This window comes from Ambystoma mexicanum, chromosome 12, assembly GCF_040938575.1.
Source record: "Ambystoma mexicanum isolate Mex_15411 chromosome 12, UKY_AmexF1_1, whole genome shotgun sequence".
Lineage (NCBI taxonomy): Eukaryota > Metazoa > Chordata > Amphibia > Caudata > Ambystomatidae > Ambystoma > Ambystoma mexicanum.
The window spans coordinates 619,768,898-620,922,330 of record NC_090936.1 but is presented as its reverse complement, the minus strand read 5'-3'; the positions used below and the strand labels follow the sequence as shown (position 1 = coordinate 620,922,330).

At 45.7% G+C, this 1,153,433-nt stretch overlaps 3 protein-coding genes across 11 annotated transcripts; 2 read left to right on the top strand and 1 right to left on the bottom strand.

The window, feature by feature from the left end:
* The first annotated feature begins 180,227 nt into the window (after positions 1-180,227).
* On the top strand, positions 180,228-667,605 carry LOC138513915 (protein FAM118A-like). 5 transcript variants are annotated; one of them, XM_069629061.1, is made up of 18 exons: positions 180,264-180,546; positions 184,219-184,357; positions 326,944-327,005; positions 367,125-367,162; positions 403,880-404,132; positions 430,591-430,812; positions 438,836-438,967; positions 493,369-493,654; positions 496,555-496,632; positions 503,941-504,018; positions 506,168-506,230; positions 570,689-570,766; positions 594,370-594,416; positions 606,916-606,975; positions 624,174-624,255; positions 648,736-648,804; positions 653,647-653,715; positions 667,552-667,605. In XM_069629061.1, the coding sequence occupies exons 4-14, from the start codon at positions 367,134-367,136 to the stop codon at positions 606,934-606,936; spliced, it is 1,287 nt and encodes a 428-aa protein (XP_069485162.1). In that variant the 5' UTR covers positions 180,264-180,546; positions 184,219-184,357; positions 326,944-327,005; positions 367,125-367,133; the 3' UTR covers positions 606,937-606,975; positions 624,174-624,255; positions 648,736-648,804; positions 653,647-653,715; positions 667,552-667,605. The 5 variants fall into 5 exon arrangements, with proteins under 5 accessions (XP_069485161.1, XP_069485164.1, XP_069485163.1 ...); XM_069629062.1 differs by lacking the exon at positions 326,944-327,005 and having other exon boundaries at positions 180,261-180,546; XM_069629059.1 differs by lacking the exon at positions 594,370-594,416.
* A 216,747-nt stretch (positions 667,606-884,352) lies between these two features.
* Positions 884,353-971,091, bottom strand: LOC138513914 (zinc finger protein 776-like). Of its 2 annotated transcripts, none has more exons than XM_069629057.1 (6): positions 970,913-971,091; positions 954,894-955,020; positions 908,797-908,907; positions 901,359-901,469; positions 900,457-900,546; positions 884,353-885,238 (listed from the first exon to the last, which is right to left on the bottom strand). In XM_069629057.1, exons 1-6 carry the CDS (start codon positions 970,952-970,954, stop codon positions 884,499-884,501), a joined length of 1,221 nt encoding a protein of 406 aa, XP_069485158.1. In that variant the 5' UTR covers positions 970,955-971,091; the 3' UTR covers positions 884,353-884,498. The 2 variants fall into 2 exon arrangements, with proteins under 2 accessions (XP_069485158.1, XP_069485159.1); XM_069629058.1 differs by having other exon boundaries at positions 884,353-885,235.
* Positions 971,092-971,657: 566 nt separating this feature from the next.
* LOC138513913 (zinc finger protein 699-like) lies at positions 971,658-1,144,132 on the top strand. 4 transcript variants are annotated; one of them, XM_069629054.1, is made up of 8 exons: positions 971,658-971,921; positions 994,021-994,141; positions 1,005,450-1,005,560; positions 1,041,140-1,041,253; positions 1,041,982-1,042,041; positions 1,046,544-1,046,639; positions 1,085,668-1,085,790; positions 1,135,680-1,144,132. In XM_069629054.1, exons 1-8 carry the CDS (start codon positions 971,730-971,732, stop codon positions 1,136,387-1,136,389), a joined length of 1,527 nt encoding a protein of 508 aa, XP_069485155.1. In that variant the 5' UTR covers positions 971,658-971,729; the 3' UTR covers positions 1,136,390-1,144,132. The 4 variants fall into 4 exon arrangements, with proteins under 4 accessions (XP_069485155.1, XP_069485154.1, XP_069485157.1 ...); XM_069629053.1 differs by having other exon boundaries at positions 1,041,979-1,042,041; XM_069629056.1 differs by lacking the exon at positions 1,135,680-1,144,132 and adding an exon at positions 1,092,895-1,093,093 and having other exon boundaries at positions 1,041,979-1,042,041.
* Positions 1,144,133-1,153,433: the final 9,301 nt, after the last annotated feature.

Sequence of the window (1,153,433 nt, the reverse complement as noted above, 5' to 3'; positions counted from 1 at the left end):
TGTATGTTAATATCAACTGGTGATCTGCATTTCACAACACATGCGTAGCAAGTCTTACAACTCTTGGGTTTCACAATATTTCCCTTTTGCCTTAAACAATGTTTGTGGTATTGATATTGCTGTTTTCTTAAATACTTTTGGTTTGGGTATTAATTGTAGGCTTTGGTGTTTAACAAAGCTTTCCCATAGGGCTTTTGGATTTCCCATAAACTCATATGCTGGCTTGCATAGTCATTTTGATGCAACAAATGTAACTTCTGTTGATTTTTGGATAGTTCGGTATTAAGAAACATATAACTACTTCTTTCACTCACACGCAAGTGAATATGCCTGCTGTGAACACACAGACAGCGCTGGAGCGCTCCAGTCACTCGCAAGCTGTGCACTCACTGGGTAAGTCCCTCGCTCCCGCTCTGCCTGGTGTTTGCAGGTCTTCTGTGATTGTAGCTTTCCACGATTGTGCAGACAGCCTCCTCTGGCCTCCCTCTGCTTGCGCCACTTAGAATTGGAGCTCCTTCTGCTCCAATGAGGTTCAGATGCAACCCAGCCACTTGAAACCTCTAGAAAGGGCATATTTCCCTCGCTGCTTCTGCTTCCCGCCGCACAACCTCTGCACAACAAGCCTTTAATGGGGAAGTACCCTTTTCTTACACTTCCTGCTGTACGACCTCTGCAGCAGGGACAACTTGAGGCAAGGACCCTCTCAGGACTCGTCACCGCAGTTAGCTTCTCAGGGGTCCTGGCGTCTTCTCTCGCTTCCAGCTTCACCTTCCGCTGCACACATGGCCCGCACTGCTTTCTCCTCTTCTGCTGCTCTAATGCCTTCACCTGAGGGGGCTTTTTAAGCCTCTTAGTCTCCCTCGGGTGTAGGTTATTTACACCAGTTAGCTGACCATCTTTTCTACTTTGCTGATTTGATTCCCGCTCTCTCCAATATTTCTTGAAGGAGTATAACACAAATTATTTATCAATTTTGTTTGGAAAGAGGAATACGGCTTTCTAGACTTTAGGCGGTCATTACTCACAAACTTCCTTTTATTTCCCCTTTTTAAATTAGGGAAATCTCTAACTCTATGGGTTTGAGTAAGGGGTTTATTCCTTTTTATACCATAGTTCTGGCTGATGTGACCCCCCTTCACGTGATCAATATGCGGAACAACTAAGTTAGGCAAAGGCAATACCGTCTCTCTGTTCTCACCAAGAAGAGAGCCCTTATCCAAGCCCGCATCTCTGCGGCATCTAACAACTCGGCTGAACTCTTTAAAATCTGCAAGGAGCTTGCCAACCCTGCTGCAGTCTCTACCTCTCCTGTCCCCTCCCAAGCCCTCCGCACTGCACTGGCTTCCCACTTCATCTCTAAAACTCAGGACATCCTGTCCTCACTCTCCTCCTATCACCTCCCCCCCTCTCTTCCCTGCTCTTCCTCTGGCCCTTCTGCAGCCACCCCTCCTCTCTTTCTCTGCCTTTCCCCTTTTTTCTGCTGACGAGGTTTCCAGACAAGTCCGATCTATGAAAGTCTTGTCTAAACAGATTCACCCCTGTTCCTCCAAAACTATCAAGGACCACATCGACTCCCTGGCTCCTGCCCTGGCTGACTTTTGCAACCACTCCTTCGCCTCTGGAGTCTTCCCATCCCCCTTCAAGCACTCCCTTGTGCACCCTCTCCTTAAGAAACTCTCTGCCGACCCCTCCTGTCCGGCTAACTATCGCCCAATCTCCATCACTCCCTTCCTGGGCAAGCTCCAGGAGAAACTGGCCATCTCCCAGCTTAACCTCCATGCTGAAGCTGTTGATAGTCTTCATGACCATCAATCTGGCTTCAGAGCGGCCAGAAGCACGGGAACTGCTCTCCTGAACATCCGTGAGGACCTGCTCTTGAACCTCGACTCCAACACTCCGTGTGTTCTCATTCTGCTCGATCTCTCTTCTGCCTTTGACACTGTCAACCATGCCATCCTGCTCAACCGTCTCCGTGATAACCTGGGTATCACTGGTCAGGCTCTGGCGTGGCTGACCTCTTTACTTTCCAATCGACCCTCCCAGGTCCAACTTGGGTCCTTCCTCTCTGACATCTTTTTCTCCACCTGTGGCGTTCCCCAGGGATCTAATCTCTCTCCCTGGCTGTTCAACCAGTATCTGGCACTCCTTGCCCACCGCATCGCCGCCCTCTGCCCCAACTTTCAGTGCTATGCGGACGATACCTAGCTCATTTTCAGGCTACCCTCAGCCTCCTCCTCTCCCTCCCTCATCTCTGACTGTCTGCTATCCAGGAATGGTGTGCTGCCAATGACCTCTGCCTTAATGCTAGTAAGACTGAGATCCTACTCATCGGCACACCCACTCCCTCCTTCCCTGCAGCTCTCTGGCCGGCCTCTCTTGGCCCTCTTCCTGCTCCTACCTGCAAGGCAAAAAACCTTGGGGTCATCTTCGACTCCACACTCTCCTTCTCTCCTCATATATCTGACGTCTCTAAGAAGTCACATTACCAGCTGCACCTCCTCAGAGGTATTCTTCCCTTCCTCTCCTTCCCCCAGAAGCTCACTGTCTCCCGAGCCCTGGTTCTCTCGAAGCTGGACTACTGTAACAGCCTCTATCTTAATCTGCCTGCCTCCACTCTCCGCCCTCTGCAACTCATCCAGAACAGAACTGCAAGACTTGTCCTTGGCCTCAAGCCCAGGGACCGTATCTCTCCAGGACTGAAATCTCTACACTGGCTCCCAGTGGCTGCGAGGATTAAGTTCAAAACCCTCTGCATTGTCGACAAGGCCTTCTGGGGCCTGGGGCCTAAATACCTTCAACTCTCTCTTCCTAAATATCTTCCTTCCCGAGCCCTACGCTCATCCGTCTCCAACTCCCTCAGGGTCAGCCGCTTCTCGAAGCAACGAGCTGGGGGTAGATCTCTCTCCGCGGCAGGGGCCTCCCTCTGGAACAGCCTTCCTGCCTCCCTGAAACTTGAGGAGAACCATCTCCGGTTCCGGAAGCACCTCAAAACCTTCCTCTTCACTTCTGCTTTCTCTCTCCCTCTCCCCTGCTAAATTCTTCACCAAAACTGCACTGATTCTGCATCTGGGCCACTCTCACCGACCTCGGTCCTGGGCCCAGTCACTCTTCACTTGTACTGCCTCCCTGGCAACCCCTGCACTGCGGGACTGTCTCTGTATCACTACAGCCCCCCCCCAGCACTTGTCTGCACTTACCTTGCACTTGCCACCAGCTGGCCCTATTTATTTATTATTTTATTTCTATTCTACTTATTTGTACTGCACTCCCCCTCCCCCTTCCCCTTGCACTTTTTCCCTTCCCCCTACCCCTGCACTTGCGCGGTCTGAATGACACCTGACCTAATAGGATCGTTGTCGGTCTTCCCCTTGTTCCCCCCTCCCTGCCTCGTCGTGCCTTGAAACACTTGTGTATAGGCGCGTTACAAATGCCATATCATATCATATCATATATCGTAACAAGCGATTATATACTTTGCAATGTGTGATATGTCTTCCCTAGAGGAAGTCAAATAATAGGGGAAGGCAGACACTTCTTGATGCTGACCGTAGGGGTGGTTTTCTGTGGGAGGATAAACCTTGGAGCAGACAGGGCCCAGAGTGGTGAGGAGATCCCGTGGGATGAGACACAGTATTTGTCCTTTGAAAGAAGACACCTTTCTGGGTTGCCAAAACAGTTAATGGCATATTGCCATCATAGTATCCCTGACTCTCATGTAACACCTGTGACCCAGAATATAAACTCAGTTAAATCAAAGCAAATCTTAAGAACAGAACAATCTTTCAAAGTATCCCGAACTGAACACCCTTCTTACTCCCAAGTGTATATTGGAAAGGTGTATGGAAATGTTGTCTTAAATAAATTGCCTTCCTCTGTAACAACAAGTTCTAACAGTCTGTCAGGGACATTAGGAATCTTGTGGATAGAGCGAGGGGTGCTGGGTGTACTTCCACGCTGGTGGGAAATGATTTTTGGAACAAAAGAAAAGGTTTGTTTAGTTTCCTTAATCTCTTTCTTCAGAGATCTTCTGAGCACAGTGCTCAAAATGGAGGATTGGGCTTGAACCCGGGCCAAAATGGAGATTCTGAGCAGCTGGGTTCTATTTCAGATTGTTTATCTTTGCTGCCCATTCTCAACTGCCTTTCATCACTTTATCTTAGTAAGAGCAGATTAGTGTCTTTAGTCCTCCTAAGGCCCATAACTTCATTGAAATAATTCAAGTTTGAAGAAACAGGAAGAGTCTGGAGAGAACTTCAACTAATCTGGTGGGAGCGCTTCGATTTGATAAGCTAAACAGTCTGGAAAAGATTAGTCGAGATTTTAATGGTTTTTAGGTTTAAGTAGCTGCACAGCGTTAAAAGACTTCAGAGAGAAAAGACAATCAGTTTTTTTAATCTGCATGACTTAATACTGGGAAATTGAATGGTTTAGCACCGTGCAGAGATTTGTAATTGTTCTCACGTTTAGTGCAAGAACCCTTCTGACCTTGTGTGAGGATCGTTGAGCTTGGTGAAACATAGCACAGTTTTGAAGTGAATATTGGGCTGTGTGTTCATGTAAACTCTAGGTAGACTTTGGTTTTCCAAAAGGCGTTTGTTTACAATGAAAATGTACTCCCATCGCGGACATTGCTTGTTCGCGAGTGCAAGGGAGGAAAGGAGCGAAGGCCATGCTACGCAGTTCCAAACTCGACTACAAGCAACGGCGGTGGTGGGTGAAAGCCTAAAACTGTTCTTAACAGTCTTCTGACAAGGAATTACTGAGCACTCACCTCCGCTTGTAATCACAGAAGGCTCGCACTGAGCGGGTGAAAGTCAATGCGGATTTAAAGTGGCAGCAGAGATTTTCCTTTTCTCTGCAGAATATACGCGCATGCGCAAAACAGTGCAAGCTTGCTGGGTATGGTAGTTAAATGTTATTTTTAGGTGTTTTTTTAGGTATTTAGGTTAGATAGGTTTTAAAGAGAACCTAAAAAACTCTGCAGGAAAATAAATGTCAAGGTGTAAGTGCTATCAAGCAATTGAAAGTGACGCAGAGAAACAGTGACAAGACTGAGGCATTGTTTTGAGTGTAAAGTGAACAGTGAAAGTGAAACTTGGAAATTGAGTAATTTGAACAGCATTTGATTTAGTACAGTGGTGCAGGGTTATTTTCAAACTGAAAAAGAAATGTGAAGGTTCTTAAAAGAAAAGCTACATTGCCAATTGCTACTGGCTGGAAGACAATTGTATAGCTTGGAAACTTTTCCTCCAGGTGAATTGCGGAGGATGCACAGGTACACAGTGTTGATTTGAAGTATAGTTCTCTTTGAACTTACAATGTATGTATAGTGTACTAACCTTTTAACTCCTATGCAGGGAGCAAGCAAAGAAACAAGAAGAGCTCCAGTGACGTTTGTTATTTTTGTCCCCTTTCCCCCTCTAGCTGGACTGATCTCCACTGTGTATAAGTAGTTGGGGCCCTGAACAGCTAGTGAGGGACTGTGGGGCCTAGCAGCTTCTACAGAAGGACTTGAAGACATGACGTTATGAAATGCCCAAGGTGATTTTCTGTCCGAGCTGCTATGGGCCCCACAGGTCTCTCACTAAGCGCGTTAGGGGAGGTATTGTCTGAAATTAGACAGGAGTTAAAGGCAGTCAGGAATGAAAATAAGTTTTTAAATTTGAAGGTGGAAGGTTTGGTGGAGAAATTCAGTGAGTTGCAAGCTCAGGGAACTCCACTACTGGAGGATTTGGTTGAGGATATTTGTCCACCAGTTCTTTCGCATAGAGATGCAGTGGAGGATAGAAGTAGTAAGGAGAAGTTTGGTGGATTCAGGGAATGTCATCAGTTTCCCATACCGTTAGCGGCTCCTGAGTGTTGTGGTGGGGACTCTAAACGGTTTTCGGCATTTGTGACTCAGTGTCAACTACATTTATTATGTCATCCTGAAGTTTTTACCACAGATACTTCAAAGGTTGCATTTATTTTGTCTTCTCTTTCTGGTGATGCAGCAGCCTGGTCAGTCTTACTGGTGAATCAACAGAGTCCATTTTTGGAGGATTTTAAGGGATTCATGAGAGAATTCCGGGGAATTTTTGATAGGTGTTCAGTGTCATAGGAGGTGGACTCTGAGTTATTGGAGCTACGGCAGGGTAGTAAGGATTTGGTTAGCTATATTACTCAGTTGCAATCTTTGGTTTTAGATTCCAACTGGCCGGAAGAGAAGATATCAACTTTGTTCTATCAAGGGTTATGGGATGACCTCAAAGATGTGTTGTCAACCATTGTTGAGAGACCTGCGAACTGGAAACAGTTAATATCTTTGGTTTTGCAGTTGGAGTTCAGGATGAATGAGCGTAAGGGGGAACGAAGAATACGTTTTACTGAAGTTAAGCCAATATCTAGGTTACAGAGACCAAAAGGAGGATTTGGGAGCAGAGAGTTCAGACCTTCTTTGGGCAGTAAAGGGAGTTATTCTAAACCCAGAAGCCCTTTGACTAAAGAGGAGAGGGAAAAGAGAATCAAGGAGGGGTTGTGCATGTACTGTGGAAGGTCAGGACATTTATTAAAGGATTGCCCCAGGATTTCTCGAAGGATTCCAGTATCTTCAGCTAACCCGCAATTTGTAGCCAATTCTGTGCAGTCGGCGGTCCCTCATCTCACCTTGAATGTATCCTTATTTTTGACGGGAAAGGTGAAAGGGAGGAGGTCAGCAATGTTAGACTCTGGGGCAACAGGAAATTGTATGGATTGGGGGTTGGCTAAATCCTTGGGAATTCCAGTCAGTGTGAAGGATAGTCCAGAACAAGTTAGGGCACTGAGGGGACGTAGCTCTCTTCAGGACCAATTACCCATGAGACAGTTCTTTTGTGGCTCGAAATCGAGGGAGGCCATGGAGAAGAATTAGCTTTTGAATTAATCGATGATCCACAACTGTTGTTGATTCTAGGAATGCCTTGGCTCACGTGACATAAACCGACAGTAGATTGGGAGAAGCGGTCAGTCAGTTTAGTTTCCAATTTCTGTTTATCACATTGCTTTGATAGAGGTAATAAGTCTAGAGAGAATATGCTTGAAGACAAGGAGGTGGAAGAAAATAAGGCCTTTTGGCTTGCTGAAAGAGGAGCTGGGCAGACAATAGTTGGGGCAGTGGTTGGGCAGTTGCCAGAGAGCTATGAAGCATTTTGGAGTGTTTTTGATGAGGTGGTGGCAGGGGAATTACCGCTTCATCCTCCATATGACTGTAAAATTGACTTGGAGGCTGGGGCACCCATACCTTGTAGTCGGGTATATGCACTAACAGAAAAGGAAAATTAACATCTCAAATCCAATCTTGATGAATATCTGGCCAAGGGGTTCATCATTAGACCATCTGTCTCCTGCAACTTCACCACTCTTTTTTTTGTCCCTAAGAAGGATAAAACCATGAGAACTTGCATTCACTACCGAGCCCTTAATCGAATTACAATCAAGAATCGATACCCTCTTCCCCTAATTTCTGTCATGCGTGATCAGATTCAAGGAGCTAAAAATTTTCACCAAATTAAATCTTCGGTGGGAGTATCATCTCATTAGGGTGCATGAAGGTGACAAATTGGAAACCGATTTTAAGACAAAATTTGGCTTGTTTGAGTATCTTGTCATACCCTTTGGCTTGTGCAACACCCCAGCGGCGTTTCAATTTTTTATCAATGAGGTCCTCCGGGAATCTTTGGACATCTTTGTTATTGTTTACATCGATGACATCTTAATCTTCTCACAGGATGAAGTTTTGCACCAAGAGCACGTTAAGAGAGTACTTTGGAAATTGCGTGACAACCACCTTTTTGCTAAATTGGAGAAGTCTCAATTTCACAGGAAGGAAGTTGAATTTTTAGGATTTGTGATTAGTCCTCAAGGTTTGGAAATGGATGAACGTAAGGTTCAAGCTGTTTCCAATTGGTCGTCTCCAACTTGTTTGAAAGAGGTGGAAAGCTTTTTGGGGTTTGCAAACTTTTATTGTCATTTCATAAAAGATTTTTCTTTGAAGGTGTCACAAATCACTAAATTATTTTGAAAAGGAGTGACATTCGAAAGATCCGAAATGGCGTTTCGAGATTTAAAGAAGACTTTTACAGCGGCTCCGATTTTGCTTCATCCAGACCCGACTCGACCATTTTATTTGGAAGCAGATGCTTCAACTGTTGCAGTGGGGGCAGTTTTGTCCCAAAGACATCAGGTGTCTCGACAGCTACATCCAGTGGCTTATTTTTCAAACAAATTGTCTACTGTGGAAATTAATTACACGATTACAGACCACAAACTTTTAGCCATTAAAAAGGCTTTTCAGGAATGGAGACATTGGGCCTCATTCCGACCCTGGTCCTCCTGTAATGAAGGGTGCCGGTACAGTACCGGCACCGTTCATTACGGGACCCCCTATTATGAGGTTCCCTTGCGGGACCCGCTCAGAACGTATGGTCAGACCAGACATCCTTAGCGGGTCCCGCAAGGGGACCAGGGAGCTAATAACGGCCCGTTATTAGCTCCCTCCCCATTCCCATTGAGCCCTATGGGGGCTCAAATGGGAATGGGGATGGGTTTTTTCAATGAGGAATTACCGGGTCCTACAAGGTTGGAATGACCCGGTAATTCCTCATTGAAGGAACCCGGTATGGAGGCAGCCATGCCCTTTTTAAGGGCATGGCTGCCTCCATACTTGTATTGAGGCCCATTATCTTTTGGGAGTTCGAGACACTGCGACTTTTTTGAAGTCAGCAAAGACTCTTACTCCACGCCAACTCAGATGGTCTTTATTTTTCTCAGAGTTTGATTTCGTCATTACTTTTAAACCAGGTCGACAAAATGGAAAGGCAGATGCACTCTCGTGACAGTTTCCTGGAAGTCTTAAAGGGATAGTCCAGTAAAAAAATGTATTTTAAAAATAGATAGGCATCATTAAAAAAATAATACTAGCACTTTTTTAAAAAAAACTTCCTATGTAAAATTTTGAGCTATTCAAGCTCAAAATTCGCAAAAGAAAGCACATGGGCGCATCCATTTTGTGAAATGGATGCCCGCCTGTGCTGGCTTTTGCTTTTGCAGCACTAATGAAGGCAAAGCCAGCCAGCTGTAGTAAACAAAAGCTACCGCTGGGTGTCTTTTCCTTCATTGGTGCTGTACGCGGAGGACGGGGACCGGAGACCAGAGCAGGAAAGCTGCAGCTGAATCTCGGTAAGTGCTATTTATTTTTTTTTAAAAATAAGCACTAGCTAAAACTTAGAAAAAAAAACGCAGCTAGTGCTTATTTTTAAAAAAAAAATAAATAGCACTTACCGAGATTCAGCTGCAGCTTTCCTGCTCTGGTCTCTGGTCCCCGTCCTCCGCGTACAGCACCAATGAAGGAAAAGAAACCCAGCGGTAGCTTTTGTTTACTACAGCTGGCTGGCTTTGCCTTCATTAGAGCCGCAAAAGCAAAAGCCAGCACAGGTGGGCATCCATTTCACAAAATGGATGCGCACATGTGCTTGCTTTTGCGTATTTTGAGCTTGAATAGCTCAAAATTTTACATAGGAAGTTTTTTAAAAAAAAGTGCTAGTATTATTTTTTAATGTTGCCTATCTATTTTTAAAATAACATTTTTTACTGGACTATCCCTTTAAGGAGAAGGAAGACTTGACGGCACCAGTTTTGGAAGCTGGGAACTTTGCTGTGATTTCGACAACTCTGAAATTGGATTTCGGAGAGTTGATTAGACAACAGATGTCAGAAGATCAAATGCTAGAATGGGTTCAAAAAGACCCCGATAGGAGAGTTCAAGAGGGTCTACCCAAGGTCGATCGACTTTATTTACCGAGTTCTGATTTTCGAGAGGTTGCCTTAAGAGAGTGCCATGAGATGAAATTAGCTCATCATCCAGGGTATTGGAAGACTCTTGAGCTTGTTCGACAACATTTTTGGTGGGAAGGAATGAGGACACATGAATTGAATTTTGTAAGAACCTGCGAGGTGTATGCACAGGCCAAAGGTGAGCATAGGAAGTCTGTTGGTTATTTGAATCCTCTACCAGTTCCTCGCTCCCCTGGCATACCATTTCCCTAGACTTTATTGCTGATTTGCCTGAAGATCAAGGATGTCGGTCCATTTTGATAGTGGTGAATCATTTGACTGAAGCTGGGCATTTCATTCCTTTGAAGGGAGCGGTCACTGCAGCCAGTTTGGCAAATGTCTTTTTACAGAATGTGGTAAAGTTGCATGGTTTGCCTGTTCAGATAATCTCTGATGGAGGAGGTCAGTTTGTTTCAAAATTCTGGAAAGCTTTTTGTAAAGAGTTAGGAATGGTAATAAATCTATCCTCTGCTTATCTTCCCTAAGCCAATGGTCTCCAGGAAAGAGTAAATCAGGAGCTTGAGAAATATTTAAGGAGTTTTTTTACGTTCAAATCAAGGTTGGGTTGATTTTGTTTGGTTGGCTGAATTTAGCTACAATAATGTGTCCAAAGATTCCACTAAGATGACTCCCTTTTACTGTAATCAAGGTTATCATCCCTGATTTTTGAGGGCGGAGGCATCTGTTGATGTTTCTTGTCCTGAGGTGGGAGAGAGAATTCAGGTCATGAGGAAGAATTTGGAACAAGCACAACGTGCTTTGGTAGCTAGCAAAAGAAATATGAAGAGATTTGCTGATCGACACAGAAGAGATGGCCCTAAATATCAAATTGGTGGTCTAGTTTGGTTAGCCACTAAACATCAGAGGTTGAAGGGAAGAAATAAGTTCAGCCCTAGGTTTATTGGTCCGTTTGCTATTGAAAGAATTCTAAATCCTGTAGCAGTTAAATTAGTTACCACGACAATTAAAGATTCATAATTCGTTTCATGTTAGTTTACTGAAACCAGCGATTGATCGAACCTGTCTTTCACCACGACCCTTGCCAGATGCAGTGGAATCTGAGGGAGAAGAGTATGAAGTTAAAGCAATTTTAGATTCACGTAAATCCAGGGGTAAATTGCAATACCTGATTGATTGGAAAGGTTTTGTTCCTGAAGAGAGGTCTTGGGAGGCAGATGAAGATGTCCATGCCCCATTACTAGTTTGTAAATTTAATTGCAGATTCCCTTCTAAGGTTGGCTCTCGGACAGGTCCTTGCAGAGGGGGTACTGTCAGGGACATTAGGAATCTTGTGGGTAGAGCTAGGGGTGCTGGGTGTACTTCAAAGCTGGTGGGAAATTATTTTTGGAACAAAGGGAAAGGTTTGTTTATTTACCTTAATCTCTTTCTTCAGAGATCTTCTGAGCACAGTGCTCAAAATGGAGGATTGGACTTGAGCCCATGCCAAATTTGAGATTCTGAGCAGCTGGGTTCTATTTAAGAATGTTCAGGGCTGATTGTCTTTGATGATGCCCATTATCAACTGCCTTTAATCACTTTGTCTTAGTAAGAGCAATTAAGTTTCTTTAGTTCCCCTAAGGCCCATAACTTCATTGAAAGAATTCAAGTTTGAAGAAACAGGAAGTCTGGAGAGAACTTCAATCAACTAATCTGGTGGGAGCGCTTCAATTTGATAAGCTAAACAAAGTCTCGAAAAGATTAGCCAAGATTTTAATGTTTTTTAGGTTTAAGTAGCTGTGCAGCGATAAAAAACTTCAGAGAGAAAAGTCAACGCGGATTTAAAGTGGCAGCAGAATTTTCTCAGTAGAATCTACGCGAATGCGCGAAACAATGCAAGCTTGCTGGGTATGGTAGCTCAATGTTATTTTTAGCCATTTTTTAGGTATTTAGGTTAGGTAGGTTTTAAAGAGACACTAAAGAATTCTGCAGGCAAAAAAATGTCAAGATGTTGTTAAGTGCTAACAACCAATTGAAAGTGATGCAGAGAAACAGTGACAAGACTGAGGCATTGTTTTGACTGTAAAGTGAACAGTGAAAGTGAAACTTGGGAATAGAGTAATTTGAACAGCACTTGATTTACCACAGTGGTTCAGGGTTATTTTCAAGCTGAAAAAGAAAGGTGAAGGTTCTTAAAAGAAAAGCTACATTGCAAATTGCTACTGGCTGGAAGACAATTGTAGTATAGCTTGGAAACTTTTCCATAGGGGAATTGTGGAGGATGCACTTGTACAGTGTTGATTTGAAGTATAATTCTCTTTGAACTTACAATGTATGTATAGTGTACTTACCTTTTAACACCTATGCAGGGAGCAAGCAAAGAAACAAGAGGAGCTCCAGTGTCGTTTGTTATTTTGTCCCATTTCCTCCCCCCCCCCTCTAGCTGGACTGACCTCCACTGTTTATAAGTAGGTGGGGCCCTGAACAGCTAGTGAGGGACTGTGGGGCTTAGCAGCTTCTACAGAAGGACTTGAAGAAGACATGACACAGTCCATCTTTTAATGGGTTCAGGGAAAATAAATCACCCTTAAAATGAACCAAAATGCTAAAAGAAACAACTTTGTAGAAGGGGACTACAGGTCCCAGAATCCCAGAAGTACTGGGACAAGGAAGAGGGAGGGCTGAAGGGGAATGCAGTTGCATGAGTCAGGCAATTGAGCCTAACAGCCCACACCTGAAGGAACCCGGGAGGCATAAAAGGCCCCCTCAGGTGCAGGCAATTGGAAGAAGAAGTGGTGCTGGAACTGTGACTGGAATGCGAGTAGTGGCAGAAGGAAGAAGGCACAAGGCTGGCAAACCAAGCAGAAGTGGGAGAACAAGAGGGACGCTGGAACGTGGAAACAGCAGATTTCACCTGCAGATTCTGAGAGTCCTCTTCCCCCAAAACCTGAAGTGCATAGGCTGCGCAGCAGAAGGCATGCAGGAGAGCTATCTTTCACCATGTGAGCCTGATTGCTGTGGTTGCAGAGCAGTGGACATGCAGGAGCCAGAGGCTAGAAGCAGTAGGCAAGCTGTGCATCTCAACGTGTGGCTGGAACGAAGACACTTTATAGGAGAAGTGTGTGGGTCCTTAGCAAGTAGAAGTTGTGGCAGAAGGCATTGGAGCAGTATGTCCCACAGAGCAAGTCTCAGAGAAGGCGGTAAGTGAAGCAGAGCATTCTAAAACCTTGCACAAGCATTGCCGGCAACAATATCCAGTTTCCTTTTCACTGGCGTAAGAATTAAAGCGAGTAAAAGTTATTTGTTGCAACCGAGATACCCAAACAATCCAAAGGTTGCACTCGCGTATAACGTCAAAGGCATTTTACTTGCGTGAGAAGTTGTCCTGTCAAAACTCATTGTTGAATTGTTAAGACTGTTATTACTTGAAGGAGGGGTCGTGTATCCCTAATTAAGGTGTGGAAACGCTTCTAAGACCATTACCAAGTACTTAACCCTGACAGTACAAGTGTTATAATCTCTAACTTGTGAAGACTACTTAAAGAATGGCCATGTGTGCCTAATTGTGATTCCCAGAGGAGAACTGAACTCTATCCTTCACTTTCACATACAAATTTCAATACAATTTCATACCAATTTCAATACATTTTCATACCAATCTTTAAACCTTAAAAACTACATCAGGAAGTGGTTGCATGGGCCTAAATAGGATTTCTAAAAAAAAGATGTTAAAGTGTATAATTGTTGAAGAAGAGAACAAGCATTGCATAAGCCAAGAGACTCCCCATATTAACAGTGAACCCCACCTTTCTCAGAGTTAAGAAACAATCTACTTCTACTGTTATGTTAATAACAGTGCAGCAGCCTAAGAAGCAAGTGTGCAAGTATTACCTGAAGCTAGGAGAGTGGCACCAAGGCTTCTGGGTAATTACTTGGGCTGCTAACGGCAGAGAGGTAAGGTGAAGCTGGGGAAGGGGAACTGGCTGCTTGTAAAGACTAATATTGAAGTAGACACAATCTGTAGTGCCTAAGACTGTGGAAGCCAGAGAGAAATTAGTCTTACAGGTAAACCCAGGTTGTCATTGTGGCAGACAGACGAGAGGTAAAGGGGCTGCCCATTTTGAAGAAAGCGTTTCAGAGGGAGAGTGCCTTGCCTACCTGAAGAGGTTGAAGTGCTGAAAAGTATATCTTGTCAAAGCCTGTCTAAAAGTCATTAAGTATTGGAAGTTGTGGTGGTATATCTGGTTGTCAGTATTTGCAACATTACAGTAATCTAAACCAAGTTGAATACTGTGAGACAAAGGTGACTGTTCTCGTGGTGACTGAAGTATAAGTGTGGTTGTTTAAGTGGAAGCAGCAGCTCTGAACAAACATCCTGACAAATATACCATTGTGAATGCTAACGCTAAGAACATTCTAACTGTTGCCCAAGAACAATGTATTACTCAGTGTGGATGCTGCATTTCCTTTTAAACTGTGGCAAATCTTCTTAAAGAGGTGACAAAGCATTGTGACCAGGATTACCATTGGCGCTATTATATTTCCTTTTGAACTTTGGCAAATCTTCTGAAACAAGGTGACAGAGCATTGTGGCCGGGATTACCATTTGTGTTATTGTATTTCCTTTTGAACTGCGGCAAATCTTCTGAAACAATGTGATAAAGCACCGTGGCCAGGATTACCTTTGCTTCTTTCTTTCTGGAAGTAGAAAGTGGATCTTTCCCACAGGAGAAGAGGTTTCTTGTCAGTGGAACTTTTGTTAGTGAACTTTTACTTTCACTTTGAAACTTTAAGAACTGATTCAAGATCTTTCTTTGGTTAAACCTTTGGAGAAGTGACTTTGAACCCTGGGGAAGGGAAATTACCCAGGACATTAGTAGGTCATTCAGGAACTGTGAATGTAGTTCATGTCATGTTGAATTGCCATATGTTTTCTTTGTGCATTTGTTGATTAGTGTGAGGGCCAGTTATCCTGTGATAGAGTGTGTTAGTTAGGCAGAGAATTCAACAGCCGAGTAGGGACAGTTTGACATTTTTGAACATTATTTTAAGGAAAAAATGGTTCTGATAAATCATCAAACAGTTGTCCGCCTAACATTACTGTCCCCTCACACCTTCTAACACCATTCACCATTGTGTCTTCCTGACATTGGTACTAAGAATGTTCGGCAAGGGTTGAAGAATGGAAACCCTGTTAGGAGATTGTCCGTCTGCAACCATCACTGCAATATACATTTTACTCCTGGAATTAAACGGCGTGTCCTGCAAATCCTCCCCAGTTCCTTTGGAGATGCGATTATAAGGACCTCATGTGTAGACGTGCCCATGAAACTAGAAAGATGCATTAGGCCATATGACCAAGGACCTGCAGAAACGTCCTTGCTGCCCTCTGGGCTATGGACAGAGGATCTTCAAGGACTGCCTGCAACCTGACTGCTGTGTCTTACAGAAGCATCATTGTTCCACCGGCTGCCCAGAATCCTGCGTTGATGAATTGGAGATCCTGGGAGGGAAAGAACTGTGATTTTGGTCTGCTGATTATGAACCCCACCAATTCCAGGGTCCTGCATGTTACCCCAACATGCTGAACCAGCAGGTTCAGGGATGATGCCTTCAGCAACCAGTTGTCAAGATAAGGAACACTTGTAGCTCCTTTTTTCCTGATGACTCCGAGCTGACTTCAGCCTGAAATAAAGAGCTTTGAATTGAAAATGGCTCCTACCAACAGCAAACTTCAGGACCTCTTGATGCCCCTTCCAAATCAGTATGTAGAAATGGTATCCTGCCGGTCTAATGTCAGCTCTCGGGCATGTATATCTGTTTTGAAAACCTTGTGTACTATTCGCAAGGCATGGTATCAAAAATTAAGACATACACAAGTGAACACAGTTAAAGGGTTTTTATTGAACTTCAATTGGGTTTCAAAAATGCCTATCTAATCCTAAATCTAAAGATGGGAGCAAACTACAACCATCAAATATAATAATGCAGTCCTAGTGGTGTTTTGTCAAAATAAAAGGGCCTATACTAATAAACATATTGCCAATCCTTACCTCTAAATCCAAATGGTGTGGGAAGCAATGTTATGCAAAAGAAGTGTCCAAGAAATGATATCTCGCCTTGGAAGCAAGACGACACGGAGGACCACAGGTTTGATCCCCAGGTCCGCGCTTAGAAACCTCTGGGTATTAAGCACGTTATAAATAACCTATCATATGATATGTCGGGATATTCAAGCTGTTGGCTTCTCTTCCCCACGTTTTCAGCACGGGACAAGGCGGCACACTCGAGCTTAGCATAGTCTCTGGCTTCTCTAGCACAAGGGTACAGTTCAAAACTTCAACATAATGACCTTCTGTGCCAAAGTCTCTTTGCCATTCAAAGTCTCTTTTATAGAGGGCCTGATGCAACACGATAAACATCAAAGTTCCCTCTTAGGATTTCACATATACCCATTCTCTGGTGATTTTCTGTTCGCCCCTGGTCCCCTTCTGCCGGGCTCAGACCCACTTTAACACAAAACCTTCTCGGGTGATTTTCGCTTCACCGGGTTCCCCTCCGCCAGGCTCAGTCCCAGTTTGACCCAAAACTGTCACTTGATCTCCCTCTGCTAGGCTCAGACCAACTTTATCTATTTTGCCACAAACTTTCTTTACTGTATCAACATCGAAGACTTTCGACGGTGCGCAGGATTTTGCTTGAGCCGTCCCAGGACCACTTCGATTCACAATTCTTTAAAGCTCATGATACCTTACAGAGACCTTCGATTGAGCACACACGTGGTGCCGGACCACTCTGTCAAAGGTATCATATCTTGGTTTCAAAGTTCAGTCATTCATCAGCAGTTCAACTTTACTTGCATCTTTTTATCAAACGTATTTCACAAAATGTTCGTTCCAGCGCTCGCCATACAATGTCGCCGCTTGCAACCTTGGCTTCAACAAAGACCAGTCTTGTATCAGTCTCCCCAAATCACCGACTGTGTTGATTTCACTGATGCTGCTTTGTTCTTGGAGCCAAGGACAGTACCACAGCGGCTCATGATGCTCCCGCTTTTATTATTGACGCAGGAGGGCATTGGGTATTTCTGACACACAATGCAGGATTCTTCAGCCTGTTTTCCTGGTTTTACGCTTTCACAAGGGCTGATGAAAGCAACGGTTCCTTGTGGAAAAGGTCGAGGAAACTTCCCTCCTTGCAATCCCCTTCTGTTTAGCCGTCTATCTCCTGTCATTAAACTGCCAACTTGGAACTGATGTTTCCTCGTGTGCTTTGCCTTGCTTAGAGTGTGTTCTTGTGCTCCGACTTATCTATTTGAGGAAGCTTAATAGAAGTCAGGTGTGTGATGTTCAGTAATTGCCTGACCATTGTATTGGGACACATCAAGTATACGGCTGGGGTGTTAGTCCGTTTTCTCTCATAGCGGACTGTCTGTGAGTAAGTGTTCATGTTGTAAGGGGGGGGGGAGTTCCTAAATATCCTACTTGATGGGATGGTGTAAATGTGTTACAGGGTTACAGGGAAGGAGATACCGTGTATCACCATCCGTTGTTCCACTCCCCGAAGACCCCTCACCCACGGGATCCTCCCGCACTGGTCCACTCCCAGGAACTGGATACAAAAACGATGGCCATGTCCTGACCACATGTATGACGGATCCCTGTGGGTAAGATACCTTCTAGTTTCTCATATACCCTTTCCCTATGCAAGGTGGATATACTTGGTATTTGTCTAGGTTCTGCGATTTGAAGTCCTTGGATAGAACAAGAACAAGATATATCCAAGGACTCTCGCATATTCCACCTGTTTCTTTTCCTCTGTGCTGGCAGAGGCGAGGTGTTTCTATTTGTCTCTCGAATGTATCTCATAAACTAACATCAAGGGGGTGACCCTGGTTTTATGTGCTCCTTATGTCTTGTGGAAGGTACATTGGAGAGATTTGGGAATAACAGAGTGCCAGTAGTCTTGAGGAATACAGTCCCTATTGGGAGTTGAAGATTCCTGCAAAACAGTGGAGAATGCAGGGAAATCCCTTCCCACAATGATTTCTTTGGGAAGCCCAGGAATGATGGCCGATGATATCAGATATGACTCGCCCGTGATGTTATTGTACACGAGTATCTTGGGGTATATTTCGTTATCCCTGTGTACAATTGTAACTCTAACTAGGGTGGCATTCTCCAGGTCTGTTATAACCAAATCGGCCATTATGGCTATTTGTTTGCTACCTGAGTCAATTAATGCCTTTACTTGTTTCCCATTTATCAAGTCTCTTTCATATGTGAAGTCAGTGGAGGACTGATATACACATATGCTAAAGGTTTCCAGATCTTATTCGGGTTCGCCCCACTTTTCCCCTTTTAGACAGCCTATTTCCATGGGTTCTTCCTTTAAATTTTCTGGCCAGTTTCTGGCCAAATGGCCAGTTTCTCTACATGAAAAGCAGATAGGAGGAGATGGTTTGCATCCCTTAGGTTCTTCTTTTACTTTCCTCTCTTCCTCTAGAGTCAGGTTTTTTAACTTCCATTCTGTCTTTCGGTATCCATTCCTTGGTTTTATAGGATCCTTTGCCCCAATATAATACCTGGGTTTGAGGCTGGTGAGTACATTTGTGATCTTTCTGCTCCTCACTTCGGTGTATCGAGTGGAAGTCTTTGGCTGCATCCGAGTGGTTTTGGGCAGGCTCAATAGCCATGGCTAGGGTAGGTCGATTTTGTTGTAGTACTGCCTTTTACAAAAAGGTGGTTCAAGAATTGGTGAATTGCTCTAAAGTAATCATTTCTACCAATTCTTCCATTGTTTTGTTGTTAATCCAAACAGCGTTTTTGTTTTTAATTCATTCTCCCAATTCAAGGGGGTTTCCTCAGGGTTTAGTCTAATGGCCCTTAATTTTTGCTGATAGAATCTACACGTTTGGCCTACTCTTTTTAAAAACCCTTCTTTCATGGATATAAAGGTAGCTCACTGGGCAAGATTAAGTAACTGGTAGGCGGTCTGTAGCTCACCTTTCAGCAGAGGTCTAGATAACATTTTTTTAGATTTTCTTCCCATCTTAATTGTTCGGCTAATCGCTTGAAATTCAGAAAGAAATTCCCTAGATCTTCTCCCTCTTGGTATGGCTGAAGTATCCCTTGAGGTAGCAGGGGTCTTGCCTGTAACTCTACAAATTTTGTTAAATTCTCTTGAAGCCTAGCTTCGGCCTGAATTTGATGGTTGGCCAGCTCGGCCACGATGGCTGCCAGGTCGCCCATTTCTGCTGGCGGGGTAAGGGTTCCTTCTGTAGTTCTTTCAGTGTCGGAAAAGAAACAGGTCTTGACTCCCTCTGATAGAGTTTCGAAGTCATCTGACTCCTCCAAGTCTGATTCCACTAAAGGGGGAGATCTAGATAGATCAAATATTAATAACGCAGTCCTAGCGATGTCTTGTCAAAATAAAAAGGTCTATACTAATAAACCTATTGCCAATCCTTACCTCCAAATACAAATGGTGTGGGAAACAATGTTATGCAAAAGAAAAGTGTTCAAGAAATGATATGTCAGGATATTAAAGCCATTGGCTTCCATTCCACACGTTTTCAGCACGGGAGAAGGCGGCACACTCGAGCTTAGCACAGTCTCTGGCTTCTCTAGCCTGAGGATACAGTTCAAATCTTCAACCTCATGGCCTTCTGTGCCAAAGTCTCTTTGCCATTCAAAGTCTCTTTTTCAGAGGGCCTGATGCAACACGACAAACACCAAAGTTCCTTTCTTCTTAGGATTATACATATACAAATTCTCAGGTGATTTTCTGTTCACCCCAGGTCCCCCTCTGCCGGGCTCAGACCCACTTTAACACAAAGCTTTCACTTGATCTCCTTCTGCTGGGCTTGGACTAACTTTATCTACTTTGCCACAAACTTTCTTTACTGTATCAACATTGTAGACTTTCGACTGTGTGTGGGATTTTGCTTGACCCGTCCCAGGATCACTTGTATTCACAATTCTCTACAACTCTTTGGGCCTCATCACGAGTCGGGCGGTATTCCAGAGGATTTCCTGCTGAGCGCTATTTGCGCTAACTCCAAGTTCCCTGGCGGAAAGCCCGCCAGATCACGAGTTGGCGTGCACGCGCACAGGGACATGGTGTTAACGCAAGTAGCGCCTGGTGTAGAAATTGGCCAGGAACCCGTAAATCCAGCACACTGTGCGCTTCTGCTGAGCCGCGGCGCTATTAGCGCGTGGGAAACGTATCACTGGCGGAACGGGAAATAAAGCGGCGGCCATTTTGGAAATCACAATCCGCCGAATATCACAGCCCCCTGCAAGCCATCCACACCCGTGAAGAGTGAAAAATGTCAGAGGAGCGCACAAGGGGCAAGGGGCAAGTCAGCCCTGGATAGGCCAAATTCAGTGACCAGGAGCTGGCCGTACTTGTGGAGGGAAAAAAGGACAAGGTCTTCAGTATCAAACTGAAGACATGGCAAAGGCACACTTACCACTGATCTCACATCAGTCAAAAGTATACATTGAATCAATAATTGATTTAAGAAAATATTATATATTTCAGAATACAAATGTTTGCTATGATTCTTCTCATTCCACAAAACAGTCAAAAAATATCCACATTAATCATGTTTTTCAATGATATCTCAAATTCATATTACATAAATTCACATTTTTAATTACAAACCATAAACCAAAGAGAATATATTATATCATTATTGATTTAAAAAAAATCCATGTAACAAAGTCATATTAAACAACATTCCATTTAGTGTTCATCAATTTAGTAGGTGTCGATATCTTATTTTACACGTTATACTCAAAACATGAGTGTCTAGTTTTCCACTACGCGTTTCGGGCCAGTGTCAGCCCTTCTTCAGATGGAGATATCCATACTTTTCCTAATTATTCCTAAAGAAGGAGAATTAGAATGCTATTAGACCCATTCTTACTTTTGCCTGCACAATTGTTTGTTTCAATCATAGCACTCTCGCTATACTAACCTTTCTAGAATTGATAATATGCTTAAATGGCGCTCAAATATATTAGAACTTGATCAGGATGTTCGCCTCTTGCTGTAATTCTACTTTCACTCTTCATAATGGTCCTGTCTGTAAAGATGGAAGACTAATTTCAGAAATGTCTTCCCGATACTACAGAATAACAGTTTCATGATTGCGAACGGGACCTGTTGCTAAAAAAGTGCTGGGTTCCACTCCGCGATCACCTAGTTCAAGGATACTTAAATTGTGCTTTACATTATCTTACCAGACTGTCTCCAGTCTTCCTGTCTACTCTTCAGTGTTCACAACACTGATATTAGAAGCTCTCGATTCTGTAAGAGAGTCATGGGTAAATGTTTATTCGTTAGTACGTGACGTTCCCTTTCTTGGGTTTCAAGGATTAAATGTATCTTTTGAGGGGACTTGTTACAAATAGTCGTACCTGTTTTGGCTCCTCTTTTAGGATGATTTCCTTGATCACAGTATGTGCCGAGTTGGTAACCGGCACATGAATATATACATCAATCCATTCACAAGTGTGGTGTGTGGCTGTTACATATATTTCTCACGCGACTCTGTATCTGTGGGAGCACATATATACGTTTTACCCCCTTTGTTTGTTCTGCAATGTGACATAAAATTCACATAACCCATTTCAAGCCCGTTTATACTTCTTTTACCTCTTTTTCTGTGGCGTCTGCATTCTCTTCCGTAACCTCACCAACCCCGTATCTCTATTCTGACCGCCATTTTTGGTGTGTGCTTACTCGCTCATGTATTTTTTCTTGCAGTTAAGGCATAATTACCTATATATTACATTTCAAAAGCTCTACGTTTAAACGATGTGAGTTCGATACAAAAAAGGGTTTCGCAGAGTATAATCAGTTGACATACAATTACAGTGCTTCAATTGGAGTAATTTCGGATACAACATTTTGTTTCATACAGAGTTATCTCAGTTTTCAATCTTCCAACTGTCGTACGAATAACGAATTATTAATCAAGATTTAAGTCTCTTCATTCGATATAAATGTCATACTTTCCCCAGGGCATGTATTCACGGTGTTTGGATAGTAACATTTACTCCTAACCAGTTGTATTATCTCAATACATCAATGTGTAAGCTATCATGTAGAACAAGGCTAATGCATGTGTTATTCCGTACCTTTGATGTGTGATGCCCTTGTCACCTATTTAGTTTTTTCATAAAAAGCAACTCAAATCCCATGCCATATTCATCCCACGGGGATGCATACTGTCCAGTTTCTCAATCCAATAAATTTCTCTCTGTTGGAGTTTTTTTTTGTCAAGTTCCCCCCCCCCTCTTCTTGGTAGGGTCACATGTTCCAGAATCACAAATTGAATTTGTGCAATTGTGTGTTTTTGTTCTTTAAAGTGTTGGGCAACCGGCGATTTTACTGACTGTTGTCTTATGTTTGATGTATGTTGACACCATCTTGTTTTAGCCTTTCGTCCCATCAGTCCAACGTAATATATGCCACATGGACATTTAATTCCATATATGACATTTGCAGTGTCACAAGTAGACGTATGAAGTAGCGATATTTTGTTCCCTCTTCGTGGATGGTTAATGAAGTTGGCTTTTATTACATTATTGCAACAATTGCAATTGTTGCATGGAAGAGTTCCCTTAAATGTCGTTTTGCCTTTCTTATTCTCATGACCCAAGTCAGATTTCATTAGGTGATCTCGAATGGATTGACTCTTTCCATAAGCGAATAATGGTGGTTTAGGGAATAAACCTGTTAGGGTGGGATCCACTTCTAGTAGTTTCCAGTTTTTTAAAATAATATTTCTTATACTGTTGCTCTACTGGAGTAGGTGGTAACATATACCAATTCTGATTCAGTTTTTTTTATCTTGGGCTTCATAGTATCAGTTCTTGATGTTTCCTTTACTTTCACTGAGTGCCTAGACACAGATTCTTCGCTGTAACTTCTTTCCAGGATTTTTTTTGTCAATTCAAGGGCCTTCTTATCATAATCTTCTTCTTTTGATATGATCCTTCTATACCTCAGAAATTGACTAAGGGGAATGCTCTTCATTGTGGTTTTGGGATGAAAACTTGACGCCAGAAGTAAACTGTTCCTGTCTGTTGTTTTCGTGAAGACAGTTGTCTCTAATTTCTCAGATTCACAATAAATCAGTACATCTAGGAACTCTATTGAAGTTCTACTATATTTATGGGTACATTTTATTCTGGGTGTCATTGAATCCATAAATACAAAAAATTATTTTAATTCCTCTTCTGTTTCACTCCATACGCCAAATAACTCATATATGAATCTTGCTAAGCATTTGAGTTTGTTCTTCCACTTCTGGTTCTGTAAAACATGAGTCTCCTCCAGGTATGTCATGTAGGTATTGGCGTAACTCGGGGCCATTGCGGCACCCATAGAGGTCCCAGATATTTGCACAAAGTAACGCTTTTCAAACATGAAATAATTGTTCAATACTATTGTCAGCAACTTCAATATAAATAGTCGTTCACTTTTCACTACTTCTTGTGTTTGAAGTAGAAGCCATTCCATTGCTTTGAGACCTGCCTGATGATTGATGTTAGTATAAAGGCTTGCAACGTCTATTGTGGACCTGATTTCTTTATCTTCTTCAAACTTAATTGATTCTAATTTCCTTAGAAAGTGGTTTGTATCTTTGATATACGTAGTTGCTTTCTACGTCATTGGTTGGATCACCTTATCAACGTACTGAGCTAATGGTTCCAAGAAGATGTTCTTTGCTGCGATGATCGGACGACCTGGCGGATTTTTTAAGTCTTTGTGAATCTTTGGTAAGATATGGATCACCAGCATTATTGGGTGTTTATTCAAAAGGAACTTGTGGAGGAGGGAGTGACCCAGCATGAAGAACTATATGGTGCACATCAGCACAAGATAAGCGGGCAGTGTCAGGCGCAGATCTGGCATGAAATCAGCCAGAGGGTGTCTGCAGTGGGGCGCGTGCCCCGGGTTGGGGAGGACTGTATCAAGCACCTAAATGACTTGCGTGTCAGAGTACGTGGCATACTATCCAAGCACAGGAGTGCAAGCATGGGGACTGGAGGAGGGCCACCACCACCACCACCACCACCACAACCCAAGCTCACACCCTGGGAGGAGAAGATAACACTCATCGACATGGGCACCATAGAGGGAGTCGGAGGAGTAGAGGCTGGCACCGGTATTCTGCGGGCTGCAGGTGAGCCACCCCCAAATGCATGAACCTGTAAGGGCCGCACATGCAGACCCTGAGTGAATGAATGTGCATGCAATGTTCGTGAGACACTGTATACACCCATAACTGACCCCATGTACCACCGTACCGTAGCACCCCCTAGACATCCATGGCCATGGCACAGCTACGTGATGTGTGAGTGTGCATGAAAAACCCCCCAACAACATGGGCACCGTGCATCCCCAGCAGGTATGTGATGATGACACAGAAACATGTCTGTGCAGTGTCCCTCCACAGTGACACATTCCTCCAATCACAACATGGGGAGTGAACACAATGCAAGTGCAATGCATGATTGCTACTGTCTACAATTTCACTTAAAGGCATGATATGCATGATACTTATCTAGGCTGCCCAGAACTCATACCACACCCTATGTAACCCACAGGGCAACGATGACGGTGAGGAGGCCACCACATCACGGCGCCTGAGGCAGCGTGCCTTGTCCAGCACCACCACCCTGCAAAGGGGCCGCCCGGCAGCAACCCGACGCCAGACTCATCCCACGTTACCACACAGGAGCCCACCTAGATGGTTGCAGCACCCACATGGCCAAAGGGGGTCAGCGCCTCTTTCACCCCAACCCATCATGCAGACACTGGATGAAGAGGGAGCCACCAGTGGGTCTGAGCCCGATGATGGACAGATAGCAACAGCTGTACCACTAACAGTACTGTCGAGGTCACCCAGACGCAGTGACACTGAAGGAATGACCACACCTTAGGGAAGCCCAGACCCAGTTGCACAGGAAGCACACACCCCACGTGTGCGTTGTGTCCGCACACCATAGCTTGACGTTGACACACCATCATATGGTATCCCAGAGGACAGGCACTCGGACCGCAGCAGCTCCATCCAAGCTGCCAACATGTCCCCATACAGCCCGCCTCTCAGGCAGCGCACAGCCGACAGCCCGGTCCCTGTCACACCTGAGGTACCTTTATCACGGGAGCTGCCGTGATGTCACGTCTGGACGTAATTGAGGCCAAACAGGCAAAAATAGAGTCCATGGCCAAAGTGCACAGCCGCCACATCAAGGCCATCAGCGGAGCCATAAGAGATGACACCAAGTACATGGCCCGAGACAACGCACGCGCCCGGAAAGTGTTGGATGGATGCACCGCTGCCTTGACAGGTTTCAGGCAAAGGGTACGGGAGTTGTGCGAGGGACACTCTGCACATGCAGAGCAGACAAGAGAATCCAACAACCTTCTCCGCCAGCAGCTGCAGGTCACCAGGGACATCCCATCGACCTCTACTACGCCCACGGAGGGGTCCCTGGAGCCGTCACCCTGGCGCCATTCAATGCACCACCTGAGAGCCCACTCACCAGAGGGGCCAGGACATGGAAAGTGCCCACGGCCATCATAAATGGACATGGCACAGTTCTTGGATGCCCTGGGAACATGCACCTACCTGCACTGTTTTGGGGAGTCCACTGGGGGAAGGGGGATTGTGTGCTGGGTGTTCACTGGGGGGAGGGGGGATTGTGTGCTGGGTGTTCACTGGGGGAGGGGGATTGTGTGCTGGATGTTCACTGGGGGGAGGGGGGATTGTCTAACATTTAATTAAATTACGTTTGAAAATCATACGAAGCATGGACATTCATGATTGTGATCATGTGCTCTTTAATGTTCATATGATGTGTTACATGTACCCATCAACCGTATCTGAGTCACTTGTCATTCAAGCCCTGTCTAGCCAACCTCCCCTCCCCTAGCCCATCCCTGTGTACACGTGCACCAGCTTCGGGCACATCATCATCTTGACTTCCAGCCACAGATGGCTGCACATCGGCATCGGGGGGCAGTGGCACATTCCTGCAACAGCAGATGTTGTGCAGCATGGCACATGTTAGGACTTGTTTGCAGATGTTTCAAGGTGCATATGTCAATGCCCCTCTCGTACGGTATAGGCACCAATAGCGTGCCATCAACAGTCCAAATGCCCTCTCAACGCATTTATGTGTATGTCCCTACGCAATGTTGTATGCAAGCTCAGCTTGAGTGTGTGTATGACGCACATGGGTCATGATCCATGTGTGCTGGCGACCTCATGATTCACCTGCAGGTGTGGTAATGCAGGTAAGAGGACAAGTTTGGTTCAGTGGGTGCACATGGCTCAGTGATCAGTGTTGGAAGCAGTAACACGTTGGCGTTGATGAGGTCCTGCTATCACATTGCTTTATTGCCATGCACAGTGCGTCTTGCAGGACATGCATCATCTGAGGTCGACATGCAGCTGTGTTACGATGTATGTGTGAGTCTTCATGTATATCGCACTTGTGGTACAAGTGCACTACTTGTCATTTGGTCAATTCCATTGTGGTGTGCCAGGGGCAGCATTGGATCGATGGACTACTTGCTGTAAGCACCAGACCTGTGTCTAGTTGTATCAGGTCCGTCCCTTGTCACTGGATGAGGGGACACTTGCATCTGCGTGTGCATGCAACATTTTGTTAGGCCATCTGTCATTGGCATTCTCTTTGGGTGGTGTTGCGTTTGCCAATTTGCACTGCTATGTACACTAATCCTGGCATGTTCTTGGCCGATCAGGACTCATTGTTTCAGAGATGTACATTGTCGTGGATCAAGCAACTCGTGTGTTGTGTTGTTGTGGATGTGCCTACTTTCGTGCACCATTGCAATGACTGTCGGGTGGCCAGGGTGGGATGTCTAAGGTGTGTCAGGGTGGGGAGCAACAGTGCGTCACACACAGTATGCATTGTGGTAGTTGGCCTTCCATATCTGGCTGTGATCCCACGTGTCTTTGCCGTACGGACTGGCTGTGTTCTGATGTGTTCCACGTGTCCATGGGTTCTCGTGTAAGGGACATGCATGGGTAAGTTGCTGTGCTGGTGCTGCCTATGTGTTCTGCTGGCATACATGGATTTCACTGTGAGTTTCCACTCCCCATCAGATGTCATTTGACATGCATATCAGACTTCATTTGTACTCACCCAGCATCCATGTGTTGAGGGCTCGGTGCCTTTTCATGTACAATGGCAGGGTACTATTGCGCTGGTTCATGGAGTCGTGGGTGTATCCTGGATAGCGGGCACTGTAGTGCTGATAGTCATACGGCTGCCTATGTCTGCCTGGATTGTGTCCAGCAACTGTGTGATGGCTGTCTGCCTTGCTGGTGTTACTCTCCTCCTCCTTCTCCTCGTCCCCACCACCCCCTGTGCTCCCAGGGCCCTAACCTGGTTGGCTGGCCTCTGTGGCTCTAGGTGCAGCAGGTAGTTGCCCACATCAGGGCTCCCGACTCCAAATGGCAGCATGGTGTATGGAAGTGTTTGTTATGCATTGGTGGGTCCTTTGTAGGCCTCTGATTGGCATTGGTTTCACCTGGGCACTTTTTGCTGTCTCCTGTGGTCTTTTACCTCCAGCATTTGGCTGGGGGTATTTTCAGCGGATTATCCGGCGGTTTTCAGGCGCTAATAGCGCCTACACCGGAATCGTGATGGCTCTTTAATTGCGCGATTGGGTTCGGGCGCTTTTACAGCCGGCAGTACTTCCGCCGGCTGTAATGGCACTGGCGGTATTTGTACTTGTGACCCAGCGGACCCTTAAATGCGGCGTTAATAGCGTTACTGCCGCATTTAGGGGATACCGCCAAACTCGTGATGAGGCCCTTTCAATCTTCAGTTGAATACCTTACAGAGATCTTCGATTGAGCACACACATGGTGCCGGACCACTCTGTCAAAGGTATCCTATCTTGGCTTTAAAGTTCAATCACTCATCAGCAGTTCAACTTTAGTTGCGTCTTTTGATCAAACGTATTTCAAACAATGTTCGTTCCATTGCTTGCCATGCAGTGTTGCTGCTTGCAACCTTGTCTTCAGCACCGACCAGTCTTGTATCAGTCTCCCCAACTCACCGGCTGTGTTGATTTCACTGACGCTGCTTTGTTCTTTGAGCCAAGGACAGTACCACGGCGGCTCGTGATGCTCCCCGCCTTGATTATTGGCGCAGGAGGCCCACGGGTATTTCCGACACACAATGAGGGTTCTTCAGCCTGTTGTCTTGGTCTTACACTTTCCAATCTCGAGCGCTCATGAAAGCAATGGTTCCTTGCCAAAAAGGTCAAGGGAACTTCCCTCCTTGCAATCCCGTTCTGTTTAGCCGTCTTTCTCCTCATTAAACTGCCATCTTGGAACTGCTGTTTCCGCATGTACTTTGCTTCGCTCAGAGTGTGCTCTCATGCTCCGCCTTCTATTCATGTGGGGAAGGGTAATGGAAATCAGGTGTGTGATGGTTAGTAATTGCCTGACCATTGTATTGGGACACGTCAGGTATATGGCTCGGTGTTAGTCTGTTTTCTCTCATAGCGGGCTGCCCATGAGAAAGTGTTTGTGTTGTAAGGGGGGAGAGTTGAGTTCTTAAATATCCTACTTGGTAGGATGGGTTAAAGGTGTTACAGGGAAGGGGATACTGCGTCTCACTATTAGGTCTCCCACTCCCTGAAGACCCCTCACCCAGGTGATCCTCCTGCACTGGTCCACCGCAGGAACTGGATCCAAAAGCGATGCCTGTGTCCTGACAACCTTGGGACTAGTGGGTGAGACACCTTATGGTTTTTCACAGTACCTTGACCTCCAAGGTATCACCAAACAGCATTTGCCCTTCAAAGGGAATCTTCAGGGCCATGGCCTTCTGGTGTGAGTCTGAGTGCCAGTCTCAGCTATGCAACTGGCAGAATATTGCAACTGTGGATACAAAAGCAATTGCCAAAGTCTTCACCCCATCACAGGCTAAGTCGGGCATGAACTCTTTCTGGGTCTTGTCATCTTGTAAAACAGAAGCAGACCTGTGCCATCATTTAGACAATCTGCCCACCAGACTAGGCAGAAGTGTCCACCTGCATGGACTGGAGAAACGTCTTCTTCTCCCCTTTTAAGGGATACGGTTTGGCCAGGAATCTTGGGACAGCCGTTTTCTCTGATTCGCCTCATTCTCTTAAAATCTCATCTTTTGTGTCTGGGAGCAGCGGTAGACCCTCCTTTAAGGTGTGAATATAGTCAGGTGGAGGTGCCCTCGTTGTTTCTTGTAATTTGCTACTTGAACTTACACTAAACCCAGGGATTCCTTGTCCGGATATTTCCCCTTATGTTCCTCCGCCAAGGAAGATATTGAATTCGAGGATGATTCAGAGGAAGACCAAGATGATGACTCTGAGGATGAAGATAAGTGAGATATTGTGTGCTTCTTCTTTCTAACCTCCTCTTCTTTAATGGCTTTTTTAAAATAATCCCAGCAGTCTTTTTCAGAGATCCCAGATTTCCCCTATGCCTCTTCCTGGATCTCTCTGGGGACGAGGAATTGGAGGACTCCTCTGTCTCCAAATGCCACTGTTTTCTGAGTGCTTCTCCATGGTGACCCCCTTTATAGTTCTCCGGTTCTTTCCCATGCTCTTACTGGGGACAAAATTAACAGGGAACCATGTTCCAGCATTTAATAAATATCTCCCTGAATGCATGCATAGCCATAAACCAAATGGCCACCACATGGACATACATGAAATATCTACTGTCAGACATAGGGAACAACTAAGAATTACGTAATCCCCCTGTGACTCCTTACCAACACTCCAGGTCAGGATCATCACCCAGGTCTGTATCTGCAGACTTGTGCTCTACCCTGTTCCTTGCAGACCACTCCACCTGCCGGAAAATATCACCAAGGCCTTTGCAGTGGCATGTTTTAGTGGAAGGTTCAACCGGCAGTCCCTTGCCCAGCAGAGATCCTGAGAATGTATTTCCCCTCAACAAGTCTCTCTAAAAGTCATGGCCAGGGCGTTCTCCAAGCCCCACAGGCAGAGGATTTTGCTATATAGAAAACGGGCCAGCTGCTGTCCGGGATCTCTGCCTTGGGACAGGAAAATGTTTACTGTGGCATGCTAGGTCACTGAGGGCATATACCCTTGATGTTAAAGATTGGACATGGATGAAAAAGACAGAAAAAAGGTAGGGTTCCTGGAATGCAGGCAGGCAGGTAGGTAGCGCAAAGTAAGCACTGGTACAAGAACGAAAGATGCAAAGGTAATGCCGCCTGACTTTGTAATGCCTGAAAGGCATGTAAACCCGGAACTGCCTGTATTCCTGTGCCCCAAATGCACTACTTTGGAAACAATCAAAATGGCCATTAACATGGCTACAGTCTTATACTGACAATTTATGGTCAATGTGAAATTACCATCAAAGTCTCTGAAGGTGGCCCCATACCTGTCATTTGGGTCTAGTGGTGCCCCTGGATGGGAATTCTTGTCCACATGAGCTCAGTTGTTGTATTATGTTAGCATCTGCACAAGCAGGCAAACTGGATCAATGCTATCATTGAAATATTTGTGCTTATGTGCTTGGGCGTATCAGTGAGCAAATGTAGGTTGAAAGGGCTGCGTGTGTATTAGCACACTTGGACTCTGACAGCTAGTGATGGGCACAGTATGGGCAAAATTCTCAAATCTTATTTTGGCACAGGAGTGAAGCTGCACTAGCGCATCTCCTCACTTGCGCCAAAATAAAGAAGCAGCCCAATCCTCAAAGGGCATCTGAATGACGCCCTAATTTAGATGTCCCCGTCCTTTGTGAATTTGAGCAAAGAAGGGGGTGTTTCGCATCCTGAATTCACAAATGGGATGTCCTTTTAAATGTCCAGGAAGGAGGGTCCACCCTCAGTGCCTTTTGGAACAGGCACAGGGGGAGGTGCAAATCGTGACAGGGTCTTGATTTGGTTTTGGAAGTGTGACAGGCTAGCATTTACCCCCAAACAGAGACGGAAGTGCTTTTTTCAGTCATTTCACAGAGATGGGCCCTCTAACTGGCCATCTCGCTGGAATGCAGTTATGAGAATGTGCCTTCTGTATGTTGAGGAGGTTTCTCAATCATTTTTCAGATTTCAGTATGTTTGCTAAACATCTCATGCTGTGGGAAGCAAGAATGTGTTTTTTTTTTTACCTGAACAGCTTCATATTCAGCTATTCCTAGACTCTATCTTCCTGAATGCCGTATTGTGCGATGAACCTCAGGTTGCAATGACCAATAACTGTCCAACAACGTTGATTTTTCAGGCCTTTACATCTGCAGTGGCATGAAATGGGGGATAACTCCCACTTCTTTCTTCCACTTCAACTGTTTCTAGGTATTGGGAAGGGAAAAGGAAGGCAAGCCTCAGATGGGCAGGCACCTGCCACAGCGGGGCTTAAAAGGAGGAAAATTGAATGACTGCAACTAACATGCAAGGATCTGCACTCTGCCAGTGCAATTAGATTTCCTTCTGTAATGGATCCTGAAATTATGAAAAAACATATTTAATACGTCCTTTCTTTAGCTTGCTACCAGAGATAAGGTAGTGGTTTAATTTTTGTTCCTAAATATTTGTCTTAGTTGCTCTCAAGTTTCTCGTGGCCATGCCTGAGAAGGCCATGCAGTCTAGTTTTTGACTTGGAATTGTGGGAGTTGTAGTTTCCATATCTTTCAAATTAGGGGGGGGACTACATGTCCCAGAATTCAAAAGGAACAACCCAGGACCGAATGGATTTCCGAATGTCGGAAACATTGAGAGCTCTGGTTTGTGAGTGTTTTATCTCATAGTCAGTAGAATGTATATTTATAATTAACTCTTCGAAATTCTTGAATTGTTCTATATATATATATATATATATATATATATATATATATATATAATGTTTTTCTTTTGTTATATCACATTTGTTGAGTTGGATCTCTTTGCTGCACTGAAAGTGCCATTTGCTGAACTGTTGCAACATTTTTGTAGAAACAGTTAACTTTTCAGCATTTCTTTAAGTGGCAAACAAAATTGAGTAGGGTCCCCCTGGAAATGGGACATGGCCAAAGTGTGCTGGCCGTGGTTTACAGGCGGGACAGGTGGTTTAGGCAAGGGATGCCTCGCTAAACAATAATATACCTGTCAACCTTTAGAGATGAAAATACGAGCAAAACGATAATACTTTAATTTAGCGAGTGTGCTCTCCATTGACACCTATTGGCCAGCAAGGGAATTGGTAGGTGAGGTAACTGACTGTAAATGTGGGTGATTTGACAAGCATGCAATGAAGCTCTGCAAACATGCATTTTAAGTCACTCAGCATTGTCTCAGGTGGGCCTGTCTGCATACTCTAAATAAAGCTTTTGGTTCAGTTTCCCAATAATTTGCTGTCTGTAAATAAATCAGATTCACTCCCTGTATACAAGCTGTTTAATCTGTGAGTAGATCACCTTCATTCTGTGAATAAATGGCACGGGATCAGTGCGCTTCACAGCTTTTATTGAGTGCTCATTTAAGTTTTCAGCTCCTTTGCTGGTTGCCTGTTCTTTGGTGATCTGCAGCTATTGACCCCCTGCTTCCATTGCTTTAGGATTATGCCACAAGCAGCAAGGAAGGCTGATGGCATGCACATTGTCTTAAATTGGCCCCAGTTTTCTCAAATCAAAGGCTGTGTCACTTTAAATGTTGCTTTTCTAGCCAAAGACTGGCCTCTAACAGGTGTTACCTCATCACTGACATGTTTAACCATGCTTTCAGCTCTTTTGTGTGAGGTAGGACATATGCTTGGGGACTGCTTAAGTTAAAGGAGGATGTTATGCACCCTTTGTGATAAACCCAGGGAAATCACCCGTGGAGTTTGCATTAGGAAACTTCGCCATTATAATCACAGCTGACTCAGAAGGGGGATTAAGGAGTCCCCCCCAGACATCATTTTTGAAATGTGCAGTAACTGAGCCCCCATGTCGGCCCTGAACTCACCCATGAGAAAGGGGAGGAGGACAAATAGAACCAATGTAAGCTACTTGCTGCTTTGCATAGGATCAACACACATGTTTCTACATGACATATCTGTGAAAGTGATTCATGTCTGTAACCCGTCTGGGTACATGAAGCATATTTGTCGACCTGCTTATTGCATTTATGGCACTGCCAAAACAGTAACATGGCTGGAAACCTTGAGTTATATATACTAATTTGATCAGCCTCTGCCTTTGGAAGTCAGGTTTTGGCAGTGCCTATTTTGGGTTTCCCTGCACACATTTCTTTCACAGCATGTTAATCACATGATCTGCCCCTAGCATGAGTCACTGTAACGCTCACCTGGTATCCACGGTGACGTCACTCAGCCTGTTCTGACCTCTTACGACCTCGAACCCTTCCCTGGAGTCTACTCGACTGGAGACTGGGCCTTGTTTTCTTGGAAAGTGTGTTCTCCGTCCTGCTTTCAGTGCAGGGGCCCGTTGATTGATGCGGGCTCGTTGCTGCCTAGTTACTTCACTGGCAAGAGTCCGACAGGTAAGTATAATTAGTCTTTTGAACAGTTCTCTAACTTCGTTCCTTTCCTTCATTAGATGATGGCCGGCGTCCGGGGATGGCGACGTGCTGCTGAGATGAGTAGCACTGAAGGTGAATGAGAGCGCGATGCGACCCTTTCGTATTTGTATTGAACTGAGTTATTTTTCGGTGTCTTTTAGGCGCCGCAACGTTTTCAGCGTGGATGCCGGTTATGAAGAAGAAATGCAGTGAGTAAGCGCGGTATGCACCGCCTCTAGATGTTCCCACGCTAACCTGGAGTGTCTTTTCCCTCTTGCAGATGGATAAGAAGTTCCGGAGACTGAGTTCCCTCAGAGCGGCTGGGATTCAGGTAAGCGTTTGAAGCTCGTACAGTCTTGAAAAATAAGCAATGATTTGCTGAATGATGCCTTTTTTCTGTTCTTTTCCCTTTTCCTTAGGAAGCGGCGTGCCGGGATGGGAATGACCCTGCCGAAGATGCCCGCAGAACAGAAGAAGCGATGAATGATGGGCAGAAGCGCCGCAAGGTAAGGCTGTTCCTAACGGTGTTCTTGTTCTTGCAGGAACTGAGCGCAGAACAAAGATGCAGGCCTACTGGAGACCGATCCAAACACGGTGAGTGTTACGCTGCAGGTGCAGAAAACACAAAGCATGTTTCTCAGCCTGGGAGTAGCTTAAATAGTCTCTGGGTATCCCAGGTGTCTCTGGGTTGAACCATACCCAAAAGACTAGACTGCACATGCAGTTCTGGGAACCAAAATATGTGGGGGCATCCATCTTGTCCCCATCAATGCACTACAAGTCCAATCCCCAATGTTATCCTATGGGAGTGAGTGAGTCTGGTGCCACAAGCGCCAAGTCTGACTCCGAGTGGGTGTTTGGAGGGATGGAGAGGCCCTGGAGGGCCATGTAGGTGATCGTGGCCTGGCTCCAGCCTGACATGAGGGGCAGGAATCATGACAGCGACATGTGTGTTCACTTAAAATTTCAGAGGGTGCTTACAAATGAGGAAGCCCAGGCTAGACCCAACACACTAAAGATTCAGTTCTTAAATACAAAGACTTAGTTCTCTAGTTTCCCCCAGCTGCACAGGAAGGTCACCAAGTCCGGTTTATTTTCCTTTTAATTATGGGAATTATTTCCCGTTTTAAATGTAAAAAAACGACATGATTTCGAGGAAAAAAAGGACTAGATGGCCTTATCCATGGAAAGGTGAAACATGTGCGATCTGCAAACACTATGAAATGCATTAAGCCATTGATGCCAAGGTCTAGACCTGATTATGATGCCAGAGTGACCCCATTGACTATTGGGCTCATTATGAGTTCCTTGGTATCCCTCCGTTAATTCTGTCTGGATACCGGGGAACTACTGCACTGTCTCTGCCACCCGATTTCCCGGTATTACCAGGATATTACAGGCCGCAGAGACGCTGGTAACTCCCCATTAGGACTCCATGGGATGGGGTTGGCAGAATAACTGGCACCGTTCGTAATGTTGCCAGTGATTCAGGCATTTATCTGCCAATAGGGGCCTGCTGTACCAGCAGGTCAGGCGTGCTGGTAGATTAGAGCCCTTATACTTGTAGTTGGCCGGTCTGGAAAGGTGCCGGTATACGTTGTTACCAGCACCTTGTTTTTGGACTGGCTAACTTGTAATGAGGCTGTATGTGCCTAAACCACCCAGCCTAAAAAGAAAGGGTTATTTTGGGTACTTCTGTAATTACTTCAATCTTTATGATGTATCTCAACTTCTATTTTAGGTTCCTTTACAGAGAAATGTTGTTGACACCCCCAACCACAATAATCCAACACCAAAATCTGTCAGAAGAAATAGGCTGTTTTTAATCTGAATATTCAGTTTTATTTAAAGTAACAAGTCAAGAAATTAAAGGTGGTCCTCTACCTTTAAATGCTGGTGCAGTCACCCACAATATTCCACATAAATACAGGCACATAAATACAGGCAGCTTTCCTACAAAAAAGAAACACAACGTGCTTGCTAGGATCTCGCTAATGTTTGCATTCACAATTCACACAAAACACATTAGTTTAAAAGTAAATCTGAATAACTACCCTAGGACTAATCTGCAATCTTCTCCCATGTAAATATATAAACGTATACATTGTCTTCTATGATAGCATTGAGAAAACACAAAATCATTCTTAGAATAAATGTTACACAATAAAATGTACATATTTTCCTCTGACACCATTGAGAAGTGAAGGCATCAGAGAAAAATGTTGTGTTCACATATGACTTTCTTTTCCTAGGACTGATTTAACTCTAAAATGATTAATACTATTGTTTTTGAGCTTGGACATACCTACAAGAATGTCACCCTTGCAGCATTATTTTGATTGGACAGGACCTGTAATAGGGTCCCTTCCCACACTCGCACACACCAGAGTCCTTCGATTTACTTCAATTAGCCCAATGTATTTTGCCATTTTAGAAGTGGATGTATTTCACTCCTCCCCCTCAGGAATTATGACTACATTTGACTGAAACCTGTCTTTACATTACAATTTGTTGTATGGCCCTGTGCCATTAATGAGGCCTATATATTCAGAATTCCAAGAACATTATGAATTCAAATACATCCTTCATGTTCTTGTAGCTGTTGGTATGAGAGAGTTATTCAATTATGTGAATGTATTCATTATTCATACATATAAATATATTATATGTATAGACATAAGTCATGACCACAGGTCCAACTATGCAGAAACCACGCCATCTGGTGATGGGGACAAGGGGTAACATATCTCCTTCTTGTTCCTTTGGGACGTTTAGACACAGGGGGCCCAGCTGGACTATCTCCTGGCACCATTGGCGCCAGGCTCATGAATGAATACAAGCTGAAACGTTTCTTTAATGCAGGTGTGCTTTATTTATATTCACTGGAATTCTCCACTTGCACACTGTTCGGGCGTGTCTATTTACACACTGGAAGGCATGTGCAGAATCCAAGAGAGGCAGGGAATGGAGACTGAAAAGCAAGTGTAGTATCTAGGTGGGGCAGGGTGTGGCAGGCAGGCCAGAACCAATGGTTGTGGCCAAGAACTAGACTATATAAACCCACCAATCCCTTAGACAAGCGCTTCGCATTAGTTTGCACCTCCGTGCAACGTGACGCTCACCGCCGCCTGACCCAGCTAAACTTACCTTGCGGAAACCTGCAACGGCTGCAACCTTACCTGCACTCTGGTTCTCATCAGCCTGGCAGCATCCCATCATCTTCTTGGCGGATTCTGTATCCAAAGCCGCAGCATCCGCACTCCTGCTCCCGAAACCGAAGAGCTGAAACGAGACAGAAGATAAGACAAAGTTAGAATAATTAAGAGCACCAGACCCAGGGTCGCGGCTCGCTTAAAATCATACACGCACCCATAAAGATTGCTTACCAGCTTCCAGACCTTCGCTGCTCTGCTCCTCCGTAACGCTGGTCCATTTCGATCACCGCAGCTACCGCCTGAACCGCTACAACACCTGCAAAGGAAGAGAGAGCAGAGAAAGAGACATTAATTGCAGAACGGACTTTAAGTTGAGAACAAACTTTACCAATTCATTTGTGAAAGTCGGAAAACCAGCAGGCAAGTGGAAACAAGGGAAACACCAGCTAGAGACGTGGATGAGTCGCAGCTGGCCTGGACCACCCACAGCTCGGGACCAGTGAAGGAACTCTGTCTCCTTCGGATAGCGCCCCTGCCAGAAGCAGCAGGATGGAGAGCTCATCATTATCATTCAGCTGGTGAGCCTTCCAGAATAGCACAACGCCAAGGGAGCCACATCAAGGGAGAAGAGGTCGGGAGAAGGGATTTGAACCACAGCCTGTATATCCTCACAATCCCACTTTATATTCACGCAGGAACCGCGCTGCTCATCATCACAGTTCCCAGTTAGGCGCAGAGGAGAAATTTCATCCCTGGGAGGGCTGCAACCGTGCCCCAGTGCCTCCACAGAGACCAGGTGAGCGTAACAGAACGCAAAGCCTCCTCGGAATCTTTGCCTGGGCGTTATGGACACTCCAGAAACAGACCAGTTGGCCCAGTTACTGGGAGAGTTACGGGCTGAAGTTCATGCCTCAAGACAGGAAACCAACACTTTAAGGAGGGACCTCATTGTGAACTGAGAACGCACAGAGGATTTAGCAAGACAAATGCTCCAAGCACAGGATGGCCAGATCTCGTTGCCGGGGTTGTCCCAACCAATACCACCACCATCAACGCCAACGCCAGTACATGTGGTTCTTCGAGGGGCGGTTCCCTAAGCCCCGCCCGAACGCTTAACTGGGGATCCTAACAAGTACACAATATTCATGAATCAATGTCGCCTTCATTTCCTGTGCAGACCTGGGGCCTTCCCCAATGATCAATCCAGAGTGGCCTTTGTACTTTCATATTTGGGATGAAGTGTGGCGGACTGCTCTATACCCTTGGTAAATCAAGACAATCCCTTGCTTCGGGACTTTGGGTGTTTTCAACGCGAAATGGAGAAACTATTTGCACGACATGCCCAAAGACAGGCTCTGGACAACAAACTATTGTCACTCCAACAGGGTAACCAAGATTTGTTAACCTACATCACTTCTTTCAACTGTCTTGTAGCCCAAACTAATTGGCCCGAGGAAAAAAAGGACTATGTTCTTTTACAGTGGATTGCCCGGAGAACTGGAGGATGTGCTAGCTCAAGTAGTAAAACCCGGAGGGGTGTGCCGAATACATTCACCTGACAGTACAACTTGATCATAGGCTGCAGAATCGGAAGATGGATCGAGCCAGAGCAGAGGGGTGATCAGTTTACGTGCGCCCCCGTGCGATTCAGACCAAACCCCATGACCAGTCAGAACCAATGCAGATTGGGGGCTTGCAGAGCCCTCTCAATAAGGCTGAAAGAAAAAAAAGGAGACAGCAGCAATTCTGCTTATATTGTGGCAAAGCTGGACACTTTCTCCGAGAATGTCCGGTGAAACCACCCAGAAAAACAGTTGGAGCAACTAACAAGAGTGAAGATGAAGAACCGGTCTCGGAAAACTCCTACGCCCGGAAAGCGTAGGGGTCCACTTGTCGAGTGGTGAAAAGGAACCAATACAGACCTCACACCTAGTCATCCCGTTGCTCTTGGTAAACCACACAAATGTCCATCGAAAATGCATGCTTTGGAAGCATATATTGACAGTGGAGCTGGGGGGAATTACATAGACCAAGATTTGGCTATCCGGATAGGCCTTCCTCTTCGACAGAAGCAAATATCGGAAAACATCACAGCGGTTGATAGATCTCAGTTATCATCTGGCCCGGTGACGCATTATACCGAAAAGGTCAAGCTTCTGTGTCAGGACGGTCATCAAGAGGACATCACCTTCGATCTCATAGGTGCTCCCCAGTTCCAGATGAAATTGGGGATGTCCTGGCTGGAAACCCATAACCCTAGGATTGACTGGCGTAGAAGAGTTCTGACTTTTCCCCAAGATTGCAACGACACCTGTTACAACAAAGAATACTTATGAAAGGATCATACTAACTCAAGTTTGGAGAGAGAAATCATGCTAGGCCTTACCAGTTCATTACCTTCTGAATACCTGGATTACCAAGATGTGTTTCGGAAAGAGCAAGCGAATAACTTACCTTCGCACAGAACATACGACTACCAAATTGATCTTGTACCCGGAGCCCGGATTCCGTGCAGTCGGATTTACGCATTAACGGAGCAAGAGAACCACCATTTAAAGACCTATTTGGATCAGTATTTAGCCAACAGCTTCATTCGCCTATCCAAGTCCCCGGCTTCCTCTCCCTCTTCTTTGTGTCTAAAAAGGAGGGAGACTTGAGGACTTGCATTGACTATAGAGCCCTCAATTAGATCACGATTAAAAATCGGTACCCGGTGCCACTCATTCCCGAACTTCTGGATCAGGTAAAACATGTGCAAATCTGTACCAAATTGGATTAACGAGGGGCCTACCATTTGGTAAAAGTCAAAAAGGGGGACGAGTGGAAAACAGCATTTCGGTTATGGTTACAGGTTATGCCCTTCGGGCTATGTAATGCGGCGTTCCAATACTCTCTGTGAACTATTGGACGTGTGCGTGCTCGTCTCCCGAAACCGAAGACCTGAAACAAGAAAGAAGATAAGATAAGGTTAGAATAATTAAGAGCACCAGACCCAGGGTCGGGCCTCGCTTAATATAATACACGCACCCATAAAGATTGCTTATCAGCTGCCGGACCTTCGCTGCTCCGCTGCTACGTACCGCTGGCTCCATTTCGATCACTGCAGCTATCGCCTGAACTGCTACAACACCTGCAAAGGAAGAGAGAGCAGAGAAAGAGACATTACATGCAGAACGGACTTTAAGTTAAGAACAAACTTTACCAATTCAATTGTGAAAGTCGGAAGACCAGCAGGTAAGTGGAAACAAGGGAAACACTTACCAGCTAGAGAAGTGGATGAGTCGCAGCTGGCCTGGACTTCCAAAGCACGGGACCAGTGAAGGAACTCGGTCCCATTCGGCAAGCACCCCTGCCAGAAGCAGCAGGATGGAGAGCTCATCCTTATCATTCAGTAGGTGAGCCTTCCTGAATAGCGCAACCCCAGGGGAGACACATCAAGGGAGAAGGGATTAGAACCACAGCCTGCATATCCTCATGACCCCACTTTGTATTCACGCAGGAACCGCGCTGCTCATCACTGCAGTTCCCATTTAGGCACAGAGGAGAAGTTTCATCCCTAGGAGGGCTGCAACCGTGCCCCAACGCCAGGTGAGCGAAACAACATATGATGGGGGCCACTTCGCTGAATTCAAATCTAGTCTTGGTTTTTAAATCAAGCAAAGGGTTCAAAGGTTAGAGCCGTTAATGTGTTTTTAGTGCCCTTAAATGGACAAATATACTTTGTTTTCAAAGCTTCCTTACATGTTTTGCTGGTGTTTTGAATTAACAGAAATTTTGTGATGGCAAAGGATTCTCTTAATAGGTTGATTTTCATGAAGCAGACACATAATGGATGATGCCTTATTGCTCTGCTGAGGTTAAAGTTCAGGGTTTTATGTGGAAATCTGTTCTTTTGAGGTGACCAATTACTGAATAAACAGACCTCTGAACTCTGACCTGTCTTCCTTTTTAAGATGAATTTGTAATGCAATAAGCATATTTTCCTTGTATTTTTTAACAACTTTATTTAAATCGGTTGCACACAAGGAGCGACAAAATCAACACATCATTTTCTTTCTTATATCAATACATAATTTGGATTAATCCCCCCCATCACCCCAGTGGTTTCTGACCCTCCTCTGGCTTCCCCACATCGTCCATCTGGAAAGTCAAGAAAACTATCTGTAGAAATCAAGACTTGGACCAGGTTGGGTTGTTTTGCTGAAATAAGGCTTTATTCAAATAATGTGTAACCAAAAGAAATTAGTCCATTAACTCCTTGAAAGTTACTTCACTCTCAGGTAGCCTTCCAGGGATGTAACTTAGCACTCCTAAGTTTCCTTTGTGTCCGGATAGGCCCACCAGTCGTTCCTTCTCTCCTCGTCCTCTCCGTATGACTAGAAAAAGCAACAACAAACTGTAGATCAGTTCCCAGGCTTTTATTTGATGTGATTGACTTAGTCCCCCCCCCCAATGGACACCTCCCCTGACTATTGGGCTTCCCATTGGTTGGTTCAGCCATGTCCCGCCTCCATTAAAGGCTGCCGTTGGCTTCCTTAACACCTGGTCGCTCCGCGAGGCCCCCCCTTTTGGAAGACCCCAGCCACTCTCCTCCCTCCCTCCACATGGGCCAACACATTCCGGCTCCTGTAGAGCGGGCCGCCTCGCCGAGCCAGCCGTCTCTCCCTCTGCCTTTCACCTGACGGCGAGAGGAGCTCGGCCGGCCGCGCGGGTCTGTGCTCCGCGGCTGTCCGCGTCTCCCGCAGGCTCGGCCCGGACCCCATGCCACAGTCCTCGACGGCGGAGCCGGCGAAGCCAGGTAAGGATACGCAGAATGGAGATGCCCTTTCCGTCTCGCGGCCGACTTCCACGAGGCCGCGAAGTCCCGCTACCCCCTCCACATCGGGTTCCGCTTCACACTATCCCATAGTCCCCCATGGGCTCACATGAACAGCCCTGGCAGCCAAGGTTTATAAGTTTGTGCTGGAAAGTCTCGATCATATTGCAGGACTGGAACCCAAATATCTGTAAACTGGTGTAGTAGGCCTTCCTTTTCTGCAGTTACCTTCTCCGCAACCAAGATATCCCAGATCTTAACCCACCATAAAGGCAGCAGTGGGCCTTTGGGAGACTTCCAATTAAGGGCAATCATGATTTTAGCTTTATGGAGAAGCTTGGTCAGTAATTTAGCCCTCGCCCCAGTCATTTTGGGAAACCCCACGAACCGGGGAGCCCAGTAGGATCACTTCAGGGCTCCTAGGAAGTCCAACGATGTTGATGGCTTCAATCGAGGTGAGCACCCTCTTCCAAAAAGCCTGAACAAGGGGGGAGTTCCACCACACATGCAGATATATCCCAAGTACTCCGCAACCCTGCCAACACCCAGGGTCCAACAAGGGCTGGAAATGATGTAGCCGCACAGGGGATTAGTACCAGCGAAAATGCAGCTTAAGGGCACACTCTTTGTTTGTCACACATCTCTGGAAGGATAAATTCCACATCCAAATGTTCACCCGAGATAGATCGATCAAGGGAGGCACAGATCCTTCTCCCATTTTGACATGTAGTGAGGATGGCCAGCCAGCATGTCATCCCTTAGAAGCCTGTATATCCTAGAAATATTCCCCTTTTGTGAGCCCTCCTGTAGTTTGAGTTCAATAGGCCCAAGATCCCGGATGGCCCCTTGTCTAACTAGAGGGTAAGTAATCCAGTGACAGAGTTGGGCATAGGAAAATCTGTCACTCTCAAAGGCAGAATATTTCCTTTCAGTTCTCAAAAGTGCATGTCTGAACATTCTCAAATAGTTGCAATAGGGTGGTCAACCCGCCTCGAGTCCAGTTCCTAAAGTTCAAGGGGGAACAGGCCCAGGGTGAAGACAGGATTATGGAAAACCGGGCTGGGGATCCCTTTTGTTTTTAAGGCCCAGTTCCTAATTTTCACTGTGGTTTTGGTGGAGGAGAGAGATCCGGCCCAGAGTTTCCGTGCTGATTGGGGAATATATGGTAGGGAGAGGAAGTTGGAGTCTGGACTGCTCAATGTCGACACATTTCAGGAGGTCCATGGAAGATAACCACAGTTGAAGGCGAGATATTTGCCCTGCCACATAATATTTAAGCAAATGGGGAACCCCCAACCCGCCCAGATGGGCATCGCCCATTGTTATTTTCTTAGGGATCCTAGCTTTTCACCCCCACCATATGAACCGAAACAGTTTCTGTCGCAACCAGAGGAGGGGTTTCAATGGGACCTCCACTGGGGGAGATGCGCAAGCATAAAGGAACTGGGGGAGCAGTTCCATCTTGAAGGCCGTAATGCACCCTATCAATGAAATCTCCTGGGTAGACAATCTATCCAAATCGGCCTCTTGTTCTCTAAAGAGTGATGGTAAGCTTGCTGCGCATAACTCTTCTGGACATGCAGAGATATGGACCCCCATGTATTGTATTGTTTTCCTATCCCACTTAATGGGGCAGCCAGGATGAAGTGAGCAAATTCTTTCCGCAGTTAATCCCACTCATAGGGCTACGGATTTGCCATAGTTAATGTCAAACCCTGCCACCTGACCAAAGGAATTCCGCTCTAGGATCGCTTGTCACAAGGCAGACTGGATTTTTTTTTATTTAGGGTAAGCATTACGTCATCAGCTTAAAGGGAAAGCTTATGTTGTTTTTGGCCTACCTTGACCCCTTTGATGATGGGATTGAGGCGAATCCTCTGGGTGAGGGGCTCCATAATCGGAGCAAACAGTGGGGGGATAGGGGACATCCCTGTCTTGTTCCACATTTAAGAGCTATTGCGGCTGAACTTAGGTTAACCCGTACAGAGGTCTTAGGTGCTGCATAGTTGGCTAGAACCATTCTTTGAAAGAGCAGTCCAAATCGAAATGCCTCAAGTGAAAATTGCAGGAATGCCCAGTCTACCCTGTCGGATGCCTTAGTTGCGTCCAACACCGAAAGTGCAAGTTTACAGCATTCCATGGCTGATATTTCCACCAAATTTAGTGCCCAGCGATTATTATCCCCTGTCCATTTGCCAAGGACAAAGCCTGTTTGGTCTGAGTCAATTATCGTGGGCAAGACACTAGCCAGTCCATTGGCCAGCACTTTTGAATAAATATTTGCGTCTATATTCCGCAAAGAGATCGGCCTGTAGGAGGCAGAGTCTCTTGGCTCTTTCCCTGGTTTTAACAGCAGGATGGTTGATGAGGCCTGCATAGATGGTGTGGTGCAGCCAGAGGGCCGGAAGGAGTTAAAGAGAGCTATGAGACGGGACAAGAGTTGGGCTCAAAAGAGCTTATAGAATCGGACCGAAAAGCCATTTATATACTGAGTCTATTTCCTCAGTTGTAATTGGCGATTCCAAGGCTTCACCATCTGCGTTAGAATGATGCAGAATGACAGCCCCTTCTATGTACCGCTTCTCTTCAGATGGGACAGCGGGGTGAGCTGTCAGTTTCAACATGCTGTGAGGTCGCTAATTGCAGTTTAGCTTCATATTGGACAGTATCCCACATATCCCGAAGGTCCACAATGGCATTCTTGTGTTTAGTCTTAAACACTTCTTTTGTTCTGATTACACACATCTGTGTCTGTTCATCTCTACTACAGGTTGGTAACTAGGGACCGGCAATACTTATTGTCTAACAAATGACTGGCTGGACATGATGGCCTAAGGGCAACGGCCTTTCTCTCTCTCGCTCCCTTTTGGAACAATGTAGGTGAATCATAACCTAAAACCCACAAAAGAATGAGTACAAGAAAAGGTGCCTTCCAGACACTCGGATCCCACTTAGTCCCTTCCTTGGAAATTCTTGTACTCCTCACACTCATGTTTTTTGCTTCCTCTGCTTTCCTACTACTCTCCTACTCACTTTCTTTTCTTCCTCCCACTCCCCTTCATCTTTCGCGCTCTCATTCTTCCCCTCTGCCCCTCCAATGTTGCATTTCTTACTTCTACTCTCTTCTGGTCTCTACTCCAATTCTCCCCTCTCCATACTACTGCTCTCCCCTCTCTGGACTAATGTTCTTGCCTCTCCATACTGCTACTCTCCCCTCTCCACAATACTACTCCCATCATTCTAACCTGCACTCTCCACATTACTACTCTCCCTTCTCCACACTACTACTGCTACTACACTACACCTTCTCCTACAGGCACCTGTCAGAATTCTGCTGTGTTCATGGTCACTTTGGCAATGCTGGCAGAGGGCTTGGTTTCAATGCATCGCTACACTCAGGTGAACTCTAGATGCTGCCCTGACTCCTGGTTATGTTCGGACCAGTTCCTACCTGCTGTTTGTCTTTCTCTGTTGTCCCTTCTCCTTCCGTCTCCTGACTGCCCGATCGCACTGCAGTTCCCTCTATTCTTGAACTTCCAAGTCCATACTGCTGTGCTCTTCCTACAGTTCTTTCTGTTCTTGGAATTCCCAGCCACCTGGAAAGAGGATTCTGCCATTGGATCCATTTCTCTCGAGGGTGTTCTTCCCCACAAGGGTTTCCCTTGGGATCTCATTTTAGGAGTACTGGTTGCCTGTACAAGCCTCCAGGCTGTAGAATCCCCATTGGGAGGTTCCTCCAGTTATTTCAGCCCATGGTTTTTTTCATCTCCACGCCTTCTGAACTGAAGACCGAAGACCTTCAGCCCACTACTACTTCAAGGTTAGTGCCTGTCCTAACAGCACCCTCCTTTCACTCTCCCAATCACCTCCTACTCTCTTTCTGATAGCCCCTCACACACACCTTGCATGCGCGCTCAAGTACCACCTTCTCCCAACGAATACGTCACCTTGCATATGCTTTCAGTAATCCTCCCCCACACACCTCTGCACCATCCTTCATGCGCTCGGTCTCTGGACCTTCCTTCTCCTCCCTTGAACTCACCTGAACAACCCACACCTTCTTGTTTCCTGTGCTCATTTTTATACTCCCCCATTCCCCTCCATTGGTTCTCTCCCTCAGCTGGTTCTCCGTGCCAACAACTGGCTTTCTTCACCCCACAGGCTGGGTTACAGTTAAGCAAACACATCTAATGGGATTGAAGCCCCACCCCATTTACGTACCTGGGTCCGTCCATATTTGGGAATGCCCGCAAGCTCAGACTACAATCAATCTCACAGTTGGTATCAAAACTGAACGGACTGAAGTGCCAGTTTGATATGGGTACCAGTCCGCAGTCAGCTGAATGTAGGAATACTGCTGCACTTTGTGTCGCGCAGAGCGTTGGGGGAGCTGGCTTAATATGCGAACCACTCTGTGGTCCTGCTGGGGGAAAGATAACTGTCACATCTGTGTTGCTTAGAGCATTGGGATTTCTGGTTGGCTGTGTGTATTGCTCGGCAGTCCCACAGAGCCTCTCTGCCTGTCTATCGGTTATGTTGCTTTCCCTCTCCTCCACTGACAGGCCTCCCAGGGGATGCTGTCATACGGGACAAATAGACAGAAACTCTCCAACATTGTGCAATTCAAGTATGGGGCAAGACAAAGTGGTACTCAGTTTGTTCATCCAGACACATGTAGGGACAGAGACTTGGGCCCTTCTAATTCGCACACTGGTAAAACCACTGGTAGGCCTGGCATCCAAGGTTGATAAAGGTCCACGTCCCCTTTTAACAGGATTAGATCCCCGACCCTGTCACTCAGGTACGCTGAAACACCTTAGACAGTTACTTGAAATAATTAGATTTTTCGCCTCAGTCACAAGGCCACTCTAACATGCTTACAAATTGACACCAAAGATAATTTGCTGGAAAATAAATGTCTACAGGTTTATCTATGTAGGTTACAGTTGACTAAATTCCCTTACAGTTGCAGGTTGTCTCCCATGCATGGCTGACTTGCAGTTTTATTCCAGCTTCCAAGCCAGTGCCCTCCAGATGCTCAGTGCCTCCAACTGGTCTCATGGGTGGGAGGTGCCCACGCTGGGACCCCAGGGCGATTTGATGATTGTGTAAGTAGCCCCTGGAGTACTTCTTTAGCTTTTCACTTTTCCCAGGTTATGCCCTTGGTCCACCATTTTAGAATCTGTGTTGCCCCGCAATGTCATAATCCAGAGTTTTAAATGGGATCAAATGCAAGTATGCCACCCTGTATGCTTTAATTCCTGTGACACTTGATACAAATTAATTTCCCGCCTACTTTCCTATTTATATGCCCTCTTACTTCTCAATAGCCTCTCCCGATGATGGCCTAAATCCAACATTTTAGAATCCCAATTTCCCACACGCCCCACAGTTTTATTTGAAATGAGTCGGGCTCAGACTCTGATAAATGTCCCTTCTCTGCTGTTGTTCGCCTCCAACTGTAGTTTGGGCCTGTGCACCTCCTCCTCGCTGGGGTTGGGCTGATCTCCCTGCTGCTCATCATGTGGTGGTTGAGGCTGTTACTCCCATAGTAGGGGGCTATTCCCTTTTACTACTCGAACACTTTTTGACAAAGTCCCTTGTTTGGTGCAGGTGACTGCTAGGGTGGTGGTTCTAGGCTTAGAAGACCCTCTGTGTGCTTCAGTATGGTGCCCCAGGTGATCTCCTAGGGCACTGCACTCTGGCCCCACCGCAGAGAAGGGGCCAATCAGAGGAAAAATACAACTCTCATAATCCCTATGAGCTTTGGATAGGAGACAGAACCACTTCTTTCCCTAGCAATGTTTCCCTCTAGCGCATACTCCCATAAGGACCACCCTAAGGTGACCAGGGTACCTGGTGGGGGGGCCAAACCACACCTTATGCCAAAAGAGGAGCAGGCACCTTTAAGGAACTGTCTGGCTACACCATGAGCATCCATACAGGAGCATTAAAGTGCCAGCTAGTGGTCCACACATCTACAATTGAGTTTTGTAGGACCCGCAGATTTCTGTCTGGTTACGGGACCCAGAAATGAAAAGCCTCCATTTTTAAAATGTTGTGGGTTCCGCGGATGCACTGCCAATACAAAAAATGGCAAAAACATTAGAATAGACTTAACAAACACCCCCACTGCCTCTACAAGCCATAGGGACAGGATGTAGTGCTGAGGAAAACGAGAAAGTCAAATTAGAGAAGTAAACGTACTTTATTTCTGTGAAAGTGGTAATTACAGACAACAGGCAGACAGTGGGAGGCAGGGCACACCAGTGAAACCCACCCACTTCTTATACCCTCTCGCAGTAATCTCAACCACCAGAGTGTCACAAGAAGGAATTGACACCAGCCAATCACAATGGAACTCTGCCCTGCAGTCTGTAATGCTTATCTGGCACCTCTCATAGGAACAGCTCCAAGGACATTATTTCACCAAAATGCCAGGGGTAGCGTAAGTGACATCACACAGCCCTTGACCTCTGATGACATCACAGCAACTGATGTCATTTGACCCCACCTCAAAGTGACATCTCGGGAAGCGATGGAACACGACCTTTCACCCCTTGACAAAACAGTAAGTGGCATCACATAGCATTGTTTCTAAGTACACTCCGAAAAATATGGTTACGATATCACTGTAAAGTGATATACATTTATAAAAGAATGGATCACCATATGTATAATTAATATCCGCGTGTATGGGCTCCTTTTACCAAATTACTTTGAATGCAAGCAGACGTCCAAGGCCAAACGATAATGATGCGTTATTATATAGCATTTACTTTAAGCGCTTCATATACAACAAATATAAATACAATGTTACCCAACCTTTGTTGGTACTCATTTATCAATCTCAGCAGGATGAAAGGCTGAGTTGACCTGGCCGGGAGTAAAACCTGCAGATCTCACACACATTGCAGCAGCGAGCGATCAACCCACTGAGCTATCTTAACGGCTATAGCTATCAGAAAACCAGCCACTCCAGGAACAAAGAGCCACATTCTACTGGCCACATCCCAGGACCCTCAATTTAATACAAAACACAAGTTGTTTTTTTACATTTTGTTTTGGGTTAGCAAGGGACCCCTAAATGATGTCGCTGAACATCTCAGAGCTCCTCAGTTCCAGGCTGAGGTTCTCACTTTCTGTGAAATATGAAAACAGAATAGAGATATCTTTTTGGAGGAAAGGGATTGTTGACAATGTGTTTCAATGAGCGAGGCTGATATCTGTTGCCTGGTACGTGAGGTACCCCAAGGAGTGTGGTGTGGCCTGAAATTAAATAAAGATTCTCCTAATATAGCACTTTCCTTGTGCAGACCCTCTGGTTCTTGGCTCACTTCTCCTGGTGCCAAGGTACATGTATTGGGTTGAGATGTAGACGTAGAGGGTTTTCGCTAGCAGTTACTTCTCTAATTGGGGGTGTAGTCCATCCTGGCAGGCACAGGGGGTGCTAGACCCAATCCTTCAATGTGAGCTCCTTAAGTCTTCAAACCCCATCCAAGGGAAGATGTGAATTCACATATTGTCTGTAAAAAAGTTCTATAAATCTAATAACTGCTCTTAACTATTGAAGCAATTTTCACTTTTCTTTAACAGCACGATCACTATGACTGTTTCCCTTTGGGGCTTAAAATAGGATTCCCGTGGTGATCACTCACTTTGGCTTTTCTTTCTCCTTTTTTTACAGGTGTAGCAAAGTGTACAATTATCCAGTGTTCAGGTGGCTAGAAGCAAGAAGAATACAGGTTGGAGCAGTAAAGAACAAGAAGGCAGGACCTATGGAGTCCCAGATCAGGTAAGCGTTGGAGGTGTGAAGCCCTTTCTTCTTTTTGGGACCACTCACCACCCCACTTCAGACAGACCAGCTCCAAGCTGAGGGCCACCAGGCAACCTGCAGAATTAAGATGTTAAACCCTCACTGCAAGTGGCGTGGGCTACCCCTGAGATCCTTCCTTACTGTTGACCCGGTTACTGGTCGTGCGCGTACCAGTAGCAGATTGGGTCTCTTCCATGCAGATTCAGGTGACACAGGTATCCATCCCCATATATAGATTGAAACTTATTGGGCACGTATTACACAAGGACAATAAATTCAGTCCATTATTGACCAACACTGCGCGCACATATATTGAAGGACATTACAGCATAAAAGGATTAGTATGCCTTGCAGAACAGAGATCAGTACGTATTGCGTGACGTATATGCAGGAGAGACTTTTGCAATTCATCCATTCTGGATGATTATTGGGCATCATATACAAAGAGGATCAAGAGAATTCTTTCTCACATCAAGGACTTGGATCCTGGACAACATTTTGCCTTGAAAGGAACCGATAGGTCGAAACACGTGTCGGCTGATTTAATAAAGTGGGTTTGATTCAAATTAGACCAATTTCGAGCAACAACTATTTGAACTTTGGAAGTGAATCAAATACTAACTTTGAGTCCTTGCGCGGCTATACAACACAACACACATTCTTTTTTGTTACATTTTCCTAAGTGGTAGGGCCAGTTAGCTGTTAGGATTTGAACTAAGGACATTTAGTTTTGGACTCTGACGAGCACCCTTACTTTTCAGTTGCTTTGGCAGGGAACTTTCTGTAAAGGCTGGAGGGGGGTATCTGTACTCCTGGCTTCTATATGGCAGAGTAGAAGCACAGAGCACCCCAGCCAATATTCTCTATATGGTAATATGGACGAGCAACCAAGGCTTAAACTCTCAGGAGGTGATGCAGGCTGGTTCTTAAGTACAGTGTAGTCGCCAAGCCCCCCACAAAGTAATGTCCATACACTATGTTATATGCTAACGCAGTTGTTTATATAAAAATTAGGTTCAAAATATATACACAATTAATAACACACTTTGTACTTTGGCTAATCTAATATGGCAAATATATACAATGTCTATGTGGTACCACACTTAACTATTGACTCCTTTAAAATGCACCAACTGCTGACAGTTCTAATGGCATACAAATCAAACAGTAATGTGTATTAGCAGAGGACATAGGAAGGTAGACAAAAGTTTAACCAATGGCAGAATAGTACTTTAGCTACTAAGACACAGTTCTGTGTGAGTATCGTCTCACCTGGGCAACCTGTAATAAAGTGCATTAACAAGTCCGGTCCATTAATGTTAACATAGTCTTGTTTCCAGATTAAAATGTTCCACTACCCCGATGTACCCGAGTTTAGAAAAGTTTCTTCGATAGTTCGTTGATGGATTTCTTGAGGGTGGACTCCCTTTAAAGCAGGAGCCACAGGTGTCGAGATTCCTCGAAGAAAATGTGAAAACTGTCGTCGAAACAGCACCTTCGACCTTCACGTTACTCATCGACGATCAGTGGGGGACGTCCTGTGAAGCCGAGGTGTGCAGTGCAGCTCGATGTAAAGAGTTTGGTGCCAGAAAGAGGACTCAGTGAAGAACATAGGCCCGGCAGTGGGTGTCGGGTGTCGGCATCGACGATTGGAACTCAACCATGGCTGGCTTTTGGATCTTCACTCGTCTGTGTCTTTGTGGACTTCAGGTGGCGGGAAACCCACCGGCGGACTTTCTTTGGTCGTTGACGACCTCGACTTTCTCCGGCGGGCCAAAGCAGTCGACGGTGATGGCAAGGGATCCCTTCGTTAAAATGTTCTTAGGCAAAGGTGGAGCGTTGCAGCTTCGGTCGTCGAGCAGCCACGCGTCAAGCTGTCCCCGCTTCTGGGCAACACAACTCAACGGGATTCTAGCGGTCATGGAAATCCTCTGAATGCTGGTCGACGACGATGGACGTCGACGGCCTCTATGTCCTGGTACTTTACTTCAAGATTTCTCGGCGGACCCCATCTCTGGTCGACAGCCTTTCGGGACTGGCTTCCAGGGTGCCTTTATGAAGATCCGCTTTTGCACAATGTTCCCTCGTAGCTCAGGCAAAGGTCTCCTAGCAGGTCCTCTCTTGGATCAGTCCTTGACCGACTCAACAGCTTTCAGATTTCGTCGACGGAAAGCAGCAGCAAACCATCTTCTTCCAGCTAGGCTTCAAGGATAAGCAGCTTCAAGTTTCAACTTCAGCTTCTGAACAAATTGGTACATGAGAGATCCCCCAGATATACACATTGGTCCCTCATTCACACTGCTGAGCCCAGCTTAGTCAGCCAATCAGTCAGAAGGCTATACCGTTCCACCCAGACCCATAACAAGGAATGTGGATTGGGGCAAGCACCCAACCTTTCAGCACACCACACTGCTCCTTTCAGCTTCTTGCCCCCTTACTCTGGAACTCCCTACCTCTCTCTGTCTGCTCCTCCCCCACCTATTCCTCTTTCCGCTCCTCACTAAAAGAACTTCTTCACTCCCCTCCCTGATACCTTCCCCGTCTCTCTATCCCCTCTCTCCTTCTATTGTCCTCTCTCTGTTCTTACCTTTATCTGTCCCCGTCTCTCCTATGATCTCCTCTCTTTTGTTGCTCACTTCACTCATTACTCTCTCCCTCTCGATCCTTCTCTACCCCCCTCCTCTAATCTCCCATCTTACTTGCAAACTGTTCTAAATACCGATTTTATGGTTTGATTCATATTTACTGTTTTGCTTCTACTGTTCTATGTTTTATGTGTTACTTGTTAACTGTAAAGCGCCTTGGATTAAGGCGCTATTTAAAACCATAAAAAATACAAATACAAATGTCAGTTTTGGGCAGGCCTGTCTCATTCATTGTGTCACACACACAGAAACCCGACACTCATAACATAGAATGCATATTGGTCACACACTCCATTCACCCAGGTCCTACCCCAAGGGTGTCCCCACTACATACAGTCAGAGGGAAGGCTCTGGCCAGTCTGGCCTGGACTTCCCAACAATATCATATATGGTTCTTCCACCCAACAGCCAGTCAGGGGAAGGGACAGTCGGGGCTTCCCAGGACTTTGGGAAAACAAGGTAACAGGTAATAGAAACCAAGAGTCCACAGGGACATCTTGCCTTCTATCAGGAATCCACTGATTCCTATGTCGGGGCCTGGGTATCTCAAAACGGAGGATACTCACACCAACTGTCAAATTCAGCATCAAGCTGCCATCAGCCCATACCCTGCCCCGTGGGCCACACACAGGTGCCCAAAAACATACACTAGGGGTACAGGGTTGTACCCCCACCCATGGGTGCCATAAGGGTATCGCAAGGGTCTCTGTTCACCACAACCAAAAAGAGGAAGAACTGTACTTCCAACTGGACTCCTGTGCAGAAAACAACACAGAACACACATAAGAGAGTACAGGACAAGGACATGGAGGCCCTGTCCCTCCAATGTATTTCACGCATCACACTTTCCTCTTAGCAGTAGGGCTAGATAGGCGTTTTTTAAATTTAACAAATATCAATTAACATGGCATCTGTTTGTCCAAGTCCTTCTTCTGGTTTTCCATAAGTGGTGTCAGAGTGGGATGTCGGCCAGATGGAGACCCCTGTTATTTAAAAAATTAACCAAGAAGGACAAAGCCCCTAACTCCCCAGCCCATTGGGTTTGATGTATATGCTGTAGAGAATATTTCCATCCCGCCCCATTAAAGACACTTAATACCAATAGGTCTAAGTTATTTTATGTTATCAGTATCCACCCGGAGACATCTTGGCACTAAAACCCAACAGAGGCAACAGGCCAGACAGACGAAACCGCCCAAAACACATAGGGCCTCATTACGAGTCCGGCGGAAACCGAGGCGGTAAAACCGCCTGGTTACCACCGGACTCGTATTACCATTCCGCCTCTGTGATTCCCGGAATTACCGGGGCATTACAACCCCGGTTTTCCGGGAATCACGGAGGCGGAATGGTGTTAATCCCCGTTCCCATTGAGTCCTATAGGACTCAATGGGAACGGGGATCATGGAAACACTGGCAGCACCAGGTCAAACCTGGCGGGAACATCACCTCCCGCTGCAGGAGTCGGGATCAGGCGGTCCGGAAACAACGGTGGCGGCGGGTTTACCGCCACCGTTATTTCCGGACCGCCTGATTTGTAATGAGGCCCATAGATTTCCAGAGAGCATCTGAAAAAAAGATGATTCTCAGTGGCCCTAGGTAGGGGAGGTAATGTATTCCGCAGCTTGGCAGCATCCTCTGAGAAAGTTTGGCCTCCAATCCTTGAAATTTGAAAACGTGGAACTGGAATAAGAAAAGCTTCCTGAGTGCAAAGTGCGCACCCAGGAATATATAGCCAAAACTTAGATTGCAAATGTTCAGTGCCGTGTCCAAAGAAGGCTATACACAGAGATTTTAATTCAATATGCTTTGAAACAGGAAGACAATGCACAGAATGAAGAAAAGGGGAGATATGTGATTCAAAGGGGGAGCCAGTGGCAACTCTAGCTGCAAGAGTTTGGAGAAGTATTAAGCAGCAAGTGAGATACAGAGGATTAGCTAGAGAGAGTTGCAATAATCAATAGTGATTAGAACAAGATAATCAACAATAGGAGCTGTGATGAACCGATGGTGTTATAACTTCTTTCTCGTCTGTGACCTCTTCCCATGTGGCCACGGGACAGTAGCCGCTACCTGGTCCTGACCCTGTGGGTGGCTATATAAGGGAGGATCACATGGGGAGGCAACCCTCAAGGGAGTGACAGGACAACATCAGCGGCTGAAACACCGTATTCCTGCAAATCAATGGACCCTTAATCCCCTTCTTACAACTTTAAGAACTGTCCCTTCCCTAATGAATTCATGGGTTGTACTTCTCCTACCATTCCCCTCAAAAGTCCTGGGATGAGGAAGATTAGGAGTATCCTGAATGAAGATCCCTTTCCCGATACTATGACGAGAAATATCCCCAATGACTAACCAGAGCTATAAGATCAGTACTGTGACGAGGGAGAAGTATGGAGGAGCGATAATCGCTCCTAATGAGAACCATTGTCAGTGGTCCAGTCTTTCCCCAAAAACGGAGATAAGAAAGAGACAAGGAACATTGATGATCACTCCTAAATAGAACCACTGTTAGCAGTCTAGTCTTTCCCCAAATCCTATTGGCCAGAGCCAGTATAAAAGCAAGGAAAGCCTGAGGAATTGTGAGAGAGGCCCTTCCCGGAGGAGCTGGCTGAGGAATCTTTTGGTGTAGAAGAAAGGGCCTTGAACTGCTATCCCTGAGAAGTGAAGACAGAACCCTTGTACCCCAACAGCTGATGGATAAATAGGGACTGCTGGGGGAACCCTGGGAACTGCATGGGCCCCCAAAAAGGGGGTAAACCCCTGGGCACCAGCAGTGTGCCAGAGGGAAGCTGGAGGCAGGCTCCCTTACTGTGGAAGTACAGCTGAAAGCAGGAGGAGTTCTCCAGCTCCTGGCAGAGCAAGGTACTGGCGGCAGCGCAGGAGTCCAGACAGCTACCTGGTGCGAGAGGACAACTGGGTGAGCAATGTGTTTTGGAGAGGCTTGATTATAGCAGAGCGAAGCACGAGGAAGCAAGTCGTGCTTCCTGAAGGCGGCAGAGGCTGGGACACCGTCCAGAGTACAGACGTGCACTGAAGACGCTGAGAAGCCATTAAGAAAAAGACGGTGAGCCCAGGGAAAGGGTTTGGACACCAAAGCACTGTCAGAACCCACAGTACTAGTTTGGGGAAGCAAAGCCCAAGAGAGTTCAAGGGGAGAGAAGGAGAAAACCTTACCTTGTGAACTTTGCAAAAACACAATAGTAACAAGTCTGGGACTCGCATCCAAGGGAAGCAAAGCCCGAGAGCGGTCAAGGGGAGAGAAGGTTATCCCTCACCTCGTGAACTTTGTGAAGCTGTTTCAAGTGTGCAAACAGCCCTGGCATGAGAGTATACCAGGCAAAGGTCAAGTGTGTGTGAAAAGCTGCATAAGAGAATCCCAAGGAAAACCCATGCCCCTGAGAATTTGACTTGCATGGCATTAAGAGAGAGATCGCTTTATAAAGTCCTGGCAAGAGAGTATACCAGGTGAAGCGCAGATCTGGGGTTCACACCCATAAGGAGTGGTACAAGAAAACCTGGCAGGGGTGCATGCCAGGTGTTTTGTGAGTTTGGGACTCATGCTCAAATGGTGCTGATATGAAAAGAAAATTCTAAAGAAGATAAATCCTCTTGAGAATCAAACTGTATTGAATGTGAGATCCTGGGGAATGGAGTTATATCCCCTGGAGTGAGTTGCAGTATAGAAGGAGAGAGCTATCCTCTTGATCAGCAGAATTTGGTTAGTTTTGAACTTTTGCTTTGGATGGAAAGACTCCTGGGGAAGGAAGTCACCCCCACTGACATTGTGAACATTGACCATTTGGACGTTTTGTTTTGGAGTTTTAACTTTTGTGTTGGATTTGAACATGTGTGCACTTTAAGAAGCAGAGACCATTCCGGGGAGGGGTGGCATTCGAGAGCTCAAGGAAGATGGCTGCTAGGTGATGGAACCCGGGGCAGACTGATGCTGACAGCTAGCTGAATAGGTTGGGAGTGGCAAGGCCAGAGATGGGCTCATGTGGCATCGGCATGCTCAAGGTCACTGGGTGAGTGGAAACCCTGATGGCCTGCTGGAGCAGCCTGTCTTACCGCCGTCATGTGGCCATTGCTGAAGTGGGGCAGCGACCATAGAAGAGATTCGCGTGGAGCGGGGAAATGCCTGCGTGCAGTCAGGCGTTGAAAGTGCAGCATCCTGCTGCAACCTACTAAGGTAAACACCAGAGAGAATAACTCCCTACCGCAGTCAAGAGGAGGAGGTGAGAGGCCCAGGCGTGTGAGAACCTGTGGCAAGGCTCACAGCTGAAGATCACATACACAGAGTGGCCAGGCCCTGTGGCAGGACATTTTCAGGGACATACACTATCGCAGGGATCGGTGGTGCTGCATACCGAGACTGCCATGCACACAGTGGTGAGCCTTTGCTGACACAGCCTTCTAAAGCCCAGAAGGCTCGTTGGTGTCCTGGTTGACACCCGATCTTGGCTGGGGAAGGGCCGTGCAAATGCCAGGGATGCCTACACATCCATTATTACAGATTGAGGCCGCTGGCAAACACAACATTCTTTGGGGCATTGCAAAGCCAATTTAAATGCAGCGCAACTCGACAGGAAGCCTGAGATAGTAGGCATTTAACAGCTAACACTTTGCTGTTGTGCAGCTAGGCGATCAGAGTCACTGCATCACCTTGGGTGAGGCCACTGCTCACCCCCAGCTCCCGCACAGCCGGAGGTCAGTGCTTCCTTCAAAAACACTGATTTATGAGCTTGGAGTGCACCTACAGCCACTGACCACCAGAGCTTTCTGCTGCTTAACAGCATTCTGCCACGTACTACTAGGGCCCTGCATTGAATCCAGAGGCTTTTGCGACTTCCTCAAGCATGTGCTGGGCATGCCACGGCCCTCAGTAGTCTTAAAATCAGACATTATGGTAGACAGCCCTCCCAGTGACACACTGTTGGACCCGTCATTCAAGCATCCGCCCCATGAAGGACAATCAAGCGCAACTTCAAACTATACTGACTGTGATGAAATTCATAGGTCAACGGACACAAGAAACAAATGCAACCGTCCAGGAAATCAAAAGGGACCTACAAGATGTGCACACCGCCTTGCCGCCCAAGCTGAGCTCACCACTGAGAATGAACCATGCATCAGCGCGCTCAAGGATAGCCACGAAATGACTGCCACAGACCTCCACGGAGTAAATAAGAAAGTGTTGCGTCTGGGGCAAAAATGGAAGACCAGGAAAACAGGTCTATGCACAACAATCTTCGTCTAGTGAGTCTACCAGAGGGTGCAGAGGGCGCTGATTTTGGAAGCCTACATATATACCTTTCTGCGAGACGAGCTGCATATGGACAATTCACAGAGCTATATAATCGAGAGAGTGCCCCTATCCCTAAACTGGCTGTAGGGGATTGTTCATGCATCATTATTATGCACCTATTACATTTCCAGCACAAGCTAGCGATCTTGAAGGAGTACCGAGCAGTGGGGGTGGTGAGAGTTGACAACGCTGACATACGCATCTTCAATGACTACTCCCTCGAGGTCTCCCGGAGAAAAAAGTGATTCAATCCACTATTTGAAGCATTGAAGGGTACAGACTATAAATATGACCTTAAGTTTCTGGCTGTATGGTGCATTCAGATCGACCAACAGTGGCACTTCTTTGAAGACTCTGGGCCTCATTACAAGTGAGGCGGAATGGGTTAACCAGCTCCGCTAATGGTGGCGGGCCCGTTAACACCATTCCGCCTCATTACAAGGTCCCCTCGCGGGACCCGGTAAGGACGACTGGTAAAACCAGGCGTCGTTACTGGGTACCGCGAGGGGGGGAAGAGGGAGCTAACAACGGACCGGTTGTAATCAGCCTGTTGTTGGCTCCCTCGCCCATTCCCATTGAGCCCTATGGGGGCTCAGATGGGAATGGGGAAGGTCTGGGCCCGGGTTCCCAGAGGGAGGAATTACTGGGGCCTCCGAACTCGGAGTGGCCCGGTAATTCCCCATTCTGGGAACCCGGTAAAGGAGCCCGGTTTGGCAGCAGCCATGGAGCTAATAGCTCCATGGCTGCCGCCAAACTCGTAATGAGGCCCTCTGAAACGGCCTGGTGATTCCTCAAACAATGGGACCTGGTCACCAGGGAATGTCATCAGACAGACGGTGGAGTGGAGCAGATGGGACATGCCCCATCGCAACCACAACATCAGTCCAGGGTGAGGGCAAGATGGCAAAAAGTGGATAAGCGGCCCAGGGCCCCGGTCGCAGACAAGAGGGAGCAGTGAGATGACAAGGCCGGAAGCATGAATCACCCTCCAGGTCACCAGGACTAAATTATGTGACCCCTGACCCTGAAATATTTCTGATTCACACTCCCCTACGGAACACGTTTTTGTCCTACAACGTTGTTGATCGAACACCCATTGCATGACCTCTTCTCAGAGGCAGTGGTGTTTAACTGCTGCACCAATAGACTGCTTTCACTGCCTGCACCTACAGGGTTGGATCGCAATACACCTGCTTGTTACCTGCGGCCTCCTGTGCCTTCTCTGACACTGAATGTTTTGTTTCACTTCTTAAGACTGGTATGTTTTCCAATGTTCCCTCGACGGTGACGTTGGCATGTGTGGAGAAGGGTGACGGTTGTCAGACCTCCCCTAGCCAATTCCACACATGGGCTCTAACAATGGTATACCAACTATGGTATTGAGCTACAGTTCTTCAATCCCAATGTTTTTCGAGCTCTTATTGTTCTGGGGGTTTGTTGTTGGGTACAGCTCCAATTACATGCGCACTCTTTCACTGTTGATGTAGCTGCAATCATGGCATTCTGCCTGCTAATTGCATATTATGTCAGTTGGTTGGGGGTGGTTCATGCATGCATGCATGACTGCTACAATATAGGGAATGTGATTGGTGGTACGGGAGCTTATCTCTTTGGTGTGTAAGTCTTAGATCCCTCCATTAGGCTGAAATGGCTTCCCCTACATTGGTGACATTGAACGTACAGGGTCTGGGCCACCCCATCAAACGGAATGAATGCTCAACTGTTACGCTCACCTGGCTCCCACGGGGGCGTCAATCGGAACTGGGCCGCTGTTGTTTCCACCAGCGTGACGCGTAGCGCCGAGATGACTGACTGGACTGGCCCACTCAGCCTAGTTTGTCTGGCTCGCAGGAATATCCTTCTGCAAAGGAGAAAGGGGATTAACCACCCGTGGAATTGAGCGTTAACCCACCTTCCCCACCCCCCGTTGTCTTCCCACAGATCACTCTTGATATCTCCTCTTTAGTCTGACCTGATGGTTTGGAAGGATGAGCTCTCCATCCTGCATCGAACGCAGGGGCGCGTAGATGACCAGTTACTTCACTGGTGTGGAGGAATTGGCGAGTTCCAGAGCGGTATTGACTCTAAGAATCCAGGCAAGGCGCCGTGAGACGGTAGGTAGAAAGAGTTCAAAATGTCTGATCTTCACTCTGTCCGATTCCTTGCAGGTTGCCGGTTTGCCGTCACGAAGAGTTCCACGTGGCAACCGGTAAGATTTAGGTAAGTCTATTGTGGAGATAGGTTTTCCCCTATAGTCCTTTGTTTTCCCCTTAGGGGCCGGGGTACGGCGAAGATGCTGTGTAAGCTGCGCCGACCCGAGATGAGCTAAGCACCCCCCTGTGGTAAATCAGGTAAGTCTTGGGGGAGTAGCTTGCTTACTTGTCCTTTTGTTTTCCCTTAGCTCACCTTGTTGTTCTTGTCTCCTTAGGTGTCGGCGAGCGGCCGGGAGATGCTGAAGATCGCGATTGAATGCGGAGATGCAGGGAAGGCCGGTGAGTTCAGCGCGGCGCCGCGAGATGCGAGGCGACGCACGTGTGACTTCTTGCTTCCAGCTCGAGTGCGTGATGGATCAAGGATTCAGGTATGGATTACTGTGATGCTAACCTCTTCTCCTTCTTTCTTCTTATTTCTAGGAGCTCCGGGCTTGAAGCGGGCGTGGCAGAAGACTGGAAGCTGCTGCAGGCCCGGTGAGCGTTACGCTGCTGGATGCAGAATAACGCGAAGCGTGTGCTGCTGTTCGAGCGTGGTTTAAATAGCCTTGGAAGAAGTCCCAGGTAAGTATCCTTCCATAGCCCCACCCAAGTAAAAAGTAGTCCCTCGGGTAAATTAGTCCCTCCTAAGCCTAATTTGGCTTGAGGCCTTTTGCAGCATGGTCTGCACCAGAAGTATGCAGCATGGTCTGCATCAGGTAAGTATGCAGCATGGTCTGCATCAGGTGGGTTTTTCTACTATGAGCCTGGCGCCCATGGCGCCAGGACTGACTCTGTTTATGAGCCTGGCGCCATAGGCGCCAGGACTGCACCCAAACAGCCCCTAGCTGGGGTCTTTGGGCGCGCTCAAAATGGCATGATGCCTGCTTTCGGGGTTGCTGGGCCTGATCTGGTTTCCCGGGGGCAGGCATCATGACAGCCCTCCCCCTCAAGGCCCCTCCTTAAGTCATTCTTCCCCTTGGCTTTGGTTTGTTTGGAAATTCTTGGTGGAATTTCTTCACCAATTGCGGTGCATGCACATGGTCACTAGGTTCCCAAGACCTTTCCTGTGGTCTGTAACCTTTCCAGTCGATTAGATAAAAGAGTTTTGATCTCACTCTTTTTGAGTCCAAGATGTTTTTAACCTCAAATTCGGGCTCTCCGTCTATGAGGACGGGATCTGGTGGTTTGGTTAGTCTTGTTCCTGGTTGTACTAGCTTCAAAAGAGACACGTGAAAGACGGGATGAATCCGCATATGAGCAGGTAGGTCCAACTTGATAGCCACAGGGTTAATGATGGCCTTGATGGACTAAGGTCCTAAATAGTTCCCGAGTGTACGGAATTATTGTACGCATACTCGGCAATCAAAAGAATGTCTTTCCAAGTACCCTCAGACTGATGTAGCATACAACGCAAGTACTGCTCAAGAGTCTGGTTGGTCCTCTCTGTTGACCATCGGTCTGAGGGTGGTGACTGGTGGAAAGCCTAACATCCATCTGCGCCAGTTGGCAACATTTTCTCCAAAAATGCGAAATGAATTGACTACCCCGGTCCGAAATCAACACGGATGGAAAGCCGTGTAGGCGAACAATGTTTTCAAGGAACTCTTTGGCCAGGACTAAAGCTGAAGGTATCCCTTTTAAAGGAATAAAGTGGGCCATTTTGGAAAAAAGGTCCACAATAACTAAAATGATGTTAAAGCCATTGCACGGAGGTAGATCCGTGATAAAGTCTAATGACAAGGTATGCCAAGGAGTTGGTGGGATGTCCAAAGGTTGAAATAGTCCAGCGGGTCTTTTCTTTTGACTTTTATTTTGGGCGCAAATGCCACAAGACATGACAAACAATTTAATGTCTTTTCGCCAGGTGGGCCACCAGAATTGTTTCTTAATTTTAGCTTCAGTTTTTGCAATACCAGGATGACCTTCCAGTAAGGTATCATGGTAACGGGAAATGACTAGTTCTTGTAGTTCCTTTTGTGGCAGAAAAAGCCGGCCTTGGTAATAAGGTAAATCATTGGTGATAGAGTACTCCGGGCCTTTCTTTGCCCAGTCCTGTAAGGTACTTGGATCAAAGAGTTGCTGGATCTCCTCTTGAATGTCCTCCAGTGTCTGTACTGTTGTCAGGCCGAGAACCCTCTGTGCAGGTATTATGGGTATGGGTTCTTGGGTTGTGTCCGTTTCTCCCATTCCAATTCGGGACAAGGTGGCTGCTTTTCCGTTCTTACAACCTGGTCGATAGGTTATCACAAAATCGAACTCTGCGAAAAACAATGCCCAACGGAGTTGGCGCGAAGATTGGGCCTTAGCTGTCTTCAGATATTGCAAGTTTCGGTGATGACCGTAATGGTATGTCTGGCACCCAGTAGGTAATGCCACCAAGCCTTGAAGGCGGACTTGATGGCTAGCAGCTCCTTGTCCGTAATGGCATAGTTTAATTCGGGAGCCGAAAACTTTCTAAACCAGAATGCCACTGGGTGAAGCTGGTTAGTTTCGGGATCCTTTTGAGAGAGGACAGCTCCCATGGCTAGACTAGATGCATCTCTTTCCACTATGTATGGAAGTTCTGGACGTGGGTGTCTTAAAATAGGGGCAGATGTGAATTTTGCTTTTAACTCCTGGAAGGCGTTTTCGGCTTCTTTTGTCCACACAAAGCGTTTGTTTTTTCACAGAAGCGTTGTGATAGGTTGTACAACGTGAGAGAAGTCCGGGATAAACCTGCGGTAGAAATTGGCAAAGCCAAGCATACTTTGTACTCCTTTGACTTAGCTTGGTGATGGCCATTTAAGAATAGCGTCCACCTTACGCGTATCCATCCTGATTCCTTTTGGGGTCAGAATAAACCCTAGGAATTCCACTTCGGTAGTGTGAAAGGTGCACTTTTCCAGTTTAGCATATAGTTTGTGCTGGAGTAATTTTTCCAGAACTGCTCGGACATGTTTTACATGATCAGATTCTGACAAGGAGTATGCTAGGATATCATCGATGTAAACGACAACACAAACGTCGATAAGTTCTCGGAGGACATCATTCATGAAGAATTGGAAGGCTGCTGGTGCATTACAGAGTCCGAAAGGCATCACTTGATACTCAAATAACCCATACTTGGTGCGAAAAGCAGTCTTCCAATCATCGCCCTCTTTGACACGTACCAGATGATATGCCCCCCGAAGGTCTAGTTTAGTGTATATGCAAGCATCCTTTACCTGGTCTAGTAGTTCAGGGATCAAAGGCAATGGGTATCGATTCTTAATGGTTATCAGGTTCAGAGCGCGGTAATCTATGCATGTTCTGAGGTCACCTTCCTTTTTGGGCACGAAGAACAAAGCTGAAGATGCAGGGGACTTGGACGGCCGAATGAAGCCATTAGCAAGGTATTGGTCCAAGTATTGGCGCAGGTGAAGGTTTGCAGGCTCCGTAAGGGCATAGATCCTGCTGCAAGGAGGTTGTGCGCCGGGTATGAGATCTATTTGACAATCATACGATCTGTGAGGGAGTAAAGTCTTTGCCTGTTCCTTTTGAAAGACGTCCTGAAAATCTTGGTATTCAGCAGGTAGTTGCACGGCGGATGGAGTTACTGGGGCCAGGACTGCGTTTAAAGTTTTCTTTGGATAACTGGTGTGCGCACATTCTGGGAAGGATATCCTCTTCTCTCGCCAATCAATACAGGGATTATGTTTTTCCAACCAAGGTATCCCCAGTATTACTTGAAACTGTGGGGCCTTGATTAAATCAAACACCATAGCCTCTCGGTGCCCATCCTGACCCAGCAATGTCATCTCAGTGGTGGAATGAGTTACGGGCCCAGAGGCAATTTCCGTTCCATCTACTGTGGTGATGACATCAGAGGTGGTCCTTCGGGTGAGAGGTAGATTCATCCTGGAAGCCAATTCATAGTCCATATAGTTTCCTATGGCTCCGCTATCAACGTATGCTTTTACCCCGTGCATGCGTGATGGCTGCTCTGGATCTACAAGGACCATGAGTATGGTGAAATGCGAGGTCTGAGTGTCCTTCTTTAAGCTCGGCAAGCGGACCTCTACGCTTGTCGGGCGTGGTCGTTTCCCGAGTCAGTCTCCAAATGATTTTCATCTGCTGCTCCTATAGTTTTCTTGGGTGGTTTTACTGGGCAGTTCCGTAGAAAATGACCGGTTGTTCCGCAGTATAGACCTAATTGCATTTGCCGTCTTCTTTCTCTTTCCTTTTGGGTTAAGGGTCCTCTAATCCCCTTGATTTGCATGGGTTCTGAGGCATCTGCTCCCTTGGGACTAGCGTGGGTTTTAACCAACACCCTATTTTCAAATTTGGCTCGATCAGCCTTTCTGTTTTGAAGTCTGTGATCTAACTGGACCACTAAGTCTATGTATTCTGCACAGTCTTGGGGTGGGTTCACGATTTGGGCTAAGACATGTTTGAGTTCTCCCCGAAGCCCTCGATGGAATAATGTGATTCACTTTACTTCAGGCCACCCAGTTTCCACTATTAATCTGTTAAAGGTTGCAATATAAGATAAAAGGTCCTGATTCCCCTGCCGCAAGGATAAAAGTTCGTTATCAAGGGCCTGTCCTTGGGAGTGTCGGGCGAATAATCTTTCCATGCTTGTTTGAAAACCCTGGAAATCCCGAAGAATTGGGTCATCCTGATTGACTAGTGGAATAGACCAATCCGCCGCACTGCCGCTGAGATATGACAGTACAAAGGCTACCTTGGCTTGATCGTTTGGGAAGGCTCAAGGTCTGCATAAAAAGTGCAAGCGGCATTGATTCATAAATACGGCGAACCTTTTAGGGTCTCCGGCAAAACGTTCGGGCGGAGCCAATGGAACGGTTCCAGGTAGGTTTATGTGCACTGGGTTACTCGAGGGTACAGGAGCTGGGCTTGCCCCAAGTCCTGGTAGAGGTGTTTGCCCAGCCTGGGCTTGCAATAGTTGTCTGGCCAAATCATCTGTTCTTTTGAGACAATCAATTCTCTTCTGAGGGCATTAGTTTCTTGGCGGGCGGAGTGCACTTCGGCCCTTAATTCCCCTAATAATTGGGCCAACTGATCAGTTTCAGAAGTCTCCATGACGCCCAGGTGGGTGTTTGTGGGTAGGCTTCGCGTTCTGTTACGCTCACCTGGCTCCCACGGGGGCGTCGATCGGAACTGGGCCGCTGTTGTTTCCACCAGCGTGACGCGTAGCACCGAGATGACTGACTGGACTGGCCCACTCAGCCTAGTTTGTCTGGCTCGCAGGAATATCCTTCTGCAAAGGAGAAAGGGGATTAACCACCCGTGGAATTGAGCGTTAACCCACCTTCCCCACCCCCCGTTGTCTTCCCACAGATCACTCTTGATATCTCCTCTTTAGTCTCACCTGATGGTTTGGAAGGATGAGCTCTCCATCCTGCATCGAACGCAGGGGCGCGTAGATGACCAGTTACTTCACTGGTGTGGAGGAATTGGCGAGTTCCAGAGTGGTATTGACTCTAAGAATCCAGGCAAGGCGCCGTGAGACGGTAGGTAGAAAGAGTTCAAAATGTCTGATCTTCACTCTGTCCGATTCCTTGCAGGTTGCCGGTTTGCCGTCACAAAGAGTTCCACGTGGCAACCGGTAAGATTTAGGTAAGTCTATTGTGGAGATAGGTTTTCCCCTATAGTCCTTTGTTTTACCCTTAGGGGCCGGGGTACGGTGAAGATGCAGTGTAAGCTGCGCCGACCCGAGATGAGCTAATTACCCCCTGTGGTTAATCAGGTAAGTCTTGGGGGAGTAGCTTGCCTTATTGTCCTTTTGTTTCCCCTTAGGGGCCGGGGTACGGCGAATATGCTGTGTAAGCTGCGCCGACCCGAGATGAGCTAAGCACCCCCCTGTGGTAATCAGGTAAGTCTTTGGGGGGTAGCTTTCTTACTTGTCCTTTTGTTTTCCCTTAGCTCACCTTGTTGTTGTTGTCTCCCTAGGTGTCGGCGAGCGGCCGGGAGATGCTGAAGATCGCGATGGAATGCGGAGATGCAGCGAAGGCCGGTGAGTTCAGCGCGGTGCCGCGAGATGCGAGGCGACGCACGTGTGACTTCTTGCTTCCAGCTCGAGTGCGTGATGGATCAAGGATTCAGGTAAGGATTACTGTGATGCTCCTGTTCTAACCTCTTCTCCTTCTTTCTTCTTATTTCTAGGAGCTCCGGGCTTGAAGCGGGCGTGGCAGAAGACTGGAAGCTGCTGCAGGCACGGTGAGCGTTACGCTGCTGGATGCAGAATACCGCGAAGCGTGTGCTGCTGTTCGGGCGTGGTTTAAATAGCCTTGGAAGAAGTCCCAGGTAAGTGTCCTTCCATAGCCCCACCCGAGTAAAAAGTAGTCCCTCAGGTAAAATAGTCCCTCCTAAGCCTCATTTGGCTTGAGGCCTTTTGCAGCATGGTCTGCACCAGGTAAGTATGCAGCATGGTCTGCATCAGGTAAGTATGCAGCATGGTCTGCATCAGGTGGGTTTTTCTACTATGAGCCTGGCGCCCATGGCGCCAGGACTGACTCTATGTTTATGAGCCTGGCGCCATAGGCGCCAGGACTGCACCCAAACAGCCCCTAGCTGGGGTCTTTGGGCGCGCTCAAAATGGCATGATGCCTGCTTTCAGGGTTGCTGGGCCTGATCTAGTTTCCCGGGGGCAGGCATCATGACATCAACTACATGTGAGATTTCCAGGGAGACATTTTCTTGCAAGAGATGCCCCTCACTGCTGCAGAATCTGCAAAATTAGGTCACTGTCTGTCAGGGTCACAAAGCACTCCCCTTGCCAGGGTAAAAGCGGGTTCTCTACATTGATTCATAAGCCTATCTCCTTCCAAATTCTTAACAAGCTGGCTGATAAAGAGGAGCGATACGTCCTGGTGCAGGGCCGGATTCAGCAACAGCCTATCACCCTATTCAATCTCAACGCGCTCACGATCGATGCCCCAACCTTTTTCACACACACCTTCATTGAGTGCACACGCTTCATGGGGAACCTAACAGTGGTGGGGGGAGACTTAAATGTTGCTCTTCATCCACTGATTGACTGGCAGAGAGCAAGCCCGGCCCTAGGAAATGTCCCCCACAAACAGGCTACCCTTATGGAGGACCTTGGGCTGCAGGACGTCTGGTGGTTTAAACATCAGGGCCAGAGGGACTATACCTTCTGTTCCAGTTGCCATCACAACTACTCCAGAATTGACTACTGGTTTCCACCATCTAACGCCACTCACCTAGTTCAGAAATGTGATATATTACCCAATACCCTGTCGGATCACGTACCTGTTACTTTGCGAATGGCACTGCCAGTTATCCTTTGTAGGGTACCATCATGGAGACTGAATTTAAGTGCCTTAAGATATCCAGACTTTCTCGCTCACTTAGAAGGCAACATAGAGTTCTTCTGGCAGACTAACCTGTCTCCGGGCTACACTGCCCAAGATTGTTGGGACGCCTTTAAGGCCTACGTGCGTGGCCAATGCATCTCACGATGGCCCCACAAGCTAAAAGCCTGGGGAAATTGGGAGGCGCAATTACGGGCCGACATCCTGGTGCTGGAGAAACAACATGAACACACACATGAATCTCAAATCCACGTCCACCTTCTTAAACTCCATGCAGAATTAAAACAAGTATCCTCCACCCATGCTAAAGAATCCTTCATGAGTTGGTCGCAGACATTCTTTCGAGTGGGTGGTAGGCCACTTCATATGATAGGTCTCACGCTGAGGAATAGGCAAATGTCCCAGGTTATTGATTCCATTTGGGAACGTGATGGGACCCTCCGATCGGGGGATGAACATATCAATGCTCGATTTATTATAGTGAACTGTATGCTAAACCAAAAGCGCAGGGGGCGCAACACATGAGCGGCTTCTTCGCTTCTGTCGTGCTGCCCACTGTGAGGGGTAAGAAATGCGAGACAGGCACAAAAGTATAGTTTTCTCACAAAACATAAGTTCATACACCAAGGAAAATGTTCTATTCAAGATATGAAGCAATTATTAGCATATCACACTTTTTCTTCCAACTGAATACTTTTGTCAGGATAGAAAACAATTTCTTCTTTCAAAAGAAGTTTGTCAAAAAGATAATAGTGGTAACATTTTTTTTTTCTATCACACCTTTTGTACACATTGTTTCAAAACATCTTCTTTCCTGGTCCACTCGCCTGCCAGGACTAAATACTATTGGTCCCTTTCCTGGTTTACTTTCCTGGTTTACTCGCCTGCCAGGATAAAAAAAAACTCCTACAACTACAATTGTTCTTAGTGGCAATATTTGTTCCAAGATTTCCACCCCAGTATCCCATGTGAGAAGGGCTGAACAATGGCTGCCTCTTTTTATAGTCTCTTGACTCTTGCAATATAGGGTACAGGTTTCCCCCAATTGGTATCCCACAAAAGAGGAATTGCGCCATCTTTGCTTCTGAGCGGTTTTGTTACTGCCTCTTGGCTGTTGGCAATGCAGGTTATAGGGTTCCCCAAATTGGTGTCCCTTGAAAGAGGAATTACGCCCTTGTCACTTCTGTGCTGTTCTTTACAGGCTCTTGGCTGTTGGCAATGCAGGTTATAAGTTTCCCCTAATTGGTGTCCCATAAAAGAGGATTTACGCCCTTGTTTCTTCTGTGCTGTTTCTTTACAGACTCTTGGATGTTGGCAATGCGGGCTATAGGTTTCGCCCAATTGGTGTCCCATGAAGCGTGAATTATGCCCTGGTCGCCGCTTATTCGGTATTCAAAATTGTCATTGGTTATCAAATGGCCTTCTCGGAGCACCCGGGGTTACCCCTGGTTTTAGGCCAACTCACTGTTCTTGTTTGAGGTCTCTGCTTCTTGGTTAGCTGATGCAGCAGACCTTCCGTGTCCTGCCCGCTCTGCTGACAGTTTCAGCTAAACATCTGTGGATTGCTTCTTCTTTCTCCGAAGTTCCACCAGCTCAGGGGATTCTCTGCTTCTCCTTGCACACTGCAGCCTCGCTCGCCTGAATGGGAGCATTCCTCCCCTTCAGCTGGCTCTCCCTCTCTGATGCGGCATCCCGCTGCGTACACTGTACTGTCACACGGTTTCCCTTTTTGCATCGGCACCATCTGGCTTACTGTTGCTTTTACAGACAGCAACCTCAGCACTCTGGTCTGCTTCAGTTTTACTGTCCACACCTTCTTCCAGCTGCAATTCATTTCTCCATTTAAATGTCCAGCTCAGGTGTTTGCCTTTACAACAACTATACCGCTCATTCTGGTCAATAGCACTTTGGACCCTTACTAACTCTGAGCCCCTCTTCTTCATCCCAGTACCACAGGAATTATGGATCTTGAAGTCAATAGTGGTTCTGGTCCTTTGATATTTAGTTAGTTTAGATTGTTTTGTAAACTGAGAGTTGTCAGAGTTAGACAATGTTGGAAAAAAGGTTTGTGTTCCAAGATTGGAGTTAGGACCTCTATTTAAAACCGTATAATGACAACTACAGGATGTTCTAGTTAAAGAGGTATTTCGGTCAGAAATATTATTGGCCCGATCGTTCGGGCATGTATTTTAGAGCTTACATCGCACGCCCCTTTTCACAACCCCAATGCATTTCTCATGTTAACGTCCTTTGTGCGCAAATGTCTCCCTTTCTGATGACACAACATTGGAGTTTCTTTTTCCTTTGTGTCAGTGTATTTCATTTTGAGCTTCCCTGATTTGTTTCTGCTCTGTTCAGCTACCTGCCACGTATGACACACTGAGAACCGGTACTTATACTGCCTAAAATGAATTAACTCAGTAGTTGCTTTTCCTTTCTTATATAATGGGCAAATGTCTTTACCAAACCATATTTCAAAATGTGTCCTTGCGAACTTTTAAAGCTTGAACCTAAAATTCTTGTCTTTTCACAATGTGTTTTTATAACATTGCTGTTTCTGCGCTTGTCTTTCTTTACCATTCAATGTTAATGAGAAACCTCTTTTCTTTACTGTATACAAACATGTTTTTATTTACCTCACTGTTGATTCTGTGCTTCTTTACTATTCAGGAAATATGACAACAATTCAGCCCTACCTGTATGAGCCCAAATATTCAGAAGAGGAAATCTGTGAAAGAGAGAAAACTCGAGACAATGTGAAATCAGATGAAAGTCATAAGGATCAATCACCGGAGCCTGAACCCAGTCGCATGGAACACATTTCCACCTGGTGTACCTGCAATTGTTGTGAGCTTAGGCCTGATAATGAGATTGACATTTTGTGTCTCACAGAGACATGGCTACAAGACAGCAGAGTCCCCAGTATCGATTTAGCTACCCCATCAGGATAAAAGATGATAAACAAAAATCACTTACATGGAAAAGGGGGCAGAGTTGCCATAATCAGTAGGAAAGAAATTGGCATTTTTGAATCCCAAATTGAATGCACAGGATGCAAAGCTCTCTGTGCTATAGTAACCCTGACCAGCAACACTTGCATAAACATTTGCCTTCTTTATAGACCACCTACCGATATGCCCTTATTTAATAAAGATTTGAGTCACTTACTCAACCCCTCAAACCGCTCAAACTCCTCTATTATACTCTTAGGAGACTTGAACCGGTGACAAGGAGATGCCAAGGTCAAAGAAGCACTTGAGCTAGAAAAACTTCTTACCAATGCAGGTTTAACAATACATAATGACAAACCGACACACACTGGAGGCCACATCCTGGATTGGGTGGCAACCTGCAATATAGCCACATGCGATTTTAATACCAACCCCTGCATTTGGTCAGACCATTGCATGGTTGAATGCAAAATGTATCTGCCCACATACAGGCAATGGGCCTCATTAGGAGGTGGGCGGTAAGGGATTACTGGCACCGGTAAGGGCCCTGGTGAATGGGGAATTAACAGTCCCGCCGACCTTGGAATGGACCGGTAATTGCTCCATTCACCAGGGCGGAGTCGGAAGGGTTTTGGAGGCAGCCATGGCGCTAATAGCGCCATGGCTGCCTCCAACCTCGTAATGAGGCCCAATGACTTTGTGAGCCACTAAAGAAAATTCTTAACAGGAATTACAACAAACTTAAGACAGGAGATCTAGAAATGTGCATGCAAGATGTTTTGAAAATAACTTTGAAACTAGCTACTCCAGACAGACTTTCAGAAATTTACAAATCTCAAGTCTCGCAATTACTAAATAATATTGCGCCGATAAAAACAAAGACCTTCAGATATCGCCTCAATCAACAAGACTGAATCACCCCCGAGTTAAAAAATGTAAATCAGGAAAAAAAGACATGCAGATCGCTTATGGGTAAAAAAATCCAAATATTGAGAACATAAATAAATGGAAAACTATTGAACGAAAATACAAGACAAACATTCTCGAACCCAAAAAGCTCTACTGTGATGCTCAAATTGAACAGGCTGGACACATTAAAAAACTTTTTGAGCTATACAGATCCTGGGAAAAACCCACTGCACTCACCCAAAGCATAAACCCAAATAAGGAAGATTGTGAACTAGTGCAAAGGGCCTTTCAAAACAAGGTCCTACTAGCTCAGAATATAATCCAAAGCTCACATAAAGACCTCCCTAGAACAAGAGATGGAAACCTAGACTGAGAACACTAATGCTATTCCCTATTTTGACTTTTCAAACCATGACAATCGCTACTACCCAAATGCTAGCTAACATTAAGCCCACGTCCTGTATCGGGGATCTCTTACCATCTAAGATCATACTTAAACAGACCAGCACTTTTTCACCTTTCTTAACAAGATTCATAAATGCTTCGTTCCTACACAAGACAGTTCATACTTCTATTAAAGAAGTAGCAGTTACACCTATTGCTAAGAAGCCAGGATTTAGCGCTAAGGACCCACCAAATGTACTGCCTATAACAAATGCTCCTTTCTTATGAAAAATACTTAGCGGGGAGATCCCCATTGGACACCCCCACCTCCTTTGGTCAGCACAATAACACACTGAAATGAATACACAGACAACTTTTTTAAAGTTCTTTGGAAAAACACAAGGTCACAGTTTATTAGGAGCAAGACAACTTGGGACGGTCCCAGCCACATCACAAACAGTCAGATACGGGTGAACTATGTCACCTCTTTAGCCACTGGCCAAACTGACAAAAAACTGCTGGTTACTCCAGCTACACTGGTACTACCAGCGGGACACTCAGGGGCACTGACCAGGAGATTGTTGGCCTAAAGCCGTAAGGAAGGGAGTCAGTGCCCGTCGAGGGATCGGCTCGAGCCCGGCCAATCCCGAGCCGCTGCAGCTGCAGCGTGAAGTCCGTCATTGGCTAGGACCGCCCCGATACTCCGCCTGTAACAAAAGAAGAGAAATTAGGAACAAATCATACAACACACCAAACTTATCTTATCAATACTTCTACTATGTGCACCCTACTAATTCTATTGATGATGCGAAAGCCTCACCCTCACCCTGATCCTACTCTTACAACCGGTCTGCACGTATTAACTCCAACTCAAATTCTTACCGACCTTCAACTTTTTTTTCCCCATGATTTTATTATCAGGCGTGGGTGGGTGGGGATTCAAACGAGGCGGGAGCTGCTGGGGCGAAGAGACTGATGGCCAGCAGCTCCCGCCTTTATAAGTGTCCCCGGGGAGACCAGACCGGAAGCCAGGTCCCCGGGGACGCCTCTTCCGCCTCGCCGAGGTGGGGGGGGGTAGAGGAAAGGCATGACCAGCAACCGGAAGGGGGTGGCCAGAGAGGACAGCCCGCTATGTAGGCTGTCCCTCTAGCGCCCCCTGCGGGGGCCAGTCAGCCTCTTTGCCCCAGCAGCTCCCGCCTCGTTTGAATCTCTTTGCGTCCATCGGTGCCCAGCAGTTCGGTCGGCAGCCGCGGAGGACTTGGTAAGTATGGGGGGGACGGGAGAGGGGTCTGCTCGCTGGCCGCTGTGTCAGCTCAAGCGGACCCGATTTAGGGAAGGAGGGAACAGATTGCGCCTTCCCTTTTTTCTTTTGTGTACTGCTTGCGTTATGACTTCTCGAGCGTATTTTATCCGTTTCATACGCTTTTATATTAATGTTTTTCCCCATTTCTTCGCAGTATTTTGCGTCCGATGGCCACCGCGCCACGCTGTTGGGGGGTATTTAAATGCGTATTATATTTTCATACGCTTTATATGTAATGTGTTCCATTACTTTGCTGTATTTTGCGTTACATGGCCGCGGATTCTGGACAAGGTGACTACCATCCAACTGCAGGCTCACTTTGAATCTGCGGCCGTCTTTCACCACAAATAATCTGGCTTCCGCAGAAAGTGCATTGTTGGACCTGCAGACACAAATGCTAAAAAGCTTAGATGATGTTAAAACGGGCATGCTGATTTTATTAGATCTCTCGGCGGCATTCAACCTTCTAGACCACGCCAGACTACTGGAAACACTGGCCGTCATTGGTAAATGCTCAAGCCGCACTGTAGAATGATCTACTCCTTTTTGAGTGAAAGAACATCTGTTGGGGTACGGCTTCCTCAGACCCAGTTTTCATCAAATACAGAGTACTACAAGGGGCCTGTATCTCCCCAATTCTTTTAAACATATATATAAGGCATGTGACAGACTAGAAAGCAGGGGCTTTCATTTCACCAACTACGCAGACGACTTCCAGCTTATTATGGATCTTGCTGGTGACCATGCTGAAGATACAAAAACCCTCAACCATGTATATTCAATCATCCAGAAATGAATGATTGAAAACTGGATGTGCCTCAACCGCTCTAAGACAGAGCTATGGTTTTTGGAAACAGCCAGGCTAGAATGAAGCTAAATCCAGCGTACAAAAAATTTAGTTTAGACTCCTGCACCATCAAGGTGGCTGAAAAAGTAAAAGCTCTGGGCACAATATTTGAGGCATCTCTCAATGCAGATGCGCATGTGAACTATGTGACCAAACATGCACAGTACCACCTAAAAATCCTGAGAAAGATAAACCCTCTGGTATCACGCAAAAACTGAAACCCTGGTTCAAGCCATAATCGTGCCCGGCTGGACTACTGCAACGCCTTATTATGCGGAGCGAGTAAATAGAATATCCATAATGTTACTAGGAAGGAACACATCTCACACTACAGGAAGAAGCTTTACTGGCTGCCTGTGGAGAAATGAATACTGTTTAAGACACTGGCTCTGGCCCATAGATGCGTATAGATGCGTATATGGAGAAGCTCCAGTCTATCTAAAACAAACTCTAAGAAAATACTCCCTAAGCTGGACTCAATTGCCACTCACCTTTTGGTTATCCCACATGTTAAGAGCTTTTGAAAAAGGTAGATCCTTCCCTACTAAAGCGGCAACAAATTGGAATAAACTTCCTATATCCCTGTGATCAGAGGAAAGTTACTTTACTTTCTGAAATGTCTTTAAAACCACTCTGTTTGAATAAACTAATCCTCTCAGCTACTTAACGTTTCCCATCTAGTATTTGTTATTTGTTTTGCGCCTTAATGCCTGCGGGCTATGGCGCGGTAGAGATAAATAAATAAATAAATAAAAAGAAATACTCTGGTGGAGAACTGCTGTTACAGAGAAAACACTGGTTGCTTGGCCTACAATGCCGAAGAAGACACACCACCGCTATGTGTTACCGAGCTGCATGATTTCAGGGCCGCCTGCCTTACAAGATACGTATTGCGGATGATTATGGTCCTTATGCATGACCTTCGAGCTACAGTTTGCTGTCGTAATCCAAGTTATGAGTATGTTCATGCTGTATATGTGATGTTTGACGACCGAGACTATATAATTTTGATCGATCACTGACGAAAGACATTTTCTGTAAATTGATTAAATTACTCAAATTACTAACCAAAGTGTTCACCTTTTAGATGTATCATCCGAACAATTACGTTTCTTTCAATTGGAAGTATCTCCCAAACTGTTTTTGCTGGAATGTGCGTTCAAATTTCTAATTGATCCCTACTTGAAATCACAAGTAGTGTCAGTACTTTGCACAACAAGATACCTTTTAAAGCATAACAATGCCTTGCGTTTTACAAGGTAGTGCACACAAAGAAAATGCAATTATTAGATTAATTCAAGTAAACTATTTCTGTATCTCTTACACAGGTGGTACAGACTTGTGGCATATCGTGCCTTTACATGGTGGATACACAGAAGCCTGGGATTTAGTGTTCGACGAGTAATAACTGCCAGTGTGGTTCGACCCATTTGTGATGAATTCCGCAGTGACCACAGACAATACCGTGGATTTATAAAGACAGCACCACGATCGCAGCAGTAAAATTTGTATTGTAATTGACATCCGCTGTACCAAAATTAAAAAATGAACAATAATGAGTTAATCTGAACAGTTGTTAGAAATATTTTGTAAGTCCACAACGCGTCCAAACATCTAAGAGTATTGTAAAAGATTGGTGTGCTTTAACAGGTTTACTGGCCTATTGCGCTCACCTCATCCATCCCCCTCTGGTTTCAATGGCTTTTCCTACCTGTGAACATGTGCTTGCAAGGGAACTGGGAGGATGGGAACGCTCAAGGTGACCATGTACACCGTAAAGGGTTCTTTCACATTGGCAACCATATCCACATGACCACCCCAGACCTGCTGTCTCCAGACTCCCCTTAGAAGACCCTGGTCCTGGAATCAACATATGTCTGCCTCCTTCGACTGTGTTCTGGGCCTATTGCGCTCGCCTCATCCACACCCATCCCCCTCCGCTATCAATGACAGTTCGCACCTGTGGGCGTGTGCTTGTAAGCATGCTGGGAGGATGGGAACGCTCAACATGCCGAATACCATGTACACCACAAAGGGTTCTTCCACATGGGGACCCTTATCCACATGGCCACCCTAGACCCGGTGTCTTCAGACTCCCCTTTGAAGACCCCGTCCCTGCAATCAACATATGTCTGTGTCCTTTGACTGTGTTCCGGGTCTATCGCGCTCAGTTCATCCACATCCATCCCTGTCTGATATCAACGGCAGTTCACACCTGTGGGCGTTGATCGCAAGGGGGCTGCATTGGTGGGATTGAGGAGGTCAAACATTGTCATAGATGCCCGGTGGGTGTGAGCAAACACATCAGACATTAACATGCACACCCACTTCTATGATCATTTATAAACATTGTGGGAGTTAACAAGAAAACTTATGTGGGATCGACAACGCATATTTCTAGCTCTCCACTTTTAAGTTACTTGCTTGCTGAGTCGGCTCATCTGTACTTCTAAGTAACGGTTAGTCAACTTTTAGTATTGACTTCTGTAGTGTCAATGTTCTCTGCTAGGCCACTTTCTATTGCTTTATATTCAATGTACATCCTATTCTCATTTTATTGTATTCAAAAAATCTACACCATTATCAACCGTCCTATGCATTTTTATATCTGTAATTAGTATATAACATTCAAGTATTGTTTCCAAATGTAATCTTTCATAGTGCATGTTTTCAATGCATGTTTGCTTTAGGTGTCATTTTTTATAAATTACATTTCTTTAATTTTTCAAAGGAATATGATGTTTGATTTACTCACTGTGATATTTTTTTAATAGTAACTTTTTAAAATATATTTTTAACGGATCATAGGGACAATCCAACAAGGCCTTCTTGAATCGTTTTAGGTTGCACAGCCATGATAAAAGTTAGGGTTTAGTCATTTAATAAGAAAATGGGCCTCATTACAAGTTTCGCGGTAGCCTTGCCGGTAAAACCGGCAGGCTGCCGGCAAACTTGAATTTTTTTTCGGCCCCTGGCAATGGGGAAATACAGGGCCATTACAACCCTGGTGGACCCTGTATTTCCCCATTGCCAGGGGCCGGAAACTTTTACTCCACATTCCCATTTGAGCCCCGTTGGGCTCAATGGGAATGGGGAGGTCGAATGCACCGGCACCATTCAGAATGGTGCTGGTGCATCCGACATGCTCTGCTCGCGGGTGTCGTTCCGCCCGCCAGATCTGACCTGGCGGGTATTAAAGCCACCCGCGAGCAGAACTCCTAGTTTGCCGGTCTGGTAACTACGGTACCGGCAAGCTTACCAGTACCGTAGTTACCGGACCGGCAAACTTGTAATGAGGCCCAGGTCTCTCCAGTGTCCGATATTGAAAGCAGAGCCAAGGATGTCTTGGATGACGTGAGGGGCAACCGATTCCACTTCTACAGCATGCATTTCTCAGAAGATATGCGCGAACAATTACATTAAAAAGCGGTGCCCCAGACTCCTTTGCAAATTACTTTCCAATGCAGTTCCAACTGAATTTCAGCACACGCTTACCCAGGTGAGTAGTGGACACTGAATTCGTAAATGTATTTTAATATTTTAAAAATGTGCCTGTATAATATGTCTTATAAATGACCACTCAATATATTGAAATAGTGTGTGAACAGGTAACAAAATGAACGGTTTTCAGTTTTGGGTGAATAGTTCCATTGATACTGTATTACACAGGTTTCCTTCGTGACACAATGTATTGTGATTTGTACATTTTGAACATTAGATTACTTTGTGTATTGTAGGGAAGGCAGGGTATCGCAAGTATTGACACTGACACAATGGATACAATTTGTAAATGTTGGGGTTGGATAAACTCCTATTCTGCCCTATGACTAAAATGGGACTAGTCTCAACCATCCAACGATAAACAGAACAGTCCTAATGGAGTGTTTCTAATGAAAATGGCCTATACTGACAAAAACCTAGTGCCTGCCCCATCTCTTGTACAAAAAGTGTAAAAAGGAAAAAACGTATGGAAAAGGAAATGTTAGTTAGTGTTCAAAATGTAAAGTGTCTGAACCAGCTATCCTCCCCACGTTAGGCCTCACAAGGCATCTAATAATTTCCATAGCGAAAGAACGCTGTCACGGTGAGCAGCACTCCCATGAGAATTCCTTGAAAGATAAGGGCCAGAAGTCCAAATGCGTTTGTTTAAAATATTACAAACTTTATTGGAAGCAATTAATTCCAAAATCTTCATCATTCCAACAGAAAATGTATGTATATATGATTCTTTAAGTAGAAGAGCAAATTTCAAGGTTTATACAATTTCAAAATGCTGTTTTTCAGCTTGGTCTGGTGGCCAGCAAATACAATTTGACTGTTTCAAGGAAAATTTGAAAAAAAAATGTTATCAGTTGATATTACATTTTCATGTTGTACTTCATATATTCTGTATGTGTGCTATAAATTGAGCATTTGTTTTCTTTGATTAGAGGCCTAGAAAGAAGAGGAGCGTAAAGACTCAGACAACTACACAAACTAATGATGTTGCTTGCCAAACCATTGTCACTTGGGAGCAGCTACATTTTGAGGTCCAGCAAGGTCCTCGCAAGATTCAGTGTCATGATGCAGATGTCCAGTGGCCGAAATTTGAGTTAAATGTCAGCAGTGATCCACGGAAAGTAACCCTGGATCCTTGTTACGGCACACATCACCCCTAAGAAATAGACAACACAGAAAATGTTTCTGAATTGCTTGCAGAACCGCTCACACAATCCACACCCTCTAAAAAAATGATATTTTAGGAAACATGTTCCCTGTTTCCCCAATATATGTGGACACATTGGAAACATCACACACAGAAATAACGAAGCATCTTCACTACTGATTGACGATTGTGCTCATGATGTGGACTTCACTCTCTCTAGTGTTGAGGACTTAGCCACCACCTTGGAATCGCAAACCAGTATACTTCTAGACGATTGGCTATTAAAGGAACCAAAATACATTGTATTCAACTGATGCCTGATGGAGATTATGAAAAGGATGAATGTGATCATAAATTACGTAGGAGAATTTGTTGGGGGCCATTGGTGAAGTTTACTCGTGTAGTCAAAAGCATAAACCTAAAGACCAAGGGTAGCTGTGTACCCCACCATAACTTATTTTCATGGTTTGCTCAACCTATACTTGGAAAAGTGCCTGCTGGAAATGTATTTTGTTCATCTGCTTTGTTGTTTAGCGGATCAACGTACAGTACAATTTAAAGTTTTTATTTGTGGAGTCGAGTTCCTTTCAAAAACCTAGTACTATAAATATCAGAAAGATTTTGTTTTCCCTGCTATTAGCCAGGCATGGACACCAGAACAGATGTCAATGGACAATGCTCTCGCTGGCAAAAGCCTCTTGCTTGCTGGTGATGGACAGTGTGACAGTCCAGGTTTTTCTGCTAAATACTTCACGTATCACTTCCAAGACATGGAAACCAAAACAATAGTGAGTTCAGTCATCGTGCAAGTATCTGAATGTATATCTTCGAGGGGATTGGGTCCTCCCGACGTATTCCATATCTATGACTGTAATCACAGCTGTGCTGCTACTGAAAATCTTTCGGCGTCTGTGTCCTGCATCGATGACATCGATACGCCGTCCTCGAGGACCTCCTCCGACGGCCGACGTCACCAGATGTTATAAGTAGGATGCACGACGCCTGTAGCCTCAGTTCTGTTTTTTCCGCAAACGTGTTTGCTTCGGAGATCTCAGTGCACCTCGACTCTTTGGAGTTGCTGTTCTTTCGGTTCTTCGAGCCGGTTAGTTTTGTGTAAAGTATTATTGGGATGTCTTCCTCTTCTTCCACCCTGCGTCTGGGTTTCAAGAAGTGTGTGGACTGCGGGTCCAAGATGTCAGTGACGGACTCGCACAATGCCTGTCTCTGGTGCCTCGGGGAGGCCCACGGCACGGATGATTGTGTCGACTGCCAGTCGCTTACGTCCAAGGCCTTGCAGGAACGTAAGAAGAAGCTGTCGGTCGGTAAGGTGTCCAAGCCCCGGAAGGTGAGGTCCACTGGGCTTTCGACGGACGATTCGAGGGGCGACTCTCCGCATCGTAGTCGTAAGTCTAGGGGGTCTTGATCCCGGAGTGGGTCCCGCCACTCCTCTGTCTCTTCGAGGCACTCCTGGAAGTGCCGTCATCGGTCGCCTTCCCTGTCCTCATCCGAGGACTCCGCCCGTCGGCGGGTTTCTTATCCCACCAAGCGTTCCTCTCCAGAGGAGTGGGCTTCCTTCGGGAAGAAAATGTTGGCGATTCTTGAATCACAGAGCTGCGGTCTGTCTGTGCCTCTGAGAGAGGTCAGTCGTGACCGTACTGGAGACACCGCTCGTACGCCTTCGGGCTCGGGTGGTCGGCACGATTCGCAGGAGAGTTCCCACTCAGACAAGGGTAATTGTTCCAGTCATGCCTGTTCCAGGTCCCGGTCCTCGCCGGTGGCGCCGAGGTCGTCGACGGACTCTCTTGAGGTTCCGCCTCCCAGGAAGTCGTCGGCGCCCAGGATGTCGAAGGACACGCTCGGGGCTCCGCCCTCGAGGCGTGTGTCGAAGCTGTCGATGTTGTCGGTGCCGCGCTCGACATCGAGGCCGTTTCGCTACACGCCCTCGACGCCTTTCGAGGCTGTGGTGTCGGAGGTACCCCGTGGCACGGGGGAACTCCCTAGAAAGGCTCTGGCCACGGCAAAACATGTCTTTCTCCCCTATTCAATGCCCACTTTCCAGCCTATGGATTATATTTCCAAGGTGGAAGAGGGCTCTGAAGATGGGTTGGTTCCGGACACGGTGCCAGATGAGATTCTTTCTGGTCATAATCAGATTGAGGACTTGCATCAGTCACTGCATGACGCCAGTGGTCTGGACACCTCTCCGGAGGTGGAGTTCTGTAGGCCTGAGCCTGGCACCCATGCCGAGTCATCTTACCGGCGCCTTATGTCGAGGGTCACAGACTACTTGGGGTGGTCGGCGCCCCCATTTGATTTTGTGCAGGCTGACCTTAAGGATATCCTCGATCAAGGTCCACCCACTGACCCGGTACTGCCATTCCATATAGCTCTGCAAAGAAGGGTGGCAGCGGCTTGGACTGCTTCGGAGAGTCTCCTGGCTGTGGGCAAGTCTTTGCCGTGAAAATACCACCCAGCCAGTAGTGACCCCTGCTACTTGACCACGCACCCCACTCCGGAGAGTTTGGTGGTGCAGGCGGCTACGGCCCTAGCTAAGCGGGCGTCGTATCCTACCATCCCTCCTGATGGGGACGACAAGTGTTTTGATGGCTGGGCAAAGAAACTGTTTTCTTCAGGGGGTATGGCGCTTCAGGCAGCCAACTCTGTATGTGCCTTGTCTCGTTTCACGCACACTCTTTGGAACTGTATTGCCTAGCGGCTGAACATATTCCCGAAGGTGACAAATAGGATGGTTTTCTTGCTTTTATTCAGGATGCCAAGGATGCCATGTGTGAGTCTGTTCAGTTGGGTTTGGACATGGCAGACTGTGTCAGCAGGTCCATGGTGGCGAGCACCGTGATAAGCAGGTTTGCGTGTTTGAGGAAGTCAGGATTTGCTCCTGAAGTGCAAGCCATGCTCCTTAACATGCCCTTTGATGGTGAACATCTTTTTGGCAGCAAGGCTGACGAGAGCCTTGAGAGGTTGCAGACCTCCAAAGCTGCAGCAAAGTCGTTGGGCGCTGCAGTCCGCCAACCTCCGCCTTTTCGTCCTAGGGGACAGCAATGGAGGGGGGGGTTCTTTCGTTATTACTCATCCTTTAGTAAAGCAAGAGGAGCTGCAAGTCAAAGGGGCCACCGTACGAGTGCCAGAGGTGGAAAACAAGGTACTCGAGGTGCCAAGGCCGCTCGGGCTGTTGCCTCTTTGCCCTCGGGAAACGCCGCAGCCGCTTCAGCTCAGTCATGAGGCCATGTCCCATGGTTCACCGGTTGGGGGAAGGCTGGCGCAGCATCTTGCAGAGTGGCGCGCCTTTACTTCAGATGTGTGGGTTCTGGAGATCATAACCCACGGCTGCTGTCTTCCTTTCCGGCAGAGGCCTCAAGACAATCCACCGGGGAATCTCTCTTTGACGAGTCTGGATCCGCTCTTTGCACAGGAAATTCAATCCCTGCTGGAGAAAGGCGCCATAGAACTGGTGCCTGTAGCAGAGAGGAACAAGGGATGGTATTCCCCTTATTTTTTGATTTCAAAGAAAGGTGGGGGTTTGAGACCCATCATGGACTTGCGCGGTTTGAACAAACTCCTCAGGAAGGACAGGTTCAAGATGGTTACTCCCTCAAGTCCTCCAGGCCCTTCAACTTCAGGACTGGCTGGTGTCTCTCGACCTCAAGGACGCTTATTTTCATGTGCCGATACATCCAAAGCACAAGAAGTACCTGAGGTTCGCGGTTGGCGACTCGCACTTTCAGTTTCGGGTCCTGCCGTTTGGATTGACCTACGCCCGAGGGTCTTCACCAAGCTCATGGTAGTGGTGGCAGCGCACCTCAGGAAAGGGGGGATTCACGTCTACCCCTACCTGGACGATTGGTTGATCAGGGCGCACTCTCCCGAGCAAGTCCTGGATCATATGTCAGTCACCTGCCACTCCCTCCACAAGCTGGGCTTCTCCCTCAACTTAAAGAAGTCCCATTTGACATGAACTCAGAGGCTCCAGTACATCGGAGCTGTGCTCGACACGTCTCTGGGGCAGTGTTTTCCTCCCCAGGTGAGGGCTCGTCACATTCAGAAGATGGTGCACAAGTTTCAGCTTGCCCAGAGTCTCCTAGTGTTCGAGTTCTTGAGATTGCTCGGCCTCATGGCATCCTGCATTCTTCTGGTGCCAGAGGCCAGGTTGAGGATGAGATCTTTGCAATGGGCACTGAAGCTCCAGTGGTCGCAGTCCTCCGGCAGGTTGTCGGACCCTGTTCAGGTGCCGTCCACGGTCGCCCAGGACCTTCTTTGGTGGGCCGTCGAAGACAATCTGATGAAGGGGGCTCCATTTTGACTACCCTGGCCGGAGGTGACGATCGTGACGGACGCATCCCTCACGGGATGGGGAGCTCATGCCAACGAGTTGGCGGTCGTTGGTCTCCGTCGGAGTCCAGAATCCATATCAATCTGTTGGAGGTGAGGGCCGTCAGGCTAGCCCTGAAGGCTTTCTGCCGACTGTACGAGGGAAGAATGTCCTGATCCTGACGGACAACACAGTGGCCATGCACTACCTCAACAAAAATGGGGGAGGCAGGGTCACTTCCTCTGTGCAGGGAGGCGATGCAGCTCTGGTTCTGGGCATCCAGCATGAAGTTTCGATCTCGGCAGTTCATCTGGCCGGAAACGAAAACGAGACGGCGGATGCTCTGAGCAGGCAGAGCGCCATCTCTCACTAGTGGGAGTTGGCTCAGGAGATTCTCCTGGAGATCTTTGCCCTTTGGGGGACCCGTCAAGTGGATCTCTTCACCTCCAGGGTCAACCAGAAGTGTGAAAAGTTCTGCTCGCGGGAATTTCCTCCAAAAGGAGCGTTAGGAGACGCGTTCATGGTGGAGTGGTCATTCCCACTGCTGTACGCGTTTCCTCCAGTCCCCGTCATCCCGCAAGTACTGCGGAGGTTACGGATGTTCGGTTCCCGGATGATTCTCATTGCTCCGGCGTGGGCCCGGAGGATGTAGTACCCGGACCTTCTCGACTTGTCCATCTGCCCTCCACGTCGTCTTCCCCATCGAGACGATCTGCTCTCACGGGAGGGGGGTCAGATTCTCCATCCAGAGGTCAGATCCCTCAACCTTCGCGCTTGGTTTCTGAAAGGTTGGGGTTTAAGGATTGGGACCTCCCTGAAGACGTGATGGAGGTGTTGCTCTCGGCCAGACGGCCCGCAACAAAGTCCCTGTACCGTTGCCGTAAGTTCTGCGACTGGTGCAGGGTTAAGAATGTGGATCCTTTTGCATGTGAAATTCCCATGGTTCTGTCTTGTTTGCTTTCTTTGGCCCACAGGGGCTTGCAAGTCGGTACCTTCAAAGGTTGCCTGGCGGCACTATCCATATTTAAGCGCTCGTCTGAAGAGTGTTCCTATTTTAAAATTCCTTTAATTTCTCAGTTTCTGAAAGGGCTCACTAATGTGTTCCTGTCACGACCCTCAGCCCTGACCACCACTGTCAAGCCCACAAGCCAGGTGGGATCAGGGCTCTGATCTTTAATAAGGCCAGACTTCAACTTTTCAAGCCCTCTTGGGGCCAGTCCTTGCGCCTTTGGCACCAGGCTCATCAGTTGGGAGAGGCATCTGCTTAAGGGACTATATTATTAAGGCTTTCAGCCAACATGGAGGCATCCACATAGCTAGGTTCCTAGAACCAAGCTATGCGGTTTAGTGTTTTGGGTGTGGTGGCCTAGGGACTACTTTATCTGGACTACTTTACAGTGGCTATTTAAACCGCACCCGAACAAGAACACACGCTTCGCGTTACTTTGCTTCTAGCAACGGGACACTCACTGTGTCCAGCTTCTGCGCTGGGTGCTCTCCGCGACCTACAAAAGGGACAAAAACAGGTCAGTGAGAACAAGGCATCGCTGCGCTACGCAAAGCGCCTCCTTACCGCATCATAGCGCTATAGCGCACCATCACCTCCCAGTGAGAACCAGCACATCCCATTATCCGAGTGGACACTCCACGCCCCTAGAGGAGATAAAAGAGACATTAGAACAGACAAAAGGCATGCAAGAAATATGACACCATTAATTGCAATAAGACACTACAAGGGCTGCAGTCAGTGAAGTAACTGGACCGCGAGCGCCCACAAAAGCCAACGCGCCCCTGCCCAGAGAGCAGGACAGAGAGCCCACCGATTCCAGCAACCAGGTGAGAAGGGAACCTGGAGGGGTTGGAAATATAAGGAGGTGGGGGATTAAACTGCTTACCTCGGTCGACCAGTCCTGACATAGTCTTCATTTTCCAAGCAGAATTCCCTCGACACCGAGGCCACAGGGGAACCATCAGGAAGGGCATCAGCGACCAGCTGGCTGGGTGGCGTCCCCGTGGATACCAGGTGAGCGTAACAGTTTCCTCCGTCACCTTTCCAGGTGCCCGGTTGGGATTTGAACCTTGTTCTCAAGTTTCTGATGGGTGCTCCATTTGAGCCTTTGCATTCATGCCCTTTGAGGCTGTTAACTCTTAAAACTGTATTTTTGGTTGCGGTCACTTCCGCTCACAGAGTGAGTGAGTTACAGGCACTTTCAGTTAAGCCACCCTTCACTGTGTTTCATAAGGACAGGGTTGTCCTTAGAGTTCGTCCTTCCTTTCTTCCAGTTCGTCCTTCCTTTCTTCCGAAGGTGGTGTCAGAATTTCATTTAGGCCAGAAGGTTCTTCCGGCGTTTTATCCTGCTCCACATCCTGGTAAGGAAGAGGAGAGGCTCCATAGGCTTGATCCTAGGAGAGTGTAAAGCTTTTATATTTCACGCATGTCCCGGGTCCGAGTGGACGATCACCTCTTCATTGTTTACGCTGGAAAGCGTTTGGGACAAGCTGTGACGAAACAGACTTTGTCTCGCTGGATTATTTTGGCTATCTCTGAGTGTTACCGCTTGGTGGGTAAGGACCCACCGGTCGGCATGCGGGCCCATTCTACCAGGGGTATGGCTGCCTCTACTGCCCTACAGAGGGGTGTTCCTATTCGTAACATCTGTGATGCAGCCACCTGGGCTTCGGTACATACTTTTGTACGTCACTACTCCCTCGATTCCATCCGTGGGCAGGATCTGGCCTTTGGCAAGGCGGTCCTTTGCTCCGCAATTTGATTGGGCATTCTAAATTTCTTTTGCTAAATTCTTTTCCCACCTCCTTACGTTGGTACTGCTTTGGGAGTCTGTCATAGATATGGAATACGTCGGAGGACCCAATCCCCTCGAAGAACAAGTTACCCTCTTACCTGGTAACGTTCTTTCGATGGGATGGTCCGACGACATATTCCATATCGCTGCCTTCCCCGCTACAGAATTTCTTATGCGATTGCAGCTTACGTTTCCGCAAGGCTTTCTGTGGTCATACTGGCAGACGATTGCTGCCACACGTTCTGGGAAAAAACTACAACTTAGGCTACGGGCGTCGTGCATCCTACTTATAACATCTGTTGACGTCAGTCGTCGGAGGAGGTCCTCGAGGATGGGGTATCGACGTCATCGACGCAGTGCGCAGACGCCGAAAGATTTTCCGAAGCAGCACTGCTGTGGTGATTACTGTCATAGATCTGGAATACGTCATCGGACCATCCCATCGAAAGAACGGTACCAGGTAAGAGAGTAACTTGTTCTTCTGTTGCCATGGAAAAATATGGTTTCATTAAATCCATTCATCTTCTGCAATACAGAGGAATGTAAATAGACCTGATAGCCACTGACAGGCATGTTTCAATAGCCAAGGCCACGCAAGACCTGTTCCCAGCCGTAAAGCAGCAATATGATGTATGGCACGTCGCAAAATCATTTTAGAAAAAAATTACAGCTGCTGAAAAAAAAGGCTAGAGAAAACATTTTAAATCAGTCTATCAGCCGATGGAGCTCAAAAACTTGTGATGGATCCGTAGATATTCTGCTTGAATAATGGCGTACATTGATGCACCATTGTTCTAACATACACTCTTGGATAGAATGTGCACATAGACCATTGAGCAAGGAGCAGGAGCGTAAGAAAAGGTGGTTGGTTATAGGCTCCCTTCCTAACACAGCGCTTGAGAATACTGTGTATGACAAAACGCTTTCAAGAGACATGAGGGAAGTCTCTGATGTCCACCACACTGTAGATTTGGTGGTGTTGCATGCTATGTGCCTAAAGTACAGGCCTAGAAGGTTGCATTTTGGCATAGACGGTCTGGAGGCCAGACCAAAACTGTCTGTATTTGCACACAACGAGAACATAGGAAGGGAACAAGCAAATACTGCAGGAATTTTCAGGATGCCTCATTACAACATGGAGTTTAACAAAAGAAGCACACAGTGGGTGGTCAAGCCAATCTTCCAGCAGACGGATTTTGAATTTGTGAAAGATCTGCCATTCAATGTGCTGGACATGCAAACGCATGGAACTGATCCAGATATTGTTTCCAGGGCCCAGTCTATGCCACAGAACATTTCAATAGATGTTTGCCCTTCCAAACTTGAACTTGTTGAAAGGTTGACTTCAAGATTCAAATGATGTGTAGCTCTCTTCTCAATGTTTAACCACGCAAGTTTCAAGCTTTTCCACAGTGTTTGGAAACTGTTTTCATTGTACAATAAATTTGAATATTAAGTGACTTGAGATGTAATTGTTAAATAATGTATTTGTAATGAATTACTGTTTGTGAAGTAATGTGACTAGATTGGCCTTAAATTTTCAATTTCTCTTTGTTTTTTGTATTACCATCAATACAATTGATTTATATTAAAACAATACATGTCAGCCTGATTATTGCAAGTTTGTGACTCAATTCAAATGTAGAAGAGACATGGTGAGCTTTGCACATTTATATCTTACTGTGGAGGCCCACAAGTGGACAGCAACCAGGCGCGCATGCATCAATGCAGAAATCAATACGATTGCTGAACTCATTTGAGGCATGCTCGAATTTTAGTGATGTAAACTTTCTTTTTTCTTTTTATTATTGTTCATTATTGTTCATTGAGCGTGTTGCCCTGGCTGCACCAGTCCACTTAGTCTTAGTCTACCAATCACACCAACTGGTTTAAACTGGATATGGAACTGACCAGCTTTTTTCGTAATATCAGAAGAGAAGTCTATTTCCTCGACAAAGACATCCCGCAGGGACCCGAGGATACCGGCTTGAGACCAAAATCAGATTTCCAGCCAAGAGACTCGGAGACCCCTTCTTCCACCCTCTCGTTCGAGAAATGCATCCGACAAGAGATTAGGAAACTGCAGTCCACCACGGAACAACACAGACAGAACCTAACCTCAGGGGAAAGAAAAGCCCCAGCCACTCTAGGTGCCAACAATACTCTTGTGATCAAACCAGCCGACAAGGGTGGAGGCATCGTTATACAAAGTAACACCCAGTACAATGCCATGGTGATGTCACTCCTCGAAGAGGAAGGTAACTACAAGAAGCTGAAAAAAGACCCCACATCAGAAATAAAAAACAAGATCCGGGAAATAACAGGCTATGCACTGGAACCTAATTGGATCACCGACAAGGAAGAGACCTTTCTCAATACATCAGAAGGCAGAACACCTGTTCTCTATGCCCTTCCCAAAATCCACAAGAATAGTCACACACCCCCCCGGTAGACCCATCGTATCGGGGTGTGGTTTTATTCTTGAACCCATCGGAATATTCATCGATTACTTTCTCAAACCACTGAGCCAGCAGACCCCCACATACCTGAGGGACACTATGGATACTATTACTAAATTCAAAAACCAACCATTCCACTCCTCAGAAGATCTCCTGCTATCCTTAGACATCAAAAGCCTTTACACGTCCATTCCACAACAAGAAGCATTGGAATGTATTAGACATTACTTGACACAACACATGACACAGAGACGGGTTCCCATCAACTTGATCATTGAACTCCTTGAATTAGCACTTACTAACAACTTTTTCGAGTTCAACAATACCTTCTACCTACAAACCTGTGGGACAGCCATGGGCGCAGTGTTTGCCCCTAGCATGGCCATCATTTTCATGTCTGAATTTGAACTGACACATGTCCTCAACATGACCAACCCGTATCTTGACTCAGTCACCCTTTGGTCTCGATACATTGACGATATTCTCTTTCTCTGGAAAGGAGAAGATAGTATCCTGATGGAATTCTTCCAATGGCTGAACTCACGCACTACTGCCATTCAATTCACCATAAACAGGAGCAACCAACAAATGAACTTCTTGGACCTTACCATAACACCCAAAAACAATAAACTTGAATGCTCCATCTTTAAAAAAAACCACAGACCGCAATACGGTCCTACATTACAACAGCCACCACCCCAAGAGCCTACGAGACAACCTTCCTTATGGACAGTTCTTGAGGATTCGTCGCAATTGCATGCAAATGGATGATTTTCAGAAGCATTCAAGCAACCTTCAGAAAAAATTGGTGTCTAGAGGTTACCCCAAAAAACACCCAGAAGAGAGCAAGATACACACCGAGAGAGGCCCTTCTGACACCAAAAGACCAAAATGCTATTTCTGAGAACATCCTGACTTGTGTCACCACCTTTAGTCCAACTACTTCCAAACTCAAATCCCTCATCGGAAAATTCTGGCCTCTTGTTCAACTCAATCTTCCAGATGAACCTAAACCTCGTATGGCTCTCAAGAGGTCCAGAAACTTGAAGGAATTCCTTACTAGTTCTAAACCTAAAAAAAAAACCAGCCCGCTCCACCTTATGGAACATGAGAGAGATTACTGGACACCACCCATGCGGCCAATGCACGGTGTGTAAACAAACCAAGAAACTCAACTCCTTTATGATTGAGGGAAAAGAGTGGAAAATTAGACCCTTCTCTAATTGTAAATCCACCAATGTTATATATGTAATTCAATGTTCTTGTGCACTCAGGTACGTGGGCCAAACCTCAAGACCCGTTCACAAACGCATTTGTGAACACAGGTCAAGGATACGCTGCAAATCCCTTACAGCACCTCTGGTCCACCATTTTGTTGAATTTCATCATGATTGTGACTCCTTCTCCTGGTGGGTGGTGGATAAAGTCCAGAACAAAACCAATGTCGCCAATACCCTCAATTTCAAAGAGGCCTGGTGGATACATAAACTCAAATCCACTACCATTGGCCTCAATGAGGCCCAACCAGGACCATTCAGCATCTGAAATTCCCTTTCCAGATTCTACACACTTGAGCCCTTCCTCTGCTCTGTTCTTTGCCATACCCGTTGTACTTACAAGCAATAGAGACTATTTCCCACCATGTTTCTAGACGTTGTTACACGTCCTTATGTGCCTGTACATATGCGCATACTCATGATGTCATTCACCATTAGTGTCCTCTCATGAGGCGTTACTTGTAGCACAACACTGCACTTTACATGATGTATTCTTGTGTCACATGTATGACCCACTATTATTACTTTGTACTGTGTATGATGTACCTCTCTGCTCCTGTACATATGCGCATACTCATGGTGTCATCCACCACCAGTGTCCTCTCATGAGGCGTTACCTGAAGCACAACACTGCACTTTACATGATGTATTCTTGTGTCACATGTATCACCTTCTGTTATTACCTTGTACTGTGTATGATGTACCTCTCTGCTCCAACCATCTTATGCACATCTTTGTGCATGCATATAAAAGACCCCTCTTTTTGAACTGATTTGCTATTCACAAACATGTTTATATTCTCTGATATTTTCAGACCCATGTCTCCATATGTATCTTTTTATGACTGGAAGTCCCCACTCCAGCTCCATCCCTGGAGCCACGGGTTCTTCTCCCTCCCCCGCCATACAAGACGTGCATACCCTGTTACCAGCATTGGTCTCTCACCCAGCTCGGCCACTGCCTTGTCACATTAGCACTTCTTACCTCCCAAGGTGCGTCCACTTTCGTACACACCAGCCGTAATTTCCATTTTTCAGCCGCTTGGCTAACGACATGCCGTGGCCCATTCCTCCCCCCCCCTCCACACCCCTTCCCATCCGCACCTACCCCTGTGCTCAGAGCACATACCTGGCGCTCTTCGCCCCCCCGTGCCTCCCGCACAGACCAGCTGATCCAGGGGATGCTCTCCCCCGACACCACGGGCGAGGCCCTCGCACCTTCCCGCATTCCTGCTGCAATAGGGTTTCCAGCAGGAGACAGTACCCGCGGGACACTGCCCAACCATGGTAACGTGCTGTCGAGACATTAATCTCGCGCGCATGCGCAGCACCTCCCTGCCTGATCGTGCATATACACAGCTCTCTCGTTCAGAGCTAGCACAGGCGCCATTTCGAGATGCCAGTCCTAGTCCCGATCGCCTTGACTTACTGCAGGTCCGTCCACCTAGACCTATATACGGCTAGGCCGCCAGACACCTCATCCTCCCGTTGAGAGCGCTGCCTCTTTTTTGGCCTGACCGGCCCCTACACGGATCCTCATCCTAACCACATTTCTTCTTTACATTCACCCCACAGGCCACTCCGACGCTCCCTCGCCTCCGAGCCCTCCAGCCCTGACGAGTTTGCTCCTGGACTGCTCGTGACACGGGCCCCAGCTCCAACCCAGTGGGACACCACCTATCTGCTTCAGGTACTATTTGCCTCCCTTTTTCCACACCATAATGCATTTTCTTGCATTTTCCTGTTTGTTCTCTCTGCGCTCACACAGGCATCCAATGGCCTATGCATTACACTCCCCCCTCCTTCCACCCTTCCCCTCCCTTCTTTCTACTCATGTTTTTCAGGTCCTAACAGTGCGGACCAGCTACCGACCCCGTTGGCCACCCTGTGGGTCCGGCATTGCTCACCGCCTGCCCGCATCCCGGTCAACTACTCTACTTATGCCCACTCATGCCACTTTCGCCCCTCTCACTGCCCCATGATGAAACCTCCTGCGTTCATCCGCTCCAACTGGACGCACGACTAGTGGTGAGTGGAATTTGTTTCTGGAACTCCTTTTAGGACTTGTTTTTAGCATTTAATGCTCCACACTGACCCTTATTAGTAACATGTAGCTGTTTTAACCGTACTCGCAGACATATTTTCTCTACCTTCTCTGTTTTCCTAACGCAGAGTCTTCTGACTTTCTTTGGCCCCAGATGAAGGCTTCCATCCATTTCTGCCGAAACGTCAACAGCACAAACAAACCCCCCCAAATACCATCGGGTTGTCATCCTGTGCTGTATTTTCATTTCCTAACATCATATCCAGACGTAGACCAAATATGAGGTCAGACTTCAGCCGGGCATAGGAGACCAATTCCTAACGTCTCCTCCATTTACACTTTCATTCTGTGTTTTCAATATTCATTGGCATGGAACATTTTTTCTTACAAACAAAATTGCTAGTCAAAATGTACAAATGAATGCTTGAATTACCATGCCTTTGGTCATTGCACTTTTGTCATAGTGAATGTTTAACTATGTTTGTTTATTCCACAATGGACATTATAAATTGTCAGATACAAACATTTACTAAAATGTTTTGCACAAAGAAAATAAGCATCAGCTAACTAATTAAAAATTGTAATTTTGTGCAAAAGAAATTGAAATTTTGTACATTCATTCTGTATGAGAGATATCTGTTTGACAGCAGCAAGTATGCTGTTCCTTTCAACGGTTGCCCAAATTACATTTGCACCCGTGAGGGTCTAAAATCACTGAATCTTCCCTGCGCACCCCCAAGATCCATAGAGGGTAGGACAACCCCCCTTGTTACAACTTTGTCTGACGGGCAGTCGGCTCTGCCCCCTTCCCGATCCGTCTGTGCCATCTCTATAAATTAACCCACCTCTTTTGTGTTCAAATTCTGTTTATTTCACAAAAGAATTGTCTCACTTTGGACAAAAAACTGCCAAGCACTATTCATTTTTTTTTTCTTTTCGGGCATTGCCCTATTGAAGTATAGAGAAATTCGAGCCTGCCTGCACTGTGCCTAGGGTCATCTTTGAAAGAATACATAAATGTTGTGGGACCAGGCACATTGATGCCTTTTAAAATGGAAGTAAATATTTTCATATGTGGAATACTTAAAATATTTCCTTATTTTTCACTGCACAGTTTGCCATTAATATTGTTCAATTTTGTGGCATGTGTTCCCAAAACAAAACTCTCTCTGACACGCTGTGAACCCGGAAGAAGGGTTGCATTATTTGTCCTTGAACCCACCACACTAACAATTAGAAGTAAAACATATATTGAATATCCGCAAACAAGTGATAAGATTTACTATATTGAAAGTTTAAGTAAGTCTGTTTCTATCACTGAAATTGGTCTTTCGAAAGTGGTTGGTCAGCCATCACATAGGGAGAATGGAAACACAAGACACAATGGGCCTCATTACGAGTTTGCCGGTCCGGATACAATGGTACCGGTAAGCTTGCCGGTACTGTTGTATCCGGACTGGCACACTCCGAGTTGTGCTCGTGGGTGCCTTTCATTCCGCCAGGTCTGACCTGGTGGAATGAAAGGCACCCGCGAGCACAGCATGCCTGTAGCACAGGCACCATTATGAACTGTGCAGGTGCTACAGGCATCCCTCCCCATTCCCATGGGGATCACCCGATTCTGGCACCCGTGAAAGGGCAATTACCGGGTCCAGCGGGGCCGGAATACCCCGGTAATTGCCCATTCACGGGTGCCGGACATTCTTGCAAGTTTGGAGGTTGCCTTACCTCCAACCCTTGTAATGAGGCCCAATGTAAGCAAAGTTTTAAATAATATTTATGCAAGTGAGGATGGTAAGTGTGCTGTATGCTCATGATTAATGTTGTGATGGATGAATGTTCAATTTGACACTAAAAATACACACTGTACATGTTAATTGTAACTTAAATGGTTAACATAAATATGTATTTGACATATAAACCACTAATTTCTTCTTTGTAATGGAACACTGTGTGAGTCGATCAGAAATCAGTGATTAATCAATCAATGAACGGACTCCGCATTATAAGATCACTGGTCACATTTAAATAAAAAATTAGAGCAATGCGATGTTCGCTAGTTATAACCTCTTTTGGAAAAAGTTACATGTTTTCGTGGACTTAATTACCTCTTTTCAGCGTTAAGTCAAAATTAAAAGTACTTGTTAAGCTCCTGACTATTGCTGTTTTTATCGTTTTGCGTTTTGCATCTGTTGTGGATGTGTGTGTTTATGTCTGTGTTTATGTTCCTGGTTCTGCGTTAGATTCTGTTATGATGTTGGTGATGACAATACGTTTGGCTACGCTGCCCAATAACGTCATTAAAATAGGTGGAGCTCATTGTGAGCATCTAGTGATGTCAGCCTTGCGGGCGGGTGCTCTGAATTAGTGCCGCGAGCGCACTTGAACTTAGGGTGATGAATCAACGGATAAGATTAGCACAAGATGGCAGTACCCAACCCATCTTTTTCACATGTGTTAAAGTGATAAAATGGGAATTATAGGATTCTCATCCTCAGCAAAGGATGAATACTGTGTCTCTCCTAAAGGAAGCACCACTTTCCCTTGACAGCCATCTCCTCCCATGTGATCCACCCTCCTGATACCACCCCAGGTTTAGGATCAGCTAGCAGCTGCTTTCCCCTGGCCACATGGGAGGAGTTCTTAGGCTGGGGATCAGTGATGATTCTGCAGGATTCATCACACCACTCCCACAGCGTCCCAGACTGACAACCTTGATACCCCTATCATGTCGTCAGAGATAATTAGGGCCATCCATTCACTAACAGGGAGCAAAGCATCTCGCTCAGACGTGCTGCCTATTGACCTTTACAAGGCGCTGGCTGATAGGATAGCGCCAATACTCAAAGCTGTATTCTCCAAAGCCAGCAAACGCGTCAGTCTACCGCATTTAATGCTAGCTGCTAACAATGTAACATTTCACAAAAAATGGCGGGACCCGGTGGACTGCAGTTACTACCGACCCATCTCCTTGATTAGCTCAGCTGCAAAAACGTTGGCAAAGTGCCTGGCGCCACGGATTGAGGGGATCCTTCCACTCCTGATCCAAAGGTACCAAACTGGCTTCATTCATAACAGACACTCATCCAACCGCTACTTCATATAGTAGCGGGAGAGGCAGATCCAGAGGATGTGATCCTCACCCTAGACGCTGAAAAGACATTTGACAAGGTACAGTGGGACTTTATGTTTATGGTCTTGAATAAATTATTTTCCCACCTTCATTTACAAATTTGATCAAATGACTCTACACTGACCCCGAAGCTTCTGTGGTCACGAATGGCACCACTTCGGCCTGTTTGAGTGTACACTTGCCAACACGCCAGGGGTGCCCCCTACCCCCACTTCTTTATGCACTTACCATTGAACCCTTTGCGATTAAGCTCTGACACAACCCAGGGTGTGTGGGTATCTCAAGGGGAGCTGACGAACTGCTCATTTATGTCAGTAAATGTAGTGCCTCACGCCCACAGATCCAATGGCTCCTTCAGGAATTTGGTCCCATGGTGGGGTGATGTTCAAGACTTTTGGACATTCTTATTTCCAAATTCACATGGTGGGGTAAGAAGGGGAACGACTTCCATTGAAAATCTTACATGCCTCGAAAGCCAATGGTGGACTGGCTCTCCCATCATGAAAGGGGTATTACCAGGCGGCACAGGTTTTTTTGGCCAAGCGCTGACTAAATGAAGACGTGTGGAGCTGGAGGATGATCAAGCTTTCCTTACTTGCCCTGTACTCCCCACAGGAGGTTCTGGCCATTCTGCCTACCAATCAAGCTCCCCAGATCAAGACACACCCTATCATAGGCCCGCCTCTTACCCAGTGGAACAAGATGATGGGTCCACTTGGCTCAGTCACTCAAAAGGCAACAGCCTTGATCAGTATCAGAGCACTATTGTCATACGGGCTCGACCTCAAACTGCACACATGCCAGGACACTACATTGAAAAACGTTAGGGTAATGGACCTATACGTGGGGGTCGATCCTCTATTGTTTCAGTCTTGAGCAATCCCGCTGGGCTGTACCATCTACATTTGAGCCGGAGATGGAACACAACACGACAACCTTCCCACGCCTTTGCACATTTGACAATATTTCCATCCCAAACAATGCAGGCAAAAATATGACACTGGCGCACATGTGGTCTAGTGACCTAGAGCTCACGTTAGACCCTGGAAACATATATGAATTGTTTGCTGGAATTCCCGTGGTGTCCATTAACATTAAGAACAGGGAAATTCAGTTCAAAATAATCCAGATAATGTATTACACCCCTAGCAATCTCTACGAGATGGGTCTCACAATCACCATTTTGCTGGTGACACTGTGGGGGGATTCGGTTTTTGGGACACATTCTCTGGTCATGCCAGCGGTCCAAACCATTCTGGGACATGGGCCATTGCAGGGTCTCATGCATAGGGGATGTCAGGCAACTACATGCCCCATGCTGCTGGGAGCGAACAGTGACGAATGGCACGCTGAACCCCTGAAGCGCAAACTCATCCATGTGATGCTCTTCGCAGCTTGCAAACTTCTAATTCTTAACTGGATATCTGATACCTGACCCACAAGCCACATGGACTAATCTGCTCGATAAATTGTGAGCTCTCGATGGCAGCGCGTATAGGCATCTGTCCGGCTCTGTGCAACCGGACCTCTTCTGGGAGGTGGTTGATCCTTATATTTTTGGAAAATGTTTAAAATGTTATGCAGTCGAACAAATTAACTTTTAAAATATCGTAACCAACATAACAATACATTACATCCCGTCATGTAAGTGTAGAAATAAAAGCCCATATCAAGTCATTCACAAAATTCATCAAGGATAAGAGCAATCTTTCTCCAAAACATTGACAAATGGTGAATATGGGGCTCCAGATTGCCACACATAAACAGTTGCCATAATTTTATGTCTGGCCGCTCCCATCGGGCTATCGCATCAAGGGACCCTTCCTTAAATTGCACCAGTGCTTCGCAAGTCAATAAAAGATATTTAGCAGTCTCAACACTGTCCCCTCCACATAGACGGCAGAGGCGACGATCTCTAGGTATGTTGTCCCATACCCCAACTGTTTTGTGTGTCTTGATGGTGTTAAACTTTCCCTTTAGGTAATCCCATAAAGAGGAGTTTCCAAGGAAGGCAGAGATGTAATTCGGCACCTTTACTCTATTTAGATTGTATGCAATTAATGTAGCCACATGGCTATTTGAAGCAAGGTCTATCATTAGCTGCTCCTTACACTGAGTGAGAGCAATTGCCTTCATAGATTTTTTTGTATTTCAGAAAGGGCCAGTCCAATGCATCGTTTGGTGCAAGAACTAGCCATCTTCTGGCTACAAACCAGATTTTGACCAGGCAGCTGCTGGGCATGAAATTAAGTCTGGGTGTTAACGCTTCATACACTATACCCAGCATTGAGTCTACCCCAGCATTATGTATCTTCCATACCAGGTACAGACAGCTCAGTTGTAGCTTCACGTGTATGGGTATCACGTCAAACTCTAAATAGGGCATTTCAATAGATGACTGTAAGGGCAGTCTAAGTAATCTCTTGATTACCAAGGCTTCCAGATTGCTGGTTTCCCTAACCAGCCCCAGAGCCCATATTTCTGCCCCATATGATATGACGGAGGCGATCTGAGCCTGGTACAGATGTAAAATTGCACCTATAGAAATGCCACCACCCTTAGAGGCAAATGCACTTGTGGTGCCCGCCATTGTCACAGACTTGAATTTGGTGTGCTTAAATCCCCTTAGCCCTTCATCCAAATGGATGCCCAGGTATTTGAAAACCAGGACGACTTCCACTGTGGCGCCGGCAAGTGCCCATTTAAGGCCTGTCGCCTTAGCTGCCTTTGTGCGAAACACCATGATTTTGGTTTTGCCGTATTTATTAGCAGAGAGTTAGATTTAGCAAAGTCTGCTAATTTATTCAAGGATGCCTGCAGGCCCACAGGAGTAGTGTCCAGTAAAACCAGCTCATCAGCATAACCCAACCACGACACAGCTCTGTCACCTAGTCATGGTGGGTTAGCAGAATAGCTAGGTAATGTTCCCACGTTGGCTAGGTAGAGGTTAAATAACATTGGTGCCAATGTGCACCCTTGGTGGTAGTAATCTAGCCATTTGTCCCTCCGGCTTGGTCCATACGGACATTTACTCCAGTCTGATCATGAAGGTGAATTATCATCTTCAGAAGTCTCTACGGTATACCACCTACAAGCAATTTGTTTGAAAGCGTCACCCGCAAATAAGCCATGCCTGCTGAATAGCAGTATACAGGGCTGTAAGGAAGGCACGGTATCAAACAGTAAGACAGACAGAAGTGATCACAGTTCAAGGGTGTTTATTGAACTTCAATTGGGTTTGAAAAAAGCCTATCTAATCCTAAATCTAAAGATGGGAGCAAGCTACGACCATCAAATAATAACGCAGTCCTAGTTGAGTCTCAAAATAAAAGGGCCTATATTAATAAACTTATTGCCAATCCTTACTTCTAAATACAAATAGTGTAGGAAACAATGTTGTGCAAAAGAAAAGTGTTCAAGAAATGCTTCAAGACGTTGGCTTCCCTTCCCCATGTTTTCAGCATGGGACAAGGCAGCACACTCAAATTTAGCACACTCTCAAAGCCTCTCTAGCACGAGGATGCAGTTCAAACTTCAACATCGGGGCCTTCTGTGCCAAAGTCTCTTTTCCATTCAAAGTCTCTTATTTCTGAGGCCCTGATGCAACACCACAAACATTAAAGTTCCTTTCTTCTTAGGATTTCACATACACAACTTCTCAGGTGATTTACTGTTAACCTCAGGGGTGCCCCTCCGCCGGGCTCAAACCCTATTTTGACAGAGAAGCCCTCATTACATGTTTGCTGATCCAGAAACAATGGTGCCTGTAACCCTACCGGCACTGTTGTTTCCAGACTGGTAAACTACTGGTTAGACTTAGTGGGCGTAACAGCACCCACATGCAGACTTTCACAGAAGCCCCGGTACCGTTATTAATGGTGCCGGTGCCTCCGTGGTCCCCACTCCCATGGAATTCTATAGGACTCTATGGGAATGGGGATCAACATTTAACCGCTGCTTGACTTACCAGACCGCTGGGGTTGTAATGCCCCAGTGTTTCTGGCAAGTCAGGTGGCGGTAAATCATGACGGGTCCGGCGGCTACCTACATATACAGCTTCTCGGGTGATTTACTGTTCACCCGAGGTACCCCTCTGCCGGGCTACGACCCACTTTAACACAAAACCTTCAATTGGTCCCAGTCCACTGGCGCGGACCACATTTCTCTACTTCATCAAAATCAAAGACTTTCGACTAGCGCAGGATTTTGCTTCACCCGTCGCAGGACCACTTCGATTCACAATTACCCGTTCTCTTCATGATGTAACCCTTTTCCTCACTTTCACTTTGCCACTTCTCAGCTGGCTACCTTGCAGAGACGTTCGATTGAGCACCCACGTGGTGCCGGACCACTCTGTCAAAGGTATTGCATCTTGCTTTTAAAGTTGAATCACTCATCAACAGTTCAACTTTACTTGCGTCTCTTATCACTCATGTTTTAACCGTGTTTGTTCCAGCGCCCACCATACAATGTTGCTGCTTGCAACCTTGGCTTCAACACACACCAGTCTTGTTTCGGTCTCCTCAACTCACCGGCTGTGTTGATTTTACTGACACTCCTTTGTTCTTGGAGCCAAGGACGGTACCACAGCGGCTAGTGATTCTCCCCACCTTGATTATTGACGCACAATGCAGGATTCTTCAGCCTGGTTTCCTGGTCTTGTGCTTTCTATTCTCAAGGTTTCTGGAAAGCAACAGTTCCTTGTCGAAAAGGTCAAGGGAACTTCCCTCCTTGCAATCCCCTTCTGTTTTGCCGTCTTTCCTCTCGTTCAGCTGCTGTCTCGAAACTGCCGTTTCCTTGTGTGCTTTGCCTCACTCAGAGTGTGCTCTCATGCTCCGCTTTTTATCTTTATGGGGAAGCTTAATGGAAGTCAGGTGTGTGTGATGGTCAGTAAATGTCTGACCTTGGCTGACCACTGTATTGGGACACGTCAGGTATACTGCTCGGGTGTTAGTTGTTTTCTTTCATAGCGGGCAATCCGTTAGAAAGTGTTTCTGTTGTAAAAGGGGATGAGGTAGAGTTCCTAAATATCCTACCTGATAGAATGGGGTAAAGGTATTATAGGGAAGGGGATACTGCGTCTCACCATCTTGTGTCCCATTCCCTGAAGACCCCTCACCCAGGTGATGCTCTCGCACTTCTCCACCTGGATGGGGGGTCCTTGGGGAGTGGAAGTGGGACACCAATGTGTGAGACGCAGTATCCCCCTTCTTATAATACCTTTTCCCCAGCCTACCACGTAGGATACTCAAACACTCGACCCCCCCCCTTTTCCGACACAAACACTTATTTACACCACAAAAGACAACGGACTGACACTAAAGCCATTTACCTGACATGGCCCAACACAAGGGTCAGGCAGAGTGAGGCAACTGACCAAAACCACACACAGCTGACAGCTCTTTCCCTTCCCCACATGGATAAAAGGTGGAGCTTGCGAGCATAAGAAGAGCTATGCAGACCGCATGACGAGACAACTATCCAAGCACGGCAGTTCAAGAAGAGGAGAAAGGTGGCGAGAATTGATAGGGTGTCAAGGGGAAAAGCAACCAATCCAACCCTGCTGAGCTTCCCTGAAAGGAACTGTAAGACAGTGAACAATAGCCAGCGTGTGTTGCAGCAGATGCCAACGGTACACGGAGCATGCCTACTCTGATAAGCAGGACCGAAAGAGACACCTGTTACCATGGTACTGTCCTTGACTCCAGATACAAGAAAAGCCAAGCGGTTCATCACAGCCGGTGAGTCAAGGGGAGAACCGGTAAGACACCAAACTGTGTTGAACGAAAGTCACAAAGTGGCAAGTTGAGAGAAGTTCAAAGAACTGTAAACTGTTAATGGAACTATATGTAAAAATGGTGTACATTTAGAACATAAGTGTGAAGTTACTGGTAGGGGGGGGTCTGGACTTCCGCTCTCTATATGGTAGAGGAGAGGCACAGAGGACGCCATCCAAGATTCTCTATTATTGGTAACGTAGTCGAGCAATCAAGGCCTAGCTTCTGAGGAGGTGATGCAGGCTGGTTCTTAAGTACAGTGTAGTCCCTGAGCCCCCACAAAGGAATGTCCACACACTGTATTACTGAAAACAGTCTTTATATAAATAATATTCAAAGGTATGTACACGATCACAATAACGCACTTTGTACTCGGAAATCAACAATGATAAATATATACAATTCTAAAGTGGTACCACCAATGTTATCAAATTTCATTAAGAGGCATCAACTGTACAGTTAAAATGTCACACAGATCAATAACGAGGAAACCAGCAATAGAGATAGGAAGGAACGTAAGATGGTTGAAACAATAGGCAGAATACCAGCCTCTACCGATCAACACAGTTCTGTGTGGAGATCCCCACACCTGGGCAACCTGTAAAATAAAGATATATAGCACAATCCCAGTCCATATATTGTTCAATAGCCTTATTTCCTCCTATTAAGGTTTTACCCCCCCCAATGTACCTGGTGGAGTAGAGTTCTTCGAAGACGCATCGAAGGATCCTTCTTGAGTGACTCCCTTTAAAGCAGGAGTTATGGATCGCCGAGAGGCGTCGAAGATGGTGAACTTGTCGTCGACGGCGGCGATGAGAAGTTCAAGGGTGCCGAGACCTCGGCGATGGATTGTTCAGGACCGCAAAGAGTTTCAGAACAGCTGTGGCCCAACAAGGGCGTTGAGTCGTCAAAGTCTTTGGGGACTTTAGGTGGCGGGAAACCCACCGGCGGATTCTCCTCGGCGCGTTGGTCGTCCTCGACTTTCTCCAGCGGGACAAAGCGGTCGACGCTTGCGGATAAGGAAGTCCTTAGATTCAAATGTTCTTAGGCAAAGGAGCGGGCGGCTCCGGTCGTCGGCGGCACGGTGTCAAGTGGTCCCCACGGCTGGGCAACACAACTTCGACGGGCCTCCAGCGGTTACACAAACCTGCGAACCCTGGTCGACGGCAATAGACTTCGACAGTGGCGAAGTCCGGGTGCTTTGCTTCGTTCTCCTCAGCGGTCCCGTCTCGGGTCGCCAGCCTTTCAAGGGTCTGACTTCCAGGGAGTTTCGGCGAAGGTTAGCGGTGCTCGATGGTCCCTCGGAGCACGGGAAGAGGGTGCCTTACCAGGTCCTCTCTCGGATCAGTCCTTGACGAGTTCGGCAGCTTTCAGATCAGGTCGAAACAAATGCAACAGCAAGTCTTCGTCTTCCAGCTGGGCGTTGAGGATCAGCAGTTCCAGTTACTTTTCAAGTGTAGACACCGCTTCTGAATTCTTCTGAACAATTTCCAGTGGTGAGAGGTCCCCATATATACTATATTGTCTCTCAAGTACTCAGCCATTCAACACTACACACTGCATTCAGGCCAGTTTTGGGCAGGGCTGTCTCAGTCTTTGTCTCTCATACCAGAAACCAGACAGCCACAACAAGAAGTGCATATTCGTCACACACTCCATTCACCCAGGTCCCACCCACAGGGAGTACCCACAACATACAGTCACTGGGAAGGCTCCAGTCAGTCTGGACTGGACTTCACAACAACACCATATATGGAACTTCCACTCAACAGCCAGTCAGGGGGGACAGAGTCAGGGCTTCCCAGGACTTTGGGAAAGCAAGGTAATAGGTAATAGAAAGCAAGAGGCCTCAGGGGCCATCTTGTTTTCCATCAGGAATCAAATGATTCCAATGGCAGGGCCTGGGGATCCCCAAAATGGAGGATACTCAGCGCACCTGTCAAAGTCAGCATGGAGCTGCCACCAGCCCATACCCTGCTCTGCGGGCCACCCACAGGTGCCCAGAAATCTACACTAGGGGCACAGGGTTGTACCCCCACCCACAGGTGCCATAAGGGTATCCCACGGGTCTGTTCACCAAACCAAAAGAGAGAGAGCTGCACCGCCAGGAGTCCCACATGAACTCCTGGGCAGAAAATATGACGGAACACACGATAAAAAGGCAGTAAAGGCCAAGGATACGGAGGCCCTGTCCCTGCATTTCCAGCATCACAATAAGACCCCTCGAAAAAATGTCTATTGCCAAACCTAACTATTCTCTACTGTCTAGGGTCACCAGGACAGCTATCTTGCAATATATAAAGAGAACAGAACTCATTAAACATTGAACCAAAGGCACAGGACAAAGAGGTTAACATGGTGTTGCCATCTCAAAGAATCAAGTATACAGGATTAATTAGTCACAAAGTTCATATTTTATTTGAAACATAACCATATAATGTTAAAAACGTATAAAAGAATTAGACACACCTAAAACCAGGTAAAACAGGACATAATACGCAAAACATACAGATATTGAATTCAAAGAAATATACATATACATATAAGACTAAACTAATAACAAAACAACAAATATTCAATTTAAAAAATCAAATACAAATTGATTTGTTGCAATTCAAACAACGACCCAACATGTTTCTGTCCAATGACTCATAGATGTCTGACATTCATCAGGGGTAATGTATTCTCTCACTCCAGAGTGTTAGAGTCCATGTTGGTCCTGGTCAGGATGAATTTTAGTAGAAATTTATAAAAAAAACATTCACACTATTAATACCACAAACATACTAGGCAACATCCATCTCCAATATTGGAATTAACCATCCAAAGCCCAAAACAGGTCAATATAGCATCAAAGGAGTATTTTCAAAACGTAAAATATACTTATTGTAAGTCCCAAAAGTTGACCCAGTAGCTCATACAATCTAGCTACTCATTACCTTGTGTTGCACAAGTCTCACTATTCCAATGATGGAACAAATCATCAATCCCTTCAATTCAGATCGTGTATAAGTGGAAAAGCTCCCTTTACTGGGTACAAGGTAGGTATACTGCATGGAAACAGAAATACAAAAGCACACACCCAAACAGGCATTTAGTCCCTGTGGAGGGTGTATCATGTGTAGATACACTTCACCGGTCAAAGAAGTGGATGTTGGTTTGGATCACATCTGGAAGATCACTGATTTTTATAACTGTAACAGCATGAATGTGGTCTATTTAATCATTTGCCCATGTGGCCTGAAGTATGTTGGCAAGACAAACCGCAAATGTAAGACTCGTATGATTGAACATAGGAGCTCCATAAAGGCCAAAGTTATACAAGCCCCTATGGTTAAACATTATTTGGAAAAGGGGCATACATATGAAGACGTTGGGTAATCCTTAAAAGTGTTTATGGCACCAATAAGGAAGCCACTGATAGAAAATTTGTGACATTGGTACAAAAAATTATTTTCAAAATTAGGAGCCATGAAATTGGTTTAAATGAAGGAATTGAATGGCACAATGTACATGTATAAGAAATGTTTTTCTATATTTTGGCAAACCAGGAGGGAATATAGAACATCAACCATTCAACGATTTTATGTGCAGCTCCTGTGTGAAAATGGTTTCGAGACAGTATTTTTCCAACAATTGTACAAAGGTTGTTTTGACATTTCCTTGAAATTTGACCAGTTTGGACCAGTTGATGTTTTCATCAAGAAAGGGGTCCTGTTTTATTAAATCTGTATATGCATTTGTACGCTATAAAAATCAATGCTGTATAAATTTGATTTTTGTATTACACAAAGTATATGTGGTTTACAAAAGTGGTATATCCTTTTTGATCTATGTTCTACTGTTCACAAACACTGTGTGGACTGTTTCCTCACATCTCTACATTTGTCGAATTGTTTTGCCCCGTGCCTTTAATCTTTGATATGTATGGTAATGACTGTTGTGAAGGATGGCATTTTTGAAGTGCTTTTGGAATGTGTCTGAATGTATTTGTGAATTGGTTTGACTTGTTTTCTGGTGTTACGTTTGCCTATCAGAGTTGTCCTTTTTCTATGCCTGTTGCACTCGGACGGCTGTTGGAATTTCTTGACATAGTTTCTGTAGATGCATAGTCCTGTTTCTATCTTTAAGGCTCTCAGGAGGTAAGCTCTGTCTACTGACCGAACCCAGCACCTTAAATCCTCTCATCTACTCCTCCCCTTCATGTTTGTCCGTATTGAATTGCCCATTATTCACAAAGCTTTTGAAGCCCCACAATGCCGTGCTTTAGCACCATATGAAAAGACACCTGCAATGTCACTTGCGGCACTACATGCCCGCCTCAACTCTACAGCATATCTAGGTCTGTCCGGTCACAGCACTGCATTTTGAAGCCGAAACATAACGCACTTGCTGACGGCACTGGCCTAAAAACTGCCCGCGCCTTTCAGGTCACACCTTGATTTCGCATTTTACGACTATCCACTGCCACTGTGCATGCCTGTGTGCTTACACATGCCTGAAAGACTATTGACACATTTAAATGCCATTAAGAACGTCTCTTGCTGGCCCTGCCCACGTCGAATGTGCCTGGTGCAGGCCCTCACAGCACTGCGCATTCAACCATGTCTATTGAATTATATGTTTCACACATGCGCACACTACTGAGTTCATTAAACACTTCTCTTTCGTTGAGCCTCCCGAGGCGATTTGCACTGCTTGCTTGATAATATACTGGTGAACTAATACGTAACTATTTCTGCTTGTTGCCATCCGCATTGCTTGAACCAACTGAACTACAATTGTCTGCTGTCTCTCTAAAGTGCTACCATTTATTATCTGGTCAATATTGCTCTGTAGCGCCAGATTCACATGATCTGACCTTGTATTTCACTGTCTTGACAACGCTTTGGTAAACTAGCATAGAACTGTTTCCGTTTGTTGATATGCGTATTGATTGAATTAATTGAAACTCTCTACCTGCTGCTATTCTGAAGTGCTGCCATTAATTGCTTGTAACTTACTGACCTCGCTCTTCACCGCACTGAGGAGAGTCTGTCTATACCTGCCAGCGCTGCCCCATCCACATGTTCTGAGCCCACATATAGGCTTCAATCGACGCGAAATGTCAAACCTAAGCGCCCTGTGATGCATGCATTTTAGTCGTTGATGGGAACTGTCATATCTAGGTGCCCTCAGATGTATGCATTTTTGTAGCTGCTGAGACTGCCAAGTCCAGGTACACTCTGCTGTATGCATCTTAGTCATTGCCGGGATTGTTAAACACAGATCTGCTGATCTGTTCTGTGCAATTTGAAACTAGCCTATTTTGTGTTTACAGCACATACACTGCTGTACACATGACTCATGCTGATAGATAAAGCCCCCACTAGCCCATCTCTGCTCCCACCATCTTTTGTCATTGTACTTACTGCTCCACTTCTAGGCCTAGCATGTACCCTAGCTATTAACGCATGGCATTTATCCGCAGAGTGCATTTTCAAATCTAGGTACTGTCCCATTGTAACGTAGTCCTAGTGAGCACCAGACTTGCATTGCGTAGCTGCGCGCCCAGACCATGATCACCTGGTTCACTCTCACTCTCACCATGTTCCCTTTCTGCATCATGCCGGACATTGTACACTGTACCGGCAACACCTTCATAACCGTCAACAACGGTTTAGCCAAGCTAGGCTGCCCTAGGCACAACCCGATCCCCTGCCCCACGCCCTTCAAACCCTCCCAGCCGCCTTTTCCACCCAACCACCACTCCCACCCTACTTCCTCCATAGACAACAGCTCCCCTGCCAATGTGACCTCTAACAAGTCTCCCAATCATAGCACACTTAGTGCTCTTTGTCGCACGGGGCCCCCCACATTGAAATCTCCAGAACCCCTACGTTCTACCAACCCCAACCTCACCATCCGCAACATCAGACTAGGCACCAGGCTGCCCCTTACAAACAGCATCCACCTGACCAAACTCAACACCAAAACTAAGAAGAAATCAAAGACCCCTAATGCGCCTGACCCACTCCCCCTAAAAGGAGCCTTACTCAATGCCAGATCCCTGGCCGCCCACCCCACAGAAATTGCTGACACTATTCTAACATATGATCTTGACTTCCTTGCCCTAACGGAAACATGGCTACATGAGGCCTCAGGACCACACTTATTGTTAGCCATTCCAGCCAACTACTCCATCCTTAGAGCCGACAGACCTAATGGTAAGGGAGGAGGCGTAGCTATCATCTCCAGATCTACACTAGGATGCAGACTAGTCTCCACCCTATCTCCTAAATCCTGTGAGTTACTCACAATCAAGGTACAAACCTCCCCCACAAGTACGATTACACTACACCTTATATATAGACCTCCAGGCCCTCCGGGAACCTTCGAGGAAGACATTACAGCGCTCATTACGGAAAATTCCAAGCCACTAGCACAAACCATTATCCTCGGCGACTTCAACCTAGGCTACAATGACCCCAAGGACGCACCAGCCGCATCCTTAGCAAACGCCCTAACTGATCACGGATTCGCTCAACTTAGCATTTCACCAACTCACCAGAAAGGCAGAATTCTCGACTGGGTAGCAACTCCTAACTGCAACACCACCTGCAAGGACCCCCAACCTCTTACATGGACAGATCACGACCTTATCCTACTCGAAATTCATACCAACCGGGCCACGCCCAAGAAACGCCCCCTGGTACCAGCCTGCCCAACCAGAAACAAGCGCAACATCACAGCCGAAGCCCTACTACCTCTGGTCCTACCCACCCTCAACGCTCTACCGGACAATGCTGACCTTAACCTACTAGTCGACACCTTCAACAACTCCATGGCTACCGCCATTGATACCATTGCCCCTTTGAAATTACATAAAAGTAAACCAATAAACCACCTCAATTTGTGGTACACTCCAGAACTCAAACTACTCAGGAAAAAGAAAGCCAAACTAGAACTTTTATGGAAAACTTACCCATCTCCTGAAAACAAATCCAATCTTAAAAACATCTCCGCGCTATACAAAAGTGAGATAATTCGCACCAAAAAAGATACCTATAACGCCAGGATTGACCAGGCAGGTTCTTCCACCAAATAATTATTCAAAATTCTAAAGGAGCTAGAAAACCCCAATCCCCCTCCAGACAACTTCTCAAAAGATAAACCCTGGTGCACCAGCATCCAGAATGCCCTCAACAATAAAATCACAGGACTCCAGACCAAAATCGAGAACAAACGTCAACATCTCCCCAGCAACAAAACCGCCAACCCTAGCTCAAGCCCACCAACACCCAACAAAGCCAATTTAGGCTTCACCTTTAAGAAAGTGACCATCCTAGAAGTCGAAAAAATCATCACTTCCCTAAAACCCTCTAATTGCAAAGGCGACAGCTGCCCTGCCCAAATAATAAAAGACGCTGCCAGAGACCTCTCCCCATTTATCACTAAGTTAATTAACCTCTCATTTGCCAACAATTCTGTCCCCAACAACTTAAAACAATCCTGGGTGCTCCCTCTCCTAAAAAAACAATCCCTGGACCCAGCCATAGCAACAAATTATAGACCCATCACTACTGTCCCTTTTCTGTTAAAAATCAGGAGTACCTGGAATCTAACCAACTGCTAGGTATTCGTCAATCTGGCTTCAGACCTCAACACGGAACTGAAACTGGCCTGGTTGACCTCAAAAGCCAGATTGATGAAATCAAAGACCAAGGAAATGCAGCCATCTTACTTCTCTTAGACCTCTCAGCGGCCTTCGCCTTAGTCGACCACGAAATCTTATGCAACCACCTCTCCATCGCAGCCCACTTCTCCTCCTCTGCCTCCGCATGGATACAATCCTTCCTGGCGAATAGAACCATGCGAGTCTTTTCCACTACAGCTGCTGCTGACCCCATCCCCATCACCTGCGGAGTCCCACAAGGCTCCTGTGTATCCCCCTCCTTGTATAATATATTTACGAAGCCCCTATTCGACAAATTGGACCGTCTGGGTGTCACCTACACTAACTATGCAGATGACACCCAGATTCTCCTCACCATCTCAGGCAACTACAATGCGGACGTCACCCGGATCAACGAAATCTACTCAATCATTCATGCATGCATGGCCACCCACGGCCTCTGCCTGAATGATAAGAAGACGGAGCTTCTGCTGGTCGGCTCTCCTAACAACCTGTCTAAACTCCCAAGCTACAAGAACATTATCATAGACGGTAACCCCATCCCTATCGCTAAAAGCGTGAAAACCTTAGGTTTCCACCTTGATGCCAACTCCAACCTCTCCAAACAACTCAATTCAACCGCCTCAGCCACTGCCTATACGGGTAAGCTAATCAGGGCAAGCAGACCCTTCCTATCCCCCGACAGCTGCCTCACTCTGGCCAGAGCACTCATTCAATCCAAACTAGACTATTGCAACAGCCTGTACCTAGGAGCCAACCAATCTGTAACTAACAAACTCCAGGTTCTCCAGAACAATGCTCTACGTGCAGCACTCAACATCCCAAGGCGCGAGCACATTTCCACAACCAGGAAAGCGTGCACATGGCTCTCCATACAGCAAAGAATTGACCTCAAAACTATCTGCCTCACCTACAAGGCCTTAAACAACCTAGCCCCACCGTACCTCTCCAACAAATTCACTCTAAAATCCACATCCAGAACCACTAGATCATCCAACGCCCTATCCCTTCTAGTGCCCAGATATGCCTTAAAAAGAGCAAGAGGCGTGAGTTTCACTGTACTAGCCTCCCAACTTTGGAACACCATACCACTCAAAATTAAAACCACTGAGTCCTTCCCGATCTTTAGGAAACTTGTTATTGGCTGGTTACTGAACAAAGAGTAGCATCCACCATCATCCCGAATATCTAACAGCCGCAACCATACCTGCACTATATGTAAATTGTTGTACTATGTAAATTTCTTGTAAATTGATGTACTTGTAAATGTAAATGCATATCTTTTGCCTGTAACCGTGTTCTTAAGCGCCCTTGAACCACGGGTCCGGAGCGCTCTACAAATAAACTAAACAAACAAACAAACAAAATAAATCGGGTTTTCAAGGAAATAGAGTGCTGCAATACCGTGCATCTTTAGCTGCGTACGAGGACGTGGTCTTGCTACATTTTTGAACAGATAACCTTAGACACGAAGGATGGGAACCAAGGGTGCTGATTTTGTTTTGGCAAACTATCTTGATCTCATTACCCAGTTTGAATGGAAGCGAACACACTTTAAAATGGAGGATAAATGAGGTTACTGCTGGCAACTGTTGTAAAAACTCCAACTCGGTTATATGTCAGTTTGGCTATATTTGGGTTTATTGGGCTACACCCATAAGGGAGTGAAAGAGCAGTATGGTTTCATATTACATACACTTTTGGTGATCAGTAATGGTGTATCGAACGTACTCTGTGTGAGGCGGTTTTTACATCTTCCACATGTTTACGTCTTATCCATAGATGGTCTTTTGCCGTGATATAAAGAGTGGCAACGTCTGTTTCCGCCTATGTTGGAATTAGGAGGACGACTGTAATGATGTCGCTTTTACCTTCCACCATTGATTTACACTCTGGGATCTAAAACAAGAAGGTATGTGTAATGTCTGGTTTACATGTCTGTTTCTCAATGTTTGTATAGAACGTTGGTTTGTTACTGTCTCGACTAAATGCCTTTTTGGGTGTGTGCTTTTGTGTTTCTGTTTCCATGCAGTATACCTACCTTGTACCCAGTAAAGGGAGCTTTTCCACTTATACACAATCCGAATTGAAGGGATTGATGATTTGTTCCATCATTGGAATAGTGAGACTTGTGCAACACAAGGTAATGAGTAGCTAGATTGTATGAGCTACTGAGTCAACTTTTGGGACTTACTATAAGGATATTTTACGTTTTGAAAATAATCCTTTGATGCTATATTGATGTTTTGGGCTTTGGATGGTTAATTCTAATACTGGGGAAGGATGTTGCCTAGAATGTTTGTGGTATTAATAGTGCAAATGTTTTTTTTATAAATTTCTACTCAAATTCATCCTGACCAGGACCAACATGGACTCTTACGCTCTGAAGTGAGAGAATACATTACCCATGATGAATGTCATACATCTATCAATCATTGGACAGAAACATGTTGGGTCTTTTTTTGAATTGCAACAAATCAATTTGTATTTGATTTTTTATATCAAATATATGTTGTTTTGTTATTAGGTCAGTCTTATATGTAAGTTTGTTTGAATTCAATATGTGCATGTTTTGCGTATTATGTCCTGTTTTACCTGGTTTTAGGTGTGTCTAATTCTTTTTAGACTTTTATTTTAACATTATATGGTTATGTTTCAAATAAAATGTGAACTTTGTGACTAATCCTGTTTAATTGATTCTTTGAGATGGCAACACCATGTTAACCCCTTTGTCCCGTGCTTTCGGTTCAATGTTTAATGAGTTCTTTTCTCTTTATATATTGCAAAAAAACTGTTAAGGGAACGCCAGCTGCAGAGGGGTCCGGTACCACATGGGTGCTCACTGGAGAGACTCTGATTGATCCAACGTGGAATGAAACTACTGATACCAGAGGGCCGTAGGAAAACTAAAAAGAGATGGTCTCAGTGTTCATACAGGGGTCTAACATAACCCCCTATACACTCAAAAGTCTTTGACCTTCACGTAATTGCGAAGCTGAGGGAAATGAATTCCACATAGTGAGTTCAAGAGAAAGACTGTATGATTGGCAAGAGTAAACCCTACAGAGGGATGCCGATGGAAAGGGGTGAAGTCTAAAGTCACGATGAACAGTGTGTTGACAGGAGGGAACCCGACAGAGCGATGTCTACATTGAACTGTTTTAAAAGACATTAAGGCTTGTGAATGCCCAAGGTGAAACTGCTTTGAGAAAAGGCTGTAGTGAACCTGACGGAGGGAGACCGATATTCGAAAGGGGTCTGAGCCCAGAAGAGGGGGACCCAGTGGTGAAAAGTCCTCCCCAAACGTTCATTTGGAAAATAACTTTTTGTTTGTTATTTTGACCACATCAGGTCCTCGGAGGCAAGAGACTTTTGTAGAACAGAGATGTAACCACCAAAGTTCCTGATAGCTGAAGCTGGAACTGTCGTCTTGTGCTGAGAAAGCTTGAGCGTGTGCTGTGCTCCGGAGTCCTGCCTTGTCCCATGCTCAAAACATGGGCAAGGGAGACCCCCGGCTACCACATCCTGACTTTTCATTTGTGAACACCTCTTTCTTGTGATCCCTATATCACACTCTTTGTTGTTCAGTTGTAAGGATTGGCAATTGTTTCTTTAGTATAGGCCCTTTTATTTTAACAAGACGCCACCAGGACTGCCTTATTATTATTTGATGGTCGTAGCTTGCTCCCATCTTAGATTTAGGTTTAGATTAGGCATTTTTCCAACCTACCTCTACAGTTTAATAAACACTCTTGAACTGTGATCACGTGTGTCTGTCTATTCTCGATACTATGCCTTCCTTACATATAGTGTTAGGAGTGGGATTTGAATCAATTGAAACTAATTGGGGAACCCCAGCATTTCAAAAACTTAGTCAGAGAGCATCTAACCTGGAAGTTCAGGATAGACATTTTAGCAGACGTTATTGATCCTGATCCGGGGAGATATCAAGGTTCTCTTACAGAATAATGGAGAGATACCCTTTGAGGTATGTCGTGGTGATCAAATTGCCCAGGAAATCTTGGAAAGAGCTCCATTTCCTCTGTTTAAAGAAAGTGAACCAGATAAAACAGAAAGAGGTAATTTAGGCTTTGGGGAAGCTGATAAATCTCTTAACATCGAAGAAAGAAAGGGAGAAGAGCCCACCATCTATCCCAACCTAGCCTTCGGCCAGAGAAATGATCCATCTCTCACTGAAGCTTTTCTACAAGTAGTTCCCGAAAGCTTAGCGAAGGGAAGCCCCTTTTTCTTCTTAAAACAAGGTTTGCTTTATAGAAGAGAAACATCTACGGAAGGTTTAGTAAAAACACAATTGGTATTACCCAAGAGCCACCGAATGGTTGTGCTGGAGATTGCGCATTCCCATCTTACATTTAGGACAATCTAAAACATAGGCACATATTAGTGGGAAGTTTTACTGGCCTGGTATCCCCTCTGTTATAAAGACCTGCATACAAACGTGCGAAATATGTCAAAAGACCAGCATGCACGTCCCATTACCTGTCCATCTGAACCTGTTGCCGATGTAAGTCCCCTTTTGAAGAATTGATATGGACATAATTGGACCTCTAGAAACAGCCAGACTAGGCAATAAATGTGTCCTGGTGATTGTAGATTATGCGACCCGATATCCCGAGGCATTTTCAATGCAAAACAACACCACACAGCAGATCATTAAGCACCTTCTACCGTATTTCTTCAGGGTTGGTTTTCTCAAGGAAATACTAAGCGGCCAGGGTACACATTTATGAGTAAGCTTATGGCCAAAGTTAAAGAGCTAATCCACATTTCCACCATGCAAACTTCTGTGTATAATCCCCAACCTGATGGCTTGGTAGAAAGATTAAAGAAACCCTGAAGCTAATTTCTAAGAAAACTGGTATATAAAGATGGGAAATACTGGGACCGAATGATGCTGTGGGCACTATTTGCCCTAAGGAAAACCCCTCAGGCTTCCAAAGGTTCCTCCTTTGAACTACCCTATGGCAGAGAGCCCGGAGATGTCCTGGACATGCTCTGGGAAACATGGGAAGAACGAGAGGAGACCTCCATTCCCATCTCGCAGACCACAACCAGAATGCAAGAACATATGAAATTGGTTCAAGACTTTGTTTTTATTCATACGGAAAAGGTCCAGAGCCAACACAAATCCACTTATGACAAGAAAGTGAATTTAAGATAATTCTCCATAGGACAAAAGTACTAGTCCTCTTACCCACCTCTGAAAAAACAAACTTGTCTCTAAGTGCCACAGCCCTTATGAGATAGTAGAACAAACGGGAACCTGTACTTATAAAGTGGCCCAACCGGACAGAAAATCCACTTATATCACATAAATGTCTTGAAGGAGTGGAAGGAGAACCCATGCCAAAGTACTAGCCTGCCTTGTCCCTGAAGAGATAGATAACTTTGATTTAATTCCTCCCAAGCTATCTATCCAACAATAAGAAGATCTAAAGGATGTACTGGACTCATTTCCTTATGTATTCTCAGAAATGCCAGGAAGAGTGAAAGGCACATACCACTATATTAGAACACCTATAGGTAAAGTGGTTAATTTAAAACCCTATCGACTTCCAGAAGCTCGTAAAGAGATAGTGATCAATGGAAGTCAACAAAATGTTGAAAGCCAATATTATCGAGCCTTCTTCAAGTCCATACTCCTCTCCTATCGTGTTGGTAACTAAACCTGACCGTTCCTGGAGATTCTGCATAGACTTCCGTCAAGTTAATGCTATTTCGGACTTCGATGCCTATCCCATGCCACGCATCGATGACCTAATTGATAAACTCGGAGCAGCCACCTTTCTATCTACCCTAGATTTAACTCAAGCGTATTGGCAAGTTCCTGTGTATGTGCCAGATAAGGAAATGACCGCGTTTTCAACGCCTTTTGGCTTGTTCCAATTTAAAGTCCTTCCTTTTGGCTTGCACAGTGCACCAGCCACTTTCCAGTACGTCATGGATCAAATCCTACAACCCTATTCCGATTTCTGTGGAGCCTATATTGACAATATCGTAATTTATAGTAGAACTTGGGAAGGACATTGCTTCCATCTTAATACCATCATGAAAGCCCTCAGAAACACTGGCAGCTAAGTGCAGATTGGCCCAGTCAGCCATAAAGTACCTAGGTTTCTTCGTAGGGAATGGGAACGCACAGTCCCAACACGAGAAGGTAAAAGCTGCCCTAGCTACGCCAACCCCCGAGACCAGAAGAGATCTTAGAGCTTTTCTCAGGTTAATAGGTTAATAGGATATTACTGTAGGTTTATCCCTCTTGGACAAAACAGCCTGCTGACAGATAAACTTAAAAATGCCGAACCTCAGAAACTTCATTTGAATGAATAGGATGAAATTTGTTATAACATCCTAAAACAGACTCTGTGCCAGAACCCAATCTTGAAGATAGTTGACTTCTCTGAAGAGTTTGTGTTACAGATGGATGCCTCCCTTACAGGGTTAGGAGCCATCTTGTCCCAGGTTTGCGATGGATTAGAACACCCCATATTACTCACATGTTGCAAACTAGTTCCAACAGGCCCGTCCCATCAAATGGGCCATCATTCACCTTAGATACTGCCTATTAGGATGAAAATTCACACTTGTTACAGATCACTCACCCCTAGTTTGGATTAGCCAACAGAAAGACTCCAACCCTCGGGTCATGCAATGGTTTATAGACCTACAACCCTATTGTTTCACTGTGGAACACCAAAAAGGAAAAGGTCAGGGAAATGTCGATTTTCTTTCCCGGTTCCCCTGTGAATTAAATGTGGCTACATTGCATGGAGGAAGGGTATGAGAGAAAGCTAAAGGTGTCTCCCGGAGTAGTCCCCAGGGATCTGTCATCCAGGTGGCCAAGACACAGCCATCGCTACTGGACCCAGTTCCTGAGTGTGGACCAGTGAAAGAGGATCAACTGGATGGGGGGTCCTCGGGAGTGGAAGTGTGGAACACCGATGGGTGAGACGCAATATCCCCCTTCTTATAATACCTTTTCCCCAGCCTACAACACTCTATCCCCATTTTCCGACACAAACACTTCCTTATACCACGAAAGATAACGGACTAACACTAAAGCCGTTTACCTGACGTGTCCCAACACAAGGGTCAGGCAGAGTCAGGCAATTGACCAAAACCACACACACCTGACGGCCCTTTCCTTTCTCCACAGGGTTAAAAGGTGGAGCACAAGCAGGGGATTCTGTCCCCCCCCAACTTCTGTCGCATGCCTTTTTGTCCCCCCAACTTTTGGAGTGAGGGCAGGGGGGCTGCAATCATCAATTATGTAATTGGACATTGCAACCCCGGCTGGGGTGCCCAGAAAGGCTTGCTCTGTCTCATTACATAATGCTGAGATGCCTGGCAGCCGCGCTGCAACACATTCAAGGCCAGGATGCCCTGCATGGCTCAGTCCCTCACCCTGGCTGGCCTGACTCAAAGTCAGCAGCAAGGGTGCTGAACTGGGTGTTGCAGGGACTGGCGCCTGTGCTGCCACACTAGCAGCAGCACTTCCAGGGGCCGCAGCACAGAGAATCGATTTCCAGCTTTGTGTTTGTGTGACACACAGACAGGAACTGTGAAGCTCATTCAGCTTGCTGGTTTCTTTCTGGAGGTGCGTGAGTGCGAAGAGGTTAGGTCAGTGTAACATTTTAATCATTTTTTATTGTCTTTGTGTATGTTTGTTGGGGGCTGGGATGCAGGCTGACCCTAGTGAGGGCGCATGTCACATTTGGACATTGTGAGCAGAGCTCACAGTACACATTAAGGCCCCAGGTATGAAGACACACAAACAATAAATAGTGCATTCTATTTGGCAAGCCACAGCTCTGCAACGCCTCTAAAATTAGTCTTGCCACTTTTCAGATGCTACTAAAGCACCACCATCCTAATTTCAAAATGAAGTTGGCGGAAGGTGCACCTTCCCCAAGTATAGTGGAAAGAGTCAAGCTGAGAAAACCTGTGACCCAAAACTGTTGTACTCTTAAAATTATGTGAAATGAATTGGAGTACTATACGCCTTCCAAACAGGATGAACTTTTGTTAAGCAGTTGTTGCTGTAGGTGTGCAGAAGGAACCATATGGGATTTTGTGTTAAAAGCAAACTTTTAGGAGCCCTGTAAAACTTTTCCCCCTGCCGCCAAAAATAATCTTCACCAAACTGGCAAAAAGTATTCTGAGTTTTGCACACACTTTTTCAGGACGGTTTGGTGCAGATTATTAAATGGGTGTCGTCTCAATGGCGCCCCCAAACCACCCACACCTGCCCCAATCTACCTTTTTGGTAACATTAGGGGAAGATGGCATTTTAACACACAATAACAACAATACAACTGCAGGATCATTCCAGATGCAGGAAACTCATCTATTAGAGCTCTGTCCAAGCCCTCTGAGGCAAAATACATGCAGACTTCCTAATTATTATACGGATTGCACCAACAGAAGTGACTTCACAGAAAAGGAAATTGCAATGCGTATCATCAGTCCTTGATACTAGGAGGCACCATGGAAGTGACTTTAGAATAAGTTGCCATAAAAAAGCCAAGTGACAAATAACTTTGTGATGCAAAATACCGAAATTGCACTTTTGTTATATGTGGAGCAACTCTATAGTCATCAGGCTTTTCCATTATAATACCATGATACATTAACATAAGCTTTGAAGTGAATCAGAGTCACTTGCAGAGCTGCAGATAAGGCACAATGTGATTAAATGATTTGCTCAGGATCACACATTTGGTTAAATGGTGAAACTGAGATGTGGACAATTTAAGCGACCGCGCACATCTTTCCAGGTTTAATTGATATAGATATTTATTAAGGTTTTGCTTTACATTTCATGTGCTTACATAATTATTTATAGCAATGCCTTGGAAGCAAACCACATGATATGATATATCATATCATCATATCATATCAATGCCTTGGAAGCAAACCACATTACATTATAACTTTCATAGTAAACTAACCATACACTATATACATTGTCATAGAAATATGTTGAGCAATGGGAGTATGGCTTTAGTATTATTCTCCCCATTCTGCATGCAAAGTCACAATCGCATCATGTAGATTAATGTAGCCTAACAAATCCCCCTTGGGTTTTAAAGCCATAGTCATTATTTCATTAAACATGCAAAATTATGCACCCTTCTCACTTCTGATCACTCCATCCCATTCACATTTCTAAAGGGACAAAAAAAGTCCCTGCTAATAGTACCCCAGCTCCCTCCCCTCAGTGCCTAATCGCTCACATTGTAATTCTCATTTGATACAGAGCAACGTGAGGACCCTCTGGGACATTGTCCTGGCAGCGGGACACCTCTACCATTCGGAACCGGTAAGGTGTCCTGCTGTCAGGACAATGAGCGTGCTGAGCAGGAATTGCTCAGCACACATTGTCCTGCCAGCGGGACACCTTTGCCGTTGGACGCCCTCTTTGATGTGCCAAACGGGAGAGGTGTCCAATTGACAAATGTCCCGGGCGCGCTCTTAAAAGAGCCACAGGGGGGCAGCATGCCACCCCTGCCTCTCCCACTTAGTACTCCACTGCTTGGAGCCATTTGAACACAGGAAAACACACCTTAATTTTACTCAGTCTGAATCTTGTAGAAAAATCTATCAGCACGTACACATATAAGGTGCTGTGCAGAACCCAAGATTGGAGATATATGGCATTTAAAAATTGATACCAAGTATACTTGGTCTCCCACTGCACTGCATTAACCAACGGCAGACCTTTGAATGAATGATAAAAGGGAATTGGTGACATTCCAGTGAATCTGTTCCTTTCGGCCATGGCTTTATAGTTCAGCTAGGTAAAGTCAACTTAGCCCAAAATTTCAAGGGGTCTGGTCTGCTCAATGAACATTTTGCAACTGTTTCCATGTGTTATTGTATATGTACATATAAATGTCTACACACAGTGTATGTCAATGGAGGTGCTGGGTGCATTTGTGTGTGAGTGAGTGTGTATGCAAGCATATGTGTGTTGACTTTTGTGTCTGAATGAATGATAAATAATGCATTGTTTGTATGTTCTATTTGAATCAAGTTTGTGAATGTTATGTTGTGTCAGTGGGTGCATGGCAGGCCGGCTGGAGATGTGAGGGAGCCCAACTGAATTTTAACGATAGGCCACCAGTCTTATGAAAGTTATAACAGAGCGTCAGCAATGGAAGCTTATGGTGTAGTAGTCGAGTGTTATCCCTCAGGGATTTAGGATGTTTGACTGAGGTACAAAATCATGGTGAAATTTAATGTAGTCATTTTTGCTGCAAATACGTTTTTACCTCAGTACAAAAAAACCAAACCATGTCCCCCCAAACCGCCAGTACACCCATAAACCCCTCCCGCTTACCTTTTCTCCATCCGCCGCCTCTCCTGTACCCTGCAGCATCTGATCCATCCATCTAACGCGGGTCGGATCTGATGCTACAGGGTCCCTTTTTCTTTTTTTTTGTTGGGTGCGGGGGACAACCCCGCAACCGCTGAAGTCAAAAATACCGAACATGGGGAGCGGGGACACCCCCGCAACCCCAGCTCTTCATGTTCGGTATCTTTGGCTTCAAACTAATGGTGGTGACTGAATTCAGTCAAATCTACCATTCAACCAAATTTGATTGAACAATTTGGCCGAAGCGATCCCTAAGAGCCACCACTCAACCTCCCTCCAACCCACCCAACAAGAGGAGCAAGGCAGACCGCACAACGAAACAGCTATCCAAGCACGGCAGTTCGAGAGGAGGAGAAAGGCGGCGAGAATCGAGAGGGTAACAAGGAGAAAAGCAATATTGCCCTTTCCAACCCAGCCCCGCAAAGCCTTCCTGAAAGGAAACGTAAGACCACAAACAATAGCCAGCATGTGTTGCAGCTAATGCCAACAGTACACAGAGCATGCCTACGCTGATAAACAGGACCAAGAGAGACACTTGCTACCGTGGTACCGTCCTTGACCCCAGATATAAGAAAAACCAAGGTGTTCATCACAGCCGGTGAGTCGAGGGGAGAACGATAAGAAACCGAAATGTGTTGAACGAAAGTCGCAAAGGGGCAAGTTGAGAGAAGTTCAAAGAACTGTAAACTGTTATGGGAATGCCAGCTGCAGCGGGGTCTGGCACCACGTGGGTGCTCACTCGAGAGACTCTGGTTGTTCCCGCGTTGAATGAAACTACTGATACCAGAAGGCCCTATTATTATTTGATGGTCGTAGCTTGCTCCCATCTTAGATTTAGGTTTATATTAGGCGTTTTTCCAACCTACCTATAGAGTTTAATAAACACCCTTGAACTGTGATCACTTGTGTCTGTCCATTCTATGCCTATGATACTATGCCTTCCTTACAGTAAGTAGTCTCCTCCATGTTATTAATACCTTGAGTTTTATTCATCTGTTTACGGGCAGTTTTGCTACCCAAGGTGAACACCTTATTCACTTGCTGGACCGTTTGCTTTTCTCTTTTGTAGCATCACCCTTGGTTATTTTTTCGCAGTCTAGAGGGTTCAGCAGTATCTTCCATAGTGCAGGCTTCTGGTAAACATTCAATAGTAGATGCAATGGTCACCATAAAATTAGTTTGTCTTGGACATGACACAGAAGCTTGTTGTCCCACATGTCCCCCTTTAGTGGGGAATCCTATATAATCATAGTTCCCTGCTTAGTTGGAACTGGAGGGGGCTGGGGAAGGTAAACGCAATTTCTATTTTTTCGTTGACAGATCTTCATACATTATGGCCTGTTTATGTGCTTTCTTCTTTTTGCGTAGGTACCATGCTGTAGTATTCAAGTCCAGTGTATGTTTACCGGGATTTTGGAATGTAAGATCTGACTTTCATAGCATAATGAAGTGTTTTTTTAGACAGAGATTCCAGCTCACATAATCTTGCATTGGTTGTATCCTGCAACTTGGCAATGGTGCTGGTCACGTTGACTAATTTGAGGACGGTGACCATAATTTTATCCGACTGTCCCCGAACGTTTGCCAAAAGGCCGGACAGATCGTCACATTTCCATTTGAGTTGCTCCAATAATGTTTCCAAGACATTCAACATCGCCTTGGAGGAGGTACTCATGTTACTCTCCCCCGCCACCTCCAGCTGGGCGTATTGAAATTGGGTGGCCTGTAGGACTTCATCTCTGGACTGCCCCACCCCCCCACCAAGGGCTCTGAGTCAACATCCAGAGCCTCCCACAAGCAGGAAGGTGAGGGCGCGTTGCTCGGATGGCTTTGCCTGTTTTCGCTTAGCATGATGTTTGGAGCAGTGATGTCTGTAGGAGTTGCAAAATCAAGTGACACCGTTTCCAATAGTAGAATCCTTTCATAGAGCCTCTCAACCTCAGTACTAGGATTGGCAATTCTCACTACTGGGCTTAGGAACAAGGGGCCAAGAGGAGGAGTACTGTGTAAAGGTGAGCTCGCAGAGGCAATGGAGGCATGGTCGTCCAGATCAGTGCTCGGAGTAATCAATGCTGTTACAACCGCCTCAATCATTTTGGATCCAATACTGGGTATAGAGGCCAGCAGTTTCTGGGCTAAGTTTGTACTGAAGGCTTTATCACTAGGGACACTATGAGCCTCATTACAACCCTGTCTTTGGACCATGGTGCTATGAGCACCATGGTCCATGCCGGATTCCGCCATGGTGGATGGCGGATTTACCGCCCCATTCCAAGGTTGGCGGGGCGGTAAATCCCCATTCACCATGGCCCTTCCCCATTCCCATTTTTGGCCCATAGGGCTCAATGGGAATGGGGAAGGCGCTAATTACGGCACCGTAAATTACGGTGCCGTAATTAGCACCAAGGTCCCTTAGCGGGATGGAATTTAACGCCTGCAAAAAGCAGGCATTAAAGTGGGAATCTGGCGTTAAGGGTTTAACAGCGGCGCAGCCTTTTACGGCGCTGTTAACCCCTTAGCGCCAGGGTTGTAATGAGGACCTATAGGCTTTAGGAACCCTGCTGGAGTTGCCACAGACCACAGCCCTATTGTTGACGCAAATTAGACGATGCTCAATAGCTGTCATGGTCACCTGCCCTAGGACACAGACAGCACACCATCAGGTAATGGGGCAATGGGTTACATGACCCATTCTCACCCCTTTGGGACGTATCAACAAAGGGGGCCCGGCTGGACTCAGTCCTGCCACCTTTGGCGCCAGGCTCATGTAAGAAAATGAATGGGAATGCTTTATTACGGTGCCAGAGCACTTTATTATACAAGACTTTCCATGTGCTTTAACTTCAGGAGCAGTTCCACGTGCATACTATTTGGGCGTGACTCCCAGGGCACGTGCTGGGCTGTACGTGCTGAATTCTAGGAGTGGCAGGGTGTGGCAGGCAAGCCAGGACTAGTGGGCGAGACCCCAGGAACTCAGCTTTAATTTGCACTCGCATGCAACATAATGCTCACCGCCACCTGAGTTAGCAGACTTACCTCTTGGATCCAGCATCTTACCTGAATGGGCACCTCTTGGAGACCGGTGTCCATCCTACCATCCACAGACTCATTCTCTCCGCGATCCTGATCGTGATACCACTGCACATTGCACTCTTCGTCCACGAAGCCATTCCTGTGAAAGAAATGAAAGACAAGGTTAGAACATTATTCAACATTCCATTTAGGGTCGCACCTCAGTCAATCCTCGTGCACATCCCTAAAGGACCACTTACTTGTCACCAGACCATCTTAGAGCTATCTTTGTTCCCTCCGGAACCGCCTTGTGCTTCTTAGCTGTTGCTGGGTCCGCAACGTCGCCTATATGGAGAGAAAGCAAAAGAGAGAGATTACTTACGGAGCAAGCAACAATACTGGAACGAACAATACAAACACTATTAAAGCAGGCTGAAAGCAGACAGGCGATAAAAGACAAAGAGAGAACCGAAACAACACTCACCTGAAGTGAAGTGGACTAGACGCAGCTGGACTGGGCTACCACATGCAAGGGACCAGTGAATGAACTCAGCCCAGCGTTTCTACGCAACACATTTGATCTTCCGGAAACAGCTGAAGACCCTTCTGTTTTCATAAAGCTCTGATCCAGCTACCTGGCTGTTCTTGATAGGGCTCTATCGTTCTTCTTCATGATGCCTGGATGCCTTTGGGCTTTGGCGCCTTACAAATAAAATAACGTAACATAAGCGCCCCTGCCAGAAGCAGCAGGACGGAGAGCTCGCCATTAACAATCATCAGATGAGCCTTTCAGGAACAATGCATTCTCATGAGAACCATGGCTTGGGAGGAAGGGCCTGGAGGGGGTAAGGGTCGCAGACTGGAATACTCGCTTCCCCTTATGTCCACGCAGGAGCAGCGCCACCAATTGTAACAGTCCACAGCATAATCACAGAGGGAGAAGCCGGACAAGGGTAACCGCAGTCAGGGCTGCAACCGTGCCCCAACGCCCCCGCAGAGACCAGGTGACCGTAACAGAACGCAAAGCCTCTACGGATCTCTGCCTGGGATTTATGGAAACTTCTGAGACAGACCAGTTGGCCCCATTATTGTGAATGTTACGGGCTGAAGTTCATGCCTCAAGACAGGAAACCAATGCTCTAAGGAGGGATCTCATTGTGAATCGAGAACAAACTGATGACTTAGCAAGGCACAAGCTGGCCAGGTCCAATTACCGGGGTTTGCCCACCCTACGCCACCTCGGCAATCAATGCCAGTACAGGTGGTTCTTCCAGGGGCAGTTCCTCTGGCCTTGCCCAAACGTTTTACAGGCGACCCAAACAAATACGCTATTTTCATGAATCAATGCCGACTCCATTTCTTGTGCAGACCTGGAGCATTCCCCAATGATCAAGCCAGAGTGGCATTTGTACTCTCATACTTGGGAGGTAGTGAAGCGGACAGGTCAATACCCTTGGTAAATCAAGATGATCCTTTGCTTCAGGACTTTAGGGGTTTTCAGCACAAAATGGAAAAACTGTTTGCAAAGCCTACTCAAGGACAGGCTCTAGATAATGCATTGTTGTCACTTAGACAGGGTAATCAAGATTTACTAACCTACATCGCCTCCTTCAACCATCTTATTGCTCAGACAAACTGGCCGGAAGGGAAGAGAACTACACTCTTCTACCGGGGGCTACGTGGGGAATTTAAGGATGTCCTAGCCCAAGTGGATGTGCAGAATACATCAACCTGACAGTGCAGCTTGATCACCTTTTGCAGGATGGAAAAATGGATCGATCGAAGACTGAAGGGCGGTCAGTCTACGTGCGACCCCGTGAGAATCAAACCAAAACACACAAACCATCAGAACCAATGCAAATCGGGGGGATACGAAGCCCACTCACCAAGGCAGAACGGGAGAAAAGGAGACCGTAACAGCTCTGTTTATACTGTGGTAAAGCAGGCCACTTCCTTCGAGAATGTCTGGTGAAACCACCCAGGAGAACAGTTGGGGCAACTGACAAAGGTGAAGAAAAAGAAGAACAGGACTCGGGAAACTCCAACGCCCGGCAAGCTTAGGGGTCCACTTGTCGAGCAGTGAAAAGGAACCTGTACAGACCTTACATCTAGTCATCCCTGTGCTCTTGGTAAACCACAAACAGCCGTCAAAAATACATGCCTTGGAGGCATACATTGACAGTGGAGCTGTGGGAAATGACATTGACCACGATCTGGCTACCCGTATAGGCCTTCCTCTTTGACAGAAGTAGATATCAGAGAATGTCACAGCAGTGGATGCATCTCAGCTATCATCCGGCCCAGTGACGCATTACACCGAGACGGTTACGCTTCTGTGTCAGGACGGTCACGAAGAGGACATCACCTTCGATCTCATCGGCGCTCCTCAGTTCCAGATGATATTAGGAATGCCCTGGCTAGAGACCCACAACCCCAAGATCGACTGACGTAAATGAGTTCTGACCTTTCCCCGAGAATGTGCGGATACCTGTTATTACAAAGGAATCCCATTGAAAGGCTCCATCAACCCGAAAACAAAGAAAAGAACCACACTGGGCCACCGGAATGCCTGCATTACCAAGATGTCTTTCAGGAGCAAGCGAACATCTTACCCCCGCACAGGCCGTATGACTGCCAAATCGATCTCGTACCCAGAGCCCAAATTCCCTGCAGTCGAATTTACGCCCTAACAGGAAAACCCGCTTCTAAAAACCTACTTAGATCAATGTTTGGCAAACGGCTTCATCTGTCCGTCCAAGTCCCCTGCTTCCTCACCCCTCTTTTTTGTGCCTAAAAAGGAGGGTGACCTGAGAACTTGTATTGACTACAGGGCACTTAACCAGATCACGGTAAAAAAACGGTATCCATTGCCGCTTATCCCCGAACTCTTGGACCAAGTAAAAAACGTGCAGATTTATACAAAATTGGATTTACGGGGGGCCTACCACCTTGTGAGAGTAAAAAAAAGGGGACGAGTGGAAGACGGCCTTCCGCACAAAATATGGCCTTTACAAGTACCAGATTATGCCCTTTGGGCTATGTAATGCCCCTGCGGCATTCCAATTTTTTATGAATGACGTTCTCCGTGAACTATTGGACGTCTGCGCACTTGTCTATATTGATGACATTCTCATTTATTCAACCACCAAGGAGGATCACGTCAATCATGTCCGTGCAGTCTTAGAAAAACTTCGGAAACATCAGCTATATGCCAAACTGGAGAAGTGTTTTTTTTCATGTGACAGAGGTAGAATTCCTTGGTTTTATCCTCACACTACAGGGTGTACGCATGGATAAACGCAAAGTAGACGCTATCCTCCATTGGCCCTCACCAACATCCACAAAAGGGGTACAAAGCGTGCTCGGGTTTGCCAACTTTTATCGTCGATTTATTCCCGGGTTCTCCCAAATAGTCCACCCAATTACCTCCTTGCTACGAAAAAACAAACAATTCCATTGGTCTACAGAGGCAGAGGAAGCCTTCCAGACACTAAAACAAGCATTTACCACAGCACCAGTTTTACGACACCCTCGAAAAAACTGCTAAATCAAATCATAACAAACTACCATGACTCATTAGTAGAAGGACATCCGGGAATAGCTAAAACGCAGGTAAAAATAAAGAAAAGCTACTGGTGGCCAACTTGGAGGAAGGACATTGCCCAGTTCATCACAACCTGTGGTGTCTGCACACATCATAAGTCCCAAAAACAAAGTCCTGCAGGGCTTCTACGTCTTGGCACATGCTGTCAATAGACTTCATTACAGATCTTCCTCCCTACAACGGATACAACACCATCCTGGTAATTGTGGATCTGTTCTCCAAAATGGCCCACTTCATTCCTCTGAGAGGTATCCCAACTGCTTCTGCTCTGGCTACCGTATTTTTAGAACAGATTGCCCGGCTACATGGGTTTCCATCAGTACTAATCTCGGACCGCGGAACTCAATTTGTTTCTGCATTCTGGAGAAGATGTTGCAAAATCGCCAAAATCGACCTTCGACTATCCACGAGTCATCATCCCCAAACAGATGGACAGACCGAACGGACTAACCAGACCCTAGAGCAATATTTAAGATGTATGTTGCAACAATCCAAGGACACATGGAAGGACATACTCTGGTTAGCAGAGTAAGCCTACAACAATTCCATCCACACCAGCACAGGGCAAAGTCCATTCTACACGGTGCACAGAAGACATCCACGGACATCCATTTTTGATCCTCTCGAGGCGTTGGGGATGCCAGCAGTAGCGACCTTACACAAAACCATCATGCAGGTTCGCAAGGAAGCAGCAGAACACCTGGCCAGAGCTAAAGAAAGACAGAAGCAGTTTGCAGATCAACACCGAAGGAAGGCTCCAAACTACCAGGTCGGAGACAAAGTTTGGTTAGCGTCCAAACGCATTCATCTGAAAGCACCAATGGCCTTCCGCCCCAGATACTTGGGACTCTACACTATCAAGGGTGTAATCAACCCTGCAGCCATGAAATTAGAACTACCCTCCCACATGCAATCCACCCGATATTTCACGTCTCTCTCCTGAAACCAATGAAACCAGGTACGCGGATCAATACTCCACCAGATCCCGAGATAGTAGAGGGAGAGCCGGAATATGAAGTCAAAACTATCTTTCGGTCCAAGTTGTATTATCTTATAGACTGGAAAGGTTATGGGCCCAAGACCGAACCTGGTAACCTAGTGAGCATGTCCACGCTCCCCGATTGATCAAGCAGTTCCATCGCAACAACCCCACCAAACCAATACAAAGAGGAGGACCACCCTTGAGAGGCGCCTTGAGGGGGAGTGCTGTTATCGTCACCTGCCCTAGGACACAGACACCACACCACCAGGTAATGGGGGCAATGGGTCACATAACCCATTCTCACCCCTTTGGGACACATTAACACTGGGGGCCTGGCTGGACAAGTGTTGGGGTGCTTTGTCTTAATACATGCCTAACTCCGTGAGGCTTAGGATCGTTCACAACCTACTTAGGTTGCTGTAAGACCTGTCAGGACTACAAGTCCCAGAAGCACCAGCACCCTTTATCTCGATACGTCAGGCGTTTCACCACCGGCGCTTCGAGAGATAAGCCGGTCTTGCGCTGGTCCTCGCCATCCCTCGGCCTTGGCCCAGACCCCTGTGTCATGGGTATCAGGCAGGTAGTTGGGGCAAGCTGGGTGGAGGCTTGGCAGGCCTGGCATAGGCACACAAAGAACCCATAACAAATCCTTCCCCTCATTCCTTCCTAGTGTTTGTACTTCCTGTTTACCACTTCCTGTTGCCAAACAGGAAGTGCATGATAACTCATGAGCTCTCTAGTGTTCGGGTGTGGCTGGCTATATAAGCCACACCCAAGATTCTTCCAGTGCTTACTGTGAGCTGTATCAGCAACACACTTGCCGTGCTCTGGATCAGCCAGCATCTGCTTACCTGCTCCGGATCATCCTGTTTCTGCTTACTTGCTCCGGATCATCCTGCTTCTGCTTACCTGCTCCGGATCATACTACTTCTGCTTACCCACTCCGGATCATTCAGCTTTAGCTTACCTGGCAGCTATCTCCAATCAAGAGGGGACTTCTACACCGGCATCTGTAAGAACAAAGAAGTACAGCGTTAACACGCGCACATCAGTAACGCTGCGCAAACTCACCGAATCTTCCCGCAATGCTGGAATTCAGGTTAGTTGCACAAGCGCACACACCCCTGTAAGAAAGAAGAGACATTATTCATTGCGCTCGCTCTAATAACGCGGACACTTATTTCACTACGCTCTCTCTCTTTACGCGGTGCATACCTACCAAAAGCCTCCGTGCAAACGTACCTAACCACCAAGTCTCCAGTAGCGCTGAACCCAGACTCGAGGCGCTAATACCACATCATTTCTCCTGCAAGGGAAAAGGAGAGACATTACCGGGCGCGCTCGAATTGAAGGCGCTGCGCAAACCTACCAGCAGCTAGCTTCTACACGCAGCGCTACTCACCCACAAAAATACCGGCAAACAAAGACAATACGGACAATTTTGGACACTCAACATTCTCCGCACAACGTTCACTTGTGGGAAGGACTTTCTAGCCAGTGAAGAAACTGGCGCCTTGAACTATCGGCATCGCTGTGAAGGCATACAACAGCATTTGGCATCTGAACTCAGCCTACAGACATTGGCACCAATCACATGAGTGAATTGCGCCCCTGCAAATGCAGGATGGAGTGCACACCCTATTAAACATCAAGGTAAGGCCATAGGGGGGCATCACAGCACACAGTAAAGTGAAGGGAAGGGCCCAGGGGAATCGGGTGAATTCAGGTCTGAGTGTACACCTTGTATTTGACAGGTATTCCTCTGGGTGAAACAGGTGAAGACTCTTGGTCAAGGGAGGCTCGTCCATCACTCCTGCAGAGACACAGGTGAGTGTGACACCCTGCTTCATTCTCTATTCGCCCCAACCTCCACAACACGGAGAGCATGGGTATTGAAGAAATGGGGAACTTACTGGTTGAACTTCACGACCTGCAGCGTCTGGAAGTAATTCAACAGCATTCGCTGCAGGTCATGGAAAGGGGAAGGTTACAATCACAGGGCGTTTTACACTGCTCGCTTCTGAGTCCTGAACCTCTCATGAAACAGGGACGTTCACACAGTAAAACAAACAACCACAACTCAAAACCAGCCATACAGACTCCGAACTCCAATCTAAAGATATGTCTGCTAAATACACGCTTGCTAAATCAACATGCCCTAGGCATACATGATTTCATACAGAAGGAAGATGACATCATGTGAAACATGGTTGCAGGACCCTATAGGCCCAACCTGTGATTTAGCGGTACCAGCAGGCTACACCATTCACTACACTAATAGAGACTCCGGTAAAGGGGTTGAGGTGGCTATGTTAATCCCAGACTCTTACCCTATGTTTCCAACCACCTAATCTTGCCAAGGTTGTGAAATACTACACTTGAAATACTGTCCCACCAACAGCAATTGCTTGAACATAATCCTCGGTTGCATACCTCCTTCTCTTACATCTGAGTTCAATGATGAACTCACTGAATTACTAAACCTACTCAAAAGCTCAAACTCATCAACCTTGGGTTTAGGCGACTTTAACTGTTGGCGAGGGGACTCTAAAGATAAACTGGCAATAAGCATAGAAAAGGCCTTAAATGACCTAAACTTCCAGGTCATGAATTCTAATCCAACCATGGACAACGGCCATCAGTTGGACTGGGTTATAACAAATAACTTGGTGACAAGTAATTTCGTGACCACTCCATGCATATGATCCGATCATTTCAGTGTATTGTTCACTTTGGCCCTGCCCATACCAGCAAAGAAAAGTGCAAACGAACCAAACAAAGTACCATGTAGGAACTTGAAGAAAATCGAAAGATCTCATCTAACACACTGCACAAGTAAAATCCTGGCAGACATTAATGAGGAAGACACATGTGAAGTTATCATATCCAAATATGATCAACATATCACATCTCTCATAGACCAGATAGCTCCCCTCCGGTCAAAACTAGTCAGAGCAAACAACAACCATCAGAATTGGTTTACACCTGACCTAGCTATGCTAAAAAAAGTAAAAAGACAACGAGAAACTCAATGGGTGAAGAAACCAACACCCTCTAACAAAAACAGCTGGAAGGAAATAGAGAGGTCCTACAAGAGAAACATTGTGGAAACTAAGAAAAACTACTTTAACTCCCAAATTCAGCAGGCATCAAACTCCATGGGCAAACTCTTTGAGATTCTTAAATCTAGCGATAAGCCTGTCTCTCTGACCCCTACTTTGGTTCCATCCCAAGCTGAATGTGAAGAAACCCACGCTGCTTTCACCAACAAAATCACTAAAGCAAGAGAACTATTGACTGGTGCCCAAAGCAACATAACTGAACAGTACCAAACACCTTTTAGCAAGCCAACGGAATATGCAGACAAATTCCACTTCCATGAGATCACAACGGAGGACATGCTAACCACATTAGCATCTATCAAACCATCCTCTTGCGCAGAGAACAAACTACCACCTAAAATAATTCTCGAGAATGCAGACATTTCCGCACCAATACTCACGAGAATGGTCAATACTTCCTTTCAAGACAAAACAGTCCCCAAGAACATTAAAAGGGTGACCATTACCCCTCTGGTAAAAAAAAAAACAATCTAGACCAATGATAACCAGCAAATAAGACCTATCACCAATAGTAACTTTATCCTGAAAGTAACAGACAAGATTGCCACAGCCCAACTACAAGCATATGCTGAGACTAATGAGATCCTGCATTACTAACAATCAGGCTTCTGTACCACACACAGTACTGAAACAGCTATGCTTGATTTGCAAACTAAAATTCTGGGCTTTATTGACAAAGGCAAGACAGGTATGCTAATCCTACTTGACCTCAGTGCAGCCTTTGACCTGCTAGACCATCAGCTACTGCAGCAGGCCCTGGAGAAATTTGCTAACTTCTCCAAAGAGGCAATCGGCTGGTCAACGTCTTTCCTTGCTGATAGAATATCTAGAGTACACTGGGGTGACACATTTTCACACGAGTCTAACATCTTCTGTGGTGTCCCGCAGGGAGCTAGCCTCTCACCACTCCTTTTTAATCTTTATCTATGCCTCCTCTGCGAAGCCCTGGACAACATAAACGCTTTCTTCACCAACTATGCTGACGATACTCAGCAGGTGGTGGAATTAAGCGGGGATTATGTAAAAGACAACAAAACCATTAAGGACCTTTATAACATCATTGAATTGTGGGTGAATCAAAACTGGATGGGGGTCATTACGACCTGGGCGCAAAGGGATACCGGGCACCGGTAATGACACCGGTGCAGGAAATCCCTTTGCGCCCGATTCCGAGGTCCCTTTGCGGGTCCTTCCTTAACGCCTGGTTTTAGCAGGTGTTAAGGACGGGACCCACAAAGGGATACCAGGGTCAATAATGGACCTGCAATTTGCAGTACCGTTATTGCCGCCCTTCCCCTTCCCATTGAGCCCCATGGGGGCTCAAATGGGAATGGCATTTCAAATGGGGACTTACTGGTCCCGCAAAGGGCAGAATGGACCGGTAAGTCCACATACCACCACATCGTTGGCGGTACCGGTATTGGTGCTAGTCATGGCGCTAATAGCACCATGACTAGCACCAACCTCGGAATGAGGGCCGATGTGTTTGAACGGATCAAAGACCGAGTTGATGGTCTTCGGCTCCAACCAAGCTAGGGCGAAATGACCATCCGACTATAACTCATTCCTGTTAAAAGACTCTTTTATCAAAGTAGTGGGCAGGGTCAAAACCTTAGGCATGACCTTAGAAGCATCCCTGTGCTCAGACGCTCAAGCCTCTTTTGTCAGTAAAAACTGTTCATATTATTTGAGTCTGTTGAAAGCGATTAGACCCCTACTCAACAAAACCAACTGTGCCACTATAGCCAGAGCTACCATACTTTCCCGCCTGGATTATGGTAATGCACTATTATTGGGTGCAAGCAAACAATGCCTAACAAAATACCAACGTATCCAAAACCATGCGGTACAGATAATCAAGCAAAAAGCGAGGACAGATCACATCAGGGAAGCCAGAAGAGAGCTACACTGGCTTAGGGTTGAAGACTGTCATGTTTAAGTCCTTGACACTCACCCATAAGTGTATGTACTGTAAGGCTCCAGTTTACCCGAAGTCCAAAATTGTTGGCTACACACCGACCCGTTCATTAAGGTCTGAGGCTCAAGGTCTCATTGTAGTGAATTCCCATAAAAAAAGAACAGCTTAGGCAACGCCTTTCCCAACCGGTATGCCGTCAGTTGGAATAAATTACTGCTGAGTCTGAGACTAGAACCCAATCATCTCAAATTTAGAAAGACACTGAAAACCTTCCTGTTTAAATGAAAACAGAGCATTAGTGTAGTAACTGTCCTCTCTGTCTTGGCATGCCAGGTGTCCCATCCTGTACGTAAGCTGTTTATTCCCAGCCTTTGTCTGTGTCTTTCTGTTTGCGCACTGATGCCTGCGGGCTTACGGTGCATTACAAATAAATAAAACAAAGTATGTGCTGCCTCTTGCTGGAGCTCTCATGGCTCCACACGCGTTTCAGGGCCATGCTTGCACCACAGTGCTTAATAGGACACAGAGAGTGAGTCTCTTCTTCAGGACAGCTGGGCCACCACCGCTTCCTGCTGCGTGTCCTCTGCACCTCCAGTCTTTTCTGACAAACCCACTTCTGGCAACATGGCAGCACTGACCTCAACTTCCTTTTGCTGCTTCAGAAACTCCTGCTGCTCCTGCTGCCACAGCGTTCTCTTGACCTGCACCTGACAGTCCTTTAAATATTCAAAGTTCCTGCTCAGGTGTGGGTCTTTAGTACAACTAGACCGCTCATGCTGGTCTAGTACTTCTGTGCCCCTCTTCTTCATCACAGTACTAGGAGTATTATGGGACTTGCAGTCCAAAATGTTTGTGCTTCCTTTAATAGCTCTTTTTAATCCACTTTGTTTAGGAATTGCATCTGATATCTGTGGTGAATCCTACAGAGTCCTCATGAAAACCCTACCTAAAGTCTCCTCTCAGGTAGCCAGTGAAAGGCAGACACTTCCTGATCCTGGCCCTGGGGGTGTTGTAAGCCAGGAGGGTCACCTGCGAGGAGAAGGGCCCCAGGGAAACAGGAGGACTTTGTGGGATGAGACGCAGTATTTGTCTCCCTTAAGGAAGGGAATATTATTAATGCCGGCACATGTAACGGCATGTTGTCAAAGAGAATGGTTATTCCCTAAAGTTAATTATCACAGTGTGAGTGAAGACAATCATAACTGGTCATGTATTAGGAGTGAGAAATACTCTTGTAAAATGTATAATACTCCCAGAAATAGGAAACCCTATGAGTTCCAGGAAAAGCATGCAGAGAAGTCTTTTAAAGCTGGCAATTTAAATCTTGAAAAACCTAATTCCTCTGTAAAACCAAATATATCCTTTAATCCTTATGACACTCCTTTGGGGAATATGCATAAGGAGCGAAAATAACTTTGTGATGAAAATACCATGAAAAAAATGATTTTAGTGTTACGGATTTTGAGTCCCAAAATGCCCAGACTACTGGGACCAAGAAGAGGGCTGCAGAAGCACAAGTTTGCAAAGTGCAGCCCATTACGGTTGATGACCCACACCACAGGCTGGCTGAAAGACATAAAAGGCCCCCTCAGGTGCAGGCGATTAGACCGAGGTGGAAGAAGGCGAAGCAGCAGCAGCATGAGGGCAGTAGTAGTGTGGAGGAGTTCTGACCCCACCATCAAGCAGCAGAGGAAGAAATTGCAGAAGAGCCAGGACGCCGGGAGGAGAGTGGCAAGAGAAATTGATGCCAGTCCTGAGAAAGTCAGATGGGCTCGAGGTTTCAGCCGCAGAGGTTGTGCAGCGGAAAGCGCACCCTTTTGTAACTCTCCCCACTGTAAAACGTTCAGCGATGGTGGGTGCGCAGCGGATCATAGCAGACAGGGGCTGTGGGAAGCCATGCAGGAGAGGTTGCCAGGCCGTGCGGGAGAAATGAAGTAGATAAACCGGAGGCAGTAAGGCAAACTGACACGCATCCCAGACCAGGTGAGTTCACTGTTATACTGTGACCCTGTGTCAGGGAGAATTCTCATTTATGGCTAATTTCCCTCACCTAGTGTGTCTCCCAGCAGCTTTGCTGGACTTCTGGAGTTTATTTTTTTCCACTTGCTAAGAGTGAGAGCTTTTCCCCCACTCTTACCTGGGTTTTGCTATGTGTTTCCATCTGTTTTTCTGATTGTGGACTCTGAAGTACACCACTTCAGTAGCCCCCTTCTTTTTGTGTGTCACACAGCACCTTCAGTGCCGTGGCACAGGGTTGTCTTTGAGACTTCCCTCGACTCCATTTCTGATGCGACTACTGTCCCCCAGAAAAGGGTAAAGTTACCATTAACTTTACTTAGTTAATCTACCACAGATCCAGTACACCCCATCTTCCATGGAGTACTGGAAAGGGTTAACCCGTATCCCTTTTTATCTGTACCTCCTAGAGCATTGTTTTGCTCTTTTAACATTTAGACTTGGCTGGTGGCAGTAGTATCTACCCTAACTTTTCTACCACGATTATATTAGATAACCGTGGTACTGTTCTTGGCTATTATATTAGCCTCGAACATAAACCCGCTTGACCAAATCATCTTTCTCTTGGCTCCGGTTGGGTTTATTTGCCATTTCTTTTTGTTAAAGTCCTTCTTGTGTTTTACTTTGCGCAGCAAACTAGGTTTGCCTTCTTTGTTCACTGTCTTTTGGCGGGCTTCTGCCCAGAAGCCCTCCTCAAGGCACCTGGGTGTCTAGGTGGGCTGAATGTGAGGGAGGGGTGTAGTCACCCCCTGCACAGGGTATCTTAGGAAACCCAAGTCGCACTTTGTCATGATTGGCCAGGGTAGTTGTCCAGGCTGGACAACCCCCCTGCTGGGTGATTGACAGCCAGGCTGCGTGAATGGGGGTTTTTCGCATAAAAGGCAGGTCTCTTGGGCTAGAAGTCAGAGAGTCGCCACTGGAACTACAAGGAACCGAAGAGAAGCAGAGAGAACGACGGCTGCTGCAACTACCCCGTCCCGGTGAAGCCCTGCTGCAGTCCTGAGCTATCTGCCCTTCAACGACTCAGAGAAGATCCAGTCCAGAGTCTTCTTCCCTTGAGCTTGGTGGGGATAACCAGCTCATCTTCTACAGCCAGAGGATCCTCGTCCGTGGTCGAAATCGCTGCACACTGCTGTAGTGGTCCGGATAGCCACCTGGAGAGCCTCTCCTGTTTTTAAGGAGCGCACTTTTTATTCTGTGTCGCTGCTGCCGGCCTCATTCCTGTGTGGTGCAGACCCCCTTCAGACGTCCTCCTTCTCGACGAAGCTCCAGGAATCGTGGATCTGCGGGAAACCAACGGGAACAACTGCCAGGGCACCAGCTGCACCATTGGAACACGGTACTGTGTTCTGTTGAGGAAACTGGGTGAATCCCTTTCTTCTTCATTTCCAAGGCTTGCCCTTGTCTTCCCTCTTTCTTAAAACTTTTGCTTCCGAACATTGACAATATCGAAGTACTTTTGGCTCCATTGAATCATGAACTGTTAGACCGTGTGATCTTCGGCAACTGGCCCCGGTGTCTTTCGACCCTGGCTCCGGCCCTTTGACTTTTGAACTCCTGTCTCTGAGTGTTTCTTGATTCTGCCTGCCTAACCAAAATATTGCCTGTGATTTTTGCCTCCAACTCCCTCTGGGTATCTCAGGTGCTAAGTGTGTTTTTGCCCCGGTAGCATTTCATGTCACGGATACGAATTTGTTTAGTAGACCGAACTGTCAAAAAGTGATCGCAATCGTATCCGCGGTAACGTATTTTTGTGCCTAACCGGTTCATTCCAACACAGGGTACTTACCTTGAGACTTACTGTACAAAGTGAATTGGTTAGTTGTAGTATATTTAACATGTGGTTTTTTATTGAAGTTTAATAGAAGTGTTGTGTTTATAACGAATGGTTTAAAAATAAATGTACTTATATTTTTTTAACTGAAACCTTGAGGCAGTGTTTGCTTGAGTCACAGTAATTGTGGTCCCTTTGTGTAATCTCTGCTACTGCTCATATACTTTTGAGATATGCCTGGCTGCTCCGCCACTGCTACCACTATGACATAGTAGTACAGGCTTGTACCAAAGGTAAAACTTGTATCACCACCTGTAGTCTTAATTGTGTGTAGTGGTCCCTAAGGGCACTGCATAGGATTCTGCTTAACACCCTGGAGCACTCTGTGACTTTCTGCTGACCGAATCCAGACCCCTTTTTGAATACCGAACTGATGTAAAACAAGTTAATGCATATGAGGCATACCAAGCTGATTCAAACCAAAGCAGTTGGCATAAGAACTTAAAGATCCTGAAGACTGTGACTTTTATATATATTGGGTAACAATAAAAGTCAACCACACGAAGGGGCAAAACTTCGAGAAAGGAACACAAACCACTATTGCCAAAGCCAAAAGCGACTTATACTAAAGCAAATGACAAACAAGCAGTGTTGCATAAGCCAAAAGAAGATAAATGAGCATAACAGTGTGTGTGAAGAATATTGCCGAGGTGTAGAGAATGTCTGAAACCCACATTGAGAAAGCCAAAGAAGTGTTAAGGAGAGAAAGAGTTATTATCAGCATTTGGTTAATAATACAGAGGTGGAACAAGACTGGCAGGAGGGTTTCCCTTCTGATAAAAGACGTTCAGGAGGAAGGAAGCATTGCCTGTCTTGCGTATTGCACACTCCGGTGTAGTAAATAGCACCAGTGTGACTCTTGTTTGCCTTGAAGAAATTCTTAAACCTATTGTGAAAACGTTTGAAGTTGACCCTTACCACAGAAATACTTGGAGTTAGTAGTTTGGCCTGGCAAGAGAGCATACCAAGTCATAGGACTTTCTACCAATTGCTTCTGTTCAGGCAGGAAAGTACACCCGAACAGAGAACTCCAGTAGTTTGTTTTGGCTAGCAGGAGAGTATAGCAGTCCAAGAACGTTTGTAATAATTGGTTCTGTTCTGGCAGGAGTACACCAGAGCAGCGTGTTGTCGTAGTAGTAAACCTGGCATGGGAGTACACCAGGTGGAAGTTCATGTTGTACTATGGTGTTGTAAAGTTTTTGAAGAAGCAGTTAAAGAATCACTGAAGTGTTTTAGTAAAGTAGTACTGAAACGAAAAGTGGGGCCAAAGTATCCTGACAAATGCATTTGTTTTGAAACTAATGAAGCACTGAAATATTCTTTGTTGATGACCAGAAACTGTTTCAAGATCTTTGCTGAAATATCATTTGTTGATGACAACGAACTGGTTTCACAATCTATTGAAATATACATTGTTCATGACAAGAAGCTCTCTCAAGACCTTGGCTATAAGTGGCAAGAGGAAAGCTTTGTTAAACAATTGTGAATCAACCCTGGAATCCAAGTTGGAACTTTGTCTTGTCAAGTTGGTTTAAAAAGAGAACTGAAGTGGGACTTTTTGTTATGACACAGGATTTCCTTTTTATTTATTTACTTATTTTATGTGTTTTTATATTTATAGCAGCACACAAAACCCTGAGGCATCTAGGCGCTAGCTACAGTACAAGTGCGGTAGCACAGTTCACTGTGTGCACGACCAAGTAAAAAGTTACAACATAAAGGTAGATAGAGAGAGCACATTCCGGTAAAGTCTCATCTCATGGTGCATTGGGCAACATTGGGTGTGCAAGTAGGCATAAATAAGAAACAATCGTATATAAAGCCTCACCTCATGGTGCGGGGGCTACATCGGGTGTGCATGTAGGCATAAATAAGAAACAATCATATGAGTGCACAATCTGGTAAAGCATCACCTCATGGTGCAGTGGGCTACATCGGCTGTGCAAGCAGGCATAAGTAAGAAACAATCATATGAATTTGCACCATCTGGTAACACCTCACTTTGTGGTGTGGGAGGTCACATCAGTTGTGCAAGTAGGCACAAATAAGAAGCAATTGTATGAATTTGCACCATCCGGTACATCCTCACCTCATGGTGTGGGGGGCTACATCTGGTGTGCAATTAGGCATAAATAAGAAACAATCGTGTGAGTGCACAATCCAGTAAGACTGCCAAATTTAGTAAACACTATATACATTTGAAGAAACAGTCCTGTGCAGTAGTGGGACAGGACCCCCATTTGTTGGAGTCGCATAAATGGACAGTCAACGTGTGCGATCACTACAGGCAAGCATGGGGATCGATCAGGCGATGGTAGAGGCTCTGGTAAAAGAGGTATAATAAGGAGAGTCATGACTGCGCATACCGACAAAGCCACACCCTGAAAAGAAGCAGGGAGCTACCTAAGTTATGTGTGATTTTTGCGGAAGAGTCTTCCAGTTCACTGAGACTGTGGACCGTTATTGCTGGTTCTGCTGCAAGCGGCGTTGGGCATACGGGCAAGGCCTCTGTCATTGTTACGGACAGCCACATCTCAGTGGCAACTTTTAAGCAGTGGATGTAGTGTGAAGCAAATTTGGTTAAAAACAGCATTGAATCTGGAATCAGAAGCACAGAATTGCAATGCAGAGTGCCAGGGCTCCAGTGCGAGTCTGATTTTGACAGAGACACAGTTAGTGCTGGGAGAATGCGCCCAAGGTTGGACGGCATAGTGGTTGGACCAGATAAGTCAGCTAGAGTGGGGTGGCATGTGCTTGAGGCACTAGTAGCCAAGGAATCGGTTTGTGAAGTTTTTGAACAGTTAAACAAAATCCTGCTTGAATCTGGGAAGGGGAGTTCACCCAGGTTATCAGAAGAAGCAGGTATTTTGGTGTGAGTTATACTGTTATATTTGTTGTTGTTGAACTGCCATACATTTCCTAATTGATTGGATGTGTATACAAGTGTTAGGGGACAGACACCAAACATTTGAGAAGGTTAACACTAATAAAGTTAGTAACCTCAATACCTTGACTTTGATATATATCAACTTCATGTTTAGAAAGAAGGGGTTTACACTGAGTACTTTGGATACGTTTGGGAGGGGAGGTCCTAAGGTGCAATATGTCCTTAAACATTCAGGAATCAATTAACCTTATTTCATAGAAGAGAATGAATACTGTGTCTTTCCTGATGGAGTCACCACCTTCCCTTCACAGCCTTCTCCTCCCATGTGATCCTCCCCCCTGGTACCACCCGGGGGTTAGGATCAGGTAGCATCTGCCTACCCCTGGCCACATGGGAGGAGACTTTTGACTGGGTATCTGTGATGATTCTGCAGGATTCATCACATTCCATAATACCATAATGGTTTCATAAATACCCTTGTCGGCCGCTTTAGACATAGGGTAGTGTCGCAAACCTGGCAAAATTTCACCAGGTTTCAAATGTATCTGCACTGCTCCTATGCTTTTCAATAACCCCACATCATGAGGATTGCTAGTCCACAAATGACTCCTCACCTTTTCTAAATATTCCTTCCAATATGGTGACTAGGTTCTAACGACAGACATAGTTTGAGGTACTAAGCTATATTATATTGTTATCTGGCAAGGCACTCCAATCTCAAAAATCATCTCCCCTGTGTCGTCGGCATCCTTGAACAATTGCTCGTCAGCCACTGCCCTGAGTGATAAGGTCGGGTCAATGCACAGAACTGTGTCCATTCTTCACCTTCCTCATCGAAGCCTGAGAGAACCACTGTGTCTTTTTTGATAATTATAGAAACAATGATACCTGGTGTTATCTCTTGTGAATTTTCAGGCTGAAACAATTCAAGTGGTATTCGCCAAGTCTTGTCTCCAATCCAAGGGACCCATATTAGCACAACCGTGACCCACATAAAAGAACAGAGCCGCATTAACAGACACCCCCATTATCATGCTATCACTGCAACGTGCATGCAGAAGCTCTGTTGTTCTTACTGGGTACAACCCTGTAGTTGAGCTTACACTACCTTCCTTTGTGAATGCAATGGTCATATTTAGTTTGCTGAGAATACCTCTACCCAAAAGATTCACTGGTATATCCGTAACAAGGGAGCCGATATATTTTGATTACCCACCTTGATACGCAGATCCTCTGTGTATGGAACTTAAAGGACTGCCCCAGAAAATCCCCCTGTGTCCATTGTTTTACCTGAGAAGGGAAATTCACCTTCCTTGAAACCAGATTTTGTAGCCACTGTGTCTATCATAAACAAAAATGTTTGATCTCCTATTGTTACACATACCTGGGGTTCCTCTTCCATATCAGCAGTAACAGACAGGTCTGGAGATGCTAGAGATTTCTGTGGGCTTTCCTAATATGTATACACACTGGCACACAGGAGCAGGAAAGGATTCCCTCCCAAAACATTCACTCCAGAGTAATGCGCCATTGCTCCTGGAGGTAAATAATGTGCTAGCATGACCGACTGAGGTATATAGGTCTGCAACTACAGTCACTGGGTTCTGACCAACCAGAACCTGCTGTGGTTGCACAGATCCTAGGGCATATGGGAGGGCTGGGGGTTGAATCTGTTGTGAAGTACTGTATGGAAACCTACTGGCAAGTCCGCCCTGGATTAGCACGTAAATCATAAAATATAGATGTCTACTCCGACAATCTCATGAAACATGCCCCATTTTCCCGCAAGACCATCATAGCACTGTTCGCTCTTGTGCATTCTTTGTCATCGAATCCTTCTTCCTAGGCAGGGGTTGTTCCATCTTCGGCACGGTGCGACTCCCTTTAGCAGTTTTCATACAAAAAAATCAACCATTTTTGGAATAATATATCATTCTCTTGTCTAAGAACAGGAAAGTATATTCCAATGACTCTGTAATATACTCCTAGTCACTCATGGTCCTCCTGTCCCTGGTTTTCTGAAGCTGATATTATAGCTGCCACTATGAGCCTAAAGTCTGCCTCTCCTCTCGATCCTATTACATTGCGCATTCTTAAAGATATTATGCCTGATATTGCTTCCTGGGTTCTCCAGGCAGTGAATCACCCCTGTACGTCTGGCTTCATTCCTGTAGAGCTAAAACAGGCACTAGTGATTCCCATTCTGAAAAACCCTCTTTAGATTCTACTATACGAACCAAATTTTCGTCCCATCTCTCTCTTGTGATGAAAATTCTTGAAACACTGATCTCTCCTTTACTTTGTTCATTTCTTGAAGACCCCCCTTTTTAAAAAATCCTTTTCTGTTGGGTTTTTGACTGGGCCATGGCCCCTCCACCAGGAACCTACATCAGACTATCAACTAAGTCTGGACTTGTCTGGTGACAAGCGTTAGAGGTTGCATCGGGTGTGGTAGAGCCCAACTATAGAGGAGAATTGAAAGTGATCCTCCATAATCATGGGACAACTTATTTCGTTAAGGAGGGGGAGGCCGTAGCACAAGGTATCCTTGAAAAAGCCCTCACTCTAGTACACCAAGAGGTGGATACCTTAGTAGAAACAGAAAGAGGGTTGATGTGATATGGAGAAGCCAACCTTGTTCGAGAGGAGCCAGCTGTAAGGGAGATCAAGGCCATCGCCCCATTACCTGATCTTGCCTTTGCCCAAAGGAATCATCTAGCCCTAACAGAGGCTTCTGGCAGGGTAAGCTCGGAAAAAGAAAGGCGTAGCAAAGCTGGTCCCTTCATCTTCATAAACAAGGGTCCACTTTAAAAAAAAAAAAACGTTTTTATTTGTTTTATATACATACAAACAAACCCAACTCTAGACAGACTTCCTTTCTGGAGTGCAATCATATATGTATACAAATCTTTGTATTAAGCTTCCCGCTGGCTGTTACCCCTCCCCTGACCTTTCCTGCTCCTTGTACTGTCTTCCTGTTGCAACCATGTCCATAGTCCATCGAGTATTCATGCCATCTGCCGCTCTTCCATCCTTCCCTGCCTCCCTCTCCCCCTCCTTGAGTAAATGCTTTAATCCACCACCTCTGTGTCCTGGGAAAACATAGTCTGTGTTAATAGTTTGTGTTAATGCATTCCAGGCTTCTACCCCTTCGCTCCTTTCATGTATTCCTCCTTGTAGTGCCCTGTACCACACTGCAGTCTCTGCTAACAACCACCTCTTCAGGTCTGCCCACCATGCCTCTATTTGGGGACCCTCAGTTGATTCCCATGCCATTGCTATTCTTCGTTTTGCTAGTAGGCAGATCAAACTTTAATTTTGGCATGGTGAGCGACATGTCTTCTGCCCCTTGGAAATAAGCCTGGCAGATAGGGCTCTGGGTTTTCTGTCACCAGTTGTATACCCAACTTTGTCACCTTTTCTGCCACCTCCTGCCAGAATTTCCCAATCACTGGATATGCCCAAAACGTGTGCATCATATCCGCCCCGCCCTGTGCACACCTCGGGCAGGTGTGAATGTCGCCCCCCCATTACATAGGTCAATCTGCGCTGGGTTAGGAATGCCCTGTGCACTACATACAGTTGGATTAGTCTGAATCTGGCATTTCTCGAGACTTATTTGGTGTACTGCAGCACTCTCTTCCATTCCTCATCTGTGAAAACCCTTCCCATATCTAGTTTCCACTTTCCTCTCACACACAGCTCTTCTGCAGTAATACTTTACAGGAATAGGTCATACAACCTAGAGACCACGTCTTCCCCCCCACCTACATCGTATATGGTTTCTAGCACCTCATTGTAGTCCACCGTCCCCTGTGTGCCTACCCATCTCTTTTTAATTTGTTGAACCATGCCTAGGCATAGTAAAAACTGGCCCCTGTGAATGCTGTAATCTCCGACCAAGGTTTTGAAGTCTATAGTCTTGCCTTCTTGTACTAGGTCTCCCACCGTAGCTACTCCTCTACACTTCCACTCTCTCCTCAGTTGTCCCATGACTCCCTGCCTCTCTCCCACAACTCCCACCAAGGGGACACACATGGAGAACGGGTCTGAAGTTCCCAGGAGCTTGCAGGCCCTCCTCCAGACTTCCCTGCCATGTTTTATCAATCCTGAGGTTCTTTCCAAAGACAGTTTTTTCACACATAAGACTTCTTTAAGAAATTGCCTGCCCAGCATCGGCTGCAGCAACCAGGTGTCTTGTGTTGCTTCATCCACCAACCAGTTTACCACAAACTGCATCTGTCCTGCTAGGTAGTAGCACACACAAAATTGGGTACTTCATATCACCCTCCATGTAATCCCTCTGATCACTCTGCTTCGTCCCCTCTCCCACAGGAAATCCTGGACATCGTGTTTAGTTGCTGAAAGAAGCCCCCATTGTAAGGTATATTAGTGAAGCAGTAGAGGAAAATAAAGGTCTACTTTATTGAGGAGACGTGGGGAAAGATGACCTTTACAGAACACAACTGGTGATCCCTCATAGCCATTGCAGGAGAGTGTTGGAGCTGGCCCATTCCCATTAGGGATAGGGAAAACCCAGATCCAGGCAAATCCCTCTTTCTAATGGCCTGGAGTGTTCACAGATGTAAAGAACTATCTGCCTGATTCATGGAATAAATTGCGCGTACAAAGGGGGACTTGGAATAAATTGCGAGTAAAAAGGGGGACTTGTGCACGAAAACACGCGCAAGTGCCCATTTGCCGATTCATGGAACACAATGCGCGGGGCTTACCGGACACTTGCGAGGAATCCACGTGGATCCAACACGCCACTGCGACACTACAAACGCCTTGCGCGAGACTTCCAGCAAAGGGGCGTACCGTCTTGCACAGTCACCTAAAAAGGGGGCGGAACACGTGGAATGGGGAACAACAAGCATAAATGTGGGTGTTGCGTGGGAAGTACCACAGTAAAATACTTGCAACGCCCATATGCGCGCTAACAACACGTATTCATGGAATCAAACAGGGCTCATCAGCACGCGGGAAAAGACACGCTAATCCAGAAACACGTCCGCCAAGCGAAAGCTGGCGTAAGCGTCACAATGCACAAGTACAATGCATAAATAGACACGCAAAACATAAACGCGCATATACAGCGACAATGAATGTGCCATTTATTGCAGCAGTGATCGTGGGACACAGCAGGAGAAGGAGGATAGCCAGGGCATGCATTTCTTTACCCAGGACCAGCCTTTTTGGGATGCTTGATGACCAGGTCTAGGGAAGGTATAGGTTTCCACTTCATATCATCCTAGACCTGGTCAGGGAGTGGGAAGATGACCTCACATCACCCACCCTGTGCTCCCAAGCACTGAGCCCCTTGGAAAAGGAGCTCAATGTACTGCATTTTTTGGCCACAGGGTAATTTCAGCGGACAACTGCCATAGTTGGGGGCGTTTCACAGGCCACGCAGTCACGCTGCCTACACCAGGTGTTGGCAATCATGACTGCATGCCCCTCAGTCCGTCCGCAGGCACATATCCGTGCCCAGAACACCCGCAGAAAGGCAGGCCATAGTCCAGACTTTTACGGGGTGACACACTTCCCTAAAGTGCTTGGTGCCATTGATTGCACACATGTGGCCCTACGTCCACCTAGGGCCACTGATCACATCTATCGGAATCGCAAGCACTGGCCTTCCAACAACGTGCAAGTTGTATGTGATGCCAAGGGAATCATTACCTCTGCATATGATAACTATCCAGGGTTCACCCATGACAGTTTCATATACAGAATGTCATCCCTACACCGGGCCCTGGAAGCTGGGAGGCATGGCTCATTGGTAAGTATAAATGGCTCTGAAAATGCATGCATGCCTCACACAGACTAAACAAAACAAACCATCTCACCTCCAGAGGGGACAGTGCTTACCCACTGAGCACCTACATGATGACGCCAATACTGAACTCCACCACACCACCCCTGGTAAGATACAACGCAACACATATTGCAACTAGGGGCATAGTGGAGCGTACATTCAGGGTGTTAAAGTCACGCTTCCGCTTCCTTGATCAGTCTGGTGGAGTGCTCCTATACGCACCACCAGTAGTCTGCAGGATCATTGTGGCAGCATGTGTCCTGCACAATGCTGCAACACAGCGGGGCGTAACAGTGGTCATGGTGGTGCCCCCACATCCCCAATCACATGCATGGCCGCTGCGCATGGGAGAGGAAAGGGCACATGGCGAGGATGCCCGTACCCAGCTTGTGGCACAATTCTTCACCTAAAATCCACCCCCTGTGGAGTGCACACAGGCCTGGCACATTCCTGGTGACAATCGATGATGACAAAGGGACAATCATCTGTCCCAACCTTACCACCCTGAGAATCTGTCCTTGGAAGTGCTACATTGTGTGCATCCCTTAGAACTTAAACTAACTCAATCGGGTGTGCACAAAAAGCACACATGCAAGATGCAGTATGCCACCAAGTCCATGAAAAAATACACATCCAAATGCTGGTATGTCTCCTAAAGCCTCCCAAAATCAATGTCACCCGGTTGCCACAACATGCCATGCTAAGCAACGTCAAAAGTGACACATTAATGGCCAACACACAACAGTACTGTCAGAAAGCGCTCAAGGAAAAATGGAACTAGTACTGAAATAACTCACTCTCACACATCATAACAATCATATACACAGGAACATGAATTGGCCAGTATTACTTAACAGAAACACCAGACCCAACAGTGTATATGTCTGATAGTCACCAATCAGAACACCAGAAGTGCCTCAATGTGCTCTAACAACCCCATTGCACCCTTCTATTGGTAGTGTATCCCTGCCAACTAAAGGGGGCAGGGAAGTGCATACAGCAGGAAGGCCAACAACAATGGAGACCGGTAAGCTAAGACATCAATATGTAGCATGAAAAAATTATGGATCCCAATGTCAGAAAAAGGGATGGGAACTATGCACTGTACAAACGATCATGAATCCCACTAGCGGTGTTTACACAGGTTGGACTTGAGACTGCCTACAGATAGATCAGAACCTCAATGCCTCTTTGTAAGTTACTTTCACACGCTGCACTCCTTGCAAGCCCATGGAAAGGGGAAGCAGGAATAACATATGGGTCTGGACTCTAAGGCACAAACAAGGAGTGTACCAACATGGGGCAAGCCTATATGGGCCCAGCTGGAACCTGCAGTGGATGCCCTCGGATGCCACACAAAGCAACACACTGTCACATAAATGCACAATAGACAAAAAAAATTTAAAAAAATTCAAAATGCCCATGGTAGACCGGGGGTGGGGTCCACCCAGGAGGGCGGATGGACAGGGTGCACCTCAACACCCACATGTGTTGATGTTGAGAAAAAAAAACAGAAAAAAGAAAACCCTCCATGGGTTTGTGGTCCACACGGCTATCAGGTATCGGAATAGCTGTTGCTGCTGTCGCCACCCTCTGGTGTAGCAATAGAAGGTGTCAGTGGTAATGCAGGTAGACCACGTATAGCCCTGGTCTGGTCCTCCATGGCAGCGGCCATGCGGGACTGAGATGTTTGCATCTGCAACATGATGGCATGGATGTCTGCATGCAACACCTCATGGGATGCATGCATTTCCACTTGCACCATGTCACGGGATGCACGCAGTTCTGCTTGCAACACCTCACGGTTGGCCCGCTGTTCCACAGATATGGTGTGTGTCAACTGTCACATATGCTCTTCTGAGCGTCTACTCCGTGCTGCCTCGAGTGCAGTCACTGTAAGTCGCAGTGACCTAGCCTCTTCCTTCAGGGCAGCCCTGTTGGCCGACCCTCTGCAGCCATGGCTTTGTGCAGAGACCACAGTTCTGCCTGTCGGCACCTGCCTGCTGCTGGAGCTCAATCTGTCTTTCTGGGGGGAGAATGGAATTGGCCACCCTATCCATTGCCTGAGTCAACATTTCATATGAGGCCCCCTGTTGCTGTGCAACTGAATACATGGATTACCCCCACACATCATCACCTGTTGGCATACAGCCACCACGTTGGTGGGCCCCACACCTGCTGGGCCCAAGGAAACCTGGCCCTTGATGTGCTGGCACAGTCTGTGGCTGCAGGACTGCATCCCTTCCTTGAACAGCTGTCCCAGGAACAGGAGCCAACACTGTTGAGCGTGGCCTTGCACCCGTAACCACCACAGAACAATGTTTAAACACTGACTGGCCCTTTGAGGGGTCTTCCCCCACTACAGATGTTTGGGATAGGTGTCATGATTCCTGCCTCTCATGTCCCCAGCCCTCCAAGATGTCAGGCTGGAGCCAGGCCACGATCACCTACATGGCCCTCAAGGGCCTCTCCATCCCTCCAAACACCCACTTGGAGTCAGACTTGGCGCTTGTGGCACCAGACTCACTCACTCCCATAGGATAACATTGGGGATTGGGCTTGTAGTGCTTTGATGGAGACAAGATGGATGCCCCCACATATTTCGGTTCCCAGAACTGCATATGCAGTCTAGTCTTGTGGGTGTGGTTCAGCCCAGACACCAGGGATACCCGGAGACTATTTAAGCCACGCCCAGGCTGAGAAACATGCTTCGTGTTTTCTGCACCTGCAGCGTGACACTCACCGTGTTCGGATCGGTCTCCAGTAGGCCTGCATCTTTCTTCTGCGCTCAGCTCCTGCAAGAACAAGAACACCGTTAGGAACAGCCTTACCTTGTGGCGCTTCTGCCCATCATTCATTGCTTCTTCTGTTCTGCGGGCATCTTTGGCGTGTCATTCCCATCCCGGCACGCCGCTTCCTAAGGAAAAGGGAAAAGAACAGAAAAAAGGCATTAGTAAGCATTCAGCAAATCTTCGCTTATTTTTAAAGACTGTACGAGCTTCAAACACTTACCTGAATCCCAGCCGCTCTGGGGGAACTCTGCCTCTGGAATATCTCATCCATCTGCAAGAGGGAAAAGACACTCCAGGTTAGCGTGGAAACATCTAGAGGTGCCGCATACCGCGCTTACTCACCGCATTTCTTCTTCATAACCGGCATCCACGCTGAAAACGTTGCGGCACCTAAACGACACAGAAAAAGAACTCCGTTCAATACAAATACGAAAGGGTCGCATCACGCATCGCACTCTCACTCACCTTCAGTGCTACTCATCTCAGCAGCACGTCGCCATCCCCGGACGCCGACCATCATCTAAGGAAGGAAAGGAACGAAGTTAGAGAACTGTTCAAAGACTCATTATAGTTACCTGTCGGACTCTTGCCAGTGAAGTAACTAGGCAGCAACAAGCCTGCATCAATCAACGCACCCCTGCGCTGAAAGCAGGACGGAGAGCACACTTTCCAAGAAAACAAGGCGAGCTGTGGATCAAAGGGAAGGGTTGGACCCCGGGGAAGAAGGGGTTCAAGCACACAGAGACAATAGGGAGTTAAACTCTAGCAATCCTGTGTTTCAGGCCCAGTCTCCAGTCGAGTAGACTCCAGGGAATGGTTCGAGGTCGTAAGAGGTCAGAACAGGCTGAGTGATGTCCCCATGGATACCAGGTGAGCGTTACAATAGGCCAGCACCCACAGTTGATTCACTCACCTGCGACTGTTCCAAGGAATCTATGTCCGATTCACCACCAGAGCCATAGGCTTCCTCAGAGGCAGAGTCAGAGTGAGTCATGGCCAGCATGGACTGTAGCAGCAGTGGATCCTCATGGGCTACCACACCATGTCCTCCACTGGTGCCTGGTTGAAGCCCACTCTCCTACACGTCCTCCACCCCGTCCTCTGCATCCAGTGCCTCATCACCTGCACATGGACAGAAAAATACATGAACACACTTGTAAATAGCATAGCCCACACACATAGGTATCACAATGTAGTCATGTAACACATCAACCTGCCATGTCAGTGAGGTCACAAACTCTGCCACGTTCGCATTGTGAATGGAAGTCAAGGGTAACATGAAAGCAGACATGGATGTGTGTCAAAGGGCACGACACCATATGTAGTGCATGGTGTATAGCACCTGCTTCACACACAAGCACCAGACAGGCATAGTTGAGTTACCAGCATCACTGATGCAAATACACAGATGCCAGTAGCATGTCCATGCCTGAACTGTCAAACAGCATGAGATGTAAGTTGATGCCTACTGTCCCTGATCCATGTACAAAGCTTGTGACATGACATGGAAATAACAATTACCAAAAACACACAAGTGTCACACAGTGCTACGATGCTAGGGTGGTGGAACAGAGTGAAGGCAGGCACACCAATTCCATGAGTCCAGGTCACATTGACATAACGCAAGTGAATAGGCATGTAGAAGTGGAGACCTGGGTTTGGAAGTGGGAGGGGGCATTGCAGTACATGGGAACATGCTCAACGTACAATAGAACTACATAACCTGGAAATGCAAAGTTGCGGGCTGACGGCAGTGTAAGGGCAAGTGTATGAATCAGGTGTAAAGTTTTTTCAGTGGGTTGGAGGGATATGGTAAATACCCCCCAAGTGCAGGTGGTGCCTGGGAGCCAGTGCCATCATCACAGTCCTAGGGAGATACCTGGCCCCAAAACAAAAGGACCTTTCACACAGTCCAGTCCTGGGTGAGTTGCAGAGAAGAGAGTAGAAGCACAGACATTTCTGTATAGTGTGTTGCTGTAGGCCAGCATAGGAATGACCAGTCCCCTGGAGACAGTGTGCTGTTGGGGGAAGGAGCTGAAAGGGAGAATGCCTCTGAGAAGGTACATCTGGCAGGGTGACCTGTAATGGACGTCAAGAGATGTGATAAGAGTGTGCATAGGAAGATCATCAGAGGCAATACGTCATAACAGGTTGTTGCTGGAAGAGGGCCAAGAGAGGCTGGATAGAGAGTGACATGGAATGGGTGAGCAGGAGTGGTGATGAGGTTTGGCTCGGTGTGCAGCACATCGTTCGTATGAAGTCTGCATGACAACAAGCCCATGCCAGTCCACCATATCATGGTCAACCCATGGCAGTCAGGTAAATGTAGGCATAACTGCAAAACAATCATGACACTTCATCCAAGCATCATACACATGTCCCCAACACACACGCATCACCACTCACTGGACATATCATCATAAATTGGCAGGTCTCCCACGCCTTGGATCTACTCCACATCAATGAGATCACTGACAATATCCTCATGTGGAGTGAGTTCCTCGATCTCTGGCTGTGTCCCATCTCCAGTCACCAGGGTAGAGGAGTAGGCGGCACCCAGCTTATCCTTGGCTCTGTGTCGGGGGTCATTCCACCGCTTGACTACCTCCCGATCTGTGCGCCTCTCATGGCCCATGGTGTTAATACAATCTGTGATGCGCTGCCAGTGGCTCATATGCTGAGGAGGCGTATGTGTGCTCCCTGACTGCACAAGCATGTCATGTTCGTGGTCCAACGCATAGTCCATAAGGATGTTGAGTTCCTCATTACAGAAGCTCTTCTTCCTCGACGTGTGGGGCTCCTGTGCCGTGCCTGGGATTGGAGTCTGTCCCGCTAATGCACACTTTTGTTTCTTGCAAGGTCGTGCAGACCCGGAGTGGCTGGGACCACTTGGGTCAGTAGGGGCTGGAGTACTGGTGGAGTGGGCCATGGCATCAGCCACTGATGGGATGACAGTAGGCTGGCTTGCAGGTATCCGTACCAGGGTGCTGGTGCCCGTACCTTGCACCGCACGTCTCTTGCCCTTACGGACAAGGACATCTGCCCCTGAGTCACTCTGGGCCTGGCCCAGGACCACTACAGTCCTGGCTGGGTGACCCTGAGCCCGGGGGGTGATAGCCACAGCTGCCCCTGCAGCTTCCACACCCTGACTCCTCCGGACAGCAGATGACATCCCTGGTCTGTGAACCCGGGTGCTGGTGCCAGTAGCCTGCACCGCACATCCTTTGGCCTTAGGGAGATTGAATTCAGCTACAGAGTCACTCTGGGCCTGGGCCGGGGCCACTACAGTCCTGGCTGGGTGACCCTGAGCCTGGGGGGTGGTAGCCACAGCTGCCCCTGCAGCTTCCACACCCTCGCTGCTCCGGACAGCAGATGACACTGCTGGTCCGGTACCCCAGGTGCTAGGGACGTCAGCATCAGCTGCATCTCCCTGACCCTGTTGGGTGGGGGGCATAGCTCTACCTGCACAGGCCTGGACACCTCGTACCCCTTGGACACCTCGGCCACCTTGGCCTCCCAGCCATGGCACTGATAGATAAGTGCAATGGGAGGTGCAGCTATCAATTGTCCTGGGCAATTTGAGTGAGGGGGCAGGGTACGTGATGTAAAACGTACCACTGTGCACCAGCAAGGCTCAATGTAACCCCTTGGAAAAAAATAACCCCAAAAACAAAAATAAATGTGTACGCGACCCCTCGGTAGCCCACGTGTGATGTAAACATATTACGCAGTACGCTGTGGCACCCAGCAACACAAAAATGCATACGTGACAAACACATAGGATACTATGACCTCGAAAATGGGGGTATGCCACACACCGGGACAACCACAGTATGGAAATTGCATACGCGACGCACTGTTTGCCTCGTACAAAACAAAAAAAGAAAAAAATCACATGCGCCTGTGCACGGAGGCAACTCCCCCACCAAAACAAGAGGTACGCACTGTCAAAGTAGTGAAAAAATTGCGCAGGACCACAAAATAATACGAAATCCACGTGTCCGTCCGCCACGAATTGCACGTACATTGTAATGTTGTCCTACACACACCTTTAACCCGATACTGAACGACAACGCCCAACGTTCAGCACATGTCACGTAACCTATGCACTTAGGGACTTTCCTCTGATTCCACGCTAACATGCTGATTCGGCACGTGCGTAGTGTGTTTTCGGCTGGCCACGCGAGCAACACAGAAGACCCACACTCCTGCCTACCAGCCAATTTACCTGCCTCCAACTGCCTGAGCTGCCTCCTACGAGCCATCTGCTGCTGCCTGCCCACTCTGTGTGCCTGCTGCCCACGTGCCCTGCATTTTTGTGCCTGCTTATCAGCCATTGCCAGTGATCCTGTCATTCTGACCACCTGTGCTGATCCTGAAGACTCCTGACTGCCATACGACCGCTCCACAGCCCAGCCCCAGGACCACCTTGCCCACCCACACCTGCCTCGGGGGTTGCCATGTCTGACACAGCACCATCTGAGGCAAGTGGCAACACCCCAGCAGAGAGGCATAGGGCTGTCAGCTTCTCACCCAGGGAAGTTGGCATCCTGGTGGAGCAAGTCCTGGGTCATTAGGATGACCTCTTCCCCGGAGCATCGCAAGTCGGCAATGAAGGACGGACGAAGATTTGGGCGGACATCGTGGGTGCCATCAACGCGGAGGGGGTCGCACCCCGCGACTACCAACATGTCCAGAAGCGCTGGGAAGACTTCAAGTCCTGGACCCTCAACAAGGCCCGGTGCCTCATCAGGGCTGGTGATAACCGAAGGGGGTGCCAGGGCCGGTTGAACACCGACGAGATTCGGGTCCTGGAGCGCTTCAACCCAGCACTGCACGCCCAGGTCTTGGAGTTGGTGCTCTGTCTGGAGTCGACTGTTGAGTGTCCATGTGTTCTTGTCCACCATAGTGCATGTGCATGTTGACGTGTGGTTGGAGTGTGCACCTTGGCCTTATGTCTGGCATGTCTCCTGTACATGTCTGTGTGCATGTCCCAGTCACAGCTGCATGTGAGTCCATTGAAGCGTGTGCCACATCAATGATGTCTGTGTTGAAATGCGTGATGCGCGCCAGCATGTAACGACGTGCACATGTTCACATGTTGCATCCCTGAATCTGGACTGGGGCATGCCAGAGGTGTGACACATGGGTGCTTTGGGCGACATCATGGACATGCATAGTGTACATGTGCATGGTTCTAGTAGTGAGTGCTTGACTGGACAACACTCCGTGATATATGTTACTTGCGCTATTGATTGTGTGATTGCCTCATGCTGCCAATTTGACCTCGAGTGCACTCTGACGTCATAGCTCCATGGCCTCCCTCATGACTGTCAGGTGATGTGTGTGAATGAGATGTGTATTTCCCATGATGCCTGTGAGCTGAATGCACAATTCTGATTAGCTGGCAGTGCCTTGTCGAAGGATGTGAATGTCTGTTGTGAATGACAGACATGATTATGCATGTGTGTGAATGGCACTTCCCTGTGTGTAGTGGACGGTGATGATGGTTGTGACCTTTGACAGTGCCACTGATGTACATTTGCATTGTGACAAACACACATATGTTCAGTACCCTGATGTATGTGTTCTATGTTTCCCTATCCACAGCGACAATGGAAGAAGAGGGCAGAGAAGGCGCTGTGGAGCACGGCAGCAGGGATGCCTCCACCAGGCGTAGACGCAAGGCCCACTGTGCCCCCCAGGTTCTGTCATCTTCCGGGAGCGAGGAGACTGGTGCCACGTCCGAGTCATCGGCCACAGCTGCTGAGGGTACGTCCAAGAGGGTTAAGGTGGTGGAGGACTCCTCAGCAGTTGGAGGGACAGGTGAGCCCGCACAGGGGCAAGACACTGTGGCAGAAAGTGGGGAGGCATCCAGGTTGGTGGGGGAGGGAGAGGAGGAGGAGGCCACATCAGCACAGCCCATGCGGCCAGGTGGGGGTAATGATGTAGGTGTGACTCGTGCGGTCCAAGGTCAGGGGCTGGAGGCAGTGCAGGCCGCCATGGAGGTGCCTGTGCCTAATCCTGCCCTTGGCACTGCGACAGCACCAATATCCACCTGCAGGCATGCCCCATGCGGAACCCATCCACAGGCGGCGGATGTTTCCACCCAGACGGACACACCAATGCCTGCGGATGTTGCCATTCGGTACAGGATGGAACCTGTGCTAGCCGGTATCATGAGGCGGTCAGACTCCATTCATGATGATGTGCAGGCTTCCAATATGGGGCTTGCACGTCATCACAAGGAGGTCTGCCGTCTCATTAACTGGCTAGCACAGTTCCTAGTATCGCAATGGGGGCGTGGGATGGCCACTTATGTGGCCCCCTCCTCGTCTGCCTCCTCTGTGTGCCAGTGGTCTTCCAGCCGTCTTCCGGCCCAGATACCACCAGGGGCCCCTGTGCACCTTTCGGAACCCCGGCTGCCAGCCTGGTGGAGACCACATCCCTACCAGAGTCGGGAGTCGAAGGAGGATCAGCAGAGGTGGTCACCATGGAGATCCAGCCGGCGACAGGACATGTGGCAATGGTGGAAGAGCAGGCACCAAGCAGCAGGGAACATGCATGACAGTCCCAGGGGTTGTCATCATCCCAGAGGCTGTCCCGGAGGCGCAGGCAGCGGGCTATTCGGCAGCAGCAGGCTCAGCATAGTAGGCGACAGGACTCGGGGCTTCCAATGGAGGAGAGGCAGGTAAGGCCATCGGGCAGGAGGCCTACGTGGACCTTCAACAAGGATGTCTTCTATTTTGGGACGATTTGGGCAGCAGATCGGAGCAGAGCGGCAGCGAGCACGGGGGGCACGACTCACCATGGCTAGGGCGGAGAATACCCAGCGTCAGGCAGAGAGGCGGGCTGAGTTCCTCAAGGAGTCTTACAGGGAGTTTGAGATGAGCACTTGTCCCTGCAAGACCTCGAGGGAAGAGCACAGGCACGCCTATTGGAAATCGACGCAGAGTTCGATGATGCCCTGGCCGAGACCTTGGGGGCAAATGGTGAGTCAAAGGACTAGCCGCGCTGCCATTGTACATAGTACTTTAGGTGTAAGTTTCCTTTTGTTTTTTCTTCTTTGGAGTTTTTGGACTTTATTCCACGTTATGTATATAGTTCTTTGCTGTTTTTATTCGTCATGATTTTTGGTCATGGTTTGGGACAATGGACCCTTGTTTTTTGTACATAGTTCTCTTTTTCAAGGATCATCGTTAATTCACCATGGAGTAATGGTTTTCTTTTTATTTGTGTTTTAATTTTGAAGTACTTTGTGAACATGGACCACATGTTGGCTTTCATCTTAATTTGTTTGACTTACAATTTTTTTTCTTTTGGATGATATTTGATTTATTGGATCATTTGATGCTGATTTCATTTATTTGTTTTATGAGTATGACTTCAATACAGTTTTTAAAATATATATTTTGATTGAAAATCAAAGTGGTGTCTGGTCTCGATGGTTTAAGCCAAAATTCACTCTTGCTTACTCTGTTCTATGCCCATGATGTTGGCCTATGTTGTTCATGTTTGTGCACACATGCATGCATGTGTCATGTTTGACTTCCAATGGCATGTGGCATGTTGTGGTGTGCATGACCAATGGATGTGTGTTAAGGTGCACTTTGAGTGTGCTGCATTTATGTCTATCAGTCCACAGTGTGTTGGGGTTTTTGGGTGCGGACATGTGGCGGGGCCTGCCTGCAGGTCGCCATCATAGGTGGGGGGGGACAATATGCGGTGGGGCCTGCCTGCAGGTTGTTGTCACAGGTGGGGGGGGTACAAAATGAGGCAGGGCCTGCCTGCAGGTTGCCATCACAGGTGGTGGGGGGGTCAAGTGGTGTGGGCTGCCTCCGGGGTATGGACACGGATGATAGGGGGGTCCCATGTGGTGTGGGCTGCCTGCGGGTATGGTCACGGGTGATGAGGGCACCATGTGGTGTGGGCTGCCTGCGGGGTATGGTCATAGGTGTTGGGGGGGGCATGTTGTGTTAGCTGCCTGCGGGGTATGGTCACGGGTGATGGGGGGACTCCCATGTGGTGTGGGCTGCCTGTGGGGTATGGTCACAGGTGATGGGGGGGGCCATGTGGTGTGGGCTGCCTGTGGGGTATGGACAAGGGTGATGGCGGGGTCCCATGTGGTGTGGGCTGCCTGCGGGCTATGGTCACGGGTGATGGGGGGGCCATGTGGTGCAGGCTGCCTGCGGGGTATGGACACGGGTGATGGGGGTCCCATGTGGTGTGGGCTGCCTGCGGGGTATGGTCACGGGTGATGGGGGGCCATGTGGTGCGGGCTGCCTGCGGGGTATGGACACGGGTGATGGAGGTCCCATGTGGTGTGAGCTGCCTGCGTGGTATGGTCACGGGTGTTGGGGGGCCATGTGGTGTGGGCTGCCTGCGGTGTATGGTCACGGGTGATGGGAAGGCCATGTGGTGTTGGCTGCCTGTGGGGTATGGACACAGGTGATGGGGAGGTCCCGTGTGGTGTGGGCTGCCTGCACGGTATGGTCACGGGTGATGGGGGCCATATGGTGTGGGCTGCCTGCGGGGTATGGTTATGGGTGATGGGGGGTCCCATATGGTGTGGGCTGCCTGCAGGGTATGGTCACGGGTGATGGGGGGGCCATGTGGTGCGGGCTGCCTGCGGGGTATGGACACGGGTGATGGGGGTCCCATGTGGTGTGAGCTGCCTGCGTGGTATGGTCATGGGTGTTAGGGGGGCCATGTGGTGTGGGCTGCCTGCGGGGTATGGTCACAGGTGATGGGGGGTCCCATGTGGTGTGGGCTGCCTGCGGGGTATGGTCACAGGTGATGGGGGTTCCCATGTGGTGTGGGCTGCCTGCAGGGTATGTTCACAGGTGATGGGGGGGCCATGTGGTGTGGGCTGTGTGCAGGGTATGGACACGGTTGATGGGGGGGGCCCATGTTGTGTGAGCTGCCTGTGGGGTATGGTCATGGGTGATGGGGGTCCCATGTGGTGTTGGCTGCCTGCAGGGTATGGTCACGGGTGATGGAGGGCCATGTGGTATGGGCTGCCTGTCTGGTATGGACACAGGTGATAGGGGTGTCCCATGTGGTGTGGGCTGCTGGGGTCTGGCTCTCCCGTGAGGAGGCATCTACTTCCAGGGGAGTTATGCATGTATCGCAGGGTATGCGCGGGCCTTTACACGTGATTTGGCTGGTGCAAGCGGGATACACAATTACGCTGGGGGGCGGCTGGGGTACGTGCAGGCCTTTCCACGCAATTTGGCTGGTGCGATTGGGGTATGCAATTACGCTGGGGTGTGGATGGGGTACGCACAGGCCTTTCCACGCGATTTGGCTGGTGCGACCGGGGTTCGCTCTGATTTTTCAAGCGATTACGATGTGGGGCAGTGTGCTGGCCCACGGATGGTGCAGGGCCTTGTGCCATATTGGGCATTTCACTGGATTTTTCTTGCGCACAGGGGCGTGTTGGGGGTGTTTCTGGCGCTCCTTGGCGCTCCTTGGTGTTCATTGCACCACGGCTACTGATGCCTCGGAAAATCCATGAATACGCATGGTGCGCAATTGCCGGTTTGCGCCATGGCTGGCGCATGCGTGGCGCACGCCCATTATCGTCACGCAGCCCTTGCGCTACTTCTGCGCTGCATTCTATGAATTGCACCTTATGTCTCTACCTGCAAGGTTTGCCAAAAGACAGCCGCCACTCCAGTTTCCCGAGGCCCTGTTACAACCCCTTCCAATCATCAAAGTCCCCTTTTCTGTATAGGGATGGACATAGCGGGGCCGCTAGAATCATCGAAGCTGGGAAATAAGTTCATACTTGTGATTGTTGATTATGCTATTTGGTATCCAAAAGCATGTTCCTTAACATCAATCTTAAGATAAAGGAGGAACCCCGGGTGTGCACTCATTAAACAAATATCTGAGTGCTGCTTCTATCTAATCCCAGGTGGGGGTAAATTATGGAACAGAAAGGAGATAGAGGCAAGTCTGATTGGTTAGGAAAACTGAATGAGGGACAGCTTTCAGTAGTTAAAAACCAATTTAATCATTACAAACTTAAACGTTCGTACTTTGATTTAAAAAAAATTAAATAACCCTAGATTCATTGCTCAATGGTTAAACACATTTCCAAAATGCCACATCCGTGGCCAGAGTATCATAGCAACCGTGGATTGTATACTCTGTTATCTCCCAGTTTTCAAACACTCTAAGAAAACATAGAATTTGTGCATAAAACTCTGTGATCATTTGCATCAATGTATCACTGCATTCTCATTATACAGTATATTCTCTTAACATGTTTCAGTTCACAATGGCACTATATCCGGAACATTCATCAGGAGTAAAACCCTGGTTTTTGTACAAGCGTTTAGACTGTGCTTGTGGAGGGATCAACGTGGAGTTTCTTTTCTTCCTTCCCCTATCAGACGAAACAAAAACAAAGGACTAGAATGAGCTACTATTTCTCAATGTTCCAGTCAGACTCATAAAATGAGTGCTACACCTCCCCCTTTCTGTCCCCCTTTCAGTTTTCCTAACCAATCAGACTTGCCTCTATCTCCTTTTTGACCCTTAACATCAATATCAGTCAACACAAACTGAAACGTCTGCTTCCATGTGTGTCACAAGTCAGATTCTCAAAGGAAACCCTCACAGATCAAAGTTCAACTTTTATGTCTAAAATCATGCAGGATGAAAAAGAAATACTACCTATTAAAACCCTACATACCTCTGTGTATTACCCACATACAGATGACCTTGTGGGAAGATTTAACCAAACCTTAAAAAGAATACTCCACAAGCTGGTAGAGGTCGCTGGCAGAAATGTAGATGTTATGATTCCCTGGACTCTCTTTGTGGTTAGGAAAATAACTAGGTGTGTCTAGGGTGTTCCCCTTTTGAATTATTATACAGGCGAGAACCTTGAGACGTTCTGGATATGTTAAGAGAGATCCATTTCCCAGACAGCTCAGAATCTAAACTCTCCTTAAGCTGCTTTTAGGGAAATAGTAAAACAGCAGATAGGTAAGGCCCAACAACATCAAAGACCCTACATGAGAGACAAGCGGTAGTCCGATCTTTCTCTATTGGAGAATCTGTCCTAGTGTTCTTTCCCACATCTGAGAACAAAATGATCTCTAAATGGTACGATCCCTATAACATTCTTGAGAGAAATTGTCCCTTGAATTATGCTATGGCCCAACCAGATAGATAGCAAACTTTGGGGGGACTTTTTTTGACCTCACTCTTCAACCTCCGCGACTAATAATAAGATACCAGCTTTTCTGTGTCGCAATGATGTGTGTAGAAAATGAAGACACAGAGTTCCCCTACTTCCTTTGTCAAAGCTGAGAGAAAAGGGAATTCTGCACACATCTATTACTGCGCCACACATAGATTTTGCTTTTTTCCCATATTTTATTAGTGGCCCATAGTCATAACACATGTTTCGGAACCCTTAACATGCCTTTTTCAAATCTGGGCAATAAAGTACAAGTTACTGTATTTATGCAAAATTATACACAACATATTGTAAAAGTAAAATATAATCATATTGGTCATCATATGTATTAATTTTGTTTCCCCATATAGAACATAAAATAAATCATTTACCAACATTTGGGGCAATCAAAGACACACAATAAAATGGAATAAAGTATCAAGGCATTCACGTAATGTAAAATGTTAACACATACCATCATGGCGGCCAGTTTTAAAGGTTGGAAACAAATCTTACACCAAGAACTTGTTTTAAAAATGCCTGATTTCAACTGGGATTTAATCCTACAGACCAATGCCTCCAATGTCAGGTTGGGATCCGTGTCATCAGAAGAACACGACGGCTTGGATCACCCCGTTGTGTACACGAGTTGGAAGTTGTTCCCTCAAGAGCAATCTTATGCCACCATTGAACTGGGAGCCCAGGCCATCAATCCTAAACCTGCGGTACTATCTGACAGGAAGAGGATTCTGTCTCATTATCGATCACTCCCCTCTGACCTGGATGAGTCTAAGGAAAGATTCCAATGCCCGATTCATGAGATGGTTTTTAGACCTTCCACCTTTTGTTTCTCGCTGGAACATCGAAAAGGAAAAGAACAAGGCAATGTGGACTTTTTGAGTCATTTCTTGCTTCCCAATCAAGGGAGAGTCTCTCATTTAACGATCGGGATGTGACAAATCTGAACAATTCATCCATTCTCCCCACAGGAGAGTCACCCCATTTCAGGCTGGGGAGGTGAGCCCGGTCAGAAAGTCCCTCCCTCTGGCTCTGGGCAATTGAGATCTCACTGGGAGTGACTCTCCTCTTGGGGACAGGGACTCCCATTTCTGCGAGGAACTCCTGGTCCAGAACACATTATACGCCTACATGGGATTTGGAAAGACGGTTGTTAACTCTGGCTTTGACTCACGGAATAGTAACATTTCTTCAATCTTTGGCTTCAGGCAATGCTGGATGTGTCCTGTATGTCGCAGTCAAAGAAGAAGGACACACCCCTTTTGTTTGTGATGACGTACATAAAACCGCAAGGAACTTTGAATTGAGGAGAGAGACTCCTGTGCAGAGGCGAGCCTCTGAGAAGAAGTCCTGGAGGGGCAAAGCCAAGCATGACCGCATAACTGGCGGTGCCGTGGAGAGCGAGCAAACTAGCTGGAACTAGCTGGATGCCATAAGGCTGGTGTCCTCATCGACCAACCGAGAAGCCAAGGTCGGGAAAAGACAGAAAAGCAAACGTCTCGCCTGGTGGGGCAAGGACCTGGTGCCCGGTAACCGATGTCAAAACCAGATTGCAGAGGAGAGCATGGATCCGTGAGCTCCGCACGAGAAGTGCATTTGCTAATGAGACAAGCAGCAGAAGGGAAGCAAACGCTTCAGAGGAGTTAACATCATTGAGAGGTATGAACAGTGATAATAAATGCTGGCAAAGCCACCAAGGTTACAAGAGCCTGATATACCCGAGCATGGAGACACCCCATTTAAATCAAGTTGAAACAAGACTATTAGAGGGCCAGAGGTCTTTGGAGAACCCTGAGAAACCGAGAGTCTTAAACAATCGAGGCTGGGGAAGCCACAAGAGGGTACGGGAACCACGAAAACCCGAACGTGCAGATGCCCCACGGAGACCGAGATAAATTAAGCCTGCCAGAAGGCCAGGGGACTTTGGGAAGTCCAAGAACTATGCACTTAAATAAAGAGAGCTGCAGATAAATTGAACCTGGAGGGTTCCAGTGCTTAGTTATAAAACAGGAACATTGTCCAGAACCAAACTGAAATTGGGGAAATTGTATTAAGAAAACCTTGTTCTTCCTGGGAAAAAGGAAACTGATGGAAGGTATTAAAATTGAACAAACATAACCTGCAGAGAGGTTGTGAACTCTGTTGTTGGACATTGACAAACTTTTAAACTTATGGAAAAGAGATACAAGTGATTGGGCGAGGCAGAAGCCGAAGACAGAGGTTATTGCTCTGGTCTCCTTCTTTTTGCCTACGTTTTCCTAAGTGGTAGGGCCAGTTACCTGTTAGGATCTGGACTAAGGACATTTAGTTTTGGACTTTGATGAACACCCTTACTTTCTAGTTGGTTAGGCAGGGGTCTTCCCCAATAGCAGTAGGGCTAGATAGGTGTTTTTATTTTATTTAAATAAAAATACCAACACACATGGTATCTCAAGGTCTGAATCTTTATTCTGATTCGACATATTTCCTAAACAAATACTTAAATAACTGTAATTATAAACATATTCATACATGCAGAAATGCATAATTAAACACATTATAACTGATGCACTGGTAAGCAGGTTTTCACATTATTTACATGGGTGTGCACTAATAAGAAAGTATTCACATTATTTACATGGATGTGGCTGCTGCAGTCAGCTGCACACAGAGCCCTTCACAGTACCTTTTTCCCGTCATTGTTTGATGTAATGGGCGGTGGGACCTGTCCCTACTTCTCACCCCCCAGTACTGTTCCTTCCCATGTCTCCCATTTTCAGCGACGCAGGTGGATAAACATTGCTATAACTATATGGCGCAGGATTACGTCTGCCATCACTTTCTCAGAAGAATATGCCTACCATTGTTCTTGGGGAGTGAAGGATACAGGGCTCACAGGCTACGTGTGAGTTACCAGTTCAATGAGCTGTAAAACGTGCTCTCATGCACCTAAGGCTCTTTAGGGAGATTTAGGGAATGGTGCCGGCCCACAGTCTATGGATTGTAGCAGGCTAGGTGGTTGCACATGTGTTCACACATCACTGCCTGAGTCCCGTTATGTGGTTAATGCAAATGCTTTTTAAAGAAGCATAGACAGCATTTTTGCATATCTAATTAGTGCCAGGGCTCATGCAATTCAAAGACATTTGCTCTTGTGCAAGAGCAATTGCACATGCACAAATGCTATGTGGGCATATGGATACAGATTTGGACTATTGTTGCATCCAGTGCAAAAAACGTTTGGAAAGGTCTCTGATTTGATTCATTCTACAATCTATGCTGATTGCTTTACTGTTGAGGAAGAACATTAGAAACAATGACTGCAGAATATTCTCCCTCCAATCCCCTGAAGTCGTTTTATATTGTCTGGTACCCAATGCTTGAAAAAACGTAATTTTCCAATAGGTTAAAACAGAAGGTGGTTGCATCGTATTCACATTCTGTAATTGCTGAACTATCTACCATTCCTATCCCTTGCTCTCTACGGGGGTGTTACTCATCTCGGCCCCCGTTGATCCCCCCCGCTCGCCACCCACCTGCGCCCCCATGGGGCATTATCACCTTTTTGCTCTAAGTACCTCTCATTTTTAAATTAACTTCAAAGTGTGAATTATAGGTTGTGTAAATAAGAAACCATCTTCTGCATCTAAAGGAGAAGCTGGCGAATAAGAACCAATTTCAGGCTTTTTATTGATATCTCAGTCTATTCCTGGAACACCCTCTGCTATTTCTACCCTCACTCTCTATATAGGTAATTTTTAGATCTGGCTAGAGAAAAATGTAGCTCTCTGCCAGGACTTTTGTAGCAATATATAAGAGGGACTCCGGTGTCAATTTGCTACACTGTGATGTAGAAAGAGTGCATCAAGTTCAACGCCCTGTTCAAGTGCGAGTCATTTTGTAAAAGCTAGTACAATTCTGTAAATTGGGGTAGAGAGATGGTGAATGCTGCTTTTAAAAGCTTTTTTTTAATTTCCATGCTACTTGTGGCAGTGATGTTTTTTACAATGTTATGATGCATTACAGTGTGGTTAAAGAATATAATAAAGTTTTCAATCCATTAGAAGCAGCACTCTGCGATGCACAAGGCCTATCATTAGGTCATAGATTTTTTGTTTTGGGTGAGTAGTATCAGTCTGTGCGCTCTACTCGTGGTTTAGTTTAGTTTATTAAGTATTGTTCGTAACTGACCTGTCCACATTTAGTACGGGGTGAGTGGCTGCATGGCTCAGTAGGGACCGATATTCACCAGTCGGTATGATTGTTACGAAAGATGAGGTATTTTTCCTAATTGAGCCTTTGTACTTGTAACCTTTCTTTGCACGTGCTGCTGTTTCACCCTTTCTTGGGCTTTGTGAAAGCACATTCTTTACTTAGTGTTGTGTGTTAGTTTCATATTTACACTTCACATTTCAGTGCATACATTTCAAGTTAGTGACACACGTCAATGCTACATAGGCTTGTAGATATATACATCAGATTATTTCATTTTTTCTTTTTTCCTTTATTTGCGAGAGAAAACGTCAGTGGGTCTGAGGATTCAAGAGTGGGAGAGGTTTGGTTAGTCTGGGCTGCTAGCATGCAGGAGGAAGCACCACGCAGTCATATCGTGGTTACTCATTGATGAAATGTTAGGGACTTGTAGGTAGCTCAGCTTACCTCAAGTACCAGGTAATTCCACTGGTGTGTTGTTGGGGTTCTGCGTTTGCTTTGTTTGTATCATCCGGTCTCTCAGTTCAGTATTCTTATCTCGTTGCTTATATGCAAGCACTATGGTTTGGGATAAATAATGGGGCCTTGGTTTGTATGGTGCTTGGGCTTATTGCCTCCTAGTCCTTTTTATTTGTAACGTTCCCCTGGTGTACCTCGTGAGGTTTGTGCTCGGTAGTTGCGCAGTGATATTGTGACTGTGCTTCCATGGTTTATACATGCACATTCAGTGGTTCTAAGTATTTCAAACCCGGTAGGCGGTGAAATCAATTTGTGATTTGTGGCTGGAAATGGCGGATCCTTTGCATTTGTAACATTTTGGTGCAAAGTGATATGCTAGTTCATAGCTTCATCTATATTCCTAGTTGTTTGAGGTTTCAGTGGAATATATCTTTTCAACTCTGTGCATTCAGGTAATGCAGCATAGTTGATAAAGTTTTTTGGAGTTTGGATATACCATTCGTGTGCACGTTTGTCTGCAATGGTTTTGCAATATTATAATTAATTTATAAGAAATCTCTATTATGGCATTTCGAGGTAACTTCTGGTGCATCTGGGTGAGTTCAGATGCTGGATCTGGTGTGTTCAGGTGCATGTGCAACGTTGTGCATTGTGTGGGGTCATTAAGGTGGTGCATTACAGTGCTTTGTAAGCCATTGATTCCCTTCTCCTGTTCCTTTTATTTGTGAAACATTACCACGGACTATATTTTTCCAGATCCTGGTCAATTGTCTGCCTGTGAATTGTGCTCTCATGCGTTCCCTATTAGTCGTGGTTTAGTACAGTGGTCGGTGTCATTGTGATAATATATTCGGTTCTTTCAATAGTCCTTGTTCTATACGGCAATGCGATTTGCTAACCCTCTTGTTCGTTATTATCACCTTTTTGCTCTAAGTACCTCTCATTTTTAAATTAACTTCAAAGTGTGAATTATAGGTTGTGTAAATAAGAAACCATCTTCTGCATCTAAAGGAGAAGCTGGCGAATAAGAACCAATTTCAGGCTTTTTATTGATATCTCAGTCTATTCCTGGAACACCCTCTGCTATTTCTACCCTCACTCTCTATATAGGTAATTTTTAGATCTGGCTAGAGAAAAATGTAGCTCTCTGCCAGGACTTTTGTAGCAATATATAAGAGGGACTCCGGTGTCAATTTGCTACACTGTGATGTAGAAAGAGTGCATCAAGTTCAACGCCCTGTTCAAGTGCGAGTCATTTTGTAAAAGCTAGTACAATTCTGTAAATTGGGGTAGAGAGATGGTGAATGCTGCTTTTAAAAGCTTTTTTTTAATTTCCATGCTACTTGTGGCAGTGATGTTTTTTACAATGTTATGATGCATTACAGTGTGGTTAAAGAATATAATAAAGTTTTCAATCCATTAGAAGCAGCACTCTGCGATGCACAAGGCCTATCATTAGGTCATAGATTTTTTGTTTTGGGTGAGTAGTATCAGTCTGTGCGCTCTACTCGTGGTTTAGTTTAGTTTATTAAGTATTGTTCGTAACTGACCTGTCCACATTTAGTACGGGGTGAGTGGCTGCATGGCTCAGTAGGGACCGATATTCACCAGTCGGTATGATTGTTACGAAAGATGAGGTATTTTTCCTAATTGAGCCTTTGTACTTGTAACCTTTCTTTGCACGTGCTGCTGTTTCACCCTTTCTTGGGCTTTGTGAAAGCACATTCTTTACTTAGTGTTGTGTGTTAGTTTCATATTTACACTTCACATTTCAGTGCATACATTTCAAGTTAGTGACACACGTCAATGCTACATAGGCTTGTAGATATATACATCAGATTATTTCATTTTTTCTTTTTTCCTTTATTTGCGAGAGAAAACGTCAGTGGGTCTGAGGATTCAAGAGTGGGAGAGGTTTGGTTAGTCTGGGCTGCTAGCATGCAGGAGGAAGCACCACGCAGTCATATCGTGGTTACTCATTGATGAAATGTTAGGGACTTGTAGGTAGCTCAGCTTACCTCAAGTACCAGGTAATTCCACTGGTGTGTTGTTGGGGTTCTGCGTTTGCTTTGTTTGTATCATCCGGTCTCTCAGTTCAGTATTCTTATCTCGTTGCTTATATGCAAGCACTATGGTTTGGGATAAATAATGGGGCCTTGGTTTGTATGGTGCTTGGGCTTATTGCCTCCTAGTCCTTTTTATTTGTAACGTTCCCCTGGTGTACCTCGTGAGGTTTGTGCTCGGTAGTTGCGCAGTGATATTGTGACTGTGCTTCCATGGTTTATACATGCACATTCAGTGGTTCTAAGTATTTCAAACCCGGTAGGCGGTGAAATCAATTTGTGATTTGTGGCTGGAAATGGCGGATCCTTTGCATTTGTAACATTTTGGTGCAAAGTGATATGCTAGTTCATAGCTTCATCTATATTCCTAGTTGTTTGAGGTTTCAGTGGAATATATCTTTTCAACTCTGTGCATTCAGGTAATGCAGCATAGTTGATAAAGTTTTTTGGAGTTTGGATATACCATTCGTGTGCACGTTTGTCTGCAATGGTTTTGCAATATTATAATTAATTTATAAGAAATCTCTATTATGGCATTTCGAGGTAACTTCTGGTGCATCTGGGTGAGTTCAGATGCTGGATCTGGTGTGTTCAGGTGCATGTGCAACGTTGTGCATTGTGTGGGGTCATTAAGGTGGTGCATTACAGTGCTTTGTAAGCCATTGATTCCCTTCTCCTGTTCCTTTTATTTGTGAAACATTACCACGGACTATATTTTTCCAGATCCTGGTCAATTGTCTGCCTGTGAATTGTGCTCTCATGCGTTCCCTATTAGTCGTGGTTTAGTACAGTGGTCGGTGTCATTGTGATAATATATTCGGTTCTTTCAATAGTCCTTGTTCTATACGGCAATGCGATTTGCTAACCCTCTTGTTCGTTATTAGCTTATGTAACATATCTCTCCTGTTTGGCCTCCCTGCCTCACATGTAGCCCCCCTCAAATTCCTCTACCATTCCGCCATTCGCTCTCCTCTTCACTCTCCTCACTAGGCTGGCTCTCTTTTCACTCTCAACTCAAAATCAACTTACTCTGCCTCGTCTTCAAATCTCTTTATGATCTCGGCCCTCCCTACCGCTCCTCCCTCCTCTCATTCTACTCTCCATTTCGCCCACTCTGTTCTGCTGACCACTTCCTTCTCATTGTCCCTCCTGCACCATGCACATCATCCTGCTTCCGCTCTTTCCAGCTCCTTGCCCCCTCAAGAGCTGCCCGCCTACGGCAACCGGTACCCCTTAGACGTGAGTACGCAACAGGACGAGAGGGTTAATGGGTCCCGGCTTTGCAAATACCCACCGTACCGCTCGCCAGAGCCGGGTGCGGCGGTGCCTTGACAGACCGGGTCCGGAGGGTATCAAGTGCGAGCGACATTAAAAGACATTAGGGGGAGAGAAACAGTAGTACAGGGAGTCAAATAAAAGGACATTTGGGGTTAAACGGAGGGAACATAGAGGGGAGAAGGTTCACAGAATATAGGGGGTTCTTGTTTAAATCTATTCTTTTCTTTTTGCATATGGCCATTAGGTCAGGCAAAGGAGATTATGAGGTGAAAAGTGGTACGGAACCTAGCTCCGTGAGGGGGTAGAAGGCGGCGCCACGTAGTACTATCTCGACTAGTACAGGGTATAAAGAGGAAAATAAGTGGAAACAGTAGGAGTCCTATATAAGGAAAGGACTCAGAATAGTAGTTAGGAACGCTTCTTCTTCTTTTTCTTCTTTCTTTAGTAAAGTGACACTCATAGACAGGAGGGGCGATCCATAAGGGACTAGGATAGGTGAACGGGCTGGGGTATGCATTCGAGAAAAATACTGTAGGGGTCCCCTTGCGATCGGCGATAACAAAAGCCTGCTAGTGTCTGCGGTAGGTGACCAGGCTAACAAGTTGTGGGCAAAGGCAGGATTCCCTGGAATGACACTAGATTGTGATCACCATGATGGGGCATCATTCAACACAGTAAGAGGCAGGGTATGGGATGCTTTGAGAGAAACGTTACCCGGCACACCTGACCTGCAATCAGTGATTCAATGCACAATGGGGGAGGAGGAAGATGCAATGGATTACATTCTCCGGTGCAAGAGATGTGGAGAGCGGAGACAGGCACGGCTTGGGACCAATCCACCTCGCTGTTTTATTTTATAATTAAAAAAGGGCTCCCGAAGGAGGTGCAGAAGTCCCTAGATAAAATAGCTGGGATAGAAGACAAGGGTTGGCCCAAAAAACAGAGCATCATAGTACACCATTGTAAAAGGATCAAAGAGAGAGAAATGGAGGTAGCCCAGAAAAGGTTGGCAGACGAAGCAAAGTTAATACAAACGAAACTGGTGAAGCTTGCAGCTGCAGTAGCAGCCTTCCCCCAGGATAGAGGAGAAGGAGAGGAGGGACAGATAGCTGCACAGGCAAGGATGGCAGCGAATTGGGCAGCAAATGGACAGGAGCAATCGAACGGTGAGTAGCAATATGGAGGGCCACAATGGCAGGGAAGGAACACCCGTGGAGGAAGAGGTGGGTATAGAGGGTCCAGAGGGGGAGGGTACGGGTATGGAGGACAGGGCCCCACGGGAGGAGGACGAGGGACATGTTGGAATTGCGGGAGGTGGGCACATTTTTCGAGAGAGTGTTGAAGCCCTCCCATGGGCCCTTATCAAAATGAACAACAATATGGCCACCCCACTGAGGCAGCCCATATGGATTGCTTATGAGTGGTTTCAGGAGAGAAGAGCAACCCAATCCAAGGTACACAGATGAACACAGGGCACACCCACAAAGCGTACAATACCACCCACAATTGTGGGAACACTTGCCGCCGGCCTGCGGAAATCCCTTTGTTACTACAGCAAACGGTAACTAGCACCTTTCAGAGGAACAGCAGTGGTAGGAGGTAATGTTTTTGACAATGGTGAGAACACAAGATACTCAGCATAGGACAGCCCACAGAAAGCACTTGCGTGTCCAGTACTATCAACGACCCTCAATGCAGCCGAGGAACCACGGGGATAGGGAACAAACAATTTATTTTCATGGTGGATTCGGTAGCGGAAAAATCATGCCTAAGAGAAGGCCGGTTTCCATTGTCAAATCATAAAATGGAGACGCTGGGGTTTTCTGGGGCGGTGGTTGAGGTTCCGTACACAGAAGAATTGGATTTAACAGTAGGAGGGAAAACAGTACGAGCACCCCTATTGTACTATGAAGACTCGCCAATAAACCTGTTAGGGAGGGACCTCCTTAGCAAGTTGAATATGACTATATCTTTCACAGAGAGAGTAATAGCGTGCTCAACACAAGGAATACGTGCCATGCTAACGACAGACACACAGGCCACGGCACAACAAGTGTATGGGGTACCAGTTGATCCAGATATGTTCATACAGGGACTAAAAGTGTTGGCGCGTGTTGTGCCCGAACTCACCCGCGACGATTGGCGAGTGCCATCCGAATTTGTGTTCCGTCCCGTAGCACCCCCAGAAATAGTAGCAGGATCAGTAATGTCTATAGACTTACAAGGAGTACAGGTGTCAACTCAAAGAATTACAATGATTGGCATGGATAAACAAGGATGTTAGTGGCGAACAGTGTTATGTATAAATGCTGATATAGCATTTTGCGATGTTTCTGATGAAGACTTGTTTACAGATGCAGACACTGACGGGGAAATAATGATGGAAATAGCAATCCCCTGTGAGATAATGATCCAACACAGACAGGTACCTATCCCCCTCATGGCCATAATCAGCGCCCCACCAATATTTTTGCGAAGTCATGCACCAGGTGCCACCAATATTGTGGACTACAGGCCCGCATGATGTAGGGCTGTTGTGAGAAGTGACCCCTGAAAAAATAAAACTCAAACCAAGAGCATTACTGCCCAGAGTGAAACAATGGCCCCTGTCAAGGGAAGCAGAGGAGGGAATAAAAGAAACGATACACACTTGTCCCAAATCCTGCGTCAATTTTGTGCAGCATCCCAAAAACAGCAACACACTTCACATTGGTGGATTTGAAAATGCCTTTTTCTCAGTACCACTGGCCCCGAATCACAATACCTGACAACATTTACCCTGGGCGTGAAAAGGTACGAACATTGTAGGCTGCCCCAGGGGTGTTGTGAAAGCCCGAGCATTTTTAACAGGATATTACATGATGATCTTGGGAATGTTGATACAGAGAGCACCATTATTCAGTATGTAGATGATTTGTTGGTCTGTGGTGTGAATGAAGAAGCATGCAGAAAAGACTCGATAGCACTACTCACTTTGTTAGCACACAAGGGATACAAGGTGGACAAGCAGAAATTGCAGTACTGTCTAACAGAAGTACTATATCTGGGTCAACTGATATCGAAAGATGGTAAACGAATAATACCCGACAGGGCAGCAGCAGTACGGGCAGTAAATGAACCCAACACAGTGAAGGAAATGCAAAAATTCCTTAGCATGTGCAATTACTGCCGCGCCTGGATATTAGACTATGCCTCATACACAAAACCCTTACTCCATGCACTCAAGGAGGCACAGAGAGAAAATAGTTTTAATATGGACACAAGAAATGCATAATGTCTTTGAAATGTTAAAAGAACTGAATCCACAGCACCCGTCCTAGCGACACCAGACTATCATTGCGAATTCTACTTGTTTTCACACTGCAATGGAACATTAATGACTGCAGTGCTAATGCAAAATCGCTAGGCCACAAACCTTTGGCATATTACAGCGGCATCATTGATGCAGTTATGCAAGGACACTTCGCCTGCGAACAAGCCCTCGCAGCCGGAGTGCTCGCCATTGAAAAAAGTGCCACGATCGTGACCCTGTTCGTGGAGCACTCCCTGTTTGCAATACTTGAGAGATCAAAAAGTATACTAACAACACATAGAGCTACTGTATGCAAAATTATTTTGTCTAGTGCAAACATACACATAGTACAATACAAGACAGTAAACCCAGCCACGTTTTTCACAGAAGCATGCACGGTGGAAGACATACAGAATCATGATTTCACAACATACAAGGGGGAGGATGAAGACACACTCACAGCATGTGAAAATGTTCTCTCAGCGGGAGAGGTATACTTCGTAGATGAGTCAGCATCGATAAACTGTGAGACAGGTAAAAGGCATGAAGGGGCAGCAGTGGTGCAACTAGAGGAGGGGAATTACAAGGTGATTGTACAAAAAAGACTGCCTGCACATTTCTCAGCTCAAGCAGCCGAAATGGTCGCCCTGATTGAAGCTCTACATACAGCCCGGGGGTGCGCAGTAACAATATATACCAACCCTGCGTACATGACAACCACAGTGCATGGGGGGCTAGCACGATGGGGGAGAAGAAGATTTAGGAGAGCAGATGGGTCCCCAGTACAGCATGCCGAACTACTGATGGAAATGATTGAGGCCCTAAAAGAACCGACAGTGGTAGCCCTGGTTAAGTGACAAGCCCACACGAACAATAGTGACATTGTCTCGCTAGGAAACACAGCAGCAGAAGCTGCTGCAAAAGAGGCGGCCTATCTCAAAAAAGAAATGACAGAAGAATTTGTTCTACAAAAACATGTGGAAGAAGGGCAAGGTGAGGGATATAACTCAATACCAATAAATAAAATAATTGAGCTGCAGCAAGAAGCACTGCCTGAAGAGAAGGAGTTGTGGGGAAAAAGGGGATCTAGCGAGTCATCGACAGACCACCTATGGAGACAGAATAACACGGGTAAAGTAGTGATGCCAGTAAAACTGCTAGAAATAGCATTCTAGCAGCTCCACTTCCCAGCCCACAATGCAAAACTGTAACGCTCACCTGATTCTCGCAGAGGCGCCGGTCTTGACTGGGCGACTACCGTATCTTCAAAGGTGATGTGTAGCACCCGGTTGGCTCTTTGGGCTGGACCTCTGTGCACTGTATGCCTGACGTGTAGAGTAAGATGTCTGCAGATAGAAAATATGGGGTTAATGAACTGGGGTTATTGGGGTGTCCCTATCTCTTTCCTCTTCTCCTCTCCTGTAGACCCCCAAAGGTTAACGCTCTCACCTTAGGTAAGTGAATGCCGAGCTCTCCATCTGCCTCGGGGCAGGGTGCTGTAACCAGTTTCTTCACTGGATAGGTAGCGCAGGCCTCTTGACTTCAGAGGACTGCTGTCCGTCGTTTACTGCACGAACGGTAAGTTTCGAGTCATTCAAATGTCTTTAAAGTCTTTAGTAATGATGTCTCTTGTTTTGCAGGGTTCCGGCGATGGCGGATGACGGGCTGAAGTGAGTTGAAGATGGAGCCCGTGTGATGAATAGAAGCGCCTGGAAGCACGTAAGTAAGCGCTTGTTGCCTGCTTCACTATGCGCTCTAACTGTCTTTTTTATTTTGCAGGTACGAGTTCGGAGCGGCTGCAGGGTGCCGGAATACCCACTGGATTAGATGTGGAAAGGAGTAATGGCACGTGAGTATTAAAGTTCCCCAATGTCTTTAAACGCACCTTGTTTTGTCTTTCAGATGCGGGATGCAGCGCCGAAGGCCTCCGGAGCGTGCGAAGAGTTGGTAAACTTTTGTCTTTCAGATGCCGGAATGCTAACCTGTGCTTTCTTGTCTTTATAGGTGTTGCTGAAGACTGGATTCAGGATGGTAAGCCTTTGCCTTTCAGATGCCGGAATGCTAACCTGTTCTTTCTTGTCTTTATAGGTGTTGCTGAAGACTGGATTCAGGATGGTAAGCCTTTTTCCTTAGGCCCAGGACCGGATGCAGAAGACACGATGAGCGTTCTGCTGCAGAGGTTGCAGAATAACGCAAAGCAAGATTCATCCACCGGGTGTGGTTTAAATAGCCTCCTGTAGTGCTTAGGTGTCTCCTTCCACAGCCACGCCTAAGTAAGAAAAGAGTTCCTGATAAGAAAAGAGTTCCTGCCTTCCAGAAGAGTTCCAGTGTTCTGAATCTAGGGAGTGGCTCCAGCCCCACCCAACAGGAAAAGTAGTTCCAAACAGAAGAGGATCAGAGGCTCAACTGGCAAGCAAGTAAGCAGCATGGTCTGCTGAAGGTAAGTCCACCCAAGCATTATGAGCCCGGCGCTTCCAGCGCTGGGACTGGGCATATTTATGAGCCTGGTGCCACTGGCGCCAGGACTGGGTCCAAAAGGTCCCAATTGGGACTGGTTGGCACTCGGAACCTGGGTTATGGATCTGCTTCCAAGGGAGTTGGGAAAACCCTGACCTTTTGGAAGCAGAGATCATGACAAAAACAGCACAAAGCGCAGAGATGCAAGAAAATTGTGTGCCAGGATTACACAAGCATGTGTCTAAAATGGTAATAGAGTGTACAACATGTCAAACGTATAATTCAGGGATGACATTAAGAACACTGAGAGGAACACTGCCCCGCCCCATTGGGCCATTCCGTGAACTGCACATTGACTACACAGACATGAGAGAGAGGTACAATGGAGCATGATACTTGATAGTGGTGGTCTGCCCATTTTCATGTTGTGTGGAAGCAGTACCCTGCGCACATCTAGATGCGAAATGCGCTGCAAGATTTCTAGTAAGAGAAGTGTTCCCCCGCTGGGGGATATGTGTTGTCATTCATTCTGACAATGGAACGCACTTCATCAACGACTTATTCAAAGCAGTCACAACAATGCTGGGCCTCACGCACAAATTGTGCTCGATTTATCACCTGCAAGCAAATGGTATCGTAGAAAAATCAACGGCCTCTTAAAGAGCAGATTGTCTAAATTATGCCACACCCTAAAGAAGAACTGGGTGTACTGCTTGCCGTTGGCACTATTTGAATTAAGGAACCAGCCAAGCAAGGACCACACTTGTCCTCGCATGAAATAGTGACAGGCAGACATATACACATAGAAGTTTCTCCCGTGAGAAGACAGCCAGATGCACACAGAAGTGCCACAGTGCTGGGGGAAGAATTTCAGGATTATCTGAGAAAACTGACCAATGCAGCAAGGATGATAGCGAAACAGTTAGCAGCCCCCTTCACACAAAAAAATGAAAGTGACACAATGACCCCGGCCACAGACAGCCCAAACTGCCGATTGATGCCAGGGGAGATGATATACATACGTAGCTTTGTGCGCCGGTGGAATGCGCCCAGGTTCCATGGCCCTTATGAAGTAGTATATTGCACCCCCACTGCAGTGAAGGTGAAGGGCCTGAGGTGCTGGATCAATTTGTCCAATGTGCGCAAAGCCTATGACAGTGTGACACCAGAAGAGGAACACAGAAACTCAGAGAGAACAACACAAACATAAAAGAAGAAAGGCACACTGTAATAAAGAAGAAGTACTATTAAGTGAATTGAAAGACAGTGGGCCTCATTCCGAGTTCGGAGGTAACCACGCCACTATTTGCGGCATGGCTGCCTCCGAACTCGTCCAAACTCCGGCCTGGTGAATGGAGTAATTCACAAGGGCCATTCCCCATTCCCATTTGAGCCCCCATAGGGCTCAATGGGAAGGGGAAAGGTGGCAATAACGGTACCGTAAATTACGGTACCGTTATTGACCCCGGAGTTCCTTTGCAGGTCCCGTCCTTAACGCCTGCTAAAAGCAGGCGTTAAGGATGGACCCGCAAAGGGAACTCATAGTAGACCGGTAAGGGTTTAGCGGCACCGGTCTCGTTACCGGTGACCGTTAACCCTTACCGCCCTACTCGGAATGAGGCCCAGTATGTAAATATTAGTAAAATGAGCAACGTTCTAAATAATGACATCATGAGAAACGAAGTGGAAAATGCAAAGATATGTTGTTAAAGGTTTCTTTTTCTCTCTCTATATATCTCTCTCTCCTTCTGTCACTCTGTACTTTCGGTGAAAAAGAATAGAAATATATAGTTTTTTGTGTATTTAACAGCTGCAATAGAAGTAAGATGTGCAAACAATATAATGGAAAATAACAAGTAATAAATGAAGGTAGAACGCTGAAAGAAAAATGTATATGAATGTGTACTTAACCCCCTTTCATATTTTAATCTGTAGGACCTTCCATGGCAACGATGGGGGCCCCCAATGTCAACGATAGTAGTATAGGATAGGAACAGAGAAAATACTTTCTTTCAAGCACACACGGTTCCATTTGAAATGCTCCAAAATGAGAAGACATGCTACAGCAAACCGCAAGGGGTGATCTGCCTGAAAGAGCCTTTTCTCGTAATCAAAGGAACATTATTTTTGGACAATAAATGGCAAGAAGAGCAAATAACATGCAAGGCAGAAGCACTGCGAGGACTGTTAGAAGAAAAATTGCAGTGGATCAAGAGAACATGCGCCCCGATATGTACGCAACATATTGCAAAACTCACATGGGTCACAGCCCTTGAAAAACCATTCAAGCTACAGAGAGAAATTGCATATGAGTTGTGCTTCGATGGAGAAGGAAGAACCCATCTGGGCACAAATAAGAACTGTAGTAAAACTCTCATCATCCCAGACATGAAAAAAGGCACAGCTGCATTAATGGACACTTAGTGGGTTTGTGGCAAACAGGCGTACTTGCACCTTCCACAGTCCTGGAGAGGCATGTGCGCTCTGGCAACACTGTATTCCGCCCTGATGGTGATACCGGAAAGTCATATCCAAGGGGGGAAGGGGCTGCTGACAACCAAGTATCCAGAGCCCCTGCCAACAACTGAAGAACCCCCCCGTATACTTCCTCTCCGAAGAGCAGCTGCAAAGCACAGTGTTGCGAAAATGAAGATCATCCAACTACATCTCTGAAGCATCCTTTGAACTTCTGGCACAAATCCCTGATCGATTTCGTCAGTTTACATCCGCAGAAACATTCTTCGCGTCCCTCGACCCGAGGATCCAGGCACGGGCCAATGCAAAATGGCTCCAGATTACTCGTTGGGGGCTGATCCAACTGGCCAAGACACAGAAGAGGGGTTCAACGTGATAAAGGTGGAACTAAGAGCCCTGCGGCTGATGATGATGCAGAACAGGTATGTCCTGGACCTGTTGACAGCAATGGATGGAGGTGTTTGCCGAAAAATCGGGAGAGCATGTTGCACGTTCGTACCTTCTGCAGATGCGGACAATGGAACATTATTTCACGTTATAGCAACCGTGCACAACCTTGGCGAGCATATGAAAGAAGAAGGAGGGGTGCAGCCCAGCACTTGCTTCGACAACATGTTTTCGTGGGTTACTGTCCTGGCTTGGAATGACTGTCAATTTATTGATACCCACCATCGTTTTTCTTCTTTAAATTATTTGTGTGTGCCAATTAGGCCTTAGGTGCTGCTCAAATGCGGTACTTAACAGTGCAATGATGATGGTGACAATGGGCCGTGCAAAAGGAGTGATACAGATGACACACGAGGCTCAAGCACAAACGGGGGACGACTCAGAGTGAAAATACAGAATGACCGCTTGTAAACTGTGGCCACTGTAGATTTATCAATAAGTACACGGACACTGGAAATATGTTGTATAACTGTTTCAGTAATACCTTTTATTAACATTAACTTTCTTCTCTCTCTCTCTTAGGAAAAAGGATACGTTTTGTTTCTGGTATACTGCTCTTGACTTGAGAGATCTCTTCAATCTATTCTTAACAAGAGACTCTTCCGGTAAGTATCTCATCCAATTGGTTTCAGCTTCTCTTTCACAAGTATTTTGTTTATATGTATCAGTCACTGTTATAAATCAGTTCAACTCTTAAAAGAAGTTCTTTTGGCTTGTTATTATTAACCTCTCTTAGAAACGAATCAAATAACAGTCTTTACTTTCTCTTTTCCCTTCCTTTTACTGTACTCTCTGTCTTGACTTTCTCCCTCGAATATTATTTTCCACACGTGACCTTTTATTCTCTTGTTGCTAACTTCTCTTTATGTAGATCTTTTGCTGTTTGTTAATTGCTAACGTCTTTTGCAACTCTCTTCCCTTTTCTTATAACTGTCTTTACATTTTACACAGTCTATTTTTAACTTTCCTCCGACAACGTCGTTTCTGGTTTCATTGCAGTTCTTTATCACACATTACTCTATTCTCCTTTATCCGTTTCTCACCTCGCTCTTGTCTCTCTCATACTTTCGCATACCTTCTTCTGTAATAGAGACGTTGCCTTCATCCTTGTAGACCTGCAGTGAACCGCCGTGTCGCGGTTTACCAGATCAGCTGTTCTCTCAGGAGCAACGATTCCTCTCCTCTGCCTCGCAGCGGGTCGATGCACAGCAGCTGTTCGATTCAAGCTCCGCCCCTCCGGTACATGCTTCGTACCCGACGTGATCTTAGATACACATCGCTTCTCCGTCTCACCTTCATGCTAAGCAACATGGTGTTTGGGCTTTTTAAAAAAAAAGTCATAAACATGGAGTCCTCTCACTCAGGGGCTCCGTGTACATGCGCCGACTATGCGTCCTCTTAATACGTTGGTTTTCTCCCCTTCAATCCGCAAACGTGAACCCTACGGCTTCAGGGTTTCAGTCTTCAAACTATGTGGCGATTATAACATTCACTCGCCGCACTAACAGGATTTCAGCGCAACGGCGCAACTGTATTTATCTTCAGTCAACATAACACGTACAGATCCTCAGTAAGCCCATTCGTAACTGTCGGACTTCAAAACCTCCGGCTCTGTTTCCTGGCAACACAGCACAGAGAGAGAAAACAATATCAGCTGACCTCTGATTGTGCACTTGCTAGTCCATTATTCGCTCCTTTTGACAGCCTGATGACCCCTTCATATGGACTTTCTGCCTGATATTGTCAGAGCCTGCACCAGCTGGTATCTTACTTGTGCATGTTATCTCATTTTCCTCACACTGCTATATACAACACCGGGTATATCGCAGACACATTGTATCACACAACTATCAAGGAGCCCCGTGAATTGCAATGGTATGGGGTGGTTTGGGTGGAGCTGGAAGGGGATGGGGGTTGCATCTACATGACCTGCACCCCTGATGAGTATGCCCGGGCAGGGGGAAGCCTGAGGGCAGTATGCAGGGCCTGGATGCCACGAAAGGGAACACCCGCATGGGATGAAGCAATAGCAGAAGAGAATGAGTGCAAAAGGTTAGGAGAACTACAATATTTGTTACTAAAGTAACAAAAGGTGGGAATGTGTGGGAGGAAAGGTCATCTAGGCCCCCCTTCCCTCCATTCCCATCCTCGCACGCACACTATGCTCGTTCCACGGCTGGCCATGCACCTCTGGCCAAAGGTGCCGGACAGCCTCGTGACGACCTATACAAGTGCAACATCTACAAGAGGGCTGATTACTGACTCCATTTTGTATGAACACCGACTCCATTTTGTATCAGCTCTAGTAGGCCTCACAGAAATGCCAGCTTGCAGGCTTGCACCTCTCCTCTGGGTCCGCGCACAGTTAGCCAACTACTCCCCCCTCAAACTCCTCTCTGGTGTCTCTGCGACTGTCCTGTTCTCATGGAAAGCTGGTCGCGAAAGGCTACAAACAGAACTCTGTATCTCTCGCCTTCCTCCTTACATCACTGCCCTGTGAATGACTGGGCCAAGACCTGGCCCTGGAAAAAATACATCCATCTCCACAAACATCCATCTCGCAGACCCCACTCAGAGGATATACTACTCACAAAACCTCTAACCTCACCTCTTATTTGATGTAACAGATGCCTGTCCCACGACAGTGTGCCACTCAGATTCACCCCTATCACTAATCCTGCGTGTGACCATATATCCTATCCTGTACTAACTTATGATAAAGCTGCTTTCACGAGATCTAAAAGGATGTTTTATGAATGTGTTAGCTAACTGATTACAGCAGATAAGATATTCGGGCCCACGTACCCTTGTCTCACGAAGCAGGTCAACTACCTTCACATAATATATATATGCATGCAAGATGTTAGATGTTAGAAGAATTATGTGTCATGATGTAATATGTATGACCCACAAGGCAGATGTAACCAGAACAATTTTGTTATAGACTGAACATTATTAGACCTCTGTAACTATATACATATACTAATTTACAGTCCTAGTCATAACCAACAACTCCCCCAAGTATCCTGTACAGAGGAGGCCATGCGAAACTTGTTCAAACGCCATTCTGTGTATCTTTAACTCCATTATCTGAATTAGGCCACCCTATGGTAATTGCAGGGCCTTCTCTCCCCCCGGCAGCGCCACGCACGGCGAGCACACGGGCCCCTACCTTTTTCCTCCCCATGACTGGGCTGCCATAGGCCCATTTCTCACGGACGTCTCAGTGCAACAAATGTAGCCTTTCATCCTTCCACTGGCTCTGCACTGAACGCTCGCCCCAATTCCCCCAGACAGAGATGACTCCCACCTGACCAGTGACTAACGTATAAAATACAACATGTGAAATGTATGGTCCTTTCCCCAGCTGTCGAAATACAACTGATTGTCAATTATTGTATACTTTGAAGTAGTGTTTAGATTAGAGAGCTAGCATTAATCATCCAGAACCACATGACCTTCACCTTGCACTTACCAGCTCAGCTGATGCACGTGTTGTCCGCCTTCCAACCAAACAGCCATCCAATCGCATGGAAGCGGCCCATAAGGAGATATACTGGACCTGCGGCTTCACCAATGGCAATGTAACTTTTGTACTGTATATGTTTCGTCACTAATGACGCTGTAACCCTTCTTAATGCAATGACAGTGTAATGTTTGGCAGAGCGCTCTCGGAGTATGCAGACTCCTCTGCGTGCCCTATTTGATTCTGATAAACTTCATCTCTTAACTTCACCCGCAGTTGGTCCTGGTCTCATTCCCTACCTGTGTGTGTCCGTTATTGACTCTCATTGGGGAGTTTGTATTGTATTATGGGGACTGCTCACTTTCAATATCTACAAGCCTATGTAGCATTGACGTGTGTCACTAACTTGAAATTTCTGCACTGAAATGTAAAGTGTAAATACGAAACTGATACACAACACTAAGTAAAGAATGTGCCTTGACAAAGCCCAAGAAAGGGCGAAACAGCAGCACGTGCAAAGAAATGTTACAAAAACAAAGGCTCAATTAGGAAAAATACTTCATCTACCATTAGGTCATAGGGCCTCATTACAAGTGAGGCGGAATGGGTTCACGGGCTCTGCTAATGGTGGCGGGCCTGTTAACACCATTCCGCCTCATTACGAGGTCCCCTCGCAGCACCCGGTAAGGACGCCTGGTAAAACCAGTCGTCATTACCGGGTCCCGCGAGAGGAAGAGGGAGCTAACAACGGGCCGGTCGTAATCGGCCTGTTGTTAGCTCCCTCTCCCATTCCCATTGAGCCCTATGGGGGCTCAGATGGGAATGGGGAAGGTCCAGCCCCGGGTTCCCAGAGGGAAGAATTACCGGGCCCTCTGAACTTGGAATGGCCCGGTAATTCCCCATTCTGGGAACCCGGTAAAGAAGCCCAGTTTGGCGGCAGCCATGGAGCTAATAGCTCCATGGCTGCCGCCAAACTAGTAATGAGGCCCATAGCATCTTAACAAACACATTCATTTCAAGGGGCCTCATTCCGAGATTGATGGTAGTCATGGCGCTATTTGCACCATGACTGCCACCAATAACTGGTCCGGCACCGGTGTAGTTCAATGGGGCTTACCGGTGTAGTCCGACCCTGGCGGGACCGGTAAATCCCCATTGAACATGCCATTCCCCATTCCCATTTGAGCCCCCATAGGGCTCAATGGGAATGGGGAGGGCGCTAATAATGGGCTCGTGACTTGCAAGCCCGTTGTTAGCGCCCTGGTCCCTTAGCGGGACGTGTGGTTAGACCTCACTTCCCTTACGGTTCCCGCTAAGGGCTCGGAATTGGGTGGTAGGGGATTACCGGCACCGGTCTCCTTACCGGTGCCGGTAATCCCTTACCGCCCACCTTGTAATGACCCCCAAGGTCACCTTTGTGAATTGTAGGGTATGTTTGACAATGCACTCAAATGCCTATCTGTATAAACCCCATGATGTGTGTATTAATTCTGCGGTATCTCTCTGTGTGATTTTGGGCTGCAGCATTTAAAAATAATTGCAGAGAACAAATCACTGCATTATGTGATAGGTATAAGGGAGCTTGTTGCTATGTGCTTTGAGCTGCAGCATGTAAAATGATTAGTGTAAGTGCTTCCATAAAGGTACAAACCAACTAGAGAGTGTGATTGTGGTGTGCACCACTCTTGTTAAAGGAACTTGCAATGCTACAACAAAGATTTGGGCAAGCCAGGCAAAGCTGCACCTTAGGATAAAGTATGTATGATGTATTATTTTCCTATATGAGGGTACATCATTCAAAAGGAAACACAAAATCAGCAAACATAGAGAAAAGGGAAGAGACAAGAGATAAACAAAATCTTAAAGAGAACATGTGAAAACATAAATTGTCTGAACAATCGTTATAATATTAACATTGGTTAATCCTGCACCAGAGGTGATTCTCTTCAACGCGCCTGAACAGTGCATTGCCTGCACGCATATGTCAAAACATACATCAATAAGTGTTCACTCTCATACCGTGATTAATACGCCTTGAGTGCCAATCAGCTCTCGTATCCACATTGAATCAAGTGCCCTCAGTGCACTGATAATCGTGCATTCATGTAATGACTCTGATACCCTCTAATTTCACCAGATTACCTCCGTTACTACTCGCTTCGCTTGGGGCCTTAACTTGTTCAGCGGGCCGTTACTGACATGCTCGGCCCGCCGCTGGGGGTAATATCGCCTCAGTTTTACTCTCCACTTTGGTAAATATAAAACACTGCCTGCAAATACCTTTTGCAGGCAGCGTGTCATAGCGGCTTCCAATGGAATCCACCCGTTCTACACCAGGTGTAAAAGCAGTGCATATTCCATCGGAATCTTTGGTTTTACACTCTCCTGAGATGGAAAACTCCATCTTGCTGCCCGCCTACGCCTGAAGACTGCTGTAAATGAGCTGTAGTGTAACCTAGGAAAGTGTTGAAGCATTGCACACTTCTCAATTATGCTCCAGCCCATTAGGAGATGACCCCCTAAGCTTCAAATGAGGGTTCACATTTTGGATGACAGATCTCGCATTCTTAAAGGGATTACAGTAAATGTTTCTATTTGTTGTGAGGCTTCTACTTTGGAATCAGAGTCCACATTTGGATGTACTTTTAATCAATAATGATAGTTGTAGTTTAGCACGAGAGCATAATCTGCATTCAGTTTCACGTGTGACATCATAAGACACATGGGGCTGATGTAGACATCAGGCACCACTCTTTGCACAGAATACTTCAGAGAGTCGCAGTTAGTGGGTTTATCACTTGCAGCAATCTCCTTTGGTCACATATACTATATTACTGTAGCTCATGCTCATTCACATGCTCCCAATGCACCGAGGGGAAGTGCCTTCCCCAGCCAATTGTGGCATTTTTTCATATTGAACATTTACAGAGCAAGAACCCTCGAACAAGCAATGGCCCAACTAAAGCAGCCTAACATTTATAGAGCAAGAACTTTCAAACAAGCTTTGGGTCAACTAAAGCAGACATACTATATAGGAGAACTATAGAAGTCCAATGTTTTATAGAAAGAAGGGTGGATAGAAATTCGTGTAGATAGATGTAAGGTTTGGGTGAAATTGAGGGGCATGTGTGTATCATTTCAGAAAGAGGCAGTTTTCTGTGAACATGAACTAGGTCTCTAAAGAGTTGCAAATAACTGTTTCTCAACTGTGCATTTTGATCCTTACATTTCAATTAAATGTGGTCCATTCTAAATGTTTGGCATCTGAGACCCCTGACATGTCCTTGCACTAGGGCCCAGCCCAGTGTCATCACGATGTAGTCATTGTTGTCCTCTGTCTAGACAACCAATGTGACATCACAGGCTTCACTGAGAGAGTTTCAGGCCTTCAAGGGAAGGCTGCCTTTTCCTATTAAAGCAGGGCTGCTAATAACATCACGGGGCAGCTGTGGGGGGTGATGATGAAAAATGAAAGGAAGCTATTTAACAACACTTGCTTAGAAACACCTAGAAATAATCTTTCATATAAGCAGAGCAATAAGCAGCACACTCACAACTAGTCATCTCAAACCACTGAATGGATTCACAGCCTTCTGGAAACCCCCTACATGGATGCCTGTTGCTCCATGCAAGATCTTCAGACTCCCAGGAGATATTCTGCCACTAGGATACACCAGAGAAACACAGGTAAAGAGAAGCTGCTTTCAGGTTCTAAGCAAAACAACGTATGTGTTTTATGTAATGCGCTAGTCACAAGATGGCCAACCTGGCTCTGCTTTGAACCTTGGCCAGTACTGCATCAATGACCCACTGCCTTCTTTAAGTGCAATCCCTCAAAGCAATAACAGTAGTCTTTGTATGAACCTCTTGTTTCTTGCTTTAGGTGCCAACAGAATGCCTCACAAAAATGTTATACCATGCCACTATCATTTACCGGATTGACTGTAGTGTATCCCTGATCTCATATTTGAGTTGGATTCCCAATAACTAGCAAGTCACGCCTATCCGCGGTTCCACAGCAGTTCCCATTGAATAGAGACTGACCCACATGTCTGATGTTGAAGTAGAGGGTCTTCCATGTCAGACATTTAATGTTACCTGTGGTTCATGGTCCCGAAAGAGGAGAATATTATTTCTGGAAATGATAACCACACTTGCAATAACATGAGAGTTGGCTTACTCCTCTCTGCTGTTTAAGTGAGATTGTTCTGTCTGCCCTCTTTGCTATTCCATTGCATTATTTTCCTCACTGGTGCCTTAAATATGAATTAGCTAGAAGTAAGAACTTCAAGATTGGTGTATTTTTCTGTTTGCACTGCCAAGTTAAATTAGTGCATTTTTTATCCCAGAAGAAATATTCTGTACAAAATAGATTAATGCACAGGTTGTGTGCAATATAAATATGTACATTTAAGTGCTGCTTGTTGCCTTTCTGGAAATGTCTATTCACCTTTCCTAATTCATTTTTGGCACCAGAGTCCCATTTCTTTCCTCTAGTCATCCCCTCTGTGGCCTTGGGCAAAAGGAAAAAGATGTGGTAGCTCACCTTATTTGCCTGTCCTGCAATCCCTGAGAAGATTGCATCCTTGTAGGAGGCCTGTTTTAGAGTAAATCAGTTCGGGCGCATATTGTGCTTATGTCCAATCTACATGTGAACTGCGGTATTAATCTCCCTGTGGGACCTCTATCGTGGGCTCCTATGACTGTAATAGTGGAATTCTGACAACCTTTTTGAACAGAGACAACAGTTGCAATACTTGCACCTACAAGGTAGTCACACCACTGTACCTGGCCGAGAGACTCACCATCTTCGGAGGCAAATGCACCACTAGAAGCCAGCCACAACATCAGCAGACTGGAAATAGCGACCTTCAAGAGGGTATACAACTGGAAACAGGCCTGTTTCTGCCATGTGCCCTCTCTCTGGAACAGCCAAAGCAGGCCAGGTTGCACCCCTTCATCCTACACTTCACCAAAGAGCCGAAGACCCTTCTCTTTAGACAATGGGGGTCATTCCGAACCTGGCATTAGGGGGTTAACGGCACCGGTAAGAATGCTGGTGCCGTTAACCCCCTACCGCCCTATTACGAGGTCCCCTAGCGGATCCCACCAGGACCGGCTGGTTTTACCAGCCTGTCTTAGCGGGACCTGTTAAGGGACCATGGAGCTAATAACGCTCAAATGGGAATGGGGAATGGTTTTCTGAATGGGGACTTACCGGGTCCTTCAAAGTTGGAATGACCCGGTAAGTCCCCATTCACTGAACCCGGACACGGGTTTGGAGGCAGCCATGGTGCTGTTTGCACCATGGCTACCTCCAAACTCGTAATGACCCCCAATATCTTCCTAATAGCTGATTGCTCCACTACAGCGTAATTCTCCCTTTTCATAGCTCACCTTCTCCCCTGCTACCCATACGCATTCAGACTACCTCTGTTACCCCTGCATCCAACATGTAATCTGCATGTTGCGTCCCCTATGCACAGCAGTCTGTTGCTTCCCAGCTAGGATTGCGCTTTATAAATCATATGCATGCATACAAATTCACAAGCAGTGTTCCCACTCACAGCAAGTCTTCATTACAGCAGCTTGCGAAGCACAACCTGTAACACAGAAACTAGCACACATACACTGCCCGGGCAAAGAAGCTTAAGCCACCTCAATGTGGCCTGATTGCAAACAACAGCAGTATGAATTAAAGATGGCGGCCATTCATGTTAAAGCCTAGGTCCGGGGACCTGTGCTAACATGTGCATCTCAAGTACATGCAGCTTGGGGTTTGATAGTTCCTCAGTGAGCTGCCCAATTGCAGAGCTCACTAATGACAAACCTGAAGTTACATGGTCTGGCCTGCACAAATATAAAAAGGGGCAATGGAGAAATGTGGGCGTTGCAGGCTGAAGGCAAGTAAGGAAATCAATGAACATTAGGCTGCCTCGGTATGTCCTGTTCCTGGTCCTATGATGCAACCATGGGAAATCAGCATAGGCAAGGTATTTTCAGACATGGTGGATACATTTATCCTGTTGGGTGATTACGGCCTATCCATCAAATGAAAAACTAATGAAAATACAGGAGATTATATCTGTGACCCAAGCCTTGATACTTACACCGCCTACAGTAGCTATGGAGTTTACAAAAGCACCTCCATACTCTCATCCACGTACTAGCACCAATAGAAAATATTGTACTACTGGGAACCTTTGTGTCCTCAAATCTCATATGCCTGTTATTTTGGATCAGACTGTGAGAAGATTTGTTATAGATAAGAGAAATGTTATAATTACTGATGTACAAAAGCCGGCAGGGCTGGAACCTAAGGATGCACTCAGAAACAAAGTATTGGCATGGTTACGCTAAAAGACTCGGCCTGGGGTGGTCAGATCCTGCAACATTAAGGTTCTTTGGCAAATTGAGATCGACACATGGTGCTCTCAGAAAAACAGGGACTGTGTACTTGTGGGTTGCAGCGATAGCAACCTTTCTTGAGCATCTGCAAAGATTTCCCCTCTGGCCCGACTAATCTGAAATTGGTAGTTGATCGTATGCAGGACTAGTAATATGAACTGTGGCCTTTTTATTTATGATTTTTTATTTTAACATGATAAAATATCATTTTAATATGGAACAGCCTCCCCCTTTCCCTCCGTCTTGAGCCGGATCTCCTCAAGTTCTGCAAGCACCTCAAGACTTTCTTCTTCTGCTTTTCTTTCCCTCTCCCCCTCCCGTGCTAAACCCTGCAGTCCCTTATGTGTCCTTCTGAGTCCTGCCCTTCTGTCCAATCGCCCGCAGAATCCAACGTCCCACTGCACTTGCACTTGCCTTCGGGCACCACTGGCCTGAGATGTCTCACAGGCCTGCAGTTATTGTATTGCCTGGTGACCCCTCTTCCACCAAGTGGTCACTGGCTGGTACATACCTGTTACCTTCGCAACTGGCTCTCTGGCACTTCCCCCCTTTGTGGAACCTCTAGCACTTAACCCCTTCCCTTCTCTCTCTCTCTGCACTTGCACACTCCCAATGTTCACAAGGCCTAGTAGGACCGTGTTTGTATTTTGCTCATCACTGTTATCATATTCCATTGTCTTGCTGTTTTTCACTTGTTCCCTTCCCTTTGCCCTGTGGGTACTTTGAAACGCAAATTATTGATGTATAAGTTCCTTACACATGCCCAATATATGCAAATACAAATACAAATGATATGGCACAGACAGTTCGGAATGTAAATTTGCCTGCTGTGAAGCTTGGTCCTGATTTTAGTTTGATCTGACTTTTTTAGGACTTCTTGTCATACTTTTGTTTTTATGTATCTTCAGTTTTACTTGGTCATGTTTTTATTATTGTTGTCTTTTTGTCTAGCGCTTTGAGGCCTATGGGCAAGTTTTAAAAATAAATCAAATCGTATCAAGTGGAGAGAGAAGGTGCATGCCCAAGCAGCAAAGAGGAATGTAGCAGGCCATTTGGGGGAGCACGAGAGAGGATCGGTGGACGGAAGGCGGTAAGTTCTTTCTAGGAACGAGGGGGTGGAGGAGGATTGCACGGGATCAGGGAAGGGGTAGTGTGAACATTGGAACAAGGAGGAGAAAAGGAGGTAATAAAGGAGAAGATGAGTGAGGACAGGGTGGTGAGAACACTGCAGAGAGAAGGGTATGAGGTGATAGAGGAGGAAATAAGGGGAGGAAGTCAGAAGATATAGAGGAGGAGGTAACAGGATCAGAGGAGTGGAGGTGATGCATACATTAGAGATGCAATAAGGTGGTGATGAGGTCAGAGAGAGGAGAGGAAGAGGCAAAAGAGTCACTGGAGTAGAAAAGAAGTGGTAAGGAAAGTATCAGAAAAAAGGGAAGAAGGTGACAATTGGGACACAGAAGAACAGATGGAGAATAGTCGGAGAGTAGAAGAAAGATGCAAGGGGAAGAGCAGTCAGAAAGGCCATGGACAGTGCCTAATGAGATCATAGCAAAACATTAAGGAGAAAAGGTGAGGCGAGACAGTCAGAGAGAAGAGAGAATGAGAGAAACAATCAGTACATAGGAGGAAAGGAGGAGTGTTAAGGAAGTAGAAAAGAGAGAGGGTTAGCTGTCATGGAGTTTTCGAAGAAGAATCCTGAGTTGGTAGAGGAGGCTGGGCCAAGATAATTTCTGGCAGCCAGAGAAGAGCGCACAGCACAAAAAACCCTTTTTACCCAATGATGTTTTTTTTAGCACCAAAAAGGATCTGATGACTTCTCTCGTACTGGCAATGCAAGGCCTGGGTGGGGGTGTCAAAAGTGTCATGGCTGAGAAGTAGGTGAGTAAAAAAGACATTTAGCCAAGAAAGACGTTTAGGGCATTTAACACCCCAGAGACTGTGGGCTACTTTGTTCAACACCAGGGAGTGTAGCCGAAGGAAAAGAGCAAAGGACTAAGGACCATGTTCCTAGAAAGAAGTTTTATTTGTTTTGTTTTGCACCAATTGATCTCACTCAAACCTAATGCTTTATTTTTCTGTTGTTAGATTAAAGACTTGAAATCTGGCTTTGAGCCATCCGTTGATCCCTCAGACTGTGACACTACTCACTGTTGACATTATGGCTTCCCCATCACATAATCGTAAAAATATTTGTACCTCCACACTTATAAGTAGAACACACACCTCCTTTGAATAACTGACATCAAGAAAGCTAGTCATGACCTCATGTCTGTGTAATACTTTAATCACAATTTACATTATACATTGCAATGTGTGGCAACAGGGAATAAAGAGACTGACCAGGTGGTGCCGTGCTGATTGCTAAACTCTTTTAACAGAAAATTAGACCTATCAATCCTTTACTTTAATGGGGTTTCCCTGCCTAAACTAAAGAAACTCAGGTGTTTGTCAGGAAGTACATGAGTCCAAATCACAAGGCACCACACCAGACAAAAAAGCTCAGTATCGCTGTGACTACAATAAATCATAAAGTTCTGGCTCTGTTCTTAAACCAGGAGAATGACTCCCTTCTCCTGGATGTAAAGTGTCACAAAGACTCTCAGGTTGTTGAAAGCAAATGTTCCATGACGTTCTGGCTTTTAGCAGCAAATAAAACAGTTGTAAAGGATTCTTGTTGGGGCTTGGGGAATGACTCCTTTCTAGCTGGTTCATCAGTGTCTCCTATAGTTCTCAGTAAAACTTGTAATTCCTTTACAGAGGTTCTCTCAGACTCCACTTTCATTGTATTCTTTATTCTGTCCCCACTGGGACGACAAAGATGTTCCCTAAGTCCCTCTCGTCTCTCCAGCACCACACTCTTGTAGAACTGCTCAGGGATTTGTGGTTCAAAGTGATTCACTACCTTTGAGATTTCTTCAGATTTTACAATCTCCAGTCTTCTTGGTTTATCTGAAGCTAGCAGGTTAAATGGAGAGGGGTCTGATTCTCAGCTTTTCAAAAGAGAGGACAAAGACAATGGTTTTCTTCTTATTTCAAAAAGGGAGAGTTAACCCAGTGGTTTGAAACGACTGGAATCTTGGCAGGATCTGGTGCTGACCAATCATAGGTTTGGAATAGCCTTTTGACAGAGGGTGATTGGTTTTTGCTCAGAAGACCAGCCCTAGATGATTCTGGGGTGTGCGCAGGAGGGCTTCTATTCCTCACTTGTTTTGGGATGTTATGTCTTTGTCAACGAGTGTCCTCGAAAGTCCACTTAAGAACCCTGTTCTTGCCAATGATGCTCCAGAATACCCCTGGAAGCGTTTCTGTTCTTTTGATGGGGTTCGAAAAGATAACCCCTTGAATAACATTTTGGGGGAGTTGGGGTTGGAGTTTTAAAGACAGACTTAATTCACACCCGCTGAGGTGCGTGTTAGCTCTCTGTTAGTTAATCGTTCTTTATACTTGTTTGTTGTTGCCTGTTTTCCAAGGTTCTCTTAACATTCCCTCAGCTCTCTCCCAGACTTTTAACTGGGATGTTGTGATGATAAATAGGTTCTTCTCTCGTTGGGCACTCAGTTTCTGGGCCCAGTACGGCGGGTTGTTCTGATGTTGGTAATAGACTTGACCGTCACTTCCGTACGGCTCGTTGAACCACCACCACTCTGGATCCTTCTCAAGCCTGCTGATGTAACTTTGTGAAAGGCCAGGATTAGCGATCTCAGTGCAGTTGTCAGACTCCACAGTCCACCCACTACAGGTCATGCCACCACAGCCCAATCTCCGTCCTGCAATTGGACCAGTTTCTGGCTTTCCAGGCATCTCACAAACAACATATGTTTGCTTTGCCGTGGCGTTATGTCGATTCTCCTCTTTCTCAACCTTACTCTCGCCCACCAGCCACCAGGTTTCACTTCTATAACGTTTGGTGTTCTGCCTCTGTGCAGGACGCCTTCTCCACTGTCTACGTCTGCTTCCACTACTGTCAGCACCTCGTCGGGCTGCGAGATGTTCTCGTGCATTCTCTTGAACATCACCCTCCACGTCTCTAACTCGCACCTCTGGAGTCTTCCTTCGGCTTCTACCTTCACCTTCACCTTGTTCTCACTTTCCAACTCAATCTTCCTATCTGTCTCTATCTCCGTCTCGGTCTCTCTTCTGCCGTTGTTTGTTACTGCTGTCTTGGCGTAGGGTCAGTTCCATTGACAACAGCTGGTCAAGCATTTTTCCCACTTGACTGTAGCATTCTCGAGTTTTCCCTCTTCTATGTACTTGTCACATTAAGATTGTCTGACCCAGTACAATAACACATATATTCTGACATAAGTCTAGGGAAAAGGGGTTTGGGTAATGCTACTTCCTTATGGGTTTGGGGTTAAAAGGGCTGTGTCCCTGATTCACATCCTTATCTCCATGAGGTCCTCCCGCATATTACCACCCCTAAGGGGACTATTGGTTAGTGGCTGCTCTTCTCTAGCCTCATGGATAGGGTCTCCCCCGTGAGAAAAGTGACGCTATCTGAAGGATCGTCACAACTGATAATCATAAATCATGACATTAAAGGGATGGTCTAGTAAAAATTTCTATTTAAAAAATAGATAGGCCACATAAAAAAAATACTAGCATTCTCTGTTTTAAAACTTCCTATGTAAAATTTTGAGCTATTCAAGCTCAAAATTCGAAAAAGCAAGCACAGGGGCGCAGCCATTTTGTGAAATGGAGGCCCTCCTGTGCTGGCTTTTGCTTTTGCGGCACTAATGAAGGAAAAGCCAGCCAGCTGTAGTAAACAAAGGCTACCGCTGGGTGGCTTTCCCTTCATTAGTGCTGTAGGCGGAGGACGGGGACCGGAGACCAGAGCAGGAAAGCTGCAGCTGAATCTCGGTAAGTGCTATTTATTTTTTTTACAAAAAATAAGCACTAGCTGCAGTTTTTTTTCTAAGTTTTCTGGGCTGGAGGAGCCCGGAAAACTTAGAAATAAAACTGCAGCTTTAAAAACGTTGTATTTATGTTTGCGGTCGCTTTTGAAGCGACCGCAAACATAAATACAACGTTATTGTGTTGGAAAACGCTGCGGTTTTTCTTTCCAAGTTTCTCAGGCTCCTCCGGCTCGGAGGACCTCATCAGTAGGGTGGAGCTGTGCCTCTCTAAGAATAGTGAGCAAGGGGTCCATGTCTGGATTCCCCTAGTAACTTAGGAGTGAGAAGGGAAGTAAACTGAAATTGTGAAACGTATTCTAGTGTTGTGGGATTGTTGTGATGGGTTTCTCTCGCGCCAGCTTGCCTTATATTTTCTGAGATTATTTCCTGTTACACACTGTTGCACTGCATGTGGCCAAACGGTTCCCGCTGCCTCTCTTTACACACAATTTACAAATGACACACCACAATTTGCGCCAGTGTCAGCCTGAGTCTATTGTTACTGTAAGTAGTGTCCGTTGGCGACACGTGTTTCGGCCATTGGCCTTTTTCTCAGCCGGACATATATTACAAGTTGGTGATTACTGTTCGTCTCTCTCCATATTTCTTAAGTTAATCAATCAATGGGGGCATTCCCCGAACCTCGTCATTAGAGTTCCGTTCTCACTAATGAATTCACTCCCTCCTTTTTGTTAGCGTCCTCTTCTCTGGAGTGCAAATATTCTGCCATGTTTAGTTCCGGCTGTACTGGAACCCTCTCATAGAATATGTATTCTAGTGTCGTGGCATTGCTGTAAGGGGTTTCACGCGCGCCAGATTGCCTTATATTTGTTGAAAATATTTCCTCTTAAACATTGTCGCACTGCGTGTGGCCAAAGGTTCCCACGGCCTCTATTTACACACAGTTTATAAATGACACACCACAATTTGCGCCAATGTAAGCCTGAGTTTATTGTTAGTGTAAGTAGTATCCGTTGGCGACACGTGTTTCGGCCGTTGGCCTTTTTCTCAGCCGGACATATATTACAAGTTGGTGATTACTGTTCGTCTCTCTGCAAATTTCTTAAGTTAATCAATCAATGGGTGCATTCCCCGAACCTCGCCAGTAGAGTTCTGTTCTGACTAATGAATTCAGTCCTCCTACTTCTGCCCCATTGGTCTATGTACACCCGGTTGGTGGCGGGCCGTCTTGGCAGCCTTCCTCTCTATGTTTGTGGGGGTATGCCCTTCATGAGTGGCCTCTGCCCTCTCCAGTGCCTAAAGTCTCGGCAGAGCATGCCTTTTTTGGGAAGTTTCACAGTCTTATGAACTCTGATGCCATGAGGGAGTACTTTAAAGGTCTTTTTAGGCAGATCTGCCCTCCGGTGCTGCATCCTGCCCCAACAGTTTCAGTCACGGCACCTGTCGCCCCGGCAGCGGTACCGCCTCTACCTCCCGGCCCGCCTCCACTTCTCCCGCCTCTGCCTCCTTTGTCTCCGGTTGACAAGACCCCAGCAGAGCAAGACGTCAATTTGACACTGGTCGCATCGCAACCGGCCGATCCTGATGTTTTGGACGACCCTCAGGCAGATCAGGGTAGTGAGGACCAGCCCCGCTCTGTCAGAGCCTTCCATGACCGGGTCCTGGACATGATGTCACTCCTTGACATACCAGTACCTGAGGCACCCGCTCTGCAGGAAGGGGTGCTTTCGGGGGCGCTCACCTTGTCTCCGCAGGAGCGCACCAGCCTCTTCCTTCAGAGGGACGTTCTGGCCCTGGCCCGCAAAGTCTGGGATAAACCCCACACTGGGCTACATATCAATAAGAGAATTGACGCCCGTTACAGGCTTCACACCTCAGAGGAAGTAGCCTTGGCGTCATGTCCGCTCCCTTCCTCAACGGTGGTAGCGGCCGCCACTCTGCAATCCAAGCCGGCCTCTATGACCTCTGCTGCTGCGGCTCAAGTTCTGGCCAACGAAGACAAGTTGCTCGATTCCTTGGCCAAGAAAGTTTTTACCAACTCGGCGCTGCAATGGCGCCAGGCTAACGCAGAGCTCATTTTGGCGGCAGTGAATATGAAACTGCGGAGGGAGTTGGCAGACTTCCAGGAGTTCATTCATGGGGACAGGCTGGTAGACTTTAAAGGCGGTTTGTCAGACGCCAGTGTATTGGCGCAGGGTATGCTGGAGGCTGCTGTGCACCAGGTTGATACCTCAGCTCGAGGCCTCATGTTGGGGGTGGACATCTCTCGTCAAGCTTGGCTTCATTCAACAAAGTTTTTGAACAAGGTCCAAGATAAAGTTCTGGACCTGCCTTTTTATGGCAAAGAGTTGTTTCATTCCTCAACGGATGACGAGCTTACAAAGACTAAGGCGAGCATGCAAACTGCCAAGTCTCTGTCGATGCTCGTGAAGCCCCTAGTCAAAGCTCAGAGATCTGGATCCCAGTTTCGGTCCTACTCAGGCTTCGGAGGGTTCCAGGACCGCAGGTCACGCAGAGCTGATCCACTGACAAGTAGCTCCTGTCGGAGACAGCCACGGGGTCAATCTTTCTCTCGGTCTTTAGCCTCTGCTTCAGGGACAGGTAGTCTCTCAGCCGAAAAGTTTGCAAAATAATATTTTTTGGCGCTCGCACGAGACTCCGGTGGGAGGAGGAATCCCGTCTCAACTAGAGGCGTGGCAAACCATCACCGAAGACCGGTGGGTTTTGTCCATTGCTCAGGTGGGCATCCGCTTGTCCCTGCCCGTACCCCATCCAGCAAACCTCCCTTTCAGCAGTCAGGGACTTCCTCCCTCAGAGCCGAGGTCCAGAAGCTTCTAGATCTCAAGGCGGTGGAACCCGTTCCCCTAGTGGAACGAGGGGAGGGTTTTGCTTGCGTCTGTTCACGGTGCCCAAACTCAACCAGGCTGGCCTGCGCACCATCCTAGACCTTTCCAAGTTCAACCTTTCTCTTCCCCAAGAGAAATTCAAGATGATCACGCCCTGCCATATAAAGTCATCTCTTCAAAAGGGCGACTGACTCAGCATTGTGGACCTTCAGGACGCGTATATGCATATCCTGATCTGGAGCCTGCATCAGAAATATCTGTGGTTCTCCCTGGGAGAGGAGCACTTCCAATTCCGAGTGCTCCCTTTTGGTCTCAGCTCAGCGCTGCATGTCTTCACGAAGATGATGTCGGTCATCGCGGCTTTTCTTCGGCTACAGGGTATTCATGTGTATCCATATTTGGACAACTGGCTTCTGCGCAGTCCTCGTCCAGTGAAAGCCTCGAGCAACCTTCAGTCAGCTCCTGTTCTGCCTTGATGATGATCTCTCAGGACCTGATATTCCTGTGTTTCTGTTGGAACACGATCGACTGCAGAGTGTACCTGACGGTGGACAGGATGGCAGATCTGTTGACCACATGTCAGGTTTTCATTCAATCAGAGAACATGCCAGCCTGTTGGTTCCAGAGGCTTCTAGGCCTCATGGCCTCGTGCGTGCTTGCTCTTCCCCTTGCTCATCTCAAGATGCGACTCACGCAGATGGCTCTTTGGAGCTCTTGACTTCAGGCAGTGGACCCGGACCCCAAAATGATTCCAGTTCCACCCTGCATGATGACAGATCTCCTATGGTGGTCATCTTCCAGTAATCTGTCGGTGGGTGCTCCTTTTCAGGAGCCCTCCCCTCAAACGACCATTACGACAGACAATTTCACATAAACTATCTGGATCTTCTGGCAATTTTCCTTGTGCTCAAGCTTTCAATCCAGTGATTGTGAACAAAGTGGCCCGCATTGGCACAGACAAAGCGGTATCCATGTTTTACATCAACAAGCAGGGGGGTGCCAGGTCACCTCCCCTTGTAGATCTAGCCATGCAGATTTGGGAATGGGCCTTTCAGCACAGTGTTTGGCTGCTGGCAGTGCACATTCAGGCCCAACTGAATGTGACTGCAGACTCTCTCAGCTGACGAGCGGTGGTCAGCTACGAGTGGGAACTGAACACAGAGATTCTCTCTGACATTTTTGGCCATTGGGGCACTCCGGAAGTGGACCTCTTTGCGACATCATCAAACAGGAAACTTCCTCTTTATGCTTCCAGGACTCAGAGCTTGTTCCCTGGGGGATGCTGTCGAGATGCCGTGGCACAACATGAGAGCCTACGCCTTCCCACCTCTTCCTCTGATTCACCGGGCGCTATGCGAGCTCAGGAACACAACAAATTGCACTCTCCTGTTCAAAGCCCCTTGGTGGCCAGCCAGATTCTGGTTTTCAGAGCTTCAGCATCTGTCAGTGTGCTCACCGATCAGGCTTCCGCTGATTCCCAACCTGCTTCACCAGAGCGATCAGCAGATGTGGCACCCCTCCCCACAATCATTCAGCTTGGTGGTCTGGTGCCTGAGTTAAATCCTTAGAAAGTTTCAACTTGTCCGCGGATAATATGCGTATCATCCAGGCGGCTAGAAAACCTTTGACAATGTCTCAGTATAGGAGCAAGTGGCTCTGGTTCTGTCACTAGTGTTTACCTAAGCAGCTGGACCCCAGAGATGCTACCATCGACACGGTCCTGTCTTTCGTTTCTCATCTGGCAACTTCAGGCATACATGTCTTGTCTTGTAGGACTTATTTGTCGGCTATCGCCGCTTACATGTCCACGGACACTTGCTCTTTTTCATTGACAAACCCTGTCATTAAAAGACACTTTGCAGGTCTATTGCATCTTTATCCACCTGTGTGCAACCCGCATCCTAAGTGGAAATTTAATGTGGTCCTCACTGCCTTATGCCATAAATCTTTTGAGCCCATGGCTACGGTGGACTTGAAGTTCCTTTCGTGAAAAATGGCTTTTCTGATTGCAGTGACTTCGGCAAGGTGTGTAAGCGAGCTTCAGGCCTTGTCTGTAGAACATCCATTACTCACCTTTTCATAAGGATAAGGTTGCCCTCCGGACTTATCCTTCTTTCCTTCCAAAGGTGGTATCTGATTTTCATCTGAACCAGTCTATTTCTTTACCAGTCTATTTCTTTACCCGTCTTCTTTCCAGACCCGGCTTCAGATGCTGAGAGGGCATTGCACAATTTGGATGTCAGATGAGCTCTTAAATTTTATTTGGATAGAACATCCCAATTTAGGAGCTCTTCCCAGCTTTTTGTGACCGGAAGATCCGGAAGGAAAGCCGGCCTCGAAAGCAACTATCTCCCGATGCATTGCTTCCTGTACAGGGGTGTTGCTAGGCCTGGAAAAGATCAGGGGCTAAGCTAATGTCGGGACTGGCGGGATTCAGGGCTAGCTATATCCTTTTGGTTGTAGCCCCTGAGCTTCTATCCGGGGCTACAACCAAAAGACCCGGGGCTATAGCCCCCTTAGCGACCCCCCCCCACTCCCCAGAAACCCCTCTGTTCCTGTATATCAGAGGCGTACACCGTTCAGGGCCTTCAGCCTCCAAAAGGAATTCATGCCCATCTTGTGCGGGGCAAGGCGGCTGCCGTTGCCTTCCAGAAATATGTTCCCTTGGAATCCATTGCCAGAGCAGCTACGTGTGTTTCCCTATAAGCTTTTTGTAAGCATTCCTGCTTAGACCTGAGCTCCAGAGCCGATGCTCAATTCGGTCAGGCTGTTCTTAAGAACCTCTTTCAGTAAGGTAGTCCCATCCACCCATTTTTCCTGTGAGGAGTGCTTGGTAATCTCCCAAAAGTATGGAGGAAAGGGGACGGGACGTAGGAGTATAACAAAGTTACTCACTGTAGTGACTACCTTACTCCTAATCCATAGTCCCCTTTACTCCATACGCCCGCCCGCCGTCCCCTCTAATAAGTATCCTCTATTTTTGCTTAAAGGTCTCAGACCTGGCGATAGAAAAGGACTGAAGGGCGATGTGCAGGGTGGAGCTAAGGAGGGCAGGGTTACAGCCGTGTGCGGTACCCCGTGTAAAAAGAGAAGAAGGACACATTTTTCAATTTGATGCCTTTTTACAAAAGTGCTCTGCTCCTGTCCCACTGGACGGAATGTCCCAAAAGTATGGAGGAAAGGGGACTATGAACTAGGAGTAAGGTAGTCACTTCGGTGAGTAACTTTGTTAATTTTCCTTACAAACTGTGGAAGTATAAAAAGGTGGAGAAACCAAAGGGAGAGGTCGTTCCCCATTAACCGAAAACTAAAATATTGGAACAAAAGCAAAACGCATGGGAAGAGCACCCCTCCCCATTTATCTGAGCAGTGGAACATTGTTGTTCTTTATCCGGAGGTTCCAGATAGACAGTGAAAGACCAGAAGGAAACATGGGAGAAGGGAGGATCCCTTTCTCTAGTAGAACTTTATTCTTTTCTTTTCTGCACCTTAAAACTTTATATTTTGGAACTTTGTAAGAAAGAGATAAGTGTATAGCCTACATAAATCACTGTATACACATTATATTGAGTTTAGAGTGTAAGGGTCAGTTTAGGGTTTTTGGACAGAGGACACTCTTTTGTTTAACATCCTGACACTGATGATCCTTAGTTTTGTTCAGGCAGGGAAACCCCTCTTAGGGTTAAGGATAGATAGGATTTCCCCCAATCCTCTTAATATTTGGAAAATAAAAGTCCTATTTCATAATAAAACTGATTATGGTGTCAAGAGTCTTAGTCTTGATCCCTTACAATACCATATATATTTATATATTCAACAATATCTCTTATCTTCATAAAGAAATAAATTACTCTTCTAGAGGCTAGTTTTTGCTATTTTGCACTTGCCTATTATTGGCACCAACGTCTTTCCATTTTCAAGCAGTGTCTGCATTAAACAAAAAATACATTTTAAACCAATTTCACTATTTCACTATCCCAAAGATTACCCTGCCACATAGCAACCTTACCTACACTTGATTAAATACTGTGATTATTAGCCCATGCCACGCTTAAATAGCGCTGTGACATTTGTGAAAGTATTTGAATTGCATTGTGAAACCTAGGCCTTTCGCCCACTTTACAGGACTCTCAGACCTAGGTGTGCTGTCTCCAGAGTTAAACTAAATTGTGCAAGTAGTGCTGTCTTTGGTTCTTGCCTTATTGCAAAGCGTTCACCAAGCAAACTGGTCTACTATTGTCTGAGCCCTTTTCATTTTGTTCAATTGTCTATTGTCTCGTCTGCTTGCACTCCTCCCTGTGTACTTCCCTAGTGTTCTCCCCCCACCACCTCTTCCTCTTCTCTCCTCTCCCTACCTACTTTATGGTGCTCTCTGTCTCTCATAACTTTTCTAACTGCTTCTCCATCGACTATCCTGCTCTCCTCACTAAATCTGGTAGGAAGAAGTTTAAAAAGGACATCCTGGTCTCCAACCCACGCCTCCCTATCGCTGACACCTATACCAGTGCTTCCTCTAGGCAAACCCTCCCCGACATCCTCTTTGTCATCCCCTCGCCAGACTTATTGACTCTTCATATGGTCTCTGTGCTTTCTCCTCTTCCTTCTTCTCCCATTAATGGTGGCACCTGGTGGGAGGCCCTCTTGGCCTCCTGTGATTCCTTCAAGGTCAACATTAATGTTTACCTGAATGGCACCGTCTTGGTCCAAGGCCCTCAGGCCATTCTTCTCTTTGATAGACGCGTGCCTTCCCGCACCTCATCAATTTCCCTCCTTCTCCTGCTGTCCCCTCTCTTCCCTCCACAGCTTCCTTGCCTCCCCCTGCTGTCTCCTCCTTAGCTACCTTGCCCTCTCCTCCTTCCTCTTCTGCCCCCCCTCGGGCTACTACTACACCTCCGCAGGGCATACCTCTGATTTGCACACCTCCCCGGAAGTCTTTCAAGATGGCAACCTTATGCATATTGCCACTCAACTCTCTCTCATCTGTCGCCTCCTTGAGGAACTTGACCTTGATGTCCTCGGTCTCACCGAGACATGGTTCACGGCCAGCTCTGTCAGGAGCATTGACACTCTCCTCCCTGACGGCTACAAGATCCTCTCCGCGCCCAGGTCCAACCGTTCCGGAGGGGGTGTAGCCCTGATCTTCCCCGAGTGGATTCCTTCCTCTGTGATTCCTACACATGCCTACTCTTCTTTTGAATGCCTCGTCTGCAGGCTCTCTCTCTCTCCAGGCCATTCTATTACTGTGGCTACCATCTATCGGCCACCTGGTCAGATCTCCTCCATCCTCTCTGAGTGGGCGGACCTCTACTCTTCCCTCCTGGTCTCGACCATTCAACTCCTCCTTGTAGGAGACTAACATCCACCTGGATGCTTCCTGTCCTTCCTCTGGACTCTTCTGTGACCTCTGCGACTCCCTCTCACTCTCTATCCTCCCCTCTGGCCCGACTCACTCTGCAGGGCACACCCTGGATGTTATGATCTCTATAGACCTTCCCCTTTCTACCCCTCTAACCACTCTCCTAGAGTGATCACTTTCTCCTTTCCTCCCAGCTCACTCTCAGCACCCCACAGGCTAAGCCAACACAGCACTGCCACCTACCTTCTCGGTTATCCGACCCATGGAGCGTGTGTCAGTTGAGGCTTTTCCCGCCACTTTCTCACCCCTTCTCCCCCTTTGGCTGACTCACACCCTGACACATCCCTCTCTATGCTCCACTCTGCTATCTCTGATACTCTTGATGGTCTTCTCCCTGACATGAGGATCCGCATGAAGCCCAAAGCCAAGTGCAACTCCTGGTATGACTTAGACCTTGCCACCCTTAAATGCAATTGCAGGGCGGCTGACAGGAAATGGCATGCTCCTGGTACATCCTCTGACAAACTGGCCTGCCGCCTGCTCCAAATGCAATACCGGCTCTCTGTCCGCACCAAGCAGAGAGCCCACATTTAAGTCTGCATCTCTGCGGCATCTAACAACTCGGCCAAACTCTTTAAAATCTGCAAGGAGCTGGCCAATCCTAGTGCAGTCTCTACCTCTCCTGTCCCCTCCCAGGCCCTCTGCACAGCCCTGGCCTCTCATTTCATCTTTAAAACTTAGGACATCCTGTCCTCTCTCTCTTCCTCTCCCCCTGCCCCCTCTTCTCCCTGCTCCTCCTCTGGCCCTTCTTCAGCCACCTCTCCTCCCTCCTTCTCTGCCTTTCCCCTGTTCTCCCCAGATGAGGTTTCTAGACAAGTCCGATCTATGAAAGCCTCATCAAAACAGGCTCACCCTGTTCCTCTAAAACCATCAAGGACCATATTGACACCTTGGCCCCTGCTCTGGCTGACTTCTGCAACCACTCCTCTGCCACCAGGATCTCCCCCTCCCCCTGAAGCACTCCCTTGTGCATTCTCTTCTTAAAAAACCCTCTGCCTGCCCATCCTACCTGGCTAACTATCATTCAATCTCCATCTCTCCTTCCTCGGCAAACCCCTGGAGAAGATGCCCATCTCCCAGCTTAATCTTCACACTGAATCTGTTGGTTGTCTCCAAAAACACATTGTCCACAAGGCTGGGGCCCGCATTACATCCAACACCCTCTTCCTTCTCGAGAATGGGGGGTAGATCTTGCTCTTCTGCAGGTGCCTCCTTCTGGAATGGCCTCTCTGCCCCTCTCATACTTGAGCCAGACCACCTGAAGTTCTGAAAGCAGCTCAACACTTTCCTCCTCTCCTCTGCTTTCTCTCTCTCCCTCCCCTGCTGTCCTAACTGACCTACTTGTCTACTGTACCAACTAGTTGCTTCGCTACCCTCAGAGTCTCACTGGGTACCAGGCTCTTTCTTGATCAGTCACCCTTGCACTGCCTCCAGGCCTACCACGTTCTTAGGGGCTGTAACTGTAACCCGGCAGTCCCTTGCTCTCTTTGCACTACCCAGAGCCGCGCTGCCCTGTCTGCACTTACTCAGAGCATTGCTGCCCTGTTTTCCGCTCCCCTCCCCCTTGCACTTCCCATCTCCATTTCCCCTTGCACTTCTCATTTTCGCACTTGCACGATCTGAATGACACAAGGCCTAGTAATATCTTTTGTCTTGTCCTCCCTCTGTCTTCCCTCCCTTGTCTTGTCGTGCCTAGAAACACTTGTGTACAGGCGTGTTATAAGTGACTTATCATATCATATCATATCATGCTTTGAAATTGAATTGGGCGTTTTGGTACCTTTTGGATCCCTGATATACCTTTCTTTGGTCTTTTCCTCCCTTCCGGCTTGTTTTGTCACAGGCCTTGTTGAATTGTTCCTCATGGCGCGGGGTACCATAGAGCGGTCCCCTGCTCAGCTTCGAACATTTGTGCAACTTGTTTCGCTTGTGTGGTAAGCACACATTATAGTATTCATATAGGCTACCAATAAGTGTTTTTGAGTCAGGGCTGGATTGCTACAACTTTCTCAGTCCTCCTCTCTTGTTTTTAAATCTCTTTCTGTCTAGTTTTAGTATGGTCGACTGGCTGATTCATTTTGGGCTTCCATTTTTGTTGTGTTTTTGTTTTTGTTTGGTTTCTGTGTTATGCAGTGCTTTATCCCTCACCTGTGCCACCTTACCAACGGCAGGCCACCTCCAGCACATTCCATTGCTATTGCGAGAACATGTTTCCAGACACCAGCTTTGTGTTGCATGGATGACTGCGTAAGCCCATTGGCTACGCACCTGGTGGATTCCTTTGCAGATTCTAAGAGGTATTGGCTCAGTGTAGTTATTATGTGGCCCTTCTCTTTTTCTTTCATTTAACTTTACTTACAATTCAGTGTGAGCACAGAATGTTAGGGCTTTTCATATATTCAATTTCAGATGTTCATGTTGTAACATTGGTGAATGTTGGGCATTTGAGAGCACGCATGAGGTGTGCTAATTAGGGTGTACCCTTGGTGGTGGGTCTATGTTTCATTTCACACACAGCGCATGGAGTTGGCTGTGTGCATGGTGGTGTTGGGAGTAAAGGGACATCGCAGCTCTCCCATTTGTCGTGGTAAGAGGTGTCCCTACAGATGCTTTACACCAAGTTAATTACCCTGTTTTCCATGCAGGTGTCCATCATTTTGTTCGGTCTGCAGATGTATAGGCCTTTTTGAAGTGTATGGCCTTGAAATTGTAAGTATACATTGAATCAGTTTTGCAACACCTGGCACATTTGATGGTCAAATGTGATTTTTAAGTATTGTCAATAGGTTTTGTAGGCTTTTTTGTTTTTGCTCCCCTGATGAAGACATTAAGAATAATGCATTAACGTCGAAACCGGTCTGTGATGTTTTAAAGTAGCCAGAAGATAACGATACCTTTGTGATTTACTTGGTCTCCAATTGGCTACACATTTGTTTACATTTTGTTAATTGCTGAATTTGGGATTATTGTGTGTATGTAATCCACACTTTCCCTTTTTTGTTTAGTCATTTGAGTTAGTTGATACACACATTATGCTGTGGATGTGATGTTTGTGTATATGATGTGATTTAGTCAGATGGATGTGGTTAGTTTCTAGGTTTTAATGATTTAATTGTTGCTGTTGGATGCACTGATGACGTATTTTTGTGTTCATGAATTGTAAATTAAATTTCATACAAAATTTTTTTGATTGAGTAGCCTCATCCATTGTTCCAGATTTGTTTTTTCAGTTTTGACAAAACCTATGCTTGCCCTCCCATCTGTTTGTATACATTATGTAGGGATGTCAGCGTCAAAATGAGAAGTGTTCAAATACAAGTTCAGAGCTTCTTCCAGCTCTTGGTTTGTAAAAGGTTTCCCTTCCCCCAGGTTCAAGATAGTTCACAATGCAAAGGGGTTCCCTTCACCAAGCTTTCAAGGCTTTCAACTTTTCCAGAACACAGTTCTTTGTAATACTTTCCAGCTCTTCTGGTTTGGTTACCTTTCACCAATTTCACAAAGTACAGTATTTTAGTTTCAGTTCACCCCAAATTTCCTTTATATTTAATCACAAGCTTCTTTGCATGTATTTTAAGTGGGGTTTTCATAAGTAGGTCTCCTCGGTCTAGGCGCAGTTGTCGGACCACACGGTGCACCCATTAAAGGTCACACAACAGACACAGCTGTCTTGTCTCTTCTTCTTTGTATGTACGTTGCCACTGGTACAGCTCTACAGTGGTGCTTAGTGTATTCTCATTTCACATTGCATGATGCTTTACCATTGCTTGATTTGCCACTATGCACTTGTTGTACTTTCATATATTCCTATGGCTCTTGCCAATGCTTATTCTCTCAAGTTACTTTCAGTCAGGTCAGTATTAAACAGTACTTGCTTTTTATTCGAATCAGTACTCAAAAGTGCTTGCTTTCATTCAAATTGGTATTAAAAAAATGCTTGTTTTCCTTTGGTTCGGCATTCATTTAAAGTTCTCACAAGTTTGCCATGCTCGCCTGCCGCCCTGGTGACCTCCTTCCTAGGTTGACTCTCTGGTTGGTGCTTACGGCGCTCCAGCAAGGATTTCGGCTGCCACAGGCTCAATCTCTTTCTCATGCAGCTCCTCGCTCTGTCTTCACAGCGGTTCTTCGGGGCTTGGCTTCTGCCACTGATGCGTCTCTCGCAGCTCGGGCCTCACTCAGAAGCTTTGCCTGGTTACGCTGGTTCCCTTTCTGTAGTTTGCCGCAGGCCTCCAGCTTCTTTCAGTCTTGCTTCCCGCTTCACACAATCTGCATCATACCTGAGCTCTTGCGCACCCTCCATCTGCCACGCCGCCTCCAGGAGAGGTCTGTGCTCCTATAGCAGTCCATAGACCTGCTTCCACAGTTGATTCCATTTTCACCGTTCTTGCTGCTTTTAAACTTCTCTCCAGGTTGATTGGTCCTAAAAGAAATAGACTGCTCATTGCTGACTTGGGAGTTCTGCATTGCTCTTGCTTGCCTCCTCTTGGTCCCAGTACTTAACTGGTGTGTCTGTGTGTCAATAAAGAAGGCATGCATTTGTCTAGTTGGTCTCTTCCTCGTCCCAGTACCTAACTAGTGTCTATTGGGGAATTATTTATGGGAAAAATAGGGAAGGGATTGACAATAGCCTTTAAAGGCCTGGGGGATGATGGACTCATTGTGAAAGGGAAATGGTGGATACTGTGTCTAACGCAAGGGTGCCTCATTCCCACTCCCCAAGTCTCCTCCACCCAGGTAGTCCTGCCTCGCATATCCACCCCCAGGGTCCGGATCCGATAGTGATGGTCTTTTCCTGGCCACCTGGGAGGAGGATATTTTGGTGAAAGAAGTGAGAGCACACTCAGATTCCTCACAGCCACCAGTGAATTGATTGATGTCTGGAGGGACCGGCTTAGACCTGTGAGATGCTATATGTACAGGTCAGCATTACATCACTCATCATCCAGGCTAGACTCTATACTTGTTTTGCAGAGGGTTGCTGGTTAATTGATGGAGTGCACTATTTTGGCAAACACACTGTCGGATCATGCGCCTGTGGTTGCTGCTTTGGATATTCCTGGTAAGCAACAAGCGGGTAAGGACTGGTTTTTCAAGAACAAGAACTTTTCTGATGTGGTGTTTTGGTAGGCCATCCGGGGAAGTATTCCTTCCGAGAAAATGAGGGGTCGGTTGCCTCTCATTCTACACTTTGGGAAGCCTTCAAATTTGTTATTCATGGGGAATGCATTGCCAAGGGCTCGGGTGTACTTAAGACTATCAGGGCTGAGTTGGCCAGTAGTGAATCCTTCAACATATGGCAGCAGATGCCACTTTCCTTGTAGAGCCTGCTTTACAGGAATAAGGAACTCAGGACGTTCAGAGAGGCTGCCGACAGGGAGGTGACTTTCTTTGCCCAGGCAAATATCTGTCCATCTGTAACGCTCACCTGATTCCCGTAGAGGCGCCGGTCTTGACTGGGCGTATACCGTATCTTCAAAGGTGTGATGTGTACCACACGGCTGGCTCTTTGGGCTGGACCTCTGTGCACTGTATGTCTGACTCGAAGGGTAAGATGTCTTAGGTAAGTGAACACCGTGCTCTCCATCTGCCTCGGGGCAGGGTGCTGTAACCAGTTTCTTCACTGGATAAGGGGAGCAGGCCTCTTGACTTCAGAGGACTGCTGTCCGTCGTTTACTGCACGAACGGTAAGTTTCGAGTACTTCTGATGTCTTTAAAGTCTTTAGTAATGATGTCTCTTGTTTTGCAGGGTTCCAGCGATGGTGGATGACGGGCTGAAGTGAGTTGAAGATGGAGCCCGTGTGATGAATAGAAGCGCCTGGAAGCACGTAAGTAAGCGCTTGTTGCCTGCTTCACGATGCGCTCTAACTGTCTTTTTATTTTGCAGGTACAAGTTCGGAGCGGCTGCAGGGTGCCGGAATACCCACTGGGTTAGATGTGGAAAGGAGTAATGGCACGTGAGTATTAAAGTTCCCCAATGTCTTTAAACGCACCTTGTTTTGTCTTTCAGATGCGGGATGCAGCGCCGAAGGCCTCCGGAGCGTGCGAAGAGTTGGTAAGCTTTTGTCTTTCAGATGCCGGAATGCAGTGTGAAGACCTTCGGAGCGCACGAAGAGTAGGTAAGCCTTTGTCTTGCAGATGTCGGAATGCAGCGCGAGGCGTTGGTGACAGCCGATGGACCAGGTTAGTGAAGAGCTGTCACTGAAGACCGTAATGCTAACCTGTTCTTTCTTGTCTTTATAGGTGTTGCTGAAGACTGGATTCAGGATGGTAAGCCTTTTTCCTTAGGCCCAGGATCAGATGCAGAAGACACGATGAGCGTTCTGCTGCAGAGGATGCAGAATAACGCAAAGCAAGATTCATCCATCGGGTGTGGTTTAAATAGCCTCCTGTAGTGCTTAGGTGTCTCCTTCCACAGCCACGCCTAGGTAAGAAAAGAGTTCCTGCTTTCCAGAAGAGTTCCAGTGTTCTGAACCTAGGGAGTGGCTCCTGCCCCACCCAACAGGAAAAGTAGTTCCAAACAGAAGAGGATCAGAGGCTCAACTGGCAGGCAAGTAAGCAGCATGGTCTGCTGCAGGTAAGTCCACCCAAGCATTATGAGCCCGGCGCTTCCAGCGCTGGGACTGGGCATATTTATGAGCCTGGTGCCACTGGCGCCAGGACTGGGTCCAAAAGGTCCCAATTGGGACTGGTTGGCACCCGGAACCTGGGTTATGGATCTGCTTCCAAGGGAGTTGGGAAAACCCTGACCTTTTGGAAGCAGAGATCATGACAGTACCCCCCCTCAAGGCCCCTCCCAAACCGGGCTTCTCCGGGGGTTTTGGCTTGTCAGGAAATGTTCAGTGAAATCTTTTGATTAGGCGAAGGAGCGTGGACATATTCAGCAGGTTCCCAGGATCTCTCTTGGGGGCCGTAGCCTTTCCAGTCAATTAGGTAAAATAGTTTAGATTTGGAGATCTTGGAGTCCAGAATGCTTTTGACTTCAAACTCGAGTTCTCCATCAACTAGGATAGGTTTTGGAGATTTAGTTAGTCGGGTTTGAGGTTGCACAGGTTTTAATAGAGAGACGTGGAAGACCGGATGTATCTTCATGTGCGGGGGCAAGTCCAACTTGACCGCTACTGGGTTTACTATGGTAGTGATGGAATAGGGACCAAGGTATCTTGGGTTGAATGTGCGTGGCCCTTTTAGAGGTAGATATTTGGTGGATAACCAGACTTGATCCCCTACTTGATATTGAGGGGCTTCCTTCCGATGTTGATCTGCTCCTTTCTTGTATTGTTCTTTAGCCCTTTGAAGGTGAGAAACAGCTTCCTTAAAGGCTTGGGTGATTGTAGAATGCAGGTAGTCTACTGCTGGTGTTTCAAGATCTTGGAGAGGATCCAACTCCGAGGTTCGAGGGTGACTGCCGTACAAAAGAAAAAACGGGGTTTTCCCAGTTCCCGAATGGACAGAGTTATTGTAGGCATATTCGGCTATCCAAAGGATGTCTTTCCAAGTTTTTTCAGTTTGTTGCAGCATGCAGCGTAAATACTGTTCCAGAGTTTGATTGGTCCTCTCGGTTTGTCCGTCGGTCTGAGGGTGGTGACTGGTCGATAGTCTCACATCAATTTGAGCTGACCGACAGCAACTTCGCCAAAAATGAGAAATAAATTGACTACCTCGATCCGAAATTAGAACCGAAGGAAAACCGTGCAGTCGGACGATGTTTTCGAGAAACTCTCGGGCCAGAGTTGCTGCTGTTGGCAAGCCTTTGAGCGGAATGAAATGCGCCATCTTGGAGAATAAGTCCACGATTACTAGAATCGTATTGTATCCGGAGCATGGAGGTAGATCGGTGATGAAGTCCATAGAAAGCATATGCCAAGGGCAAGGTGGGATGTCAATAGGGCGTAAGAGGCCTGCTGGTCTTTCCTTTTGACTCTTGTTTTGGGCGCATACTCCACAGGACATTATAAAGTCTCTGATATCTTTTTTCCAAGACGGCCACCAGAAGTAGCGCTTCATCTTTTCTGAGGTCTTGGCTATACCGGGATGTCCTTCCATTAAAGAATCGTGATAACAAGAGATTACTTTTTTCTGTAAATCTGTGCTGGGTAGGTATAATCGTTCTTGGAAATACAATAAGTTGTCCTTTACTGCAAAGTCCTTTCCCTGCAGATGCCAATTCTGTATGTCTGCTGGAGTTACAAGTTGCCTGGCTTTATCCTTAACTTCCTCTATGGATTGTGTGGCGATTACACCCAGAATTCTTTGTTCGGGAATGATTGGTACAGGTTTAGGGTTGATCAAGTGTTCTTCCACTCCCATCCGAGAAAGGGCATCAGCTTTACCGTTTTTTGTACCAGGTCGATAGGTAATTATGAAGTCAAACTTGGCAAAGAATAATGCCCAACGGAGTTGTCTAGAGGATTGGGCTTTTGCGGTTTTCAAATATTGCAGGTTTCGGTGATCCGTAATCACAGTCACGGTGTGTCGGGCCCCCAGCAGATAATGCCGCCAAGCCTTAAATGCAGACTTGATAGCCAGAAGTTCCTTGTCAGTAATCGTGTAATTGATTTCAGGAGGCGAGAATTTGCGGGACCAAAATGCCACGGGATGCAACTGATTGGTTATCGGGTCCTTTTGTGATAGAACTGCCCCCATGGCAAGGCTTGAAGCATCAGTTTCCACGATGTAGGGGAGTTCAGGGCGAGGGTGTTTTAAGATTGGTGCAGAGATAAATTTAGTCTTTAAATCCTGGAAAGCTTGTTCCGCCTCGGTAGACCATTCAAAACGTTTGTTTTTCTTTAACAAGGCAGTGATGGGCTGGACTATTCGAGAGAATTCAGGGATAAACCTGCGGTAAAAGTTAGCGAAGCCTAACATGCTTTGCACACCTTTTACGGAGGATGGTGATGGCCATTTGAGAACTGCATCGACCTTCTTTGAATCCATACGCACTCCGCCAGGTGATAATATGAATCCCAAGAATTCAACTTCAGTCACGTTGAAAACACATTTTTCCAACTTAGCGAAAAGTTTGTGTTGACGCAATCTTTCGAGGACCATTTTCACGTGTTTCCGATGTTCAGATTCCGATGAAGAATAAACGAGGATGTCGTCAATGTAAACAACAACACACACATCTATGAGCTCTCTGAGGACATTGTTCATAAAATATTGAAAGGCGGCCGGGGCATTGCAAAGTCCGAAGGGCATGACCTGATATTCAAATAGCCCATACTTGGTGCGGAAGGCCGTCTTCCATTTATCGCCCTCTTTTACTCGTACCAAGTGGTAAGCTCCTCTAAGATCCAGCTTTTATATATGCATGCTTTTCTGACTTGGTCCAGGAGTTCAGGGATCAAAGGTAACGGATATCTATTCTTAACGGTGATCTGGTTCAGGGAGCGATAATCTATACAAGTTCTAAGGTCTCCTTTCTTTTTTGGAACGAAGAACAAAGCTGAAGAAGCAGGGGACTTGGAAGGACGAATAAACCCATTTGCCAGGTATTGATCCAGGTATTGTCGAAGGTGAAGGTTCTCAGGCTCGGTGAGGGCATAAATTCTACTACAAGGAGGAGTAGATCCAGGTATCAGGTCTATCTGGCAGTCATAAGACCTATGAGGAGGTAGAGAGTTAGCCTGATCCTTCCGGAAAACATCTTGGTATTCTAGGTATTCGGGAGGTAACTGGGGAGTCTCTGAAGAAATTGCTGCCAGTGCTACACCAGGTGGAGGGTGACAATTAGAGACACATTCTGGAAACTGGACCGTTCTTGCTCGCCAATCGATCAGAGGATTGTGTTTCTCTAACCAAGGTATTCCTAGAATAATCTGAAACTGAGGGGCCTTGATCACATCGAACACGATCTTCTCATGGTGTCCATCTTGACTTACTAGCGTCACTTCTTGAGTGGTATGCGTTACTGGCCCGGAGGCTATCTCCGTACCATCCACCGTAGTAATGACGTCCTTTACAGCCTTGGGACAAAGAGTTAGATTCATCCTCAAAACCATTTCATGATCCACATAATTGCCGATGGCACCGCTGTCGACGTAAGCTTCAATTGCATGTAATCAATCCGGATTATCAGGGCTAATGAGGACCATAGGTATCACGAAATGCGAGGTCACGGAACTGGTTTTCAAGCTCGGCAAGAGGACCTCTATTCTTGTCGGGCGAGGTCGTTTCCCTGCTCAGAGTTTGTAACTTTGGTAACTGCAGCTCCTACTGCCTTCTTGGCAGGTTTCACCGGACAGTCTCGAAGAAAGTGCCCTGAGTTTCCGCAATAGAGGCATAATTGCAACTGTTTTCTCCTTTCCCGCTCCTTTTGTGTTAGAGGACCTTTCAGACCCCCTATTTGCATGGGTTCCCTGGAGTCTACTCCTTTGGAAGGAGTTGGCGGTTTGGAAAATACTCGAGCATCAAACTTGGAACGATCGGCCTTCCTGTTCTGCAGTCTGTGATCTATTTGAACGACTAAGTCTATATAGTCCGAACAATCTTGTGGGGGATTCACTACTTGGGCTAACACATCTTTGAGCTCTCCACGTAGACCTCTATAAAACAGCGTAATCCTTTTGTCCTCAGGCCATTGAGTTTCCACTATCAGTCTGTTGAAAGACGCAATATAAGCCAAAAGGTCTTGATTACCTTGTCGCAACGAAAGAAGCTCATTGTCCAAGGCCTGCCCCTGTGAATGTCTTGCGAACAGTTTTTCCATACTGAGCTGAAAAGCTTGAAAATCATGGAGGACCGGATCATCTTGATTTACTAAAGGGATCGACCAGTCTGCCGCATTGGCACTAAGGTACGAAAGCACGAAAGCTACTTTAGCTTGATCAGTTGGAAAGGCTGCTGGCCGGCATAAGAAATGCAACCGGCACGGATTGATAAATACTGCAAACCTCTTTGGGTCACCAGAAAATCGTTCGGGCGGAGCCAGAGGTACATTCCCAGGTAGGTTGATCTGCACTGGATTCATAGAGGATGTAGAAGGAAGATTTCCCCCAGATGCGGGTAACGGGGTCTGTCCGGCTTGTGACTGTAGCAATTGTCTAGCGAGATCCTCTGTTCGCTCCTTGGAAATAATCAGTTCCCTTCTTAGAGCGTTCGTTTCCTGACGGGCTGCATGCACTTCTGCCCTTAGTTCCCCAAGTAACTGGGCTAGTTGGTCGGTATCCGAGGTTTCCATAGCGCCTGGACGGGAGTTTTGTGGTAGGCTTTGCGTTCTGTAACGCTCACCTGATTCCCGTAGAGGCGCCGGTCTTGACTGGGCGTATACCGTATCTTCAAAGGTGATGTGTACCACACGGCTGGCTCTTTGGGCTGGACCTCTGTGCACTGTATGTCTGACTCGAAGGGTAAGATGTCTTAGGTAAGTGAACGCCGTGCTCTCCATCTGCCTCGGGGCAGGGTGCTGTAACCAGTTTCTTCACTGGATAAGGGGAGCAGGCCTCTTGACTTCAGAGGACTGCTGTCCGTCGTTCACTGCACGAACGGTAAGTTTCGAGTACTTCTAATGTCTTTAAAGTCTTTAGTAATTATGTCTCTTGTTTTGCAGGGTTCCGGCGATGGTGGATGACGGGCTGAAGTGAGTTGAAGATGGAGCCCGTGTGATGAATAGAAGCGCCTGGAAGCACGTAAGTAAGCGCTTGTTGCCTGCTTCACGATGCGCTCTAACTGTCTTTTTATTTTGCAGGTACAAGTTCGGAGCGGCTGCAGGGTGCCGGAATACCCACTGGGTTAGATGTGGAAAGGAGTAATGGCACGTGAGTATTAAAGTTCCCCAATGTCTTTAAACGCACCTTGTTTTGTCTTTCAGATGCGGGATGCAGCGCCGAAGGCCTCCGGAGCGTGCAAAGAGTTGGTAAGCTTTTGTCTTTCAGATGCCGGAATGCAGTGTGAAGACCTTCGGAGCGCACGAAGAGTAGGTAAGCCTTTGTCTTGCAGATGTCGGAATGCAGCGCGAGGCGTTGGTGACAGCCGATGGACCAGGTTAGTGAAGAGCTGTCACTGAAGACCGTAATGCTAACCTGTTCTTTCTTGTCTTTATAGGTGTTGCTGAAGACTGGATTCAGGATGGTAAGCCTTTTTCCTTAGGCCCAGGATCAGATGCAGAAGACACGATGAGCGTTCTGCTGCAGAGGATGCAGAATAACGCAAAGCAAGATTCATCCATCGGGTGTGGTTTAAATAGCCTCCTGTAGTGCTTAGGTGTCTCCTTCCACAGCCACGCCTAGGTAAGAAAAGAGTTCCTGCTTTCCAGAAGAGTTCCAGTGTTCTGAACCTAGGGAGTGGCTCCTGCCCCACCCAACAGGAAAAGTAGTTCCAAACAGAAGAGGATCAGAGGCTCAACTGGCAGGCAAGTAAGCAGCATGGTCTGCTGCAGGTAAGTCCACCCAAGCATTATGAGCCCGGTGCTTCCAGCGCTGGGACTGGGCATATTTATGAGCCTGGTGCCACTGGCACCAGGACTGGGTCCAAAAGGTCCCAATTGGGACTGGTTGGCACCCGGAACCTGGGTTATGGATCTGCTTCCAAGGGAGTTGGGAAAACCCTGACCTTTTGGAAGCAGAGATCATGACACCATCAATATGGAGAGAGCCAGCACCCTGGTAGATTGTTTGCTCGAGCAGTTAGGATTGAGACTCCCAGATCCCATGTTATGGCTATAGGAATTTGTGCAGGGGGCCTACAGCATATAGATGATGAAATCACTAGGACTTTTGTAGAGTTCTATAGTAATTCAGATTCCTCCAAGGCCACGGCACATCAATCGTTGATAGACAAGTACAAGATCAGTTAGCGCTGTATTGGTTTTCTCAGGGTGAGAGGGAATGGTTGGGTAGCCCTATCTCTGCTGAAGAGGTCCATAATGCCATTAGGGCTTTGCCTTGTGGGAAAGCCCTGGGTTCAGATGGCTATACAGCTGTAGTCTATAATTCTTTCACTACGATTTTGGTGCCACACCTTTTGAATTTTTTTTTTTTTTTTATTTGTTTTTTTTAATCTAAAAGATTTTTTAACAAACGGCAGCAAGAACTGCCCGTCAAATTTGGCGATCAGGTTGGTGGAGCGTTTCCTGAAGCCTGTCGTGGGAGCAGCACGTTGAAGATGTGGGTCATGATGTTTATTGTTGCGAGCTGCCATGACTGTTTGTCGCCGTCTATCAGTTTGTTCCAGCACGATTCTTCGTCTTGTAAGGTAAAGTTTGTGAAAATGTCTTTCAAATAGGTGCGTCGAATGTCTGTCGTTGACGGACAGGTCAGAAGAAGATGACGTATGGATTCCTTTGCCGAAGTTGATTTGCAAAGCCGGCAACTGCTGGTAGTAGATAGGTGTCTGATCGATAGAATTTCATTAGTTTCCAAAAGATTTAGTCTTATTCTTAGGTAGTAGTTTCGCGCAAATCTGTTCGGAAATAGTTTCAAGTATGGTTGGACACTATCAAGTTTCTTGCAAAAGACTGGTAGATGGTTGGTGAGTTTGTATCGCATAGCCATATCGGTGGTGAGAATCCAATCCAGTTCTTTGTTTTTTTTGGTGACTCTGACTGGATTGTTGATAAGGTCCTCCGTGCTACAAGCCACTGAGTCTAGGATGGATAAGATTTTTGTTTCCCAGTGAGTGAGCATTCGACAAGTTCCAAGACGAAGTTCTTCACTTATCAACTTGTAGGCGTATGGGGCGTCGTTCTGGATACACTTCCGATAGAGCAGGACGCTATTACAGTCGATGGTTGCTTTCAATGATGAAAGCGTGAGTTCACGTCTAATCAGTGTTATTGGCGTGGATTTAGGGAGACCTAAGACTGTTCTCCAGAAGGATGCTTCCAAGTTCTGCCACAGGTCTTGGGGGAGGGTCGGCATTGCGTCGACACCATATGTCAAGGATGGTATGACTTTTTTTTTGTAGAAGTCTCGTACAGGTATGATTGAAAATCGGCCGAATTTAATATCAATGGCTTTTCCTTGTGTCGCTAGTTTTGTGGTTTTTCCACGAAGTGCCTCTTTCATCGCGTTGTCTCTTTGAGTGCTGTCTAGAATGACTCCGAGGTATTTAAAACTATAGACTTTCTCGATAGTTGTTTCGCCTAGTCTTAGCGGTAGGGTGGATTTCTTTTTTGCGGATTTCTCAATGACCATCATTTTCGTTTTTGATTGGTTAATTTCCAGATTGTTTGTCGTCATGTATTGTTGTAGGTTTGTTAGTTGACGTTGTAGTCCTATCGGGGTGTTATCCAGAAGGATTAAGTCGTCTGCGTATAAGAGCCGACTGATCTGATCTCCTCCGAGTTTGGGGGGGAACGCTCGAATCTCTTTTTCTGTATCTTGGAAATCGCCTAGATAGGACCAAAACAGGGCGGGGGCCAGGGGGCAGCCCTGTTTGACTCCTCTGGCTGTTGTTATCTCTTCGGTTAACAGTCCTTGTTGGTTCAGGCGTACCCGCATAGAAGTGTTGGTATATAGGGCTTTGATGGGGTTAAGTATGTCTGGGGGACATTTCCATAGAGCCAGTTTCTTCCATAGTCTTTCCCGGTCCATCTTGTCGAAAGCCTGTGTCAAGTCGACAAAGGCGATGAATAGGCGTGGACGACCCTCCATGATTTTGCTTTTCAGGGCACTCAGTATTAATATGTTTGCATTTGTCCCCAGATTTTTTTTGAAGCCAGTTTGTAGTTTGTCGTGGCAGGGAGCTTCATTGGCCCAGGCAGTGAAATGGTTTAGCAAAAGTGACCCAAACAACTTTCCTATTGGGTCAAGGAGAGCGATCGGACGATAGCTAGTAGGGTCTGACCTATTGCCCTTCTTAAAGATAGGTACCACGTTAGCACATTTCCACGTTGGTGGAATGGTTTTTGTGGCGGAACATCGTCTGAAGATTTGACTCAACAAGGGCGCCCAGGTTTCCGGGTGTGCTTTTAAATCAAAGTTTGTGATGCCGTCAGGGCCGGGAGCACGAGATGGTTTCAGTTTTTTGATTAACGTTATGATGTCTTCGATGTTGTCTAAGCACCTCCAAGGGGTGTCGTTATTTGTCGTCCTAGAGGTTACTGTCAAGGTACGCTTAAACAGGGTGCTGAAGTACTTTTCCCAGGCCAACTGGCCAATACCGTTCAACTGACTTGGGCGCGCACCTGGCGTTGTTGAATGTAAGAGGGACCAGAAGTCTCTTGCGTGGTTTCCTGTTATAGCTTTCAGGATGTCTTCTGCATCTTGTTGGTAGAGCTTGTGCCGGTGGCCCTTTAACCAAGTTTTGTATTTTGTAGCTGCTTCTTTCATGATGGTCGTGGCCTGTGGGGGGGCAAGTTTTCGTGCTAGTCTTTTTGTCTTCCTTAGCTCTCTTTTTCGTTCGGCGACCAATTTGTCGTACATATGTTTTTGGTCGACTGCCATTGGCTTTTTGGTCTTGAGTGGGACTCTACAGACGGTCAACAAAGGTGTGTAGTCAACCGCCAACGTGTGTAGATGTTTGGCTCGGTCGTTATAGAGCTTTGAAATGGTTGTTATTGCCTTTTCCGTGATCCTGAGTCTTGTCCCTTGAGCGTTAAGATCGAGTTCTGCACACATTGTGTGGTTTTTCGGCGGATTAGTTAACCAGGTAGTCTCCAGCAGATTGTGGTCACTTTCCCTTGTTTTAATCACTTTGAAGGAATTGATGTGTAGTAATAGAGGACGTGATACCAGAATGTAGTCGATTGTGGAGTTTGAATTCGCTCCTTCCCATGTAGGGAGTCTGTTTGGGTCAGCAAAGACTTGATCCAGGTTGTCGAAAGATCTCGTTTTCATAAGGTTTTGCCATTTGATGGATCTCTGGTCAGTTGGACGTTTTTTACATTTGGATGCCTTTGACTTTTCGCTCTGCTGGCTATGGATGTTTAGGTCTCCGCATAGGACTACGTAGTCTGGGTGGTGTGTGACTTGCGCCCAGTCCAGTTCTTGTTCTATTGTTTTGATAAATTTCCCACACTCGACAGTTGCCGGGTTCCAATAGATGGTAACAATTATGATTTTCTTCGTTGTTAGTTTATTTGATTTTTCATCTGTTGTTTTCCAGTTTAGTTTGACCATCATCATGAAGTGATTTTCTTTTATTTTATATGAGTCCGTTAGGCCTCGACCACCGCGGATTGCGATGAGCAGCCCCGCTGTAGGGCGGCCTAAGAGGCCCTTCTTGGCCACCACTGTGTGGGTCTCGTAGCCATCGAGAATTGGGGGTAGAAGAAGCCATGTCTCCTGAAGACAGATAATGTCGTAGACTGTTAAGTTCGTGGATCCTGGGGTTGTTAGGTGAAGAAAACCTCGGGTGTTCCACGAATACATTTTTATTTGGTCTTGGGCTTTGGGGATCTGATGGATGTAGGTGTTACTGAGAGATCTTCTCTTGGGTGGCTATTTTTGTAAGTTTTGTTTGAGGGCTTTCGGCAGCCAGGACCAAAATGAATGGGGAGGTGAGGGTTGAGATGTGCTTACAGCCCCCTGGTATGTCTCATTTTGGACTGTCCTTTGGAGCTTTAGAAGTTCTTTCGAGTATTTGGTTATTGCAGTTATCGTAGGTTTTTCAATTTTCTTGAGCGCTGGAGTCGAGTTTTCCAAGCTTTTAGCGGGTCTAGTATGATTTTGCTTTTGGTTCGCTTTGCTCATAGCTGGTTTTTGGACCCGCACGGGGGTGTTTGCTGGTTTTTTTCTGGACGGGGGCCGGGCTTGGTATGACGATTGATAGTATTCAGTTTTTCTTTTGGGCTCTTGAGCGTATTTGTTTTCTCGACAATCACGTGGATTAATTTCTCTTGATGATCTCGTAAGGTCATATCCCATAATTAAGAGTTCTTCAAGGGCAGACTTGAAAGCGTTGTTTATTGTTTGTGACGCTATGTATAAATGAGAAATCGCTTTGGGACCCTTGTGGCTAGGGTCGACAATCTGGAGGTCGGCTGATTTGACTGAACTGAGTGTCGAGATATAACTAAACAGGTCCATCACTCCTCTTCTGTTTAGTATCACTTTGTCAGTGTTGCCCGGTATCTGCTCAAGTTTCCATATCCATCTTGTTTGAGTTTTTGAATGATATTTATCAGATTTTGATTTGTAGGTTGTCCTCGTAGGTTCCTTTACATGGTTTCTGGTTTGTGATTTCTGCGGCTGAGCTTTGAGTCTGCAAGAAGGGGGGCTACTGCTCGATCTTCGGGTAAACCTTATTGGTTGCCGACAAGGTTGTGCTTCGCGTTTATCGCTTTCTGGCTTGTAGGGTTTAGAGTTCAGTTCGGCCCTCGTCTTTCCCAGTAAGCGGTCTTTTGAGATGCGATTAGTCATGGTCGACCGCTGTTTTCGTTCTTTGTCGGTGAAAAAAGGTCGTTCCATGGTCGCTCGTTTTGTGTCGAGGTTTTCATCCGGGGTTGTACTTGTTGTTAGTAAGGTTGTTGTTCCTTGCACCTCTTGGGATTGGGTTATGGATTGGTCTGTAAAATGTTGAGTGATGTTCAGGAGGTCTTCGTCGTTCAGAGAAGTTTCAACTTCTTTTTCGTGGTTGATCTTGTTTACTTCACGGTGTAGTTTGGCTGTTCCTTTCTCTTTTGACTGGGTTGTTGCACGTATATGGGTAGCTAACACTGCTGAATTAGCAGGGACCTGTTGTTGGAAGATTGGTTCGAGTGCCATGGTTCCGTTTCTTTTAGGGTTTACTTATTTCCCTCCTTTTGGTGACGTGGAGTTCTCTTTCGTGGTGATTGGAGGTACAGTTAAATCTATGAATGAATGGGTTTGCGTGCCTTTGGAAGTTTTTTGTGTCATCTCTTGTGAGGAGGGGCACTTGATTTGAGGCTGTTTTTGGAGTGAGAGTATGGAAGGTTCTTGAATTTGTTTTTTCTCTGACGACTGGATCTTTGCTTCTAAGGCCAAGATGTAGCCTTCAGAAAGTTAATTTATTTAGCATTGTCGTTTGAATCGATGTGTGGTCTTTCATCGTGTCTCCGATTGTTTCATACAATTTGACGAATGGATTTAGCGCTATTGATAGAGCTGACATCAGAGTGCAAGTGTCCAGTTTTTTGGGCTGAGAGTCGTTTAAGGGTATGTGACTTTGTGAAGACGGTCTGCTTTTGGAGGGTGATGGGAGTCGTATGCCAGGTGTCATGGCAGTTGTTGATCTTCTGGATGGAAGGTCAAAAGAGTGTCTTCTTTGGTTGTTGTAATTGTCCAAGTTTGAGTAGAAAGAGTCTAAAGTTTTCTCAAACTGGAGACTATTTTTTGATCTGACAAGGTGATTTCTTTCAGGGTCTCTTTCCTGGAGTTGGTTTGTGGGCTTGGACGCCTCTCCTAGGGGTGGTGGCACAGGCTCTGTAGGTTGTTCTTTATGGGCGTTTTTGTCGCTTTGCCGAGGATTTAGGGCCTTTTCAAGTATCAAGACTTGTGGTACTGGTGGAGTGATGCTCGTCGAAGTGAGGTCTGATGGATCCAATGGCGTCAAACTATATCGAAGGGGTGTGGACCTCTCCTCTTCCCGTATCTCTTGATTTGGAGGGTGCGGTAGAGTCTGGATTTCTTGGACTGTGTTAATATGGCTATGTAGGAGAGGCTGAGTAAAAGCTGACGTTAAGGCCGTTGTGTTGCTAACTGGAGGAACAACTAGTGTAGATATGGGAATTGGTGGTGGGGATGAAGTTTGCGCGTTCGTCTCGTTCTCGTTTTCAGAGGTTATTTGTGGAATTGTTGGTGTTACTTGTCCAGAAAAGTGACTTTTTATCGGGTCCCTAGCGGGTGCAGCTCTATTGTCTTTGTTTGAAGGAAGGTAGGGTAGTTTTCGGTTTGCTTGTATCAGCCTGCAATGTTTTCGAGGGGGAGTAATTGCGTCTGCTGCCTCGAGGATTTCAGCATCTGTCAGTTCTTTACATTTTTGTTGAATGGCTTTAGAATGCTTGTGAAAGAAGTCTGATAAGAGCTTCAAGGGGCGTTGAGGTTTTTTGAGGCCCTTTCTTGGTATTTTGGGAGTCGTCCGTGATGTTTTGGTGGAGCTCACTTGTTTTGATAAGGGCTCGGTTTTTTTGTTGAGGTCGTCAATCAACCGAGGTCTCTTTTTTATTGTGTTATCAGAGGGTGTAACCCTCGTTTTACTGGGTGGTAGAGGGTCTAAGACGATCCTCTCAGTTTTGTCAGCGTTAGCCTGGGCTAGTGTGGAATTTGGGGCTTCATCGTCGTGGATTGGTGTGACTGACTGGGCTCCCGCCAGAGGAGGCGCTGTTGTAGATTCACTCCTGCTTGCCAGCGTCGGAAGCGCACCTTCCGCTCCTGGTCTCCTCTGGCCCGACGGCTTTCGATCCTCAAGTCGGCGCCCCCCAGACAGGACGGGTGCCGCCGCCCTCGTATGGTCAGTGGCTTTCAATGCTGAAAGTTTCCATACTAATATTTCTAAGGGGGAAGCACTAGAAATAATGTTCCTGAAATTATAAGGGAGACCAGTCCCGCTATGATATTACAAGCAAATGCCTTTCAAGGTGATAGTCTGAGCTACATAAGGATCTATACAATACCATACTATACCAAATTCACCTTGGAACTTGCAAAGCTGGCAATGACTTGAAACGATTTGTTATATATATTTTTTTTACTCAGTTGCTTTAATACAGGAACACAAGACAGTAGTGCAATAGAGGCAGACAGTAACCTCTCAAATCAACAGTTTACTCATAAACAGCAACAATTACACAGAATCATCAGGAGAGTTCACAGAGTCAATTGGGTCCTATTGTGCTTGTGCCAATGAATAGGACATGTACGGTTCCCATATACAGCCGATTTCTGTACATTTATCTTCAGTCCCAGAGTGTCCATAAATTGTGAGTAATCATAACAAGGCATTGTAAGGACTTTGAGGTACGAGCTAAAAGGACTGTGTCATCTGCGTAGGAAAGAATGGGTACATGCCTATTGCCCAGCCTAGGAACATGTGAGATAGGCATGGTATCAAGAGAGACACAGACTCAACAGTGTTCGTTTTACAACCTTTATTTACTAAGGTTCCTGGGTTGGTGAAATGCCTGACTGTCCTAACTCTAAAGGGACGGTTCCCTTAACTGATGTTTCTAAAGGCTGTCGATGTCTAATAATCCAAAATAAAAGTCTGTCTGTGTCTAAACCTGTGCTTGCTCGCACTATTTACAAAAATGTAATAGAAAGTCTTTAAAATAGGAAAATTGGAAACCAAAGTTGGTTTCGTGTGGTCTTCTCACCAGGTGTAGTTTGAGCAATGTCACAAAAATGAGTAAAATCAAAAAGGGCTGTTCATACGACCTTCTCCACGGAGCCCTTGCAGTGGTTTCAAATACCTTCAGTGTATTTGAGTTCCTTGGGGTTCCCTTCCCCAAGCTTCAACTTGTTCAAGTTCCAAACACCACAAAAGAAATATAACACAGTTGCTTTTGAAGCTTCTCAGGATTCCCTTCCCCAAGCTTCAATCCTTTCAACACTACAAAAACAATGAGTATCCAACTTGGTTGGGTCTCTCAGGGTTCCCTTCCCCAAGCTTAGGCCCCTTTCAGTTTGCAACAAAAATTCTGTTTCGTCAGGATGCACTTTGCTTTCTTCGTTAGACCTCTCAGGGATCCCTTCCCCAAGCTTAGGCCACTTTTTGGTTCAAATATAAATTCAACTTGTCAGGATGTACCTTTCCTTTTAAACATAGTTCTCTCATACAGACGTCACTTGTGGGGCACAATCAGAGACTTTCAAAACCGCCTGGTTCTTTCTTCCTCCTAGGCGCGGCCACTCTGATCTGTAACCTCACTCTTCATTCCTTGTTCTTCCTTCTTAAGCCTTTCACCTTTAGGTGTTCTCCTTTGGGTCTTTTACTTTCTTTCTTGTGCAAACTTGCACCTTTCTTACTTTCTTGTACACACTTGTACCCTTCTTGCTTTCTCATGCACACTTGCACTGCCTCTCGCTTGCTTTCACCTTTTCCGAGCCCCTGTCACCTTCCTTTTCCTTCTTGTGCCTTTTCACACTGCTGCTCTTGTCCTTTCGGTGCTCAATTGCACCCTCCTTTTTGTTGCGGGTTCCTTGCACCCTTTTCCACACCTTTCTATCCTCCTGGTGCTCATTTGCACTTTTCCTATTCTTTCTGCTCTCTCAGCCCTTCTTCATACACTTTCCGCCTTCACTTTTGTGTCTTTCTCACTCTTTTCCAATTACTTTCAGTTTCGAAACCTTTTTACCTTCTGTCGATTGCTTTTCTCTCTGTGCCGCTTTATATTCTGTGCCTTTCTCCCACTCTGCTATAGTCACACGCACGCTGTCGAGTTTCTTTCTCACTGCATTCACAAATCTCACCGGGCAGCGTTGTATGACCAGCCTTCCCTTCAGGATACACAGAGTTAAGGTCAGGGTCTCACCACCTACCCTCAGGCACCCTTGGTCCCAAGGCGAACAGGTCCTAAAGGAACAAGCAATTTTCTGGAGGCCGCCAGCCAGATTCAGGCAGCCTCACTCCCACTCCTTGGAGACATGGGTCCCTCTCCACACTACAGCCCCTCCCAGACACCAGGCCAGCGTATCAGCACGCCATTCTCTTCCAGCCCTCAGCTCCTGTCAGACTCTGCTCCTTGGCTCCTCTGGTCCAGACAGCATCCCCAGCATGCTCATTCTTTGGAAAAAGACCACACCTTTTATAGTTGTGAAAAAAAGTGGAGTCAGGTGTGATTGACAATTAGTAAATGCCTGACTCTCCCTGATTCTATCAGTGGGACAGTTTAAGTTCTTTCTGTAGTCAGTTTCCCTTACTTTCCCCATGTTGTTTCTATGTGTAATCTTTACTGCTCTTAGTTGCCTCCTCCTCGTCTCAGTATTTGCTGGAAATGGGCAGGCAGAGATGGGGTGAGATTAAAATAGCCCATGAAGGCTGAGGGAGAGCAGGTTGGGGCATTAATGGGGTTGGGGGAATGCCATGTCTTGCCTTTGGGTATCCTCCCCTATCCCTCATGACTGTGATGTCACGTGTCATGGGAGACCGGGTCACGTGCTGGGGGGCGGGAACCAGAAATAAAGGAATCCGCGGAACTGGCAGTTGGGCGCCAGTGTAGGGTTTATGCTTCCTACGGAGCGGTTGCGTGTTTATTTTCTCTGTGCTACACCTAAGGCCTGCGCAGGCTTGCGCACCCACTGGAGCCTCTGTGCCTCTAGAGTCTCCCAAGTCACACTGGCGACGAGGACGACACATTCCCCACATGCATCCATCATCATCAAACAATTATCAACCCATCGGACAGCTGCTTGGCAGCTGCTTGGCACCGTACCAGAGACCAATATCACAGTAGGACATCCCAGTAAGAGTGGCCAACACAGAATGTGACAGCAAGTAAAATAAAGACTTTCAAGTCGCCATCATACGCAGAACGTTGTGCTCCCATGAACGTTCCAGTCTCACGCGAGCCTCGCTTTCAGACCCTCAAAATTCTACTGCATTAATCAACAGCTTCCTGTCTCAAGCAAGTATCCTTTTCAGACCCCCAACGTTCTACTGCATAAATCAATGGTCTGTTTTCATTGCACGCTCGCATGAACCCTTCATTCTCATGCGGAAGCATGCAAGCCTCAGTTTCAGGCCCCCAACGTTCCAGTGGAAACAGCCCTATTTCATTGCGTGCATACAATGCCTTCATATAACAATGTTCCGCACGCTCCGTAAATGTTTCTTCACCTCGTGCACACCCACGTGCAGGGCAATCAGCCTCCCCGACGTGCTGGTCACATGTCCACACCTGACCAGGGCAATGGACACAGGGAAACAATTAGCTGAAGAACGTATCCAGCTGTATCCAGGTGAGAGGAGCCTACTCTCCCACAGAATTACCCACGCCAACTTTCTTACCACGTAGAAGGGGACCATGCAGCACGTGCTCCCACGTATGTTGGGGGTAAGACCAGTCTTTTCCCGTGCACAGCAATACACCAACCAGGCAGCACCACTGCCCAACCATGTCCAGCACCAACACGAGCCCCTCAAGAGCAAATGCAAGCCCTTCAGATAGAAGAAGCATCAACCCCAACCCAGACCGCCTGGCCCTCTCCACCCTCATGGCGCCATTCAACCCATTTGCCACAGGGGAGGCAATTCGCTGGGGCATCTGGTTGCAACAATTTGAGCTGCATCCCCAAGCCAGGGAGATCACCACAGACAGAAGTAAGCACACATTCCTTCTGCTCAACATTGGAGCGGCAGCAGTATGCCTTTTCAACACCCTCCCCAACAATGGTGAAGCAGATGACTACGACACAGCTAAAGCTGCGCTCACAAGCAAGTTCAAACCCGACCTCAATCGCGACTACGAGCGGTTCCATTTTTGCATGGCTAGACAATGCGAGAATGAGACAGTGGACAATTTCCATGCCCGTCTACAGGAGATGGCTGTAGGCTGCACATTTCCTAACGAAGAATTCGCCATCCGGCTCCAAATCATCAATGGGATCTCATCAGAAAAACTGAGGAGAGCCATCCTATCAGAAAAGAACATAGCGCTATCCAGAATTCTCGCGATGAGGCGTCTTCACGAATGCATGGACGACCAGGTGGCAGTAATCGAGGCTGCGATCCAGCGCCTACCACTGGATAACCCGAAGAAAAGCAAGGAAATTGGTTCCATCGAGAGACACCAGAGCAACCGAGAACAAGGAGCCAGAGGCTCGGACCCCTCCCGATCACACCTACCTCAGGGACGAGAGAACTCCTGCAAATGGTGTGGTCTCCCGGGGAGATGTGGTTAGACCTGCGGGAAGTGCAACCACCTAATCACTACGCATCAGTCTGCCTACACCCGCCAGGCGGCGGAGACGGAGAACAGACACCACAACGACCACAGGAACACCAAAGAAAGTTTGCCCAGCGGGAGACCACACGCCAGCCGAGCAAGAAAGGAAGAGCAAGAGCCGTGGACCAAGCACAAAGATCATCGTACAGTAGTGAAAGCGAAGAAAGCGATGATAGCACCTTACCCAACAGACGGGACAAGGAAAGGCGAAAGAAATCAAGCAAGAGAGTACACTGCGTACATCTCATCTCTGCAGTGGAACCTCGCAGGTCCAAACAACGCAATCGACCTTCCTGCACAGGCATCTCCGACGGCATACCAATAAAAGTGGTCATCGACACAGGGGCAACTGTCAACGTGATGCCAGCAACCGCTTTCGACAAGCTTACCCCAAGGCCGGTGCTCCAGGATAGAAAGGTACGACTTTTCGCCTATGGTTGCAAGAAACCACTACCAGTGCAGGGATCCTTCAGATCGGACCTATCGCACAACAACACTGCCTGCCGAACAAGGATCTATGTAGTCGATGCTGGTTGTGAAACTCTCCTAAGTTGCAGAACAGCTGAGAAACTGCGACTAATCCATTTTGCGTTCAGCATCCAAAATGCAGAGATCAACATACCTACTTGAGAAACACCACCAAGTGTTCCACGGCATCGGCTGCTTGAAAGGCAGGTCCATCAAGTTACACATTGACCCCACCATTGAACCCAAGGCAGTTCGGCATCACTGGATAGTTTTCCACCTGAGGGAGGCTGTGGAGAGAGAACTCGAGAAACTAGAAAAGGCAGGCATCATAGAGAAAACCTCAGGGCCAACCCCGTGGGTGTCTCCCATGGTAGTGGTGCAGAAACCCAAACAACCCAATGCAGAGTGAATCTGCATCGATATGAGGCTCCCGAACGCAGCCATGGGGAGGGAGCGACACAACACGTCAATCATTGATGAACTCATCGTCGCCCTGATAGGTGCCACAATATTCAGTAAACTAGACCTCAGATCGGGATACCACCAACTCAAGCTAGCAAGAGAGTCGAGGTATATCACCACCTTCTCCTCCCACCTTGGATTGAGGAGGCACAAACGCCTGAACTTCGGGATATCATCGGCCTCTGAAGTGTTTCAGCATGAAATCCGAAAGGTTCTGAATGGCCTAGAAGGGACAACAAACATCAGTGACGATATAATTGTGTATGGAACAAACGACAAAGAACAACACAAACGCCAGGTGGCAGTATTGCAGCGACTTGAAGATGCAGGACTAACATTGAACGCAGAGAAATGTGAGTTCGGCAAAGAAGAACTCTGTTTCTTTGGCTACATTTTCAACTCCAATGGGGTGTCACCTGATCCAGCAAAGGTGAATGACAACAAAAATACCAAAGCTCCTCAATCCGCCACGGAAGTAAGTAAGTAAGGAGTTTTATGGGCATGGCTACGTACTGCGCAAGATTTATCCCAGACCTAGCCACGCCAGCATGCCCCCTCTGCGAACTCACAAAGAAAAGTGGGAATTCTCGCACGTCCACCAGCAGCCGTTCCAACAGATCAAGGACTTGCTATCCGCATTCACGACAATGGCATGCTTTGATATCGAGAGGAACACAGAGCTCCTTGTTGACGCAAGCCCGGTGGACCTAGGAGCTGTACTCACTCAAACCGACAAAGAAGGCAACGTGCACCCCATCGCGTTTGCCATTCGCTCCTTGACCAAACCCGAAAAAAAAATATGCGCATATTGAAAAGGAGGCCCTGGGAATCCTCTGGGGGTGTAGATACTTCAAAGTACATCTACTGGGCAAACAAGCGAGGGTATTCTCCGACCACAAACCCCTCATCCCCATCTTCAAGGGCTCTGCACCACACCCCCTGGCACGCATTGAAAAGTGGATGCTGCAACTTCAGCCATACAATATCGAGGTTGAATATCGAGCCGGAGTGGATAACCCAGCCGACTACCTATTCCGCCACCCGTAACCTGCCACAGACTAAGAACAGCAACACGCCACTGAAACAGATGAGCATGTGTGTCACATGATCGCATGTGCCCGACCACGGCCCTCACTCTACAAGAGGTGGCTGAAGAAACCAAGTCAGATACCATCCTGACCCAAACCACACAGGCCATTCAGTCAGGGAACTGGAAGAACTTTCTAGCCACGACGGCCCAGCGCACAAAATCAGCCCAGGAGAAACTGCAAGCCATCTTTGGGATCCGCCACAAACTCACCGTAGCCCCCGAAGGGGTGATACTAAAAGGACACTGAATCGTATTACCAACAGCGCTAGAAAAGAGAGCGCTCAAGCTAGCCCACAGCGGGCACCAAGAAATCGTAAAAACTACCTCATACCTGAAATCCTGCATGTGGATGCCTCACATGCAACAGCAAGTCATGGACCTCGTAGAATCCGGTGCGGCCTGCCAATCCACCAAGCGGGTCAGAACCCCAGAGCCCATAATTAGTGCCCCAAAGAGCAACAAAAGATGGGAGTCCGTCAGTATAGACTCCTGCACCATCTCAGGAGAGGGATACTTGCTAGTCTTGGTGTACGAATCGAGCCGATAGCCTGCAGTCAAACATGTGGTGTCCACCAACGCAGAAACCATGATCCTAGCGCTTGAGAAAATATTTGCGACACGGCATCCCGAATAAAATGAAGAGTGACAATGGCCCTCCATTCACCAGTCAAGAACTTCGGCAATTCTTCCAAGATCTCAACATACGGCAAAAGAAGATCACCTCATGCTGGCCACAAGCCAACGGTGATGCCGAGCGATTCATGGGGTCGCTCAATAAAGTGATCAGCATTGCAAAAGAACGAAACTATTCATGGTTAACTGCTGTGTACTGATTTCTGAGGACTCACCGCCAGACCCCACACTCATCCAAAGGGATCAGCCCCACAGCCCTCGTGTTTGGGGTGCCGATCCAAGCGTAACTCCCAGTACACCCAAACTGGGTAGCACCAGATCCAGACATCCCTGCCATAGAAGCAAGACCAAGTCAAATGGCATGAACAGGAGAGCCACACTCGCCGCATCAGCCACCGAGTGTAGCAGCCAGGAGACTCAGTGCTAGTAAAAAGCCGAGCCCCGCCCAAGAAGATGTCACTAAATTTCGAATTCAGACCATGGACAGTACGCACCACAAACCACAGCATGATCACAGCCACCAGAGGGAGTGAAACGGTGACTAGGAACATATCCCATTTCCGGAAGGTGCCCACAGCAATGTGGGAAGAGGAACCAGAGATCCCGAGAGAAGAGCCAAGATCACCAGATCGACCAGAGGTCCCAGGACCATCAGAGAAACACGACACGCCCCAAGAATCTCAAGAACTGTCACCACGTGGAGGTGATACCCGGTCAGAGACCCCTCCGGAGGAAGAGACTGAGAGGACTCACCCCCGCTACAATTTGGGAGAGAGGCCACAACCCCCCACTCAGGTGATCCTCCCTTGCTTTTTCACCCCCAGGGTCGAGATCCAAAAATGATGGCCCTTCCCTGGCCATCTGAATGGAAGATCCTGAGGGAGTAGGTGGGAGAATAGCATCAGATTTCTCATAAACCCTTCCCCTATGCGGTTTGGACTCAATTGCTTCATAGGGGAACCTCAAAAAGAAATGTACGTTTCCTTGTTCTCTGCCCTTTTGATGTTCCACTGAGAAGCAATAGGGTTGCAAGTCCAAGAACCACTGTATAACCCTAGGGTTGGGCTCTTTCCTTTAACTGATCCATATTAGGGGGCAGTAGTCCGTGATTAATCAAAATTTCCGGCCCAACAAGTGATACTTGAGATGTATGATGGCCCACTTGATTGCTACAGCTTCTACTTTGATCACTGAATAGTTATTTTCCCTGAGGAGCAGTTTTCGGCTAGTATATAGAATGGGATGTTCTAGCCCGTCATGGATCTGGATAATACTGCACCTAAACCAGTCAAAGAAGCGTCAGTTTGTAATATGAAGTACATAGAAAGTCTGCTACCTTGAGAATAGGGCTTTGTCATAGTGTTTGTTTGAGGGCCCGACAACATACTTCGTCCTCCTTATCCCATTTAAGTTTCTGGGATTCTGCGTTTCATAGTTTGTCAGTCAATTTAGCTGTTTTATCAGAAAAGTTAGCTATGAACCTTCGATAGTATCCAATTAATCCTAGGAAACATCTGAAATCCTTTTCAGTCTTGGGTATAGGGGACTCTATGACAGCTCTAACTTTTTCCTCTTGAGGTTGAATACTGCCATTTCCGACAAAGAACCCAAAGTATTTTATGGCAGGTTGAGCTAACTTGCATTTTCTTGGGTTGGCTGTTAACTCGGCTTTTGGTAAGGCTCTTATTACAGTGTATAGATGGTATAAATACCATCTAGGTCTTTTACTTTCTTTCTTGTCCACACTTGCACCTTCCTTACTTTCTTTTACACACTTGTACCCTTCCTGCTTTCTTATGCACATTTGCACTGCCTCTCGCTTGCTTTCACCTTTTCCGCACCCCTGGCACCTTCCTTTTCCTTCTTGTGCCTTTTGCATGCTGCTTCTCTTGTCCTTTCGGTGCTCACTCGCACCCTCCTTTTTGTTGTGGATTACTTGCACTCTTTTTCCACACCTTTCTATCCTGCCGGTGCTCATTTGCACTTTTCCTTTTCTTTCCGCTCTCTCAGCCCTTCTTTATACACTTGCTGCCTTCACTATTGTGTCTTTCGCACTCTTTTCTAATTACTTTCAGTTTCAAAACCTTTTTACCTTCTGTCACTTGCTTTTCTCTCTGTGCCGCTTTATATTCTGTGCCTTTCTCCCACTCTGCTATAGTCACACGCACGCTCTTGAGTTTCTTTCTCACTGTATTCACAAAACTGACCTGGCAGTGTCGTGTTTGACCGGCATTCCCTTCAGAATACACAGAGTTGAGGTCAGGGTCTCACCACCTGCTCCTCAAGCCCCCTTGGGGCCGGCACAGGTCCCATGGGAACCAGCACTTTCCTGGATGCCGCCAGTTGGATGCAGGCAGCCTCACTCCTGGTCTTTCTAGGTTGGATTGTGGACTACAATGTCGTCGACATATGCCCCGCAAAATCCAGAATAAGGTTGGAGATTCTTATGCATTAACCTTTGGAAAGTTGTTGCCGCACCATGCAACCCAAAGGGTAAGACTTTAAACTGATATAGATCTATCAGGATGGCAAAAGTGGTCTTTTCTTTATCTGTCCGTGTAGGGGGACTTGCAGGTACCCTTTTGTTAAGTCGATGGTGGACAAATAGACAGCACTACCCAATTTGTCGATAAGATCATCAATACAAGGCATTGGGTAGGCATCAAAGACTGAGATGTTATTCACTTTTCAGAAGTCTATACAGATTCTCCAATTTTCGTCTGGCATTTCCACTAACACAATGGGGGAGGACCAGGGACTGGTAGATGGCTCAATTATGTTAGTCTAAAGCATTTTCTCTGCTCCTTTTATGACAATATTTCTACGGACCTCAGGTAGCCGATACGGTTTAAGATGTAATACTTTGCCTGCAGGGGCACGGATGTGATGGTATATTCCTTTCAACCTGCCAGGCTCTTCATAGAACACATCAGCGAATTGTTCTAACAATTCAAGATCTCTTTGTTATGTCTCAGTGATATCAGAGTAAAATGAGAGTATTATTGTTCACGTCTTCTGGTATCAGACAAGATAACACTGTGGCATTAGATTCATAACACAGTGGTATTAAATTCAGAGGTTCTCTCCTTCCAGTCTTTTAATAAATGTATATGGTAGATTTGCATCTTCTGACGACAGTGTGGTTGGATGATCTCATAATTACAGGGTCCTGTCTTGTTCAATACCTCATATGGCCCATTTCATTTAAAAATAAGCTTTTTATCGGAGGTAGGGCGAAGTACAATGACACCTTGCCCGATAGAAAAAAAACCTAAGCGATATTTTCTAATCATAAGACGCTTTTTGTTGACTTTGAGCTTTACCAAGGTAATCTTGTACCAGGGATCGAACAGCTGTCATATGTTCTTTTAACTGAGAAACTGTCTAGGACAATGGTATTGGAGCATCTTTCCTTTCCTCACATGTTTCTCAATGCATATCTAAAACATCTCTGGTTTCTCACCCATAGAATAGTTCAAAGGGTGAGAAACCAGTGGAGGCTTGAGGTGTTTTTCTTATGGCAAACAGAGCCCACGGAATGATCTGATCCCAATTGGTTCCTGCCTTGTCAACCATCTTCTTAAGAAGGGTCTTAAGGGTCTTAATAAACCGTTCAAGTAATCTGCCCGTTTGCTGATGGTAAATGGACGTCCTCAAAGTGGTTATATGAAGTTGCTCTTTTACTTGCCCCATGAGCTTACTCATAAAGGTGGTAGGTACCCTGGTCCATTAAAATTTCCTTAGGGAAGCCCTCTTGAGAGAAGAAGGGAAGTAAATGCTTGAGTATTTTCTGCATGGTATTATTAGACAGGGGAAATGCCTCTGGGTATCGGGTGGCATAGTCAAGTATTGCTAACACGTATTTGTTCCCTAGCTTAGATTATTTAGAAGGGGCCAATGATGTCCATTCCAATCCTCGAAAATGGCACTGTGATGATGGGTAATGGATTTAAGGGGGCTTGTGGTGGTAAATGAGTACTAGCAGTACTCACTGACATATTTAACAAGTTTGGATGAAATTTTTCATGCCAACATATATTCATGGCCAATAGAACTTGTTGGCCAGTTGAGCCTGAGTTTTAGCTTGACCTAAATGTCCTACTGTACAATGTGAGTGTGCGACCTCAAGCACTATCTGTTTGTGACTTTGGGGAACCACTAGCTTTATTCTTGGTATCCCTTCAGAAGTAACATCCCTCTATACAGGAGTCCTTTCTTTAAAAAGAAAAATGGCCCTCCTCCCTTATGACCCTAAGACTCAGGTATAACCTGTAGGAAGGCTTTGGGCATCATCTTCCCCAAAACCTAAAGCCCCTCTTTCAGTGACATCTTTCTCAGACTCTTCTCTAAGGATAGGCAATATCACTCTTTCAAGTATTCCCTTGGCTATTTGGTCTCCTGCCTGGATCTGAAAGGTTTATTCCCCATGGTTATGGAGTAATACCTTTACATCCCCTCTAAAATCAGGGTCGATCACCCCGTCCAGGACATCAATGTCAAACACAAGTCCTGACTTGGGTGCCAACCTGACGTATATTCCGGGAGGTGGAATAAGAACAAGATCAGTAGGGATAAGACGTCTTTCTTTTGGTCGGATGGTTTCTGTCTGGCTGCTATAAAGCTCAAACCCAACAGACTCTTTAGTGGCCACTGTGGGGTTGGTTCAAGGCTCTATCACTTAACTTCTCATACTTCAGGGCTCCCCAACTTGTTTCAGTTGAGTTGTATCCCACTCTGACACCTTATGTGAGACAAGCATGGTATCAAGAGAGACACAGACTCAAAGGAATTCATTTTAAAACCTTTATTTACTAAGGTTCCTGGGTTGGTATAATGCCTGACTGGCCTTAACTCTAAAGGGATGGATCCCTTAACTGATGTTTCTAAAGGCCGTTGATGTCCAATAGTTCAAAATAAAAGTCAGCCTGAGTATAAACCCATGCTTTCCCTCACACTTTACAAAAATGTGATAGGAAGTCTTTAAAAAGGAGGGGAAAAAGTGGTTCAACAGAAAATCGGAAACCAAAGTTGGTTTCAGGTGGTCTTCTCACCAGGTGTAGTTTGATCAATGTCTCAAAAATGAGTTCAATCTAAAAGGGTTGTTCACAAGACCTTCTCCACAGAGCCCTTGCAGTGATTTCAAATACCTTCAGTATCTTTGGGTTCCTTGGGGGTCCCTTCTGCAAGCTTCAACGGGTTCAAGTTCCAAACACCACAAAAGAAATATAACACAGCTCCTTTTGAAGCTCCTCAGGATTCCCTTCCCCAAGCTTCAATCCTTTCAACACTACAAAAATACGCCTCCAACTTGATTTGGCCTCTGAGGGTTCCCTTCTGCAAGCTCAGGCCCCCCTTTTGTTTCCAACACAAATTCAGTGTTGTCAGGATGCACTTTGCTTTCTTTGTTAGACCTCTCAGGGTTCCCTTCCTCAAGCGTAGGCCCCTTTTCGGTTTCAAATACAAGCTCCAATTGTCAGGATGTACCTTTCCTTTTAAACACAGTTGTTTCATACACACTTCACTTGTGCGGCACAATCAAAGACTTTCAAAACCGCCTGGTTCCTTGCTCCTCCTAGGCATGACCACTCCGATCTGTAACCCCACTCTTTATTCCTTGTTCTTCCTTCTTAAGCCTTTCACATTTAGGTGCTTCCTGAACCCCTTCTTGTTCTCCATTGGGTCATTTGCTTGCTTTCTTGTGCACACTTGCACCTTCCTTACTTTCTTGTACACACTTGTCCTCTTCTTGCTTTCTCATTCACACTTGCACTGCCTCTCGCTTGCTTTCACCTTTTCTGTGCCCCGGCACCTTCCTTTCCCTTCCCATGCATTTGCATGCTTCTCTTGTCCTTTCGGTGCTCACTTGCACCCTCCTTTTCGTTGGGGGTTACTTTCCCCCTTTTTCCACACCTTTCTGTCCTCCTTGTGCTCATTTGCACCTTTTCTTTCTGCTCCTTCAGCGCTTCTTTATACACTTTCTGCTTTCCACTTTCACTTTTGTGTCTTTCACACTCTTTCCCAATCGCTATCAGCTTCAAAACCTTTTTAGCTTCTGTCGCTTGCTTTTTGCTCCGTGACGTTTTATATTCTGTGCCTTTCTCCTGCTCTGCTACAGTCACACGCACGCATGCTCCTGAGTTTCTTTCTCACTGCTTTCACGAAACTCACCAGGCAGCGTCGTGTTGACCGGCGGTCCCTTCAGGATACACATGGTTGAGGTCAGGGTCTCACCACCTGCCCCTCAGACACTATTAGGGCTGGCACAAGACCCAAGGGACCAAACACTTTCCTAGACGCCACCAGCAGGATGCAGACAGCCTCACTCCGGCTCCCTTGAGACATGGCTCCCTCGCCATGCTGCAGCCCCTCCCAGACACCGCGCCAGCATATCGGCACACCATTCTCCTCCAGCCCTCAGCTCTGGTTAGTCTCTGCTCCTTGGCTCCTCTGGTCCAAACAGCATCCTCAGCTCGCTCATTCTTTGGAAAAAGACCACACCTTTTTATAGTTGTGAAAACAAGTGGTCAGGTGTGAGATATATAATTAGTAAATGCCTGACTCTGCCTGATTCTATCAGTTTAAGTACTTTCTATAGTCGTTTTCCCTTACTTTCCCCATGTTGCTTCTATGGGTAATCTTTACTGCTCTTAGTTGCCTGCCCCTCGTCTCAGTATTTGGGGGAGATGGGGTCAGATTGAAAATACCCCATGAAGGCTGAGGGAGAGTAGATTGGGGTATTATTGGGACTGGGGGAATACCATGTCTCGCGCTTGGGTATCCTCCACCCAATACCTCGTGACCCTCCACTCAGTTGATCCTCCCCCACTTGTCCACCCCCAGGGTCAGAATCCAAAAGCAATAGCCCTTCCCGTGCCACCTGAATGGAAGATCCTGAGGGAGTAGGTGGGCAAATACCATCAGGTTTCTCACAAAAATCAGAGGTGGATTTAAGTAAATGGTCATATAGGCCGTTGATATAAAGAGCAAAGGGGCCAAAACCTTGCACTGGCACACCACCCCACAGTCCACCTGAATAAGAGGGGCACAATGTCCAGCGACTACGCTCCTCACTTGAGCCACCTTTAAAAGGTGTAATCTCTCAAAGAGATTTACCAGAGCACCAGAGCAATTCATGGATCTGAGCACACTCCAAAACCTAAGACAACTGACCTTGTCAAACGCAGTGCTAAGATCCATGAAGGCCAGAAAAATTGCCTTCTCCTTGATGAATAATGAGTGCGCCACCACCCAATAAAGATTCAAAACCTGCTCTGCGGTTCCCAGACCTGGTCTAAAACCTAGCTGAATAGGGGAGAAAATGTTTATACTGTCCACCCAGGATTCCAGTCTCCCTAAAATGTCCCTCCCGAAGATCTTAAATACTGAATCTAAAAGGGGGATAGGTCTGTAAGATGCTGGAATCACCCTTAACACATTTTATAAATGGGATAAATCCCGGCGTGAGACCAGGAGGCAGGATGAATGCCTCCAGCACAAACAGCATTGAACCCCAGAGTCAGAATAGGGGCTCACAAGTCCGGCTCTGCCAAAAACAAGTCTGCCGGAACATTATCTGGGTCAGGGGCCTTATTCATAGTTTGGCTCTTAATAGCTGACAAAATGTCCCCAACTGTAAAACCTATTTTGTCTTCAGTAGCAAACGATAACTGTTTAGAGCTTATGGCAAGTGAACTTCCTCTCCCGGTTTCCCTGTGAAGCACCTAGGTCCAACCCGCATTGGGAAGGGTATGTGAGAAACCTGAGGGCATTCTCCCTCCTAAACCGCTTAGATCCTCTGCGCAGGGAAAGGCCAGTGCTATTAGATCCTGGCCCTGGGGGCTGTTATAAGCCAGATCCCCTTGTTTTCCCACACATGACAATTGACAGTACTCCGACGAAGAAGAGGCAACTAAGAGCAATGAAGACTATGCTCTTTTACCCCTCTGGAATTAGGACAAGGAATATGGCTTCTAGGAGCTTTGAGGGTCAGGCATGTCCCGTCGATTGTGGTCAGGCAAGGGTTAATTGAACTTCCACACCTGCAGCCTGTCAAGGGGTTAGAGGTGTATAAAAGGAGATCAGCCCAACAGCAGAGAGAGCTATCGGGGGAGCCACTGGGAGTGCAACTGGGAGAGCATCTGGGAAACAAAATTGTGCAAAACCAGCAGGAGAAGCAGCGGAACGACTGATGCAAGCACCAGGGAAGCATAGGAACTGAGGCTTTGTGGAGCAGACTGGACATTGCGAACGGAGCCCTGTGGAGAGGTTGCCCTTTTCCTGTGGGTTCAAGATGCTCATTCTGCTGTGTCCTGAGGTTGACACAGGAGTGCCTGAGGGGCAGGAGTTGGACTCCTGGCTCGAAAAGCAGAAGGCCCTGTGTCCTGAGCTGCTGGGAAATCTGCAAACGCAACCAGTGAGTTTCCAATGAGTGAAAAAGCTGGTGCACAAACGTTTCAACTTTTCTAAAGGAATACTTTGCATCCGAGTGGTCGCCTGTTTGATGGAAGATGCTTTCGAAGGTCTCCAAAGCAAGCCCTTGGCAACTATTGAACTTTCTGCAATACTTAGGGCCTAATTCACAGACTCCCATTGGAAAACGCTCTGTGAATCAGGGCCTTAGTATTGGAGTGGTCGTGTGTTGAGGAAAAGCATGTTTTCAAACAGTCTCTGAGTGCTGGGTATTTAGTTTGAAGCAAACTAAAAGAATATTAAGGAGCAGGTTGAGTTAAAAGTGTTTTGCAAATACAAGCCATGCCTATTGTATACCGAACTGAATGAAAACTTTACAAATAAGTAGAACTGCTACGCATTGAGTTTAAAAAGGAATTGAACCATTATATTATATTATGAATTCTAAAATGGAACTTTAACAATGAACTTTAAATCCCAGCCAAAACCATTGTATGCTGAACTCTAAAGTGAATAGAACTTTAACATGGAATCAAAGAGATGCATATTGAATACCAAATTGTGTGAAAACTACCCAAAACAGAAATATACTTTGAAAGCTGAACTAACACGAAACCCTGAAGTTTAATCTAACACATTCAAGGTATTCACATGAAAACCAACCATAAAAAGAGGGCGCAAGTGTGGCAAAGTGTCCAGAGCAATGCCAGTGGTTAAGATTCATTCTAAACCTTCCAGCCATCACCTCTTTGTTTTTACTTTGTCACCAGAGTGGGACGGGTATGCTCAGATGTGGGTCCCGTGCGTGCTGGGCCTAGAGACCCAAGCTACTCCTCACTGATGAGGCTCAACAAGGCCTAAACATGTTTGGGGATGGTTGTGGTCTCTTGCAGAAGGGATGTGACCTAGCAGTTTGGGTTGGACTGCACCTTTTGCGGTGGGACCAAGCCTGATTTTCATAAGGTCTTTCCCCTTCTGTAATGGCTTGGAAAGTGAAGAACAATGGTCTGGAGGGTTGCCCAGAGCAATGCCAGTGGTTAAGATTCATTCTAAACCTTCTAGCCATCACCTCTTTGTTTTTGCTTTGTCACCCCGAGTGGGACTGGTATGCCCAGAAGTGGGTCCCGTGCCTGCTGAGCCTGGAGACCCAAGCTACTCCTCACTGATGAGGCCCATCAAGTCCTAAACATGTTTGGGGATGTGTGTGGTCTCATGCAGAAGGGATGTAACCTAGCAGTTCAGGCTGGACTGCCCCTTTTGGGGTGGGACCAAGCCTGATTTGCATATGGTCTTTCCCCTTCTGTAATGGCTTGGCAGGCGGAGTACGATGGTCTGGGGCATTGCCCAGAGAAATGCCAGTGGTTAAGATTCATTCTGAACCTTTCAGCCTTCACCTCTTTGTTTTTGCTTTGTCACCCCGAGTGGGACGGGTATGCCCAGACGTGGGTCCCGTGCCTGATGGGCCTTGAGACCCAAGCTACTCCTCATTGATGAGGCCCAACAAGGCCGAAACATGTTTGGGGATGCTTGTGGTCTCGTGCAGAAGAGGTGTAACCTAGCAGTTCGCGTTGGACTGCCCCTTTTGCAGTGGGACCAAGCCTGATTTTCATAAGGTCTTTCCCCTTCTGTAATGGCTTGGCATGTGAAGAACTATGGTCTGGAGGGTTGCCCAGAGCAATGCCAGTGGTTAAGGTTCATTCTAAACCTTCCAGCCATCACCTCTTTGTTTTTGTTTTGAAAACTACCAATAACAGAAGTATACTTTGAAAGCCAAATTAACGCGAAACCCTGAAGTTTAATCTAACAGATTCAAGGTATTTACATGAAAACCAACCATAAAAAGAGGGTGCAAGTGTGGCAAAGTGCCCTAAGAAGACAAAGGATATTTTGGGATATTTAAACTAAATCTTAGGAAATGGAACCCAGAGACTTGAAACATTTACTGCCTTGAGAACAGAGTCTCAAGGTGCTTTTATATTTTGAACTGTGTTACTTGGACTTTGGGAAAGGTTAACCTGAGACTTAAAACATTTACTACCTGGAGGGCGGAGTATAAAGGCGATTTTTTTTTTGGACTGTGGTGCTTGGAACTTGGGGAAGGAAACACAGAGTATTGGTTAAAACTGTATTATCCTGAACTTAAAGGTAACATTGAGACTTTTTGTTGGGACTGTTTTATACTTGGGAAAGGGAGCTGAAACGAAGATGTGAGCTGGAAGAAGCTCAGACCTTTATGTTGGACACTGTCTCTTTTGGTTGCTGACATCCCTACACATAATGGACCTCATTACAAGCCTGGCGGTCCGGAAATGGGTGCCGGTAGCAACTTACGGACACCCTTTCCGGACCGCCAGACTACAAGTATGCCTGCAGGGGCCATGTCTCTAAGCAGGTCTGACCTGCCGGAGGTACTGGCCCCTGCAGGCATGGTTTTCACAGAAGCATCAGCACCATTAGCAACTGTGCCAGTGCTTCTGTGTCCCCATTCCTGTGGCATGGGGACTTACACTTTCTGCCACCTGACGTCCCGGGTCGCCAGGACTTGTACTGTCCCGGTGGCACTAGGATATGAGGCGGTGGAACAGTGTTACGAGTTCAGCGGCCACCCACCAGTAACTCCGACGGGTTTCTGCCGTATCTGTAAAGAGGCCCATTGTATAGATTACTTATGCGTGCAAGCATAGGTTTTGGACACAGACAGATTCTTAAGTTGAACTCTTTGACTCAGACTTTCCTTAGTTTCATTTCGGTAGGGAAATCCCACCTGAGCATAGGGCAAGTTAGGCCCTTTATCCATCTTGACATTTAAGTCTTTAAAGTATTTTATTTTAATTTGGAATCTGTTGTCTGTGTCTTGCTTCATGATGCCTTCACAGTACAAAAAGAGAATGTATTGTTCCAGCTCAACACACGTAGAACGATTTATTTGAAATGCTACGCCACATGTGATAGTAGTAACATAATCATAGCATTAAATGCCCATGTGGGAGATATGTCGGACATTCAACCAGAAAGGCAAAACTTCAGTGGAACGAACACCGTTCTAATGTACGTACAGGAAATATAAAATCTCCAGTGACCCGATAATGTCAGGAAGCGAAACACCAAGTATCTCAAATGATTTTCCAGGCACTAGAAACAGTTGAAAAAAGACAAGAGGGGTGTAATATGACCAAACCTTTAGATCAATGAAAAAACTACTGGCTAGAGCAACTCTTTGTACCCCAGTGGGATGAATGAAGAATGTAATTCTGCATTTTTTATTTAAAAGTAGAACATATTGAGAAGGATGAGAAACATACGAAATCACAATGTGAGAATATGTTAATACATTTGTGATGTGGAAACACAATGACAAGTACCTGAAATTGGAAGCATAACAATGTACATTCCACACTACTTGTATCATTGTATAAGATGTCAGCAGATAATACTGTACCAAGTCAGACTAAACTGGATCTTACATTGAGAGTCATAGCAAGTACTAAAACGTTTTATGCAAAACTGGCTGATAAACAGCCAGAAAACATAATAATTTAAGGAAATTATGCCATCTGCAAAGTCTCATGAAAATCACATACATAATGCACCAGTGTATAACTTAATACCAAGCACCTGCAAACATATAGTTTGCAATGTTTACAAATGACATTCTGTTGTAAAATGTAAACGATGCAAGTATCAATGTTGTTCTGAACCAGATGGGAACATGTATATAAGAGCGTATTGAATACGGTCAAATTACCCACTTGTGGATATGCGGTGCAAAAAGAGATGTATGTATTTTTCTTACTGATGTGAATATCGATATGAGATTGTATTATGGCTGTATCAAATATATTTAGAATGCACGACCCATCAACCAACTACTTTTCACCAACATTTTAATTCCATTTGTTTAGATTGTTGATGACACAAAATTTAGATTCAATCTAATATGCACAAATGTGTATACCATGATCATATACAGTGTTTGAATTTGTCATGGTAATTAGAGCAACAAAAGTGAAGTGTTGCAACATTACAACATGGCCACAATGTCACATAAAAATATGAAGCCCCACGTGGGCAAAAAGAAACAAAACAAAGAAAATTGCGGCCGGCACGCAATGTCATTACCATGATGTCATCACATTTACGTCTGCCTGTGCCATTTGTAAAAATAAATGCTGCGCTGGGCACAGGGATCTGCTTCCACAGCAGTCCTTCTGTGCCGGTCAGCATTCAAAACACAGAAATAAGTAAGAACCTGCATACTTCAGAAACAACCCCCCTAAAATCATACTTTAGCAGGAATCTAGCTAATGTTAACAAATGTCCGTTTATAGGACATAAGAAAAGACGATACTTACCCTATACCTTACAAGGTATGTTTTTTATCACTAATTATAACACATACCTAAACGAATAGATAATTAAAAATGTGCATACAGAAACAAATAGATAATGATATATCTTGTGCCCTAGGTCTTGCATAAGAATCTGAGGTCTAGGAAACAGACCATAGGAAATCAAGCCAATCAATAGCTTGATAGAAATGAACAGATGAAGTACTAATAGCAACAAAGACACCACAGGCAGGTAAATAAAGTTTTAATATATGACGGCAAAAAATGATATGAAACAAATATCTCAGTTACATTTCATTTACAAGATGCATTTTATTATTTTTTGTAGAAATTGCTCCCTGAAGATGGTTCTTTGGACCTAACTGCATTGGACATTATAAGAGAGCCTACGTCTTTGGAATAAATTCCACTTTTATGTATAACCCATTGATGATTCTGAGAAGTTTGTACAAGGAAATACAGAATCCAACACGAAATTACATGCATAATGTTTATGTAATAGAATTGTCTACTGAATGTATGAACTATATGTGATGTAATCACGCAAGGTCCTTCCAGACGCCTGGGTCATCCCAACCCAGACATTATCAACAGATATTTTACATACCTGACAGTGCAATTGAGGGTATTCTGGCAACAGGACCACAAAAAATATATTTAAGAATATAGAATAATTGAAATATATTCGAAAGATTTTAAAACTAGCGCTGCCCACTCATCCAGAATTCTTCACTCACCTATACATTGTGGTGATGATTACATAATGTTTGGCCCGTGTATCATAAAGCATGTTCTCAACTCCTGCATCTCCGCTTCCTTCCCCACAAGGCCAGTAACTCCATTTTCAATTAGGTATATCTCCTTTTCAGTGTCGTCCAGTGACCTTCTCAGGGACGACCTCACCCCATGCGTGGATGACATACATAGACCTCTTATAACCACTTTAAAGTTATCGCATTCAACTCCTGTACCCCCAACTGATCTCTCATTCACTTTAAAGTAGTTAGCATTTGCATACCCAGTTAATCTTCGTAGGTAGTGCCTCTCAGTCCTTCCACACACATACTCCAAGTCAGGATACCATCCCTACACTCTCAGAGGCGAAGCCACATCTCCAGAGGACAATGGTCTGACAATGCTTTCCCAAATATTTATCTACTTACACATATGTGAATGTTCCCCACTCATGAAGCGGGGTCAACCCTTGTATATACCCTGTGATGGTTTGAATCAAAGGTATAGCCTAGTGTATCAGGGTGTTCAGCTCTGCACAGCCAAACCAAATGCCAATTAGCTAGTCGTTCCTGCAGAGAGCGGGACACCATGGATTTGGGCAATGTACTCACATACCTGTCCAGGACAGGGTCAATAGTGCAGTTGGAGTCACTACCCCATATCCAAATAGCATGTCTATACCTTGTACATGTATTCTATAGCTTTGGGAAGAAGTCCTCACTGTCAATGTTAAGCGCAATAAGGCACACTTCCTTGCCCTCCAGACCATTACTATCACATACCTCCCATCAGTGAAACAGTGTGACTTGCAAGGTAACCTCTTCTGCCACCCTAAACAAAACTCTTCTGGCATAGGTGGAGTACAAGGAGTCATATCCCATTCCAACCCCATTTCTCTGTCAGAGAGCAAGTGTATTTCTTGAATAAACACTATGCCCACCAGCTTTTCCTCAGATAGGTTCTCACCCTGCATCTCTTGGCAAAATTATTCAAATCCCATACATTCCATAAAAGGCATTTTAATGGTGTCGACATTGTAGTGCATCAGCTAAGAAACTTTCCTTCCTCCAAGAAAGTTCATGTCCGGCCAAGTGGGAAACAGGTGTTGCATGTAGAGAGACCATTCCCCAATTGTATATGTCACCCAACAACCTGGGCCAAACCCATTATCAGCCCTTCCAGCCGCTATGGTCCCACCCCACAGAATTAGTATGTGTATTATAAACCCCAAACAAAGTAACGGAACCATTACTACAAAAAGAGTTTTCAATGGCAAATGGCCATTCAAGAGTCCCAACGCTGTATTGCTTATGCTTTTCTTTAAACTTTTTTTATTTGATTTGATGAAAATCTGATCTTCCAAATATATCGATAATACATTCATTTTACAGATCTACAAAATAGCCATTAAAATATTCATGCTACACAATACAAATATGACAATTCATCATTTCCTAGAATTTCTTAATAAAACAAAAGATCTAAAAATCACTGGACAAGTTCACATTCATTGTACATCAAGTTAATTAAAAAAGAGAAAAGAAAGAAGAAGGAAACAGCAGAGCATTTCTTAGATCTTACTTTCAGGGCACTTCAAGAAGCCTAACATTTCTAACATTCTTTTTATCTCTGTTGTTAAAAATACCTCCTTCCCAGCAATCATTCTGCACCAAATACCATCCAAGGAGGCATACACATTTATATTAAAAAACATCCCAATTATTTGGTTTGAATCTCCTTCAATTCCAGACAATCAACTAATATGTGTCTCAATGTCCGAACTATGCCCACAGATTTACAATAACCACAGCAACCCAGTTTAGGATCCACTGTGGAGGCACAGGCCATGATAATTTCCCCAGTTGGTAATAGGTTCAGGTAGAGTCTTAGAAAGTAACTACGATATCGAGGATTAGGAAATAATTCAAGGTATTGTGGTAAAAGGCCATAAGGTTTATCCACCTTCAATAAGGTGGAATGAAGGCAATACTTTCTTGTTCGGTCAATAGTATCAATCCAGTCCATCTCTTTGATGCACTTCTTAACCCTTAGAGGATTTGTGTTATAGTCCTGTATACTTCTACCACTCCTAGTTAGAATGTTTGCGATTCACCCATTAGTTCCTGATACAAAGCTTCATACAGAGTCCACATAAAGAAAATACCCTCCAATTGAACCATGCTTGGAGTGACTGGAGACCCAATTCAAAGCATAAGGAAGGCATTGGGGTTGCTAGGGGAAGATTTAATACTTGGTTCCAAATCCTTCCTTCCAATGTCTCCCATTTCAGGTCATAACACACTGATTCAACTTAACTTCCATATAGTAAAGTTGAAACCACCTTGCCAATATAAAATGTAATAAGTGGTTTTAAAGAGAATTTACAGTATGATCTCAAAATCTTCCTCATCTTATATCATATATCATGGAGTTAGCATTGTCCTCCAATCTATCAATGATTGTCTGCTTTTTAGGATTGACCAGCACGAGAAAACCCAGATACTTTACTTCCTTCATCAGACTTATATGGGCAACATCGATCGACCATTTAAATTCACATTTCTTAGTTAGATTCTTGGTGAGGTGAAGGACATTTGACTTACTCTGGTTTATTATCAGATAATTTTGCTTAGCATACCCCCCAAAGAAGCAAATAATCTTTGTGTACCAACGGGAGTGCAGTCGAATCAGATGATATCGTCCACTTAGGCCATCCAAAAAACATTTTTATTACCCAATTTGGGGCTGACAAATGCAGATTTTTCCAGTGCTATTCCTATGTCCGCCATATAAAGATTATAGAGGCAGGGGGCCAAAATGCATCCCTTTCTCAGCCCTCTAGTAACTCTTATCTATCAGATGTCCTTCCTCATCCAGACGTACTTGAACACTATTATCTTCATGGATGAATCTCAACATAGCTAGTAAGGTAGATGGAATTCACCACAATCTTAGTTTAGCCTAACATTTTTCGTAATTAACAGTGTCAAACGCCTTAGAAAAATCGAGCAATGCTACGTAAAGTGAATCATTCTTTGACGCCCAAAACTTGTCCCTCAATGTCATCAAAACTATACCATTCAGAGAAGCATTTGTGCTTCTTCTGAACCCCATTTGGGCCTGGTCCAATATATGATTTTCCCTTATCCATGCCTCCAACTATTGCAGGATCAAAGCAGAAAAAATCTTTACATCCGCATCAAGAAGGGCAATCGGGCGGTAATTCACCAGATCCGACTGATCGCCCTTCTTTAAAATAGGGACAAATATCGACTGCTTCCATGTCCCTGGCAACACTTTAGTAATAAGTATGTTTCTGAATAGCATGAACAATAACAAAGACCATATTTCTGTATTTGATTTTTAAAATCCTATTTGATAGACCATTTGGACCCACTGCGCCAGAATTAGAGGCTTTAACAATCAAGCGATCAATATCGGCCCTTTCGAAATTAATATTCCAGGGCACAGCATTAACTGAGGTTTCTAAAGCATTGTGTCGTGACTGGTAACTTCTGGGGTACTCTCCCGTGACCCCTGCTCACCTTTATCATCAGATGAAGTGCTTCTAGTCTCCGAGGATTCTATTCTCCGGTTCTTCTTTTCCCTAGACTTCTTCTTGATCTTGACCCTCTTGTCGTGCAGATAAGGACGGGCTCCACTGGAGGCCACCTTGGCAGGATTAAACTTCCTGACCAGAGGCAACCCCAGAAAGCCCGCCTCAAACACAGGGAAAAAGTTTCTTAGCACCAAAAAACCCTGTTTTGGTCCGATGATAGGCAGCACAAAATGGTGACTCAGACCTTGTAGCTTTGAGTATTCTTCGAGGAAAACTGGGGGTAGGCACGCCTTTCAGCAGTGTTGTTTGAAAAACGAGATGAGATCTAAGGAGAGAGTATGAACATAGGTACACAGAGAAACAGTAAGAAGTAAGGATACCGAAATGTCAGTGAATGTAGAATGGAATGCCAGAGAGGCGCCAGGATGTGCAGCGGCACAGAACAGAGGAGAACATCACAGGGAACCCGGAAGTGTCCCGTGAGCAGCGTTGCGGTCTAAGAGGTACTGAGCACCGCAACACATAGAATTAAAGTGAAAGAGAGAGAGAGTGACTGTACCTCAGGGAAAAGCGGAGGAAATCCAAGGTACGGAGTGCAGCAGAAGGTAAGGCGGGAGAGCAGTCCTGGGACGGGAGCTGACAAGGGCAGAGGAGAAAGAATCTTGAACACAGAATGAAGGCAAAGAGCAAGGAAGCTGAACGCCGAGCGGGGTACCAGGTAGAAAGATACACCGCGCTGAATGGAGGATTGGGAGCGTTGTTCTAGTAAAGCCTGAAAACAGGCAGCCATCTTGGTAGAAGACTAGACCGCATCTAGTGCTTCTATGTGACAATAGTAAACCATGGTTACCTACGATGCGCTGAAACCCATCGATGCCAAACCTTGCAAGCCCGCAGCATAATACATTGTTAATGGGATTCATATCATTCCAATGCAAACGCCATTTATCTTCAGAGACTGCATTAAGCTATAATTGGCTCTGGGGACGATTTAAAGCATTGATCATTAACCAGATATTTCGCATATTTTTTGTTATTAGTGTATTTAACATTTTTCCCCATCAGCCTGTAATTGGGCAGATCGATGCGAGCAAGACCAGTTTGTATAGGCCCTCATTGTAAGGTTTTAATTATTTTTATACTTCTTGTCTGTTTTAGTGAGTCTCAGATCACATACTTGCTTTCTGTGCAGCCTTTTCCTAACAAGAGCTTCCGCATCAAATTTGTGACTGCTATCATATTGTTTAACAGCCATAGGTTTAGGGGTATCTTTACTCCAAATAAAACTTATAAAGCCCTCACTAGTACATACCTTTTCAAGGACCTGTATATAACTCTCTTGGACAGTTCTAGAGAGAGCCCATATAAGATTTGAACCTCCCCCTTTAAATTGCTTATTCTATTACCAGCGTTGTTTACTAACAGGTCTGAGTGGTCACACACATGTTTCATTATTTGATTTAGGGAGAATTTGGCTATCCTTTTATTATGATCGCTTGCAGTTGATTCATAAATGTTCATAGACAGACATATGGTACACATTGATCGTGAAAGATGTATATAGTGTATAATTGTAGATTTAGTGCCACATGTTCAGGTAGCTTTTGGTTCTAAATCACCATATACGTTACCATTTGCCCTCAACAGATCCCATTGTTTTGCCCATGCATTCCACTTTTCTCCATTTCTTTTACTTAATTGATTTATTTGAATATCATTGCAAAAATCAATTTGAGTTTAAATCGCCAGCAATACTCATGTTAGGGTTGTGATTGATCAACCAATTGCCCAGAATTTTAGAGACTTCCCCAATAAACTCAGAAACCGTGCATAAGGCCACATTCCAATAAAGATTCAGAACTAATATAAATTTTCAGAGCACATGCATACCTCTAATTCAACCCCCAAGATTTCTGGCAGTGAATCAGAAATCATAGTTATTCTCCTCACTGACGAATTCCTTACCGCAATTAATAGGCCACCTGATGGTCTTCCACCAGTGTGAACATTGGTCAGTTGTTGTCTTATCTTGAACCCATCAACCCATATCTGTCGACATAACCAAGTCTCTTGAAGCAGCACTATATCATTATCCCCAAAAATTTAATTTTGGCAATTGACTTGCAAAAAAACGATTAAACCTTCTCGAATTCCAGACTAACATTTGTATCTCAGTACTGATCAGAGGGGCAGAGGTATAGAGAAGGATTTAGTGACCTCTACTTTCAAAAATTTGATCAGCCAACCCAAACAATTAGTTTCACTCTCCTCGGGCTCTTGGCCATATCCCATAGGCTTACTTTATTAAGTTTAGGATTGACATCTGTTTCTATTGTGGCTTGCCTAACAAGAATGCCATATTTACCTATTTTCTCATATTCAGCCACTATTGATTTTGCAATAAATCTAGAGCAGAAAACAACCTCCACGACATTGATACAAACAGTGTCTGCAAAATGAATATAATCAATGTTGTGAGAGGTAATGCTCTCTGCCTCTAATACTTCATGAAGTAGCTTTAAAATACCCCTACGTTTCAAAAGGACTTCAGAGTTTAGGTCATGTTTAGAGGCAAATAATACACATCTTTCAACAATTCCTGGAAAACTCTTATGATCTACAATGTTCTGTTTACTTTTAGTCTGTTTATTCTGGGACGTTACATGGCCCGAGGAAAAGGAAACCTTTTTTGAGTAACAATTTCTAGAAAGTTCCCTGAGGTTGGTGAGCGGTCCCAATAGGTGACGGAGACGTTCCTACTCCCCCATTGCTATGGAGTCATCTAGGATTCTTATAGAGCAGTGTGGTATTTGAGCACCATCTCTTTGGTTGTCTTGATTAGTAAACGGTGGATTCAAACATTTACTAGCAGTTCCTACGTTCAAACTGAGTTCAGTTAAGCAATTTTCTATATTTTTTCCAGTTACAGGTTTCCTTTTCCTCACGTCAAATATCGGAGCCTATCAAACCACCTTAGCTTTGGAGAGACCATCAGCATCTCCAGCCACTTGGGATGTTACTGTAGTCACTTCTGCTTCAAGTCCCAAGCACGGATTGACGGAATAAGTTTCTGATCGATATGTAAAATCAGTCTTAGGCTCCCCATTATCAGTGGACCGCTTTAGATCTTCACAACTACCACAAAAAAGGTTTGTCTGAATATACCTATTAACCATTTTCTCCACAACAGGGACACTATTCTCCTGAAAACCAGGAGGAGCAGCATCTTTTTTATTCGGTGAACATGCTACATCTACCCTGTTTATTAATAAAGGTTCAGAGCCCAGGGCAGCGGTAGCCTGGTTTGTTGTCAGATCAACAATTTCAGAGTCAGAGGTCACAACAATTGGAGCATTACAAAATGGAGGTTCTACCACTGTCTTTTTATATTGATTCAAGCTCTTACTAGAATACAAGGGACTCTACCACAGTATCTAAGCAGACTTCTAATAAGATTGGACCCTGAACTTCCTCAGATTGGAAGCATACATTTCTCAGGAATTTTCTGGATCCATGTTTTTAGTTTTTTTCTTCCTTTGTTTAAGGCATAGCTCCACTGACAACTGAATACCAGTTGAAGTTCTGTAGTATTGGAGAGAGAAATTTGATGAGGCATTCTGCATGCATCTTGCCATGAATCATGGCACGGAACTGATTGACTACGCAGCTTTTTCAGGCAAGGTCTGCGCAACATGATTTCAATGAGCAAAATGCAGCCGTACTAACACGCAAATTAATTCAAATCCAATCGTTCGAGCAGTAGGCTACACACGTCAAGTATAGAGATTGGAGGGAGGGGGAGCAGAATGTTCCTTATGTTGGAGGTACTTACTACTGCAGAAGTAATAGCACCTGCTCTGCCTCCAGTGTCTTCTCAATGTCTTCAAGGCTCCCCAGGCATCAAGCATCTCCTCCACTCACAGGGTTTTTCACATGCCGCTCCTGCGACCAACTGCTCTGCACCGACTATGCTGCGCTCCACACAGTGCCAGTGTATTTTAATTAAATACACTTAGGTGTATTTCTCTTAGGTGGCGAAATACACTTTCGCCACCTAAGAGAAGAAAAAAAACAATGAAGACAGACTCCAATGAGGTCCTGTAGCGTGTCCTGCTGCTAACTGCACTGTCTCTCCACCGACTCTTCTGCGCTTCGCGCAGGGTCAGTGTATTTGAATAAAACTCCTCCTTTCGCCACACAAGAAAAAATAACATCAAATGCAAACTCCAACAAGGTCCTGCAACGTGTCCTGCTGCTGACTGCACTGACTCTGCACTGACTCGATTGCTTATGCGCACTGCAAACATCATATGGGGAACCCTTCAAAGCAAGTACAGCTTCCTCTAGCTAAGCATGTGCAAGTGATCATAAATAATATGATACCAAGAACTATTTCCCAACTGATGAAACTTTTAGAGATCAGTTCATCAATCTATCTACATATTACTCTAAAAGTTTGATTTTTTAAATATTAACCGAGGGAGATACAACCCCAAGAGGGAGTCTACAACCTGAGACCCCAGAGTGTGGTGATAACCAAAGGAGCCGACAGTAGGCTTAAAGTCCTTTGTCCCTAGAAGGGTGTGTGAATCCTGAGACCCCAGGATGGAGAACGAAAGGGGTTGCCGAAAGGGGCAAGGAGGAGGCTATGACTATCAAAACAGCACCTTTTTGTAACAGACTCTCCTTAACAACCAGAAACCTTTATTTGACTACTTTTGTTCGAACTGAGCATCGGCCGAGAAGCCCAGAGACATTTGCTGGTTACCTGATCTGAACTGTACCTTGGACAAGAGGGTCTCTGTACTATAAGTTTCAGAAACCAGCCACCACTGTCATTTGGAGTAGAAGACCTGTATGATAGATTTCTGTTAGATTCTTGTTTCCTTTTTCGTGGTAGGTCTAGAGTAAAGGAAAAGATAGGTTTTGGATGACAGACTGACTCTTTTGGATGACTTCCTGGCGAGAGCCCTTTTCAACCCTTTCTTTTCATTTAGTTTAGGGACTTGAGCTGTAGGCATTAGATGGTGTTTGGGCACTTCAGTAAATTGATTGTTGAGAAAACAAAATGAGTTGTCCACCCCCTGATTCTGACTTACCACAATACGTTTTCAAATGTTGCTTTTCTTGAGCGATATAGCTTCTTATATGGTAAGTGGTTCATTTGTCACTCTGACTATATATATTTCGATACATTATAGAAGCAGTTTTTTTGGCATTAAACCCCATTTATGGTTTTGCATATTTGCTAATGTATATGTTTGAAAGAAGCCTTTTAAAGAATCCCAAATATGTTTAGGAGGTACATCATGGGACGTTATATTGCAATGATTTTCCCACTTTTAGTGCTAGATGTGGCTCATGGTCTAATATTTTCATTTTAAGTTTTTATCATCACTGCTGATTCACCCATCCAAAGTTGATATGGATGTTTGTCAGAGAATAATGATTGTTTCAACATCATATGTGTATTAACATTCTTCGGTTGCTTAGGGAATTATATAGGCATTCAGTGCTCTGTAAAAGTATTTACTTGTCAAAGTTGACCTGGTTGAACAGTGCATTTTTCTTTGAGTTTCCATTGTGTTTTTCAGAGTTGTTAGTTTGGTTTAGAGTAAACTCCTCGTATTTTATAGATTCAGGTGATGTTTGATAAAACCCTAGTTGCTTAAACATATATGCTTGCCTTTTTCATGGCTTCCAGCAGCTAAAACATTTTTCTAGTTTATATTTGTCCTTAAATTGTGCAGCTCTCTGCATGTCATATCTGTAGTGACTAGACTGTAATTGACTTTTATCAATAATCAATAAACCTATCTCTGATCAGTTTTCATATCTATATATATATCACCGGGCCTGCGGTAGCGGTCCTGTAGTTAGGGTTAAGTTGCTCAACCCATAGGAAGAGCATTTTTTAGGTGGCTTATAAATTCTCCCCCCTGGATGTATCATCTCGAGACTTTGCAAGAAACGTATATGGCCCCACCAGATTGACTCTGCAAAGTTTGGTGAGGTTTTGTGCAGGTGGGGCCAAGTTATCGGGAGAGTCCCAAAATGTGTTGTTTTTCCCATAGATGCAATGGAAAAAACAATTTGCTCATGCCTACAGCCCAAACCGCTGGATGGATTTTCACAAAATTTGCACCAGGAGTGGCGGCTTAGTCCTGAAAGCATGCTTTTGTAGATTTGCTGTAAATCCGTTCAGCAGGTTTTTTTTTAAACGGCCAAAAAGTAGGTAAACAAAATGTGTGATATCTGGGTTTGGTCAGCAGACTCACTTCCCTGTTTGGTCCGCGGACCGGCCTCCGATTGTTCCAGAGGGCGGTGTGTTGTCTGGACATCGGATGCACCCGATGATTGGATGGTGAAAAGCATGAGTTGTGTCATAATCTTTGTAAAGCCTGCCATGTTTGATTCACAGACAGCGCCCGTTGTCCGCGAACTTCGCGGTATAAACATATTAAAAAACACAACACTGCACTTGTCAAACTAGTGAAGCAATCTCTGGTGAGGTGAGGGGTGAGGGGTGATGGGGATGGGTTGGGATATGGCCATAAAAAGCCCTGAAAAAAATTGCGGTTTTCCACCCTCCAAGTTTGCGAACAGTCCAGATGTTCGGGGCAGCCCTGTTATGTTCGCATCCATACATATTTTTGCATTACAGGGTTGGTGAAAAGCAGATTTTTGATGGCTTATAACTTTGGCGCCACTCAATGAAACGACATGAAATGTTGCAATAAAATTCTAGATCTGACCCGGAATGGTTCTGCAAATGTCAGTGTTGTTTTTCCAAGAGGGGGCAAAGGTATAGGGGGGGTCCCTAAATATTTGAAAGGCTTATACATTTGGTGCCATTTGACGAATCTGCACAAAAGCTTGCAAAGTGATTTTAGACCCAGGATTGAATGGATTTGCAAAGGTTGGTGGGATTTTGTCATGAGGAGTCAAAATTAGAGGGGGGGTCTCAACATTTTTAGATGGCTTATAACTTTGTTGCTATTTGATGAATGTGCAGAAAGGTTTGCAGAAAGATTATAGACCAAACCCTGAATGGATTTTGTCAAGTGGCGGCTAAGTTATATGAATATCTTATGTACATACATTTTGACACTTTTCAAAAAATAAAACATGGACGGATTTGCAGCAAACCCGTGCAAGGAGCATTGGCAAGGACCTTAAAGCATGGTTTTGCAAATGTGTCTGTGTTTTATTTTTTGAAAAGTGTCATAATGTAGGTACAAAAAATTGTGATATACCTTTGGTGACTGAGATATATCGTGTTGCCATGGGCAGTGCACAGATTGTCCAGGTCACGACCCGGACAATCTGGCTACTGGCCATGACAACAAAGGACCGCAATGGGGTTAAAGTGGGCATGGCCACCAGGGACCGGCTACGTGGTAATGTTTTTCGAAATCGGTATAGGTTTGAATTGGAAAAATAAATCTGCTCGTGGCTACATCCCGAAGTGCTGAACAGGATTACAGCAAACATTCGCGAAGAGCATCTGTAATGATCTGAAAGCACACTTTTGCAAATCTGTCCTGTGTTTTACTTTTTTGTAAGTGTCAAAAAGTAAGTACAAAAAATAGTGATATAACTTTGTTGCCTGGGCAGTGGGCCTGGCTCTCGGCAAGGACGAATGTATTCTCTGATTTGCCTATTGGGGAATGCGGCATGGCCGAAGCCCATGCCCCATTTATTGTGGAAACTGGCCATGGCTGCAAGCCATGAGCACTGGCCATTGGTCACATTATGAGGGTATATTGAACACTAAACTAGGATGCAGGGTAGGTGCAGTGGATAACAGGGGTTGTTTGGTGGGGCTGGGGTCATGATCGAGCCTCATTCCCAAAACAATTCACCCATGACTTGCATCCCCAGCATGCGCTGCTGATAACGACACATATCAATATGCGTTGCAAAAATTATGTTTGTTAAAGGTTTACATTTGTTTCAAATAAGTTAAAAGAGGAATTATTAAGAACTTATATACAGTGATGTAACATCATGAAACATGTTTACTGATAAAAACCTATGAAATTCACTGAAAAAACATTGTCAAAGGAACGTTATGGTTAAGATGCACTAACAAAAACCATGACATTCACTGAAAAAACTTTGTTAAAGAGACATTATGGTTACAAATAAAACCTTGAAATTCGCCAGTTATGGTAAGCTAAGCAACCATAACTCGTGCCACCTCTGTGCACTGCTAAGACTAATACCCAGGACATCAAAGATGACATCACAAATGTCATTGATGACATCACCGATAACATAACTGGTGAATTTCAATGGTTTTTATGGTTTTACTTGTAACCATAACATCACTTTACCAACGTTTCTTCATTGAATTTCATGGGTTTTTGTTAGTACAACTTAACCATAACGTCCCTTTAACTAAATTTTTTCAGTATATATATATATATATATATATATATATATATATATATATATATATATATATATATATATATATATATATATATAATATTTATTGGGAATAATATCAACACATACACGAGGGAAGAGACAGCAACGTGTTTCGCACCTACATAGGGTACTTGTTCACACATGAACATAAAAGACATCCCAAATGTTCATAGACACATGGGTCAACTCAATGGTGTTTCCTCTCTGCACAAAACGTGCAAAACATGTGCAAAAAGTGACGGCCATCTTTCAACATTGTCCTTCAATTTGCAACACTGAAAAACACCCAGTGTACGTTCATAAAGTGCACAGCGCAAATAAATGGACACATACATCACTAAATCTATAAATCTGAATGCATACATATTAATTTTCATGTTAATAAAAAAACAAGTGCAATTATAAAATAAAACACCAAAGCCACTTTAAAACCCAAAAGTGATAAATCTAAAGCCACCATAGGACTGTTTAAAATTGATGCACATCCATAGATCTGATTCATAACTATCAAGGGACATGGAGCACTCCTCAAGTAAAGCTGCGCATTTAAAACCAGAATATAATGTGCAAATGGAACAGCGAGAGCTTTTACATCAAGCACTGAGTCAGAGATGCAAAATAAGAAACCAAGGGGTGCAGGTGGGTGAATGAGGTGCAAAGTGCCAGCATAAAAAAACACCAATCCAATCTGTAGTAAAGTGGGTCCGCACATCTTGTCCAGTCCTGAATACCTCTTAGGACCACACGGGATGGTAGGGAAGACACAGAGACATGTATAGAAGAAGGAAAGACACCAGGATCCCCACACCCATCCAGCTCTCTCTCTCAGCTCTAACTAGCAACGGTTCCTCTAGAACCCCAGGCCCTCAAACACACATGCCACTGTCCACTAGGACATCACTACACCTAAGCAGACCACTGCACAATCCACCTATCTCGAAATGAGAAAATCAAGGGAGGAATGAAGAAAGTGCATGATGCTCAAACGCCAATGGTATAAAAACGACCCAATGAGGGCACCATTCACCAGCTCCTGCATCACAATGGCAGAGCAAATCGTAAAGTGCACAGTGCAATGCGCCTAAAACCCATGGGACATGATGAAAAATCCCAATTGTTGTAGAACAAAGACTATAATGCCACATAAGCCTGACTAAGAAAAAATAGATGCACAAAGCTCATGCCATACTTGCCAAATATTAAATGGCACGAAAAAATATTAAACAATATTACAATAATAACTACTAGACACAGAGGAAATAACATGATGATACTGACCATGGAGAACTGACACAATAGCCATGTTATTTGAGCAGTAATTGCAGAATAAAACATCCACTGGCCAATAAACAATTAAGGAAAAATACATATAAACATGAGGGACAACCATAATACAAGGAACAATTGAAAACAGTATTGGTTACAAAAAGGAAGAAAAACAGACTAAACATTCTAATTAATAATCACTGTTAGATTTCATATGTGCAAAAACAAAACTAAATGAGATGGCCACCGATTGAATCAAACAAAATCAAGAAGTTATGTACCAACAAAAGTGTAAAGCTCTTCACCAGTGTTGTGTCCTGATGGAGACTTAGTTTGAAAATCTACAATCATCTTATAGTCTCCAGCTGTCTAAGTGTCAATGTCCTATCACCAACATGAGGATGTTTTTTAATGTGTGCAATTCTAGAGAACGAAAAAAAAACATCCATCCGTCAATTATGATACTCATGAAAATGTTTGGCGATAGAATACGAAAAATTTGCGTTCTTAATCGCCCGGATATGTTGTAATATCCTGAGTTTCAACTTGCATGTTGTGCTCCCGACATACCACTTGGAACAGGAACAGCTGAGGACATAAACAACAAAATCTGTATTGCAGTTGATATTGCAGCGGATGGAAAACGTAGTCCCAATTACAGGGTGTTTAAAGAAGACAAGCAAGTTGCATAATCGCACACCTTACATCTTGTGCATTTAACACATTCAATGGTGTTAAGGACATGCCAATACTTGGAAATGATGTCACAGATCCGACTTGAGTCAGAACCATAGGTAAGTAAAAGTTGAATATCTTGGTCAGTCTCCCTGGTGCTGGTACTAGATGTGGTCAGGAGAGAATATTGATTGAGGCTACGTGCATTCCAAAAAGCTTGTTCAATATTTTTTGGGATAACTCTAGAGGCAAAACGAGATGCAGTAGATGCACTCTGGGTATCAAAATAAGACAAATCCGAGCAGTTGTAACTGAACTGCACAAATTCCCCATAGGGAATACTATTAAAGCAGATCCTTGGGTGATTACTCGCAGCTGACAAGGGCTGATTAGAACTAGTGGGCTTGCGAAACACAGTAGTGGCCAAACCATTAGCCCCTTTGGTTACCTTAACATCCAGAAAGACCAAATCTGTTTCACTATGGGATTCCGTGAAATGTAGATTCAGTTCATTACCATTCAGGATTTTTACCTCGTTGCTCTTTCAAATTATAAACAAATCATCAATATAACGAAGCCAGCAAAACACTTTGGCAGTATAAAAATCATTGGCAGAACTCCACACCAAATTATGTTCCCACCACCCCATGGTGAGGTTGGCATACAAGGGGGAAAAATAGCGGGGGGCGTAGCAACAGAGCCATGAGATAGGACCAGTGGTCGAAGTGTACGAAAAGAAGTAGTGGAACTATGTTCCCTGCTGGCCTGCCCCCGCTCCACACAAGCCCCATTGCTGCACCCCCTCCCACACTCAATCCAAACTCCTAAACAAACACACCTGCTATTTAAGGGAATTTTCAGTGCAGTGCACTGAACTACAAGCTTCAACTTCTTCCTACACTTGTATTTTAAAACGAAAACATTCCAGAACGGTTTCTTTTTCAAGTAAAGGTATAGGAACAGTGAAACTTAAAAATAAAAAGTATAGGAGCACTGCTCCCGACCGCTCCCGCCCACTTCGACCTCTGCATAGGACGGGATTCTGAAGTGCACCTGGCGATCCTTCATGATCCTGATAAGAATATACGATCTGAACCGGCTACAACACTTAATTTTGGAACTATGAATGTATGAATAAATAAGGAACACTGATCACAATTCTGTTGTGGACCGCAAGACAGTTCAGGAATTGTGAGCCCGAGACGTGAGGCAGAGTCCCGTCGGCAAAGAAACAAGATGGAGGCTGAACAAGAACAAAAGATTGAGCCGACGGGCTTTGACAATGAAAGCAGAGTGGCCATGAGACAGAGAAAGCTGGATTACACTCCGACCGGCTGGAAAGGCTGGAGCTGAAAGGGGCAAAAAGCAAATAAGCAGATCTGTGCTGCGCTGAGGAGCACAGAAGCCCCTTCCGAGACGGGAACGCAGACTGGAGGCTTGTAACGAGGAAGAAGAGCATACGCGGAGGGTACGGAGGGGCAGGACCCTCGCACCGGAGCTCCTGCCACCGCAAGATCTACGTGAAACAACACGTAGAAATAATATAAGGGGCCCAGTGGTTGCGTTGTGCCCCTCGAGCAGAGAAGACAAATGTGAGAACATATGCATGGCCGCTGGCGCACCAGCAGATTTTGCAAACCTGGATTACAGTGTAACTAGAGAGGATACTGGAAGTATTAGAGTGAGAAAAACTTGAACTCAGAGACAGCATGGGGCTAAGCGGCAGAACCTTTAATGAAAGGTTGGAATAATTACATTGGATACTTGGTGTGGGTTACTGTAACAGGCATGGAAGAGGCGCGCGGACCAGGCCTTCCGAAAAAAAGGAACCTGACTAACAAAGATTATACTTTCCTGGTGCAAAAAAAAGAGGATGAACTATGTGGCAGTCAAGAGAAGGTTACGCGCAGCTAACCTCAAATACATGTATCCAGCGAAGATGAAGGTCCTATATAAAGATTGTGCTGTTTTTTTCGAGACTCCTGAAGATGTGAACAAGTGAATAAACATGCCGACAAAGAAAGAAGACCAGGCGGAAGGCCGGAGTGATAAGTGAATCTGAGTTTGTTAAATAATGTACCATTATTTAACAAACTCACAGGCCGATTCATGGAATAATTAGCGCGGCGCAAGTGGCCAAAAACGTGCGATTCGCAGTGGAATAGCTAAAATCGCAGTGGAATAGCGAAAATCGCACGAAAAGCAGCGCACATCGATTCATGGAAGGCCGTGCGCGAGAAAACCATCGGACGTGCGATAAGAAAGTGCGCGGCGCACGTTGGCGCACAGGCCATCTAACGGCATGCGCCAGGTCACAGCGAAAATCGCACAGTCCACAGCGAAAATCGCACATAGCGCGGCGCACGCAACAAAAGTAGGCGGAACACGGGGCGTAACACTCGGAATGGGGAACAACTTGCCAAAATGTGGGCGTCACGGGGGAAGCACAGGGTAAAAGTGCGCAGAACGCCCACACGCTCGCCTACAACACGTATTCATGGAATAGAATAGGTCAAAAAAGCGCACGCTCAAACCAGCGCACAGGCACAAACACGACCGCCACAAGAAAGCAGGCGGTAGCGTCTCAGCGGCTGTAAGAAATGTGCGCCAAAAGGAGCGCCAACAAATAGCACCCATATACTGCCATGATGAATGTCCTATACTGTGGCCCTCCAGGACAAATGAGGTGCAAAGGGGTACCCACAAACACGGACACGCTGACAAAAAATACGTGTGCGCGGGAAGTCTCACACGCGATTTGGCCGGGTACGTGGATTTCAGGGGTGCGCGGGAAGGTCCACACGCGATTACAGCAGGGTACGTGCATTTCAGGGGTGCGCGGGAATTTCCACACGCGAATAGCCTGGCCGCGTGTATTTCAGGGGTGCGCGGGAAGTTCCACACGCGATTACAGCAGGGTACGTGTATTTCAGGGGTGCGTGGGAATTTCCACACGCGAATAGCCTGGCCGCGTGTATTTCAGGGGTGCGCGGGAAGTCCCACACGCGATTACAGCAGGGTACGTGTATTTCAGGGGTGCGCGGGAAGTTCCACACGCGAATAGCCTGGCCGTGTGTATTTCAGGGGTGCGCGGGAAGTCCCACACGCGATTACAGCAGGGTACGTGTATTTCAGGGGTGCGCGGGAAGTTCCACACGCGAATAGCCTGGCCGCGTGTATTTCAGGGGTGCGCAGGAAGTTCCACACGCGAATAGCCTGGGCGCGTGTATTTCAGGGGTGCGCGGGAATTTCCACACGCGAATAGGCTGGGCGCGTGTATTACAGGGGTGCGCGGGAAGTCCCACACGCGATTACAGCAGGGTACGTGTATTTGAGGGGTGCGCGGGAAGTTCCACACGCGAATAGCCTGGCCGCGTGTATTTCAGGGGTGCGCGGGAAGTCCCACACGCGATTACAGCAGGGTACGTGTATTTCAGGGGTGCGCGGGAAGTTCCACACGCGAATAGCCTGGCCGCGTGTATTTCAGGGGTGCGCGGGAAGTTCCACACGCGAATAGCCTGGGCGCGTGTATTACAGGGGTGCGCGGGAAGTCCCACACGCGATTACAGCAGGGTACGTGTATTTCAGGGGTGCGCGGGAATTTCCACACGCGAATAGCCTGGGCGCGTGTATTTCAGGGGTGCGCGGGAATTATCACACGCGATTTGGCTTGGTACGTGTATTACAGGGGTGCGTGCGAAGTTACACACGCGATTAGGCTGGGTGGGTCCTGTCACCCTCGACGGCCCCTGCAGGCAGCCCACAAAACAGGGGACTACCCTGCACACCTGCTCATGTCTCCCACCACCCCCACCCCCCACCATCCAGGGGCAGCCTCCACCAGGCCCCCACCCATGTCCCCTATCACCCCCACCCCCCAGCAGTGCAGGGGCAGCCTCCACCAGGCCCCCACTCATGTCTCCCACCACCCCCAGCCCCCACCATCCAGGGGCACCCTCCACCAGGCCCCCACTCATGTCCCCTATCACCCCCACCCCCCCGCCACCAGGGGCACCCTCCACCAGGCCCCCACTCATGTCACCCACCACCCCCACCCCCCCAGTCACCAGGGGCAGCCTCCATCAGGCCCCCACTCATGTCTCCCACCACCCCCACCCCCCACCATCCAGGGGCACCCTCCACCAGGCCCCCACTCATGTCACCCACCACCCCCACCCCCCCGCCACCAGGGGCACCCTCCACCAGGCCCCCACTCATGTCACCCACCACCCCCACCCCCCAGTCACCAGGGGCAGCCTCCACCAGGCCCCCACCCATGCCTCCCACCACCCCCACCCCCCAGCACTGTGGGGAACCTGCCAGCAGGCCCCCACACATGTCCCCCTGGCCCCAGGTCCTGACGATACACAATCATGGCAGTAATGGCCAGCATACCCAGCACAAACACCCAGGCAAGGATTGCATCCACCCACATAGTGAATGCAATCACATGACACAACCCCAATGCCAAGTATGCAAAAGAACACATGTCCGTCACACACACATACACAATGGGTGCAAGTGAATGTCAAAACCCATATCATGACATGTAACAAACCAATGAGAAAATAACACAAGTGTAAGAAAATATAAAAAATGTATTAAATACCAAAAATAAGTGAACTTTTCAAACATACAACGATGTGGCTAAGTAAATAAATGGTCCATGTCCGAGAACAAAAGTGATAAACAAAAAAACAAAGGAATAAAAAATTAAAATGAATTTGTCCAAAGCAATATCATGTCATAGGAAATTAATGAAAAACCATTACGTCATGGTGAAAACAATAAGAAATCAAAAAAATGTATCTCCCAAAAAAACAAACTATATACAGGAATGTTCCAGGGTCCATGAGCCCAACACCAAAAATGAAACCTACCACTAACTAATGAAAAATATATGTACAAAAAAGTGGCCATTGTCCGAGCGGTCCAAAATAATAAAAATAAATAAAGGAAACCTAGCACTAACTAACTAAATAACTATATACAAAGGCAGCGGGCAAGTCCTGCGGCTCACTTGGTGATGTTGCTGGCCAGGGCATCATCGAACTCCATGTTGATGTCCTGGAGGCGGGACTCTGTCCTGGCCCCGAGGTCTCGCAGGGACAACCCCATGTCCACCTCAAACTCCCTGCGAGCTTCCTCGAGGCACTCAGCCCGCCTCAATGCCCGACGCATGGAGAACTCCGCCCTGACCATGGCGAGCCGCTCCTCTTCCGCCCGCTGCCGCTCCGCACCTATTCGCTGGCCAAACTCCTCCCACACGGAACACACCACCATCCCAGGGTTGCCCTGCCCTCCGGCCGATGCCTGCCCCTCTGATCTTGATGGCCCCGAGCCATGATGCCTCCCACGTCGAGCCCGCTGCTGCCTCCGACGCCACTGCCTCTGCCAGCACGACGGCATCCAGGCTGATGGAAACCACCAACGCCGTCGTGCACGTGCCCTGCCCGATGATGCCGTCACATCTTCCATCTGCTGGGGTCCACTTGCTGTGTTGTCCACCCCTGCTGGACCTTCGACTCCCAACTGTGGCAGGGATGGGATCCCCACCGAGCTGGCTGCATTGGTCGGGGCAGGTCCACAGGGGGCCCTGGTGGCATCTGGGCCGGAAGACGGCAAGGAGAACGACCGGTGGATAGCCTGCACAGAGGAGGAGAGGGCCGTCAGATTGGCCAACACATGCAGGAAACCCCCGAACATGGCCGATCCCAATTGGGCCACGTCGGCACGGTGCACTTCGTGATGACGTGCGTGCTCCGCCCGGGAAGCACGCACACCATCACGAATCACAGCCGTGCGCATCGCGACCCCAATCAGGACCTTCTCCACGCGGCCAGGGGTTACCACGTCCGCAGGTGGAGGGGAGTCAGGTGACATGGACATCCCCTCTACCTGCGGACGGGCCTGGGACGGGGCATCCCTGCTGGTGCATGGTGGTGCACTCACAGGGTCAGGGACAGTGACATGCACAGGCCCCTCCACGGTGACCTGTGCTGCCTCCTGCCCCTGGCCCTGGACTGCACCACTTGCACCAGCAGGGATGCTCCCACCAGGCCCCATGTGTGCACCAGTGTCGGCCTCCTCCTCCTCTGTGCAAACCACCAACCTGGATGGCTCCTCACCGTCTCCCGCCGTAGCAGGCCCCTGTGGGGGCTCACCCACCCCTTCCGCTGCAGCCGTGGGGGCATCCCCGCCGCCTTGCTCCACAGCGCCGTCTCCGCCCTCTTCTTCACTAGCCGCTGCGTAGAGGGAGACAAAGGACACAAGCATCAGGCTACTGTACAATGGTCCCCTAGACAGGAAGCAATAGCAGATGAGCACCACTGTCAAAGTACACTTCCATCATGTCCCTCCACAACACATGGGTCAGTCCAGGCAAAACACACACAGTAACAGGCATGGTGCATGCCATGGACATTTCCATACATGTCCAATGGACTCTTGAAACATACAATGATATGGAACTCACATGCATCATGGGTCATGCCTATCACATGCACACGCTTCACCTCAGTCACATCCATCTGGCCCCAAACACACCGAACACAGGCGAAACAAGGGTAAGTGTGGTGCGTCACTGAATCTGTGCATTGTCACACACATGTGTCATGCATCCATGGCATGCACAAGTCACAGACACGCAGGTCAGGCACACAGACATGGCTACCATATATGTACCTGGCATCAGCACCCATCCTTCACCCCCATCCATGTCCAGGTACAGAGACTGGCATGCTCTCATGTCCAAAATCTGCATAGGCCTCATTTCAACACATGCAACAACCATGTGGGTCACACATCACTGGTCGCACATGCATTACCATGATGTCCCTGCACACATGCATGCATACATGGCCCATGGCACACATACAGGCAGGTATCATAGAACCAGCACACCGCAACATGCCCTGTCTCACACAGTAATGCTTGGACACATACCGCTCAACTCCAGACGGGCCTCCCTCTCAAGGACCTGGGCGTGGAGCGCTGGGCGTACGCGTTCCAGGACCCTCTTCTGGATGGAACTCATGCGGCCCCAGCCCCCCTCCACGAGGCGCCGGGCCTTCACAAGGGTCCTGGACCTCATGTCCTCCCAGCGCTTCTTGATCTTCTGGACGTTGCGGGTTGCCACCCCCTCCGCGTTGATGGCAACCACACAGTCGGCCCAGATCCTCTCCCGTCCTTCCTTGCTGGCGCGGGACGATCCAAAGAGGGCATCATACTGCCCCAGGACATGCTCCACCAGGACACCAACTTCGGTGGCAGTGAAGCTGGTGCCCCTCTGCCCCTCTGGCCTGGGGTTGCCACTGGTGCCAGATGTCGAAGTGCCCGACATGGCAACCCCAGAGGCAGGTGTGGGTGGGCAACTGGGTCCTGGGGCTGGGCTGTGGAGCGATGTAATCCCAGTTGGGAGTCTTCAGTTCCAGCAGGGGTGGACACAGCAACTGGACCCCTGCAGATGGCTGATGTGCAGGCACCAAATGGCAGGGCACGGTGGCAGCAGGCAGGCAGGCAGGCAGGCAGCAGCAGATAGCACGTGGGAGGCTGCTCGGGGCACTGGGGGGCAGTAACTCGGCCTTCTGGGCAGGAGCGTGGTGTTCCGTGTGTTTTCGGGTGGCCAGCTTGATACGGAGTGATTTGGCACGTGAAAATCCTGCACGTCAGCGTGAAATCCGAGGAAAGGCCCTTAGCGCGTAAGCGCGTCAGCACGCATACGCGATTCTATTGGACCAGAGTCCCTCAGCGCGTAAGCGCGTCTGACGTGACCCGCACGGGCGTTCCCCACTCAGCACGTGATGACGGAACACACGTGGAAATACTGCACGTCAGAGTGTTATCGCGTGATTGGCCTATGTACGTGTATTTCATTGCGTGTAATTGGACAAAAGTGCGCGTACACGCGATTGGCCTATGTACGTGTATTTCAGGGGTGCGCGGGCACTTACACACGCAAGTACGTCAGCGCACCTGTATGGCTGCTGCGTGGGAATTTCCACACGCTATTGGAGTGGGAACTAGATTCCCGGGGTGCGCGGGTCACACGCTGTATCCCGTGGTGCGTGTGAATTTCCACACGCTATTGGACTGGGAACTGGATTCCAGGGGTGCGCGGGTCACACGCTGTATCCCGTGGTGCGTGTGAATTTCCACACGCTATTGGACAGGGAACTGGATTCCAGGGGTGCGCGGGTCACACGCTCGCCTAGAACACGCGCAAAGCATAAAATTGCGGACTTTAACAATAACAAGCTCAGACGCCAGGATGAACATACCGTTCCTAGCAGCAGTGGCAGTGGGCTACCAAAGGAGGAGGAGGAGGATAGTCAGGGCCAGAATATTCACACCCAGAACCAGCCTTTTCGGGATGCCTGATGACCAGGTGTATGGGAGGTACAGGTTTCCACCACACATCATACTGGACCTGGTGACTGAGTGGGAGGATGACCTCACATCACCCACCCTGTGCTCCCAAGCACTCAGCCCCCTGGAGAAGGTCCTCAATGTACTGCACTTCTTAGCCACTGGATCATTTCAGCGGACAAGTGCCATAGTGGGTGGGGTGTCACAGGCCACCCAGTCACGCTGCCTACACCAGGTCTTGAACATCATGATTGCACGCCCATCAGTCCGCAGGCACATATACCTGCCCAGAACACCTGCAGAAAGGCATGCTGCCGCCCTGGATTTTTACGCTGTGGCACGATTCCCCAAAGTGCTAGGTGCCATCGACTGCACCCATGTGGCTCTACGTCCCCCCAGGGCATCTGAGCACATCTATAGGAACCGCAAGCACTGGCATTCCATCAACGTGCAGGTACCATGTAATGCCAAGGGAATCATCACCTCAGTATATGTCAACTATCCCGGCTCCACCCACGACAGCTTCATTTACCGAATGTCCACCCTAAGCCGGGACCTAGAAGCTGGGCGGCATGGCGATACATGGCTGCTTGGTGAGTATGTATGCCACTGCACATGCATGCATGTTGGATACTGAGCAAGGTCACAACCCCACCAATGATACCAATCACCACCTCCACAGGGGACAGTGCCTACCCTCTCAGCCCCCACATGATGACGCCAATTCGGAACCCCACCACGCCACCCCAGGTAAGATATAACACAGCCCACATTACAACCAGGGGCATAGTGGAGCGCACATTCGGAGTGCTAAAGTCACGCTTTCGCTCCCTTGACCGTTCTGGCGGGCAGCTGTTATACGCTCCCCCAGTAGTGTGCAGGATCATAGTGGCAGCATGTGTCCTGCACAACGTTGCAACACGCCGGGGCCTGGCCGTGGACATGGTGGTGGCCCCACATCCCCAACCACATGCACAGCCGCTGCGCATGGGAGGGGAAAGGGCACGGGGGGAGGCAGCCCGTACACAGCTAGTGGCTAATTACTTCACATAGAAATCACACCCCTGTGGAGTGCACACTGCCCTGGCACATTCCATCTGACAATCAATGATGACTCAACCTGACACTGATCCTGAATGTCTGGAGAATGAACCGGGAATACCATGTCAGCCTGAGATTGTTCACCTGGAAGTGTCACAATGTGTGCATCCCTACCCACACAGACACCACCAATGCAGTTTTGTGAAGTTACACATTGAAGCAGCTAAAATGAATACCCACTTGCAAAATGCAACAAGAGGACAGTGCCATGTCAGCCAACTCAACCCCAGCACCGCCACACGACACACCGTGCCATGTCATGCTAATTGCAGGTAAACAAAGTAATCCCCACAACATGACATCAGTCTCACTATGTACAGTGGCACTATTAGAAACCTGCAACACCTGAAATGCTCACAGCAATGCCGGACCAACAACATACTTGAGCACGTACTACCATTAACATGACATCACAAATGTTACATATTAGTAGTCTCACCACCTGGAAATGCCTGCACTCCCACCACTACCAACTGTGCAGTGTTGTCGCCATGTAGAGTTGTAGGTGCACTGCTGCCAACATGGTCCCCATCTCCAGACTAGAGGTCCTTGTGTGGACATGAGGAAGGGACCTGCAAATTGGGAGGTAGACACAGAAGAAGAGTTACACATCAATGCAACATGCAGTGTACAACACAACAGCAATATGCACTATGAATGTATACACAGTATTGACTACAGACTGGCCACACAGCTCATGGGAGTCCAACGTCACTGTGTAATTCACTGTCACTTGGGCACACCCTTTGCAAGCCCATGGAAACGGGAAGCAGGAGGGGTGTGTGTGACTCAAACCCAAGCATCTGAACCAAATACATTACAAGCCTGCATGTGCCCAGCCACAATGCAGCGTATGCCCACAGGAACCACGGAAGCCAACAGATCGAAGCCAACAGATTGTCCCAAAAAAATTGGGAATAAAAGAAATAAAAATAAAAATAAGAAACAATCAAAAATGGCCATTGATGGGCCCGGGGGGGTTGGGGAGGCCACCCAGGAGGTCCGAGGACAGGATGCACACCAGAACCCACCTGCGTGGATCCTGGGAACATAAAACACCTCCATGGGCTCATGGCCCACACGGCTACCCTATTGTGGGAGTATCACTGCTGTCGCTATTATCACCCTGTGCAGCTGCATCCGGAGGTGGTTGCACTATGGGAGGCAGCCCACGCAAGGCCCTAGTCTGCTCCTCCATGGCTGCAAGCATGCGGGTGTGGTAGGTCTGGTTCTGGAGGATGAGTGTGCGGAGGTCCCCATGCAACAACTCACGGGATGCCCGGACCTCCACCCTCGTTGCCTGCATCTCAGCTGAGAGCGTACGGGTGAGACGCTCCAGCTGCTGTTCTGTCCTTTGGTGTGTTGAAGCCTCAAGCTCAACAAGAGTCGTCCTGAGGTGAAGGAGCTCCTGCCTCAGGGCTTCCCTGTGGCCCTGGGACTCAATGGAGATGGCCTCCTGCAGAGTCGCCAGTGCCGCCCGCCTGTCCCTGTTGGACCCCAACATGTCCTCCCTGTGTGACTGGCAGATGGAGTCGGTTGCCTGCTCTAGTCGCTCCATCAGCCTTTCTGGGGGGACAATGGAAGTGGCCACCCTATCCATGGCCTGAGCCATCATCTCGGATGATGCAGCCTGTTGGGTTGCCATACCGTAAATGGATTGCTCCCATGCGGTATTGCCGGGTGGCGTACGGCCACCACGTCGGCGGGCACCACACCTGTCTAGGGCAAGGCGGACTGCGCCTTGCTGTGCCGGCACTGCCTGAGGCTGCAGGACTGCATTCCCCCTCTGATCTGCTGGCCCAGGAACAGGATCAGATGTCGCGGAGTGTGACCCTGCATCCGTAACCACCAAAGGCCTAGCTGCCAACACTGACATCCCCATTGAGGGTTCTGACCCTGGTGCAGGTGGGTGGGACAGAACAGATTCCCTCCCTGGAACACTCACCTGCGACGGCACGTAGGTCTCATCATCCGAGTCAACAGCTGAGTACAGCTCGGGGGAGGTGCAGCCAGAGACACCCCTTGAGAGCACGACCTGCAGCACTTGTGGGTTTTCACCCACCAGCACACCACGTCCCTCACTGGTGGTTGGTCGGCCCTCGGACCCCTCCTGGCTCTGCACCATCTCCACAACCCCAGCAGTATCAGGTGCGTCTTCCCCTGCAATGACATAATGACAAAGAAATGGAAACCCGCATTAGCACCATGGCACACAATGAGGGCTGTGAAACAAGAGAACCAGTACTTGATTGACACATGTCCCACATGACTAAGACCCTCCCATGCATGCACCCTCACTGCGTATGAAGGGCAGGCAAATGGCACACACTCATTTCACAAAGATGGAAGATGAACACATTTCATGCATGCTGCCTGGCAGTGGCATCACACATTGCCCTGTGATTGCCAGGTGACACACACATGCCATCACACAGATGGCATGTGCCATTGCTATTGAGTGTAGATGGAGAGGAGGGCAGCACTTATTCATTCTGTCCAGTTCCCACATGCAATAGCTTTTCTAATTCTGACAGGTCTGCTTTATCACCTGGAGCTGCCAGTCCAATATGGTCCAATTGCACAGGGACATGTGTGAACATATGATATCCAGGTAACAAAGTAACTCCACTTTACCATGGCCATGCCATACATGTGACTAGAGGACTGAGGAATGCCTAGTATAAGTGGTGGAATGCATACAATCTGTCTGATTGAACATAGGAAAATAATCAACAATGTAGTGGCAAGGTGACACTTCAAGGCCAACTTGGGTGCTGTTGGGCTAGATGTCTACTGTTGGCAGAAGGGATACTGCAATGGCGAAATGCAGCTGCCCAGGATGTCTTGCATGAAGCACATGGCTGACCCATTCGACTCAGGCGCACACACTCTCACCTGGCACACAAACATATGCCCTCACACACACACCATGCACATGGAAGACACACACATGCATGTGCACTCACCGGACAATGCCTCGTAATCAGGCAGATCTCCCACGCCTTGGATCTGTTCCTCCGTGACGTAGGTCCCAGCGACTGACTCATGTGGAGTGAGTTCCATGTCTTCTACTGGAGACCCACCTCCAGTCACTAGAGTTGCGGCATGACTTGAGGCCAGCTTCTTCTTTGCCCTGCGCTTTAGGTCATTCCAGCGCTTGTAGCAATCATTGGCTGTGCGCCTCACGATTCCAAGGGCACTTACGATGTCCGCAATGGTCTGCCAGTGTGCCTGGCGTTGTGCAGGTGTGGTCTTGGATCCTGCAACAATGACCATCTCGTTATCATGTCCGGACACATACTCGACAAGTGCATTCAGTTCCACATCCTTGAAGCTGGGCTTCCTCGACGGACCGGACTGTGTAGCCGTGTCGGGGGCATCAGCCTGTGCCGGACGAGCACTCTTCCTCTTCCGCTTGGAAGGTGGTGGTGATCCTGAGTGTCCTGCGCCGCTCTGGACACTAGGGGCAGGAGCCCTGGTGGGCTCTGTATCAGGTGTGTGGGATTGCACACTCAGCATGGGAGTTGGTGCAGGCATTGGCTCAAGTGTAATGGTGTCATGGGGAATGTCAGCAGAATGGACTAGGACGGACACTGTCCTGGCTGGGTGTGTGAGAGCTGGGGTGGATGGAGCTGCAGCTGCCCCTGCAGCCTCTCCGCCCTGCCTACTTGGGGCAGCAGATGACCTTGCTGCCCCAGATCCACGTGGCATGATAGCATCAACGTGCACCAGCGCACGTGTCGTAGCCCTGCTGACCTGGAAGTCAGCCAGGTCTGGTGCCACAATGGGCTGGTCCAACAAGGGCTGAGCATGGATGGTGTCAGCCACTTCAGCCTCAACGGGAGGGGGGGGGAGGATGGGTGCCCTTGACTGGTCCTCCACACATGGGGGGACAGGCTCACCCTGCAAGTTACGACCACGTCCCCTACCGGATCCACCACAGCCACCACTTGTGGCTCTTCCACCTTTGCCACCCTTACGGAATCCTCGCCTCCCAGCCATGGTACTGATATTAATGTGCGTATGGGAGTGGCTGTAGACAATTGTCCTGGGCAATTGGGGGTCAAAGGGGTTGGGTACCAGATGGTAATTGTACCCTAGTGCTCTAGCACGGCTGATTGTAACCCCTGGGGAAAGATGACGGGTCACGCAACGCACAGGAGGCCCAAAAAAGGGAGATGACGTGCACGCAACCCCTCCTAGACCACGTGTGCAGAAAGAAAAACCTGCACTACGCTGTGGCACCCAGTAACACAAGAATGAACGTATGCGTGTCACACGCAGCCTAGAATGACCTCTGAAGGGGTAGGCTACACACGGGGCAAGCACAGAAGTTGGATACGTGCGTGACTCACCGTCTGCCAGGTAAAAGAGCGTGAAAAATGAGCGCGTTTGGCTGGCTAAACCCCCGCCAAAAGAAGATGTGTACGCTGTCTGAGAAGACAGGACAACAGTAGAAGGGGACACTGTTTGAGGGAACAGGCCCAGGTAAACCAGTACAAGAGGAAAAATAGAGAAAAAGCTGTCAGAGGTAACAGGGAGTACGAACTGGAAACGCCGTGAAGTAAATCGCGTGTGAAACGACAAGAAGTACAGAATTCACCCACTCGCTCTCCACGAAAAGCACGTACAAGGAAATGGTGTTCTACATGTACCTTATATACAGGCCCACACGTACAGCGTCACTTACGCGGCGTGTACGTTCACCAATCACACGCTTTGTCACTCCTGCGTGTAGATCCATTTTCACCAATCACACGCTTTGTCACTTCTGCGTGTAGATCCATTTTCACCAATCACACGCTTTGTCACTTCTGCGTGTAGATCCATTTTCACCAATCACACGCTTTGACACTGGGACGTGTCACGCAACAATTTCCTGCACGTGCAGGTGACTATAGGCGCGCATATGCTGTTGACGGGTTTACGCGCTAAGGGCCTTTCCTCGATTCACACGCTGACGTGTGGGATTTCACTCCCTATCAGGCTGTCCACGCGTTCACACACGAGAGACCACGCTCCTGGCCAGGAGGCCAAATTACTGCCCCCCAGAGCCCTGAGCACGCTCCCACCTGCCATCTGCTGCTGCATGACTGCCTGCTGGCCACGTGCCCCACAGTGCTGGTGGGTGGGGGTGTTGGGAGACATGGGTGGGGGCCTGGTGGAGGCTGCCCCTGGTGGCGGGGGGGTGGGGGTGGTGGGAGACATGAGTGGGGGCCTGGTGGAGGCTGCCCCTGCACTGCTGGGGGGTGGGGGTGGTGGGAGGCATGGGTGGGGGCCTGGTGGAGGCTGCCCCTGGTGGCGGGGGGGTGGGGGTGGTGGGAGACATGGGTGGGGGCCTGGTGGAGGCTGCCCCTGCACTGCTGGGGGTTGGGGGTGGTGGGAGGCATGGGTGGGGGCCTGGTGGAGGCTGCCCCTGCACTGCTGGGGGTTGGGGGTGGTGGGAGGCATGGGTGGGGGCCTGGTGGAGGCTGCCCCTGGTGGCGGGGGGGTGGGGGTGGTGGGAGACATGGGTGGGGGCCTGGTGGAGGCTGCCCCTGCACTGCTGGGGGTTGGGGGTGGTGGGAGGCATGGGTGGAGGCTGCCCCTGGTGGCGGGGGGGGTGGGGGTGGTGGGAGGCATGGGTGGGGGCCTGGTGGAGGCTGCCCCTGGTGGCGGGGGGGTGGGGGTGGTGGGAGACATGGGTGGGGGCCTGGTGGAGGGTGCCCCTGGTGGCGGGGGGGTGGGGGTGGTGGGAGGCATGGGTGGGGGCCTGGTGGAGGGTGCCCCTGGTGGCGGGGGGGTGGGGGTGGTGGGAGACATGGGTGGGGGCCTGGTGGAGGGTGCCCCTGGTGGCGGGGGGGGTGGCGGTGGTGGGAGGCATGGGTGGGGGCCTGGTGGAGGCTGCCCCTGCACTGCTGGGGGTTGGGGGTGGTGGGAGGCATGGGTGGGGGCCTGGTGGAAGGTGCCCCTGGTGGCGGGTGGGTGGGGGTTATGGGAGGCATGGGTGGGGGCCTGGTGGAGGCTGCCCCTGGTGGCGGGGGGGGGGGGTGGGGGTGGTGGGAGGCATGGGTGGGGGCCTGGTGGAGGCTGCCCCTGGTGGCGGGAGGGTGGGGGTGGTGGGAGACATGAGTGGGGGCCTGGTGGAGGCTGCCCCTGCACTGCTGGGGGGTGGGGGTGGTGGGAGGCATGGGTGGGGGCCTGGTGGAGGCTGCCCCTGCACTGCTGGGGGTTGGGGGTGGTGGGAGACATGGGTGGGGGCCTGGTGGAGGGTGCCCCTGGTGGCGGGGGGTGGGGGTGGTGGGAGGCATGGGTGGGGGCCTGGTGGAGGCTGCCCCTGCACTGCTGGGGGTTGGGGGTGGTGGGAGGCATGGGTGGGGGCCTGGTGGAGGCTGCCCCTGCACTGCTGGGGGTTGGGGGTGGTGGGAGGCATGGGTGGGGGCCTGGTGGAGGCTGCCCCTGGTGGCGGGGGGGTGGGGGTGGTGGGAGACATGGGTGGGGGCCTGGTGGAGGCTGCCCCTGCACTGCTGGGGGGTGGGGGTGCAGGGGGACATGAGCAGGTGTGCAGGGTAGTCCCCTGTTTTGTAGGCTGCCTGCAGGGGCCGTGGAGGGTGTACAGGGAACACCTGTGAGGACCCACCCAGCCTAATCGCGTGTGACTTCCCACGCACCCCTGTAATACACGTACCCAGCCAAATCGCGTGTGATGATTCCCACGCACCCCTGTAATACACGTACCCAGCCAAATCGCGTGTGATAATTCCTGCGCACCCCTGTAATACACGTACCTGGCCAAATCGCATCCCTGTAATACACATACCCAGCCGAATCGCGTGTAAAACTTCCCGTGTACCCCTGTAATACACGTACACAGCCAAATCGCATGTGATAATTCCCGCGTACCCCTGTGATACACGTGCCCTGGCTAATCGCGTGTAAAACTTCCCGCCTACCCCTGTAATACACGTACCCTGGCCAATCGCGTGTTACACTTCCCGCGTACCCCTGTAATACACGTACCCTGGCTAATCGCGTGTATAACTTCCCGCCTACCCCTGTAATACACGTACCCTGGCCAATCGCGTGTTACACTTCCCGCGTACCCCTGTAATACACGTACCCTGGCTAATCGCGTGTATAACTTCACGCGTACCCCTGATATGCACGTTACCAGCTTTGCGTTCCTTGTTTGGCAGCCCTGTAAACTGGTCCAGGGTTAGCGCAGCCCTTTGCGATGATTTTGCGATTTTGATGGCTTTTCCTTGCGCGAGGGCGTTCTTGGGGGCGTTACTGGCGCTGCTGCACGGTCGCTGCGATACTCTGCGCCACGGCTGGGTTGGGAGCCTAAAATCCATGAATACGCTGTGCGCGGAAATCGGTTTTAGCGCACGTGCCTGGCGCAGTCAATCGCACGCGGACACTCTGCGCCAGCCGCTTGCGACACTTTTCTGCGAAATTCTATGAATTACCCTGTCAGTGTCCATTACGTAATGATCCGACATTGACATTAAAGTTGGAAGGACAAATGCTAATCTTACAGTTGGCTAAATGCAGGAATCACTGGTGCCGCTCTGACAAAAGCGGCACCAGGAATCACCCTATCACCCACATTACTTTAGATTAGTTGGGATACTAGTAGTTCAGTATCCTCCTGCTGCACTCCAAATACCGGCATCAGAGCCGGGATAGGAGCGACATGCAGGAATGCCCGAGCCTCAGATTTGGAGGTGGGCACAAGTTGGGAACTGTTGGGAAGGGAGTTGGGTTAGTTAGAGGGCAGTTGGCCTACAGACACGCACTGGAGAAGAAGGGCGAATGTGACGAGGGAGAAATGAGAGTGGGAACTAACAGAGAGAATGGTTGAACTCAAAATAGCAACCTGGATTGTTAGAGGTCTGAACAGCTATATTAAAAGGAACCGGGTTATGGCATATTTGAGATGCCAGAAAATAGATATAGCTCTCCTGCAGGAAACTCACCTAACTAAGGATAGACAAGATACATTGGCACGGAAATGGAGGGGGGTTGACCCTGGGCTCAACATATTCAGTATATGCTAGAGCGGTCTTAATATGGGTGGCGCCTACCATCCCATTCAAGATCCTTTAAACCTTCATAGACACAGACGGTAGGATGGTAATACTTCGGGGAATGGTAGAAAATAAGGAAATATGTGTTATCCATATGTATGCCCCAAATCGGGACACAGCAGCCTATGAGAGGTCTCTATATACCAAGATTAGCCCATACAGAGATTGTGCGCTGATATGGGGGGAGATTTTAATTGTACGTTGGACCCGCTGATGGGATAGATCGGATGATAAATTTGCTTATCCAACCTCCTCAGCTAAAGCCCAAAATATGTTATTGTGTACATTCAAGTTAGCTGATGTATTGAGAACAATGTACCCGCAGGACCGAGTATACTCTCACTACACCGCTCCAACTAATCTGTATATGAGGCTAGGCTATAGGGGGTCATTCCGAGTTGGACGGTAAGGGTTTACGGGCACCGGTAAGGATGCCGGTGCCGGTAAACCCTTACCGCCCTATTCCGAGGTCCCTTAGTGGGTCCCAGCAGGAACGGCTGGTCTGACCAGCCGTTCTCTGCGGGTCCCGTTAAGGGACCTTGGAGCTAATAATGGGCCCGCAATTTGCGGGCCCGTTATTAGTGCCTTCCCCATTCCCATTGAGCCCTATGGGGCTCAGATGGGAATGGGGAATGGTTTACTGAATGGGGACTTACCGGGTCCTCCAAGGTCAGAATGACCCGGTAAATCCCCATTCAGTCAGACCGGACCCGGACCCGGGTTTGGAGGCAGCCATGGCTCTAATAGCGCCATGGCTGCCTCCAAACTCATAATGACATGTGTTTGTGGGGGAGTAAATGCTGGGAGAATGTATACAGGCTGAATATAAAGCACAGGTCCTCTCGGACCATGCCCCTCTGTTTGTTACGTGGCAGATTCTTCCCCCCTGAGCCAGAAATCCCGACATGGAGACTTAGGGTCGAAGCACTTAAAGATACAGGGTTCCGGGAACATTTGAGGGAAGACGTGAAGGAATATTTCGAGCACAACACAGGCAGCGTAAACTCTGCTGGTACACTGTGGGAGGCCTTCAATGTAGTGATGAGAGTAGCGGCTATTGCAAAGTCGAAAGGAATGCAAGATTTGATTTTACAAGATTTGCAAAAAGTGGAAAGTAGAAAGGAAATCATAACGCAGACAGGAAACAGGTTCCTAGAAGAGGACCAGCAGGTGTCCCGCCTACAACAGGAATGTAGGGAACACTGGGATAGGTTAGGAAAATTGAGCTACAGGAAGTATGTTGAGAGACAACATGCAGAAGGGGATAAGCCGGGGCGATTGCTAGCCTGGTTGTATAAGAGTGATACAGAACGGGAGACAATTAGAGCAGTTAGGGGTAATGACAGGGAGTTGCGGGAGACCCAAGAGGAGGTTAACAAGTGTTATTATGACTATTATACACACCTGTACAGGGAAATCTCGGATAGTGATATGTCAGAGATACATGAAGCATTGACCGAGATCTGTCTCCTCAAACCAAATACGGAGGAGAGAGACAGTCTAGAGATACCCATCACGATAGAACTAGAGAATGTGATAAACAACCTACCGAGAGGTAAAGTCCCTGGGGTAGATGGGCTTCCCAGTGAATTTGATATAGAATATAAGACAGAAATCCTCGCCCCACTACTAGAAATGCTAAATGAGGTGTTGGACACGAGCAAATTGCCCGGGTCCCTGAGAGAGTCGATAATTGTCCCCCTTCTTAAACCAAATAAGCCAGATACCGACTGTGGCTCGTATAGGCCCCTCTCGTTGTTGAACCAAGATGGGAAAATCCTCACAGCAGTCATGGTGCATAGACTCAAACGGTTATAGCTAAGCTTATACATACATATCAGACAGGATATGTCCCACACAGAAATATTACCAATAACCTGAGAAGATTGCACCACATAATAGATTACACCCAAGGAGGAACACAGGAAGTCGCAGTGGCGTCACTTGATGCAGTAAAAGCGTTCAATTCAGTCAGATGGCCTTGGCTGCTAGCGGTGCTACAAACATTTGGTATCGGACCCACATACATTAAGTGGATGCGGTTGCTGTACAATGAACCGATAGCAAGGGTCAAAACGGGCACAAGTATCTCAGAACAGTGGCATCTGAGTAAGGGCACGAGAAAGGGATGTCTCTGGTCCCTGATGTTCTTCATCCTGGCGTTAGAACTACTAGCAGTCTATTTAAGGGAAGAATACAGAGAGGCAGGCATCAGCACACCGGCAGGGAGGCGCTTGATCTCGTATGCGGATGACATGCTTCTGTACTTGCAGCACCCTAAGATGAATTTGCAATACATTTTGGATGTGATGGACCAATATGCTGCACTGTCAGGCATAACTATTAACCCACAAAAGTCGAGTCTGTTCCCTTTGGGGGGGTATGCAAGGAAGCTCATGCGTGAATTGACAGTGTTACCAATTAAATGGGAAATAGATACATTTTGGTACTTATGGGTAGACACAACCCTAAGATAGAACACATACAGAACACGCTGCGGGCTAGCAAAATCAAAAATCGAAAACAGCAGCCGTTGTCCATGATGGGATGCGCAGCATTACTGAGGATGGTGGTGCTACTGAGACTCCTTCACTATTCGCAAATATCCCGTTTGCGATACCGAAACTGTTTTTCAGAAAACTGCACAGTATATGCAGGAACTTCTTATGGCATAATTTGAGGTGTAGAGTGGCATGGTGGAAGCTCCAGAATCCATAAGAACAAGGGGGTAAAAAAGTGCCCAATTTTGAGGTATATTTTGTAGCGAGCCAGCTGCAATTTGTGGCCAAATGGCTGTCAGATGGCCAAATGCCAGAATCAAGGTTACTACGAGCAAAAAGTACTCTTTTTGAATAAGTGATATGGTTAGCTGATCCAAGCGCAACCCGCTCGCACTTGTTGTTGCGCCTGGGGAGCGTTATGTGGCGCATGGTCTGCTATCTGTTGGAGAACTCAACACTGTATTCCCCGTAGATCCCGTTCGTTGCACTGGAAGGGGTGGATGAACAATTGAGATTAAACGTGAGGAAGTTCTGGGAACCTAAGGGAGTAGCGACGGTGGAAGATGTGCTGAAGGAGGGGTTGCCCAAGGATTTTGAGGAACTAGCAAGAGACACATGGCTACACCGGGGGCCACACCTCACATAATCCCGCCTCCACAGGAGTCTTGGGCGTAGATGGCTGGAGACCGAGACGTCCTTACAATTAGACGAGACTATAGAGACCTTTTATGATATCAAGGGAGAATATCAACTAGATAAGGAAAAGATTACAACCATCTATAATCTGATAGACAAATGGATGGAAGACAATTGGATGTGCTAGAATAGTAAAAAAATGGATCTTATGATTTTTGGCTCCTGTCAAGCAAGGGGTAAGCTTGGCAAAGAATTTGAAGCGTTTACTATTAAAGACTCATGCATTAAGGTGGTCTCCCATGTTAAAACACTTGGGATGATGCTGGAGGCATCCCTGGGATCAGAATCCCAAACAGACTATCTTCACAAAAATAATGCATACTACATTAGGCTATTGAGAGCTATACACCCTCTTCGGACAGAAAATACTGCGGCCACAATAGCCAGTGCCATTACACTGGCATGTCTGGACAACGGCAACTCACTGTTGCTGGGAGCATCCAAAAAATGCATCAGTAAATGCCAGTTAATGGACAATAATGCAGTCCGGGTCATAAAAGGGATCGACAGAAGAAGCCATGTGACAGAGGCTAGAAGATCCCTCCACTGGCTTAGAGTCGAGGAGAGAATCCTCTTTAAATCCATGACTCTAGTACACAGATGTTTGTATGGAGGGGCCCCTTCTTATCTTAGAACCAAATTCACACGATACATTCCTAATAGGGCCCTAAGATCTCAAACATCAGGCAAGTTACAGATACCCCAGGCATCCCGAACTAAGGGTGCTGGGAAATCTTTCCCGGATCGAGCAGCTCAGCAGTGGAACAACCTTCCAGTTACCCTGCGAGCAGAGCTTAATCTGTTAATCTTTAGGAAAAATCTGAAGACCCATCTTTTCAAATAATGTGCCACTCCCTAGCTTTCCACCTACCGTTTGCCTAACATGAATTTGTCTCTCTGCGCCCTGATGCCTGCGGGCTACCGACACATTACAAACAAACAAATAAAATAAAATAAATAAAAAATATGATGTGGCGGGAGGAGGACACAAAGTCACGTGTATATATGAACTAATAATGTCTAAGATAGGAGGGGAAATAGGACAGACGAGGCTGAATTGGAAAGCCGATTTGAACAAGAACCAATGTCGGACAGTAGGTGGAGCAGAGTTATGGGGTATCATAAAAAGGTGTTGAGGAATGTACGACTACAACAGATCCAATTATATGTGACCCACAGGGCATATCTGACCCTGAGCAAAATTGCCAAATTTAGCCAGGCAGCAACACAAGCATGCCCGAAACGCGGGGAGATAAACGCAGATCTAGTGCATTTGTTTTGGGCATGTATAGAAATTAGTAGATTCTGAGGAGAAGTAGCCCAAGCATTAGCAAAGGTAAATATCACCCTGGATATTGGATCCCCATGGCTTGTCTGCTAGGGGGCTTCCCAAGGCCAAAGGGGCTAGACATGTGAGTAAGATCAAGGACCTGGCATATATACTGGCGAAACGTAGAATTGTGATGGGGCGGAAAGCACAGATAAGGCCAGCTGTACAGACGTGGTGGAGGGACCTGTTAAAATGGGCAAATGCAGAAACGGGGGCATGGCAGGAAGTGATAGGGCAGAACACGGAACAAGGAGAGGGGGCGTGTATCCTTGGAGACAATTGATTGCGGATGTGGCCACCTCTAAACAGGGGGACAAAGACATGCAGAAAACTCTCCTACAAGAGGATATTGGGACTAGAGGGGGTGATGTGGAATAAAGGAGGGGGATTGTATATTGGGTGCGATGTAGGCCAGCGGTGTGGGGGATTTGAAGGGGACGGCGGAAGCAGACTGACAATATTTAATGGGAAATGTTGTGTTAATGAGGAAACAAGTCTGCAAGTTGCCATGGTTATGTAAACAATTTGTAAAAATGGTTTAAAAAAAAAAAGAAAGCTGGGAAATAGCCTTGATCGCAGTCCCTCTGACCTGGTGGTAGTAGGAATCATTAAAAACAAAGTCAATGTTATTAAGACAAAACTCTTATCATTTTAACAATCATCTCGGTGTGGCAGAGATAGTTAAGGGATGTGGTATTAAGAAAGGACTTGCATGCTGTCAGCCCGATCTGGTGATCAATAGAAATGTACAATGACACAACATCAACAGTCTCCAACAACATGCCATCTTCCCATGGTATACCATTAATATATATTACAGGGGCCGCAGTATGGCTAAGTTGCTCAACCCATAGGAGGAGCAGTTTTTGGGCAGTTTATAACTTTGCCGCCGTGTGACGAATACTCACCAAACTTTGCAAAAAATGTATATGGGCAATTTTGAATGATTTTTAAAGGTTTGGTGCAGTTTTGTGAACGGTGCGGCAAAGTTATAGGGGGTCCATTAACTTTTGAAATCCGCATAGACATACATTGAAAATAACTTTGCTCAAATCTACAACCCAAACCACTGGATGGATTTGCACCAACTCTGTGTGAGGTGCTGCGGCCTGGTCCCAAAAGTGTGCTTTTGCAAATTTGGTGTACATCCGTCCAGTCGATTTTTTTAAATAGCCAAAAAGTAGGTAAACAAAAATTAGTGATATATGCGTCCGGTCTGCAGACTTATTTCCTGATTCTGTGTTCGCGGACGATTTTGACCCAATTGGGGGCTGGTGTGATGTCTGCAAACATCAAACACGTACAGTGATCGGTTATTGAAGAACGTGATGTCCGTCAAATTTTGGAAAAGGCCGCCATATTGGATCTATGGACCTCGTCCGCAGACAGCACGGCATGAAAAAGTTGTGGAAAATGCATTTGGGGTTATATAATGGATGAAAGAGTATGTGGGAAGGGTGAGCTAGTGGAAAAAAAAGAGAAGTGTTTATAGGTGAAAATGGCTGTGCGGGTATCGCCAAGTCCGTGGTCAATTTTACTGCCTGCGGCCATCTTCTGGGCAGCAGACATGGACATGTGTCTGCTGACATAATTGGAACTGGGGGGGGGTTGTGTTGTGGTATATTTAAACATTTTATGAAAGTAGCGAGTGTGAGTAATATGTCTGTGTTTGGAATAAAAATACAATTGTTAATTGTTGCTTAAGTGTGTAAAGTGGTTATACAATAGGGTAAGTGTATAGTTGTGTGTATAGCAAGGTTATAACATTGTTGAAGAGTATAGTTGTGACAATGGTTAATGTGTACATTTATGGGGACATGGTTGTATAGCTGTGGCAATGGCTAGCATAGTTGTATAGTTGTGGTTATGGCCAGTGTCCAGATACATGGAGGTCAGTGTTTAAACATTGTTTTGAAGTTGGAGAGAGCAAGCCAAGAGTGAACAAGGCATTCCCCCAATTGAGACTGAAACCAGCCTTTCCCAAAGACAAAGAACTGTCTAAACAATACTGTGAGACCAATAGAACTTTAGCATTGGTAAGATACAAGTGTGCAAGCATAGCCTGAAGCCAAGAGAGTGGCACCAAAGCTTCTGGGTAATTATTCTGGCTTACAGTTGGCAGGGGGATAAAGGCAAGGTTGGCTAAACCTGTGTTATGACCGGCTCTTGGTGATAGGGTTCACTCCAAGGGACACTCAGGATACACAGGCCAGGTACGCATAGTGGTTACTTTATTAGGGTTCTTCAATTACAAGGATCAGATGTCATCATAGTTATTAGGAGATAAAGAAGAAAGGGACAGGAACCCACTGGCTCCCACCACCCAGGCTCACTTAATCTAACTGCCTGGGTTAGAACCCATTCAACTCCAAACATTATAATCTCACACTCCAGACTCACAGCCTACATTCTGATGGTGACATCAATCCTGGCTCAGCACACATGCAAGTATAAGAGCCAACCCTAACACCTCCTTTCCTACAACAAACACACCTCAAACACACACTTGGAGGAAGCAACCCTAACACCTCCTCCTCTTGCATAAAGAACAACACACTCTTTCACAACAGCAAGACACACCTCACTCTCACCAGAGTTCCGCTAACCCCAGAGATTGAACAAACAGGCGTAACGAACATCCTACGACAGTCCCAGCCACCACAACCAACATTCCTAACCAATCAAAACATCCCAAATCACCTTCCGTTCCCCCCTGCCACAAAGGAACCTCGAACTGCCACTTTCGAGCACTAACCGCCCACCTCGGCAAACAAACCACAACACTACCGAGACCAACCAAACACAAAGCTCCTTCCGTTCCTCTCTGCCACAAAGGAACCTCGAACTGCCACTTCCGAGTACTAACTATCAAAACCGGGAAAAACCAGGTACTGTCATAACTGCGCAAGATACTTACTAACAACCCAACAATCTACCCGGGTCACCAAGAAACCACAGTCACAACTCATGCCGCTATCAAATCCAATACAAAATTCAAGCAACACAGACACACCTAATCACCAGTCACTCACCTCATCACACCAATAAAGAAACGCAACCAGCTGTCACTAAACAACCACCACCAGCATAACGCTACAAATGTTGGCCAGACAAATGAGCCCTTCAAAACCAAATAAACACCCCAAAGTGAACACAGCTGCAAATGAAACGTTGCCAGGCTTCTGAAATTAATCAAGAGCGGACTCAAGAACAATTCCAAAAGTCACCTAAAGTTAAAAGAAAACACTAAATGCAATGTCACTTGCATCTTCAAAATTCCAAGAAATCCCTGGACATTAACAACTCCAAGGTCACCAAAAACATCAAAGCTTCACACAGCTTCAAGTAAACTCCGCAGAGCTACACACCATCAAAAACAACATAGAAGCTTCACACAGCTTTAGGCACTAGTCCCCTGCTAGATGCCTCTGGACTGCTCCGCAGAGCCACAATCCAAAACAACATAAAAGCTTCGTTAAGTTTCATGTGAACTCCTCAGAGCCACCAATCATCACAACAACACAGCTTTGCAAAGCTTATGGTACTAGTCTCCTACTAGATACTTTTGGACCCCTCAGAGTCACTAACCAATTAATCAAAGCTCCAACTAGCTTCTATACTAGCCTACCACTAGTAACATCACTGACCCCACAGGGCCTCAAAACACCAAACACCTCCAACTCCGCAGAGTCCCCTGACCAACCCTGGTCATGTACATCAATTAAAACACATTCCAAAAAGCCCCAAAAGATCTTAAAAGATTTCAGTTGGTGCACTGGTCATGCACCAACACTAAAACATTCACATACTACTCCAACACACACATGAAATACAGGATGCTCAAAATACAGACAACCCCCACATAGATTGTTAACTGCTAAGGAGCGCTGCAGTCACTCTAGCAGTCATCATGGGTTGCACATCCATACACGCACAAACAAAACATCACGCCTACAATGTCTCAAAAATGGTTATAGTAAGCATTGCAATGACATACCAATAATCACATTATAAATTGCAGATCTCATTTCCTAAAAGTCCATGTTGCCAAAACATGGGCAACTCTAAATGCTGAAATGCCTCAAAGATTGTGGTAACCATTAATGAACAACATCACTCTTATTGTGCTTTAAGATCACAAATCTCACACCACACACACACAAGCAAAACATAGTGTTAAGATGATCAGAACGTTGAAACATAGTACATCCAAGTCACATTTTCTAAAAGTCCATGTCGCCATTAAACGGGCAACCTAATATGCTAAAATGCCTCAAAACGTTATACTAAGCATAATAGGATCAACACCCTTTGATTGTCCACCTCAATCAACCTCATATGTGCCACTCACACACAAACCCTGTCACAACACAAATGTGGAAACCGACTTTAAATGAGACCTAAACGTCCATGTTGCCAACTCTAAAACCAACCTGCAATGCCTAAAAATGGTCACATCTAAAATAAAATGCATCTCCTATTCTCAGTGCAACATCATTCTCACTAATACTTCTCATGTTAATTCACTACTAATGCACAACAGCACTCTTCAGTCACAACTTGTCACATTGTTGCTCAATCCATTATGACATTTTACTTTTTAAATGAAACTCTAAAATTTCTTCTGCAAGCGTAAACTAATCATCCACAAAAACTACTATCATACCCAAACCCAAACAGTAACCGTTTTCTCATTGCGTAGTCCCCACTTCAGACCAAATCAGCATAGCGTCTATACTCATTAAAACCTTTAGCCTTACAGGTGCATAAAAAGGCACAATTACGCTTAATTGGCATGGAAATTACACTTCCACTTTTTAAATAATGCTGGCATAGTCACTCAGGAAATGGTGGCACACTTGGGCAGCCTCATGCAACCCTGCCAATGTCTCCTCATGTACCAGGGGGCCTGCTCCTGGCAGACTCCAACAGGCCATCCTTGCCCCAGGCTCCATGGGGCAGGATGCTTCTGACACCCCTGGATGGCTGACTCAAACAGCCCTGGGTGCTTTCCATTTCTCCAGACTCTTGGACAGCCTCTAATGACTCCTGGCCTCAAACAGGGCACTCTGCCTTCTTCCCAGGGGTCTCCTCTGACAGGCTGTCCCTTCCAGCCCTGGTGGACTGGCTCAAACAGCCCTGGGTGGTGGGTGTAAACAGTCTATGGGGGGCAGTGGGCTCTCCCCCTCTCCTTGCATTCACTTGTCCTCTTGCCTGCACCCCCCGCAGCAGAGTCTCTTCTCCTCTCTCACATGACATCACACAGGTACCTGTATCTCGTTTTGCTTCACTTGGTGTCCACTACAAGGTCCTCCTTCACCATACCTTGGACCATCCTCATCGCCAATTGTTATGACTGGCTCTTGGTCATAGGGTTCACTCCAAGGGACACTCAGGATACACAGGCCAGGTACGCATAGTGGTTACTTTATTAGGGTTCTTCTGTTACAAGGATCAGATGTCATCATAGTTATTAGGAGATAAAGAAGAAAGGGAAAGGAGCCCACTGGCTCCCACCACCCAGACTCACTTAATCTAACTACCTGGGTTAGAACCCATTCAACTCCAAACATTCTAATCTCACACTCCAGACTCACAGCCTACATTATGATGGTGACATCAATCCTGGCTCAGCACACATGCAAGTATAAGAGCCAACCCTAACAACCTGCTACTTATAAATATTCTTTGAAGCGGATACAACCTACATTGCCAAAGACTGTAGGAGAAAGAGAGAAGTTTCTCCCAAAGGCAACATTAGGTTGTTGTTGTTGCAAACAGGCAAGAAAGGCACAGAGGCTGCCCCTTTGTTTAGAGGAAGAGTTCATTGCCTATTTGAATGTGTTGAAGTAGATGAACGTGAATCTGTTTAAAGTTACAAAGTACTGAAGCTGCTGTGGTATTAGAAAGTACTGACGTGGTGGTGGTGTATTTGGTTGTCAGTAGATATGAGACTTCAGTAGCACAAATTAAGGTGGAATACTAAGAGGCCAAGGAATATGCTCTCAGGATAAACTGTTGTTGAAGTGGAAGTTGTTGAAGTGGAAGTAGAAGTACTGTGAAGTTATCCTGACAAATATACCTAATGTGACTCCTAATCTTGTAAAGAAAGACATATGAAGTGTTAACAAAGACCTGTGTTTCACTAACATTTACAGAAGTTTTATTTCTTTTGAACTCTGGCAAGTCTTCTTGGATAACTGGAAGTGGTGGGAAAGCATTGTGGCTGGGGAATAACATTGATGCTATTTTGAGGAAGAGGAAAGTCCTTATGTCACCAAGAAAAATTGCTTTGATTGCTTTGCTGTAGTTGGAACTATGGTTGACAAAACTTTACCTTGACATTGGAAACAACAAGAATTGAATTGAGACTATTTTAGCTACATGGATTGCCCTGTCTCTTTTTGATGAAAATTGGAGCTGAATTTACCTTGGATCCCAGGAAAGGGAGTTCACCCAGGTTATTAAGAGGTTATCAAGAGACTGTGAATATTGTTGTTGATGTTATTTGAATTGCTGAATATTTTCTTTGTGTATTTGAGTGTGAGGACCAGACATCCTGTGTTAGAGTGTTTCCCTTTAGTTTTGTTAGGCAAGGAAATCCTCATCAGAGTAGGGATAGTGAGGCGATTGATAACTTTTATAATTAAATAAAATGGCATATTTTGAACAATCACCCAAAAATTGTCCACCTCACATTGCTAACCCATCACAGTGAGGAGGGTTGGAAATTGTTATTAGCATCTGAGTGAAACACTGACAATGTATGAGCAGGGATTATCCTCCTTCCTGGCGGACCGTACCCAGACTCTCACTATGCCTCCTTTTTCCTCTGTTCCCTGCCGCCTCAACTGCAGAGTTCCACAGGGCTCCTCCTTGTCTCCAATTCTGTTTAACATCTATATTTGGGCCTTTGTGTGTCAAATTCGCTTCTTCAGCGTCAGGTGCTACTCGTACGCGGACGACGCTTAGATCCTGATCCGTTTAGATCTTGATCAGGCTGAGGTGTTGTTGTGCCTGTGGCGGTGCCTGCCGGCCATGGGAGAGTGGATGGACCATAATTGGCTCAAATTGAACTGCGACAAGACGCAGGTGATGGTGGTAGGCTGTCCTCCTGACCCCTCACTCTGGGTGTCCTCTTTCTGCCCTTCGTTGTTGGGCCCCCTCCCTATTCCGGTGGACAAGGTAAAAAACTTGGCGGTAGTTTTATCAGCCTCCTTGTCTATGGACAAGCAAGTAACAGCTGTGTGCCAAGCCGGTCATTTCCAACTGAAAACATTAAAGAAGGTGCTTCCGATGATCCCCGCTCCCCTACACTCCCCGGTGGTGGCAGCTATGGTGATCTCGCGGATGCACTATTGTAACTCTCTTTATTTGGCACAGCCTAAGGGAGTGATTTACCGGCTGCAACGTCTTCAAAATCTGGCCGCCCATGTTGCTACTGGCTGCCCTTATGAAGCCCATATATCCCCTGTTCTCCGATCCCTGCACTGGCTTCTGGTGACTCAACGAGTCAACTTCAAGGCACTGTGCATTGTCCATCGTGCTTTACTTGGCCAAGGGGTGAATATCTCCAAGTGAAATTCATGCCCTATGTCCCCCGACGGTCACTGCGCTCCACCTTTGCTGATATGCTAACAGTCCCCATATATAAACGTGCTTGGATCGAAGGGCAAGCCTTTTGGGTGGCAGCTGCAGAGCTGTGGAACAGACTCCTAATGACCATTAAGAACATTTCAAATCATCTAGCTTTTAGAAAGGCTGTCAAAACCTTCCCTTTCTAGGCTGTTGGCCCCTGTCCATGATCTCCTCACTATAGCGCCATGCGCTTTATAAGCGGACCTAACATAACATGGCTATTTTTAATAGCATGTGAGTGAAGGAGTTGATGTGAGCAGGTGGAACATGGTGGCAATATACGGCATCTGATAGCAGTGGTTAAAAAGAGGATATTGTTATGGATATGTTTATTTATATATATAAAAAGGTGCTTACAATAAGTTCATATAAAAATGAAAGCATACTTTATTAGAAGTGCTGATTGGAATCAGATCAGTAGTTGAATGACTGGAGAAGTGCACTCAGAGTTCCAACGTACATCTGATCTGGTCTGGTCAAGTGAGTAGGAGGATTCCATGTGGAGTTCTTGAATGTGATTGGTAGATGGATTTATGACTGTTGGAAAGTAGCCAATCAGGGAGTGTTACAGAGATAAAGTTAAAAAGAGTAGAAGCGCTGCCCTGTGCAATGACATCCGCGGACTACCGCAGCATCAACGGACATGCACGTGCCATCTGGGTCCTATGGCCAAGCCCTGTGCCCGCAGACATTTTTATCGTATGCAGCAATATTAACCGCAAATGGGGTGATTCATGTTATTTGAAGGTGCAATGTGCGTGTTTATGCTATGGTTAAATTCTATTGTTGTGGCCGTGGCTAGTGTCCAGATTCTTGGGGGCATTTGCACAGCCCACATAGTATTTGTAAATTGGTGGAAGGATATTATTGAAGTGTATGTAGTATTTATGATCCTACCAGAATTGTGCACACTGCCTATGGCTACAATAGTTTGTCCTCAGTGATTATGGCCACAGTAATATGCTGATAGAAATTGATAACGAGCAGCAATGCTTAGTTGCATATTGTAAGAAGGCTGTAATGTAGAATTGTATTCTCTGGTGAAAGCTATACTTATGTCTCCTTAGTAATGGCTACAGTAACATGCAGAGAGTAATTGATACTGGGTGTGGATAATTAGTTGGATATGGTGAAAAGGCTGCAATCTGTGTTTTTTTCTGTAAAGAACAAAAGAATAATTTGTTAAACAACATACATTGAAACATTTAATTGCTTACAGTTGTACATATATATGTACTTTTCTGACCTGCATGAATAGCATATTGTATGTACTGTGTTTGGTACAACATTTGTGAGTGGTACACTGTTGGTATATTAACATGTATTAATCATTGGGTCATTGGAAGAAAAGAAATCCACGGTCGATTGTAAAATCCCCATTGTGAGGGAGCGCTGTTGTTCACGACAGCAATAGCCACCTGATTGTAGAGCTCCCGCTCCACTGAAAAATCCTGGACATTAACATCCGTTCCAGAACTGCCTGGTGAGCCTCAAACATAGGCGCCGATAGCCTAACTACCCGTGGCCAACCCTGCAAAATCCTGTACTCCGGTGGCCGAGGGAGCCGAAGTTGCGGCGTCCGAAACATTGGCCGGCCCACGCGGCAGACGAGACCCGGAATTGAGTACCAGGACAGCCCACTCGAGTGCCGCGGCCTCGGCTTGGCGACGGGCCCCGGATGGGAGGAGCTTGAATCTTCGACCCGCTCCCACTCTCCAGACCTGGGCCGCGCGACTTGTTTCCCTGGCCGGCCTGGGATGGTGAGCCGAATAATCTGACACATCACCGGTGGTGAGCCTAGCACCAAGCGATCCTAGATTTCTGTTCTCCGGAAAGGCCCCCAAGCCATCTTCATATGGACCACTCGGATAACGCTGCGCCGCCAAGTAAGTGGGGCCTGAGCCGCGACCAGGGGGGGAAAAGGAACACAGCGCTCACTGAAAACGGCAGGGGATTCTCACCTGGCGGTGGTTCCCCGGGGACTGAACAATACCGTTCGCCAGGGGTGAGGCGGACCCTACGAAACACGTGTGGGCCCTAAGGGATTGGGGCACGTCCACCGCCTGGGGAGCAGCCCCAGTGCTACCACATATCCTCATCGGATCTCCCCACAAACTTCCCTCCTTGTGAGATAACACTTGGCGGGCAGTGTTGGATTCCCGCCCAAGCGCAATCGGTAGTCACAAATCAGAGGTGCACTGTGACCCCCTGGGGTAGACCATACACCCTAAATTTCACCACGCTCGGGAGCCAGTCATAGGGAGGCACACATAAGCCAACTACAGACCTGGGTGGCCTGAAATGTCCTAATAACCTGCCACGAAGTGATAGTCCCACAACATAATACGTGGGGGGACACAGTCCACTCGTGCTAACCGGGCGGACATACAGAACCCCTGCGGCCCGCTCCCGCCCCAAGGCTGTGCAATCGTTACAAAGAGGTGCAGCAAGTGAAATACTGCATTACTACAGAATCTACAGAGGGCAATAAAATGGGGGAACCATCCAAAGCAGCCAAAGGCTCCAAAACTCCAGGAAACAAAAAGAAAGGCCTGATGGATGCCTACACGGGCAGCCAAAACCAAACCACTGTGGCAGATATCCACACTGACGCCGATGAGGCCTCTAACCCTGAACCTGGTGATCAAGTAGACAAGCTAACAGCAATAGTGCAAAGTGGTTTTCTCTCCATCAATACAAAGCTGGATGACATTGTGTCCATCATAGGTTCTCTTAAGGGTAGAGTGGAAAAGGAGAGTGCACGTGCCACAGAGACTGAAAATAGAATAAGCACCAACGAAGACACCATCGCACACCATACCTGCGACATTACCCATATCAAAGAAAATATGGCCAAACTACAAAATAAATGCGAGGATCTCGAATCGAGATCAAGGAGGAATAACATCCGTGTGGTAGGAGTATCGGAATCCTTCGGGAAACATCAGATGGAACGACAACTTGAGGACCTACTCAAAACCTTGTTTGGACAAGAAGCATTCTCTGAGCACTTCTTGATTGAAAGAGTGCATCGTACACTGGCCCCAACTCCTAAGCCAGGCGTTCCGCCACGCACTATAATTGCAAGACTCCTGAACTACAGGGACAGGGACACAATCCTGCGAAAGACAAGAGAGGCGGGAACACTCCAATTTGAAGAAAACCGCATACATATCTATCCTGCCTTCTGTGCGGGGGTACAGGCGAGCAGAAGATCCTATGAGCTGGTTAAGAAGCTCCTACGGGAATGTCAAACCCCATACGCCCTTATTTTCCCAGCCAAAATGAGGATCCAACGCGCAGGCAGAGCACACTTTTTTGAATCCCCAGCTGAAGCTACACAATGCATTGAGACTTCCATACCCCTACCTCCCAGAGGGAGCAGACCAGCACAAAACAACAGGCCCAGACCGGCAGACTAAGTAAATACTCGCAAGGCAAAGATATGTAAAATTCTACAGTGCATTGAAGGCCGTAGTCGAAAAGACGTGAAATATTAAACGGCCCAGGCAATGTGTTTAAGTGGAGACTGGGACCCAGTCGGCGGCTATGTGACGCAACACGGCTACCCTTGGAATATTCCACGAGTTTGGTTTGGTACGTCGTCAAGTTGGGGGAGACGATGAGAGTAGGGGGGAGGGTGGAGGAGTTGGGATCAGACGTTATAGTTCTAAAATGGACTCATTGTGGTACAAAGTTGGTGATTGGGGCTTGAAAAGTAGAAAAGTGGTTGCATTTGGACTAGCACTGATGAAGCTGCATGAACACTATACATTTCCTATACGAGACAATGTCAAATATTTACTTATAATGCACAGGTGATGGATTGAATATTAAACTGTTAACCTGGAATGTGCAAGGGCTAAATAATCAGATGAAAGTGAAGAAAATTGGAAACTACATACCCAAACATAGCCCTCAGGTACTTATGTTACAGGAAACTCATATGGCGGGGGCGAGCAACATGCATATATTGCCCAGATGGGGCTCCCTAAGGTTTTACACAGACTACTCATCTCAGTCTAGGGGGGTCATCATGCTTATTCACCCAGTGTTGGGGTTCGGGCCAGAGGGCCACAAGGTTGATCCTCTGGGAAGATATGTCATGGTACGGGGAAAGATCGCTTCCCAACACCTCCTCCTAGTCAACACCTATGCGTCTAATATTGACGACCCCGCCTTCTACATAGATATGTATCAGATAATTGTCTCACTTGACATATCAAGGGTCGTCTGGGGTGGAGACTTCAATCTGGCCCTTGGCCCGGTGCTTGATAGAACCTCAAAGGTTGTCAGAGCCCCCAGTAAATCATCCCTAAGTCTGTCACATGTCCTATCTCAACTTCTGTTGGTGGATTCCTGGAGGGAGCTGCATCCCGATAGTAGAAGATACACATTTTACTCTTCAGTTCATGACTCTGAATCCAGAATTGATTACTGGTTTTGTCTCCTCTTCCATGGCGACTGCATTGAGAGGTTGTGAAATTTTGCCACGTACAATGTCAGACCACTCCCCAGTGCTGTTGGATCTATCGCTCCGGAATGCACCCAGACCTTCTAGAAGGTGGAGGATGTCTGGAGGCATGCTTGCGGACCCTGGGGTGGTGTAAACATTGCATGTTGATATCATGGAATTTTTTGCTAATAATGTGGGATCGGTAGACAAAGTTTCAACAGTATGGGAATCCTTTAAGGTTTGGATAAGAGGTGTATTGATATCCAGGTCTGTTGGTATGTTGAAGGGGGTGAGAACCGAATTATCAGATGTTGAAAACAAACTAGACGCATTAGAGACAGACTACACGTGCACCCAAAACAAGGACATATTGGCTGACATACACATGCACCTTCAGGAGTTCAACAAGCTGGCCGCCAGAGAGGTTCAATATATGGCGGCTCCCATACGGGCACGTAGATATGGTGAAGGGAACAAGGCAGGCAGAACATTATCCAATTTACTTAAACAAGATAAAGAACCCACCCAGATCACTAGCATACACACAGCACAAGGGGACATACGCCTCACTGATGAAAAGATTAACAGGGAATTTGTAAACTTCTATAAAAACCTCTATTCGAATAAAGATACGAAATCACTCATAGAAATTAAAACATATCTTGGGGCCCTCTCTCTCCCTAAGCTCCCCGATGAAGACCGCCTGGCCATGGATCAACCGATAACCCCGGACGAGATCACTGAGGCGATCAAGACACTGGCGTCGGGCAGGGCACCGGTGTCGGATGGGATAGGGGCCGAATTCTACAAAGAGTTCCGGGAGGAACTCATCCCGATACTGATGCAAGTGTGGGAGGAGGTCCTCGAAAGTAGCATACTACCCCCAACCATGAGGGAGGCCATGATAACTGTGCTCCCCAAGCCGCGACGACCGCCACAGGACGTATCGTCATATAGACCCTTGTCACTTATAAATATTGATTCTGTCTCATGGGTCTACCTCGTGGCGGTTCTTGAGGCGTTCGGGGTGGGTCCCAATTTTGTAAAATTTGTAAGGTTGCTATACACAAAACCTGGTGCACGAGTACTAACCAACCGGACCATCTCCGAAATGTTCCTGTTGGGCAGGGGGACTAGGCAGGGATGTCCATTTTCGCCCCTACTGTTTGCATTGACCATTGAACCAATGGCAGCTGCGGTTAGATTAAGACACGCAAATAGAGGGATTAATATGAAGGGGCCCACCCAGTTGATCTCACTCTATGCAGATGACACACTACTATATGTTCGGGAGCCCGAGATAAACATAACACCCATAATGGAAGAGATACAGGTATTTGCAGAATATTCTGAGTATACTATAAACCGAGCCAAATCTGAAATTTTCCCACTCACCCCGGCCACCAAATATCCTGTTGTCACGGGAGGGCTCAAATGGTCGGAGTACCACATCAGATACTTAGGTGTCCTGGTATCCAGAGACAAACTCAAGTTGTACTCAGATAATTACGAAAATTCATTGAATGCTTTGAACACGAAACTTCAGATGTGGAGACGCCTCCCAATCTCGTTAGCCGGTAGAGTCGCTGTCCTCAAGATGGTGATCCTGCACAAGCTATTATATTTCTTTGTCAACATCCTCATATGGCCGGGCAGAACCTTTTTCGCCAAACTCCGATCCATAGTGGTAACATTTCTCTGGAGTGGGATGACGGCGAGAATAAGCTGGGAAAAAATGACAGAACCTTATTCCACAGGAGGCATAGCGGCCCCCGAATTGGAGCTTTATTATTATGTCTTCCAGGCACAGTTTGCAAAGTACTGGTATGAGGCAGATAGTACACCCCACGCATGGATAGAGGCATACACTACGCACCCCACAAACATACAGTCTGTTCTTTTTGATTCAAAGTACAGGGACACTTGTGAATACAACCCTGTGAGTTGCACAGTTAGGGCATGGGAAGCGATATTCAAAAGGCTGAAGCTTGAGACACCCTACAACTCGGAGGTACCTCTTTGGAACTTCCCGGGCTTGCCCCCTACACATGACGCAAGCATACAGGAATCCTGGGACCCTAATGACGAAATGAAATTGGGGGACATGTTTGTAGATGGGAAATTTGTGGACTTGAGGTTATTCTTAAGGGCATTGGGAGATGGACCACTTAAAACACTCCAATACTATCATATGAGATCCGCATTCCAGAAAAAGTGGCCGCTGTTTCCGGACGAGCCTACGTCTCATCCGTGTACACAGTTAATAACAGCTAAAGACGGCCTGGCAATCTCCAGGCTGTACTCTGCGGTTCAAGGCCATACCCCCATGTTAAACCACATTAAGGAGAATTGGGAAGTAGATTTGCGGATACCCATCGGAGAGGAGAAATGGGCTAGGTATTGCATGCTTACTAAGAATGTTTCACTGAATTCTGGCCTGAGGTTGATTCAATTTAAAATCCTAAACAGGCTTCATTATATGCCGGCCAAGGTGGCAAAATTTAACCAGATACCTCAGACACTTTCTCCAAATGTAATTCATCTCAGGCTGATGCTTTTCATATGTATTGGAAATGTCCGGTAGTGGTGGGTTTTTGGAGGGAGGTGGCAGAATTGCTGGAAGAGATAAAACAGGTTCCCCCCGAATTGACCCCCTAGAAATACTTATTTGGCGACATCGGCAAATGCTCTGAAAAAATTAGAAGACCATTCAACATTACTTGTGCCGTAGCCAAAAAATGCATCCTACAGAAATGGAAAAGTACTGCTCTGCCCAACATGAATCAATTCCTACAAGAACTAACACATATGAGGCAGAAGAGCAGTTTCTTTCAACCCAACCTGTAACATGCAGACCCAAGGACATCTGGGGCCCCTTCAGAGTTTATTTATGTAACATGATTGCTGATGATGACATGTCTTCGTAATACTGGAAATAGAATTATACTAATGATGTATTTTTTGTTGTACATGCGAGATAAGATGTGCTATGGTGCCACAGATCTTTTTGTAACCACTAACAAAGAGAGTTTAAAAAAAAAAGAAAAATCCCCATTGTATACAGATACATTTTCTGGCATTTACTTGGTTTTAAAGTTTACTTGTTACAGAATATAAATGTGTGTTTCAAGTAGTTAGATACCCACTGCCGCATTCTAACTGTGTTGGATTTTAAAAGTACTACTGTACCACTATGGTTGTATCATGTATGTATAAATGTAATGGCATGTTTGAAGTGTATTGTAATGAAGGGTATGTTTTAAGTAGTTAGATACCCATTGGCGTATTCTAACTATGTATTGTAATTATTATTAAGATTTGTTAGTGTACTTTAATTAGTACATTTGGGTTGCAGGAATATTAGGTAGGCATTTGTTAGATTTGCTGGTAACCTTTGTTTTTGAGTACAGTGTTCTTACATTCAAATCAACCACCTCTTATTTTATATATGCAGTATAGTCACCTGAAATGGTTGTGGCAGCAGTGTGGAATATTATGCCTACTGTTGTGAAGGTTTCCTTGCCAAGAGACACTTGGCCGTGTGTAATGCTAGTGAGCTTGCAGTTAATTTTGGTACCATCTGCATTGTACCTTAAAAGCATTAATATCACATATTGGCCATGTGTATCTATTTGTATGTTGGAATGATTGTCTGAATTGCAAAAAGAGCCTAATATGCCATGATTTGCATTCTGTAGAAGCTACTAAAAATGGAATGGATTCACAATTTGGTATGGATTGTGAGAAACCTGAAGGTGTCTCACCCGCTAGTCCCCGGGGATCTGTCATCCAGGTGGCCAGGACATGGCTATCGCAATTGGATCAAGTTCCTGGGGGTGGACCAGTGCAGGAGGATCACCTGCATGAGGGGTCTTTCGGGAGTGGAAGTGGGACACCGGATGGCGAGACACGGTATCCCTTTCCCTGTAACACCTTTACCCCATCCTTCCAGGTAGGATATGTAAGGACTCACCCTCCACCCTCCCTTTCTGACACAAACACTTTCCCATGTACAACTCACTGTGAGCAAAAATGGACTAACACCCGAGCCGTATAACTGACATGTCCCTATACAATGGTCAGGCAGGGTCAGGCAATTACTGATCATTACACACACCTGACTTCCATCACACTTCCCCACAGGGATAAAAGGCGGAGCAAGAAAGCACACTCTAATTGAGGCAAAGCACACAAGGAAGCAGAAGTTCCAAGATGGCAGTTTAATACGAATAGGATTGCAAGGAGGGAAGTGCCCATTACCTTTTCACTGAAACACTGCATCTTTTATGAGCCTTCGAGAGTGGGAAACGTAAGACCTGGAATTAGAGCTGAACAATCCTGTATTGTGTGTCGGAGTTAACCAGGGCTCTCCTCCATCGATGGTCAAGGCGGGGAGAGGCGTTTGCCGCTGTGGTACTGTCCTTGGCTCCTACAACAAAGCAGCACCTGTGAAGTCAGCACAGCTGGTGAGTTGGGGAGACTTATACCAGCCCGGTCTGTGTGGAAACCAATGTTGCAAGCAGCAACATTGTATGAAGAAGATTATTAAAACAGAAGATGAATGAATGAACTTTGAAGCTAAGATACAATACTGTAGATAGAGTGGTCCGGCATCACGTTGGTGCTCATTCGGAGGTCTCTGTTAGGTATCCAACATAATGGATGTGAACTATTAAAGAGAATTGTGAAATCAAAGTGGTGCTGCAACAGGTCAAGCCAAACCCTGCGCATATTTGAAAGTCTTCGATTCTTGATGTAAAATTGACATTGGTTCCGAGCCGGTCGAAGGAGACAAATTGTGTTGAAGGGATCTGAGCCCGGCTCAGGGGGATCCAGGTTAAACCGTGAGTCACCCGAAAAAGAATAACCTACGAACATTGTGTGATAAAGTGAAAGATGAAAGACAGGCTCGAGCCCGGGGTATGGAAGTCTGTGCAGAGTTTTTAGCTAAAAGGATCTGAGCCTGACTGAGGGGGATCCGGGGTGGAGAGTGACTCACTTGATGTGAATACTTGTGAAAATCTGAAGAGGAAAATAACTTCTTGTTTATATGGTTGCATCAGGCCCTTTGAGAGAAGAGACTTTGAGAAGCAAGGAAACTTACACTCCGAAGGCCCTGATGCTGATGATTGAACTATACCCATGTGCTAAAGAAGCCAGAGACTGTGCTACGCCTTATCCCGTGCTGAAAACAAGGGGAATTGACTCCAACAGCCTGCCTAAAAACCTGACATATCATTTTGAACACTTCTTTCTTTTTTCATAACATTATTCCCCACACTTTTTGTATTTACAGTTAAGGATTGGCAATAGGTTTTTAGTATAGCCCCTATTATTTTGACAAGACACTACTAGGACTGCGCTATTACTATGTAATGGTCGTAGCTTGCTCCCATCTGTAGATTTAGGTTTAGATATGCGTTTATCATACCCTTTTTGAAGTTCAATAAACACCCTTGAACTGTGCTCACTTGTGTCTGTCTTACTGTTGATGTCATGCCTTCCTTATAGGATACATATACAAATCATTCATTAGGGATGTGCTCTTGTGAAATATGGTTGCTGCGAGTGCATGTATGTTTCCACGTGTATGAAATCTGGAAGATTTCATTCAGAGGGATGTTTTTTGTTTCTAGTACTTGTAGTAAGTATATTATGAATTCTTGTGTATCTTCTTGTGTGTTTATGGTGAATTTGACCGTTCCTGCACAGTAGTCCAGTTCGTGCCTTATACCTGAGACACTGTAGGTACTGTCAGGATTATTTATGGCATTTGTATGAAGAACGAGCATTTACAACCACAACTGGTCTGAGCGTTTAGGTAAATGTATTCAATAATTGGTGGCAATTGGAAGAGAAGATTGATTGCTATATTTGCATATCAATTTACTCCAGTTGTGTTGCTGAATTTAAACAGACCAGAGAGTTTTGCTACTATATCTTTTGATGGGCCTGCAGTTGTCTTTGGATGCGAGAGATTTGTCTCTGTGTCTTTTGGTGGACCTGCAGTTGTTTTATTATCAGTGAAATTTGTGCTTGTATAATTTGAAGGACCTGTACTTCTTTGTTTTTCTGTGGGATTTCAAGGAGATCTGGTATTGCTTGTGTTTTCATTAGTTCTTTTTTTAAAGGTTTTGTTTTTGAGGTACAAGGTATATATCTAAATGGGGGTCTACAGTGCACCTAGCCTTTTGTATTCTAGGATGCAAGGAATGTCGGTGTTTCCTTTGTTTGTCTCAAAGTTAACTAGGAATAGACCATCAAGGGTATTGAGATGTGAAAGTGCTACGTAACTCATACCTTCTTTGAAGACTGTGCTGCCAATGTTGATCAGTACGTGGTCTAGAGTTAGACCTTGCCACTTGTGAATAGTGACAGCAGATGCAAGAAATAGAGAAAATTGTTCTCTGCGTACATACATGTCTTTGAAAAGAAGGACACTTGATATTGTGCTGCCTATTCTTTTAACTTCTTCAGGTTTGTCAAAGTGGACGTTGACAAACTGAATGTTGTTATCATGTGGATATGTTTGGAAACCAACAACTGTACCAATTGCTCCATTGACTAAACCTTGTTCTACGTCAAGGTACATTTTAGAATTACTCTGCAGTTTAGACACAGAGTTAATCGTTTTTGTAATCCAGCTGTTTTGGAGATACATTTTTCAGAGTTAATTAGTCGTGCTGTTGTTTGTTGACCCATAGGGAGTGTCATGCCATGTACTTCTAGTTTGCCTGTGGAGCTGATATGCACTATGGATTGCATTTCTTTTTTTAACATTGTATCGTTGAATTGGCTACAGCTTACAAGTGTTGGCATTAAGTACATCCATTTCACATTTTGCTGAGTTAATTTTTCTCCATGTTTTCAGGGACAGAGGTCTTTTGTCCATACATCTCATGGATTATTCTGGTTTCTAAAGTGGGTTGTGCATGTTTAGTAAGCAGACCAGTGCTAATACTTTTTAAAATGTTAGCATAGGTTAGATCTGCAGACTGATGCATGTTCTGAGTTAGTTCTCTGTAGGGAAAATGCTGCCAGAGATTTACATTGCAAATTTGCAAATGCTGCAGAGTGTTTTACGTTATTCTTTGTGTCCTAATGTTTGGAATATGGGTTTGCCTTTTACTGGTGTTATCTGTAGGAGGTCTCCCTGAAAACAATAATGTGTGATCCACAAAACAGTTCCTCATAGTCGTTTTTTAGGACTTCCTGCATTCTGAGATGCATTAAAATGAGCATGAGGTTGGAAACCATGCTTACTTCATTAGGTAGGAGGACTTCAATTTGTTGCTGAATTCTGCCTATTTCAGTACCAGCTTCTGCTGACAATCTGTACTATTCTAATTTGTGTTGGTGTTCTACTGGTGTTCTACTGGGAGTCTTGTGGGGGCTGTTACAACAGCTGAAAGGTTATTTGTTAATTCTTGTAGAAATGTCCTGATAATTTTAATTAAGAAGTTTTTGCCAGATCCAGCTTTATCACTAACTTAAAGCTCACGTTTGTATTACTGCTTTCATTTGCCTTGAATGCAGCTTCAAATGTGTCATGGTAACCTAACAATTCTTCCTCTTTTCTACAAGGTTTGAAATGTTGCAGTATAGCCATGTAATACAGTTCTCTATGTTGTGGAGATGTAAAGGATATCTTCATATGATTAATTAGGCTGGGCTTGTTATGTTTTACTAGGCTCCTTTCACAAGTTGAGACTGAATATTTGCCATTTGTATCATCTAGCATAACATTGTTTTTGTAGGAGTCGTTTTTGGCTATGTCGTAGAGGCACATGTTTTCCGAAGCAGTACTCTGTTCCGATAGTATGTGTCAATTAAATTGTTTTTTTTAAATATCCTGGCCGTTGAGAATTTTTTGTGGCTATTGTTTATTATTAGGATTTTAGTACCCTTTTTCGTGATGTAGCTCGACCTAGATTTAGCCAGAGAATGTTTTCAGATTTCCTATATAAGGCTGTACCTGTTAAAGGATCTGAGGTTTTGTAGGACCTGCCTTCTCTATGTGACAGCATTTCAATACCAAAGCTGTGTAATTTTTGTGACAGGGTTTTGTCAGATGAAATGTCATCCAGGAGGTCTTTTAGCTCAGTCTGCTCAGCTTTGGTGAAATATGATTTGACATATCTTGTATTGCTGTGGAATTGTCTGCAATGTCTATATTTGCCTAGATTTGTCTGAATGTCTATATTTGCAGTCCATAAGAGGGCAATAATCGCATTGTAATCATTGATGTTCTTGGATGCCTCATCTCTTTTAATGTTGTTAGTGTTTTTAGGGGGTTCCTCTTTTACACTGTCCCTAACAGAAGACATAAAGCTGTTTACTTGTCCTTTGGTGGAAACTGGTCTAGGGAAGCCGAAGCAACATTTGGTGTAGTATTTACTCTGTATTTATATCGATGTTGGCAGTATTTGCCACACTTTTATCTTTAGAAGCGTAAGATTTGTGTACGTAGGTCACTATGTGTGGTTTCTGAAGGGATGTCGCAGGTAATGTATTTTTTAATAAATTGTAAACAGTGGCATCACTGTCATGGCCAAATTTGGGAGCATCTTTTATCCACAAAAGCATGTGGATGTGTTACGCTTGTCTGGATATATATTCTTTTCTCCAAAAGAAATGTTCTACTTCTCAGAGTGGAGGGGTAGTTTTATTGTAGATGAAGTATAGCATGGCAATGAAGCAATGGTGAAAGCATCTTGAAACATTGGCAAGGTCAAGAGAACAGAGTTCCCCTGTTTTTTTTAATGTCTATTCCCTCTTTGTTTTGGTTTGCAGTGCATAAGAAGTCATGCATGTCACCCCATGCATATTCTGCAAAACTTAGAGTAACAAACCTTGTGGGCGGGCCTAGCTTCCTTAGCATACAACGTACATTAGCATGACATCGTAACCAGTATTCTTTTGTACCACATATGTTTGCTAAGAGATTTGTGATACTTGACTGCAAAACTTAATCTTTGTCTTTTATCTTTTGAAGTAGTTGGGTAGCTGACATGTTTAAGAAATTAGAGCCTATTTTTATTGTGTGTGCAGCTCTGTATCATAGAATTGCTAGTTCACTTTCGAACATGAGGTGGAAAATGTATTCTACATTTTGCATGAATCTTGGGTCTTCATAGTACATTTGTAAAGAACGATATTCTAATGCACTCATTTGTGTGGCTCTTTCATCATATCCTTTGCCTTTTCCTGTAGGAAAGAGGAGAGGAAAAGAATGTGCTTCTACACTTTATTTTAATTTTATTTAGTTTTATTGTATATAGTTCATAAAATAACTTTTACAATCATAAATATTAAAACACTAAAATACTTATTATATATCAAAGAGCAATGAATTGGAAAATAGATATACAAATACAGTACAATAACATTTTCTTTTTATAATACAATTAATAAAATCACAAATGTCATGTTCTTATTCACAGATATGCATAAACAATAATCTCATTAATCGGAAAAAGAGCTTATTTCTTCTTTTCAACATATGCCAAGCCCCCACTCTACTTTTAATTAATTATTTTTATTATTGAGTTACCAACTCAGGCCTCATTTACTTATTAGTGGTTGGATCCTTTGCCAGACTCCAAATAAGGCCAGAAGAACTTTAATGGATTCTGTGTTTAAGCAGAACACCCAGAACTGGAATGATTTGATAGCTTTATAGTCATAAAAAAAGGACCAAGTAGCACTATGTAGAGCGAGCCCATAACCGGGCATTCTGTTAGCACGTGTCTGGCCATCACTTTGTTAGACTACACTCTGCACATTCTGCAGAATCTTGCTCCTACCAGTATATTTTGTTTTGAGCCACACACCGCTTAAAATTGAAGTTGGTTAGTCCGGATTTTTAATCAAAAGCTACGAACTACTGTGTTAGGACATGACAATAAGTACCTTTTGGGTTTCATGAAAAGGTGTGTTACTGCCACCATACTGCTATAACCCTTGAGTGTAGAAAGGTGATCATAATTGGATAACCAAAGCCCCTTTTAGTGTAGCAAAAATGGAACAACGTATAAAATCTGGGAACCAGTCAATTGCGGTACACAGAGAGGTGACCTTCCCGACCTGATCATAGTCCTCTTCCTCATCTCAGTACTAAAGTGGTGTGGATGAATGGGAGTGTTCCTAACTCCCAGTTGCCTCCTCCTCGTCCCAGACCTAAAGGAATATTATTGTGGGACAGTTTGTGTGTGTGAAAGAGGAAAAGACTGACAATAACGTATAAAGGCAGGGGTAGGGTAGGGTTCATTCTGACAAGGGAAAGGGGGACCATGCCTCACCTAAAAACATCCTCTCCCCACTCCCCAAGGTCCCTCCACCCAGGTGATCCTCCCTCGCATATCCACCACCAGGGTCAGGATCTAACAGCAATGGCCTTTCCCTGGCCACATGAGAGGAAGATTTAGGGGGAGTAGATGGAAAGATGCCCTCAGGTTTCCCACACTTGACACATTTGATATGTTTCTGATGCATCTTCTGTGGTGTCATGGGAATTTAGTGGTATACAATGTTGGCTGCAGTAACAGGATCCACAGGTTCAAATGTTCCAGTTTGTTGTTGAATCTTCAATTATTTTGGTGGTTTCTTTTAAGTTTTCTTCTATGTTTATATCTTTGTAGTATTCATTGTTGTGTTTCGGATATTCTAGGACTTGTCTAACTTTGTTTAAGTCAACTAGTTGTTCCCACATTATTTTTGTCTTTTATTGGTACACAATTAACTAGTATAATCAAAGATTTCTCTATTGGCTGTCATACTCCTAGAGATTGTACATTTTCTTTACATTCTAAGGCAAATATACTACTTTGCCAGAAATGCATTTCAGTAACTCAGATGGAGGTAATTTGGCAGTTTTGGCTTTAAGGCATAGTATACCTTGAAATGGGTGTACTGTTTGAATTATGATGCTCACTTACAAGTTAAGATGTTGGAGAGCTTTTGGAAGAGGAAAGACTTCTAAGTTGTTTGTGATAGCCCATGATGGCATTTGATTATTGTCAAGCTTTGTATTGCAGTATGTGCTAGCTATTGAAGGGTCAGTTATTTTGTATTTGTTTCTGCTGTTAGAAATAAAACTAATTGGAAACTTTGAGATTCCTCATTGTCCTGTATTTTGTAGGCCATATCTACTATGTTTGTACTCTTTTTATAAAACGTTCTGTGACAACAGACACATACTTTGCCTGGTAGTTCAGCAGATGTGTTTTGAAACTTTGCTCTTTCTTTTTTGTATGTCTTTGTAAGGAAGTTGCTGTTTGTGAGGTGTTCGCTAATGTTTTCTACTGAATTTAGTAAGTCAACTTCAGTTCCAAAATATTTAGTTTGGATGTGTTCTATTTCTCAATGGAGTTCTTCGGCTGTTCCATGTAGGAGAATGTTATTTAATTTTTGGAGTTCTAAAACAGGACATTTTTCATAGTACAATCTATAGACAAGGTTTCGCAAAGCAGAATGTTGTGTTGCTAACATTCTGATGTGATGGAAGGTGTTTTTGCAAGCATTTCCAGAAAGGTAGGCTAATAAATGTCCTTGCAGTCCAGTGTGGATGCGTACTTGACCAGAGTCCATGGTTCGCAAAGATGTAATTCTACTTTTGTCTTTTAGTTTGACTTAGTAATTGAGGAATTTTCATCAACATTTGAACAACAGTTCACGTACGTTACTGTTTTGCGTCTATTTGGCCCTGTGGGGAAAGCACTAACACTTGCGTCTCCCTGGACCCCTCAGCAAAAACAAGTAATTGGACTCAGACTAGCAAAAAGAAAAACACACATACATCATATAAAATTATAAAAACAACTGGCTCATTATAGGCCCTTTATTTCTACCATATATGCATAGATACCAATAAACAAACATACACTTAGATATATAAGAATTAGAATATAGGTTACATCACCGTCAAGCATGAGGCAGAAGAAAACTTCATCTTGGCCACCAACAACACTGCTTAGTCCCTTAGCAGGTAGGCAAAGAGATCACTGGGTCTGACGGGGTCTGAAGCTGAGTGTCCTTCCTTTCATCGAGACTGCATCACCCAGGGGTCCAGATTCCAACTAACTTTCTCTATACAATGCTCTCTCCTTTATGGGGGCATTTCCCCGGCCTTCTCAATTGCGTTCTGCTCTCGGCCGAAGAGCAGATCACAAGTCGAAGGGAGAGAGAGTGGAAAAATCCAGTTAGAAGTGGAAAAACACAGCGCCCCTCTCTCTCGCATTCATTCCCAGACCCCTTATCATGCACCTGCAGTGTGCTCCAACTCCCTTTATGTACTCGTCCTTCAGTGGCCAATACAAGATTTTCAGCAGTAAGTCCACTAGAATAATATATATATGACCTTGGTCTGTTTTCGCTGCTAATTGCTCATTCTGTGAGGCCCGCGGAAATGCAGACTTTATTACTGTGATGGAAGATGAATTTTCAAAAATGGCTGCGCATCAACGCCATGTTATTCTGGCTCGCATTTTTCACACAAGCATTACACTCCACCCCTTGAACACTCAACTACCAAAACCTGACGGTCGTTCAGAAGAAATCCAAAATCTACTAATCATTCTCCATATATTAGGAATACATGAAGCACAACCACAAAAAACAATCAATACTATAGCAATGCCAAAAAGCGACAGCAGTGCAGAACGTAGTGCTTCAGGAATCCATGATAATAAGTATTCCTACCAATTTCCATCTTGATCTTGCGTAATCTTTGCTATGAGATCCTTAATATTTTTAATATGCTTCTAAATAGAGCAGGAATGGTCATTCAGGTCAAAACAACACATTCCTTCCATAGTTTCCTTAATTATGCTTTAATAATAAGTAATCAATAGCTGCTCCATTCTGCAAAATAGCCTTTCTAAAATGTCTTTTGTCTAATAATAATTCTGTCAAGGCTTGTTGAGGTTGCATTTAGCCATTTAACTACCAAACCAACAAGTTTAATCATAGTTTTATAACCCCCAACAGCTAAACCCCAAATCACAACGATAGAAAAAGCTAACGCCAAATGTACTTCAGAATTGCAATCCGGAGTCAAAGCAGTATATGAAGCGGCACGTATAGAACGCGTAATAGCAGGTTTCAGTGGGTACATAATTAAACCAAGCCGTGTCAAAGCACATGGGCCGCCCAAAATATTAGCAGGAATATAAGAATAAGTAAAATTACCACAAGAAAATAACCAACCAGGTGGAAGTTTTACATGATTTTGGTGGCTAGCTGTAACAATTGTAAAGTTACACATCATTTTGCTCGAAACATCAGCACATACTTTTACAGATCTAGTACATAGTCGGTTCTCAAAATCAGTTTTCTTGACGTCTTTATCAAGTCCCAATTGTTGACATTTTCTAATATGAATAGGATCACACGTTATGTGATAGCAGACGTCAGCAGGAGCAATATCATGTGTCATTATACAAGTCATATTCTTCCTTTTGTGAATAGTGTCATCACAGAATTTACAATATTCATACACAGAGAATGAATTCTGGATATCCGAATGCTCCACCAAAGAATCATTATGTACAATACCGAATATGTTTTTCAAAATCAGAGTAGGCATTGGAATCGCCACCAGTCAAGTAGAAATTAAATCAGCAGAGCTGTGCACATCCGTTAAACAGAAATAAGAAATGTTTAAAACTCACTGGGCCAAAAAGACCCAAACATTTTCGGGTTGCCTGACTAATGCCGAATATCCGTGATGGGAAAAAGAAGCTGTAATTCCAGGAGGAGGTAAAGGCAGGACTTTATTTCATTGATAGCACTGTTTCCTGAATGCAATATGATAGGCTGCAACAGATGCATCCTCTGGCTCGTAGCTGATAGGTGGAGCATCAGTCTTCTTCCAGAGGCCCCGCTCCACTTGGAGAATAGAGAAGTCTGCCACATCCTTGGACATGAACCCAGACCCTCCCAAATGGACTCCAATGTGCCACACACAGGCACGCAACACACCCAGGATCTAAAGCAAAATTTCAGAAAAAGTAAACATCAGTGGGGTGCATCACTCACGTAAATAACATTTGTCAGCTGGGATATGCATCCATTTCTTTTCCCCAGGTTTCATCACCAACACTAGTTGATCATCCCCAGCTAAGATTACATCAGCCGGCACGGGCGGACCAGTAGGTTTCTCAACTCATTCATACCTTTACACCAGGCACCATTGCATCTGATGAGCAAAATCCTTTGTCTCCCGAATGATTAACACTGTGGGAGGTTCACCTTTCTTTATCGTGGACAGGCACTAATATTAATTGTGCAATTCTGTCCCCATTATGAATAGGCAGTACATTTTCACCACTATTTAAAAGAATAACTTTAATGACGCCTTGAAAATCAGCATCAACAACATATGTGCAGAAGGGATATGTATACCAATTCCAGTGTCAATTACAGCAATGCCTTTTGGTTGTAGCCGAATTACATCCCTTGCATGTAAGTCCACCCCTGCAAACTCAGGAGTGGCGCGATAAAGAGCTAAAGCTCCTGGAGAAATTTACCAATACATCAGGGTCTCGCAGGTACGATTTGGTTTCATTTGCAAGGCTGATGTTAACATACGCATCAATGGAGTTTCGCCGTTCGCAATGCGACGTTTTTTAAAAATTTTAACAGCTTCAAATATATGTTCCTGGCAACCCCGCAAAGTGCCATCTCCAATCTTGCACAATTGTTGCTTCAATAAACTATTCATTCTCTCAATAAAACCAGATGCTTCCGGGTGAAAAGGCACAAGAAAAATCCATTCTATGCCCTTATCTTGGCATTAATCAATGACCATCTTGCCCTTAAAATGGGATCCATTATCACTGTGAATTTGTAATGGGACACCATAATACACAGCCACCTGGTCTAGTAATTTAATCGTGTTCAATAGGGTAGCCCTCCTGCATGGCAAAACCACTAGGTAGCCGGAATATGTATCTACAATAGTGCATGCATATTGTCAACCCTTGCTCGTGGGCATAGGACCAATATAATCAATTTGCCATATTTGACCGGGCAGCTTTCCTCGTTTCAATGTACCATGAATTATGTGTGGAATAGACTGATGTCTCCGGAGTTGGCATATAGGGCATTGCAAAATTACAGTTTTCACAACTTCCAATGGGATGCTAATTCCCCTATCTTGCGTCCACCTGATAGTAGCCTTCTCTCTGAGATGTCCACACTTCTGGTGGGCCCATTTGGCAATTCCTTCCAAATCATCCTCCTTAGCCCATGAGTCCATAATTTCAGTCTTTGCATGTTCATCAGCAACAGAATTGAACCACCGTTCAAATGAATCTGTCATGCAATGTGCATCCACGTGATACACTGTCACAGTAGTATGCATCATCATGTCAGCAATATCTTGCCATATTTCCTTTCACCACACTTCCTTCGCATGAATTTTCCATCCATTCTTTTTCCAAGTTGGTAGCCAAACCACCAACCCATTAGCAACAGACCACGAATCAGTGTAAATATGACAGTTACCAGGTGATTCTTGTTTCAGTGCCTGATATACAGCAAACAGCTCCACAAATTGGCTACTCCTCCCCTTCCCTGAGGTGGTAAGCACCTTTTTTATTTTGGGATTGTATGCAACCGCCTTCCAGTAATGTTCAATCCCCACATATTTAGCTGCGCCATCAGTAAACCAAGCATGTTCCGCTTGTTCAACAGTCAAATCCCAATATGGGATCCCCCACATAACTGGAGATTTTTCCAAAGTTCTCTCACCCTCCAGCTCTAGATCTATTAGCGCCACGCCTGCCACTTGTTCATGCAGTTTTGCTACACCACTTTTACCAGGTTTGGCACGGTCTTGTATGTACCATTTCTATTTAATAACAATAGCTTCTTGGGCATGCCCAATTCTTTGTGTGTTCGGGGAACTAAGTGCACACTGCATGATAGGTATTTATGGTCGAATGATTATACCATGACCCACAGTCATCTGTTCAGTGTTTATTAGAGCCCAATAACAGGCTAACAATTGCTTTTCAAAAGGGGTATATCGATCACCTGCATCAGGTAATTTCTTCCTCCAAAACCCTAATGGCACTCGCTTTCTATCCTGTTTTTGCCATGGGCTCCAGGTTGCATAGGAATCTCGAGTGGACACATTCAAGTCCACTTCACCATCTCTCAATGGCCATAAATCAAGAACTCTTTGAATGGTATTTTTAGCTAATTGAAATGAAATTAACTTTTCTTCAGCCCATAGGAATTCCTTTTTTTTACGTGTAATCTAATAAAGGGGTGCCAAGATCTGCCTCAAATGTGGGTTGTGCTGCCTCCAGAATCCGAGTAAACCAATAAATTGTTGTGCTTGCTTTTTGGTTTTCGGAGTCAGAAATTCAAGAATCTTTTGTCTAGCTTTCGGCACCATCTCTCGATGCCCATTGTGCCACTGTATTCCTAGAACAATTACAGTCTCTGCTGGACCTTGTGTTTTAGCCTCATTGATTTACCATCCTTCTTTGCGTAACCCCTCCCTAATGAGTTCCAAATGTAATTGCACACTCTGCTCATCCTTACCCTGGATCAATGTGGCATCAATATAATGTACAATTTGCACATCAGGTTTACATGGAATTTTATTCAAATGCCCAGCCACCAGCCGGTGACAAATGGTTGGACTATGCATATAATTGTCCATCATCACCATTACCATCACAAGGAGGACCAGCACGTAGGGTTTCCTGTATCTGAACATCATTAGACAAGGGCAAACACCTAGAAGAATCTGTCATATCTACCAGAAGACCAGCAGCCCCTCCATCAAACATTCTGACCATCCAAGCCAACCAAGATTCACCTGCCCTCTGTTTTAATCGATTCACTATTTCCCCAACTTCTTGTTGTGAATAATGTTCAAGGGCAGCCATGTCCACTACACCACCTCCCGAATTCAATAGATGGCGGCCCAATTTTCTGCGTATGATGGGATTAACAGTAACTTCTTTACATGCAGGTTTCAGCTTTGTTACGGGATCTGGTTCAGAATCGCTGCTAGTAGTAGTACTATCAAAAACATTGCCATCCAATGGATCGGGATCCCAATCCACACCTACGTTGGCAATTACAGTTGCCACTTTACGTGAATTAACCCTACGCCTTCTCTTCCGATATTTATATCGAGCAACTCTTATTGCAGCCCGTTCAGGACACAATTTGATATCTATCTGCTTTATCATGATATAACTTCACTTGAAGTTGTTGCATAAATGCAATTTGTTTCTTAGCAGCCAATTCTTTCTCTAACTTCTGAACAGAATTGTGCAAGTCTGAGTTCATTTGATGCATTTTTCTAAACACATGTAACAAAATCCAGCCTCTCCTCCCGAGAGCTGAACACTCCTTCCCCTTCTCAATTGGGACTAATTGTAAACATTTAGGGCCCGATTCATGGACGTGTTTTATAAGGCACAAACCCATAGAAAAATGTTCCATGAATCAGGCGCTTAATCAATGTATCTGGACTTCCCTCTATTATGCTAGTATCCCAGGTTTCACTCAATCCTGCACACATGCCCAAGTTTGCGCGATTTTATCATAAGGGCTTTTAGACTACCCCGGAATAGTCACCACTGGGCAATCTGCACCAGCGGGGCCACCTTTTTTCCTAAATAAGGAAGTCATTGTAGCAGAATGGATGTTTCTATGGCAACTGGATTTGTTTGTTTTTGTTTATTAGCCTCTTTATTAAAATATGGTTCTGGGCTGCTGGTGTGAAACCATTCACCTTTACAGAAGTTTTAAAAGGTATCTACATTGACATCGTGCATATTTACAAGTAGTCTTTGTAGTCTGTTGGTTAATTTAGTTAGTGTTTCATTCTGTTTAAAATTAATATAAAGAACTTTCTCTTTAGTTTAAATGCGGTCAATGAGAGCTTGAAGGATGACTTTTTGTTGGTAATTTTGAAACTTAGAACGTGACTTCTGAGATTTGTTTTTATAAGATTGGTAAGAAATCTACGCTGGAATTGTTTTGTAAAAAGGCTGCCTGTAGCAACGTGCTGGCACCCTTTCCGGACCGGCAGACTCCAACTCTGCTTTCCTGGGCCTGTGCACCCGACAGGTCTGGCCTGAAGGACGCAACAGCCCCAGAAAGCAGAGCTGTCACAGAAGCACTGGCACCGTTAGGAATGGTGCCAGTGCTTCCATGTCCCCATTCTGGAGGTATTACCCAAATTGTTAGAACACAATTGTTCAAATGACCTAATTGACCGAAAGTCAAGGGTCCGAATTGACCTTTGCACAATTGACTGCATATATATATATATATATATATATATATTTCTGAGGCTTGTGGAATCTGCTTAGATCACATGCTGTGCATAGGCCGACATCTAGTGGAAGCTGCGGAGTATTACAGTTTGTTTTTCGAAGTCGAAAAAATGGGCGTCGACACAGGGCGTGCCAGTAATACTATCCCTAGTGTGACGTCCCCTGTACCCATGATCCCTCACGCGTCTAGGATCCCCAGATTGTTTTTTTCCGCCATTCTGGTCGGAAGCACTTCATCGGAGTTCCCTGGCTTTGCCATATTTTCACTCTAAACTAATTCTAATTTGCCCCGTTTGGCCAACCTTTCGTCGATCAACATCTCGACGCCGAACCGGGGAGGAGATCAACGTCGAATACCCGACGGATTGGGCCTTGAGGCTTCCGCCTCGGCTCGGGCCTGGGCCGCTGGCCTCGGCCCTATAAGTAGGGAGAGTGGGGGTGGTACACTTCCACACTCGACACCTTATTACCTACACACACTTGCCCGCTGCCCACAGGCGCGTATGGAGGGTACGCCCTTTCAGTTTTGCCCCAAGTGTAATAAGAAATACCCTTGGGTAGATAAGCACGCTATGTGCAACCTTTGCCTACCCAGAGACCACCCCGAGACGGGTTGCAGGGCCTGTAATAGGTTTAAGGCCAAAACTCTTAAGGACCGCTCCACCAAGCGTTGGGCCCACCACGCCAAGCTAGCAGCTATGGAGGCGGAGGGTACCTTCAGCGACGGCAGCGACGCCGAACTTTCGGACGGCGAGGGCACCAAGGCGTCGAAGGACAGCCGAACGCACGTCCCCGGCCTCGGAAGGTCGTCCGTCCCGGCGACTATGGGGAAGTCCCCCGGCGACAAAAGCGTTACACATACACACGCTAAACACAAAAAATCCACCCGAGATTCGACGTCGTCGAAACCTCGGAAAGAGGCACAGAAGGAGCGGTCCGAAAGGACGTCCTCTGGGCGGTCCCGGTCGAGGTCGCCGCACGACGTCAGGCAAGCCTCCACACTTGCACAGAGTGCCTCGACCATTAATATCCCGGAAGATCAATCGTCCGGAGACGAACACGACTTCCACCCCCAGCCTGCACCCCAGGAAAAGGGTACATCACTTGGGAGTAAAGAGGGGCCAGTTTCGGCTAGTTGGAAAGACAGGGATTCCACCTCCGATCCTCGACGCCAGGCGTCGAAAGATAAGGGAAAGGGGAAACACACTTCCACCCACGGGGAAGGGGGTAAACAGCAAAGGAAACAACCCTTGCAGTCCTCCACTACAAAAGAACTGACCAAGTCTTCTCAGGGCCAATCCATAGAAAGTCCCAGCAAGGTCACCCCAAGCTCAAAACTCTGGTCATGCGAGGACATTGACAGAGTAATGTCAAGGATGTCTTCCTTGGCGAATTTTTTCGAAAGACACCCTGAACAACTCCTAGCTTTAAACCCTCAGGAAGATTCTCCCTCAGGGTCAGGGGACCCTATCCCCTCAAATAAAAGACCCCGGGTCGAGACACCATTTAGGCCTTTAGACCCCATCGAGGTCCAACCCTATTCTTACCTCTTCCCTACAGACCAAGGAAACTCTTCCCTGATAGAAGGTCAGGAAATTGACACGCCAGAAGATCCTGCAGGATCAGATTATTACGGCGAAGACGAAGACGAGGATGAGCCAGAAAATAGCCCAGATATTTTCAGAATGGACTCACCAGTCGAAAGGGAAGCCCCAGTGTCTGACTCCCCAATAGATAATCAGCCCCTCCTGAATGAACTGCTCTTTCGGGCAGCTAACCACTTCCACATAGACACACAAGGTGTCCAGGAAGAAAGGGACTTTGCGGAAGAACTAATAGGGGAAAGGAAGCCAGTAGCCCAGACCATTCCCATCCTAAAATCTGTTCAACGCAGAATAGCACCATCCCTTGTCAACCCAAACCTGACAAGACCTGTAAATCCGAGAGTGGAGAAGCTGTTTAAAGCAGCCCAGTCGGACCCCCTATATATTAGAGGTCAACTTAAGCCAGACTCTCTAGTAGTAACCAACACCCGCAAAAGAGCTGGTACACCATTATCTTCCTCTGAGGCTCCCCCCGACAAAGAAAGTAAAAAAATGTATGGTTTTGGCAGGAAAGTAGCTTCCACGGCAGCCTACCAAGCCAGAATCGCGAATTCCACCACACTGTTGGCTAGCTACAACTGTCACCAGTGGGAAGAAGTGGCAGCACTAATAGACTCTGCTCCCGAACCCCTTAAAAGCCAGCTAGCTCGCATTTGTGCGGAAGGAAGGAACGTGTCAGGCTGCACTGTAAAAGCAACTCTGGACGCCGCTGACAATGCGGGTAGACTTATAGCAGAGGGGACTGTCATCAAAAGGCATGCTTGGTTGAGGCAGTCGGGATTCAAAGCAGAAACACAAGCTGCGCTCTTAGACAAACCAGTGGAAAGTGATCTCCTGTTTGGGAAGGCAGTCGAGGACGCTCTAAAAAACGCTAAGGAAGAATTCGACACCCTCAAATCCCTTGGCCAGTTAACTACCAAACCACCTAACCAAAGAGGGAATGGCAATTTTCGTCGCCCCCGCGGCCAAAATTCCTATAGAGGAAATAGCTACTCCCACACCCAGGGTACACAGTGGAACACCAGCTCACAACAGTCTACCCAGGCGTATGGTAGGGGTAGTAAAAGAGGACGTGGTAGAGGCAGAGGCAGCCCCAGTAAAGGAGGAGGCACGCCTCCACCAAAGCAGTGACGCTCAGTTCAGGGTCCCTTCCCATGCAACCCCAGTAGGGGGACGTATATCAAGTTTCACCCAGGCATGGGAAGGGATAACATCCGACAGATGGGTGCTGTCAACAGTATCCAATGGGTACTGCATAGAACTACTGCAACGTCCCCTAAACCATCCTCCAAGACAAAAAGTCCACTCTTTACAACATCAGAAGATCCTCCTCGAGGAGATCGCCATTCTGCTAGAAAAGGACGCGATAGAACTCGTCCCGGGACACCAGGTAAACAAGGGTATCTATTCAACTTACTTCCTTGTGCCAAAGAAAGATTTAACAATGCGTCCAGTTTTGGACTTGCGGCCTGCCAACAAGTATGTCAAGCCCCAAAAATTCCGTATGACCACACTACAAGAGGTAATCCCACTCCTAAAAAAGGGGGATTACATGGCAACCTTGGATATGAAAGATGCCTATTTTCATATTTCCATGCTCCCGGCGCACAGAAAATACTTGCGCTTCAAGGTGGACAGTCGCCACTACCAATTCAAGGTACTGCCCTTCGGGATAGCTTCTGCACCAAGGGTATTCACCAAGGTACTGGCGGTGGCAGCTGCACACCTACGCAGGGAGGCAATCCCAGTGTACCCTTATCTGGACGACTGGCTCATAACGGGGGAAACCCCAGGAATCTGCAGGTCAAACATTCAGAGGACCATCGACCTCCTCCACGAATTAGGCTTCTCCATCAACGAGAAAAAGTCAAGTCTGGTGCCAAGCACCTCAAAACAGTTTCTAGGAGCTATCCTAGATACTCAGAAAGGATTGACCTTCCCTTCGGAAGAAAGAATTCGGAACATACTTCTGCAAATTCCGCATTATCAGTCAGGTCAACAGATAACAGTACGCAAAGCTATGCGGTTACTCGGCATGATGGCGTCATGCATTTACCTGGTCCCCCACGCGCGTCTGCGCATGCGTCCCATGCAGGAATGGTTGGCGAAACAGTGGTCTCAGGCAAGTGGTCAGTGGGACGATCTAGTGGTCGTTTCGCCAACACTCGTACAGAACCTACACTGGTGGACAAGAGAGAATCTCGCAAAGGGGAAACCCTTTTACGATCCCGAAGTACAGGCAGTGGTGACGACAGATGCATGCCTGACGGGGTGGGGAGCTCACCATCTCCACCACACAGCTCAGGGTCTCTGGTCTCACTCAGTAGCCAAGAACCACATCAATCTGCTAGAGCTTCTGGCAGTATTCCGAGCGCTGCAGGCGTTCGAGCCCCATCTACTAAACTTGTCGGTGCAGATCAGGACGGACAGCACGACAGCCATGTTCTATCTGAACAAGCAAGGAGGGACCCGTTCGCCAAATCTATCCAAGCTTGCCCAGAAAATATGGATATGGGCACTCAGACGGAACATCTTCCTGTCATCGCAACATGTTCCAGGGGAGCTCAATTCCCTAGCGGATGCTCTAAGCAGAGACTCCCTCCCAGAAGAACACGAATGGGTCCTGCACAAAGACGTAGTAGAAGATCTCTTCTCTCAGTGGGGTTTCCCCACTATAGACCTATTCGCCACAAGCGAAAACAAACAATGCCCAGGATTTGCATCCAGGTTCCCACAACCGGACTCCCAGGGGAATGCCCTGTGGATGAACTGGTCAGGGATGTTTGCGTACGCTTTCCCACCAACTCCTCTCATCAGGAAGGTGGTGTACAAGATGAACAAGGAATCGATGACGCTCATCCTAGTTGCTCCCATGTGGGCGAGACAACCATGGTTTCCACACCTACGCAGGATGGCGGTATGCGAGCCCATCAGACTCCCAGCCTGGTACAACCTTCTGTCCCAGCAACAAGGTCAAACAGTGCATCAGGAACCCAACTCTATGAACCTAGCAGCATGGCTCCTGAAGTCATAGAGTTTGGACATCTCAAATTACCACAGAGGTGTATGGACATTCTAAAAGAGTCAAGGAAACCAAATACAAGGCACTGTTACTTTGACAAGTGGAAAAGATTCGTTATCTGGTGCCAGAGTAAACAAATCAACCCGGTTGATTGCACTCCTTCCAACGTTGTAACATACATGCTCCACCTGCTGGATGCAGGGTTGGTTTTTAACTCTCTGAAAGTACACCTGGCAGCCCTCTCAGCCTACACCACATCCCATAACAAGGTTTCGTGGTGGAAAGTACCAGTGGTTAAAGCCTTCATGGAAGGAGTAAAGAGACTTCACCCTCCTATCTCGAACCCACCGCCAGGATGGGATCTCAATGTGGTGCTAGCTAAGCTCATGGGGCCCCCCTTCGAACCCATGCATAAAAGTAGTCTCAAACACCTGACTTATAAAACGGCCTTCTTAGTAGCCATTACCTCCATAAGAAGGGTCAGTGAAATTCAGGCTCTGTCAGTGCAAGATCCTTTCTTTACTATCCACAAGGACAAACTGGTTTTACGCACACACCCTAGATTCTCACCAAAATTCATATCCAAGTTCCATGTAAACCAGTCCATCGAGCTTCCGGCTTTCTTCCAAAACCCACAAAGCTCAGCTGAGGTGAAACTACACACCCTAGATGTGCGTAGGGCGGTCTTATACTATGTAAATAAAACCAGACCGCTAAGGAAAACAGATCAACTGTTTGTCTCCGTAGCTACAGGCAGAGAGGGGGATCGCGTCTCTAAGGGCGCTATCTCAAAGTGGATTATCAACTGTATACAGCTGTGTTACTCTCTTTCTGAAAAAACTCTGCCTTTTACGCCAAGGGCCCACTCTACCAGAGGCATTGGGGCCACTCTGGCTTTCATTGCAAATGTTCCCCTTGACACCATTTGCAAAGCAGCTACTTGGAGCTCTATTCACACTTTTACTCAGCATTACTGCATTGACACTCATTCCAAGGCAGATACACAAGTGGGACAAGCGGTTCTAAGACACCTGTTTGCTCATGACCCTTCTCACATCCCACCTCCTTCTTCTGGTACTGCTCGCTAATCTATGCACAGCATGTGATCTAAGCAGATTCCACAAGCCTCAGAAGGGATACATTACTCACCGTAATCGTATTTCTGATGCTTGTATCTGCTTAGATTCACATGCGACCCACCCTTCCTCCCCTCCGAGAGAAGGCGCATGGTTGCTTGTAGTCTTACCTTTCTGTCTATCTGCTTGGACTATCTGTACTCACGCTACTCCTCATGCTACCTCATGTCAGGAAAAACACAATCTGGGGATCCTAGACGCGTGAGGGATCATGGGTACAGGGGACGTCACACTAGGGATAGTATTACTGGCACGCCCTGTGTCGACGCCCATTTTTTCGACTTCGAAAAACAAACTGTAATACTCCGCAGCTTCCACTAGATGTCGGCCTATGCACAGCATGTGAATCTAAGCAGATACAAGCATCAGAAATACGATTACGGTGAGTAATGTATCCCATACACACACACACACATATATATATTTATATATATAATGGGGGGCTGCAGGGGGTTTCCCCCCGCATATATGTAGCAATTGACCTTCACAATTCGGTCAATTGTGCAAAGGTCAATTGTGATTCGTACAATTGTAGTTCGAGCAATTCGTATACAACCATTCTGGAAAGTAACATTTTCCGCCACCTGATATCCCGGGCTGCCGGTACTTGTAATGTCCTGGTGGAATCGGAATATCAAGTGGTGGAAACAATGTTTCAGTCCGGCAACAACCCGCCGGTTGCACCAACAGGTTACAGCCAAACTTATAATGAGGCACGCAGTGTGAGGTTCATCTTGAGGTCTACTATCCTTACTACATTTTTTTAATAGTTTTTTATTTTGAAGGAGGGGGTCTTACCTTTTTTTGTGCTGACTGCTTTAGTTTGCTTTAGCGAGGTTACTAGCTCTTCTGTTTGAATGTTTTCTGTAAATTGTTTTAGTGGCCAGTGAGTATATGGCTTGTTTTTATTCTTATCTGCTCTATTCTTTCTTTATTTTCTGCATAGTTGCTTTTTAGTAGGGATTATGTTGGGTCTGTTGTAAAAAAAAAGAAAATGTGTGTTTTACCGTTGAGGAATGTGTTAGTATTATTGTACAAGGATGTTGGGTTGTGGTTGTAGTTGTAGAGGATTGCAAAGACTGCTATGTGATTCTGTAGTGTGATGATAGGTGTTGTTGGAAAGGTTTTAAGAGCAAGGGGTTTTACAGGTGTGGTCGGTTTGGGTAAATATATTGAAATTGGGAGGTGTTGTGTGGAATAAGTATGTGTATGTGATGGGGAATGGGTGATAACGTGTTTATAGTCATATGTGTGCTATAGTAGTGGTGTTAGTGAATTCGGGAGTAGTGGTGCTATTGAATAAGAAGGAATATTGTGCTTTGCTGAGTAAACATGTGGTCGTAATGGTGTGATTTACCGTACAGGTATGAGGGTTGTGTGGGTGTAATTGTAAAGGGGTGTTAGTAGTTTGTAATGCCATGAGCGTGAATGTTTTTGGGTTTGATATGAGGAGTTCATGAGGCTAGAGTTATGGAAGAATAAAGAAATGAAAGTGTGCTATAGAAGGTGTTTGAGAGAAAGTTGTGTTGTTAGGCAATAACAAACTGTTGGTATACTGAAAATGTAAGAATGTTGAGATGGGATTGGAAATAGTGTGACAGGTGGCATGGAATGAGTAAGAGTGTAATGCAATGCAGTTGAATGGAAAAGAATGTCATAGTCCAGTGGTATGCAAACATTTGCATGCTCACTCCCTCCAGCCCCTCTTCGGTTAAACTATTGTTGTTGAGGCACCCTTGAGTAACAATAATCTTGCTGGGCCCCCAAGATGCCAAATTTGGTTATATATTCTATTACCATCAGTCACTGTACTCCTTTATTGAAGAGCCTCACCCCCACCCCCTGCAGCTGTCCTTTGGACCAACCAAGGGGGACAGCTGCACAGTGTCAGACTCAGCCCCTTGTCTCACCTGTTTGTTTTGGGTTGATTTCTTCTTTGGAGACCTTTCTTTGTTCCTGGACGCCCGGGACTTGTACAGGTAAGGGCGACTATCCTCTGGGTCCAGTGTGTGGACCACGACCAGCCTCGGGAAGCAGGTAAGAGTTCAACATACAGGAAGGAAGGGATGTGGTAGGCAGGGTCTGGGAAGGAACAGGACAAGGAAGAATCTGCAGAGCTTACAGAGTGCAAAGGGGTAAGCCGTGAGCACAGTAGCACTGAACAAGGGTCCGGGATGGAAAAGGAAAGAATGGCCCTCAGGCGGGAGCGAAAAGGACAGCACTTAGAGCACCAGAAAGGAAGGAACCGATAACTATCGGAAAAAGGGGGACTGACGGGAGGAAGAAAGTAACGAGCACACTTGCCGGGAACTTGGAAGAATAGCGTTGAGATGCGCATAGCCGCGGGGGTGTGCCTGTTTTCTAGTAGGAATTGCGTCATGCGTAAGCGCTATAGAGTGCAGTGTTTCCGTAACGTTGGCCATGTTGGGAGAATAGCCGATCCGATGTTGCAGTGCGCTATGGACCATGAAGTCCAAAAGGGCCAGAAAGGTGAATCATGACAGTATGCCCCCTCTTAAACCCCGATCCACCAGGTTTACCTGGATGGGTTAGATGGAATCTCTGTACTAAACGGGGGGCATTCATGTTGGAGACCGGTTCCCAGGTTCGTTCGCTGGGTGGGTATCCTTTCCATTCCACTAAGTATTGTAGTCGATCCCTTCTGTATCTAGAATCGCATATCCTGGAAAACTCAAATTCAGTATGATCATTGACGAGCACTGGGTTAGGTCGATGAGTTGATCTGGTGGACTGCATATAGGGTTTGAGTAATGAAGTGTGGAAAACGGGATGAATCTTCTTCCAGGATTCTGGTAGCTGAAGTCTATAAGCCACTGGGTTGTTGACCTCCTTAATAGAAAAAGGCCTGTAATATTTAGGAGCTAGTTTATTAGGTCGCAGAAGTCGAGGCAAGAGTTTCGAAGATAGCCAGACCTTGTCACCGATTCCATACAGGGGACTAGGTCTCCGTTTAGCATCAGCATGTCTTTTAATGTCCATTCTGGCCTTTTCCAAATGGTCTTTAATTTCTCCATGCACAGTGACCAGACTTTCAATCCATGAATCGACCGAAGGAACCGGGGTAGTATGCGGTAGGATTGTTGGTAGGACCAATGGATGGAACCCTTGACTTCAAAAGAAGGGGCTAGTCTTGATAGCTGAGGGGTCAGAGTTGTTGTAAGCGAATTCAGCTACCGGAATTAAAATTGACCAATCATCCTGGACCTTGGCTGAAAAGCATCGTAAATACTGTTCTAGGGTTTTATTTACTCGCTCGGTTATCCCATTGGTCTGAGGATGGTATCCTGAAGATAAGGCACACTGAATACCTAACATTTGACACAGGTGCTTCCAGAATTGGGATATATACTGAGGCCCACGCTCGGAAATGATCTTGGAAGGGAGTCCATGAAGCCTGAAGATGTTATTTAAGAATATTCCTGCCAGTTCTGGTGCTGAAGGTAGCTTGTACAAGAGGGTGAAGTGAGCCATATGGGTGAATAGATCAATGGTAACCATAATGGTAGTAAACCCCATGGAAGGAGGTAATTCCACAATGAAGTCTGTGGCAATTATTTCCCAAGGGCGTACTGGCAATGTAGGTTGGTGGAGAAGACCTGCAGGTTTTCTGTTACCACACTTATTCTGACTGCAGACAGCACAGGCTTGGATGTAACACCTTACTCCGTCAATCATTTTTGGCCACCAGAATTGTCTCTGAATGAGGCGGAGAGTGGCAGTAATGCCTCGATGCCCGGAATGGAAGGTATCATGACAGAGGTTTATAATCTTGTTTCTCAGTCTTTGCGTGGGTATCGCCAATCTCTTGTCTTTAAAAAGGTAACCATCTTTAGTGACTAAGTTCCATTGGTAGGCCTTGGTGTAGTCCTTCCAGAGATCAGAAAGTGGTGTTTCGGCACAGATATTTTCCAATAAGGAATTGGCCTGGGCCACGAAACCTGTCGGGAAACATCTTCGGAAAGGTACATGCCCCAACTGGCTCGTAATCGGGACGTCTGGATAAGGCATCTGCGATTATGTTTTTGGTCCCAGGGAAGTGATGTATGCGGAACTGATACTGGGCAAAAAAAAAGGCCCAACGAGCTTGACGACTGTTTCTGCATTCCAGGGATTCCAGGATCTGCAAATTTATGTGATCGGTTCGCACTTGTACAGGGAATTTGGCACCTAAAAGTAAATGGCGCCACTCTGTAAAGGCCTGCCGGATGGCGAGCAGTTCTTTCTCCAGGACTGAGTAATGGGTATCGCTGGGAGTCAGTCTTCGGGATAGATAAGCAATGGGATGTTCCACCTTGTCCTCCAATTCTTGTTTTAACACTGCCCCGATTGCATAATCTGAGGCATCAGTTTCCACCAGGAAGGGTTTATTGATGTCAGGTTGAGCCAGGATGGGTTTATTGATGTCAGGTTGAGCCAGGATTGGACCTTGAGTAAATCTTTGTTTTAGCTCCTGAAAGGCTGTCTCTTGTGCAACAGACCAATTGAAGGGTATGTCTTTCTTTAACAAGGCGACTATAGGATGTGCAATGTGGGAATGAATTTCCTGTAAAAATTTGCAAGACCCAGGAAGCATTGGATTTGTTTTACTGTAGTAGGGGCTGGCCAAGAAATAATAGAGTCGACCTTAGCAGGATCCATTCCAATTCCTTTGGAACTCAGTACGAATCCTAGGTAATAAGCGGTTTGGACATGAAAGATGCATTTTTCTGGTTTGGCCAGGAGCTTATTCTCTCGTAGTCGCTGTAGAACTGAAGTTACATGTCCCTGGTGTACTTGGGGATCATTGGAATAGATCAATATGTCATCCAAGTACACAATGACAAAAAGAAACAGCATATCTGAGAAGACTCTGTCCATGAAGCGCTGAAAAACCGCAGGGGCGTTGGTGAGGCCAAATGGCATAACTAGATATTCAAAATGACCAAAGGGTGTCCTGAAGACGGTCTTCCATTCATCACCTTCTTTTATTCAAATGAGATGATAGGCGCCCCGTAGGTTGAGTTTGGTAAAGATTACAGCACCTCAAACAGCGTCCAATATGTCAGAAATGAGTGGTAAAGGATAACTATCTTTAAGAGTGCATTGGTTCTGGATCAGGAGAGTGCGGAGTGGGTGTTTCCACGGAAGCCTTCGGGGGTACAGTTCTTGTCTTTCTTTTCTCTGCCTTTCTCTCCTGGATTCGGAAGTCGATTTGTAGAGACAGATCTATCAAAGCCTGGAAGGAACTTGGACGGGCTACTCTGGCTAGCTCGTCCTTGATTTCGTCATTCAACCCTCTCGGAAACAGGGTAAAACTTGCCTCCTGATACCAATCGGCCTCTTTAGCCAATTGTTTGAAGCGTGTCACATAAGAAAGCATGTCTTGATTTCCTTGTTGGAACTCCAGGAGCTTTTCCTGAGCACTGTAAACTTGTTCTGGCCGATCAAACATGGTTTTGAAGGTTTCCACGAATCCATCATAATTGTCCAGGAGTGGGTCTCTTGAGTTCACTAAGGGAGTTGCCCAGGCTAAGGCATTGCCAGAAAGATGTGAGATTATAAATCCCACCTTGGCCCTGGGCGTAGAAAAATAGTAGGGTTTACATGTGAAATGTACCAGGCAAGAATCGAGAAAGGTACGCTGAGCTTTGGAAGAACCATCGTATTTGTCCACTATGCCCCCTACCAGGGCACTTTCATGGAATGTCGAATCCCTGGACAACACGAGTTGTTTTAGTGCTGTGTTTTCATCCTTGAGGTTTTGAACCTCTGTTGATAATTCTTGCATTCCTCTCATGAAGTCCTGGATTGCAGCCTCCATGTTAAATTCAATATCAGGTTTTGGGCGTCTCAAACTGTCAGACTCAGCCCCTTGTCTCACCTGTTTATCTTTGGTTGATTTCTTCTTCAGAGATCTTTCTTTATTCCTAGACGCCCAGGACTTGTACAGGTAAGGGTGAGTATCCTCTGGGTTCAGTGTGAGGACCGCAACCAGCCTCGGGAAGCAGGTAAGAGTTCAATATCCAGGAAGAAAGGGATGTGGTAGGCGGAGTCCGGGAAGAAACAGGACCAGGAAGAATCTGCAGAGCTTACAGAGTGCAAGAGGGTAAACTGCGAGTACGGTAGCACTGAACAAAGGTCCGGGATGGAAGAGGAAAGAGCGGCCCTCAGGCGGGAGCGAAAAGGGCAGCACTTAGAGCACCAGAAAGGAAGGAACCGATAACTATCGGAAAAAGGGGGACTGACGGGAGGAACAATGTATCGAGCACACTTGCCGAGAACTCGGAAGAATAGCGTTGAGACGCACAGAGCCGCGGGGGCGTGCCTGTTTTCTAGGAGGCAGCACGTCATGCAAAAACGCTAGAGTGCAGTGTTTCCGTAACATTGGCCATGTTGGGAGAATAGCAGATCCGACGTTGCAGTGCGCTATGGACCATGAAGTCCAAAAGTGCCGGAAACTGCGAATCATGACACACAGTTTGAAGGCTACTGTTTTAGGCTAATACATAGTGAAGTTACGTAATTTGAATTAGAGAGACATACATGCTCTATTAATATACGTACTTCATAGCATGTGAAGAGTTTTCTCTGTTTGATAGCTAGTTTTGTCAATCCTTTTTTTTCTGTAACTGGAAGACAAAGTTAGTGGTAATGTTGAAGTAGATTTGGTAGTATAATTTTATATTTCTTGTGGTAGGAGCAGTTATTGGAAAAACAAGTGAATAAAGGTTTGTTATGTGTGGGGTACAGAAGTATGTTAACTATGTTGTCAGTATATGGTGCATTATAGCAGTGGTTGGAAAGCACTAGTCCTTTATATGTAAGGAAAGGTGTTGCATTTAAGATTGCCTTTTTAGTAGTAATTTGACAGGGAAAAATGCATAGATACATTGGCACTTTCACCATGTCTCTGTGTTTTTGAAGTAAGGAACATGTATATGAAAAATATTGTAGCAACTGTTTTAAGTGCCATTTGTTGTAATGAGGTGTAATATTGCGCCACTATATGAAATGTGGTAGTGCTGGGTTTAAAACACTGTACATTTATATGTAAGGAAAGCTAATGCATTTAAGTAATGCCTAATTTGACTTGTATTTTAATAAGAAACATACAGTGTATAGGTACAGCAGAAGTACAAACATGTTAATATTTCTGTAGAGGAAAGGAAATGCAGTTGCTAAACACTGGTACGGTAGTATTAAGTCGTAGTTGATGTGAGCAGGTGGAGAATAGTGGATTTATGAGGGATGTGATAGCAAAGGTTGGAAAACATTACATTTATATGTAAGGAAAAATTATGTTCTTTTAAAAATGTTTCTTTTTAGCAGCAAATGCTTGAAAATGAAAAAATGCATAAGTGCATTCGGAGCTCCACCATTTGTAACTTTTTTTTACAAGTTTACAAGTAAGGAAAATGTACTTACAGAAGATTTGTAGAACACTGTTAAGTGGCACTTGGTGTGAGCAGGTGCAATACATTGGCAGAACATGTAATTAACTGCCACTTAATGTCAGCAGGTGGACAATGTTGACGATACACAGCATTTGATAGCAGTGGCTAATAAAGAGCATAAGCTTATTGAGATGCTTATTACAGGCAACGTGGTAGTGGCCCTGTATAAATGTAAAAGAGTTGTGAAAAAATACTTACAAAAATAGAAACATATCTTTACTATATCTTCTTAGATGTAGATATTGTTGAATGTGCAATTAGAAATCTGGGACAGTTTTACAGTTGTTTACTATACAGGAGGCTCTGAATGATAGCATACATGTACTCTCAGAGTTGAAATGTGCATCTGAAGTGTTGAACTGAGGTGACAGGGTTACATGTATAGTTTTTCGATATGATTAGTGGATGGATGTGTGACTGCATGAAAGTAGTCTGAGGGCGTATTACAGATACAAGTAAAAAAGGTAGAAGGGGTGTCCTCTGCAATGGTGTCTGCGGACCTGCACACACCATCTGGGTCATTTAATGATGCCCTGCATGGAAATAGGACTGCGGAGACCGCAGACAGTCCTAAACGTTTGCAGACTTTGGCGGATTAGCCAATCAAGTTTCATGGTTGTGGAGGATGAGTTGAAGTGTACAGGAACACAGGGTAGCAAGTGTTTCATTTCTTGTGTGAGGTGCGGGAAGCATGGGTAGAAAGAAGCAGACTGTGTGATATTGATATTCATATTTTATTTCTACCACGCACGTACACAAGTGTTTCAGACCGTGACAAGGCAAGGGAGAGGAACAGGGGAGAACAAAACAACGATCTTACTAGGCCCAGTGACATTGAGAACGTGCAAGTGCATGGGAGAGGGGGAGGGAAAAAATGTATGGAAGGGAGGAGAAGTGGAAAGTGCAGAGCAAAGGAGATACAGATAAATAGTAATAAATAAATAAATAGTAAAGGCACCAAAGAGTGGTAGTGCAGCCAGCAAGTGGCAAGTGCTGGGTTTAAGGCAGCAGACAGGGTAGGTCTGATAAGTGCAAGCAGAAAAAACCGGGGGACTGTATGGGTACAGATATAGACCCCAGTGCAAGGGGTAGCCCGAAGGCAGTGCGGGAGGGTGGCAGGGTGAGCAGTTACCTGGGCCTGGAGGACAAAGGGTGGCCAGGTTCACGGTGCCAAGAGAGAACAGATCAGTAGGGTAGAGGGGGAGCAAAGGCAGAAGCAAAGAGGAAGGTCTTGAGGTGCTTCCGGAATCGGAGATGGTTCTCTTCAAGTTCTGGAGTGGCAGGGAGGCTGTTCCAGAGGGAGGCTGCAGCCAAAGAAATAGATCTAACCCCAGCTCGTTTCTTCAAAAAACGACTGACCCTGAGGGATTTAGAGGTAGAGGAGCGAAGAGCTCGAGAGGGGAGGTATTTGCGGAGCGATAGCTGAAGGTATTTTGTACCCAGGCCCCAGAAAGCCTTGTGGACAATGCAGAGGAGATTTGTGTATTCATTGGTTGAAGGTATATCCAGAGCACCTTGGCATCTCTGAAAATCTTGGACTTGAAGGAGTGGAGGTGCTAGGGTATGGACTTTGTGGATTGAAATGGAAAGCATTATTACCTTGTGTGAAACTATAATGTGATTCAAACATCTAGATATAATAATATTACATTGTGGAGGCAAAAGATTAGGATATGTTACTGCAGTATCCGTGCAGTATGCTATACAAGATACCTTTAGAGGTCTAATGGAACGGCTTCCAGCTATGAAGATTATGTTTTCATGGATTACTCAAAGGCAAATGTGGAAAAGATCAAACTTGTTTTGTCCACAAATTGAAAAAGCCAGCCGGAATGTTAATAAAGCTGTATGTGCTTTTTTACAAGATGTAGGAATGGCATCTTTCCGCAATGAGAATATATAACATGATGGAGTGAATATTTTAAAAGAAGATGAAGTTCATGTCACATGTGTTGAAAATTAGATTTTTGTGTGTAATATCCAGAATGCTTTGAAGCAGTTTTTCTAAAAGTTATAAAAAAACAAATAAGTAAAATATGCAGTACAGCATTTGTTAGTAGATATAGTACATAAAACATAAAAAGGTTCTTTTAAGACCCAACATTGTAGTAAGAAAAAAAGTAAATTGTGATTAAATTCCCTTCTCCATGAAGCTGACAGACAGCTTAATGTCCGCAGACTATATGATTGCAGCAAAGGGGGTGAGTCATTTTTTAATGATAGTGTCATATGAGTGGGAAGTGTGAAAACCATAAACAATGGCTAAACACCCTCTACGCATGTTACACTTTATAGTGACATTTTGTATGGCAGAGAAAAGGAGGGAGGGAAGGGGAACCAACCACTATAAGGAAGAGACAGGTGGACAAAGGAAGATGCAGGGCCTGCTAAAAAAGTAAGTTGGGGACAATCCTTCTCATGTGCATTCATTGCCCCCTCATAGGTGGTTTGGGTTCCCTCCCCTCTGCAGATGATTGTGTCACAGTATATGCAAAGTACTGTTGCTCGCGAAAGGTATGGGCTATCAGCCTCCTGTATGGCCTGTGAGATGGCAGGAGGAATCCTCTGCAGTGTTCCGAGTGGTGACAGGAGTGGTTGAAGAGGGTGTAGTGACCAAAGTTATCCTACTCCCCGAGTAGAGAATCACCTTTCTGAAGGCAGTGTGAGTGGTCAGAAATGCAAGACGGACAAGTTGCCATTTTATTAAATAGTGAGAGTGGGAAAACGCCTCATTTTCTCTAACCTAATGAGGATTTCCATATCAATCAAAATAAGACTAAAGGAAACCACCCTAAAAAGGTATTACACTCATACATACATACAATAAAATCATATAAGTATCATATATCATATAGCTGTTTAAACTCAATAAAATAACAGTTATAGTCAAGCAGAAAGTTTGAAAACATATATGCTTGTAACCAAGCTCAGGTCCCAAGATTAATTCAGGATATTTCCAACCAAAGTTAAAATTATGTTCTGTTCCAATTACAAATCACTGTTCTTTTCATTCCATAAGTCCTTCACTTGAAACTTGCAATGTCTTATTACCAAACAGAATTTATCATTCTTCAAAATGATTGTCAAAGTTGCCACAAGCTCTTGCTTGATAAACCAAAACGACTCTGTCTTCACACGTCAATGTAATTTCTCTTCTTTGCATAACAAGCACTTTCACATTTCTTCTTCATAAACCATAACGTTTTGTCAGAATGGTTTTACAACAGTTCATCCTAACACATTTAGTGGACTTGTCACTTTCTTTCCACCACAACTGTCTACCACACTGCAGTACTGTAATGATCTTCTTCCTGGTCCACATGCCTGCCAGGACCAACCGCTAATTGTCCCTTTCCTGGTACACTTGTCTGTGAGGATAAAACTCCTACTACTACTAGTACTCTGTGGTGAGGTTTGCTTCAGACCTTCTACACTTTAAATCCTCAATGGGGAAATCAAATCTTTCATAAGGATACAGCACACATTGACAATTTCTTTCACATTGATTTATTTGCCATATGTTACCCTTTTCTTCCTCTTTATGATTCATATAAGGAGGGGTTTCCTCCTGCCAACCTTGGCTTCCTTCCAAGTATCCCTTATTAGGAAAGTGGTATCCCTTTTCATTTATAATTGACTTTGTTTGGCTCAGGCAATGCTGATCATAATCTTCTTTTACAAGGGATCTTCCTTTTTGTAAATCGCATTCACTTTGTTTGAAAATGCTTCTCTTTTGGCTTGGGCAATGGTAGTTACAATATTCATTTACACTTGTGTTAAATATTGTCCCCTTTTGGCTTTGACAATGGTGGTTACAATATTCTTTAACTCGATCTCTCTTAAAGTAAGAGTTGCACCTACATTATTTCAATACAATAGTTTGATATTCAAAAGCTTTGTTTGAAGCCAGCAGTCTGTTTCGGAGCACCCAAGGGTTACCTGACAAAGGCCAACTCACCGCACTTTCTGTGCGTCTCTGCTGGACCCGCTGCTTCGTGTTCTTACTTCGTCGGTTTATACTGGCACCCGACAGCTCCGGTAGTGTTTCTGTTGCTCGCGCCTCCTGTATTTGGAGCTCTCTCGGCTCTGCTCACACTCCGGTGAATGCCACACACCGGAGCTGCATGCAGAATCAGGAGAGCTTCTCTCTCCCTCGGGACAGCCAGTTTACGTACCACTTCCCGCTGCACATTCTCTGCAGGCTACAGATTTCCCAACCTCCGCCACTTCATTGACATGGTGTCCCCGCTTCCAACACAGCAGCGTCTCTGTGTCCTACTTCTTCCTCCTGCTTGTGCTGCTTACACTGCTTCTTCCTCCTACTACTCCTTATGGCCACATTTGAAGGGGCTTTAAATGTTTAAAGTTCCCACTCATTATAACCACTAGAATGCACACTACAGTTCTGTAACTCTGAGCCCCACTTCCTCGTCTCAGTACTAAGAGCATTATGGGACTTGAAGTCCGTAATTTTCTTATTCATTTTAACATTGTTGAATTCACTCTGTTTTAACAATTTATAAAATGTACCTTTAGGGGAACCATTCAAATGAATTATTGGCTTGTTCTTTGTTTTATAATTCAAACCTAAGGTAGAATTATAACCATCAGAAGTAGTCATTTAATTCCCTGACCTTTACATATATCATTCCCATGATTACCAGAAGGGCATTCACAAATGACATTTGGGGTAATTTTGCATAGCGGAGTCTTACTATGACAACACACCATTATGTATTCGGGCATTTGAGAAATGTCATCCTCAGAAGAGGAGGCATACAGCGTCCCTGCCAACACAGTCATCACATTCCCTTGGTGGCCTTCTCCTCTCAGGTGTTCCACCTGGCTAATACCACACAACATCAGGGTTAGGATCAGGTAGCAGCTGCCTTCCCCTGGCCATCGGTTAGAAGGAGACTTTAGGCTGGGGTTCTGTGAAGACACCAGAGGATTCATCACGGCAGCAGTGTGGCGACGCATGGAGGTAGCGCCAAAGGAGTACTTACCATTTGGCTGTGACTGAGTACAATTTTGCACTCCGTGCAGCGCACGCAGGCAGCCTGAGCCTTTGGCACCCCTCCCACAGTGGTGAAAAACTTCCACGACTCCTTTTGCCCATCCAACATAGTAGGCACTTCCTCCACTACATCATCTTCCTCTTCCTCCTTGTTAGGCAGAAACCTGTGCAGTTCCCTTAGGGAACACTGCAAAAGATTTAAGACTACAGGTGTTGGCAGTAAACCCACTTGGTAGCAGTCTGCACCACCCAGATTTACCTGGTAGCTGTGGCTGAGCAGTCAGACTTCCCTCAAGAAGAGATAGACAGTATGCAACGTATACACAATAGGCACCCAGATACAATAATACAAGCAAACACTGACCAGTGCTTTGGTATCAAAGTATATAATTATTTATTTAAAAACACACGGTTTGAAACACTCCAGCACTCTTGTTGTAAAATATTGTAAACACAGTTACTATTGTAATATATACACCCCTTTTCCCTTATCAGATAACTCACAGTAAAACACCACTTATTTTCATACAGAGGTGAGCGCTTAACTAGATGGCACTCCAATAAGTTTGTGAGAAAGGGGGGAGAAAGACAGAATATGGAAAGGTACACCACTCTAAGATTCAGGAACACTGTTAGCAAGGCAGAAGAGCAAAAAGTCACTGGTGAGCCAAAGTCCAAAGGCTGGGCCCACTCTTATAGAGAGCAGAGCACAAATGTGCCCAAGATCACACAGTTACACTAGGCTTTGAAAGTCTTGCAGAGGGTTCAAAAAGAGTTTAGAGAGGCTTAGGAAAGTTTAGCCAGGGTGTCCCAGGCTAACCCAGGTTCAAAAGCCGGGGACTAAATCTACCCCGTACAGTCGGTAGCAAGGGAAGCCAGGCGGGACACGGTACCTTAAGTGGGAAGGATCCTCCAGCGGTGGCAGTTGTTCCTGGTAGTGGGTGCAAGTTGCGTCGTCGTCCAGGGGAAGAGAAGATCTCGACTTGGAGGAAAGATAAAGGTCGTTGCACTACCAGGGAAGAAACCAGCCGTGGAGTTTTCCGGTTAAAGGTGGTACCTTTGTTTCGCGGTCGTGGTAAAACGTGGTATCCCGGTTGCCGGGGTGCTTGGCACAGGCAAGACGGCCACGAGGTATGTTGGGAAGGCGAAAAGACGGTGAAACTGGTTATCCCCACCAGTCAAAGGAAGAAGACTCTTCGGCAGGAGATCTCCTCTGTCGTTGGGAAAAGTGGTGAGACGGTCCAGCAGGGCTCCACCGGTGGTGGTGTCGTGGCAGGTCGGCTCAGCTTATCCCTCGTCGGATTCTTAGGTCCTGTGGCGACTTCTGAAGTTCCAGTCCCCAAAGCCCTGCTTTTATGCAGAAAATCCCCATTCACTCAGCCTAGCTGTCACTCAAACATGCTAAGTGAGGAGCCGGCCGGCTCACCACTTGGGCCAATCAGGACGGAGTGCAACTTGAGTTGCCTAGGCAACTCAGTCCAGGGTGCCTAAATCCCCCTCCACCCCTCCTAAGTACCCCAGACAGAGTGGCACCACTTTGGAGGGCCTCCTAAGTACCCCAGACAGAGTGGCACCACTTTGGAGGGCTTCTGTGGAGAAGCCCGCCAAAAAGTGGAACAAAGGGCTCGACTTGGGTTGGAGTCACAGAAGAGAACACAAACGCCATTTTAGAATCAAGTTTTGGCAAAAAATACCAACCGGAGAATTCATATTAATTAAATAAACCAGCGGTATGTTCGAGGCTACCGTAAATAATTAAATAAAGATAGTAGCCTAAAACAATGGGAAATCCCATATGAAAATATTCGCGGTTGAATATAAAAAGTAGTATCCACTGCCACCAGCCAAAACTCGATCAGGGGGGACGGAGACCTGCCCCCTCGACTAACAGACCCTGGGGCAATTGAATTGCCTCAGCCAGTACGTCCACAATATGATGGTTTGTACTGGTTCTGTTCAGAATTTAAGACTAGTAAAGTCAATGGTGACTTTACATGCCCTGGGAGACAGTAGTCAGTCCCAGGGTATGGAGTCTATACTGGGGGGTCACTATGACACCCCTGTGTCACTGCACTGAGGGTGCTGTGTAACACACATCACAAAAACACATGAAGCCCTATGGAGTAAAAGACCCCATAGCCCATTAAACACATCTAGATTCAAAGAAACACACTCAAATCATGCCCAAGAGTGAGGGTAAAAGAGTCTCACTCTTGGCAGGAGAAAAGAATAAACCCCAAAAATCCAGCAAAGATGCTGGGGGACTCACTAGGTTAGGAAATTCAGCCTAAACAGAGAATTCTCCCTAACACTCCGGCATGTCATCTGCTCCAGAGCCCCTGTTCCCTGTCCAAGTCCTCCAGATGGTGGTGATAGTGGCCCCTGGGGAGGAGAGATGGCCATTGCAGGTGCCATAGAAGCTAAAACAGCAAGTGTTCTGCTCCTAACAGAGAAAGGTCTCCTCTAAAACTCTGCAAAGTACAGAATGACTGAAAGAAGTGGGAGGGTCTCCTTGAGGAACTGTCCGCTGACTATCGTCCTTCCTATTCGCGAACATCAGCGCTGAAATAAGGCTTTGAAAAGTTCCAAAAAGTTTAGAGATCAAGAAAGAATGGTACTGGGAGCTGTGGAAGGGCACTGTTTTAACTTGAAAGTCCCTAGAGCGGCCAAAAATTAAATATAGAGATGTCTACAAAGCACAGACACCGATCACGGACACGTCATCACGCCACATGGGCACGGTCACGTGACAATGTGCAGGGACGTGGGCAGTGACGTAACGAGACTGCAGACTTCCGGTACAGAAAAAGTACATACAAAGTTATTAAAAGTTTATAAAAGCACTGGCAATGGTGCTGGGATGTGTGGAAGTTTCAACTTGAAAGTCCAGAGAGTGGGCGAACGTTCCAAGCGCCAACACCGATCCCGGACATGTCATTACACCAAATGGGCGCAGTCACATGATGATGTCTGGGGCATCTACGTCCACGTAATTACATTCAGGAACTACCATGTGACCTCTGACACTGCATGTACACAGTGTGGCGTCCGCACCCCGACAATGACGTGTGCAAAAAAATTAAAAGTGCATAGTAGGCGAACACCAAAACATCTGGTATGTAAATATGCAACACAGACATTTTTTAAAGTCCGTGGATGTCCAAATGGTGTGAAGGGCGCCAATCTGAGATATTAGGACTCATCACCAACAGAACGTAGAACAGGGTCTCTAGTGCCTTTCTGAGAACGGCCACTCATCACAGAAATCTGCCAACTGAAGGAGCCTGTGTTCAGCTGTGCCCCACAGTACTCAGGGCCGGTGCAAGGATTTTTGCCACCCTAGCTGAAAGGTAATTTTGCTGCCCCCACTACCAACCCCATGTATCCGGAATATACAATCACCTCATCTGATATATGTCCACACCACCTCATCAGCATGTCTTTGCTGCAGATTCTCCATCGTGGTTCAGGACTCGGCATAAGAAGGTAAAATTAAACTAATTCAATTATCACTGTCTCTTCCACACACAATATATAATATATAGGCTGGATTAGAAACTATAACCAGATCAGGAAGGATAAGCCATACAAATGGACAGAATCATGAAAAGTCTTGATAGCAGTCGAATTACAATGACCCTTAGACATCCACTTTACACACTCCACCCCACCCCCACACAGACATATCCTTCTTTGAGGCAGTTTATACGATGCTATTATGAAGCGCTTTAATTGTATGCAGTGGGCATCTATTTAAACGTTGTTGGAAGAAGGATATTGGTTCCAGCTATTGCTTCCTTCCACCAACCCCACTGGCCCTTCGGGAGCACCCCTGCTTTGGAGATGAAACTATCACTGGCTTTGCTTGGCAAAAGCCGCCACTAAAGAAAGTTGCAGAGACTGCTGTTTGAATCACTGAAAATGAGAGGGTGTTTTGAGTGGGGATAGCCCCCTCAAATCCTCTTTTCATGGATCAGGGATGGCAAAGAAATACCATTTGCTCGACTGTTCATTGCTATGGAAACAGGGGGAATTCCATTGGTGTCTAAGACTCAGGGAGGAAAACAAGAGTTTGCCGGCACACGCCAGCCCCACGCAGAGGGTATAATACCCAATTTACTATCTGGTGCTGTGCTGCAGAGGCTCTACCTGGTGAATATTCTTTGACCAGGCTGATTACTGCCAAAAGACAGTCATTGGGGCCACATAAAAAATGGGGCAGTGGCTCTGCTTCCCAATTAGGCCGCAAATGTGGGCTTTCGTGTGCAGTGCAACTGGGAGCTCAAACTGTTCCCACAACCTACCACAAAAAGTTCCTCCTGGTACTACTCAGTTTTCTGTGTAAAGTAATTAATTATGTTTCATGAATGTGTGCCGCACCACTTCCTGAACTCACTAAAATGGTACAACCCTGGCACAAACAGTGCAAACTTTATTCACACATAGAAAAGACAACACATGTAGAAGATGATGGAACTTCCCTGACATACAGGAAAGGTACAATATGGATATCAGAGCAAGTGACCGTCACACAAAGAACAGGAACCACATAAGCATCAGCATTGAAAGCTTCTATCATACACTTGTCATGTACATCAGGGTCAGCAATACTGAAAACTACTGTCACACATCAAACAGGTAAAGCATGCAAAGAAGCAGGTCCAAATTCTCTCATACGGACCCATAAGTCACAGTCTAGTGTGGTGAACCAGAAGATGGAGTCGGACAACTTAGTGACATATTGTTAAAAGGGCTTTATTTAAATTAAAAGAAAACTCCTAACTTGCCCTATCGCTAACAAAAGTAAAACTAAGGGTGCACGTCAAGTCCAAACAAAAAGCCTACATTTATGAATTTGTTTTATGTACCTGCATCAGTTCCACTCCTCCCGGAAACTGGCAGTCATATTTCTCGCACACCTTCAAACGTCTGCAGCATCTCTTTTCCCATCAATATCTCTTGCGGTGGTAAAGGCACTTGGCGGGAGGAGCTCAGGACCTCTGGCTCCTCTCTTCTTTCGGGTCTTGGTGTTGGTTGCTGGGTGCAAGGCCCACCACTGCTCTTCAGTGGTCACGCCACTGTAAGGAAAGCATGGTATAAAACAGTAAGACAGACACAAGTGATCACAGTTCAAGGGTGTTTATTGAACTTCAATTGGGTAGAAATGCTTATCTAGACCTAAATCTAAAGATGGGAGAAAGCTACGACCATCAAATAATAATAAGGCAGTCCTAGTGGTGTTTTGTCAACATAAAAGGGCCTATACTAAGAAACCTATTGCCAATCCTTACTTCTAAATACAAATAGTGTGGGAAACAATGTTTTGCAGAAGAAAAGTGTTCAAGAAATGCTATGTCAGCATATTCAAGCCGTTGGCTTCCCTTCCCCATGTTTTTAGCACTGGACAAGGCGGCACACTCAAGCTTAGCACAGTCTCCGGTTTCTCTACACCAAAGTCTCTTTGCCATTCAAAGTCTCTTTTCCAGAGTACCTGATGCAATACGACACACAACAAAGTTCCTTTCTCCTTAGGGTTTCACACATACAAATTCTCAGGTGATTTTCTGTTCACTTCGAATCCCCCTACGTCGGGCTAAGGTCCACTTCAACACAAAACCTTCTCGGGGGATTTTCGCTTCACCTCTGTCGGGCTCAGACGACTTTCTTAGGATTTCACACATACAAATTCTCAGGTGACTTTTGCTTCACCCCGGATACCCCTCCGTCAGGCTCAAGCCCACTTTCTTAGGATTTCACACATACAAATTCTCAGGTGACTTTTGCTTCACCCAGGGTCCCCCTCTGTCAGACTCAGGCCCACTTTAACAGAAAGCTTTCAATTGATCTCCCTATGCCGGGCTCAGACCAACTTTATCAACATTAGCGCAAATGTTCTTTACTGTACCAAAATCGAAGACTTTTTATTGTGCGCAGGGTTTTGCTTGACCCATCACAGGACCACTTTGATTCACAATTTTCTACTTTCACTTTTCAGCTGGATACTTTACAGAGACCTTCGATTGAGCCCCCACATGGTACCAGACCACTCTGTGAAAGGTATTGTATCTTCGTTTCAAAGTTCAATCACTCAGCAGTTCAACTTTACTTGTGTCTTTTATCACATGTATTTCAAACAATGTTCATTCCAGCTCTCGCCATACAATGTTGCCACTTGCAACCTTGGCTTCAACACAGATCGGTCTTGTATCGGTCTCCGCAACACACTGGCTGTGTTGATTTCACTGACACTGTTCTTGGAGCGAAGGACAGTACCGCAGCAGATAATTCTCCCCGCCTTGATTCTTGATGCAGGAGTGCCCCAGGTATCTCCAACACACAATGCTGGATTCTTCAGCCTGTTCTCCTGATCCTACGCTTTCCAATCTAAAGGGCTCATGAAAGCAACGGTGCCTTGTGGAAAAGGTCAAGGGAACTTCCCTCCTTGCAATCCCCTTCTGTTTTACCGTCTTTGTCCTCTTGTTAAACTGCTGTTTCAATGTGTGCTTTACCTCGCTCAGAGTGTGCTCGGGTGCTCCGTCTTTTATCCGTGTGGGGAAGTTTAATGGAAGTCATGTGTGTGTGATGGTCAGTAATTGCCTGACCATTTTAAAAAAAATTGTATTTGGTTTAAAAAAAACATTTACAAAATAAGATCCAACATTTTAACCAAGAAAAAAAGAAAATCAACCATTTCATTCATATTTCAAACAAAACTAAGAAGAAAAGGAACATTCATATTTCATCATCCTTAAACATACTTCAAGCAAAAAGTGAAAATGAAACAAAAATCTTAATATGAAGCAGTCAAAATTTTACAAAACAATTCCATAATCTAATCTAAAATATAATCAAATACAATAAACATAATTTCTCTCATTTTCCCTCCCCAATATATTTACTTAATTCTCAATCATATATTTACTAATCATAAAAAAGAGGAGAGAATGGAGAAACTCCCTAGAATAATCGGGGGTGTAATTATTTAAAACACAATGTTGAATTTTTCTAAAACCTTGATCACAGCTTTTATCAAACCCTGTGAGTTCCCAGAGATCATCCGGTCCCAAAATGTTTCTGTTATATAATATTTGGAGCCGAAACCATATCCTTCAAAATGCATAGATCTCTCCTGCCCAGTGTCCTTGCAGACCATAAGTAGATGTTCAACAGACTGTTCTTCTGGGTTTGTTCAGATTTCGCACAGTTGAATAGCGAGGTCTCCCTTCTCTCTTTTTGCCAGAAATTCTCCTGTGTGGATCACGTTTAACCGTAATCTCAAGAATGTTTTCCTTATGCATTAGATTTGGGTTTGCCCCTGCCCGTTGTCAGGCTGAGAGGTCCTGTGTCCGCGGAAGCTGCTGAACCCCCGACAATCCCCCTGAAATGTAAATCCCAGAACTAGATTTCAATTCAGCTCTGCAAACTACACCCCAAAGGGAAAGGGGGAAGTGGATAACAAAACAACACCAGGCTGACTGCGTCAAGGCTAACCAAAGCTGAACCTGCAGAGGATATAAGAAAAGCAGATACAAATCCTTTTATTACTTACTTAACCTTAAGAGTGGGAAAGACTGTAAATCCTTAACTAATAATTAAGAATCATACCTGGTTCTTCTCTTGAAATTTCTTAGAGAAGCTTGTAAAGAAGCTGAAAATCTCTCTTACTTGAGACTTGAAATTCACAGCAACTTCTTAATTTTGGCAAATCTGGAAAGTTTTGTTCATTGCCTTTTTTCCAAAATTCACTAGTTGTCCAGTTAAATTGTCTTTATTTTTTCTTTCTTTTTTCTTTCAAACTTTTCTATTGTTTTCAAACTTTTTACAATTCAATAAAGTTTGTGAATTCTTGAAGAAACACGTGCTAAACACACACGCGGATTATTTCAATACCGAAGATTTGCACGTTGAAAACTTCCTGCGTTGAAGAACACGCGCACTGTAAGAAAAGTCCACGCGCAGAAAACACACGCGCTTGCCAAAACACGTCAAGCAGAATTCACGCGCAAACGAGATCACGCGCAGAAAACACACGCGCTAGTAAATTCCCGCACTGATGAATTTCCGCGTCAATTCACACGCCCCTTATAACCCACGCGCAAAAGAGTTCACACGCGATCGAGTACACGCGTTAAAAAGGACACGCGCAAGTAACCACACCCGCAGTTGAGTTCTCGCGCTGAAGCACACGCGCTTGAAAACACACGCGCTATAGAGTTCTCACGCGGCAAACAGATTATCGCGCCAGGAAGCACACGCGTTGGAAACACACACGCTTTAGGGTTCTCACGCGACGAACGATTCTCGCGCTAAGAAGAACCCGTGCTGGAAAACACACGCGCTATAGAGTTCTCGCGCGGCGAGCCGATTCTCGCGCTAGGATTCACACGCGCTGGAAAACACACGCGCTATAAAGTTCTCACGCGACGAACGGATTCTCGCGCAAGGAAGCACACGCGCTGGAAAACACACGCGCTATAAAGTTCTCACGCGACGAACAGATTCTCGCGCTAGGAAGCACACGCGCTGGAAAACACACGCGCAGTAAAATACGTTCGCACGCGCAAAGGTTCAACGATTAGTTTCAGATTACACGTAGTGCGCGTTTTACAAATAGCGTTCAAGCGCACTCAGAGAGTTCAATAATATAAATTCAAAGGTAACATTTTACGATTTCTCAAGTAAATGTCATAAAGATAAACAGAGCTGCAGTTAAAACAAAGTCACTTATCTCCAGAACGATTTCTTAAAGATCTTCAGAGTTTCCTGTCTTCAAAACGAATTCCTGACAGCTGATAGCTTCTCCTGAAACCCCCAAGAAAGTAGCCGCTCAACTGCTAACGCCTGAAGGATAAAATCCACCAGGCCCAAGTCTAAAGCAGGAGCAGCCACTAAACACGTCCTCTCAGCTGGGGTTTAGATGATGAAAGGCAAAGAGTGACAGTTTAGAATGTTCATTGTTGTTCAGCAGTGTTTTCTAACCAATCAGAGCTGTCACTGTGAAACTCCATTTTGCCTTGGGTCAGAACCAGGATTCTGAATCAGCAAGTTAAGGCCAAACCAACTACAATAGAAAACTTCCCACCCACACAAGGCTAATCTAAAAAGGATAATAAAAGAGAAATAATGGGAAAGAAACTTGAAATACGGAAAATAGCCTGAATAGGGGAAGGAAACCTGACACCCGTACTGCCTCATTGTGAGAATCCAGTCCATCTCATCCCATTGTTTTTTTGCCTTCACTGGGTTCTCATCAGCGTTTGGGTTTTTATATTGGCTTTATCTAGCCATCGCGTTATCACAAGGTGTAGGTGTGTTAACATTTTAGATCTACTATTCCCCATGTATGCCTTTATATCTTGGTACAATGACCCTTCTTGAGCTAATATTAGCCAAAAGAGTGAAATTATCTACCAACCCATTTGAGATTGTAAAGATCTTAGTCCCAGTTCAAATCTAATGTTTGATGTCGAAAGACACGTTGGTAACCCCAAAACATTTTTCCAAAGCTGACCCTCCCGCCTTTGCCAGTTCCCATTCTATAGAAGGGGCTTGGCTTCCACACCATATAGGGCAATTGGTATGACATTTGCCTGATAGTATTTAATTAATGATACCATGGAGAATCTGCAATATCTCGCCAGAATTTTCTTCATTTGGGCAGTCAATTGTGATAATTTCATATTAAGATCTTGCTCTACTTTACAAACTGCCAGGGAGGCTTATATTTTATACCCCAGATAAAGCAAATCCTCGACCCTTTCAATGTTTTGACCACTAAGCCCCCACTTGGGGAAGACCTGTGTCTAAACACTAGTATCTTGGACTTACTGGGATTTAACGATAGACCATTTTCTTCCGTGTAGCAGTGTAATCTGTTGAGGAGACGCTGCAGACCGATTGCCGTCTTGTCAAGCAAGACGACATCTTCCGCATATGCAAGCCAATGGATTTTAACTCCATTTATTACCGGGCTTGCCAAAGCTGCTGGAGCCAAAGATTCCCCCATGTCGGCCAAGTAAAAGTTGAAAAAAAGAGGTGCCCCCAGACAGCCTTGTCGAACCCCCTCTCGACCACCACTGGATTCGAGAGATGACCCTCCTCGTCTAGACGGACTCTTACTGATGGATTTTTGTGTAGTTCTGGTAACATCCCCAAGATTCCGTCTGGGATACCCCATGCCCTCAGTTTCCGCCAGAGCCGATTTCGTTCAACTTGATCAAAGAATTTGGAGAAGTCGACCCACACTCCATAAAGCTGCTGCTCTCCCTTACTGTCTGTATTTTCACTCAGTAGGTTCAATACCACACCATTTAATGCTGTAGATAGACACTTCTTGAACTCTATTTGGCATTTATACAGGACCTTTGTTCTTTTTTCCCAACCTTCCGCTTCCCCTATCAAAATTCTCATAAAGATCTTACTCTCTATGTCCAGGAGGGAGATCAGCTGGCAGTTCGATGCCACCGCCCGATCGCCCCCCTTGAATAATGGCATTATGATCGCAGATTTCCATGAGGGAGGAAATTCCTGTTTTAATAAAGTCTCCCTCAAAAGCCAGTTCAGTAACTTAGCCCACAAATTTGGTTTGTTTTTCAGAACTTCATATGTCAGGCCATTTGGCCCTGCTGCTTTGGAAACTGAGCTATTCTCAATCAAATCAATGATGGTTTGTTCATCAAAAGTGAGGCTCCAGCTCTCTTCTTTATTACTATAGATGACGGTTTTTTGTCGGTCACAAAAGACCTCTGTTAAATATGAGGTCCAGCCTTTTTCGGGAACCAAATTACACAGAGTTGTCTGTGTTTTTCCTTCCAGCTGATGCATCAATGACCAAAACTCTCTTGAGTCTTTTTTCCCCAACATTTTCAACATGGTTTCCCCATCCTGTTGGAGTCTCCTCATCTTTCTGGCTACCAACCATTTTTTATAGCACTGAGTCAGGATCCTAGCCTCACTTGTTCCCTTTTCAGCTTTTCTAGCATCTGATTTAACTTTTTCTTTCTCATCATAGTTTCTTCGTCAAAGGAGTGACGGAAAATCTGTTTCTTCCCTCCTCCACTCACTGAAGGTGGGCAGACCGATCACACAAATTTGACTCGCTGGCAGTTCTCCATTTGGGAGATCTATGCTATTATCTTTAGGCAGTTATTAAGCTCCGTCCCTCCCCATTTATATTTCTGGAGACACACTTTCCCTTTCCTATTAATGATGAAATACTTGTATTTTGCTTGTTGATTATAGAAAAGGTATTGGAAAGTCAATTACAGGCGAAGATGATCACTGTTTCCACCCTGGACTACATTCATAGTGACATTATAGGTAAAAAAAAGTAGTCCAATGTGGAAAACACTACACCCTGTGATCTGGTTGGCCTTGTGGGAATATCCCACGGCAGTTTTCCATTAGCCGTTTCTAGCCCCATCCTTTAAGGAACTCTTTAAGGAACTCCACCCAGAGTTGTCCTTTCTCAGATATTCTGCATGTAATATTCTACGTTATTTCTTTACTGAGTGGGATACATTGCGAATTCAGATTGCCTCCAAGGATTATTGGAACACCTCCACTCAATGCCTTCAATTTTCCTAGAAATATAGCTAAGTCAGCTAAAAAGGTCTGTTGGGGGAACAGGCGGGATTCCAATAGATATTCACAAAGAACACCTCCATGGGGGGCTCATATTGTCTAAAAATGGCTTTCCATGCTTGAATTCCCATAATATTATCGCTATCAAGGTGGTCTCTTCGAATATTGAGTTTTTAAAGGCCATCAACAGACCACCACTTGGTCTGCCCTTTGCATTTTGGAGAGCCGGTTGGGAAAATATTGTGTAACACTCTACACTAATTGCATTGACCAGCCAAGTTTCTTGGAGCATCAATACATCCCCATTTCTAAATAGATAATCTTTCATATCCTTGGTGGTAAATGTATTTGGACCCCGTGTGTTCCAACAGATCACTTTTATGCCCAAGTGGTTAAAGTGGCTTATGACCTACTCCTAATCTCTGAAAGACTTCTGTCAAAATTTGTGGCAGCATAGAGAGGGAGTTGGCTTGCATATGGTCCCCCCCGCTCTTCCAACCTCTTCTGTGGGGTTTTGCAATTTGTACTGGATGTCCCCTCAAACCCCACTCTAGAGGTCCATTTTGACCCCAGTTTGACATTGTTCCCCTTACCCTCTGGTTTAGAAGTGGAGACTAACAGATCTTGCTTCTCTAATTCATTAGAAGCCCTCAATATTGCCTCAAAGCACTCTCTTGATGATAGTGCCACTTCTACCACCCAGGGGTTAGATATATCTGGAAAACGAACAAATTCTATATCATTGGTTTTAACAAGGTACGAGCTAGGCAATTTTTTCAAGATGGACAATATCACCCCACTACACAAGTATTTTAAATTGTTTTTGTTTGTCTTCAGCGACATCCAGATTATGGGTATTGCAAATGCTGAGGTCTCTTTGTCCTTTCTTACACTTTGGCTGTCTTCGGCCAACTGGTAATTGTGTGTATTGAGGTAAATCTTCCTGTGATCCCTCCATTCTTACTGTTTTCCCTTCTCCATTCAATGGCGTTTCCAGCATTCTGGATTTTCCCCTTCTCACTTCCTCATAGTCATTTAGGTTCTCTGTTCTCTTTTGCAGGTTTTTCAGAAAGATGGGTGCAATATTTCGGTTGTTAAGATGTAAATTATTTCCCCTCGTCTGATTGGATAGATCTCCCAACCCTAGTGTCTTTTTCTTTATCAAAAAGATTGGGACTATTGGGGGAGGCCCTCTCTGCATTAGTTGGTTTGGATTTGAGTTTGATTGAGATCTTAAATCCATTCCACATTGAGTCTCTTTGGACACCTTACATGTGTTCCCTTTCTCTCCAATGGTCCCACTCAATGGAACATCTGTTTGAAGTTGTCAACAATCAAGTACACAATAATGGGGGAAGGTGTGTCGAAACTCTCCCCCGAACCACAGAAGCCGAATGAAGCCGACCCGCCACCCGTGGTTGGCACAGATACCTGATATACAAACACAGGATACCACGTGGCAGCCAGTGGGGGGAAGAGAGTTAGGGAGAGGTTGTGGATGGGAGGGGGGCTGTTAGGAACACCGGATAGAGGGTTAGGAAATGCCTAATTTGGATAGGACCGGGGAAGGAACAGGGAAGAAACCCTACACTTTCTAATACCTTGTGGAATACCACAGACCAGAACACAAACTCAGGCCACAAGTAGTGCCCCTTAATACAGGCCACTGATGCACCTTCCTTGAACACTTGTACCCCCTAATACCCCTTGATACAGGCACAGGTTATCATACAGTTACATTAACCACATATATGCAAGCAAAATGAAACAGACTCATGGGATGTTTTCCCAACATGAAGAACATAACACATGGCCCTATGGGCAAGCATTAGCAACACTTACAAACATAAAACATATAGTGCCATAGACCTGGACCAAACATGAACACTGTGCTGTGTTACTGGACACACTCGGCGTAATCTAGTTAACAGCACTGATACTCGAATGCAGCCTGTGATTCCTTCCAGTGCTAGTGCCACCGGCATTGAGGCACCAGTACTCTGAAAACCAATATGGCAGGCACCACGTTTTCTCTTCGGACACTATTGCTGGTAATTAGTGAGTTCTGAGCCCATAAGCAATGCGCATCAAAAGTTACTGCGCCCTTTTCAATAGAGAATACAATAAAGATAGCACCATCTTGAGCCCGTGTAATCATGTGCATTCATAAATCCATCCCGCACTTATCTTTCGTCCGGGAAGCTCGCAAACCTTCCCGGACGTTATCTTGTGTAGCTAGCAGCAGCCGCACGGGTCCTTCTTCCGCCGCTGCAAGTTCCAAGTGATAGCTCAGGAAAAATGAAGCACCGGCATGGAAACCGCGCATGCCCTCTTTTCGCTGCTGTCCGCTCGCATGGCCTGCTTAGGAAATGAAAATTACAGGCACGAGCGGCTCCCCTCAATCCTCCGGCATGACTTTGGCTCACAAATCAGAATAAGCCACACCTGCCGTGTGCCGTTTGCTCTTGAAAAGCTGTTGCTAATTAGTTTCTGCTGGCCACATGCGCGCACGGCAAGAACTACCAGATGTCCCAAAGACTGCTGGGAAAGGTAGTTTCTTTGCCTGTATACAGTTTTCTATGCTTTCCGGAGTCCCTGACACCTCTTCCACCTCCTCCACCCCATAGTCCTGACATTACCTCCTCTCCTAGGGCCCTTCCCAGGACCTGGTTTATCCGGATGTCGCTGATGAAATTGTTTAACCAACCTCGGAGCATGTACTGCATCTTCTGGTTCCCAAGAACAGTCCTCCGGCCCATATCCTTTCTATTGAATCAGATACCAGAAATGACGATTCCTTTTCTTTACATCCAGAATACGTTTAACTTCATATTCCTTCTGCCCTTCTTTCATGATAGCTGGAGGGCGCTTCGTAGTCATGCCCGGAGCTGCGGGTTTAAGTAAAGATACATGGAACACCGGGTGTATAGGCAAAGACTCAGGCAAACGCAATTTCATAGCAGTTGCAGAGATACATTTACTAATCTCATAGGGCCCAATGAACCGAGGTGTGCATTTTTGTGAACCAATTAAAGACAAATTACGAGTAGACAACCAAACTCTGTCCTCCACTTTATGTTGAGGACCTTTCTGTAGATGCCTATCAGCTTGACTCTTGTACTGTCTCTTGGATCTCTCCAGATTTTCTCGTGCCTTTTGCCTTACCTCGAGAAGCAACTGCTTGCGCTCCTGCAAGACTGGCATGTTTTCCATTTTTGGCAAATGTTCCGGTATCATTTTCTGTTCATGACCATATAAACATTCATTAGGTGCCATTCCCAAGGTAGTGTGATAGGTGTTGTTATAGGTAAATTCTGCCAACCATAAAGCTTGCACCCACAAATCCCTGCCATCACCCAAATAACCACGTAAATATTGCTCAAGTGTTTGTTTTACTCTTTCAGTCTGTCCGTCTGTCTGAGGATGATAGCTGGTGGAAAGCGCACAATTGATTCCCAACATTTGACAAAAAGCACGCCAAAATCTGGAGCTAAATTGCGAGCCCCTATCTGAGACAATACTCTTTGGCAACCCATGCATCCTTACCACATGCTGTAAAAATAACTCAGCCAATTTATCTGCCCCAGGTATCCCCTCACAGGAATGAAGTGGGCTTGTTTTGACAGAAAATCTGCCACTACCCAAATGGTATCACATTGATTATCGGGCAGCAGATCAGTGATAAAATCCATAGAAATGTGCGTCCATGGTTTCTCAGGAGTTGGTAATGGTTGCAGTAAGCCTCTTTTCTTAACATGCTCTGCCTTGTTACGTGCACAATTTTCACATAATTCCACATATCTCTCCATGTCCTGTCTTAATGTGGGCCACCAGAAGTATTTTTCCAGCATAGTCTGCATTTTTCTCAAACCTGCGTGTCCTGCTAAGGGAGACTTATGACACCAATATAAAGCCTTGTCTTGTAACTCTTTTGTTGGTAAATATAAGCGATTCTGATGATATGGCAACCCTTCCTGTATAGCTTGTGCCGGATGACTGTTCCGCCACTCTGCCAATTGTCGTGAGTTTAAAGCTTTCTTGACCAGTTCAATGATCTGTGTCGTAATGGCACCAACAATTTTATCTGGCGAGATAATGGTCTTCACTTCACCTACTGTGTTATCCAAATTTTGTTGCCTGGAAAGCGCATCTGCCTTTCCATTCTTACTACCTGGCCTAAAGGTAACCACAAAATCAAATTCATTAAAGTACTGAGACCATCATAATTGTCTAGGACTAAGGTTTTGAGCCGTTTTAAAATATTGCAAATTCTTGTGATCAGTTACCACCACCACCTGATGCCTTGCTCCCAGTAAGTAGTGTCGCCACTCAAGGAATGCGGACTGAATCGCCAGTAACTCTTTATCAGTTATGGAGTTATTCTGCTCACACCCTGACAATTTTCTGGAATAAAATGCCACAGGGTTCCATACTCCCTTCTCATCTTTCTGCGACAGAATAGCTCCTATCGCCACATACTTGCATCTGTTTCAACTTGAAATGCCCTCTCAGTGTTGAGATGTTTTAACACGGGAGCAGTAGTGAAGGCTACCTTCAACTCTTGAAAGGCTTTCTCTGTTTCAGCACTCCAAGTAAATCTCACCGCCTTCTTTAATAAATGCGTGATTGGAGTAACAATTTTAGAGAAATTGCTGATAAATCACCTTTAAAAGTTGGCAAATCCTAGAAAAGATTGTATGTCTTTGATGCATTGTGGCAAAGGCCAGTCTGTCATGATCACTGCTTCCAAGGAGTCAGGAACAGCCCAACATCCTTGGAAGCAGGCCCCTAACCGTTATCTTAGGCACCAGCCGGTCCCCACTGGGACCTTTTGGACCTTGTCCTGGCGCCGGTGGCACCAGGCTCATCAAGGTCATCGGTCCCGGCACTGGAAGCGCCGGGCTCATATTATGTATGAAGATGCTTGGGTGGACTTACCTGCAGCAGACCATGCTGCTTACTTACCAGCCACTTAGAAGTCCTCTGTGAACAGGAACTACTTTCTTACCTGGGTGGGGCAAGCTCCACCCCCTGGATACAGCACTGGAACTCTTCTGGAACTGGAACTCTTTTCTTACCCAGGCGGGGCCGTGGAGGAAGACGCCTCATCACTCCAAGGCTATTTAAACCACACCCGATAGATGAAACGTGCATCTGCAGCAGAACGCTCACCGAGTCTGTTCCAGCCTTTCTTCTTTCGATCCTGAACCTGCAAGAATTATACTTACCATTCCTGTATCCAGTCAACAACAGCACCTGCAAAGACAAGAAACAACAGGTTAGCAAGGCAACCTTTACTCGCAGTGCTTACTCGCCTGATCCATCGGCTGTGGCCATTTCCTCACGCTGCACCTCCGCCTGTGAAGACAAAAGCATTGTTATTACTTACCGGCACTCCGAGAATTCCGGATTTCTTCACGCTGCATCGCCGCCTGTGAAGACAAAAGAAGAGACATTAGACAGGTATTTACTTACGCCCATCGCGCTCGTCACAATAGAACGCCTGCAAATACTCCGGCGTCTCTTCAGCACGAACTAAGCAGCAAGGGAAAAAGACAGTTTGAGCGCTTGCATTTACTTACTCATTTCCAGGCGCTTCACTCCATCTTCCATCTCCAGAGTCCTGCAAGACAACAAGGGAAAAGCATTATACAGAGTCCTGTTCAATATTAACGTGCCACGCACCTAAAGACTATAAAGACTAAAAAGGTGTCCGGAAACTCACCGCTCGTGCAGTTAACGACGGTAACGATCCTCTGAGTTCAAGAGGCCTATGTTTCACCAGTGAAGGAACTGGCAACGGCACCCTGCACCAGACGCAGATGGAGAGTCCAGCATTCACCTATCTAAGGTGAGCACGTTGACCTGGGGGCTCTACGGAGAAGCTAGGAAGAGAGGGAGAGAGAGAGGGACATTCAACAACCAGACCCTTAACCCCCATATTCTTTCACCTGCAGAAACCTCACCCTTCGAGTTCGACACACAGTGAGAAGAGGTTCGACCCCAGAAGCCAATCGAGTCCTGCACATCACTTTTCGAGTCGCAGACACCTTCCTGCCAAGACCAGCGCCTCCGTGGGAATCAGGTGAGCATTACAGAACGCGAAGCCCACCGCAAAACTCCTACCCAGGCGCAATGGAAACCTCAGACACTGATCAATTAGCCCAGCTGCTCTGGGAATTAAGAGCAGAAGTACATGCAGCTCGTCAGGAAACAAACTCTCTAAGAAGAGAGCTGATAATTTCCAAGGAGCGAACAGAGGACCTCGCTAGGCAATTGCTACAAACGCAGGCAGGACAGACACCTTTGCCCGCTCCAGAAGGAAGTTATCCTTCTGCATCATCTTTAAATCCAGTGCAAATCAATCTACCCGGTAATGTGCCATTGGCTCCGCCCGAACGCTTTTCTGGTGACCCAAAGAAATTTGCAGTGTTCATCAACCAGTGCCGCCTACACTTCTTATGTCGACCAGCTGCATTCCCAACAGATCAGACCAAGGTGGCTTTCGTGCTTTCTTATCTCAGTGGCAGCGCAGCAGATTGGTCGATCCCTTTAGTCACCCAGGATGATCTGGTTTTACATGATTTCCAGGCCTTCCAGTCCAGCATGGAGAAACTGTTCGCAAGACATGCACAAGGGCAGGCCTTGGACAATGAACTTCTTTTATTACGACAGGGTAATCAAGACCTCTTGACTTATATAGCCTCATTCAACAGACTTATAGTGGAAACTCAATGGCCCGAGGATAAGAGAATAACGCTTTTCTACCGAGGCTTGCGTGGAGAGCTCAAGGATGTGTTAGCTCAAGTTGTGAATCCTCCACAAGAATGCTCAGACTATATTGACTTAGTTGTCCAATTGGACCACAGATTACAGAACAGGAAGGCTGATCGTTCCAAATTTGATACCCGAGTGTTTTCTAAACCACAGACCTCTACTAGGGGAGCTGACACTGTGGAACCCATGCAAATAGGGGGCATGAAAGGACCTTTAACCCAAAAGGAGCGGGAAAGAAGAAGACAGCTGCAATTATGCCTCTATTGCGGAAACCCAGGGCACTTTCTTCGAGACTGTCCAGTGAAACCAGCTAAGAAGGCTGTAGGAGTACCTGTACCACAAATTCTGAGCAGGGAAACGACCTAGCCCGACAAGTGTAGAGGTCCTCTTGCCGAGCGTTAAGATCTGTCCCGTGACCTCGCATTTCGTGGTGCCCATGGTCCTCATTAGTCCTGATCGTCCGGATCGTTTGCATGCAATTGAAGCTTACATCGACAGCGGAGCAATCGGTAATTATGTGGACCGTGAAATGGTATCAAGGATGAACCTATCCCTTGTCCCTAAGGCAGTAAAAGACGTCATTACTACAGTGGATGGCACGGAGATAGCCTCCGGACCAGTAACGCACACCACCCAAGAAGTGACGCTAGTGAGCCAAGATGGACACCGGGAGAAAATCGTGTTCGATGTGATCAAGGCCCCTCAGTTCCAGATCATTCTGGGAAACCCTTGGTTAGAGAAGCACAATCCTCAGATCGATTGGCGAGCAAAGACGGTTCAGTTTCCAGAATGTTTTACCACTTGTTATCCTCGGCTTGATGTTTCACTGGCGGCAATCTCTTCTGAGGTTCCCAAATTACCTCCCGAATACCAGGAATTCCAAGACGTCTTTCGGAAGGATCAAGCTAACACCCTGCCTCCTCATAGGTCTTACGACTGTCAAATAGATCTGATACCCGGAACAACTCCTCCTTGCAGTAGGATTTATGCCCTCACCGGGCCAGAGAATCTTCACCTCAGACAATATCTGGACCAATACCTAGCCAACGGGTTTATCCGTCCTTCAAAATCTCCAGCTTCCTCGGCTTTGTTCTTCGTTCCGAAAAAGGAAGGAGACCTTAGGACTTGTATAGATTACCGCGCCCTGAATCAAATCACTGTTAAAAACAGATACCCGTTACCTTTGATCCCTGAACTCCTGGACCAAGTCAAAGACGCATGTATATATACAAAGTTGGATCTCAGAGGAGCCTACCACTTGGTACGAATAAAAGAGGGCGATGAATGGAAGACGGCCTTCCGCACCAAGTATGGGCTGTTTGAATATCAAGTTATGCCCTTTGGACTTTGCAACGCTCCTGCCGCCTTCCAGTATTTTATGAATGATGTCCTTAGAGAACTCATAGATGTGTGTGTTGTTGTCTACATAGATGACATCCTCGTCTATTCATCATCTAAAGAAGAACATCGGAAACATGTTAGAGAGGTCCTCAAGAGACTACGTCAACATAACCTTTTCGCTAAACTCGAAAAATGCGTTTTTAACGTAACTGAAGTTGAGTTCCTGGGATTCATATTGTCACCCAACGGAGTCCATATGGATTCAAAGAAAGTCAATGCAATTATCAAGTGGCCTTCACCAACCTCTATAAAGGGAGTCCAAAGCATGTTAGGCTTCGCAAATTTTTACCGCAGATTCATTCCTGAATTCTCTCGAATAGTCCAGCCCATCACTGCTCTGTTAAAGAAAAACAAACGTTTTGAGTGGTCTACTGAGGCGGAACAAGCTTTTCAGGACTTAAAAACTAAATTCATTTTTGCACCTGTTCTAAAACATCCTCGTCCAGAACTCCCCTACATCGTAGAAACAGATGCTTCAAGTCTTGCTATGGGGGCAGTTTGATCACAAAGAGATCCGGTCACACATCAATTACATCCTGTAGCCTTTTGGTCCCGCAAATTCTCGGCTCCCGAGATCAACTATTCAACTACAGACAAGGAACTTTTAGCTATCAGATCGGCCTTTAAAGCCTGGCGGCATTATCTTTTGGGAGCCAGACACACAGTCACCGTAATGACTGATCACCGCAACTTACAGTATCTGAAGACGGCCAAAGCTCAGTCTTCCAGGCAGCTTCGCTGGGCTCTGTTTTTGGCTGAATTTGATTTTATAATTACTTATCGACCTGGCAGTAAAAATGGAAAAGCAGATGCCCTCTCCCGGATGGGAATAGATGAACATTTGACCAATCCAGAACCAATACCCATAATCCCTGAACAAAGGATTTTGGGTTTGGTCAGCGCTCAATCCTTTGAAGACATCAAGACCACAGTCAAATCACTTCTAACTCCGGCCAACTTACAGGACTGGCAATTAAGGGGAAAAGAATTTTCAGTGGATCAAGACCTACCTTTTTTCCGAGGACGATTGTACTTGCCCAGTGAGAAGATACAAAGACAGGTAATCTCCTGTTATCACGATTCACTAATGGAGGGTCACCCTGGCATAACCAAAACCATGGAAGAGGTCAAAAGACATTTCTGGTGGCCATCATGGAAAAAGGATATTAGAGACTTTGTAATCTCTTGCGGTGTATGCGCCCAAAATAAAAGTCTGAAGGAGAAACCAGCCGGCCTCTTACACCCACTAGACATCCCTCCCTGTCCATGGCATACCCTGTCCATGGATTTCATCACGGACTTACCTCCATGCTCAGGGTATAATACCATTTTAGTAGTCGTGGATCTATTCTCCAAGATGGCTCACTTCATTCCCCTGAAGGGCCTACCTTCAGCTTCAGTATTGGCCCGAGAATTCTTAGAAAACATCGTTCGGTTACACGGTTTTCCCTCGGTTTTGGTTTCCGATAGGGGAAGTCAATTCATCTCCCACTTTTGGCGAAGTTGCTGTCGTTTAGCCCAAATAGATGTTAGACTTTCTACCAGTCACCATCCCCAAACTGACGGACAAACCGAGAGGACAAATCAAACTCTAGAGCAATATCTACGTTGCATGCTCCAACAAACTGAAAACCCTTGGAAGGACATTCTTTGGATTGCTGAATACGCTTATAACAATTCGACTCATTCTGGAACCGGAAAGACTCCCTTCTTCTTATTATACGGACACCATCCTAGAACCTTTAACCTGGATCCTCCCCAAGAATTCGAGGCACCTGCTGTGGATCACTTGCACTCGGAGATCACTCGTGCTTTTAAGGAAGCCACTGACCATCTGCAAAGAGCTAAAGCTCAATTCAAGAAAGGAGCAGATCAGCACTGTAAAGAGGCCCCTCACTACGCAGTGGGAGATCAGGTCTGGTTATCCACTAAGCACCTACCTCTAAAAGGACCCCGCACTTTTATCCCGAGATACCTTGGACCCTATCTTATCTCTGCCATAATTAATCCAGTGGCTGTTAAATTGGAATTGCCTTCGCATATGAAAATACATCCAGTATTCCATGTCTCCTTACTAAAACCAGTACAACCAGGAACCCGATTGACCGAACTCCCAGAACCTGTTTTAGTAGATGGAGAAATTGAGTTCGAAGTAAAGAACATCCTAGACTCCAAAATCTCCAAATCTAAATTATATTACCTGGTTGATTGGAAAGGATACGGCCCCCAGGAAAGGTCTTGGGAACCCTCAGAACATGTCCACGCACCTCGTCTGGTCAAGAAATTCCATTTGAATCACCCTGACAAGCCAAAACCCCCGGAGAAGACACGCTTGGGAGGGGCCTTGAGGGGGGGTGCTGTCATGATCACTGCTTCCAAGGAGTCAGGAACAGCCCAACATCCTTGGAAGCAGGCCCCTAACCGTTATCTTAGGCACCAGCCGGTCCCCACTGGGACCTTTTGGACCTTGTCCTGGCGCCGGTGGCACCAGGCTCATCAAAGTCATCGGTCCCGGCACTGGAAGCGCCGGGCTCATATTATGTATGAAGATGCTTGGGTGGACTTACCTGCAGCAGACCATGCTGCTTACTTACCAGCCACTTAGAAGTCCTCTGTGAACAGGAACTACTTTCTTACCTGGGTGGGGCAAGCTCCACTCCCTGGATACAGCACTGGAACTCTTCTGGAACTGGAACTCTTTTCTTACCCAGGCGGGGCCGTGGAGGAAGACGCCTCATCACTCCAAGGCTATTTAAACCACACCCGATAGATGAAACGTGCTTCGCGTTATTCTGAATCTGCAGCAGAACGCTCACCGAGTCTGTTCCAGCCTTTCTTCTTTCGATCCTGAACCTGCAAGAATTATACTTACCATTCCTGTATCCAGTCAACAACAGCACCTGCAAAGACAAGAAACAACAGGTTAGCAAGGCAACCTTTACTCGCAGTGCTTACTCACCTTATCCATCGGCTGTGGCCATTTCCTCACGCTGCACCTCTGCCTGTGAAGACAAAAGCATTGTTATTACTTACCGGCACTCCGAGAATTCCGGATTTCTTCACGCTGCATCGCCGCCTGTGAAGACAAAAGAAGAGACATTAGACAGGTATTTACTTACGCCCATCGCGCTCGTCACAATAGAACGCCTGCAAATACTCCGGCGTCTCTTCAGCACGAACTAAGCAGCAAGGGAAAAAGACAGTTTGAGCGCTTGCATTTACTTACTCATTTCTAGGCGCTTCACTCCATCTTCCATCTCCAGAGTCCTGCAAGACAACAAGGGAAAAGCATTATACAGAGTCCTGTTCAATATTAACGTGCCACGCACCTAAAGACTATAAAGACTAAAAAGGTGTCCGGAAACTCACAGCTCGTGCAGTTAACGACGGTAACGATCCTCTGAGTTCAAGAGGCCTATGTTTCACCAGTGAAGGAACTGGCAACGGCACCCTGCACCAGACGCAGATGGAGAGTCCAGCATTCACCTATCTAAGGTGAGCACGTTGACCTGGGGGCTCTATGGAGAAGCTAGGAAGAGAGGGAGAGAGAGAGGGACATTCAACAACCAGACCCTTAACCCCCATATTCTTTCACCTGCAGAAACCTCACCCTTCGAGTTCGACACACAGTGAGAAGAGGTTCGACCCCAGAAGCCAATCGAGTCCTGCACATCACTTTTCGAGTCGCAGACACCTTCTTGCCAAGACCAGCGCCTCCGTGGGAATCAGGTGAGCGTTACACAGTCTCTAACCGCCTGCACTTTCTTAGGATCCATCACAATTCCTGTATTAGTCAAAATAAATCCCAAAAACTCCACCTGCGTCACATGGAATGCACATTTCTCCAATTTGACACCCAATTGACAATCCTGTAATCGTTTCAACACAGCCCTTACATGTCTTACATGCTGCTCTGGAGATTCGGAGTAAATCAAAATATGGTCAATATAAACAATGACAAAAATATCAATGAATTCATGCAATACTTCTTGCATAAAAAACTGAAAATCTGCAAGAGCATTACATAAACCAGAAGGCATTACAAGATATTCAAACAAACTAAACATAGTTCTAAAAGCTGTTTTCCACTCATCCCCCTCTTTGACCCGTATCAGATGGTAAGCACCCCTTAAATCCAGTTTGGTGTAAACTTTGGCGGCCATCACTTGGTCTAAAAGAACTGAAATCAAGGGCAACAGAAATCTGTTCTTTATAGTTACCTTATTTAAGGCACGATAGTCAATACAGGTACGTAAGTTTCCTTCTTTCTTGGGAACAACAAATAAAGGTGAGGAGACTGGGGATGTGGAATGCCGAATAAAGCCCTTAGCCAACATCTCATCTAAATATTCCCGTAAATACTGATTTTCCTTTTCTGTGAGAGCATACATTCTACTGTAAGGCAATTTTGCTCCTTCCTCCAAGTCGATAACACAATCACAGGGTCTATGCGGAGGTAATTTCTCAGCAATTCTCTTGTCAAACACTTCACTAAACTCCATGTTCTGTGAAGGAAGTCCCTCTGTCACTGCTCCCACAATCTGATCTCCTGGCCTTTTTTCAACTAACCATGTTGCTGGTCCTGCTTCCGAAAGTATATGTTCCCGACATTTCTGCTCCTCAAACCACACTATCTGCCTTTCCCAATCAATCCTCGGGTTATGAAGACCTAACCAGGGCATTCCCAAAATTAATCCAAATTGAGGTGCTGCTATTAAGTCAAATGTGATTTCCTCTTTATGACCATGTCCACAGATCATTTCCAATTTTTCTGTCTGCTTTCTTATAGGCCCTGATACCAAAGGTGAACCATCCACTGATTGCACTCCTTCCACCTTGGTTTTGTCCAACAAAGGCAATCCTAACTGCTCTGCCAAAGTAATATCCACAAAATTGCCAGTAGCCCCTGAATCCACCATTGCCAGGACCTCCTATTTAGTTAAAGCAAAACATAACGTCACCAAAATGTATAAATGAGAAGTTTTACTCCACCGCTGTATTTGCAACCCATCTGGGGAACCTTATCTCCATCGGGCCTGTCACCTGTGTTCCCCTTAAGGACGGCCCATCTCTTTTCCCGCTTCCTTCATACTCCTCTCACCTCCTCCATTTTTCTGAGGTGTACTAGGATATGCACGTATAAAATGTCCTGCTTGTCTTCAATAGAGACACAATTTATTGACTTTCCGCTGTTCCTTCTCTGCTGCTGACAAGGGTCCTCGTATACTACCAATTTGCATTGGTTCCACTTCACTTGTCCGCCCTCCTCTACTCCTGTCTAAACGCACAAAAGGCCCTGCTTCCGGTCTCTTTTTATCTCCTTTTCTCTCATTCATGCGATGATCCAACCTTAAAGCTAAATCAATCATGGCTGTGCAAGTGCTTGGTTGCGGCTCCACTTGAGCAATTGCATCCTTCAGTTCCTCGCGTAATCCCTGATAGAATAACACTGTTTGTTTAGCCACTGGCCACTCGGTCTCAATTACCAACCTGTTGAACTGGGTAACATATGTTACTAAATCCCGACCTCCCTGTCTTAATCCCAACAACTCCTTATCTTGTGCTAAAGAAACCTCTCGGCGATCAAATAACCTGCCAAATTCCCCTAGAAAACCATCCAATTGTAAAATAAAGGGTCATCATTCTGTACCAATGGCATAGCCCATGCAGCTGCATCCCCTGTCAAATATGAAATTACAAAAGCCGTCCTGGCCTGCATGGTTTCGAACGCAGTAGGTTTACACAAATAATGAAGTCTGCATTGAGTAAGGAATGTCATGCATTTCCTAAGATCCCCTGAAAAGAGCTCTGGAGCTGCCAACGGTACATTACTAGGAGGTTGGACAATTACTCTGGGATTCTGACTCGGGGAACCTCTCGCAGCACTAGCCCCCTCCAACGGGGTTCGCTGAGCTACCAAACTCTGTACTTGTGTCTTTAAATTATCAGATTTCTGTCTTTCTTGCACCAACTCTACCTGTATATCCTGAAGCGCCTTTAGCACATCCGCCAAGGCCGGAGTAGTTGCCTCCATTTGGCTCGGGTGGTTGTAAGTATCCCAATCTGGGGGTGGCTTATTATGTCAACAATCAAGTACACAATAATGGGGGAAGGTGTGTCGACACTCTTCCCCGAACCACAGAAGCCGAATGAAGTCGACCCTCCACCCGTGGTTGGCACAGATACCTGATATACAAACAGAGGATACCACATGGCAGCCAGTGGGGGGAAGAGGGTTAGGGAGAGGTTGTGGATGGGAGGGGGGATGTAAGGAACACCGGATAGAGGGTTAGGAAATACCTAGTTTGGATAGGACCGGGGAAGGAACAGGGAAGAAACCCTACAATTTCTAATATCTTGTGGAATACTAAAGACCATAACACAAACTCAGGCCACCAGTTGTGCCCCTTAATACAGGCCACTGATGCACCTTCCTTGAACACTTGTGACCCCTAATACACCTTAATTAAGGCACAGGTTGTCATACATTTACATTAACCACATATATGCAAGCAAAATGAAACAGACTCATGGGATGTTTTCCCAACATGAAGAACATAACACTTGGCCCTATGGGCAAGTATTAGCAACACTTCCAAACATAAAACATATAGTGCCATAGACCTGGACCAAACATGAACACTGTGCTGTGTTACTGAACACACTCAGAGTAATCTTGTTAACAGCACTGATACTCGAGTGCAGCCTGTGATTCCTTCCAGTGCTAGTGCCACCGGCATTGAAGCACCAGTACTCTGAAAACCAATATGGCAGGCACCACGTTTTCTCTTCGGACACTATTGCTGGTAATTAGTGAGTTCTGAGCCCATAAGCAATGCGCATCAAAAGTTACTGCCCCTTTTCAATAGAGAATACAATAAACATAGCACCATCTTGAGCCCGTGTAATCATGTGCATTCATAAATCCATCCCGCACTTATCTTTCGTCCGGGAAGCTTGCAAACCTTCCCGGACGTAATCTTGTGTAGCTAGTAGCAGCCGCGCGGGTCCTTCTTCCGCCGCTGCAAGTTCCAAGTGATAGCTCAGGAATAATGAAGCACCGGCATGGAAACCGCGCGTGCCCTCTTTTCGCTGCTGTCCGCTCGCATGGCCTGCTTAGGAAATGACAATTACAGGCGCGAGCGGCTCCCCTCAATCCTCCGGCATGACTTTGGCTCACAAATCAGAATAAGCCACACCTGCCGTGTGCCGTTTGCCCTTGAAAAGCTGTTGCTAATTAGTGTCAGCTGGCCACACGCGCGCGCGGCAAGAACTACCAGATGTCCCAAAGACTGCTGGGAAAGGTCGTTTCTTTGCCTGTATACAGTTTTCTATGCTTTCCGGAGTCCCTGACACCTCTTCCACCTCCTCCACCCCATAGTCCTGACATTACCTCCTCTCCTAGGGCCCTTCCCAGGACCTGGTTTATCCGGATGTCGCTGATGAAATTGTTTGACAAACCGCGGAGCATGTACTGCATCTGCTGGTTCCCATGAACAGTCCTCCGGCCCATAACCTTTCTATTGAATCAGATACCAGAAATGACGATTCCTTTTCTTTACATCCAGAATACGTTGAACTTCATATTCCTTCTGCCCTTCTTTCATGATAGCTGGAGGCCGCTTCGTAGTCATGCCCAGAGCTGCGGGTTTAAGTAAAGATACATGGAACACCGGGTGTATAGGCAAAGACTCAGGCAAACGCAATTTCATAGCAGTTGCAGAGATACATTTACTAATCTCATAGGGCCCAATGAACCGAGGTGTACATTTTCGTGAACCAATTAAAGACAAATTACGAGTAGACAACCAAACTCTGTCCCCCACTTTATGTTGAGGACCTTTCTGTAGATGCCTATCAGCTTGACTCTTGAACTGTCTCTTGAATCTCTCCAGATTTTCTCGTGCCTTTTGCCTTACCTCGAGAAGTAACTGCTTGCGCTCCTGCAACACTGGCATGTTTTCCATTTTTGGCAAATGTTCCGTATCATTTTCTGTTCATGACCATATAAACATTCATTAGGTGCCATTCCCAAGGAAGTGTGATAGGTGTTGTTATAGGTAAATTCTGCCAACCATAAAGCTTGCACCCACGAATCCCTGCCATCACCCAAATAACCATGTAAATATTGCTCAAGTGTTTGGTTTACTCTTTCAGTCTGTCCGTCTGTCTGAGGATGATAGCTGGTGGAAAGCGCACAATTAATTCCCAACATTTGACAAAAAGCACGCCAAAATCTGGAGTTAAATTGCGAGCCCCTATCTGAGACAATACTCTTTGGCAACCCATGCAGCCTTACCACATGCTGTAAAAATAACTCAGCCAATTTATCTGCCCCAGGAATCCACTCACAGGAATGAAGTGGGCTTGTTTTGACAGAAAATACGCCACTACCCAAATGGTATCACATTGATTATCGGGCAGCAGATCAGTGATAAAATCCATAGAAATGTGCGTCCATGGTTTCTCAGGAGTTGGTAATGGTTGTAGTAAGCCTCTTTTCTTAACATGCTCTGCCTTGTTACGTGCACAATTTTCACATAATTCCACATATCTCTCCATGTCCTGTCTTAATGTGGGCCACCAGAAGTATTTTTCCAGCATAGTCTGCATTTTTCTCAAACCTGCGTGTCCTGCTAAGGGAGATTTATGACACCAATATAAAGCCTTGTCTTGTAACTCTTTTGTTGGTAAATATAACCGATTCTGATGATATGGCAACCCTTCCTGTATAGCTTGTGCCGGATGACTGTTCCGCCACTCTGCCAATTGTCGTGAGTTTAAAGCTTTCTTGACCAGTTCAATGATCTGTGTCGTAATGGCACCAACAATTTTATCTGGCGAGATAATGGTCTTCACTTCACCTACTGTGTTATCCAAATTTTGTTGCCTGGAAAGCGCATCTGCCTTTCCATTCTTACTACCTGGCCTAAAGGTAACCACAAAATCAAATTCATTAAAGTACTGAGACCATCATAATTGTCTAGGACTAAGGTTTTGAGCCGTTTTAAAATATTGCAAATTCTTGTGATTAGTTGCCACCACCACCTGATGCCTTGCTCCCAGTAAGTAGTGTCGCCACTCAAGAAATGCGGACTGAATCGCCAGTAACTCTTTATCAGTTATGGAGTTATTCTGCTCACACCCTGACAATTTTCTGGAATAAAATGCTACAGGGTGCCATACTCCCTTCTCATCTTTCTGCGACAGAATAGCTCCTATTGCCACATACTTGCATCTGTTTCAACTTGAAATGCCCTCTCAGTGTTGGGATGTTTTAACACGGGAGCAGTAGTGAAGGCTACCTTCAACTCTTGAAAGGCTTTCTCCGTTTCAGCACTCCAAGTAAGTCTCACCGCCTTCTTTAATAAATGCGTGATTGGAGTAACAATTTTAGAGAAATTGCTGATAAATCACCTATAAACGTTGGCAAATCCTAGAAAAGATTGTATGTCTTTGATGCATTGTGGCAAAGGCCAGTCTCTAACCACCTGCACTTTCTTAGGATCCATCACAATTCCTGTATTAGTCAAAATAAATCCCAAAAACTCCACCTGCGTCACATGGAATGCACATTTCTCCAATTTGACACACAATTGACAATCCTGTTATTGTTTCAACACAGCCCTTACATGTCTTACATGCTGCTCTGGAGATTCGGAGTAAATCAAAATATGGTCAATATAAACAATGACAAAAATATCAATGAATTCATGCAATACTTCTTGCATAAAAAACTGAAAATCTGCAAGAGCATTACATAAACCAGAAGGCATTACAAGATATTCAAACAAACTAAACATAGTTCTAAAAGCTGTTTTCCACTCATCCCCCTCTTTGACCCATATCAGATGGTAAGCACCCCTTAAATCCAGTTTGGTGTAAACTTTGGCGGCCATCACTTGGTCTAAAAGAACTGAAATCAAGGGCAACAGAAATCTGTTCTTTATAGTTACCTTATTTAAGGCACGATAGTCAATACAGGTACGTAAGTTTCCTTCTTTCTTGGGAACAACAAATAAAGGTGAGGAGACTGGGGATGTGGAATGCCGAATAAAGCCCTTAGCCAACATCTCATCTAAATATTCCCGTAAATACTGATTTTCCTTTTCTGTGAGAGCATACATTCTACTGTAAGGCAATTTTGCTCCTTCCTCCAAGTCGATAACACAATCACAGGGTCTATGCAGAGGTAATTTCTCAGCAATTCTCTTGTCAAACACTTCACTAAACTCCATGTACTGTGAAGGAAGTCCCTCTGTCACTGCTCCCACAATCTGATCTCCTGGCCTTTTTCCAACTAACCATGTTGCTGGTCCTGCTTCCGAAAGTATATGTTCCCGACATTTCTGCTCCTCAAACCACACTATCTGCCTTTCCCAATCAATCCTCGGGTTATGAAGACCTAACCAGGGCATTCCCAAAATTAATCCAAATTGAGGTGCTGCTATTAAGTCAAATGTGATTTCCTCTTTATGACCATGTCCACAGATCATTTCCAATTTTTCTGTCTGCTTTCTTATAGGCCCTGATACCAAAGGTGAACCATCCACTGATTGCACTCCTTCCACCTTGGTTTTGTCCAACAAAGGCAATCCTAACTGCTCTGCCAAAGTAATATCCACAAAATTGCCAGTAGTCCCTGAATCCACCATTGCCAGGACCTCCTATTTAGTTAAAGCAAAACATAACGTCACCAAAATGTATAAATGAGAAGTTTTACTCCCCCGCTGTGTTTGCAACCCATCTGGGGAACCTTATCTCCATCGGGCCTGTCACCTGTGTTCCCCTTAAGGTCGGCCCATCTCTTTTCCCGCTTCCTTCATACTCCTCTCACCTCCTCCATTTTTCTGAGGTGTATTAGGACATGCACGTATAAAATGTCCTGCTTCTCTTCAATAGAGACACAATTTATTGACCTTCCGCTGTTCCTTCTCTGCTGCTGACAAGGGTCCTCGTATACTACCAATTTGCATTGGTTCCACTTCACTTGTCCGCCCTCCTCTACTCATGTCTAAACGCACAAAAGGCCCTGCTTCCGGTCTCTTTTTATCTCCTTTTCTCTCATTCATGCGATGATCCAACCCTAAAGCTAAATCAATCATGGCTGTGCAAGTGCTTGGTTGCGGCTCCACTTGAGCAATTGCATCCTTCAGTTCCTCGCGTAATCCCTGATAGAATAACACTGTTTGTTTAGCCACTGGCCACTCGGTCTCAATTACCAACCTGTTGAACTGGGTAACATATGTTACTAAATCCACACCTCCCTGTCTTAATCCCAACAACTCCTTATCTTGTGCTAAAAAAACCTCTCGGCGATCAAATAACCTGCCAAATTCCCCTAAAAAACCATCCAATTGTAAAATAAAGGGTCATCTTTCTGTACCAATGGCATAGCCTATGCAGCTGCATCCCCTGTCAAATATGAAATTACAAAAGCCGTCCTGGCCTGCATGGTTTCGAACGCAGTAGGTTTACACAAATAATGAAGTCTGCATTGAGTAAGGAATGTCATGCATTTCCTAGGATCCCCTGAAAAGCGCTCTGGAGCTGCCAACGGTACATTACTAGGAGATTGGACAATTACTCTGGAATTCTGACTCGGGGAACCTCTCGCAGCACTAGCCCCCTCCAACGGGGTTCGCTGAGCTACCAAACTTTGTACTTGTGTCTTTAAATTAGCAGATTCCTGTCTTTCTTGCACTAACTCTACCTGTATATCCTGAAGCGCCTTTAGCACATCCGCCAAGGCCGGAGTAGTTGCCTCCATTTGGCTCGGGTGGTTGTAAGTATCCCAATCTGGGGGTGGCTTATTAGATCAACAATCAAGTACACAATAATGGGGGAAGGTGTGTCGACACTCTCCCCCGAACCACAGAAGCCGAATGAAGTCGACCCTCCACCGGTGGTTGGCACAGATACCTGATATACAAACAGAGGATACCACATGGCAGCCAGTGGAGGGAAGAGGGTTAGGGAGAGGTTGTGGATGGGAGGGGGGAAGTAAGGAACACCGGATAGAGGGTTAGGAAATGCCTAGTTTGGATAGGACCCGGGAAGGAACAGGGAAGAAACCCTACACTTTCTAATATCTTGTGGAATACTAAAGACCATAACACAAACTCAGGCCACCAGTTGTGCCCCTTAATACAGGCCACTGATGCACCTTCCTTGAACACTTGTGACCCCTAATACACCTTAATTAAGGCACAGGTTGTCATACAGTTACATTAACCACATATATGCAAGCAAAATGAAACAGACTCATGGGATGTTTTCCGAACATGAAGAACATAACACTTGGCCCTATGGGCAAGCATTAGCAACACTTACAAACATAAAACATATAGTGCCATAGACCTGGACCAAACATGAACACTGTGCTGTGTTACTGAACACACTCAGAGTAATCTTGTTAACAGCACTGATACTCGAGTGCAGCCTGTGCTTCCTTCCAGTGCTAGTGCCACCGGCATTTGAAGCACCAGTACTCTGAAAACCAATATGGCAGGCACCACGTTTTCTCTTCGGACACTATTGCTGGTAATTAGTGAGTTCTGAGCCCATAAGCAATGCGCATCAAAAGTTACTGCCCCTTTTCAATAGAGAATACAATAAACATAGCACCATCTTGAGCCCGTGTACTCATGTGCATTCATAAATCCATCCCGCACTTATCTTTCGTCCGGGAAGCTCGCAAACCTTCCCGGACGTAATCTTGTGTAGCTAGTAGCAGCCGCGCGGGTCCTTCTTCCGCCGCTGCAAGTTCCAAGTGATAGCTCAGGAAAAATGAAGCACCGGCATGGAAACCGTGCGTGTCCTCTTTTCGCTGCTGTCCGCTCGCATGGCCTGCTTAGGAAATGACAATTACAGGTGCGTGCGGCTCCCCTCAATCCCCCGGCATGACTTTGGCTCACAAATCAGAATAAGCCACACCTGCCGTGCCCCGTTGGTCCTTGATAAGCTGTTCCTAATCGGTGTCAGCTGGCCATACGCGCGCATGGCAAGAACTACCAGATGTCCCAAAGACTGCTGGGAAAGGTAGTTTCTTTTGCCTGTATACAGTTTTCTACGCTTTCCAGAGTCCCTGACACCTCTTCCACCTCCTCCACCCCATAGTCCTGACAGAACAGTCGGAAGTCCCACGCTCAAGTTTGAAGAGACAGTTCTTTTTTTGTTACTAGGTAGTGAGGAGTGAGCATTATCTTGTTGCACCCCCCCCCACACTGTTTTTTGTTTCTCCAAGGGATTCTTTCCCAAATTACTCATTGTAGGGGCAGATGAATGCAACACTTCTCCTCCATCTGACCCGGATTCCTGCGGAACCGTTGACAATGTTTTCAGAAATGCATTTGTCTTTGAGTTATTTAATTTAGGTGTTTTTTGTTTCTTTGTTTTTAAAAATTCTTTTTAAGTAGTGCAATTTCTTATGAGTCTTCTCTTTCTCCGTGCTTCTCTCTTCCTCTCCCTTTTTTTTGCTGCAGAACTGACGAGTATTAGTTTCCTCCACTTCTACAATGGATGTGTCGTCTTCATGTCTTGGGCGATCTCTAGGGCACAATTGATCGGGGAACCTTCCTCCTGGATTCCCTCTTCCATATCTGTCAGTCTTCTGAATTCTTCCAGCACTGATTCAGATAGTGGCATGTCATCGAACTGTTGGTTAAGTTCTCCATACGCTTTTTCTTCTCTGCTCCTCCTTATTTCTGCAGACATTTCCTGTAGGTGGGCCAATATATTCTGCAGCAGGGGTATGCTTATAATGTCATCTTTCTCTTTCCTCAATGCATCTTGTTGTATTGCAGAGATATCTAGACCAGATTTAGTGGTTTCCAACCTGAGATCTGTCAGTATGGGGACGACAGTGGTGTTTATTACATTGTTACATTCTGTCACGGAGGAATCCCGAGTGCCCACTTCTTTTGTTAATTCCAGAATTATGCCTGCTTGAGAATGTACTTCTCCCCTCAATAGCTCAAAAACGGACACTAAGGGGTTGAGAACATAACTAAGTGCTGAAAGAGTGTTCTCATTAGCCTGTGCTAATACCCTAGCTCTGATGTCTTGCTGAGGGGCATAGGAGTCTTCTTCATCTGTTCCACTGTTCTCTGGGGACATCACATCTGCCCTCAAGGTTTTATTCAGGCCTTTTTCTATGACTGGCATATCCAGTCTTCCAACCTCCACCAGCGAGTCTTTCTGGTTAAGAGAGATTTCAGAATAAGTGCCCTCTCTGCTTCTCCTTCTCATCATGGGTCTTCCCTTTTGGTTGTTTAATATCATATCCTCTTCATTCATACTTTTACTTCTTTTTTTCAATCCAAAATTACCTTCAATTTTTGGGGGGATTTTTGTTGTCGTTATAGTATACTCCAAGCCTTTTTTCCATGCTTGTATAATGAGGAATATGTTTTCCTCTGACGCCGGATTTCTCCCTGGGGTGATACATGTTGGTTCTGCATGTATTTGGGCTTGTATATTTTGTGGGCAACGGATCCTTCCTTCACAGTGCCTGTTCTATTTTCTTTGCCTTCCGATGCTATGGGTTAACTAAGCGGCTCTTCCCATTCCGGAGCTCTTCTGTCCTCTTGTACCGGATTGCTACATAGTTTCATTGCTGTTTATTTATGCATGTGGCCTGCCCGTCTTACTGTGAAATTATTCCTCAGTTATATTTTCACTATTTTCACTTAGGCAAAGAAAGTTCCCCAGGCACACAGGCTCTCAGCCGTTCTTTCTAAATGAATTTTACTCCGTGGCTCCCCTGCAAATGATTTTGTGGGCGGGGTCAAAGGAGCGGAGTTCCAACATTCTCCCGATCTCGACCGCTCGCTTGTGGAAGCTTTCCCCACACGTATCTACACACTCAGATAACCATCCGCAGTTCAACCTGCGCCGTGCCTCAGCCGCGGAGCAAACATATACACAAAGTAAATGTGTGCACTGTTTTAACTCCTCACAACAGACAACTAGTGGGTTTTCCGGGATCAAAGGGGGCTACCCCCAACAGTCTCCCTCTTAGAACAGTTCACCCACTCTAATATAGTCAAGTTGCTCTGCTTACCGGTCTCCTATGAAGCGTGTCTTCAGCTTCTCTGGTGAATCCTTCTCCGAAATGCACTGGCGCCAACTTGCCAAACAGCCAAACAGGGGCGCCTCGCCATTTCGTCTCAGGGCTTACGCCGCAAGGGTGTTAGGGGTGCGGTTTTATGGCCAGCTGATCGTGATGTCCCCGACAACACTCGTGTATGCTTAAAGGTACATCACACGTTTGTTCCAAATGTTGCAGTGTGCTCCAGTAGCCCACGAATAATGCAGCAGCAGTAAGTAAGTACGTGGAAAGAAATATCCAGTAACGTTTTCCTGAAATTACACTCGCCAAACAAGAGCGCCTCGCCATTTCGTCTCAGGGCTTACGCCGCAAGGGCGTTGCAGGCACGGTTTTATGGCCAGCTGATTGTGATGTCCCCGACAACACTCGTGTATGCTTAAAGGTACAGCACACGTTTGTTCCAAATGTTGTAGTGTGCTCTAGAAGCCCACGAATAATGCAGCAGTAGTAAGTAAGTACGTGGAAAGAAATATCCAGTAACGTTTTCCTGAAAATACACTTGCCAAACAGGAGCGTATCGCCCTTTCATCTCAGGGTTTACCTGAAAGTGTTTGTGTTGTAAAGGGGAGGGGGGGCTTGGAGTTGCTAAATATCCTACTTGCTAGGATGGGGTAAAGGTGTTATAAGGAAGGGGATACCACGCCTCACCATCCGGTGTCCCACTCCCACTCCCCAAAGACCGCTCACCCAGGTGATCTTCCCCCACTGGTCCACCCCCAGGAACTGGATCCAAAAGCGATGGCCGTGTCCTGGCCACCTGGATTACAGATTCCCGGGGACTAGTGGGTGAGACACCTTCTGGTTTCTCACACCACCCACAAAGATGGTTGGCTTTCTGTCCTCTCCTTCCCCTTAAACATAGTCTCTTGCTTGGTCAAGGTGCCGTCCTCCCAGCCTTCAGCTAGCGGGTTTCTCGCTTGGTATGTCACAGCTGGCTCCGCCCCTCGATGTTGCTCTGTCCCTCCAGGATGTCAGTACTCCAGGAGCTCACCTCTGCATACCACTTACTCTCCATCGAGCAGGGGAGTTCCTTCTCCATTCACAGTTTGTTCTCCTCATTAGAATCAATGAAATTATGTCCGCCTTCCTTGATCATGGCACTCAGAGAGGTTCACCATTATCTGAAGCCAGTAGAGTCAAGGAAGAATCTTCGTGCATTCCAGTTGTAACAGGGAATGCAACCATTTTTCTGAAACCCATATATGCAGAAAACGTGGTTTGGACAGGGTGTTCCATGCTAGAATGGGAGTCCTTGTCCCCAAGAGGGGAGTCACTCCCAGTGAGGTCCCACTTGCCCAGACCCCTAGGGGGAGGGTCTTGCATAGCGGGTTCACCTCCAAGCCTCAAAGGGAGTGTCTTCCCTCTGGGGAGAGGGGATAAATTGTCCAGATTCGTCACACTAGACAGCTATGCTGCAGAGTTTCCGAAGGTTTGAACTTTTCTCACAAATACAGCACACGCAGTTACAATATGCACAGGTTCAGCACAGGCTTCTCTCACAAACAGAACAGGTACGGGCACAGCATTGGCAGGTCCAGCACAAGCATTAAATATATCAGGTGCTGCATGAGCAAGGCCTTTGGATGATTTCCGCAAACAGGAGCAGCATGTGCAGGGTCACAGCAAGCTTTCCATAAAACCAAGAATGTATACAGCATGGGCACGGCCAGTGCAAGATTCCATCTCATGCACATACAGCATGTATACAAGATCAAATTTCTCTCACAAATGGTTTAGCATAGTCAAGAACAAGTTGCCTCACACAAATGTCAATGCAAGCATCACTCCAAAACAAGTACAGCTATAGAGAGGACAGTCCAGTTCATGTTTCCCTCACAAGCTGGTACAAGCACAGCATGGATAAGTCTATTGCACATTTCCCTAACAAATGGGCACATGTACAGCATAGCTATAGCCAGACAAGTATTTCTCACAGATACAGTTTGGGCAGGTTCACTGCAAGATTTCCTCGCCAACAGGTAAAATACGGACAGAGTCAGTGCAAGTCCCATGTAAAGAGGTACTGGCACAGCATGCCAGGTCTGGTGTACATTTCCCTCACAAATAAGCAGCATTGGCAGAACAGCTGTTTGCAGCAAATGTTTGATTAATGTATGCCACACGCAGGATCAGTACAAGCTTCCCTCACACACTGGTACACATACAGCATATCGATGAACAGTGCAGGATTTCCTCCGAAACTAGTACAAGTGAAGCATGCGCAGACAACTTGCACAGCATAGGCAGTGACAGTGCAAGTTTCACTAGATCCATTCACCTTGTTCAATTTTATACGCGCATATCCCTAGATTATTGATTATCATTTTGATTATGAACATTCTTCTGGTTTTATGTCTTGACAGGCTTATTTATCACACACCATTAGTATTTTTTTCCCCTGATCAAGATCCCATTAACAATCTGGGGGATTAAAACATGTTGTGCTGGGTGATTTTACACAAGATGTAACTGCGTTTAGTACAAGTATGGTACCGTATGACCCTTTTTGTTTGAATGTTTTCTATATAATGCTGTACATTTTACTTTATTGTACGTTTTTTATTTCATTCTATTCTACATCTGAGCCCAGGTTACAGAAACTTTGCACCAGTGCACGTGCAATTTTGCATGCTATTAGCACAAGGGCAAAGTATGACCTAGTGAAAAAACATTGGGGCCATATTTGATAACAATTGCACCAGTACGAGTGCAATTTAGCATGGTACTAGCACTAGGGCAAACCTCTTCTTTTAATGCATTTTTTTTTACAAAGGCAAACTTTGCCCTAGTGCAAATATGGAATGGTATTAGCACTAGGGCAAACTTCGCCCCTGGTGCAAAAATGCATTGAAAGAATGTTTTCTGCACTAGGGCAGTTTTGTACTTGTAATGGTGCAAAGGTTTTCAAATGTGGCCCCAATGCAATGATTTTAGCACTCGGGCAAATTTTGCTCTAGTGCCAAAACCGTGCAAAATTCTACTTGCAATGGTGCAACGTTTCTGTAATCTGGACACTGGTGTGTTACTTCTTTTTCTCCAAATATAATAATTTATTGAAGCACAAAAATTGTGTTGAATCACTTGCTTAGTCCAGAGGTCAATTATTGTTATGCTAATATAGTCATAGCAGAAAACATTGTAGTTTCCCTAATTTACACAAATAAATTTTATGGACTTAACTGGCAGGGTTTTACATTGTATATAGACTTATGTTATGATCGATCCTTTTTAGACCTGGTCAGTATAATAGGGCCACTGGCTAATTGTTGTCTTGTAATAGCCCTGTTTTCACTGCCATGTTAGAGACTGCTAGAAATGTGAGCTCTTTGATTTGCAGCAGGGTACCCCCTAATTGCAGGAGGACATTATGCAGCTACTTCCACTAAGATTGTTTAACATTCTTTTCTAACTCATGAAAGCAGGGGAAAAGCCTGCTCTTTCGTGCCCCTAATGGCCAGCACCCTCGGCAGGTGCCTAGTTTGCCTAGTGCTTGCACCGGCCCTAACAGTACTGCGCAAACGTGTGGTGTAATCAGACAAAAGTCCCAATGATGCTGCATCTCCAAAGCCCTGTTGTGCATCATTGTCTACAGTATGCCACATGTCGTTCTGCAATCAGAGGTAAGTTGGCATTGTCCCCAACTGCAGGAGTACCATAGGTCTCCGTTCCTTGTTGTTGTTTCGGTGATTGGCATGGAGAGAGCAGTGGGAAACATCCTGTCCGTTTCCCTTGCAATTTGTCACTAATCTCTAGCAAAAGAGCCTTTAGCCAAGGAGTTCACCATTTCCTCTGCATAAGCTTTCTGCAGTCGCATGCATTCAAGATCAACATGAATAAGTCCAGGGTGGTCCACTCCCAGATCTTACAATTCATGAGGGACAATTTCAACACCAGGAAGAGAAGGGCCTTTCCCAGCAGAGGCCCTACAATTCCAATTGGAGATCGTTCTTTCAAGAAAAGAGATGTCTACCAGATCTTGGTTATGCCTAAAAGGGAACATGACTGCATGTACTGTGCAACTGTGTTCTGTGTGGGCTGATGCAGAGCCTTTCCTGCAGTTCGTGTTGACCAATTGGTCACAAGCAGAGTTGTACTGATTTACTCCCAATATGGTGATACTATGCACCTGTCCATTGTTCATGCCAAAAATCTGCTCAGAGATTAATTTGAGCAAAGAGGCCACCACCCTTTCATTTACGCGTAAGGGCAGTATAGGTGTACAAAAATAAGAGCCTGGTTTGTCACTTTTGGGGGCAATGTAATGGGAAGAAACCAACGATTTCAAGTTTGAGTCGATGGGCGTGTGCCCTATCAGGAATTCTTGTGAGAGAGCCAATCCCCTCTCCTGAGTATTGTACAGGCGCATTCTACACAAAGGACTGCTCTTTATGGGTTGAGTTTCAAGGTATCACAACAGGACATCTGCAATGCAGCTACTTGCGCCTCACCAACAGCCTTTACCCAACAATACAAATTGGTGATTTATGGCACCATATGCTCAGAATTTGGCTCATGTATCCTCCATACAGATTTCCAATGAAATCTTGGTACTTTATTAAATTCACTTTAAGCATTCATTATTGGCTTTGGAATCTTTTTGAGGGGAACACAATGCCAGATTATTGCAGTACTCCTTGCTACATCTTCAAGTAGCAAGAAATGTGTTGAGTAAAGAGAAGAGAGAGGTGAGGGCAGATTACTTATGGTAATCATCATTAATTGTAATCCTCACGCCTTGCCACATTCCTCACTGCCCTCTTTCCTCACACTGCTTGTGATCATGTGCCTAAGGAAAAACACAGGCTGAGCCATATGATGGAGGGGCTTATATCTCTCTTTGGGATCAAGGGAAAATTATGTGTTTTAGTGGTAAATGTCTGAGAAGTGTGAGAAAGGCGTGGTATCAAGAGAGATGACACAGGCAACAGAGCTTGAGTTGCAAAGATTACTTTGTTCAGTTGTCAGGATGGTGTAAGGCCTAACTTGCCCTGTAACTAAGGTAAGGATTTCTCCTGCCTAAAGAAGACTAAGGGAAGTCTGTGTCCGTAGGGCCAAATCAAAAATCTGTCTGTATCAAAACATATGCATGCCCTCACATTTAGAAAAAATCGTGGTGTGGGGTTCTTCTTAGCTAAAATAATAGTGTTCAAAAGTAAAGTCTCAGCTGCTCTCAGCTCAAGTTCTTCATGGGTTCCCTATCCTAAGTTCAACACAGTTCCAATAGCTGCTTGTTTCACCAATGTTCCGTCAGGTCTTGAAATTCCCTTCCCAAGTTCAGTCTAGCACATTTCCCACAAAAGGGGGTCTCAAGGTTCCCTTCCCCTAGACAGTGTTTCTCATTTTTTTCGGTTCCCAGGGTCCCCAAGGTTTCACTGTAGCACTATACCGCTTTCACTTGCTCAATGTTCACTATAAGAAAACAATAGGTTCATTAGACCCACCTTCTAAATTGCTTTACCATTCACTTCACAGTTCTCTGTGGTTTACTCACAAGGTCTTTTGCTTGTCACCATTTTGGACTCCCCTGGTCTCGGCGCAGTTGTCAGACCACACAGTCCACCCATCACAGGTCGCACAATCAGGAACCCTATGCTTTTCCTTAACTTGATTCATGATGTCTGTGATCTTTACAATAGGGGACTTCCTGGTCTAGGTGCAGTTGTCAGACCACACCGTCCACCCATTACAGATCACGCAACCATAAGTTCCCTTTAGCCTTGCTTGGCCTCTCCCAGGCTCTTCCGCTTCAGGATTCTGATTTCTCACACTTGCATTCCTTTTGGCCAGTCTAACACTCTTCTGCATCAGTCTTTTGCCTTGGTACAGACTTATAATTCTTTTCTCACATTGGCATTTAGCATACTCACGTGATTGTTCAATATTTCATGTGCTTTAGTTCTGCTCACAATGTTGTTCACATAAAGGCTGACATTCAATGCGTTGGTTAAACTTAAAATGTTCATTCGGTATTCAATATGATGTGATCTTATTAAAATAGCACTTTCCGTATTCAATGTAACGTGGTTTCATTCAGACCACAATTTCCATTCAGTTCGGCATTCAGTATAGCTTGTAATTACTTGTATTCATGGACTGTTACTTGCCTGCGGTCTCCTGGGAGCGCTCCGGTCTTCCAGTGTCCTTTGACACTCACCGGCTCTTCGCTTCTCCCCACCGGTGGTTTCCACTGCTCCCGCCCACCTTCTCTGTAGCTGGGAAACAGACTGCCCCGACTCTGCTCACTCGCTGGAAACATCTCTGCATGTATTGGCATCCTCAGTGGACTGAATTGGATGCAATCTGCGTCCCCTCTGTACCTGGCTCTCAGTAGCTCCAGCTGCACCTGGGCTTTGGTATTGGCGCGGATGGCGTCCTCTCTGCTCCTCAGCTGTTTGGAAGCCCCAGCTGCCTGCCTGCCAATTGAAAGGCTCCCGGTCTTGCAGCCTCCATGCGACTCGCTCACTCCGGGTGCTGCAGATCCTCCGGGATTGTTGCCGGCATTCAGACCTCCTGGTCTCATTCCACCACGGCAGTTCTTCTCTCACTTTCTCAGGTTTTGTCCCTTTATACACCTGATCTCTATTAAATGACTTCAGGTGTGAGTTGTTGCATCGTCTTGTCTAACCATAATGAACCCAATCAATGGGACATTCCTGACCTTCAGTACTGCAGGCTCTCAGGCCCCTCTTCTTCGTCCTAGTACTAGAGTGGTGTTTGTCATAGGAAGTGAGTCTTTACAGGGAAAAATAGGGCATGAGTGGAAGTAGCCCATGAAGGCTGAGGGAAGGAAGGGTAAGTCAGTAGTAACGGAGGGGGGATACCACGTCTCACCACCTGGCACCCTCTCCTCAATCCCCAAAGACCCTCCACCCAGGTGATCCACCACCTCTTGTCCACCCCAGGGTCGGGATCCAAAAGTGATGGCCCTTCCCTGACCACCTGAATAGAAGATCCCTGGGGAGTGGTTGTGAGAGTGCTTTCTGGCTTCTCACAGAAGGTGGTTGGCCTGCATGTAGTAAGGAATCCGATTAATTGGAAGGAGTAACAGTAAGGATGAGTCCATAAGTAATCTGCCAATGCAGTAGTAATGTCTCTGAATGCGGCACACCTCATCAAAGCAGTGCAACATGACACAATTCTGCCATTTGAATAAGAGAGAACCTCACATGAATGTTCCAGTCTTATACTCGTTAATCACAGGTTTCTTTTGTTTACAAGAATGTAAAACAGTGCATTCTGACAATACCCAAATGTTTAAATACACACAAACCTAGGGCTGTGCTGACAAAGACCACACCCAATATGTATGTACTTGCAAACAACTGTGCATGTTAATAATACCTTACTCAAAAAGAAAGACATTTCTTAAGCATTGACTGAGTAAGCAAACTGCTCCCAAAAAGGCTTTATTTAAGCATTTACTTAGCCCTGCCCAGGCATGTATAGGGTGCAAAAAATATAAATTACCTAAATAAACAGTAACAGTTTCTAAGCAGGTTAATTTTGTATAGAATAAATTAAATTAATGTAGTTGTAGAAGAGAAATACATATGTCTGCTTGGTATATTTTATTGAAACAAGTAAGTTTTATTTAAACATTCAAACCACTTGATACAGACTTCAGAAATGTTAAGCAAGCATTTCCCTTAGTTTAGGGTAATGATTTACCTTGTAAAAGCATAGTTAATGCTACACATTTAAAATCAGTTTTATCAGTGTTTGTTTATTGATTGGGCTATGTGTTAAATGGATTGTGTACATTTACCCTCTGATTTAAATATGAGCATCATCTACTATCGGGAGACAAGTATCTTTTTGTGTGCGGTCAGAATAACTGTTGCATTCCTGTCATGTCCGTCTGTTGTCGGTAAAGCAGTGAAACCCGCAAAACCTGTGTCATTGAAGCCGGTGAGTGAAGCATGTCGTTCAAATACACTACGTGAGCCTTGCCGCTAACTGTAACCGGCTCCTAATTGATTCGTGTATGAATGGATGCGAGTATAAGCTGTTTGTTAGATCAGATGTCTTTCTAACAATGGATATGCAGCACTCGCGTATAACATTGAAGATAACTATTTGTGTGAGAAGCTTAAGTACTTGAAACCCATTGTTGAAGCCTTGAAAGACTTGCTGTATCACAGAGTCGTTGCGTGTCCCTAATTAACAGAGGGAACACTTCCTAAACTATTACTGAATACTGAACATTGTCCATATATAATCTACAAGTTACAGACAGTTAAAGCTACTTGAAAGAGAGGTTGTGTGTACGATCTATAATTCCCAAAGGAAGTCAGAATCTCATCCTTTACTGTTACCCAGGAATATAATTTATTACTCAACTTTCAACCTTAAAATCTATTTGAAGGCGAGGTTGCGTGTGCCTAATTGTGTTTTCACTTAAGAGACTGAACTCTGTACTGTATCTAGAAGTGACATGTATTCTATTCCAAAGAGGTAAAGAGTCTAAAGTATTGGAGAGAACAACAAGCATTACCCAAGCCAATAGGCATCTCCTTTATATAGTGAAACCAGTCTTGCAAAGCGTTAAACAGTCATCTAAATCCACTGTAAAGTTGTTAAAAATCAAGCGGCATAAGAAACAAATAACCCATTGTTACCTGAAGCTGAGAGAGTGGGACATTAGCTTCTGGGTAGTTACTTGGGCTGATACCTGGTGGACAGGCAGGAGCAATGCTAGGGAAGGCGAAACATGCTTGTGAAGAAGACCCTAAAGTAGAATACAACCTGTGGTGTGAAAGACTGCTGAAGTTAGAAAGGAGGGAGTCTGATGGGCAGAAGCAGGTTGTTCTTGTGGCAGTTAGAAAGACTGAAGAGGCAAATACGCGGCCCCTTTTAGAAAAGCCATTAAAAGGAAGAGTGCCTACCTGAAGAGGTTGAGTGTCTGGTTAAAATCTACCTAATAATTCAACAGTACTGGAGTAGCAGTAACACTTGAACTGTGATGCTATATAAAGTTGTCAGCAGATGTCATATTGAAGTAGTTGAAGCAGTAACGTACTGTTGGACAAAGGTAACTGTTCTCATAGTACCAACAGTAGAAGCGTTTTTGTTGAAGGTAGAAGCAGCAGCACAGAGAAAGCATCCTGACAAATGTACCAAATGTAAAGTTGTAACTGTAAACAATTGTGCATTATTGACATTTGAGGAATATTACACTTTCTTTTGAACTGCATCATATTACCTTGTAGCAGAGGCAATTAATCGTCATTACCAGGATATCCATTGGTGCTATATTCTTTCTGGAAGTTGGAAGGGGATCTTTTCACCTAGGAACAAGGAATTGTCACCAGTGGATTTTTATTTGGTGAACTTTTGTTTTGATGTTGAACTTTCAAGAGCTGGTTCAAAGCCCTTCTTTTCTTTTGTTGAACATTTTGAAGTGACTTTGAAGCCTGGGGAGGGGGCCTTACCCAGGACAAGAGAACACCAATCATCTATTGTGTTAATATTGTTTATTATATTGTGTTGCTATATAATTTCCTGTGTATTTTGGTTACTTACTGTGAGGGCCAGTTTACCCAGGCTAGAGAATGTACCCTTAGCCTTTAGAATAGGTAGGGAATTCCTCTGTAGAGTAGGGCCAGCAAGGTATTTTCTCACTATATTTTCTTTAATAAAATGGCATGTTTTGAGAAATATACAAGCAGTTGTTTACCTCGCATCACTGACCCCTCACACTACTAAGTAGGATGAAACTTCAGGCACACAAGACCTAACCCACTCCTCTAAGTGGCCGTACGGGAAGTTCTGTGTGGCAGCGTTAACATTGGAGTCTTACATGCACATGCCATGCACACACAATACAGGTTGATAATGGAAATGCCTTGATAACAATATATTTCTCTTACCCTTTGAGCGTAACCTATAGAAATTGGAAGGGTGCTCCTTTTCATTCTCGTAGATAGGCATCCTCACAGGCTCAATGTTATACAGAGAAAATGGAAAGGGGATAAAGAGGCAGATAGACTATCTCAATTATTATTACTATTGATAATAATGATACCATTGTGCATGACTCCCAGCGGAAGCCATGGCAATTATTTCAATTTCCGAATGCTGTATCTTCCTGCTGTGACATCCTAGCACAGCATTTTGAAAGTCATAATCTACTGCTATGATGTCACAACAAGGGAACGATGCATTTTCTCTGACAGGTATTTTCTTTTCTTTTTAGGCCAGTGTGGGGTCATGGGAGAGGGAAGGGTCTGATTACAAGTTTTGAAGTATTTCAGGTCAAAATACCACACAACTCGTTTACTATTTCCGCCATTGCAATCACAGTAAATACAACTGATTAAGAGTCGCAGAATGGCATTGTTGATCCCCATTCTTAACTCCATTGGTGATTTGGAGGATTTATGGCTGACGGTAATTCCATCTGTGGTAAATTCACAATTTTTTGGGAGGTGAAGTGGAGGACAACCCACCCTAAAGTGTTGAAAGTATTCCTCCAGTTTACCTCCAAACTTAGACTTTGGCGGGTGCAGAAAATGGTTGGTATTGCAAATTACTGACACTTTACTGTCAATTTTTGTACTGCACTGCCAAACTCGTAATGAGGAAAGGCTGTTCATATTTATTATGTTGTATATAGTCCCTTCTGCCTCCACTCTACACCCGATGCAAACCTGCAAACCAAAGGGATGCTGATCCAAAGAGACAGGGCAGGGGTTTGAAAATGTGAGCTGGGGCACAATACACAATATAAAATTATAGATGGGTAGCTTTCCACTGCAGTGTGCATTTCACCTTAGGCTTCCAAGCGGCATCATAAACAATGAGAGATGAATTCTCTTCTGTCAGATGTCACTGGGAACCCCTGGGTGGAGGGAGGAGGGAGGATAGCTCAGGGGCCTTGGAAGCAAGATGACATGGAGAAACATAGGTTCCACCCCCGGGTCAGCGCTTAGACAGAAGTATTAAGCACACTATAAATAACCAATAACAATTACAATTACAAAATATGTCTCTGTAGTTGATAGCTACCCACCTGTAAGTCAATATACTCTTTGCAGAGTGTAGTGCATTTCATTATCACATTCTTTACATTGTGAAAGTCATATGCATCTTTCTAGCTGGAAGTCATGTTGCCGCCTAGCAGGAATGATGGGTACTGAACCAGTCACAGAACAGTCACACTATCCGAGCTAAGACATTACTGCAGAATTAGCAGTGGCTATGGTGTAACAGGCAGGATTAGCAGGTGTAACAGTCTACATGCATATGTAGTTGTTAGGTATCTGTGATTATGGTGAATAACCGTTCCTCTTGTTTGCATATAGGGTTCAGAGATGGATTCCAAGAATCTGGACGACGAAAGGTAAGCTCTCGTTAGAATACAAAACAGTGTTTGTTAAGAAAGTGGTATGAACATAATACCTTGAACAAATGGCCTGCATTTTAGTACCTTAAGAAAACGGTTTTGTGTTTTGAGGTGTCCAGGTGAACTAAGAGTGATTTTGTTTTTGTGCTTTTAGTGTCGAAAAGCCCTGCCCCCACTTTTCGAAATGCAAGTGCTTGAAAATGTCCAGATTGCACCAAATGTCTGGTGAACCGTGCTGCCAGGGAGTCTAAATAGACGCCCACAATCCCTGTGCAAAAATACACTTGTATTCAATAGCTTGCCTTCTCTTTTGTGTCCCCCACATCGCTCTATCACCACTTTTTCAACTTTTGGTATTAACTGGTAGGCACAGTTTCGTGAGGCTATGTGAAATAGGCACATTGTAAACCCATGCATTACCTAATGGAAAATATTAATATAAAATGAACAATTGCTCCTATTGACAGTAGCAATAGCAATGACAGCTCTAGGTCTCTTGGCAACGCCACGCCACCAATTTATCCTGATACTTTTGTCTGGAAAGACCAAGACGCAGCCAAAAACCACGGGATCCCTCAGTGAATCAGCCAATCTAGAGAAGCTGAGAGGTTCAGATAAGAGACGAGGCCAATCAAAAAGAACTGGAGTTTCTGTATGAACGAGCCAATCAGTATAACAAGTTGACATAAGAGCCAAGACCGATGCCAAGTTCACATAAGACCCATGACCGATGCCAAAATAAAAAGCATGTCAAATAACCAGCCAATCCACGTGAAGCACTCAAAGAAGTTCTGAGACTGATCCAAAGATCGAAGCTCTCCCAAATGAAGCCACCAATCTGTGCAGCAAGTTTTGGGAAGAGGCAAGACCCATCCAAATAAGTATTCCAATTGAACAGTAAATCCTTATAGATTTGGATAAGATCCAAGACTGAACCCAAAAATGTGACCGTCTCAATGGACCAGCACATGTGCACAATAGGTTCAGATAAAAGGCAAGAATGATGTAAAAATCAAAGACACGCAATAACCAAGACCAATCTAAGAGTAAAGGTATGGCAGTGAAGCAGCCAATCGGTGTAACAAGTTCATATAAAGGCCCATAGACCTGCCAATGAATCTTCCAGTCTGTTCCACAAGTTCAGATAAGAGGTAAGACTGATGCAAAAATCAAAGTTCTCTTGTTAAGATGAGAGCCGGGACCCAGGAAAAAACTGAAGAAGTCGCAAAGAACCAACTAATATGCATGTCAAATTCAGATCCAAACCAAGACACATTAAAAATGGAAGGCATCTCAGTGAGCTGGACTATCTGCATAACAAGAGCATGCATGATCAGTGAACAATCTCAAAATCAAGTCCTTCTTCTCTGCAAACAGAGCAATCTATGTAACAAGTTTAGCTAATTGTAAAATTGTGCACAAAACTCTGTTGCAAAAGTACTTTGGGTAACACAGTTTTAGAGAAGGTTTACTTTTTAATGTGTTAAATACAGAAAGTGTTATGATTCTTAATATGTGTATATATTTCGGAGGGGTCTGGCTAATGGCATTCATCAAAGTGGGGAATTGATATTTTTTAACTTTCTGATGAGGTTTGAGTAATAGTATTAATTGCAGAGATTATGGTATTTTGCACCTTTGGCACGGCAGGTTATGGGTATTTCTCGTGTTGGTTATGAAGTGGTGCCAAAATAATGCTGACGTTAGCAAACGGAGGTTCATATGGGGTATGCAGTGCTTTGGCAGAGGTCCAACAATATGGGTGGGTGTTGACTGGACAGCAGACTTTTGTCTGTCTACCTTCCCGTCAATCCCCAGCAACGCATCCACAAAACTGTGTAAACCAACAGACATCCGGGTCTGTATTACAGAAAAGTACAAATGGAATTTTAACACTGGGGCAGACATCGGCCTAGTGCAAATAAGGCCTTCTGTCAAGGCAGTTTTTGGCCTAGAGGCTAATACTCTGCGAAATTGCACCACTTGTACACCAGTGTAACATTTCTGTAATAAAGCCCGAGGGTGGTATTGGGTGAGGCAAGGCGCATTCCATTCCTCTCCCATGACTGGCCCCTTACAGTGCAGATGCGTGTGTGAGGGGCACAGCATCCCTGCTCCCTCTCCAACGTGGGACATGCTCGTGAGACCAAACCTTCACACTGCAGAGTCAGGGTGGCCATGGAGGCTGGTTGCTAGAGCTGCACAGGAGAGGAAAGCTCATATGACTTCCAATTATGTTAACCGTAAATGTGCGTCTTGCCTAATAATTGTTATATTGTGTAGCATTGGCCCCGATTGAAACGTTGCACTCTTCGGTTTTAAAGTTGCACCGTTTTTTACATGTGTGTTGAAATATGTTTTAAATTATATTATTACGTTTCTTAGTTCAGATTTTAATTGCATTATTGCACTTTTTATTTGCGAGCAGTACTTTTAACTGACTGCTTATTGCTGCCTGCTTTATTCTACCCGTGCAAACTACAATTCCCAGCTGAATTGTAGTCCGCGCGCGCTTTTTCTTGCCCAGCCGGTCTGTGCTGTTCCATGTCGCGTTGGGGAGCGCTGTCTTGCAGGAACACATTGAAGTCCTTTCTGCGTCTAATTACACAAATACAGTACGGTCTAACTGCATTCGCAGTATGCATTCATTAGAAGCAATTGCACTAGCTAGGAAGAAACATACTTTGCAGCTTACACGACCTGCTGCATCACTAAGTGCACATACACGTTATACTCACCTTGCTAGGCGTTTTTCTGCACCTTCTAATACTATTCAAAGCCTGGGCACCAACTCTATTGTAAATCCGAGTGGTAGTTTTTCTTCTATTGATGATAATCAGGCCGTACATAATCCTACTTTATGTGAAGACACAATAGCTACTATAGGCAATATGAATATGCACATTGATTCTAATTCCTATGTAGAACCATTGGATGACACTTTGGAGGTAACAACTGACAATATTGTACCCATCTTGCTGCCAAAATGTGCCATTAATGGCACCTTAAAGGTCTCTCCAGGGGCGTTGCTAGGGGGGGCTAAGGGGGCTAAAGCCCCTGATCTTTTGGTTGTAGCCCGGATAGAATCTCAGGAGCTACAGCCAAAAGACTAGCTAGCCCCCAGTCCCAACAGTTCCGACATCAGCGTAGCCCCGGGTCTTTTCCAGACCTAGCAACTCCCCTGGGTCTCTCTACTTAATAACTGATCAGCAGTTAGACATGCCACAGAAGTGGCTGATGTAATTCTTTCACAAGACCTTGATATCCTCTGCCTAACAGAAACTTGGTTTTCTGATACTACCAATCAAGCAGTACAACTAGCCACACCGCCTGGCTATACAATTGCTAACACTGACCGAGTCAAAGGTAGGGGAGTGGGTGTTGCTATCATTTTGAAAGAATCTTTCCATATCCTTAACTATAATGTTATTGATGATTGTGAATACCTATCTATAAAATTACAGACTGATCATAATACTTCTATTAGCATAATAATTCTTTATCGTCCACCATCTACTACACCTGTATTTGAAGAACAGCTTCTGGCTCGGATTTCTGACTTCTTTAAACCCTCGTTCCCAGCCATCATTTTGGGAGATTTTAATTTATGGGATATGTAAGGAAGGCATGGTATCAAACAGGGAAGACAGACACAAGTGATCACAGTTCAAAGGTGTTTATTGAACTTAAATGGGCTAGTAAAACACCTATCTAAACCTAAATCTAAGGATCGGGGCAATCTTCGACCATCAAATAATAATACAGCAGTCCTAGTGGAGTCTGTCAAAATAAAAGGGCCTATACTAATAAACCTATTGCCAATCCTTACTTCTAAATACAAAATGGTGTGGGATAACAATGTATGCAAAAGAAAAGTGTTCAAGAAATGATATGTCAGGATAGTTCAGCAGTTAGCTTCCCTTCCCCATGTTTTCAGCATGGGACAAGGCGGCATGTGCGGGCTTCGCACACACTCTAGCTTCTTGGCCATGCAGTAACAGTTCAACGTATAGGCATGAGGGCCTTCCACCAAAGTCTTTCTTGCAATGACACTCTCTTAATGCAGAGTGCCTGATGCAGTAAACAAAACACAAGTTATTTTCCTTTGTCAAGGATTCACTTTCACCAGTTCAAAATTGGCCTCCCTCCTTTGGGCTCATACCATGGGTCCCCCACGTCCGTGCTCAGACCCCTTTTCTACAATTTTCACAACTTGGTCTCCGTCATTTGGCCTCGGACCATGGATCCGCCTCATTCGGGCTTAGATCCCTAGTTCCACAAGATTCACAACCTGGTCTCCCTCATTCGTGCTCGGACCATGGGTCCCCCTCGTCTGGGCTCAGATCCCCTTTCGATACCAGAATCGTAGACTTTCAAATGTGCGATGGGTTTTGCTTAAACCGTTGCAGGACCACTTTGTTTCACTTCACACAATTTACATTTGACATTGCTCTTCCATTGAGTACATTCAGAGTACCGGACTACTCTGTCAACGGTATTGTATCTTTTCTTCCAATGTTCTAATATTCACCAGCAACTTGACTTCACTCGCATCTTTTATCACACGCGTTTAACAATGTTCCTTCCAGCGCTCACTTTACAATGTTGCTGCTTGCAACCTTGACTTCAACACAGACCGGTCTCTCCAACTCACCGGCTGTGTTGTTCTCTGTCGCTTCTTTGTTTTTGGAGCCAAGGACGATACTGTGGAGTATTCTGCTCCTCCCTGCCTCAGTAAGTTACGTGGGAGAACCCTTGGTATCTCTGACACACAATGCAGGATTCTTTAGCCATGTTTCTTGGTCTTCCGTTTTCTGCCTTGAAGGTTTCTCGAAAGTAACGGCTTCATGTCAACAAGGTCAAGGGTGTTGCCCTTCTCACAAACCTCTCGTGCCTTGCCATCTTTCTCCCTTGTTCAACTGCCAACTCGAAACTGCTGTGCCTTTGTGTGTTTTGCCTCACTCAGTGTGCTCTCGTGCTCTGCCTTTTATCTGTCTTGGGAAGTGTAATGGAAATCAGGTGTGAGTGATTGTCGATAAGTGCCTGACCTCGCCTGACCATAGTATTGGGACAGGTCATGTACACGGCTCGGATGTGAGTCTGTTTTCTCCCAGAGCGGGCTGTCCGTGAGAAAGTGTTTGTGCATGGAAAGGGGGATTAGGGAGTTCAGTTTCTAAATATCCCATCGGGTAAGATGGACTAAAGTTGTTATAGGGAAGAGAGGGATACCATGTCTCACCATCCAGTGTTCCACTCCCACTCCCTGAGGACCCCTCACCCAGGTGATCCTCCCGCACTGGTCAACCCCTAGCGTCTGGATCCAAAGGCGATCGCTGTGCCCTAGCCACCTGAGGGAGAGAGCCGCAGGGACTAGTGGGTGAGACACCTTCGGGTTTCTCACATATAACAGTAGCAATGATCATAATGCAGCCTCTCTGCATTCCACTCTTCAGGCTATTGGGTTTGATCAAATGGTTACAGAACCGACACATAATGTAGGTGACATTTTGGCTTGGGTATTAACCCCTAATTTGCAAACTCTTCCTCCGAAAATCACTCTTTGCCCTTGGTCAGACCATCATCTTATAACTTTTGATATGATTCACCCTGCACCATACAGAAAAGTTCATGAGAACCAGAGACATACAATTAGTACAAGAAACCTCTGTAAAGTTACTCCTGAAACCTTTGCTCAACTTGCAATTCCTATGTTATCCAAAATTCCCCAAACTAATGATACACACTCCCTCGTCCACAGTTACATGGATAGCACTGCTTCAGTCATTAATAAAGTTGCTCCTGTTCTCGAGAAAACACTTAAAACAGAAGCTTGTAATAAAGCATGGTTCTCACTAGATATTTTAAACGTTAGAAAAAATAAGAGGCTGCAAGAAAGGATATGAAGGAAAAATCCATGTCCCTCCACCCTAGACAAATATAAATTGGCTGCATCTGAATATAAACACACCATTATCTCAAGCAAAAAGGAATAATTTCAATGCCAGAATATCCAAGGCTAAATCGGATCACACTAGTTAAGATTAGATCACTGGAACAGTCTGTTAGCTGGAACCACAAAAAAAACATTACAATTCTTCAGGTGGCTCAAAATGGAGCCACCAAAGCTGTATGTGGCAAAAACAGCAGAGACCACATAGCAGAAGCCAGAAGATCTCTGCACTGGCTCTTTCTGCATCATCGCATTACACACAAGATCCTTACACTTACCCATACATGTATTGCAGGGAAAGCACCAGAATATCTCAAAGATCATATACACAAAGCACCCGTATTGAGAACCTTACGTTCTAATTGTACTAATAAACATACTACCACAAGGCATAAGTTAAAATACCTTTGGGGGCACAAGCTTTAATGTGTGCGCCCCTTCCTTCTGGAATTCAATCCCTCAAAGTATAAGTAACATACCTTGCCTTGTCAATTTTAAAAAGGCAGTAAAAACAGATCTTTTTAATTCAAAGGACCAAATGCATTCTTTTCTCTCTGCTTCCCAACTTCCGACTTGGCCCTGCTTATGTTTATTTTTTCCCATCCTGGCCCTGCTTATGTTTATATCGTCCTGTCCTTGTTCATTGTGGCACTGAGGCCTTTGGGCGTGTTGTGCTTTACAAGAATTAAAAAAATAATAATGACCATCTCTCACAGCTCTGAAATGATCGACCATATGATGTCAGTCCATGGCTTATGGTGAGTACCAGAGAATGTGTTAGCAATAAAGTCCAAATGGTCGTTATAATTGGTAAAATTATGGCTATCCCTAGCATAAGATTTAAAACCCCTGAAAAAGATTTAATCACCTAGGAACATATGATGGCAAAGCTTGGCAAATGGTGTGAGCACTTGGGCAATTGATGGCTAAACCTAGAATAGAGAGTGCGAAGCTGGGCATATGATGGCACAACCTGGGAAATGTGTTTGGCATTAGGGGCAATTTCGTGGGAAAACCTTGGACATGGTGCAAGTAGCTGGGGATACAATGCCAAAGACTGTTATATAGTGTGAATAGCCGAAATATGATGTCATCATGAGCCCAGGTGCTTATGTCAAATACATGGCATTTGACATAAGCACCTGGGCTCATGATGACACTACCTGATACATAAAAGCAATACTTTGCACATAATTTGAGTACCTGGGAACATCAGGACATTACTTTGCAAATTACAAGATTACCTGTGCATATTATGGCCATATCTGGCATATGACAGCATTCCCTGGCATATGATGGCAATGATTGTCAAATAATGGGGTAGCTTGTGGTCACATCAAGGTGCACAATTCCCTTGTCTCCATTCACCCCACTTGGCTGCTTATTTCTTTAATTAATGTACATGCTCACCTCCGCTCTGACCCTTGTGTCTGTGCAGGTGGAGAAGATGCGATCTGTAAGGTGTCAGAAATTGCCATTTGCTTGTGCACAGTTCTCGCCTGGCAACCAGGTTTTGTGCCCCCACATGTTCCAGGACGCATTTGCATCACCATGTTCTGTGACATCTGCGGTGTCACATGTGTGCGGCTTCTGGAAGTATCCTCTAGTGCCCTGCAGAGAGCGTGGAGTGAAGTTAAGATCACTGTGTGGAATTGATATAAGTTTAAAGGAAATGTGTGTGTGTTTGCTTGTTTACCTGTGTTCTTTCAGTTTTGTGCTGTTTGCATGTTTGGGGGTGTGTATATAAGATAGTATGAAAGAGTTTTCATGTGTCTGAGTAACTGAGTCTGTGTGTGTGCATTTATATATGTAGACCTATGGAAAGGCCTTGCCACCATTCAACCGTGGATGACAAGTGCACACCTAAAACTCAACCCGACCAAAATGAAATGTGTGCTCCTCGGCCACCCCTCCAAACAGGAAACCATCCGCAAACGGCTGAGCGAGATCCGCCTGGGCAGATTCAATCCCTAATTTGTCTCGTCTGCCAAATCTCTTGAGCTCATTATGGACTAAAACATCTGCTTTCAGATGCACATTAGCAAGAAAGCTCTGACCATGTGGTACATATCCTGTTTCTTCGCAAGATTTAGGGGGTCATTCCAAGTTGGGCGGTAAGGGTTAACGGTCACCGGTAAGGAGACCGGTGCCGTTAAACCCTTATCGCCCAATTCCGAGGTCCCTTAGTGGGAGCCGCAAAGAACGTGTGGTCAGACCACACGTCCTTTACGGGTCGCGCTAAGGGACCAGGGCGCTAATAACGGGCCTGCCTTTTTCGCGGGCCCGTTATTAGCGCCTTCCCCATTCCTACTGAGCCCTATGGGGGCTCAAATGCGAATGGGGAAGGCGCTAATAACGGGCCTGCTTTTTTCGCGGGCCCGTTATTAGCGCCTTCCCCATTCCCATTGAGCCCAATGGGGGCTCAAATGCGAATGGGGAAGGGTTGGTTGAATGGGGACTTACCGGGTCCTCCAGGGTCGGAATGACCCGGTAAGTCCCCATCCAACTAGACCGGACCCGGACCCGGTGGCAGCCATGGTGCTATTAGCCCCATGGCTACCGCCCAACTCGGAATGACCCCCCTTAGCCTCTCACCCTGGACGTCTTGAAGGTGGCACACAATTTATGGGTACAGTGCCCTCCTCATTGGGCTCCCTGAGCTACCGCAGGGGTGTACTGAACTGCAGATTTGTGTGAGTATGCGACTGAAAAATAGTTGTTGAACTTTGACTAAATCATTTCTTGTTATTCTCATTTTAATGCAATGTAACAACACAAAGAGGCAAATATGGAATGCAGATTGCAAAAGGGAATCAAATTAAATGATTTCTGAAAGCATTCCTGATTCAATATAAGACTATGGTGCATATGTTTGTATATTGAAGAGGAGTGGTGAGGACGAGTGAGAGGTTAGCATGATTTGTTTCTATGAAAAATGCCTATGGAGAGGTCTGGGTTCATAACAGGTAGCAAAGACCAGTGAGACTAAGGTAGTCTGTTATATTTCAGGCAGTGACATCCACTGTGTGGAGAATCCAACAGCATTGCCCCAAGGAACCTGGTATGGGACCCTTCTCATGTGGCCAGGGGAAGGCAGGCGCTCTCTGATCCCGACCCTATGGGTGGTGCACTGAGGAGGTCACTTTAACGTTCCCCGTGACCCTGCCACTCTGATGGCCTTTTGACATTTTAAATAAGTGGAAAAAACAAATGTCTTTAAAGGGGACTGCATGTCCCAGAATCCCTCAAGGACTGTGAAGAAGAAGAGGGCTGAGGAGGCATGCAGGAGCTAAGGGCAGACAGGCGTAGTAGCTTTTGGCAAGGTCAGGCAATTAGTTCTAAGGCTGTAACTGAAGCCATTTAACCCACCTGAGGGGCATAAAAGGCTGCAGCAGGGATGAGCAGTAGAAAAAGAAGCTGGAGCAGGAGCTGGAAGGTCAGCACTAGCAGAAGCAGAAGAAGTAGAGCACGAGGCTGGCAGTTCACCAGGAAGTGTGACCACAGAAGGGGCACTCGCCGGAGTAGAGGAAGAGCAGATTTCACCTGCAGGCTCTGAGTTGAACCTGTGCTCATAAATCCTGTTTGGCAGTGGCAGCATTGGAAGAGACTGAGAGAAATAGGCAGTCTTTCAAGGTGCGCCTAATGGCTGTGAATGCAGAGCGGAAGTCATGCATCCAACCAAGGCCCACATGCGGAAGCAACCCGAGGGAAGCTGGAGAGTGGAAGACTCTCCATTAATGAGGCCGGATCGGAGTCACCCATGCAGCAGAGGGGTGTGGATCCCAAGAGTGCCTGTAGCAGTAGCAGCAGAAGATATCAAGCTGGGAAGCAGAAGCCGCCGGCAGCCGCTGTGATTGTGGAGTCAGTAAAGAGAAGCTCAGTACTCCTAATCATCAGGAATACCATGCCGGTATCTGTAGCCATCTTAATTTACACTTGTGTACACATAAAAGCAAGTAAAAGTTGTTTGCAGAAGTTGGAAGTCATTCTAACAAGGGAATTGTAACACACGCTTATATTAACAAAGCTGAAGCACCAGAGTGTAGATAAAGCATCTCTTTTCTGCATTGTTAGATGTCATTTGTGGCCTAGTGGTTGCGTGGCTCCTATTAAAGAGGAGAAAGTTGCTGGTAACCTTCACAAAGCAGAACTTGGCTTTCCCAAAATGTTTACCAGTACATTTTAACACGTTTATATTAAGAAATGTGCTTCTTGTAAAATACTGGACACTGATGTAGAAGTAGTAGAAGTGGCTGAAGTTGAAAAAAGAACAGGCATTACCCAAGAATTAGTCTGAGAGCTAAAGACGGATTTTGTGGTCGCTGCAAGACAGAAAGGAAAGGCAAAGAGGCCGCCCTTTCTTGCCATATTAGAGTGTGGAGTGCCTTGCCAAAAGAGTCTTGTTTAGTTGCCTAAAATTGTAAGTCGCAGTAGCAGCAATAGAACTGTGATTGTTAATACTTTTGTCAGAGCTGTATCAGTTGAATGTAGTAGAAGTGTGTGCATTAACAGAAACGTGGCCGCATAGTTCTGCTGGACCTACTTTAGAGCTGGCAGTGCCTACGGGGTATGGTCTGATACACAGGGATCAACAAGAGGGGAGAGGGGATGAAGTTGCCGTTATTCACAAAGAGGTCCTAGAACTCTGGGAAGCAGACCTATTTGGCCCAAGGGCTTTGAAAGGCTTCAGGTAAAAATCAGAACTGATGCGGAAACAACAATTAATTTGGTCTGGTTTATAGACCACCATCATCTATGCCTGATTTTGCACCACAGTTATGCAACATGCTGCTACCTTTGTTAAAACCCACCACTAAAGTTATGTTACTGGATGGTTTTAACCTGTGGCTAGGAAGTGAAACTGATCGGTTAGCGAAACGCCTTGAAGTTTCACTTAGTAACTTAGGTTTTATTCATCTGATTAATGAAGCAACACCTATAGGAGATAATACCCTTGATTGTGTGTCCACTCATAATATCACAATCAATGACCTTGTTATTCATCCGTGCCCATGGTCTGATCACTTTTTCATCGAGTTGGACATGAATTCTGAGAAAAGGATAAAGACCAGGACGATAAACAAATCTGTGATAACTATATTTCTGAGAGCAACCAATGCCATTGCATCCCTTAAAACAAGCTTAGTACCAGATAAAAAAGTGAATGCCTGGTTCTCTGTCTGAGAAAAGGATAAAGACCAGGACGATAAACAAATCTGTGATAACTACTAGAAGTACTAGAAAGCTCTCCCCAGCAGCCTTGGAAGTCTGGATTACACCCTTAGTGGACGAAGTGGACAGGATGGAATCAGTGGATGAGATTGCTAAAGCTTATCAGGAGACATTTCTGAGAGCAACCAATGCCAATGCACCCCTTAAAACAAGGTTAGTACCAGATAAAAAAGTGAATGCATGGTTCTCTGCAGAACTTTATTATTATTATTTATTTGTTTTGGTTAATACAAACCTTTACAAAATGAACATTTAAAACACAATTAAAACAAACAGTGTTGTACCGTATTATTCAGTATGCCATACGTACGTAGAGCCAGCAGAGGTTATCTTACATACAACACATGTGATAGTACAAAGTATCTATCCATCTATAGATCATCATCAGTATACCTTACACAAGTACAATTCCTCAATCAAAATTCCTATATTTATTGGCAAAGTCTATGTTGCAATTCTACTAGATCCAAATACAAACAATTTACAAACAATTTTATACTACGCATCTAAAATAAGTTGCATACCACGGATAGAAATCTCACTGCTGCCAAATTTAATGCAACTGATTTACTATGGAGTATATCCCTCCATAGATGATCTAAAAGGACCCACTCAGGGTTCAATACACATTTTTTAAAATAGGTAATTCGATGCCGTCTGAGAGCTTGGCAATCAATCAACAAATATCATAGCGTTTCCTTAGAGTCTACTGCATTACAGAAACGGCAGACCATCGTGGCATCCCTCGTACCCCCTCTTACAGATAAAATCTCCCTAATTGGCAGAACGTTCAATCGAATGCGCATAAAATTATAAAACATTTTCTTGTTAGGGAAACATTTTAAGTAAGGCTCAGCACAACCCAGTACATTGGAGGAGACAATCTGTGAGTATAACTGCAAGCCTTCATTGGTTTGGGCCAAGTCATTATTTTGTATGCACCTTTTGACTTTAGCTGGGGTTTGCAAAAGGCTTTCCAACACAAGCCCTAACTTCTTCAACAGTTGTAAACATTCTTCATGCAACTTAAACACAAAGCCCTCCTGTGGCACACCTTCCCTGACCCCTTTACTCAGCAGCACATATAGGGAGTCTTTCAAGTTCACATAGAATTTTCGATAGAGAGACAATCTCCTCCATTCTACCAAGCTTTCAATTGATTGTAAGCCTAATTCATATCTTATTACTGGTAGTGGCACACATTTAGGTAAACAATACAAAACAGACTGCCAAATCAGGGCTTCATTTTTATTGATCTCCTTCACTGATCATGTAGGAAAAAAGTGTAGTCCATAACACAAACACAGAATAATCTTTACTCGATAAAACCTTATTGTTGGGGTCATTAACAATTTGCTGCATTTCTTATCTATCTTTTTGATCTTTGCAATTTGTTTGGATGCTTTATCTCTCAGATCGTTTTTATAAAATTACTTTTTAGGAGATGAAATGATAGGAAACACCAGATAATTAATGCTCGACTTCACCATCAGTCTTGTGTTGTTTAGAAACCAAGTAAAACCAATCGGGTGAGAGCCTTTGCTCAGTCTGATAACTATAGTCTTTTGAGGATTGGCTCTCAAATGATTGTTGGTTATGTACTGATTAAAGGCAACCATAAGTCTTTAAGCCCGATCGGTGTGTGATCTATTAATATGAAGTTGTCTGCATATGCCGCCCAACAGATTCTACGACCATCAATCCTCGGCGCTGCAAATGATGCACCCTCTAATGCATTGCCAACATGTGCCATATATAGGTTGAAAAGAGCTGGAGTGAATTTACAGCCTTGATGAAGCCCATTATTATATGCACAGATTGCTTTAGATAGCAGCCCCTCCTTGTTCAATCGTATCTGTATTTTCGATCCTTCATGCAAATGGATCAAGATAGAGAGCAACCCCATAGTTAATCCTAACCTATGCAATTTGGACCATAGAGTATTCCTATCCACCAAATTTAACGCAAGGCATAGGTCCATGGAGGCCACATAAATTGCATAGGAGTTATCCTTCCATGCTTGCTGTTGTAAAACACTTAACAAAAGCCCTCCACAATCAGTACCCATTTGCTTCCTAAATCCTATTTGTTGGGAGGACAGGATATTATTTCTAGTATTCCATTCTTCTACGTGTTTTAGCACCAAAGAGGCAAAGATTTTTGAATCTGCGTCTAACAATGCTATAGGGCAGTAATTCATAGGTGAACTACTATCCCCCTTCTTATAGATTGGTACAAGGTATGATGTTTTCCAGGAGCTAGGTGAAGATCTAGTTTCCACTATATCATTAATTACAATATATTGGGCTTTAGACCACAGATCCACATTACTTATTAAGGTTGCATTCGTAAGTTGGTTGGGGCCCGCAATTCTAGAGGAACTAGACCTACCAATCAGGGCTGCAATATCCTTTCTAGTGAATTTCAGGTGCCCATACACTAGAGTCTATGACCGAACCATCAATAACCTGTTCCACATCTTGCTCATAAAGATCCCGGAAGTGCCCATGCCAGACCCTTTCAGATATGGGATTACTTTGAACAGAAGACTGATTCCCCTCTAGGGCGTTTATTAAGAGCCAAACATTTCTGGCGCTACCTTCTTTCAAAGTGGTCATCATGCTTTCACTGTCTCTTTGATACATGCAGGCTCAATGAGCTTTAGTTCAATTTTTTCATTTTTTTTTTGCCTTCATACTGCCTTGTGTTTTAAATCCATATTACCCAGCATTTTGGCAATCTCTCGACTCTCCCTACGACAGATTTTCGTTTTATTCTGGACCGTTACATCACACCTATTTATTATGTGCTTTCTTCGACGGTAACTTCCCATACCTTTCTCCAATTTATCCTGCATATATATGGTCCAAAAGTGCTATTGGTATATGTCTTAATCTAAAAATCCAATGTAAAATCAATCCGGAAAACAGCGTTTAATTTTGCAATATTGACTCAAGAGCCACCTGTAACATCATATGATCGCTGAACCCCGTGGGGCTAATCACGAACTCTGCCACAAGGTCCACTAGGCCCTTTGTCATAAATAGTTTATTGTAGAACTCCGTTTCCCACAAGACCATGTTGCAGGGTTCTTATCACTATTATTGAGCAATTCATTCACTGTGTATATTCCCCAACTAGACATAGTATCCGACCAGATTTGGCCTTGGAGCCTTTTTCTTTTTCATGAGGGAATCCCACCAAATATGTTAGTAGTCTTAGATGACAAACCCCCGTAGCTTGTTGTACACCCAGCTGTAGATGATCATAGCTAATAGGGATTAGGAAGGGGCAATCAGCATTAAAAGCCCCTGCAATTATAACCTGGCCACCAGACATGGTGTCAAACCAATTTTCGATCATCACATTCAAGTGTTAAAGCGTAAGGGTTAGGTTTGAGCGGGAAATTCAGTATATATTAATTAACAAAACATACTGACACAGAAACTTAGATTCCAGCTCCAACGCTACTGCTAGCACCCCTTAGGTCACATTTTGATGGTAGATCACTCTTAAACCCCACCCATTCCGAAATTGCAACAAGTAAGACTTGTGCCGTCAGACCTCTGGCACCCTTAGTTGCAAGCTCCACTCGTATATCGTACCCATCTAAACTCGGGGGGCAACCAACCATGTTTTCTGCCAATAAATAATTGGGAATTGGTCAAGCTGATCGTATAAGTCTGGGCAAGAACATATATTTGAAAAACCCCTAGAATTCCATGAAGTGAGTGGTAAGACTGAGGAAAGGCAAACATTTCTTTTTAAAATCCTTTCAGCTGTGAAATCGATTCTCTCAATGTTATCGCTAGCCATCTCCAATGTTGATCCTCCTCCATAGTCTGATTCTGATTGGAGCCTCTCCACTCTTGGATAGATGAATCACCCCTCAAGTTGTTCCGATCAAACATCTGCTGAGGTTGTTTACCATGCCCATTACTAATGCCAACACTAAAAGATAACACATCGTAACTCAGCTTGTTAAAATTGAGAACCTCTGATACAAGGGCCTCATACACCATATAACAATGGAAAATCAGCTTGACATAATCATACCTATCTGGATGAATATTTTGACCAATTTAATATCTGAAGATGTAATAAGTATAAGAGTCAGGATCTCATTCAGAAGAGCCAGCACTTTCCATCTATTTAGAGAGGTCTGGTCCTCCATAACTAAACATGTAGTATATTAACAAGCTGAGTTTGTCTAGGAAGCAGGGCTATCTCCATTGAATGCTGCTTAAAGTACTATTAGATACAGGCATTAGCGGTGTGCTTTTTGTAGGGGTGCCCAACTGGGCCAATAGTGCAGCAGAGGATAGCAGAGCTTGTTGACCCGAGATCTTTAGAGGTTCCATTTGGGCCAGCTGTGAGAGAGACCATTGCACATTGTGTTTCACAAAGCTCCTCTGTATGCCTCATCTCGGGCACTCCCTCCTTCAAGAGGGAGGAGGTGGACTCCATATCGGCTGGTTCCCTGACATATTCCAAACTTCCAGACCCTGAGTTGTCATTGTTGCCCAGGGTCCTCCACTCCCCTCCCTTGGAGGCCCGCCCAACAGTCCCTCCTTCAACCCACCCAAAGGGAGTGAGCCAGTTTCTGCCAGCTGATCAGTCAAATTCCTCACTGTTGATCTAACTATCTCCTCCGTTAGCAGAGCTTGAGCGACTCCTGCATTGACCATACCTTTCCCCTCTCCCTGCTCAACCTGATCCACCCCACTGCCAGTACGGGGCAGAGATACTAGAAGATTTTTCTGCTGCCCCACATTCTCGCCTCTGAATCTCCTGTTCAACTACCGATAGCCCTTTCCTTTTGTTAAAGAGGTTATACACCTTCGCACAGGTCCCCTCTTTCCAAGCGTCACTCCCAAGCATTGGACCATTTTGCACTCACTTGTGTTTCATAGCATTTGAGAGGGTATCGGCTACATCTGTCCCACGGCCTTGATGCATCTTATCTAAATACACAGCCCTCTCTGCCGATCTTTTGCCAGTTACCCTCCCCATCGTGGGGGCGACATTAAGTTCCCCAATTGGGAACTCACAACCTTCCCTCTCCTCACTAGACAAAGACCAATCCAAGTTTACAATGTCTAGGGTGTCGATAACCTAATTTCTCACCATAGATCTCCATGAATCTCAGGAGGGTTTCTTAGTTACCATCCGGGAGTCTAGAGTCTGTGTTTTCTTTTTTTCCTTTGCTTTATTCTTTTTCCTCCCCTTTTTATTGTTTACTGGTCTTCCCAAAAGTGGACTGTACTTCCTCTAGGGTTTGGGTAGCCCGGGCCGTTACATTATCCACCAAATGAGCTGGCACCTCCTCTGTGTTGTCCTGTAGGTGTATAGCTAAGGGCTCCTTAGGGGTCATTTCCCCAATCAAAATGGAATTAGGGATGTTTAAAATGAAATCAGTAGCCATTTTTACACACCGTTGTTGAACCCCACCATTCATTGAATGTGGATCTAGACGCTCACTCATTATCACCAATTGCGTTAGTATTGCATGCAAACATTTGGTGTGCTCCCTCAGTTCTCCACAAATTAATTCCCGCACCAACATACTTATCCCTGACATATTACCATCCTCCTGACCTCCTAGAGGTGTCTAAGCAGAAGGGAGGCTGGCGTCCAACCCTTCCCCCAGTGTGGGTGGGTGCTCCGACATAGCTAGCAACGTAATTTCACCTGCAGCAAAGATGGGAGGTGTGTCTAAAAAAACGAATTTGCTGAGTCCGTAGAAGCCAACACTTGATCAAACATAGCCTTCCCCATAATTTGCTTATGCACTTCCTGTGGCAGGGATGGGAATTCATCAGAATCCACTCACCATATCCCCAACTTTGTCTGCACCCAAAACACTCTCCCCCTCAAGCCCTCCCCCCTCGTGCCGGCCTGTGCAAACTAGTGCCGCGGCCGAAACAGAAGGGGATGGGGGTAGGGTGGCCCTACCAGGTCTTTTTTTATTATCATCACCCTTTCTTTTTATTCCGCATATTGATGCTCTCACTGTATAAAAAAAAGCACAAAACAAAGTTTGTTTCTCCTTCAACAAGCCACAGTTAATATCAGAAGAGAGCACCTGATACAAGAGTCCCAATGGGTAGAACGGCCTGTCAAGCAGTTCTTCAGATGTAATAGCACAGTTCTCCCATATGCAGACAAGACGGGCCCGACCCACCGACCCAGCGAACAGCCAGCAGCACTGGAAGGCACTCGGGATGTGCATGCGCGGATGCGTGTGACCCGTGCCTTATCAGCTGGTTCTGGTGCAAGTGGGTGGGGCCAGGAGCAATCTACATAATAAAGTGTTTATAATGAAAATAGGGCACTGAAAGTGACTCTATACAGTCTCAGAAGTTCATAGAGTTCATAAGAGTCTGGGTAGTAAGTAGCAATGGAGTCATATCTCGCACTAGGATACCTTGGAAAACAGTCCAGCAGATCTTTAGCAAATGGAGTAGGTGCCAACACATCCAACAGCACTCGAAGGCACTCGGGATGTGTGCGCACCCCCTGCCTTATCAGCTGGTTCCGGTGCAAGTGGGCGGGGCAGGGAGCAATCTACAAAATAAAGTGTTTATAATGAAAATAGGGACTGAAAGTCACTCTACACAGTCTCGGTAGTTCATAGAGTTCATAGGAGTCTGGGAAGTAAGTAGCAATGGAGTAATATCCTGCACTAGGATACCTTGGAAAACAGTCCACAGAGCTTCAGCAAATGGAGTAGACGCCAACACAGCCAACAGCATTTGATGCCACTCGGGATGCGCACAACCCGTGCCTTATCAGCTGGCTCCGGAGCAAGTGGGCGGGGTCAGGAGCAATCCTGGAAAACAGTCCAGCATAGATTCAGCAAATGGAGTAGGCACCAACCGAGCCAACAACACTCAAAGGCACTTGGGATGCCTCCAAAAGCTCAAAACCCAAAAACAATAAGTGTTTCTATGCCTGGAAATTCTCCAGGAGATCAAAGAGAAGGAGCCTACAACATTGCATCGAAAGAGTATACATTGGCAGTGATCTCAGCCAAAAAAACAATGTTTGACATCAGGATCTCAAATGGTTAGTATGAGTCTAAAGAATTGTTCAAAGTGTTAAAAGAGAAAATCCCTACCTGAACAAACAGAATGGCCCAAAAAAAGACATAACATAGTGTACATCTATAAAAGATACTATGCTGAGTAAACTTGATTTGATCAAACAGAATATTGAGGTGAGTAGGAAGATTGTGGAAAATGAAGTGGTCGTCTCTACTACTCTAGAACATCTGTTTAATTTCAGACCTGTATTTGAATTGGAGTTTGCAGATTTTATCGGCAAACTCAAGCTGACAAAAGTGTAAAGGGGACACTTGCCCTGCCATTACCATAAAAGTTTGTGCTACAGCGCTGGTACGGATTCTGTCCAAATTTGTGAATGCATCCTCTAAGGACAGCCATGTAGCAGATGAGCTAAAGAAGACCTCCACACCTAAAAAACATGTCTTTTACACCTGGTGCCAGCAAATTATAGGCTGATTACCAATACTCCTTTTTTATTAAAAATATTAGATTGTGTTGAATATATTCAGATTTTAGAGCACTTGAATAATCACAACATTTTAAAAAAATGGCAGTTCCAACTTTAGGCAAAGACATGGCACAGAAACAGCTTTGCTAGATTTAAATTCCAGCTTATCTCAGGTAATGGATAAGGGACAAGTAGCGCTACTCATGCTTACTGACCTGTACACGACATTTGACCCTGTGGACCACCCATTATTGGTCACCAGGTTGAAAGAAATGGCTGCCTTTTCTGATAAGGCGACATTGTGGATTGAGTCATTCCTGAGTAACAGATTGATCAGGGTGTGCAGTGAGGATGCAGAGGCCGCACCTGCCCCACTGCATTTTGGGGTGCTGCAGAGTGCATGCCTCTCTCCCTCGCTGTATATTATCTTCACAGTTCCCCTCTTTGATTTGCTGGAAGTCAAAGATATTTGGTTCACAAACTATGCAGATGATACCAATGTGTCATATCGCTGCCTGGCATTCATGAGGAGGATACGAAGAGGGTTAACCAGGTATACCAAGTGATACAGGCTTGGATGGTTGAAAGTGGTCTTTACTTTACTTTAAAACGTTTATTACGCGCATCCATGGACCCTGGGGTTTTAGGGCACGACAAGACACACTCAACATTAATATAAGTAGGCCCTATGTTTTCAGTTTCTTTTTAAATATTTCCATAGACTCCAGACTTAACTCTGGGGGGAGGTAATTCCATATTTTAGGAGCATTTATAGAGAAGGCTGTGTTGACAATTTTGGCCGTGCGACATTTTGGGATGGTGAAAAGTTCTGATTGTTAGATCTTAGTAGTCTGTCACAAGATCTTGTCACCAATAGCTGCTGTAAATATACCGGCATCATGCCCAGCCTAAATTTCTGGACGATCGTTAATATTCGAAATCAAATTCTCGCTTCAGTCGGGAGCTAATATAGGGACCGTCTGGCCGATGTAACATGGTCTCTGCGTTTAAGTCCCATTATTACTCTAACGGCTCCATTCTGGCAGACCTGGAGTTTATTCCGACTGGTCTTATCAATGCCTATGAGTAGGCTGGAGCAGTAATCTATGATATCTCTGGCAATCATTTCTGCATTCTCTTGGGAGATCAGAGGTTTTAAGTGAGCCAGTAATTTCATATAATATAATACGCACATGATGATACCAAACTGCTTACATGAGGTCTCATAGTGAGATTCTGGTCAAATATTACTCCAAGAATTTTTACTTTCTGCAGCCGAGTAATAACTTCTGCTCCTATATGAAAGCTTTCATATTCCGTGCCCAGTTTCTGTATCATACGAGTAGATCCAATTACCATCAGCTCGGTTTTGTCTTTATTGAGTGCTAGTTTATTATGAATCATCCATGACTCAATAAGGTCAAATGTTTTGTTAATTTCCATTTCATCCTATTCATGGTTCCCGGTTAATGGAATGACACATTGCGTATTGTCGGCATAGTTCGTAAAAACTACGCCCTCATGAGTCAGCCTAGCGAACAGTGGGGCAGTAAAGATATTATAAAAACATGGTGAGGTGCATGTACCCTGGGGGACTCCACAGCTAACTTCGGTTGGAATCGATTCGGCTTCACCAAGGTAGACCTTACTTTCACGATTGCAGAGAAAGGAAGACAGCCATTGAGTAGCAAGTTGTGAAAAGTTTGCAACATCCGTTAACCTGATGGGCATGATTGTATGGTCCACCAGGTCAAAAGTGGCAGATAAATCCAGCAGCTTCATTCCTGTCCATACGAGTGAGTAGCTTAGTTTTAAGCTGAAGGAGTGCCGTCTCAGTACCAAATCCCACTTGAAAACCTGATTGGTAATCATTAAGGACAGGATACGTTTTTAGATGGGCGAAAATATGTCCATACGTCACGCAAGCTAAAATTTTCAGTAAGAAAGCAGTATTAGGGAAAGGCCGGTAGCTACTAGGCAGATCAGGTGACAGTCCAGGTTTTTTCAAAATTGCATCACCCATGCCTTTTTTAGATCCTGAGGAACCATGCCAGTTGTCAAAGAGGTATTAATGAATTAACGTATTGCCCCTAGCAGTGTGGGTGAGCATGATTTAATGATCATTGTTGGATACATATAATTTTTACAATTGTTGGGTTTAAGCTGCTTTATTATTATGTCTAGTTCCATCACTGAAATGATGGCCTGGCCCTGAATAATGAAAAGTTGATGGTTGTAGGTACAGAAAAGAAAATCTTAAAGCTTGGATCAGAACACTTGCAGTTTCAGGTCGCTGATTGCATGATTGAGAGAAAAAAGAAAGTCAAAACCCTAGGGATATATTTTGATTAAAATCTTAATGTGCGGGCCAAAGTAAATAGCTTGGTTTCCACCTCTGCCTACTACATTAAACTACTAGCACAGCTACATCCATTTATATCAACAGCAAACTTGCTAGGGCCATTATTGGAGATAAAATAGACTACTGCAGTAGTATGCTAATTGTGATTTGTAAAAACGATTGTGCAAGGCTGCAAGTAATACATAACAGTGCAGTGAGGATTATTTCTGGTCTAAAAAAGAGGGACCATGTATCCGATGCTAGGAGAGGTTTCCTTTGCCTTGCCATTGAGGCCAGGATTGACTAGTGTCTTCTGTTGATCACTCACAACTGACTGGCATTGTCAAGCCCAGTGTACCTGTTTGACTCTCTAGAGAGCAAACCACTCATACAAGGTCTCAGATCTAACAATCTCAACCTATTGAAGGTGCCTAGATGTAAATTCACACAGGTCAATAAAGGTGCTTTCTTCGCAGCAGCACCTAAAGCCTGGAACAAGATACCTCCTGACTTGAGAGCAATTAAATCTACAGAACTTTTCAGGAAGAAGTTAAAAATCCTGCTCTTTAGATAATCTCCCCTCCCCTGTTCCATTTGAATATGCAACATGCTCAGCCCCGTTGCTGTTGCACAAGTGTACTGTGAACTGTGTGTCTTCTGTCTGTCGAGCGCCTGTATGCCTCTGGACCACTTGGTGCTCAATACAAATGTACATAAGTAAAGTACAAGCAAAAGTAAACTGTGAGGCAAGGGATCCTGCTCACACAGTATCATTGATAGAAGGGAGTTGCTGGAGAGAGAGCACCCGTAAGAAGAAGCATCCTGACTGTATTTACAAGACACTGCAGAGGTTACAAGAAGAAGAGTTGGTAAACAGAAGTGGTACTTTTGTCTTCAACTTTACCCATTCTTTCCTGGAAGGAGGTTAGCCAGAAATACTATTGGTGCTGCTGCTTTCTTTGTGGAACTTGGAAAGGGAGTCTTTTCATCAAGCAAAGAAGGAACCAGTGGATTTCTATTTGTGTGAACTTTTGTTTCTTTGAACCTTTTCAAGACTTGATTTAAGAATTTCTTGCCCTTGGAAAAAATTGACTTTGGGACTTTCTTGGGGGAGCAAGACCTGTCTAGGACAAGTAGAAGTCATCCAAGACACTGGTTGTTTGGTAACCTTTTATTTGTGCTGCTTCTATGTTGCTCTAAATGTTTCTATTATATAGTGTGAGTGTTAATTTTGTGTATGCTAGGGGTTTTTCCATTAGATACTAGACTAGAATAAAATGATAAAATGTCAAACCTTGTTAAAACTAAACACAGTTGTGAGTCTCACATTACTGACCCCTCGCATATGTGTCAGGTGTGGGATGCAACTCAACCGATACACATTGTGTCAAGGAGTTCCCCACTTCTCACCTGAGTTCGATCTTTGCTGGATTTCTTGATCGATGCCTTCTTGCGTACTGCTCGAGTCTTGAATACGGCTGTACGAGTCTCTTCCGACTCCAGGGTGCGTTCAAGTACCGGGATGCAGGGGTCCAGGAATCCAGGAAATAACAGGGTGCGCAACTAGCACACGAGTCCAGGAATCAAGAAAGGGAGGAAAGGGACTAGAATTGGGTTAGAGTGGAGGAAGCAAGGGAAACAATACCGGGAGCTACGGAGCACACGTCTGGTCGCTACTTCGCAATAGCATCGAGACGCGTGGGGCGGCGGGGGCGTGGCATATTTATGGAACGTACTACGTCCGCCGTGAAGGCTGGTGCGAGGCGTGTCACGTGATTCGGCCATGTTGGGAGAAACAATGAATGCAAGCCCCGCCGTTACAAAGACCAGGAAGTCCAGAAGGTGGGCGTTCTGTGGGTCATGACACATTGGGGAACCCTCTGATTTGAAAAACAGAGTAAAAGAGCTTCTAGTCCAACTATAGCTACTGAACACTCTATTGGATTTGACATGTGCAGCAGTAGTGGAGAATTAATACAACCAGGAGAAAGAGTTTTGATTCTCAAATATTTAGTTCTGAAACCCCCCACACCTCCAGGGGTACTTATATTAGCCTGGCGGTATGGGCTAGACGTGTTGGCATGGGTGATTGACCCACACTATCGACTTGACTTAAAAGTCCTAATGCAAATTAACGGGAAAAAAGCTTAAAGTTAAAGCTGGGGAAAGAATAGCACAAGGCATTTTGGAGCGTGCCTTATTCCCAAAGCTTAAAGAAGTTAAGAAATCAGGAACCACATCAAGGGGAAGGCATGGGTTGGGAGAAGCATATTAACACCCAGAAACCCCCTTGAATATAGAGATAATGAAGAAGAGATTATGCCTGATTGAGCTTTCGCTCAGCATAATGATCCTCTTCTGGCTAGGGCCTTTAAACAAATTACCAATGAAAAGGAAGCTAGAGCAAAAGGGGGACCATTGTTTTTCTCCATCAGAATGGCTTCTTATATAGAGGTGATGTGGATCCATCTGGAAAACCCTGAGCCCAGGTTGAAGTACCAAGAAGTCATAAAGACATTGTATTAGAAATGGTGCATGCTCATTTGACAAGGGGACATTTAGGGGTTCACAAAACACAAGCCCAAATTGTGAATCGATTTTACTGGTTTAGTATTTATGCTGATATTAAGGGAGTATGTAAACACCTGTGAACTTTGTCAAAAGACCAGTATAAAAATGTCTCCCTCTGTTCTCTTACAACCTTTACCTATTATTGGTGTACCATTCTCCCGAATTGGAAATGATATAGTAGGACCTTCGGAAACCTCGATATTAGGTAATAAATATACCACAGTGATTTTAGACTATGCCACTAGGAATTCAGAGGATTTTCTCTTAAGGAATAGTACCCCTCAACAAATCTTAAAACATTTGTTACCATTCTTTTATCAAATTGGTTTTAAAAGAGAGATTCTAACTGGCCAAGGTTCTACATTCATGGGTAAACTTATGTTTGAGGTAAAATATATTATTTAAATTAAAACACTCGGAACATCCATTTATCATTCCCAAACCGATGGATTAGTTAAAAGATTCAACCAAACTCTAAAATATATTTTGAGGAAATTGGTTGAAATAGGTGGAAAAGAACTGGGATGTTATAATATCTTGGGCTTTGTTTGCCATTCGAAAAATTCCTCAGTCCTCCACAGGAGTCTCTCCGTTTGAATTGTTGTATGGAAGGGAACCTAGGGATGTGTTAGATATGCTAAAAGAAACCTGAAAGCAAAGGGAAAGAGCCACGATTCTGTTATCCCAAACAGCACAGAAATTGAAAGAACAGATGATAGCTGTTAGGTGAATAGTTCATTCCAATATGGTAAAAGCTCAAGAACAGCAGAGAGAAAATTACAACCAAAAAGCAGTAATAAGCTCCTTTTCCATCGGCAGAAGGTATTAGTCCTCCTCCCTTTATCTGATAATAAATTGTTATCCAGGAGGCATGGACCTTGTGAATTCATAGAGCAAACGGGGCCATATGATTACAAGATCTCACAGCCTGATAGGAACATTAAGACACACACATACCATAGCAATCTGCTCAAAGAATGGAAAGAGCCTATAGATAAAGACAATTCTATCATGTTTACTAGATTATTATCTGAGTAAAATCAGGAAAATCAATTAATATCCCACGAGCTGCCTCAGAATCAAAAACAGGACGTGTTAGATTTGTTGGTGCAATTTCCTGATGTATTTAAACCAGAACCAGGTAGAGTGAAAGGAGAGTATCATTACATCCACACTGCTCCAGGACAAGTGGTAAATCAGAAACCTTATAGAATCCCAGAAAGTAGAAAACAAACAATTCAAGAAGAAGTAGAGGCTTTGTTAAAGGCTGATGTAATTGAACATTCACAAAGCCCCTAGTCTTCTCCCATCATTCTAGTAGCCAACCCAGATAATTCCTGGATTTTCTATATAGATTTCTGGAAATTAAACAAAGTATCTCAATTGGATAGCTATCCAGTGCCCAGGATGGATTACCTAATTGACAAACTAGGTGATGCAAATGTGTTTCTACTCTTGATCTTACAAAAGGGTATTGGCAAGTACCAGTTAATCCGGCAAATAAATCCAAAACTGCCTTTTCAGCACCTTTCGGATTATTTCAGTTTAAGGTCTTGCCTTTTTGCCTAAATGGGGCTCCTGCTACTTTTCAAAGACTAATGGATCATGTGTTAAGGCTGTTATCATCTTTTCGTGTGGCCTATATTGATGACATCATTATATATGGTAAGACCTGGCCAGAAGATATGTCCCATTTATACCAAGTCACCAGTGAATTGAGAGAAGCATCAAAAGTGAAAACACACATGCAAACAAGCACACACCCACATTTCCTCCAATCCAGGGTTGCCTGATTGGGCAGCCCCCCTCTGTCCCACCCCAATTGATAGTGTGAGGAATCAAGAATGAAACTCAGACACTGCGAGTTCAAGAGTTTGGCCATAGTCTTTTATTAAACAAAAATGGGTTTGGAAAATGCCTCTCTGTCCCTTCTCCGATAGGTATTTTCCCTATCAAAACAAAACTAATGGGTCGGTCCTTTGTCCGAATGTCCGAAACAGCCAGTCCTGTGTTCTAAGTCCTATTCTGGTCCTCACATTCTAAAAGCAATTCTAAGGTGAAAGGGAAATGTCTCTGGCCTTGACAAGAGTTAAAATGTTCAAAAGATTTTATTTTTTTAACTCCAACACAAAGGTTCCAGGTACATACGGTTCACAGTTCAAAAGGGTAATTTCCTTCACCTGGATTTCTCTTCATTCAATAGCAGTTCCTTGGGTTTCTTTGAATCACCAGTATTAGTATACAAAGTAAATGGATTGACAACCTGAATCTTAGTGGACTGGCTGGTGTACTCTCCTGCCATGCTTCTTCCACTCATGCCCATGTTTCACTCACACTCCTTCGTTATCTCTTGTTATATCTTTGTCTGGATTTTCTCATGTAATCTTATTTCCTATATTGTCCAGCCTGATGATGCTTGGCACACTCTCTTGCTGGGGCTTGTCTTATATGTAAACACTTCTGACTTGCAAATGCCTGGTATACTTCTCCTGCCAGGGCTTCAAACCACTTATTCTCATATACTTGTTCTCATAGACTTGTGACTTGAAATGCGTGGTATACTCTCCGGCCAGGACTTTCTTTACTTGCAAAAACACTTGTTCTTATATACTTGGTTTCATAAACTTTTAACTTGAAATGCCTGGTATACTCTCCTGCCAGGACTTTCTTTACATGCAAAACGCTTGACAGTCTCTTCTTATTATCGTGTTCTGTTCCTTTAAGACATATGGCACCCTTTGTTCCGTCTCATTCATATAATTTACTTCTAATTCCTTTTGGTACCATGTTCGATATGCCCTGGTGTCCGCTCTTCTCTTGGGTCGACTCACCAGGTTACTGTCGCAGGAATTGGCTTTCCCGCGGTAAACCTGCAGCGGCCTGTCGGTGGCCTGCATGTTCCTTTCAGTTCACCGTCTCTGCCTTGTGGTTCCTGTACTAGTTGTGGCTCGTGCTCGTCTGCTGCATGTTCCCCTGGGCTCCAGTAGCACAGAGGCCGATCTCCGGTATAGCTGCATGCCAGGAAGCCGTCCATCCTGCTCTGGCGTTCCCACAGCTTATCAGACTCTGCAGTCTGCCTCCCTCGGTTCCATTCATGAGCCAGTTGGCTCCACAGACCTTGCTTTACTTGCCAGTCTCTCAGCCAGCACCTACACTGGGACTTCTGCACAGCTTATGGGCTATGTATCCATCACATTTCTATTTGGGGACAATTACAATATACTGACCACCTGTAGATATACATCTACAACACTAGAACATGAAAATGTGTGAGCAATACAACTTAAAATGCCTTGTATTATTCCTACGCAGAGTTCATTCTGAATAAGCAATATATCAGTTTTATGTTTTATGAATAATTGCCATTAATATGTGTGTTTATTTTCTTTGGCACACAAATGAATTTGGCATTGATTTAATCACCATTTAAATGTATATGTTGATACTATAATGTTCAGAATTAGTTACTTCTTCGGTACCAACCAGTGGCAGCAGTTTCTCTTTTGGGTTTAATTCTCAGCCAGCACAAAGCAGACAAGAGGGTAATAACCGAAAATACTGTAAAAAAAAAAAAATTGAAATCTCCCCTTGTTCAGCATTATGGTTTGGGGGGTTGTGGGGGTTCCCCCGCTTCCATAACATGGAAAGCGGGGGGAAAAAAAAGAAAAAAACTGACCTTGCGGCAGAGGTTCCGCCCCACAATATTTAGTGGTAAAGGGGTGGCGGGAAGGTGGAATGCAGGCAAGGGTGATCTACGTGATTACTGTGTGCCACAGTTTTCGAGTTTGGAATTTTACGATTTGAGATTTTCAGCGCCGCAATAATCACGTAGATCCGACAGGAGTTCTCCGGGCAGGCTCTGCACATCAGCTGATTTCCCTGTTTAAATGTAGCATCTGCCAATATGCGCTTGCAACAACTAGAGCGCAGCGTGTGTTCCCAATCTTTCGTGATCTTCATTATTCAGACGCTCTTCCTAATGGCATTATTTTACAGCATTAGAAAAAGGAAAGTCAGTTAGTGATAACTTACAGATAGAGTCTGAGGAAGTGTCTTCAGCGACTTTAGATAGTAAACTTGGTGACTTATGTGCAGAGGTTGTGATGGTATTCCCAGTTGTTCTAAATGGTAAGTTTGGTAACTTATGTACAGAGTTGGAAAAAGTATTTCCAGTAGTTTCAAATGGCAAGTTAGATTTTGGATAACTCGATGGAGATGGGCATTGAGTTAACTGGGGAGTCATCCTCACTACTCTCTGCCTCTTCCTCGTATTCGTGGCCTGCATATTCTCCCTAGTGGGAGTTTGGAGTTTATTTTATTTTATTCAGTGTGCAATTATTAGGCGCTTATACAGTAAGTCAATTCTGTTTCAAAGCACCCAAAGGGCAACAGGGAGGGAACATGGGATTGAAACAATAATACAGAGAAGGATAAAGATTAACATACTATGCCTTTTGAGTGTTCAAAATGTGCAAGTGCAGCGAGAAGAGGGGAAGTGGGAGTGGAGGGTCGGTGCTAGAGTGTCCATGCTCATGAGTGAGCAGCAGATGAAGTGCATAGTATGCTAAGTTCTATGTGGCCAGGAGCCACATTGGGTAGATGAGTGCAAGCCTACAGGACAAAGGCTGGAGGGTGCTGAGGCAAGTGCTACGAGGTAGACAGAGGCTGGTGCGATTGGGTGTGGAAAGCCAGGACCCCTAAGGATACATAAGGACCCTGGTGATCAATCACAGCGACTGTGAGATTAGCAGAGGAGGGAAGAAAGGAAGGAGGAAGTGAAGAGGAATGTCTTGAGCAGCTTCTGGAATTTGAGGAAGTCCTGCTCAAGACAAAGAGGAAGGGGGATGCTGTTCCATAAGAGTGTGCCAGCTGAAGAGAGGGATCGGCCTCCTGCCCTCTGTATTGCGAAATGCTTTACACACCAGAGTGTCAGAGCTGCCAGAGGAGCATAGAGGTCTAGAGGGAGAGTATGTAGTGAGAGAAAGTTGCATGTAGCATGGTCTCAGGCCCCAGACAGCCTTGTGGATGATGTAGAGGGATTTGAATTTGATCCGTGCAGCAACCAGGAGCTAGTGAAGAGTTTTTAGGGCAGGAGAGATACGGCCTCTGGGCTTTAGGCCAATGATAAATCTTGCTGCCCTATTCTGGATTAGCCAGAGCGTTTGTAGAGTGAAAGGTAGATTAAGGAGAAGGCTATTGCAATAGTCAAGCCTAGAGAGAACCAGGGCTTGGGTAACATTGAGCTTCTGGGGGAAAGTGAGAAAAGGGAGAAATCCTTTGAGAAGAAAGAGTTGAAAGTGGGACATCTTGGTACTGTCCTGAGTGAAAGGGAGGAAGGAGAGAGAGGAGTTGAAGATGACTCCAAGGTTTCTGGCTTCAGAAGAAGGAGCAGGGGGAGAACCCATAGAAGATGGCTAGAGTGAGATGAAGGAAGAGGGAGCAAGGGTCCCAATGGGAAGCATTCCACTCTTTCTAGTATTGAGGCAGAGATCGTTGGAGGTGCACCAGGACTGGATGGCAGGTAGGCAATCAGGGATGATGGAAGATGCAAGAGGGTCAACAGGAAGTTTGAAGAAGAGTTGTGGGTCATCTGCGTAGCACTGAAAATTGGTGGAGAAAGAGGAAATGAGGCGTGCCAACTGAGCAAAGTAAGTGTTAAAGAGCCAGGGGGAGAGGTTAGAGCCCTGGGGGACACCACAGGTGGAGAAGGAAGTAGGTGAGGAGAAGATGTCCAAAATGACTTGGGACAAGCGGTCAATTAGGAAGGATGTTAGCCAGTCCAGTGCCCGCCCTGAGATACCAAGGGTATCATGGAGCCGTTTTATGAGGATAGGATGGTTGACCGTGTCAAAGGCAGAGGAGAGATCGAGTAGGATGAAGACAGCTAGAGAGTTAGAGCCCAGAGATGCAAGCAGCTTTTCACGTGTGTTCAGAAGCGCAGTTTCCATACCAAGGTTATCATGGTATTTAGACATACCAACCCTACACTGAGGTGGGAAATGAGGATAACAACATCCCATTAAGGCATGGTGTACAGGAGAAGCACCCTTTGAAGAAAAAGGAGGATATATGATTTCCTCCACTGATGTCATCGGGTTTCCCCGAGGTTTACATCCTCCCAGGTGGTCCTCCCTCATATAGCCACCCCCAGGGTAAGGATCATGTAGCGGCTACCGTCCACTGGCTCCATAGTGGTGGGGGGGGGGGGTTCCCCCAGGGAAAGAAGTCATGAAATTCTTGTATTCATCACAATAGGCAAGATGGTCGCCAGTTAGGTAATGCTCTAGAAGAGCTCCAGGAACAAAATAAGACAATCCATTTGTTATTTGCCTCCTACCATGCCATCCAGTATATTCTTGCCGTTTCATGTAGTGGAATCAGTTGTATTTTAGTGACCCAGGTTTAGAGCAGGTATCTAGTTGCTCGGGAAGTTTAGAGCAGTCCCGCTCATGCGCCACTTCTTTAGGATAATGGGACTGCCTTCACCTCATCATAGCATCAGGAGAAGGCGAGAGGACTTTGGGATTCTAGGAGTGCATGAATGTGAGGAGAGAAAGCCTCCTCCTTGAGGCCTGTGCGTGCATGGCTTGTACCTGCAGATCTGCACTGTGTGCTCTATCTCTCTCTTCCCTTATTGGCCACATTCTTCTTTGCTTCCCTGTTGATCACCCTTTGGTTCTTTTTCTCACCTCCCCCTAGGCTTTCCCTATGAGCCTTGACACCCAGGTGCCCTTGCTGTCTTCTCCCGCTCATGACGGCTTCTGTTCTGCATGCTTTCTCAAAGCCCCCATGAAATGTTTGCTCTGCTCTTGAGGTACCTCTTATGATTTTAAGAGGAAAGGTATATTTGAAGAGAGGCAGGCCGGCTTGCGGTGTCTGTGTGGTGTTGGCTTGCCACCATTGCCACTGCAGATTGGACTTGTGCTCCTGAGCTCTCCTTTCTTGCACGGGCCTCATTTCTTTTTCACCCACCTGATGTATGTTTTACCAGGTTGATTTGCCCATTGCCTTTGCATACCCGGCCCCATGTTCACAGTCTTGCTCTTTCCCTGCGTGCCTCCTTTCCCCTTCTGCCCTCTAGCTTTGCCCACTTGGTGACCGGCCCTGCCTTGGGGCAATTGTTTCCTCACTGACGGCACCCTCTTACCTGCACTCAAATAATAATGCCTTTACTCTGTCTCCCGTGCTTGGGATCCTTTGGTATGATGCTGTGAAATGGAAGCACAGTTGATGTCGAACTGTATAATAGGTGCGGGGCTAGGGCCAGGCCTTGCAATAAATTGTTCCTCCTCCACAAAGTAGTTATTGACCAGCACTTTAAGTGGCCCGGTGTTAGCCAGGGCAGAGCCCTGTCAGTCTCCAAAAAGTGCTGCTGAGCCGGGGCTCATCCCTGAGTAGCCCCAGCCACGCCAACCCCTCAGGCAGTCCATTTAACTCAGCAGCACTTTGGATTAGAAAAAAGAAAAGGCATTTAGCCCTTTAACCATACAACGCTGCGCAGGTTAAACAGGCTACCTGAGGGGTCGGCGTGTTGGGGCTAGTCGGGAGTGAGCAATTCCCCCTAACACGCGTATGAAGAATTTACGTTTCAGTTCAACTTGGAGTGTCTGATGGAGGATGGCAATGCTGGCATTTCCAGTTGTTCCTCCCCACACCCCACTTGCACCTGAATTCGCAGCAGTACAGTTTAGGGACAGACACTTTCTGAATCCCCCTCGGTTACATCACGCCCCATCAGATACATAAGGGTTTGCTAGGAATATTAAGCGCTTAAGAGCACTCTTACTTACATATCCCCCTGTGTATCCTATCACCTGATCTATTTAACATATATGTGGTGCCACTGAGATGTCTGATTGCTGAGTGTGGTATCAATATTCATCGGTACGCTGATGATGCTCAGTTGCTCCTAAAATTAAAAACTACTAAGGATACCTCCTGTCTGGAGGGATGTCTGGATCTGGATGTCCTAAATCCTGGATGTTGGTAGCAAATTTAAAACGCAAAAACTGAATATGTTGTGTACTCTCCTGAGAAACCAAGTACCTCTTTTACCACTGTATTACCACCGCATTACTGCGCCAGCGTACTACAACTTTGGTGGTAAGGTTCAAGTTTTTCCTCCACCAGACCACCAAAAAATGGCAAAATCTGCAGAATTATCGCCAGCAGTAATTCTGCCGAAATCCCTATGGAGCTGTGGACTCCATAAAATTGGGATTAACACTGTTCACCACATCTCGCAATCAAAGGTAAATCCAAGTGGCAGTAACGGTAATTCAGTTCGGCAGTATTTCAATTGAGTTATCATTGAAATACCACGTAACTTGCAATGAGCCCCAATGTGATTTAGTATTGGTTCTAGAGCCTTAGATCAAGATTGCCTTTTCCCTACTTTAGTTTTTTCTACCCATCTGCTACATTTTTGGCCATGTATGTCCATGTGATGAAAAAAAGGTAAAATGCACAATATTGGATTGCTTTATTGCACTGAATTAAACCATATGTTTCTAATGATCTTTTCGTGGTTCTATGTTGTTTCCCTGCGGGCTGATTTCACCAAAGCCTGGTTGCCCAAGCCTGGTTTTGGCACTGCATGGAAACAACATTCCCATTGAGCACCCCTCTGCCCCCCCTTCACTGGCATCCCGTAATTCAGGAGACACTCTCGCAACCCCCAGGCCACCCGCCTACACTCCTTGGCCTGATTAGTGTTCAGCGGTGAACACCTCTGCCCCTCCTTCTCTTTCCCAACTTTACATTCATACACGCACACATCCTACACACATTGTGAGAAATCTGGGGGTATTCTCCCTACTATTCCCCCTGGATCCTCTGCTCAGGTGGCCATGGAAAGGCCATCACTCTTGGATCCTGACCCTAGGGTGGACAAGTGAGGGAGGGGGACTTTGGGGACTGGGAGTGGGATACCCTTTGGGGAGACATGGTATCCCCCTTCCCAAACACTGACTTACCCACCCTCCCCTCAGACTTCATGTGCTATTCATGACCTGTTTTCCCCCCCTGTAAATACTCACCAAGTACTGAGAAGAGGAAGAAACAACTAGGACCAATACACACTTCCCATTACAAACACCACTATAGTACCATGAATACGTAGGCATCCAAGACTGAAAGTCAGACACGTCCCATTGATTGGACTAAATATGGGCAGGCGAGACTAACTGAAAAAATAGGGCACAGGTGAGAGAGAGAGAGAGAGCCAGTAGACAGTGATACCTAGTGCCTTGCTGCTGAAGATACCTTTGAAGTGTACATGGTGTTTGGCACCTTGGCTGTTCCCACCCTGCCAGCTCCCTTGGGAGCGCAGGGCCACAGGTGCGAACTGTCATTGATACTGGAGGGGGGATGGATGGGCATGAGGCGTGCAGACGAGGCCCGGAACACTGTTGATGGGAGACACACTTATGTGGATTGCAGGGGCGAGGTCTGCGAGAGGGGAGCCTGGAGACACTGGGTCTGGGGAGGCCATGCGAACAATGGCCTCTGTGCGCAAGATACCTTTGAAGTGTACATGGTGTTTGGCACCTTGGCTGTTCCCACCCACCCAGTACTGTAGTGGGTTATAATGGAGGGGGGATGGATTGTTGCCGAGTAGGTGAGTGTAAAAGGGCACCAACCATTTTTTTATGTTCCTCATAGACGTGCCACCAGCTGGCCACACTTTTATTTATTGTCTCTTATTCATTTATTGTTTATTTTGTGTATTGTCTTATTTATTTTATTGTTATCCTATGAATTGCACTGCTCCCTCCCCCTTTCCGCCTGTACTTCCCCCCTCCGCCCCCCCTCCCCTGCACTTGCACAATCTCAGTGTCACTGGGTCTAGTATCATTGTTGTCTCTGTCTTCCCTCTGTTACCCCTCCCTTGCCTCATCGCGCTTTGAAACTCTTGTGTATAGGCACATTTTAAATGCCACATCATATCATATCATAGACAAGTGAGCGTGTCCTTGATTCACTGAAAAATTGAAACAACTATTCATAAAAGCTCATTTGTATTTTATTTTGTTGCGGATGTTGATGGCACAAATATACTACAAATTGTATACTTCGGGTTGCAGCACAGTGTGTGAAAATCCACTGTACTGTCCACTGTCACTGGGGAATTTGTCGCAAATGGCTGCAACAACACAGATGGGTATTACTCGTCGAACGTGGAATCCAAGCTTCTCATAAAGCCACCAAATAAATGAACAGTAGGCCACCAGCCTGTACCACCTGTGGAAGAGAAACATACATCCTAGGCCTCATTCCAAGTTTGGCGCAAATGGGTACCGGGCACCGGTAAGGGCTCAAATGGGAATGGGGAATGGCTTTTTCAATGGGGACTTACTGGTCCGGCAAAGGTCAGAATAGACCGGTAAGTCCCCATTGAACGAGGGCAGACTCGGTACTGATATTGGAGGTAGTCATGGCGCTAACAGCGCCATGATTACCTCTAAACTCGGAATGAGGCCCACTCTATTTAAATTAACCTGATAAGTGTACAAACCTTACTTGAAAATGCACCCTGTATCCTATGGCATAGCTGCCTGTACAAAAGTTACTTCATGGATCAATAAACTTGGGCTTTGAAGTGTACACACATTACAAAAGTGAACACACATGCAATCCATAACGTTTGGGGCACAGAGAAATATTGTTTCTTAGTTGAATGTGAAAGACACATAAGATGAACACTCTGATTTCTCAAAAGCACGAGAAATTATTGAATTGGCAGACTACATTCATTAGGCAGTGATAGATTAAAGGTACGACAATATAGGAGACAAACATGAAATGTTAGTGGCCTCAGTAGTCAAAATGACATCACATCTAGAGTACACTTACTCGTTACTTGGATTGCGAAGGTGAATTGTTGCGCGAAGTTCGTGCATAAGCACCAAAATAATCCTCAACACGGACCTTGTGAGGCAGGCTGCCTTGAAGTCATGCAGCTTGGTAACGCATAGCGGTGGTGTGTTTTCTTCTGATATGTAGGCCAAGCATCCAGAGTTTTCTTTGGAGCAGCAGTTCTCCTCCTCGGTTGGCATGACCTCGCACCGATTGCAGGCACACCAGGTGGAAACGTCTTTCCATGTGACTAGGCTATGATATTATATGATATGATATTTTATTTGTATCACGCTTGTACACAAGTGTTTCAGAGTGCAAAGTGTTTCAGAGGCTTAGGCTCAGGATCCAGTGATTCGTCTTCCCAACTGTAGTCTGATGCCCCATCATTTCTGCATCTTTCTCTATCAACTAATTCTGCCTCGGAATACTCTGGCTCGTACTGGTAGGGCTGTATTGTTACCATTCTACGACAAAATGTTTAAATCAAACGCAAGTAACGATTGAAATCAATAGTAGTGCTAGTATAAGTATCTGTTTGCAGGGGTTCCTTGCAACGAAGATAGCTGAACAGAGCAGAAACGAGTCACAGGCTGTATAAAAATTAAAGACAGTGAAACGATTGAAAAAGCAACTCTGATGTTGTCTGATGAGAAGCGGTCTGTTTATACTTATTGAGGAAAGAGGCGTCCTGCAATTACCATGGAGACACGTCATTAGCTGGCGCACAGAACGTTGACACGAGACGTGCATTCGCATTGTGAAATGGGCCGTACGCGTCTAGTGATGTCAGCTTCAGGGCTGGGTGATATGATTTAGTGTCGCACGGGCAGTTGAACTTAGGGCGATCAATCCACGGATAAGATTAGCACAAGATGGCTGCACCCGACCCGTTGATTTCACATGTGTAAAAGTGAGGAAAACTAAGGTAAGGTGCATAGGAAATGTTTTTACGATCGATCACAGTTTGCTTAAAACCACATGCCCGAACACACATTAATTGTTGAAAATGAACGATCCTGTAGGTCGCTGTACTGCCTTACCTTGGCGTGGTGCAGTTTGTTGCTGTGCATTGCAGTGCATTCTAGGGCCATGAAACGTGGTTTATGAGAGTTTTGTCCCTCGTGTAGGGACCAGTTGAGAACTAACAGTTTTTCTTTCCCCTCCGGGTGAACATGGTTTATGGCTTCGTAGGCAGGCACCATCTCGCAAAAATCCGTAATTTCACCTGATGTGACAAAAATATGGGAACCTCTGGAATGCTAACTGCATTCACCTACACCGCTCAGGTCCATTCGCCTCTCATACATTTTTTGTTTCCCTTCCCAGTGAACATGGTTTAGGGCACATACCCACAAACAAATTTTAACTATTGCCGAAATCCAGGGAAAGGGTTGGGGTGTCCAAATGTCATGTAGCCAGTAATGTCCGGAGGGTCCTAACATGTATCTATGCAAATTGTGGTGCAGACTGGTGAAACGGTGTGGAATTGTATAAGGAACAACACTTCGTGCCACGAACCCACACACAACCTTTGACTTTTATATATATATAGATTACTAAAAGCTAAGCATCTTTAGTGAGTACTTACATTTTCAGACTTATTATGATTATTACTTGAGTCTGGTGAAATCACAAGCAAGGCAAATGACCAACGGTACATTCGCTCGGTTGATCTCAACAGCATTTCAGATTAATTTCTGAACACGGGGGGGGGGGGAATGGATCAGGGATTCACTGCATTTGTGCAGTGAAAGGCACTAGAACCTTTGATAAGTTTATAGTGGGGTGGGTTCCAGAAGGAAGGAACACGTGCAAGATAGGATGATTTAAGGAATGTAAGGGATCGGGCATGAGGTGGGTTCATGGTTTGATGCAATTAGAGAGGTTAAGGAAGAGTAGGGCTCAGAGAGTAGCAGGTTTAGACAGGGAGGATGAACTCTTAAAATATACAAAGGATTCAGAGGCATGTTTGGGGTGCAAACGATTCTGGGAGGGATAGGTTCAAAGTGGGATGAGTTCATAGATGTTGGTTTAGGAATGAAATGTGTTCAGGGTGGTTGGAACCACATAACACCTGCTGACTGCTCACATGTGGGTATAGAAAGAATGGTCGGGGAAAGAGTGCTGGAGTGAGTTAGTGCAGTGGAGTGGAGCCACTTTTCAGTTCTTTTCAATATTGTAATGCTTGCATTTATAACATTTCAAATGTTGGAATTCTAACAAGATTATATATATTTTATTCCAGGGTTACATTACAAATTTTGAAAAACAAACAAGCCCGAAAGATGGTTTTGGTGATTGGCACTGGGGTGAGTGCTGCTGCAGCACCAGGTGTCAGTGCCCTGAAATCATGGTGGCACTGCCTCCAGGCTATTGTTGATGCCGCCGACCAACTTCAGGTGCTTCACCCTACAGAGATTTGTGAATTCCGCAGGAAAATGATGGAACGGTGTGATCTGCTTGTCGTTGCTCATCAACTCATGCGGCAGATGTCTCCGGTGAGTCAGTCCCTGTGTTACAATGAAATAAAGTGGCAAATGCACCACTCAATAGAACGTGGTCATCATTCCACTGTGATTCAGCTTCCATTGGATTTGAGAATCATTCACCAGTTAATTGTTATGTTACGTGATGTTTACAACACTTCAAAAAGAATGACCAGTGCCTTCAAAACACTCACAGAGTGCAAAACGCATTCTCTGAAGGAGAATGGACCATATGAAGCGTATGCCAGAGGATGGGACTCTGAGTGCCACTGACCCCTAAATCTAACGATTCTGAGCCTGGGCACTGTCAGCAAGTTACATTTTCCAATTAACACTATACTATGAGACTGGAAGCCCTGTTTGCCCTTAAAGAGAATATTTTCCCTCTAATTACTTGTTCCTGTTTATTGTCTCATTTTTCATTCCTATGTTTTACCTTTCCACTTCTTTGATCGTGAAAAGGGGGGCCTTCCTTTTGCCACTCTGTCCACTCCAAGATTTACTCAAAAAGCGGAAAAATTCTAGCTTGAACAGATTTCCTGTGAGGAAAACGTGATTATGATTGAGGTCTATTTTTCAGAAGCATGTGTGTCCCTATGACCCACTACATTGGTTTGCTCCATTAGCATGTCCATCATATTTGAGCATATTACTCTGAAAGATGTTTTTTCGTCTGTGATTGGTACTTTAGATGGACTTCTTACTATTCCCAACATTGGCCCAATCCTGATCTTGATCATTTATCAGATTGCCCATTTCCAAAGGAAATCCAGCTCACACAATATGTGCCTACTTTTTGGCAAAGTATTTCCTTCTGAATTTGAGTCAAATTAATAATCTTCGTATTATCAACATCTCCTTACCTTATTCTTTTATTTGCAGATTAGACCTTGATAACATAAAATAAATGCCAATTTCCAGCGATTAAAATAAATCTTTGCCTCAATCAACTACAATGCATGTCAATATATATATATATATATATATATATATATATATATATATATATATATATAAAACAAAACAGAGACTGGAATTCAGTTTTGGGCGCAACGGCACTCCGGCTGTAATTATAATTGTTTTGAAAAACTTCATTGGTCCTCATAAATCCACACACAGTCCTGTGTTTGCTGTACAGCCAGAAAGTCCTTTATTAGTAAAAAAAGGTATGTGGACAGGGAAGACAGCAGCAGCATGCAAGAAAGAACGGCGCGTTTCACCCTACTCGGGCTTCGTCTGGTATGTGCAATAGAGAGAGGACTGCATTATTATAGACAAATGGTATAAGTCCATCTTTACTGTTTAGCATTATTGTGTGTTGGTATAGTATTCAAACCTTTTCTATAGAAAACAGGCAGCCGTTTTTAAATGTTTTTGCCAATGCTTTTGTTCTATTTTGATGCCTCACATTTAAACAATACACATGACGAATACATGTTGTACATTTCCCATAATTTACACCGTACTTCATTATCACAGTGGATTTGTACTAAAGTGCTCGGAGCTAGTAATAACAATGTTATATTGGATTTTTAACAATGCATTCATTCCTGTCGAGTGTTTATCATTACATGATGAGAGCAAAAATAATTTCTTTGCATTTGTTGTAGTATTTACTGAGTTTCATTATCCCTAGTGGGTATGATAAAGTGCTCAGTGCTACTAATCACATCTTGATGACCCTTAGAAGCCATATGTTTATATAACTATATTAAGGTGCACAGTGCCTTATTATTGCAATTGATGTTTTATACTAAAGTGCTATGTGCTATAGAAACACTGTTGGACTGCTAAACATTAAAGTGCTATGTGCTTATAATATTAATATTATTAATCTGTGGATAAATCACGAATTTGGATGGGAGACTGTGTGTTACCCTTATTGAATTATAGATTTAAAAAAATATTTTAAAAAATATTTCTATAGGTGGCAATATAAAAAGGGGAGACTATATGTTGCCCTTGTAGGTTATCCTTGTGATACATATGGCATACAGTGGTCCCTAGAGGATTATTTTGTAGTCAAAAATCTTAAAGTGCATTATGCTTTATACCCGGATCACATGTTACTACCAACAGGTAAAACATACCTATTTGTTTAACTCACAATATTATAAATGGAGTCACTTTATAGTAAAAAAAAGGGTTAAAAGTTAAAGTGCATAGTGCTTGGTAAACAGATCACATGTTAAAACCAAAAGTAAACATAATAGCGAAATGGTCTCCAAAAGTTAAATTTCCACTATTTCATGATGATATTGGTCATGATTTTTAAAATCCCATCAAATCTATTCAAATTGTTGAAAAATATTTCCCTTTAGATTTCACAGATATAAGATTCTAGCATATTGTAAACCTGCAAATGCAGCATACTTTGTCTATAAGTGCAAATTATCCTCTCCTATTTACAAGTGATAAAGCAGTAAATTGAAAAAACTTTTAAGAAAAACCAATAAGAAAACAAATGCAAAAACTGCAAACAGATGCTTGGATGTCTGATTCACACTAAGTGTGCTATACACCCTAACTGATTTTTTATGCACAAAAGATATATAAAACAATATATTAAAAAAAGGAGAAGAAAGTTTTTTAAGTTTTTTAAATCTGATGGTAGGAACACAGTCAATTTTTCATGGTGATCATATTTTTAGGATCCCAGGAATACATATAATTCTTCATCACGATTGTGACCTCCTGGAAATTTGGTGTTAAAATCCACTATGTATCTGGATTCCATTTGTCTCCATTTTCGTAACCTATCCCCACCTCTTGGGTGTACCTCCACTGAATCGATGACAAATGATCCAATATCATTCTGATGAATGTCTTCAAAATGTTTGGAAAGTGGATAGGACATATCATGATTCTTAATTGCATGTAAATGTTGTAGTATCCGTAGCTTGGCTTCCAGTTTTGTGATACCAATGTACCACAAATTACATGAGCATGTAATTACGTAAATGACAAATTGTGTAGAACACCTCAAATCTTGTTTAATCTTGATTAACCTTGTAAAAAGGCCTTTATGTTTATTCCATAGCGACACGCTTTGCATTTACCACAAGTGTAAAAACCTGGTGATCTTTTTGGTAACGAGGTATTAATGCTCTGTTTTTTGGGTGACTGAAACATACTGGATGACAGTTTTGTTTGTATTGATGGCGGCTTCCTATAGGTTATTGTGGCATGTTGCGGCAAATGTGTACTAATGTCAAAGTCTCGTTTCAAAAGATACCAATGCTTGTTCAAAATCTGTTTTGTATCTTTGGCTCCGGAAGTGTACGTTGTAATGAATCTAATAATGGAGTCCTCTTTCTGTTGATCTTTTGACTGTTCTTTATGCAAGCTCTTTGCTAGAATCATTTCCCGACTTTTATTACAACTGCGGTCATAGGCTTTACTTATGATTGTTTCTTATATCCTCGCATTTGATATCTTGCTGCAGTCTTTTTTGCATTGATCTCCCACACTTCATTCTCACTGCAATTCCTTTTAATCCTTAAGAAGTCACCGTACGGAATGCTATTTTTAAGGCGTTGTGGGTGAGCACTTGTCGCATATAAAAGTGTATTGGTACTTGTTTCTATTCTGTGTAGCTCTGTGCTTATACTATTTCCAATAATTTTCACTTTTATGTCTAAATGGACTATTTCCGACTTATTGTGTTGTTCTGTAAATTTCAGATTCTGATGGTTTTGGTTCAAGCTATGAAAGAAACACGTCCATTCATTTGCTGTTCTGTTCCAGATGATGAATAAATCATCAATATATCTTTGCCACATAATTATTTTGTCTGTATGTTTCTTCTGGTTATCACTGGAAAAGAGTTCCTCCTCCCACGCACCCATGTACAAATTTGCAAAGGTTGGGGCTACTGCTGTGCCCATTGCTGTCCCGCAGATTTGATTATAATACGTGGAATCAAACATAAAAGAATTGTGGGTCAGAATAAAAGACAACATGTCCAAAAGCATACGTGAATGTTCTCGATAGCTTAGTGATCTGGTGGACAGAAATCTTCTGACTGCATCTATGCCTTTAGAATGTGAAATACAGGTGTATAGGGAAACTACATCCAATGTAACCAGAAGAAAGTCTGGTTGCCAAGGAATGTGTGCAATTTGATTAAAAAAAGCTGTTGTGTCCTTGGTATAAGAGGGTAAAGTTTCCACAAAGGGGAACAGAAAATTATCAACATATTTTTAGGTGTTTTCTAATAAGGAGTCTATTGATGCCACTATCGGTCTTCCTGGTGGTCGGGACATTGGTTTATGGATCTTGGGTATGAAATGTATAATTGGAGTCTTAGGATGATCTTTTGTTAAAAATTGTTTCTCTTTCATTGTAATGAGATCCAAATCGTACCATTCGTCCAACATGATGTCATACTGTACTTTGTATTGAGGATAAGGATCACTAGGTAATCTTACATAGCTGCTGGTGTCTTTCAATCGTCTTTCTGCCTCCCTCTGATAGTCTTTGGTGTTAATAACTACAACATTGCCACTTTTGTCTGAACACCTTATTATGATGGAGTTGTCTGCTTGTAGATTTTCTATGGCTGTATGTTGTAGTTTAGATAGATTATATTTCAATTTGACTGTTCCTGGTCCAGCCGCCAATTTTTTGAGGTCATCAACAACAACGTCCTCAAATAGATCTATGGTGGGACATAGAATATTGGAGGGGTTGCATTTTGATTAATTTTTCATTTTGCTTGGAGAGGCCATGCCTGTGTCAATTTCTATTGGTAATTCTATTTGCCATTCATCTTGTGCCTCATAGGGGGAAATCATAGTAGCTTCCTCTTCTCCTAGCATTGCTAGGTCCCTTAGCGCTGATATGTCGCAGATGTTAAGATCCGACGGAATTATCTTTTTACTTGGGGTTTGTGTATAATCCAAGTTGGCATGGAAATTTGTTAGTCTTAGTTTGCGAATGAAACAATATAAATCAATCCTTGCTTGTGAATAATCAAATTTGGTGGTGGAGCAGAATGAGAGGCCTTTTCCCAATACTTCATATTCACACAGTTATAGGCTTCTTTGACAGATTGATTACTTGGTTTACGTCTTTGTCTGTGTATTCTTCTTGTTTTTTCCAGACCGTGTCTGACGGCCTGTTGATTGATCCCGCTTTCCTCCTCTGTCCCCGACGCCCCCTTGTTGACCTCCTTTTGCTGACTTTGATTTCTGGAATTTTTTGCCTTTGTTTGTATTTCGCACTTGTGTTGTTTTGCCCACCTGATGTAATAGTCTCATTTCTTCTAAAAAATGTGTAACCTAATAGGGGTATCTTCATTGCTGGAATTTGAGACATCTGTGGAAGTGCTGGCAGTTTCCTCTATGTCTGATTCAGTGAGAATTGTACTTTCATCTTTAGCGTCTGATTTCTTTTGAATAACTTTACGGACAATATCATATTTTCTTGCAAAGGTGTAGATACGACCTGTGGCATAGTCTTCCTTATCTCTCAAGAATTTTCTCTGTTTCCGTTCTTTTATTTCCTCTTCATATTTGCTTATGTTTGTCTGCATTTGGATTTTTATGTTATTTGCTGACTCTGGATCTGGACCATTGTACAAATCTTGTTCAAGTGCTTCAATCTCCGTGAGGGCTTTTATTCTGTCGCTTTTGGCATATTTGACAAAAATTGTCAACATTTTGAAAGAACATTCACTAGTTGCTTCCCCCCATTCATTCAACATTGCAGGGTTAGGGTCCTCATAGGTAGGTATAGTGAACATTCTAAGACCTCTTGGAATTCTCCGATTATCCAAATAGTTCTGTATAGATTTTATTTCTCACCACTTGTTTGTTTCCTTTTTGTGTAGTTTCTCTAATTTAAACATTTTTTGTTGTATAGTTTTCATTTGTTGCGGTTGTGCACTTTCAATTTGTTTGGGCATAAGTTGCAAGGTTTCATTAAATAAAATAGACGCCTCTGCATCTCTGCTGCCTTCCTTATCTGTCATTATTGTGTGTTTGAATTACTAAGTAAACAAACAAAAAATACGCTCTATTGGTGGACAATGATTACGTTTTTCTTCCTCTATACTTTGAATGTGACTGTTAATACAATATAGTCCATTGTCAATATTGGGAAGTATAGAGAATGTTGCCACGTGTTGTAGAAGCTTTATAAATGCACTATTATTGTGCTGCGCCGTGTGATGTTATAAACAGACAGAGAGCTAAAATTGCTGTTAACATCTGAAAGCAGGTCAGGAAAACAGCTGCCTTACCTTTGTTGTTCGGGTCCTCCGACTCGTACAGCACAGGTGGCTGCTGACCTCTGACCAGTAATGCAAATCTGTTCCACGGAGTGCTTGAAGCTTCAGCTGCATTAACACGCAGGGCTGCGTGCACTGAAAGTTCACCTTTCAAAAAAATGTGTCTGACTGGGTGGTGTTGCGCTCCTGCTGCAGCTTCAAAGATTCTTCATTGGAATCGGCCAGACCACGGTGAAAACATTAAACAAAACGGAGACTGGAATTCAGTCTTGGGTGCAACGGGACTCCGGCTGTGACCCACTACATTGATTTGCTCCATTAGCATGTCCATCATATTTGAGCATATTACTCTGAAAGATGTATCTTCGTCTGTGATTGGTACTTTAGATGGACTTCTTACTATTCCCAACATTGGCCCAATCTTCATCTTGATCCTTTATCAGATTGCCCATTTCCAAAGGAAATCCAGCTCACACAATATGGGCCTACTTTTTAGCAAAGTATTTCCTTCTGAATTTGAATCAAATTAATAATCTTCGTATTATGAACATCTCCTTACCTTATTCTTTTATTTGCAGATTAGACCTTGATAACATAAAATAAATGCCAATTTCCAGCGATTAAAACAAATCTTTGCCTCAATCAACTACACTGCATGTCAATATATATACACACATATATATATATATATATATATAGAGAGAGACTGGAATTCAGTCTTGGGCGCAACGGCACTCCGGCTGTAATTATAATTGTTTTGAAAAACTTCATTGGTCCTCATAAATCCACACACAGTCCGTGTTAGCTGTACAGCCAGAAAGTCCTTTATTAGTAAAAAAAGGTATGTGGACAAGGAAGGCAGCAGCAGCAAGAAAGCACGACGTGTTTCACCCTACTTGGCCTTCGTCTGGTATGTGCAATGGAGAGAGGACTGCATTATTATAGACAAATGGTCTAAATCCATCTTTACTGTTTCGCATTCTTGTTTTTGCCAATGCTTTTGTTCTATTTTGATGCCTCACATTTAAACAATACACATGACGAATACATGTTGTACATTTCCCATAATTTACACCGTACTTCATTATCACAGTGGATTCGTACTAAAGTGCTCGGAGCTAGTAATAACAATGTTATATTGGATTTTTAACAATGCATTCATTTCTGTCGAGTGTATCATTAAATGATGAGAGCAAAAATAATTTATTTGCATTTGTTGTAGTATTTACTGAGTTTCATTATCCTTATGTATATATCCATGATCACTACACATATTCATTATTAATTATTTCTAACACAATCGGGATCAGGTCCATTGACATTGCACTTCACTATTTCATATAAAAACTGCTTGGCACAAGTATTTACTTAGTCACTGCAGTTCATTCCAATGACTGAAATGACTATTTTTCAATAGCACTGCAATCAATAAATCAAATACCACTTCTCAATATCTTAGTCATCATTATAATCGACTCTCTGCCAGTACAATCTGAAGGAGTTTTTCATAGTGTCACATATCTTTACACTTGCTCTCCCTGACTGTGCCTCTTCAAAAATTATATACAGTATGAAATATAGTCACCATCATGTCTACAGCAGCGTTCACAATCGATGTCTATGTATGTATTTGTTCCATTTATAGAGCACTCACACACCCAGAGATGGATTTCTTGGTTCTGGGAGACGGAGGCCACAGAGTTTGCTTGCAGGAAGAAAGGAAGTGAGTTCTAGAGCGAAGAGGCCAGGATTGAAAAGGATATGCCACCTAGTTGGGAGTGCTGAAAACGAGGCAGTGAATGAAGAGCTCCAGAAGGCTGAAATGGAAGCAGACGAGAGGAACACAATGCAGGGATATGGTTTAGAAGCGACGATGCACCAGGCATTAAACCTTGAACGAGATACGCTGTTTAATGGGAAACTGCCAACTAAAAGGACAGCCAAAGAAGCATAGATTTTATAAACTGCTTATATTTTTCAGAAATGTTAGGTGGTTCCCCGTAAAGGCTAATCAGTAACTGCATGTAGTCAGAGTATTTGTAGAAACAAAACCAAAGGAGTGAACCAAATTAGTCAATGCGTGAAGATTAAACAACAATGGGGAAGGGAAGTGGATACAAATTGGAGTTGAATGGGGAAAGACAAACCAACTGTTTCCTATCAGCCAGAAAAGAACAGAGCCATGTTTCTTATACCATAGAGAGGATGTGATATCACAAACGCTAATATCGCCAACATCAGTCATAAGGTGAACAAGATCAATAGCAGCAACTAAGACAGACTCAGTGCTGTGCTTTGGTCAAAAGCCGGCCCGCAAAGGATGCAGACACGTGAATTATTCTCCATGAACTATCAGAGATAGATAGTGACATGGGATTCAAACGTTTTTAGTTGGAGTAGGAAGCAGGGATATGTGTGCACATTGCTGATGTAGCCGCCATCTTGAATGCATCCCATCACAAGCTATAGTGTTTTTATGCAACACTTTGCAAAAGGTACTGCTCCTCAGATAACACCAATGTCTATACATCGAATTTTATATTGTCATGATGGTCAATTCAGCAAATTATCAATCCTCCCTTTGGCATTGTGTACAAAATGTAATCTTGGCATCCTTTCTGATTTCCTAAAACGTGACCACCACTTCAAAGGGGGTAACTCTTTCCCATTCCCTATGAAATAATCTAGAACAGGATTTCAACCCTCTTCTGTCTACAGGTTGTGAAACTCTTTTTAAAAAGAATGTACTCCAACTTCCTAGGAGCTCATTGTAGGCCAATACAACTCTGGCTTTACTCACACCAATCCAAAGAGCTATCACTTCAAAAGCGAGCACACTGTGATGTGGTAAGCCAACAAGGGGGCTCATCATGGAAGTGGTTTTGTCATATACAACTAATGATGACCCGTTTGAGCTTCCTACTTTTACTAAGCGGTGAGACAGTGGCCACATAACAGATAACCCATAAAATCAAGTCTGCTTTTGCTGTCTGGATCCTGGGTGATATGATCTCCCCAGGTCTTGGCCAGTTGTGCATGAATGGCAAGGTATGCAGTCTTTATAACGAATGAAAGGAGGATAGCTCAGGGGCAACGTGCTCGCCTTGGGTGCACATTTAGAAACCTCTGGGTATTAAGCGTGTTATAAATAACCAATCATATATCAAAATAACAACAGTGTTTTCGGTATTTTCATTATTTTATTTAAATGCACTATCCAACAATTCCCCAAATATTCTAGTATTGGAGATAGTATATGAAATTACACCAGTCCTAAAATATGTTGGGGAGGGTGTTTGGGTGCATTTAAATAAAATAATGAAAATATCAAAAACACTAATTATTTTTTAATTCGTTATAAACATATGGAACTGAATTGCAAGGCGTCACCTGTATTTGAACCCTATTTAAGCTGGACTAAAATCAGCAATACAATTCTACTCTATGTAAAATTCTGCCAAAATAATCTGCCTTTGTGTGACAGTGCAGTCAAGTGGCATATGTGACGAATTGCAGGATTTTGTCACTTCTCCCTAGGAGAGAGGCTTTCTCTGTGAGGCAAGCGAGGGGACCCCGCTATGCAATCCCCTCCCTAGGGGTACAGGCAAGCATGAACTCAACGGGAGAGACTTGCCCCTTTGGACAAGGACTCCCATTCTGTGGTAGAACTCCTCAAGCTACATTCCCTGCTACCTCTGAATGAAAACTTGAAATGTACTGAGATGAAGAAAAACAATGGAAACATAATGATCAGAAATCCGACAGAAAAGAAGGACTGCTGCTACGCTCTGCTGGGGAAAACCCACAACGGCATAATAAAGAGAGGAGGCGGAGAGAGAAGACTTGCAGAGAGAGAATAATGCCCATGAGTTTCAAACAGACTCGCAACAACGCACTCAAGGAAGCTTAGGCATGCTGCATCTAAAACAGGGCGAAGGCCAGACACAGCGGTGTCCGCTCATTTGGTCGGAAAAAAAAAGATCGAATGACCATTTGGTCGAAACCAAATGGTCGAAAAAAAAATGGTCGAATTTTTTTTTCATTTATTTATATATTTGTTTTCGTTTTGTTTGGTTAAAAAAAAAAAGAATATATAAAAAGCAGGGTTAGGGGGGGAACCCCCCCAAAAAAAAAAATTAAAAAAAAAATTAAAAAAAATTCAACCATTTGGTTGTCGACCAAATGACTGGTAACCGACACAGCTATGTACGCATTGGAGTCAGAGAGAGAATTTGAACCAAGTACATAGGGGGACATAAGGCATCCATTTTCGGAAAGACGAACATAGCCGTGGTCGACTAGGCAGTCCACGAACTACGCTGATACTGTTTTGATGAAGGAGGAGCAAGTCAAGATAACGGAGGAAACGGGAGTGAGCCTGTGTGATAAACCACAGAGAGATCAGAGAGCCGACCTGACAATTGGTCCAGAGGGTTCCCCATGTGCATACGACCCAGTCATGTTATCCCTGAGCAGCACAGGTAACAGGGAAATCGGGAGACCCCAGAGGGCGACCGTGAATAACGATAATTGCAGCATTCATACTCGTTCCAGTAGCAATCAGATATCGAGAGTGTGGGAGAAGGAAAAGAGTCATAACTGGGATGATCATACTCTCCCCTGTAGACCTCGAGTATCAAGAATAAGGGAGACAAGTGAAAATCATTATTTGAGTACCCATACTCATCCCAGTAAACATCAAGTATCAAGAATAAGTGGGAAGAGAGGAAATCATTATTTAAATGCTCACACTCATTCCTATACAAATCATATATCAAGACGAAGTGAGATGATTATAAATCATAACTGGGATGCTCATACTCGTCACAATAAAGACCTAGTATCACAAATAAGTGAAGCGAGTGGAAACCATTATTGGAGGGATCATACTCATCTCAGTGATGGCTAAGTAGCAAGAATAAGTGAAGAGAGTGGAGACCATTATTTTGAGTTTTCATACTCATCTCAATAGAGACCAAGCATCAATAATAAGTGAAGCAAGTGGAGATCATTATTTGAATGTTCATACTCGACTCAGTGGAGGCCAAGTATCAAGAATAAGTGAAGACAGTGTAAATCATTATTTGAGTGCTCATATTCGTCTCAGTGTAGACCAAGTATCAAAAATTATTTGCACATTCATGCTCGTCCCAATAAAGACAGAGGTCCTCATGACAAGTTTGCCGGTCCGGAAATAAGGGTGCTGGTAAGCTCACCGGCACCCTTGTTTCCAGACTGGCAAACTACGTATCTGCTTGCCGGAGCTGCTGTGCCTGACAGGTGTGGCCCTGCTGGGCACAGCGGCCACAGTAGGCAAACCCATCACGCAAACACTGGCCCTGTTAGCAACGCTGCCAGTGTTTCCGTGTCCCCACTTCCATAGAGTCCTGTGGGACTCTATGGGAATGGGGATTTACAAATTTACCGGTAGCACCAACAGGGTTACCGCAGGACCCGTAATGAGGCCCAGAGTGTCGAGAATAAGCAAAGAGGCTGTGAGCAGTTGTTGGAATGTAAAGAACCAGGAAAAGGGATGGACTTTGAATACAACTAAACCATTGAAACTGAGTAGTATGACAAGTACAGAGAACCAAGGGACAAAACAAGAGGAAGACAGAAAGGAGGAAAGGAGCCACCCCAGAGAAAGGGCAAGTGAAACATATACCAATCCAGTATTGGAATCCACAATTATGGAACTTGATAAGAGTATTTCGTAAGAACTACTTAACGATTCAATACTGAACTGAACGTGGTCAAGAACCAATTCCCAGGAGAAGGGAGTCATTCTCCTGTGCTTTGTTATTATATATGGTGTGTATGGTTAGCTTAGGGCCATTTTTGCACAATGGGTGGATCGTACTTTGGACTATCACAGACGACTGACAAGCACATTCGTTAGATTGGTTGGGTAGGAAACACCCTTAGTAGAGGGAAAGTTAGGAGTGTTTGCATATTTCAATTTAATAAAACAATGGAACATGACAGACCGGAGTCTGTGTCCATCTTATGACCCGTCACACATCCCATTTCTTCAGAAAGTTGTCCTTTCAGTAACAAAATGGAGGACACTGTTATTCGTTTCCTACTACTCTGTCCTTTATACAGACCTTTATGGAACCTTTGGATAATTCCATCCTTCAACATGGCAGGAATCAGGAGGAAACCTGAAGCACTAGTCTTTCTGAAATCTATCTCATCAATGGCCACTGTTATGGCCAGGTCTAATATGTTGAACTCTGCCTGATATGTAAGGAATATATATGTGGACATTGCTCCTTCACCTTTGCTGAAAGTATCAAAAGGTTATTATAATTTGTGCCCACCGCCACACTTGTTATCTATCCTCTGCGTATAACTTAGAATAATGCTTCTGTCAAGTATCTATATTTGATTTTATATATGAAAATTAGTTAAAGTGGTTACAATAAGTCATAGTTTTTCTGTTGAATCAGTTTTAGATTTAACTGTGGTTTATCCAGGGGTGCTATATTTCAGATTTATTGTGTGGGTTACTGCAGTATGTAGTCTTTGGTTGACCCCAATTGTTATTGCATAGATTTGTATCCAGATTGGTATTTTGTGATTTATAGTAGGGCAACATTTTATAACTGTTTTGTTTTTATGAGTTTATTTCTAAAGTGTTAAGGGTTGCTATGGCCCACTAGATAATCTATAAACTAATTTCTGCCGAAATATGTACTAGCACTTTATCTTCGTGTTGGATTTTAAGAGTAAATGTTTTTATGTCTGACATACTGTACTACTTATATATGTTTTATGGGTAATACACCCGAAAAAAGCAAATAGCATGATGAGGGTTTCGAACTCCTCATGTTTTATCACATTTGTTTGATAACAGTAGTGCCTTCATGTCTCTATTGGAATCAGCGTCATATTTGGTATTCAAAATAATGAATCATAAAATCAGTGAACAAGTTTTTACAAAAAAGATTATGCAGCCTTACTCACTTCCATTTCCTCAAAGATGGCCACCTGAAATAGTTGTCTGCATTCTCACCAACACCATCTTGGAACTTATATCAAATTTGTTTGTGTCATCAATATACTTATTCTTATGTAGGAATGTTATTCTTAAATGTCCAATGTGTTATATTAATTGAACAATGTTTACTGTAAATTAATGTGAACAGCTCGATTGTATTTCTAAAATACTTTGCATTGAATTAAAGCTAACATTAATGTCGCAATTAATCTCGCGCTAACAGAATCTCTACATAATTTACATATTGTTGCAATTTTATATATTTTTATTTTACTCCTTTTTAAAATGTGATCATGTTCACAACTGAGACCCCATTGCCCTTGCTCCAATGCCGCCCCTCTTTGCTGGTGCTGGTGTGGCTTGAGCCATCATAGCGTGCCCCCTTACCCCCTGTTCCTGTCTCTGTTCCCCCACCAGCAGCTGTGTTCTTGTCTTCCTCAGGGTGCAGGTGAGCAAAGAGAGTAGAGGCATGGGCCGGAGCATTCAGAGATGAGGTGCCAGTGTGCCACACAGAAGTTCAGCCATCCTGATGGGTTCTGTGAGCCTAGAGGAGTCAATGGCTCCATTTAACTGGTGGGTGCTGGTCTTAGCAATGCTGAACAACTCGCCGGAGGTAGCAGTTTCTTTTCCCGTGCAGCTTGAGTTTACTCCCTTCTTATTCCTCTTACCTGCCTCATTCTTAGAAACAGGTTATGTTAGCAATTCTTATAGAGCGCATGTTCACCCGAAGGTATCCTGGTGCTAGGATACTAAGGCATCACCACCGAACCGGCTTAAAAGAGGAACGTTTTAGGAGATGGCGAAATTGAAGGTGATTCCCCATGATCCAAATAGCTACTGGTAGGTCATTCCAAAGAGTTCCTGCCGCCACAAAGAAAGCCCAACTCCCAACCCACGTCCACTGAAATTTGAGGATGTCCACAAATTGTCTGTCCTATATCGCAACAGCTGGCCTGGAATGCATGGCAAAAATCTGTCCTGCAACTACTCTGCCCCTTGAATATAAAAGGCCTGTGTACCAGGCAAAGGGCTTTAAATTGAATCCTTTTAGCCATTGGCAGCCAATGAAGGGAACAGAGAACCAGGCTTACATGTGCTCCATATGGAGGTAACGTGGCAACCCATGCTGCCATATTTTGCAGACTTTGCAACCTCTGAACCTGGCATTTCAGCTGGGCCAGATAAAAAGCATTGCAGTAATCAATGCGGCTTGTGATCAGGGTCGCCACTACCTTAGGGCGAAGGGCAGCCGGAAGAAAAGGTAGTATCTTCCGGAGTACCCTCAGGGAGTAGAAGCCCATCTTACAGACCGCACTCACCTTTGCGGCCATAGACAGGGAGGATGAAAGATAGACACCCAGGTTCTTCACCGTGGACACAGGGATAGGAAAATCCCCTAGAACAGAAGGCCAGAATGAACGAAGGAGCTCAAAAGGTAGTCTTAATAGAGGAGCCACCCACCAGTACCTCCATCTTGTCCCCATTCAGCTTCAGCCAGTTGCTATGCATCCAACTATTCAAAGCCACCAGCAACTCGCACAGCCGTGCGGACACTACTGTCTGGTCCTGCTCTAACCTGACCAGAATCTGGGTGTCGTTGGCATAGGTATAGCACTCGAAGCCACAACATCAGATGAGAGCAACCACCGGCTGGACATAGAAGTTAAAAAGCATTGGGGACAAGGCGGAGCCTTGGAGAACACCACAAGACAGTGATTGAGAATTTGAGAGAAAAGGTGTTAAAGAGAGTGACTGGCCTGATCAGATTGAAAGGAGGAAAACCAGTCCAGGATGGTTCCCGGAAGGCCTGCTGCCGCTAGCCGAGCAAGGAGGATGGCATGGTCGACCTTGTCAAATGCCGCTGGCAGGTTAACCAGAATGTGTGGGAGTGCAATGAATTTGATCTGAGTTCCTGATTGATTTAATCTATTTTCTGGTGATTTACCTTTGGGTAAGCCCCTTTACTAAATGATCAGCCTCGCCAACTATGTGTCCTATTGTATAGGTGTGTCCTAGGACCAGAGGGACTCGGGGGTTTTGTGCTAGGGTGTAGAGGAGGACAATTAGTCTGGTAGAAAATAACATTTGAATACAGTATTATGCTTGCAATTAGTAAAAATGAACAGCTTCTGTGTGGCTGCTCTCGGTCCCGTTTGGGAAAAATGAGAGGGTAGGATGCCTATTAGAGAAGGGTAACTAGACCAAAAATACCAGGCAAGAGCAAAGCATTGAGGGGAGGAGTAGACGCAGAAATTATTTGTTATAACTTGTCGCAGGGGGAGCGGGAGGGAAAGATTGCTGAAGCTCCTCTGTAATGCAAATTTGGAGGAATGTGAGACAAGGGCACATACAAAAAAACGGGATATCCCTGCAGTATTTTTGGAGTTGGTGAAAAAAATCCAGGAGATACAAGAGATTAGGAAGAGGCAGGAGGTTTACAGGCTTTTCATGCAACCTGGTGTCGTCTCAAGGATTACGAGTATGAATGCAGGCCCTTTGGTCGAAGGTACTAGAAAGGGGGATTCACAGAAAGTGGCTGCATTCCTGGATAACGCCATCAAAATTCCCAGGGGCGACAGCAGAAGACAGGTCGAAAAACACCCAGTGACATCAGTGATTTATCCCCATCATTGAACTAACCCGGCTTTGACATAGCAGCTTTTACAAGTTCACATTGGGTAAGCCCGTTTTTCTTTGGCTCTGTAGATGGCACACCCCATTGTAACTCTCTTGTTCTAACACTTTATTTTTAACACAAGCAGCTTTTCCAGCTAGTATAACAGCTGTATTACATACGCCCAACTACTTATCTCCTCCTGCTGAGGTCCCAAAGTCCCAAAGGTTTACTGATTAAAACAGTTAACCAAATAGAGAGGGCCAGTTAAGCCTTATGGTGGACCACAATATCTTAGGTGACATAGATTTGGCCGGTCACAGGAAGAGCTGTCTTGAGCGCTGGGGGATGTGTGCCCACTAGCACGCTATCATGAGACTAGTAATTGGTCTATTAAAGGATTCATTGGACAGGACATAAAGATCAATCTTCTCCAATCAGGATGTATACTTTCGTGGTGAAGTGTGTTGAAGAGAAGGAGAGAGGTTTTGGCTCTAACAGTATTAGGGGGATCCACTCATTTGTGTTGGCAAACACCAGCCAGACAGCCATGCATCTCTTCTATAACATCACCTCCAAGAGATTGTGTGAGTACCATTATTTCTGGGCCAATTTCAATAGCTATAGAGCAGGATTATTTAGCACAATGTCATTTATACGTGCTTTTGACATGAATTCCACCCATAGGTAGACGATTATCCACGTATCATGGACATGGGATGATGTTAATTCCATTTCTTACACATGGCCAACTAGAGGGTCTAGTTTACATCAGTAAACTGAATAAGGTGTGACATGTTACGTCTTTTTATATGCTACTTAGAAGGGAATAACTAGAGAGGGCTAGTAACCTCATCAAATCATCATCTTTTAGGTAACCTGGAACGGAACCTGACACATATATACTTCTGCATTCCTGTGGGGACACATTCCCACTATCTTTTGTGCTCCTTTAGAACCTGAGTCTCTTTTGTGCTCCTCCTCTTGTGCTTCCCCCAATAACATTATCTTCTTTTGCACCCTCCAAACTTTTTTGGTGTTCCCCCACCATCGACCTTCTTTTGTGCTTACTACAAAAACTCTTTTGTGCTCCCCCAACCCTCGAAACCTGGTTTGTGCTCCTCCACCACCACCCCCCTTTTGTGCTTACCCTCAACCATTTACCCTATTTTGTACTTTGTCAGCACCCTGTCCCTCTTGTGCCTAGCCCAACCCTATTTTGTTCTCCCCCTGCACCTGACCCTCATTTGTGTTCCACTAGCACTGTGGCCCTCTTTTGTGCCCTACAGCACCCAACCCTCTGTTGTGCTCACCAGAACCTGACCCTCCTTTGTGCTCCCCCAACACCATGAGCCTCTTTTGTGCTGCCCCAGTCCGATCCTTGTTTGTCTGTCCCACCACCCTAACTCCCTTTTGCCCTTACCCTCAACCCAACCCTATTATGTGCTCCCCCAGCGCTCAGACTCTCTTGTGCTTACACCGACCCTATGTTGTTCTCCACAAGCACCCCAACACTCTTTTGTGCTACCACCCAGCTCCCCAACTTTCTTTTGGGCTCACCTGAGCACTGCTACCATCTTTTGTGCTCCCACACCCTAATCCTTGGTTGTGCTCCCGCACCATCTGACCCTTGCTTGTACTCCCCTACCACTCCATTACCCTCCTGTGCTTCCCCAAACTCCATGACCCACTTTTATGCTACCCCCAACACCAGACACTCATTTGTGCTCACCTCCTCTCTGCACCACTCTCTACCCCACCGACCCCCTCTCTGCCCAATTCTCTGTTCGTCCACCTTATTTCCACCCCTCTCTGATAACCCCATCTATCCAATCCTCTCACCTCCCCCCTCACCATAGCTCACTCCCCCACCCACTAATTCTACTTCAGCCCTCTCCCTACCTCTCTACCACCACCCCTCCGTAGTTCAGCCATGCCTTCCTCCACCAACCCTAGTTCACATATGCCTACCATGCCCACCCCTTCCTCCTGCCCAATGCCACCCTGCTCCCTCCCTCCTTAGCTCACTCCTCTACCACTCCAGCCAATCCCTGAAATCAATATCTTTGAATGTTCCACACATGTCTGCAAGTTAGTGTATGTTGAAACATAATTAGTAATAGAAACCTTAGTGATGAGTAATCTTTCTACTAAGTATATAACTTCAAACAATACCTTGCAGACATGTTTGGAATTATGGGCAAGTAGAGCCCAAGTATTTACTGAATTCGTATTTATAAATATAAAATGCAATAGACAACTTCAACTACCAAAATGATTGGCTTTGCCAACACTTGTTTACAGTAGAGAGTGGGTTCTTGAAATCCCCATTAGGTGTCTAAAAGTCCACCGTGAATGCGATTGTGTGCAGAGAGGCTAACACAATCGGGAAGTGGAAAGGCCAATGGGTATTGGGGCAAGTGCCTGGGCAAAAGAGTTGCACAAAGAGCATTCGTTCTGGGGCCAATGGGACAAGAGCTCTTATATTCTGATAACATGAGCAAAAAAGCATGGTTCTTGGGAATGAGGAAGATACTCTTCCTGTAACATTGGGATTCAACGTTGTGTGCTCTAGTGGTAATTTCATCGAATGCTTAGGCCATAATCAAAGTGCCAGCGCAGGTGAGAGATTCAGCACCTAGTGGACACCCTTTCAAAGCCTATTGTCAGGACTTTTTTTAGCCTTCCGATTGAAGATGGTCTCCTGGAATACCATGACATGGTTACTAGGGTAGTCCACAGACGTACCTTAACTCGGGCAAGATTTCATTTGCTGCACCTTAAATCAAATGTAAGAAAGTGGTTGCCTGACCAATTTTAGTCAGATCATTGCCTTTGCTTGATTGAAACTCATGAAGACATGAAATACATTCTTCTAATGTGTCCACCATATCGACACTTGAGAAGAAGGTGGCAGCTTCCAATTCTGAGATCAATAGGCTATAGTGATTATAGAACGGCCTTTGTCTCCCTCTTGAATGTAATGAACAGTCACAATCTCTATAGACTGAAACATTTGTCAGGCTGGCCCTACCACACAAAAACCACTTAGCGTAGTTATCTTGAAATGATTGATAGAGCCTTATTTTATTTTGTTTGTTATGTGTCCAATTTTATGTTTTAATTGTGGTTTGTGTGTATTTATTGTTGCATTGAAATGTTTTGGTAACATTTTGCATCGTTTCCTAGATTGAAAATCTTTCACCCAAAATGAACTAGATAATGAGCAATCGAACTTTGTTGTTCTAGTGCGTATTATTTATATCTACAGTGAAATATTTCTTCCTGGGCAGCTATAACTTGTTTTTATACCTGTAATTATACAATTTAAAGATTGGCCAATGCAATTGCTGCCATTCCACATACTTATTTAAACCATACCATACTGTGTCTGCAGAAACAAATTCTGAATAAAGGTTTCTGGAAGTACACATTATGTTTGCCAGGATTGTTCCCCAGTCTTCCAACTTCTAATTTTGTGCTATAATTTTAATTACTTCCTGTATGTAGTAAATTGTACCCACCCGTCTGTGCCTTTCTTTTGCAGATAGTGATGGGTGCAGAATAAATATTAGATAACATAAAATAACATGAGAAACTACTGCTACCCTGCATGTATCTCCACCACTTCAGAGTCTAAAAATGCATTTTATTTTTAACAATTTGTAATACCTGGATGGAACGAAAAAAAGTGGAAGTATAATCTGTATTCAGTATTTCAAATGCTAGAAACGAGCTATATGGATATATTTAATTGTTTGAGTCAGAACTCTGACACAGGCGCACCTATAATCATTACTGACCTGCTGATGTTCTGCCTTAACTCCATTGCTAACACCACTATTGCCTGTACATTTGTTTGTGCTACCAGACTTTCCCTTCTCCTAGCAATTATAACCATTGCTTTAGGCGACATATTTAATGTTGTCCAGCTCAGAGAATTGTGCATTGGTAGATGTTGAAGGTTTAAGCCAGTGGATGTAAATATGTGCCCCAAATTGGACTGAGCTATTGTAGAGAAACCCCTCAACGATCACACCAGAAAAAATACAACCCACTGGGGAAAACAGCCCACCACACCTCTTGCAAGGAAAACAGTTTTATTTCTGCCAAAATAGAAGTGCACCAGCAAAGAACTCTGCTGTCACGGAACGTTCTGCGTAAATTAGCATGTGCAACACTATATAAGGCAAACATCGCCATCAGTGACGTTAATTACATAATGTGCAAACCCGCGTGAATGGTTGCTTGAGACCCTATAAATAGGCTACATGCTCCATAAGGATGCCAGGCCATTGGTCCCAGCCTCTTCTGTCCATCTTCTTCCACGTGGGTTCCTCCTTTCGCATCATCGGGCGTGAAGCTACCACTGATTGCCAATTTTGTGAAGAAAACAATACAGGCTCTATCTCTAACCTGATGTGCACCTGGTACTTCAGACATGGGTTAAGAGGATACTTCGAGGCCATTGCTTCTAACATATTATATCTTAATTCCAGACAAGTTGGCACCCGACCATAGTTCTCGACCCTCGTTTTAGCTATCCTGTTTAATCCCTCCTGGCACCTCGCAGCACAAATCATGCGACCTATAATGAAGCAACTGATCCCTGTTTTCAAATATTTTCTGATCGATTGGGGGTCTAACAGTTTTATGGTTGGTAGGCTGGAACTAGCTGGTATATTGAATTGCCGGGTGTCTTGGGACTAGGGCTCTCGGGTCCTATTACTTAGACATGGGAGAGGGAAGGTTGGAGGCTCATGCCCTCCTTCTCGTGGGATCACTTTTCTCAGTAGGCTCTCAACCCCTCGTGTCCTTGCAGGGTGAATTCCTTCTGGGATACGAAATGTTGGCAACATGAGACAATGAAGGGTCTATGAATCTCTGCACTTCAAGCCGTCCTCACTGGTGCCCAAGCTACAACCTATTCCCACCTGCATACACTCTATTTCCATGTGTGTGACTCAGGCCTGCTGCCCTGGCTTCAGTGCAAAACTAGGCCTTGATTCCAATATGGCGGCTACTATTTAAGATGGTGTTTTGAGTTCCCATGCATTACTAGAGCAAGACGTGCACCCCCTCTGACATTGTGGCTTCTACCAAAACCCACCCACCCCCTTTAACCTCCCTCAGCCCCTACCACACGTTACCGGAGCTCTCACACAAAAGCAATGGGGAGTCTGGGCCGGGGTCCCTCCTTCCCAACACTATGCTGAGCTTGCAGGCACGGGAACGCAAAGGCAGCCCAATCCTCTTTAAGGGGTGTTACCTTGGCGCCCTAAAAAGATTTTTTAAATACGTGGGTTCCAAATTCTACATTTTACAGAACATGTTTAAAAATGCATTAAATAATAAAAACGTACTTAAGGATTTACTTGCAGCTTCGCATGAGGAACACATACTATTTTCCCTCCATCCTCCACCGGCATTCAACCAAAAATCGATCCTTATATTGTAGTGCACTTGAGAGAAAACACCCAACTTCCTCTTAATGCTTATTTATGTGTTTCTGGTTGCTACACCAGAAACACATAATCCTATGTACCTAATAAATCCACGTGTATCCTAAATAAACTATAAAGAATAATGGGGAGTCAGCCACAGCCCAGCACTATTTTCATAATTAACAGAATGTCTGCCCAAGATCCCTGCTATTAGATGCAAGCAGGCATCACCTACTTTCTACATCAGACTGGAAGGTTTTGACAGCAGTATCTATGTGGGATGCTATAATGATTTTGCGTGATTGATCATTTTACAATGGGGTTAAGTGCACTGTTGGATGCAGTGTTTGGTGTGAGAGGCATTTTTGTGGGGTTCCTGAGAGGGCATCAGCATTATCAATGAATCAAGGTGCATGGTCCCTCAGAGAGAAGACCTGAGATAAATTGCAAGCCCCTGGCATCTCCCAGTGTGGTATCTTACCCAGAGATCGTAACAGTGGCAGCTAATGAATTTTGCAAGCAGAGGGGCATCAGCATTTCCCCCAAATTTGCATGTGAGTGAAATCGAAACTTAAATGGTGTTTGGGTGAATTTCCCCGCCACTGTTTTGGTTTAAACAATGGGTTGAAATGCTAGATTTTATAGCACAAATATCAGAAAAACTGGATAAAAAAGAAGTACAATGTACAATAGGTTTGGCATAGGAACATATAGAAGTGTTCAATAAAAGTCAGGTCACCAACAGTAGACTGGAACATTTTTGGAAAACCTTTTAACACAGGGGCTCATTTGACTTGTCCCAACAATAAATATATGCCAGTATTGCCGCTATAAAACATGTTCATGCTGGTTGTGCCCAAAATATGGCCACATACCACCGTTAACACATTTTCATGCTGGCTGTGGCCTGTATATTTCAGCACTGAAAGTGCTGATTCTGGTTGTAGCCGATATATTACAGCATTTGCCCTAAGACATTTTTCTTGTTTATGTGCCCAATTTATGCCAGCATTGCCCTGCAAAAACACGCTGATGCAGCATACAACTAATGCATGGTGTTCATCCTGCCTCTGCCAGTCCAGTGCCACAAACACACACTGAGTCATACACACACACACATGCACAAAAGTGTTGGACCGTCACCAGTGCAGTCTGTACTCAGACCGAAACTTATGGATTGCTGACGACAAAGCTGTGGCATTGGATTCTTGGGCTGATAGCTGTGAGAGGCTGTTGGGGACGCTGAATTTAACACACTAGCTATTGCAGGAAAGACCCCTGCCCATCAAAAAAAGGCATTTATGACTTTGATTGGTGCACTACTAGAGATAGGATTTGAACCTATTGCCTATCATGTATAGTCACGTCTGAGGAGAAATCCAACAATTCATCCCAAATCCCATATCACAAATGGAGGGCACTTTTTTGGCGCTTTCACCTAAATGTATTGCCAACTAGGGAGGTTTTAGGGTTAAGATCCAAAATGCCTCCTGTGAGCCTCGCTTTTCGTTTTTGTGGTAAATTGGGGTAATTGGAACTTTACGAAACTTGATTACCCCATGTCCCATACTATAGTCAAATAGCCATGAGTTTTTACTGGTAGTCGATAAGCCAACAGCAAGTGATCAATTATGACTTGGTATTTGCTCAGGTTGAAATATCTCTTTAATAATATTCACATGCAAGATGTTAGTTCTTGGGACCTAGGATCCAGTGTAATTTGATTGTCGAACTGTGATGGATAATAGTCCCAGTTCGGAGAGATGTTGATTAATATGTGTGAGATAGTTACATTTTAGAATTAAGTTTGTGAATGCTTAAAATGCGTGCGACGTTTTTACAGTAATTGTTCGTCTATATGTTTTGTGTGTCTTTTGATATATCTGTATACAATGTGTAGGGTTTCATTAAAACCACAAGAGCATTTAAAAAAATGCAGATTTACATATTCACACTCACGCATTCAAAGTGTCTTCGCCAAACACACACCTACCCCACATACACGGAACTCACAGCATGCGCATAGAGAAACACTTGTTTCTTTCTCTTTCACTTACCTTTACACACCATGATGGTGTCCTCACTCCCGGGAGGACTCACAGTAACAGAGAAACACGATGGTTGCGGGATGGGCGGCGAGAAAGTGGGACCAAGAGGGGTCCTTCTCAATGCGGGGAATATGTCAGGAGACGAGAGGAGGCCAGCAAGTTAACCAAGTCGTTGTGTTAGTGGCACCTGTGTGCTCCCGCATTGCAGCTCAGCTCTCTTCATCCGGGGTTCGTTCAGCAAGAAATTAATCTATTCAGGCCTGTTTCGGGCCCAGGGGACGAGACAGGGCTGGGCACACACTTGGGCTAGTCTTCTCTTACTGATGCACACACGTGTGCTTTTGTCAAAAACAGCTCACTACCCTGACATTGCAATAGAAGGGAGAGCGGCTGCCCCGGGAAATGAAGAGGGCAGGGGAACAGCCAAACACCTTTTCCCCCCACAGCTCCACCACAGTATGTACTGCTGCTCTGAGTTTCAAAAGCCGGGCTCCATTGGAATCCTCTAGAACAGCGGTATTCAAACGGTGGGGCGCGTGGCTGCATCCCTTGGGGGCTGTGAGAGCCCAGCAGGAAATGTACAAAAAAATATGTATATATTTTTTTTTAGATTGGAATAAATAAAGAAATGGGCAGGGGGGGGGCTCACATGGTCGGTAAAGAAATGGGCAGGGGGGGCTCACATGGTCGGGCTGAAGCATGACACTGTCTCAGGCACCAATGAAAAAGTGGCCCACAGTTGTAAATGGATATTCATTCACAGACTGTTTGAATAGTACCCAAGGGGGTGCTTTGTGTTAAAATTTAAGTACATTTTGATATTTATAGAATATTTATTCAGCAACAATGGTCAAAATTGCTAAGTGCATAGTGAAGTAACTCATCAAATTGGCCCACATTGGCCAAAAAGGTGGCCCATTTTGACTGGCCCACAATAGCATTTTGTATTTTTGCTACAGCCTTGCCCTATAGGCCAGTCCGAGCCTGGCGGCTCATTCCTAATGGCGAGGGGGCGCCCACCCAGTGGCCCCCTAACCCATTATGGATGAGCTAAGGTGCCAGCCCAGTGAAACAATGAGCACTCCCTCAGCTGCTTTTTCCAGCTGAGGGAGTGCTCCTGAGCTGGCTGAACTGTCAAAGGGAAACCCCATTTCCCTTTGACAGTTCAGTTCAGTTCGCCAGCCGCACATGCTCACTGAGCCATGCAAGGCTGGGGCACTTTGCTTCGCCAGCATTGCATAGCTCATTGGAAATGCTGGCTGTGGCACTGCATATCTGTATGTGCGAGGGGGAGCTCCTGCGCCTCCTCACACATACGGACAGAGCAGCCTGGAAGAGGGCGTTTCAGCACCCACATGCAGGCCAATGCAGAAGGTATGTTTATGTTCATTTTTTAAATTAAAACGTGTTTGGATGCGTGAATGCTTGTGCTATGTATGAGTGTATGGTGATGGATGCTCGTGTGAATGATAGAGTGGGGGGGGCGGGGGGTGTGTGTGAGTGTGTGTGTGTGTGTGTGTGTGTGTGTGTGTGTGTGTGTGTGTGTGTGTGTGTGTGTGTGTGTGTGTGTGTGTGTGTGTGTGTGTGTGTGTGTGTGTGTGTGTGTGTGTGTGTGTGTGTGTGTGTGTGTGTGTGTGTGTGTGTGTGTGTGTGTGTGTGTGTGTGTGTGTGTGTGTGTGTGTGTGTGTGTGTGTGTGTGTGTGTGTGTGTGTGTGTGTGTGTGTGTGTGTGTGTGTGTGTGTGTGTGTGTGTGTGTGTTAGTTTGCTTTGGTCCGTTGAGCTGATTTTTGCAAGTCGTGGATAGATGTGGGAAGGAGGGTTATACAACAAAGGTATTTTTGAAATGCCTAAATGCCTTTGTTGCACAATCCCCCCTACCCATCTGCCAAAATCCTGTCTCCTTCTGAGGTGCTGTAGAGCCCAGGGGAGAGGGATGGTATTTTTTTAATGGATTTCTATCATAGATGTCCAGTCAAAAATACCATGCTTTCCCCCTTGGCACCCCAGCACCTTGCATACACACATAACCATGTTGATTGTGTTAGGCCTAGTAGGGGCCAGGGGACAGGGATGGTATATTTTTGCTGGACATCTATCAGTAAAACATGTCATGCCTGTGCCATATGCCACCCCAGCAGCAATTGCAAACTGTTTGGATGTTTACCCATTTTTTTTTAAAGAATGCTCTACCCATTTTTTTTTTTTAAAGGATGCTCTACAATGCAACATTTTAACCCATTATTTTATAAACAATTTCACGGGGGGAAACCCACCAAACTCCCCTTGATTGGTTCAGACTCCCTCACTCTGCTCGGTCGCTATGGCATTTTTGGAGGAAATAGTTATGCCCCGCCACTTAAAAAAATTCATCAGCCGCCAGGCTCTCAGACTGTGTTGGGAACGGGATGGGGGAGCCCAGGGACTGTGATGGGAGCTGGATGGGCGGGAACCATGGGATTGTGGTGGGAGCAGGGTGGGGAGAGCACAGGGTGTGTGATGGTGTGGGGAGAGCCCAGGGACTGGGTAGGAGTGGGATGAAGTAGCCCAGCCACTTTGATGGGAGCAGGTGGAGGAGCCCAGGGACTATACTGGGAGTAGGGTACATTGACCGTGCATAATACATACTGTCGATTTGGCATTTTTGTGGGGGCCCAGCCTACCCAAATTTTGCTCAGGGGGGTCCCAGGCCAAAAACGTTTGCAGGCCGCTGGCCTAGTGGATTTACAATGTGAGGCAACTTCTTTGATTGGCATACTCGTCAGAGTCTCATATACAAAACAAACAAGTGTGCTCGTGTATGGACATCACACATTTCGCAGCTATCTCTATAACAAAAAAAATAACACCAATACAGAGTGGCGGGGCAGGGGGTTCCCGAACAATTTGTTTACTGGGGGGGGGGGGGGCCTTGGCATAAATGGTTTGAAGACCACTGCTCTAGAATGAGCCTTGAAGCTCAGTCTAAAGCACTTGGGGCTATATGAGGTTTGTCTGTTTGTGTATGCAAATATACACAATGGGGAACAGGTGGAATCTACCACAGGGAAATACAGTTGCTTTCTGTTTGTTAATACTTCACTGCTGAAAGCACAGTTTTATGAAGGCAGTGTTGTGTCTTTTTTTTGTTAGATATCTGGTGATCCAAAGCCCACCTTTTACAAAGACTGTTTAATAAAGGTGTTTGACAACTTGGAACATCGCATTTCCTGTCCTGTGATTCTGCAAGCAATCCTGCGGTTACTGGATGAAGGTGCAATGATTATTACTACGAACTACGACAGTTTCCTGGAGACTACCGGCCGTCAACTGAAGAAGCCTATGCAATCTTTAGACATGCAGGACCCATCCCAGGTATGGGCTAAGCACGAGGCCGCCTTTTCTCTGAGTTTGCCCCTTGCTGTAAGTACAGTTCCAATACAGTAGCAACATTTTATGAGGTTGCCAAAGAACTGTTCCAATGTGGTACCGTCTATTGCTGCCAAGACATGGATCTTCAATTCAGTTCATCGGCTATCACTCCAGATGTTGGGCAGCATCATAAGGTTGTGTAAAAGACAGAGGTGCACTTTATGAATCCCTGTAACATAACAGAGCCTATAACGTAGCATAACATCAAATAACATAATATTGAGGCTAGCAGCCTGCATTGGAGGGCGGAAGCCTGTCTTGTAGGCCCACCCCTGAGTTAAGGGCCCCCACAGGTGCTTAACGATGGATGAACGGCCAATAGGACGTTTTCCAGTCCTGCCAATGTGGGCTGTAATGCCATTGGTAATTTGGAAAAGTGGTAAAAAGTCAAAAAGGAGCCAGCCAGGAAGCAAAGAGTCAGAAGGGACATGTGACGAGAGAGCAACCTGCAGGTGGTAGCTCCAGTTGCAAAATCAGAGCATTAAAGTGATTGCAGCGGCAATAATTACGAAACCTAATGTAGGAGCATAATTAGATGAGATTAGATTAATGCACACTTTTCAGACAGGGCGAGAAAATGCTGAAAGAATTAGAAACGATTCAGATACAGACAGAAACGTAATAGGAATACATTGGTTACTAGTCATCTCTTAAATCAGATTCAGTGCATTAGCTATAATGAACATAATCATTCACGGAAACGCTACTAAATGCTCATATAATCGCCTCCATCCCATTGGGTCTGCTCGCCTGGTACATACACAATGAACATTCCAAAATGCAAGAGCAAAGCAGTATGTGGAGCACACTTTGTGGCTCATTAGTAGGGCGGAATGGATAAAAACAGGCAGAGTTTAGAATGCCACCTTTTTACCGAGCAGACCCATTCAGAGTGTTGCTTTATTTATCTCATGCTGTATTTCCCTAAAACTGTAAGCAATAAACACAGCATGATTAGGAGTTGTAATAAATACTGAAAATGTCAGGTATTTCTCCGTGATTTTACTTCCACCCAGAATCTGGTGGTAAACAGGTTTTTGCCCCATGGGAAATACAGCTAAGCAAAGTGTCAAGACTCAAGTACAGAGAAGCTCATTGATCAGTCAGAACCAAGCAAAGGCTCCCTACCACACACGAGCTGAGGCACATTTGTGGATATCGTTGGGACCCGCACCCTGTACCCTGTGATATAGAAAGGAAAATAGTATTCCCGGAGCTCACCTTAAACAGAGTCATAGAACACATTTCTATATGCGAGTACCTGCAGAACATCATGGTAGTAGAGAAGGTCTATGTTTGTGTCCACACCCTCTTTTAGCAGTAGTTGGTGCTCGTCTGAAGCCATGTAACTGCCTAAATATCAAGGTAACCTTAAAAAGTTGAAAATTCCCAAATTACACACTTTCCTGACAGCTATCTAACTTCTTCAGTGCTTTCATGATGTGAGCTTCATGACAACCTAACACCAAAGTCAAAGGGCACTTTGGAAGGCAAGAACCAAATTCCCAGGTAATTCATTTGTAAAAAAAAAAAAAAGTGCTGAGAATGCCCTTTCCCAGGAAATGTTGGGGCTGATTTATGAAGGAGTTACTATGAATAACTCTGAATGACCCTTGACATATTCCTGCAGAGGACTATTAGATGTGTAAAGAGGTTACTCCGAGTATCTACGAAGTTACTATGAGTAACTCTGAATTACCCTTGACATATTCCTACAGAGGACTATTAGATGTGTAAAGTAGTTACTTTGAGTATCTTTGAAGTTAGTATAAGTAACTCTCACTTACTCCTGACTTATTGTGTAGAGTTAGCCATTTTTAATCAGATGGTAGCCTCTTATTCTGATCCAACCATAGCCCAAAGATTGCTTTTCCTGGCATATTTTTACAAACTTATTTAGCGCTCTACATTTGGCAGGTGAGACCATAGCTACCAATACCAATCCAGCCATATTAACTTAATAGAAGCACATTTGCTCAATCCCAGTCTTTTCTCACAATCATTTCTCTTCTAATCTTTTCAGGCATGGTATTCTCTCAGTCCTGATCTGAACCCTGTTTGCAATGATGGTAATATCGAGTTATCTTCAGCTCATTGATATAATTCCTGGGAGGTAATCTTCACGAAATTGTTCTTGAGTGTGATCAATAATTGATAATTTCATGGATCCGATCTCGTTCCCCTTTTAAATACTGGAATTAACATATCTTATTTCCAGGTGGTTGGTGCAATGTCGGAATAGCCAATAGCTTTAAGATGTAAAGCCATCACTCATGCCAATATTTATTTCACTACCTTCAGAGCCATATTGCATAATTCAGGCCAGGGAGTGCTAGAATATTTTAGATTCTTGAGGACATCCATAATATTTTGCAAGCTACAAGAATATTTTCTTGTGGCATTCGAAAGAGTGCAATGCTCCTCTTGTACAGAATAAATGGGTTGAAATATAGCTAATAATGTAACCTTTGCAATCTTTAAGGTTCTGCCAGTGGACAATCTCTGAGTTGTATGAGCTGGTAAAGATCAAGTTACTCGTATAGTCTGTAGATTGTCCCCACGTCACTCACCTCCAACTTCATCCCATTCCAACTGGCTACCATTTCCACCTCCACTGGCTTTCTCATCATTATGCCCTATTCTGGCATCACTTCTCGTTCTTCCATGTCTTCCCCTTCTCTGGCAGCCTTCTTCCATGTCTATCTTGCTCCTCTTCATCACGTTGACATCTGCTGACCTTTGTGTGCAGCTGAAACCAGTTCCCTGTGACGCCCAGGCAGATTCTTGTATTACAAATTTCTCTTTAATTATATATACAGGCACAACGCTTATTCATTGTGTGATGCCGCCAGGTGTTTTGGATTACAACACCCATGATCATTCACCATTCAATGTGCTGACTATGGATCATGGGAGTTAAAGTTCAAAATATCTGGAGGTCCACTTAATGAATAACCATTCCATATGAAGAGTGACACCGTTTGTAATAGCTTTATAGACCCCACCCTTGGGCTGTACACAAAGTTATGGGCCTGTGCACCTCATTAAACTCCCTTGCTGCGCTTGTGACTTTAACTGGGTCTTCAGAGCCCATAGATCTGAGAATGCACCTTGGTCAGGGCCTATAAGTCTTAATTACATTGAGGGAGTGTAGTCCCTGGTCAATCCTTGAGCTATATGACCTGGTCTAGCCCGGATATGGACAGAGTGCCCGGCTCTCTCAAAGTTCTCCGTGCAGTCTGCTGCAGGTAGGGATCTGTGCATGGTGCTCTGTGAGATAGGTCTCAGAGAGCTGCTTTGCACCCTGCCGCTGGCCATCAACTCCTAGGCCACTCCTGGCATATATATGTTGGGACTTCCTTCTAGGCTGCTCAATTTGGCCCCACCGCTACCCTGCCCCGATTTTCACCCAGGCCACTTCTGGCAGACATGTTCCAAGAGCACCCTGACCACCGCTCCTTACCATCACCCTCGGTCGTTCCTGACAGATGCATCCCAGGGCAAGGTCTCTGCTCCACGCCGCCTCTTAAATCCTTGCCAGTTGACACTTGGCAGATGTGGTTTGCCCCTTAACATTCCCACCTTCCTCGGACATCCTCACATCAGGATGCAGGTTAGATGTGCCCCAGACAATTTCCTTCAAGACACCAGGCAATCGCCTCTATTCCCTCACCCATGTTTCTCTTTTTTTTGATTATCCCAAATTATGAATGTATTATTATTATTATTATTATTATTGTATTTATTGAGCATGAACCTAGCTTCGAGAAGCAACGGATCGCTTTACAGAGGTGTACACGAATACATATATATAACAGGGCGCTTTACAGAGGTTATGTTAGGTGTACAATGTACAATCTTTATTGACCTTGCCATCGGGCATACCTGGAGTTATGGGCCCAGAAACCTTGTTAACATCCCTTGCTTTGCTCAGGTCTTTAACTCTGTCTTCAGAACCTGTAACTCCTGCTATGGCCTGAGGGCTAGGCCCACAAGGCTTCATTAGAATATTGGAATGTTGGCAGTTTCATTGCAGACATTGCACTGGCAGAGGGCAATTATGACTGGTATAGTCCTATTTCCCACCATTCCACTGCTTCACTGTCGTCTCATCTAGTTTTAAACAGAACATTCTACCCTCATTGAGAGGGCCATTACCAAGTGGTAAAATCTCTTGGCCCTCGTTAAACATCCTTGCTTCGCTCATGCATTTCACTTGGGCCAAGGGCCATTACCACTTGGTAATGCACTCGGAACGGAGCATTATTGCCTAATAAAGTTCTTCTAATCCTTTGCTGAACAGACAGGATTTAGTTGAACGAACGATCTTTCCATGAGTCCTATCATTATTAACCAATTTGAAGGTTTTGCTAGATTTATTCTTAGAAATTATGTATACCATAGTTTGCCAGCTCTGTAAATCTTGTTGGTCTCTTAAAACTATAACCAGTTGTTATAGTTTGTTTCATTTTTGTAATCCCTGTTCCTTTATCTGCTACAGGAATAAGAGCGTCTTGCCAACTGATTCTAATTTTCTAAAAAACCTCAAGTGATCCAGAATACAGCTGCTTGTATTTTGACTGGCATCTCAGGCGAGATCACATTACCCCCGTCTTAAAAAACTCCACTGGCTCCCGGGTAAATCCAGAATCAAGTTTAAGCTCTTGACTACAGCCCATAAAGCCCTAAAGGTTCAGGCCCCTCTTTACATCAAGAAGAACCTCAGGCGGTTCTCTTCCTCTAGGCCTTCAAGAGCAGTCTCTCGCTACATAGTGATTGTTGAATGCTGCTAACTTTCTAGAGGGTTTGGTCGCTGGTGTACCCTCACTTTTGCCAAGCTTTGGAATCTACTCCACCTTAAAAATGTTTCTCTTTTATTGTGTTCAATTCCATAGCGCCCAAAGTATATATGGTGCAGGTGCTTGGATACCTTCTGGTTGTTTATTGTTGCCATTGCCTACCCGGAGTGCTATCTTTGATCCAGATTATAAAACATTTTAAAATAATGTGTCTTCTCTGTTCAATAGGTTTACAGGTTATGCTTGAATCATAGCATTCGTTAAGACCTCAGCCACTCGTATAGTGCACATTGTGTTTATACGACCTATACCAAGTTGATACCTAAGGGGAATTGGAATTATATCATGATTGTATGCCTGGATCAAATTAGTCATAATTGTCCATGGTCACTGCCTCAGTGGAGAACATACTTTCTAGTAAGTGTTGATGTATGCTAGTGGCTTGCCATTGCAGATTACTATTAGTCCAGATAAAACAGTCACCTTCCTTGTTTACATCAGTATTATCTTCCACCTATTTAACTGATGAGTGCTGGAAATTAATCAAATAATCTAAATATGCCTTTTTGGGAAATGATCACACTCATATCCGTTTAGAACATGAAGTGTGTGCACATTCATCGTGTCACATCCCTGCACCCAGTTCTGATCTTATAAGGAAGCAATGTTATCAGTGACCCTACTATTAAGTGCTGCTTTATCTGCCCCCCTATTCAGCATTCTAAAATGTCAATATAGCAAGATGTATAGCCAATGTTGCCTCATCACACAGATATTGTAAGGCAGCTCCAGTAAGCATGCACCCCAGTAATCATCTAGAGCAGCTTTATCCTTATCATCCCCTAAGTATGGTGGGCACTTGGGGCCTCATGATGAGTCTGGCAGTGCAATAATTTTGAAATGCCTAGGTGTAATTACTGTAGTTAATATGCTGCCAATACATGGGTATTTTCTTTAAGACTATAGTTATCCTTTACACCTATAAGAAGCCCCTATTTTGTTCACCCTAACGTTGATTTTACTGCAAATTCTTGAATGATGTATATACGATCTGGGGATAATGATTCAGTTTGTCATGTTTCTTGCAGAGCTGTAATATCGTCTTACTTAAAAAGAAACATGTGACTATCCACCACCATTACATTATTAATGTGGGAGACTCTTTGTATTAACAGATTCTGATGATTGCGATTTGGATACCCAGGTTTCCAGCATGCCACCATGAGCAAACTTTATGATCCATCTTTCATTAGATGGTGACTGCCGTCTCCTTAGTTGAACCCCCCCTTTCATTCACACCACAAGTGTTGCATACTGCCCTTCACTGTTTGCTGAAAATTGTCAATCCTATTAGCTGGAAGTACCACAAAATCATAACCAGATTTCCATCTAGATTCAAGATCTTAATATTACTTATTCACGATCATCTACACAGTAATGAAGAACACGGGTTTAAAAAATAAAGGAACCAAATCGGGCGAGGAAGAACATTGAATAAACTCAGTCTAGAAAATTTCATCAAAATGCTACTGTAAGAACTCCTGTTTTTACATGGTACTAGTGGTACCACCTGGCGTTGCCTATGTCATTATCTGACATGCATGTGGGGGTCTGCTATAGCCTTGTGTATGTTCTATTGTGTCATAACTTGCTGTTATTGAATAATCGCAAAATCGTCATTCTCCAGAAATCGCCTACATTGATAGCACAGGGCCGGACCCTGCTCCACACCTGTGCAGGGCATATGGGTGGGTTGGTCAAATTTCACCATCGCCAGTACACCCCAGACTGGTATGCCGACCTTGTGTCCTAACTTGCTATTTTTGGAAAAGTCTCAAAATAGGCAATCCCCCCGAAATCACCTATACTGATAGCACAGGGCAGGATCCCGCTCCACTCCTGTGTAGGGTGAATGGGTAGGGTTGGTCAGATTTTACTGTCACCAGTACACCCCAGACTGGTATGCCGACCTTGGGCCACCATTTGAGCCCCCCAACTGTTGTGATGCTGGTGCAAACAATCACAAAATCATCAATCTCCCGAAATCGCCTAAACTGATAGCACAGGGCCTGTCCCCACCCTGTTTTTGGGGGCAAATGGGTGGAGTTGATGAGATTTCACTACCGCCAGAACACGCCAGACTGGTATGCTGACCTTGGGCCAATATTTCAGCCCACCAACAGTTATGGCGCTGGAGCCAACCCCGAACATACAAGCACACTTTCACAAATATATATATACAGATAGATGTGCAGGTGACTTTCTATGCGGGATACTCTTTCTAGCTACCAATGTCCACCTTTGTTCAGCCTAAACCTTACAGTGGAATCAGCATAGTTGTCAGTGGGTCTCAGTAATAACTTCAGCCGCCACTATACTGTTCTCCTTGACAGATATTTTTCTGGAGACACAAAGACAATATAGCTTGTTTTCCTTCTGAAAGACTAAAGTAGAAGAAAATTCACTCAGGTAGATCCCATTCAGTAAGGCACACTCGTCATAAATAGGCTTGTCAATAGCGTCACCAATGAAGACAAACATGTAGTAGAAATTAGCATAGTCTAACAGCTGTCCATACCGACAGCAACCATTTTGTGCTGTAAGCAATGCAACAATTCTCTTCACCCAGCAGTGCTCCCTTGACAGCATGACAGATAGAAACTCACATCACCCAATAATTAGATCACTGAAACCTACTGTATTTGTCTCTATAGACCGGCAATGGCAAGACTGTTACTAGGCAAGCACACTAAATCCGCTTTGTACTCTGCTACTAATTTGGTCTTTTCTAATGAAATACACACATTTGCATACATACTATAGCAGTCTGTGAGTACCACCTGTACTCATAGTTACACCCTAAGTTACTCTGATTTACATTGTACTGTGGGAGTGTGCAGATAATTTAAACCTGCACGATCCTTGATTTTTTCAAGGGAGAGGAGTCAAAGCTAGGATATAAATAACCTTTGTGGCTGCTCTTTCTTAAATGCTTTTTGTATTGTGGCACTTATAGTATGCACAGTAAGTGGCACTCAATGCACTGTCTTGATGCACACCCGCTGTGTGACTCTGTGTCCTTACCAGGGTGACACACTTGGCTATGGTGGTGTTTTTCATTACAACAACGTATTTTGCATGATATTAATATAAGATGTCTTTTTTAGGTCGTTCAGTGGGCGAAAGGCTACAATCGGTTTGGAGTCCTTCATATAAATGGCTTGTATTCAGACCCCAGTGGGATTGTGGTGGATCCAACTGGCTATAAAGAGAGCCTGACACAGAACAGAGAATTAATGGTATGTACTCGGCATAACACATTTAACAATTGGTTAATGGAGATTGTATGTGTCTTAGGCACGCCAAAAGCTACATTGGCACATCTGTGGAGCAGAGAGTGTGGCATGAAGCCAATACCCTTGTTTACAAGTGTTTGTCAAGCAATGCCCCTTCTTACCTTAGCATACATATCAAAAGGGCACCTATAAGACACATTCTGCTCTCTTATAAGGACGCCCTTCTGGTCTGTCCATCTTATTTCCTAAAAAAAAGGTTTTGGGGTACCAGTATTGATGCTTGGGCTCCCTTGCTATGAAACGCGCTGCCTTCCTCTTGGAGGACAATTCCTTCTTTCGCCCAGTCTAAGAAATGCCCGAAGACTTTCCTTTTTGATAAAGGCAAAGACTAATGAGGTTTGGGCTTTAGCAGCTTTAGATTATGTGTTCTCCGTTTGTTAGTCTTGTCAATGCTCTGAGGCCTGTGGGTGTGCGGCGCTATTTTTTTTTTTTTAAACAGATAGATATATAATGTTTTGTTTCAATAGGTACCATATGAATAGTGATATTCCATTATTGCTTTCACACCATCTTCTCGATTGCACATGCAAGGTCTCAAGGGATACCCTCACAGACCATGTGTTGCAGCGGACCCCCTAAACCCACACAGTCTAGCAGCCCCCAAAATGGTCATTGATGTGTTATGCCTCTGTGTAAAGTCGGTAAGCCTTCTGGTAGCAGGATGGCTAACAACATCAACAGGATTTTCTGAAAAACCACAGCCTACCAGCTCTAGAAGAAGTGTACATCCCGGAAGCAGAAGTAGTGGAACGATTTTCCCTGCTGGCCTGCCCCGCTCCCCACAACCCCCATCACCATGCCCCCTCCCATGAAAAATACAAACCCCAAAACAAATGCGCCTGCGGTATAAGAGAACGTTCACTGAAGTGCACGCCTTAACTGCTTCCTATACTTTTATTTTAAAACAAAACCATTCCGGAACGGTTTCTTTTTAACATAAAAGTATAGGAACAGTAAAACGTAGTTTAAAAAAATAGAGGAGCACCGCTCCCGCCCACTTCGACCGCTGCAGTACAAACATAAAGAACGGCAGTGAGGAACCAAAAGAATGGTAGGGTTTTGAAAGCAGAAACTGGTTACAAATATTGTAGGATCGTCATGTACAGTTTTAGTTCTAAGGTGCACTTGACCGTAATTAACCTCACTTTGAACAGGAGCTTCTCCAAGCTAAAGTGAATTGACCTAATTAGCAATAAATATGCCAGCTCAAGGGTTCTCCTATAGATCCTCATTTGGGAGCTGAAAGAGTCCTAAACAAAGGTGATTAGGGTCTCCAGTGATGGGTGCAAAAGAGGCCATCCCCTGATCTGATTGTATGGCCATACCACTGGAGCAATGACCTATTACTCCATCACCCTTGTCTTAATTTGCTGAGTCATCACTTTATGGAAGAGGTCAACTATTTTGTCTTGTGCGTCAGAAAAGTCTGGGAAGAGACTACATCAACAGAAACTGCCAAGGCAGCTTGCCCCTCCAGAATACAATTATAATTTGTGTATTCGATTATTGGCCTCTCTATATGAATTTAAATAAGCAATGTATGGGTTGAGGTTAAGTACCAACATACCTGAACAAAAGGACGAAAAGGAAATACTGCACGGACATTAAAAAATAGGGAATGTTATGAAAGAAGTCAAACCGGGAAGAGATAAACAAAAGTGCGGGGTATTTGCATTTATTTTATTTATATAGTGCTTTACACCATAGCGCTTTGACAAGTTTAAAAAACGGTACAAAAATAATGCATAGTGTCAGGTATGGAAAATGGTTCAGTGGCAGAGTTAGAAAGAAGATGGTCTTTAAAACGAGTCTTGAAGAGAGAAAAAGAGTATAGAGATCTAATAGAAAGTGGTAGGGGGTTCCAGTGTCTTGGAGCAAGAAGCGAGAAGGAGCAAAAGCAGGAAGGTGCAGATGGGGGGCAAGGGACAGAAAGAAGGAACTGAGATTGCGAACAAAGTGCATGAGAGGGGGAATAGAAATATACAACAGCAGGAAGAAAGTGAGGAGTCAAGCCATGTATGGATTTGAATACAACCGAAAGGAAATGAAAAATGAGATGGCCTTCAAACAAAAGCCAGTGATGTGAGGAGAGGGCAGACAAAATAGTGACAAGGAGATAGGCCAAGAAGGAGGTGAAGTGAGTAGTTGTAAATGGCACGCGAGTTGATAGCCATGAAGACCCAGTAACAAATGTATTATGTATTTTAATAGAATTGTAAATAGATGAAATGTTATTTATATTGATAAAGTTGTAAAAATCAACTAAAACAATAAAAAAAGGGAAACAAAAGAAGACCCAGTAAAAAAGAAGAAGAGTAATCTGATCTGTAAAAAACAAGGGAAGTAAGCAGAAGTTTTTTCCTATGGAAGGAGAGGCATGGACGTGCTTTTCTGATGTTATAAAGCGGGTAGTGACCACTGCGAGCAGTAACGAATATATGAGCTGAGAAAAAAGAGAAGAATCAAAAAGAATGCCGAGATTTCTAGCAGATGAAGATAGAGGTAGATTGGCAGGAGGAAAAGGTAAAGAAGGTGGAGGAATGAGGTGCGGGAGAGAGGAAGAGAGAAAGAATAGAACCTCTGTTTTGGTAGGATTAAGGTGAAGATAATTAGCCAACATCCAGTGTTGGATGGCTAGTAGACAGCAGAGATAGATAAGAGTCTGCTACGGAAGAGAAGGAGAAGAAGATGTGTGTGTCATCAGCATAGAAGTCATGAAAAAGACATAAACACGTCATTATAGAGGAAAGATGAATGGTGTACAGAGGGAATAAGAGAGGTATACCATACTGAAGAGGGAATGTAAGAGAAATGGTGTTAGCCTATGAAACTGAGTAAGTGCAGCAGGAGAGACAAGAGTGAAACCAGTCAAGAGCAGCATTGCGAAAACCCAAGCGGGAGAGAGTAGAAAGCAGAACAGAGTGGTCTACAGTGTCAAATGCTGCAGACAAATTGAGCAAGACAAGAAGGGAAGACTGATTGGTGTAGCTAAATGATAGTAAGGAGTTGGTGACTTATAGGCGAGCCGCCTCTGTCGAGTGATGTAGATGGAAACCAGATTGGAAAATGGGGAGATGAGAAGAGTGTTTGCTTCAACATAGATAATTTGTTCGAGTAGTTTAGATAGAAATGGGAGTAAAGAGATAGGATGGAAATTGGAGGAAAGTGAGGGATCAAGAGTTGGTTTTTTTCCAGAGGGAGAGAATAGAGATGTGTTGGAAAGCCGTAGGAAATGTAGCAGAAGTTAGAGAAGTGTTGAGCATCAGCATTAAATAGGGGAGAAGTATAGGATAGATATTAGGTATCAAAGCATTAGCTCAGAAGGACCTGCTGTAGGATGGGCTTGAGAAATAGAAGTGGCTACCCTGCACTTAGCTAGTGGAGGAAAGAAAGAGATTACTGAAGAAGGAGAGGGGAAACTGAGCATCCACAGAGGCTGAAGGAGAGTAAGGTGAGCAGGAGGCCAAAGAAGATTTACTTTGGATGTTAAGACATTATCAAGGTCAGAGGCTGAAAGAGAAGAAGTGAGAGAGGGGCAAGGGAAGGAGGAAAGATAATGCTGCTATAAACTTGAAAAAGACATTGAGGGTAGTAAAAAGTGTGAGAAGACGATCAGCATAGTATTTACACTTGGCGGCCAGCAAAGAAGAGTCATATGAAGTGTGGAGAGATGATAGTATGATGAGATCTGTAAGGGATCGGGTCTTTTTCCAATGTCTTTCAGCCCGCCACAAGGATTGGCAAGAAGAGCGATAGAAGGGGGATCCAGAGCTGTGGAGGTTTAATGGCAGGAGAGAAAGGAACAGAAGGATAGAGACGATCTACAGTGGTTTGGAGAGAGGATGAGAATGTACTCACTGCTGTATCTGTGCCTAGGGTAGACCATTCGAGTAGAGAAGGAAGAGAACAAGAGAATGTAGCTGTAAAAAGAGAGGGATCAAAAGAATGGAGTTTTCACCAAAGGAAAGTGAAAAGGGAGGCGGTAGGTACAGAAAGAATAGGTAGATGAAGGGAAGATGACAGGAGGAAACAGTCAGAAGAATAGAATGGAGTAGCTAATAATGGGGAGAAAAAAGAGATGGCAGAAAAGATGAGATCAAGAGAAGAGGTAGATTGATGGGATCGTGTTAAGCTGTGCGTCTCTGGAGCGCTGCGTACCTGGGGTTTCAGTTGCTGGTCTCACTGGTGACGCCAGACTTGTAGTTTCCAAACCGAATGTAGATATCGCAACGCTAGGAAGCGACCCCGACCCAACCCTAATGGAACAGGGATGGATTGGAATCACCTCCCAACGCCACTGGCTCACCTCCCTGTGGATTACAGTGACGTCGGGACAGTGCAAGCACTGACAGGGAGGTGACTAGGTTGAGCTGGTGCGGTCCGGTAGAAAGCCACAACTGGAGGACGAGAGGTCTTCAGAGATGTCCAGGCACGATCCACCAAGGCAGTTGATGATCCGGAGGGCTGGCACCCAGAGCCAAAGTGACAAGAAGTTCAAGGCAAACAAGGAGGTCAGGAAGAGAGAATGGACCCAGGAACAGGGAGACCCAAAGAGAGGGAGAAGGCCAAGATGGGAATCCCCCCCCCAACCTCCTAAGAGCCACGGAGCCAAGGGAGCTAATCCCAAAGGAATTGGACCCAGGGAAGGGAGAGGAACTGGCGGGTAGCAGGAGTAAGGCAGCCCGTAGTCGGGACAAAGAAACAGGAACCAAGGAGCAGGGACCTGATGCGAGGCACCAAGCGACGGTAAGTGGGGACAAACCGCGTTAAGACGCGAACAGTAGAGGGCTGGACGCTATTTACAGCGTCCAGCACGAAAGCGAGGCGTGGACCGCTAGCGGAACAGCGCATGCGCAATGGCCGAGCGGGCACCGGAACGAGGCTTGGAACACAAGCTTGCCTGCCCGTTCCTGGTTACCCGCAGGGCTCGCGCACGCAAGCGAGCGCCGACCCGCTGCCCACAGCCACGCTTCCCAAGCTGGTAACAGGGGTAGAACCGCCACGTCCGGGAACGGATGCGGCGAGAAGGCCAGGTAAGTGTCCTAACACCATACCCCCCTCCGGAAAGGCCGGAAGAACCTGGCTTCCAAGGAAAACGGGCATAGAACTCCCTAACCAAACGAGGGGCATGAACGCTCCCAACAGGCTCCCAAGTGCGATCACTGGCAGGATAGCCCTTCCAGTCAATCAAATGCTGCAATTTACCCCTTAAAAGACGGGAATCGCAAATCTCCTGCACCTCAAATTCAGGGAGACCACCCACATCAATAGCAGCGGGCCGGGGGCAGGCACGATGGAAGGGATCAGGAAGATAAGCTTTCAAAAGAGACACATGAAAAACAGGATGGACCCTCCAGGATTCAGGCAACTTGAGTTCAAAAGCCACCGAAGAAATCCTCCTGACAATCGGAAAGGGACCCAAAAACTTGGGGGCTAGTTTCAAGGGTATGTTACGTGCGGGCAAATGTCTGGAGGATAACCACACAAGATCACCCACCCGGAACGGTGGCTCAGGGCTCCGGCGTTTATCGGCCTGTCTCTTCATGGCCTCACGTGCCTTGGCCAGGGTACCAGCCGCTCGACGCTGTAGATCCTGGATCTCGGTAACAAGGTGATCCGCCGAAGGAACATTACTTGGTAGCACTGGAGTGAAAGGCAGCAGTCTGGGATGAAGGCCAAAAGTACAAAAAAAGGACTTAGTCCAGTTGCAGAATGAACCGCATTGTTGTACGCAACTTCGGCCATGTCGAGGTGCGACATCCAATTAGTCTGGGAGGCATTGGCAAAACAAAGGAGGTACTGCTCCAACGTTTGGTTCGTCCTTTCTGTCAGTCCGTTGGTCTGGGGATGGTATCCAGAACTGAGAGCCCTCCGGATGCCCAGATGCTGGCACAATCGACCCCAAAAGGAAGAGACGAACTGGGAACCACGGTCGGAGATAATCTTAACAGGCAATCCGTGCAGGCAATATACACAGTGTAAAAAGGCACGCGCCACTAGGGCAGCCGTGGGAAGTCCAGGGAAGGGTATGAAGTGGGCCATCTTGGTGAAACAGTCAACGACAACCATGATGCAGGTATGTCCTTCGGAGGGCGGAAGGTCGACAATGAAATCAGTGGCAATTGTATGCCAAGGAAAAGGTGGTGTTTCCACAGGATGTAAAAGACCCACAGCCTTCAGGCGCGGAACCTTGACCTGGGTACAGATGGGACAGCATTCCACATATCGTCTGACTTGCAAGGTCCATTTAGGCCACCAAAAATGCCGGGAAACGAGCTCCTGCGTAGACCGTATACCACGGTGACCCCCAATCTTGGAATCGTGAAAACTCTGTAGGATTGTCTTGCGAAGCTTATCCGTGGGTAGGTACAACTTGTTCTGGAAAAAGAGCAATCCGTCCTTCTCCCTAAGCTGGCGACGTCTTACCAATGTATCCCGAGAAGAGTCCGACGAAGTAGCTTGTACCACCCTCTGCAGGAACGACGGCACGGCCAGTAGGAAATGCTTGGGAGCGATTACAGGCAGGTCCCGTCCCTCATGTTGCACATCAGCAGCCAAAGAACGGGAAAGAGCATCCGCCTTCACGTTACGGTTACTGGGTACATAGGTGATACGGAAATCATACTGTGAGAAGAAAAAGGCCCATCGTGCTTGGCGGGAGGTCCGACACTGTAAGGAACGTAGAAATTGCAGGTTTCGATGGTCAGTGCGTACCTCAACTGGAAAACGTCCTCCAAGAAGGTGATGGCGCCATTCCTCAAAGGCGGTTTTGATGGCCAGTAGTTCTTTTTCGATAATGGGGTAGTTCCGTTCACTAGCCGTGAGTTTTCTGGAATAGTAGGCCACAGGAATCTCCATTCCAACGCTCGGATCCATCTGAAGCAGAACGGCTCCCACAGCAAAATCCGAAGAGTCGGCTTCCACGATGAACGGCTGGTCTTCTTGGGGATGGTGTAAGATAGGCGCGGAGCTAAAGGCCTTCCTTAGTTGCTCAAAAGAGGCGGCAGCATCGTGCCCCCAAACAAAGGTTCTCCTACTGCTGGTCAAACAGGTTAAAGGTGCAGACAGCAGTGAGAAAGACGGAATGAATCTCCGATAGAAATTAACGAAACCAAGAAATCGTTGAAGAGAATTCCTGTCGCTGGGAACCTTCCATCCTAGGATAGCACGAACCTTGGCTGGATCCATGTGTATACCCGATGCACTGATCACATACCCAAGAAATTCGATATGGTCCTGATGAAAATGACATTTCTCAAGCTTAGCGTAAAGGTTATTCACATGTAGCCGCCGGAGTACCTCCTTTACTTGGACAATGTGCTCTTCGAGATTTCTTGAAAACACCAATATGTCATCCAAGTATACCCAGACTGAGGTCCCGATTAAGTCGGAGAATATGTGATCCATTAAACGCTGGAAGACAGCAGGGGCATTACATAGCCCGAAAGGCATAACTCTGTATTCGTAGTGCCCGCTTGGGGTCTTGAAGGCCGTCTTCCACTCGTCCCCGGCCTTTATTCGTACCAAATGGTAGGCTCCACGGAGGTCAAACTTGGAAAACATCCTTGACTCACGTAAAGATTCCAGGATGGATCGAATCAAGGGAAGCGGGTATCTGTCCTTTCGTGTAATGTCGTTTAGTTGGCGATAATCAACACACGGGCGCAGGGTGCCCTCCTTTTTCTTTACGAAGAACAGCGGGAATCCTGCCGGGGAATTAGAAGGGGCAATATACCCTTTCTGGAGACATTCATCGAGATACTCCTGCAAGACCTCCCTTTCTTGAGCGGTCAAGGAGTACACCTTGCCGTGTGGAATCACAGCGTCTGGCAACAGGTCGATGGCACAATCGAAAGGTCCATGAGGTGGTAAGGGTATGTCCTTAGGATCAGAGAAAACCTCATGAAAGCCAGCATATACAGAAGGAACAGAAGAAACAGAGAGTAAGCGTGGCACACCAACCCCTTCAGTCTGGGTGGCGACTGATGATTGCGTTGGAGAAGAACCGACATGGCAACAGTCCTGCACACAACGCTCAGAGCTGAAAACCAAGGTCCGAGTCTGCCAGTTGATGTTGAGGTTATGATGTAACAACCATGGCAGCCCTAAGATGATCGGATAAGAGGGAGTCTTGATGATATCCAAAGAGATCTGTTCATGATGTTCTTTAATCCATAAACCTAGTGTCTCGGAATGTTGATGGACCGGACCCGAAGACAACGGGGTACCGTCAATAACTTCCACCACTGAAGCGCAGTTCTTTTCGATCAAAGTGATACCATTCCTGATGGCAAAATCTGCGTCCATATAATTTCCAGAGGCTCCGCAATCCAGTAATCCAAGCACCCCTATGGGTTCTCTTCCTGACCAAGAGACCCGGAGCGTTAAGACCATAAGCACGACTGATTGCATGGGTTGCCGAACCAGTACCGTATCGGGAAGGACTGTAGAAGGTGAGGGGCCCATCGTCGCCTTACCCCTGGACGACAGGCCATTCAGTTTTCCGACCTTCGGAGCGGCCTTGATGGGCAAGCACTGAGATAATGACCAGAGGCCCCACAGTACAGGCACAACCGTAGGTCACGCCTACGTTTCTTCTCGGCATCAGATAGGGGGCCTCTAACCGCTCCTAGTTGCATTGGTTCGGGGTTTGGTTCAGACGAGGTAGATGCTTTGGTTGGTACTGGGACGAATCTTGAAACCGACCTTTCTAAACGGCGCCTCTCACCCCTTCTCTCCGACAACCTGTGATCAATCCGCATCACTTGTTCTTGTAATGCTTGCAGGGTTTCGGGTTCTGGTATATGGAGGAGTTCATCCTTATATTCATCTCTCAACCCCCTACGAAAAAGGGTCTTTTGAGTAATCTCAGGCCATAGTGAATCGGTGGCCAGCTGACGAAAACGGCTGATGTAGGCGATTATATCACTGGATCCTTGCTTCAGGTCCATGAGCTGATTTTGCGCAGCAGCGGCAAGGTTGGGAGACCGGAATACTTCAAGAAAAGCCTTCTCAAAGGCCACAAAGTCTTCCAGGACTGGACTCTCGGCAGCCACCAAAGGAGTGGCCCAGGCCAATGCGTTTCCGGTGAGATTCCCCAAAACATACCCAATCTTAGCCTTATCTTGGTTGAAATGTGTAGGACGGCACAAAAAATGTATCCTACAATGATTGCAGAATTCAGATACCCGTCTGGGGTCTCCGTCGAACTTTATCGGGGTGGTCTGAGCCATCACAGACTCTGCGGAGGTACCGGGGTGAGTCCCTTGAGCTACCAGCTGACATAAGGCCACATTATCCTGATGCAGTACGGTCATCTCGGCGCGTAGGGCCCTGATCTCATTCCTCAATTCTTCGGAGTCTTCCATTACAGAACCAGAGCTGGTTGTTAGGCGTCTTAATCTGTTAAACTGTGCGTCTCTGGAGCGCTGCGTACCTGGGGTTTCAGTTGCTGGTCTCACTGGTGACGCCAGACTTGTAGTTTCCAAACCGAATGTAGATATCGCAACGCTAGGAAGCGACCCCGACCCAACCCTAATGGAACAGGGATGGATTGGAATCACCTCCCAACGCCACTGGCTCACCTCCCTGTGGATTACAGTGACGTCGGGACAGTGCAAGCACTGACAGGGAGGTGACTAGGTTGAGCTGGTGCGGTCCGGTAGAAAGCCACAACTGGAGGACGAGAGGTCTTCAGAGATGTCCAGGCACGATCCACCAAGGCAGTTGATGATCCGGAGGGCTGGCACCCAGAGCCAAAGTGACAAGAAGTTCAAGGCAAACAAGGAGGTCAGGAAGAGAGAATGGACCCAGGAACAGGGAGACCCAAAGAGAGGGAGAAGGCCAAGATGGGAATCCCCCCCCCCAACCTCCTAAGAGCCACGGAGCCAAGGGAGCTAATCCCAAAGGAATTGGACCCAGGGAAGGGAGAGGAACTGGCGGGTGGCAGGAGTAAGGCAGCCCGTAGTTGGGACAAAGAAACAGGAACCAAGGAGCAGGGACCTGATGCGAGGCACCAAGCGACGGTAAGTGGGGACAAACCGCGTTAAGACGCGAACAGTAGAGGGCTGGACGCTATTTACAGCGTCCAGCACGAAAGCGGGGCGTGGACCGCTAGCGGGACAGCGCATGCGCGATGGCCGAGCGGGCACCGGAACGAGGCTTGGAACACAAGCTTGCCTGCCCGTTCCTGGTTACCCGCGGGGCTCGCGCACGCAAGCGAGCGCCGACCCGCTGCCCACAGCCACGCTTCCCAAGCTGGTAACAGGGGTAGAACCGCCACGTCCGGGAACGGATGCGGCGAGAAGGCCAGGTAAGTGTCCTAACAGATCGTGGCATTGATATTTGAGTAAGGTAGTACGAGTGTAGTATGTACAGCAAAGGAATAGAGGCATGGTTGGAAGGTGAAGATTAAAGTCGCCAAGAACTACAAGCGGAAAATCATTAGGAAGGATGAGGGACAGTAAGGAGTCTAAATCTTCACAGAACAAGGTGACTGGTCCAGGAGGGCGATAAATTGCAAGAACAGCCAGAGACAGAGCGTGAAAAGATAGAGTAGTGATATTGAAATGTTGGCAAAACGGGGAGGATTCAGAGGGGAAGGAGAGATGAGCCTGGAAGAGTGATATAGAAGGCCTACTCCTCCCCCTCTTGCACCAAGACAAGGGTACCTTGCCAATCCAGAAATGTTCAGTGGTCAATGAAGGGAAGGAAGAATGTGGAAAGGTGTTGGCACCAGGCTGGAAGGTATGGTGATAATTAGTTAAGAAATATAGAAGATTAAAGAAGACTAAGTGAGATGTTTGCTTGATCATGAAGCACAGGTTTTCAAGGCAATTTGCCCTAGCTAGCCCTTTGTTATGGTGCCTGGCACCACTCCTAGTTCTGTGCTTTCACTCATTGGTTCTTTTTGCCCCTCCTCTTGCATTGTAATTGGGGAGTAAGCCTCTTGAAGACATGAGCCTCTGGATTTACTGTGTGCTTGTAGGCAAACCAATGTCTCCTATGCTACCTTTACGCTCAATCCCTATAGATGAACTTCAGGGTAGTTTTGAAGTGTACCAGATCCTGCCTGTTAACTCTTTTGGGCTGACCTTCAATGCACTGGCAAACACCCGGCCAGCCAAGAGCTTTTCCTCACAGCCAAGGACCCAGTGATGAAAAAAGTGCAGTTGCCCAACAAGACACCCTTTACTGCATGCACCCATCCCTTTATAGGTAGCACATACTGCTGCCTGGCCTCGCAGGCCAATCAAGTATGAGGTGAATAGCACTACAGCCAGTGTGCACCACGGCCTTTTAGTACAAGGAGAAGCGTATCCATACAAGCACTCTTTGCTGCCTTACTTTAGATCAATGGATCAAGCCCTCGACCTCAATTTCTTTTTTTGATCAATCATGAACTTTAAGGTTTGCCTTGCCCACAATCACTGGTTTGCGAACCCAACCACTGCAAAGAATGAAGAATGTGTTCATTGTTTAGCAGGTGACTACTTCATGCAATTCAGGGTAGAAACGAACACTATTCTACCACTTAAAACTTTTGTAACTATTTTTTGTGTTCCTTTGCTAACTTTGCTCTGCTAGATGTGATCAAAAAGCCAATTTGTTTTGGAAAAAAAGATCTGACCGAATATTTATTGATTTCTGTAATTTGCAGTATTGCTTGCAGTGTTAGGATCTCACTCCACCCCTTAGCACTGTACCCCAGATCATTCAGATAGCCAAACAATGATACCCATAGTTGAACCAAGGCAGGTAGGTGCCTTGCCTTCTCATATGATTAGGTTGACTGCTATGGGAATTAGTGAATGGTTTGAACCTGCCGGTTCTGCTCGCATGAGGGCCATGTGTCCTGCTCCATGCAAACGATCAGTTTAATTTTATTTAGATTATTATTTATAAAACATAATCCTTGCCAAGAAAAGATAGCTTCAAGGTGAAGTTGTTCACAAGAAGCACATCAAAGGGCCGATGGTAATATATCCTGATAGTGCCATTCTCACTCCAAAGGTAGAGGTTTCAGTGATGTAATGTGTGTAACATAATTTATTAAGCGCAAGCCAAGGCCAGAAGGCATCTGGGCGCTAGCCAGCCAGTAGGAGAAAACAGCAGGGAGACCATCAAGAGAACCGACAGGAAAGCCCTCAGAGCTTTGCAGAACAAGAACGTCTTGAGTGCTCTTCGAAAGCAGAAATGATCCGGGATCACTCTGACGAAGGCCGGGAGGGAATTCAATAGTGTCTGCGCTAACACCGAGAAGGAGCGCCCTCCAGATCGGGCTTTACGGAAGCGAGGTACTTCCAGCAGGCTGGCAGAAGATGATCCCAGGCAATGAATGGGGATATAGTGAAACAGTTTAGATTGAAGAAAGGAGGGCCATCTATGGACAAACGCACGGTGTGTCATACAGAGTACCTTAAACTTTATCCAGCTTTTGACAGGGAGCCAGTGCAGTTTGGCCAACAGCAGCGAGGCAGAGGATTGGCTTGGGACATTCAAAGCCAGTCGTGCAGCAACATTTTGTAGGATTTGGTGTCAGTGGACTACAAATTCAGGTTGGCCCAGGTAAATGCCGTTGTAGTAATCTGGCAGATCGAGGCAGTGACCGCATTCGTGCAGAGCTGCGGAGGCACAAACAGCAACACTTATCTGAGCAGTGTCAATTTGCAGACAGCCAACACCCATGATCTGTCTGGATGTATACTAATTGACCTTGGGAGAATTGACCTTGGGAGAATTGACCTAATTTAAAAGGTCAATTAGGACATATATGCGGGGGGAAACCCCCTATAACCCTACACCCAATCCAAAAACCCCTGCAACCCCCCACCCAATTCCCTTATATTATTTATAATATAAAGGTCAATTGTGCAGAAGGTTAATTAGGACCACTATAATTAGGTCCATTAGGACAAAAGGTCAATTGTAAAAGGTACATTTGGGTAATACCATCTGTCCTTTGCTGGATCCCAAAGGGATAAGTTTAACCCCTAAGCTTTTAATGGAAGGGATAGGAGTGGGGCAAGGTCCCACGGAATCGGGCCCGAAATCAGAGTGCCAGTTTCAGTGATGGTGAGACCACATGAAAAGGACATGCTCTGAAAACATGACAAAGCCAGGTCGATCCACAAATGAGGTAAATTAGAATTTAGCAATAATGCAATCATGTGCCATGCAATTTGGTTAGTTGAACCTACCACAGAACAGAAGCCTGAACCACAAACAGCCATTATCCAGTAGACACCCGACAATGGACAAACAAATCCCTCTCAGTAAGGGGCATAGACTGATACATCTTCAAAGCTCTTACATTTCAGAACTATCTTTTTGCATGGACGATTACATTGTATGAACCTCACCGCCTAGGGAATACCTTTGGTCCTACAATCCTCCTATTCTCCATGTGTATCATTGTTCATTGAAATATGTAAAAGAATAAAGCTGGATTGAAATCAAAACACCCTACTTCGGCCACTCATCACACTCCTCTAATGCAACAAGGACCCTAATAGTGATTTGTAAGGAGAGGAAAAGCAAGCATGAAGGTACCAGGACACCCACTTATGGTGGATGTAACTTAGAGCCACCCTGTAGCTGCAATCTTGACGAGTCCCCTGCCTCCTCCCTAAGTGATGAACTGTGGGGGCTAGAAATGTGTAGGATGGTGTCAGTGCAGGGCAGCAGAGGTGCCTTTAGAGTGAATTTGTGGAGAAGGGACACTGGTCAGAAGGGAACCAGACCTGTGTGACCTGACCTGAGGCTCCCTGTTGCCTCCCCGTAATCAAGATGGTGCCACCAGGGGAAGGACCTCTGGTGGCTGTAAAGAGTGGGCTTTACACACTGTATTCTCGCTGGCTCTTCCAGCCAGCTGATTGGCTGAGCGCCTATCCCCAGGTGCGAAATTAGATTCACACAGCCTCAGCTGAATGTTCTCTTCAAAAGTTAAAAATCATTTTAGGTCGTACTTGTCCAGACATGCCATAAATTGTCTATATCTATCAAATGCTGTAGGTTGTCACAAGGGAGAATGGCTGTGGCTAGAAATGTGTAGGATGGTGTCAGTGCAGGGCAGCAGAGGTGCCTTTAGAGTGAATTTGTGGAGAAGGGACACTGGTCAGAAGGGAACCAGACCTGTGTGACCTGACCTGAGGCTCCCTGTTACCTCCCCGTAATCAAGATGGTGCCACCAGGGGAAGGACCTCTGGTGGCTGTAAAGAGTGGGCTTTACACACTGTATTCTCGCTGGCTCTTCCAGCCAGCTGATTGGCTGAGCGCCTATCCCCAGGTGCGAAATTAGATTCACACAGCCTCAGCTGAATGTTCTCTTCAAAAGTTAAAAATCATTTTAGGTCGTACTTGTCCAGACATGCCATAAATTGTCTATATCTATCAAATGCTGTAGGTTGTCACAAGGGAGAATGGCTGTGGCTAGTTTGATGATAATGGGGGATGCACATTTCAAAAGAGTTATCTCAAGATCTGGTCAAAATTCTTTGAGAACTACTAGAAACATGTACCACCTCTACAGTGTGCTTTGGAACTATTTGACCTTAAAATCAGTACTTGAAAACGTGCTTTCCACTACAGGTTCAGCCTCATGCAGTCTAGTTATCTATTCCACTGTTTACATCTGGCATTGAGAAGGCCACTGAAATCTGGTGATAGACTGTAACAACAAAAGTCTTTACTGCTTGCAAAAATAGCTAATTCGATATCTACATTTTATAAATAAGACCGGGGCAACCTTAGACATAACTTATAAGAGTTATCTTTTCAGACATAAGCTCACAAGTTAGTTACGACAAGAAAAGGAACACCACGTTCCAACCCTAGAATCCTGCTTTGGAACAATATGACACAAGACACTTCTGCCGTCACCCCACTGGTTGAATGCTGAACACTTTGATTTTCAGGATTTCAGGAATGCCACCTTTCATTCCATGTGAAAGATTCTCATTTCCCTGCTCCTAGTCTTCATTTTCGTCATCGCCCTTCCCACCTCTCCCCCCTTTCTCTTCCCCTCGAGTTGCAGTGGAGTGAATTGTATTGCATGCTGGCATGCATGTTACAAATTACCATTATAATGCAAATAATAGCCATGACCACCAACTGTTACTCACTCACCAGAAAATATTTGCCAGTAGATGCTTGACCTCAATCAAACTAACTAAATTCAATCTAAATGATGACTCTTCATGGCAGCAGCCAAGCAGCCAAAGGAAGATCACTCTTGGGACTTCCTGTTTTATTTTGTAATTCTTTTTACACTTTTATAATGCTCTACGTTGCGGGCATGGCACTTCACAGTGCAATGGGAGAAGAGGAGAACAGACACATAGGTCGTGGAAGATAGACCAATCAAGACACGCATGCAGGTGTCCTAAATCAATCTTCAATGACATACGAAAATGGTATTAAAAAAGGATGTCTTTGAAATAACCTTGGGAGAGGCAAACTGGTAGGGGACCCTGTCCGTGGCTAAGTGGGTAAGAGAAGTGCTGAGGTGTCAAGAGAGGCACTGCCCAGTTTCACACCTTTGCGGTTATTAGAGGTGATTATCACTGTTGCTTCTGTAGCTTTGGGAAATAAAGTGGCACTTTAGAGCTACTTTAAATTCCCTGTTACATATGGGTCTTACGTCAACTGCAACGTTATGGATACAATGACGCTGATTCTTATTCCACTTGTTCTAGTTTCCCGAACATTGGGATACAGATACACTCTTTCTTGAATGATCTGAGGTTTCCAGTGGGAATGTATTCTTTGAATAATTTCCCTATGTAATCAGGGGCAATCAATGTCTAGTACTGTGTGAATGATGCACGTAATCCTGAACGTAATCTGCTGCTCAACAAGACACCTGGGGAGGGGGCTTCACGGGCAGGCGATATGAGCTCCTCTGTTTTATTGTGAGGATGAGTTTGACAGCTCTGTTCGGAATAGCTAAGGTGTGTGGGTACCAGGGCATACACTTATTCAAGACACTGATGGGTTTCCAGCAAGTGAAATTGAGAGGATTATATATTATCCCCAGGTTCCTCTGTTTAGTGGTTGGTTTAGGATGGCGACAAAAGGAAGGGGACGGCACAAAAGGGGGAGAAACACTTGTTTTTTCCCATTCAGAATTAAGTAGCTCTCTGTCATCCATTCATGGGTCTGTGTAAGGCAGGTAGGAATGGCTTTTGGCATTTAGTGTTAGGATCGAGTTGAATTAGAATTTGAAGCTCATCAGCATAGTTTTGGAAAAGGAATGTCTCTACAAGGGATGTAAAGGGCTTGAGCTATGTTTGGAAGAGGATGGGGATATGGCTAATCCTTGTAGGACCTTGGAAAATGGTGTTGTCGCAGGGTAGAGGTTGCTGTCAAGCCTTGCTGGTAGGGTCTGTCTGAAAGTAAAGCTTGAAACAAACCTAGTGTAAAATCTTCAAAAAATTGTCATGGGTACCCCTCTGCGAGAACGAACATGGCTAAATGACCTGTTCTTCAGCAAGGTACACACTTGAGAGTCGGCAGCCACACTTTAGCTCACTGTACCTTTCACAGAAGGGAAATATCCATTTGCATATCAGTCTTTGTCCCACCCACATGGGCAGTCCAGCACCGAAATGCTATGGCAATTCTCTTCTGAACAAGAGTACCAACAGCAACCCCAGACACGTGTTTCAGCCTTGTTGGGCCTCATTAGGGAGGTAGAGCTGTGCCTCTCTGAGCACAGTGAGCAAGGGGTCCACGTCTGGATGACCCTAGGAAACTTAGGGTGATTAATCCTAAATCCTTTAAACAATCAAGAAATAGTCGTGGGCGCCCCTCTGCAAGAACGAACACGGCTAAATGACCTGTTCTTTGGCAAGGTACCCACGCGAGAATCGGCAGCCACACTTTAGCTGACTGTATCCTTCACAGAAGGGAAAAATCCATTTGCATATCAGTCTTTGTCCCCATTTTCGCTCCCGCATAAAACACGACCATGAGCATCTCCTGCTGCAATCTTAGATTATGCACCAGGGACATGGACGTCAAAGCCAATGCCCACCACACAGTTAGATCTCACCTCCAGAGCCCACCGATGCCACAGGCCCCCTCACCGCTTGCCCCTCCTGAGCCCTCTACCTTGACTAAGCCTTCCCTCCCTACGACCCACAAGCAGGATACGGCTACCACAACCACTTGCCATGCGGCCAATGAAACACATCTAAATTGCGCCCTCATCAACGCCAGATCCATCCCTGCTCATGCAGCAGACCTACACGATTGAATCACTACCCAAGAGCTAGACCTTTGTGTTGTGACCGAGACTTAGCTTCATGAACCTTCTGGCCCAGCTCTGGCACTGGCACTCCCTCAGGGCTACAACATATACCACCAAGACCGGCCTCTCACCAAAGGAGGTGGAGTGGCACTCATAGCCAAAGTCAGACTCCATTGCTATCTGTAAAATAGACCACACTAACTCCCGGAACTATGATCTTCTTTCCCTAAAAATCGCCACCTCACAACTGCACCATCACATTTCACATTGTTTATCGCCCGCTAGGCCCTCTAGCCGACTTCCACTCCTCCATCATGCACCTGGACTCTGATAACATTAAGACATCCTCTAAGGTCAACCTAGTAGGTGATCTAAACCTAGGACTTCACGACCCCAAAGACACTCCAGCCAAAAATGTGGCCAAAGCACTAGAAACTCTAGGCTTCTCACATTCCATCCTCAACCCCACCCACAACAAGGGCCAGGACCATTGACTGATTATCCCACCACAACTGTGCCCCGGATGTCACAGCCAACCTCCCCCTTCCCTGGACAGACCACCACTTCATCCTTTTCACACTCTCCTCACTGACGGTCCTAAAAGCCACCACCTTACCTCTCCCCTCCGCATCCACCAGAAGTGCACGCCTCCTCACTAGGGAAAGGCTAGCGCCCTATCTCAAGGTCCCTACTCTTGAGGCTCCATTCGCCAAAGGCCACTGAACTCCATTCTAGCTGAAGCTATTGATGCCATTGCACCTTTAAAAGTCTGCTAAGCTAAACATAATAAACACGCTAACAACTGGTTTACACCGGAACTATCAACGCTGCGCACCAAAAAGCATGCAGCCTTATCTAATTGGCAAGCCAGCCAACTTGCACTAGACAAACTTGAGTTCAACAAACTGTCTAATGAATATAAAAAGCTATTGTCCGTGCCAAAGCCTATTCTTTCAGCAATAGAATAGAGAATGCCAAGTCCAACGGTAAAGACATTTTCTCCATCTTCAGGAAGCTAGAAACTCCTGCCTCTCCCCCTCCCGCCATACTAAAGAATGAAGCATGGTGCACTGACATACAAGCAGCCATGCTCCTCAAACTTGACATGCTGCAGAACAAAACCAGGACTAATCAACTTAACCCACTCCTTCAATCCAACTCAACCACCCACATCCAACCAGCACACCACCGACACTACCCCCTTCTCATTCAGAGATGTCAATGAGACGGAAGTCACTGCCATAATGAAGAACATCAAACCATCCACATGCAAAGGGGACATATGGCCTGCATCCCTATTCAAGGAATGCGCTGACCTGCTCACACTGTTCATCACAGCATTCATCAATGCCTCTTTTGCCTCAGGATAATTCCCTCTAGCCTAAAAGAAGCCAGGGTTCATCCTCTCCTAAAAATAACCTCACTCGACCCATCCAACCCCAATAAATACAGACCCATTACCACTGTACCCTTCTTGCTCATGATTCTGGACAAAGCTGCATACCTGCAAGTCCAGAAAGTCCTAGAATCAAAGAACATCCTGGGCACCCGGCAATCCGGCTTCCGTCCACGTCATGGCACCAAGACGGCACTACTGGACTTTAAAAAGATGATATCAGAGACTCGAGCAAACCTGCCCTTCTTCTACTATTAGACCTATTGGCAGTGTTTGATCTAGTGGACCAAAACTCACAAGTATTGTGAATAATACATGTATGCGGGCCAATGTAACAAATGCCCACCTCTGTGTTGCAACTAAAACATCTTCCTGTAACAGCGCCTCGATGCCCCTGGGCTTTGTCAGCGCTTTATAAATACAAATAAATAAATGAATGGGCAGTCCAGCACCAAAATGCTATGGCAATTCTCTTCTGAACAAGAGTACCAACATCAACCCCAGACACACGTTTCAGCCTTGTTAGGCACAGCTCCACCTCACTGATGAGGCCCAAAAAGGCACAACAAGGCTGAAACACGTGTCTGGGGTTGCTGTTGGTACTCTTGCTCAGAAGAGAATTGAAAGCATTTTGGTGCTGTACGGCCCATGTGGGCGGGACAAAGACTGATATGCAAATGGAGATTTCGCTTCTGTGAAAGGTACAGTGAGCTAAAGTGTGGCTGCGGACTCTCGAGTGGGTACCTTCCCAAAGAACAGGTAATTTAGCCATGTCCATTCTTGCAGAGGGGCGCCTACGTGCTTTTTTTGTTTTTTTAAGGGACTTAGCTTTAGTCACCCTAAGTTTCCTAGGGCCATTACGGGTGTGAAGCCCTTGCGCACTCTGCTCAGAGAGGCACAGCGCCACCTCACTGATGAGGGCCAACAAGGCTGAAACATGTGTCAGGGGTTGCTCTTGGTACTCTTGTTCAGAAGAGAATTGCCATAGCATTTCGGTGCTGGACTGCCCATGTGGGCAGGACTAAGACTGATAGGCAAATGGATATTTCCCTTCTGTGAAAGGTACAGTGAGCTAAAGTGTGGCTGCGGACTCTCGAGTGAGTACCATCCCAAAGAACAGATCATTTAGCCATGTTCGTTCTCGCAGAGGGGCGCCTATGGACTATTTTTTGATAGTGGAAAATCTTGACTCTTTGGTCCAAAGGGATTAGAAGCCAGACAGATTGGTGCAAGGGTTGACCATTTTCCTTCCCTTGGTTTTTCAAATTGTCTCTCATGGCCATCTGAGGAACAGTAGTTTACCGGCTAGAGGTATAAAAGGTTGTGTAAATGCAAAGCCTATCATGCTGAGAAACGCTAAGGGCCCAATTCACAGAGCGTTTTTCAATGGGATCTCGCCATTTTAAAACGTGTCTATGAATCAGGCCCTAAATGGCCATGTTCTCTTAAAAATCATGACGCCTTAATGTACCAACTTCTCATGCTCTGTTACTGAAGGTCACATCAAGCCAGGTTTAGAATATTATGACTGTTAAAGTTCCCGTTGTTAAACCTCGGAATGTACTATATACTACATTGGTTATACTTTCGCCTGCACTACTCAAGGCAGCCCTGCTGAATGCCAAGGTTGCCTGCATTGCACGTTTATGAAAGTAAACCATTGACCATGGCCACCTATGGGGGTGGGTTACGGACCGCTGTAGTCTCTCACCTTCGGAGAGAACCCGAAAAATTGTTGAAAACAATTACTTGAAGCGCCAACATCTGCCTCACTGTTCCATTGCAAATGAAATTAGGTGTTTGCAGTATTGATGCCTACCTCTCCCTTTTTGCACAATATTGTGTGGATCAGAACTTGAGTTAGACAACCAGAGAATAAATATAGACAACTACTGCAGGAGCTTATTGCCAGGGATGGAACAATGGCAGTGGCTACTGGAATTTTGTTTCCATCCTGAAAATATCCAAACTACAGACAAGGCCATACTTACGATAGTATCCTGGATTTTTTCTATAGTCCAATATATATTTTTCAGCTATTAGGGTGACAGCTCTCAATGGATTATCTCTCCGTTAAAACGTAAACTTTTAGACACTTTAAATTAGGTTTGAAGATTTTACCAGTTCTGTCATTTGTTGGGAAATGCAAAAAAGTCCAAAACGTGCAACATGTTATGCTCATGTGAATTACAGCATGCAGAAACACCTACATTGCTACTATTGTTATGCCCATTTTATGCACAATTGAGGTCTTGCTGGTTATTGTGTGTGTTCTGTAAATATAATATAAGAACTTTTGCAGCTGCGTATCACTTTTGCAGATGTTCTTGTTCTGACAGTTAGGTATTTTGATGTATAGTGAGCAAGTTCTTATGGGGAGCATGGAGTTTAAATACCCTCTAATCTTATCTATGTAATCCTACAGTTATGAATTGGATTCTTGCTTTTAGATTATTGAAAAATGATTTTTTTGTATGTAAATTAATATATATTTAAATATATGATGTCTGATGATTGCAAGTACTGTTTGAATGGTATGTTTGGTAAGGCAATGGCATTGAATAAACTATTAAAACCATAATTCACTCTGCTGCTACACCCGTTAATTGTGGCAAGGTTGCATGTGATTTGACTTTCTAAAGGGCCAATAAGGCCCTGACTCCCACCACGTTGGTGTTGATCTGCTCAAACAATGTTACGAGTTGAGGGGGCCCATTCATGTGTAGGGAATGCTTGTGGTGCCTCCTCTGACCTCTGAAGCAGTGCCACAATTGATCCCCTCTCTCACCAAGGGAAAGGCAGGAGGCTTACTGTTGTCATTCAATTTCTCTTCTGGATGGAAACGGGATGCAAATGTATTTTTGAGGCCAGGAATGAGTGCATGAAGAGGGCCTGAACTGCTGGAATCAGGTCAGTTTCAGAGAAGGACTCATGACCGCTAAAAAGTGTTGACTTCTCAACCTTATTATTGACAAACACATGGGCCTCATTACAAGTTTGGTGGTATCTCAGTGGCAAATCTGTCCAGATACCACCAAATGGATTTAGCGTTGCCACAACTTGGTCCAGTGGAATTACCGTCAGATTACAAGTGGTGGTATGTGGTGTTAGTCCCCATTTATTGGCATCTGTAGGATTCCATGGGGATTTCCGTGGAATGACCACCAGCGGTAATTCCGCTGGCAGGTAATTTAGCCGATTTGGCCTTTTTTTGGCTGTATAGTGGAGAAATTACCTGCAGCATTCTGCTGGAGGTTTTTTCTCTGCCTTACCTCCAAACCCGTAGTTATGCGGTGTGGTATTTAGAAAGTAAGGCAGTGGTAGCTATGTTACCACTGCATTATCACCATTTTTGGCCGCACGCCAAACTTGTAATGAGGCCTGTCATAAAAGTTGCTCTATACATGCTGATTTTATTGACCTACTCCAAGGCAGGCTTTTGGCTCTGTGAACCAGGTGCTATCTTTGTCGTTCCTTCTAGTGCACAGTGCATGATCAATAATTCTATCTAGAAATCAATCTAAGTGCTGTATTCCTCTTAGTCTGCTTCAGTCCGCTATGAACTGAGGTGAAATGTTACTGGCTTCTTTCCTGCCCATAGAGGAGTCAGATACGCTTATGTTTCTGCTCTGTCCTCGGGACCAGATAGAAAGTCTCAGCAATGTCTTTCAAACGGTTACACATAAACATCATTGCTGTCTCATGCTGCAGAATATGTAGGAAAGTGACCCATAGGTTAACGCAATAACTATGGGAAGACGGATGTTAAAAAAGTTATGTAAAACATGCCAATTACATTGAACGTGTAGTACCAGCTTTGTGGCCTTGTTAGAATTGGACTTTATTATCAATTTTCCTAAATTGTAGCACTTGCGAACAGTGCGAGCTTCACAGAACTAAGATTAAAGTTCATATCTGAAACTGAGGTACAAGACATGACATAGTGAATGTTTCCCTCACCCAGCCTAGGGGAGGGGAACCCCATCCTCGATATGCAGGCCATTGCTGGAAGAGGAGCAGGTACATTTTTAGTTTTGGCTATTAGTTGGCGCTGAAAGCGCTACCTTTAAATCAAAACTATTGTCATTAACATAATGAAACACATAGAAACACTTGTGTACAGGCATGTTATAAATGCCATATCATAGCATATCATAAGAGCTTGACATAGGGGCTTTGAATGCAGGTTTCTAACGCTTTTCAATGCAGACGATATATGAGGATGGATTTATGTAGTTTGGCTATGTGCCCCACCCATTCCTGCCCATTGCTAAGTGAAATCTATAGGATTTTCTTCCCAGTTCCATCCATCTCCACCCACAACACACCTAATTTTGCACTTTCTGACTGCAAATGCAATGTGTGGTGAATGTGCCAGCCATTTTTACTTTCAAAATGGCGGCCACCATCTGTTAATGTTATTTAAATGTAATATGACTTGATTGATGCTTTAAAATATATTTACTGCAGATTTTACTGTATGTTTTATTTTAAAATAAACAAGGTAGTGTAATAGTTACATTTTGGTTTAAAATAGCTATGAAAAAAATGTACATCTAGTAACTTGTGGGGGATTGGTGAAGTGTTTTTGGTGTAAGGAGCATCTGATTGGCTCTGCAGTGAGTGACTTCAGTGGTTCTCCAGTCTGTGTTTCTTTATGCACGGCAGACATTTTTTTCAGCATGCACGTTAGGTAAGGAATTTGTTTTTTTTTTACTAGCGTGGATGTCTTCTGAACTCCAAATGGTTTTAGCAGGCGGCCCTACTGTTGTAATAACCTAGCAGGCTTCAGCAACTGCCAGCTGTACATAGTAATGCAAAGAACTGCTGCACATTTACAGAGTCAAATCTCCCTGTCATAAACACAAACACAGAGTTATGCCTCATGGACTACTGCAAACCAGCAGAGAAACAAAGGTTGCAAACAATTGTGCACCGCGTGTGTGCTCTGAGACACTAACAGGGCAATTCCTTTGTCTGTTCAGTGAGAGCCTAGTTATCACAAAAAACAGAGCCATTTTATGATGCCCTGGGACCATATTATTCTGCAGTGGTCATGGGCGTGCCCGTTGAAAAACAGTCACAGAACAGCTGGGAAAGACTGGGTTTTCTTTCTCACGGGTTCCCTCCGAGCAGCCTCGATTCAATGCTTCTGCCATTTTCGACCGTGCATTATTGAGTTCCAAGCTGATGATACTTTTTCTTCGCTCCAACCTCTCTCGTAGGCGTCAGGATTTATAACTTGGAAATCGGACGGGGATTACCAGGACTGGACTGCCTCTCGCGAACAGCATGGCATTGCTGACATGCGTCAGGTCAGTAACCATGCCCCTCACTCAGGGCGCCGCACACTGCTGTCTCACATCGCCGACCCAGCTCACACGCTCTTTCTGTTACAAGCATCAGATTGTATTCATGCGGATGTCAGGATGGGCTCACACACGGCGCATACGCATCTCTCGAGAATTATACCACTGAACACAGGTGTAAGCGCACCCACTTCTTTAAATTACCATTTTCGGACAAGTGCCTGCCGTAGAGTGGGCTCCTAGAGGACAGACTGCCTCGCTCTAACATGGCGCACAATTCCTCATTCAGGATGTGAGACCTGTAACACAGAGCAGGGGTGATCAGGTGAGCGAGGCTACAGCCCTTGAAGCCTGGGGTGAGCATTCACCAGCTTCCCCACTCTGCCTCAGACCCTTCTCCCAGCGCATCTGGCTGGAGCTCCGGGGCCTCCTGCAGTGGGATCAGACCTAGGATGGAGGGAGGCACCCTGAGCCCTTAGCATAGCAAGATGTGGTGGCAGGCAGGCAGGGGATGTGGGTGCACAGCACGGGAGAGGAGCACCTGTCAGCACAGCCTCGCCGGGACAACCAACCTCAAGTACTACCACCACCCACCCCACTCTCCCTACCCCCCACACACCCTGCCCCCACACACCCTACATCCCACTCTCTCTAGCCCCACCTTCCCTATCCCCACTCTCTACTCACATCCACCCAACCCTAACTCTTTCTCCCTCCACCAACCCACCCACTCTCCATACCTCCATGAATCACCCTACCCCCTCTTTCTCTACTCAACCCTACCACCTCTCTTTGCCCCCACTGCCCACTCTCCCCATCCTACCCTCTATTACCTCCCTCTCCCTATCCCTCTCATTCTTCTTTTCACACTCTCGCTTTATTTATAACCCTCTCACCTATACCCCTTCTTGCACATATTTCCTCTTGCTCATCATCAATGGCACCCTCTGTCAATGGGTTCCTCCCTTACTCTATTCCTCTTCTCGTTCTTTTGCACCAATACCGTAGAAGTGACTGAATTCGATGTTTTCGAGGAAGAAGTGACCACATATTTTTTTAATGTTTTAACCGAAATACAAGTTTTAAATAAAATATATTGGGGGTGGGGTAAGGGATATTAATAAAGGTAGGGGGGAAGGAGGAGGGGATGCGGGGGTCTCCCGCGCAATAAAAAAAAACAGTAATTCCACTCTTTCAAAAACATGGATTCGGTCAAATCACCTATATCCCTATTACACACCTGCACCCCTTATCACATTCTCCTTTCAAACGTTGCACTCTCCTTCACATAGGTGCCTATAAATGCAAGTGCAAAGAACAACAGTAAACGCCAAAACTATTGGCAATGCTATGCTTGTTTTTCACATGCGTTTTCAACCTTGCCCTCTTTGCTGAGACTGACATCAAACAATAGGGCCACTTCTGATTTTGCAATTTCACCTTGCTAATGTCGATTTGGTGTGCACTGACAACCAAGGCAAAAGATCAAGGAGTTGTACAATGCCGTTCTGTTACTGCAGCCATACTGCTTATCTTTACTATAGAAAGAGGGAAATTAGGAGATTTCTCAACATGCCGGTAGGACTGGTGCCGAGTCAGACACATGTCAATCTACATGGAAATGACACTTTATGGAACGGACATTTGCTTAAAGTCCAATTCACCTGTGAAAACATGATCCGATTAGAATCAGTGCAGCTACTAAATCTATTGGATTTTTTGTAAACTTGTACCTGATTTAGGATCGCTAAGTATTTACTCTAGGACAGAGGCGACTGATCACAGCACACAAACTGTGTACATTGTCTCAAAGTCCCAGAATATTGGCCTTGCACTCATATTATTTATTCATTATTAAAATACCAGAGAGGTGTGGTTATTGCAAACAATACATTATTCCCTGATGCTCCCTATGTATGCACAATTAAACCACATGATAGCATTTCAGAAGGCCTGTATGGCTCCACACATTATGGTATTATAAAAAAAATTGGAAAACCGTTTAGTCCACATGTATTTTGCATGCCCTGTAGAAAGGAAAAATAGCCCATGTAGTAATTTTCTTGATCAGCATGAAACATGGAATATTGCTTTCAAATCAAATTAGATGCAATTTTTAAAATGGAAATGTATGCTCTCTGTGGCACAGCTGGTGCATCATATTATGATGGTCAGTGGTTGGCCCTGTGTGTACTGTGAAGGCATCATGAAGCAAGACACATGCAACAGATTCCAAGTTCAAATAAACTACTTGTATTAACTTAAATGTCAGGATGCTGTAATGCCTAACTTGCCCTATGCTAAGGTGGGTATTACCTACCAAAAGAAACTAAGGTTAGTCTGAGTCAGTAAGTTCAACTTAAAAGTCTGTCTGTGTCCAAAACCTATACTTGCCCTCACAACTAAGCTAAACAATGTGTGGGGATGTCAACAACAAACTAAGCAGTGTTCCAAAAAGTTTGGAGCTTCTTCCAGCTCTTGGTTTACTTTCCTGCTCCCCTTCCCCAAGTTCAAAGTGGTATGGAGTGGTTACATCAAATAGAAAACAACGATGAAATGTTAACAAATGGAAAAAAACTTCTGAAACAAAAATAACTAATTTTGAAAAAAGACAAACATGGGGTTGGGAGTGGGAATAGTGGTTTTGGGGATGGGGAAAAATATTACTAAAAAAGAAGGGATTTTGGGATCCCAACCACCGTCAAAACATCAAAAAAGAGATTTGTTATTTTGCTTTTAGTTGTTTTCTATTTTGTTAAAATTTTATTTGTTGTTTTTTCATTCGATGAAATCACATGTAACCGTTCAAAACAGTTACACAAAGTCTCGGGTTTCCCGTCCCAAGAGGATAACACAGTTCCAAATGGCCCTCGAGGTTCCCTTCCCCAAGGCAACAATAAAGTTCACAAGGCCTTAGGTTTTCCTTCCCCAATACATGAACTTGTCCAGCTTGCCAGTTCACACTTGGTTCTAAGTATTCAAAACCAGTTTCAGTTCAACTTTACACTCCTTCTGATTCCTTAAGAGTTTTCACAGATAGCTTTATTCTGCTTTCACTTCAGCCATCTCTTGCATACGTATCTGTATATTTCCTTGTCTTTCACAAACAGGGTATCAGTTGTCGACCACACGGTCCACCCTTACAGGTCATGCAGCCGATAACCCTTGGGTTTCTTGCCCACACGGGTTTCTCTGTCACTGCCCCTGTGTTTTGGTTCACTGGCTTTGCCACAATGTTTTTTCTCCTTGCCAGCCTCTTGGTTTTGCCACAATGTGTTCTTTTCACACAGTTCACTACGTGGTGTCTACTTTCCTTCACCACATTTCCTTCACCACATTACTTTCACACTCTTCAGTAATGTTCATCACTTGCTTTTCACTTTATGTTGTAGGATTCGTTTATTGCCTTTCAGTATTTATTACATGTGTTTCACACATGCTTGCTTTCCATTCATAAGCTTCTCAAAGCTTTCCTTTTGTTCGGTATTCAATAATTCGTAATTCACAAGGCTTTCTCTAATAGTTCAATTTGCTTGTATAACTTCTCACTTTGGATTCACTTTGCTTGCATATCTATGTTTGTTCACCCAGCAATTACATTTGCCTCACAATATCCCCAGAAGCGCCCTGGTACGAGTCTTACTTTTTGTTTACCCACCGGACCCCGGCGGCTCCTCTGGGCATCTTCTTTCCTCGCTCTCTGCTCTGCTTTGTAAGAAACCTGAAGTCACTCTCACAACTACTCCCCCCCGGATCTTCTGCTCAGGTGGCAAGGGAAGGGCCATGGCTTTTGGATTTCAACACTGGTTGTGGACAAGCGAGGCAGGGATTGGGGAGAGGGTGCTGAAAGGTGAGACATGGTTTCCCCCCTTTTCTGACAATGACCTAACCTACCCTCCCTCAGCCTTTATAAGATATTGCTGTTCATATCCTAAATTTCTCCTTGAATTTTCACCAAGTGCTCAGAGGAGGAAGAAGCCTCCAAGAGTAATGCAGATTTCTTATCGGAAACACCACTATAATACTGGGACGAAGAAGAGGGATCTCGAAGAATACAGGACTGAAGGTCAGGCATGCCACAGTTATTGGTCTAAGTGGAGTCAGGCAAACCAGGTGAAGGTGTCACACCTGAAATCCCTTGAAAGGGTTCAGGTATATAAAAGGTAGAGTAGAAGTGAGCAAGAGGAGAGAGCAGCAGGAAGGCCAGCCCAACCCATGATGCGCCAAAGGAGAAAAGAACACAGACTCTGAAAGACTGCAAGGTGAAGCAGGGTGTATATGTGCAATGAGGGAGTCGTGTATCCAGGAAGCCCGTGGAAGCGGTAGAAGGGAACCATGGAGCATGTCGGTACCTTTGTGTTGGCAGAACAGAGCTTGTTCCACGGAGTGAAGATAGCCGCCCAGGGGCATCTGAGGGGCAGGCAGTGAGGCCCTGACCTCAGAATGCAGAAGTTGTGTGTGCGAAGAAACAGAAGAAACCAACAACGTGACAGGGGAGTTTTCAGAAGATTCCCGGTGTGTGTATGAAAGTTGATAAGCTACATTGTATCAGCAAGGTTGCATGCAATCACCACGTTCTCGAAAGTCTATGATTAAAGAGGAATGAAGAAAAAAATAAGGCAGTGAAATACAATGGATTGTTTAGAAATTAAGTATCAGAGTGGTCACGTACGAGAAACGATTACGTGTTGAAAAGTCTCTGAGCAGGTAAGGACAATTAGAAAGCCGCAAAAACTACCAACATTACAGAAAAGAGATTATGCAACCTTTGAGTTAGCTCCGAGTGGAGCAGTGAAGTATAAGTGGAATGTCGAAATTGGCAAAACTGAAGGGAGCAGTGAAGTGTGAGCAAAATATTGAACTGGCAAACTAAACGCTGAAGAAATAAGGAAAAAGGCTCTCAGTGTTAGGTAAGAATTGGTGCAGTCACACTGGGTGAGACTAGTCAACACGTCTCTGCTTGGTATTAGGTAACCCACCTTTTGGTATAGGTCTGCACTACACAAGTTGGTAGTGTGACTGAGCAGCCAGGCCTGTCTCAAGAGAGGTAAATGTGAGCTGTAGAGCTGTAGTAATGACATTTGTCAATACAAGTAACCAAGTTACACTTACACTCAAGGTTTCGGTTATAAATAGTTAAATATTTAATTAACATCAAGTTTTAAATAAGCATTCTTTAAAAAGGCAATTTGGGTAACAATGTAAATATATTTTAAAAATACTTTTCAGAATCAGAACAAGTAAGTGGATAATCTTTGGATATGCTTCATACTCAATTCCTACACCCTGAGGTGACATCATTCACAAGGACAGTAATGGCATGTATCTATCACACTAGTTATACGTTGCAGATTCTGAGGTTACAGAAAGGAATGGTTTAAGGAATGAAAAAGGTTAAAACAGGTTCTCAGTATGGTGTGAGAACACTTAAATCTTCCAATAAAATCTAGACAAGCCTTTCCCAGCAGTAATATTCTGAACAAGTTACCACCTATGAGGGACAAACAATATCAAAGTCAATGGACTAGAAGAGTCTGCAGGGAGCCAGAACAGCCAATGTCAATTGGAAGACAGTCTGTGGAGCTGAGGCACTTCTTAGAATCAAGGTTGTGCAAAAAGTTAGAGAGTTTGTTAAAGAAAATCACTTTTAGGGTCACAAGCTGTTAAGCCTCTTAAAAACAGGGTTGGAATCAACTCTAAAGGTAAGCCACTACATATTTCAACTGAGAAAAGCACAGCTCAAAGACACTGAGGTAAGTACCCCACGTCTACACAGTACCTCTGGTTTGAAGAAGAGTGGCCCTGCTGGATTCTGTCCTGTTGCAGCAATGCAGACTTTGGCTTCCTGAGCCTCAGTCATGAGGACAAGAGGGAGGACGTGTCAAGGGTTCCTGCGGTGGCAATTTGGAGGTCGTCGGCAGCTACGGGCTTGTTTTGGTTCAGTGGCACTTTACGGTTTCATCACTTAATAAACAGCACCGTTGGGCATCTCGGATACCGATTGGGCATCCTTCACTTCTTGGGTCCTGCACTCTGGCGAGGGTACTCGAGCTCTGGTCGTCCTGCTTGTGGAGGGTCCCTAGGAGACTCCTGGAGCTTGTAGCTGGATTTCAGACATTGCGTTGAATTGAAAAAGGAGTTTCGGCACAGCAGTGGGGCTCCACCAGCCAATTCAAAGGTCCAGGAGTATTCAGCAAGCTTCGTTCGTGGTTTCTTCGTCATGTATTTCTCCCAGTGGTCGACTCTGACTCTAGTCCCAAAACCCTCGCCTTTTAAGCAGGTTTCTCCCATTCATGCACAGCCTAGGCTGTCAATCACACAGCAGGGTGGCTGTCCTAAAAGGACAGCCAGCCAGCCAATCAGGACTGGTTGCATTGAGGCATACCTAGAGACAAATGACAAGGGAGTTTCGGGAACCTCCCTCACATCCTGCCTTTCCAGACACACTGCAGCCAGAGGCAGGCTTCAGGGCTGAAGCCCACCAAAGGCAAAATGAACAAAGGGCTCAAACCTGACTCAATGCACAGAGTAACACCAAAGAAAGACCTCACAAACAGAAAATGGTGAAAAAGAAGACCAGGGCCATTTTGACAAAATGGTCACCCATGGGTGCTATACTGCAGCTGAGGGTTCAGCCTGTGGTAGAAAAGCACAATGGTAGGAAAATTAAACCACTGCCACTAGCCATTTAAAGTAGTTAAAATGTTACATGATAATGTAGGATATGGAGCTACTAGGTAATCCCCCAGCACTCCACATTTCATTTTCATTTTACATTTTTAAAGCACTCACACAGCCCGCAGGCATCGAGGCACTGTTACAGGAATTGTTTTGTTTATTTAGTTGCATAATTGTTTTTTTTGTCTTAGTTGCGTATTTATAACGCGCTTAAACACCCAGAGGTTTCTAAGCACGCACCCGGGGATCGAACCTGTATTCTTCACGTCGTCTTGCTTCCAACGCGCGCACGTTGCCGCTGAGCTATCCTCCCACATAAGAACGGTTGTGCTAGACCTACAAAGAGAAAAGGTAAGTAAAGTAAATTTCACTTTACTATTCTTAAGAACAGTAATTCACACAAGAAAAGGTATTTAAACCTTATGAAAAATCTAAAGGATTTCTCTTTGACACTGCACTGAAGGTGATGTGCGTCACCATACACAACGTAGATGCCTTCTGGAGTTTGTAAGACTCCAAAAACAGTGGAAACACATCATCCAAATCAGGTCAGGACACATGAGAGAGTGAGAAAAAGGTTTCACTCACTCCAGGGTTAAAATTAAAAAGTCCTAAAGTCCAGCCAAAGAGCTGGGGTTCTCTAAGGTTGAAGGGAATTAGCACAGAAGTGAGAATTCTCCCTAACACTCAGTGAAAGCCGACCAAGTAGAAATTGAATAACCAGTGAACTTTCGAATTGTTGTAAAGTTAATTGTGAAACAACTCAAGATGTTACAAAGCCTGGGCGAGGGCCATTGGTTGCGTGACCTGTAATGAGTGCACTGTGCGGTCTATCAACTGCACCCAGACTAGAAAGCACCAACTAAACCTAAAGAGAACTGTGAAAGCTGGGGGAAAGGAACCCTAAGCTCCTACTGGACATTGTGTACTATTTTGTGAACCAGCACTTCAAGCTTAGGGAAGGGAATCATAAGCTACTGAAGAACATTGAGAGACTGCTTTTGTCAACCAGTATTTTGAACTTGGGGAAGGGCGCAGGAAGCCGCTCCAGACCTTATTTTGAACACTGAGTAAATTTGGAACAACTCTACATCACATTTAGTATTAGACGTGAGGGCAAGCATAGGTTTTGACAGACAGACTTGATTTGAACTTACAGACATAGACTTTCCTTAGTTACATTAGGTAGGGAAAATCCCACCATAGCTATAGGGCAAGTTAGGCATTATACCATCCCGATAATCAATAAAAGTTCTATTGTTGAATTTAAGATGTGTTGTCTGTGCCATCTCTTGATACCATGCCTGTATGACAGCTTCCATGTCTCCTTTTTGCTGCAAGCAGCGCTTGCACTTTGGAAAACTCTCTGTGGGTTGCCGGCTGCTCCACTTACCACTCGCAGGACCATCCTCGCAGCCTGCTTCTTCATAGGATTTCCCTCGTTGCAAGCCTGACACACCCAGCCCGGCTTCTCTCCTGCTGGTCTTCCCTCTCTGATCATCGGCTCCACCTTTTATACACCTGCAACCACTTAACAGATTGCAGGTGCGAGTCCTTAAGCCTCTTACCCTGACCATAGTTAATGGTGTTCTCTGGACTTGCCTGACCTTCACAACAGCATTCAGGCCTCTTCCCCATCTCAGTATCAGATTGGTGTAATTACATGTTAGTGTGTACCACTCCTAGTCGCCTCTTCCTTGTCCCAGTACTATAGTGGTGTGACTGAGGGGGAATGATAGAATGGGATTGGCAACAGCCTATAAAGGCAGGGGGAGGGTAAGGTTGGTTATTACCAGGAAAAGGGGGATATCATGGCTCACCTGCAGACATCCTCTCCCCCATGCCGAGGACCCTCCACCCAGGTGATCCTCTCTTGCATCTTCACCCCCAAGGTCAGGATCGGAAAGTGATGGCCTTTCCCTAGCCACCTGAGAAGAGGATCTGAGGGGAGTAGGTGTGAGGATGCCCTCAGGTTTCTCACAGTATATAGCCTAAGAGTAACTGGAACCTAGTAAATAGCGTACACTAAAGCAACCTGAACTTTCTTACAAAGTTGCTTGAAGCTAGTCTGTCTCTGAGAACCAACTTGCTTCTTTCAGATTACAACACGAGTTTAGTTTCTGATGCACAGGTAGTTTAGAGGCCATGGTAGCTATATTTCTACCCTACACATTACCCTGGGCCCCTTTCCTCTGTACATGGTGGCCGGTAGAATGGTGAAGGAGCAACACCTGGGAACAAGGGGAAGAGGAACTGATACTGTTGGTAAGCTGCATTTATTCCTTAAAAATGTAGGGGTAACAAGGAGCGGGTAGGTGATAAGCACGGGAGCAAGGGGGAACCAGACAGAGAACTGCTATAAATTAGCTTGCAACAGCCCATGATCTAGGCAGCCCGACTGGCCAGCACGCGCCCCCCGAGTGCTAATGTTCGCTTATGTATAGCAACTGAAAGGAAGAAATAATGCATTAGATGTTTGTTTGTTATGTTATGTTATGTCAAAATTATTTATTGAGTGAACATTCACCAATAAGCATCTTGGCGCTAAGTCCAGCTGAACAGTAACCAACAGAAAAACCCCAGTCTAAAAAAGAAAAGTCTTTAAGGCTTGCCGAAATGACAGGTGATTGTCTGCGATCCGCAGCCAGCGAGGCAGTGAATTACACATTGTGGCGGCTGACACAGGGACTACACGGCTGTCACGCTCACCTGAGTCTCTGCAGAAGTGATGAGGTCCTCCTGTCCCTGGTCGTGACTCCTATCCGTCCCCGGGGTATTGGATTGATTGCCTGAAAGGGAATCATAGGCCTGTTAAAACTAGAGGAACAACCCCAAGGGCCCCTTCGCCCCCACCCCTTCTGGGTTCCCCTTCAATCGTGTTCTGTGGTGGTGCAAGGGCTAGTGGCTCACCTTTTGATGTGGTGTAGCAAGCTCTCCTTCCTGCATATGCAGGGGCGCTATGGTCTTGATGTCCTCTCTGTGCTGGTTTGGATGGCCGCACTGCTGCTCTTTGGCAATTCTTGCGCTGGTTCCTTGGGCGCGGGGGCTATGAACACTGTTAGAGTTCTTATCTATCAGAACCTCCCCAGTTCCTTCACTGGGTATGAAATATAAATACTGGTGAGTTCATTAGATCAGGTAAGTCCCCTCCTAGTGGCCTCACTGGGTATGGAATACTGTTCCAGGTATGTTTGTTAGATCAGGTAAGTCTCCTCCCAGTTACTTCACTGGTTATGGAATACGGGTTCAGGTAAATTCGTTAGTTCGGAAGTTAGTTTGTTCTAACCTGTTTGCTTTCTTTCCTTCTTGCTTGCAGGTTCCGTGGTGTTGCAGTGGATCAGGAGAGCTCCGGCGATCGAAAGAAGGTGGAGCGACACAATCCGAAATGTTTGTGTCAACGATGAAGGGACCAGGATGCTGCTGAGCGGCTTCGCAGTGCATGAACGCTGAAAAGGTAAGCAACCGATGAAAGTTCGGAGATACACGAATGCTTTCTTCTTGTCTTTCAGGTGCTCGGAGTCCGCAGCTTGAGGAAACGCCCAGGCGCGGCGTGTGATCAGGAAAGGATGACCAGGAATCGAGTAAGTGTGTGCCTCAGGCTGCAGATTGCACGCGAAGCAAGATTCGTCCTCTGGGCGTGTCATAAATGGGTCTCTACGCCAAGAGGCTGAAACAAGCATTACAGTATGGAACTGGCATCAGGGAAATCTTGTTGGAGGAAATAGGAAGTGCCTTATGAATGCTGAGTGTCTATGGAATGTATGCAGGAAGATTTATTCCTGGCCTGCCAAGCTTTCACCCAAGATGCTCCTACCAGCCCCCCCTTTCTACCACCAGTCGGTGTTACGCTCACCTGGCTCCCACAGAGGCGTCGATCTGAACTGGACAGCTGCGGTCTCCACCAATGTGACGCGTAGGGCCGAGATGACGGACTGGACTGGCTAACCTAGCTTCGTTTGCTTGGCCCTTAGGAATATTCTTCTGCAAATGGAGAAAGGGAATTAACCACCCGTGGAGTTGAGCGTAAATCCCCCCACCCCCGCTGTTCTCCCCACAGATCACCTTTGATGTCCCCTCTTATAGTCTCACCTGATGGTTTGAAAAGATGAGCTCTCCATCCTGCATTGAGCGCACGGGCGCGTTGATAACCAGTTGCTTCACTGGCTCGAAGGAATTGGTGAGTTCCAGAACAATATTGACTCCGAAAAGTATGTAGTTCGTAAGAGTTCACATATCTGACTTTCACTCTTGTCCGATTCCTTGCAGTTTGCAGCTTGACCCCAGTGAAGAGTTCCTCGTGGTAGCTTACGAAGTTCAGGTAAGGATTTGGCTTATCCTACACAGTTCAATTAAAATAAGGCCAGAATGTAACCTGTTGCTTGCTCCCTTATTCAGGTGTGGAGAGAAAATATGAAGTTCGGGGAATAATGCCTCTGGCGGTAAAATTAGGTAAGTCTATTGTGGTGAGAAGAGTTCCCCTCGTTTGTCCCTTCGTCTCACCTTGTTGTCCTTTTGTTCCCCTTAGGGGCCGGGGTACGGCGATTATGCAATGGAGACTACGCCGACCCGTGAAGAGGAATAGTACCCCCGGCGGTAATCAGGTAAGTCTATGGGGGTAGTTACTATTGCCTCTGTTTATTCCCTTGGCTCACCTTTGCTGTTCTTGTGTATCCCTTAGGTGCCAGAGTGCGGCGGGAACGTGCAGAAGGATGCAGTGGATCGTGGGGATGCTGCGAAAGCCGGTGAGTTCAGCAGGCGAGGTGGCGCGCGTAAAATGCTTCTTTCTTCCAGGTCGAAGGCGCGGTGGTTCCGGAATTCAGGTAAGGATAGAAGGTTTTGCTCTTATTCTAACCTTTTCTCCTTCTGTTCCTCCCTTTTTCTAGGAGCTGCAGACTCGAGGCGGGCGTGGCAGAAGACTGGATGCAGGCTTGCAGACACGGTGAGCGTTACGCTGCTGGATGCAGAATAACGCGAAGCGTGTGCTGCTCTTCGGGCGTGGTTTACATAGCCTCCAAAGTAGTCCCAGGTAAGTATTCCTCACCAGCCCCATCCAAGTAAAAAATAGTCGCTAGGTAAAATAGTCCCTTCCAGGCATCATTTGGCTTGGAGCTCTGCAGCATGGTCTGCATCAGGTAAGCTTGCAGCATGGTCTGCATCAGGTAAGTTCCACTCTATGAGCCTGGCGCCATAGGCACCAGGACTGACTCTCCATATGAGCCTGGTGCCATAGGCGCCAGGACCGCACCCAAACAGCCCCTAGTAGGGTTTTTTGGGCTTGCTCAAAATAACGTGATGCCTGCTTCCGGGGATGCTGGACCTGGTCTGGTTCCCCGGGGGTAGGCATCATGACAGTGGGGTGTACCAGCCTCGCACTCATGACAGTACTCATCCCAAAGGTGTGTTCCCCAAGCCAGGTTTGGTAGGGTTGTCCCGATGGAACTTGCACAGCAATCGGGGGGAATGGATATTCCCACTTGGTTCCCAAGACCTATCCTGGGGTCCATAACCCTTCCAATCTACTAGGTAGTATAACGTTCCTTTAACTATCTTAGAATCTAGAATCTGCTTTACTTCGTACTCGGGTTCGTTATCCTCAGCAATGAAGGGGGCCGGAGGTTTTGGTACTCTGTTTCCTGGGTGTACCGGTTTCAGAAGAGAAACATAATACCGAATGTATGCGCATTTCAGAAGGCAAGGTCAGTTTCATGGCCACTGGAGGGATCACGGTTTCTATTGTGAAAGGTCCCAAGAACCTAGGTTGGAATTTTCTGGTTCCTTTTAGTGTAATGTACTTGGATGATAACCACACCGAGACTCCTGCTTGATAATCATGAACCATTTTTCTATTCTGATCGGCGTATTTTTTCTGCGCTGTCTTGGCCGCCTTTAGATGAGTCAATGCTTTTTGGGTTGCCTGAAAAATCCGTTCATGTAAAGTTTTGATGGCTGGCATCTCGATCCTCTCTGGTGGATCATAAGCTGATGGTTGTGGATTTTGCCCATGTAGAATATAGAATGGAGACATATGTGTGGAGGTATGTGCTGAGTTATTATACGCATATCCAGCCATCCACAGGACTTCTACCCAGGGGCGTTCGGTTTGGTGCAAAAGGCAACAGAGATATTGCTCCAAGGTCTGATTTGTGCGCTCTGTCTGCCCATCGGTTTGTGGGTGGTGGTTTGTGGACAATCGGATTTCAACTCCAGCCAAGGTACAGCACCTTTTCCAAAGCCGTGACACGAAATGACTTCATCTGTTGGTGATTATTACTGATGGAAACCCGTGTAATTTTACAATAGTATCAAGGAAGATCTGAGCCAAAGCCTGGGCAGACAGAATACCCTTTAAGGGTATGAAATGGACCATTTTGGTGAACAGGTCTACCACTACCAGAATGGTGTTGTATCCAGAACTGGAAAGCAGGTCTGTAATCAAATCCATTGAAATGGTGTGCCAAGGATTAGGGGGTGTTGCCAGTGGTTGCAACAGGCCAGCTGGTCTTTGTCTTGAGGTCTTGTTCTGTGCACAGATTCCACATGAGTTGACAAAGTTGATTATGTCCTGTCGCCATGTTGGCCACCAGTACGATCTTTCTATCTTCTCTGCGGTCTTGGCTATTCCAGGGTGCCCTTCGATAGGTGAATCATGATAGTTAATGAATATTTCCTCTTGCAAGGCACATGTGGGGAGATAAAGGCAATCCTGATAACACGGCAAACCGTCTCTAACGGAATAGTGGGTTCCTTTCTCCTTCCATGACTGTAATTCTTCTGTGGGCAGGTTGTTCTTGACTCTATGCTCGAGTGATTCCCACATGGACAGGTCTTCTCCACAGATACCCAGGATTTTATTGCCCGGAATGATATCCACCAGGTCAGATATGCTGTAAGCTTGTTCTCCCTTACCAATACACGATAACGCATCCGCCTTGCCTTTCTTGACTCCTGGTCGGTAAGTAATCACGAAATCGTATTCTGACAGAAACAGCGCCCAGCGAGTTGTCCTGAAGACTGAGCCTTTGCTGAGCATAGATATTGAAGGTTGCGATGATCAGTTATTATCGTGATTGTATGTCTAGCCCCGAGCAAGTAGTGCCTCCACTCCTTGAGGGCTTCTTTGATCTCCAGCGGCTCCTTATCTGTGATGGCATAATTCAACTCGGCAGGAGAATTTTATTTCGACCAAAATGCTACAGAGTGTAGGTGCCCAGAGTCAGGGTTCAATTGGGACAGAACCGCCCCCATGGCCACACTTGATCGGTCTCAACGATGTATGGTAAATCTGGTTGTGGGTGTTGTAAGACAGGAGCTGAGGTGAATCTGCTCTTCAGGGCACCAAAACCCTCTTCTGCTGCCGGAGTCCACTCAAAATTTCATTTTTTACATAAGAGGGGGGTGATAGGGTGTATCAGATGTGAAAAGCCAGGTATGAATCGTTGGTAAAAGATCGCAAAGCCAAGAAAACTCTGCACCCCTTTCAAGGACGTTGGTGACGGCCATGTAACAATAGCCTCCACCTTTCTATTGTCCATCTTGATGCCTTGCGGTGATAACACGAATCCCAGAAACTCCACTTCAGTGACATGGAAGGAGCATTTCTCAAGCTTGGCGTACAAGTGGTTCTCACATAATTTGTGGAGGACTGCCCATACATGCAATACGTGTTCCTGTAGGGTGGTTGAATAAATCAGCATGTCATCTATGTATACAACGGTGCATACGTCTAGTAGTTCTCACAGAACATCATTCATAAAATGTTGGAACGCCGCCGGAGCGTTGCATAGCCCGAACGGCATTACCTGTTATTCGTAGCGACCATACCGGGTGCGAAATGCAGTCTTCCACTCGTCCCCTTTTTGGACGCGCACCAGATGGTAAGCAACCCGGAGGTCTAATTTTGTGAAAACCTGTGCCTGTCTCAGTTGATCTAACAAAACTGAGATTAAGGGTAACAGGTACCTGTTCTTAATCGTAATCTGGTTTAACGCCCGGTAGTCGATGCATGTTCTAAGATCCCCCTCCTTCTTTGGAACAAAGAAGAGAGGGGAGGCCGCCAGAGATTTGGAGGGTCGAATGAAACCGTTGGCGAGATATTGATCCAAATAGTTCTTCAGATGAGCATTCTCTCCCTCTGTTAGGGCTATATTCGACTACAAGGAACATTTGCTCCTGGTATCAGGTCGATTTGGCAATCATAAAGATGATGCAGCAGCAGTGTATTAGCTTGCTCCTTGGCAAATACATCCTGGAAGTCTTGGTATTCGGCTGGTAGAACTCCTAGTAACCCCAAGACAGATGTTGTCTTGGGGGCTGCGTGCAGTGGGTCTCGTGATTCTTGCTTAGTCTCGTAACAACGGCTGCACTCTTTTGGGAAAGTTAACGTCCTCTTACGCCAATCTATTGACGGATTAGGTCTTTCGAGCCAGGGTATACCTAGAATCAATTGGAACTGTGGGGCTGAGATGAGGTCAAAGGAGACATCTTCCCTATGACCGTTTTGACAAAGCAGAGTAACTTTTGAAGTGCAATGAGTTACCGGGCCAGAGCGCAATTGAGTGCCATCTACGGCGGTTACATTGTCCACTGTGTCCTTGGAGCAAATAGGTAATCCAATCCTGTCTGCCGTTTCCAAATCCAGGTAGTTCCCAAAGGCCCCGCTGTCAACGACAGCTTCCAGAGCGTGTAGCTTAGTGAGAGACCTTTGGTCTATGATGAGTACTGGAATAGTAAAGTGTGAGGTATTGTGGTCCTTTACTGAGCTCGACAGAGCGACCCCTATGTCTGCGGGCGTTGGAGTTTTCCGACTCAGCAATTGTCTCGCCTCCATCCATGGCTCCTACTGGCTTTTGAGGAGGCCTAGCCGACAATTACGAAGGAAATGGCCAGACTGGCCACAATACAGGCATAACTGTTCTTGTCGCCTCCGGCCCTGCTTTGCCTTTGTGAGAGCGCCTCGAACACCGCCCAGTTGCATTGGTTCAGGATGTGTCTTTATGGGCTGACGGACTGAAGCCTCCTTGGGTCGCAAGTAGAATTTTCGACTTTTTGAACGTGCGCGATCAGCTCTGCGAGTTTGTAGGCGATGATGAAATTCGATTGCTAAATCTATGTACTCTGCGCAGCCATCCGGGGGGGTTACTACCTGTGCCAGAATGTCCTTTAGCTCCCCTCTAAGTCCTCTATAAACCAAGGTGGTTTGCTTCTCCTCGGGACAATTCGTTTCCGCTACCAGGCGGTTAAACATTGCTACATAGGCCAAAAGGTACTGGTTGCCCTGTTGGAGGGATAACAATTCGTCAACCAAGGCTTGTCCTTGGGTGTGTCGAACGAAAGGTTTTTCCAGTTCTCGTTGGAACCCCGCATAATCCCGGAGTAGAGGGACATCTCTATTTATAAATGGCACCAACCAATCTGCAGCATGTCCCCCTAAATACGACAATACGAAGGCTACCTTTGATTGATCGGATGGGAATAAACCTGGTTTGCATAGAAAATGCAAACGGCATTGGTTGATGACGGTTCCAAACCTCTTAGGATCTCCCAAAAACCTTTCCGGAGGTGCTAATGGTATATTCCCTGGGATGACGACCTGTACTGATGCTGGTGCTATGGGCTGAGGTACCGCTGTTGGTGCTGACGTAGCGCCGCCTGGTAATAGAGCCAGTCCAGCCTGGGTCTGTAATAATTGCCGGGTGATCTCATCGGTCTTGTCCCTGTTCACTATCAACTCACGCCTCAGTGCATTTATCTGTGCACAGGCTGCATATACCTCTGCCCGTAAATCCCCCAATAGTTGGGATAACTGGTCTACTTCTGAGGTCTCCATCGCTCAGGCAGAGAAGTTTAAGGCGGCTTCGCGTTCTGTCACACTCTGAGTCGCCGCGTTCTGTCACACACTGAGTCTCCGCAGAAGCGATGAGGTCCTCCTGTCCCTGCCCGTGACTCCTATCCATCCCCGGGGTATTGGAGTGATTGCCTGAAAGGGAATGATAGTCCTGTTAAAACTAGAGGAACAACCCCAAGGGCCCCTTTGCCCCCACCCCTTCTGGGTTCCCCTTCAATCGTGTTCTGTGGTGGTGCAAGGGCTAGTGGCTCACCTTTTGATGTGGTGTAGCGAGCTCTCCTTCCTGCATATGCAGGGGTGCTATGGTCTTGATGTCCTCTGTGCTGGTTTGGATGGCCGCACCGCTGCTCTTTGGCAATTCTTGCACTGGTTCCTTGGGTGCGGGGGCTATGAACACTGTTAGAGTTCTTATCTGTCGGAACCTCCCCAGTTCCTTCACTGGTTATGAAATATAAATGCTGGTGAGTTTGTTAGATCAGTTAAGTCCCCTCCCAGTTGCCTCACTGGTTATAGAATACGGGTTTAGGTAAATTCGTTAGTGCGGAAGTTAGTTTGTTCTAACCTGTTTGCTTTCTTTCCTTCTTGCTTGCTGGTTCTCTGGCATTGCAGAGGATCAAGAGAGCTCCGGCGATCGAAAGAAGGCAGAGCGACACAATCCAAAAAGTTTGTGTCAACGATGAAGGGACCAGGATCCTGCTGAGCGGGTTCGTAGTGCGCGAATGCTGAAAAGGTAAGCAACCGATGAAAGTTCGGAGATACACTAATGCTTTCTTCTTGTCTTTCAGGTGCTCAGAGTCTGTAGCTCAAGGAAACGCCCAAGCGGGGCGCGCGATCAGGAAAGGATGACGGGGAATCAGGTAAGCGTGTGCCTCAGGCTGCAGATTGCACGCGAAGCACGATTCGTCCTCTGGCCGTGGCTTAAATAGGCCTCCACGCCCAGAGGCTGAAACGAGCAGTACAGAATGGAACTGGCATCAGGGAAACCATGTTGGAGAAAACAGGAAGTGCCTCATGGATGCTGAGTGTTTATGGAATGTATGCAGGATGATTTATTCCTGGCCTGCCAAGCTTTCACCCAAGATGCTCCTACCAGCCTCTCCTTTCTACCACCAGTGGGGTGTACCAGCCTCGTACTCATGACAACGGCTACCAACATGGGCAAGTCGAACCCTAGGAATCTGGATAACCGCGTTCTCCTGGGATCGAAGAGAGCCACAGGAAACATACGGCAGGAATTTCTGCTGCAAATACTCTGCCCCAAAGCCATAAAAGGTCCTGTGTACAAGACACAGGGATTTAAATTGAACCCGTTTACCAATCGGGAGCCAATGAAGTTGGCGGAGAACGGGAGAGATGTGAGAAGCAAATGGAACACGAATCACAGCCCGCGCTGTGGTCTTTTGTAAGACTTGGAGCTGTTGTAGCAGGTACTGAGTTAAAAAGAGCGAGTTGCAATAGTCAACACAGCTCAAAAAAAGAAAGGCCACCACAGGGGCATGAAACTGAACAGGAATACAAAATACGATTTTGCGCAAAATCTTTAATTTAAAATAGTAGACAGCTGCAACCTGAGCTTCTAATGAAAGCGAGGCTGATAGTTTAACAAGATCCCTCACCACCGGTATAGGGCGTGGAAATGGACCAAGGGAGACAGGCCAGAAATCAGGAGCCCAAAGAGGCGGCAGATGGGGGACCACCAATACCTCTGTCTTTTCCCCATTTAGCCTAAGCTAATTATTGCTCATCCACCTTCCCACCACCTACAGGCAGCTCCAGACACAGCACCATGTGGATGAAGATCGAGCCTAGCAATGATCAGCATACAAATAGCACCGGAGGACGTGGGCACAGACGAGCTTGTTATAGATGTTAAATAATGGGGTGGACAAGACGGAACCCTGAGGAACACCACATGAAAGAGTCACTGGAGCAGAACGAAACGTGGAAAGAGAAAGAGACTGAGCATGACCAGTCAAAAAATATTCAAACCAGGTGAGCACCAGGCCGGACACCCCTGCGTCCATCAACCAACTCAGCAGGATGTAGCAACAACTGCATTTCCACGGCCATGTAGCAAAACAACACATTGCCGCAGATATCTAAGAACATTGGTTCGTCCCCAATTTGAAAGAGCACCTGTCAAAATTCTCTCGCCCTTGTGGTATGCTTGTCCCTTGTGATGATATTGATGGCGCTGGCTCTGAGATTGCTGGCACCACTTCCCCTGCTGTGCTTAATGATGGCGTGAGATCTGTCATGGATAACGGTGGTACTTCTCCTCCCCCTGGCAGCATTTGACCTCTATCGCACAATGCTCTTAGCCGCATTATTTCCATCTGTGCATGCGCTAGCTAGCGGTCTAATTCTCTGGTTAAGTGTGCCAAATTCACGGGGGGTGCACTTTATCATAGGGCGGCGGTGCCGTAGCGACTGCTCCGTTTGAGGGTGTGGGGGTGGGACATACTGGTGTGTACAGGGGCTCGCTGTAGCCCACTGCTGGTCTTGACATCAAGGGATATCTTTTCGTTGTATCACCCTCAGCTGTAGTGGTTGTGCACTCGCCCTTTGGCGTTCCGCTTACCTCTTCCTGCGTTTTGGGGGAATGTGTGGTTACTGGCCCCTCGCAGCCTTCACTTCTCAGTACAAAACTCGGACCAAGTGCCTCCAGTAGTCGGTACACCCCTTGCCCTTATGCGATGTTAACTTTGGGTTACATTTGCGTAGATGGGACCACTGAGCAGGACACAGGGCATCCATTTTTGTACCCCCTTTCGACTCCATCTTGGTGACCAGGCCTCACTGCGATAGTACAAAATGCTTCTCTTCCTTTCCGCGTCGCAGCAGCTCGGAGCACATGGCCCCCACCCTTGTTCCCACTCTGACTGGAAAACTCTGCAGCTCCATTCTCACGCTGAAGCCGGAGGTGCTTGCAACAAATAATAAATGTAACACATCTCTTTTCCTCTGAGATCACTATCCTGCATGTGAACCAACATGAGCTAAGCACATAGCTCGTCCATCAGCTGCTCTGTCTGGGAGTATCCGCTTCCCATCTTTTGATATTAACTGTCCGAGGTATACAACCTCGGCGAGGCAATATTGCAATTTTCCTTTGTCCACCTTGTTTTAGGAGTGCATTTATGGTTTCCCTAATTCCCTCCACTGCTTCTCTCGATAAGGGATATTGTTGAACGCAGCTGACAAATCTTAAAGTATCAGTGCGCCCACTCCACCCTGATCAACCAGCCTGGTAAGGTGGTCAATCATAGAGATTAGAACACTCTTCGTACCCTGAACAGGGCAGGAGCCTGATTGAAAAGGGTCAGAAAAGACAGAGCTTTCAAGAAAGGAACTCAACAGAGGGGAAATGAATGATTCAAGCAATTTCATGAAGAAGGGCTTTTACTTTGCCGATCCAGCAGCGGTTGAAGTGCATGAAAATAAGTAGTGGGACTATGTTCCATGCTGGCATGCCCTGCTCCCCACAAACCCCATTGCCATTCCCCCTCCTGCATACAATACAAACCCCCAAACAAATGTGCCTCTGTTTAAGGGAAAGTTCAGTGCAGTGCACTGAAGTGCAAGTTTCAGCTGCTTCTAAACTTTTATTTTAAAACGAAACCATTCCGGAATGGTTTCTTTTAAAAATAAAAGTAAAGGAACAGTAAAACTTAATTTAAAAAAGTAGAGGAGCACCTCTCCCAACCACTTCGACCACTGCTTTCCAGGCCCAATATGATAGTGTGGCAGCATTATACAAACCTATATAAAGAAACCAATTAATATGATATCACCATGCAAGCATCAGCAGTCCAGAATGTGGGGTAAAACCAAGAACTTGAGGTAGCAAAGTCCGAGCACCCACTCCTGTTCCAAGCAGGATAGTGCCATACCTTAAACCAGGGACTCAAGTCACAAGCATTGGAAAAAAAACAATCATTTTGGCTGTTGAATGTTGAAAACAGCTCTTGATTCACGCGCACAGACACATTTAGGCAGAGAGCATACATGCTGAGCGGAAAGCAGGCACAGTGGAGTGAGGGTGTGTGAGGAGGAGTGAATGAGTGGATATGAATGTGAGGAAGTATAAGTGAGAGCGAGAGATTAGGTGTGAGTGAAGGATTATAAGGATAGATGAATGGTTTAGGGTATGCTGCTGGAGGGACGAATTTTAGATGTTAAATACGGATGGATGAATTAAAGCTTAAGGGCACATGATAATGTGCGGATGCATCGAGGGATAAATGTGTCATATAGATGAATAGATTATAGAATAGGCAGGCAGCGATGGATAAATGAATGTGAGGTTGTGGCAGTGCGTGAGCGTGGAAACTGAAATGCAACGTCCACAGCAAGGACGGTCACGTGGCCCCACTGTTTACTATACAGCAGCCAGGAAGTTACAGCAGGAGTGACAGTCATGTAGCATGTCATTGCTTAGGAGTGACATTGAACATGCTAACGAAGCTTGAAATACAACCGAGTCTATAAAGGTCTTTAAAAATAAGAAGCACACACCAGATCTTTCCTGCCCAACAGTGTTTTCGGTAGTCCAAATGTGAAGAAGTAGACCAATCTGGTTACCATAATTACTTTTGTTTAAATGCACACTTTTCTTTAATTATACGGACAAGTGGGTTCAGGGGAGCTACAGGTAATGTTGTGAATGAAATAACAGGAGTATTCATCCAATCAGGATGTGCCTGACACTGCCATGCACACTTTTCTTTAATTATACGGACGAGTGGGTTCAGGGGAGCTAGAGGTAATGTTGTGAATGAAATAACAGGAGTATTCATCCAATCAGGATGTGCCTGACACTGCCATGTAAGGGTTAGGCAAAAATATGATTGGATGGATGCTCTACAGCATGGTCAATCATTATGTGGATCTCCGGATGTTTTGCACTTCAAGTTCCATTATCCCTAGCCAGAATGTTCAGTGGCGAGTGAGCCTGGGAGTTGTATTCCAAAACATCTTAAGGGCCACATATTAAGTAACCATGCTTAAAAGGAAGGAAACAGCAAATCAAACTGCTCTGTATCCTTACACGAATCCGAATGTCCACAGTACACAGCAGTAATTTTTTTCTGAAGTTGACTATGCTAACTTTCAGCCAGAACTAAATAGGAACTTCTTGAGTACCGAGCAAGGCATTTGTAAACGTCCTGCCATACCCTTAGCAGTTTCATGCTCTAAAGTATTTAGAGATTAATGTTTTTAACTGCAATTTCATACTTCTCTGTAAGACTCCAAATTAAAAAACGGTTGTTTGTTTGGTGGTCTCCCAATAAGGTAAATGGAAGAATGGTGGTATTTCTTTACTGCGCAGCAATTGCATCACAGATCTTTACAGTGACATAATTGTTGTATAGTAAGGAAGTGTGACCACGGAGTGTGTGCAATTTAGGGTGCTCAGGAGCGCCAACATCAATGTCATACGGGCAGTGCTGGAAAAGACACATGACAAAGAAATCACAAATACGGTAAGTGGTGGGGAAGGTGGGAGTCTCTGTGGTTCGGGGGAAAGGGAGTGGCTCCCCTCCTCCCAAATAAGTACAAGGCAGAGTTGGGTGGCTATAAGGGGGGACCCCCTTGCAGAGATGGAAGTGTAATATAAATCATTGGCACATCGTCCCACTAGTTTGTTTGCTTTTTACAGAGCGTACCTTTACTTCAATGACTCAAGAAACACGTTTGGATGCTTTTTCTTTCTCCCGCCCCACTTATAGAATCGGCTCGGCCAGACATTCAAGTACTGCCAGTTTCTCAAGTCACAGCTAGGCACGGACACACACACAGTGTCTGTGGCTGGACAGGTCGTTAAGTTGCTCAGGCTGTAAACACATTTCTTTTTTCTGTGGCGAGCCTTTCATATGCGTGATGGAATATTTTCAGCTCAAAGAGCACACAAAGCACCAGTTACCTTGCAAATCTGTGCTAGTTAAAGTGGGCAACACAAAGTACCCATTTAAAGATGTGTTTATATCTATGATGACTACTATTTTGACGTCCAGAACAATAAAGTTGTTTTATGTCACTAATCAAATGTTTTCAACATCATGAATAACAATAAACTAGAGGTTTGTTGCAAAGAATTTCCATATCTATCTGAGTTTATTACACAACTTATTGTATTACACGTCTTAAATCACTGAAAGTAAAGTGGGGTTAACTGGATTCTTCAGGTTGGCATTATCCTGCATTCTGGCACTTCTAGTTTACCATTCAGTATGAGCAAATTAAAGCCACAATGCTATTCTTTTGGCTTAACATGTTGCTATAAAGATTTACAACTTTTTATGTGGCTTTATTATGCAATTTGTGCTTTTTGTAAGTGAACTCATTAAGACATTATTTCTGTAGGCCTTGAAATCCAAACTATTTGTACCAAGTAACGCTTGGAAGGTATGTGGTCAAATGTGCAGAGTGGATTAAAATCCCAGCTTCACTGTTCAGGCAGGGATTGTGATCCTGGTCCCCACTACCTGCACTCCTGCACTCTTACCTCACACACCATCTGTCCGTCCATCGCACTTTCTCCTTTTTTCCACTTCCACCACTGTGCCCCTTCCAGGAAGCAGGTCGTGCAGGCATTGAGGTAACGTGCTCTGAAGCAAAGAACCTTGGGGTCATCTTTGATTCCACACTATCCTTCTCCTCACACATCTCTGGAGTCTCAAAAAAATCTAACTTCTTACTACACCTGCTCAGAGGTACCTTTCCCTTCCTCTCCTTCCCACAGAAGCTCACCGTCTCCCAAGCTCTGATTCTCTCTAAGCTGAACTACTGCAACAGCCTCTTTCTAAAGCTACCTGCTTCCACCCTCGGCCCTCTACAGCTAATCCAGAACAGAACTGCGAGACTTGTCCTTGGCCTCAAGCCCCGGGATCGTATCTCTCCAGCACTGAAATCCCTCCATTTGCTCCCAGTGGATGCAAGGATTAAATTTAAAACCCTTTGCATTGTCCACAAGGCTTTCTGGAGCCTGGGTCCTAAATACCTTCAACTATCCCACTTTAAATACCTCCCTTCTCGAGCCCTTCGCTCCTCTACTTCAAACTCCCTCAGGTTCAGCCGCTTTTCTAAGAAACGTGCAGGGGGCAGATCTTTGTCCTCGGCCGGAGCCTCCCTTTGGAACGGCCTACCTGCCACCCTGAATCTGGAGGAAAACCATCTACGATTCTGTAAGCTCCTTAAGACCTTCCTCTTTGCATCTGCCTTTGCCACTCTCCTCCCCTGTTGATCTGCCTTCTTTTCTCAGCACTGCCTCACCTGCCAAAGGGGCCCCCTTGGCTCAGTTACCTGCCCTCCTGGACTTCCTCCGGCACTGCCTCCCGGCCACCCCTGCACAGGGGCCTGTTATCTGTACCCTCACAGGTCCCCCTACTCCTCTCCTGCACTTACCAGATGTTACCCTATCTGACTTGCCCTGCACTGCACCCTTCACTGGCTGCACAAATCACTGCTCTTATCACCTTATTTATTTACTTATGTATCCACTAACTTATTATTTATTCTATGCCTGCACTTCTTTGCCCCCCTCCCTTTTTCTGTTGCACTTCCCCTTTCCCTTTCCCATGCACTTGCACGTTCCCAATGTCACTGGGCCTAGTAAGATCGTTGGTTTTTGTTTTCTCCCCTGCTCCCCCTCCTTTTGCCTGGTCGCGCTCTGAAACACCTGTGTATGGGCGCGATATATATAAAATATCATATCATATCATATCATGGCATTTGCTGCACGGGAAGGGCTGTGCAGCAAATGCCAGCGGAGTCAAGACATGGAACCTGAAAGGCCATAAGTAGACTATAACTACCAAGGTATCCGTTTTGCCTTGTCTGGTTCGTGGAAATGCTGATCTGCAAAAAGCAGAATTATTTTGCAGTAGGCACCAAACGGTATCATCCTCTTTAACATAAAATCTGGCAGAGGTTTTGTTAAAAATGCACTATCAGTATTTTGGTACAAAGCTTGGCACTGCCATATTGTGTACAGCTGGAGTGTTTGGTGTAAGCTGATCATATGCATAAACTGTTTAGTCAGTGGAAAATACTTTTTTGCATGCTCTGTTTGGGGTCTCTCATTGTACCTCGTTAGCTCTGTGGAGCACTGAAACTGGAGTTAAACATTTATTGAATCAGATCAAGCTTAGCACAGTTTTCCTCTAGGCCCACATTTACCCATATTTTGCACTTCAGTCTCCTTAGATGAAGCATGTTTGCACACCTCTTCTCCCACTAGGCCTTCCTTCCAAGGGTATCGTTCCCCCCTCAGGTATGATCCGGCATAATGTCCAGGTCGCAATGTAGCAGCACTTGAAGGAGGAGAGCTTGGGTGGCCATGTAGCTAAATCAGTCTTTACTTCAGAAAACAAGAATCTAAGTGCAAGGGTGCATGAGACTGGAACTGCACACTGGAAACTAAGGACCGGAATCAAGCAACAGTAGACTTTACTATAGACCAGGAACAAGAAAACTCAGGACCGAAACTCTGGACTAGGATAACCAGGATTAAACTGCAGATTGGTTACAACGGATACAAGGATATGTTGCTCTCGACTGGAATAGCAAGGGCAAGACTGCAGACAGATAACAAGGAAACTGAGAACTGGAATCTAGGAAGCTAAAGCCAGTTAACTCGGACAATGGACACAGAGCAAGGAACTGCAGACAGGGAACCAGAGAATTGGCAGTAGGGGCGGACTGGGAACCAAAAGAGGCACTTGAAATAATGTTCAAAGTGGTCCCATATTATACATTTTCAACAAGCCCAACCCTTTTCCTATTGGAACGTTTGGATATTACACACAAAAGAGGCCCATGATGAAGAGGCCTACCGGGAAATCTCCAGAGTTCCCTATAGGCCAGTCCATCACTGATTGGCAGTAGAGTGCAAGGGGCAAGTAGGGAACATAGGACTGCAGATAGAGGAGCTGGGTAACTGCAGGCAGCGTGTACAGCCTTGCAGGGTATGATGAACAAAGCTGTAGACAGAGAGCTCAGTATTGCAGGCAAGGAAGTAAGGCTGCAAGGCAGGAAGAATAGGGGTGCAGGGCAGAGAAGCAGGACGGCAGGGCGGGAAGCAAGGGCAATGGAACTGGAGATGGCTCTGGAAAGAGCAGCAACAGGACACAGCCGAAATGAAAGGTTCAAAGCACAAATATCTTGCAGCAAACTCGATGCAAGAGCCCTGTGATCCTACAGGCAGCTGCTTAACTACTGACCCACACTCTGCTCAAGCAGGCTCAGTAACACCTGGAGCACCACACCTGGAACTAATCTGCCTCTTCCCTCTCTGGACCTGGGAAAGTGAAAGCAGCACTGATCTCTAGGACCTCTGGGGTTTGTATTTCTAATACTGCTGCATAGGAATAGCCAGGTAATGGAATCTGCTGAAAGGTGCATTATGGGATATGAAGTTTGAGAAATGAAATAGGGAAGTACCAACGTAAAGACATAAATATGAATAGGTATTGTCCCGGACAGAGCATGGTGATGAATTTAGAGTCACAATGCATGCACAATGGGTGCCACTTGGTGTTCCAGTGGCACTGATGTGACAATTTCGGTATTCTTCTTTTGTACTGTTTTATTTGGTGATACTTCTTTAAAATCAATAAAGTGACATAAGTATGACTGAACTCATCCAGGACAGGTGGGATGGGATTCCAGGAGTTGAGCTGCAGCTGGAGTCTGGCAGGTGAGTTATGGACACGCTTGAGCAGGTATTCCGGGGACCCAAAGTAAAAGCCACTAACACAGTCGAGGTACAGAAGAGGACAAGTGTCATCGGGTCCAGAGTTCACTTATGTGCATTTGGTCCGGCTGCGGAGGTTGCATCCAACATGAAGGTCAGTTTTCTCAGAGCTCTGGGTCAAGTTTCTCATGAATGATGCTGTCATCACAAAAGGCAGATGCATGAAAACTGCTGAAAGCACAATTTGGTGTTAGGGAAAGGGGCGCTCACGCAAATAAAGCGAACTATTTTGCCCCTATTTGTTCCTTTCATAGAGCAAGCACCATGAGCAAGACCTACAGTGTATGTGTCATCGGGTCCAGAGTTCACTTATGTACATTCGGTCCGGCTGCGGAGGTTGCATCCAACATGAAGGTCAGTTTTCTCAGAGCTCTGGGTCAATTTTCTCATGAATGATGCACTATTTTGCCCCTATGTGTTCCTTTCATAGAGCAAGCACCATGAGCAAGATCTACAGTGAATGCTCCCTCCCTCGGAGCATACACTGCGCAAAAACGAGGGTCTGAGCCTTCTAATGTATGAGGGTCATTGAAGACGCACCACCCGGGTGGGGGTTCGGTACCACCTCACTTAACCAAGTTGTGCAGTTACCTCCGCAAATCTTGACGGCGCGCCATGTGCCAAGCAGTTGGGATTTGGGCTCACATAGAGGGTACAGTCAGAAGATGCACTCACCATCATGAGCTGTATTCGTACACAACTCAAAGGCAGGAAGGGAGGGTGCCTAAACCACATTCCGAGAGTATACACATAAGCGTGCATCTGCACAGTCACCCAGGGCTTAGGTGCTTTGATGCCATGCATCATGGTACTCCTTGCTGTGTGCAATTTCTGGAGGTACAATGTGCCTTCGTATCACACCAATTGCTCAGTGCCTCGCAGTTTTTCATTTCCCCTTTCAAGGTTTTTTCTGCTCTATTAAGCACAGTTCTGATTGGTCATTTTTGAAGATCTGAATTCATGGCAAATAGCGAGTGAGGTGTTGTTGGCAGGCAAGCGATAGAACGACACACAGTGGGCTGACAAAAGGTACAGGGAAATCCATTTGATTCAAAGGAGAATGATGACAATAAGTCTTCCTTACACAGAGAGCAGAATTTGGAAATGTTGATATTACAAATAAAAATCAATTCACCTGAGGTCCAAAAATCTTAAAACTCCAGAAATGCTTTTTTTTATTTAAATGCATCTCTGAAGTAATAAAACGCTTGGAGTTCTCAGTCTACATGATGTGCCACAAAGATTAGTTTTGGCCTATAGGTGGTGCTTGAGCAAAACTATTTCATTGGAGTACAGCTAGTAGGGAGATGGGATATGACACACAACCTTTTGGCCTTTTTGGTTATTTACCCACCCATTGATGGCCCATGGTGTTAGGGAGAATTCTCATAAATGTGCTAATTTCCCTTACCTTAGGGACCCCAGCACCGTTGCTGGATTTTGAAGGCTTTGTTTTTTTACCTGGAAAGAGTGTGAGCCTTTTTCCCACTCTTTCATGTATTATGATGTGTGTTTTACTTTTGTGTTCTTTGGATATGGAGTTTTAGACAACTCCATAGGCATCATCTGTTCTTGTGTGTCAAACAGCACCCTCAGTGCAGTGGCACAGGGATGTCTTTCAGACTCTCCAAGGTTTAAATACATTCTCTGGGACTGACTACTGTCACCCAGTGAATGTAAAGTTAAATTGACTTTTCTAGTCTTTTTAAATTGCTAGATCCAGCACACACTGCCTTACAGCAGAGTTCTGGAGGGAATACCTAGTATTCCCCCTGCCTAGAAAACTCATGTAGCACTCAAATGCTACCCTTTCCTCTCAGAATGGCTGGTGGCAGTGATATTACCATAATTTTCCCAACCGTGAACCGTTTAAACGCTCCGGTAGCTAAAATCCACCGGAGCCATGTTTTTCAAGATGGCGTCTGAGCCCACTCTGTAAAAATAGGTTCTGATCGACATTTTTCACCATTTCTTTTTGGAATGGTCCTTCTAGTGTTTGTCTCTGTGCGCCAAACCAGGTTTGGTCCCTTTGTTCATTTGCCTTTGGCGGGCTTCAGTACTGAAGACCGCCTCTGGCGCCTGAGTGTCTGGGGTGGACAGGAAGTGAGGGAGGTGCCCGAAACTCCCTGTGCTTAGTCTCCTAGGAGACCTGAATGCACTTTGGCATGATTGGTTGGCTGACTGTCCGGCAAGGACAGCCACCCTGATGGGTGAATGGCAGCTATGATGGAATGAAAGGGAGAAAACTGTTTAAAAGGCAGGTCTCTGGGACTTGGAAGGCAGAGTCGACCACTGGAACGAAAGAACCAAAGCCGAACTGAAGGAAGATGACTGCTGCAACTCCTGGACCGTTTGTTTGCCTGGTGAAGCCCTGCTAAAGGTCCGAATAGCCTGAAACTCCCTCGACAGAGAAGCCCCTTCAAGGACGACTTCTTCCCTTGAGCTGGTGGGAACAACCAACTCGCAAGCCACCTGGAAACCGTCTCTATACTGGTCGAATGTTCTTCAGAGTGCTGTAGAAAACCAGATAGCCAGTGAGAAGGAGACCAGCTTGTGGACTTTAAGGCAGTCACACCTTAAACCGACGTTTTGCGAAGCTTGTGGATCCGTCCCCGTGCAGTGCAGGAACCTCCCGACGTCCTCCCTCTTGTCCCCACGACTGAGGCCCAGGAACAGCGAGATGTGTAGGAACTGCCTGGAAAAATTGCTTCAGCTACAGCTTTTCTTCATTACCAAGGTAATGTGCAAACGCGGTTGAGAACTCCTCTCTGCCGCGGTGACAGTTCGTGAAACTTTCCCAACTTTGGAGTCTTGTTCGCTCCTAATCCGACATATAACTCTTTTTCGTGCAAACTACTTCTGAGAACATTGGCAAAGACTTAACCGTTTACTACCAGAACTGTGCTATCCTATCCAAGACACTGGTCGATTGACTTTGGCCCAGGCCTATTGAATTGAACTGCCTCTAATAGTGAACTAAAACTATTTGACCTGTCTAAGAAAGTATTTGTGTTTAATTCTTATATCTTGTGTCTTTTACTCCCATTTAAAGTTACTGAAGTGTCATTTTGCTCTCACCTGTGGGGAGCCTAACTTGTTCAGAAGCTTATTGGTTTGGTACTGCAGTGTATTATAGTGTGATATTGAGCTGCTTATTGCTAGTGGAATGTTTTCTAAATGACTGTGTAAATACATTAATACTGTTTTACCAAGAAACCTTGAGTAAGTGTTTGTTTGAACCACTGTGATTGCAAGTCCTTTGTGTAACACCTTGTACTGCTCACATCCCTCTTGAGATAAGCCTGGCTGCACAGCCTTGCTACCACAAAACTGTGTAGTACAGACTTATACCAAAGGTGAGATTGTGCTTACACCTGTAGTCTTAATTGTGTGTAGTGTTCCCAAAGTACTGCATGTAATTCTGCCTAACACATTGCCATGCAAATCTCTAGGGACATTACCACCCACTACCTCTCTCCCCCAAAACACATCCTCTTTTCGATCTCCTTGAGCTAGCCCTATCAAGCAGTAACATCAAACCTTTGGCATGCAAGTTTTTATTTCTGAATAGTCTGTTGAGTCAATGGCTTAATTGGAGCTGTAAATGTGTTACTGGCATAATAAAATACCTTCAGCTAATTGACTTATTTCTGTTTCTTGCACTTAAGTCCTGTAAAAAACAATCATTGACCAAGGCAGGTATTACGTTGCTTTTTTCCATGCATGCTGTGGTATGCCCGGGTAATCACACCATTTTCCAGCTTTTCCCACATTATGGCATGGTATTACCATTATGGCACTGCCTTCCAAATGCCTATTCCATGCCTAAACAAAAGGCAAATCTGTAGGCTATGCGAATGCCTGTTTTTATCTGATGTTTAAATCCTCCATTTAGCTGATGTGATGTAATGTGGCATTGCTATACCACACTAAGAATCTGAAAGTGTTTAATGAGGATGTGCACATTTAGATTTCTACACACCATGTATGTGCCAATACATATTTGCATGCCATTTGCTGAGGAGCATGAAGTTGGCCCTAGATAGCTAATACTGACAAAGGTGCCCACTTCATTGACTTTGCCATGACAACGTGTCTTATTTCAACAGCAGACTCTCCAGAATTTGTACTCCACAAAAAGCTTCTTGTTTCTTGGTTGCGGAGAAACGCTTCGTCGCCATGTCTTCGAGGCCTTCTTTTGGTACACCGCTGAGAGGAAGCTTGACATAGAGCACTGCATGGTGGTCGTCAAGAAAGACAACGATAACTTCTTCAGACGGCAAAAATACCTTCTTTCTTTTGGTATAAAGCTTATATCCTATGGAGAGAGTTTGAAACAATTCCCGCAATATGTTCAAGAAATGTCTTCATTATTTTACAAAGAGGAGAGGCCAGGTAATTTATTACACTTGACATGGTGTACTTTTGTATGTGGGAAAACAAATTATTGTTAATATAACTTGTGTATAGAACGTTCTGCACCAGGTCTGCACCTTCAAAAAGCATTGTCAATAACTAGAGCTGTTCCTGACCCAACTCAATAATACTCATTTCTATCCGTATTTTGTGATTCTGGCTCCCATAGGACTCCATGGAGGGGATTGCTGGTACTTCCGGCACCGGTAATACCAGTGCCAGAAACACCAGCTGTTATTTGCCGGTGGGGGAACTTATTTGCCGGTGGGGGAACTAGGTTCAATGCTGCATCATGCCTGCAAAGCAGGTCACCTGTTTGGCTTGAACACCAGCTCGCTAATGCAGACAACTTCGAACTGCCACCTCTTCGAACCTTGCATCGAGCCATCAGGATCACAGCTTCAAGCAGCCGGGACCTCGACTTCAACAGCTGTAAGCCTTGCGTCACTTGTCGGTCTGACCCAGAGGTTACCAACATCTCGGACTGGCTCGACCTTCAAACTGACCGTTTTGAGCCCTCTGAACTGCATAGCCGAACACTTCTTTCAAACCGCAATGGAGCTCCACTTAGAACTAACTCAATGGGCCTCATTACGACCCAGGCGGTAAGTTACCGCCTGGGCCGTGACTTTACCACCATGGCGTAAACTACGTTTACGCCATGGTGGTTGGCGGACTTACCGCCCCATTCCGACCTTGGCGGGGCGGTAAGTCCCCAATCCCCATTTACCCTTCCCCATTCCCATTTTTGCCCCATAGGGCATAATGGGAGTGGGGAAGGCGTTAATTACGCCACCGTACATTACGGTGGCGTAATTAACTCCATGGTCCCTTAGCGCCATGGATTTTAACACCTGCTAAAAGCAGGTGTTAAATCCGCCATGGCGCTAAGGGACCTCGTACTCAGGTGGTAAGGGTCGGCGCTGTTAACGCCATCGTAAAACCCTTACCGCCTGAGTCGTAATGAGGCCCAATGCCTGCCTCGCTAGCACAACTCACAGCATTCGGAACTTTTTCCGACCCATATCTTCAGCATCTCAAAGCCTGGTTCAATGCCATAGTACCGCCAATAACAGAGAAAGGTACTGTTGAGGGGTCCAAGCCCCTATGGTACACTTTTGTGATCATAGAGACTGCTAAGACTCCCATTTGAACCTCTTTGAACAAGAAATATCCTTTTTGGTGACATTGTTGTGATCTATTGGCTTGCACCACTGGTGCATTGCCCAAAGTGCTTCATCATCTGCATACTGCATATTATGTGATCTTTCCACAGGGGTGGGTTTCCTTCAGTGTTGTAGTACAGTTACTGCAAATGGTGTGCTTACTTAAAGTATATATATTTGTATACAACCTTGATTGGACATTCCCTTTTTTGGACTGTTGTAATATTGGTGTTCGGGTTGCTATTGTGATCACAGTCACACCACTCTTAAGAGTATATTTGTGCCTTCGCCCACATTACCACAAAAGGTAAAGGGGGTATATCTCTTGACTGTTACTGCTTCACGATTGTATGATTAGGATCACTGTTGCTTTGTACTAGAGTGAGGGCTGAGTAGGCAGTTTAGCCACTACTCATCCTTGTGCCCCAGCAGAGCAGAAGCCATTCCTCACAAGATCCCTCGTTAAAGAAAAAATACAACAGTCTGTAGGTTATTTGTCCTACAAGAGTGTTTCTCAAGCGGGTGCACATTTTGGATCATTGCAATTACAGATCACCGCAGGCAGCATGAACGTCATTATTACCTGGTAAATCATTATCACCAGCCAATAAAAATACAGCAGAAGGAATCCAGAAGTTCTTAATACTAGAAGGATTTAATGAAGCTAAAAATAGTACTGCTGGGTAAATATTTATCACTAGTAGTAAAATGTTGAGCAAGATGGAAAAGATTTCAATTGTATGGACAGTAACCAGAATCCTGCAACATAATCAAATTCTTTACTATTACCGGAGTGCTTGATACACAGACCTTACCTCCACTTCAAGTGGCATCAGCTAATTATGGTTTGTTCCTTTTGAAAAAACAGTTCTGAAATGGTCCTTTTAGACAGTAATTAGCATATTTCCAAGGTCACAGTCATATTGTGATGAGGATGCATATTGTCATGCGTAATTAAATCGTCACTGACTGTGGCCCACCAATCAGGGTGGATTTTAGTGCTGGGTGGTATTTGACCACTCTATAAAAGGCATCATTATTACAGTTATATTACACTTCCCGTAACAAACCCGAGTGCATTATCTGTTTTGTCTCTGACTGCTCAGGGAGCCATTTTTTCAAAATTGCCAATGTAGACTCCAAATGTATGGTGCTTGGATTGTCAGTTTGACCGTGAAAACCACTTGTATAATCTTATTTTCAATCTAACGTTAGGTTATGGTTGATTCTAAGCATTTTGTGCAATTCTTCATTGTTTGGTCGTTCGTTTCTGTTGGCTCATGGGCTGATTATGGGTAAAAGTAGATACTGGAAAATTAAATGTTGAGGATGTTAAGATACCAACTGGAGCAAATGTCTGACTTGCACCATCAGTGATACGGAAGTGCCAAAGGTTTGTGTCACTCTTCCTTGCTAACATGCTCTTATTGTCATAGAGCAGCCCAGTCATGATTATCAACCAGCAGGCGTCGAGCTGAGCAATACGACTGAGGGGTGGATGATTTTTCTTTTCTTTCGGAAGAACACTATGTACCACCATACTCTCCTTGGTGGCAGTGGTTTAACATCAATCTTAAAACAGCAGTGAGAACCAAGGGTGAACATCACAGTAAGAACCAGGAAACTGCTTAGACCTGATGCCCAATAGGACGTTTTGTAAAATGTTATTATAATATCTCGTGAAGTCATTAACTTTCTTTCCTTCTTTTCCAGTTAAGTTCGAACCAGAGAGTTATAAAATCAGGCTAGGAAAATATGAATGTGAACCGCCAAAGAAACTGAGACAGACAGGTGAAGAAAGTGTAAATGATGACTGTATGAGCAATGTAAAGTGGGTGTACAATACCGGGATTGATTTAAGGGGTCTGCAGAGTGTCCTTCTCCATTAACTTCTCTTACAGACATCAGACACTTTGCATTTCTCTAAATTCACATGGGACAGGTTTTGAGGCACTCACAAGTATTAAACAGGGATATAGCCAACTGCTTTTAGAATTAATTTGCTTATTGTTCCCAAATTCTATTAATTACAATATTATGTTTATTAAATTGTCACATAATAATAAGCAACAACAGAAATAGCCACCTACTCACACTAATATTATACAATCCAAGTTACAATAAATCACATTTAGGTCAGCATGCAGACCGAGCTGTGGTGTGTCTTAAAATATTATAACCATACAGTCATCAATTAATTTCCTCAATGCACATCTTCTAGATAACTTATCTCCTTTCAGCAGACTAAAACCCTGGTGCTCTATCCATTCCATCATATTTCCTAAATATTCGAATACAATTTTACAAAGGGATTCATAGTTTCCTGCTAGCTGGCATGTAATGACATCCTCTCCGTCCCTGCTCCGAGGGATTTCCCACTACATGTATTTGTGATTGGGCTATTTTTGTCCCTCCCCTCTTTTAGCTAATCATAAAGCAATTTGTTGTACCAAGTTTACATCCAATATATGTTTACCCCTTACCATTCCCTGTGAAGTCCTTTATACAGTGTGTCTGTGGCTCAGTGTATCTGTGTTATTCCCCATATAGCCACCCCCACTGTGCATCTTCTTTACTGCCGCAGTTGCTAAGTACACCCCCCTATCTGGAGCTGAATTAGCACCTTTAACACAAAAGGATCAGACAGAGGGTAAAGGGGAATATATTGTACATTCCACGGAGAAAAGAAGCAAGCCCAAACACCTACTGAATGAGTTGCAAGAACTGGTACAGAAGGTGTCGAGATACTATTTAAAAATAGCCTATTAAAATAACTTTGGAATGAAGAAGAAACTCTTTGAGAAGAGACAGTTAGGAGAAGGGAGTCATTCTCCTGGCATCATTTAATTGGTTAGAATAGTGGTAGGGTCAGAAAGAACTTGTTTTTGGAAAGCAGACTATTTTTATTTGGAGACTTTCTGACGAATGAGGATCCGCTTAGTTATTTACATAGGCAGGGAATACCCTCATAACAATAGGGAGAGATAGGCATTATTCTTATCATTTAATAAATAACCAGTGGAAATGTTAACACAGTGTCCGCGTTCTTCTTCTGACCCGCCACAGTGGTAAATTGCGGCACACATAATGCAGGTGTTAGGGTCAATGCAATAGTAGAGATTAGATTGGTGGTGTTGGTAGATGAAGGGAAGACCAGGGCAACACCCTCTGACTTAGTTGGTTCTTGTTGGATCTGTGACTGTATGTATCAGGGGTACCAGGCTGTGTGGTTATATCAACAGGCTTATCTGCAATATCTTCTTCCCCACTCAAGCTCTGAGAGTCTCCAAGTTCCCCTTCCTCCTCACCTGATGTTGAAGAGAAGTCCAACTTCTTTCCGTGTGAGCGACAAACGTGGGCTTTCTTCTTCTTGAGTAGATAGGGCCGGCCTCGGAAGGAAGCCACCGTGACTCTGGGTAGGAATCAACGGTGACTCCCCTCCGCGACAGACACGCGACGCAAGGGGAAAAGCCTTGCGGCACAAAAACCCCTTTGGAGTGCAGAATCCCCGCTGGACCGGAATATATGAGGTGAATTTTCAAGCCAGACTCGTATGAAATGACGATCCAGGGCAGGTAAGTGAAGGTGAAGCACAAAAGAACGGGGAAGGAGAGAATGCTGGAATGCTGAACAGAGGGGAGCCAATGGATGGGAACCAGGGAGAGAACAACGAATAGGCAAGGAAGAGGCTGAATGGAGGAAGGGAGGAGAAGATAAATGGGAAGCACCTCGCACCCGGGAACAGAGGGGGAGGGGGGCGAGGCAGAGAGAGGACCAGGAGAGAAGAGTGGAACAACGGAGAGGAGAAAATAAGGACAGAGGCAGATCACCGCCAAGCGAAGTAAACAGTAGCGCAAGCAACAAAGGAGAAATCCGAGAGTTGCAACGCGCCGAGCGTAAGCTAGTAAATAAACTCGGCGGCGGCCATGTTTGAAAAGACTAGACTGCTAACGACGTCTGGGTATACAACGTGGCGGCACAGTCAGGTGGCAGCCATGTTTCCACCTCTCCCACGAGCGCCAGGAACCCGCGGTTGTGACAGTATGTGTGTGATGTCTTCACTGGAATGGATACGTATGGAATGGATTTACCTGGGTGTTTCACTGAAGGCAGTAGGAAGTATGCAGTCTGGGTGGTGGGCACTGATGGGCCCCACTCCTTAAAACAGACTTATGATGTAACTAATAAAGCAACTAACATGGAAACTTACATGAGGGTCTGGGGACACTGCTTCACAACAATGACATGGGTTTGCACTAGGAGGGGCCAGGGACAGACTCATGTGTGCTGATTGGAAGATTTGATCGCGGGAGCAGCCAACCGTGGACCACCCCCCAGAGAAGGTCCCACCACCCAGAGAAGGTCCCACCACCAAGGGCTGCCTACAGGATTAAGGTAGGCAATGGACTGTCGAGTTGGTGGACAGCAGTAGATGTACTGAGCCCCCAGAAAGGCCTAAAGGAGCAAGGTAGGCAGTGGCTGTGGTGTTGGCAGATGGAGCCAAGGTTGTCAAGAGAACTTTAAGATTAGCTAATGTAATCTGGATTGTTGGGCAGGTCAGCATCCTCTGTTCAAGGTCTCATGAAGGTGGTTGTAGGAATTTAGGGCCCAGTGAATATGGATGCATGTGGAAATGGAGCTGTCTGACATTCCATTGTGGGGATCAGCCAGGAAAGAGAAAACATTGGGGGACTGCAAGTGCTTCCTTGTGTTCTATGAGTTCAGTTGAGGGGTGGGAGTTCTTTATTGCCAGGGCTCATTTGCAATTGATGACGTCCTTTGTGTTGCAATTCCTGGATTTGCCTGGAACTGTCAGCATGGCACGAGCATAGACTGATTAGCAATCAGCACTGAGGTTTATCTGACAAAAGACAGTTGGAGTAAAGAACCCTAATTCATGATGGGAAATGGACGTCCCTATGGCAATCGTTGCAGTGATGGAGCTATGCTGTCTGCGAAAAACGGTGCTACGAGTGATCTCTGTAGGGAAGACAGAAGGGGCATGTGGTACCCTATTTCGGGGGTCCAAACAAGGTCATAGGATAAGTTGAAACAACCTCTAAAGGTACTATGTGGGCCGTTAAATGTGTACATGCTTCTCTGTGTGAGCAGGCGTCAGCACTTACATCGGCAATGATGGATTGTGACGTAAAAGAAGGGGAAAGTGACACCATCCTCAGTTGTGATGCCTGGATGTGCCACATCAAAATTACTTCAATAGTTTAAGTGTGACAGTTCTTTGTAATGGAAGTGTTTGCTTTGGAGTGTGTAGCCACTTTACAGACAAAACGTTCCCTTCAGCAATAAATAACTCTTTTGCTGGGGGGAATTGCAGGATTTGCAGCTATACGGTTGAGTAAGCGCAATAAGGAGTTTTAAGCCCAGTCAGTGTGTAGAAGGGGGGGAAGGCATTATTGTTGAAAAAAATATTGTTGCAAGTGTTGTTATAAGGTGTTTAGGAATAAGCATGAATAGTAGCTTAAAGTTGGGATGAATAGCTATGATAGGTATTATGGTTATATGTTATGCATGTGGCTGAGAACAGGAGTGAATGTATAGTTATTGTTATTGGTGTGGCATACAGTGTGTAGCATGGGTGATAGTTATGGGTGCATAGATATGAATGAGGTTTGGATGTATTGACATTACTTATTGTGGCATCACAAGTATGTGAGCCAAATGTACTGGATGCATTGTATTATTTATCGGGCATCACAAGCATGTGTGCCAGGTGTATGGGATAGAATGTTATTGTTTTTGGGCATCCTTGGTATGTGTCTCAAATGTATTGGATAGATTTGCATTCATGTCACTGTGGTAGATGCGTTGAGTGTGTTGTCATTTGTGTGGCTTTGATGAAAATGTGTGTGTTTGTGTTCGGTAAAGAAGCAAGGTGTGCTGTATCGGTGTCTGTATGTGTATGTGTGTGATGTCATCAGTGGAATGAATGAGAGTGTAGGATGTGCATGAAATGGTTTGACCTAGATCTCCCACCCAAGGCAGTTGAAAGTATGTGGCCTGGGTGGTGGGCACTGGTGGGCCCTGCTCCTTAATACTGACTTATGATGTCATTAAAGAAGTAGCTTAATAATGCAATTTACATGTAATCTTACCTCTGAGTCTGGGGACGCTGCATCACAAGGGTGGTAGGATCAATGTAATAGTAGGGATCAGAGGATCAGAGTATGGTGGTAGATGAAGGGATTTTCAGGGTGATGCCCCCTCTGTTTTTACGGCCCTATTGCAAACGTGTATCATATATCCATCTGGGAAGAGAGTATTGAAGGTGGCTGCATAATTACTTCATAACCAGGTGTCTGTCAATGCTGGAAATTCAATTTCCAGATCCACCAGAGTGTCACGCATGTTAACCATATGTTTAATGGCAGAGTGGACATTAATGGTTGCAATGCCCCAGAAAGGTCTATGTTTGGGTAGCCTAAGAGGGGTAGTAGATACAACAATGCGAAGAGGGTAATTGTTCTGGGTAGGGGAAGTGGGAGGACCAAGGAGTAGGGAAAGGGGCTAAGTAAATAAGAGTGCATGGAGAGAAGAAAGGGATGCAGTGGTAGATACGGGAGCAGATGGAGGGCAGGAATAGGTTTCAGAGGAGGGTTATGAAGAGAGGTCCAAAAGCACATCGAGTAGGGAGTTGAAGACAAGGAGGTTATTATGGATGCCTTGAGCCATGATAGTCCCATTCTTCAAGACGTCAATAACGAGTTTCAGATGGAAGGGAGAGTTGTCCTGAATGGGCCATCTTTTACCTCCTTTTGAATCCAACGGGCGATAAATGTTACACACGTGAACTTCCCACACTAAAGCTTCATTAAAATAACACTACACTGAAAAAAGCAGCAGAAGATTGTACTTATTCTTTTTTACTTTAGCCCTTGCAGCTTGGCTACCTACTTTCATAATACTTTGTGTATGTATTCCTTGAGCTTTTCTAAATAATATCTGGAAAAACAAATAAAAAAAAATGTTTATATGGTTTATTACAAAACTTTAAAAAGAAGACAAGAATTTAAAAAAATGAAATACAACCAAATTCATACATCCCTTAATTATCTCAAGACGCTCTTACTTTCCTGAAAAAATGCATTGTGTAGCACTACATACTGCTACAGATTATCAGTGATCTATAATGACAAAACATAGTGCATGAGACACTCAAATGAATTAACTATCAGCATTGCTCTCTAAACGAGTGACCATTGCTTCCAAGAAAAAACTCAATGCTATGGTTAATTTGCGGTCCGATTCGTCAAACATTAACTGCCACCAATCTTAAGCATTCATTGTTGTCCTTTGGATAATACATTTCCGAAAGTGGAGATTTCTTTCCTCATTAAGTTCTACACAATATAGCGTAAGGTGTTTTAGTTACTGAACACATATGGCAGAAAAGAAGTGATAGGGAAGAAGACTTATCACCATTAAAAACACAAGCAACATTATACCCCTGACGAATGTCCTACATTTGTCTGTGATTTAGGGCACAGAAACTTGTGCAAGTTGGGTTTAGAAAACAATAATAGCATTTCAAAATAAGGAAAACTACTCCAGTGTGAAGTATCACACAGAGTTTTGATCTAGTTATTAGAAGAACCAACCCACGGTGTTTGTATTTCTTGTGTTCTGTGAGATACATGTTTTATATGTTTTTTATTGAGTTTTATGAAACGTGATCATTTTATGAGTGTCCATTTCTATATGTTTAATAAAAAATGTTTTAATGTTCATGTATGAATTTTTGGGTATTAGATATACCATCTGTCTTTTTTCTGTTGTGGTTTAGACACCTGTTAATACATTTTTTTTGTATAATATAGATCTTATCCATGTGTTAAGAAGTGCATGATCCCCATAGCATGGTACATGCCGATTGAGAATAGTATAAAATCAAGTAACCATTTAAAGTTATGGCAGGTGTACATTGAACTGCCTTTGACACAGCTCAACGCATAAGTGTAGAGGGGTTTAATTTATATAAAATGTAATCAAGTGTTAAATATCATGACCACCTCATTGTCGGTTTCAACAGGTCACCTGGAATGCAAAACAATGTCCATCTCTCAACAGTAAATCAACATGGTGCGCCAACCTTCTCCACCCATTCAGACCTTGGTCTAGGTTACATTCAGGATTGGTGTGCCATAACCTCTTCCCTAATGTGGCTTTCCACCTGGGCGAACCATAATGCTGTACTATTGAGACAGATTATTACAAATGTTAAGCCACGTTAAATCAACTTTTGATCAGCCTGATCTGGTTGATACATAAAGTAAGGGGAAGGCAAAGGTTATGCTACTTAACCTATCTACAGCCAGGGTAGAGAATGTGGAGCTTGCAAAACCATCTAATAGAGCCCACCCTGTGATTGTATCCCCAGTCGTGCTCCAGCCATATCTGGAATGGTGTCTTTCCATAGACAAACGTTTTAACTTAATGCGCTTAAGATTCCATCTCTTCCCCCTGAACACGGTTGTGGGTAGGTGATTAGGGAAGGAAGCCGGCTCTTATATGAGCTCCTTTTGTATTAACGACCTGGAATCTTTGGGGTATTTTCTTTTTTTCTGTCGAGTTTATGTTCATGTTCGTCAGAGAACATGAAGGCCGGTCTTAAAAGGTTGAGGTGTTTTATCAATTTAAACCTGTTCTGCTTTATTGCCTCATTTTGCAATACAAGGATATAGCTTGGGCATGTGTTTGCTATATTAAAGATGCCTGGCGTTTAAAAAAGGTTCTCTTGGCTGATTTTCCATGGGGTGCACGGATATGGATGGCAGTTCTTATTTTTGTATATTTATAATACTTATATTGTATGGACATTTTGTCTGATTGTTTTATGTGAATTCTGTAAAAAATGTGATGTTTTTATGTTAGGACAAGAGTTTGATGTGATTGTATTGCTGTATCTGTTTTATGATTGTTCTTATGCAATCAAAACAAATATATTTGATTGATTCGTGATTATTTGTGGTACATTCTTCAATATTATACTGTTTTTTACATAGGATCCATGCAATTCATTGTTTTGAAAGTCAATTAAATGTGCTGAAATTCTTTCGAACAAAGTTATTCATTATATTTCAGGAACTTGCAAAGCTAAATGCAATAAAATGAAGATAATGAAACATGAATGTGAACATTCAAGAAACAACAAAGACGCAGGTGATGCTGAATGAAATAATTAATACATGACCATATGAAGAATGTATAGTTGATGTATGGCTACATCTTGTGGAAGTAAGATCTAGATAACCTTAAGCCCTAATGCCCCTTTGGTGAAATGCCATTCCTCTTAGCAACATCTGAGGATTGAATGATGGCCTAATGATATATTCGCATCCGGAAAAAAGGGCGCTCAGCCAATCAGGTGGCTAGAACGGCAGGCGACAATACACATTCTCTGCCAGCTTTTTCGAGCCACCAGGAGGCGGCACTCTTAAAAATATATAAAGTGGACCCCAAAACAATCCATATCCCTTCCCAACCATCTCCATCCCTCCCCACTTACTTGCTGGACCAGAGCTTTGTGTTCTGGCACCGGCACTCCTCCCGCTGCCACCATAGAAACGAAAAGGGTCTTAGCCCCTTTTCCCTATGGAGGTGGTCATCCTCTTTTTTAAAAAAAATAAACCATTCACACCCTGGATAAACACTGGGGTGCGAATGGCTTTCACCCCTTCTCTGGGGGGTGGACATGGCCAGTGACGGACCCCATCCCTCGCCGAGGCCCTCGTAGGCTTGGTCTAGCAGGACATTACTGGCTATGTCCACCCCCCACAGCAGGGGTGGAAGCCATTAGAGTGGCTCTTTGTCTCAGGAGGGAAACTCTCACTATGTCCACAAAATGAACTTCACAAAAATGTAGGTGTTTCAGAGGAGCAGCAGTACAGAAGAAAATGTAGGGGATGTTAATAGTGCAGCCAATAAGGTTTAAATTCAAGCTAAGTAAAAAATATTATAGAAAGTAATTGAATGGCACTCAAAATGTTGAAACATCTGATATTGACCCAGAGAAATAAATCTAGGTGAAAAACTGGGACTAAATTGCAAATAGTTTTAAAATGATCTAGTCATACATCAGACCTAAATTAAAGAAGGGGTGAGAAGGATTACAACAAAAATCACAGGTTTTCCTTCACTAGATATTATGGGCACCGCCAGTATGTGGATTTATATACTGACCCGAATGTGTTTAGTGACAACATTATCCTTTCTGGCATCTCTGTATTGATGATGCCCTGGGCAGGCACCTAGGTTTGCCCCATTGTACCCCCAAACCTCACTAATCATGAGAGTGGTTGCAGCAAATGCACAGAGATTATCACATTACTATGAACATGCTGTTCTAGATACCTTTCATAGATGACCTTTCCATCATTTGGGAGCGGTCTATGGATGAACATAAAGAATATTGCAGGGAAGGGAATACAGTTAATGTTGAACTCAGCATACCTTCAATTTACATTAATCAAATTCCTAAATGTTTAACTTTCTGTTGCAGGTGGTAAACTAGTCACATTATTTCTTTTTAAGAACACCAACTAGAAACTAAATTTTATATCAGCAAAGTGCACTTCCTAACTCATGAATGCCCAGCATTCCATATGACGAGTTCCTCTATCTTAATCATACCTATATATCAAGCAAATATGAGAAACATGCTAACACTGCATAATCTAGTTTTGAAGCATGAGGATATTTTCATTCAGTTATCTCTAAAACCCTTTATAAAATAAAGGAGATTGATGGCAATACTCTACTCACAACGTGTCCAACTATCAACAGCTAACATAAACCCAAGTCCTGTCCCTGTTGCATCACAGCTGGACTTTCGGAATATATTTTCCAAACTCATGGGCGTGCTTCGATCAGATGTGACTCTAAAAACACATCCTCTCATTTTGGAAACTTGCCACCACTGGCACTATGGTTAGTCCCAGTATGCTTACACGCAAGACACAAACTATGCTGGTTAACCAATAAGATTCAGGTGTTCAACAAATGTGGCAAATGTTCCATTAGTACTCAGTGGAGCTATGACCACTTCCTGTGGGATAAAGGTAGAGAGAAAGGGAGGGGCAGAGAGAGAGAGAGAAGACTAATGTATGGTAATATGGGCATGATGATATTTGGGGCGGAGACGCTGAGAGTCTGTGGTAAATGGTACTTGTTACGTCTGTTTCATTCTTTAAAATGTTACAGTTTGAAAACATTATTTTCATCGGTTTAAATAGTGTTCTTTTTTTGTAGTTAAACTGTATTTTGCATGCAGCTCATAAAATGAATTGTGTTTCTGTACATTTTCAACCAGAATATGAGAAAATGAAGATAGCCAAACATAAATGTGAATTTCAAACAAAAAAGGAACAGACAGGTAAGACTGAATGCATGAAGAATGCAGAGTGGATGCATGGCTACACCTAGAGGGGGTGAATTGTGAAACGCCAGGCAGTGAATGTCCAAGAACTAAGCTCTCTCAGATAAATACAAGTGCACAGATTGATTTCACCCACATACTATGCTGTAGAGAAATACCCAAGTATGGAAAGAGGACTAAAAACCCAAGTGAGGTTCTGCGTAGAAAATGCGGTTTAAAACATATAGGTGATTTATAGTGTTGGATTGTGCTTGGCAGGAATGCAGGTGCTTGGTGATGTAAGAGAGAGTGTTGGTGAGTCAGAGAGAATGTTATGTTGTGAGTGAGGGAATGCTTGTAGTGAAGGTTCCATACCGTGTCAGTTGGAGAGCTCCTGCCTGGGTGATGGGGGCCAATGGTTATCTCTGTAACATCATTATGTAACTGACTTAAGCTGAATAAAGCAACTTATGCTGGAACCTACCCAAAGTGCTGAGGATCTGTTAGGAATGATAAGTTATGTTTCATTATTATTTACTATGCTACATATATATAGTTTAATCCATTGTACATAGTTCTGGTTATGACTTTGGTTCCATGGTAACTATGGAACTGCATCAACATCACCGGATTCTTGGAAGAATATTGGTAGGTGATGAGCAGTTGCTGATTGAAGCGGAGCACCTGATGGCTTCCCATCTGGGGGTCATCTCCGATACATGTGATCTAAATAAAGAATTAGATCACCAACAAGTATTGTGTCAGAAGTCTTATTCATAACAATTGGCAACGAGGATTTAAAGGTTTGGAGGAGATGACCCCCAGCAAGCTGTATCTCTCAACTGACAGCAGGAGGCGGAAACCCGTTGGCAAGAGACTGAGATGTTCACAAACTGAAGTCAAACGGAAGTTGACAGTTTTTTGGATAGGTCGGCCCAGTCTCTGGACACGATACATGAAACGGATACCGTGTCTCTTAATTTCATATGGACATCATATGAACAGTTGAGGGCACAGCAAGCTCAAACGCTCCGCACCAGGGAGTTAGCAGGATACTGCTTAGACTGATTGATTGTGATTGGAAAAATTGTCATTTTTACAATACTCACATTTAGTAGCTGGGCAGTGAGTAAGTAATATTTTAATTTCTAGTTCATACACCTAGCTGCAAGTAGAGACATGGCAAATGTTCTGGCTCCTGTGTTCTTTCTCACAACCCCGGGTGAGCCCAGAGTAAAATGGGCAGATTGGAAGGAGGGCTTTAACCAATATGCCCTAGCTGTGTATGGGGCCAATTTTTCAAATGATCGCAAAGAGGCATTATTGTTTCATTGCTTGGGCACTGCAGGTCAGGAAGTTTTGAAGAAACTTCCAGAACCAATTCACATTCCTGATGTGGGTCCCTATGAAAAGATACTGGCAAAATTAGACAAACATTTCCAAATTGAGAACATCATCCTAGAGAGTATAAATTTGCCACAAGAAGTCAAAAAAGTGGTGAAAGCATAGAAGACGTTATTACAGCTTTGAGGGGTCTGGCAGTCAAGTGTAGGTTTAGTCATTGCTAGGATGAGCATCCCAGGGATCAGTTAATGATCAAATGCTCCAATGATAATAATAGGAAGGAATTATGGAAGGAGAGGAATCCTTCTTTGGACAGGGCCATTGAAATTGCCAAGATTGTAGAACATACTGACAAGTGTATCAAGACGCTTCAGGCGGATGTATCCAGTGAAAGACTGAAACCTGAGGAAAGTCAAGGAGTTGTGCAAAAAGTGTCAAAAGTGGCCCAAAGACATGGGACAAGTGGGACAACAAGGCGGTCAGACTATTACCGAAGAAAGTTTGAAGATTGACATGAGAATAAATCTTCAGCTGGCAGAGGCTGGGGACGCCAATGGTTACCGTTAAAGGATTCATAGGGGATGTCAAAGGAGACTAATTCTTACAGGGATACTGGATTTTCCAGGGAGTACAGAGGGCCTGCAGGAAGAAGATGCTACAGATGTGGGGGTTTTTCACATTTAGCGTCTGATAAAGATTGCTTTGCAGTGCATATAATATGTAAGGACTGTGGCAGGAGGGGACATCTTGCTCGTTGTAAAAATGTTGGTACTGGTATGAGTCAAGTGCATGAAGTGACTGCAGAGTATGAGATTTAATTTGGCAGTGAGGTGGGCAGAGAGGTGGTGTATACTGTAAATGCTGTTTATGGGAAAGTGAAAAGAAAACACCTTACGCCATCATATTCATTCGTGGTGTGCCTGTCTCAATGCTCATTGATAGTGGGGCAAATTACACCTTAATTAGTGTACACGTCTGGAAGGAGAAATTTGACTACTGCACCCTTTGGGAAAATTCTGTTAGGGCAAATGTGTATGGGGAAATTCCTATAGAGATTATAGGGAGTTTTGAAGGTGAACTACAATTCAAAGATAGGAAAGTTTGGGAGTTTCTTTTTCAATCAGTGTTCGAAAACTGCAATGTCAGGCAAGGCTAAAACACACAGCTATTTTATAACCCCTTTTCCATTTCTGAGCCCTGCTTCTGAATCATGGCAGTGCAAAGGGTTAGCGCTGAGCGGCTTGTTTGAATATCAATTCATGGGGTTTTCAACAATAACTGCTTTAGAGAATAAGTCTGAAATCCACACCTTGTACTGTTGATATAACCACAAAAGCATAGCATTTCCACACAGCTCTTAAAAAGTTGTAGCATATTTTAAACAGTTTTTCTATTTTCATTGCCATTTACTGCATGATTTTTTCAGTTCACTTTTCAACGATTTCTGTAATGAGGCGGGACATGCATTCTTGACAGTGATGGATCTTTGGGTAGATGCAGAAGCTACTGAATATCCATCTGCCCACCAAATCAATTTTATAATTTGCAAGGGGGACCTGCATCCTCGTTATTAATAAGTCCACATTTCAGCCATCATTCGTCTGTTTTAGCGTGTTGTTGTCTAATTTTGGTTTTCTATCTAGCCTTGGTTTTTGCTTGTTTCAATTTATTTTTCTACGTCTCTTGCTATATTGCTTCCACCTTCCACCCTTTTTTGGTATATTTGGTTATCCACCAGTACACTATTATCGCTCACAGTAGTCAAGAATGTGTTTTCAGTTTAGCTTCTCTTGACTGTAATATGGAGTGCAGGAAGGTCGGGCACTGACACGCATGACACAAGAACATTGTGTTTGCTTTGTAGTATGTTAGGTAATGGGTTGGACTAAAAGCCTCTGGGAACTAGGGAAAACTCTGCGAATGATAAGGGAGTCCCTAATTAAAACAGTGTCAATGAATGGGACAATGCAATGTGTTCGGTTTCTCAATGACCAGCACCTCCTGTAATGTTTCTCCAAACTATAAACTTCATAGTATTGCCTTAGGAGTCCTTGTCCCTAACAGGTCCTTAGCCTCCTGGCTATTAGCCAACAGAAAAGTTAAATCCTATCACTGGCGCCCGGTGGCTTAGGGCGGGTGGGTGCTGCACATGCTGCCTGTCTGATGCAGTGTTGAGGCACTCAGGAGCAACCCTGCAGGAATTTTAAACCCAGCTCTACGGTCAAACACATTGTGTGATCTTGTGCATAGAGTCCCATCCACTCATTCTTCACTCCCTCTCGTCTGCCTCAACTAAGAGCACTGACATACCGGTCAGCATTTAGCTGCATATAATAGACAAGCAGTTGGTTTTTCCTTTATGGACATTTATGTCATCAGCACCCTCTTATCAATGGCTTACTCTGTTGCTCTATTCCCCTTCTCATTCCATTGCACACCCTCACACCTTATCACATCATCCTTTAAAACATTGCACTCTCCTCCTTCCACCATGGTGCCTATGAATGCAAAGAACAACAGTAAACGTCAAAACGAATGGCATTGCCAATGCGTGTTCTTAAAGTGACCAGGCAATACTAAATACAATTTGAAAGTGACATTGCATTTTCAATAGTACCATTACAATTCGAAATCATATGATGGGAAACATTTACACTATTGACAAATTATTTTTTTAGAAATATATCTAACATACCGAAATAATGGATTACATTGTCCTAACCTAGATGTTAAAATTACTTGGCACGTTGAGCTTCATAACTTAACATGCACTTCAAACAATTCATAAATGGTGCCCATAACCAACAAAGAACAATTGTTTAAGAAATAAATATCATTAAAGCCATAAATCATGGAACCACTTGTGCACTTGCTTTTGTAACTCATCTTCATCATTGTAGCCAAGTGAAGAAGCCTTCACTTTATATGAACTGAGGCCACCTGGATGCTTTGTAAATAACCCCACAATCCAGTGGCTTTAATGTGGCATAAGGTGCAATTCTACGTTGCCTCTTCTATCGGACAAAATAACATGTTCCATCCCATGAAACGTAAAACCTGGTAAGGAACCTCTGCTGAGTTGGATTCCCAAAAATGCGTAGCCACTGGATGTCTGCTCTTGTATGCGATTCTTCAAAGCGCGTATTGTAAAGGCCGCATTCTTATTGACATGGACAGGCAATCATATATATGATTCATGGCAGGCTGCAATAGCTGTATAAAAGCCTGTATATAATGTTCTTATTACATGCTCGCTGTAACATCACTACTTGCCTGCAATAAGAAAATCCCATCACTGCTCTGTAATCAGTTATTACAGTTGTGATGTGAAGACACACTGTTGGCTTGAGCCAGCTCACATTGCAGCTGTCACGGGAGCACGTAAATAAAGCCATGGAAACTTTTCATTTTCCTTGCTTATAAAATAGCTTTTTGTAACCCTTTACAACCATTGATGGATAAGGAACTGTCAAAGATAGTATGATCATTTTGTACACTTCTGGAGTTAAACATATGAGATCAGGAATCTGCACGTTATTACTTATTTTAGTGAACAAAATGGTTTCGATGCATTTAAGAAAACGGTTTAAACTATTGTTCTGTAACACATTAGAAGCTGCATTTTAGTTATATCTTTAAACCAAACAGATTCTGATTGAATATATATATATATATTTCTGAGGCTTGTGGAATCTGCTTAGATCACATGCTGTGCATAGGCCGACATCTAGTGGAAGCTGCGGAGTATTACAGTTTGTTTTTCGAAACTCGAAAATGGGCGTCGACACAGGCGTGCCAGTAATACTATCCCTAGTGTGACGTCCACTGTACCCAAGATCCCTCACGCGTCTGGGATCCTCAGATTGTTTTTTTCCGCCATACTGGTCGGAAGCATCTTGCGGAGTCCCCTGGCCTTAGCCATACTTTTGCTAATTATTGCAATTAATATTATTTATTGACATCCTTCCCCACCCCAAACGTCGACCATCGACACTCGACGACGGCTGGAGAAGACATCGACCGTCGGCTGCTGCACGACGGATCTGGGCCTCGGAAGGCCGCTGGCCTCGGCCCTGCAAGTAGGGAGAGTGGGGGGTGGTACATACTCTTCACTCTTGGTATATAGGTACACCTTATATATTTCCTACACTTACCAGCCCGCTGCCTCAAGGTGCGTATGGAGGGTACCCCTTTCCAATTCTGCCCCAAGTGCAACCGCAAATACCCTTGGGTCGACAGGCACGCCACGCGCAATCTCTGCTTGCCGAGGGACCACCCCGAAGCGAACTGCAGAGCGTGTAGTAGGTTTAAACCTAAAACACTTAAGGACCGTTCGACAAAGCGTTGGGCCCACCACGCCAGGCAGGCAGCCATGGCAGCGGAGGGCGCCTTCAGCGATGGCAGCGACGCCGTACTTTCGGACGGCGAGGGCATTACGGCGTCGAAAGACTGCCGAGCGCAGGTCCCCGACCTCGGAAGGTTGTCCGGCAGGGCGGCTATGGGGAAGACCCCCGGCGACGCAAGCGCTACACACCCTACACACACTAAACACACTAAGTCCAACCGAACCTCGACGACGTCGACTTCTCGGAAAGAGGCACGGATAGAACGGTCCGACTCGGTGTCCTCTGGGCGCTATCGATCGAGATCGCCTCATGACGCAAGGCAATCATCCACTCTTGCCAAGAGTGCCTCACTCCCTAGATTAACGGAAGTTCGATCGTCGGAAGACGAAGACGACTTCCACCCCCAGGCCGCGCTCCAAGAGACTGAGAGCGCAGTAAACACCAGCGAGGCCCCACGCTCGAAGCAAGATACCTCTCCCGACCCTCGGCGCCAGGCATCGAAGGTCTCTGGGGCCTCCAAGGGGCAGGGAAAACATTTTTCCACGCACAGGGAGGGAGGGAAACAGCGGAAAGCTCAGCCTTCCACTCCTGTAAGACCATCCTTCCACCCCAAGCAGACAGATAAACATAAATCTACTGGGACATCAACATCAAGCAAGGGTACCCTTGATAAGTCCTCTAAGTTGCCTACTAAAGTCATACCCTGTTCCAAAGAATGGTCCAGTGAGGACATAGACAGGGTCATGTCAAGGATGTCTTCCTTAGCTGATTTTTATAACAAAAACCCAGATCATTTCCTTTCGTATGACCCTCAAGGGGCCACACCCTCAGGCTCCTCTGATCCTATCCCCCTAAGTAAAAAGGCCCGGGTCGAAAGACCTGACCCCTTCGAGGTGCAGCCTTACTCTACTCCATACTCTACTCCACACCCCAGATACCAGGGAAAACCTTTCCCTGAAGGGGACCAGGAGTTTACAATTATGGAGGAACGAACCGGGTCTGAATACTATGCGGAGGATGAGGACCTGGAGGAGGTAGAAGATGAGCAGGAAATTTACAGAGTAGATTCCCCGGTAGAGAGCGAAGCCCCAGTTACCGACTCGCCAGTTGATAACCAACCCCTCCTTAATGAAGTTCTTGCTCGCGCAGCAGAACATTTTCACATCGACACCCACGGTGTACAGGAGGAAAGGGACTTCGCAGATGAGTTGGTGGGAGAGAGGAGGCCGGTCGCTCAGACCATCCCTATCCTTAGATCCATCCCTGGTGAATCCTAACCTCACCAGAGCCGTCAACCCCAGAGTCGAAAAACTTTTTCGGGCAGCCCAGTCTGACCCTCTTTATATAAGAGGTCATCTTAAACCAGACTCCCTAGTGGTTACCAACACTCGGAAGAGGGCTGGGACATCCTTATCGTCGTCAGAAGCTCCTCCCGACAAGGAGAGCAAAAGACTGTACGGGTTTGGCAGGAAGGTAGCCTCAACGTCCGCCTACCAGGCAAGGATTGCAAACTCCACCACCCTGTTGGCAAGTTACAACTGCCATCAATGGGAAGAGGTCGCGGCGCTCATAGCCTCTGCTCCTGAACCGTTAAAGGGCCAGTTGGATCGGATCTCGGCAGAAGGGAGAGCGGTGTCTGGTTGCATCTTAAAAGCAACTTTCGACGCTGCAGACAACGCAGGAAGATTGATAGCAGAAGGTACTGTTATCAAGAGACATGCGTGGTTACGGCAGTCGGGGTTCAAAACAGAAACCCAGGCTTCATTAATAGACAAGCCGGTGGAACCCGATCTATTGTTTGGGAAAGCGGTCGAAGACGCACTTAAGAATGCCAAGGACGAGTACGAGACTCTCAAATCCCTTGGCCAGCTTACCAACAAACCCCCAAACCAGAGGGGGAACAGTAATTTTCGTCGCCCACGCGGCCAAAATTCACAAAGAGGCAACTATGCCCAAGGACAGGGTACACAATGGAATAACAACCAGCAATCTACCCAAAGTTACAGCAAGGGTAACAAGAGAGGTCGTGGAAGAGGCAGAAGCAGCCCCAACAAGGGAGGTGGCACGCCTCCGCCAAAGCAGTGACGCTCAGTTCAGGGTCCCTTCTCACGCAACCCCAGTAGGGGGACGCATTTCCAACTTCACCCAGGCTTGGGAAGGGATCACCTCAGACAGATGGGTGCTGTCAACAGTGTCCACAGGATATTGTATAGAATTACTGCAGCGTCCCCGGAACCACCCTCCACGACAAAGAATACACTCCTTAGAACATCAGAAGATCCTTCTCGAGGAGATCGCCATTCTGCTAGAAAAGGACGCGATAGAACTCGTCCCAGGACACCAGGTAAACAAGGGTATCTATTCAACTTACTTCCTTGTGCCAAAGAAAGATTTGACAATGCGCCCAGTATTGGACCTACGGCCTGCCAACAAGTATGTCAAGCCCCAAAAATTCCGTATGAACACGCTACAAGAGGTAATCCCCCTCCTAAAAAAGGGGGACTACATGGCAACCTTGGATATGAAAGATGCTTATTTTCATATTTCCATGCTCCCAGCGCACAAAAAATACTTGCGCTTCAAAGTGGACAGTCGCCACTACCAATTCAAGGTACTGCCCTTCGGGATAGCTTCAGCACCAAGGGTATTCACCAAGGTACTGGCGGTGGCAGCTGCACACCTACGCAGGGAGGCAATCCCAGTGTACCCTTATCTGGACGACTGGCTCATAACGGGGGAAACCCCAAGAATTTGCAGGTCAAACATTCAGAGGACTATCGACCTCCTCCACGAATTAGGCTTCTCTATCAACGAGAAGAAGTCAAGTCTGGTGCCAAGCACCTCAAAACAGTTCCTAGGAGCAATCCTAGATACTCAGAAAGGGTTGACGTTCCCCTCGGAAGAAAGAATTCGGAATATACTACTGCAAATTCCACATTATCAGTCAGGTCAACAAATAACGGTACGCAAAGCAATGCGGTTACTGGGCATGATGGCGTCATGCATTTACCTGGTCCCCCACGCGCGTCTGCGCATGCGTCCCATGCAGGAATGGTTGGCGAAACAGTGGTCTCAGGCAAGTGGTCAGTGGGACGATCTAGTGGTCGTTTCGCCAACACTCGTACAAAGCTTACACTGGTGGACAAAAGAGAATCTCGCAAGGGAAAAACCCTTTTACGATCCCGAAGTACAAGCAGTGGTAACTACAGATGCTTGCCTGACTGGGTGGGGAGCTCACCATCTCCACCACACAGCTCAGGGTCTCTGGTCTCACTCAGTAGCCAAGAACCACATCAACATGCTAGAGCTTCTGGCAGTATTCCGAGCGCTTCGGGCGTTCGAGCCCCATCTACTAAACTTGTCGGTGCAGATCCGGACGGACAGCACGACAGCCATGTTCTATCTGAACAAACAAGGAGGGACTCGTTCGGCAAATCTGTCCAAGCTTGCCCAGAAAATCTGGATATGGGCACTCAGACGGAACATCTTCCTATCAGCACAACATGTTCCAGGGGAGCTCAATTCCCTAGCGGATGCCCTAAGCAGAGACTCCCTCCCAGAAGAACACGAATGGGTCCTTCACTGAGAGATCGTAGAAGATCTCTTCTCTCAGTGGGGTTTCCCCACTATAGACCTATTCGCCACAAGCGAAAACAAACAATGCCAAGGATTTGCATCCAGGTTCCCCCAGCCACACTCCCAAGGGAACGCCCTGTGGATGAACTGGTCAGGGATGTTTGCGTACGCTTTTCCACCAACTCCTCTCATCAGGAAGGTGGTGTACAAGATGAACAAGGAATCGATGACGCTCATCCTAGTTGCTCCCATGTGGGCGAGACAACCATGGTTTCCACACCTACGCAGGATGGCGCTGTGCGAGCCCATCAAACTCCCAGCCTGGTACAACCTACTGTCCCAGCAACAAGGTCAAACAGTGCACCAGGAACCCAACTCAATGAACCTGGCAGCATGGCTCCTGAGGTCATAGAGTTTGGGCATCTCAATTTACCACAGAGGTGTATGGACATCCTAAAAGAATCCAGGAAACCAAACACAAGGCACTGTTACTTTGACAAGTGGAAGAGATTCATTATTTGGTGCCAGAATAAACAAATCAACCCAGTTGATTGCACTCCTTCCAACGTAGTAACATACATGCTCCACCTGCTGGACGCAGGTTTGGTTTTTAACTCTCTGAAAGTACACCTGGCAGCCCTCTCGGCTTACACCACATCCCATAACAAAGTATCGTGGTGGAAAGTACCAGTAGTTAAAGCCTTCATGGAAGGAGTAAAGAGACTTCACCCTCCTATTTCGAACCCACCGCCAGGATGGGACCTCAATGTGGTGCTAGCTAAGCTCATGGGCCCCCCTTTCGAACCCATGCATAAAAGTAGTCTCAAACACCTGACTTATAAAACGGCCTTCTTAGTAGCCATTACCTCCATAAGAAGGGTCAGTGAAATTCAGGCTCTGTCAGTGCAGGATCCTTTCTTTATTATCCACAAAGACAAACTGGTTTTACGCACACACCCTAGGTTTTCACCTAAATTCATATCTAAATTCCATGTAAACCAGTCCATCGAGCTTCCGGCTTTCTTCCAGAACCCGCAAAGCTCGGCTGAGGTGAAACTACACACCCTTGATGTGCGTAGGGCGGTCCTCTACTATGTAAATAAAACCAGACCGCTAAGAAAAACAGATCAACTGTTTGTCTCCGTAGCTACAGGCAGAGAGGGGGATCGCGTCTCTAAAGGCGCGATCTCGAAGTGGATTATCAACTGTATACAGCTGTGTTACTCTCTTTCTGGAAAAACTCTGCCTTTTACGCCAAGGGCCCATTCTACTAGAGGCATTGGTGCCACTCTGGCTTTCATTGCAAATGTTCCCCTCGACACCATTTGCAAAGCAGCTACTTGGAGCTCTATTCACACTTTTACTCAGCATTACTGCATTGACACTCATTCCAAGACAGATACACAAGTGGGACAAGCGGTTCTAAGACACCTGTTTGCTCATGACCCTTCTCACATCCCACCTCCTTCTTCGGGTACTGCTCGCTAATCTATGCACAGCATGTGATCTAAGCAGATTCCACAAGCCTCAGAAGGGATACATTACTCACCGTAATCGTATTTCTGATGCTTGTATCTGCTTAGATTCACATGCGACCCACCCTTCCTCCCCTCCGAGAGAAGGCGCATGATTACTTGTAGTCTTACCTTTCTGTCTATCTGCTTGGATTATCTGTACTCACGCTACTCCTCATGCTTCCTCATGTCAGAAAAAATACAATCTGAGGATCCCAGACGCGTGAGGGATCTTGGGTACAGTGGACGTCACACTAGGGATAGTATTACTGGCACGCCTGTGTCGACGCCCATTTTCGAGTTTCGAAAAACAAACTGTAATACTCCGCAGCTTCCACTAGATGTCGGCCTATGCACAGCATGTGAATCTAAGCAGATACAAGCATCAGAAATACGATTACGGTGAGTAATGTATCCCATATATAAATATCAGCAACTGAAACATCTCTTGCATTAGACTCATCAAGAGGCCAGATATTAAAGGGCATGATAGTGTATGGTGATGCATTATAAGGAATAAAATACACCCCACCATACACAAAAAGGATATTGCAAGTCATCTCTGAGTCCTGTGAACTTATAAACGTACTCGGCTTTCAGCCTGGTTCCTCTATATGGCCACAGAACTTCTCGATAACTTGCAATATCCTTATAACGTACATTAGGGGGTACTTCATACTTCATCCCATATATTACATTAAAGTTCATACAAGAAATAAACTTTTATCATATGTTTTTTGCTCCAATCGTTGTTCATAATGTCTTGTTTAATGTGGGGGGCAAGATCACATAGATGTGCACCTTCCACATCAGAAAAGACCTTGTGACAGGAGGCCCAGCCATGTGTTGTTACTAATAGCCATGCAGGGGTGAAGATAACTTGAACAAAGATGACCGCTGAAATTAGACAATCTATGAAATATAATGAGGGGCGACGTGTTGCATCGCAATTCTGGATCATTAAACAAGAAGTTCCTGTCGCAGTCTGGTCAGATGAATATTTGGTATTAAAACGTGTAGGTAATTTGTAACCTCGTCTCCCAGTAAAATGTCCCTTGGTATTGCTAGGGGATATGTTACAAGCTTGCTGGTTTTAATCTTTCTCGAGCCACACATCTATTTTCAAGGATTCCTGGCCTTCTATTCAATAAATGATTATGGTTTAACCCTCATGCGACTTTCAGCATGCTTATAGGTTCTTAACTTTAATTCAGTCTTAGTTACTTTGAATCAAAATCAATTGCATGCAGGAAAAATGCAACATTGTTGGTTCATTGAAACTATATCAATAGATTTTTAAGTCATCATGAAAGATTGGCTGGCTTCATTTTTATCTGGGGATTCTCTCAGACGGCCCCTGCATAGATGGGTGGCATCCCATCCATCTCTAATTCCGGTCATCTCTTTTAGGATAGTTAAATAACTTCAGATCATGATGGCCGTCATAGAAGACACCATGGTATCCTGGTGTTACTGTAACTTAACTGTAATTTTCCTTGGATCTAGGTGAAATTATTTGCGTGTTGCAAAGTTTACTATATGCTATGAAATATGTTTTGATTATGAGATACCTTTTTTTCAAATTTCTGAAATTAATGAGAATTGTTTTGTACAACATGTAACAAACTGGTTAACTACTAGAAGCTCTGTGTCTGGTGTGATTGAACGTTCATATAATGGACATCCGTAGCACAGTTCATCAGGTTTAGCGTGTGCTGCAGTGAACTTATGTGGATATATTATTCTATACAATACAATGCTTACTATACAATATATAATTATGTTACGTACAGCAGTGGCATAGAGCACTGCTGTAGTAATACTCAAGTCACAGGTTACAATACCAGAGGAAACAGCATAGTACATTTCTTCAGAAGAAGTTCATTTAAGCATGGGGAACGTTATAGACAGAGGCCCAGCTGCAGAATTTTAAGGGAGGCTGCTTCCATCTTGGATTCCAGTCCTGAGAACTAACTCGCTCCTTTGCATCCCGCGTCCTCCCAAGCTTGGGGAGTGCACATGGCAGTGTTGCTGCTGACCACTCAGCTCACTGTGGTTCTACGTCCTGTTTCTCCTGCACAGGTAAGCCTGGGACTCCTTCCCTTTGGGGATGCAGCACGCTTCATTGTTTGTGTTCATCTGTTTCACTCCATGAAATGTTTCTACATGGCATGAAGGGGTGTTAAAGCTATCTTTACATTTGGGAGTTGAACCCCGTGGATATCCCTGTTTCGGCCAGGCTGCTTCTTAGACAGGGTGGGGAGCCTGTGGGAACCTACTCCACCCACCAGCCAGGAGGTAGTTTGGGTAGCAACCAGACCATCATAGTTCCTTGTGGCTTGCCTCTCTAACACAGAAAGATGGGAAATTCCTGCAACTCGAGGATTTGTTGTTTTCTCAGTCTTATTTCGCCTTCATATCACTCAAGAGTTTCTTCCATACGTGTCACCTTCCGTTTACATTCATGGAAGGTAACATGAATGGAAGAAAATCTTGGGCGATATGAAGGAGAAATAAGATTGAGAAAACAACACAAATTCCAATTAGACAAAAAGTACTGTGAACAGAGACGGATTTATACCTTTGCTAGACGATTTCGATCAATCAATCAAGGACCAACTGAACAAAAATCAAAATCAGCGGAGAACAAAGGAGACCAATGTGATCAATGTCCCCAGTCCATCCTCGTCTTCAGAAATAGAGGTATTGGATCCAGATTTAGGACCTGTCAAACTGATTTTTTTAAAAAGAATTCAGGCCCCTCCACCTGGACAAAATAGCGGAAAGGAAGCCCGCAGGGCACCCGACAGGAACAAGAGACAGCAGAGGCCAATGAGGAGGAGCAATAAATCAAGGCACAACCTCGGGCCAAAGCATGATGACTCGATCAGGCAGAGCGCAGAAACACTGAGGGAGATGCAGAGGAATGAGGAATTAAAGATCAAAGTCTTCAACGTCTCTCAGAAGCTACTCATTCCAATGGAACCGTCAGTATTGGAATTACGACTCCCCTACTGCATGGAACAAGAATTTGATCTAGTTAAAACTAGGATGGATCTCTTCAAGTTTCTACGAAAATTAAAACTAAAGAAATTCTTTCTACTCAAACCTGCCGATCAAGATAGAAACAAAGAAACTGAACATTTTACACCAAATTCTCTGTCAGTGAAGGATCTTGAGACACTATTCATGTTGGACTATATGGAAGGCACAGATCCTATAGACACAACTATGATGCGAAACACAGACATCTCGAAAAGATTTGGTATAGAAACAGATGAATCAATAGCCAGTGGACTAAAATTGAAGTCTACTTTCTGTTCTAACATCACCAACATAGAAATATTTGAAGAACTTGTGATAAAGGATCTAAGAAAAATGGCAACTATAAAAACCAGGACCAACAAAACCAACCTATCCAGTGAACAAAGGTCAGTACTAGAGAATCTACAAACTGGTGATTCCATGATTATACGGCAAGCAAATAAAGGAGGTGGTGTTGTACACTTTGACAGAAATAATAATTCACAAGAAACAATGCGTAACCTGGACAACATTAATTGCTATGAAGAATGTGATGCTTCCGTACTTAGTGATACCAAAGTAGAATTTGATGAAATGCTTACCAACTTGCCATATCTAAACCTCATCAATTGGGAAGAACTGTTATTTCTGAAAAAATACATTTCCCACTACACCTATATTATACTTTGTCCCAAAGATTCACAAAAATATTAGTAATCCCCCAGTAAGACCTATTGTTTCTTCCAAGGGTTCACTTTTAGAAAATGCCTCCAAATACATTGATGTGTTTCTACAACCATTTGTCAAAGATCTCAGCTCCTACTTTAGAGATACAGGTGACCTGTATCTCTAAAGTAGACAGACGGCAACTATATCCTGGTGTCGGATGTAACATCCCTCTACACCAGTAGTATCAAACATCAAGAAGGACTTAAAACCTGTAAATTTTTTGGATAGCAAGTCTGTGAGTTTTAAACACAATTACCTCATTCTGAAATTACTCCAGCTCTGCCTTGAACACAACATCTTTCTATTTGAAGAGAAAATATATAGACAGAAATGTGTAACAGCAATGGGCTTGTGTATGCCAATCTATATATGGGATGATGGGATCTTACCACAGCATGGGCACTAAATTATGATCGTTATGTGGAACAAATAATCTGCTGCTATCATTTCATTGACAACCTATTTATCATCTGGAAAGGCTCTGTCCAACAATTGGATGAGTACATAACAAAATTAAACTGCAATTCTAATATCCAGCTAACCATGACAAAAAGTAAGGAAGAATTGATATTTCTATATGTAGTATTGTTTCCAGAAGCATGCACATTGTAGAGCAAACTCTACAGAAAACCAACAGCATCTAACTCTGTCCTACATGCTAAAAGTCATCCTAAGGCCTTGATCAAAAGTATTCAGTTTGGAGAACATTTACGAGCAAAAAAAGAAGCTGCTCTAGGAATCCAGACTTTAAAGAAGAATCCAAAAATATTGTGACAAGATTCAAAGCTAGAGGCTATGGGGACAAAGGTATGAATGTGTCCATGTTGACAGCTGACAAGACAGATAGAGAATATGTACTACAGAACAAAATGAAAAGCAAGATGGAGGATACAGAAAAAGATATAGTAAGATTCATTACACCTTTCCCAAAAGAGCTGGGAATCTTCGAGCTATTCTCAACAAACACTGGCCTATATTGCAGGCAGATCAAGATCTGGCTAGATTTGTTGGAACTCATCCCAAAGTAACATTTTCCAAAGCAAGATCTAGCAAAGAGTATATAACACCTAGTGATTCATTCAATATGAGGGAAAGCAATGGACCAAGAGACAAAAAGGGTTTTCAAAAATGCAACAATTGCAAAATATGTATTCAAGCTATACCAGGCGCTGAGAACAGTTTTGGTCGAGACAAAAGACAAAGCTGGCAGATCAAGGAATCCATCACTTGCACCACCAGATTTGTGGTTTATGCCATACTATGTCCCTGTGACCTTATGTATATTGGATCGACAATCTGTCCACTGAAAATAAGGATATTGCAACACTACAGAGCTATAAAAAAAAAGGATGTCAACTATCCATTAGTGATACATGTTGAAAAAAAACACTGTAGTGATGCCTCTCTACTTAAATACTCTTCCCCAGCTCATATTCCAGAGCACAGGAGAAAAGGAAACAGAGTAAGACGCCTCAGACAACTGGAATCTAAATTGATCGTTAAATTCAATGTGCAAAAACCTAGGGGACATAAAACAGTAGAAGAACTGTCAGTGCATCTGATGGAAAATTTAAATTTAAATAGAACTTTGTCACCTCCCTAAACATTCTGAGGGACACACTTGGTTACAGAACGATCCTCAGTGGGATCCAATCCCTGGAATTCAGCTTAACTGATGAGAACTTGAAAATATTGCAGCCCCTAGGGTGAGAAATATATGCAATTGGACTGTGAAAGTATGGTGTCAGCCAGCTGGGGCCGTTAAAACTAGCTTGTTGATAGCATGAGTAGTGGTGGCGTTTAGCTATTGTTGCCTTTATGAGTCATGGAGGGAGTCACCTGTACCTATAAACGCACTGGTGATACATTAGAATATTTAATAGGATGATAGTCTTCCAAAAATATTTCATTTTAACAGGTACTATCTACAACCGATACGTTTTAATTAGTCTCTTATTGTACCACTTCATCCCCATTTGGATATCAAAATAAACCCGTATGGGAAATGTTACATGATTGACACAACATTAACAATGACTTATATGAAGTGATAGAAACTCCAAACTGGCTCCCGAATTAGCGGTAACTGAAACGCCATTTGCAAAATACGATCACCTGATCGCTTTAACCATTGAGTCAGATGATAGGGGTGGAACCATGGAGATATGTATATAATGGAGTCTGTAAACTCAGACAAACTTAACTACACCTGACGAAGCACTGGAGGAGGGGTGGAACGCGTAGTGACCTTAGGAGTGTTGACTCCTTGACCCAGTTTCTCAGTAAGTCCATGTCTGCAAGGATGTGATTTTAGATTTGAACTAAATACATTTTGACTATGTTTTACTAGCGCTGATCAAGTGCCCTCACTTTTTGTACCGTGATCTGCTTGTCTTGTGGACTTTACTTGTGGCAAGTTGAGAGTGGTATGGTTTTGGTGGTTTATAGTGTCTAGTTCTGAAGCCACCCAGGAGGCACCCACTTCAGAGGCTGAGTGCACCGGTTCTCTTCAGAACCCACTGTTTACATATTGTATATACCTTACTGCTCATTCTCGTCTCTTTCTCTCTATCCACCTGTCCCTCTGATCTTCTCACACTCCTGCCTTCTCTCTCTCCCCTCTACTTCTCCCTTCTGTTCTCCAACCTCACCCACCACACTGGTTTCCTCTCTACTACCTCCCTCCTCTCCGTTCACTCACACTTCCACTCTCCCTTTTACTGTCCCTCTTTTGTTGTACTAATCTCACCTTCCACTATTTATCTTCACCCTCCACTCTCACTCTCTTATATCTCCCATACCCCTCTCACTACCACTCACTCTAACACACTGTCTCACAGCAACCACTCCACTTTCACAAGCCTGTACCACTCACTCTTACACACACAGTACCTTACATCCACTCTAATTCACCACTGCCAGCAACTCCTCAGCACTCGGCTCCAACGTCCGCCCTCTGCCTGGTATCTTGGTCCATCAACCCTTCTTCCAAGCTTGTGAGTGCAGGTGTTTTATACCTACACGTTCCATGCCTTCTACCTCCTTCCCCTCACCGCTGGGCCTTAACCACATCTAACCACTCTGGGCAATCTATACCTATGCTTACCCCGTGAGCTGGGTTACAATGACACAAAGTGTTGTCTTGATTTACATGATACCCTGCATGACAGAGCCTAACCTCCACCGCAAGGGTGGTCTAAATGCCCACCTGGGTCCGTGGCCGGTTTTGTGGCTTAGAATAGTATTCTACCCGAAGAAAGGCTCTGGAGAAAGTTGGATCTTTGTGCTTTAGTACAAGAGAAGCTAGTACCTTCTGGGTGATATGATATGATATGGCATTTGTAACACGCATATACACAAGTGTTTCAAGGAGCGACGAGGCAAAGAAGGGGGAACAGAGGGAGGACAGAGACAACGATCTTAGTAGGCCAAGTGACATTGAGATTGCGCAAGTGCAGGGGAGGGAGAGGGGAAAGTGCCAGGGGAAATGAGAGGGGGCAGTGCTGTGCATGGGATCAAAACAATAACAAGAAGTACGGCCAGCAGGGTGCATGTGCAAAGGTAAGTGCAGACAGCAGGTGTCCAAAAGTACAGGTAGGGGGACTGTAGGGTTACAGATATAGACCCAAGTGCAAACGTTGCCGGGAGGTAGTGCGGGTGTGCAACTGGGCAGGCAGGGACCCGGGCCCGAAATCAGAGGGTAGCCAGGTGACCAGTGCAGTATCAGACAGGAAATCAGCAAGGAAGAGGAAGAGAGAAAGCAGAAGCAAAGAGGAAGGTCTTGAGGTACTTCCGGAACCGAGGATGGTTCTCCTCAAGTTTCAGAGAGGCAGGGAGGCTGTTCCAGAGCCAGGCTCCAGCAGAAGAAAGAGATCTACCACCAACTTGTTGCTTGGAGAAGAGACTGACCCTGAGGGAGTTGGAGGTGGTGGAGCGAAGAGCTCGAGTAGGAAGGTATTCACGAAGAGAGAGTTGGAGGTATTGAGGACCCAGACCCCAGAATGCCTTGTGGACAATGCAGAGGGCCTTGAACTTAATCCTTGTAGCCACTGGGAGCCAATGCAGAGATTTCAGTGCTGGAGAGACATGATCCCTGGGCTTGAGGCCACGGATAAGTCTTGCAGTCCTGTTCTGGATGAGTTGCAGAGGGCGGAGAGTAGAAGCTGGCAGATTTAGAAAGAGGCTGTTGCAGTAGTCCAGTCTAGAGAGAACCAGAGCTCTAGAGACAGTGAGCTTCTGGGGGAAGGGAAGGAAAGGAAAGGAAGAATACCTCTGAGGAGGTGCAGTTGGTAGTTTGACTTCTTAGAGACGTCAGAGATGTGAGGAGAAAAGGAGAGTGTGGAGTCGAAGATGACCCCGAGGTTCTTAGCCTCATAGGTGGAAGCAAGAAAAGGGCCAAGGGAGTGCTTCAATGCTTATCAAGGAATCAATGCTTATTCCCCTAGTATGTATGATAAACATTAGATACTATCAATCTTGCCTACATAGTTGTATCACTTAACCAACACATATTTGCACTTGCAATATAGTATATTGAATACTCATAAATAGAAACATTAATAATGCTCTCACTCTCTTGGTCAGCATTTATGCATATTTATTCTCTTGCAGAGATAATTCCTGAGTATCAAAAATAGAATAAGCAAACAATATCGAGCCTCATTACGAGTTTGGTGATAATTCGGTGGTAAATCTGTTAAATTACAACCAAACATACTTACTGTTACCGCACTTGGTCACATGGATTTACCACAGGATTACAAGTGGTGGTATGGGGGTGTTAATTCACATTGTTTTACTGCATATGACTCCATGGGGATTTCAGCAGAATTACAACCAGCTGTAATTCTGCTATTGGAATTCCACTAAGATTTGGCGTAAAGTGGCATTTTTATCTCTAGCATTAACATTCTCTAATTTAAGGTCAAACTTATAGTTCAGTGGTGCGGTAAAAACAGGGGTAATTCCATTACCACCCAAAAAAGTGGCAGTAACGGAATTACCACCAATTTTTCCATTATTGCAGCACCACAATTATCACATATTTTTGCCTTATTGCTTGAAAATGTTGCCACCATTACAGCAACATTCCATTACTGAGCTTTTGCACAGTGCAAAAATCCTGGTAATAGGGGTCAGGGGTTGTGGGGGTGTCTTACGACTATATCTAGCTAATCTTATTTGGGCAGTACGCAGATTTACAGTATTAACCCTCTGTTTAGACTTTTAAAGAATTTGGGGTAGTTGGGGTACTACAGCCCAGTACTGTAGCGCAGCCAGCCTACTGAAGAGACTTAAGGGCAACAGCGCACCTGTAATACGGATGCACCCCACCCTAGCGTAAACCTCTGAAAGAAGAGACTTTGAAAGGTAAAGAGACTTGGGCAGGGAAGGCCCTGATGCTAATGTTTGAACTGCACCCTCGTGCTAGAGAAGCCAGAGACTGTGCTAAGCTGAAGTGTACTGTCTTGTCCCGTGCTGAATACGTGGGGAAGTGAGGCCCACTACCTATCATTTCTTGGACACTTCTTTCTTTTGCATAATATTGTTTCCCGCACTATTTGCATTTAGAGGTAAGGATTTGCAATAGAATTATCAGTATAGGCCCTTTTATTTTGACAAGACACCACTAGTAGTGCATTATTATTTGATGGTCGTAGCTTGCTCCCATCTGTAGATTTAGGATTAGATAGGCGTTTTCATAACCCTTTTTGAAATTCAATAAACACCCTTGAACTATGGTAACTTCTGTCTGTCTTAGGGTTGATACCATGCCTTCCTTACACTTGGTAATATATTATGTATTCTTCTTATTACTAAAGGTAAGTGGTCTGCCCAGTTACCCCCACAGGAAAGGATGCATTAGTTAGGGCCTGTTTTAAAATCCCATTTGCTCTCTCAACGATCTCATTGGTTTGAGGGCAACACTGATTTGAGAACTGCAAGATACATCCCCAGCATGACAGGACTTTTCTTAAGGCTTTGTCTGAAAAAGCTGGCCTGTTGATCGCAAATCCTTTATGACTTTCTTACAGTCAGCTTTCCTTTGGGGAATGATCCAGGTGAATCTAATAAATACGTCCACTACAATCAACAAGTCTTTGTATTTGTTGACTGCTACCAAGAGACCAATGTGTTCCATGAAAATTGTTTCAATTGGTACTGTCACACTTAGTAAAGGAGCTATCTTTGGCTTACTGTTATGATAGACAGTGGTTTGCAAGCTTGTTGAGTAATTACCAATGTACTGGTTTACCTCTTTTCTCAGCTTTTGCCACCAATATCTGTCCAAAAAAGCTGAGTAGTTACTAATATCCCACAGTTGGATGAAGCCATTCCTGTGTGTGCAGCTGAAATGAATTTGAATCTGTCCTGCTTGTTTGGAAGCACCCTTTCAAAAGAGTCACCAACTTTTTAGGAATTGTGACTAGTACTGTGTTGTCTTTCAGACAATAGGTATATGTCTTATGGAATCCTTTTGGGTTAGGATAGCATGCACCAAGGCAGCCTTTAATGTTCTTATCAATGTGTGAAGTGGAGTGCATTGAAGCTAATACCACAAAATGTGTTGTCTGGTGCCTTGCGGACAAGTCTGCTAGTACATTACCATTGCTGTGCACATATTCTGTTCTATGTGCTTTAGTGTGTGTTACCCAAACTAGAGGACTTACCTCTTTGATATTCCAAATCCTCTACCAGAGCTGTTTAGATATTTTTGGTTTCCCTTTAGAATTTTTAAAAAACATTTTGCATCCACTGTTGTAGGTCAAAGTTGTATCCCTTGACTACGTAATCTGAATGAGAGACAACAGGTTTAGGCTTGTGTGTAACAACCTGATGGAGTGCAATTAGAAAGGCATATAACGCAGTTGCCTGAGATCATGCATCTTCCAAGTGCTTTGTTTTGTGTCTCGGCATTCAAAGATATTATTATGGTTGTAATGACCCTTAACCGAAGCACTTTCAGCTGAGTAAGTTAATCTTGTCCAATTGGCTGGAATTGCTGAGCCATCACAGTAAAAACCTCTCAAAACATCCAGAATGGAAAGTTTGGTACGGCTGCTTTTGCTTCTGTTTGCAAGGCTCACTCCAGATCATGAATTTGCTTCAACTCGAGTTTGTAATGGTACTGCACATCAGGTGCATCATGAGTTGCAGCCCATTGAATTTATTTAGCATGTAGTGCTTAAGAATTCAAAGGGCTTCAGCATGTTGCTGCTTCCAGCTGATCTAGTGATGTATTCAAATTGCATAGGCTGCTAGTAACCTTTTGTTTGTTCTATAACCTGTATTGCTGTTAAGATCTTCTCTTCCGAAGTGAACATTTGTTCTGGTATTGTGCAAACAGGTAAAGGATATGCTATTGATTTGGTTTCACCATAGTTACAAACTGTGTTTTTAAAAGCATATTTTACAGGAAGTAGTCTTCCCTCTAAATCCTTAACAGTATTCCTATCTTGAGGGGGAGTGCTTTGAGTCATTTGATTGTAAATGTGTTGCAGAATGTTTGTGTGTTCTGGTTTCCAATCTGATGGAAGGAAATTCTGTTTCACTAATTCATAAAGTATATTTACCAAATATGTATCTTCTCTTTGTGCAATTGCTAGATGGGTGTTCAAATCTTATTCTGTATAATACATGTCATCTAAATACTGCCATAAACTTCAAATGCCTTCTACCAGGCTATGTATTCTACTTCAGAATGTTCCCGAGCTGTTTTGTAGCACTGAGGAATTCTTTGGAAAGAGTATGATAAATGCAGTCAGTATATTTGAAGCTCTCACGGTCTAAAGGTTGTGTGAAGGAAGAACGTATTATCCAAATCTTACACTGTTTTTTTATTTGCACCACCAGAATTGTGGAGAATGTGTACTGTAGTCCAAACAATAAGTACCCTCTGGTTTGGTCACTTGAAGAATGGGTACATTGTATGGACTTGCCTGTTGTATTCATTATAATGTTGGTCTAACAATTGCTCTATTGTCGCTTTTATGGAAGGCATGGGTTGCGTGCTTTAATGGGGACTGAGGACTACATGTTGAGTATCACGGTATTTTCAGTTGGGGCAGTCATTTTCAAGACCAACATGGTTTTTGAATAGTAGAAATGCTCCTAAATCAGCCCAAGAGACTGCTGAAGCATTATTAAGTGTACCTCAACTTCTTTGAAAAGCTGGTTTAATAATATCTTCTCCCCTTGCACGTTCTCTAATGTATAGTGGGAGTCAGTCTCTAGCTGCCAAAAGACCACCTTGTTTTAAATGTAGATTGGGTCACACCAGTGGCTCAATTTCTTTTGGTTGCTCCACCTCTAGGTGAATTGTAACTAAATGAAGTTAATTGTTTTCTACCACTTGTCCTGTGAAGTAGTTATTGGCACTTGTCCTTTGGAAGTATTTGTTTGTACTTGCTTGCGTGTAGGTGTACTCATTAAATGTTCGGGTTTCTTCCCAAATATGCAACTGTACCAACCAGACTCTAAAATGACTTCTATCCGTTCACTGGCATCTTTAGTTAATGGAGAGTTTTCAAACCACCAACCCCCAAGATGTTTTTTGTAGGAAGGACAAAAGACACACAATCTTTTTATCAAAGGTTCTAGATTTTAACTCCAAAGATACTTCTCTAGATACTGGGAGCCAACTGTTATGACTACCCGGATCCCATTAAATATTAAGGAAGCCAATTGGATCGGTAGTCTATATTCTTAAAAATAATATTTGCCTGGTTTCACGGTTACCTAGAGTTGCTATCTTGGGTAATGAGTTGCAAATATTATGGCTTCCCAAGACCTGCACACATCGTGGGCACCAACTGTAATGATGTACATCATACCCTGCATTTCAGAGCCTAACATAATCCTCATAGTTGTTCTAAATGCCCACCTGGGGCCGTGGCAGGGTTTGTGGCAGAGAATAGTGCAAGAGAAACTGCTACCCCTTAGTACCTGGGAAGCAAACTATTGCACAGCAATATTGTTGTGGGACTACCTTCTGTGTGAATCTACATATCAATAATTATTATCCTAGTGAGTGTTATGAACAGTAGATGATATTAATATCTTCCCTACCCAGTTTTATCACTAACTCAAAACGTGTTTGCACTTGCAATATAGTGTGCCTCATTACGAGGTGGGCGGTAAGGGGTTAACGACACCGGTAAAGGTGCCGGAGCCGTTAACCCCATACCGCCCTATTACGAGGTCCGCTCGTGGGACCCGCTCTGGATGTCTGGCTTTACCAGATGTCCTTAGTGGGTCCCGTGAGCGGCCCAGCATGCTAACAACGGGCTCGTCATTAACGGGCCCATTGTTAGCATGCTCCCCATTCCCATTGAGCCCTAAGGGGGCATTACAGGTCACGAAAATGGGAACCCTAGGCTTTCTTGCCCACACAGGTTCTCTTGTAACTTCACCTGTGTTCTGATTCACATTCACTTGGCTTTCTCGTTGCCAGCCTTTTGGCTTTCCCACAATGTGTTTTCCTCTTTGCCAGACTCTTGGCTTTGCCACAATATAGTCTTTTATACAGTTCACTCTGTGCTGCTCTATTTCCTTCAACATATATTTTTCACACTCTTCCGTAATATTCATTACGATTCAGATTCGTTCTTTGCTTTTCTTTGTATTCACATAAGCTTGCTTTGGATTCATAGGCTTGTCAAAAGCTTTCCTTTAGTTCGGTATTCAATAGTTCACAATTCTTATTCTTTCATTCACAGTTCATCTTGTTCGTTTTGATAACTATAACCCTTCACTTTGGGTTACCTTTATTTCGCACATCTCATTTCGTTCGTTCAGCAGTTGCTTTTGCCCTTTTCCAGCCCCCAGCATGGCCCCGGTATGAGTGTTCCCCTTTGTTCACTCACTGGTCACTGGCAGCTTCTCCTGGCAGCTGCTTTCCTCTTCTTCTGCTCCACATGTACGTTTTCTTCGTTTTGCAAGCCCCGCTCACATTCCAGTCTTCTTTCTGTGATTTGCCGCAGCTCCACTCACCTGTCGCGGACACTGGTGGTTGCTTGCAGCAACTGTCTACTTTTGTGCCCCGCAGCTCCTGCCAGGCCTTGGCACCACAGTTTCTCACATGAATTTGCCATTGTCCTGGTTTCCCGACAGGACCCTCCTCGGTGGCCTCCTTCTCCACAGGGTTTCTCTCCCTCCAGGCATGGCCCGGCTTCTCTACTGCTGGTCACTTTCCTGCTGGCCACTCCACCTTTTATGCACCTGCAACCACCTAACAGATTGCAGGTGTGAAACCTCAAGCTCAATCGCCTGATCATAATTAGTGGAATTCGCTGGACATGCATGACCCACACAACAGTCTGCATGCCTCTTCCTCGTCTCAGTACTAGAGTGGTGAAATTACATGTTAGTGTGTTCCACTTCTAGTCGCCTCTTCCTCGTCCCAGTACTATAATGGTATGAATGAGGGGAATTGATTGAGATCATTCTTTAGAGACAGGTTAAGGTTGTTTTTCACAATGAAAAGGGGGATACTGTGTCTCACCTGTGGACATCCTTTTCTTTGCCCTTTTACCAGCATCCCTCTATTGGTGGTATTTTCTAGGGTTATCCTGGAAAAAGGAAAAGGGGTAACAATATCCTATAAAGGTGGTTGGAACTGAAGATTCATCATGAAATGGAAATGGGGGATACCGCATCTCACCCAAGGAAATCCCCCTACAATCCCCCAAATCACCCCTACCCAGATGATCCTCTCTTGCATCTCCACCCTGAGGCGACCTGAGCAGAGGATGTTGGGGAGAAGGAAGTGAGGACGCCCTCCGGTTCCTCACAGTGGACCCTGTTGGGGCAGGAGTTCTTATCTTGCCAGATTTGACAGCAGCGTTTGACATGGCGGACCATAGTATTCTACTGAAACAAATGTATGAGTTTGGGTTGCAGTGTAAGGCCTGTGAATGGATGCATTCCTTCTTGTCCTATCATAAGCAGATAATTTGTCTGTCACAGGTTTAATACTCAATGAGAACTATTACCTGCAAAGTTCCACAGGATTGATACCTTTAATTATCTGTAAATCCAGCAGCTTGAACAGACCAGAAGAGACATTTCCTTGGGAACAAAATCTTTGGCCATCATCTTTCGACCTTTCTAAAGCCTTATTCATTGGTGCATAATTCGGGGGTCTGGCTTGACCCAGATTTATGATATATGATAAGGTATTTATAACGCGCCCATACACAAGTGTTTCACAGCCTTTTGTCTTTGAACAGCCTCATTAGTAAGGTGGCAAGCAGTTGCTGTTTCCAAATGAAAACACTGAAAATCTTTCTGAACTATTTCACATTCCCTAAGAAAATCCAGTTGCTTAAAGCCTTTATATCTAGTCAGTTTGATTATTGTAACAATAGCTATTTGGGTCCTCAGCAAAATCTCTAGCTAACCTTCCGGCATATTCAAAATGCAGAAGCCAGAATGATTTTCCATCTTAAATGCTGATACCACATCTCTTGGGCTTTGCACACTTTGCACTGGCTCCCAGTTGCTGAAAGAATGGGATTCAAAGCTCTTTGTCTCCTCCCAGGTGGCCCCGCAAAGGCAGCCACTTCCTCGTCCTGACCTTGGGGGTGGTGTACTGTGGGAGGATCTCCTGGGAGGAGACAGGGCCCAGGGTGGTGAGGAGATCCCGTGGGATGAGAGACAGTATTTTTCCTCTGAGAGGAAGTGCCTTTCTGGGTTGCCAAAGCAGGTAATGGCATATCGTCCTTATAATGTCCCTGACCCTCATATAGGATCTGTGACCCGGGGTACAAGTTCTGTTAAATCGAAGCAAGCCTTGTTAACCGAAAAATCAGTTAAAGCGTTTCAGGATGAACACCCACCTTCCTCCCAAAGGTATAAGGTAGAACGATCGGACAAAAATGCCTTAAGTCAAATATCTTCCTCTGTAACCACAAATTCTAAGAGTCCCTCTTTTATTGAGTTTAAGGGAAATAAATCTACCCTTAAAACTAACTAAATTATTAAAATAACTATCTTTGTTGAAGGGGACTACAAGTCCCATAATCCCATGAGTACTAGCACGAGGAATATGGCTGAAGAGACATGCTGGCGCAGTAGTCAGGCAATTAAGCCTAAAAACTCACACCTGAGAGAACCTGGGAGGCATAAAAGGCCCCCTCAGGTGCAGGCAATTGGAAAGAGCTGGAACCGTGACTGAAATGTGAGCTGTAGCAGTAGTAGCAGAGAGAAGAAGACACACAGCTGGCAAATCAAGCAGAAGTAGAAGAACAAGAGGGACGCCAGAACGTGGAGACAGCAGATTTCACCTGCAAGTTCTGAGTGGGTCCTGTTCCCCCAAACTCAAGTGCAGAGGCTGCGCAGAGGAAGGCATGCAGAGAGGCCGTCTTTCCTGACGTGAGCCTGATTGCCATAGTTGCCGTGCAGTGAACGTGTTGCCTACCGAGGTGAGGAGCTGTTGTCAAACTTGGGTCTCAGGAACAAGAAGGGCTCCTTAAACGTGTGGCTGGATGGAAGACACCTACATAGAGGAAGGGTGTTGGTCCCTAAGTAGCCAGAAGCAGTAGAAGTTGTGGCAGAAGTTGTGGAAGTGGTGCAATCCACATAGAGCATGTGTTAAAGAAGCCAGTAAGTGCAGCCTGGCATTCTAATAAGTTGCGCAAGCATTGCAGGCAACAATAGCCAGTTCCCTATCACTTGTGTGTGATTTAAAGCTAGCTGAAGTTGTTTATTGAAGTTCTAATGAATGAACAATGGAAAAGTAGCACTCGCGTATATTAGGAAAGTAATTGTACTCGCTTGAAGAGCAAATGCTGCTTGAACCCATTGTTAAACCCTCAACAGACTGTATCAGCAGAAGGAGCAGACGCGTGTCACTAATTAAGAAGTGTGACCACTGCGAAGACCATTACCGAATACCTAATCCTGATAAAACAGTTGAAGTATTTATCTTGTGAGAATTATATCAAAGAGTGGTTGCGTGTGCCTAATTGTGATTCCCAAAGGAAGACAGAACTCTATCCTTTACTTTTACACGGGAATGCAATTCAATACAAGTCTTTAACCTCTGAAAACTACCGGAAGAAGTGATCGCGTGTGCCTAATTGTGATTCCTAAAGAAAGACTGAACTCTGTTCTTTACTGTAATGCAGCATACCTTTTCATATATAAGAAGTTAAAGTTTATCTACTATTGAAGAAGAGAACAAACATTGCCCAAGACAAGAGCCTCCCCATATTAAAAGTGAAACCAGCCTTTCTCAGTTAAGAAGCTATCTAACTGTTACTGTGAAGTTAATAACAGTTCAACTGGCCTAAGATACATATGTGCAAGCATTACCTGAACCTAAGAGTGTCACCACGGCTTCTGGGTAATTTCCTGGACTGAGAAAGTTGGGGAAGGGAAACTAGCTGCTTGTAAAGACTATTTTGAAGTTGACACAACCTGTAGTGGCAAAGACTGTGGGAGCCAGAGAGAAGTGAGTCTTAAAGGCACACCCAGGTTATTATTGTGACAGACAGACAAGAGAGCTATTCAGAGGAAGAGTGCCTTGACTCCTTGAAGGTGTTGAAGTACTTTAAAGTGTATCTTGTCGAAGCCTATCTAGAAGTACTCATCACTGAAGTTGTAGTAGTGATCCAAAGTACTGAAGCTGTGGTGGTATATCTGGTTGTCAGTAGATTAAACATTATAGTAGCCTAAACAAAGTGGAGTACTAGGAAACAAAGGTGATTGTTCTCTAAGTAAATCAAGTAGAAGTGAAGTTGTTGAAGTGGAAGCAGCAGCACTGAGAAGTCATCCTGACAAATATACCCTTGTGAATTCCAAAACTATGACCAATGAAGTACTAACTGTTTACGAAGAACTGTGTGTCCCTGACAATTGTGGTTATTGCATATTTTTTTGACTGTGGCAAATCTTCCCGAAGAGGTGACAAATCAATGAGTTGGAGTTTCCATTGGGGCTATTTGGTGGAAGTGGAAAATTGATAATTCACCAAGAAGAAGAGATTTGCTATCATTGGAACTTTGGTTAACAAACCTTACTGTGACTTTGAAACATCAAGAATTGATTTGAGACATTTCTTTCTTTGGTTGAACATGAACAGAGTTGACCTGGAATCCTGGGAAAGGGAATGCACCCAGGACATCGGAAGGTTATTCAGAAACTGTGAATGTTGTTTGTTACGTTGTATTGCCAAATATTTTCTTTGTATATTTGTTGCTTAGTGTAAGGGCAACATATCCTATGTTAGAGTGTTTTCCCTTAGCTTTGGTTAGGGACATCCTAATCAGAGTTGGGCATTTTATTACATGTATTTTGAGAATAAAATGGCAAGTTTTGATAAATCATCAAGCAGTTGACCCCCTCGCATTACTGACCCCTCACATATGTTACCTCCTTTTGATGTCACGCGAGGACACATTGCGTGCTGGGGCGCCTACCATCTTTGTAAGGGTAAGTATTCAGTACTTTGGTCAATTTTTCAGCTTACCATCAGATACAAATTGCATCTAACCTCTTGCAAGTACACTACATGTATTATGCTGCAGAGAAGGTTTCAGTCCAGAAGGATTGTGGAAATAAGTTGATAACAAATTTGTAATGGGTGGAGAATGAGACTTAATCACTTTTAGAAGAGATGGAAGATTTAGTCATTATCTTGTGCGTTGTAACCTTTTTTCCTTCTGTAAGGGTGTTGATGAAGGTAGCTGACACAAAGGTGGAATGGTTGTGGTTCTAAACATTAATTTCTTTGTGAAACAATTCCTTACTATCTCTAACTTGAAAGAGGGGTTTCCCAGCCACAAAACTAATACTAAAAGGATCTGACAGAATGTCTGTCAATGTAAATTCCACCATTCTATGTCAAAATCTACCTCTATCCCTCACGCTATTTAACTACAAGGTAAACTTACAAAAGGTTCCTTCTTTAAGGCTGTCAAGGGTTTTGACCCATGTTGAATCAATAGACTGGGTAGATGTGGGGATGAGCTGTCGCCGCCCATTATTCTATCCCAGAACAAACTAAATCAATAGACTGGGTGGATGTGGGGATGAGCTATCGCCGCCCACATTCACGCCAGAATAGGAGAACCGCGCAGTTTGTGCGCACACCAAAATGGTCGCCTAACCTTCCACCCACCAGTGCGAGTGTGATGGGCCAGGGGTGCCATGAGTGGAATGTGTGCCAAAGGAAAAACAGCAGTGCCCGTTATCTTAAAAAGCCCTTTGAAATCACCTTGGTTTCTCTGAATGCAAGCTCAAAATGCCTATTTTCAAACATTGCAGGATATTCAAAAATCTCACTGAACACCAGCAGACATTTGGCAGAATGAAGTTTTGTGTGTATACAAAATCTGGAAAGAAAAAGAGCCCTAAACAATGTTCATAACAAAACTGGCTGAGCTGTGGAGGTCAGCAGCTTAAGTTAAACTGAACTGAAAACCACTAAAATCGAAATGTTTAAATTAAATGAGGGAACTACTTTGAGTGTCACATAGTTTGTAACTGTTGAAATATCATAGTTTTGAACTTAGAATCAGCATTCTAGCTGCATGTGTAAAAATTGTCAGTTTGATTTGAATGTAGAAAACTGGGAACAAAAAGTGACATTTAGCTGAAACCTGGCTTAATGAAACTGGATTCTGCCTGACAACTACCCCCGACAGGAGTTGAAACTTGATCAAACTGCATTCCCAGGCCTGGCTGCCTCCCGCTTCCCCGCCAAAAGGAGATCACACCTCCCTGATTGAATTAAGGAAGGGGACCTGCAGACTGCAGGAGGTTGAACAAAGCCTTGTCCTGGACTCAGGCAAATGTTATTTTGGGGGGGCCGTAAAGTGGCTTCCTCTTGGGAGAACTGGGAGGGGCAGTGCCTCTGCTAGCAGCTGAGCTTGGGGGAAGTGGATAAACCAGTTATTCCACCCTGTGATGTGGGAAGCCACACCCCTTTTTGACCAGGGCATAATTTAAAAAAAGATGGATAATTCATAGTACGGACTTGTCAGAATTATATAAGTAATATCATTATTCTTGTGATTTTTCTGTGCACGTTTTAAGAGGTGTTAGGACCCTGTGGTGTATTCTGGGGGGTTGCTAACGGAAAATAGGGTCTTACTCCAAATGTATGCATGTTAAAAATCTGACACTTTATCATCTGAAACCCATATCCCTGGTGCACATTTGTGTAAAATCTGGAAAGGTTTAGAGGTCGTTATCTGCATGAAAAGGGGAGAATTCTGTCATCAGTGGACACAACATCGTACAAAGACAGGGATCGGATGGTTTGGTGCTACAGAAAATATGTAAACTGGACCTATAATATGAGAAAAATGGTACATAGATAAATATGTATTTGGATCAGAAATAGATTTGTGTGCAATTTGACAAGGGGAGGTTCCTCTGACCATACCATAAAACCTACAGCATCACTCTGACACTCCATTTCTTTCCCCCAATCATGGGAGAGGGGAGAATTGGGCCAATGAGAAGTAGAGAGGGGCAGGCTCAGTTATGCCACGCACACACCTACTTCCAAAACACATAAAAAGAGACTGCTGGGACAGGTAGAGACATTCAATTCCATTTGCTGCGTAGCATGCTGACCGACAACTTCACATCCAGAGATCCAGACTTCAAATCCATCAATCTCCAGAACCTGTAGCAGAAATTAACTCCAGAATTTGTAGCAGAGAGGCCTGAATCCACCAGATGAATCCTCTTCAGCAGGCCTCAAAACCAACCAAACTATTGAACAGCCGGGCGAGCTGTTTGAATTTTTGCCAAGAATTTTTACAAGAACCTGTAGCAGTATCCAGAAAGCAGTGCTGTATCCGGAACCCGAGAGAACCACAAACCAGACCGTTGTGAGCAGATCCGGTGCTTGACAGACCCAGAGAGCAGAGCGGACCCAGATAGACGGGACTTCAGAACCACCCGCCGGAAGTCCCGTCCAACCTGACCAGACCGTGACGAGGCCTATTTCAAATTGATATTGTGAGTACCTAGCAGAACTGTGCAGAACCAATCGCTTAGTTAAAATAATCTAATCCAAACTATTTTAACCTAAGTAGAACAGCCTCCTAAAATCGTGTCATCTGTCATTTTTAAAGGTGCACAACTGTCACCTGTCAATTCTGCAGCTGTAAGCTGTCACCTGTCATTTTGAGTTTTTCTTTAAATCCGAAAATCTACCTTTATTAAATCGTCCGTATCTCTTGAACCGTTTGGGCTAGGAACGAAAGCTTAGAATCTAGGCTTTCCAATGAACCTAGAACCGACTTCCTACTCCCTATACTTTTCCCGTAATCGCGAGACACGCACTCGCGAAATTTACCGCGATTTGCGAATTGGCCCGATTTCTTCATCTGCAGAAATCAGCAGCTTGTTGCTTCTCTTTGTTAAAATCTGTTTGCAACCTGGTAATAACTCATAGAGCATTGCTAAAGTGAGCCTGAACTAATACCAACAAGCATCTCTCACTCACCCTGAACCTCTAGAGGGAATTAAAAGCAATTTTAGCACCTTTTCACTTCCTTGCAAACCACATTAAAGTAATTCGCCTGTGTTTAAAACTCATCCCTGTTTTCTCTAAGCTTGCTGGGGGAACTGGAACTGTGTATTGCATTATAAAGTGTGATTTGTGGGATTCTTGAAGACTGTGTGCTCTCCTTCCATTTCTTGTATTGCATAGGGGGGGAGTGAATTGTCAAAAGAAAAAGTGATCATATTACCTTTTGCTAAAATCATAACAAGTTATTTCTGTACTGCATTTTATTCCACCTTGCATTTCCTTGAAACCATCAAGCATTTTCAGCTAACTCATCCTCTACACTACTCTACCAAATCAGTGTACCCCTGTAACATTATCCATTGTTGATCACGGTCGTGTTCTGAAGTGTGATATCAGTTATCAATTTATTTATAAAGTGTGATAGATATATATTGTTGAATTGTCCAAATAAACCTTTTAAATTTGCAAAACAAACCTACTTCTTGGCTCAGTGGGGTCGGGGGGATCCTAAGAGGGGGGTATTATACAAGGGTTGTCATCCAGAGTACTGAACTGGATATAAAAATATATCAATAAGGGTTTTCCTCAGCATCCCAGACTAGGCATTGACTTAGCTGTAGTGTTGATTGAATATCGCTTACAGAAGTGGGGGCTCGGAGCCGGGATATTCTGGGTTAGATTTACCACTTGTGCAGATTAATACAGTGTGCTAACTGACCAGATACACATATACGGTTAGATCACCACGCTGTTTTACACTGTGAAAGCATCCCTCAAAGGAACGCTCTAAGGAAACGGTCTGTTTTGCAAAATAAAATACAAACTTTTGTAAGTCAGGAAGGAACTCAAATTCCAGAATGACGACCTTGGTAGATATGAAAATAGCCAGAGAGCACTTCTTACATAAGCTATTTGTGAGAGGTGAGTGGACTCATCAGGACCAAACGGTCTGGTTGCAGGCAATCGCGCAACAGGTCACTGAAACAGGGTCAGATATATGGAGAGATCAGGGTCCATTACATGTGGCCCTGAGTGAATTATACATGGCTCCAAAAGCTAAAGATGAACACGACAAGATGGTTAGGATAGCGGCATATTTGTATCTATATATGGGAGCCATGCAGGACAAATGTGCTGAAGGCCAACATCTGGCAAGTAGGCAACAGATGGCGTTAGAAAAGGTCCAATCTGACCTGGTCGCTTCTGAGCAGAGGCTGCAGAGGAGTCAGAAAATGATAGTAGGCAGTATATCATTAAAATAAAAGAGGACATGGATAGACTGCAACAGGAAAAGACGGACCAGAATTCTGGCTTTGCAGAAGGAGCACCAAGACAGTCTGGACTCCTTACTGCAGAGCCAGAAAAAGCTGGAGCAACAGATCAATTTCAACAGGGCATGCACAGAGCAGGTAGCCACCCTGCAAATCCAACAAGACTGTCACAACTCAGAGGTTGTTTTCTGGTCGTTGCAGATAATCCTTCCCCTAGGGAAGTTCCTTTCACTCAAGGAACCTTGGGTCTTTATGGTGATGTGCCAAGGTGATGTGACGAGGCCTATTTCAAATTGATATTGTGAGTACCTAGCAGAACTGTGCAGAACCAATCGCTTAGTTAAAATAATCTAATCCAAACTATTTTAACCTAAGTAGAACAGCCTCCTAAAATCGTGTCATCTTTAAAGGTGCACAACTGTCACCTGTCAATTCTGCAGCTGTAAGCTGTCACCTGTCATTTTGAGTTTTTCTTTAAATCCGAAAATCTACCTTTATTAAATCGTCCGTATCTCTTGAACCGTTTGGGCTAGGAACGAAAGCTTAGAATCTAGGCTTTCCAATGAACCTAGAACCGACTTCCTACTCCCTATACTTTTCCCGTAATCGCGAGACACGCACTCGCGAAATTTACCGCGATTTGCGAATTGGCCCGATTTCTTCATCTGCAGAAATCAGCAGCTTGTTGCTTCTCTTTGTTAAAATCTGTTTGCAACCTGGTAATAACTCATAGAGCATTGCTAAAGTGAGCCTGAACTAATACCAACAAGCATCTCTCACTCACCCTGAACCTCTAGAGGGAATTAAAAGCAATTTTAGCACCTTTTTACTTCCTTGCAAACCACATTAAAGTAATTTGCCTGTGTTTAAAACTCATCCCTGTTTTCTCTAAGCTTGCTGGGGGAACTGGAACTGTGTATTGCATTATAAAGTGTGATTTGTGGGATTCTTGAAGACTGTGTGCTCTCCTTCCATTTCTTGTATTGCATAGGGGGGGAGTGAATTGTCAAAAGAAAAAGTGATCATATTACCTTTTGCTAAAATCATAACAAGTTATTTCTGTACTGCATTTTATTCCACCTTGCATTTCCTTGAAACCATCAAGCATTTTCAGCTAACTCATCCTCTACACTACTCTACCAAATCAGTGTACCCCTGTAACATTATCCATTGTTGATCACGGTCGTGTTCTGAAGTGTGATATCAGTTATCAATTTATTTATAAAGTGTGATAGATATATATTGTTGAATTGTCCAAATAAACCTTTTAAATTTGCAAAACAAACCTACTTCTTGGCTCAGTGGGGTCGGGGGGATCCTAAGAGGGGGGTATTATACAAGGGTTGTCATCCAGAGTACTGAACTGGATATAAAAATACATCAATAAGGGTTTTCCTCAGCATCCCAGACTAGGCATTGACTTAGCTGTAGTGTTGATTGAATATCGCTTACAGAAGTGGGGGCTCGGAGCCGGGATATTCTGGGTTAGATTTACCACTTGTGCAGATTAATACAGTGTGCCAACTGACCAGATACACATATACGGTTAGATCACCACGCTGTTTTACACTGTGAAAGCATCCCTCAAAGGAACGCTCTAAGGAAACGGTCTGTTTTGCAAAATAAAATACAAACTTTTGTAAGTCAGGAAGGAACTCAAATTCCAGAATGACGACCTTGGTAGATATGAAAATAGCCAGAGAGCACTTCTTACATAAGCTATTTGTGAGAGGTGAGTGGACTCATCAGGACCAAACGGTCTGGTTGCAGGCAATCGCGCAACAGGTCACTGAAACAGGGTCAGATATATGGAGAGATCAGGGTCCATTACATGTGGCCCTGAGTGAATTATACATGGCTCCAAAAGCTAAAGATGAACACGACAAGATGGTTAGGATAGCGGCATATTTGTATCTATATATGGGAGCCATGCAGGACAAATGTGCTGAAGGCCAACATCTGGCAAGTAGGCAACAGATGGCGTTAGAAAAGGTCCAATCTGACCTGGTCGCTTCTGAGCAGAGGCTGCAGAGGAGTCAGAAAATGATAGTAGGCAGTATATCATTAAAATAAAAGAGGACATGGATAGACTGCAACAGGAAAAGACGGACCAGAATTCTGGCTTTGCAGAAGGAGCACCAAGACAGTCTGGACTCCTTACTGCAGAGCCAGAAAAAGCTGGAGCAACAGATCAATTTCAACAGGGCATGCACAGAGCAGGTAGCCACCCTGCAAATCCAACTAGACTGTCACAACTCAGAGGTTGTTTTCTGGTCGTTGCAGATAATCCTTCCCCTAGGGAAGTTCCTTTCACTCAAGGAACCTTGGGTCTTTATGGTGATGTGCCAAAGACTTCCCTCCCAAGAGCTCAGCCTACAGGAATCAATACACCTGGCAGGCCGGGGGCTTGTGCGAAAAGGCCGGAGCAGAATCGTCAGAGCTAGAGGGACAAAGAACAATACAGTTGTTCAGGAAATGCAGCCAAGTTGTGCCGGAGAATAAACAGCCAACACCGCCCACAATTACCCACTCTAACCTGCTCCGTAGGAACTATATACCACTAACCTACTAGTATCGAAATGCAGGAAACAAGGAGGATGAAGGGTGATGGGAAGGTGTACCAGTATCCTAGGAACACCACGGTGAAAGCAGCAGGGCGTTCCAAAAAATGTTCAAAGTAATCCAGTGTCAATGCAGCAGAGCGTCCCAAAATGGATTCAAAGCAATCCAAAGGGTAAACAGCAGAGCGTCCCAAAAAAGGTTTGAAGCAATCCAAAGTGTAAACAGCAGAGCGTCCCAACAAGGTTTAAAGCAACAGGAGTGGGCAAGGAAAGAAATAAAAAGATCAGGGAAGCGAGCGTTCACCTCACGCTATTTCCCTTACGGAAATGTTCGGGTTATCGGGTCACCATAACTTAAGGATTTAGAAGTGGGAGGTCAATAATGGGTAAGCCGGGTTCATATAATCCAAGGGGAACAATCGAAGGAGGCAGGCGTCGGGAGGCAGACAAGGACAAGGCAAAGACAATAACTTGATTCAAGCGCCAGGTAGTCAAGGATTCAAACGGATATCCGGGAACGGAGCTCGTAACTAACAGCAGTTTAGGAGCACTCGATCTCCGGATAGATGGGAGTTAAATGTAGTTCCCAACAAATGAAAACACAGCAACGTCATGCGTGTATGTCACGTGGCTATAATAGCAAGAGTTGTGGGAGTTGTAGTTTCAAGGAGTTTTACGTGCCGGATAGCGCTCAGACAATCGCCAAGGCAGTTTCCAATTTAGCCGAGACGTGACAGTACCCCTCCACAAAGAGCGCTCTCTCCTGAGTCTTCGCAAGCGTTGAGACCAAAAGGCACGTAACAAACGGGGTGCGTTCAAATTAGAGGCCGGTTCCCAGGACCTGTCCTCCGGACCATACCCCTTCCAATCAATCAGGTAAGACCGAACCCCACGACATAGGCGAGTGTCCATGATGGCACGCACCTCATACTCGTCCTCCCCATGGACGTTAACTGGGGTGGGGACAGCAGGTAACTGTGTGCCAGGTACAAAAGGGCGAAGCAAGGAGACATGGAATACCGGGTGCACCCGCCAATGAGATGGAATCTCTAGACAAACAGTGACAGGGTTAAGGCACCGTAGAATCGTATAAGGACCCAGGTAACATGGCAACAGTTTCCTTTTACCCTTAATGGCCAGATGTTTTGAAGAGAGCCATACACGGTCACCACAAGAATACAAAGGAGCCGGTGCGCGTCGCTTGTCAGCCTGCATTTTGGTACGACGTTGCGCAGTTAGTAAATGGGATAACACTGATTTACGGATGGCAAGTAAGGAATCCTTCACAGCATTAGCTGCGGAAACTGCTTTAAAGAAGGCAAGAAAAGCGGCAGAGTCCTTGGGTGCAGACCATATAAAGCATAAAACGGAGAGCAGCCAATTGATGAAAGTATCGAATTGTTATAGGCAAATTCTGCTGCACCTAGTATCGAGAACCAGTTAGACTGATGTTGCAGACACAGACAGCGAAGAAACTGTTCCATAGTGCCATTGGTACGTTCAGTCTGGCCATCCGTCTGAGGATGGTAGGCCGAGGACAAGCGGGCATCGATACCCAAAGAGGAAGTAAGGGAGCGCCAAAAACGCGAGGTAAATTGAGACCCCCTGTCAGAAATCAGAACCGTAGGAAGTCCAAAAAAACGTACCACATGGTCAAAAAACAGACTCGCTAACATAGAAGCAGTAGGTATTCCCGAGCACGGTATAAATCGTGCCATTTTGGTGAAAACATCCACAACCACAAGAATGGTGGACATGCCCCCGATACAAGGGAGTTCCACCACAAAATCAAGGTTGACCGTATGCCACGGATACGGGGGTAATGGCATGCTCATTAGAAGACCTACGGGTTTTCCCGGTTGTCTTTTGCACTGTGTACATACGGCACACTTGGAGACATATTGTTCGGTGTCCTTCTTCATACCAGGCCACCAACACCATCGGTGGAGAAGATCATAGGTTTTAGCCCGACCAGGGTGAGCTGCCAACGGGAGATCATGGGACCATTCGAGAGCTTTTCGCCGAGTTTGATTATCAGGCAGGTATAGTAAGCCTTTGACATAAGGAAGACCGGTGATGAGTTCGGCGTCCAACTCCTTAAGAATAGGAGCATGATCCTTAGCCCATCTTCTTAACCCATCTAGGATGGACGGAGAAACCGAACAAACACACACTACAGTCCCTGAGGATAATACTGGGGTTGACTGTTTCATAGTTTCCATATCCGTACCAATACGTGACAATGCGTCCGCCTTTCCATGTAACGGACCGGGGCGATATGTCACCGTGAAATCAAACATGGTAAAAAACAAATGCCACCGTATTTGCCTAGCATTGGTGCATTTCACATGGGACAATGCTTGGAGATTCCGATGATCCGTAGACACAGTAATGGGATGCTTAGCACCTAATAGATGATGTCTCCACTCATTAAATGCCACCTTAATCGCCAGTAATTCTCTCTCCATGATCGTATAATTACGTTCGGCTGGCGTAAGTTTCCGAGAATGGAAAGCCACCGGATGTAGTCGATGGGTAGCTGGACAAATTTGCGACAGGATGGCCCCCACGGCAATTGCAGAGGCATCGGCTTCCACGATAAATGGAAGGGCCGGATTAGGGTGCTGCAAGACGGGAGCGGTGGTAAAAGCCTCCTTCAATTTGTGAAATGCAGATTGCGCTTGTTCATCCCAAAGGAAAGGGACGTTCGGACTAGTCAACCGAGTTAGTGGCGCAACTATTTCGGAAAAGGAAGCGATGAAGCGTCTGTAGAAGTTAGAAAAACCCAAGAATGATTGGAGGGCTTTTACTGAAGTCGGGACAGGCCAATCCAGTACTGCCCTGACCTTGGAGGTGCACATAAGCACTCCCTTTTGAGATATTTGAAATCCCAGGAACTCTACAGACGATGCATGGAAAACACACTTCTCCAGTTTTGCAAAGAGGGAGTGCTCTCTTAGACGGAGTAGGACAGAGCGTACATGTTGTATGTGCTGAGATAAGGATTCTGAATATATCAGGATGTCGTCCAAATATATTACGACGTAACAATCCAACAAGTCCCTGAAAATATCATTAACAAAGTGTTGGAACGTCGCTGGGGCATTGCAAAGCCCGAAGGGCATTACACAATATTCATAAAGCCCGAATTTCGTGTTGAATGCGGTTTTCCATTCATCCCCCTTACGTATCCTCACCAAGTTGTATGCTCCCCGTAAGTCCAACTTGGTGAAGACGGTAGAGGAGGTCATTTTATCAAGGAGCTCCGTGATAAGTGGCAGTGGATACTGGTTTTTTATCGTGACATTATTGAGGGCACGATAATCCACACATGGGCGTAAATCCCCTTCCTTCTTAGGTACGAAGAATATCGGGGAGGCCGCTGGTGAACGGGATGGATGTATGTGTCCCAAGCGCAAAGCATTGTCCACATAGTCTCGCAGGTGTTCTTCTTCCTTTTGAGTAAGTGAGTAGATACGACCGTGTGGAATGACTGCCCCAGGTATGAGATCAATGGGGCAGTCATAGTCTCTGTGTGGAGGCAGTTTTTCTGACAAGCCTTTATCGAACACATCCGAGTACTCTCGGTATTCCAATGGAAGTACAGGGACCGGGATAGAGGATAAGGCACTGATGGAAGGAACACTAGTCACCAGGGCCAGGCAAGGAGAGAAGACTGCTGCCTCGTGAGACCCAAGGCATTTCTGTATGCAAAAAGAGGAAGAGAACCGCACGGTTTGTTCAACCCAATCGATTACAGGATTATGGGTTTGCAGCCAAGATAGACCCAGAATCATACCGAACTGGGGGGCCGTAATAAGGTCAAATGTGATAGATTCTGAATGACCTTGTAAGGTGGACATTTGTAGTGAAGTCGTTTGCTCCGTAACTTGTCCGGATATCAAACGGGAACCGTCTACAGCATGTATGTCCTCAGGTCGTATTTTGGGAATTATGGGTAGTCCGTAATGTTCAGCCAACCTAGAATCCATATAATTCCCACTAGCCCCTGAGTCTATCATTACAGGCTTGGAAAAAGATTTGATGCCAGGGGCCTTGAAACACATAGTAAGATACACATGTGAAGACGGAAAACACTCATCCGAGCCCGGGTACATTTGACTCATCCTAAAGGCCCGGTTTACGGACGAGTTCTGGCGTTTCCCGCCGGTTTGGCGGGTTTTTAGGACATAACCGAATATAGTGTCCTGACTGGCCACAATAGAAACATAGGTTATTCAGTACCCGTTTCTCTCGTTCAGCCTTGGACAATGGACCCCTGACGGCCCCAATTTGCATGGGTTCGGCTTCGCCTTGAGAAACAGGAGTAGTGCCATCTGATCGGGAAGAGGTACGAATATCAGGATACCGACGCTCGCCCCGTCTTTGCCGAATCCGAGCATCAACTTGAAGAACCAGGTCGAGTAACTCGGGAAAACCAGGTGGAAGGGCGGGCACCACTGATAAGGCATCTTTTAGATCATCCGACAAACCTTTGTAGAAAACAGCCGCTTTCTTCTGTTCTGGCCACGTGGTCTCAGCCGCCAACTGGTTGAAACGAGCCAGGTAGGTCAAGAGATCCGTCTTGCCTTGATTAATAGCCAAAAATTCCAAATCCGAGGTTTGTGCTTTATATCGCATATCAAAAACGCTGTTCATGGATTGAATTAGCATATCGAAATCATAAAGAGCCGGATCATTAGATTCCAGCAAAGGATTAGCCCATGCTGCGGCAGTGCCACCTAGATAGGAGAGAACAAAGGCCGCCTTAGTGGTAGCGTCTGGGAACGCCAAGGGACGACAAAGAAAGTGAAGGCGACATTGATTCACGAAAGTCCGATACGCCTTGGGATCCCCCAAAAAGCGTTCGGGTGGGGCCAAAGGAAAGGGCCCAGGAAGGACAACCGGAGCTGGAGCTGGGGGGGATACAGGAGGAGGTGTTGCTGCAGCGGCATCACCGAATTCCTCATCATGGGGTAATGGCTGCACAAAGCTCTGTAATACATCCATGCGTTGATGTAAGGTCACATGGGCGGATGCCATATCGGTACGCAAGGCAGAAAAAGCCTGCATGAGAGCTGCCATCGGGTCTGATGCAGCCTCCATAACCAATAGGCGTTATTATAAGGCTCCTAAATCTGTCACAACTCAGAGGTTGTTTTCTGGTCGTTGCAGATAATACTTCCCCTAGGGAAGTTCCTTTCACTCAAGGAACCTTGGGTCTTTATGGTGATGTGCCAAAGACTTCCCTCCCAAGAGCTCAGCCTACAGGAATCAATACACCTGGCAGGCCGGGGGCTTGTGCGAAAAGGCCGGAGCAGAATCGTCAGAGCTAGAGGGACAAAGAACAATACAGTTGTTCAGGAAATGCAGCCAAGTTGTGCCGGAGAATAAACAGCCACCACCGTCCACAATTACCCACTCTTACCTGCTCCGTAGGAACTATATACCAGTAACCTCCTAGTATCGAAATGCAGGAAACAAGGAGGATGAAGGGTGAAGGGAAGGTGTACCAGTATCCTAGGAACACCACGGTGAAAGCAGCAGGGCGTTCCAAAAAATGTTCAAAGTAATCCAGTGTCAATGCAGCAGAGCGTCCCAAAATGGATTCAAAGCAATCCAAAGTGTAAACAGCAGAGCGTCCCAAAAAAAGTTCAAAGCAATCCAAAGTGTAAACAGCGGAGCGTCCCAAAAAAGGTTCGAAGCAATCCAAAGTGTAAACAGCAGAGCGTCCCAAAAAGGTTGAAAGCAACAGGAGTGGGCAAGGAAAGAAATAAAAAGATCAGGGAAGCGAGCGTTCACCTCACGCTATTTCCCTTACGGAAATGTTCGGGTTATCGGGTCACCAAAACTTAAGGATTTAGAAGTGGGAGGTCAATAATGGGTAAGCCGGGTTCATATAATCCAAGGGGAACAATCGAAGGAGGCAGGCGTCGGGAGGCAGACAAGGACAAGGCAAAGACAATAACTTGATTCAAGCGCCAGGTAGTCAAGGATTCAAACGGATATCCGGGAACGGAGCTCGTAACTAACAGCAGTTTAGGAGCACTCGATCTCCGGATAGATGGGAGTTAAATGTAGTTCCCAACAAATGAAAACACAGCAACGTCATGCGTGTATGTCACATGGCTATAATAGCAAGAGTTGTGGGAGTTGTAGTTTCAAGGAGTTTTACGTGCCGGATAGCGCTCAGACAATCGCCAAGGCAGTTTCCAATTTAGCCGAGACGTGACATAGACAGAGAGAAAGAGGAAAGCAATAAATTGATTTTGAAAGACCTGGATACCCAGGCAGAGTTTGATGAAGAACGCCAGAAAGCTGGTGCCTTTCAAAGGCAGAGGGACGACCTAGCATCACAAATGCAGGCTCTTGGTCAGGAAAGGGATACCTTAGGCCAGGAAGTCTGCCATTTAAAAAGAAAAATTGAAGAAAATCACTTGGCCCTCCAGGGGCTGGGTGACCTCCAAAAAGAGCATCAGGTCTTGCTAGATCACACCAGGAGGGTGGAGGAGGCTCTGGCAAGAAAGGAGCAGGCCAGTAGGGATGGGACTGAGGAGGTAACCCTCCTGCAGCAGAGACTGGCCCAGTACTCCAGGACCAATCAGGAGGCACAGAGAGAGAATGACACTCTCTGTCAGCACAATGATAGGCTCCAGCAACAGGTAGCGATGCAGGAGAGACTGAGTCTAGTAAGGCCTTAACTGAGGAACTGAAAGCGCAGGCTCTTGCTTTGCAACAGAAAGCAGGCGCGGATAGAGATGAGGTTCGCTGGGAAAGAGAAACTCTTGAGCATAATCTCAGGAGCCCTAGTACCAGAGGCCTTCATCTCTCCCAGTCCCTGGACTCTGCCACCCCCATGTCCCCTCGCGCACATGAGCCCAGGGCCACGGGGATGGCAGATTACTATCCAGCTAGAAGTATGGGGCTCATAGGCCAGTACCACCCAGGAATGGAGGGGCGGGCATCCGGGTATGGGCACCCAAGCACAGTGCAATTTAGTGGGGAACCCCAGGAGAGTAGGCCCACTAAGGGCATCCTGAAAACCTCTGCCCAGTTAGGTCAGTGGGGGGGGGGATACCCATCAAATCCTGGCAGCAAGGAGGGATCTGAAGACTCCTCTGAGCATTACAGGACACAGGAGACCAGGTCCCCACATTCTGCCAGCCATTCCCAGGCTCGCAGAATCCGGGAAAACCTGGAAGATCAGACGGGCACCTCTGGGAGCAGTGCTTCTGAGTCAGAGGATGAATGGACCAGGGTTACCCGAACCAAAAAGGTCAATAAGGCAAAAAGGGCCTTGCTTAAGGACCCATTGAAACAAATAAAGGCAATAAGGAGTGTCATCACGCCTTATCATAAGAACGCCAAGTATTCTGCTTGGGAACAATTGGAGCTCTATGAACAAATGATGGAGACTTTCCATTTGAAGGACAGCAGTAGTTGCATCCAGTACGTCAAATGGACCTTCTCACCAGAATACTCCAGTTTCTTTGCGGGGCTGGAGGATCAAAACCATTCAAGGTGGTCCACATACAGGGCGGCCATCTTGAAACATTTTTCTGTGCACAGAAATCCTCAAGAGGCTTGCAAGGCAGCCTACAATTTGCAATGTGGGGAGGATCAGGCCCCACAAGAGTTTGTGCAAGAATTAAAGCATGCTTTTGCGCAGTCCACCAGAAGGGTGCGCACGGATAGCAGAGAATTTATCAATACGTTTTTCGGTGCCTTACCCAAATACATAATGACCCAGCTCGTGAAAGATTTTCATGAGAAAAGATCTTTAGACTGGGTCATTGAACAGGCTACCCGGATCTATGAGGTGCAGATGCCCATCGAAAATATAAATAATGCGCAGAAAAACCCCAAAACCAACAGCACCCCTGCTGCTGCCAAGGTGGCAGAGGTAAAGGTTGCCCCCGTTTTATATTTGGAGATGGGGGGGCCTAAAAACCTGCCTGCACCAAATAATTCACAGCCCAGAAGGCCCTCGGGCCAGTCACAGACAGGGAGTCGAGGAGGTAGTCCCACAAATGGGGTCCCCCGCTCCCCTGACTATGTAAGTCCCCGCTACAAGGGAAACTGACCAATCCTGGGTTATGTGTGGACTCCTCCAGCCCAAGGAGGGGGATCCAGCCAAGCACCTAACCCAGGGAACTTCCCTCCCAACTTCCCACAGGAGGGCAGAAATTCTCCAAATCCTGGGCAGAACTTTTTCCCCAGGTATCCACCCAATTTCCAGCCCAAAAATCATCCATCCTTCTTTCCCCAATTCCCTGAGCCCAGACAACCTAATCTGGGAGAGGGGAGGCCAAGGGTGGAGGGGTACCCAAATCTTCCCAATCCGGGGTATTACCAGAGAAGTGATAGCTACCCTTCCCGGGATCAGCCCGGTGGAGAAAATAGAGCCCCGTATCACCCTGAGCAGGTTTCACAACTTGAGCGCCAGGTCCAAAATATGGCACGGGATCTGGGTCACATACTGAGGGCTCAACAGAACCCTCAGATGAGCATGCCACCGCAGAATGCCCCAAACTCTGGAGCTGGTGCTCCAGAACAATGACGGGGGCAGCACCCCGATAACCCACCGGTTCCCAAGGAGGAGGCACAAGGGGAAGGGGGTGTAAAGCCTTGGAGGAAGCTTCCGTACAAACTTGTAAACAGCCCCTGGAAAACCAGGAACCGGAAACAAAATCTCCTGCCCCTGAAAGCCTGCCTCCCACGGAGCAGAGGGGGGCGGGTAGGAGAAACAAAGGACCCAAACAGACCCACTTTGTGGAGGAGGTACAGGTCTTCCAATTTGAGGGAGAGGGATCCTCAGAAGATCCTGGGAAAAGGATCTTCTCCTTCAGAGATGGGGGAACTCCTCTCAAGGAAAAATGGGTCCCAAGGGATGCCAATTCAGACTGGGGAGATGTGGAAACTGAGCTACCGCCGCCCATCATCTCATCCCAGAACAGACAATACCAAAATCCCATGGGTCAAACCCATCCTGATGACTGCCTCCAAAAAGGGGGGAGGGGTGGCCCAGAACCCGAAACCATTTCTAGTTGCCAACTTTTTCTTTCAGATTCCCAAGGCTCTCCACAGAATTCTGCCCAAATCTCTTCGCTAGCAATGTCCAAAACCAGAAAGTTAGCCCACCAGTTGTCCGAAAATGTGCATTATCTGTGCCCCCTTGAGGAGAAGGAGGGAAGATATTATGCCCCGGTACAAGTACAGGGGCAGGGTACAATTTTGGCGCTGGTGGACACTGGATCTCAAGCTACCCTTCTGTCCAAAAGGGCCTTTGATGAACTAAATGCAGGAAGGGGGGAGAATTACTGTATTCCTCTCACGTCTCTTCCTGGACAACTGCAGAACTTTGACAGGAAGGAAATTCCTGTCGAGGGGACTGCAGATTTGGACATCAAAATTGGGCGACACAAGGTGAAACACCCGGTCATAGTAGTGACTCCAGAGGGCACCCCTTGTTTACTAGGGAATGACCTCCTGAGAAGGTTGTCACCCCTAATAGATTGCGTAAACAAGGTCCTCTGGACCCAGACTAGCCGACCAATAAAATTAAAACAGAGTGTCAACCATGTTAGTTTAAATGGCACCTGCCACATGGTTGAACAAAAATCTGACAAAGTAGAATTTCACTTCCAGAACAACCAAATTCCAGACGTGACAGTAATAGCAGTAGGACAACAGACTGGTGATGGGGGGTCCTCCCTATTTCTGAAAATCAACCTTCCTTCCAGTTTAAGGTGGTATTCCACACTGGAAGGAAACACCCTGAAATTCTTTACTAATCCACAATCAGAAACTCCCACTCCTATAGTCCAGAAAGATGTGAAATCAGCTCAGAGCCTGGCTGATATTCAGCAAATTGGAGAGCAGTTGTTCATCCCTGTTCAGTTAAATGATGGGAAGGACTCTGTTCTCGCTCGAGTGTGTGTGAACAACGGTAAGAGCTTCATCAGCGAATCCATGTTCCTCCAACTCCCAAAAGATCCAGCCATTCCCACATTCAAACTGCTAGACAAATGGGAAATGGACCTGGAAGCACCTAATTCCAAACATCTCCTGCCAAGCAGGTGTATGCTCAAAATCTCCATTGGCAACAAGAGCATAGTCCATAATTGTTGGGTCGTGCGAGACGTTACTGCTGCCTTTTACTTAGGCAGTGACATTCTCAATCGCTTTGCCATTAGTTTGGACCTAATAAACTTCAAAGCTTGGTCCCGATTAGCGGATAATCCCATGGGCTTTGATGATCCAGAAAAAGCATTTAGGTCAGCTCAATTGCTACCTTATGCAGTTGAAATTCAGATCAAAGAGGAAGTCACCATCCCAGAAAGGACCCGACAATTTTCCCTGGAAGTGAAAGTTAAAATTGAAAAACCCTGATGCTTATATTCATCTAAATGCTTCTCTCCAGCAGCAAGGGTTAGGGGTAAACCCAACACCATTAGTCAACATAGAACATGACACCATTCCAATAGAGGTGGATAACAGCGACTTAAAGAGTATTACTCTAGCCGCAGGCACCATTATTGGAATGGCGGTTGATGACCGACATTTTTCCATTGATCTAGGAAATTAACTGTTAGGACCAATCCCCAAGGACTGTTTTGACAGTGACAGTGATGATAACACAACACCAGACAGGATTTTCACCCGGCATGGGGGGAACTTCCTGGTGTACACTTCTTGCCCTTATAGTAAGGAAGATGTGACTTGTGACTTCAGGAGGGATGAGGTGATTTTCCAGGTCCATGAGGGCTGCCTTTCCCACCTGAAGCCCCCAGTCCAAATCAGCACTCTGACCAGGGACTTCTCCACCCAGCTGGAGGAGGCTGCTCAGATAGCCAAACCAGAAGTCTTTCCAGGCTTCAGGCAGATGGTGGAAGAGAGAGTCAACCTAGCTGATGCCTGCGTGACTCTGGAACAGAAGCAAAAGTTGAAACAAGTTTTCTTGGATTTCCAAGATCTCTTTGCGGTATACTCATATGACTGTGGTCGCACCGACATCCACACCACAACAATTCCCACGGACCCTGGAATGACTCCAGTGTTTGTGAAGCTATATCGTTTGCATCTCGCATCCATGGAGTCCCTTACTGAAATAATTAAGAACCTTGAGTCCCGGGGAATAATCCGTCCAGTACACAGCACCTTCAATAATCCGGTGCTGGGAATATTGAAGCCAAACGGCCAGTGGAGACTCTGCACTGACCTTAGGGAGCTCAACAAATGGGTCCATAGTTCCCGATGGCCTCTGCCCTACATTGACCAAGGGCTGGCCCAGATTCAGGGGTCACAGGTATTCACAGCAATAGACCTGACCAATGGATACTGGACCGTGCATGTCATTAGGGAGGACCAATACAAACTGGCTTTTACCTTTGGGGGCCAGCAGTACACATGGACCTGGACTCCCTTCGGATACCTCAACTCCGGCAATAAATTCAACATTTTCCTACATATGGCCATGCCCGACCTGGGTGCGAGGGGTAACCTGGCTTATGTAGATGATGTCCTCATCAAAAGTTCATCTGTGGAGGAACACATAGCGGAGATCCGTTATGTTCTGACACAGTTGAGGGCCGCCTGAGCAAAACTTTTCCACACCAGCCTCTGCAATATCTCCAAAGTGACAGAATCCGGGCCGGAAATGTGAGTAATTCCCAAATTACTTCCTGGATTCTGTCAATGCAAGGCTTTCCTGTGGAGGTCAGATATGGCCAAAACAAGAAGAGTCCCCTCGCGCAAGGTCTGGCTGACTTGCATGATTGTGCCAGAGAAAACTGTCTCGAGGACGAAAGTCTAAAAATCAAGGACAACATGGAGGCATACCTTAATTCCCCACACAAAGTCTTTGAAGAAGACAAGTGTGAGGGAATGCCCACTGTCTATGTGGATGGATGCTCGTACCATGTTGACAACAACGGGGAGAAAGAACTGGTGGCCGGCGTAGGGAATGCATGGGTGAATGAGTCACCAGAACCCTCCGCTGGATACAAAATTGGTCCCCGAAGTAGTCAGGTGGCAGAATTGATGGCTGTGCATCAGGCCATCTTCACTGCTGTCCAACAGCAACTCCACGAACTGGTCATAATCACAGATTCGGATTATGTACGGAACGGGTTTGTGGAGCACCTGGTCAATTGGAAAACCAGACGCATGTTATGTGCTAATAACAAACCCCTGAAACATGGGAAGCTAATCCAAAATATTGATGATCTGGTCACCTCGAATGGGATGACCATCTACTGGAAAAAGATCAAGGGTCATTCCAAAGTAGAGGGACCAGACAAAACTGGAAATGACTTAGCTGATCAGCTGGATAAAACCGGGGCCATCCAAGGGGAGCTAATAGAAATAGAGTCCCTATTGGGGGAAATCCAGGTCACTGCTATCACTAGGTCCCAGACAAATGCTCACAATGATCTTTCAACTGCACAATGGAGTAAGGAGACCCCTGATGCTGATTTAATTACAGCTCAGAAGGGGGATCCAATTATTGGTAAGTTTTACCAACACCTTGAGGACCCTGAGAACTTTCCCCTGACGGATACCGATTACATTGGGAAAGAGGACCTAAGAGTGTTGATGAAATGTCCAAAAATGTTCCGAATCCAAGACGGTTTGCTGGTAAGGAAATCCAAAGCTGGCCACGAGCAGTGGGTGGTTCCTACCTCATTCCGAAGCCTGATGTTAAGTTACGCCCATGATGCGGCCACCGCCGGTCATAGGGGGTTTCACACAACACTGGAAATCTTAAGAGAGGTTGCATACTGGCCACACATGGGGCAGGACCTCGACCAATACTTGAAGGGGTGTCTTGTGTGTGCACAATTTCAGTCATCATCCCTCACACACCCTGCGCCTCTCCAAAAGAGGGGGATGACACTGCCATGGTCAGATTTGCAAATCGACTTTGTAGGCCCTGTAATCCGCTCGTCTAGAGGAAACAAGTACATGTTGACCGTTACATGCTTGTTTACCAAGTGGGTGGAATGTCTCCCAGCCCCAAATTGCAAGGCAGAAACAGCAGCTGCCCTGATGATTAACCACATCTTTTCCCGTTTTGGTCTACCTCAAAGGATTGAGTCAGACAGAGGTAGCCACTTCACCAGTGAAGTAATGACAAAGATGTGGGAGATACTGGGGGTTAAAAGGAAGCTACACATTGCTTACAGGCCAGCTTCTTCTGGAGCAGTAGAGAGATATAACCGAACCATTGTGAGCATCTTAAAAAAGTTTGTGGCAGATTCTGGGCCAAGTTGGGATATCCGATTACCTCTGGTCCTAATGGCCATCAGATCTACCCCTTCATCTGCAACTAAAATGTCACCATTTGAGTTGATGACCGGCCGCAAGATGGTGCTTCCTCAGCATTTGCCCTACAGGACTCAAGAGCAGACACTGATAAATGCCTCCACAACTCATGAGTATGTGGAGAATTTAAGGAAACACCTTCAGCCTGCTTTTGCCTATGCTCAGCGGAATCTAGAAAGATCAGCTGATAGCATGAAAACCCACTACGACCTGAAGACCACCAGGAAGGAATATACTGTGGGGGACCAGGTCTATCTATACAATTTCCAAAGGAACCAGGCCAAACAGCGAACATTTTTGCCTACATGGAAGGGACCGTTTGAAATTATAGACAAGATCTCCCCTGTGGACTACAAGATCTGCATCCCCAAAGGCGGTTTGGCAGAGGGGGAAGACAAGTGGGTCCATATAAATCAGCTAAAGTGTTGCCATCCCAGACACACTCTGCAACAACTGGAGGAGTCCTCTGCAATACCAGAGGGGACCGCTCCAGAGTAATTCAATTCCAACCCTAAAATATCCCACATATAGTCTCTAAAATATTATGATTTGGAAAAAAAATGTCTTATAATTGTATCTTGTTTTTGTTAAAATAAGAACGCAAATGTTTTGACTATAAAAAGTATATGCTACCCCACCATATCAATGGTGGGGAAGAAATGTCTAGGAATGTGTATTGCCGCTTTGCTTTATCATCCTAGGAGAAAGAAAACCTGGAGACTGGCCAAAGAGGACGATCCGGGGACCGGGAGCAGAGACCCGAGGGGCCCGGGGTACCGCCCAATATTCCCATCAGGACCGGCGAGGAGAACCGATCGATCCAACTGGGTGGAGGAAAAGATGCTGAACTGTGCCATCTGCAGAATTGGAAGAAGATAATGGGGACATACCAGCGCAAGGGCTCAAAACCTCCTTTGCACCCGACTTCCCCTCGACTTGAATCAAAGCGCAGTCGGGCGGGGGGATTTATCAAGGGTTTTGACCCATGTTGAATCAATAGACTGGGTAGATGTGGGGATGAGCTGTCGACGCCCATTATTCTATCCCAGAACAAACTAAATCAATAGACTGGGTGGATGTGGGGATGAGCTATCGCCGCCCACATTCACGCCAGAATAGGAGAACCGCGCAGTTTGTGCGTACACCAAAATGGTCGCCTAACCTTCCACCCACCAGTGCGAGCGTGAGGGGTCAGGGGTGCCATGAGTGGAATGTGTGCCAAAGGAAAAACAGCAGTGCCCGTTAGCTTAAAAAGCCCTTTGAAATCACCTTGGTTTCTCTGAATGCAAGCTCAAAATGCCTATTTTCAAACATTGCAGGATATTCAAAAATCTCACTGAACACCAGCAGACATTTGGCAGAATGAAGTTTTGTGTGCATACAAAATCTGGAAAGAAAAAGAGCCCAAAACAATGTTCATAACAAAACTGGCTGAGCTGTGGAGGTCAGCAGCTTAAGTTAAACTGAACTGAAAACCACTAAAATCGAAATGTTTAAATTAAATGAGGGAACTACTTTTGAGTGTCACATAGTTTGTAACTGTTGAAATGTCATAGTTTTGAACTTAGAATCAGCATTCTAGCTGCATGTGTAAAAATTGTCAGTTTGATTTGAATGTAGAAAACTGGGAACAGAAAGTGACATTTAGCTGAAACCTGGCTTAATGAAACTGGATTATGCCTGACAACTACCCCCGACAGGAGTTGAAACTTGATCAAACTGCATTTCTAGGCCTGGCTGCCTCCCGCTTCCCCGCCAAAAGGAGATCACACCTCCCTGATTGAATTAAGGGAGGGGACCTGCAGACTGCAGGAGGTTGAACAAAGCCTTGTCCTGGACTCAGGCAAATGTTATATTGGGGGTGCCGTAAAGTGGCTTCCTCTTGGGGGAACTGGGAGGGGCAGTGCCTCTGCTAGCAGCTGAGCTTGGGGGAAGTGGATAAACCAGTTATTCCATCCTGTGATGTGGGAAGCCACACCCCTTTTTGACCAGGGCATAATTTTAAAAAAGATGGATAATTCATAGTACGGACAGAATTATATAAGTAATATCATTATTCTTGTGATTTTTCTGTGCACGTTTTAAGAGGTGTTAGGACCCTTTGGTGTATTCTGGGGGGTTGCTAGCGGAAAATAGGGTCTTACTCCAAATGTATGCATGTTAAAAATCTGACGCTTTATCATCTGAAACCCATATCCCTGGTGCACATTTGTGTAAAATCTGGAAAGGTTTAGAGGTCGTTATCTGGATGAAAAGGGGAGAATTCTGTCATCAGTGGACACAACATCGTACAAAGACAGGGATCGGATGGTTTGGTGCTACAGAAAATATGTAAACTGGACCTATAATATGAGAAAAATGGTACATAGATAAATATGTATTTGGATCAGAAATAGATTTGTGTGCAATTTGACAAGGGGAGGTTCCTCTGACCATAAAACCTACAGCATCACTCTGACACTCCATTTCTTTCCCCCAATCATGGGAGAGGGGAGAATTGGGCCAATGACAAGTAGAGAGGGGCAGGCTCAGTTATGCCACGCACACACCCACTTCCAAAACACATAAAAGAGACTGCTGGGACAGGTAGAGACATTCAATTCCATTTGCTGCGGAGCATGCTGACCGACAACTTCACATCCAGAGATCCAGACTTCAAATCCATCAATCTCCAGAACCTGTAGCAGAAATTAACTCCAGAATTTGTAGCAGAGAGGCCTGAATCCACCAGCTGAATCCTCTTCAGCAGGCCTCAAAACCAACCAAACTATTCAACGGCCGGGCGAGCTGTTTGAATTTTTGGCAAGAATTTTTGCAAGAACCTGTAGCAGTATCCAGAAAGCAGTGCTGTATCCGGAACCCGAGAGAACCACAAACCAGACCGTTGTGAGCAGATCCGGTGCTTGACAGACCCAGAGAGCAGAGCTGACCCAGATAGACGGGACTTCAGAACCACCCGCCGGAAGTCCCGTCCAACCTGACCAGACCGTGACGAGGCCTATTTCAAATTGATATTGTGAGTACCTAGCAGAACTGTGCAGAACCAATCGCTTAGTTAAAATAATCTAATCCAAACTATTTTAACCTAAGTAGAACAGCCTCCTAGAAATCGTGTCATCTGTCATTTTTAAAGCTGCACAACTGTCACCTGTCAATTCTGCAGCTGCAAGCTGTCACCTGTCATTTTGAGTTTTACTTTAAATCCGAAAATCTACCTTTATTAAATCGTCCGTATCTCTTGAACCGTGTGGGCTAGGAACGAAATGTTTCACCGAAAGCTTAGAATCTAGGCTTTCCAACGAACCTAGAACCGACTTCCTACTCCCTATACTTTTCCCGTAATCGCGAGACACGCACTCGCGAAATTTACCGCAATTTGGCCCGATTTCTTCATCTGTAGAAATCAGCAGCTTGTTGCGTCTCTTTGTTAAAATCCGTTTGCAACCTGGTAAGAACTCATAGGGCATTGCTAAAGTGAGCCTGAACTAATACCAACAAGCATCTCTCACTCACCCTGAACCTCTAGAGGGAATTAAAAGCAATTTTAGCACCTTTTCACTTCCTTGCAAACCACATTAAAGTAATTCGCCTGTGTTTAAAACTCATCCCTGTTTTCTCTAAGCTTGCTGGGGGAACTGGAACTGTGTATTGCATTATAAAGTGTGATTTGTGGGATTCTTGAAGACTGTGTGCTCTCCTTCCATTTCTTGTATTGCATAGGGGGGGAGTGAATTGTCAAAAGAAAAAATGATCATATTACCTTTTGCTAAAATCATAACAAGTTATTTCTGTACTGCATTTTATTCCACCTTGCATTTCCTTGAAACTATCAAGCATTTTCAGCTACCTCATCCTCTACACTACTCCTAAGTAACCAAATCAGTGTAACCCTGTAACATTATCCATTGTTGATCACGGTCGTGTTCTGAAGTGTGATATCAGTTATCAATTTATTTATGAAGTGTGATAGATATATATTGTTGAATTGTCCAAATAAGAAAACACAAGGGGGGTGGTCCTGGCTGAAACAGTCAAAGCTGATTGCAAGTTATTGAAATGCAAATAAAATTTGTTATGTATCTAATCCTTTGTTATGGTACTTATTCGTATAAATCCAAAGGAAAGATGGAGAGGTACCCGGGAGAAAAAGTGTATACCACAAAACACTTAATTGATATACGACTGGGAGTCTTTATTATTTTTTTCCTCCTCAGTCAAATGTTCATTATTAAACAAACAAAGGTCGCATAGACCTATAAATGATACAACCATTGAATTGAATTGCATTATACAAAATATTCATTATTTCACATATTCAGACATGTAAACAGCAAAAACACATTGATGCATAGATCAATAGAGCATTTTTTGTTGCTCTAACACAAAACCTTGGATAGGTCTAAAAAAAGCCAGGCTGGAGGGTGACCAAAGTAGATCGACGTCACTGACATAAATCAAAACCAATTGGAAAACAGGGACCTGTTAACCCCAAAGGGGGAAGTGTCCCAGGACGTTTCGGCTAGACAGTGGATCACAGCCTTCTTCATGGAGCCAGGGATTTGGAAACCCCTGTGGGAGAGGAAGAGGTGCTGTGGTTAGCGCACCTAATGTCATGTCAGGACATGGTATACAAAAGAACTCCACATACAGAAATTAATAAAATTCGTACAAAAAGGAAACACTGATTAAAACAGGAGAGCTCTGGTGGACTCATATTGTTGGTCAAGTACTTTTGTGGGATTCTTGAAGACTGTGTGCTCTCCTTCCATTTCTTGTATTGCATAGGGGGGGAGTGAATTGTCAAAAGAAAAAATGATCATATTACCTTTTGCTAAAATCATAACAAGTTATTTCTGTACTGCATTTTATTCCACCTTGCATTTCCTTGAAACTATCAAGCATTTTCAGCTACCTCATCCTCTACACTACTCCTAAGTAACCAAATCAGTGTAACCCTGTAACATTATCCATTGTTGATCACGGTCGTGTTCTGAAGTGTGATATCAGTTATCAATTTATTTATGAAGTGTGATAGATATATATTGTTGAATTGTCCAAATAAACCTTTTAAATTTGCAAAACAAACCTACTTCTTGGCTCAGTGGGGTCGGGGGGATTCTAAGAGGGGGGTGTTATACAAGGGTTGTCATCCAGAGTACTGAACTGGATATAAAAATACATCAATAAGGGTTTTCCTCAGCATCCCAGACTAGGCATTGACTTAGCTGTAGTGTTGATTGAATATCGCTTACAAGGCGAATGGCTACCTTCTGCTTCTTCTTGGGTAATGTTCAAAAGAGTGTTCTCTCAAAAGAAAATTACCAGGGGGAATGATTCTCTGCCCCTGGCTTGCTGGTTTCACTAAGTCCTTTCACAACGTTATCTCCTGGCGCAGCTCCTTATACTCTTCAGTAGAACCAAGCGGAATGACTCCCTTCCCTTGATATGATTTGGTACACTTCACAACTTCAGGGGGAATGACTCCCTTCCCCTGGCTTCTTTATCTCTACTCTCAGTTCAGGGCCCAAAAAATTGCTCCCTTCTCTTGGTATGCGTTGGTATAATTCAACACAAGGCCAGGGGAATTACCCCCTTTCCCTGGCATCTTTGCCTCAAGTCTTAGTTCAGGACCAAGAGAATACCTCCCTTCTCTTGGAATGTTTTGGCACAGTTCAACACAAGGCCAGGGGGGGAATGACTCACTTCCCCTGGTGTCTTTATCAGAACTCCCAATGTAGTACCAGGAGTATGACTTCTTACTCCTTGTATTCCTTGATATATTCCTTGATATATTTCTTGATATATTTCTTTCTCAATGCTTTCAACTACACTGTTGACTTGTTCACAACAAATTCCCAAATCTTGTCAGGGACCAATACCCTTCTCTGATTGCCAGTGGTTCTCTCTTTCCTACTGTGATGAGGAAGATTTCCTCTGATGCTTTCTGTCTCTAGTTGTGGTTCACAGCCCGTCTCTGTTGGTCAGTATTTTTCCTTCTCCCACTGTAATGAGGAAGATTCCCTCTAATGCTTTCAATCTTTATGTTTAGGTCAGAGACCCTTCTCTGGTGGCAAGTGGTTTTCTTTTTCCCACTGTAATGAGGAGGAAGATTTACTATGAAGCTTTCTGTCTCTACCTTTAGGCCACAGACCCTTCTCTGGTGTCCAGTGGTCTTATGCACGGCACTGGGACGGGGAAACGTTCCTCGGATGCTTCCTGCATCAGTGGCTCCCTTTGTATCCCCACCAGGCCTCCCGTGCCCTTCTTTAACTTCACACAGGGTCAGGCACGGCTCTGGGTCTTCCAGGGATAGGGTTTCCGCTTTGCTGATTCCAGGCATCTTCTCCTTTGGCCGATGGGCTGCATGGTTTTCTCGCTGAACTCCCACCTTTGCAGTCTCTGCATCTCTGTGGGACCGGTTGGTCCACCTGGCCAAGGTTACGCCCACTGCACTTCTTTCCAGGTCGGGCAGAAGAGTCTGCTCCTGCAGGTTCCCAGGTTGACTCTTGCAGCGTTTCACCGGCATCTGCTACTACACCTGCTTCTGTTGGGATTTGAAACTCCCGGGTTCCTCACTCCTTGAAGACAACCTCAAGTCTGTCTTCAGTTTTCTTTATGTAGGACTTGTCCTGCCTCTGCCTATTGTCAATACCTGCAGTGTATGATTGCGGCGCACTCTTCATGATTCCTGTGAGCCACATCGTGGCAGTACTTCAAGGTGTAATCTTCACACGTCTGATGTTCTCCCTTGTCATAGTCCTTCTTATTTGGCTGGTTTCATCACTGTGACAATAGTACATATGTTTTCTTTCTAAGGAAGGATTAGAGGTGGAGTGTAGGACTAGGGAATGTGTGTGGGTAATATGATTGCCAGGGCTGCACCCCAGGAGGTTGTTGTCGTCCCCAGTTGGGGTATGGGGGTCCCTCACCATGAAGTCCACCTGCATTAAACCACCCCTAGGGGGACTACTGGGTAGCGGCCTCACCTCCCAATCCTCATGGGATAGTGCCTGGAGAGAAGTGACGACACCTTGTGAATTGTCGCATACACTTTCCCAAATGCTGCTGGCTTCCCCATCTCCCTCTAATGGAAATTGGGAAAGGAAATCGACATTTTCCTGTTCTTTGCCCGTTCTGTGTTCAACATGAAAAATGCTGGAGCTCAAGGAACCAGTGCATAGTCCTTGGGTTTCTTTTTTTCCACAAGCTGAGCCAGGTAAGTGGTGAGTGGCTGGTTATTAATGTTGCCCGGAAGAGCTGCTAACCTTGGCTCAGAGGCTGCATACTAATACGTGTGCACAGGTGAGGTTGGATAGTGGTAGGGCCTTCAGTGCACTCATAGCAACAAATAGCGGGGAAGCAGGGTTGCGTGTTGGCCCCACTACTGTTCAACCTCTACCTATCAGATTTGCCTACAATGTTGAGAGGGATGTCTAATTGCCTGCCTAAGATTGACAAGTGTAAATAAGCAGTGTGCTGTATGTAGATGATATAATTTTGCGAGACCATACCTGTGGGGGGCTGAACTCCTCTTTAAGGGCACTGGAACAATATGCAGCTGTGAACAAACTTGAAATTAATCTAAGACAAAGGTGATGCAGTTCCAGAAAAAATTGGTCCCTCGCCCCTTTATCTCTTTAATGGGTAGAAAACTGGAGTATGTTGATAACTAAAAGTACCTTGGAGTGAATATTGAGGTGGGGCGTGACTATTCGTGCCGTGTTAAAGACAGGAAAAAAAGGGCACTATTGTTCACAGCATTAATTGCTAAATTTGCATGGGGAACATCTGGATACAGTATGGACGGAATATTGCGATTATAATGGCAATGTTTCTACCTTGTATGGACTAGAGGCCTTACTGATGTGAATCTGAAATGGCTAAGTATTGTTGAGGGAATGTTTTGGCAAACATTTTTGTCCCTGCCATCTTGTATCCCTACTTCAGCTAGAAGGCTAGAGATGTCACTTGAAGGACAGGTTTCCGAAAAGAGGGCTCTACTATAGTATAAGATTTTAAAGGAAACTTGGGGGCAGTGAGCGCTCTGATTGTACCCATAGGACTGTCATCTGTAAAGAATTTCTGGCTTGAAGCCTTGTGAAAGAAGATTTTTGAATCACTTTTCTGGACACCTGACCTGATCCAGGACTTCCCAACCTTGTGTCGCAAGTGGAAATTATAGCATAGATCCTGGGATTGGAACACTAACTACGATAAACTGCGGAAGTTAAAAACATATGCAGAGGTCTTTGAGTGCATGTATAGGTTACTGACCCTGCAAAGGTATTTTACTATCTGTCCAGCTGTGAATGTAAGCAGGTTTATTCTGTTGCTAGCATAGCAAACCCAAGACTGGGGGTTACTCTGGTACATAGAGTATGTCGTATGTGTAATAAACCCAGTAAATTGGACATACCAAGAATTGTACTTACACAATGCCAATATTTTGGGGCACTGTATATGAGAGAACTGGGTGAGTTTGTCTATCGTTTGGACGCTATTATGGGTCAGGACTTTTGGAAACATTGCATTAGCGCAAAAAACACTTCACTGCACAATGAACTTTATAGAATATTGACTTCTGTTCCTGCTAAACTAAAAATTGAGAGATTTTGAAATTTGCGATATCAGAAATTGCTATTGATTATAATTATTGAATTATTGCTTGTATGAATTGATGAAGATGTGTTTGTTTATGTGTGTTTGTGGTTGTAGTGATTGTATTTGTATGTGAAAAGTTTCTTTAGACACTAATAATAATATTCTAAATACCCTACACCCATTTGATTGCCAGGGTCTCTAATTTAATGGTGTCATATGGTTTTCCCTTGGGAAGAGTTTCCTACTGATGTATAAAACTGAATGCTCTATCCCACTGTATTCTTTGGATAAAACATCCCCTATAACTGCCTTGGAAGCATTTGTCTGGCGGATTAACTCTTTATTAAAGTTGGGGACTTTCAGGACAAGCTCACTACACAAGATGTGTTTCAATGTTTTGAAGTTAGCTTGCTCTTCTTTCAGCCATCTGTGGGCCTGCATTTTTCAGTTTATCAGTGAGGCAACATGTTATGGCAGAGTAGTTGGGAATAAACCTCTGGTCATATCGGTTAAGCCCCAAAAAGGCCCTTAGGTCCCTTTTGGACTTCAGGGGAGGTGTTTCCTGTGCAGCCCTGACTTTTTTGCAATTGGGGTTGCACTAGCCCATTATCCAGAAAAAGCCTAAATACTTCACAGCCGACTAAGCTAAATGACACTTTTTGGGATTGGCGGTAAAGCCGAGTCTCATAGCACAGTGATCTCATACAAGTGAAACATGTGCTCCTCCTAGGTCTTGCTGTGGATTATGATATGCTGCAGAAGTGGGAAAAGAGTAGCAGTATCTGGTCCATCAGCCGCTGCAAGGTTGCTGGGGCTCCACGAAGTCCAGAGGGAAGGACTTTGAAATGAAATAATCCTCTGGGGGTAGAGAAGGCAGTCTTTTCTTTATCCGATGGGTTCAGTGGCACCTGCCAATAGCCCTTGGTTAAATCAATTGTGGAGATGTAGACAGCTGATCTCAGTTGATCGATGAGGTCATCAACCTGAGGCATTGGATAATTGTCGAAATGGGACATCACATTCAACTTGCGGAAGTCTATACAAAACCTCCACGACTGATCAGGTTTGGCCACAAGGACTATTGGAAATGACCACGGACTCTGTCACAGTTCAATTATGTTAGCTTCTAACATTTTTCCAACTCCTGGAGAACTATTTTCTTTCTCACCACTGGAATTCGATAAGGCCTGAGATTAATTACTTTGTCTGGGTGTGTGCGAATGCAGTGTTTAACACCTTTTGCTCATCTGGGTTCACTAATGAATACATCTGGGAATTGATCCAGTAAGTCTTGGATGTCTTGTTGCCGCTTGCGTGGATCATAGGAAACCAGGCTATACTAATCCTTTTCATCCGATGATAAGGTGGACATTAGGACAGAGGAGGATTCTACTGTGTCCTCCTTCTACTCCTTTAGGAGGTTGATGTAGTAGATCTGAGTTTTAAGTCTTCTGTCTGGTTGAGCGACCTTATAATTATAAGGACCTGTTTTTTCTAAAACTTCATATGGTCTATACCATCACAAAAGCATTTTGTGCTCTGAGGTGGTTAAGAGAACCAAGACTTTCTGCCCAATAGAAAAGGATTGTGATACCGCCTTTCTATCATAATGACCCTTTTTGCTTTCTTGGAACGGTCCTATATATTTCTGGACTAGGTACCACACCATAGTCATGTGCTCTTTAAGCCTCTGGGATGTTTGTGAGATTGGTAAGCCTGCCTCGTCCCTCTCTTCCCAGGTCTTCTGGAGCATGTCTACTACTTCACTGTCGTTGTGTCTGTAAAGCAACTCAAAAGGAGAAAACCTTAAAGAGGCCTGGTGTGTTTTTCTGATGGCAAAAAGTGCCCAAGGGATCATTGCGTCCCAGTTGCGTCCATCAGCCTCCACTAGCCTTTTCAAAATGACTTTCAGGGTTTTATTAAAAGTTCAGCTAAGCCATCTGTCTGAGGATGGCACACAGAGGTGGGAAAGGTTTTTATCTGCAGGATCTCCTTTACCTCTGCCATCAACCTAGATATTAAGGTACTCCCTTGGTCAGTTAATATTTATTTTGGGAAACCTACCCATGACAGAAAAGGAATAAGGTGCTTAAGAATCTGCTTTCATGTATTATTTTTCAATGGAAGGCTTTCGGATACCGGGTTGCAAAATCTAGAATGAATAGAATATACGTATTCCCTAGCTTGGATGGCTCAAATGGGCCCATGATATCCATACCAATTCTAGAGGATGGTACCTCTATTATCAGGAGGAGTTGCAGTGGTGCGGTCGAAGGGAGTGTGGAGCTGTTTTCTGGCACAGGGGACAGGTAGCTATGAAGTTCTTAACATGAGCGTAAACCCCGGGCCAGTAAACCTGTTGAACATCCGCCCCATGTTTTGGCCATTCCCAAGTGCCCCGAAATCAAATGAGCATAAATTAACTTGAGAACAACCCCCCTATGACTTCTATGTACAACAATCTGCACACTGGTTACTCTTTCTGCGGTACGGTGTACCCTATACAACAGATTGTGCTTTAGAAAAGAAATGGCCTGTCTTTAGACTATCCTTCCTCTTCAGATACTACTTTGGGGACAGGTTCTGACAGAATAGGGTTGTTTTGCAGAGCGAAAGCTGTGCCAGGGAATATTTCTGTCTCTTCCCCAGTAGTTCTTGGGGTCACGATAGAAGGGGGTTCTTGATCAACCTCTCTGAAACCCTTAGTGCCCTCTACGTGAGGTCTTGTTCCTGAACCTCTATGGGTTTAGGAAAGTGGGCTGCTTCTAAGATTCCCTGTGCAATTTTCTCTCCCGCTTTTACATGTTATGGGTTTTTCCCATTATCCTGCATTAATATCTTTATGTCACCCCTGTAGTCTGGATCTATTACTCCAGCCACATTTTGTCGAGACTGTATTTCCTGGCTAACCCGGATTTGGACACTAGGAGGATGTAGGTAACTGTAGGAGGTGATAAACTTAATCCTGTGGAGATCAACTGGCGTTCTCCTACCTCTATAGAGATATCCAGACTACTGTATAAGTCAAAACCTATAGATTTACTAGTAGCTACAATGGGATCAGTTGCCTGACTGCTCAGTTTGGAGTATTTCAGGGTTCCCTAATTGAAGTGGTGTTGAAGAAGGAAGCTGACACAAAGGTGGCATGATTTTGGTTATAAAGCTTTATTTCTGTGTGAAAAAGGTCCTTATTATCCCTAAATTCTAAAATGGGTGTCCCAGCCTCAAAACTAATACTAAAAGTGTCTGCCAGATTGCCCATTAATGTAAATTCCAGCTTCCTGTGTCAAAACTTACTTATATCCCTCACATGATATAATTAAAAGGTGAACTAATAAAAAGTTCCTTCTTTAAGGAGAATGGGCCTCATTCCGAGTACGGCGCTAACCAATGGCGCTATTAATGCCTTGGTTGACGCCGTACCCGGACCGGCAGCGCCTTGGTGGATGGCGGCATCACCGCCCCATTCCAAGGTTGGCGGGGCGGTAATTCCCCATTCACCAAGGCTCTTCCCCATTCCCAAATGAGCCCCCATAGGGCTCAATGGGAATGGGGAAGATGCAAATAACGGTGACCGTTCATTACGGTCACCGTTATTGGCTTGGAGGCCCCTTTGCGCCCTCGACTTTAACACCTGCTCAAAGCAGGCGTTAAGGGCGAGGGCGCAGAGGGAACTCGGAGTATGGCGGTAAGGGATTACCGCCACCGGTCTCGTTACCGGTGGCCGCTATCCCTTACCGCCATACTCGGAATGAGGCCCAATGTCTCCCTTTCTCTTCTTCTTAGGTAAAATGTAAGAGTGCTCACTCACACCAAAATTACCAAGTGAAATGATTCCCTTTCCATGGCTTGTGGGTTTCACGCAGTCCTTGCACATCATTACCTCCAGCAGAGTGGCTCCCTTTTCCTAGTGCAGCTCCTTATACTCCAATAGAACTAGGAGGAATTACTCCCTTCCCCTGGTATGATTTGGAACACTTTGCAACAATACCAGGGGGAATGACTCCTTTCCCATGGCTTCTTTAGCTCTACTCTCAGTTCAGGACCAAGAGAATTCCTTGCTTCTCTTGGTATGCTTTGATATAGTTTAACACAAGGTTAGGGGGAATGACTCCCTTCGCCTAGCATCTCAGGCTCAAGTCTTAGTTCAAGACCAAGAGACTGCCTCCTATCTCTTGGTATGCTTTGGCACAGTTCAACACAAGACCAGGGGGAATGACTCGCTTCCCCTGGCGTCTTTATCAGAACTCCTCATGTAGTATCAGGAGAATTACTCCCTTCTCCTGGTAAGGCTTGATATATTGTTTTGTCAATGCTTTCACCTTCACGCACACTTTGCCACTTTGACTTGTTCTCAACAAAGTCCCAAATGTTGTCTGGGTCCCAGACCCTTCTCTGAGGGTGAGTGGTTCTCTCTTTCCCACTGTGACAAGACACATTTTCTCTGATGCTTTCCAGCTCTAGTTTTGGGTCCCAGACCCTTCTCTGGTGTCCAATTGTCTCCTGTACACCACTGGGACGAGGAAGCATTCCTCTGATGCTTCCCAAATCATGGTTCCTTTGTGTCCCCACCCGGCCTCCTGTCCCCCCCTTTACCTTCACGCAGGGTCAAGCACTGCTCCAGTTCTTCCAGGGATGGGTGTTCTGCTCTGCTGCTTCCACGCACCTTCTCCTTCGGCCAACGGGCTCCACGTTATTCTTCTCAAGGATCTCCCACCTTTGCTGTCACAGCGTCTCTGTGGAATCTGTCAGTCTACCTGGCCAAGGTTACACCATTGCTCTTCTTTCCAGGTCAGGCAGAGGTGTCTGCTCCTGCAGAGTTTTCAGTTGACTCTCACAGTGTCTCGCAGGCATCTTCTGCTCCACCGCTTCTGTCAGGATTCGAATCTCTCGGGTTCCTCGTTCCTCAAAGGCAACCTCAAGTCCATCTTCAGTTTTATTTATGTAGGACAGGTCCTGCCTCCGCCTATTGTAAACAACTGCTGTGCATGATTGCGGGGTGCTCTTCATGATTCCAGTGAGCCACCTCGTGGCAGTACTTGAAGGTGTAATCTTCATACTTCTGATGTTCTTCCTCGTCCTAGTTCTTCCTATTTGGCTGGTTTATCACTATGACAATGGCACATATGCTTGCTCTCTAAGGAGGTTTAGAGGTGGAGTGTAGGATGAGGGAATGTGTATGGGGATGCCATTGTCAGGGCTGCACCCCAGGTGGTCGTCCTTGTCCCCAGAGGGGGAGTCCATGCCATGAGGTTCTGCTGCATTAAACCACCCCTAGGGGGGCTATTGGGTAGCAACCTCTCCTCCCGAGCCTCATGGGAAAGGGCTCACTCCTGGGGTGAAGTGACCACACCTTGTGAATCATCACACTTCCCTCTTTTCAAATTTCTATCTTCCTACTACCCCATCACAACACATGTTCCACAATACTCGCAAAGAAATATTTTGGTGACAAACTTGGAGCACTACTGTTACACATAGGATTACATCAAAAATAGTAAAAAGCACTTGTTGGCTCAAAAACGGTCAGCTTCGCAAAGCATAACATAGGTAGGAATAAAAAAATATGCAGTGCCAGTAGCAGCACCTGCGAGGAGCATTCCCATATGCCTTCACAAGAAGCTTTCTAAGGATTGGAAGAAACTGCAAGCCCAAGAGCTAATTCTGCCAATGGAAGCCTCACAGTGGATTTCATCCCTAACGGTTGCATGCAAGCTCACATGCATAATTTCGGCTGTGGGCGAGTTTGAGAAATTCAAATCACGTTAGGGTGATTGACAGGTTTTCTCTCTCAAATACAAGGGAGATACTGAGCTTCGTGTCATGAGCCAAAGTATTCTGTACTTTGGACCTTGCCTCAATTTACCATCAAATACAATGGGTTCCAACCTCTTCCAATTACACCACATGCATTATGCTGGAGGGAGCCTTTCAGGTCAGGATAAAACACTTTCTAAATGGGCATGTAATGAGACTTTATCACTATTGTATGAATGTTTAATGTGAATTAATCAATGCCTGGTGTATGGTCACTTGTATTCTTCCCTCCTTTCTCTTCTACCTTGACAAACTGTGAGCACTACTTTTACTCATACGATCACATCACTGCCTTGAAACATCATCTGTTGCCTCGACATGCTTGCCAGCTTTGCAAAGCATAAAACAGGTAGAAATAAATACAAATCTGACATACACCAATAACGAGTGGTCTATGAAAATATAGCTTTGTGGATAAATTAACCATGCACGAATGAACGCACGATATCCACTTCAAAGGATGCACCATACTTTTTTTTTTTTTTTTTTTTACAAATAAGCAAATTACCTTCTCTGAAATCATCCCAGATCTGGTGATGCTCAAGGATTCCCTATCCATGTAGGAAAATATGTTTTGCTTATTGGCACAAAGCAGCCCAGTCTGGATTACAGATCAATTATTAGATTCGCCCACATGATCAATACTACTGACTGGTGAATGGCTGGTCGCTCTTTAGGAACAGCTAACCACAAAGCATTGTTCTTCATGGTTCTGGTATCAGATCTATCAATGGAATACAACACAATATGACCCTTAGGGTGACTCATAGTGGGAAGGAGGAGGCTGCTGAGACGTGATGTCCCTTTGGATGTCTTTGTAGTATGTCTTTCAAGTATTGCTGATGGCACTAACAATCTTCATTCTCTTTTCAGGACCTTTCAAACCAGAAACTGATAAATGTAAAGTAACAAAACATGAAAGTGACCATCCAAAATATAACGAACAGACAGGTAATTCTGAATAAATTAAATCAATTAATAAATGTATGAAAATTTAACGTGGATGTATTCCTGCACTGCATGGGAGTTAGGATGTTAGAGTCATTTAAGGCTCCTAAGAGCTTCTTTCACCTACCGCGGTACACTGGACATCGGCAATATACATTTCCTTTGTATTGAGGTGGGGTGAGCTGTGGTTTTCTGATGAGGTTCTGAAAAGAATCAATTCAATGTTTGGGCTCACAGTAGAATGTTCTATATATGGGAGTTCTCCAGTTCCAGTATAGCTCAAATCACACAACACCTGGATATCATAAAGAACAAAAACATGTAAATCTCTCCTACCCCCTAACTGGTTGCATCCCATTCATCTCACTTCAACATTCCAGGAGCATCTACGTAGAGCTGTAGCTACAATAATCCCAATTTTCTTGAAATCTTTATGATTAACCCTGGGACTGTAAATCAATGGGCTTCAGGTACATCACACATTTATGGGTGCATTGGGTGTTTTCCTAACCCAACACCAAAGTAGCTCAGGAAATACCCTGAAAGAAAGACACGGTGATCACTATGCTCTGTGCATCCTGCTTTGTAGACCCTTTGCAATTAGGCCACAGTGCTGAGGCCTTTCCCATGGCTAAAACTCCCTCTCCAACCATCTCCAAAAATCCTATCCTGTGCACTTCTGGACCACAATAGGCGGTAGAGTCACGTGACTGAGGCCAGGACCCTGACCTTCCTCAAAGCTGCAGCCATACAAATTCTAAAAGCAAGGCTAAGTATTCAATCACACAATACAAAAAAACACCAAATAGCCTGACTTCCAACCCTGCTGTTCAACCTAGAGCAGCCTATTTCTGGACATCGTTTACTCCCATCACAGAAGCAGAATTGTGTACTAATCTGGTAAAAATGTGCCTCCAGTCATCTATTCATTTCTGCTTCCCCTCATTAATTCCTTTTTTTTCCGTTTTCATTCCCTGATAAAGGAAGTGCTGGGCAGGTTTTACCATGACTTAAAAAACGTCTGTATCCCATCGATTTAACCAATCCTCGACCGGATCATGGGTCTTCTTTTTTTGGAGAAGCTTCTTGAATGTTATGCTTGATGCAGCACTTAAATTGCAACCCTCAGGTGGGGGGGGGGGCGATGCTATGAGGCTCCTGGATGATGGGGTGCCTATTTGCTTGTCCACCTTGATCTCTTAGTGGTTTTCAGTACTGTGAACCACTGTGAACCACAGGGCACTCATTTACATCTTGCAAGACTGCATGGCGTTGGAGGTAAAGTCCTGGATTCGTTTTGGTCTTTACTTACTGCCCAAACTAAATTGTACGGAGAAGTGCTTTCAGGTCTCCTCCTACCCTCATTATACCCAGAAGGGTTCTCCATAATTCCATCCTTTTGCCATCTATTTAACATCTATAAGGAACCACTGGGCAATGTGTTTGTGGAGAGGGCATCTCCATCTATCACTATGCCAATGACAACCAGTTATATTTTCTAGTGTCATACTTTGCAGACATCCTGCACGCGATGGACTGTCTTGGAGCTACCAAGAAAAGGATGTCTTTCATTCATCTTAAACTTAAATCCCACAAAAACAGAATTTCTTTTTCCGTTTTCTGGGTATTTCTCTTTAAATGTCCAATGATGGCTTTCAGCATTTTCTTGTTTGGATAGTTCTCCTCATCTTGGTTCTCCTGCAGAATTTTTGGGTTTTACCATTGACATGAAATTACATTTTAAATTGAACGTGGATAATTTGGAGAAGGTGTCTCAGTTCCAGCCGCCCATGCTTCAATTTATAAAAAATATTCCTGACTCCATGAAACTTCAGAACTGCAGAACTGCTGTCCAAACCCTGTGTGATGAATCGATGGACTCATCACTAATTCCCTGTCACTGACCTCCTAGCATGTGGCCAGGAGATGGCAGTCACTACCTAATCCTGACCCTATGGGTGGTTATATGAAGGGGGATCATATGGAAGGAGACAACGACCAGGGAGAGGGGATGATTCCATTAGATGAGAAACAGTATTCCTCCCTTTTACCTGATAAAGACCCTATAATACTGAAGTTCTTGATGGCTTTATGTCACCCCACACCTTCCCCTGTTTGTGAAAATCAGAAACCCATATTTTATGTCACTCGAAACAAACCTCCATGTATGCCTCAAACATTCATAAAACACATAAAACATCTTCTGTTTGTGACATTTCTTTATGTGCGGTTTTTGAACAACATCTATGGCCTTCAGCTCCCATAAAGCCTCAAGTACTGAGACGAAGAAGAGGAGGGAAGAGTTGATGCAAACTAGAAAAAGTCCAAAGAGTAACACGCAGACTAGTTGTTTCATTCAAACTAAAGTGCCTGGGATATTTAACAATGGCAACCGCAGTACCCAGCAAAGCAGTACGGGAGACAACTGTGGAAGAGAAGAAGGGCACATTACATTCATGCGGCGGCTCGCACCCGGCATGGCTTGAAGGAAGGAGAGACGCGGAAGGCATACCTGAAGGACCGCGGGAGCACTGGGAAGCACAGTGGAGCTCCTGGAGGTATGGTACTGTCAGGAAACAGCATTCTCCGGTCCAGGTGAAAGAAGGAAGCCAGCGAGCAGACGCAGAACTGCAGGAAACACTGAAGAGACATCTGCCTTGTGTTAGAAGCCAATCAAGGGAGGAAGCTTCACGGCAGAGGCTCACGCTAAGTCGGAGACGACACAAACTACTGGTGAGTTGGCACAAAGGCATTGGGGAACCTGAGGTTTACCAACAAACTGTTACGCTCATCTGGTCTCTGCGGAGACGTTGGGGCACGGTTACAGCCCTCCCGGGGTTGAGGTCGCTCGGGTACGACTTCGCCCTCTGCACTTATATGGTGACTGATGGTAATAGGTAATGCTGCTGGAGACTGCTCCTACGTGGAGAATAGGGGGCGTGAGTATGCCAGCTCGTGCACCTGATCCCCTTCCAGACCCCTTCTCCCAAACCGGGGTACCCGTGGGATGCGCTGTCCCTGGAAAGCTCACCTGTTGATTAGTTTTGGCGAGCACTTCGTCCTGCTACTTCTGGCAGGGGCGCTTGTATGATCTGGACCGAATTCCTCAACTGGTCCCTTGCATGTGGTAGTTCAGTCCTGCTGCGACTAAGTCACTATACTTCAGGTAAGTGTTCCTGTTTGCCTTTGTCTTTCCACGTCTGTTTTTGTTGTATTGTAAAATTTGTTGTCTTATATTGCTGTCCGTTCCACTTTTGATGTTTGCTCTTTTGCTTTCTTCCCTTGCAGGTGATGTTGCCGGCCCGGCAGAAGCCGCAGAGCTCGAGGCAACAGCCAGAGGGAATGAGTAACAAAGCTGCAGCCGTACAGTAGCTGGTAAATTGTTAACTAGGGGGCGCGTGGAGTTCAAATGCGGCGCGGCCCTAGGACGGATGTTCTAACCTTGTCTTTCTTCTTCTTCACAGGGTCCGAGTTCGTGGATACGGAGTGCAGTGCTGCAGCATCGGGATCAAGATGTCAGGAGATGAGTCTGCAGATGAAGCGATGAAGCACCGGTTTCCTGGAGGTGAGTATGCAGGAGAATGCCTGGTTTCAAAGGTAAGTAAACTGGTCCAAGCGGGGGTGAGCATCACGTTGCAAGCGAGTGCACAGTAACGCGAAGCACCGGCCTTAAGGATGGAGCAGCTTATATAGCTGAGCTTCTGAAGCCACACCCACCAGGTTCAGCCTGCCTGCCACACCCTGCCACACCCAATGAGTCAGCAGATGAAGACCAGGCCTAAGGAGCCCCATCCGATGAGTCAGCACATGTGGATGTTCTCTGGAATAAAGGCTTTCAGCTCCTGGAAAGTTCTTGTAAAATAAAAGCACTCCTGCACTGAAATAAACTAAAAGCACTCCTGCACTGAAATAAAGTGTTTCTGCTCACATCTCTATATCGGCCTGGCGCCAGGGCCCCTGTGTTTATAGGTCCCAAAGGGACACAAGTGAGTCAAGTGACCCATTGCCCCCATCACTAGATGGTGTGGTTTTTGTGTTCTGGGGCCTGTGGCCATGACAGCACTCCCCCTCAAGGCCCCTCTCATGGGTGGTTCCCCCCTTGGTGTCACGATCCATACCCCTGACCCCCTCAGATATAACAGCCCCCTGGCAGCAGTGGGGCTAAAGCCCTTCACACTGGCCCCAAGGGCCTTAAAACTCCATCAGAAACGTACATGGAGTCAGTCCTGGCACCTTTGGCACCAGGCTCACTATCAGGAATAAAGCAATACCAGTTTTGGACCTTAATCCAACATGGAGGACTATTACACAGCTCAGTTCTTTAGAACCAAGCCATGCGGTCTAGTGTTTTGGGTATGGCTGGACCTGGAACTAATTGGCCTTGAACTACTTTACCTGGGCTATTTAAACCACACCCAAACAGCAGAACACGTGTCGCGTTATTCTATACTCCTGCAGCGTAACGCTCACCGTGTCCAGCTCCTGCTCATCTGCTTCTTCCGGCGGCCCGATCCTGAAGCCCTAGATCTGGATTCCATTAATAACCTGGAAAAACAAGAACAGCATTAGCGAGCAAAAACACTTACCTGTGAAGTAACTGGTCTTGAATCCATCCTGCGCCGCAACCTGCGAAGGTAAAGAAACAAGGACAGCATTAATAACAATTCTTACCTGGGCAAGCAGTGAGTGCTGGCACTACCCTGCGCTTCTCTTACCTCGCCCATCTCTGGGTTTCACCGCAACCTGCAAGGGGGAAGGAACAATGTCAGCATTAACAAAGCACTTACCTGGGCAAGCATCACTTCGATCGCTTCGATCGCTCGTCACTCCGGAGCATCCCTGCAACCTGTACAAAGAAGGGAAGAGAACACAGGTTAGCAATTAACACCAATAAACAGCGAAGCACTCCGCGCATCAATAACTCACCGTGGCCTTCGTCATCAGCGCTGCAACTCTGAGATCGCAACCATCCCTGTGAAAACAAAAAGAGACACTGTTAGGGAACAGCGTAGTGGAGCAAGACGCTGAGAAGACAGAGAAAACGGAGGGAAAAAAAGAGATAGAATAAAGACAGAAAATACATTATAACTCACCTGGAAGACAGCAAGCCGAGTCGAAGTCACAGCCGGTCTGGACCCGACATAAGGGCATACGGACCAGTGAAGCAACTGGGTCCACGTAACGCCCGCACCATCCACACGCCCCTGCACAGAGACGCAGGACAGAGAGTTCAACGCACAAAAACCTAAGGTGAGCAATAACCCCAAGGGAGGGGATACCAGGTGAGCGTAAAACCTGGCCCTGGTTTAGTGGGGTTATTGCGGTGGAACTACCTGATTAATCGTGGAGCGTGGACATGCTCACTGGGTTCGCAGGTCTGATCTTGGGGTCCATAACCTGTCCAGTCTATAAGGTAGTATAAATTGGACTGGACCATCTTAGAGTCTAGGATCCTTTTATCTTTGTATTTTGGTTCTCCTTCAACTATTTCGGGATCCAGTGGATTATCGATCCGCGTACCTGGTCTCAATGGTTTTAGGAGGGAGACGTGAAACACCAGGTGGATCCGCATGTGGGCCGGTAATTCTAATTTCATGGCTGCAGGGTTGATCACAGCCTTGATAGTGTAGGGTCCCAGGTATCTGGGACGGAACGCCCATGGTCCTTTCAGGGGGATGTTTTTGGATGCCAACCAAACCTTGTCTCCGACTTGGTAGTTGGGAGCTTCCCTTCGGTGTAAATCCGCAAACTGCTTCTGTTTCTCTTTGGCTCTGGCAAGATGCTCTGCTGCTTCCTTAAAAACCTGGGTGATGGTTTTGTGTAAGGTCGTTACAGCGGGCATTTCTAATGATTCGAGTCGGTTGAAAACGGATGTCTGTGGATGACGACCGTACACTATGTAGAATGGGCTTTGTCCCGTACTGGTGTGAATGGAGTTGTTATATGCATATTCTGCTAACCAAAGTATGTCCTTCCAGGTATCCTTGGTTTGTTGCAGCATACACCTTATGTATTGCTTGAGGGTCTGGTTAGTCTGTTCGTTCTGGCCGTCGGTTTGGGGTTGATGGCTTGTAGATAACCGGAGGTCGATTTTGGCAATTTTACAACACCTTTTCGAGAATGCAGAGACAAACTGAGGTCCTCGGTCTGATATCAATATTGATGGGAACCCGTGTAGCCGGACAATCTGTTCCAAAAACACAGTAGCCAGAGTAGAAGCAGTTGGGGGCGACCTTTCAGGGGAATAAAGTGGGCCATGTTGGAAAACTGATCTACGACGAATAAGATGGTATTGTATCCGTTACAGGAGGGAAGGTCTGTAATAAAATCCGTTGATAGCATATGCCAAGGTACTGGGGGTACTTCTAAAGGATGTAGCAGACTTGCAGGACTTTGTTTTTGGGACTGGTGTTGTGCACAGGTGCCACAGGTTGCGATGAACTGGACAATGTCCTTTCGCCAAGTTGGCCACCAGTAATTTTTCTTTATTTTAGCTGGATTTTGGCTATTCCCGGATGCCATTCTACTAATGAATCGTGATAGTTTGCGATGGTTTGATTCTGTAATTTCTTATGTAAATTCATCCTTGGTAGTATGATAGGTTGTCCACGATCGTATACTGGTCTCCCTTCCCTAGCCATTCCTGTTGCGCTGGTGGGCTCATCAAGTGTTGCAGGTCAGATTTTAAGTTGTCTAGAGTGGTGGTTGCGGCAATCATGACTTGATTCGTCCTTCAGGGATGATGGCCACGGGGTCTGCTGTAGTGAATGCTTCTTCTCCCTCACTCATGCGAGACAGGGCGTCCACTTTTCCATTGCGTACTCCAGGTCTATAGGTGATGACAAAGTCGTATTCCGCAAAGAAGAGAGCCCAGCAGAGTTGGCGTGATGATTGCACTTTAGCGGTATTCAGATATTGTAGATTGCGATGATTCGTGACGACAGTGACTGTATGTCTAGCTCCAAGAATATAATGGGCCTCATTACAATAGTGGCAGCCACGGTATGAACGGTGCCGGTAAGGCACCGGCACCGTTCATACCGGGCCGCCACATTACGAGTTCTGCTCATGGGTGCCGCTCTGCATGCCTGGTCAGACCAGGCGTGCAGAGCAGCACCCGCAAGCAGAACAGGATGGTAGCAATGGTACCATTATGAACGGTACAGCTGCTACCATCCTCCCAATTCCCATTGAGCCCTACGGGGGCTCAAATGCGATTGGGGATGTACAGCTCTGGGTCCTGCGAAAGGGAAATTACTGGGCATGCCATGGTCAGAATGGCACGGTTATTCCTCTTTCGCGGGAGCCGGACCCGAGTTTGTTAAGGGCATGGCTACCTCCAAACTCGTAATAAGGCCCAATGTCTCCAGGCTTTGTACGCTGCCTTAATTGCTAGCAGTTCTTTATCAGTGATTGCATAATTCAATTCAGGGGCTGAAAACTTGCGAGACCAGAATGCCACGGGATGCAACTGACCTGTTTCGGGTCTCGTTGTGACAGGACTGCTCCCATTGCTATGTTGGAAGCATCAGTTTCGACCACGTATGGTAGTTCTGGTCAAGGATGCTGTAGAATTGGTGCTGTGGTAAATGCTTGTTTTAGTTCCTGGAAGGCTTTGTCTGCCTCTGCGGACCAATTAAATTGTTTATTTTTCCGTAGTAAAGAGGTGATTGGGTGGAAGATCTCGGGGAACCAGCAATAAAAGTTGGCGAACCTGAGTACACTCTGTACTCCCTTTATGGATGTCAGTGAGGGCCAGTTAAGGATAGCGTCTACCTTGTGCATATCCAGGAGTACGCCCCTTGGTGTGAGAATAAAGCTGAGGAATTCTACCTCTGTCACATGAAAGAAGCATTTCTCCAATTTGGCATATAGGCGGTGTTGCCGCAGTTTCTCCAAAACTGCCCGGACATGGTTGACATGGTTGACATGGTACTCCTTGGTGGTCGAATAGAGAAGAATGTCATCAATATAGACAAGAGCGCAGACGTCCAACAGTTCGCGGAGCATGTCATTCATGAAAAATTGGAACGCCGCCGGGGCATTACATAATCCAAAGGGCATAACCTGATATTCATAAAGGCCATATTTCGTGCGAAAGGCCATCTTCCAGTCGTTTCCTTTTTTGACTCTTACTAGATGGTAGGCCCCTCGTAAGTCTAGTTTAGTATATATCTGAGCGTTTTTGACTTGATCCAGGAGCTCGGTGATAAGCGGTAACGGGTACCGGTTTTTACAGTGATCTGGTTAAGTGCTCTGTAGTCAATGCAAGTTCTCAGGTCTCCCTCCTTTTTAGGCACAAAAAAGAGGGGCGAGGATGCAGGGGACTTGGATGGACGAATGAAGCCATTGGCCAGATACTGATCGAGGTAGGTTTTTAGATGCTGGTTTTCCTGTTCTGTTAGGTAGTAAATCTGGCTGCAGGGAACTTGAGCTCCAGGTACCAGATCAATTTGGCAGTCATACGGTCTGTGCGGAGGTAGGGTTTTTCCTTGCTCTTTTTGAAAGACATCTTGGTAATCCACGTATTCAGGTGGTAGTGAACTGGTGAGGCCCAGTATGGTTTCTTTCTTCAACAAACCTGGGTTGGTAAGACCTTTTAATGAGAATCCCTTGCTATAACAGGTATCGGCACAGTCTTGGGGAAAGGTCAAAACTCGTTTACGCCAGTCAATCCTGGGATTGTGGGTCTCCAGCCAGGGCATTCCCAATATCATCTGGAACTGAGGAGTGCCAATGAGATCGAAGGTGATGGCCTCTTGGTGGCCGCCTTGACACAGAAGCGCGACCTTCTTGGTGTAATGCATGACTGGGCCAGATGATAGCTTAGATCCATCAACTGCTGTGACATTTTCCGAAACCTGCTTCTGTCGGAGAGGAAGGCCTCTCCGGGTAGCCAGATCTTGGTCCATGTAATTTCCCACAGCCCCACTGTCAATGTATGCCTCCAAGGCATGTATTTTCAACCGTTGATTGTGGTTTATCAGGAGCACAGGGATGACTAGATTTGAGGTCTGTATAGGTTCCTTTTCACTGCTTGACAAGTGGACCCCTACGCTTGCCGGGCGTTGGAGTTTCCCGAGTCCTGTTCTTCTTCTTCACCCTTGTCAGTTGCTCCAAGTGCTTTCCTGGATGGTTTCACCGAGCTTTCTCTGAGATAGTGACCTGCCTTACCACAGTACAAACAAAGCTGCTGCTGTCTCCTTTTCTCCCTTTCTGCATTGGCGAGTGGGCTCTGCAAGCCTCTGATTTGCATTGGCTCGGACTGATCATGTGATTTGGTTTGATTCTCATAGGGTCGCACGTAGACCAACTGCCCCTCGGCCTTGGCCCGATCCATCTTCCGGTCCTGCAATCTGTGATCGAGCTGCACTGTCAGGTCGATGTATTCAGCACATCTTTCTAGGGAATTTACTACTTGGGCTAATACGTCCTTAAGTTCCCCTCGCAAGCCTCGGTAAAAGAGCGTTGTTCTTTTTTCCTCTGGCCAGTTGGTTTGTGCTATCAGACGATTGAAGGAAGCGATATTTATGTAAGTAGGTGTTGATTACCCTGACGTAGTAATAACAGTTCATTGCCCAGAGCCCGCCCTTTAGTATGCAATGCAAATAGTTTCTCCATTTCACGCTGGAAACCTCTGAAGTCTCGAAGCAAAGGATCATTCTGTTTTACCAAGGGTATTGACCAGTCCGCTGCATTACCTCCCAAATATGAGAGTACAAATGCCACTCTCACTTGATCGTTGGGGAATGCCCCAGGTCTGCACAAGAAATGTAGGCAACATTGATTCATAAAGATAGCGTACTTATTGGGATTGCCTGTGAAGCGTTCTGGTTGGGCCAGGGGAACCCCCCTGGAAGAACCACCTGTACTGGCGTGGGCTGTGGAGGCGTGGCAGGAGGGGCATATCCCGGCAGTGGGACCTGGCCTGCCTGTGCCTGGAGCATTTCCCTTGCTAGCTCATCTGCCCGCTCCCGGTTCACAATTAGATCCCTCCTTAGGGCATTGGTTTCCTGTCTTGAGTCATGAACTTCAGCCTGTAACTCTCCAAGTAATTGGGCCAACTGGTCCGTTTCAGAAGTTTCCATAACGCCCAGGCAGAGATTCGAAGAGGCTTTGCGTTCTGTTCAGCTCACCTGGTCTCTGTGGAGGCGTTGAGTCACATTTGCAGCCCTCCCGGGGGTGAGGTCGACCCGGTCCGACTTCGCCCTCTGCGCTTATGTGGTGACTGGTGGTAATGGGTGATGCTGCTCAGGACTGCTCCTGTGTGGAGAATAGGGGGAGTGAGTATGCCAGCTTGTGCGTCTGATCCCCTTCCAGACCTCTTCTCCCAAACCGTGGTACCCGTGGGCAATGTTCCCTGTAAGGTGCACTCCTGTGCAGCCGCGCACCTTTTGATTGTGAGCGGCACATAGTGCTTATTTTTGCGCACACTTGCTCCAATCATCATTTTGCTGCAAAATTCTATTATTATTTTTTTTTTTAATAACATCATTTAAGGCTAGCAAACAAATGTAAATACTGGCGGTTGGCGGCACAGCCTAGATGCAGGCCAGGAGGCAGCAGTAATGTTTGTGATTACTAGTAACACACCGTGGGTGACACAAAATTTCCTGCGGCCTCCTGGGCTGCTACTCGTGCTACTGACTGTCCTTGGCTCAGGGCTGCACTCTGCGCTTGCGCAGGGAGCCTAGCCACCGCCCTGTCACAAACCCACGTGCCCTGCTTCTGGATCTCTCCTTGCCTTGCGCAGTAGGCACTGCCAGTAGCAAGTGCGAGAGGCCCCGTGCCTGCATGCAGACAGCTGAGGAACTCGAGCTGCCATGATGGATGATGCCACACCACTTGCTGCAGCTTGTGTGACCCCCCGGCCATCACCCCACCCCCGTGAAGAGAGCTGAGAGCCCCATATGTGCACCACCACATGCCACCTAGCCTAAGATAGGTAAAAAGAGTTACATAGGCGGCGCAGCGGGCAGCCTAAGTTTGGATTTGGAAGTTTGAACCACAACATTATTTTAGACAGTTGACAGCGAACTGTCTAAAATAATAACGTTGGTTCATTTGCGCACAACAGCACAGGCACAGAGTGGGTGCAGATGCTGAGGTTCCTGGTGATGGGACACAAATGCGCCCCTGGCATGATGGCATCTGCGCCTCGGAGCGAGCTCAAGCTAATGGCATATTGACTTCATGAGCAATGCATCCCGAAGTTCCAAACACGCTGCCGTCCTCTTTGGTACATTAGTTTTCTATAGCCTGCGTTTTGCATGAGCCACGTGAAAGGTCGAAGATCACAGCGTGTGAGGCTGCTGCCTACGAAAGAGAAAGCAACCTCTACAATGGTGGGAGATGTGTGTGAAATTGACAAGCTATCATATCTTGTCACTTGAAGAAAGGGGCAGGATGTGATTGAAGGCTCGAAAGTGCCTCCCAAATATTGACCAGTAGCTTTCAGATCTCAGGCTGAGCAGTCGCTTAACACGTAGACCATGCCTTTTTGTTAACCGTGCAATTCATTAGCATGCAATTGTGTCTGTCACGTTAAGGGCTCCAAATTGATATAGGTGAAAGGATTTTTATCATGACACAAAGTTGGTGAAAAAGCACCGCCAGACAAGCGATTGTTCAAGGGATTGTTTATCAGGCTGGCGCAGTGGCGCAGGTTCTAAAGGCAATCTCCCCCTTCTGTTATTTTTTATTTTTGAACAATAAAAGGCTCCCGAGTCCCGGGCGGCAGTGGGTGACCTTATGGAGAGCCTGATTCCTTCCCTGGGTGCACATCACTGTGGTGTGCAGTTGTGCACAGACCTGTGCTCAGGAAATCCAATCCCTTGTGGGAGGGGTAAGGGGGGCAGGAGTCAGGACATCGGCTGCACTGTAAGTGGTATGTACTCCGGCCTACACCTACATATTTATTGCCACGGGTCCACGACACCCACTTGGGAGCAAAGAATATTTCCATTGTACCAGAGTGAAACCCCAGAGGGAATCCCTGTCCTCTGGGTTTCAACTGCTGCAGAATGCATTGACACTGTGGCAGACGATTCACATGCACACACCTGTGGTTGTGCATGTACGCAGGCACAACTACAGCTGCAGTTTGTGAATTAGACTTTTGCAATTTGTTTGCTTGCACATTAGCAGATAGAATCTGCACTTGTGCTATATGTTCTGTGAATTTCACTGAGGGTGTGCAACATTGCCTTACTGAATGGCGCACATTAGTGCAGTAAACATAACCATGCTTCAGTGCAAAGTGTGCTGTATGCTATTGATTGACCTGTGTGAAACAGCATTAGATGAGCACCTCCTTTCCTTCATTATACCTTCAAATTTACTTCACAGATGTTGCAACCTAGCGTCCATTACAGGGTTTATTTATTTATTGTGACATTTGTAAAGCGCACTAAGCCCAGATTAACTTAACTGGTCTGCTGTTAAATCTCAGTTACCAGTTTAATAGTATCCAGTCCACTAATTGCTAATTTTACTATAGTCGGTATGATAACTCAGTGGGTTGAGCGCTCGATGCTGCAATGTGTGTGTGATCTGCAGGTTCGAATCCCAATAAGGCCACCTCAGCCTTTCATCCTTCTGAGGTTGATAAATGAGTACCCACAAAAGTTGGGTGATATTGTATGCATATTTGTTCTATAAAAAAGAGCTTAAGTGTAAGTGCTATACAATAACATATTATCATTTGGCCTTGGACGTCTCCTTGCATTCACAGTTAATTGACAATATTGATCTGGAGCTGCTGTTATTGCATATAGCGATCTACAAGGAGGTAGGGGTGCACCTAAGTCAAAATGTTGGGGGGAGGAGGTCTAACCCTTTAAATGTGGGAGAGGTGCCAACTTCATAGATTGTGGGGTCAGAGCAAACTTACTTGTGTGGGGTCCTCTAACTTCTTCACAAATTCTAATGAGACTATTCTAGTGCAGCTTCAATGTTACTAGCAGTTAACTCTCTCCTTCACATCTGAAACCACACAGCTAAGGAGTGCTGTGCGAATGAGCTGTCGCCTGCCCCTTAGTGCCCTTCTAATCACTCTCTGCCCCGAGTCTGACATGCAAGTACTAACCCCATCAATTGCCTAAAAATGTATGCATATGAATGGAGTTGCTAACAATGAAACCCTTTACATTAGTAATTGCAGAGCCTTTGTTAACTGTGCAGCTGCAGCGACCACCGTTTTTCGTCTGTGCCCTGCCTGCCGAAGGGTCTGTAGTGTATGTCAGGCAGGTAATGCCATCAACATAACCCAACATTTCAGGGGGTGAGGGAGGGGAGGGTTGAATCTCAACCTGCCTACTTGTACAATGCGCCACCTAGCTACAGCCCATGATGTCATCACCAAAGTGGCAGCAGCGATAGAAATGATTTGTATAAAAAAATAATTATTTTAAATTGTCCTGCTCTCTGTCTTGTTTTCCTATCTGATGAGAAATGTTTGTTTTCTGTATTATTTATATAATAGTTTAATGTATTTTCTTAACTGATTGTAAAACAATTTATTTTGTTATGTGCTACCTGGCTGCTAGTGCACTGTACCATTCCCAGTGACCCCCATGAATCCGATCCCCCACTTCCTTCATCTTTATATGTATTGTTCATGTTGAATAAAATAGTAAACATAATATACTAAACCCTTCCTTCTTAGAGTGTTGCCTCTTGCTGGACTTCTGATGTGGTTGCAGTCCTCTTATGATGCTGTAATAGTAGTCTTATAGTCACCCTTTTCTTGGCAGACTTTCTGAGACTGTCGGGTTAACGTCCGGCATCTTCCCTTTTCTTTTTTCTTTTTTCTCCTGTATTTTGCCCTTTGGCCTTGTTTGGTTAAAAGTGTTGATTTGACAGTTAATACAGGGCTTCAATGATTTCACCTATTGTTATATACATATGTAGTATATGGCTTCAACCAGTTAATAAATGATTTCAATGATTTCACTTATTGTTATGTATGTGTATTACATGTTTGACTTAATTGTATGTATAAATATCTTGTATTAAATATGTTTTTTATCTTACACAAAACTCAATTGTTATGTGAGGTTATGACTTTGAAATATACAAATGGGTGTAGTGTTCTACATAACCAATGAGGTTATTTCGGGAATAGGACCCATACAGGACTTAACTCCCTATGAGGTTTTAGGGGCCGTCCCCTGCGTTACCAGTACCCCTTTTGTTGTAAATATAAGTCTTACTAGCCCTTCACTGGTACGCTACCCCGAGGGCAGACCACTGCCACCCCTGAGTGCCCCCCCCTTCGAAACATGGGTTAACTTCCAGGACAATCTGAGATTGCATGATTACATGATTCAGTGCTTTTTATTTAACTGTCATAGTCCAATGTCCATTCATACCCCCATTCTATTAAGTCGTCTTTGTCATTAATCATGTTCATGTACTGTTTATTTCATTAAACCAATAGAACCTTTATATTCCATACATTTAGTGAACTTAGAATGGAGAAGCTAATGCTGTGCTAATATCAATTTGTGAGGCAGAATCTGTGTTCAACTACAAGAACCCCTCTGTTCTTGTACCAACCCATCATAAAACGAAAGATCTTGCTAATGTTTACAGATGTAAAAGGACACAATTTGAGATGAGCTAAAGTCTTGGGAGGAGAATAGAGCACCCAAATGTCCCTTGAAGTAGAGCTTGTTGTGCCGCAAATTCGCATTCCTCACTTGCACACTGTGGAATCTGATCACTAAGCCTTGCTCACTGGTGGGGGCCGCGTCGCCGCCGACCACCCCCGGTCTGGCAGCGCATCACTCAATTGCACACATGACTGATAAACAGCCCGCACACAACTATTCTTTGGCGCACACCGCCCAAGAAAATTAGAGGGAACTTTGCCCGTGGGATGCGTTGTCCCTGGAAAGCTCACCTGTTGATTAGTTTTGGCAAGCACTCCTTCCTGCTGCTTCTGGCAGGGAGGCTTGTATGATCTGGACCGAGTTCCTTCACTGGTCCCTTGCATGTGGTAGTCCAGTCCTGCTGCGACTAAGCCTCTATACTTCAGGTAAGTGTTCCTGTTTGGCTTTGTCTTTCCTCGTCTGTTTTTGTTGTCTTGTAAAGTTTGTTGTCTTGTATTGCTGTCCGTTCCACTTTTGATGTTTGCTCTTTTGCTTTCTTCCCTTGCAGGTGATGTTGCCAGCCCGGCAGAAGCTGCGGAGCTTGAGGCGACAGCCGGAGGGAATGAGGAACGAAGCTGCAGCGGTACAGTAGCTGGTAAATTGTTAACTAGGGCGCACACAGGGTTCAAATGCGGTGGGGCCCTAGGATGGATGTTCTAACCTTGTCTTTCTTCTTCTTCACAGGGTCCGAGTTCGTGGATGCGGAGTGCGGTGCTGCAGCGTCGGGATCAAGATCACTGGATGTCAGGAGATGAGTCTGCAGATGAAGCGATGAAGCACCAGTTTCCTGGAGGTGAGTATGCAGGAGAATGCCTGGTTTCAAAGGTAAGTAAACTGGTCCAAGCGGCGGTGAGCATCATGTTGTACGTGAGTGCACAGTAACGCGAAGCACCGGCCTTAAGGATGGAGCAGCTTATATAGCTGAGCTTCTGAAGCCACGCCCACCAGGTTCAGCCTGCCTGCCACACCCAATGAGTCAGCACATGAAGACCAGGCCTAGGGAGCCACACCCGATGAGTCAGCACATGAGGATGTTCTCTGGAATAAAGGCTTTCAGCGCCTGGAAAGTTCTTGTAAAATAAAAGAACTCCTGCACTGAAATAAAGTAATAGCACTCTTGCACTGAAATAAAGTGTTCCTGCTCACATCTCTATATGAGCCTGGCGCCAAAGGCGCCAGGACTGAGGCCAGCCAGGGCCCCTGCGTTTATAGGTCCCAAAGGGACATAAGTGAGTCAAGTGACCCATTGCCCCCATCACTAGATGGTGTGGTTTTTGTGTTCTGGGGCTTATGGCCATGAGACAAACAACCAAAAAAGTGAATGAACTATGTAAGATTGATATTTGGGACAATTCTCAAAGGTGATTTAAACACAGACAAAACCTAATGTTAGATCATTTTTTTAAAGGAAGAAGATTTGAATACAGACAAGATGAAGTGCAGCAACGAAACCAGAACAAATATACATGTATGAGATGTCAATGTGGGGGAGAGATGAAGCAAGAGTTACCCTGAGTAAATACATTGGGCAGAATGAACCCGGTACTTGGGAATGTATGTGGAACTTCCCACAGTACTTGGCAAATATAAGTTTGGAAACTTATAAGTGTGGAAACTGCAAAATGTGCCCCCAAATGATGAATGGCAAAATTACAATAGACCTTCCAAATGGAAAAAGGAATATACCAGTTCATCAACTGCAATACCAAATATGTCATCTATGGAATTCAATGCCTATGCAATACATGGTATATTGGGAGCACTATACAAAACTTAAAAATATATATAATGGAACATTTTGGAGCATTCATATTCACAATAAAGACACCCGATACCCACTAGCAGTCCATTTCAAGTCGGAACACCCCAATGGTAAACTGGAGCTCATCAAATGTGTAGGACTAGAAAGAACAGTCATGTCACCTAGGGGTGGTACTAGAGAACTGTTATTGTGTCAAAGATAATCAACATGCATTAATATTATGGATACATGTTTCTCTAGCCTAAACCAGAACAATGAATTGTATACTTACCTTTGATAAACCCATCAAAGGGACTTACAAAAATCACAATGCTGTAAACAAGACATTCTTTTATTGATAAATATATTATCTATTTTGTAAACAATTTTCATTATTCTATGTATAAATTATTTTTTTTCTCTTCTCTTCTGTGATCATTCTAGCATTTATCCTTTAATAAGGACAATCAATGCATGATCAACTGTATCACTGATGTAGAAATGTTAATATGTACATGACGACAAGCAAGCTGCTATTGTAATGGCTAAATATATCTGATGCTCTTCTAGTTAGATTGGAATTAGGAGGTAACTTAAATATGGCCCCGCATTTCCCTGAATTGAGCATTGGCTGATGAAGTTTACCACAAATCATTGGTAATCGATGCACTTCTTAACAAGAAATGTGTTATACACCACGTTTATATAAGCCTCCTTGCAGCAACCAAAAGGGCTGCTGCACGCACAAGCACAGTGACTTCATCATGCTTGAACGTGCACGCAATGACATCACATGAGATTCAATACTAGTGGCCATTTTAGAACGCCAAATCCACACAGATTTGGTGTTCTGGGATCCCACTGAATTACCTTATTCAGTCCAGCATTTTACAGGTAATTTAGCTTATCAATTTTGCTCTACATCTTTAATGCAACTATTTTTGCAAAATCTGTTTTGCTTTTCTTTTACCTTTATAACATACAATCATTATTTGATACACTTATCATTGCATACAGGGCTATCAAACACCACAACTATACATTTCCCAATCAAGCAAGTGATAACATGAGGGACATTAAAGGTGAGTAGACAATAATTAATCTAAAGTTGAGTTGAAGCAGCCATTCTAGCTTAATTTACTTTTAACAGCAGATTTAATAATTCTTCCTCATGATAACTTTTCTTTTTCTTTTAGATCAGAACTTTGAGATGCTTTGAACATAATTAGATATAAGATTATCAATTTCCCCCTCCTGATGAGCCACGTAAATAATGTGGTGAAACACATGTATCGAGGAATGGAATTCTTGAATTTTTTGGAGGTCTACAATACTTTGGTTAAACACTGAGGAAACCAATCATATGTTGAATATGTGAGGGAGAGGAATTGACCAATTTTGAAGCACTGTAATATTTGCTTGAATACCAGAGAAATTGAACACTATGGTTTAGCATTGAAGAACTGAAAATTATGATTGAGAAGAACTGAGAATTATGTTTCAATAACTATTTTGCTATGAACACTAATAGCTAATTTGAAAGAGAGGAATTGAATACTTTGGAGGAATATAATACTTTGGTTGAACACTGAGGAATTGTATCATATGGTGAATATCTGAGGAAGAGGAATTGGCAAAATTGAAGCACGGTACTATTTGAATATCAGAGAAAGTGAACACTGTGGTTCAACATTGAAGAACTGAACATTATGTCTGAATATCTATTTTGCTATGAACATGCTATAGCATATTTGAAACATCACAACACAATTCAAAACCAATTCGCTGAAGGATTAAACAGCACAAATGAAAACCTTAAAACAGTATCCTTGACCTTTTATTAATGCTTTTGAAAAATATGCCAAACACCCAATTTGCAAACCAACTTTCAACTTTGTACTAAGCACAGAAGCATTGCTCCACTTTTAGTTTAGTTTATATTGTTATTGGGCAAAACGAAGTAGATGATGATGTCATATAATGAAAGCAACAGTGCAACCTATAAAGAAGTCCTTGAGAGGAAGCATCAGGCAGCTAACAGTTCGGGAAAGATACCTGGCAAGGGAGTATACCAGTGGATCTATAATATCCCAGAGAAGGATTCCTGGCAGGGGACTATACCAGGCAATCCACTGAAGTTGTGAAAAGACTAACATTGTGGCAAGATACCTGGCAAGGGAGTATACCAGTGGATCTATAATATCCCAGAGAAGGATTCCTGGCAGGGGACTATACCAGGCAATCAACTGAAGTTGTGAAAAGACTAACATTGTGGCAAGATACCTGGCAGGGGAGTATACCAGGGGATCTAAGAAGACAACAAAGAGAGGTCATGGCAGTCAAATACACCAGGCATTTGAAACCATATAAAGAACCTTAACATTTGGGGCAGGCTACATGGCAGGGGAGTATGCTAGGGAATCTGAAAACCCCCCATGACATTTGAAACTGTATAAAGAATCCAAACATTTGGGGATGAGACCTGGTAGGGAGGTTTACCAGGGAATCCACCAGAATTGTAAAGAGAAGTGTAACAGTGCTATACAAATACCTGGCATGGAAGTATACCAGGAAATCTGGAAAGTGCATGAAATAAGTTCTGGTATCCAATACAAAGAAATTGTTGTTGAAGAGAAACACTTTTGCCTCAAGGGCATTGTGGATGTTCTAAAAAATACTGTGTGAAGAAGAATTTTCGGAATCCAGTGTAAAACCCTCAAGGAATTGTTGGATAAAGAGACACTCTTGTGATACAAATAATTTGTTGTTTAAAAGAGACACTTTTGCCTTCCTACGTAGAAATCCTGGGGAAGGGAACCATCCTCTGGATCCAAGGATTTCTTCATGGGAAGCACTTTTTGAATGTATCTTTATGTTTTGATTATAAACAGTTTTCACTAAACATAAGTCAGAGACATTTCCTTGCATCCTTAGTTGTTTGCTTGTAGAGTGAGAGTCAGCTTAGATTGTTTTGGACTCAAGAACGGTCTCTAAGTTACTAACCACTTGACACAGACTGATTCTTATTTATAGTTTCTTAGAAGGGAACTTCCTTCCTTAGGATAGGGCTAGAGAGGCATTTTTCCAACCCATTTCTGTTAAATAAAATGTTTGATAATTAGAATACTACAACTTTGCGTCTGCCTCTCATTTCTGATCCCTCACACCTGGCTCACCCCATATTGGATGTCGAGTGTACTGTATTGTGCAGTTTTCAGACTTTTGCTCTTGCTTCTCTTAAGGCTATTCTAGACTATCTAGCACATCTAATCACTGTAACTAGGACATTTGATTATATTGCCCTGATTCATATCACCTTTCACTAGCTACCAATTCATCCTCGAAGTGAGTTGAAACTATGCTGAATAACATGCAAAGCTCTCACACCCTGCAGCAGCCATTATATGACGCTGATGATCTACATATCTTGAGTCACCAGAAATGTGGCTGTGTTACAGTAGGAAATCACCTGGTTTAAGAATATTTCTTTTTCATTGTATACGTTTTCTGCTGCAGCCCCTCAGATCTGAAATGGCCTGCGAAATTGCCCTTTTAATTAGATGGGCTGTATTTGCTCTTCATTTTTTTAGACTACCTTTTTCTGCCTAGTCTTTTAAATGCCCTCCTCCCCACCCCATCGACACATCTCCTCCTTGTCCCCCATCTGCAACAACCTCTTCTTTTTTCTACCCTTTTTTTCCCTTTTTATTCCGCAACCGACTAACACATCTATTTGTTTTGCCAGTACTCTTTTTCTAAATGGTGGGTCAAAATGCTGAATTCACAATGGAAATTTCAAAGTGGTGACTATACTGGGTCACAGGTTTCAGACGTAATTGTTTCAAAATATGTTTGCACAGGATTGAGCCCTATTTTTCATGGCTATGCTTTGAGTTGAAGTCCCCTTCCTAGCACATGGGATGAGAGTGGGTTAGATATGGGGGCCGGATTTCGTCAGCCTCTAGGTGATGCTGGGCTTGCCGGCATCATGGACAGGATTGCCTGGCTTCCCCCATCGTCCTCTAGTCTGTGGGAAAGGGCTTGCCTCAGTCAGCGAGAAGATGCCTCTTTCCTTTCAAGGGGATGTAAAACCTTGCTCATGGAATCCAGCAACACACACCTGCTTTGTCCTATGCCATCCCAAAACATTGAGGACACGCAATGTTTGCACAACCTTGTGGTGTGTGCAAGATAAGGCTCTAACTGCAGACACCAAAACTGAGTCGAAGCAAGGAAAAATCAAGAGAGAGGCAGTTAATTTTGGGGTAAGGTGCGGGCAAGTAGCGGGGGGGCAGTTATGGCTCATGGGTGAGGTATTGGCAGGTAGATTGGTGGGATGGGAGATGGAATAGTGGGGCCTAGGGTTCAAGTGAGTATTAAGTGAGGGGTTAGGGACAGGCAAGTGTAGCAGTAAGGGTGAAAGGTTCAGGAGGAACCTCTGATAAGAGAGAACAGGGAGAGGTATGTAGTTATGCTCATTTAAAAAAGAGCATAAATCCTTAAATTGATATTAGGTCAAGCAATATTTTCTGGCAGCGATCAAGTTCAATTTTTCCAATTTAATATGCACTAGTCAGTCACTTCGAGGGGTGACCAGGAGAAGTTGATAAGCTTAGAGGTAAATCCATGGAGAACAGTTAAAAGTCGTAGAACCAATGGAACCAGATTCCAAGATAGAAGTGAGGGCACACTAAAACCACCTAAAAACTGAGTGACACAGGAAATTACGATGTGAGCCAAGAAGGGACCTTTAGATTGAGGATTATGAAACTCTGAGACTTTTTGTTGAATCCAGTGACAGCTTTCATTTTAGTATTATCATTTTAATTTGTTTTTATTTACTTTTGCTGCGTGTGTCCCCTTCTGTCGTTTTAGCTAATGTATGTTCAGTGCTGCATTGCCAGATGTGCCAGATGTGATCTTCAGCAAATATGATTAATAAAATAAAAGAAATCATCTCGCTTCTTCCCACATCTTGCCTTATCCTGAGCCTTACCTACGCCTAATCCTCTCTCCTCAATCCTCAATTCTCTCGCATAATCCTGAGCATTGCCAAATCGATCAATAGAGAGTGGGTAACATGACTAAGACTTACCCAACAACCAGAGGACTTTCAGGGAAGCTTTGCCCAGGTAGACTGTGAAGGCAAGTAGCTATTAGTGACACCTGTTTGCATTTTTGCCGCCTTGCCCTGCCCTGTTGCACACTCCATACCTTCAAGCACCCATCCATCCACCAAGTAAGGGACATTGACATAAAAGATCACACCAACTACTTTAATAGCTTTACAATCTGGGGGCTATCTGTGATACCTGCCCTGGCATTAAATGTTGTATGTGCACTATGCTACTTGTTCTTAGGTGAGATCATCTGTAAAATGTGCCCCTATGTAGGGGCAATGTGATATTTGCTCTTGGGCATGGTCAAATGTGAGGTTTGCTCCCGGTGGGATCATCTGGAGTGTCATCTTTTGGGATGGGAAATCTATGATGCCTGTTCTGGGGGCAGGGTTTATTGTGATATTTCCACTGTAATTTATGTGCCTAGAGGGGTCCAATGTGAGTTTTGCACCTGGGTGAAGGAACATGTGATATCTGCACTGTGATAGTAGCTACTGGATGGGGTTTTCTGTGGTGTCTTGTCCTGTGAGGGGTCATCCATGATGTTTGACCAGGAGCGGGCAGTTGGGGCATTGAGATATGTCCACTGTACCACTGTAATATCTGCGCCTAGAAGGTTTTTAGGGTGATATTTGTTCCTGTGTGGGTTCAAATGGGAAATTCCACTGTGGTAGTAACTCCTGGGTGGGCCTACTGTAATATGAAATGGTTGGGGGGGCACATTTATATTGACTCCTACAGGGGGTTCATTGCAGTGATTTCACTGGGGTATTTGCAGTGATACTTGGAATGTCTGCTGGCATCTCGGATGTCTGTACCCCTCACTAAACTGCTCAACATTCTGCTTTTCACAAAACAATACGCACATAGACAAAGCCACTCACACACAGCAGTTTAACACCAGCCAGCACCTTCTGGCCAAATACACACCAACACCATCAGAACTCTACATCTCTCCCACCTGCTTGTAAAACACAGTCCAGTCCACGAACCCTGACTCTATTGTTCTCCCTTCTGGGTGCACCAACTTCAAAGGCTCTTATCACAAATTACCTAGAAACATGCCAGCACACGGAGCTTGGTTATTTCTGATCTGCGCTCTGAAGCACACAATCAAATCAATCTTGAATCGCTCTCTTTATTTTCACTAACCAAACCCAATCTGCCTTTATTGCAGATCCCAAAGCACCAAAACACATGCAAATGCAAGCAGTGTGCAATATAAAACCACATATTGCAACAATATAAATGTGTTCGTTAAAGTCAGCCATTAAAAGCATCCTTTCTCTGTGCATCCCCAGGTATAATGATTTTAGGGAAATGAATGGCAGACAGAGGTTTAAAGAATGAGTAGGGATTTTGAAATCCAATTCAGGAGAACTTTTTTACAATGAATTCGAGAAAATGTTATTTATTCATAAGGAACATGTCAACAGCTGGTTAAGAAAGTTGTCATTAATCAAGATTTAGCGAACGTATGAGAGCAACAGTGTTCACAAAAATGTTTAGATGAACAATTGAACAACACACTTTTCTGAATAGAATATATACTACAAATAAAAAGCAAACATGGCAAATAGATCCTCTAAAGAACCTGCTTGAAATCTGGTGATGAAGGCCCAGATTCGAATGTGTTCTTTGTAAGACCATCTGTTCATAAATTGCTGTGTGGTATATTTTATGATAGCAGTACAATTTCTATTAGACATGACCCCAGAAAACAAAGTAATGAACTTTGATTCAACAAAAGTTGCGAGAAAATGTAATTCAGGTATACAAAATCACTTGTCTGCTGTGAAAGCAATTGTGATTGGTTACGCATGCTCAGAAAATAATCCTCCTAAATGCGAGAAAGTAAGGAAAGACACAGAAAAAGTTAAATAATTGCAACATATTTTTATAATGCAAGTCAAAGAGTCAGTAAAAGCAAACATTTGGCCTCTGTAGAGGAATTTGTTGATTGATGAGCAATAGTTGTGGGTGTCATAGGAGAAGCTGTAATGTTCAATTTGGCAGTGTACGCAGACAATGTACACTTGTGGATTGGCCTTATTTATTTATTTATTTATTATTTATTTATGATATTTATAGAGCGCACTACGGCCCAGAGGCATCAAGGCGCTAAGCAAGTGAAACTGGTAAGTCTGCCCTAAATCGGCTAAAACAGGTACGTTTTCCAAGCCTTCCGAAACTGATAATGATCTGCCATCTCCCGCAGCATCGGGGGCAAGGCATTCCAGAGAGTAGGTAGGGGACAGGACTGACAAAGAGCGAACACCTAAACGCACTTTGTGATAACGTAGTATTCTTAAAAGATTTTGTGAGGCCGAGCGTAAACACTTGGCAGGCAGATAACGAGTCAGCTTGTTCTGCAGATACTCTGTGCAGATGGCATGGGTTGCATAATGTGTGATACATAGAGTTTTGAACTTAATTCAAACTGATGATGTAAGGCGATGGGCCTCGAGTGCCAAACATTATGCAAAATTCTGCAGAACCTGCAGCTGCTGGATCTGAAAGGCCGGTTGACCAAGATAAAAGCCATTGCAACAATCCACTGATCCCATGATAAAAGTCTGAGCGCAGACCGAGAGCAAGTGGCGCAAATCTTATGACCCCCTTCTTAGAGAAACCTATAAATTATGTCCCTCTACCTATTTAGTGGATATCAAAACCGCCAAAGAATGTTACTTCTCCTCTAAGATTGTTGTGTCAGCCAAAAACATTGTTCTCTATCGTGAAATCATTGGCATCTTCAGATTCTCTCACTTCTAGGGTTAAACCAAATCACGAATTATGCGACAGTCTTTCTAATTTCTTTCTTACTAAAATTGACGTTATCCAGACTAACATCGCCAAATCACTAGCTACATCTGCTGATAATGTGAGGACGATCCTCAATGCTATTGTCACGATTCACTCCCTTCGCTCCCGTTCCCACCACTTGGGGGCATGTTTTGGGGTTTATTCCCTACTGGACTTTCCTTCCGAAGCTTATGCTACAGTGCTGTGATGAATTGGGAGCGCTAAATCCTTATTTTCCAAGCTACTTCCCTTCCTGATCCATTCCAGGTTTTTGGCAGCCAGCATGCTGCTTTATTCAAATGACTATGCTTTCCAGAATGCATGGCCCACAGCTTCATCTCCACCCTTGCAGCAAACAAAGAGTTGATGGTTGGAAGGTTTAGAATGAATCTTAAGCTCTGGCATTGCTCTGGGCAACCCTCCAGACCATCATTCTTCGCCTGCCAAGCCATTACAGAAGGGGAAAGACCATATGTAAATCAGTCTTGGCCCCACCCCAAAAAGGGTAGTACAGCCCGAACTGCTAGGTTACATCCCTTCTGCATGAGACCACAACCATCCCCAAACATGTTTCGGCCTAGTTGGGCCTCATCAGTGAGGAGTAGCTTGGGTCTCTAGGCCCAGCAGGCACGGGACCCACGTCTGGACATTCCCGTCCCACTCGGGGTGACATAGCAAAAACAAAGAGTTGATGGCTGAAAGGTTTAGAATTAATCTTAACCTCTGGCATTGCTCTGGGCAACCCTCCAGACCATCGTTCTTCGCCTGCCAAGCCATTACAGAAGGGGAAAGACCATATGCAAATCAGGCTTGGCCCCACCCCAAAAGGGTTAGTCTAGCCGAACTGCTAGGTCACATCCCTTCTGCACGAGACCACAAGCATCCCCAAACATGTTTCGGCCTAGTTGGGCCTCATCAGTGAGGAGTAGCTTGGGTCTCTAGGCCCAGCAGGCACGGGACCCACATCTGGGCATACCCGTCCCACTCGGGGTGACATAGCAAAAATAAAGAGTTGATGGCTGGAAGGTTTAGAATTAATCTTAACCTCAAGCATGTACTCATTAAGCAGCTTTAAAAGCCTCAGTTTGCTTCAGTCAAGTGCTGGTCATTGATGCAGTGTTCCTGTTTGTGATTGGGCCATTGTTCCTGGTTCTTAGCTTTGTGCCTAGTTCCAAGTTTCTATTCCTTGTTCCTTATCCCTGGATTTCGAATGTATGTGCTTAATTGATATCTGCTTCCTAGATTCCCTTTCTGTCTTCCTCTGTTTGCAGGCAGCATTTCTCAGTGCTTTCCCTTTTGGCGCAGCCCGGTTTGCCTGTGTTCTATATTTCTTTGACTTTGTCCTTTGCTGCTGTAAACCTTGATGCTTTAGTCTTCCTCTTTATAGATTTAGCTTCTTGCCTTTTTCCTTGGAAGGGTGGGGGAAGTTTGCCTTTGTAATTTCGTTTTCCCTGCTCCTGTTCCTTTACTTTCTCTTGGAATCCATTCCATGTTTTCCCTTGCACTTCTGCATTTATTTCCCATTGATTTTTAGGTGTGGTGTGCTGTTGTAGCTAGCTCCTGTGTGAATGTCTATGTTTTCCTCACTATTCTGTAATCTCTATTCCTACTTGCCCCTTGTCTTGAGTCTTATGTATTTAGTTATCTTCCCATTGCTGTTATAGCCTTTCTGGGTCCCTGTTTGATCAACAGGAATCGTGGGCTTGCTGACATGCAAGTGGTATTTCTCGTCCTCATGAGTACTGTTTTTAAGTTCCCTTATTCAATACCATCAAGAGTGTTAGCTCACAGATCCTGTTGTTGCTTGCCCTCTACGTGAGTTTAGTGCTGTCAATGCCTGTAACAGCAATTGTGGGTAAGGAGCTTGCTAACATTCCTTGCCGTCATAAGGAGCTTCTAAGTGTTTACCCCACATCCATTTTCATACATTGTATTGTTGTCACACTCTATTTGCACTCGAGGGTTTTAGTATACATGAGTCTTGGTTCCTGTGTGCATGTTGTTTGACTCAAAGCTATTCACTGTGTGATATGCACATTTCCCTTGCCATATTCACTGCCTTTGTCTTCACCTGACAGAATGACCAGCCAACTATTCCCATTGGATATGGCAAATTTAAGAAAAAAAGGCAGCAAAGCCTGTAACAAGTTTGTCCAGAAGGTTTCCCCTATATTTACCTGTGACAATCAAATTACTAGTCCTGACATAAATGAACTCCTTGTCACTAATGGGCATTTACGTGCTGAGTATTTTTCCCACAGGATGGCCCATCTTACATTGCCTAATCCTAGTTCTGTTTTTTATTCTGACCTAGATTCCATGTCAGCACAATCCTTAGCAGCAGAAAACAACACATTGTTAGACTTATTACACAAGAGTAACTCTGTTGTTGAACCCCATGAATCCAGTTGTGCTTCACCTCAGATTGAACAGTTTCATGATACAAACATAAAGAATGGAGGGGTTCCTTGCATAACTTATGTTTTCTACCCTCCGTCTATAGCATACTCTTCTGCACAAGTACATACGGAAGTCCTTAATTCCAAGATGTCGGATGTCAATAGTTTGCTTAAGGGAAACACAGACCAAGTTGGTAAGAGAAAGTATAAATCACAGAACCTGCAAGCAAGCAGTAAATGACAATGTACAATCGGTGCACATCCAGATTGCTAGTGCAGGATCCAGCCCTGATGCCACCATGCCTCCCACTGTGCCTACTGATAGTGATGTACAGTTAATGCAGGGCATGCTAAAAGCTAAGCTTGAGGAGTTAAGACAAAAATTCATTTCTTTACAAGAGTAGAATAAAACCTTACAGTCTTTACTGAATACACCTCAGACTTTATCCGTTGATGTTGATGAAGTGAATACTGTTCAGTCCCTGAGTGCAGAGACTTTAGTGAACCATGATTCTTTTCACTATGTAAGATCTATTGGGAATGAAAATCATTCTTCAAGCACAGCGCTTAATCAGGGTACAGGTTCTGACAATTGTCCTGCTGTTTGTCAGGGATTTCAGTTAGCTGAAGATTTACAAGCCACTCCTTTACCTAAAATTTCCAGTGTAGCACCTCGTCATAACCCTGAGCTTGCACACATGCAAGCTTCTGATTTCCAAACACAATCCACAATGCTGGCATACACAGAATCAGTCACTACAGTAGGCTTAGGCTCTTCTCTTGATCCAGCTGCTGAGACTGAAGTAGATGTTCAAGCTGATGTGGAGAACGATGCTACCTCTGTGTTCACTCTTCCTTCTGCCAATTTTGGTCACAACGAACAGTCAGAGACAGTACAGATTTCATGTTCTGATGGACCCGTTCAACAGTATACAGAACCAAAAACCCGGCAGGTGATTCCTGAACTGTTGATTGTTAATCTGCCACTTTCAGAAACTAAGACAGATGAACGGACAATTGACGAAATCCTGATTAACAGAGACTTTACTATGGTGATTCCTCTGGTTGATTTTGACTTCTACAAAGAAAGAGACTCTGCGTCATCCACTAACGAAAGGGACTTCAAGGGTACAGCTCGGTCTTTTGTTACTGGTGCCAAGGAGTCTACTGCCTTAAAGGTGTCTTCCATTCCTGAGCCACAAATTGGTCTGTCGACTTCTGAGACTTCAGTCTGTCCTCCTACAACCATTGCCTCTTCTATGATCTAGTCCACAGCTCTGCAGTCATCTTTGGCACACGTGTCTTCAATCAATGAACCACTGCCATGTCTGCCATTTACTCAAGAGCCTCCACCATGCACGTGGTAAATCCCAAAGACCTTGACATGTTTGTCTTCAGCTACCGGGATGGCTCCAGCTTGCATGCCTTCAGCCTCAAAATTTCCTCTGGCATGCCTGCCTTCAGCTACAGTGACTCATCCAGCAGATCATCCTTCAGCCATAGAGCCTCCGGTAGTCCATCCTAAGTGCATGTCTTCATTCCCAGTGCCTACCGCTTGTCTGCCTTCAGTTTATGAGACACCCTCGCTGCCAATATCAGAGGTATACCTATCTACAACATCAGATTCTGCTGCATTTTCTTCTGCTCCAGAGATTCCTCCTGAATCCCAACCACTTTCTGCTGATGAACGTCTAGCCTGCCCTTCTTATGCTTCAGGGGATCACCAGAATGCCTACCTTTTACACAAGACAATTCTCCCAACTGCTTGACTTTAGCATCAGAGCCTCCGGAATATGTAGCATCAGAGTCTGAGACTTTTGCCAGCATGCCTGCAATTTCCTCAACTCCCGCATGTCCGCTCTCGGCAGAAAGGCTAACAGAGCATCTACCATTGTCTAATGCATGTTGCACTAGCCTGCCTTCCTCCTCAAGGACTTATACGTGTCCGCTCCTAGTGACTGAGTTTCCTGGGCCTTCCAACTCTGCTTCAGATCCTGCAAGTCCATCATGCCTTTCTTCGACCCATGAGTATCTTCCTCACCAGAAGCCTGCGTATGACTCTTCTAGACAGCAACCTGATTCTATGCATTCCAGTCCATCTGCCTTTGCCCACAGGCCACCATTTCCATCAGTGTCGCCTCCAAAGAAAAAGTACTCCTATCATGGAAAGAAGATGCCTCGTGCGGGTGGCGGGCACCAGAAGACGGCCGTGGGAGGGGGAATACTCTCACAATTCGCTCCCGTTCCCACCACTTGGGGGCATAATTTGGGGTTTATTCCCTACTGGACTTTCCTTGTGAACCTTATGCTACAGTGCTGTGATGAATTGGGAGAGCTAAATCCTTATTTTCCAAGCCACTTCCCTTCCGGATCCATTCCATGTTTTTGGCAGCCAGGATACTGCTTTAATCAAATGACTATGCTTCCCAGAATGCCTGGCCCACAGCTTCATCTCCACCCTTGCAGGACAAGGCTGGGTGGAGGATAGGCAACACCTGTGGATGCAGGTGCAGCAAGCAGCACACCTGAGGCGTGTGCTCGTTAAGCAGCTTTAAAAGCCTCAGTTTGCTTCAGTCCAGTATTGGTCATAGATGCAGTGTTCGTGTTTGTGATTGGTCCCTTGTTCCTGGTTCTTAGCTTTGTGCCTAGTTCCAAATTTCTGTTCCTTGTTCCTTATCCCTGGATTTCGAATTTATGTGCTTAATTGATTTCTGCTTCCTAGATTCCCTTTCTGTCTTCCTCTGTTTGCAGGCAGCATTTCTCAGTCCTTTCCCTTTTGTCGCAGCCCGGTTTGCCTGCGTTCTATATTTTTTTGGCTTTGTCCTTTGCTGCTGTAAACCTTGATGCTTTAGTCTTCCTCTTTATAGATTTAGCTTCTTGCCTTTTTCCTTGGAAGGGTGGGGGAAGTTTGCCTTTGTAATTTCGTTTTCCCTGCTCCTGTTCCTTTACTTTCTCTTGGCATCCATTCCATGTTTTCTCTTGCACTTCTGCATTTATTTCCCATTGATTAATAGGTGTGGTGTGCTGTTGTAGCTAGCTCCTGTGTGAATGCCTATGTTTTCCTCACTATTCTGTAATCACTATTCCTACTTGCCCCTTGTCTTGAGTGTTATGTATTTAGTTAGCCTCCCATTGCTGTTATAGCCTTTCTGGGTCCCTGTTTGATCAACAGGGTTCATGGGCTTGCTGATATTCAAGTGGTATTTCTCCTCCTCGGGAGTACTGTTTTTAGGTTCCCTTATTCAATACCATCAAGAGTGTTAGCTCACAGATCCTGTCTTTGCTTGCCCTCTACGTGGGCTTAGCGCTGTCAGTACCTGTAACAGCAATTGTGGTTAAGTAGCTTGCTGACTTTCCTTGCAGTCATAAGGAGCTTCTAAGTGCTTACCCCACATCCCTTTTCATACATTGTATTGTTGTCACACTCTATTTGCACTCCTGGGTTTTAGTATACATGAGTCTTGGTTCCTGTGTGCATGTTGTTTGACTCAAAGCTATTCACTGTGTGATTGTGTGCACATTTCCCTTGCCATATTCACTGCCTTTGTCCTCACCTGACAGATATACCATCAGAAAACATTGTTAAATGGTCCACCTTTCCATCTTTTATAGAAGAAGTACTAGCAGCTATCCAAAAAATTAAATCCCCCTTTCCGTCTGATGCTATTCCAGTGGAGATTATGAAAGAAATTGCACCAGACTTTCTAGAAGCTTTAAAAACTGCTGTAAATGACTCATGTCAATCAGGCACTGTTCCATCCGATTTGAAATCTGCTAAGGTTGTCCCGCTTCTGAAGAAGCCCTCACTCGACCCAACTGTCTTAGCTAACTTCCACCCTATTTCTTTGCTTCCCTTTTTGTCTAAATTACTTGAACTGCTGGTTGCACCCCTACTTTCTTCTTTTCTTGAATCCGCTACTGTTTTCAACCCTGCACAGGTTGGTTTTAGACCCGGCAGAGGCACCGAGAGTGTGTTAGTATCCGTCCAGGATGACATGTCCAGGCTGGTGGATTCAGTTGTGGGGGCGGCCCTGATTCCTCTAGATTGTCGACCACCCCATCCTGCTATCTCGCCTTGCCCAGATAGGCATATCTCAGCAGGTACTAGCCTGGTTCACCTCATTCCTGGTGGATCATACACAGACTCTCTCTATGCCACCTTTCTTTTCCACCCCCTGTCACCTCACTTGCAGTGTCCCACAGGGCTCGTCTTTGTCTCCGATCCTATTCAATATCTACATTTGGGCCTTGGTTTGTCTCATCCGCTCCCATGGCCTCAACTGCTACTCCTATGCCGACGACACCCAGATTTGGATCCGACTAGACAATGATCGAGCTGAGGTGTCGTCGTGCCTTCGGAGCTTATTGCTGGCAGTTGGTGAGTGGATGGACCACAATTGGCTCAAATTGAATGGAGACAAGACAGAGGTCCTGGTAGTTGGGTGTCCCCCTGATCCCTCACTCTGGGTTTCCGATTTCTGGCCCTCCACTCTTGGTCCTCTCCCTATCCCGGTTGGCAAGGTGAAAAATCTGGGGGTCATCCTCTCTGCCTCCCTGTCTCCCCATGAAACCCGAACCTCTACGCCCACCAGTGGTTGCGGCTTTGGTTCTATCTCGCCTAGACTACTGCAACTCGCTGTATTTGGCCCAGCCGACTGGCCTTATACAGCGGTTGCAGGGTGTACAAAACTTAGCATCCCGGTTGGCAACTTGCACCCCGTACGGAGCCCATATTACCCCGGTATTACGCTCCCTACACTGGCTGCCAGTCAGCCAGCATATCAGATTTAAGGGCCTGTGCATAGTTTACCGTGCTCTTCACTCTCAAGGCGCCACATTTCTTCAATCTAAATTCTCTCGATATCAACCTGGGCGTCCTCTTCATTCTTCTACTGCAGATCTTTTTACAGTATCCAGGTTCCGGCATACAAGGATAGGTGGCCGTGCCATTTCCATAGTTGCGGCCAACCTATGGAATGGTCTACCACTCCCGATTAGGAAGCTATTGAATCACCTGGCATTTAGGAAAGCGCTCAAAACTACGCTCATCTAGGCATGTACCTTCTTACCTTGACATCTGGTTTTGACATGGTCTCCCTCTCTAGCGCCATGATGCCTTCGGGCGACCGTGCGCTTAAGAAATTAACTTAACATAACAGAAGACGTGACCACCTTCGCTCTAGAGTTAGGAGGCAGAAAAGGAAGAATCTTCCTTAGAGTTTTGAGCTTGGCAAAACCGGCGCTGCAAATAGCTGTAATATGTTCCTCTCTTGAGCCTGAAGGCAGGAGTTTAACCCCCAAACTCTTAACTGAGCTACTAGGAGCGGGGCATGGCCCTAGAGCATCTGGCCAGAACTCTGCACTGCAGTTGGTAGTGATGCTGGGGGCCCGATCACCAAACCCTCGTTTTTCTCCCCATTGAGTTTTAGCCTTTTTCTCTATAGGTTTTCATAGATGTTCACTTTGATATTTGCTTTGCCTTGGCCAGTCTATATGGCTTTGCCCTTTATAAGGCTGACCTGCTCGTAGAATATTTCTCTTCTATGTATTTTCATATGATCCGATTTATTCTGTATGCTGCTTTCAATCCTATTACTTAACATCATCTGCAATTGTTTGGAGCCGGCTAGGTTAACACCATGTGATCGAAAACTGCTTGAGACTAACAACTTTTCCAAAATGAGCTGAATGGGAAATGAGGACCTACAAACTTCCCACCCACACAAATCTTGAAATTACAGAAATCGGGCAAAACATGTAAGCTAAACAAATTGGTGGTTGAGGGGGAGGATGGATTTTACACACAGGGTTGATGCTCCATCCATTTTAAAGTCGCTTTTCCATATTTATCTCTATGAAGGTTTTCTGCATGATGTTCGAATAACCAATGGAAACCTGAAGATAACCATAACAGTTACTGTATATGAAAGCCATCGGTTCGTGTAGTACCTCCTAATGTATTCCAATGTAAGAGTTTTATGGATTTCTTTGGTGTTTTCTCTGCTATTCGACTGTTTTTCTCCCATGCACTTCCTAGCAGATATTCATGGCCTCATTACGAGTTGGGCGGTATTCTGGCAGTAAATCCGCCATAATACTGCCCAACTGAATTACTGTTACTGCCACTTTATCCAGCGAAATTATCCCCATTTTATTTAGAGTCCGTTCGACTCTATGGGACTTTTTCAGCAGAATTTGCTGGCAGAATTTTTTGCTGCAGTAATTCTGCCAATTTTGCAGACATTGGGAGGATTAACTCCAGCATAATGCTGAAGGTAAATCTCCCACTCCAGGGCCATACTCGTAGTATGGTGGTGTGGGAAAAGTGGCAGTAATTCCGTTACTGCCAATTTTGTCCTGCACCGCCATACTTGTAATGAGCCCTCTGAGTTCCCAGATCTAATTGTTTTGTTTTTATTTATTTATTTAATTTATTTGCATTTTTAAAGCGCTCACACAACCCGGGGGCATCGAGGCGCTGTTACAGAATGTTTTTGTTTTGTTGTTGTCTTATTTATAACGCACTTAAATACCCAGAGGTTTCTAAGCACGCACCTGGGGATCGAACCTTTGTTGCTTCATGTTGTCTTGCTTCCAAGGCGTGCACGTTCCCACTGAGCTATCCTCCCGGGATATATGATGCTGAAGTCCATAAAGGTGCTGAAAAGGAAATATTTGAGACAAAAACAGCCATACCTGCACTATGAAGACAATGACAAAATCTATGGCATTTCCATATAGCTCTCTCAAAGTTATTGTTTCTGTTTGAAGTTCTTTCAGGAATTGCTTCACTAAGCCCTTTTTAATGAGGAAAAGGCTAAAGCCTAAACATAAAACGATGAAGGCAATTTAGTTATTGCTTTATGAATTATTGTAAAAGTTCTTGTGAGGAGTCAGAAATGAGAGTCGGACACAAGTTTGGCATGTTTTTGGTAAAAGACTTATTAAAAATAAAAGGGTTGGGAAAAGGTCTCTCTGACCCTGTCCTAAGAGGAATTTCCCTACCTAAACAAAAACCTAGGCTCCGTCCGTGTCAGGATGTCAAACACAAAACTGTCCTGTGTCCAATGTTCTATTCTGACCCTCACACTACAAACCTAACTCTAAGGTGAAAAAGGGAAGTGTCTTTAACCTTGAGTGGTTTGGAAAAGTGTTAATAAAGGCAGGATAAACAACTTAAACAAAGGTTTCTTCAAGGATAAAGTTCTTGATTGCAGATGATAGCTCCCTTCCCCTGGATTCTTCTTAACCCTTTGAGGCTTCACATACCGTAGTTCTTTAGGGCTCTCTTGGCCAAGTACAACACTTGTACAACAACTCTTTGGCTTCACTATGTTGGCTTCTTTCTAGAACAATTATTTGGGCCTCTCTTGGCCAAGTGCAACGCATGCACACAATACTGTTTGACTTCTTACAATCCTTTTCAATTGCCTGGTATACTCCCCTGCCAGGACTTCTGTTTTACACACTTGAAATTGCCTGGTGTACTTTCCTGCCAAGACTTCTGATTCACACACTTGAAATTGCCTTGTGTACTCTCCTGCCAGGACTTTGGATTTACACACTTGAGGTTGCCTGGTGTACTCTCCTGCCAGGATTTCTGATTCACTCCACACATTTGTAACTGCCTGGTATACTCCCCTGCCAGGACTTCTGTTCATTTGGGGTTTTCCCCGCTCCCAATGTTGTCTGAATATAGTGTTCAATAATGTATCTTCCTAATATATTATCTTCTTTCTGCTTTCTTCGTATTGGCACTGTGTACATTTACACATTAGAAAAGGGTTTATTTGTGACTTAAAGTCCCTTCTTTTAAATTGCCCATTTCTTTTCTCTCTCTCAGGTAAGTAACTCTCAATTGTTTGCACCCTGGGTGTTTGGCGATATTGCTCGGTGTCCCTGTTGCTTTTAGGAGGACTTACCCATGTCTGTAGGTGTTGGAATCTTCTCTTATGGTCGGCCGGGGAAGGAGTACCATCTGCTTCCCTCTCGCATCCTTCTTTCCTTCATTCACCAGTCCTACACGGCTTCCTCGTGACATGTCTGCTTTCCTCTTGGCTCTGGTAAGTGAAATGCTTTTTCTGCTGTATCTGCGAATGCCCAGGAGTTCTTCACTGGCTCCTGCCAGTCCTGCAGCTTCCCACCTTTCAGCAGTTCCTTCTTCCTCCGGTGGTGAGCCGCCTGACTCCACCACGGTGGGCGTTGCTTCTTGGCTCCCTGCTCATTGTGGAGAGGTGCAGCCCTCTCTCGCCAGTTGCCACAGCAGCGGCCCTTTGCTCTTCCTTTGCAGCCCAAGGTTATTGCTCGATGTACATTGAACAACTCTCTCTTGCTCCCAGCTGTTGCACTTTTAAATCTCCCAGTCACTGGTTTGAACAGAGAACCACTAGAGCACTCATTGTGCTTGTGTCTTTCCTTGTTCTGCACTGCTCAATTCCTCTTCCCCGTCCCAGTATGGTCCCTATGGAGAAGCTGATGTTGGATCTTATTGGGGTTAATCATTACTGCTACCTGCCTCTTCTTTGCTCAAGCCATGGATATATTGTTCCCTATGTCCCGTGGGGGAATATTGGAGGTGGAATTTGCAAAGGGTTGAGGGAGAAAATTACAATAGGACATCAGGGCCTGTGGAAGGGAAGAAAGTCCTCAAAAGGAAAAGGGGGTATGCGTCTTCCTCCAACAATGCTGTGTCCTCTTTCTGGGGATCACCTCCCCCAATGTGATCCTCCCTCATATAGCTGCCCCCAAGGTTTGGATCAGAAAGTGTCTGTCTCACCCATGCCACATGGGGGAAGGTTACCTCAGAGAAAGGAGATGTTAAATTGTTGTATTCATCACACTCTCCTTCACTTCGACCTCTGAACATTCATCTCCTCTCCAAAAATTGGCCATTCTAAGTCTTGCAAGTGGAAATATGATGCCTGACCATTAAATGTGCAATATTGGTTAGGTTTTCAAAATAACCAACAGATGTTTAAAAATTCTCAATTGAAATCCATTATTTGAAAATGTGTCTCAAACATGTTAATTTTAAATTGCCTGATTTTACTATTCGGTGTATCAAACATCCTGCATTTCTTTGTAAAGCCACTGAGATGCCTACATTTCATTAATCCTTAGAAGCTGTAATATATTTTTACATGGAGATTAGCCCTGTTATATATTTAGAGCAATAAACGTAGTGTCTATGTTTTCAATATCACAGAATACTGGATTGTTATTTCCTCTAGAATAACAGTGACCCCAAAGCATTTTTCTTTGTGTTTCTGATATCAGAAGTATTGAAAGGAACATGAATATAATAGGAGTCTCGTATTGGGAAGTAGGAGCCAGCTCAGACTTGGTGCTCGTTTGAATGTCTCTTTAGGATTTCATTACAGTATCACAGATGTCACTCACATGCTTATTTCTTTTTCTGCAACTTTCCAACCAGAATCAGATAAAAAGAAGATAACAAAACATGAAAGGGGACCTACAGCAGGGGAACAGACAGGTACGTCAAACTGTACATTCGCTGTATGGCTACATCTTCTAGATGTGAGGACATGAGAGGAGGTTTAGGGCCTGATTCACAGAGCGTTTCCAATGAGATTTCATCATTATAAAACACTTGTGTGAACCTGGCCCTTAGTGTCAATCGCAGAATATTTGTTCAATTGACATGCTTTCGGATATCAGGCAGCTTGTATTTCCTCTGAAATAGTGGTCAGAAGTATGGGATTATGATTTTGAATAGAAATTGATCAATGTGTTGTGGGGCTGATAGATACATTTTCTTTTTATGCGATGATTCAGTTTCTCTCTAGCTCCCAAGCGCACACAGTTTGAATAAAAAATAAAAATAACCTAGTACAGACATTAAATTATAAATCCTCACTCTAACCTCTAGCAGTATACACACGTGCAATACTTCTTATGTTTTTATATGTAAATATGTTTAAAGAAACCAAACACATTACAGTTTCATATGTATACTTTAGTAATCCTAATGCATCTGTACACATTTAATAATTCATCAACTTCATAAAAAAAACGTTCATGTCATTACTGTAGATTCATTAATACTACCTAAATTACATACACAATATTGTTCGCATTCATTTTACTTACATTTGCACCAACATACTCTTTAACAATTTCATATGCAGCCAATCTAAGACCTGACATTCAAGGAAAATATGTGCGCTTCACTATGAATCACCTTTAAAAATGTACACAAATGAGTAAGTGACGAGAGGTCTCTAGTTTCTGTTTACATAGCCTACATAGCGTTTCATTACGAGGAATACCCCACCACCTGCCTAGATGTTCAAAAGTAGGGAGGTTATCAAATGCTTTACTTGTGAATTAGAAAATGTCAGTAGGTAAGTGCAAGATTTCTTAAAGGTGAAACTATGACCTGAATAGAGAGAGTACATTTCTTTTCTTGCCAACCTTGTCTGCCACATATCTTTACAGCAGTTTTATTTTCTAGTACAGCCATACCCCTAGGATTGTCCATTAACTCTCCAAGTGTCATACCAATTGCAAATACATGGCTTCTAACAGTATCCCGAAGGTCGACATTAAAATCATTGGGCTTAGACTTGTTTAACTCAGCTGCAAGTGACATTAGATACCCCTGCTCAGAGGGCAACATAGAACACCATAATTTACACCTGGCAATCAACCATGTCGATCTTATAGATTGTACCACTAATTCTAGTCTGAGGGCCTCCAACGTACTGACTGGGGCACTTTCTGAATGTACCTCAGAATTTTACCTTCCACCGTTTCGAGTCAGGCACTCATATATACAGATTTAAAAAATGCTCCATATAGTATCCCGGGAACAATAGATGTGCTGTACACTGTAATCATACCTTCAACATTAGATCCTCCATTTCTACATATCAATTTCTTTAAAATCAACCACTTGCTCATGATTTTAGGCATATAAAAATCCTTGAGGAGCTTGTTATTTTGATACAGTCTGATAGGAAAACCCAGGTATAGATAATCACTCACGACTTCCGTTGGGATGGTATTGAGTCTCCGGACAAAACCGGTATCCTATGTTTTGCTCCTGCTTAAATGCAGAATTTTCTTTCATCAATGTTAAATACTAAATCTTTCTGCTTAGCATATGAACTAAGAGCGGCAATCGAGTGCTGTAAATCGATCTGTTTGTGGTCCATTAAAATGGTATTGTCCGCAATATGATAGGTTCCATCTAAAAAGGGGGGAACATTTCTTACCTTATTAATCGCCTGCACCATATCAGATGTATACAGGTTATATAATATAGGAGTAAGCACACATACCTGTTTTAGTCCCACATTCGTCTCAATGCACTGTGTCAAATGCCCCTCCCTGTTGGTGTGAATTCTGACCGTAGTATCAGTGTATAGAGACATAATGAGATATAATAAATGCGGATCGATATTCCATTTACTCAATTTGGCCCATAACAGAAATCTGTTCACTGTATCGAAGGCCCTCGCCAAATCGATAAAGCATATATATAGATGCTTATTCTTCGTCTGTACAGCCTTCGATACTATACTTAATTATGCGCTGATGTTACGCGCCGTCGAAGGTTTTTGAAAGCCTATTTGATAAATATGCAAAAGTTGATTCTTCTCTGCCCAATCATTAACGATGTGAAAATCTTAGAACTACTGTCTAACATGGCTAAAAGCCGATAGTTAGACGTATTACTCCTACAACCCTTCTTAAATACACCAATAAAAATAGAAGTTTGCTAGCTGGGGGAGAATAATGCTAGCTTACTAAATATTTTTTTTTCTTCTCATGGTCTGCCAATCCCAAATGATTTATGGTGGCCACTCTAGAGGTTCTAAATTCACGTTTCCTTTTTCTGAATAGCCCCATCAAACTGAGCACTTTTTGTGCCCACATAGGAAAAATCCCTCCTGAACATATGGAGATGTTACCCCAACAAATTCATCAGGGCTTGGAAGTTCCACGTGTTACTCTTTAGCCAATTTAGTGTGGATGAACCATGTTAAAAGAAACTTGATAATTTACCTACATTCGAGTCTGACCAGATAATACAATTGTTTTGTTTGTTGATAGAACGCTCAGTGCCTAAGTAAGTGTGGATGATGGCCCTGACCATAAAAGTGTTGCATTTGAGGATCACATGGTCACTCAATGCATTATGTTCAATTTTCATAGCGGACAACGATTCCAAAACAATCGATCCATCAGCACATAATCTAAACAAGAATGAGAGACATCATTTGACCATGTATCCTGTATACGTTCGCCATTAAGTTCTTTAGTATTCTTCTTCTTTAGTATTTAAACATGCCAAGTCACGCGTTTGAATTAGACCACCCTCTTTAGTACACGTGGGAGAAAAAGTTCCCTGATTTTTAGTTTCCCTCATAGCAGAATCATACATTCCCTTAATAAGAGGGTGACTCTGTAACATAGGCGTATTGAAGTCCCCCGTAATAATCAGGAGGTCTTTCGGACACACCTCCTCCCCGCAAAATATTATTTCTTTTTTCCCCCCATCGTTGAAACTCCTAAAAGAAAACGTAATGAGTGCCTCCACTCTCTCCACAGTGTGGTGCTAGACAGAAACTAAGCTGCTCATATGCAAGCTAAAACCATACCCAAAATCTCTCATTATCTACAGTACCAAACAGAGTATCGGCTTTGAAAAAAGCAGAAAAGCTAGTGACATTGTAACTGCATGGCTCACAGCCCGTTAACAAATAACCATAACATTTAGATGAATTAACAGCATTTATTTGTATGTTTTCACCAAAAGTATGCCTTTATATTAATGGGCAGTGAGTTTGTAAAATAAAATGAAAATAACATTGGTCGGCTGAGTGGGGGGACCACTTTGACATCTGGAGGGAATACTGTTGGGAAGGGGGCAGCCCCGTCCCACCCCCCTAGACACTTTAGGCGAGATGCATTCGAGGCACTGCCATGGGCTAGGGGGAGGAGGGACAGTGAGAGGTACACCCTCCCGTCTAACAGGACCCCATTTTAATATAACCAAATATAGTCTAACTACATAATATAGTCCAAGGCGCGAGCAGCATTGCTTTTTTTGCATAGATATTAGTAATCATAGGTAGACGGGAAGGCCTGCGCAGTAAATGTGGCATTGTATGCACTAGGCCCAAATTCACAAGACCACAGAAATCCCCAGCCATGCCCGAGATCCCATGAGGACAGCTCACATCCCTAATCTCCATGTCTATTCATTCTTCTAACAGTGTTGTAAAGATGTGTTTTTTTTACCCAAGAGGAATGTGCCCTGCAAGGCCGCAATCGGAGACCGGCGCCTGGTGTGCATGTTATCTCACACTGGCCAAAGCATGAGCTGGGCCCATTCCCGGGCGAGTTATAGCCCATATAACGAACTAAATCTTAAGATACGCGAATTCCATGGCACCAGGTACCATTTGGCCACCAACCTCAAATTAACAAGTCCTGAAATGTTCAAAGAGGATGGACAGGGCATATCATTGAAGCGACAATTGTGTAATTTGTATTGCGATGTGCTTGTAGGGATAAATTATAGTTCAAAACGAGGCTGGAGACCTTTGTGCCACATGGCATGGAGGGGATTGAGTGAAATGGATGTGTGAAGGTTAGAGTGCCCCATAACCTCCTTTGTGTCTGTTTTAAGGCCTACCAAGTGCACAGAATGAGTGATGAAATATTCGTATGGTAGGAGTATAATTAATTTGTTTGACCTTTGATGTGAGAAGAAGATGAGCCCTGCAGCATCCAAGTGATGGAAGACGGACGGACTGGGCTGGGACCAATAGACTGACACTCTTTATGGGTAAAGGTGGAATGTGTATAGGGTGCATCCAATCATCGGTGTGGGTTTTTACTGTATGTTGCGTCATTATGATGCTGTGTATCTTGAAAAGCTTTTGCTTGTACCCCTTTTCGGCAGAACATTCTTGGCAGCAGAGGTCTTTGCTGTTGCAATCTTCTGAGTGTAGGATTAAAACTTGTTATCCTTGCAAGAACTACTTAGTTTAGTTTTGTTTATTATTTGTAGAGCGCAAAGGTATCTGGGCGCTTGAGCATAGATAATTTGTTACAAGTACATACAAATAGAAGATGACAAATGGCTTATTGACCAGGTTACAAATTGATCAACTTGCCCACATAGGAATAAATACAGAGAGGCTACAACGGCTGAGGAGCAACACTCAGTTGGCTGTAGAGCACAGTACTATCAGTCAGAACAGTTACAAAATGGGGAACAGGTATACACAGTATTTAGGCATGAGCTAGTCTATAGGGCAAGGAATACTGGTCTCACTAAGGCCATATAAATAACAGTAGTAATCTCAATGCAACAATCGGGGATGGCTGATGAAGATAGGTAGTAGATTCGTTAGTAGCGGATGCGATGGAGGTTCAGTTAATGTTGCTGGGCAAAAAGCCAAGCTTTCGCTTTAGATCTAAAAGTCCAAAAAGAAGGTTCGGCTCTGATGGCTGTGGGGAGGGAGTTCCAGCACTTGGGGCTTTATTCCCTAGCGTGTTGCATTCTCTCTGGTGTGAGCGTTTAGGGGCGTGCCTTAAATACAGTACCTGAGTTTTCCATTCGTCGTCCAAGCTTAGGACACCTAGGAGGGATCAAAATTAGTACTAACCATATGTATGAGTTTGGGTTGACGCTAGGGCCTCGGCTTCAGCCAGTTATCCTCAACTGCAGATGCCCTCACAAGGTCTGTGCATCGAATTTTCAGAAAATACTATACTGTGTTTATGCTTGTAAAAATAGCATTTAATATTCAGTGCTTCACTGCAACTTATTTAATAACTTGTGTGGCAAAGTACATAACTCTAGTGACCTACACGCACAAGGACATATTTATCTGATGCAAGCAGACCTGGTCAAGCATCGACAGAGCTAGTCTACCTTTGAGAGCAAAGAACACCAACCTCTGGCCAAACAGCTCACAGGAAAATTCAAAGTGAAATCCAAGATGGCAGCTTATGATTTTATCACCTCCCTTATATGGACCATGAAATCAGACACCAGAGACTGAAAATGGTGGGGATTGAGGAGTAGGCAGAAATCAGTAAGCTAATAAGGCCACAAGGAACAGGCCACTGACTCTTTAACAATGGGGTAAAGACTTGAGAGGTATGAGAAGAGGAAGGAAGACAGCAGGGATGGCAAAACTGTGGCGGCCTGAAAGTGGTAAAACATAAGTATGAGCTGCAGAAAGCTGGAGTAGAACTGGCCCAGAGATTGCTGCGAGTCTCTGACTTTGCTGGGGCTGGAACCAGGCGGAGGACTGCCCAGGGGAGCCCAGGTTGTTGAAGGGGTTCTGAGGCCAGAATATCAGGCTGTGAAATTAACAAGGAGCCCGGAGCCCCGGAGAGAGGGTTACTTGAGGAGTAAGACTCTCGTGAGTCCCTGCCACATAAACCATAAGAAGCCCTGTGAGTAGTGGAGAGGAATGACAGAGGTATGACAGAGGTATGGCAAGTGGAGTGGTGCAACACGAAGTACCAGAGGCGTTATGATATTGGTCGAACATGAGAGGCCCCAAGCCAGAATGAGTAGAATAATTAAGAGAACATATATAGAGAAAAGACCTGTGAGGTACTATTGTGCACTAAACTGTATGAAATATATTGTAGGATAACAAAGGGCCCCAGAGGTGGATTATGAGAATTTTAGTGAAAGTGTTCAAGCACATTGTGCGATAGAAAGAATCCTGATGCTGCATCCTGGGAAACGTAGTAAATTATCTAAATATCCAAAAGACATAGAGAGAGCCCAGACACACTATTTTAAGAAACAGAGTGACAATACCAAAAAAGCCCCCAAAAAGATTGTGAGGTAGCAAGAACCCTCAAGCTGCTATCTCGCAAATATAGTTAAAGCAACAAAAAAAGTTTTAACACGACGTGGTGAAATAAAGAGAGCCATGTGATGTTATTCTGGCAAATGGAGTAAATTTCCCAAAGAATCATTTAGTGACTTTTAATGATACGAATATTAAATAAATTCCATTCTGACAAACTAAAAACTATAATCTAGACAGAAAACATTATTTCATGCAGATACGTTCTTTATTGCAGTGATGGCATGCCAAACCACACTTGTCATTCACATGGGTTTAGAAATACCCACCATGTTTCCCAGAGCACTTGCCAGGGGTTTAAGATGAATTCTAAACCTTCCAGCCATCACCTCTTTGTTTTGCTTTGTCACCTCGAGTGGGATGGGTATGCCCAGACATGGGTCCCTCTGCCTGCTGCGCCTACAGCAAGTTACACCTCAATATATCGAAAATGTTATAGTGAAACACACATATATCGAGTATTTTATAATGAAAACCTGTGTACCAAATGCATTTTTTGGGGCGCTGGGGCGCACACCCCAGTGTACCACCCTTAAACCCCCCCCCAAACATTTCCCCCAAAAATTTAACCCTTTGCCCCACCCAAAAATACATTCCGTATACAGGTTTTCGTTATAAAGTGCTCGATATATGTGTGTTTCAATGTAACATTTTCGATATAAACACTGCATACCGACACCCATTGATGCTGAAACATAACAAAGGGAGCCACCATCTTAGCTGGTGTCAAACTGCTCTGCCGGTGCTCTACATTTTAAGAATGTAAACTGGTATGGCCTACAATTAAAACCCACTCTTTGACTGACGGAATCACTCTGGCGGGAAGCTATTCCTGTCTACTTGCGATGTGGTTTATTTAGATTTAGGGGTTTTTGGGACAAATTACTGATATCTCTAAATCATAACAGAAATCCTTTCTTGAGGAATGGTCTCAATCAACATTGACAGGACGGGATAAACAATAAAGTGTTGGAGTTATTCCTGTTGGGGGGGCGGGGGGCTACTGATCTACAACAGCTCCCCAAAGTATAACATTCTCAGGGATATAGTGATTAAATGATTATTGGATTCTCTCATGGGTATAGTACACCACTGCGTCTTTGTCACCATCTCGGGGATATAGGCCCTCACAACGAGGTTGCTGGTAGGACCCAGTAGTACCGGCGGCCTACCTGCAACCTCAGTTTACCGTTTCTGCTGCTCATTATTTATTTATTTTATTTATTTCATTCATTTGTAAAGCGCACATACAACCTGGAAGCATTGAGGCGCTGTTACAGGTACATGTTGAAAACATACTGGGCCTCATTACGGGTTTGGCGGTAGCCAAGCCGCTATTGGCGGCATGGCTGCCACCAAAACCGTGTCCGGGTTCCCTGAATGGGGAATTACCGGGCCATTCTGAGTTCGGAGGGCTCGGTAATTCCTCCCTCTGGGAACCCGGACCTTCCCCACTCCCATTTGAGCCCCCATAGGGCTCAATCGGAATGGGAGAGGGAGCTAACAACGGGCCGATTACGACCGGCCCGTTGTTAGCTCCCTGGTCCCCTCGCGGGACCTAGTAATGATGCCTGGTTTTACAAGGCGTCCTCACAGAGTCCCGCGAGGGGACCTCCTAATCGTGCGGAATGGTGTTAGCGGGTCCACATTCATTAGCGGAACCCGTTAACCCATTCCGCACGGGTCGTAATGAGGCCCACTGTGTCATATGATTACGGTTTTGGTGCATGAAAGCATAAGGTAGCCTATGTCCCAGTTACAGTTATATCACAATTACATGATTGAGTGCATTACCAAGCAACAATAAGGCTAGCATAGCGACCGTAACGGGTATAACATAATACATAATTGAGAAGAGGTAGCCTAGGCACAGTTACAGTTGTGGAACAAATACATGAAGCAGGCAAAACCAAACAACAACCAGGGTAACAAAGGTGCCGATACAGGTGTAACACAATTGTCTAAATGGGAGGCAATACCAAGTATGTTTATGGTCTGGTGTGGGAGCGATGGCAATCCTGTTAGACAAGTGGGAGCAGTGTGTCAGTGGTGATTGTGAGTTTAAGTGAACAGCTGAGTTTTAAGAGCTTTCCGGAATATCCAATAGGATTTCCCGGCCCTCAGGGTGGGTGGGAGGTCATTCCAGAGTTTGGCTGCGAGGTAGGGTAAGCTTGATTCTCCGGCTTTGCATCTCTTAACTTTGGGAACGACTAGTAGATTGGTGTAGGGGGTCCTAATGGGTCGTAAAGTGCAAGATTTGGTGATTCTTTGGCTGAGGTATTGTGGTGCTGTAATGGAGAGGCACTTATGGGTAATGGAGAGAGTTTTAAAGGAGATGCGCTCTTTGATGGGGAGCCAGTGAGCTTCTCTTCTAGCTTTGGAGATATGTTCCTTTTTCGGGATGTGGAGGGCAGCTCTCAAGGCATTTTTTTTGGACCACTTGCAGTTTCTGGATATTTCCACAGGAGGTGCCTATGAATATGATGCTACAATAGTCAATCTTGGAACCGATGATGGCATGGGCAATTGTGAGGAAGTTATTTTTGGTGAGGAAAGGTCTGGCTGCCTTGAGGACCTTACTGGCATAGGCTGCCGATGAGGCAAGGGCACTTACTTGTCTAGACATAATGAGTGAGTCGTCGAGGTAAACTCCAAGCATCTTTACAGAGGTAAAGACTGGAATTTTACAATTGTCAATCTGGAAGACAGTATAACTGTTGTTTCGAGATTTAAAGGCGTTAGCTGAACCGATAATTAGTAGTTATGTCTTGTTGCTGTTCACGCATAGGTGATTCACTGCCATCCAGGCCTGTATAGTTGAGTAGATGTTTTTAAGTGTGGCGGAGTCGTCAGCGTAGTTGCCAGAGAGCTGAATCAGGATTTGAGTATCGTCGGCATAGTTGATGTAGGCTATGCCAAGGTAATTTAGGATGTTAAAGAGAGGCCTGGTAAAGATGTTATAAAGGGTAGGGGCGATGCAAGACCCTTGCGGAATGCCACAGGTGATGGGCAAGGGCAAGGTGTTAGCCCCTTTCGAAAAGACACTCATGACCATACCTTCCAAGAAGGAAGCAATCCAGGCAGTGGCAGGTGGAGAGAAGTTAGCATACGTGGCGAGGTGGTGGCAGAGGATTTGGTGGTTCACAAAGGCAAATGCCGCAGAAAGGTCAAGCAGGAGAAGCCAGGCAGAGTTTCCATCATCCCTGATCTCATCTAGCTGATTCTTAAAGTCTAGCAGGGCAGATTCAGTCCTGTGCCGTGGGCGGAAGCCAGATTGGTGCATACCTAGGATTTTGGTGTTCTCCAGGAACTGCTGAACTTGCAGGGAGGCTGTGTGGTCTAGAATTTTTAGAAGGACGGGGACATTGGTGATTGGCCTTTAGGTGGATGGAATGGCTGGGTCTAATGAGGTTTTCTTTAGAAGAGGGAGGACCCACGCTTCTTTGAGGCCGGCTGGAATGGTCCTTTTTGCGAATAAAGCATTTATGAACATATGAAACAAAAAGGTACATTCACAATGCACATGTGTAACAAATAATTTTTTAGATGCGAGGTTGCATGTGTTTTATTGGATTCCAAATCAGCCTGACACATGTTTCGAGCAACTGCTCTTCTTCTGAGGACTTATCCTCTATTTCTTCATGTATCCCTTGGTGTTGACGATAGTGGTAGAACTGTGCTATATTCACATTTTGTTTTGGAACAAGGGTGATGGAGCATTTGAGGAAGGAGAGGGGGAGATTCTATTGAAACAAAAGGTACATTCACACTGCGCATGTGTAACAAATTATTTTTTAGATGCGGGGTTGCATGTGTTTTATTGGATTCCAAATCAGCCTGACGTATGTTTCGAGCAACTGCTCTTCTTCTGAGGCTTATATAGTCCTCTATTTCTTCACATATCCTTGGTGTTGACGATAGTGGTAGTTGGTTGTTTTGGAAAAAGGGTGATGGAGCATTTGAGGAAGGAGAGGGAGGAGATTCTAACCTGTAAAATAAATTGCTGTGTTTGGATACATAAGGGAAGGCTCAGTCAATCCTTTAACATATATCATGACTTCATTTGGCCAACAAGAGGTGCCGAATACTCTGAAGGAAAAGCAAGCTGATATGTGATTTTGTGATTGAGGAGCATTTATATAGTACACCAAATCTGGACTTTAAACCTCAATATTTGTACTGTTGTGTATTCGATTGAAATGTTTTATTATTATATTGAAAAGTTGATTGTATTGAGCTATGTCAATAATAAAAAAATGTTAAAAAAAGAGTGTACAAAATCTAACACTTGGTGCTTGTCAGAAGTACACAATGGTAATAACACTTATCTTTTGAATATATTGTTCTTATATATATTTCTTAAAATGGCTGTCACAAAGGCATGTGGGATGATGGAGCTCTAGGCTGAAACAAAATGTCATTACTGCCTCTGAAATCTAGTCTGTACCTAAATGGTTGCTATATAATTGTCACACATAGATAGGTGAATCTCAAATTGCCAACTGCTCACTATTTTCCATGAATGCTGGACAGGAAGCATCTCTGATCTGTGGGTAAACTGGGTCCTATAGGATTGTTCTCTGAAGACATGAAAGTTGTGTGATGAATCCGATGATGTCATCACTACTTTCCCGGCAGTGGCCTCTCTCCATGTGGCTAGGGAACGGCAGCTACTACCTGATCCTGACCCTGGGGTTGGCTATATGAGGGAGGATCGCATAGAGGAGGCAGCTGATGAGGGTGTCATGATATCGGACATGGCATGGTATCCCCCTTTTCCTTTTGAGGATACCCCCGTCATTCCCCATGCCTTAATGGTATATTGTCATACCTCCCGTCACATACCTAGGAAAGGTACTGGAAACACTTTTACTGACTCTCTATACAAGTCTTTCAAATCTGACTTATCTTTCAAGAAAACTGAAAACATCTTTTCAGACCTTACATGCAAGATATCAGAAACAGACGACCATTGGCCTAAAAGTACTGCGACTAAGAATATGAGCGCTCTAATTGTTGCTGGAACAGGGCTAATGCCGGGAGATTTAAACCAGGGGACCAACTGACAGGGAGATGCTGGCTGGAGAATGCTGCTTCTCTCTGTGCTGACCGAGACACCGTGGGGTTCGAGCGGTGTCCATGGAGGAGTATGCTGCGAGAATGCCAGAAGCAAACAAAATGCTTCAAGGCATTTGCAGGTATTAGAAGGCAGCCTCCACGCTAGATGAAGCCCAGCGAGACACAGGGCGAATGCTGAGAAGCCGTGGGAGGCAGAGAAGTGGCGAAGCAAAGGAGGCAAAAAGGGAGCAGAACCCTGAGAGACCACCACTGGCTTGCTGTGAGAGAATCATCATATGACAGCAAGAGCCGGTGAGGTACCCCAAGGGAAAAGGGGACACCGGGGATATAGGCAGGCATGCTGAAACTGAAAAAAACGAGAATAAAGTACATGAAAGAGATTGAACAAGTGAACAATTTTTAAAGAGACAAAACAGAATAAGTGTAAGAGACTGTCAAGTTCGTGAGTGTATGCAGTACACTTGTAACAGAAGTCCTGGCAGGATAGTATGCCAGGCGGATTCAGGACAAGACAGAATATATATGAGAAGATTGTAAGTGTGCACAGAGACCACATGAGAAAACCCCTGGCAAGGGAGTATATCAGGCAAATTAAAGGTGCAAGAATATGTACATATAAGAAAAGCACTTGCAGGAGAGTATTCCAGGCAGATGCAAGTTACAAACATGTTCTTGTACAAAAGCCCTGGCAGGAAAGCACACCAGGCATCATCGACTGGAACAGTGTGTAACACAGTGTCCAAGCAGGTCCTGATAAGGATACATCAGCACTAATAAAGGGTTTTGGAATCATATTAAAGAGGAAACAAAACTTGCAGGAGAGTACACTAGGTATCCCAACAAAATACTGACTATCAGCCAAGTTGATTTATATACCAATTGTGTTGCTGATCAAGAGAAAGTGAAGGAAGTGACATTCTTAAATATAAAACAGATTAAAGAGAAATTGATGGGAAGGGAACCACCCTCTGGAATAATGAACTCTATCCTTCTGGAACTTTTTGTGTTGGAGTTACGCATTTCCTTTATGAACTTGTATATACCACTCAAGGCCAAAGACATGACCCTTTTCACCTTAGAGTTAATGTTGTTAGAATGTGAGGGCCAGAATAGTACTTTGGATACAGGATGGTTTTGCTTTGGACAGTCTGACATTGACAGACCCTTAGTTTTGGTTTCAGGTAGGTAGACACCTCTTAGAGCAGGGACAGAGAGGTATGTCCCAACCCCCTTTTATTTTAATAAAAGTATTTTACCAAAAACATGACTCCCTTGTATTTTGAGTGTCATTCCTGGCTTCTCACAGTTGCCTTACTGGGTTCAAATTTAATTGATATTTGGCTGGAGAATCTCCCTGGTAACAATGATTTCTGATTGATGTTACTGTATTGATTCATATAGCGCTAACAACCCAAGAACTTGTATCTTTCTGACTCCAGCCTCATCTACTCAAAAGAGGTTACTGACATTAACAGCTTGAAGTTTGATCCAATTACCTAGGCTTCACATACAGCATATGTATCAAACATTTTGGAGCATGTCTGAGGTGTGTAGGAACAGGACATGCACTGAGAGAACATAGTCCCTTAATGTGACAGTTGAACAACTCAATATTAAAAGAACTAGAGAGGTGAGGATTAATAGAACAGAAAATAGTGGATGCCTTTAACGATTTTCAGGGGCCTAGCCCAGCAGATTCAGCATATGTAAAGACATTTAAGGCCAGTGAAAAAGCAAATCTTGAAAGAGCACTGACTAACACTGATAAAGATCAAAATAAAATGTATCATGGAGAACAGATGGTTAACCCAAGAATGTTTAATAATAATCGAAGATTATGCTAGTGCATGAAGTTGACTTAACACACATATTGGTACAATTGCTGTATTTTCATTTAAAGAGAGACAGGCACAAAAGGATACTCATTTTTAGCAGAATGAGGGAATACCAGCTTGTGTTTTCTTGAAAAACAGACAGACTGGGAGAGCTTTGCACCTTTCATCAGAAGCGTTACAGAGCAGCGGTCTCTGATGAAACAGAACAGACATTCATATGATTTTACTTTCTCTGGCATCAAAAGACAACAAAAAGAGGATCTGAAGCTACTAGGTTGGACAAAAATCAGAGTCATTTCTCACATGAAATTCAACAATGACCCAGACCCAAACACATTCTCCACTGCTTTGAATAATGACTACATCACTAACATCACTAGTGCACTTACATAATTCCTTCCTACCCACTGGTAAAATCACCAGCATTATGTCAAAGGTTCTGATTTTGGCAATCTTAAAACTGCAACTGACTCTAAATCAGCTATACCATTTGTCCTCTTCTACATTTGCTCCTTCCTGTAAAGTAGTTCGGACCCAGTTATTTTTGAATTTCGAGGGGTCTGTGATGTATGCGGGTACCTATATTGTAAGACAAAGGTGGGAATCACAGACTTCCTTCTTTTGCGTGAAAATGACTGTGTAGTCAGAACCAAGCTAGTGCTCCAAGAGGTAATATTTAATTTTACTCTTCTAGACCAAAACACCACCATTTAGAAATGTTGACCTGTGTATATCTAAAAGCTCCCACGAAACATTTGGACACAGCACATTTTTCTAAAAATAGATGACATACGTCGCGAAAGAATTGCAAACAAATCCTTACAGCCATTGTTGATGTAACTCATACCCACCAGCCCTTGGCAACCTTCTTGCTAGTAGCAATGCATAGGAAGCAAGACTGAGGTCAAAATAATATCCATGCACCTTGTAAACAGCCACCGATCAGCCGACAAAGTTGCATGCTGTAGTCAATTCCATTTTTTTGTACAGTAACAGAACATGTAGATAGAGGTTTTTGAATTAGTCAACATTATTAAATAAGAATCCACAGCAAATACATACCAATTACACCAAAATGTTATAGGTAGAGAATTGCTATGTTCAGGAAAACACCTCATATTTAAAAACCTAAAGACGAAATCTACTTTTCAAGTAGATCACATGTTGGAAGAGATGAGAAACTTGATAACAATGGAAAGTGTTACCTACAAGTTGAGAAACATGGAATGCTCCTTTTTGGAGATCTGGGCAGACCCTTTGGAAATATACGAAGAAAAGAGGACTACTCATACACATTTTCCAACATTTCATTCTTAACTGGTGTATCGTGCATCATTTGTTTGGCATTATTGATGTGTGACATTTAGGGATATGAGATACAGTTGATGTTGTTATTTAGGTGTAAATAAGTTAAGTAATGTTATAGAAACCCCTGTTCAGATGTTAAGATATTGCAAGATTACAGAAATCAATGCATAGTGTAAGGAACTCATGGTGGCAACAGTAAAGACAGGCACAAGTGATCACAGTTGAAGGGTATTTATTAAACTGTATGCAGGTTGGAAAACGCCTAATCTATACCTAAATCTAAGATTGGAGCAAACGTCAAACCTCAAATGAAAATAAGGCAGTCCTAGTGGCGTTTTGTCAAATAAAAAGGGCCTATACTAAGAAACCTATTGCCAAACCTTACAACTAATAGACAAAGGGGTGTGGGATAGTTTTCAAGAAAAGAAAGAACTGCTCACAAATAATATGTCAGGATGCGGCAGCTAGGGTCTGCCTTCCCCACATTTTGAGCATGGGGCAAGGTGGAATCCGGGAGCACAGTACAATCTTGAGCTTTCCCAGCACGAGTCGACAGTTCCACCTGCAGTTATCAGGGCCGTCAGTGGCCAAGTCTCGTTTCTCTTGAAAGTCTCTTGCCTTCGAGAGCCTGACATATTCAAATATCAAAAACAAAGGTTCCTTCAACAAAAATGAAAGTTTGTTTCCTGGTTTCACTTAGGGTGAGGATTCTTCACCCCTGGGTCTCCCTCTTCCGGGCGCTGACACCGCTTTACTTTCAGCCTCCCTCCACCGGGTTCACTATGGCTTTTCCTTCCTTCAAAAATCTTAATGTCTTTTTAAACAGTTCCAGTGGTAATCCCTACTTGCCTCCTTCGAGTCAGCTTCCCTCTTCCGGGTTCACTCTTGCCAACTTCACATTAACTTTCAATGTTCACGGGATTCACTTCCCTGGCTTTCTTATCAGTTCTTAGGTCAAAGGCTTTTGACTGCACAGTGATTTTGCTTGACCTTCTGCATGACCACTTTGACCTATCTTGTCGGCTCTCCTAGGGCCTTTTGGTATCTGTAATTTCACTCAGACGGGGACTGACCAGGGTTTATTGGAGCAGCACCCACATGGTATCGGTCCCCTTTTGCAGCTGGTCTCTTCTGTACAATGTTACAGTTCTTTGAACTTCTCTCACTTTGCCACTTTGCGAGTTTCATTCTCCACAGCCCGGTTCTCATTGGTTCTCCCCTCGACTCACCGGCTGCGATGAACCTCTTGGCTTTCCTCTTTCCTGGAGTCAAGGCCGGTACCACGCAAGCAGGAGTCTCCCTCGCTCCAGCTAATCTTCGTCGATATACTCCATGTACTGTTGACATCTGCTGCAGCACACTTGGGCTATTGTCCTCGATCTTACGATTCTTTCAGCGAAGTATTCACATGGTTTTGTCAAAGGGCAAGGTCGTGTCTCTCCTCATCATCCCATCGATATTTGCCGTCTTTCTCCTCCTCTTGAACTGCTGTGTCCGGAAAGCTGTCTCGTCGTGCAGTCTGTCTTGCTCGTACTGTGCTCTCTTGCTCCACCTTTTATCCCTGTGGGGAAGGGAAAGGGCTGTCAGGTGCGGGTGATGCTTGTCAATTGCCTGACTTTGCCTGACCCTTGTATTGGGACATGTCAGGTAAATGGCTGTGGTGTTTGTCCATTGTGCGTAAGTGTTTGTGTTAGGAAAGGGGTGGGCAGTGTTTTCGAAGGACCTACACTGTAGGATGGGGAAGGTGTATTGAAGGAAGGAGGATACCGTGTCTCACTCGTCTGTGTCCCACTCCCACAGGACCCCTATTAAGGTGATCCTCCCTCACTGGTCCACCCCCAGGAACTGGATGCAAAAGCAATGGCCGTGTCCTGGCCACCTGGATGACAGATCCCCAGGGACCAGCGGGTGAGACACCTTCAGGTTTCTCACCACAATAGTTACAATGAAACTGGATCCAGCATATTAGCACTGAGATGCCACTGACAAAATACCAATGAGAGAGTTCAGTAGAGCTGAGTGAAAAATAGACGTGCCCATAGGATTGGGCGAGAGTATGCATGACAATCGCTTTATGGGTCTTTCTTGGTGGCATACCAGTGGAGAGAAAAACGTGCATGGGGAGAGGAGTTGATGGAGGGTTAGGGTAGGGCTGGTGACTTAAGCTGACTTATGAAGGCTACTATTGCACAAAAACCTACCGACGTGATAATAAAATATACAGACTAATGACCTGTAGGAAGAAAACTGAGTATTGGTTCAGGAAGCTGCATTATAGAGTATTACCACAATGGTAGTTATAAATCTGCAAAAGTCTAACATGATTTCCGCAAGACAATAACAAGTCAGGAAGTCAGAAGCCTAGAGCTTTCGGTATGTATAGTCCTGTCATCTGACACTTATTCTGCCTCGGTTAAATCCAGTTTGCTTCATTCAAAGCCCCTTCTCCGCTTTGCTGTTCGCTGTAGGTCTGTCATTGCTTCACCAAGTCGTTAATCTCTGCTTTTTTTCCTCTTCCATTTTCGGGAAGCACATTTCATTTCCCCGCTATTGGTCTCTTGTGATATGCCTTTTATGTATTCTCGTTTATATTTCAGGCTCTGGACTTTTTGGAATATTCAGAATTACCTGGCCTTGGTGGTAACTTCCTGGCAGAAAGTGAAGCATGCCTCTACTCCTGTAAGTACTGTTTAGTTTCCTTCCACTAATTCAACTTTTAACAAACACCCTTAGATTCTTAGATTACAATACAATGAATGCAACCTATTCTGAATACTCGATTACTTTGTTTGATTACATTTGTGCTTATGTCCTGCAACACATTCTCTTATCATTCAATCCTACAAGTGCTTTCTTTACCACACTACTGGAATGCCATCTTTAATATAAAGTGTTACCCCTCCTATTTACCTTCACTGTCTGGAAATGGATCAACCTCTTCTTGTCTCACCAACAACACGTGTTCAACAGCCATGGGTTTCACTGTAAATACAATCTTGCTTAGTGTCACCAGTTTAGAATGGGTCAAGCTTTACTGCCTGTGCAGCCCCCTTTCGTTCTCTTACCACCCCAAATAATTGAAATATTGAGGGGCTCTCTATGCAAACCTTGGACAAGATTAGAAAAACACTAGGGAAACTGATTCAAAAATTAAAGGGGCTTCATTTTCTCTCCTGCCTTTAGCAACGACTATTCGTAACACAGAGGAACGGTTATGGTAGTACTTATTTCACATCAACATCGCATTCTCATATATGCAGGCAAAAAACATATCAGCATTCAAATTGTCCCTAAAGGAAGAAAATCCTGTCCCTATAAGGGTGGTTGCTTTCCCTGGGTCCCGGTGGTGCGCCGTTCTTGGTACTAGAAACCCAATGAACTACCAAAAAGAAAGTGAGACTGGACTTGTTATTGAGTCTTGTCTCTTCTATATTTGTGAGGATGCAACTGACAGGGGATTTTGTGATTTTTATTCACCCTATAGTCTGAAAGCTTTAGACACAAACAATTGGTAATCATGGGTGTTAAAAAATCCCTCTATATTGGGATAGCTTAAAAGGATCTGATTCTTAGCGTGTCCTAGACCTATTCGGCGGACATCCTTATAAAATCGTGAGGCAAGCTCTCGATTTATGTCGTCGACTGGTTTCGATGACAACTTGTGGATACTGTCATCTTCCTCAGGGCCGGTTGCTTCTGGATCTACGGACTTAATCCCAGGAATAGCCGATCATGCGGATATGCTGGACACCTCCATCCCCTGTAAGGAGACAGAATGATAAAAAGCAATGTGTTGCTCTTCACATTGTTGTGTTTTTTGCCATGCTTCTTAAACTGTAATTCTATACTTGAGACTAATTAGCACAGTGGTATGGTGCCTAAAAACATTGTAGAGGCCCAATACTTTAGCACATTAGCACAGGAGTGAGGGAGGAGTTGAAACAGGAAGGGAGGGGAGGGAAAAAGAGTGTCTACTGTTCACTTGTGTGCACATGCACTAATTCTTTCAACTTCTGTGTTGTGCCCTTTCTGGGTTTTAGTGACGACGTACCATTGTGATGGTATTTAATGTGATTCTATTAAGCACCTACCTAGCCAGCCGCTTCAAGCTGCCTTGAGGCTGGAGGGTGCTGGTGGTTGAGACTGCACTGCTGTTTAGTGCTTCACCTGTAAATGGTGGTTCTCGTGGGCTGTAGAGGGAAGAAAGACACCCAGGCTTCAGTGCCTAGAAGCTGGCTGTCTGGTGCGCAGCATGGTGTTGACAGGGGCCGCTGTGAGAAGATGTTGACATATGATCACAACAACCTCCAACCGCTTACCTTTCGTATCGGGCCACGATGTCTCTCTAGCGTATTTGCATCCAACTCGCGTTTGGCAGCTGTTCTAAGAAACAGGACCTACACACTTCCGCATTCGTAGCTAGTGGGCGTGAGTGTTGGTATACGTCATGGGGGGTGTGTAATACTGGCCCCGCCCATCCCGTGGAAGTGCGGCCCCGGCTGTTGTGTCAGGACCGTGCCTGGCTGCATGCTGAGTATGGCTGTGGTGCTGCTGCATCAGCTTGTATTATGCAGAGAGGCAGCTGATCAGGGCACAGTGATATGTAATATTGGAGTGGAATCAACGCCCGTCAAAGTTTGGCTATAGCAACTGGCAGTAAAAAACAGCTAATGTCATAGGTGTTAATCTGACAAACTGATAATTGTATATGGCACAATGCACATTGTCCAAATGTGTGGTTAGAGTGTGGGAAAGTCACTCAAGCATAAATGAGGAACTTGAATGCCAGATACAGTTTGGTCCATCAGTTTTTTGCCAAAGTGGTAGAAAAAATGTCTTGCACTGCGCGACTTTTTCACAAAGGCCTTAAGGGAGTGTTAGGCCTATCATGTACTGGCCATATGTATAGGCCTCACAGAACTATCTACTGTAATGGTTAGTGGGAGCCGTTGTATTGGCTCTGGCAAGTAACTTTGGTTGTAATTCAACGTGGTAGCACTGCTAGGTCATGCAATTGGACTGCTTCATTGAGCCCGTGATTACATGTGTCCAATATATAAATCCAGTTCTGTTCCCTCTGCTGTATGATGTTGTTAAAGTTGCCACCTCGTCTGGGCAGCTGTATCTTTTCAATTACTGTCCAGTTGAAATCATCAGGGCGTGGCCCTCTGCCACGAAGTGAGGAACTAAAGGTGGCGACAGTTTCCCCGTCCGTAGACAGGACTTATGCTCAATCATTCTCTTCTTGACCTGGCCTGGGGTCATGCCTATGTACTTTAGATTGCAAGGGCACCTGATTAGATAGATCACTCCAGTACTGTTAGAGTTGGTGAATCCTTTTGCACCCAGGGGGTCTTCCATCCAATGTCGATCTGGGTGCTCAGTTTAGTTTGAGCACACATTGTACATTTCCCGCATGGGGAATGGCCTACCGGCGGTCCACTTGTCCATAGTGTTGGTTGAATCTGTTCCTGTGCTTCATTCTGATGGGGTAGTGTCTGAACTAACCTATCCTTCAAATTTTGCCTCCTCCTTTTCAAGGCAAAGAAAGGGAGTGGGAGAGTATTGTTTCCAGTATTCAAAATTGGTCACAGTTTTTTTGTTCCCTTTTTATTGAATTGAACAACGGGGAGTAACTAAAGACGGCCGTGATGTTATCATTCGCCAGTGGTTTTTTGTGTTGCTCAAGGGTAACTTCCCTGGGAATGTTCCTGACCTACTTATATCTATTTTTAACTGTTCTGGTGGGGTATGCACGGTCCACTAGTTGTCTTTTAAGTGTCTTGGATTGCGAAATGTAGTCCGTGGTGTTAGTGCATAGGCGCCGGTATCTCAAGAACTGCCCGAATGGGAGGTTGTCTTTCAGTGCCCGAGGATGGTAGGCTGGAATAGCATAATAGCAAGCTGTGGTCAGTTGTTTTTTTGTACACCTTTGATATCAGGCGTCCCTCGCTGGATGTAATCTGTAGATCAAGAAAATGTATCTCGTTTTTCTTCGGTTCTAAAGTGAATTGCAGATGAGGGTTGCAAGTGTTGAGCCATTGATGAAATGATTTTAGTTCATCCATGGTGCCCTCAAAAATCACGAAAATGTCATCAATGTCGCCAAGGAGGCAGAATTTGAGGGATAAGTTAGTCCAGACGCTACCCCATCAGAATGAAGCACAGGAACACATTCAACCAACACTATGGACAAGTGGACCGTTGGTAGGCCATTCCCCATGCGGGAAATGTACAATGTGTGCTCAAACTAAACGAAGCAGCCAGATCGACCTTGGATGGAAAACCCCATGGGTCCAAAAAACATTCACCAACTGTAACAGTACTGGAGTGATCTATCTTACCACGTGCCCAGGCAATCTAAAGTACATAGGCATGACCACATGCCAGGTCAAGTTGAGAATTATTGAGCATAAGTCCTGTCTATGGATGGGGAAACTGTCGGCACCTTTAGTCCCTTACTTCGTGGCAGAGGGCCACGCCCCGATGATTTTGACTGGACAGTAATTGAAAAGATACAGCTGCCCAGACTAGGCGGCAACTTTAATAACATCATACTGTGGAGGGAACAGAACTGTATCTATAGATTGGACACATGTAATCACGGGCTCAATGAAGCAGTCCAATGGCATGACCTAGCAGTGCTACCACGTTGAATTACAACCAAGATTAACAGCACTTGATTACTTGCCGGAGCCAATACCACGGCTCCCACTAACCATTACAGTAGATAGTTCTGTGATGCCCATACATATGGGCAGCACATGATAGGCCTAACACTCCCTGTGGGAAGGCCTTTGTGAAAAAGTCACGCTGGGCAAGACACTTTTTCTGCAACTTTGCCGAAAAACTGATGGACCAAACTGTATCTGGCATTCAAGTTCCTCATTTATGCTTGAGTGAGCACTTGCCCACACTCTAACCACACATTTGGACAATGTGCATTGGGCCATATACAATTATCAGTTTGTCAGATTAACCACTATGACATTAGCCGTTTTTGACAGCCAGTTGCCATAGCCAAAGTTTGGGTGGAGTTGATTCCACTCCAATATTACATATCACTGTGCCCTGATCAGCTTTCTATCGGCATGATACAAGCTGACGCAGCAGCGCCGTAGCCGTATTCAGCACGCAGCCAGGCATGGCCCTGACACAACAGCCGGGGCCAGCATTACACACCTCCATGACGTATACCAACTCTTAAACCCACTAGCTACGAATGCGGAAGTGTGTAGGTCTGTTCGATAGAACAGTTGCCAAAGCGAGTTAGATGCGGATATGTTAGAGAGACAACGCGGCCTGATACGAAAGGTAAGTGGCTGGAGGTTGTTGTGATCATATGTCAACATCTTCTCACAGCGGCTCCTGCCAACACCTTGCTGTGCACCATTCACCCAGCTTCTAAGAACCAATGCCTTTGGGTGTTTTTCTTCCCTCTAAAGCCCACGAGAACCAACATTTACAGATGAAGCACTAAACAGCAGTGCAGTCTCAACCACCAGCACCCTCAAGCCTCAAGGCAGCTTGAAGTGGCTGGCTATGTAGGTGCTTGATAGGATCACAATAAATACCATCACAATGGCACGTAGTCACTAAAACCCTGAATGGGCACAACACAAAAGTTGAAAGAATTAAGTGAATGCTGGATGCTCTTTTTCCCTCCCCCCTTCCTGTTTCCCCCCTCCCTCACTCCTGTGCTAAGGTTTTGTGCCTCTACAAAGTTTTTAGGCAACATGCCATTGTGCTAATTAGTCACAAGTATAGAATTACACTTTAAAGAAGCATGGCAAAAAAACCACAATGTGAAGAGCAACTGGGAGTAACCCATTGCTTTTTATCATTATGTCTCCTTACAGGGGACGAAGGTCTCCACCATATCCGCATGATCGGATATTCCTGGGATTAAGTCTGTAGATCCAGAAGCAACCGGTCCTGAGGAAGATGACAGTATCCACAAGTTGTCATCGAAAACGGTCGACCATCTAAATCGAGAGCTTGCCTCATGATTTTTTACAGATGTCCACCGAATAGGTCTAGGACACGCTTAGAATCAGATCACTCACTGGAAGTGAGAGATCCTTTTAGGCTATACCAATATAGAGGGATTTTTAACACCCATGATTACCAATTGTTTGTGTCTAAGGCCTTCAGACTATAGGGTGAATACAAGTCACTAAATCCCCTGTCAGTTGCATCCTCACAAATATAGAAGAGACAAGAGTCAATAACAAGTCCAGTCTCACTTTCTCTTTGGTAGTTCATCATTGGGTTTTTAGTACCAAGAATGATTGAATGAATGTGAAATATGGCAGTAAGGGTCAGATCCTCTTCCGCTATCCCTATTAGATAGGTGATGCATCACTCGGACCAAGGGAAAGAAGCCCCCCCGCACCACCCCTTACAGGACAGTTTGAATGCTGATATGTTTTTTGCCTGCATATATGAGAATGCGATGTTGATGTGAAATAAGTACTACCATAACCACCCTTGGACAAGACACAAATACTTTGTGGCTCAAAAATACTCTTAGACCGAATGATGGCTTAAACACCTTTCCTCAATATTTTTCAACACAAAATTAAATAAGGAGAACAAATAATATACACGTTCCCTTTAGGATAACAGCAGTTATTGTTAGCTCACATCCACCTCCTTCCAGGTGCGTTGCAATTTCATTCTCTGCAGTCTTTACAAAGGCAATATCATCTATAGTTCCTTTCAGAGTCTGTGAGCGGAGTTGGAAAGCTATGTCCTTGGCTCACAGAAGGCAGTCTTGCTACACCCAGTAACGGAGAAAGATATTTCACAGAATATGGAGTAAAGGAAATTAAGTCTATGCCCAAAACTATGTGGTTTCGCAGCTGCAGCCTGCAGGACACAGCTTGCTTGACAATAACAAAAAACTATGGAGCCCACTTTTAAGTAGTTGACTGTATATTATGAATGCCAACTTACTTGGAGTTAGTTATACAACTTAACCTGGGAACTCCCATTCCTAGCTACCCTCAACGAGGCCCAAAAGTGAAACATCTTCCCATATCACCTCAGGATGGTACTTAGGGAGGTTGCCTCTTCTCTGAGGGAGCGGACAGCCACTCAGTCGAGCATCGCTGAACTTTACCTGACTCCATGGGACACGGGAGCATGACTCAGGTGCTGGTTCCATGGATATCTTTGATTTGGAGCTGGATTCCCACACAGCTTCACAGATGACTCGCCAGCTCCACCACTAGTGCTGCAAAGGGAAAGAGTTCTGATATCACCGTGGTTGGACCAGGAGAACAGCCTGAGGGGCTACCTAGAGTTGGCTGGCATTAGGACTGAGGTGACCTTAGTTTGAAGAGTGGGGAGAGGGATCTAGGCCTGAGAGGACTTCCCATGACCACAATTTCTTTGTTAGTCAGCCACCAACTGTCCTCTGTCAGTTCTCGCCTCAGAAACTCTTCTTGTCAGTCAGCCAGGAAAGTTCCATTTGCAACAACGTTGGAGGCCAGAGCCCTAGCTTGAGCTCTTCGCAATGAAGTACTCAGGAATGCACCATTCAGGAATGTAAACAAAGGAATCTGTTCCTCTTATGTTTCTAAGAGGATTAACCCAATGATCACTGCAATATACTTCCATTCGCCTCTTCCTCTTCCTTTTATATATATATTTTAAAACATAGGGGGCGTGGCCTGAGCATGCGATGTGAGGACGTGTTGGGACTGAGCTCCCGTCTAGATCCTCGGTTGATCCTTTCAGTTTATGGCAAACTTAGCAGACAAACATAACGGGCGGACGTTCCTTCAACGGAACCGACACTGCACAACTTGTGGAAAGGACAAGGCAAATCGGAGCCTGCAAAACCGTCTATCGGGCGATTGAAACTGAGCCCCTGAGCCGGCCAAGATGGCGGACGACGGGAGGTCAGAGGCCACTGACAACATGAGGATCACGTATAGAGAATGAACCCCTGGTGACGTGAGAACAGCGTGCGCCACCACAGCAAGACCCGCACTGTAAGAAGCAAACTTAATACCGGAGGTAGCCTGTAGCTCTAGAGAGCGGGGCTGGACACCAGACTGCCAGACAACGGTGGAGGAGGCGGGGCAGCGGTCCAAAGTCGAGACCACCGGGAGGACCACTGCGGGGGCACGCTGGGAGCCGATGCTTGGGCGGAGGATGGCACCGAAGACCGAAGTGAGCCAACGGACCTGCGACTGGTGCGGAAACCCGACAAGGAAGAAGTGAGGCACGAGGGCCTAGATCACAGACCGAGCACTCTGAGGACGAAGGGAGACCAAGCGACACAGAGGGGCACGGCCCACGCAAGGTGAGGAGGGGAAGAGCGCAGGCTGGGGGAAGAACTGGAACAGCACGCCTCTCACCGGGCTGCCCCAGGAACACAATAAGGACTTCTCGGGTGAGGCGGTCGGCAGCCATAACAACCACATACTAGGCCCGCCGCCCCCACCCGTGACACATTAAATAACACCCCCCGGGCATGTGCCCACATGACTGGGCAACGTCGGTGGAGCAACACCCCCAAACAGTGGCCGGAGCAAGACACCACACTGCGGCTGCCGAAGAAGCCAAACAAATACCCAGGCGACACTCTGAACGGCAACTAGTGAGCACCAAGCATACATCCTTGGCTCTGCTCTACCACACAAGCGAATGAGGCGATATTGAAGCAAGAGGGGGTGCAAACAAAACAAAATACTCAAATGAAGAGCAAACACTGGGCCATGCCGCACTCAAGCACCGAGCGTTTACACCAATTGGTGGCCTGATTGCCCCTGCAACTGAAAACCCGCATCCCCTGGCGGCCAGTCTGCACCCGACAAACGTGTACCTGCACCAACTAATCCGGAACACGCTTGCACCACCTGGCGACCGGATTACCCCTGCAAATCTTGAGCCCGCACCAGCCAATGGGGGACCATATTGCCCCACCAGGGTAGACTACTACCCAGCGAGAGCAGCAGAGAAACACACCAAACCAGTTGTCACTGCACTACATGCAGAGCTGAACCAGGCACTGACGGGAAACTTACCCTGAGGACACAACCACACTGGGTATTGGCGCCATTGGCCCTGGCGCAAACATTGAACAATAAAGCGAACAGAAGCAACTGCCAACCCCTACCAACCCTCTGCTTGGGAGGCACCTTCCCACCGGGCAGCCAACAACAGCAACAAAAAAAATGGCCTGGACCGAGCCCACATCAAGTGGAAGTCACAGAGGCACACATACACGGTGGTCCAAAACACAGGAGACTCAGCCTAGATCGGTGACCCACCACAGCCCCAACCTGCAGTGCAAGGACAGGTCTCCTCCTAAAGGGAAAAACAAAATCAACAATCTCAAATACTTCACAGCAGTCCAACCAAAGGAACAAAGGCAGGAAACCAAAGGGACTGAACCAACTCCACAAGCTCCTGAGGAGCACACCAAAGACGAACAAATACTGGAAGCAATATCAGGGCTCCGCTCCTTCATTGACACTAAGATAGAGGAAGTGAAATCAGACATGCAACTGATGCGCCAAGATATGCGCAACCTTGCAGAACAAGTAACAACCGCAGAATCAGAGCAACGCGAGATGTCCACAGCGCTGAAAGATGTGCCGGTCAGGGTAGAGGAGTTAGAAAGGCACAACAAGATACTAGAAGGCAGGGCCGAGGACGCGGAAGGAAGATCCAGACGCAACAACGTCCACCTACGTGGTGTTCCAGAGGGTCTTGAGGTTCCCAACCCTACGGATTTCGTAGAAACCCTACTACAACAGGAAATAGGTGCTGCCCGACTCTCACAAGGGATTGCCGTTGAAAGAGCGTACAGGCCCCTTCAGAAAAAACCACCAGCCGGCTTGCACCCTCGCCCAGTCATAGTCAGGATCATCGACTTCCAAGACAGGGAAATCATACTACGCTATTCACGTGAGGGTGGGGGGCGCAATAAGCAGAGACACCACCAAGATCACAATATACCCGGACTACACCCGACGGTCCAGAAAGCAAGAAACTCCTTTGTCCCAGTCAAAGCCAGGCTGCGTCAGCTGAACCTTAAGTACATGTTGCTCTACCCCTCCAGGCTCAAGGTCATACATAAAGGACGTGCCATCTTTCTAGAGACACCAGCAGCGGAAAACATGTGGCTCGAGCACAATAACATGGCAAATGATGAGGAAACTGCTGCATGACCAAACGCTGACCCAGCGGAACCCTGCCGAGAACGATCTGCTCGCGATAAGCAACTAATTTTGCCAATGGCTTTACCAACAAAGACGGACGGCCCGTCACACCTCCTGACCCGAGCAGGATGGCACTACCCCGCGAAAAGACTGATGCAGGCCTGTTGCCGTTGCGTCACAACCTGCCAAGGATGGCCTGGAGAGGTCAAGAAGTGGCGGGGGCCCCTGAGCGTCTCCCACACGGCGCAACTGCTAGGTGCAGTTGGTTGATTTCACCAAGTTGTTGTTTGAAATGTTTCTTAGTCTTCGCCACGACACATACACGGAAACAACAGACACCGGAACTGCTAACCTGGACACTGCAACACAAGGATGCCGGCAGACATTAAGATGCTGACCTGGAATGTCAGCAAGATGGGCACCTATATGCGCAGGAACAGGATCAGATCCTACCTGAAGAGAAAGCATGTCTCCATCGCACTCCTGCAAGAAACACACCTAATAGCTGAAGGCACTGCCAAAATGACCGAATGGTGGAGGGGGGGGGACAGGGCTTCAGTACGGCTTACTCCAAAAATGCGTGTGGAGTATACACCTGGATAGACGGCACAATACCATTCAAGCTACTATGAAAGGCGGTGGACGCGAAGGGGAGGTACTTGATACTGAGCGGCAGCATTGAGCAACTAGAAATATGCATCGTCAACTCTTACCTCCCCAACAACAGTGCCTCGTCGTACTAGATCAAGCTAAGTACCAAATTAACACCCTAACAGGATTGTTTTTTCATATGGGGGGGGGTTTAATAGCATACGAGACTACACGCTGGATAGAGCTAAGCCCCCAATGCTGCCGACCGCCCCTGTCCAGTCCTCACTGAACAAGGTAATAGAGAATTTGGACCTTGCAGAGGTCTGGCGGGAACTACATCCAAATGATGGAGAATACTCATACTTCTCATCTCCCCACACACTACACCAGGATTGACTACTTGCTAATGGACAGACAACACCTACCCCCAGTGGAGTCGGTATCTTACCTGGGAAGATCAATATCGGATCACTCCCCACTCCTCATGGAATGGAAAACACGGGGGCCTAAACCACCCATACGATGTGGCGAATGCCAACAGACGCTCTCACTGATCTTGCCTTCAGGGAAGGCCACCGAGATAAAATACAGGAATACTTAGACGTCAATGTGGGGAGTGTAAAGGGATGGGATACAATATGGGATGCACTAAAAGTGGTGGTCAGAGGGGAAGTCATTGCTAGTGCCGGAGGTATCAGCAAATCCCTGAGGAATGAATTAGAGACGGGGGAGAAGCTGATCACTCAGCTTTAAACCACTGCACCTAAGACAAGGGAAGCAGAGGAAGAACTTTCCGCAATCAGAAATGACTGCCAAAGCATGTGGGCCAGACTAACTACATCTGACTACATAACCAAGACCACTAGAGCACACGTGGAGGGCGATAAACCAAATAGACTCTTGTCGTGGCTGTGCAAAAGGGAACACCCGAAACTCCCGATCACCGAAATTAAAGACCCCACCAGCGAGGCTTATACATCGCAGCCGGAGGTCAATTATGCCTTCAGGCACTTCTACTCCCAGATGTAGAGGCATACAACAGTGATACCACAGAAGAACATCCTAGATATGCTAGAAGAGATAGGCCTGCCAACACTGAACAAAGCCCAGAGGGCCACCCTAAACAGGGACCTGTCAATAGAAGATATAACCGAAGCAATCAAGTCGCTGTCCACGAGCAAGACTCCGGGCAGCGATGGATTACCCCTGAGTTCTAAAAGGTGAATGATGCAGCCTTGGCCCCCACTCTCTCAGAGAATCATATGAGAAAGGGACGCTACCGAAAAGCATGAGGGAGACACTGATAGTGCTGATACACAAACCTGGGAAACCTAGAGATGAATGTGGCTCGTACAGGCCATTAGCCATGCTCAATTATGATATAAAATATTAACGACCATATTAGCCAAAAGACTGACAAAGGTGATAAGTACATTAGTACACGAAGAACAAAATGGGTTTATACCAGGCCGGAGCACGGCAGCGAATCTACAAAGATTGCAACACATAGTGGCACAAACAAAAGACTCACACGAATCATACGCGGAGGTATCCCTAGACGCCACAAAAGCCTTTGACTCCATATACTGGGAGTGGTTTCTAGAGGACTTAAGACAATTCTGTTATGAAGCAACTCACAGCCTTCTTAGGTATGCTCGTTAGGTTTATTGGAACATCTCAGGATACCTTCACAAGCAGTTACATAAAGGACATTGACACTGGCAGCCCATCACCCAGGCACGGGGTTCACAAACTGACCAGGGTTGGAACCTTCACTCACACATTCCAAAACTCAGACATCAACACTCCACATGACATCACAACATTCCTGCTTACCCAGGCAAGACATACACAACAAATTCGGGTTGGGGGAATCCTTCATCAGATGGATAAAAATATTATATCAATCACCGTTGGCCAGAGTTAAGACTGAGAAGACAGTGTCAAGACTATGGGACATCCAAAGAGGCACTAGACAGGGCTGCCTGCTATCTCCAATGCTCTACATCCTGGGCCTAGAACCACTAGCTATATATATATATGAGAAAACAGTTTTTCGATGCATGCATCAGAATGGGGCCGAATACCATTTAGTTTCACTATACGCAGATGATATGCTGTTATATTTGAGAGAACCCCACCTTAACCTACCAACAATCCTAGAGGTCGTAGAGAACTTTGCCCGGGTGTCAGGGATCTCCTTCAACAGGGAGAAGTCTAGTGCATTCCACTGGCTGGCCTGGTTGGGCGAGTAGAAACCAACCTCCCAAAAGTGAGAATCCAATGGAAACTGCACACTTTCAGATACCTAGGGGTCAACATTTGGCACACACCTGAGCAGATGCATGGGGGTAACACCCAGGTTGCCGTACATGGGCTTAGATAATCGATGAAGTTCTGTCCAAATTACCACTTCGGTAATGGGCAGGGCCGCAGTGGTTAAAATGATGGTGCTCCCAAGGTTTCTACATTTTTTACACAACATACATTGAGCCTCATTACACGGATGGCGCTAAGGGATTACCGGCACCGGTAAGGGCACTGGTGCCGGTAATCCCTTAGCGCCATACTACGAGGTCCCTCAGCGGGTCCCATCCTTAACGTGTGGTCAGACCACACGTTAAGGACGGGACCCGCTGAGGGACTTCAGGGCAAATAACGGTACTGCTAATAGCGGTACCGTTATTTGCTCCTTCCCCATTCCCATTGAGCCCGATGGGGGCCAAAATGGGAATGGGGAAGGGCCTTGGTGAATTCAAACGGCCATTCACCAAGGCAGAATCGGTAAAATACCGGCGGCAACCATGGCGCTAATAGCACCATGGTTACCGCCGTCCGTGTAATGAGGCACATTGCCTTATGCCAGCCTCCTCCTTCCGGGTACTAGAAAAGCTATTGAGGGAGCTATTATGGGGCAACACCAGACACGAAATATCCCTCAGCACACTAACACTACCATACAAAGCAGGCGGAATCCAATTCCCAGATCTCGAAAGGTACTTCCTGGCCACCCAACTGAGTCATGTGGCCAAGTGACTAGCGGATGAGCACACCTCCGAAACCAGACTACTCAGGCAGCCTATGGCACCAGCGAACCTGAAGGAAATATTATGGGTCCCGGTGGGATGTCTAGGGAAAACCCTGATGTTAGTAGAGTTGGGCAGGAAAGTTTGGAACAGGAACCTGAGACTCACAGGAGGGGCACACCCCTACTCCGCAGACATACTGATTGCAGCAGGGGTGTGCAAGGGGAAAGCAGACCTAGCCCTAATGAGAAAATGGGAGGGACACAGTATTTACACTTGGGGGGGGGCACATACGAAGAAGGGACTTTCATAGAATTTGAGTCCATGGTAACGAAAGAAGGCCTACCCAAAGGCCAATTCCTGTGGTACAGAAGAGTCAGAGAGGGGGCCAAGTCGCAATGGGAAGATTGGCCAGGTAAACCAGAACAGGACCCACTGCTAACACTATTATACAACCTGGGGGATGGATGGAAACCAGTCTCTAGGCTCTATGCTCAACTAGCGGACAGACTCAACCCCAAAAGCGAGGCCCTGAAGCTGAAGTGGGAGGCGGACCTGGGAAAAGATATCACTGAAAAGGAATGGGAGAGAATACTAATATACCCCCAAGAGGTGTCAAGGAACGCCTGGTTCAGGCTAATTCAATTACAAGTCCTATACAGAACATACATGACACCAGAAAGGATAGCCAAATTCAGTAAGAACACTAACTCTTTGTGTCCCCGATGCAACTCAGAAAGAGCAGGGATGAGACACATGTTCTGGGGATGTCCGAAGATTCAAAACTTCTGATCCAAAATAGAGCAGACCTGCAGAAGAGCAGGGTTGGCACGATACAAATGGTGCCCGAAAGAATGCCTCCTGGGAGCATACCCAAGAATAAGTAAGCTGCGACACGTAGTGAAACTCATGGACATGGAGTGTGTGCTAGCCAAAAGATCTATAACCATGGCATGGAAATCTCCCAGGGGCCGACAATTCGACAGGTTGCACAAAGAACTAGAGCACTGGACAGGGGCCATAACAATATGGGGAGAAGAAGTGGACAGAGCGGGGGAGAGGCAAGCCCAGCATACGAGGACTGGAAAGCCATAATATGGGACATGTCCACTCATCGGACGATAAACCCCCCTGAGCTACCCTTGCCCACTGGAACACCAACAGACTAAAGACAAAACCTGATAGCCAGCAGGGGAACTATTAGAGTTGTCATTCCCGACCAATTCATCACCCAGGAGTTTCCGAGGTCCGAAAGGTCAAACAAACTGGCCCACCAGCCCCAGCATGTTCATGTGGCAACAAAGGCTAGTTGTTTCGTTTTTTATTATTGTTCTTTATTCTTTCTTTTATGTTAATCACTATTAGCTAATTGTTTATCATGTAAATGTTTAGAAACAAAAAGAGGGGGGAGTGTCCCAAGAGCAGTGGTGGAATGGGACTACGACTAGTCAAAGACAATAGGGTCCACACTGCTATAAAGTTAGTTATGAGTATTTGTGATAATTTAGATAGTGAGTGTATTGAAAATATATCACTTAGACAAAAAATTAGTGGCTGTAGCAAACTCTGAAAGCAATCAAGACAATCTCATGGTAAAAAAGGAATTTATTGCCGTGAAGATTATGTTTCAATCAAAAGCATAATATTGAACGAATAAAACAGTCTTGTGATAATTAAACAAGTCTGAAGTTAAGCAATAAAACAGTGAATCAAAAACAATAGGTTTTAACAATCACTTTGCTCGTGATAGTAGAAAACAGAAAGAGACACTGTCCGTATCTGACTTGGATACAGTAGCAAACAACATAAATTGTAAGGAAATACCAACTCGGGGTGTTGACTTATATTCAGCCAACACTCTAATTATTGGGTTGATAGTTTTATACACAAAAAGCTGTCAAATATCAATTTGCAATTTTCAAATTTTGCCTACGTGTGTCATTTCATAACTCAAATAATAAACAAACTGAATAGACATCTGCAACACGTTTCGGGGAAATAAGCCACCTGTCTGGCAAATGACTCCAAAAACTAGATAGTTGCCTTCCTTAGGGCGAAAAAAAACACACAACAACTGGACCCTGTGGGGAAGCAGACAAACATAATAAATAATACGAAATGATAAAATAAGTTAATCTTGTATTAGATTCTGCCAAGATTGCTTACAGTGTAAGTTTTGAGCCAAAAAAGGCAAATTGGCCAAAAAGTGTGACTAACTTATTGTGAGTAACCACGCGGTGCTTACCGTTAGCCGGAGCAGGGCATCTGTGGGATAGGGCCAAGGATGACCTCACCAGTGAAGCATCACAGGGGAGTGCAACGGAGAAACAACCTCTGAAAGGAGTAATTTGAAGGCCATATCATCATGTGATTAGAGACCTGTTTGTACTGAAAGTACTATGCATATTTAAGGCGCTACTTAATTGCATTTGCTTGCAGGCCAAATGAAGGGTAGAGAAGATTAACACCAAAAAGTACCTAGCAGTTTGTATTGCTTTTCACAGAGAAAATTGGTCCATATAATGCCGGTTTGGATAGAGGCATATTGGTTGCCTTGTCACAACTGGGAGTACTGCAGGATGAGTCCGGGAACTCGTGATTTCATGTTATGAATCCGGGTTGATAAACCTGTGAGTGAGATGAGTACATGTGTAACTGGCTGCTAGCAAATCGATTAAAGTACTAAAGCCAAAATCATGTTTATTTGAAAAACGGCTAACAAGTCAGTTTATTTAATTAGTGAACAGAGAAAGCCAGGTTGACTGTTAGATCAATGAGTTTGAATCCACCAACCTTAAATCATATTTCCTCTCTGCTCAATGTTGCAATTTTTCGGTGCCTGGGATAACGGGCAGCAAGCCTCATGTCTCCAAAAATGCATTCGCAGCCATGTCTGTAAAGAATAACAAGGAAGCGTGTGCAAGAAGCGCCTCGGGTTAGAAAAGATGTCGGGTAAAATGGTGAAGTAAAGTGCAGGTCAGTGCCTTAAAAAATGAAGTGAATCCTTCTTACCAAAAAGTTACAATCCGCGACAAATCGGCCGAGTCGATTTGTCTGCGAGGGAGCTCCTACGCGAATGCGGTGTGTTGAAAGAATGGAGCATTAGGGAGAGGGGGGGGGTGTCGGCTGCAAGAACGCCTGTCATTGGACAGCGTGATAAGCTTGCTCAGATTGGATGGCAATCGGCGAGCTTCTCTACATTAGTGTTGCAATTGGTTGGAAAAACCAAGCCTCTCTATGCTAACATGTAGATTGAGAACTGCGTACGTGATAGTCTGACGAAAAAAGCTTTCTCAGTGAATGTGGCTAAAGGGCATGGCGCCGAGCTACAAGCCTTGCTATGGATGTGGCGTCCTCTGCTCAAAAAAGGGGGAGGGGTAAGGCTGATGGCGTAAAACGTTCCAGCCAGAATGTATAAATGATCCGATCAGAAGGCACGAAACGTCCAAGAGTGCTCAAGAAGGATGCAGGATTAAAATGAAATTGATGGCTAACACATTTAATTTCTAATAGAAACGCAGACATGTTGTAATGATATGCCCGCCAAGGGCAAGTCGTAATCTTTCAAAGGGTAAAAAAAAAAAGAAAAAAAAAAAAGGATGACAAAGGATGACAAGAAATGACAAAAAATGATAAAAAAATTGAAGTTTGTGAATAATAGAATTACAAATTGAATAATTAGAGAACAGTTAGGTGACCAACAGACCACACACAATGGGATTGTTTAATTGAAAGGACATGGGTCATGAAGGCAGTACAGGCAACAGTGAGGCAAGAAATGTAAATGTTGACAGATGCCAATAAGAGCACACCGAATTGGTGACGTACAATATAAATGCCAATAAAAACATTTAAAAATAAATAAATTAAAACATAGAACACAGTGCATTTTACCGGAAGCTATGATGGTCCCCCTGAGGGGCTTGGCTCAGGGGCTGCTAAAGAATATTGTTTTTATTCTTTCATCCTACCTTTATCACATAACTCAAATTACATGTTTTGGTACCAAACAACAATAATCATTCCTGTGCGGAGGCTACTCTCCTGCATCCACTCTGCCTGCTATAGATCGCCCATTGTGAATCATTTAATTCACACGCCTGCCAACCATTTCTAGCCTGTGATAAGTGTATTTATCTAGGGATAATCATGTGGGATGCAACATCCTAATTTGCTTGCACAAATTTCAAAATGTAATTGAACAACTTGATGCCAACTGAAATCCATTATGAGTTCTAGCATAACCAATGCCGACCTCACAAATGGTCTTCTTTAGATTAGTGAACTCTAGAACCTTCTGTCTGTGGGTGAAAGTTTGGGAATTAAAAATGTTATTTACTATCCTTCCATATTATTGCATTATAAGGTTGAGTAGGAGCTGCAAACTGCCATGTTTAAACAACTGTTTCTTTCTTTTGTGAGGCGAGACGGTAGATTGTACTGTGCATGTCTTTGCAATTTGTAGGAATGCTCACCTTCACATCTCTCACTTCTGACGTGTTTCCCTTTTGGCATATGTAAGCATGTTTTAGGCTCCTGCTTTCTTAGAAAAAGCAGCACGAATAGACGGAAGTCATTGTATTGCAAGCGTTCTCGCCAGCCTCAGAGTGTGTGTGAATCTTTAAGGAGTTTATTCACCTTGACTAAATGGATTACGATATACTGCCCTCCCTGATATCACTAACTAACATTATAGACCACAGCTGGTATCGCAGGCCTATATAATGAGGCGTTGTTCTCTGCCAGCAACATTGTTTCAGAATGATTTCTTGACCTGTTGGGACCACCCCTTCCTTTGAAACGCATGTGTTCCTTTGGGTATAAGAGAATGGTGCACATATGGAAGGGGGGTTCACTTGCGCCGAAGTCTCGTGATGCTGTTTCAGTTTTGCTATTTCTTTTTACTGATAAATTGTTCACCAATCCACCTGAATCGTGAGTGGTCATTTTTCCACTACATGTCCTGCAATGAGTATGGTGTTCCTCCGGCTTTCAGGTACTTCATTTAAAGCCTCTTTCTTGTCAAGATCCTCTAACTATGGATGCAACTTTAACTTTCTTACCATCATGTCTGCCTGTGTGCGTCTACAACATTCTGTTAAATGGCCAATATCTCTATGTTCATTGCACCCGTTGCCCATGTCAGAATACTATGGCTGGGATCTCTGCACCTATAACAATGCATGGATCCACCAGATAGAATTTTACCTACCTGCTGAATGTGCCTCTCTTTATTACTCACATGCCACACAGGTGTAACATTTACCACTTTTTTGTCACAATGGCTTTATACCAACCCGCAGACCTTTCTATGCATTTCGCCAATGTGATAGCTTTGTCTAAAGAAGGCTCAAACGGAACATGCTATCTCTGATTTAAACCTGGACCATCAAGCGATCCTTTAGTACTTCATCGAGAAACTTGCCTCAATTACAAGAAAGAGCAAATATACAGGAAGCAGCTATGTAATCATATACACCCTCCCCCTTGCTTGCTAATACCTGGCACAAAATGTATGTCTCTCCATGATTAAACTCAGGGAAATGGTCTATCATAGCCATTCTATTCATCATATGCTTCCTTCACTCTGACTGCAGGCAAATTCCTACATATCTGCAGTGCTTTCAACCCCATATAATGCAACAAGAGCAGCTTTGTTCTTGCTACCTGCAATATCATCCCATCCATGGCCTCTAAGTATTACATTTTTCCTTGCAAGGTTTACAAGAATACTCAAGGTACCAGTCCTTTGCAGAAATGTGGCATGTGTTTATAACTGACAATGTGTATAATGGCAATACAACTCAAATAAATGGTTAACTTGATGTAGATAAGGGGCAGATTTGATGCAGACAAGAACAGCTGTACATCAAACCTTACACAGGCTCTAACTCTTCAATTACATACACGGTAATTTGAGCACGCTATGCATTACATTGTAACACAATGGTTGTTCATAGTATCTATATCGCAACTGCACACCATTTATAAATGGTGCCTTTGAAGTACACATGACTACCTTTCCCTTCTCCATGGTGCAGCAGACAGGCCCCTGGTATGTTGAGGATAAATGTATTGAGCTGAATGTAATGCATAGAGAAGAGCAATGTTCCACAGGGCACTACAGAGCCAATATTTCCTCCATGCTCTTGTACCAATGGAAACACTGTTGCTGGACAACGTGAAGAGACATGAACACCGAATATGATGTGTCATGCCATACTCCCTAGCATCCGTGCAGCAGTTAGGTCTACTTTCAGCATTCCTCTGCTTGTGGGGAGTGTGATGAATCCAATTAAGTTGTCGCTGAACTCCAGGCGGTGATCTGCTCCCATGTGGCCAGGGGATGGCAACCTGATCCTGACCCTGCTGGCAGCTACATGAGGGAGGATCACATGGGAGGAGACAACCTCTGGGGAAATGTTATGGCTTCATTGGATGAGATATGGTATCCCCCATTTGCCCTTGAAGATAATCCTCTCATACCCAATACCCTCATGCTATGTTATATCATGTTTATTTGTAGAGTGTGATGTTCACCAAAAAGGCATCTTGGCGCTGCTCAACACAACAGGATGGAAAGAAATGGTAAAACAGATACATTTTCAAAGCCTGATGGAAAGAAAGGTGATTCATTGTGGCCCAGAGAACGCAAGGCAGAGAGTTCCATAGGGATGACCCAGCAACAGAGAAAGAGCGGTCACCAACCTAGCTCAGCTTGAAACTAGGAACATAAATGAGACAGGCATCCACAGAACACAGAGTGCTCAACCAGGGCATCATTTTGCCTGGAAGTACTCAGCTCCGTGACCATGAAAGGCACAGTGCGTTAAGCATAAATCTTTGAATTGGATGCGTTGAATGACAGGGAGCCAATGTAGTTGGCATAACACCAGTGAAATGTGGGCACAGCATGGCATGGAAGTGGCTAGGCATTTTGCCAAATTCAGAAGAATCTGGAGGCATTGCAAGAGATGGACAGGCTGGGGATAATGAGTTACAATAGTCGATTAAAGAGGTAACCAGGGCAGACACCACAGGACCCCAGAGCTGACCAGGGATAAAGGGGAGGGCCCTGCAGAGCAATTTGAGTTGGAAATAGTCCCGTTGGCATAAAACAATGTTCCAACGCTTCCTTGATCATGCATCCGAGTCACAGTGACAAGTACACTCTCGGTCCTGTGACCTGGATGGAAACCAGATTGTGAGGGGTGAAAGAACAGAGATTCTTCAAGAAAAGAACTGAGATGAGAGGTGGACTGACCAAGGATTCGAGAAGCTTCATTAGGAAAGGCAAAATAGATATAGGTCGAAAGTAGCAGAGATAAGAGGGTCCAGAGAAGGTTTCCTTAGTATAGGAATCACTGTGGGGTGTTTGAGAGGCACAGGGATCCGTGCACAACCTTAAACAGTTATTTTTAATGGTTAATGGAGGCCTTAATGTGCAATGAAAAGTACAACCATTAAGCAGCAAAAATCTCTTTATGCTAAACAGCAGAGGCTCGCTGAAACACCAGTTTTTCACCCGGATCATAATTAAGGTGCCATTTGCGCTCGGTTTGCCTATCCATAAGGCGTACGGCACGTCGGTCGTCTGAATACCAAGGTTCGGATGGATGAGAGCGCGGTCTAGAGGGGTAAGCAAATCGGCCACTGAATCAAAGGTAGAAGATAGAGCATCTAGATAAATGGGGGCCGAGCCAGAATGCGGATTCATCTGCACAATTATCTCATCTTTAGGCACCATTGAGATGGAGGTTCAATAGATGTTAACTCCCAAGAAAATGGGACAGTAAAATGATCAGACCAGGTGACCGGAAGGGCCGGAAACACTGATACCGCAGTAATGGTAATGGGAGCGAATATGAAATCCAATGTATTCCCTAGCTGGTGGGTGGAACCTAAACAATTGAAAAAGGGCAAATTCATTCATAGCTGTAATGAAACTCTGAATTTTAGTGTCCATAAAATCATTAATTTTTAAATTGAAATCACTGACAATCACAAGGCGGGAATGGCGGAGATGGACATCGGCCACCGGATCAAAAAAGACATCACCAAAGCAGAGTCACAGCAAGGAGGACGATACACGACCAGTAAGTGAATAGTAAGTTTAGAGGCCAATGTAAAACGAGCAAGCAATTTTTCCACCTGAATATGATGTTCAGTGTCAGCAAGGTGCCAGTAAAATGAGACTTAAAAATGATGCCAACACCTTCGCCAACATGGGGTCAGGGGTGCAGTCGGTCACAGAGCAACCTTTTAAACTTTGCAGGCAGAGGTGGCACTATGGAGGGACTGGAGGCATTACACAGCCATGTTTCAGTGAAACACATGAACTCAGGGCAGTGATCAGATAATATGTCATGACCCTGTGCACTGTGCGCAGTAAGTGAGCGTGCATTAAGCAGCAGGCATTTTAAAGAGGACTAGGTTGAGTGGGAAGTCACACTAGCATGGCCGATTTCTAAAATGTCCTTTGTCAGCACAATGGACGGTGGAGTAAGCAAAAGCAACTGTTTGCATTAATAAATAACGTTCAGCTTACTGGGTTAACCCAAGGGAATAATCAGTCCACGATGACGGCGACACGGACGGGCACAGATGGGCTAGACTTAGAAAGAAATCCTAAACAGCTTTGTATGGGACAGTTACAGTGGGCCAAGAAAGACACAAGGAATTACCGTATAAATAACTCTTTTTATTAAAGAGGAATCCAGAGGAAGGGAACTACCCTCTGGAACAAGGACTCTTTATCCTTTGAGAACATTTGTTTTTGTTGGAACTATTTATTCCTCCTTTGCGAATACTTTTTCAAAAAGCATCAAAAGATAAAGACACCATCCCTTTTTCACCTTATAGTTTAGTTTATAGTGTGAGGGTCAGAATAGAACGTTTGGACACAAGGGCAGTTTTGATTTTGACATCCTGCACAGACAGATCCATAGTTTTGGTTTAGGAATGGAAATTCCTCTTCAATTAGGGTCAGAGAGACCTTTTCCCGAACCCCTTTTATTTTCAATAAAACTCTTTAACTAAAACCATGGCAAACTTGTGTCCTGGTTTTATTCCTGACTCTTCACAGTAGAGCCGGTTAAGGTCTCCTCTTCTTAATCCCATACAATGTAACATTCTGGTGTACATCTGCAGCCTCCTGCGTGTGTTCATGAATGTTCCCAATTGTGCAAGCCTGCAACGTGGTTCTATTTTGCTTACTTGGAAAGATGCTATACTAATTTCAAACAACGTTAACATTCAAAACATGCGTTAGCAATGCAGCAACTTCTCGTAATGCAAATACTCATATGGTGGTTGTGCTTTCTAGGCAAAGGTAGCACCATGTGCAGCACAAGCACTGACACCGGTGCCTGGGAACTGCAAAAGGGTCATGGGAGTCATAAATATTATATGGTAGCACAGTGAGTAATAATATGAACATGTGAATTGCTCTCACGCAGCAATACAGTTCGTCAAGCATGGAAGTAAGCTTCAGTCATCCATTAATATTGATTAGGGTGCTAAAGGTGAGCTGGGGTTTATAGTCCACTCTTATCTTGAGCATAAATTGGATTTCCTTACCTATGAATGATGGACCACATTGATGCTGGCAGGCGAAGGATGAATGCCTTGTTGCCAATGTAAAGATGCTCCAAAGAGTATTGACGTTGTTTTCAAGTTCATTCCCATCAATATTAGCAAACCTCTTAGCAAATCTTTCTGAAATTATTAGTAACAAATATATCCACAGTAAATAGACACTCCAGACATCTTTTGGATTCAATGTACACCTTTGTGAAACTGATGGCTTAAGGGAGAGGAAAGATGACTAAATAAGCAATAATTCATGTAGGGTTGGGCCGCACTGGGTCATGATGGATGTTGCCCTAGTAAATAGACCAGAGAATAGCGAGGGCTGAGAACAAGGGTGGTGGGCTGTTACTATTTCGGTATAGCATGCTAGTAAAGTGATTGTTGCCATAAGCTTCCATTAAGAGCCTCAGCTATTTTTTCATGAGGTGCCAGGTAGGTGAAGGATTTTGACTTCAGAAGCACAGCTGAGATGAGGCAAGGGTAACCTGGGTAGCCAGTGAGGGCAAGCAAGAAAATGTGGGGAAATGGGGTGTAGTTGGGAGAGCAAGGATAGTGCCGGAGCAGGCCACAGCTTGATTGGAATGCAGGCTGTTACCAGACAATTCAGTCTGCGTTCCGAGCAGCGTGACTGGCTGATCCTCCACTCATGGGTGCTAATTTATCACATTGCAAAGGCAATGCCATGCTTACCAATTACAAAGATGTCCAGCTGTTTATAATTAGTTGTATGCAAAATGCTGTTTGCTACAAAATAACCTTCCTTTTTTTAGTTTTTTTTGTTATTAAATTTATTGAATATTATGTACAACAAATCAATATACCAAAATCATCAACATTAAAACCATTGAATTCATCACATCTAATCTCCTCAAAAACCAACACCCCACATCAAAACAGAAAATAATAGGAAGTAAACGATAACAATATTATTACTCATCCAAAAATCTACCCCACATTTGATCAAACAAATGTATTTTTTTATCTCTGCGAAGAACTATCTTCTCAATTCTGGAAACCTGTCTTAAATCCTCCACCCACTCTGAATATATCGGTCTTTCATCACATTTCCATTTCCTCAAAATTATTTTTTTAGCTGAGCTAGCAGCCCTGAAAAACCAACATCTCTGTGGGTAAGTGAGTTCTTCCACCAAATCATACTCACCCATGTTGACAGTATTATAGTCAAAATCGTCCTGCAACAATACGACCTCATTCATCCTCTCAGTGACTTTCCTCCAAAATGATCTCAGTTCATAACAATCCCAGATCATGTGTTCAAAAGAGCCAACTGCATGTTTACACCTCCAACATGCCTCTGAATCGATCATTCCTCTCGCATGAAGTCTTTGGGGAGTCCAAAAAACCCTCTTCAGAATTTTTATTTGACGGCTTTGCTCTCCCAGATTAATAGATGTCAGCGCCACATTTTTACAATTATACCTCCATCTGTTCTCAGACATCTCCGAGCCAATTATCTCAGACCACTTTGACAGCAATCCTTTATTCGGCTCACGATGTTGGCCCAAATCTTTGTACACCTTAGACGCCATACCACCTCCTGCCTTATATTCAGGTAATCAAATCTGCCATCCATTGCCATCAACTGCACCTTCACTCCACAGTATTTTCCTCAATTTCCTATATTCTCCCTGTGGGAAAGTCAAAGGAGTGTTAGTTAACAAACGAGTTTTTAGCCAATAAGTAAGTTGTTTGGACTAAAAAGCGAGCCCAATTCTTTTATTTTTTTAATTCTTTTTCTCTTTCTATTTCAGGAAAAGGATACATCTTCTTTCGTGCTGGTCCGCTCTCCTCGGCAGGATACCCCCTTGTGGTGCGTCGAGGTACGTAATATTTCTGTTTTGTTTGGTTTTCTCAGTCTTGTATCTCTCCTCCGGCTTATCTCTTCTGTTTGTACTGCTTAATATATGAATTTCTTCTCCTCTCTTTCTGTTGCCCAAAGTCTCTTTATCTCTATGTTATGGAACCCTTCTGTTTATACCTCTTTATGTCTGTTCGTTTGTTTACAGTTCTATCTCCTGTTCTATATAGTTTGTTTCAGAGTAATGTCCTTTGGCACCCAACTTCAATCTTGCATGTGCAATACTGGTATATCCAGGCAGTTTCTCCTCTTCATGTGTCAGAATCGCCTTTCTCTTTACACACCGGAGATCAGGTGCAGTAGCGTCAGCTTATATCAAAAAGGCGGCGACAACGATCGCCTTTCATTAACTTTCTTCTTCGGTAGCGCAACGGCGCCTCCCCTTGATACGAACATGCGGCGATAACGATCGCCTTTTCTCTACTTCTCCCCCTCAGACAACTCAACGGTGTCGTCTTAATATGAACGTGCAGCGACAACAGTCGCCTTTCATTAACCTCCTCTTCAGGTAATGCAACGGCGCCTACCTCAAACACTTCAACTCCTTACAGCTTCACAGCGTTGTTTTCATCACCAAATACACACGGCGTTGTCACTATTTAATGTTCAAGTAGCAATTACGATCGCTTTCCACTTCATTCAGCAACTTGCTTCGTTGTCCAACCGCCCGTTCATTCAGCGGTCTAAACGCACGCAGCAAACATTTCGATTAATCTTCTTGGTCTAACCTCACAACTTGTCACTCACTGTTCTGGAAGAGTGCCCACCATCGCCTCCTTATTTCTTTCGGCTCTCTTCCTCGATCATCTGTGCCGCGTCGACCAGAGCCTTTCAATCTCCCCAACTCTCCTCAATACGCCCAGCTGTAACCGTTGGGCTCGATCTCCTCCTCCTCACCACCCGTTTCCTAGGGAACGAAAAATACAGGGTTAGAGGAAAGGTCCTACATGCTTTACTTCCTGCTTCAGTATCTCCGTGTCATTAAGTCTTTATGATCCCCTTTTACAAATAAAAGAAAGCAGACTCCATAATAAGACTTACACATTGTCACACCCCCTGTACTAAACCCTTACAATCGGGAAGGGTTTCAGCCCTGGATAGATAATCAGCTTGGGCTAACAAGTTTCCTGGCTTATGAACCGTCTTGAAAGAGAAGGGCTGGAGGGAAAGGAACCATCTAAGTATTCTCTGATTTGAATCCTTGTTTCGAGCAAGCCAGACCAGGGGAGCATGATCAGTTATTAAAGTGAAGTCTCGGCCTAACAGATAATATCTTAGAGCGTCAATAGCCCATTTTATGGCCAAACATTCCTTCTCAATAGTCGGGTAACTCAATTCATGTGGCAACAGCTTCCGACTAATGAAGAGTATGGGTCTTTCTTTCTCTCCTTGATCCTGGAACAGCACAGCTCCGAGTCCGGTACCGGAGGCATCGGTCTGCAGGTAAAACGGAGCATTAAAATCTGGGCAGTGCAAGACAGCTCTCTCAGTGAGGGCCTCCTTTAAGGCCTTAAATGCTTGCAAAGTCTCTAGAGTCTCCCAAGTTCTCTTTGTCATTGAGTTCTTCTTTAAGAGATCCGTGAGAGGGCTGGCTAGAGTGGAAAAGTGTGGAATAAATCTTCGGTAATATCCCACAAACCCTAGAAATGCCCATACTTGTTTCGGTGTCGCTGGAAATTTCAACTGCTTTATAGCCCTGATCTTTTCTTCGTGGGGTCTGATGATCCCCTGACCGACATAATATCCCAAATACTTGGTATGAAGCATAGCAACATGAGTTTTTTTGGGATTTATGTGTAGACCCGTTGTTTCCAGGGTCTTAAGGATTCTTGCAAGATGTTGTAGGTGTTCCGCCCAAGTGTTGCTGTAGACTATGATATCATCAAGGTAAGCACCGACATATTGTTCATGTCCCTTGATGATATGGTTCATTAGTCGTTGAAAAGTGGCCGGAGCTCCATGCAACCCGAAGGGTAACACAGTAAATTGATATAAACCCTTGGGTGTGGCAAATGCGGTCTTTTCTTTATCGGCAGGAAATAGGGGAATTTGCCAGTAACCTTTGGTTAAATCAATTGTAGTCAAAAACCTTGCCTTCCCTAAATTGTTCAGGAGATCTTCTATTCGAAGCATTGGATAAGCATCAAATTTAGAAATGTCGTTTACTTTTCGAAAATCTATGCAAAATCTTACACTTCCATCCGGCTTTGGCACAAGGACTACCGGAGAGCACCAGTCACTATAAGATGGTTCAATGATCCCAAGATCTAGCATTTCTTGGTTGAAAGCGTTGATCTTTGATTTGGGAATTCGATAAGGTCTTTGTCTCACTATGGCTCCTGGTTTGGTGACTATATGATGACTTGTTAAGTTAGTTTTCCCTGGTAGGGAAGAGAATACATGTGAAAATTGTTGTATGACATTAGACAATTCCGTCTTTTGCTCAGCTGACAAATCTGGGTTCACATTTAGGTCTTTAGAACCTGCAGTTTCCTTTAGTTGTATAAATTGTTTTTCTGTGGATTCATTCACGGATATCATGGCCACAGTTGGGACGGGAGGTCTCCATTCTTTTAGTAAATTGACATGATAGGTTTGATAAGGAAATCTACAGTCCGTCTGTTTCACCTTATAGGTTAATGGCCCCAGCACTTCTTGAATCTCATAAGGACCTTTCCAAGTAGCTAGCATTTTGTTCTCTGATGTAGGTACTAATAAGAGTACTTGGTCTCCTTTTTTGAAAACACGTAACCGTGTATTTTGATTATAGTATTTTTCTTGTCTTATCTGTGCTTGGAGAAGGTTATCTCTTGCAACTTTTTGTAGTTTCTCTACTCTTTCTTGTAGTTGGGAGGCAAATTCTGTTAGTGTTATCTCATGTTTTGGTTGTTCTTCCCAAGCTTCTTTCAACAGGTCCAACAAAGTACGCACGGGCCTCCCAAACAATAACTGAAAGGGTGAAAACCCTGTTGAGGACTGCGGAGGACTGCGGAGTATTCCTGAGGGTCATTAGTATCCCAGTCCTTATTTTCTGGGGAAGTTGTTTTCCTCAGCATCTGTTTAATGGAGTTATTATAACGTTCTACCAGCCCATCCGTCTGTGGGTGATACACAGCGGTTTTCAGGTGTTCTATCTTTAGGGTCTCACAAACTTGTTCTAATACCTTGGACATGAAATTCGACCCCCGATCGGTGACAATCTCTCTGGGTATCTCAACTCGTCCAATGAAAGGTATGATGGCGTCGCAAATCTGTTGCGTATTTGTGGCTTTCAGTGGAAATGCTTCGGGATATCTAGTTGCATAGTCGACCGCTACTAGAATGTATCTGTGCCCTCTTCGGGTCGGTTCCAAAGGTCCGACGATATCTATTCCGATTCTACTGAATGGCTCCATCACTAGTGGCATAGGCTGAAGTGGAGCTCTTCTGACATTGGCCCGATTCTTCCGCTGGCACTCTTCACATGACTGACAGAATCGGACTACCTGCTGATAGATTCCAGGCCAATAAAATCTATCCAATATCTTTTTGGTTGTTTTCTCCGTTCCTAAGTGGCCTTCACCAATTTGTATGTGAGCCACCTCCAGTATAGTCTGATAGAACTTATGGGGAATCAGCAGCTGTTTTAAGTCTTCGCCATTCCTGGCCTTACTTAATCTATAATACAACCCATTCTCCTTTAGGAATCGTGGTCCTTCTCCCGTTACTTTTTCCAGGGCCCTTTCTCGAGCGTACTGCAGCAAAGGATCTAGCTCTTGAGCAGACCGGAAACTGTCTCCGTCTTCCTCTATCTTCCAATCCACTGCTACCGGTAAGACATGTTTGACTCTCCATTCTTTCTTCAGAGAGCGTTTGAGCTTTTTGCTTTTTTGTATTTTAGGATCTGGACTAGGTATTTCCTCACCATGGAAAGGGGCCATTTTGGCGTAGTAGAGGACTTATTCAAGAAAAGGGGTGGTTTATAGCTTGACGGATAGGTCATCACCTTCCCTTGTCCAGCCTTTTGATAAGCAGAGGCCACTTCTACAGCCTCTGTTAATGACAGTCTGGGATGTTGTTTGACCCACCTCTGTACAGGACCAGGGAGAGCTTCAATGAACTGTTCCAAAATGACTTTCTCGGTCATTTCTGCTGAAGTAGACAAACCAGGTTGTAACCACTTCTCTGCTAACTCTTTTACTCGGTAAAACAATTGCCTTGAGGTTTCGTCTGCTTTCAATTTGAGTTCTCTAAACTTTACTCGATAAGTTTCTTCGTCGTGTCCCATTCTTTCCAACACCACTTTTTTCATGTCCGCATAGTTTGTATCACCTGTAGGGTTCGCCGCTTGATATGCACACTGCATTTCACCGGTCATCAATGGTGCGATGTAATGACACCATCTCTCGGCGGGCCACTGGGCATTCCGAGCTACTCTTTCAAAGTTCACGAAGAAGTGCCCTGGGTCTCCGCCTGCCAAATACTTTTGTAAGACAGATGTAGGACCTGGGGATTGTTTCGTGCGTTGGTGACTTCGAGTAGTTGAGCCTGTTGTATTTGTAAGGCTTGTTGGAAGGCCAGCCTGTCAGCTTGAGTTTGTTGTGATTGCATTTGTAAGGCTTGCTGTAATAGTTGCTGACCCTCGCTTAGGGTTTTAATCAGGTCTTCCATGGCGTTCTCAATATCCCACTTCTGACACCAAATGTGGGAAAGTCAAATGAGTGTTAGTTAACAAACGAGTTCTTAGCCAATAAGTAAGTTGTTTGGACTAAAAAGCGAGCCCAATTCTTTTATTTTTTTAATTCTCTTTCTCTTTCTATTTCAGGAAAAGGATACGTCTTTTTTCGTGCTGGTCCGCTCTCCTCGGCAGGATACCCCCTCATGGTGCATCGAGGTACGTAATATTTCTGTTTTGTTTGGTTTTCTCAGTCTTGTATCTCTCCTCCGGTTTATCTCTTCTGTTTGTACTGCTTAATATATGAATTTCTTCTCCTCTCTTTCTGTTGCCCAAAGTCTCTTTATCTCTATGTTATGGAACCCTTCTGTTTATACCTCTTTATGTCTGTTCGTTTGTTTACAGTTCTATCTCCTGTTCTATATAGTTTGTTTCAGAGTAATGTCCTTTGGCACCCAACTTCAATCTTGCATGTGCAATACTGGTATATCCAGGCAGTTCCTCCTCTTCATGTGTCAGAATCGCCTTTCTCTTTTCACTCCGGAGATCAGGTGCAGTAGCGTCAGCTTATATCAAACAGGTGGCGACAATGATCGCCTTTCATTAACTTTCTTCTTCGGTAGCGCAACAGCGCCTCCTCTTGATACTAACATGCGGCGATAACGATCGCCTTTTCTCAACTTCTCCCCCTCAGACAACTCAACGGCGTCGTCTTAATATGAACGTGCAGCGACAACGGTCGCCTTTCATTAACCTCCTCTTCAGGTAACGCAACGGCGCCTACCTCAAACACTTCAACTCCTTACAGCTTCACGGTGTTGTTTTCATCACCAAATACACACGGCGTTGTCACTATTTAATGTTCAAGTAGCAATTACGATCGCTTTCCACTTCATTCAGCAACTTGCTTCGGTGTCCAACCGCCCGTTCATTCAGCGGTCTAAACGCACGCAGCAAACATTTCGATTAATCTTCTTGGTCTAACCTCACAACTTGTCACTCACTGTTCTGGAAGAGTGCCCACCATCGCCTCCTTATTTCTTTCGGCTCTCGTCCTCGATCATCTGTGCCGCGTCGACCAGAGCCTTTCAATCTCCCCAACTCTCCTCAATACGCCCAGCTGTAACCGTTGGGCTCGATCTCCTCCTCCTCACCACCCGTTTCCTAGGGAACGAAAAATACAGGGTTAGAGGAAAGGTCCTACATGCTTTACTTCCTGCTTCAGTATCTCCGTGTCAGTAAGTCTTTATGATCCCCTTTTACAAATAAAAGAAAGCAGACTCCATAATAAGACTTGCACATTGTCACACTCCCATAGTGCAGTCACTGATGTCTGTAACTCGTGCAAGACTGTTATAACTGATCCATTTACCATCTTCAATCAAATCGCTCAGCCACATTACTCCACCCAGGAACCAGTTCAACCAATTAGCGGCCTCCCATTCAACAATATTCCTGGATTCAACCAGATTGGGATAAAATCATTATCAAAGACCTTTCTTTTACTCTTCTTCCAATGCTCCTTCCAACATGTTCTTAGAGATGTTGTTGGCGGAAATGACTGATATCCAGATCCATCCACTGTGGACAGCATAGCCCTAGGCGGCAGTGGAGATGAGCGACTTGACTCCGCCAGCGTCCAGACATCATTTGAATTTTCTACAAAAGGAACCAGATGTCTGGCTCCAAAAGTCAAGTGGTAATTTTCAAAATCTGGAATCCCTAAACCTTCACAGTCCTGGGGCAATTGCAATTTCCACAATTTAAGGCATGGTTGTTTATTCTCCCAGATAAAGGACTGGATTAGACTCTCAATTTTCTTCAAAAAACTCTTTTTAATGTTCAAGGGGATCATACTAAGCACATAGTTCACATGCGGTGTTGCTGTCATTTTGATTGCATGCACCCTTCCCCATAGACTCAATTTAAGCTCACTCCATCTCTTCAAATCAAACTCCAAGGATTGAATCGCATGAGCAAGGTTGACATCCATAATCTTTGAGACATCACTAGTCAACCAAATTCCAAGATATCCCATCTTGATCGGACACCAATTGAAGCCAAAGTTCCTCATTTTCATAATAGAGCATGAACTTGTGCTTCTGATTTAGACCAATTGACCTTGTATCGTGATATTCTGTGAAATACATCAATCAGCACAGGAATGGATTTCTCAACATTCTGAACGACCAGTAACATACCATCCGCATACAGCCAAACCTTTTGACTGGCCTCACCATAATGAATACCTTCAATTCTCACATCTTCTCTTATTCTCACAGCCAGTAGTTCCATAGCAATAACAAACAGGATGGGCGATAACGGACAACCCTGTCTCTTGCCTCTTTCAAGTTAAAAAATGTCTGAGTTCATGCCATTTGTTCGAACACTTGCAGTAGGCTGTGAGTACAGCAATCTTATCCATCCGATCATGTTTTTTCCAAATCCAAATCCCTCCAAGGCACTCAAAAGATATTTCCATTCAATACGATCGAATGCTTTTTCCACATCCAATGACAGCACCACCACATCATTCTGATGTTCCCTGCTTTCAAATAGGGTCAACACAAGCCTCCTCATATTATCTGACGCATGTCTTCCTTTCACAAAACCCTTCTGACTTTGATCTATAATATCCATTAGGGAATTCTCAAGTCTCAAGGCCAATGCTTTCGCAAAAATGTTGTTGTCAATGTTCAGCAAGCTGATTGGCCGATAACTGCACGTTTTAACAGGTGGTTTCCCATCTTTCAGAAAAACAGAGATTCATGTGTGCCTTGTTGAAACTGGAAGACATCCAACCCTTAGAGAAGCTCGCAACATGTCTAGCATAAGCTCAAAAACCTCATCTGGAAATATTTTATAAAGTTCAGCTGGCCATCCATCCGGACCCGGACATTTTCCAGAATTCAATGCACATGCAGCAGACCTGAGAGCTACCAAACAACTTTTTTTTCCATGCACTCCAAAGATTCTGAACTTATTTTCATCAAATGGCAGTCATCAATGAATTGACATCTCTCAATCGCAGTTAAAATGACTTCTGAAGAATACAGGGTTTTGTAATATGTCTCAAATGTTTCATTAATTTCTGTAGGTTCAAAAGTCACAACCCCATCTAGCTTCTCTATTGCATTAACAGTCCTTTCATTATCCACGATTCTGAAGCGGTGAGCCAGAAGCCGATCACACTTTTCTCCCTTTTCATAGTATGTGCTCTTGGTTCTAAAAAGTAGCCACAGCCTTTGTAGCATACAGATCCTCCAATTTTTCTTTCTTCAGTCTCAAAACTCTCAAAGTATCACTTGAAAAGTTTCGCATATTTTCCTTTTCAAGAACCTGAATAAAGACTTGAAGGCTTCCCACACAAACTCCACTCTAACTTCTCCAGTCCAATTTTCAGCTACAAAGAACTTTGCCTCTTGAACTATTTTATTCACAATTTCATCGTCATCCAGAAGTGTGACATTCATCCGCCATGTATTGGACTTCGGAACAGGAAAGATCAATTGCATTTCCATTGAGATTGAAGCATGATCTGAAATCGATAATGCTTTAATGTCTCCCCTTTTAAAAGATTGCGTGCAAAAATCAGAAGAAGGTCTATCCTTGAATATATATTATGTCTGGCAGAGAAAAATGTATATTGCCTCGTTGAAGGGTTTTGCAATCTCCATACATATCAGAGGTTCCATTCATCCATTAGCCTTTTTAATGCCACTCTTTTCACATTATTTGCACTATCCACTGCCCCCCACTTTTATCTAATTTAGGATCCAGAGCAACATTAAAGTCCCCCCCATAATAACATTACTTACATGCATATTCTGTAAAAACTGTGCTAGAGAGATTAAAAAAAACTCCCATCTCCCCCATTCAGAGCATATATGTTGCAGAAACAATATGGAACATCTAGAATGTTTGCAGTTACACAAACAATCCTCCCTTCAGCATCCTTCTCACATTTCATTTCTGTAACTGGCAAATTTCCTTTTAAACAGAATACACACACCTCTAGATCTAGTAGTGAAGGATGAGCAATAAGCATCGCCGACCCACCCCCGTTTCCATGTATCTATATCTGTATCCAGCAGATGAGTCTCCTCAAGCAGTGCAACATCTGCTCCCATTTCTTCCAGTTTGATCAAAATCACTTTCCTCTTGTTAGCACAATTAGCACCATTTACATTCCAGGATAACACCCTCAAATTCCTTTGATAAGAGTAAGACATGAGCGGATCCCGCCTCACACCCCTTGTGATGAATTCAAATAACACAACCAAACTTAAACCTATAACTAGTATAAAAAACAAAACAGAAAATATAAAAATGTTCTTGGGTCTGAACCACCCAACCCTCCAGAACTTCCCTTCCACTTTCACGCAGAAAGGGACTGCCCCACCACCTCCCTTGGGTCGGTAAGCAGGATCCCCAAAAAGTGTACATCATAATACCACCTCCATCAATTGAAGTAAAGGCAAAAATGCATTCTGGACTAATCCCAGAACCTCCCCCACATCACACCCCTCCCCCAAAAAAATAGCACACCAGGGGATGGAACAAATCCAATATCATGTGTAGTACGTCATGGTCCAGAACCCTCCCTCACCCAAACTATCCTAGTACTGCCACAAAAGATGAAGCTTCAACACCATTCTCATCATCTGTATCCCTACAACTACTGTTAGAGAATATGCCAATATTAACCCTTGAAGTACATCATCCTTAAGACACCCACTTCATCATCTACCACAATACCATGAAACTTAGTGTGAACCACATGGGAGACCCCCACCCAAATACATTGGTATATACACACATCGACTTTACACTTGAATATGATACACTGAAATTACCCCATGGACTGTGAATAAAACCAAACCACATTATTCACCCCTTCTGTCCCACAAGCCCCACTGGGTCTCACACATTCACAGCAGCTCACAAGAGCCCCTCTTATCTCACGTGATTCATACACCACATAACAGTCACACCACTCAACAATCTGCACAGAGCTTTCATTCCAACCACGACAGTGTCAAGAGGCATGATACGAGGGTCAGTCAAAAATTGCAAATCCCTCATCAATGATTCCCCTGCATTACCATAGTGGAATTATAACCTTCCTTCCACAATTCCACAATCAAAGTTGTGGAAAAGATTCCTGTTTGTGCTTGGAAGGTCCGCAAATGAAAGCTGAGGTCTTAGTGTTGGTTAAGGAGGGACTGTCGTGGTTGGTGGTCTGCTGTACCTCTTGTAGGCCCTTGAGGGGTGCATTTGAAGTATCTTTGCGTGACTTCACAGCTCTGTGGAGGCAAGAGCAATAAGGACTGGGATATTGAGGTTGCCGATATCATTCCTCAAATGCTTTTTCATTATTAACGACAAGCAAAGATCCAGTAACTTTTCTAGTGATCACCTCAGAAAGGTGTTCAGAGATTTCCCATTTCCTCTCCTTGAATTCCATTCAATTTTTAACCTGCCCTCCACTATGGTTCCTCTGAAACCCGATGACTGCTGATCACCTGAGTCATGACCCAAATGAGGCATATTCTCTATGATGGCGATGTTTTACCATCTGAATTTATGAAAACTGTCTTTCCCTTTCTTGCTGCTATGTGGTGCGATATGATCAATGGCTATTTCTCATAGAGCACTTATCTAAAACTCTTAAAATACATCACCCCTCTGGTCAGGAAGCCATCTCGTGACCCTGATGTCTTAGCTCACTCTTGGCTTGTTACCATCTCTGCTGTCCTGGACACAATAATGGAACATGTTGTACATTTCTAGCTATGCAGGTTTGTGTCCATTGCTCATCTGCTGGCCCCTCACTGGTCTGGTGTCTGCGCCATTTGTAGCAGTGTAACAGCACCCTGCAGGTGCTGGATGCCAGAGGTACCTGTCCACTAGTTATCCTGGCTCTCTTGCCAGCTTTCCACATGGTCATCGGACTGCCCTTCATATTTGACTGTGGCAATCACAATACCTACTTTCTAGATTTGTGTATATTTTTGTAATGTTATTTAGTTAAATTGATATGGTTTAAATGAAACATTTTATGGTGTAATACAATACATGCATCAACTAGACACAATAATAAATATACATTCAATTTATAACTATATTTTCAATTTCTTCTCAACTTTATTTAATAATTTCCAATTGAAAAACATACCAGTGAGAACAAGGTATAAGCAATACATATCACTTCTCTAAAATACATACAACAATCAATTCATCATCACCATAAAATTCCCACCCCATATTCTACACTAAACAAAACACAACAAAACACAACACCAAAGAGGACAAGACAAATACCCCCCCACCTAACTCCTCATCAATGTTACACCCAAACAATAAATCCTACACCTTATCCAAACAAATTATTAAACGATCCCCACATTTCCTCATAAGCAGTCTCCCGAAAACGCCTAGAAGCCTGAGTCTTCTCATACCATGAAAGTGTACACATGTCTGATAACCAGTTCTCATAATGTGTTTTTTTTTTCTAGATTTCCACACCTTCATTATATGTTTTACCGCCATTAGTAAAGCCCTATCAATCCAGTCCGATGAATCCCATATTTCCCCACTCCTACTATCAATTGAGAGGAAGATGACCGACACAAAAGTTCGAGGAAATGATATACCTGCCACCAAATCAATCCGATCCAAGACGTCCTTCCAAAAATCTAACACTCTATTACACTCCCAAAGTATATGCAGATAAGTCCCTCTTGAGCGATTACATCCCCAACACAAGTCTGTATTCATTAATCCCCTCCCATTCATCCTCACAGGCGTCCAATAAATACGTCCTAAAATTCATTGATGAATATATCTCAGGTTCAGATCTACCTTGGCTCTCACCGTCATCTTCCAAAGGTTCTCCCTCAATTCCTCAGACAGCTCAGTTCCCAATTCTGACACCCACTCCATTCGTAATCTATCCCAAGAATTCCGCATACATTCCTGTAGAGGCATCAATTTTATATATGTAGAGACCGAACCTGGAGGAGTAGTAAATAATTCACAAATTTGAGGTCTACAACTCAGTGATCCACTCAACATCTGTAGTTTCTCTGCCAATAATTGTTCCAAAAGCCTATACCTCTCCATCTCCCTATTACTCAATCCATAGCGATTAGCTAAATCCTCAAATGAAACCATCCTGCCCTACCTCCACACATCTTCTATCTTCAAAATGCCCCTATTGGCCCAAGCCCTCCAATTAAGCATTTTATTCTCAATCTGTAAACCTGGATTCAGCCAAATAGATGCCAAATCATAAAAGAACAATGACTGTCCACACACTTGAATCCACAAAACCAAAGCAGATTTCGAGGCCACCAACGTTTCCAATCTTGACACAGAATTAGGTAGCCTCCCATAAGAATAAAGACAATCTAAGGAAAGGGATGCAATTTCTCCCTCTCCATCAAAAGCCAATAAGGATCTGAGCCCTTCTGTCTCTAAAATAATAAGAAGCCTTTTTTAGTAAGAATCCCTTATAATAATTCTCCAACACTGGATAGCCAAAACACCCATCTTTGACTCCACGTATCATGATAAAACGAGGAATTCTCGGCCTATTGCCCTTTCCCCACAAAAAATCCATAAAAAGCCTATCAATACTCTTAAGTACCTTCTTAGTAAACTTAAGAGGAAGAGATTGAATATAATATAAGACCTTTGGCAGTAACATCATTTTTATGGCATTAACTTTAGCCCATAAACTCAAAGTCAATCTAACTCACCTCCGTATATCCTTTATCAACACTTCCTTCAGCTTGTCCACATTGTATTCCACCATTCTCCTAATGTCACGTACTAGATAAATACCTAAATATTTCACTGAAAAATCAGCCCACTGACAATTCCAATCCAATAATCTCCTATTTATTGGGTTCAATTTAAGCGGGAAAACCACAGTTTTTCCCCAGTTTACCTTGTAACCAGACAATTCCCCCACTTCCTGTATCATATTTCTTAGCAGAGGCCCTCCCCCATCCGGATTTGTTAAAACCACTGTCAGGTCATCCGCATACGCCAATACTTTCACCTCTCCATCCTTCATCTTCCAGCCACAAATATTCTGTTCCTGTCTAAGATATGCCAACAACGGTTCAAGAACTAAGTTGAATAAGAAGGGTGAAAGCGGACAACCCTTTCTGGTACCCTTAAACAACCGAAAAGCCTGAGACAAAACGTCATTAACCCATATTTTATCCGAAATATTGTGTTGCAGAGCACCTATGGCATTCAAGAATTGCGGACCAAAGCCCATCCGAAGTGATGTATAATTTAGAAATGACCAATTCACACAGTCAAACGCTTTCTCAGCATCAAAAAAAATAAAGAGTATTTCTTCCGTCTTTGTGCGAGATAAACCTATTATATTCAATAGTGTCCTAATATTGTCATATCCATACCTACTATCCATAAACCCCACTTGTGAACAACCTATCAATTCTATGTATTTTTGTAACCTGGTAGCCATGACCTTCACAAATATTTTTACATCTACGTTCAACAAAGAAATAGGCCGGTAATTAGCACATTTGGAAGAATCTTTCCCCTGCTTAGGAATTAGAGTAATAATTGCCTCCTGCATTGAAGGACATAATACCCCATCCGAAAGGAATTGGTTAAATAACACACACAGTTTGAGCACCAAAAACGAACTAAAAGATTTATAAAACTCAACAGGTAACCCGTCTGAACCCGGAGACTTACCCATATTGAGTTGACAGATAGCTTCCCCTACTTCCATTTCAGAGATCTGAGCATCAAGTGCCTCCATACTTTCCTCTGATAAGTAGGGAATATCTATCTTGGCAAAAAACTCAGCAAGTTTATCTTCCTCAACTTGCGACGCATCCAAATAAAGGGAAGCATAAAAAGACCTGAAACACTCACAGATATCATCAATTTTGACCTTCACCCCCTACTACATCCTCAATCTTCTGTATAAACGATCTCTCCGACAGACTCTTCAGTTTTCTAGCTAGTAGCCGTCCTCCCCTGTCACCCTCCGCCCAAAACCTCTGCTTCATAAAATATAAACCTTTCTCCGCCTGTTCATCCATTGTTTTACCCAGCTTATGCTTTATACATTCTATCTTCAATATATCCGCCCTTTTACCAGATAAAGCATACTTCTGCTGTAATACCTTAAGTTCTAATTCCAGACCTTTAACCCTCATCGCACCTTCCCTCCTAACTCTAGCCGTCCAATTAATCAATTCTCCTCGAATAGTTGGTTGAAAGCATCCCACACCACTTGACAGTCCGTTGAATCCATATTGTTCTCAAAAATATCTATAATGGAGACATTAATAGCCTCACATATTTTCTCCTCTTGCAGTATGAATGTTTTAAGCCTCCATTTGACACCAGTAGGTCTGACAAGCAATACTGCTAAAAAATATTCCTCCTTGGAAACATTCCGTTAGGAGTTCAATTTCATTATGACGGCAGCATTTCATGCACAGATGATAAAAAAAGAGTTAAAATCATTTGAATTTGTTGACCTCTCAACAGTCGTTTGCCACATTAACTCAGATGCCTGGGTTGATGGAAAGTAAACACATTTTTATAAAATGCAAGTTTCTAAAATCGTTCAAGGATGGACTGGACATGACGTCACAAGATGTTTCATAGTTTCCATGGTCGAGGGATCCTTACATAATCTAAAAAACCTATCATGTCTAGGAATACCCTTACTAGGGCCCATGACTTCCATGGTAGAGACCACACTAAACTTATTCTAGAATCCCTCACCCTATGAACAGAGGAGCATTCCTTATGAAACCTATAACCATTTTGCCCACAGTCTTTCTCCAATTAAGTTCAAAAAGCTTTTTTTTAATACATGAATGGGTTTATAGTTTAACTGCTAACTAGCTAGTGCACTCAGCCCATCCTCATTTCTCTTAGAAAACTTGTTTAATGCAACAACATTACCCTCACTAAGACAATCAAGGTCCATAAAAAGCAAATCAGCCTGAGGATCTAAGAGTGTTGCATATAAATTGAATTTATTCCGGTAGGCAATAGTGCCCAGGGATGACCTTGACAATCACCTAAAAACCTTTATTTACTTAAAACCTACAGACCGATATTCATTTTCACACTTTCAGAGTTATCATTTTTGTCTCTCTTACACTGGACTTTGAAGGATAAGAAGATCAACTGGTATTTGTTGAAGATCCGGGGTAACCCTGCAACACCATTGCAAATGCCAGAAAACATGCCCAGAACATCCCATGAGATGTGTTTTTCTCGTAAGCAAAAGGCACAAGACTTCAAACAGGTGTATTTGCTTTTTGGAAATTTATTTTCTTGATGTGAACTTAATACTAGGTTCTCTTTATACCTGGGGTGCTAATTCCCCCTCCAAACACTTGTTGATAGTACGAGAATTTCAATGCTCGAATCTAGACATTCTCTTTTTACAGGCGGCCCACTGTAGTTGGGGCAAGGAACCGAGTTTCAAGGCTTAAATAATAGGGGAAGTTCTACACTCATCAGATAACGTGAAAAAGAGAGGTGTAGCACTAGTGATAGCCAGCAGAATTGGATTGGTTGTGGAAAAGACCCTTAAGGACCCAGAGGGATGCTTCTTCTTTGTTTGGGCCTTGTTATACAGGAACCAAACAACCTTCAGGTCAGTCTACTGTCCAAATGAGGGGCAGCTCACCTTCTGGGAAGCAGTAAAGGAGAAGCTCAAGCGCTATTTAGTGGGCCCTCTGTTAGTAGGAGGGGATTTGAACATGGTGCTCAAGCCCCTCAGAGACAGGAAGAGATCAGAATGCTCAAAGGCCATGAGGTCTCAGGAGAGGGAGGCATCAGAGTTTGACCGGTTAATCAATAGCTAGGGCTATCAGACTTGGTTGTCCTCCTGCCCCGGTTTACTTTTCATTTTCTGTCCATGATTCCTTCTCCAGAATAGACTATCTTATTCAACTTTACCCTGAAACCCATGTCTCTGAATCAAGAGTGATCACCGTCCCTGGTCTGACCATTACTTAGTTCGAGTTAACCTGGGGAATTGGCTGGCACATGGGAAGAAAGGGCAATGGAGATGTAATTACTTTTTACTGAAATATAGGGATACAGCACAGTCCCTATTGATGGATATCAAAGACTATTTTGAATTTAATGACAATGGAGTCGCAACTCCCCCTTTCCTATGGGAAGGGTACACAGTGACATTGAGGGGGGTCCTTATATGAATTGGGTTGTAGAAGAAGCGGGATAAGAAAGTACCAGGAAACGCACTTAAGGGTAAAGTTCAAGGCTTTACAACCGGGGGCCCTCAATGGGCACGCTTATCCCCAGCTGCAGTAGCTGAAATCTCTGCTTATTCAAGATACTGAAAAGAAACTTCTGTTTTATAAAAAAAAGTATTATGGTAAGGGAGATAAGGCAGACAAAATTGTAGTATAGAGACTGAGAGAACTGCACAAAGCTAAAACGGTCTCTAGCATTAGGAGGCAGGTGGGTGACTCAGTCTACGATCCAGAGAATATAGGTAATGGATTAAAGTCTTTTTATGAAAAGCTATATATGTCAGAATACAAAGGTGATGGTTCCCACGTAGCTAACTTCCTTAATTCCATCTCTCTCCCGAGTCTCCAGCAGGAGCATGCTGAGGTCATAAGCCGATCACTGAAGACGCGGTTATCCGAACTGTCAAATCCATGAAGGGAAGACTGCGCCAGAGTAGGACAGTTAGATTTTTTTAAATGTATAGTTAGATTTTTTTTAATGTATAGCTCTCTTTTGGCCCCATATCTGCTCCGCGTTGTCAACAATATCTTGAATGGGTGTCCATTACCACACTCCATGTTAGGAGGCATAATAGCGGTTATCCATAAAGTGGGTAAGGACGCCTCCTCTTGTGCTTCATATAGACTCATCCCTTCTAAACACGGACATGAAGATATTGGCTAAGCTGCTTGGGAATAGAGTTGAGAATGTCCTCCCACCTTAATTCACAGTGATCAGGTAGGCTTCATAAGAGGGAGGCAGGGATCGGACAACATAATAAAGACCATCGACCTTGTTCATGTAGCACAAGCTAAGGGCCTCGACACAGCTCTGGTCTTAATCGACTCAGAGAAGACCTCTGACAGGTTGGAATGGGGCTACCTGACTAAGGTGTTAGAAAACATGGGATTCGGGAGGAATCTTTTGAGTTGGATAACGTCCATTTACAGCCTTTCAATGGAACCCCTGGCATTCAAACCAAAGAATTGAAAGGGATCTGAACTGGAGGCACAGAATTTAAATTATCCCTATTTGCGGATGACATACTAACATATATAGATTACTTGAACAACTCCCTCCCAGCTCTGCTCACACAGATATTGTCTTTTGGACACTTTTTCAGCCTGCAAATTAATTTATATGCCCTATTCAAAGCATGCCAACTCCATTGCCAGTTTCACGCCTAGCAAATATTCTGCTTCCCAAAGCCCTTTCTCGTCTCTGTCTTCTCAGTAGCAATGTTGGCCACAAAGTGATACTTACGTGTCGCCATGTTTGCCACAAAGAACAACCTATGAATAAAACTGGAACATAATACATGTTGCCAATAGATTATTGCAAATGTAATTTGTCATTAAATGTTGCAGTAACTTTAGGGACTAATTGGTCCCTTGGTTCACACCAATTCAACAAATAAGCCACCAAACTTCTCTTTGGCGCCATCCACCATTGCAGGGTCATGGTCCATATGGTAGTTGTTCAGTTTTTGAAGGTACATCATGTGTTATAAATGTTCAGGTAAATAGCTCAGGAGTTAAGCACTCACTGCAGGTATTGGGTCAGTCTGTACTCCAAAATTTCAAATCCTGTGGCAGGACTGACCCAGTCGATAAATTGAATACCATTAAGTTGGATAATAATAACACTTGTTATTACAGCGGATAGAAGCAGTAGGAATCCAGCATGAAGCGCTTTATAAGGAAAAATATTATTTTTGTTATTGTTAAAATGGAGGTGCTCTTGTCCTAAAAAAATAGTATGCAATTACTGTTCTTATTGGTCTCACTGATCCTACTGTGATTTATGGTGCCTTCTAATGTGCTTGTGAGAAGCTATGTTCTCCAGAGCACCTACTGGGAGTCAGTCCCAAACAGCTTGGTTAGGTTATATGTGATTTTAACACTGACATTACATAGAAATACATACATAACGAAACATTGACAATTAAAAAAAATATAATGACCAACATTTTACATTGTGCATATTATCACTATGCAATTGCTTCCTATAGTCTGTGACTACCATCTAGTGGACCTTTTAATAATTAGAATCCTGGTTTTATGGTTTTTAAATGACTTTTCACTAACTTTTCACTTTCACCATATTACTTTCTACCCACTTTTGCCTTGCTAATACCCTTTACGGGGGTCCCCCAACCCCCGGGTCCACTTATACCTGTCTTTCCTCTTTTTCATCCTCCCCTTTATACTATTTTTAAGTTAAATCTATTTGGACTTTTTCCCCACTTAAACTCAAACCTGCAATACTATATTATTGCCTATATTTTGTTATTTTTTCATCCTGGCACTGTTTTTTACCCTCTTTATTTTTGTAATTCGTTATTTGTACCCCTTCATTTATCGGCTCTTTATTTTTCGCTGCAATGTATTCACTGTTTACCCTCGGCTACACTACCCTACAAGCACAGTTCTTGAAGCAGAACTGTCTTCTTTCACTACAGACTATACCCAAGCTGAAGGACCATTATTGCAGGTAAGCAGTCCATTTCTAATCTGTTGCACACAGGTGCTTCTTCAATAACCCTGCACCCTTGCATTTGACTGCTGTTCCTGCAATGTGGAATGATGTAAAGCTTTTAGTGAAGTGCTTTTTTTAAAGACAACATCAAGACTGATTGTTTATTCGAAAGCAGTTTGGCTAATTCTGCTGATCACATTGCTTTAGGAACTGGGTCGACTAGGCAGTACTTTATTGATACAATTGGCTTGTTATAACATGACTTTCATTGACACATTTCATTTTTCTTTGAATCAGGTGAATCTGAAAGATCTTGCCATCTTCAAAATAAAAGTGGAAGTTGTGGCAGCCTGCAAACGTGTCCATTTAGTTATTCTGTGTATTGTGAGTCTTTACAGTTTTCTGACTTGTCATTATCATTCACCTACTCTATACTAAATACAATGGACACTCTAAATCTTATTTAATCTGCACCAAGAGCTACAGTTTAGCATGGTTTAGGGCATATAAACTATTATCAGACATTCCATCAAATTTGCCAATTTCTAAACATGATCCGAGGCTTTCAGCAAAATTAAAGGCAAAATAGTTAGCCGGCTATCTCTAGACACTATCACTGATGGCATTGGTACCATGCTGTTTAATAGATGTTTTTCTGCATTCACATTTGCAATAGGGAGAGTGATGTGTGCAGGTGTCACTCGAAATGAAAGACTGTAGGACAGGTTAAGGCAGCACAATACTGGAACAAATTGCCTATGGTATTACGGCAAGAAGCGAACCACCAGGGGTTCAGGAAACTGCTGAAAACCCTCTTGTTCCAATAATCGGTGATGACCTCTCAGTATTGTCCAATTTAGCTATACAGAGAGAACTATGTGAATTTAATCTTTCTTGGTTCCCCGCGCCCTGATGCCTGCGGGCTACCGGCACGTTACAAGCAGGCATATAACATAACAGGTATCCTCTTTTGCACAGATGATCTTTAGGGGTGAATATTGAAAAGAAAAATCTGATCCGGTCGCTGTTCTGCCTTAGAGTGATTTGTTGAATATCATTTAATATATAATGCACCTATGGTGCCCACTGGTTATGCGGCCTCTGATACGTGTTCCTTTCCTGTTGTGAAAACACCTTTAGCTTCTCTCTCTTTCTCCATGGTATACAGGCCTTCCTACAGGCAAATACCCCCAGTGGTAAATGACTGCTCTGATTGGAGAACTGAACCTTTGGGCAATACGGATGGTGGTATTGTAACTGCACATTATTGCTCGTGGTATGACATTAACACTAGGGGTAAATCCCACCATTAGTAGTACCAAAAATAGTCAGTGGACCACTCTTTTACAGTAGCAACACAACTATGGGCAGGGGTGAAAACTACCAGTGTTAATTGCTGTCAGTGGTAAAAAAAAACAGCCAGTGATATGTTTCAATGTTTGAGGCTGCATCTGACCCTCAAGGCACACAACACTCCTTCATTCTTAGGTGTGTGTGTGTGCATCTTTCAGGCAAGACACATTTGCCATATGGCAGCATCTATTTATGAATGCCAACTTATTAGGACCAGCTAAAATATGGCCTTATTTTGGGCATTAAATACTGCCAATGTCTGGCTGTACTTTCTTTCCCGTTTGGGAATTACTGGCTGTAATACTATTTTGCTGGCTGTAATTGGATCACTGGGCTTAATTGCATCTGACTGTATACAGGCTGTAAACAGAGACCAAAAGTGACACCTACCGCACTGGGATGTGATATGACATTCCCTTGATGGCAGTGGAGCTCTGCTAGTCTGCACTGTGACAGCAATGGAAGGATGGGCCCACACCATATACATGTGGCAGTAAGTCTGGGGTTCCCACAAACTAAAGGTGATGCGTTTGTTGTATCTGAACATGTTCTTTAGCATGCATCTACTTAGCTAGCAGAAGTTTGTGCTTTTAGTGTCTATTTTATACTCACAAGGTGCCCTTTTTGACCTTGGGTATGGGCAGCAAGGTGGTCATAGGGACCTGCTGCCATTGAGAGCTAGTGGATGCTGGGCCCGAAGGAGGTAAGTTGGGGCTCCACAGACCACCTTTGCTGCATTCCCAGTGTGTGCTCGGAACTTGTCACATGAGTTTAACTAGGGACCCTATTGATGTCTATGGAGAGAGACCTACACCTAAGGATCTGGCAAGTAGTTCTAGATGTCCTTCCCTGATTCTACAAAGATTATCCCTTCCAATCACTCAAAGGCTATCGCTTGGGATCAAAAAGCAGGCCTGTCCGTATAGGTAATCCAAGGTAATCCAAGATGCCGGGTTCCGGAATGTAGAGCCATTGTGAGGAGCAAGGTTATGGTCAACATTTGTGTCGAGTTGAAATAGGATTTCCGATGGTAATTCTGATACATTGTTTCCTCTGGAAATGCTGCCAGAGAAATCGGAAGTCATGAAGGGGGGTTTCATTTCTTTGGCAGCGGTGCCAGAGAAAACATCTATCCCTCACATTTTCTGGCTATTACAACAAATGCTATGGAAAATACAAAGTATAATTTCTCCCCAATTAATTTTTTCCATTGCAAAAAGGCTTTCCTGAGAGCTTGCTACCTCAGGTTATTCAAGCTGACAAACCAGGGGCGTATGCAAACAAACTGACAAAATCACCCAAGCTTCAAGGGCGAGAGGAGAGCAGCTCTTACATAGTCAAGTTAGTCAAGGTTTGAAATCTAAAATACTACTTGGTTTAAAATAACCTTAGGCCTGGGCCCTCATAGACCACTTAAGCCTAAACAGATGAGCTATGTCAAAAGTGAGCTAGCTCACACCACAAAGAAGCAGCACATTTCCATAGACTGGACTCCACCTTAGGGGAAAGGGAAACAGGCAAACTGGGCTGCGGGCCGGAGGGCTTTGCCCCCCCAGGGCTGAGTGGGCTGGTCTCATGGGTTTCCCCCATATATTCAATCGTAAAACTAATAGTTTGCCTCAGCCATTCCTACAAGATGAATCATCACATATTGGATTGTGGTGACCCACTCTTGCTCATAGCATTAGCAACACATATTACAAATGGACCTGCCTGTCCACCAACATGCACAGGCACACTGATGCGCACTAAAGAAGAATGGGAGGCAGTGATGGATGTTTACATTTTCGGCTTCCGTTGGTATTGGAGCAGTGTGTTTTGCCATTCCTACAGGTCGCCTTTATGCAGATTTTATTTTGTTAACACTGTTTTTTTCTGCTTACTGAATAGATGCCAGTCTTTCAGAGTCAGCCCTACTGCTGCCGGGATTCAAAGCCATACCTGACATTATCCAGAGACCCACCCCTAGCGTTCTGAGCTTCTTAACTCTGGGTAGCGTTGACAAATCCAATGCTCTTATCACTGATGTATCTTCTCTCCCCACTCCCAAGCATTTTATTTCCAGATTTAGACCTTAGTTTTGATGGCTGCTGAGTCCTCATGCCTTATCGTCTCTTTTGTTTTCAATATGCCATGTGAGACCGTGGAGCCTACGTAGACCTTCAGAATCATATTACTTGCAGTGCAAAAGGCATAGACAAATCATTCAGCACACAAGGTTTACAATGTCTGCTGTAATGGGATAAGATGTGGTAGTGTGACTGTTTTTGAAGTTTGAAGGAATAACTTGCTTCAGCACCAGAGGCAAACAGCTTCCTAGGAAAGAAGACGCAGTGCTTCCCTCTCAAACACAGAGGGGCACACATCCCAAAACTCACCTCACTGATCTGAAGCAAGTCCTGAAAAGCGGCAGGTTTCACTTTGGAGGTGCACCTGGACTGACTTTGTTTAATTATACAAAAGTGTTTTCAAATTATGATACGGCAAACGTGGCAGCCTGGGTTGATCAAGCAAATATTCTCTCCCCTATTGAACTGGGCTTTAGTCCGGTTCTCGGCACAGCAAAGCAGGCTTTGAATCTCTACATGTTTGCAGCACATTCACTGTTTGGTTTGGCTTGGATGGATCTGAGCTGGCCTTCTATAAGGTCAATTGTGATAGGTTGTGGAGCATGCTCAGATCCATGAATTGCCCTGGGCCATTGGTGTACCTGATGGACAGATTGTATCGCTCTACAATGGCCCAAGTGAGGAGTGATGCTGATGGACAACACACCTCCTCTTTACAAGTGGAGTGTGGGGTGTGTCAGGGGTGTGTCGTGGCTCCACTCCTCTTCTGTCTTTATACAAACAACCTATATGAAAACTTATTTTAGTTGTCTTATCATTTTCCCAAGCGGGGTAATACACGTCTGCCAGTACTTGCTTAAGCTGATGATGTGGTTTTTACTTGCCCGCACCCCCATATCATTACAGCATCCAGTGGACGACTATTCTGGATTTATGGCCAATGTTGGGCTCAAGATAAATGTCTGGAAATCAGCCATTATAGCGTGTTGTGGAAAGAAATGCCCCACCCACCCTCCTCCTGAGGTCTTTAGTTATTCTTTGTAAAGGAGAGCTAATCACAAGAGTTAATCATTTTGATTATCTTGGGATAAGATTCTCTGCAAATTTGAGGCCAGATGCACATGTTGAGAAGCAGCTACAAAGGTTTAAGCAGCCAATCAGGGGTATCTAGAGCTCTGGGCTCATTTAAAGCAAAGCCGCCAGAATTGGTACTAACAGTCTACCATGGTAAAGCCACGTCTTTGGCTAGATATGGTATGGAGTTGTGGGGGTTTGGCAGGCTTGAGCTCCCCCCAGGTTGCCGAGAATGACTTTCTTAAGACCGCTCTGGGGTTGCCTGGGTCTGCTCCAAGTTTTGTAGTCCATCAAGAGCTTGGCTGCCGGTTCTTGGGTGACTTGGCTGTGGCCTTGCCGGTCAATCACTGGCTCAGAATTTGGGGAAGCTCAAGAACTAATTAGTTATTTGGTGCCCAGAGAGTTTCACTCAAAAATTCCCTGGCTCAGGCATGTCAGGGCGCTGCTGGCGGATGAAGGGGAGGGTCATTGTTTATACACATCAGTTCTGTTATTACCCAAGGCTGCAAATTCTGCGAGAGCAAAAGGTCTGAAGGAGAACTTGCACACTGAGATACTTTGGGGCCTTTTCATGAACGGCTGTTGAAAAGCTTGTGTTATTCATTTTGCCGTCCTATGGAAAAAAATGTAATTATCCTTGATATTTTGGTTTGATGAGATGTGTTTGTGCGAAGTTGACCATTTTATTTCGTTTAGGGGATGATTGTATTTTTGTGGGTTGTTCTGTGTTTTTATCACGTTTTACTGTGGAACTATTAGTTTTTTATTTCTGTATGGTATTAAAAGTTTACTTTTTTTGTTAGCTGTATAATACTGACAATAAACGAATAAATAATCAATATAATTTCTATTACATATGGCTCCACGCTGAAGTATAATAAACCATGTATGTGTCAGGCTTCTTGATTAATGCATACCCAACGGAGTACTTGGACTTCAAAGTTGTACCTCTGTAGTCCTGTAAAAATTGCATATATAAGCAGCAGTGGGTTAGTCCCTTGCTCTATCACATCCATTCCTCCAGGGGCACTCCTGCCTGGCTATGCACGGTCACCTGAACTTCAAGGGGGCTACGTTTTTGTAGTCACCCATGCATCGTGTGGTAATGGTTAGAGGAGCCACAGATAGATTTCCCTGGAACCACGGATACACAATTTCAATGGTGGTTTGGGGATAAAGCAGCATAGGCAACTATGTTATGCTTTCCTTCCAGGCCAAATGTTGCCAGTCCTCCCCTGGAGGGAATCATGGTATACAGGACGCGTTGGTCATTCTCCAGGTGTGGGGTGTTTGAGTAGGAAAGGAGAGAAACATTTATGGGAGAGTGGCATGCTGAGAAGGCAGAAGCTTGGAGGAGGTGAATGGAAGCTAGGAGGAGGTTGTGTGGGAGGACATGCACCATCTAAGAAAAAGTTGTTTGGTGGAAGAGGGTTACAAGGTGAAGGGACGTAATAGAGGTGGTGTTGAGAGTACTAGTGCAGGTTAGGCCTTACACCAACCTTATTGTGATTTTAATAAAGGTTTGTAACCCCCAAACATTCCTCATTTGTCTGTGTCTACTTCCCGATGCCTTCACAGGGCCCTGGTAACCAAATATAGGTGGTAAACATGTTCTCTCCAAGACTTACTGTGGAAGATGATATCATCAATATACGCTACACAGAAAGAGGCATAGGGTCAAAAGATTTGATCTATTAACCCTTGAAAAGAAGCTGGTGTCCCAAGCAAGCCAAAAGGCAAAACTTACACAATCAGGGAGGGCCAGGGGCTTTGAGAGGCTCAATAATATCAGCCCTTAACATATTTTCCAACTCTTCTTGAATTATGTTCTTTCTACTCTCAGGTATCCAATAAGGTTTCAGATGTACCACCTTTCCTGGAAGGGTACGGATGTAATGACATATCCCCTTTACTCCTCCGGGTTCTGTTCTACATACATCCAGGAACTGTTCTAAGAGGTCCATTAGATTGTGTCTTTGATTCTGAGCCACATCGAAAGGAATCAAAGTATTGGTGCTGGTTTCATCAGATAACAAACTTGTTAATACCACAATAGTGTCTTTAATGGGATTTTCCTTCTATTCCTTGAGAAGATTCATATGATAAATGTGAGTCTTGATCTTTCTGTCTGGTTGCAAGACTCGATAATTGTAAGGCCTTGTCTGATCGCTAATCTCGAAGGAACCACGCGAACCAGAGAACATCTTGTCTTCAGAAGAGGGGAAAAGAACTAGGACTCTTTGTCCAATAGAAAAGAATCTTAATAAAGCTTTTCTGTTGTGATATCCTTTCTGTTGTTGCTGGGTCTTAGTCATATTAGTCTGCACTATGAATCTAACTGTCTGTCGCCATGTGTTCTTTCAATTGCTGGGCAGTTTGAGATAATTGTAAAGTAGCTTTCTCTCATTCCTCCCAGGCTACATGCAACTCATCTAAGACATCTCGTAGTTATCTCCCATATACAAGTTCTAATGCGGAAAATCCTGTAGAGGATTGTGGTGTTTTCCTAATGGCAAAAAGGTCAACCTCCACCAGTTTCCTTCCTTTTTAGACACACAAAAAAGGTGTGTCTGGTGCAGATTGGTTGACAAAGACGAAAGGGTTCCATAAATGCGGGACCTGTTGTCATGCCCTTGTGGCGGTGGCGAGTATGGGATAGATGGAAATGGGTCCCCCATTGTTAGTCCCTTCACGCTTCACACGCTTTGCTTCGTGCGGTCTAGTTCTTTTTGTGTTGCGCAGCCGCCGCCGGAACGTTATCATCCAGGCAGTTCCGGCGGTGGATGCGTTGCAACATTCCTGGACTTCTCCTGTGTTGTTACTCTCCTCCTAGTGTTCCCTTAGCGGTGCTCTGCTCGCTCTTCTACCTTCTGTGCTTGTCTGTTTGCCGCAGCTCTTTCTTTTCCTTACATCCTCTCCCTGCTTTCTTTTTTCCCTCGTGTGCATCCACACCTCTTCTGATTGCTGCCAGCCCATTTCTCCCTTGTTCGTGTGTCCTCTTCAGCTTTCTCCTTTGCACTGTGCTTGTTGCTTTCCTGCCGCTGTGTCCGGTTCCCTCCTTGGTCTTTGTACTGGTCTCCCTGCCGGTACTTTCCTCCACGTTTTTGGAACTTCCGCTCATACCCTCGTATCCTTGAGGGTCCACCTCATTCTGGTCCCGCTCTTCACTTCGATCACCATATCCCTGCTGGGTTTTTTTATGCCAAGCGGCTTTTTCCCCATTCACAGGCGGTCTCGGGAGAGGAGTCACCGATCCACTTATTATAGTGATCACGGTGGCTTCCTTCCGCGACAGACCATTCCTTTGTAAAAAAAAAAAAAGGAACTACCAGTGCGGAAAAGGACAAAGAAGCGGGACTCACGCGTGATATCCTCAGGTGAGGAGGAAGGGAAGACGGATACCTCAGAAGTAGAGGAAGATATTTCTGACCCTGCAGACACCTGTAATATGTGCAAATTTGCCCATACTAACTGTTTAAATTTTAAATACAAAGAAGGTATTGAAATACAAATTAAGAATCTCATAAATTGTAATACCACCCATGTGGTATACGCAATCATTTGTGTGTGCCACAAGATCTGGCTAATCTTGGTAGTCAAGACTCCAGGATACCTTTAGCAGCACATTGGCAAACCGAGCATCAAATGGACAATAAACACAATATCAGATTTATTTGGCTGATGAAAGCCAGATGTGTCAAACAGGGAGGTGATTTGACCTTGAAACTTTTCAGAATGGAAACAAAATGTAGTGTACCACAGAGGGTCTCAACAACGAGCATGAGATGCATGTCTTTCTATAAGTACAACCAATTAGAATCTGCTATTCATAATGAGATAGTACATGCTCATGCACTGAAACCTACAAATACATAGGCTTCTTAATGGATACTCGCCTCACATGGTTTTTGGGGTACCAGGGCTCTTGCAAGTTTGACATCTGTCACCTGCATCATGTTACTACTAAATTAGATGCTTACGCCGGCATACGACATGTAATCTACTAATGGATACATGTTATAAAAATAATGAAGCAGACAACATTACTGTTGCTGTACCAGCCAATTAGCAAGTTATAATTATTGGGAAGGAGCAAACTACTACGCCTTACATAATAAGACTCCTTGGCACCCAAACAGGCTGGTGTGTCACATAATCGGGCGCTATTCTGGTTGTGTGTCTATTCTCCACCCACACGGTATTACAGGGAAAGACACTTATTCTTGCCAAATAAAAGTTAGTGCTGTACCATACCCTCCCCCGGCCAATTTCTTTAGTGACCGACAAGATGATGTCAACTACCTGGATGCAATAGGTTACATTCTGGGATGGAGTGTTTCACTTTTAGGAGTAGCACAGATTCGCACAGACCAAAGCATTATGTCATTTTACATTGCCTGCAGAAGTTATGGTGCACTAACAGTGCTCACTTCTGGCCTACTCAATGCAACAGAAATTAATAATACTTGAATAACCTATTAATAATATATGGATGGATTTTTGCTTTGTGATCCATATAATCACGCGTAAACAAAGGGGAATTGAACCACATTTCCCAGCAGGCCGCGCGCGGCAAAACATGACGACGTCATCATGCTCGTGCGCGGCTCCTGCAAAATGCGATAATAACAAACCTTTCAGCTCCCGCGTGAGACAGACATGCGGAACATCCATGAAGTGACTCCATACAGGACAATGCACCTTAAAATCATTGTAAGTATGAACACTCCACGTTTTGAGGTAATATACCAGATGTAATTGACATAATACAAGTGACCAACAAATGATTAGCATTTGTGATATATTTTTGCAGGAATCCAACAAGGTGGGCGGCTTGTTTTAGCAATACCTCCACTACTAAATACCTATTTCAAAAGAACGCAACAATCTCCTTATTTGTAAGTACACATGAGTGCATGTTTTGGAAATGTTATATTGGCTATGGCTGCTTGGAATAGTATGCAATGATATAGAGACACTTTTCTGTCATTTGACCCACAGGAGTACTCATAGAAAAACCCAGCTGGTGAGTTAAAGCTTTTGTTGAATCTAAAAACATGCATGCAGAGTGGCACAGTTTTGGAATAGTACGCTCTGAACATAGTGATAATTTCTGTTATATGACCGACAGGGTAACTAACTCATAGGAAAACCCATTTGGTGAGTTTAAGTTTTGAGTGGATGTAACAGCTTGCATGAAGAGTGGCACAGAGGGGCACCTATATGCGAACTAATGATGGGTTAAGGATGGCTACACTTGGTTAATGAGCATATAAAGAATCTTTATAGAACCAGGGGTGGTAGCACAACTTAAGTTTGGCAAGAATAACAATAACATTAAACATACGTGGTAACAACCATGACGAGATACTTAGGGACACCAAACTGGCACCCACATTGCATGGGGTTCTATAATGGCTGTTAGTGGAAACACTATCCTCACAATGTTAAGCACATATCACACTGAATCCAATGTGACACTGTTCAACATGTTGAACAACGCATTGTTGTATGCACATATTTCTCCTTCTTCTTCCTTGAATCCTGCTTCCTGCGGGTATGTACTAGAAAATGATTCGCAACTTACTGTACTACGTAACTATGCCACACCATGTGTGTTCATTTGTATTTTACAACTGTTTGTGGTAAATATCTAATGTTTAATCAATATTAAAGTGGCATCTATTACGGTGTATTATGCTTATGAAATACCAATGTACAGCCTTGCGAAAGACTTTTAAGTTGAAACACGTGTTGGCTGTTCTTGCTTACCTAATACCAGACAATAAACTGGAATACCAACTAATTAAAGACTATGGGATACTTCAAATCTGGACAATTACCGCTAATTGTATTGGCCAAATGCGGAGTGCGAGCGGTTTCTCATCTTAGACTAGTATATGGAGTGGTATCAGGGTTAACCACATACTACTCACATCGCAGCTGGCACATAACATTTTCATCTCCCAGCGCAATAGGATACAGTTCATCCCTGTTCCCAGGTTGAATTAGTTCTCCCCAACTCAGGACAAGCCAATCGGATAGAATGTTCGGTGGTAATGGTTGGATCGGAAGCTCTGTAACTGTTTTCACAAGGGTTTTATGTTCTTAAGTAAAGACATTTCTATTAAACAGAAATGGGTTGGAAAAATGCCTCTCTAGCTCTATTTCTAAAGAGGAACTTCCCCACCTAAAAACTAAAACTAAAGATCTGTAACTTAAAAGCCATCCTTGTGTCCGAAACAACCTATCCTGATCCTCACACTTCTAAACAAACAACAAAAAGTACAAGGTGCTCTCTTTAACTTGCTGTTAGAAAAAGTGTTCCAAATCAAAGGTATCATAATTACTCAAATGAAAGTGTTCTCCGAGGTCAGGACCCTTGGATCCAGAAGGTGGTTCCCTTCCCCTGTATTCTTAAACAGTATGGCAAAATTGTCTCTTTAGTTAACAGTTCCTTGGTGTCTTTAACAGACTCACAAGGTTTGTTTAACTAAAACGTTCTGTTCAAGCAAAAATTCTGTAATAATCTTTTTGTAAAAGTTCTTTTAACCTGGCAGATTAACTGGTATACTCCCCTGCCAGGAACCTTTATGCAATCTTCAGCTGCCTGGTGTACTCACCTGCCAGGCTTCTCTTTAGGATTCTTAAATTACCTGGTGTACTCTCCTGCCAGGAATCTTTACACAACCTCAATTTCCTGGTGTACTTGCCAGCCAGGACTTCTTATATCTTTTACAGTTCCTTGATATGCCACAATAGCATATACCATGTAGTGCTTGGCATATCTATTTATGGTGATACTTTATTCAATTATACTTGCTCTATCTTCTTTTTTCACATTGGCATTTCATGCTTCTGTACTTGATTAAGATTCACTTTTAAACTGTGTCTTGTCAGCGTTCAAACATTCTTCTTGGTGAATGTTGCCTTTAAAATTTGCCTTGGCTGCATTCAAACAAACTTTATCTTTGAATATTTTCTGCATCAAACATTCTTGAGTGTTGAATCTGTACGTTACTCTTGAATGAATTTAAACAAACTTTGCCTTTGTGTAATTTCTGCATTAGCACTCTTGTACCATGGAAGCACTCTTTGGTTCTGTTTTCGGAACACCATGGGGACCCCAGTCACTTTGGGTGGGCTCACTGGTATTTCCCAGCATCTCTGATGGTGCTCGTGCCTTTTAGTTGTGGCCTCTTACTCTGCCTTCCAGTTCGGGGTGTGCGGACGCCTCTCCTGTATTTAGCGTAGCTCCGCAGTCACCTGCCAGCTTACCCTCACAGTCCAGAGTGAAGACTGCTGTTCGGTCGGGAGGCCCGGCCTCCAAGAGCATCTGCACGGCTCTCAGCTTTTCACTTGCATGCGGCATCTCTCTCACTTCCCCGCTAGCCTCCTCTGCTTTTCCAGCCTTCTCGGTGAGTCCCACTTTCGAAAGCCATGGAGAACAGTGTTCCTTTCTGCACAGCTTGCTGCACTTCCCCTTCTCTTTATTTCGATGCGGTTCCCATTTTTAAATGTCTGGCTCATAGTGTGGAAAAACAAGTCTGCATGTTGCATTTCAAGCTCTTGTCATCTTGCATAAACTTCATTGTCCTTCTCCTCATCCCAGTACCTGAGTGGTTATGTGAGTTTAAGTCAATAACCTTCTTTGGGCTTTTAACCCCTGGGTGTTTCTCCTCACGGATTCCACTAAAAGGTGCTTCATGACAAAAGATGTTATGTGGGTGTTAGGGTGAAAGGTGGAAACGTGACTAACATGGCAATAGGCCATTAAGAACCTGAGTATCAGAGGGTCTTCCTCATAGGAAAGGGGGGGGGGAACAATGGGTCTACTCCAATGAAGTCATGACATATCTGTGGTAGTTGTATCCTCCCATGTGATCCTTCCTCATAATACCGCCCCTAGATTCAGAATCTGGTAGTGGCTGCCGTACCCTGGCCACATGGGAGGAGGTCACCACTGGGGAATCTGTGATGACTCCATTGGATTCATCACACCTTGCTGCAGTGTTCACAAACAGAACACATTTTCCAGGACATTCATGCATAATGAGACCCTCCAGCTTATAGCGATTTTGCGATCCGGCAAAATGCCGCAAAAACTGCCGTTTTGTGCAAAATGCCGTGAAAACGGCCATTTTGTGCAAAAACAGCACCTTTTAAAAAAAAAAATTCATCTGCAAAAATCACTGTTTAAAAAAAAATACTCTGGGTGCCAGGTTCTCTTTTTTTTCACAAGAAATGAAATGCGCCAACACATCTCATCACTTGCGCCCAAAAAAAGAGCAGCCAATCCACAAGGGACACATGAAAAGGGCCATTTTATATACGCGCCCATTCAGATGGCCTTTTCCACCTCCTTGATCAAATAAAGTGGCGTTTCTGCCAATTTAAAATCGCATCACTCGTTTCCAAGGAAGATGCACTTTTAAATGTGCAGAAATTGTAGGCAACCCTACGCGCACGGGATGTGGGGGTGCCACTGCATGACAGGGTCTTTCCTTGATGCATTTCTTTTAAGGTATGAACCGCTGCTGTGTCACTTGCATTTCTGTTCCTCAAACAGTATACAAATGCATTTTTTGGGTCGCATTTTACAGTGGCAGGACCCTGAAGGGCCTGTCCCTCTGAAAGGCACTGGGAGCTTGCAGAACACTGTCGGGAGAGCGATTCTATTCAAGGTACTACCCATTTTGATGACAAAAATCGATCGAATGGTACAATTTGAACTATTTCATCCAGTACTATTCGATCGATTTTTATAAATAGCGAACATGTGTTGCGGGGGTATCACCCGCTCCCCAAGTTCAGTATTATTTGGGTTAGGGAGTTGCAGGGGTGTTCCCTACTTCCTCAAAATTGGAGGCAGGGACAGAAAAAAAAGAAAATAACGAAAAAGGGACCCTGCAGAGTCGGATCCGACCCACATTAGAGGGACGCATCTGACAACGCAGGGTTGCAGGGGAAGCGCCAGCGACCAAGCAGTTAAGTAGGGGATAGGGTGGTGGTGAAAGGTACATTTTGGATTGTTTGGCTGAAGTGCAAATCAATTTTCGGTGAAATGGACTACGGTCAATTCCGCCACAAATAATTACACTTCGGTCAAACAACCCAGAACACCATTCAAGGCAGCTGGACAGCGTACAATGTGCGCTACAGCTCAAACCTGTGGCAATGCGCCAGTCACCTTTGAGAATGAGGTGACCTGCTCATTTCCAAAAATGGGTTGTCTAAAAATAGCATATCCTTGGCTCTATTTTTAAATGCCCCATTTTTTGAGGATCTGGGTGAAAATCTACATTTAAAAAAATAAAAAAATTGTTACACTATGAGCGGGAAAGGAGAGAGAGGGAGAGTGATGGGTGAGATGTGAAGTGATAGACAAGAAAGCAGAGGGAGAGCAGCGGGTCAGAGGAGGAAGCGGTGCACAAGAGAGCAGAGGAAGCAGTGATGCGGTGGGCCCGAAATCTGAGAGCGAGCTGAGGTTTAGAAAGTAGAGAGAGCGTGTGGTCAGTGAGCCAGAAAGCAGAGAGGAAGTGGTTGGCCGGAAAGGGTCAGAGAGCTGCAGTTTTGGAAAAAGGATGAGGGAAGAGTGCGATAGAAAGGGATAAAGGATGCAAGATGCAGAAGCAGCACAAAATAATGAAGGACTGTATATTGCGGGAGGAATTGAGTGTAAGGTGTGAGTTGCGCCCAAAAAAAGAGCAGCCAATCCACAAGGGACACATGAAAAGGGCCATTTTTGTATACGCGCCCATTCAGATGGAGTGTGGCAGGGGATGGGCAGTGCAAATTGTGACTTTACAGAGCGACATAGCACGTGAGTATTTGTATGACAGAGTGAGAGGTTCAGGAATGCAAGTTGTGATGGGGAGTTGGTGAGATGTGTGATGTGTGTTGGTGCTAGAGGTGTGTGGGTGTTTGGGGGATTGGAGAACATAGAAGGGGAATATTTTCAGCATTACACCTGATAATGATCAATTTAGTTAATACTATTAAATAGGCATGCACATTAAACCAAAAATATAGCCAAATCAAACACTGTTCTGCCAAGCCAGAGACATCTGGGACTCTTCCTATTAAATTAATACAAAAGATACATAATAATGATACCCTGGCTCTCTTGTAGCCTTACACTCTGCCTATTTCCTGCAATGTGGCAATCTTACACCCTCCAGTTAATACAAAATGTCCTGCAAAAATGCAGCAATAAATAAAGGTTTGTGCCGCAAATTTTGCCATTTCATGTCGCAAAATTTGCCATTTCATGCCGCAAAATCCTGGAAGGTCTGCATAATATATATATTATGCGGCTCTGCAGGCCTTTCATTAGTCCCCTTTTGTTGGCAATGTTAACTAAATTGCTCTTGCCTAGGTTTTAGTCTCTCTTGGCTTGGGCAATGCTTGTAGGTCTTAGCTTCTGCCACTCCTATGCGAGCATTGCTCACTCACTGAAAGCCTGCCTGAGCACGCAAGGGGGAATGGAGCACTCCGGGGTCACTACAAACCTGTGAACTCACTGGGTAAGCCACGCACCTCCATTTCCCTCACTGCTCGCAGGACTTCTGCTTTGGTGACCTTTTGCTTCAGTCTGCCTTTGCCCGTGCCACCTATATTTTGAGTGTTCCTTGCTCCGAAGATCTCCTGAGGCACGCCAGCCGCCAGAAATCTCCTCGAGGCCCTCGGGTGCATACCAGCCACATGAGACAGCCTTTCGGGAAGGAAAGCTTCCCTTGCCTTTGCTTCCCACTTCACCATCTCTGCAACATGGGCTCCAACAGGCAAGCTTCTTTCCTTCACGCCTCCTGCTGCGTGACCTCTGCACATACCCTCTCAGGATTGGCACCTGCAATCTGCTAGATGGGGCTCCCAGAGCCCTCTCTCTCCTCCAGTTTCAGTACGGGCTGCTTGCACAAGTCATGCTGCCGCTTCTTACTGCTAGTACTCTTCTCCTTCTCTCTTATGACCTGCAGTGGGCTTTCAAACCTGTCAGTGTCCCTCAGATTTGGGTCTTTGGGATTAATGATTTCACCACTCCTGCAACATTGCACCTTTTCAACCCTCTTCCTCGTCCCAGTAGCTAGGGAATAATGGGACTTAAAGTCCCTAATGACAAAGTTATTTTTCTGAGCTTAATTTGCACTTTTAAACACACCTTTGTTCCTCCCAATATTCTGTAAAGGAATTTCATAGGAATTAGTCACCAAATTTGATTGACAAGGGCCAGGCAATTATTTTAAGCTGCTATTATTCATAGACTTTTCTTTGTAGAGGAGGTCCCAGACACGGCCTGCACCCCTGCCCCTCCTTTCGAGGTACCAGGAGCATACTCGCCAAGGTATGTGACGAATGAAGAGCAAATGAACCTACAAAGAGCTGCACTGAGAATCTGCCCAGTATACATCAGAAGATCCATACCTGTTGAAGCACCCATAACCAGACAACCCTGGGCAGCACGGTACCCTATCAGACAGCCATACCAGCCACTGATACGGAACGAAGAGTACCTACATACGGTCCACAAAGAGACCCCAACAGCCTTAATGGAAGGCCAGTGGAAATGACTTAAGGGCCTGAACAGACTCCTGAATGAACAAAAGCGGCTATCGAAGACAAGCACGCCAGTGCGAATAACTACGAAATAAATGTAGTAGACACAGAGAAGGGACAATGGTAACACGTGAGGAAACGGTGCTAGGTGACAAGATGGAAGTAACCGACCTGTTAAACGTGTGTAAATAGGCTTGAAACGCAAGATGCTAAGAAATCGATGCTGCTTGCAATGCTTAGTAGAAGATAGAGCGGCAAGCGCCAACCATATATCTACCTCAATAAGGCACATTATACAAGTGCGACTCCATTTTGTAAAAGCAGAAATGTACCCAGGCGGCTAGAGGCCCGACAGGTCAAGTTTCAAAACCCAGCCAAAGGCAAGAGAAGGAGCAGAATCGAAACTCAACAAAGAGTGGCTCATGCCTAGGAAATCGAGGTCACCCAGAGAAAGGGAGGAGATTGTCAGCTAACAAGACTCAAACTTCAGAGCATACCAGCCTGCCTCATAAAGGTCAAGATAAGGGGGGCCCATGCAGGTGGCTAGGCTGACACAGAATTAAATGCACTAAAAGCTGGAAACTGAAGCAGATTCATGGTGAACTAACACGTGAGCGGCCAGGCGCGAAGAAGTACCATCGTCTGATGTTATCCAGGACCCGAGGATGCCATAACTTTTCCCGATAAGAAACTACAGTTTCGGGGCCATCCTTAGCCAACTAATTGACACATCGCCCTAAAACACTGATTGATGGAAGGGAGGCAGGGTGAAACTTGGGACACCAGGCACAGGGGTGTCCATTCTGCATGCTGCTAATTAAAAGTGGAAATGTATGTCTAGGGGTGTAACCTGCCCAATCACAATGGACCAAGTTATCTGGAGTCCTATAGATATTGTAACCAATAGAACATCGTAGTTGTAGTGACGTCTATCACGTGTGATGTAGAGGGATGGGCGTAGATGCCCACCCAATAAGAGGTATCCAATCTGCATGCCCTATTATCATATACAGATATAACACCTATACTTAAGTTACCTTTCCTAACCAATTATATTGCATGATGATTTTTATAGAATTAGACGTCAATGAGGACGATGTTTGCCTATAAGAATTGCTGTTCGACTGAGGTTTGAGGAAGTCGGAGCGAGACAGGTGATCGCAATGCTGCTGATTTCCATTTGTTTCTCTGTTTGATGTACTTGTCATTAAACAGACTTCCCTTTGCCAACTTACTGAGTCCTCATTATTGAGTCGTGTTGGAGTAAGCAAATCATGCACCCCCTGTCCTCACATGGTGCAGCTATCTTGTCTTACAAGTTCTGGAGGGTGAGCGCTGACCTATGGGGTCAGCGATTCCCTCTTCCCCAAAACACTTGGTAGCAGAGGATGGTTTCGGCCATTATTTATTGATCATTAATACTAAGACACCTTTAGACCGACGGCACAAAGTAACTCTAGGCCTTCAGTAAGATCACGAGTCCTTTTGCCATTCTGGCTGAGTAGACTGAGAAGCTCCCCGTGGACAATGATAGAGTAAAATTTCGAAAATCTGAAGTGGGTCTGAAGGAACCCGCTTTTCCAAGCATAACCATTCTCATTCCCATGGGCAGCGGATCGGATGAAAACCTTTAAAGCAGGAAGAGGAAGGGGCGGTGATCCCGGAGTTCCAGAGAGGAAAAGATGCGATCGGTGAGTTAAATAACAAACTTGTTACTTTGGCAAATGTCTTCTAGGCATTAGAGCACCCTGACCTAGAGGAGACAAGAGTGGAAGTAAATATCACATTTTGGGTCAGAATTATCAGACGGGAGGTGCCAGAGAGAATGATGCTGGCGCTGGTACGTCCAGAATACTTTGATGACGACATGGCCCAAGTGCCTGCCGCAATATGGACTACAAGGCCCTATGACGTAGGTCTCCTGAAGGGGGCAGGTGAAGTGAAAATTAAACTGAAACCAGGAGCAATTTTACCATGAGCACGACAATATCCCATGTCCAGAGAAGCGGATGAAGGGATTGCAAAGACAATTTCCGCCATGATGGAGCAGGGCATCTTAATGACGTCAGAATCACCTTGCAACACAGTGATTTACCCTGTCAAAAAAATTAAAGGGAGGGTCTTGGCGTTTAATCCAAGATTTACGAGCATTAAACAATATAGTTGAAGCCGAGTTCCCTCTAGTCCCTAACCCATCCCCAATACTGTGTAATATACCCACTGAGGCAAAATATTTCACGGTGATCGATTTGAAAAATGCGTTTTTCTCAATCCCATTGCACCATGACTCTCAAGACCTGACGTCATTCACCTTCAGACAAATGCGCCTGAAAAGTATGAGGTTGCCACAAGGGTATTGCGAGTCCCCGTCTATTTTCAACAGAGTCCTGCAAATGGACCTAAGCAATATTGCGGTAAACAGTGTTGTTTTGCAGTATGTAGATGACATTCTGATCTGCAGCACCACTGAAGAGAAATGCAGGCACGACTCAGTCCAGCTATTGACTATACTGGCTGAAAAGGGATACAAAGTTGATAAGGAAATGTTGCAGTACTGTCAACAGGAGGTGTTGCACACAGGGCAACTAATCTCTCATGAGGGGAAAAAGGTAACCCCAGAAAGGGCTGAAGCCATCATGAACATGGCCAAGCCGCGCACGATAAAACAAATGCAGAGCTTCTTAGGCATGTGCAATTATGTCAGAGCATGGTTCTTTGACTACAGCTCGTATACCAAGCCCTTGCTTCAGGCTTTGAAGAAAGCCCAGGCAACAAAAGGAGAAATTGAATGGAATGTGGCAATGGAGAAAGGGTTTACAGTACTCAAGGGGACAATTTGTAAGGCCCCAGTTCTCAGGATTCCTAATTATGCAGAGGAATTCTACCTGCTCTCACACTCCGATGGTAATTTTATGACAGCAGTGCTCGCGCAGCGAACCTCGCTGGGGTACAAGCCCCTAGCATATTACAGCAGGAGTCTGGACCCAGTTATGAAGGGCCACTTCCCATGCAAACAAAATCTAGCTGCTGCCGCATTTACTATCTAAACGGGGTCATCCATCGTGATGGGGTGCTCCATGACATTGTATGTTGAACACTAGCTGTTCGCCATACTAGAGAAGCCAAAGGGCACTCTGACGTCTCAGAAAGCATCCACCTATGAGGTGATTATCTCTAACCCATCGATCAAAATAGTTCGATGTAAAACTGTGAAGCCAGCTACATTCATAGCTGAGCCAGTCACAGAGGGAGAACCTATACACGACTGTGCAAACTATGAGGAATTCTATGATGAGATCCCCAGGGTAAAGGAAAATGCCCTGGCAAGTGGAGAGATCGTCTTTATTGACGGTTCTTCGAGAATCAACCAAGAAGACGGACAAAGGTATACAGGTGTGGCCGTGGTAAAACACCTAGCGAATTGAGAGTTTCGAGTACTCATCAGTGCGCGAATACCCTCTCACTATTCTGCACAAGCTGCAGAACTGCTGGCACTGATACTCGCCATTGAGAATCATGCAAACCAGGAAGTAACTGTCAGCCTATGTGACGTCCACAGTACATGCAGGTCTAGCGTGCTGGAAAAGGAGGGGCTACCTCCGAGCAGACGGAACGCCAGTGCAACATGCAGCCTTATTGGACAGGCTGATAAAAGCACTACAGCTCCCAGTGGGCATAGCGGTTGTGAAATGCACCGCTCATACCAAGGGGACGGATTTCGTGGCACATGGAAATCATGAAGCAGACACGAAAGCCAAGCGCATGGCATCCAAAACTGAAACAATCATGGACGTGGAGGTGGCACGTACCAATGAGAGGATGGTAGCGCGAGCCACACCAGAAGCCTATAGCAATATGGGGCAGACTCAGCTAACAGAGCTCCAGGGGGAGGCACCTCAGGAGGAGAAACATTTGTGGAAGCATCGAGGGTGTTCTTTAAACCCGCCCGACGGGTTGTGGAGGCAAGACAGCACTGGTAAACCAGTAATGCCTGTCGCCCTTCTAAAAGTAGCATTAGTACAACTACACTACCCCATCCATATGACAAAAGAAAATCTTGCTGCAACGCTTGCAGAAGACTGGTTCACACCGAATCTAGCAGAGCATGTTGCATTTTTCATGGTGAACTGCATTATCTGCCAGCAATTCACCGCTGGGCACACATTAAAAGTAATGAGAGGAATCATTCCCAGACCAAATGGACCATTCCAGCACTTTCATATCGACTACGTCGACATGATCCAAGTGTGCAACGGGTACAGGTCTTTAATTGGGAAGGTGTGTCCATTCTCTAGATGGATAGAAGCAGGTCCCTGTACACACCCAGACGCTACATGTGCTGCCAAGTTCCTAGTGAGAGAAGTGTTCCTTAGGTGGGGGGTCTGAGAAGTAATGAGATCAGATAACGGGGCTCACTTTGTAAATTCAGTTTTCCAACAGATTAGCTTGTTGCCTGGTATAAAGCACAAGTTCTCGTCAGCGTATCATCCTAAGGGGAACAGGATATGTGAACGGATCAACGGCTTGCTTAAGGAGAGAATAGCCAAGTTGAAGCTCATATTAAAGAAGGGATGGCTGCACTGTCTACCATTGGCATTGTATGCACTTCGGAACCAACCCGGCTCCGACCATCATTTTACGCTGCACGAGATAGTTACAGGCAGAAGGATGAGGACCCCTCTTACCCACAAGATAGAGCTAGTTGTGATGGCCAGCCGACTAGAGAGGTCCTGGGAACAGAGATGCAAAAGTATCTTAACTGTATGACATCCAGTGCCTCTGTCATTACAGGCCAGTTGCAGCGATGGCGAAAAGGGGACGGCCCAGCACAAAAACACCGCAGGAAGTGCTGAAGCAGACACCCTGGTGACAGCGTGCTTGTGAAGAATTTTACCAGGAAAAGGTGGGACGAGCCAAGATTTAATGGCCCTTTCATCGTAGAGGACTGCACCCCCTCCACCGTCAAGCTCCAGGGCAGAAGGGCATGGATCTTCCTGAATGGCATTAAACCCTATATAGGAGAGAGCCCTCCTGCTGCATCCAACTGCAAAGAAACCACAGACAACGGGGAAGAACCTCAGCACGTGCAGACAAGATCCATAGTGAGGAAGAAGGACGCATGAGCAGAAAACCAAGACAAAGAAACTGGATGCAAGTTGTGGCATAAAACTGGACAGGTTCCCCAAGCAAAGGGGGAATAAGGTCATAACTAACACTCTGTACATCCCAGTTGCAGGGTAAAGAGAGACACATCCAAAGCCACAACAACGTTGATAGAATGAGCTTTTGAAAGCACGACATGCTCAATTAGTACAAAGAATCAAGACTCTGATAGACTGCAAGTAAGACATTGCCTGAGAGTGTAACACAGTATCCTGAAGTAATCAGTATTGAGACGTTGTTCACAGAATTTATGGTACATTCCAGCAGAAGTCTCAAATGGGATGTGTTAACCGATTTCCAACTCATGGTGTTATCATACCATCACTCATAGGGAGAGGAGCCAGTGTCACAGACTTTAATCAAGATCCAGCCAACAAAAAAATAATCTGGCAACTACTGACTGTCATCACGGAAGCCTTCATTGTACTGCCCGAGTACGGTGAGAAGGACACAAATGCTTCCACCGCCAATAGACATTGATGAAATCACGTTTAATTTGTTTTTCCAAATAATCGAGAAGTGCCCAGGGCTCGTCGGGAGAACAACTGATACATGCACTTATATCAGAGATCCAAGAAACCTAGCTCAACTGAGTCAGCTGTGGACTAAATTAAATCATTTGGTGGTAATCCATGCAACGGGAAGGTGCAAAGACTGTGTGAATCAAAAGAAAAGCTTGTGATCAGGACACAGCCAAAGAGGACAAATGTCCCTATCACTCGAGGACACCCGGCTGGCGCAAAACGTTCTGTTTAGATTAGTCACAGACTATCCAGAAATGGTAGGAAGGCCTGCAGATGTTGACATCATCACCTTCCTTAGAGATCCGGCCAACGCCCCACACATGGGCACACTTCTCCATGGTATAATGCTCCAAGTGGAGCAGTCCAACTTCCAGCGAGAATTCCTAAGGAGATACCAATACACTTTCCGTCATGGAGCAGATCGAGGGGAGAGACACTGTTCATCAACTTGACGCCGAAAGACAGAGTGAAAGGAGCGGACACAAGAACTTCACCATCTTATTTTCCTTTTCCTTCATTTTTCTCATATGTTCACTCTTATTTTTATTTTTGTTTTTATTTTTACAACATTTTATTTTTGTGTGATTTTTAGCAGTTCCATCTTTTCATCCTTTTGCATTGAGCAAGTTCCAGCATGTCCTCAGGACCAAGGCAAATTCGAGGCGTGCATTGGGACCTCACCTATTATCAATATGTTTAATGAATGTGATGTACCAAAGTTGCTAGTCTAACCCTTTTCCATAGTCTAGTACAGGAACTGTACTGAGTACCCAGAGACTACCATCGTCATTCACGTGAGGGGGGACATTTGGAGAAGCACTCATCCCTCTAATAGTAACGAACTCTCGAAATACGAAACCAGAGCAAAAGAAGGAATAAATAATTGACTATGAACTCATTCGAAATGGGGGCCCAGAACAGTAACTTGGTTTAACCCCCAACAGTAGGGCGCCCCCACCTCCTTGGAAGAAAATGCTGCAAATTGTCGTTCCGAACGATTGTGTATATGTATAGTTATTATTATTGTTTTTCTGTCATTAACAATCAGAAATGCTTTCTTTATTGTTGCGCGAAGTGCCCCAATCTCAGTGCACCCACCAGATAATAAACATCTGGGGCCTACGAAAACACCCAGGCCCTATATAGTCATTCCAGTTCCAAGAAAACCTGATGATAAAAATAACGAACTGAATTTAAATGTAATAAGCAATAATTTAGACACATTTGAGGTAACAAATGTAGAGAAAAGCTGGAGACAGGGTCAGCACGGAATGAATGAAAACACTGCACTGACCACTGCACGCACCCACACACAGGATGCACACAGACAAGGGCAAGTGTCAATGGCTACAGGGCCTCCAACGAAGGCAGCAGAGAAGAGGAGACTGCCTACCGAACAATCAGGTCCAGAAAACAGTGGCAGTACCCAAGAGGAGCCAAGTGAAACACTAGAGAGAGAGGGCATAGTAAAATCCCTCAAAAGAACAGAAGTAGCCACAAAGGAATTCACAGAGAAAACACAAAGGGCCTCATTACGGGTTGCGTGGTAAAACCGTGTTCATTACCGGCATGCCGGAATGAGCGGGTCTGTGCTCGTATGAACCCGCTAATAGCGGGTGATTACGAGTGCGCGAGCATGCGCTTTACCCCATGCAGGTAGTGGCAAAACCGCCATGCCGGTAACGGCCCACCAACCCCCCTATACCGGCATTGCGGGTACCGCCCATTCCGTAACCGTGTCATAACAACCACTAAACACCGGCACGGTATTACCGTGGTCGCAAAAAAGGACCCAGAAATTACGTCATTGCGTCAGAACGGGAAATGAGCTGGCGGGCATCTTTAAAAACACAATCCATTGCCATCCTCCATAACCACCACTATACTCGTGTTGTTGTGTGCTACAACTGAAGCAGGATGTCGAAGGCCACCAGTAAATCCTCCCAAAGGAAGAGGAAGCAGCGTTTTTCTGATGCTGAACTGACTATGCTTGCTAACACCCTCGAAGAGCATGCAGACACAATCAGGAGCACAGACCTCAAGCATGCGGCACAAACCAAAAAAAAACAGGTCTGGCAGGAGTTCGCTCAGAGGGTGTCAGCAGTGGGGAGCACCCCAAGGAGTGTACGTGACTGCCGGAAGTGCTGGGACGACCTCCGCCTCCGGGTCAGGAAGATCCTTGCGGAGAACAGGAGGGCCGCAATGGCGACAGGCGGTAGCCCACACTCCCTTGTGAAGCTCACCGCATGGGAGGAGACCGCAAGTGCATTCATTGACCCGGAATCCATAGAGGGAATAGGAGACCAGGAGTTCGGCGCTGCAACTACCACAGAGGAAGGTGAGTGAACCATCACATCCACGTATACCAAAACATGATGTGGCACAAGTGATGTGGAAGTTAGACTAGGCAAGGCAATGCATGTTCCAAGGCTACATCAACACATCCATAGAATAATGAGTGCCACACCCTGCACCACACGCATGCCGAGTTAAAATCCCAATCCCAACAGAGGTGCAACATGACCCAACCATGCCCATGGGACCCACCACACACACACCAAACCAATGCTATGCCACCAGCCATGCATTGATTGCCAACATGTCCCCTAAGTACACCAAATGCCACACACCAGAAATGAAATGATGCCTGAATGTATGAACATATTACACCGCAATACATCATAGCTGCCATTTGACAACATCACTGATGACCTGCATCTCTTCTATCTCCCAGGTACCAATGAGGAAGGTGGAACACAGGACAGGGGTGCGAGTACATCCAGTGCACGCAAAGGGACCAGGGCCACCGCCACACCCGTCCAAGAAAATGCCTGCAGCAACACCCAGTCTGCCACGCAAGGCATCAACCCTGCAGGGGGCACCTGCAGCGACAGAACCGCAGCAGGCACCCACAACAGTGGGAGCCGTTCCGCCAGCCACCACGGACGTTGTGTCCACAGAGGTGGATGATGAGGCTGGAATCATGTCTGGAATACCCACCCCAAGCACCATTGCCAGCCCCCACCCACCTGCGGAGTCTGAGAGCCTGGACGATCCGTGTCTCCATGACTCTGACCTTGGAGAATCAGACATTGGGATCTTCCAGGAGGACAGTGCCCAGGACGAGGAGCCCACGCAGGTGCCTTCCACCACCCTGCCAGCCACCACCCTGCCAGCCACCACCCTGCCAGCCACCAGTACACCTGCAGCCGACACCTCCTTCGAGGCTCGCCTGGCAAGGGTAGAGGCCCGCCAAGAGTCAATGCTGCAAATCATGCATCGACAGGTAGACGCTGGGAATGAGGCCATGAGGGCCATAGCCACGGCCATTGCAGCCAATACAGCTGCCGTGGAGGCATCTACGTGTGCATTCAGGGAGTGTATGGGGTCACTGACACAGGCCCTTTCTGCCAACATCCCGCAAATGCAGCGTCAACACCTCGGCCCAGCCATGGGACTGACAATAGACACCTCCACTACAACAACCCCTTCCACCTCGGTGCAATCGAGCCCTGTGCGGTTAACGCGCAGGAGCGCACGGCACTCGGCCATGGCACCCCAGACCCAAAAGTCTCAAGGAAATAACTGTATGGGCAATGACAATTGAAGAACTACACTGGTGAAGGGAACACTGTTTGTTGCACACCTGGGGACATTTGGGATCTGTGGGGTGGGTGAGGGAGTTTGTTGGGGTATTTTCTGGGGTTTGTGGGGTGGTTGAGGGAGTTTGTTGGGATATTTTCTGGGGTTTGTGGGGTGGGTGAGGGAGTTTGTTGGGGGGTCCGGGAAGGGGGAGTGGGCACATTTTTGCAGTTTTGAATAATACACAATTTGTGCGAAGAAAAATCCATGGCTGGACATTGTTATTTTTCGTGTGCATCCATTTAATGTTTTACGGTGTTCAGTGGCCAACTCCCAACATTCACTGTGTGCATGTTCATATTGGCCCCGTGTCTGACTGACACAAGTCTTTCATAGTCCCTGTGTTTCAGAAGAATACTTGAATTCGTGCTTGCCGTACGGCATGGCCATCCCATGCATCACGTACTGGCAGTGGGGCTACTTCACCTCCGTCTCTGTCCTCATCATCCTCACCCGGCCCATGTCAATGTCAGGTGACAATGGTACATTTCTCCGGACACACATGTCGTGCAGCATGACACAGGCCATGGTGATCTTTGCCACCTTCTCAGGCCTATATAGGAGTGCCCCACCAGACCTGCTGAGGCAGCGGAACAGCCACTTCGACAGGCCAAAGGTCTGTTCAATGACAGCATGGGTACGGGTGTGCACATGATTGTACTCCTCCTCATGGCCATTCTGCGGGTTAGGCACAGGGGTGTGTAGCCACGGCCTCAAGGGATATCCTCCATCACCAGTAAGCAGATTCAAATAGGTGTGTGTCACTCTGAACTCCCGTAATTCAGGGAGCACAGTCATGCCACCAGCTATTTGGTGTGGCCATGCACATTTCCCTGTTAGCATGAAAAAACGTTATCTAGGTGCAATCTGTACTGTCATGAGGTGTGGTAGTCTGGTTGGCATTCAATAGATGATGCAGGGTGTAATCATGCATGCTGAGGCAGATATCCTGTGGTAGTGCAACAAGGTTTTGACTCCAATTCATGCTGTTCATTATTTACTATGCATGGTCACACTGCCCACATAGCCACACTTGCCGTCCTGTTCATTCATGCATTGCTTGCCATCACCATGGTGGCCTGGTTGTGCCTCTTACTTGTTCTCATTGATAGGCATTATTTGTGATATGTGGCCCAGTGAAGTGTCATGTACCGTTTGACTGGTTCAGGTCAGGAGTGTTTGGCTCTGCATGCATTCTCCAATCACCGGCTATTCCGACCCAGGTGCAGTATTGCCCCCCCCTCATGCATCCCCACACATCAGTACCCCAAAGCACTGCCATGGGACGGTTGTGCATCTCACCAAGCAGCCAGGCACGTGGTCCGGCATGTCGCTCCATTTGATGGGGTACTGTGGATTTACCCAGTAACATGGCATCATGTGTTGATCCAGGAAATCGGGCGCAGCAATGGGTGATGATCTTCCTGGAGTCACATATCATTTGCACATTGATGGAGTGGTGTTGTTTGCAATTGCGGTACACGGACTCTATGGCATGGGGGACTATCAATTCCACATGGGTGCAGTCGATGGCACCGACACAATTGGGCATGCCTGCCAATGCCTGGGAGCCTACTTTGGTTTCGGCTATCTCCTGGGCAGTCCGTGGTAGGGATATGTGGGTTCTTGCGTGCTTCAGGAGGGCATCCAGCACTTGGTTCAGCATGCGTGAAAATAGTGGTTGTGAAATACCATGCAGCTGGCCCACTGTGTGTTGGTAGGTGCCTGTGGCCAGGAAGTGTGGCACAGACAGCACCTTTAGTAGTGGGGGGATGGCAGTGCATATTTGCATGTGGCTGGCAATGTCGTTCTGTATCATGTGCACTATGGTGGTTATGGTGTCACGGTCCAACCGGTACAGGGTGTGGATCTGCTCAGGGGTAGGGTTGAATGGGCTGGGTCTGGTGCGATGTATTGCTGGCTGCCTACGAGACTCTGGTGGCTGCGCTGGTGGTAATGGATGGGCCTGTCTCAATCTCCTTCTCCTCCTGTGTCTCCTCTGTGCTGCCTGTTCTTGCTGCTGTTGTTATGGTTGTTGTTGCAGTTGTTGCTGTAGTTGTATCATTATAGGCAGGTACCCCTGCGCCATGTTTGCAAATGCTAGTGGTGGCATTTTGGTGTAGGATGGGGTGTGGTGTTTAGTTGTGCTCCTTTTGTACTGGGCAACTCTGCATTGCCTACACCGGGGGGAAGGGTTGTGGTGTGTGGGTGTGCTCAGTTCATACTGGCACAGCCTCCTTTGACTCCACCTGTGGGGATTGTGTGCATCTGTGGCAGCTGACTTGTATCTTGCTTGCTGTTTGCGGGTGGTCTGGGATGCCTGTATGGCCGGAATCGTGCAGCCCGCGATTACCGGCTTCGCGATGCCGGTATCTGCATGTATGCGTGGGTTGGAATTACCCCCTATTAGGGCATGACAGTATTTGCTTCCTGAAGGTGCGCGTGTACGCGCCTATGCCGCTATTAGCGGCACCGTAGTTTGGTATGCCGCTAATAACGGGTTTGCTGGTCGGAATGCTACAGAACGGTATATGATGCCGGTATTTACATATCGGCACCGTTTTTCCCTTACCGGCATACCTCGTAATGAGGCCCAAAGTCTGATAGACTATTTGTTCCCTTTCATAGTCAGAGCAAATAAACTACACGAGGAGCTAGAACATAGAACTGCAGAGACTATTACATCAAAAAAAAACCAGCTCGAGTACTGCAAACAAGCACCAGATCTATAACTCAGCCTCACGCTGAGGAGATGGTGAGCCAATGGCGGCCAGAGAACCACAATGAAAACCAACAAGAGGAGAGGAAGAGAAACACAAAACCTTCTCCTACCACAGCAATACAGTCGAGGCAGCCTGCTCCACCGAGACACCCAGAGAGGAAAAGCAGCAAAGATGCATTTAGAGACAGTCATAGCCAACTACAGAATGCTGATAATCAAGAGAAGCCCACACGAAGATAACAATGAACTTAATGATTACCTGCACAGCACAGCCCATCTCGGAAACAACATATGGTACCAGCACATGAAGGAAGTAGGACGAAGGGAGTCAGAAGGAGAGTGCTTCATCTGTGCTCTCCTACCATACAGATCTTCGTGGCTGTAGAAATTGATGTCCCTACAGCACATTGTATGTCACATATAGCAATGGGTAACACCAGAGGAAAATGTATATGAAAATATGCCTCGTTGATATGGACCGACATAAAGGACATAAAGGATTACCCGGATTACCCGTCCAGGGCATTAAAACAAGAAACCTAGCGCACACCAGAAATCCTTTGATCAGGTACGAGAACCCTGGCATCAAAGAATCATCGATAAAATGGGAAGTTAACCCGAGACTGAAGGTTCAAGGGTAGACTGCAGAAGAGGCTCAAATCTGGAAGAACAGAGACCAAATGCAGATCTGGGGGACAGTGGTCTCCCCACATGGATGGGAGGACGGAGTAGTAATCTGCCGAGCATGGATGGTCCTTGGAGCCTGCAAGGAAGCAATAGAGAATTTGCAGAGGTTATTCAAACCTCTGTGGCCAGCGTTGGTAAAACTGCTAACATGGGTCGAAGATAGAGGAGGACCCCTGCAAATAGTACCACTGGAGAGCCTGAAACTATGTTTCAGAAACAATGGCACAAGGAAGATGGGAGAGAATCAAAACTGCGGAAGAATCTTGTAAGCTCCAGGAATGACACAAGGAACCGCAGTTATTATGGACCATTACTGGGCATGTGGATCCAAGGCATACATAAGGTTGCCGAAGAATTGGGGAGGCATATGCACACTAGTGAACGTCCACGTTCCTGCGCTAGTGATCCCTAAGAATGACCTGTAATTGGACAGCTTCCCGAAAGCAGATGCTCATCTAAGAAGAAGGAGATCTGTGGAACTGGTATCCTGATGAAGAGGGAAAATTACTTTTCTCCCAAGTCAGAAGAGGCATTCCATGCAATCCCGTACGAACATAGGCTGTTCAGCCTCACCTCAACAGTATTCACAACACTACTCTTGCCCCACATCCAAGTTGGAGTGAATACTAAATGGTTGCAGATAACCAGATGGGAGTTATTGCAGAACATCAATACCACTATAAAAGGATTCAACGCGATCAAAGAAGAGCTGAGAGCAATCAGACTGATGACCCTCCAGAACAGATATGTGCTTGCCATGATCACTGCAATGGATGGAGGTGTTTGTGCAAAAATCGGAGAATCATGTTGCACATTTGTACCATCACACAATGAACAAAACGGAACCCTAACAGAGGCCATAAGCATGTTGACAAGCCTGAAAAACCAGATGATCGATGAAAGTGATGAAGTAGACGATGACAGCTGGTTTGGAGATCTATTCTCGTGGGTCCCACAATGGATGGCAGATATATTCAAGTTTCTGGGAGCTCTACTAGCAATGGTATTGCTAGGATTCTGTGTTATCAAGATAATCATTACACAGTGCCAGAAAACTGCGAAGAAAGCCATAGGGATGAAAATAATGGTTGATGTCGAGCCAGGGTGGAAGCCCAGAGACCTGACTGATGAAGAAATAAGGGACTTTGTGAAAGCCAGCAAATTTGAGCCAGAGGGAACAAAATTCACATACACTAAGAAACGAAGACGGTACGAAGGAAAATGGATCTACTGCAGCCCAAATGGACAATGTCAGCTAATGACATGGAACAAAGACGAACATGTGAAGACAGCAGGGTGTTTGAAGGGAGTGATAAAAATATGGATTCCAAAGGCTCACACATCACACCATCATGTACAAACGCTGAAGACGATGAACATGACACCGAAGAATCAAAAGAAATGAATGCAAAGGAGGTTGCAGAAGTGGTTGATGAACCGACCAGAGGGGGGGGGGAGTGTAGAGGAGGTCCCAGACATGGCCTGCACCACTTCCCTTCATTTCGAGGTACCAGGAGCATACTCGCCAAGGTATGTGATGTATGAAGAGCAAATGAACCTACAATGAGCTGCACTGGGACTCTGCCCAGTATACATCAGAAGATCCATACCTGTTGAAACACCCATAACCAGACAACCCTGGGCAGAACGGTGCCCTATCAGACAGCCATACCAGCCACTGATATGGAACAAAGAGTACCTACATACGGTCCACAAAGAGACCCCAAAAGCCTTAATGGAAGGCCAGTGGAAATGACTTAAGGGCCTGAACAGACTCGTGAATGAACAAAAGCGGCTATCGAAGACAAGCACGCCAGTGCGAGTAACTACAAAATAAATGTAATAGACACAGAGAAGAGACAATGGTAAAATGTGAGGAAACGGTGCTATGTGACAAGATGGAAGCAACCAACCTGTTAAACGTGTGTAAATAGGCTTGAAACGCAGGATGCTAAGAAATCGATGCTGCTTGCAATGCTTAGTAGAAGATAGAGCGGCAAGCGCCAACCATATATCTACCTCAATAAGGCACATTATACAAGTGCGACTCCATTTTGTAAAAGCAGAAATGTACCCAGGCGGCCAGAGGCCCGACAGGCCAAGTTTCGAAACCCAGCCAAAGGCAAGAGAAGGAGCAGAATCGAAACTCAACAAAGAGTGGCTCATGCCTAGGAAATCGAGGTCACCCAGAGAAAGGGAGGAGATAGTCAGCTAACAAGACTCAAACTTCAGAGCATAGCAGCGTGCCTCATAAAGGTCAAGATAAGGGGGGCCCATGCAGGTGGCTAGGCTGACACAGAATTAAATGCACTAAAAGCTGGAAACTGAAGCAGATTCATGGTGAACTAACAGGTGACCGGCCAGGCGCGAAGAAGTACCATCGCCTGATGTTATCCAGGACCCGAGGATGCCATAACCTTTCCCGATAAGAAACTACAGTTTCGGGGCCATCCTTAGCCAACTAATTGACACATCGCCCTAAAACACTGATTGATGGAAGGGAGGCAGGGTGAAACTTGGGACACCAGGCACAGGGGTGTCCATTCTGCATGCTGCTAATTAAAAGTGGAAATTTATGTCTAGGGGTGTAACCTGCCCAATCACAATGGGCCAAGTTATCTGCAGTCCTATAGATATTGTAACCAATAGAACGTCGTAGTTGTAGTGACGTCTATCACGTGTGATGTAGAGGGATGGGCGTAGATGCCCACCCAATAAGAGGTATCCAATCCGCATGCCCTATTATCATATACAGATATAACACCTATACTTAAGATACCTTTCCTAACCAATTATATTGCATGATGATTTTTATAGAATTAGACGTCAATGATGACGATTTTTGCCTATAAGAATTGCTGTTCGACTGAGGTTTGAGGAAGTCGGAGCGAGACAGGTGATCGCAATGCTGCTGATTTCCATTTGTTTCTCTGTTTGATGTACTTGTCATTAAACAGACTTCCCTTTGCCACCCCCTGTCCTCATAAGGTGCAGCTATCTTGTCTTACAAGTTCTGGAGGGTGAGCGCTGACCTATGGGCCCGTCAGCGATTTCCTCTTCCTAGAACACCTTCACTGTACCTTTCAGCATCAGAGGGGTCTTTAGATTTCTCAAATTTCAAGATTTTTGTAAGGAGTTTTATAATTGTTTTCACCCCTATCTGCAGGTGGTTCTTGTGGAATAGCAAGATGATGATTGCAACAAGCTATTACATATTTTGGCTTTGTGGAGTAATCCTCCCTAAAGGAGGAAAATACTGTGTCTCATCCCACAGAGTCCTCTCATTCCCCTGGGCCTTTTCTACTCCCAGGTGATCCTCTCGCAGAACACCACCCCCATGTTCAGGATCAGAAAGCGTCTGCCTTTCCCTGGCCACTTAGGTGGAGCCTTCAGGCATGGAATTAGTGAGGAGTCCGTAGATTCATCACAAAGCTCACAGATCCAAGAAAAGGGAGAAGTTTGTGTAGACTAAAGTTTTATGAGGTGAACAGATGACCACTGTGAACACATGAGACCCAGCTGATAGGGGTGAAAGATTTGATTTCTGGTGAAGTCTAGGGTCTGGCTGACAACTGACACGTTACTGAGACTGCCACATGAGTAAGTGGGCATAGTTATACCCTCTGCTCAAGGAAGATGAGGACCCAAATGCGCATTAGCCCTGGGAAAAGAATGTAACCAAGGCTAGCAGAACAAAGAAGCAGATGGCCTAGACCAATGACTAAGTTTGAAGAAATGGAATGTGCAATTGAAGTTAAGATATGCATGTCATTATTTTTACATAGGATTGTATGGAGGATCATACTTAAGCCAAAATTCAACCTTGGGAATTTAAGTTATATGCTGAAATGTGGTCATAGGTTCCCAGAAAATGTCACAAATTGGGGATTCGGGGAGATAATTTATTGAATTAAATATCAGTATGGAAAATAGTGTGTTGATAACTTTTATATATGTTGAATAAATTACAAAAATCTGCCATTCGAACCTGCAGCATCGTGCCTACACAAAACACATTTCATTAAGTCCAGCATGGTCACTCAAATTCAGACATATATATTTTATGAAGCTTATTTGTAAATTGAAAATAATTGCCATGTTGTAGATTTAGCTGCAACTGTCAAATTGTTCAGAAAGATAATTCAAGAGGGTGGAGTCATAATTCTCAAGGATTGAGGCTTAGTAACTAAAGGAACCAATCCAAAGAGAAGAGGTTAGGCCTTTTTTAAAGGGAGGAAAAATGAATTAACAGCCAATGAGCCGATCTCTACTAATTTGGATATTTTGAGCGGTTAAAGATTTATAAGGAGACGCACAATGGGAAAAAAGAGAGAGCTGTCTGAAATCCTCTTAGTGGGAACTTCTGGAAACATTGCTGGAGAACCAACATTGCCTGGGAGGTGGATTAGACCAGGAGGAAGACTAGACTCTGGGGGGAACCTGGAGAGGCTAATAAATGGATGGATTCTGGAGATCTCCATGACTGAACCTGGAGAAGCTGTCTAATCAAGTCCCTATGTTTCCCCTGAGTATCCAGAAGCCTTCATGTATTTTCCTCAGCACAAAACCCAGAGCTATCCTATGTACGTAAACATGTCCAATCACACCAAGTCTTGTGGGGATCTGTTTGATTTAATATCTTCCCCTTATTGATTAGGTGGGCAGACCAAGTAGATCCTTAGTATTTTTACTAAATAATAATTAAATTAACTCCCATATAGTCAAAGAACGCAAGGTGAGCTTGGGGGAGTTCAAAACCTCATATCTCTCTCCTAGCACTGATTAAAGGTATAGAGCCTCATTAGGGGCGGGTATACCAGTAAAAATGCAGCGGTAATGCTATTACCGCCGCAATACTGCTCCGTCCAATCCCGAGTTTGGGAGGAAAGTGGGAGGTTTGCCCCCAGCTTTTTGCTGGAAGTAAGAACCTCCCCTTCCCGCCCATTTTCGGCGCTATTACCGCTATGGACTCAGAATAAATGCGGATTAACAGCGCCACCTCCACTCGGGATCAGACGCAAATTGTGCCAGACCGAGTAGCAGTAACGCTAATAGCATTGGGCAGTATCCAGGTGCATTTACCGCTGGGATACATCCCAACTCCTGATGAGGCCAATAGATGAGGCCAATAGTGATTTAAAATAAGTGGGTATCCCATACCTTAATGTGGCCAACTCCAAAATTCCCTAAAGGGAAGTGGTGTACTTATTAAAACGAAATTCCTTACTGTTCACCATTCCCCAGACCCTGCCTTAAACCAGAGGTGTGTTAAATGTAATCTGAATATCTGGGTTTGTGCTGGAGCAGAAAAGTGTCTACGAAATTAAAAAGGGTGACGTCCCCGATTAAAAGAATACACTCTACAGAGCGTGAGAATGTGACTCCTGGTAGAAGAGAGATTCTACATTGCAAAGTGGTGGACTAGAAAGGGTTCCATATGTATAAAAAGTGTTTTATTCTTAAAAGTCTGTTGTGCTCTAACGCGGCAAGCATTGCCAAGTGCACAGGGAGATAAGAAAATAAAGTTTGCTGCGTGTGTGAAATTGCTTTTGCCAATAAAAAAGTGTTGCATGTTATTTACATTAAACTTCATGTAAAGTATATGAGAGATTGAGTAGAATGAGAACAGCGGGTGAGTTAGAATCAAGAGATGCGAGCAGTTCTTCAAAGGTCTTCAGGAGAGCAGTTTCCTTGCCTCTGAATGCTCGGAATCCAGATTGATGGTCGTGTAGGCAACCAACGAGCTCAGTATGCCGGATTGTTTGGGGGAAGACCAATTTCTCCAGAAGTTTCCCAAGGAAGGGAGTGGTAGAGATGGGGCAGTAGTTAGCTGGATACGAGAGGTTGGCGCAAGGGTTTTTCACGAGGGGGTGCACAAGGGAGTGCTTAAGGGAAGAGGGTAATAACCTTGAAACAAGAGAATGATTACAAAAATCAGCAAGTGCAGGGGCAAGGGAAGCGATGTTGTCCTTAATAGTTTTGGAAGAACAGGGTGAAACCTGTTTGGAGGAGACCTTGACTAATCGGCCCTGACTAATCTGCCTCATTAATCATTACTGATGGGGCATATTGTCCCTCTCTTCCTCGACTATGGCATATCCTGCCCTTGGACTGCCTGTTACTTGTGTTGTCTTGTCTCGGTTCTGTGTGCGCTTTGAGGCCTATGGGCGATTTAGCGCATTAGAAAACTTAAAATCAAATCAAATAGAGCGAATAACTCTAGTGACCTCTTTCCGATGTGGTAGGAGAGAAGGAGAAGAGAGAGGATGAGGGAGGATGAGAGGCCAAGGGTGGCCCAGAGATGGGAGGATGGGAGGGGGAAGGGAAGAAGAAAGAGTGCTCATGATGTCCTGAGTGTTAGCAGTGAAGTGGGAGGCCAGTGCAGTGCAGAGGGCCTCGGAGGGAAGAGGCGAGGTGGAGTCTGCAGAAGGATTGGCTAGTGTCTTGCAGATTTTAAAGAGTTTAACCTTGCTGTTGGATGCTCCAGAGATACGAGCCTGGATGTGGGCCCTCTTTTTGGAACGAATGGAGAGACTATATTGCCTTTGGAAAAGACGACAGGCCTGTTTGTCACAGGATAAGCTTGAGGTCTGCCACTTCCGTTCAGCAGCTCTGCACTTGCTTTTCGGGGCTGCTGGCTCAGAGTTGTACCAAGTGTTACGCTTGGTGGCAGGTTTCAGGTGGATCCTCATGGCAGAGGCAAGAATATCGAGAGTGTTAGCAATGGCGAGATGGAGCTTGTTGAGAGCCGAGTCAGAAGTAGAATCAGCCATGGGAGATAGGAGTTGGGGCGGGGGGGGGGGATAAAGGTGGAGGCGAAGGCAGCAACTGACACTTGTTTCATCGGACGGATGTCCATGAATGAGGCTGGCAGAGCTGGGGGAGGAGCGGTCAGAGGGCAGAGAGGACCCATGTGGGAGGAGAGAAGGGAGTGGTCTGACCATGAGAGTGCGGTGGAGAATGGAGCAGAGAGCCAAAGATCAGTATGGATGAATGCATTGAGAGTGTATCCAGCCAAGTGGGTAGGACCAGAGGGGAGAATAGAGAGGGAGAGAGAAGTGCAGAGGTCACAGAAGAAAGTGGAAGCCATGATTGAGGAGTCAAGGTGGATGTTGAAGTCACCCAGGAAAAGGAGTTTAGAGGTAGATGTCAGGAGAGAGGAGGAGAAATCAGACCATTCTGAGAGGAACAGGGATATAGGACCAGGCAGTCTGTAGATAGTGCCAATGGTCATAGAGGAAGTAGGAGAGATGCCAAGCGTGCAGGCAAGGCTTTTGAAGGAGGAGTAGGGCTGGATGAGTATGAGGGAGGAAGGGATCCACTCAGGGAAGATCGGGGCAACCCCACCGCCAGCACGGTTAGGGCGAGGCTTAGAGATGATCTTGTAGCCATCAGGGAGAAGGGAGCCAAAAGCAGTGACTGAGCTGGCATTGACCCACGTCTCAGGGAGAGCGAGGACGTTGAGATCAAAGTCTTAAAGGAGAAGGCAAATGTCAGAAAAATGTTTGATAGCATAGCGAGCATTAAGCGTGGCTAAGTGGAGCCGGTCTTCAACTTCTGAGGTGGTGTACAGGGGGTTGGTACACCACCTCAGTCAGAGGTGATGTTGGAGGTGCAGAGAGAGAGAAGAAGGAGGGGAAGCAGGAATGGGAAGGACGTTGATGAGAGACGGCAGGTGCCGGTCAAAGAGGAGGAGAATGGGTTGAGGACCCTGAGCCATAATAGTGCAATTGCGATAGACATTAATGATGCAACTGGAGGATGAGAAGCCGGCTAAGAGTACTTCCCATCTAGTGCCACCATTAATAGGTGAGGAAGAGAAAGGGTAGAGAGTGGAGATCAATTGTGGAGTCCATAGGTCTGGAGAAAGGACAGAAAATAGGCTATCAGTGACAATCTGTCTGGAATTAGTTCTGACATAGGTGTCTGCAATAGGTAGGCCAGGGTTAGAAGAAAGGAATTTGTTTTTAACCTTTTTCTTCCAGACTTCGTTAGAGAAGTAGGATAGCTGATAGAATAGCTGTTAGAGTAGATGGGAGGGATGGAGAGAGCCATAATGATGTTAGAGAGGAGAGTAAAGGTAAAGAAGGAGATACTGCATGGCACAAGACGACTCACCACGCGGCCTAGCAGCCGAAAGCAGTGGGGATTTAAAAGCAACATAGATTTAACTTGCCAAAGAGTACTAATACAGCACAAAATGGAGGATGCAGCAATTTTAAAAAAGCACACCTACATTTGAATTTGCCAAAGAGCACTAAAACAGCACAAAATGGAGGACGCAGCAATTTAAAACGCACACATACATTTAACTTTGCCAAAGAGTAACAGTGCAGCGTAAAAAGGCGGTAAAGATGTTTATGTGCTCTAGGAGGAATAACAGGTTAGGTACAAGTAGGCAGCAGATCAGGCTATGAATGAGGTGTACAGAAAGTACCCATGTCGAGTGGGAGGAGGAAGCAGTTAGCAGTGGGGCAGTGAGACAGTGAAACAAGGGAGGCAAGAGTCAGCAGGTGACCAGGTGGAGAGTTTTGGATAAAGACAGGTGATCCACCCTGTTTACCGGTACAGAGTGTTTGCACATTGTTCATGGTCCTGAATGCAGGGATGTGCAGCAAGGGCTTGGAGGGTTGCAGGTGCAGTGGCATGGAGGGGGGCACCCTCCAGCGCCGGACAGGCCAGAGTGGGGGAATTTAAGTGGGCCAGCCCCTGCGACTGCCGACTCCATGACGGGCTTTTTTGGTGATTTGATGGCCAACTAGAGAGTATGCGCCCAAGGGCAGGTCAGGCTCTCTGGTGCTACGAAGGACTGCGGCCATGATGGAATAAGTACGAGCCAGGAATGCAAAAAGCCCACCTGTTCTTTTTGGTGCAATAGACAGCAAATCAAAACAAAAAAGCAGTGGAAAAGCTTCCGCAATGAAATGTCAGCTGGGCAGGAAGCTGAGGTTGCAATGAGCGCTCGCCATTCAATTCGGAGAGCAACATGCAAAGAAATCACACAAAGCCCATCAAGGCTTACCTTGTGCTGGGTAAAGATCTAGGTGCTCCAGCAGCCATGGGGAAGGGAGAACTGCCTGCAGGTGCTACCTTCCAATAATTACAGAGAGCAGGCAGGGGAGCAGCCAGTGGTGGATCCAGGTGGAGGGGGTAGAGAATCAGGCCACTGCGGCCACAGCTGTACAGGCCAGACAGGAAAAGATGTAGGCCTTAAAGGGTGCTTTGAAGATGGGGCAGGCTAAGCCTGCCGGCTCCCACAATTGGGCAGCTGTAGTTGCGATGGCCCAATCAGCTGTGGTGGTAGGCGGGCTCCGGGGCACCCAGTAAGGCCACTCCAAGTCGCACAACAGCCATCTTGACGTTGTAGAAAGCTTAAGTAAAATCCAAACATCCCCGCAGGCTTACCTTTTGGAAAGATAATTCCTCAAGATTGACCTTTACCAGTCATCTTATCAAAGCATTACCATTTTGCATAATACAGTCCTATGTTCTCCTTAAAGGAAAAGACATTTAGTTGTGTAGCAAAAAAAAACAAATGGATTTGGTGAACATTTCCTTCTCTTTTACATTACTCTCTAGACTGCTGCAAATTCATAGTTACACTAAGCACATCTTTGCCTTTCATAACCAGGTTTTGAAAGCGTATGCTGTGGATTTTTTAACATGCAACTGTTTTCATACAGACCTTATAACATATTGTGGTGAGTCAGAAGAAGGACACAGACTCGCATAAGACATTATAAGCTTAGGTTTATTAAAGTGAAATAAAAGTCCTACCTTTCCCTATGTCGTTTACGCAGGAGACTCCCAGGGGGCCGAACAACCACCTAGAACAAGGATTCTCCCAGCTAGGAAGGACCCTTGCCAACAAGGGCTCCTTAGCCCCAATGCCAGAATTTGATATGTCCGGTAACCCATCGAGCCTCAGCCCAAAATGGATTCTCTGGATTGAAAAACTAAACATGTACTTCAAGGCCACTGGGGAGTCTGATGAAGAGGTGAAAGTGGCCACACTCATATTTGGCAGGATCTGAAGTACACAAAATCTTTAAATCACTCACACCAGTGGACAACTCATACCAGGTTGTGAAGGACTGCCTGCGAGAGCATTTCATGCCAAGGGCGAACCAAGACTACGAGAGGTTCGTCATGAGTGCTGCAAAACAGAAAGAGGAAGAGTATCTGGACAAGTTCTATAGACGCCCTAGACACTTAGCAGCAACACGTGCTTGGGAAAACAAAGAGAGGATGGTCCGGAATCAGGTAATACAGGGCTTTGCTTCAGGAAAATTACAACGCCAGGTACTATGTGAGCTTGGGCTCACACTAGCCAATATACTGGAGATGGGCAGGTCATATGAACTGGCAGAGGTGCTTGCCACCAAGATGGACACGGCCATCCGGCCGCTCAAGTTGGAGGACGTATGCGCAGTGGGCCAGCAGCAAGGTGCCACAGTTGTGAAGCCTCGATGGAACCCCAGGAGGGAGAGAACCCTGGCCGAAGTGCAGATATGATCTCTTGCATGCAGGAGAATGCCCAGCAAAAGAGAGAGTGTGTGGCCGATGCAGCATGATGGGACACTTTGCCAGAATGTGCAAGGCCCCCACTCCGGTGGCAATCCCCGAGGACCGAGTCAGATGTCCATCGACGCCTCAAGATGACAGCGAAAGGTTGTGGTGGTAGAACAAGAAGTAGAAGAGCGGGACCTGGCTGAGGAAGAAGACGATGAAGAAGAGATATTTTTCATCTCAAGCATGGACTAACTGCAAACCAAGAAAAGGAGACAGCCTCCATGCATGGTAACCATAGAGAGGACAGAGACGCCAGTCCAAGTGGACACAGGGGCGTGAATGTGTGTAATGGTGTTTCAACACTATGAAGCTCTCCCAGAGCCGCCAACCCTAACCAAGGCGAAAGCAAGAATTATCATGTTCTGGGGCACGCAACCCATTCCTCTCAAGGGTGTTTTCACAACCAGAGTGGCTCATGAGGGATGACAGATCAAAGCAAAATTTGTCATCACAGACATTAGCAAACACTCCCTGTTGAGCTGTGCTGCGGCGGAGGCTTTGGGGATTGTGTACTTTGCATACGGAGTATAAGTCGAAGACATAAATGGAGTCCTGGAGAAGCTCAAGAATGTGTTCATCTGGGTTGGAATATTGCGGGGGGTGGGGGCAATCAAACTACATATCGATGAGTCAGTCCGCCCGACAGCCCTTAAGCATTGTCGAATACCATTCCACCTCAGAGAACGGTTGGAACAAGAACTTGATAACCTAGTGAATTTGGATATTATCGAGAAGGTGGAAGGACCGACCCCATGGGTCTCCCCCATAGTAGTGGTGCAGAAGCCAAAGCAACCGGGATCAGTGCGAAGATGTGCAGATATGAGGCTTCCCGACCTAGCCATCAAGAGAGAGAGACATTTAACCCTCGATGTTGGACAATGTGGTGGGAGAGCTGCAAGGAGCCTGTGTATTCTCAAAATTGGATCTGAGGTACGCTACCACCAGCTGGAGCTCCACCCGGACTCCCGCTATATCAAAACATTTACGTCCCACCGTGGCCTTTATCAGTACAAGTGCCTCAGCTTCAGAGTATCATTGGCAGCTGAGGTGTTTCAGAACGTGATTCGAGGGGTCTTGGCAGAGCTGGAGGGCGTAATTAATCTGAGTGACAACACACTTGTATTTGCGGCTTTGGAAGCAGAACACATGAATAGACTAAAATAAACTATGGAAAGAATTCAACAACTGAGCCTCACCCTACACAGGGAGAAATGTGAATTCTTGAGACGGCACATAGTGTTCTTTGGGTTCATTTTTCATGAAGGCGACATATCGCCTGACCCGCGCAAGGTTCAGGACATTCAAGAAGCGAGTCCACCAGGAAGTGCGTCAGAAATCAGAAGCTTTCTGGGAATCGTCACATATTGTGGGCGTTTCATCCCGAATCTTGCGACCATATCTGAACCCCTCCGACTACTCACCAGGAAGGACAGGGCGTGGCAGTGAACACAGAAAGAGAGCAAGAGGTGTTTCAAACCATTGAGTAGGCACTCACCGGAAACAAAACCATGGCCTTTTTTTGGAACAACAGAGGAGCCTGAAATTGTGGCAGACGCCAGTCTGGTAGGATTGGGGGGCGGTCCTTTCACAACTAGACTCGCAAGGACATGTGAAACCGGTGGCATATGCAAGCAAGGCCCTGTCCAGCACAGAACAACAGTATTCCCTAATTGAAAGCGAAGCACTGGCAGTCCTGTGGGGGTCCTGTCACTTCCGAATGTACATCCTGGGCAAACCAGTGACAGTAGTCACAGATCACAAGTTGCTATTGTCAATCATGGTGGGCTCGTCATCAAAGCCACCCCCGAGAATTGGGCGGTGGATGCTCGCACTGCTGGAATATGGGGTACAGTTGGTGTACAGGCCTGGGTCACACAACCCCGCAGACTACCTCTCACGGCATCCCAGCGAGAATGAGGACATGGAGAGCACCAAAGAAATTGCAGCGGAAGACCATGTCCAGGTGCAGGTTGCAGCGGCCAAACTGGTGGCACTGTCGATCCAGGAAGTGGCGGAGGCGTCAAACCGTGTTGAGTGTTTTGACTTGGTGAAGTCTGCCATGGCAAGTGGCGACTGGAAAACTGTACTGACAAACCTACACCAGAGGTCCACTTTCTTGTAATGATCGACGGGTGGTCAAGGTATCCGGAAGTGGAACTGGTGGAGTCCACTGCGTTTGAGCAGGTTGCGCAGGTGATGGAAAAGATTTTTGCAACGCATGGTTTTCCAAGGATCATCTGTTCGGACAACGGTCCCCCGTTCCAAGGGGAATGCCTTGCCGACTTCTTGGAAGAGTGTGGGATCACACATCGTAAGATAACACCGGTCTGGCTACGTGCCAACGGGAAGGCTGAATGCTTCATGCACACTCTAAATAAAGTGTTCCACATTGCTCAAGGGAACTTTCTCAAGAAGACATTGTGCCAGTTTTTGTGCGAGTACCAATCCATGCCACACAGTACCACGGGAGTAGCTCCAACTGAAGCTCTGTTTCAAAGATGCCCTTGAGGTCTCATCCCAGAGGTGGAAGGACAGGTCCCTGGGACCATCGACGATGAAAGAGTGTTTGAAGACAGGAAAATACACTACGAGAGAACCTGCGGAGACACCTGGGACCACCCGACCTAGCGGTAAGAGACACTGTACTGGTCGAGAACAGACATCATGATGGGAACCTTTCCCTCACATGGGAACCATGCCCCATGGACGTCATCCAAGTAAAGGGATCCATGGTTACTGCAGCTGATGCAAGAGGGATTGTGACACGCAATTTCAGCTTCTTTAGAAGGGTGGGGGAAAATTATTAAATGCCCGAAGAGGTAAGGGAGAGACCACTGATCCAGAGCCGTACGAGAAATGAGGAACCCGGGGACACCCGGGAGCGTGCGGCCCCAACCCTGGTAAGTGGCCAAGCAGGGGGAGAGGGCGGCGGAGGCCGATATCCCAGTCGGGAAAACCCAAGGCACCCGACACGTTTCGAGGACTATGTAATGTCTGAGTAGTGTACTCCGATCCTCCGGACACCCAGCCGGATACTCAGAGGAATTTGCTGTTTAAGCCACTATATACTCCACGTTTGAGGCCATGTCATGTTCTTTTGCCCACGTTGGGCCAGCCACCACTGAGTTTATATTTACAACCATAATTTAATGTGTTTTGAATTGTTTCCTATAAAAAGGGAGGAATGTTTTGTATTCATGTGACAGTGCAACGGTAACATTAAGCCGTCACACGCTCAATAATTAAAGGGGCGTTACCGCGCATGGAGTTAATGCGTGCCCAGAGCATGACGGCGACAGAGCTGTGTCCGAGTGGTTCTTTACCAGGGGGGAAAGGCCTACATTCCGGGGCTCCATGTGCGGGCGCAACACCCTTAACAAATAATGCTGCTTACTAACACACAATGCTCAGACATTTTACTGCTGCAGCTTCTTTTGAGATGGACCCTCCACTACTTGTAAATGCAGAAGCATAAATCCTACGCTAGGATGGATGTTAGAGGCAGGGCAGGGGGAGGGGAGGCGTGTTTCCCACTCAGTACATGTACGGTCTGTTAAGAAGATGAGCTTGTTGCCAATTTTTTATTCCAAGTCTGTCACTGTAAAGGCATTGAATAAGCAGGTCCAGCAGGTAGATAACACTTAATTTTACTGTTACAAAGAGCACAGGTTACATGAAGGCAATAGAGCAAACCCACTACCACCGACCATCCTGAGGCATTCTATGGTAAGTGCCACTTGTCACTCTCATAACACTAACACAGCACCACCCATCCTGCATTCATTAAAGTATCATTCACTCACAGTCACCAACATTCTAACAACTGATGACAATTACATCTCGAAAGCAACAGGATACAACGGCAACGTAGGAACATGCTACTTACAATTAGGACAACAGAGTTAAAAGTTCCAAAACGCAAACAGCTGTTGCTGAAAAGCCAGAAATGGATCAAGGTTGGCAAGTTTGCAGTTTTGTCACTTGGCAAGTATTTCCTGTACAAAGTTAAGTGGTTTGGCATTGTGGCAAAATAAACATAACTACGGATTTATAACACTGTAAAATTAGGAAATGAAACCCAGAACCCAGAAATCCATGTGTTTCCTGCATCCCTTCTGCAGTAAACCTTTAATGGGATACCAACGTGCATAAAGCAAGTTCTTAAATGTAGCTAGGACCTACAAGTGCTTGCAGTTAACACTGATGTTGTTAGGTTGCTACTTCTATTCTTCATTGAATTCTAGAAATAAACGTTTCATGAACTGAAACAGAATTCTCAGCAGAAGAGGAAGGGAGAAATTCTATAAGCATAAACCAACTTGCACAGGATCTGGTAAAAGACCTTGGGCCTAATTCATGGAAGTGTTTTATAATGGCGCAATCCCATGGGAAAACGTTCCATTAAATCTGCAAGTGATTGGCACATAAAATCAACAGACAGTTTTGACTCTGCAGCAGAGGACACGTGTAAACAGTTTAACACTTGACGAAATGTGCAATAAAAGTGAAACATGCGACTAGAATGAACAAGCCAGATTCTGCTATTGCTGTTGTTCCTTCGAAGTACCCAGTAAGAATATGTGGAGGCATGACCCTAACAGCAAGGAACAAAACATGTCAATTGTAGATGGTTTACCAACTCGCTTTTGTAAGAATGAGCACAGGCACAACGGATTCCACCATAAGTACTATTTTGTTTTATTTTATTCTTTTATTGCTCTCTTTTGCTGTGCTGGGGGGGAGGTATGCGTGTTCAACATTGATCCACTGCTTAAGTGGAGTGGAGTTTTCCTAGATGTCTTGCTTGACTGCGATTCCTTTGGACCTACCGTTTGGTGGCAGGAGAACATAGACCTGATTGGGTTGAGCCTTCCACTTGGGGGGATATGGCAGATCGAGGGTGGTTTTTGGGAGCTTGAGATAGGTACTGCTGCCAGAGGCCTGAGTGACTAGTTGTGATGTCTAGCGTCGGAGTATTCTCAGGTGTGTTACAGACAGGGATTGTTCCCCAGTGGAAGAGTGGACTGTATGTGGGCGACCTGGTGGATGGGGGGGATTTGGACAGGGCAGCAGAGACCAAGCTTATGGATTGGTGTGGACATGGGCCTTAAGTGCGGTAGAGGGTGGGGCTCCAAGCCCTTTGGCCAGACATTTCCCACTCATCTCGTGCCACTGCAATTATGCATTCTGCACACTCATCTTGGTGTTCTCTCTGTCTGCCTGTGAGCTCTTGCTGTCCACCACAGTGGTTGTGTGGATTTGGGCAGAGATTTGCAACGAGGCAGAGGACGACCATGTATGAACTTTTAATGTTATTTGTTTTGTTTTCACAGACCACTGTCTTTCCCTGCTTTTCATTGTGGTGTACTGCTGAGTTTGTATGCTCTTGTTTCTTTTGTTCAGAATTCAGGTTGGCTGATTATTTGTATTTTGTATTTTTTGGAGCTTTATTAAGTGCCTTTGCCAAGACGCTGTACATCGAAGAAAGGTGATACAAAATATAACATGATGAATTCAATCACAAACAGCCTGGGGATGGGTTAAAGAAGTGAGGACAGAATATGGGGCTTAAGGTGGGAAATAAATATATGAAGGGAAGGAGAAGCGCAGATATCTGGTGGTAGTGCCTTCCAGTATTTGCGGGCTAGCAGAGAGACGGAATGGAACCGTGAAGGGGCACAAGGCAGCCGAGAAGAGCATAGAAGGTGGGGATGCTGAGAGCGGAGGAAATGTGACGGTGAATAGAGGGAGACAAGAGAGGGCAGATAGGAGGGAACTAAGCCATCATAACACTTAAAAACGATACAGAGAAAGTGAAATAAAAGATGAGAATCATAGGGAAGAAAAGATGCTGAGAAGAGAATGGGAAATAGGAGAGTGATGGAGGAGTGAGAAAAGAAGCCAAATTGCTGAATTAAAGACTGAACGTAGAGGAGTACGATGGGAAGGAGAAAGACCAAATAGAAAAGCAGAACAATAGTCAAGACGTGAGAGAATAAAAGAAGTATTGAGAAGTTTAGCAACATGAGAGCATAGAAACGGCCGTATCTTGCGAAGAAGGAAATGGCAAGTACAGGCAATCAGAGATGTGAGAGGCAAAGTTTAAGAAAGCATCAAAACTAACATCAAGGTTGTGGGTAGAGGGGGAAGAAGGGAGGACTGAGGGGCGAGAGAAGTCTGGACGGGAGAGAAAGAAGTGGAGGAGAAACCGAAGGGAGATAGAGAATTTCGTTTTTTGTGGGTTCAAGGTGGAGAAAGGGGGAGAACATCCATCCGTGGACTGCTGTGAGGCAGGATGAAACATAGGCATAACGGGAGTCAGAGAAAGTAGGAAAATAATATTTGTGAATTGTCCATACAGAAGTTGGAAGAAAGATTGAACGATTCAATGATAGAGAAAAGGGGGATGGTGTAGATTGAAAAAAAGCTGCAGAGAGGTCTAGAAGGGTAAGTACTGAAGAGGACTGATTGTGACGAGCCGAAAGAAGAGAGTCAGCAACATGAAGAACAGCGGTTTCTGTGGAGTGGGCAGGACAAAAGCCAGATTGAGTCGGAGGGAGGAGAGAATGATTCATGATTAATACCTATAAACATGCATATTTTCCTGGCAATTCTCTATATCTTTTCCTTGGTTAGAAAATGAATGCTGGAGGTAGACACCTTCCCTTCACACATTCTCTATAATTTTATTGTCCAAACCTTTGTTCCTTTCAGGCATATCTCAGATAACAACATCCTATTTTGTTTACCTACCTTACTGCTTTTACTTGCCCTCCAATGAACGCTTTCTGTGTTCACACTTCGGACTAATTCTCTTCCTAATCTCAGACATTAGGCTCCTCTCTGGCACCCTTTTCAATCTCCAAATCATTCTTTTCTCACCTGCCCTCCTGCACCCATACACATTTTGCATTATTAATTTCCATCTGCAAGGTTTCTAATTACACACGCAACTTGTGGTTTCATCGGTGCAACATGTTGGCATTCCTCTTCTGTTGCTTGTGGTATTGGGGACAGGTTGGTGCAGGGATTGGAGGGCTTTGTGTGGTTTGGGTGATGCTCTATTATAGACACGACCCACACCTCGCTTGCACATCTAACAGTGATTTTACTGCTAGCTGGAGGTCATCAATACATACATCCAAGTGTGTTATTTTGCAAGCATAATTGCCTTGTGTCCAATTGTTTTGTGTTGTGCTACCTCTGTTTTTAATGGACTGCAGGGAGCGTTTGAGGCCGGGTTGGATCATTTCTCTGCAGTCATACTGTCCACTTTCTGTGGGAAAGCTTACTTATGGACTACCTCATTTAGTCCTGTAACTACTGCCTTTAGCACAATTGCTGTCTGATGATGGGAGCACATTAGATATCTTTTTTTTAACTTGACAACACAAAGAAGAAGCAAGTGACATCAGAGGTAAGTAATATCATATACAGTGCATACAGTTCAGGTTCAGAAATGTACATATGCTTTATGGTTATAAACATGGGGACAGTCAACAGTGCGGATGAAGGACTGGAAGTTCCTCTTTAGACTATTACGGAGCAATGCCAATAGAACATTCTGGGCTATGGCCAGAACTTTCACGATTGGTATGAATCAATTGGAAATTAATACAATTAATGCTCTGACATGGATAACAGCCATTATGAATCTTTTTTTACAAACCCAATACAGGTGAGAAATCACTTTCATATTCCACCACTGAAGATGCCCATTCTGACTACAATGGAGATGGTATTGACATGATCACAAAATCAATTTATAGTTTTCGAGCACCAGGGCTGGATTTGTTGGTGAACATTTTGTTTAAGGATAATTCTCCATTTTGGTCCTGTATATTAGAAAAACTATTTGCCAGAATCTTGGAAACAGAATTGATTCCTATGAGCTGGACAACATCCATACTCGTACCGGTTTTCAAGAAGGGTGATCTTGTTAATCTTTATGACTATAGGTTACTAGCTATGCTGGATATTAGTTCAAATATTTTTACCACCATCCTGTTAAAAAAACTATTCAGCTGGGCTACATCAAGCAATCTATTACCGCCATTTCAGATGGGCTTCCGTAAAGGACATAGTACGCTGTATAATCTAAGTGCACTTCATGCCATCACTTCGCCCTATCAAGGTAAAACAGCAGGTAATCTCTACATTTGTTTTGTGGATTTTACAAAAGCATTTCACACCATATCTCGCCCTCTACTCTGGTCGAAATTGGGAAAATGGGGTATAGATCCACCTCTTTTATATTTCTTGAGATCATTATATACAGCCACCTCTGTTGTGGTGCGCATTAACCAGCTGGGCGACCTCATAGATCAAATATCGACCAATACTGGCCTTAAACAAGGATGTGCTTTAGCCCATTGCAATATAACCTGTATGTCTCTGACATGGGCTCAGCTATTAAATCTACTCATACCTTTCTCCCTCACATTGATAAATTCCCGGTGCCCTGGATAGCGTACGCAAATGATTCGATATTGCTTGACAGAGCCCCAGATAGGACGGCAACGGTCACTAGATGCACTAGCTCATATTCAGATGTACGTTTTCTGAAAATCAATAGCTCAGAAACTAAAATTATGATATTTGGACAGACGTTTTAAAAAACAGACTTTTAGCTGGTTTTTAAATCGGTCCTTCCTTGAAATTGTGGGTAACTGTCTATCTGGGGGTTCCGATCTGTAAAATACCAACGCAGAGATTTCATAGTAATTTTGAGCAAGCAAAAGTATTGAAAAAATGGTCGGTGCTGAAACGCTTTATTTGCAAGAGGGGTGACCACAATATTGAGGGGCTAGTGTCAGTATATCGCAAAAGCATCCTTCCTGGGATTTCATATGACCTTGCAGTATTATCTGAGCCAATGACGAGTTGGGTTGACAAATTTGAAGGGAAATTGTTGCGATTTAACCTTGGAGTTCCCTCCTCTGCCCGGTGAAGGTGCTCCGTTATGAGCTTGGGGTTCCCTCCATTTGCTCCCTCTAGTTGGACCTGCGTTGCAAGCTTTTTCTTGCTATGAGTAACCCCCCCTTCTGCAAATAACTTACTAAGCTATTTAGCTAGACCATACTCTAATAACTGCTAATGTCTTCTAGGGGGTCCAACTCTTTTTCTACTCAGTTAAGAGCCACTGCAAAGAGTGATTTTGCAAATATTGGTGTAGTCCCTGAGGAATTCGTTTTAGTGCCTAATCTATCGATTATTCGAAAAAAGAAAACCAGTGATTTGATTTTAGATCTAATATCTCTTATTTAAGTAACAAGGTACATTATGTAACTTTTAGCATGTTGGGATTTCGACGTGATCATCTCCCCACTTATCTAACAAAAATATGTTCTCACCATATTCGCAGATTTATTCTATATCTGTGTTTTAACATCCTCTAATCCAGGGAACATACTGGCCGTTGGACCAATTTATCACACAAAGAAAGGAAGTGCAGCCTTTGTTGTTTGAAGCTTGAATCGGCATGCCATTTGCTTACATTATGACCCTTTCTAAAGTCCTGTTATATAAGGGGCTATATTGGGCTTGTTACCAATATCTGCTCCATTGAAGGTGACCAATCTCGGAGTTTGATCTGTGGGGCGGAACCTATTGTCTACACAGCAGCTGCCTCTCATGTATGGAAGGAAGCGTTATGTCTTATTGCCTTTAATACCAGTGTTTAAGTTTACAAATTAATGACAATGCATTGTACTTTTTGATCACTATAAACTATACTCGGAAATTGTATGTACTGTTTTTTAGATGGACTTGCGTTTTAATATGTTATTTATAGTCAGAACAACTGACACCTGTTGTAATGTTAATTAAACGTAATTGTGCAAAATCTTTGTATATGCACGCAAATTAAAAAAAAGCTCTGTGCTTGGTGTAGGTTTTAGCTCTAATTAGAACAGATCGACAGCTGTCCCTTGGGTTAGACCACAACTCACTTATGCCTAAATCGTGGAACAAAAACTTAATGTGTGCAATCCATTTGAGACTTTTGCCTCCATTTAAATACATGAGGTGCAATAGTGTCTCCCTGCACATGTCCAAGCCTGGTTGGAACCAAACCCTTATCCAAACAAAGACTGGGTTAAACATAGTCAGAGTAGCTATAGGGATAATATCGAATTCCAAGGGAGTAGATGCAGAGGGAGCACTCTTAGAGAGCAGTAGGTGTTGTTTAAGAAATCTGTTTTCTTTGATATTTAGTTGACCCAACTTTGCATAACCCCATAGCTCTGACCCATATAACACAACTGGTAAAACTTGTTTGTTATATAAATCCAAAGCACGGGACACGGCTCCACTCTCTTGGCTTTGATAGTAGGACCTTGTGGCACCACTTCGTTTTTCCAGGTTAATTGCTGGCTTATCAACCTGAACTGCCCAGCCTGGATATTCCTGGAACCTCCCCCCGAGATAATCAAAGTGGTCAACTTGTGCAATTAACACTCTTGCACTTTTAGGTGGATCAGTTTATGCTTAAAGGGGTGAGGCTAAACACCATTGATTTAGTTTTAGCCACATTCAGTTTTAAGTGGGGGACAGAGGATTTAGCCAAAAGATGGATAGTGACTTTTGTAGAGCCTGGGAGGTCGTTAGACTGCATCATCTGCGTAGAAAAGAGCTGGATACTTGCAAGAGGTTAATTCCGGGCAGTCCTGGACCACACTCAATAGGTCATCAATTATCGCCTGTATGTAGATGTTAATAATGAGCGGGCCCAGGACACAGCCCTGCCTGACGCACATAGACACTTCAAATGTATGTGTTGCCTCACCGACCCAATCCGTAGTGAACACAAGCATTAGTGTTAAAATACAATTGAGTTAAGACATGAATCAAATTAGGTGGTGCTCCTCTTCTAGACAAAATTTGCCACAGCGTTCCTCTTAAGACAGAGTCAAAAGCAGTGCTTAGGTCACGGAAAGCCACATATAACTACATTTGGTTTATCAGGAATAGAATTGTTTTCCTGAACCCCACCTGCAAATCTGATATAATGTTATTACTATCCACCCAACCTTGAAGATGGGTTAGAATGACCTTACCAAATAACTTGCCCACACATCTAACAAGGAGATCGGGTGGTAGTTTGCCGGTTTGTCCCAGCCTTTATAGGTCAGGATCACCACTGCTTTACACCAGGGATCAGGGGTAACCCCCATAGAAAGGATAGCATTAAAGACTTTGGTTAGGACTGGCGCCCAGATTTTAGCCTAATTTTGAAATAAGTCTAAGGGTATTAGATCTGAGCTCACTGCCTTGGACATAGCCAATGCTGTTTTCCACCTCTTTAACAGTGATATACAGGGGAACTGCATCACTCAAATGAGTGGGGCGTCAAGAGATGGGAGAGAGGAGGCCTCACAATATAAACAGAAAAATGAGATTTCCACAGCCCACCAGTGATGCAACATAACAAGGGCTGATCGGATTTGGAATCTCTGTTAGATACCAAATTTCAAAAGAGTGAAGTATCCCCTAATCTTAGGGCAGTGTTCAAGGCTCCCCATCTCTCTGCTAACGATTCTTTGTTTTTAAATACAAGTATGCTTTTATAATTGGCTCTTAGAACATGTAGGTTAGACCTATCCACCCCTGATCTAGCTCGGACACACTCTTCGATATCTTTCTTTGCTAAGCGGCACACATCATCATACCAGCCAGCCTTTCCAATGGTGGCCTTTCTCAAAACATTAATAGGGACAGGCACAAGTGGGCAAATCTTTGCCATCATCATTTCAAATCCAGCCAAAATTGCCATGACAGAGATGTCCGCCTCAACAATTGTTTCCAAATTAGCATGAATTACAGCATAGGTATGTGGCTTCACATTATGGTCCATTAAGTTTGACCGTTTCAGAGATTTTCGGGCATTACCTTCGACGCCCAACTGCTGAGAACAAGGGGCAGAACGAACATTAGTACAGGCTGGGTTGGACGTTGAGAAAGAAATCGACAGAGAGAACTGATCACTCTCCACCCTCTGAAGTATTTCAAATTCACTAACTCTAGCCCAGTCTTTGGCTAAAATTAAAATGTAATCAATGAGGGAACGCCCATTGTGACTATTAAAAGTGTGGCGTGCCCTCAAAGTTAGTTTGAACATCATGCAGGCTGACTCAACAGCAAGCTAATGTCTTCTAGGGGGTGCATTACCTATCAGGGATGGAATGTCCCAGGCTAAGTCCTGGTCATCGAGCGATCCCCGAGAGTTCCCTTAGTGGCTCCATCTGAAAGTTAAAATCCCCACAACAATCAGATATTTTTCCTTATTTGTTATTGGTGCAAACTAGGTGCTTATTAGACCCTGTAAACATTCCAGAGTTACCAAACCATGCAGTGACCAAGGCCTGTTTTAAATGTTAATTAAACAAATCAGTTCTTCGTGGCCAACCCAGATAACTAATTAGTTTCTACAACCTCCTGTTTCCAGTCCAAAATCGCGTCAATCCAGAGTAATAAACCTCCAGATGGCCAGCCTCTAGGACCCTTCGTTGCAGGAGTACGAAAAGACTAATATCCCTGAAACACAACAAGGTTGACTGCCTAGGTCTCTTGGAATACAATTATGTTATACCTCCGTACAAATTAAAAGCAATCCTAAACATCCAGCAACTTGCAAATTCCTGTAATGTTCCAAGAGAGGAGTTTGTAACGTTGGGGTACCATAGAAAGGGCAGTGTTAGGCAGAATTATATGCAGTACTCTTTGGGAACACCACACACAATTAAGACTACAAGTGACAGTACAAATTCACCTTTGGTACAAGCCTGTACTGCACAGTAAAGTGGTAGCGATGGCTGAGCAGCCAGACTTATCTCAAGAGCAAGGGAGCAGCATCAAATAGTTACACAAAGGACAGCAATTACTATGATTCAAACAAACACTGACTCAAGGTTTCTGAGTAAAAGAATATACATTTATTTACACATCAGTTCAACATTTCACTAAATTAAAGCAGTTCAGAAATCACACTCTTAATACACCACACCACTTCCAATAGATTCTGGACAAGTTAAGCTCAAAATGAAGTGTGAGCAAAATGGCACTCCAGTAATTACAAAGGGAGGGAAAGACAAGGTTAGTCTAAAATTGAGCAGCGCCAACAGGTAAGTAAGCAGGGCAATCTAGAAAGAGGAACTACAGTGATGGAGTCAAATCAAAAAGGCTTAGGGCCAAAGTCAATAGGACAAAAAAGTCTTTTGCTCAAGATCACACAGTTCAGGGTAGTTCGCGGTTAGTCTTTGCCAAGAGTCCCGGACGAAGTTGGTTGATAGAAAAGTTAGTTTAAAAAGAAGGACAAGACCTCGGATTGGCGAAAGGTTCACACACCTTCACCGCGGCTGGACGAAACGAATAACCGGATTTGCACAGTACCTTTAAATGGAGATGAAGCTGTAGCTGAGGCAGACGTTCCTGGCAGGTCCTGCAGGCTAACGGGTCCTGAGAAATGACTGTCGGACTGACATGAAGTAGGAAGAATGGAGGGTCCTGCACTGCCCAGGGAAGAAACCAGCAGCAGAGCAACGAATAAAAGGTGCGCTCCTTAAACCCAAGCAGGGTCCGACCTTCCTGGCTATCTGGTTCACTGTAGCTCTGTACAGCAAATTCGACCAGAGGAGGGAGTCCTGGCTTGCAGTTTTGGCTAACTGATTGGTTCCACCAGCTCAGGGGAAGAAGATTGCTGGTGGATCTTCTTTGTCATTGGAGTCTGAAGATTCAGACCTGCAGCAGGGCTTCACCGGGTGGTTCAGTCGTTGTAGGGATCCTCTTCTGTCAGACCCTCATCGGTTCTTTCATTCCAGAGGCGACTCTGCCTTTCCAGACCCAGAGACCTGCTTTTTATGCAGTTTCCCCCATTCACACAGCCTGGCTGTCAATCACACAGCAGGGTGGCTGTCCTAGCGGGACAGTCACCTAGCCAATCAAACAGGAGTGCGACTTGGGTTACCAAGGGAACCCATGGCAGGGGTCTTAAAACCCCTCCCTCACATCCTGCCTACCAAGACTTTCAGGCGCCTGAGGAGGGCTTCTGCATAGAAGCCTGCGAAAGGACAGCGAACAAAGGGACCAAACCTGGTTTGGCACGCAGAATAAAACACGAGAAAGACATTTTCAAAAAGAAATGGTGAATAAACCCAGCCAGAACCGTATAAAAACGTATATGGTCTAGCGGGTTTAAGTTCGAGGCTAAGATAGCCTAAAACAATACCAAGGTTATTTAAGATAACCGCGGTAGGAAAAATAGGGTCGTTACCACTGCCACCAGCCAAGTCTTGATGAAAAGGGAGCAATACAATGCTCCAAGAGAAACAGACAAAAAGGGATAAGTATTAACCCTTTCCAGTATTCTATGTAAGATAGTTTGTACTGGGTCTGTGGATTTTAAAAAGACTAATAAAGTCAATGGCAACTTTACATGTTCTGGTAGACAGTAGTCAGTCCCAGCAAATGGAGTCTGAGTTGGGAAGTCTAAAAGACAACCCTGTGTCACTGCACTGAAGGTGCTGTGTAACACGCAGTAAAAAGATGATGCTTATGGAGTAGGTGAGGCTCCACAGTCTATGAACACAAGAAAATGTTAAACACACACAGCAAAACACATGTAAAAGTGGGAAAAAAGGCTCACACTCTTACCAGGTGAAAAAAAAACATAAATCCCAGAAATCCAGCAAAGCTGCTGAGGGACTCAGTAGGTAAGGGAAATTAGCCATTCTGGAGAATTCTCCCTAACAGGCAGTCAACCCCACAGCTTGTCAATCGACTTCTTCCATGCTGCTGCTGCTCCAGGCATGCCCTAGAAGGGAGATCTTGCTCCCAGGATTTGGAGCACTCACCTCCTGAGTTATTACCCTCTGTAATCCAGGAACATGAGGCTTAGCAGAATACATATGCTCAAAGTAAAAATAAGCAGGCACTCTAATTGCAATATTAACTCTCTAACTTGGAAGGCATCTAAAATCAATGTTAAGGAGGCATGTGCAAAAGACTCTGATGTAAAAACTATTTGAATAAAGTAAAAACTAGAGTTAGGAATCACACCACGCTGGTATCTCACAATGGCATCCCTTATCATGGAAAGCAGTCTTTTTTATGCTGAATCCAGTGAGAGCATTTGTTTTTGAGTGATTCTGAAGATTCAAATGCCCCATTCCTGAGTCTAGTTACATTCACCATGTAAACAGAACAGTCCTTCTCTTTAACAAATTTGCACCCCTTTGAGGATTACTAGCTGTCTCAAATCCTCTTGCCTTTCCCATTGCTGTTAGGTTGGCACCAGACAGTCTTGGGCCCCTGATGGCATTGTCGCCAGAGTCATACTTGAGACGAGGACTCAGGAGGGGGCAGTGCACAGGAGGTTGGGCCTCACAGAGCGATAGGTGAGGCCTCCTCGCTCAAGAGAGCTGGTCAATTAGCGGTGAAGCAGCGGGTGGCCTTAATTACTAGAGGGTTGGTATGCAAGGGTGGCCCACAAGCATCAACAGGCAAATTAACACCTGGATCCATAGAAGTGTCCTTCAGAAACAAAACCTTGGCTTTAATCTCTTTAAATAAGTTTGCACCTCGCTCAGCCAAGATTCTGTCTTCCGAACATTTCAGGTCTGTGAACATTTCTTCAATTTTCAGAGATCGTTCCAACCCCTTCAAGGGAGAAACCGTCCCTGCCACACTAGGTTGGGTACTCCTGTCATGGAGAGATTTGGCCAGTGGAGCATGAGCCGGGCACACACGATTTTTGGATGGATTGGGTTTCCCCAATGTCTTTCTCTTCTTTCTGTGCAAAACTGTCATCCAAGGAGAAGTGTTTGGGCAGGCGCTGCTAAAATAGAGGCCGGAGCCAAAGAGGATGGAATGCCTTCTGCGAGACAGTTGAATCGATTAGTGAGGGTGGTAGGGGCAATGGAGCTGATACTACTAAGGCCACCCTCAACACACTCAGCAGTTAAAAACATGACACTTTCAGTGCAGCTAAGTGCCCTCCTAGTACCTGCACCCCCCTTGGTGAGGGTACGTCAAGACCTTCGTCAGTGTGAAGGACACTTATTGAGTTGAAAAAAGGGACAGGCTCCCGTTCACCCTCATAAGCAGCATACTCTGATGGTGGTGACAAGAGCTTTTCCATCTGGTGAGTTTGAATGAAGATGGGACCATTGCCCACCATAGCCGGCCCCTTAAGGGTCACTCGAATGGTCACATTTCACCCTGCCTCTTGGCCCTTGGAAGGAACAGTTTAAAAGGGGGCCAGGAAGTCTAGCTCCTTCCGAGGCTGGTTGGAAGGGTCTTTCTTTCCTGTATCTTGCTCTGTATTCAGGTTGCAGAAGGAAATGACTCGTGCCATCACGGATGAACTGCGTGCATCCTGTGAGGTGTTGCATGGAGACCTCCGAGTCATCAGGTTGAAGTGCAGGCATCTCATGGCCGCAGCCATCGAGGACCAGACCAGGGCTATACGTGGTGTGCCTCCCTCGCCACTTCCACATTCAGAGGCACCACCAGAGTATGACGACAACAGCGACAGGTCTCCTGATCCCCAATAGCTGTGCGGGCCATTGACCCATGAAGGTTTTTTTTTCCCACGCATCATCCACCCATGTGGATGTTGGTGTGCACCCTGCACCTCCTCCCTCCTGGGTGCCCACCCACCCCCAAGTCCCACATGGGCAATTTTGATTTCTCTCTTTTTTTCTCTTTTTGTGTCTATTGTGCATTTATGTGACAATGTGTTGCTTTGTGTGGCATCCGAAGGCATCCGAAGGCATCCACTGTGGTTTCCAGCTGGGCCCATGCAGGCTTGTCTCTTGTCTTGTGTTGGTACCCTCCTTGTTTGTGCCTTGGCTTCCCCTTTCCATGGGCTTGCAAGGAGTGCATTGTGTGAAAGTAACTTACACATTGGCAATGGGCTTGCAGTCTCAAGTCCAACATGTGTATACACCCCTAGTGGGAATCATGATTGTTTGTCCCTTTTGGTTTGTGCATTTAGTCCCATACTTTGTTGGTGTGTAAACTTCATTTATTTGCTTATCTGTCTTCATTGGGGTTGGCCTTATGGCTGTATACAATTTGATGATCCCTTTGGTTGTCTGGAACACACGTATGTCCAAGGGTGACATGCGCAAGTGGCCGCACATTGTAGCACAAGTGCAGTTGTGTCTGGTCACAGGAGGAGGGCTTCACTGTTGGGTGCTGTGTGTCTGGTATGTTGTACTGGCCAATTGTTGTTCCTGTGTACATTGTTGAGTTTAGTTGACATTGTGGGTTGATTAATGGACTTGGTCCATTGATTGTTCAGCACTTTGTGGCAGTGGTCTTATGTGTTGGCCATTTGTTTCTCTGCTTGGGAATTGCATGCCATGGAAAGTTGTGTGGGACAGGTGACATGAATTGTGTCGGGTTTGGGTGACATACCAGCATTTAGATGGTTGCTTTGACATGGTGGTGGTTGGAAGCTCCTTCTTCCGTGAGTCCCTTTTGTACACACCAGATTGTGTTGCTTATAGTGCTAGGCAATGCACGCAATTTGTCACTTTCAAGGCCACATTCTCAGGGTGGTAAGGCTTGGACAGATGTTTGTCCCTTTGTCATCATCGATTGTGGCCTGACATGTGCCAGGACTGTGTGCACTCAACAGAGGCTGGATTTTAGGTGAACAATTGTGCCACAAGTTGGATACAGGTAGCCTCGCCACGTGCCCTTTCCCCTCCCATGCGCAGCCACCGTGCATGTGGTTGGGGATGTGGGGGCACCACCTTGTTCACCGGTACACCACGCCGTGTTGCAACATTGTGCAGGACACATGCTGCCACAATGATCCTGCACACTACTGGTGGTGCATATAGTAGCTGTCCACCAGAGTGGTCAAGGGAGTGGGCGTGTGACTTTAGCGCTCCGAATGTGTGCTCCACTATGGACCTAGTTGCAATATGGGCTGCATTGTACCTTACCTGGGGTGGTGTGGTGGGGTTCTGTATTGGCATCATCATGTAGGTGCTCAGAGGGTAGGCACTGTCCTCTATGGATGTGAGATGGGTTGTCAGTGATGTGGTTTAGTCTGTGTGAGACATGCATGCAATTGGCGGGCCATTTGTACTCACCAATGAGCCATGTGTTGCCATGCCTCCCAGCTTCCAGGGCCCGGTGTAGGGTTGACATTCTGTAGATGAAACTATCGTGGGTGGACCCTGGATAGTTAGCATATACAGAGGTGATGATTCCCTTGGCATCACATACAACCTGCACGTTGATGGAATGCCAGTGCTTGCAAATGCAATGGATGTGCTCTGTGGCCCTAGGTGGGCGTAGGGCCACATGGGTGCAATCAATGGCACCAAGCACTTTGGGGAAGTGTGCCACCCCATAGAAGCCCTGGACCACGGCCTTCCTTCCTGCAGGTGTTCTGGGAATGCACATGTGCCTGCGAACTGAGGGGCATGCAGTTATGATTGTCAACACCTGGTGTAGGCAGCATGACTGCGTGGCCTGTGAAACACCCCAACTATGGCAGTTTTCCACTGAAATGACCCAGTGGCCAGAAAATGCAGTACATTGAGCACCTTTTCCAAGGGGCTCAGTGCCTGAGAGTACAGGGTGGGTGATATGAGGTCATCCTCCCACTCAGTGACCAGGTCTAGGATGATAAGAGGTGGGAACCTATACCTGCCATAGACCTGGTCATCAGGCCTCCCAAAAAGGCTGGTCTTGGGTAAAGAAATGCGGGCCTGGCTCTCCTCCTCCTCCTGCGGTGTCCCACGATCACTGCTGCGAGGAATCGTACATTCATCGTAGCTGTATACGCGCGATTGTGTTCGCGCATGCTTTTTATGCATTGTTTTAGGTGCGCCGTGACGCTTACGCCTGCTTTCGCTTGGCAGACGTGTTTCCGGATTAGCGCGTCTATTCCTGTGCGCAGGAGAGCCCCGTTAAATTCCATTCTTTTGCATACCCTGTAACACAATAACTCCTTGACTCAAAAAATATCACAGTGCTTCCTTCTTGGCACCATGAAACACCTCAACAGCTTTATACATTCCTCCACAATGTTAAAGCAAAGACAAGATATATACACAGGCCCTTTTAGTTGTATATATCAGCAATGATTTGATCTTCCTTTAACACCAACTTTCTTCTAGGGCTGATTTTTACCCACTCTTGTCAAGCCACCAACCAAGTACTTTCAATTCAACCTCTATTGACTTTGGCAATGTTAGTTCATAACCAATAGCTGTTTCCTTCACACCATAGTCATTCATTTATAAGCTCTACCTTCAAAGATGTTATGTCAGCCCCTTTTGCTCTGGTAGCAACAGTTATTCCCAAAGGAACCTTTATTTTTGTCTCTTTTGGCTGAGGCCAATGCTTGTTCACCTCTTGCTTCAAGCAAATCCTTGTTTGTTATCTTATGTTCACTTTGCTGTGGTTTGATGCTTGGTTTTACAAGATACAATGTTAGGACTTTACTTAAGCAATATGCCCTGAGCCCGGGGCCTTTACCGTGTCAGGTAATGCCCGAGCCCCATAGCTACAGGCCCGAGCGAAGCGAAACCGGGTAACGAGGTACTAATAGCAATAATTTTCTGTTCTGAAATGCTGCAGCATTTCGGAACAGGAAAAAAAAAAAGACTAAAGAAAATGGCTGCCAGGGAAGGAAAAACGGAGTCTGTTTTCCCTTTCCATGGCGGCCATTGGGAGGGAATGAGCTGGGTACAGAGTCCCCAGCTCGTCCATTCTTGAAAAAACAAGGTAAGTGGGGTTAGGAGGGCAGGGAGGGGATTGTTGGGCATCTGGGGGGCAGGGGTGGTGAAAAAACGCACCTGAATGCCCAGCGGGGGAGGATGGCACCCTCCGTCCCTGCGGAGTCTCGGAGCGGGGATTACCCTGCTCCGAGCTTCCTCGTTGGCTGAGGGGCAAACACACTCCCCCACCGGGGACATGAACAAAGCAACAGCTTTGAGGGATTCTCTGCGAGGTATGGACCGGCCGAGGGCCAATCAGAATGTTTGTTTCATTCTGATTGACCCTTGCCGGGTCCTAATTTCTGTTAAACTCACTTTTGAGCATATGCAACCAGTATAAACGTTGTTAAAGCTGTTTTTATCTTCTGCAAGGTTTACAACTTCCTTCAACAGTGTATTCGCTAATACAAGAGTGCTACATCTGTTGCACTCCACTGTCTGAAACACTACAGTCAGCTTTTGTCAATTTCACTCCTTCTCAAGTGAGAAGCAACTGGTTACAGTTGCCCGCCTGCACTGCCTGAGGGCTTGGCAACATGCAGAAACACTCACTGGCTCAGTGGCCACTATCACAGGCTGCAGGGCTTCTACCACGAGTGTTTTCTCGACTGGGCACACTTCTGTCTTCAAGTTGCATTCGGTCCCACCACACAGGCACAGAGTTTGGGTCACCACCACCCCCTGGCGTATGCCAGCCTCCAGACATGGTCTGCTGCACGCTTCTCGCTGCAAACCCTCAGCAATCAGGTTCACATGGGAGAAAGCGTTCAGACTTCCCGCTTCCAGCTGCGCAACCTCTGCAATGCGGACATGAGGAAAAAAAGTAACAAATCAGGATTGGAAACTAGAATAACGGGATGGCAAATCCCAGTGTCCTTTCTTTCCTCCCACTTCTGTGGATTCTGCCAGCAACGTGCTTTCTTCTGCCACCTCCTCCTGCCCCAGCAAGTACTTCTACTGCTACAACTGCTTCTCCAACCACGACTCCATCTACTTGCCTGTGCCGGCTTTTTATGCCTCTAAGCCTCCCGCAGGTGTGGGCTTGTAAGCCTTATTGCCTGACCTTCAGCCCTCTTCTTTGTCCCAGTACTCCTGGGATTATGGGACTTGGAGTCCCAATTAACAAAATTAGTTCTAACTAGCAATCTATCATTCTTAAATTTAGAACTATTTTGTTTATGTACTTTTACAAATACTTCATCATGTTTTGTCACGGAAGGGAAGGGCAGTTTACTCATGCCACCATTTACAGATTTCCTTTCTCCATACCTTTGGGAGTAAGGGGGATGTATGACCACATCAGGTTTAACAGGTTCCTCCTTAAATGGGGGATTTAAGGTTGTTACACTCCCTCTTCCCAAATCTCTAAACTTAATATGGGAATTGTATTATCTGGTACATACAAAAGGTTATACTCACTTTAAAACAAGAATACTGTCTCTCATCCTGCTGGATCCCTTCACTTACCTGGGCCCTGTCTCCTCCCAGGTGATCCTCCCGCAGTACACCACCCCCAAGGTCAGGATCAGGAAGCGTCTGCCTTTCCTTGGCCACCTGGGAGGTGACTTTAGGCAGAGGTACAGTGAGAGATCCATAGGATTCAACACACTGCATACATACAGCAAGCACATGAATGTTGTGGGAACTAAACCAATATTGATGCTGTTAAGTTGTTGCTTCTATCCTTAACTACTCCCTACTTTACTCTGAATATATTTTTCTGAACTAATGCTGAATTCTCAGCAGAAGAATGGAGAAATGCTATAGACATTAAACCTTAATTGGGGATGCTAAACAGAAAATCTCACAGTGAGATGTGCATGCAGAACAAAAGGGCACAGGACTACAGAAAATACCACCGTTATGTGCTGGAAGAGAACATCACCTGGTTTCCAAAGCTGCCCATGCATGATCTGTATTGTTTTATTAAACAGTATATTGCAGCATGTACCAGTAAATGAACATCAGAGGTCTGAAGTGTAAGAGATTTTGTTGTATTGGGGTAAATTTGGGATTTGGTGGTATTTTCTTACCGTAAAAATCTTGGTGGTAAGGTGGCAGTAAATTAGTCTTAAATTTAGAGTGGGCTTGGTATCACACTATTTTAGTTACCATACCTTGTTAGCTGGTATTGGTGGTCATTTTAGTGGTATCTTGTTTTGCGGTATTTTATTCCTGTGGTATAGTGGTGACCTTGTTTTTTTTATGCTATAACCCCATCATAAAACAAACCTTTCCTTTCCATTAGAATACCTTCTAGTTGTCTGTTGAGAGTGACAGACTTATGCACTTCTAGTAGAACCCAATGATTTTATTCATAGCGGCACCTACAATTTGTAGCTGATGTTACTGGCGTATGTACATCCAGTAACCTATGTGTCCGATTAACAAAACAGAAATGCTGAGGTGTGCCAGGAGAATAGCGCTTGAGCAGTTAAATATTCCAGAATCAACTCAGTTGAACCTCCAAGAATTGGCTGCAGCACCCTGCGGGAAAAGCGGGCACCTCAAACCCACTTGACAAGACAATAGGAACATTAGGTATTCCCGCAATATGGATGCGCTGCCAGCAAAACATTCAAACATCCAAAAATAGAAAAGTCCTCTTGCACACTTCCTGTGTGATAATTATTCTGAATAACACAAGAATGAAAGTTTTGAAAGTTTAATCTTCAACACATCCTGTGTGTGTTGTGACGTAACAGCGTGATGTGCCAACACGTGTTTCGACCTCTCTCGGTCTTTCTCAAGGCAAAACTCATTGTGTAGTATGACGATGTTGGATGTCTTAAGTCAATTAACGAGCCCGAAATTTCAAGATTTGAATAGTATCAATGCGATCATTCTAGTTCAGTAAAAACGTCCCGCCTGAATTGGCATGTCGTCATAATCTCTTGTCTCATTGAATCCTATTTCGCCCGATGCATATTGCGGGAATACCTAATGTTCCTATGTGTCCGATTAGACACCTTCCCATCAGCATGCAAGGAAGGAAACATTTATCACACCACACACAAACCTCTGCTTTATAGCGGTTTATTACTAGCTTTTTCTTGTTTGCTATTTTACTTGCATTGGTAAATTGGCAAATGTTCTACTGCACTGATATGAGCCTCCCCTTTATACATTACTTATGTAAATAATTCACAGATGCATGAATGACACAAAAATCCCATTTGTTTTTATGAATACTTCTTGTATTGTATCTTATTTACAAGTCACTAAGTCTTACCATGGGTTAATTACAGCATCATCTGCAATACAAAAGAACAAAACAGAACAACCAGGTATCTTTTTAAACATGGATTAATGTTCCCACATTCTGAAAATAACGAACAATAAACATGCAATGATTTCCTAACGCCCCTACACTGTAATAAATCTTAGTCACACACACGGAATTTTGTCTGGTCCTCACTTAGCACTTATCTTACCAAGGTCGGCCTTTCTTTGAAGTCCCCCGCACAACCTAGTTTTGTTCGCAGATGCAGACCTAGTGTCAGCGCGAAACTCTTCTGTAATCTTGTGTGGGGAGCGCCAGCTGATTATGTCCCACAGCTAGCGCTCTACCCCCTGGAACCTCCATCTGTCTCCTCAGCCCAGCATGAACTAACTGCTCTCCTCATTTCTTGTTACTAAGAAAACTCTTATCCATCCCCTTATTGACGTGGCTTGTCTGCCTACAATTTCCACCAATCATATTTTTAAAAAAATTGTTCTGTACCAGCCCTCATTTTTAGAGCAAAGAAAGCTTTAGGCCCAGAGTTACTGTTTCACTTTGTTTCCTGTCGCTTGCATTTTTTCTGTTCTCCACAAGCTGAAGAAAACGCCAGTGTGCATTTAAAAATGGATCTCAGCAGTGCCACCAAAACATGGATTTCACCTCATTTTGCATATGAGACTGCATTTTAATATTAGAGCAGTTTGAATTAGTATGTTAATAATGTTAGTCGGTTACGTATTACAATGTAGTCTCCATACATGAATCATCCAAAATACATGGTGCACTTCATTATTTGAACCTGGCAGCACACTATGTTTTTCTATGTGTGCTCTGAATATCTGCAATTTCAAGTTGGGCCTGGCTGTGTTGTAAATCCTGTACTTTGCATGCCACCAACAACACTATATATTACAATGGCAAAAGAAATGCTATATTACATACTGGCAAAATGATATTATCTGCTGGCAATAAAAAATGCCATTACATTTTGTCAAAATGCTATAAATGTCCTTACATAAATTAGAAGTTGTTGTAGAAAGGAATTACTTATAAATCAAGTGGCTGAAGGCACACTTGTTTAAGAATGTTTTATTAAACCAGGAACTGACCTACAGCTGCAATGTACCCATTACATTATAGAAAAGTTAAAATAAGTGTGGTAGTCCTGTAACAGCACACAGTATGCTGCAAATGAGGACCCTTATAGGGTTGGTCTGGGTAACAATGGGCTGCAAGTGGGCTAATAAAACAGTGCCTTCTGAATGTACTTGGCTGTACACTGTGTGGGGACATATCCAAACAAAACCTGCAGGCTGTGTCCTCCTACTTGCATCAAATGTACTGCCTAGATTCTCTATCAATGCCAATAGTTTACATGTGGTGCTAGAGAACCACCTAATACTTAAAAATAAAATAAGATGTTAGATTGGGTTGGCATACTTGCAGCTTGATTCCCTTTAATCGTTATAACAGGGTTAACAATTGCAAGTTGAAAGCTACTAGCCAGCCATAAAAGTACCTCACCGCCTCATTTATACACATACGCACATTACACTATTCTTACTTGCCAAGAGTCAAATTTCTCTAGCCAACAAGAAGCAGCGAGTGCACATTTGACATGGCTACCAGTTGGTATTTTGTGGGCACTGATAGGAACTACATCAGCTTCATTGATAACCACAAGAGGACTGGTTGGCAGTTCGCCCCCTTCATCAACTCATGATAGCATTCTCAAAGTTTGTCAAGGGTCTCATTGCACCAAATTATGTTTTAGGTCGATATATCTGACGGTGAGCTCTTACGTGCATATGATCATCTGAATGAATCCAGAAGTTATTTAATTCCAAGTACTTAATTTAAAGCAATTTGCAGTCCTTGAAGCAAGCGAGAGGTTATGCCTACACTAACATCTACATATTAAACACAAAGGTTGTCAATTTCTGGCACACTCAACTACATTGAATCATTAAAAACCTTATTCATGTCAGCTGCACATAAGTTATAAAGCAACCGTGCCAAAAGGCAGCCTTAGTTTAAACAATTACTTATTTGTATGCACTCTGATAAACCACCTCGGTTCAACAGTATAACTTCTGTGTAACAATTAGTGTGTCATTTTATTATTATCTCTAATGGAGTTTGTGGGATACCTGTTCTCTGTAGTTTACACCATATAGTATGATCTACTCTGTTGAAAGGAGTCCATAAATTAAGAACAGCATCTTGTTCAGATCCATATAGTTCGTTATTACATTCTTGCCAAAATATTGTCCACAGTAAATGCACCCTTCCTGAAACTTGTTTGATTCAAAAGAATGTTTTTTTTTCCTCTACCCATTCTGACAGTAAACCTAGACTATGCTCTGAACATATGTTTTATAACTATTGAAATGTTCTTATTTGGACTGGCGTACTATCTTGATATACTTTATAAAGAAGTGTTATTCTAGTGTTCAAAACCTTCCTTATTTCTCTAATCTCTTTAACCAGGAGTAACATACAGTAAATTAGCCAGCATGTATTGATTGTTTGACTTAATGCAACTGAAGTCCTTTGCCTGATTGAGGATGCACTCAACAATGAAACCATATTTATATAGGCTGTCCTACTTGCTATAGTTGTGGATGCAGTGATCAGTCAAACTAGAATAAATAAATGCCTCATCAGTTATGTTTTCCAAGTTCAACATATCCCACCTTCCTTATCAACAACCACATTTCTATCATCTATTGTAAATCTCCTACATTCTTCTGTTGTTCCAATCTAATTTACACTAAATTAGGTGATGATCTTTTCCCAGCATAGTTATAACATATAATCCAGAATCAAGTTACATTTAGGATATAATCTAAAATCTAATTATTTCTAGTAGATTGCACTGGGTTATCTATTGGAATACAACCATTCAGAACGTGCAAATTATGTTATTTACAGATATTACATGAATTGTAGCCCTCTGGCATTACTTTTCATGTTTGGCCAGCATGGTTTTTGAATTTTCCATCAGCTATCGTATATATGTACTACTTCATCATCCAAGAGGTGATTATCCAATCAAGCAGCATTCAAATCCCATACTAAGATGAATACATTCTAAGGGAATCATTTAACTATGCTTCCTATTTACCAGTACCAGGATATAGTTATTCTGTCTTCAGTATGGAATACAAAAAATGAACATAACAATTAATGACATAAAAACATTCTTAAATTAGGCCTTTGTTTGAATGTACTCTAAACCTGAATCAAGAACTTCGTGGAGAGTGAACGGTTATAACCACCCTTTGGAACAACTGTTATGGCTTTTGTTGCTGTAATATGATAACAATACAATTTTCCAGCCAGGTCTTTTGCATGCCAACAATAGCATATTCAGCCAATAAATCCGTAATAGCATCACTTATTAATATATCACTGCCTGCAGTATTCCGAGAACATTATGATATACCGCTTAATTACTTTTTCTGGTCATTTGTGTTCAGAAAAATAGATAATCTGTTATTTCTAGTTTACCACCACCCAGAGTTCAGTGATTGTATATAATAACAATAATTATGGTCTATTAATGAACAATGAATTATGCTCCAACAGTTGGATAAAGAATATGGTGTGTTTCACTTCTGATTCCTCAATTAGACCAGATTTCTATGAAGGGCAATCGTGTTCCTCTTGATTATAAAAGATCCTTTAATCTTCTATTGGTTGAGTCAGTATACTTTTCTGTACGTCTTTTTTTTCACTATTTAGTTCTTCCTTTAGGGGCTCTAAAGTACTTATTCTTTCTAGGGAACAACATTCCTAAAAGAGATTAAGCCTTTTTAACAATGTTGCAAAGTTTTTGCATTTTGTGTTTCTTTTTACTTTTATCTTTTGTATGCTTATTTACCTTGTAAGAGATGGGAGCTTAGGAGCTATTGTTATTTCTGCCCACAATATTTCCTATTTGGTAATTGTATCTTTATTAAACACCTATCCAATTTGAATAGCTTTTTTGATATTTGATTTTGCTCCACTGTATCCAAGGAGAACCCTGACACCTCTGATAAAATATCCTCCTAGCCTTCTGCAACTATTTTTTCTATATTGTATCTTTATTCTCCAATTGCTTAACGTTCATCTTTATTTTTTTGTTGCTAGTGTGATTGCTCTTCTTCACTCCCTCTTCTTATTGTCAAGTGTCTCTCGAGCCAACACCATTAGCTCCTCCACCATACCTGCATTCAAACTCCCTGCAGTTTGATTTTTAAGTTTTGCTTTATTGTTGTGCCCTGCCATTATTCAAATTAAAATTAGTGCTGCTAAACTTCATACTCTGCACTCTTCTACTACTGCAGAAAAACATGGAAGTTTTGTCTGTGAATATTTGCACTATCTTTCCCTGCAGCTGTGGCCAGGAGGACTTGAGTGACCAAAACACTGCCCTACGTTCAAGCACACTGCTATGTAGTGTCTTTTTGTGTGTTGACCAGAGCTCCCTTGCATGAAGATGCCCCATGTGGACTCCCCAACCATTCATGGAAGCATCTGTTGTAATTGTAATCTTGTGGCAGGGAACTGTGAAAGGTGCACCGGTACTGAGGTGGTCGAGGTTTTGCCACCGAAGAGATTTAATGAAATAATTGATGGGCCTTATCCTGTCGTTCCAATGCCCAGAGACTTTATTCTAAAGAGCGTCCAGAAAATCATGCAGGAGGTACATATAAAGTTGGCAGTTTTGCATCAACGGTATGCAGGATGATAGCATGCCCAAGAGGGACTTGATTGCTTGCACTGAGGCAACAGATTTCTGAAGCAGGGTCTCAACGGTGAAGGAGATACAATGCACCCTGTCGTCTGACGGGTTGCTGTGAGGTAGCCATATTTAAGGTTGCTCTCAGGAACACCATATGTCACAATGGAGTTGTGGGTGACTTCCTGTAATTTAATGAGAAGCCTTATGAAATCAAGAAGTTTTCCATAGCTGCAGTGTGTCTGAGGCCTTGGTGGAGAGTGAAAGTCCAAACTAACCAGTCATTTAGATATGGGTAGATTTGGGTTAGTGCTCTCCAGAGGTGTGCCGTGGCAGGTGCAAAGCATTTTGTAAAAATCCTTGGGACTGACTTGAGGCAGGTTCGGAGAACTTTGAATTGGATGGTTGTCTGCCACTATGAAAACAAGAATTTGTGGTGCTGGTGGAGAATGAGTCCTATTTATTTGTACAATACAGCCGAGTGGGCATTTTATACAGAATAGAAGAATAAACAGCTACAAACCTATAAAGGGCAAACATTAAAAAACATAAAATAAAAATAAAATATCAATAACCATACCAAGGATAGAATTCATGCATATGTAACTAGGAAAACAAATATCATCAGGATACATGCAAATAGAACTAAAATAGCAATACATAACAGCTGATTCAGCAGTAATTCAATGTCAAACCAAAAATGGGTAAGATATAGTACATTCATGTCATTCCCCTGCATATATTTGTTCCAGATAGGGGCACAATCCATCATAGGGACCTCGTATAAGCCAAATGCACTTATGTATTTACTACGCAGGGAGGCAAGGTTTTTACACTGAATCAAGAAATGCATGGTACTTTCGAGTTCAAAAGTCTTATACATCGGATACATTCAGGAAGCTCTCAGAGTGTGCTTCCAAGCCCCAATATTTTCCTTAGAGGAAAAAATATTGAACTTGATTCTCATATAATCCCTCTTGATCTTGGAGTTGGGAAATGTTCCCAAATATCCAGGCAATAGGCCTTGGTCGGGAGCACATGCTACATATTCATAGCACTTCAGTTTAGTGGCTAGATATGTCAAGCTTTGACCATGGTCAATTTCACGCAATTGTCTTTTAAGGCGTGACTTAAAACAAGAACAGCCGACGGCTCCTTCATCAATGTTGAATAACGTAAGCCATTTAGAGCCCTATTTGACCATGTGAGCAATAGTGGGTCTCCTAAAACAAAGGGGCCGATTTTAATGTGGCCTGGCAATATGTTGCATTCCAGTATTGGTAGAGGCTTTTAGGAATTTCCTGTGAAGATTTTACCAGTGCTGAATGATGTAGACATACATAGAGACAGTTCCCGATACAGCACATTTAAATTCCATGTGCAGCCTGCTTGGTAATCCAGAGAAGCTTCTTAAACGAAAGCCTACATTTTGTCAATTCCATGACTTTCGTTATCCCCATTATCTCTACTCCATACATCATGGCAGACCTCATTTTCATCCTGCAGAGGTTGATCAGAGACTTAATAAAGTAAACAGCATGTTGGACTGCAAACTTCTTTGATGATTTTTCATGTAGCTGAGCAGTATGCCAGGAATGCTTTGCTTTATATTGACAAGTTTTCCTATAATTCACAATCACCCCCGGGAAATTATAACACAAAAAGCATCACCACTTGTTCATCATACAACCACCATTTATATTCCTTACTATTTCTAGCAATGTTGGCTTCAATGTCATGATCTTAGTTTTGTTAATATTGGTGATCCATCTATTATGACTAGCATAGGAGGCAATCAATGTTAGCAGTCTTTGCAACCCCATAGGATTAGTGGCCATGAGAATGATATCATCAGCATAATCTAGCCATTGCATGTTGCAGAATCCAGGTCTGGGGATAGACTGCCTCCCTAGACAATTCTAGGGGCAGGTCTTCAAGATACAAGTTGAATAGTGTAGGGGCCAGGATGCAGGGCCAGGAAATTCCAGCTACAAACATGTTGAACTATCACAAGTCTAAGATGGGCTGCCACCCACCAGTCCTTTTTTCAGATGAAAAAATAGCGGGAGTAGACCCTGTGATTCTGTTGGGAAGGAGGGACTACCTCTATGGCCTTTTTTGTCAGTAGCACCTTTTGACCTGCTGGAATGAGGAGTGGTAGGTGGCCTTTGCACAAATTCCAAGATGTGGCCGTGCGTCGGAATGTAAATCACCCATTTGTTCAAAATGATTTCCTGCCATTAATGATGTAAAAGAGTCAGGCACCCTCCTACTGAGATGATGAAACGAGATGGCAGAGGCAGACACAAGTTAAATGTGCATACTGGAATGGCTCTTGGGTTGCACCTGTGGCCACCTCGGTATGACTGAGTCTTGCATTGGTCGCCAAAGGTATGTGCAGCTACTTCCAATGACTGGGTGCGGTATTAGGAGTGGTAGTCCCTGCAAGCCCTTTGAAGCACTGTTTGGGATTACATGATTAATAATAGAATTGCGTTGCTGGAGAGTACTATGTGATCTGGCCAGGTCCTCACCGTCAAACGGCATGTTGACAACCTTAGCCTGGACATCAGTTCTAAAAGGTAATAGTTTTTAACCAACCTTGGCGGCAGAGAAATGCACTGTTTCCCATCTGGTTGTTCCACTGGCCAGGAGGGACCAGGGTGTTCCATTTACTGGTATTGGAGGGGTCAGTGGTTTCAATGGTTGTGCTCCTGGTAGGTGTCATCGGAGAAGATGCCCTCCGGGCCTTGAGAATCACTGTTGACGGTGTGCTCCAGGATGTCTTCTGAAGGAACATTAGAAGGGGGAACATAAGGTTGCAGTGTACAAATTGGTTGTTTTGCTGTCCTCTGAGACTAAAGACACTGTTGTGGGGTTCTTGGAGGCTGATGTGTCAGGACAGGTGTCATCTGCGGGTTGATTGTTGGGGGGATCTTCCCTGAAGTCATTGTCGACGAGGCAGTCAAAGAGGTAGTTAACAGGATGGCCCATGGAATCTTCGATTTCTGCCATTGACGATCTGGTCATCAATGGTGTTGTGGATGGCTTATGGGAATGCTTTGTGGATGAAGACATGGACAAAGACTTTCTCAGCGATGGGACCTAAGCTTTGGATTGACCAATGGTTGTCGACAATGGCGTGGACAAATCTTTCATTGACAAAGCTAATGGTTTTGACATTGAGGCAGACTTGTGAGTCAAAGAAGGCTTTTCAAGACTCTGATCAAGATGCTTCTAAACTAGGGTGTAATCATCCCACTTCACTGGGAATAGGGGTAGTTGATGATGAGAAGAACTGGGGGTACCGAAGGTGCGGGGAGGGGACTGGAAAGGTCAATGTGAGGAGAAAAAGTGAGAGGAGAATTGTAAGGGTTAGGAAAGAGAAGGAGGCTTGAACACAAAGAGGAGGATGGTGTTGGTTGCTGGATGGCTTGCAAGCATGCCCTGGGAGTTAACGGACTGGAGCATCTCTTTTCAGAGCAATAAAGTTGCTCCCTGAATATCTTTTCCCTGTCCTTTGGTACAGAACCTCTAGCTCATCGGGTCTAGCAGTCTATAGAAATGCACAGTAGTGTATGAATAGTATGAAGAAAAACAAACAATATTACTCGTTAGAACACCAGTATCATCGTTCATGCCCAGCGCGGGCTGAAAATTTGCCAGGGATTATGCCGACCCATTTCAGTAAGCTGTTTGGGTGCCCCTTGACTATAGCTCAGGATTACAGTTTGAGCCACCTGTAGGGTGCTTAAAAATGAATGAGTACGAAGAAATGCAGCGACTAAGTTAATTGCTTCAGATTATCACGGGTTAGGCAGCCAGCAGGGAGCGATGGCTCTCCACTGAAAAGCTAACAATGGCTCTTTGTCAGCAATGGGATGATGCAGACGAAAATGTAGTAAAAGGTAATGAGGTGATAACGCTGCTGGGTGCCATCCAAGACAACCTTTAACGTGCATTGCAAAGCACACATTTAATGTCTTGAAATAGAGCAGCAGCAGCCAGCAAAGGCCGCCGTAAAGTGCATACAGCAAAGCGCTTATGTATTTTTATTTCTTTTTTATTTATTTATTGGGCATTTGCTAGGCTCTGATACAACAAATAAATTGCGTTTCAAAGCACCCTGTCGTATAATGTCATGAATGAAAAAAATATGCCAACATGGGGCCCCACTAAGTCTCAGGGGCCCATTTCGACTAACAGTCTGAACGGTGAAGATGCTGTCATTGGTCATACCAATAAAGCATTATTGTTTTGTATGAATTCCCTCTTCACCTCCATGACACGGACAATGCACTGTAACAGGAGACGAGGTTCAGGACATATAACGCGTTGCCTGTATTACATCACACCAGAAAATGTCCTTTTATGATCCAACTGCATCTTCGCTCAACTGATTTAACAAAGAGTCGAGGCTGCCTCCTCACGATGTGCGCCTAACCCGACTTCTGCATGTCTGGCCAACCACGAACCACCAGCTTGGTCTAGGAGTCACTCCATATTGCTGTCTGCGCATGTCCAAGCGAATCTATACAGCTTTATTCTGCTTTCTGCGCATGCGCAGATGATCAGTTTCTGTACCGGGAATTCTTCCCGTGGTGCTGTCAAATGACTTCCTGATAGGTCGTTTTCGCGGCAGCTGCGAAGTACATCTGCTGCATAGCGGCCAACGCACCCAAATGCATGAGTTATTGGGGTAAATAAAATCAATGGTGAATAAGATTTTTAGGGAGGTGTTTAGTTGTTTGGTGGAGTGTGATCACACTGAACTCTATAGTATAACAGTGTGCTGAGGCAGCAAGCAGATATGCCAACCCCCCCTGATTTCGGCGGCAGACTCCCGATTTTTAAATGAAAAACATTGCAAAATATTGCAATTTTTCACATTCTCCCGTCTAAAGTAATTCTTTCCCCAATGCATTCATATGGGCAAATTAATTTCTCCCATATTCTCTCGTGAAATCTCCCTCCCATTGGCCTCAGAATGCATACTTGCCAACATTCTGTGACTAAAAAGATGTAGGATTTTTTTAAAGTTTCAAAAATAATAATTCCCATAACAATGACATAACAGGAAAATACAAAACATACATTGTTGGCACTTTTGAAGCATTCGAAATTACACAACCCATCAAACAGTACAACATGGCAAGATGTTGAAATTTTAAAAATGTATAATTTTGAATGGTAACTTAACACCAAATTCAAATACCTAACTTCACAAAAGGTAATCACACAGTTCTGGTAGGCAACACATGCCACTGCTCTGTAGTGGCAGCCCAGGCAGTACATATTTATTGCAAGTTGAACACTGAATGCCATGGTGATTGTTTCCCCCCACTCCTCAGTGTGATAGGCAGATGCTGTGTGATGGTGTTACATTCTGCCACTTGCCTTCACTGCTGGTTCATCTAAGGTTTGTCTCGGCAAGAGTGTAAGATCAGTGGATTGGTCTGAGCCTAATCAAAGTAATGACCTACCAGTCCACTGTATAGACAGACTCATTAATGTGATGCATGCTTTGCCCTGGAGCCTGCCTTAAATCAATTACTTGCCACTGTAAAAAGCAGTGGGATCTGTCACTGAAATCTGTAAACGGTAGGACTGTTTAAAAAGCAGTAGCCTACTGCCTAAATCTGTAGGGTTGGCAAGTATGAGAATGTTGGCATGTATGAGTAAGGCTTAAAGAAATGATGACCTGCAAATTGCGCTACCTCCTGAGACTAAGTGATAATGTCCAATATTCAACAACTTTTGCTTAAAAATTCATATGTCCATATATAAGTGAGGTTTATTAGCACTCTTAATCAGCCGACACATGTTTCTACATATGCGTTGTTTTCAAGGCCAATTCCTTCTGTATCTATGTTAGTATCGTTCAGTCATGTTTTACATATAGTGAATCATCCTTAAAGTATTCTTGCCCATTGAATACTTTCAATATAATGATTTCCCCATTGATAGATAAATTTGGTCTGGCGCTTTGGATAGCAGAAGGCATGCCCGTACACTTCACAGACCAGGGATTTACCCCAAGACTAGGAACTGCACATACTTCTGCAACATCATAACCCACCTTAAGGACTTCGTTCATTTTGCTATCCAAAGCGCCAGACCAAATTTATCTATCAATGGGGAAATCATTATACTGAAAGTATTAAATGGGCAAGAATACTTTAAGGATGATTCACTATATGTAAAACATGACTGAATGATACTAACATAGATACAGAAGGAATTGGCCTTGAATGCGACGCATATGTCGAAACACGTGTCGGCTGATTAAGAGTGCTAATAAACCTCACTTGTATATGGACATATGAATTTTTAAGCAAGAGTTGTTGAATATTGGACATTATCACTTAGTCTCAGGAGGTAGTGCGATTTGCAGGTCATCATTTCTTTAAGTGTTTATCCATACTGTGTATTAGTAGGCATACACAGCCCTTTGACCACAGCAACGCAGCTCGACTCCCCAATTTAACACAGACTTGCAAAGCGCACACATCGGGCTCTTGCCTACGATCATACCGCATTGATGTATGAGCAAGGCCTTGGTAAAGCAGAAACCCACACAAACAGGACACATGCTTTGTGTTCGGTCTCCGCTTGTGCACTGCAAACAAGCCGGTGTGACGCCACATTTATAGGGGAAACCCACGTGGTGCAACACTGCTATCAGCCTTAAAGAGACCTCACCACACTGGTCCTTTTTCCATAAAGCTTAACAACCATAATCAGAACCTTACAACTTGAACCAATAACATAAAATATCATGAAAAGTGTTCACACATTTACAACATAGTCCTGCAGACGTGCCAGCTGTCTCCTGGACTCTCTCAGAGTGTACTTTCTCCATTCTGCATGCTCTGGGACAACTTCCACTGCCACATCAGGAGCAACATGTTCCTCAGGTTCCCAAGATGGTCCCAAGACCCTGAGCATCCTCATCACCAGAACTTTCAGAACAGGAGAGGTATTGAACATTCGCTTCTTGCATGGGGTCTCCAGCATCCATCTGATTGAAGAAGCTAGAGTTGCTGGTCACAGTGCCACGACCATTCGATGCTGCACTATGGACTCTTTTACATCCACGATCTCCAACGGTCTTGGTTCATTTGTGAGACATAGTTTGCTTCTGGGTGTCTGCACCTCACCATCACAGTGTCAGCAACCAATAAATTGTAGTCCTGCAAACCTCATCTGATGCTCTCACTGCTGTTCCTCACCCTCCTTTCTGCCAACACCTGCTCATTCTCAATCACATCTCAGCCACTAGTCTCTGGGTCAGGTATTGAACCCTGGTGACATCTGTCAAATAACGCTGGGGGAACCCCTGTGGAACAGTGGGGTGAGGTGCGATACTCCTGCAGTAACTGATTGAGAGCGCATTTGAGACATAGTGCCTCATTATGAGTTTGCCGGTCCGGAAACAAGGGTGCTGGATCATTAAACTCTGAGTCTTCCTGCTGTGGCCTCTGTGCCTGACAGGTCTGATCCTAGCCCGGCGAACCGGCCACAGTAGGCAGATTCCTCACTCCAAGTCCCCACTCCGATAGAGTCTCATAGACTGGGGACATTTTACCGACACCTGACTTCACGGCCGCCAGAGTTGTAATTTCCCAGTGGCACAAGGGAGTCAGGTGACAGTAAAATATTACAAGTCCTGCGGCAACCTGCCGGATTCGTAATGAGGCCCATAGACCCTGACCATGGGCAATCCAGAATGCCTTGTTCAAAATTCTCATAAACTGCTCTGCTTCTCTATTCGCCAGGGGCCACAGTGGTGAGATCCTACCATGGTGAATCAGTATTTCTGCCTCCACAGAGCACCCCAGCCAAGGATCTCTATATGGTAGCAATGGACGAGCAATCGAGGCTTAAGCTCTTAGGAGGTGATGCAGGCAGGTTCTTAAGTACAGTGAGTCCCCAAGTCCCCACAAAAGAATGTCCAAACACAATGTTATGTGCTAATGCAGTTCTTTATATAAAAATAAGGTTCAGAGATATATACACAATTCAATAACACATTGTAAACTGGTAATTCTATAATGACAAATCTATACAATTCTATGTGGTACCAGACCTAGACTTTAGATTCCTTTAAGATGCATCAACTACTACCAGTTATGATAGAGCATACAAATAATTCCATAAGGTGTATCAGCATAGATAATAAGGAAGGAAGGCAGGTTAAGGGTAAGCAATGGCAGAATGCTTTCTTTGGATATAGATGCACAATTCTGAATGAGGATCCCCCTACCTGGGCAATCTGTAATAAAATAATTAACAATCCCAGTCCATAAATGCTCAATAAGCCTTGCTTCTTGATTAAAAGGTTCAACCAACCCAATGTACTTGAAGTGGAAGAGATTCTTCGACGATTCGTCAACGGTATCCCTTGGGGGTGGACTCCCTTTAAAGCAGGACCCACTGGGCGTCGAGAACCTTGAGGAAAAGTGGAACATTGGTGCCACAGCCGCTTCGGCCTTTGCGGTGCTCTTCGACGATTGTTTCCTTGATGGTGGAAGTCCTGAGAAGGTGAGGCGTGCGGTAGACCTTGATGCAAATTGTTCAGACCGCAAGTAAGACTCTGTAGAATTGGAAAATCTTCAGCGGTGATGGATGCAGGCCCGGGAGCGGGGCGTCGAGTGTTGGGAGTCACGTTTGGCAGTCCTCTGGTCTGTCAGTGCTGCAGCCGCCTAAATATTGTTGCCTTGTCACTCTATGTTTTTTTAGCAGCCTTTTATTGCTTATATAGATTTTAGATGTTGTGCTTTTTAAATTGTGATAACCTCCTTTCTTAATACTGAAACACGCTCTTCTGTGTTCACTTACCCCCTTGTAGCCTTTTAGTTGTGTGCGATTTAAAACAGAGTCTGTCGGCAGGCTTTGTAGCCTGATTGGACTACAAATCCCAGCTGTTCTGTAGTCCAGGGTGCTATTTTATTTGCATCTCAGGCGCGAACATGCCTGGCGCGAACAAGCCGGTTTGTGCCGGTTTGTGACAAGGTGAGTGCTTGGTTTGCTTGTCACTCCCTGTAGCCTCCCCCCTGTTCCACGGTTTCTCTATCTTACCGTTCTTTTATATTCCTATAACCTGAAAGATCTGTGTAACATTATGGACCATTGCAATCTGCTGGCAACAATCCAAAGGAACTGTCGGGCTCGTTTAAGATTACAAGCTGATGAAATTGTATCACAAAGTAATATAAACCTAACAGCGCCACTGGAACGGACGGAAATGAGCATTTCACCTTCCTTGTGTGTCCCGGACTCCTTACCTTCAAAGCACAATGGTGGCAAAGTTGTGAGGAGGCCACCTACACAAAGTACCTTAACTAATCTGCCAAGGGCCAATGCTTCAGCTGTCCCGCTCTATAATAACCCTACACGTAACACCTCACTTAAATGTGGGTTACTGTACACACGTTCTTTAGTATCACACGCAGTGGAAATCTCAGACTGGATCTTGGTCAATGACTTTGATTTACTAGTGCTCACAGAGAATTGCCTACACAAGGCAGCACAGCATGCTGTAACACTGGCTCCTCCGGAAGGGTACAGACACCTCCATGCTGATCGCAAGAACGGCAGAGTGGGTGTGGGGGGCAATTTTCCATGATTTTCAGACGAAATCTGAATTTCTGTGTCTCCTCCCGCCCTACCTTGAATCATGTGAGGCAATGCTGTTAAAATGAAATACTGACCTAGTCCACTCGCTCAGTGTTCTGATCTTGTATAGGCTGCCTAGGACTACTGCTCTCTTTGAGGAGCAATTGGTGGCATTTATTGGAGGTATATCGAAAGACTCTACAGCCTTTATCATATTAGGTGATTTTAACCTATAGACCAATAACCCTTTGGATTACGAAGCAATTTCGCTCCTACAAACCCTCAAACCCAAGGGTTTTGACCAGTTTGTAAGTGACTCCACACATAGCAGAGGACATACCTTGCACTGGGTGTTATAAAAAAACCAGCCAATATCATTAAATCAAGTCGAGAGATGTATCTGGTCTGATCACTCTCTACTCCACTTCGAACTTTCTCTATCCTTTGGCAATACACCCAAACAATCAAGACCATTCAGCACCTTCCGTAATCATAAGAACATCACCTCCAAAGCCTTCGAGTTAGCAGTGGCACCACTATTACCATCCTTAGTTGAGAACCCATCATTAGAGGAATTTACACCCTGACTTAGATCAGCTACTAATCAAACATTCGATTCCCTTGCCCTGCTTCGACCAGCCAAACAAAAGAAACAAGTTGTATGAAATCTACAGTTTACTCCTGAGATACTTTTAGCCAGAGGGATTAAAAGGAAAGCTGAGCGTCACTGGAGAAGCCACACTTCAAATACTTTAATGACAGCCTATAAACAAGCTGTTAGATTGTACAAAACTGTGATTTTCAAAGCAAAAAGATAAAACCTCAATTCCAGGATAGAAGAGGCAACATCAAAGTCTAAAGAACTTTTTTCGGTCCTCCAGGAATTGAAAGGTTCAGCTGTTGAATCCTCGCTGTTATAGATAATGACTGGTGCCAGAGTATCCTTGATGGGTTTTGTCAGAAGACACTACATCACCAGGTACATATTCAGAATCAGATCGAGGCTCAGCAATATGTAAACGATTCTAGTGCACTGTTTCCTGAAGTCCTCATCCACAATAACAGCCTCTTTTTCTTTCACGAGGTCTCAGAGCAGAAGGTTTTAGAAACTATTGACAAGATGAAACCCACATCTTGCAAATGTGACATCGTTCCAGCAACAATCTTCAAGAACTTTGCACTAATGTTGAACCCCTGAATTACAAAGTTTATCAATCGTTCCTTCTCAGAGGCCAATTTTCCAGAGGCTATTAAGGAGGCATGAATTACGCCTTTGCGGAAGAAGGAAAATCTTGACCCTTTGGTTCCTGGTAACTACCACCCAATAACGAACGTGCCCTTTATACTGAAAATAATTGATAAGTTGGCATGTTCTCAGTATCAGCCTTTTGTAGAAACACAAAATGTCCTGGCAAACGAGCAATCGAGTTTCCTGGTAAACCATGGAACGGAAACAGCTATACTGGACTTAATAACTAATATCTCTGAAATCATTGAGGATGGAATTGTGGCGCTGTTGCTCTTATGAGACTTGTCAGCATTTGATCTGCTCGATCATGACCTGCTAGCGGATAGACCAGCACACGTTGGGAAATGTTCACCCATGTCTCAAACACGCTCCGTAGCACCCCAACAAGTTCCACATTCTCATCAATTCATTTAATCACTCAATTCTGTTTCACCTGATCCCCATCGTGATCTTGCTTTTCCCATTGGCCTTCACTTTCATTAACTTTATTCAACTCGCTTTTCACCTCAACAATACTTTGTTTAACTTGCGCATTTCACAGAGACTTTTGACAGTGCAGTATTCCACAGGACCACTCTGTTACTTTGTTTCATCAGAGTTCAAAAGAATCAAAGCTTTCTTTCAACGTGTCTCGCTTCTTACACGTAACCTTGCTTGTAACTTGGTATCATTCACATTGTTACAAACCGGGCACTCTCATCACTTTTGACACACCGGCTGTACTTTAACAACGCCTCCTTGACAATTCTTTTATCCGAGGTCAGGGTCTCTCCCCTCCTCCCCCTCAGACCTTCCTGGGCAGCTTTGCTATCCCACGGAAACAAGCAATCTCTTGGCACAACGTTTCGAGAGATTAACCAGCTTCTCGGTTTCCTTTGATGAACCTTTTGGCTTGTTGGAGACACAGCTCCCTTGCCACGCTTTTTCCTGCTGCTACCTGCAGTCTTGTAGCGTCTCAGCATCCCGTTCTCTAAAGCCTGGTTCTCGCTAACCTCTGCTCAGCTGCTCCCCATCTCACCTGCTCTCCTTCTCAAACTTGTCTTTGCCTTCCTGGCATTCCGTGCTCCCTTTGTGAATCTGGGTTCCCCCTTTTATACTTAGTTCGGTTCTCAATTGGATTCAGGTGTTTGTGATCGTAGCTAAGTGCCTGACTTCGCCTGTCTTCATTAGAGGGACATTCATAGAAAGAGAAAAGTGATTCTGTCGTACTGTTATTAAGACGGGAGAAGCATTGAGGGCTCTGGGGAAACCAGGGATATGACTGACAGTAGGCTGAGGGGACGTCAGGTAGGAGGATATTTGAAAGGGGGGGAATACCATGTCTCACCCTCAGGTAATCCCTCCCCAATCCCAATGGACCCTCCACCCAGGTGATGCACCGAGGTGATCGTCCCTTGCTAGTCCGCCCCCAGGGTCGGGATCCAAATGGCGCTCCCCTGGCCACCTGTTTGGAAGAATCCCCGGGAGTGGGAAGGGAATTCCCCATAGATTTTTCACACTCTCCACAACTGTCCTAGCACTGTTCTGGCAGATGTCGTTCACTTGGCCAGACCAGCAAATGCCCATTCCAGTCACCTTTTTCCACTGCCTCACGTGTGATCCTGAAGCAGTCATCATTCCCCGGACATCGAGTTCGGCCTGGCGGCTTCAGTTATCAGACAAACAAAATCTTCAGTCTCTGCAGCCTCTGGATCAACGGTGGAACAATAGTTGGTGGGATGTCTCGACAAATAGTCCACAGCGTTGTCATGGCCACGGTGCTAGACTTGGTACTCCAACAACACCAGCATCCACTTTTCAGCCCTTGCCAGCGGCTTGGACGAGGAGACTGCCATAATCAGAATCAGGTACTTATGATCCATGACCACAGTTACAGGGTTACTATAAATATAAAGATGAAAATGCTGGCAGCCCCACAGTACTGCCAGAGCCTCCCTTTTGATCTGCAAGTATTGCTGTTCAGCCACTGACAATGCACTGCTGGCAAATGCCACTGGCTTCACTTGACCGGCCAACACAGCCCCCAGCACGAACAGGCTTGCATAGACAACCACCTCTGATGCTATATCTGGGTCAAAACAATGCCATTGTGCTGTCAGCAGTCAGTGCCTCATTTATCTCCTCAAATGCCAACTGTTCGAGAGGAGACCCCCTCCAAGGAGTGTCCTTAGTTTAGCTGCATAACGGCTCTGATATTGTTGCCATATTTTTGATGAAGCGACCACAGTACATTACCATCCCCAGGAAACTCTGCACCTCAGACAGTTTTCTGGGGGTCTGGCTTCCTTAAAGTCCTTCACCTTGCCTGGATCCCCCGAAATTCCTCCTTCCTGGAACACAAACCAAAAGAATTTGAGACGCTTCTGCATGTACTCACACTTCTCCTTGTGCAGGCTGAGTCCGAGCGAGTGGATGCAGTCCAACACCTTCTCCAGGCTTTCCAGATGTTCGCCTTCCAATTTGGAAAACACCAAAATGTCATCACTAATGTTTAGAGCACCAGGGATGCTCTCTAGCGCAAACCGGATAACATTTTGAAAGACTACAGACACAGAGGACACCCCAAAACTGAGCCTCTTATACCTGTAGAGCCCCTTGTGGGTGGTAAAAGTTGTAATGTAGCGACACTCTAGGTGTAGGACCAGCTGGTGGTATTCTGCTCTGTGGTCCAGCTTGGAGAAGAATACCACCCCCTGCAAATCCACCACAATGTCATTGAGTGTAAGTGTTATATGCCTCTCCCACTTCATAGCTTTATTGGGGAGGCGCATGTCCACACAGATGCGCTCTGAGTCAGGTTGCTTGCTTTATGAGCCACAATGATTGAGGCAATCCAAGAGGTGGGACCTTCCACCTGCTCAATAATGTCTAGCTTGACCAGACTGTCCAGTTCCTTCTCAACATTTTCCTTCAGATGAAAAGGGACTCTTTAATGTTTGAGGGCCACTGACTGCACTGAGTTGTCTATGTATAAGTGGATTTGTTCCCCATTCATCAGTCCAATCCTTAAAACACATCTGCGAACTTGGCAACAAGTGACTGTACATCTTCCTTGTGCACCCCAAATGCAAATTTTACAATGTCTAGGGCTTCAGCAGCAGCACAGCTCAGGAGTGTATCTTCATTGCCATTGTAACATAACACCTTGTCCTTATCATCTTCCCTTCATGCATGACATTCGAGACAAACACCCCTTCCAGCAGCAAAGGGGTCCTTCAACCGGACGTGAAGATGCGCACCTTGGGGTCACCCAACTCAGAAGGACCATCCAGCATATCGTAGTGCGACTGGGCCTTCACATTGACAGACGGCCCCTGTGTCAATCAAGACAGGGACATTCGTTCTGTTCACACACACCTCGCATTGGGGCTGCCGTGTCCTCTCCTGCTTGATGGCTGTACGCTGGATATGAAGAACACATCCTCTTCATCTTCCTCCTCCTCGCATGAAGGCTCCTTCTGCTCCTCAACTGTCTCTATGTGTGTCACCCTTTGTTACTGTCTTGTGGCAACTGGCCGAGGTCTGGCTGGGCCTCTGGGTGGGGCAACAGGCACAGGAGCGCAGCACTTCCTTGCAAAATGGTTGGAAATTCTGCACCTTCTGCACATGTGCCCCTTAGCTGGAAAGTCGGTGAAGTGCGGCAAGTCATACCCACATTGTGAGCAGGGCACTGTCACATCAGCCCCTTTCTCTTTCTTAGGCCACGTGGTCTTTTTGATCAGCCTAGCCAGTTGTTGTCTGCTCATGGCACACCCATCTTCCAACTTAATTGTCTTCATGGCAGCATACATTTTGGATGCCCAAACATCTGCCAGCTTGTGGGACCAGCCAAGTTCAAGGATGTGAACCAGCATGATGCCGGGCTCCCTCACAATCTGCCTCCTCATCTTCCTGGACAAACTGTCTTGTATTAGTTGCTGGCGAACAACCTCTTCCTTATTGTTCCACCCACACAACGTTGCCAGGTGCCTCAACCTGCCATGAAAAGCATCCTTTTGATTGCCTGAGCACATCACAAATCTTTCACAGTCCAGATTCACTATTGGGATGAGATATTCCCTCAACACAGCTCTTGCCGCCACGTATGAATCATCCACAGACCATAGTGTCTTACAAATCTTGTGTACTGCAGGGCCAGCAGAATACAACAATCGGTGTCACCGGAGTCACACCGCCGGGTCCGTTGAGTGGAGTGAAAGCAATCCCTCCCATCAGCGTCTGCCTCGTCAACAATGTGCTGAGGCAAAAAGGCCTCGGTAAAGCAGGAACCGACACACACTCAGGACGCGTGCTTTGTGTTCGGGCTCTGCTTGTGCACTGCAAGCATGCTGGCATTTTGCCACATTTATAGGGGAAACCCACGTGGTGCAACACGTGCCATCGGTCTTAACGAGACCTCACCACACATAGGTCTGCTGGAGGATGGCAATGGTTCCTTAAGTTCCAAATGAGCAGGTATGGCCCTTTCACATTTTTCATTTGAAATGAGCCTCAGGGTCCTCGCCCACTGCCCCAGCAGCTGTAGCCATGTTAGCAGTCTTATCGCAAAGCAAAACACTTCTTTAATTTGTAACCTCAAATGAGCACTTTACAGAGCATGCGTTACATGTTTGCTTTTCTAGCACCCTCGGGGCGTTGTAGTTTCCAGCAACGATCTTATCACCTCCGTGCCTTTTTTGCTCCGGTTTCAGCCGTTTTGGCATCTTGCTAACAAAGAGCTTAATAGCTTTACAGTGGACATTTAGGCCCTGATTCTCAAAAGCGTTTTATTATGGCGCAATCCCATATGAAAAGCGCTCTGTGAATCAGGCCCTTGGTGTTTCAGCTCCCTGTTGGCTTCCTGTCCAATGACGATCAATAGCTAATCACTGTCTTTCTTGGGAACTGCTCTGTAGAACTTCTCTTTGAGCATGTCCTACTTCCATCACCTGTTTTATGAATGCTCAAAAACCTACTTTTCTGTTGGCTCTGGTCACAAGGAGGAAGCTATATGGCAGCAAATCCACCTTCTCCTGTAAGGTAAGATCACAATCAGAACTGAATCCAGTGTAGTAATTTCCCTTCTTATAACAAAGACGTTATATGGTCAACCGTGGCTTTCATGTTTGGTGCTGTTGCTGACACATAAGTACCGCACTATGCATTTAAATTACTATACTGCCTGGACCTTTGATTACAGCATTACAATACCATTCCCTCCCAGTTGTTCTGGTTACCCAGTACAAAGCTGTGTTTAAGGTCAGAGTAGCAAGATTTAAGAGCCCACAATTCCGTACCAGCTTGGAAAATGGACAGGCACTAAACATGTTTACTGAAGTCTCAAAATCCTGACAGGAGATTCCAAAAGCTGAATAATAAAGCAGCAACTCATAGACCCACCCCTGGCCATACCTAGACCATGCCTATAATGCCACCCAAAGTACTGCCTTCTGTGGGTTCACAGGATACCGGAGGCAGAGTCTTCATCACACACTCTGGCATCCTGATGGGTGGAGTGGTGCCACTGTGTCATGAAGCACAGACGCATGCATTGATCAGCAAAGCAGAGCGCATTTGTGAGAGCAAATGTGTGAAAAGGATAGAGTGTGGAGTCCACTTAGGTATGGATGTCTTCAGGAACCACTCCTGATTTCTCCTTCTCCTACAATAAATATAATACTTGATATCCCTTAAACAAATTACTTACATCACTGACAGACTCCTGAGTGATCTGTTGCAGGGCACTCCACAAAACATAAGAAAAGAATAGCAGGACCAACTGCCAAAAAGCAAGGTGCAACCCCCTAGTAATATTTTGGCCACTGCCGGGGTGACAGTGGTGACATGTAGTGAATGGTTACTGCTCGTCAATACCTGCAAGCCATCAATTGGCGCACTGGGCTACAGTGCACAAAGGAAGGAGACCATGTTTTGGCAACCAAATGGCAGAACATGTTTGCAGGTCTTCAGGAGGGTGCCTTCCCTCCTCCTCCGTGAAGCAGATGATGACACTGGCTTTCTAGAAGCCTGTTAAATTCACAAGGTGAAAGTGGTATTGCAGAAAATTAATTGCTAGACGAGAGCGCAGGGATCTATGGAACAAGTTGATTATGTGATTAAACTACGAGAATCAGCTTAATTCTAAGCCTCCAAGGATCACACTGATTCTTTAATTGAAGATATGCTGTTTGTGCATATGAACAGCTGCACAATTCAGGAGGAATGTATACGGGGAAAGTCCCAGAAGATAAAGTACGAAAAGAGAGTGTGTTAGAAGTGCATCAGTAAGACCCACATGGCTAACGATCGCACCTGTTTGGCAAGAACATGTGCCTGAACAGCATACAGTCACATGCAGCAATACTTAAATATTAGCACCAAACACATAAGAATTCCATATCCATGATGGAAGGGGTGAGTGCACAATATGACGAACCAGCCATCTTGGCAATAGAATTGGCTCATATGTGAAAATCTAAGCCTCACTGTAACATGAACATTGTTGGGAATGATTTTGACCCTCATGCAATACACAAGGTCGAACCTCACAGTTAGAGCTATCGACCTATAAAAAGTTGTTCGGCAAAAGGCAAATAGTGGCAAAAAAGGTGGACTTTGTGCCTCAGCTCGGGACGGAGCACCTGTGAAATTACTGGGGAATGAGAACTGCACTGTAGAATTCAAAGGCCACACAGTGCCCTCCAGAGTGTAGTTTGCAAAACATATTCCTGCTTTGTTGTGTTAGCACAAACAAGCAAAGTTCAGCCTCAAGCTTGACCCATGCAGTGCGAAGCAGGTGTTTTGTTTGGAAGAAACTGTCAGGAAGGAAATAGGAAACAGTCTGAAGTCCTTGTTCAAAGGATCACAGAGCTGCTTGAAAAGGTATGTGCTGTGGTGAGACATTGAGATGCTGACCATCCTCTATATGAGGAGAGCTGCACCAGATAGGATTGGGGAAGTCCAGCCACTAACCATTGTGCCACCCCAAAGAGTGGAAGGAGCAAGATTCCCTGGGCTCTGCCATTTCCCCGCGACACGGGAGCCACATTCCATGAAACACGAGATGGAAAAAGGGCACAGGGTGCACTATAATTCTGCTTCCTCGATGGGGTTGCCCTCCGTTGGATCACAGAGCTGGTCCTGCTCAAGTAAGCCGACATATGAATATGATTCAGAACTCCAGTAGTGGATGAATCAGATACGCGTCAGCCTTTTGCTTACTTTGCAAGTGTCTTGTAACACTGTGTGCATGCACGCATGAGCCTCATGTGACCTCGAGTATTTTCTAAAGCCTTGCCAAATGATAATAAGGTAAGATTGGTATTTCGAAGTAGTTCTTATTAACCAATGTCTTGGAACAAGTAATCATTTAATAAGTGCCAGGAGTCAAAACTTAACAATGCTTAACCAATGAGAGCAGAGAACCCAAGGATCCAAGAATGGAGTCAATTAAGGATTGGCTTACTGATCAACCCACTGCCTCATGGGTTTAAAAGAGGCTGCAGGTACTCATTGGTTGTCTTTTATCATGAGAAGCTAGATGACTCCACAACTACTCCCTGTTGGAAGGGGAGAATGCTGCCTGATACAAGTTAGCCCTTTAAAGCTCTGCACCAGGACGAGCTGTAAAAACCCTTGTACCATAACTTTGGGAGAAGGGGAACACTCCAACTTGGGGGAAGGTGGGTACTTTACTGACACTGGTGAGAGAAAGATTGTGGCTGGAAAAGAGAGCCCAAGGGGAGGTGTAGTGAAACGGAGGTCGATGGGGCCAAACTAAAGCCTTGAAAGACCTGGGGGAAATGGCGCTAATAGAAACCTGTGATTTGTGATAATATGAATTGGTGGAAAGACCCCCAGGAGAAACTTGTGACTTAAAATATAAAGACCCAACTGAGAAAGAACGTGGGACGTAAAAAACGCGAGGGGCACAGGACTTTGCAGGAGGGATTTAATCCACGACGCAGCAAGCTCAATACCAAGATGGGAGGATATTTTTTTACTAAATTTGGACATTGCCCTGATTTGATAAAGGCAGAGTTTATGCCAAAACACGTGTTATCACAGAGGGCTAACTGAATCATATAACCACTACTCAAATAAACTTTGAGCAAGTTTCAACCATTTCTCAGCATTTACGAGCTTTTTTGTGGCGCGTGTACAAGTCTGAAGCAAAGCCATACTAAATTAAAATATAAAGACCTTCTGGAGACATGGTGGAGAGGACTCCAGTAGAAACTTACAACTGGAGGTAAGAAAACCTGATGAAAAGAATGCCAGCGAAGACCTGTGACTTTTGAGAGATTGACTTGATGAAAAGGATGGCAAACAAAACTTGGGACCCAGGAGTGGAGCCCGGTGAGAAGAAACCATAAACATGAGAAAGAGTCTAGCACCTAAGAAGACCCCTTAGCACTGTCTGCTGGCTAGGGGGGGCAGCACTTTGTAATATAGGGATGGCCCTTTCCCAAACCTGTGAACCGCAGTAAGGAATCTTTGAACTACAATGGACAACACCCTCACTCTTGATCCACAGGCCAAAGCCATCGTCATAAGCTATTTCTCCCAGCTGCGTATGCTATGTTGCATCTAACTTTACTTAACATTCATCCACAGGGCCATCTCTAATATTATTCAAACTAGAATATGCAAACAGTCTCTATCTCAGACTCCCAGATTACCTAATGGAAAACATCAAAGAGTTCAAAATGCAGCGGCAAGACTACTTCTCATAATGAAGCGATTCGAACATATCATGCCAGCATTACTTACTCTTCACTAGCTACCCATCAAAAAAAGGTTCATTTAAAAACCTTGCGCATCGCCCATAGTTCATACCATGGAGGAGACACTTCATCCTTCAGAAGTAAGTTGTAACACTACACTCCTTCCAGAACCCTTAGGTCCAGCAGAACTGCTCTAATACTTGTCTGTCCCCAACTCCAACAAGAAATGGCAAGGATGATCCTCTTTTTTAGTTCTAGCGATGTAATTATGAAACACCCTGTCCAAACTTCTCCACCTGTTAATGAACCACCTGACTTTCAGGACACAGCTTAAGACTTGGCTTTTCAAACAACCACTTAAATTAATTGAAAATAATAGCAACCAACTAAAAACTATGCATCAGAAACATGGGCTAATTTAGGACAAGCAATGTTTTGAAACTCTTGGCACAACCATCTGTGGGAAACCAATTTGATTAATGGAACGTCCGGTGAATGACACTTGCCTGCACCTTAATCTCAGTGAAATCTCACAACCAATAGCAAGGAAGCAACAGCAGCCTCACTCCCCACTGTCTCCATCCCCCTCATTCCTCAACAAACTTCTCACTGCTAAATTCCTGCATCCTTGCAACTTCCACACTCATTCAGATGACCTCCAGGTCAGTGTACTTAACAGAGTCAGACCATGCTGTATATTTTTGCACTCCACAATTTGGGGGCTGCCCATATGGCTAACCTGCCCAGTCGGTACCAACCAGCATCAGAGATGTTCAGATCAGATCACAGGTAACGGGCACTTCCAGCCTGCATCCATCAACATCAAAGGTTTCTGCATATGCCTACCCACTATCCATCTAACACAACCTGCCCTTCTTTCTTAAAGAGCCGTGCGCAGCAAGGCCAACATTATTGGGAGAAGGGCACTGTACAAGACCACTTTACATTACATTGTATTGCATTGCATTGTATTGATAGGATGTTGATCTTTTGTTGGCTGGAAATGTTGGTCTTTGTATTGCCTAAGCTAGAGTTTGCAATGGGGCTAACAGTACTGCTTCATATTAGGTGTTGGATCATTTTGGTTGGTCAGCTCGGTGGAATATTTTGTTTGTGATAGATTAGGCATCCATGGAGGACTGATTACCAGTAGGATTCTTTTGATCTAAGCATCGCATTTGAGACTTACAGTCCCCTGGTGCCTTCAATTTGTGTTTGCCAACTCCAGACACGTTTGGCATAGCTATTCCTTTGTGGTTTCTGGTCATATACCCCAAGACCCTAGAGGCATTTTTCTATGCTGAGAATATCCTTAAATAAAGGCTTTGTTGAACACTCACTCAGGGTGCCTTTCTCGGATTGTTGATAAAGTTTTGCTCAAGAACAGCCTCGGTGAAGCCCAAGGTTCGACCAGAAACCGCTCGACACCAACTGAAAGATATGCTAAAAAAGTTACTGGATGACAAGACTATACAACAGAGAAAGAAGGGAGAACGTGGGCACCACCATAAGTATTTTACAATTGTTGATCCTCATACAGTGTATGAAAAGCATTCTTTGTTGACCACCAGGGAAGAACTGTGTACAGAACTTAATAATGTTGCTCCTTTGTCATAAGTGCCTGAGAGGCATACTTCAAAATACTGTGTCCGCTTTGTGGGAGCTACATACTTTACGCAGTGTTTTAATCTGCCATATGTTGGCACAAATGATTTCATGGAAATAAGCGAATACCCCAATTTTCCTGGCTCCGCTTGATGTCATATACTGTCCTGATGAAAGACGTGCATGTCTGACATGCATTGTCCATTTCTTTTGTCTCTCAAGCACTTATGACAAAGGCGCAACATTAATAAACATGGTACATGCTGACATGAAGACCTAAGGACGTTTTCTTGACTCTGTAGTAGTCTTAACTACTAGGGTGTAACCAGTACTGGTCGGGGTTCCCCCAGTTCTATACACAAGACTATATAACAGGTCTTATTATCTGCAGAATGATTGAGCTCATTTGTTTTGATTAAAAAGCTAGCATCAAACTCCCTTCAGCTCTGTGTGGACCTGCGCAGCATTAACAAGGAAATCATCACAGACATTTTCCTGTTACCCAACATTTCAGAACTCATACTGATGCTGCGTGATGCGCCCATTTTCTCCAAAACATACATGAGGGAGGTGTGTCACCAAATCAAGTTGCACGACGAATCAAAATCACTCACAACAATTGTAACGCGCTTTGTAACCTACAGATATTCGCACATCCCCTTTGTATTATCCTCAGTAGTGTCCCTGTTCCATTGGATGATGGACTCGTTATTCCATGCTGTGTTCAGCGGGAATTAGACTAACGAAGGAATTGTGTATGTTTCGCACCGAGTAAGTAGAACACCTTGAATACAGGCGTTCTGCATGAGGAAAGAAGCAAACAGAGACTTCAAGTCAATCAGTGAAGCCCCAGCACCCACGTCCAAAGGGAAGCTCGATCTCTATGTGTTATGTTGGAGTACTGTGCAAAATGTGTACCATATTGTTCAGAGAAAACTGAAGCTATGAGAGAAGTGCTTAGAAAAGGGGCATAATTCAAGTGTAATGAACCACAACAGAAAGTGTTTAAAGATGTTAAGTCCCACATGTTCAGTGCTCCATTACTGAGATCGTTTGACCATAGCTGAGACACATTGATTACGGTTGATGCCAATTCCTACAGAGTGCAGACAACCCACACCAAGAGGAAGCACAACAGAGAACATTGAATTTGTGTTGAAGACACTGTCTCAAGCAGAAAGAAACATTTGCCTGGATACAGATTATTTCAGAACATACATATGTAGCAACAAGCCATTAGTACGCGTTAATCCCTGGAGGCACCAAGGCGTCCACTTGCTTATTAGCCTGCCTGATGACCAGATTTCAGGAATACGCATTTATCATTCAAAATGACACATGGTGGAAGAACTTTCAAGTGGTACCCAATGTCCAGACGTCCCCAGAAAATCTCCTCAGCAGACAGAGTTCTGATGTAATGTAGACTTGTTATCTGCGGTATGTGGTTAGAGACCCCAAGAAAAAGTATGAGTGGAAAGCAGTCATCAGAAAGGATGAAATCCTTAAACTGTGTGAATGATAAACAGTGGAACATTGGTCTGAGGAAATTAACTGGCCACCTGCACTATAACGGTACCAACATATAGCCTAAAAATTGTCCATTGTCAGACCAGTGATCTTCGTAAGTGTCAAGGCTCTCCCATCATTCTACATAACAATGTATCATAATGGAACTTATCAAACACACATGAGCATCATTTTGACAAAGAGGAGAATGAGGGAACGTGTGTGGCCGCAGATGGATGCAAAAATCGAAAACACTATAGAGCATTGCCAGGAGAGCAGATGAAGCAACAAGAGGCTGAAGGCTCATCAAGCCTTCTAAGACAATGTGGAAACACCAGACTGCCCTTGGTAGAGGGACTAGACTTTATCTGACTTGAAAACAAGTATGGGAATATTCTCATAGGGGCACATTACAGGGTTGCACGTTAAATCCACCGCTAGGCGATGGGTGACCGGCAACCCCGTAACACCCTAACCGCCACCTGATTTCCCGATATCACAAGTGGCGGTGGTAACAGTTAATCCCCATTTCCATGGAGTACGATAGGACACCATGGAAATGGGGTCACTGAAGCATAGGCACTGTTGCTAACAGCAGGTACTTCAGTGAGAGATATGCTGGTGGGGTCTGTTGCCCTTACCAGCATTCTCGTAGCATGGAGTTCCGGAAAGGGTGCAGGTACGTTGCTACCAGCACCCTTATTTCCAGACGCCCATACTTAGAATGAGGGCCATAGACTAACAAAATGGACAGAACTCCATTTTGTTCCAAACATCACCACAACTGTTTTACACACATTGAGAGCCATTTTGGGAAGAGAGGGGCCTCCCAAGCAGCTTGAGACTGATAATGGAGTACAGTTGCTGTAATCATAAATGCAACTGTAGTTAGTGAGTCACAATATCACGCAGTGAAAGTGGCGCTTTACATTCCCCAGGCCAGTGTCTAACTTGAGATAGCCAACAGGGTCATCAAAGGCAGTTTGGAATTAGCCATGTCTTCCCACAAAAGGCGTATATATCTCACGGCCAAGAAAGGGGTTCGAACATGTAGATTAATGCCCAACTCCACTACAGGAATATCACCTTTCCAGATGATGAGAGACAGAACAGCTCGTTCCACATGTATAGCCCCCTAGCTCCCCGACATCAGACATGAAACATCGATTTCCATAGACAAGATTGTGTGAAGAATATGCAAAAAAACAAAACAAATAGAAGTCACACCATGGCAGTTGGCAGTCAATAGAAGTCTCTAGAGTGGAAGAAGGTGATTGGATGAAAATTAAAATGAACAACAAGGACGCCTCCTGAGAATATAAATATAGCTCATCCAAGAGGGTACTGAAGAGAGGCACCAACTTAGTCCTCACAGAAGACAGCTGAGTGGGGAATACATAATGTGTATCACTGTTTTGCATAGAAGCAGGATTCAGAAGCGCAACTGGAAGCTTCTTTGGAAGCCGACAAGACTACGATGTGTCTAGAGGAGTAGATCTTGACTCCCAATGCTACAATGGATGAAACAACAAAAAACAGGACAACTCCATAAGAGGACATCATAACATGGAGGTAACCCCATCCAGACTGGTATGTGAGAGGAAATTGCTGAGCCGTTTTGGAGACTATCAAATGATCTTGTTATGTGACCAAAGAGAGGAGTCCTTGTTCAAATAAAAGAGGTATGTGGTATCCTGAGTGGCTGGCAGAGAAGTGGTACTGCATCATGAAGCACATGGCATGCATGCAGTGAGAGCGGAGCACATGCACGAGAGCAAAGGTGCAATAAGGCCCGAGAGCATAAGCCCAACGAAATACATACATTTTCTGGTACCTCTCCTAATCACTCCTCCTTCTCCCTCCCTAAATATAATACTTGAAATCTCTTTAATAAACTACTTACATGACCAGCAGGTTCCAGAATGATCTGTCCCAGGGGCACTCCACACATAACGTGCCTTCCAAAGATTACGTTTGACCACGGTCTGGTAACTGAATTGAATGGCATATAGCATGGTGTGCTAAGTGAGCGTAATGCAAACAAGACCCACTGTTTTATCCGGGCCCTAATGGGCCTAATGAAATGTGCCCACACTCTGCTCACTGCACATAACTGCAAATAACAGAAACTGGCAATGGTGTGATAACTGGTCATCAAAGAAAAACTGGGAGCAATGGGCAAGTTTGACAGTAATTCCACATGTTCCTGTCACTGCCACTTGGCCCCACAGATTTACTGTGGGATTATGAGAGGGGGGACATCAGAAGTAGTCCCCTTTTTTGGAGTGCATAGGTCTCCAAGGGGAATTTGGTGGATTTACTGCGACGGGTTAATCTGCCTCTGTAAATCTGGCCATTTTTGGAGATAAACTCTGAGTTTGGCTGTGCCGGAAAGTGGCACTAACGGAATTGCCACTACTTCACTACCATTGCTACCCACACCACTGACTCGTAATGAGGCTCAATGGCCCTCATTACAACCCTGGCGTTAAGGGGTTAACGGCGCCGCAAAAGGTGGCGGCGCCGTTAACCCCTTAACGCCTGATTACGAAGTCCCTTTGCGGGTTGGCGATTTTAACGCCTGCTTTTTGCAGGCGTTAAAATCCAACCCGCAAAGGGACCTTGGTGCTAAGTACTTAGCGCCTTCCCCACTCCCATTGAGCCCTATGGGGCAAAAATGGGAATAGGGAAGGGCCCATGGTGAATGGGGTCTTACCGCCCCGCCAACCTTGGTATGGGGCGGTAATTCCGCATTCACCATGGCGGACCCCGGCATGGACCATGGTGCTAATAGCACCATGGTTTAGCGCCAGGGTCGTAATGAGGCCCAATGTGTTTTAAAATGCACAATTTGCCTCTCGGTTTCGCAGCTGTCCCATGCCTTGATGGAGGGACCCTACACTCCCGTCCCTTCCCTTCCTGGAAAGTGCTCTTTAAGACTTATTTAGTTCCAAACAATGTCACTTAAAATGGCCATTTTAAAATGTATAAGTTTCAGAACATTTCAAGAAGAAATTGCTACCCCCACATTAGTTATAAAAAGTTGATAGGTAATGTATTGCACATATTGGGCCTCATTACGACCCTGGCGGTAATCGCCCGTCATTACCGCCATGGCGTAATGAGCGTTTACGCCGTGGGACGCTGGCGTAAAGAGCGCCACATCACGACCCATCGCGCACGAGCATTACGCCATGGCGGTAATGCAAATAACGCCATGGCGGAAAAGGCCCCTACCGGCATCGCTAAGCGAGCAAGGTGCCCTTCCGCCAGCGTAAGTAGCGGCCACCGTAATTTACGGCCACCGTAATTAGCGGCGGCCGTAAAAGGCCAAACCGGAAATAGCGTCATCGCGCCGGAACGGGAAGCAGCCCGTCGGCCATCTTTAAAAACACAATCCATCGCCATCCTACCAAACAACACCAGACCCAACCCTGACACCTGTCCCAACCAAACACCCACCCATCCAAGTTCCCGAAAATGCCAAAATCCGTGAAAAAGGCATGTGACCGCCAGCGCCAGGAGCGATTCAGCCGGGAGGAACTCTGCATGCTAGCGGAGACCCTGCAGGACAACGCAGGTGTTGTTTTCTCCCCTGAAATGACCAGGACAGCAATCGGGAAGAAGAAGGCCATCTGGGCCCTGGTGGCTGAGCGCGTCAGCGCGGTGGGGACCGTACCCCGCACCCCACAGCAGTGCCGGAAGCGCTGGGATGACCTGCGCATACGGGTCAGAGCCGTCATCTCGGCAAACCGCAACCTTGCCCAGGGAACCGGTGGAGGGTCGGAATCCCCCCTGAAACTCCAACCGTGGGAGGAGATCTGTGCTACCACCATCGGCATGGAATCCATCGAAGGCGTTGGAGGGATGGAAAGGGGAGCCCCGACATCAGGCGATGAAGGTAGGTGCCTCATACAAGACATGCCATAGTCACAGCAGTCCAATCATGTGTAGCACAAGGTTGCCCTAGAGTGTAAATGCAACACAAATCAATACTGCCCATAGCCACATGCGAGCACCACCCTGCATACACTGCTGGCACCCGCATACCTGCATCCACATACCACACCAAAAGGAGACAACCTGCATGGCACTGCCTGAAATCTGCCTCATCCACTGGCCAAAATAATGTCAACCATTGTCATTCAAAAGTCCGTAGACCCATCAATAACAACCCTCCCACCTTTGCTCCACCACAGGCACAGAATCACACCCAGAGGACCAGGACACCCCTGCGCCGAAGAGAGCGAAGTCCAACATCAACCTCCCTGCACCCTCAACCTCAGCTGCAGTGAGGCAGACCCCACGACAAGCAGGGCCCACTGCAGGCATACCGGAGGTCCCACCGGCAAGCACCCCTGTTGGCAGCAGGCCAGCAGCAGCTGCTCCACCTCCACCGACATTGCCTGCCACAGAAGGCAGGGGGTCAGCGGCCAGCAGCAACATCGGGGAGACAGCTGCAACAGCTGCATGTTCTGACTCGGACATGGAGCAGGAGGTCAGAAGCCCCACTGACCAACTACATTCCCCCTGTTTCTCAGACGCCAGCCCCCATGAGGGCGACACACAGGGGCACACTGAGGCAGAGGAGTGGCCTTCCACCCCATGCCCTGTCCACACTCCACAGGAGGGGACCAGCCCCTCCATCACTCCACCTGCACTGGCCATGGGCCAGCACGGCCAGCCGTCCCTCGAGGACATCACTCAACGGCAGCATCAACTGTCCGCAATGCTGGATGAGCATGCCGCGGAATGTGTGGGGGCTAGGTTTAGCATTGAACAGGCCACGGAGACACTAAGGGCGGAAGTGGCGCAGAGCACTGCCACCCTGAGGGATGCCATGCAGGCCATGTCCAGGGACATCTGTGCCGAACTTGCGGGCTTGCGTCGTGCGGTCACTGACCTCACCCACACAGTACAGGAGCAGCATGCACAGGGGCAGCCAGGGACATCCTCCACTGCCAGTTCTGCGCAGAGCAGCCCCGTGCGCCGTTCCGGACGCAACCTGCGCTCCACAGCCAGGGGTGCCCCGGGGGCCGGGAGAGGGGGCTTGTGACGGCCTGTGGACACTGTCACAGGCATCTGTTGACAGCTACATGGGGTGTGTTGGGGTGTGCAGGGGGGAGGTGGGAGGTGGGAGGGGGTGTGTTGGGGTGTGCAGGGGGGAGGTGGGAGGTGGGAGGGGGTGTGTTGGGGTGTGCAGGGGGGAGGTGGGAGGGGATGTGACACGACAGTTCATAGTTCCAATACACTTTTTTCTTTCAAAAAAAGAAATGTGTGGACATTTTCATTGCGTATGTGTGCTTTATTGGTGTACAGTCCACAGTGTGCATGTCCCAGAGACACACAGTGCCCCAAGTGCAGTCTCCATGCGATAAACACCAGCCGTGTGTGCTAGAAGCAGTGGTCGATGATACTTTGGCGCATGGCACGCCCCTCCTGTGCATCGCCTCCTCCATGTGGTGGCGCCCCATCTGCACCCTCCTCATCCTCATCGTCAGGTGGTTGCAGTTCTGCGTCAGGGGGCAGGGGCACATTCCGTCTGACGCACATATTGTGCAGCATGACACATGCCATGACGATCTTTGCCACCTTCTCATGGCCATACAGGAGTGCCCCACCAGACCTGCTGAGGCTTCGGAACCGTGCCTTCAGGAGGCCGAATGTCTGCTCTATGACCACACGAGTACGTGTATGTGCACGGTTGAAGTCCTCCTCGTGCTGGTTCTGCGGGTTCCGGACTGGCGTGAGGAGCCACCTCTTCAGGGGATAGGCTGCATCACCTGTATGTAGGCGAGAATGTATGTGTCAGTCATGTTGTCTGATCAGGAACATGATGTTCCACCATGGCTGGCATGGAACTGTTACCTTGGCTCACTTCTACATGCACTAATTGATTCACACTATGCAACCAGTATATGCTCATTGCTGCCATGGCCTGTTTAGCATGCCATCACCCTATGTATGCAGAGGGGTTTTGTGCATTGTGAGTGCCCTTCCTCTGTATCCGTTCTCTGTGTTACTCACAGCCAGGTGGAGTATGCATCATCCCCCCCCTTTCTGCCAGGTGGAGTATGCATCATCCCCCCCCCCTTTCTGCCAGGTGGAGTATGCATCATCCCCCCCCCTTTCTGCCAGGTGGAGTATGCACTGGTACGTCATTCCCATGCCCACTTCCATGACATTGCACTCACCGAGTAGCCAGGATCTTGGGCCTGCATGTCGCTCCATGTAGCGTGGTATTGTGGAGTTCCTCAGGACCAGTGAATCATGGGTTGATCCGGGGAATCGGGCACAACAATGTGTGATGATCTTGTTGGAGTCACAGACCATTTGCACGTTGATAGAGTGGAACTGTTTCCGGTTGCGGTACGGTACCTCCATGGCACGTGGAACCACCAATTCCACATGGGTGCAGTCGATGGCACCAATGCAACCGGGTATGCTGGCTAGTGCATGGAAACCCACTTTGGTGTTTGCAATCTCCTGGGCAGTCCGTGGTAATGAAATGTGGTCGTCTGTGTGCTTGAGGAGGGCATCGAGCACTTGGATGAGTGTTCGTGAGAATAATGGTTGTGAAATGCCATGCAGGTGCCCCACTGTGTGCTGGTAGGTGCCTGTGGCCAGGAAGTGGAGTACAGCCACTACCTTCAGTAGGGGGGGATGGCGGTTGGACTTTCTATCATGCTGACGATGTCGTCGTGTGTCATGTCTACGATGGCGGTGATGGTGTACCGGTCCAAACGGTACAGGGTGTGGATCTGCTCAGCAGTGAGGTTGTTTGGATTGGCTCTGATGCGTGGGATTGGGGCCTGCCTGCGTGGTGGCACTGGCTGTGCTGGTGGGGCTTGCTGGGCCTGCCTTGCCCTCCTTCTCCTCCTGCGTCTCCTCTGTGCTGCCTGTTTTTGTTGTTGCTGTTGTAGTAGCACATGCATTGCTATCAGGTCCTCCAGCCCCAACATTGCTAGTCGTATTGGCATCATTGTGGAGTGTGACTGGGTGTGGGTAGGGGTGGGGTGTGCTCTTTTTGTACTCCCCTGAGTCTGTATTGCCTTCACCTGTGCTGTTTCTGTGCACCTGTGGCAGCTGCATTCACTTGAATTGGCCCTTTACGGTTGGTTCGCGATGGCGTTATTTGCACCATGGCGGTAAGGTACTTAGCGGCCTCGGTGATGGCGTTAGGTGCATGTCCGCTTGGGTCGGCATTTGTGTACCTTTCCGCCATGGCGCTAAGTACGGTGTGGGCGGTCGCGTGCGCGCACCCTTAGCGCAGTTAGCGGCAGCGTTAACTACGATGCCGCTATTGGCATCGTAGTTTACGGTCAGGAGTCATGATCGGACCTGGCGGAAAACGATGGCGGTAACCATTTACCGCCATCGTTTTTCACTTACCGCCAGGGTCGTAATGAGGCCCATTGTGTTTAATTTGTGGCTATTGTGAGGGAGGCATGAGTAGACACTGACACAAGAGCTGCACATTTCAAAACCTTTATTGATGGTTTAAGACAGGAGTATTTTGACCCTCAAACAAAAAGAAAATACAGTCCTAGTCAGTCCTTAGTAAAAATAAAATGGCATTTACTAATAAACCTAATGCCTGCCCCCTTTCTAATACAATACATGTGTGAAGGGAATGTGTAATGCAAAAAGTAAAAATCATTGTTCAAAAGAAATGTCAGTATGGCTGAGTAAACTCCCTTCCCCACGTTTTGTAGCATGGGTTAAGGTGGCACACTTGGATCTTGCGACATACTCTGGCTGCAGACATAGGGATGCAATTCATTTCGTGGACTAGGGCCCACTTAGCCTTCCACGAAAAGTCAGTAGTTTCAACAAAAGTTTGTTTCCTTCTGGCTACCACAATTCATTACAGGTTTCCCTCTGCCGGGCTCCAACCATTCAATCACAGTAAGCGTCCCTCTGTCCCGCACAAGCCTCCTCTCACTTTCCTTCCGCTGTCGAAGACTTTCGAAACTGCAAGGCTTTTGCTCTCACCTCTGCATTACCACTTCAGCCTTCTTTCCTTATACGTCACTTTGTCTCTCCTACACCAACGCCTCTTGGTAAATGTAGTTTCGAGCACAGTACTTATTTCAAAGTTCAAAGATATCTCTCACATCCAGATTTCCCTCTGCCGGAATCAAACCTAACAACAGTTCAAATCTTGTATCTCAGTTTCTTTCTCTACTCACCGCTTCCACAGCATCATACATTTCACAGAGACTTTCGATTGGGCAATCTTCTTTCGCCAGACCTCTCTGTTACTTTGTATCTTTAATTTACAGTTCTTTACAATGCATTGCTTTCTCTTGGGTTTTATACATTGAAACACCCTCTGTTTTTCACAGTTTGCTAAGTTACAGCAATCAGTAGCCCTGTTTGAGAGTGATTTCACATGATTTTGCACTATTTTTACAGAAAAGAATGCCACAGAATGGTCCCTCAAACCACTGGATCTCATTTGCAGAGCGGCCACCTCACACACTGACGAGTGTGTCACACAAAAATGTATTTACATTTCACATGCGGAACCTGGAAATCAGCTGAATAAGTAGATTCAGAGACTAAACAAGGTATAGCGATTTGTGGATGCCTGTCCCAGCGGATTCTGACAAACATCATCAGGAAAGAAACAAAACAAGAAGAATAGGTTGACCAAGGCACTGGACATTTCTTAAAGGATATATATATATATATATATATATATATATATATATATATATATATATATATATATATATATATATATATATATATATCAATCATATGGCAGATATAAGCAACATGTGGCAGCCCCTATTCTCCTGACAATAGGTTAAAACTGCTGGTGAATGAGAAGCCAAAACCCTACAATGCTATACATTTAATTTTCTTAAGATATTTTGAAAAAACACCCTATGTGACATAAGCAGCATGAAGCAGGAACATTGCTCCCCATAACGGTTTAAAGCTGCTGGTGAATCCGAGAAGCCAAAACCCTAGAATCAGTGGACCTAAACTGCATTAGCCGCTAAATAAGAAGAGGCTTGAATAAGACGCCAACTTCTAAGTGTGAAAGCAGGTAGCTGGTGACTAAGAAGACAACTTTAACTTTTGAAGCTGCTTATTCAAAAAAACAAAGACATTAGGATGTCATACATTTGGGAAACAGCCCACCACTGTTGTTGTACGGGAGTGGCCACGTTGGGGTGAAAAGTAAAGGAAGTGATGGGGGGCTAGGGAGGGGTTTCCGGGGTGTTGGATAAAGTTAGTTTCACTTTGGTAAAATAAAAGCTCTGTATGCACGTGCACGTTGTGTCCGCTGTCTTCGTAATAATATAATGGAGTGGTCCTCTGTTGCAGCGCCACGGTGGGCTGCCACACTGGTGACGAGGGAACGTGACCCGCACTGCAATGTACACAACCAACACCTCCTATCAACATCGGGACTGATGAGAAGGGCCGCGGTAGACCGTTGAGACTCCTGGCATTAACTGAGTTGCTGGATCGGTGTGTCCCGCCCAGCTCTCGGTGAGGGGATGGCAAGCATGCACAGAGGGAGGAATGCTGCCAGACCCTCGAGAACACATGTCGGCGCATCTCCCATGTCCCTCTCTCTCTCCTCAAGCTCCGACCACAGGCAAGAGCCATGTGGCTATACAACACCACCCAGGGAAAGAAGAAAGCAAAGCTCCCCGTGTACATAACACAGTGGGGGCTTATAGCCAGCACACCAGCTCAAACATTTCTGACACAGCCGCAGCGCTCTGAGCCACAGTGGAGCACCCCGACATGTAGGTGGAGCCTGGCCAAGCAGGCCAAGGCTGGCACAGCTGGAGTATTGGCCCCAGAGAAGAGCACAACCGCACATAGGAGGGACTGGATCAAGCAATGCAGTGTTGTATGTAAAGTAGGATAAAGTAGTTTGTCTCGTGAGGTTAGCTCAGGGGCAATGCGCTCGCCTTCCAAGCAAGACAACGTGGAACAACACAGGTGTTGTGTACTGCGTACACAAAGTACGCATGCGCGAGCGGCTACGAGGCTCGCGCATGCGCGTTAGTTAAATAAAGGCGGTGCCCGGCAGTTCGCGCCAGAGACCGGAGCCATCACACGTCTCCGGCGTGTCCTCCTTTGCATGCACGGGTGCGTGTGGCTGTGTGAGTGTGTGACGGCTGGAGGCTGACCCCAGCACATACAAAATTGGCGACGAGGCGGGATCGGAGCTGTTCTTCCTGTTTCCGATGACACCGGCGAAACGAAGCACAACTCGCGGGCGCGGACCCGCTCTAACAGCCGGCGGCCATTTTGGTGCTCACTCACTACGACACACGCAGTGGTTACTGCCCGTTTCGGGTGCTCGTGCGCCATCTGCCCGCTGCAAACTCTGACCTGGTGGGAAGAGGTTCAGAAGGCCAGCCTAGTTTCTTGGAACAGGGTAAGCTTCTGGACAAGCCAGTCCAATCAAGGTAGCCTTGGCGGTGGTCAAGACTAGTTCTCAGGAGGGGTGAGGGTGATCGAAAGCCCACAATGAGCACACACAGTGAAGGACACTACAAATTACTCTCAGTCAGCTGTATATCAAAAATAAATATGCATTTATTAAAGGCCTTTTAAATCAAACACAAGCAAAGATCAGAAGTAATACTTAAACCAACACAACACTACTATAAAACATGGCAGGAATGGCACACAGTGAGGGTCCACATCCTGTAAGGGAAAGGAGCAAACAGTGCGAATATACTTTAGGCAGTCCTTCACGTTTTCAACCCTAACTGAAAGGCAGTCCAGTCCATAAGAAGAGTGGAGCCTTATGTTCAAATGTACTTTCGGATGCAGAAGCACACGATTGTGCGGTTGGGCAAAAACAGGGTCTCTTGCAGGGGCTGTATGTCATGATGCCTACCCCCAGGCATCCGGACCAAGCCCATCAGCCCCGGGAGCAGGCATCTAGACATTTAGTAAAACCTCAGCAGCCTCGGCTAGGGGCTATCTGGGTTCAGTCCTGGCACCTTAGGCGCCAGGCTCATAGTAGAAATCAGTCCTGGCGCCTAAGGCGCCAGGCTCATAGTCAGACCATGCTGCAAATGACTCCAATACAACATGAAGCCTGAAAGGGACTATTTTTCTACAGGGACTATTTTTTACTCGGGTGTGGTTCTAGGGACTTCTTACCTGGGACTACTTTTGAGGCTATTTAAACCACGCCCGACCAGCAACACACGCTTCGCGTTATTCTGCCCGCCTCGAATCCGGAGCTCCTAAAACAAAGAGGAAAGAAACGGACAAGGTTAGAAAACAAACTTATTTCTATTCCACACCTGATTCTGGATCCATCTCGTCTCCTGATCTGTAAAGAACATCATTTCTGCGCGTGCCGCACCTCCAGCTGCAGCGCCGCGCCATACTCACCAGTCTTCACAGCATCCTTCGGGTCGGCGCTGCCTCCATCATTTCTTCGCCGGACTTCGGCACCTAGGAGACAAAAGAAAACCACAAGGTGAGCCGAGGGAATCAACAAATATAATTCTTACCACCATAGACTTACCTGATTTACCACCGGAGGCATCCTTTTGTGACTCTCCATATTTTCACGTGCCGCATCTGTAAAGAGAGACAAAACAACACGTTTTCCACATGCAACATTTACCGGACAGCGCCGGGTAATACAGACTCTTACCTGAGCGCCACCAGCTGCCACAAGAGCATCTTTTCACGAGCCAGCTGCAAGATAAGAAAGGAAGGGGGGAACAAGAGTGAACATCGGACATATTGAACTCTATGAACTTAATACTTACTGGTCCTCACCAGGAACCTCAGAGTCAATACTCTCCGGAACTCTCCCGAGCCTTCAAAGCAGTGAAGTAACTGGAATCGACGCGCCCCTGCAAATCCACGCAGGATGGAGAGCTCATCTTTCAAGAATATAAGGTGAGATTGCTGTGAGGGCATTTCGGAGGTGATTAGTTGGGGAGGACTGTGGGGGTGCCATCACTTGAATCCACAAGTGGCTAAATCCATCTCTCCACTTGCAGGAGAATATTTCTACTGGTTAAGCAGACAAGATTAGGAGGGCAGAACCAGACAGTCATCGCTGCACTACGCATCACGTGGGTGGAGACCGCAGCTGTCCGGGTCCGACCGACGCCCCTGTGGGAGCCAGGTGAGCGTAACACTGTAGCAGCTCTGGAAGGCAGGTGAAGCAGTGAAGAATAAGTTCCCACTATTTGAGGAGGGTCTCCCCAAGAGGGCAGAACAGACTCCAAGAGTTGGGAATAGCTCTAGCACAGGCTATGTCGATAAAGGTGAGTGGCCCTCAGGGGACACTTGTGCGTAAAAATGAATGGATGTGCCAGGGGCCACCGGTAAGGGTTGCAAGTACTCACTGACCCAAGGCACACTCCAGACCAAACTTCGCCAGTCGAGTCCACTTCGGTTGCGGGTTCAAATGCGGCAAAAGTGCGGCTTTGCGGCTTTCAGCAGCTGAGTTCCAGGGATGATTCTGTGGCTGGACAGTGGCGATTTCTCCTCTCCTGGTGAAGCGATCAATTTGATTTTCACTGCAGCTCGTCTCAGGGCAGAGGGGGGCACAACAGCAATGCACCCATGAATTTCATCACCACGGCTGGGGGCGAAACGGTGACCGCATGTACTCGGGTTCAGGCGTACTCTCCTAATTCCAGACCTAGGACGCCTAGGTGTACGGAACTCTGCTGGAGAGTGCCTTCGACCCAGTACTTACAATCTCCAAAGTCTCAAGAGTTAACTCGAGACTGCAGCCGATCCAGGGCAAAGGTCCTGCTCAAGCTGGTCAGTTCACTGGTTGGCCCAGGAACACTTCCGAAAAGGCTCACTTGCAGGTTAAGGTGAAGGTGCCGTGAATAGTTGTTCCCGCTATTCAAATGGGTCGAGGCGCCTTTGCAGACCTTCTAGTTTGTTCAGAGGCAGAGGGGTCCTGCGGGACAACAGCGGGCTCAGGGTGCCAAACCTTCCAGCGGGTCACCAGCGGTTCCTCGACTCAGCTTCTTACTATCAGCATGCTTGGATCCTATCCTAGAGTCAGTGAGAACTCAAGAGATCGACCTGGAAGGGGTGTTTGGGTCTTTCTCTTATCCAGAATCTCCTTCACGCCAAAACAAAGAGGATCCAATGAGAGTCCTGCTCACATTCAGCCATGCCAGGCATGGACCAATGACAGACCACAGTGGTTCCATTCATTTCCAGTAGACCAGACTCTCTGGCACCCAGGATGTGTATTGGAACTAGACAGTCCAGCCCAAATCCTGGAGGCACACACACAAGGCATGCAGAAGCCCGCAAAATCTTGGCATTTCGCGGGAGAATGAATGACCAAATAAGGACCGAAACGGGTATTGACCAGGGGAAGGCAAAGGGACAAGATTGCCAATGGACAGAACAAAGGACCTTGTGGAATGGCCATTTTGGGGCCAAGCCACTGTCCAGGGCCAAACGCGGTAAACGAAATATGGACCGATAGAAAAGGTTAAAAATATGTGAAAATTAACAGCTGCCACCAGCTCTGTCCAAGGTACATCTGTACTTCTACCGAAAAATCCTTTAAGGGTGTCTAGGGCCTTAAAAATGAAAGGAAGACCCCAGCACACTATACTGTAAGGTACTTTGTGCACTGGTAAAAATGTTGCAAAGAACTTGCAACAGAGTGAAAGACTAAGGGAAACAAATGGGGTCATTCAAATTTGGAGGTAAGTAACGGTCCTTACCGGCATGGCGCAAAAAGCATGTCTGTGTAGTCAATAGCCCGCTAATAGAGGGCTATTACGACTTTGCAGGCACGAGCTTTGCGCCATGCCGGTAAGGGCATTACCGCCATGCCGTTAAAGGCACGAAAAATGCCCTTAGCAGCATCATGCATTGCGCAGATTGCACTACCGGTATGAACCAATGCGGCATTAGCTGTCACCGTAAATAAGCAGAACCGGAAGTAGCATCATCGCACAGGAACGGGAAGGAGCATGGCGGCCATCTTTAAAAACACAATCCATTGCCATCCTCAGCACACAGGACCTGTGGGACTCTGCAGTTTGTTGGAAAATCTTCATCTAACACACCACAATGCCCAAGGCTGTCAAGAAGAGTGCTGCCCGCAAAGAGAGCTTCAACGAAGACGAGTTGGAGATGCCAGCTGGGACCCTGCAGGAACATGCTGAGATTGTCTTCGACCCACAACATGAAGAGGGAGGGTATCCTTCTAAAAAAAAAGAGATCTGTGCACTTGTGGCGCAGAAAGTGAGCGCAGTCGGGAACACCCCACGCACCATAAAAGACTGCAGAAAGCGTTGGGACGTCTTGCGGCTGCGAGTACGGAATATACTATCTGCAAACAGGAGCCAGGCAATGGGAACAGGCAGAGGAGCCAGCTCCCCATCAAGGTGTCCTGATGGGAGGACATCTGCGCCAGCCTGATTGGCATTGAGGGGACAGAAGGTGTCAGGGACATGGAGCGTGGCGCCACAACATCGGTGGATGGAGGTGAGTGTCCTAAGAAAACATTGTAATGCAGAGTCTGATGAAAGTCAACCAATATGTCTGTCCAAAGAGGCAAGCCATGGCCCAACACACATACACACACACACACTCCCAGCAAAGTTGTCAGACCATCACAGACACATGCAGATGCCTGCAGCAAGGCAATGCCCTACCTGACACATACCACACAAAATGTAAATGCCAAAAGTCACACGGCATGCAGGCCCCAACAAATATGCATGTCACATACCATAGGTCTTGGCCAACATGAGTGACCCCGACGTATGCCTGCATAACCCACCCATGTATCAAGCAACGTGATCATCCAAACTCAAATGCCTATTACCCTTGATTGTGTGGATGATCAATTGTACAAATGTATGTATGATGCCTATCAAAACATCACTCATGCCGTCCCTCTCTTCGACCCCCACAGGTTCTGACCATGACAGCGATGCCCAGGACTCAACCCCACTGAAAACCACACCCTGGAAGAGGGCCCGAGATGAGGCCAACCAGCCTTCCACCTTGAAGGGCCAACCCAAGGGCCGCCGTGCACCACCTGTGAAAACACCTCAGGTTGCCAAGGCACCGGTGCTGCCGAGGGCCGTTGAGGCGGAAATGCCAACACCTATAGCACAGCCACAGGAAACAGCCGAGGCTCTACACTCGGCAGAGTCCAGTTTGGCTGGGGAGGTGGCAGCCACAGCACCCCAGGCTGTGGAGGAGGCACGGGATGAGGTATGTGTGCCCATGGAGGACGATTCCTCAGAACTGCCACGCACGCCCAGTCCACAGGCATCCCCCCAAATTTCATCTCTTGATTCAGACCTCACCACCACCCCGGAGCAGTCTAGGCAGGAGTTAATTGAAGGGGCCTTTACTCCCATAGTGGAGAGTAGTGAGGCCGAACATGACCCCCAGGAACCGTCCATCTCCACAGGTGCACCCGTATGGCCGCAGCGTTCCGAGCAGCTGACTGCCCTTGTGCAACAGTTTGTGGAGGACAACACACAGGCAAGACAGGAGTGGCAAGAGAACATCGCCTCTCTAGGCACGACAATCACAGACAACACCGCCTCCATGGGCAAGGTATTTGCGCAGAACACTAGTCGCCTGTGCGAGGAGGTTTCCGCCCTGCGGCAGGTACTCAGCCGCATAGCCAATGCCATGGAGTCAGGCCGTCCGGCAACCCAATTTGAGCAGGCGGACACACCATCCTCGTCAAGCTCTACCAGACCAGCCCGCTCTGCAGGTCGTCACGCACCCTGCGCCGGCCAGACATGCCACCACCAGGGCCAGGGAGTGCTAATTAATAGTCTGGGCAGCCTGATGTAGGCATTAGAGACTTGATGGGACATGTGTGGGGGAGTTGTGGGGGGAGGGGGTTGAGGGTGTGTGGGTGAGTTGTGGGGGAGGGGGGAGGGGTGAGGATGGTGGAGGGTTATATATATATCGTTTTCATTGTTAAATTCAATACACACATTGTGTCAAAAGCAAGACCTGAGTGGACATTCATCATTGCGCATGTGTCATTTATTCATATACAGTGCATAGTGTGCATGTACCCCCACACCCAGTGCCCTCTGTCAAACTATCATGTCACACTCTGCAGCCATGTGTGTCAGTAATATTGTGCAATCACTGACTGACGCACAGCACGTCCCTCCTGTGCATCGGCACCGCAATGATGTGCAGCCACTTCTTCTTCATCCCTTTCATCATCATCAGGTGGTTGCAGTTCAATGTCAGTGGGCAGGGTCACGTTGCGTCGGATACACATGCCACCAGATTATCGTTGGCCACATGCACATGTCCCTGGATGTATGCACGCCATTCTTAGGCCCTCAATGTGTCCTGTGCCATGGAATAATGGTGTGGGTTGCATCTTCAAGATGATAGATGGTGTGCTCTGCCGTCTTGTTTCTCATTCATTGTGTACGCATACAGCTGTGTCCGTGTCCATTTAGTGATGTGTAGCATTTTGTAGGATTTTCTGATGGGGAGCATTGGCAGTAGGCTCTGAAATGTTAGGCATTCTGCCCTGATTTTTCCCATGGTGACATGCAGCATTCCTGTGGTTGAACCGGGATATCGGGCACAACAGTGTATGATGATCTTGCTTGCGTCGTCTTCCATCAGCACCTGGTTGGAGTTGTATTGCTTGCAATTGCGGTAAACCACCTCCATGGCATGAAGGCCACCTTTTGTTTCAAGAATCTCCTGGGGAGTCTGTGGTAGGGATATGTATTCTGTTGTGTGCTTGAGGAGGGCATCCAGCACTTGCTTCAGGATGTGAGTGATTAAGGGTGGTGATATGCCATGCATGTGCCCCACTGTGTGCTGGTAGGTGGCTGTGGGAAGGAAGTGGAGCACCGCACTACCTTCAGTAGAGGGGGGATGGCAGTGCGTATTTCAATGAGGCTGACATTCGTGTATCATGTCCACAATGGTGTTGATGGTGTCCCGGTCCAGACGGTACAGGGTGGGGTTGTGCTCCGGGTTTGGGTTGGAAGGACTGGCTCTGATGTTTGGGATTGGGGGCTGCATGTGTGGTTACGCTGGCCTCCTGCTGCGTCTCCACTGTGGTGCCTGCTGTTGGTGTTGGTGTTGTTGCTGGTGTTGCAATGCAAGCATGTCCTCCAGCTGAAGTATTCTTTTTTTTTTAATATAACATTTTATTGTTTTTTAAACACAAAGAAAACATACAGCCCCGAACAACGGGGTAACCAATATTTCCCTTTCCCGCCCATTCGTAGTTCCACATCTTGTTCCACATACAGAGAAGCTTGGTACAACCGGACATTTAACCATATTAATATTGCGCAAACTGGTTCCCTTACGAATCCTTGGGTTTTAGCACAGTCTGTCCATGCAGGTTACTGTTCAGTGTGCGTCTTCCCATTTTTGCCATATTTTCTGAGCTTTCTCAGGACATCCCCGGGCTGTATACACTCTTTTTTCCATCGCAATACAAATGTCCACATCTGTTAACCATTGCTCATAAATCTGTGCTGTTGCAGAACCCCAGAGTTGCACTATATTTCTTTTCAGTATTGCAGAGGTGGTAGATAGAAACGCTTTTTCATAACGTGTTAGCTCGATATCCTCTTTTATTCCCAACAGTAGTTGTTTGGGGCTCACGTGAATTCTTTTGCCCATTACTCTTGACAGTTCGCTGCAGATTTGCTGCCAGTATCGAAGGATGACGGCACATTCCCACAGTATGTGATAGTAGGAGCCTTCCTCCCTTTAACATCTCAGGCAGTGCGGGTCGGTGGTTTTCCCCCAGTTGAATAGTGCTACCCTCGGGTAATAAATTCTGTGCAGTACCTTCAGTTGTATTAACCTGAACCTGGAGGAGATAGCCACCTCTCTGGGGAACATTAATGCAGCCACCCAGTCCTCAGGAAGTATGGCGGCCACATCCCTCTCCCATTTGGCCTTTAAACCTGATAGTTCTTTCGTGGCGAAGGAAGTTATGGCACTGTATAAGGTAGACGTGACTTTGTGTCTAATTATTTCTGGGAACAGGTTGCGTTCCAGCGGGGAGTAGCCTGGCATGTCTATCATATGGGGGAGATGGACCGCATGTTTAAGTTGCATATAGTGGTATTGTTCATTGGGGGGAAGCGTAAAAGTGATGGCTAAAACTTCAAATGGTATTATTTCGTTTTCTCTCACTACGTCCCCTATATTCGTAATACCTAGTTGGGACCAGGAGCGCCATTTAGGGAGTTTGTTCACTTCTGGGAGGTGTTTATTATTCCATAGTGGTTGTGCTGGGGTTAGCTTCCCGTCCCAGCCTAAGTATTTATGAGTATTTGACCATATTAGAGTTATATGTGTCTGCATGGATGGGGCTGCAGCCCGGTCTTTTTGGCAATAGAGGTATTTCATGATGGGTCTTTCTTGTGGGTTGGAATCCGGCATTCTGTTGTGCGGTAGTGTGGTGTCCCTTTGTAGTTTATCATTTATTATTGCCATTTGACTGGCTCAGTAATATGTTTGCAGATGGGGGAGTCCGATTCCGCCTTCCCATATGGATCTTTGTAGGGTTGTGAGTGACAGGCGTGGGCTTCCCCCTTTCCATAGCAATTTAATGAGTATTTGATCTATTCTATGAAACTCACTGGTCGCAACAGGCAGTGGAGCATTTTGCAATATATAAAGAAAGCGGGGGAGGGCCATCATTTTGAAAAGTGCAGCATGTCCTAATAGTGTAAGTGGTAAGGACATCCAATGTTGGACGTCATCTTTGAACTTTGACGTTATAGGGAGTAAGTTCTTGGGCACATAGTCTGACAATTTATGTGTAATTTGTATGCCTAGGTATCTAAATTGCTCCCTCTCTATGCGGTATGGGCATTCATCTGGTACTGCTTTGTCTATCTGCCTCACTGGGAACAGTATGGATTTAGACCATTTGACACGGAGGCCGCTGAACCTGCCGTATCTTTTTAGCAGCTGCTTCACGATAGGGCAAGAGTCACGTGGGTCCTGTAGGTATAATAGTAGGTCATCTGCGTATAAGGACACCTTGTTTTCTGCCCATCTGAATCCACTCCATGTTTGTGTGGACCTTAGTAGGATTGCTAAAGGTTCGATCGCTAATGCGAATATCAAAGCTGACAGGGGGCAACCCTGTCTTGTGCCCTTACCCAGCCGGAAAGGATTTGAGACATGCCCGTTTACCTTGGTTACCGCTTCAGGAAGGTGATATAGCAGCTTGACCCAGCTCATGAAGTACGGTCCTATGCCCATTCGTTGCATAATCGCCCAAATTGCTTCCCAATGAGTCAAAAGCCTTTTCAAAGTCTATGGCAAGCAAGGCCAGGGGGCTCTGCTGCTCAGGTACTTTTTCCAGTGCCGTATGTAATCTGTATATATTCTGTCTAGTGGATCTCTCCGGCATGTACCCGCACTGGTCTGGGTGTACCAGCGTGTATATAACTTGCTGTAGTCGGTTGGCCAGTACCTTTGCAAGTATCTTGGCCTCGCAGTTTATTAGGGAGATGGGTCTGTAGGAGCTGCATTTGTCAGGTGGCTTATCCGCTTTCGGTAAAACTATTATTGTGGCTTTTCTAAGGTCTGGGGGGAGGCAACCCAGTGAATGTGAGTGTTGAGAAAGGCGTAGCAGGTGCGGGGAGATTACATTCGTGCCAATTTTCTTCCATATTTCAACTGGGAAGCCTTTTGGACCTGGGGTTTTCCCTGATTGGAGTTCTGACATTGCCTGGGTTATTTCTTCCTCTGTGATTTCTTGTTCTAATATGTTGAGCTGTTGCACATTTAAAGTAGGGAGAGTGATTTCATCCAGAATGTCAGTCGATAGCGGTGAGGATGGTGCTCTGTACAGTTCTGTATAGTACTTTGCAAACCCCTCGGCTATGTCCTGGTCTGTTACCAGTGGATCTGGTCCTTCCGTCATCAGTTGGCCCAGCTGGGTAAGGCCCAGCTCCCTACGTTCTAGCCATGCTAGTATTTTCCCGGCCTTGTCCCCTGTCTCGTATACCCTTGCTCGCATCACTGCGTGTGCTTGTTTAGCATTATCTAAAGTTATGTGTTGCAGCTGTTTTTGCGCTAATTGTAGCGTATGGTGCGTCGCGGGTTGGTCGTGGGTTATATGTTCAATTTCAGCATTCTGTACCTTTGTTTCGGCTTCGCGTATTGCCTCTAGATGTTTATTCTTGTGGGCTGAGGTCCAGGTTATGATCTCACCTCTTAATACCGTCTTTAGAGCCTCCCATAGTGTTACCGGGCTATCTACAGAGCCAGTATTCAATTCAAAGTACGATTCGTGACCTTTTGAAAATGTTCTTCCAGTTCTGGGAATCCTAGGTAGTAACCATTTAATCTCCAACTGGGTAGGGGTTTTGATCTGTTGGTCTTAATCGTCATTGTGAGTGGAGAGTGATCCGATATGGCTCTGGGGAGTAGGTGTGCCTCACATGCTTCATGTATATTGCTTAATGGTAGGAAGAAATAATGTAACCGGGACAGTGAGGCATGTGCTCCAGAGTGATACGAGTATTCTCTTTCGTTGGGATGCAGTGATCTCCATACGTCTTGCAGCCCCAGAGCATTAGTGAATGTGGCGAGTTCAGTGCGCATTTCTGGGTTTCTGGACCTTACATGTGTTCTATCAATGTCTATATTCATTACTTCATTGAAGTCTCCCCCAATTAGTGTGAGATCTGCAGAGTTGGTAGCAAGTAGGGGCGTAATGTCATTGGTCAGAGAGGTTAGCAGATTGGGTGGTGCATATACAGCAGTCATGGATACAGTGCGTTCCCAGAGGGTTCCTGTTGTGTGTACGGATCTGCCTCCCGTGTCCTGTGTAACAGTGATGGGTATATATGGAAGTCTCTTGTGTACTAGGATTAATAACCCTTGCGATCCCATCGTGAAACCGGCGTGTAGTGCCAATCTATAGTTCGAGCGTTTAAATAGTGTGCACTTTGTGCCAGCGAGATGTGTCTCCATTAGGAAAGCTATGTCTGGTGGGGAATTTCGGTTCAGTGCCTGCAGGACCTTTTGATGCTATTACCAAGCCCGTTTACATTCCATGTCATCAGCCGGATGGTTCTATTTCTGTTCATGTTGGGGGTCCCTGCAATTTGAGCTGTATGACTACAGTGACGCTGTGTTGGGTGTCTAGAGATGCCGCGTGATACAGCGGCCCGTTCAGGGATTGGTCATGGTTGTGCGTAAAGTGGTTATCTGCCGGGACATATGTACTCCTGTGTTTTGCATGGCTTGTTAGTAAGGAAGCTGTTGCCATGCGTGTGTTGGAACTGGTGCGGTGTTTAACATTACAACTTTGAACCCCCCACCCCATACTCCACCCAACTTGAAGCATCTGTCGCCCAATATAACAAATTCAACACACTGTCAAAAGGACAGTCAGCTCATTAACTAATAACTATTACCTAATGTTCTTTTCTCTACTCGTTCTGCCACACCACCCAAATTGTTCACAATCCACACAGAGTTCGGGATCGTAGGTGGTGGCTCTTAGGGTCCCACTGTTTACAACATGTCTCTTTGATGGTTTTACGGCCAAGTGTGGACAGGATTTCACAGTACCCTTGTATGCGTGCCTGGTGCGTGCCCTGGTGTCGTCCCGCTGGGTGTACATCAGTTGTCCTACCTGGTTTAATGCGTCAATTTTCTATTCCTTGAGCTGGACCATTCGGTTCCGGACGAGGGGGGAGCCGCCCTCTTCGTCCTCTGTCTCCCAGGAGTCTGGGCCTGCCCCCAGGGTCCGGGATCCCCGAATCCCAATTCCTGGCGATGTGTGTCTCGGCCCATTTCCAGGCCTCTTTTGGGTCCGTAAAGTGCACCGTGGTGCCGTTATGCTGGATCTTCAGTTGTGCCGGGAAAGGCAGTCCATATTTGACATTCATAGAGTGCAGTTTCCTCTTTAGATATTCTAAGGATTGCCTGGCTTTTTGCACTTCCCGGGTGTAGTCCGGGAAGAACGCGATTTTGGAGCCGTTGTATGTAGTCGGGCCTCCGGATCGGGCCATCTGCAGTATGCATCTCTGTCTCGGTAGTTCAATAGCTTTGCGATGACGGTCCTCGGGGGGGCCCCAGGTATTGGACGCCCTGATGGTACTCGGTGGGCTCTCTCTATTGAAAATAAATTGGAGAAGGATTTCGGTGCCGCCAGGTCCGCTAGCAATTGCTCGAGGAAGAGCTCCATACTGGGGCCTTCTGCTCCTTCCGGCAGTCCCAAAATGCGAATATTGTTACGGCGTGATCTGCCCTCTCCCTCCTCCACTCATGCCTCCAGGGATTTTAGACGTGTGATTGCCTGTCATATTTGCAGGTGGACCCCGCCAAGATCATCCTCCACGTTCGAGATTCTCTGTTCTACTTCCCCTGTGCGAGAGGACAGCTTTTGGAGGTTGTGTCGGAGGAACGAGACCTCTGCTGAGATGCTGTCCATTTTTTTCTCCATTGAGGAGCGAGAAGTAGCGATGGCGGCCATCACGTCCTTTAGCGTCAGATCTCCAGCCTCAGGCGGTGAGGTCGTCAGTGGTTCCACCTCCATTGCAGTGGTGGGGGCGCCAGTTGCGTATTGGTCCATGGTGCTTTGTGTGGTACCCCGTTTGGTTTTCTCTTTGCCCATGGTACCCCCTGCTCGTCTCACACGGTGGGGAAGCACCGTACAAGGTTGCAGTGCAACAGGATGTGTCCGGGGCACCAACGCTTGTCACACCTCTCGGCACTGCGGAGGTCCAGTTGGCAATCTAGGGTCCCGCCGGGTCAGTGCACGCTTGTGTTCCGCAGGCCCGCATGGAGGAGCTGGCTCTGGGTCCCTCCTCCCCTCCTCGTAGTGCTTCGGCGGCCCGTGTCCTCCTCAGTCGTTGGCCGCGGCGGCCATTTTAGCAGGCATTTCCTCGCACCCAGGGGGCCTCCGGGTTTGTCGAAGTAGATGCTGAACGGATTTCATCTGGGGGTCAGGATTTTCCCCAGGGGTGCTATACCTCTTTAGGTCAGCTCGGGTGTCTTTCCAGGCCGGTTCGGTCCGTCCAAAGGATATTTAAACAGGATATTGCGGGCGTCCAGAGGGAGCTCACGGGACTCACGTCCTTGCTGCTCTCATGCTGGCCACGCCCCCCCAGCTGATGTTTTGATGCTACTATTGTATTCATCCTGGTGTGGAAAGGGGTGTGGTGTGTGGGTGTGCTCCTTTTGTGCAGGCCCATACTCCATTGCCTCTACCAGTGCTGATGGTGTGCACCTGTGGCAGTTGGGAACACTGCACATGGCATTTTACGGTTGGTCAGCGATGCAGGTATTTACGGCATGACAGAATCCACTTTTAGCGCCTTCATGATGCCGTTATTTGCATGTCCGCTTCACTTGTGATGTCCTCCAGTTTACGGCATGCCGCTATTGCCGGTATGATGGGCCGCGTGCCCGCGCCCATGCCGCTATTAGCGGCACCGTTATTTACGGTGCCGCTAATATCGGTTTGGCTGGTCGGAATAGCCCGGAGCGGTAAGTGATGCCGGCTTTACCGGCATCATTTTTCCCTTACCTCCAACCTCGGAATGACCCCCAAAGTCTCCCCGTGCTGACAGTCTCACCCATAGCAAAGTGAGCGAAAACCCAGCAGAGTGCAGCAGAAGGCTGTGCTCCACTGGCAAAAGTTAGACTAGGATGGCCAGACAACAGCAAAATGTTGGGAGTTCACAACTGGAGGGAAAATTACACATAAATGGAAATCTTTCCTATGTGGCAACCTGCTCCACGTCGCTACTCTCAACTCCCGCTCTGCTGTCAAACACTCCTCTAACATCTGTCACCTCTTTGAAGAACTGGACCTTGATGTCCTTGCTCTCAAAGAGACATGGTTCACAGCCAGTTCTGTCATGAGTTTTTGACACTATCCTTCCTGATGGCTACAAGATCATTTCCGAACTCAGAACCAACCGTCCTGGAGGTGGAGTTGCCCTGATCTTTCTGGAGTGGGTCCCTGCTTCTGTCATTCCTAAGCAGGCCTACTCCTTCTTTGAATGCCTGGTTTGAAGGCTCTCTATCTCTCCTGGCCTCTCTCTGACTGACTGTGGCCACCATCTACAAGCCACCTGGCCAGGTGGCCCTCATCCTCTCAGAGTGGGCCAACCTCTCCTGTCAGGACCAAAGCCAAGACCAAGCCGAGACAAGGGGTGCAGAGGGGCATGGTGGGGGCTGTGATGCACGTACAAGCTGGATCCAGAAAGCTGCATCCATTTAAAAGGCTGCTGTGCCCCTTTTGCAGAAAGGCAGCCTTCAAAAACTACAGCTCCCAGCAGAAGCAGTCTCCTGCCTACAACTCCCAGCATGCTCGGGGGCGCTACGGGCCAATCAGGAGTCCAGCAGGGTGTGGCACATCAACGCGCATGCGCAAGCCCCGAGGCACGGGGCTTGCGCTTGAGACTTCGGAAGGAGAGGACGTGCAAAGCCCAGCTCCTCCAGAATCAGTCGCGAGGGGCCCCGCCCCGCCGGAAAAGCAGTTCGGCCCCTCGCTCCTGCAAGATAAGTCTTTAACCCATCTTGGGGAATCAGAGGGATCGGGGGAGAAGCGCAGGGGGCTTTAGCCCGCAAAATTCCTAGCCCCTGCGTCTACAGGAAAGATAAGTGGGCGTGTCCTAGGCGCGTCGCTAATCCGCGCTTGCATTCGAAGTGGGGAACTGAACCGTACCGTGTGTTCTCACCTCCTGGGACCAGGGAAAACTCGGCGCACGGGAGGCGAAAACACATGGGCAAAAGTTACCGCGGCGGTCTGAAGGAAGACCCCTGTGGGAATTAACACTGGCATTTTTTCCACATCAGGAACAAGTGGAAAAGCCCCAAAGAGTGGCAAAACTTTGGCACACTCTAAAGCCCGTGATTTGAGCCCGGGTGGCAGCTAGAATGTTGTGTGTTTGTGCGTGAGAGGAATGAATGAGAAGGTTATGGGAATGCAGAGGCAACACCCTAACTTGTGTTATTTCTTTTAGCTTCTTGGACCAGCACTGAACACTACGGACCTGCCACAAGACTTGACGGCTTCATCATGGACAGGACACTGAAACCCAGAGCTAAGTTTGCATGCCAAGAAATGCTAATTAGTTGTGGACAGAATTAGGTGCATGGTTAGACTTGTACGCTATTGAGCAGTGAGGGGGCCTAAGTCTGACTATGTGGAGGTGGTGTGCAAATAACTACTTGGTACCAAGTAAAATCTAAAGTGTGCAACAATCAACCCTTCCATTCCCCGTCCTATCCACAACCTCTACCCAAACCTCAATCCGGTTTCCCTAAAATCCCCCAACCTATCCAATCAACGAGACCCTAACCCTCCTTCCCTGCTCTGGTCCGGGTAGTCTGCGTAAGCTTCGACTTGCAGGCTCCACGACCATAGTGGGGGTGGTTGGTACTGCGTCGCTCCTGCGCCTAGGACCAGAGTGTTCTGACATCTCCTCTTCTCTCCTTGCCTCCACCTCCCATCTTCTCCTACCTGGAGACCTCACTCAACATCCATTTGGATGCTTCTAATCCCTCCTCTGGGCTTTTCTGCAACCTCTGCGAAACTCTCTCTCTCTCTCAATTCTACCCTTTGGCCCAACGCACTCTGCCGGGCCCCTTGGATGTCTACTGACATCCCCCTCTCTAACCCTCTCACCACCCCTCTCTCTTGAACTGACCACTTTCTGCTCTCCTCCCACCTGAAGCTCCCTGTCCCCCAGGTGAAGCTGACCCCAGCACTGCCACCTACCTGCTCGGTCATCTGGCCCGTGAAGTGTGTGTCAGTGGGGGCCTTAGGCACTACTTTCTCTCCTCCTACTACTCTAAGGGCTGACTCATACACTGACACAACCCTCTCTTACCTTCATCTTTCTATCACGGACACTCTAGATGTCCTATGTCCTATCCCCTATCATGAGCATCTGCCTGAAGCCTACCTCCAAGTGCAACTCTTGGCATGACTCCGACCTCGCCACTTTAAAACACAACTGTAGAGTGGCTGAGAGGAAGTGTAGGGCATCGGGCAGATCCTCTGACAAACTGGCCTGCCGCCTGCTCCAAAGGCAATTCAGACTCTCTGTCCTGTCCTAGAAAAGAGCCCACATCCAAACCTGCGTCTCTGCAGCCTCTAACAACACGTCAGAACTCTTCAAAATCTGCAAGGAGTTGGCCAATCATGTTGCAGTCTCCACCTCTCCTGTTCCCTTCCAGGCCCTTTGCATGGCTCTGGCTTCTCACTTCACCACTAAAACACAGGACATCCTGTCCTCTCTCTTCCCTTCTCTTTCCTCTTCCCCTCCCTCTAAGGGATAGCAGGAGAGGAAAGGAAGTTGATAAGGCGCGGGAAGCATCTATCAAAGAGGAGGAGATTGGCCTGAGGGCCCTGGACCAAGACAGTACCATTTAAGTAGACATTAATGATGGTTTTAGAGGAGTGGAAGGGGGCCTAGAGGGCCCCCAATCGGGTGCCACCATTAATGGGAGAAGAGGAAAAAGAAGACCATATGGGGGTCCATAGGCCTGGAGAGGGAACGACAAAGAATATGTCAGTAAGGGTCTGTCTGCAGGAAGCACTGGTATAGGTATCAGCGATAGGGAGGCCTGGGTTGGAGACCAGGATGTCCCTTTCAAGCTTCTTAATGCCAGATCTAGTGAGAGGGATAGGATAGGTGATAGAAAAGCAGTTAGAAAAGATAGGTGAGACAGAGAGCACCATGAGGGGTGTGCGGAGGAAAGGGCGGGTAGGGAGAGGTGAGCCCAGGCAGGGGAGGGGGAAGGGAGTTCACACGGGCAGGGCAACCAAGAGGGAGGTACAGGGGGGGCATGGAAGGGAGGGGAGCACAACAAAGAACAAGAACAAAGGACCTACAAATCAGATGCAGTACAGAAACATCAGAAAGAAAAAAAGAGCACAACAGGGAACCTAGAAGTAGAGAATGCAGATGTAGTGCAGAACCAAGGCAAAGCACAAAGCACAACGTGGAACCTGGAAGTAAAGAATGCAGATGCAATACAGGACCAAAATCAAAACACAGAGGTCAGCAGGGAACCTAGAAGTGAAGAATGCAGGCAATTGCAATGTGATGCCACAAACCGTGGATAGCAACACAATATCAAGAACCGTAGAGAGCAAACACAAAGTCAATACAGTCAACAAGGCACAGAACACAACAGGAGCATACAAGAAGAATGCAGGTGATGCAAAGTAATGGCAAAAAAACAGTGGAGCACGAGACAGTGTCAGAATAGTACACAATAGATCTAAGAGAGAAGGGCTGAGATGCGAGAGGAAGGAAGGGAAACGCAGGAAATGAAGGAGGGATGTGGGAGACGGAACAGGATGTGGGGACCTACGATGCGAGGGAGCCCACAGGGCTAGAGAAGCAAACGAGTGCACATGGCCAAGTTGTGTGCGCCAAGTGAGCTAAGTATTTGAGCACAGCACAACACAACACACCTAGATTCAACTTTCCTACAAAGGGAGAAAGGCTAGGTTTTTGAGCACAGCTCAATACAACACACCCAGACTCGACTTTGCCAAAAGGGGGAAAAAGGCTAGGTTTTTGAGCACAGCACACCCAGATTCGACTTTCCTAGAAGGGAAAAAGGGCTATTTTTCGAGAACAGCACAATACAACACACCCAGATTCGACTTTACCAAAAGGGGAAAAGGGCTAGGTTTTTGAGCACAGCACACCCAGATTCGACTTTCCTAGAAGGGAAAAAGGGCTATTTTTCGAGAACAGCACAATACAACACACCCAGATTCGACTTTACCAAAAGGGGAAAAGGGCTAGGTTTTTTAGCACAGCACAATACAACACACCCAGATTCAACTTACCTGATCAGTCGCAGCAGGTCGAAGGCTGCAGGCTAGCTGCTACCACAGCGGACACCCCTCGAGCTGTCCTTAGCCTCTGGCCCTTGGCCAAGGCAACTGCCATGGCAGGGGGTGCCTTGGGTGGCTGATATAAAGGGCCCGCCAACCAATGGGAGCGCAGTGGAAGGGAGGGAGGGCCAACAAACAAGGAACCAACCGGGACAGAGGGAGGGGGGAGAGGGCACACACGCACTGTTGCACGAGACTGAAACATTTACAAATACACATCTTACTATGCCACGGAGCACCTGTCCTCACCCCAGCCCCGGAGAAGTTGACGTTGGCGTTGCCTGATGATGGTCGGGATGGCCTGTGGGGACAGAGGGAGAAAATACATGTTGGTGCATGCTTACCTGCTGTCTGAGCATGGGTACGGGCCCTGGGTTTTCCTGGTCTGAATGGGAATTGCCCTTTTCTTCATCTGCCCTTTGCCTCGGATGCCCAGGTGAGAGACACCCTTGATCTAAGAGTTAAGAGCAGAAAGGAAGAGGCAGGGCTAAGAATGTGGGTGGTGCTTAGGCCAGGTGTAAAGACTTGAGGGGGGTTATCTGCACGCCTGCCCTCTACATGGCAGAGTAGAAGCACATAGCACACCACCCAAGGTTCTCTATAGGGTAGCAATGGACGAGCAACCACGGCGTAAGCTCTCAGGAGGTCAGGAGGTGATGTGGACTGGTTCTTAAGTACAGTGTAGTCCCCAATTCCCCACAAAGGAATGTCCACACACTATGTTATGTGATAACAAAGTTCTTTATATAAATAAGGTTCAATATATATATACACAATCAATAATACACTTTGTACTTTAGCAAATCTAATATGGTAAATATGTACAATGTCTATGTGGTACCACAGTTCACTCTTGACTCCTTTAAAATGCATCCACTGCTGACAGTTCCAGTGGCATACAAATCAAATAGTAATATGAATTAACATCAGATATAGGAAGGAAGACAAGTTAGGTTAAACACTGGCAGAATACTTTGTCCTACTACCATGAAACAGATCTGTGTGAGTATCCCCCCACCTGGGCAATCTGTAATAAAAATGTAACAAGCCCAGTCCATTTATATTTAAAGAGTCTTGTTTCCTGCTAAAATGTTCTGCTGCCACAATGTAACTGTGTTTACGAGGGTGAACTCCCTTTAAAGCAGGAACCACAGGGCATCGGGAGTCCTCGAAGAAGAGAGTTCGGTGCCACAAAGAAGACTCAATGAAGAACGTAGGCCCGGGCGTTGAGGGTCATGTCGGATGTCGGCGTCAGTGATCGGAACTCGTGCACGGCTGACTTTGGATCTTCACTTGTCGCCATCTTTGTGGACTTCGGGTACCACTGGCGGATTCTCCTCGGTAGTCGACAACCTCGACTTTCTCCAGCGGGGCAAATCGGTCGACGGTGATGGCAAGGGAGCCCTTTGTTCAAATGTTCTTAGGCAAAAGGTGGAGCACTGCGGCTCCGGTCGTCGAGCAGCACAGCGTCAAGCTGTCCACGCTTCTGGGCAAAACGACTCAACTGGCTTCCAGCGGTTACGGAAATCCTCTAAACCCAGGTCAATGGCAATAGACTTCGACGGCCTCGATGTCCGGGTGCTTCACTTCAAGATTACTCAGTGGACCCCGTATCCGGTCGACAACCTTTCGGGACTGGCTTCCAGGGTGCCTCGATGAAGGTCAGCTTTCTTGTTCCCTCATAGCTCGGGGAGAGGTCTCCTAACCAGGTCCTCTCTCGGATCAGTCCTCGACAGACTCGACAGCTTTCGGATCGGGTCGACGGAAACCAGCAGCAATTCTTCTTCTTCCAGCTGGGCTTCAAGGATAAGCAGCTTCAAGTTTCAACTTCAGCTTCTGGACAATTCTGGTAAGTGAAAAGTCCCCAGATAAACAGTTCTGTCTCTCATTCACAGTGCTGAGCCAAGCTCAGGCAGCCAATCATTTAGAAGGGCAGACAGGCAGCCGATCAGGCGCACAGTGCATTGAGGCCATTCACTGCCACCCAGACACTCATAACAAGGAATGTGGATTCGGGTAAGCACCAAGCCTTTCAGCACACCACAGTGCATTCATGTCAGTTTTGGGCAGGGCTTTCTCATTCATTGTGTCACACACACAAATACCAGACACCGATAACATGAAATGCATATTGGTCACACACTTCATTCACCAAGGTCCCACCCCAAGGGTGTACCCACAGTATACAGTCAATGGGAATGCTCCAACCAGTCTGGCCTGGACGTCCCCACAATACCATATATGGTTCTTCCACCCAACATCCAGTCAAGGGACGGGACAGAGTCAGGGCTTCCCAGGACTTTGGGAAAACAAGCTAACAGGTAATAGAAACCAGGCCACAGGGGCCGTCTTGCCTCCTATCAGGAATCCACTGATTCATATGGCAGGGCCTGGGTATCCCAAAATTGAGGATACTCAGAGCACCTGTCAAATTTGGAGCTGCCACCAGCCCATACCCTCCTCTGAGGGCCACACACGGATGCCCAAAAACATACACTAGGAGTAAAGGATTGTACCCCCACCCATGGGTGCCATAAGGGTATTGCAAGGGTCTCTGTTCACCACAACCAAAAAAAGGAAGAGCTGCACTGCCAGGAGTCCCACATGGACTCCTGTGCAGAAAACAATACAGAACACACATGATAAGGGAGTACAGGACAAGTACATGGAGGCCCTGTCCCTCCAATGCATTTCCAGCATCACACCAGGTGACCTAGATCCACGTGCACCTGCTCACCAACTGCAAAGGAAAAGAGGCTGTAGGGCTGCTTAACTAGGGAAAAGAGCGGCAACCAGGAAGGCACCAAAAGTTTAACGTGATTGACAGATGGGCGGGGCTTAGGCCAGGTGACCTAGATCCACTTGCACCAGCTCTCCAATTGCAAAGGAAAAGAGGCTGGAGGGCTGCTTAAGTAGGGAAAAAGAGCAGCAACCAGGAAGGCACCAACAATTTAAAGTGATTGCCAGGTGGGCAGGGTTTAGGCCAGGTGACCTAGATCCACTGCCATCTGCTCATCAACTGCAAAGGAAAAGAGGTTGGAGGGCTGCTTAAGTAGGGAAAAAGAGTGGCAACCAGGAAGGCACCAACAGTTTCAAGTGATGGACAGGTGAGCGCCTCTTAGGCTAGGTGACCTAGATCCACTTGCATCAGGTCACCAACTGCAAAGGAAAAGAGGCTGGAGGGCTGCTTAAGTAGGGAAAAAGAGCAGCAACCAGGAAGGCACCAAAAGTTTAACGTGATTGACAGGTGGACGGCGCTTAGGCCAGGTGACCTAGATCCACTTGCACCTGGTCACCAACTGCAAAGGAAAAGAGGCTGGAGGGCTGCTTAAGTAGGGAAAAAGAGCGGCAACCAGGAAGGCACCAACAGTTTCAAGTGATTGACAGGTGAGCAGTGCTTAGGTCAGGTGACATAGATCAACTTGCACCTGCTCACCAACTGCAAAGGAAAAGAGGCTGGAGGGCTGCTTAGCTGCTTAAGTAGGGAAAAACAGCGGCAACCAGGCAGGCACCAAAAGTTTAATGTGATTGACAGGTGGGCGGCGCTTAGGCCAGGTGACCTAGATCCACTTGCACCTGGTCACCAACTGCAAAGGAAAAGAGGCTGGAGGGCTGCTTAAGTAGGGAAAAAGAGCGCCATCCAGGAAGACACCAAAGTTTAAAGTGATTGACAGGTGGGCAGGGTTTATGCCTGGTGACCTAGATTCACTTGCACCTGCTCACCAACTGCAAAGGAAAAGAGGTTGGAGGGCTGCTTAAGTAGGGAAAAAGAGCGGCAACCAGGAAGGCACCAACAGTTTCAAGTGATGGACAGGTGAGCGCCTCTTAGGATAGGTGACCTAGATCCACTTGCACCTGGTCACCAACTGCAAAGGAAAAGAGGTTGGAGGGCTGCTTAAGTAGGGAAAAAGAGCAGCAACCAGGAAGGCACCAAAAGTTTAACGTGATTGACAGGTGGACAGCGCTTAGGCCAGGTGACCTAGATCCACTTGCACCTGGTCACCAACTGCAAAGGAAAAGAGGCTGGAGGGCTGCTTAAGTAGGGAAAAAGAGTGGCAACCAGGAAGGCACCAACAGTTTCAAGTGATTGACAGGTGAGCGGCGCTTAGGTCAGGTGACATAGATCAACTTGCACCTGCTCACCAACTGCAAAGGAAAAGAGGCTGGAGGGCTGCTTAGCTGCTTAAGTAGGGAAAAAGAGTGGCAACCAGGAAGGCACCAACAATTTAAAGTGATTGTCAGGTGGGCGGGGCTTGGGCCAGGTGACCTAGATCTACTCGTACCAGCTCACCAACTGCAAAGGAAAAGAGGTTGGAGGGCTGCTTAAGTAGGAAAAAGAGCGGCAAGCAGGAAGGCACCAAAAGTTTAATGTGATTGACAGGTGGGCGGCGCTTAGGCCAGGTGACCTAGATCCACTTGCACCTGGTTACCAACTGCAAAGGAAAAGAGGCTGGAGGGCTGCTTAAGTAGGGAAAAAGAGCACCATCCAGGAAGACACCAAAGTTTAAAGTGATTGACAGGTGGGCAGGGTTTATGCCAGGTGACCTAGATTCACTTGCACCTGCTCACCAACTGCAAAGAAAAAGAGGTTGGAGGGCTGCTTAAGTAGGGAAAAAGAGCGGCAACCAGGAAGGCACCAACAGTTTCAAGTGATGGACAGGTGAGCGCCTCTTAGGCTAGGTGACCTAGATCCACTTGCACCTGGTCACCAACTGCAAAGGAAAAGAGGTTGGAGGGCTGCTTAGCTGCTTAAGTAGGGAAAAACAGCGGCAACCAGGCAGGCACCAAAAGTTTAATGTGATTGACAGGTGGGCGGCGCTTAGGCCAGGTGACCTAGATCCACTTGCACCTGGTCACCAACTGCAAAGGAAAAGAGGCTGGAGGGCTGCTTAAGTAGGGAAAAAGAGCGCCATCCAGGAAGACACCAAAGTTTAAAGTGATTGACAGGTGGGCAGGGTTTATGCCAGGTGACCTAGATTCACTTGCACCTGCTCACCAACTGCAAAGGAAAAGAGGTTGGAGGGCTGCTTAAGTAGGGAAAAAGAGCGGCAACCAGGAAGGCACCAACAGTTTAAAGTGATTGACAGGTGGGCGGCACTTAGGCCAGGTGACCTAGATCCACTTGCACCTGCTCACCAACTGCAAAGGAAAAGAGGTTGCTAGGCTGCTTAAGTAGGGAAAAAGAGCGGCAACCAGGAAGGCACCAACAGTTTAAAGTGATAGCCAGGTGGGCAGGGCTTAGGCCAGGTGACCTAGATCCACTTGCTCCTGCTCACCAACTGCCTTATTTCGTAGCAACGATGCCTCCTGGTACTTGTAGTTTCTTATTCTCAGGTGATCCTCCCTCGCTTGTCCATCCCCAGGGTTGTGATCCAAAATCAATGGCCATTCCCTGGCCACCTGAGTACGGGATCCCCAGGGACTAGGTTGTGAAACACCCTCTGGGTTTTCACATTCATCATATCATATCATATCATATCATATCAATCCCATCATGTCTTAAGGCGAGATACTGGCAACAGTGTCCTCAAAGCCTTCCGACTCCTTCCAGCCACGCTCAAGTGAAACCCAAGTGATGCACCTGCCTCCAGAGTTTGATCTACGGGACACTACCAATCTGGGGCCAAGGTGGGTGCAGTGGCTAAGGGTTTTCAAATTTCATGTAAGAGCCATGGGACTCACTGATGACAGCAGAGTAAATAACATGCTATTGCTCGCAGTGGGCCCTGCAGTGAGAGACATAGTGGGCGAGCTGATTGACAAGGAGACAGCCTCATGAAACGCTGTTTAACTACTTCGCCCCTCACACAAATGTAGATTATGAGAGGCACATCTTCCACACGACACGCCAAGAGAAGGGTGAAACACTCGATAACTTTGTCATGAGACTGCACATCAAGATCAAACATTGTGAGTTCCACAGATACTCTAACAATGATGCGTTGCACTCCCAAGTGATTACGGGATGCAAATCTCAGGCATTCCAAAAGAAATTGTTGCAGAAACAAAGGTCCCTCAAGGAGATCCTCGCATTAGCCCGCATGGATTCCGCTATTGATCAACAACAGGCAGAAGTGGAGAGTGTGAACAAACTCACTCTAGCCACTACCAATACATTCATGCGTAGCAACATGTTTCAAATGTGGCTACGAGTATCCCCATGTGACTGCGTGCCCCGTACTGGGACAGAAATGTGCAGCCTGTGGAGGCGAGGATCACTTCCGGGCCATCTGCAAGAATACACCCTTAACAACCCATGGGAAAATACCCCCGAACAAGAGGTGGACAACAGCTCCGGCAGGCCTGCGCAAGAGCAGAAACAACAGTGAGACACAAAGGTACAGAAAGGATTATTGCGAGGAACCAGATCATATCTCTGCAGTGAAAGACGATTATCAGAAGGACACTGACAGTGGCACTCCATGCAACATGGCTGATACACAGAGGTACGATCACCATCAAGCAGTGACTCTGCATCGTTAATGGATGTTCAGAGGAAAAAGGGATACATTTGGACACTAAACAATGACGTAGCAAAGGAGCACATCCCGACGTTGATCATGCACGTCAACGACACACCCGCTGAATTTCTTATCGCCCCAGGGGCGACGGAGAACATCCTGAGTGAGGAGGCGTATAACAGTCTCCCACAGCCACCAAAGCTAAAACCGTCGACCATAGACAATTACCCGTATGGGTCCACCACACCCCTGCCATGCAGGGGAGTCATTTCTGCAGTCTGCTCACACAAATCACATGCAGCATGTCTCCAACTACATATGCTTAAGACTGAGACCAACAGCTTCAAGACTGCAGTAGACATGGGGCAGCTAATGGTACACAAATACCCAACAAAGGTTGATGACATTGAAAGAGCATTCCGGAAATTGTTTAAAGGGAAGCTCAGAAATTGCAAAATACAACTTCATATAGACCATGACGTCAAGCTGATAGCACAACACTACAGGGTCATCCCGGTCAACATACAAAAACAAGTGGAGTACAAACTCAAGAAATTGTTGGACCAACATGTCATTGAACCCGGCGTAAGGCCCATGCCCTGGGTATCCTCTGTAGTGCCGGTCCCCAGGAAAGCAGCTGTATGGTCCATACGGCTATGTGTAGATATGAGAAGAGCCAATGAGGCAATACAAAGGAAGAGACATCAGGCTCTGCAAATTAGAGACATGATCCACCTGCTCCATAGAGCAAGGGTGTTCTCCAAAGCTAGACCTCATGAAAGGATACCACCAGTTAGAAATTGCTCCAGAGTCGCGATATAGCACCGCATTCGTGACACACATGGGCCTTTTCCGATATGAATGGCTCAGTTTTGGGATATCGTCTGCAGCTAAAATCTTTCAGGACGAAATTCAAAAAGTCATAAGACACATGCTTAAACTACTCGGATAATGTCCTGGTATTTGGAAAATCCACAGAGAAGCATAACTCTGCACTCCACATGGTGTGCTCAGTGCTTGAGGTGGCTGGACTGATGCTGAACAAAAACAAGTGCAAGTTCTGTAAGGGCTCGCTGAGATTCTTTGGACATATTTTTTCTGAACGGGGCATGAGACCTGACTCTGACAAATTGGCGGTGCTGAACAACGCCACAAGACCACAAAATGTGTCTGAGCTATGCTCGTTCCTCGGGCTCACCAGGACTACGCCACCATCAGTACGCCCCTCAGACACCTCACGAAACGGGACCAAGTGTTCCAACGGACAACGGAATGCCAAGACACCTTTGAGACCATCCGTAACAACATTTTGAAGGTGGAGGATATGGCATATTTTCCCACCAACAGAAACACAGAAGTGGTCGTAGACGCCAGTCCGGTCAGCCTGGGGGCTATTTTGACTCAACAAGATCGAGACAATCCACATAGTCAGTTTATAGTGGCATATGTCAGCCAGCGCCTCGCGCACACAGAACATGCATACTCACAGGCTGAGAAGAAAAGCATGGCCGTTGTGTGTGCCTGTGAGTATTTTCACTTGTTTCTCTACGAAAAGGCTTTCACAGTTGTCACCGACCACCAGGCTCTCCTGGCTTTCTTCGGCAGCCCAAAGGCTAGAATTCCCCCGAGAATCGCACAATGGGGCCTACACCTACAGGTCTACAAGTTCAACATTGTTCATCAACCTGGAAAGGAGGTAAATCCAGCTGACTACTTGTCCGACACTCAACAGGACCTGCAAGGGCGGGTCCTTCCATTACAGATGCATACCTCAACTACATGGTGCACCACATGCAACCATTCCCAGTTGCAGGCAAAACATCATTCCATGACTGTGCAGGAGGACGTACGCAGCCTGGAGCTGGTGCAGGATGAACGCATGGTGGTGGAAGATCACATTGTCATGAAGGCATGTCGAGTCGTGTTGCCTAGCACGCTCCGGAAGCAAGTGGTCAATCTCACCCATGAAGGTCACTGTGATGTAGTGTCCACAAAACTCTTACTCAGACAGAAAGTCTGGTTCCCCAAGCTGGATGTCACCACAGCCCCCTACACATGTCTCCCCTTCCGGAGGGAGTGTGAGAGGAGCTGGCCATGGACTTCTTCAGCCCACTGAGGAATGGTTCTTATATACTGGTCCTGATGGATGAAAATTCTCGTTTCCCTGACGCACAGGTGATTCAATCAACATCGGCCACCTGTGTCATACCGATACTGGATCAAATGCTCTCGACATATGGAATTTCCAAAGTCATCAAATTGGACAACAGACCCCCGTTCATGAGTCTGGACTTTGGAACTTTGCAAGATATATGGGTTTCTAACACAGGAGGATCACACCATTATGGCCTCAAGCCAACAAAATCGCTGAACGATTTCCAGGCAAACATCAAATGATCGCTGCAAGTGGCCAATGTCACGAACAGTCCATTTGAACAAACCTTGTACCAGTTATTGAGAGAATACCGACACACATCGCACAGCACCACAGGAGTGTGTCCTGCTGATACCATGTTTCGGAAGGGCACTACACACCTGACTGCCGGAAGGCCCGATCGTTCACCCCAGGAGATCAGTAGAACAACAGGCCCGACCTCGTGATCAGGAGGAGAAGAAGAAAATGATGGACCGAGCTGATGCCTGCCGCGGAGCCAAGGAAAGCAGTATAGAGGTGGGAGACCAGGTGGTAGTTCATCAACCGCAATGCAGGAAGGAAGACCCCACTTTTGCTACGGAACAGCTGGTCATACCTGACAAAAGAGGAACGATGCTGACGGCACAAATAGGGTTTCACAAGACAATCACCTGCAACACCTCACACTTCAGGAAATGCCAAAGCAGAGAAGTACACCTTTGGTATCCCTCCCGAGCCAACCGGAAAGGCTCAGAATCACTGACTCCTATGTAGGGGACGGGGAGATGCCAGGGGAGGAAGACTAGGCTGTCGGACCAGCTGATGATCCGGAGACAGCAGCGCCAGGGCAAGAGAGATGCCCTCAGTGGTCTCGTATAAAACTCTGTAGAGTGATTGAGGAGATGGGGTAAATTGTCTATCTAATGGTTTAAAAAGGGGGGAGACGTGATGTCGAACTTTTGGGATACAGCTCACCAACGTTATTGGGTAGGAGTGGCCCCATTGGGGTAAAACATAAAGGAAGTGATGCGGGGCTAGGGAGGGCTTTCCAAGGCACTGGATAAAGTTAGTTTCAGTTTGGTAAAATAAAAGCTGTGTATGCACACACACTTTTTGTCCGCTATCTTTATAATAATATAACAGAGTGGTCCTCCGTTGCAGTGCCACGGTGGGATGCCACAGATCTATTAAAAAAAAATATTCAAATATGTGTTCTGTCTGGTTTTCTCTATTATTTATGCTGACTCTCTTTTCCTACTAAAGCTGTTGTCTTGCTTTGTTTCTGTGTTCATTCTTTTTAGGTGTGAATAGAGAGCGGTTTGCTTTCTACTGGAGCACTTGCAGGTTCATATCCAGAGGTATCCAGTTGCCACTCAGCTGTTCTGTCATTCATAACAAGTACATCCTGCTAATATCTCATATTTGAATCATCTTTTTTAATTTGGATATGATTTTGTAATCAAGTTTCTCATTTTTGTATTCATGATTCTGATTTATTTATTTGAATGACTCATTGTATTGCTGGTTTTGTGTATGGTTTAATTTAAATCATGTGCATAATGTAAAATTAATAAGTTCCAATGATGGACATTTTGTAGTATTGAGTGTAGCTGTCTAAGTAGGTGAGATATGTTTGAATTATGCTTTTAAAAGAATGTTATTTTCTTGCTTGCTGCTTTTCTCATTTTTTTAAAAAATGTTTTTTTTAAAGCACGGCAGGGAACCAAATATAGTTATACATCAACTCAGCATGTCAGTCTAATACTTCCCTCCCTCTCCACCCCCAATGTGAATGCTGACCCAGATCGGGGTCTCAGGAGTTTGGGGTTTTCCCTCCTACTTTATCCTTTTCCCCCCTCCTCAGGTATATGCCCACTGTTTAGGATCCTCCTGGCCTGTTGGGGTTTGTAGGTGGGGGCCGGAAAATGTAGGTTGTAGTCAAGTAATGGGCCCCAAATGTTCTGGAAGCGGTGAAGAAGCCCTGCCTTAGCCGCTATTACCTTCTCTGCGATGAGAATGTCCCATATTTTGACCCACCATAGGGGCAGGAGTGGGCCTTCCTTGGATTTCCAGGAGCGGGCAATCGTTATTCTTCCTGCTAGGAGGCATTGGGACAACAGTTTAGCTTTGGCTCCCGACCTTGAGTAGATTCCAGGAACCGGGGCGCCTAGCATAGACATTACCTCCAGAGTTGTTGGGCTTTTGGCCATGTCCACCACATATGGAGGAAGGACCCTGGGTGTCCGCATTGTCTCTAGCATGCCGGGTCAAGAGTCTGGTTCATGTGGTGGAGCCTCAAGGGGGGGTAGTACCAGCGCAGCAGTATTTTGTAGGCGCACTCCCTGTTAGTGACACAGGCCGATGATGAGTCGGCCCGAGTCCATATATCCACCCAGGTCTGGTCCTCTATAGGGTGACCTAGGTCTGCCTCCCATTGTGCCATGCATCGCGTTTTGGAGGTGAGAAAATCTCCCTGGATACGTCTGTATAAAGTGGAGATCTTATCTCGGGTCGGAAGATCCATGAGGGTTAGCTCCAGTCCCATGGGGGGGCGGGTTGCTGCCTGGCGAGTTTGCGGGTGGGAGCCCCAGTGGCGAAGCTGGATGTAGGAGAACCTGTCTTTCTCTTGAAGCTGGAAGGCTTCCTTGCATTGTTCGAAGGTGCAAGGTTCCCCCACCACAAACAGTTGTCCCAGAGACTCCAGGCCCCCTGAGATCCAGTTTCTAAAGTTCTGGGGGTTTGTTCCAGGTGGGAAGGTCGGGTTATGGAACACCAGTGACGAGGGGGTCAGTCCTCTTGGAAACCCCTTTTTCTTTAGGGCTCTGTCCCAAATATCTATGGTGTGCCTAGTAGATAGCAGTAGTCTCTCCCCTGTCCGCCGCATTGGGGGTGGAATGTGTAGAAGAAAGCTTAGGGGGAGGGATAAGTGGGATTGTTCAAGCACCACCCATCTAGGGCGACCAGAGGATACCCACCACGCTTGAGTACATGCTAATTGTGCTGCCATCTGGTATCCTTACAAGTCGGGTACCCACAGACCACCTAGTCTTGCATTACCTAGCATTGTTTTTTGGGGGATCCTGGTTTTTTTTCCCCCTCCACATAAATCATAGCATATTCCTCTGAAGGCCCCGGATGGCTGGCGGTGGAATGGGAACTGGGAGTGATGAGCAGACATATAAAAATCTGGGGAGGAGATTCATTTTGCAGGCAGTGATGCAGTCCATTAGTGAGATTTCCTGGGATTTCCAGCGCTTCAGGTCGTCTTCCAGTTCTTTAAAAAGAGGGAGAAAATGTACACGATAAATGTCTTTTGGGTTCGCCGGGATTTGGACTCCCAGGTAAGGGATTGCCTTAGCCTACCACTCAATGGGGCATAGCGGGATCAGAGCTTCTCTCTCGGTCAGGGCCGTGGACTTTAGAAGTTAATAGAGAAGCCAGTGACTCTTCCGTAGTTATCTATCTTTACAAGGGAATGTTTCAGATAGGTACAGGGCTCTGAGATGGTAAGCAAGACGTTGTCTGCGTATAGGGCAAGTTTGTGTTGTGAGGGGCCAACTTGGAGAAACCTTGATGAGCCTGTTCAGTTGATTCTTTGGGCAAAGGGTTCCATGATCAGGGCAAACAGGAGCGGGGATAGTGGGCATCCCTGCCTGGTCCCGCCGGTCAGAAAGATCGGGCGGAGAGGGTGCTGTTGATCCTCAGGAGGGTTTTTGGTGATTTGTAGTTCACTAGGACCATGGCTAGGAACTCTGGCACAAACCCAAAGGCTTCCAGGGTGAGGTTCATAAAGGTCCAATCCACCTTGTCAAACGCTTTGGTGGAGTTGAGGGCCAGGAGTGCTAGGCCCTGAGAGTCCCGGGTGGCCAGGTCTACCAGGTCCAGCGTTCTGCGGATGTTGTCGCCTGTGGCTCTGTTTCTGATGAACCCGGTCTGATCCGGGTGGATTATGTCAGGCAGGATGTAGGAAAGGCGCGTCACAAGGACCTTGGAGTAGATGTTGGCATCAATGTTCAGCAGGGCAATTAGTCTGTAAGAGGCTGGGTTCCTTGGGTGCCCCCCAGGTTTGGGTAGAAAGACGGTAATGGATTCTTGCATGGGGGGGGGGTTATCATGCCCGTTTCCCTGAAGGAATTAAAGAGATTCACCAATGGTGTCAACAGTTGGTGCCTGAAAATCTTGTAGAATTTGGTGGAATATCCGTCGGGTCTGGGAGCTCAGGTTTTAAGGGATTTTATGGCCTCCTCTACCTCTTCAACTGAGATCGGCGAGTCCAGGATGTCTCGAGCTGAGTTATTCAGCTGGGGGAGGGTGGCTTTCTGGAGGTATTCTTTTTGTTCCTTCAGGTTTCGCGGTGGTGCGGTCATCACTTGTGTCAGGTGATTTGTTGCTAGCTGTAGTTTCTCCAGTTCTGAATATAGTATCTTGGCTGCGGGTCTCGTAGTCCAATAATTGGGTTGCTCCTTTTTATTTTGGCAAGTTTGGCCACTAGTATTTGTTCGCTTTGTTGTTCTTTACATAATAGAATTGTTTAGCTTTTGCCAGTAATTGCACAGTGTGTTCAGCGTAGTGGGCCTCGATTTGTTTCCGTGCAGTCCGGATGGCTCGTTGTGTTTTGGGGGACCAGCCCTTTGCCTTATGAGTGTCTTCTGCTTTCCGGAGTTCTTCTTCGAGGGACAGGTGAGTTTGCCACCTGTTCCTATGGTATGTTCCTATGGTATGCCACTCCTCGAGCTATTAGTTCTCTCAGAATGACCGCTTTCATAGCATCCCAGGTATTTGCCAGGGAGGTGTCTTCGTTAGGGTTCTCTTTGAAGAAGTTCTTAATTGATGTTGCTATGGCATCTCTTATCGGCATCTCATTAAGGATTAGGTCATACAGTGACCATCTGCATTGGGCGGTGGGGGTTGGGTCATGAATGCGTATCTCCAGGGTTACCTGGGCCTGATCGGATAGAATCCTTGACCCAATCATTGGTATAGGCGAGCACCTGCAGAGATGACAAGAGGAGATTGATTCTTGAGAATGTTCTGTGGACATAGAACTATAAAGGAAAAATCTGTCTCTGGGGGGTGTAGCACCCGCCACGAGTCTACCACCTATAGGGTCCTAAATAGGCGTAGCAATCCAAGGGCCAGAATAACGTCTCCAGAGGAAAATGGGTGTGATTTGTATTTTATGCGGTCTGGGACTCCATTGAAATCACCTCCCATTACTAATTGATCCTCTGCAAAGGGAGCCAGTGTGGCACTTAGAGCTTCATGCGACATGTCCCGTATTTGGGGCGTACACCGAAGTGCAGGTATATAGTTGTCCCAACAGGAGGCATTTCACTGCCACAAATCGCCCCTCTGGGCAGAGTTTTGTTTCCAAAATGTGGGGGTTTAACCCCTCCCTAAAGAGAACCGCTGTACCCCCTTTCTTGATGCCGCCTGAGGCGATGAGTTGCTTCGGGAATTGTTGCGAACGTAGGTGCCCAAAGTCCGCTGGTAGTAGGTGTGTTTCCCAGAGCAGGGCCACCGCTGCATCTTCATCTTGGAGCTTTTGTAAGATTGACTTACGTTTGGGGGGGGGGGGTTAATCCCCTAACATTAAGGGAGATGAATCTCAAGGTGCGGTGTTCCTGGGCGGGGGGCAAAGTTGCTGTTGGGTTCAAGCGGGGGGAGTGGGTTGGGTATGTCTCAGCCATGGTTTGAGAGAGATTGAGGCTGTTTACCATCCTGCTCTTGGGATTTTTGACCATGCCTCCAACGGGGAGGCTGGGTACTAACCAACAGGGGGGCAAGCTTTGTAGGTCTGGTGCCATGCCAGGCCAACTGGGCCAGGTAACCGTAGTCAGCCAACATGGCTGAAACTAAGACCAAACTGTGTGTGGTATTCCAAGGACTTGTAGATGGAGTGTACCTCGGAAATGGGCAGGAGCCGTGGGGGGAGGGGCGCTGCCATGAACGTGGTGACGGTTCTTTTCTTTCTTTGTAGGTGGTGTTATGTCAAGGTGAAAGAGGTTCAGTTCCAGAGGAGGAACAGAGCTGCGCCGAATAGGATTATAGGCGGGCAGGGGCTTTAGGGTCCATCATTTAGATTTTCAGCTTCCTGTCTTCTTGCCTATGTACCTTTCTTCAGTGTTAAGTCATCTCTTCCTCCTGTCTCTTGGGACTCTCGTCCATAGAGTCTGCTTCTCTTTTGGAGGGGGCGTAGGGTCTTTGCCTGTGGTGGTTTCAGGAGCCATAGGGTAGGAGGTCCCGAGTGAAGTTGGGTGCATGATTTGTTCGGCGTCCTCGAGGTGGCTAATTCTCCTTAAAGTGCCTTTGTAGGTGAATTGTAGCGCTGTTGGAAAGAGTCATCTGCAACGGACCTGCTGGCTCTGAAGAAAGAGAGTCAGGGGTCGGAGGGACCTTCTCTTTTGCAGCATGAGAATGGAGAGATCCTGGTAAATTTGGACGGGAGAGCCCTGGAAGGTCAGCTCGTCCCGGGTGAGACTGATTGATGAGATGGCCTCTTTCATAGTGAAAAAGTGTACCCTGGTGATAACATCGGGGGGGGGGGGAAATCCGATTCCACTCACCGGCGTGGGCGCAGCCTGTGGGTACGAACCAGCAGGAGTTCAGACTTGTCCAGGTGTGGAAGCAAGGATTGAAAGAGGTCCCCCACGTATTCTGTTAGGTGTTGATCCGGGATCGAGGAAGGAATAGCCCAAATTCGTAGGTTATTGCGTCAGGCTCAATTTTCCAAGTCTTCTTGTTTGAATTCCAAGATTTTGCATTTGTCCTGTGAGGCTCTAATGGAATGTTGGATTTCGCCTAGGGCCATTGTGAGATCTTGGGTTTGATCCTCGACTTCCCACAATATTTGCTCTGCTTCTGTCACCCTCTGGTCAGTGTGCTCTAGTTTTGTAGAAAGTTCAGTCATGCAGGACCTAAACTCAGATTTAATATCAGCCATAACAGCCAGTAGGTCGCTTCTGCTTGCGAGGGTCCCCTTGTCTTCTGTGGTCATCTGTGGTGCAGAGTTTGGGGAGGTGGGGTCCTGTTTCTTCGCCTTGTCCGCTGATAGCAGCATTGTGGCTATGTCCGTGTTCTTATTAAACTTAGATTGCTTGGCCATGACGTCTCCACTCATGAAGTGGGAGGTGTGGAGACTACTTAAAAGGGCAAGGTAGATAAGTGGGAGTTTGTGAAGCTTAAGACGGCTGCCAGTGCAGTACTGTGGTCCGAGGGAGTGGTGGAATGGCTAGTGAGGGGGAAGGCCCCCACATCTACGAGTCGTTGGTGAGGCTGGATAGCCCGCCCGGGCCAGCTGAGAGGAGAGGGGAGTTGAAGACTGGGCCGGGGCACCCCACGAGAGGCTTAAGCGAGGAGGAGGAAGGGAGAGCCCGTATTCAGCGGAGGCTGTGGGGAGACATGGGTTAGAGTGAGGCTTCCAGGCTTCCCAGAGGCTGTTTGTGTGTGTTGGTTATGTTTAGCTTAGTGAGGGATTTTGGCCGCAGCGGGGGGTCCTGGTCAAATCAGTAGCACGGCTTTGTGTTACGCTGGGCCTGAGGGTTTCGTGGCTAAAGCCTGGGTTGTCGTCCATGAGGGCACTTAATGCAAGTGGCTGCGGGCAGTCGTGGAGGGGGGTCGTTCTCCCCCCTTCCCTTTTTGGTTGGTGGGTTTGGTTCCCCCCAGGCCTGAGATGCAGCCTCACGGGTTGCCGTGTCAGGTTCACTCCCTGTTGCCTCAGGTTGAGTGCACCCACCTTCTGAGCCGGGGGGTATGGGTGGTGGAGGTCCCCACTGGAATATTTGAGGCAGGCACGAGGGGCCCAATGGGTGGATACGGGTTCAGAAGCTGGTGAGTCCTCTGATGGTAGAGAGAAGGGGGGAGCAGATCATGTAGGCCCCCTCCACCTCCAGCAGCTCCGGCCAGCCGGGTCATAGTGCTGCTCGTGCCTTCGCCCGCAGCAGAGCCCGTCACCTCCAGGGGGGTTGGGAGGAAGAAGCAGTCCGGGCGGGCTCAGTGGGCAGCGGGCGTAATTATTTAGAAAGGGCTGCTGGAGGGGACCACATACCGCTGGCTGGGTGTTCGCCGAGACTGCAGCGCATCTTCTCTCCCCACTCCAGGCATGATCGGGGGCCCTTTCAGAGCCTCCAGGTCTGAGGTTGTTGGCTGGATGTGGTAGTGCATCTTGGAGAGCGGGCTGCAGACTTCCTCATAGGACCGCACGTCTCGCGGTCCCGCCTGCCGTCCGAATTATCCGGCATGGAGGCCGCAGGGAAACCGTGGGCTAACCCGGACTCTGCTTGGACCTCCTGGGGACTATGGTCTCCGAAGAGGCCACAAGTCTCGAGTCCCTGACCCAGGGCACGAACAGGCAGAGGGTCACTGCAGGGAGCCCCCCCCGGCCCTCTTCATTGGGTGCTCGTCGAGGCAGGATCCCCCAAGCCGGGTAACGATGGAGATGTCCGGGGGGCGCACCTATGCCAGGACGTTGCAATGCAACCCAGAGGGGCCACAGACTCCTTCACTCCTCCTCTCCCCAGCACAGATCAGCAGGTCGCGCGGTTCCGCCCGCCATTTTGAAGGCTACGGCAGGGAGGCCACGAGGCAACCAGGTCTTAATTTTGCCTTCCGGGGGGGACTACGCTCCCTCAAACTGCACCGGTCGAGGCCCCATATCCTAATACATCGCCACCAATGGTTATGTCATGTAAATAATCAATGGAACCGTATCAGGGTGTGAAGTGCAGTGGGCATCCCACGTAGGCCATCAGGAGAGCAACCGCATCATCGGCGCTCTAGGCCACGCCCTGCCATTTTTTTCATTTCTACATTCCAAGGTGCTTGGTAGTTTTTTTTGTTGTTATCATTGTCTATGCTAAAAAAGTTCCCAATAAATTCCAGCTGCGGTTGTGTGGACGCAATTTTGCGCAGTGGCTGCAGGACAGCAGTGCACGTTACAGTGATGTGGGTGCGCGGAATAGTCGAAGAACTTTCACATGGCCCCAGCACTTGTTCATTGAACTCCGCTAGGGCGTAGGGGTCAATGAAGAACCCACTGGCCACATCCAGAACAAAACAGTTGACATAGTACTGCTGCAAAACAATGCACCTGTAATACAAGAACAAAACTGCTGAGGCACAACAAGTTGCTGCCCACTACCATACGGATGCTGGGACTTCATGAGCCCACCCTGAGCAGAAAGGCAGCACTGCTTATTAATGCTATAAGTATTCAGGGCCAAGCATTTTGAAACACTACCTGAAGAAGATGTCATAAAAGACGATGAGCCAGCATTAGAAATGCTAGCCAAACAATTCAACTGGGAAGGGACCATACTTAGACAGAGACTACAGTGGCAGACAAGCCCACAGGTGAAATCATACATGGTTTCATTAAAGGATAAAGCTAGTCCTTGCCAGTATGGGACCACCGCACACACCACTTTGAGGAGGTTTCCTAGTGGTTTGGCGCTGCAGTGAGAAAATGCAAAAAAACTACTGCAGAGTAGAGCACCCATGCAACAGCATAAATGCGGCATTGCACAGAAGAAAAGAGCACAGATGAGTTGTCAAGGCATATTTCTGAAAATAAGTGCAGTAAGGAGAAAACCTTGGGAGAAGGTCATCTATAAAGAAAAAATAGAATACACTCGACAGGGCGATACTGATAAAACTGAAGGCGAGATCCATACCAGAAACAAAAAAAAAGAGCAAACGTTACTATAAAATACAGAGAATGGCTAAGCTCCACCATGATACCCAGGAAACACGGCTTCAAGAAACTGAGACTTTGCATAGACTTATGTAGCCTCAGCCAAGAAGAGATCTCTTACAACTTCACTGCACCTGACAGAATTGGTCCTCCTCTCTCTAAGTGGAGCTATAGTGTTTGTGAAACTGGACATCACATTTGTGTTCCACCAGATAATGCTGCACCCTGATTCCAAACATTTAGCAGCTTTTGTGAGACTGTTCGGGCATTTACCAATATACAGGTATACTCTTCAGACCCTCCTTGGCAGCTTCCATGTTCCAGCGCATCATGACACATATGCTGAAAGAAATGGGCCAAGCCAAGTAGGAAGGAGGAACTCAATTGAGTGCTTAGTTCAGAACTATGGACAGTAGAACAATTAGCATTTCGTTTGAAGGAGGAGCTATGTGAGCTCCCACAGCAAAAACTTCATTTCTTGGGCTACGCCACCTCAGTGGCAGGTCAGAAGCCCAAAGACAGCCTAGTTAAATGCATTCAAGAAATACCATATTGCAGAGAGAGGAATAACTGAAGTCCTTCAAAGGACTTTCGTAGGAAAGGGGATGATGTAGTTCTTCAAGGGAATGGTGGAGTATTACGCCAAATTCATGAGGAACATTTTGAAAAAAACAAACGTCTGAGAGCATTTCTGAAAAAAACAGAGACACTATATTTGTTTGGAGTAGTGTCAAAAACATTCAACATCAAATAAGACAAAGCAAATGCTTCCTGCCTCTGCACACTCGATGCAGATCTGGGAGTAATGGCAGAAGACACTAGCATAAATCCAGACCACAAGAACTTAGCAAAAATCCTAGGTCCAAAAAGCACTAGAAATCGAACTTCTCATCCTTCAAGGCTGGCATCGGAAATGCAAATGTATTGCTACAACATGGAGCGCATTCCAGGATGGTAGAAACTGCAGGTAGACTGCTTTAGTTGCCAGTGAATAACAGCAAAAGCTTTGAGATGAATATATTGTAGCATCAGTGAAAGGCACAGGGGTCTATAGATGAGGAACAATCCCACAAGAAGAATGGCAAGCCAGTATCAAATGAGACAACACTCTCAACAGAATGCAAACAACACACTCAAAGGATGGCCAGAAGAGAGAAGCCAGACATACTGTGCTACAGTAATTGGTCTGCAGAAATAAACCTCTAGGACATGATGTTAATGAGAAACTCCACATTCATTTCTTCCAAACATCTGCGACAACTATTGTGGAACTAGGTCCTTTAGATCATACAGGAATGAGATTGCCAAAGAGAAGGATTAGAGAATGATACTACTGCCCACAAATTGACACTCACATAGAGTGACAAATAAGGAGATGCCATGTGTGTCGAGACAGTAACAATACACTAATCATAAGGGCAGCACCACTGCAGTCAGTAGAGCGGAATACAGAAACCTAGCACAAAATGGGTGTTGACTTCCCCGGCCAATGGAACACAAGCGACCAGAATAAAGATATGCCATAGTTTTTATCATCTAAAAGGATCAAAATTAAGTTTGTAGAAAACTTAAAAAACAGATTTACATTTGACGTCTTCATAGAAGTGTTGGGGTGTAAGGAAATCCCTCCAGGACAGGAAAGCATAACAGAGTAGGTATGATCACCACAGGGATGAAAGCACACCTAAAAAAAACAGTAATCAAACACCAGAGATCTAACCCTTACCACCCTGAAGGAAATGGAAAAGTAGAGCGTGCAAATACATAGGTAGAAAGAGTACTCCAAGCAGCAGTAGCCCAAGCACTGGAATGTGTCGAAGAAGTCCACATAGCCATAGCATTCTATAGAGTCATATCGAAATGTGTCACTGGTGCCTCACTGTTTGCCTTTATGCTCTGAAGACCAATGAACACTTCTCTTTTACCCAAGTGGGTAAAACAACGAAGCACGGACACAAGAGTCCAACCAGAACTCATACAGCAGTGAGTAAAGAAAATACAAAGGAGACAGAAGGACTGCACCATTCTAGAAGATGACCCTCCCTCACAACTTGAAAACTGGTGATTGGGTTAGAACACACCTACCACACAAGAACAGATGTCAGGAACTCACTGTGCTGGGGAAACTTCCTGTTTCGTTCTGTGCATGTGCGACTTGACGCCAGTTGAACGCCTACGGGCTCTTTTCTCTATTGGATCAGCAGCTGCTCAGTTCAGCTGTTCGTGACTATGGCTGCTGCTCACTGTAGCGCTTTCATTCGTTTTTCGCTCAAGGAGCTGCGTTCCTGCCCCTGGTGCTGTTGCTTGGGGGCTCCCCCGCTACTCTCCTCCGATTCACAGAGAAGCTATGAAGGTGCTGGATACCGCTCTGCCGTAATAACGTTGGTTGGCAAAGACTGTTAATTACTGGTATCTTCTGCTGTGGCGCTGCAAAGAATTGATTGTTTCTATTCTTTTTTTTCTTGCTTTCCTTTAAATTGCATTCTTTGTACTCTATTTGTGTGGAAGTCCATAGCGTGCACAAGGAGTGCAGATATTGCAGTTGTGGGCAGTTGGCTGCAGTGAAGTAGACCAACTTTTCTGCACCTCTCACTGCTTACATCTGGCTTACAATCTGATGCATTAAATTGCCCAATGCAAGTGGAAATGACGCCTCTCAGCCTGAAAAGGGACAGATCACTAAATACTACTCCCCTGTAAATGACTCTGCCGGTCACTGAAGCCTTACAGCCCTCATCTGAGTCTACTGCTCTATGGCCATCGATAACAAGCATTCCCTTTTAAGGCTCTGCTGTAGTCTAGAGCGTGATAGCATGAATGAGATGGCCATCTCTTTGGCAACAGAAGAGAAGGCTTTTCCGATGGTATGTCATATCCTGGCGGTATCGCCACCTATTGTACCTACTAATCTGGACAAATCTATTCTTAGCGCCTCTCCAAACCTGCTTATAGCAGACACTCTGGGCAACGCTGTGATATTTCTGTTTCAGCCAAAACATCCACTATGCACGAGGCACATACTAATGCAATCATGTTTGACTTGAAAACGATTATTAAATTGTGCCACATGATGTGTGAGAATCAAATAGACCAATATAAACATCTCTGGAGACCATTGCACACAACACCTCAAAAACAGCTATCGATCAGGGAACTACACAAAAGCAGGGAAGCTAATGGCCCTATTCCATTTGATCTGGAATGGCAGACCACTCATAACCCCAAGTTACATTATTTTTCCACCCCAAAAATCCCTACTGGATTTGCCCCTTTGATGGTAAACAGTCATGACTGTCAGGAGCAAGTCCAAGAAGAGGCAGAACCTGTCCAATAAGAGCAAAGAAAACAAGGAAACTACGTACTCAAAGGGAAAACTATAAGTTCCTCAAGAAGCTGAAAAGGACAAAAAACCATGGTCAAAAAACAAAATTCTCATACGAATGCTGCATCCTTGTCGAGAATGCAAAAGCGTTTGACTAAATGGAATCTGGCAAAAAGGCAGCAACCTTGTTAGGCGCTCTAGCAGTTAGAGGAAAACACAGCACACTGCCAATCCTGATGCCTGTATTGTAGAGGATCCGAAACAGGCACATGCTGCCATGGATGAGGAAATGGGGGAGCCACCTTTGAATGCCCAAGATTTAACATTATTAGACGTGATCAATGTCTAGAATATAGAGCAACCGGCCATGGGACAATTCCCTGGGTGGGTTGCATTTAAAACCTGCTCCTACAAATAATATGACCGTGGAAAAACCATGTACACTTGTACTTCAGCCCATGTGGGAATAGGCCAAATAATAGAATGATAATTGATTTTAAAGAAAATAATACTTCAGCGAACTCTTTTGATGTCTGCGTGATTTTTGCTCTCCCTACCAAAGACCACTTAAATCGTGCACACAAACTATCACAGTTAGGGGAACATCCTTCGTTGAGAGCCATCAATACCAAAGATATTCCTTTTATAGAATATGTCCAATCTAAGGCTAAATGCGTCACTAGAGTACATTTGCTTTACTTGACATATAGTTTATTATATTTTAACACATTCCTCCTCCTTTTTTGATTTGGGTTTAGCGTTCATTCTTCAGACCCGGACGTCCCTAGCAAAAATAAGAAGAAACAGGAACCTTTTCCTGATATTTCTCATGTTTTCAAGATTCAGATAACATGTTCAGACTGAGGCAGCCGAGTGGAATGTACTAACTCGGGGGTGAATATGGCAGCGGAAATAGATCACCATGAATGGTGCTGGCTACCTTCAGTGCTGCAGGCCAAACCACTAGCCTGTCCCTAATATCAGTAATGATACTGTTATGTGCTGTTTTACTTTGAAGTTGTTTATTTACTTTCCTATTGAACTGGGCATGTGGGGGCACGGGGACCCAAGCCTGGATGAGTTTCTGGACATTGCCAAACAAATTGTAAACATAATAGCATGTGTTAGGGAGTTGGGAGTAAAGGAGATAAAAAACACAGCAGGGAAATAGTGGACACTGTGCGTGGCAATCAGAAAAAAGGAGGGACACCAACTTTAAAAAAAACCACAGTCAATGTGAAGAAACCCAACCAGGAATGGGAGAATACAGGGTATGAGGACTACAAAGGGGCAGAGAGAAGGTTGGGTCAAAGAGCTTTGCTGTGGGAGCACATTCCATTTCACAAATATGGGAGCTTGCGCTGGTCTCAATGCTGTGTGTCTCAAGTGTGAGAAGAAAGGGCATTATTCACCATGCTTTCTTGCACAGAGGTGTAAAAGAAATTCAAACAGAACAGGAGAAGGACAGTGGCCAGGATGTAGCATGTGATGAGCATGAAAGTGTCCGTTGGTCTGTCAGTCAGGTTGGTAACAGAACTAGTAGAGATGACATATGACATGCCAATGTGTTAGTAGATGGAATAGCTGTATGCATGCTCGGTGACTCAGGGTCTGATTACTCAATTGCAGATTATGAGATTTGGCAAAAACAATTCAATGGAGTAAATCTGAAGCCACCAAACATTAGAGCAAGTGCCTATGGTGGGATACGCTTTAAGATGATAGGTTATTTTCAACCCACATTGGAGTGTTTAGGGAAGAAAAGTGAAGAGAAGGAATAAGTGTCAAAGAAGGGTGGTAGTTTTCTCAGGTGGTACGGGCAGAGTGAAATGGGTTTCATAATAAATCCCAACATACCCGGCCACATCTCCACTATCAATCAGAGTGCCGGTAAGCCAGAAGACAAGTTTGAAGAAGTTTTCAGTGATAGTTTTGGATGCCTAAGGGGGTTCAGTCATAGAATTAAAGAGCAATGCCGCACCTGTAGCATCAAAAGGCAGATGTGTCGCCATTGCATTGAGAAAAGAAATATCCTTAGAAATTAAAATATTAGAACAGGAGGGGATAATTGAAGCAGTGGAAGCCTTGCAGAGAGCTTCTCCAATAGTCATGGTCAGAAAAAGTAGCAGAAATGTGGGACTCTGCGTCAATCTTTGTGGCCTCAACAAATGGTGTTGCGGTAGACACATTTCCACTTCCCAATTTAGGGGAGTTAGTTAGCATGACAGCAGGTGCTAAAGTATACAGCACTTTCGACCTAGCATCAGCATATCATCAGTTTGCACTCCATCCTGAGTCAAGAGATTATGGTACTTTTATTACTCACAATGGCATATTCAGGTTGAAACGCATGCCTTTTGGTCTTGTATCGACTGCAGCATTTTTTTCAATGCGTAACACATGCTCTGCTTGAAGGGATAGATGGTGCACTATATTTCCAGGACGATATCCGGATAACGGGGGAAGACAGTGCAGGAACATGACAGTAAATTGTTGGAGGTGCTAGGAGAACTCAACAAGGCATGTCTTATTCTACAAAAAAGTAAGTGGCATTTCAGAGTAGCAGAAATTCATTGACTATCTAGGACAAAACTTAAATGGGAAAGATGTATCACTTAAGGCGAGTTTGGTCTCCGTTATTCTAGGGGTGGAACCACCTAAAGACAAACATGGTGTCATGCCTTTCTTGGGCATAGTGGAATACTATGCCAAGTTTGTTAGAAACGTTGCAGATCGATGTGAGAATATAAGGAAACTGTGTAAAAAAGATGTAATATTCAGTTGGTCACCGGAGTGTGACGAGGAAATTGAAGAGATTAAGGGGGGAATTTCAAGTGTGCCTATGTTGGGAGGCTTTGAAACAGACAAGGAGACATACATTATGAAAGATGATGGCAACACAGGCTTGGGGTTGGTACTGCTGCAAAGACATGAGGGAGTAGAAAGGGTGGTCACTTTTGCACCCAGAATTTTTAAGGGAGCAGAGTCGCACTACTCCGTGATTGAGAAACAAGCACTCTGTGTGGTATAGGCAATAAAGAAATTCAAAGCATTTCTGTGAGGCAGATAATGTAGGGTTTTCAGTGATCATAAGCCATTGTCAGCATTTTTACCTCAAGGGTTTGGCCGCTGTGTCTATCAGCATAATAAAATGGATTAACTTCCTTCAAGGACATCCGTTTTTGGTGGAATATGTCCCTGGGAAGGAAAAAGTTTTGGCTGAGTTCTTATCTAGACCGCAAAACAATTGTGTGGGAGATGATATTGAGGATGCAGAAGAGGAAGAAGAAATGGGTAGCAAAGTATATGTGGTTTGTAGTGGAACAATCAAGGCACATGAATGGAAAAATGCTAAAAAGGGAGGTGAGGTTCTTGCCAAAGTGAAGCGCATGGTACTGGGCAACCGAGAAAATTGGTCCAGCGAGGATGGCATGTGGGCATTTCACAGGGTGAGGGACGAATTGAGTATAGAGTGAGATCATGTTTTCAGGTCTGGGCATTAGATACGTCCCAAGGGTTTATTTGCAAATTGTTGGAGGCAGGATCCAAAGGCCATCTAGGTATGACGAAGACCAAGAGACGCCTATGGGCAGACTACTGGTGGCTGGAATTGGATGGCGAGGTTGATGAGTTAGTAAAACATTAAATGTGTACTGGGACTCTGACAAAGAATTGAACAATTATGTTCAACCATTGAAACCATTAGAATTGCCTGAGATGCCGTTGGATTTTGTTGCCATGGACATTTTGGGTTCCATTGTAGGAGGCATAGGTGTAAAAAAATGTGACTCAGTGCTTGTGGACCTATATTCTTAGTGGGTGGAAGTGAAGGTGGTGCAGCAAGCAGACTTTAGGTCAGTTGTAATGTTCCTTGACAAGCTATTTCAGAGGGAAGGGTTTCCCAGCAGACTACTCACGAATAACAGGGTTCAATTCACATCCAGAATCATGAAGGAATTCTTATCAGGAACTGGTGGGGTGCATCACAGGATGGCTATATTTCATACAGAAACGAATGGGACTGTCGAGCGCTTTAATCGTACCCTAAGGGAAAGAATGGGAGGAGTATGTGAAAAAAGAGTTTGTACATACAGATGTGCTCCACATTCTACCACAGGATTGGTGCCCCTCGAGGTCCTGAGACCAAGGAAGGCAGGTAAGTCGGTGTATACAGCATGGCTGGGTAGGACACATGTTTTGGAGTGCGATGAATGTGCTTTGAGGGAGAGAGTTGGTAGCAAGAGTGAAGAGATGAAGGAAAGGTTTGACAGAGTTAAGGGAGTAAGACACACACCGGTTTTGGGAGTAGAGAGGGTGTAGGTGCGCAAACCAGGGTTTGTGCCCAAGGGGCAAAGCAAGTTTGAGGGACAGGTGCTAGTGAGGAAGGTGTTGAGTGATGCTGTAGTGCTGGAGGATGGAAGGGTGTGGAAAAAGGCGAGGATATCTGTGAAGAATAACAAGGATTATGCTGGCAGAACATAGTTGTATATTTGCCTGCAAAGGGGGAGGGTGTGTTATGTGTGTTTTACGTTGAAGTGGTTTATTTACTTTTGTATTGAACTGGGCATGCAGGTGGATGGTCGGTTTATACATTCTATTTGTGTTTATGTACATATTTGTACATCGTTCTGTGGTTCCATTTGAGAATCTTCCTAAACCTGTTAATAAAGAGGAGCCTCCTGAGAGTTAAAGAGAGAGTTGAATTCTGAGGGGAATGAGCTGTGGTAAGAAGGACCTTGTAATGATCGACTTGGAATAAAGAAGCCTGATGGAAACATCTGCTTCTTGGTTGTTTCTCACCTCACAGATACCATCAGTAGAGCATTGTGGAATTCATAAAGTAATGGCCATTTCTTTGCGAATACTGAGGGTTTTGAGGTTTTCAGGACTCATGACCTGGTTATGATCCAGGAGTCATGGTTAGTAAACTCTCTGTGTGTAGATGACGTAATTACATATTCTAGGCCTGCCACATGTAGCCAACAGGGCAGACACTCAGGTGTCCTTTTATCAGCTATCCGTAACCACTTTCATATAAAAGAGGCATTGATTCCCTACTGATAGCATGCTTTGGTAGTTTGCCTCCATATCAATGGCTTTTATGGTATGGTTTATTAATTAATGTGTATGATCACATTGGAAAAGGCTGCACAGATAATATTATGACCTAGACTAATAGTGCTCTCACAACAGTCTCAGGCAACACCAGATCTGTCGCTGCTATAATTGGAGATCTAAATGCCTACTGTGGGGTAGCCAAAGATAAGAGTATACATGCATTAATTAGGAATAATAGCTTTCCTGAAACTCAACTAATTAAACCTTGTGGCAATAAACATGGTAATGACTGGCTGCATTTCATGGCCACTAACGATCGGATAATGCGGAACAGACAGGTTTGTCATGCGGACGTTCCACATTCTCCTGCAGTTGTCACTGTGGCAATGTTGGGCATGTTGCCACAACCAACATTGCGACAGACAAAGGACACTGTGACCTGCGGTATCCACTGCCTCACTTCTGTCTTTTCTGGTTGCATTCTGAAGCCGCGCATTTGAGGACGGGGATACCGGCGCACCTCGCGTTGTGACTTCAGGTTTCTCCTGTTCTGACGCTCCTTGTTCCTTGTTCCCTTATGTGCCGTTGTCCTGCCCTGCTGGTTGTGCCCTCCATGTACCTTTGTCTCATGTACTCTGCTGCTCCGCTCTTTTCCTTTCTTGTTACGGTTGCTGGATCCCGGCCCATCCCCTATCTGAACTATATACTTGCAAGCCTGCAACCAAATGACTGCCTGTTGCCATGCTTTGCCTACTAACCGACGTCTCTGCATCTGTGTCCGATACCCAGCTTGCTGACCATATTTCCCACAATATCATCCCCCACAACATCTTCCCCCACAAGGGTTTCCAGTTGTGCCATGACTGGAAGTCAAGTGGCCTTTGGAGGAGACCGACCAATCTTCAACAACTCCAGAAGAAAGAAGTCACCCCAGGTATGTCCAATCGCTGACAAGGTTGAAGATGATATTCGAGGTAGCTTGACTTGGGCGGCTAGGTAGAAAGAGCTTTCGAATTGACTCTTTCTTTGTATTGCTTATAGGAATAGTTCACTCTAAAATGTTATTGTCCCAAAAGATGGGGCAATAATCAAAAACATATATTAAACATCTTTTTAAAGAAAGTTCCTATGTAAACTTTTGAGCAAACGAGGCTCAAAATGTTTACTTGGGAGCATCCATTTTGTCATTTCAAGCAGCCTCCTCTGTTCATGTTAAGCTCTGCCCTGGTGGCACTAATCAAGCTGCAAATGCCCCCTACTGGGAGCTTTTGCTTAGGGCATCCAGAGCAGAGCTGAACATGGAGGAGGCTGCCTTCACTTTCATTTTAAAGTTTTCGGTGCTCCCCAAGCCCAGGGAAGTACAGAAAACGTAAAATGAAAGGCAAAGCAATTATAAATACTTCGCCAGCTGCCGGCAAAGTTTTCATAATTGCAGCCACTTTCTTTTCTGGTTTCCCGCGTGGGAAAATAGAAAAAAAGTCACAGCAATTATGAAAACTATGCCGGATGCCGGTGAAGTATTCATAATTGCCTGCACTTGCCTACAAGCAAAGGCGTGGCAATTATAAATACAACAATGTTGTATTTATGATTGTGGTGGCTTCAGTTTTGAGTCTCCTGGACTCCCCCGGTTCCGGGGGAGCCCAGGAGACTCAAAGTGAAAGCCGCTGCAGTCATAAATACTCGGAGGAGCCAGGGAAACTTAGAAAAGTAAATCGCAGCATTTATAAATACAACGTTGTATTTAGGTTTGGGGTGGCTTCAGCTCTGAGTCTCCTGGGCTCCCACAACCGGGGAGAGCCCAGGAGACTCAAATTTGAAATCACCGCAAACATACATATATTTTACGGTTTCAGGGCTATATATATATATATATATCTAACTGATGCTAAATATATATATATATATTTAGCAGCGGTGTTAAATATGTATTCAGTGTTAAGAAAAAGAAATAAGCACTTACCTGCATGCAGCCTTCCTGCCTGCATTCTCTGCTCTCCGGCAATAATGAAGCAAAAGCCACCCAGTGTTAGCTTTTGTTTATTACAGCTAGCTGGCTTTTGCTTCATTAGTGCTGCAAGGGCAGAGCTTAACAGAAGCACAGGAGGCTCATCCATTTCACAAAATGGATGCCTCCTAGTGCTTGAAATGTGTGACTTTAAGCCTCATTTGCTCAAAAGTTTACATAGGAACTTTCTTAAAAAATATTTTTTACATAGGTTTTTTATCATGGCCCATCTTTTGAGCCAATAACATTTTAGAGAGAACTATCCCTTTAAAGGTTATATTAATGCTAGTACTTTAAAGATAGAAAAGACTTATGTAAGTGATCATGCCATATTAAGCCTACATTTACATTGTCAGAAGCCAGGTCCCGCCCTTCAAGTTTTGGGGCAACAGTTCTCAATCAGGGGTAAATCAGAATTTGTTGAACACACAGGAATCTTATGGATTTAAACCAATATGCTACTGAATGGCTTCATAAGGGACCGGTTGGTCTATTGAAAGCTCACTAGAGGACATATACAATTGGATATGCTCTCTGACTAAGTACTTTGGACCGCTGGGATCTTGCAGAACTGTCAGGAGCTTTCAGTGGGTAAGGAGAAAATAAACGACACCATCCTTGCAAGGCAAAAGTGAGTTTTGAGATACAACAGTAAATTGCTGAAAAGGCAGGGCCCAGGGGATTCCAGCATGGTCACTGCAAAAATTAATAATTAAAGAACGTCCCATAGAAATTGGCTTGAGTGAACACACAGGAATCTTATGGATTTAAACCAATATGTTACTGAATGGCTTCATAAGGGACCGGTTGGTCTATTGAAAGCTCACTAGAGGACATATACAATTGGATATGCTCTCTGACAAAGTACTTTGGACCGCTGGGATCTTGCAGAACTGTCAGGAGCTTTCAGTGGGTAAGGAGAAAATAAACAACACCATCCTTGCAAGGCCAAAGTGAGTTTTGAGATACAACAGTAAATTGCTGAAAAGGCAGGGCCCAGGGGATTCCAGCATGGTCACTGCAAAAATTAATAATTAAAGAACGTCCCATAGAAATTGGCTTGAGTGACACCATTTATCAATTTCTGGCAAATGATGATTAATAAATTAGCACATAATAGCTGTAACCTTTGGTACTTGGTTAATAAGCATAATTAGGATCTTAATAACAGCCACATTTATATTATTGATGAAAAGATATGGCAACTTTTATTGCAGTCTGTCCATCATAAAAATGGTAACCAACTGGACCCTGTGAAACCATTGGGACCTGATCTAACTGATGCTAATATTGAGCAAGGCATAACTAAATTGAACAATCCCAGGGCTCCTGGCCCTTTTGGCCTGTCCAATGCAGTCCTAGATGCAAATAAGGAGATCTGGGTGCCTATACATTACATATAAGTGAACATGGTTTGTTAGTGGCGGGATTCATTGCAAAGCTTGGGTCCTTATACAATTTCATACTGTTTCACCAATCTGCACCAAATTTTGCATAGTTATCTATTATGACCCTCCAGACATTACTGGCTACACGACATTTTGACATCCCACCCCATTTGCCGTTTTTCAGCACAAGTCAAAATTTGTTTGAGGCTTGGCGAAGCTTTGTTCCTTATATATTTCCACAAAGTTTCACCATTCTGCACCACACTTTGCAAAGTTACCTGTTGGGACCCCCAGACATTACTGGCTACATTGCATGTGTACAACCCACCTTGTTCCCCAGATTTCAGCACAAGTCAATTTGTTTGTGGGTTTTTTACTTTGTAAAGCATTGTTCCTTATACAATTCCACACCGTTTCGGCAATCTGTACCAAATGTTGCATAGTTACCCGTTAGGACTCTCAAGACATTACTAGCTACATGACATTTGGACACCCCACCCCTTTCCCTTGATTTCAGCACCTTCACACAAAAGACAGCTGCCTGAAATTGGCGAAACATCAATGTGGTCGTAGAAGGACCTGCCCTGACACAAGGAATAAAACTCGAGATCCATGTCCTAGGATGCACGGTTTCCAAGATATTTGCACCGCAATGCACCACAATGATGAGCTGACATGTGGGGTAGAGTACAGAAGGTCCCAGTATGCAGCAGCACACCAACTCTCGCCCCCCCCCCCCCCCAACGTCTGCTCTGGGGTATGTCAGCCAGCCACACAAGCCCATTCTCAGTGCAGTTTACTTCAGGGTGCAAAGCACCTCAAACGATAGGCAAATTGGAACAGAGACCTACAGGATCAGTGTTATTATGACTGTCTACAGAACCCGTTCGAAGAACGGGTACTTCTGCTAGTAACAAATAATTTTTACTAAAGTATCATCAGATGGAGTGGAGCCAACCTTCTGGAACCAATTGATCCTTATACCTCTGGACGAATAAAGGGGACATATTGGATACAAGTAATTATTGGTTGCTCGCAATGTTGGATGTTCCGATCAAATTATTGGCTTCCATGGTACATGAAGCCCTATATAATTGGGCAAACACCAACAATCCCCTGAATTTTATGCTGACAGAATTTTATGCTGACAGGCTTCCGTAAGGGCTGTTCAATCAGCCATAATATATATATCTTGAAGTCCCTGACAAATAGATCTGAGGCAGGGGGTGCCCCTCCATTATATGCTTCATTTGTGTCCTACAGTCTAGTTTTTAACAAACATACTATACAAAATGGTCTCCCCACAAATGTGTGCTCAGTGCATAGTATTATTTCAATGAAACAATGTTTTTGCACAGTCTGGAATTTATCATCATAGTGGTTTAATTGGGTGAATATACTGTGAATATGACTTCATATTCAGCAATAACATCATTATTAGGATGTGATTGGCATAAATATAAAAGTTACATACAATTTGATATGAACCAACCAACAATAACCTTTGGTGAACACGCCTAATGTTTTGCCAATACAATGGTTTCCTCTAGGCTGAACTCAAAAATTCCTGTTCAGTACAGGAACCCTAGCCTCAGGGGATAACGCCTGCGTATGTGCTGTGATATAATCATGTACACTATCAGGTTTGTACACATATTTGATACATTTTCATCAACAATGTTACAATATATTCAACAGGTTTCCATCTTGCCCAGTTTCTAAACATCTTGTTAGGGCATTTTATTAATAGGTTACAGAGCACTCTCATCAGACTTGCTTTCCTTGCTCTCTCTGTGAGTGATTCCCTATGGATGTATGCTTAATTCCTAGGCAATGATCAGTCCATTATGTGGTCTCTTGGACCTTCCTTATGGAGTCAGTGTTGCCCCTTTGTTAGTTCTTACGGTTTTGTAAGTAATCCTTAGTTGTTTTGACTTGTTTCATTCCACGTTTTCTTTAAAGATGGCAGTGGCGGTATTCTGCTTGATCATTAGTCTTTGACAAAATTGGCAGGCCCAAGCTTTGGCTAAAGCTAGTAGATTGGGGAGTCAGATTGGGTTTACTCAAATTAGTGTATAGGTTTTATTCTAAGCCCTTTGTTCAGATTCGGCTCGACAATGTTGGGAACTTTTCGAAATCCATAGCTACCAACATTGGTTTCAAGCGCAGGGCTGTGTCCTCGCACCCCTGCTTTTCAACCTATACATAGTGGACATGCCCTTAGGTCTACCTCAGGCACCTTTCCTCCAAATACTGTTGTTCGGCATAAACACAGATGGGATATGCTGATGACCTTACCTAAATGCATGGAAGCAGTTATATCAGATTCAGTATTTTATGAAGATTTTGTGGGGTGCTGAAATTGAAAAGACATGTCAGGGTAATTCATAGAAATTCGCACAAAAGTGGCGCACGCGGCTGGCGCACAGCGTGTCCGTGCGAATGTCTGCGCCAGCCGCGTGCGCTAAAATCGATTTCCGCGCACAGCGTATTCATGGATTTTCGCATCCAAAACCAGCCGTGGTGCAGCATGGCGCAGCGACCCTGCAGCAGCGCCAGTTACTCCCCCAAGAACGCCCTCGCGCAAGGAAAAGCCTTCAAAATCCCAAAATAATCGCAAAGGGCTGCGCTAACCCTGGACCAGTTCACAGGGCTGGCAAACAGCAAACGGCAAGCAGGGAACGTGTATTTCAGTGGTACGCGGGAAGTTCCACACGCGATTGTCCTGTGTACGTGTGTATCAGGGGTGCGTGGGAAGTAACACACGCAAAAGCAGCAGGGTACGTGTATTTCAGGGGTGCGCGGGAAGTATCACACGCAAAAGCAGCAGGGTACGTGTATCTCAGGGGTGCGCGGGAAGTATCACACGCGATTCCATCAGGGTACATGTATTCCAGGGGTGCGCGGGAAGTATCACACGCAAAAACAGCAGGGTACGTGTATTCCAGGGGTACACGGGAAGTATCACATGCAAAAGCAGCAAGGTACGTGTATTCCAGGGGTGCACGGGAAGTATCACACGCAAAATCAGCAGGGTACGTGTATTTCAGGGGTGCGCGGGAAGTATCACACGCGATTCCATCAGGGTACGTGTATTCCAGGGGTGCGCAGGAAGTATCACATGCAAAAGCAGCAGGGTACGTGTATTCCAGGGGTGCGCGGGAAGTATCACACGCGATTCCATCAGGGTACGTGTATTTCAGGGTGCGCAGGAAGTATCACACGCAATTCCATCAGGGTACGTGTATTACAGGGGTGTGCGGGGAGCACCACACGTGAATTGCACGTGTGGGTCCTCCCAGGTGTTCCCTCTACACCCTCCATGGCCCCTGCAGGTGGCCCACACCACAGTGGCCTACCCTGCACATGTCCTGCAGGCACCCCATCCACCATGGCCATGCCCCCAGCCAACCAACATGTCCCTCTGCACCCCCAGCCCCCAGGGGCAGCCTCCACCAGGCCCCACACATGTCTACCACCACCCCCACCAGTGCAGGGGCAGCCTCCACCAGGCCCCCACTCATGTCCCCTATCACCCCCACCCCCAGCAGTGCAGGGGCAGCCTCCACCAGGCCCCCACCCATGTCTCCCATCACCCCCACCCCCCAGCAGTGCAGGGGCAGCCTCCACCAGGCCCCCACTCATGTCTCCGATCACCCCCACCCCCCACTCATGTCTCCCTGCACCCCCACCCCCCAGCCACCAGGGGCAGCCTCCACCAGGCCCCCACTCATGTCTCCCTGCACCCCCACCCCCCAGGGGCAGCCTCCACCAGGCTCCCACTCATGTCTCCCTGCACCCCCACCCCCCAGCAACCAGGGGCAGCCTTTACCAGGCCCCCACCCATGTCTCCCTGCACCCCCACCCCCAGCCACCAGGGGCAGCCTCTACCAGGCCCCCACCCATGTCTCCCACCACCCCCACCCCCAGCAGTGCAGGGGCAGCCTCCACCAGGCCCCCACTCATGTCTCCCACCACCCCCACCCCCCAGCCACCAGGGGCAGCCTCCACCAGGCCCCCACTCATGTCTCCCACCACCCCCACCCCCCAGCAGTGCAGAGGCACCCTCCATCAGGCCCCCACTCATGTCTACCACCACCGCCACCCCCAGCAGTGCAGGGGCAGCCTCCACCAGGCCCCCACTCATGTCCCCTATCAACCCCACCCCCAGCAGTGCAGGGGCAGCCTTCACCAGGCCCCCATTCATGTCTCCGATCACCCCCACCCCCCAGACACCAGGGACAGCCTCCACCAGGCCCCCACTCATGTCTCCCTGCACCCCCACCCCCCAGCCACCAGGGGCAGCCTCCACCAGGCCCCCACTCAAGTCTCCCTGCACCCCCACCCCCCAGCCACCAGGGGCAGCCTCCACCAGGCCCCCACTCATGTCTCCCTGCACCCCACCCCCCAGCAACTAGGGGCAGCCTCCACCAGGCCCCCACTCATGTCTCCCTGCACCCCGACCCCCCAGCCACCAGGGGCAGCCACCACCAGGCCCCCACCCATGTCTCCCACCACCCCCACCCCTCAGCAGTGCAGGGGCAGCCTCCACCAGGCCCCCACTCATGTCTCCCACCACCCCCACCCCCCAGCCACCAGGGGCAGCCTCCACCAGGCCCCCACTCATGTCTCCCACCACCCCCACCCCCCAGCAGTGCAGGGGCACCCTCCACCAGGCCCCCACTCATGTCCCCCTGCACCCCCACCCCCCAACCACCAGGGGCAGCCTCCACCAGGCCCCCACTCATGTCTCCCTGAACCCCCACCCCCCAGACACCAGGGGCAGCCTCCACCAGGCCCCCACTCATGTCTCGCTGCACCCCCACCCCCCAGCAGTGCAGGGGCAGCCTCCACCAGGCCCCCACCCATGTCTCCCACCACCCCCAAGCAGTGCAGGGGCAGCCTTCACAAGGCCCCCACTCATGTCTCCCATCACCCCCACCCCCCAGCTACCAGGGGCAGCCTCCACCAGGCCCCCACCCATGTCTACCACCACCCCCACCCCCCAGCAGTGCAGGGCACCCTCCACCAGGCCCCCACTCATGTCCCCCTGCACCCCGACCCCCCAGCCACCAGGGGCAGCCTCCACCAGGCCCCCACCCATGTCTACCTCCACCCCCACCCCCCAGCAGTGCAGGGTCAGCCTCCACCAGGCCCCCACTCATGTCTCCCACCACCCCCACCCCCCAGCCACCAGGGGCAGCCTCCACCAGGCCCCCACCCATGTCTACCACCACCCCCACCCCCCAGCAGTGCAGGGGCAGCCTCCACCAGCCTCCCACCCATGTCTACCACCACCCCCACCCCCCAGCAGTGCAGGGGCACCCTCCACCAGGCCCCCACTCATGTCTCTCATCACCCCCACCCCCCAGCAGTGCAGGGGCAGCCTCCACCAGGCCCCCACCCATGTCTCCCACCACCCACACCCCCCAGCAGTGCAGGGGCAGCCTCCACCAGGTCCCCACTCATGTCTCCCTGCACCCCCACCCCCCAGCCACCAGCGGCAGCCTCCACCAGGCCCCCACTCATGTCTCCCTGCACCCCCACCCCCCAGCCACCAGGGGCAGCCTCCACCAGGCCCCCACTCATGTCTCCCTGCACCCCGACCCCCCAGCCACCAGGGGCAGCCTCCACCAGGCCCCCACTCATGTCTCCCATCACCCCCACCCCCAGCCACCAGGGGCAGCCTCCACCAGGCCCCCACTGATGTCTCCCTGCACCCCCACCCCCAGCCACCAGGGGCGGCCTCCACCAGGCCCCCACTCATGTCTCCCTGCACCCCCACCCCCCAGCCTCCAGGGGCAGCCTCCACCAGGCCCCCACCCATGTCTCCCACCACCCCCACCCCCCAGCAGTGCAGGGGCAGCCTCCACCAGGCCCCACTCATGTCTTCCACCACCCCCACCCCCCAGCCACCAGGGGCAGCCTCCACCAGGCCCCCACTCATGTCTCCCACCACCCCCCCCAGCAGTGCAGGGGCACCCTCCTCCAGGCCCCCACTCATGTCTCCCACCACCCCCCCAGCAGTGCAGGGGCAGCCTCCACCAGGCCCCCACTCATGTCTCCCTGCACCCCCACACCCCAGCCACCAGGGGCAGCCTCCACCAGGCCCCCACTCATGTCTCCCTGCACCCCCACCCCCCAGCAGTGCAGGGGCAGCCTCCACCAGGCCCCCACTCATGTCTCCCATCACCCCCATCACCCAGCCACCAGGGGAGGACTCCACCAGCCCCCATCACCCCCCATCAGTGCAGGGGCACCCTCCACCAGGCCCCCACTCATGTCCCCCTGCATCCCCACCCCCCAGCCACCAGGGGCAGCCTCCACCAGGCCCCCACCCATGTCTACCACCACCCCACCCCCCAGCAGTGCAGGGGCAGCCTCCACCAGGCCCCCACTCATGTCTCCCACCACCCCCACCCCCAGGGGCAGCCTCCACCAGGCCCCCACCCCCACCCCCCAACGTGCAGGGGCACCCTCCACCAGGCCCCCACTCATGTCTCCCATCACCCCCACCCCCCAGCAGTGCAGGGGCAGCCTCCACTAGGCCCCCACCCATGTCTCCCACCATCCCCACCACCCAGCAGTGCAGGGGCAGCCTCCACCAGGCCCCCACTCATGTCTCGGATCACCCCCACCCCCCAGACACCAGGGGCAGCCTCCACCAGGCCCCCACTCATGTCTCCCTGCACCCCCACCCCCCAGCCACCAGGGGCAGCCTCCACCAGGCCCCCACTCATGTCTCCCTGCACCCCCACCCCCCAGCCACCAGGGGCAGCCTCCACCAGGCCCCCACCCATGTCTCCCTGCACCCCCACCCCCCAGGGGCAGCCTCCACCAGGCCCCCACTCATGTCTCCCTGCACCCCCACCCCCCAGCCACCAGGGGCAGCCTCCACCAGGCCCCCACTCATGTCTCCCTGCACCCCCACCGCCAACCGCCAGGGGCAGCCTCCACCAGGCCCCCACCCATGTCTCCAGCCACCCCCACCCCCCAGCAGTGCAGGGGCAGCCTCCACCAGGCCCCCACTCATGTCTCCCACCACCCCCAGCCGCCAGGGGCAGCCTCCACCAGGCCCCCACTCATGTCTCCCACCACCCCCACCCCCCAGCAGTGCAGGGGCACCCTCCACCAGGCCCCCACTCATGTCCCCCTGCACCCCCACACCCCCAGCCACCAGGGGCAGCCTCCACCAGGCCCCCACTCATGTCTCCCTGCATGTCATGATCTCTGCTTCCAAAAGGTCAGGGTTTTCCCAACTCCCTTGGAAGCAGATCCATAACCCAGGTTCCGAGTGCCAACCAGTCCCAATTGGGACCTTTTGGACCCAGTCCTGGCGCCAGTGGCACCAGGCTCATAAATATGCCCAGTCCCAGCGCTGGAAGCGCCGGGCTCATAATGCTTGGGTGGACTTACCTTCAGCAGACCATGCTGCTTACTTGCCTGCCAGTTGAGCCTCTGATCCTCTTCTGTTTGGAACTACTTTTCCTGTTGGGTGGGGCTGGAGCCACTCCCTAGATTCAGAACACTGGAACTCTTCTGGAAGGCAGGAACTCTTTTCTTACCAGGAACTCTTTTCTTACTTAGGCGTGGCTGTGGAAGGAGACACCTAAGCACTACAGGAGGCTATTTAAACCACACCCGGTGGATGAATCTTGCTTTGCGTTATTCTGCAACCTCTGCAGCAGAACGCTCATCGTGTCTTCTGCATCCGGTCCTGGGCCTAAGGAAAAAGGCTTACCATCCTGAATCCAGTCTTCAGCAACACCTATAAAGACAAGAAAGAACAGGTTAGCATTCCGGCATCTGAAAGGCAAAGGCTTACCATCCTGAATCCAGTCTTCAGCAACACCTATAAAGACAAGAAAGAACAGGTTAGCATTCCGGCATCTGAAGGGCAAAGGCTTACCTACTCTTCGTGCGCTCCGGAGGTCTTCACACTGCATTCCGGCATCTGAAAGACAAAAGTTTACCAACTCTTCGCACGCTCCGGAGGCCTTCGGCGCTGCATCCCGCATCTGAAAGACAAAACAAGGTGCGTTTAAAGACATTGGGGAACTTTAATACTCACGTGCCATTACTCCTTTCCACATCTAATCCAGTGGGTATTCCGGCACCCTGCAGCCGCTCCGAACTCGTACCTGCAAAATAAAAAGACAGTTAGAGCGCATAGTGAAGCAGGCAACAAGCGCTTACTTACGTGCTTCCAGGCGCTTCTATTCATCACACGGGCTCCATCTTCAACTCACTTCAGCCCGTCATCCGCCATCGCCGGAACCCTGCAAAACAAGAGACATCATTACTAAAGACTTTAAAGACATTTAAATGACTCGAAACTTACCGTTCGTGCAGTAAACGACGGACAGCAGTCCTCTGAAGTCAAGAGGCCTGCGCTACCTATCCAGTGAAGAAACTGGTTACAGCACCCTGCCCCGAGGCAGATGGAGAGCTCGGCATTCACTTACCTAAGACATCTTACTCTACACGTCAGGCATACAGTGCACAGAGGTCCAGCCCAAAGAGCCAACCGGGTGCTACATATCACCTTTGAAGATACGGTAGTCGCCCAGTCAAGACCGGCGCCTCTGCGAGAATCAGGTGAGCGTTACACTGCACCCCCACCCCCCAGCCACCAGGGGCAGCCTCCACCAGACCCCCACTCATGTCTCCCTGCACCCCCACCCCCCAGCAGTGCAGGGGCAGCCTCCACCAGGCCCCCACCCATGTCTCCCACCACCCCCACCCCCCAGCAGTGCAGGGGCAGCCTCCACCAGGCCCCCGCTCATGTCTCCCATCACCCCCACCCCCCAGCCACCAGGGGCAGCCTCCACAGGCCCCCACCCATGTCAACCACCACCCCACCCCCCAGCAGTGCAGGGGCACCCTCCACCAGGCCCCCACTCATTTCCCCCTGCACCCCCACCCCCCAGCCACCAGGGGCAGCCTCCACCAGGCTCCCACCCATGTCTACCACCAGCCCCACCCCCCAGCAGTGCAGGGGCAGCCTCCACCAGGCGCCCACTCATGTCTCCCACCACCCCCACCCCCCAGCCACCAGGGGCAGCCTCCACCAGGCCCCCACCCATGTCTACCACCACCCCCACCCCCGAGCAGTGCAGGGGCAGCCTCCACCAGGCCCCCACCCATGTCTACCACCACCCCCACCCCCCCAGCAGTGCAGGGGCTCCCTCCACCAGGCCCCCACTCATGTCTCCCATCACCCCCACCCCCCAGCAGTGCAGGGGCAGCCTCCACCAGGCCCCCACCCATGTCTCCCACAACCTCCACCCCCCAGCAGTGCAGGGACAGCCTCCACCAGGCCCCAACTCATGTCTCTCTGCACCCCCACCCCCAACCCCCAGGGGCAGCCTCCACCAGGCCCCCACTCATGTCTCCCTGCACCCCCAACCCCCAGCCACCAGGGTCAGCCTCCACCAGGCCCCCACTCATGTCTCCCTGCACCCCCACCCCCCAGCCACCAGGGGCAGCCTCCACCAGGCCCCCACCCATGTCTACCACCACCCCCACCCCCCAGCAGTGCAGGGGCAGCCTCCACCAGGCCCCCACTCATGTCTCCCACCACTCCCACCCCCCAGCCACCAGGGGCAGCCTCCACCAGGCACCCGCTCATGTCTCCCTGCACCCCCACCCCTAAGCCACCAGGGGCAGCCTCCACCAGGCCCCCACACATGTCCCCCTGCACCCCCACCCCCCAGCCACCAGGGGCAGCCTCCATCAGGCCCCCACTCATGTCTCCCTGCACCCCCACCCCCCAGCCACCAGGGGCAGCCTCCACCAGGCCACCACTCATATCTCCCTGAACCCCCACCCCCCAGCAGTGCAGGGGCAGCCTCCACCAGGCCCCCACCCATGTCTCCCACCACCCCCACCCCTCAGCAGTGCAGGGGCACGCTCCACCAGGCCCCCACTCATGTCTCCCATCACCCCCACCCCCCAGCCACCAGGGTCAGCCTCCACCAGGCCCCCACCCATGTCTCCCACCCCCCCACCCCCCAGCAGTGCAGGGGCAGCCTCCACCAGGCCCCCACTCATGTCTCCCATCACCCCCACCCCCCAGCCACCAGGGGCAGCCTCCACCAGGCCCCCACTCATGTCTCCCTGCACCCCCACCCCCAGCCACCTGGGGCAGCCTCCACCAGGCCCCCACTCATGTCTCCCTGCACCCCCACCCCCCAGCCACCAGGGGCAGCCTCCACTAGGCCCCCACTCATGTCTCCCTGCACCCCCACCCTCCAGCCACCAGGGGCAGCCTCCACCAGGTCCCCACCCATGTCTACCACCACCCCCACCCCCACCCCCCAGCAGTGCAGGGGCAGCCTCCACCAGGCCCCCACTCATGTCTCCCACCACCCCCAGCCACCAGGGGCAGCCTCCACCAGGCCCCCACTCATGTCTCCCTGCACCCCCACCCCCAAGCCACCAGGGGCAGCCTCCACCAGGCCCCCAGTCAAGTCCCCCTGAACCCCCACCCCCCAGCCACCAGGGGCAGCCTCCACCAGGCCCCCACTCATGTCTCCCTGCACCCCCACCCCCCAGCCACCAGGGGCAGCCTCCACCAGGCCCCCACTCATGTCTCCCTGCACCCCCACCCCCCAGCAGTGCAGGGGCAGCCTCCACCAGGCCCCCACACATGTCTCCCATCACCCCCACCCCCCAGCCACCAGGGGCAGCCTCCACCAGGCCCCCACCCATGTCTCCCACCACCCCCACCCCCCAGCAGTGCAGGGGCAGCCTCCACCAGGCCCCCACCCATGTCTACCACCACCTCCACCCCCCAGCAGTGCAGGGACAGCCTCCACCAGGCCCCAACTCATGTCTCTCTGCACCCCCACCCCCAACCCCCAGGGGCAGCCTCCACCAGGCCCCCACTCATGTCTCCCTACACCCCCAACCCCCAGCCACCAGGGTCAGCCTCCACCAGGCCCCCACTCATGTCTCCCTGCACCCCCACCCCCCAGCCACCAGGGGCAGCCTCCACCAGGCCCCCACCCATGTCTACCACTACCACCACCCCCACCCCCCAGCAGTGCAGGGGCAGCCTCCACCAGGCCCCCACTCATGTCTCCCACCCCCCAGCCACCAGGGGCAGCCTCCACCAGGCTCCCACCCATGTCTCCCTGCACCCCCACCCCCAAGCCACCAGGGGCAGCCTCCACCAGGCCCCCACTCATGTCCCCCTGCACCCCCACCCCCAGCCTCCAGGGGCAGCCTCCACCAGGCCCCCACTCATGTCTCCCTGCACCCCCACCCCCCAGCCACCAGTGGCAGCCTCCACCAGGCCCCCACTCATATCTCCCTGCACCCCCACCCCCCAGCAGTGCAGGGGCAGCCTCCACCAGGCCCCCACCCATGTCTCCCACCACCCCCACCCCTCAGCAGTGCAGGGGCACGCTCCACCAGGCCCCCACTCATGTCTCCCATCACCCCCACCCCCCAGCCACCAGGGTCAGCCTCCACCAGGCCCCCACCCATGTCTCCCACCCCCCCACCCCCGAGCAGTGCAGGGGCAGCCTCCACCAGGCCCCCACTCATGTCTCCCATCACCCCCACCCCCCAGCCACCAGGCCCCCACTCATGTCTCCCTGCACCCCCACCCCCCAGCCACCAGGGGCAGCCTCCACCAGGCCCCCACTCATGTCTCCCTGCACCCCCACCCCCCAGCCACCAGGGGCAGCCTCCACTAGGCCCCCACTCATGTCTCCCTGCACCCCCACCCCCCAGCCACCAGGGGCAGCCTCCACCAGGTCCCCACCCATGTCTACCACCACCCCCACCCCCCAGCAGTGCAGGGGCAGCCTCGACCAGGCCCCCACTCATGTCTCCCACCACCCCCAGCCACCAGGGGCAGCCTCCATCAGGCCCCCACTCATGTCTCCCTGCACCCCCATCCCCAAGCCACCAGGGGCAGCCTCCACCAGGCCCCCACTCAAGTCCACCTGAACCCCCCACGCCCCAGCCACCAGGGGCAGCCTCCACCAGGCCCCCATTCATGTCTCCCTGCACCCCCACCCCCCAGCCACCAGGGGCAGCCTCCACCAGGCCCCCACTCATGTCTCCCTGCACCCCTACCCCCCAGCAGTACAGGGGCAGCCTCCACCAGGCCCCCACACATGTCTCCCATCACCCCCACCCCCCAGCCACCAGGGGCAGCCTCCACCAGGCCCCCACCCATGTCTCCCACCACCCCACCCCCCAGCAGTGCATGGGCAGCCTCCACCAGGCCCCCACTCATGTTTCCCACCACCCCCACCACCCAGCCACCAGGGGCAGCCTCCACCAGGCCCCCACTCATGTCTCCCTGCACCCCCACCCCCCAGCCACCAGGGGCAGCCTCCACTAGGCCCCCACTCATGTCTCCCTGCACCCCCACCCCCCAGCCACCAGGGGCAGCCTCCACCAGGCCCCCACCCATGTCTACCACCACCCCCACCCCCCAGCAGTGCATGGGCAGCCTCCACCAGGCCCCCACTCATGTCTCCCACCACCCCCACCCCCCAGCCACCAGGGGCAGCCTCCACCAGGCACCCGCTCATGTCTCCCTGCACCCCCACCCCTAAGCCACCAGGGGCAGCCTCCACCAGGCCCCCACTCATGTCTCCCTGCACCCCCACCCCCCAGCCACCAGGGGCAGCCTCCACCAAGCCCCCACTCATGTCTCCCACCACCCCCAGCCACCAGGGGCAGCCTCCACCAGGCCCCCACTCATGTCTCCCTGCACCCCCACCCCCAAGCCACCAGGGGCAGCCTCCACCAGGCCCCCACTCATGTCTCCCACCACCCCCACCCCCAGCAGTGCAGGGCAGCCTCCACCAGGCCCCCACTCATGTCTCCCACCACCCCCACCCCCCAGCCACCAGAGGCAGCCTCCACCAGGCCCCCACCCATGTCTCCCACCACCCCCACCCCCCAGCAGTGCAGGGGCAGCCTCCACCAGGCCCCCACCCATGTCTCCCACCACCCCCACCCCCCGCAGTGCAGGGGCAGCCTCCACCAGGCCCCCACTCATGTCTCCCACCACCCCCACCCCCCAGCCACCAGGGGCAGCCTCCACCAGGCCCCCACCCATGACTCCCACCACCCCCCCCCCAGCAGTGCAGGGGCAGCCTCCACCAGGCCCCCACTCATGTCTCCCCCCACCCCACCCCCCAGCCACCAGGGGAAGCCTCCACCAGGCCCCCACTCATGTATCCCTTCACCCCACCCCCCAGCCACCAGGGGCAGCCTCCACCAGGCCCCCACTCATGTCCCCCTGCACCCCCACCCCCCAGCCACAAGGGGCAGCCTCCACCAGGCCCCCACTCATTCCTCCCTGCACCCCCACCCCCCAGCCACCAGGGGCAGCCTCCACCAGGCCCCCACTCATGTCTCCCACCACCCCCACATCCCAGCAGTGCAGGGGCAGCCTCCACCAGGCCCCCACTCATGTCTCCCACCACCCCCCAGCCACCAGGGGCAGCCTCCACCAGGCCCCCACCCATGTCTCCCACCACCCCCACCCCCCAGCAGTGCAGGGGCAGCCTCCACCAGGCCCCCACTCATGTCTCCCACCACCCCCACCCCCCAGCCACCAGGGGCAGCCTCCACCAGGCCCCCACTCATGTCTCCCTGCACCCCCACCCCCCAGCCACCAGGGGCAGCCTCCACCAGGCCCCCACTCATGTCTCCCTGCACCCCCACCCCCCAGCCACCAGGGGCAGCCTCCACTAGGCCCCCACTCATGTCTCCCTGCACCCCCACCCCCCAGCCACCAGGGGCAGCCTCCACCAGGCCCCCACTCATGTTTCCCTGCACCCCCACCCCCCAGCCACCAGGGGCAGCCTCCACCAGGCCCCCACTCATGTATCCCTGCACCCCCACCCCCCAGCCACCAGGGGCAGCCTCCACCAGGCCCCCACTCATGTCTCCCTGCACCCCCACCCCCCAGCCACCAGGGGCAGCCTCCACCAGGCCCCCACTCATGTCTCCCTGCACCCCCACCCCCCAGCCACCAGGGGCAGCCTCCACCAGGCCCCCACTCATGTCTCCCTGCACCCCCACCCCCCAGCCACCAGGGGCAGCCTCCACCAGGCCCCCACTCATGTATCCCTGCACCCCCACCCCCCAGCCACCAGGGGCAGCCTCCACCAGGCCCCCACTCATGTCTCCCTGCACCCCCACCCCCCAGCCACCAGGGGCAGCCTCCACCAGGCCCCCACTCATGTCTCCCTGCACCCCCACCCCCCAGCCACCAGGGGCAGCCTCCACCAGGCCCCCACTCATGTATCCCTGCACCCCCACCCCCCAGCCACCAGGGGCAGCCTCCACCAGGCCCCCACTCATGTCTCCCTGCACCCCCACCCCCCAGCCACCAGGGGCAGCCTCCACCAGGCCCCCACTCATGTCTCCCTGCACCCCCACCCCCCAGCCACCAGGGGCAGCCTCCACCAGGCCCCCACTCATGTCTCCCTGCATCCCCACCCCCCAGTAGTGCAGGGGCAGCCTCCACCAGGCCCCCACCCATGTCTCCCCCCACCCCCACCCCCCAGCAGTGCAAGGGCAGCCTCCACCAGGCCCCACTCGTGTCTCCCTGCACCCCCACCCCCCAGCCACCAGGGGCAGCCTCCACCAGGCCCCCACTCATGTCTCCCTGCACCCCCACCCCCCAGCAGTGCAGGGGCAGCCTCCACCAGGCCCCCACCCATGTCTCCCACCACCCCCACCCCCCAGCCACCAGGGGCAGCCTCCACCACGCCCCCACTCATGTCTCCCTGCACCCCCACCCCCAGCCACCAGGGGCAGCCTCCACCAGGCCCCCACTCATGTCTCCCTGCACCCCCACCCCCAAGCCACAAGGGGCAGCCTCCACCAGGCCCCCACTCATGTCCCCCTGCACCCCCACCCCCCAGCCACCAGGGGCAGCCTCCACCAGGCCCCCACTCATGTCTCCCTGCACCCCCACCCCCCAGCCACCAGGGGCAGCCTCCACCAGGCCCCCACTCATGTCTCCCTGCACCCCCACCCCCCAGTAGTGCAGGGGCAGCCTCCACCAGGCCCCCACCCATGTCTCCCACCACCCCCACCCCCCAGCAGTGCAGGGGCAGCCTCCACCAGGCCCCACTCGTGTCTCCCTGCACCCCCACCCCCCAGCAGTGCAGGGGCAGCCTCCACCAGGCCCCCGCCCATGTCTCCCACCCCCCCACCCCCCAGTAGTGCAGGGGCAGCCTCCACCAGGCCCCCACCCATGTCTCCAACCACCCCCACACCCCCAGCCACCAGGGGCAGCCTCCACCAGGCCCCCACTCATGTCTCCCACCACCCCCACCCCCCAGCAGTGCAGGGGCAGACTCCACCAGGCCCCCACCCATGTCTCCCACAACCCCCACCCCCCAGCAGTGCAGGGGCAGCCTCCACCAGGCCCCCACTCATGTCTACCATCACCCCCACCCCCCAGCCACCAGGGGCAGCCTCCACCAGGCCCCCACCCATGTCTCCCACCACCCCCACCCCCCAGCAGTGCAGGGGCAGCCTCCACCAGGCCCCCACTCATGTCTCCCACCACCCCCACCCCCAGCCACCAGGGGCAGCCTCCACCAGCCCCCCACTCATGTCTCCCACCACCCCCACCCCCCAGCCACCAGGGGCAGCCTCCACCAGGCCCCCACTCATGTCTCCCTGCACCCCCACCCCCCAGCCACCAGCGGCAGCCTCCACCAGGCCCCCACTCATGTCTCCCACCACCCCCACCCCCAGCCACCAGGGGCAGCCTCCACCAGCCCCCCACTCATGTCTCCCACCACCCCCACCCCCCAGCCACCAGGGGCAGCCTCCACCAGGCCCCCACTCAGGTCTCCCTGCACCCCCACCCCCCAGCCACCAGGGGCAGCCTCCACCAGGACCCCACAATCTAGATCACTGGCCCTTATGGTCAGCCTCCAAATGCCAAACACCCACCCGAGTATTGCATCCACCCACTTAGAAATGGCAAAAACATGACAGAACTCCAATTGCTAGTTTGCAAATGAACACATGTCCCTCACATACACCCAATGGGTGTCAGTGAATGTCAAAACCCATATCATGATATGCATGAAATCAATGAGATGATACTACACATTGAAGTTTGAAGAAAAAATATGTATTAAACGCAACATAAATTGAATCAAAAATAAAGAAACAATAATGGACATTTTTTAAAAATAAACCAGCAGGTACGTGAAATAATGCAAAACCACAAATCATAATGCAAACGAAAGGTGTCCAAAGTCACAGTCCACAAAAGTTAATCCAATGGAAAGTTAAAATCGAAAACCATTGCTCCATGGGGAAATCATTAAAAAAAATGAAAATCCAAAAGTCAACTATGTACAGATAAACAATCCAGGGTCCATGATCCCAACCGAAGAAATGAAACCTATCTAATAACACTACCTAAAAAAATAAACTATATACAAAAATGTGGGCCATTGTCCAAAAGGTCCAAAAAAAATGCTAAACCAAAGGAAACCTAACACTAACTACAGAACTATTTACAAGGGCAGCGGGCTAGTCCGACGGCTCACTTCGGGATGTTCCGGGCCAGGGCATCATCGAACTCCTGCTCAATGTCCCGGAGGCGCTCCTCCTCCATGGCCCCGAGAGTCCGCAGGGCAGTCCACATGTTCCCCCCAAACTCCCTGCGGATTGCCTCGAGGCACTCGGCACGCCTCAGGGCCCTCCGCATGGAGTTCTCCGCCCTGACCATCGTGAGCCGTGCCTCTTCCGCCCGCTGCCGCTACGCATCTATGGCGTGGCCCAACCGCTGCCACACCGAAGACACTTCCCGTCCTGGGTCCTTCTGCCCTCCGGCCGATGCCTGCCCCTCCGATGTCGAAGGCCCCCCAGCCACCAGGGGGAGCCTCCACCAGGCCCCCACTCATGTCTCCCACCACCCCCACCCCCCAGCCACCGGGGGCAGGCACCACCAGGCCCCCACCCATGTCTCCCACCACCCCCACCCCCCAGCAGTGCAGGGGCAGCCTCCACCAGGCCCCCACTCATGTCTCCCACCACCCCCACCCCCCAGGAGTGCAGGGGCAGCCTCCACCAGGCCCCCACTCATGTCTCCCACCACCCCCACCCCCCAGCCACCAGGGGCAGGCTCCACCAGGCCCCCACCCATGTCTCCCACCACCTCCACCCCCCAGCGGTGCAGGGGCAGACTCCACCAGGCCCCCACTCATGTCTCCCTGCACCCCCACCCCCCAGCCACCAAGGGCAGCCGCCACCAGGACCCCACAATCTAGATCCCTGGCCCTTATGGTCAGCCTCCAAATGCCAAACACCCACCCGAGTATTGCATCCACCCACTTAGAAATGGCAAAAACATGACAGAACCCCAATTGCTAGTTTGCAAATGAACACATGTCCCTCACATACACCCAATGGGTGTCAGTGAATGTCAAAACCCATATCATGATATGCATGAAACCAATGAGATGATACTACACATTGAAGTTTGAAGAAAAAATATGTATTAAACGCAACATAAATTGAATCAAAAATAAAGAAACAATAATGGACATTTTTTAAAAATAAACCAGCAGGTACGTGAAATAATGCAAAACCACAAATCATAATGCAAACGAAAGGTGTCCAAAGTCACAGTCCACAAAAGTTAATCCAATGGAAAGTTAAAATCGAAAACCATTGCTCCATGGGGAAATCATTAAAAAAAATGAAAATCCAAAAGTCAACTATGTACAGATAAACAATCCAGGGTCCATGATCCCAACCGAAGAAATGAAACCTATCTAATAACACTACCTAAAAAAATAAACTATATACAAAAATGTGGGCCATTGTCCAAAAGGTCCAAAAAAAATGCTAAACCAAAGGAAACCTAACACTAACTACAGAACTATTTACAAGGGCAGCGGGCTAGTCCGACGGCTCACTTCGGGATGTTCCGGGCCAGGGCATCATCGAACTCCTGCTCAATGTCCCGGAGGCGCTCCTCCTCCATGGCCCCGAGAGTCCGCAGGGCAGTCCACATGTTCCCCCCAAACTCCCTGCGGATTGCCTCGAGGCACTCGGCACGCCTCAGGGCCCTCCGCATGGAGTTCTCCGCCCTGACCATCGTGAGCCGTGCCTCTTCCGCCCGCTGCCGCTACGCATCTATGGCGTGGCCCAACCGCTGCCACACCGAAGACACTTCCCGTCCTGGGTCCTTCTGCCCTCCGGCCGATGCCTGCCCCTCCGATGTCGAAGGCCCCCCAGCCACCAGGGGGAGCCTCCACCAGGCCCCCACTCATGTCTCCCACCACCCCCACCCCCCAGCCACCGGGGGCAGGCACCACCAGGCCCCCACCCATGTCTCCCACCACCCCCACCCCCCAGCAGTGCAGGGGCAGCCTCCACCAGGCCCCCACTCATGTCTCCCACCACCCCCACCCCCCAGGAGTGCAGGGGCAGCCTCCACCAGGCCCCCACTCATGTCTCCCACCACCCCCACCTCCCAGCCACCAGGGGCAGGCTCCACCAGGCCCCCACCCATGTCTCCCACCACCTCCACCCCCCAGCGGTGCAGGGGCAGACTCCACCAGGCCCCCACTCATGTCTCCCTGCACCCCCACCCCCCAGCCACCAGGGGCAGCCGCCACCAGGACCCCACAATCTAGATCCCTGGCCCTTATGGTCAGCCTCCAAATGCCAAACACCCACCCGAGTATTGCATCCACCCACTTAGAAATGGCAAAAACATGACAGAACCCCAATTGCTAGTTTGCAAATGAACACATGTCCCTCACATACACCCAATGGGTGTCAGTGAATGTCAAAACCCATATCATGATATGCATGAAACCAATGAGATGATACTACACATTGAAGTTTGAAGAAAAAATATGTATTAAACGCAACATAAATTGAATCAAAAATAAAGAAACAATAATGGACATTTTTTAAAAATAAACCAGCAGGTATGTGAAATAATGCAAAACCACAAATCATAATGCAAACGAAAGGTGTCCAAAGTCACAGTCCACAAAAGTTAATCCAATGGAAAATAAAAATCGAAAACCATTGCTCCATGGGGAAATCATTAAAAAAAATGAAAATCCAAAAGTCAACTATGTACAGATAAACAATCCAGGGTCCATGATCCCAACCGAAGAAATGAAACCTATCTAAATATACTACCTAAAAAAATAAACTATATACAAAAATGTGGGCCATTGTCCAAAAGGTCCAAAAAAAATGCTAAACCAAAGGAAACCTAACCCTAACTACAGAACTATTTACAAGGGCAGCGGGCTAGTCCGACGGCTCACTTTGGGATGTTCCGTGCCAGGGCATCATCGAACCCCTGCTCAATGTCCCGGAGGCGCTCCTCCTCCATGGCCCCGAGGGTCCGCAGGGCAGTCCACATGTTCCCCCCAAACTCCCTGCGGATTGCCTCAAGGCACTCGGCACGCCTCAGGGCCCTCCGCATGGAGTTCTCCGCCCTGACCATCGTGAGCCGTGCCTCTTCCGCCCGCTGCCGCTACGCATCTATGGCGTGGCCCAACCGCTGCCACACCGAAGACACTTCCCGTCCTGGGTCCTTCTGCCCTCCGGCCGATGCCTGCCCCTCCGATGTCGAAGGCCCCGAGCCATCATGGCTCTCACCACGTTGCTGCTGCTGCTGCGCCTCTGCCCGTGCACTGCCTCCTGCTGCCTGCACATCCTCTGCTGGCTGGGGTGCAGTCGTTGATGTGGCCACCCCTGCTGGACGTCCGACTCCCGACTGTGGCAGGGATGCCTCCTCCACCAGCCTGGCTGCACCGTCAGAGGCAGTTCCACAGGGCACCCAGGTGACTGATGGGTTCGAAGATTGCACGGAGGGTGACTGGCGCATAGGGGGTTCAGTTGAGGAGGGGGTCGTAGCAAGCCCCATCAAACGGAGGAATCCGGCCTGGGTCACCTGTCCCAGTAGGCCGACGCAGTCAACGAGCCATTCGAGATGACGTGCAGTCTCCTCATGAAAAGACTGCAGGTCACCTCGCATGGCCTATTGACGCAACGCCACACCACTCAGGACAGGCTCAACCCGGACCCGGATAGCCACGTTTGCAGGCAGAGGAAGGCCAGTTGTCGTGAGCTCATCCCCTGCCTGAAAATGGGTCTGGACGTAGGCATCCCTGCTGGTGCAAGATGATGCAGTGACAGGATCAGTGACAGGATTGCACACAGGCACCTCCGCGGCGACCTGTGCTGCCTCCTGTCCCTGGTCCTGCACTGCACCACTAGCACCAGTGGAATCCCCACCTCCAGACCCCGTCTCTGTTGCTTGCACAGCCTCCTCCTCCACCAAACCCCCCACCAACCTGGATGACTCTGTGCCATCTTCCCCCGTTGGGCCCTGTGGGGTACCAGCTGCCCCTTCTGCTGCCGAGGAGTCCAACTCTGACCTCCGCTTCTTGAACCTCCCCCCGGCAGCTGCGGCCTGGGCCGCGGCACTGGACTCCTCACTCCCCGACGAGTTCACAACCTGGGAGGGGAGCCGGGCCATACGTCTCCGGCTGGCGGTGCGATCTCCGCCGCTGTGCTCCACAGCACCTTCTCCATCCTCTTTATCAGTTGACGCTGCAGACAGGGAGAAATGAAACACAGGCATCAGGGCACTGTACAATGGACACATACACACATGAGAGTTGCACATGAGTGGCATTGGCAAACCTCATACATGGCATCACAATCGGCAACACACATGTCATTTCTACATGCACACATGAGCAATACCACAGCCACATCGCAACTGCCAGCACCATCCATACACATACAACAGCATGAGCAGGCAAAGGTGAGCCAGACATCACATGCAACACAGGGAGTGCACTACACATGCACGCACACCACCACACTTGCATGCATGTGTACACCTCAGCCAACTGTCGCAGTGTTCCGATGGGCATCCATGTCATATCTGCCAATCAGGCTTCCACATCCCGCTGTCACATGCATCCATGTTACATCACATGTTGGGATCATGGACCCTGGATTGTTTATCTGTACATAGTTGACTTTTGGATTTTCATTTTTTTTAATGATTTCCCCATGGAGCAATGGTTTTCGATTTTAATTTTCCATTGGATTAACTTTTGTGGACTGTGACTTTGGACACCTTTCGTTTGCATTATGATTTGTGGTTTTGCATTATTTCACGTACCTGCTGGTTTATTTTTAAAAAATGTCCATTATTGTTTCTTTATTTTTGATTCAATTTATGTTGCGTTTAATACATATTTTTTCTTCAAACTTCAATGTGTAGTATCATCTCATTGGTTTCATGCATATCATGATATGGGTTTTGACATTCACTGACACCGTTGGGTGTATGTGAGGGACATGTGTTCATTTGCAAACTAGCAATTGAGGTTCTATCATGTTTTTGCCATTTCTAAGTGGGTGGGTGCAATACTCGGGTGGGTGTTTGGCATTTGGAGGCTGACCATAAGGGCCAGGGATCTAGATTGTGGGGGCCTGGTGGAGGCTGCCCCTGGTGGCTGGGGGGGTCGGGGTGCAGGGAGACATGAGTGGGGGCCTGGTGGAGGCTGCCCCTGCACTCCTGGGGGGTGGGGGTGGTGGGAGACATGAGTGGGGGCCTGGTGGAGGCTGCCTCTGCACTGCTGGGGGGTGGGGGTGGTGGGAGACATGAGTGGGGGCCTGGTGGAGGCTGCCCCTGCACTGATGGGGGGTGGGAGACATGGGTGGGGTCCTGGTGGAGCATGCCCCTGGTGGCTGGGGGTGGGGGTGGTGGGAGACATGGTGGGGGCCAGGTGGAGGCTGCCCCTGCACTCCTGGGGGGTGGGGGTGGTGGGAGACATGAGTGGGGGCCTGGTGGAGGCTGCCCCTGCACTCCAGGGGGGTGGGGGTGGTGGGAGACATGAGTGGGGGCCTGGTGGAGGCTGCCCCAGCACTGCTGGGGGGTGGGGGTGGTGGGAGAAATGAGTGGGGGCCTGGTGGAGGCTGCCCCTGCACTGATGGGGGGTGGGATACATGGGTGGGGGCCTGGTGGAGGCTGCCCCTGGTGGCTGGGGAGTGGGGGTGATGGGAGGCATGAGTGGGGGCCTGCTGGAGGCTGCCCCTGCACTGCTGGGGGGTGGGGGTGGTGGGAGACATGGGTGGGGGCCTGGTGGAGGCTGCCCCTGCACTGCTGGGGGGTGGGGGTGCAGGGAGACATGAGTGGGGGCCTGGTGGAGGCTGCCCCTGGTGGCTGGGGGTGAGGGTGCAGGGGGACATGAGTGGGGGCCTGGTGGAGGGTGCCCCTGCACTGCTGGGGGGTGGGGGTGGTGGGAGACATGAGTGGGGGCCTGGTGGAGGCTGCCCCTGGTGGCTGGTTGGTGGGGGTGGTGGGAGACATGAGTGGGGGCCTGGTGGAGGCTGCCCCTGCACTGCTGGGGTGTGGTGGGAGACATGGGTGGGGGCCTGGTGGAGGCTGCCCCTGCACTGATGGGGGGTGGGATACATGGGTGGGGGCCTGGTGGAGGCTGCCCCTGCACTGATGGGGGGTGGGATACATGGGTGGGGGCCTGGTGGAGGCTGCCCCTGGTGGCTGGGGAGTGGGGGTGATGGGAGGCATGAGTGGGGGCCTGCTGGAGGCTGCCCCTGCACTGCTGGGGGGTGGGGGTGGTGGGAGACATGGGTGGGGGCCTGGTGGAGGCTGCCCCTGCACTGCTGGGGGGTGGGGGTGCAGGGAGACATGAGTGGGGGCCTGGTGGAGGCTGCACCTGGTGGCTGGGGGGTGAGGGTGCAGGGGGACATGAGTGGGGGCCTGGTGGAGGGTGCCCCTGCACTGCTGGGGGGTGGGGGTGGTGGGAGACATGAGTGGGGGCCTGGTGGAGGCTGCCCCTGGTGGCTGGTTGGTGGGGGTGGTGGGAGACATGAGTGGGGGCCTGGTGGAGGCTGCCCCTGCACTGCTGGGGGGTGGTGGGAGACATGGGTGGGGGCCTGGTGGAGGCTGCCCCTGCACTGCTGGGAGGTGGGGGAGATGGGAGACATGAGTGGGGGCCTGGTGGAGGGTGCCCCTGCACTGCTGGGGGGTGGGGGTGGTGGTAGACATGGGTGGGGGCCTGGTGGAGGCTGCCCCTGCACTGCTGGGGGGTGGGGGTGGTGGTAGACATGGGTGGGGGCCTGGTGGAGGCTGCCCCTGGTGGCTGGGGGGTGGGGGTGGTGGGGGCCTGGTGGAGGCTGCCCCTGCACTGCTGGGGGGTGGGGGTGCAGGGAGTCATGAGTGGGGGCCTGGTGGAGGCTGCCCCCGGTGGCTGGGGGGTGGGAGTGCAGGGAGACATGAGTGGGGGCCTAGTGGAGGCTGCCCCTGGTGGCTGGGGGGTGGGGGTGCAGGGGGATATGAGTGGGGGCCTGGTGGAGGGTGCCCCTGCACTGCTGGGGAGTGAGGGTGGTGGGAGACATGAATGGGGGCCTGGTGGAGGCTGCCCCTGGTGGCTGGGGGGTGGGGGTGGTGGGAGACATGAGGGGGGGCCTGGTGGAGGCTGCCCCTGCACTGCTGGGGGGTGGGGGTGGTGGGAGACATGGGTGGGGGCCTGGTGGAGGCTGCTCCTGGTGGCTGGGGGGTGGGGGTGCAGGGAGACATGAGTGGGGGCCTGGTGGAGGCTGCCCCTGGTGGCAGGGGGGTGGGGGTGGTGGGAGACATGAGTGGGGGCCTGGTGGAGGCTGCCCCTGGTGGCTGGGGGGTGGGGGTGCAGGAAGACATGAGTGGGGGCCTGGTGGAGGCGGCCCCTGGTGTCTGGGGGGTGGGGGTGATCGGAGACATGAGTGGGGGCCTGGTGGAGGCTGCCCCTGCACTGCTGGGGGGTGGGGGTGGTGGTAGACATGAGTGGGGGCCTGGTGGAGGCTGCCCCTGGGGACTGGGGGTGTAGGGGTACATGCGTTGGTGGGCAGTAGTGCAAGGGGACATGTGGGTTGGCTGGGGGGCATGGCCATGGTGGATGGGGTGCCTGCAGGACATGTGCAGGGTAGGCCCCTGTGGTGTGGGCCACCTGCAGGGGCCGTGGAGGGTGTAGAGGGAACACCTGGGAGGACCCACACGTGCAATTCACATGTGGTGCTCCCCGCGCACCCCTGTAATACACGTACCCTGATGGAATCGCGTGTGATACTTCCTGCGCACCCCTGAAATACACGTACCGTGCTGCTTTTGCGTGTGATACTTCCCGCGCACCCCTGGAATACACGTACCCTGATGGAATTGCGTGTGATACTTCCCGCACACCCCTGAAATACACGTACCCTGCTGATTTTGCGTGTGATACTTCCCGCACACCCCTGGAATACACGTACCCTGCTGCATTTGCGTGTGATACTTCCTGTGCACCCCTGGAATACACGTACCCTGCTGTTTTTGCGTGTGATACTTCCCGCGCACCCCTGGAATACACGTACCCTGATGGAATCGCGTGTGATACTTCCCGCGCACCCCTGAGATACACGTACCCTGCTGCTTTTGTGTGTGATACTTCCTGCGCACCCCTGAAATACACGTACCCTGCTGCTTTTGCGTGTGTTACTTCCCATGCACTCCTGATGCACACGTACACAGGGCAATCGCGTGTGGAACTTCCCGCGTACCACTGAAATACACATTCCCCGTTTTGCTGTTTGCTGTTTGCCAGCCCGGTGAACTGGTCCAGGGTTAGCGCAGCCCTTTGCGATTATTTTGGGATTTTGAAGGCTTTTCCTTGCGCGAGTGCGTTCTTGGGGGCGTAACTGGCGCTGCTGCAGGGTCGCTGCGCCACGCTGTGCCATGGCTGGTTTTGGATGCGAAAATCCATGAATACGCTGTGCGCGGAAATCGATTTTAGCGCACGCGGCTGGCGCAGACATTCGCACGGGCACGCTGTGCGCCAGCCGCGCGCGCCACTTTTGTGCGAATTTCTATGAATTACCGTGTAAGAGTACAGACGTACAGGATTTCTTAAAAGGGTAAACAGTATTAGAAATTTCGTTAATCACTATGGAGGTTTCAGCCTTGGTGCACTACCATTGAGATATATATATATATATATATAAAAATATATATATACCCTAATCACAAACCTTTTATGGATGGATAGTCTAGAAGGGTTCTTCTGGTGCAAGGTGTTCGGGATCACAAATGGGGTCCGCTTTCAGTCTGTAAGGCTGCAATTCAGCATCATGTCGCTAAGCACTATGGCTAAAATCAAAAGCATATTATTTATGTTAAAGATGCTGATACTTAAAGAATTGCCTCTAAATTGTTTAATTTCTGAGATTATGGAGATCTCTACTTGCCATATGATTAGAGACCTTGTGCGTCACCTTAAAACACTGTTAGCTGCCCCAGTGTGCGGCTTGACGAATTAAGCCTCTTTTGAATTTTTTAAGAAGGATTTAATCAAAAGGGCCGCTCACTGGGATTATCAGCAAAATATTTCAACCATTGAAGCAGGGATAAATACCAAGGAGGTAATAGCAGTGACCTATTTCCTTCGAAAACCACAAACATATCTCCAGCAGTTTCCATCTTTGGAGCTTAGACGTCATGTGTTACAACTTAATGAGCTGCCTTGTTTGACGGTTTTGGACTCGAGATTAGCTATACATAGAGAGAAACGTATTTGCCGTATATGCCGATGATGAATTGGTCAATTACTTTCATCTTTAATATAGCAGGTTTGTACATAGAATTGAACGGATTAATTTTGAGTATGCTGCTTAAAAGGAAATAATTTGGTGTTAACGGTTGCAGCGCTTAAATTATGGACATTGATCTATGCAAGGTAGCTTAAGGATACAAAGTATGATGACTGATTTGTTAAATTATTTTATTAGGATAAATTGTAAAAAAAATGTAAAATGATTAAGTTCATTGCGGTTTTGACTTAATGTAATCTATATTGAATAAATGTAAGTATAGTGTGTAAAGTAATTTTTTTAACTATATCACACTTAATAAATAAAACAAATAGACACACTGACACTAAATATAATGCATTGGTGCAAGTGACCAAAGCCATAGTAGCGCTCTATCTAAGGGAAAAGTCTAGCATCTAAAAGGGAGAAATTGAGGAAGAAAGAACATCTCACAGCATAGCAAATGCAGTATAGGGAGTCCCATTTGAAATAATATAAAAACAACAACAACGAACCTAATACTGACTCCTTCAATAAGGGGACACACAGCACGGCTGAACAGATAAACAGCTAAGGTGAGAAAGTCCACTCTCCACAAGGGCTTTGGCTGAGAAAACCCAATGAGACCCCACAGAGTAAAGAAGCCACTGATAGACTCAAGGACTCTGTCCACTGACTAATCCAGGTATTTCCTAGGAACGGGGATGATGTAGCGCCCCACTTAAGTCCATGCTACCACACCTGGATACTGCCCATGCAGCATGACCCTCATGCACGTTGTCATGTAGGAGAGGGGCTCTCTGCATAGTCATTGCACCACACTGATTAAAGCCTTATCTTAATGAATAAAGATTCAGAACATTTTCTCATAGCTCCAACATTTGTTTGAGCCCCCCGCCACGGCTCTTGATGGTACCTTTCACTGCACAGTGTACACCTGCAGCAGAAGTGAGCCATGTATGCAATGCGGGCAGAGGCATCTCCACAACCTCAGAAGCAAATGATCCATATTCAGCGTCCCAGAAAACCAATCCTTGCGCTATGACAGGTGCAGGCAATACACAAGGGATTGAGGTAAGAATTAACATCTGTAACAGCTCCGGGGCCACAGTTCCAGGTAGTTAATGGAATTCATTGATGCTGCAGCTGGTACCAGAACCAACCCCATAAGAAGCTCTCAAAAACTTGCACCATGCCTTACCCATCTCCTTAGTACCCTCTGACCTTAAAGTGAAACTCGCAGGGGAGACGTCACCCAATTTGTGTAGCTAACCTCCAACCGGATGCGACTACCCTGGGATGCTTGAATAATAACGTGTGATATTATTACCCTCCATGATTGAATCAATTTTAGCCATCTGGTAAGGATGCAAGGCAAAATGGACCCTGATGGGATTTGAACTCTTCACTGTAAATGATGCTAAACCTCCTGAGAGATTTATGGATTGTTGCTCTTCAAAATAGAGTAGCATTGATTCTAAGTGTCCAGTCAAAACGTCCTCTAGAATTTGGTGGAGTTTTTCAAATAAGAGTCATATTTTATCTGCAAAATTATATCCTTTTGTCAGTCTCGCAAACCTTATGGACATGGGTCTTTGGAAATTGGGCTAGCTGGCTTACTTGCAACAATCGATAATGCCATATTTTGAACCTTGGATGTAATCACACAGCAATCAAAGGGGTTGTGAATGATTCCCAACTCCAGGAACAAGCCACAATTTCGAGGTTGTTTCTTGTTTTAGAAAGTTCACACAAACAAATTACATTTGGAAGCCTTGAGGATTTAAAGGATTCTTTGTCGCCAAACATTCTGCCTGAAAAGTCTTTAGTTTTTATAAACAGTTCTGAAGAGAAGCACATGAAGAGGTTTCGTGCTGCTCAGTCTTCAATACTTAAAGCTTTATTCCTCTCCAGTAGAAATACGTTTACAAAATGTAAACTTCAAGAGCATTCGTTGCTCCCAATAAACTGGTTTCCAGCAGGCACTCTCCGCACTCAAAATTATGCCCAAGTTTGCCACAGAACAGATATTTCCCATCACAGTTCCAAAGTGTGAGAACAAATAATACACAGTATATGAACAGTGTCAGAACACAAAGTCCATCAAAATAACTGTGGTAGATGAGGTGACCATCAGGAATCATATGCAGGAGAATATGTCACTTAGGATTTGGTTGGCTGAACAATACGTTTATTCGAAATTGTGTGTATAGATAATTGGGATCTTGCATTCTGGACCATGGATCAGAATACCGTATGGCAAATTGTATATATTATGCCACATCTATGCTCAGCAGTTGTCATGCACACAGGACATCACACCATCACATGATGACTTTAAAAAAATCTTTTGATTACATTTCCTTTACATACAAATGTCAGTGAAACTCGCCCTAAACATCATGGGGGCGTTTGAGATGACCAGCTGACTGGGCAAGGCCTACTGCAACTGAAAAACTGGTACCCATGGCCCTGCTCACTGGAGATGACAGAACCGTGCAAGTGTGCTCTACAAATGTTCCTAGTTGGGAAGGGCAGAAGAATGGCCTTACCTTTTTGAGCCCATAGAATGGGGCTCCCAGCAACCAATGAATCAAGGAAACAACTCCTGACTCATCTTTGGGGAACTTCAACACCATCCAAGCTACTGCAAGGGAACCGCCTGAGTTATCTTCGATTTCAATGCATGACCGCTTCATACATCCCTGAGTTTGGCTTTACTCTGAAGCTCTGCTGTTTCTGCATCCAAGACCCACTGAGTGATCTAGTGTCCCCAACTTGGCACAGCCTACCAGGTTACCAGCCTCCTCAGGTTTCAAGCCATTGCCACTGCAGAACCACAATAACGTGTTGAGACAGTCAGGCCTGTCCACCGCCAAAGGCAAGCCTACGCTTCTCCACACCAAGGCTACAACCACTTCCATTATTGCGGATCCTGCATCACCTGCCATTCCCAGCAGGAGCTAGCCACTGCCGAACAGAAGTGCTCTGTTAGAACCCATCACTGCTGCTCACTGAATTGACTCCAGCTTGGCAATGAAAGCGTCCAGACTCCCGGAACAACGTTGCAAAGCCTGGTTCCAGAGGACAAGCAGTAAAAGGTATTTGAAGTTGCTCTGTTCCCCTGTTCCACCTTGTAGGACCCAAGTGACTATTAAGCCCCATTTGTTAACGTTTCTAAAAACATATCAAAAACTTTGACATTTTGATGCGAAAATATTTGCCTGACCACCCTTGTCTACAAACACTTAGTGGCACTTTCGTTTCGTCTGCTTTTTCTGTGTTTTCCCTTTGAGGGGTGGCCAGTAATGTTTTTATTTTTCTGCATGCATTTCTGCTAGTTTACCAATCCTATTTTTATTGAACCTTGGTAAGACATTCTATAATTCTTGTACTGCAGTGTTCGGACTGCTTTTGTGCTAGCTCACACCCCTCCTGCAGAATACCACCTATCCTCGGCCTGCACTACACTAAAAGGTGAAGGAGGTATACCTTTTAGGCTTTTCCCGTTTCTCCCTTACTGATGGTTTATTAGTAGCATCAGCATGAGTAGGCATGTTAGCCACTACTCATCTCTGTACTCCTGCAGAGAAGTAGTCAATTCTTCACACGCATCCCATATGAGAATCAGGATGAACGTTTGGAATGCAAGAAAATCCCCCTTAATACTCCTGATTTGTGGAAACACATATTACGTGTACGGTAATGAAAGGGCATCTGACAGTGGTGCATCCCTTCCCTTGTGCAATACATGTTTTGTAAATTGGGCATTTGGCATTTAGTATGGCTATCTCTGACCAAATAGTCAATGTTGGATATATGTTCCTTGCATATTGCTTCTTCTGTGATAAAATAATTAGGCAGAATATACTGATAATGCTTGTTGTTGGCTATCTGTAATTCATCTGACGGGTTTTGATTTGAGATACCAAGAGATTTCCATGACAATAGAAAATTTACAATTTTTTAATTCATGTCTTTCAGAATTTAATATGAATAGTTTGAAAAACATTTTTTTTATCATTCTTATTATGGAATTTATTGAGCATTGACCTAGCTTTGGGAAGCCAGGAAGCGCTGTACAAGTCATAGGGTGGAAGGAATTCAGTGAGGGAAGCAGAGATATAAGAAATGGCGGGGTTAATAACAGGGGAGGTGGATGGTGGAAAATTTGTCAGCAAGGGATCTATAAGCAACTAGGGGAGGAACCAGGGGGGAGAAGATCACCCAGTTTGTGGTAAGGGTGTGTGGGCTAGGTGTTAGGGAAGAGCCATTCCTTGAAGAGGTGGGCCTTGAGCTCCTTCCCAAGATGTAGAATCAAGGCAACACGCCTGGGGTTGATGGGGAAGGGGTTCCAGAGTCTTGGGGCATAGACAGAGAAAGCCTGTCTTCTGGTTCTTCCTTTCCTGCACTGTCAGAGTTCATGTCTGCACTTGTCTTTTCTTCTGGTGGATTGTAGGTATCCGGGTAACCTGGGTGTTAGATTTTCTTCATTCCTCAAGTCCACATTAATGTAGGCAATCAACATGTATTTTGTCTTCACAGCTACATAATTGATTCAGGGCCTCTCCCATTATCAAGATTACTTATCTTGCAGGGGTGCAATCCTTTCCACTAACACTTCCTGTGATATTGATGCTCAGACCTGGAGTAGCAAAACCCAAAAGTAGAAGGCTTTAACCTCTTTCTCCCTCACAATTAAGACATCTGGTTGTCCTCTATCATAAACATATAACCAGAAAAAAAAATGTGTGTACTCCTGATTTGGCATTAAAACAACTAATGCTCTTACATTTAGTTTTGGCTATTAGATGGCACTAAAGTGCAACCTATAAGCCGAAACTATTACATTACAGTACAGCTAGAGAGTAATGACATATGAGGAAGGACATAAAGCATGTAGATGTTTTTTCGTTATTTACCCACAAATTGACAACCCATGGCCATTCTAATCCCTATGGCCACTTCCTGCCCATCCTTGCCCAAAACACATCTTCCTGGGATCCCTTTGAGCTAGCTTTATCAGGCCTTACCATCAAGCTTTGTGCTATAAATGCCTTCCAGTTTTTTTCAAAGCAGCCTTCTGGCCCTAATTACAAGCTTGCCAGTATCCCTCCGGTAATTCCAGCAGGATACCAGCGAACTGACCTACTGTTTTCTCTGCCTGATATCCCAGAATTTCCAGAATATTACAGGTGGTGGAAAGGGCGATAAATCTCCATTCCATGGAGTTCCATAGGTCTCTGTGGAGGGGATTGCCTGTATTCTGGAACCGTTAGTACCAGTGCCAGAAATGCCGGCTGTTTTTTGCCAGTGGGGGCCTGATTTACCACCACCTCTTGGCTGGAGGTAAATCAGTGGACCCCCACTGGCAAACTTGTAGTTTTCAGGTCAGGGAAAATATTCGCATGCACGGAATTACCAGCAATTTTCCCAGACCGTCCAAATTATAATGACCCCCAATGGCTTAATTGGAGCCGTCAACATGCTACTGATGGTTTAATAAAAGTATCAACCAAGTCTGCCTACTTAATTCTTTTTATAAGCTCTATGCGTCTCCTTCACTGAAGTCCTGTCAAATACAAGCATTGGCAAAGCCAACAGTTTTAGTTTGTCTATAAGTATTAGGCATTACCCAGGCACTGCTATTATATACCCATGTACTCCCACCATTTTGCAGCTGCTACCATCAATGGCCCGTTAATACCACTATGGCATTGCCTGGAAAATGCCTTTCCCATGCCTACACAAAAGCCAAAACTGTTGGCATTGCCAATGTTTGTTAAAATATATTTTCAAGGAAAAGGAAGTATGAGTGAAAACTAATATCTTACTCTGATTGTAGATGTTCGACATAGTTAGCTAAGATCAAGTTTGCCAAATTATGTTAAATGTTGAACATTTTCAATAGCAGTCAACCTCTATTGTCTTTGCCATTTTGAAGATCAGGCCCACTTTGATTCCTGTCAAACATTTGCATCTAAACAATAAATCCTGTTTGATCCAAGTAAATTTACTTTGGCAGAAATCTATAAATTCTACCCTCAAGTAGCTTTGTAAGAATTGTTACATCATGATTGTGCTAGGCTATTGGCATCTCAATGGGTATTTCTTTGCTGTGCTAGGAGTGCATCGTTCATAGATTAGTCACCTGCCTTGATAGAGTAAATGGTTCTATAGTCTGGCAAAAGGAATCGCTATGTCCGATTAAGCTTTATTACATTTATTTGTCAAACAATGGAGAAATGAGCATCTGGTCCAGTGGATATTTTAGGCAACGCCCTGATGACCCTTTGCAACTTGTCCCCCGAGAGAAGTATCATAACATCTACTCTTGTTTCCCAGCCCAGTCTAGGAAAAACTAACATTGTTGGTATTCTTTTTGGTACCACGTGACCTCACTAACATTACATTTCATGAAAAAATGTGCAAATGCTGGATTGTTCACATTCTTAATACTGTAACTTAGCCCGTCAGATAATTAATCAGGCCGTGCACATTCTTTAACATCCAGCTACACCTGCAGGTCGAGTAACTTATTTTACCTATTCGACTCAACAAAAATACGCTAAACACATAGTGACGGTTGACAAATATTGAACTCAGCCTTCTGTAAAATGGTGCATTTCACCATAAGCCCACTTCAAGTTTGGTGCACTGTGGCTATCCAGAGGCCAGTCATGCACAGTGAAAAGTTTATTTGACATTTACTGCAAACAAACTTTGTTTGCAGTAAATATCATTTTAAAGCTTCAAACGTCCCAGAATTTCATTGTACTCATTAGCAACTTCGAGTCCCATGCAAATAGTACTCGACCTTCATAAAAACTCCTTCACTCTGCGTGAGGTCCAGTAGATTTTGCAAGGCCGGAGTAGTTTTTTTTTTATCATTTGTATATGGCCTAGCCATTGTTTTAGAGCTAATATGATCCACTTTGGTTTATCATGAAACATTTTCTTTGCTTCTAATAATGTCAATTGAGCCCTGTCCACTAACAACAACATGAATACACCCTTTATCTGGCATTTTTCTGTAAACATTTTGTGATGTCGTGCATTTATAAAGCCTGGCCAATTCTATCTATTAGGGTCCCAGTGCTATCTGTGTTTTCTCATAGACTTTCCATAATATGCATATTTGCGTAAAGAAGTACCTGACCCACTCCACACTCACCACAATGTACTGCTAGACAGAAACCCTGCAGTCCATGCTCGCCGGTTTGCCTGAGTCGATTACATAGTGATGTACAGGGATGTGTTAAAGCTCATCTGGACTTCTGCAGGCTTCACTTGCATGCCGTTGGATTGGCAAGTAGATACAACATGGTCCTCAATATGAGGAGCAGTCATGAAAGTTGTGCTCCAATGCCTCCTCCACCAATACCTTTTTGGAATTGGCCTTGTATTTTCTTATTTTATTTATTGCATATTTTTAAGAAAATATGTATACTTGAGTCATGGGCAATCCACTATGCAGTTAACTCTGCTGCTTGGGTGGCAAAGTAGAAAAGTCGAGCAAGGGTTAACAATCAATATTCCACGGGTAATTGCCAAATATTTTCAACCCTGTGTCATCTAGCCCAGTTTTTATTTTATTATGTTTTTAATTAATATTGTTTGCTTTTGTAAAGTCAAAACGAGAATAGTAGAAACGGCAACATTTCTTAATATCCAATAAAAAATATTCGTGACATATGATCGCCTCATAGGTAATTTCAAGTGCTCAAGTTAACCTTCACTCGCTCACCTCCTCGTCCCCAGCAATTCATTCTTAGCAAGCCCCGCCCACCTGGTGCCTTCCTGCTTGCCGCTCTGTTTCCCTACTTAAGGAGCCCTCCAGCCTCTTTTCCTTTGCAGATGGGGAGCAGCTGCAAGTGGATCTAGGTCAACTGGCTCTCTCTGTTCTCTCCTCCTTTCCCTTCTCCCTTTTCCTATCTCCTCCCCTTACTTTCTTCTATGCACTTACTTTATCAGAATTGTCCCTGGACCTAATATGATAGCAACCTCGTCTGTTTCCTCCACCCTCCCATTACCGTTTTTTTCCTCCCCACCTCCCATCCAGCACTATCTGAAATGTCGTCAGGCCTAGTATGATAGTCGCTTGTTTTGTTCCTCCCCTCCCTTTCTGCACCCCTCTCCCTCACCTTTGTTTTTCTCCGGCTCTACAAGAAATGTCGTCAGGCCTAGTACGGTAGTCGCCAGTCTGTTCCATTTCCTTCCCACTCTCCCCCAACCTTCCTTATCTATGTCTTAGCTCTTACACTATCTGAAATGTCGTCAGGCCGAGTATGATAGTTAATTTCACATCCTTACTGTTCATGGCCTGTAAGAATGTCATTGTATTTTTCCTTGTTTCACTCCCTTGCCTTGAAGCGCTTTGAAACACATTGTGTATAGGCGCTATATAAATAAACTATCATATCATATCATACCTTACAGCAACTGGGTCCCATGTGAAAAGGTGCAAGGTCAGAGCAGATGCCTATGAGGGGTCAGAAATGAGAGGCAGACACAAAGTTGTAATGCTTTCAACATCAGACATCTTTATTAAATTAAACGGGTTGGATAAAGACCTTTCTGTCCCTATCATAAAGAGTTTCCCTACCTAGGTAACTAAAGCTAACGACCAGTCTGTGTCTTGTCAACATTTTGCAAATAGTCCTTGTGTCCACAACATGTCTGACCCTCACACATAAACAATTAAAGGTGCAAGGTAAATGTTTCTGATTCTGGCTTAGCAAAATATGTATATCAATCAAGTATGAAAATCCAACAAATAATCCTTGAATCCAGAAGGGAGTTCCGTTCCTCTGGATTATTTCAGGTAGGATAATGAAAGTATTCTGTTCACAACCAGAGATTTTTAGAGTAGCTGAAATGTCTCTTTCATAAAACACTTTAAGGATGGCAAAACGTGTCTTTTCCAAACAAGGATTCCTCAGAAGTAGTAGAAATGTCTTTTCACACAACACTGTTTGGAGGATAGCAAATTACATCTCTTCTACTTTAAAGGATGGCAAAGCATCTATTCTACAAAACTGTTTCACAGATGACGGTTTCCTGATATACTCCCCTGCTAGGAATTCTTCAATAAATTCTTTAGATCCCCTGGTGTACTCTCCTGCCTGGTCTCACTCACTAGGTCTCTTCCTTTCATATGTTTTATGGATTACCTGGCATACTCCCCTGCCAGAAATCCCTCCTTTCTGGATCTTGCAGATCCCCTAGTATACTCTCCTGCCAGCTACCACCAAAAAGGGCTCACTGGCCGGTGTGCTTCTTTCACTAGGACTTCCTACAATGTTCACATTCTTTCCAAGTATAACACAGTTGTACTCCTTCACTGTTTATACCTCATTGACTTCAGGTACTACTTGTTCCAACTTCCCCCATATCAACATATCATATATGGAGACTTGTTCAAGCTCTGCCCGTCAACCTCTTCATTAGTATGTCTTTGCTTGTGGCAATGCTTATTCCAATCTTCCCCAAATTGACATTTCACATAAGGAGAGTTGTACACTTTTTGCCTTTTTGTTGAGACGGAGACCGCACCAGGTAAGTTACAAATTAGATTTATTACATATAATAGTGCTAGTGCAGTACATAACCAAAAGACCGCCGCATCACCAACCACCAAGGCTCAACTGACAAAGCTTGAGCATCAACAAGTTATGGAACACCATATTCTAGAATAGGTTTGCCTCATAGGCTCATTCTAGAGTGAGCCTACCTCACTAAGCTCAATGACAGGAACCCTGGCTTCATGTCATTTATACAACACACCCCCCTCGCCCCTCAAAAAAAAATCCTTTATTTGTAGAATTACAATGCATAAATACATGAAGATAACACTGGAATTACTGTTCCTCTTCGCAACACTAAACATATTCCAGATTTGATTTTATGAATAGCACAATTATCACACATAAATGAATCACACATATGCGTGAGCACAGAAATCATATCTTATCACTTTATCTTTGCAACTCTAGACATATTCCAGATTTGACCACTCTCCAACCCCACTGCATTTTTGAAAACCCGCACAACCCTAACTGGGTCAGAATAAAGAGGCTCTCCTTTCTTTGAGACTACGGCTCTCCTTATCCGAACCCATTCTCCAACATCAACCATGGTTCTTTTTCTTGGATGCCTTTCATTAACTCTTTCCACCCATCTATGCTTACGAGCATCCATTCTAGTCCTCACAGCATCTACAACCACATCCGTCTCTCTCGCTCTGCTCGACCAGGCTGGTGATACCACAGTATTCACCCTTCGGCCTCTCATTAGTTCGAAAGGACTTACTCCTGTCTCAAGACCTGGAGCCATGCGCAATGCGTATAATCTTTCTCTCACAGCCACCTTCCAATCCAAACCACACACATTCGCTCCTCGTATGGCTTCCATGATACAACGATTAACCCTTTCAACCATACCGTTGCTTTGGGGATAATATAAAGGAGTTCTTTTGTGGCGAAATACCACATCTTTCAAGATATTCTAGAAATAACCTCCCCACAAACTGCGGACTGTTATCTGTGAGTATACTCCTGGGCAGTCCTTCCCTCTCAGACACACACTCTAGAAATTCTATAATTTGCTGACATGTCACCTCTCTCATGATCTTGAATTCAGTCCACCTCAAAAAAGTGTCAACCAGGACAAGAATAAACCTACCTCGACCCGCACCCATGTCAACTGGCCCCAAAACATCCATTGCTAAATCCTGCCACACACCATCAGGTACATTAGTCTTACCCTTCGGCTGGGATACCGCCAATACATTATTTCCCGATTTGACACAATCAACACATGCACCGACAACTCTTTCAATTTCGTGGTCGATCCCTGGCCACCAGTAGTCTGCTTTTACTATCTCTTTGGTCTTACACACACCAATATGTCCCTGATGAGCAGATCTTATCAACCTTTCCCTCAAACATCCAGGAACCACCAACTTGTCCCACCGATACAATAATCCCTCCTTCACTGACAGTTCACCTCTCACTTCCCATAACGATCTTTCCTCACCACACAGTAATCTTTTCTCATGCCATTCCTCTTTTACAAAAACTATGATACGTTTCCACATCTCGTCAGATTCCAATACTCAAATCCATTCTTGCCTTTGTATAATGCCTTCCACCGTGGCAAATACCATATCATTTTCACCACATATTTTGGTACCTTCCTGACATTCACAATCTTCCAATTTTACCCTAGAAGCATGGTCTGCTTGCACATTCTCCCTACCCGCAACCACCTCTATGGTAAATTTGTGGCACTGTAGTCTCGTCACCCAACACGCTACTCTCCTTGAGACTTTATCGAGGCCTTTACTCTCAAATATCGATTTAAGTGGCTTATGATCTGTCCTTAATGTGAAATCCTGACCCTACACAAAATTCTTTAATTTTTCTATGCCCCAATGGCACGTCAGGGCCTCTTTTTCCAAAACAGAATAATTGAGCTCCGAACCTTTCAACATGTGATAGGTGTGCATTACCACCTGCTCTGAGCCTTCAACATCAGGCTGTAACATCACAACACCTATGCCTGTGTCGCTGGCGTCAACAGAAATAATAGTCTTCTTTCTTGTGTCAAACATCGCCAAAGGTTTCGCCATATCTATTTTCCTTTTAATTCCTTCAAATTCTCTCTCACACTCCCTGTTCCAGTCAAAGTCAACACCCTTCCTTAATAACGCCCTTAGATTGGTCACACAGTCAGCATAGTTCTCAACAAACCGATGGTAAAACTCAATGGTACCTAAGAATGACCTTAATTCTGCTTTATTCTTTGCGGTTGGGTTTTCATGATGGAATCTACCAAATCCCTTTTTGGTTTGAGACCTAACTCCGATATTTCATGACCAAGATATTCGACAACTCGAGACATGAAAACACACTTTTCTCCCCGTAATGTTATAACTCTTGTTTTGAAAATTTTCAGGACCACATCAAGCCTTTCTTTCACCTCATCTTCATCCTTTCCACATATGAGGACATCGTCTTGGAAACACCATACTCCACTGACATCCTTTAACAATTTGTCCATAACCTTTTGGAATACAGAGGATGCCGATATCAATCCAAAAGGCATGCGCTTAAATTGATATATCCCCTCATATGTGATAAACGCAGTTAGTTTGCGGGATTCAACGTCCAAACCGACCTGATGGTAAGCACATGCCAAATCTAGTTTCGCAAATACTTTAGCATTCCCCATTCTGCTCAACAATTCTCCCATGTTAGGAAGCGGGTGTCGATCCGCTACAACACAACGATTGAGTTCCCTTAAGTCAATACAAACTCTCAAGTCCCCATTCCTTCACCACAACCAGTGGGGAAATCCATTCCACCGCCATGGCAGGCTCAATGATGCCTTCTTTTTCCAATTTACCTAGTTCCTCCCGCACAGCTTTCCGCATTGACAACGGCAATGGTCTGAGTTTAGCTGCAACTGGTTTACTTCCCTCTTTCAGGACAATCTTATGCACCATCCCTCTAAGACACCCCACATTTTTGCTAAAAACCTCTGGGTATTTCACAATCATTTCATGACCTTTAGCGATGTTTCCATACGACCCTGGTGCATTAGCTATATTGAGTACTTGTTCCTCACTATTGGGGTCCAATTTAATATATAACCCTCTCTGCTCCCTCCATCCAAGCAAAGTTTCGCCTTTTCTGTTAACATAAATCTTTCTATATGTCACTCTACCTTTAAACTTAAACTCGGCATTGCAACATCCTAAAATATCAATTTTGTCACCATTGTACCCCCCAGGGATTTTATCGGAAGGAAACAAGTATTTCGTAGACCCACCTACCACATTCTCAAATACCATTCTGGACATCAACGTGATTTTTGAGCATGAATCTGCTAACATTTTTACTCGATGTCCATTCACTTCTATCCAGGCAGAAGGGTGTTCGCACCGTAACATGTGCACTGTAACAATTTCATTCTCTGACAAATCACCCTCCTCAGACGATGCACCATTGTACTCTTCAATTAGAAGAGTTCCCTTCCCACCCCCAATCCGATTATTCTTACAACAATTTTCAAAATGGCCCCATTTCTTACAAATGCTACAATTGGCATGCCTTCCAGGACATATGGGGGATGTGGACAAGTGACGTGCACTGCCTCATCGAAAGCACAACCTATCTTCCCTTTTTACATTAACTTGAGTGCCATCTTTCTGGGGACGCCTATTTCCTTGATCACTACCCCCACCTTTGCCTTGAATACTTTCATAACGTTTACTTGGTCTGACTCTCTGCTTCTTTTTTTCTTTTGGAGCAACACTCCTCTTATCTCCCACTTTTAAGACCTCAGTGGTTTGAGATGGCTTACACTCCTTAACTGACAGTTTCGCCACACATTGCAATGTATGCTCGATTCTTTTTGCAATACTTATAACCTCTTCTAAATTGGGATCATCTTTCAACCAAATCTCTTCTCGAATTTTATCATTAGAACAGTGAAGCATAAACTGATCCCTTATGTGTTCATCTAAACCACCACCAAATTTACAATGTAAGGACAAATTTCTCAAGGCAGTAATGTAGTCTTCAACAGATTCTCCCTCGTGTTGAAACCTCATGCCAAAATGGTACCGTTCTAGCACAGTACTGGTTTTAGATTCAAAGTGTCTGTCCAACTTAGCCAAAGCTTCATCAAAATCGTTAGAACCCCCTTCCACGTCTATTTCAGGAATGTCTGGCAGAGTGTCATATATCCTCTGGCCCTCATATCCCAGGAAATGCATTACCATCGCCACCTTACGTTCCACTGACATCCTGTTTCCACATGTGGCTTTGACATAGTGCAGAAAACCCTTCTTCCAGGGCGCCCACTTGATCCTGGCGGGCCCGGGGAGGGCATAAAGACTTGTGGACCGGGAACTCCAGACAATGCCATAACTAATATCTCACACCAGAAGATAACTGCAGTGTGTATGTTGAGAACACTGAAACTCTGCTTTCCACACGTTAACCACAGCACAGTTTAAACCCAGGCAAAGAGTTTCTACTTTCCGCCCAATTCCACAGTGCGGGTTGATTACCAAAATGTCACAGTTGATGTGTGTGTAGATAACACACTGCTATGGAATCTCCCTGCAGTGCTAGTTCAAATAGACCGTCTCACCTGTGTTCACGAATAAGACTCCTGGTGGAGCGCCCTCCTCATAAGTGCAAAGCGCTACCCTCAAGCACACGCTCCTCGCAGTGCCCGTTCTCCACGCCGACGCTGCCTTCCCTACGGGGCCCAGGGCAGGTCAGCGACAGGAGCTGATTTGTTTTCTCCGATGTGTGAGCGCTTCCTAGCTTCCGCTACACGTCGACAACACGTGATCGCGGACGCTCGTTTGGAGGCGGAGCCCCCTCGGTGGACACCAATGGTAGCTCCGCTGCAAGCGGTTCTCCCCCCCCCCTTGAACGGCAGGGCGGGCTGGGCTACACTCACCCTCTGGATCGCCGGAGGCGGAGAAGGGGAGAAGGTTTCCTCGCCAAAGTCTCCTCTTCTAAGAGCCACGCCTGTCAGCGGAATAACAGCCGCTCTGCCTGATGCCGCACAACAAATCCTCAAAAGCCGGGGTGGCTCCAGCTATTTCGTATGGGCAGACTTGCTCCCTCCCGACGCTCCTCCTATCCAGCTGGGCAGCAGCTGAGCGGGAAGGACAGGACAGCAGGCAGGCTCCTCTGCATTGGGGGTCTTTATCTTTATGTCGCGGTCTTTTCTCCACTTCTGCTTCCACATCCCATCCTCGTCGCCATTGTTGAGACGGAGACCGCACCAGGTAAGTTATAAATTAGATTTATTACATATTATAGTGCTAGTGCAGTACATAACCAAAAGACCCCACATCACCAACCACCAAGGCTCAACTGACAAAGCTTGAGCATCAACAACTTATGGAACACTAATATTCTAGAATAGGTTTGCCTCATAGGCTCATTCTAGAGTGAGCCTACCTCACTAAGCTCAATGACAGGAACCCTGGCTTCATATCATTTATACAACACTTTTCAATTTACTTGGTCGGTATTCAAAATAATTATTCAATTGTTTGTATGTCTGCCGGCATGCCCCGTGGTCCCCAACTCCTATGGGCTGACTCACCAGTGTTTGATGGCGTCTCCGGATCATGGCGTGTAGCTGTGGGGAAGTCTTTTCTCAGGGAAGGCTTTCCCTGCTTTGCTGACCCTCATTTGGTTCCTGCGTCGGCTTTGCATCCACTTGCTGGTGGACCAAGGCAGCCCCACAGGACAATGTTTCCAACAGCCTTATGGCTGCTGTCTGCCTTCCAGCGGTCCCTCCAAGGTATCTGCTGCACTTTCACTGGTTTCCATTCTCTCTGGTAAAATACGCTCCTATGCGGCTCCCTGTAAGCATCTGGCTCTCCCAGCACAGCTCGCCTCTGTGCTTCTGCAGGTGGTTCTGCTTCCTGCTTGGTCCGCTCTGCAGCTCTCATCTCCTCTCCTGAATTGAAGGTGTTCAGCAGGTTTAAATGTCCCACACAGCAGATTGTTAGTATGAAAACTAGTCTGCACGTTTAACTTGATGTTTCCTTCATTCCATATTGATTCCTTCCTCCTCTTTCTCATCTTAGTACTTGAAGCTTTATGGGAGGTGGAGCCCAAAGGAGTTTTACACTTTTTAAAGCTACATTGCTTCAAATCTTTGTTTAAATCAAAAACGTCAGAGACAGAAGGTATTATGTACATATGAAGTGTGAATGGTATTCTGCCTAGGATGTCTGGCAAGAAGAGTGTTTTAGGTTTCCAGAACTGAAGGGTTTTGTATGATCATATATAGCAGAATAGTGAGCTGGTTACCCCTCTCTTGGGTCTGTGCAATCATAGTACACCAACGTTTAACTACAGCGTGCGATTTTTATTTCCCACACTATGCTTTACCTAAACACATTTTGTTTTTCAAAATATTGTTTATTCAAAGTCTAATAGTATTAAAAACAACTCATATCAATGAAAATCAGTTGTGACATCAGTACAACAAAAAGGTGTTTTGAATACTGTTAACTTTTGCCACAAAACATACACCAAATGTTTTCGTGCTGGGGTTAGTAAGTGACTTGTGTTTCTTACGTAGTCCTGTACAATATTGTTAATAACCATGGACAAGGAAGAGGAGCAAACAGGTCTTCCTTTCTTTCACAATATTTCTTACTAATAGCTGACAGAAATATGAACATAGTCGAAAAAGATGACAACAAAATGAGGTTTTTGTTAATGGTAAAGCCTCTAGACAAAAAATCATTTAAGTTTGGCTTTTTGGATTATCGACATAGGTTTCGGCCCTTAACGATTTTTGGGCGTTTCCCTAACACCTATCAACTGTGATTTTCTGGGCCTTCCCCAGGACAGGACATTTCTTTGTATCATGGTGATATTTCACACCAACCCCGTGAATGTGTTCTGTTTCTTGGCACTGCAACATAAACAGATATATGTACCTCTGTTAAAATCTTAGCAATAAAAAAACTCTGTTGTGTTGGGTTACAAAGGCATTTTTCTAGTCTGTTGGTCACTAACCTCCAAGTTTTATAGCGTGCTGACCTGAGCAGTGGCCTCAAGACTTGTGAACTTTTTTTGGACTCGTAGTTGGTCTTATCACTCAACGCTATGGGATAGTCAGAGTTTTTTTATTACTAAGGTTTTAACAGAGGTACATATATCTGTTTATGTTGCAGTGCCAAGAAACGCAACACATTCGCAGGGTTGGTGTGATTCTCACTCATAACACGACCCCCAGGGTCAGGATCAGGTAGTGGGTGCCTTCCCCTGGCCACAGGGGATCAGTAATGACTCCATAGGATTCATCACATGCCTTTTTACACACTCTGTAGGAGGTTAACTTCACCACAAAAACGGCCACCAAAACCCAAACATTTAAAGGTTCTGTCAGAAACTTAGAACATGAAAGAAGGCAAACAGTAGCACACATGTCAATAAATAAGTTAAAATAAAAAAACACCATTGTAATTATTATTGTTTAACAAAAAGGCCAAAGTATGTTGTTGGTTGTCAAGCAGTTCCAACCCTGTCCTATTCGATGGCTGAGGGATTATTTGAAACTGTCCCTTGACATCCTGATACATGGAGAGAATATCTGCAGCTAGCAAGTCATAGAACCTCTCGGCCAACAAAGCTACAGTGGTAAATAGTGCTCCAAATGTAAAGTAATGTAAGCTGCAACTAGCATTTGTATTCTGTGTGTTTTTTAAATAGATTTGTATTTTAATTGCTTAATGACATCAAAACATAACCACAACAAATGTGTAAAAAGGTACATTCTAAAAGGTGTTGGGGTGCTGAGAACCAAACACAGCTTTGGTAGCCTCCTGCCAACGGAGTTGTATGCTTTCACAGCTTCACCACCAAGGTTGTGAAAATGAAGCCTGGAGAAGTGTAGCAGGGCAACAACCCATCCCCACATATAACAAGGCACTTTGAAACAAAATGACAGTTGCATTGCATGGTACTGCAGCACACAATGCTCATTGACACTCCAACCATGTCTGTTTCTGTTGCCATTTTCACTGTTACAAAACCACCCAAAACCAACTTTGGCCAAGCTAGTTTTGGTTTGTGCATGGCGGTCTGCAACCTTCAACTCTCCCCATGTTTTGAACTTTCTGCTCCAATTTTCAATGTTATGCGGATGACACTCAGCTCTCCTTCAGGCTCCCCTCAGCCACCACTGCTCCTTCTTTCATACCAGAATGTCTGGCCAAAATTCAGGAATGGTGTGCCGCCAATGATTTCTGCTTAATGCCAGTAAGACTGAGATCCTCCTCATTGGGACACCCGTTCCCTCCTTATCTCTCTCTCTCTTGCCGCCCACTCTGGGCCCTCTTCCTGCTCCTTCCTGTGAGGCTAAGAACCTTGGTGTCATCTTCGACTCCACTCTCTCCTCTCCTCACACCTCTGATGTCTCTAAGAAGTCAAACTATCAGCTGCACCTCTTCAGAGGTATTCTTCCTTTTCTCACTTTCCCACAGAGGCTCACTGTCTCCAGAGCTCTGGTGCTCTCTAGGCTGGACTATTGCAACTGCCTCTTTCTAAATCTTCCTGCCTCTACTCTTCCACCTTTACAAACTTATCCAGAACAGGACTGCAAGACTTGTTCCTGGCCCCAAGCCCAGGGATCCTAGCTCTCCAGCTCTGAAATCTCTTCACTGGCTTCCCATGGTTCACCCACAAGGCTTTCTGGGGTCTGGGACTGCTCTACCTACAACTTCCACTTCCAAAACATCTCCCTTTACGAGCTCTCTGCTCAACCACCTCCAACTCTCTGAGGGTCAGACGCTTCTCCAAGCAGAGAGTTGGGGGCAGATCTATCTCCTCGGTTGGGGCCTCCCCTTGGAACAGCCTCCCTGCCTCTCTCAAACTTGCAGAACCACCTCCGGTTCCAGAAGCAACTCAAGACTTTCCTTCCACGCAATCGTCACCTGGTTACCCTCTGAACTCGAGCCCAGGCTCCTGCATGTCCAGTTGCCCTCGCACGGCCTGCGGGCTCCCCAGCACTTAAGGGTCTGTATCTGCAACCCTACAGTCCCATCTCTTTGCACTTATGAGACACCCGCTGGCTGCACTTGTGTGTTAACTGCACTTCCCCCTTCCCCTCTGGCACTTCTCCCCTTCGCTCTTCCACACACTTGCACGATCTGAATGACACAAGGCCTAGTAAGATAGTTATTTTGTCCTCCCTTTGTTTCCCCCTCCTTGTCTTGTCGCGCCTAGACACACTTGTGTACAGGCACGTTATAAAAGCCACATGATATCATATCATATACAACTCTGTGATCCCTATCCATTAACAATGATAGGGAGTGTTGGGAAGGAACCAGGGTCCTTCCACACCCCCAAGCACTTTACAGTCAGGCAAGAGCTATTTTAGGCACTATAATGTACTAGGAGGGAGGAGAGGCACTGGGAAGGCTCTCTCATGCAGATATAATCACATATACAGTCATGGGCAGGCACTGAAGAAGGCAGTTCTTGTTTAAATATAAAGCACAAGTAACTATTAGTTGGATATATTTGCAATGTCAGATCCTATGCATAGTAAAATCTTAGTGTGTTATGAGTCAAAAACTCCCCCTCCCTCCCAGGAAGAATGTGACCTGTGCTAAAAGTGGACTACAGGCACTTCCACAGTGTTCGCCACTAAGGCTAGCACTGGCAGAGCACATGAACGGACTCACCAGCTGTCTACTGTCCGTCAAGGGTTCATTCAGGCTAAAAATGGGAGTTATATGCTTAGTGCGACAAAATGCAGAAATAGGACATATTATAAGTATTAAGTGTGGGGGAACCTACAAGGCCCAGATTACATGAGCAGAATGAGTGGAATATGGTGAGAATGACTGGGAAATGTTTTTATACATAACATTTTCATAGGTAGCTAAATAAAGGAAAGCATGAGCTACAGTATATTCTTGCATAAACCAGCAAAATATAGAACAGCACGCTCTGACAAAACTGCTGCCAAAGAAGAAAAGAAGGAGGACGGATTGGAATGAAACCATAGCCCGTATCCAGTGACGCCACTACAGCAAGACAGGCCTGTATAAACTCCTGCCTGGCACCACTTCATCAGGAAGGAACGGAAGACGGACAGGAGAATACCATTCAGGCAGCAGAGTCCTTTGCTACTATCCTCATTTTTGTAAGATTAAACTTGTTATTCTTACAAGATAGACGTTTGGCCTTATTTCCCGAGAGGGGTGTATTTATACTGGTGTGAGCGTAATTAGGGACACCCTTACAGAAGGCCTGATGGGAGTTGTACTCCAAACCATCTGGAGTGTATATCAGGTTCCAAAGGTTGGGAGAAGGCGAAGGGAGAGCATGAAGGAAAAATAATTATGGACAGGGTAGAAAATTTGACCCAGATGGAAATTGGGCACAAGGACAGTAAGCCCTTTTAGATCCAGATTAACTTATGTTGGTACCTTAGTCACCACTCTAAGATAGTCTCCAAATTAGAGTAAAGAACATAAAAAATGATTAGCCATCTTGGCGATTGGATAGGACTATAAATAACCAGTCATACAGAAACTCAACCACATGGTGCTAGACAGGATAATTTCTGTTTAACAAACTAATTTTAATCAAAGTACCAGCCAACACGTGTTTCGACCTCACGGTAATTTTCCAGACTGACGTCATTCCAAAATGAACACCCTCACGTTGGGTAAAATTGAACCCACTGCAAACTTGTCAATATAAATCCAACAGTGCGGTAAAAAGTAGTAATATCCAGCTCTAGTGAGCAGTCCTTCGGCATAGTGCATCCCTAGATATAGCGCAGTGTGGTTGAGTTTCTCTTTAACTGTCTAATAAATAGGACATAGGGTCAAATTCCATGAACACCCGCAGCAGACATAGTGAACCCAACTATACTTTGATATTGTTGACGTGTGCAGCAGGTTCTGGCTTCACATTGCTATAAATAACCAGGCGTGGCTTTCAAGTGTTGCATCGCAACAATGTTTGATGGATCTGCTAGGGATCCAGTTGAAAGCCTTTACTATTTCCTTGTTTGGTTCCTTAGTTTTGGTTGGTGCCTCTGGCTACCCCTCTGTCCCTCTCCTAGGTGGGAGTTTTTTTCTGCCTCTGCGTGATTCTTCGGTTTGTTTCGACCAATTGACTTTCCCGTTCTTCGCTCTCCCACACTCACAACCCTCACCCAACATTTCTTGCTCTATGCTGTAAGGAAGGTATGGCATCGAATAGTAGACACAGACACTACGGATACAAGTTTTGAAAACCTTTATTTAGTATTTTGGTTGGGTTGGTAGATTTCCTAACTGGCCCTAACTCTAGAATGAGAGTAGTCTCAACCATTAAACAAATAACAAACAAGTCCAAGTCAGTCTAGTCAAAATAAAAAAGGCCTATACTAAGAAAACCTAACATTGCCCTCCTTCTCAAAATACCAAATGCGTTAAGGGAATACAAAAGGAAAATAGTGTCACAAAAGAAATGTCAGAATGGCTTAAGTAACAACTCCCTTCCCCACATTCAGCCCAATGGGGCGTAGAGAGTTTCTTAAAAAGGATAGGTGGAAGGCACAGTTCTATCAGTCTTGCACACTTTGGCTTACTGGTACAATTCAACAGTTCAGTCTTGGGCTTCAAACTTCTGGTAGTTCAATCACTTCCTTAGGCTTCGTCCACTTCGTCATCAATACTCTGTTCACATTCACTTTCTCAATTTCTCACAGTTCTGCACAGGCTTCTGTGAGAAAACTAAATGTGTCTCACTTACTAGTCTGCTGGAATCTGTCATCCAGGTGGCCAGGACACGGCCGTCGCTATTGGATCCAGTTCCTGGGGGTGGAGCAGTGAGGCAGGATCACCTGGATGGGGGTTCTCTGGCAGTGGAAGTGGTACACTGACAGGTTAGAAGTAGTATCCCCCTTCTTCCAACACCTTTTCTCGATCATACTACGTAGTACACTCTGAAAATCTACCCCCCCTTTTCGGACACAAACACTTTCACACACCACAAAGACAACTGACTAACACCAAAGCTGTTTACCTGACATGTCCTAATACAAGGGCCAGGCAAAATCAGGCAATTGACCAGAATATCACACACCTGACAGCCCTTTCCTTTCCCTACAGGGATAAAAGGTGGGGCATGAGAGCACACGACGAGCAAGGCAAACTGCACAACGAGACAGCTATCCCAATGCGGCAATTCAAGAGGAGGAGAAAGGCAGTAAGAACCGAAGGAGCGACAAGGAGAAGCGACCTTGCCCTTTCCAACTCAGACCCACAAAGCTTCAGTGAAAGGAAGCGTAAGACCACAAACAATAGCCAGGGTGTGTTGCAGCAGATGTCAATGGTACATGGAGCATGCCTACACTAATAATCGGAACAGGGAGAGACGATTGATACCGTGGTACTGTCCTTGACTCCAGAGACAAGAAAAGCCAAGCGGTTCAGAAGGCCCTAGGAGAGCCGCAAGGAAAAGGTCAAAGTGGGCATACAGGGGCCTAAAGACCCTGTGTACATTTGAAAGTCTTTGACCTTCACATAATTGGAAAGGTAAGGGAGATAAATCCTGCATAGTGAGAAGAGAGAAATAACTGTGTGATTGGCAAGAGTGAGCCCGATGGAGGGATCGATAGAACGGGGCCAGAAGTCCCAAAGAACAGTGTGTTGACAAGAGTGAACCTGACAGGGATGCCCACAGTGAACTGTTTAAAAAGACATTAAGACTTGTGAATGCAAAGGTGAAACTGTTTTGGACACCAAGCCATAGTAAACCCAACAGAGGGAGGCTAACCTTCAAGTACGGTCTGAGCCTCGAAGAGGGGGATCCAAGGGTGAAAAGCCATCACCCAAAGATTTGTGAATGCAAAAGGATAAAGCTTGTGAATGAGAGGGTGTCCATTCATTAAAAAACAAAAGGATCGAATGCAATACATTTGAGTCAAAAGGACCGAAAAAAAAGACTGAATACCTTTTTTTTGGGGGATTTTGGTATAGGTAAAATTAATGATTTTTGGCCTAAAAAATAATTTTAAAAAAATAACGCTTTTTTTCCCCCCAGTCCTTTTGACTCGAATGTATTCGAGTCAAAAGGACTGTATTCGATCCTTTCATCCATAACCAATGAGACCCATAGTGAACCTGACAGAGGAAGGCTGCTATTCTAGAGGAGTCTGAGCCTGGAAGAGGGGGTACCAGGGGTGAAAAGCCAACACCCACCGACACATGAAGGTAACAGACCAAGTTGTTTGAACACAAGCCATAGTGTGCCCAACAGAGGGAGGCTGACATTCGAGAGGGGTCTGACCCCAGAAGAGGGAGACCCAGGGGTGAAGAATCATCATCCTAGTGCAATAAGAAAGGAATTTTTGTATATTATTTTGAACCTATCAGGCCCTTGGAAGCAAGAAACCTAACCACCGAAGGTCCTGATATTGCTAGGAACTTTCGTGGATATGACCCCGGAAGAGAGGGATCCAGGGGTGAAAAGTCATCACCTATCGTACATACGGAAAGGAACTTTTTGTTTGTTATTTTGAACACATCAGGTCCTCGGAGGCAAGAGACTTTTGTAGAAAAGAGACTTAACCACTGAAGGTCCCGATAGCTGCGAACGGAACTGTCGTCTCGTGCTGGGAAAGCTTGAGAGTGTGCTGTGCTCAGGAGTCCCACCTTGGCACGTAACGTGGGGAAGGAAGACCCCCGGCTACCACATCCCGATTTTTCATTTGTGAACACTTCTTTCTTTCTTGTGAATCCATCCCACACTCTTTTTGGTATTTAGTTGTAAGGATTGGCAATAGCTTTTTTTTAGTATAGGCCCATTTCTTTGACAAGACGCCACTAAGACTGCCTTATTATTATTTGATGGTCGTAGCTTGCTCCCATCTTAGATTTAGGTTTAGATCACGTGTTTTCCTAACCTGCATATACAGTTTAATAAAGACCCTTGAACTGTGATCACTTGTGTCTGCCTTTACAGTTGCCACCACGATTTCCTTACACTTCCTTCTGCCGGGCTCGAGCCTGAATCTTCTTCATGGAGGTTCCCTCCCTCGCGTTTTTATCTTGGGTATCTTTTCACTGTCGAAGACTCTCGAAACTGCAAGGATTTTACATAGACCTTTGCATGACCACTTCGACCTCTCTTTCGACAATTCTACAATTCACAATTTTCGTAATTTTGTAACACCAATGCCTCTTGGTACTTACAGTTCTTATTCTATTTAGTTTGCCCTCATGGCCTTCTCAAAGTTCATATACTATGCCCTGTTGACATATTCACGTTCACATACTTCGCTTTCCTCTTATTCAACTTTCTTTCCTTATGCCGGTTACTTTCTTTCCTTTGGTTCCCACTGTAATATAATTTCTCACATAAAATTTCCCAGAGACTTTCGAATGTGCGACTTTGCCTCGCAGGACCACTCTGTTACTTTGTATCCTTTCCTTTTACATTTCAGCATTTGTCCTTTCCATTCGCGTTTTAACGGCACACGCGCAACCTTCAACTTTCGGATTACAGTAACTTTTGCTTTCATCACAAACCAGACTTGTTGACTTCGATAACTCACTGGTCATGTTAATTGGTTTTCTTTCATCTTATTCATTCAGCAGTCAAGGCTGTTACCAGCACCTTCTCTGTTCCTCCCCAACTCAGTCGTTCATCCGGGAGGGTCTTTCCTCCGCTCACTCGGTTTCAGTCCTGGAACGCTTACGGCTTCCTGAAACTGTGTATTTCTCGCCTGGCTTTCTTTCGATCCGTGCAACTGCTGATCAGCTTGTTGGCCTTCGAACTTCCACAGCCTGGTTCGCATCAGCCCCGAAAGAGCCGTTCCTGCACACCACCTTTTATCTTCACAGGGAGTGTTAACAAGTGGCAGGTGTGCATTGTTAGGACTACGTGCCCGACTCTGCCTGGCCTCATTAAAGGGACAGAGCCAATGCTAGTCAGTGGAGGTAATTTTTTCGACCTCATTCCTCAGCAAAGTACTGTTGTCAATGTAAAGTGGGGAGGAATTATGGGAGCTGTAGTTTCCCATAAAATAAGCAGTGATAGAGGTTAGATGGGTTGTGGAAAAAGGGGGATACCATGTCTCACCATTGGGTGCTTCTCCCCCACTCCCGAAGGACCCCCTACCCAGGTTGGGATCCAAAAGCGATGGCCTTTCCCTGGCCACCTGAGTACATGATCCCAGGAGACTAGGTTGTGAAACGCCCTCTGTTTTTTCACAATGCTCACTTTCTGCCCCCATGGCATTCTATGTTTTTTGGTTTCCTATATGGGTACGCTTCCCCTTCATGCAACGCACCTAGATGCTGCTATCTCAACTGTGATGCTGCTCCTTCTAAGTGTATCTTCAGGCCCAGTGAAAACCTCTTATCAGCATGAATGCTCTTTACTCTGGCTCCCTATACTCACCCACCTTTGGCTACCTGACATCTCACCATTTGGTTCTCTCTGAAATGTCCGCACTCCACTTTACTAAACTCAGTATTTCCCCAATCTTCCAAACTTTGCTACTGTACTTGGGGAGAAGTTAAGTCTGGTGGGTGTTGATGTGGCAGCGCACCTGTAGTCCCTTGTGAGGAACCTGAGGGCGTCCTCACTTCTCTTCCCAAGTTATCCACCTCCCAGGTGGCCAGGGAAAAAAAGGTCATCGCTTTTGGATCCTGACCCTAGTGGTGGATATGCAAGGGAGGATCACCTGGGTGGGGGAGAAAGAGGCTGAGGACCCCACAGATGGGACATGGTATCCCCTATTTCCCTTTCATAGGGAGAACAACATCCCCCAGGGCTTTAAAGGATATTGTCAGACTTTTCCCTATTTTCCCAATGATAGTCATACATACATACACCACTTCGGTACTGGGGCAAAGAAGAGTACCAAACACCACTTTGGTACTGAGACGAGGAAGAGGACAACATGAACAACATGGAGAAAGGACTTCAGGAAACTGAGCGGTCTAGTTGCCAGAAGACTAATCAGCCTGGTGGGGCCTTTAAAATACCCAACATTTGGGAAGGCGATGAAGGGGGTGTGGCAGAAGCCAGCTGGAGGAGCTGAAGCCACAACCAGTGGTGCGAGAGAAGGCATGCGGTGTACCAAAAGACCAGAGAGTGCACAGCTGGAGCAGCAGCAGAAGCAAGGCATTGTGTAGGTCAGAGATCCCAGCGGATCTGCCGGTGTGACGTAGATGGAAGCTGGAGGGATAGCTCGAGTCGCTACCAGTCAGGAAGCAGCAAAGCCGCCGAATGCCAGCCCACCAGAGACGGGAGACGCCGCAAGGAGCTGTCGACCCCTATGAGACTGGAGACTAGGCATAACCGGGTGAGTCTGCCTATTGAAGGGGGCCCAGACACGGCGGGGTGGCTGTCGAGCACGCATAGACTGTTGAGCTATCAAATCCTGCTTGTTTTGAATACCGATCTGAGAGTGAAAAGCATTGCGAATTCAGTAGTGGCAAGAGCCAGCAAAAAGCATTGCGAAAACCAGTAGTGGCAACAGCCAGCGAAAAGCATTGTGGAACTAGTAGTGACAAAAGCCAGCAAAAAGCATTGCAAAACCAGTCGTGGTTGGAGACAAGCACTGTGAACCAAATAAGTGGCAAGAGCCAGTGAATGCGTTGTGAAAGCCAGATTGAAACCGCAAGATTAAAGAACATTGTGATGTTGGTGATAAGGACGCCAAACAGGGGTATCGGTTGTGCGACCTGTAACGGGTAGACCGCGTGGTCCGACAACTGCGCCTAGACTGGGTGAACCCTACCGCAGTTTGAAGTATCTTGAAACTTGGGGAAGGGAACCCTCTAGCTTCAAAACTTGTGAACCATTATGGAAGTTTGTGCTTCAGAAATCTGGGTCAATGGGAGTGGCTGGGACACACCCCCTGCCTGTTGAATGTTGGAGGAACCCTTTGTGAACTATACATGAGAAGATTGAACTTGGTGAAAGTGAAAGAACCTCTTCTTTTGAGTTGGTGAACAGTCTGCATCTTGGAGAAGGGAATCCCCCGGATGTTAGTTGTTGGGATCGAAGGAAACCTTCCTTTGGAGACTATTGATTGGTGAATACTTATTATTTTATTTCTCATCAACATCCTTACACATTATATACTTTAGCAGTGAGGGCAAGGATAGGTTTTGGACACAGACAGACATTTGATTTCGACACTCTGACGCAGACTATCCTTAGTTTTCATTAGGTAGGGAATTCCACACATTAGCATAGGACTAGATAGGCCTTTTTCCAACACCTTATTATTTTTCAATAAAAGTATATAGCCCAAAACTCTAAGTTTGAGTCTATGTTTACTCAAAGATGCCTTCACACCCTCTACTGCCTAAGTCCTCTAAAACATGTTCTCAATTGGCAGAATTAGTGATTTAGGCCAATAGCTAAATGGTGTTCCTTTGCACTTACAATGCATCTGTTCATTATCTATTTACAGCCCCTTGCTATTTACTTCTGAGATTTGGTTGGTGGTACCAGCCACGCCTCCATCCTTCCCCTGGGTCAGAGCTTCCTTCCGTCTATGTGCTATTCTTCCTTTTTTTTCTCTGATGGACTTTCTCACTATCCAGTGCTCTCATCCCTCACTCTACTTTCTCTGCTCACTATCGATTCCTGCGACATTCCGTCTTTCCTGGCTCAGTGCAACGTAACGCTTCCCCACCTCATGTTCAGACTTACATCGCCCCTGCGGCTCTCCTATACCCTCTGCCTCTCCAGCTAAGCGTGGCTGCAATGCCGGCGCACTCATCTGTTCAGTGCGACTGCTCCCGTACTTACGTACTCGCCCACCTTGGACTTGTAAGGAAGGCATGGTATCAAAGTAAGACAGACACAAGTGATCAGTTGTAGACGATTATTCAACTGCAAAATGGGTGAGATAAACGCCTAATTTAAACCTAAATCTAAGATGGGATCAAGCTACGACCATCAAATAATAATACAGGAGTCTAGTCAAACTAAAAAGGCCTTAACTAAAAAAATTATTGCCAATCCTTACCGCTATGCTACAAATAGTGTGGGATAATGATCACAAAAATAAAGAATGTGTTCACAAAATGATAAGTCAGGATGTTTAGGCAGCTGGCCTCCCTTCCCCACGTTTTTAAGCACGGGACAAGGCGGGTCACTCGAGCACAGCACTCTTGGGCTTCTACGGCATGAGGCCACAGTTACTTTTATCAACATCAGGGCCTTCTGTGCCCAAGTCTCTTTTATTCAAAGTCTCTTGCTTGAGAGGGCCTTATGTATCAGAAACAACAGAAAAAAAGTTCATTTCCTACACTCTTCACCCTGGATCCCCCTCACCTGGGCTCAGATCCTACTTTCACAATCGGCCCCATGTACCTTTGACACACACTGCACTGTTTGTCAGCTGCAATTCCCGGTAATATGTTTCTTTTCCTTGAGGCTTCTTGAATGTCCCTGTCCTTTGTTGAAAAGGGCAAGGGTAATTCCCTCCTTGTCATCCTCTCTGGTCTTGCCGTCTTTCTTCTTGGTTTAAACGGCCATCTCTGATTTGCTGCTTCCTCGTGCGTTTTGCCTTACTCGGAGTGTGCTTTCGTGCTCTGCTTTTTATCCGTGTGGGGAAGTGTGATGGAAGTCAGGTGTGTGTAATTATCACTAAGACATGTCTGGTGTTAGTCTATTTTCACTCACAATTTCCTGTCTGTGAGAAAGTGTTTGTGTCGGGAACGGGGGGTAGGGGGGTTGAGTTTCTAGATGTCCTACCTGGTAGGAGGGGAAAGGTGTTATAAGGAAGGGGATACTGCATCTCAACCTTCAGTGTCCCACTTCCACTCACTGAAGACCCCCCATCCGGGTGATTCTCATACACTAGTCCACCCCCAGGAACTAGATCCGATAGCGATGGCCGTGTCCTGGCCATCTGGATGACAGATCCCCAGGGACTAGCGGGTGAGACACCTTCAGGTTTCTCAAAGATTACTTAACATTCCACTGTTTCATTCTATCTGGAATGCCTCTACTCTGCTTTGCTTAACTCTGTACTTCACCAACAGTTTTTACCAGGTCGTCCAGGGTTTTCCTCTGTCACTGTACTATGACTAAAGGGCACAGGGAAGAGCAGGTTGGTGTATGTTGGGCAGCGCACCCATATGCCCCCTACTAAGTAAGTCCCTGTTCTGGATTGGTGGGTGGCCTTATTGATTTTAGCCAATTGCTATGAGGTGTTCCTTTTGTGCTCACCGGGGAGGATACTCCTGACCTTGCTTATTTGTCTGTCCTCCTTCCCCTGATCATTGGGGCTTCTGGCTGTGGCCTTCATAACTCCTCAGAATAACTAACGTTTAGTCATGATAGACTACCAAGCCTTTATTAAAATGGGCTTGGATGGCAACCACTTGATGTGAATGATTCAAGCCATTCAAGAGATTCAGAATGAAATCAAGACAAACTGAACAGATTAAGGAATCCTAGTGAATATGATTAGCAAGCTCCAAGCCAAGGTATCTTTTAGCAGGGTGCAGGGAACCAGTAACACTGGAGAGTCTGGAAGCAGTATGAACCTACTTCCTAACATAGTCCCCTCAGATTCTAGGTTTGGACAAACCAGAGAAATGTTCAGTGTATCCCAAGACCTTTAACAGCTTCCTGGCATAGTGCAGCTGGACCAGGGAAGCCACGATCACTTTCATGCTGTCCTTTTTATGTAAGGATGCATTAGTTTGGGCCACGCCTTTAATTTTAGAAACCAGTCCATGGTTTAAGGATTATGATGTTGGCATGGAACTACTTAACTTCAGAAAGGGTTCAATGAAGTTAGTTGCACATACTGCAAGGTTCGAACAGCTAAAAGAAGCACATACTCTTCAGCTGCTGTAGCCAGCCCTTTAATGCCAGGTTGAAAGTGGAATTAAAAGATTTAATATATTTAGTGGCTATTCAACCTACCACAGTGAACTAATTGATTAACCATATGGTACAAATTGGTCAACAGGTTCAATCCTGGGGTCAGGAAAGGGATAAAGAGTATAAGAGACCACAGGTAAAGGCAATAGGGAACTCTGTTCCCTACGCCAGTGATCCCTGAAATCCCACAAAGGCCAGGAGAAAGAACCTATCACATGTGGTGTTATATCTTGGATTTTCTTTATTTATTCTTCTTGTGGTCAAACCCTTGGATCAGAAATTCACGAGGTAGTGTGACCGCCTATTGTTTTTCCAAGTTAAATATATAATTTAGACACACATACTATTTTAGCCACATTAATTTGCATAGATCGTCTATTCTATTTATACTGATAATGTCAGTTTTTGCATTACTTCATTCATGACAAGGTATCTAAAAACGTTATAATATATGCAGACTCTCATCATCATACTGTTCAAGAATCTGCAGAGAATAATGCAATTCATACAAAACAACATTTTTTAGACACTCCCACGTATATCTGATTGCAAAGTATCAGGCCTTAATTTAAAAAAAGACCTTGTTTTTACCGGAGGTCCTGTCGAGAAAGAAAGCTCTGAGGTGGTGTCATGAAGCACCATTAGCAGGTCACCCAGGGGTTACACACGACAATTACCTGTTAATAGTGCAAATCATACAGGTGACCTTTGATAAGGAAACAAGTGGCCATATATCTGCAGACATGCATGGTATGTGCAAGTTCCAATGAACCACAAACATTACTGGTGGGGTTTCTGTGTCCACTACCTACAGCAAGCAAACCATTCTAACACATTGATTATGTGTCTCTTTGTCTCTATGACCCCTGCATACTTTTGTGGGCTTTGCCAGTTTTCATATGGATCCCAGACCCTAGCATGTGTTCATAGCAGGGCACCCCCATCTTCACGTGGGTCCCATACCCTGGTATTCTGTTTCTTTGGGACCTCTGCCCCTTCTTCACTTACTGTCCATTTGAACAGACCTGGTGTACTCTACTGCCAGTCACTGTTCCAGATCGGATATTTCACAAAGTTCATTTCAAACTGTATAATTCTTCTGTTATCGCTGTTTGCCTCTTGGGACATAAGTTTGTGCCCTTTTAAATCTCCCTCTGTGACCTAGTAGCCAGCTCAACCCTTTTCCTACCTTCGTGAAGTGCTGTTGTGGGCGCCGGTCTATGCTGGGAGCAGAGCAGGGCTTCTGTTCTGCTACCACTTTCAGTGTCCTGTCTTTGGCGGCTCGCAGCGTGTGGCTCTATCTCATGTCTCTGGCAGCGCGCCTTCTCACTTTGGCTTTCCCGGTCAGGTTTACTCTCTCCATGCCACCGGCCAAGTCCCTGTTGCATGGAGCTCCTGGAGAGACTCACCCCTCCTTGACAGCATCTTTGCCTCTTTCATTCGAGTCCCTTGCCATGGAACCAGCGTCTGGATCCTCACTCGTCCAGGGCTGGCTTCATGAAATAAACATTCCTTCCTGGCTTTTTATCATTGAGGTTGTCTCTAGTAAGCGGATCCTCGCATGTTGATTCCGCGGTGGGCTTTTGCCTCCTTGCCTGATCTTCGTGTCAGTGATGCTCTGTATTCTACCTGTTTAAGTCTCACTCTTCCTTGTCTCAGTAAGATTAATGAAGTCCTCTACTCTGGTTAAATACATAGAGGTGTGGGGGACCAGAAAGGACTCAGTGCATTGCAAGGACAGTGGGGACAGTAACAGAGGGGGTGAATACTGCGTTCTCCCAAGGCTATCATCACTAGTCCCATTGAGGGCTTCCCTCCCCATGAGATCCACCGTCTGAGTACAAAGCCCAGGGGACTATCAGGTAGCGGCCTGGCCTCATGGGAAGGGGCTCTCCCCATGGGAGCAGTGACTATACCCTGGGATTCGACACAGACCAATTAAAGCATATAGGCAAATTCATCTGATAGCAGTACAATAAGAACTACCAGCTAACTGGCATATACATTGTGGAGGGTCAGGAGGAGGAGACAGACTAGGTTTTGCCATTTTCCACAAGGTTTTATTCAAATCATAAGAAAAATGCCTCACTTTCCCTTAAGCTATGGGTTTCCCTACCTAACCCAACTAAGTACGATGCTCCTCGTCAGTTGTGAAGTCCAAATAATAGTCCGTCCACTGTCCAAAACTAAGCTACTCTGACCCTACCACTAATGGAAAACAACTAAAGACCAGGAGAATGACTCCCTTCTCCTGGGGCTGCTTTCTAAGCAAGGTCTCTCAAGATAAGATTTTGAAATAGTGCTTGACGAACAACTGCAACAATTATCCAGTTCACTTAGGGGACTTTTCCAAATCCATGGCTTCCCCTTCCCCTGACTATGTAAGATCCTCTTTAGGGGTGCTCCCTTTCCTGGAGGTTCTGTCAATCTGTTTTTCTCACACACACTTGAAATTCTCTCTTTCTCTGATTCCCAACTTATATCTTGAGTATTATAAACAACCTTCTTATGGTCACAGTATTCAATCCTGTTATCGCATTGCTTTTCGCTGTCAAAAGTATGATGATCCCAGTGATGATTCTCACTCTTCTCTGGGTTTGATCTCCCATTGGGACGAGTATGAAGTGCCCAGTAATGAATCGTCCTCTTCTGGTTACGTTGTCTCTCACTAGGACAGTATGATTAACCCAATAGTGCTTCGCACTCTCCTCGTTACGTTTTCTCTCACTGTGACTAATATGATGGGCCCAATACTGATTCTCACTCTCTTCGTTACCTGGCTTCCCACTGCGACGAGTATGATTGCCCAATAATGTTTCTCACTCTTCTCATTACTTTGTCTCCACTGGGATGATTATGATGGGCCCAGTAGTGATTCTCACTCTTCTGGTTCCTCCCCGTCTTACTGAGATGAGTATGAGTATCGTATTAGTTATACTTGCTACACCTCACTACCGGGTCTCCCGCTCTTCTCATTCTCGGACAGACTCTTCTCCAAGGATCAGGGTGGCAATTTCACTATTCCCTTCCTCTCTCCTTGACATCCTGCACAGTGTCACTTCGTGTTTGGCCCCTCTGCCTGAGCGGTGTTCCCCAATGCCCTCTCTCAGCTTGTGTGGTTTAGACATCTTTTCCTCATGGCCTGGACTTGGTTGCTTGGCTTGCCAGGGCCTTTCTCCCATTTGGTGCAGCTCGGGCACTGTTAGGCATAAGCCTCCTCTGCTCGTAGGAATCCGTGTCACCTTCTCTGCTTCACTAGTTCTGCTGCCAGTACAGCTTTGAACTTCCAGGACTTCTCTCTCTCCCCAGAGTCTCTTCCTTCAATGCTTATGATGTTGCGCTGGGACTTCCCCTGCGTAACGTAGCAGTCTTTCTTCTGTGTTGGATGGGTGCTCATTATTATCCCCTTGGTTTTCTTTGTTGCAGTACCAGACAGGTACTTTTTATCATATGACTCATCACAGTAGCAGATTTATAATGATTCTTCCTATCGTCTTGCAACAGGATTTATCAAGTTGGGTTGTTGAGTGAGTTGGACAGGGAGTTCCTCATCGAAATGCAAGTACTTGTCCGCCTAGGGGAGGGGAGGTCTTCCCAGGTGAGGTCCAGCTTGCCTCTACCCCTAGGGAGGTTATCTTGTAGTAGGCTCACCTCTCTAGCCTCAAAAGGAAAGGCTCACCCCTGTTGAGAAGTGACGAAATCCTGCAATTCGTCACAACATCCAGTATTCCATGTTTCATTACTGAAACCTGAACAGGTCAATTGCATGCAGGGTGTCTCCTGCCTCCAGTAATCAATGGAATATGAATTTCCGAATTGCGTGATAATATTAAATGTAGAGGCCTGGTACATTACTTGGTAGATTGGAAAGGGCATGGTCCTGAGGAACGTTCCTGGGAACCAGTAGAATTTGTTCATGCTCCTCACCTAATCAGCAGATACCACTCAAAATTCACACTGAAACACAAACAAGGGCAGAAGGTATTTTACAGGGGGGACTGTCAGGCTCCAAAAGATAGGTGGAGGGAGGGCACGAGGGAAAAGGGATCAATGAGAGGGTGGAACATTTGGTTAGATGGAAATCGGCAGGGGGAGAGTAAGGCCAGTTAGATCATGATTAACTTATTCGGGTATGGCAATCATCACTTCAAGAGGAAAGCGCTCACATGTCAAGCCTGCTTGGGTATTGGACAGGAGTATGGATAACCAAGTTGGATGTGGTGAGTTGCTGTGTAAGTCCTCTAAAGCATGTTCTTTAGTCTCGGGAGGATAGCTCAGGGGCAACGTGCTACTCGCCTTGGAAGCAAGACGACACGGAGCACCACAGGTTTGATCATTGGGTCCACGCTTAGAAACCTCTGGGTACTAAGCACGTGATAAATAACCTATCATATCATATTGCCAGTCTTACTGATTCATGCCAATGGCCGTTTAATGCTCCTGTGCACCTACCAGGCATCCTATGAAGAACGTTTCCTTTTTTGTCTTCCCCCTTTTCCCCTGGGCAGTAGTGGTCCTGGGCTGGGCATTCATCCAGGGGCTTTAGGGTTCAGTGGGAAGGAAGGGTTGATATCTAAGTTTGCAGCAGCTAAATTCCAGTCATGACAGTGTGACAATGTGTGCGCTATGCAGGGTCACTTTAAAAAACATAATTCTAAACAGGCGGTGCACCAAGTTTTCCTACCCTTTTTTATACCACCTTTCATAGGGCAGTGGGTATTGGGGTTTGGAGAACTCTCCCCGTTTATTTCTGCACAATAAACCGATGTTCCAGAAATTGCTCCCCGTGTATGTGATATTCGAAATGTATGCCCTTCGCCCTATATATTAAATGGAACAATGCAATCCAAAAGAAGATTCTTACGAAGTAGGACTGAGCTATTCATCCAAACATGTGTGCCAGCGTTGTTCCCTTTAAATGCAGTGGCAAGACGTCTCCCGATGGGACCAACCGTGCTCATCTTTTCTTGTGATTACCAACTTGTTTTGTATTTTAATGTATTTTATGTGCATGGAAACAAAGTAACGCAGCCGCTTAGAAAACATGCAGTATTTGTACATGCATGTAATTGCTCCCTTATATTTAGTGTTGGCTAGCCCCAAACCTCCAACTCTAACCTTACACCATCTTTGACAACGGATGCTACCATATGCATCTGAGAACAAACACCAAATGTACATTAGCGAGTGGATTGGGAACCACTGGCAACTGCAATGTGTTTACATTACACTAAGATTACAGTAGGTCAGGTGTGAACATGCTGCTTTAGTATAAGAGCAGTCAAAGGCAGAGATGGGGGAGAATTCAAACAAAGAGAGATGCACGGGCGGAAGTGAGGCCGGATGACAATAGACGAGAGTCAAAAAGTGTGCACTGCCTCCTCAGTCGTGCTGCAAGTAACTAACAGCGCACAAAAACAGCGACACAACTTTGTTTTGTAATCTTTAATTGCATAAACAAATGGCATTTTATCATCTGTTACAGGAATACCTGCGCATTCGAGGGCAATGCCATGTCATGTGCGAGTACCTGGAAGTTTGACACCAAATGTTAAGGTACTCGCACATGACATGGCATTGCCCTCAAATGCGTCTTTTTATGGTAACAGCTGATGTGTGCGATAGTAATGCCTCTCACATTATTTGAATAAAGAACACATGATAGGAATAGCTGGTACATAGTGAATGCCTTGAAAGTGCTTCTACAAAGTCAAAAGTAGCTTTGACAATGCTTGTTTTTTTTGACTTTGAAACAGTATTAAAGGAAAGAAAAACAGACACACGCTGAGTGGCAATGAGCTTTGTGCACTCTGATGTAATGCAATGCCATTGTCACTTTGTAGTAGAGTGGTTGAAATGTGCACAGCGGTTTGGGTGGCCTTTCTTTATTGCTTACCATTCTTAGAGTACCTTTGAATTCTGAGTTTAAGGTGACTGTAGGGTGAGGATGCACCAGTCATATGGTGATGACGCCACCTCTCACCACTTGCAAGGTGTTTACACCTTTTCACATGACTAATAACAGACCACCAGTGGTCGAAGTGAATGAAAAGAAGAAGTGGAACTATCTTCCCTGCTGGTCTTCCCCCCGCTCCCCATAAACCCCATCACAACAAACCCTCCTGCACGCAATCCAAACTCCCAAACAAACGCGCCTGCTGTTTAAAGGACCGTTTAGTGCAGTGCACTTAAATGTATGTTTCAACTTCTTACTACACTTTAATTTTAAATCAAAACCATTCCAGAACGGTTTCTTTTTAAAATAAAAGTATAGGAACAGTAAAACTTAATTTAATAAAAAAAGTAGAGGAGAACCTCTCCCAATTGCTCCCACCCACTCTGTCTGACAATATGTTTTGCCCAATTTCCATAGTCCCAATCCAACCCAATGGGTTAACACTCCCAAGTATATATGATCTAAGAAATATTTCGTATAGAAATGTAATTGATGGGTGTAATCCCCCTCTGTCTGGTGGAGGAGGTGTAACATATTAGGCATCAGCCCATTTGCAGTACCCTTGAGCAAAGCAGGGGAAGTTTTCGAAGAGGATATCTTACTTTCTGCTGATCTATCCAGAGATGGGTTCAGCAGCAAGAAGCAATAGCAGCCAAAATATAAAAAGAAACATCAAACAAGGTAATCAATGTTTCTTTCAGAGCTCACTTTAGAACTAGAACGCATCCTTCTTTGACTTTGTTGCATCTTTAATGGCAAAAATGTGTCCTGGGAACAATCAGAATTTCCAACAGACCTTTTATTTATTGTCAGAGATAGGGGAGCCAACCTGCAAAAGATAGATTCTAGACCAGGGCCTTTTCACCCTCTCTGGTCTTTAGATGGGTCATCGGTAACAACACTAAATTCGCCATGAACCTTCTGATTGAAGAGTTGCGCATCTACACACTAGCTGGATGCTACTTAGCAGAATATTTTATATTGTATTTCTTCACATTCTGCTAAAACCAATACATGTAATCCATGTTTGCTCACTGCTTGGCTATGTACACCTTGCTTCTATAATGCAACTGGAAGACACATTATCCAGTCCTCTTCTCTCCGTACACCCCAAATTCCCCTCTTCCCCAAATTCAAATGCATTAACTCACATACTAACCAAGGAGCTACTACTCTGCAGCCTCCCCTCACAGACCAATATTGAACATGGCAATAATAAAGCCTCAAACATGGCAACTTAAAATGTACACAGTAGGCATGTTGCCCTCACAGACCTGTGAGTTTCTCCTTTGTCAAACTATGCAAACCTCTCTATCCCGATACATCTTTATATTTATCTGTCCTCTTTATTCAATTGGGCGACAGGAATGTACCGCTAGGGCATCCTGGCGAGAGCTACTGAGGTGATTATTTAATTTTTGCCAAAAGAAGTTTCTTCCTGTGTACCAATATTTTTCTTTCAGTGAGGGTGGGATACGGATCTCTCGTAGCTGTTCCACTGAACCTAGGGGAACACTTTTCTACTTTAAGTTAAAGATTAAACGTAAAGGGAAAGTTAAGTAATGTCTTCTTTCTGCTGCCAGGTGGATATTTCGCCCATTATCCAATGTTTATTTAGGGTTCATTGAACCAGATCCAAGGTGAACTGTGTTTTGTCTTCCTTGGCTAAGGTTATGATTTCTGTGATGAGCCATGGAAAATTGATGTTGATGTAGGAAACCTTTTAACTTTATGTATATGGAGAAAACACTACACCTTCTCAGAATTGTCTTGCAGGATTTCATAGAGAAGGTTCCAGGGAGCATTAAGCAAACCATCCTCACTTTAGACCACTAATCAACGGCCACGGAGCAGCTGCTGCACAGGGGTTAGTGTGTGACTAATTCAGGCTGCAGCCCTCAAGCCCAGTGGACAGCTCCACTGTTACCGATTCCAGCCAATAACCCAAAGACAACCTTGTCTGTTTTAATTGTTCAAATATTTTGCTGCTAACCCACACCAAATGCCATTATACCTGGCCAAGACCAAATTTGTTCTGACTCTGAGTGACAGATAAAACACATTCACCTACAAGAGTGCTACAATGCAAAAAAAAATCATATTCTTAATTGGTTTAAGATTATTTGACAGGGCTGCCGAAGAACGACACTACGTGTTACTACTTTGCATTCTACATGGCCACACTACTCTATATAAGACTTAAAAAATAAAGACAGAATTCAGCCTAGTTTCGATGAAATTACTTTCTAACATGATAACGGAGCGCATAGTTGAGCGTGTAAGGTTATAGCCCATGCAGGATTGGTTTATAAGACATGCATTACTTACCATAATAGCATTTCTGATGATTGTATCTGCTTAGATTCACATGATGTGCATATATTCCGACATCCAGTGGTAACCGCGGAGTATTGCATCTTGTCTTTCGGGGACCGAAAGGGGACATCGGCATAGGCGTGTCTGTGACACTATCCCTATCATGAGGTGTGGTGTACCCAAAATCCCTCATGCGCCGAGGTCCCTCCGATTGTATTTTTTCTGCCATGAGGGAGCCCAAGGCTATAGGAGTGAGTACCTAAAGAGAGAAAGTAGTAAGACGTCTATGTTCCGTCCACCCCGAACGGGGAGGTAGGGAGGGCGCATGTGAATCTAAGCAGATACAATCATCAGAAATGCTATTACGGTAAGTAATGCATGTCTTCTGATGCTTGTTAATCTGCTTAGAATAACATGCTGTGCATAGACTAGCGAGCAGTAACCGGAGTTGGAGGTGGGTTGTGAGAAGGAACAGTAGAGAAAAGATGTCTTAGTACTGCTTGTCCCACCTGAGAATCAGACCTAGAATGAGTGTCTAGGGAATAGTGTTTTGTAAAGGTGTGTACAGAACTCCAGGTTGCCGCTTTGCAAATGGACTCAAGAGGAACATTTGCAATGAATGCTATGGATGCCCCGGTGCCTCGAGTAGAGTGTCTCTAGGCTTGAAGGGCAGTTCTCTCTTAGCAAGAGAGTAACATAGTGTGATGCATTTGACAATCCACCTTGAGATAGCTGATTTAGAGACAGGATCCCCTTCTCTACCAGCTGCCACTGAAACAAATAATTGCTAAATTTTCCTTAGTGGTTTAGTTCTTTCCAGGTAAAACATGACTGCCCTGCGCATGTCTAGTGTGTGAAGGCTTCTTTCGGCCATATTAATAGGGTTCTGGAAGAAAGTGGGTACAATTGATTGGTTCACATGGAACTTTGAGATGAATTTAGGCGCAAACCTGGGATGTGTGCACAGAACTACCTTATCTTTGTGGACTGTAACAAAGGGGTCTAGAAAAGAAAGAGCCTGTAGTTCTCTAACCCTTCTGATAGAAGTGATAGCCACTAGGAAGGCTGTGTTATAAGTCAGGTCTTTCAGACTTGCTTTATGCATAGGCTCAAAGGGAGCTCCCATGAGCCTTGTCAAAACCACATTCAGATCCAATGCAGGGGCTGGGTGAGAAATCTGAGGATAAATCCTCTTAACCCCTTCCATAAAGGCTTTAATCACTGGTATTTTCCACCACAATATCTTTTGTTGTGACGTGGTTTAGGCTGACAGAGCAGCCAGATAAACCTTTAGGGAATTGAAGACTAACCCAGAGTCCAACAGGTGGGTTAGATACAGCACAATGTGTGAGAGTGAGCAATCGATGGGGTTGACGCCCTTGGAATTGCACTAGATGACAAAATGTTTCCATTTTCTGGCAAAACAATAACGTGTATTAGGTTTTCTCACTTCCCTGAGTATGTCCATCACCTCTGAGGGTGTTGCAGGTGTCCAAAATCTATGATGTCAGGAGCCAGGCTGCTAAATTCAGAGTTTGTGGGCATGGGTGTAGGGTTTCCCCCCTGTCCTGAGACAACATGTTGTGCGGGCAGGGTAGCTTGACTGGCGGAGAGAGGGACATTTCCATCAGGTGAGCGAAACAGGGTTGGCGGGCCCACATGGTGGCCACCAGTATCATGGTAACTGGTTCCTGGTGCAACTTGTGCACTATCTTGTTGAGAAGGGGAGTCGGGGGAAAAGCGTAGACAAATCTCTCCAACCATGTTATCCAGAGACTGTTCCCTTTGGATTGGTTCTTGGGGTACCTGGAGGCGTAGTCTTGGCATTGGGGGTTCTCCTGAGTAGCGAACAGGTCGATCTCTGGGAACCCCCATTCTGCAAAGATGTTGGACACAATGTCTTCATGCAGTCACCATACGTATTCTTCGGGCAGAGCGAAATCTCTGAGTACGTCTGCTAGAAGATTGAGTTCCCCTGGAATTTGTTGGGACATCAGAAACATCTTGTGTTTGAGAACCCATATCCAAATGTTTTGGGACAGCTTAGATAGCCCTGGAGAGTGAGTGCCCCCCTGTTTGTTCAGGTATTATATAGCTGTAGTGCTGTCCGTTAGAATCAGCACTGTCTTCCCTTGCAGTTGCACCTGGCTTTCAAAGCTTTGAACACCGCTAACAGCTCCAGTAAGGTTATATGGTTGGACACTACTTGAGGAGACCAAACTCTGTGCGCTGTCTGTTGAAGCAGATGAGCTCCCCACCCTCTGAGAGATGCGTGTGTCGTGAGAGTGGCTTCCACTGCATGGGGTGGTGAAGGTTTTCCCCTTCAAAAGGTTTTCTCTTGACCACCACTACAGAGAGAGAACGAGGGCTGGCGAGACAACTACCAGATCTTCCCATTGTCCGCTGGCCTGACACCACTGGCTGTTGAGCCACTCTTGCATGGGACGCATGCGCAGCCGCGCTTGGGGAACCAAGTATATGCATGACACCATCATTCCTAGCAAGCACGTTGCTTTGCGTACCGTCACCTCCCGACTGGCTACATATTGAGGGATCTGAGAAAGCATGTTCTGAAACCTCTCGCTGGAGGGGAAGACGAAACCGCCTTCCATCCGAATTAGAGCTCCCAGAAATTGTTTTACTTGGCTGGGGACTAAACTGGATTTATTTTCGTTGATTGAGAAACCCAGGCTGAAGAGGAGATCTACTGTTTTTTGGGTGTTCGAAGAACAAGCGTCGAACGAGTCCCCCGTGATGAGCCAGTCATTGAGGTAAGGGTAAACTGGGACTGATAGTCTGCGCAGGTGTACTGCTGTCACTGCCAGGACTTTGGTAAAAACCCATGGCGCCGAGGCAATGCCGAAGGGGAGTACCTTGAATTGGTAATGTTTGTCCTGGATCATGAACCTCAGATATTTCCTGTGTGCTGGCAACATTGAAATATGAAAGTATGCATATTTCATGTCCAATGTTGCCATGAAGTCCCCCTGTTTCAGCAATGTGATCACCTCCTGCAGTGTTACCATGTGAAACTTCTAGGGTTTTATAAACTTGTTCAGATGGGCGCAGGTCTAGAACAGGGCACATGGTGAGATCCTTTTTGGGTACAAGGATGTACACTGAATAAATACCCTTGTTTACCTGAAGAATAGGGACGGCTTCTATGGCGTCCTTTCCCAGCAAATCTTCCACCTCTTGGATCAGGATCTCCATATGGTCCGGTGAAAGGCCGGGCGAATGTATCCCCTCCCATGCCCTGAGGAAAGATGTTAATCGCCCCCCGACCGGGGTGACATGGGAGGGGGCCTGGACTTGGTGGTCATTTCTGACCAGAGGCTGTGGCTCCTCTGGGATTGGGGCCTCTGCCCATACCCTTGCCGCGTGTCTGACCCCTTGAGGGGTGGTAAGTGGGTCTTCCAGATGTTTGATTTGTGTTGAAGTTACCAGTGCTGTAGTTGTTTTGACCAACACGGGCTTGCCCTCGAAAGGACTGCCGAGAGTTATTACCCCTCTGGGAGGAGGGTTTCTGTGTAATCTGATGCAGAGACCTTATAGTCTCATGCTCCTTCTTGGCTGTTTCCAAAGCCTCATCCACTGCTTTCCCGAAGAGGTTAGTCTCCTCAATGGGTTTATTAATGAGGGAGGCCTGAGGCTCAGGTCTAAATCCTGATGTACGCAGCCAAGTGTGTCTTTTCAGTAGGGTCCCTTGAGAAAGAGACCTGCTTGCAGTTTCCGCAGTGTCCAAGGTGTTCTTCACCACATTCTGGTTAACTAGTCTTCCCTCCGTTACAATGGAGAGAAGCTTAGACTTCGCGGGTTCGGGAACCTCTTGGAGGCCTTCCTGGAGCAAATTCCATTGGGCATCAGCATAGCTTGTTAATAGAGTAGTATTATAAGCAACACATATAGTGTATGCGGCTGCTGATGTGACACGTTTGCTCAGGGCATACAGCCGCTTAGATTCCTTGTCCGGTGTTGAGTCTCCCGTGGCAAGGGTTGCCCTTGCCCTCTTTCGAGTGGTAGTCACTACCAGTGAATCTGGGATGGCGTGCCCTTTGATGTATAGAGGGTCGGAAGGGGAACGGCGAAATAATTTTTCGACTCTCGGTTCACTGCCCGTGTTTGAGCAGGTGACACCAATGACAGAGCTACCCTTCTCTTTACAGAGTTAAGGAGGGGGATGGATTGACTCGCCTGAGGTTTTTCCTTGATGATATCCTCCACGAAATCCTGCTCTGGTACCGCCTCTTGCGTGGCAATTTTAAAGTATTCAGCTGCTTTTTTCAACCTGGAGTTGAATGACATTTGGTCATCTACAGGAGAGGCCTGGCGAGCCGGGGTGGACAGAGGAGAGTCTAGGCACAAAACATCAGAGTCCTGATCTTGTTGTGTCCATGGGTCCTGACCTTCCTGCTGGGGTTCCTCCGAGTTGTCCGAAGTATCCCGTTGGTCCTCCTCATAGTTCTGCAGAAAAGAAGCTTCTTCTACTTCATTATAGATGTCTCTATATGTGCCCATCTGGACCACATCTTCCTGTTGGAAAACATGAGACTGATCTTCCTGAATTTGAAGGTTAGGGTCTACCCGAGACCTTTTCGGGGGAGCATGATCAGAAGAACTGATAATCTGCTCCAGCCTATCCATACACCCTTCGAATTTTTCTGTAGTCCATTTAGAGGACCCAAACGGGCCTACGTGAGGAGAAAGGACGTTCTCCGCACTGCGACGTTGAAAGGAGTCTCTCAGAGTGTCGGAAAGAGGCTCTCGACTATCCTCGTAAGCATCATCATAATAGGGAACCCAATCTGCCGAAATCTTTTTTCCGCGGCCTGTCTCATAACCTTAGGCATAATCGCGGTAAGACCCACTGCTGCTGTAATTCTTCCGATGCTGCTCTCGATAGTAGCCGAATCGTCGTGAGACAAAGGCTCAGATGATTTATCGGCAGTTGTAATACCGTCCACGGCACTAGCAGTTGGTTTTCCGGGTAGAGGCCTAGCTGTAGTTTTCGGGCCTACTGAGGCCTTAGAAACCGTCGAAGCGTCGGGCTCCCGCACTTCGACATGTGTAGGTTTCGGAGTAGTGCCCTTAGTTTGTTTAGATTGCCCAGTCGCAAAACGCTGCTGCGGATGCAGGGAAGGCTTTGGATCTGAACGATCCGAGCGAACCGGCAAAGTTTTCGGTGGCCCTGTTGGCGCTTTCACCTTTTTCGACGAAGGCGTCGAAATTGGCATAGGGGTTGTGTGCTTAGTGCGATGCGCTTGTACGCCCCTGTCGCCGGGTGTAGTCCCTGTAGCAAGACCAGAGTGAAGCCTTAAAGAGTCAGGGACGGGTGTGGAGGACCTAGAAGCGTCCGCCTCAAGGTCTATAACATCCGAAATGGACGTTTGGTCATCCGAAGTACCCCCGTCACTTTCACCTGGCGTGGCGGTGAGGGAAGGGGCGCCACGCATAACATACCGTACGCGGCCCACCGCTTTACACGGTGCTCCTTAAGGGTTTTAGGCCGAAGGAGTTTGCACGCCGCACACTGCTTCTCGTCGTGCTCTAGGGGGAGACAGGCGTTACACGTCCTGCGTTCGTCCTTCCAAGGATATCTGAATCTACACTTAGGGCAGAATCTAAAAGGAGTTCTTTCCATAGCCAAAGGGAAGGATGACCAGACCCACAGGGAAAAGAGGGGAAAGGAGGAAAGACATACTAAACAATATGCCCACCCCAACCCCACTCTCCCTACTGTTTAGGTCGGCCAGAGGGCCCGACCACGTGGAAAATCCAGCCGCTGGATCTTAGGTGCCGAAATCCACAGCCGTAGACGATTCCTCCGTAGTCTTCGTCAAAGATGTTCCTGTTGGGCGAAGTAACTTAACAAGGAGTAACCGACAATTTGGTAAAGATAAACAATGTCTAGTAAGAGCTCCGCTATAGGGCGACCAGTTATCTGGGCAGAAAAAAACAATCTGAGGTACCTCGGCGCGTGAGGGATTTTGAGTACACCACACGTCACAATAGCGATAGTGTTACAGACACGCCTATGCCGACGTCCCCTTTCGGTCCCCGTAAGACAAGATGCAATACTCTGCGGTTACCACTGGATGTCGGACCATATGCACAGCATGCGTTTATAAACAGATTAACAAGCATCAGAATGCAATTTATTTTCCAAGTGGAAATGTAACTCCTTTGAGAATATAATAGAAGTTTCCTATAGTGGTTTGATTGTCCCATATGCTTTTCTTTCAAAGACCATGTCTACAACAAGTTCTCTGGTGTGTATTAAGATTGTGCTTCAGACTGAAGCGTTTCCCACACCCATTGCATTGATAGGGTCTCTCTCCTGTATGTATACGCTGATGAGCAATTAATGTTCTCTTCCGAATGAAACCTTTTCCACAGTCAATACACTGATAGGGCCTTTGTCCTGTGTGTGTTCTCTGATGCTCAATTAGATTTTCCTTATGTTTGAAGCTCTTTTCACATTCAGTACACTGATATGATCTCTCTCCCATACGTGATGTCCTATGATTATTCCCAGTTGCCTTTGAGGTGAAGATTTTCTCACCTTTATTATTGCTGTAAAGTCTCTTATTGTTATGTATGACTCTTTGTCCAAGACATTGGTTCATTGTCCTATCCGCTTCATAAAAACTCTGTGACTGCCAGTATTCCTGTGTGCTTGGTTGACATGCAAGAACATTTTCATTTCTCAAATTACTCTCACGTTTATCATAATTAACAAATGATTCCTCTCGGGGAGTAGCCTGATGCGCATTTGAATGTACTGGATAAACGAAGCCACTTTCACACTGGACTGTGTTCTCTTCTCTCAATACAGCAATATTCTCTGACCATCGCTGGCTTGTAGAACTTGCTCCCTTCACTTGACATTTCGCAGGAAACAGAGCATTTTCTGCTGTTTTGCCGGTACTCATTGCAGAGTATTTCAATTCCGTTTCTGAAGTCAGAGATCTGCCACCTACTGGAAAAAAATGTTTAACGTCAATGGATTACCACTTATAAGTAAAAATAAGCCTATGCTTGGTTCCTGCTTCATGTCCTATGTTTGGCAAAGTTCTTTTTAAAAAAAATCTTATCATATGGTTAAAAAACTTCAACCTTTAATCAATTACATATAACAGTCACATATGTACATCATAAACATCTTAAAATCGTTAAAATAAGAAATAATACACGCATTTACAAAGACATATCTCATTTCATAATCAATTCATAATAGAAGATAGTAAGAAAGAAAAGAGGAATGATCTAGCTAAAAATAATATATCTTCACAAATTCATAGAGGTAAAGTCTATTTTTCGTTTTACAAATAAAAAACTTTAAAATGTCAAAGATGAGGCGACCAGGGGGCGCTCTGATGTAACCAGCCACTACGTGTCTCTCCAGCCCAGGGACCCACCTTAGCCCCCCTCCCGAAGACTCACAGGCACAATGAACGAGGGATGAAGCCCAGGGGCACCCATGGGTGAAAGTGCAAGCAAAATCGACCCATACTTCATGGATTAATAGGTGCCGGCGTGATAGCTGACACCGTCCGCGTCCCGGCTGCTGGGACACGCTCCGGAGGTAAGAGCAGCGTGAAGAGGAGCTGAGAAGCCGAGCTGGGAGAGGAGGGGAGGTGAGTCCTTGTCCGCCCCCTTCCCTCAGGGCATATCAGCAGAGTGCACCATTGTGGGAGTGGGCTTCCCGTACTCTCACCAGCTGGTCAGCTGGCGAGAGTGCAGAGCCGGTCTGCCTGGGGGAGGGAAGGCACCCCACGGAGTCGGCGCGTGACAGCAGGAGCAGTGCCCCGCCTGACATGCGGGAAGAGAGCGAGGGACATCACGGTCCACACAAGACTGAAGAAAAGTCGAGCAGACCTTCAGGTGTCCCCCCCCCAACCCACGGCCAAGATCACTGTGAAGTAGGAGGGCGGCCCCACAGTATAGAGGCATACGGACTGAGGGGAGGTCCTGAGGAACCGAGGCCACCCGCCGACGGGCCATGTGAATAGAGGAGGGGGCCTCTGGAGGCTCATTGAGTACTGGCAATAGACCCAAGCCAGCACTAGCCGGGCCAGGGTCGGCGCAGGGGACCAACCAGGACTGCTGGGAAGGAAACAAGGAGGTTGGGGGAACCACAAGGGACCTAAGGAGGGCTTAAGGCCACGCAGGGAGGAGCTGCCCCCTCCAGCCCAAAGAAGGCCTGAGCGCTGGTCCAGCACCCCGCCAGAGACAAAGGTGTTGCCCTATAATCCAGGGAAAGGACCACATGAGAGGTTCCACCGCTCTAGAACTGGAGGCGACTTACGAGAATTACCCATGGTAACCACCCTCTTGTGTCTGGTGGCAGTGGTGAGGTAGCTCCACCTGCAGTTGGAGAACTGTGGAGGCTTCGGTGGGATAGGAGCGAGATCCAGAGCACGGGTACAGATGGGGAAGAAGACCTAAGGTGAGCCACGGCAAAAGGTGGTGTGTGCGTGACAACCCCACAGCAGCTGGCGAGACCCTGCAAAGGTGTGGGCCCCCAGGTTGATCCCCTGGGGCGTGTGCCTACCTTGTTGAGAACCTCAGCACACAACCCTAGTCAAGAGGGGGCATCGCCCAAAAGGTGCAAGGGAAAAAATAAAAAGGAAAAAAAATACTGAACGGATGTCTTCAGGGGGCAGGGCCTGATTGAAGTCTAGCCCCCCCCCTGCTCCGAGGGAACCCAGTACCATCGGGGGTCGTTGGTAAGGTGAGGGCCCCCAGGAATGCTTCCTGGGGCATGTGCCCACCTAAGTGTAAAGTCCAGCCTCCTGATGCCCCATGCCTAGGAGGGAAGTGAGGGCCAGACAGAACCCCTCACACCCGAAAGAGGGGAGGAAAGGAGGTGAACCCGCTGCTCATCATTAATACCTAGAGACCCCGACGGTGGGGGCAAGGACAGCGGCGAGAGTCGGCAACAGGGTGTGGGCCCTTGGAAGTATGTGAACAGAGCCTCAACAACGAGTGAGACACACAGCGGGGGACCTGGGGCTGCGGCACGATGCACCACACAGAGCAGTGCCCCTTCTCGCCCATGGACTGGCAAAACTGGGACACTTTACATACAAGAAACCCGAGAAGGGAAGTGAAATCTCAAGTCGCTCTATGTTGGAGGAGGGAGGTGATGCCATGTCCACCAAGAAAGACATTGCCTCCCTTCTGGAAGAGATTAGAAGAACAAGGGCAGAAATCGGCGGTAAAGGGGATAGAATAAACATTCGCCTTGACAGCATGGACGAGAGACTACAGGCGGTGGAACACCACCAAATCTCCTTGGAGACAATGGAAACGCAGCTGGATATGAAGCTTGTGGAGTGGGAAAGACGGGAAGGCGAGGTAGCCCTAAAAATTGAAGACTTTGAAAACCAGAAGAGGAGGAACAATCTGAGATTTTTTGGTATCCCAGTGAAGGACGGTGAAACGGAAGGAGACCTGCAGAGAACCATTCATGAGGTGGTAAAGACGCTGTTCAACGATGAGAACATGGATGAACCCAAACTTGAGAGGGTCCATAGTGCGGGAGCAACAGGGCTCAGTCCTTGCACGCTTCCACAACTACCCAGAAAGACAAAAAATTCTCGAAAAGGTGAGGGGGATGAGTTCTGTGTCCCTGAGAAATGTGAAGGTGGTAATCTACCAGGATGTGTCAGCACTTACGCTGGCGAAGAGACGGCTATGCGCCCCCCTCACGAAAGGGCTCAATGAGACGGGTGTGAGGTATCGCTGGGGATTCCCCTTCTCTGTATCCTTTGAAGTAGAGGGCTATAGCTACAGACTGGTGACAGAGGAAGACATAAAGAGGGTCACGCAGGAGTTACTGGGGGGAGACGGGCAAAAAGTAACTGATGATGGCAAGGGCCAAGAAGACAGGTGATGGCGTATAAAGGGCCCAAACAGACATAGTAAAGTCCCAGGCTCCAGAAATTGTAAAAAGCTTGGATCACCCCAGGCGAGACCCCCGTGAGCAGTGAGACTTGTTGAAGTTTATGGCTTTGAGTTTGGGGGATTGAGAGAATGGGGGTGAGGATGTATGAGTGAATTGTACATAGTTATTAGAGGCAACAAGGTGGGGCTCAAATTATAGTGCTTGGTTCAGCAGGACCGCAAATGGGGAGGACCACTGGTGATTCAATCTCATCAGGGAACATGACTCTGGGCGGGGTTGGATGCCGATGGGGGATGAGTAGGGTGAAGGGGGGGGATTTATGCTCTAGGGGCCTCATCAGGAATTGGGCGGTAACCAAAGCAGTATTACCGCCGGGGCTATTAGCGTTACTGCCAAACCCCCTGGCGCTATTAGCGCCGGATCACAGGTTTGGCGGAATGGTAAATCCCCATTCCCCATTGGGCCCATTGGGGAATTCCTCATTCCCCATTGGGGCCAATGGGGAATGTTCGCTGCCATTACTGTCGGCCGTAAAATCACTGAAAATCGGCAAAATCATTGGAAGAAAGGGGAGGAACCTAGACTGCACTCACTGGAGGTGGGGGAGGCGATTATGGCTTCCGATGTAAAAAAGAGGCACAGGGTGGTGGTACTGGTCTCAACCTAGGTGGGCTTTACGATAGATGTGGTTCTGACCAACCCCAATGGGAGGTATGTGTTTGCGAAGGGTCAACAACAGGGGGTTCAACTCACGATTGGGTCAATTTACGCACGGAACGTGCAGCAATGTGAATTCTGGCAGAAAGTCAGAGATAAACTAATTCAATTTGTAGAAGGGCTGTTGGTGGTTGGTGGGGACTTTAATATGGTGTTGGACCCACTGAGGGACTGTAAGAGGATGCGAGGGGAACCAACGAGCAGGAGCTACCCAAGTGACTCGGAACGGTTCAAAAGGGGTTAACGAGGTACTAGGCCTATGTGACTCCATCCACACGGTGCCAGAAGGGGACATGCCATTTACATTTTACTCAGCGGCCCATGATCGCTTCTCGCGCATTGACCTGATCCTGGTAGATGTGACCCAGAAAGACCAGGTCAGGCAGTCCAGCGTGACATCGATTCCATGGTCGGACCATGATATGGTAACAATTCAGCTTGAGATGGGGGATCTGGCAAGGCCCTGGGGTACCTGGAAATGCAACAACCTCCTTTTAAAGGATTTATAACAGTGCAGCAGGAACTGCTTAGGGAAATCAAGGAGTACTTCCTCTTTAATGACACAGTGGAGGCGGGGATCCAACGGTCTGGGACGGGTTTAAGGCAACCATGAGAGGGACTCTGATGAGAGTAGGCTCCCAGAAAGAGAGAACGGGAGAGAAGAGAGGTGAAGCTGCGTAGGCAAATAGAGGAGATGCAACAGGGGGGCACCCACGGGCAATATATGTCGCCAGCTAAGGTAGCAGATCTTAGATGATACAAGACACAAATAAATGCTATACTAATGCAGGAGACAGGGAAAAAAGCTCCTGTTTCTGAAACAAAAATACCACGAGAAGGGGGACCGAGCGGACAAGTTCCTGGCAGGGAGATTGAGGCAGGAGAAAAAGAGGAGGACCATCATGGTTATTAAGACGGAGGATGACCGGTGCCTGCATAATGCCCAGGGAATGCATTCATAGACTATTATAGAACTCTCTATTCATCGGAGTGGGAGGGGGATGGGACCCAAATTGATGAATTCTTGGAAGGGCTACCAATCACATGGCTCCCTAGGGAGATGGTACAATCCCTAGAGAATCCCATTACAGTAGAGAAATGAAATCGGGCACCGCACCGGAGGAAAGAGGACTTTACGATAACATTTTATAAACTATATAAATCCCTGATGGCCCCCACGCATAGTGAAGGTATTTAATGCGTGCTTGGAGGGTGAACCCCTCCCCCTTACGATGATGGCAGCAACGATTGTTGTGATCCCAAAGGAAGGGAAGGGCCCTACCAGATTCTCCTCCTATAGGCCCATTTCCTTCCTCAATGGTGATGTGAAGATACTTGCGAAAGTCCTAGGCACAACACTGGAGAGAGGAATGCCGCTCCTAGTGTATGGGGACCATGGTGGGATTTATCAGGGGCAGACAAGAATCAGATAACATTAGGAAGACTATTAATCTGATCCATGGGGCACAAATGGGTGGGCTGGACGTGTGTCTAGTGTCATTGGACTCCGAAAAGGCCTTTGATAGGGTCGAGTGGCCTTTCATGATGAAGGTTCTGGGAAGGATGGGGCTGGGAGCAAACTTCTTGAAATGGGTGACAGAGTTATATAATAGACCCAGGGCAGAGGTCCAGATAAATTGGGGCACTACAGAGACATTCGAACTAACGAGAGGGACCAGGCAGGGAGGTCCCCTATCTCCGCTCCTGTACGCCCTTGCCAAGGAGCCACTGGCGATTGCGATTTGCATAAACGAATGGATCACGGGTATCGTTGCGGGTGACAAAATTTCGCTGTTTGCTGATGATATACTGGCCTACCTTACGAATGTACAGGTTTCCCTACCGGCTCTAATGGCCCAGATCACAGAGTATGGCCGCTTCTTGGGGCTCAAAATTAATGTGGGGAAATCAGCTATCCTGCCTCTACTGGAAGGGAGTTCCCTCCTAGGTATGATTAAGAGCTACCAGGGCATGGCCGTCAACCAGAGCAGAATTAAATACCTGAGTATATGGGTGACAAGGAGGCTAGGGGAATTGGTAGAAGCCAACTGTGGCCCCTTTCGCACCCAACTCAAGGCTGATTTGAAGATGTGGTCCCCCCTAATACTGACTTGGTATGGAAGGATGACTGCGCTAAAAATTAACATCTTCCCCAGACTGCTTTATCTGTTTGCATCCATCCCAAGTCAGCTCCCGGATAAGTTTTCTTTAGAAGTTATAGGGGAGCTTTGTAGGTTCATATGGGGAAACAAGATCCCAAGGGTGAAAATGATAACTCTTACCCTTCCAAGGGATAAGGGGGGGATTTGGGTTCCCAGACATCCGTCTGTATTATAGAGTGGCACAAACCAGTGGTATGTTGGAACATATGAGGGAAGATTTTAGCATCTATTGGACCTACATTGAAGATCTGGTAGCGCATCCTCTGAAGGTTAGGAACTACTTCTGTTCCCCGATCCGATCCATACTTGAACATATGTGGACCCACCCTACACTAGGAGTCTTTTGGTCAGTGTGGCGGGTAGCTGGAGACGCACATGATTATACTTTGTGGCCCTCCCCTAAGTCTTCAATATGGGGGCCACCGTTTGAGTTGGGGTGGCAGGGATTCGCAAATTCACAGAGGTGGTCGGACGCAGCGCTTGAGACAGTGGGTCAATTCTTTGAGGCTGGCACCATCCATGAATGGAGTAAGGTACAGGATATTCAGGGAGGGGACTCTATTACTATATTGGAATAACTCTGCATTAAAGGTATACTGACCGACCCAAGATGGGGGGGAAGGGACAGCTAGAGCTCTAACATCAGTGGAAAAAGTCTGATCAAGCTGGGACAAGGAAGGATATATTGTCCAAATTATACAAGGCGGTGAATGACACCTGTCTACAGGGGAGGCAAACTTTACAGAGATATTAGGTGGAGTTAGTGGGCGAAGAAATCCCGGAAGAGGACTGGGCACGAATATATAAGGTGGTTTTCCATGGAGGGCTGTTCACCTCCGTAATAGAGCACAATTTCAAGGTGCTCATGGGTTGGATTAGAGATCCGGTGAAACTGTCCAGGATATTTCCAGGTACATCTCCGATGTGCCCTAGGGGCTGCGGGAACCGGGGGACCCTGGCCAACATGTGGTGGCGATGCCCCAAGGTACAGGTGTTTTGGAAAGAGGTGCTGAGCTGGATGGAAGAGGGTAGGGTTGGAACTAGACCCACTGCAGTTGCTACTAGGGCTCCCGCAAAAAGATACAGAAGAACATAGACTACCGAAGATGTGGGAAGCCATGCTACGAGTGGGGAGACTGGCCTTAGCCCAAAGTTGGAAAAACGTAACACTCCCTACGAAAGTGATGTGGGAAGGAAAAGTGCAAAGCATGATGGTTATGGAAAAGCTCACAGAGGTGGTGAATGATAGAATTGAGGGATTTCATACTGAATTGTCTGCGCTGCTGCTCAAATGGGGTCTGGAGGAAGACAGTTGCGTGGATTGATTCTGTGTGCGAGTGGAGTGGAATGAGAATGCATGGAAGGGGGACGAGGGGACCTGGAGGGGAGCCGACAAGAGATATGTACAGACAATACGTGAACCTTCGGAGCAGAGACAATAATTGAAGAAACTTGCACCACTGATGAAAGTTGATTTAAATATGGGCATTGGGGTTTGGGAGAGGGGGGTGGGAGGGGAGGTGGTTGGGGGGAAATGGGGTTGGGAGATCTAGACTATCTTTTCCAAAGTGAGTCTTACATGTTTTTTGTTGTAATGAAAATGTCTGGTTCAAATGCTAATAAAATCAAGTTTAAAAAAAAATAATGATGATCGATGTCCAAATTCAGTGCCTTAATAAATCCCGTTAGAGCAACCATTGATGAAGTGGTTCTGCCAGCCAAAAGGAGGGTCCAAATCAACAGATTTCCCTCAACTGAATTTATTTCATGGAATTCATAACATTTGCTTAGATATATAGCACATAGTTGAGAGAGTGCCCTACAATCAAGCATCCAATGTTTTACAGTATCCATGCCGCTTATACAAAATCTACAACCTATTTGCTCCATTGGAATTATACCATATCTTGCAAGCTGTTTTGTATAAAGTAAATTCCAACAAAAATGTAGGAAGTTCAACCAGGTTACTCTATCTGGGTAAATACTGAAAAATTGAGCTAATTTACCCAATTCTTTATGCTCCCCATGCAGATGGCGAAGGGAATTGTAGGAGTGCAAGGACTCCTGCGTTTTAATCCAGTCCCATAAGAAGAATCTAGCTTTTACTTTCACAGGATTATCACCAAGTTCCTTGGTTGAGCTCCCTATTTCCACCAAAATACCAGAGCATAGTTGATGGATACTATTCAAGTGTACACAGCCTTGACATAGATATACTTTGTTTAAATCTACAAATATCGAATTTGCTGGGGGACAAAGGATCTTTCTTACTAATGAAAGTATCTTCCAATATTCACTTGCTGTAAGTGACACAATGCCAAGCTCATATCTTATTGTGGCCAGGGGAAGAGACTTAGGGACATGCAGCAATCTTTTCCAGATTTTGCCCTCCAAGAGGGGAAGTAGCTCTAATATCCGAAGTGGATACACCTCAACTCCATATAGCAATTTAGGAACTATTTTGGCTTCATTATAACATAATGCAGGTTTTAAACAAATTTAACAAATTTAGAGTGCACTCTGGCCAATTGATTGGACAGAGTAGAGTCTGTAACATTTAACCGAGTAAATATATTCGATAAACCATGACCAGCATTCACCTGGAACCCCAAATAAGTGAGACATTTCATCTTTGCAATTTCAGTTTTGTTAATAAACCATCTCTGGGGGAAACGTTTCTTTGATTTGGTCAACTGGATGATCTTGAACTTTTCAGGGTTGACTATTGGAGACCTATCTTTCACATAGGTCACAAAGGCATTAATCAGTAGCTGTAAGCCAATTGCGGGGACGTCAAACAGAAGATAGTCGTCCGCATAAACCAGCCATTTTAGGCTTAGCCCTAGGAGTTTTGGAGAGACGAGGACCACAGATGACAGATGTTCACCAATATCAGCTATATACAGGTTAACGAGGCTTGGTGCTAACATGCAACCCTGCCTTACACTCCTACCCGCTGAAATGCTTTGGGAAAGAGCCCCAGAATGATTCAGACATACCCTTAGGTTTCTATTAGAGTATAATGCAATGATGAGTCTCAGCAGGCCATGTGGAATCCTGCAAAGTGCCGGTTTACGCCAAGATTTGCCCTTGTCAAATGCATCAAAAGTGGCTGTAAAATCAAGAGAGGCCACAAATATGCCCTCATAGGTTTCATTCCAGGCAAGCGACTGCAAACAGTTCACTACTGTCCCATTCGCCTGAATCCCATCTGGCATTTCTCAATTCTTCCTGATTCCGTCGAGCATGACTGTAGATGGGAGAGCGGGATGGTTGGTAGATGAAAAAACCTTACTTTCCGCATCCAGAATCGCAATTGGGCGGTAATTCAGGGGATTGGACCCATTACCTCTTTTTTATAAATGGGAACAACATGAGCAGTTCACCAGGTAGGAGGTTATTCCCCCATCTTTACAATATTCTGGAAGAGAGATGACAAAACCTCTGCCCATAGATGGGGATCTCCCGTAAACAGATAATTTGAAAGGCCATTTACCCCTGGGGCACGAGATGCACTAATCTCCTGCAGGCTTCCGAGAACAACTTCCACACTAAAGTCTTCAGGTGTTAGATCAGTTGAATTCTCACACCATGGAAGAAATTCATTCTTTCCTAAAAGACCCCCTTCAAAGACTCTGGTAAAATGGGAGACCCACATGGTCTCTGTGACTCCATTGATCTGAACATATGGTTGGATAGATCAACAGCATTTATAATTTGCCAGAAAGTCCTTGCATCTTTATCTTTGAGGCAGCATAGCATCGCCTCTGCATAATCCTGGAAACGCCTGGCTCTAGACTGAAGTAACCAGTTCTTATAAGTTTGTCGCGTCTTTCTGATCCCCTCCAGCCTTTCGACCCCAGAGATTGTGGGTGCTTTTTTAAGTTGAGAGATCCTTTGCCTCATTAGTTTTTTACGAGCAGCTATTTCTTCGTTATATACATGACAATGGGAGCTGGATCCACGCCGATGGGATCCCCTCTTCATAGTTCCACTATCATATAACAATGTGGCAACACATTTCCCAAAATATGCGGGAGTAAAGACTTGATATTTCCAAGTCTCTGAATTTGTTGTCCTATATGTGGACAGTTGGCGATAGAACCTCCTCACCGAACCCCCATTCCAAGAGATCAAATTCCCCCTGTTGTTAGATATTAGGGCTTTGAAAACAGCAAGTATGTGTTGATCTTGCCCCAAGAGTAATTCAATGGAGAAAATATTTTCCAGTTAAGCGTGATCACTTTGAGAAGTAAAATTAACTCTAAAGTCAATAAATCTCAAGGAGAGCCACTCGTCAGTGAAAACGTAATCCAATACTGAGGTTGTGTGACCATTTGTCCAGGTCGGGGAAACTGTTGAGTACTGGTCATTTAACTGGGATAAACCGAGACCCTCTAGACATGTAGACCAGATCTTCCCATTCCTTTTCTTACTCCCTAGATTTTTTTTTCTCCCAGAGAACCCATTCGTCCTTACAAGAGCCGTCCGAGTTTAAATCCCCTACCAAGATGACATGTCTCCTTGTGGGGCTCGAAAACCATGCCACTATACACTCTTTGATACCCAACAAAAATTCTTCCAGCTCAACATGCTGGTCATGCCAATACACGTTAATTAATAGCAGCTCCAAGCATCCCTCTTTATGTAATAGCTTTATTAGTAGTAGCTAATGCGCCTCAGCATATATCATTGGAGCTCAAGAATTTGAGCGCGGAAGACGCCTTTATAAATGTGAGGTGCCCCCCCGAAGTGCAGCCCTTTGGACCCTGAATGGCTGGTTGACCAGTCACAACATATCCCTCAAAGGTGGGAATCTGCATAAGCCTCGTTCCTTGCAGAACAATAATTGAGTAAGAATGCAAGGTCTTAATGGTCTCCACAGAGGAAAAAAGGCACCCATGTCCCCTTGTATTCCAGCAAACCAGGTTAAGCTGCCTGCACTTGGATACATTTACTTCTTTGTACCCCCGTCTCGTTCACTTATCATTCACCCCATTTAATAGCCAAGACCATTCATTAGATGACTCTGATTGAGCCATCTTCTGTTGCAGAGTTTGAATTGTCAGGAGACCCCCTTCACCCCTGAGATTGCCCTGATTACAATCCGGCTTCTGCACATTCAGAGACGATAGTGAAACATCAAAGCCCTGGACTCTAATGCTAGATCTTTATTTCAGAATGGTGTCAACAACAAAGTTCAAGTTAAACACTACAACTGACAGTTCCAAGTGTCGCCGGTCTGGGAGGTCCACCCTCCGAATGTCAGTTGTCGCAATACTATCCAGGGTAGGGATCAAGGAGAGAAGATGTAATATGGTTGAACCCGGAGAGTGACAGTTTTGTTCCCAGGTAATACACTTTCAAAAACCAAAGTACAGTTTAAATCATGACCTTTAAAAACCAGATCCCTGCTTTCCTCAGGATTCTTAGAGGATCTATTTCTAGGGTAACCCATTGAATTCCTATCTGATGTTCCCTCCACCACAATAGGTTTAAGGAAAGATTCTTTTTCGGCTTGACCTGGGACAGTTGGGAGTTGAAAACTACACAAAAGACTCCCACGTGTGCCCCTTCTGGCACTCTGGGGATGTTGCTTGGAAAAAGACTTTCCTACTCCAGTTATATTTTTGACTCTCCCAAAAGTAGCCAGAGTTTTCAATAGGGGAGGGATGGACAAGACAGAAGCCCTATGTGGGGGATAGAAGGTCCACACATCAGAGGGGCATTTTCCTCATTAGGACTTTGGTCCTCATTTACCCCCACACCTCCCCTACCGAGCCCCCAATGAGTAGGCAAATCCCGGTGGGACAATGGTGGAACAGTACTGAGAGCTGGGGGAGCCCCCTCGAATCCCAGTATTTTTCCCTTTTTCCATATTCCAGCCGAATAGTCGAGCAATTTCTTTTGGTTTGATTTACCATGCTGAACCATAACTTTAGGTAATGGCAAGTTACCAGGGAGTAGAGCTAGGGGCTAGGTAGCTAAGTTCCCAACAAGAGGTATCACATTTTTAGCATTTTTCAGTTCTGCTGGATCCTTAAATAACATGCCTCTCACAACGGGCTGATTTAGGAATGCAGATATGGAGGTTTTGGTTCCAATATTAGTTGACTTGGGCAATGGTAGATTCTTGGGTTTTTTCATTACAGGGGCACCGAAGAGATCCTGCTTGTTCCTTTTTTTTTAGAGGTACAAGTGATACATTGTAGGGATCTCTGTATTTGCTACTTACTAACAAGATGTATAGATTGAGGCAGCAGGAGACTGAGGAGAAGAGGCGGGATTAAGATTGAGAGATGTTACTGATCTCAAATTAGGAGTGACACATTTCTCAACATTCCCCAATATCTCACCATCCGCGCCAGCCTGGATGGAAATTCTCTCCCCACCCTTCAAACAACTCATAGGACCCATTGTCAACTGCAGAAGCTCTTGTACTAGAGACTGAGTGGTGTTTTCACTTGGAGCCCCGGATCTTGGTTTGATAGGGCCAGAATCGAGATCTTTGGCCCCCAGTGATGGTTGTGACCTAATCGTGGCCATCTTTTCCACCAGAGACTGTAAAACTGTGAAATTAACCTTAATATCATCTTTCATACCCTCGTAAAGAGATACCAAAGTGCAGAGTACTTGATTAATTTTCAATAATGTCTGGTTCATCGGAGCTTGCCAACGAAAATTCTTTACCGAGGTGGAAAGCGAGGGATGCCTCAAGAGTTCAAAAGGGGGTGGAGTGTTAAAGAATGGTGTATCAAAGTCAGTCACCCCCCCTGGTGTTGCCCACTGACCTGGAATTACTACTGATGGAATTATCCCAAGATTAAAGGTTATACACAGAAAAGCTCTCTTCAGAGGGAAGTGACTGCTTTCCTTGAGGGACCACTTTGGAATGTGTTAGAGCACCCATCCGTGGTCCCTTTGAAGGTTCAATATTGGTGCTGCTATGCTCATTGTCTCCTTTGGGAAGAAAAAGAAGGTAATCTTCAAAGACCCCTTTTTTAGGCACTCGTCAATTGACATCTTAGATATGGGATCAATGGGAGCGCCACTCTGATTCAGCTCTCCTGTGCGGGCACCTTGTTTGTTCTGTTCATGGGAATCATCCGGTGAAAGGGGCAGGAGAGGGCCACAGCTAATAACATCTCTGAGTCAGTTATGTATTGTAGTTTTGCCTTGTCAGATGCATCATTTTTGCCACTCCTTAGTTCAAGCATCTCATCAGCTGGTTATAATGCAGGGAGGTATCTGTACAATAAATAGTCCCGTCAGAGATCAAAGGCAACAGAAGCACACAGTCCCTCTGATGAAAAGCACAAGAAGCAAGTAAAATGTTTTCCGTCGATAAGTTGCTTTGAAAGCTCAGAGCTGATAGATTTTTGAAGCCACTTTGAAATGTCCGATCGGAGCTCAAGGGCGTCCAGCGCCTACAGTCACTCCGGCAAAAGTAAGGACAACAGATGAAGTATTAATCACTGTTGAAGAGGTGCATTAACTGTCAAATTGATGATACCATTGATGTACAATGCCGTTGCAGCTCAAGGGCGTTAGACACCCGCAATTACTCTGGCAGAAGCACAGGCAGAGGATTCAAAATGTTGCACTGGTTATTCATGCTTTTTATCAGTCAGAGTCTACCAGTATTGTATAAATTGCCCGGTGACTTAACAGCAGGGAAGAGGGTGCAGGATTCAAGAACAACGTCAACCTACACGCTTACCGGACAGTCCTGTTACCAGAATTTTAGTCCAGTAGGTATCTCTTTCAATGAAATGAAGTGCACTTTTGCCATCACCTCTGCCTCCCCTGACAGCCGAACACAGAACACTCGGCCAAGCACTCTGCCACGTTCCGCTGTATGGTGATATTTTGTAGACTGCCGGCTCTTCCCCAAATCAGTAGTCACTGAACAAATACTGCAATCTGGCCAGTGTTAACCACAGAAAACTCAGCAAAGCACTCCGTAAAAAGTCCAAAAAGTGAAGACATTACCAGAGCTTCAGAACATGACACTCCTCACAGTTAGGGACTATGTTGTTCTCTGTGTACCTATACAAATTGTATATCTTTGTGGTAACTTTTGAAGTTAATATAGCAGTCAAGAATGATCTGCCTCACATTAAGAATGACATTAGGCACCAGAGGTATGATGGCACCTGGGGAATAATCTTTTTCCATTAAACTATGGAGGTAAATATTTGGCAGATAATGGCCACTGAATAATTACTAACATGCTGCATGTAGTTCTTGGTGCCCCATCACCAATGCCCTATGTTGAAAGTCAACCATTCTCTACTCTTCCCCAAAGCTCCTCAGAAGTATTCAGAATGGCAGCCATTCATGAGCCTGGACAATCGGTCTGCGCTCTCCCTCAATGCACCAGCCACGGGTCAAAACCAATCATGTGAGCTGCCAATTTCCTTCTAGAACTACAACATCTGTGAGTCCTTCATGCCAGGGTTATAACGCTAAGCACATTAAGGACCAGGATATCACCTATGTGATCATGGTCAGGGCTATAACATCCTAGTACCACTACTACTAATAAAGAAAAGTTCTCCAACCAACTGACAAGGAAACCCACCCAAGGCTTGTCCATGTACTCATTCGCCATGCATCTGCCCATCTTTCTCCTTCTCCTAACTGTCCTCTCTCACTCTATTATGGGGCCTCCTCTCATGACCACAAACATGCCCACGGCTCTGCCATTCCCCTCCTCTGCCCTTCCCCACAACTCTTAAGCAGCATCCTTGTTACTCCTCACACTTTAATCCTAACCGCTCTAAGCTCGTCAGCCCTCCAGATGCTCTCTGCTCACACTCTCTACTCCCCACCCACCTGAACTCACTCTTGGTCTCTGGAATTCCTCTGTAATAAGCCCTCATACTTGACCAACCAATTTGACTCCCATCACCTCAAACATGCCTCCCCAACTCACCATTGCCACTTTGGTTACCCCCCCCCCCATACTGACTTTGCTATCTTCTCCTACTCCCCTCACAAAAAAAGGCAATGGTACAGGTCTGAAGGTTGAAAACTGAGCAACAAGAAAGATAGGGAAATAAACCAGGGTATGAGGCAAGATCCATTTCGCAACTAGCGTTATGGGAAGCATAGACCATGTAATATCTATTATTATAATTGTGCTAGGCCTGGGTTCTCCAAAAATTACCAGAGAAGTGGGTAATTCTCTTTCAAAGCCAAGTGATCTAACAACTGTGAGGCATCAATGCAAACAGCCTTTTATCCATCTACGGCTTCTTCCATTGGAGCCACTCTCACCTCTACAGCCACTCTCCTCCACAAAGGGAGGGCCAACAGACCTTCATCAAAAATGCATGATGATGTACGCTTCTGAAAAAGGGCTGATCTTTGCCATATCACAAAACAGGAATACTTTTAAATTACCTGAGCTGACATTGATGCTGCTTTCCGTGCTTTTTCCAAACACCTGATCGATAAATCTTTCTTCTGACTTAGACATGAGAGAAGGAAATCCTGTAAAAACATTTCAAATAGTAATATCGTGATTATTGTAATACAAATTAAAGCATAACCCAGCATTACTCATTCTCAGTAAAGGTGGCATGTTAAGTATTTTTCTTGTGGTATAGAGATTAAGAATATGTGTAGGTCTATGAAGGACTTTGTTGTACAAGTATAAGATTTTTGTTATAAAAATGTACAAAATACATTGTCATTTTTTCCTGAAAAGGGAGATTAAGAATGTACTATGTTGTTCAACAATACACAACACGCCTGCACAAAAGATATATGTAGATCACTGGAATTGTAACAACATTTATGGTTAACGATCTGCAATGACCAGAACTCTTTCAAGTATATCATGTTAGTAGATTTGAGATGTTGGCAAGAAATAGGTGTAACTATGCACTTACTAACACCTGTCATTTCAAAATGAATGGTTGTAAAAAACATTATTACAGAATAACATTTAATTGGATGCTATCTACTTTAGAAGACCCTGCCATACTTTACCAGATTAGCAATTGAATCACTTAATTGCTCCTATAAATGGCTTTGGATTATTTGATACAATTCCTGGTGGTAAGGAGCATGTTTTTTTTCCAAGTTATGACATGATTCTAATCCAGGGGCTGAATCAATCATAGACTACATCAGGCCACAATGTGGGTACAGTGACTTGACAGAGCAGTGCTTACGCCCATGATAAAGCTTCCGTAGAGGATCAAGGATTAGCAACACATTCTCAGGTTTAGGCTGAGGCAGCAAGGGGCAATGGGGCATCAGATTCAGGGGATTCCAAATTGAAAGATTCCATTACTCACCCGCAGGGCAGCTGGTGATTTGCATTTCTTCTGGGCCCTGATAAGCCATGGGGTAGGGTTCCCTCTCCTCTTTAATGCTAGCTGATATTGTTGCTACCGTTGTTTCATATTCTGTATGGATAGAAACATCAAGATTGGGTGGCAATAACGTCCTTGTCATTTTACATTAGGTCTCTCACTACTTTGTAAAATCAGCAACTAAGGGCCTGATTCACAGAAGTGTTTTCTAATGGCGCAATCCCATTGGAAAACGTTCTGTGAATCAGGCCGTCAGCCTTTTCCTGGGCAGGAACTGTGAGTCACAGGTTATGGGGATCAGGGTAATTTCTCTGCCACCTGTAGGGATAAGTATGTAGGGAGAACTGGGGGCTGTGAGGTACAGGGGCTCATGCATATGTAGTGTTAGGGGGTTCATGTAGAAATACAAACATCATAAATGCAACCATCATGCGCACCAGATGGAAATGTAAAGATTCCAGGAACAAAACAAGATAAGCACATGTTAAAATGATTTCATTTCTGGATAAAATGCCATTGGACTGAATTTGCACCAACTTTAATAACTAATATACATTCACATACTAATTGGATCTCATTTAACAAACTGAATCCCATATCCTTAACATGGCGTGCAAATAAGTTTACATGGAAATAAATGTTCTGAATCCAGATTTGAAATGCATATGGTTTCATTAGGATTTTAAACATGCAGCATGGTTTTGGTTGCTAGGCTGAACATGCAAAGAAGGGCATTCTTACAGAAGGCCATTGTGTGCAGGAAGCAATGTTGCATTTATAGTTAGTAAAACTGTCATTTTCGAGGGGAAAAATACTGGGCTGAACGGACGATATGACATGATCTAGTCAAAGAGGAAGGATTCTTTTTGAGTGGAAGTGGGGTGTTTTATAAGGAGCTGGGAGAGGGTGTGCAGATCAGATGTTCAGAGACCTGCAGACAGACATCCAGGTCGTGTCTGGGAACTGGGCTGAGGCAGTGCTGACAGGGCTGTGGTCGTGACATTCCTTATTGATGACAAGAAGGTTTTCCACGGTCAGCTGCGTCGGGAACCTCGCCAATTTATAGCTAAATATGTTTTTCAAGTGAGGATCAACTGCATGATTGTATGGCAGGTAGCAAGGCAGATTAGCAGACTGTTTTCATGTATAATGTTTAAAATAATATCTTCAAATGTTCATTAAAAAAGTTGCTATGCTACTATGAATTTCTCTCTCAAACTGCAACTCCTGCCAATTTCTCTGCATGCAAGGACATTGGGTAAGATAATGTTCGGGGAGCCTTTGATGGGTGCAACTTTGTAATGTAAAATATAATCTATGTTTTTCTTTTACATACATGGGTTATACCGCAAGAAGTATTTTATTTGATTAATTCTGAACAGCATTAGTATATAAAAGTGGAAAATCAAAACACATGGACTTGGGTTTTCTTTCTGTGACTGCATTCATTTGCACTGAGACTAGGCTTCTTTACCAGAGCTGGTAATTTATTTTAGCACAGGTGGTTAAATCGGAAATAAGTTTGTAGTTTCACTAATAAGTGAGTTTAGGAGTGTATGGTGTGTGTATACAGTCATCTGTTAACGATATGATATGTTTTGCACTGTGGCTGCTAGAACATAACTCAGCCCATTGCTTGTGGAGAGAGCATTGGCATTCTCCATCGTTCCTCTTTTTCTGTTTTTTCTTCCTCTTTGGTTCTTCTATTCTTCATTTGAATTTACTTATAAGCCTTTTGCAAAAGTCCATCCCATTTCTTTTGTTCTTGTCTATTGACCCCATGGTCCCATCGGTTCATTTTGTGATGACATTGATCAACTTCTTTCTCGCATTTTCCCTACATCTAACCCTTTAATATTACTGGGGATTTCAATCTCCATCTTTCGTCTATACACTCTACTTCTTCCTTTTCTTTTGATCCTTGACTCTCATTTCTTTGAAGCTCTCTCTACTCCTCCTTCTCATATTTCTGGTTCTTGTCTTTATCTGCTTTTCATTTCATCCTTTTCAGCTTCCTCTGTGTCCACTCTCCCAGTCTATCCCTCTGACCACTTTCTTCTTTCTGTATCACTGTCTTCCCACGTCTCTGTATGTTCCTCTGCCGACTCTTCCATTTCTTCCTTTTCTCGACATGATCTGTGTAATTTTAACTCTTCACTCTATTTATTCTTGTACTTCTGTTCTTCCTCCTTATATCTCTCACATCTGACGAGGTTGTGTCCTCCATCTCATCGTCTCTTTCTTCCTCTCTTGACTTGCTTGATCCTCTATCCCCTTTCGTCCTACCCGCAAACCGTCTAAACCTCGTCTCTCCCCTCATCTTTGCTCTATGCACCGTTTTCACCGTTTTCTCCGTTGTATCGAATGACGTTGGCTTAAGACTAAATCAAACTCTGATCACTCATCTTATTTTTCCTACCATGCTCTCTATGACGACTGTCTTTCTGCTAAACGTCTCTACTTTTCTGATCTTTTGTATACTCAATCTGCCCACCCTGGGTGTCTTTTTCAAATTCTTGCTCGACTTCTTTCTCCTCCTACTCTCGACTACTCTGTTAATTCTCCTTTATCTGCCTCTGACTTTGCTCATTTTTTCTCCTCTAAAGTAACTTCTCTTCATAAAGATATTAAAGCTTCCATCTCATGAGAAGTTGCAACTCCCTCTATTCTTGCTTCCCCCACCTCTATTGCAAGTGTGCAACCTGTCTCCAATACTGATGCTTCCCCTTCTATTAGCTAAAGCTCGCCCTACAGCGTCTCCTACTGACCCAATCCCGTCTGCACTTATTCTTAAGGTTTATCCTTTACTAGTGCCTTATCTTACTTCTTTTTTCAAACACCTGCCGCTCTAATTCTACCGTCCAATGCCTTTCAAGCATACTTCCATTATTCCAATACTGAAAAAACCCACTGCTGATCCACTAATCGTCTCATATTTTCACCTTATTTCTCTATTGCCCTATCTATCTAAACTACTGGAACAGCTGGTTTATTCTCAAGTTTCAACGTTTGTCTCCAGCTCTTCTATTCTCCCACAATTCCAATCTGGTTTTTTGCCTCTTCATTCTAAGGAAACTGCTTTTCTCTTGGTTCTCGATTCTCTTCTTTCTGCACGATGTTCCAAACATTCATCTTTTCTCATCTTCTTGGATCTATCTGCTGCATTTGACATGGTCAACCACTCTCTACTATTGGCGTCTCTTTCCTATTTTGGTATTATGGGTTTTGTTCTTTCTTGGTTTCAATCATATCTATCTCAAAGGACATTTTCTATTTCAAGTCATCAAAATCTTTTCGGCTTGCTCATGGTGTGCCTCAGTGGTCCATCTTGGGCCCCTTTTCTATTTTCTGTCTACACTTCCCCTCTTCCAGCTGTTATTTCTTACTTTGGTTTGTCGCATCACTTTTATGCAGACAACATGCAACTTTTTCTCTCTTCTCCACGTTCTATTCTGAAATTCACCACACTCTTTCCGTCTGCCTAGTGGCAATCATATCTTGGATGTCCTCTCACTATCTTGGGCTATGTGCTGGGAAAATGGAAGTTCTCTTTTTCCCCACTAACACTCTTCCCCTCCCACTCACCCTTCCTGCATCTCTTTTCTTCCATCACAGCTTCCAATCTCACTCACAGCCCGAAATCTGGGCCTCTATTTTGGCTCGTCTTTCCTTCTCTCACCACATTTCTTTAACCTTGCGTCACCACATTTCTTTAATCTTGCGCATCTGTCGCTTTCAACTACACAAAATACTTAAAGCCTGTCCATTGCTTACCTTTCAAGCTTCTAAACTTCTAATTTCCTCTTTAATCTTTACTCTGCTCTTCTACAGTTCTACAGCTCTTTTTGGGTTTCCTAGTTCTCGTCTTGCCCCTCTCAAATCTGTATTTAATTCTTTCATTCGTTTTCTCTGTCTTCTCTCTTTCCGAGATTCTATCTCCTCTTCTCTTGCCACTCTTAGCTGGTTACCCTTTCATACTCAAATGAAATGTAATTCTCTTTGTCTTGTTTTTAGATCCCTCTATGGTCTTGCCCCAAGTTATCTCTCTGCTCTGATATCTTTCTATACTCCTTCTCGTTCTCTTCGTTCTTCTTTCCAGTTGTAACGCTCACCTGGTATCCACAGGGACGTCACTCAGCCTGTTCTGACCTCTTACGACTTCAAACCCTTCCCTGGAGTCTACTCGACTGGAGACTGGGCCTGAAACACAGAATTGGTAGAGGAGTTTAACTCCCTATTGTCTCTGTGTGCTTGAACCCCTTCTTCCCCGGGGTCCAACCTTTCCCTTTGATCCACAGATCACCTTGTTTTCTTGGAAAGTGTGCTCTCCATCCTGCTTTCAGCGCAGGGGCGTGTTGATTGATGCAGGCTCTTTGCTGCCTAGTTACTTCACTGGCAAGAGTCCAACAGGTAAGTATAATGAGTCTTTTGAACAGTTCTGTAACTTCGTTCCTTTCCTTCCTTAGATGATGGCCGGCTTCCGGGGATGGCGACGTGCTGCTGAGATGAGTAGCGCTGAAGGTAAGTGAGAGCGCAATGCGCGATACGACCCTTTCGTATTTGCATTGAACTGAGTTATTTTTCTGTGTCTTTTAGGTGCCGCAACGTTTTCAGCGTGGATGCCGGTTATGAAGAAGAAATGTGGGAGTAAGCGGTATGCGGCGCCTCTAGATGTTTCCACGCTAACCTGGAGTGTCTTTTCCCTCTTGCAGATGGATGAGAAGTTCCGGAGACAGAGTTCCCCCAGAGCTGCTGGGATTCAGGTAAGCGTTTGAAACTCGTACAGTTCTTTAAAAATAGGCAAAGATTTGCTGAATGCTTAATAATGCCCTTTTCAGTTTTTTTCCCTTCTCCTTAGGAAGCGGCGTGCCGGGATGGGAATGACACCACCGAAGATACCCGCAGAACAGAAGAAGCGATGAATGATGGGCAAGGTAAGGCTGTTCCTAACGGTGTTCTTGCAGGAGCTGAGCGCAGAAGATAGATGCAGGCCTACTGGAGACCGATCCGAACACGGTGAGTGTCACGCTGCCGGTGTAGAAAACACAAAGCATGTTTCTCAGCCTGGGCGTGGCTTAAATAGTCTCTGGGTATCCCAGGTGTCTCTGGGCTGAACCACACCCAAAAGACTAGACTGCACATGCAGTTCTGGGAACCGAAATATGTGGGGGCATCCATCTTGTCCCCATCAATGCACTACAAGTCCAATCCCCAAAGTTATCCTATGGGAGTGAGTGAGTCTGGTGCCACAAGCGCCAAGTCAGACTCCAAGTGGGTCTTTGGAGGGATGGAGAGGCCCTTGAGGGCCATGTAGGTGATCGTGGCCTGGCTCCAGCCTGACATCTTGGAGGGCTGGGGACATGAGGGGCAGGAATCATGACACCAGTTTTAATTGGTGGCACCTCACCCTCCTTGTGCCCAATCTCGTTTTTGCTCTTTTAAGCTTCTAGCCTCTCTCCACTGGAATGATCTTCCCTACTCTCTTCGCTCTATTTCTGTCTATTGTTTATTTCGTGGTTCACTGAAGTCTCATTTGCTGCAACACTCTTGATTGATTGGTTTCTTCATTTTTATTGTACTGCTTTTAGTTCTCTGTACAGCGCTTTGGTTTATGACGCTTTAGGAAATACAAATAACTAGTATGATGCCCAGTGCAGCTGAAGAAAGAATCCATTTTAATAGTGTGTCTCTGCAGGCAGAGAAGAGAAAGGTGGCTTTGCCAATTAACAATGTATTTACTCATACCTTTAAAATCAGAGACATGCTTGTGCTGCCAAAAATATAACAGAGCATGCTGATAAAGTTACTTTAAACAATTGCTGTTAGAGGAGCATTGAGGCTTAATTTTGTTTGAGTTACACCTCCGTGTGGGCTATCACATATAGTCTCAAAACTGACCTACAGTGTCCCAGTTTAGTTTGCCTGCCCCTAGACAGTCAGCTATTTGATTAATTTGGTATAACTGAAACGGTCCCTAGCGAGGTCATGAAATCTTCTATTCATTGCATTTTGACCAGTGTACTGGAAGGTGTATAAAGGGTAGGGACATTTGGGGGCATGGGAACACATTTTGGGATTGCATGGAGACAGCATGTTCTTGTATGCGTTCTGCTATTAAAGATTTGATGAAGCAACCTCATCCAAGATAGAGTCTTGCATCTGTTTTCCACAACATCTTGAACTGAATTCAGGAATGATATGCCGAGAAGGTTGACCAGATTTGAACGTCCTTTTAAAGTAACCCTTGTACCAGACAGTCAGGCCTCAGAATTAATCAAATAAGGTCAGCCTTTGAGGTGGTACGTCATAGAGACCCATAACTAGAGTTTGTAGCACCCCATTTAGGTCTGATCTATTGAGCTTTAAAGCCTGCACCAGATGTCTCTATTATGTGGTAGCTGGCCACAGCCCAATATAGTGGTCCCAAGGCAAGGGTACTGTAGGACAAAATTGCCTGATGGTAAGGCCTTTTATGCTATTAAAGCTTTTGCAGGGGAGAAAATGCAGCCTCATTTGGGTCTTCTTGTGTCACTGCTTTTCTATTTATCCTTGAGCAGTGCCTAGTGAGTACACATCAGAAAGGGAAGCTTGGAACGCAGCCCTTAAAAGGTGGTTGGAGCCTCCATTCCAAGCTTGCTGATTGGCTACATAGTTGGAATATGTGGGAATAACAAAAGGGCAGCATAGAATGCTGTCTTCTACTGTGGGTTTAGCTTTGATTTCACACTTTCGGACTGGCTAGAATTAAACATGCTCTAATTATAAATAAGTACTACTTCTTTGTTCTAAACCAGATGCTTTCTTTATTAAATGAGGTAGTTGATGTATGCTCTTTGGGCGTACAATATTTACAAGGAACAATTCTTCAATTTCGGCAGCTGTGGGTGAGCCTTTGCATGGAAGAAGTGCGCCATTTTAGTTAGGGAGACCACAATAACCAAGAGGTTGGTCTTTGGTTATCCTTGGATACTTGGTAACCACAATCAGATCCATTCCTATAATGTGCTAAAGTGTTGGCCGCGGTTGTAGAAGTCCCAAAGGTGTCTCATCTTCAATTTGAAAAGTTCACAGGTATAACATTACTCAATAGGCTTCTACTTTTCCTCTCATCTTGGGCCACCAAAGTCCTGAGCCAACAATTCAGAGTTTTGTAAGTCCCAGGATGGCATGATAGGGGTGAATTGTAACACCAAAGTAACACTCGTAATCGCAGTACTGCTGTTGGGCCAACCACAAATGACTTTTTTTTATAGACAAACAGGGTGCATCATTTTCATAAGTATATGGTTATCGATCTGCAAATCTGTTCATGTGTATGCGTGTGTTTGAGAGCCAACATTACCATGCATGACTGTGTGGAAAATATCCCATCCCTTTCTGGTCAGATGCTGATTGAAAAATGTCATGTCTTTTCACTCACTTGGGGAATTATCATCGCTTTGTCCTCTGAGAGGGTCCTCTGTGTCCACAGTGCACAGACTTTCAATTTCTTGAGGTCTTAATGAAAAGACAGAAGAAGCGATCACAGGACCTGTTAAAAAAAGTTAAAAAGAATTGTGTATGTCATCTCCATGTCCCTGTGTCATGACCAAACAGAGCAAGAGTGTAAACATAACCTAGAGGAACTCAATCATTGACCTTGAATACTAGTCTGTGATAATGCGTTCCCTAGCCAAATGGTTACTTGAATTATTATGCTGCCTGCCCGAGATGGCACAGCTATACAAGGTTCAACATGGGTCTGTCTCCCTCATTGCCGTTTGACTAAAAACAAAAGTGATCCTATCCCTTTTACCCTGCAGAAAGTGCATTGGCTTCAAAGAACAAATAGAATTAAATAGAAATCTGCTGCCTTATATATGAGCGCTTGGACAGCACTTCAAAATATGTAATAAGTGAGACAGGCATTTGTTGGGGAAAACTGTCACCCATAGGGATGGATTAGGACTCCCCTGTTATCCTTTTCAGAAAAACATCCAAATAGCACTTCTTCTATGGCCAAGAGCGCCATTAGGCTTACCTACTATTGTCACCTACTAGTGTGTGATAAATGAACCCACAAACATCCTGTGGCATAGATTTGGGTCACACATGCAGAAACACCACAAGAACACTGTTGATACCTGTACTGGTTTGGCCTGGATAGTCTGTGCTTCTTCCTCCATGTACCTGGTAATTATCCATAGCAGACAGGACAGGACATTGGGCCTCATTACAAGTCAGCCGGTCCGGAAACAACAGTGGTGGTAAATCCACCGCCACCGTCGTTTCCGGACCGGCTGATTCCGGGTCCTGCAGGCGGGAGGTGTCACTCCCACCAGGTCTGACCTGGCAGAAATTACACCACGCGCCTGCAGGCGGACATGGAAACACCAGCTCCGTCATAGAAAGAACCAATGTTTCCATGGTCCCCATCCCCATGGAGTCCTACGGGACTCCATGGGAATGGGGATTTACAGAATTCCGCCTCCAGAATTACCGGGTCACCGGGGTTGTTATGCCTCGGTGATTCCGGCAATCACGGAGGCGGAATGGTATTACCGGTCCGGCGGCAGCCTGCCAGTTTTTCCGGCACGGCTACCGCCGGACTCGTGATGAGGCCCATTGTGTTACCTTAAAGCCAGACATGCCATCATCATGTAGAGTTCCTACCTCAACCCCTCCTCCTCAGAAGGAGAGTATATATATCGCCATCCTCTCCTCTCCAAAACTGTTAAAAAGCATTAGAGTCACATTTTAGCATCAAAAAGAGACTTCCTACCAGGTAGAGCTATGAAATTTGCACAGCATCTAGGTAAAATGAAAGAATTATACAAACAACTGTTTTGGCCCTAAGGTGGATGAAGTGAAGTGATTTCGAACGAGGATCCCATTTTGATCAAAGGAGATGAAAATGTATTTTAAAGGCATTGTGAGAGGGCACGTTAAATGAAAGCACACAATACCCTCCAAATGAAGACCTGCACTGCACCTACAAGTTCCTTGTAAAGTCAAATGACTACTACTAGCCTTTGACTTTTTTACCCTATGTGTTCCATGTTTGTCGGCCTCACCAGTTTACTTACCGGATTAAGTCTCATCTATATGTTGTTTCCTAATCCCACTCCCAGTTTTGAAAGGTGAGCCCTCTTCCACCTTATGCTGAACCCGCTTGTTACTCAAATGCTGCATTTTTCCCGTATTGTTTGAATTTCAAAACTAGAAGTATTTTTTTCAGTTTGTGCATTGCCTACATTTTTCTGTACTTTGTCTGTAGTTGCTGCATTCTTTATACGGAATTACCTCAAAATCGAATCTAGCTGTGCTCTTAAATCTGCAGTTGAATTTGTATTTCCTGATTGCGATTCTGGATGTATTCTATGGGCCTCATTACACGGTAGGCGGTGAGCCATGGCGCTATTAGCGCCATGGCTCATGCCGGTAAAATACTGGCACCGCCTTGGCGGAAAGGGGATTTATCGCCCTATTCCAAGGTTGGAGGAGCAGTAAATCCCCTTTCCGCAATTGCCCATCCCCATTCCCATTTCTGCCCCATAGGGCTCTATGGGAATGGGGAAGGCGCTAATTACGGCACCGCAATTTTGCGGTGCCGTAATTAGCTCCGAGGTCCCTTAGCGAGTTGGATTTTAACGCCTGCAAAAAGCAGCCGTTAAATCCCCCAACCCGCAAAGGGACCTCGTAGTAAGGCGGTAGGGATTTACCGGTACCGGTATTTTACCGGTACCGGTAAATCCCTACCGCCATCCGTGTAATGAGGCCCTATGTCTGTTGGTTCCGCTTCAATGGTTCAGCGGGATATATTATTTTCCTTATTGCTCTAAGCTCCTCGGGGTGTGCTATTCTACTAGTCTTACCTACCTATTGTGCAGGCTCTGTAGACCTGTTGCCCTTGCCTTATTGTCATTTTCCTTGTCGCCTTAAGCTCCAATGGGTGTTCTAATCTTTACTGCCCGTGCTTAATTGCGTGCTTCTTTCCTTACCTTTGATATTAAAATCTGGGTGTGTTTTACATCTGCTGTCCTGTTGAAAACGTTGATATTTCCCTGTACATTTGACATTCAAACAAGTGTTCTTAAACCCCTGTTTAACCCTGCTCAAAGGACCCTCTCATCTGTTTCCGTTTGACTGCTAGGCCGCCTGGTGAGTTCTTTCGTGGTATCCTTTTCTCTGTCCCCCTCTCCAGAACTATGGACTCCTCATCTCATCTGTACTCTCCCTCACCCCCTTCACTTCCTCTCCGATTAATGGTTGCACCAAGTGGGAAGTCCTCTTAGCTGGCTTCTCACCCTCAAGTTTCATTGTTAATGTCTACCACACTGGCACTATCCTTGTTCACGGTCCTCAACCCAACCTCCTTCCCTTTGAACGGATCCTGCCGTCCCTCATTAACTTTTTTCCTTCTCCTGCCTCTCCCTCCACCACTCTCACTGTCCCTCCCCCCTCTGACCGGAACACCATGCCCCCGTACTCCGTCTCCGAAAACCTTAAAAAGGCAGAGTTCCTCCACCTGGCGACTCTTAACACTGCTCAGCCAACACTCTGCTGACATCTGCCTCCTTCTTGAAGACACTGAACTCGACATTCTCGCTCTCACCGAGACATGGATCAATGCCAGCTCAAAAACAAAGAGGTGATGGCTGGAAGGTTTAGACTGAATCCTAACCACTGGCGTTGCTCTGGGCAACCTTCCAGACCATAGTTCTTACCCTGCCAAGCCATTACAAAGGGGAAAAACCATATGCAAATCTGGCTTGGTCCTGCCCCAAAAGGGGCAGTCCAGCCCAAACTGCTAGGTCACATCCCTTCTGCACGAGACCACAAGCATCCCCAAACATGTTTCGGCCTTGTTGGGCCTCATCAGTGAGGAGTAGCTTGGGTCTCTAGTAGCTTGGCTCACCCCTTTGTTTTTGCTTTGTCACCCCGAGTGTGACAGGTATGCCCAGACGTGGGTCCCGTGCCTGCTGGGCCTAGAGACTTTTCTCCTTCGTAAGAGAGTAAAATGTATGCGCCATCCAGCCGACGGGTGAAAAAACTGTATGGAAATCATTACTATGCAGCAGCTTTCTGCATTGTGACAGAATACACCTTTCATTATTTCTGGCCATTTGATCTCTCCTGTATATATTTAAATGATGAAATCCCAAAAACCTAGGCCATTATATAGTAAAGCATACATTAATTTGTATTGTGTGTTTTGAGATTTGATAGCAGAATTGTCTTTTGATGTTTAATGAAAGTCCTAATTTCCTGCACCTATTACTACCTAATGGTATGCAATTGTTATGATACAACAGTGCAGAGAGGCAAGGACTCCATGCTAAATTCTATATCTAATCTAGTGGTCAAATGGTTATTTATATAGCTCTTTTGGCAAAGCACTGGACATAGAACATATTTATCACAATTACCACCAAACCAAAATCGGTACTCCTTTATCAACCTCGAAAGGATGAAAGTCTGAGTTGGACCTGCCGGGATTCGAACCCGCAACCCACAAATCACACAGAGATGCAGCAACAAGTGCTCCATTGGTTGAGCTATCTTATTAGCTAACATCCTTCAGAGGTTGGTTAACTGAGTATCGACTGAGGTATGATGATCACAGTACCTAGATGTATGACAAACCATTCATGAAGAGCTACATAAAGTTAAATACCTATCTGGATTTTAACAGGGACAGGTTTTGCTGAGTTTCTATTTCGATTACCAATGTAACTTTCATTTGTTTGTTTTTGAACAGCGCTTGCACTTTCTTGAGATTCAGGTTTTGGAGGTTTTATTTGTAGTCTTGAAGATTTGGGAGGCTAGAACACCTGTGTAATGACAATTACTCACCCCTGAGCAAAGTCTCTGCTGCCACTGACCATTTATAGTAATGTACCCCATTGACTGCAAGGTTGAATGGATGTAAACTAGACCGTGCATAGTCATCATACACTGTTTTTATAATTAGACTGTAAATTAAATTAGAAGTGTAAAAATGATCTGCCTCTGCATGATTATGCACACAGCACCGGAACTCTGAAAAAAAGCAAACACACTTAGTTTTCCATCTTACTAATTATACAATCCTAAAATTCTAGGAAAACATGCACAGTGCTTCTGAAGCTGAATGGAAAGAAACCACTCCTTTTATCAGTGTGCAGTTTATTTTTTTTAAAGGCTTCAGAGAAATACATTCTGTTTCAGAGGTGGCTTGCAATTACACCCATGTAGCTAAAAATCACAAGAAGCCTTCTGGTTTTTGTCAAGTAACCTGACCTTTGCACTGCCCTCTGCTCTAAACCTGTGTGCACATGTACCCAGGAAAATAATAAAGCTGGCGTATTTACAAGATTTTCATGCGTAAAAAGGCCTAGTACTTGCCTTATCCGGAGCCCTGAGTGGTCTCCACGACCATCAGTCTGGATTCTGAGCATCCAGAGGCACGGAAACTGATCTTCTGAATACCAGTGAAGAACTGCTCACATCCCTGGACTCTAACTCCCCTGCTGTTCTCATCGTACTTGATCTCGCCTCTGACTTTGACACTGTCAACCACTCAATCCTTAAACAAAGGCTCCACAATACCCTTGGCATCTCGGAACCGACACTGGATTGGCTGACCTCTTTCCTAACAGACCGCTCTTTCCAAGTCATCCTTGGCACCTTCTCCTCTGCTATTTCCTTCTCCACAAGTGGTGTCCCCCAGGGTTCTATCCTCTACCCCTGGCTCTTTAACATCTACACATCTATCTTGCTCAGCTGGCACTCCTCATCTCCTCCTCCTTCTCCCCCAACTTCCAGTGTTATGCTCATGACAATCAACTCTTTTTTAGACTTCCTGCTGACTCACTCGCACCTTCCTTCACCCCTGACTGCTTATCTGCGATCCAGGCCTGGTGCACTTCCAATGATCTCTGCCTCAGTACCAGCAAAACCAAGATCCTTCCTATTGGGACCCCTGCTCCCGCCTTCCCTTCTATCTGGCCTCTCCCCATGGGCTCTCCCCCTGCTCTTTCTTCTGAAGTCAGACACCTTGGAGTCATCTTTGACTCCTCTCTCTCCTTCCTCCCTCACACTCAGGACATTGCTAAGAAGTCCCACTTTCAAATCTTCCTTCTCAAAGGAATTCTCCCTTTTCTCACTTTCCCCCAGAAGTGCAATGTTTCCCGAGTCCTGCTTCTCTCTAGGCTTGACTATTGAAATAGCCTCCTCTTCAATCTTCCTTCCTACACTCTGCAACCCCTCCAGCTAATTCCAGAATAGAGCAGCGAGACTTATCCTTGGGCCTTAAGCCCAGGGACCACATCTCTCCTGCTCTAAAAAGTCTTCACTGGCTTCGATCAAATTCAAATCCCCCTATATCATCCACAAGGCTGAATGGGGCCGGGGACCACACTATGTGCAACTCTCTCTTACAAAATACTGTACTTCTAGACCGCTACATTCCTCTGGCACCAACTCCTTGTGTGTAAAGCATTTAGCTAAACAGAGAGCAGGAGGATGTTTGCTTTCCTCAGCTGGATCCTTCCATTGGAACAGCCCCGCCCCCCTCTACGTCTTGAGCAGGATATTCCTAAATTCCAAAAGCACCTCAAGACTCTCTTCCCCTCTTCCCTCCTCTGCCAATCTCGCAGTTGCTGCGATTGTGTCTTGGACCCTTATGCATCTTCTTGGCACCCAATCTTCCCAGCTTCTGTCTACCTTCAGCACTTGCTTTGGCACACCCTCCATCCTGGAGATGCGCACCTTCCACCCAATGCGACTCAAGGCCATATAGCACTTACCATACCTTGCACTTCATCTGTGTCTCACCCACTAGCACGGACACCCCAGCACCTACCCCACTGCTCTATTCCTTTCTGCACTTGCACGTTCTGAATACTCGCAAGGCATAGTAGGTTTGTTCGTTCCTTCCCCCACTGTATTTATATTTATGTTTTTAATGTACTTTTATCCCATGTTCCCCACCTGTTGCCCTGTGGGCACTTTGGAACAGAATTCATGTTCTGTATAAGCGCCTAACAAGCAAAAAATAAATAAATAGTGCCGCTCTTTACCTCTCTTCCCCATTGGTATCCTTCTTCCCCCACCACCTTGGTGCAATCCCTTCTACTTTCTTCCCCAACCAACTCCCTGTATCTATGGTGCTCTCGATCTCTCCCATCTATTATAATTGATACTCTATCACGTTTCCTTCCCCTATATCCAAGTTTGGAAGAAAACAATGTAAGAAAGCACACATGGTCTCCAACCCATGATTGTTCTTTGCTGGCACCTAAATCAATGCTTCCTCCAGGCAGACTATTACGGACATCATCTTTACTGTCCCCTCTCCTGACCTATGGATCCCCATATGATCTCTCCCCTTTTTCTTCCTCTCCCATTAATGGTGGAACCAGATGGGAAGTTCTCATGGCATATTTCTGATCATCCAGGTGCGTCATTAATGTTTACCAGAATGGCACTATCATGGCCCAGGGCCCACAGCCCAACCTCCTCCTTCTTGACAGATGTCTTCCTTTTCTCATTAACTTCCTCCCACCTCCTGCCACTCCTCTTTCTTCCACCCACGGGCCTCTTTGCCCCCACTGACGGTTGTACTCAGTCCCTGTACCTCACATCGGAAGACCTTTAAAGGAGGCAACCGGCGTCATGTCGCTACCCTCAAGTCTTGCTCTGCTGTCAAACACTCCTCTCACATCTGCCACCTCCTTGAAGACCTTGATCTCGACGGACGGCCTCGCTCTCACTGAGACATGGTTCAATGCCAGCTCAGTCACTGCTTTTGACACTCTCCTTCCTGAGCGCTACAAGATCCTCTCCAAATCCAGATCCAATCATCTAGAGGTGGAGTGGCTCTTGTCGCCCCTGAATGGGTCCCTGCTTCTGTCATACCCACTGAATCTTACTCCTCCTTTGAATATCTTGTTTTTAAGATTTGCGTCTCTCCTTCCCTCTCACTCACTCATGCAACCGTTTACAGGATCCCGGGGCCGATCTCCCTCTTCCTCTCAGAGGACCTTCGCGTCTGACTTCTACCTCTAAGCATCTCCTCCTTGGAGACTTCAATATTCACCTCGACTCTTCTGATGCAGCCACTCTATCATTCCGCAACCTCTGTGACTCTCTTTCCCTCACCATTCTTCCCTCTGTCCCAACTCACACCTTGGATGCGCTCAGCACATCTGATATCTCCCTCACTAACCCTGTCATTACCCCTCTGTCCTGGTCTGACTACAATCTCCTCTCCTCAAAACTTGAGCTCCCTGACTCCCCGGCTAAGCCTCTGCCTTCATTGCAAGTCTCCTTCTCTGTCATCCGACCGATGAAGCAAGTGTCAGTTGCTGCTTTTTCCGCCTCCTTCATTCCTCCACCCACACCTGCTATCAACTCCCATACAGACTCTTGCCTTTCTAACCTTCACCTCTCCATCTCCAACACTCTTGATTTCCTTGCCCCTGCCGTAAGGATCTCCTTGAAGCCTGCCTCCAAGTGCAATATCTGGTATGACTCAGACCTAGCCTCGCTTAAATGCAGGTGCAAAGTTGCTGAACGAAAATGGTTTGCCTCTCGCACAACTGGCCTATTGACTGCTCCAGAGGCAATGCAGATTCTCCATCCACTCCAATAAACGAGCCTACATCCAAGCCTGCATCTCTGGGTCCATTAACAACACATTTAACCTTTCAAAATCTGCAAGGAACTTGCCAATCCTACCACTGTCTCTACCTCTCCTCTTCCTTTCCAGGCCCCCTGCACGGCCTTGGCCACCCACTTCATAACCAAAACTCGGGACATGCTGTCCGTTCTCTTTTTTTCCACCCCCCACTCCTCCCTCTGTACCAAGGTCCCTCTCTGCCTCCCCCTCTTCTTCTCTCTTCCTTCCACCCATAGCACCGAATGAGGTCACCAAGACAGTCTGCTTTATGAAAGTCTCATCCAAACAGGTGCTCCCCTGCTGCTCTAGACCTATCAAGGAGAATATTGCCTCTCTCACTCCCTCCTTGGCGGAGTTCTGTAACCATTCTTTCGCGACTGGCTCCTTTCCTTCTCCCTTCAAGCACGCCCTTGTGCACCTCGTCCTAAAAAAGCCGTCTGCTGTCACTTCCTACCCAGCTAACTATTGCCTTGCCTCCACTACCCCCTTCTTGGGCAAACTCTTGGAGAAGTTGTTAATCTCCCAACTAATCTGCCACACTGAATCTGTTGGTTGTCTCCATGACCACCAGTCTGGCTTCAGAGCTGCTAGAGGCACGGAAACTGCTCTCCTGAACATGCGTGATGACCCGCTCTCTAACCTGGATTCCAACTCTACTTCTGTTCTCATTCTCCTCGATCTGTCCTCCGCCTTTGATACGGTCAATCACTCCACCCTGATAAATCGGCTAATTGATACCCTTGGCATGAAGGACCGGGCCCTGGACTGGTCGACCTCTTTTCTCTCGAACAGACCCTCCCAGTGCAACTGGGTTTGTTTCTCTCCTTTATCTCATTCTCCACCTGCAGCATCCCTCAGGGCTCTATCCTCTCACTGTGGCTGTTCAACATTTATCTTGCCCCCCCTCGCTCACCTGATCTCCACCTTCTCACCTCATTTTCAATGCCATGCTGATGACACAGAGCTCTCCTTTAAGCTACCCTCCTCTTCCTCCTCTCCTTCCTCTCTCATTCCCGACTGACTGCTATTCAGACATGGCGTGCTTCTAACAATCTATGCCGTAATGCTAGTAAGACTGAGATCATTCTCATTAGGACTCTTGCCCCCTCTTTTCCTCCTACTTTCTGGCCACCCTCCTCTGGCCCCCTACCCCTCTCATGAGACAAAAGAAACCTCAGTGTCATCTTTGACTCATCTTGTTCCTTCTTATCTCACATCGCTGACCTTGTCAAGAAATCTCACTTTCAGCTTCACCTCCTCAGAGGCATTCTCCCTTTCCTCACCTTCCCCCAGAAACACGTCTATAGAGTTCTGGTTCTCTCCAGGCATGACTACTACAACAGCCTCCTCCTTAATCGACCCCTTTCCTCCCTCTGCCCTCTTTAACTAATCCAGAATAGGACTGCAAGACTTATCCTTGGCCTCAAGCCCGGGGACTGCATCTCTCTGGCCCTGAAATCTCTCCACTGGCTCCCTGTGGGTGCAAGGATCAAATCCAAGAACCTGTGGATTATCCACAAGGCTTTCTGGGGGCTGGGTCCTCTCTACAGCCAACTCTCTCTCCCCAAATACCTCCCTGCTAGAGTTCTCTGTTCCTCTAGCTCTAACTCTCTGCAAGTCAAACGCTTCTCCAAGAAGAGAGGAGCCAGGGGTATATCTCTCTCTTCAGCAGGAGCACTGGTGTAATGCGGGCCCCTGCAGCCCCCACGTTGGGGGGGGGCATGCTCCCTATGCCCAGCAGGGTGTGGGGGCACACAGCCCTGCAAGGCTTTCTTTAAAAAAGAAAAATAAAAAAGGTACCTTTTTTCATTTCTTTTCTTTCAGCACAGAGGCTCGTGCCTTTCGGGAAGCTTGCTCTGTTGGTTGCTATGCAACCTACAGCCCACCTATGTGCCGGCTGATTGGCGAAGAGGACTTCTGACATAATTCCCCCACCCTGGGCCCAGACTGAAGACCAGAAGCAGCATGTGAAGTTGATGCACAATGGATAGACGGATGGGTATGTTTAAAAAGTGTTTGTATTGTGTGCGAATGTTTCAGTGTATGTTTCTGTGTTTGTAAGATTTCTAATGTATATGTCATGTATGTATGCACATATGTAATGCAAGTATGCATGCAGGCCTGGCTGAAGAAGTGCGAGCCCCATTTCAACATGATGATTGGGCCCTCCCCTTTCCTCAGAGCGGAAAACAGTATCGGGCGACAGACACCCATGCGTGCACCTTGGGGGATGGGGAGTTTAGGGGAGCCCTAACCATTCAAATGTTGAGGGGCTAACTTTAAAGACTGCGGGGGAGGGGCAAACATGTGTGTGTGGGAGCCCTCTAACTTCTTTACACTTTCTAATGAGACTATTCTAGTGCAGATCAAATTTTACAAGATGTTAACTCTCTCGGTATCTGAAACACACACACTTAAGGACTGCTGTGAGAATGAACTGTCCCTCTGTCCCCCCCCCCACCTTTCCAATCACTCCCCTGTCATGCAATTACTAACACCCCATCACGACTTCAATTTCCTAAAAATATATGCATACAAATTCAGGTGCCTACAGTGAAATACTTTACATTAGTAATTGCCGGGCCTTTGTTACCAGTGCCCCAAGCATTATCTGTCTGGTCCTCCTGTCCTGCCACGGTTTTGTAGGTCAGCCAGGTCAAGTCAACATAACCCAAAATTTCAGAAGGGGAGTGGTGGAGTTACAGCCTGGTCTGTTCAATGGCCGTTGCACCACTGATGGAGGCAAATATAGCCAGGGATCAATAACTGCCACTTATCGTGAGATGACCAACCAGCCAGGAGATGAAACACTAATGACCACTGCTATCACCTGGTTGTCTTTTAACACTGGTTCCTCCACATCAGCCCCTTGCTGATAAAGAAACATGTATAGCTTTTCAGTGGGTATTTAGTGTTTCAGCTCCCCGATGACTGGCCGTATCGTGATAATCAGTGACTTTTAATGCAGATTTTTCTTCTTCGATTTATATGTGCGCTTTGCAGTGCTCATGTTATAAACGTCATTTGCTGCCTGACGGGGTCCAGCAAATGAAGCTTGGAACATGAGCACTGTAAAGCACACATTTAAAGGCCCAGAACGAACATAATGTAGAATGGAATCTATTTCTGAATTATAAAACGGCTTACTTGCAACACAGGAGCAGTTGCTGGGGCCCCCCATGAGGCTCAAGGCCCCTTTCATTTGAAAAGGTTGAAAAACCCTGATGCCCTCCCTGTATGCATTTATATGTATGTCCAGCTGTAGGGGTGTCATTGATCGATGGGGCAGGCCAGTGCATTAAAGTGTGATATGAAAATGAGCAGGACCAATGAAAAGGGGGCAGGGCAAAACTGTGCTGGGCATGGTAAAGGAGGGGAGAGCCTGGGCATGGCCACCACAACCTCTAATGCATACATTATAATTGATACAGTTAGGGGCCCAGGGTTGAAAGCTGCAGATTATCATGAGATGGGCAGCCAGCAGAGAGCTGGAACACCAAATGTCCACTGAAGCACAATTAATGCTTGTCATCAAGGGGCTAATGTAAACGAAAGCGCAGTAAAAAAGGCAACTAGGGGATAAAAGCGTTGCTGGATACCAAGCGAGGTGATGGCTTCTGAAGGGCATAGCAACTGCAACCTTAGCATTTGCACTGCAAAGTGCACATTTAAAGTCCTAAATGAATGGAGTATCTTGTAGTCTCATAGGACCGCTGACTGCCAAGGTGGGGGCAGTTGCAGGGGTCCACCCTAAGTATTGAGCCAATTTCAACTGGAATGTTGAAAGGCCCAGATGCCTTTCCTGCTGCCAGCAGCTAATGAATTTTTTAAATAATTAACAAAACAAAGAAAGTACACCTGTAATACCTGCACCACTCCTTTATTTGGTTGGGGCTTTAGCATTCGTTCTTAATGCCACACTTCATCTGCAGAACCTATGTTTTCCCTTTCCTGGGTGGAAGCTCTCGCAGTCTGTACCTGTCATCTGTTTCATAATTTCTGTAATCAATTAGCAGCTACATTAACAACAGCAAAACAAAATGTTTCTGGAACTAGAAGGCTATGCGTGTCAATATATTGTCATGGTCATGAAGTCAGGGGCACAGGCATGCAGGGGTCGCATGTATGCACAGGAGACCTGGGTGGACATTGTCCTGGCGCCTTTGGCACCAGGCTCATGAACAAAAGTAAACAAGAACATCCAATTAACATCAAAAAGCTTTTATTATGGACATAGCACTTCAGATGCATTAACCTTGAACATTCCATCCATTAAGTAGGATGCATTAACCTTGAACATTCCATCCATTAAGCAGCCCCAAGTGTATTCTTGGGTCTGGCTGCTAATGGATTGCCTTTGCACGTGCTCACTCTCTAGGACTGGCAGGGTGTGGCTGCTAAACCGGTCCTAATCGACATGCCCATGATCTCAGCTATATACAAGCTGCCCCGATCCTCAAGACAGACGCTTCGTGTTATTCTGCACTTGCAAGCAGCATAACGCTCACCGTCGCCTGAGGTCAGATTTACCTTTGAAGATCCTGCTTCGTGGACATCCTGCTTCCTGCCAGCATTCTTTCCAATTGGGGGAAGCTGTTCTTACCTGTACATCTCTCCGGCGAACCAAGTATTCATCTTTACACTTTCCGGAATGCCGAAATCTTCATCTTGGCACTGCAGCACGACACGCTCCATCATCGACAGCAGCGCCTGCAAGGAAAAACAGAAGACAAGGTTAGACATCGAAAAAAACTAGTCATTTTAAGGTTGCGCTTTGCCATACTTCGTGCATTTTCTTAAACCATCACTTACCTGCTATCGAACATTGCGGTAGCATCCATTTTCCATCCAGCCGCGTCTCGCGTCTCACAGCTGCATTGAGGCAGCATTTCCATCTAAGGGAAGAAAACAGAAGAGAGACTTTATTGCGGGCATAAACAGGAGCAACATATAAAGACATTAAACAGAACTAACAGCATCACAAGAGCTCAAGAAAGACTTACCAATCATAAGGAGAAGCATAGTTGCAGCCGGACTGGACTAATCCTCATAAGGGATCAGTGAAGGAACTAGTTCCCATTCGACGTGCCCCTGCCAGAAGTAGCAGTACGGAGAGCTTTTCTTCCATAATTCACAGGTGAGCTTTATGGGCTGCGTATGCTCACAGAAACCGTACTTTGGGGGTGAAGGGTTCGAGAGGTACAACAATCACAGATTGGCGCACTCACACACTCTTCTCCCCACTCAGGAGCAGTATCACCACCTACCATCGCTCACAGCTTTTCTAGGTGATTCAAGGGGTGATTCAAGTTCAGGGAGGGCTGCAACCGTGCCCCAACGCCTCCGCAGAGACCAGGTGAGCTGAACATATATATACACTAATATGAGTGTATGCGTGCCTGTGCCATCGCATATACAGAGGGCTATCTTTGTTTTTCTTTATATATAAGAACGTGTCCTAATGTTAAATCAAGCCACTGCATTCTTCAGTGAGGCTCGAGTGAGGCTGCCTCTTCGCGGTATGTATTGAAGGCCTCTGGCTTGGACTGCATTGTCTCCCTCATCAGGTCCACAAATCAGGAAACATCTGCGTGACCCTGTTCATCATTTTATCATACTTTAAATTGTAGTGGCCTACGTGTACGTTGCATCATATCTTTGTGGGGGATGGGAGGACTTCTCAGCAGCTGGAAAAAAGAATCCAATGCACCTGTGAGGTACTTATTATAATGGGGTGAAAAGAATGAAGGAAGGTGGTTAATTGCTGCAGATTATAAAAGGGACAGACAGCCAGCAGGGAGCTGAAATACTAAATGTTCACTGAAAAGGTATTAATCATTTTTTGACAGCATTGGCACTAATGTAGAGGATACCAGAGTAAAAAGGCAACAAGGTGATAAATTGCTGGATATTGCAAGATTCATGAGCGAGGTGATGGCCTTAGGGTACCAGCAAAGATAGTCTGAAAGGTGCACACTGCAAAGCGCACATTTAATGTTCTGAAATAAAGGAATATGCTGCTGTGTCTTATGGCTGCCAACATCGGGAGCTACTCTTAGCCCATTTTGACCAAAAAGGTTAAAATGCCTTGATGCCGTCTATACGTGTAGGAGAGATACATGCATGCTTTTAATGGGGATGGTAAAGAAGTGATTTCTATGGACTGGTTCTGAAATAGATTGTCTTTGCAGCTTTTGGAGAAATTTACAGTCAATAAACTAGTATATACTGTGTCCACATGGTCATAGAAAAGTGATATGGCAGTCCCTATGCTGGCATAATTTGTGGACGCTTGTTCATGAAAGTGAATACAGCCATTATACTGGCGCAGATTGTGTCTCCAGCTTTCTGAAATATATTTATAGTGACAGATACTGGCATAGACAGATTGTGGCCTCAGCTTCATAAAATTGACTTACAATGGCAATGGTTGCATATGTTGTGGACAAAGGCATCATGAACATGTAAAATACTTCAATGTACTGTTGATGAAATGGCATCTACTCAATTGTTTTTCATGTATTGTCCTAGAGAATAGTAAATTGCATGGCTTTTTACCCAATTTCTCTCAAGTATTTTGCCATATAATCGATCATTTCAAAACATGACTTTAAACATTTTCCCAGAGACAGCGCCACGTATACATCAGACATTACTAGGGCTCCCTCGCTACGCTTGGTGGCGCACACCAATTCTTGGGAGATGTTAATGGTCCTCCACTAACAATATTCACCTGCCTCTACCGACCTCGAATTGTTTACAATGCCAGTGCCCCCCACACCACTGGGATCCACCCACCCTCCCAGCACCAAAAAGCTGACTATTAGCATATGCATACAAATTTTACTGGTTGTGCACAGTGGTGGCTGGCCCTTTTGGGTGGCAGGGGACAGACACCACGCCACTCCCTTGTTCTTAAACTGGGTGCATGATGTAGGATTTGATTTAAACAATTGTACATCTTTCATAAAGTGCAGTGCTCACTGCATCCTGTCAGCAGCAAAGTCATCTGTGCTTTGCCATGCCTGGCGGCCGAGGCTGGCCCCTGGAGTCTGTGGCATGCCTTTTGCTTCTTTGCGAATCTTGGTGGTGGGGGGGCTCAGCAGGGCTTGCAGGGGGACCCTACATTTTGTGTTACGCCACTGAGCAGGAGTCCCCCCCCCCCTGCAATGGACTTCCTGCCCCTCTTCGTCTTGAGCCGGATCGCCATAAATTCCGGAATTGTCTCAATACCTTCCTCTTCTCCTCCTTCTCCCTCCCCGTCCCCACCCACTGCTAGTTCCACCTGCCTCTTGTCTGGTTGCTTGTCGCCCTCATGAGCCTTGCTGGGCCAGGCCCTCCTTTAACCAGTCTACTTCTCTCCCCCCACGAGCACTTGCCCGTGGGCACCCTTTCCTGATTAGCCTATTGAGTCTGGTCCACCCCCCTCCCTCGCACTATTCAACCCCCTTCCCTTTTCCCTGAGCACTTGCCATCCCAGGCCTCCCCTGATCTTGCCCGCCCGCCGGACTACCCTCTTCTGCACTTCTCCCCGTTCCCCCCTCCCTGCACTTGCCTTTATTGCACTTGCATGATTGGAATGTCACAAGGCCTAGTAGGACAGTTTCTGCTATTTTACTCTGTCCACCTCCCCATTTTTGTCTTGTGGCGCTTGGAAACACTTTCTGATGTATAGGCCCCATACAAATATTCAATAAATAAAATAAAGGCGAGTTTGGAGGCGAAGTCGATGGTGGATAGGTGATAAAACAAGCTTGGTTAATACAAATCTAGATACGCTTCCCATTATACCTGGCAATTTGAGCAGGTTACTGACACCTAGGGTTCCCCCTGGAACTACAAACACCTAAGTGACACTATCAGTAACCACTTGGAGACAAACCAGAACAGTGGAAATTGATACTTCAGGCCTTCACACATCACCATGCCAGGATTTGCACCTGCGCCTCCTACTAAACTTGCCTTCACCTCACCCTTCTCTTGTAGGATCATGCACTAAAAGGCTGCCAAAATGGTAGACATTGTGCTGTGTAAGACAACTTTATATTGCATTTAAATTGCTAAATGTTAATCCTTTGTTTCAAAATGTCCCCAGACAGAGAACACACACACCTCCATACCAAACCCCTTCAAGGCCAAGTTGTGGTTCATACAAGATATGCACATTTGTGGTAGAGCTCAGTTGGTAACCCTGCCAACACTGCAAATGTCAGCATCCTTTACCTATACTGAAGCATAAGAGTTCCCTTTGTATCAGCTGTGTCGTCCATTAACTCAGGAATAAGACAACACACAGCTCACACAGACATGTATGGTCATGTTGCGTGCGATAGAAGCAGCCAAGATAAATCATAAGATAAATTCAGAAAAAAAGGAATTTGATGCCATAGCAAAGGTGTGTACAGTAAAATAAAGTGAAGCATATCCTTCCACCAATCTGCGTTCAGCAACTTGTAAAGGTATGCGTTATATCCCTCACAGATCACAGCTGCATCTAACTACATATGACTAGGGCAGTGGTAACACATTAGCATACAGCTTGCACAACACCCCAGGACGTCATCTCAGTGGATGTGAAGTCACAGAAAGTCCTGCTGGTATGAGTCAGCTGTTTACCACATAAGCCAGGCAGCTGCTGTTACAGAGCAATGGATGTTCAAAGCAAGTCTCCTGTTTCTCAGGCAGTTGTCAGTAAAGGGGATATTGAAGCTCCTGCAAACTTGGATGAACACCAGAGTTCTGAACATGCTGGGTCTCTGACCCAACTAGTGGATGAGAGGCTGTAATGGAAAGGCTAGATTGATAGGAGGAAACACCAGAGTTAGAAATATGTTGGTGGCATTTTTGGACCCCATTAAGGCCTCTATCAATGATCTAAGACGGTTTCTCTTCCCCCACAGAAAAACCCCATCCAAGGGCTTTCCCCCATTTCGATATATACATGATAGTTTATTTATATAGCGCCTATACACAATGTGTTTCAAAGCGCTTCAAGACAAGGGAGGTAACAAGGGAAAAAACGATGACATTCTTACAGGCCATGAACATTAAGGATGTGAAATTAACTATCGTACTCGGCCGGACGACATTTCAGATGGAAGGGGGGTGGGGAGGAAAAAAACAGTAATGGAAGGGTGGAGGAAACAGACGAGGTTGCTATCATATGAGGTCCAGGGACAATTCTGATAGAGTAAGTGCATAGAAGAAAGTAAGGGGAGGAGATAGGAAAAGGGAGAAGGGAAAGGAGGAGAGAACAGAGAGTAAGCAGACAAAAAGAGTGGAGAAGCAAGAGTGGAGAGTGGATACAATTGCAGAAGTCAGTAGTAACACATAGTGTTGCAAGCCAGGATACAAGATGAAGATGGGAACAGCATGATTCAGGGCCACCATGAGTACAAGATGCAAAGGAAGTCCAGCATGAGAGTTGAGAAAGGGTGACGCACAGTGAATGAAGTCCATAAAAGTCAAATCCAGCATTGGCCACAAGACGGTGATGGTGAAAACAGAATGTATCAGGACAGACTGCTGCAGAAGTAGGCTGGAGGAGGTTGAGTGGGAGCAGGGTAGAAGAATTAAGGAAAACAGGCAACAACTGTGTGCCAGAAGGGGGGGCACAAGGGAACATCACAGGGGGACCAGAGGGGGTGGGGATGGCCTGTGGGGACAGAGGGGGTAACACATGTTGGTGCATGCTTACCTGCTGTCTGAGCAGGGGGTCGGGCACTGGGTCCTCCTGGTCCGAACAGGTCCAAACAGGAATTGCCCTTTTCTTCGTCTGCCCTTCACTGCAGACGCCAGGGCGAGAGACACCCTTGATCTAAAAGTTAAGAGCAGGAAGGAAGAGGCAGGGCTAAGAAGTTGGGTGGTGCTTAGGCCAGGTGACCTAGACCCACTTGCACCTGCTCCCCATCTGCAAAAGAAAAGAGGCTGGAGGGCTCCTTAAGTAGGAAAAAGAGCTGCGAGCAGGAAGGCACCAGGTGGCTGGGGCTTGATAAGTGGTCAAAAAGAGCGGCAGGCAGGAAGGCACCAGGTGGGCGGGGCTTGCTAAGTGGTGAAAAAGAGCGGTAGGCAGGAAGGCACCAGGTGGGCAGGACTTAGGCCAGGTGACCTAGATCCACTTGCACCGACTCCCCATCTGCCAACAAATCAAATCACAACAAATCTATTACCACTAATGATAGAGCGCATCGCAAATCCCGGTTAGATAAATAAATATATTCATCAGATTGTTTATGGTCCCTCCCTTCAGTCTTTCCAACAGCTTAGAGATGTATTTTCCATCCCTATTTCGGACTTCAACTTTTATATTAATTTGGTCAATGCGTGCTTAGACGCACTGCAGCATTCCTCTAATATCACCCTCACGCCTGATGCCTCCAGACCTCTACTTTTAACCATGGCTTCCATTATTAGAGATAACAAATTTTACAATGTGCTGACTACTGTGGACACTAATTGGCTTGTGCGCTCAAAATGGGAATACGACCTTGGGTGTGACCTCAATGATTATACCTGGTCTCTTCTGTATACTATTGCAGATTTTGGTGCATATGAATTCCCTCACTAATTAGTTTCATGACTTCACTCATTTGGCTGTTTAACCTAGTAGCCTTCGTTCATATTTTGATCATCTCTACTTTTCATCATTATCTGCATTGTTATTAACCTTTTATAATCTCAATAAAGATTTTTAAACAAAACAAAAAAGAAATATGCTGGTGAACCTCTAGGCCCCTCCCTATTACTCCTCTGGCCCTACATCGCACAATGGGTGGCAGCACCGTGCTCCCATGGTCTTTCCAGTCTATATACAACTGCACTACAACATAAATGTACAAATGAAAGAACAGAAAAGAGATACCATTCTCTGCTTGCCGGTCTCTCATATTTTAATAATTATCTGCAGACCCTGTGAAGTGCAAACCATAGTCTTTCTACTGTTTAAAGCTCGGAATCCCTGCTTTCTTGAACGTACAAGGTTCTTAAAGCCCATTTTATAGAAATATGTTGATTACGATACTGGCCTATTGCAGACATTGGGTTATGAAGTTTCGGGACTGAAACTATGGAAACATTAGAAAATGCATATTTTCTGGGACAGTCTCTGCAGACCCAAAACTATGTGGTTAGCTAGTGCTGCCTACACTACAGAAACTACACTCACAATCACAGTCTACCCTGGATGCATTTTAAAATGGTGAAGTGATAAGTGAAGGACTTGATTACTGTTGCTGCCGATCTTCCACCATTGGCATTCCCCCCTTGTTGCATGTGTGAATCACGGCGGGCTTTAAGTGGGCCGGGGCCTGCCGGGGCTGGGCCCCGGCAGGCTCCGAAATTTCGTTTTGAGGCAGGGCCCTGCCGGGGCCCACTAATCTCCCCGGGCAGCCCCGGCCACTACACGAAAGGGCATTTTTTTCTACAGCCTGAAGCTCTCGCTCGTGTGCGAGAGCTTCAGGCTTCAGAAAAAATGCCTTTCAGCTATAATGGTGGCGCCGCACCTGCGAGGCATCCTTTTAATCAAGGGATGCACGTGGGCCGGCGCCACCATTATGGAGAAACGTGAGGCCGCTGGAAGCAGAGGCCTTGCTTTCTAAATACTGAAGCTCCCACGGATTCGCGGGAGTTTCAGTCTTTAGGAAAAAGGCCTCTGCTTCCAGTGGCCTCACCCTTTCAGCCTTAATGGTGACGCTGCCCCTGCCCAGCAGGCGAGGGGCAGCACCACCATTAAGGCTGAATAGGCGAGGCGCTGTCACCTGCCAGGCAAGCCTATACAAAATAAATGCAGAGATCAGCACCCTCTCCCCCATAGGGGAGAGGGTGCTAATCTCTACAAAAGGCTGCCTGGCAGGGGTGCCAGTAGCCCATTGAGCTGGGGCTCGTCAAGGGGGCGTGGCCTAACGGCCCATCAAGACCCCGTTGTTAGGCCACGCCCCCTCGATGGGCCCCGGCTCGATTTGTAGTGCCACTTAAGGCACTGTCACCACCCTCTAAAAACATGAACCTTATACACCTGTATAGGGAATGCTGCCAGCTCAATTTTTACCAACAGCATTCTCTCTTAAGCATAATCAGCTAATAGGACAGTCTCGCCACTGGCAAGGGAGACGATTTTTCCGGAATATTATGCAGCAATGTGGTAGGTGGACTCAATAACGCACTGTCAAGGCCGGAGGCCCCACAGAAAGGCTCCGACCAGGCACCTTTTCACACTGGTGCCATTAGAGCACCAAGATGAGAGGCCCATGTCAACGCCTGCAGGGTGATCCATGCCTAAAACTGTTAAAGTGTTTGGGACTGAGCTCACATGAACCTGCTCTTCAAGAGCCTGTTAACACATTGATGCTAATTCAGTGTTGAGAAATCCCAGATAAATATCCACTACACAACATAGTTCAGTGGTATGCTTTTTAACTGATATATTTTACATTGAGTGCTTGGCCCGGGTTGTGTCCAGTGTGCTCAACTCTACAGTATTAGGCTAGTTATTTCCCGAATACTCTGACACCGCTCATGATGGACTGTCCACATAGCAAACTTTCTACTGAATGTATTTATATCCACCAACAGAAGGGGGCACCCCTATGAAAAGGGTCTACATTCTGTTTGAACGACGTGGCCTCAGAGGGAGTAACAGGTCCTTTCAATAATTCCTTGCAGGGGTTCAAGTATGCAGGTGCTCCGGGGCCCCGGCACTCCCTGGGAAAAGCAATCTGCCTAAATGTTCCTATCCTTTCAATGGAACATCCCTAAAATCTGGCCACGGGCACCACCCAGAAAATTCAAAAGTTGGCCCCTGTGATTGCTTCCATTCTCATCTAACAATACAGCACCATCTTATCCTTCTCCACACATGAGATCTGCCTGACTTGGAGTTCCTCCCTGAGCCCGTTTTGGGAGTTCTTCTTTGAGTGAAGTGTTTTGTTTGAAAATCATACATTTAGAAATGGAGTTTCACCTGTTCAGCACAGAAACCAACCTTGGTCCAGCTTCAGGCCCGGGTATCACCTTTGGCCACTCAGGGCGATGCCCATGCTGGCAGATTCTGCCCTCTCACTGGGATTTCGATTATATTCCAGTCTTTCACTGCATGCCTATGTTGCTAAGAAGGCCCAGCTTGCACAGGTTCAGATCTCACTGCTTTTTTAGTTTAAGCCTTTCCTTCCCGCCGCCCCAATTTAGATTCATAGTTCAATACTTGTGCTGTTTCGTGTCCATTGTGGGAATGCCTTACCAACATCATCCTCCCATGTCACAGCAAGGCTTATTTTTGACACAATTAAATATCATAATTTAACGTCTGTCCTATCGGCCATATTCTGGCATCCCTTGGAGGCCTGGATTCTTTTTAAATGTGGTTGTCCGATGATTTCCTTACATCAGCTGCAACACCTAGTTTCTGAGCTAACATTCTCCACTAGAAGAAGAGTTTCTTGGAATAAAGCACCTTTGCATCTTGAAATACTGATAAGCATAGGTTCTGGTGATAGTTTCACTCTTCTCCTCCTTTAGGTTCTAGAACCAGCTCTTAGCAGATGACACACACATCTTCTCTTTTCCTGAACTCGTCTCCGATTTCTCTTTCAAAATTTCCAACGGTCTCTCTGACATTAAATATTGGAGGGCTGTACACTCTCTCATGTCCAAAATAGTGGGACTCTTCTTCCCTGTCAAATACCATCTCCCATCCCCTCCCTTTCTTTACAGTTCCCACCCTGCACTCACCCCTATTCCTCTTCAGCTAAATATCTCTACATCATCGAGGACTCTTCTCACTCCTTCTCTACTTTCATCTCCAAGAATACAACGGCGGCTCACATCAACATCCTAGAAATTTGAGAAATCATGCAACTCAGTCCTTTCAACACTGCCAAGCATCTCAACCACTTTTCTCCTTCCTAAACTGGACTACTGTGTTGGCATCCTCTTTGATGTCCCAAACTATCCTTACTGTCCTTTCGGCAAGATCGTTAACTTTGCTACCAGGACGCTCTTTGAACTCCCTCACTTCACACCTACTTCCTCTTACCATCACCAGGCTGGTTGGCCAATGATTCAAAATAGGGCCAGATTTCAATTTCTTATCCTGTTTCTCAAATCTATCCATGCTAAAGCACCACTGTATCTATCCAACTCTACAAGCCTTATAGTAATCTCCGTTCTGCATCCTTGGCTATCATTGTGGCTCCTCGCCCTCCCCTTGGATCCTCTCACTTTTGCTTTTTCTCTCTACTTGCTCCACTTGCATGGAATTCTCTTGCCCCAGATATCTGAAAAGTCCACACAACCATTTGATAAAGGCCACATCAAAGGCCTACCTCCTTGCCTCCAAGTTATGTTCTTGATCTGCCTTGCTTTTTTCCCTTGCCTCTAACCTACCTCTGTCCCCATCTTTCTCTGCCTCCACTAGAACACTTCATTCATCATGGCCACATCTCCAACATAGCTGGTGATACCGTCTACCTGCACTTACAAATGTCTAACGTTGATTGTCCTTAATCTATGTAATTGTCCCCAGAGACTGTTCCATTTACTCTCCATCACAACCTGATAAGAATGTCACTCAAACTCACCCCATTCTAAGAAGCACACTGCTTCCTGTCAAAACTGATATCTTATCTAATGTACATTCTTTTGCGATCAAAAAGCATTGTTCTTCCTTGTATGTAAACGAATAAATAAATACAAAATAAATAGGTTCAAGAGGTTTTGGTTTCCTAGATAACTTTTTAATTTGGTGTGTTGTGTTATTTCTGGTCGCAAGTGATGTGTTGGGGCAGGTGGGGCATGCTCACTATCATGGCGATGTATTATATTGCCTTGGTTTGCTTTTATTACTTGCACAGCATTCCATTACCATGCTAGATCAGGATCTACCTTTTTTAAATAGGTTTACTGCCATAAAATAAAGTGTATCACTGTTGCCTTCTCTGGACCTGTTCAGTAGGTGTGAAGTAAGTGGTCTGCCTATGCTGTATGTAGCATGGCAATGTGGAAACTGCAATTTCAATTTGCTGGGTGTGAAATAGAACCTGTCATACAAATAGGTGCTTAACTGGGAAATACAGTATATTGGCATGCAAGGATTGACTAGGGTTGATGAAGGTGTTCACGCCATATGTTAGTTTCAAATTGGCATGTCAGTCAGAACATCGGCTTATAAAAGTGTTTCTGGCATATGGTGTCTGGAATATAAGAGGGGCAAGGGGCATTAGTAAATGATATCACCCTGATATTGTCCTGAAGTGCTATATGTGGGCACTCCGAAGAAGTATTAGGTGATTACTAAGAACCCCCCTTTAAGTGTTCTCTCCCTCCAAATCCCCATAAGGTATTTCAGCCTAGGTTCGACTAATAAATCCCAGTCATTGTTCCCCCATCCTCATCTATTTCATTGGTGCTGTTATCCCCGTGGAAACCAGATTATTGTATTTCCTATATGCCTGGAGTTGATTTATGTTTGAACAAGATTAAATATTAGCTAACTCTACCCGACGTATCATATGCCGATCTAGTCTGTTGTCTTTCCCAACTCTCTTATTCCTTCTGTCTCACCCTATGTTTATGGCTCTACGTGGGTAAGAGTCACTTTTGCTAAAGCCACCAAAGCCATTGCTGACAGCTGCACAGCCTGAAGGAAAATAAACAGCAAACTTCACCAAAACATTACAATGTTTATCAAATTAAACTGTTATGTACTTATTCGGACAGCCCCAGAGTTTGATTTGGCGAATAGAATGGCTGCAACATCAATCACTCAAACAATTTTAGCTGCGTGCCAGGGTAAGGATGGCTGCGAACATGCTCAATCCAATGCATAGATACCCTAAGAGAATGATATATATATATATATATATATATATATATATATATTATTCCATCTCACTAGTGCATGGCATAGTTATGGTCAAGACAAAGAGTCTATGGAGTTTCTGAAAATAACTTTTAATGATTTTTAAACCTCACCATGAAAAAATTTGAAAATAATCCACAGCAAAATTTGGAAGTTGCTACATCTGCGTGCAAAATTCAATGTTCTTATGAACGGCTTTATAGTTTAAAATAATGTTACTTTGATCTCAGTTTGAACAGCTTTTAAAATGTTTTTTTTTCCTGCCAAAATTTCTTACAAAGACCCACTTTAATTTTCAAGGTTTTTGTCCTGCACCTAGATATTCTCATGAATTTTAATGTATCTCTATATGACACCTGTGAAATAAGAATCTGGTTTTCAATAAAAACATGTTTTAACAATGATATCGCACCTTTTAAACAGAAACGGTGTGCGTATTACGACTGCATGTCTATTAGAACAGGTGCTACACAACCAACTTGTTTCCTGAAGGTGCAACCTAGCTGGAACTGGGTACACATTCACACACCAACTGCATACACCTGAAAACACACAAAAAAACTATCCATCAATACAAACAGAAAAATCTACGTTATAACAAGGATATCATACTTTCTAAACCAAACGGTGTAAGCCTTACCACATATTGCATATTAGAAAACACTCTACATATAAACAATTTGATTGCTGAAGGTGGAACATTGCTGAAGCTGAGGTGGGTACACACTCACATGTTAACTGCGTCACCTTCAAACACACAAAGTCTACCCACCAAGACAAACAACAGCAAAGGGGTGCACAAACGTACACAAATTATACAAACTAAAAATAGTTTATGGAAATATACAACGTACTCCGTGGAAAACACATCAAAAGTACCAAATCGTATGAACATAAGAAAATGCCATACATAAAAAAATAAAACGTAGTAAAACGTAATTCACGTAATGTGATGGGGCGACTGCTACAAATAACCACGCTAGCACTGACTGATAGTCCAAGTGTGTTTATAGAACTTGGTACCGTCAGAGTAACTGGGATTCATATTCAAAAGGTATTTTAGGCCCATTGGGTTCTTCAGAGAAGTTGATGCTATGGCCGCCCGTCTCTATCTACATCGGTCCGTTTACCCCTTTGCTAGCCCAAACGCCCTTAAAGGGATGTTAGTCGCTACCGATCAGAGACACCCATCTGTCTCTTCACTTGCTAGGACTATTTGTGCTTTTCCTGAGTTAATGGCTGCCTAGCTCCCTAAATATCTTGTAACTTACCTAGGGGGCTTAGGGATCGTGCCCCCTTCCACATTGCACGTTCTCAATGTCACTGGGCCTAGTAAGATCGTTGTTTTGTTCTCCCCTGTTCCCCTCCCTTGACTTGTTGCGCTCTGAAACACTTGTGTATGAGCGCGATAGAAATAAAATATCAATTCACATTGTTCCACTGACTTGTTATTCACACACTCTCAACTGGCCATGCTCTGCACTGGGACCCAGATGTTCTCCCACCACTCCTCTATCCCTCGTTTCTCACACTCTGTCTAACTACTTCTACTCTTTGATGTTTCCTCACCTCTTATCTTATTCCTCAGTTCCTCACAAACTACTTTCACTACCACCTACTACCTAGGATGTACCACTCTTCCCTCGCTCCCTAATATTCTACCTCTGTGTAGCCACTTCCTCTCCACACTACTCCTATTCCACTATTCCACTATGACTACCACATATCTTCTACTACCACCTCTTATTACTATGACTCCCCTTATACCAGGAGATATACTTCCACTTTGCCCTACCCACCACTTCCTCTATTCACAACTACCATGACGCAGTTAATGCTCCCACCTCCTTCTACTGTACTCCTACTACACTCACAAACACTTCACATGCTCCTCTCTCCAGTACCATCCACGCACTTTTGGCATGCTCTTCTTTTGGTCTCTCGGATGTCCCCCTCCAACTCCTGTACTGATCCAACTAACTCACACCCAATCATTCACACACCTCCTTAAATACCTCCCCTCCCAGGATGGGCACTTACCCTGTCCAATCACTTACCTTTCTTGTGGGGGTGTGACAAAGAAGTATCAGGGAGGCTGATAGGGATTGTAAGCCCTACCCCTTTCCACTCACAATGGCCTTCTGTTCTTTTTTGTCTAGGCCTTCGAACAGGTCCAGTTTTACTTTACAATTGCCTGGTGGGATAGTGTAGTTTTCTTTAAACGTGGGCTCCAGCAGACTATCTACTGGAGTTGTTCCAATTGTGTCAGGCCAGTGTTGTGATAAAGGCTGCATCCCACAGGATTGGTTTGCTGCCACCTCCTGTGACGGTGTGTTCCCATTTCCTGTGTCCCGAGGTCCTCTGCGGCCTGCTGCTGCACAGCCTGCCATCGTCTTCCGGGTTGCTATAGCCCTGCTGCCACCACCGGCAGATAAGCATGGGTAGGGAGGAGGGGGCCTGCCCATACATGCTACGGCACCTATGGGGCTGTTTGAGGGTCAGGCTTACTCCCTACCCTGACAGGGTCGTGTACAACCCTTTAACATCAGTCATGTACACATACGTTTAATTTCTTAACAATTTTTACATTATCAATACACTTCAAAATGCATATATAATATAAATGTAATTAACAAATAAAAGGTGCATACTCATTTTGCTCAATGCATGTAATTTATACACCTAATAACATACAAATAATATAGAACAAGTGTACATTATAAAATGTACTGTAATTGCCTTAACATTAATGTATGCACAATGGTAATAACGTACAACTACTTTACATTATCAATGTACACATCCATACACTTTTAAAAGCATATATAATGTACACTTGATTAATAAATGCATGTACCTACTGTTTGTTTAATGCACGTAATTCATTTAGTTTCTTTCGTATGAACATAAAGTACTTATTGTGTGTAAAAGTTAGCAACTTTAAAAAAGGACGGTGTCTTTTTTATTCATGTATGCCCAATGACAATAGCATTCAACTGTTTAAAACCACTCATGTAGGCATTGCAGTAATTACGTAAAACTGTAGATTATGCATATATATTTAATGTAAGTAACACAAAATAAATTGTGTATGAGCTAAAAATACTTTTTGGGTCTATAAGTTACAAAATAAAAAGATAAAAAACACAAATAGGTTCCACAAATACCTTCGTTAAAGTAAAAGGTATGATAAAGTACAAATATTACTTTTTAATTGTTTTCATGTAACATTAAATGGTGGACATATTCCTTCACAATAAATACAATTTTATGTACAAATAATCACATTTATACAATTAAAAATGAAAATAAAAATGCTAAAATGATTACTTCATTACTAACATACACCATTTTTAACTATTATAACATGTCCTTTTTTACATAGATGAAACATCATGAAAGGACAACAATACAAATAATACAAAACAAAGAAATGGAAGAAAAGACACAACATAAACATCGTCAACACACATCTTGTAAGATGCAATTAAAGTAAAGAAACAATTGTCCTTTGTTATTTAATTTCAGCATGAAGAAAAACATCATAAAGAACACCACCACAACAATTCTGGCAAAAGGAAAAGAAAAGAAAAACAAAGAGCAAAGATTGTTATGCAATATTAATCTGAAGAAAATGAAATTGAAACACGTTTTTTGACAGACACTACCCTTCCTGAAACTATTTTGAGTACAACACATGTTGAAGTGGATAGTAAAACTACTTTTGGTAAAGTCACCAGCGTTCTTAAAGCCATTTTAAGTAAAGCACATCTTCAACTTACCAAGCACATTAAACCACTAAGACTCCTAGACAGACAGGTTTTACTTTCAGAAGAAATATTATATTCAACTGAAGAACATCTACAAACTAAGTAAAGAACATGAACATTGAGAGTAAAATAACTTTTTTGAAAAACTTAACTGACCCTAAAAACCATGATAAATACGACACACAGTCAACTTACCAAAGACATTATACCTGGAAAACTCCATGACAGCGAGTTTTTACTTCCAGAAGAACTATTATTTTCAACTGATGGCTAGCTACAGACTACAAGTGAACAACATGTTCGTACAATAAAAGCTTTACATAAAACAACTAAAAAACATGCAAATATTTGTTAACTATACAACATTTTAAATTCTGTTTGTAGACAATTAACCTTATTAGTATTTAGCTGGTACATACGAAAGTGTTGATTCAACTGACAAAAAACTATTTACACATTTTTCATATAATGTTTTAGTATTTTCTTAACAGTTTTCTGAATAGGTTTATGCTTCAATTCTCACCACACCTTCAAACGTTTACAAAGAAGCAAATACAAATAGCAATACAGTTGTAAATACTTCAAATGTTACCACTGAGGCTGGGCATCTCATCAATCTGATTCACCATGCAAAAAACCTAAAATTAACAAACTAAAATTAATAAAAATCAATCATCCAAAATTACCATTATATTCAACAATGCACAGTCCTGTTAGTCTTGGTAAAAAGCCACATACATTTCCTACTGCTACTTCCAGTTATCTTTCAACAATTCAAAGTGCTGTTATACAGGAAAAGAAAAGAAATAACCTAGTACTGCCACTACGACTAATTCAATGGTTCAAAGTCTGTTGATTCTGAAAAACACACCATTGCTAGTACAATGTCAACAATGCAAACAAAAAACACAGATCATTTACTTAATTCTAGTACCAATTCAAAGGTGCAAAGTCCTCCAATCCTGTCCAAAAAAAATATAACAGTCCAACTACTGCTAATAGCAGTATTTCAAGAGTTGACATTTCTGTTGTACATAAAAACTAAAAACACCTAATATGCCTATTGCTACTGGCTCTAGTACCATTTAAACGGTGCACAGTCCTGTTAGCTTGTACACAAACTAGTAGTATTTCAAGGGTTGAAAGTTCTGTTTTCCTTTAAAAGCAAAACACAGATTTACCTATTACTCGTACTACTTCTATTCGTACGTCACAAAGTTCTGTTATGCAGGAAAGAAACAAATACAATTTGCCTAGTACTGATAGTAATGCAAGCATTTCAAGTGGCGTAACTAGTCAAACTAAAAAATGACACAAAGGAAGATATCAACTTAAGATCCTGGGTTTGGGACAACTTTGAAACTCTTGAACCACATGGTGTTCAAATGTGACCCAAGTGGTTTGCGCAATCTACAAAGCATACCAAAAAAGGGGTAATCCCAAAAATATATAATTTAGGAAACCCACCATGTTGTTCCATATGTGAAATAACCATGAGCATATAATTTAAAAATGTCTATAAGGAAAAAATAACAGTGCCAAGTAAACCAAGAATACCCAGTCCTACTTAAGTTAGAACAACTAAAAAACAGACTGGAAAAAGAAAACGTTGAGAGTGTAGCAGTCCAGAAAGTAAATGAACCTGTAATTCGTTCGCAAATATATCAGGTTGGCTTATTCTACGTTACTTCAATTTTTACCAAATATTAATCCTGAATTTGCAAACTTGTTTCTAGAGTGCTTAAAATGTAGTACAATAAGTTGATTAGGGGAAACAAATGCTGCTACACATCTATTTTGTTTAATTTTTTATTGTGCAATTAGTTTATTTACAAAAACGTAAATTACATTATGTACAGTAAAAGAAAACAATATTTAAGAACAGTATAACTAAAAGAATTTCATAATCTGTTTACATAATATAATGTTAAAAATAAAAATATTTTTCGATTTTATTATCTTATACTAATAACACAATAAGGTATATAGGTAGCTAAAAGGTAATTAATGATTAAGGATTAAAACGATGGGTATACATATTACTTTTCATTCCAATTAAAATGTCTTCAGTACTTCATTCCATATGTTGAAAGCTGCTGCAACTATCACAATCAAGTTTGCCCCAACTAATGTTAACCAAAATTGGTCCTTTGAGAAATCTTCAGTTTTTGTCACAAGATTGGCATAAGCCCTCTTATAGCATTCATTCATTAATGAATAATTGGTCAGCATATGATGACTGGTCTCAATCTCCTTGTGACACAATCTACATAAACGTGCTTCGAGAGGATCGTTTTGCCATGAGTCGATGTAGTCCATTGTTGGAAATCAAATTAGGCGCAGGTACAATATGAAATGTTTTAGTTCCATCAAACATAACTTAGTCAATTAAAACGTAATCTAAACCATGTAAAGCTCTGTCGTGAGAATACCTTGCTTTCCCAGAAAGCTTATCGACATTTTTCAACATCTGGATTTGTTTTTTATCTTGATTTCGAAATTTGGGTCACTGCTTAATATGTCTGGCTCCAGATCCAGTGTTTCTATACATTTTTCTGCTGTCTTTTTTTTTAAATTCTTTTATAAAAAAAATGTTGTCTGCAGTACAAACACCACTTCTCATTAACAGAAATAACTCATTAGTGTTTTGACAGTCCTTCAAAAATGTTGCAATGTATTTTGAACCCGCCAAGCAGTCATCAATGAGGTTACCCCAAATTCCAATCTCAGGGCCTTGACAGGCACAGAGTTTGGTATATTAATCACAGATCGCAGTAGTTTTGCCCTAAAATGTTTTCAACCAGCATACTTCCTTGTAATTTAATGCCACCAGACCATATAGGATACTTGGAACCATGCTCGACCTGTAAATCTCAAGGAGGCCCTCAATATTATATCCACCACGATGCACTATATAATGCTTGACTGTCTACCATTTCTTCCAATTTTTAGCTATGTCCCTCGCTCCATAATATGTCATTCTAGGATTAATTTTTGTCGGAAATCCCAGGTAATAGTATTCAGTTACTCTTTCGAGGGGAACCTTTTTTATATGCCACACATGTTTGCTCTTCGTCATTTTCTTCTTGCCCATGGACATCATTTTTGACTTAGCTATATTTATATACATATCATTATTTACAGCATAATCGCCGAAGGAGCTCATCGAGCACTGTAAGCCAATTTGTGTGAGGTCTAATATTATAATGTATTTACTTTAATATGCACACCTTTTTCCATTTCAATTATGTGAAAATAAAGTTAATTAATTAAGGGATAAAAATATATTTGTTGCTACTTTGTTTGCAACTGTGTGTATTTAATCCCCTTTATGTAAAAATAAAACATCATTTTGTGTTGAAAATTGTTTGACACTGTAAATTCATTTTGTATTTACTTTAATTTGCACACATTTTCTACTTTAATTATGTGAAAATAACATAATTATGATGGTAATATATAGGGCCGATTTACTAAGCTAAATACCAAGCTTAAGTAAGAACGCCTTCTTACACTACATTTTTTTTAGCTTAGTTAATTTAGTTTTAGTGCCACCATTTTCTTTAGCTTAGTATGTGGGGCTGATTTACTAAGCTAAATAAGTAGCTTAGTTAAGATCCTAGATCAATTTGTTACAACTTTGTTTAGAACCTTTTCAATATATAACCAAACTATCATTTTCATAAAAGGTTTTAAAAATACATACTTCACATGTATGTATTTCTGAGTCTTTATACTAATAACTTCATGTTTCATCATACCGGTTTTAACTTTTGTAACTGCATAAAAAAGTTACTATATATATATATATATATATATATATATATATATATATACATATGTGTATATATGTGTATAGAACTGTACCGACCACCAATCTATACAACACTACTAAGAGCCCTCCTTTATATAATCACGTTACAAGACCTTACCATGCCCCAACATATCCCACCATTGTCACCTGCACACAACTCGGCCAAACAGACCACCAGACCTTGCACTCTAACACAAAGGAACCTTAAACTACGTGCAAGACTCCCAAGACTGCATGACTATCTACCTAAAATAGTGCCTAACATTATGTTAGCCATTCCAGATGACTTTACCCTCCTCAGACTAGATCGTACCACCTCTCAAGGCGGAGGTCTTTCCATTATACATAAAACGAACCTCACACTGAAACTTGCTCCACTTCATAGTACAGACTCTTGTGAAGCCCTCACAGCCAAGTTAACTATAACTAATTCACAGTCTGTAACTATCCACCTTATCTATCCTATCTAACAACCTGAAATGTTCCTCCCTGAAACTAGTATAAGGGGATTTCAATCTAGGACTCAATGACCCCCTAGACTCTAATGCCACACTAATTAACAACTCCCTACAGGAATTAGGTTTCGCCCAAAAGATTACATGCCCTACCCATATTAAAGGTAGAACCCTGGACTGGATTGCTGTGCACAATTGCCCTATCTCGGTACTATCCACACTACCCCAGCATTGGTCTGACCACCACTTGATTACGTTCTCCTTAGAGGCCCCACCCTCGCTACTCACTGATAGTGTAGCCCCAGCAGTCCCTACTAGACACAAAAGAAACATCACTCTGGAATACCTCATCCCTCTGATCATACGTACTCTCAACTCTATCCCAGATCACACTGACCCATTCACCATGGTAGACGTGTACAACAAAGTGATGCTATCACCCCTTGATGCTATAGCACCCTTAAAGATTAGAAAAAGCAAACCACGCAAACACGTGAACACCTGGTTCTCCCCACAACTAAAAATACTCAGACTTGAGAAACGTCGATGTGAGAAAATATGGAGACTTAATCCTTCAGAGACCAATAAGTGCAACCTAGGTAAGCAATCGGCCCTTTACAAAAAAGAAATAATTTCCGCCAAATAAACCTCATACAACCTCCAAATCATGCAAGCCAAGTCTAATACCAAAGAGCTCTTTACAATTCTGAAGGAGATAGAATCTCCTATCCAACCCCATACTCCTGTATCAAGGACAAAAATTGGTGCACAAACATTCAAAATGCCCTGTCTAATAAAATCATCACCTTGCAAACTAAGATCCACCATAAAAAGGACACCCTTCTCACTATCACTAAACCTAATAATAATGTGACAGTGACGCCTCCCATCTTGACCCCCCCACTTGACACCACTTCTTACTTCGATTTCCGTAAAGTATCTATCAACGAGGTTGAGAATGTCATCCTCACCCTCAAACCTTCGAACTGCCACGGGGACTTATGCCCAGCACAAGTCATAAAAGATGCAGCTCGCGAACTCTCACCCTTCATTACTAAATTAATAAATGCATCCTTCAATTCAGGCACAATACCTAACAATCTGAAACAGTCCTGGGTCCTCCCACTCCTTAAAAAACAAAACCTAGACCCCTCTATCCCTACGAACTACCACCCTATTACTACAGTACCATTCATACTTAAAATCCTCGACAAAATGGCATATCTACAAATCCAACAATATCTAGAACATAACCATCTCTTAGGAATCCAACAATCTGGTTTCAGACCCCAACATGGAACAGAAACCGCATTGGTTGACCTTAAGATTCAAATTGACGAGTTGAGAGACCAGGGCAAAACAGCACTTCTGCTGCTCCTTGACCTCTCAGCAGCCTTCGATTTAGTCGACCATGAGATTCTGTGTAAACACCTCGAGTCGGCCGCACACTTCTCCCAAGAGGCAATAGGCTGGATTCAGTCCTTCCTCAGTAACAGAACAATGTGTGTCTTCTCACCATTGGCGGCTGCTGACCCTACGCCCATTGCCTGCGGCGTGCCTCAGGGCTCCTGCGTTTCACCTGCCTTGTACAACATCTTTACAAAGCCCCTTTTCGATGATCTCGATGGTCTGGGTATCACCTACACGAACTATGCTGATGATACCCAGATCCTCATCCCGTTGAGGGGGGATTATGATAAGGATTTGGCCTTTGTAAACAACATCCAGGCATGGATGGCCTCTCATGGACTATGCCTGAATGATGACAAAACAGAACTCCTCATTCTTGGTACTTCAGCCAATATTAACAAACTTGGACAAAACTACTCATCATTTGTAATTGACCACAACATCATCACTGTGGCTAATTATCATTCAAAAAACAGGTAAACGCAATGGCCTCCGCCACTGCCTATACCTGTAAACTCATCCAACCAGCCAAACCATTCCTAACTCCCAATAACTGCATTACCCTGGCTAGAGCATTGATCTTATCTAAGCTGGATTACTGTAATGCCCTTTATGTAGGCAGTAACAAATACATCATAAATAAGATCCAAATCCTACAAAATAATGCCCTAAGAGCAGCACTAAGTATCCCCAAGAAAGCCCACATCTCAGATACCAGAAGATCTGTTAACTGGCTCTCCACGAAAGACAAGATCTTCCTTAAATCTGTCTGCCTGACACACAAATGCCTTCACGACTCGGCCCCTAAATATCTTACAACGAGATTCTCTAGACAGGCCTCCCACCGACCCTCCAGGAGTTCCAATGCCAACTTACTACTAGTCCCAAGATTCAAACGGACGCTGACAGGAGGGGGCAGCTTCCCTGTCAAAGCAGCAATACACTGGAACTCACTACCGCCACCTCTAAGGAAATATCTCCCCTATCTTCAGTTCAGGACGAATATTATCCAATGGATGAAGGACCTTGACATCTAATACTCCCTTGTTCCCTTCATGCTTGGCCAGCCTACCATTATTTAAATTGACCAGTGCGATTTCCAGTAGGCTTAATGTTCAGTGTACTCCTGTTATTTTCTTTGCTACTATGTAAACTGCCCTAGATAAAGTGTCATTGGTATCTGCTACTTATGCTGTCACTGTGTCCCTATTGTAACTCCATGGGACGTTATCTAATATGCTATATGTAACCAAGCTATACAACCCTCTTACTATTTTCGCGCCTTGTTACCCTTTGGGTTATGTGCGCATTATAAATAATAAAAACAAACATATATATATATATATATATATATATTCACCAGTTAGGGTAAACTAAGCAACCATAACTTGTACCACCACTGTGCACTGCTAAGACTAACACCCAGGACAAAGTTGACATCACAAATGTTATTGATGACATCACATATCTGTGCCACTATCTGTTCACTGACATATCTAAGCCAGTCGGTTTTGTTCACTGACAGTCAAAATATGAAAATTGAAAAGGTGCTATATATCTAGACGTTAACCTTCTTGTATGTTCTTAAAGTATTTTCTAACGGTTCGGTCTCAGCTCATGGTGCACAAATATGGGGCAATAAGCAGGCCTCAAACACACAATTCATTTGTATACATGATGATGAACGTTAATGTTATGGACATTTTATGGTGATGTGGTTTCTTTCTTCCTTGCTTGCTTTAATTTCCTTGTATATGCCTCCGATTGGTATGCGCTGTGGGTCTTCATATGTATTGTTTGTACTAACACAAGTATGTAGTAAGGCTTGAATTATTAGCTATTTATTACATGTTTAAAATTAAGGTAGCATTCATTATTTTACTATCCAAAATTACCAGATTAAAAATATTGTACTTCTATGTTGCATGCTGCAGCCATTGCCTATATGTATGAATGATTAGGCTCCTGTATTAATAACAACACTCTAATATAATGTTTTGTTTAGATGAGAACCTTCTTTGATACATTAAGTAATTCATGATAGGTCTCCCGATGATCCCGGACATCTTGGTTACCAAAATTATAGAGAATTTTCATCAAAAGTAATTTCACATTGATGTCATCTCTGACATTTGTGATGTCGTCTTTGATGTCCTGGGTGTTCGTCTTAGCAGTGAACAGTGAACCCTTGTGGCGTGAGTTATGGTTGCTTAGCTTACCATAACTGGCAATTTTCTTTTTGGTTTTACTTGTAACAATAACATCCCTTTAACAAAGTTTTCTCACTTCATTTCATAGGTTTCTATTAGTGCAACTTAACCATAGTGTCCCTTTAACAACATTTTTTCTGTGAATTTCATAGGTTTTTATTAATGAAAATGCTTCATGATGCTACATTACTGTATATACATTATTAATAATTCCTCTTTTAACATATATCAAAGAACTGGAAACCTCCTTTACAAAACAACTTTTGCAACGCATACTGATGTGTCGTTATCAGCAGAGCATGCTGGGTATGCAAGTCATGGTTAAATTGCCTAGGGCATGAGGCTTGACCATGAGCCCAGGCCCACCAATCCACCCTGCATCCTAGTTCAGTGTCCACTATGCCCTCATAATGTGACCAATGGTCGGTGCTCATGGCTTGCAGCCCTGGCCAGTCTCCACAATCCATGGGGCATGGGCTTCGGCCATCCCGCATTCCCCAATAGGCAAATCAGAGTAGAAATGTGTCCTTGTTGAAGGCCAGGCCCACTACCCAGGCCCCAAGGATAGCAGTTACAAATACTTCATATTGTGCATGTGGCACATATGAAGCAGCAGACAGATTAACAGGAATATACCTTTTTTTTCTGCTAAAAGTGTAAAGATTAAGTGGATTTGTTTTGACTACCCAGAAAGCAGACGTAAAGTTTTAAACTTTATCATGACATTTAAATGTTAGATATTAATAAACCGGACAGCAGGGATATAGTTAAAAACGTGCAGTACCCAGATAGATCTGACCAATTAGAAAATGTGTGTCTATTTGAAACCTTAAATATTACAATTATCCTGAATGCATAGAAGAAAACCTGGAAAGGGGATATTTTTTAAAAGTAAAAACAGTGATGGCGGTTTAATTTAAGAAGGTAAATCCTTATTTAGTTATTCATCAAAACGAATCTGTTCATTAGAAACAAAGGCGCTTTATGACTATTGCTTAATACAGCTCGTTTTACCTTGATGTAAAGAATCCGAATTAATGGAAAATTTGAATAGTTTGGAACCAGCATTTACACATCATAAAGAACACATTAAAAGCCCTTCTTTTAGAAATCACATTAAAATGCTTTATGAATAAATTGAGCAAGAATAAAATGCTAGATATAGAACTACCAATAAACGCCCAAGGACTAACATCTAATCCAGATGCAAATCTAGCTGATCCTCTGGGCCAACCACTACAAAGAAATGAAGCACAATTAGTACTGCAAGATGTGTTTGCTATAATGCAGCAATATAACAACCAGATAGTTTCAAAGAACATGTTGCTAAATTAAATGTACAGCAAAACAGTTGTTCCATGATTTTGTTGGCAACATTGACCACAAGCTTTTAGGTCAAATATTGGTTTGTGATTGTGTACACTTAAACCAACATTGTATATTAGTGGAGAAGCTTGTACTGGAAAACGTTCTTTAATTATGGTTATATCCAAATTTGTGTGCGACACATTTAATCATCTTTTAGCGTGAGATATTCCAGATCCTTCTGGTCTGGCGGCAAAATTATGCACAATTAAAATATAAAGACCTGCATGCAGATCTGTCCAAGAAGTAACCATAACTTTAAAAACATGATTGCTAATAATTGATGAAGTTAGCATGCTATCTAATATAATGCTTGCATTTATATTTCTTTGTATACAACACATTTTAAAATGTAATAATGAAATATTTGGTGGCAAACAGATTATTTTATTTGGCGATGTTACATTTAACACTGGTTAATGGTGAACCTGGTTTAAAAACAATTAAGGCAAAAGATAGTGTAAGGGTCGGCCACCAGGGGGGGCACAGACTTTAGTCTATACCCTGAGACTCACCTGCAGAGCCGTAGTAGTTGCCGCTCCCCGGACCCGTCTCCAAATCACTGGTAGCAGAAAGGACATGGTAAATGCATGACAACACAGAGCCTCCCCTTTGCACCGCAACTCTTGGGTCAATTGAACTTCGGCCCCCATACAATAACGCAGGCATCTGAGAACGTTTCAAGTGGCATTTTGAGCCTTGCACAGTAACGCGGTCACTTGGGAGCATTTCAATTAACATTGTAAATCCTGTGGAGTAATACAGGCCTCTAAGACACTGTAACAACACTGAATACGGGTGCTGCAAGTGCCCACGAAAAGTCCAGGAGCACCACCCAGCCTCAACTGGCCCGGGCTGGAAGAAGGCAAGTGACAATGTTGGTGCTGTGCAACGGCGCCCTGGCGAACATCAGCAGGACAGGGAGCACACCTTTCCCTGCACTCGGGTGCTCTCCGGACTGGCCCGGTCCAGCGAGCCAGCAGCCAACCTCCGGCTTATTCCGGGAGACTCCAGGTGCTCCTATAGGGGACAGGTAGGCGCTACAGTAGCTTCACCCCATACACCGACCCTCCCCCCCCGTCTCTGCTGTGGCACGCTCCTGGGCCTGCCTCGCGGGCAGCCCTGTGCAGGGGTGTGGGGGAGACCAGCCCACACTCCTGAATCAATATAAATACTGGTCCCTCTAAATTACTGGCAGACCTTGGAGGCAACAGAACACTAGACCAAATATACGTGCCTACACGCACATTACTATGGCAAACCCCCAGCAAAGCAGATAGGTGAATTTAACACCCGTGGGTGCCTCAACAGACTGAGATCGAACGGAGGCACGACCCCACTCGGAGGAAAGCAACGGACCCAATTTGCGTGGCACTGGACGCAGAGTTGCCAGATAAAAGATCCTGAAGGGACCAAGGATTGGGCCCCCAGTCTTGGGGCATATGCCAGGACCCAATTGAAACGACCCCAAGTGTAGTCCAGGAAGTGAGCAGGGAACACATCATCAACAAGTACCCGCCTCAACAAGGGAAGAGTGCCCCTGGATATCTTAAGGCCCACGCCGCCAAGAACGAGTCGTCTCCAATATCTCAAGTGGAAAGCGCCGACTAACCATTTAAATGTCACGGTGAACCTGATCAAAGTGAGGGTTGGGCCCCCAGCCTTGGGGCGTGTGCCCACCTCCCAGTCATAGGCCAGAGGAAAGGAAATGCAATCGAGGTCCCGCCTCAGAAAGCGTGCACTGTGTGATTCCCTTCCATCAGGGAGGGCGGGAATGGGCAGGAACAGGTCCTCTTTTGGGCAGACTACGAGTGGTTGCATGTGTGATGATTTCTGGGCTTGGTCGCCGGGGCATAACAAAGGCTTAACAGGGGTGTTATGGAAGAAATGGCAGTAGACCAAGACATCCAGAAGAATAGCCTCCTAAGGGTGAGTACACTGAATGTTAAGGGGCTGAATTCGCCCAAAAAAAAAGGCCACTAGTGGCCAGGGAGTTCCGAAGAGCGCGACTAGATGTCTTGTTTCTGCAGGAAACCAAGTATGCACATGGGGAGGAACGTAGGACAATAGGTCCGAGAGTGGGGGGTGGCACATTGAGGCTCAGGCCCCCTGAGAAAGGCAGGAGTGGGGATTCTCGTGAGGAGAGATCTGAATCTGGGGGTGAACAAGGTGTGGGCAGACGTGGAGGGGATTTCTCTCATGATTGTAGGCACTGCACGGAAAATCATGTTCACACTGGCAACCGTGTACGCCCCCAATACGGGTCAATCCCGATTTCTACAGAGGACGCTCCCGAAAATTATGCTAGAGGCCTCTGGGCATGTAATCTTGGGGGGGGGAGACTTTAACCTTTGGGCGGATGTGAAACTGGACAGACAGGTGGGTAACCCTGAAACACAGCATCCGCTAGGTGGGGGTCAGCCTGCGGGCATGGAAATGCTGGATATTTATGGGCTGAAGGATGTCTGGAGGTGCGCTCACTTGAATGAGAAGGGCTACACCTTTTATTCGATACCCATGGTACCGTCACCAGGATCGATATGTACATCACGAGGGGACGCAGCGGTGGACTCAGATCTCCCCGATTGCATGGTCCGATCATGACATGGTCACAGTAAATTTAGACTGGGCAGGACTTCCGCACAAGGGATCAAAATGGAAATGTAATGAGTTGTTGCGGAAGGATCCAGTCTACCGAACTGAGCTGGAAGGGGAAATAAAGGAATACTTTAAAATGAATAACATGGGGGAGGTGCCGAGGACGACGGTCCGGGAGGCGGGTAAGGCAACATGGCGCGGGATCCTGATCAGGGAAGGGACTAGTAAAAAGAGGGAAAGGACGCTAATAGAAGGCAGACTGAGGGAGAAGATAGCCCAGCTGGACAGAGCGGCACAGAACGCTACAGAAAAGAGGGAGGATAAGATTCAGGAAGCCAAACGTAAAAGAGGGGATCTCTGCATCCTAGAAGAAGGTCAGATAGTTCATTAGCTACAGCTTCTCAAACAGAAGTTTTATGAGAAAGGTGAAAAAGCGAATGCACTGCTGGCAGCCAGATAGCGGGGACAGCGAGCAGAGAGATTAGTGAAGTCAATAGAGATGAAAGAGGGTGCCCGGAGCTTAGAGACAGAAGGAATCCCGGAGGCGTTCACAACATTTTACGAGACTGACCGGGTGCGGTCGGAAATTGACAAATACATAGAGAACGTGCAGATCCTAGACTGATAATCTCAATGTCAATCACCGCAGAACAGATCAAGAGGGACGTAAAGAGATTGCCACTAGGGAAGGCCCCGGGCGAGGACGGCTATACAATGTGTTTCAATAAGTCCTTTCTCTCTTCTCTCCTCCCCTTCATGGTGGAACTGTTCAATGATATCCATGAGACGGGCGTGGCCCCTGACTCTTTCTCCCGAGCACTCATCACGGTGATCCCCACAGAGGGCAAGGACCCCAAAAAGTGTGGATCATATCGCCCCATATCGTTACTAAATATTGACGCTAAAATCTACAGAACGGTTCTTGCAGCGAGGCTTGGAACGTACATCCCTCGCCTGATACACTCGGACCAGGTCGGGTTTATAATGGGACGACATGGCGCAGATACAATGCGGAAGACATTACATCTGGTACACGAGTCGCGGAACATGACAGTGGACCCTGTCCTCCTTTCTGTAGACGCGGAGAAGGCATTCGATATGGTGGAATGGGGTTTCCTGGAGGCGGTCCTGGGCAAAGTGGGACTGGGTCCTCGGTTTAGAAAAGGAGTCATGGCAGTGTATACTTCTCCCAAAGCATCTGTAGCGGTTAATGGAGAAGATTCCCGCTGGTTTACCCTCTGTAGGGCAGTGCGGCAGGGTTGCCCCCTCTCAGCGATACTGTCCGCTCTCTCCCTTGAGCCCCTGGCTCAGAGACTCAGAGGAGACCAACAGGCAGAGGGACTTAGGGTGGGTGGGAGAGAATACAAAGTAGCCCTTTACGCGGATTACCTGCTGCTGCATGTACAGAATCCCCTGACATCCATACCAAGGGTGATCCACTTCATTGAACAGTACGGGACACTGGCTGGTTTCAAGATTAATAGAGCCAAGTCTATTCTATTCCCACTCCAGGGGTCCGACCAAGGGGAGACTGACAGATTTGCCTCACTGTGTCTCATGATAGGAGGTGACACTCTCCGTTATTTGGGGATAAATCTAACAAGGGACCTAGACACCCTATACAAGGCCAACTTTCCCCCTCTTCTCTAGAGCTTCTGGGCTGATCTCGAAATATGGGGAAAAACTTACAATATCATGGCTTGGGAGACTCAACGCTGTGAAGATGGTGTGTCTGCCCAGATTCTTATACCCTTTCCAAATGCTCCCGATTTGTCTTATGAAATCTTTCTTTGGTGAGGTAAAGAGGGCCATCCTGAGGTTTCTGTGGCAGGGAAAAAAGGCAAGGGTAACATATGAGGTCTTGACATTACCCAAAGACATGGGAGGGGTGGGCTTACTGGATCTATGGAAGTATTATGAGGCGGCACAGCTGAGAGTTCTTATGCCTCATCTCAGGGGGCAGAAGGGACTTCAATGGATAGACTTAGACAACGCCATCCTGGCCCCAGCCACGGTTGCAGAATGGCTATGGGTCCCGAGAACCAAGCTCATACGCAGAATTAGTGACCATCCTATATTGGGTACCATATGGGAAATCTGGCAGGAAAGGGATTAACATGCAGGGAATCACTACGTGGCAGTCTGCCTTGAGTCATATTTGGGCACCCGGAGTCAGAGATGACACCCCTAATCATGAACGCTTTCAGTCTTAGTTTGAAGCTGGTCTGGAGAGAGTAGGTCAACTCTGGAAGGCGGGCACTTTTGTAACGATCTCTGACTTGGAGGTTCCACTGGGGATAGGCCCCCTACCGGTCTTCCCCTTCCTCCAGCTTAAAGGGGTCCTTACAAGGGGCATATGGAAGGACAAGGTCCAGAGGGACCTTACCCCTTTTGAAGGAATCCTAGACAAGAGGTCAGACTCTAGGGGCCTAGTTTCCACCATGTATCGAGCCCTGATACCTGCATGGAAGGGGTCAACTGAAACCTTGCGACTCAGATGGGAAAGGGATCTTGGTTCAGAGATAGACCCCGACCTGTAGGGAAAAATATGCAAAGGGACCTGACAAATGTCAATAGCATGGCAGCACAAACTGCATGCCATCAAACTCCTGCACAGATGGCAATACGACCCGTACAGGTTATCCATGATGTTCCAATCAACTAGTCCTTTGTGCTGGCGTCAATGCGGAGGGAGGGCTGATTACTGGCATATGTTGTGAGGATGCCCTCCTTATTCGGGTTTACTGGGACAAAGTGCTGGGTCGGATTAAGGAACTAGACAGGATCCAACATACTACAGAACCTCTTCTGATACTGTTCGGGTTGGAGGAGTCGGAAGGGGAGCTTAAGAGGATGAAGGAGGTTGGCAGCGCCGCTCCTACTGGCAGCACAGGCTTGTCTGGTGATGCAATGGAAAGGGGCACATGCACCGGGAAAGAAAGAATGGATTAATGTTGCCATCAATACCTGTAAAATGGAAAAAATAAGTGCAGCTCTTCATGGGAAATCTGTGCTGTATGAACTGCTATGGGGAGAATTTGTGAACAAATACTTAGAGATTTCAATGTGTAACGGAAGAGGACTCAGCCCTCGATGTCTACTTGACTAAGTCCAGTGAATCTAAACTGGCATTTGGGAAAAGTCCTACGCGAGGAGGCTCATATGATACATAAGACTCTGCCTCGAACAAGCAACCGAGCCCACCGGTTTATACCAAAGGAACATTTAGGCTGCACACCACGAACACAAGGATATTGGATAATCATACACCCAGAAGAGGACACCATTCCACGGGAGGATGGTAGGGGGTGGAAGGGAGGGGTGTTACAACAAATGCAACAAGGTTTTGTTTGGGAAAGGAGGGGGGGGTAAAAGGTTGACGTTTATAATGTATCCCAAACAATATTTTTCTTGCAGACTTTTGAAAACTTAATAACACTAAATAAAAATAAAAAAATATATTGTAAGAAGCATTGGACGTGTAGGCAATCTAAATTTAGTGACTTATTTTAATACAGCAATATCCTAAAAGCAATCAGAACAGCAAAAATAACTCAAAGCTCTACAAGTAAAATATAAGAATGACATTTTCAAATTTTATATGGAAATCAAGTAACTGCAGAAGAAGTATATAGTGCCTTTTTAAAATAAGACAAAAACCAGTCTTTTGTATGTCAACATTGGCAGATTGTGAAAAATGTAATTGTTAAATGATTTCTAAAGAAAATCAAAACATGATTTTACTGCAAACAGTAGACAATGTAGAACAGTCTGCTTTAACTAGAAAAGATGCCACAAAATGCTACTAAAATATTAAAGGAATAACAACATACTGTTTCTGGAACAGTTGGCCTTGATAGTTGTTTAAATGTTTGTATAAATGCTAACGTAATTTTAAAAGAAAATGATAGTGTAGAAGTAGGCTTAGTTAACGTAGCTATGGGCTATATCATGGATTTTAAAAGCCATGCCATCATCAAATTCATTGAATATATTGCAATACAATTTGATAACACTAAAGATTTTGAAGAAATAAAAAGAGTTACTTAGTGCTTTCAACATTTAAAAGACATTCATGTAATACATAAACAATTTCGAATAACTCCAACATATGCAGTAACAATACATACATCTCAATGGTCACGTTCAAATGCATTGAGAAAATATAGGATCTAAGGTTTTTACAATGGAATATCAATAGTGCAAACACCTACCAGTTTATTTCTAATAAATATGTATGTACCAAAAAGCACAGCTCACATTCCATGTACAACAGACTGTGTTTAATGTATGCTAATCGCCACAAACTGATATAAAAATAAAAGTAAAATCAGTAACAACAAATGGTAAAAGCTAACTTAAAAGTACAATAAATAAATGCAAAAGATGCAAATAAAAGTGAAAACATTAAGAAAGGTTTAAAAGCAAATACTTTTAGTAAGGCTAACAGTTCAAACAATAGCTCTCCTGGTTTGATTAATGATATGTGAATACATTGTTATGTTAATGTAACTTTGAATACACTGTTAAAAATACAACCTTCAGTGGAATAAACATTACAATTAACAATATTTAGTTTTATCCGTGCAATCATTAATAAAAACATTAATCACAATTTTGAAAAAGAGCAGAGTTGTACTTCTATAGAACAAAACTATTTTACAACCACCCATAAACAAGATCCTTATCAATTATTGTTGGCAATATTTTAAAACAGACTTTTCGGTGGAGTAAATGTTTATGATACAATAGGCATACATTATATATCAGTGCATGTCTTGTGATTTTTGCCATATGCAAATTGTTAATAATGGAATGGTCCTACCGCTACATATTGCTAATGTTAACAAGATTGCATTTAAAGATCCGTTTACAGTCTTACAAATGGCACTTGTGCACGATGTGAGCAACCAGTCAGTTAAAAAATCTATTTAAATTACTCGTCGCTCTAACTACCTTGTTCTTATATTACTAAGATATAGAGCACATGGTGTAAAATTAAATATGTTAAGTACACATTATGCACATTCTCAAGTTTCTATTTGTGGAAACCATTATAAAAACCTGGTGCTCTTCTAAGGAGGAGGAGGAGGAAAGGAGAAATACAAACTCTGCTTTGTGCTCTCTTCTATGCCTTGCAAGGGCATGACTAGGAGCTAGAGTGCAAAATGGACGCATAAAGCTTGCTTTTATGCTTTCATTTTGCACTCCACTTGGTGCAAAATGACCCCATAGTGTTAATGCCATAAAGGTATGTTCTATGACACCAGTTGGCCTGGAAAGTCAAAATCGACTGTTGGCTTGACAGTTAGATTTAGAAAGACCACTCTGAGTGATCTCAGACCACTCTTATTTTTTGAGGAAAATAAAAATCCAGTTTCACTCAATACCGATATGTTCAACTGATATTGAAAATGTTTTGTGAAAATCATATAGTTTTTACATTTATCTGATAATGTTGTAAACCTCGTTTATCCACTCCTCATTCCTTTTTGGCCACAGTGTGAGCATGTATGGTTGGAGGCACATCCCCAGTGCTGTGCCGATTACCCAAGAGCATAATTTTCAGTGCAAAACAACAGTAGGCTCAGGTCATGAAAAGAAGCACAGTGGACTGTCAAATAGAGAACCATGGCCTGTTTAAAAAAGCTCTGCATATGTCCAACATTTTTTTTTTAGGTTGCATCTCAAGTATAGCTGTAGTGTTCTCCCTCTCTGTAGTTTCATGCATCCTAGATTTTGGAAGGCTTAAATGCCCATGTTTAGTCTGTTGTTGCACTGGCTTGTTTTTGAGTAGAGGAAAACTACTTCCTGAAGAAAAACCATGTGCTAAATGCTCATTTCTGTGCCCGGATTTCATGGTTCTGCTTTGTGCTTTCCATTTTCTCTTTCATATTCCCTTGATTTGAACTTAATGTAAGAAAGTGCTTTTTGTGCTCTATGTCTATGAAAACCTGTAACAATTTTCCGAGGCAGAATCAATTTCGTTGCTGCTTCTATTTGCTCCCTTTAAGGCTTCTTGACCTAATCTACTGTTACTCCCCATCCACTTACGCCATCTTCTAAATGCTTCACCCTTAGATACCAGCACTTGATGCACTGCCACACACCAGATAATCATTTTTCATTCTACGAGAGTCTTTGTTACTGCACAAAATGAAGCCTTAAGACACAGAAAAATATTGGATAAAATCCTTTTTTGTTTCCAGGTTTTAGTCCTTGAACCTTAAAAATGTTTGCTAGATAATTTGCATTAACAGTATCTACAAGACATACCAACTATTAACAAAAGTTAAAGCATTTTTACCCGAACCTATTTTTGGGGCTTTGCATCGTGTAAACTGGACAGTTCTTTCATAGTCAGTACAAATCGAAGAAACTAAATAATTGTTACTTTACCTAATGAGGTCAAGGCTTGGTGAATTTCCTTCATCACGTTTGTGTAAAGTTCATTCTGCCATTTTTGTAAAAGCTTCCACTCCTCTTCAGAGAAACAGGCCACAACATCCTGGAAAGTGACCGGCACCTGTAAAAAGGATTGTATTTAAGATGAAAAGGATTCCATATTCAGAAAGTTACATTATGTAAAGCAAGACATCCTTGGTTCAAACATGTGATGCAGAGGTTATTATGCTGTTCTGCTCAATTTATGCTTAGTTCAAAATGGCGCAGGCACAATGCATTCTGGGAGTGCTCGGAGCCATGTTGGATATTTACTTCAATCCGCAGTGAAAGGCTGCACACATTTTGCTGAAGTGTTAGATTCACAGTGCTGAGACAAACATGCTTTTTTCAAACTGGGTATGCAGTCAAGGCCATTTCTGCTGGGAAAAGCTAACTTTGTTATGACTTGCTACTGTTCTCCGTGGAGCATGTTTTTTCTGAGTTTTAGAGCAGGGAGGCCCTGCATTCCTTGGGGGGGGGGGGGTCTCGATTGACCCAGCTGGCAACCGACGGCTGTTCCTCAACTGCGCAGGTGCAATTCCAGAAGGTTCGAGAACTAACTCCTTTTTTTGGAGTGCCTATATAGGCGGAAACCTGGAGGGGTCAGGTGAGACTTCAGCCAGAGAAGGACACTCCGTCTGGCCTTCCTGTGAGCTGTGGCACTCTGGTCCTGGCTGTCCTCGGGGTCTTCCAGCCGTAAATGGGCGAGATGAAGAATGATAATATGCTCACGGTGATGTATTCTTTCTTTGACTTCTTTACTTTTTCTGTGATCTATGTCCATGTTAATTTTATGAGTTATTTCTATGTACTTGTAGTCTTTGAATAAATAGCCGTAAAGAGCGGATTATCTTCTAAAGCGTGCGTGGCTGTGAATTATTGTGTCTGTTTTTGGGTTGAAGTATTGGTGATTTATGGTAGTTCCATGCACTTTTCAGAGGAGAGCAATACAAATGCCACCTAACATGAAGCACAATATGTCCGTCACCCTTCTCTACGCTATCAAGTCCCAAATGTTAACAACTCTCAGTCAGCAGTGAACTCCTATCGGTTGTCACTAAGGCATCAGGTCAAGATAGTGTCCACACCTACTAATTTCCTATCTCATTTATTCTGGGTGTTCCTCAGGATGTGGAATACTGCCTTGAGGCTGCTTCATGGCACCTCCATTGGGGGTCAGGCAAGTACATTCAGAAAACAAGATAGTGCTGAATATGCATAACATGTTGAATATACATAAATACATATGTAGAGATGACAGGACCACATCGAATTGGCCTTTAATATAAACAATGAACGGTATATGACGGATTGTTTGTGAGAGGACATTAACCACATTTTTGGTGTAAGAAAAATGTTTTGAGTACCTCTGGTGACACCTCAGGCAATGGCACCTGCATTTTGCTATGGAGATTCTGGCAACAGTGGTGGATCCAAGATCTCCACTTGAATGCAGGAGGAGGAATGCAGAGCCTGGGTGACAATATTAATTGTCGCTCATGTCAGGGTCAGTATACCTACATATACCATCATAGATAGTGAAAAGCATGTTCATGGACTCCACGGAAAATGTACGTATTTTGGCTGAGCAAGTGAATCCTAGACGGGCATCGCCAAAGGCAAACAGGAGCCCAATGTCAAAAACGATAAGCCATCACCTTGACTGTCAGTCGGATGCATCCCCTATGGTTAAGCCAGCACTCAATTCACAATTCCCAATTAAATTTGAAGATCCACTGGGCATGGGGAGGATACCAAAGGGCCTGAGAACTTCAATAAAGGTTACGTTGGAGGCAGAACGCATGAAACCAGGTCCTATGAAAGTCCCCGTGGAGCAGGCAACCCAACTAATGAGTGAACAAGAGGAAGACTGGTCTTGGATTGCAGAGCGTTAGCGAGACAACAAGAATACCCACCCTTGATGTGGATGATCAAACCCAAGACGACGGGAGTGAAGCCCCTACTTCAATTATTGAATATGTGTCAAGAAATTAAAATGCCATCTTGGAATACCAGGGGATTTACCCATCTAACTAGACCTAGCAACGTCAACCTGGGTTCATACGACTTATTATGCCAGCAGGAAACTTAATTGCTGAGTCAACCTTACCTCGATGGATACGATGTAATTGCGGCCCCGGCAGCAAAAGGGGTAAAAGGTCGACCATTTTCGGGTCTATTGATCGCCCTAAAAGTGGACTCGGGATTGAGCTTATTGAAGATCTTGTTCTCGGACCTCCACTGCTTTGAAATCTTGATAAGCTGGACAAATGGCTTTGATAGGAACAATACAAGGATAAAGGGAACCATGCTTGTTATCTCCTGTTTCTGGAATCCTAACGCCATTGCAAATTCTATCTTTTTAGAGACAATCACCAGTATAATGGATAACACACTGGTAAATAACAACGTAGAACATATGATGATTTGTGGCGATTTGAACGCTGTTTGCTCGCGTTCACCAAAAGGCAGGAATGAACTCTCAGCAACCACCAGAGGAAAGCTGTGGTTAGGTCTAATGCGAGCTAGGGGCTTGCATCAATTGAAGTTGAAAGACCGTAACGCTCCACACGTAGTCCCCACCTGGGAACGAGGAGATCAGTCAGCAGACCTCGATTACATCTTTGTCTCAAGAGAATTACGCCAGAACTTGAATGGATATGAGGTTATTAGAACATCGAACAGAGATCATAACCTTCTCTGTATGACCCTTACATCGAATAAGAAATATCCAGGCTACTTCATGAAAACATAAGTGGAAGTGAATACTGGCGGGGAAATCGACTGAGGCTAAAATCCAAAGACATTAGAAATTTGACACGAAAATATACCACACGCCTGGAAGGGGGCTAAACAGTCATTAACCATGTAGATTATAGACCACTCCTTGATACCTTCAGTTGTAAAAAGCAGGGTTGCAACATGGTAAAAAACCTGGCCTCCATAGTTCCGATCCTATCGTGGTGGAAAAAAAAAAAGAGAGACATATGCGCCGCGTGAAGCGCGCTGCTGCAACTTCTAATCATGAAAAGCTTAAAGAACAAGCAGCAAAAGTGTGCAAGGAATACAAATCCTGGATCATTGCCTGGAGACATAAGTTGTTCCAACAAGACTCGGAGTAAATGTTAAAGATACTAAGTGGCAAAAAGTCAAAAGATTTTTGGTCTTTAATAAAACAAACATCAACCGTTGCCCAAGACACACAACAAAATTCTGTGAGCGAAGCTGCTTGGATTGATCACTTCACAAACTTATACCGAGGCTCACCATCTACAGCCCAATTTGTGACAACATTGTATAGAGGCAAGGTTTGGCCATTCAAATATGAGGTGGAGGCTATTTTGGATAAGCTATGCAAATTAAATCCATCTAGAGCACCGGGTCCATATGGCCTCACAAACATAACGCTGAAAGAGCATCCAGAAGAACGATCACTATTAATACACGCAGTATTTAAGAACGTCTGCCCTCAGAGCTTAATACCAGTCATGGAAAATGGTGACAATAGTCCCTATTTTTAAAAAGGGGGACCAGGAGGACCCTAGAAATTATAGACCTATCGTGTTATTGGATGTGATAGGGACAATGTTTGGGTCTTTTCCGTTGGAGCAATTCCACGACTGGATTAGGGCATCTAATTCATTTGACCCATTTCAAACTGGGTTTGTAAAGCCAGTAGGAACATCAGCAAACATCATGCTGCTCAAACTCCTGAAAGCTAAATCCCATCAAGGAAAAAGAAAGATCTGAATCGCTTTTGTCGACTTATGCAAGCTTTCGACCCAGTGGACTGTAACCTGTTGTGGGCAAAATTGAAGGAAAGAAGTGTCCAGGAATGTGCTGGAGCCTTTAATTGCCCTCCATACAGACACCAAGAGTTTGGTTAAACCATGCTGGTTTACTCTCTTCACCAATTCCTACATCTAAGGGTGTAAAGCAGGGGTGCCCTTTGGCCCTGGCAATTAACGACTTCTTTATCTCTGATACTGAACACTTCGAGCCACAGTTGAGATTGTTCCCACCAACCATTGCAGGGGAAAAAGTGCAAAGACTGTATTATGCAGACAGTCTCGTTTTGATCGATCAAATAAAAAAATCGGTCTGCAAGGGCAGTTGGACAGTTTGCAGAGATATGTAACCTTTAATTTGCTGGAAATAAATCAAGGCAAGACAAAAGTAATGTCCTTTCAACAAGGAAACTTGAAGAGAGAATCATTTACATGGTTTTTAGGGGTGACGAAAATAGAAAAAGTTCTGCTGTTTAAATATTTGGGAGTCATTGTTAACAGCAGCTCTGTGGAAACTCCACAACAAGAATTCCTGTTAGGGAAAGCAAAAACTTTAGCAGTCCAAGCAAAACTAATAGACAAAAAATATGGCCGGTTTTCTATGAAGGCGGCAATCAACTTCTACACGGGCACGGTGGTCCCAACAATGACATATGGAGCGGAGGCAACCCTGGCCTTCCGCAGAAGTTATGGTCAAGACTGGAATCGATTGTATGGAAACAAATCTTAAATCTTCCAAATGCTACTCCAATTTCCATAATTCGTAGAGAACTTGGCCTGCCATCACTCCATGCAACAGTATAATGGAAGGGCTTACCCCTATTTCGCAAAGTAGTACTTCCAAATATGGTCTTGAAGGTAATAAACCAAGAGACGATGAAAGGATCCTCTTTGATGTTAACAAAATGGGCACACACTAACAGGCAAAAACTAGAGGACATTGGTCGTATGGAAGAAGATCGGGGGCAAATCTGATGAGAGTAAAAAGGAAACTCTTTGAGTTAGACTGGATTATCACAGAAGAGAATGCAGGGGCTTGTAAGCTTGTTAAAGACCTACCACCGAATATCAGGAAACTAAACCAGCCACGCGCTTACCTCCTAAGGTTTCCTAATAGATCATATAGAGAAACCTTTACGAGAATGCGCTTCTCAAGGCAATTCATGGCACCAGCCCTACCAACGTCTGTAGATTCTGTTCATATCCAGACTAGGTATAAACAATTAAGCATGTGATGATGACCTGCTGACGGCAGAGCTGGACCTTTTTCTTAAAGCAGCTATGCAAAAATTCTGCACAATCGACGATGAATGTCGATGGTCAGCTTTCATTAATGGCGATAAAACCTCATAGGTTATCGCCACAGTTTCATTTATACAGATGTTTTTTCACCGGGAAGATATGTTGGTGGTTTAACAATGCCGAGTAGAGTGTTGAGATTGAAGAGACTGCTAGACTCAAGAACTGAGAGACCGCAAATGAGTGATTAACGGAACAGAATCGGAACTTAAGAAGGAACAGGATTTTAGTTTACTTTATTATGTGGAGATGGACTTGGGAACTGGTGATGGGATTTTTCTTTTTTTGTAAAAATTGCAATGCAATTAAATTAAATAAAAAAAATATAAACTAAATAAATGTTCAGAGGAAGCTGCACATACATATTGTGAGAAGACTGCACATGTGTTCAGAAGAGTACACAATCCCTGAGAGTATAATTTTCCTAATCCAAACCTGTGGGGGCCATATGCTACCTGTTCATGCATACATTTAAATAACCTGCACAATACATTCACAAAACCTCACTTCTAGAGGGGAGCTAAGTTGAATGTATATCTGTTTCTAAATAGCATAAATACTTGTCTTGATACTAGAGAAAATCAAGTGTTTTTGATGGATTTTGAAATGGTTAAATATGGAAGCATTGGGGCCGATGACCGACAATGCTATCAATGAAGTAAACTATGTTGCTTAGGTAAAAGTAATCATTGAAAGAGTGGATTTAAAATGCCTAGTATCCTTTTGAATAGCTTAAATACCTAGAACTGATTATAGAAATGATTGTTTCTGTGAATTGAAGACGATTCATATAAAGCAGGAAAAAAATGTTTTGCTGACTTATTTATTTTTTATTTCTTGTATTTTAGAATTTGTATAGCGCACCAGGCCCAAAAGGCATTAAACATATTCTTTATGAGCCGATAACACTGTAGTGATTTCCTTTGTGTAAATTTGGTAACCGCTTTAGTCTGAATTGGATTACTTTTAAATAAATTTCAAGATTTGAGAACTCCCGGTCTGTTTATTGATCAGAATTGTGGGGTGGGATTGTACATTGAATTAGAAAGTTATATCCCTGAGACCATGTTTGGACCTCAAGAGCCCATTCATTGCTTGTGCTACCATTAATTGGCTCCAATTGTTCAAATATTGCCTTTGTTTGATCTCCAGCACATTTCTCATTGTAGTGATGCCAAAACCCTGCACCCGCAAACTTTGAAAATCCTCATATAATTTGTGATTAAATATGTTAGGAAACCTAGTATTAAAGTCTTGATAAAGAATACATCACACCTGGCTAGTCTTAAGAAAGGTTCATGAAAGGATGGTGATAACATACAGATGTGGCCAGCTCAACTTCACCACTATGCGCTTTACTGATTCATCCCTCTTATTCTTCTGTTCCTGTCTTTCCCCTACTTTTCAGTTTTTTTCTATAATTTTCCATGTATGTTTGTTGCAGGAAAGCCATTTTTTAATGTATATTAATGTTGTCCATTGTAACTATTGCACTGTTATTCCGAAAAAATATATGCATTAAATATATATAATTTCTGAACTACAACGCAGACAGAGGACACAATCATGTGTTCATCCATTTGAACAAGAAAATGCATGGCCAATCAAGTCCTGAAGAAAATATATATAAGTATCAGCTATTGGAACCCACTATACCCTAAGGAGCACCCAATGATGGCACCCGTCATCTCACACATGGCCAACTTTAAATAAGATGAAGGGTCAAGCCTAATAAAAGAATTGGAAAGCACCCTCTGGAGCAAAATGCTGGTCAGCTGAATTTAGAACAAACAGACTACTACTTGAACTCAAATTAACCATTTCAAATCTTCTTTGAGAGATTGGAGAAAATGTAATATTAGCAAACAAATGAAGATGGATCGCAAATGCAGGGAGTCAACTGAACTGGGATGTTTTTCATTTGGGGGTTTTTATAAGAAAATATAGGATTTAGGAATGACAAAATATTTCCATCTTTCATCTCCGGCCCACTAAAATTTCTGCCACTCATGGTGGACATCTGGGCACTATCCTCAAAAAACACAAAGTTAGAGAGATTTATTGGTGGGCAGGCATGGATGCAGGCATTGAAAATATATTTTGTAAGCGCATTCAGTGTTGAAACAGTGTGAAGCACTAACTGACCAGTCAAGCACCTCTTACCACATTGCGTCTGGAAGTGTATATGGAAAAGGTCAGGCTTGGACTTCATAGGCCTGCTTGAAGACCTGCCAACGAAAAGGCATTGGAATATTCCTTGTTGACTACTTCTGCAAATGGATCAAACACCATTTTGTGCAAGGCATATCCCCAGATACAGCAATTCAAATAATTACATATATTTTCAGAAGGGAGGGATTCCTGCAGAATTTGCCACTGACAATCGAGTACAAATGACATCCAGAAAAATGGTTCCATTCCTCATTGCAAGTAACCCTAAGCACACGAAAGCAGCATTATATCATCGCCAGGCCAATGACCAAGTTAAGAGGTCAAACTGTTTCCAAAAGGGAGCCCCTCAATTGGCCGCTGCCACATGTCAGGATACACAGAAAGTGGCATTGTCAGCTTGCAGTGCCTACAGATTCCAAATTCTGAAATGGTCAACCCCTTTCAATTGATGAGAAAACGCAGAGGATATTCCTTGTTAGCACCACCATGCAGCGTTTAAAGTTGAGGGGAGCTGGGAGCCATTTAGTTCCCGCTTGTTGACTAGAAGAGCCTGGTTAGCTTGATCCCAAAATGTACCAGGAGCCACTTTTGGCGCCCGAGGCTAACTGATGTCGAGCAAACACACCAATGTGAATTTAACGGTGTGCATTTGGGACAATTTATAAACAAACATTAGGCCACATCTATATACAATTTAAAGCATGCAGGGACATAAATAATGGACGAAATGATATGTCTGCATTTTATATGGAGCTTAGATTTGCCGAACGCTGTACTCTAGCTCCTCGTTCCCCTGGTCACTGGCTAATGCTGGATACCCAGAAGCTACGTTTAGCTCATGCTAATCAAACTGTAATTTTGGTCCTGCCATGACTTCCAAAGGTTTTCAAATGCCCTTGCCCAACATCACATTTTAAATGATGTTGGACAAGGGCATATATTTATGTTTAAGTTGGGTTGGTGCATACAAAGGGTGGAAAAAAGAGGGAGGAACCCACACAATGTTTTAAAAAACATAGCAAAAAGTTCCATTAAAAAAAAGAAAAGTAAACGAAGGGCAAATATAGCCCCTACTCATTGAAAGGCAATTCGAGTTTATGACAAATAACAAACTAAATATATATCAAGTATATATCAAGTACAGGGCTGCCAAAATCTACTAGCCCACTAGCATTGGCGAGTAGTTGTTATGAAGGGTGAGTACTATTTGCATGATACTTGACCTTTCTGGCGTTTATGGGGATGTTGGAAACTTATTTTTCATTTACTGCAAACACACATGCTTGACAGCATTGCAGCAAATACAACGTGTGCTTATGGCGACATGCACCGTTTTTAAAAAAGCACTGGTAAATATTTTGTCACCAGTCACCTTGAGACAAGTGTATTTCTCTTAGGTCGAGTATGTAAACTAAGGAACTCCCCCTGCAGGTCTAGAGGGAGTTTTAAGAATTTGCAAGGCCTGAAATATTCTATACAGGGTCAAACTGTCACAGAAGAATTGTAACGAGCAATATTGCAGGCCTAAAACTTTGCACTGACCAGACTTCCCATTGGCAAGTCAGGGCTCACAAAATATACTAGCACGCCCACTTTGGCGAGCAGATTTTATGAAGGGCAACAACAGTTGCATGGTACTCGACCTTGCTGGAGATTATGGTGATGTTTGAAACTTTGACATTTACTTCAAACTGCTTGCAGTAAATGGTACATAAAAGTTTCACTGTGCAAGGCTAGACTTTGGGTGGCAGCATTGCACCACATATGAAGTGTGCTTACAATGACATGCACTCTTTTACAAAAGCACTGGAGAACAGAGTGCATTTCTCTTAAATTGAGTATGTAAACTAAGTGGCTCGCCGTGCAGGTCAAGTTGGATTTTTCAGAATTTGCAAGGCCTGCGAGTGATAAATAACTCTTGGAAAGTAATAAATCATGTGCTGTGTGCATGTGGAGAATTAAGGCACATGTGTCATTTTATGCAGTGCTTTAAGTGAGATTAGAAATCGAGGGAGGACTTTAACTAGTGTGTGTGGCCTAAGTGAAGAGCATGACCTGAGGGGTGCTGGGCATGATCTGAAGGGAGCAGGTGGCTTAGGAAAGACCCACCTACCCAAAACAGTACATTGTGAGAACCTGCAAAAATGTCTTTTGGCCGTAGGTGGTCTTGTTTGCTTCCAGTTTGCATATTGCAAATAAAACTCAATCTGGTTCAGTTTGTAACTACATCACTGTCTGTAAATAAATAACCCTCTTAGTATAGAAACAAGTTATTCAGTAAGGAAATCACCCTATTAACCTAAATAATTTTCTTTTGAGAAAGTGGATGGTGCCATCAATCACCAATGTGGCCTACTTGCTCCTGTACATAAAATCAAAGAGCATTCTGGAAACATAAGAATTCAGACATTTTTTTTATATTCGACAAAAATGTGTGAACGTTATTCAAGCATGCAAGCCTTCAGTGCGCATAACACACAGTGAAATTGGTGCCACCCCAAACAATAAAATGTTTGCAAACCATGAGTCATATGTAACCATTTATGTTTGTATGTTAGGCTTGGGCTGTCCTGTGGGAGCAGAGGACTACTTCTAATTTGCTTAAATATGTTTGTTTCACTGCTTATAAAAGATCGTTGGCCTTCACCATTGTAACAGCCCCTGTCTATGTTCCTTGCAGTGCTTGTAAATGATCCAAATTCTCGCTTTCAGACTCTTAATGGCCCCTTAACTATATGTTGCTTGAATGTTGTTTCCATGCTTGAAATAGATCCTCATTTGTGTTTTCAGACTCCTAGCAGATGGTTATCGGTGGTGGGAGCCGAAGGGGCCTGGAAGACCCAGCTTGGCAGATGTTTTTGGAGACTGCCGGGCTCTGCCCTGGTCCAGTGAAAGCTCTGATTGTATGCCTGGCTAATAGCTTGTAACTTTACATTTGAACCCCTGAATATGACAACCATAACTCCAAAAAAGCCTTTGCCATTGATTTAAGAGGCACAGTTAGAAAAAGAATGTCAAAGAATCAATTTAAAAAAATATGGTACCCCCTATTGAAGATAGCCAATGCCGGAGAAAAGTGGGCAACCGCAGAAGATGCTTGAGTGTGGGATGCAGAGAGGAAAGCCCTTTACCAATGTGGAAGTCAGAATTCTATGGGAATACAAGATGGACTGCCTTGAGAGAGACAACACTGAACCAGGAGCTACCCCTGTGAATCAATGGTAGGGGAACATTTCCTCTTCATGGCAGCCTGCATGATTCTATCATACACTTTACTTGACAGAGAAAAATCTGGAGCCCTATCACCAAGGACGATGATCGAGATACACCACCAGAAATAGAGGAAAGGACGTCTGGGTTGCAAGAAGTATCCAGCACCTAGGTCATGCAAGTATAAAGACAAAAGCTTCTGCACTGCTGAGCACAGACACACTTGTTATGCCTGGTCTAATGCAGGTTATCTGATGTGAGATTTACAGAAGTTAATACCATCACAACCATTCCTTTTCTGATAGCTTTATTTCAGGAATTCTACTCCCAACAGTCTCCTGCCAATCATCAACTCCGAAATCCTTGTCTTGATCCAACGCACATGCCAACTGTGGTATATTTTGAAAAATGGTAGAAGGTGTAAAAGGCAAACACATGTTTTGGATTCATAACACATGTATTATTGAATAGAGTAAAGTACCGCCAACCCTATGCGTAACCATATTGGTAGTGTTGGGGGAGCACCCCTGGCAGGATATACTCAGCACACACACACACAACACGGACACTGGTGGGTCAGGTTGGGACTACCGTGTGAAAAGGAGGAGCTCCCTTTTATTCAAAAGGTGACTTAGGCGCCACCTGATCTGAGTGACGTCCTACGTCACAACATCCCATCCAAACAGCATAAACAACAACCACATCTCATAACAGGGTGCACGTAATGATCGTATAGTATAGTCCATAACATAATCCTGCAACTTCTCCGTAATCCTCTGGTCGGCCCGCAGTGGGTATCGAGATGACCGGACAGCCGGGGGAATCCCTTGCCGGAGCCGTGCTCTCCTCTTCCTCCTGACGGTTCACCAGGGGGAATTCCTGCTCTGGGTGCCGGATCATCCTATATTGAATGTTCCACATGTACCTTTCCATGCCACCGCTTGCCCATGGCCAACAGGGGCTAATGTGTCTGTGGGCCACTCTGCAGAACTCCAGGAATCTGGCGAATTCTGTGCTCTTGAACGGATGCCTATTGTCCAACTTCATTGCTTATGGGACCCCATCGGCCGCAGTTCCAACTGGGGGATTACCACAGCAGCTGTTGTGGAATCGATGAAATGCACAAAAGGGTATCTTGAAAACTCATCAAGCACAACCACAAAGTGCTTCGACTGCAGTACTGTGCCAAAGTCCACGCTCAGCACACACAGGGTGCAAATGCTTGCACCAGGGTCAATATGGGGGGGTTCTCGGATGATGGGTTTTGCCGCTAGGCACCATGCTCATCTGCTCAGCGCCTCATCCACTTTTACCTCTAAGCCAGAAAACCAGACCTTTTCCCAGAGGTGGGCCTTTGTCTTGTTGGTGCCCTGGTGTCTGACATGGGCTCGCTCCAGGATCTTTTTCTGTAGTGGGATAGGGATTACAATCAGTGACCCACGCAGGCGGACACCTTCATGCCCGACGGACAAGTCGATCCTCCCATTCCACAGTCCTTGGAGGAACACCTGTGCCTCCGGCGTGCGCTGCTGCATTCTGGACAGAAAACCTTTCAATTGACCTGCTCATAGCTGCCCTATCAGTTCCTGTAAGCCTGTGTCTTCCTAGGTTGCCGTCACAATATCCGCCAGTGAAAACAAATGAAATTGCATCCTCGTCATTCACACACACAGGATCATCCTGCCCGATGGGGTGGCGGGATAGATAATCGTCTGGGTTGTCCACCCGGCACGAAATATCAGAGTAATGCCATACTTCTGAAGCTGCAGCAGCCACCTTTCTAGCAATATCGGTGGGCGGGGGGCAAATCCGCTCAAGATGGGATGAGTGGTATATGGTCCGTGAATATGGTCACCGGCTGGCCGCAAATGTGGAAATGTTTGCAACCTCAGAGGACTGCCCGAGTGGGGTCGAAGTAAGCCATGGTAGTATCTGCCACCAGCGCTTCTTTGGTGGTTTGAAACGCATCCTGCTCCACCTCCAGTCTTGGTATTTCTTGCTGAGGTTTTGTAAGGGCTCAGTTACGCTAGCCAGATTGGGATGAATTGCCCACAGAAGCTCACCATCCCTAAGAAGCTCCTCACCACCGAGGGGATGTTGGGGCGTCTGCCTTCTTTATGTCCTCAACTGTCCACAGGTCAGGCGACAAGCTGCCATCGTGGAACATCAATCCAAAAAAAATCTACACCCAACTGCATGAGCCGGAACTTGCATCGGTTGAGGGTCCGCCCATGTAGAGCAAGTCTTTCAAGCAATGCCGTGAGAAGTGGCAAGTGATCTTTGTGTGACTGTGAAAAGATAAGTACATCGCCACTCACGTTGAGTACCCCTGGAAGTCTGGCCAACACAGCCCTCCCTGATTGTGTGCTGGACATACCAAAACTAAGCCTATTATAACGGAACAGCCCCACATGTTATGTAAAAGTGGTGATGGCCCTCAAGTCCTCGTGCAGAAGAACCTAGTGGTAGCCGGCCTTGAAGTCAAGTGTTGAAAAAAAACTTTGCCCCCTATAGGTTAGCCAGGATGTCATCCAGGGTAGGCGTGGGATGACATTCCCTGTGAACAGTTCTGTTGGGGTGCCTCATGGCCAGGCAAATTATCACCTCTTTAGGGCACTTGGGTTTGCTGGCAACCACGATGGGTTACACCCAGGGAGTCGGGCCCACCACCCTTTCTATGATTCCAGCCCTCTCCATCTTGGTGAGCTCCTCCTCGACATTCTGCCACAGGTGAAACAGTATGCGCCGATGGCGCTGGGCAACCGGTTGTACAGAACAATCCACATGGAGCAGTGCCTCCTGCCCTTTCATGCACCCCACTCCTTTGAAAAGGTGAGTGAACTGCTGTAGCAAGCAGTCGATGTCCGCTTGATAAACCTGAAAGGCGAAATGTCCAAGCCGAAGATCTTCAGCCAAACAGCAGAGTAGTGTGTCCTTAGTGACATGCGTGACATAAAAAGTGGGGTCTTTCTCGGCGAGCTTGTGCTGGATTCTGGTCCGGAAAGCGCCATCAAGTGGCAGGGGCGCAGAGCCTCCATAGGTGAAAATCCTGATCCGGGGGGCATGTAGCATAGGTGCTGGATGGTGGCGCTTGAACTCCTCAGCCAGCATAACATGGACTGATGCCCCGGGGTCAATCAGTATGGGCATGTCGGTGTCTAGGATGGACACGGAGCATCGAGGTATTCTTTGGGGTCGCAGCCGGTCCAGTCAGATGGCCCAGACGAAGAAGGCATCTTCAATGTTCACAGCACCCTCAAGCCATGAGAGGATGGATCCATGATCACCTTCCAGTGCCACAACCCATTGGAGGCGTGGCAGGGGTGGTGTAGGCAGGCTGTGTTGACTGGCCCGTTGCCCATGTGCCCGGCAAATCCTGGCAAAGTGGTTCATCTTGCCGTGCCGCACCACCCGCAGGTGTAGCCAAACACGGAATATGCTTGTGTGTGGAGTCGGTCCCCTGCATGCATCACACACCTTCTGAGGGTTATCTGCCTGTCTGGGTGGACCTTGCCCGTTTGTCCAAATCATCCTCTGGATCATGGTATGCTCTTGACAGAAACAGAGTACACGCTGTCTCTGACTGGATTCTCTTTAATGCATCTTCCATCTGGGTTGCTCTTGATGAGGACAGCTCCTGAGTACGCCCTAGCTCCAGGATTCTGTGGATTGGAATATCTGAGGAGACCATGATAAGCATCTAGGGATTGCGACTGGTCTTGATGTGCTTGGCGGAGGCAAAACCTCTCGTAGTCCCAGTTGACAAGGGGTGGGAAGTATGCCTGCAGAGCGTCATTAGCCTCCCTGTAGGAGTGTCCTCTGGGATGGAGAGTTTTGAATATTTGATGTACCTCACTAACCCCGTACAATAGCAGCATTGCCATCATCGTCCTATCATCCGTCTCTGTGGTGTCAAATAACATCTCCAACTGTTCCAGCCACATGTCCCATCTGGGGCCAGCGTTGCTGGGGCACCAGTGATGTAGAATTCTTGCACGCGCGACCCTACAAATCCTCGATGTGGGCTTTGAAGAGGTCCTGGTGTACCATCACCACCCATCCGGGACGAAGACAGGGGGGTGCTTGGGGATGCAACTGTTGTGTCCTCATCCGACTCCATGGTGTCAGCGCTGCAACCTTTCTGAGTGGATGTGTGACGTTATGGACCAGGCAGCCGCATGAGCACCGGAGGACCGCTGACTGAGTAGGCTCATGCCCAGAACACTGCAATGCCTGTATTACACACCTCCATCCATGTACCTGAGTCAAGGCGCATGGCTGTTGGGAAATTATGCTATGGCGGCAAATATACTTCAATGGTCTTTGTTAAGCCCAAGTAACCTTTATGGCAGCTACCAGGTCATTACCCTGTAAATCTGGTGCAGTTCAGTATGGGTTCTGTAAATGCTTCCAAGTATATCTGTAGGAGTGTGCCTTAATAACTGTGTGGTCTTAACGTTCTTCACGACAATCCGGTTTGCTGCCTTGTGGCCTGGGTTCAACATTTCTGGACTCTGGGTGCCTTACCGCGAGTAGGGATGGGCCCTGGCGGGCAACCGCCGTAATTCAGGCAGGCCTGTGCGGCCTGTGTCGACATGCACTACAGGGTGCCACACGCTTTACTCTGGCAGCGGTTCCCAGGACTCTGAATGTCACACCGGGTTGCGCCCTTCTGCAGCTCCAGGCAGCTGGTGAGCCTCTCCTCACCACTCTGACATGAAGTGGCTCGACGGGTGGGTCTCTAGTGCACAAGACACCGAGGCACGAGAGCCTGCTGGCAGCAGGCGTGGAGGAGCCCTTTGCGCAAGTCAGTCACCTGATTCATCGCCAATTATTTGCGGGCGAGGGACGCCCCTGGCGGAATGCACACAGCACACACACAACACAGACACTGGTGGGTCAGGTTGGGACTGCCACATGCGCTTCTTCTTCCCCTTGCTGATAGATTTTTATCCATCAGCTGTGATTTTTGGATACCGAGGCTTGAGCATCATTACTCCATCTTCTCGGGTTGGTAGTCGTGGGTTAGAATTCTTCTTGGTCTGTGTGGACTTGTCACAGTAGGGCTGGTTTCACAGGGTCTTCACCCTAAAGACGGAGTTCCCTTTTTTTCAGCAGGTTACGTAGGCCCAACCTGATCTGAATGACGTGCTACGTCACTAGACTTAGGTCAATCTCTCAAGAGCCCCATGGTCATGAGTGATAAGACCATCTAGTAAATTTTTTCTTGGAATACTGGGACTAGTAGTTTTCCTAAATTTCAAATGGCAAATAAAAAAATTACAAGTTCTAAAATCCAAAGGGAAAGGGGACTGGGTGGCTTTCTCACACATTGCCACAGGGAACTTGAGAGCTCTGGTCACAGCAGAGTATTTCAATTTATAAAGAAAATTCGCCTATGGCCACATCTGGCACAATTTTAAACGTCACCTACTGCATTTGGAAACATGCACATCGTGTTATTGTCATCACGCAAACACAGAACAGTTACACAAAATTACTTACTTTACATGAATCCTGGTGAGATATTTCCTTACGGCTCTTCATTTCAATTTCTTGGGTGACAATGACACTCGGTCGCGGAAGACGAGGAAAAGAAACACCGAGATACACAATCCAATAAGTCAGAAAGCTACGGCTATCCTGCAAGCCGCGTTGACAGCGGAACTGTCACTGCGCTTGCTCAGGACAGAGAGCGCGCTCTGAGGCGCAAGCTCACAGTGAGATATAGTTTCCCTGTACAATTCCTAGAAAGGGGAACGCATGTTCAATGTGGTTTCTGTTCAGCGGGGTGGGTTGCGTTCCTACACATAGGTACTTTATACTACATCGTTACGTACAGAAAGCAGTCTCCGCAAACAACGTCCCGTTTATTCTCCTTGCTGTTCCATTTGTTTTTTTCTGATATGTGGTTTTCTTTTCCTTAGAACTTATTCAAGCCTGCCTTTACGCGGATTAAACACACAGTAAATATAATACCTGCTCGTGATAACGCTCTTGAAGATTTATATCTCGCCTTCTGCGTGCTTGTTGCATCGCTTGGGCGTATTCTAATGTCCGTCAGGTCTCGGTGATGGTGCTTTTGTACAGCAGCTGCTGGTGAATAGTGTCTTACATTCTGGGCATGTCTTACAGCTCCTGGTGACTACAGGGTCTGGTGATTAGTGACTTAAATTCTGTGCACAATGCTACAGTGTCTGGTGACTAGTGTATAACATCCTGGGCATGCCTTTACAAGCGAATTACCATTTTACATTCCGGGCAGTTTCCATCGGGTCCCGGGGATTTCTAGCCTACGTTTCCGGCATGTGCGCAACTGCGCATGTCTGGGCGAGTGATAGGTGACAGCAAGCTTTACATTGTTTGGTTGGGAAAGGTCCTGTTGCCTTTCCGGGGTGTCTTCCGCAACACTCGCCCTCTTGACCTCGTTTGGCACAAAAAACCGCAGGAGGGCTCCAGAGAGAACGCCTTTGAAGATCACTGGAAAGAGATGTCTCTGCAGGATTCGGATGAAGTGGGTGATATCCGTGTGGTTGTGCTGTCTTGGAGGCATCATTACATAATCGAAGGCTTTTCGTGGCAGTGGCAGTCAAGATATTAGTCATTAGGGACACTATGTGTCAGCTAGTACCGCTGTCTGTCGATTTCAGCTCACAATATTAATCATAGCAACACCGACTCCCGTTGAGAAATTGTGGGCGCAGTAATCGCCCATGGCCAGGCTGGCAATTATGAATAATAAACGCGGGCCGTGCGCCCATTAAATTAGATTTTGTGCCCCACCATAACAGTGGAAACAGCCGGAAAAAGCTCTAGGTCCATTTGTGTGATTTTTATTTTCCATGTCCTTAACTCAGAAAATATAGATATTGGTGGGCAAGAGGAAAACATGTGAGTAGTATCTGCATTTGTTTTATGACCGTATAAGCACCACCCAAAGTATTCATTTCTTTAGATTAATGGATACATTCAGAACTGTTTGGTAACGTTTGCGGAATGTGTAATATTTAAGGAATTCTACTCCCCTCCTCACTAAAAGGAAAATGCAATGTGAACCCACCCCATTGAGGGCAATTTTATTAGAATTAGAAGCAGAGTTCCCTTTTATTTAGCTTTTTGAAATACTGGCCAATAGTGTAGATACTACGCGCAGTAGGGGTGACAGTTCTTTACTTGACTGTGATTTGTGCTGAATTTGGCAGACACGCACTTTATCTTCTTCGCATCAGTCTTCATTGTACTTTGGAGTTACCCATTAATAAGTATTCAGAAGTGGTGGGATTGCAGTGGAGCGTCTTGTGATCTTGGGCAAAACTGTTCTAAGAATGTGTGTTCACTAGCAGTGACTTGCTTGACAAATTGAAACATCAGTAATAAATATATGTAGTGATGGGGCAAACACAATAACCAGGACTTGCAGTTAACCCAATTATGAACACTTGTATATCAGTACCTGATTTATTTTCAGAAATTAACATTTCTTTCAACCTTGTTCCACCAATAACTTATGTGGCTGAACCTAAAGCACTTAAATCGTTGTTTTTGTTTTTTTGGAGATGTGACGGAAAGGCTATACATACACACATATAGCCTGCAGAATCTGTTAACTTTAAGCGATCACAGGAGGTCAAAGCTCTGTGACTGGCAGAAGCAGACCTCCTAAAGCCATTGTCGAGATCAAAGGCTCACTTTGCATGTTAAAGGATCATCACTTTAGTAAGTGAGGACCTTTTTTATCGGCCTGCCCTGCTCATAGGCTTCCTGACACTGTTTGTGGCCTCGAGGGTTTGGTCTTTTATTGCGGGCCAAACCCGCAAGTTGCGGGTCGGTAGACAGCTCTGTATTCTATCAGAGGTACCGATGTGTGTGTGCCATATGGTAGTACAATTTCTTGTGTTCTTTTGCAAGATTGTGTGCTAGGAATTAATTTTGAAGTTAATGGTATTTTTTTTGTCTGTTATATGAAAGAGAATGCCTTGGTATTGTGCTATTCCGAAAAACAATGACGTATTTCAAGAATTGATGTACAGATAAGCCATAATATGCTTGAATTTGTGTAGTGGTGGCTTGGGACGTTTTTAACTGGAGGCGTGAAAATATCTGGCATAAATATGGGAGAGCGACCAAGCATAGTGAGGAAGCCTGAATCAAGTAAGGGGGGGTTCAGGCATTGAATAATGGGTTACAATGGTGTATTATGTAGCACCACTTTCTGTGAAAATAAAATGGCTGAACAACCAGACAGTTTGCATTTGTTTTTGTAGGGTAGTTAATGAAAAAAGCCAATAGATGCAAGCCACCAACAGTGTACAGGGGAATTCACAAAGTATTGTCATGATGCCTTTCCCACAATATATGCCAGTATAAAAACATTTCCACGCTGGCTATGCCCATACATTTCCATGTTGGCTGCGCCAATATATGGCAGTATTCCCATATAAGAACATAGTCATGCTTGCTTTACGCATAATGCTGGTAATCGGGGTGCAATATTTGCAATTGGCTAGTGATATTTGCTCTTTGTTGGTAAGAAATGGTGTACCTGTGACCTGGCGACGCGGGTGTGAGCTGTTCCTGGCCTGCTGTAACATCTTGCGGGTTTGATAGTGTGCGGGTCCTTGGGGCCTCCAGTGATTCTGTGCGTGTAAAATCTATGCCCAATTTGTTTTGTTTTCCTTCTCAGTTGGCGCCAGGAGCGCTTGTTGGTTTCTCCCCCCCCCCCATTGTATCCACTTCCCGGTCCCACTCCCTCCCTCCACCCACCCCCTGATTGGGTGACTACCTTGTCATAACTGACCGTCCTGGGCAGCCCATTGCCCGGCAGCCCCACGGCTAAGGGCCCCTAAGCAAAGGGTGACTCCCCTCAGAGGCGGCTCCTTGGTGTGTCTGCAGGTGTCCGCAGGGGACGGCAGTTGCAAGTCTCATCCTACTCACCCCCTCAACTAGCAAACTCCCAACTTAAGTGGTTCCAACCGTTTATTTAAAATATAACTTAATTTAATGAAGAGTTCATCCTCTTGTCCAACTGCTCAGTCTGTCTTGCCTCCTAACTGTCTCGTCTGCTTGCTTCCTCCCTGTGTCCTCCCCTAGCTTCTCCCTACCCTCTCCCACTCCTTTCCTCTTCTCTCCTCTCCTACCTACTCTATGGTGTTCTCTGTCACTCCTATTTGTTCAAACTGCTTCTCTATTGACTATCCTGCCCTCCTCACTAAATCTGGAAGGAAGAAGTTTAAAAAGGACATCCTGGTCTCCAACCTAGGCCTCCCTATCGCTGACACATACATCAGTGCCTCCTCCAAGGAAACTCTCACCGACATCCTCTTTTTCGTTCCTTCGCTAGACCTATGGACCCTTCATATGCTCTCTCCTTTCTCCTCTTCTCCCATTAATGGTGGCACCCGTTGAGACTGCCTCCTTCCATTCCTCTAAGGTCATCATTAATGTTTACTTGAATGGTACCGTCTTGGTCCAAGGCCCTCAAGTCAACGTTCGCCTCTTTGATAGACGCTTCCCACGCCTCATCAATTTCCTTTCTTCTCCTGCTGTCCCCTCTCCCCCTTCCGCGGCTACCTCGTCCACCCCTTCTGCTGCCTCCTTGGCTAACTTGCCTTCTCCTTCTCTCTCTGCCCCCTCTCGGGCTCTCTCTACACCTCTGAAGGGCATACCTCTGATCTGTACCCTTCCGTGGAAGTCCTTCAAGGATGGCAACCTTCTCCATATTGCCACTCTGACCTCTCGCTCTGCTGTCAAACACTCCTCTGATATCTGCCGCCTGCTGGAAGAACTTGACCTTGATGTCCTCGGTCTCACGAGACATGGTTCACGGACAGTTCTGTCACTAGCTTTGACACGCTCCTACCTGACCCTACAAGATCCTCTCCGCGCCCAGGTCCAACCGCTCTGGAGGGGGTGTAGCCCTGATCTTCCCCGAGTGGATCCCTGCCTCTATCACTCCTACGCAGGCCGACTCCTCTTTTGAATGACTCGTCTGACGGCTGTCTCTCTCCCCTAGCTATTCCCTTACTGTGTCTACCATCCATCGGCCACCTGGTCAGATGTCCTCCTTCCTCTCTGACTGGGCGGACCTCTCCTCCTCACTCCTAGCCTCAACCACGCAACTCCTCCTTCTTGGAGACTTCAACATCCACCTGGATGCCTCCTGTCCTCCCTCTGGACTCTTTCGCAAACTCTGCGACTCTCTCTCACTCACTATTCTCCCCTCTGGCCCAACTCACTCGGCAGGGCACACTCTGGATGTTCTGATCTCCTCAGAACTTCCCCTTTCTGTCCCTCTCTGCACTCCTCTCTCCTGGAGTGATCACTTTCTCCTCGCCTCCCACCTCACCCTCCCTACCCCTCAGGCCAAGCCACTTCCATCACTGCCACCCACCTTCTCGGTCATCTGACCCATGAAGCGCGTATCAGTTGAGGCTTTCGCCGCCACCTTCTCACCCCCCCCCCCCTTTGGCTGACTCTCACCCTGACACAGTCCTCTCTGCTATATCTGGTACACTTGATATCCTTGCCCCTGTCATGAGGATCCACCTGAAGCCCAAAGCCAAGTGCAACTCCTGGTACGACTCTGACCTCGTCACCCTAAAACGCAAGTGCAGGGTGGCCGAGAGGAAATGGTACGCTTCATGTACATCCTCTGACAAACTGGCCTGCCGCCTGCTCCAAAGGCAATACCGGCTCTCTGTCCTAACCAAGAAGAGAGCCCATAACCAACCCTGTGTCTCTGCGGCATCTAACAACTCGGCTGAACTCTTTAAAATCTGCAAGGAACTGGCCAATCCTGCCGCAGTCTCCATCTCTCCTGTCCCTTCCCAGTCCCTCTGCACAGCACTAAACGAAAAAAATGTCCTGACAGGTTCACTAAACATACATATAAATGAATTTATAGTAGTCTCCTCAATACCAAGAGCATAACTCGAAGAGTCTGTATGTTACTCAACTCAGGTTAATTAGAGAGTCCTAACTTGGACTTCCTGTATATCTGGAAAAACTCCTAGGTATATGTTTATTATTTCGACTCCACAGATTCTCAATTCTGTTTAAGAATTTTACAAAAATATCTTTTTTATTATTACTCACATGCAAGGTCTGTAAATTACCAAGCACAATTGGCTAAAGAAAAATTCAAAGCAAGCACAATATATACAAGGAACAAGCAAGTATCCATATTAATATACACAGTTTTTCATACAAAATATAAATACAATTATTCAAAAGAAAACAGTCAATAATATCCAAGAACATTTTAAAAAAATCAAACATCAAACAAATCAACACCATGTGAATATTGAAAACAATTAGCCCCGTCTTGGAGGTTGAAACCATATACAGCTAAATTCGAATTCTTGGTTCAGCTGGGGGCATTTCCAATTGCTGACTAAACTCGGGGTCTACGTGTGACACCAGGATAGATCTTGAAGGTGTCGTACTCGTACGTATCTAAATGAAAGAGTACAAGTAATCTACATTTCGGCAGAGTAGGCAACCCCGAGTTTAGTCAGCAATTGGAAATGCCCCCAGCTGAACCAAGAATTCGAATTTAGCTGTATATGGTTTCAACCTCCAAGAGGTTTTTTCATGTCTACTTCATCATAGATGCCTGTTTTGCTTTCCAAACACGTGTATAAACCTCAGAATAACTACTCACACTATTACACATATTGAAAGTTCTTGGACTCAGGAAGGCAATGATGCACACTTGGACTAATAGTTATAATATAAGTAGGTCTTTACAGGCCCTTTATTCATACTTCATAAGCATACATGAAACAATGGAATAAATGCAACTTATTATACATAGATACATATATAGACATAGGTTAGTACATCACTGTTAGTGCAGCTGTGAGAACACCTTCATCTCGCCCCAAGCAACACTGCAAACTGTCAAAGCAGGTAGGCAGAGAGATCACATTAACTATCGGGGTCCGGAACGGAGCGTCCTCCCCCTCAGTGAGACTTTTCGCCAACTACCTTAGCAGATTCTACCACTACTCTTATTTGGTCAGAGTCTCTGCCTTCCACAGGTTACCGAATGCCCCCGGCCGGAGTGACAGACAGCAAGCATTGGAGGCACCCTTAAAGTGGAAAAATCCAGTGGAAAAACCCACTGATGTACCCTTAGATGTAGTCCTGCCATTCCTTACTGTGCAATGACATTTTTCTTTTAATTGTGCATCTATGATTCAGCAACATAGATGCCCAATCAAATATCACTCCTTCCTCCTCCCTGCCCAAAGCAGCCTGCTGGGCTGGCACAAACCCAACACAAACACGCTCATTGAAAAACACATTCCCGATGCATCCACATAGACAGCATTAATTTCAGAAATCATTCACACAGCATTCACTCGTTCATTGAAACACATTCCCATTCACTTGATCGTTCACAAAACATTCATTTCCAGCAACATTTGCTCGCTCATTCCAACACATGTTCATGCACCATTCACTTGCTCATTCACACAGCACTCACTTCAAACGCCATTCTCACAGCATTCATTTGCTCATTGAAACACATGTTAAGGTAGTATCCAGGCAGATTGAATTTGCTCGCTCATTCAAACACATTCACCCGCTCATTTAAATGGCATTCACTCACTCATTCAATCGCACATTCCCTCAGCATTCACTTGCTCTTTCAGACAGAATTCGTGGACTCATTTAAATGCACATGCACGCAGCATTCACTTGCTCATTCAAACATATTCATGTTCACTTGCTCATTTACGTGGCATTAATTTCAAACACACGTTCACACAGCATTCACTCACTAATGAACTTACTATTAATTTCAAACCACATTCACTTGTTCATTAAAACACATTCATGTTTACTTGCTCAGTGATAAAGCATTAATTTCAAACAGCATTCACACAGAATTCACACTTTAATTCAAACACACAATTAACAAAGCATTCGTTTGCGCTTTCACAAAGAATTGACTTGCATTCAAACACACTTTCACACAACATTCACTTGCTCTTTTACATGGCGTTGACTTGCTCAATGCATTAATTCCAAACAGCATTCACTTGCTCACATTCATGCACCATTTACTTGCTCATTCAGACAGCACTCATTTGAAACAGCATTCACACAGCAGTATTTGCTCATTGAAACACACGTTCACGCAGCATCCACACAGACAGCATTCGCCCACCATTCACTCGCTCATTCAAGCACATTCACGTTCACTTGCACATTCAAACAGCGTTCATTTCAAGCAGCATTCACTTGCTCATTTAATCACTCATTCCTGCAAAATTCACTTGCTCTTTCACGCAGAAGTTGCTCACACTATACACACATGCATGCAGCATTCACGCAGTTTACACTCTCTCATTCACACAGCATTAATTTCAGACAGCATTGGCACCAAATTCATGTGCTTATTTCAAACGCACATTAACGCAGCATTCATTCACTCTTTCACAGAGCATTCATCCACTCATTTAAGTACACATACATGCATGCATGCATTCACTCACTCATTCAAACGTGCATGCACCCAATCACCCAAACATCATATACTCGCTTGGTAACCCACACATGCATACACACACATATAATAACATACACATACATTCCATTAAATACATTTTACACTTCCCTCAGCCCCGGTCTGTATCCTGCTCCTCCCTGATGCAGCCTTCTGTGACAAGGGCCCTCTGTCTTCCGCGCACAAAAACTGAAACCAGGAAGTGCTCAAGAGCACTTCCTGGTTCCTGCGTATGAGCACAGGAGGGAGAGCACCACTTTTCCAGGGCCCCATTGAGTCTGGATGTGCGAGGAGATGCAAGAGTGCCCCCTCACACATTCAGATCTGCATTTCCACAGCCTGAATCCCCAATGGGCCATGCAAAGCTGGGGAAGCAAAACGTCCCCACCTTGCATAGCACATTGGACATGCGCATGGGGGAACATAAACACTCAAAGGGAAATCACGTTTCCCATTTACAGTTTAACCCCTGGCTCCTCCACAATAGGCAAGGATTTTGGTGGGTCGGCACCTCTTGCCCATTATGGATGAGCCGTCCCTGAATGTGTGTCATGGATTTAGTTTTGGCACCAGTGATGTCACCTATTTCTCTTATACCTTTCTTGAGCCATAGCTGTGGAGTAGAAAAATGCCTTGTATAAGTTTCCCAATACCCTGGGAAATGATTGAAGCCTTGGTTTTGTTATTAAGGCCATTAACATTCCAATTTATCAGACACAGATTAGCCATAATTACTATGGGTGTCTGACTGGAGATGGTAGTAAAACTATTACAAAGCCATTTTTATGTGAATCTATTTTGTTTCTTGTTTGTACACCATCCGCCGCCTAAGAGTCCAAAGGACCGTAGAGTTTTGCATACATGTTGACCTAATTGTGTCCCACCCTTCCCTATGCCTCGCCTTTTTCTCACCACCCAGTAGTGGCACAGTGTAGAAGTGTTGTTCTCCACTGGCCCCCTCCTATCCCCCAAACGTGATACTAAACATTGACAAAACTGCAGACAGTATCATCAAAAACATAAATCCTAAAACCATTGCAGGAAAACTTTACAGTCCTCTCTTTGGGAATCTTCCTACAAAATACAATACTACAAATTATAAACCTGACTAAACGGTAAGGAAGGGTTTGCTTTGGCATAAATTGACGAACTAGAATGTACCACAGGGACTGATATATATGATCATGGAACTATATGAGAACACCAAAGCGAAAGTAAGGCTGAGTATGGAGGGCACAGGGTGGATACAAACACATATCGGTCTCAAACAAGGGTGCATATTGGCCCCAACTCTATTCAATCTGTACTTGGTGGATCTCCCAGTGGTTATATCTTCTAACAAAGCATACCCTCCAAAGCTAGGGCACACTTGTATACAATTATTGGGGTACACAGATGACCTTGTGTTAATGGATTACACCCCGAGGCGCCTGCAAGAACAGCGTAACCTACTGAGCGTATACCCTGAAAGCAATGGATTAAAAATAAATGCAAACAAAACAAAGATAATACCTTGTTTGCTAGATAAACCTTTGAGGGGCAATAGCTATCAGTGGTCATTAAACGAGAACAAGGTAGAGGTCATCTTGCAGTTCCAATAAATGGCAGTTGTTATCGATAACTGGTCTCCACAATTAATTAAGACCCAAATCATGGCACAGCAAGCAGCTGGGTGCTCTAAGAGCTTTTGCATTGAAGCATGCAGATTACTCAGTAAATGAGTTTATAAAACAAAATTTGTGCCTTACATGACCTACGGTGCCGAAGTATGGGCACAGAATGATAGCAAGAAATTGGATCTACTAGAAAATAAGTGCCTAAAGACATTGTGTAGGTTAACTCAAAATATCTTGGTTGGAAATCTCCATGAGTAAAATAAGCACCAATCTGATCTCATGTAGGCTCAAATTATCACTAGAGGATCACTAATTCTACAGAATCCACCTTAAGCTCAGGGGGCACAGTGCTCGCCTTGGAAACAAGACGACACAGAGCAACACAGCTTCGATCCCGGGTCCGCGCTTAGAAACCTCTGGGTATTAAGCGAATTATAAATACTCTATCATATCATATTGCTATCAAATATAGCGGCTGGCTATGATGTACACTCTACCTTTCTTAAATGCAGCGCTGTTAATACTATCTGCAACACACCTACCAGATTGCTACCGCACATTAATACCTCACTAAAAAAAATTAATGATTTTCATAGAGAGCAAAATATTGTTAACCTGGCAACAAAAGTCAACAGCGGCCGGTACCTTGAGCACCTTGTCAACGTACCTGCTTACCTCTCTGGGTATTCATTCCTGAATTAATCTTCTGGGATTACATGAAAATCCAAATTTAACACTGCCGAATCACGTTTTAGGAGCTAGGATGGGGATAATCACATCGGCAAGAGAATGTAGAATGTGTGGCGGTAATGAATTGGGAAGTACAATTCACTTGTTGATGGAGTGTAAATGTTTGGTAAACGTCTGTAGAACCTGCTGGCTTGCATATGGTAATCTGAATATAGTAAGCCACAGTAATTAGGATATCTGGAATTGGTAAATACACAACAATGATTTTAATCTTATTTATCACTTGACGAAGCTATGGAATTTTATGAGTGAATTACTGACAAATGTATAATTGGATTATTCATCATTTATTTTTTCACGTTATTTAGTGTATACTTGGGATCTGGTGAATGTCTCACTTTTATTTTTCTATTTTTTTCTCTAATGTGTCTATTTGTAAAACAAGTCTAATTTGACCGTATTATACATAATAAAAAAAATTACTAAACTGCAACAATCAAACCTTAAACGTAAAAATAAAAATCTGCAGTGATTTTTGGGATGTCTTGCGCCTAATTTTCTAGTGGATTTCAGGATCTTTTTGCCTAGAAACCAGCCAGCAAAATATTCCCATGAGTAGTCCTTGAAACTTAATGTAGGTACATGAAGAAATTACCTCCTGCACATCCACTACTATGCTCCATCCATGGTTCAAATATGTCACCGCCAGAATTGTCACATACCTCACGCAGACCCATTTCCTCAGCATTCCACATTGAATCAACCAGCCAAATGACAGCATTCCTCCCTCAGCAGTATCCATGTCAGCTTGCATAACGTGTTGTCACATGCCGTCTTTTGACAATAAGAAAGTGGCAATATCCATGGGAATGCCCACACCGCATCCAATTACATCCCAGTCTTAAGTATGAAATCAGAAGGCACTACACAAAATCATCCTTTTAACAAATGACCAACATAAAGCCACGCAACGTTTTTAACACAGGAAAAAGTAGGAAGAGCACCTAAAGTGACTTAACACATTAAGGGAGCAAACGTGGAACTTGAGTGGGTAGAACAAACCAGCAACACCCCACATCTCCAATGAGATAGCCGCAATTATAACAAGCAATAAAGCCTATAGCCGGCAGTACCCAAAAGGATGACAACCCACTTTCCAATCCTTAAGAAACATTACACACACGGATTCAGATCAATGAGTGGGTTCACAACACAGATTCAGACCAACCAGCCTTCTCTTTCATATGGGACACACTAAAAACTACACTGTTACTAAAACTCAAAACTCCAAGTGTACTGATCCTTACTTTTCAGTGGTGCTCAACACTGTCTGTCACAAGCTCTACCCAAAAGAGCTTTAGTCATCAGATTATGGGGCACTGCTCTAAAGCTGGATCACATCCTTCTTCTTCAATAGAGCAGAGACAACCTACTTGGCCACCTTCAGGGCACCCACCTGCAAATCATCCGTGGAATACCTCGATTTTACAGCCTATCATCACTTCCTTTCAATATTTCCATGAACCCCCACCCGCCATGTACAAATAATCAGCAACCCAGGTCTCGCCTGCTACAAATATGTGAATAATGCTCAAATCTTCTACAATCCTACCCAAACATCATCCCCATTTCCTCTCACACAGGGATGATGACAAATTGAATAAAAGTTAACCCAGAAATAACAGAACTTATGATATGTCGTGCCAAAACATCAGACCACATTCCTTTTCTTGGCTTGCTAAAATGGAAGCCTGTCCCCAGCACACAGCAACAGTCCAAAAACGTACGGGCAACCACCTCACATTTGAATCCCATGTCAAAGCCACAGTACAAAGCTGCTTCTTCCAACTCTAATTCATTTGGCGCATCGTGCCATAACCGACATTCCCACATAGAACACTAGGAGTCCATGCCTGAGTATGCTCCAGGCTTGGCTATGCTAATAGCCCTTACCTGGACCTCCAGAGTATCTATTAACTGCCTACAAAGAGCACTAAATGCAGCAGCCAGGTTCGCCCTAAGACTGAAAAGGTAGGAATTTATCCTGCTGGCTCTGACACTCTTTGCTGGCTCCATGTCAAATGCAGAATCCAATTCAAAACCATCTGTATTGGCCATGGTGCCTTCCATAATGGGGACCAGCATCCACCGAAAAGAAATGCACCCCCTGCACTCCTGTCAGAACACCTTGAACCAGCAATGCAGCCCAAGTAGCAGTTCCACGAATTCATCAGTACATCCTCATGCTCATTCTTGCCATCATTCTATGTAACTCCATGTACAGGTTATTCTTGACATTCTGCAAATCTCTCAAAACCTGGCTTTTCACAAGACCACCAGTGACCAAGTAGCGCAGGCAAGCAACCTTCAAAGAACAAACCACTCAGACCTTTACAACAAACTAGCCATCTCAAGCATGAAACCAAGACCCACCAGAATACCACAGACCAATTAGCACGGACATGCACCTCCCACAGACTGGGGGAATTAGATCCTTGCAACCTAATAGCCATCACAGACTGGGGCCCAAAGACCTACCCAAGCACTAACTGCACAAACAAGAACACATTCAAGGCCAGACACAGTTGGGCCACCCTTGCTTATATGTGCAAATACACTTGGGCACAATGCTCAAATCAAATGACCCTTGATGTACAACTCAATCGGCCTTTTTCGAAGCCTCCTCATCGGACATTGAACATCAACCCTCAATCATAATAAAATGGAACAAAGGACAGCAGGAAACTGCCATCTAGACACATACAACTACAGTAACTCCACTTTCAGACCTATGATACACTTGAATTCTACCAGTTTAACATAACCTTTTCTGCAGCTGCATCCAATTTGCAGCTGCAAAATATGATGCACCCTTCAGCTCCACTCCAACTGGCAAACCACACACCCTGCTATCTAGCATTGCAACAATAAATGGGTACATTACAGAAGCAAAAAATGCTGTGAACACCTTGAACCTGAATATAAAATGCAATGTTCGAATAAGCAAAACATTTTTGCAAAACATATGGCCGAAGAAACCTACAGTCATATAAATGCCTGCGCCGGAAGAGCTGCACGTTGTGAAGCCGTGAGCCGCGGCCTGAGGAGTCATGCATTGTGACGCTGGGTGGTTTTGCTGGAGCCGTGCCACGGATTCTTTTGATTGGGCCGTCACCACCCCTCTTTGTTCCTACTTTGGCTGTGCCAGTCCCATGGTGGGCAAGCATGTTTGGGGCTACTGTGGGGTTTGTCCCGTCGAGTTGCGTGGACTGGGGTGGACCATGGATGGTTTGGATGGTGGGACGATCTACAGAGTTGTCGGATTTCCGTTTGTCTGACGATGAGCGTCCTGCATCATTGGAGTTGGGGTGAGTTGGATGGAGGGGAGACGGATATCTGAAGGCCCGGTTTGTGTCCGTTTGGGGTTTCTTCTAGTTCATGCTGACTGGATCGGTACCGTGGGGGCAGTCTGGAAATCATGGTTCCTGTGGACTTTGGAATGCCTTTGGTACCACTCTGCCTTTATCATGTAGGTACTCCCAGGTGGCCTGCAATACGTTGAACTGGCAGTGTTTTAGACTTTAGATTTTGCCTCCCGCCCATGATTTTGTGACCTAATCTATGGGGGTGTTGATGCTTTACATTTTGTCTCACATTGTCCATTTCTTTGCTGGACCTTCACTCAATTGTGTTTTAATCTGATTACTGTATAATTTTCTGGATGTTTGGTTTGATTTTGTTCTTGCTCTGGCTGTTCTGTTTTCTGTGCTATTTTGCCAACATATCTCTCTATGTACCATCTCATTAAATAACTGTAAAGCATTTTGGATTAAAGCGCTATAGAAGCAACATATAATAAACAATAACACCATTAACACACATGCACCATGGTATTTCTCTAAAATATTGTTCGCTCTAGTAAATTCAGACGTTTCCTTCTTTAGTTGCGTCTTAACTGTGAACTGGTATTAACAAATAAGTGGATTGATAACCATCTGCTTTCGCAAGAAAGGCATTGTCGAATGTGCAAACACACTTCCACTAATGAAACTGCTATACATCTTTTAACAGCTTGTCCGATTATGTTTAAAACCTATGAACTATGCTATGGGAAAGTGGTCCATAATCTGGAACACATAGAGGAACCATGGTTCTGGTACCGCAGCTTAAATTCGACCTCTATAAAAACTCACATAGCTATGTATAGCATATGGCTGAATATCAAAATCATTGGGCATCACCATCACCATCTGACATTCAACAACTTAATGTCATTTCAGTCTATTGGGCATGTAGGGTATGCCCCTTATTAAATGAATCGCGTAGACCTTAATTATCTCAGAGGGCTACCGGTGTATGATGTCTGATTCTGTGAAACTGACCTAATGGTTTTTTAACTTTATTGGTTGAGTGAAGGGAAGTCTTCGGCCCGGAAAATGAAATTAAATATACTCTTGCATTATGTACTGTCTAGAACTATTAACGTTGCTTTTGGTTTCTTGTTGCAGTGGCATTATATTGTTATATTGATTGATTCTCTATCCATGGAAACTACTTGACCAGAATAATCAGTTTCAATTGAGGTCTTTGTCTTCCCAAATTTTGCCTGATCCTACTTTTATTTCAATTTATTTAATTTTTTTCTCTCTATCTTTCCCTTTTTACTCTCTTTACTTCTTCATTATTTTTCTCTTTCTTTCTTCTTTCTTTTATTATTTTACATATGTGTAAAGTTTATATTCAAACTGTCTCACCTTATTAAATAAATACGTAAATGATATGTCTACATTATGGTGGTGCCAGGGATGCAAAAAAAAACACCCATCAACATTGATTTGGTGCTCGTCTCACTTCACATCTCCAAGATGTGACTAGATAAACCACAGCTGGTGATGTGTGTGTGTGTGTGTGTCCTACATGTGGTTAGGACATTACATATCTTTTAACGTTAGAACAATTGTTCTGCAAACAATGTAATAATGTTCAACAGCTCAGATCGTAAGCATTCAGTTTCTCAGGGACTGCAAAATTGTTTTTGTGTGTGGTATTGTGAGTGGGACGCTGAGGCCACCTAAGAGGAACATTCGTTTTATGCCCAGCAAACTCTCTGCTGTTATCTGAAATTCCTTAAGGTGTCTCTGGGAATGGATCTGGGAACTTCTTTTTATTATCTCTGTTTTCAGGATCAGACTGACTGGCGTTTGCAGTGCACAGGACTTCTTAGTCCTTCAAGCAAGAGGAGTTTCGGTTATGGATCATCAAGAATTGTCTTCGTGATCAAAGTACCATTTGTGTATGCTGAACATTTCCTGCGGGTGATGGTTTGGGCTAGCACCTGGTACCCGAAAACTAATTTAAACAGTCCCGGCTGTCTTTGTATGTTGGCTTGGGAGTTGTTGTTCTATCTTCTGTTTTCCATTGTATCTTCAGAAGGAAGTGCCAGTACCCATACATGGTGAGAAGGAATGGTTGATCTCATTGTTATCTCCATTAGGAGGCGTGCACCCATTTGACAAGTGATGTGTTATCCATTAGCTCAAAAGAAATTGGAAAACTTGCAATTCCAGATTTTGCTCTCTTTTTGTATCGCTCACCTTGAGCTGACAGGGTGTGATTGAGACATGTATAGTCTCTCAAGACAGGCCTTGCAAATTCTTAAAAATACCACTAGACCTGCAGGGCAGGTTCCTTAGTTTACCTACATGACCTAAGAGAAATGCACTTGCCCCAAGGTGACTGGTGACAACATATTTACCAGTGCTTTTTGTAAAATGGTGTGTGTTGCCATAAGCACACTTCATACTTGCTGCAATGCTGCCAAGCATGCACAGTGAAACCTGTATTTGCCATTTACTGCAAACAAAGTGTGATTGCAGTAAATGAAAAATAAGTTTCTTAAATCCCCATACTCACCAGTAAGGTCGAGGAGTATCATGCAAATAGTACTTGTCCTTAATAAAAACTACTCGCCAATGCTTGTGGGCTAGTAGATTTTGCGAGCCCTGCAAAATATGATTGCAATTGATTTTAAGACAGTGGCATTTTGATGTCCCAAGTGGGCTAAGAGGACCAATTTATTTGAATGTGTGCTAGGAATCATGATTCTGGTTCTGTCTCTTAAAACAGTCGTACGTGCTCATCCACGTTTGCAGCCTCTTGCATTTCCCAAGGATTGGACAGTCTTTTACGTTATGACAAACGTTCAGTTGAATTTGCTATTCAAGGTTCCAAATGGTATTCCTGTGGTTGTAGTAACCATTTTTCAAACCTCGCAGGCGGGCTAGGGTCTATGCTTTGGAAAATGGGGAATGTTTGGTTTGCTGCTAGTGATTATTATGAAATGGTAACCTTAGGTGTACATATGAAAATGGCAGATTCCCTTGGGCTTGTTGTACTGCAATTGCCACATGCCCAATTTGTGAGTATCTTTGTTCCCTGGGTATACGTGCTCTGCTGATGTAGGCGACAGTGCAGGTTCTGTCTTTATGATCTGATTGCATGAACATAGCACCTGAGCCAAATGGACTGGCACACTCACCTACAATGTCAGTGTTCTTTAAAAAAAAAAAAAAAATGTTGGTACCAAAATTTGACATCTTGGCATATGCTTTAAGTGTATCTTTTATAGAATGAAATGACTCTCGATTTTTTTTCAGTTCTGTTTTTCATAAGAGTCATTGGGCTTTAGCACTTAAATGCGGCAGTAATCTTATTACTGCCTCATTTAAGGGCTGGCCCTATCACGAGTTAGGCGCTTAATGGGCTGTTTTTCCTCAAGCCTTTTTCTGGAGGTGAAAATCCCATTTAGCGCCCTGTTTTTGGCGCAATTTCCACCGGCTATATCAGCGCGCCATATTTGCGCAAAAAATGCCCCATTGGACCCAATGGGGAATGGGGATTTACAGGTATCGCCCAACCCGTGATTCAGCGTAATAACGCCGGACCGGCTGGAGCTAACTCTATTACAGTTGGGCAGTATTACCGTTGGGATATTGCCCAACTCTTGCTGAGGCCCATTCTGTGAAAGTAGCGAGTTGGGATGTGCAGCAACCACAATCATTCACCATTTACAAAAAGCTTCTCACATTTTAGACTATGGACCTCTTCACGAGCTGGTTGGTAATCGGGTGATATTTTCGCCAAGCGGAAATAGCATTACCGCCGGGACCCGCGGCACAAAAAGCTTTGCATCACAAGTATGCTGCGCGCGCACACACGGCCCGGCGTAAACGCTATTTGTGCCCTACTGAAACAGCGCCGGAAAGCGGCTACCGCCAAAAATCCTGGCACTAATAGCACTACCGCTGCTGGCGTTATTAGCGCCAATGCAATTAGCACGCAGTAATGGCACCGCTGGGAAACGCATCACTACCGGAATGGGAAGCACTGCAGCGGCCATTTTGAATATCACAATCCATCATAAATCTGAGCCTCTGGCGGCCATCCACTCTCCCTGAGTAGCAGAAATGTCACAGCAGAGGGTTATGGGCAAGGCAGCCCAAGATTGCCCGCGGAAGCCCACATTTACAGAGGGTGAGCTGGTGGTGCTGGTGGATGAGGTTGTGGCCCACCATGACGACCTCTGTGGTGCAAGCAAGTGCAAAATCTCATCCCGGTGGCGCACCCAAATCTGGCAGGCGGTGATCTGGAAGGTTTCTGCAGTCGGACCACGTCCCCCAGGATGGGGAAGACTGCCGAAAAAGGTAGAATGACCTGCGTGTGCGGGTCTGGGGAATACTGGTCCAACACAGACAGGACACCGTGGCCGCAGGGGGAGGCCCACCACCGTAACTTGACCTCACGCCATGGGAAGAAAAGTTAGCTCGGCCCTCCCAGGACTCCCAGGAGCCCCCCTTGATCTTTACATAATTTAAGTAACTTTGGGTCTCTCCCTAGTTACTAGGGGAATCTAGACGTGGACCCCTTGCTCACTATTCTTAGAGGCACAGCTCCACCCTACTGACACGTATCTGGGGTTGCTGTTGGTACTCTTGTTCAGAGAAGTATTGGCTAGCATTTCGGTGCTGGACTGCCCCAGGGCAGGACAAAGACTGATATGTTGTGGATATTTCTCCTCTGTGAAAGATAGTGAGCTAAAGAATCTGGGTAAGGCTCTTGTAACCGGTACTAATGTCCAACAGAGGGACTCCCAGGACCCCCGCCCCTTGTATTTTCCAACACAGACAGGACACCGTGGCCACAGGGAGAGGCCCACCACTGGAACTTGACCTCACGCTGTTGGAAGAAAAGTGCAGCTCTGTCCTCGACATGGAGGGTATCGAGGGTGTTGGAGGTGCTGAGGTGGGTGCTGGCAGCCAGGATGCAGAGGTGAGTCCTCCACCCTCCCCATAAAATGTGCATGTAACCACAACAGCCTAGCACAGCATCTCCGAGTGGAATGACCCTTGAGCCGGGCACTGCAACTAGAGGCAATGCGTGGGAGCGACTACAGGCACCTACCGCTGCACCTATGTGCCAGCGCAAAAGGCCACACCTGTGAGTCCGAGCATTGTCGAGGGCAGCCAAGGGACACAACCAAGCGCCATGCACTACACAGCAATGCTGTGGGTGCACCAGTGCTCTATTGGGGCCTGACGGTAACAAGTACCAGCTCCCTCACCCCCATAACCACATTTGTCTCCAGATTTGGGCCATGGGGAACTAATGCATGCAAGTCAATCAACAGCTAGGCCCGCAGTGTACCCCTGCCATGCCACCACGGCCAAATTAAATCCACCAATGGCCCAGCCACTTCCAGCACGTGTCCCCATCATTGCCAATCCACTACCAAATGCAACCAGACCAGGCCTGTGCATCAGTCCTACAGCCCGGTGCCACACCCATTACCATGTAGTTACTGTTGTGTGTGCCAAAACATGTGGGAGAATGTGTCCTAACTCCATCCTCTATGTCCCCTACAGGCACACAAGCATCTCCGGAGGTGTCTGAGGATGCAGCGGGCCGTCTGCACATGCACCCTACCACGCCACCACCACCCCGCAAAGGGGACGACATGCAACCCCTAGGCGCAAGACGCAGCCCACCACACCCCGCCGCAGCAGGGGCACACCTACACCACCAGCCCAGCCTGCCAGGAGCACACCAATTGCCACTGACAACACCAATGTGGCAGTCCACACCGCCAGACAGGATACACCACTGCAATCTGTGTTTCTGGAGGTACAAGGGGAGAGCAGCAACAGTGACAGCCACCATGCAGCTGTGCTCCCAACCCCAGGCCGCAGGCTGTGCCATCAGTCACCCACCACACTCGAGAACCAAGCTCGTGTGGGAGAGCGCAGCCAGAGCCCACCACACCACTGGCGCATACATCCCCCGCCCCCAAACCTGACAGACACCCCCTGCTATGCCTCCCCTGATAGCAGCCCGTCCTGGCACCGCACCCCCTCTCCATCACAGCCTAAGGCCAATTTGGGCATGGTAATGCGGAGACTCAATGATGCAGAGGCAGATGGAGGACATTGCCATTGCCAATATGCAGGCCACCAGTGATGCCATACATGGGGCAAGAAGGAGGATGTCGCACGACAATGCCCGGACAAGGAGAGTTGTCACAGCCTGCACCATTTCACTCAGTGGGCTTGGGCAAAGGGTGCGTGAGTTGCGTGAGGATGTCTCAGTCCTTGCAGAACAAATCCGGGAGAGCAATGCCCTCCAATGACACCCGCTGCAGGGGGCAGCACCAATACCATCAATGTCAACCACGCCAACAGAGCATTTACACCAGAGCACCCCTAGGGGGCTGTCCCTGCCACACGGTCACCGGATGCTGAGGGTCGGGAGAAGCAAGGCGATCGTGAATGGCATGCCTCTTGTTGCCCTGTGTGGCTTTGCTATGGACACGCTGGTGGGCAGAGGATGGGGCTATAGTGTGCTGGGGTTTTGGTGGTGGGTAGGGGAAGGGGGGATAGTGTGATGGGGTGTTGGTGGTGGGTGGGGTAAGGGGTGTAGTTCAAGCAAAATGATGAATAAAATGTTGAAGGACAAACATGCATGGACATTTGTGATTGTGCTCATGTGCAGTTTATTCACAGTGCTGGTAGTGGACTGGGCGGGGGATTGATCTAGAAAGAATTGTCAATTATTGCTTGCCAGGCCTGTCTCTCTTATCTCACTTCATACCTTAGATTGGCTAGTCTGGGTTCTGCCTTAGGCAGGCCATCTTCTTCCTCAGGGTGTGGCATGTCTGCGTCTGGGTGTAGTGGCCCATTCCTCCTCAGGCAAAGATTATGGAGCATTGCACACACCAGCCCAATTCTGCCCACCTTGTCCAGGGCATACATGAAGGCTCTGCCAATACGATCAAGGCACCGGAATCGTGCCTTGAGGAGTCTGAAGGTGTGCTCAATGCAAACGCGTGTCTGACCCGTGGGCAAGGTTGTAAGCCGTCTCTTGTGGTGTACGTGGACCACGCGCAGGGGTCATCAGCCACACCAACTGCAAATATCCAGAGTCACCTGCCTGGGGGGGGTTGCACACTCATGGTTAATTGTGTCATGGTCGGGGTGATGTCGCACAGTATCGGGGCAATGGTCCTCGTGTGCATGCATGTGTTTATGCCACCCATGCAATGTGTATGTGTGATGAATGTGCACCCTTTGTGAATGGTGTCATGCATTCGTTTGCATGCACATGTACTGTGTGTTGTTGTTGATGTTGTTCGGTGGTGTGTCCCTGGTGGCTGTCTTCTGGCTGTCTTCTGCACTCGGGCATGGGGCATGCTGGGTTGGCTGGTGCCCTACCCTAATCTACTAGGGGCAGTGAGTTAACATTCCATGGTGGAATGCACGTGGGTACATGACTTTGGCACTGGCTGGACTGCCATTGGGTCATGTATTGGGGTTGTTTGCTGTGCTTAGTTACAGATGCATTGTAGTACATGTGGTCATGTGTGTCATTGCAAGTGCTGCAGTATGCGCGTGTGTCAAGGTGTGTTCACTGTGTGCATGCTCCCTTGGCTATCCCTCTGTCATGGGTGCGGGTGCTGGACGGGTGCTGCTAGTCATGCCATGATTTGTGTGATTGTTAACAACGCCTCTCCCCATTTTTGTCAGATGCTTTACTGTGCATATGCGGCTGCAATTATACTCACCCTCTATCCACGTTCTTTGTCCTCTGTGGCTCGCCATGTATCCTGGCAGGGTGCTGTTGCATAGGATCATTGAGTCATGGGTGGAACCTGGGCACAGAAGTGGGTTATGATGAGGTCATGGTCGTAATTCACCTGCACGTTCAGGGAGTGGTAGCGCTTCCTGTTTCTGTATACAGCCTCATGGGCATGGGGGCCACCAACGCCACATGAGTGCAGTCAACACCGTTTGGTAGTTGGGCAGTGGCATAAAGCCTTGCCTTCATGTCATTGAGCTGTTCCGGGGTGGTGGGAAGAGTAATATGGTTGTTGGCATGCCGCAGGAAGGCATCCAGCACCTGGGCCAGGAATGCACAGAATGTTGGCTGTGCCATACATCATCGCCAGAGTGCTGAAAGGAGCCTGTCCCGAGGAACTGCAGGGCACAGCGCTGTGCAGATGTTTATTCTGATTCCAATGTCTTCATGAATGGTGGCCAACATGTCAGTGATGGTCTCCCTTTTCAGGCAGTACAGGGTGACCATCTGGGTGTCATTGAGGGCCTAGGGTGATGGCCTGACCATGGGGATGGGTGCTCGCATTGCAGGGACAATGCTCCTCCTCCTCCACCTCGTCCTCCTGTCCCCTCCTCCCTCCGCCCCCTGTGCTTCCTGTCCCCTGGCCTGGTTGTCCAGCATCTAAAGATCCAGGCGCAGCATCAGCAGCTGCTTGTTCCAGCTTGCATCAAATAATGGCATCATGGTGTTGGGAGCAGTGTTTGGAGCTGGGGTGTGCCTTATGTAGCCCATTGGAGTGCATTCGTTGCACCTGTGGCTTCATTTCTGGCCCCTGTGTTCATTTACCTCCAGCGTTTTTGGCGCTAAGAAAGTTGTACATGGACTTGTGATAGGGCTGTAATTGCGCTTTGTGTTGTCAGCTGTAATAGCGCCCGCAGTTTTTTTTTTTTTTCGATCAGCAGTATTTGCAGCTGTGACCCGGCAGACTGGTATTGCCAGTGTTTTTAAGGGCTATCGCCCAACTCGTGATAGAGGCCTATATGTGCAGCTTTAATGTGCAAAACCTTTTTCAGGTGAGCCATGATACCATTGTAGTTGACGACTGATCAGAAAAATATCCAGGTTTCCTTTGAGGAGCTCACACTTCCCTTTGTGCAATGTTGTGGAACAGTCTTTCCTGTATTGAAATCTGCCCTGTCTCTTTGGAATGTGTTACTACACAGTGTAGCAATACATTAAGATGCCATTGCTCAAGTTTATTGCTCTCTGCAGTTCAAGGAAGGCATTTATGATTGTACCTTCAACTGCAGTAGCAGAGAAAACCCCAGTAGTCAAATTTCTTGTATCTGTAGAGGCGGACGTTTTGAAGTCGGGAACGCATAAGATTCTTTGCTTAGGTTTACTTGCTGATAGCCAAAACATAGAACCAGCTTGGCAATACTGTGGCACCAGTTAAATGCATAATTAGGCTGGCCACTGTCGGGTGGGGTGCCCTTGCATGCACTGCACTGCACTGCTATGTTATGACTGGCTGTATGTGGTCTCTCAACCCCCCCCCCCCACCCACTAAGCTGCTAACAATCTACTTTCCAGCCAATACTTTTACAACAGTTTGTTATCACTGCATATTTCATTGAATGGAGGTGACAAGTCAGTGATTAAAAAGTGTTATGTTCCATTCAAAGGTTTCCTTCCATGATGCTTCTGCTTACTTCTCTGAAGAGGAGTGGACGCTTTTACAAGAATGGCAGAAAGAACTGTACAGGAATGTGATGAAAGAAATCCATCAAGCCTTGATATCACTAGGTAATGTTTCACTTTTACTCATTTTCGAGAGAGGGAGAGAGAGAGAGAGAGAGAGAGAGCTGTGAAATGGCTGAATCATTAGTGCTCATTTGTCAATTTGACCTTTATTTGACCTTTTTTCCTACGGCATTATAATATTGTTGTATGTCGAGAAGCCTGACATAGCAGGCACACATAGGGGTAGGAGTTGTCGAAGGACTAGGAGCTGTAAAAGAAGGGTGAAGACAGCCATCTGGTACAGCTATGAATACATCTGGGTAAGAACAGGGCAGGAAACTGGAAGACAAATGGGGTCACTTAGAACGAGGGGATTCTTATTAATGCCCTTTCATTCCGCCACATTGAAAGAGAGACATCATGAAAATAATTCTAAAAAATGAATCTGTGTCATCTTTGATGTCCTGGGTGTTAGTCTTAGCAGTGCACCGTGGTGGCGCGAGTTATGGTTGCTTAGCTTACCATAATTGGCGAATTTCAGGGGTTTTTCTGTTTTACTTGGAACCATAACGTCCCTTTAACAAAGTTTTTTCACTGTATTTCATAGGTTTCCATTAGTGCAACTTAACCATAACGTCCCTTTAACAAAGTTTTTTCAGTGAATTTCATGGGTTTTTACCAGTGCATGCTATTTTCCTACAATTTAGCAAAATCATACTTACCCAATATAGCAATATTTGTGTCCCATTTACAAAGTGTCACCTTAAAACTCTGCCATTTCCCACCTTCCGGAATCATTTTTAACACTTCTATACACTTTTTGTAACTAATTCAACTAGTTTTGCATCTGTAAAAGTCTACGAACATCTGACTTCTTAGCGGACCTTCCGGACAGTGCCACATGACCATACGCTGGCACGCGGCATGATGACTTGTCCGTGAACCCGTCCACACTTCACGATAAGATCTCTGCTTTGCGGACAGTTCGGAACTGCATTTTCTACTGATCTAGGAACTTTCAACTTCAAAATTTCCCTTGCACAGCTCCAACACCTATTCCTACTCATTATCCATTAACAATCTAGTACACAGGACATACTTTTAGCAAAACTGCTATTTATATTAAAATGGCATCAGCTAATGCCATCCCTCCTCCCCAAGAGCCACCACCACTGCTGTAATCAAGGAGCATGAGAAACACTTCCCCCTACCCTAGAAATAACACATGCAACATTTTCCCTTGTCCACCTACTCCTCCATATTAGTGTTTGGTTCCTCCTCCCTCATTTCCCTCCCCACCTTTCGTTCTCAGCTCTCCTGCCAAATAAAATGCATCCAAAAACAACAAAAGACGTATTACTTTAGGAACCACCTTTCAGAGTTAAAAAATAGAACTAAAACAAAACATGTATAGACTCCATCTACTTTATATTTCTCAGTAAAGTACATAGACTCAATAAGATTTTCCAACATTTGCATTTGCATTTTGTGTTATGCTAATGGAAATATTGTGGCGTTCTTCCTCCGTTCCAGGGACTGGATTGGTGGATACCGGCCCAGCAGCCCAAGTTATCAGCCCAAGCGAAGCGAGGGTGGATAACGAGGTTTCTGCACCATTATCCCCCCATTCCAGCCCCTGAAATGGGGGATGAAGGCTATTAGCACCCCAGCTTCCCAAAGCGGGAACCCGGGGTGCTAAAAAAGACGATTTTTCTTCCTACACCGGGACCCCTGTGGCGTCCCGGTGTAGGAAGGAAAATCCTTTTCCAAGATGGCCACCATGGAAAGGGAAGGCGAGGGTTCCATACATGGCCCTCTTTGCTTTCCATTGCAGCCTGCAGAAGGCAAAAAGAGAACCCTATGACCATATTACCACAAGCACATTTTTCTTCCCTTTCAGATCTATCCTAATTTCGAATAACTTTAACACAAAGCCAGTCCCAGGTGGACATGGCCACTTGAATCCTATGTTTTATCCCTTGTGGTCATGGCCAGTAGCTAGATTGTCTGGATCATGACCTTATTCCATGACCCAGACAATATGGCCACTGCCCATGGCCACAGGCTACCCCTTAGTCACTAAAGGTATACTGTTATTTTTGGAAGCTACATTATGACACTTGTCAAATAGTAAAACACTGGCACATTTGCAAAACCATGCTTGTAGGTCCTTGCCAATGCTCCTTACGCAAGTTTCAAAAGTGTCACATGTCTGCACATACAAATCATCATTTAACCTAGCCCCCACTTGACAAAATCCATTCAGAATTTACAAAAACATCTATATCTAGATCTATAATTGTTTTGCAAACCTTTGTGTAGAATTGTCAAATTACACCACATTTATAAGCCTTTACAATAGTTTGGGACCCCCCCTCTAATTTTGCTCCCTCTTGACAGAAATCCCACCAAACTACGCAAAAACATGTATATCTAGATCTATTATCAGTTTGCTAAATGAAGTGTAGATTCGTCAAATAGCACATCATTTATAAGCCTTTACATTATTTTGGGACCCCTCCCTCTAATTTTGCCCCCTCATGACAGAATCCCACCAAACTTGGCATACTCTCTCAGAATCAGGTCAGGAATATACATGCAAAATCTCATGCAGTTCCATTAAGTGGCGTCAAAGATCTAAGCCATCCAAGAACTGCATTTCACCAACCCTTTAATGCTGAGGTGTCCGCGAAATTTCACAGAAGTGTTCGCGAACATCCGAACTGTTCGTGGACTTTCGCGGCAAAAAACACCAGTTTTTTTGCTTCTTGCAGCCATATCCCATCCCATCCTCATCACCCCTCACCTCCCCAGAGATTATTTCATAAGTTTGACAACTGCAATGGTGTGTTTTTTAATATGTTTTTACCAGGCTGTCCGCGGACAGCTGCGAAGTCTGCGAATCCAAGATGGCGGGCGTTTGCAAAAATCTGACACACTTCATGTTCTTCACCATCCAATCAGCGAACACGCCGCATGTCCTGGGACATGACGCAATCCGATTAGCCAATGAGTACACTGTCTGCGGACCGAACAGGGAAGTGTGTCTGCGGACCGGACATAGATATCACAAATGTTTTGTGACCTACTTTTTGGTCATTTTAAAATAAACTACTGGACGGATTTTCACCAAATCTACAAAAGCACGCTTTTGGGACCAAGCCGCTGCTCCTGGTCCAAATTTGGTGAATATCCGTCCAGCAGTTTGGGCTGTAGGCGTGAGCAAAGTTTTTTCCCCATTCAGTCTATGGGGAAAAAAAGACATTTTGGGACCCCCCCTATAACTTTGTCCCCACTGGACCAAACCTCACCAAACTTTGCAAAAAAGATTCAGAGTGGGGTATATACGTTTTATGCAAAGTCTGGTGAGGATTCGTCCATGGAGAGCGAAGATATAAGCCGCCCAAAAAGTGCTCTTCCTATGGAAACAGCAACTTAACCATAACTACACAGCCACTAGTGTGGCTGTATAATAGAATATATATATATATATATCTATCTATCCCGGCTAGTTTCTGGGCTTCTGTTTGCACTATGGTCACTAGGTCTACAGGGTTCGAAATTGAAGGGAGCTATTTGGCTCCTACCTGTGGCATAGAAGATATAAGCCAACGAGTGTTACTGCAACACTGGTGGGAACTGGAGAGAATATATAACACAACCGAGTGTTCCCAGCAGGGATTCATTTAATTTGTTAGCATACTGAAATACATTGTGGATACAAATCCAATCTTTAATCCTAAAACACTTTATATGGTGAAAATATGCTACCAATAATAACACTAAATGATTGTTCAATAGATAAACGAGGACAACAAAAATAGTGTAAAAAATGTATATATGAAATGTATTGATTCTGGTGCCAACTTAATCTGGCAACTCACATCCAAGGTATATTCAAAAGTCTGCAGTTTGAGTGAAAAGAATACACGTACGAATATGTTGCAAACATATTGTTTAGCAAGAGAGTACAAATAAATGCACAAAAAAATACACATATGAATATATTCAACGTGATACATAATGATGCATTAATTGTATTCATCAATATCCAGGGTCAATGCCGAAAAAAGAAATTTACAGGCCTTTCGGCTGTATAAAACTATGTGGACAGCCTTCCTCGGGAGCAAAACAATTGTGAACCCTGTGGATATAGAAACACGAAGTGTATAAAACCTGAAGACTGAATCAAAAATATATAATGCCATATAAAGTGCAAACCAAAAAATTGTGACACCCATTCACCAATGGAGGGGGATCCCCACACCAACTGCACCGCTCTACCACAACTCATGCACGCCCAGACAGTGTAGAATACAGAAAATGTTAGCCCACCTTGGGCCCTACTCCGACTGCTAACTAAGGGGGCTACACAGAAATTAATTAATTAGTGCCGGGCTAGTGATGCCCAACCCAGCTGAAAAATACTAGAGCCGATGTTTGAGGCACCCAAGCTGTAATAATAAAGGGAAATGGTAATGAGTCAAGGAGACAAGGAGACGCTGTCCTCCATATGTAGCAACGTAGCCCTGAGGCAAAAGGTAAGTGAAAAGGATGGTTTACCGGAGGCTCCCTTCCTGTTCCGAGCGTGTCTCACAGATAAAAATACAGAGGTGGGGCCTTCGGATAACACACCACACATGGGTCCTTCAATGTTCGCAATGGAGGTGAACTACAAGAGAAAATGTAAATGTCGCTCGATCTGGGATACAAAGAGCAAATAAGCTGTTTACATGAGTTAATAAATCAGGACATGCATAAATGCTAAAGGAGCCCGTCCACTTATCAGACGACAACGGGCACTGGTAAAAAGCTGCAGACCGCCTAGCAAAGTAAGGATGTGCAAAGAACTAGCATACTGGAATGCTACTTCCCTGGATGAATCAGAAATGGGTCAACCACCCTGCATAGCTAAAAGGGGAAGTTAGACCACTACTCACCCAAATCAGCAGCCTCGCGCTTGACGCATAAACGAACTGTCCGTGACCTGTGTGATGGTAGACCGCTCTGTGCCAACACAGGTCTACAGACGCCAGCCTTAGAAAGGGAGGCTCGCACTTTGGAAAAGAAGGACGGACTACAGGTGCACAGAGCTGTATCCGTTAAGATAGAATGAGCCATGGGAGCACCATGTTAGAAAGAAAATTGAGAGTATGGCCGGTCCGTTTGCTGGAACATAACAAACCAAGCTGCTAGCAATGCAACAGACGGTGTCTGAAAACCAATCAGACTCAACAACAAAAGGCAAGATACTGCTGTACACCAAAAAGAGTTCCGCTCTGTGCACAACACCACAGTGCCTGGAACAATCGTAAAATGAACTGTGGGGCAGCCTGAATACTCTTACATATTCAGCATATTATCATTGAGTCCATGTTCTATAGTATTAAGCCTGAACATCCATCTGGCCTCTTTGATGGATATCAATGTATGAGCCTTAGAGGCATTTTTAACCGTGTCCAGGACCCACCTTAATATGTTGTCTGCCGAATAAGGGCTGTGCCATTATGGCACCTAATTTGGGACCAATGTTCAGTAATTCCAGTGTGCACTGGTCTTGTGGTCTGTCCCACGTAACGCAAGGCACAAGGGCATTGTATGCAATACACCGCCCAGATTTTTTGCAGTTTGTGTGTTGTCTGTGTTCCCACGTTCTACCTGCAATGTCAAGCGAATTGATTTTATTACAGAATTTACAGACTGAACATATACCACAAGGGAAATGTCCCGTAAGTGGTTACAAGTCCCAACTGGTGGTCGTGGACCTATTGCCTTTGGGTTTCGAATGCACCAAATAGTCCCTCAAATTTTTCTGTCGCTTGAGGGCTAATAGTGATGAAGGTTCATTGGGCAGATTGAGTTGCACCAATGGCCAGAGCACAAATAAATAGTTTGATCTGATGGAGTTTAATTGTCAAATCTAGAAAATGTATTTCTTGATTACTCGTAGGCATAGTAAAGTCTATATTGCTATGGCATTGGTTAATCTACTGCAGAAACTCAATGAATATACATGCTGGTGTTAAAATATATGTTGCTTCGAGGTGAATCAGAGAAGCATGACTGACAGTTTGTTTGCTCCCAGCCCCCTACTGTGCCCCATTGTCTACTTCACTTGACTTGCTGAATTTCTTTGGGTAGGAGACAGTGTTTTGTGATCTTAATACACCATAATGGGGACATCTCAAAATTATGTAGGCCAGGTCCTTATTTTTCTGCACTACACATTGATAGAAAGGGATCAGCTTTGTCCCTCACTGTGTGTCCTTTTCTACCATGGAGAATTTGTTGGCCCTAGCCAAGGCAAAGCCTCTTGTTTCTATGGCTTCAATGAGATTCTTCAAGAAAGGTTTAAACCCAAGTATGGGTTACATAGATATATATTATACATATTGTATCTATATTGGTCTTTTCCTCCCATTCCTATATCCTGTTAGACAACTCATTCAATATGGCTCTAAAATTGAATTTAGCAAGGCCTGTTTCTTGGGACCAAATGTCATCTGCTAGCTTGCAGTCTTTTTTGAAAATATAAGATTTTATGTTTGATGTGACCAAGGATGATGTCTGCTCTCATGGGTGTTTGGCTATTCGTTTTTCCCCCCGATAGTCTGTAAGTTCAGTTTTATTTTCCAACTTTTTGACAGATTAATTCCCACTTCCTTAGGTGTGCATTTAGCCACCCATACCACAGTACCATTCATCATTATTCCATTATTCCTTGCGTCTGCAATGTTTGAGATATGTGCTATTGTGTTACTTTGTGATGATTATTTTTGATCAGTGTGTGGGCTTCTAGATGGACCTCCTTCACAGAGGAGGTTTGTTATCAGGGTTGGAAGTCCTCAACTGAGTTGCATGTACAATGAAATTGACTTTTTATTTCAGGTAACCCAATATATAAAAGGAGAGAACTTGTTGACCAAGTACTGGAAATGGTCATGCCACACCCCATGAAATGTACTCAGTAAGGTACCACAAATTGATGTGGAATATGAGTTACACAGTGCTCCCCATGTGATAGTTGTTTGCAGGCCCATCACATTGGGCAGGCAATGGTACAGCACATCATTCCTCTTTTGGATGCAGTTGCCTGACCAAATACTGCTTGCTAAGAGGTGCAGACATCACAGGGAGTCAATGTTGGGAATCCAGGTGAGCTACAGAGATCTGAACTTAAGAACGCAACTGCAATTGATTTAAATGTGGCCACCAATGTTTTTAGGTGCTTGGACAAACTCAGCATGTGATGGAACCACTGAGAACCAGGGTGCAAGGGTGCACTTTAACACCCTGAAATAAATGAGAATCCAAGCAGAATGTATGAAAGCACCATAACAATCTGTAACACGACACAAAACTATAAAGAGACAAATCCTTAACAAATGGGACTGTACCAATTTGGAAACGGGAACACTTAAAGATGACCTCTTCATATTGAACTGGATATGCAGGAGTGAGCGCATGAAGGCAGGTGGAGAGATGTACCCTTTTATGAAGTGACAGTGCATCGCTTTGAGAATCCAGGTGAAGCTGAGAGGCAAGGAAGGCCTCTATAAACTGCTTGGTATTCCGAAGGAAAAGCAGGTGAGCATACATCCAGAAAGAAGCTTCTATTAAATGCTTATGGATCCTGAAAAAATGAAGAGGCATGAGAAACTTCTGGTCAGCCGCTTATGTATCATGACAAAGACAACAGGCAGGAGAAGTCTCTGAGAAGGTGTATCCAAACAGAAACAAGAGGCAGGAGACACCTCCTGTGAAACATGTGTTTATCCTCATCAGGCAACAAGGTGATGAAGCCTCTGTGAAGCTTGATCATTAGGTGGGATAAGCCTCTTTTAAACTTTTGTATATTCGGAAAACGTTAGCAGGACGAGTCTCTTGAGAGACTGGTAACCCTGAGAAAGAGTACAGAGGTTGCTGACAAGTGTGATGAATCCAGTGGAATCATCACTGATTCCCTGGCAGTGCCCTCCTCCCATGTGGGCAGGGGACAGAAGCTGCTACCTGATCCTGACCATGGGGGTGGATCTATGAGGGAGGATCACATAGGAGGGAAAAAACACTGGGGAAGAAAGGGTGATTCCAAGACCTGGTATTCCCTCCGTTCCCCTGAAGAGAACTCAAAGATACCCAAACTGATAATGCCTTACTGTCACTCTAGGCAGAACGCCATGTATACCTAGAGTATTCACACCACACTGAAAACATCTTCTGTTTCTAACATTTCTGTATGTGAAGTCATTGAACATCATCATTTTGGAAATCCAATTTCATTTATGGACTTCAGCTCCCATAAAGCCTCAAATACTGATAAGAAGAGGAGGGAAGAGTTCATGCAGATTAAACCAAGTCCGAAAACCAATGTGCAGACTAGTTGTTACATTCAAAATAACTTACTCAGGAACTTTAAAAATGGCAAGCACAGCATTCAGAAAAGCAGTACGGGGAGAACCGCAGAAGGGACGACGAGCACATTTATGCAGTGGCTCACAAACGCAAGTTAGAGACAATGGCATCATGGGAAAGAGGAATTGGGCAGCGAGCATACCCGACGGACTGTGGGAGCACCGAGAAGCACAGAGGAGCTCCTGGAGGTATGGTTGAGTCAGAAAGCAGCGTCGTCCAATTTAGGCCACAGAAGGGAGCCGGCAAGTATACGCGGAGCTGCAAGGAATGCTGAAGAGACACCCGCACTAGCTGGGAAGTCAATACTAGGAGGAAGCTTCACAGCAGAGGCACAACATAAGTTGGGGATGCAACAAATCATCCGTGAGTTGGCCCAGAGCCATTGGGGACCCTGTGGCATACCGAAAAACGAGCAAGCAAGTGAATGAAGTATGTGAAATTGATATTTTGGACAATTCTCAAAGACTATTTAAAGTTATACCGACAAGAAAAAGTGCAACAATGAGATCTGAATAATTACATATGTATGAAATGTCAATGTGGGGGAGAGCTGAAACAAGCATCACCCTAAGCAAATACATTGGGCAGAACAAAGTAAATGCTGATGTGATATATTGAAAGTAACAGTAAAACCAATAGAGAAGTCCTGGTAAAGAGAAGGCACCACACAGCTGACATTTGTGGTAAGATACCTGGCAGGGGAATATACCAGGAGATCTGTAATACCACCAGAGAAAAAAGTATTCCTGGAAGGGAAGTATACCAGGCAATCCATTGAAGTTGTGAAAAGACTTTATCAGCGATATAAAATACCTGTCAAGGAAGTCTAGCAGGAAACCTGGAAAATACACTGACTAAATCTTTAAGTTTACAGAATGAGAACTCTGTGAATGTCAAATAAAAACATTGTTGTTAAAGAGAAACACTTTTGTCATGAAAGCATTGATGAATTAGAACTTTCTGAATCCAGTGTAAAACCCTCAAGGAATTGTTGTATAAAGAGATACTTTTGGGTTACCAAGGAACAGTTGGTTTAAAATAGATACTTTTGCCATCCTGCCTAAAAATCCAGCGGAAGGGAACTATTCTCTGTGAAGGTCAGTTTAGAAGGTTTTGGACACAAGAACAGTTTCTAACTACTTGACACAGACTGATTCTTAATGCAGTTTCTTAGGTAGGGAACCTCCTTTCTAAGTGTAGGGCTTGAGGCATGTTTTTCCAACCCATTTGCTTTAAATAGACATGTCTGACAATGCGAATACTACAACTTTGTGTCTGCCTCTCATTTCCGACCCCTCACACAAGCCTCTGAGAGACTGATAATCCTACTAAGCAGTAGAGGTTGCTGAGAAGCCTCTCGGACACTGGTAATGTTGAGAAGAAATACGTTATTACGTGTTTGGACTATCATTCTTGACAGGGGATATAGAAGTTGATGCCAATTGTCTGAGGAACTAAACCATCAAAAATAAAATGAGTATCTTTTTTTAAAAGCCTGGAGTGCTTGTTTTTTTTTTTTTTACATCAATTCGTCAGTCAATAATTGACTTTCTAACACAATTGTGATGCTACGGAGGAGGTCTTTCATTATGACTATCACTCTTTGCCCACCTTATGCCTTTCACAGTCTATATCTGTTGTTCCCCTGCTTTGTTTGCTTAGCTCCTTTGTGGTCCTGATAGGTTTTCCTAATTCAGCACCCACTTGTTCAGTGCAGTCCTGTGGTATCATCACTGAAGTGACCAAACCTTCCTTCTAGCACATACCCATAGTTTCAACAGCCCTGGGAGTACTATCCATCTAAGGAACATTCTCCACTGAGATTGGGTGCTTGAGAATTCTAGGTACTGGCTACCACATTTCTTCAAAACCCCTGGGTCCCTAATGTATCCTTTTAATGTTTTTTAACAAGGTTCAGTTTGGTATGCACAAAGGAAAAATTGAGGAGTCGTACCTCTGCAGATCTTCAGGAAGTCATTTATCATTCTTGGGTGTTAAGGGACAATTCCAGATGGTCGATTCCTATACACAAAGTGCTCTTCCTGCATATAGCTTGCAGAGAAATAACATTTTTTTAACTTTCAAGGTTCTATTCAATTATCAGACTTCCTTAGGGAAGTTCCTGTGACTACTGTCACCACCATGTTTTTTGGGGAATCCTTTGATTCAAGACTTTTATATGGGGCTTCTCTGAGAGATTGTTGCTGCATTTGTGTTGTTTTTACTTTAATGGCTATAATGGGCAGTCATCCCTATACTATTAAGTGCTTTTTTCACATATGTTTGTTTTCGGTACATTAACGATCACTCTTCCCGTCCCCACCTGGCTCAAACATAGCCTAGGGTTTCTTTTTAATTTTACAGGTAACACCTTTACATGTTTGCTTTAACACGAGCGTAGATTGAAGATTTCTTTTTGCAATAAATGTATTGGATTTTTACTGATTCCTTCACCCATTTCTTAAGAGAAGGTTCATTCTCACTACTGCTACCGCAATCTGACCAGTTTAGTGTCTTTAAAAAAAGTATCAAAGAATATATTTTACATTGACACTAAAGTCACTCCACTTACTGGGTAACTGGCGTGCAGTGTGCATCCCTGGGGCCTAATTGTACATATGCATGTTTTGATAACTGTACACAACTGCACTAACAAAGGAATTCCTTCATTTGCATGAGGCATGTCCTCCTGCCAACAAAGAACACCACTCATTTAATGCACACTTGCAAACTTAGCATGTACATATTCAGTATTGTAGAAGGCACCTCTGGAGTTGTGTTCCGTTCCCCACTGGAGACAGATTTGTTAATATGAACCATGGTCTTTCTGGTATTTAACCAGATGGGCCGTTGGTGGAATTCAGTTCTGTCATTTAACTATGCCGAAACACCAAAGAACTCTAACCATTAGGCAAGGACCTGTAGAAGAATGATTAATTTGTGTTTCTTTTACCGACAGGTCCTCTTATTACAACCACTGTCTTTTCACTAAGAGCCAAAGAAATGAAGGATATGTACCACATTGCGAACCAGGAGCCCGAAAGAAAACGTGGTATCAACTGTCAACCAAGTAAGTGATAAACACAATAGCTCAGAAATGACAGGAATGGCTGGTTTTTGCTGATATACTCACATGCATATGCAAAGACAAAAGAAGACACACTTGTGATTGAGTGTTCACCTAAGGGAAATGGAACCGCTTAAATGTAGAGGTTTTAAAGTTTGCTTTCAGTGACCAGCCTCTTTATCTTGGAACACAGGAAATCGGCTTCTTCCCAACTCCATCCATAGACTTAGAGGCCCCTATCCACTGGAATCCCACACAATCATTACGTGATGGAATTAGGTATCCTCAGACAGTCACATCTAACATGAAACTGGAGGGTGCACCTACAAAGAGGTACTATAAAGATAATCAGTCCCCAAACGTGCCTTGGACATTAGATAATTGCTTATTGACCGTCAAATTGACCGTCTAGGCCTGACAGAACCTGCAACACAGAGACTATTGTCCGCATATAGGAAGATTTGCTCAGCTGACTTTTAAATCCGAACAGCAGACAGACCATCCAGATAGGGAGGCAGGGTTGATCGTTTTTAAAACCTGGTTCAGTTCTAGTATAGATACATTGGATGAATCGCTATGGAACGATATAGTGTTTGCCCTTCAGTTGTCCAACACAATCACTGTGATGACCCTTCCGTTTTACCCTCTTCCCAATTTAATTTCTAGAAATTATTATATATAGTATATATTTAACATTATTCAGGCTGTGACGAATCTCAGGAATTCGTCCCTTCTACCCAAGGGGGAGGCCCTCTTCCCTTTGTGAGGGGAGGGAGGTGGGCCCGCTCCGCAACACCCTTCCTACCGGTCGAGATGAGTGGGACCTCAGCAGAAGGTCAAAATATCCTGGCTCTTTCACGCTGTAGATTGAAGAAGGTTGAGAATGGTGCCTTCTTCCTTGTTGCCCCTAAATTGTGGAACTCGCTACCGCTGAATCGAAGTGTACAGGCCTCCCTGATGGACTTCGAAAAGGACCTGAAAACTTGGTTGTTCTACTGATCTCCTTGTTTGGATACAGCTTATTCTGCTTCGTTTTACCCGTTGGGAAACTGTCCTACCTGTTTTATGTTCTGTTCTTTTTGTCCGCGCCCTTATGGCCCAGGGTCCATGGCTGTGCAGTACAAATTAAAGTAAATTAAAAGGAGAGACTCTCTCTTTGGGGGCAAGGACTCCTGTTCCTGTGAGGAACACCCTAGAGAAAATTCCAACAATACCTCTGTAAATCTATCTCCTAAATATTAATATCAAGAAAATACCAGCATATGTTATTGTCAACCAAAAACTGTGAATATTCCTTTAAATGAAAACTCCCCATTAACAGATATGAGGAGGATGACATGCAGAGGAGAAGAAAAGCCGCTGGAGACAGAGAAAAAGGAACACAGCGCTGCACTGGGGAAGTTCCACGGCTACGTAATATATGAACGAATAGGAGACTATAAATGAGGAGAGAAGCCCGCAAGTTACAAATTGTCTTGCATGCTGACACGGAGGAGAGACTGGATGCGCGCTGTTCTGCTGGTGCGAGAAAGTGAGAAGCTGACATAGACACGCTGCATCTGGGAACGCTGAGAAGGAGAGAAAAGAAGCTCGACGTATGCCATCCCAACTCCTGTAGAGAGAGGAGTGGCGTGACCACTATATGCTTCTGGTGGACCCAGAGTCCCGAAACCAAAGCCAATACCACTCCACAACTGGCAATGTGTAACGAGTCAGCATCCGAAGTACTGACAAGCCATTGTATACGTCGGCACGAATGGAGACATATTGAACAGGGAGATGTTGAAAGACGACATTATTGAACCGTCTGAGAGTCCCTCATCCTCTCCCATTGTATTGGTTGCAAAGCCAGAACAATCGCAGAGGTTTTGTATTTATTGATTTTAGAAAACTCAATTCTATACCTCTATTCGATAACTATCCAATGCCACGAATATACCATCTAATTGAGAATGTGGGCGCAGATAAATCCATGATAAATTTAACCAAACACTATTGGCAGGTTCCCCTTAGTCTATCAGACCGAGAGAAAACAGCCTTTGCAACACCCCAAGGCCTGTTTCAGTTTAAGGTCCTTCCTTTTGGTCTTCATGGTGCACCTGCCACATTCCAACACCTTATGGAACATTCTGTGGGCCTACTTGGACGATATTGTAATGCGCAGCGATAGTTGACCTGACCATTTATACCATCTATATATGATTACCTGAGCTTTGAGGAGATATGGTCTAACTGCCAACCCTTGGAAATTTCACCAACACAAGCTATGGATAAATATCTCTGCTTCTTTGTGGGGACCGGTCTGATCCAGCCACAAAGTGAAAAAGTCAAAGCAGTCCATCGAAATCCCACACCGAAGACCAAGAGGGATCTTTACGCTTTCCTAGGGCTAACTGGCTCCTATTGTCGGTTTATACCTATCCGAGCATGGCTGCTAACCTTATAGGTAAGCCAAAAAACACACACCCTCAGAAGCTCCTGTGGATGAAGGAAAACCAAACTTTTTCGATGGACTGAAGAGTATCTTATGTAACAAACCAGTCTTGAAGATGCCAGATTTCAATAAAGATTTCATTTTACAACCAACACTTCCAAAACAAGATTAGGTGCCATACTCTCCCAAGAACACAATGGCCTCGAACATCCAGAGTTATATACTAGCAGGAAACCTTTTCCTATGGAGCACAGTTATGCCACTGTTGAATTGGAAGCTTTGGCGATCAAATGGGTCATCACCCATTTAAGATACTATTTGACCGAAAGAAAATTCAGACTAGTTATGGATCACTCTCCCTTAACATGGATTAGCATAAGGAAAAACACCAATGCTAGAATCGTGAGATGGTTTTGGGATTTGCAAACATTTTGATTCACAGCAGAACATTGAAAGGGGCAAGAAGAAGGATTCTGATCATTTAAGAAGGGAAAGCCACCAAATTAAGGGGGAAAGTATATGATGAATCACAGGAATTCGTCTCTTCTCCCCAAGGGGGAGCCCACCCACCCCCGTGAGGCTAGCCAGGTGAGCCCGCTCCGCAACACCATCCCTAGGGGTCGAGGCAAGTGGGACCTCACAGGGAGAGAGTCCCTCTTTGGGGACAAGGATTCCATGTGAGGAACTCCCCAGAGAACATTCCAACAATACCTTTGTACATGTATCTCCTAAAAATGTATATGAAGAAAATACCAGCATATCATAATAATAATAATAATAATAATAATGATAATGATAATAATTTGCATTTATAGGTATCTGAGCACTGCTTATTATTACCCACTGTGTGTGGTGCTCATTTATCGACCTCGGAAGGATGAAAGGCTGAGTTTGGCCCTGTCAGGATTCGAACCTGCGGCGGCAAGCTTTGCACGGATGTCAAAGCGAGCACTCGCTGTGCTATCTGACTGACTGTCAATGTTCTTGTCAACAGGAAACTGTGCATTTTCCTTTAAATGAAAACTTCCCCCTTAACTGAGACGAGGAGGGCAATGTGCAGAGGAGATGAAAAGCGTCTGGAGAGAGAGAAAAAGGAACACAGCACTGCGCCGGGGAAGTCCCACATTAGTGGTAGGGTCAGAAAGCGGTAGTTTGGACGGTGGACTGATTCTGTTAAGACATTCACTGACGACTGATGAGCACATTTGTTGGTTTTCTTAGATAGGACGCCTCATAGCATTTCATTAAAGAAATACTTCAGTAAAATGGATCATCAGAATCTGCATCCTCCATCTGACCCACCACAGTATCTACACATTCTCAGGGCCAAATTCCTGATGTTTTAGTTGGATGAATGTGGTTTCTATGAATATATTTCTCCTAATGGAGATTTCACAGAATCCATTTCCCTGAAAAACGAAATCTTGTTTTAACTTTTTTTATGGGGGTGGGGGGGGGGGGTGACCCCTGCAATCTCTCCTCAACCCAACTTATACCCTTACCCCAGGCCCCAGCTATTATACCTTACACAAATACCATTTCCCCTACCTTTTTCGGTGAAATATATTTGGTGGAATCTCATTAGGGAAAATGGTATTCTAAGAAATATACGGTAACTGTTTTAGTCACTAGACATCTTTCCTTACCCGCCCCTGCGGCAGTCACACACATTTGCATTAAATAATTCCTCTTTAAATATTTAGTGGGTGGTCATACCAACAACCATCCACTGAAAGGAATACTTCCTCTTGACCTGTTCTTTTAAAAGACCAAAGAAAATCAGCTTCAGAGCATCCAGCAGATAGCTGGAGGCTACTCAAGTCCACCTCGCTGTTGCAAAGGCTGGCAGATTCTCATTACCACAGCACTAAGGATGTCTAGCTCCTACATGCCTTAGCAGAAGCAAGACTCCTCCTGCCTACTGATTTTCTTCTGGATTACAACCACTCAAGGGAACAAGCCACAAAACTGAGTCAAGATGAAGGAAGCACTGCAATGAGGAGGCCAAAGTAATTTATAGAGGTCATAAAGTGGTTAACTATGAGGTCATGTAGCAAGCAACGCAACCCTGCTGGCCTAAATCAGTTGGCTCCACTATGGAACAATCTCCCTCTTTAAAATCCATCTCCACGCCTCCTCCTCCTTCACACTTCTGCTTTAAATTGATGAATACCTTTCAGACTGTTCGCCTAATTTTCATAGAAACTCATATCTAGAAAAACAGGTGGGGACTAGCTCTCTGCATGTATTTTTCCAATCGGTGACATTTTTGTCCAGTTTAAGCTTAAAGAGCAGTGCACAGAGCATGTCTGTGTCTCTCCTTATTTGCAGTTTTGATGCTGGCACAGGGACATGGATTTCTGCCTGTATTTTACACCTGAAAAAAAGTAGAAGGAATTCATGAGTTGTGAAGGCATCATGAAGCAAGATGCAGACAACAGACTTAAAGTTCCAACAAAAGATATTTATTAACTTAAATGTCAGGATGGTAAAAGGTCTAACTCACCCTATGCTGAGGTGGGTTATCCCTACCTGAATAAAGCTAAGAAACATCTCAGTCAAAGAGTTCAACTTAAAGGTCTGTGTACTTGCTCTCACAACTAAAGCTAAACAGTGTGTTGGGATGTCAATAATCAAAGAGATGGTGATCAACATAAAGGGCCTCATCACGAGTTGGGCGGTATCCCAAATGGGATACCGCCCAACTTTATTTGCATTAGCGCCCACCCATCCAGTGGTATTACCGCTGGATCACGGGTTGGCCACTAAAGGTTACTCCCCATTCCCCATTGGGTCTATTTGACCCAATGGGGAATTTCGGGCGCAATTACAGCACGGGAATATTGCCGGCTAAAATTGTGTCAAAAATGGCCATTTTCCCGGCGTGTTTACCCCCAGCTCTGTACTGGGGTAAGAACATGGCAGACTCGAGATTGAGCGGCGGTAGCCCCGTCAACGCCACATTTAAGGACTACTGCCCAACTTGAGATGAGGCCCAAAGTCTGAGCTTCTTCCAGCTCCCAGTTCATTCTTCAGCTCCCTTCCCCAAGTTTAAGACGGTTCCTCAAAAAGGTCTTAGGATTTATCTTGTTCAAATAGTTCCACAAACTTCTCTGGGCTGCCTTCCCTACGTTCAAAGCAACACAATTCAAACAAAATGGTCTTGAGTCCCTGTCCTCAAGATGATACTTGTAGTTCATCAAGTCTGTGGGTTCCCTTCCCCAAGACTTCAATGTAGCAACCGATATGAAATTCCGTCTTTTAAAGTTCATTTTAACACTGGGTCAACCTGACCCTCCTTCTGGTTTGCCTCATCAGTTCACTCCGCAGCGTTCTATCTTGGTTGTTTTCACCATGTCTTTATCTTCACAATGCAGGGCTCACTGGTCTAGGTGCAGTTATCAGACCACACTGTCCACCCATGACAGCTTACGCAACCAGGACCCCTTTGGCTTTTCAGCCCACACAGGTTCCTCTGCATTTGCCCCTCTGTACAAGTCCTCGTTCCTTATTGGCCTCTTGGCTCTCTGTGCAATATTTTCACTCCTCTGCCTTCTCTTGATTAGCCTCTTATGTCTCACACCTCTTGCCATTATTTGGCCTTGGCACAGTGCAATCACTCACAAAGTTTCCCTTGGTGAGGTCTTGTTCATGCTCCACCTTTGGTTGCACTCCTTCATACTTGTTTTCTTCATTATAGGTTACTTTCATATGGGCATTTTCCTGTTTAGCCCTTATTAGCCATTTGCTTTGTTTATAAAGTTTATATTTCCTTTCAATATTGAATCTGGTTTTGATTCTTAGGATTTCCGTTAATTTGGTATTCAATAATCTTGGGGTAGTATTGTTTTTAAAACTTACATTCAGCTCAGAGTTTAATGTGCATTGCTTAATTCTGTTTACAACTTCCATTCAGTTCGGTATTAAATATAATTAGTTTTAAGGCTGTTTTCAGCTTACATTCAATTTGGTATTCAGTAGGTAGATTGTACCGCTTATCTTCACTTTCATTCAATTGGTATTCAATATATACAGTGTAGCACTATTTAGAGACTTCCATTCAGTTCAGCATTCAATATGTACTTATCGTGCTTTGAAGTTTTCATTCATATGGCACTTTGTTTGTTGCACGCAGCCTGTCCTGAGCGCCCTGGTTTCCGAGTGTCTTTCCCCAACACTCACCGGTCAGCTGCATCTTGTTCTGAGGCTCTTGCTGCTTTCTTGAGCTTCCCAGGCTGGCGCTCCGACCTCTGCGAGCCCTGCTCGCATGTCGATTCCACTTCTGCATGCGTCAGAAACCCTGTTGCCTCTTGGTGGACGCGACCAGCGTCCTTTCTCTCTCCTTTTGCTTGCTCGCAGCTCCCAGCTGCTTAAACCCGGTATACGGAGGCTCCCACACCTCAGGACTGTCGGCCGGCATCATTGTCACACTTCAGGTCCCATGGCTGCCTCCTCATGGAAAGGGTCCCCGGGTCTCTCCAACACCGGCATCTCTGTTACTTCCCTTCTCTCCTTAATGGTCTCCCTTTATGCACATGTAGCCCCCTGTCAGGCTGCTAGCGTGGGTGTCTAATTAGACTTGCTTGACCATAATTAAGGGGACTTGCCTGACTCTCACCATACTTTACAGGCATCTTCCTCATCTCAGTACCCCAGTTGTAAAATTAAGGTGTAGTGTTCATTACTCCTAGTCGCCTCTTCCTCGTCCCAGTACCTTTATGTGTTTAATGTGGGGAATTGCGAGGATAGATCTTGCAATAACCCATAAAGGTCGGGTAAGGGCTAGCAGGGTTAAGATTAAGAAAAGGGGATGCAATGTCTCTCCTATTTTATCTTTCACCCCCTTCTTCTTCTTTCTCTTTCTGGGGCTTATAGGGGCGTGGGACAGGGATGGCAATGCCCTATTATTACCTCTGGGAATAGAGTTCTTTCTGAAAGAAAGATGCGGAATACTGGGTCCTGCCTGAGGACCTTTCACTCCCAATCCCCAAGGACCCTCCACCCAGGTGATCCTCCCTCGCTTCTCCACCCCCAGGATCGGGATCCTAAAACGATGGCCTTTCCCTGGCCATCTGAGAAGAGGATACAGGGGAGTAGAAGTGAGGACTCCCTCAGGTTCTCACAGAGTATTTGTTCATTGTCGCAATGTCTACCATGCATGTACATGGAGGCTGCCATAACCATTTCCTGGCTGGGGTTTAAAATGAAGAAGAACATAGGAGCCTCCTGGATTTCTATGACTTTTCACCACCAGAGCCACTAAATGATCAACAATTACCTCTTTTCCCCAGCTTTCTGACAATGATGCTGTTTCATTAGGTGAGACATTACTGCAACAGATCTGTGTAGTCTTTTTTATGTGAATGCAACACTACTGGTTTCCAGAACAGAATAAGGGTGAACATTGAAGTTAATAATATGTGCACCAAACACCACACAAACCAAACATTGTAAGTTCTTATGTCTTGGTTTAATCAATTTTTTTTTAATATGTTTATTTTAAACCAAGGCAGGACAATTTACATGCGACATAGCATAACAAGCATCAAATTACACGTCGATAGCGATTCCCTATAGCTTGAGTTTCCCCCCTCTTCTTCTTCCCCCTCGCCCTCGGACTCCAATGTCCCCCCCCTGTAATCCATGGGGCCGACCGCTGCCCCCGTCTCTCAGGCAGGCTCTTGGTCCTTCAGAGCCCATCGAGTGTTGAGCGGTTTGAATGTTAGGGTGGGGAATCGTTGGTCGTACTCCAGCACTGGGGCCCATAAGTTCTGGAAGCGATGCAAAACTCCCACCCTTGCTGCGGTCACTTTTTCTGCAATAAGGATGTCCCAAAGTTTACCCCACCAGTGGGCCATACATGGGCCGTCCGGGGACTTCCAGGAGCGGGCTAGCACGGTTTTGCCAGCCAGCAGGATTTGTGTCACTAGTTTAGCTCTGTTTCCGGAGCGGGGGTAGACCTTGGGGGTCGGGCCCCTAGCAGGACCGTTTCGGGCTCCAAGGGGAGCGCACTCCCGGCGATTTGTTCGATTGTCGATGGGCACTGTTCCCAGAATTGTCGGATCTTTGGGCAAGCCCACCACATGTGGAAAAAGGAGCCAGGCTGGGAGCACCCCCTCCAACACGAAGGGTCCACCCGCGGATTCATGCGGTGTACTCTAAGGGGGGGTAATACCAACGTAGGAGCAGCTTGTATGCGCATTCCTTGTTGGTCGCACAGGTATAGGAGGAGTGGGTACGGGACCAGATATCTACCCAGGACTGGTCCTCGATCGGGTGGCCCAGGTCAGCCTCCCATTGCGCCAAGCATCGCGTTCTTGCGCTTAGGAAGTCCTTCAAGAAGCGTCTGTATAGGGTTGAGACCCTACCCCAGGTTGGCAGGTCCTTCAGCGTTAGTTCCGAGGGGATAAGGGGGCGGATGGCCGTCCGGAGGGTCTGGGGGTGTGAGCACCAGTGGCGGAGTTGGCAATACGTAAATCTGTCCGTTTCCTGTATCTGGAACATCGCCTTACATTGTTCGAAGGTGCGTGGCGTGTTTCCGGCGTATAGCTGCTCCAGGGTCTCGACTCGAGGCCGCCGTTGATCCAGTTCTGGAAATTTCGGGGGTTCGCTCCCGGTGAGAAGTCTGGGTTGTGGAAGATAGGGGAGAGCGGGCTTTGCCCCCTTGGAATTCCTTTTTGTTTCAATGCCCAGTCCCATGAGCTCAGCGTATGCTTAGTGGTTCGCAGGAGCGTCTTCCAACGTTCTCTCAAGGGGGGCTGGATATGTGGGAGGAATCGCAGAGGGAGCGGCAGTTGGGCTTGCTCTAATTCCACCCATCTAGGGCGGTCTGTAACGACTTGCCATGCCTGGATGTGTGCTAGCTGTGCAGCTGCTCTATAGGCCCGAAGGTCGGGGACCCCTAGGCCCCCCAATATGGAGTTTCCAAGCAGGGCTTTGTGGGGGATCCTAGCTTTCTTGCCTCTCCAGATGAATTTCAGCATTTTCTTCTACAGCTCCTGGAGAGCCCGCCTTGGGATGGCCACTGCAAGCGAGGAGCAGGCGTAGAGAAATCGCGGGAGCAGGTTCATTTTTGCGGCAGTGATCCGCCCCATTAAAGAAATCTCCTGGGTGGCCCAGCGCTTCAAGTCTCCCTCCAATTCAATAAATAAACTGGGGAAATTCACCTGATATGTGTCCTTAGGGTTCGCTGGGATGTGGACTCCCAGGTAGGGGATAGCTTGTTTCTCCAATCTGATCGGGCATAGCCTGGCTAGTGTCTCTTGCTCCTCATGGGGATAGGGGATGATATGGAGTCGTTGATCCTCAGGAGGGTCTTGGGGGAAGAGTAGTTGGCCATTACCATAGATTGGAAGATTGGACTGATCAACAGGGCGATTGGCCTGTACGAGGCCGGGTCTCTCGGGTCCTTCCCGGGCTTGGGGAGAAGGATAGTTGTAGATTCCTGCATTGATGATGTCACCGAGCCTGTATCCATGAATGAGTTGTAGAGCGCTACCATGGGGGGGGGGGGATCAGCTGGGATTTAAATAGTTTGTAGAATCTCAGGGAGAAGCCGTCTGGACCCGGGGCCCGAGTCCTGAGGACTTTAACAGCTTCGTCAACCTCCTCGTCCGTGATTGGGGCACCTAGGGTCTCTCTCATTGCAGCGGACATGCGTGGCAGGGATGCCCCCTGTAGGTATTCCTCCTGTTTGGATTGGTCCCGTGGGGGAGCAGACATTACTTGAGTTAGGTGGTCCACTGCCAGCCGTAGTTTTTCTGCTTCGGAATAGTGCGTCCTCCCTTGCGGGTCTCGGAGCCCCGTGATGGTGTTGGCTCGTCTCGTTTTGGCCAGTTTGGCTACTAGAAGCTTATTGGCTTTGTTATTATTGGCATAGTAGAATTGCCTAGTCTTGGCCATCGAATGTGTGGTGTGTTCTGTGTAGTGGGCCTCTAATTTCTTTCTGGCTGTGCTGACGGCACGGTGAGTCTTTGGGGACCACCCCTTCTTTTTCTGGGCCTCCTCTGCCATTTGCAGTTCCTCTTCAAGGGCTTGCCGGGTTTGTCATCGGTTGTGGTGGAATGCCACCCCTTGCGCTATCAGGGCGCCCCTGATTACTGCTTTTGTTGCATCCCAATTATTTGCGAGGGAGGTATCCTAAGCAGGGTTGTCCTCGAAGAAGTCTTTAATCGCGGTTGCGATCCTGTCCCTTACCAGCATATTATTGAGGATCGGGTCCTAGAGTGACCATCTGCGAGTAGGGGCGGCTCTGGGGTCCTGGGTCCGAAGCTCCATGACTGTTGGTGCGTGATCTGATAGGATTATTGGGCCGATGGAGACATCATTGGCAGAGGAGAGAGTCTGGGGCGAAGTAAGGATGAGGTCTATCCTTGTGAAAGTTGGTGGACATGGAAGAAGAAGAAGTCCCTTTCGGTGGGGTGCAGCACCCGCCACGCGTCTACCACCTCCAAGTTTCTGAACAGGCGCAGGAGGCTAAGGGCGAGCGTGAAATCCCCTGGCGAGGGTGGGTGGGATTTACCCTTGGTGGGGTCTGGTACTCTGTTAAAGTCCCCCCCCCCCCATTATCATCTGACCTTCCGTGAAACCCGAGAGGGCGGCTCCCAGGGTATCGTAAAAGCTTGCTTGACCCGAGTTGGGTGCGTAGACTGAGACAAAGGTGTACAGGTCTCCCAGTAAGAGGCATTTAACTGCCACAAAGCGGCCCTCTGAGCAGGTTATGGAGTCCAAGATTTGGGGCTTTAAGTCTTTTCTGAAGAGAATCCCTGTGCCCCCTTTTTGGATCCTCCCCGAGGCGAGGAATTGCAGGGGGTATAGACGGGAACGGAGGCGCCCAAAGTCTGCTGGGAGGAGGTGTGTTTCTTGTAGCATTGCCACCCCCGCGTTCTCATCTTGCAGTTTCTGTAAGATCGATTTGCATTTGGCGGGGGAATTGTGCCCGTTAACGGTTAGCGAGAGGCACTGCAATGTCTGCAATTCTCGGGCTGGGGATCCAGCTGAATCGCGCTCCGGTGGATGGGGGTTAGAGAGAAGCTGGTCAGATGCCATCTTGGGTGCGGGTTACGACTGAATTGTCCTGCTCCTGGTGTTTTAACAGAAGCCCCCAACAGGAGGCTAACTTTTTAACTGGCGGGGTGGTCGACATTCTGAGTGCGGCTGAACCCCTGGCCAACGGGGCCAGTTGAGACATTAAAGAAACTTGGGTTTCCAAGGACATCAGGGTGGAACGTACCTTGGAACGGGCATGGGCCGTGGGTGAAGCCCGCCGTGTTGAGCTGTAATAATCTTTGGCGACGTTGGAAGGGGCGAGACATCATAGAGGGGGGGGGCAGGACCTCTGGATTGATAGTGTGGCACTGGTTCCAGTTGTGTGGCCTGATTGCCCCTTTATCTCGTCCTGTTGTTTCGGGAAGCTCTCGACCATGTGGACCGTCTGGGCTGTGGAGCAGGGATGGAATCCCGGTTCCCGGATACCTCTGAGGTCGACGGGGCGGCCTCCGCAGGGGAGGAAGGGGGCATAATCCTGCTGGCATCCTCAAGGTGGGCGATCCTCCGCAGGGTCCCGTTGTATGAGAATTGCAGGGCCGTCGGAAAAAGCCATCTGTACCAGACCTGTCGTTCTTGAAGGAAAAGGGCTAGGGGTCGCAGCGCCCTCCTCCTCTGAAGGGTTAGGAGAGAGAGATCTTGGTAGATCTGGAGGCGCGAGTCCAGAAAAGTGAGCTCATCTTTTGAGCGGCTGATGGCGGATATTGCCTCTTTCGTGGAGTAAAAGTGGACCCTGGTGATGACATCTGGAGGGGGAGTCCGATTCTACCCCCCGGCGTGGGCGCAGTCTGTGGGTGCGGTCCAGCAATAATAGGGACTTGTCCAGGTCCGGGAGGAGGGCCTGGAAAAAGTCTCCCACGTATTCAGCAAGTTGTTTGTCTGTGACTGAGGTGGGAACGCCTCGGATCCAGAGGTTGTAGCGGCGGGCCCTGTTTTCCAAGTCCTCCTGTTTAAACTCCAGGATTTCGCACTTGTCTTGAAGGGCTCTGACTGACTGTTGGATTTCGCCCAACGTGGTTGCCTGGTCCTGCGTATGGTCCTCGACCTCCCCCAGTCTCTGCTCCACCTAAGTAACTCTGTTGTTAGTTTGTTCCAGGTTGGCGGAGAGCTCCGTCATGCAGGCTCTGAATTCGGCCTTAATGTCCGCCATGAAAGCTAGCAAGTCGCCTCTGGTAGCTGGGGGGTCGCCCTCCTTCTGCTGATCCTGCGGGGTAGGTGCAGCGAGTTCGGGCTTCTTCCCCCTGTCTGGAGCCGTCAACATGGTGGAAATGTCTACGTTTTTGGATGCTTTTGAATGTTTGGACATATCGCCAGATGAGGGGTAGCTGCCGTGTTAGGGTGGCGAGTGGTGTTCTGCCTTGGAGGCGCTGCTCTGTGAGGGGGAGCGTCAGGTCTGGATTGTGAGAGCGAGGGTCTCCTCCGGGGACAGCAGAGGGGCCGAGTGGGGGGGGGAGATGGGCCGGGGCGCCCCAGGAAAAGGTTCATGTTAGGTGTTAATCCACAGGAGCCAGCCACGGCGCCCTAGTCGCCCGTGCCTGTAGCGGTGAGCTCCACGAGTGGCCTGGGGGGCCAGAAGGGTTGAAGCCACCGCCTGGTGGCCCTGGTCGCGTCTGGGGGTGGGTGGCCGCGGGGACTCACCGCAGTATGGATGTTTGTTGGGGCGAATCCAGCCCAGCCGTAGACCGCACCTGGGGGGGGGGTTACCTAAAGATGAGTCCGTCGGGGGAGGGCGCTCCCGCCCCAGGCAGGGAGGAGGCCGCAGCTGTGAAGGTGAGCCTGTTGAGCCGGCCCCCGCAGGAGCCGGGAAGAGAGGGAGAGCCGTGGACCTTCTGCCCTGCCAGTCCAGAGAGGGGGAACCAGGAAGGAGGTGGGCCGGGGCGCCCCAGGAGCCGGACCCGCAGATGAAGCAGCGGGTGATGTTCTTGGGGCTAAGCATGGAAGGCGGGGGTCGGGGGGAGTCGGCAGCACCGCCCGGGCCCCCGCAGCCAGGTAAGTACAGAGGATCCCACCGGTGCGGGGCGCAGGCAGGAAGCGCGTCGGCCCTCAACCCTCAGCGAGGCCCGCCAGGACGACGGTGGTCCCCCCCAGGCCGGGCCACGCCAAGAGTCGCTTCTTTTGCCAGCGAGGGAGCCAGAGCCCAATTCTTGCTCCAGGAGGGAGCCGCAGGATACTGGTCCGGACAGGCAGGCCCCGCTGCGCACCACGCTCGAAGCCGGGGCCGGTGCCGGGGCCGTGTAGGAGGTGTGCAGGCCCCTCCTCCTCGGGGCCGGTGCTCAGGAGCCGCCGCGAGCCTCGAGCCTCACAGGGGCCGTGGGCCACCGGACCCGGGATGCTGGAGTTAGACGGCTGGGTTATGGGGGGGTCATCCAGCGTCGGGGGCGCCCCCAGCACCTTTAGCGTCGTCCCCAGGCTCGGGGAGAGATGGCGTCTGCCATCTTGGTTCTTGGAGGTCGCTCGGAGCTGCGGAAAGCAGGCAGCACAGCAGGGGTCCTGCTAAACGTTATGCCCCCATCTTCGGTCCACAGGCACCCCCGGGGTTCCGACGGCCCCAGATATGTTCAGGGTCCCGGAGAAATCACGGGAACCCGCATCTTTTTATGAACACGGTGGGCCTCACACAGCTGGCCTCAAGGGAGCAGCCTCATCAGCGGCGCTCCAAGCCACGCCCCCCTGGTTTCCTGGTTTAATCAATTTATATGTATGGTGTTTCATTCATATGAAGTTATTTTGCATATATATAACTAAACACTTCATTTAAACCCTTTCTCTCATTGAAATAATTTGTATTCTATATTGAAGCTACTTTTTATTAAATATGCTAAACTGATTGTCCCATCGAATACATACATTCACATACTCTTTAACATGCACCTAACCAACATACAACACATATACGGTTGTGCCATAAGCTTCCTCCAAATCCTTACATTTCACACATGTTCCTGTTATATTTGTCAAACCCTTGCTACATTCTACAGCATTGTTGCTATGTGTATATTCTACAATTTTATATTATTTTCTCAGCACTGTTATTGGACATTCTGTAAGAGGCAGAGAATGTTTAAAAAAAAACATTTTTCACTGATGTACATTCACCTATAACATAAACAAATGGGCAACATTATAAACATACTAGTAAAACAAACACACAGTACAAAAGAGTAGGCACTGACTTACACAAATAAATTATATTCAAATGTATGAGATCACATAGAGAAACCTTCTAGAACTCTAAATGTGCTCTAAAATCGATAAGGTCCTTTACGGACCTGTAAACTGTCAATTCCCCTTTATTCCGCTAGGGGTCCTGGACCTTTAGAGCACGCCCTTTATTGTCAAAGTACTCAAAGTTATGTATGCATTTTGGGGTGATATATCACTGTATTTCACAAGTGTTGTACCTTTCAATGATGGCAGGATTGTGCTTTAATAAACCCTTCTGTTTTCACTCCTTTTAGTTGTGAACCAGGTCCTTTCTAGACCAAGCCCTACACTCACCAAATTCTCGAATGCCTTCTGTGATTTTTTAATTCTTATTGATTGTTGAAACACTACTGCTCAATCCTAGAGAACCTTACACAGTGGATATTATCATACCGTACTGTAGCTATCTGTTTCCAATGGCTTTAGTTGTGATTGGAGTCTCCATTCTAGACCCTTTTATTTTTTTTGGTCATATTCCTACTTTACTGATAGCACTTATTTAGTACTTTATATATAGCACTCATGATAGCACGGTCTGCCGGTTCCCCTACCCTCTCCCCTTTTAAGTTCCTGCCATTCATTCCCAGCCGTGGCCGGCCAGACCGCCATTTCCCCCTCCCTCATTTTCCATATCCCCTTCTGCACTCCACCGCTTACCTCCTCCTTTACTTGTCCAGTGTCCTTTGATTAGCTCTACCCTCTTTCTCCTCACTCCTACTCTTCTTCCACCCCCCCAGGCATGTGTGACCCCCATTCCACCGACCTACCTACCCCCCATTCCACCTTCCCACACCTTTTCCTTCTCATTCCTCTGTCTCCCCCCTCCCCCTTCCCGCCCCTTCCTCTTGTCCCTCTGCCTTGTCCTCGTGACTATCTCCTTGTTCAACCTCCCCTCCCCTTCACGGCCTATCCATCCCCCCTCTAACCTCTCTCACGGTCCCAACCACATTTATCCCCCCATTGTCAACTCCTCCAGCATCTTCAATGTTGCCCTGTGGAACGCTAGATCCATTTGCAACAACACTACAGCTGGCCTGTACTTTTTCTTGCAACTCAACCTTCAATTACTTTGTATAACTGAGACCTGGATCCCCCTCTTCAACTCTACTGTCCTGCTACCCTTACCACCTCCTCCTCCTTCTCCCACTTCTCCCGCCCCTCGGATTGTGGAGGAAGCATTGGTTTTCTTTTTCATCCTAAATGCCTACCTACCCCCTGTCCTACGTCTCTCTCTGTCTTCCCTGCCTTTGAAAGTATGTATAAATCTTTCTCCTCTGATGCCATTTCCTTTCTAATCATCTACAAGCCTCCTGGTTCCATTTCCTCCTTCTATGATTACCTTGATCACCTCCTTTCCCTCCTCTCTCCCTCCCCCTCGTCCCTTACTGTACTTGGTGACTTCAATCTTCATCTACCCACCTCCAACCAACCCTCCCCTCTGCTAGCTATTCTCAGCTCCTACTTTCTCACTCCACTCCCTACTCTTCCTACCCACTCCTCTGGCTCCACTCTTGATCTTATTTTGTCTCTTCCTTTTCCTCCTCTTCTGTCTCTTCCCTTCCTAATTATCTTTCTGATCATGCCTTACTTTCTTTTTCCCTCACTCTTCTCCCTCGCTTCTCCATCTCCCCCCACATCCTCTATTTCCTTCTCTCAACGGGACCTCTGTAACTTCTACCCTTCTCTCTTCTCCAAAACCTGTTCTTCCTCCCTCCCCTTGCTTTCTGACTTCTCCTCTCTCTCGGCTGACAATGCTTTATCCACCCTGTCCTCCTCCATCTCCGCATGTCTTGATCAACTTCACCCTCTCTCCTCTTTCCGCCCCTCCTGCAAACCCTCTCAACCTTGGCTTTCCCCTCACCTGCTTTCAATGTGCCGCCTTCTCCGTCACCTTGAGCGACGTTGGCTCAAACACAGCTCGCCCGCTAACCAATCCTCTTAATTCTCATACCACTCTCTTTATGACTCCTGCCTCAGCTCAGCCAAGCGTTCCTACTTCTCAAACCTTCTCCACTCTCAAGCTTCTCACCCCAGTCGTATCTTTCAGACTCTAACTCGTCTTCTCTCCCCTCCGACCCCTGACTACTCAACTTCTTCCTTCTCTCCCTCTGACTTTGCTGAATTCTTCTCCTCCAAGATACTCTTTCATTCGCCCAAAGCACTCTACGCTCCCCTTCCTACTCTCCTCCTTCCCCTCCTCTTATTATCATTTCCTCACTCATGTCTAACCTCACCCCTATCACTCATTCTGACGTTTCCCTCCTCTTGTCAAAAACTCACCCCACTGCTGCACCCTCTGATCCTCTTCCTTACCCCCTTGATTCCCAAAATCTACCCTCTTCTAAACCCCTACCTCACCTCCTTCTTTAACACCTGTCTCATCTGCTACCTTCCCTTCCACCATTCAAACATGCTACCATCATCCCTATTCTGAAAAAAACCCTCTGCTAACCCCCTTCTTGCTTCCAACTTTCGTCCCATCTCTCTTCTACCTTTCCTCTATAAGCTCCTAGAACGTCTCGTCTACTCTCAACTCTCAGCCTTTGTCTCCAACCTCTCTCTCCTCCCCCCTACTCAATCTGGGTTCTGCCCTAAACATTCAACCGAAGCTGCTCTTACCTTTGTTCTCAAATCCCTTCTCACTGCTCGCTACTCTAAGCAATCCTCCATCCCCATTCTCCTTGATCACTCTGCCGCCTTTGACACTGTCGATCACCCCTTACTTCTCAACACTCTTTCATCCTTTGGTTTCAAAGGCTCTGTTATCAACTGGTTCTCCTCTTACCTCTCCAACCGTTCTTTTGTTGTCTCATGGGGCGGCCTTCCTCTCCTACTCACCCCCTTGGTGTTCCGTAAGGCTCTGTGCTTGGCCCTTTCCTCTTCTCACTTTACTCTTCCCTTCTTGCCCCTATCATCTCTTCGGTATCTCTCACCTTTTCTACGCTGACAATACCCAGCTTTTCCTCCCCTTCTCTTCCTTCACTCCCAATATCCACCTCAAGCTTTCCTCCTGTCTTACAGCTATCCAGAATTGGATGTCTTCCCAGTTTCTCTCCCTTAACACTGACCAAAGAGAATTACTATTCTTTCATGCCAATGCACTTCCTCCTCCCTCTCCCCTCCTTTTATCCTCTTTCCCCCTACTAATGTTCCCTTCTCAACCCCTGCCCGCAATCTTGGTCTCCACTTTGACTCTAACTTCTCATTTACTCTCCATATTTCTCTTGCCTCCCGTGCCTGTCGCCATCACCTCTTCAATGTCCGTAAAATCCGATCTTCTCTCACCTTCCACGCTACCAAACTCTTAATTTCATCCCTTATCGTTTCCTGTCTATTCCACTGCTCTGCTCTCCTCTTCGGCCTCCCTGCCTCTCGTCTTGCCCCCCTCTAATCTCTTATCACTCTGGAATCCGTACCCTGCGCGCTCTCTCTCTCTCTCTCTCTCTCTCTCTCTCTCTCTCTCTCTCTCTCTCTCTCTCTCTCTCTCTCTCTCTCTCCTCATGACTTCATCTCCTCTTCACTTTCCTCTCTTGGTTGGCTTCCCTTTCATTCTCAACTTAAATTCAACTTTCTCTGCCTCGTCATTAAATCTCTTCATGACCTTTCTTCTCTCCTCTCTTTCTACACTCCCTCTCGCCCCCTCCCTTCTGCCGACCTCTTTCTCCTCAGTGTTCCACCATCACCTTGCGCCCCTTCCCGCTTCCGATCCTTTCAACTTCTTGCCCCTCTTCATTGGAACTCTCTACCTCTCCTTATCCGCTCCATTTCCTCTTACCCCTCCTTCCGCTCCTCCTTAAAATCTCATCTCCTTCATCCCCCTCCTGGCAGCTCATTATTTCTTCCCTCTCTCTCCTCCTCTGTTTTTCCAGTTCTTAGCTGTCAGTAAATTGATCTGCATACTGTTCTTGATTGTTTGACTTCAGTTTGTTACTTAAGCTTCTTTGTAATTTTGTTGTATTGTAAATCGCTTTGGCGTAAAACGCTATATAAAACTTAATAAATACAAATGCAAGTACTTATTTCAATTCTGGTCACGTAATGCAATGCATATATTAAATAATATGTATGTACATACATAGCTAGTATATTATGTGCACTTCTCAGTCTCTTTCCCCTTTTACTTCAGCTGATCCCCCCTCACTTGAGGTGTTCCCCAAGGTTCCACTCTCTCCCCCCTTCTGTTCAACTTGTAAATTCAACCACTGGTTAAACTGATTCACTTTTAGTTTTTGGTGTTTTTTTTTAATGCCGATCATACACAGATTCTAGTGCGGCTTGATCTTTCCTTGCTAGCCTATGCTGAGCGATGCCTCTCCTGTCTCGCGGCAGTCCATCATTGGATGGGAAAAAATGGGCTCTGCCTGAATGGAGAAAAACGTAGGTGCTTACAATTGGCTCCATGTCTGAATCCTCTGGGTAGTCCTCAGCCTTTTGGCCTTCTGAACTTGGCCCGCTGTCCATGCAGGACCAGGTCAGCGCAGTTTCAGTCAGTTCATTTTAAACTCATTCTCTTTGCCCTCTGGTGTTGTCCTCCTTAACTTCGGGATCTCTGAACTACTGCAACGCACTGTTTCTTGCTCAACCGGTGTTTATTTTTCAGCTGTTACAAAATTCTGCTGCCAGGTTGGCCTTTGGGGTCTCTCGCTGCTGCTCTGCCGATCTGCTTCTGAAGACCGTTCATTGGTTGCCCGTGGCCAAGAGAGTTAAGTTTAAGGCCTTGTGCATTGTCCACCGGGCCTTCTGTGGGAAAGGGCCCAAATACCTGCAAGTCAAATTTAGTCACTGCGTCCCCTCTCGTCCTTTGCACTCCAACACCTCTCTGCGGATTGTTGTGCCCTGCTTCAAATACTCTCATGTGGGTGGCCGCGCATTTTCCGTAACTGCAGTCCAGTTATGGAATTCCACTCCAGTCTCTCCGTGAGTTGGTTGATCATCTCTCCTTCAGGCAGCCCTGAGGGCTTATCTGTTTACAGTCTGAGCCTTGTTCATGTTTTATCCGCAGGGCTCCTGTCCAGTTCAAACCTTTCAGCGCCAGGATGCCCTAGTTGGTGTAGGTGTGCTTTACAAATGGTTTTAACATAACACTGCATTTTATTGTATGCTTTTGTAGGCCTAATTGTAGGATAACAGTCCACTCCCGGCCTAAGAGTGAATACCGACTGCTCTGCTACATTGCAAGAGTTTTAGATTAACTTAACACCCTATGCATACACTACTGGTTCAGTCTTCTATACCCCTCGCATTCAATGCTTATTAGACTGGCAACTCAAGGCAGTTGGTCCAGCAAGGATTTAATACAACTGCACACTAACAGTCAGAAATGAGAGCGAGAGAGAAACTGGGAGTGAATAAAAAGAGAAACCCAGTGAAAAAGCAAAGAAACAGATTGAGAAACAAAGGGGCTGATTCACAAAAGTGTTTGATGATGGCACAATCCCATTGGAAAACGCTCTGTGAATTAGGCTAAAAGAGTCTTGCAGTGGTGAAAAATTAAGCAAGGGTGTGGGAGCCCCTCTACTGAAGACGGACATTGGTCAAATACCCTGTTCTATGGAATTTCCTCCACTCAGGAGGGTCAACAACCCGATTTTAGCTCACTGCACCCTTCACAGAGGAGAAATATCCATTTGCCTCAGTCTTTGTCCCACCCACAAGGGCAGTCCAGCAACGAAATGCTAGGCTCTTCTCCTCTGACCAAGAGTACCATTAGCAACACCTCACACGTGTTTCAGTCTTTTTGTGGAGAAAAAAAACAGTGGTTGGAAAGAAAAATACTTAGAATGGGGGAAGGCAATTGAGATATTGAAAGTAGACGATTAGGGCTTGTAAGTACGAGATGTCAGTGGTAGAGGAGAAAATATTAAGGTGATTGTAGGCACTGCGTGGTCACTGGGAACACATTTTCTAAGTTGTCCTCTAAGCCCCTCCTCCCTCTGCTACTTAAATTCTGTTAATTCTGTGATTTACATGCTCTTCTGTTGAAGATTTATGCAGCAATTCTTTTTGGCTCTTAGACCCAAGCAAGATCTCATGGTTTGGCTCCGTATTGGCTGCACCCAAGTATCCCCCCCCCTCCCCGCCCCTTCTTCATCACAAGCTTTAACATGAAAATACAAAAGCACATCTTGTCAGGCCTTAGGAAATGTATGCATGTATTCAACAATGTGTGAATACTTTTTCTCTGATTTATTTTATTTTTTTGTTGGTCTTTTTTTCTACTGAAAGTGCGATTGTGCTTTGATTGCATGTTTGATTTGTTTTAGCTCGGGATGTACAACTCTTTCTAGGCCAGAGCTCTAAATATACCACAAAAAGCAATAATAGTAAGTAAATTTAAAGGTGTTAAAATAAGATTGTGCCAGTGTCTTGGAATCATGGGCAAATTGTAGTTCACGAAGAAAAGGGAATCAGTCCGTACTTGGCAATTGAGGGCATCGGTGCAGTGCTGCCTTGGCGATTCTGGGCAAACTCTAGACTCCTAGCTCTCTGGCTCCATCAAAATGAAAGGGAAGAATTCAGGACTGCAAGTTATAGATGCATTTATTATTTTGTATCCTTATTATCTCTTTGGCAAGCAGTATATTGTGAAATCTTTCTTTGGGCTGCACAAAAAAGCAATGGTTATTGGGAGAAAGAAGGGTTCATTGCCGTAAATCCTTGTGATTATGATCAAGCCGTATATTGTGAGGCCCTCTTTTCCATGGGGGTCGGGGGAGGAGTGGGGGGGAGCAAAGGAATCCTCACATGGAGGTGAAAGGATTCAGTGCAAAGGAGCCTTGTGATCTTTGGTAAATAGTATAATCTGAGCTCTTGTGTTCCAGCTATGGTGAAACGCACTCAACACAACCGGGGTTTGAGGGAATCATTGCAGTGCAGGCTTGTGGTCTTGGGATAACAGTACATTCTGTAGTCTTTTGTTAAAACCAAGGGGCAGGGGGTTCTATGTTCTTTCATCGTAAGTCATTTTTACGACTGCCTTTTAAAAGAGTAGAAAATTATGAAAAAGGCCATTGAATGTTTCTTTTTTTTTTTTGGGATGGGGTTTCCCCCCAAACCCACCTCCCTCACCTATTTTTAACTATTCCCAACCCCCAACCCCTTATCTGTCCTTTCCCACATCCCCAAACATTTTGATAACTTTTTTCGTAATTTTGTACTTGTTTAAAAGGCAGTCGTAAAAATGACTGTCGATGAAACAACATTATACCGGGGCACAGGTGGGCCGCCCATAAGGGCCCTACCCACCCCTTTAATGTGAGGGACCCTCTGGTTTCCATTCCATAAATATATCCTAAATAAATATATAAATTGCATTTAATAGTGCAAATTTATTTTTTTATTTTTATTGTTGAAATGTAATCAAATAATTGATTTTTTTTACAACATTTCCTTGTAAACGTTTTGTCATTCTGACGAAATCCTTTCACTTTGAGAGAAATTTCATAAAGGTGGAGAAGAAAGAGGAAACAAAGAGAGGACGTGGTAGGAGAGAAGGAAGATCCTAATTATGTTTGTTTTGTTTAAGCTCTAATTTTGCCGTTAGCTGTTGGAGGATCTTAAAAGTCGCTAATTGCCATGACGTTCGATCTCCACTGATCATCCGTGCCCACCATGTCTTTGTCGGTCATGGATGAATATCGAAGAAGAAATTTCACGTATGAAAGCCGTATCTCCGTTGTACCTGAGCAATGGAGTAATAGGTGGGGGATGTCTCCTTTTCTTTGTCGCAAAATCTGCAGATGTTAGTCGGAGACAAACCTCTAGTGTAACGTATTTTGTTGGAGTCGAGGAGGTTCAGTCTTGCTCTCATTATAAGATTACGTGCTGGTCGACTGGGGAATTTTTTGATGTCATTTTGAAGTACGTTTATTTTTATTCAATATTGGAGGCAAATGTGATGTAAGTTTGTAATTAGTAGCTACAGTTAGTGTGCGGATCCAATCCATCTCTTTTTAGTTTTTTGAGTATCCTTGTTGGATTTTTGATCAGTTTGTTTTCTGTGCACTCTATGGTTTTTAGTAGCTCTAAATTTTCATAGTTGAGCATTTTACAACTTGATGTTTGAAGTTCTTTAAGTACTAGACCGTGAATAAAGGAACAGTCTGGGAGAACACATTTTCTGTACAGCATAAGCGTATTGCATTCAACCATGCCCTGAAGAGAAAGCAGACTCAGTTCTCGTTGGATCAATGCGACAGGGGTTGAATTTGGTAAACAGAAGACCGTCCTCCAAAAGTAAGCCTCCAGTTTGGGCCAGAGCGCTTTGGGCAGATAAGGCATGGCCTCAGAGCCATAGGTCACAGTGGGAACCACCTTTAGTTTGTAAAAACGTAACAGTGGAATGGTAGAGAATTTGCAAAATTTTCTGTCTATTGCTTTGCCTTTTCTTGCCAGGCTTCGGATTTTAGAAAAAAGGGATTCTTGCATGGCCAACTCTTTTGTTGAGGTGTCTAAGACCACGCCCAGATATTTGAAGTTCTTAACTTTTTCGATTACCGTTTTGTCTATAGACCAATTACATTTTTCCTGCTTCTTGGACGAGCAATCCATCACCATTATCTTTGTCTTGTCGATGTTCATTTCTAAGTTGTTTTCAATGCAGAAATCATATAAGTTGGCAAGTTGACGCTGAAGGCCTATATTGGTCAGGTCCAATAAGATAAGGTCATCCGCGTATAATAGTCTGCTGATGTTTATTTGCGCAAGTTTAGGCGGAAAAGATCTGATCGACGCCTCTGAATGTTGATAATCCCCCAAATATGCAAGAAAGAATGCAGGGGCCAGAGGGCAGCCCTGTTTAACGCCTCTCTTTGTGTCGATTTTGGTGGAATTACTTCCTTGTTGGTTTAGCCGCACCTTAATGTTGGTGTCTGTGTGTAGGGCTTTAATCGGGTTTAGGATGTCACTTGGGTACTTCCCCAAAATTTAGTTTTTGCATTTACAAACAATGTTTAGATTCTTTGCAAATACAAAGGCTGCTGGTTTTTCCGCTTCCTATTGTCTTACAGAGGGCTGTAAATGGGCTATGACAGAAGTGCTCTGCACCCACTCATGTCCAGACCTATGAAAGGCATTAGGACGTCTATCCCTGCATTGATTTCGCTACATGGACGCTGAAAATTCAGCTGGGAATTGCTGGTAACAAATGCCTCTTCACACCTCTCTCTGCGTGTCTGTATCCGTCTGGGGGCTGGTGCCAGAGTGCTATCCCTGCCCCCAGCTTGAGAAACAGCCAGAAGAACAAGTGGCGAAGGCATCTTACATCCGACAACCTGCTGAGCCTGTGCCTCTGAAGGTTTTACCACCACTGCCTGAAGGGAAGTGAAATATTGAATTTGTGTGTGTGCGTGTGTTTGTGAGAAAGAGACAGAGTGAGAGAGAGGGAGAGTGAAAGCAAGTCAGTGAGAGAGAGATAGACTGCATGTTAGAGAATGTTTGCATTTGAGTTTTGAATGTGGTTATGTTTGAGCATTCATGTTTGAGAATATTTTGATTGTATGTGTATATGTGTGTGGATGGATGGTGGTTTGTGTGTGTAACGATTACAGTCGAGTCAAGAGATTCGCTCAGTCATCACAGTGTATGGGTTGGGGGAGGGCACTATAAAACATTAATTTTGTCTTTGTCTTTGCCCATTAATCCTGTAATATTATCAGTTTTACTGGAATAATCGCCAAAGACAACATGACTGTTCTGATATGGGAAGAGGTCTTTACATTGGTGCACTGTGCAGCCGGTATGGACATATGTTCTTAATATGGATGACACAGTAACAAAATATGTCCTGACTGACTTTGGCATGGCATGTTTTACTGGGCATCAATGGTAAAGCAAACACCATAAGTGTTCTTTAGTGGTCTGCCTTATGTCCTACATTTGTGCTGCCAGTATGATCAATTCAGTGAGATCATCACTGAGACCCCGGTATGGGCCTCTCAAGTGGCCTGGAAAAGGCAGCCACTACCTGATCCTGACCCTTGGGTGGTATTATGCAAGAGGATCACTTGGCAGGGGACTCCTGCCAGGAGGAATTGGTGACCTCTTTAACACATGATTTCCCTAATGTTCCTACAGCTTTGATGGTTTACTGTAAACTGAAGTTTCTGCTATACAGTTACAACAAAGGGGGCACTGAAAAGTACAATGTGCAGGGTCGGCCCTCACAGGTTAGTGTTTCAAACCAAAAAGGGGGGGTGCAACACACAACTGTATTGGGTTTTGAAAGGGCAATGTGGAATTCCCTCAAACTCAAGAGAATGAGCATGAACAGTGACCAAGGAGATACTGAGTCAGTAGGAAGGACAGAAGGATAGATGGGAGCACACTTACTGTCCCTGCCTAGTCCCAAAATGAGAAAACCTTCCTTAGAAAACGCTGGTGCAACGCTTACAAAAAGAGGACAGTAAAAGATGGCAAAGAGAAGTCATTTTTGAAGAAATCGTAACAATTAAGGAATTGTTAGACTCCTGTATGTCCCAGGTCACTGGTATCCTCTTAGAGGGCGAGATAGGTGTTTAAAAAGAGTACACACCTAAGGCTAAGAAAAAGGAGATCGATCTGCCTACGATGGGTCCAAACTACTTTAATATCCTGTAGCCAGGTCGAGCCATCCCAAGGTAGCTCTGATTAAGAACTAGAAACGAAGCAGAAGACAGTGCTGCAGATTGTAACTATTATTCTGCAGCAAGTACTCCTTTTTTTTTTTTTTTTTTTTTTTGGGGTGAGCTAGGTTTCAAAGTGAAGACAAACAAAGCCCACAGTACCCGTCCAGAAAGATACTAGGTAGTTGAACAGGGCATGGGGCAATTATAAAAAACATATACAAGGTTGTTCATGGTATAGGTAGTGCTAGTTTTGGCCTCCACCATGTAACAACCATTGTCTACCGGTTTCAGTGGTGTATACTTTAGTGAAACCACTTTCATCAGGACAGTCTTCTTTAAAACGGGAATATTAGGTTATTCCAAACAGTCAGTCAACATTTTCTGCCACAGGGTGCATATCTTACCCTGCTTCTTAACGCCATTGCAGGGAAGTTCAAGGGGAGAACCTATGGACAAATAAAAAGATAATCCAGGGTCACTCCCCAAACACTGCCACAGGCTCAGGTGCTCAGAGACTACAGGCAGGATGTTAACGCCTGGGAATTGAGGGAAACGCGTCTGTTCTCGTGTTCTCAGACGGGCAGAGACACGGCCGTGCATTGCATTGGCGTGCTCTGCCCCTCGATCCTTGCCAGCAATTCATATGGAGAGACAGAGTTGTAAAAAGCACTTGCTTGTTCTCCAATTTGAGTCCACATAGTAACTCCTGACGGGTCTATGGTCACTGTGCAGGTCCCGGATAAGGGCGTCTCATATTGAGATCACGTGTTTGTTTAGCAGATCGTGTGTCTACGCGACCCGGAAAAGATGTCTGGAAGCAATCCATCTTAATTTGAAGAACGTGGGTCAGGCAGAGTCAGGCAATCAGGAACGAGCTTTTGCAAGGGACATCAGGTGGACAAAGTCCCTCTAGTGTGGATTTGTGATGGCAAATGTGGGTAAACCCTGACACCCACTGCATATAGGGAAAGGTGCTTTGTGCAAGTTGGAATGGATCTATGACCATGAAGTTATATACATCCATGGAGTTATATGTATTCATGTGTTTGTTTAGTGAATCGCATATCTACGCGACCCAGAAGACATGTCTTGACGCAATCCAGCCTAATTAGAGGAAACTGGGTCAGGTGAAGTCAGGCATTCTGGAGCAGGCTTATGCGGGGAAACCTGATGGGCAGTGCCCCTCTAGTGTGGATTTATAATTGCAAATATCCACCCTCCAGCTTTGTAAGAAAACCCGAAGCAGCACTAGATATAAAGAAAAGTTGCTTAATGTAAGTCAGGATGGATATGTGACCATGATGTTATACGGATTTAAATGTATTCCTGTGGTTGGATATAGAAAGTGCCTGTATAGTTAAAACAGTCAGATGCTAGTTGGTTCTTTATATAATAACAGAGAGCTTGCCACGGGATAGACTCATTTAGCCCCCCTGTGTCTGTTTTTAAACGAAAGATCCAATTCTGTTCTCGTTTGAGAAGCATGCTGGCAATGTCACCTCCTCTTCTAGGGCATTTAACCCTTTCCACGATGTTCCATCTGATGTCCTGTGGTGTATTTTTTTGCTGGAGGAAATGAGCCACCAGAGGTGCATTTTCACTTTTGGTTTCTGCTATACAAACTGCTATGGACTTCACGGCCTATAATGCCTGGGGCACTGGGACGAGGAGGAGGACCTCAGAGTTAATGGAGATTAAAAGCACCATGAATCGTAATGAGCGGTCTAGTTGTTGTAACTTATGTAGTTGAATAGAATGTGGAATATTTGATGAATAGGACTTGGGAAGGAATGGAATGGGGAGGGGCAGTTATGCTATAAGAATAAAGGAGTTCAGACATGCAGGCTGTCTCCTGTTATTATTTAATGAAGACATGGTAAGCCAGATGATGTGGGTAACACACACAACAATTGGCGACAAGGTAACGACCGACCCACAATGCTAACAGGAAAGGTGATAAGCAGGATAACGGTAGCCCATGGAAGTAACCAAAGGAAAGAAGCCTGTGAGGAACAAAGGGGCCTGTAAAGCTGAGTAAAGATACTGAGTGGTGGGAAACTGGATAACATGAGGAAAAAAATTAACTGCAAAATTGACTAAAAGAATCAGAAAGAAATGACGTTGCCAGCCTGAGGTGGAAGTTGAAATAAAAAAACAACCTGTGGAGGTGGCAGGATGATCTACAACGAAAAAGAAAAGGAAATGTTGGGAAGGTAAAGGCAAAACAGAATTGAGGATAAACAAGCGACCTGGGGATCATAACACAGGAATGTAAAGGACAATGCAAGTGCTGCAAACTGGAATCACAAAACGGTAAGATGGGCAGCGCCACAGCCGTCGGATGTGGGCATGTAATTAATGTCAGAAAAAGTAGGTGTATCAGTATTATTGTCGGCAAATTAAGCCATTGTTCATGAAGGTATAAAATAAAAACACACAGAAGTAGGCATTTTTTGAAATGGAGGCATTTAAAAAAAAATGTATCTAGAGGCTACATGACTCACTGAGGTGCGAGGCACAGGACTCCAAAGCCGAGCGTAGGCTCACCGTGTAGCGTTGGAAGCTAGAGAAAAGGCCCTAGCAACGTGGAAAACTTGCCGCCATATTTGTTTGAATAAGAACAAGTGTATAGTTGCCATGACAACACAATGCGGTGGATGTAAACGAAAATAATTTTGTTTCCTCTAATATTTAGCAGAGGTTGGATCGGAAATATGAGATGCCATGTATGTGCGCAATAGCATTTATGTACACAACAAATACTGATGAGAAAGAGGATAATAAAGGGCTACAACCAAAGAGAGCATAAATTGGACTGTTTATGACTGCTTGAGAGGCGTCGCTCTGCCCCATGACATGAACTAGAGCGTCCTGGCATCAGCGTTCCTTGATTTCTCCAGCCCTCGGACAACAACAATGTAATAAACAAGGATACAGTGGTGTTGCAAACAGCCAAATACGAGAATTGAAGCAATATATCGTAGTGGCATTTTTTTTATAGAACGAATTCTCGTACCTTGGACTGATACAATGAGATGATTAAAGGCATGGAATCAAAGAGAATTCTCACAAATAAACTCACATAATCCAAAATACAGGTGGGACAAAACGTGTCAATGAATAAAAGCACATGGAGAATAGAAACAGAAATTACAGTCATACAGGCTTTTGTCAGTCATATATAGGTGTAGCAATGCACAGTACACCAGTGTTGGAGAGAAGCAGTAATGAGGTGTGAGACAAAATTGAAGAACTAGCACCAACACAGCAACGCCAATAGCGCTGCATTACATCAACGAAAAAAAAAATACCAATTCAAACCAGCAATAACAACTAAGAGACTAAGAGGAATCTTGACAGAGCAAATAAGGAGTAAGGAATTAGGCTGGCACATGGGCCCAGCAAACTCAATAGGGAATTCGTGACAAAAGACCAATCTTGACTAGTCTTATGGTGAACAGTGTTGTCTAGCATGTCAGTCAAGACACTGAACATTGATCCTCAAGATAAATATGCCATCTGAGAGATATGAATAGAGAAAGGAATGTTAAATAACAAAGAGTACACAAATCTTGAGAAATATTTGAAGCTCTAAAGTGATACACTGATGCCCTGTGCCTTCCTTGCATCGTGCACAATAGCATAATACATAGTGCATATTAACCAATGGACATCAAAGGTTTGATCACTGTGCATGCATAGTTGAGAAAGATTACATATGCAAGGGGGCTAAGGTGCACAGATAGAAAAGCCAAAAGTTGTTCCTGCATTAGCCAATGCAACAGCAGTAGAAGTTGAACTGCTCAACAAATAATGAGGGAAGTGCGCAAAATAAAGTGTATAACCTTATGCAATCAGGCAACAGGGGCAATAACAGTGTGCATCATTAGGTAATTGCGGTTAGAGGAAAAGAGTGAAGTAACTGCGAGAGGTGGGTAATCATGTCCCTGAATAATGCAAGTGAGGATACAAGATCAGCACAGTATGATGGGGGGGTTCTGGTGAATTATTTATATTGTCCTGACCCATTTATGCTTGAGCCACATGAAGATCAGGGGCAACGGAGGCAGGAATGGATGGAGGAATTTGAGAACTTTTTGAAAGTAGCAGGAAACCAGGATGCCTCAAATAAAATTGATATATTTGTTAATCTGGTAGGAAAGGAGGTGAAAAATGTGATAAAGGGCATTCCGGTTCAAGAAAGAACAACGTATCAGCAATTGGTCTCTGCTGTTGCTGAACATTTGGTGGTCCCTTCCAATCGGGATTATGAACGGTATGCATTTAACCAGTGCACACAGAGTCCACACGAAACAATTGCCCAGTTTGCATTACGGTTAAAAGGAAAGGCGACATATTGTGAATTCACAAACTTTAGTGATGATGAAGCGATCGGGCTGAGAATCATTGAAGGGTGTATGTCATCAGAACTTCGAAGACATCTTTTGAGAGTGCCTCTCCCATTGAAGGAAGTCCTGTAATTGGCACAAGTGTATGAAAGAACTGAAAAACAAGTGGCCGAGGTGGAAAACAGAAATGAGTGGACTGTCATTGCTGGTGTCAGGTCTAATAGACCGAGGCAATCTCAATGTTCAAGCCTGTTCTCCCGACAAGGAGCATGGAATGGTAAAGGCAGGAGTCGACTGGGAAAGAGGTGTTCTAGATGTGGATTGGATTTCCCACACCGAGATAGATGTCCAGCTTGGTTGGATGTGTATGAGATGTGGCCAGAGAAATCATTTCTGGATTATGTGCAAGGAAGGGGTCTCATCATTGAAGAAGTGGGGACTCGGGGCACAAATGCTACCAAAAAGAAGGTGTGGCATAGTGAGATTTCCTGATGGGGAATCGTACTGGGAGAGAGTTAACAGACAACCTAGTGATAATGGCTGTCTGGAAATGTGTCCGTCCCAGCTAGGATGTGTCGAAGCAATAAAAGCGAACCAAAGAAAAGACCTAGTCATGAAGCATGTCGAAAATGGGGGGGACATGGACATGGATATGGAAGGAAGAAAGCTGCAGGCCAATGTAGATTGGATAACTCGAAAGAGGAGAGTTGAGGGAACTCAGATTCCAGCGAGTGAAAGTGAATCTGTAATAAGCAGGCAGAAACAACAAAGGAAAATGGAATCCAGTCATGAGCCAGAGTCACTAACAGTGATGGCTGTCAAAAGGCCCATAGCAACTGTGGTGAAAAGGGATAGTGTAGAGACAGGAGATGATTTTCTCTTCCAGGCAATGTTCCAGGGCGAGTTGGAAGAAGAAACATCTGAGGGAGGGAGAAATGAGGAACCTTGGGGTCTCATATCGCAGAATGACTCAAGTAGAGACCTGTAGGCGGAAAGGAGGAGTGAAGAACTTGTTGTTCCCCTGTCACTTAAAGACTCTGGACATTCGCCACCTTGTTTGCTTGGTAGTGGTCATCCTCAAAGGACTATCCGAAAGCCCTTATGCCTCATTGAGCAAATGTAGAGGTGGTCTGGCCAGACTGATGGAGAGAATGAACTTCTGTGATAAGCAAGGGGGAGGTGTTGCAGCTGAATAGAATGTGGAATGTTTGATGAATAGGACTTGGGAAGGATTGGAATGGGAAGGGGCAGTTATGCTGGAAGAATAAAGGAGTTCAGACATGCAGGCTGTCTCCTGTAATTATTTAATGAAGACCTGGTAAACCAGATGATGTGGGTAACACACACAACAGTAACAAGAAGCATCTGAGCAGGAAATTTAAAAACCGGTCAGAGTTTCAGGTGGGAGGAGGAGACTGATGAAGTGGTAGAAGCAGCAGCAGAATTAGATGCGGGCGAAGCAGAAGAAACAGTGGCAGAGGCCAACAGGAGAGAAGCAGCATGGCAATGCAGAGAAGGCGCAGCTGGAAGCGGCGCTGGGGAAAGCTGTGCCATGTGGGAGAAGAACTCGCAACATGTTCTGAACTGCTACAGGCGAGAAGCGGGACTGTACACCGCACAGAGCTGCCAAGGCTTCCCAGGAGGGCTGCGCTTTTCGCGGCAGTCATACCGGAGCTGGCAGCAGTACAGGCAGACTTGAGGCGAACCTCTGCAGTACCCGCGAGAGAACCAGAGACGCAAAGACCAGCGAGTTGTCCTGAACTGCCAGGCAACCCCCGGCACTCCGAGTTAGACCTTTTAAATAGGACTAATGATTTTGAATACTGAACAATTGAAATAAGACAAAGGCATCCACGGTGCAATATTCCTGATAAGGGATGTCAGTTGGGGGATTTGTAACCCGCATTTCCAGCAGCCAAACGGCTATAGAAGAATAATTCAAAGACAACAAGGGCACCACTTCCCTTTGATGGAATACCAATTTGGGAAGATCTCCAACCCACTTTGACAAGAGACTATCAAGAGAAGCAGTTATTGTTCAAGCCTCCTCACATGGGATGTTGGTGTGGAGAATCTTGGAACAAGCATTACCACTGAACATAATTGTAGTAGCTTGCAGGTGAGTATACCAGTAAAGGGACCAGTGGTAGTTGATCCAGGCAGGTGAGTGAACCAGGAAAGAAGAAGATAATTTGAAGTACTGTAGTTGTGGTAACAAGACCTGTCGGAAAAAAACTTGTTGATTTCTTTTCCTTTGAACCGTTGAATTGCTGTTCTATCCTGACAAGTGTTTGGAGTACTTGGCCTTTCAAAAAGAAGAAGTACTTTGATTTATGAACTTATTTTATGACGAAGAAACATTTACGTTGTTAAGCAGAAGACTGTGGAAAATTAACAGTTGTTTTGATTTGCAACTAAGCATTTGTGAAGGAGACATTTTCTTTGCCAAGTGGAAGAATACAGTGAATGGAAAATACTTTTTTTGCTACGTTGAACAGAACTTTGTTATTGCATAGAAATGTATTGAATCCAAACCTTTCTCAAGGTATTCCTGAATTGATCCAGGGGAAGGTGGTCCAACCCTGGTCACAAAGAGTACTTTCTAAAACCTTTGAGTTTGAATTGTTATGTTATTTTGTGGACTTGACAAATGCCAAACATCCCTTGCATAATTTTGTTGTGTGTAAGTGTGAGAGTCAGATACCTTTGGACACTTGGTCATTTTCTTTAGTTTTAGTTTGCCAGGCAGGGCCATCCTTGTTAGGATAGGGAAAGATATGTGTTTATCTTACCCCTTTCTATTTAATAAAAAAAATGCACATTTTGAGAAAACTATACCTTTGTGTCCGTCTCACCTTTCTGACTCCTCAAACCAGTCTGAAAATATTTTCTTGCAATATATACCTGGAATGGTTTTGTCATAGCATTTGTTAATGGGCATCAAAGTTTTGATGTGTGACTATGTGGCTAGACTGGCTTAGAGTATTGCAACCAGTCTGGATGTACTTTATAACTGTGCGACGGCATTTGTACATGCAAAGCCAACAGGAATATGTTCTTACGTAGGATGACTGACCTATACTGGCAGAGCCAACATGGACGTATTTTCTTTTGGCATTATGTGCAAAGGAAATATGAGTATGGTCATATATATGTGAATACTGGCATATATTAGTGCAGCTAGCATGGGCACAGCCATCATGTACGAAAATATGTTGGAAAAATCTCCTGTGCATTGTTGGTGACTTCCATTTGTTGGATTTCTTTCATGAATTCTGCTGCAAAACTGAATGCAAACTGTGCAAGTTACACCATTTGTTATAGAAATAGTGCTGTAAAATGCACCATGTTAAGCCATTATTGTAAAATTGTTCTTGGTGTGGACTCTGCCTACCCCCATGTAAGGTTTAGGCTCCCTCACTACTCTCGGTCACTGTTGTATATTTGTGCAAAACACTTGCGCCCCACCATTTAAAAAATGCACTGTCCGCCAATGCCATGGGGAGGATTTGAAGCAATCAGCACTGGAAAATGAATGTATTATTGTACAGCAGCCTTGTGATTTTGGGCGAACACCATATTCTGAGAATAGATTGTCTAATATAAAACATGACACACAATGCTGTGCAGGCATCGTTCCTGTGTGGGTGTTCCTACTGAACTTCACCCACCATTATACAAAGGCATGTTTGTGTTAATTAATATGCCTCTGCTCTCCCCTCACTTTGTAACTCAAAATAGCCTACGCCGCCTCCTTGCCATGCATGCAACCTTTCTGCTTTCTTCAAACTGACAAAGGCAGATATTGAACTTGCATATAGATACCTGCCATAGGTAAATTCTGGGTGCAGGGTCATACCTATAGGAATTATTTATATTGCAAACAGCCCTGGAGCACTCTTTTGTAACCTACAAAGTGGAATGTTTTCATTATGTTTCTATAAAGCATTTCACATTTGTTCAGAGAAAAATGCTACATTTCTAATAAGATACAATACAAATTGTAAAGTTAAATATAGAAACAATGAAATTAATGTTTTTCATTCTTTTATTTGTGTTTATGATTTATATCAAACCGTACACAATTAAGAATCACAATTTAACAAATGCATGCGTAAGATTAAAACAAACCAGCAATTTCATACACAATGCAAATTTAGCATTAAATCCGTTCTATCAATAAAATAAGAATAAAATATGCTTAACATTTCTAAAAAGTTATCACATCATCCATAAAGTGCAGCATTACAAATTTTACTTTTAGTCCATGCCAATTTTTTAAAAACATCTTTAAGAAATGCAACTACAGACACAAATATCGAATTCTGCCTTTCTTCTATTATTCTAGACCATACATTACTTGGGATAACAGTGGCTGTGGAATGTACAAACTTCCCTAAATAAAAAATAAATCCTTCTATGCAAGACATCTGGGAATTTCATTATGGGACATCTGACCATTTCATTATGAGATGGTAAAGTGTTTGTATATATGAGGTTTTGCACAGCCTACATGTACGCTCATTCCTTTGAATGCCTCATCTAGATCCTATAATGTCAAGTTGTGAAGGCAATTCAATCGAAATCTAAGGTACCATGAACATATTTTCTCAGAGGGCAATTGCTTCTGATAAGGTCCAATGCTTCTCCGATTCGTATATTGGGATAGCGGCTCTTTATAGAGGGACAGTCTAGAGAGATCCATGTCATCCATAATATTATACCAATCCGCATTCTAGATTTAATCCTGGATAGTACTGCGTCACTCTGTACATTTACTTCCAATAGATACAATTCACGCTTAGTCTTCAGATATATAAATAACCTCATCGAATTTCTCAACATCAGCTCTTTTAATTCATCCTATAAAGAGCCCTCTGTTCCATCTCTTATTTTCATGTAGAGGCCAAGTCTTCGACCCTTATAATACGACCATATAATAGTAAGTGTACCTCAAAATGCCTATTTTTTTCTAATTTATAAAACAAAAAATGTCCCACTAGCCCTTTCCTTGGACAGTCTTCCCCACCACAAAAAGCACTTGAGCACCCCTGGCGTAACTCTCTTCATGAAGTTTTGGAAAGCCGCTGGAGGGGTGGAAGGTAAGGATTGTGCATCACTTTTGCTAAATAATCATATGATAATTGAATTTATCTATTGAACTCCACATACTCTTCCAAAGTAGAACAGATTGGTAAGTAGAAAACGACCTCTAAAATACTTAAAACCTGTGATGAGGAGGTTTATTCCTACTACACTGTCCGCTCACTCAACTCTCTTCAGTCACCCCTTTCATTCCATCCTGTGTGACAATATAACATGCTTTACATGAGGAAAAACAGCAATGTCTAATCCAAACACAGTTTCATTGGTAAGCTAAGGAGACCGGGCTGATTTCTAGAGAAGGCATGATAGGTGCTTTCAGAGAAGTTAAATCCCCAATAAGGTTCGAGAGCAAACAGAGCTCCACAGTAAGGCAGACATTATGACATGAAGCATTGGAAATTCTCTTGAAGACCGACCAAATTTACAGTCCTCAGCATTGGCAAAACAATAGGTCTGGTGTAAGTGTCGAAGGGCGACATTTTTTCCAGTGGAAGCTTTACAGAAAAATACTAACCTCTTAATTTTAATAGGCCAAAACTATTGGCTTTGCAAGAGCATTATGTCAATTTCTTTCTTGTTTAACTTAGATTTATTTTTCACTTTTGTCCTTTGACTCTCACATTACGGGTGTAACTGATTTATTTATTATGTGTTAGAATGTTTCAGGTTCTTAACGGTGTACAGAGAAACAGGGAGTGTCTGCTTTCCATTAAAACAGCCACTTAAGCCTATAGTCCGAATGAAATGTGGAGCACAGGCACACATGTTATAAGAGCCTGAAGCTGAACCACAATAATGTGCAGTGTGTCAAAATCATGAACTTTTGTCTTTATGGAACAGGCAGTGCAATAACCAATTTCGATGAGGTATTCCGCATAAAGAAAGAAGAAAACCTGGATCTGAACCTCCCCCGGGACAGTGAAGGAAGGGAAAAGAATCGCTATCTAAGTGCAGGTGAAGAATACTGTTTGGCATCTGTCCTCTCCTAACGCCAAATACACTACACACACCCACTCACTTTACCAGTGATATTAAAGTGGTTCGAACTTTCCCACTGATACTATTTGAAAGATTAATTTTCCCAAATGGTGATGAACTGTGACTGTACATCAAAACGGATGCATGTCGGCTTGTTAGTCCCAAACAAGAATTAATTTTGGTTAAGGTTGTAAACATTTTTATTGGATCAAATAAAAATATATTTATCATTGTGGTTATCATTTGGGAACAAATGGGTCCCTATGGAGACTAAAAAGATACTTTGTTTACATGTCATCAGATCTGTATGTCTACCAAACAGGCCCAGTGCCAAAAATCTTTTCATTTTTATAGCAGTCCTACTAAAAAACATCTTGATCTGACAGGGCTAAAGATGTCCACTGTACAGAAAATTATATACAGAATGTGTTCTGAAAGGTGCATCTCCCCTTTTCAATAGTGAATGTGTCCAAAAGTAATGTGAAGAGGTTAACCCAGTGACCTTTGTAAACAATGGCAATGAATCGTGGGCACAGGCACACAACCTGCTTGGTTATCTCTTGGGAAGAACAGTGTAGGGAAAACATGTGTTCTACAAGGAATACATGTTACAATTAGTTTTCTTTCTGAAACACGTAATAGTTGGTTAACTTTTTGTCCATGCCTTTCTTTTTTCAATGTGGGAATTTCTTTGAGGAAAGAAGAACCTTTTTCCCTCTTCATTGCTGAAGAAATCAGAGAAAACGCAACTATCCCCATTTCAGGTTTGTTGATATGCTCCTAATGTTTTGTTTACACACGTCCCACACATATCCCTCCAAGTTTAAGATCTTCACCACATATTTTAGTCATTGGTGACTTTTATTGCCTGTTATCTGTCTTGAGTGAATGTGTGCTCTTCAGATACACGTGTTATGTTATGCTGTGTTACATAACAGATGCATGGATATACCAAATCTGAATACCTGTCAAAATATGCTAATACGGTTCTGCCCTCAATATACTGTCACTGTATTTTAAAGGTAATTGTTTAGATCGAGCGCTTTGCACAAACCTTAATGTCCACATTGAAGAGGACCTTTCATAACCTTGAGAGAGGAATCCTACTCCCACCCCCATTCAGTCAAGGTGTGGGAGGAAATAACTCTGAGAAGATGGGAAAACCTTAACCATTCCCAGGAAAATTGAGACTTCGTGTGAGTCATTGTTTACAACCTTACAGGTCTTTTTTTCAATAGTCAGCATTCTGCTTGTCCCCCTGTAGATCATTAGTCGCAGATGCAAGAATGTAGAATTGATTTCAGCCAGTTTTGACCTACTCAGAAACCCTAAATGAAATATTGCCTTATTCAGCAGGTAAGGGTCACACCTTCCCTTCACATGCAGTGCTTTGTTGAACCTGCAGTCCGGAAGATCCTTTCCCTTCTCTGGCATCCAAAGAACATGTTGCCATTTTAGACCTAGTTATTTGTAAGGAACTCATTGTGCAACAGTAAAGACAGACACAAGTGATCACAGTTCAAGGGTGTTTATTAAACTGTATATGCGGGTTGGAAAAACGACTAATCTAAACCTAAATCTAAGATGGGAGCAAGCTGCACAATATGTAATTTGGGGGTTGCCAGGGGTCGCACCTGCAACCCCTGAGGTCTCTCTTGCTACCCCTAGGAAAAAAAAAAAACATTTTTTTTCTTTTTTACATTGAAGCTCCTGGGCTGTGGCCAGTGCCATGTGGCTCTTTGTTTTTGGAGTGGCTGGCATTTCTGTTGAGGCCGCTCAAAAAAACAGGGGGGTTCCACAAGTGTAACACTTTGAGCAGTGACCCTAAATAAGAAGGAATAGGAATAACAAAAAATTTGTGTTTCTGGAATTCTATACAATAAATGCTAGACTTATTAAAGGGGTGAAAGGCCATGTTCTATTGCTTCCCATTAACTGTGATGCCATCAGAGGTCAAGGGTCGTGTGATGTCACTATCGCTACCCCTAGCATTTTGGTGAAATGCCGTCCTTGAAGCTACAACCATCAAACAATAATAAGGCAGTCCGAAAATAAGAGGGCCTATACTGAGAAAAACGTATTGCCAATCTTTACGCTAGATGCAAACAAAGAGTGTGGGATAAGGTTCAGAAGAAAGAAAGAAGTGTTCACAAATGATAAGTCAGGATGTGGTAGCTGGGGGTCTACCTTCCCCACGTTTTGACCACAAAACAAGGCGGGACTCCTGAGGACAGCACACGCTCGAGCTTCCCCAGCACGAGCTAACAGTTCCGCTCTCGGCTATCAGGGCCTTCGGTGGTTAAGTCTCTTTTCTATAAAAAGTCTATTGCCTCCGAGGACCTGATATATTCCAAAAATAACAAACCAAAGTGCCTTTCCGCTTGTGCGTTGGGTGATACCTTTCCACCACTGGATCACCCTCTTCCAGGCTCGGATCCACCAAAAAAGTTCCTTGCAATATCAGTACCTTTGGTGGTTAACTTTCTTGCTTCTGAGGGTCTGATGGTGTGTACAAATAATAAACAACAGTTCTTTCCTGATTGTTCTGGAGGTGATATTTCTTCACTGTTCCCCCCCTCTTCCGGGCTCAGACCCCTCTCGAACATCAGCCTCTCTCCGTCAGGTTCAACCTGGCTTGTATTCAAAAGATGTTTCTGTTACATTCACGTGTTGGTGGGGTGATGGCTTCTCACCCCTGGATCCTCCTCTTCCAGGCTCATACCATTCTCTGATGCTTGCCTTCCCTCTGTCGGGTTCACTACGGCTTTTAACGCAATCTCTTCTGTGAAATTCGCAAGGCTTAATATCTTTTTAAACAGTTTATTGTGGACATCCCTCTGCCGGGTTCACTCTTATCAACACAATGTTCATTGGGACTTCAGGCTTCGCCCCTTTTCATCAGCTTGGGTTAACTCTTGCCAACTTTGCAAATCACACAGTTTCTTGAACAGTTCTTATGATGCGAGATTTACTTTTCTTAGCTTCACAATCATCTGTCGGTCAAAGACATTCGACTGTACAAAGGATTTTACGAGACCCCTGTATGACCACTTTGACCCCTTTTGCACCTTTCCTAAGGCCTTCTGGTAACTGTAGTTTCAGAAATAGGGTAGCTGCCCAGAGTTTCCAAGTGAGCACCCACATGGTGCCCGACTCCTCTGTAGCTGGTTTCCCCCTTTCATATCAACAGCTCTTTGTACCTTCTCCAATTAGCCGCTTGCTACTTTTGTTCAACACAGTTCGGTTTCTTATCGGCTCCCCCTCAACTCACTGGCTGTGATGAACGGCTTGGCTTTTCTTGTCTCTGAAATGAAGGCCAGTACCACGGTGGCAAGCATCTCTCCCTGGCTTGGTTATCAGCGGAGTAAAGCCCTGTGTACCGTTGACATCTGCTGCAACACACGCTGGCTACTGTTTGCAGTCTTACGATTCCTGCTGTGGAGGTTTCACAGGTCTGGCTTGGAAAGGGCAAGATTGCTTCTCTCCTTGTGACCTTCTCAATTCGCGCCATCTTTCTCTTGAACTGCTGTGCTGAGTTAGCTCTCTCGTCGTGCGGTCTGCCATGCTCGTATTGTGCTCTTGTTCTCCACCTTTTATCCTAGTGGGGAAGGGAAAGGGCCATCAGGTGTGTGCAATTCTGGTCAATTGCCTGACGTTGCCTGACCCTTGTGGTGGGACATGTCAGATAAACGGCTCTGTTGTTTGTCCGTCTTCTTTCGTGGTGTGCAAAAGTGTTTGTATCAGAAAAGGGGGGAGGGTAGAGTTTCTGAGTATCCCACGTGAAAGGATGGGGAAAAGGTGTTATAAAGAGTGGAGATGATCCAGATGATCCTCCCACACTGGTCCACCCCCAGGAACTGGATCCAATAGCAATGGCCATGTCCTGGCCACCTGATTGACAGATCCAGGGGGACTAGTAAGTGAGACACCTTCAGGTTTCTCACAAATTGTTGTTGACAATATTTCCCTCTCCTCTGGGACAGCCTCTTTGCCTCATAAACAGACCATCCTTACTACTCTGTAGAGGAAGCCATCACATGACGCTTTAGCCTGAACACTTTTTTCCTACTTGCAGGAATTCTGTGTATAGCTTAAACGCTTAGAGGAAATGATTGCACTACAGTTGGAAAACATTTGGTAAAAATGCAACGTCCATGATAGTCTCCATTTGTGCTTCCATGCTAGGCATTGTTCCACTCAGTCCTGCCCTTATCACAGTTGTGGATGGCTTCCTGGGGCACGAAGACCAGGGGTTTCGTTCTCTATTTTATGTAGCCTTGGATAATGTTCATCAATCGGACCATATTACCTGAGTTGCCCCTCTCTCTTGCTAGTCCGTGGAGTGGTTCAACCCTTTTCTAACATAATGTGTGAAGTTGATGAGATTGGGGACTTTTGCGTCATCTGCCTGCAAAGCAGCGGTGGAGTTCCACAAGCCTTTTCCATGTCTGCTGTTTTTCCATCTGTATAAAACAACTGCGTGGCAGATCTGTAAATATATCGGTTAGCGCACCCGAGGACAATGCGCTATGGTCCTTCAGCACATTGATGGTAGCAAATTGCCTTAAATTCTACGCTGCAAGGACCAAAATTATGTTACTTGGGGCTCAAGATTTGATTGTCGCTCCGTCAGTTTGCCCATCTCCCCCTTCTTTGTTTACCCTTATTGCCATGTATATTAACAAAATCAACACAAAAAGAAGGGGGTTGTTTGGAGCACATACGATGAGTTATAATTCATATGTTCAGTCGGCAACCTGCTGTCCCTCCAGAATGAGTCAGATCACAATATATTTGCACTTTAGCAGTTGCTCAATTGATTAATCAAAGGGTTAATTATAAGATCAGTTTCTTAACTTTTAAGTGTTCCCACACTGTTGCCTATCTTAGCTTAGTGGGATGATTATCCTCTATGGATTTGGGCGAGTTCTGAGGACCACTAACAAGCTTTCAAAATGCAAAGGTCACTGTTGCTCTTTTCAATGAGGGTGCTTATAAAACTCCCTTAGTTTTGGAGATTCTCCAGTTTCCAGCTATTCTCCCCCCCTTTAATAATGCATTAAGTGCATGCGTATGCACACATTTGCTTTAACTTTGGAGCTCTGTGCTCACGCATGAAAGAAGTGATTAAGTGTTCAGTTGCCCACATTAAACATTTATCCATAAATTAAGTGTAGTGCACTTTTTCTACTGAGAATGTGCTATTTTGAATACAATGTATACCCGTGTATTGAAGTACTTTTTTATGTTTTTGTTTATACGACAGGGCATGATATTATTTCTTTCCAATTGAAAGATGAGAGAGAGACCTTTTGCATTGATGAGCAGGACATTACGAGAACAGTTAGCATCAGCCCCACAGGTGAGTAAATCATTAATTGTTTAGAATTAGAAGATGCATAATTAGAAGAACTGGAACTTGAATTGCACAGTTGTTGCCTTTTTAGTTTGGGTTATTTGGTGGTGCTGAAAGTGCTACCTATAAAGCCAAACTATTGTCATTAATTAAGAGCTTTAACATAAGAGCTTGAAATAGGAACTTTAAATGTAGGTTTGTAATGCTTTTCAATGCAGAAGACACATGATGATGGATTTATGTAGTTTGGCTATGTATCCCACCCATTTAACACCATTGCTAAGTGAAATCTATAGGACTTTCCTCCGATTCCCACCCATTTTCCCTCGAACCACACCTCTTTTTACACTCTTTGGTTGAATTTGTCAGCCATTTTTCCTTCCAAAATGGCATCCGCCATGTTTTAATGTTATAAAAAAGTTATTTGACTTGATCGATGCTTTTTACTGTATTTTGTATTTAAAATGGACAAGGTACTCCAAGAGTTACATTTTGGTTTAAAATGTCTCTGGAAATATTCATCTAGTGATTTGTGGGGGGATTGGTTCATTTCATGTTCATAGAGTCTCAATAATGTTGTGATATCTGATTTAGAGTGCTATATCCCTGAAGACTAGCGCTGTTCAGTGCTTTAAAAAAGATACTGTTGTATTTATGTGAGTGCATATTAGTGCTGCTAATCCTGTTTACTTTCTGTAGTGGCTTTAGTATGTTGTGCATGACAACTAATATTGATTTGTTTTTTTTTTAAAAAGTATACATAAGTATGTGTTATGGGTCTTTGTGTCAGGCGAATTAACCCGCTGAGCCGTTGGCAAATCTGCTGATGGCGCAGTGCACGTGGCCTCTGCAGTGGTGCTGAACATTTTGGGTTTTATTAGAAGGTTAATCTGAGATCCCCCTGGAACGCAGATTGAGACCAGAGTGCGTCACCTGCTGCAGCCTTTCCTTGCAGCCATGATCGATGGATGGGGGGGGATATTGGAGGCACCACCCACCCTACCACCACTCTCTCCACCCACCCTACCACCACTCTCTCGCCCCCCACCGACCCCTCTCTACCTGCATCCACCCTACCAACTATCTACCCCCATCCACCCGCTCAACCACCTGTCTCTATCCCCACCCACCCTACCCCCTCGTACTCTACTCAACTCTACCACCTCTCTTTACCCCCACCACCAAGCCTACACCCTTTATTCCCCCACCCTACCCCATCTTAACTCCTCTATTCCCCCACCCACCCATCTTACCCCCTCTCCCTATCCCCTATCATCCTTCCTCTCACACTCTTGCTTTTTTTCTTACTCTCTCACTCTCACCCTTTCTCACTCATATTTGTTCTTGCTCAACATGCTGGCATGCCCCATCAATGGCTTTCTCCCTTGCTCTATTCTACTTCTCATTGGATTGCACACCTGCACCCCTTATCGCATCCCCCTTTGAAACTTTGCACTCTTCTCCTTGCACCATGGTGCCTATAAACACCAATGCTTGTATTGTATCCATGTTTGCTACGCTTTGGAGTGCCACATTTTCTTCGATTGAACCTAAATTTGAATTTAAGGTGTACCCTGATGGAACACTCTGGTCACCTTATATTGATAAGTGTGACTGTTTATTACTACCTTTTTGACTTTGTGGATACAAGTAGTGTATTGCTCGGAAGCATTGGCAGATATTAACATTACTAGCAACGATTAAACTACTTTTCATTGTATGAGCCTCTAGTCTCTTGCTGCAGATAGTCTCAAGAAACACTAGATCGGATGATGGAAGAAGACGCACATGCTGACTAAAAGACAGACTTATTTAACTTCTCTCAGACAATGCTGTTCCTAACCACCTGCCAACATTGTGGCAATATTGTGAAAGAGGAAATAGTACTATAGTTCCACAAGGAGAAGCAGCTACCACATAGACAATTTGTGATTGTGCCTTTTGTTGGGTACTCTGTAAAATGTAAGTATTGACTATGGCCCTCATTACAAGTCAGGCGTTAAGGGTTTAACGGCACCGTCGGCGCCGTTAACCCTTAACGCCTGATTCACACTTTAACGCCTGCTTTTTGCAGGCGTTAAAGTCCAAGGCGCTAAGCGACCTTGCTGCTAATTACGGCACCGTAAATTACCGTGCCGTAATTATCGCCTTCCCCATCCCCATTATGCCCTATAGGGCAAAAATGGGAATGGGGAAGGGCAACTGATGAATGGGGAATTACCGCCCCACTCACCTTGGAATGGGGCGGTAATTCCGCCATCCACCATGGCGGAATCCGGCATGGACCATGGTGCTAATAGCACCGTGGTCCTCCGCCTGACTTGTAATGAGGGCCTATGTGTTGACAAAACTGCCCATGAACATGAATGGATTATGGGGCCAACACTTCAGAAACAGTGACATAGCTTGGCGCTAAGTGTGTCCATTTTGCAGATGATTCTCAAATCCATCGTCCTCTCCCCCAAGGAGAGAACAAAATATGACGCTTTTAACAGCAAGAGGCTAGGTGGATTTTCTAGATACATGGTTACAAAGAGGCAATGACACGGTTTAAGATCTTTATTGTTTTATTTACATTTATTTAAAGTGTTTGCTTACATTACATAGGTAGAAAGTTTGCAAACTTCTGGGACTCTTGATTCTTTAATAGTGTGAGTTCTATTATTAACTAAAAAGAATTGAGGATACTTTTATGTGCATCCTAAATATTCTTCTTACAAAAGTTTGTATTGAAAAGTTCTGCTTGGCCTTTATGTGCCTTGTTCTATTAAAATACAAATAAATAGAAGAATACATTAACGTGCTAACATCAGTTAACATCATAGTAAATCCATTGAATTTGTCAGGTCTAGAGAGATGCATCTGTATAAACAATAAGTCAAGTACACCTGTTGCTCTGTGGCCATAATGACAAACAATTACATTGATTTATTTGAAAGTTCATGGATGTCAATGGGTTTACGTATTCTTTGATTTCTTTTGAATTAATTTGTATTGTTTTACTTAATTTTTTATCCAACTGACTTTTTTTGTTTATGCATTCAATACTCTGGAATGAGTAGTTGTTCATTTGTCGTGGGTACAAAACCCATAGAAAATAATCCTGATGTAGTAGAATATAGACGGTGGAACAATTAATATTTCAGTTCCATGATCCTCAACTTACATACATCTTTGATATCTAAAACAATCACTATATCATAAGCCTTCATGTTTGTTAGAGCACAATTCCCTGAAGTGTGTGAGGGGACCAAATATTTATTTTAATAAAAGAAAATTCGGAGCAAGCTGTCTTCACCATTCAATAAGATGAACTTACAATTGGATTTTGTCTTCATTGGTTTTGTCATCAGTCACATACCCCATTCCTTTGAGGTGAGCTATTTGTGCAAACCAACCCCTAACCAGGTGAGACAAGAGCTCACATTTAGGTTAATTATGCCATTAATTCCATGGCTTATTATTTCTACCCTTAGAAGAATTACATGTGAGCAGAGCTGCCCCAAACAGGAGCATGAGCAAAATAGGCATGAGATCAACCAATTTTTTCCCCAAGCACCCCTGTGCCAACAATTGGATGGCAATCCCCACAATAGGGTGGTTTCTGATAAATATAGGTTTCTTAGCTGGAGTAGCACCAAATCCTCATATGGGAGCATAATCTAAAATGATATTGGTATCAAGCCCGGAGTATCATTAGGCAAAAACCACCAATGAACTTAGCAAAGTTGAGCAACTAGAAAACCTGATCTCTAATCAGGAAGTGTCACCTCTCCATTATGCTTTTTCCACCTGCAATATTTTTGACTTCACACAAGGCTTTTTATGGTACAGATAAATGTAGTTATCCTGTGTCTCAACATCCTCAATTATTATGAGAGGTGGCTGGACTGGAAGCATCTGTGCTAGCTATATCAGTCTCATCCAGGAATCCATTTTCCCCACATTGAAAGACAACATACACACGTTCCATCTGTTCTGATCCTCTCTAAATCTGTGCATGGCAAGTGGGTAATTAAGATCATACAACTTCTTCTGATGAACATATGAAACATGACCACCAAACTATTTAAAAGAATAGGGTTGAAGCTTGAAGGCACCAAGTCATCCAGGGTTCCAAGGGATATCTGATATAACTATCATTCTCCAGCATGGGGTCTGGCATGGATTCACATGCTCATGAATATTCCCCGTCGTCAGGCTGGGAATCCTCGGTAAAGAAAAAACCAGTATCAGTTTCGTTTCTGATCTGTCTTTCGTAGTAGTAACCAATCACTGATCTCTGCGTCATACTGACCACAGCCAATGACTGCCCTCTACCTAAGCCCCGCCTCTGGCAGCCATCTTCAGATTTTTACCGCACGTTCATGTGTTGGGATCCTCGTGCTATTGCTCTCGAGCGTTAGTGCTATTTTTTTCACGTTTTTTCTCAAAAACTTCGTTTTTTCGGTCAAAAGAGCCTCAAGCTCCACCGACTCTCCATCCGATCAACGGGGACCCGTGTCGGATTCGTCTACGCCCCTCAAGGGTGAAGATTTCGTCGAGCTACGCTTTTGGAGGACTCCAGAAGTTTCTCAGGCCCATCTCGGACATGGCCCAGGAGAAGGGAAGCTCGACGCCCGGGAAGCTGTTCAGGGTCTGCCCTGGATGCCAGCTGCAAAATGTCTTTAAGGAAGACAAACACTCCTTTTGTCTTTACTGCCTACATCAGGACAAGAGGCACGTGGAGAAGGACTGTGCGTTTTGCGGCAACATGTCGGAGCGGACCATGAAGGACCGCCAACAACGTCTCGTCAACTGGCTGGAAGGGAAGAGCCCGTCTGGCGAGAAGAAGAGGAAGAAATCCGAGCGGTCTTCTAAGACCTTTGAGGACGCCCCGGCGACGGGGGTCCAACACAAGGCCAAGCACCGCGAGTCCGCTGGCACCGGGAGCGCCGAACGGTCGGGCTCTACGGGCGCCAGGCAGGGCGCTCCCTCCCCGGCACCATCAACCACGAGCCAACGCTCTGGGTCGGGTAAGAGGAAGTCCGAGCACCCGGCAAAGCTCCTGGAGAGGCCCCTGTCGAGCTCGAAGGCGGAGGGGGAGCGAGGCAGGGGGAAGGCGGTGAGCGCACCTAAGGTGGTGAAAGCCTTAATCCATCCGGCCAAGGCCTCTATCGAGACAGTCGCGGCGGCCCTGGCTCAGCCTGTGGAGGCTACACCAGTGGTGGCGACCTCGGGGCTCAGAGTCTCCCTGCCACCGCAGAGGGAGTCTTCTTTTATGCCCATCGACAGGACCCCCGTGAAACCTCCGACGGAGAAGAAAAAGGGGGGGCAGGAGGTCGTTGTGGATTTGGCCTCAACCTCTGAGGAAGAACTGATCGAGGTCTTAAGCCACGGCGTTGGCGTGGAAGAAGACCAGCCCGTCGGGAGGGATCCCGACGCAGGAGACGACAACATTGTCGAGGGTACCGACGGGGCCCCTGACCGCCCGTCGGACTCCCCTCTGCCAGCGCCGCAAGACAACTCGGTGGCCATTTTGTTGGCTATACAGTCCTTATGCTCAGAGATAAGGACGAGACTGCCGTTACCAGTGGAGGAACCACTCCCGTCAGGGGACCCGGAACCAGGCCACTCTGGCAGCCCCCCTCCTAAGAAAAGAAGGATTCACCCTCCACCTCCTTTTCAGCCGTCGCGCCCCGTTCAGCCCTCCTCCCCGTCCACGACTCGAGGGGATGATACGGGGACTGACACGGCCGCAACGGGTACGGACGACGAGGTGTACGACGAGGATCTGCCGTCGTCACCTCCCACCCGGGCTTCCCCGCCCGACGAGATTGGATCTTTTCACTCCATGATCGCCAGGGCATCCAAGCTCTTCCAGCTCTGCCCTGAGGAGAAGAAGGAAGGTTTCCTTTATCAGCGGCGCGAGGCCAAGAGGAAGACGGTCCTCGCGGTACCTCTACTGGACGATATTTGGGATGAGGGCCTCGCCCTCCTCAAGAACCCATCCACGACGCCGGCTAGAAGAGACCGGTACGAGAAGAAGTACCGTACCCCGGACTCCGTCATCTCTGCGGCGGCCAGGAAGAAAGCGGGGGGGTGCGGCCTCCACGTCGACTTCCCCGCCGGACGGCGAGGGAAAGAAATTGGACACGATGGGGCGCAGGGTCATCTCGTCTGCAGCGACGACGATTAAGGCGGCCAACGCCTTGGCTATCGTAGCCTGCTACGACAGGGAGCTGTGGTACAAACTGGCTCCCCTGCTGGACTTCATACCTGACGACAAGAGGGCGGATGCCCTGGAGATCTTGCAGGAAGGTGAGGTGGCGTCGGACCACGCCATCACGATTGCGACGGACAGCGCCGACACTGGATTTCGCCAGTTGGACAACGGCGTGTGCCTTAGGCGGCGTGGATGGCTCAAGGCTACTGACTTCCGTCAAGACGTACAGACCAGAGTCCTGGACATGCCGTTCGATGGGAACAATCTGTTTGGGAAAACAGTGGACGATTCCCTTCAAGCCATTAAAGCGGACACTGAGACGGCCCGGGCTCTCGGGGTTCTCCAGCAACGGCGGCCGCCCTTTCGGAGCGGCGGAGGCAAGGGCGCCTCCAAAGGTTCCGGCGGCGGATTTTCCACCTACCGTCAAGCGGCCCGTTCGTCGTCTCATGAAGCTTACAGGGGACGAGGCAAGTCAGGCGGACCCCGCCGTCGTCGCCAAGGAGGTCAAGGCGGCAAAGCCTCGTCTAAGCAGGATTGAACCGGCCGTGGGGTCGGGCCCCCACCGAAGCACCCCGGTGGGAGGCCAGCTGGCGAGCTTCGTCAGCGTGTGGGAGTCCATCTCAACCGACCGTTGGGTGCTGGACGCCCTGGCCCAGCGCCACGCGCTCGAGTTTCAAAGAAGGTGCCCGCGTGTCCCCCCTGTGGCCAGGAAAGAGCTTCACGTCCCTCAGCTTCCCCTGGAGGTAAAGGCGATGCTCAGGAAGGGCGCCATCGAACTCGTCCCAAAGAGGCTTCGGGGCTCCGGAGTTTACTCAAGATACTTCCTCGTGAAGAAGAAGACGGGAGGATGGCGCCCCATCCTAGACCTACGACGGCTGAACAAGTTCATCAAGGCACAGAAGTTCCGGATGGTCACCCTCCAGCACGTCCTGGGTCAGCTGGAGGAGGGCGACTTCCTGTCGTCGTTGGATTTGGAGGATGCCTACTTCCATATTCCCATCCTAAAGGGGCACCGAAAATTTCTCAGGTTCGTGGTCCAAGGGCGTCACTATCAGTTCAGAGCCCTTCCCTTCGGACTACGGTCGGCACCCAGGGTATTCACCAAGTGCCTTGCACCAGTGGTGGCGCAGCTGCGCCGAGAGGGGATCCACGTCTACCCCTACCTGGACGACTGGCTCATCCGAGCCAAGACGAGGGAGCTCGCCGTGGAGCACACGGCAAGGACCGTCCAACTTCTCACGGACCTGGGATTCTCTGTGAACTACGCCAAGTCCCACCTGGTACCCGCGCAAGACGCACTGTTTCTGGGAGCGAAGCTCGACACAGTGTCCCTTCTGGCCTCCCCGTCGGAGGAAAGGACCAGGGCCATCCTGGGCAAGGTACAGCGGATGTTGGTTGCCGACGCGGCCAAGGTGAGGTCCATCAAGTCCCTCCTCGGAATGATGTCTTCTTGCATCTACCTCATTCCCATGTGCAGGCTCCAGATGCGCCCGTTGCAGGAGTTCCTGGACGCGCGCTGGATCCAAACGACGGGCAGCTTCGAGGAGAGGATCACACTCGACGAGAGTTTCCGACGAGTGATCCGGTGGTGGGGCACCCGCGCGCATCTGACGGCGGGCATGGACTTCCAGACCCCAGGCCACCAGGAGACAGTGACCACGGATGCCTCCCTGGAAGGGTGGGGGAGCGCACACCGAAAATCTGCATGCGAGAGGCCTTTGGCTCCCGACGGAGAAGTCCCTCCATATCAACATCCTAGAGCTCCGTGCAGTGTTTTGGGCCCTCAGGTCCTTCCTTCCGTCCCTCAAGGGCAAGGTGGTGAGGATCTTCACCGACAACACCACCACCATGTTTTACATCAGGAAACAGGGCGGAACCAGGTCCCCAGCACTGTCCAAGGAGGGGCAGGACCTGTGGCATTGGGCCGTCGCCCAAAGGATGTTTCTGGTGCCGTTTCATCTGGCAGGGATAAAAAACACCATCGCCGACTCACTCAGCAGGGAGCTGCGCTCGTGCCACGAGTGGGAACTACGGCAGGATCTAGTGGATCGCCTCTTCCAACAGTGGGGCACACCCCAGATCGACCTGTTCGCGATGGCGACGAACTCCAAGTGCTGGAGGTTCGCCAGCAGGTTTCCCCAGCCGAGGAGCATGGGCGATGCTTTCTCGTTCCCCTGGGAGGGCCTGTTCCTATACGCGTTCCCTCCATTGCCACTGCTGATCCGGCTCATCAACCAGCTCAAGAGGTCACGGTGCAGGATGATCCTCGTCGCACCTGCGTGGCCGAGGCAGATATGGTTCCCGGACCTTCTGGAATTGTCAGCGTCCCCGTCAATCAAGGTGCCAGTGGACGGGGATCTGCTCTCCAGGGAAGGAGGCGCCATCCTCCACCACGACCTGAAGTCACTGAACTTGCAGGCCTGGGTCCTCCAGCGCTAGAGTTTGGAGGATACGACATACCGGCCGACTGCAGAGAGGTTCTTGCAAAGGCCAGGGCGTCCTCGACTCTTAAATGCTACGGACACAAATGGAAGAGGTTCTCTGTCTGGTGCCACGCACAGAAGATTAACCCTCTAAGGATTACGGCTCCCCAAGTACTGCCGTACCTGTTGACGCTGGCCAAAGCTGGACTGGCACACGCGTCCATCAAGATTCATCTTGCTGCGATCTCCCGATACACCAGAACCACGGGGCGGACGTCCTTGTGGTCTCATCGTCTGGTGAAAGAGTTCATGAAGGGACTGTTCAGATCGTTCCCGCCGGTGAAGGCTCCGGCCCCGGCATGGGAGCTCAACGTGGTGCTGACCAAGCTCATGGGACCTCCGTTGGAGCCTCTGCACTCGGCCCCGGTGAAGTTCCTGTCGTGGAAAACAGCGTTTCTTGTGGCCATCACCTCCGCACGACGGGTGGGAGAGATCCAGGCCCTTTCCTGCAAGGCCCCGTACTTGACTTTTCACGACACGAGGGTAGTGCTCAGGACGCACCCCTCCTTCATGCCCAAGGTGCGGTCGGACTTCGACCTCAACGAACCCTTGGTGTTGCCTGTGTTTTTCCCGTCGCCTTCGTCGCCGGCTGAGAGGACTTTGCACTCGCTGGATGTGGCTAGAGCACTGAAGTTCTACGTGGACCGCACAAAGTGTTTTCGGAAGACGTCACAACTTTGGACCTGTCAATCAGGAGAAGGCTCTCTCGAAGGCTTCCATTTCCAGATGGCTCTCCGGCTGTATCATGTACTGTCATCGGTTGGCAAACCGACCGCTGCCTGGCCGTCCGAGAGCCCATTCCACCAGAGCGATCGCAGCTACCACGGCGTTCCCATCTGGTGTGCCCCTGCTGGACATATGCAGGGCTGCTACGTGGAGGTCGACGCACACCTTCACGGAATTCTACTGCGTCGATCGGGATTCCAGGGAGGAGTCCAGGGTCGGCCAAGCAGTGCTGCGCAACCTGTTCGCCTGAGGTGAGCCTGGTGAGGAGGCAAGATTGCTTAATGTTGAGTTTTATGTAATGCTTAATGTTGAGCCTTTGCCACCTCCCGTGGTTGTGCATGTGTGTACTGCTATGTATTCTTTATTCATGATCATGTGAAACCATGCCAGACCCCATGCTGGAGAAGGAACAAGTTACTTAGCTGTAACTGTTATTCTCCAGCATGGGTCTGGCATGGATTCACATGCGAACCCTCCCGCCTACCCCTTTGCGGCTCTTCACTTGGTCATACTGCCACTTCACGTGCTTCCAAATCTGAAGATGGCTGGCAGAGGCGGGGCTTAGGTAGAGGGCAGTCATTGGCTGTGGTCAGTATGACGCAGAGATCAGTGATTGGTTACTACTACGAAAGACAGATCAGAAACGAAACTGATACTGGTTTTTTCTTTACAGAGGATTCCCAGCCTGACGACGGGGAATATTCATGAGCATGTGAATCCATGCCAGACCCATGCTGGAGAACAACAGTTACAGGTAAGTAATCTGTTCCTAACATTGTATTTGTTAAAATTGACTGTATATCCTGCAACATGACCAACATTAAAAAAAAAGAGAAGATAAAGCAGGAAGGAAGGTTACAGAATCACTGAGCTATAGGTGAACATAATCTGCGTAGAGTGAAAATCTGTGTTGCGCCTCTCCATCCATATCTAAGAGATTGTTTCATATGGTCTCACCTTAATGACCAATAGCCTGATGGATAGTGCAGTGTACAATTAAAAAGTGGAGATAAAAGCCCATTTGTAAAAACAAATTCCTGAGGGTGTGACTACAATGATAGCAATTCTTCCTGAAAATGTCTCTTGATGCTGAATTTTTCCAGAGTCATAAACATTGAGGGCCTGATTCGTGGAATAAATCTGCGCCGAACACGGGGTGCTTGCGTGCGAAACACGTGCAAGCACCCGTTTACGGATTCATGGAACACATTGCGCGTGCCTTACCTGAGACTTGCGTTGAAACCGCGCAGGTCCAACACGTCACTCCAACACCATGAACGCCTTGCGCGAGACACCCAGTGAATGCGCACACCGTTCAGCGCACACACCTAAAAAGCGGGCGGAACACGTGGAATGGGGAACAACAAGCGTAAATGTGGGCGTTACGGGGAAGTACCACAGGAAAATACTTGCAACGCCCACACACACGCCAACAACACGTATTCATAGAATCGAACAGGGTCCACCTACGCACGTCAAAAGACGCGCAAACCCTGAAACACGTACACCGCGCGAAGATAGGCGTAAGCGTCGCCGCATACCAAAACCAATGCATAAAAGTGCATGTGAAAATTAAACGCGTACCTACAGCTACGATGAATGTACCATTTCTCACAGCAGTGATTGTGGGACACTGCAGGAGGAGGAGGAGGAGGATAGCCAGGGCCCGAATTTTCTTACCCAGTACAAGCCTTTTTGGGATGCCTGATGACCAGGTCTATGGCAGGTATAGGTTTCCACCTCATATCATCTTAGACCTGGTCAGGGAGTGGGAAGATGACCTGACATCACCCACCCTATGCTCCCAAGAACTGAGCCCCTTGGAAAAGGTGCTCAATGTACTGCATTTTTTGGCCACTGCGTCATTTCAGCAGACAACTGCCATAGTCAGGGGTGTTTCGCAGGCCACACAGTCACAATGCCTACACCAGGTGTTGGCAATCATGACTGCATGCCCCTCAATCCGCAGGCACATATACATGCCCAGAACACCCGCAGAAAGGCAGGCCGTGGTACAGGACTTCTATGGGGTGGCGCACTTCCCTAAAGTGCTTGGTGCCATTGATTAAACCCATGTGGCCCTACGTCCACCTAGGGCCACAGAGCACATCTATCGTAATCGCAAGCACTGGCATTCCATTAACGTGCAGGTTGTATGTGATGCCCAGGGAATCATCACCTCTGTATATGCTAACTATCCAGGGTCCACCCACGATAGTTTCATCTACAGAATGTCACCCCTACACCGGGCCCTGGAAGCTGGGAGGTAACACCTGGCTCATTGGTGAGTACAAATGGCCCGCCAATTGCATGCATGTCTCAGGCAGACTAAACCACATCACTGGCAACCCATCTCACCTCCACAGGGGACAGTGCCTACCCTCTGAGCACCTACATGATGACGCCAATACGGAACAACACCACCCCAGGTAAGATACAACGCAGTTCACATTGCAACTAGGGCCATAGTGGAGCGCACATTTGGAGTGCTAAAAATTCACGCTTTCGTTCCCTTGCCCACTCTGGTGGACAGCTACTGTATGCACCACCAGTACTGTGCAGGATCATAGTGGCAGCATGTGTCTTGCACAATGTTGCAACACAGCGTGGCGTACCGGTGGACATGGTGGTGCCCCCACATCCCCAACCACATGCATGGCCTCTGCGCATGGGAGGGGAAAGGGCATGTGGCGAGGCTGCCCGTACCCAGCTTGTGGCACAATTATTCACCTAAAATCCAACCCCTGCGGAGTGCACACAGCCCTGGCACATGCCAGGCCACAATCAATGATGACAAAGGGACAAACCTCTTTCCAAGCCTTACCACCCTGAGGATGTGGCCTCGGAAGTGCCACATTGTGTGAATTCCCTAGCATTAAAAGCACCACAATCTGCAGTGTACAAAAGGGACTCATGGAAGAAGGAGCTTCCAACCAATGTCATTGTGCCATGCCATGTCACCTGTCCCACACAACGTTCCATGGCATGCAATTGCCAAGCAGAGAAACAAATGGCCAACACAAAACACCACTGTCACAAAGTGATCAATAATCAACGGACCAAGTCCATGAATCAACCCATCATGTCAACTAAACCCAACAATGTACACAGGAACAACAATTGGCCAGTACAACATACCAGACACACAGAACCCAACAGTGAAGCCCTCCTCCCGTGACCAGACACAACTACACTCGTGCTACAATGTGCAGCGACTTGCGCATGTCACCCTTGGACATATTGTGTGTCCCAGACAACCAAATGGATCATCAAATTGCATACAGCCGTAAGGCCAACACCAATGAAGACAGACGAGCAAATACAAGAAGTTACCACACCAACAAAGTATGGGACTAAATGCACAAACCAAAAGGGACAAACAATCATGATTCCCACTAGGGGTGTATACACATGTTGAACTTGAGACTGCCCACAGATATCATGGAAGCCCATTGCCAGTGTGTAAGTTACTTTCACACGATGCACTCCTTGCAAGCCCATGGATAGGGGAAGCAGGTGGTGCACATGTGCATGGACCCCAAGGCACACACAAGGAGGGTACCAACATGAGACAGGAGACAAGCCTGCATGGCTCCAGCTGGAAACAATGGATGCCTTTGGATGTCACATAAAGCAACACACTTTCACATAAATGCACAATAGACACAAAAAGAAAAAAAAGAAAAAGAGAAAAATCAAAATTGCCCATGTGGGACCCAGGAGTAAGGAGGTGGGGTGGGGGGGGGCACCCCGAAGGGAGGAGGTGTAGGGTGCACACCAACACCCACATGTGTTTCATGGGTTAATGGGCCGCACAGCTATTCGGGATCAGGAGACCTGTTGCTGCTGTTGTCATACTCTGGTGGTGCATCTGAATGTGGAAGTGGCACGGGAGGTACACCACATATGGCCCTGGTCTGTTCCTCGATGGCAGTGACCATGCAGGACTGAGATGCCTGCAGCTGCAACCTGATGTCTCCATGCAACACCTCACGGGATGCACGCAGTTCCTCCGTGATGGCACGAGTCATCAGTTGCAACTGCTGTTCAGACCGCCTACTGCTGGATGCCTCGAGTGCAGCCAGTGTTGTCCTGAGGGAGCTATACTCCAACCTCAGGGCTTCCCTGTGGGCCCGACCCTCTGCACCCAAGGATGCGTGCAGATCCCTCAGGTCAACCAGTCAGCTCATGTTGCTGGCCAGCATGTTCAGCCTGTGTGAGAGGCATGTGGACCGCAATGCCTGCTGCTGGTGCTCCACTTGTCTAGCCGGGGGATCATGAAATTGGCCACCCTATCCATGCCCTGAGCCAACATTTCCTGTGAAGCAGCCTGTTGTGCAACAGCATACATGGATTGCTCCCACACAGTAAAGTCAGTCAATGCACAGCCACCACGTTGGCAGATCCCACGCCTGCCCTGGCCAAGGGAGCCTGGCCCTTCATGTGATGGCGCTGCCTGTGGCTGCAGGACTGCATCCATCCCCTGATCAGCTGGCCCAGGCCCAGGAGTCAAGACTGTGGAGCGTGGCCCTGCAGCCGTAACCACCACAGATGGACACACCAACACTGACTGGCCCTGTGAGGGGTTTTCACCCCCTTCAGATGCTTGGGATGTAACAGGATCCACACTCCATGCACTCACCTGCGACATCACAGAAGCATCCATGTCTGTTTCAACACCGGAGCCATAGGCTTCTTCAGAGGTTGACTCAGACTGAGTCACATCCAGGATGGCTTGCAAAACCAATGAATTGTCATGGGCTACCACCCCACGGCCTCCACTGGTGGTTGGTCGTGGCTCACTATCCTGTACCTCTTCCACCTCCTCCTCTACCTCCAGTGCCTCATCACCTGCACATAGACAGAAAAACACATGATTAATCATGAAAACAGCATAGACCATACACATAGCCACCACAATGTTGACATGCAAGACATCAACCTGCCCCGTCACAATTTCACACACGTACGCAGTGTCAATGCAAGTGATGGACAGCATGAAAGAAGACATGGACATGTGTGGGAAGGGCAAAAACACATTTGGTGCATGGTGCCCAGCACCTGCTCCAACCATGAAGCACCTGAATGGCAAAGTCCATACACCAAAATCCATGATGTGAACACACATATGCCACGTAGCATAGCCATGCGTTGATCTGCTAATTGCATCAGATGTAACATGCATACCACTGTCACAGAGCCATGAATGAGGGATGTGACATGACATGTAACACAAAAAAAAACTCCATACACACAAGTCCCACAAGGTGGCAAGATGCAAGGCTGTAGTGAAATGTTGACTATGGCCACACACGTCCCATGAGTCCATGTCAGATCGACACCCGTCAAGTCAAAATGCACGTTGGAGGTCATCCCAGTACATGTAAGTGGGAGTGGCCCGTACACCAGAGGTGAACATCACACAAATCAAACACAACACACCGACAACCCATGGGAATGTAGCGGCCGGTGCAAGTGCATACAACATGTGTCAATAGCATGAAGAGGGTTGTAGGTGTACATCCAACCTCCCCCGAATGTGGTGTATGGTGTGGATGCAGTGCACGTGTAAAACTGTCGGCTCAGAGGCCTGTGCCTGAGGACAGAGTTTGGGCAGGTGACTAGTGCATTCCATCATTTATCGTGGACATCAGCTCGGGTGAGGAGTAGTGAAAGCACAACACATGTCCAATCACTATAAATGGCACCTGACCTGGATAAGGATCACCTCCAGTCCAATTCAGGCACAGAGCCCATACCAGAGGGAGGCCACTGCCAAAGGGAGACCCTCACCACCAACTGATTGCAATGTGAGAAGTGATTGACCCTGAGTGAACAGTGAAGGCATGATCACAGTCCATGATAGGTAAGCCAATGCGGAAGATAGATTCGAAGTAACTGTGCCCACAGCTCCCAAATGTCCCTGTGTACATTGCACCGTGAAGGAAATCAACAGCTGTAACCTCTGTGACCCAATGCCAATATCACAGTCCTATGGAGATAAAACACCTGCCCCCAAGACAAAAGAACAACCCACACAGTCCAGCTCAGGATGAGTTGCCAAGCACAGTGAGTAGGAGCATATTTATTTTGCTAGAGGACTTTGCAGTACCACACCACACCACATGTATGACCAGTCCCCTGGAGACTGTGGGCTGCCGTGGGGAGGTGGGGAAAGGGAGACGTCAGAGATGAGCAGAGAGAGTGACAATGTTGAGTGGCATATGGTCACAGCCCATCAGACATCACGGGTTTGATCAGGAAGAGGGCCAAGAGGTCCTGGACAGAGGGTCTAACTGGAGGATTGAGCAGGTGTGCAGATGTCCATTGTCAGGGCGTGCAGCACATCATGCATTTGTAGGCTGCAGGACAACAAGTACGTGTCAGACCACCATGGCATGGTACACCCATGGTAATCATGTGAATGCATTCAGAACTGCCAGACAATCAACACCCGACCTTGACGCAACATACACGTGTCCTTGACATACACCCATCACCACTCACCAGACATTGCCTCATAATTTGGAAGGTCCCCCACGCCCTGCATCAGCTCTGCATCAATCATCTGACTAGCAATGTCCTCATGTGGAGCGAGTACTTCTTCCTCCACTGCTGCTCCACCTCCAGTTACCAGAGTGGAGGAGTAGTTGGCAACCAGCTTATCTTTGGCTCGGAGCCAGAGGTCATTCCAGCGCTTCACTGCCTCAGAAGCTGTGCGCCTCTCAATGCACAGGGCTCTGATGTGATCGGCGACACACTGCCAGTAGGCCATACGCTGGGCGTGCATATGTGTTCTACCTGCCTGCACAAGCATGTCAGCCTTGTGTTCACGCATGTAGTCCAAGAGAATCTGGATCTCTGCATCACTGAAACTCTTCTTCCTCACCGTACGAGCCCCCTGTGCCGTGCCTCGCGACCTAGCCCGTTTACCTACTGACCGCTTACCCTTCCTGCAGGGTTGTGCAGTCCCTCTGTGGCTGGGACCACTTGGGCCAATAGGGGCTGGAGCACTGGGGGCCGGGGCAGAGGCATCAGCCACTGATGCTGTGAGTGGAGGTGGCCCTGCAGGCATGTGTACCTGTGTGCTGGTGGCAGGTCCCTGCAGCACACACCTCTTGGCCTTTGGAACATGGACATGTGCCCCTTGGTCTCCCTGGGCTGGGGCCGGGACCACAGGCAATGCAGGAGGACCCTAAGCCTGGCTGGCCGGCGCTGCAGCTGCTCCTGAAGCTACCAGACCCTGGCTGGTGAGGCCAGCAGATGGAATTGCTGGCCCTGGTTTGCTTTTGCTGGTGGCAGGTCCCTGCAGCACACGCCTCTTGGCCTTTGGAACATGGACATGTGCCCCTTGGTCTCCCTGGGCCGCGACCACTAGAGGCATGGCAGGAGGACCCTGAGCCTGGGTGGTCGGCGCTGCAGCTGCCCCTGCAGCTAGCGGACCCTGGCTGGACAGGCCAGCAGATGGAATTGCTGGCCCTGGTTCGCTGGTGGCAGGTCCCTGCAGCACAGGCCTCTTGGCCTTTGGAACATGGATATGTGCCCCATGGTCTCCCTCGGCCTGGGCCAGGACCACTACAGGTATGGCAGGAGGAACCTGAGCCTGGGTGGCTGGTGCTGCAGCTGCCCCTGCAGCTACCGGACCCTGTTGAGAGGGGGGCATGTCCCTCCCTGCATGGACCTGAGAACACCGGATCCCTCGGCCACCTCTGCCAGCTCCAGCACCTTGGCTACCTCTGCCAGCTACAGCACCTCTGCCCCCTTGGCTACCTCTGCCAGCTCCAGCACCTCGGCCACCTTTGCCTCCCTTCCCACTTTTTGCCCTCCGTCATGGCACAGATGGAATGGTGCAATGGGGGGTACAGCAGACAATGGACCTGGGCAATTGGAGTGAGTGGGCAGGGTACGTGATGTTAAACGTACATGCATGCCCCAGCAAGGCTCAGTGTGACTCCTGGTGGAAAATGGATGGGTCGCACAACGCTCGGGCATCCCAAAAACAAAAACCAAAGTGTACGCGACCCCTTGGTAGCGCACGTGTGATGAAAACATTTCCTACAGTACACGGAGGGGGTGGCACCCCGCGACTACCAACATGTCCACAAGCGCTGGGAAGATTTCAAGTCCAGGACTCACAACAAGGCCAGGTGCCTCCTCAAGGCAGTTGATGATCAAGCGAGGCACCGGGGCTGGTTGACCACCGACAAGATGAGGTTCCTGGAGCGATTATACCCAGCGCTGTACCCCCAGGTCTTGGAGTTGGTGCTCCATCTGGAGGCGACTGGTAAGTGTTCATGTGTTCTTGTCCACCATAGTGCATGTGCATGTTGACATGTGGCTGGAGTGTGCACTTTGGCCTTATGTATGGCATGCCTCCTGTACAGATGTCTGTGTACATGTCCCTGACAGTGCTGCATGTTTGTCTATTCAAGCTTGTCCCACATCAATGGTGTCTGTGTTGCAATGCGTGATGCGCACCGGCATGTAACGAAGCGCACATGTTTGCATACCTGTGTCTTGACTGGGGCATGCGAGAGGTGTGACACATGGGTGCTTATGTTACCATCATGGACATGCATGGTGTACATGTGCTTGTGTCTGAGTAGTGAGTGTGTGACTGCCCAACACTCTGGGGTGTATGTTACTTGAGTTCTTGATTTGTGATTGCCTCACGCTGCCAATTTGCCCTCAAGTGCACTGTGACGTGATATCTTCATGGCCTGCCTCATGACTGTCAGGTGATGTGTGTGAATGAGATGTACAAGTCCTATGATTTGTGTGAGCTGAATACACAATTGTGATATTGTGTCAGTGCCTTGTCCAAGGATGTGAATGTGTATTGTGAATGCCAGACATGTGTGTGAATGGCATTTGTGTAGTGGAGGGTGATGACGGTCGGTTCCTTTGACAGTGCCACTGATGTACATTTGCATTGTGACAAACACACATACACACATGTTCAGTAGCCTGATGTTTGTGTTCTATGTTTCCCTATCCACAGCGACTATGGGAGAAGAGGACGGAGAAGGCGCTGTGGAGCACCGCAGCAGGGATGCCTCCACCAGGCACAGCCGCAGCGCCCAGTCATCCTCCCAGGGACCGTCATCTTCCGGGAGTGAGAAGACTGGTGCCGTGTCCGCGACAATGGCCGCAGCTGCTGAGGCGAGGGGCAAGAGGGCGAAGTTGGTCGTGGGCTCCTCGGCAGTGGGAGGGACAGGTGAGACCATACAGGGGGAATCCGATGCGGAAGACAGTGGGGAGTCATCCAGGTTGGTGGTGGAGGAGGAGGAGGCCACATCAGCCCAGCCCATGGTACACAGTGGGAATGATGACGTAGGTGTGACTGCTGCAGTCCAGGGTCAGGGGCCGGAGGCAGTGCAGGTGACTGTGGAGGTGCCTGTGCCTAATCCTGTCCCTGGTACTGCAACTGCAGCAGTATGCATCTGCGGGCATGCCCCATGCTGTACCCGTCCGCAGGTGGCAGATGTATCCACGGAAACTGATCTTCCACTACCTGCAGATGAAGCAATTTGTGACCGGGTGGAACCGGTGCTAGCTGGTATTGCGAGGCATATAGGCAGCATTCGTGATGATGTGCAGGCTTCCAATCGGGGGCTTGCACATCATCACAATGAGGTCTGTCTCCTCATTAACTGGCTAGCACAGTTCATGGTCACAAATGTGCTACGTGTGCTGGCCACTGCTGCAACCCCCTGCTCCTCTTCCTCCTCTGTGTGCCAGTCGTCCTCCCTGCCTTCTTCTGGCCCGGTTACCACCAGGGCCCGCTGTGTACCTGTCCCAACCCGAGCGGCCAGTCTGGTGGAGACCACATCCCCGCCACAGTCGGGGAGTCGACGGAGGATCAGCAGAGGTGGTCACTGCAGCAACAGGACCAATGGCAATGGAAGTGCAGGAACCAAGCAGCAGGGCACGTGCATGACAGCCCCTGGGGTTGTCATCATCCCGGAGGCTGTCCTGGAGGCGCAAGCACCAGGCTTTTTCGGCGGCAGCAGGCTTGACATAGGAGGCAACAGGACTCGGGGCTCTCAACATCAGAGGGGCAGGTATCGGCCATCGGGCAGGAGGGGAAACATTGACCTTACCACAATGATGTCTTACGTGTTGGAGCGATTATGGCCAGCAGATCGGAGCAGAGCGGCAGCTGGCACAGGGGGCATGACTCACCATCGCCAGGGTAGAGAACACCCTGCGTCGGGCGGAGAGGCGGGCCGAGTTCCTCGAGGAGTCTCACAGGCAGTTTAAGAGGAGCACAATGGAGTCCCTGCAGGCCCTCGAGGGGAGAGCACAGGCCCGCCGCAGGGAAATCGACACAGAGTTCGGTGATGCCCTGGCCGAAACCCTTGGGGGGAAATGGTGAGCTGTAGGACTTGCCCGCTGCCTTTGTATATAGTTATTTAGGAGTAGGTTTCATTTGTTTATTCCCTTTTTTTTGAAGTTCCTGGACTTTGCTCACGTCTTGTATATAGTTATTTCTGGATTGTACTTTTAGGGTATTTATACTTGTTTTGGGACCATGGACCCTGTATCATTATAAATGGTTGGATTTCCATTGAAACATTTTTTCACCATGAAGGAATGGTTTTGTTATGATTTGTATTTTTTTTTTTTTTTTTTTGGGCCATACATTGATGGAGATGGACCACGTTTTTCATTTTGTATATCCCATTGGTTTTTGTTTTCACTTTCTTTTGTTTATTGTTTTGGTTCATGCATGTTTTATTTGATTTTTCCACTGTGTGTGACTTAGATACACGTTTTACAATATAGTTTTGGCCATTGTAATCAAAGTTATGTCTGGTCTCCATGGTTTATTGCATGTTTCACTCTTCCTTGACTCATTTGCATGTCCCTGCTTTTCACCAATGTTGTTCATGTGTGTGCACACATGCATGCATGTGTGATATCAAGATTCACATGCCATGGGGCATGTGCTGGGGGGCATGACAAATGGATGGGTGTTGAGGTGCACCGGGGGGTGTGCAGTGTGTGGTGGCACTTTATGTTGACATGTGCTGCATGATTGTATGTTGGTCCAATGTGTTTAGGGTGTGGGGTGTCCCATGAGTCAGGGCCTGCCTGCAGGTTGCCGTCACTGGTGGTGGTGGGGGTACTTGAGTCGGGCCTGCCTGCAGATTGCCGTCACTTTTGGTGGTGGTGGGGGCCTGCTTGCGGGTTATGGTCACGGGTGATGGGGAGGGGGCCGTCCCATGTGGTGTGGGCCATGTGGTGTGGGCTGGCTGCGGGGTATGGTCCCAAGTGGCCTGCATGCACGATATGGTGATTGGGGGGGGTCCCATGTCGTGTGGGCTGCCTGCGGGGGTATTGTCCCATGTGTCCTGCCTGCGGGGTATGGTGACGGGTGATTGAGGGGGGTCCCATGTGGTGTGGGCTGCCTGTGGTGTATGGTCACAGGTGATGGGGGGGGGGGTCCCATGGGCTACCTGGGGGGTATGGTCCCATGTGGCCTGCATGTGGGGTATGGTGACAGGTGATGGGGGGGGCCCATGTGGTGTGGGCTGCCTGCGGGGTATGGTCCACTGCTGGGGTCTGACTGTCCTGCGGGCAGGCGTCTGCTTTCAGGGGAGTTGTGCGTGCATGCGCAGGCCTTTCCACGCGATTTGGCTGTTGTGAGTGGGAGAACCGATTTTGCTGGGGTGCGTATGGGGTACGCATGGGCATTCCACACAATTTGGCTGTTGCGAGCGGGAAACATGATTTCGTTGGGGTGCGTACGGGCTACGCGTGGCCCATTCCACACGATTTGGCTGTTGCAAGCGGGAAACGTGATTTTGTTGGGGTGCTTACGGGGTATGCGTGGAACATTCCATACGATTTAGCTGTTGCGAGCTGGGAACGTGATTTTGCTGGGGGTGGATGGGGTACGCGCAGGCCTTTCCACTCGATTTGGCTGGTGCGAGTGGGGTACGCTATTTCGCTGGGGCTGCGGACGGTTAGGCGTGGGCCTTTCCACGTGATTTGGCTGTTGCGAGCGGCATACGTGATTTTGCTGGGGTGCGGACTGGGTACGTATGGGCCTTTCCACGCGATTTGGCTGTTGCGAGCAGGGAACGTGATTTTGCTGGGGTGCGTACGGGGTACGCACAGGCCTTTCCACGCAATTTGGCTGCATGATTGTGTGTTGGTCCAATGTGTTTTGGGGTGTGGGGTGTCCCATGAGTCAGGACCTGCCTGCAGGTTGCCGTCACTGGTGGTGGTGGTGGTGGTGGGGGTACTTGAGTCGGGCCTGCCTGCAGATTGCCGTCACTTTTGGTGGTGGTGGGGGCCTGCTTGCGGGTTATGGTCACGGGTGATGGGGAGGGGGGCGTCCCATGTGGTGTGGGCTGGCTGCGGGGTATGGTCCCAAGTGGCCTGCATGCACGATATGGTGATTGGGGGGGGTCCCATGTCGTGTGGGCTGCCTGCGGGGGTATCGTCCCATGTGTCCTGCCTGCGGGGTATGGTGACGGGTGATTGAGGGGAGTCCCATGTGGTGCGCTGCCTGTGGTGTATGGTCACAGGTGATGGGGGGGGGGGTCCCATGGGCTACCTGGGGGGTATGGTCCCATGTGGCCTGCATGTGGGGTATGGTGACAGGTGATGGGGGGGCCCATGTGGTGTGGGCTGCCTGCGGGGTATGGTCCACTTCTGGGGTCTGACTGTCCTGTGGGCAGGCGTCTGCTTTCAGGGGAGTTGTGCGTGCATGCGCAGGCCTTTCCACGCGATTTGTCTGTTGTGAGCGGGAGAACCGATTTCGCTGGGGTGCGTATGGGGTACGCATGGGCATTCCACACAATTTGGCTGTTGCGAGCGGGAAACGTGATTTCGTTGGGGTGCGTACGGGGTACGCGTGGCCCATTCCACACGATTTAGCTGTTGCGAGCTGGGAACGTGATTTTGCTGGGGGGTGGATGGGGTATGCGCAGGCCTTTCCACTCGATTTGGCTGGTGCGAGCGGGGTACGCTATTTCGCTGGGGCTGCGGACGGGGTAGGCGTGGGCCTTTCCATGTGATTTGGCTGTTGCGAGCGGCATACGTGATTTTGCTGGGGTGCGGACTGGGTACGTTTGGGCCTTTCCACGTGATTGGCTGTTGCGAGCGGGGAACATGATTTTGCTGGGGTGCGTACGGGGTACGCACAGGCCTTTCCACGTGATTTGGCTGGTGCAAGCGGGATACGCAATTTCGCTGGAGTGCGTACGGGGTACGCGCAGGCCTAGCCACGTGATTTGGCTGGTGCGAGCTACGATTTTTCATGCGATTACGCTGGGCGGGGGTGAGCTGTCTGCTGACCATGGATGGCGCAGTGGCCTTGCACCGTATTGGGCATTTCACTGGCTTTTCCCTGCATACAGGGCCGTTTGGGGGCGTTACTGGCACTGCATGCTGTTCATTGCGCCACGGCTAATGATGCCTCGGGAAATCCATGAATACGCATGCTGCACAATTGCTGGTTTGCGCCACGGCTGATGCATGCGTGGTGCACGCTCCTTCTCAGCACGCAGCGCCTGCGCTGCTTCTGCGCTGGATTCTACAAATTGGGCCTTTAATCTCAATGTACACAATCGAAAGCCTTCTCTGCATCTAGGCAAAGAACATCATCAAAACTATTGTGGTTAGACAACACATTTAATAGTCCTCTTATATTGTTGACTGAGTGTCACCCGCACACAAAACCCATTTGACCCTGATTAATTAATTTAGAGGGAATGACATCTTGCCACATGGATAGGCATTTGCCAATATTTTATCAACAGTATTGATGAGTGAGATTGGCTTGTAGAAGTCAACCCATGTAGGATCTCTCACCTTCTTATGAAAAACTACAATGATTGCCTTACAAATTGAAGGGTGGAGCATGCCCAGTGCCAAAGCATCCTCAAACAAAACCTTAGTGCCATTACATCAGCAAATGTGTGAAACAAATTGATCAGAAGTCCATCTGGCCCGAAGCCTTCCTATTATGTAAAAAGTGAATAGCTCTCAAGACCTCTTGTGTTATCGACATATTAAGAAAATTAGGATCACTCCTTTGGGATGTCTAAATCCTAAAAAAACAATACGTTGTATTCCATAAGCATCAGGGACCACATATAGCTCAGCATAAAAAGAAGCAAATCATTTTTTTCCCTTTAATGTCCGTGACCTTATGACCCTATTTATTAAATTCAATGCACAGTTAATACTCCTAGCCGCCTGCTGACACTTTAACATAAACAAAATCACATGCAATGCTTGTTCTCCATCATCAAACAAGCATTGGCAAAAGCCAACTATGTTGGCTTCTGTATAGGCATTAGGCAGATATTTGCCAGGCACTGTCAAAATGGTACTACCTCATCATAAGATGGCAATAGCTGGAACATGGTGTGATTTCCTGGCTATATAAAAGTAGTGGCTGGCAAATGCCTGGGTAATGTCTATATAAAAGTAAAACATGTTGACTTTGCAGTGGTTTGTTTTTGACAGGACGTCAGTGCAATGAATCAAGTGACTGAAGGAACACTTGGTTTAGACATTTTTATTACACAAGTAGTACTTTTACAACTGCAATTAAGCCATTAACTCAGCAGACAGCTAAGAAATAACACTGACAGGCCAGTGTTTTATGTTACTACTTGATAGAGCTAGCTCAAAGAGATCCTAGGAGGGTGTGTGTTGGTCAGGGAGGGGCAGGTAGTGAGTGGGAATGGCCATATGGATTAACATGACAATGGATAGTTGATGTGTTGGTCAATAGCAAATGACTCCCAGAAGTTGTGTGTCCCTCCTTACATGTCCTACCCCTACTAGCAGTACTCCAATGCAATAGTTTTGCTTCATAGGTGGTTCGTACACACCCGCTTAATAGCCAAAACTAAAATTGATTGGGCCCACTTAGCAAAATACCTAGCAGCCCATGTGGTGGTAGTTGTTGAGCTGCTTGCCCTTAGATATTTTATTCACCAAGATGTTTGGTATTATAGGACTGCAGATGTTCCCTCTCCATAGACTACATTTAATAGTCTTGGACATCTTTATTTACAGCAACACACAACGTTTGGAGACCCACAGACCAATACAATGGCCACATATCAATGTGTTAATTGTATCCCAGGACCTACTTATGATTACTGTTTTGCTTAGGTTCATCATCCAAAAATAATGTATGTCTCTCAGTATTCCTGCTGCTGCATAAGGATAATTGGAAACAGCTAAATTGAGTAACAGGATCTGAAGGGTGATTGAAATAATATCATACTTTGTGATTGTGCAGGGGTGTAAACCACATATCCAAACGGCCATAACTGCCATATGGATACGAATAAAAAAAGAAATCACAATATCTGGGATGCGATAATCTCTAAATGTCTCAGAAGTTTAGCCTGTCCAAAAAGTCCTCAAAGGCTTTTGTAGCATCCAGGGTTTGTTATGAGAAGTGTCATTGGGCTTCGTATACATCTGCTGGGACAGAACTCCTTAGTGTGTTGCACATTGAGAAAATGAATTTTGTTGATCGTGGGCTGTTCTCCTTAAGCAGGCATCACAATTGTAGCAGTATGAGCATGTGCAATAGGTAATTCTTTCACATTTGCCAATTAAGAAATGCTGCACGGTTGGGGTCCTCGGTATGTTCTGGACAGTCCAAAATGCGCCCTTTATTGTATCAGACGCGTTTTTCTTCAACCTTGGTGCTTAAGCATTGAATTTCTCGGATGGCCATATCCAACTCTGAAGCTAACATATTACAGTTGTCGTTTACTGCACCAATCCATCTCTCATTATCTTCTATCTGATTGGATTGTTGATTTATTTGCATATAGATATCCTTAAAAATCTTCATAACCTGCCCATTGATGTTTGATTCTTGCATCTTTTGATTCATGTTTTTTTTCTCTAAGAATTGCCTGCATTTAGGCCAAACGATCTGTCATAGTCCCATGAGATACTGCTTTGTGAGGTGTGCAAGCTTCTCTGGACTCGCTCCTGCCCATCATACTACCAGAATCAGATTGAGATGTTATAAGAGGGGTATCATGTTGAAATGAGAGGCTATTGCAGTGCACTGAGACTAAGGTTGCTACAGAGCAAGAAATCGCTCATTGATAAAGAAACAGTTCTTAATAAATGTGAACAAATTATGTTCACAAACTCAGTGCTGCTCAAACAGATCAACAGTGTTAACAAAAGCCATGGGTCCCAACTTTGTATTCCTCAAAACAGAGAATCATCATCAGCAGCACTTGTCTAGAAAGCTATTAACAGCAACCATCAGTGAAAATGTTAACCACTCTATCCACTGTGAAGTGTCAGGAATAAGACGTGGACACAGAGGTCTCAGGTTTTAGCTACACACATTTATTAAATGATAATGGGGTTGAAAAATGCCTTTCCTTCCCTATTTTATGAGGAGTTTCCTTACCTCAACCACAACAAATGGGTCTGCCCTTTGTCAAGATGTCTAAAGCAAAGATATGTCCTGTGTCTGAAATCCTATTCTGGCCCTCACACTAAAAATAACTCTAAGGTGCACAAGATATTATCTCTGAGTTTCAAAGTTCAAAAAATTTACACATCCAACACAAAAGGACAAATCCAACCAAAAAAGATCCAAGTGGACAATGTTTGCAGTTCCAGGGAATGACTCCCTTCCCCAGATTCCTTTTCTTTCAAAACGAAAAGTTCAAACCAAGAATGGCCAGGTTTCTTGTAACTTAAGAGGACAACACCTTCCTCTTGATGTGTTCACGGTTCCTGAGGAAATGGCTCCCTTCCCAAGATTTCCTTTCACATTCAGCACAGTTCAAATTTTAAGGGGAAATGTCTTCCTTGTGATTCTCCTAGCACTGTCCTACCCTTTGGTTGCGGGTTCCAGACTCGCAATTCACCTGGTATGTTTCTTTGCCAGGCTCTTTTCCACATTAATAACAATTCACAATCTTAAAGGCATGGCTCTTCCTTGAGATTCTCTTCTTACTATTATTTATCACACATACTTGACTTTGCCTGGCATACTCTCCTGCCAGCTCTTGGATGCAAAAATGTTCATTTTCTTGCAAATACTTGGCTTTTCTCGGTATAATCTCCTGCCAGGACTTGTATGCATTTTCTTTCAAACCCTTGGCTTTGCCTGGTATACTCTCCTGCCAGGAAGTTTATGCAGTTTCTTCTAAACACTTGACTTTGCCAACACTTTGTATGTTTTGTTACCAAGACACAACATTAAATGTCTCTCTGGTTTCCGCTCTTGGTCTCTGCCACGCTCGTACGGAGGGTCCCAGACCCAGTCCCACTGTGTAGGGCTTTTGTTCTGCCACCTGATAGTGCTTTGGCATCTCAATCCGTTCCCTGGACTCACTGGTTCTCGCTTTGTGCCTTCACGGCATCCCCAGCCCCAAGTCAGATGTTTCCCCGGCTCTCACGTTGATTTCTGCCCTTGCCGGCTCCTCCAGTAGATGTTTGGGCTTCAGTCAGCTTTCCAAGTTCAATATTCAAAAGGGCACATGGTTGATGCCTTGCTCTACCCAGGTAAGTAGCATTATATATAAAACAAAAATGAGCAAGGTCATGTGAAACTTACTGGTGAAGGAAGAACAGACAAACTCCTGAATTTGTCACACCTTGACGTGGTGGACACAGTATCATACACATACATTTCTGACACATTTTTGACAGGAGAATTCTGTGCACTGCAATTCAGATTTTAATTCGTTTGCCGTGAGTGTATCAGATACACTTGATTTGCTATAACATAAGATACCTCAACATTTATAAATTTTCATGGTATAGTACCCAAATTATATGGAACAAATGTTGAATATTTGTAAAACACAATTCTGTAGCTTCTATATCCTCTATAGATTCCTTGGGAAGGAAACTAGAGAACTTAGTCCAGTAGCAGCTTGATAAACAGCATAAATGCGTGAAAAACAATGTAGGGTTGAACAACAACACCACATAAAAAACAAGTCAACACGACAGTGTTTCGGCCAAAGAGTAAGCGAAATGAGCTTTGGTGGTGTAGGCCTTCATCAGGACGGGATATTCGTATGGAGGAAGTATCCTATGAGGTCTGTGGAGTAAGCAGACCGAGACTATTTCAGGAGTGAGTCAATTCAGGTAAGTCTAGCAGTAGAGCAGTGAATAAGTACAGAGAGAGACTGGATCTTACCAGGTCTGTGGAGCGCAGTGGCTCGAAGAGTCAACGTGTCTAGGTACACTTAGAGGATTTCAAGGTCCTTGGTGTGGCCATTCCTGTCAGAGGAGATCAAGGAAGCTAACAGGGGCTGTAAATAGCTGTTGGCGATACTGCTATCAGCAGAAATCAGTGTGGATGGAAGCGAAAACTCCCTCCTAACAGGCTCTCTATAGGTAAGCATTTTTCGCTTACATCCACACTGATTTCTGCCGATAGCAGTATCGCCAACAGCTATTTACAGCCCCTGTTACCTTCCTTGATCTTCCCTGACAGGAATGGCCACACCAAGGACCTTGAAATCCTCTAAGTGTACCTGGACACTTTGACTCTTCGAGCCACTGCGCTCCACAGACCTGGTAAGCTCCGGTCTCTCTCTGTACTTATTCACTGCTCTACTGCTAGACTTACTTGAATTGACTCACTCCTGAAATACTCTCGGTCTGCTTACTCCACAGACCTCATAGGAGACTTCCTCCATACGAATATCCCGTCCTGATGAAGGCCTACACCACCAAAGCTCATTTAGCTTACTCTTTGGCCGAAACACTGTTGTGTTGACTTGTTTTTTGTGTGTTGTTGTTCAACCCTACATTGTTTTTCATGCTTTTATGCTGTTTATCAAGCTACTATTGGACTAATTCCCAAGGAATCTATAGAGGATATAGAAGCTACAGAATTGTGTTTTACAAATATTCAACATTTGTTCCATATAATTTGGGTACTAGACCATGAACATTTATAAATGTTGAGGTATTTTATGTTATAGCAAATCAAGTGTATCTGAAACACTCACTGCAAACAAATTAAAATCTGAATTGCAGTGTACAGAATTCTCCTGTCAAAAATGTGTCTGAAATGTATGTGTATGATACTGTGTCCACCACGTCAAGGTGCGACCAATTCAGGGGTTTGTCAGCTTTCCAGGTTCTGCAGGAGTCCAGAAGCCCAACTTGCTTCCCCATGCTTCCTTCCGGTCTCTGCAGAGCCTCCTTGACCGTGTCACTCCCAGGATGGCCCCCTTGCTCTGTGTAGCTGCTTGGACTCCCACGCCGCTGCCAGTACTTTGCTCTGCTTTGAGCGGGAGAACTCCATGCTTCTCTTCCCGGCTTGGTTTTGAACCATGTCGCAACAATTGAATTTTGCCAGCAACTAGACCGCTGATCCTGGTTCGCATTTGGAGTAATCCTCAGTACTCGTTGCCCCCCCCCCCTGCGTCTCAGTTGTTGTTATACTGTTCCTTGTGTGATGTTGGGAGAAGAGTTTGGATCTTGTTGGGAGTAATCATCACCATTCCCAGCTTCCTCCTTATCTCAGTTGTTGATACACTATCACAAGAAGTTCCCATGCCAAAATAAAACTTTGGAGGAGGAAACAAAGAAGTCACCCAGAGGCACTGTGTTGTCTGTAGTATCCAAAGTACCTAAAAAATACAGCTTCTAGCAGAGCCTGAGGATCAAACTGAAAATGCACACATGTTGTGGGCCCCAGGAGGATCCATAAGGCCTCAGCACCTCTCCCTTTCCTGTGTGGGGCAAAGGCCACTGTATATACTACACCACCAAGAAAGAACAGCGATGAACTAAACAGTCATTGGTCAGGTGTCCCTGCCTCCCAAAAGGCCTGTGCTTTGGAACCTTGAGGCCAGAATTAGGGGCAGGGAAAAAGCCGCAAGGTATAGCGCCTCAAAATGTCAGCTCCCTGCATCACAAGCATTGTACACTGAATTGTACAGGTACTCAGCTAGCAAAAGCTCATTCTAGTTAAACCTCAGAAATCAGGGACCTTCATTGACATCACAGAAAATAGTAGAGTGTAAATCACCTGAACAGTGAAGAATTGTTATAGCTATAATGGGTTCCATGTCGTAAAATCGTGGCAAAAATGGCTGTGTATACAAAATATTGCAGCAAAAATGCTGTGGTTTTGCCGCCACATTCATGTAAAGGATGCGGGGGACACCCCCGCAACCTCTGGACCTCTTAAATGGTATAATGGGGGACACCTTTACGGGGTCAAACAAAGCATTTTTGCCGCAATTTTTTTACCTTTACCCCATAATGGGCTCTGGAGACAGTTATGTTATGTTATTTTCATTTATAGAGCGCACGTACGGCGAAGCATCTTGGCGCTACAAGGAGTACAACAGGGTTGAAAGGCCAGTATTACAGTATTTAGAAGAAGTAAGTCTTTAACGCGGACCGGAAAGCAAAGTGATCTCTCAAAGCATCGAGAATGAACGGGATAGAGTTCCATAATTTGGCTGCTGCCAAGGAGAAAGATAGGCAGCCCACCCGCTAAAACCGGTATTGAGGCACCGGGAGAAGGCATGGATTCTGAGAACAAAACCTGTGGAATGGTTGATAGGGCCAGAATTTCTGCACGTGGCCATAGATAGCCCAGTGGACTATGCAGAAAGATTTAAACAGTACCCAATATTGTACAGGTAGCCAATGAAGTGAATGGAGAACTGGCAAAATATGAGAACCATATGGGGTACCTGTACAAAACCAGGCGGCAAAGTTCTGAAGTAGCTGAAAACGATGAAATAAGCAAAGCGGCTGAGCGAGAAATAAGGAATTACAGTAGTCTAGCTGGCTAAGGACCAAGGAAGCTGTCACCAAAGGAGGAAAATGAGCTGGGAGAAATGGCAGAACTTTGCGCAAGATTCTGAGTTGGAAAAACCCTGCCTTGCAGAAAGCACCCACCTGGCCCGAGGTGGATAGAGAAGAGTAGAATTTAAAACCTAAATTCCTCACCTCAAGTACAGGTGTAGGGCAAGGACCAAGCTCAGGGGGCCAGAAGGTCGAAGACCAAACTGAAGCAGAAGAGGACAGTATAGAGTGAGGAACGCGAGAAGGGTTAACCATCAGTACCTCTGTCTTATCCCCATTAAGTTTCAGCCATTTGTGGCCCATCCACCTACCCACCACCACCAGGCATCTCCTTAACTGAGATGCTGTGTCCGGCTGAGCAGAGTCCAGCTGGACGATGATTTGAGCGTCATCCGCATAGGATTAATACCTGAAGCCGTGGCAGCGGATGAGCAGAACAAGAGGCTGAATGTAGATATTAAACAGCGCGGGGGACAAGGCAGAGGCCTGGGGACCTCCACATAGAAGGGAAGCAGAGTCAGAGGAAAAGAAAAAAGTTTTAGTGTCTGGCTTCGGTCAGTTAGGAAGGATGCAAACCAGGAGAGGACCTGCCCCAAGAGGCTGGCCAGGGCAAGGCGATCCAACGGCACAGGATGGTCCACTGTGTCAAATGCCACTGAGAGATCTAACAGAATCAGGGCACCAACCCCCCTGGTCTGCCAGCCAGGCCAGGTCACGGAAGACTGAACCAAGCACGCTCTCCCTACCCCGACCAGGGCGGAAGACAGAATGGAAAGGATTGAGGAATAAAGAGTGTTTTAGAATAGAAGTGAGAAGGGGAGAAACCAAAGATTCCAACAGCTTCATGAAAAAAGGAAGAAGTGATATAGGACGGGAATTAGCAGGTACAGAGGTGTCAAGAGAACGCCTTTTCTGGAGTGCAATGACCACTGATTGCTCTAGCTCAATGGGAATTTTGGCTGAGGGACAAGAGTTATTAACTGCTTGTGTGACCCAGACTAGAATGTGGTGCATCATTTCTTTTAGTATTCTCAAAGGGATTGCATCAGAAGCAAACACAGGAAAAACAGACCATTGCTGGTCAGGAGATGGAATAAGGTCAACAGGGCCCAGTGCATCAGTGCATATGCAAGATAAGCGTATCTGGTCATGTATACTACTGACCTTAGTTGTGAAAAAATCTGAAAGATCATCACAGAAGGCCTGAGAGTAGATCATGCTGGCAGAAGTGTCTGGTCTAGATAGGTTCCTTTAGGCGATTGTGTGTTTTCCACCATCTGGCTGTAAAAGGCTGATTTAACTAGATGAATAGCTTGATGGCAAGAAGCCTGCAGGAACCCTATTTTATCATATGATATGATATGGCATTTGGCATGGCATCTGATATGGCATCATCCGCCACCAAATCCCTCAGAGTCAGTGGCTTCTCCAAGCAACAAGTTGGTGGTAGACCTCTTTCCTTGGCTGGGGCCTCCATCTGGAGCAGCCTCCCTGCCTCCCTGAAACTTGAGGAGAACCATCTCCGGTTCCGGAAGCACCTTAAAACCTTCCTCTGAATTCCTGGCTGTAACTGAAACTGCACTGGTTACCTGGCCACCCTTCTGATCTCAGGCCCAGGTCCTGCCAGTTGCACACCTGCACTGCCTCCCTGGCAACCTCCGCACCTAGGGACTTTTTTCTGTATCCCTACAGTCCCCTACCAGCACTTATGTCTGCACTTAACTTGCACTTGTCACCAGCTGGCCATATTTTTTTTATTTCTTATTTATTCTATTATGCCATGTACTGCACTTTCCTATCCCCCTTCCCCCATGCACTTTTCCCCTTTCTCCTTCCCATGCACTTGCACGATTTGAATGACACCTGGCCTAGTAAGATCATTGTCTGTCGTCTCTCTGTTCCCCCTCCCTTGTATCGTTGCGCCTTGAAACACTTGTGTATAGGCGTATTTTGAATGCCATATATCATATCATTTATGACGCGCCTGTACACCAAAATATGTGAGGAATATGAGAGCCGCCACTTCTGCTCAGTTTAGTGCTTTAGATGTCGTAGTACTTTCAATTCATCGTTGAATCAGGGCTGGGAATAATGACCCACAACCTTGCGTAATTTAAGCGGAGCCAGTACATCGCAGCCGATTTGAAAACTTGAGTCAGAACAGAAAGGTCCATTTTATCAGAGGCGCTACACTGAGCATGTATGTTCGAGAAAATATCTGCATTAGAGATCTGTTGCCAGCTGCATTGCAGCCGATATTTAGGATCGGAGTTTGCGTGAGGAATCCTGGCATGGACTCCGAAAGGGACAGCCAAGTGGTCGAACCAAAGAATAGGGAGTGGCATGAACGTTGATACCAAAGAGTCTCTTGCGAATACCAAGTCAAGCGTATTTCCAAGTGAGTGAGTCGGGGTCACTAATACGTTGTTCAAGGCCCAAGTCGCTCATGCCTTCAAAAAATTTACTTGCAGAGAGTGCGATTGGGGAATTAAATTTAAGTTTGAAATCGCTGATACTTATCAGATTTGAGAATTTCAGTTCCTAGTCTGCGGCAAATTCAAGGAATTGACCACAAAAGGAGGTATTGGCTCCAGAAGAGTGATAAACCACCAAAATATTTAAGCTGGGCGAAGCTGGGATGGGGACTAAAAGAGCTTCCATCTTGATAGTGTCGAGAACCGGCACACTAGTGATTCCCAGAACAGTTTTGAATTTGACAGCAATGCCTTCACTTGGGTGGACCGACATTCGGTCCAAACAATGTCATATGAGTCAGGTAAAAGCTGAACCACTGATGGGCCGGAAGAGAGTCTCAGCCAGGTTTCGGTAATGCAAGCTATATCAGGGCCATATCTGTAAGAAGATCTTGACAGAACGGAGCATGCAAAACCAGAGAGCTGGTGTTTACTAATAGGCCCTTAAAAAGTATCAGAGGGTGTTGGATTTAATGAAGGTGACAAGCAGCCAATGTCCAGCAAGGCCGTAGTGGAAGGTGCCAAGGCTAAGAGTTCCCTGCAAGTCCAAGTTATAGTATGAGAGAGGTATGACAAGGAACCCAGGAAACAGGCTGCGCACAGACGAGCCAGTAGCTCTACTGGAGTACAGCCGTTACGATCGGGCTGTACAGCACCCCGACTTTCCCTAACCCCACGAACAGAGGCTTCAAGGTAAAAATGCAGCTTTTAATTTCCATTAATTACTTCATGTAAAGCATAGATTACAAGGCAATATCTGATTTAGAGGTAACATGTTTATTTACCTGTCTAAAAAAATGCCCGTATTGGGAATTACTTGTTTCATCAGTAGAGAATAATTTTACTCCTAACATGAAAAAATAGGGATTAAAAATCTAATCTGGCACCCCTTTTCTACCATCTATGCTGTTAAGTGATTGGTACTAACTCAGCAGATGGAGGTAGGGCACTATCTAATGACTGCTAGACAAATAATTCTTAATCTACAGACAATACACATGAATCAAAGTGCAACAATGCGTTTTGGAGAATAGACTTGTCTTTGTTTACGTAAACATATCCTGTGAATGATGTATGCTTTGAGACTTAGTTGCGTGGACTATATGAAGTAGTAGTGTGACTAAACATGGTTATGAGGAGATTCATACTAAGACAGACCGAATAAATAGGTTTGACCATACCATTGATATTGTTTCTATTTCTAAGATATGTCTAGATTGTGAAAATGATAACGACTGTACCCTTTTGTGTGTGATAGGAAAATAATTTGAACAAAGGCTCCCCCTGTATACTTCCTTTGGTATATGGTTGTTGCACAGAACCTCAGCATAGCTGAGTCCACGGCGTAAAGGTTGATTAAACTCTGATTGGCACTTCCATTTGAAATTAGAATATTATCCTGCTGAGACCTAAAGCAAAACATACCTCTCATGGGTTTCAGCTATGGGACCGCTTCTTCTATGCAGCAATCAGTGATGAAGTCCCTTATTGTAAGCTGGTTGACAGGATTTAAGAGACCATGGGGCCAGGTGCCACCACCCACTCTGTGTTGCCAGCCCCAGAGGGTGTAGACCTGCCAGGATCCCTGCTCCATCACCAGCCTTAAGAATTATATAAACCAGTAGGCCACAGTGTACCATGAAGTGGAACAGGACCAGATTCTGGAAGATGCAGTGGCCCCATAACAGGGCATACTTGGGGTAAAACCTGAGTCCCAAAGGATCAGTAGAGATGTAGCAACCAGTAGACAGTAAGGGGAGGATGACTGCAGCTGGAAGACAACCCCTACTAGGGCTTTGAAAATTTACTAGCCCACTAGCATTGGCAAATAGTTTTTATGAAGGCCGAGTAGCACTTGCATGATACTTGACCTTGCTTTAGCGTATAGGGATGTTGGAAATGTAAGTTTCATTTACTGCAAACACTTTGTTTGCAGTAAATGTAAATAGCAAATACACATTTCACTGTGCATGTTTGACAGCATTGCACCATATATGAAGTGTGCTTATGGCGACATGCACCATTTTACAAAAAGCACTGGTAAATATTTTGTCATCAGTCACCTTGGGGCAAGCACATTTCTCTTAGGTTGAGTATGTAAACTAAGGAACTCACCCTGCAGGTCTAGTAGGATTTTTAAGAATTGCAAGGCCTGCCTAGGAAGAATGAGCAACCTAGCCATTCCGTTATGGGGCTCCCATGGGTTAGTAGGAAGAACCCATTAAGCTCTAGGTCACATAGTAACTTCCACTAACAGAACCTAATATTTTAACACTAAGCTACAGGCAAGGTAATTCTCAGATCTAAGGCATATTTGCACCTATCCCAAGGGGGTATTAGCCATCATGCCTGTAACATGTATAACAATATGAATGTCCTTTCTTGGTGAATGCCATGAGTGGTCTCTGTAACTTGTGGAACCCCAACCAATAAAAGAGACTAACATGAAAGCCTCCTTAGTGGGACCCGCTTATGTGGCAACAAGCGCAGGGTCCCACAGACTTACAAAACAAAATATGCAGTGCTGGTTTAATTAATACAGTTGTCAGGTGGTCAGTGCGGGACATGCCCAGGCCCCCAATCCTGGAGGCACATTGCTTCCAGATGTAAACAGAAAGTACCTGGCATGCATTCTTCACACCAGATAACCAGGGACCACTGGTCCAGATTGATGTAAGGACTGAAAGAAGCTAAAAGGCAAGATGTTGGATAGCCCTAATGATATCTCAGACACACACAGACACCCAGACACACACACAGACACACACACACCTCTCAGATGCAGGGAGCCAATCCTCATTTGTGGCTCAGAGAGAACAGCTCCATCTAGTTCTTCAATTGTGGGTCCAGCAGGCACTACCGCATAAGCATTAATAAAAGCCCAGTCGACAATGATGGGTATGGGAGTTTGAAGTTGTAGTGTGAGAAGAACATTGTCAAATGAGTGCAGCATGAAGGTGGCAGAGCAGACTGTGGAATAGGAAGACAAGTTGGAGGATAACAGAGGAGTTAAAGTAGAACTAGGCAGATGATGGGGCACCAGAGGAGAAGGGAGTGTGGAAGAGTTTGAAAGTAACATAATTTTTTGAAGAGTGAGGAGGAGGGCAAGCATAGAGAGAGCGAGCAAAAGTGGAGAAGTTTGTTAGGCGACATCAGGAGGTGGTGAAGAAGAATGATAAGGAGATTGGGAAAGAGCTAGAGATGAATGCGGAGGAGCAAAGTTGGAGAGAAAGCAAAGTGGTGGGGGTGTGAAAAAAGCAATTGCAAAAAGATTGCACTGTATCCCTGAGCTACCCAAATCTGGATAGTGAGGCCATCACAATTGTGTGCATTGATTTCATGTAAATGTACTGCTAGTTTAACTCACAACATTGTAGGGGGTAGGTGGAGAAAAGCAGCTATGAGGTGGAGAAAGAGCAAAAAGCAATATTGCAAGGGGGTTATGGAGGAGAGCCACTATTTTGGAGGAGAGAGCAAAGAGTGAGAGGGGGGAGTACAGCTAGATATTGGTGCAGAAGACCAAAAAGGGGGAGGATGGTGAACCTCATTGTGGGGCATTGATGCGGAAGACGGGCAGAGTGAGAGAAAGGGGGAGAGGAGCAGGGGAGGACAGGAGAAAAAGGAAGTCGCCAAGATCCATGGCTCCCAATTGGCAGTAAACCAATCATCCCAGTGCTGGTAGAGACTCGAGCATTGTCTGCTAAAAGTACCAGATAGTCTGAGATTTTCCACACCAGTACCCTAAAAAGCCTGGCATTGCATCATCAATAACTGTAGAGCTGGCACACAATTCAAGGCCCTGCAAACCCAAGGAGAAGGAACTTGTTTCCAAGGAGAGCAACAGCCTGACAAATGCAACTAAAGAACAACCTGCAGTCATAAAAGAAGAGTTGGGGTATGTATAAACCCTTAAACTGTAAGTGTCTTTGTATGACCTGTGGTTGGCGCCAAGGGAGAGAGAGGGATGGACTGACAAGATTATGATGCTTAAGTAAGTTGGAATTGCACACTACTGTTTTTGTTGAATAACCACACCCTTTTCTAAAGCCTAGCTTACACCCTCGGTCTATTTACTTTGTAAAATAAACCGTTTTGAACCTTACAATGGGTTTCTTGAGTTGTCTGTTGATAGTTCTGGTAGTAATTGCTGTAGTACAATCTGCTACCGGCGATATGCAGACAACCTCGTCCTGGTGGACCAAACAGCGATCGGTCTGCAAAGATTGTTAACACATTAGAAGAATATGTGGAGGAAAATAAGCTGCAAATAAACATCGAAAAAACAAGAATCCTGGTTTTGGAAAAGCACAGTTTAGGAAAAGATCACCCTGCATGCTGTCTTGGCACCACTCAAATCGAACAGGTGGCAGAATTAAAATATTTGGGTGTTTCCATTAACACGAGCAGTAGTGAGGGAAACACAGCAAAGGTTCTTAAGCAGAAAGGCAAAATGCTGGCAAATCAAGCAAGTCTATTGTGTAATGAATGTGTCCGTTTCTCAATTATCCCGGTATTAGAGTTTTATAGACTCAAGGTTACTGCTATACTAACATATGGCGTAGAATCTTTATTCTTCATCCCTGATTCTTTGTGGCCATTGATAGAAGGCATGTTTTGAAAAAGGGTTTTAAACCTGCTCATGGCTATGCCAATTTAAGTACAGGCGAGAACTGGGCTTGATCTCACTAAAATCTACAGTTGAGTGGAGCTCATTGGCATTATACAGGAAATGTATTCTAGAGGATGCCTCACCGATTTCTGCAATTATGAAGAAGGAAATAAACAATGGGAAAAAAATGTAAAGACCTGCTTAACAGAGTCTGTACCTAAGAAGAGGAACTTAGGTTTGATTTCACCTTATCTGGGTTTCTCCTATTGAGACTAGACTGGATTCTCACCTCTGAGGAAGCAACCAAGTTTAAAGTATTTCATCGACTTGGTCATGAACCAAGAGCCTTTGGCCCAATGCCAAAATATTTGCGAAAATTACCAAATGGCCATTTTAGAACCCAGTTTGAGGAATTGTTTAAACTTGATGCCAACGAAAGAAGTCCTGCCGGTGAGAACGAAGGTTAGACCAAGAGTGGTAGAATGTGACTACTGGAAAAGCACCATGGTCGGTTGGAAATTTAAGACACACATTGCTATTTTGCACAGCTTTGACTACATTGAAGACTAGTCATTTTAAACACTTCTTGGACTCATTAAGCACTTTATCTCCAGATGAATGGTGGCTGCTTTTACCGAGTGGGGAAAAACACTTCCTTACTTTTCGCTACAGTACTGTTTTTAGGAATTGTTTTAGACTTGGGATGATTAAAATGTTTATTTGGAATTGGGATTTTGCTGTTTTTATATTTTGTGTGATATGTCTGTTTTATATATGAATTGGATGTTATTGTTATGTGGGAACATTTCTGAATTGTTTTGGAAGGAATTGTAATTGCAAAAAAAGTTTGTAATAAACTAAATGTTTCAAATAATAAATAAATATATATATATATATATATATATATATATATATATATATATATATATATATATATATATATATATATATATATGTGACATTAATCTGTGTGTTTGGGACAGTATATAGACAACATTTAAACAATAATAGGTCATATTTAATGGACAAGTATGCCTCCTTTATGATTTGCAAATTGCTATGTTCTTGCTCCTCGTTCCCCAGGTGTACCTCCTGCATACTGGGTGATGGTGGATACCCGGAGCTACTTTTAGATCATGCTCAACAAATCCCTGCACTGTTTGTATATGTACCCTACGGTATATGTGAAATTATCCGCGTATATTCCAGTTTAGCATGAGAGGCAGCATATCATAGTGGTGATTACCAGAACACATTTGCATTGAGGTCTTCTCTGCTAAGAGAAGTTACAGACCTGCTTTTGTGTTGGCATATGTACAAAGGCTAGCCTCTGTCTTTGATATGTTTTCCGGCTCCATGTTCTTGCCACAGGCAAGACGTTCGACAAGCTCCTGAAAAGGTTATTTGGTACGACTTAATGGTAAGAAAATGTTTCCACATTTAGCCGCGCATGAAAATCTCTTTAATGCATTGCTGTATCTGATTTATGGGACAGGAGGTCTCCTCATGCCCTCTACATTTAAGACCAAATATATGTTTTGAGCATACAAATGCTTCAGCCCAAAACATCCCCTTGAAAAGGTTCTCTGATAGCGTGTTATCTAACCTGATCTCCCCTCAGTCAATTCTGAGACCCTCATAGCACTGTTACCCTCACCTCAAACAAACTCCCCTTTAAATAATTTGTATGTCTCTATGCTGTAATGATATGTTTTTATTTATACTACAGTGCCTGACATTATGCCATTTTGCATAAAAGATGAAAAAGAGACCTATTGCATTCAGGACCAAGACAGTATGAGGACAGGCAACCAACACAGCATGAGAACAGAAAATATAAACAGCTCTCAAGGTGAGTACATACAAGTTATATTTTTACAAGAACATTCTTCGAAACTTGATGAAATCATGTGTTTACATACCCCTCTATGAGGCTTATACACTGGATTTACTAGTACTGGATATTATTGAAAATATTTCTTGGAACTTTAAGGTGTCCCCTTATTGGTAGAAGATTATGAAGTGTACTGTTTCTTGGCATGAGCATTGTAATGCAGAATCCTAAATTAAAAATCATTTAGTTCAAGACAGAAGTTCTGATGTTGGAATTATGCCCTGGAGGCTGTGGAGGACATGTAATCTCATGGCCAGAATCTAGCTTTCATGAGCCGGAATGAGTGGCGTACTAAAAATGAATTGGGTAGCATTAGTAGAATGGAATGGTTTCCTTGAAAATGAATGACTGAAGCCATACTTTTTACCCCGCTGATCTCACTAGTGCACACAACTAGTAGTAAACCTCAGAAATATTGTAGTAGAGCTAATCCACTACTACAAATGTAGAGTTAGGGTATACTTTAAATTTAGCAGCGTATGGGCGACTGTACTATTGGTTGTGAACTTCTGTAGAATAGAGGCTGGTTTTCAGCTGTACCCGTGAGAAAGGTGGGCCGTATAGTGCTCTAGAACAACATAACACCTGTGCAGATATAGAGGATCCTCTTTGAACAACAAAAGATCGGAGTGGATCAGTGGCATTCTGAAGTGGTGCAGGTGGTACAAGTGCTGAACCTCCAGTCTTATCTGGTTTACATATTAGCATAAGCTCAGAGTGTTTCCATTATCTATGGACTCCTTGAAAGAGGGTTCCTTTAGTATAGTGTCTCCACTCTTGTAGTAACAGATGTCAAGTAGTACAGTTCCACGTATTTCGTGGCACACGCTCCATGTGCAGCAAGTCGGCCAACCGGGTGGAATCGCAACTAGTCCACAAAGAGAAGACCTGTAAACAATCCTTCTCTTGTCACGCATCCACCCTTTGGAGCACGATTGCAGTATCAACTCAGAATGCTCCCACAATTCTGCAATTTTGTAAATCTCTCAAAACATGCCTTTTCCAACAGCACCTGACCATGGACTAATCCCAATGGATGCACAGAACACAACACACAGTTCTGCGCCACTGTGAAAAGATGCCAGCCCAAACTCTGGCTACTCTTACAGTGTTCCACTGCTCTCGAGCTAGTCCCCACTCTGAACAATACAATAAATAACTAACAGTTGATGATGGGGCAGAAAGAAATGCTCTTAAAACTCCCACAGTTTAGGGTAGATTTACTTTGCATAGGTAGGTGGAGCATTCCCATGATTGTGGAGCACTGGAGTGCCTTGGTCCTGAAGAGCTGCCTTAACAAACTCAGTTGATTGTTTAGCAGCCCAAGCCTTTGACTATTCCATGCATGTGAAATTGTGTACTGTTAGTTTGTTATTCATGGCCATCTCACGTAGGGAGCAAAAAGGTAGCAGTGTACCACAAACTACCTAAATCTAGATAAGGAGGTGCTGACGATTTTAATTTTGGACCTTTCCTTTCATAGATTTCTATGGGACCCTCATACTTATTGCTTGTTTTGAAACATGTCCTGACTTTTTGGAGGTCAGTAAAGCCTTATGCTTTACTTCTCCTGCCTGTTTTGCTCATTTTCATGGGGAAACCTAATAAGACTGTCAGTACTGATGCACTAGGCCCTCATTACAGTTTTGCTGGTATCCCGCCAATAATTCTAGTGGGTTCGGCCAAAACTGCCTTACCTTTTCAGCCGCCCAATATCTTGGTAACACCGGGATATTACGGGCTGTCGTAGATACTGGTAAATTCATATTCCATGGAGCCCACGGGACTCCATGAGATGGGATTGCCAGAATTAGCGGCACCAGTAGGACCGGTGCCAGTAATTCCGGCATTCATTTGCCAGTGGGGGCCTGAACTCCCAGCAGGTCAGGCCTGTCGGTAGTTCACTGCCCTCACTGGCAAACTTGTGTTTCGCTTGTATGGAAATAATGCTGGTGCCAGAATAACCAGCATTTTTCTGCCATTTTTTCCGAACTGGGGAACTCATGATGAGGCCCAATGTCTCTCTTTATTAATTCTTGTATTTTTACAATTGCGCACCGTGATGTGCAGTTAGGATATTTTGTGGCCTTATAACTTTTATATAATGGCTTTTTGGTTACTTTGACAATTTGCTTAAGACAAAGTGGTGGCAGTTGTTTAGTGTTTTTGTGTTTTTCTACTAATGCACTTTTGCATTTACTGTGAATGACTACTAAAGGTGGATAGCACTCTGAGATTGCTGTGCCACGAGATTTTACATTTTTTCTTTGGCCATATTGTTCTTTGGCTTTCTTCCTGCCCTCACAGGTCAGGAAATGTCTTATATGGAAATCCCTTTCCTGGGGATAATGTGGCTTTTGTGGGCAAAGAGGCTTTGTGTGCTTGCGCTAGAGGGATGGGCTGGGACTGTTTAGTTCCAATCCACATCCTCTGGTGCCTGAAAGTCTGTCGCTGTGCACATGTGATCACCAGTGGTTGCCCAGGATTGGACAACCCTGGCTGTTAGAATGGTGCAGATCCTTAACATTGCAATCTGCCTGAATCCTGGATAAAAGGAGGGCTCCTGCAACTGTTCATGAGATCACTGTTCAAGCCAAGACTTCTACAAAGAAGAGCAGCCCGCTGACGACCCAAAGACGACCTCTGCAGCTGACCAGCATCGACTCCAGTGTTATTCAGATGAAGCTCTGATCTGCTGCCTGATATCAAGAAGGCCTTTGTTGGTACTCCGACCCCTGGGCCAGTGGGAACAACCAGTCTTGGCCTCGGCTCATGGATACGTGCTTTCTGAGCCTTCCAAAGTGTCCCTGGACCAACCAGTGGACTGACTAGCTCTTTCCTGGGCTACCTCGCTGCAGCTGTCGTCGTTCTAAGTAGAGCAGAGCCATAGAACTTTGCAGATCTTCAGTTAATGCCACAAGTTGCCAGCTCCTGCATTTTCTGGGTCTGAGACTGCTCCTGTGTTCACCACTGTATAACCGGACTGTCGCCGCCCGACCGTGGTGGCTATCTTTGGAACACTCCTTCTTCAATCCCGTGAGGTGTCCTGAGAGGGTTGCACTGCAGAAGTCTTCATCTTTTATAATTTTGGGTCTTCAGCTGGAAGCTGACTTGAACCAATTCCTGTACACCACGGCTGACCGAAACTAAATCTCAGTGCCAAAAGTGACTTCTGCACTCGCTACCCCCGGGCCTACCTTGACCGGACCAAGGGCAGAAGATTGTGTCCCAAACAGATTCTGGAACACCTACAGTGGTCTCCGGAAGAAGCAGAGTCAGAGCGCAAGTAAACATATCTGTTCCTGTCTCCCCCGTTCTCTATAGGGTTGCATTGGGTGCAAATCCCTGACCCTAACTCACTCTGATCTGCCTTAGGTGGTGGAGCCTGGGTTAAGGATCCTGCCCCAAGCCTATCCTAGTGTGTTGGAGTGAGTTGCGTACTTACCTGAACTTTACTGAACTTTTATCTATATTTGGAAACTGTCTATAATGACCACCATAGCCCACTGAATGCTTTTCTATTTTCTACATAGGCTTAACTGGAGAAGGTATACTTTAGAACTGGTGACTTTTTGCCACAAGGCCCCATTCATTTTAGGATAGGACTTATTATGATGGAGGGGAGCTTTTGGGTTGATAGTTCTGCCTATTTGTCCTTGCATCTGACTTATCACCTGAATTGTGCTGGTAATTGATTCCTATGCAATTCTATTCTCTCAATGGTGAAGATGTACATATGTTTTTATAAGGTTTTGAGTGAGAATACTTGCATATGATTTTTATATGCTTAGTGTGTAACTAAAGGCCTAATAAATAACGGTATTTTTTTATATACTTACTGTCTAACTTGAATTACTATTGTTGCTCAGTCTGGCCCCATTGTAGCCCTAAAACACTCTCACACCTTTCCTGCGACTAAGCCTTGACTGCTCAGCTACCTTACCATGATTTGGGTTTTGGCTAACCTCTCAGTGTCTTCCTTGTTTACCATAAACGGGGTGGCCTCCCAAAATCTTCCCACCAGTGCTGATTTTGTAAATCCATCTTAACAGGAGGCCATCACAATGGTGTACTTTAGTTTAATGTAAATGTACTGCTTGTTTAATTCATTATTCAATAACAGTAAAAACAGTACTTCTGAATACACGTTCGTTAGTACGTCATGCTGCCGAATTAGCCGACTTTATAGTTGAGTCAAAGGCAGATCTGATTGTAATAACTGAGATCTGGTTGCAAGATGCAAACTTACATGCTGCTCAGATAGCCACCCCCTCTGGATATAAAATCCTGCATTCCGATTGTGTGGGCTCGAGAGCAAGGGGAGTCTCGTTGATTTTCAGAGAACACCTAAATATTTTTATATATAATATTCCAGTATTACAGCACTGTGAATCTGTTTGTTAAAATGTTGTTAAACTCTGTAACTACATTTAATATTCTGATAATTTATCATCCTCCCATATTAACCCCGGTATTTGAGGAACAATGTTTAGCTTTTCTGGGGACTGCTGTCAAACCTTCCCGATTCGCAGAGTTTTAATTTATGGGCGTATGACCGTTTGGACCAAGCTGCATCCTCATTGTTGAACCTTTTGGATGGCCTTGTATTTAAACAACGTGTAAAAATAGTCACACACTGGGTGGAGTGTGGGGGAATATACTGGATTAGAACTTGACAAAAAACGAGGATATCTCGCCCACTGACATACAAAGATGTATTTGGTCAGACCATTTATTTTTTCAGTTTGACATTCAACTTTCAAGATGGCTTACTAAAAATAGTCACGTGGCTTTAAAACCTATTTAATCTAGGAATACACTGTAGAGATTGGAGGTGGGCATCTGTACTTCTGCCCTCTATATGGTAGGATAAAGGCACAGAACACCTCAGCCAGGGCTCTCAATTTGGTAGAAATGGACGAGCAGTCAGGTTTAAGCTTTTAGGAGGTGATGCATGCTGGTTCTGAAGTACAGTGAATCCCCAAAGCCCCCACAAAGGAATGTCTACAAACTATGTTCGGTGATAACACAGCTTCTTTAAATAAAATAAGATTCAGGACTCCTGAATATGTAAAATTGCCATTGACTTTATTAGTCTCTTTAATCCACAGACCCAGTACAAACTATTTTACATAGAGTACTGGAAAGGGTTAATACTTATCCCTTTTTGTCTGTTTCTCTTGGAGCACTGTTTCGCTCCCTTTTCGTCAAGACTTGGCTGGTGGCAGTGGTAACTACCCTATTTGTCCTACCGCGGTTATCTTAAATAACCGTGGTATTGTTTTAGGCTATCTTGGTAGCCTCGAACTTACACCCGCTACACCATATACATTTTTATATGGTTCAGGCTGGGTTTAGTCGCCATTTCTTTTTGTAAAAGTCTTTCTCATGTTTTACTCTGCGAGACAAACCAGGTTTGGTTCCTTTGTTCACCGTCCTTTTGCGGGCTTCTACACAGAAGCCCTCCTTAGTCGCCTGAAAGTCTGGGTGGGCAGGATGTGAGGGAGGGGTTTTCGGACCCCTGCCATGGGTTCCCTTGGTAATCCAAGTCACACTCCTGTTTGATTGGCTAGGTGACTGTCCCGACAGGACAGCCACCCTGCTGTGTGATTGATAGCCAGGCTGTGTGAATGGGGGAAAACTGCATAAAAAGCACGGTCTCTGGGATTGGAAAGGCAGAGTTGCCACTGGAGCGAAAGAACCGACGAGGAGCTGACCGAAGAGGACCCCTAAAACGACTGAACTGCCCGGCGAAGCCCTAGTGCAGGTCTGAATCTTCAGACTCTGTCGACAGAGAAGATCTGCCAGGAATCTTCTTTGCCTGAGCTGGTGGGACCAACCAGTTCGCCCAAACTGCAAGCCAGGACTCCCTCCTCTGGTCGAATTTGCTGTACAGAGCTGAAGTGAACCGGATAGCCAGGAAGGTCGGACACTGCTTGGGTTTTAAGGAGCACACCTTTTATTTGTTGCTTTGCTCTCCTGCTGGTTTCTTCCCTGGGCAGTGCAGGACCCTCCAGTCTTCCTACTTCATGTCAGTCTGACAGTTGCTTCAGGAACTGTGAGCCTGCAGGACCTGCCAGGAACGTCCGCCTCAGCTACAGCTTCTTCTCCATTTAAAGGTACTGTGCAAATCCGGTTGTTTATTCGTCCAGCCGCGGTGGAGGCGTGTGAAACCTTTCACCAATCCGAAGGCTCACCCTTCGCTACTCTTTAAACTAACTTTTCTATTGACCAACTCTTGGCAAAGACTTATCCGCAAACTACCCTGAACTGTGTGATCTTGTCAAAAGACTTTTGTCCTATTGACTTTGGCCCTAAGCCTTTTTGATTTTATTCCATCACTGTAGTTCCCCTTTCTAGATTGCCCTGCTTACTTACCTGTTGGTGCTGCTCAATTTTAGTCTAACTTTGTTTTTCCCTCCCTTTTTAAATTACTGGAGTGCCATTTTGCTCACACTTCGTTTTGAGTCTAACTTTTCCAGAATCTATTGGGAGTGGTGTGGTGTATTAAGAGTGTGATTTGGTTTACAATTGAGGTGTAAATAAATGTATATTCTTTTACTGAGAAACCTTGAGTCAATGTTTGTTTGAATCATAGTAATTGCTGTCCTTTGTGTAACTATTGATACTGCTCACTTGCTCTTGAGATAAGTCTGGCAGCTCAGCCATCGCTACCACTTTACTGTGTAGTACAGGCTTGTACCAAAGGTGAATTTGTACTGTCACTTGTAGTCTTAATTGTGTGTGGTGTTCCCAAAGGGTACTGCTTATTTCTGCCTAACAGTACCACACAATACTAAATTCAGTAATAGATGCACTAACTGCAAACAATTTTAAATAGGCATGTGAATTCGTAAGTGAGGTGTATCATCATAGAATAGTGACAAAAGGCAGGTTAGTTGTGAACAGTGGCAAAATGCTTTCTTTAGATTAGATAGAGAATTCTATTTGCAGATCCCCCCACCTGGTCAACCTGTAAGGGAAAAGTTAGGGAGTAACTTATCTTGTCTTTTACATCTCAATCCAATAATGTTCAATAACCTTCAGCTTTCTTATAAAAAGGTTCTACCACCTCAAAGTACCGGGGAGGCAACAGGAGAACAGGATCCAAAACAAATCTGGGACCCCTGGACGACTCCAGAGGCTAGAAGATGCTCTTCCTCGTCACAGTACCTATGTTACCTTGGCAGGTGAAGTGGCAGAGTTTCTCGGTTTCACTCGACGATTCCCTCTGAGTATGGATCCCACCTTGGAAGAAGGAGCCACTGGAATGGTGAGTCCACAAGAAATATGGAACCAAAGTCTTTCTGAATTGCAGTGCAGTTTTACTCTTTGCAGTGCTCTCCTTTGGTCGATGATTTCTCTGACTGTAAAAGTCCTGTGAAGATTAAACTTGCTGTGGGCTTCTTAAAGGTTTGGCAGATGAGAGCAAGACCCCGGGATCCTTCGATGATGTCTGTATCAAGAAATGTGTCTAGTTGCCTCAGGGCTTGGAGCGCTATACAAATAAATACAATACAATACAATACAATTCTGGCAGTGACAGGTGCCTGATCACGTTTGGTGTCGGGTTTTGGAATATTGCTGTTTGCCGACTTGCGGTTCTTCAGTGTTGCAAACAGGAGCACAGACCTCTTGACGGATTCTGGTGACCGGTTCTCGACCACTGGAATGGACCCCAGACCTTCACCAAGTCTGGACCCTCCGGATTTCTTTGTTGGCTTCTGGTGGCGGGAAATCCACTGGCAGGCCTTTCTCTGCACCCAGCTACTCTGGACTTTCTCCGGTGGGAGAAAGTGGTCAGTGATGACGGCAAGGATGTCCTTTCAAATGATCTTAGGCAGTTTGGAACTTTCACAGCTCTGGGTGTCCAGCAGCACTATGCCAGTGTACCCCCTCTTCTGGGCAGTAGACTGCCCCGGGTGCCAGTGGTCACGAAATGCACCTCTGGACTCTGGGTGGCACCAATGGACTTCTTCGACTCGAGATTTCTGGGCACTCCGCTTCAGGACTCACGAAGACCCTTTCTCCAGATGGCAGCCACACAGGACTGTCTTCCAGGGCACTTCGTATGAAGAGTAGCAGTTTGCGCAATGGTCCATCGTAGCTCGGGGAGAGGTCTCCTTTGCAGGTCCTCTCTGGATCAGTCCTTGGGAGACACGACAGCTTTTGGATTACAGTGAAGAAATTGCAGAAGCAGACTTCTCCTCCGGTTGGACATCAAGGAACAGCGTCTTCTTGCTAAGGTTAGACTTCAGCTTCTGAACAAATTGGTAAGTGAGAGATGCCCAAATATACACATCTGTTCCCCATTCACTCTGGCTGAGCCAGGCTCAGTCAGCCAATCACGCAGAAGGGCATTCATGCAGGCTTGTAGCCAATCAGGCTCACAGGCATTCGGGCCATTCACTCCACCCAGACACTCATAACAAAGAATGCGGATTGGGGTAAGTACCCAGCCTTTCAGCACACTACACTGTATTCATGTCCGTTTAAGACAGGGCTGTCTCATTCATTGTGTCACACACACAGAAACCAGACACCCACAACAGCGAAAGGGAAGTTGACTCCCAACTCCATTCACACCACTCCCACCCATAGGGTGTACCCACAACACACAGCCCCTGGGAAGGCTCCAGTCAGTCTGACAGGAGGCAGCCCTAGAGCCATATATGGTATTTCCACCCAACAGCCAGTCAGGAGGAAAGGGAGCAGAGCCATATATGGTGTTTCCCCCAAAAACCATTCTGGGGAAAAGGACACAGTCAGAGCTTCCCAGGACTTTGGGAATCAAGGTAAAAGGCAATAGGAGCCAAGCGGCCACAGGGGCCATCTTGCCTTCTGTCAGGAATCCATTGATTACTATGGCAGGGCCTGGGTGTCCCAAAATGGAGGAAACTCAGAGCCACTGCCAAGCCAGAATGTAGCTGCCACCAGCCCATACCCTGCTCTGTGGGCAACACACAAGTGCCAAAAACACACATAAGAGGTACAATGGGGTACCCCCAACCAGGGGGGCCGTAAGGATATCCCATGGGTGTTCACCAAAAGATAAACATGAAGAGCTGCTCTGCCAGAGGTCCAGATTGTATCTCAGTTGCAGAAAACATTAAGAAAACGCACAAAGAGAAGTGGTAGGACAAGGACGGGAGGCCCTGTCCCTCCATAAGGCATTTCCAGCATCATAAGGACAATCCGGCTTCCGGATGAAACATTGCACGGACACAGCGCTCCTGGATTTAAAGCCTAACATTGCTAAAATCATTCACAGTAGGGGCTTGGCATTACTTTTACTTCTCGATTTATGGTCCGCTTTAGAGTTGGCGAATCACGAGATGCTGGCAGAGATTGGAAAATAGTCGGGATTGGAAAAGCTGCCAACGTGTTTAAATCCTTTCTTGAGCCAAGGATGGCAAGAGTGGTTAAGGCACACACCCACCTCTAGCCTGTTGGCATTTGCATTTTTTCCCTGCAAATGGCTTTTTTTCTGCATTTTATTTTCTGATACCCTGGCATATAACTACAGGTATCCCTCAAATCGAGAAAAAAAATTGATGGCGGCTGTTTCATTTATAAACACCTGAATTCTCAATGTACCATGGTAGATATAGCTATTTATTTTGGAGAAGGGGCAGCCACTTCTATGTTAAATATTAAAGAAAGTGCTGGACGAAGTAACCCCAGCCCAGAAAAGGATTGCATGTCAATGCTTTGTGCCAAAGTTGTTTCAAACCTGGTCCATATCTATCCAGTGGATTTGGCTATGCGATAGACAAAAATATACATCCAATTTGCCCCATCGAAAAATGTATGGGGACTAGGCCGGAAGTGTTTTTTTGGTTTTTTTTTGTTTTCTTAATAACTTTGTTATTTTTCATAAATCTTTCCCAAATTGTCTGCAAAATCTCAGCCAAATCCGTCACATGAGTAAAACGTTATTAGCAATTCATTCTTTCGATTTCCTTTGCAACTCCTGCTCACCTTAACTTGCAGGGTAGTGACCGCCACCCTATTATTTATTGTAAGGGGTCAAGAGTAAAACACGGACACTGCGGCAGGTTTGTTGGTTGCTATAGACTTTCATTTCTCAAATATAATTAGAAGGGTTGGGGAAGATCACATCTATCCCTAATCCTAAGAGAGGTTTCCCTGCCTCAACAAAACTAAGGACAGTCTGTGTCAGGATGTTAAATAAAAGAGCATCCTTTGTCCTGTGTCCAAAAGTCCTAATCTGACCCTTACACTCTAAACTCAATATAAGGTGTGCAGGGAAGCTCTGGTAAGCTATATACTCATTGCTTGCTTCAAAAGTTCTCAACGTAAAGGCTTAAGGTGCAGAACAGAAAAAGGGACGTCAATGTTTTGACAGAGAAAGGGATCCCCATGTTTTCTCTGGTAATTTAAAGTTTATCCAGCACCTCTGGATGAAGGTCAATAATGTGCCACACAAACACTGAGGGGTTTAGGGGGGTTGGTTCCTCCCTTGTGTATCGTTCTTCTCACAATATTTCACTTCATGATTCAAGGGGGGGAATGCCTTCTACCTTGAAGTTCTTCTTTTCTTACAGTTCCACAGTTTCAGGGAAAATACTCCTTTTTCCTTTACAGAGTTCTTTTCATACTCAACACTTTAACACCATTCCACTACACACCAGGGGAATGGATCTTCTCTTCTAGCTCCTTTGCTTATTATACCTTATCACAATTAAAATTAACTCTAGGGGTATGATTCCTCCCTTGCATTCTCTTATTTGCCAGGATATTGTTTCACTTCTTACTCCTCCTCCTAGTAATGAGTCTCAGACTCCCCGTTTGCCTGGAGCACTAATCTGCCAGGCTTTCTCTTTCTTTATTAACTTTTTCCTTCATCCATGTCACAATAGCTCCACAGTCGAGTCACTGACCCCTTTACAATACAGTTCATATTTACTTTGTCTCCCCTTTCAAAAGGGTGGATCGCCGACCCCTTTTCAACTCTGTCTGTATGTATAACAGTTCCTCTTTTACAGTTTTGGACTTCCGTCTCACTTTCAGCAATGTTCACATACACATAATTCCTTTTTTTCTAATACAAGGTCACTGACGCGTCTTTAACAGTGTTCTCATTTTTATCCGTTTTTTTACTGTTTTCAATGGCTTTCTCTTGCATGTTCAGCATGAGGCAACCTTGACAGTTGGGCACCCCAGTTCCCCCATTCCGTCTCCCTGGGCTTACTGGGCGTCTCTGGCGGTCCTCGCATCTTCTCTTTGGATTCTCGTTCGGTCAGCTGACTAGGCATTTGTCCTGTCAGCCATTCCGTCTTCACTCTGGTTTCTCTCACTCCGGACGGCTCCTACTGCTCCTAGTCACCGGGTGGCAGGCTGCTTTCAGTTTGGTTCCTCCTCACACCGCGTTGTGGCTCAGTCTCCTGGTTTCTGGCGTCTTTGTCTGCGTTCACACCGTTTGCAGGCAGTCTCTGACTCTTCCACCCTCTCAGACATCTTTCTCTCATCTGCTTCACTCTTTCACTGTTATCAGCTGTGTTCGTTTTTAACTCCCCAGCATCATTCCAAAGTTTCCAAAGACTAGAACGCAGTTTTGGCTTCCCACTTCAAGACATCTTCATTGCGCCATCATTTGTGATGTAATCTTTGATGTCCTGGGTGTTACTGTTAGCAGTGCATGGCGGTGCCGTGAGTTATGGTTGCATAACTTTCCATAATTGGCACATTTCTTGGGTTTTGAGATTTTACTTGTAACTATAATGTCCCTTTAACAAAGTTTTCTCAGTAAATTTCATAGGTTTTTATTAGTGAACATTTTTCATGCTGTTACCTCACTGTATATAAGTTATTAATAATTCCTCTTTTAACATATATGAAAGAACTACTAACCTCCTTTAACAAACATATTTTTTGCAATGTCGTTATCAGAAGCGCATGCTGGGGATGCAAGTCATGGTTGACTTGTCTAGGGCATGAGGCTCGACTATGACTCATAATGTGACCAATGGCCAGTGCTCATGGCTTGCAGCCATTGCCGGTCTCCAAATTGCATGGGGCCTGGGATTTGGCCATGCTGCATGCCCCAGTAAGCAAATCAGATTACACATTTGTCCTTGCCGAGGGCAGGTCCACTGCCCAGGCACGAAAGTTATATCACTATTGTTTGTACTTTGTTTTGACACTTTTGAAAAAGTAAAACACAGGACAGATTTGCAAATGCATGCTGTTAGTTCCTTGCTGAAGCTCCTCACGCATGTTTGCTGCGATCCCGTCCAGTATTTGGTGCTGTAGCCGCATGCAGAATTTCTTTTCCCATTCAAACCTATCTTGATTTTTAAAAACGTTACTACCCCCGGAGGTCATGGCCACTTTAACCCCATTACCAGTCCCTCGTGGCCATGGCCAGTGGCCAGATTGTCAGAGTCGTGGCCTTCAGCGATGACCTGGACAATCTGGCCACTGGCCATACCCACAAGCTATACCTCAGTCACCAAAGGTTATCACTATTTTGGGTACCTATATTATGACACTTTTCTAAAAAATAAAATATGGACACATTTGCGAAACCATGCTTTCGACTCCTTGCCAATGTTCCTCACACAAGTTTGCTGCAAATCCGTCCATGTTTTATTTTTTTAAAAGAGTCAAAATATACATACAACAAATAGTGATATTACTTAGCCCCCACTTGACAAAGTCCATTCATACTTGGCACGAATATTCAAGGATGGGTCTAAAATCTTTTGCAGACTTATACGCAGGTTTGTTATATGGAGCCAAATATATAAGCCATTGAAACATTGTGGCACCCCCCCCCACCCCTTGAATTTTGCTCTCTTGGCAAAACAGCACCAAACCTTGCAGAAGCATTCGATGTTTGGTCTACAATGATATTGCATGCAGTTTCATTGAATGACACCAAAATTATAAGTCAGCCAAAAACTATAATGCAGAAATATGTATGACTGTCCTCCAACTTTTGTCATTTCATTTCAGAAAATTATTATTCGGATTTCTCCTTTAACATGATAAAAACAGTAAACACATTACACAGTAAAATAAAAGATTTGAATATCAATAAAATATAACCTAAGCCATTTAAAACACCCTTTTCGAGGGGATTGGGTCCTCCGACGTATTCCATATCTATGACATGTAATCACCACAGCTGTGCTGCTTCGGAAACTTTTTCGGCGTCTGCGTCCTGCGTCGATGACGTCGATGCGCCGTCGTCGAGGACCTCCTCCGACGTCCGACGTCATCCGATGTGATAAGTAGGACGCACGACGCCCATAGCCTCAGTTCCGTTTTTTCCGCGAACGTGTTGCTTCGTGTTTCTCGGTTTAAACGCCTCGACTCTTTGGAGTTCTGTTCTTCTCGGTTCTTCGAACCTGTTCGTTTGCGAAATTCCTTCTGAAGATGTCTTCTTCGTCTTCGACCCCGCGTCAGGGTTTCAAGAAGTGCGGGGAGTGTGGGTCCAAGATGTCGGTGACGGACTCGCACGACGCCTGCCTCTGGTGCCTCGGGGAGGCCCACGACACGGATGACTGTATCGACTGCCAGTCGCTCACGTCCAAAGCCTTACGCGAACGTAAGAAGAAGTTGTCGGTAGGTCGGGTGTCCAAGCCCCGGAAGTCGAAGTCTGTGGGGCTTTCGACGGATGATTCGAGGGGTGACTCTCCGTGTCATCGTCGGAAGTCTCGTGGGTCTCCTTCTAGGAGTCGGTCTCGCCACTCCTCAGCCTCTTCGAGGCATTCTCGGAAGCGCCGACATCGGTCGTCTTCCAGGTCCTCTTCGGAGGGCTCTGCCCGGCACGTCGCTTACCCCTCCAACCGTGCGTCGCCGGAGGAATGGGCTTCCTTCGGGAAGAAGATGCTGGCGATTCTTGAGTCGCAGGGTACTCAGCCGTCCGCGCCCCCGAGTGGGGTCGGTCGTGTGAGGTCGAGAGACACCGCTCGCAAGAGGGGTCGGCACGAGTCACGGGAGAGGTCCCGTTCGGACAAGGGGACTCGTTCTCGACGTACCCGTTCCAGGTCCCGGTCCTCGACGCGTTCGAGACCGTGTGCACCTGTGAGGTCTTCGAAGAAGGCATCGACGTCTGTGGCGTCGAGGGCGTCGACAGGCTTTCTCAAGGCTCTGGCTCCGAGGAAGTCGTCGATTCCGTCGACGCTCAGGTCGTCGAGGGACACGCTCGGGGCTCCGGCCTCGAGGGCTGTGTCGACGCCGCCGATTCTGGAGGCGCTCCATCTGACGTCGACGCCGATCCTCTTGGCGCCGATGCCGGTTCTCTCGACGTTGGCGCCGATTCGCTCGACGCCTTTCGTGTCGGAGGTACCCCAGGGCACGGGTGGACCCCCTAGGAAGGCTCTGGTTAAGAGCAAGCACTCTCGAGTGCCTTCTTTTCACCACCTGGACTGTATTTCAGAGGCGGATGAGGATTCTGATGGCCTGGTTCCTAGTCAGGTTCCGGATGAAATTGTCTCGGGCCATAGTCAGTTTGACGAGTTGAGACAGTCACTGCATGATGCCAGTGGACTGGACACCTCTGCGGAGGTGGAGTTTTGTAGGCCTGAGCCTGGCTCTCATGCTGATTCCTCGTACCGGCGCCTTATGGCTAGGGTTTCTGAGTACTTGGGATGGTCTGTGCAGGATGATCTGACCGGTTCTGCCGTTCCATATGGCTTTACAGAAAAGGGTGGCGGCGGCTTGGACTGCTCCGGAGAGTCTCCCGGCGGTGGGCAGATCCTTGTCGCGAAAATACCGTCCAGCCAGTGGCGACCCCTGCTACTTGACCAGGCACCCCACTCCGGAGAGTTTGGTGGTGCAGGCGGCCCCGGCGAAGCAGGCGTCGTACCCTACCATCCCTCCTGATAGGGACGACAAATGTTTTGGTGGCTGGGCGAAGAAAGTGTTTTCTTCTGGTGCTATGGCGCTTCAGGCGGCCAACTCCATTTGTGCCTTGTCACGTTTCACGCACACTCTGTGGAACTGTGTTGCGTTAGCGGCTGAGCATATTCCCGAAGGGGACGAACGGGATGGTTTCCTTGCTATGGTCCAGGATGGTAAGGATGCCATGTGTGAGTCCGTTCAGTCGGGTTTGGACTTAGCTGAATGCGTCAGTAGGTCCATGGCGGCGAGCACCGTGATACGCAGGTTTGCGTGGTTGCGGAAGTCGGGGGTTTGCTCCTGATGTGCAGTCCCGGCTCCTCAACATGCCCTTTGACGGTGAACACCTTTTTGGCAGCAAGGCTGACGAGAGCCTTGAGAGGTTGCAGACCTCAAAAGCTGCTGCGAAGTCGTTGGGCGCTGCAGTTCGCCAACCTCCGCCTTTTCGTCCTAGGGGACAGCAGTGGAGGGGTGGTTCCTTTCGCTATTACTCATCCTTCAGTAAAGCGAGAGGGGCTGGCAGTCAAAGAGGCCAACGCAGGGGTACCAGAGGTGGACGAGAGGGTACCCGTGGTGCCAAGGCCGCTCGGGCAGTTGCCTCTTTGCCCTCGGGTAACGCCGCAGCCGCTCCCACTCAGTCGTGAGGCCATGTCCCATGGTTCGCCGGTTGGGGGAAGGCTGGCGCAGCATCTTGTAGAGTGGCAAGCCATTACTTCAGATGTGTGGGTTCTGGAGATCATAACCCACGGCTACTGTCTTCCTTTTCGGCACAGGCCTCGCGACAATCCACCGGGGAACCTCTCTTTGCAGAGTCCGGATCCGCTCCTTGCGCAGGAAATTCAAGCCCTGCTGGAGAAAGGCGCCATAGAACTGGTGCCTGTAGCGGAGAGGAACATGGGATGGTATTCCCCTTATTTTTTGATTTCGAAGAAAGACGGGGGATTGAGACCCATCATGGACTTGCGCGGTTTGAACAAACTCCTCAGGAAGGACAAGTTCAAGATGGGTACTCTCTCTCAAGTCCTCCAGGCCCTTCAGCTTCAGGACTGGTTGGTGTCACTCGACCTCAAGGATGCTTACTTCCATGTGCCGATCCATCCCAAGCACAAGAAGTACCTGAGGTTCGCGGTTGGCGACTCGCACTTTCAGTTTCGGGTCCTGCCGTTCGGATTGACCTCCGCCCCGAGGGTTTTCACCAAGCTCATGGTGGTGGTGGCAGCGCATCTCAGGCAAGGGGGGATTCACGTCTACCCCTACCTGGACGATTGGTTGATCAGGGGGAGCTCTCCCGAGCAAGTCCTGGATCATCTATCGGTCACCTGTTGCTCCCTTCACAGGCTGGGCTTCTCCCTCAATTTAAAGAAGTCCCATTTGACGCCAACGCAGCGGCTCCAGTACATCGGAGCAGTGCTCGACACTTCCCTGGGGCAGTGTTTTCCTCCCCAGGTGAGGGCTCTTCACATTCAGCAGATGGTGCACAAGTTTCAGCATGCCCAGACGCTCCCAGCGTTCGAGTTCTTGAGGTTGCTCGGCCTCATGGCATCCTGCATTCTTCTGGTGCCAGAGGCTCGCCTGCGGATGAGATCTTTGCAGTGGGCACTCAAGACGCAATGGTCGCAGTCCTCCGGCAGGATGTCGGACTCGATTCAGGTGCCGTCCTCGGTCGCCCGGGACCTTCTGTGGTGGGCCGTCGAAGGCAACTTGATGAAGGGGGCTCCATTTTGGCTTCCCTGGCCGGAGGTGACGATCGTGACGGATGCATCCCTCACGGGATGGGGAGCTCATGCCAACGGGCTGACAGTCAGCGGTCGTTGGTCTCTGTCGGAGTCCAGACTCCATATCAATCTGTTGGAGCTGCGGGCCGTCAGGCTAGCCCTGAAGGCTTTTCTGCCGTCTGTGCGAGGGAAGAATGTCCTGATCCTGACGGACAACACAGTGGCCATGCACTACCTCAACAAAAAGGGGGGGCAGGGTCACTTCCTCTGTGCAGGGAGGCGATGCAGCTCGAGTTCTGGGCCATCCAGCAGGGAGTTTCGATCTCGGCAGTTCATCTGGCCGGAGCCGAAAACGTGACGGCGGACGCTCTGAGCAGGCAGAGCGCGATCTCTCACGAGTGGGAGCTGGCTCAGGAGATTCTCCTGGAGATCTTCGCCCTTTGGGGGACCCCTCAAGTGGATCGCTTCGCCTCCAGTGTCAACCGGAAGTGCGAAAGGTTTTGCTCGCGGGAATTTCCTCCAAAAGGAGCCTTAGGAGACGCGTTCGTGGTGGAGTGGTCATTCCCGCTGCTGCACGTGTTTCCTCCAGTCCCCGTCATCCCGCAAGTGCTGCGGAGGTTACGGAAGTTCGGTTCCTGGATGATCCTCATTGCCCCGGCGTGGGCTCGGAGGACGTGGTACCCGGACCTTCTCGACTTATCCATCTGCCCTCCACGTCGTCTTCCCTACCGAGACGATCTGCTCTCACGGGAGAGGGGTCAGGTTCTCCATCCAGAGGTCAGATCCCTCAACCTTCACGCTTGGCTTCTGAAAGGTTGAGGTATAAGGATTGGGACCTCCCTGAGGACGTGATGGAGGTGTTGCTTTCGGCCCGAAGGCCAGCAACAAAGTCTCTGTACCGTTGCCGTTGGCGTAAGTTCTGCGACTGGTGCAGAGTTCGGAATATGGATCCTTTTGCATGTGACATCCCCATGGTTCTGTCCTTTTTGCTTTCTTTGGCCCACAGGGGCTTGCAAGTGGGTACCGTTAAGGGTTACCTGGCGGCGCTGTCCATCTTTAAGCGCTCGTCTGAAGAGTGTTCTTACTTTAAAATCCCTTTGATTTCACAGTTCCTGAAAGGGCTCACTAATGTGTTCCCTCCGTCACCTTTCCTGGTGCCCGGTTGGGATTTGAACCTTGTTCTTAAGTTTCTCATGGGTGCTCCGTTTGAGCCTTTACATTCTTGCCCTTTGAGGCTGTTAACTCTGAAAACTGTGTTTTTAGTTGCGGTTACTTCCGCTCGCAGAGTGAGTGAGTTACAGGCACTTTCAGTTAAGCCTCCCATCACTGTATTTCACAAGGACAGGGTTGTCCTTAGAGTTCGTCCTTCTTTTCTTCCGAAGGTAGTGACGGAATTTCATTTGGCCCAGAAGGTTGTTCTTCCGGCATTCTATCCTCCTCCGCATCCTGGTAAGGAAGAGGAGAGGCTCCATCGGCTTGATCCTAGGAGAGCTTTAAGCTTTTATGTTTCACGCATGTCCCGGGTCAGAGTGGATGATCAACTCTTTATTGGTTACGCTGGAAAGCGTTTGGGGCAAGCTGTGATGAAACAGACTTTGTCTCGCTGGATTATTTTGGCCATCTCGGAGTGCTACCGCTTGGCGGTTAAGGACCCACCGGCTGGCTTGCGGGCGCATTCTACCAGGGGTATGGCTGCGTCTACTGCCCTGCAGAGGGGTGTTCCTATTCGCAACATCTGTGAGGCAGCCACCTGGGCTTCAGTACATACATTTGTATGTCACTATTCCCTCGATTCCATCCGAGCACAGGACCTGGCCTTTGGCAAGGCGGTCCTTTGCTCTGCTATTTGATTGGCTATTCTACATTTTGGTTCTAAATTCTTTCCCTCCTCCTTGCTTTGGTACTGCTTTGGGAGTCTGTCATAGATATGGAATACGTCGGAGGACCCAATCCCCTCGAAGAACAAGTTACTTTCTTACCTGGTAACGTTCTTTCGATGGGATGGTCCAACGACGTATTCCATATCGCTCCCGCCCTGCCTTCCCCGCTGCAGAATTTCTTTTGCGATTGCAGCTTACGTTCCGCAAGGCTTTGTGTCTGACTGGCAGTTGACTTATGTCACACGTTCTGGGGGAAAAAACTACAACTGAGGCTATGGGCGTCGTGCGTCCTACTTATCACATCGGATGACGTCGGACGTCGGAGCAGGTCCTCGACGACGGCGCATCGACGTCATCGACGCAGGACGCAGGCGCCGAAAAAGTTTCCGAAGCAGCACAGCTGTGGTGATAACATGTCATAGATATGGAATACGTCGTCGGACCATCCCATCGAAAGAACGTTACCAGGTAAGAAAGTAACTTGTTCTACGGTTTAATATCACCTTCACACTTTTCCTCATAAACCAGTGCTAGAATTTACTATGCAGAGCCTCTTCTTTAAAGACTGACCTTGGTATTTCACCATACCGTAAAGAAATTGTGAATTAATACAGTAAAAAATTAAAACCATTGCATCCTTGCAGGATGTGATATTTGATCTGAGAAAATGAGGTTGCAACCATCTCATCCTCTCCCTTTTATAAAGAGAGCGTAACAAAATAAAGTGCACTCAATCTTCATCTGCCCCCATGTCACAGTCACATTTTGTTGGGGCCTTTTAACCGGGTCGTTTTTTTCTCGAGTGGGAGTAGGCTCAACCTGGATTTGAGTAGGAGTCTTTGTCCCTTTGGGGAATCTAAATCTGATATTGGCCTTGGGGCACACAGGTTCCTCTTGTACTGTACATAGGCTCTGAGGGACGGTAGAGCATGAATTTTCCACTCATCCACCTGCATCGAATTTTCCCTGAACTAGTTTGTGAAGATCCCAGCAATATCCCTGAACATATGAGATGTTCGCAGACTTCGCAGAAGAAAGAACACCCGATTTATTTGTCTTTTTATGGCCATATTCCATCCCATCCTCATGCCCCCTTACCTCCAAAGAGATTGTTTCATTTGTTTGGCAAGTGTAATGTTGTATTTTTTTATCTGTTTTACTGCGACATTCGCAAACTGTGGGCGCAGTCTGCAAATCGACATGGTGTCAATTTCAAATGTTTTGGTGCACCTCACGTTTTTAATTGACTAATCAGCGGGCGTCTACGATGTCTGTGAACGTCACGTGGCTCTCTGATTAGTCCAGATGCGTCCATGGACACCTAACAAGGACATTTTTGTGGACCTACATTTTGGCCATTTAAAAAAAAAAAAAGCCTGGACGGATTTACACCAAATTTGCAAAAGCACGCTTTCGGGACCAAGCCGCAGCTCCCCACGCAAGTTTTGTACAAATCTGTCCAGCGGTTTGGGCTGTAGGCATGAGCATGACATTTCAAATGTTTTGGGACTCACCCCCGCCCCCGCCCTTACTTTGTTCCCCCTGATGAAACTGCACCAAACTTCGCTAAATCATTCTGAGGTGGCCGTATACTTTTTTTTTTTGTTGTTGCAAAGTTTGGTGAAGATTTGTCACCCAGCCCCAAAGTTATAAGCGGCCCAAAAACATTTACCACTTTCAAATCTGTTAATAAAACAATAAAGAACCAGTCACAAATGTCATGGCTCTTTCAAATACTTTCTCATCAGGGAAATTATCACAAAGTGGTAGTTCGACTTTTTTGGTCCTCTTGGCTGGGGATGGGCCCTTAGCACCTGAAGTATTGGGTATCATTTTGAGTGACGAAAAATACATTAACAAATTTAGAATTTAGCTGTGCATCCCCTTTTCCGTATTCTTTGGTTCACAATCTACTCCCATACGCACCATAAGAGCAGCGAAGCAAACAAAAATCTAGGTTCTCTAACCTTTGTCTTGGCCAGCAACAGGCATAATGACATGGACTACAGGTCTCCAGCTTCTAAAAGAACAGACATGCTGATACCGTTCTAATATTTTTTTTGCTAAGGGGCAAATGGTAGCCAAAGCACGGTAAAGGCAGTGTGGATTAGATTATGTGCACATCTTGTACCTGTACTGATCACTCACTAAGAGCCCTTAAGTGGAGAATGTGCAGAGCTTTTGGGCAGTTGGCCTATCACTGCCGTAGAAGGGATATATACGACATATCTTGACCCCCGAACTCCCCCACCACCTCCCACCCCGGAATGATCTAATTGAAGCTGTGATCCAGGTGGTACATTTTCACCAGCTGGAACTGATAAACACCATTACTGTTTTCACTGTACTGAAGCTAACCTGTAACTTGATAATTTTCCTGCCACAACTTTAAGCTTCTCTTGCATGCTTTCTGTGTTCTGACAGCCCAGCTGCAATCCTTACTGAGCATAGCTTTGTAATTGGAAAGCTTGTCCTGCAAATATGACCCCAGCATGCCTTTTTCACTTATATTCCATTGGCTGACTGTTGCGTACTAGATCAAATTTGGGGTAATCTTTTGTGCTCCCATGACCTATTCTGTATTTGCTTGCTGTGTGCAGATGACCTTATAGGGATGGTGGTCATATAGTGTGATCTGTGATGGGCAGGATTTGTGTCGGCCACTTCCATATTATAGGTTGTCATTATGATGAGGGGGGAGAAGTACTGTTATTAGAAGTCTGGCTTCTAATCGAATAATACAATAGCTTCTAATTCTTCTCTCAGGAAGGCCCACATGTGATAAACGTACCATAAGGCCATCATAAATATGTTGTTAAATGTAAAACTACCTCCTTGTTTGCTAAAATGCACAGCAATAGTCTCTCACGGGCACAGGTATCAGCTCTAGAGTGTGGGAAAAATGGCAGTTATAATATTCCAAGTGTAACAAAAAAAACTCTTTCCTGTCTCGTTATTGTCTAATGTTGTATAATGTGGTGAAACACTCTTGTTTGGTTGTTATTTAGGCACGCGGTCTTTCAAAAACTACCAGGTTCCCAACATGATAAATACCTCCCGTTGGAAGTGCTTGTTTAGAGTTAATGTAGATCTGGTTATTAACGGGCTGATAGACTCATGCCACTCGCCTTCCTCTGTATTCGCTTCTCATATGAAAAGGCCCACCCTAATCCACCTTCCTTTTCAGGCTGCCTATCTTTGCTGGATGTACCTTTTTTAAACCCCATACTTCCCACTTCTAAATAACTGTGGGAGTGGGAATGTGAGGGGGTGGCATGGAGACCAATCTTTTTGTATTTTGCCACTTTAATCAGTATTCCAGCAAAACATCACCATTTTGCCAGATTCATATTTCTTGGACTAGAATGAATTGTTTTTTAGCAGTTATTCTTAATTCATACACATAGTAACCCTACATTTTTGGAAACCGCATACATTCGGGAAAGTAGTTTTCTATGGCTTTTATAAGTTACTAGCTATACCCAACATAGCAACAGCTCATATGAAAACTCAAGGACAATGCACTCTCCTTGGGAAAAAGACAGATATAATATTTAATCCCCAGTCTGCCGCTTAGAAGCTGGAGGCCATGCCCCGGATAATCTGGCCACAGGCTGTGCATCAGGTACCAAAGTTATATCACTATTTTCTGCACCTGTCCTTGCCGGGGGGCAGGCCCACTTTAATCACATAGCCAGTCCCTGGTGGCCATGCCCACTCTAACCCCATAGCCGAGCCCTAGTGGCCATTGCTTTTTGCCAGATTTTCGTGCTTCATAAAATCTGGCCATTGGGCATGACCACAGGCTATGCCTCAGGCACCAAAGTTATATCACTTTTTTTTTTTGTTCCTACATTTTGACACTAAATACAACACAGGACAGATTTGCAAAAGCATGTTTTTGGGTCCTTGCCAATGCTCCGCTCACAAGTTTGCTGCAAATCCGTCCAGCACTGAGGGCTGTAGCAGCGAGCAGAATTATTTCTCAGATTGGAGCATATCCTGATTTTTTTTAAATGTTGGCACCCCCCCACCCCCTCTTATTTTGCCTCCTCTTGACAAATGGGCACCAAGCTTTGCAACAACATTTAAAGTTTGGTCTGTAGTTGTATTGCAATATTTCCTGCACTTTTGTAGAACAGCGCCAAAGTTATAAGCCGCCCAAAACTGCTGTTCACCAACGCTGTAATGCGCACACATATGCATGGAAGTCCTCGGAAATGTTTCAAGTTTGCAAACATCACAGCGATGCCCCCATACATCCTGATCACCCCTCACTGCTCCGGAGATTGTTTCATTTGTTTGACTAGTGTAATGTTGTGTCTTTTTTAATATGTTACAGCGATATTCAGGGACTATGGGTGAGCTTCACGGTTCCAACATGGCATCCGTTTCAAAGGATTTGATGCACCTCACATTTTTAATTGACCAATCAGTAGCCACATATTTTGTCTGCAAACGTTATGCTGCTCCCTGGTTGGCCTAGAGGCATCCGGACACCGAACCAGGAAGTGAGTCTACAGACCGGACGGAGATATCACTCATTGAGCCCTAACTTTTTGGGCACTTTAAAAAAATCTACTGGACGGATTAACAGCAAATTTGTAAAAGCACGTTTCCAGTAAAAGGGCACTGCTCCTCACGCCAGTTTGATCCAAATCTGTCCAGTGGTTTGGACTGTAGTTGTGAACAAATTTTGTTTCTGTTGATGTTTACTTGGATTTCAAATGTTTTTGGACCACCCCTATAACTTTGCCCCCACTTGACGAAACCACACAGTACTTTGCAGAATAATTGAGTTGGTTATATATTTTATTTGCCAAGTTTCGTGGGGATTTGTCAAGCAGTGCCAAAGTTATAAGCCACCCCAAAACTGCTGTACAACTTAATCATAACTACACAGTCGCTACCGCAGACCCTATAATTTAAATATTCAATGAAAAAATATTGTTAAAGGGACATTATGGTTATATTGCTATAATAAAAACCTGTGAAATTCAGTGAAAATAAACATTGTTAAACGAGCGTTATGGTTGCAGGTCAAAATCTAAAAACCAAAGAAATTCACAAGCTATGGTAAACTATGCAGCCATAACTCACGCCACCGCCATGCACTGCTAAGACTAACACCCTGGACATCAAAGATGACATCAGAAATTGCATCATTGATGTCATCACTGACGACATGTGATACAAATTGTAGAACCATGGGAAGAACATTTATTTGGTAAACATCCGCCGTCCCCGGACTCAAAAATAGATATGTATACACAGAAAAAGGCTGTGTTACTCTGCACTCTTGCAATCGAGATGTATATAAGTTCTAAGATCGTGTTTATTATGCTACAAAGTCCATTAAAAAGAAAATATATAATTTATTTAATTTGTCCATTTTTTTCCCCTAAAAATCTTGGCTTCACATAACCACAAACTGTCATTTCTCATCAATGATATAAAATAATTCCATCAGTAGTACATCAAGGACCCCCACAGATTCCCTCGACAATCAATGTTACCAAATGTAGTAATAAAAAAACACCCTTATGTGTACAAACCAAACCAAACCAAATAGACTTGTCTTTACTCGGTTAACCAATAGACCCTCAATTCATTACATACTTGTTAGAATAATATAAATAGTTTGTGTATTGTGCAACTGTATTGTGACAACAGCCCTCATCTCATGAATACTTTTTCTCGCATTGCCCTAGTTGCACATGTAAATTGTTTGAAACATTGCTCAACGTGGCATGTGTCTATTCATATGCATTAAATGCAGAAAAATTGTCAGGAGCAAAAAAAACTTGTTATGAGCTGTAGTCCGTCCATTATGTTGCCAGTAGATTATATGTTCTTCTGTACATGTAGTGAACTCAGTCTGCAAGATGCCAAAAAACATAGCTGTTAATGCGGAGCTGTCCAAAGAACAGAATTATTCCTGACAAAAAAAGAAACAAAGCAAAAAATGAATTGATAAGGCAGATTACCTTATGATTTCTGTCAGAATGTTCCCTTCTTGCTGAGCGGGAGTCTAGTGAATATCCTACACTTGTGAACTCGCATAAAGCTGTGTGTTTAAAACCAGATTCATTGGAAAGAAGCCTATAACTACAACAACTGGGAAAAAAGGCCTGTTCACAATTCATTGCCGTGCCACTTACTTGTGGTACTGAGTACCAGAAGGTGCGACCTCGCATGAACTACTCCATGTATCACAAAATGTACTTATTGAAACAGAATCGTTCTACTGAAGTTTTGTTGTTAACAAAGCAATTTAATAATACCAAAATTGCAAAAACATTCCATTTCGGGTTTATAATGGTTTTGTGAGGATTCGTCAAATGGAGTCAACGTCCAAAAACTGCTCTTCGCCGACCCTGTAATGCACACATATGCATGAATGTCCTCACACATTTGCCATCGGAGAAGAAAAAAACACCAGATTTTCGCTTTTTCTGGACATATCCAGAGTTTGTTTAATTTGTTTAACAAGTGTAATGTGTTTTTGAATGTTTTTATCGTGATGTTCCAACATGGCGCCAGTTTCAAAGGTTTTGACACACCTCACGTTTCTCAATCCATGTACGCGTATGATATCTACTAACGTTACACGGCTATTGTGGACCCTGTACTTTATATATAAATATATCTATATCAGTTTGCTCGTAGCGTGTTAGCCAAGGGTTGAATAGAATGTTGATCCAGAAGAAATCGAGTCGATACCTTAATTAGGCTAACAAAGTAATTTATTTGGCATATTTGATAGCTTTTGTGAAATGTGTCCTCTTTCTCAGGCAGAGACGAAATGAAGCATTTGAAACATCACAGCATTACAGCTTACATAGCCCCTCGGCAGATACCCCTTTATCTGTGCCTGTCTGTACCAGATTTGTACTTTTGCTCAGAAACGTATGTGGATGTTTAACTCCCCCACACATTGCAATCTTCAAGACCTAAATGGTACACTGTGTTAAATATGGCAAGGGTCAGTGAAAGTGGAGAGAAAGGAAAAGAAATGAAAAAACAGCCCACCCTATTAGTGTGCTCCCAGAAAGGCAGGAAGGGTTGATTAGGTGTCAGTCATTGAAGCTCGATATGTCGTGCCAGTCCTTTTACAATATCAGTGGTAGCACAATCATCAACATATCAGGCTTGTGCCTCTAGAGGTCTGAAAGAGAGGATATACAGCTAGTTTCAAATGTAGTATGAAGTCTGGTTAACTAGGATATCATGTTGCACAGAGACACACAAATCAACAGAAAGAAACCTGTCTCAGTCTCCGGTTTTGTTTTTGGCGACCTCACCTAGATACGAGGGAATTGACTCCCAGAGTAACCAATTTTACTTGCCTGATGCTTTTAACCATTGCGTTTCTCCTCCGCCATGTATCTCCACTCAAGAGGTCCCTAATACACCAGGATCTGCCCTTCACAACCTAAATTTCACACTCTTGCATATGGCAAACTCTCACAAACCCATAGCAGAAGAATTGTGGGCGCAATGCCAAATACTTGACTCTATGGCATCCAAAATGGCTTTCTTAGAGGGTTTCATTTATGAGAAGGTTGAGTCCAGCTCTGCCCAATTCGGAAATGAAGCGAGTTTTTAATTTCTTCTTCAAAATCGTTGTCTCTTTGACGTTCATCTACGCCTAAGCAAAATCTGCACCAGACATTTGAGACAGAGCCTCTGGGCCCCTCTGTCTGCCATAGTCATACACAGACAGAGATTTTCTTAAGGCCTCGACATGGCAGGAAACTAGCTCGGATTGACAACAGCATAATTCAAGACGAAATAATCATGCTGGACTCGGCAACAAACACAACCAAACTATCTTACCAGGAGAAGAAGTCAAAAAACAAGAACAAACCCTCGAAACAAAGGAGTAAGCGGTCTCGACAAGTTCTGAGAAACCTTTGGTGGGAAAGCAGCCCACCTGCCTTATTTGACAAGTGCAGACAAAATAGTGTACCCCCCCCATCTCACTGGTGAGGATAGTGGCCTTGGCTGATCATTCTCCTCTGTGTAAAGTCCAGATATCCCCTCCTAAGAAAGTTAAATGGAAGAAAAAAAAAACTTGAAAACTTTCCAAAAATGTCCCTGTAGGGGCCAAGTGACAAATACCTTAGACCTGCGGCAGCGCCTTTAGCAAGCCAAAATATGAGTATTGCATCACTCCACTCAGACATGGAAAGCATTGGGAAACCTGTGGACAATAATAGAATAATGCTAGGAGAGGTCTCTCCTATATCTGTACTGGTCAGGGCCTTGGAAGATTCACCGGCATATGACTCTCTTCCTGTTCCAGCTCCGAGAACCAAAATCGTCTCACTGAACAAGGCACTGGCTCCCATTTTTTGCCTCGTGAAATACCCGCTTTAAAGCCTATGCCTCTCCCAAATCCTCCCTTGAAGTCCAGTTATACCTCAAATCAAGGGATCCCCTATTTCAACTAGGCAGCAGTTGTCACACCATCAAAGAAACATGTCAGGCTGGCCCTGCAGTGAGGGTGATGGACTTGGTTACGCCTCAGTGTTTTCTACCAGATTAAAAACTTTTCATACTCTGGAAGAATAAAGGAAGGGAATGGGCACAGCTGTGTCTGTTTCCCCGCTCCCCTGATAACCAACCACCTAAATATTTTTTTCCATTCACTTGGCGTTCTTAATTGAAGGTGATAAAGGGATTGTCAGTAGTACCTCAACCCAACCTAAACATGAATCATGAAATGGCCTCTTTGGAAGATCATTGGAAGCTTGATACTCTAAATCCCCCAAGCTAAAGAAACCAGGCCCCTAGAGAGATCACGGGGGTGAGGCTACCAAGGACAATAGGGGCGATGTTACTGAAAACCCTCCAGGATGTATGAACTAGTTTCTCCGAGAACCGTATGCTATTTCTGAAACAGGTTATTGCAAGTTCAGAGTCTTATGCTTTGAACCGTACACACATCATAGCCCCGGGAGTCCGAAATACCGAATTTACGTCTGTTGTCTTCTAAAGATTTAGCGCTTGTTGAGTTTGTAGTAAAGGGAAAATATGATGGGTCAAACTGTATTTTCACTCCCGCATGATGAGTTCATTGGTCTTATCCGACATAGAATCTCTCTTGTCTATGGGTTACGATGTGATATCACCTTCCGACCTGGAGTCTAAACTAAGTCGACAAATACCGGAGGGGCGTCCTTGGGCAAACACTTGGGTACATCATTACTAGCTGATCCGGTCCCCCCCAGTCTCTTACGAGAAAGGTAAACGCTATAAAGGAGGGCCCTCGTAGGGTTTTTGACCAGTCACTCTCTAAACCAACACAAACATATGACTGGTCTACTATTCTATCGGCCCTACACGGTGGGGGTCCTGTCTTTCCAAACTTCCACTGATTGGAATCTTTCCATATAGCTTCTTTCCATATAGTTTATTGGAACTGCAGAGGCCACACTAGATTGGTGTCTGACTTTGGTGATTTAGTGGCTCACTCATTTCTTAGTTTGCAGGAGACTTGGCTGACCAGTCTTTCTATCATAGATGGTTATACGGTTTGCGCTGTTGAGATAAAACAGGGTTAGCGGGGTTGGCCGTCAGGGGGCCTCCTCTGTGCACTAAAGAATGGGTTGGGTTTTACAATGCACAAAGTTGAAACCTCTTGTAGAGATATTCAACTGGTAATGTTGCTTCCTTCCATTTACCAGGTTAGAGCTCGAAAACGACCTCCTTTGTTCTACATATTTAATGTTTATTTTAACCCTAAAACTGGAGATACTGCGTCCTTCCTGAAAGCTTTGTCAAACCTTATATCTCAGACTTTGGTAGCTGTATCCACAGAGGTCGTAGTCCTGGGCGATTTTAACAGCAAATGTCTGGTTCATAATTGGTACGCTAAATCAAACAGGACTGGCACCTCTTCCCAAGCCAGGAAAAGAGGAAATCAGATCAGATCTGAACTAATAGCTTGGGATCTGATCTTGGCAAATGGTAATTTGTTGGCAGATATTCTGCCGGAACATACGTTGAAAAATGGCCCCTTGAAGTCCACAATAGATTACATTTTTTTGACAAAAGATCTCTACTGGGAGTGTTCTAGTATGAAAGTTGTCAGTATGAAGTCCAGGGATCATAGTATGCTTACCTTGGTCTTGGACCTGAATATACATTATTTTAGGGAGTTTGAACCCCCAATCCAGGTAGATGTAAACCCACAAAATCATTCACTTGTCTGGAAGCCAGTTTTAGCCTCACGTTTTAATGATTGTGTTCTGCTTATGGGGGCACAGGATGATGGTTTCTTGCTAAATCCCACCACTTATGACAAAGCGGTACAATTAGTCCTTTGAAATCTATACACCTGTAAACCAGCTAGATCCCAGCAGGCAAATAGGCATTCTACCTACACACACAAGTATGATAAGCTAGTCTCAGAACAAAAGCGTACTCTTAATAGATCCTTGAGACTTTTGAAGAAATCTTCGATAAGTTCTGGTGGACAGGCTAAGGTCCTTAAAAGAAGCTACACAAATTGGCTTAAGGGTCATTGTTTTGTTTTACATATTAGAGATGCTAAAGCTATGCTGGCCTTCATCATACGAAAGGACACTTGTTCCTTTTGGAGATTGGTGAAAGAAACCATCGGTCAGCAATCTCTTCAGTCCCAACCAATTACAGCAGAACATTGGGAGGCCCATTTTTCCGAGCTTTACTGCGAAACAGGGCTGCCATAGACGGTCACTCTTATGATGTTTGTTGGTGGAATGATATGAAGGTTGTACTAGCGGATATGAAAAATATTATCAAGAAGATGAAAGTTTCAAATGCTCCAGGGCCTGATGAATTGGCTGATACCACCTTGAAATCCAATATTACTTTTTGGTCTGCTATCCTTAGCGTTTTCTTACAGGATATTCCGAGGACTAACAAGCTCCCCCCCCTTGAAAGAAGGTGCTGATTGTGGTTATATACAAGAAGGGTGATAGGTTGATGCCTTCGAACTATCGCTCTATTTCATTGTTGGACTCCTCTAGTAACATTTTTGGGGCATTAATTTTGAGAGAATTGCAACACTGGGCAGCAAGCAATGGCTGCATTGATAAATACCAATTTTCTTTTAGATTGGGTCTAAATGCATCTCACAAGTGTTTTGCAATTCACTTACTAGAGTCCAAGGCAATCCACGAAAACAGGGTCATTCATTGTGCCTTTTTAGATATCTCATGCCTTTGATCGAGTAAATCATTCTATTTTGTGGAACTCATTACACGATTTGGGGTGCCCTCCTGGATTGATTGGTACATTAATTACTTTACACTCAGACACCAAACTAAAAGTTCGATTGGATCAGGGTGGTAACTTTTCTAGATGGATAAACGCCCTTTGCGGTTTGCGTCAAGTTTGCGTACATTTAGTTTCTACATCGAGTTGCCCAAAGCCTTGGGGCAGATTAATAACTTTCCACCAAAGTTGGGAAACCTAAAAATAAGTTATTTAACCTATGCAGACGACATGGTCTTGTTCGACCTTACCCCTATTGGCTTCCAAAGATCATGGACAGCCATCAACTCCAACCTTTCATCTTTGAACTTATCAATGCAAGTGCCAAAATCAAAAATACTAATGTTAAATTACTCTTTTAAAAAAAAAAAAAAAAAAAAGACTGCACCTCAAGTGGTTCATTAACCATGGTCGTTTGGAAGTGGTTTCCAGCTTCAAATACTTAGTTGAAATCTTTGTAGGGCGATCAGCGCAAACAAACCTAATTAAGATGAAAAACAAAATTGGATTAAATTTCTTTGAATTATCAGCCGTTGACAAAAAATATGGTAGCTTTTCGGCCCTTCCCGTCTGGCGACTCCACCATCAAAAGTCAATTCCATGCTTGCTCTATGGGGTTGACAAAGGCCATTTAACAAATCATTGGGATAGACTTGAATCGATGCTACTGAAGAGGCTGCTCCTACTCTCTAAAGGCACTCGTTTTGCAGTTCTCTGACACGAGATGGACCTGATTTCTCTTCAGGCGTGTGCCAATTGGAGGAGACTGCAACTACTGAAGGTTGTTGCAGCCACCTGAAAATTCCTTGATGTATCATGTGTGCACAGTTTTACTCACAGGTTCCTGCAAAGTCTTGGGCGGCTGGGTACAGGATTCCCTGGAAATCATGAGAGGATTCCATCTAGATCCACCTGGACTGGTGGTCCCGTCAATTAATACCAAAAGGTGTTTGTTTGAATTTGATTGGATTAGGAACTGGGACATAGCCATGAATTATCACCTTTATTATCATCTTAAATACGAGACATGAGCTTTTAACACTTTGCCTTTTTATCTTATTCAACACCCAACCAGGAAACATAGATTTGACATGCTGCGCTTTAAACTAAACCTACTCCCGACTAGAGAGGTGGTGGGTACGCTCTGACAGAGTGTTTAGGTACTGTGAAACAAGTGTTGAAACCCTTTTTCACCTGATCATAGCATGCCTCCTACTGGCAGACTTACGTCATCATTTGTTCAGTTGCTTTGTACATGATGTTCAATTTTTAAAGTCTGAGTGGTTTTGGGTTAGGAACTCTCACTGGACATTTCTATTCAAAAATGTATTTTGAGGGGATTGGGTCCTCCGACGTATTCCATATCTATGACAATAATCACCACCGATGTGCTGCTTTGGAAAATCTTTCGGCGTCCTGCGTCGAGGACGTAGATACGCCATCCTCGTGGACCTCCTCCGACAGCCGACGACACCAGATGTTATAAGTCAGACGCACGACGCCTGTAACCTCAGTTCTGTTTTTTCCGCGAACGTGTTTGCTTCGGGAATCTCGGCACGCCTCGACTCTTGGAGTTTCTGTTGTTTCTCGGTTCTTTGAACCTGTTCGTTTTGTGAAGTTTCTTCTTCGTGAAGGATGTCTACCTTTTCTTCCACCCCGCGTCTGGGCTTTAAGAAGTGCGGGGACTGTGGGTCCAAGTTATCGGTGACAGACTCGCACAACGCCTGCCTCTGGTGCCTCGGGGAGGCCCATGACACAGATGACTGTGTCGGCTGCCAGTCGCTCATGTCCAAAGCCTTGCGGGAGCACAAGAAGTTGTCGGTAGGTAAGGTGTCCAAGCCACGGAAGTCGATGTCTGCAGGGCTTTCGATGGACGAATCAAGGGGCGACTCTCCGCATCGTCGTCGGAAGTCCAGAGGGTCTCGGTCCCGGAGTCGGTCCCGCCACTCCTTTGCCTCTTCGAGGCACTCCCGGAAGCGCCGTCATCGATCGCCTTCCCCGTTCTCCTCCGAGGACTCCGCCCGTCGGCGGGTCGCTTATCCCACCAAGCATGCGACACCGGAGGAATGGGCTTCCTTGGGGAAGAAAATGTTAGCGATTCTCGAATCGCAGGGCACCGGTCCGTCCATGCCTCCGAGTGGGGTCGGTCGTGATCGGTCGAGAGACACCGCTTGCACGCCTTCAGGCTATGTCCCGCTCGGACAAGGGGAATCGTTCTCGTCATGCCCGGTCCAGGTCCCGGTCCTCGACGCGCTCGAGACCATGTGAACCTGTGGTGTCTTCGAGGAAGACGTTGATGCCGGTGGCGCCGAGGTCTTCGACGGACTCTTTCGAGGCCCGGCCTCCGAAGAAGTTGTCGGTGCCATCGGCGCCCAGGCTGTCGAGGGACACGCTCAGGGCTCCGACCTTGAGGCCTGTGTCGACGCCATCGATGCTGTCGGCGCCGCGTTCGGCGTCAACGCCGATTCACTCGATGCCCTCAACGCCTTTCGAGGCTGTATCGACGGGGGTACCCCGGGGCTCGGTGGAAACCCCTAGAAAGGCTCTGGCCAAGGTCAAGCATGGCTTTGGTTCACATTATGTGCCTTCTTACCGCCATCTTGAGTTTATTTCAGAGGTGGATGAGGGCTCTGATGATGGCATGGTTCCTGATGCGGTGCCAGACGAGATTCTCTCGGGCCATAGCCAATTTGAGGACCTGAGGCAGTCACTGCACAATGCTAGTGGGCTGGACACCTCTCCGGAGGTGGAGTTTTGTAGGCCTGAGCCTGGCACTCATGCCGACTCCTCGTACCAGCGCCTTATGTCTAGGGTCACCAAGTACTTGGGATGGTCTGCTCCCCCAGGGGAGTTTCTTCAGGATGACCTTATGGGTATCCTCGACCTTGGTCCACCAACTGACCCGGTACTGCCGTTTCATATGGCTCTACAGAGGAGGGTGGCAGCGGCTTAGACTGCTCCGGAGAGTCTCCCGGCAGTGGGCAAGTCTTTGCCGCGAAAATACCGCCATGCCAGTAGCGACCCCTGCTACCTGTCCAAGCACCCCACTCCGGAGAGTTTGGTGGTGCAGGCGGCTACGGCCCCGGCAAAGCAGGCGTCGTATCCTACCATCCCTCCTGATAGGGACAACAAGCGTTTTGACGGCTGGGCGAAGAAAGTGTTTTCTTCAGGGGGTATGGCGCTTCAGGCGGCCAACTCCGTATGTGCCTTGTCACGTTTCACGCACACTCTGTGGAACTGTGTTTCCTTAGCGGCTGAACATATTCCCGAAGGGGATGAACGGGATGGTTTCCTTGCCATGGTTCAGGATGCTAAGGATGCCATGTGTGAGGCCGTTCAGTCGGGTTTGGACATGGCAGATTGCGTCAGCCGGTCCATGGCGGCGAGCACCGTGATACGCAGGTTTGCGTGGTTGCGGAAGTCGAGGTTTGCTCCTGATGTGCAGGCCCAGCTCCTCAACATGCCCTTTGACGGGGAACATCTTTTTGGCAGCAAGGCTGACGAGAGCCTTGAGAGGTTGCAGACCTCCAAAGCTGCAGCAAAGTCATTGGGCGCTGCAGTTTGCCAACCTCCGCCTTTTTGTCCTAGAGGACAGCAATGCAGGGGAGGTTCCTTTCGTTATTACTCATCCTTTAGTAAAGCGAGAGGAGCTGCCAGTCAAAGGGGCCACCGTAGGAGTGCCAGAGGTGGAAAACAAGGTACTCGAGGTGCCAAGGCCGCTCAGGCTGTTGCCTCTTTGCCCTCAGGCAACGCTGCAGCCGCTTCAGCTCAGTCATGAGGCCATGTCCCATGGTTCGCCGGTTGGGGGAAGGCTGGCGCAGCATCTTGTAGAGTGGCGTGCCATTACTTCAGATGTGTGGGTTCTGGAAATCATAGCCCACGGTTACTGTCTTCCATTCCGGCAGAGGCCTCACGACAATCCACCGGGGAATCTCTCTTTGAAGAGTCCGGATCCTCTCCTTGCGCAGGAAATTCAGTCCCTGCTGGAGAAAGGCACCATAGAACTGGTGCCTGTAGCGGAGAGGAACAAGGGATGGTATTCCCCTTATTTTTTGATTTCCAAGAAAGACGGGGGATTGAGACCCATCATGGACTTGCACGGTTTGAACAAACTCCTCAGGAAGGACAAGTTCAAGATGGTTACTCTCTCTCAAGTCCTCCAGGCCCTTCAACTTCAGGACTGGTTGGTGTCTCTCGACCACAAGGACGCTTATTTTCATGTGCCAATACATCCAAAGCACAAGAAGTACCTGAGGTTCGCGGTTGGTGACTTGCACTTTCAGTTTCGGGTCCTGCCGTTCAGATTGTCCTATGCCCTGAGGGTCTTCACCAAGCTCATGGTAGTGGTGGCAGCGCACCTCAGGAAAGGGGGGGATTCATGTCTACCCCTACATGGACGATTGGTTGATCAGGGTGCGCTCTTCCGAGCAAATCCTGGATCATCTGTCAGTCACCTGCCACTCCCTCCACAAGCTGGGCTTCTCCCTCAACTTAAAGAAGTCCCATTTGACACCAACTCAGAGGCTCCAGTACATCGGAGCAGTGTTCGACACGTCCCTGGGGCAGTGTTTTCCTCCCCAGGTGAGGGCTCATCACATTCAGCAGATGGTGAACAAGTTTCAGCTTGCCCAGAGTCTCCCAGCGTTCGAGTTCTTGAGATTGCTCGGCCTCATAGCATCCTGCATTCTTCTGGTGCCAGAGACCAGGTTGCGGATGAGATCTTTGCAATGGGCACTCAAGCTCCAGTGGTCTGTCCTCCGGCAGGATGTCAGACCCTGTTCAGGTGCCGTCCTCGGTCGCCCAGGACCGTCTGTGGTGGGCTGTCGAAGACAGTCTGATGAAGGGGGCTCCGTTTTGGCTACCCTGGCCGGAGGCGACGATCATGACGGACGCATCCCTCACGGGATGGGGAGCTCATGCCAATGAGTTGACAGTCAGCGGTCGTTGGTCTCCGTCGGAGTCCAGACTCCATATCAATCTGTTGGAGCTGAGGGCCGTCAGGCTAGCCCTAAAGGCTTTTCTGCCGGCTGTGCGAGGGAAGAATGTCCTGATCCTGACGGACAACACGGTGGCCATGCAATACCTCAACAAAAAGAGGGTGGGCAGGGTCACTTCCTCTGTGCAGGGAGGCGATGCAGCTCTGGTTCTGGGCAATCCAGCAGGAAGTTTCGATCTCGGCAGTTCATCTGGCCGGAGATGAAAACGAGATGGGGGACGCTCTGAGCAGGCAGAGCGCAATCTCTCACAAGTGGGAGTTGGCTTAGGAGATTTCCTGGAGATCTTTGCCCTTTCGGGGGACCCCTCAAGTGGATCTCTTCGCCTCCAGTGTCAACCGGAAGTGCGAGAGGTTCTGCTCGTGGGAATTTACTCCAAAAGGAGCCTTAGGAGACGCGTTTGTGGTGGAGTGGGCATTCCCACTGCTGTACGCGTTTCCTCCAGTCCCCGTCATCCTGCATGTACTGCGGAGGTTACGGAGGTTCGGTTCCCGGATGATCCTCATTGCTCTGGCGTGGAACCGGAGGACGTGGTACCCGGACCTTCTCGACTTATCCATCTGTCTTCCCTACCGAGACGATCTGCTCTCACGGGAGGGGGGTCAGGTTCTCCATCCAGAGGTCAGATCCCTCAACCTTCACGCTTGGTTTCTGAAAGGTTGAGGTATAAGGATTGGGACCTCCCTGAAGACATGATGGAGGTGTTGCTCTCGGCCAGACGGCCCACAACAAAGTCCCTGTACCATTGCCGTTGGCGTAAGTTCTGTGACTGGTGCAGGGTTAAGAATGTGGATCCTTTTGCATGCGACATTCCCATGGTTCTGTCTTTTTTGCTTTCTTTGGCCCACAGGGGCCTTCAAGTGGGTACCATTAAAGGTTACCTGGTGGCGCTGTCCATATTAAAGCGCTCGTCTGAAGAGTGTTCCTATTTTAAAATTCCTTTAATTTCTCAGTTTCTGAAAGGGCTCACTAATGTGTTCCCTTCGTCACCTTTCCAGGTGCCCGGTTGGGATTTGAACCTTGTTCTCAAGTTTCTGATGGGTGCTCCGTTTGAGCCTTTGCATTTATGCCCTTTGAGACTGTTAACTCTTAAAACTGTATTTTTGGTTGTGGTCACTTCCACTCGCAGAGTGAGTGAGTTACAGGCACTTTCAGTTAAGCCACCCTTCACTGTGTTTCATACGGACAGGGTTGTCCTTCGAGTTCGTCCTTCCTTTCTTCCGAAGGTGGTGTCGGAATTTCATTTAGGCCGGAAGGTTGTTCTTATGGCATTTTATCCTCCTCCACATCCTGGTAAGGAAGAGGAGAGGCTCCATAGGCTTGATCCTAGGAGAGCGTTAAGCTTTGTCCCGGGTCAGAGTGGATGATCAACTATTCATTGGTTACGCTGGAAAGCGTTTGGGACAAGCTGTGACGAAACAGACTTTGTCTCGCTGGATTATTTTGGCTATCTCGGAGTGTTACCGCTTGGCGGGTAAGGACCCACCGGTCGGCTTGCGGGCCCATTCTACCAGGGGTATGGCTGCCTCTACTGCCCTACAGAGGGGTGTTCCTATTCATAACATCTGTGATGCAGCCACCTGGGCTTTGGTACATACTTTTGTACGTCACTACTCCCTTATCATCTGTGGGCAGGATCTGGCCTTTGGCAAGGCGGTCCTTTACCCCGCAATTTGATTGGGCATTCTAAATTTCTGTTTTCTGAATTCTTTTCCCACCTCCTTGCATTGGTACTGCTTTGGGAGTCTGTCATAGATATGGAATACGTTGGAGGACCCAATCCACTCGAAGAACAAGAGAACAAGTTGGACCATCCCATCGAAAGAACGTTACCAGGTAAGAGAGTAACTTGTTCTTCTCTTGTGGTGTATTAATCAATTGGCTGTTTTTATGTTATTGTATCATCTGTTTTAAAAGTGATTTATCTCGTTTTAATATCATGTGTGGAGATTTTTGACAAAAACTGAATTGTACTTTTTTACACTGTTTATTTTTAACAAATGTATACTTGTTGTTCTATTGTGTTTTCTTCTGCTGTTTATTGCAAAGGGTTTGTATAAGCAATAGCAATTGAATAAAATACATCAATAAATAAAGAAAAATAAAAGTAGCTTGTCTCTCTTTTGTGTGGGTGCCAGACCCCTTTATACTATCTCAAGACTTCCCAGACCTGTTCTGGGTCACAGCCCCTTCATTGTGTGTTTTTTTTTATTTTTGCATAGGTAACAGACCATACTGTGCTACTCTTGCGGGTTTCCCTGACTTCGTATAGGCCCCATACCCTAGTGTGCTGCTCTTGCAGGGATTCCCAGATTTTGTATGGGTCCCAGGCCCTGGTGTGCTGCTCTTGAAGGGCTTCCCGACTTCATATGGCTCCAAGACCCCTCTCTCAGGTTTACTGCATGTTCTACTCAGGCCTGGTTCACTAGCCTGCCAGGCACTGGTTTTCATGTGACCATCTCTTAGTTCTTCAAAAGAACTGGTATGAGGGAGATGGGGTTCTTCAGCCCCTTTCCCAACTGCCTCCTTCATTCTCTTCTATGTCCACCACCCGCTACGGTAACCCAGGTACCTTTTGTGGGGTTACTGGCTTGCTCGGGCAGCTTCATGGAACTGCTTCTTCCTGTCGTGGGCTTCTGCACACCTTCCAGCGGTCTCCGCATGTCCTTGCAGCATTCCCAGATCTGGTCCCTCTCAGCATGTGCTTCTCGGCCCGACCGCACGGTCTTCCCCAGGCCTCCAATTCTCCAGCCTGGGTAACCGCGAGCACTGCATGTGTTTGACAAGGCTTTGTCAGCCTTTCCTGTTCTCTATGGTGAGCTTCCAGCTGGCTCTAGGTTCTGCCAGGGAGTATCTAACGAGGTACACAGGCCTTCTTCCCTTTTATCGCTAGTGCTGACTCTAGTTGACTGTAGCGCACGTTGGTTCCTCATTGGGCTTTCGCCTCCTTGCCTGTTCTTCTTCATCACAGTATTTGAGAGAACTCATCTGGTAAGCCTCCCTCTTTCTCGTCCCAGTTAAATCGGTATGGACGGGATTTTCTACTTTACAGAGATGCATAGATGTGTGGGGGACCACAGAGGCCTGAGTGGGGTGAGTGGAGAGGGGACAGAAAAGGAGGGGGTGTATACTGCGTTCTCCCAGGATAATCATCACTGGTCCCATGGAACGTTTCCCTCCGCATGAGATCCACCTGCTGAGTACCACTCTCAGGGCGGCTATTGGGTAGGGGCTTCACCTCTCTGGCCTCATTGGAAGGGGCTCCCCCCATGGGAGTAGTAACAGTACCCTGGGATTCATCACACACCCAACATACACTTCTTTAGTTGCTTTCCACCTCTCAAACCTTCACAGGTTTTATTCTGTTTCAGCAGTTCAGTGTGTCCTCACCAGCTCTCTCTTCCACTATGCACCTGTATGCACACACCACATTTTACCAGTCTCAGCGATTCGGCACCCTCCCCACCATCTCTTCCTCAGATACAGGGCCAGTGTCTGAGTCTTATGTTAGGTTCTAATTTGTTTCTCGCCCTTCATTGTTAGTTTTCCGATCTGCTGCAAGTGATGTTCACAAGTTCCTCCTTCCACCACCCGAGTCATACTGCTTTTCCTCTGCTTTCCAAATCAGCATGGCAGGGAGAATTCATTGAGGGAACAATATTTTGAACTGTTGGAGACAGCGACTCAACAATGCAACTACTCTCCACAGTACTCGCAGCTTGCCAAAGTTCAAATCAATCTCTCCATTTCTGCTCCACCTTCTTTTATGTACACTGCAGAGCTGGGCAGTGTGACAAATCCCTAGATATTGTACCTTCTCCCATAGGGAGAGGGCCCGTCCCATGGGGTCAGGCCGTATAGCCACAGTCCAGCAGTCCCCCTGGGGGTGGTGCATCATGGGAGGATCACATGGGAAGGGGAACCTCTTATGGGACAAGGGAGGACATCTCAGGGAGAACAAGGTATGATCATAGTATACCCATAATATACCCAAACACCTCTCATCCTCTGACAGGGAGAATAGTGTCTACCCAAGGGAGGCAATAGATGCTATGACTGTGACGAAGAAGAGGCATGGAGCCATGCAGATCGGTGCTCCCATCCACACTGAGCAGACTAGACATTCTGAACACTATAGAGATATTAAAAGGGAAGAAGGACTCCCCAATGAGAACGATCCTCCCTGGAGGAACCAGGAGATTTGAATCCCGTACGAATAAGAGGCAGCAGGGGACAGGATATATACCCATCTGCAGAAGCATCCTCAAAAGGTCCACCGTGGTCATACTGGGGCAGGAGACGCACTGCGGAGCAGCCAGCCAGGTGAAAAGACTGGAGCAAGGGAACCGTATGGGCCACGCAGCCCAACAGCAGGGAGCTGATGCAGAAGTTCTGAAGGAAGGCAACCACGGGTCTTGGACCCATACACATAGAGAATAATACAGAATAGCAATTGCATACCAAGCAAGACCTGGTAGGATAGTGAACCTGGTTGGCTAAAGTCAAGAGAATGCCAAGTACAGTTCTGGGACCCCATACAATCTAGCAAACCCCAAAGATGTTTGATACAAAGTAAAACCTGCTAGGATAGTGAACCAAGTTTGCCAAAGTCAAGAGGAAGCCAAATACAGGTTGAGAACCCATAAAGAAGGCAAGGACATAATTACCCTACCCACAAGAACTTAGTAGAGAAGGGAGACATTCTATTGGCATTGTGAGAAGCCTAGGAAGATCAGGGGGAGGGAGTCATTCCCCCTGGTATTTATAAACGTTGTAAAGAGCCTAAGGAAGACTAAGAGAAAGGAGCCATTCTCTTGGTATCAAGGTTTACACAACTTGGCTGGAACATTATTTTCATTTTCATAAGGGGAGAATTGCGACTAGTGGAAGGGAAACATTCCCCTGCTTGCGAACAGTGTTTGTCCAGAAGAAGGGAGTCATTCTTCTGGACTCAGAACAGACTAATCCAGTTTTATTTAATTTATATGTATAAGGGATAAAGGTAGAATCTGGACACAGGATGGTTGACTTTTTAGTTGCAGACATTCTGACAATTCCCTAGTTTTTGTTGAGGCAGGGAAACCTCTCAGAGTGAGGGATAGTTATATTTGCTTCTTCCTTTTTACAATAAAAGTGTGTATCCCTCAACATGCCACCTTTTGTGGCAACCTCTTACTTCTACACCCTTACAGCAGCTAATCACTGACAGCAACAACTCACTGATGGGTCAGACATTTTTCTTGCTCCAGCAATGACACTTTAGTACAATATGTTCTGCTTTGTGATGAATACATGTCTGTGTGGTGGGTTTTTTCTCACTTTTATGACACGAGAGGTCATCACCGCATTTATCGACTGGGAGTGTTTGTAATGCTATCCCTTGTGTGATGTGTACTGTACCCATGGTCTTTCATGCGTCAATGTCCCTCAGATTGTTTTGTTTCTGACATGAGGGAGTATCAAGTGTTTGCATGAGTACAGGAAAGTAATTCATGCATCTTCAAATCCAAGAGAGGAGGAAGGGTCGCCGCATGTGAATCTAGGCAGATAAAGGCATCAGAAATACAGATGAGGCTTGTGGATCTGCTTAGAATCGCATACTGCGCATAGATCAGCAAGCAGTACCTGGAGAAGGAGATGGGATGTTTGAAGCTACAGCAGCAAATAGATGTCTTAATACCGCTCGACCCAACTGAGAATCTGCTTTTGATTTTTTTCCAAGCAGTAGTCTCTAAATGTATATAGTGGTACTCCAAGTAGCTGCTTTGCCAATTGCATCTAATGGAACATTTACAATGGAAGCTAGAGCCGTCCCTGTACCTTGAGTAGAGTGTGCTTTCGATGTGAAAGATAAGGATTTGTTAGTGAATAGCAAACTTGGATGCATTTGACTATCCACTTTGAGATTGCGGACTTGGAGACATTATCTCCTTCCCTACCAGCTGCAATGAAAAAAGAACTATCTGTTTTTCCGTAGTAGTGTAGTACATGATAGCTCTCCTTATATACAGAGTATGGAGGCTTCTTTCTGCCGAATTTGTTGGGCTTTGGAAAAAAGCTGGATGTTCAATGGATTGGTTAACATGGAACTTTGATATGAATTTAGGTGAAAAGCGTGGGTATGTTCTGAGAACCACCATGCCTTTGTGAATATTAATAAAGGGATCTTGTACTGAGAGGCCTTGTAGTTCACTGACTCTTTTTATTGACGTCAAGGCTATAAGAAAAACAGTCTTATATGTTTGATGTCTGACTAACCTTGTGCATTGGTTCAAAAGTTGGAACCATGAGTTTTGTGAGCATAGCATTTAGGTCCCAGCCCAGAGGTGGATTAGAAATTGGAGGGTATAACCTCTTTACTCATTCCACGATAGCTTTCTTTACAGGACCTTTTCACCATGACACTTTGTTCTGTGAGGTAGTGTAAGCAGAGTGCTGCAAATGCACTTTGAGGGAATTAAAGACTAACCCGGAGTCTAAAAGGTAAAGCAGATAGTGCACTATATGCAGAGTGGGAACAGTCAATTGGATTGATGTTGCGTGACTTGCACCAAATGGCAAATCGTTTCCACTTGTTAAAATAACAGTGTCTTGTGTTGGGTTTTCATGCCTCTTTTAGGATGTCCATACACCTTTGTGGAAGGTTTAAATGTTCAAACTCAGACTTCAGGAGGCACGCTGCCAAGTTTAGAGTTTGAGGATAAGGATGGAATGGAATGTTGTCCACTTGGGGCAGTATATTGTATGGGCGTGGAAGTTTGATTGGTTTGCACACAGTTCGTTTGAGTAGGTGTGGAAACCATAGTGGTCGAGCCCACAGTAGATGTGGAGTCCATGGTTGTAGAGCCCACATCGGTGCTACCTGGTACATCTTGTGAACTATCTTGTTGAGGAGTGGTGTTGGGAGAAAAAAGCATAAGCAAATTTCCCTAACCAGCTCATCCACAGGGTGTTCACCTTGGACTTTACATTCAATGCGCCTGTCCTCCTCTGTACACAGTCGCACACCAGATAGCAAGCGAGGATGCAAATAGGCCTACAACAAACATGTGCCCTGTATGTGTCTTCTGTAAGGACTACTTGGACAACATGACTGGGTTTGTAGAGTGATAAGTGGGGAGGGATAGTTGGGGAGGGGGAGTTGGGAGAGATAGTTGGGGAGGGCAGGGGGAGTGGGGAGAGATAGTTGGGGAGGGCATGGGGAGTGGGGAGGGATAGTTGGGGAGTGGAGAGGGATAGTTGGGGAGTGGAGAGGGCTAGTTGGGGAGGGGGAGTGGAGAGGGATAGTTGGGGAGGGGGAGTGGAGAGGGATAGTTGGGGAGGGGGCGTGGGGAGAGATAGTTTGGGAGGGGGGGTGGGGAGAGATAGTTGGGGAGGGATATTTTGGATAGTTGGTGTAGTTCCACATTTGTTTATCATTCAATTATATATATTAAACTTGGCATTGTATTGAAATCATTACTGCACATTCATTTTTAGTGTGACTGAGTGTATTATTTCCTGTACAGTGCTGAGTGTGTTAGCTGTCCTAGGCCATGTGCTTGTGTGATGTGCTCAAACATAGTGGTTAATAAGTGCATTGCTTGCCTCATGGCCATCCATGGCATCCCTGCGATGTGCCAATGGCAGTTCCTCATCACTGTCATTCTCATCCTCCGCATCAGGTGGGTGCATGTCCATGTCTGGTGGCAGTGGTATGTTGCGCCTGATACACATGTTGTGCAACATAGCACAGGCAAGGTCTTATCTTGCCTACCTTCACAGGGCTGTACATCAGCCCCCCCGCCCCCTGATCTGCTCAGGCAGCCGAAACTTGCCTTAACAGGCTAAAGGTCTGCTCAATGGTTCAACTTGTACACTATGTCCTGATGTGAGCATGGTTGTATCCCTGCTTGTGCTGGTTCTGTGGTTGCCTCACAGGGGTCATCAGCCATGACATCAAGGGGTATACAGCATCACTTGCACGGGAGGGACAGCAAGAGTTGAAAAAACATTGTGGGGCCTGTATCATGTTGCTACAGTCTGTATATTGTTCACTTACTAATGCAAATTATTACATGCGATTTGCACAAGACGTAGCATATATCATAGAGGAGCCTGTATGTGATGTGCTGTATAGGAGTGGTTGACGAGCATCTATGAATCTGGCAAATTGATGAATGTGGATGTATACACAGAGGGGTAGCATAGAAGGAACTTATCGGATTGGAAAGGCGATGACAGGCTCATGATTGCCAAGCAGCCAATATGTTTCGACCCTATGCATGGTGGATGGGTGGTTTGCTGTCACTTTTCCATCACCCATTCACATCCAACTTGCCCTATGACCCTTTGTTCTGATTTGGGTTCGATTTACATGTCCTATGATGGTCCTATCAACCATCCATTCATATGCCCAGCTATTTTGTTGCTGTTCATGTCACATGTATATGTGTAGGTGCACTTGGAACAGGCAGGCGACCTGGCTACCTGCTGTGGGGTACGCTAGTGGTATGGAGGTGGGGCATTGTGCTGCATTTGAATGATTAGTCTGTGCATCACACACCATCTGCACTTTGACGTAGTGGTATAGTTTACGGTTCCTGTACACTGCCTCAACGACATGCCTGGCCACCAGCTCCACATGTGTGCAGTCCAATGCACCATTCACATTGGGAATTCCGGCAAGGGCATGGAATGCAATTTTCATGGCATTACCGGCAAGGGCTTGGATTGCAATTTTCATGGCATTAACCTGGTCAGGTGTTCTGAGTAGGCCTATGGGATCACACACGTGCCACAGGAGGGCATCAATAACCTGAAAGACCCACAAAAAACAGGGTTGGATAGCCCATGCAGTACACCCACAGTGTGTTGGTGGGTGCCGGTGGCAAGGAAGTGTAGCACAGACGCTACCCTGAGCAAGGGGGATAGCAGTACTAATCTGAATGAGGCTGACCAGGTCATTGTGGATCAGTTCCACTATGGATGTGATGGTGTCTCTGTCTAGCTAGTACAGGGTGTGGATCTTTGTTTGGCTGAGATTGAAGGGTGTGGTCCTTTTGCGTGACATGGGTGGCTGCCTGCAGGGTGCAACCTGCAGGCCATTGTTATTTTGTATGCCCATGATGGACCTCCTTCACCTCCTGCGCCTCTGCCGCCTCCTCTGCCTCTTCAAGTTGTATCCCTGCATGCAGGACCTCCAGCTCCATTACTGCTACTGCTGCTGCAAGCATGGTAGTGTTGGAAGGGATATGGGGTGTGGGAGTGGTCCTTTTGTGCTCTTGCAGTGCTCATGGTGGCCACCTAGGCGGATTTGGGCCACCTGTGACCTGTTTCTGCACACCTGCCGCTGTTTACTGCCTGGTCCGCGATGAAAGTGTTTCCGGCACAGTCATCACGGTGCTACCTTCACTTTCATGCCGGTGTTTACGTGAACGTGGTACTCGGAATGTGCACATACTACTGCCATGCCGGTGTCTCAGGCACGGCTGATGCGTTATTTCCGCAAATTCCATTCACGGTGCTGCTGGATACGACATCGTCACTTGCGGTGACGATGTTAGCGGCATCACGACTCGCAGTATGTCGGTCTGGAAAAAGGTGCTGGTACGGAGCGACCAGGACCGCTATTTCCAGACCGGCATGCTTGTAATGAGGCCCATTGTGTAAAATATCTTTCCACTTTTGTTCTGTGGGAAGCTGCAGATTTCTGCTTAAGCTGTCTGCTAGTGAAATGTGTTCCCCTGGAACATGTTGAGATAGTGGGAAAATGTTGCATCAGAGAGACCATTTCCAAATCTTTTGGGCTAACCTGGACAGACTTAGAGAGTGTGTCCCGCCCTGCTTGTTGAGGTAAAACATGTCAGTGGTACGGTCTGTGAGGACTTGAACTGTCTGTCCTGCCAAGTGATGTTAGAGCCTTGAGGACTGCTAGAAATTCTAGTAGGTTGATGTAATTTTTTTGCTGTGGGTTGTGTTCACAAACTGCACAGTGCGATGAAGGTAATGTGCTCACCACCCTGAGAGTGAGGCGTTTGTTGTGAGAGTGGCCTGCTCTGGTGGGTTGCGAAAGGGTTCGCCTTTTAACATATCGTCTCTGGATCACCAGTGTAGAGCCTGTACTAAGGGCTGCTTACCAAGCACTAGAACATCCCACTGACCACTTGCTTGAGACCATTGTTTCGCTAGCCACTCTTGCACAGGACGCATGCACAACTGTGCGTGCGTGCAAGCAGGTATATGCAAGAAGTCATCCCGAGAAGGCGCATTGCCTTGTGCACGGTTATCTGCTGACTGCGACATAATGAGGGATTTGAAACCACATATTCTGGACTCTTTCATTTAATGGAAAGAGTAAGCCTTCTTGAGTCATTAGTGCTCCCAGCAATTGCTTTACTTGACGGGACAAAACTTGATTTTTTCTCGTTGATGGAGAACCCCAATTGGAACAATAGATTGTTGCTTGATTGTTGTTTTGACACATTTCTGGTGTTTCTGCTTTTATGAGCCAGTCGTTCTGATAAGGGTAGACTGGGATGGATAGCCTTCACAACTGCGCTGCTAACACTGGTAGAACTTTGGTGAACTCCCTTGGCACTGATAAAATGCCGAAGGGGAGCACTTTGAACTGATGCTGGGTATGTCTTAATTGGAAGTGCAGGTATTTTCTGTGTGCTGGCAACATTGGAATATGAAAATATGCACCTTACATATCCGATGTTGCCATGTAATCCCCTTGTTTTAAGAGGGGAATTACTTCTTGAAGTGTTATGCTATGTTATTGTGCATTTGTATAGCGCCTTATATACCATTGGTATGATCTCAAATCGCTGTGGGTTTAACGTCCTCGGGGACCGAAATCCAGGTCAATCGAGAGATAGTAGAGTAGTAAATAGTGCTTTGGGGGCACTCGGATAGTGTGCAGCCAGTGCGGTTTACGTGGTGTGTAGCTGCATTCTAATGCTAGGCATGGTGCAGTGGTTGTGTGAGGTCAGTAGAATAGAATGCATGCAGCAAGGCTGTTGACCTCAAAGTTTGCATTCTGGCAGTGGTGGAGATTGTGTATGAGATTTGTGTGCAGCTAGGCTGATTTTCTTTCATGGGGTATAGCTGCGTTCTAAAGGCTGTTGTGGTGTTCATAGAGTTGTGTAGGTATGCATGCAGCTAGGCTGAAATTGATCAAGGGGTTTAGCTGCATTCTATTGGTTGGTGGTGTGAAGGAGAGGGTGAGCATATCGGTATGTGTGAGTGTCTGTGCGGATTGGTGGGAGACCCCTATTTCAGATTACCTTCCAGTGCCCGCTGAGCTCTTCATATCTATTTTAGAGGTTCAGAGCATTGGTTCTCTGAGAGAGATTCTCTGTCTAGCACAGAGTTTGTTCTGATTGCCGGGCTTGAGGTGATCATTCCCTGCTTGGTAGTGTCATCGTTGTGGAGTTGCCCTATTCTAAATCTTTATTGGATTAAGCGAAGTCCAGGTCTATAGTCGTCCCAGTGTCTCGTTGAGTCTGCCATTGTTTATTGGAAGTTACCTTCTTGTTGCCCAGTTACATCCAGTTCTGTTCTATCCGACTTACGAGTACTAGCTAAATTCGATGACTGGTGTTCAGTGGACTCAGGGACCAGCAACAGCCACTATGGTCATCCCAGTGTCTTGTTGGGTCTGCAGATTGCTTGTAGGATGACACCTTCTCAGTGTGCATTTACGTCATTTCGGTTCCATCAGACATATGAGTACATCCTAGCTATGACGGAAGACCGGTACTCAGTGAGCACGAAGTTCAAGCAACAGATCAGGCTGTGATGTAAGTGGTGTGTCTGAACTGGCAGTGTTATATGTAGCAGGGCTATCGTGTTTGTGTTGTCAAACGTTTTGCAGTTTCACATGTGTTTCACAGTTTCAAATAACTTTTTGGTACTAGGAAGTACACTGAATAGATACCCTGTTTTACCGTGTGAGATGGAACCAGCTCTATTGTGCTTTTTTGTAGGAGAGACTTAATTTTTTCCTGCCGGATTTTCAGGTGTTGTGGAGACATCTTCCTGTGTCTTGGTGGATGATGGGGTTTCTCTAGAAACTTGATGGAGTAACCCTTTGCCACTGTTGATAGAACCCACTGATCGCATGCAATTCTCTCCTATGGTTCGCGAATAGGCAAATACGGCCTCCAACTGGGGAGACATGGGAGGGAACGTCATTGCTCAGAGGCTGCGGCCCTCTAGCAGTGGCAGCTCTACCTCTACCTCAAGTTCTTCTTTTGCCACTTTGAAAACTGCACTGATAAGGGGTGGATTGACTTTGAGAGGCAAACCAAGAAGAATACTGTCCTTTATTGTTTCCTGCCTGTGGCGAGTGTGGGAATCTCTGCCTGCAAAAAGAATGGCGTGTGTTAAATACCCCCCGTTGTACACTGGGTTTATTTGATATCTGCCCCAATGTCTTTAGGGTCTCATGCTTCTCTTTAGAACTCTTTAAACGCCTCATCTACAGCTTTGCCGAAGAGAACATTGGGTTCAATGGGTATGTTTAAGACTGACATAACCAAGAGGTGTACTTTAAGAGCGTGCCTTCAGCAATAATACGGCCAGCATTATCTGCTGCGTCTAAATTGTTTTTAAGGACACAGTTGGGAACAAGTCCCATAGGTGGCAGCTAAAACTAGCCAATAAGGTTGTATTATTTGCGATGCGTGTTTGGTACGCTGCTGAAGTAGCAACCTTTCTGTCTAAGGTACAAAGCTTTTCGCTTTCCTTTTCAGGAGGTGCTTCTGCAGATGCTAATGGGGTACCTGCTCTTTTCCTTGTGGTTGTAACAACCAAGGAGTATGGCTTAAGTTGGACCCTAATATAGAGGGGATCTGGAGGTGCAGGCTTGAATGTTGTTTAATTCTTGGGTTTACTGCTCTGGTTAAGGGATTTGTTAGCAAAGTGGGCTGAATGCGTCTCTGAACTGATTGTAATAATGGTATAAACTGGGTTACTGATCTTTTGTCTCCTAAAAGTGCTATAGGGCTTCTTGTGTTTCAATTTTAAATATCTCTGCTGCTTTAATGAGTAAGTCGTTATATTGCAGCTAGTCATGTATAGGAGAATCAGCAATGGGCTGATCCTTATCGTCGGGTGACGGTAAAACATAAATATCTGGATCATGCTTGTCATAGTATTGATCCTAAGTATACTGGTCATCCTGAGAATACTGATCACCATGCTGATGTTGGTAATCAATGATGTAGAGTTCCCCTGATAAGCTTTGATCACCAGAAGGGGAAGTTTGTGCAGAAGAAGTGTCAGGGGGTGTACTGAATGCAACCTTAGGGTTTTAGCAGGAGGCTCCCCCGTACCCTCAATTTGTTGGTCTGTAAATTGGTCAGGATGTCTATCCATAAAATCAACAAAACATGACATTATTTTTATGGTTCGCTCAAATGTCTCTCTAGTCCACTCGCTTCAACTGGGGGCATTATAAAACTGAAAAGGATCCAAGGGATCATTTACTTGAGAATGTAAAGCTCCTGGCAATGGAGACATGAAAGCTTTGTATTGTGTCTGTTTCAACGTGCTGTCAATGGGTGTGAAAACTGTAGCTAATTTAATAGGACTACCTATGGGTTTAGAAACAGTTTTTGAAACGTGTTTAAGACGTATCTGTTTGAGTTTCGACATGACATAAACATGCGTCAAAGATTTATGTTTCAGCGCTTGTTTTTCGGCGCGAAAAAGGAAATACTTTTTTTAGGTGCAGAGTCAGTAGTTGTCATAATTTGCGCTTGTTTTTGCTGTTTGTCACACAGCGATTGAGTAAGTCGAGGGCCCAGAGGACAAAGGATGCTTCAAGCCTAAAAGGGTTTTACCACTTTCTTGCGACACCGTGTAGCTGTGTTTGTTTGATGATTTAGTCAAAATACAACTTGGGGGAAGTGCTTAGTGCAGTGCGAATGTGTGTCTTTACCGCCGAGTGTGGCCTCCATCACAGGACCGCAGGACTACTTGTCAGAGGCGGGGTCTGACACTAGGGATTGTGAAGAACCCATGTCGTCTTTGACATCACTCTGTATGCCGTAGCTGACTTGTTCCTCCTCAGACTCTTGGGCGCCCATTGGATATTAATGCAAGCCTCAGCTTGGTATGCCTGTCTTTTGATGTCTTAGGTTTAAACAATTTACAGCATTTACAATGTTTTTCTGTATGATCTCGGGGGGTGGCAATTATTACACACACAGTGTGTGTCCTAAAGGGGAGAGACACTAAAAGACATTCTCTGTGTGAATGCAGTATATGAAAACCCTCACTCTCCCTACTGTAACAGGCCGCTTGACTGGTGAAAGCTGAAGCCAATGGGTCGTCGAATAGCGAGGAGTTGTCGTTGAAAGTTGTTTGTTAAAAATGGCCGAATGATGTTGGTTGAAACAATGAAAAACAACTAAATATAAGTATAACTTCTATAATCATGGCGTTAGCTAAGTAACAGTGCAAATAGTGACTTACGATGGTGGGGAAAAAAATGAGGGACCTCGACACGTGAAGGACCATGAGTACAGTACACTTCACACAAGGGATAGTAATACAAACATGCCCAGTTGATTTCCCTTTTCGAATTTAGAAAACAAGTCACGCAATACTCTGCGACTACCACTAGATGTCGGACTATGCACAGCATGTGAATGTAAGCAATGCAAGCATCAGAAATACGATTACGGTACGTAATGTATGCCATATATAAGAAGCCTTTTTAAACCCGCCATATCTATTTTGTGCAGGTATGTGTTACGGCTCAAAAGATATAAATGGTCAAAAAAGAGTGTGTTTTTCAATTTTCCTGGAAAGTAATTTGGCCGCTCAATCCAAAACTACCCACCAATACCCTGATTATCAGATACCTTACTCTGTACAGATCTTGAATTATCTTAATGAATTAATTATTCTATATTTGTTTAGTTCCAGAAAAGTGAATGTTATTTTGAAGTTGATCAAAAGCAAGTATGTGGGATTGGGTTTCCTATATTTATGATTAAGAATATAATTTGAACCTTTTACATACAATGATTTATACAAATGTCTCCTATAGAAATACCTTGTAAGAAAATACTGTGTGTGTGGACATTTTCTTAAAAGAAGAAAACTAATATCCAAATATCCTTTAGATCCAGCAGGTGATGGAAGCATGAATAAACAAAATAAATGTACAGAGATCATTCTTTGCAACACAGAAACAGCACCATCTAACTCCCTAGTAAGGAAAACCAACACCAACGTGTGGCTGTCTGCTCACACAGGAACAAACTCTAGAAGACATCTGCCATCAGAAATGTACATGGAACAGAATCAAGAGGAAACTCCATGTAAAAGTAATTTCAGCAATTTCAATCTGTTTCAAGGAAGGCCCAAAGTGGGAATTTCACAGAAATGCAAGTATCGTGACAGTAATGAGAGAACTTCAGCATTACTAAAAGGTGTTCTGAAAAAACAGAAAAATCTTCCATCAAATACATGCACTGAATTTGATAAACGCTTCAGTCTCACAGAAGAGGCTGTTAAACATATGGGAGAACACTCTGGAGTGAAGCCACATGCATGCACAATTTGTGCAAAAAGCTTCCATTTCAATGCACATCTCATTAAGCATTACAGAACACATACAGGTGAGAAACCATTTATGTGCACAGTCTGCCATAAACAATACAGTCGGAAAGATCATCTGAAAAGACATATGAGAATGCATACCGGAGAACGACCATACAAATGTACTGAATGTGGGAAAAGCTTTACTTGGAAAGAAAGTTTAAATCTACATCTAAGAAGACATACTGAAGATGGGCTAATCTCAGGAAAAGTGAAAAAGATAAACAGATAAAGGCACATTATCCAACTGCTCTGTAATGGTTAATCTTTGATTAGAGGAGACAACAAAAGAGGATTTAATTGATGGCATCACAAGCAAAGAAGAAAAAACAAATAGTACAAATCAACACCAGGAAGTGATTTAATTACATACACATCAACAGTCCCAATGAACATGGTGCTAATGCTTCTTTTACCACTGATGTGAAGTAGATTTCCAATGTGAAACAGGTTCTTCACGAATCCTTGTCATGAGATGGGTTCAGAGCAACATACTGCTAATAGAATCAGCTGCAGGATGTGCAATAATAGAAGAAGCAATGGCATTTGATACATCATACCCAAAGGGAACAAAACAACTATATGAAATGGAATAACACTTCATCATGTGGCACAGGTACAAACATTAAAAGACCCAATATCCCAAATTGAGATATTAGCAGCAGAAAATACAATTAAGTTGCAAAAGCATCCAACACAAATGTGCCAAGGGTAAGAATGCTGAGTCCCTAACAAGATGTCTCAGAAAATTAAATGATAATCTTAAGTTGTTGCAGAGGCAAAGAGGGCATGAACCTTGAAATCATCAAACTTCGGTGCCCATTTTGAATTGGTATCTCTAACAAAGTATCTTTTTTTGTTTATGGTGCACGGTTACCAGGTATCTATATTGTAAACATATTTAGATCAAGGACAGAGACGGTAGCCCCCTGCTCTGGTAGTTTTGGTAATATGGAATCTCTAATTCAGTCCTCTTTCTTTATTCGTGGGCCAAGATCATGCTTGCTGATTGTCATGTCTACCCAAAGTGTATCCTCCGAATGTCCCCCAACCAGTGTGAGTTGGAAGGAACTCTCAGGTAAGTTCCCAAAGGGCGTGACCATCCTGGTCCGGCATAGGTATTGCAATATAGAGGATCAATCCCAGCTTTCACTGCAATTCATCTTTAAAACTCATCTTCTAGTGAGGTACAACTGCCATTAACTGAAAGATCATGATACTACATGGACTAAGGACATGAGCAGGAGGTGAGTCCACTGACTGATCCTGGGCACTTAATGATATGTCCCTGCATGAAACAGCACAGAACACACTGTGCAACAAAGTGCTGCACTGAAAACAGTGTCACTTTAGAGTGAACATAAAGACATTTTAAGTAACAGATAAATTCTAGAAAGGTAGGTGCCAGGAAACCAGCCATAGTTTCTATATGAAAAATCCCATTTTCATAGCTTTGTTTCTAGGCATGTCAGTTCCAAGAGGGTATTCTGCCCTGGAGGGACAGAATGCTTTTAATTACTGTAGAAGACCGGGCATACGAGAAACCAATTGAACATGGAATAAAGCATCACAATGATGTCACACATTGGAGGAACAACTGGACTTCTAAATTAGAGAAACCAAACCCCACTGCACATGCTGCCCCAAAAGAAACACTGTGTGAAATCCAGAACTTTGACACCATGCAGGTGTCGGTTTCGGAGATAATCATGATAATATCACATTTCCCCAGCTTAATTACTGAAGATGTGTATGCCTTATCACCAGGTTTTACCATTGTAGGCCAGCGCTATATTAATAATTTACCTGAGGCAGTAATGCCTGTCACAGCTGCGCAGCTGCGCAGATACTATAGGGTTTCATGCCAGATTCTTCCAGCTTCTACACACTTTAATAATAAATGTTATCAATCATTTTAATGTTACTCAATTTATAAACCTTAGAAAAAGATGAGCTGCTGGCGCATCTTGGTTTTTGGTATTGCCGACTCAATTGCTGCTCACTTTTTGTGATTTTAGCTAAAGCCTCACAAACATTTATGCATTTATCAGTTGGCATCATGGTAGTTCAGAACATGTCAATGTCATTGTGTGTGTGGGTGTGTTTAATTTACTTTGGCCTACATTTGCAATAAAATGAAAAATCCTAGTACATTTTCATAGATCACAGTTATGAGGTTCATATTGTTTCTTTATTTAAATGACTTTTTTTTACTTGTGATAGTCAACCAGAATGTATGGATTTTAAACTGAACGTGCAATGTGGTGTGATGAGCGGTTCCTGTTTTGTTTTGAAGACAAACACACAATATTAGGCTTAATGAAATGCAACTGAAAATATTATGTGAAAGTGTAGGTACATGTACCTTATTAATACTCATACAGGGCAGGTTTCTATTAATCACAAGAGCTTGCAAATATAAACTCCCGGGTCAAACAATATTCAAAGCTGCACGGGAGAATTTGCAATGAATGTCTTAAAATCTACCTGGAAGGAAAAACTCTTTTATATAAAGAAGATGTTGCCTTAATGTTCCCCTCCCATCCTCATCTCCCTCTCCTTCACCCCTTGTTTACTCTATGCACTCTTAAACAGCCTTTCATGTGGGACAGAAAAGAAAGAAAGAAAGAAAGAAAGAAAGGATATGTTGCCTGTCTTCATAGAGACTTTATAGATTTCCTCAGAAGGACATGCTACTAGCAAGAGCTACATCTATTGCATGCTATCGACAGGGGCTGACCATTGTGAGGCAACACGCATATTACCACTAATTGTAATTTCCTGGGGACCTTCTTTGTCACTGTCCTTATCGCGAGTGATCCACTTCCAGAGGCAGCAATCTGTTGCCTTAATATGAATAGTAATGAAAGAAAACACTTTACAGCTTCCATTTATAATGTATTTACATATGGCAGCAGTTGATAAGTAAGGCTCCCGTCCAAGAGAGCTTCCTCTGCAGTTATCGAGGAGTACGACTCATGATCAAAGCATGATGGTCCATTTGAGAGTAAGGGAGCCATGATATGAGAAGGAGGAGTAGGACACAGGGTAATTCCCAACCTACTTACTACTAATCCTCATTAAACTGTGCCTATCCACCCCCAGAGAAATGCAGTCGGTTGGCACATTTATTTTTTATTTTCAACTGCCTCTTGTTCATCTGTGTTAAGGAGGAGATAAAGATGCCAACACCCTTAGAAGTTGCTGAATACCACAGCACAGCATATATGCTCATAAATTATTATAAATGTCATATTATATCATAAGATCAACCAAGGCACCTTTGCAAGCACCTTCCACGATTCAGACAGTGTTTGTAAATTCCTCTTGCACTCTAGAAGCTACACTAACAACCCGCATTGCAGGCTTTAACTGCACCCTTAACAAACAGGCTTTGCATTTACTAAAGACAGGAAACGTACATTTGTAAAAGCAAAAACAAATGATTTGACGAAAGTCTTGCAGACCTAAAAAACAAGGCGGCAAACTCAAACCCTATTGCAAAACTCAATGCAGTAATCTGATCAAAATTGGCTGCAAGCTTTCTCTGTGATTCTAGAGTGGACAGATTCCATAGATTTCTCAAACACCCCAAACAAGTCAGCTGATTTATTCAAAATATACAACAAATTGTCCAAACGAGACCTCCGTGACCCATCCCAAAAGATTACCAATGACCTTGCCAAATACTCCAAAGGAAAAGTAGATGTGATCAAAAATAAACATTCAGCTTAAAACTAAAACTACTCTTTCCCTTTATCTGGAGTATTGGTGGCTGTCTTATTCCCAACATTTCAGTACATTACAGAATCTGAGATTGCAAAAATATAGTCGGACAAATGAATCCTTCAACTGCAGTAGAGCACATTGCCAACCCAGTCAGATTAAAACATCTGTCAGAATCTTAGCTCCAGTTATAAAACACTTTTAACCCCCTGAAAACTGCCACTATTAGCCTCCAACTAACAAAAGTAAAAGCAAACCCGGAAATATTTACTTTCAGATCAATTGCTAGTTTACAGATAGAAGCAAAAATCCACAAACAAATCATCAGTCCGCAACTTCAAGCGCAACCAAAGTTTCACCCAACTCCTCTGTTGCAACCAATTAGGGCTGTAGATCTGATACAGAACCACTGACTTAAACATCATCGAAGAAAGCCTTGCATCACTCAACAATTGTCTTGCCACACATTTTATTAGACTGCTTGGCTGCCTGCAACACAGTAATCCATTCGATCCTGATACACAACTTGAAGCTCTCACATGCACAATAAGACAATCGCTCAAGTGGCTCAGATCAATTCCTCAAGGTAGCCTAGCCCATGATAAACTTTGGAACTTCCACTCAGACATTGTCCATGTGTACAAGGGGTCTGCTAAATAAAATCCCTTTCTCCGTGGCTCCTTAATGTGTATATGAGACCATTGGCCCTGCCCACTAATGCATTCAGTTTTCCATTCTAACTCTAATCTTACAACTCTAGATTTATGATCACCATAGTGACGTATGAAACAAAGCTCCTAACCAGTTGCCTTGATGCTGTTCAGGATTGGATGTGGAACCACAAACTGTGCCTCAAAGCAGGCAAATAAGAAATTCTGCGCTGGGGATAAACAAATATACGCTTTATGCCATTATACGGATCAACCTTTACAAGGTAAAAATCCTTGGTATCCTACTTGGTCCCAATTTATCCCCTTTCTTGACCTTACCCACAGCGTACAAGTGTTGCAATCTAAACCTGAATACTGCAGTACCCTCCCTCAGGCATAAGAAAGAAATCCATTCATGACCTACAATTAAAAGAATTAAGCTGTGTGATTGACATTTAGCGTGAAAAACAGGACTCCATCAGCCAATATCTCAAAGCTGTATACTGGCTCCGATCCAGCAGAAAATAGAGTTCAAGAGCCTCTGTATCACAATGACCCCACCTAGAAAAGGAATGGCCTAAAGCCAGACAAGATTTCAGGAGTTCTCTGTACAACCATTGTAAATTTATTACAACCATCCTGACCACAGACATACAAATTAAGATGCAATCTTCATTGGAAAATTGCTCCCGAACTCTGAAATAACCCCCTAGCTTTGAGGGTGCGTAAGACATTCTAGGATTTCGCAGATCTCTGAAAACCAACCATTGTATTGGTTTGAGTATGATCCAAGATAAAGCAATAACACATGGTGTCTCTTGCAAACGTGTACAATGAAAGCAATTGGAAAACACATTTGGGTTGCATAGAATATTGCCTCCTTCCTTTCCAAACAGACTTTCTATAATATTTCCAATGCCTCATATATGAGGGTTATCTATTAGCAATCTGGATATTGTCCCTTCTTCCCTCTTCCTGTTCCCAATCCTTATCAATTGCGGGTATGCCAAACAGTTTGTGCTGCTGCCAGCAATAAATTCAGTGCTTTCAACATATTGCAACACCAAATTGTGCAGTAACGCAAAGCCAAAGCGTATTAGAGACTTAATTACCTAGATTCTTGAAGGACAACAGAGCTAACCGTGTAATCCTTCAAGCATTTTTTGTAGTGAGAAACAAAAGTCATAGGAGGAGCCCAAGTATTTGCTCTACAGATGTCAGCCAGCCATGGACCATACTTCTGCTGAATATGAGGAAGTGACCATGCTACAACTTGAAGAGCATTGTGTCTTGACACAGAAATGTCCAGGATCTAGACTCTGAACATCTGGCAGATCACGCTGAAAGCATTTTTTGTTAGGGAGAAATCCCCTGAAGAAGGAAAAGCTCATGTTAGCCATTTTCTCGGAGTGTACTCCGATCCTGGAATGTAAGATGATTTGAGTGAGAGAAGGTTGTTCCCTGGCCTAGACAAGAGATGGTCCCCAACTGGACCTAGATAGATCGATCTTGTACCCCTTTGGCAGTTGCTGTGACACTTTGTTACCATATCGACTGTCTTGAACAGAAGGGCTAAACCCTTCAGCTCCTGTAAAACCCATAGTTCACCTCTTAGAACTACTGATAACTCCTTCCAGTTCGAGTACTGACGTTGCTCCAGGGATCACAACCCCTGTGCCTTAATGAGAGCCAGCATAACTTCCCAATTCTTTAAGATTGCAGCCCTAGTTAGAACCAGAAGCAAAGGAGGGTCCAATGTAATCCAAAAGAAAAGGTTGACTTGGTACAACTGCAATTGAAGATCTATACAAATCTTTCCATTCACAGGACCATTCTAGATGTATTTCATCAAGCCTGGAGACAAATAACTCAATAGATGATAACTCAGAAGCTTGACATGCATCCAAGCCCATGGAACCGAAAACACTGAAATCCTATCCCCTTGCAATTTCAGCCAGCCGCACACCGAAACAGACAAAACAGATTCCAGCGTAATAGTATAAACGACATTAAAAAAATAGCTGCAGACCTAATTAGCTCATTTCAAGTAAGGCATTGCAGTCAATATCTCCTTCTAGTAACACCATGAGGGACTGGAATTATCTGATAAGAGATTGCACTGTGCATACAGCATACAGCCCTGCCACAATAGCAAAATAAGACACTGAATGAAAACTCTTCAGTGCACATTCCACTCTTGTATGAGTTCTGTCTGAAGGAACAGCTTCCTGAATGCCTACTTAGGTATGCCTTAAAAACAAGCTAGAAGTAAGCCCACTTTAAAATACACCCGGGCCATCCTCTGTGAAACCTTGGATGTGATGCCTCTTATGCTTGTAGTACATCGTCAAGATTTTGCCATTCTGTTTCCATTCTTACATAGCAATCTTCCTTATTCTTTGCAGCAAATAAATTCCAGATTTAGTAATAGTCCAAACATGATGAGTTTAGGGAGCCTTTAATTCTACAGGAAGTGTAACCTTAGCCGCCTAAACATCAAACAGCCCTAAATGAGTCACAGGGTATGGAACATTCTTCTTAAATGCATCATTATCGGGCTATTTCCTCACAGTATCCCATTCAACTTCAACTTCCAGGTGAACCAGCACAGAATGCAAGTTTATCTCCAAGGTTAGAGGAGGAATGGATGATGTCTGTGGATGGAGCTAAAGAAACATGAGTCAGAGTAGCAGAAGGAGCAGTAGCTTTATGCCTGCCCTTAACATCCTCTGAGATGTTTGAAATCTGGGGTAGGTAATGGAATGAACTATAAAATGCAGAAACAGCTGAGAAGGAATTTAGGTTAAGCAGGAGGCTCATCAGTAGTTCTTCAAGGAGAATAAGATCTTCGATGTCGATGATGTTTGGAGTTCTTGCAATACCATCTGACCTCCCCCACAACCACACTTGCACATCTGTCGGGTAAACATGATAGAGACTTAGAATTAAGACCCTTGGTGGCATGTTTTGTTTGTTCCATATTGTCTCTAAAGCATACAGTCAGTAAAAAGACACACACCATTGCTATACTTGTGAGAACAAATCTTCCCCTCCCTCTTTAATCTGGGATAAAGGGTTGTTTTTTGCAACAGAGTGTCCAAGGTGATCACTTCATTTTATTAAGGACTGGGGCAGGGAAGAGGGACAACGAGGTAATAAAGATTATTGTTGAGTAATCTGGATATTTACCTCACCACAGGCCTTACCATTTTAATTAAACAACAAGCACACCAATTTGATCATAAAGTACTGTCTACTGACACAAACATTACTATTTTGTTAATCTATGGTTTACGTATTTTGTTGTTTTTTAAATGTTATATTTATTGTATGTATTTGTTGCACTCGTTCATTGCTTTCTTCAAACATGACTCGATTGTTTAACCAGTATTGTTCCTGAAAAATGATTGTGTTGTTTTCTGTGTATACTGAAAATGTGTTTCTTCTTAGTCCTATGTTAACTTAAAGGTTTAATATTTGGTTGGCCTTTGTTGTGTACCTTCGGAAAACATGATAAATGTCATGCCTGTGTGCAAAATTGATCAAATGTGTTTAATTGAAAATAAATAAAAAGCAACCTATTTTGCCATATGATATAAGTATATTGGATGCCAATATGATATAACTGCATTATTTAAATCCCTGACATTATTCTTGCTGAATGCTGTTTGTGAAGCAACTCCTTGGGAACTTTCTTGCTAGGTTACTGGGTTATTTGGGGATTTTACTCTATCCTTGTTAAATCAATTGTGTAAGAGGGCAATTACAAAGGTGATGAACTAACCCCAGCCAACCACCAGTGTCTTTATTGGTCGCCATCTTTACAGTGTACCAACGCACATTTTTTCCACACATTTTTATTATGTTAATGTATTTGATTCCACCTTTCATGGAGCTATCACTATTGCTTTACCACCAAGACTATTTCCAAAAGATATCTCACCCTTTCAGGCAACCACTTTTGCTGCAAACATCTGGCAATATTGTACATGCTATGTTAAACTGCTTTTATATTGTGCAGAATCACCACCATAGTGGTTTGAGAGTGCCTAGGCTTGTCCGTGGAGTGGCATACTGTGCTCCTTCCAGAGGTATCCAGCCTTTGGTCAGCTGAATGGAGGAGGACAATTAAGCAAGGGAAGATAAGAGGACGGACACGTGGGACAAAGAGCTACAAACAAAGGGAAGGAGAGGTGCGACTGTCGAAGAATGTTTTTTTTAATGTATGCCAGTCAGGTGGGGTGGATCCTAGTTCTGTGAAAGGGAGGAGATACATATGTGTTGTGGTAATTGAGTTGTGTTGTCAAGACAGATTGTGTAAATTGTACGTTAGTACACCATGTAATATCGGATGAATGAGAGGCTCGAGAGTGTTCATAGGTAATCCTGGAAGTTTACTCGGGCATCTCTATAAATTGTATCACAGGTTAAACGGCATCATTTTAATTCTGTGACTGCCAAGTCTGCACCCAAAGTGGCATAGACAAGAACAGATTGTATAAAGGTGAATGCTATTGGCAACATAAGGTAGCAGAATGGTGTGGACAAAAAGTACAGTAGAATTGGAAGAAAAAGCCTGGCACCTTGATATCAAATGGTTATTATAAGAGTTTATTCAATGTCCTGTCTTACTGGAGTTTATTTGCATTTACGGTGAGACAGGGTGGTGTCTTACTTGGGAATGGTCTATCATATATTAATACACATCCATGTACAGTAAGACAATATACCCTGAGCTCTCTATGCAGGTCCGATGTCTGTACTTCTGTTTAAAGTGAAATTGTGGCTGAGGAGCCCACAGCTGTCCAGAAGAGGCTTGGATCCATGTACAGGCCACCAAAATATGTAACGCAAGTCCCAAGTTAAATAATAAAAATTAATCCAAAGAGCCAAAAAAGAAGGCATGAGATGTGAGAAAAAACAAAAGTTTATTACACACAGCGTAGGCTGGGGAATCATCAAAAAGAAATTCAACAGCATGATAGAAAATGGCCAGTTTTTGTAGCAACTGATAGAGGAAGAATGACAACAAATGTTGCATGTTATTAACACTTTCCCGGCCTTTGATTGGGCATCGTCATTTGCACTATGGGCAAATTTATACCGTACCTAGCTCTATTGGCTTACTCTATCCTCGTGACCGAAGCAAGATGCAATTTTATTAAATAATTAGCTTTGAGATCATCTTCTTTCCCATGCTGCTGATTGGTTGCTGCTCCTTTTATTTTGTATCAGCTACATTTGCTACTTGATTGGCTATTTCAAGAGGAGTATGTGTGGAGGGAGTTACTTGACAGATTTCAACCAATCATTGTGTGAGATGCGACAGTGTTAGAAACAAAATGATAACATTTACATCCTTTTCCTAAAGACCTAATCGGTTGGCACCATCTTACCAGTTCCATCATTGTGAACTGTTCATCTCCAATTCAACCTTGCAACTCCTTGTTGGAAACATTACTTGCTTCTCCTTCCTTTTCTCATGCTTCCATTTGTCCTCCCTCTGACCTTATGAGCTGGGCTTAGTTACTTGCAAACTTCATTATTTTACAATGATATGAATATATGTATGCAGCTTGCAATATTTTAAACATACTCTCCTCTAATATTGTGTATGTGCTGTGAGGGTTGTTCACAAGTTTACATGAAAATCATTGGTACTCGATTATTCTGTTCTATATGCAATGGTGTTTTGTATGAATCCGTCCTTAGCAATTTGAATTCTTTCAGTGAGTTTATCTCCTACAGTGGTCTGTGTTGTTCCTTGATTATTCTGTCTTGCAGGGCATGCTCTTCACTGCTCTCTATTCAATGCATATCAACTTGGGATCTTCAGTATGATGCGTTTTAATGCACAACCTAGGAACAGAAGTTGTTATATGTTCTTGGAACAGAGGCTTGGGGACTTGGCTAAGCTGGTGTGTTTTAACCAATCCGTGTACCCAGTGCTCCAGATAAGATTCAGAGGTGGGAGTATTTTACTCCCTATTTTTAAACTTTGAGAGTAAATGTGATTTTAAGAGAGTAAAAATGACTTTTCTCTTTTGCAAGAGAGTAAAATGTATGTGACATCCAGCCGATATGTGCAAAAACTGTATGGAAATCATTACTATGCGGCAGCTTTCCGCATTGTAGCAGAAAACAACTTTCATTATTTCTCTAAGGTCTGGCCATTTGATCTCTCCTGAATATATTTAAATGTTGAAATCACAAAAACCTAACCAATTACATAGTAATGCAAACATGAATTGCATTGTGTGTTTTGAAGTTCGATAGCAGAATTGTCTTTTGATGTTTAATGAAAGTCCTAATTTCCTGAAGCTATTACTACCAAATGGTATGCCAATTTTATCATACAACAGTGCAGAGAGGCAAGGACTCCATGCTGAATTCTATATCTAGTCTAATGGTCAAATGATCATTTATATAGCACTTTTGTTAAAGTGCTGCACATACAACATATTTATCACAATTATCACCAAACCAAAGTCAGTACTCCTTTATCGACCTCGAAAGGGTGAAATGCTGAGTTGGACTTGCCGGGATTCGAACCTGCAACCTACAGATCACGCACAGATTGCAACAACGAGTGCTCAACCGGCTGAGCTATTTTATTGGCTAACATCCTTCAGAGGTTGGTTAACTGAGGTATAATAATCACAGTACCTAAATGTTGGACGAACCATTTATGAAGCGCTACATAGTTAAATACCTATCTGGATTATCACAGGGACAGGTTTTGCTGAGTTTCTATTTGAATTATCAATGTAAATTTAATTTGGTTTTTAACAGTGGCTTGCATTTCCTGGAGTCAGGTTTTGGATGTTTTAATTGTAGTCTTGAAGGTTTGAGAGGCTAGAACACCTGTGATTGGTGTAATGACAATCACTCACCCTTGAGCAAAGACTCTGCTGCCCCTGATCATTTATAGTAATGTACCCCATTGACTGCAATGTTGAATGGATGTAAACTAGATTGTGCAGAGTCATCATTTTACCCACTGTTTTTAGAATTAGAGTGTAAATTAAATTATAAGTGTAAAAACGATGTGCCTCCGCATGATTGTGCACACAGCACCGGAACAAAATAAAATTGTGCAATAATGGTTTGCTTTCACTGGAAACAAAAGCATAATTTGTTACAGAATATTAATTCTCAATTGCAACTTAGTTTTCCATCTTATTAATTATACAATCCTAACATTCTAGGAAAATATGCACAGTGCTTCTGAAGCTGAATGGAAAAAAAACATTCCTTTTATCACAGTGTGCAGTTTCGTTTTTTGAAAGGGTTCAGAGAAATACATTCTGTTTCAGGAGGTGGTTTGCAATTACATCCATGTAGATAAAAATCAAAAGAAGCCTTCTGGTTTCTGTCAAGTAACCGGACCTTTGCACTGCCCTCTGCTCTAAACCTGTGTGTAAATGCACACAGGAAAATAATAAAGCTGTCGTATTTACAAGATTTTCATATGTAAAAAGGCCTAGTACGCACCTTATATGGAGGCCTGCGTGTACCATGTGTGTCCTTTAGCTCTGGGGTCCAATATTTCAGTGTTGCATTTTCTTAACCTCAATACTGTAATTCATGCCTGGGAATGTGATCACCCCCTTACCGTAACCAATCACTGCACGATATTCTGTTTTTTTGTGGAAAGTCGCAGCTTGGTATGTGTGCTCCTCTTTGCAAGGGCTTGGCTGACACTTTCTGTTGAGAGGTGAGTTTTGATTTATTGATAGTTTATTTGTATAGCGCGGTATCCAGGCATTGTTTCGAAAATATAGTTTAGATTGCCAAAGTTTTGAAGAAAAAAAATGTATTGAAAAAATTCATTTTTTTTGTAGGTAAAGGTTCATTGTTTTTACTAAAATGGGTGTTAAGGGGTAAAAAAACAGGGGTTGAGGGGGGCCGCCCCATTACATTTTTTTTAAATGCTTTTTTTCGATGCATTTTAATTCAAAACTTTGACATACGAAACAATCACTAGGAACCGTATAGCGCCTATACACACTCAAGGCAAGGGAGGGCACACTGGAAAATACAATGACCTTCTTACAAGTCCTTGAGACATTAAGAATGTGAAATTAACTATCATACTGGGCCTGACGACATTTAAGATAGTGCAAGAGCTTTTAACAATGATAAGGAGGGGAGGGAGGTAGGAGATAGACAGATAAGCAACTGTCATACTAGGCCTGACGACATTTCGGGTAGTGCAGGGGAATGACAAACGGTGAGGGAAAGGGGCCAGGGGGGAAGGAGAGGAACAAAACAAGCGACTATCGTACTAGCCCTGACAACATTTCTGGTAGTGCTGGAGATTGACAAAAGGTAGGGATGAGGGGTGGAGAGGGAGAGGAACATAACAAGCGGCTATTGTACTAGGCCTTGGAGATTGACAAAAGGTAGAGATGAGGGGTGGAGAGGGAGAGGAACATAACAAGCGGTTATTGTACTAGGCCTGACAATATTTCTGGTAGTGCTGGAGATTGGCAAAAGGTGAGGGGGAGAAGGGGAGGGAGGAAGGAGAGGAACATAACAACCGGCTATTGTATTAGGCCTGACAACATTTCTGGTAGTTCTTGAGATTGACAAAAGGTGAGGGATAGTGGGGGGGAGGGGGCATTCATACTTCCGAGATGGCTAACTGGGCCTCAAGGCCTACATGTGTTATTCATTCTATTAGTGTAAATGTTCACTGCTATGTGCTATCGTTATGAGTGCCCCATTAATGTTACCTTAACTACGGTTAAATGTTACTATACTCATTGAAGGTATATGGTTATATTGGAATGTACAATCTTTGTATTATGGCTGGCTTGCCTCTCAAAGATATCGCTTACTGGCGTATGGCTACAATTGTCTTGTTGGGCCTACACAGGGAAGTCTATATTTGTAGAGCTGCTTTGTTTGCGCTGTGTGCCTTTTCACAGTGGCTTTCGAACCTTGTATTTTTGTGCACGTTGGGGCTATTGGATGTACTCTCCAACAATAGCCCTTAGGCAACATGTCTGAATAGAAAATTTACAACGCCGTTTTTAACCAACACGACACTTTGGAGCTGCTTTGGCACTCACTGAAATTCAAACTGCAGTTCTGCCTGTCTGGACCAGTTCGCAGCTGCACCATGCCAGCTGAAGCACCTACTTTCCTCGGCTCGAACAACAAAACATTGCAGCACTTCCATTGCTTGAACCGCTGGTCGAACCACCTGTCTCTTAATCGCCAATCGGGCTGACGATCAAACAGACCCTGGTGTTCTTTCTGAACCACATCTTTTTAGCCCTCACATCGAACTAACTCACCTGTGCATCCCGTCATCAGCCCTCAACATCTGCTTGCCACTGGACCACCGCAAAAGATGCTTTTTCAAACCGAATCAAACCACCAAACCACTCTGAGAAGCCTGGTTTGCAGTTGTTGAATTGCCAAGAGACTGCAGGGTATTGTTGCCTGCTAACTGCCCCCTGTCCACTTTGGGACCGACAGACTGGCTAGGTCACATTAATCCCTTTTTGCAACACAAGAACATACATACTATTATAGATCCTTGATTGGACATTCCTTTATTTTGGACTATTATACCTTGCTGTTTGGGTTGCAACTGTTTCACATTCACAGCCCTGTTGAGAGTATAGCCTACCCTCGGCCCATGTTACCACAAAAGGCAAATGAGGTATATCTCTTAACTGTGCCTGTTTTATCTTTATGATTGGGTTTACTCTTGGTTTGTAGAAGTGTGAGTGCCGAGTATGCACTTTTACCCACTACTGATCCGTGTAATCCTTCAGGGCAGAAGTCAATTTGTCACATACTAAAGGGTAGCAAAAGAGTTCACACCATTACAAGTGATGACCATCATAAAAGTATTTAACACCAAACCTTCAACCACTTCAAACAATAATTGTAGCAAAACAAGCCTCTGACAGCAAACAAAGTCCACTAATCACAACCAAGGAACACAGAGAATGTTCACCCTTTAGCCAACCACGATGCAAACAGAAGGAATAATGACACTCAATAACACAAATATGTAGTCTGTCAAGCTGCCAACTGGGGTCCACGAAAATGGCAAAAACAACTTTTGAGGTCTACACAGATTATATTCAATACACAAAAGTTTTCCTTCTGGGTGAAACTCAAAATAGAAAAACTCAAGGGGTACTATAGTCTTGTCTCAAAGTTCAAACAAGGTCAGGATTGCTTGAAAAGTCAGTGCACAAGGTTTGGGCTCTTCCTGTCACTCACAATCTTAAGATGTTCTCCCTGGGCTTTTTCCTGCTTGGCATAAGGTGTTGGTGGTCTACAACTGCCTAAAACTGATCTTTTAGACATCACTGAGTTTCTGCCAAGAGTTGCCAGCAGTAGTTGAGCTCTGCCAGCATGCGACAGAGCCAACTGGGCTATCATTCTCCAGATTCCGAAGGTGAACTTCTGAGAGTCTTGCCACCTAATCATCCTAGGGCTCTCATCATTCTTACACTCAATGCCACTTTAACCAAAATAAAGTGATGGGTGGAAGGTTTTGAATAAATCTAAACCACTGGCACTGCTCTGGACAACCTTCCACACAGCCGTTTTTTGCCTTCTGAGCCATTGCAAAAGGGGTCCAGCCATATGCAAATCAGTCCGATACTGGCACCAGTGGGAGCAGCCCAGCCCAAACTGCTATGTTAGGTCCCTTCTGCAGAGAAACACAAGCAACACCAGACATTTTGTGCCCTTGTTGGGCCTCATCGGTGAGGTGCTGCTTGGTTGTCTATGGACCAGCGACCAAGGGACCCACGTCTGGGCATATTCTCACACAGGGAGAAAAACTGTAGCAAAAAAAGTGACGGTGGAAGGTTTAGAATAAATCTGAACCACTGGCACTGCTCAGGGCAAACTTCCACACCACCATTTTTTATCCCGTCTGAACCATTGCAGTAGGGGTCCAGCCATAAATCAGTCAGGTACGGCCACCAATGGGAGCAGCCCAGCCCAAACTGCTAGGTCAGGTGCCTTCTGCACGGAAACACAAGCAACCCCAGACATGTTTTAGCCTTGTTGGGCCTCATAAATGAGGTGCAGCTTAGTTTACCTATGGCACAGCGAGTAAGGGACCGATGTCTGGGCATAACCTCTATCGCACAGGGAGGCAAACTGTAACCAAAATGCCACACCACGTGCTTATTCCTCTTCCCACGTGGGTTTGGACCCTTCAGATTGGGGCCTTCCAACTACCCCACCTTAGGCCAAGCATTCTGCTTCTCTGTTTCATTCCTTTCCTACTCGGTCAGTTTCTATATCCATCTGATATTCTTTTACCACCTCCATCAAGTCTCTCCCCACCTCCTCCCGATGTCCCTTTACCACCAACTCGAAGACTCTAAGTCTCTCTTCCACCTCCTCATTGCCTCTTCAACCTGCTCTACATTACTTTCCCTCTCTTCAACCTCCACTTGCCTCACTCGACAACCTCCTCCAAACTCTTGCCACTCGCTCCTAGACCAAATAGCCAGCCTGACTGAAAGCTCTGGCTTATATAGCACGTGATGTGCTCCTGGGATGAGTGTAGGCTTCTGATTGGTTGAGATTAATTGGTACTCCCGAGTGTGGTTTGAGGCTTCAGTGTTGTGACAGTCTTTTAAAAGGCTGACTTGGCATTTTGCAAAGCATATCTGAATGCCGTCAGTCCTGAGAAGAGCACATGTTCCATCTTTATGAAATTACTAGAGCCCTGAGACACGCCTGCCTGACTGCTAACCCCAAGAAATGCCACTTAACCCAGTCAGCGGGGGAATGGGTTAGTCCAGCCCCTGTTAGAAAAGGTCTCTGCTGTCCAGGAAACATTGGCTCCAAAACTAAGAGTAATCTAAGGGCCTTCTTAGGACTTATCGGATATTGCAGGAGGTTCATCCCCAATCACTCTACCATCACCTCCTGTCTTACTGATAAGTTAAAGGCTGCAGAGCCCCAAAAACCTGCGCTGGCAGAAGGAAGATCAAGCTAGTTTCAACACTTCGAAATCAATCCTGTGTAGTGAGCCATCTTAAAGGTCCTCAACTTCAATAAGGAATGATCCTTCAGAAAAAAGTCTCTAAGGTGGGGGTAGGTGCAGTGTTATTTCAGGAATACGATGGTGTGAAACATCCCATGCTATACATCATCCGGAAGTTATTTCCTCGAAAAAGAGAATATGCCACCATCAAATTGGAGCACTGGCATTAGAGTGGGCCTTAGGATACTTGAAATTTTATCTCACAGGAAGAAAATGTAAGCTTATCACTGACAATTCACCCCTTACTTGGCTTAGTCTCCGAAAACATACCAACACTAGACTCATGCGCTGGTTCTTAGACATACAGCCCTTATGTTTTTGTGTAGTTTGTAGAAGGGGACAAGAGCAGGGGAACATAGATTTCCTATCCCTATGGAAGGAGATGTGGAAGCTAGCAGCATTAGGGCATGGGTATCTGATGAATCATTAGATGGCGTCACTTCTCCCAAGGAGAGAACCCCTTCCCATGAGACCAGGGAGGTGAGGCCGCTACTCGATAGTCCTCCTAGGGGTGGTTTATTGAGAGAGAATCTCATGGGGAGCGACTACCCCTGCCACCCTTCAGGGAGAAGAACGACTATCTAGGGTGTAGCCCTTTATAGGGACTTCGCACCCCCACACACTCTAGCCTCTCCTTCCTCTGCCAATCTCTTTGTAGAAACTAGGCCTATGTGCTGTTGTAAAGAAGACTACCTCAAGGATCTAGAAAGTACTGAGATGAAGAAGAATATCAGGAATATAGGTAATCCAAGTACTGGAGCGAGGTGGAACACAGGCGCAATGAAGAACAACACTAAGAAGGAACTGCAGTGGTATATCTGCAGAGGTGTGGTCCCGCTTATGCGATAAAGACCAAAGAA

Coding starts and splice junctions, on each gene's coding strand:
- LOC138513914 (XM_069629057.1), bottom strand. CDS start 970,954: ATGAAGAGCCGTAAGGAAATATCTCACCAGGATTCATGTAAA. Junction 955,021..970,912: donor CTCACCAGGATTCATGTAAA/GTAAGTAATTTT, acceptor TCCTTTTTACAG/GTGCCGGTCACTTTCCAGGA. Junction 885,239..900,456: donor CAGCATCAATGTCAGCTCAG/GTAATTTAAAAG, acceptor ATTTTTTTCCAG/TAGGTGGCAGATCTCTGACT.
- LOC138513915 (XM_069629060.1), top strand. CDS start 367,134: ATGGATTCCAAGAATCTGGACGACGAAAG. Junction 504,019..506,167: donor AAGAAACAACAAAGACGCAG/GTGATGCTGAAT, acceptor ATTTTCAACCAG/AATATGAGAAAATGAAGATA. Junction 570,767..606,915: donor AAAATATAACGAACAGACAG/GTAATTCTGAAT, acceptor CTTTCCAACCAG/AATCAGATAAAAAGAAGATA.
- LOC138513913 (XM_069629053.1), top strand. CDS start 971,730: ATGTCTGGGCGAGTGATAGGTGACAGCAAGCTTTACATTGTTTGGTTG. Junction 971,922..994,020: donor CTCTGCAGGATTCGGATGAA/GTGGGTGATATC, acceptor TTCCATTCAAAG/GTTTCCTTCCATGATGCTTC. Junction 994,142..1,005,449: donor TCAAGCCTTGATATCACTAG/GTAATGTTTCAC, acceptor TTTTACCGACAG/GTCCTCTTATTACAACCACT.